The following is a 1,153,433-nucleotide window of genomic DNA, read 5'->3' as shown; positions in this document are numbered from 1 at the left end:
AGCTAAAAAAAGAATCACTCTAGATTGTATGTATTGCTCCATATGTAGAGGCGACGTCCATTCTGCTGAGTTGAGGTGGTGAATGAGATCAAGGTCATTGTTAGGCCTCCTGAGTCTAAAATCAAACTTGAAGACTTTTTTCGCAGTTTAATTTTCTTAGAGGCGTTGCCGTCAATAACACCATCATTATAAAAATGAATCATCTAAGTCAGCAAAAAAATAAAACCTATGCAGATCAAGTTTATCGGCCAATGTATCTTTTATATACCGCAGAAATCACCAGAACAACAAGATTGCAACCTCAAGTCGTCATCAATGCGCACATTTGAACCCCCACAGTAGACTTCTGAATTATTCTTAGGTAACAAATGTTTACATTACATTGGCCTCTTGCCAACTGAATCTGCACCTCATCTCCAGAAATGGAACCTGGAGATACCAGGACCGGCTGATGGGGCTGTAAACCACTGACATTAGTAGGCTGAGATAATGTATCTGCAGAGGCCTTTGCAATCAAGACACCAATATCTGAGGCAACCTGCTTCAATGATGAAGGTATGGGCTTTTGTATAGAGTTAGGGGAATTCATTAGAACATCAGCAGGAATTGTAATAAAGAGAAACAGAAGTTTAAACTAAAGGGATACAAAGCAACTGCAATTCTGGACATGGTGGAGATGCCGGACACGGTGCAGCAAGCGGAATAAACTGTTTAGTGTCCCGCTGAGGCTTGTGGAGGTAGTGCCGGCATATCAGCATGTAACTTGCAAGAACGTATCAAAAGGTCGCAGCATGCGCAGATGGCAAAAAGCGACTTATCTGTAAATATGAAGCAGCAAGAAAAGAGGCAGGGTGTTTGTGGTAGCCCCAATTTATGACATAGGAAGAGACTTTCAATTCCCTGCCCAGTGGGCCTGTGTGGTGGGAACTGTACTTCATTACTTCGAAATGCTATTGCATAAACAGCAGGAAAAGGCTGCATAGTACAGCCTCCGGTCTTCTAATACAATTTTAATTTTCTTTCCTCCCTCCCCCAATTACGTGTTGCCACCATTGCTGTGCTTGTTTTCAAACAAACAAATTTACAAAGGTAGGATTAGTATAAAACCAAGTAAACCTGTTTTTTTTTTTTTTTACAATTGATTAACCCCACCTTCTCCTTGGGTCAGCATTATATTTCAATGACAATTTCATTTTTTTTAATTGTATTTTTCAAATCAAATATTAAAATGTATTTTGTATTGTGTGTTGTTTCTGCAGTGAGTGCATAACCCGTTGTGCGCTGCCTTTGGCCATGCACAGCAGGTGTTGGCGTTAAGGCCTTGGCTTTGGTTAGGGGCAGCATCCGACTCATGTGAATGCCTTTCAGTTATGCCTAGCAGGTATGGAATAATAAAGCTGGCCTATTTAGCCAGGCCCTGAACCCAGCCTCTTGGGGGTCATAACTCATTAAGCATGACATTCTACCGTATGCAGCACAGTTCATGCGCATGGCCTGACTGCACCCAGCTACCAATGGGAATATAACCCACTAGTGAATGATCTTCGCCGAGGCACAGCAGGAATTAAGCAGAAGCATAGAGTGGAAGCTAGTCGGATTGTTACTCTTACTGCTGTTTTTGAGCTGAAACTGAGTTCTGTGCCAAAACCAGCTGTGTTCAGGTGCTTTGTGATAATGCTGGGACATCAGCAGCAGTGCCTGCACAGATTCAACCTGCAGGGGTGGGAAAACAGCTCTTATTTTCCTTTGCTTGCAAATGTTTCACTTAATCCACAATGTTTCACTTAAAGGACAATAAGTAACTTGTTATGTCCAAGGTGTCTCCAGGCTGGGAGCAGTTGGAAGGCAAGTGGAGCAAAGCTGCAACCTCACATCTGCCTGCCAGACTTGGAGAGCCGCCCTTCAGATGAAGCAAAGATACCCTCATTCATTAGGTCACTTCATAAATTTGCAGAGAGAGAAACTGACATTTGAAAGTGTTTTTACTTTCTTAAGTTCTGTATGCATATAAGATGTGTAGGTATGTGTGTTCTCATTAGTGCTGGTGGGAAAATGGTGCAGAGACCCGCAGAGCCCTTTAAGCGGATAATGTCCTGATATTCATGCCGAAACCAGAGGCCTTGATCCCCTATTAATACAATTTCTGCGGGTATATGGGAACGCATCGGGACTCAGGGTGAACTGGAGCAAACCAAGACTAAATCCCCCTGACTGCACCTCCCACCAGAGAACCATACACTCCCCGACATTAGACAGTAACAGGGCCCATTCACCTATGTGGGGGTACGGATATCGAATTATCCTGAGACCTGCTGGGAATTCAACATAGTGCCCTTGAAAGCAAGGTCAGGAACCACATGTCACAATGGATGTCTCTTCCCCTCAATCTCCTGGGACGCATCACGCTATTCAAAATGTCGTGCTCCCCAACTGCTATAGCGCCAAAAAAGGTAGCACCTAGTTAGTTTTAGCAAATTGCAATTTGAGATCAATGGCTATGTCTGAGGCTACTCCCCTCGAAGAGTAGCATATGCTAAGAGTGTTCAGTCACCACTAGGTGGGGGCCTGAGGGCAGTAGATATATCTGTTCCCATAAATGACAGGATATTTGGTGACAGAAGAGACCCGGCCATCAGATTAGAGGTGGCAGGATTCCAGGACTCTGCCCCATGGTCCTGGCTTTACGGCACAATACCTCCTTCACAGGTACCATCGATCATGGCTAACCCCATCGAGGGCTCTGAAACAGATGGGTTGGAGTGAGAAACTCCCTAGAGAGACGCTACTATGGCAGGTAAACTAGTTCGCTCGGACACCGCACCTGCAAGAGTTCCACAATGAGAGAAGATCGGCATCTGTAAACTTGGGGATGTGTGGGCACATAGACACATTATTTCTTTTGAATAACTGACTTCGGAATATGACCTACACCAATCACAACTCTTTCAAACCTTACATCTGAGACGCCCTGGAACAAGTAGGGAATGTGTCCAATCCACTCCTTGAATTAAATCCCCTGGAACTCAGATTTACGATGGGGGAAATTGGTGGCAAAGGTTTATCCTGACTGTACAGGACACTTGTGATTAACAAGCCCAATACCATGACTGCCCTGAGAAACAAATGGGCCCCCAACATTGGAGAGTTGGATGAGGAAGACTAGGTAGAAGTCAAAGTGGCAATCAAGCAGTTGGTGATCCCAGTGCACCACCGACTAATCCAATTTTATATTCCTCCATAGGGTCTACTTTACACCCACAAGCTATGGCAGATGGGTAGAGTCCGGACCCCCGAGTGCCTCAGATGTTGAGCCCCCAGTGAGGACAGGATACACAGTGTCTGGAAATGCCCGATCATGCATAAATACTGAGATAGAAGTTTCTCCATACTGGAGGAGGTGATAGGTTTCCAAATAGGGCGAGACCCTAAAATAGGGTTATTGGGAGTATTACCAGGATGGGATGGCCTCTGGGGACAGCAGATTTAAGTAGGTAGCTGGTGTGTACTCGCCAAAAGGGATATAGCTAATTACTGGAGATTCACATCACCCCCACAAGTTCAGGAGTGGTTTTATGGGCATGGACTACTGCAGACGCAGTGTATAAATCACGGGGCTACCCACATAAACACTCTAAGACAGTAGTCTTAAAACTTTTTATTACCGCGGCCCATCCGGTGTAAAAAAACGAATTGGGGGGCCCCCTAAATTAAAACGTATTTTTCCCAATTATTCTATAATCTTGCCAGCCAGGTCTTACTAAACTGTAAAAGTATCATTCAGTGGCCCTCCCCACTTGTCTCTGTGGGAGGGATGGGCGGAAATAGAAGCTTGGAGGCTTTAATGGTTAATCAATTGTGAAGTTTATTTAAGAAAAATCAGGAGGGATATGATGCTTTCTTCTGATGAGTTTGTTTGGGTCCTTGGAATGGTGTACGCAGAGCCTTCTTCTTTTTCAGGTAGCTTTCTTGGTCCTATGTCTGCCGCCCCAGGATGCTCGCAGGAAGTACTAAGGTCCTTTGGATTTAAGTAGGAAAACCTTCACCACACCCGGTGCTTTAACATAGGTACTCCGGAAGGTTCACTGAATCTGGGAACTACTTTGTCTAAGGGTGCCACGATAGACGTCGTTATGAGGCTCTAGTGACCCAGGTTGTTCCAAGTCAAGTGAGGATAGGTAAGGGCATTGGGGAGGGAGTGCTCAGGGACCTGTGTAGACTGGCTGTGAGGAACACTATGTACAGTGCCTGGTTTACCCTTCCTCCCACCTCCCACGAAGTCCCTCCCGCTTCCCCGTATTTCCCCCGCTGTGCCCCGTGTGCGGAATCACTCACCGTCCAAGCCGTAACTCTCCTGCGTTACGGCAGTGGTTGCGCCCTCCTGGGGGGGAGACGGGATCCACCAGTCTTCCGACCACTCCTCAGCGTCTCTGGTCTCTTCAGGGGGCTCCTCCATTGCGGCGTCTCGGCTCTTCCCTGGTTCGGCATTCTCCAGCCTGCGCTGCTCCTCTCGGCATCTTCTTCCGGACTCTGTGACGTCTCCGCACTCTACATCGGGATTCTCCTTTTCTCCTTGCCCAGTATACAAGGATTGGTTCCGTCTGTCGGTCCTGCCTCCTATGTCCTGAAACAGAGAGGACGCGGACCACGAATTATCCTGGTTGTTGTCGGGTGGGTCCCTGGCCCATGTGATTCCCGGCGCATGCCTAGGTAAGGGCTCTGTCGACATCGAGTCCCCTCCGTCTCCCTTCTGACAGTAGCCTACTCCCAGCCATCATATGAACGACAAAATATGTTAATAAGGGCCATTACGAAGTGGCCTTCTGCCTGTCTGTTTTCTATCAGTAAAAACAAAGCACTGTTATCAGCAAGATTATTCTCTTGGACAGTGCCTGGCAGCCCCCCTTGGATCAATTAGGGCACCCCAAGTGAGCCCGCCCCCAGTTTGAAGACCGCTGTACTAAGATATGGGGCTCCAGGATAGGCTGTCTCCAGAATCCGGGCAGAGGGTGGACGTCTGGGATTCTGGGATTGAGTCCTTAGAGGACAGGCGTCCTGGATGAGTAGCCTGCCACTCTGGGAGGGAGAAACAGAATTAAACGGACCAAATTAATGATCCAGCAAAGTGTATTGCAAATGTGTACCCTACCAGTCACCTGATTTTGTTATCATAAATCAATTTTAAAAATGTTGGGTTTTTTTGTTGTGGTGATGGGCCCTTCTCAACCACAAGCTTAAATTAAGCATAGTATACCTTTATATAGCCCAGGTGAGGAGATATATATATATATGGGATGGAGGTGAGGCATTGTTGATTGAATATGTTTCAATTCTAAACACTAAACCCTGTTGACTGTAAAATGTAGCGCATGTAAAATTTATTTTGGGGATGTCAAATTACAAGTGGTAGGTGATTCCATCCAAATCAATGTTTTTCGATAAAAGGCTGCCTGTAATTCAATTCTGCATAGCTCCGGTGGCCATCTGTGCTTCTTGAAATGGAGTATACCTTACAGTCAGGTGTAGAGGGCACGGAGGATTTGCTCTTCTGATGCTTCATTTGAAACAGAAGCCAGTTGATGATTGCACGGTTTTCTGAGGATATCCAGCTAGTGTGTTCAGAGAAGCCAAGCAGAGGGTTCTGAAGAAAAACAGGGAGCAGTTGTTATTCATGAATTCTGAGGGCAAATACACAACCACACCCGACGTCACGAGTGACCAGGATCAAGTGATGCGTTTGTTCATGGTCTATTACATGGAATATGGGTCTATAAGTTCAGTGATCAAGCTAATTGGCACATCTTGAAACATGACAAACATTTGAAAGATGCTATAGGTCTGTACCCCAAGAATAAGTATCGTAAGGCACCATCCTTGGGAGACATGTTAACTAGAGCTATGTTTTATCAGGAACCAGACTGACTGACCAATAGAACGAATGGTTTAAAAAATGTGACTTTTGCAAAGCTTGCAAATTTGGAATGTACTGCCCAGAGTATAAGACATTTGAAGGCAGGTCATGCAAGATCAAAGAAAAGATCATATGTGACATGGTGTTTGTGGTCTATGCATTGGAATGTGGTTGTAGAATGCGGCATGTTGGCAGTACCATTAATAGGCTGAGATTAAGAATTTTGCAGCACATAAGGGCCATCAAGAACCAGGTCCGAGCATACCCCATGGCTAAACATTTCTGGGAAGTGCACCAAGGCAATTTAACATCCTTGCAATATTATGGCATCAGGAACATTAAGGTTTGGCGTTCCAGATTCTTCTAAATGAAAATTACAAAATAAATATTGACTGAGCACCTGAATTCCTAGTGGCACCTCTGTTGGAGTCGTAATGACGGGGGAAGTGCGGCCGAATTTACACGGCAAGATCAGTAAACATTTCCTAACACATGTACTGGCAAGTAACGCGCCTCTATGTGTAGGATGCCTTGCAAAGGAACATATAGAATGTAAATATTATGTATAAACATGTATAATATGTATATAGGCATCTTCCAAGATGGCGCTCATGCTTGCCTTACATTTGTAGTCCGTCGTCAATGTTTAGTGACAGGATGCAATGCATGTAAAATAGAGTCAGCACAAGCAGTGCTATCAACACTGACGAAGGCTTTAGGCTGAAACGCGTCTGTTGTCTCTGACAAAATAAACCTGGTGGTGTGAGTACCTTACTGGATTTACGAGTGCAGTTCTTTGAAAACGGATCATTTTCGAAGCCGAGCGTGGTATTATTGCTGGGGCCCCCAACCGCAAGCTGCACCCGCCCGCGAGTGCCCGGGATTTACAGAGGGACTTGGAGCGCATATATATATATATATATATATATATATATATATATATATATATATATATATCTGGGTGAGTTCTTCTTCGATATTCTATTGGATAGGAAACCTGTTCATTCCAATAATAAACAGTTACTTGTTCTTGTGATATGAGTGGAATTGCCTAATTTCTTAACTACTGTTTCAGAAAAAAACAAGGCATTTGAAATTATTGTAATACCTCTTGTAACATCCTGTAGGGACCTAGCAGCTGTTCCAACATCCGCAGGAGATTCTTCTGACCAGAGACAGGACAGGCCTATTGAGCAGTCTGGCTGCCAGAAGGGCTGGCTGACAGGTCAGTCTGTGAACCAGTTTATTGGCTGTTCATAACGGCTTACTGTTGATTTCCCTGGTATTACCCCAAATGCATGCAGTTTCCCATAGCTTCCAAAACACCTATACATTATCTTTCCAAGTTCGAAACAGCCCTGATTTGCAGATCTGGGCCACTTTTTTAGCGATCTGATTCTCTAATGGGTGCCAAATAAAATGTTGTGCAAGAGGTTATTTTCTGTCCCAATCTTACTTGGGTGCTGTCCCTTTTGTACCTTATGGGAATGTTGTTCCTGCACCAGAATCTGAAGTTCAGAAGGTAGCGCCTGACTCCAGCATGCCCCATGTGAATGATGAAGAAGAAGAAGTTTGGTAAGGGGGAGGTCAGGGAGAAGAGATGAATCCATTTTGAGATGTGGCTGGCTTTCCCATGAGCGTGTCCCAGCCCGAGGCTACAGGGCACCAGTGAAGGCCTCTTGTCTTCTCCCTTCTCAGGGCCACAGCTTCAGCATCCACTCACCGGGTCAAATCCCTTCACCACTGATCACTGTGCAGGGATGTGGTTATTGTGCGTTTCCCTGTGAGTAGGTCTAAGTCAATGAAATGGGAGATGGTTCTGTGCTTTTTTAACTGTTTGTAGAGGCCCAGTGCACTCCCTTGCCAGGTGTTCTAAACCAGTCAAGTGTGTAACGGCTAAGAGTATCCATGCCAAATCGTCCCAGTAAATTCTCAGCCTGGGGCATTCCCAAAGGATGTGTTTAAAATCCGCTGCTGGGGCATTGCAGGTGACACAGGTCTCCAAAGCATCGGGGAAGATTCTGTGTATCTTGGCCAGGCAGAGATAGGCTGTATGGAGTACTTAGAACTGGATACATTTAAAGTGGTCCTTCCAAGACCCTGTCCGGGGATAGTACAGGACCCTGGATCATTCTATGTACTGTAGGGCTCTGTTTATCTCTGCCTCCCACATGATTGTAAGGAGTTGCAGGGAAATCAGGTAATGTGCCACCAGAACCCTATAAGCCAAGTGATGAAGCTCCACCCTGTCCCAATTGTGGGCAAGGCATTAGTGACTGGGTTAGTTGCTGGTTCTGAATCTCCCTGCATTCCAAGGGTGCCAAGGGCCTGACGGACTCTGTCATATGTAATGAATTGCCCCTCCTGGAGAGCGGCGTGCTCGACTAGTTCTGCAAAGGTTAACAGTTACTGTCACAGAAAAGCCACCCCAACATGGAGGTTCCTGCCTTGTCCCAGTAGTACAGTTCTTGCTTCAAGGCCTAGCAAAGGTAGTGCCAGGTCATATTGAGGGGAGCACTGAGTGATCCAAAAACCTCTAGCAGTGCTCTTCAGGGCCAGCGACAACAGGCAAGGGGGGTTGACCGGATGATGAGCCATGGGGCCAACACCATTGAAGCCCTTTCCCATGACAGCAGGGCGTTCTGGGTACCAGTATCCTACAAGTAGGCCTTGGATATCCAGCTAGATTGTGCTAGATGAGCTCGCCAAATAGGCTGTTAAGTTCTCTGAAAAAGTGCCTGGGGGGTAGGGGGTGGTCTCAGTAGAAGGTTGACAAAATAATACTAAAGTCGAGGGAGCATTACCATCTTGGAGACTGCGATACGGCCCAATGGAGACAGAAGGAGGGTTTGCCAAAATGTCACCTAAGAACAGAGAGATGTCACTGCCGCCATGTTACCATCCAGGAGATCCTGATATTCATGGAAAATCCATATCCCTAGATATCGGAAGGTCAAAGCCTACCAGCGTATCGTTCCCCCTCCCATGCGCTAGTCCACCCGCGCTGCCATCTGGGCGAGGGAGAACAACCATGACTTCTCCCAACTGACCCAACAGTGTTTAAAAAACGACAGGAGATCAGAGATACCAGAGGCATCCTAGGCGAGGTACCTGATATCAAATAAAATGTTTTTGTGTACAGGGATATTGCATGGGTTCTGACAGGGTTACCCCCCAAATGTCACCCTCCCTGGATACATGGGCAGTCAGGGGCTCCGTAGCGCCTGCCGCTATGTATGCCCCTGCCCACTGGTAGCAGCTCCGATGTGAGATCTCCCAGGCTGGCGCAGACAGAGGGATCTGAGTACAACAGCTGGACTGTACGAACTCTACGGAACTTTAAGCCAAACTTGGCCAGGACCTCAAACAGATAGGTCCAGCTCAGGGAATCAAACGCTGGAATCAAACTTCTTCTCCAAACCTTTGATTAAGGCCACCCCTTGGGGCGGTGAAGTATTCCGGTCGGGCACGAAGCCGTTTGATCGGCATAGATCAGGCAGGGAAGCACTCTCTGTATGCGGTCAGCTAGAAATTTACTTGAAATTTTTATAGTCTGAGTTCACTATGAGACAGTTAGAAGCTGGGTTTGTGGGGTCCTTCCTGGGTTTCCGCAAGGAGACTAGTGTGGCTTTGCGAGGGAAGTTGGAAGGTGCCCTGAGTCAAATGCCAATTTATACAAGGTTGCCAGTTTTCGGGGCCAAGGAGGTGTCAAAGGCCTTCCACCAGTAGGCTATCATTCCGGAAGTCTTGTTTCTGGCCAATTCCGTGATCTATTCACATTTCTCCTGAGAAAAGTGGGACTGAGTATTCTCCCCCACGAAAGCCCAGATGGCTTCCAGGGAAGCCTCCGGGTGATTTTTTTCCCATCCACCTGTGCAAACTGCAAGTTCGGCCACCTTGAAGCTCACCGTCTGTGGCCCGCGCATATGAATCCTGCATGCGGCGTTGATAGTCACCTCAAGGCCCGGTTCCAGGAATCTTTATCTGGGTGGGCCAAGGGTGCGTTTGGGTGGGCCAATGCGGGTCTAATTTATAACAATTCTAAAGGAAGACTACAAGCCCTAGAGTTACACATGGACATCGATTCACCAAAATGCCACGGGTAGCGGAAATAGCTTCACACATCCTTCAATCAGGGGCTTTTAAAGCACGCTGAGGTTCTCAAGGCGCTTGGAGAGGGGAGTGCAGGCCCGGGTCAGCCAAAAAGCCAGGTCTTGAGGCTCTTCCTGAAGGTGTGCAGGGTAGGGGAGCGTCTGATATTGACTGGGATGTAGGAGTAGGCTCTTCTGCCTGCTCTGGTTCTGCGGATGCGCAGGGTCTCTGCTAGGGTGAGGTCCGCGGAGCGGAGGTTTCTTTTGGGCACGAGGAAATAGATTCTTTTGTTGAGGTATTTTGGTTCGATGTTGTGAAGGGATTTGTAGGTGTGGGTGAGTAGCTTGAAGGTTACCCTCTTCTTGACGGGGAGCCAGTGAAGTTCTCGGAGGTGTTGGGTCATGTGCTCGTGTCGCGGGGTGCCGAGGACGAGTCTGGCTGCGGTGTTCTGGATGGTCTGGAGTTTGTGTAGCAGGGATTTGTTGATTCCAGCGTAGAGGGCATTTCCGTAGTCCAGTCTGCTAGTTATGAGTGCGAGGGTGACCGTCTTTCTGGCTTTAGGGGGGATCCACTTGAAGGTCTTTTGGAGGATACAGAGGGTGTTGAAGCAGGTGGAGGTGAAAGTGTTGATCTGGTGAGTAATGGTGAGGGAGGAGTTGTTGTAATATACATATGCTTGTTTCCTTTCCTCATGTTATGACATGGTCGTGTTCTTTTCCACCTCATTTGGTTCCACTGCTTGTCATTCCAAGAGCATTGGAGCTTTGGAGTCTGGAGCAGTTGGATGTACCTTGAAGAGCTGTTGGTGATGTTTTCACTAATAAACCAGACCTATAATCAAACTAGTGTCTGATCATCTTTTCAACACTGGCGACGTTTGGCTGCTTGGAAGGGACAAGCCACATCACCACTTAACCCTGAACCCACTTCTTGGAATTTTTTGGATTTCTCTTTCTGGATTTACCCTCTTATGGACTACATGGATTGTTTCTACATGATTTCTATATGGAATACTTCCTTGGATTTTAAGACTGTCTGACTTTCAAGACTTGTTGACTTTTTATTCAACTGGAATCTATTTTTATGACTTTTTAACTCATTGACCATCAGTTTGAACTGGATTTATCCACTTCTCGACCACCAGTTTGTTTCCTTCGTTTTAAACTATTCTCCGCTTCAAACTCCCTCTTCAGGTAACCTTTTGGATTATTTTCCCCTGGATTTTGACTCTCCCCCTTGTCAACTTTGCCCTGTTTACTTTCGCTCCTCAACGGTCTCTCTTACCGTTAGGCGCGCCTCAGCTACTTCCTCGAGCCTGTCGTTCGGCTCCTTGACAAGCGCTGCAGCCGCGCTGACATTCCTTTGCAGAGCGCAGCATTCGAGCTGGAGCCTCGAACATCGCCATTGCCATTATGTTCTTTTCATGAGAACATCGCTCCCAGAGCTCCCGGCTGCCTTTGCGTGACGTTGACATTATCGCGTCACACGCATACGTGCCGCCATCTTGCCGGTTACCTAGCAACGCTCTCTGACAACGCTGTTCATCGGATTTATCGAGTGAATAGATTTCTCAGCGTTTCACCGCTCAAAAATAATCCAGCAACGTTTTCGCTTCTACAAAAAGGATTTTTCACAGCGTTTTCTCTACATTAATCTAATCTGCATTTTGACTTTGGATTTCCAGCCTTGACCAGTTTTCTTCAGGTTTTCTTCAGGTTTGACTTTTATCTGTGTATCTTCTGTGATACACACACACATTGACAATTACTGTTTTATTTTATTTTGTTTTCTTTCACACAGTATGGCTTCTTCTTCCTCTATGACCCAACCCCCTGCTTTCCTATGTGAAAAGGGTGAACCTATTCTTCCTTGGAAAAGATGGAAGAATCTTTTTGATTCCTATTTGTTGGCCATAGGTGGTGACAAATTTTCTGCTGTGAGAAAACAAGCAATATTACTGCATAATCTTGGTGTAGAAGGTCGTAATATTTATGACAGCATTGATGAGATACCCATCAATGATGGTTCTGGTGATTCTCCCACAGATGTCTTTCATATGTCCTTAAAAATGTTAGAGGACTACTTTGGTCCCAGAATTAATGTGGTTTTAGAACGTCATAAGTTCTTTGCGAGGGTACAAGAACCTAAAGAAAAGGTTGGATTGTATGTTGCTTCCTTAAAGACATTAGCACGTACTTGTGATTTTGGTGAACTCACAGACTCTTTGATTCGTGACCAGTTGGTCAGATGTACAAATAACCCCAGAGTACAAGAGAAACTTCTCTCTAAAAATCCCTCCCTCAGAGAAGCCTTAGCTATTGTTGAAGGTATTGAGAATACTTCTGGTTGGGCTAAAGAGATGAAAGAACATAAAATTTCACCTGATTGTTCTTCTGCCTCCAGTAGCATTCATCAAGTTGCTCAACCACTCAATTCCTCTCAGCCTACTAATTCTGAAGATTCCATTTGTAAAGTTATGCAAAACACCAAACCCAAAATTACTTTCGATCGGTCTAAAATCAAATGTTACAGATGTGGAAGCCCTAATCATTCTTCTTCCTTTCCTAATTGCTATGCCAAATCCTCCACTTGCATTAAATGTGGTATTAAGGGGCATTATGCCAGAGTATGCAAGTCATCCACCAAAATACACTCTATTGAATGTTCCTTGCCTTCCTCAGACTCTCCCCGACTTGTTGTTTCCAGTGTTACAAGTGATGGAAGCATTGATGCTGATCCCATTGTCATGCCTGAGTGTAATGTAATTATTGGTGGCCAGGATTTTATTCTTTTAGCCGACTCTGGTTCTCCCTTTACCCTAATAGGAAATGATAATTGGAACAAAGTTTTTCCTAAAATTGACTTGCATAAACCTGATATTAATGCTGTAAGTTATAATGGTTCTCATATTCAAGTCTCTGGTTACACTGTCATGAGGATACATTTCAAAGGTCGAGAAACTGTGGGGAAAATCTATGTTGCCTATAGAGGTGACAATCTTTTAGGGTGGAGACATCAGAGAGATTTGGGAATCATCCTCAATCCCAATGCCCTTAAACCCACTGACCAAGTCATGTTAATTGACCAAATCTCTATCTCCAACATCTTCTTTGATGATTTCCCACATGTTTTCTCTGACAAGTTGGGTTTATTGAAGGGTTTTCAACACCGTATTATTTTGAAGAAAAATGCTATTCCATGTGTGTTCAAAGTTAGGAAAGTTCCTAACATGATGCTTGCTCCTCTTAAATTAGAACTTACTAGACTCATGGATTTGAATGTTATTGAGGAAATTGAATCTTCAGAGTGGTTGGCCCCAGTAGTTTTGGCCCCCAAGGATGGTGGGAAGAACATTCGCATGTGTGTGGACCTCAGAGGTTTGAACAAATGCATTTGGGTAGACCGACAACCCCTGCCCAATATCCCTGAGTCCATAACTATGCTTGCTGGGGCTAAAATATTTTCTGTTCTTGATTTATCCGCAGCGTACCACCAGGTTCCACTTCATGAAGATTCCAAGCATCTCACTTCTTTTGTTACCCCCCTAGGTGCCTATCGTTTTGTTAGGATGCCTTTTGGTTTGGCATCCGCTGTTGCCTGCTTTCAGAGAATTATGAAAATGGTTGTGGGGGATGTCTCTAATGTCATATTTTTCCAAGATGACATCTTAGTTTTTGGCAAGGATAATAAGCAACATGAAGAAGTTCTGAGAGCAGTTCTAGTCAGGTTGGCCGACAAAGGTTTAACAGTTAACAAGGCCAAATGCAAGATTGGAGTAACCTCTGTTACATACCTTGGTCATGTAATCTCTGGCGAAGGTATACAACCCAAACTCGAATTGGCCAAAAGTATTGCTGAAGCCCCCACCCCCTCTGATAAAGACCATGTTAGGTCATTTCTTGGTCTAGCGGAATTTTATTCCAAGTTTATCAAGAATTTTGCATGTATTGTTGAACCTATCAGGAACCTTCTAAAAAAAGGTGTCCATTTTGACTGGAGTGTTGATTGCAATAATGCCTTCATGATTGTGAAGAATACCATCAGTCAGTTACCTAGTTTAGGTCACTTTGATACCAGGAAAAAGACTATTCTTTCCACTGATGCTTGTCTTTCTGGATTGGGAGCTGTTCTTTCTCAATTGGACAATGGCGATGAAAGAGTTGTGGCATTTGCATCCAGGGCTCTAAAAAAGGCTGAACAGCATTACTCTTGTATTGAAAGAGAAGCTCTTGCTGTGGTTTGGGCTATCAAACATTTTAAGTTTTATTTGTGGGGCATTCCTTTTATTGTGAAATCCGACCACAAACCCTTAATTCAAGTTTTCTCTTGTATGGAGAGTGAGAGACTAACTCCCAGGCTCAAACGTTGGAGCGAGGGGTTAGAAGAGTTCAATTTCATTGTACAATATATTCCTGGATCATTGAACAAGACTGCTGACTGTCTCTCACGTTTACCCCTGCAGAATTTAGATGATGAATTGGATCTAGATGCGGTCAAAGTAGCTTGGGTTTCCGAGAGTGCTATTTCCCTGGATGATTGGGTCGTTGCTCAATCCATTGACTCAGTTTTACCTCTGGTCAAGGACCTGGTAGTTAAAGGTTGGCCCAGTAACAGCAGAGACATCTGTAGTGACCTTTTACCTTTTTGGTCGGTTAAACATGAACTTACCATTGTTGATGACATTGTTATGCGTGGAGAAAGCTTGATCCCTCCTGTAGTGATGCGTCCAAAACTCATCAATCTTGCCCATGATGGACACATGGGCAGAAGTTTCACTAAATCTCGCCTGAGAGAAAGATATTGGTGGCCTAATATGGACAGGGATGTCGAACTTGTTGTCAAAGATTGTTATCAGTGTGCCACTAATGACAAGTCCAAGTTGGTTAGTAAAGCTCCCCTTTCTCCTCTGTCGGTCCCTGACCAACCTTGGTCCAAATTGGGTTTGGATATCATGGGACCTTTTGATCTACTTACTCCCTCTGAAAGATTTGTCATTTTGCTTGTTGACTACATGTCAAAATGGGTCTCCACCAAGTGTGTACCCTCTGTCACTTCTAGAGTGGTTATTGATTTCCTACGTGATGAGTTTGCCTCTGAAGGTGTTCCCAAGTGCATCATTACGGATAATGGTGTCCAGTTCATTTCAACTGATATGGAGTTTTTTTTAAAAGACCATGGCATTTCCCATCTAAAAACCGCACTCTATTCGCCTCAGGCTAATGGTCTTGCTGAACGAATGAATCGTGTGGTCAAAGGTTGTGTGCAAAGAGCCATTGAAATGAAATGTTCCCTAAAAGATGTTTTGCGTGATACTTGGTGGGCTCATCGCACCACCATCAATTACATTTCTAAGTCTTCTCCTTTCCTTCTGTTACGTGGTAGACAAGCCTCTTCCAAGTTGAATCCCAATTGGCTTCCCGTTCAATCTTCTCCTCCCTTAGAAAGGGGAAGTGTGGGAAATAAGATTCTCTCTTACCAACAGAGGTATAAAGAGCGCTATGATTTAAAGAATTCTACCAAACCTATGTTATGGAATGTGGGAGATTGGGTCCTTGTGAAAAAACCCAGATTTTCTAAAAAAGGTTCTTCCGAATTTATGGGTCCTTTTAGAATCACCAAGATTCACAACAATGTAGTTACCCTGCAAAATGGTTGCAAATGGAGCATGTCTAGGCTTGTTAAGTTTTCACCTGATGTTTCTCCCTCATCTTCCCTGGTGGATCCTTCCTGTTCCTCTTCCACTCCTTATGTCCATGATACTACTTCTTTTAAGAGGTTTCCACAGAGAACTCATCATGCTCCTGCTCGTTTCAACGACTATGTTTAATTTGACTTGCTCTAGTGTTTCCTTTTCAGGTGTCTTCTTCATGCTACTTCAAGTTGTTTCATTTTTCACTTTTGTTTTTTTTGTTTCTTTTTATAGTAATAGGGATGTGTTGTAATATACATATGCTTGTTTCCTTTCCTCATGTTATGACATGGTCGTGTTCTTTTCCACCTCATTTGGTTCCACTGCTTGTCATTCCAAGAGCATTGGAGCTTTGGAGTCTGGAGCAGTTGGATGTACCTTGAAGAGCTGTTGGTGATGTTTTCACTAATAAACCAGACCTATAATCAAACTAGTGTCTGATCATCTTTTCAACAGGAGTCCAGAATGATGCAGACGTTTCGAGCGTGGTACGTCGGGGTGGGTGGGTTTCCTAGGGTGGGGGGCCACCAGGTGTTGTCTTAGGCGGTGGGGGAGAATCCAAGGACGAGGAGCTCTGTCTTCTCCGAGTTGAGCTTTAGGCAACCGTTGCTCATCCAGGCTGCGACTTCTTTCATTCCTTCCTGGAAGCTGAGTCTGGTGTCTTCTGGGTACTTCATGAGGGAGAGGATGAGCTGGGTGTCATCTGCATAGGATACTATGCTGAGCCCATGCTGTCTGACAATGGCGGCAACGGGTGCCATGTAGATGTTGAAGAGCGTGGGGCTGAGAGAAGATCCTTGGGGTACTCCACAGTTGATCTCTGTGGGCTCGGAGAAGAAGGGTGGGAGTCTGATCCTTCGGGTTCTGCTGGCGAGAAAGGAGCAGATCCAGTTGAGGGCAGTCCCCGTATGCCTGCGTCGTGGAGTCTGGCTGCAAGGGTGTGGTGGGAGATGGTGTCGAAGGCTGCAGAAAGGTCTAGCAGGATGAGGACCGCGGTGTGGCCATGGTCAAGTAGCACGCGGATGTCGTCAGTGGCAGCGAGGAGGGCAGTCTTAATGTTGTGGTTGCTGCAGAACCTGGACTGGGAGGAGTTGAGGGTGGCGTTCTCTTCGATGAAGTGGTCAGCTGGACGTTGACGAATTTCTCAGTGCTTTGGCTGTGAAGGGATGGAGAGAGATGGACCAGTAGTTTTTCAGGTCCGTCAGGTCAACTGAGGGTTTCTTGAGGAGGGGCTTGACCTCTGCCTGCTTCCAATTGTGAGGAAGATGCTGGATTCGAAAGTGGCGTTCATGGTGCGGCATAGTTCGGGAGCAATGGCGGCAGCGGCTCTGTGGAAGATGTGAGACGGGCAGGGGTCTGTGGGGGCTTCTGAGTGGGTACGTTTTTATGGTCGTGGTGGGGTCGTCAATGGTGACCGGTGTCCAGGTGGTGATGGTGGGCTGGCTGTCATTGCTGGAGTGGAGGGTGTTTTCTGGAGTCTGTTCGCTGAAGTTGTCGTAGGGGGCCTTGATTTTCAGGTGGAAGTAGGAGCCGAGCAAGCTTGTTGCAGAGGTCCTGGGACGGTGTGATGTCCGTGGCTATGCGGGGGGTTTGGTGAACTGCTGGATGATGATGAAGAGTTCCTTTGAGTTGCTGGTATTGGTGAGGATTTTGTTCCCGATTAAGGTGCTCTTGGTGGTTCTTATGAGTTGGTGATTGTTGGACTTGGGCCTTAGGACAGGTTCACCCCTAGACTTTTTGCCTTTAAATGGTGACCTGGTGATGGTGATTTTTGGGTTCTGCGCACTTTCACTGTGTCCCAGTGGAAAGTGCGTGCGCACTGTGAGTGCATGTGATGAGCTAGGCCTGCCCTCCCATAGGAATGCATGGGGAATGTATGTGTCCCTGGTAGTTCCTGATGCGTGGGGAGTGCAGGCTCGAGTTTGGTATGTGTGAACTCGTGGGAGGGAATGCTGCGCAACGGTATGTGCGGCTTGTATGTGTCTAGTGGGGAAGGGCCACTTCTAGACATGGCTGTGTGTGTGCAGTGAGGGTGCTGGAGCGTGATTGGCTGGAGCTGGCTGGCATGCCAGGCTCCAGGAAGTCTGGATGGGTCTGCCCGGTGGTGAGTGGGAGATTAGCATGCTGATGGCTGGGGAGGAGTGTACCTGTGTCCTGAATGAGGCTGGGTTTTCCCCTGACAATGCTGGCTCCGTCCCCCTGTGGTGCGTCTAACGACCCTAGCCCTGCCAGTGAATAGAGAGGGTGGTTGAGCCCATCAACAGTGCTCACAGACCAGCTGCGACTGGTTCTGCCCCCACCCTGCACCTACAGACAAAGGAAATGATGTATAAAAACGGGGCTGTGTCCCCACAGAGTTTGTTCTCTTCCAGGATCCTGAGGGGGCTGCTGCTGCTGTCGCTGGGCCAGAGGACCGCCACTTGGAGTGTCTCCCTGCCTGGAGACCCAGTGAGCTGGCTCTGGGCCCAGCCTTGCCCCCCTGCCTGCCTACAAGGACTTTTGCTGGACTTTGTTGTCCTATAGCGCCTGGGGGCGCTGCATTTGATTGATAGCGCTGGGAGCGCTTTTCTTTCCCCTTCTAGCGCTTAAGAGCGCTGTATTTTGCATTTAGCGCAGGGAGCGCTTTAAATTGCCTTTTAGCGCTGAGGAGCACTTTGCTTGCCTAGCGAGTGCCCACCTCGCTTATTTTTGATTAATTTTCCCCCTGGCAGGTGCCCACCCTGCCAGGGACCTTGCCGCTATATTTTGAGTTTACCTCGAGGGAGCCCACTGAAAAGTTACCAATAATCACACAGGAAGAATTTGTCCTTAGATCAGGTTTATTGGTAAACACCTTAACCATCAGCTATCAGGAGGCAACTGCCAGAAATAGAATCAGCTCACAAGAACATTCCATGGCCATGGAATGTACAAGCAATGAACATAAAGATAATACTACACATCCTCTTTCTTATAAATAAGACAGAATTCACATTGAACAATATTAATAAACAACAAAATTAAAGTAATGCATAAAAATGTAGTACAGCATAAAACACAATGACTCTCACACAAATCAAGTACATGGAGTCCCTAATTTGTATAATCTTTAAGATAAACAGGAGCCCACTTAACTCGTGAGCTACACCTTTGATGAGTTAACTTTGCTTCATCACAATTAACCGGATCCTGCACATTGGATTTTTCAGAGACTGTGTGGTCTTTTACTAAAGCCACTCTATTCAGATTCCATATTTTACCATTTTCCAATTTAACAGAATTTTTGAAACATTTTATAACATGCAAAGGAGCAGAGTATTTTGACCAAGCCAAAGCTCCTACTGGAGCCCTGACTCCAACTAAATCACCAACTTTAAAAGTACCTTCTTTCACTCTTTTCCTTTCATCAAAACACTCTTTGTCCCTCAACTGAACCTTCTCTTCTCTTTCTCTCCAATCACCAATCCCATTGTTAGTTATACCTTTCCCCCAACACATCCAAGCAGGGCTCAAAGACGTATTAGGAATCCTCCCTTTAAATAACTCAAAAGGAGTTCTCTTTGTTGTCATTTGTGGAGAAAATCTGTGTGCTAAGATACATTTTTGTAATTCCTCCCTCCAATCCAACAAATTAACTCTTGAAAGTTGAACATTCTCCTTAATCACTCGGTTGAACCTTTCCACAGTTCCATTAGTTTCTGGATGATAAACCACTCTTTTATGTTTCACACCACAAGAGATTAAAAATTCAGACATCAAACTTGAACAAAACTGAGGACCATTATCCGATAAAAGAGACTTCGGAAGACCTTCCCTTCTAAAAAATTCTTTTAGAAAAGATACAACGCAAGAAGAAGTCACCTCCGAAACAGAAGACACTTCCACCCACCTGGAATAAAGATCAATCAAGACTATCAGATATGGTGTACGATGCTCTCCAGAAAGAGGACCCACAATATCTATGGCAATATCTTCCCACGGTCCAGACGGAAGACTACGACATACCATGGGAGACGTGCGTGATGTCAAGATTTTATCACTCACCCTGCATTGTAAACACTCCCTAACCTCTCTTTCAATTTCTTGATCCATTCCCGGCCACCAAAATGAACATCTAATTCTTTCCTTAGTCTTGACAATACCTAGGTGACCCTGCTGCGCTTCTGTAACAGCGGGACTAGGAAAGGGCAGGAGTCGAGTCTTAGTAACACCGGTATTTATTTGGTCAAACAGGGAATCAGTACAAGTTTTGCGGACTGCTCCTCGTCGGGGAGATCTGCTCCTCTCTCTGCGGGTCTTTCGGAGTACTCCCTCCTCTTTCCTCCGGACGGGGCTCCTCCTTCTGTGGGGCTCTGGAGGCTCCGTGCTGTCCACCCTCGCCGACACCGTAAAGGGGAAAACAGAAGAGAGGCAGGTATCAGTATTACCGAACCGGTACGTCAATGTTGGCTCAAGGAAGGGGGCTGTGAGGGAAACACCCAGTGATGTGATACTAGTCGGGGACTTGACTTTAATGCACTAGGGAGGGGTGGTGTTTGTGACGGCAAACCGGGACCCGACACTCAGTCTCCTCCCCCTTTAAGTTAAACGTCTGGCTCTTTTTCTAAACCACCCCAGGAAGCGGTTACGCACCTCTGCAAGCCGTACCCCTCCTGGCGTACGGCTGGGCGGATCGTGGGGTTGGCCTCCAGGCGTTTCCTGTTCGTCCTCGGCTCTCCCGTCGGGTCCTCCCGTCTGTGGGGTGGTATCAGTGCTGCTCCCAGTGATCGGCTCCCTGCTCCGGTCTGGGGTCGGGCTTTCCTCTTCTTCCGCTATGCTGGTTTCGCTGAGCCACCTGATGCTGGTGCTCCACTCTCTCTTCCCGTCGCCTCGTCCTCCGCTTCTCCGCTCGTCCTCGCTGCTTCCCGCCACTCCGCTCTTCTCCTCACTGACCGCTCCTCCGGTGTAGAAACACACCTGGTGCTGGGCGTATTCTCCTTTTATCGAACTGCTTGGCTCCTCCTCCTCCGTTTCACCTTCGTTCCGGTTAAAGGGCCAGACGTCTTCTTCGTCGCAGCTGTAGGTATCAGGGCTGGTCCAAACGGAGGACTGCGTGGGCTGTGGAGAGAAGAGGGGGGGTCACATAAGGTGAGGTCGCGCCCTACTGCGGGGCGTGCATGGGGGACCCGGTTACACACCTCCCCCCCAGGACACTTCCGATCGGGAAGTGGGTGACGGGACAGGTAATCGGCCCCCGTGTTATCCACCCCCCTTTTGTGGCACACCCTCAAGGAAAAAGGCTGTAAAGCTAAAAACCAGCGCATGACCCTGGCGTTGGCGGACTTGTTACGGGCCATCCACTTAAGAGGCGCATGGTCCGTGTAGAGCAAGAAGGACCTGCCCTCTAGGTAATAGGCCAGCTTCTCAACGGCCCATCGGATAGCCAAGCACTCCTTTTCTACCGTGGCATATGTGAGTTCTCGAGGAAACAGTTTCCTGCTGATGAACAGGATTGGATGGTCCATCCCGTCACAGCCTTCCTGTGATAGTACAGCGCCGATTCCGAAATCAGACGCATCAGTGTGCAATGCAAACGGACGCGTGAAGTCCGGCGAGTTGAGAATCGGCGTTGATGTGATCCTTTTCTTTAGCTCTGAAAAAGCGTCCAACATGACCGGAGAGGGGGTTGACAATGCGGCCTGTTTGAAGTTTGTCTGTAGGGCATCCGTGAGGGGGGCTGCTACCTGTGCAAACCCTGGTATAAAACGCCTGTAGTATCCAATTAGTCCCAAAAACGCACGCAGTTCTTTCTCTGTGGTGGGAAATGGAGTCTCTGATATGGCCCTCACTTTTTCGGTTTGGGGCTCGATAAGACCATGACCCAGCACGTACCCCAGGTACTTTACTTTGTGAAAGGCCATTCTAGATTTCTTGGCATTTATCCGCAATCCCGCTTGGTCGAGGGTCTCCAACACTTGTTTTAGATGCACCAGGTGAGTCTTCCAGTCAGGGCTGAACACCACGATGTCGTCCAGATATGCGGACGTAAAGGCTGTTAGATCTTGTAACACATTGTTCATTAGCCTCTGAAATGTGGCGGGTGCTCCGTGGAGGCCAAACGGAAGAACCGTAAACTCGTAATGTCCCTCAGCGGTGGAAAACGCGGTTTTATGGCGGTCCTCCTCCCGCAGAGGGACCTGCCAGTACCCTTTTGTAAGGTCTATAGTGCTGATGAATTTAGCTTCGCCTAGTTTCTCAATCAGTTCATCAATCCTCGGGATGGGATAAGCGTCGAACTTTGATATGTCGTTCAGGGCGCGGAAGTCCATACAAAATCTTCTTGTACCGTCGGGTTTAGGTATCAGAACAATCGGACTAGACCAGTTACTGTGGGAGGGGCGAATCACGCCGAGCTTCAACATGTCGGCCACCTCACGTCGTATGTCCTGTCGCCTGGCCTCCGGGATCCGGTAGGGGCGGAGTTTTATGGTCTTTCCTGGAACGGTGTCTATTCGATGTTCTGCCATGGTGGTTTTTCCCGGAAGGTCGGAAAATACTTGTTCCTGTTTCATAAGGACTTCCATCAACTCCTGTTTTTCTTCTACTCTCAGATCTTCGTTGATGACTAGGTGTGGGATTGTGGTGAGGCTCTGGTTCTCATCCCCTGCAACTAGGTGTATTTCAGTAGGGGGTTTCCCTATCCATTTTTTCAACATGTTTATGTGGTACACCTGCCTTTTCCTAGAGTTCATCTGTAGTCTGTAACTGGTGTTACCAATCGTTTCCACCACTTGGTATGGCCCGCTCCACGCGGCTTTGAACTTTTGAGTGGATGATGGCAACAACACCAGTGCACAATCACCTTTCTCCAATTTTCTCCATTTCTTTCCCTTGTCATAAACGTTTTTTTGTTTGTACTGGTTTTTCTCTAAATTGGCGAACGCCAGGTCTCGTAGCTTTCCCAGTTTGGAGCGCAGGTTACGGGCATATTCCAGGGTGTTAGCTGTCTCTTCAGGGGTTTCTTTCTCCCAGGCCTCCTTGGTCATGTCTAATAGCGATCGTGGCTGTCGACCATATAGCATTTCAAAGGCTGAGACCCCCTAAACTGATTTGTTTCTGTCCTCTGATTACATACAAGGCAAGGGGGAGTACCTGATCCCACTCAGTACTGTTGACCTCAAGCATTTTTCTCAATGTAGTTTTCAGGGTGCGGTTGTACCTTTCAACGAGTCCATCCGTTTGGGGGTGGTACACTGCGGTACGAATCTGATGGATGTGTAGCACCTTACAGATCTCTCCCATGAGGCGGGATACGAAGGGGGTCCCCTGGTCTGTCAGTATTTCCTTTGGGAAACCCACTCGAGAGAATAGTTCCAGCATTTTGTCTGCTACGTTCTTAGAGGTGGTAGAGGAAAGGGGGAAAGCCTCCGGGAATCTGGTGGCGTAGTCAACAATCACAAGGACATATAGGTATCCTTTTTTTGTTTTCGGGAGAGGCCCGATGATATCCATCCCTATTCTCTCGAATGGAACCCCTATGATGGGGAGGGGTTGCAAGGGTACCGCCGGGGGTCGGGTCATGTTTCGTGTTTGGCATATATTACATTCTTGGCAATAGGTCATAGCATCTTTATAGATCCCGGGCCAATAGAAACATTTCAGGAGATTCTGGGTTGTTTTTTCTGCCCCAGTATGTCCTGCTACCAAGTGGGAATGGGAAAAAAACAGTACTTGTTCCCTGAACGACACCGGAACCAACAACTGTTCAGGGTCATCCTTTCTTCCTTGTCGGTACAGTAGTCCATTTTTGATGAATAGGCGAGGATACCGAATGGGCTCCATTCCCTGGTTTTGGTGAGCGCTTTCCCAGGCGTTGAACAACGTTGCATCGTTGGTCTGGGCGAATTGAAAACTGCGGTCTAAGGTCCAGGGATCTGTGGACGTCAATGCTGCTACATCCGATGGTAGTCCGATTGTCTCTTTCCTCCCCTTCACCTTACTCATGCTACGTTCGAACATCGACAGAAAGGCCGGATTGTCGGTCCCGATGATCAGGTCTTCTGGAAGCGTGGATAACACCCGACTCGTACTCGGGAGGGGGGTCCTTCCGTTGGTCTTAAAGGTATTACGGCCACGGGGTAGGGTTTCACATCCCCGTGGACGCACCGTATATACACCTGTTCGTGGGGGAGGAGTTGCTGGGGACGCACATGGTGGGCCTGGACTACCGACTGTCGGCATCCAGAATCTAGGAGAGCTTGCACGGGGTTACCATTAATCCTCATACTTACGCGGTATGCGTGTCCCATTTCCGCCGAATATAGGACGGTGCGGGGTAAGTACCCCACTTCCATGGGTTCGTCTGCCGGTTTTCTCCTGGGGCATAGTCTAGCAATATGACCCCAGGTCCCACACTCAAAACACTGGGGCCCCGTGTGAGGGAGCGGATCGTTTCTCCAGGTGCGAGGTCTCGGGTTTTCAGGGACCCTCATGGGTCTTTTCTCCGGTTTAAAGGGCGGTTTCAGCTTTTTGGTTTCTATTGTCGGTAGAGGTCTCTGTTGTACCCGGGAGAAGGTGTTGGCCATCTCAACGGCCTGCGTGGTCGTTAGGTCATGGTGCTGTTTAAGCCATCTTTGCGTGGCAAAGGGTAATGCTTCTAGGAACTGTTCCAAGTATATGCGGTCCATTATTTCCTCTTTGGTACTGTCATTGGGGTTGAGCCACTTGTCTGCGGCCATCTTTAACCGAACAAAAAGGGTCTTCGGCGTCTCTCCGGATACTCCTCTTTCTCTCCGAAATCGGAGCCTATATGCTTCTCGGTCTAATCCTAGATGATCCAGTATTATCCTTTTGATTTCTGAGTAGGGGGTGTCTCCTCTCGGGTTTGCCACCTGATATGCGGCCTGGGCTTCTCCGACCAATAAGGGGGCCAAAAAGAACGGCCATTTCGCCCCGGGCCAGCCACAGGCTCTGGCCGCTCATTCGAAGTTTAATAAAAAAGCATCTGGGTCCTCCCCGGGCTGGTACTTCTGTAGGGAGACCCCTCCTATGGTGTGTGGTATGTTGCTCACGGTGACCGGGCCAGACGAGAGGGGGGGTCTAGTGCTCTAGCTGTCACGGCGGTTTTAATCAGCTCTCTATCAGCTTCTGCCGCCCGAAGTTGCTGCTCCGCCAACCTTTCCAGTCTCTCCTGCCCTTGCACCAAGGCTTGTACTACTCCTTCCATCTTCTGGTCACAGACGGTAACTATGCCCGCATTCTCCACCACTGTAACAGCGGGACTAGGAAAGGGCAGGAGTCGAGTCTTAGTAACACCGGTATTTATTTGGTCAAACAGGGAATCAGTACAAGTTTTGCGGACTGCTCCTCGTCGGGGAGATCTGCTCCTCTCTCTGCGGGTCTTTCGGAGTACTCCCTCCTCTTTCCTCCGGACGGGGCTCCTCCTTCTGTGGGGCTCTGGAGGCTCCGTGCTGTCCACCCTCGCCGACACCGTAAAGGGGAAAACAGAAGAGAGGCAGGTATCAGTATTACCGAACCGGTACGTCAATGTTGGCTCAAGGAAGGGGGCTGTGAGGGAAACACCCAGTGATGTGATACTAGTCGGGGACTTGACTTTAATGCACTAGGGAGGGGTGGTGTTTGTGACAGCAAACCGGGACCCGACACTCAGTCTCCTCCCCCTTTAAGTTAAACGTCTGGCTCTTTTTCTAAACCACCCCAGGAAGCGGTTACGCACCTCTGCAAGCCGTACCCCTCCTGGCGTACGGCTGGGCGGATCGTGGGGTTGGCCTCCAGGCGTTTCCTGTTCGTCCTCGGCTCTCCCGTCGGGTCCTCCCGTCTGTGGGGTGGTATCAGTGCTGCTCCCAGTGATCGGCTCCCTGCTCCGGTCTGGGGTCGGGCTTTCCTCTTCTTCCGCTATGCTGGTTTCGCTGAGCCACCTGATGCTGGTGCTCCACTCTCTCTTCCCGTCGCCTCGTCCTCCGCTTCTCCGCTCGTCCTCGCTGCTTCCCGCCACTCCGCTCTTCTCCTCACTGACCGCTCCTCCGGTGTAGAAACACACCTGGTGCTGGGCGTATTCTCCTTTTATCGAACTGCTTGGCTCCTCCTCCTCCGTTTCACCTTCGTTCCGGTTAAAGGGCCAGACGTCTTCTTCGTCGCAGCTGTAGGTATCAGGGCTGGTCCAAACGGAGGACTGCGTGGGCTGTGGAGAGAAGAGGGGGGGGTCACATAAGGTCAGGTCGCGCCCTACTGCGGGGCGCGCATGGGGGACCCGGTTACAGCTTCCTCAACCAATCTTTTCCTTAAAGAACTAGGAGGAATCAACTTAGATCCCCTCAAAAGAATACCATTCTCCACTGAAAGTTCATTCTCAACCAAACGCCATACTTTACCAAGTGAGTTGTCCCAGTTAACATTCCTTTCAACCTTGGCAATCACACCTACAATTTCAGAATCCTTACCAATTTCCTCCAACCACTCCTCTTCAAGTATGGCTCCCGAGGTAATCTCACACAAATTTACCTCGTTTTCAAAGATTTCATCATCACAATCTACACCCTGAACATCATCCACCAGACGTGACAAACAATTCGCAAAGACATTTTCAACCCCAGGTATATATACAACCCCAAAATTAAACTCCTGAAGACCAATCACCCATTTACGAATCCTGGAAGAAACACTATCCAACCCTTTCATCATAAATATCTCTTTCAAAGGCTTATGATCAGTGCAGACCATGAATTTCATTCCCCAAAGAAAATTCTTGAACTTTCTCAAAGCCCAATAAATGGCTAAAGCTTCTTTTTCTATGACAGAGTAATTTAACTCTGCACCTCTCAGACTTCTAGAAGCACAAGCAATGAGTTTCTCCTCTCCATTCCTCTTTTGTTTCAATACAGCACCCACTCCTTTAGAACTAGCATCTGTCACCACAAAAGTCTCTTCAAAGGGTATAAAGGATTGTAAATCTGGAGCATGCAACAAATCTTTCTTAATGTCACAAAATTCCCTTTCACATTCATCACACCATTTAAACTCCTTATTCTTTCCTAACAAGTTCCTCAAATTTCCACTTTTTCCTGCCAAATTGTTTATAAACTTCCCATAGTATTCAACCATACCAAGAAACGAAACTACCTCTTCCTTACTTTTCGGAGATGACAACTTCTCGATAGTGTCCACCAAATCTCTCTTAGGAGTAATGCCATCAGATGAGATGTGATGTCCTAAATAATTCACTTCATTTACTGAAAACCTACATTTTTCATATTTCAAGGTTAAACCAGCATCTTCCAACCTTTTCAGAACCATCCTTAGAGTCTTGTCATGTTCAAGTTGGTTCACACCATATATCAACAAATCATCCTGATAACATTTCACAGATTTTATCCCCTTTAGAATGAAATGCATTACTCGTTGAAAGACTGACGCAGCCGAAACAAGACCAAACGGCATACGTTTATATTTAAAAGCTCCCATTGGAGTTATAAAAGCGGTAAGATCTTGTGATTCTTGAGTTCGTTCAATTTGATGATAAGCCTGCGTTAAATCAAGAGTAGTGAACACTTTGGAATCCCCTAAAGATGCCAATAATTCATCAATATTGGGTAGAGGAAATTTATCCACTACTACTTCCTTGCTCAATGATCTTAAATCACAGCAGAGTCTTATATCACCATTGGATTTGTTGGCGACAACTACAGGCGCCAACCATTCAGTCGCCTCCACAGTAGTTATAATATCCTGTTCTTGTAATTTTTTAGGTTCCTGTTCCACTTTTTCTTGAACTGCAACAGGAATTCGCCTAACCTTAGCAATCACAGGTAAAGCCTCTTTTCTCAATTTAATAGAATGTTTGTAACCTTTTAAACATCCTAATTCTGAACGGAAAAGTTTAGGAAATTCTTCCATAAATGCATTTGCTCCTGATTCCACCTCTTGAACCTGCACCTGAGGATCAGAGTTTGGATTCAATACCACACCCAAAGCACGCTGATGAGGCCATCCTATCAAGGAATCTCCAACTTTAGAAACATAGATTTTTCCCACAGTTATTCTTTTCCCAAATTCAATGGAAGCATCAAAATATCCCATCATAGTAATGGGAGCACCCCCATAACCACCTGGACACACATCCATTCTCCTCAACTTATTCCTGTCTTAAAAACATTTCTCATAAATTTCCCTCGAAATAATAGTAATGCGTGCACAAGAGTCAAATTTCACCTCTATCTCTATGTCATCTATCTTGATCACACCCAGGGGATGATCACGCTCTTCTCTAACCTTAATCTGACAGATAACCTCCTTAATCTCCTTACTAACTACCCTCTTATCCTTTGTTTTACAAAATTTAACAAAATGTCCTTTTTTACCACAGCCATGACAAACAAAATTCATAGCTGGACAAAACTTAGAATTAGCCTTATGACCTGGCTTCCCACATCTATAACAGGTAAAACCAGTAGCATTAGTTTCCTCTTTACCCATCTCCTTCACCACAGGTTTCACCTCTTTAACTTGTGTTACGTCAACCTTCACCTCTTCAACCTTTTCCTCAACCTTTCCTTTATCGTTTTTTAACTCGTTCACACATTTCAACATGTGTTCCACCCTTTTTGCTATCCCAATAACCTCTTCTAAAGGTGGTTCATCCTTGAGCCATAACCCCTCCGTGATCTTATCTTCCCTACACTTCAAAACAAATTGATCCCTAATACGCTACTCATTCACGGCACCATACTTGCATGTAGAAGACAATTTTCTTAGAGCAGTAATGTACTCTTATACAGATTCATCTTTACCTTGCTCACGTTTCCCAAAATGATATCTCTCCATAATGGTACTCATGCGCGGTAGATAATGTTTATCTAATTGTAGTAAACACATCTCATATTCATCTAAACCCCTTTGTTCTTGATGTGTCAACTCTGGTAAATTTTCAAGCACTTCCTGCCCCTCCCCACCCAGACAATGCATGAGTAAGGAATGCTTCCTTTCCGCGCTTAAATTAGTACCACATACTTTTGCATAATGCGCAAATATCTTTTTTCATTTACTCCATTTCACCTTAGGTTCACCTGGATCACTCAAAAAAAATGGAGGTGTGGTCACATTCTGTATTGTTTTGACTTCTGTTATAACCACACAAAATGTAAAGCTCTTTACAGAATTGACTTTTCTAACAAAATTATACAATCTGTAAAAGAAAAATATAATACAGTATAACACCTTTGTAGAAAAGTACTTTCAGATCTTCCTCACAATATAAGTTTTCTTAAGTTTCAAATATAGACCCAAGAAAGAAAAAAAATAATAATATTTCAATTCAACTTGGTTAAAAGCCTACACAGATTCTACACCCTTCACACAAAAACACACCCCGTCCATTTTTCCTTAAACTACATTATATTCCCTTCAACCTCCATAAATGAACGTGTTAATTTCTTAAATAGTGTCAAAACACAGTCTTTTCTTTACGCGATGTCGTTTATGCAAGAAAAACCTCTCGCAGCAAACCTCGCTGTTGCGCAGATATACAACGTCCTATTCAACGTGAGAGCAGTCAGTCACATCAGACGCCCAAGACGTTGCTAGGGAAACCTTCACCGAATCCCTTTAGCAGATTCCACTACGTCACCATACAACGAAGGAGCTCGAAGTGAAAGGATCTCGCCGTCAACGAGAAACGGTAACTGCCAAAACTTTTCTTTGCCGTTTTCATGCGTCTCTCCTCTGCTTCACTCGGACATGAGACAGTAACTTCGACATTTCTTCTTCACACACAAAAGAATTCTCCTTAAAGCGAGCACGGTTTAAAAAAAATAAAAAAAACAACGTTTGGAGCAGCTTCCCTTGGTTTAACAAAATACCACAGCCACTGGGGAATACTTAAACTCCCTTTCCACACACGCTGCCGCTGGAGAAGTGCCAAACATAATACGGGAACAGTCTTTAAGTAGAAATAGTAATGCAACACGATCACAGAAGCATATCAGGAACTCCTTCCCTCAATAAACATATTCCACAGCCGCTGGGGAATACACAAACTCCCTTTCTAACACACTGCCGCTGGGGAAGTTTTAAACACTATATATGAATCCCTGGTTCCACGCAAGAATGGAGGTTCACTACTCCTCTTCCAACACAAAGTTAATAATACGAAAGGATGCTCATACAAATCCCACTGAGCACTCAGCTTGACATTAAGGTGCTTCCTTCAACTTCTTTTTTCATCCCGTCCTCGTCGCCAATGAAAAGTTACCAATAATCACACAGGAAGAATTTGTCCTTAGATCAGGTTTATTGGTAAACACCTTAACCATCAGCTATCAGGAGGCAACTGCCAGAAATAGAATCAGCTCACAAGAACATTCCATGGCCATGGAATGTACAAGCAATGAACATAAAGATAATACTACACACACTCCTCGGTAAACTCACCCCCCGCCTGGAAGTGCCGAAGACGGGCCGCCGCGCTGCCGGCGACGACCCGGAAGTGTTCCGGCCGGCCGGCCAATCACAGCGCGGCCCCGGGAGAAGCAACCGGAAGTCCCGCCTCGCCGCCGGGAGAGGAGAGCCCAGCAGCGAGGAGAGGCGGCGGAAAGGTGCAGGCGGGGCCCCGTTGCGGAGAGGAGAGCCCCGCCGCCCACAAGAGGGAGATCTGCAGGCGCCGGCAGGGCTCCGTGGCAGAGAGGAGCCCCGCCGCCCAGGAAGAGCCCTGGATCTTCGCCAGACTCCCGGTGAGTGAAGCAGTGTTGCCCAGGGAAGGGGGAGGCATCGGGGCACATTGCCGGTGCCCGCCCCCGCCCCTCGTGCTCTCTCCCCGAGTGAGGGGAATTGTTGGTGAGCCCAGAGAGGCTCGGGGGCAGCCTAGTCCGGTGGGGGCCATTTCGTGTGTCCGAGCCCCGAGGCGCCGGGGGCATTGGCAGTTCCTGAGTCCCCCGAGCGGGACTCCAACTTCATTGGGGGCATTCTTTGCATTTTGGGTCCCCAGAGGCTCTGGGGGCATTTTAGGCCACAGCGAGTCTCCCGAGCGGGACTCCTACCTAGCGTGGGCCATTGCCCTCGAGTCCCCCAGAGGGGGGACTACCACAAAAAGGTGCCACAGTTGTGTTTTGAGCCCAGAGAGGCTCTGGGGCCATTCGTTGTCATTTAGAGCCTGAGAAAAGGCTTGCAGCCCCCCCCCCCCGTTGATTTCTGAGCCTGCGAGGCTCCCAGTCCACATTGGTTGTAAGAGCCCAGGAGAGGCTCAAGGGGGCATTTGTTTACTCAGAGCCTGCGAGGCTCCCACGGGTGTTTTGCTCATCACTTCACAGCTGCCCAGCACTTCGTGGGCAGCTGCCACGTTTAGGCTCCCCTGACTTTGGACACTGGGCGTCCTATCCCCCATTAGGCCAGTTGGCCTAGGGACAGTCACAGGTGGTGACTTAAGTGAGTTTGGCGCAATTGTTCATTTTCTGCACCTCTGAATGTATTGTTGATGCATTATGTGTTTTCCTTCTTTACACCTCTGAATGAATGTTATGCATTGCATCATGTGTTATGTTCTTACACCCCTACAGGTATTGTGATAACTTAGGTGGTTGTTTTTTCTCCTAGTGCAGGTGGTGCTAGTGAGGTCCTGGTTACCAGTGATTACTGGTTGTGTGCTCTATTTTTATATTGTGTGCTACAGTGATTTTACATTCTAAAGTGCTATTTCTAAAAGTGCATACCCCTGACAGTGGTCCAGGTGGCTCTGTCCTGTACAATATCCCTTGTAAATTCCGCCCGTGCCTGTTGGCACAGTGTAACAATATGTGTGTTTTATCTAATGTATATTTATTATAATACAAAGGCTATTTTCATATAACCTGGTGTGGAGTTTCCTTTGTGGTGGGACTTGGGAGTTGTTGCTGGGGGTGCGCGCGCAAACACTTAACTTACATCGCCTCCAAGTTTAGCCTTGCTGCTCGCGCCACGTTACCTAGAGGGTGAGCAGGGGTTATCTTGTTGTGTGACTCCCTTGCCCTGACTTGGCAATGGGGATCTCTGACTGACTTTGGCGAAAGCCCTGGCCAGCTGGGGGTCCCGTTTCCAACATTGGTGGCAGCGGTGGGATAAGGATTTGTGTTTGCGTTGTACCACAGTAGCAGCTGGCCGCACTTCAAAGCTCTACATTTTTAGATAACCACATTTTGGGGATTATTGTTTTTGGTGAAGTTCCATTATTGCTGCTCCTGAAGAGTGTCATTTGATAATTGTGTTCAGTACATTTGTCCCCCGCCCTGCTTCCAGAGTTTGGTACCTGTGTCGCTTATGGTCAGGTTGAGAAGTCAGGGGTGGTAGAAACTGCCTTACCGATCCGAGGGGAGGGTGTGTGTGGATGAATGGTGTGTTTTCCTGGACGCATGAGTATGAGTTCTCTTTGATAAGGAGATTGTTGAAATTTTGTAATTGTGTACTTTTACTTCAGACTGCTAAGGTCCCTTGTGTTGCACGTGTCTGTGAGCATCCTGTTAAGATGAAATCTCCTTTTAACCTCTGTGGCCTGTTTAAGTACAGTGTGCATGAGTTGGTACGGTTTTGTGAGGAGAGAGACATCCCAGTGAGTGAGTCAGACACCCAGTCCAAGCTTAGGGATAACATGATCCTATGGCAGAAGGATGACTGGGAGCGTGAGCACAGTGAGAGAGAGAGGGCCCGGGCCGCACACCATGAGGGTGGTGGGTCTGAGGGGAGCCCTGAAGAGTCTGAAGTGGAGAGCGAGTTTGACAGTGACTGGGCGCCAGCAGAGAGCGAGTACCCCCTAGATAGGGAGTCCCTTGCTGGGTCCAGTGTCCGATGCAGCACCCCATCCCTTTTCCTGTCTCCAGAGGAGTGGGTGGATAGGAGAGAAGAGAGGGAGCACCAGCTGGCCATAGAGAAGCTCAGGTTAGGGTATGCCAGAGAGATGGCGCAGTTGGGTGTGAATGAGCGGATTGCAGAGGCTGAGAGGGCCTTGGCCAGGGAGAAGATAGCCCTAGAGGGTAGGTTATCCCCTGACCGCAGTCATGATTTTCTGGACTCCCCAGGGAGGGCTGAGTCCAGTGGTGGCAGCTATTTTAATTTCATTGTAGTGAGTTCCCCCTACAGTTCCCCCAGTCTGGTACCTGTTTCCCCAGGGGAAGGGTGAAGTTCAGGGACAGTAGGAAACTGTCTCACCAGTCTTGGGAGGAATTTGAGGATGAATGTTGTGATACACTGTGGGCTTGGGTGCAAGTTCACACGAAAGATGATTTTGACGTATTGTTTGGTCTGATTGTCAAAGAGCATCTGCTCAGTTGTTGTTCACCAGGGTTGCGCACACACCTGTTGGGGTGTGGATTGTCTAGCGCATGTGAGCTTGCAGATGAAGCAGACCGCTGGGAAAGGACCAGAGGTTCTTTAGAGTCACTAGTGAGTGATTCCAAAAGTAGTGGTTCAGGGATCTTCCAGCCAGCGTGGTGGAAGAGGCTCAGTGTAGCCCAGCTAGGTCCCAGGATAGCAAGGAGGGTGTAGGGGCTCACTGCCTGGCTCAGTGGAGCAGGAGTGAGGGGGAGACCGAGGTTCCCCAGACGCCCAAAGCCCTGCCTCAGGACTTGGATGGTTTCTGTAGGGAACACCAGGTTGGGGACCTAGGCTGTCCTGTTAGTCCACTTGAGGAGGATCTCCTAGTGAGTAGAGGACCTGGAGCGTCTGTAAACAGAGCTCCTGTGGTTCTAGAGTCTGGCAGTACCGCTCCGGTAGGGAGGGTACAGGAGTCCAGAGTGAGGAGTGATTGGGGGATGAGTTTCCCAGTGGATGCACCAGTGGACCAGGGACTAGCCAGTTGGGCTAGATCTTCTTGGGGGGACCCGGGTGGTGCCACTTCTGGTCTGGGGGATCGTCACGCACTGTCAGGTGGACAGGGGACGGGAGATCTGCGCCAGACAGACAGTCACACAACAGATGTGTCATTTGTTAGCCTCAGGGGGATTGTGTGTGAATCCCCAGAAGTCCTGGAGTGCCAGGCAATTGTTCCACCAAAGGTTTTAGACCGAAGGTTGGATGGCCAGGTTCAGGATCAGCCTGACCTGAAGGGTAGGACGACTGTAACCAGTGTCCTGACCGGTTCTTCTTCCAGAGGAACTTCTCCAGGTGGGAGAGGGCAGACCTCTAAAAGGGGGTGCAGAGGGTGGGAGAGCCCACCTCTGACCCCGGTGCAACCTGAGTGGATAAGCCCTGGGTAGGAATGGCGTTCTAGGTGTACCCCTCGTCGGATGTGGAGGAACCCTAGAAGAAGAGGTAGGGGGAGGAGAGCCTTCCCTGAGACTCCTGGTCCGCCTGAGGTTGTAGACCCTAGGCTGGAGAACCAGTGGCAGTCTAGTCCTGTCGTGCAGACAGGAAGAGTGGAGAATGGCTACTATGTGCCAGGGGTTACTACCCCCCGCTCTGCGAATAGGCAAGGACCGGTGGCACCTGGGTGGCCCAGGGCCTGGTCCTGGCCGCGGACAACTTGGGAGTACCAGTGGGGTAGCCCAGTTGGTCCAGACAGTGGTTTGAGAAGGAATCCCATGGGTTCACCGTGGCGTAGAACAGGAGGGTGTCCCTGCAGTTGCGGACCCGCGTCCGTGCTCTATCGCCCCAAGCAGGGAAGTCCATCACGGTGGTGATTGTTCTCCCCTGCGTTTTGGCTGGAAGGGGGTTGTGTTGGACTTGGGCCTTAGGGCAGGTTCACCCCTAGACTTTTTGCCTTTAAATGGTGACCTGGTGATGGTGATTTTTGGGTTCTGCGCACTTTCACTGTGTCCCAGTGGAAAGTGCGTGCGCACTGTGAGTGCATGTGATGAGCTAGGCCTGCCCTCCCATAGGAATGCATGGGGAATGTATGTGTCCCTGGTATTTCCTGATGCGTGGGGAGTGCAGGCTCGAGTTTGGTATGTGTGAACTCGTGGGAGTGAATGCTGCGCAACGGTATGTGCGGCTTGTATGTGTCTAGTGGGGAAGGGCCACTTCTAGACATGGCTGTGTGTGTGCAGTGAGGGGGCTGGAGCGTGATTGGCTGGAGCTGGCTGGCATGCCAGGCTCCAGGAAGTCTGGATGGGTCTGCCCGGTGGTGAGTGGGAGATTAGCATGCTGATGGCTGGGGAGGAGTGTACCTGTGTCCTGAATGAGGCTGGGTTTTCCCCTGACAATGCTGGCTCCGCCCCCCTGTGGTGCGTCTAACGACCCTAGCCCTGCCAGTGAATAGAGAGGGTGGTTGAGCCCATCAACAGTGCTCACAGACCAGCTGCGACTGATCTGCCCCCACCCTGCACCTACAGACAAAGGAAATGATGTATAAAAACGGGGCTGTGTCCCCACAGAGTTTGTTCTCTTCCAGGATCCTGAGGGGGCTGCTGCTGCTGTCGCTGGGCCAGAGGACCGCCACTTGGAGTGTCTCCCTGCCTGGAGACCCAGTGAGCTGGCTCTGGGCCCAGCCTTGCCCCCCTGCCTGCCTACAAGGACTTTTGCCGGACTTTGTTGTCCTATAGCGCCTGGGGGCGCTGCATTTGATTGATAGCGCTGGGAGCGCTTTTCTTTCCCCTTCTAGCGCTTAAGAGCGCTGTATTTTGCAGTTAGCGTAGGGAGCGCTTTAAATTGCCTTTTAGCGCTGAGGAGCGCTTTGCTTGCCTAGCGAGTGCCCACCTCGCTTATTTTTGATTAATTTGCCCCCTGGCAGGTGCCCACCCTGCCAGGGACCTTGCCGCTATATTTTGAGTTTACCTCGAGGGAGCCCTCTCCTCGGTAAACTCACCCCCCGCCTGGAAGTGCCGAAGACGGGCCGCCGCGCTGCCCGCGACGACCCGGAAGTGTTCCGGCCGGCCGGCCAATCACAGCGCGGCCCCGGGAGAAGCAACCGGAAGTCCCGTCTCGCCGCCGGGAGAGGAGAGCCCAGCAGCGAGGAGAGGCAGCGGAAAGGTGCAGGCGGGGCCCCGTTGCGGAGAGGAGAGCCCCGCCGCCCACAAGAGGGAGATCTGCAGGCGCCGGCAGGGCTCCGGTGGCAGAGAGGAGCCCCGCCGCCCAGGAAGAGCCCTGGATCTTCGCCAGACTCCCGGTGAGTGAAGCAGTGTTGCCCAGGGAAGGGGGAGGCGTCGGGGCACATTGCCGGTGCCCGCCCCCCCCCCCTCGTGCTCTCTCCCCAAGTGAGGGGAATTGTTGGTGAGCCCAGAGAGGCTCGGGGGCAGCCTAGTCCGGTGGGGGCCATTTCGTGTGTCCGAGCCCCGAGGCGCCGGGGGCATTGGCAGTTCCTGAGTCCCCCGAGCGGGACTCCAACTTCATTGGGGGCATTCTTTGGATTTAGTGTCCCCAGAGGCTCTGGGGGCATTTTAGGCCACAGCGAGTCTCCCGAGCGGGACTCCTACCTAGCGTGGGCCATTGTCCTCGAGTCCCCCAGAGGGGGGACTACCACAAAAAGGTGCCACAGTTGTGTTTTGAGCCCAGAGAGGCTCTGGGGCCATTCGTTGTCATTTAGAGCCTGAGAAAAGGCTCGCAGCCCCCCCCTGTTGATTTCGAGCCTGCGAGGCTCCCAGTCCACATTGGTTGCGAGAGCCCAGGAGAGGCTCAAGGGCGCATTTGTTTACTCAGAGCCTGCGAGGCTCCCACGGGTGTTTTGCTCATCACTTCACAGCTGCCCAGCACTTCGTGGGCAGCTGCCACGTTTAGGCTCCCCTGACTTTGGACACAGGGCGTCCTAGCCCCCACAAGGCAGTTGGCCTAGGGACAGTCACAGGTGGTGACTTAAGTGAGTTTGGCGCAATTGTTCATTTTCTGCACCTCTGAATGTATTGTTGATGCATCATGTGTTTTCCTTCTTTACACCTCTGAATGAATGTTATGCATTGCATCATGTGTTATGTTCTTACACCCCTACAGGTATTGTGATAACTTAGGTGGTTGTTTTTTCTCCTAGTGCAGGTGGTGCTAGTGAGGTCCTGGTTACCAGTGATTACTGGTTGTGTGCTCTATTTTTATATTGTGTGCTACAGTGATTTTACATTCTAAAGTGCTATTTCTAAAAGTGCATACCCCTGACAGTGGTCCAGGTGGCTCTGTCCTGTACAATATCCCTTGTAAATTCCGCCCGTGCCTGTTGGCACAGTGTAACAATATGTGTGTTTTATCTAATGTATATTTATTATAATACAAAGGCTATTTTCATATAACCTGGTGTGGAGTTTCCTTTGTGGTGGGACTTGGGAGTTGTTGCTGGGGGTGCGCGCGCAAACACTTAACTTACATCGCCTCCAAGTTTAGCCTTGCTGCTCGCGCCACGTTACCTAGAGGGTGAGCAGGGGTTATCTTGTTGTGTGACTCCCTTGCCCTGACTTGGCAATGGGGATCTCTGACTGACTTTGGCGAAAGCCCTGGCCAGCTGGGGGTCCCGTTTCCAACATTGGTGGCAGCGGTGGGATAAGGATTTGTGTTTGCATTGTACCACAGTAGCAGCTGGCCGCACTTCAAAGCTCTACATTTTTAGATAACCACATTTTGGGGATTATTGTTTTTGGTGAAGTTCCATTATTGCTGCTCCTGAAGAGTGTCATTTGATAATTGTGTTCAGTACATTTGTCCCCCGCCCTGCTTCCAGAGTTTGGTACCTGTGTCGCTTATGGTCAGGTTGAGAAGTCAGGGGTGGTAGAAACTGCCTTACCGATCCGAGGGGAGGGTGTGTGTGGATGAATGGTGTGTTTTCCTGGACGCATGAGTATGAGTTCTCTTTGATAAGGAGATTGTTGAAATTTTGTAATTGTGTACTTTTACTTCAGACTGCTAAGGTCCCTTGTGTTGCACGTGTCTGTGAGCATCCTGTTAAGATGAAATCTCCTTTTAACCTCTGTGGCCTGTTTAAGTACAGTGTGCATGAGTTGGTACGGTTTTGTGAGGAGAGAGACATCCCAGTGAGTGAGTCAGACACCCAGTCCAAGCTTAGGGATAACATGATCCTATGGGAGAAGGATGACTGGGAGCGTGAGCACAGTGAGAGAGAGAGGGCCCGGGCCGCACACCATGAGGGTGGTGGGTCTGAGGGGAGCCCTGAAGAGTCTGAAGTGGAGAGCGAGTTTGACAGTGACTGGGCGCCAGCAGAGAGCGAGTACCCCCTAGATAGGGAGTCCCTTGCTGGGTCCAGTGTCCGATGCAGCACCCCATCCCTTTTCCTGTCTCCAGAGGAGTGGGTGGATAGGAGAGAAGAGAGGGAGCACCAGCTGGCCATAGAGAAGCTCAGGTTAGGGTATGCCAGAGAGATGGCGCAGCTGGGTGTGAATGAGCGGATTGCAGAGGCTGAGAGGGCCTTGGCCAGGGAGAAGATAGCCCTAGAGGGTACCAGGTGGGAACAGTATTGACAATTTTCACAAACACGTATTAGAAGACCCTAACAAAATCAATATCAAAAAACTACATGAAACATTCATATTTAGAGATAATCTAACCAAAGGAGAGCGCATCGCATTGTCCACACTTATTCAGAATCCCTCCATCACTATCCGTGAGGCAGACAAAGGAGGAAACATTGTAGTAATGAACGCAGACGACTACAACAATGAGATATCGAATCAATTAGCAGACCCCTCTTGCTATGAACCCCTTGCATCCAACCCCATGGGTGTACTCACAAAGACTATAAATGACCATTTACTCATATGGAAAGAAGATGGTCTTCTAAATGACAATGAACATATGTATCTGAAAGTATCTAAACCAACCTACCCGTGGCTGTATACCCTTCCTAAGATCCACAAGGATCTTCCTTTTCCTCCAGGAAGACCTATAGTGTCAGGCATCGGAGGCCCGACGGAAAGGATAGCGGAATATGTGGACTTGTTTCTGGGCCCACTAGTCAGAAACTTACCATCATATATCCAGGATTCAAAACACATTCTCAGCTTGCTAGGTGATTTAGAATGGCAACCAGGGACCACGCTAGTCACTATGGATGTTGTTGCCCTCTACACCAGCATCAATCCAAAACTAGGCATTGAGGCAATTACTAAAGTACTATCCAAACGTCCGGCCTCCCTTTGGGCACACACAGAAATGTTAATTTCTATGATGAACATAATTTTAAACAACAATTTTTTCATCTTCAATAGACAATGGTACCAACAGAAACGAGGAGTGGCCATGGGTTCGAAATTTTCACCCTCTTTTGCCAACCTTTTCATGGGTGCATTCGAAGCTGACCACTTGTGGGGTACTGACAGCAGCCAATACACTGATTCCATCCTATTTTGGGGTCGCTATATAGACGATTGTATTTTACTATGGACTGGGACAGATGATCTGTTACAAAGTTTTTTCGAATACCTCAACAAGAATACATGGGAACTGAGCTTCACTATGAAGCATAGCAAAACCCATATAGAATTCTTGGATCTGGAATTCTATATACTGAACAACACCCTACAAAGCAAACTATACAGGAAACCGACATCCTGTAATGCAATTCTGAGAGCAGACAGTTTTCATCCGTTCCATCAGATTAAGTCGATACCATTCGGCGAATTTCTTCGTGCAAGGCGAAACTGTAGCGACGATAACGAATTTGACAACACGATAAGGAACATGAACATGAGATTTGAGAAACGAGGTTACCCACAAGCCATTCTGTCCCAAGCGAAAATCAAACTAAACAAAATTGAGAGACATGAAACCCTGAAAACGAAAGACAATCTGAAACCACGAGACAAAACAGTGAGAATGATCACGGAATATAATGCTCTACACAACTTAATCAGGACAAGCATGACCAAACATTGGAGTCTACTTAAAGAGGACGCAACACTAAAGGAAATGATCCCTATAACGCCTCAGATTACATTTCGCAAAGGGAGAACCCTGAGAAACAGGCTCAGCCCCACAGTACCTCGCTCTGACATTAACCCTAACTGGTTGACACAACGCAGCAACGGTTTCTTCAAGTGTGGTTTCTGCACGATGTGCAAATGGGCGAAACACAAAACGAAACATTTCAAGGGCCCCTCTGAAGAAACCTATGAAATTAGAGCTAATATCAACTGTACCACCAAATACGTAATCTACATAATCGAATGCCAGTGTGGCAAGAAATACGTGGGTAGTACAATTAGATCCTTGAAAGAAAGAATTGCAGAGCACATGAGAGCTATCTTGAAACAGGATCCTAAATACCCGGTGGCTTTGCACGTCGCGAAATGCCAGCCAAACACAGAGAACTTTCGAGTCTCATTTTTCGGAATTGAGACCGTGCCAATCCATGTGAGGGGTGGCAACCGAGAATTACTGCTGAGACGCAAAGAGGCAACGTGGATCATGCGTCTGCGTAGCATCGAGTGCGGTTTAAATTATGACCCAGAGTTACAGTTCTTTTTGGGCGATTAATAATGCACTTAACTCGAAATTGTTTATCTCAAAAAAAAATTCTTTCCTGTCGTTATCCTATAGTAAAATAACATGACTACTAACATGCACGAACAAGAATTATGTATCTTTCTCTATAGCACTTAAGTGTTGTTGTCGTCGGTTTTCATTTATGCCCACTATGAGATTTTCTACATAAACTTAGTCTGGGACAAGTAGCACTGTACATATATAAAGCGGGAATATAAACTCTTGCAGTATACCATATCCGGTATTCTTCTAAATACCATGTGTCCACACTGTTTACGCTAAGACTAAGTTAAGTACAGTTCTCTATCCGCTTTCATTGATACCTTTACAAACAAGACAATGTCACTTGCGTGTCTTAGACGCAATTTTATCTGGCTGGGTGTGTGTTTTAGACAACCACCTTCTTACTGTATTTTACAATGCTAAAACTATTTCCTTGCGTGTATTCTGACATCGCGATAATTGAATGGACATGAAATACACTACAAATTAGGCGTGTACGCATATAGACTGCCTGTTGCAACATTAAATATTTTTGTGAAATGAAAAGAGAGCACACTCTACAGAGAAGCCATTCTCTATGAGCGTATGTCCACCCAGTATTTCTTCCCCTTTTTTTGCTTACTCTTCGCACATGAAACTTGGGCAACGCTCTAGTTCTTTTCCGGCTTATCCACCGGTATTTAAGGGAATTCGTCATCCGGTCACGTGTCCGTACCAGAAACACGGCGCCGGGAAACTAAAGATGGGGAATTGCGTTACTAAGGTAAGCGGCCGACTCGGTTTGGAGCTAGGGACCTCCTATCGTCCTTAGAATTGTCCTACATACACGTTGTGTGGCTCCCCAATTGCTGGTTGCTAACCTTCTGCCGTTTCTATTTTTCTCACCCAAAGACGAAACACTCCGTGAATAGAGGCACACCCGCCCTATCACGAAGAATTATCTCCTCCCGGTTTTCACTCAACTTGTGAAAAATCGAGGTATGTATTTCGCTACAATCTAGTAGTTTTGTATAACCGAGGGTGTGTAGTCTTCATGTCTAGAATACTGGGGGTTCTGCATCCCCTAGCTACAATAATTAATATATTTCTTTACTCATGCAGATCTATGCTAAACTTTATAAATCGGCCGTCCATTGAGAGTGGAAAAATTGGAAATCCTTAGCTCACCCAGACCGGGCCATAGCTCTTTAAAATAACTAAGAATCACAACCTCTTTTTCCCGGTGAGTAGATATGTAAACACCGCTACACCCTCATTTGCGAACGCATTGATCACAGAAGGTGACATGCTGCCCCCAATACGAGTAGAATTTATTCTATCCCCCTTTTGTGCAAAAGACTTTTGCCGAATTGCGTTTACTCTGCACCGTCACTACCTCATCACCATAGTATGATTATCACTATGCTTACGTAGGAGCATACCTACACCCAGCCTTTGTCATTTATATATATCTCTCACGAATCATTAGTTTCCTTCTTGCTTTCTTTTGTGTTTTTTGCTTTTTGCTTTCTGGTACAATATATTTTTTTGACTACGTACCATCTACACTCCTCTCTGTAGACAAGAACCAGAGTCTACACACTGACCGGCTCTTTCGCGCCCTTACACTTTGGTGTTTCCGACTTAGAACACTTATCATATGAGCCATCTTTTCCAGGTAGGCCAGTGACTTTACGTATCGACCAATATGAGATTTCTATGTTTTAGTGTATACTCTTAAATAAGGCCCCATACATCGTACCATAACCCTGCAAACGGATAGCGTGACCTGCACCGAATTTATATCTAGAATGTACCAGACTCATCAGAATACTTAGAGCACTACTAATATTAGCCCAAACTTACAAATGTATAATTCAGACATTTCTTTTTACCCGATTGCGATATGTTATAGCTAGGAGTCACATGGGATACCGTCCTTCCTACCGGACACACTTATTTCACCTCACTCACCTTTCAAACCGGCCAGTGTATTATTTTATAATTTTTTCATGAAAACATATCTCTTTTTGTAGACCTGACATATGTCGTTTCTTAAGCACATATGTCACCTGATGTATGTTTCTTTCCCAACACAAACACTCCAAGTCAACCTATAGGCATGCTTCCTGTCACTTTGGTGCACACCATACAGTCATTTGCGTTAAGTTTGGCACAAACAGAATATTTTCTTACACAACCCTATTTGTATTTTTTGTTCAGCCCTGAAGATTCACAGTTGTTCCCTGCGATGAAACACGTGTTGGCTTATGTTTTGGGAACATTAAACAGAAAATGAACATATGAACGGACCATTGATCCTATCACAGCTTCTTTTTGTGCTCTTGATCACAGAACTTTGAATACTCACTATGTGTTTGGATTGCTGCAATTATATTAACCATTGTATTTAACTACGTTTTATTATCATACTATACAGTTTGTGTTTAGTGCAGGGGCACTGCAGTTCTAATCGATACAGACCAGATTTCTGATCTAATTGAGTGGTTGGGAGGTGTTACCACTCGCCCCATTGCCTACACTGTTCACTTTGCTAATATACACCAATCAGCGGTTACCCAGGTGTGCGCCATTTTACTCTGTAGCACTAAAAGACCTCTTAGTTGTTGCAATCCCTAGAGGGTAGGTTATCCCCTGACCGCAGTCATGATTTTCTGGACTCCCCAGGGAGGGCTGAGTCCAGTGGTGGCAGCTATTTTAATTTCTTTGTAGTGAGTTCCCCCTACAGTTCCCCCAGTCTGGTACCTGTTTCCCCAGGGGAAGGGTGAAGTTCAGGGACAGTAGGAAACTGTCTCACCAGTCTTGGGAGGAATTTGAGGATGAATGTTGTGATACACTGTGGGCTTGGGTGCAAGTTCACACGAAAGATGATTTTGACGTATTGTTTGGTCTGATTGTCAAAGAGCATCTGCTCAGTTGTTGTTCACCAGGGTTGCGCACACACCTGTTGGGGTGTGGATTGTCTAGCGCATGTGAGCTTGCAGATGAAGCAGACCGCTGGGAAAGGACCAGAGGTTCTTTAGAGTCACTAGTGAGTGATTCCAAAAGTAGTGGTTCAGGGATCTTCCAGCCCAGCGTGGTGGAAGAGGCTCAGTGTAGCCCAGCTAGGTCCCAGGATAGCGAGGAGGGTGTAGGGGCTCACTGCCTGGCTCAGTGGAGCAGGAGTGAGGGGGAGACCGAGGTTCCCCAGACGCCCAAAGCCCTGCCTCAGGACTTGGATGGTTTCTGTAGGGAACACCAGGTTGGGGACCTAGGCTGTCCTGTTAGTCCACTTGAGGAGGATCTCCTAGTGAGTAGAGGACCTGGAGCGTCTGTAAACAGAGCTCCTGTGGTTCTAGAGTCTGGCAGTACCGCTCCGGTAGGGAGGGTACAGGAGTCCAGAGTGAGGAGTGATTGGGGGATGAGTTTCCCAGTGGATGCACCAGTGGACCAGGGACTAGCCAGTTGGGCTAGATCTTCTTGGGGGGACCCGGGTGGTGCCACTTCTGGTCTGGGGGATCGTCACGCACTGTCAGGTGGACAGGGGACGGGAGATCTGCGCCAGACAGACAGTCACACAACAGATGTGTCATTTGTTAGCCTCAGGGGGATTGTGTGTGAATCCCCAGAAGTCCTGGAGTGCCAGGCAATTGTTCCACCAAAGGTTTTAGACCGAAGGTTGGATGGCCAGGTTCAGGATCAGCCTGACCTGAAGGGTAGGACGACTGTAACCAGTGTCCTGACCGGTTCTTCTTCCAGAGGAACTTCTCCAGGTGGGAGAGGGCAGACCTCTGAAAGGGGGTGCAGAGGGTGGGAGAGCCCACCTCTGACCCCGGTGCAACCTGAGTGGATAAGCCCTGGGTTGGAATGGCGTTCTAGGTGTACCCCTCGTCGGATGTGGAGGAACCCTAGAAGAAGAGGTAGGGGGAGGAGAGCCTTCCCTGAGACTCCTGGTCCGCCTGAGGTTGTAGACCCTAGGCTGGAGAACCAGTGGCAGTCTAGTCCTGTCGTGCAGACAGGAAGAGTGGAGAATGGCTACTATGTGCCAGGGGTTACTACCCCCCGCTCTGCGAATAGGCAAGGACCGGTGGCACCTGGGTGGCCCAGGGCCTGGTCCTGGCCGCGGACAACTTGGGAGTACCAGTGGGGTAGCCCAGTTGGTCCAGACAGTGGTTTGAGAAGGAATCCCATGGGTTCACCGTGGCGTAGAACAGGAGGGTGTCCCTGCAGTTGCGGACCCGCGTCCGTGTTCTATCGCCCCAAGCAGGGAAGTCCATCACGGTGGTGATTGTTCTCCCCTGCGTTTTGGCTGGAAGGGGGTTGTGTTGGACTTGGGCCTTAGGGCAGGTTCACCCCTAGACTTTTTGCCTTTAAATGGTGACCTGGTGATGGTGATTTTTGGGTTCTGCGCACTTTCACTGTGTCCCAGTGGAAAGTGCGTGCGCACTGTGAGTGCATGTGATGAGCTAGGCCTGCCCTCCCATAGGAATGCATGGGGAATGTATGTGTCCCTGGTATTTCCTGATGCGTGGGGAGTGCAGGCTCGAGTTTGGTATGTGTGAACTCGTGGGAGTGAATGCTGCGCAACGGTATGTGCGGCTTGTATGTGTCTAGTGGGGAAGGGCCACTTCTAGACATGGCTGTGTGTGTGCAGTGAGGGGGCTGGAGCGTGATTGGCTGGAGCTGGCTGGCATGCCAGGCTCCAGGAAGTCTGGATGGGTCTGTCCGGTGGGGAGTGGGAGATTAGCATGCTGATGGCTGGGGAGGAGTGTACCTGTGTCCTGAATGAGGCTGGGTTTTCCCCTGACAATGCTGGCTCCGCCCCCCTGTGGTGCGTCTAACGACCCTAGCCCTGCCAGTGAATAGAGAGGGTGGTTGAGCCCATCAACAGTGCTCACAGACCAGCTGCGACTGATCTGCCCCCACCCTGCACCTACAGACAAAGGAAATGATGTATAAAAACGGGGCTGTGTCCCCACAGAGTTTGTTCTCTTCCAGGATCCTGAGGGGGCTGCTGCTGCTGTCGCTGGGCCAGAGGACCGCCACTTGGAGTGTCTCCCTGCCTGGAGACCCAGTGAGCTGGCTCTGGGCCCAGCCTTGCCCCCCTGCCTGCCTACAAGGACTTTTGCCGGACTTTGTTGTCCTATAGCGCCTGGGGGCGCTGCATTTGATTGATAGCGCTGGGAGCGCTTTTTTTTCCCCTTCTAGCGCTTAAGAGCGCTGTATTTTGCATTTAGCGCAGGGAGCGCTTTAAATTGCCTTTTAGCGCTGAGGAGCGCTTTGCTTGCCTAGCGAGTGCCCACCTAGCTTATTTTTGATTAATTTGCCCCCTGGCAGGTGCCCACCCTGCCAGGGACCTTGCCGCTATATTTGAGTTTACCTCGAGGGAGCCCACTCCTCGGTAAACTCACCCCCCGCCTGGAAGTGCCGAAGACGGGCCGCCGCGCTGCCCGCGACGACCCGGAAGTGTTCCGGCCGGCCGGCCAATCACAGCGCGGCCCCGGGAGAAGCAACCGGAAGTCCCGCCTCGCCGCCGGGAGAGGAGAGCCCAGCAGCGAGGAGAGGCGGCGGAAAGGTGCAGGCGGGGCCCCGTTGCGGAGAGGAGAGCCCCGCCGCCCACAAGAGGGAGATCTGCAGGCGCCGGCAGGGCTCCGGTGGCAGAGAGGAGCCCCGCCGCCCAGGAAGAGCCCTGGATCTTCGCCAGACTCCCGGTGAGTGAAGCAGTGTTGCCCAGGGAAGGGGGAGGCGTCGGGGCACATTGCCGGTGCCCGCCCCCCCCCCTCGTGCTCTCTCCCCAAGTGAGGGGAATTGTTGGTGAGCCCAGAGAGGCTCGGGGGCAGCCTAGTCCGGTGGGGGCCATTTCGTGTGTCCGAGCCCCGAGGCGCCGGGGGCATTGGCAGTTCCTGAGTCCCCCGAGCGGGACTCCAACTTCATTGGGGGCATTCTTTGGATTTAGTGTCCCCAGAGGCTCTGGGGGCATTTTAGGCCACAGCGAGTCTCCCGAGCGGGACTCCTACCTAGCGTGGGCCATTGTCCTCGAGTCCCCCAGAGGGGGGACTACCACAAAAAGGTGCCACAGTTGTGTTTTGAGCCCAGAGAGGCTCTGGGGCCATTCGTTGTCATTTAGAGCCTGAGAAAAGGCTCGCAGCCCCCCCCTGTTGATTTCGAGCCTGCGAGGCTCCCAGTCCACATTGGTTGCGAGAGCCCAGGAGAGGCTCAAGGGGGCATTTGTTTACTCAGAGCCTGCGAGGCTCCCACGGGTGTTTTGCTCATCACTTCACAGCTGCCCAGCACTTCGTGGGCAGCTGCCACGTTTAGGCTCCCCTGACTTTGGACACAGGGCGTCCTAGCCCCCACAAGGCAGTTGGCCTAGGGACAGTCACAGGTGGTGACTTAAGTGAGTTTGGCGCAATTGTTCATTTTCTGCACCTCTGAATGTATTGTTGATGCATTATGTGTTTTCCTTCTTTACACCTCTGAATGAATGTTATGCATTGCATCATGTGTTATGTTCTTACACCCCTACAGGTATTGTGATAACTTAGGTGGTTGTTTTTTCTCCTAGTGCAGGTGGTGCTAGTGAGGTCCTGGTTACCAGTGATTACTGGTTGTGTGCTCTATTTTTATATTGTGTGCTACAGTGATTTTACATTCTAAAGTGCTATTTCTAAAAGTGCATACCCCTGACAGTGGTCCAGGTGGCTCTGTCCTGTACAATATCCCTTGTAAATTCCGCCCGTGCCTGTTGGCACAGTGTAACAATATGTGTGTTTTATCTAATGTATATTTATTATAATACAAAGGCTATTTTCATATAACCTGGTGTGGAGTTTCCTTTGTGGTGGGACTTGGGAGTTGTTGCTGGGGGTGCGCGCGCAAACACTTAACTTACATCGCCTCCAAGTTTAGCCTTGCTGCTCGCGCCACGTTACCTAGAGGGTGAGCAGGGGTTATCTTGTTGTGTGACTCCCTTGCCCTGACTTGGCAATGGGGATCTCTGACTGACTTTGGCGAAAGCCCTGGCCAGCTGGGGGTCCCGTTTCCAACATTGGTGGCAGCGGTGGGATAAGGATTTGTGTTTGCTTTGTACCACAGTAGCAGCTGGCCGCACTTCAAAGCTCTACATTTTTAGATAACCACATTTTGGGGATTATTGTTTTTGGTGAAGTTCCATTATTGCTGCTCCTGAAGAGTGTCATTTGATAATTGTGTTCAGTACATTTGTCCCCGCCCTGCTTCCAGAGTTTGGTACCTGTGTCGCTTATGGTCAGGTTGAGAAGTCAGGGGTGGTAGAAACTGCCTTACCGATCCGAGGGGAGGGTGTGTGTGGATGAATGGTGTGTTTTCCTGGACGCATGAGTATGAGTTCTCTTTGATAAGGAGATTGTTGAAATTTTGTAATTGTGTACTTTTACTTCAGACTGCTAAGGTCCCTTGTGTTGCACGTGTCTGTGAGCATCCTGTTAAGATGAAATCTCCTTTTAACCTCTGTGGCCTGTTTAAGTACAGTGTGCATGAGTTGGTACGGTTTTGTGAGGAGAGAGACATCCCAGTGAGTGAGTCAGACACCCAGTCCAAGCTTAGGGATAACATGATCCTATGGCAGAAGGATGACTGGGAGCGTGAGCACAGTGAGAGAGAGAGGGCCCGGGCCGCACACCATGAGGGTGGTGGGTCTGAGGGGAGCCCTGAAGAGTCTGAAGTGGAGAGCGAGTTTGACAGTGACTGGGCGCCAGCAGAGAGCGAGTACCCCCTAGATAGGGAGTCCCTTGCTGGGTCCAGTGTCCGATGCAGCACCCCATCCCTTTTCCTGTCTCCAGAGGAGTGGGTGGATAGGAGAGAAGAGAGGGAGCACCAGCTGGCCATAGAGAAGCTCAGGTTAGGGTATGCCAGAGAGATGGCGCAGCTGGGTGTGAATGAGCGGATTGCAGAGGCTGAGAGGGCCTTGGCCAGGGAGAAGATAGCCCTAGAGGGTAGGTTATCCCCTGACCGCAGTCATGATTTTCTGGACTCCCCAGGGAGGGCTGAGTCCAGTGGTGGCAGCTATTTTAATTTCATTGTAGTGAGTTCCCCCTACAGTTCCCCCAGTCTGGTACCTGTTTCCCCAGGGGAAGGGTGAAGTTCAGGGACAGTAGGAAACTGTCTCACCAGTCTTGGGAGGAATTTGAGGATGAATGTTGTGATACACTGTGGGCTTGGGTGCAAGTTCACACGAAAGATGATTTTGACGTATTGTTTGGTCTGATTGTCAAAGAGCATCTGCTCAGTTGTTGTTCACCAGGGTTGCGCACACACCTGTTGGGGTGTGGATTGTCTAGCGCATGTGAGCTTGCAGATGAAGCAGACCGCTGGGAAAGGACCAGAGGTTCTTTAGAGTCACTAGTGAGTGATTCCAAAAGTAGTGGTTCAGGGATCTTCCAGCCCAGCGTGGTGGAAGAGGCTCAGTGTAGCCCAGCTAGGTCCCAGGATAGCGAGGAGGGTGTAGGGGCTCACTGCCTGGCTCAGTGGAGCAGGAGTGAGGGGGAGACCGAGGTTCCCCAGACGCCCAAAGCCCTGCCTCAGGACTTGGATGGTTTCTGTAGGGAACACCAGGTTGGGGACCTAGGCTGTCCTGTTAGTCCACTTGAGGAGGATCTCCTAGTGAGTAGAGGACCTGGAGCGTCTGTAAACAGAGCTCCTGTGGTTCTAGAGTCTGGCAGTACCGCTCCGGTAGGGAGGGTACAGGAGTCCAGAGTGAGGAGTGATTGGGGGATGAGTTTCCCAGTGGATGCACCAGTGGACCAGGGACTAGCCAGTTGGGCTAGATCTTCTTGGGGGGGACCCGGGTGGTGCCACTTCTGGTCTGGGGGATCGTCACGCACTGTCAGGTGGACAGGGGACGGGAGATCTGCGCCAGACAGACAGTCACACAACAGATGTGTCATTTGTTAGCCTCAGGGGGATTGTGTGTGAATCCCCAGAAGTCCTGGAGTGCCAGGCAATTGTTCCACCAAAGGTTTTAGACCGAAGGTTGGATGGCCAGGTTCAGGATCAGCCTGACCTGAAGGGTAGGACGACTGTAACCAGTGTCCTGACCGGTTCTTCTTCCAGAGGAACTTCTCCAGGTGGGAGAGGGCAGACCTCTGAAAGGGGGTGCAGAGGGTGGGAGAGCCCACCTCTGACCCCGGTGCAACCTGAGTGGATAAGCCCTGGGTTGGAATGGCGTTCTAGGTGTACCCCTCGTCGGATGTGGAGGAACCCTAGAAGAAGAGGTAGGGGGAGGAGAGCCTTCCCTGAGACTCCTGGTCCGCCTGAGGTTGTAGACCCTAGGCTGGAGAACCAGTGGCAGTCTAGTCCTGTCGTGCAGACAGGAAGAGTGGAGAATGGCTACTATGTGCCAGGGGTTACTACCCCCCGCTCTGCGAATAGGCAAGGACCGGTGGCACCTGGGTGGCCCAGGGCCTGGTCCTGGCCGCGGACAACTTGGGAGTACCAGTGGGGTAGCCCAGTTGGTCCAGACAGTGGTTTGAGAAGGAATCCCATGGGTTCACCGTGGCGTAGAACAGGAGGGTGTCCCTGCAGTTGCGGACCCGCGTCCGTGTTCTATCGCCCCAAGCAGGGAAGTCCATCACGGTGGTGATTGTTCTCCCCTGCGTTTTGGCTGGAAGGGGGTTGTGTTGGACTTGGGCCTTAGGGCAGGTTCACCCCTAGACTTTTTGCCTTTAAATGGTGACCTGGTGATGGTGATTTTTGGGTTCTGCGCACTTTCACTGTGTCCCAGTGGAAAGTGCGTGCGCACTGTGAGTGCATGTGATGAGCTAGGCCTGCCCTCCCATAGGAATGCATGGGGAATGTATGTGTCCCTGGTATTTCCTGATGCGTGGGGAGTGCAGGCTCGAGTTTGGTATGTGTGAACTCGTGGGAGTGAATGCTGCGCAACGGTATGTGCGGCTTGTATGTGTCTAGTGGGGAAGGGCCACTTCTAGACATGGCTGTGTGTGTGCAGTGAGGGGGCTGGAGCGTGATTGGCTGGAGCTGGCTGGCATGCCAGGCTCCAGGAAGTCTGGATGGGTCTGTCCGGTGGGGAGTGGGAGATTAGCATGCTGATGGCTGGGGAGGAGTGTACCTGTGTCCTGAATGAGGCTGGGTTTTCCCCTGACAATGCTGGCTCCGCCCCCCTGTGGTGCGTCTAACGACCCTAGCCCTGCCAGTGAATAGAGAGGGTGGTTGAGCCCATCAACAGTGCTCACAGACCAGCTGCGACTGATCTGCCCCCACCCTGCACCTACAGACAAAGGAAATGATGTATAAAAACGGGGCTGTGTCCCCACAGAGTTTGTTCTCTTCCAGGATCCTGAGGGGGCTGCTGCTGCTGTCGCTGGGCCAGAGGACCGCCACTTGGAGTGTCTCCCTGCCTGGAGACCCAGTGAGCTGGCTCTGGGCCCAGCCTTGCCCCCCTGCCTGCCTACAAGGACTTTTGCCGGACTTTGTTGTCCTATAGCGCCTGGGGGCGCTGCATTTGATTGATAGCGCTGGGAGCGCTTTTTTTTCCCCTTCTAGCGCTTAAGAGCGCTGTATTTTGCATTTAGCGCAGGGAGCGCTTTAAATTGCCTTTTAGCGCTGAGGAGCGCTTTGCTTGCCTAGCGAGTGCCCACCTCGCTTATTTTTGATTAATTTGCCCCCTGGCAGGTGCCCACCCTGCCAGGGACCTTGCCGCTATATTTGAGTTTACCTCGAGGGAGCCCACTCCTCGGTAAACTCACCCCCCGCCTGGAAGTGCCGAAGACGGGCCGCCGCGCTGCCCGCGACGACCCGGAAGTGTTCCGGCCGGCCGGCCAATCACAGCGCGGCCCCGGGAGAAGCAACCGGAAGTCCCGCCTCGCCGCCGGGAGAGGAGAGCCCAGCAGCGAGGAGAGGCGGCGGAAAGGTGCAGGCGGGGCCCCGTTGCGGAGAGGAGAGCCCCGCCGCCCACAAGAGGGAGATCTGCAGGCGCCGGCAGGGCTCCGGTGGCAGAGAGGAGCCCCGCCGCCCAGGAAGAGCCCTGGATCTTCGCCAGACTCCCGGTGAGTGAAGCAGTGTTGCCCAGGGAAGGGGGAGGCGTCGGGGCACATTGCCGGTGCCCGCCCCCCCCCCTCGTGCTCTCTCCCCAAGTGAGGGGAATTGTTGGTGAGCCCAGAGAGGCTCGGGGGCAGCCTAGTCCGGTGGGGGCCATTTCGTGTGTCCGAGCCCCGAGGCGCCGGGGGCATTGGCAGTTCCTGAGTCCCCCGAGCGGGACTCCAACTTCATTGGGGGCATTCTTTGGATTTAGTGTCCCCAGAGGCTCTGGGGGCATTTTAGGCCACAGCGAGTCTCCCGAGCGGGACTCCTACCTAGCGTGGGCCATTGTCCTCGAGTCCCCCAGAGGGGGGACTACCACAAAAAGGTGCCACAGTTGTGTTTTGAGCCCAGAGAGGCTCTGGGGCCATTCGTTGTCATTTAGAGCCTGAGAAAAGGCTCGCAGCCCCCCCCTGTTGATTTCGAGCCTGCGAGGCTCCCAGTCCACATTGGTTGCGAGAGCCCAGGAGAGGCTCAAGGGGGCATTTGTTTACTCAGAGCCTGCGAGGCTCCCACGGGTGTTTTGCTCATCACTTCACAGCTGCCCAGCACTTCGTGGGCAGCTGCCACGTTTAGGCTCCCCTGACTTTGGACACAGGGCGTCCTAGCCCCCACAAGGCAGTTGGCCTAGGGACAGTCACAGGTGGTGACTTAAGTGAGTTTGGCGCAATTGTTCATTTTCTGCACCTCTGAATGTATTGTTGATGCATTATGTGTTTTCCTTCTTTACACCTCTGAATGAATGTTATGCATTGCATCATGTGTTATGTTCTTACACCCCTACAGGTATTGTGATAACTTAGGTGGTTGTTTTTTCTCCTAGTGCAGGTGGTGCTAGTGAGGTCCTGGTTACCAGTGATTACTGGTTGTGTGCTCTATTTTTATATTGTGTGCTACAGTGATTTTACATTCTAAAGTGCTATTTCTAAAAGTGCATACCCCTGACAGTGGTCCAGGTGGCTCTGTCCTGTACAATATCCCTTGTAAATTCCGCCCGTGCCTGTTGGCACAGTGTAACAATATGTGTGTTTTATCTAATGTATATTTATTATAATACAAAGGCTATTTTCATATAACCTGGTGTGGAGTTTCCTTTGTGGTGGGACTTGGGAGTTGTTGCTGGGGGTGCGCGCGCAAACACTTAACTTACATCGCCTCCAAGTTTAGCCTTGCTGCTCGCGCCACGTTACCTAGAGGGTGAGCAGGGGTTATCTTGTTGTGTGACTCCCTTGCCCTGACTTGGCAATGGGGATCTCTGACTGACTTTGGCGAAAGCCCTGGCCAGCTGGGGGTCCCGTTTCCAACATTGGTGGCAGCGGTGGGATAAGGATTTGTGTTTGCTTTGTACCACAGTAGCAGCTGGCCGCACTTCAAAGCTCTACATTTTTAGATAACCACATTTTGGGGATTATTGTTTTTGGTGAAGTTCCATTATTGCTGCTCCTGAAGAGTGTCATTTGATAATTGTGTTCAGTACATTTGTCCCCGCCCTGCTTCCAGAGTTTGGTACCTGTGTCGCTTATGGTCAGGTTGAGAAGTCAGGGGTGGTAGAAACTGCCTTACCGATCCGAGGGGAGGGTGTGTGTGGATGAATGGTGTGTTTTCCTGGACGCATGAGTATGAGTTCTCTTTGATAAGGAGATTGTTGAAATTTTGTAATTGTGTACTTTTACTTCAGACTGCTAAGGTCCCTTGTGTTGCACGTGTCTGTGAGCATCCTGTTAAGATGAAATCTCCTTTTAACCTCTGTGGCCTGTTTAAGTACAGTGTGCATGAGTTGGTACGGTTTTGTGAGGAGAGAGACATCCCAGTGAGTGAGTCAGACACCCAGTCCAAGCTTAGGGATAACATGATCCTATGGCAGAAGGATGACTGGGAGCGTGAGCACAGTGAGAGAGAGAGGGCCCGGGCCGCACACCATGAGGGTGGTGGGTCTGAGGGGAGCCCTGAAGAGTCTGAAGTGGAGAGCGAGTTTGACAGTGACTGGGCGCCAGCAGAGAGCGAGTACCCCCTAGATAGGGAGTCCCTTGCTGGGTCCAGTGTCCGATGCAGCACCCCATCCCTTTTCCTGTCTCCAGAGGAGTGGGTGGATAGGAGAGAAGAGAGGGAGCACCAGCTGGCCATAGAGAAGCTCAGGTTAGGGTATGCCAGAGAGATGGCGCAGCTGGGTGTGAATGAGCGGATTGCAGAGGCTGAGAGGGCCTTGGCCAGGGAGAAGATAGCCCTAGAGGGTAGGTTATCCCCTGACCGCAGTCATGATTTTCTGGACTCCCCAGGGAGGGCTGAGTCCAGTGGTGGCAGCTATTTTAATTTCATTGTAGTGAGTTCCCCCTACAGTTCCCCCAGTCTGGTACCTGTTTCCCCAGGGGAAGGGTGAAGTTCAGGGACAGTAGGAAACTGTCTCACCAGTCTTGGGAGGAATTTGAGGATGAATGTTGTGATACACTGTGGGCTTGGGTGCAAGTTCACACGAAAGATGATTTTGACGTATTGTTTGGTCTGATTGTCAAAGAGCATCTGCTCAGTTGTTGTTCACCAGGGTTGCGCACACACCTGTTGGGGTGTGGATTGTCTAGCGCATGTGAGCTTGCAGATGAAGCAGACCGCTGGGAAAGGACCAGAGGTTCTTTAGAGTCACTAGTGAGTGATTCCAAAAGTAGTGGTTCAGGGATCTTCCAGCCCAGCGTGGTGGAAGAGGCTCAGTGTAGCCCAGCTAGGTCCCAGGATAGCGAGGAGGGTGTAGGGGCTCACTGCCTGGCTCAGTGGAGCAGGAGTGAGGGGGAGACCGAGGTTCCCCAGACGCCCAAAGCCCTGCCTCAGGACTTGGATGGTTTCTGTAGGGAACACCAGGTTGGGGACCTAGGCTGTCCTGTTAGTCCACTTGAGGAGGATCTCCTAGTGAGTAGAGGACCTGGAGCGTCTGTAAACAGAGCTCCTGTGGTTCTAGAGTCTGGCAGTACCGCTCCGGTAGGGAGGGTACAGGAGTCCAGAGTGAGGAGTGATTGGGGGATGAGTTTCCCAGTGGATGCACCAGTGGACCAGGGACTAGCCAGTTGGGCTAGATCTTCTTGGGGGGGACCCGGGTGGTGCCACTTCTGGTCTGGGGGATCGTCACGCACTGTCAGGTGGACAGGGGACGGGAGATCTGCGCCAGACAGACAGTCACACAACAGATGTGTCATTTGTTAGCCTCAGGGGGATTGTGTGTGAATCCCCAGAAGTCCTGGAGTGCCAGGCAATTGTTCCACCAAAGGTTTTAGACCGAAGGTTGGATGGCCAGGTTCAGGATCAGCCTGACCTGAAGGGTAGGACGACTGTAACCAGTGTCCTGACCGGTTCTTCTTCCAGAGGAACTTCTCCAGGTGGGAGAGGGCAGACCTCTGAAAGGGGGTGCAGAGGGTGGGAGAGCCCACCTCTGACCCCGGTGCAACCTGAGTGGATAAGCCCTGGGTTGGAATGGCGTTCTAGGTGTACCCCTCGTCGGATGTGGAGGAACCCTAGAAGAAGAGGTAGGGGGAGGAGAGCCTTCCCTGAGACTCCTGGTCCGCCTGAGGTTGTAGACCCTAGGCTGGAGAACCAGTGGCAGTCTAGTCCTGTCGTGCAGACAGGAAGAGTGGAGAATGGCTACTATGTGCCAGGGGTTACTACCCCCCGCTCTGCGAATAGGCAAGGACCGGTGGCACCTGGGTGGCCCAGGGCCTGGTCCTGGCCGCGGACAACTTGGGAGTACCAGTGGGGTAGCCCAGTTGGTCCAGACAGTGGTTTGAGAAGGAATCCCATGGGTTCACCGTGGCGTAGAACAGGAGGGTGTCCCTGCAGTTGCGGACCCGCGTCCGTGTTCTATCGCCCCAAGCAGGGAAGTCCATCACGGTGGTGATTGTTCTCCCCTGCGTTTTGGCTGGAAGGGGGTTGTGTTGGACTTGGGCCTTAGGGCAGGTTCACCCCTAGACTTTTTGCCTTTAAATGGTGACCTGGTGATGGTGATTTTTGGGTTCTGCGCACTTTCACTGTGTCCCAGTGGAAAGTGCGTGCGCACTGTGAGTGCATGTGATGAGCTAGGCCTGCCCTCCCATAGGAATGCATGGGGAATGTATGTGTCCCTGGTATTTCCTGATGCGTGGGGAGTGCAGGCTCGAGTTTGGTATGTGTGAACTCGTGGGAGTGAATGCTGCGCAACGGTATGTGCGGCTTGTATGTGTCTAGTGGGGAAGGGCCACTTCTAGACATGGCTGTGTGTGTGCAGTGAGGGGGCTGGAGCGTGATTGGCTGGAGCTGGCTGGCATGCCAGGCTCCAGGAAGTCTGGATGGGTCTGCCCGGTGGTGAGTGGGAGATTAGCATGCTGATGGCTGGGGAGGAGTGTACCTGTGTCCTGAATGAGGCTGGGTTTTCCCCTGACAATGCTGGCTCCGCCCCCCTGTGGTGCGTCTAACGACCCTAGCCCTGCCAGTGAATAGAGAGGGTGGTTGAGCCCATCAACAGTGCTCACAGACCAGCTGCGACTGATCTGCCCCCACCCTGCACCTACAGACAAAGGAAATGATGTATAAAAACGGGGCTGTGTCCCCACAGAGTTTGTTCTCTTCCAGGATCCTGAGGGGGCTGCTGCTGCTGTCGCTGGGCCAGAGGACCGCCACTTGGAGTGTCTCCCTGCCTGGAGACCCAGTGAGCTGGCTCTGGGCCCAGCCTTGCCCCCCTGCCTGCCTACAAGGACTTTTGCCGGACTTTGTTGTCCTATAGCGCCTGGGGGCGCTGCATTTGATTGATAGCGCTGGGAGCGCTTTTCTTTCCCCTTCTAGCGCTTAAGAGCGCTGTATTTTGCATTTAGCGCAGGGAGCGCTTTAAATTGCCTTTTAGCGCTGAGGAGCGCTTTGCTTGCCTAGCGAGTGCCCACCTCGCTTATTTTTTATTAATTTGCCCCCTGGCAGGTGCCCACCCTGCCAGGGACCTTGCCGCTATATTTTGAGTTTACCTCGAGGGAGCCCACTCCTCGGTAAACTCACCCCCCGCCTGGAAGTGCCGAAGACGGGCCGCCGCGCTGCCCGCGGCGACCCGGAAGTGTTCCGGCCGGCCGGCCAATCACAGCGCGGCCCCGGGAGAAGCAACCGGAAGTCCCGCCTCGCCGCCGGGAGAGGAGAGCCCAGCAGCGAGGAGAGGCGGCGGAAAGGTGCAGGCGGGGCCCCGTTGCGGAGAGGAGAGCCCCGCCGCCCACAAGAGGGAGATCTGCAGGCGCCGGCAGGGCTCCGGTGGCAGAGAGGAGCCCCGCCGCCCAGGAAGAGCCCTGGATCTTCGCCAGACTCCCGGTGAGTGAAGCAGTGTTGCCCAGGGAAGGGGGAGGCGTCGGGGCACATTGCCGGTGCCCGCCCCCCCCCCTCGTGCTCTCTCCCCAAGTGAGGGGAATTGTTGGTGAGCCCAGAGAGGCTCGGGGGCAGCCTAGTCCGGTGGGGGCCATTTCGTGTGTCCGAGCCCCGAGGCGCCGGGGGCATTGGCAGTTCCTGAGTCCCCCGAGCGGGACTCCAACTTCATTGGGGGCATTCTTTGGATTTAGTGTCCCCAGAGGCTCTGGGGGCATTTTAGGCCACAGCGAGTCTCCCGAGCGGGACTCCTACCTAGCGTGGGCCATTGTCCTCGAGTCCCCCAGAGGGGGGACTACCACAAAAAGGTGCCACAGTTGTGTTTTGAGCCCTGAGAGGCTCTGGGGCCATTCGTTGTCATTTAGAGCCTGAGAAAAGGCTCGCAGCCCCCCCCTGTTGATTTCGAGCCTGCGAGGCTCCCAGTCCACATTGGTTGCGAGAGCCCAGGAGAGGCTCAAGGGGGCATTTGTTTACTCAGAGCCTGCGAGGCTCCCACGGGTGTTTTGCTCATCACTTCACAGCTGCCCAGCACTTCGTGGGCAGCTGCCACGTTTAGGCTCCCCTGACTTTGGACACAGGGCGTCCTAGCCCCCACAAGGCAGTTGGCCTAGGGACAGTCACAGGTGGTGACTTAAGTGAGTTTGGCGCAATTGTTCATTTTCTGCACCTCTGAATGTATTGTTGATGCATCATGTGTTTTCCTTCTTTACACCTCTGAATGAATGTTATGCATTGCATCATGTGTTATGTTCTTACACCCCTACAGGTATTGTGATACTTAGGTGGTTGTTTTTTCTCCTAGTGCAGGTGGTGCTAGTGAGGTCCTGGTTACCAGTGATTACTGGTTGTGTGCTCTATTTTTATATTGTGTGCTACAGTGATTTTACATTCTAAAGTGCTATTTCTAAAAGTGCATACCCCTGACAGTGGTCCAGGTGGCCCTGTCCTGTACAATATCCCTTGTAAATTCCGCCCGTGCCTGTTGGCACAGTGTAACAATATGTGTGTTTTATCTAATGTATATTTATTATAATACAAAGGCTATTTTCATATAACCTGGTGTGGAGTTTCCTTTGTGGTGGGCCTTGGGAGTTGTTGCTGGGGGTGCGCGCGCAAACACTTAACTTACATCGCCTCCAAGTTTAGCCTTGCTGCTCGCGCCACGTTACCTAGAGGGTGAGCAGGGGTTATCTTGTTGTGTGACTCCCTTGCCCTGACTTGGGAATGGGGATCTCTGACTGACTTTGGCGAAAGCCCTGGCCAGCCGGGGGTCCCGTTTCCAACAGTGGTATTCTGTCATGGCATGCTTGTAGGTGGTCTGGTCTTCGGTGGTTTTACTGTTTCTCAATCGTTTCTCGAGGCGCCTGCAGAAGTGTCCGGCTTTGGTGGTGAACCAGACGTCCTTCAGTAGGCTTTGTCTGTCGGGTGGCAGAGGGGTGTGAGCTTGTCTGCGCAGCTGGTGATCCAGCGGTGTAGTTCCGTGGCTGCAGAGTTGGCGTTGGCCGTGGCAAAGGCCTTAATGACATTACAAGAAGGGACATCATATCACCTTTGACCCTCAATCTTCCTATGATGTGTTGTCACATGACCTTATCCCTTATAACATTACAATAATTGACATAGCTGAAGTTATAATAAAAGCCATAATAAAACATGACTAATACAATGACACAACTTTGAAAAATGGCTGTTTTAGATACTACTTATAGTAAGGTGCTGATGTCATATGAAAGGAGATCATTAATCGTTTTTCTTATTTGTACATGAAAAATTATGTGTTGTTCTGAAGAGGATAATTCCACATTTAATTTTAGAGAATGTTCGGACATTTATGACTCCCTTGTGGCTGCAATGAGGCATGCACTGCCACTATGGGAATATTATAATGTATGCTACATTACTGTGTGCATCATACACAGACTAAAATACATAAACACCTTCAGAATCCACACACTGAAACAGCCGGGTCTGATGGACTAATGCGTCCACAGTAGGGGCCTGTGTTCGACCTCATGGTCACAGGTTCAGATCCTGGTGGGTCCACTCAGCCTTTCATCCTTCTGAAGTCGATAAAATGAGTACCATTGAGTTGGGTAACAATAAACATCAGTTATTCAGTGCCAAGATACCCTTGGGTGAACATCAATTGTACAAATACACATTATTCTAGAGCTGCAAAGATTCCTATTAAATATAGTAAAAACAGACGGAAAAGTCATATACAAATGTACACATACAGTTTTATTCACAGGTCTATGTAGTACAGGCGCGCAACACCCATTGGGCTCACGGGGCTTCGCACTTGTGGTGTCGCACTCTAGTTGTGCGATCACCACGTGACGGCCACATTGCCCTGTGGGATTGGTGGGCAGAATGATGCAACGGGGCGCAGGCAGGAGTGGCGGTACTCGTTCTCCCTCTCCGAAAATAAAGGCAGTATCTTTCATCTACTCAGTGTCCCAGCATATCTTTATGGGGGAAGATTCATACAGTACATACGTTTACCTGAATATTTCTTGTTATCGCAGTTCCAAAATGGCATCTAGTGCCAGACACAGACCCAAAGTTCCGACCATAGTATCTCACTTCGAAGATCAGAAATTGTGTTTTCTCCCAAGTGCCGCGTCTGTCTCCGGAGCATTCTGTGTTGAAATAACATGGAAATGAGCTCATATTTTCTATGTAATGTAGAAATCCTACTTCACAGTTCTCGGTCGTCCGACAAAGCATTTGTTCTAGAGCAGGCGCGAAACACCCATTGGACTCAAAGGGCCCCCCCCTGTCGTGTGTGGCACCCCGGGATGAGACAGCTTCCCGGGCACACACACAGCTGCACCCGAGCACTTCACAGGTCTTTAAAAGACCATTTGCATGTTAATGAGGCTTTGTTGTTGTTTCGCCCCTTTCAAGAGCCCCTGCAGCTCCACTCTGCCTATTGCTTAAAGTTTCATCTCCCCCCCGACATTTTTTCTTAGGCCCCCCCCACTCCCCGAAATGTGGCTTTAGTTGCGCCTCTGTCCTAGAGTCCTTTCCAAGATCTAGAGTCTCACAGACTTGAACTGTTTCACACACAGAACTTTTTGTTGTTATCTTTTCTCAGGTGGGCAGTCATCAATGATTCTGGCAAGCAACGGTTTTGGTCGGTAGGAATCAAAATGTCCACCAAGTGGCGCTGTAACATATATAATGCAGTATTTTCAGTTGACACAAAAGTATACACTCCTTACCTATGTGATAAAGAGTATACTTTTGTGTCAACTAAAAGTTGATTGTATCTTGCAACAATCATTGGCATAGCCAATCGGTCTCAACTTTGGGACCTTATAAGTGGTTAGTTAGTGGCGATTAAGTGCTTTGAGATGGGTGAAGTGTGCAGGTGAAAGGGGGAGAATAGTGTGCAAATTGAGAGTTTAACAGGAAATCGGTGGGGATGAGATATGGCTTTAGGGCTATAGCTGCCGCTTTTGGAACCGGATTGTCTATTTGTCTAACAAAGTTACAACTGGGCACAATGAAAACAATTTCATGTTTTTCTAACTCACGTGAAATGTTCTAATCTACACCCGTCGCAAGGTTGGGTAATTGTTTCCAGACACTTCTCAGTTCATAAAGGCTGCTTAGAGCAACCACATGTGGGCGACATCAAAGGTGGCCGAGTGGACTTAGCAGCGTCAGCTAAAAAGGCTTTCACATGTTGGAGCCAAAGGTCGCAGAATATCTCTAAAACTCAGCTGTGAGCGATCGACATCAGCAAAACAAGCAAAAGCGAAAGCCCGTGACCCAGGAGGAATGCAGCTGCCAGCCTTGTCACTCCAGAGAGTAAAAGGCCATGGGAGTGAACATTTTAAGAAGAGGTGGGACATGCTCCCGCCTTTGGCCAATTGCGTGTTTCATTTTTGAAAGCCACACGCAAAGGCCAATAGAATGTTTGTAAAATAAAAAGACACAAGCACGAGTTTACTGAAAGTCTGCCGAAAGTCTGGAGGGATTCCAAAAGGTTCTCCTAGAGCAGCGCTTGTGCGCTGCGCTAAGCTCGACCTAAAAATGTGGGGTGATGTGTATGAGACCTTGTGAAGTATTGGTTTTATACACACCAACATGGCGCCATTTGTCAATCCCCCAGGATCTATACATATGTGTGTATTACACAAATCACATCAAAGATGCGGCTAGCTGATAATTTTACACAGGTTTAGAAGGGTCTCATACATAACAGCAGTTTTACTTAGAAATTCATGTATTTGATTTATTTCTATTTTTGTATAGCGGTATTCAAACAATGCACACGAATGACACACTGGATTCAGCTGAGCACACACCATTTAAAAACAAACATTTGCAATGCAATAGGTCTCGCATTTGCGATAGTTTGGGTTTTGGCATGTAACTAACAATGACTTTTATTTATGTTTTGGTTTTCAAAACAGATAAATAAAAGGCATTGTCATTTACAATGCCAATAGCTTAAACTCTCGCAAATGGAAGGCCTATTGCATTGCAAATACTTGTTTATTGTTTGTGTGCTTCCTGTATTAGGCTTGAGGTGAGTGGTATGAAGTCGCGCGGCCGCTATTATTGAAGGTCAAACACAAGTAAAAAAAGAAAAAGAAAGTGGCGCAGCCACCATGAATATTAAGCTTGCTGCGTTGCATAAAAAAAGTAATTTAAAAAAAAAGGCTTTTGGCGAGCTGCGCTATAAGAAAGTTGCACAGCCACCATGATTGAAGCTGAGGGAGGAGTCAGCTGCAGCCGAAGAGAGTGTGGGAACTGGGAGACGGCCGCTACTGTGAGCTGCGCCGTTTAAAAGAAAGACACTTCTCGCTGAAGTCTATTTTTTTTTCAATATTATACGTTTTTGGTAAGCAGCTCAGCACACCGCCTGTGGCATGCTGCTTACTAAAAGCTTACAATATTGAAAAAATAGACTTTGGTGAGCTGTGCCTCTCTTTTCTTCGTCACGGCTCGCCAAAGTCTATTTTTTCAATATTGTAAGATTTTGCTGAGTAGCGCAGCATGCCGCCTGTGGCGGCCTGCTTACTAAAAGCTTACAATATTAAAAAAATAAACTTGACGAGCCACGTCTTTCTTTTATTCGTCGCAGCTCACCGAAGTCTAATTTTTCAATATTTTAAGATTTTGCTGAGCAGCGCAGCACTCTAACTGTGACAAGCATAGGGGGCGGGCGACTTTGCAGGAAAGCATGTCGTGCCGGCAGTAGGAGAAAATAGTGCTCGTAGACTGTAAATAAAACATACGTGTAACAACACAAGTAAAAAGGCCAGTCCTCATGGGAGGTTACAAATGTAGAAAAGATGGTACTAACAAGGGACTAACGAGGCTATTAACGAATCAGAAGCCAACATTTGCAAAAGTCAATGACGCAAGCCAATGAAAAATATGGCTAGAGCGTCAAAAATATACCTGAATACAGCATCTTTTGAAGAGACAGTGCAATCGTTGCCTGTGTGAGATCTAAAAATTATTGCAGAGTAAAAGTGGTAGATAAAGTATTTGGTCTGTAGAAGATCAAGAGGGAAACAAGGAATACAAGTAATTGACACAACTAGAAGGAAATAGTGACAAAGGTTGAAGAGAGTGATAGCATTTAGGTAACAAGCTCCAGCAAAGGCAATAGGTCTTACCTGTGGAACCTATTGGCTTTGCCAATGACTCATGGCCAACGTGAAACCAATAGGTCTCGCCAATAGGTCTCGCTTATATAAGAGCTATTGACTTTGCCAAAGTATTTCAGCCATGTTGTACACCAGCATGGCTGCTTTTCAGCATGGCTAAAAGTTAGTGGTGTAGAGGAGAGTGTCATAGAGTGGAGTGATATGGAGTGGTGTAGAGTGTTGTGAAGTGGTATAGAGTAGAGTGAAGTGGAGTGGAGTACAGTAGAGTGGAGTGGGTTCGAGTGGAGTGTTTTGCAGTGGCATAGAGTGTTGTGAAGAGGTGTAAAGTCGAGTGGCTTAGAATGAAAGGGCCTAGAGTGGAGAGGCATAGAGTGGAATAGTGTGTCATACAGTGGAGTGGAGTAGTGACATAGAGCGAAGTACAGTGCAGTGGCATAAAGTGTCATGGAGTAGAGATGTGTGGAGTAGCATACAGTAGAGTAAAGTGGTGTGTAGTTGCATACAGTGGAGTTTTTGTTATAGTGGGTTACTTGCTTTCACCTCTTGTAAATACCATGGAGTGCAAGGTTCTTCTCTGATGGTTTAATTTTGACTTATTCAGTACGCAAGGGAGTTCTTAGGCCTAATAGCCAACTCAGTGGAAACATTCAGTAGCATTGCTTTAATTTCCAAAACATACATTTTAACACCTTTTGCTATTACACCTTTTGGAGAATTAAACATGCTCCATTTCTTTGATGTATATGTTAGACAATACGCGTTTTACCAAAAAGAATTCCTATGATTTCACATTTATCATTTTATGGTTATCTGGTTTATATTTGATAGGATAAAGAAGCCGAAAAACCCAGCGTAAAACTGAAATTGGACTCCCAGTAGTGTCAAATAAACCTTTCATCATTCTCAGGTTGACAATTGCTAAAAATGAAAACTATCACTCATAAAACAAATAAAATGAAATGGCAACCAGAAGCAACAAAAAGCAAACAAGCAAATGCAATTAAGCTGACTTTTTATTACTGATTGACCTTTGTAATTTAAAACATGAACCTTAGTTTTATTGTCTATAAATAATGGTGACGCAAAGTGTCAAGTTTAGAATATCAGAAGGAAGCGGTACCTGTAATAAACTGAACTGAGCATGTAAGATTGATGCATAGAAATAGTGGTAAGCCAGAGGATTAGCTAGTGTTTGTGCAGCAGGTACAGTGGTACCATGAACTATTGTGCTCAACGTAATCCTGTGGAAGCTTGAACTAAATTGCTGGATTTTCCCCCATGTTGCTGAGTGGCACTCAGATTTTCTTGGTAGCTTGTGCATTCTACTTTGGCCACTAGCCGCAAAGCATTACTTACAATAACACATTATCTGCTGTTGACAATTTAGATTTCCAGCAGGAATACCTCTTCTCTACGGAGAGGGAGAAAGGGGCAATAATATAGGTAAATTATGTTTCTCTTGAATACAGAAAGGTAAGGGCCCATCTGATGTGTGTTGGGAGACTTTTCCAGAGCTTGAACACTATGCCCAAAAGGAGCCTTTACTAGGAGCCTTTTTTTCTGCTGCACATTTTATGTTTCTGAGACAGATACTGTGGAGCGCATCTTGTGTGGGTTTAGTCACATATAAGTTTACTATATTAACAATCAATACTTTGTCAGGGACATCCACTGGTTCGCTATGAGGGTTTGAAATTACTGTTATTTGGCGGTGGGCAGCAGTTTAGCTGCCGAGCTACGGATGGATTTTGTATGTGACCAATAGCTGCTTTTTGCAGGTGTACATAGCAACGTCGAGGTGTATTCCAGCAATTTAGTAAACCGTCTTTGTGAGAATTTCTGCTCTCAGTCTAAGCAGCACTTACTGTGAGCAACAATGTCACTCTGAATCTGAAGGACTTTGGAGCACACGAGGGACAGAGTTGAAAAATATGTATACTTTTTTGGAGTGCTTAATCAAAAAGAAAAAAAAAGAAAAGTGAGCAGTGGGAGTATACAACTTAGCCAATCAAAGAGATTCTAAAGAGTCTATGCTCAAGCCACCCAATAAGAAGCAAGCAAGTGAAAGTGACACTAAAGCCAGCCAATGCAATGGTAAGCAGTCTGGAGCTGTAAACCCCTGTAAATTCTTGGTAAGTTCTCAATAGGTCTGTGTCGTCTGATAGGCGAGACTCAATAAAAGATGAAATAAGTTCAGCCTATTTAGGTTCTGCAGGAGGGGGGTGATCGGGCTCTTTTCCAACTTATGCAAATGCAAGGAATAAGTAGATTGTATTAAACAATTTAGCAATTCAGTGAAGCCAACTTGCAATAATTGTTAGCTGAAGGGTTTCCTGTTTCAGCAGCAGTAAGCAAGTTTGAATTTTTGCATGCGACTCTATGATTGGCTGGAAGCATACTTTAGCTGAACAGTACAATCTTGGTACTGGGGAGCAGCAATGACTGACAGCCTCGGACAAGAAGAGAGCCCTTTGTCTGGCTGGATTCTCTTGCTTACCAACAGCTCTGGACTATTTGTAACATTAGTGAATCAGAAAAAACACTCAAAATGTATTCTTTACCCTCTGTGCTCTGGTCACATTTTCAGGTGCCGTGTGTCGGTCCAGCGTCGTATAGCATAAATCTGTGAAAGAGTGGACACACCTAACCAAAAAAGCTTCTCATTATGAGATGTGGCTTCACAAGCAGCCCCACAGAAACCTCTTGTCTTTAGGCTGCAGGTGCAAGACACAATTTATGTGGTGTTTGCTGTAACCTGCCCATTGCTATTATGTCCATGCGCTCCTGCAGACGTTTGGGTTGTTCGGAGGCCGTTTGAGGTCATCATCGCACCAATGAAATTAGAAACAAGCATTTACAATGCAACGGTTTCGCCTTTGCAAAAGTTAAAGCTATTGGCATTGTAAATGACAACATTTTTATTTATGTGTTGGTTTTGAAAACAGATAAATAAATGGCATTGTCATTTACAATGTCAATAGCTTAATCTCTCGCAAATGCCACACACACACCTACAGAGAGCCCCCCACACAGAGCCCCCCCACACACACACAGAGCCCCCCACACACACACCCACACAGAGCCCCCCACACACACACCCACACAGAGCCCACCCACACACCCACAGAGCCCCCCACACACCCACACAGAGCCCCCCACACACCCACACAAAGCCCCCCCACACACCCACACAGAGCCCCCCACACACACTGCGAGCCCCCCCACACACCCACACAGAGCCCCCCCACACACTGCGAGCCCCCCACACACTGCGAGCCCCCTCCATCACACTGCGAGCCCCCCCACACACTGCGAGTACCCTACCTTTTTTAGTCTCCTGTCTATTTTTTTAACCGTTCTATTGAGTAACACGTTTCTCATGTAAAGTAACTGGTCCTGTAGTAAGGCGCTCTGACACCTTTGGGTAATGTCCGCGCTATATAAAAATGCACTAAATAAAAAAACTCGGTGCTTAGTTTCTTCCGGAGTATTGAGTTTTAACGTGGTGGGCCCTGAAAACTCGTGGACCTGGGTCACTAAGTAAGTACAGCAAAGAGTGGTCCGAGTTTTTCACAATTATTCCACAAATGTTCTGTATTTACTCCATATAGTCATTCACCACAAATAAGCTTCAGTAATTATAACTAAACAAAATTTAAAATAAAGTTTAAATGTTCAACATCTAATTGCATTTATTTTTGCAATCATGTATTATAGTAAGTTCATCATCACAGAAATTGTTTTAAATCATCAAAATTTGTTAATGTAATTATGAAGTCATTACATCAGTAGTGCTCTCAGTGAGGAAGGGAAGGGTTGTGAGGAGGTTTGTGAGGGACTGAGTAAAGGTGGCGTGACATTAATAACATCACATTAAAATCTATACGCCTTTACAGTCAAGGTAATATAAATGTTCCCAGATCACATCACACATAGGTTAGGTAAGTCCAATTAATTCAGTCCTATGGTGGGCTAGGTTGGCGTAGTCTACGTTTCGACCCCCATGTACGCTGAAGGGTTGTTATTGCCTCATGTTGGGGTCTTCGTCAGGACAAAAAGAGAGAGCCTAAAATATAATACAAAGGCTCATGGGTATCTATGTGGCTTGTAGCAAAGTAAGAGCACGCGCGCTGTTAGTGCTGCAAGCCCATACTGATGCAGAAAGTAAGGCACAAAGAATGTTATTGGTAACACAACGTGTGACGTTTCCAGAGACTCCATTCAGCCTGACGGTTTGAAAATACATGCATCCCAAATTAATAATTACAGGAGACGTGAGATTAAGAAAGAGACATCAAGAGGATTCGCCATCTTATAAAACTCAATTTCTACTTTTTTTTAATGTATCATACATCAATGGATTGCTGCTGTTGTGCAGTGTCACACAGCCTTCAATTAATTTCTCTATGAGATTCAATTCAACAGTACTTATATACTTATATAGCGCCATGTACTCCCCAAGTTAGAAACACAACCAATAACAGGTAAATTAATACCCACCTTAATAAATCTGTCAAAATACTTGTTTTGATTATTATCTTTGAGCTTTCAATAAAACGAGGCTGTAGGTAGCAGATAATGAAGAATTACATAGAGAATCGGATCCAAAATTAATATTTCCGTCCTAATTCCAAATATTTTAATAGACCTTGAAAATTGGCCAGAGGGGAAGGTAATTGAAAAAATGTTGATGCTGTGTGTTTTTGTGCGCACACGTCTGTTTGTGTGAGTTCATACACGCATGTATTAGTGTGTGCATGCGTGGCTTTGAGTGCATGCAGGCGAAGCGGGACCACTGTCGGTCTTAGGGAAATGTTGGCCCAGGCACAAAGGTGGCATTTGTTGGCAACAAGTACTGAGCCTCGCAGGACGGTTGTAATTATCGCCAACCTATGGCCTTCCATGGGAGGAGGCCCATTGCTCATCCCTGGTAACATTCTGGTATGACGGAAGGGTGGTAGCTCCTATTTCTGACTAACACCTGCCGTTACAGAACGGTGATTATTTGTGACGTGTCGTGTACATCCCATGCGCCCACCCAGGGCATAATGGTGATTGTGGCAGTATGGAGATAATTACTGGCATCTATTACACCATGGCGTCATACTGTAGCATATGACTCGCCCTGTCATAAATGTGGCCATTCATAGATATTGTGGGCAGCCTTTGCACCACTGTGTTACTTCTTGACGTATTAGGGACATCCTTGTCTCCTACATAATCACCCACGGTGGTTGTGCATAATGCAGGTGCCGGCCTAAAGGTGGTAATTCCTGGCCTATTGTAGGCAGCGTTGTATGCTGGCATTGAAGGTATGTGACGTCACGTGCATGCAAATGCACGTGCGCAGCCACCTTTCTCTAAAATCTAGTACAGATAACATGTTTTCAATACCCAGGAGTTAGTCAGCGTGTTGGGAAAGGCAAAACATAACTCATTTATAAACGCCTTACTATTTGATATTGTACTTAACATTTTGCTCTAGCAGAGCCATCCAGAAAAACGGTGTCACCTTTTACCTCAAAGTTAATGCATTTTAGACACGTATCAATCAAATACACCAGTCAAAGTAAACTAGGTTGTGATCCTGAATAGGAGATGGGCCAACATTTATCAATATTTTGCTCTTTAGCATCATTTGCCATAAAACTGAAGCTTTACCCACCCGTCCTCCACGATTCTCATAAAAAAACGCAGTAAACACGAGGCGGCGGGCGAGCGTACAGTCTGTGGGGAAACAACAAAAGGCCATCTCCCGGTCATGGGGCAGCGCCATCTCGTGGCCGTTTGGCAGAGGGAGACTGGATACATTTGCTTTGGACATAACACATAATATCTAGAAAGAATCTTGTTTTTTGGGTGTGTATTTCTGTTTTATAGCGCCGACATGGCACCACGGAGACAATGGCACAATGCGTTACGTAAAACAGTGGTATTCAACTTACTCTCAAAGTCGAAGAAGAGAGAGTTAGCAATGCGATGTTTGTTTATCGAGGATATAGGCATGGTGGAGAGCTGGTGTGTTCTTTAATTTTAGTTACCTTTTCTTCGAGGTCTGATTTGCGAGACTGCGTCACAGCTTGAGGCTCCAATCGGCACCCAGAATTTATACTTCTCCCCTATACAAGCTGCCTGTGGGCCATTGATCATGTTTACATTCCGCCTACATCTGTTTTGTGCGGGTAGGCCATTATAAACAGGACAGGGAGGATAGGCATGGAGCTCCGGGGGCTGAATGGGGCGGTTACAACGGCAGGCACAAGGTCGGGAAGGGTGGCAACCAAAACAAAAATAACAAGTCAGGTCCCGGGCCAGCAGCCAATCACAGCGCGGCCCGGGGAATGACGTCACGGAGGTGTCCCGGGCCGGCAGCCAATCACAGCGCGGCCCGGGGAATGACGTCACGGGGGTGTCCCGGGCCGGCAGCCAATCACAGCGCGGCCCGGGACACACGGCAACAAGGGGCGGGACTTAAAAAAAGAGTCAGAAACGCCCACGATTTGCGTTCTGACCGGGAACAAGTGATTGACAACGATGTCTTCCAATGGCTAGCCTCCATTTATGGAGCTAGCCAATGGAAGAAGGGGCGGGTTCAAGTCCCCCATACTGTTCTAACATTAGATTTCGCCTGCGCGAACGCTGCTGCGCAGCGGATCGCCAGGCAAAACCTAAAAAACCTCTTACCTTTGGGCTCGACCATTGAGTGTAATTGTCCAACCTGCAGTCCATCCTTTGGTGCTGGCTCTTGTATTTGATGCCCGTCTCTCGCTTTGTTTGTGCGCCTTTGTGTGAATCTCACCCTGCTGCCACCCTGCCATGCTTGTTCTGTCTACAAAGGCAGATTGCACTTCTATTTCACATACTGCACGTCTCCTTTCTTGCATTGCTGCAGCCTTTGTTGTGCTTGGCCTATGAATGGGTTAATGAAGCTTGAGAAAATCTTTTCAATATAAAGAAGACACAAGGGGAATATTTACAATAAACTGGCGGAGAGTGGTGTAGCTTTAAAATTGCTAACGCCACTCTCTGACAGTTTAAAAACGCAGGGATGCGTCGTATTCACAAGAATGCACCACACCCCTGCATTTCCTCCTGGACTGGTGCTAAATCTAGCTGCAAATGCAGGCACCCTTGTACACTAGTGCAAGGGTGCCTGCATGCAGGGAATGATTGTTCATGTGCAGGAAGGTATCTTTTCCTACACATAAACAATCCATAATGTGATTTGTAACTTCTATGTGTGATGCTTTGTGCAGCACACATAGAAGTTGCAACTTATTTAATGATTGTTGATGTGCAGGAAGGGACACCTTCCTGCACATGAACAATCACTAGTGGTGATTTGCTCTTTCTGTGTGTGCTGCATAATGAAGCACACACGGAAACAGCAAAAACGAGGAGAAATTATTAATTTCTCCCCGTTTCGCCAGGTTAAGACCAGGTTTTCCCTGGTCTTATTTTTGGCACTGCCCCATATTTACGCCACCCTTGTAAATAGGGGTCAGCATCAACAGCAAAGGGTGTTGCGGTGGAATGCCCACTGCAACACCCATTGCCTGCCCCTTTCATGCTAAGTGCTGCGTCAAAAGGGGCCTTATTACGCCACCTTGTAAATAAGGCGAAGTGCTTAACACCACCAGAACGCCATAAAAAGTGGTGTTCTGGTGGCGATAAGCCCATGTAAATATGCCCCAATAATTGGTACTGCCAGAGCTTGTCTTTACCAGTAAGGAAATGTCTGAAAATCTGTCCCCTCGTTAAATTTAAAATGTGGTATTAGCAGAGGAAGTTACAACTGGAGATCAAATGAAAGGAGGCGGGGCAAGCTGTGTGAGGAGGAGCTAGGAAAGAAACCAAAGGGTTCCACATGAGAAGCTGAAGGAGCAAGTGCTGATGAGGAAATGGAAGTAATATTGGGAAATGGAGGGTGGATCAGAAGCTAGGATGTTCTAGGAGACTGGAGAGCAACTACAACAAACATATAATACTAACAAAATAGTATGAGAAATCTAAGATAGCTACAAGGTTCTGGGAAAGCAGTAGGGAAGCTAGAGGCCAAGGAAGAAAGTGCACAGAGCAGACATACAGGCAATTGGCCAAACTCTGCAGCAGTGTGCTGCAAGGGGCTGCCCTTGCGACAGACCAGCAACAGTTTCATGTACTTTGGCCTCGCCCTGCCTGATCGCCTCACCTGACTGCCTTTTCTACGGCCTGGCTCAGGCCTTTCAGACACCACATCACTCTGCTGCTTCGACCAGAGGACCCCAGCTACCAGCTTCCAGCATGCTTCTTATGTTGCCTCCTTTTCTCCTTTTCACCTCTGTTTCTTTGCCTCTCTCCACCTTTAGCCTCTTTACCTTTTGCCTTTCAGTGCTTGCCTCTTTGCGCTTCTTCTCACTCTGCTCTTTACTCAATTGCTCATTCCATTTTTGTTTCCACCTTTGCCTCTTTTTCTGCTCCTTTGCGCTTGCCTCTTTGTGCTTTTACTCATTATTTCTGAACCTCACTCACTTTCTCACGCAATTGTTTTTCTTTTTGCTGCATTTGAAACTCTTTTCTCGCCTTCTACCTCTGTTTTCACTTTCTTACTCTGTCCCTTTTCCATGTTTTCTTTTTTGCTCTTTCTCACCTCCATAGCTTTTTACATGTCTGTGGGCCCCAAGCAAACTGCTCTAACCTACACCTTCCGCCACTGCCTCCTGCTTTCTCCTACTGCACGCTCAAGCCCTGCCCACTATCCCCAGGATCTCCTCCCCTTCCTAGAATGTCCTAATGGTGGCCGCGAATGTGTTGGTTGGTTGGTTAATGTTGGTCATGAGTGCGGCTGTGGGGTTATGGTCAAGGTATTGGTAGCACGTAGTATCTTGTAACTGACTGAGAATTTCCTCGTCATAGTCCTTCTTGTTCTTCAGTGGGCTCAAATCTAAATCAAAATGGATTCCGACACTACCTGGAGGCAATTCCATAGACAACTTCCATAAAAGAGTTTTGGAGGACATTGACAGACTGGAACTTAAAGACACCAAACGCACCTTCAAATACAAGGACAACTTAACAACAGGAGAACGAGCAGCCATGAACAGCCTCATTAAAGACCATGAGATCATCATAAGAGAAGCGGACAAGGGAGGGAATGTAGTTATCATGAACAAGAAGGACTATGACGAGGAAATTCTCAGTCAGTTACAAGATACTACGTGCTACCAATACCTTGACCATAACCCCACAGCCGCACTCATGACCAACATTAACCGATCTCTTATCACCTGGAAAGACAGTGGCTTAATCAATGAAGATGAATATCTGTACATGAAAGTGATTAAACCCACATATCCTTGGTTGTACACCCTTCCCAAGGTACACAAAAATCACCCCTTTCCTCCCGGGCGTCCCATCATTTCCGGGATTGGGGGTCCTACTGAAAGAATAGCGGAATACGTTGACCTGTTCTTAGGGCCCCTGGTACGCAACCTTCCATCCTTCATCCAGGACACTAAACACATACTGAGTATTCTTTCTGATCTTCAATGGCAACCAGGCAACTATCTGGTCACTATGGATGTGGTAGCCCTGTACACCAGCATCAAACCTGACCTTGGACTTGAAGTTGTCACTAAACTCCTACAGAAACGCCCTGCCACCATGTGGCAACATACTAACATGCTTATCTCCATGATGGAACTCATCTTAAATAATAATTCATTCATGTTCAACAACTCATGGTACAGACAAACTAAAGGAGTCGCCATGGGCTCGAAATTCTCCCCCTCGTTCGCCAATCTATTCATGGGCGCACTTGAAAACGACCTGATTTGGGGCACAAAAGGAGCTAATTTTATAGACTCAATAGTATTCTGGGGGAGATACATAGACGACTGCTTCCTAATCTGGTCTGGCACACATGAACACCTAATGGAATTCTATAGACATCTTAACCACAACACGTGGGACATGAGGTTTACCATGGTGGCAAGCCTGGACAAGATTGAGTTCCTTGACTTGGAGATATACATCCTGGATGACAAATTGAACAGCAAACTTTTCAGGAAGAACACTGCCTGTAATGCGATTCTGCACGCTAACAGTTCGCACCCATCCCACCAGATTAGCAGTATACCTTTTGGAGAATTCCTTAGAGCTCGCAGAAACTGCAGTAACGATCAAGATTTTGAAACAACATTGAGAAGTATGCAGGAACGCTTCAGGAGAAGAGGCTACTCAGATGACCTACTTAAAACAGCAACTTCTAGGATCATGAAAATTAAAAGGAAAGATACCCTGAAGGACAAGCTCAATAAAAAGAAAGAGAGTGTTGGGACCATCCGCATGATTACTGACTTCAGCAACCACCACCAAGCACTACGCAGAACCTTCAGCAAACACTGGAATATCCTCAAGAAGGATAAGAACATCTCGAACTATGTAGGAGAATATCCTCAGATCACCTACAGAAGGGGCAGAACTTTGAGAAACAGACTGAGCCCTACTATTCCTCGAAGCAATACGGATGACAACTGGTTAACCAAACGTAACATTGGTTTCTACAAATGTGGGTTCTGTTCCATGTGCCGGTGGGCCAAACACAAAACTACTGAGTTTCACGACACCAAGGGGGAATCCTACACCATCAGGACAAACATCAACTGTACTACACGCTATGTAGTATACATCATCGAATGCAAATGCAGAAAAATTTACGTGGGGAGCACCATCCGTCCCCTCAAAGAAAGGATAGCAGAACACATAAGAGCCATACACAAACAAGATCCTAGGTACCCGGTTGCTTTACACGCGGCTGCGTGTGGTGATCAATCTCTGGACAAACAAGTCTCGTTCTATGGGATCGACACTGTCCCTATTGGTGTATGAGGCGGCAATAGAGAACTTAAATTACGTCGCTTGGAGGCAACATGGATCCTCCGCCTTCGTACCGTGTCCCAGGGGCTCAATTATGACCAAGAGATGCAATTTTTTCTAGGAGACTGAACCCCTGTTTCTATTTCCTGCAGACTCAGCTATGATACATGCTAAAATCTTGTTTTTTTCTGTAGTGAAAAATGTACCAGACCTCATCATCATGTCCTCTGATACCACCCTTGCGGACGGTATCTCCCAATGAGGTCTACATGGGGTTACTATTGGTTGTGACATATCTGTTCCTCTACACACTTTCACAACATATGAATTAAGCTTTCACGGAACAAATGGTACCGCAATCACTACGTTATGTTGTTTCATGTCATACCAGAAGTGTCTTATCACTACTTGACTGTCACAACTACCTGCCAGGACACTATGTTTATTACCTATTACAATGCTTTAACTGTGTATTTCGTAATCCGGGCAGTAGTGACGCTATGAAAGATGTTAATAATCTGTTCCCTTGCTCGACTGTATTTGTCTGATTTATCTGACAGGATCAATGGGACGAAATATGTTTTGACTGTCTATTCAAATGCATCACGAATACTTATGCATGTTTGGATTGGATGTATGCCCACTCTCTGCATGCTTTTGATATCCTTTTGCATGTCTCATTACTCCTTTTTGTTTTCGACTAATTTTCACAACAAATTTTTGATACCCTTAAATTATTTCCATCAACCGGGCAACGTTTTTGATTATTTTTACACTCCGCCCGCATTCTATGGGCGCCCCGCTATGCGACCTACGTCCCCCGTAGACACATCCACTGACCGGGGTGAGTTCTCGCTCTAGTGTTTCGCATACGGGCTTCTGGCTTTTTAGTATATAACCACTTCCGGGTCGGAACCACGTGTCCGCACCCGGAACCGCTGTGTGGGAGTACTCGTCCCGCCGTCTTTCGCCCTGACTTCGGGTAAGCACTTGATCTCTTTTATCTTTTTTTCCTTTACTCGAACCCAGCAACTATGATCCTATCCAAACAGCATTTCTCTCTAAGACCGCACATTCCGATTACAGGAACGAGCCTACTCACGCTCGCTTTTCCTTCTCTCCTCTTTTAGAAATCTCGCAGACTCTGGCGATGACATGAATCAATTTTCAAAACACTGAACCGACCCTTGATAGAAATTTGAACCACGTTGTGGATGATCGTCACCATTGGTGACAGTAATGTACTCTAGTCGCTTGGAGCACTGTTCACTTGAAGATAAGGTGAGACACTTCACATTTTATGAATACAGTGAACCCCCCCCCCTTCTCCAGCCCCTTTTCCTCCCCATAGAATCCGCTCTCGCCCCCTTGTTTCACCCTCCCCGAACTTGTGTGGCATTTTTTCATTTTTATAACGACATATGTTTGGGGCATTACAAATGCGGCTTTCTTATTATTTTTGCGCCCCTTTAGCACTTCTCTGCATGAACCCACTGGGTCCGGAGCAACACTTAATACCCGCGAACAACCCATAACCTGGTCTCGAGCAGGGGCCGGGTCGGAAGTATCACCGGCTAAGCGGTGAGTCCTAATCCTTTGTGTCCGCCGTGTTTATTTGCTAGTGTCATCACTCACGCATGCCAATTATGATGGATGTACAGTGCTCTACGTCATGTCAACATGGGTCATGATACGTTTCTTTGCCCTTCTTCCCTTCTCCTTGTTCCCGCTATAGACCTGTGGTCCATTACCTTCGCGCTACAGGTAGGAAGCGCTAGACAAACCCGCCCCACCTCCTTAGTAGACTATTTATATTTTCACTATATTCAGTCTCTGACTCACCATGATCAACATTTGACTTTTATTCACCACAAATAGAGATCCTTTTAAAGTGCAAACTGTGTTTTTTATACCACCATGCTTGCAACACCACCCACAATCCAGTCACGGGTTATTTCACCATCATAACCCTGATATATCGACCATCACACATACGTGGTGAACGGTTTCCACATCAACTGCACTCCTTCACGCACCACCTCCTGCGACCGATATACGGGTTTTTGACCGTCTCCACGTGTGGCACTGTGTGCTTCCACCTTGAAGTTCGCAATGAACTATTTTTCACGACCTCCACCTGCACCCACATGTGCACTATAATTATAGTCACCATAGCAATTATATATAAAAAATGTGTATGCAAAATGTCGTGTGGACATTATTTTCCATCATGTACTTTGTATCCTCCCCAGCCCTGAGGAGTCGTGCAAGCACTGTTACTGCTTGACGACGAAACACGTGTCGGCTGAACATCCATGCAATTAAAGAGGAATCGTACCACCATCGTTTTCCCTTTACTTCAATCACTGTTTTTTGTTCTTACTATTGTCCATTGAGACATCTCTCTATACTGTAAATTGGTGTGCATAAGGTTCCTGTTCTTGTTTGTATGTTGTGTGCCTTGCGCACTCTTAGAGGGGTTTAGGGCCTTTGTCCCCTCACCTACTTGCACCCAGTCCCATCTATTTCTAACACTCACGTGCGCTGTGCGCCTAGTATCTCCCTATACTCGAAAAAACCCCAGTTCTTTATAGGCAATATTGTATTGATTAGGGAGGCAGCCGCCACGTATTTTTACAATTAAAGGATAGCACTTTCTATTCTTTACCATGAACAGAGACAAAGCTGCTGAAGAGCTTTTTGACAATCTTGCCAAAGGCATGTCCACACATAGAGCTACCTCTAGCAACGCCCCTAGCAGCACCAAGGAAGAAGGTCTGAGGGACAAATTTGTGAGACTTGAAAAACTGAAAGAATTAGAAAATTCAAAGTGGTGGGATGGCATCACTTTGAAACAATATGCTAGACTAAAACGCATACCGAGAGGTTTGAGAGCACAGATCTTCCCCACCTACGATAACCTAGACACCGACCTCTTGAGTAAATGGGAAGATGCTTTGACTAACAACTCCAATATCCTCATGGATATTCTCATTGAGAGCTCTGACCGCAAGGTCGCCAAATTTCAGGCCGAGATTGCCATTTTGGAGCAGGAGATCAAAGACCTGAATCGTCCTGAATCCACTGTAAAAAATTACACAATACTTGATGAGATTCTTCTCAAGCACCAGAATGAGATAAAAAGTCGCAAAGCTAGACAACTAAAGAGAGATGAGGCTGACTATACTGACGGCAGAATCTTTACATATGATAGGAAATATGATTACATGATTAATAAACCATCATCTAAAAGTAGAGACAGAGCGAATCTGACTGACGCCAGCTCTATCTCTTCTAGCAGCACTTCACTTAGCACTATCAGTGTCAGTGAAGATGAGTCCAACAGAACTGATAGCGAGACAACTCCTTTTTTATGCGAAATCCAGCGGATAAGAAGGGGCATCCGCACATTAGAACCAAAACCCGTAGGGGCAGGAAGGGGAGGTGTAGAAGATTACCGGAAGAAACTCAGATCCGGGAACCTCCAACAGTAACCGACACACAAGAGGGGGAGGTACAGGTTATTAACCTATCATCCAAAACCCTAACTCCGAACATGATCTCCCTTCTTAGCAAGGGCCTTAACTTTAACCCTTTCTCCAACACTGATGTATGTAGACTTAAGATTGATTTGTTCAAGTTCACACGCAAATTGAAACTGAAAAAACATTTTTCTAACAAAATCATGCCTAATAAAAGTTCTACAAACATCCCCACTGAGTTTGAACCTAATGTTTTAACTATTAATGACATTCAAGCTACCCATCTCCTACTCTCTCTTACGGACTTGGAACAAACTCCTCAAGACATGGACACCCTACTAGAGGAACTTAATATTGAATCAGACTTCAGCATTGTCAGTGGGCTCAAATCTAAATCAAAATGGATTCCGACACTACCTGGAGGCAATTCCATAGACAACTTCCATAAAAGAGTTTTGGAGGACATTGACAGACTGGAACTTAAAGACACCAAACGCACCTTCAAATACAAGGACAACTTAACAACAGGAGAACGAGCAGCCATGAACAGCCTCATTAAAGACCATGAGATCATCATAAGAGAAGCGGACAAGGGAGGGAATGTAGTTATCATAAACAAGAAGGACTATGACGAGGAAATTCTCAGTCAGTTACAAGATACTACGTGCTACCAATACCTTGACCATAACCCCACAGCCGCACTCATGACCAACATTAACCGATCTCTTATCACCTGGAAAGACAGTGGCTTAATCAATGAAGATGAATATCTGTACATGAAAGTGATTAAACCCACATATCCTTGGTTGTACACCCTTCCCAAGGTACACAAAAATCACCCCTTTCCTCCCGGGCGTCCCATCATTTCCGGGATTGGGGGTCCTACTGAAAGAATAGCGGAATACGTTGACCTGTTCTTAGGGCCCCTGGTACGCAACCTTCCATCCTTCATCCAGGACACTAAACACATACTGAGTATTCTTTCTGATCTTCAATGGCAACCAGGCAACTATCTGGTCACTATGGATGTGGTAGCCCTGTACACCAGCATCAAACCTGACCTTGGACTTGAAGTTGTCACTAAACTCCTACAGAAACGCCCTGCCACCATGTGGCAACATACTAACATGCTTATCTCCATGATGGAACTCATCTTAAATAATAATTCATTCATGTTCAACAACTCATGGTACAGATAAACTAAAGGAGTCGCCATGGGCTCGAAATTCTCCCCCTCGTTCGCCAATCTATTCATGGGCGCACTTGAAAACGACCTGATTTGGGGCACAAAAGGAGCTAATTTTATAGACTCAATAGTATTCTGGGGGAGATACATAGACGACTGCTTCCTAATCTGGTCTGGCACACATGAACACCTAATGGAATTCTATAGACATCTTAACCACAACACGTGGGACATGAGGTTTACCATGGTGGCAAGCCTGGACAAGATTGAGTTCCTTGACTTGGAGATATACATCCTGGACGACAAATTGAACAGCAAACTTTTCAGGAAGAACACTGCCTGTAATGCGATTCTGCACGCTAACAGTTCGCACCCATCCCACCAGATTAGCAGTATACCTTTTGGAGAATTCCTTAGAGCTCGCAGAAACTGCAGTAACGATCAAGATTTTGAAACAACATTGAGAAGTATGCAGGAACGCTTCAGGAGAAGAGGCTACTCAGATGACCTACTTAAAACAGCAACTTCTAGGATCATGAAAATCAAAAGGAAAGATACCCTGAAGGACAAGCTCAATAAAAAGAAAGAGAGTGTTGGGACCATCCGCATGATTACTGACTTCAGCAACCACCACCAAGCACTACGCAGAACCTTCAGCAAACACTGGAATATCCTCAAGAAGGATAAGAACATCTCGAACTATGTAGGAGAATATCCTCAGATCACCTACAGAAGGGGCAGAACTTTGAGAAACAGACTGAGCCCTACTATTCCTCGAAGCAATACGGATGACAACTGGTTAACCAAACGTAACATTGGTTTCTACAAATGTGGGTTCTGTTCCATGTGCCGGTGGGCCAAACACAAAACTACTGAGTTTCACGACACCAAGGGGGAATCCTACACCATCAGGACAAACATCAACTGTACTACATGCTATGTAGTATACATCATCGAATGCAAATGCAGAAAAATTTACGTGGGGAGCACCATCCATCCCCTCAAAGAAAGGATAGCAGAACACATAAGAGCCATACACAAACAAGATCCTAGGTACCCGGGTGCTTTACACGCGGCTGCGTGTGGTGATCAATCTCTGGACAAACAAGTCTCGTTCTATGGGATCGACACTGTCCCTATTGGTGTACGAGGCGGCAATAGAGAACTTAAATTACGTCGCTTGGAGGCAACATGGATCCTCCGCCTTCGTACCGTGTCCCAGGGGCTCAATTATGACCAAGAGATGCAATTTTTTCTAGGAGACTGAACCCCTGTTTCTATTTCCTGCAGACTCAGCTATGATACATGCTAAAACCTTGTTTTTTTCTGTAGTGAAAAATGTACCAGACCTCATCATCATGTCCTCTGATACCACCCTTGCGGACGGTATCTCCCAATGAGGTCTACATGGGGTTACTATTGGTTGTGACATATCTGTTCCTCTACACACTTTCACAACATATGAATTAAGCTTTCACGGAACAAATGGTACCGCAATCACTACGTTATGTTGTTTCATGTCATACCAGAAGTGTCTTATCACTACTTGACTGTCACAACTACCTGCCAGGACACTATGTTTATTACCTATTACAATGCTTTAACTGTGTATTTCGTAATCCGGGCAGTAGTGACGCTATGAAATATGTTAATGATCTGTTCCCTTGCTCGACTGTATTTGTCTGATTTATCTGACAGGATCAATGGGACGAAATATGTTTTGACTGTCTATTCAAATGCATCACGAATACTTATGCATGTTTGGATTGGATGTATGCCCACTCTCTGCATGCTTTTGATATCCGTTTGCATGTCTCATTACTCCTTTTTCTTTTCGACTAATTTTCACAACAAATTTTTGATACCCTTAAATTATTTCCATCAACCGGGCAATGTTTTTGATTATTTTTACACTCCGCCCGCATTCTACGGGCGCCCCGCTATGCGACCTACGTCCCCCGTAGACACATCCACTGACCGGGGTGAGTTCTCGCTCTAGTGTTTCGTATACGGGCTTCTGGCTTTTTAGTATATAACCACTTCCGGGTCGGAACCACGTGTCCGCACCCGGAACCGCTGTGTGGGAGTACTCGTCCCGCCGTCTTTCGCCCTGACTTCGGGTAAGCACTTGATCTCTTTTATCTTTTTTTCCTTTACTCGAACCCAGCAACTATGATCCTATCCAAACAGCATTTCTCTCTAAGACCGCACATTCCGATTACAGGAACGAGCCTACTCACGCTCGCTTTTCCTTCTCTCCTCTTTTAGAAATCTCGCAGACTCTGGCGATGACATGAATCGGTTTTCAAAACACTGAACCGACCCTTGATAGAAATTTGAACCACGTTGTGGATGATCGTCACCATTGGTGACAGTAATGTACTCTAGTCGCTTGGAGCACTGTTCACTTGAAGATAAGGTGAGACACTTCACATTTTATGAATACAGTGAACCCCCCCCCCCTTCTCCAGCCCCTTTTCCTCCCCATAGAATCCGCTCTCGCCCCCTTGTTTCACCCTCCCCGAACTTGTGTGGCATTTTTTCATTTTTATAACGACATATGTTTGGGGCATTACAAATGCGGCTTTCTTATTATTTTTGCGCCCCTTTAGCACTTCTCTGCATGAACCCACTGGGTCCGGAGCAACACTTAATACCCGCGAACCAACCCATAACCTGGTCTCGAGCAGGGGCCGGGTCGGAAGTATCACCGGCTAAGCGGTGAGTCCTAATCCTTTGTGTCCGCCGTGTTTATTTGCTAGTATCATCACTCACGCATGCCAATTATGATGGATGTACAGTGCTCTACGTCATGTCAACATGGGTCATGATACGTTTCTTTGCCCTTCTTCCCTTCTCCTTGTTCCCGCTATAGACCTGTGGTCCATTACCTTCGCGCTACAGGTAGGAAGCGCTAGACAAACCCGCCCCACCTCCTTAGTAGACTATTTATATTTTCACTATATTCAGTCTCTGACTCACCATGATCAACATTTGACTTTTATTCACCACAAATAGAGATCCTTTTAAAGTGCAAACTGTGTTTTTTATACCACCATGCTTGCAACACCACCCACAATCCAGTCACGGGTTATTTCACCATCATAACCCTGATATATCGACCATCACACATACGTGGTGAACGGTTTCCACATCAACTGCACTCCTTCACGCACCACCTCCTGCGACCGATATACGGGTTTTGACCGTCTCCACGTGTGGCACTGTGTGCTTCCACCTTGAAGTTCGCAATGAACTATTTTTCACGACCTCCACCTGCACCCACATGTGCACTATAATTATAGTCACCATAGCAATTATATATAAAAAATGTGTATGCAAAATGTCGTGTGGACATTATTTTCCATCATGTAGTTTGTATCCTCCCCAGCCCTGAGGAGTCGTGCAAGCACTGTTACTGCTTGACGACGAAACACGTGTCGGCTGAACATCCATGCAATTAAAGAGGAATCGTACCACCATCGTTTTCCCTTTACTTCAATCACTGTTTTTTGTTCTTACTATTGTCCATTGAGACATCTCTCTATACTGTAAATTGGTGTGCATAAGGTTCCTGTTCAGGGTGGCAAGCGTGATCCTACCCTTCCATCCCAGACTTTTCATGGCTGTTCTCCACACCTGAACCGCATGCATCATGGGTCCAGACACCCTTAACTTAGCTGGGCGGGTGTATAGTGCCCCTGCAAAACCTCCCACCAGGAGCAGCCATCTAGCCATCAGAAAGCCGGGATCCTCCTGCGGTCTATATATACCCTGATTTTTTGCAGCAAGTTGTGTCGCCCAGTAATATTTTTTAGGTCTCGCCTATCCCATTCCGGAAGGAATGGATAGGACGAGACTATTGGGGCTAAACTAAGAGCTAAACTAAATGCGGATTTCCAGAAGTGCATGTGGTCTCGTGAACGCCCTTCTATCCGCCTGCCTCGCATCACCACATCAAAGCCACACACACTTCAAAGGCTCCGCTCCCCGCCTGCACTTCGCACTCTCCGACTTCCCCTCCAACCTCCCATGGCCGCTCTTCCCATTCACGCGCTCGTTACCATTTGCTCCCGAGCCGCATTTCTCCTCCCCCACTAATCACAGCAATGCAAAGAGCTTGTTGTGTAAGGCTTCTGAAAGTGAAATTGAGCTTCTTGCTCTGGTGAGGGAATCTGCGGCCCGAACAGGAGTCTGTGGAATAATTTCATAGTTCTCACTTCAGGCATTGTTGGAAACAAGGTACTTATTGGGGTCCAGCCGGTTCAATAGTCCCCATCCTACTCTGAACCATACCACCTGCATGTAAGTCTTGAGCAATGCAAAACACATGTAATGTGTTACGAGGCAGTAACCAAGGCTGTGCGCTATTCCAATATCAGTTTAACGCCAGCGTGGGGTGAAAACAATGGGTAATGAATGCACTGCCGCTCGGACACTGGCAGCGAGGCCAGATGTACACAAATACAGACAGCACCCCATAACAAACAAAGGGCCAAATGACCGCACTGGGCCTTTCACAACGGTTACTCCACACAGCGTCAAGAAGCCACATGCATGCCAAACTGCTGAACCCTTGTGGAGAGGCTCGGGCAACATTTTGAGAATCCAGTTACTTGTTTGAGCCCAAAGGCTCCGCTCTCCGCCCCCGCCTGCACTTCGCACTCTCCGACTTCCCCTCCCACCTCCCACGGCCGCTCTTCCCATTCACGCGCTCGTTACCATTTGCTCCAGAGCCGCATTTCTCCTCCCCCCCTAATCACAGCAATGCCAAGAGCTTATTGTGTAAAGCTTCTGAAAGTGAAATTGAGCTTCTTGCTCTGGTGAGGGAATCTGCGGCCCGAACAGGAGTCTGTGGAATAATTTCATAGTTCTGCACTTCAGGCATTGTTGGAAACAAGGTACTTATTGGGGTCCAGCCGGTTCAATAGTCCCTATCCTACTCTGAACCATACCACCTGCATGTAACAACAACGGGTAATGAATGCACTGCCGCTGGGACACTGGCAGCGAGGCCAGATGTACACAAATACAGACAGCACCCCATAACAAACGCAGGGCCAAATGACCGCACTGGGCCTTTCACAATGGTTACTCGGGTCACACTAAAGCCACACAGCGCCAAGAAGGCACATGCATGCCAAACTGCTGAACCGTTGTGGAGAGGCTCGGGCAACATTTTGAGAATCCAGTTACTTGTTTGAGCTGCAGTTAACAGTATACTGTCCCCCTCTGTGGTATGCGTTTGGAAGACTTGAAATATTTTCCACATGCGATGCTACACGTACAGGAGAAATTACATTGAAAGCATGGTACTTGCTGCTCTGAACCTCACCAGGTTTATTGTTAAATAGAACACCCAATTGTGCAGTCAGTGTTAAAAAAAATACGCCTGTCTGATGTACACCACCCCGTGAATCTGGGCAAATCACTTAATTTCCCCGTGTCTAACAAAATGAATGTGCCAGTCTGTAATGTAACTGGTGTTCATGTGAACAGCTGGAGGATCAGGTGGTCTAATACGAAACTTTTAATTTAGAAGTTGTCCAAATTAAAAACAAATGATAGCATTAATTTTAGATCACGTCTTTTTGTTAGGGTGAATACACAGAGTTAGGGTTAGTTTTAGAGTTAGCATTTCACTTGAGATCATTATTCCGGTCAGAGGCACGGTTAGCATGAAGCTTGGACTCTGGGCTAGTGTGAAGTTTAAGGTTAGCATTTGGTTAACATTCAGGGATTGGATTATTTTTCATCTTAAATTTGACATTAGTTCATTACTTTTTTCGACTTTGTGCTAGTGGCACATTCATTGCTGCACCACACTAGGGACTCTTTCCAAAAATATGTCTTAAAGAGTCCCCAGAAGTAGAGTTGGGAAGGTGTACAAAAGAATGAATAAACAGTCAAAGCCAGTAAGAGTGTGATCCAGGTGGGCTGAGGCAGTTCAGGAATGTGAGGGACTGGTGCAGGGGTCCAGAGTAAGTGGTTTGTTTATCCCTCCCTATGAAATTATAAAACTCTTAATCTCCAACACCTCGCACAATGTACTTTCCAGTCTACTTCTGGATACGCCCAAGATAACATTTTGGAAGAAACCAGGTGGAAAGGAAAAGCAGTTGCAGTTTTGCTACCCTCACACCCCCTCACCCTCACACACCCTCACACACCCTCACTCACCCTCACAACCCCTCACCCTCACACCCCCTCACCAGCATAGCATACCAAAACATAGCATAACAAAACACAGCATAGCATAGCATAACAAAAAAAGCACAGTATAGCAAAACATAGCATAGAATAACAAAACAAATTATAGGATAGCAAAACAAAACAGCATAACAAAACAAAACATAGCATAGCAAAACACAACAAAGCATAGTATAGCAATACAAAACACAACAAAACAGCATAGCATAACAAAACATAGCAGTGCATAAAAAACATAGCATAACAAAACAAAGTGTAGCATAACATAACAAAGCCTAGCATAACATAACAAAGAATAGCAAAACAAAAAATAGCATAGTATAACAAAACATAGCATAGCATAACAAAACACAACAAAACATAGCAGAACAAAACATAGCATAAGATAAAACATAGCATAACATAACAAAACAAAGCATAGCATAACAAAACATAGCATAACAAACATAGCAAAACACAACAAAACATAGCATAGCATAACAAAACACAACATAGCATACATAACAAAACATAGCATAGCAAAGCATAGCATAACAAAACATAACATAGTATAGCATAACAAAACAAATCTTAGCATAGCATAAAAAACACAACATAGTATAGCATAACAAAACAAATCTTAGCATAGCATAACAAAAAAAGCATAGCATAACAAAACATAGCATAGCAAAACAAAGCATAGCATAATAAAACACAACAAAACATAGCATAGCATAACAAAAAACATCAAAACATAGCATAGCATAACAAAACATAACATAGTATAGCATAACAAAACAAATCTTAGCATAGCATAAAAAACACAACATAGTATAGCATAACAAAACAAATCTTAGCATAGCATAACAAAAAAAGCATAGCATAACAAAACATAGCATAGCGAAACAAAGCATAGCATAATAAAACACAACAAAACATAGCATAGCATAACAAAACACAACAAAACATAGCATAGCATAACAAAACAAAGTATAGGATAGCATAACTAAACATAGCAGGTCATAACAAAACAAAGCATAGGATAGCAAAACAAAACAGCATAGCATAACAAAACATAGCATAGCATAACAAAACATAGCATAACAAAACACAACAACACATAGCATAACAAAACATAGCAAAACACAACAAAACATAGTATAACTTAACAAAACACAACAAAACATAGCATAGCATACCAAACACAACAAAATATAGCATAGCATAGCATAAAAAAATAGCATAGCAAAACAAAGCATAGCATAATAAAACACAACAAAACATAGCATATCATAACACAACAAATCATATCATAACAAAACATAGCATAGCATAACAAAGCATAGCATAGCAAAACTTAGCATTGCATAAGAAAACATAGCATAGCATAACAAAACATACAATAGCATAACAAAACACAGCATAGCATAACAAATCACAGCATAGGATAGCAAAACATAGCATAGCATTACAAAACAAAACATAGGATAGCAAAACAAAACATAGCGTAGCATACAGCATCACTCAGCACCACCACAGCATCACTCAGGGGCACCACAACATCACTATGCGCTACCACAGCAACACTGAACGCTACAGCATCACTCGTTCGCCATCACAACATCACTCAGCACCACCACAGCATCAATCTGTGCAACCATTCAACAACTGGTTCAAATATGTTCTCTCAATGTTTCAAGCTTTATTACAAATGTAACGAAAAGATGCTAATATTTCACTTCTGTTCTTGGATTTTCGTCACAATATAATACACTGAACATAATCTGCTCAAAAGTTATTTACAAAAGTTTAAGCTATTGCCATTATAAATTACAATAACCTTTATTTAAGTATTCATTATTAAAAAAAATAAAAGCCATTGTTATTTGTAATATCAATACATGTAAGTCACGTAAATACAACACATATTGCATTACAAATGCTATAGGTGTCACATTTGCGAAAGTTATAACTATTGGCATTGTAAATAACAAAGCTATTAATTTCGCTATTTTCAAAAACAAAACATAAATAAAAAATTTGTCATTTACAATACCAATAGCTCAAACTTTCCTAATGCGAGACCTATTGCATTGCAAATGCTTGTTTATATTAGGCATGGCTATCCCTCCATCATACCACCCCAACGTTAACTTTTGGGTGGCGATCCTGGGCGGTTCATGAGAGTTCCCTTAGAGCACTGGCAATGGCTTTGAAATAGTCTGATCCCACTGGGTGTGGCATGTTCTGTAAAACATACAGAAACCGAGGATGGCACATCATCTTAAAAAGGGCTACCTGCCCCAATAGGGACAGAGGGAGCGATTTCCAATGTAAAACATCACTCTTAAACTTTTGCAAGGGGGCAGCAGTTTGTGGTCATAAAAAAGAGCTGGGTCTTTGGAGACTCGGATTCCTAAATATTTGAAATCTGTCGCCGCCTCTGTGATAGCAAATCCCTTTGGTAAGGTCGGCCTCCTTCCACTAAGTACCTAAAAGACTGGTTTAGACCAATTAATCCCATACCCAGTGAATCTACTGAACATTATGAAGATGTGCAATATCCTATTCCTCTATTCAGGGAAGTCGCCGGTGTAGCCAAGTATAAAATGATATCATCGGCATACAATGAAATGCGGTCCACCCAGCCTTCCGTTCATCTTAGCCCTCTGATGACAGGGTCCTTCTGTATCCACTTTGCCAATGGCTCAAGTGTTAAGGCAAAAAGCAATGGGGAGAGGGAGCAGCCCTGCCTGGTGCCTCTGCTAAGCATGAAGGTTTGAGATTTTCTGTTATTGACTACTATTTGGGCTAGAGGTTCCGTATATAGAAGGCGACCTCACCCTACGAACTCCGGGCTCAATCGAAGCTTATAGGGCCATTCGATTGTGTCGAACGCCATGGTTGTGTCCAGGAACACTACTACTGCGTCTTCTTCAATTGTATTGGCTTGGGCTATCACTCCGTGGAGCCTACGCAAATTAAGAGATGTATTTCTTGCTGGCATGAAGCCCAATTGGTCAGGGTGTACTAATTTTGTTATCACGCGCAATAAGCGAGTGGCAAGTATTTTAGTTAATACCTTAGCTTCCGCATTAAGCAACGATATTGGTCTATACGATGAGCACATGGTCTTGGGTTTCCCCACATTGTGAATGACCACAATCGTTGCCGGCCTTTGGTCAGCGGAAAGCAGGCTTCCTCCTTGCCTGCATGGAACATTTTAACCAAGTGTGATGCAATTTTGCTCGGCGCAAGTTTATACAGCTCAATGGACAATCCATAGGGACCCATTGCTTTGCCTACATTCAAGTCGTGTATTGCCTTTTCTACCTCAGTCCCTGTTAAGTCTACTTCCAGATCCAATCGTTCCTCTTCAGTAAGTATTGGCAGTGAAATGTCTCTCAAAAAGGAGTCCGCCTCTTCCTCTAAGGGCGGGGTCTGGGACGCATAAATGTTTTGGTAGTAATGCCCAAAAGCATCCACAATAGCCTGTGGGTCGGTGAGTATTTCCCCCGAGTCCCCACCAGCTCCGCTACAACTCTGCTCGCTTGCTCCCTGCGATCTAGCCAAGCGAGTAGCTCCCCGGCTTTATCTCCCACTCCATAAATATGACTAAGTGTTGCCCTATGTCGTGCCTTTGCTGCATCTGTGCCCAGGGCTATGTGTTCCCTCGTCTTGATTTGCAAGGCATGTTTTGCCTCATCTGAATTGTCTTCCCGGATGCTTCCCTCCAGATGTAATATGTCTGTTTCTAGGCGTGTAAGTGTTGCCTGTTTCTCTTTTTTAAGCCCGGAGATCTGAGCTATAGCTGACCCCCGGATGACCACTTTATAGGCCTCCCATAGAGTTGAGGCCGCGTTCACTGAACCATCGTTCTCCTGAAAATAGAGTTCTGTGTCTTGTATAACTTTCTCTTTTATCTGAGGGTTCTTGAGATACCATGGGTTGACTGGGATCGTCCTTCCTGTTTTTGATTCCCCCACCTCCAATTGACACCAAACCAGCAATGATCCGATATACCCCGGGCAAGATGTTTTACCTCTTTAACATTGATCATCTGATCCACCGGTGTTACTATATAGTCAATTCTAGACATGCTTCAGTGGGCACCCGAGTAGAATATATATTGCTCCTCCACTGGGTTGTGGCGTCCTCCATGTATCCACCAAGCCCATTGCCTCCAGAAAGTTATGAATTTGCATTTGGGCTGGTGGGAGAACCCTAGGGGGACACCGATCCAGGGAATTGGAGACAATGGAATTAAAATTGCCCCCGATTAGTAGCCTGCCCTCCGAAAAGTCATGGAGGAGTGTACAGCGGTCCCTAAATGTTGGGGCCTGAAGTCCCGGCGGTACATAGGTGGAAACAAGGTTTATCGTACTACCCTCCCACATCCCGGAGGTTGCTACAAATCTGCACATGTTGTCCGTCCATGTGTGGTTAACAGTCATCAACAGGGTTTTCCGAGTCATAATACCCATGCCCCGTAAACCAGACCCAGATGTAGAGTGAGCCACTAGCTTAAACCCCCATCTTGACAATGCGTGGCATGTATTACCTAACAAGTTCCTTTCTTGCAGCAAAATCACATCTGGGGCATTTCACTTTATAAATTGTAGCACGACTCCCCTTTTTATCTTGTCCCCTAGCCCATTAACATTCCACGACAGAAGCTTGAGACTGTGTACAAATGCAGTCGCCATCTTTAAGCAAAATAGCGATTCTCTCCCGCAAGAGGAAGTCCATGCATGTCTCTGTGTTTTCCGCAACCGTCAGCGGCCCACCAATCCTGCATTTGGCGACTGTGACCCTGTCTACTTCCCTCTGTGTGGCCTCTCCATTTTGTCATCTGGTGTCTATTGTGTCCAACTGTTATAAAAAAAACAATAAAATCCCCCCCCCCTTCCTATCACTCGGGATGTCCCTGTGTTGCGAAATGAGGTATCCTAGAATGTTACGGAGAGTCTGAGTGACTGGAGTCCCCCCACTTACTATACCAAATTGTGCCCCTCTCCCTACCTCCCTGCATGTCAGTCCCAGAACCTCCCGCCACCCCCAACTTGCAGAGTGCCTATCGCCCACCACTCTAACTTGTGGTGTGTGTGCCAACCCCCCCGTTCGACAGTTATGTTACATAATTGAAGAGTCACAATTGCAATGCTACCAGAATCGTTTGCTTAAATAACATAAGTCAGTCTTGTGCCTGAATTATTGTGCCATATCACCCCCCACCCCTTATCTAGAAGGTCAAGGCTGAACCACGTCCAGGGAAAGAAAGTCTATTGGACCCATGCAGTTAAATGATGCATACAGACCAGTTCTCATTCGCTGCCGTCAGTCAGCGTGGTGTCCCCCCGCCGGGGTTCCTGCATTCTGCTCTACTCGAAATCTTCCTTGCCTGTCTTGTCGAGCTTGGTGATTCCCCTTCCCGGCCACTCGTCAGCCATCCAGCAAGTCCCACACTTCAATCAATCAATCAATCATTTGTAAAGCACACTACATACCCGCAAGGGTCTCAAGGCGCTGGGGGGGGTGCTATTGATCGAACAGCCAGGTCTTGAGTATCCTCCTGAAGGTCAGCAGGTCTTGGGTCTGCCGTAGGAGGATGGGGAGGGTGTTCCATGTCTTGGCGGCGAGGTGGGAGAAGGATCTCCCACCGGTGGTTGTTCTTTGGATGCACGGGACGGTGGCGAGTGAGACATCGGCGGAGCATAGCTGGCTGTTGGGAATGTAGAAGGAGAGCCATCTGTTGAGGTAAGCTGGGCCGGTCTTGTGGAGTGCCTTGTGTGCGTGGGTGAGGAGCTTGAAGGATATCCTCTTATTGACGGGGAGCCCGTGCAGGTTTCTCAGGTGGGGGGTTGATGTGGCCATGGCGTGGTACGTCGAGGATCAGTCGTGCTGAGGCATTTTGGATGCATTGTAGTCGTTTGATGAGCTTGGTCGGGGCTCCCGTGTAGAGGGCCTTTCTGTAGTCAAGTCTGCTGCTGACGAGGGCCTGGGTGACTGTCTTTTTTGTATCTGTCGGGATCCATCTGTAGATCTTGCGGAGCATGCGGAGGGTGTAGAAGCAGGAGGCGGAGATGGCGTTGACTTGCTTGGTCATTGAGAGAGTTGAGTCGGGGATGATTCCCAGGTTGCGTGCGTGGTCGGTGGGTATCGGGGCTGCCCCCAGGGCCGTCAGCCACCAATAGTCGTCCCAGGCTGAAGGGTTGGAGCCGAGGATGAGGACCTCCGTCTTGTCCGAGTTCAGCTTCAGATGGCTGGTCTTCATCCAGTCAGCGACGGCCTTCATTCCTTCGTGGAGGTTGGCTTTGGCGGTGATGGGGTCCTTGATGAGGGAGAGGATTAGCTGAGTGTCGTCGGCGTAGGAGATTATGTTGAGGTCGTGCTGTTGGGCTACGTGTGCGAGCGGGGCCATATAAATGTTGAACAGCGTCGGGCTGAGGGAGGATCCCTGGGATACGCCGCAGATGATCTCGGAGGCTTTGGACCGGAATGGGGGGAGGCGGACGCTCTGGGTTCTGCCAGAGAGGAAGGAGGTGGTCCAATCCAGAGCCTTGTCTCGGATCCCTGTGGCGTGGAGGCGTGCGGGTAGTGTGCGGTGGCAGACGGTGTCGAAGGCGGCAGAGAGGTCTAGGAGGATGAGTGCTGCGGTCTCGCCGTTGTCCAGCAGGGTCCTGATGTAATCGGTGGTGGCGATGAGGGCAGTCTCGCTGCTATGGTTGCTGCCGAACCCTGACTGGGAAGGGTCCAGAATTCTGTTTTCTTTGAGGTATCGGGTTAGCTGTCTGTTGATGGTTTTCTCAATGACCTTGGCCGCGAAGGGGAGCAGAGAGATGGGCCGTAAGTTCTTGAGGTCTCTTGGGCCTGCCGTAGGTTTTGTGAGTAGGGCGTTGATCTCGGCGTGTTTCCAGATCTCTGGGAAGGTCGCGGTCTCGAAGGAGAGATTGATGACATTGTGCAGGTGGGGTGCGATGGAGCTGCTTGCTCTGTTGAAGACATGGTGCGGGAATGGGTCTGACGGAGAGCCTTAGTGGATTGTGCGCATGGTCTTGATCGTGTCATCGATGCTCACGCTGGCCTAGGCTAGCAGGGGGTCGGGGTTGATGGTCTGCAGAGGGTCTGTTGTGTTGCTGTCTGTCGGGGCTGTCTGGGTGTTGAAGCTGTCGTGGATGTCTGCTATCTAGCGGTGGAAGAAGGTGGCGGGGGTGTTGCACAGGGCTTGCGACGGCGGGATGTCGTTGGTGTTGGAGCTGGGGTTGGAGAGTTCCTTCATGATGTTGAAGAGCTCCTTGCTATTGTGTGCATTTTTGTCGGGGTGGTCTTTGAAGGAGGTCCTCTTGGCCACCCTGATGAGGTGGTGGTGGTTGCGGAAGGCTTCCTTGTGTGCTGCGTGGCTGTCCGGAGTTTGTTCACTTGCCATTTCTTCTCTAGTTTCCGGCAGGCTTGCTTGGAGGGTAGGAGTTCTGGGGTGAACCAGCTGGCCCTCTTGCTGGTGTCTCTGTGGGGGGTTTTCTTCAGCGGGGCAAGGGTGTTGGCGCAGTCCTCGATCCAGCATCTGAGGCTGTGGACAGCGTCGTCGGTGTTGGAGGGTTCGGTGGGTGGGCTGAGAGCGAGGTTTGCGTATAGTTGGGTGATTTTGCTCCAGCAGCGGCGGGGGATCTGTTGGGTGCGGTGGTGTGTGGTGGGCTTCTGGAAGGCGTAGTGAATGCAGCGGTAGTCAGTCCGGAGGAGTTCGGTGGCGTGGCTGCCGGAGACATGCAGGCTTGAGGAGAAGAAGGGGTCGAGCGTGTGGCCGGCAGAATGGGTGGGCGTTGTGAAGAGTTGCTTCAGTCCGAGGTTGGCGAGGTTATCGATCAGGGTTGTGGAGTTGTTGTCGTTGTTGTTCTCAAGGTGAAAGTTCAGGTCTCCGAGGAAGATGTAGTCGGTGGAGGTCAGGGCGTGCGTGCTGATCAAGTCGGCGATGGAGTCGCTGAACTGGGGGCGGGGTCTGGGGGGGTCGGTAGATGGGGGTGCCTCTGAGGGTGGAGTTAGGGTCTGTGTGGATCTGGAAATGCATGTGTTCGGCGGTGCGGAGCGTGTCGTCGGTGCTAGTCGAGTCCCTGATGCTGTTCTTGGGGAAGATGACGATTCCTCCTCTGACTCCGTTGGTGCGGTCTCTGCGGGTGATCTTGTAGCTGTCTGGGATGGCTATGGCGATGTCGGGTGCGGAGGAGTCATTAAACCAGGTCTCTGCCAGGAAGGCGACGTCCGGGGATGTTAAGTCAAGCAGGTCTCAGAGCTCGACGACATGCTTGCGTGCGGAGCGGGTGTTCAGTAGTATGCATTGGAGGTGGTTGGGGTCTTTCTTGGCGGGTGGTTCGTCGGCTCTGAGTCTGGTGTAGCTGCAGTTCCGGCAGGTGAAGAGGCGCTGTGTCCGTTTTGGGGCGTCCTTGAAGCAGGTGTAGCTCAGTCCGGAGTTGAGAGCGTGCAGAGTGCTGGCGTCATAGTGGCGGCTGTCGTTGTGGCGGGTGCGGGGCAGGGGTTCTGGCACTGGGCGCGGTCCAGGCGCGGACGGGCGTAGACGGGCTTGCCTTAGGCACGCCTTCGGCGTGCAGCGGCCGGCATATATGGGGAGGTGGGAGGGAGGAGCAGCTGGGAGGCGGGGGCAGCGAATGGGCAGTAGACTGTTAGGGGGCAGGGCCGCAGGGGACGCAGCGTTGAGGGACAATGAAGCTAACAGAAGGAAAATGGGGCACAAAATCGAGGGAAAAAAAGAGTGGCACAGAAGGCAAAAGGGCACAAAAAACTAGTGGAACAGAAGGCAAAAGGGGCACAGAAACAAGGGACAAACTAGTGGCACAGAGGGCAGAAGGGCACAAAAAACGAGTGGAACAGAAGCAAAAGGCGCACAAAAACAAGGAAAACGGAGTGGCACAGAAGGCAAAAGGGGCACAAAAAACGAGTGGAACAGAAGGCAAAAGGGGCACAAAAACGAGGGAAAAAGGAGTGGCACAGAGGGCAGAAGGGCACAAAAAACGAGTGGAATAGAAGGCAAAAGGGGCACAAAAACGAGGGAAAATGCGAGGCACAGAAGGGGACGGCACAAAAAACGAGTGGAACAGAAGGCAAAAGGGGCACAAAAACGAGGGAAAACAAGTGGCACAGAAGGCAAAAGGGCACAGAAATACCGGAAAAACGAGTGGCACAGAGGCAAAAAACAGAACACAGAAATACAGGGGCAGATAAGAACAGAAGGCAGAATGGGCAGAGAGGCTAGGGGGCAGCGAGGGGAACAGAAGGGAAAATCGGACAGAGACAAGGGGCAGCAAGGGGAACAGAAGGAAAAACTGGGCAGAGACACGGGGACAGCAAGGGGTACAGAATGAAAGAACAGGCAGAGAGAGCACGGGGACAGCGAGGGGAACAGAGGGAAGAAAAAGGGGCACGGACCACATACAGGCAGCGGGGGAAGACAGACAACAGCAGTCACAGACACAACAATGAAACTACAGGCAATACAATAAAAACAATAAAGCGGAGGATGAACAAACCTACCTACAGCCTACCACTGGCCACCAGGGATGGGGCGCAGGTGGTAGCCTGCGGGTGGTGGAGGGCCTCGAACTTCCTCAGCAGCGGCAGCTGGGGCAGGGAGACACAGGTGGTGCTGTGCGGAGGGGGAGCGACCTACCTGGTGGGGTCAAGGATCGCCACTTCTTTTGGCGTATTAAAGAAGCAAGTCTTCCCTTCCGCTTCCACTTGTAGCTTGGCTGGAAAAAGCATGGCGTATTTAATGTAACCCCGGGCGGGCGGCTACGCTCCGTGCACGGAGTGTGCGTAGTGCCGGCTTCTACGCATTTTGCGTAGCAGGCGTAGAATCCGGCACTATGCACGCTCCGCAGACGGAGCGTAGCTGGCCGCCACCCGCCTCCCTCCCGCCCTCCCTAAATACTTTAAATTAATAGTGTAAAAGAATTAAAAGGCACTTACCTTGCCCGCCGCTGCCTGCCGCGTCCCCGGGGCTCGCTATCTTCATTGCTTCCGTCTTGTGTATCTAATGCGCATGCGCGAGCGGCCGCGCATGCGCATTTCTCACGAGAAATGCGCATGCGCGGTCGCCCGCGCATGCGCATTAGTACACAAGACGGCAGCCATGAAGATAGCGAGCCCCGGGGACGCGGCGGGCAGCGGCGGGCATGGTAAGTGCCTTTTAATTCTTTTCCACTTTTAATTTAAAGTATTTAGGGAGGGCGGGAGGGAGGCCTGCGGTGCGTAGTGGGGCTACGCGGAGTGCGGAGGTGGGCGTAGTTTCTCGCCCACTTCACGTAGCTCCGCGAAGCCCCACTACGCCCACTACGCCCAGGGTTAATTTAATGTCTTTTTCCCGCAGTGCACGTTTAATTTCGAGGAAACTACATTGCTGACATTGCACACAGAGTGTAAAGTCTGGAAAGAAGGTCACCTTACAATTGTCCACTTCAATCAGAGGTGATAAATGGGATGCTTGAAGTATAACATCCCTGTCCCTGTAATTGAATATTCTCGCCACTATAGGTCTCGGGGGCCCCAGAACTAGGTCTGCCCCCAGGTACTATGTGTGCCCTCTCGACCGTGAAGAACTTAGACAGCCTGGTATGCTTCAGATGGGTGGTAACCAGCTACTCCACAAACAAGTCCCTTGCCTGTCGTTCTGCTAGTTCTGAGACCCCCCGTATAGGGTCATTGTTGCGCCTTGAGCGCCCTTCATATTTGTCCAGTTGGGCCTCCATCTTCTCGCCACGGGCCTGAAGCTCATCCACTCTCTGCTGAAGGGCAGTTGTATCTGTGACTAGGGACCCTGCGGTCGATTTTACATCTTTGAGTCTCGTGTTCATGGAGCGCATTTCCGCTCTCATTAGGGAGATATCTGAACTTTGGTAGCAAACTAGACAACAGGAATGTACTCTATTTCAGAATCTCCACCCAACTCACTAAGATGCTCCAGATCAATCAGCTGAAAGACTCAAGCTCTACCTCCCACCATCCACCCACATATACACTCACCTCAAGGACTTCTACTCACTCCAAATCCAAAAGGATTCCTTGCCTACCTACATCAGTTACAGTATCTGCCCGGTTCCCTTTTATTTTGATATATTTTGTGTGTTTTAAAGAGCACTACATGACACCTTGTGGTCAATTCCGACTGCTAGCCACCAGGTAGGTGCTGAAGAGATGGTAAATTGTGTTAAACTATGGAGTGTTCTCAAGGCATCCCTTCCCAAGTCTTGCTAGGCTGGCGCTTTGACCATGCAAAGAAAGGGTAGGGTACATTTCCTGGCCATCGAAGCCGATAGACACCCAAGTTCTGTATTGATGTTTGTAAGCTGGAATTGTGAGAACTCCTAAATACATGCAGTATCCACATAACTGCTGCTGCATACAAAGCCTTCTTAACCTCTACTCTACCATACTCCCCGTGACTGTTACTATTTTTAGGGACTTTCCCAGAGGCACAAAGATTATTCTGATCGGAGACACTCAATCTTTTACAATTGCTGTACTTAATACAATGTTTCCATAATGGGTTTGCTGCTTTTGGCATTTGGCTACAATTTAGCATATGTGACCGCAGTCTTGGAATGATTTTTCCGATAGCGTTAAAAAATTCCAATACGGTTGCCACGCACATGTCTGCGCACAGGGGCCATCTTGGAACATGATTTTTCATTGGCTTCATGAAAAATCATGGAAAGATGGCCACCATACCTCTGTGTACATTACAGAGGCCACCTGGTTACAAAATAAAAACATAGTCAAAGCTAATAGGTGTTAGGGGCATGACCTACAGGCTTTGCCAAGGCCTGTTTATATTTGCAAATGCAAAATTGCAATTCACAAACCCTTTTTCAGGAGTACATCTTGAAATCTGTGGCTGTTGCAGATTGGCAGGCATGCTTCTGGATACTTATGTGAGTATCTGAAAATTGTAAATCTTCACAAATGCGAGGATGTAGTACTGTGGGTGCAGATGTACAACTTTCTTTGAGGCTCAAGCCCTCTGTCTTTTCTAGTGTCATTCAGAAACATACAATACTACCCTCTCATTATTGATTTATGATGTATGTCGCCCAAGACCGGCATAGCGTAGCTTTTCTGCTCATCCGGCAATCACATACTTACACAAAGCCCTGCACTGCACTAACCACAAGCCAGGCCCCAAAGCCCAGTTCCCCTTGCCATACAATAGCACTCATCTGGTGTCAGGTAATTTCCTCCACAGGAGTGTCTAGAGAGGGGCTAGCTGCGGCCCATGCCCTAGCCAACAGCTGTTGAATGTGCCCAGATGATCCAAATCAATAAATATACACTGCACCTTGGCACTCCCCTGAATTTGTTGAACTATTTTTCACTGCAAAGTAGCAATCGCTGGAGCCAATATATGTGCCTGCGTTTGCTTAAAACATTTAAATCTGATTTTGTAAGTGTGTGTGTATATAGAGCTATATCCAAACATACATACAGAATCAGATTTAAAGATGTTAATCAAACATACACACAATTATGAACTTACCCGGTGCAGAGTTAGGCTGGGATTAGCCCCTCAGCCAAACGGGAAACTTGCCCGAGAACCGAATAAAGGGTAGATCTCATAGCACTGGTGAAGCTGGGATGTACTTTCAGCAAGGGAAGTTCACAGGACAAAAGTCGGTGAGGTAGTTGCAAAGAAGCAACCAAGGGGAAACCGATGAGGGAACAAAACAACAAAAGTGTGGGAACAAAGTCAGGGGCAAACTAGCACAAAAGCAAAAGAGCCGTGACAACAGCTGTTGCCAGACAACTGCTTTTGTGACAGAGGAACCTTTGTAGTGCTCGTCATATATTGACCTGGAAGGAGGCTTTACCAATACGAACCTGTTGCAGCCGGTATAGCATGTTGCTGATACGGCCCTGGAAGTGTTTGTCCTGCATGACTGTAGTTTCCATTGTCCAAAGAGGCTATTTTGGGGTCTTTTTCTAATGTGGTAGTTTAGGAGATCGGTTAGGATCCTCTTTCCCCTCAGGGTTTCCCTTCCTGTTGAGTTTTGATTTACTAGGACATGTCTTGTTAAATGCTGTTACTAATATTGGTGCTTGGGCAAAGGATGGTGGCTCCCAAGTTACAAGACACATCATACCTTTAAGGTTAACATGTGCTCACCCTCTGGTATCTCAGCACAGAGCAGTCCGGCTGAACTTAAGAAGCAATATGTAAAGTAGTTGTGAAACACAATGAAAAAAACACAAAAAGACTCTACACCAGTTCAGAAAAGTAAATTATGATTTAATAAATAGCACAAGACCAAAAGGACAAAAAATTAAAAGAGTAGAAATCGAGATATGAATTTTTAAAGAATAAAAACAGTTCTAGCACTTAGTAGCAATAACGCAAAGAACAGCCTGATTTGGTGGGGTCGTTGACCTAGTACTTATACCCAGTTGTACCTTTCAAGTGGGGGTGACTTCAAAGAAGGGTCTTTGAAGTGCACTGAAGCCCTTTCTTCCCAGCCCTGGCTCCAGACTACCTGTGGCCGGTATTCAGGTTTAGGTGTCAGCCTCTTCCTCTCTTCCTGCCCAGGAAAAACAATCTGAATGCAGATGGGCACTCAACTATACTTAACCTACCTATGTTTGTGGCATAGAGGGAATGCATGAAGTGAAGCTGTTATCCAACCCAGATGTATATTGGAGACGGGCTGCAGGCGCACAGAGCAAAGAAATGTCCACTTTCTGAAAGGGGCATTTCAAAAATAGTAATGTCAAATCCAACTTTACCAATATACAGGATTTATCATTACCATTCAAAAGATATAAAACATGACACAGCCACTCCTTTCTGATCAGAAACTACAGCTTAAACCAGTATAAAGAAATTCCCAATGTTAACCTATGAGAGGAGTAGGCCTCACAGTAGTGAAAAACAGTTTAGGTGTTTTTCACTACCTGGACATGCAAAACGTAAATGTACATGTTATACCTTTTACTGAAACAGCACCGTGCTCCGTGGGCTACCTAGGGCCTACCTTAGGGATGACATGTGTAGTAAAAGGGACGTTTATGGCTTGGCAAAGGGTTTTAAATTCCAAATTGAGTTGGCAGTAAAACTGTTCACACAGGCTCTGCTGTGGCAGGCCTGAGACATGGTTAAAGGGTTACATATGGGGATGGCACAATCGGTGCCGCAGGTCCACGAGTAGCATTTAATTTACAGGCACGGGGTATATGGTATACCACTTAACAAGGTACTTTCAAATAAATTAAAGATGCCAATTGTTTATACACCAATCTTACCATGTTTAGAGGAGAAGCACATGCACTTTAGCACTGGACAGCAGTGCTAAAGTGCTCTGAGTCCTAAGGTCAACAAAAATAACCAGCAAAAAGAGGAGGTACGCAGGCGAAATGTTTCGGGGAAGATCACCCTAAGCCTGATAGGTCTAACCCTCTGGCCTGTTCGGATCTTAGCGCTGGGATACTTATGGGTGACTACGCGCTTTACAAAAACCTAATAATAATAATAATAATAACAGGGAACAAGGATTGTAATCGGGAATGAGGGAGGAGAAAAGACAGAGAACCAAATGTGTGGGTGGAAGCTGGGTGAACAGTAAAAAGGGGAATATCTTTATGAGTTGTGAAAAGTATTATTATGTGATCATTTTGAAATAGGAGTCCATCAAACTCACTGATCAGAATAGCGCATTAAGAAACAATCTAGATATTTTTAGGTGGCCAGTTAAGTTTTTCTGTTTGGTCGTCTGTTTTAGGGTGATAATTTGTGGATACGAAATGTAAGATTTAAAGTTTCAGCAATGCCTTTCTACATCTGGCTATAAACTGGAAACTTTGTCATAAGGACTGATGCTATAGTTTGCGGAGACCGAACACTTTTTGACATTGATGCCCGATTGTAAGATTAAGAATTCTGATTGCATTTGGCCAGGACGAATATTGGCCCTTCCATTTAATATTACGCCCTGATGAAGCCCCAGGCCAAATGGCCTTGTAAGGGGGCGAAACACGTGTTGGCTGTCTCTTTCGAATAATCCCCCTACAAAGGAGCTCTTTCACTTGTATATAAAACACTGCAAATAACAAGCTGAGTATGGGAATTTTTTCCACGATCAAAAATACGATTATTTATATTTGTCTTGACCTACCTTGGAATTTTCTCTTTCACCAGTGGGATGGGGATCACCCACTATCAAGGACAAATACTTGCTGTACATTCTGCTCAATAAAACAGCCAGTAAGGGATTAGGACCACTCTACACCCCCTCTTAACCTTAGAAACCTACATCTGGCTTTAAAACTGGAAACTTTGTCATAAGGACATTTGGTAATCCATGTATCCTGACATGGCAGCTAAGACAGGGACTGCTGGAACTTTTTCTAGGGGAACAAAATGCACTGTCTTAGTGAGATTGTCTAAGACCACTGACAGACATTCCTTCTGATGGTCATTATTCAGTTATAGAACCATGGGGTTGCTGGGGCATAGAGAATGACTGCAATAATTTATTATTTATTTATTTATTTATTTTAAGGTTTTATAGAGCGCGTAGTAACCCTAGAGCATCCCAGCGCTAGAACCTGAACTCAGGGGGGGTTAGCAGCGGAGGGGGTTAGGGTTCAAGGGAAAAGAAGGGTCTTCAGTGCCTTCCTGAACTGGAGGAGATTGGGTTCGGTTCTCAGTCTCCGGGGGAGGTTGTTCCAGTGTTTGGCCATGTGGACTGAGAAGCGGCGTCCTCCGGACCGGGCTTTTTTGACTCTGGGGACAGTGATGAAGTTCTCTCCGCTTGAACGGAGGGCCCTACTCGCTTTGTAAGGGATGATGAATTCCTTGAGGAGGGGCGGGCCTTTGTTATGGAGAGTCTTATGGGCCAGACAAAGGGCCTTGAAAGCAACCCTTTCTCTGACTGGGAGCCAATGGAGGAGCTTCAAGGCTGGTTTTGCCGAAGATCTGGCGGGGGTGTCGGTGAGTAGGCGGGCCGCAGCGTTTTGAATTTTCTGCAGGGTATTGAGTGTAGTTTCAGGGGCACCCAGGTAAATTGCATTACTGTAGTCAAGCCTCGCCAGCATAAGGCCCTGAATCAGTAGTTTTTTGGAGGTGGCGGGAAGCAGGGGGAAGACCTTTCTGCAGGCCCTGGAAGTCCAAAGCAGATGCCTGCCGTCTTTTTTGCCTGAGTTTTAAAGCTCAGGTCCTTATCGAGCCATATGCCCAGGCTCTTGACCTCCTCCTTGGGTGCAGGGGGGTCACCTAGGCAGTCGGGCCAGATGTGGGGCGGCAGGGAGGGCCCTTTGTGTCCGAGCAGCAGAATCTCGGTCTTGGCCCCATTTAATTTCAGTGCTGAGGAGTTCATCCAGCTGTGGATTTCAGTGAGACAGCTGTGAAGGTCAGAGGGAGATTGGTGCGGATGTGAGAGGGTTACCACCAGCTGGGTGTCGTCGGCGTAACTGATGATCGAGACGCCGAACGGGCTGACCAGTTTCTCCAGCGGGGACATATACACGTTGAACAACGTGGGGCTAAGGGAAGAGCCCTGCGGTACTCCACAGCGGAGGGGGATTGCGGGGGAATGGCTGTCGTTCTCCCAAACTTGAAAGGAGCGATCCTCTAGGAAAGAGTTTAGCCACTTCAAGGCCGTGCCCCTTACTCCGATATCTCCCAGTCGTTGGATTAGGGTGTGGTGGCTCACAGTGTCGAAGGCCGCACTGAGGTCCAGGAGGATCACTGCCACTGATCCTCCTGTGTCCAGAATGCTTCTGGCCTTCTCCACTGCTGCCAGGAGGGCGGTGTCGGTGCCCTGGCCTGGCCGGAACCCTGTCTGGGAGGTCCCGAGTAAGTTGTTGCTCTCGAGAAATAGTGATAGTTTTTTATTCACTAGCTTCTCCGTGATCTTACTGTTTCCTGGGAGGAGGGAGATGGGTCTGTAGTTGGCTAGGTCCTGGGGGTCTAGAGAGGGTTTCTTTAGGAGGCCTTTGACCACTGCCGCTTTCCAGCTGGGAGGTACTAGGCCCTTTCTGGTTCCTTCTGAGTATCTGAGCCTGATCAGAGATCGCACACAATTCTACATACTTTTGAATTTCGCCCCTCGATTGTTTCCCCAAACCTCATGAGCTACTAGTTCTCTAGTCTTTAGAATTCCTTGATTTCTGGCAATTGGAGTAATGCTCCCATTTCATAATCTGTTGTTATAACTCTTGGTCATAGATTCACAACTGATGCATGTGCTAAACGTGATCTTTTTCTTGTTTCTTTGAGTAGTTTCTTGAACTCCCCAATCTGAAGGATTTATTGATTGATAACGTTCCATTAATTTTTCTAAGTAGGAATTCCTCTCTAGGTCATGAACTTCTTCCTTTCAGGACTAAAATGGGTGGCAGATTGATCACAGGTTTCAACTCCTGTCCTTGTCGGGACAAAATATCTTCTTTTCAACAAAAAATATCTGCCTATTCCTTTCTGCTGCTTGGCCTACAGGTGATCACATAGTTGAACCCAGAAAGGAAAAGCAAACATTAGGCAAGTCAATGATTCATACATTTCATTGATTTTAAAAATCCCCGGTTCTTCTGATCAGTCCTGATGGTGATGTTGAGCTCCTTCCAAATAATATCTCCAATGACCTAACTCCTCCTTCATGACAATGAGCTACTGATCCTCGTTGGTGTAATTGATCTCTGAAGATGTTGGAGTTTGGGAAAAGTATGGTACAGGATGCACAACTACAGCATCCAGGTCTCTTTGTGAAAAGATGGCTCAGGTGGTATATGAACAGGCTTCTATCTCCACAATGAATGCCACACTATTCAGGTATTTCAAGATTGGAGCTGTGGTGAAGGCATCTTTGAGTTTCTGGAGAATGGGGCTAGATTTATCAATCTTTCACGCAATGCAACTCAGCAAGTGAACTTCCTGCACTGTGTGAAAGGGAGAGGGTAGTAATTTGCCATATTTATTTATTTATTAGCAGTTTTTATAGAGCACAACACTCATCCCAGAGGGACATCACAGCGCTAGTAACACTCCCTGATGTTTTTGAAGAGATTCATTAATGAGGCCCCCAAAAACATTATGTCCTAAACAGCTATGTTTTTAGCTTCTTCCTAAACTCCAACTGATCTTTAGTGAGGTGTAGGTCTAATGGTAATTTGTCCCATTGTATGGCTGCCTGAAATGAGAAAAAGCAACTTACCACTCTGCCATTCATTATTCGCCTAGTTTTTGCTAATGCAAGATTACGGGATCTCCGCTCTCGTGAAGGCAAATTAAATTTTACTCTGTCTTGCAAAATTATAGGGCCAATCTTAGGTAGTGCTCTATGCGCATGGCACAGTAACTTAAACTTTGCTCTTTGGCACATTGACAGCCAGTGTAACATCTCCAGGCCTGCTGATGCCTAACTAAACTTGTCCTTATTGCAGAATAACTTGACGGCTGCACATTGAGTGACCTGCAGACATGAAAACAAGTAGTCTGGCATCCCTACATTTACTTTTTATTAGAGGCTAGAGTTTTTCTACAATTGTCCGGGATCCACTTAAAAATATATGGTACATTCCTGCCCTCTACCTGTGTTGGCACACAATCTGCTGCCTAGCACCAACGCAGGCACCCTTGTGCCATTCTACAAGGAAGCCTGGATTGCAGGCAGGGTTGTTTTGTGCAGGAAGGTGTCCCTTCCTCATAGTCTTTTTGTTCTCTCTAAGTGAGCTGCAGAATGCGGCACACTTAGAAAGTGGAAACAAAGAGGCGATAAAGATATTTCTCCTTGTTGTGCCTCTCCTGGGAAGGAGCTGCATTTTGGCGCATTCCCAGGTTTACCAGTCTTGGTAATTCTGAAACTCTCCAAAATCCATGGGTGTAGGCGTGTGAACACCTATGCTACACACATTGAACACCTTCCCAGGGCAGAGTAACGCAAGGCAGCGGCTTGTGCTGCCTTACGTTACGGCAGATTTACCATTCAACGCAGGGCCACGCAAGGTAAATCGAAATTAAGCATTGGGTTGCCCTTGCGACACCATGTGTCACGCGAAGGCAATGCAATGCAATGCAATGATAAATCTGGCCCATGGTCCCTTGTTTTAGACTCCATTTAAATTGAAGTCCTTTTAATGTTAATATGGATAAGGTCTGAACAATTTCTAAAAAAATAAAACGATGGAAAGAATTGACTAAACCAATGAACAGATGATTCTCCTTCAAAGACTTAAGATATAACCATTTTTGGGCTCCCTTGGCCTTATGCATCCACATGAACACCTGGTCTGATATCTTAAAGCCTTAAAGACTACTTGTATGACTATAAAAATGCATTTTTCAAATTCTACAAAGATTGCTGTTGTAATCTTTTCAGTGTTTCTGCTGTAAGCCTTCTGTGTTCTTCCAATGTCTCAGAGAAGATCAGACTAATCAGAGGTGACCACATACACATCCAAAATGTCTTCAGTCTAAGCATGTCAATTATAGCATTTTGAAAATCTACTGGAACATTACAAAACAAAAGGCATTATTAAATATTCAAAATGTATATATGTTGTTTAAATACATTCTTCCATTTATCACCTTTACGAATCCTGTCCAAATTATAAGCACCCGTCAAATCCTAATTTTGGAAATATCTTGACATCTTTGTGTGGTCTAATTATTCAGAAAATAGTTGACAAAGTGTATATTTTGTGAATTCAGTTCTCTGTAGTAGGTGCATGGAAAGTACCGTCCTCTGGGAAACAACCTTTACAACGCACAACTTTTACAATGCACTACCATTACAACGAAACTTTTACAATGCAACATCCATTACATCGCATGCCATTACAACGCGACCATTACAACGCATTACACTACAACGCATACCACTAAAACGCATGTCATTACAACGCATACCATTACAACACATAACATTACAACGCATAGTACCCTTACACTATCCAACATTTACCCTACTGTTGCAACCCCTGGAGTTAGAATAGTAATTTTTACCCCTACGCTATCCAACACTTACCCTACTGTTGCACCCCCCTGGAGTTAGAATAGTAATTTTTAGCCCTACACTATACAACACTTACCCTACTGTTGCACCCCCCTGGAGTTAGAATAGTAATTTGTACCCCTACACTATCCAATACTTACCATACATGTAATGTAATGTTATGCATTGTAATGGTATGCGTTGTAAAGGTAGTATGCGTTGTAATGGAATGCGTTGGAAGGTAGTTTAAAAAAATTCGTTGTAATGGCATGCGTTGTAATGGAATGCGTTGTAATGGATGTTGCGTTGTAAAAAATGCATTGTAAAGGTATGCGTTGTAAAAGTATGCGTTGTAATGTCATACATCCCCGTCCTCCAGGTTTTGAAATGAAATATAGGAGCACCTTCTGGTGACGTGCAGTGACATGTGACACTATTCTACACATTTTCTTGTTGGTAGTTCCGAAGAACGTCATCTTATTATATAGTGTGTGGGTACAACCGACCATGTGGAATCTTTGCCCCAGGGATGAGATCAATAGGACAATGAACGATTTAGTGGCAACTGGCCAGTCCCTTTCTTGCTAAAGACATCTTAGAACTCCTTGTATTGTTCTGATATCTGAACAGGAGTTGATCCCACCTAAACAGGGCAGCATGTTAAGGGAATGGCTTGATTTAATCCTTCTCTTGGCCTGCAGATGAATTTATCACCTTTACGAATCCTGTCCAAATTATAAGCACCCGTCAAATCCTAATTTTGGAAATATCTTGACAGTCTTCGTGTGGTCTAATTATACAGAAAATAGTTGACAAAGTGTATATTTTGTGAATTCAGTTCTCTGTAGTAGATGCATGGAAAGTACCGTCCTCCGGGAAACAACCTTTACAACGCAACTTTTACAATGCACTACCATTACAACTAAACTTTTACAACGCAACATCCATTACATCGCATGCCATTACAACGCGACCATTACAACGCATGACACTACAACGCATACCACTACAACGCATGTCATTACAACGCATACCATTACAACACATAACATTACAACGCATAGTACCCTTACACTATCCAACATTTACCCTACTGTTGCACCCCCTGGAGTTAGAATAGTAATTTTTACCCCTACGCTATCCAACACTTACCCTACTGTTGCACCCCCCTGGAGTTAGAATAGTAATTTTTAGCCCTACACTATACAACACTTACCCTACTGTTGCACCCCCCTGGAGTTAGAATAGTAATTTGTACCCCTACACTATCCAATACTTACCATACATGTAATGTAATGTTATGCGTTGTAATGGTATGCGTTGTAAAGGTAGTATGCGTTGTAATGGAATGCGTTGGGAAGGTAGTTTAAAAATCTTGGCCTGCAGATGAATCCTTCACAATGGAGTGGGTGGGGGTAATGATGGTGTGTACTCTCCAATTGATCTATAAGTAATGCTTGTGCAGCCATGGGGTCCCCAAGACAACAGCCACGGCGGGCTATAAAACTATATTATGTTATGTTTAGGCCTGGGCTGAGTTCTGCTATGTGGAAATCCGCAAAGTGACCCAAAAACTCTGCCGCAATATGCAGAGTTCCACACGTGGCTAAATGCATTAGATCGCACCGTTCGCATTGATTTTTAGTGCCGGGTGTTTGTCCCATGCTGGAAAATCAGTGCAAACTGCACCATGCGCAGTGCAGGAGGACACTGCTTCTTTCTGCCATTCAAGTAGATTTTCCACTCCAGTGGCAGCTTCCTCAACGTGAATAGCTACTTTCTCAACACTAGTGGTCGCGACCATCCGCAACCACCTGTGTTGAGAAATCTCACTGGGAGGTGGTCTAGCATGGTATTTTCCTCGCTCGGCAACTTAACGTTGGCGAGCGCCAGCGAGGAAAAAACTCCGCTCTGCTCCATGGAGCAGGGTTTTTAGCAACTCCGCGTGTCCTGCAGAGCTTGGAGTGCCGAAAACTATGCAAACTCTGTGAATGGAGCGGAGTTCACCTCCCGTCTAGTTATGTAATTTGTCTTTTTCAAGCACGTACATCACCAAACCTGAAGTTATCCTGGTGCTAAGAGGCTTACCAGAATGTCGGGATTAGCATATCGTTATGAAAAAGGTACTGGTGGAACATAGTATAAATTAGTTAGTTCTAGGCGTTCACAGCCAGGGACGAGAATGAATTTCCACCAGTTCTTGATCAAAAGATGCACAGTGTGTACGCTATATAGTGTGTGGATGATCAAAGACGTCTGGCCAGTTTATGAAGAGTGATTCTTTTGTTGAGATAGTGAGGGCCAGACTTATGGGGAGCTCTAAACATGTGATACAAGAGCTTGAAAAGAGCATACTTGTGCACTGGGAGCCAGTGAGGAGCTTAAAGGTGGTTGTAGACCGAAATGCACTTGGGAAGGTTCAAGACCAGCACACAGGTCGTGTTTTGCCTGACTTGAAATCTATTAAGTGTGCAGCAATGTCTACTTAAAGGGCAGTAATACTATTGATCACTATGCTGCTGTCAATGAATAACCAGGTGAAGACTTTTTTAAAGCATTTTAGAACACTGAAGCGAGATGTCAAAACCACTGCTACCTGATCGGCATTTTAAAGAGGTCTATCTCATATGACCCCAGATTTCTGGCAGAGTTTACAGGCTGTGGTGCGGGGTCCAGCTTGTTTTGCCACAAAGCAATTGACATGTGCAATGTATTTTTAACAAACAAAACCACCTCCTTCTTATCACCATTGAGTGTGAGGCAATGTGTACTCATCCAGATGCTAACCGTGTGGTGGTGAAGTACCAGCCATATTTTTAGCGAGTATTTTGAAAATTCCCCCATCCAATCTTGACTTCTTTTTTGTAGTATCCTCATATTTTCAGCTCTTCCTCTCTTGGTTTACTGCAAACTTTTCCATAAGCCCTTCACCTGGAGCAACTCTGGCCCTTTGCCCTCCTTATTAAGGCCAGAACTAGCTTTCCATCCCACTGGGGATAGAGCCAGAACACCTAGGGTGGTTGTGGAAATGAACAGTAACATTCATGACAACTTCATTTGGCATCACAAGTCAAAGCAAAAACTGCAAAAGCTACCCTTTGTACTTTCAAATGTTCCTGTCTCTCTCCCTGAAGGATAATCCCTGCTAAGTGACCACTTTTTTAATGAACATTTTTATTGAATTTTCAAAAGTAAATACACCTCATTTACATACATAAACCACTATCCCCTCAATTACTTCCATAATGATTGTGACATGGACAACAGCAATCTGCCCACGACGGTGGCCCAGGAGTCTCTGTAGTGGCAACGATGTCTGCTATATTTGTTGCCTCTGTGGCTTCGTGCCCCTCTTGGTCTTGTATAGTTAGTATTATACTTGAGGCCCATTGTCTGGTTGTTAATCAATAAATCAGTCTACCCATCTTGTCCCCAACTTGTAAAGTCTACCTTGGGACATCCACATGTGCAGGGCTGAGCCCAATGCCACATAACGAAGTTGGGATAAAACAAGCTCCAATTCTCTAAGAAGAGAGGACTATTGTGTATGGCCCACTACATGTTCCAGTTGTGTCATATGTGTCTCAAGGTCTGCCATGTCTGCCTCCATCCCTGCACTTAAGCCATTGTCCTCCCCATTACTTCCACCCCAAATCCCCCCAAGGATGGACACCACTTGTTCCATGTGGTTATTATGGCCAAAGAGTTATTTCATGTCCTTCCGTAGATCATCTGTTAGCTCACAGTCCACAAGAAACTAAGTGTTGAGCCTCTACATCCCCAAGGAGCAGTCCATGGCTCTATAAAACCACAGTAAAACTGGGGACTGGACCGAGATTTATCTAGCTATAATATCATCCCCACCACCTGTTGTGCATCCATTGGTAGTAGATAGAAATGATCAACCAGTGACTGTGAGTTGTATGCACTGGAGAAGTATGTGAATGCCCTATCTCCTCCATGCCAGGTATGTCACATGTCATACAGTCACAGCACAGCCACCCATTCCGAAAGCTTCTGTGACCTATGTGTAGGTGTTCTTCATGGGTGCTACATATCCTGTGCCACAAACCGCATTAAAATCTTCCTTGCTCAGAAGCCCATCTCGGGCTGCGCATGTTCCTAACAGTATTTTGTCTTATTATATAACCTTCAATCTGTCTGGGAACAGAAGCATGTACTTAACTCCAATTGCCCATAGTTTTTACTTAACCCTGAGGAATGATCGCCATTGCTGTTGAACCTTTAGCGTATAGTCTGGAAACACCATGACTTTCACTGGGTTTCCAGTTTTCAGGGTGCTGCAACATTGTGTCTATCTACAAAGTTAAATACATGGGAAATCAGAGGTTGTGAATGAGCCCCATTGAGGGGGTGCAGCAGTAAGGATCTATGTGGCCTTTCAACAATGAAGCAAGAGGAGAGCTCAGCAGCTGGCATGCATGACTTCAGGCAGGTAGTGACAAACTGTGTCATGTGGGACCTTCTGCACCCTCAGTGATCCCCAGAATCCTGATATTGTTCTGTCTTGTTCTCCCCTCTGCATCCTTTGCCTAATCTTCCAGCTGCTTAACTACCATCTGCAGATCCATGCCTCTAAACTGGAGTGTTTGGATGGAGTCCTAAACATCTGTGATGCTGTTCTTGGTGCCAAACACCCTGTTGACAGGATTACAGAGATCTTGTCTCAGGCCAGACAGGTCCAAGCTTGAGTCTCCAATCTTTCCTTATATTGAGAAGTGGTCTCCTGAATTTCCTGTAGGATAATGGTATTGGCAACCAAGGGGAGAAACACTTTGTTTATTTTCCCTTGGGTGGATGGTGTTGTCTGTTAATCTTTACACATTCTGACACTTCGTTAATCTTTACTATGAGGATTCCACAAAGACCATAGAAGGTCTCACTCTGCAGGGCCCACTCATTGATGGTAGGGCAAATTATGACCACTGCTACCCGGCAGGGGGGGCCACCTACAAAAGGGGGGTGGTAGGAGAGAAAGACCCAGTGGGGCACACACAAGAGTAGTAGATCCCTCAGAATCATACAGTGTTCAAGGACTACTACCCCTGGTATACCCGCACAGAGTAGACAGAGTGGTGTAAGAAGCACAGGACGACCAACTGAGTGTTAGCGATTTTGCCAATTTCCTCAGGAACGAAGAAGAATCCCACTACCTCCAGGACACAGGAGCAAGAATGTGAGAGGAAACGCACTCCTGTCTACTGTCCCCTAAAAGTATGAGGGAAAAACCATAGGAGTGTCCACCACTCTCCTCATACGAGGGGGTCAGGAAGAAGTACGTCAAGTGGAGGTCCAGGCTAGGAAAAAGAACAGGAAGCACTACATATATCATATACTCTTGGCATACAAGTAATACTCAAAAACATTGCCATGCATGATTGTTACCAGGATTTCTTACCCCAAGTGAAGGTCGTAATGCAGCAAAGATGAGTTCCGTAGCTTAAGGGGATATCCTGTGGGTTAATAATCAGGCCAGGAAGGACAGAACTCACCAAGGACTCACACACTCAAACATACCAAAGAAACAGGAAGGAATGAGGTGTACCGGCCGGCTGAGCAGGGGCAAGAACAGCGGAGCAGTCACACACTCAGGAGGTGAGACACCCAGCCCCGAAGGAGAACCAGGGCGGAGCGCTCACTCTCAGAAGGGGTACACAAAAGGAAAGAAAAAGGGTCGCTTCAGTTTGCCACTGAAATAGGGAATAAAGGCACGAGCTCGCAAGACGCCCACAAAATGCGTGGGATAAGGTAGGGGGAGCGGCCAGTTCCTGCCCGGGAGCTTCGTAAGACAAAATGTCGTCACCCGGCAAGTACCTCGCCAAGAGGAACACGATGAGGGCTGGGAAGCGAGGCTACCGGCCACAGAATGCAGGCAGAGAACGTGGAACACCAAGAGGGAGCTGAGAGACGCTGCTGCTAGCGCGTTCGGGAAAGCAGGAAGTAGGACGGGGCGTGGTACTGGAACAGTAAGCCAAGCAACGGCTATGTTCCGACGCGCCTCCTTACGCGTGCTAGGGAGCGTCTGAAATTTACTATCATCACTAGAGGTTAGGGATAGGGACAAAATAACGGGACGGGGATTCCGGCACAAAACACACATGTCAAGATCTTTCTTCAGCCTCACCTATTCCTAACACTGAACAGGCGTCCTAATGCCTCACCATCAAGCCCAGTGCCAGCCGCAGGGCCCCTATTAGTTCAAGGCCTTTTGTTAGTCTACATCTTACATGTGAGATGGCAGAACAATCCCCTGTGCATGGCCGCCGCTGCACTTATCCGGTAGCCCATCAAGCAGTCCTCATGTAAGTTCCTTTCAGCAGGTGCGACCACCCTCCTGTCTATGTCCTCTCTTAGATAGCCACCACCGTCTTTGCATCAGTTATGATGCCTCATGGCTGGGCGATCTGTTACCCAGTCAAGCTCCACACGACAGGCGGCACAGCCTTGTTGAAATCGCCTTGCAGTCCCCAGATCGTTATCGACTTTTCATATTCACCTCACACCTCTAGATAGAGAACTGAGGGGGGAGCTACACTCCGCTTACCCCATACATTCTGTCCTAATTCCGGGCCTCGGGCAGCAAGGATGAGTACAGATCAGTGGGGTGTGCTGCAAGGCTCATGGAGGAGCATCCACCATCTTCAGCCACTTGGCCATGCTCATTAAGTGTTCTCTTGTTGCCAACACTCCTGCCTGCCTTGCCCACAATGCCAAGCCATTCTCCTCAGGGGACATTAGCAGCCAGCCAAGAATGTGTATTGGGCTGCTGGAGGGGGGCAGAGAGCCTAATTACCTCTAAGCTGATTTACTCTCATTTGGTATGAAGTGCACTTTCTTAAAGCTACTTTTCCACTAAAGATATCTACAATCTAATTTCACCATTAAATTATATTTTTGAAAATATGTGAAAAACAACTATCAACCATTGTTCTAGTATATCCCACACCTAGATATGAATACATTATTTTAATCCTATCTAGGCCTTTTCCTGAAAAACTGAATTTTACCCACACAGCGAAAACCAATTTGTAATAACTGTTCAATGTATGGCAATAATATTTCCTACGCGTAATTAGACATATTATATTTGTATAGCACCTAGTCGTGTGATCTTATATAGTACACTTTAGGGGTAACTTACCTAATATATAAAAAAAGGAATTCTACATGACAGCAACACATTTTTTTGCTGTGTGTTACTTACGTGCTTTTAATCTGAACCACAGCCAGAACACAATGTGCATATATGTGCATGGTGGAAGTACACATTGCAGTCCACTTATGACCTGTAACTTCCACACCACTGGTTAATTTCTAGCACCATCTGCTATGGCCTCACAAGAAAGTTAAATAAGCCAATTAAGTGAAACAAATGCTCAGTATAGGTTTTAGGCAGAAAAAAACATGCACACAATACCACTATTTAGTAGTGATACAGTGCACAGAGTCCTAACTCAGGAAAAAGTGAGGGGACTAAGATAAAATAACCATTCTTTCTTACACAGGCCCTTCCAGGTGAAGATAGGGAGAACCTATGAGTTCTCATCCCAAAGATGGAAAAATTAGAAAGACCATCAGCACTGGCATGGTCAGCCTCAGGTCTGTGTTTGACCATTGAATATAGCGAATACAAGGCAGTGAGGCCAATCCCACCTACTCCCCTTGAAAAGTTGCTCACTTTCAGTATAGTCTCCAAGAAAGGGTAGGAACATAAACTCTAGAGGAAACAAGGGTAACGTAGACAGAGAGCGAGGAACCACATGCGCCAGCAAGTTGGTTGGTGAAAGACCTAAACTGGACTTGCTAGACTGTAGAAAGGCACAGTGCTACAGACCACACAAGGGAAGCATTACTTATCTGTCAATAGAGGAAGAGGAGACAGTAAGTAGAGACCAAAAGCAGTGAATTACTCTGAACATAATCATTCATTACAAATATGACCTTACCGGTGTTCTGATGAGTTACACTGTGATTAGCCCCCATGCAAACCAGGAAACCTGTCCACGAACCAAATGGAGAGTAGACCTCAGTGTCACTGGTAAATCTGCGATATATTTGTAGAAAGGGAAGTCAAATGGGGAGAGGAGTTGGCCTAATGGCTAGGGCGTCCGACCTCGAGTCTGGGGAACTGGGTTCGAGTCTCGGCAATGACGCTGAACATCCTGTGATTCTGGGTATAATCACTTAATCTCCCTGTGCTTAACAAAAATGAATGTGTCCTCATGTAATGCAACTGGTGCTTTGTAAAGTTCTCTGATACCCGATTTGGGTCAAGTTTGCGCTATATAAAACTCTGTAAAAAAAAAATATGAATGTCGTGGAAGTAGTTGCACAGGAGTGACATGTAGAAACCGAGGAAGGAACAAAACAACAACAGTGTGGGAACAAAGTTGGGAGTTAACTAGTAGAAAAGAGTCTTAACAAGATTGAACTGGAAAGACCCTTGAACAATATTTGCCATGTAGTGGCTGGTGCAGCATATCATTGATATAGCCTTGGAAGTGCTTGTCCTGCATGACTGTAGTTTCCATTGTCCCATTCTACATATCCTGAAAATTGACTGATATGAGTATTTTTTATGTACTAGTCTTGGATATCAGAGAATGTTCCAAAGTAAAGTCTATTTCCTGGAGGAAGGTGGACCACCACCGCCATTTAGAGCTTTCCCCTAACATCTACATTAGCTACCTGAGTGGTCTCTTTGACAGCATGAATGAGTCCCAAACAGGTATAATCTCTGTTTCTTCAGGAACCATGCCACCATAAAGTTCTCCCTCTAAATGGCTCTCCATAAATGTTTCCTGTGCAGAAGTAATCTGCTAATGAGAGCTATTGGTTGGTCCTATTCTTCACCGTTCAGCAGGGAAAGTACTGCTCTGGTCTGAAGTATCTGTCTACGCTACAGACTGTTTGCTGAAGTCGGGTGCCTCTGAGGGTGTCAAAGGCCTTCTGACATTATACTAGCCAGCTCACTTGCTTGTGTTGGATCTTTAAAGGAGCACTGTGAGAGATACAGCAATTCTCCTATACCATTTACAAACCCCGTGGTAGTAACCCAGGAGACCCAAAAAGCCTTTAACATGAGCCTGGATCTTGGGAGGTTCCCGGGACATAAATGTATGGCTCTCATGATGGAGGGGCTGTGGATGTTCACCACTGACTTGGCGGCTAAGGTATACAACAGAACCCTGTCCTATTTGTTCCTTACTGGTCTTGGTAGCCAGGCCTGTCTGTTGCAGAGCCCTGCACACTTCCTTCATGTTGGTCAGGTGGTCTTTCAGGATGCAATGTTTCTATATAGATTGTGCTGAACCTTTCCAGCTCAATAAGGACCTAGTTGCTCAACGTCTGAATGATGGAAAGGAATTCATCAGTCCAAAAGCCATCACTTTATATGAAAGTGTCCCCCTGGGGTAGAGACTGCAGACCCCTCCCTTATAGCCTATGTCAGGATACTGTGCTAGTTCAAAGGTACTGAGAAACTTGGCATATCCTAAACCGCGAATTAGCTCTGTTCTAGGTATGGAGGGGGTCTCACTCTTTGTGCGTTGACCCTATTGTAGTTCACACAGAACTTGAGTTCTAAAGTTCTTCCTGACAACCATTTTCGTGAAGCCTTTTGCACCACAACCGTCGTACTGGACGAACCGCATCTTGGAAATATTTCCTTTGATACTGGTCTCAATTTGTCTAAAAACTTGTACATCTTTTTTTTTTTTTTTTTTAACAGGAATGCTATCACTTGCATCTATATCATGGGTGCCGGAAAGGGTGAGGCAGGGTGTCAGAGAGAGCATCTAGCAGTTGGCAGCTGACTGTCAGCTGTTCAGTAGTCAGAGTGGGTGGCTTATAAGTCAGTGCTTGGTGGATCTTGGGCTGTTGCACTCCAAACCACTCATGCTGAGATTATTCCAAGGATGGAAAAGCTGGTGTTTGTCATTGAATGACAGTGCAGCCTGACAAAAGCCGTCATGCATGTGGAGAATATACTATGCAATAGCGACAAGAAAAAAACTACAACTCCTAGGATTCCTTGAACTCTCCCATTACTTGGCAATGACAGCGGCCATCTTGGATCACTGGATAAAACCGCCCTTGTATTCCACAACTTCCTTGCTAGGCAATCTTGTTTCCAAGTTGTTGTGGCCAGGACCTTGAAATTGAGTTTGTGTTTTTTTCATTTGGAGATCTATTGTCATGGGAGACAGCCGGTTGACAGTTTTATATTTCAAAGAAGTGTTCAAAGTTCAAGCCATGTTGAGAGAATGATCAGGCAATGTTAGTTAGCAGGCATGAAAGCAGCGGTTGTAACTTCTGCTCCGCCATGGAAACTAGTGTAACCTCTGGACATCCTACTTTCCAGAATAGACCAACTGCCACACTAAGCCCTACAATCGCAATCCCTGTAGACTGCCCTCAGGTGGGGCTTTTTGGAGCTGGCTGAGTCCTCACTCTTATGCTCTGTCTGGAACACTGAACTTTCACAGATATGTCCAAGGCTTTTCCCCTTATACCTGCCCCCTTCTAACTAGAAGTGGATTGTGACTCCACTCCCTTGTTAGTCTTTTGGACCCCTTAAGAGAAATCCTTTTTTATTATTATTGCTCCCTTCGCCATCTGCTGTTGGGGAGCAGAACCACATTGCCTGTGGTCCTCCTATGTACCTTCTTTGATACTCTGGTGCTCAACCAAAGGTGAGCCCAAGTCCCAATCTTCCTGGGATCAGTTAGCTCAGACTCTATCAAGTGCTGGAGCATGCCTACAAACCTCATAATGTGGCTATAAAAGGTCTTAGCATCACACCATAACAGGCGCTGCTTCTTTGAGTCTGTCTTCAGTAGTCACTTTCACATTCTCAGGCCACTTTATTATCGGGGTACAGTGCCCACGTGCAAGCATATATTTATTGAGTGGGTTGCCTTACAATACGGCACACAACAGGAGAACCAGGGTCACAAGGCCTCACCATATGACATTGTGGTGCAGATCCTTCCCTAGGCTACATCTGGCCAATGCTCAGTTCTTCATGCACAGCTCACTTTGGCCCTCCTTTGCTAGGCAGACTTTTCTTTGTGCACCCTTTCTCAGACGTCTGTGGGCTCATTTCCCCAAGGTTATTTCAAGGCTATTCTTCCTAACAAGATACAAACCTTTCAGGTTTCTGTTCCTGAACCCAATCTTGGAGCTCCTATTTTTTTTAAGTCTGCCCTAGTGTGGAATCTCAGAGCGGGGAATTCTGGTTACATTATTCATTTTGCAGACAGAGATTGTGGATTCCACAAGTCCAGCTCTAGGACTGGTTTCAGGTGGTTTCTGACTCTGCACACTAATCCCAATCTGGTCAAACCACAGTCGTTGTCCTCTGGTGTCTGCAGGAAGAAGAGTGCGGATGGGAGCTGTCTCAGAAACTCAAACAAAGACAAGCCAGAGAGTGAGGCATCCTCACTCCGTTATCTCACAACTGGCTGGGGTAACATCTGTATGGACGAATGGAGCAGAAAGGAGGCAAGGATTGTCCCTACCTTCAAAGAGGCCCTCTGTTTCCTGTCCTCCACAGCCCTAGAGGCTGGTCCATTTCAAAGGACCTCAGTAATGCTTTGGAGGGGCCTTGTTAATCACACAGCAGAGTTTCAGGCTCCCTCCAAACATTATCATCTGTACCATTCTTGTGAAGGGGATCCAAAGTGGAATCCTCAGATGCATCAGTCAAGCCGGTAGTAGGGACCTTGCAGGCAGTTTTAAACAGGAGTGACCATTAGACAACTCTCCCTGTGCAGGCAAGAGATAACAAGCATTTACAATGCAACGGTTTCGCCTTTGCAAAAGTTAGAGCTATTGGCATTGTAAATGACAACATTTGTATTTATGTGTTGGTTTTGAAAACAGATAAATAAATGGCATTGTCATTTACAATGCCAATAGCTTAATCTCTCGCAAATGCAACACACACACACCCACAGAGAGGCCCCCCACACAGAGCCCCCCCACACACACCCACAGAGCCCCCCCCACACACCCACACAGAGCCCCCCCACACAGAGCCCCACCACACACCCACACAGAGCCCCCCCACACACCCACACAGAGCCCCCCCACACACCCACACAGAGCCCCCCCACACACTGCGAGCCCCCCCACACACTGCGAGATATGTGACTAGAGGTCTCGAGGCAGACAGGTTTTCTCATGCTCCGATTTAAAACACCCCGTCCTATCTTGCAGATGGACGGGGGAGGGGTTAATTTTCTAATTTCTACTCCATTTCAATAATCCTACAGTTTGGTAGCTGCAGAAGAGGCTATAACTATTTCACTCCCATTAGTGATATTGCAGGTCTCTAACTCTTTATTTTAGACATCACTATTTTTTTTTTCACAGAAGCAAAGTTTATTGCAATCCTTGTGGGAGAGCTAGTATTTCTTTAAACTTTTGCTACAAGCACTCTCTGTACTGCACTTGTCCTATGTTCAGAAAGGTGCTGTGTCATGTTTGACTCTTATGTTCTCTTTTGGTTCATTGTTACATAGAATAAAGTCTTCCTGCATCCGTCTGGGTCTCTTTGGGTCCAGTGGACTCCCTTTCCTTCTTGTAAAAGCCATAGTACCTCCCGGTTTCCGCCAGGATTCTTCAACTGGCAGTTCTCCTAGTTGCACGAGTTTGTGCGGCACAAGTTGTATAGCTGCATGTCATCTGATGCCATTTTGCAGGCCTGTACTTAACGGTGCTCAAATCTTTCAGCGCATCTACGTAGGTGTGTGGTGCATGCGCCTGATTAAATGTGAACCTTATTTGAGGTGCAGGCACCGGCAGAACCTCAAAATGTACATATCTACTACTTCACCCCGTTAAAGGGACAGTGACTTTGTCTGACATCCCGAGACCACTAGCCACCAGGAGCCTGCATAAAATATCAAGAAAACTCCTCGCACAGGTTAACGTGTAGCTGGGCCATTAGCGAGATTAAAGACTGCTTGTGGCATGTGCATGCACAATCGGCAGCCAATCTCTTTCTTATCTGAGCATTAACACTAAAGGAATGTCTCTTTATAAAACGTAGTTTCCGCAGCACGTCATTAAACAGCACACAGAACAAACCGTGCCACCGGTGGGCTTTCAGATATCACTCGGAGACATTTTTAAGTTCAGGCGCATGGGATTCACAACAATTAGAACAAATCACATTATTGGTTTCTCCTTTCTTTGTGTGATGATATATTTTATAGATTGGGTGTGACTGTTTGACACCCACGAAATCATCTCAGTGTTTTAGTTAAGGACATGAATACAGTCCCCGACATGGACCTGTCTCAAAGTGCATTTTTAAATACTTTCAGGTCCGAGACCAGGAGGGACCCGGCCCACTTAAAGCATTGGCATGTTCTTGCCCCTGTTTGTAGAAACGCCGAACCGCCATTAATACTCTCAACCATTTTCAAAATAGGTTTTTATTGTTTAGGCCGAGGAGTAGGGGGACCGTGAGAGGAAGTTAGACCAAGGAACAGCGCAAAAAATGTTTCTGACATCACCCAGGACAGGAAACATTGATGTAGACATTTCCAGAACAGGCACGTGACAGATATGAGAAATGTAAAGAAAAAAATGCAAAACAGCAATAATCGTGACGTTCCTTTTACTGCACCGAGTCCAGTTTACTCCTGCAGCTGTTGCTCTGCCTTCTACGTCACCCCTGCAAGAAAATGTTCAAATCGGCCTAAAGAGGACACGAGCCAAGAAGCTGTCCCCGGCCCGCTCTCTGGAGGGGTCCGCGCCCTGCTCCGGACATGAGGCAGAGATTAAGGGCGATCGTTGGCCGGAGCCAAAGGTGGGCCTGAGCGATGCCGCACCGGAAGTCAGGACGCAGGGGGCCTCCCACTAACCCCACACCAGGAATGACACGCCCGGAATGAAGGGCACACCCCAGTCATGTAACACCTCCTTTCCCCGCCTCTAGGCGCATCCCTGGCCCCACTGCTCCTCGGTCCTCCCAGTCCCGCTGGCTGACCCCTTCCTCCAGAACGAGGCCCGGTTTAGCGTCTTCATCTTGAATACCCAAACGTATAGAAGCCGCTGCCTCCTGATATGTATGTAGCCTACGAAGGAAATGTGGCTTAGATGATAGTTGCTAAGTTAGGCCGGGTCATTGAAACTTTGCACTGATGTAAACACCTTTAAAAATGCACCTTTTTGTTGCTTCTGTAATTTGGAACAGAGCAGAAACATTTCGCCTGGCCACATTGCAAAAAAAGATTTCCACACCAACGGAAAACAAGAAGCACGGGCACACGAACGGGGGGAGGGGGCGGGAACGGGCACATGGACAGCGGGAGGGGGGCGGGAATGGGCACACTAACAGCGGGAGAGGGGGGCGAAAAATGGATAAAAAAAAATATTAAAAAATGCCGCTTACCTGCAAGGAAAGAAATCGCGCAGCCCACCGCATCCTGGCAACTTCAGTCTCGCAGCCCACTCCTGCAAAGGACACTTTGAAACTGACCAAAACAGGACGAGAAAAAAAAACAAAAAGATCAGCCCACCGCCGCATGACGTGAGCAGAAAGCCTAAAATTCTCGGGAACGCCCCCGAATCTGCTCCGCAATTGACAGACAGATCTATGTTCCAATGGCTAGCCTCCATTTATGGAGCTAGCCAATGGAACAGAGGGCGGATTCCCAAGCCACATACTGTAGACATAAGATTTCGCCTGCGCCGAAAAGCTGCGCGGTGCGCAGCTTTCGACAGGCGAAACCTAAAAAGGGCTGGTCTCAGGTATAATAATTCATGCCACCAGTGTCAGCCTAGTAAGCAGAGATGCTTACAAAATGTGGGTGCATATGATGTGCCCTTCCAGACCAGAGAGCCCTGCTCCGGGATGCAATCATGCATGATTGTATGGCACTTACTTTTCTTTAAAATACTTGGATCAACAGCAAGAGAAGGGAAAACACAAAAGGGGAAAGAAGACAAATTTTGAAAAACAGTGAAAAGGAAAGAAAGCAGGGATGAAAAAGTACCTGAAGAGAGAGTTAAGAGGCAGAGTGTGTCTGGTGTTGGATTAAAGAGGAATCCGGTGGAATCAAGGCTGCACAGCCTTGGTATTCGACACTCCAACTTTTGATAGTGACAGCTGTAGCCTTGCAAGAAACATTTTTGGCCCGAGCACATATTGTTTCACAAAGTAAGCACTGGTCATGTGCACAGAGGGTAAACCTCAACAATACCTGTAGACCGCTACATGGGGATCTCAAGTCAGGAATGCATGTTCTCCAGAGCCTTCATAGGGACATTTTTGCCTCAAGAAGAAGTGTGCCTAACAGGTGATATGTATTTGGTATGGGGTGGTAACTCAAAACTCTGGAAGGCACACAATAGCACTTGATACTTCAGTGTTTAGCCAGAGCCTTTACTTTTAAAAAGAAAAGTACCAATACATCCCTTTAGCAACTGACCATCAGGGGAGTGAGGCAAGGCAATCCTAGGCTTACTCAGGGAGGGTAGTATGGGTTAGAAAGTCAGAATTTAGCATACAAGCTAATAAAATTTAATAAATCCATGCCAAGTCAGTGCTTTTACTTTTAAAAAGCGCTTTCATTTACGCACAAGTAAATATTAAATATAACAAAAAGCTAGAGATCTGTTTAAGAAGCTCTCTCTGTATTATGTAATGTAAAACCCTATCCTACAGTGTTTGTCACAGAATTTGCAGTATAAAACCCCTTCCTGATAAGTGTTTGGCATAGAGTTCACAATGTAACAACCATTTCTGTTGCATGTGTCAGATAGTTCACAATGAAAAAAAACTTCCTATTTTATTCGTCAGAGTTCACAAAGTAAAATCCATACAAAAGGGCTGATTTAGAATTTGATGGGTGACCGTAAGTCCATTGGTATGGCGGAGTATTTTACTCTCACCATACAGCGGGTCCTCCGCCCACTAAATTTAGACTTGTCCGCCAGCCCTGGAAACAACTATAAGCATTGGCAGGAACTGCTGTCACAGTGGTTCTGTCAATGCATTCAAAGTTTGACGGACAGTACAGTCAAAATTACGGCACCGTCTGTCAACCTTTTAACACGTTTTTGTTTTTTCAACAAAAACAGTGTCACCAAGTGGGATTTTTTTTTAAACAGTAGCTAATGACCCCCTCACAATGGGAATTTTTTCTAATGGTGTGAGGGTCATTCAAACGTTTTTACTGTCCTTACCGGCAAATTTTTCACAGCTGTAAGAGAGAGTGAAAACTGGCCATTCGACCACCCACTTTAAATCAGGCAGGCGGTCGAATAGACAAACCTCTGACAGGCCTTACTCCATTGCCCATTAGAGGAGTATGTCAGAGATGGAGCTGGAGTAGTCTCAATTGCTGACATATTCAAGGTCCATCCAGCTGTAAATAAGGCGGGCAGACCTTCAGTTTGGTGGACAGGGTGCTCTGTTGCTGTTGTGATGGAGTACACTTTGAATCAGCCCCATGGTCACTCCATAATGCATTTGACACAGAGTCTGCACCAACAATGTCTTCATCAGCTTTCAGCAATGGAACTACTTCATATATTGGCTGCCCAACTGCTGCCGTATCCAATACTCTCAAAGAATGCCAACAAAGGGGCAGAGCCAAAACCCCTCTCTCTACACTGCTTTTTAATGATTGTTTTTGGTGCTTGCTTTTCTTTCAGCATACAGCGAATCCTGTCCCTAGCCAGATTAAAAAAATGTCATGATAGTAAAGTGCTCTCCTGCTTCTTGAAGCCAGGTCCCAGCTCTATCAAGTACTTCAAATACCAAGCAGTGACAAAGCCAATAGGTATTGCCTGTGAAACTACTTTGTTGCCAATGCCTTTTGCGTCCAACGTAGCTGCAGCGAATGTGCACGCTTTCGCAGCAACCCTCTTGGAAAGGGATTTGTTGAAATATTACAAAATGCATTAAAAGATGGCCATCATGAATGTACACTTCCCCTGAGGCTAGCTGGGATAAATCAAAAACATGGATAAAACCAATAGGTTTCAATGCATGTTACCTTCTCCCCTCCTTGCTCTCCAGCGTTATCTCAATTTTGTGTCTGACGTGGTCTTTAAAACAAGCTTTGCTGATGGGTGTTTTAATAATGAGGGAGAATATTGGGTAAGGAAGAGGGGACGCTTTCCAAATTGAAAAAAAGCTTTCTCACCCATAGTCATACTAGAGAATTGGCTGGGACCAACTAGAAAACTCAAGTGAATTAAACCGGTATAGCTGCAGATAATATGCAGCGCACTAGAGGGCGCATCTCTTACCACCATCTGACCCCCTGCTCACAAACAGCTTTCAAGAGAAAACCTCAAAAAGTACCACAATAGGAATGGAGGGGCCTGCTGCGGACTGGTTAGTTGAACACTTGATACTCAACCACCTAAAACCCAAACGCCTGTTCAACTTCTTTTCAGTTGAGCACGCCCATCGTGTGCTTGGAGGAAGGCCTAGGCCTGGGCCCCCCCCAGCGCACCATCATTGCTCGCATTCTAAACTTTCGCGACCGCGACGCCATCCTGCAGGCCGCACGGTCAATGGGTGACCTCTGTCTTGAGAACGCCACGATCCGGTTCTTCCCAGATTTCACCCTGCATGTCCAGCTTCAACATCGCTCCTTTGAATGGGTGAAGAGAGCCCTCAGGGAGCAAGGGGTGAAATATATGATGCTCTTCCCGGTGCGTCTCAAAATCATGGATGGATACAAGGCTTACTTCTTTGAATCGCCAGAGGTAGCCAACGATTGGCTGGAGGGCTGGCGGACAGTTGCCAGGAAAGGTAACCCTCAGAGATCGGACCAACGCACCAATGGGCAGGACACTGAGAACGCTGAAAGATCTCTACACGGCAGCCAGGGCCATGAGAGAAGGGCCATCAAGTGATTGGCAGTTGCGGACCCTCTGAGACTGAATACTGCAATGTGGTTGTGGGAGGGGGGGTGACTTCGGCGTACGGAGCCTCCCACTGTGGAGACTCTTGGACTCCTTTGTTAAGGCTCCAGGGCTCTGGGGGCACTTGAGGGTGTTCGTCTCTCGCTGGGGGTGGGCCTCACTGGGAGCTTGTCATCGAGACACTACATTGGACTGCCCCATAACAGCACTCATGGGGGTCAGACATGCGTTAGTTTAGTATACTTCTCGCTGACTGCAAGGTCATGTTTCCTCATACATGTTGTGTGGGATTGTTTTGGGGCGGCAGGCACTCTGCATGTTTCCAAGGTGGGAGGTTGGGGTCCCATCTAGCAGGGAGGCAGGGTGGGGTTGTTGGCGGGGGGAGGGGGAATATGTTTCTGGGGTTCGTACATTATGCTCTAGTCCACTATAGTCCTTCAGCACGTGGTATCCTGCATGACGACACAGTGGGTTCATTCACATGTCCGGTACTGTTAGCTCTCGAGATCTGTGATGGATACCCAAACTAAGTGTACAATATGGACGTGGAACGTTAATGGATTGGGGAATAAAATTAAGAGGACACTAGTATTACAACACCTTAACCTTTTCAGCGCTACCGCGTTTCCCCCTCCGGTGCTGGGCCCTAATGAAAACGGGCGTGGTCATGACGGAACGGTTCCGTCATGAGCACAGCTCAACCGTAGCTCATGACGGAACCGTTCCGTCATGAGCATCGAAGGGGTTAAGCGACACTCCCCAGATGTGGTCTTCGTTCAGGAGACGCACCTGTGTGGAAACAGGTGCAAGGCCCTCGATAGTTTTGGGTATAAACTAGTTGCACATTCAGGGTACACGTCAGGATCCAGGGGGGTGGGCATCCTTTTCCGCAATGCCCCGCCGGCGGTCCTACTGGGCACGTGGTCTGATGATGCAGGCTGCTTTGCCGCAGCCACGGTGAAGTGGAGGGCCGCACAGTAGTCTTTTGCCCTTGCTACATCCCACCGGGACTGCAATCAACTGTGCTTCCCTGACTGGGCCCATTTCTGCTTGATCTTCCCCAGGAGCTCCCGGGGAAGGGTCCGGTTACAGGGGGGAACGAGGCCTAGAGGGCTTTGTCACGGCACTGGGCCTCAGTGACCTCTAGCGCACACACCACCCCTCGAGTAGACAATACACTTTCTATTCAGCTCGACATGGGACTTCTTCCAGACTCGACTACTTTTTTACTCGCTCTGACCAGCTGGGTGCCTTTACTGACCCTGGTATCTTGGCCCGTGGGATCTCGGATCATGCGCCGGTCGGGGTTACGCTGCAGGGCCCGGTCATTAGGAAGGCCTCATTCCCGAGGATTGACCCATGGCATCTCAGGGATCAAACTATTGGGGATAAACTCCGCGAGGGTTCATGACTTTTGAGGAAAATCAGGGCTCAGTGGCCACCCATGTGACGTTATGGGAGGCATATAAAACGGTGCTAAGGGGTCAGGCACAGACATTGATCGTGCTCAACGGAAAGAGGAGCGCCTGCGGGTTAGTGAACTTGAACAGGATGTACTGCGGATGGAGCGGGATGCCGCTACAGCCTCTTCGGCTGATCTTCGCCACAGATTCTCACTCAAACAGCAGGAACTACGTTTGCTAGCTGAGGAGGAGGCAAGGGCCTACGCGCTGGCCACACAGCGCCGGCTGTATGACTGGGGGACAAATAACTCAAGTTGCTTGCCTGGTTGAAGCGGCGAGGTAGGGAACGCTCCTGGGTGGCGGATGTGATCAACGAGTCGGGGTCCTTAGTATCCAACAGCATGGCTATAGCAGAGGCGTTCGCGCCGCATTTTGATAGAGTGTACACGCCGGTGTGCACTAGGACCGAGGGCGAGTGTACTGAATTCTTACAGGATTTTGCGCTGCCACGGTTGTCTCAAGAGCAGAGCGACCGCCTCAATGAGGACCTCACGGGAGAGGAAATCGGTAAGGCCCTTAATTCGCTTCAGTCCGGGAAAGCGCCTTGTCCCAATGGGCTCCCGATAGAAATATATAAGAGTCAGGCAAATGTCGTTATCAAACCCCTTCTCCAGATGCTCTCAGAAGCCCGAGAGGTGGGTGTGCCCCCCGATCACCGATAGTGGTAATTTATAAGGCCGGGAAACCGCAGGAACAATGTTCCTCATGCCGGCCCATCAAAACTCATTAGTGTGGAGGCCAAAGTCCTGGCAAAGGCCATGGCGGACAGACTGACCTCGGTTCTTCCAGACTTGGTACATGTGGACCAGTCCGGGTTAATGCCCAGCAGGAGTACCCGCCACAACTTGCGACGTCTTTTCGGAGGGATGTATGACGTTACAACGCAGGCTATTACAACGCCTGCCTTTACAACGCGGTTTTTACATCGCAATCCATTACAACGCATAGTGCTTTTGGGTGTTGGATAGTGAATAGTTTAATTTACTATTCCAACTCCAGTCCCCGTGGACACTAGGGAAGGTGTTGGATAGTAAATTAAACGTATTCCCTATCCTAGAGCGCCCCCTAGCGCAATGCGTTGTAATGGTTTGCGTTGTAATGACCGCGTTGTAATGGTATTGCGTTGTAAAAGTTTCGTTGTAAAGGTTGTTTACCCTTTTCGGAGTGCTGTACATTACTGAGGATGTGGGAGAGGCGCAGACGGCATTGATGTCATTGGATGCAGCAAAGGCATTCGACATCATCGAATGGCCCTTCCTATTTATGGTGCTTCAGAGATTTGGCTTTGGCCTGACCTTTTGCGGGTGTGTGCGTCTTCTGTATGAACAACCGATGGCTCGGGTTAGAGTGAAGGGGACTGTGTCCAGGGTGTTTCCCCTCAGGAGAGGCACCAGACAGGGCTGTTCCCTGTCTCCTCTCCTGTTTGCCCTGGCCTTAGAGCCACTGGCTCATTGGATCAGGAGGGATAGGTCTTTTTGAGGGTTGGCTCTGATGGACGACTGGGAGGAGCGTATATCCCTATACGCCGACGATATTTTATTATATATGGTGTGGCCTTATTACTCGACAGCGCAGGCACTACATCTTTTTGAATTGTTTGGTAGCTATTCTGGGTACACCATAAATTGGGGGAAGTCGATCAGTTTCCCTTTGTCAGGCCCCCCTCCGCGGGGCCCCACTAGATGCCCAGCTGCCGCCGTTATGGATGGCTTTAAATATTTGGGGGTCCACATAACTCGGAACGTTGGGGAGTTCCTCAACAAGAACCTCAAACCCCAATTGGCTTGACTTGGGGCCGATGTCAGTCATTGGCGATCACTACCGCTTTCCCTCATGGGACGCGCTGCATTATTTAAGATGGCGCCCTGCCAAGGTTGCTATATATCTTATAAAACACACCATACCCTGTTCCTCAGGGATTGTTAACGCATATCTCACAGGCAGTGCGTACCCTGCTCTGGAATGGCGGGACTCCTAGAATAGCACTTAGCAAACTCACCAGAGGGGTGTACGACGGAGGCCAAGCGCTCGCCGATGTGCGTCTATACTACTGGGCCTCTCAGCTCCAGGTAGTTAATGACTTGGTGTATGTGGATGTCTCCAAACCGGCCTACAGAGTGGACAGACTAGTAATGCCTGGGGGAAACAGTGAACATCTGCTTTATGCCCAAAGGCTGGGAAAAGAGTGGCCTGAGCATACGAGGGTGGTGGTCCAGTGTTGGAGGGAGGCAAATAAGTTTCTGGGGTGGGCAGGCAGATTGACCGGTAGAACCCCCTGTGGTTTGGAGACCAGCTGCGCGAGGTGTCACGGCTGACTGGCTTTGGTGGCTGGAGATTGATTGGCATAGACTATCTGGAGGACATCTGGAAGGGATCTGCCCCCGCTCCTTTGCATACCTTAAGAAGGAGTACGACCTTCACGATTCCCAACACTTTCACTACATGCGCCTTACACATGCCATCTGCTCCCACCTGGATAGAGATTCCTCCATCCCGGAGTATTCCCCTCTAGAGGGTAGGCTATTATTAGACCCTATATTTGAGAAGCCCACGTCCACCAGTTACCGTAAACTCATAAACAATATGCCGGGCCCCTTGGTGAAGCTCAGAGCGACGTGGTCCTGAGACATAGGTACCCTCGTAGATGATGACTGGCAGGATGACATACAGAGACCACGTGAGATAGCAATTCGTCCTAGGTTCCGATTGGTTCAATTGAAAATACTCCACTGTATATACTAACCCGCACACACTTATATGAATGGGGCAGGAGTCCATCGGCCCTCTGTTTGAGGGGTTGCCAGGGGGAGGGTACCTTCTACCACATACTGTGGGAGTGCCAGGCATTCGTTCCTTTTTGGACCAAAGTTACAGACACGATGTCAAGAGTTGTGGGCGACACAGTCCCACTGGAACCAAGGTGGCTTTTGTTGATGATTAAGGGAGACACAGATTGGTCAAGACACGTTGAACTGTGGTTGGCCTTGGCGGCGGAGGAGGCTAAAAGAAACTTAGCCAGGGGCTGGGGCTCACGGACTCACCCGTCCTGGGAGCAGTGGAGGAGGTACCTAGATTGGTGCCAAAGAGCAGAGGAAACCATCTATTAGAGCAGGGGATGCAGGAAGAAATGGAAAAAGATTTGGGGACCATGGCGGAAATATAGGGAGGCGGGAGGGGGCACTGAGGAGTAATCATGTACGTGTTTAACCCAATTGTGTACTGTTGTGCTATCTTTCCTTTTTACCACAATGCAGTTTTCCAACTTGACTTTTGATTAATGACCACTATGACTTGGTACTAAGAGCAAAGTTTAATAAAAAGAATTATAAAAAAATAAAAAATAAAAAAGTGACACAGTAAAATAAAGATATAAGAACACTCTTTCTCTTTTTGCTGTGTTCAGAGAGTACACTTTTCATTGTACCCTGTATTGCCTTAAAGTAAGACGAGACGCATAACCTCAAGTGTTATACTTTTCTTTTAGGTGTACTTTGAAATGAGAAAACAGAAATGTGCTTAATTCACCATGTAATTTATTTCCTGTATCATCTCTTGTGCCTTATTATGTAGGCATCTCTAACCACTGATGGGAAACAATTAGTTGATTGTGAATTTCGTTCATTTTTGTATAGGCAAGAAGAGATTATTAAATAATTTGCCCAGAAACATAGGGGCATATTAGCAAGAACCTCGTTAACATTATCGCCGTTTTAGCAGCAGGAAACTGCCGCTAAAACGGCGATAATGGGATTGCTAATATGCATTATAGAATTCCAATAGAAGCCCAGGCTAGATGTGCAGGACATCTAACTTGGGCTTCTATTGGAATTCTATAACGCATATTAGCAAGCCCATTATCACCGTTTTAGCTGCAGTTTCCTGCCGCTAAAACGCCAATAATTCTAACGAGGTTCTTGCTAATATACCCCCTGGTACCCTAGTTCCAAAAGCGGGAGCTCTGCCCCAAGCCACATGATCCTGGCCTGTGAAAAGCACATTAGTTTCTCAGGGCAACCCATTCGCCACACAGTCGGTCCGCCACAGACAGAGCCGCGCCGCCCATCTGAATCCTAAACTTTAAGTGGCAGTCGAGAAATTGAAATCAATGTTCATCCGCTCTTCGTCCGCCTCCTTCTCCTGCCACGAGTGTCTGGATGAAAGACGGCATATGATGAAACCTGGCCAAAGTATTATGCAGCTATACCAGAAAAGGCCACACGGTGGTAGTATTTGTTAAAGAATAAAGCGCCTGGTAATGCAGTGTTCTTCGAAATCTGCATGATCTGTACGTTTCCAAATGCATGTAACTTACTCAGGTCCTGTTAAACAGTCTGAGAACCCTATGGATCTTGCGCGGTATTTTTAATCGGTAACCCCACCAGGGCCGGATTGAGGAGCAAAAAACATAAGCAGTCCTGGCAAAATGCTCAAGCCAGCACTACCCCCTTCGTCTCCTAGCACGATCTCTCTCTCTTTTTCCCTCCATCCATTCTTTTCCCATCCTTCTCCCCCTCACTCTTCTCCCTCTCTATTTTCTATCCACTGCCTTCCTTCCTTCCTCTCGTTTTCAATCTTTCTCTTGAAGGCTCAACATGTCAGCTGCACATAACCTAGGGGAGTAGGCTGCAGGCAAGGCACAAGTCCTATAAAAAGAAGTGGGGGGGGACTGACCAAGTAAGACAATATGCAAATGACCAAATGACATCACGATGTAGCGCTATAAAAGAAAAATAATTGTACTATTTAAATTATTTGTGTAAATACTGGGATAGTCTAACCCATCTGACAGTCTTACAGTGTCTGCATTTATATACAGGGGTAGAACAAAGGCAAAAGCATGCCTCTCTTAAGTACCTGTGAAGAGAAGGCAAGCTGTGTGATTTGGTTTCCCACAGTGGCATTTACATTTAAATGTAAGGTTTCAGTCAGCATATACAAACAAAAGGAGGCTGGATTGCCCCTTAACTTCGACCCAGCTGGAGGTGAAAAAAGGCCCCCTCGCTGCCTGCACGTTGCGGTGGGAATGGAAAGCAGGCCACGTGCAGGTGCTGCTGAAATTGTCCCGGTGTCTGAAAATGACACCAGGACAAGATCAGCATATTTCTGTGGGGGCCCAACTTCTTGGCAGGTGGGACGGCGTACACCCTGTGAAAAGAGTGGGGGGACGCCGTGTACCTGCATGAACCCCCGACTCGAGCCCTGGGAGTAGGGGAAACTAGTGACAGACAACTGGAGCGGCGCTGGACTTTCAAAGCCGGCCACCACGGGCTCCAGTCCACTGGGTATTACCAGGTGGAATAAAAGTCCTGTCTGGCTGCAAACCCCACCCAAATGTCCACTAGAACACCTAACAAACTGCTAAAGGGATTTATGAACGTCATGAAATGGCATCCTTACTTCTCCATTGGCAGTCAGTATTCCCGTTTTCTTAACCCCGAACATACCTATTCAGTGTTAATATTGAGTTTTTAGCCTTATCGAATGTACTAAAAAGAGGGATCCTTCACATTTTCACTGCTTATGTTACAACTATAAGCCATTGAGACATTTCTTGGAACCACTGGGTAGTAGTCGGGGAAGGCGGTGGGGGGGGGGGTTTGCTAGGGGGGCATGATGGGGGAGTGAAAGAGGGGGAGGAGGGAGAGCAGGTAGAAATAGAGGGAGATAACACAGTCCCTCCATGTACTACAAATCAAACCCTGAAATCAGCAGATATATCATCTAATCAAATTAGTGTAAGATCAAAATGCTTCTGGGCGAGACAAACAAGAATGGAGGGCAAAGTCACTGAATCAAGAGGAGAGAAGTGAAAAAAAGAATAAATCCATCCAACCATGTGAAAGGGGCAGACCCAAAGCCAACTGTGTGCATATGTGATGTATCTGAAAGAAGTCTGTAGACGAGACATAACAAACGGCAGTTTAATAGGTCTATTATTAACATAGGACCTAGAATGAATATGAAATGAAATGAAAGTTTTACAAAGCGCATATATGCCAATGCGTCTTAGCGCTAGCTGTCATTGAAACTAGACCAGGGGGAGATGGTAGGGACAAAGGCTTAGATGCAAAAAGCCATGTTTTTAGCGATTTTCTGATCAATTGTCTGTTGGTTTGATTTCTCAGACTAATGGGCAGAGTGTTCCACAGTTAAGGGGACAGATGGAAAAAACTTCTGCCACCCCATTTTACGGTGTTCACCCTGGGGACAACCAGTAGCGAGGCTGTCGATGACCTGAGGTTGCGTTGTGGGACGTGCTATCTGATATGCTTACTGAGATAGGCAGGTCCAGGCCTGTGAAGTGTCTTGTGCACAATGCATATTGACTTAAATTGGATCCTTGCCTGGACCGGGAGCCAGTGCAGTGCTTGAATAGTTTGGGAAACAGGACTGAATTTGGGAATTTTAAGCAGTAATCGTGCAGCTGTATTTTGTAATGATTGCAGCTTGCGTATAGTCCTCTTGTTTGCACCTAAGACGTTACAATAATTGATTTTTGATAGCACCAGAGCAACAATACCTTTTTTCCTAAGATCCATAGGAATGAAAGGTGCGATTTTTTGTAGGGTCTTCAACGTAAAAAAGCATGATGATGTAATGCAGTTATGCAATTGAAAGAAACGTTCTTAGGCAATATACAATCTATCACAATGAACAAATAAAATACAAGAAAAGAGCTCAGTGTAACTAACAAATATAGTAAATTATTTTAATTACAACAAACAAATATAAAATTCATCTTGAAACAATTATTGTTAAAAGGACATCAAATTGATGGCATTACATTAACAATGTTTTATTTTCTCCTTACACAATTGACATTAAAAATACATTAGAATTTAAAATCAAGAGTGGCAGAAATTAAATCTTCGACGCGCGTTTCAGCGCCAGTAGCGCCTTCATCAGGAAATGCCACAGGTAAACTTTTTGGTTTTTGCAATGTCTGATATTGTTCTGTGCGGTAGTGGAACCGATATACAGGAGAATTTTCTCTTTTTAAAAGTCGCTGATAATTGCGGATATTCTGACTGTTATTGCTACATGGGATATATTTGTAAAATAAGTCGCATTAAAGAAAGATAAATTCTAAGATGGAGCAAAAAGTTGCGTGGATCGCGAACCTTCGTAATGTATTTAAAACATATACGTTCCGATACGTCTGTGTAATACGATGCGTAAAGAGAAAGAATTGGATGGCAACCCTTCTTCTGTTTGAAAACACAATCCTTCTAGAACATAGTTAGCCGCAGACATAACATAATCCCTTTTTGGCTTGGATAAATCACAAGCGGTATCGACGCTCGACTCAACAAGGGATTATCTTATGTTCGCGGCTAACTATGTTCTAAAAGGATTGCGTTTTTAAACATAAGAAGAGTTGCCATCCAAGCAATTCTCTTCACGCATCGTTTTACACAGACGTATCTGAACGTATGTGTTTTTAATACATTCCGAAGGTTTGCGATCCACGCAACTTTTCGCTCCGCCTTAGAATTTATCTTTCTTTAATGTGACTTATTTTACAAAGATATCCCATGTAGCAATAACAGTCAGAATATCGGCAATTATCAGCGACTTTTAAAAAGGGCAAATTCTCCTGAATATCTGTCCCACTAACGCGCAGAACAGTATCAGACATTGCAAAAAGTTTACCTGTGGCATTTCCTGACGAAGGCGCTGCTGGCGACGAAGCGCGCATCGAAGATTTAATTCCTGCCACTCTTGATTTTAAATTCTACTGTATTTTTAAGGTCAATTGTGTAAGGAGAAAATAAAAAATTGTTAATTTAATGCCATCAATGTGATGTCTTTTTAACAAATAATTGTTTCAAGATGAATTTTATATTTGTTTGTTGTAATTAAAATAATTTACCATATTTGTTAGTTACACTGAGCTCTTTTCTTGTATTTTATTTGAATAAAACTTTTGTGGTTACTCAAAACCATTAAATAGGACATCAAACTATAATAAAACATTATTGTCAAGCAAAGGGAAAGGGGGAAACTTAAAATGGATAAAAACGTAAACATAATTAAAAACTGCGTTCGTTAGTCTGTTTCTACTTGGACTGGTAAGTCTCGATGGTTTGAGAATCATTGTTCCAGGCAAATGGCCTAGCTGTTGGGGGCCGTCAGTTTCTGGCGTGACTGTTGGATGAATTTGCTAAACACAGCCATATCTTTCACTGTTTCCGTTGTGAATAGATGGTAGACGGCCTCCTTTATAGAACTAATACCATGTCTAAGTAGGATTGGCTTTAGGTAAAGATTGCTCTCAGAGGACTGCCCCAGACAACAAAATAGAATGTGTGCAAAACTTTCTTGTTTGTATTTGCATAGCCGACACTCCGAGTGCCTTATCTCAGGTGACCTCGTAGGGTAGAGGTCTTTAAGGGGGAGAGGGTGTAGTCTGAATGCTAATATCCTGTTTACTGCTTGTTTACCCACAGCTTGGGTAAGGTGGAGTTTCGAAGTCTGTACTATCTGCGGAAGTTTTAGGGACTCATGGAAGCCTCTTGCTTCCAATGCTTCCAGGTCAGTTGTGCGCGAGCAGAGTCGAACCTGTCTTTTTGTTGAGCTTTTAATGGCAGCATAGTTGATTAACTCGGGATCCCAGTTATCCACTGCAAGATTCAAAGCTTCTTTGGCGGAGGAGAGGCTGTTTGACCACGGGTTTCCTGCTTCCAGAAAAATGTTCTTTATACTAGATTTCAGAGAGTTCTCTGGTGCCGCGGTGGTGAGGTAAAAATATTTGCTCATTGAGGCCAGTTCTTCTAATTTTTGTTGTGTCAGGACGAATTCGAGCCGCACTAAGGTGTTTCTGGTGCAGGTGGGTACATTGAATAGCTTTTTATAAGCCGAGCAGTGGATTTTTTCCAGGGCGCTAGATAGTTTTCCTGGGAAAGCCTGTTCTGCATAGTTCAATGATGGAATTAACTTCGCCCTTAGTACTCTTTGTATTGCTGTTGTTGTGGGGCTGTGTAAGGTTGCGTGCAGCTTCCCGAGGGCGTATGAGATGCGTTTCCCTTTTGCCCGTATTTTGTCCAGGTGTACTCCTGGGCGCCCTGTCTCGCTAAGCCAAACTCCCAGATAATTGTATTGTTGTATACAGTCCAAAGTCAGCTTTCCTATCCTCCATTTAGTCAGGTTTTTTTTCGGAAAAGGCCCAAATATTATTATTTTTGATTTGGCTGCATTCACGATCAGTTTGTTCTTTGCGTTGTAATTGCCCAGAGACGTTAGAGCTTTTTGAAGCCCGATTTTGGAATGATCTAATAGTACCAGATCATCGGCGTACTGCAGTAATTGAATCTTAGTATGACCGTGCCGCGGTGTTGCTAGTGATGCTCCGATCACAGCTTTGCCCATATCTGCAGTGTATAAGTTGAATAGCATTGGAGCTAAAACGCATCCTTGCTTCAGTCCGCGATTGGTGTCAATTTTCTCTGTGGCTACTGAGTTTGAGAGTTTGATTCTAACCCACGTTCTTGAGTATAATGATATGATGGCTTTTAATAAAAGAGGGTCGATGTTCCAGCTTTTCAATTTCTGCCCAAGAATAGAGCGGTCAACGCCATCAAAGGCCGCCGTATAGTCAATAAAACAGGCAAAGATGGGGAGAGATTTTCGTGCCACAGCCTTGTATGTTAGAGAAGAGAGCGCTATGATGTTGTCCACTGTTGAGGCTCCTGGTCTGAACCCTGTTTGGTAAAAGGGCAGAAGGCCCTCCTTGCTAACCCAGTTTGAAAGGTCTGCTAGTAAAGTACTTGTGTAGGCCTTTCCCTCAATGCCAAGCAGGGTGATCATGCGGTAGTTTTGAGTGTTGGATTTCGGCCCTTTCTTATGAATAGGGTGCAGTAACGATCCTCGCCAGGAGTCCGGGACGTTCCCCGTCATTCGACATTCAGCGTATAGCGCAGTCAGGTTTTCAGTCCAAAAGTCTGTATCTTGCCTGACTAAGGAACCTGGCAGGCCATTAAGTCCTGGCGCCCCGTTGGGTCTGATTTTTTTTAGAATAGTGTTAACTACGTTTTTTTCTGTAAGGGTCGGCTGCTTCATGATTTTTGTTAGGTTGGTGGAGTTGGTCAGTTGAGTTGCGTTATCCAGATCTATGTTTGATATAGTTGAGCTGCCTTCCTCTTTGTACAAGGTTCTCACGTGGGCTGTCCAAGAATCAGAATCAATTGAATTCTCCCTCTGTGTGCTTCCTTGATTTAAGGTGTTGAGGTATTGCCAGAACTCTTGCGATTTGCTTGGGCTCAGTAATCCAAAAATCTTTAGCCATTTTGCCTCAATTTGATCCCGTTTTGCGGGCCAAACTTGTTTTGAGTGTAATTTTGCTGTTTCTTGAAGGAGTTTTTTGTCCTGAGTTCAGCCAGTTTTCAGGTGTACCCTTCGTTTGGTTCGTACTTGTTTCGCACTTTCTCTGATAGCAGCGATGTAGCCAAGATTGTGCTTAGGATATGGTTTAGTTTTATTTGTTTTTCCTCCTTGTAGGTGTAGTACTAAGTTATGAGCGAGCAGATCCCTTTCTTCAATTGTTCCCCTATTTGTTTCATTTAGTGTCCCATCCGCCCATGCTTTTTTCCATTCCTCGAACTTGTGAGTGGGAGCCATGCCCCATTTAATCCTACTCACCAAAGTGTACAGTTCGACGCTATTTGTTGATCCGATTTGTTTTAACATGTAGTCGTTGCTTGCTGTGGAGTTTAAAGTGGTTATTAAAGCCGCATGGTCACTTTCCTTGCATTGTGCCACTTTGTACCCTGTCATTAGCTTCTGTAGCCGACTGCTTAATAGGATGTAATCAATTGTAGTGTGATTATTATACGTTGGCGGGCAGAGGGCTCCTGGAGTATCCTTTAGGAGTAAGGAGTGGGCTGATGATAGCTGATAGGCAAGCAAGAGGGCATTAAATGCTTCCGTGGCTGAAGAATTGTTGCTTTCGGCTGACTTTACCCCAATGTTATGAGTATTGAAGTCCCCGAGAATTATTAATTCCATATGGGCAAATTGTAGGAGGAGATTTTCAATATCGGCTATTAACTGGGAAAGCTTGTCCTTGGCTCCCAATCCGTGAGGGTTGTAGTAAACGTTGATTAACAGTATGGTCAAAGAGCCCTCACTTGATGAGAGGCCTTTCAGGAATGCCGACCATGTACGAGTTTGATGATGTTTTTATTTCACTAAATTGTATCTTCCGGGAGAGCCTGGTGTATATTGAAATTCCTCCTGACGGTCTACCAAAGATGTTCTCCTTAACAGCTGGTTTGTGATAGTCTGCGAATCCCCTTATTGATACTGGGTTAATAGCCCACGTTTCTTGAATGCAGATTATGTCCATTCCTTCGTAGAACGGGTGTATAGCCGGATGTTGTAATAATTTTGCTATCCCTGCTACATTCCAGGACATAATAGTCGAGCTCTGTCTACCAATTATCTTCATTTTTTTTGTACCTGGTAACTCTGCCTGCTGGTAGAGTGATCTATTCTTGATTGCGAGGGTGTACGGGTTAGGAGCTGTGGTTTAAGGCCCTGGGCACCCAAGACCAGTCTTCAATGGAATTGTTTTGTATTGAGCAGCACCGGGTGCCTTTGCCCGGGATTGTGGTGACCTTGATTAACCCATCACTTGTTAATTTTGTGTTTGTTCCACTATAGCTCCCGTGAAGTATGGAGAGTGTTTTTAGGTGTGGATTTGTTTTCTCCACTAACGGTGTCTTCCTTAGTGTATCAGGGATCCGAGAGGCGTTTGGTTGCTTCAAGTGGCAATGTTTCAGCGGCATAGGGTATTTTGTCGCCGGCCGATTCGAGATCTTTATGCCCCAGTCTTCCAATACTTTCTTATTTCTTTTTAGTGTGTGAGCCATATCTGGGTTGGAGAAGAGCAGTTCTGTGGGTACATTGGTGTCGCCTGGTCCTTGAGTGAGGAAGGAAACACTTTCAATGTCTGATGACTTTATACTTTCCAGGCCTGGGATGTTGGCGAAAAGTTTTAGTATGTTACTACGATTAAGTATGTCCCATTTGCCCTGCGAGGTGTATTCCGGGTGGAGGCATAGTTTCTGATCGTCCTGTGTGTAGGGGGTCTGGTTCTTATGTGTTCCATTTGCAGATGAGTCTTGGCGATTTAGGTCATGTGAGAGTTTCTGTGCCAAAACATTAGCGTCATCCTCTGCATGATTTGTGGTGGCTATCGACCAGTGGTCTGTGTTGTCCGTTTTTAATGTCGTGGGTAATGCTTCCCTTACTCCGTATGCTGCAGTCTTAATGGAGTCTTGAGAGTCCCTTCTGCCTACGCCCTGGTTGACTTCCTTTGCTGAGATTTTGGTTTTACTCTGCAAGGCTTTGTCCACCGCTTTAGTCAGCGGGAGGCTCTCTGGATATGGTACCTGGGATCCTGGCGAGGCGTGGCTGCCATCCCGAGTTATCTGTTCGTCGTGTTGGTTAGAGCTCTCGCTGATCTTTGCATCGCTTCTATCCCAAGCTTTGGGCCATTGGCCTATGCCCTCTTTTATGTGGTCACCAATGGTTGATTCAAGATTGGTTTTGCCTGGGTTAGTTGGCATAATGACTTTTCTGTCTGGAGTTGGTGGCTTTTGGGGGGTGTTGGACTCGAAGGTGTTCTTACTGTAAGTAGGAGTCTCTTTGGTTTCCGGCAATAATCATAGCCTAATTGAGCCATTTTGATTAGAGTTGCTTTTTCTTTGTTTGTTCAGCTTTTTTAGTTTTTTCTTGTTTTTCCGAGATAAATGGCAGGTGTCTAGGCTTGTCACGTGCTGGGTGTTTAAGTTTGCTTGTTCTTTGGCAATGGTGCTGCACGTGTCTGTAGTTGTTTCTAGCGCCCTGATTGGTTGCTCTACCTCCGTCCTTAGGGTATCCTGCTGGAATCCATTGCCGTTGGGATGGAAAGTCGGCTGTATTCCAGGCGAAGTGTGGTCCCTGTTAATCAGCTTCTGTGGGTCATTGCTCCTATGGCTGCTGGTTTCTATCTTTAGGTCTTCAATAAGAGTATTCATTATCCCTGGAAGTTTTTCCAAGCTGAGCAGCACAGGGCTGCATCCGCAGTCCTACGGTTTAGGTGTAGCTGTGGTGTTTGCCTGGGCACGGTGAATCAGGGAATTTAGGTCTTCTAATTTGGAATCTATGCCTGCTATCAGTCCAGCGACTGTGTGAAGGAGGCTTATCTGGACATCCAATTTGTCGGCGTGTATTATAGCAGCATTTACCATTGAAGACAAGACATCATTAATTAGTACAAGGTGATGATCCAATGTGGCCGACTGCCGCTCCGTTGTATGGTCCACCCCCTGACCTTGTTGGCTGTGTCTCATGCCTTTATGATCAGGTCCGGGGCTACCTAAGTTTGGGTAGTAAGTTGCTGAAGTTTGGAATGGTTCTGCTTGTGCACTAAGAGCAGAAACGCTGATTGCGCTTACCCCCTTGGTGTTGGTCGGCCCTATTGCCCGAGAATCTTCCTTCTCTCCGTTGGCCAGAGTGTCCCTTGGCGTGTCCCGGGGCTGTTGGATTGTTAAAGAGGGTGTGCTGTCTTGCCGGACGTTATTGCTAAGCAGAGTCGGTATTGTTATTGTTTGGGCTATTGGTGCTATGATTATTTTTGGTGATAACGGGATTGCCGGGCTCCTAGGAAAGTTGGTTCCTAAAGGATTAAAAGAGGCAGCTGTGGCCGAAGTAGTTGTGGCATTCTCTTGGTCTGCATCCTGGTACGCACAGTTAGGCGTTGTGAAGAAAAAAAAGTCTCTTATGTCTATTACTGACAATATTGATAGATGTTTTTCTGTTGCTACTGGAAAGTGAGCCCTTGTCTGGCGTTAGCACGTGTGAAGGTGCGGTCTGTCCTTGTGGGAGCTTGTTTGCCCGGAGTGGTACTGGTGGCAGATCTCCCTTGTGATCCACCTCTACCTCTACCTCTACCTCCGCCTCCACTTCCACTTGTGCTTCTTTATAGCTGGTCCCCATATTTGAGGCCCCTTCGCCGGAGGGGTAGAGCATTTTTTCCTTAAGGCGTTTTGCTGACTTGTGAGGGCGAGGTTTCTCTTGGTGTTGCAGAAGAGTCGAGTTTCTTGTTCTCATCTTTATATTTTCAGCCGGGAGGGGGGCCCGGGTTGAGACCTGGGCTAGGTCCTAATTACACCAGGTCGCTCCTATTCCAGGCAGACCTGCGCTGCTCCAAGGTCCGAGCCCCAACTTGTACCTGCGAGTTTTCACAGTCGCTGAACCCCCCGCCTGCAGGGCTTGTTGGGCTCTCTCTGGTCTGGTTCGATCCTCCCCTCCTGTTCTACCCCACAGGTCACAGCTCCTGTTGCATTGCAGGGGCTTAACGTGTGTGCAGGTCGCTGCTACTCCTATGGCACGCTGTTTTCACTGTGTTCGCTGTGCCGCTCTAACGGCTCCTTCGAGGCGACTTGCGGGAATTCCCTCCGGAGATTGAAAGCCTGGAGGGCGGTTGGCGGGCTAGGGTCAGGCAAGGATCGAGGAAGCGCTCTGCCACAGTGGTTTCTAACAAACAAGCTGGGCGGGGTGCGACGACCCGGCCTGTAAGCAGTCGCAGCTCCACAGCTCCAACCCCCAGCCCAGTCGCCGTGCTCCACCCGCTCACGGCTTAGTGCCGTCGAAGGTCCACCGCGGCGCGGCTTCCCCTCACCCTCCCTCACTCGTGGTTGGGGGGCCGTGTACCGTGTGCTGTTGCCGTTTGACTTATGCCGTATACGGGGCGGCTGTCCAAAGGCAAGGTACAGGGTGCTTTCAGAGCAGTTCGGTGCACCTCACAGCGCCTCGTCTTGCCGCGCCTCTCCTCACCTCGCCGAGTTGCCTTGCCTCGCCACTGCAGTCCCGGCTCAGTCTCGGTCTCGGCTCCGGTTTCAGGGGTACTCTGCCAGTGTCACACGGCACGCTGCTTCTGCTTCTGCAGCTTACAGGCTCCTGAGTTCGGCGATGGTGAGGCGCTTAGGCGTTTCGGCGTTTCAGCGTCCGTGCTCGCTTCAGCTTGCTTCGGCTGCGACTGCTGATGCTCCTCTCTGTATTTTATTTGTTTCATTGTGATAGATTGTATATTGCCTAAGAACCTTACTTTCAATTGCATATTTGCCCTGTCCTAGGAATTGTACTTCAATTTTACAGGGGTTCCTTGATACTCACATTGGAAGTAATGCAGTTAACCTGATCAGATAATGATAAATGGTCATCAATAGAGACGCAGAGGTTTTTTACCTTTTTGCTGGCGATGGGAAAGCCCCAGCTGCTTCCGGCCAACAGGAAGTATTCCAAAAGGAAGTATCCTTGCCAAACAATACCACTTCGGTTTTGTCAGTATTCAACTTTAAGCAGTTGTCATGCATCCACCTGAACCATACAATCGTTAAATTTAGTTGCCACGTCCTCAGGCTTTGAGGATAAAGACACCACTATTTGAGTGTCACTTGCATAACAAATGGCATTAAAGCCATGAGATCGAACGAGTTTGGCCAATGGAGTAACGTAGACATTGAACAAGGTTGGAGATTGCGAAGATCTCTGAGACACCCCACACGGCAGGGCATAGGGGTGAGATTTATGTTCTCCCATCACTATGGTTTGTTCTCTGTCTGTTAAATAGGATCTAAGAATGTTAGAGGCGGGGGCGTGGTCTGCCGTGCAGCGGAATGCCCTCTCTTTGAGTGAGCTCAGCCAGCCGGGAAATTAATCCTTTTATTCTCCGAACATATGGCAAAGTGTTGAGACTGTGACCAGAGCCTACAGGCTGCGGAACACCTGTGGATCCCAATACTGCAACTTCTGGGACCCACAGGCACCTTGAGGCTCCGTGGCGCGGGGGTTCATTAGGCGGCAGGAGGCCTGCGGTGACCTGTGTGAGCTGAGAGTGAGCGGCCTGGAAATTGAGCCTGCAGCTGCTGGTGGACTGAGGGCCGCGAATCGGAGGTGAAGGCAGAACTCCCCTGGCTGTGGCGCTTCTGTGCCTCGAGGTGTGTGGGCTGCCTGGGGAGTCGGGGAACGGTGGAGAGCTGCGCTACAGCCGCCCCTACCGATTGATGCCAGAGACTGTGTGAGCGGTAGGGAGTGGCGACGTCCTGAGAGCCCCGCTGTGCTACTTTGCCCGTTACAGAACTGCCTGAGTGTGCAGATCGATGTAGATCTGCTGCCACTACCAAGCATGCACTGTGAGGAGTTGCACATTACATGTGAGTGTCAGTATTAGAAAATAGCGCTTGAGTTGGTGCTACGTGTTGGACTGGGCCAGATCGAATAGAAGAACACCACACGAGAGGAGACACCGTTAATCTGCGGAGGCATGTGGGAGGGCTTTGCCATGCCCTACATGTGAGGCCAGTGGATGTGTGACCCTGAGCAGTTCGTATGGTGTTACGGGCTGCGGAGATCCTTGGGCTTGCTGTAAGTCATTGCGCTGCTGCCCTCCTCGGGAGCCGCAGTTGCTGGCTTAGGGCCTCCTGACTGCGCTCCTGTAGACCCTTGGGGATGTGAGTTTCTACATCGCACGTCTAGCGGAGCATGGAGTCTTGGCCTTGGGGCTTTGTGAGCTGGTAAGGAAATCCTTGAGACAATCAACAACCAGAGGCGTTGCCCTGCTGCAGACTCCCGGGGAGGCACGAGTGACCCGCGTGGGTACTGGTGGACCGAGAGAGGCTGATGTGTGACGCGTGGCTCTCAGTGCACTGAGTGGCGATTGAGGGAGAGTGAGACATGGACACAGCTGAAGACGCTCATGCTGGTGCTGAGTGGCAACTGGACGTGCTGGGTGTGGGCTGAATTTTCTAGGACTCTTCATCTCCTAATTGCCTCTGCACCATGGGTAAACAGGATGCTAAACAACCAAAGCTTACTTTTGATAACAAACGTGCCAGGCGCCATACTGAATCAAGCCCTGATGCACAGATGGACGGACAATAGGACATGCTCATGGAAGACCAGGGTGAAGATCCATGCACCCTCATGTTGGAGATGCACTCCAACTTAAGAAGCATAGACTCGAAGCTGGACACCCTGACTACGCAACTGGATTCGGTCAAGACACAGGTTGCCATGCACGAGACCTGTCTTGATGCCCTGGAAAACCGCCACACTGAATTTCACGAATTTAAGGTGGAAACTAAGGAACAGTTATTACATATGGACAAGTTATTAGGCATTATCTGTGCTAAGTATGATGATTTGGAGGTGAGGTGGCGTAGAAACAACCTACGCATTACTGGTATCCTGGAAACAACGGCCATATCCAAAATGGAGACCTACTTCACCAACTTTTCGATCCCCACCTATCCCCAGTCTTTGTAGTAGAGAGAGCACATAGATCCTTAAGACCGAGACCCCCGGTTGGGGCAACACCTCGGCCAATCCTGGCAAAGCTCTTGAACTATCAACACATTGATACCATCCAACGGCTGGCTAGGGAAAAGGGCCAAGTATCACACAAAGGAAATACTATTTCGTTCTACCCGGACTTTACCCCTGCTGTAAAGGCGGCACAACGAGAATTTCTCCCAGCCAAGCGAATCCTTCTTCAGGCACAGATCCCCTACTCCCTGTTATATCCTGGCAAACTGAAAAGTTTTGTATGATGGCACAGCCCATTTTTTCACAGATGCAATGTCCACTTTGAAGTTTGCCAAACATATTGGTGGGAAGCGCAACAAAGAAAGCAGAGGAGCAGAGTCGTCCGCAACTGGCCATCTTAGTGACAATGACTGACATGGGTATTGTATATCTCATCAGCCTGAGTGACTGCACTGCTATGATGTTGGTCTGGAGAGGGGCTGTACACTTTGCTGATGTGGGTTCCGCATTACATAATGTATCATTGTACCGTGTGCTTTAACATTCTTAGTGTACCTGTAACACTCTCCGCAGTACTCCCGGCCACCCTGTACGAACAGGGAAGATTGCCGGTATCGGTGCGCCCCCATGGGAAGGTTCACTATACCACTATGTGGCTATTCGAGTTCTAGTTTGTTCTGGGGGGGTATTCTACAATCTGATAGGGGGTTGGAGTGGGAGGTGGGTGGTGGGTAGGGAATGTTTCTTTGTTTTTTTGTCAACATGTTTGTATTTTGTTGGTCAGTATACACAGTCTGCAATTGGGAGCTGACATACCTCCGATGCTCGCACTACTTCAGTCAGGGTACTGTGTACGCAACCACGTTACAACACTAAATTTTCTCACGTGGAACATTAGAGGACTGAATGATAACAGGAAATCTAGACTCGTCCATGCTTATTTATCCAGACATAATATAGATGTTTGTTTATTGCAGGAGACGCACCTAAATGTAACACCATCGCAGAGGTTGAGGCATAATAGGTGGGGCAATGTATAGTCTTCTATTTACTCTAACTATGCCCGCGGAGTGGCTGTGCTGGTCAGAAAAGGAATGGACTGGCGGGAGGGTGAAGTACATAGAGATCCCGAGGGGAGGTATGTCCTCCTACATGGAGTGCTGGGAGGTGTTGCCCTGGTTGTTGTCGCAGTTTATGGCCCGAATGTAGACTCCCCCAATTTCTTGCAGGATATTTGTATTAAAATTTGGTTGCAGTACAATATTATGGGGTGGGGATTTTAATGCTATCCTGGATAATGACATGGACAGGAAAGGTGCGGCTCGTCCACTACACCCAGCTGCCAGTGCCGCCTTAAATGCCATAGTCTCAGAGGGGGATTTACTGGACATATGGCATAGTAGACACCCCTTAGTGAAAGAAGGCACATGTATTTCCGACCATCACAGTGCTTGGTCCCGTCTTGACTTCTGGTTAGTCTCCCATGATATTGCTGCTTGGACCACTGACATTTTGCATTTGCTGCACTCTTTATCGGATCAGGCCCCCTGTTTATTAAACTGTCGCTCCCGGGTTCGCTTCCCCGCGCTTTTTCTTGGCGCCTCCTGCCGCATGCCCTACTTGACGAAGCCTTTAAGGAGGAAATACGGATGGACATTACAGTTTACTTTTCCCTGAATACGGACTCAGTAGCTACTGAAGCTTCACTTTGGGATGCATTCAAGTTAGTTATTCGGGGTCAATGTATTGCCAGGCAGGCGGGAGTGTTAAAGGCTATCAGGGGCACGATTGCATCTCTGGAAACCCAGATAAGGGAGCTTGAGGAGCAATTTTACTCCAAATATTAGCCCCGAACCGTGGCTCTCCTGAAATCCAAACTGTCAGACTTCACAGAAGAGGCTCAACGTGAAGTTATATTTTTGGGAAAACATGCTGAGGTTCGGAGGTATGGGAAAGGCAATAGACTGGGCCGCACATTGGCTGGTATGATCCGACCCTCTCGGTTGACTGCATTCATTCGCGAAATACTGAATCCACAGGGTGCCACTATCAGGGGCCAAGAGGGCATTTTAGATGAGTTCTCTAACTTTTATTCTCACTTATACACCACCACTCAGGAGACGTGCCCAGAAGGGATGCAAGATTTTCTTAATTCATTAGCATTGGTCTGGTTCAACAACACTCATAGAGAGTATATGGACCTCCAGTTCACAGTGGAAGATGTAGCCCAAGTCATAAAAAGTTTACCGTTAGATAAGGCCCCTCGGCCCGATGGCCTGCCTACATCATTTTATAAAACATATGTGGAGGAATTGGCACCTCAGCTGTTAGCTGTAGATGAAGAAGCGTTGGAGATTGGAGTGTTACCTCAGTCCATGAGGGAAGCGATAATCATTACGCTCCTAAAAGCGGGGAGGCCGGAAGCGGAGCTGGATTCTTATCGGCACTATTAATGATAAATGTGGATGTTTAGATCCTAGCCAAGCTGAATGCTAATAGGCTGCAGCACCTGCTTCCCATCATTGTACTTCCTGACCAGTTGGTGTTCATTCCCGGGAGGTCGACCTCTCATAATTTGAGAACAATTTTCTCGGTACTGCATTATTTACATCCAGACGGATGTATGACGTTACAACGCATACTTTTACTCCGCATACCATTACAACGCGGTATTTACAACGAATACCGTTACAACGCATAGCGCTTTGGGGTGCTGGATAGTGGTAAGTATAATTTACTATTCTAACTCCAGTCCCCGTGGACCCTAGGGAAGGTGTTGGATAGTAAATTAAACTTACCTCTTATCCTAGAGCGCCCCCCAGCGCAATGCGTTGTAATGTCATGCGTTGTAATGCCCGCGTTGTAATGGTAGTGCGGAGTAAAAGTTGCGTCGTAACGGGTGTATACCCATCCAGACGTGCGAGCTGTGGTTGTGTTCTTGGACACCACCAAGGCATTTGATTCGCTTGAATGGCCATGTTTGTTTACAATTTTAGGTTGCATGGGGTTTAGTCCGCTTTTCAGGCTGTTGTATATTCTACCCAGCGCACGGGTTAAGGTGAATGGATTCATTTCTGTACCCTTTCTTATTTTGCGAGGTACGAGGCAGGGATGCCCCCTCTCTCCTTTGCTCTTCGCGATTGCGATGGAGCCCTTGGCGGCCTGCATCAGACAACATCACACAGCCCGCAGGTATAGGGTTCAGCTCCCGGAGCCTACTTATTTTCCTGTATGCAGATGACGTGACTTTATATAATATCAATCCAGAGGAGAACCTAGATACCATCTTGAGGGAGTTTGTCCGATTCGGAGGTCTGATTGGTATCTTCATCAACTGGGCCAAGTCGGTGATATTTCCACTGACTGATGGTACACCCCCGGTGTTGTCTGAGTTCCTCCTGAGATGGGAGACTGAGGCAGTTAAATATTTGGGGGCTTGGATCAGTCGGGATACACAGGAGGTATGGAACTTAAATTACGGATGGGCCATCGCGTGGTTGGAGGAGAAGGTTAAGATATGGACTGGGCTACCATTGTCCCTTGCCGGTAAGATAGCACTGGCTAAAATGGTTATTTTACCGAAGTTGTGGTACTTATTTGTTAAAATACCAATCCCTCTTACCCTGTACTTTTTTAGCACCCTGAAGTCGCAGCTGGTCTCCTTGGCGTGGGCAGGTGGACAGGCCAGAACCTCCTGGGACCTGCTGACGGTCCTGCTGAAACAGGGCGGCTTTGGTGCCCCAGACATGCACCTATATGCATTATGTGTCCAAGCTCAATTCTTACACTATTGGGACCACCTGACGCCCTTCCAGCCCCATGTAGCAGTAGAAACTGACGCAATGGCCCCCATCCCGCTCACGGTGGCACTTTACCAAAAGGCATGCCGCCACGCGGATATGTGGACTCATCTGGGACACTATGGGGTCGATTCCGATCCGGTAAAATGCGCTCCGAATCGTCGTACGGCGCGTTTTTTCCCCGTACGAATCGTACCCGTAGACGTCCCGTACGTACGATGAAGTACGATCCGTACTAGGTGCCGAACTCCGTACGAGTCGTACATGACTCCGTACGACTCAAATCTCCGTACGAATCGCACTCGGAACCCGCTGTACGCGACATCACTACGGTTCGCGGCTGGTTTTTACGACCCAGCAAGTACGATTCGTATCGGGTACGCACCGTACGACCCTTTTCCTACGGGAGCTGAAAACAGTCGTAAACGCACAGTTCGCGCCGAAACAGGTACGGAACGCCCCCCCCGAGTACGGCACGTACCCCCCATGATCGCAGGGGTACGCGCCGTACCCCTGTGATCATGCGGGGTACGTGCCGTACACCCAGCGTACATGGGGTACGCACCGTACCCCATGTACGGTGGGTGTACGGCACGTACCCCATGTACGCTGGGTGTACGGCACGTACCCCGCATGATCACAGGGGTACGGCGTGTACCCCTGCGATCATGGGGGGTACGCGCCGTACGGTGTGTAGGTGATCGTGCGCTTCTCCATACGAATCGACGTGTACCGTACGAATCGCGTCCAGGTCGGCCGATCGGGATCGGAATCGTCCGGTCGTACGGCGTCCGTACGAGTCGTACGGAAACGGCTCCGGATACGAATCGTACGGACGGGGATTTTACCGGATCGGAATCGACCCCTATGTTGGGCATGGGACGAGTTGCGTAAGAGAGCGGGTCTCCTGGTGTTATATGCCCCCTTCATCCCTCTACCGCAGAATCCAATGTTGCCTTGCATTCAGAAGGGGTCAGTAGGACACTTGCGCGAAAGATGAAGCTTCAGACTTTTGCTGATTTAAACCCGGGAGACACGTTCAATCCCCCCCGGCGGCGGATGTGGGACAAGCGGTTCAATTTGCTGAGCTCTTTTTATATCACAAGCTGCGCATGGTATGTCGCGCCCTTTGGGAAGGGACCCCGCTGGCTCTGCCGCCCCTGCCCGCATTGGAGAACTTGTTGAAATCCCTGTCTCCTCATAAACTCATCACACGATTGTTTACACAAAGGCAAAACACCACCCCGTTGGTAACACCCAAATCCCTGCATCACTCGAACAGCGAACTCTCAATCCCATTGACTGAAGCTCAGTGGGATTTCTGTTGTGGGCAGCTAACTGAACTCTCGTCTAACTATAAGCTGCAATTGATTCACGTTAAATATCTACATAGATTCTATAGAACACCTGTGAGTCTCTATCGTATGGGTCTTAGTGCAGATGATGGCTGATGGCGCTGTAACTACACCCCTGCCACATTTTTACATGTGGCGTGGGATTGCCCCAAGATTGCCGAATTCTGGTCCCCAATCTTCACCTTAGTGATTCAAATCCTTAATATGTCCGTTGTCTCATCCCCTACCCTTGGTTTATTAGGTTATGTTAAGGACACACCGCCCAAGCTGCGCATGCTACATGCACTACTTTTGTTGTTTGCTAAACGGCAGGTTGCAATCCACTGGGGCAGAGGTAAGGTGCCCTCCATTAAAGGATGGATTAATGATGTCACCTATGGTCACACACAGCTGAGCACATTTTGGGAACTTATGCCACCTACTTCTAGACCTCGGAACATATGGGAACCATTTCTGACCTGGGCTCAGAGTCAGCAAGAATCTATCGGAAAGCCAAACGTGGGCGAAACTAGACTGTGACATTGATATGATGGGGTTTTACTTTTCACTTATTTTAAGATTTTGTTCCCCTTCCTCACCTTCTGGATAATATGGGTTTCATAGATTTAGACAGTGACATCTTAGGCCCTCTATATTATTTCATGCAATGCAATTTTATTCTATTGTTGTTCTTTGTTGATCCTTATGCCTATCTAGACATATGATGAATATGAATATGTACTCCTGTATTGGTGGTGAGCTACCGGAGCATGTATTATTACAAAGCTACTGTGTATTGTATAGACTATGACCATTAAAACTTCTGCACAGATTTGATAAAATGCTGACCTGTTGTTTTGTAAAGCAATTTGGTTGTTGGAAAAATGTCAATTAAAAAAAAAAAAAGTATGTTAGAGGCTTCGCTTGTGATCCCTATTTTGGACAGGAGAGCAAAATCAGTATAGCCTTCCCTCCGCCGTCTAATTGGACACAAATCTCCTCGGTGGCAGCAATCAGTGCAGACTCTGTGCTGTGTAGGGGCCGAAATCCATGTTGTACAGGGTCCAGTTTATCATTAGACTCTAGAAAAAGAAGCAGTTCTTCGTTAAGAGCTTTTTCAAAATTTTTAGATGGAAATGGCAGACAGGAGATAGGCCGGAAATTGGTAACCTCCATAGGATCATGGGAAGGTTTTTTCAAAATGGGCCGAACTACGGATTTTTTCCAGGTGTTAGGGGAGCTGTTGTTAAGGAGGGGTAGTAAGTGGTCAGCAATAATGTTGGGGACCGTATGAAGGACCATAGCTGGACAGGGGTCCAGTGAGGATGCCGATTTTGTTGACAATGTGATCCTCTCAACTTGTTCTGGCGTTAAGTGATTAAACTTTTGTATGCGAGCCTGCATAGTAGCTTCACCTTTGTTAAACACATCCATGTTGTCCCCTGCTTGGCAGCTACAGAAATCATCATATACCTTTTTTACTTTGTTATGGAAAAACTCTGCTAACTTGTCACAGAAATCCATATTTGGGCTAAATTGTTTGCTTTTGCAAAATTTAGATAAGGCAGAGATTGATTTGAAAAGTTCTCTGGCTGAGTTTTTAGCAGAACTAATTTTCTCAGTAAAAAAAGTGTGATTTCGCTGAGATTATTGCCTCTTTATACTTTTCAATCGCCTTCTTGTAGTGTTTTTTTTCCTGTTGCAGTGTAATCTTTCCTCCATGCTCGTTCCTGAGCCCCGCACTTTTTCTTTAGATCTTTAAGCTCAGGTGTGTACCATGTGGCTGATGGTTGCTTCCTGCTGTTATGTATATGCCTCTCTGGTGCCAGCTTAGTGGCCGCAGAGTCAATTCAGCCATCAAAGTTAAGGCCTGCGGAGTCAGGTTCTGTATCGAAACAAGGGCTGTGGGAGCGTAAGACGGATTAAAGATCTGGAGTATTTATTTTTCGCCAGGAACATGTTATAACCATTCTCTTATTGTTTGATTCTTTGAGGGGCTGTACAGGAAGTGATAACTCAAAGAAAACAACCCTGTGATCTGTTCAGGTCCTAGGTAGGGTTCTGTTAAATTTGATCCGAGTACAGGTGGTAAAAATGCCATCAAGAGTATGTTTACCTATGTGAGTTGGCTCGGTGACAATTTGATTTAAGTCAAAGCTCTTTAGTCCATCGATTAAATTGATGATGTCTCGACATTCAGTGCATTCTAAGTGAAAATTAAAATCTCCCAGTAGGGAAAAATTGGGATACTCCATAAATGACTCCATGACGGTCTGTATGGAGGAAATAAATGGATTCCTGAGGCCAGGTGGCCGGTAGATTAGTATCCCATCAAAAGCTATCGAGTTGTTGCATTTGGGTATGAATAGAATAGCTTCTTCCTCCAATTGAGGGATAGCTGCAAATGAGCATTAATGTTAGAGCGAAGGACAATAGCAATCCTCACGCAAAGTTGTCCTTCCCTATCAATTCTGAACAAATTGTAAAATAATGTGGTGCATCAGAGACAACACTTCCAGTCCAACCTTAGAGTTTCATTTAACAAGCAACTGCTTTCTGGCAGATGCAATTTTGGTTTACAGAGGTTTCAGCAATCAAATTAAAGTTTGAATGCCACAAAAAAACGGTTTAGAAAATAAAAAGTGAGTGCATACCTCTCAACTCACCCCCTCATCAGGAGGGTTTCAACCTCCTTGGATTCCTCTTCAACCTCCACACAAGTACACTGCCGCCTATAGACTTCCATTGATCATTCTACCTGAAGATGTTACCCTCTAAAAACGTGTTCATCTCCATTGATTTCAAAACCACTCAATCTCACTCTTCATTATTGTATATAAGATGCAACGGGGCTCGCATGCATCAAGACCAACACAGGTTACAGACACCAATACACATGGTGAGTAACCAGGTGCTGCACCAACCTTCCTTTTGCGTAGCACCTTTATTTATAACAGCACTTAAGTCATAGGGGCCATACCAATTATTACTGGCCTTGAGAGGAGGTGCCCACTGACCAGAAACCCCATTCCCAGATGTATAGTTTCCCTGGACACAACATTCCTCTCAAAATATGGAGACCAAACTAAAACAACAGGACCATGACAAACAGGAGTCATCTTGCTTCTAGACGATCCATCTCTGGTCAGGCAACAAAGTCTTGATATCTCTGTCCATTTTGACTGCTCTGGGTTTCAGTGACAGATGAGGACCCAACTTCTGACCCTTGGAATTGATCCAACAGCTCTGGTTCTGACATTTGACTGAGTCTGTTGTCACTCTCTATACGCTCTTCATCTGAGAGATCTCTTTGCAAACCCTCTTCCTGGCTGGTCGGAAATGTCTCTAACCCGCCTATAGACATTTTTGTACTTCTTTAGCCTGGAGGCGTTGCAAGTCAACTCTAAATTCATTCCCTGCACTGAAACTATTATGCCTTTTATTTCAGTCACTACCCAGGGCTTCAGGAAAAAGAATGGTTTGAAATTACTGCTGGCAGTGGGATCACGCTTTAGCACATAGTCTCCATCCTGCAGGCCTTTGGTCACGGCCCTCTGAAGTTTCCTCACTTTGGCACTTGCTTATCTTCTCCGGTCATGGATGGTGCTGCTGCTGAGAGTTTCAGGGATCCATGATGAGAGACAAGGAATGTCCTCACTTGGACAGCGACCCAATAGCACTACTGCTTGAGGACTTTTCATGAGAGCATGTGCGGTCTTTCTGAAACTTGTAAATAGCCTAATCAAGGCTGTTATTTTGTAGTTCAGATACTCAAGTAGAAGGTGACTTGTGAGTCATTTTCAGGAAGCCACACCTTCTGCGCCCGATCCTAAAATTCATTTTCAAAATGCCCTGATGCCCATGGTGTCCTAGGTGGAACATTTGCTCTGTGAAAGCTTTGGGAATGACAAGTTGCCTCCTTTGGAGGAGTCCAATGTCAGTGACTGAGAATTCATCTTTCACATTGTAGAGTAGTTGCACCAATATCTGTGCCTCTGCAGGGTTCCCTGGTCTCGGCTGATACACTATCTCAAAGGAATAGTCTTGGAGCTGGAGTACCCACTTTTCTGTGTGGGTCAGTGACTTTGATGTAGCCCCATTAAAAGCGGGATTAGTGGCTTGTGGTGCCTGCTAACTCAGAAATGACTGCCAAGGATACAGGTGAAAATGCTGCTCACCCTACCCTCAATAACATGACAATGACTTCCTTTTCTTCGTGGGAGTAGCAGTGTCTGGTTTCTGCTAGCGCCTGGCAGCCACATGCTACTGATGCCCACTGGTCAGTTTTTTTGCTGCTGAAGCAGGACCTCTCCTATCGCTGTTGGGCTGGCATAAACAAGAGTCAATGTCAGCCTAAGTGAAGTGGGCTTAAGCCAATAGCACACATATGGTCTTCTAGAACACTGCTGTTCGTCACGACCATGGAACTCTGATGTGTGGAGGTCGAGGACAACCCCCCACCCAGTAGTCCATCTATGTTTCTGGTAAGGTGAGAAAGCGTGTCCAGGATAAGGGTAAATTGAGGTTAGGAGGGAGAGGGACAGACATGCTCCTGCAGGTGGATTGTGAGAATAGCCAGAATGGGTGACACACAGCACATGGCCTCTCATCATAAGCTAAAGTGGGCTAGGTACCCATCCAGAGCAAGTAGGAGAAAAGTTGTAATTAGTCCCCAGGCATAAAAAGAGTCCTGCTAAAGAACTAAACAAGGATGGAACATCACTGCAGCACTGGGAAGGTGGGACTCTGGTAGAGAGAAAATAACTGACATACAAAGCTAATACTAAAGGATAGAGGTCAATCATTGATCAAGTAGATGCATGAAGACTGAGGAAACCGAATAGGGAGAAAACAAAAAAGGTGTGGGAGCTGACTACCATGGTGAGAACTGTAGCGAGGTGTTGAGAGAGTCAAAACAGCAGATGTTGTCACACAGCTTGCCCCTGTACTTTTAAGATCTTATATACTGACTGCCTCTAATAACCCAGAAGTGTAGTTATGGAAACGTCGTACTTATGGCTGGTGCTGTGTGACTCTGTAATCTATGACTCTGCTGTAATTCCCTATTTTCCATTATCTTGTCTTCCATCTTCTCAATATTCCCTGTCTCCTTGGCCTTCTTATGCCATAATCTCTTTGCTGACCTGACAGTAACCTCCACTTCACCCCACACATTATCCTCGTCCCTCTGAGATTTGGGCTGGGATGGGAATTTCTTGTGAAACTGAGAGACCAATCATAGGGTGTGAACAAAAGAAGCTGGTTCCCAAGAGTTGCACACTACCTTATATTTAGGCTTCCTGTTTTCAGTTTCTATTTTTGGTAAATTCTGGTGGGGTTTTTTCAGTGTTTTCAATATCTTAAAAAACAGCTGTTATCAGTGGTTACACAGTTTCGCGAATATAAAACCAAAAGAAAAGTGTTTTTCCGGTGTTTATGGAACCTTTTGCTTTTATTATTGCTTGCTTTCTGCACTGAAAGAACATGGTATATAGACAGTGTACTTATAGTGTATATGAGGTCCAAATAGATTTTTGCAAATTAATCTTATTGTAGTACACCACACAATACTTCTTCAGTGAGTCTTTGGGTCATGTGCGCTCGCTCATTCCTTCCCATGTAAACTTCTGTGAAAAGGCCCTCTCAGCATTCGGGCTGAGAACCATCAGCTAAGGGACACAGTTGGGATGACTCTTTCTTTGATGCCACATAAAGCACGAAATGATAAATATTTGCGTTTTAGTTCCTGTGCATTAGAAACCAGTGCACCAGAATGGACTAAAAAGTCAATAGCATCCCTCATTAACTCTTAAGATTGTAAAGATGCTTTCAGCATACCATCTAACAAGTGGCAAGGATCTACTACAGGGAATCACTTCAGCTCTGGTATCAAATTTTTTTTTTTATTTTTTTTTTTATTGCAAAGTTATATAGCATTATCATCACAGTACAGAGAAATACCTACAACCCTGAGGCCGGCTTACAGCATGGGATAAAGATAAGCAGAACATAGACCTTGTAGCCTCGTCTGGTTGCAGAGACGGCTTCTATCAACAGGATGTTCGATCGCGTGGAACGAATGTAATTCACAAGGAAAATACAATTTGCTTTTTATATTTTTTGTGTCTGTTTCCCATTTAAACTTAAACCAAAAAATAGAACAGAACAAAACTGCACACATGAATCAGTACGGTAATGGGTTACTCTTAGCATGTTATCTAGCATCGAAGGTGTCCTGTAAGGGACCAATTGTGCGAACCTCTCAAAGTCACATTCCGCCCACGCCTCCCTCCCCCACCAAGTCCCACCGCTATATGGTCAGCCCCTCCCCGTGCATGTAGAGTGTCCACCACTGGTCTCGACCCCTAATCAGTATCCCCCTCGTCATCAGAACCTTCAAGGTCCTCATCTGCCAGTGGCTCACAGATATCTCCTCTGTATGTGTTCCACGGTTGCCAGACCCCATTCCATTTACGCGGGTTATTTCTCAGTTTATAGACTGCCCTTTCTGTCGACATAAGCATGTCCATGTTCTTAATCCACTGTGCCAGCGTGGGGAGATCCGCCGTCCCCCATTTCTGTGCGATATCCCGTTTGGCCGTGATAAGTCCTATTGTGGTCCACGCCCTCTCATAGAAAGTAAGATCTGTAGGCCCCCATATATTCAGTAAACACAACCTTGGGTCCAGTGTAAGTGAGGTGTGGAGTGTTTGTGCGATAGTGCGTAGTATCCGCTGCCAAAAACAAACAATGCGTGGGCAGTCCCAAAGCGTGTGTAGGAACGTGCCCTCGTCCCCGCAGCCCCTAAGACAGTACGGATGATCCGCTCTCTGTAGTTTGTGTAGTGTTGTGCGGGTGTAATAAATACTATGTAAAATTTTAAGTTGTACCAAGCGGAATTTAGATGATATACCCCCCTCACGTGGAGACGCCATGGCTGCATTCCAGTCGGACTCGTCTAGGTCTCCGACGTCGGTCTTCCATTTGTCTTTTAGCTTTTGCAGCGGGTCAGGTACATTGTTGAGTATTTTACGATATGTTAATGAGGTTGCGCCTTCCTGCATGAAATCTGTGAGCAGACGGTCCTCCAGTGGGGAGGATTCAGGTGGAGATGTATCTGGTGGGATTGCCGCCTGTAGGGCGTGCCTAATCTGTATGTATCTATATAGCTCGCTATCCCTCAGTTCGTACTGTTCTTGAAGGGTCGCGAACGAGATCACTCCCTCCCCAGTCCACATATCTCCCACGGTCCCCAATGTTGTCCCACTGAGTGAATCCCCTAGTGCGCCGTAGATGACCCAGCGCTTTGGTGTCCCACAGAGGCGTGAGCTTTGTGATGGTCCCTCCCCATTGTAACTTCGCTTGTGCCTTGTACCACAGTTGAACGGTGTGTTTAGTGGGCCCTATGAGTTTCGCCGCAATGCCCCGGTGATACAGAGGTGCCAGTAAGCTATTTGTACCCAGTTGTACCCTGTCTGCTTTGAATGCCGGGTCCTCCTGCGGGGCGTGCAGCCACTGGTTTAGGATCTTAAGTTGGGCCGCTCAATAATAGAATTGCATATTGGGCAGTGCAATGCCTCCATCATACCAGCCCCTATTCAGCTTTGCGTGCGAAATCCGAGTTAGTCGGTTCCCCCAGAGCAGACTCGACATCTGCGCTGTCACTTTCTGTAGGAAACCGGCAGGTATCAAATGTGGGGTATTTTCAAGGACGTATAGGAAACGCGGCAGGGCCATCATTTTAAATAACGCTGCCCTGCCCAGCAATGTCAGTGGGAGTTCTTTCCAGTGTTGCACATCGCTACGGAGCCGGGACAAGGGAGGCAACAAGTTGAGTCGAGCGAACTCTGTTTCATCTCGAGTGATGTGGATTCCCAGATATTTGAAGGAAGAGGGAGCCACCTCCAGTGGACAGGAGTCCGGCAGCGGCGGGAGTGGCCCCCTGAGCTCAAAAAGTATCGACTTCGCCCAGTTGATGGTATAGCCTGATACTCGCCCATGTGAGTTGCAAATCTCTAGGAGGTTGGGCAGACTATTTTCTAGGTCTGTGAGGTATATTAACATATCGTCCGCGTAAAGGGACACTCTGTCTTCCCATTGTGATACCATCGTATCCCCCTCAGGAGTTGCGTAGTACGGATAGTGACTGCCAGCGGTTCTAGGACCAGAGCAAAAAGGAGGGGTGATAGAAGGCATCCCTGTCGTGTACCACGTACTAGACATATGGTCCGAGAAATGTGGCCATTCGCTACTATCCTGGCCATAGGATCCTTATAAAGCATCCTTATCCAGGAAATAAAGACGGGGCCAAAACCCATCCGTGCCAGCACCGCGAAGAGGTAGCTCCACTCCACCAAATCGAACGCCATTTTGGCGTCCAGCGATAGTATCGCTGCCGGTTCTTGCAACATTGAGAGTCGTGCCACAACTCCGTGTACCCTGCGAAGGTTAAGGGCCGTGCTTCTATGCGGCATGAAGCCGGATTGATCTGGGTGGATCAGTTGACTTAAGCATGGCATAAGTCTGTTCGCCAGCACTTTCGCTATTATTTTGGCCTCCGGGTTCAAGAGGGAGATGGGCCTGTACGATTTACAGTCGTTGGGCGGCTTACCCGGTTTCGGGATAGCGACGATAGTCGCCATCCGTTGGTCTGCGGGCAAAATTCCCTTCAACCTACTCTCTTCATACATGTGAAGAAGGGGCGTACCCAGGGATTCAGACATGGTTTTAAACCATTCAATGGGCACCCCACTGGGACCCAGAGCCTTACCCGAGTGGAGGGAGTCGATGGCCGATTTAATTTCGTCAATTGTTAAGGGGGCATCGATATCCTTCGCCGTCTCAGTCGTCAATGACGGGAGAGGCACATGTTCGAGGACGTCCCGGGCCTCGTCTTCTGTCACCACTATCGTTGGAGTGTATACTTCATAGAAGTGGTCAGCCAGGGCTTCTACGATATCTTCCGGTCGGGTGTGTACGGTGCCAGAAGAGCCGTAATTTGTAGTATGTTTCTACCCCCCCCCCTGTGTCCTGTCCAGCCATGCCAGGAGTTTACCCGCTTTATCCCCTATGTCATAGACCCTGTGCTTGGTAGCGGCAATGTCCGCCATCGTCACTCGCCTCAAGTGATCGTTGAGGCGGCGCTGGTGTATCTGTAGGTCATGAAGTGTGTCTTCCGATGGGTCTGCCATATGGGCAGTGTTGGCCCTCTCGAGGCCCAACTCCAATTCCAATGCCTCCTTCCTGTGTGCTTTTTTGTGATTCGTTATCGCTGCAATAGCCTGACCCCTGAACACCGTTTTGTAGGCTTCCCACAATATTGAGGGGGAGTCCACCGAGGACTGGTTCTCTTCAAAGTAAAGCCGGGTTGCTTTCTTCAGGTCTTTACAGACCTGTGGAGCTTTGAGATATCCCGGAAAGATCGGAAACACTCTCTTGCGTTTGGCGCCTGTACAAGTTACGGTCAGAGTGACTGGCGAGTGATCCGAGATGCCTCTCGGCTGTATCGTCGCCTCGCTAATGCTGAGGAGACCGTTACTCAATGTGAAAAAGTAGTCTATCCTTGAAAGACTATTGTGGGTCGCTGAGTAATAAGAGTATTGTTGCTGATCTGGGTGTAGTGCACGCCATACATCCACCAAACCCTGTGCTTCTAGAAAGTTCTGTAGCTTGCTAGGGCCAGCTGCCTGCGGACGCGCGGGGAATCGATCGAGGGTGTCTGTGATTGTCATGTTAAAGTCTCCGCCCACAAGCAAGTCCCCTTCAGGGAGTTCCAGCAGGAATTTGCCGAGGTCCGGCAGGGCCACTGAATGTAACGCCGGCGGAATATAAACTGAGACCACATTTAGCAGTCTACCCTCCCATTGACCATGTACTGCCGCGAAGCGGCCCTGATCATCTATTTTTGTGGATTTCACTATGTATTGGGAGGATTTCCTCAGCAATATGCCTGTGCCCCGAGACCCTGAGGTAAAATCAGCGTGTGCTATCATACAGTACCCCCTCCTATCCAATGCCCGTGTGGCCGCCCCCAGCAAGTGTGTCTCCTGTAAGAGAATCAGGGCGGGTCCCCGCCTCTTAATGCCTTGCAGTACCAGGCCCCTCTTGATCTTGTCGCCCAGTCCCCTAACGTTCCATGACATGATTTGCAGCGGGGTTGGTGTGGTAATGTTATCAATCCTGGCCATAGGAAGAGTCGGTGGGTGGGCCCGGGGGAGCCCGTTGGATACACTTCCCTACCATTGTAACGGAGGGAGCACAATAGACCGCGGGGCCTTCGCACCATGAGTGAGGTGGTGTGTGGAAACGAGTGCGAGGCAGACGTGACTTCTCCCGCCCTCCCGCCATTTGACTGTCCCAGTGACATGCGAGGCCTCCCATGTGTTGAATCATACCAATGAACATGTGTGTGTACAGAACTAAAACACGCAGGACCAAGTGGTCCCAAACTTTAACCATTCTTGTACCTCCACCCACCCCCCTCCCTGCCCCCCTGCTACACGGACTCCAAACTGCCCGCCCCCCAACTGAGCAGAGTGCATATCCCAACCCCAGAACAGTGTACTTGCGCGTTGGGGTGAGGGACTCACCGCTGCCAGCGGTCTCTCAGTCACACCCTCGGAGGTCCATCACCCAGTGTCCAATGGCGGGGAGAGCGTATGCAGCATCACAAGTCAAATAAAATATAGAAGCCAGGAGATTATTGGTCCTCATTTTCTTCTAGTCCGCCTTCTGCTCCCAGGGACGCGCCGCTTTCTGTGTCCCCTCCCGCCAACTGGGAGTCCGGATGCCTTCCCGCATTGCGGCCCTTTGGTGATCGGTTGGTCCGTCGAGGGTGGCGTCCCGGTCTCCACCCCTCCAGCCATTCCTGCACCGCCTCTGGGTTGTCAAAGAACCAAGTTTTGTTTTCTGCTACTACCCTAAGCCTCGCAGGGAAGAGCATGGAGTACGGTAGTTCTCGTGACCTTAGTTCCTTTTTGACCTCAAAGAAGGTTCGTCGCCTGCGTGCGACGTCTGCCGTATAGTCGGGGAAGAAGGCTATGGTAGAGTTCTGAAGTTTAATAGGAGGGGATGTCCTAGCTGCCTGTAAGACGGCGTCCCGGTCGCGGAAATTGAACAGGCGGGCTACAATGGGCCGTGGGGCTGCCCCCGGCTTCGGCTGACCTCCCGGCACGCGGTGGGCCCTTTCCACGGAGAAAAAGGCGGACAAACCTTTTGGTTGAAGTTCGCCCATGATTAAGCTCTCCACAAACAGGTCCATTGCTCTTGTGCCCTCCGATTCCGGCACGCCAATAATACGGATGTTGTTCCGCCTAGAACGCCCTTCCTGCTCATCAAGCTTCCCACGCAGCAGCTTGTTGTCCTGCGCCAGCTTCCCCATTGCCTGTTGAAGTTCGGAGACATCTTCCACTAGGGATTTTGTGACCACCTCCATGTCCTTGACCTTCTCCGACATTTTGTGGAGGTCGGCTCTAAGCAAAGTGACATCCGCAGAGATTGACCCCACTGTCGTCTGTAGTAGGGCCAGTGCATGCATCACGTCTTCCAACATCGCCCTCTTACCTCCCGGTACATCCGCCGGTTTGCCCCCCGTTTCTTTCCCCGTCACTGGGGAGGTGGAAGGTTTGTCGGACGTGTACCGTTCCATGCGGGTCTGTGTGGCACCGCCCTTAGATCCTCTCCCTGCCATGCCTGTAGGTTTCGTGTTTTTCGGGCCTCTCAGCTCCAGGTTGTTCGGAGTGTTTCACCCACGTCGGCCACAGAATGTTGGTAGACTCTTCCACGCGGGAGCCCGGCCAGGGCGTCTTCCAAGCGTCCGCCGATATGAACCGGTGGTCTCTCCCCGTGCACTCAGGGGATCGTGTTGGGGCCCTGAACCGGGTGAAGACTTTTGCTGGGCGCAAGCCCTTGAATCAGGCTCCTGTAGGGTGTTCCGCAGGGTGGGGTATGCCGATGGTCAATAAATGCGCGGCGACGTCCCTGGCCCAGAAGATGGCGGCTGCCCCTCACCCTCCTAGGCTCTCCCTCAGCCGTGGCCGCCGGTCGGCGTTCGTGCCGGAAGCACCGATCACAGTGCAATCGGCCAGTCACCTCTCTTCGGACCGTAGGCGGCGCTCAGTCCGGCTGTGCCACTTTCGGGTTGTCGGCCGGCCTACGCGGCTTGCGGGCACTTCCGGTCCTGGTCCCCCGGATCAGCTGCACTTCCTGCCGGGCCACTCATCCAAGGAAGGTCCCGGTTCAAGCGATTGAGGCAGGCCAAGCCGTAGCTGCGGCGTAACTCGGTCCCCGGGCTTCGGATTTGAATGCCGCTTCACGCTACTTGTTCCGCCCGGTCCTGGGTTCCGATACCCTCCTGTAGGGCTTGAAAAGTGTGGCGGATTATGGGCCGGATAGTCGAAGAGGCCGCTTCAGCTGCGGAGCTCGTCCCTTATGCTGCCGCCATGTTCGGCTGCTAGCCACGCCCCCTCTGGTATCAATTTTGACAGGTCATCACACAACTTTTTTTATATATACGTAGCTGAATCACTGCAAATACAAACAATATCACTCCAATCTTTGTTGAACTTGGAAACAACCTTTTTTGCAGAGCATTACAAGTGACACTGCGTTCCATGTTTTCCAAAAGTCTGGTGTCATGTTTTCACCACTATCCCAGATTCTTGGTGATATATATACTTGTCACTATACCTTGCATGGAATGTTTAAAGCCTGAGGTGTTGGCAATTCACCTACTATCAATACTGACCCACTAGATACTATGGTCTGATGTATTAAGGGTCTTTATCCATTCTCTGTGGGTAAATGTGATGACACATATTAGGAAAGATTTTTATGAAACCAGCCATTTTACCTATCGGTGAAAGAATCAAATGCAGCCAAAATATCAAATATGAGTTTGATATTTCCTGATTCTCTATAGTTTATAAAATAATTAAACTAGACCTAAAACATGAAACTAAACCTTGCATCTTCAGACCAAAGGTCACAAAACTGAAAAAGTAAAAGGAAGAAGAAACAATATTTTAGTGGCATCCCTAAAGAACAAAACTCAAGCAGAATAATGTCAGCCAGCCTTTCTTACTGCTACTTGTATAACAAAGTTACATTGTATTGACCCTTTCAGGAAGAAAACAATGACTTTCACTCTCTTTTTCCGTTCTTTGAATGGCATTTAGTTTGTGGTTGTCCAGGTGTTTTTTCAGTGTTTATATGTTTTCACCGGTGAGGGCTATTTTTCTTTCAGTGGGGTTTTATCAGTTATTATAGGTTTAAACCTAAAACCTCACAGCCTACTTATACTTAAGAGTTCCATCCACTAAGGTGGGAGGGCTGGATGAAGTTAAAGAATGAGCCTTCATAACTTCTGAAATATGGAACACATGAGGTACCCTCCAATGACTAGGAAGCCCCAACCTGAGAGCTTTTGGTCCAATGATCTTAATAATGAGAAACAGACCAAAACATTTGGAAGCAAATTTTGGATGCACACCAGGAAGGGCATGACAGTCAGTAGACGACCAAACTCTTTCCCCTACACTAAACGTTGGATAGGGATGTGGTATCTAACAATGAAAACCTTGACTCTTGCTTTTAAAAGTCTTAAATAATTTGGACTGACCTTTGGGTCTCTTATGTGTCTTACAGGATGGCCTGAACTGAATGGACTGTAGAGGATCAAGATCTAGTAGGCCAGATGTGGGGTGATAACCGAGGAACAGAAAAAAGGGGTGTAGCCTAAAGTATGGAGAGTGTTCTAATAGAATTGTGCTATTCACTGTGTACCATTATCTGAGAGCTTCATAAAAAAGCATCTCAAATATTGTTCCAATGCATGATTTAACGTTTGTGGATGAAAAGTAGTTGACGTACAATGCATGACCCCCAACTGGTGTATTAAATCTCTCCTAAACTGGAGATAAACTGGGACCCCTATTCGTGATGATGACTGCTGGTAACCACTGTAACCTCACTACTTCTTTAAAGAAGGTGGCATTTTGTGCACTCTTTGTAATGTAATTCACTAGAAACAACAGTACTGTTTTGCCTTCAGAGGGAGGTAAGTCTGTAATAAAGTCCATTGAAACGTGTGACCATGGTTGCTGAGGTCAAAGCAAATACAAATTCTTTATTGTTTTGGTTAATTAAAATCATAACAATGTTACTTTTAAAACTTACTGATAATATTTTGAGTAAAATACATAAATAGTGGGTATCATCCCACTGTCATGCCGAATCACTTGATATAAAACAACACAATGTATTTGATTATGTCCATTTGAGCTGTTCGAATGAATAAAATAATACAGAAAAGAGCCTATTACATAAAACCTAGATTACATTGGAACCTCTTGATCAACAAGTTGAGTAATTAGTAGATCAATAATGATCGACTTAATAAAGTGCAATAGTTCAAATTAATTAATAGGCAATAAAGTCCACTACATAAAGCACAATACGTGCAGTAGTGCTTACGACATACCACCATCTTGTTAGTGCAAATAATCATAAGGGGGATCTAACTCATTTTGAACCCAGTGTTTTACCAGATAGGCTCTTAATAGGAGCCATTGACCCCAGCAATTAACAGGATAGCCAAGGTCACACTTTTATATTCTTGGCTAGCAGCCTGTGTTTGCAGATTAATGTCCATTTCAACACGCGATTGTTGGCGGTTGTCCACTCTTATGATGGTGCTTTATGGTTCATTCAGATTTAGACTGTACTGAATTTTCATATAATGACAGAAACTTTATCAGCTTGAAATTCAATTGGGGGTAAGCTATTATGGCTGTTCTACATGTATGAATGCCCCTAGCATTAAAAGCTCCTTTGAATAGAGTAACATGTGCCTTGTATAGAGAGGGGCATATACAGATAAAATCTATAAAGTCCTCTTTCTTTGATCCACAAAGCCTACATGATGTTGGGTGTGGGAGTGCGGGCGGATATACAGACGTGGAGGCTGAATATATTGTCTGACAGTAGAGGTTTTATTGTCAGTAGACACAGTTTTAGGTTTTACAACAGGGTCGGAAAGTTCTTCCTCGAGGCTGGTCTTCTCCCACTCAGGTAGGTAACATTCAGACGCTTGTTCCGCTCCTTCTTCTTCAGGGTCGCTGTGCAGGGTTTTGGGTGTTGGCTCATCCGTTGTGTTAGCTTCACCCGGAGGCTCGCCAGGAGGAAAGAAATGGAGGCCGTTAGTGCTACTGTGACAACGTAAATAACCCGTCACCTACACCCGATAGTGTATAAGGAAGATAGTCCGTGCCTATGTTTCAATCACAAACAAGGGGGGGGTTTAGAAGCCACAACTAAGGGTCGATAGTGACATTCAGGGCTGGGTGAGGGGATTTGAAGGAGCAGTGCACTCAACGACGGTCAGAGTTCGTTCGGCGTCTTCCTGAAAAGAGTCAGCTGTGCCCGTGCTTACTTTAACCTTATTCCCCCCTCCTCCCTCATCGATACCAACCCAGCATCCCCGGGACTCGTGTCACTCACAGGCTCGCCGCAGCTCTCCTGAGTTGCGGCCGCTCTTCAGCTTCCTCCGGTGGACGCCACCACTCGTCCGTCCAGTGGTCATCAGTTTCCTTCTCTTCTTCTCCTCTCTGGTTGCTGTCCTCTCACCCAGCATTCTGCTCCGCGTCCTGCTGCACCTGCGGACTCGACTCCTTGCAGTGCCCCTTCCCTCCGCAGGTCAACAAGGACGCTTCCTCTTCTATTTGCCTCTCTTTCATTGGTGAGCACGTAGGGTTTCCGGGGTCAACTCCTCCCCTCCCTCGCCTCCGGGCCTTGCTGTAGGGAGACAGGAAAGGTGGGTGTGTCTTTTCCCCGGTTTGGGTGCTGCCAGTATCTGCCCTTACAGTACCGTCTTCTAGACGCGAGGGATTCTGGTAGCTGTAGTTCTGGGTATATGTGAATCCCGGAGTTCACCCTATCACATTGGGCCATTATGTTTCCAAGACTGTTTGCCCGCCAGCGATGGTAATGGGCCACCTCTGACCCTGCTCGCAGGTAGGTCTCTCCCCACGCTGCTGCACGGCTCTGCCTGCATTGTTTTTGCCTAATCTTGTATTTTTCCCCTGTGCCTAACTTGCTTTCTTGCCCAGACTTGTTTTTTTCCCCTGTGCCTGTACTTGCTTTCTTGCCCAGACTTGTTTTTTCCCCTGAGCCTAACTTGCTTTCTTGCCCAGACTTGTTTTTATTCCCCAGTGCCTGTACTTGCTTTCTTGCCCAGACTTGTTTTTATTCCCCTGGGCCTGTACTTGCTTTCTTGCCCAGACTTGTTTTTATTCCACTGTGCCTGTACTTGCTTTCTTGCCCAGACTTGTTTTTATTCCCCTGTGCCTGTACTTGCTTTCTTGCCCAGACTTGTTTTTATTCCCCTGTGCCTGTACTTGCTTTCTTGCCCAGACTTGTTTTTATTCCTCTGTGCCTGTACTTGTTTTCTTGCCTAAACTTGTTTTTCCTTCTTGTGCCCAGTTCTCCCGCGGCCACGCCCGTTTTTTGCCGCTGCTGCGTCCCTGCGGCCCCCCTCCTGCAATCCCATTCGCCGCCCGCTCCCTCCTCCCAGCTGCTCCTCCCTCCCACATCCCCTCCTATGGAGGCCGGGCAGCAGACGCGCGCAGTGGGCGCGCCACTGGCTTGCCCAAGGCAAGCCCGTCTGCGCCCATCCGCACCTGGCCCGCGCCCAGCGCCTGGAATCCTGGACCCCGCGCACGCCACGACTCCCGACACCGCTACGATACCAGAACCCTCCAACCACTTAACACCGGACGATCACACACCTGCATCCTGGCCGCCCCGAAGTGCACCCACGGAGCTTTCACCTGCTGTGAGAAAGTGCCATCTTTCTTGTATTTGTATGCCCCCACTTTTTTCTGACTGCTGATGTGCTTTGACTTAGTGTGCCCTGGGCTCCTGCCAACCAGGTACACATGGCCTGTGTTCCTTCCCTAAAACTGTGTTGAACTAAAACCCAATTGGCATCTCTGGCCACCTGTCAGCCCCTAGTAAAGGGTACCCTAGGTACCCAGGGCATGGTGACCAGAGAAGACCAGTAAGGGCTGCAGCACTTATTGTGCCACCCTTAGGGGCCCTGAACCCTGGCACCCACACCCTGCCTTTGCAGGCTGAGTGCCTAAGTACAGAATTAAACAAAGAGTCAACATGACACACATCCCTGTGTGCCATGCCCACAAACCAACTGCCCTGGCATACATCAGTCACCCCTCTAGCTGGGTGCCCGATGCCAGTGGTGTGGGCACAGGTGCATGCCCCTGTGCCCCTACAGTACCCAGGGCCATTCCTGGGCACTGTAAGTGCAGTGATGCCATTTAGAGTATATGGTGCTGGGAGGTCGACATTACGAACCCCACAACACCATAATGGCTACACTGAAGACTGACAAGTTTGGTATCAAACTTCTCAGAACATTAAATCCACACTGATGCCAGTGTGGGATTTAATGAAAAATGCACCATAGAGGGCATCTTAGAGATGCCCCCTGAAACCTAACCACAATCCACGTCTGGACTGAGAGGCAGCCTAGGCTGCCACACTGCAGACATGTTGCTGGCCCCTGGGTGGAGAGCCCCCCGCTCTCCTGGGCCGGCAACAATGCACATCCTGGATGAGGTGCTAGGTCTCCTCCCCCAGGATGGGCAGGGGGAAGCTTCAAAGGCTTTCTGCCTCTGTGAGCTTCTCCAGACCATTTGCTGTACCGAGCAACTGGCCCCCACCAGTCCTGACCCCCACTCTGGCGGGAAGACTGGCGGGAAAAGTACGTCAGGAAGGGGGGTGTGCCAGCATGTGCCAACCCCACCCCTCAGGTGGGGTAGACGAGGTGAAGCACGACCCCGGGCTCTGGCCATCTTGAAGGTGGGGAGCCCTGCCCAATCACAGCTAGGCTCCTGCCCCCCTCTCACAGGAGAGGAGCAGGCTAGGGGGTGTACCCACCCCAGGACAGGAACCTATTGGTCCCTGCCCTTGCCCTACCTGTAACGCCCCTAAATTCAGGATATAGGGGTCCCTGAACCTTCCTTCGTCAGATCCCGATACGAAAAGAAGAAAAAAGATCAAGAGGAGGAAGACCCGCCGTGCAGCTGCTAACAGCAGGACAACCACAACTGACTTGGCCCCAGCCCTACCGGCCTGTCGATCCTGGAACCTGCTCCTGCCCTTGGGACACCCAGAGGACCTGCCTGTCTTGACCCTCTTAAAGACTGGGACTCCCATCAGCAGAGGCTCTGCTGCAACAACACCCCTGGTGCCAGCCAGGAAGCTCCGGACCAGCCCACTCTGCATCCACCGAGCCCGACCCGTGTCCAAGTGATCCAAGACCACGATGACGTCCCCCCCGGTGACTGGGACCCAAAGTCCAGTGCTCAAGGACCCTCCTCGACGAACCAGACGACGCCTGCAGACTTAGAACCAGGGCCCCTCCAACCGCGACCAGCCGAGGGTATGCTTTCCCGACACCTAAAGACACCCCTGCACCCGGCGCCTGTGCCTTCCTTTGGGGTACCTACCTGTGCTCCAAGATCCCAACTTACCTCTCGAAGTGGTGGTCGCCCCTGAAGAGTCTCCGTCCCCGAGCCTGCAGCCTTTGTTCGTTTGTGACCTTTCCCATTGAATAACATTGAGCACCCGACGGCTCAAAAGCACCCTGCACCCAGCCGCCCGAGTGCCACCTTTGCCCCATCCTACTTCCCCATTTTCCCTGAGCAAGTGACCAGGAGCTTCGCTCCCACAGCTGCGTGGCCTGCAAGCCAGCAGCCACCAACCGGAGGCCCCCTGCCCCTCATTGGACAACATTGGGCCTAACTACCTCTGACACCCGGCCGCCCCTGTGCCCTTGAGGGGGAACCAACTGTACCTACCTGCCCCTGAGGGACCCCTGAGTCTATGCCCCGAACCATAACTTCACCAGTCGAGTACTCACCTGGAAACCGGTAACTCACTTACCTACCATTGGATAACATTGACTGGTTTGACTCGAAAAATCTTCTAAGTGTGAAGTTTTGGAAACTTAAAATATTCGTATAAAATCAAACGAATACCAAACTCTGAAGTACTCACACGCTTGACCCCCATCTTCTCCTCAAGCCCCCACGTCTCCTTCAACCACACCACCAAAATCCACTGGACCGACCATCGCTGCATCCACTTCACCTTCAAGAAACCCACCACGCACCACAGCACCCAACAGATGCCTCGCCGCTGCTGGAGCAAAGTCACCGAAGACCAGCTAACCACCACCCTCGCTCAGAGCCCACCCGCCGACCCCACCGACCCCGACACCACCGCCCGCAACCTCAGACAGTGTATCAACGACTGTGCCAACAGACTCGCCCCCATAAAGTAATCCTCCAACAGTCACACCAACAAGAAAGCCGACTGGTGCACTGAAGACCTCCGGGCCTCCAAGCAAACCTGCAGAAAGCTGTAGAAGATCTGGCTCCGTGAACAAACACCGGACAGCCATGCAGCCCACTAGAACGCCACCCACAGACACCATCCTCTCATCAGATCTGCCAAAAGGGCCTCCTTCAAAAACTGCCTAGACAACAACGCGCACAACAGCAAAGAGCTCTTCAACATCGTGAAGGAACTCTCCAACTCCAGCTCCAACACCAAAAACGTCCCACCGGGGAGGAGCCTAGCTCGAGAGCGTAATGGCCGCCTTTTAGCTCGGCTCCGTCGGCCCTCCGGCCAACCTCGAATATCCTGCAATATATCCTGTACTGCGACGATACTTCACTACAGATTTTGGAATTTAACGACCCACTCTTACTCACCGTCTGGTCCGGAGGCTCCTGCGTGCTGTGGGTCCGCAGCTGTGCCATCGGTGGGATTGGGGCCTCCGGGCGCTCGAGACCGGGGCCTCGCCTGTGGGACCCGACCGGCGGTGCTGAGATTGCCGGCCCCGGACGCGAGAGTGAGCCACTGGTGGGAGCCGTTGTGTGTATGCCCCGGCGATCCTGAACCGGCCCCGATTTGTGGACCGTGCGGCTGGAGGGGGACGAGATGTGTCGGGGGCTGACTGTGTGAAGGGGTCCCTTCGCCTTTGTTCTGTCCGGCAGCCCTGGACCCCGCGCCTGGCTCTCGCTTGTGGGGCCCGCCACTGTTCGGAGGGGGCCCCCCCCCCATTGAGCGCCTGCCCGTTCTGTGCCGGTGAGGCCATTGTTGGGAACCTCCGGAAGTCTGTAAAGTCCTACATTTGGGAACTGTTTGGGGGCCCACGGTGGAGTGCGGGGCGGCGAAACTCACAAAATGGCTACCAACAACGTGGGGGGTGATCCGCTCTGCACCGACGAACCTTGCTGGCCGGATGCGCGGAGGCCTGGGCGTGTGCTCGAGCGCCCACGCTCGGAGATGTCCTGGACGCCTTGATGTCCTTGTACGCTGTTTTGGCCCCCGGTGCTTCTCCCGACCCCATGCGGCCCGCCGCCATTTTGGGTCGTCGCTCTTTCATGCACCCCTGTCGTCCTGATGCCTCCATTGCTTTGCCCCCTTCGGCTGCGCCAGGAGTTGCTGTCGCTGTTCTTCGGCCGCTTGATGGGCCGGTGGCTTTTGAACCTCCGCTTTCTCACCGCCCGGACTTCGAGGACTTGCACACGACGCGGAGATCTGCTCCTTCCCGGACAATTGGGAACTACGGTGGACCGCTGTTTGCTCCCGCTTCGATGGATTCGAGCTTTTGTCCTGGTGGGGTACCTTTGCATTGTCGAACTGCGAAACTGGACTCCGGCTTGCTTTTGCTTGCCCTGTCGTTGCTGCTACAATTGACTTGCTTCATTGACTTTTTGTATTCCATTAGTATGGTGGCTCTCCCTACTCTACATCACTGCCGTAACCCTGGTCAACATTACGATTATTCTGTGCTGGGTGGTCCGCTTCATGTTATCCTTTATTGGGTTGGTTTTGTGATTAGGAAGGGCTGGGGGTAAGTTGCAAGACACTGATAGACTGCTGGTTTACCTGTCTGTTGCACTGATGCTTGTACTCTCGACATTGTGAAACGTTAAAATTTCCCCCCCTCCCCCCCTGCGGGTTTTTGCTGTATGTGAAGGTGTAGCACTGATTTGATAATTATTCATTTGCTGGTCGGGGGAGGGTCGTAGCCGAGTGTGTTTGTTCATATCCTCTGGCTCCTCCCTCACATCTTATTTTTGTTTCATATTCCCTTTCCTCCCTTTTTTTTGTCTCCTTATTCTACTTTCTTTCTTTACTATATTTCGGGTTTCGGATTAGGGCGACAGGCACGCTGTTTGGAGGGTAGGCCGTAGCCTTCTGCAGGGGTGCGGGGTGGGACGGGTGGGCGGGGTCTTTCAGATGTTTTTTTTCGGTTCTATGGCCCTTTTCTATCCCTTTATAACGGTGCCGCTTCTATCCTCGCTTCTCTGGCATGAGTGGGTTGGGGTCTGTCGCTATGCCACTTTTATCTGTTTCGATGCTCCGTCGCGACTGCCATACCCTTCTTCTCGCCAGCTCTCTACTTTCTTCTGTATTATTAGCCGCGGGATGCCTGGCCCGGGGTGGCGCCCATCTTGCACGATTGTGTTTCTCCTTTTATATTTCTTTTTTCTGTTCCTCCTTCTTCCCCTTTCCCTGTTCTTGCCCTTATTGGTTTCCTCCCCTCTGTTTCCCCCCTATTTTTCCCCTTTCCCTCCCCCCTCCCCTTCCCTCCCCCCCCCCTTTTTCCCCAGGCTCGTATGGCGAGTAGGTTTCGATCGTGCAGTTTATCTGCTCCCCTTGCCTTCGTTAGCGTGTTATTGGGTGGGGGGCGTGAGATGCTGGTAGTACTTATATGCTTATCTACTATATTTTGCGTTTGTTTTGTGCTACGACCGACTCGTGTCTTCACGTCCCCCCTCCCTTCCCCCTCCTCTTCCCATTTTGGCGAGGGTGTATTTTTGTTTATTGTTTTTTCCGTATTTTATGAATCTGCCATGAGCCTTGTCCCCTATTATAAAATGGACCTCATTGATCCTGATATTGGGCCGTTAATGTCGCTTGTCCTTTCCTTAGCATTGTTTTAAATATGTTTGCCTGCCTGCCAGCTGGCCTTGTGTTGCTTATTTTGACTTTTGATAATTTTAATTGTGGCCGGCCGGATTGGTTGTGGGCCCACGCATGTCTATCCTGTTGATGCAAATAAAGGTTTTCAAAAAAAAAAAAAAAAACATCCCACCCTCGCAAGACCTGTGCGACTCGCTGGCCACCTTCTTCCACCGCAAGATCGCAGATATCCACGACAGCTTCAACGCCACGACCGCCCCGACAACCACTGAGACCTCCGCACCCACGACCACCATCCGCACCAACCGCCTGCTCTCCTGGACCAACATCAATGATGACGACACCATCAAGATCATGTACACCATCCACTCCGGATCTCCACAGACCCATGCCCACACCACATCTTCAACAAAGCCAGCACATCCATCGCACTCCATCTCCGGAAAATCATCAACACCTCCTTCGAGACAGCAACCTTCCCGGAGAGCTGGAAGCACGCCGAGATCAACGCCTTACTCAAGAAACCCAAGGCGGACCTCAAGAACTTCCGGCCCATCTCACTGCTCCCAGTACCGGCAAAGGTCATTGAGAAGACCGTCAACGAACAACTGACCCGCTACCTCGAGGAGAACAACATCCTGAACCCTTCCCAGTCCGGCTTCCGCAGCAACCACAGCACCAAGACTGCCCTCATTGCTGCCACCGATGACATCAAGTCCCTGCTGGACAACGGAGAAACGGTGGCCCTCATCCTCCTGGACCTGCCAACCGCCTTCGACACAGTCTGCCACCACACACTACAAACATGTCTCCACAATGCCAGGATCCAAGAGAAGGCACTGGACTGGACCACCTCCTTCCTCTCCGGCAGAACACAGAGCGTCCGCCTTCCCCCTTTCTGCTCCGAAGCCACCGAGATCATCTGCGGCGTACCCCAGGGCTCATTCATCAGCCCAACTCTGTTTACCATCTACATGGCACCGCTCGCCCACGTCGCCCGTCGGCACGACCTCAACATCATCTCCTACGCTGATAACACCCAGCTGATCCTCTCCCTCACCAAGGACCCCCGCGCCGCCAAAACCAACCTTCACAAAGGAATGAAGGCCGTCGCTGAATGGATGAGGAACAGCCGACTGAAGCTGAACTCGGACAAGACGGAGGTCCTCATCCTCGGATCCACCCCTTCAGCCTGGGAGGACTCCTGGTGGCCGACCGCACTGGGAACCCCTCCAACACTCACTGAACACGCACGCAACCTAGGGGTCATCCTCGACTCCACCCTCTCCATGACTAAACAGGTCAACGCCGTCTCCTCCTTCTGCTTCAACACCCTCCGCATGGTCCGCAGGATCGACAAGTGGATCCCCACTGAAACGAAAAGAACAGTCACCCAGGCCCTTGTCAGCAGCAGGTTGGACTACGGAAATGCCCTCTACGCAGGAGCCTCAGCCAAACTCCTGAGGCGGCTCCAACACATCCAGAACGCCTCTGCACGCTTGATCCTCGACATCCCTCGCCGCAGCCACATCACACCCCACCTGAGAGAACTGCACTGGCTCCCGGTCAACAAGAGGATAACCTTCAAGCTCCACACCCATCCACACAAGGCACTCCACAACACCAGACCAACGTACCTCAACAGACGACTCAGCTTCTACACCCCCACCCGCCAGCTCCGCTCCGCCGCCCTCGCCCTCGCCACAGTCCCCCGCTTCCAAAGAGCGACCTCCGGCAGCAGATCTTTCTCCCACCTTGCCGCCAAGACCTGGAACACCCTCCCCATCCACCTACGGCAGACCCAAGGCATGCTGACCTTCAGAAAACTCTTCAAGGCCTGGCTTTTCGAGCAGTAGCAGCAATCCCCACCCCAGCGCCTTGAGACCCTCACGGGGGAGTAGTGCGCTTTACAAATTATATGATTGATTGATTGATTGAAATCAAATCACCAGCAACCTTCTCTTTATGTGCGCTGGGAATGCAAGACTCAGGATGGGGCCGGTTTCAATCTGTCATAGAATTTAAGCTCCATCCAGGCGTGTGAGCCACAGCTAAGTCTATTTTTTTGTCATCCAGGTACGAGTGCATTTTTGCAGCTTTATTTACTACTTGCCTAAAGGACAAAAAAGGCAGATTCTTGTCCCAAAGCTCAGCTAAATTTGTTGATTTTAATGAAGTATTAAGATATTTATGATAGCTAGATTTTGGATCTTTTTCCATGGCTAACCATAATGAGTTGTTAATAACTTTCTTGATTTAACCTAATTTTATACCAGCACTTTATGGTGGAATACAATCTCCCAAGTACCTGATGCTTAAGCCCAAATTCCAATTGGACTTGCACTGGCAAAGCATTTTGAGGTAGGCCAAACGCCTGCTTAAAAGCAGTAACCTACAGCCTGTCCAGAAGGGGGTTTGTCTTTCCCATGCATGGCCACACTTGCGTATGCTCTAGTCTGTAGCAATTTGGCCGCTATTACTGACAATTGCTTAAAAGAAGGGCCATCCAATTTCTTGGCAAGAGTGCAAAAGGCCAAGATCAGGACATTCCATTCCTTTGTCATGTACTGTTTCTACTGAAGGAAATTAGCTCTATTGTTTATATATACTCCTATGTATTTATAGCAGTTAACCGCCTTTAGCATCGTCTCATTTAATCAAATTTTAACCGGGGGCCAGGTTGGTTGCTAATGGACATTGTTCTTATGTTGATTTCAAGTTTATTAGCATTAACATTGTTTTTCAGTTCAGTAACTGATCTTTGCAAACCAACTTTTGTTAAACTGAGCAATACAACATCATCTGCATAGGATAGGTGTGTGTGACAGGGAGAGCCACCATGAGGGTAGGTGGGAGGATGTGTTGCCGTCTATCACCACGCATAGCGCCTCCTCATCTTTCTCACAACAGCAGCCGATTCAGCCACCTGTGCCTCACAAGGAGACCGTAACAGAGCCCTGTTACTTTAATTGGGCGGAATTCGCCGGAGTCCCCGCCTCGTTTGCAGACATCGCGTATGACGTAGACACACCTCCCGGAACTGAAATGGAGGGGAAGACGCCAGGGAAAAGCGCGCCGGAATTCAGAGAGGAGAGAAGAGCGTCCCGAGGAAGTGGAGTACGACTAGAGAGGTTGCAGGAGAGGAGTATCGAGAGACCCGAGGAGACACCAAACCGGGAACAGGACGAGCCAGGAGGCCAACGACCCCGGGCTCCGCCCAGCCATTCTTCAGGAGAAGTGTGGCTATCACAGGTGCGTGCCCGGTTGGCGGTGTGGGCTGGAAGAAACCTGTAAATAACTCACTTGCAGCACCGGATCACCCGTGCACTCCCCTCCCCTACGCACCCTCGACACTCACCCTTAGCGTGTCAGAGCACAGTGTGACCTCGCACCCCCTTTTCCCAATCGTCATTTAGAAGAAGCATTCCACTAAGCCAGGTTCTTTTGTTTTGTTCTTTCTTTCCGTTTCCATTTCTACTGGGACCCGAGCCTGAACCACCCTGGACAGACGGCGCCGAGGAACAAAAGGGAGTGAATCTCCTGAGAGCGAGAAAGAGGCCACACTTCCCTATTATCGTGCTAGTCCTAGAAGAAAAAAATTGTTGAAACAAATAAAGCCTTACATACCTAAAGCACCTGTGTCGTCTGATACCTGTATCCCGCTCACAGTGGTGGAGAATGCGGGCATAGGGGAATCCATCTGTACACAGAAGATGGAGGAGTTATTGCAACATCTTGTGAAAGGTCAGGAGCAGCTGGGGTGGGCCATGGAGCAACACCTCACCTCCGCACAGGCTGACCGAGAAACTTTCAAAACGTCCATCTCAGCCCAATTTGAGGAACTGCAGAAGATCATAATTGACCCCGCAAGACCAGCCGTCCGAGAGACAGGGAACCTCCATCATGGCCCAAGTCCCTCTGGGATATCTCTCCAGAAATATATACCAGGGGAGGACTCGGACGCCTTTTTGTTAAATTTCGAGAGGGTAGCACATGCCTGTGGATGGCCTATAGAAAAGTGGCCGTTCTTCTTGGCCCCCCTCATTTCGGCAGAAGCCCAAGCGGCATACCAAGTAGCCAATCCCACGTGGACAGTACCATATGCGACTATTAAGCAAATTATCCTGGACCATTTAGGCCTCGACTCGGAGGCCTATAGGATACGGTTCCGAAGGGAGAGAGGGGTACCCGGGGAAAACCCAAAACGCTATATTTCCGCCTAAAGATGACCGCCGACAAGTGGCTTACCCCGGCGACCTCGTTCAAAGAGGACATAATGGATAAAATATATCTGGAGCAGTATCTGGAAGCCCTTGCATTCAATACCCAGAAGTGGCTCAGACAGCACTCAAATATCACCACCCTCCAAGCCATGGAGATGGCAACCACCTTCGCGAGGGCTCAACCGAAATCCCCCTGGGAGCCTGAGAAACCTCACAAGACAACCCTGATGAAACCCGACAAGAAGGCCAAAACAGGGGCAGAGTACGTCCCACGTCGATTTAAAAAACCAGAACTCCCAAGCTTTCGCAGGCCACAATGTTTCGAGTGTGGTTCATGGGGACACATCGCCAGGTTATGCCCACAGAAGAGGAATACGGAGGAGCCCATGGAAGTGGGATATCTACCAAAACCTGTCCTCTATACCGCAGAACTCGGAGGGGCCTATCATGTAAGTGTGGGGGTAAACGGCAACGCAATACAAGCCCTCCTTGATTCAGGATGTAAACAATCCGTGATTAAGGGAGTCCATGTAGAGCCCCAAAACATAGTCCCTTCTCCATGGGTGGCCATCAAATGTGTGCATGTGGATGTCAAACCGTACACTGTAGCGAATGTGACACTAGAGTTAGAAGGGGGGACTACTTGCATGGTGAGAGTAGGAGTACTAGAGACGCTCCCCGAAGACATCATTCTAGGTACAGCTCTTTTCTACTTTGCTGAATCATTCTCCCTCCAGAAAAAAAGTCAAAACCCAGAAGACAGGCCAGCCTTCTTATCCCCCGACCCATGGGTCGCTGACAGGAGTTTTAAATTCGCACAGAGCAATGACAGAACCCTTTTCAATGCTTGGGAGCAGGCCAATAGTGATGCAGGTACCACTAACCCTAGATACCCCAGATTCCTAATACAAGACGATCTTCTCTACAGGCAGGGCACGCCTACGACCACCCTACAACTACTTGTACCTACCTGTTTCAGAGAACAGATAATGTTCTACGCACATACACACCTTTTGGCCATACACGTAGGGAGCGAAAAAACCACCCAGAACATACTCCGATACTTCTATTGGCCAGGGATATATCAAGAAATAAAGAGACACTGCCAAACATGCGAAATCTACCTGAAAAATTATACACACCGACCCCCCAGCGGTACCACTACAACCCCTCCCTATCATAGGAACCCCGTTTGAGTGAAGAGGGATGGACTTAATAGGGCCCCTACCAAGAACCAAGAAAGGCAACCAATATGCCTTGGTCATAGTGGATTATGCCACACGGTTTCCCGAAGCATTTCCCCTGAAATCCGTCAACTCCAGAACCATCGCGGATAAACTAATCGAGCTGTTTTCCAGGGTAGGGTTTCCAAATGAAATCCTAACCGATCAGGGGACCCCCTTCATCTCTAGGCTGGTGAAGGAGGTGTGCGGTCTCCTAGACCTACACCATATCAAGACCTCGGTATATCACCCCCAAACAGACGGGCTGGTGGAGCGATATAATGGCACCCTTAAGGCCACTTTAAGGAAAATGTTGTCAGCGAACGGGACTGAATGGGACGGGCTTCTACCCTTAGCTCTGTATGTCATTCGGAGACAGGAGCAAAGCAGCCTAGGGTGCTCTTCCTTCGAGCTCCTTTACGGTCGTCAACCAAGAACACTACTGAAGATGACTCGGGAGACGTGGGAGACCGAGGACGGAGGGGAGGTAAAAACGCTCCTGGAATACAGTCAACACCTTAAGAACCAAATAGGAAAGATTAGAGAACTAGCATATATAAATTTGGAGAAAAGCCAGACAAAGCAAAAAAAGTCCTACGATAAGGGAAAGAGATGGCAGTCCCTCAAAATAGATGAGTGGGCATTAGTCCTTCTCCCATCCAGCACTAGGAAATTCCAGGCTGAGTGGATGGGACCATACAAAGTAGTCGGAATCATAGGGAACACTACGTATCGTATTCAGATAGCCTCACAGAGAGTCCAAACGTTCCACGTTAACTCCTTAAAAAAATGGTGGGGACCGGTACCTAAAGATGTCTCTCTTACCGTACCGAGCAGCGACAAGGCCTATACCACCATAGAAAGTCTAGTAATCAATGAGGAATTGAGGAATCAAGAACAGGAAGACCTTCAAAACACTCTCAAACCCTTTTCAGACCTCTTTTTGGACCTTCCCAGGAAGACGTCGGTAATCGAACATCGCATAGAGATGAAACCCGGGGAGGTGGTAAACCAAAAGGCATACTGCATACCTGCTTCCAAAAGGAAGGATGTAAAGAGGGAGGTAGGAGAGATGATACGTTTGGGGGTGATCAGGCCCTCCAGAAGCGAGTGGTCATCTCCGATTGTTAGGGTACCAAAACCAGACGGAAGCACTTGCTTCTGTATGGACTTCAGGGCCCTGAATCGGATATCATCGTTCAACACCTACCCTATCCCTCGAATCAATGAACTTATAGAAAAACTAGGGGAGGCCAAATATATAAGTACCCTGGACTTGACGAAGGGGTACTGGCAGGTCCCCCTCCGAGAGGAAGACCGCAAGAAAACAGCTTTTGCAACATACGAGGGCCTCTATGAATTCAATGTGCTTCCCTTTGGATTGCACGGTGCCCCAGCCACATTCCAGCGGCTTATGAATGAAATCCTCAGAGACCACCAAGCTTATAGTTCAGCCTACCTAAATGACATTATCGTATTCAGTCCCTCATGGGAAATGCACATGAGAAAGGCAGTTCAGACAGCCCTGAGGACAGCTGCCCTTCATATCAACTCAAAAAAATCCCGGGTTGGTTACCACAAGGTTAAATATTTGGGTTATCTGCTAGGGCATGGCATGATCGAACCTCAATTAGAAAAAATACGTGCCATCTCTGAGGTCCCGTTGCCCCAAACAAAAAAAGAGATGAGGGCGTTTCTCGGACTCATAGGTTACTATAGACGTTTCATTCCATCCTTCTCAGAAATAGCTACCCCTTTGACTAACACTCTACAAAAAGGAGTCAAACCGACTGTCTTACACTGTCCGACAGCCCCTATGCGGGAGGCCTTCTCTAAGCTAAAACGTATCATCACCTCTAGCCCTGTGTTGTCCAGTCCGGACTTTACCCGTCCTTTTATCTTACACACGGACGCTTCAGACTATGGAGTGGGGGCCGTCCTATCCCAAGAATCCTCAGACGGGGTTGAACACCCCTTATTATACTTCAGCAGGAAGCTATTTCAGAGAGAGCTAAAATACCCCACGGTGGAAAAGGAATGCCTCGCCATCAAGTGGGCCGTTGACAAATTGAGGTATTACCTAGAGGGCCACCAGTTCACCCTTTATACAGACCACGCTCCACTCACCTGGATGAGTCAGAACATGTCCAACAACCCGAGGATGTTAAGATGGTTTTTGACATTACAGCCCTTCACCTTTACAGTGTGTCATAGAAAAGGAGTGAACAATGACAATGCTGACTTCCTTTCCAGGCATCCTCTCCCCGAGCGGGAGAATCCAAGGGGGTTGGTTTGTGACAGGGAGAGCCACCATGAGGGTAGGTGGGGGGATGTGTTGCCGTCTATCACCACGCATAGGGCCTCCTCATCTTTCTCCCAACAGCAGCCGATTCAGCCGCCTGTGCCTCACAAGGTGACCGTAACAGAGCCCTAGTACTTTAATTGGGCGGAATTTGCCGGAGTCCCCGCCCCGTTTGCAGACGTCACGTATGACGTAGACACACCTCCCGGAACTGAAATGGAGGAGAAGACGCCAGGGAAAAGCGCGCCAGAATTCGGAGAGGAGAGAAGAGCGTCCCGAGGAAGTGGAGTACGACTAGAGAGGTTGCAGGAGAGGAGTATCGAGAGACCCGAGGAGACACCAAACCGGGAACAGGATGAGCCAGGAGGCCAACGACCCCGCGCTCCGCCCAGCCATACTTCAGGAAAAGTGTGGCTATCACAGGTGCGTGCCCGGTTGGCGTGGTGGGCTGGAAGAAACCTGTAAATAACTCACTTGCAGCACCGGATCACCCGTGCACTCCCCTCCCCTACGCACCCTTGACACTCACCCTTAGCGTGTCAGAGCACAGTGTGACCTCGCACCCCCTTTTCCAATCGTCATTTGGAAGAAGCATTCCACTAAGCCAGGTTCTTTTGTTTTGTTCTTTCTTTCCGTTTCCATTTCTACTGGGACCCGAGCCTGAAACACCCTGGAGAGACGGCGCAGAGGAACAAAAGGGAGTGAATCTCCTGAGAGCGAGAAAGAGACCACACTTCCCTATTATCGTGCTAGTCCTAGAAGAAAAAAATTGTTGAAACAAATAAAGCCTTACATACCTAAAGCACCTGTGTCGTCTGATACCTCCATCCCGCTCACAGTGTGATAGTCTTAGAGGGCCCAGGCACGGTGGATGCGAATTTACCTGATCTAACTTCGATGACATGTCTGCCATTAACAGGCTGAAAAGATTTGGCACCAACATGCACCCCTTTTTCCGTAGCAATCTTCCTCAAGAGCCTTGTGCCACATCCCAACATGACTTGAATCCAGGTTTGCGAGTACAGTTGTTCAATAGCTCATAGCATCTTAGCTGGGATGTTCCGCTCATTTAATTTTCTTCACAAGATCCCACGATCTACATGGTCGAATATTGCTTTAAAGTCTATAAAGCAAAGTTACAAATTATTTTGCATTCACTTGCATTTATTTGCTATTAAGGTAACTGCTAAGATGTTTGCAGTTGTACCAAACCCTCTTCTAAATGCTGTCTGATTGACTGGAACCCTGTTGTTATTAGACCTCTCAATGAGGTCTGCCAAGATTAGAGAGGCATAGTACTTAGCTTCTGAATCTATTAGTGCTATTAGCTTGTAATTACTAATGGGGGCTGGCTCTAATCAGTAAGGCTGAGCCTGGAAATCAACTAACAGAACTGGGATGCCAATACTGATATGGGAACATTCATAATCGATCAATGTACATCCTAAGCAGGAAAGAAAATTCAAGAAAGGGTATTGGCTACTTAATAGCTTTTTATTAGAAGCACTTTATGATAGATTTCAAAAATTCAATACATAGTACAAAAAATCTACTTTTTCCAATATACAAATGAAACATGAATATATTCAACAAGCATACAATCATTCATTCAGAGAAACAGGCATATCACAAGTATCCGGATTGGATTCATACACTCACATAAAGAGAGGAATTTAATAAATATATCCAATGGTACACTAAACAAAGGAAAGCCACAGTCTACATACAATTTCCAAAAAATAATAAGGGGAATTATTCCATAAAGTACATTCCTATGTCTCTAGCAAATTTGTTCAAGTTCATTATGCGTTCATACTAGAAGGTAATGTACAAAACTGGGAGCTGCAGGTTAAACTGATTAGGAACCCGGATGCTCTCGTAGACCAATTGTGGCAGGGCCTACGCGTTTCGAATCCCGCTGGAATTGTTGGGGATTCTCCTCAGGGCCTAGTATGGAAATCTGTTTGTTACTGGAAAGTGGCGTTTTCTCATGGCGGGAAAAATCTGAACACCGGAATTAAATGGCTTTAAGGTTGATGTGCAAGAGGTTACCCCTACGAAAAATGTTTTTTTTTTTTTCTTTTTCAATTCTGTACCAGGGCAGGAAGATAAAATTCACACCAGCGGTGGGCAGAATTCTGAACAGTGGAGATGAAACAACCAACGTAGCCCACTTGGGTAGTGCGGTTATTATTGCCTTTGTTGGAGCCGATCGGATGAATCACAATCGTCTCTAGACCCGTCTTTCACTCGAACCGTTTTGAAACATTTTTCGTCCAGAGCGTACGCGGGGTTCGAAGGCGTCTGACTCAGCACTGATTTCTCGCGCATGCGCATGCTCGAGAAATCAGTGCTGAGTCAGACTCCGTCGAACCCCGCATACGCTCTGGACGAAAAATGTTTCAAAACGGTTGCTAGGCGTGTTTATACAGCGCCGAAGTTCGAGTGAAAGACGGGTCTAGAGACGATTGTGATTCATCCGATCGGCTCCAACAAAGGGAATAATAACCGCACTACCCAAGTGGGCTAAGTTGGTTGTTTCATCTCCACTGTTCAGAATTCTGCCCACCGCTGGTGTGAATTTTATCTTCCTGCCCTGGTACAGAATTGAAAGGAAAAAATAAATAAATAAATTTCGCAGGGGTAACCTCTTGCACATCAACCTTAAAGCCATTTAATTCCGGTGTTCAGATTTTTCCCGCCATGAGAAAATGCCACTTTTGAGTAACAAACAGATTTCCATACTAGGCCCTGAGGAGAATCCCCAACCATTCCAGCGGGATTCGAAACGCGTAGGCCCTGCCACAATTGGTCTACGAGAGCATCCGGGTTCCTAATCAGTTTAACCTGCAGCTCCCAGTTTTGTACATTACCTTCTAGTATGAACGCATAAAGAACTTGAACAAATTTGCTAGAGACATAGGAATGTACTTTATGGAATAATTCCCCATATTATTTTTTGGAAATTGTATGTAGACTGTGGCTTTCCTTTGTTTAGTGTACCATTGGATATATTTATTAAATTCCTCTCTTTATGTGAGTGTATGAATCCAATCCGGATACTTGTGATATGCCTGTTTCTCTGAATGAATGATTGTATGCTTGTTGAATATATTCATGTTTCATTTGTATATTGGAAAAAGTAGATTTTTTGTACTATGTATTGAATTTTTGAAATCTATCATAAAGTGCTTCTAATAAAAAGCTATTAAGTAGCCAATACCCTTTCTTGAATTTTCTTTCTTGCTTAGGATGTACATTGATCGATTATGAATGTTCCCATATCAGTATTGGCATCCCAGTTCTGTTAGTTGATTAGCTTGTAATTGGCTGGATTGGATCTATCGCCACCTTTAAAAACAGGATTATAGAACCTCACCAGTTTTTTGAGATAGAGCCTATTCATTTTTACCTCTTTTATAAAGCAGATAAAGCATTTGCCCAGTAGTAGGGGTCCAGTTTGAAGATCGCCTGTTGTATGCCATTTGGCCCAGGCGCTCCATCTCGCCGACCTGCAGATACAAGTATTTTAACCTCATTTGATGAATATGACTGCTGTTTGTGATCAGGCATACATATTTGCATATCCGAAGATATGTTGAACTGGCTATTTCCAATGCGTTTTGTATTACTTGTATCATTTGTTATGGTGTGTCAGATATTTTGGTTATACCGATCATACATCAGAGCGTTGGAAGTTCTTGTGATCATCAAATCCGTGTGTTACAATGATATAATCCATTTCATTGCTCGAAAGCCTTGTGCATTCTTCAGTCCTCAGTACCTCAGAATGGGGAGACCAATCAAACATCTCCGCCAGGTACTCAACCCATGCTTCCTCAGGCACATTTGAGTTATTTATTACATTAATAGGTCTGTCAAACCCATTGATAATCTCCCAGATTGACCTGAGGCTGGATTATTTTGCACTATAAATTAGCTTTGCCAAGAACACCCCTCTCTTTGATTCCTGTCTTCCCAGAGCTGTTTTATATTGTTATCTCAAGATATTTTAATTTTTCCCATGAGTTAGATTGGAAGTTTATTTTCTTCAAGTTTCTGATTGACTTTCTTATTCCTTTTTTAAGATTTGGCACTTGAGCGAGAGGCTTAAAGACAGCCTTCCTGGTTGCCACATAATGTTTTTAACTGGAGCCTACATGCGCTATCAAGCTAGCTGTAAATTTTCTCCATGCGTCCATTTTATTGGTTGTGGCCATAATGCTAGCCTCCAGTAATTCTTTTGCTAAGCAGGACAGGCCAGTTAATGAGTCATTAGTCCACCTCAAATGCCTCAGGTTAGTTGTTTTTAATAGACCAACTTCCACTGGGGCACAGGTAAGCATTGGTGGACTTATACCCAATGTAATCAGCTGATAAGAAAGGTCACTTAATATGGTATATGTAATTGGATATTGCCTTAAGTAGAAAATTAATGAGAGGGATAAGATAGTACAATCAAAGGTTGACTGTGACTTTACGCCATGATACTTACAATAGATGGAGTGTTGTCATATGATCTTCCGTCTAAAACTCTCAAGCCACAACTTTTTAATGAGGAGCATTTCAGAGTAAATCCTCTGCTGTTAATTTCTCATCTTCATCTGGAGTGTAGATTAAGTTGCCGTTGAAGTCTCCTGTCAAGATTATCTTCCATGATGGATTTGTAAACCTAAATTCTGTTATCCTGGAGATTAGCATTGTATTGATTTTTCTTCGGATTGGGATGTACATAAACATTAAGGGGCCGATTATGATGGCGGACGGACCTGAGTCCGTCCGCCACCATAGAGTAGGGGGGAACGTCCGCATGGGCAGCGGCGTTCCCCCCGTGAAGATTAGGATGTGACCGCCAGGGTGGCGGTCACATCCTCAATCCTTAACATTGCGGCGGGTGCAGCTTCAAGCTGCACCCGCTGCAATGTTAAAAATGCATACTTTGCATTTGTATGCAGAAAGCGGCAGGCACAGCGCGGTGCCTGCCGATCTCTGCATACATATGCAGGGGGGTACCATAGGTACCCCCCATGTGCACACCCCACCCCCCCTTCACCTAGGGGGCCCGCAACGGGCCCCCGCAGTGAAGTTCCACATGCTTTTCCACGGCGGAAAATCCGCCGCGGAAAAGCATGTTTTTAAGCATTTCCTAATATGGTGGACGGTGTCTGAGAGACACCGCCACCATATTAGAGCTTTTCTGCCGCGGGCCCGCGGCGGAAAAGCTGCGTACGGACTTCCCGACCCCCCTGCCATCCTAATCTGGCGGGGGGTCTTGTGAATTACCGCAGCGGTGAATCCGCATCCTCGGGGCCGGCGGTGGCTTCCGCCGGCCCCGAGGATGCGGATTCACCGCAATCATAATAGGCCCCTTAATGTCAGAACTGGATTTGATAGCGTTCTTAATCCACTTGCTAAACTTAAGTGTTTGTAGGTCCAGACCTGGAAAAGGGAGCAGTTCAGCGATTAAATTTAAAGTTTATGATACATAAACTGCAAGCCCTCCTTTCGGTCTCCCATAGCGCAGAGTTTTTGTGGCCATAAAATAATATGTAGCCTTCTAATGGAAGTGATTCAGTTGACCAGGTCTCTTGCATTGCAATGATTTCATATTTCTGCCAGTTCTGTGGAGGAAATCCATCTTGAAGTAGAGGTTTTGCCCCTGCGATGTTCCATGAGAGGAGATGGAATACATCTCCCATGGGCTTCCTTGGTTGTTGGTTAGGGAGTCACTCTTTTCTTAGGGCGAATAAAGCAGATGATAACCAGTTCCACCGATACAGGCTCGAATTGCTAGCCTGTTTATTTGTTAACACCTCTCTAGTACAGGTGTGCTTTCCCGAGAAATCTGCAGAACTGAGTACACAGTGGCTGCTTCCAGGGCAAATTTTACCCCAGACATCCCCAACAGAGGAAAGGGTATAGCGAGGCTTTGTATTTTTCATTATTGTTATGCCCCATGTTTTCAAATAGTTGTTGGGAATTCAAAACTGAGAGTGCTATGTCTTTAGTTCTCCAAGCAGTAAGGGTTTGCTCTGGTTGTTTGTAATCTTCATTGGAAATGAATTTGACTGATAGTAGGTCTGATGATTTCGGATGCTACAATCCAGGAATTTCTGCGAGTCGTCTCATTATGTTTCTTCTGTTTAAGGATGTCCTGTTGGTCTTGTGAATCATACTCTGGTTTCAGAAGTAGCTGCTCATTTTTTTTTCTCCTTACGTAGAGAACAGTTCTTATTTAGGGGGTGCTTTTTGAGATTTTCTAGGGGTACTCTTAGCGGGTTACATTTTTGGTCCACTATTCCTAAGTGGGGGCTTGTACACTGTGTATATTAATGTTGACCACGAGTCTTTCAACCTTCATACTACCATTTTAGTGGCCAGCCGCTCACTCCACATTGATTACTTGTAACTGTTGTAACATCCCGGCCAGAGGCTACACTTGATGATGGTATGGAATAGGGCACTCTGATTTTTGGTGCCAATAAATTCATTTGCCCATGTGTAAACCCCCTAACATTATTAGCCATTTGTGTGGAGAGGCAGTACACAGGATTAGCTTCACCTTCTCAGGTGTGATCTTTTTCCACCTGTCGGCAAGGGCTTATCCCTACCTGATCCAGTTGTGCAGTTCTTTGTCAGATACACTCCACTATTTTGTTTGGTGACTGTGTTCCACAGCTAAACCCAGAGCTGTTGACTGGGTGTGAGTGTTTGATTGGTTCAGATGCTCCGACCACCCCCTTTTGTACCACTTTGTTCGCCATAAGTTGGCAGGGTATGCTCAGACGTGAGTCCGTAGCTCACTTTGCCACTGGATTCAAGCAAGCCGGGCTGAAGACGGCTGAAATGCCAGAAACCGGTCCTCGGAAGCTTGTTTCCGGTCCAGGGAGGGCATGGCTTGGCAGTTCGGGCTGGACTGTTCCCATGAGGGACAGGGTCGGACTGATTTGCATATGGCTATGTCTGAACTGGGGTGGCAGAGTGGGCTAAAGAACGGTGATGGATTAAACCCAGATCTGTTGACTGGGTGTGAGTGTTTGATTGGTTCAGATGCTCCGTCCATCACCACCCCCTTTTGTACCCCTTTGTTCGCCATAAGTTGGCAGGGTATGCTCAGACGTGAGTCCCTTGCTCACTTTGCCACTGGATTCAAGCAAGCTGGGCTGAAGACGGCTGAAATGCCAGAAACCGGTCCTCGGAAGCTTGTTTCCGGTCCAGGGAGGGCATGGCTTGGCAATTCGGGCTGGACTGTTCCCATGAGGGATAGGGTCGGACTGATTTGCATATGGCTATGTCTGAACTGGGGTGTCAGAGTGGGCTAAAGAATGGTGATGGATTAAACCCAGATCTGTTGACTGGGTGTGAGTGTTTGATTGGTTCAGATGCTTCGTCCATCACCACCCTCTTTTGTACCACTTGTTCGCCATAAGTTGGCTGGGTATGCTCAGACGTGAGCCCCTTGCTCACTTTGCCACTGGATTCAATCAAGCAGGGCTGAAGACGGCTGAAATGCCAGAAACCGGTCCTCGGAAGCTTGTTTCCGGTCCAGGGAGGGCATGGCTTGGCAGTTCGGGCTGGACTGTTCCCATGAGGCACAGGGTCAGACTGATTTGCAAATGGCTATGTCTGAACTGGGGTGGCAGAGTGGGCTAAAGAACGGTGATGGATTAAACCCAGATCTGTTGAATGGGTGTGAGTGTTTGATTGGTTCAGATGCTCCGTCCATCACCACCCCCTTTTGTACCACTTTGTTCGCCATAAGTTGGCAGGGTATGTTCAGACGTGAGTCCCTTGCTCACTTTGCCACTGGATTCAAGCAAGCCGGGCTGAAGACAGCTGAAATGCCAGAAACCGGTCCTTGGAAGCTTGTTTCCGGTCCAGGGAGGGCATGGCTTGGCAGTTCGGGCTGGACTGTGCCCATGAGGCACAGGGTCAGACTGATTTGCATATGGCTATGTCTGAACTGGGGTGGCAGAGTGGGCTAAAGAACGGTGATGGATTAAACCCAGATCTGTTGACTGGGTGTGAGTGTTTGATTGGTTCAGATGCTCCGTCCATCACCACCCCCTTTTGTACCACTTTGTTCGCCATAAGTTGGCAGGGTATGCTCAGATGTGAGTCCCTTGCTCACTTTGCCACTGGATTCAAGCAAGCCGGGCTGAAGACAGCTGAAATGCCAGAAACCGGTCCTCGGAAGCTTGTTTCCGGTCCAGGGAGGGCATGGCTTGGCAGTTCAGGCTGGACTGTTCCCATGAGGCACAGGGTCAGACTGATTTGCATATGGCTATGTCTGAACTGGGGTGGCAGAGTGGGCTAAAGAATGGTGATGGATTAAACCCAGATCTGTTGACTGGGTGTGAGTGTTTGATTGGTTTAGATGCTCCGTCCATCACCACCCCCTTCTGTACCACTATGTTCGCCATAAGTTGGCAGGGTATGCTCAGACGTGAGTCCCTTGCTCACTTTACCATTGGATTCAAGCAAGCCGGGCTGAAGACGGCTGAAATGCCAGAAACCGGTCCTCGGAAGCTTGTTTCCGGTCCAGGGAGGGCATGGCTTGGCAGTTCGGGCTGGACTGTTCCCATGAGGCACAGGGTCAAACTGATTTGCATATGGCTATGTCTGAACTGGGGTGGCAGAGTGAGCTAAAGAACGGTTATGGATTAAACCCAGATCTGTTGACTGGGTGTGAGTGTTTGATTGGTTCAGATGCTCCGTCCATCACCACCCCCTTTTGTACCAGTTGATGGGGAAGCAGGAAACAGTGCACACCTGTTTGGGGAAACGAGCACACCCACTGCGCTGCAACTGCGCAGCAACTGGCAACCGTCTCAAGCCTATACTTGCTGCTTGTCTCACAGCGGCTCTCTCCACCCGCGCACTACCCGGTGCACAGCACCTGACTCTCGCTGGCTCCCTCTACCGCTTGAGCCCTTTCTCCTTCTTCCAAAAACCTTCTCACCTCCTCCAAATGCCTCTCACTGCAAGTCCAACCCTTAGTGCCCCTTTGTGGTCAAATTGGACTATAATTGAACGTGTTGCTGAGGTGTGGTAATGGCTATAATATCCTCGAGGTTCCTTCCTGGGATCTTTTACAGGGCTGCATACTGCACACTGTTGCATACTACTGGGTGTTTCTTCTCACATAGGGCCATCAAACTTAATGTGTTATTAATCTTTTGTACTTTTAATTCCTGGATGTCCTGCATAGGAGACTTGGGCCAGCAGTTTATACTCTGATTTCTGAGTTCTTTTCTAGGAATTTATACTTTTTGATCATGCTATAATAATTCTTGACTGTCTTTTCTACTTTGGGGATATCTTGTTACCCAGTGATTTTGGTCAATACTTTGAAAGCTTTGTAATAGTTTCTGTAGAAACTATTGATAAGACTCTGATAGCTCCATTAGCAGGGCTAGAATAGATGGAGGAATGATAACCCGTGAACCTTTTTCCTTAATGGGACAAAGCATATGATTTTCCATGCCTACTTCCAGGTCGTTAACTCACTTGATAGTAAAACAATGAAAAGGCCAGTACCAATGTGCATGCCTGAGATCTATTATTTCATTGACTTGTGATACCCTTCTATTATTTCATTGACTTGGGATACCCTTTGTTTTTATAGTGATACAACGTTGTCCCCCACCCCCCAAATAAAGCCTCTAATAAGCAGCGACTTCTTGTAAGGGCAGTAACTCTCTATCGTAAAGGGCATAATTCACGTTTTCTAAATATAAAGAGTTCTTAAAAGGTAAGGAACATGATAAATGGCTTCTATTCTGGGATGAATAGCCCTAACTGCAAAAGCAGAATGTCTGTTTGTCAATACATTTAAGTGAAAAATCCAATGTCTAAGTACAGGAGCTATGGTGAAAGCATCTTTTAATTGCTGGAAGGCCATTTGTGTTTCAAATTCAAACAGAAGAGTACTCCTTTTTGGGTCAGTAGGGAAATGGAGTGCACAATTTTAGAAATATCTTGCATGAAATGTCTATAAAAATGGAGAATACCAACAATCTTTATTTGAGATCTAGAAGCCCAAAAAGGGTTCATTCAGGACTTAAAAATAGCAATTTCTAAGCTGGCAAAGAGGGATTGTTCTTGCAACCTCCTCAAAACTTCCATGATGTACCGATGATGTTCTTGAAAGTTTATTTTCGAAAACCCAAAACATCATTGAGCCAGAAGATGAGTTAAGTATCCAGTTTAGATCTGAAAAAATATTTTACAAAGCGCTGAAAGGTAGCTGGGGCATTGCACAATCTGTGCAGCATTATGAGATATTTAAAATGACTATCTTTGGGGTTGAAAGCTGCCTTCCACTCATTACCCTGTCATATCTGTACAAGGCTATTAGTCCTAATTATGTCAAGTTTGGAAAAGATCTTTGCTCATTTTATTTGATCTACCAGTACAGAGATTGATGGCCGTGGAGATCCATTCCTGATAGTGGTGGCATTGAGTTCTCTGTAATCTCTCCTCCAGGTTTTGGTATGAGGAAATCAGGAACTCATGTAGGCAAAGTTTATTGGTGGATATAGTCCTTTTATAGTGTTTTTTTTAGATATTCCTGAATTACCAATCCTTTTTATCGTTAAGGGGTAAATTCTCCCATGTGAGATCGTTACCTCGGGAACCAAGGTGTAGAGACAATGCAGCGGCAGCTGATTTGCTCCTTTCTTGCTAAACACGTATTTATAGGTCTTCGACAACCTTAATGAATCATTCTCCTTAAGGCACAGAAAACTAAAGGAAGAATTTTATTCAACAACTCCATAGGAAAACTGTTCTGACTACACATATGAGTAAAAAACATGATGATGTACTTATCCCCATCTATGCATAGGTTATATTTTCTAAAATATCTAGTTCCTAAAAGAACCCTAAAAGTGGGATACTTAAAAAGGTCCAACTTAAAGAGTTTCAAAATGTCTGGATAACAGGGATTTTCCATCTATTCCCACAATATCTTCAGGTGTCTCCTTGGATTGTCCTGGAACGGGGTACGACTGATAAAACTTTATTATCCATAAAACATTCAAAAGCACCACAACCAATGAGAGCAGGAATAGTTAGGGCACTTGTCCGGCAAGTAGGTGTACTGGCAACTGAAAAAGCTCAAGTTGTTCATATAAGGTGCAAACCTTGGGTTGAAACATGGACTCAACATGAGCTTGCAATTTACAGTGGCGTCCTGAAAATTCCCACCATACAAATGCAGCCTCTGATGAGATAATCAGGCTTGCTACAATACTTGCACAAGCCCTCTTTTCTTTGTTGATTCTTTTCTTCCAGACTCAAGGTTCGGCAAATGTTTCTTAACTGCATTGACTCTTTCAAAGAAATTGCTTCCTCTTTAGAATGTTCTATTTAGAGAGATACCATTGGCTTCTGTTGAACTCACCTTTGTTCTTGTCACTACTCACTGTGCTGGGCATCTATTTCTAAGGTGAGGACAATTAGTACTGTGGAAGTGGTGCGTACATTAATGACCAGTGATAGCACTTCCTTGAGCCCTTACTGAAAACAGTGATAAAATACTGCTTCAGCAGACTGATCCATCCACAAATTTTTAGAAACTAATTGCTAGAAGGAACTGATGTATGAGACCAACTTGCAGGGTATGCAGGGCACTATGAGCAGCAGATCACGTCTGTTTTTTCTCAAGTATTGTCATGAATTGTTGTACAAAGATCACATAATTAGAAATCCAAGGACTCTGATTTAATATTAAGGGAGTAGCCGCATATGAAATGTTGTGGGTTTGTCTAAAAATTGTGCATTGCACAAGTTTCAAGGTTATTTTTATTTATGCTATGGAACTCCGAAGAGGTCCACATAAAATCTCAAAACTTCATTTATGCTAATAAGATAAAACCACAGATGTATACATATAATAGAAATGTGACCTACCCCTCCAATATATCCAACAATCTTAAGAAGTATCCTTGGTTCTAAAACATTCATTTAAAACAATTTCTCCTTAAGCAGCAGAATATTGTACCCGAAATATACAGAGCTTCTTTTTACATAATGAAGTATGCACCATCCCATCAATAGAGCAAACAATCATTAAAAATATCCAAGGTTACCCACAGACTGGTCCAGGTATAACGAGATTTGGTTGGCCATGGCAGCCAGGGAGGCGAAACGTAATATTGCCAGTTGCTGGGGGGTGCAGGCACCCCCTGCAATGGGACCAATGGCTACGAGATCTGGACTGGTGTCAGAGGGCAGAGGAAACGATCTACAAGTCCAGGGGCTGTGCAAAGAAATGGAAAAAGATATGGGGGCCTTGGCAAGTGGTATGAGCGTAATCAAACCATTGTACTGCCAAGTTTGTCTATGATTGTACCATGTAATGTTGTTATCCGACATGCCAATTGAACACAGCTGTATATTGTATGAGAACATGAGCAAAGTTAATAAAAAGATTTATTAAAAATATATATATATCCAAAGTTCTTAGGCTTTAAATTGAAACAAATTCCCATGAGCAGCAGAATATTGTACCAGTACATACGTGTCTTTCGTGCTATCAATGCAGAACGTGGACAACTTAGACAATTTTTTTCATATACAACAAAGTAGCAACAACAAAGTTCGAATGTCTCAGTACAAAAGAAAATATAATGCCCACTTAAAAAACATTTGCAACCTTTATAGCATACCAACTAATACACCATTAATATAGATTTGGAAAACACTTAAAAAAGTTAAAAATAATATTACAGAATATTTCATTCGGAGGTAAATAAAGTGACTGTAATACAGCTGAGGTTAAAAGAATTGACAATTGCAAACATATCAGCTTCAACAAATTCCGCTGACATAGTAGAAGAGCAGGGCAAACAAATAAGACGTTGCTGATGTCTTAGCAAATAGTTGTACCTCAGCACTCTAATATTTATCAAAAACTATTTACGGTGAGGTCATTGGAATTAGGTAAATGGCCTGTTCTAGAATTCCTACAACAATGATTTCTTAATCGATATATTATTTCAAAGATATGAGAACATTGTCCTTCATTACCTTCGAGCAGGCAGAGGAGGCTTTTGGCATTGGTCAAGGGCAGTATCTGCACTTTGGGGGTCTCCAGGTGGTGGCTAAGGTCACCTGGCGCCAGTACCCAGATGCACCGCCACTGACCCACACCCTGGACATTCTTCTTTCCTGCGGCAAGGGGCGTAGGTTAATTTAACTTCTCTATAAGACCATGAACAGGATTCAACCCCCCCGGTGTCACCGTGCCGGGCGGCCTGGGAAGCGGATCTCGGCGCTCCACTGGACCAGGGACAGAGGACGCGCATAGGTTCCCTTACGCGCAAGGTCTCATGCAACGCAAGGTTTAAACTGATGCACTTCAACTTTTTACACCGCACCTACCTAACTCCAGTGTCTCTGAAGCGTATCTCAGAGGATAGGGGAGACGGATGCCCCAGATGTAACGCTGAGAAAGCGGGCTTCCTACACTTAGCCTGGGACTGCCCTTTGGTTATCGATTCTGGGTGGGGGTGGTGGAGCGAATAGTCACAGCCACAGGCCTTAAGATGGCACTCGAGTCCCTGCATTGTCTGCTTGCCCTGGTCCGGAAGCCCAAGAAAAAGAAACTTTCCTATGAACTTCGGCAATTAATGTTGGTGCTAGCAAGGCGCAGGGTGGTGATAACTTCGACGGGGCAGAGGGCCCTGGAGGTCTCCACCTGGCTTAGAGACGTGCGGGAGTGGCCCCTGGCTGAGGAAACTCAAATGCAGCTCACTCGGAGGGATGAGAAGCTGCAGGACGACTTAATGGCCTGGCGCGTTATGTGTGCTTCAGGGCTGGCAGAAGGTGAGATCTCCTCACATGACACCACTGGCAGTGGGAGTGGTGGGCTTGACACGCCCATAGGGTTTGGATCTGATGGGGAGCAGGGGGGTGGACCCCAGTGATATCTATCGTCTGTATCAGCGATGTGCCTGGTTCTTCTCACGGCACTATTAATATATGCTTTTGTATCCCTTCCCCATGTGTCCGTTCCCTCCCTGTTGCCGCCTGTCGTCCTAAGTACCGTTAATGAAGTCATCGATCTGCGTACATACACTGAATAGATGCTAGTTGTGTGTTACTGGTTTTAAGATGTATAAACTGAAAATAAAGTTTTAAAAAAAAAAGATAGGGGAACATTAAAATCCATCAATCATAAAGAGAGGAGAACATCGAAAATTAGTATTTTTCTTGTGCAATTTAATGTTATTCAGTACAATATTTTATCATAGCCTTTGGGGATAATTCCAAACACAGTACCAAAAAGCTGTCATCCCAGCAAAGTCTTAGCTGGAGGCACCGATGGACAGAGCGGGCCTCTTTGACTGGAGTTGGTGCAGAGAGAGGTGAGGTCTAGCCCTCGACATGCTCTGATGTCGTAAACATCATGCATGTACAGAGGATCTGAATACTGGTATAGTAAAGTCTAAACAGTATGTATGAAACTTGATAAATCGCAGTGACAAAGATGTGTGTGTTGAGGTCCTGAAGAAAGCCAGGGAGAGTTATCCTATTGGCTGAAACATGTCGACCGTTTAAGCAGTGATTAGTTATAACTGCTTCTTTCCATTTTTCACTGTTTTTAAGCAGGAATACAATTCAGAGATTGAATATAAGAGGAATATTATTACTCTCTGTCTCTGTTGTCTATCCTATTTTAAATTACACTATTTTTCCTTTTTTTCTTGCACTGCACTTATCAAAACTCTATAAAAAAAAGAAAGAGTTCCCTCTATATCCCTTTCCTCCTGTGAGAAACCCACAAGAGGATACAACTCATTCCTTCTGTTCTCCTCCTGGATCAAGGAAGGACAAGAGAGAGTTGTTTGGAACCCCAGATGATGACACTGGGCACTCTCAGTGAAATGATGGGATACCAATAATCCTGAAGCGGTTCCCGTTAGTCCTCTTCATTCTTTATATGAATCATCTTTTCTGCATCTCGATTCTCTTTTTCCTATCCTTTGCTAGTAACAAAGATGTCAGCACTATAGGCTATTAGTGTCTTCAGAATTGCATCTAAAAGCACAGTTCTTTCCCCTTTTTTTGATTAGTATAGACAACGGATTAAAACAGCTGATTTTGACAGATTGGTTGGTCGGAGCGGTCTTGTTTGCTTTGGACATAAAAAAAAAAGAAAAAGAATAAAAGGAAAAGGAAAGGTTTTGAATTACAGGGAGGTTTGGATTATTAGAGGATGGTGTTAGGTAGAATTGGTTTTAGATATTTTCAGAATGGAAAGAAGTATGAGCGAAGAGGGAGAATCTTATGCAGGAGACTCATTTTTTAGGAGAATGGTGCAGAAAGAGGTGAGAACCTCTGTAAAGGAGGCATTTGAAAGTGTTTTGAGAAGAAAGAGGAAGGCTGTGGATTTGTCAGAAGAGGAATTTTGGTCAGTAGATGAGGAAGATAATTTAGAGAAAGGAACAGGGAAAAGGAGAAGGAAGGTAAAAAATATGGAGGTTGGTGTCAGATACCAACATCATGGACAAGGTAGTTTCAGAGTAATCCAGTCTGCTACGGGATTTTATCCCCAAAGGGGAAGATAATGCAGGGGACACCAGATAAGAGGTCAGTCACAGTTTTTGCAAGGAGTTCAAGGTAAGTACGAAGACTCCTTTTGATTCTTCCCCAAAAAAGGGTAGGGGGAAGATTGAAATGGTTTGTGGGAAATTAGAAGACATTAACAAAGGATCTTTGGGTGATCCAAGCAGTCCAAGGGTATTCTTTAGAATTCAAGAGAAGTCAAAGACAAATGAGGGAGCTGAGGCAGCTTATATTTCAAGAGGAACAACATAAGTTAGTACAAGAGGAAGTTCAGGAAATGTTGCAAAAAGGAGCCATAGAAAGGGAATCTGAGGAAAGACAGGGTTTTGTGAGTACAATTCTTTTGGTCAGAAAGAAAGACAAGGGTTGGAGGCCTGTGATGAATCTAGGGGCCAGATGTAGGTAATTCCTATTTACCGACTCCTAAATACCGACTCATACCGAATCGGTATTTAAGAGTCGGTAAATAGGAAGGAGGCAGATGTAGGTAAAAAATTACCGAATCTGTAAGAGTCGGTATTTACCGAATCTGTAAATACCGATTCGGCATTTCACGTTGATTCCTATGGGCCTTGAAGCCCATAGGAATCAATGTGAAATATCGATTCGGTATTTACAGATTCGGTAAATACCGAATCCTGCAAGGGTGCAGGGGGTGTCACTTTGACACCCTCTAGCACCCCAAGTACAGACATGTGTGCCATGTGGCACACATACATGCCCTAAAGGCATGTCTGTGTGTCACATGGCACAGGTGTGCATGCACAGATGTGCATGCACACCTGAATTCGGTATTTTACCACCCAATAGGAATCTAGGGGCCAGATGTAGGTAATTCCTATTTACCGACTCCTAAATACCGACTCATACCGAATCGGTATTTAAGAGTCGGTAAATAGGAAGGAGGCAGATGTAGGTAAAAAATTACCGAATCTGTAAGAGTCGGTATTTACCGAATCTGAAAATACCGATTCGGTATTTCACATTGATTCCTATGGGCCTTGAAGCCCATAGGAATCAATGTGAAATACCGATTCGGTATTTACAGATTCGGTAAATACCGAATCCTGCAAGGGTGCAGGGGGTGTCACTTTGACACCCTCTAGCACCCCAAGTACAGACATGTGTGCCATGTGGCACACATACATGCCCTAAGGGCATGTCTGTGTGTCACATGGCACAGGTGTGCATGCACAGATGTGCATGCACACCTGAATTCGGTATTTTACCACCCAATAGGATTGGGTGGTAAAATACCGACTCTGAAGGGCCTGTGGCACTCTTAGGAGTGTCACCTACATATGGATTTACACAATCGGTATATTTACCGATTCGGTAAAATACCGAAGTGGTAAATTTACCGATTCGGTAAATATACCGATTCTGTAAATTCAGACCCACCTACATCAAAAAAGCCAAATACCGGTCGGTAACGGCCGAAATCGGCCGTTACCGACTGGTATTTGACGACCTACATCTCAATGTCCCATTTACCGGTCAGTAACGGCCGAATTCGGCCATTACCGACCGGTAATGGCCACCTACATCGGGCCCTAAGAGTCTTAAATCAGTTTCTCGTTTACAGACATTTCAAGATGGAGGGAATCTATCTGTTAAGGGATATTTTGCAGGAGAACGATTTGTTAGTCATATTGGACCTGAAGGATGCGTATTTTACAATTCCAATAGCAGAGGCGAGTCGCAGTTTTCTACAATTTACATGGTTAGGAGTGCTGTATCAGTTTGTAGGCCTTCCATTTGGGTTGTCATTTGTGTCATGGTGTTTTACAAAGGTTTTACGACCTGCTGCGAAATTTCTAGGGGAAAGAGGTATAAGGAAGATCATGTTCTTTTTTTTAAATTATTTTTAATTTTATTAATCAAAAAAGAAAAAACACAAAACAAAAACATCTGCTTCAGAAATCAGTACAATATACATAGTATGGAGGCTGGCATTCACAAAGGCAGAGAAATTAGAGCACTCCAGACCTCCTAGTGTCCCAACCCCCCAACTAGGTAAACAGGGAGTACAACTATACAACGTGTTCCTTAAAATGACAAGAGTAGCTTATGATATTGGGGACTGATCAGTTCTGTAGGTCATCCAGGCCCCCCATATCTTCTCCCATTTACGGGGCATCCCTGCTCTGGTATACTGTTTGTTCAGCTTGTGACACCAGTCTAAATCGTTTTCCCAGGACTGCAATGTTGGGGCTACGCTGGCACCCCATGCTCGGGCGATGTTTCGGTTTGCCACCGCTCCCGCTAGGGCAAGCCATGTTGTGGCCCATTTAGGCCAGACTATCTCTCCTGTCACACCCATGATATGCCATCTTGCCTCGACTGGGACCTGCTCACCCACTACCGCTATCATTACAGGAGACACCTTCCTCCAGAAAGTCTGAATCTTGGGACACTCCCACAATATATGAAAGAATGTCCCAGTCTCCCCACAGCCCCGTACACGCTGTTCTGACATACCATGGCCCATGCGGTACTGTAATGATCGTGAGGCATAGGATCTATGTAGAATACTTAGCTGGATCAGCCTAAATCCTGCTCTAACCGCTATCTCTCTGGGGCTCTGTAGGGCCTCCCCCCAATCCTCATCCTCCAGAAGTCCCACATCCGATTCCCAGGGCACCCGTAGGAGTCCCAGACAGTCAGGAGTATTATTTATGAGTTTTTTGTACATAAGGGATATTGCTTTGTCAATCATTGGGTCAAGGAGGAGTCTGTCTTCAAGTGGAGTGTACTCCGGCAGCATGACTCCATCTTTCAGGTGAAAATGAAGTGCATGCCTCAACTGTAAGTACCGAAAGGGCTCAGTCGTTTTCATTTGGAAATCTACTTGGAGACTGTCAAACGAAACCATTTTCCCTTTTTTCCAAATATCTCCCAGGTGGTCAATGCCAATGGTGCTACATCCATGGAACCCTTTCAGGCACCTTACCTCACTCAGAAGATCTCCCTCCCAGAAGAGGGTTTGCTCTGTTAACAGGGCCTCCTATCCAATCATTTTAGTCGCCTTTCGCCAGCCCATGACCACTGTCTGTGTGTGGGTTGGAAGGGACAAAATCACCCCTCTCCCCTGTATAGGACCGAAAGAAAGATACCCCTGTCCATAGCATGACGGTCAACGTGGTAGGCTGGTTCCTCAAGTGGTGAGAAAACCCACCCATTAACGTTAACCAGCTGGGCTGCTCAGTAGTACTTTCTTATGTCCGGTACCGCTAGTCCTCCTTCATAGACCCCTTTCTGGAATTTTTTCAAAGTGATCCTAGGGCAGCCTCCCCATATTGGTGTACGCACCTCGGACTCAACCCCACAAAAGAAAACTTCTGGAATCCTGAATGGAGTGTTTTGTATGGCATATAGTAGACACTGTAGGGCCATCATCTTGAATAAGACAGCTTTTCCCATAAGGGAGACCGGCAGACGCCGCCAATGAACAACTTCCCCTTTCAACCATTCTAGCTGTGAGTGTATGTTCAGCTGCATAAATTCCTCTTTAGTTTTGGTAATTCAGATGCCCAAGTATTTAAATAGATCTTTACGGACCAGCTCCTTGCACGCCGACGTCAGAGCCGGAGGCTCCCCCGCCAAGGTGAATACCAGGGACTTATCCCAGTTTATACGATATCCAGAGTATTGCCCAAACTATTGAATAATATGGATAAGCCTATAGAAGGTCTGTCTGGGTCTATGGGCATACAACAGGCTATCGTCCGCATACAGGGAGATGCGCTCCCCCCCTCCAATCGAAGCCTCTCACTATCGGATATGCTCGCACCCATGAGGCCAGCGGTTCAAGAGCCAACACAAAGAGAACCGGCGAGAGCGAGCAACACTATTGTGTGCTCCTATAAAGCCAAAAAAGTCTGGAAACTGTCCTGTTAACCCGGACACATGCCAGCGGGGCAGCATATAGGGGCTCAATCCAGCTTCGGAAACCCGGGCCAAATCCAAAGTTAGTAAGAACAGCAAATTGGTATGGCCTTTCGATACTGTTGAATGCCATATGGGCATCGAGTGACAGGAGAGCTGCTGGGTCGTCAGGTCGCTGCTTTGTCACGTGCATAACCCCATACAGTCTACGGAGATTCAATCTGGTGCTTCTATAGGGCATGAATCTGGATTGGTCCGGGTGAATCGGAGACTGTATCACTGGAGTCAGTCTGTTAGCAATCACTTTTGCGAGTACCTTGGCCTCAAAGTTCAAGAGCGAAATTGGGTGACACGAACTAGAGAGATCCTGTAGTTTGCCCTTCTTAGGTATAACAACTATGGTAGCTGTCCTCAAATCCGGGGGTAATTGGCCCTTCACCCTCGCCTCTCGGAACATATTGAGCATGTGAGGCACCAGTTGGCCTGCCACGCATTTATACATTTCCACAGGGAACCCGTTGGGACCGACAGCTTTCCCGGACTGGAGGTCACGCATGGCACCCTCGATTTCTTCTACAACGAAGTCTGAGTCAGCTGCCTCCCGGTCCCCACAGGTAGGCGTCGTAATACTGTATCTTTCAAGAACTCTGCACAATCCTCTTCACCCCTGTCCGTCTGGACCGATTCGGTATTTAAGGACAGGCAAATGGGATGTAGGTAATTTTTCTTAAAAAATTACCGAATCGGTAAGTTTCGGTAATACCGTATCGGTATTTACCGATTCGGTAATTGCCAGTCATTCCTATGGGCCTGGAGGCCCATGGGAATGAATGTCAATTACCGAATCGGTAAATACCGATTCGGTAATTGGGGGAAACATTGAAGCGTGGCAGGGTGTCACTTTGACACCCTGTTGCACCCCTCAATTGTGTATGGGTGCGCATGTTGCAGACACGTATGTCTGCAACATGGCACTGTTGGAAAAGCAAAAAAAAATGCTTTTTCAAAGGTTTTCATTATTTACCACCAACTTGTAGTTGGTGGTAAATAACGAATCCTAAAATGGGAAAATCACTCATTTGAGTGCTCCCTACATATCAGGATTCGGTAATTTACCGAATCGGTATTTAAGAATTCGGTAATTTACCGATTCCTTAAATTACCGATTCGGTAAATTACAGAATCCTTCTTTTTTAGCCTCCTACATCTGGAAAGCCTATTACCGGTCGGTAACGGACGATTTCGGCCGTTACCGACCGGTAATAGCCTACCTACATCTGGCCCCTAGTGTTAATCTAGTAGTAAATAAATGGGAAGTGCATATCTATTGATTTTACTATGTGGAGCAGTAGGCAGGACCTAGATGTCGGCATACTACACTGGTCAGGTGTCGTGGCAGTCTGGGTACGTGGATACCATATTGTGGCTTACTGATTGCTTGAAATTAATATTCACTTTACTGCTGTCATGTTTCATGGTCTCACGTTGCAAAGTTATTGTATTCACAAATATTAAACTCTATTATTTTAATTATTTGAACAATCAACATTTGTTATATTTACTCAATGAACCTGTAGTGCTTTTCAGCCACTAGTGTGAGTTGTTACCTTCTATTATGCATATTTGATGCTACTTATTCATAACTGCCAAGAAACCCCATGTTACATATGCTTCTTTTAGCAAGAGCAGGCTTTTTGCCATTAGCATTTTTTTATGGTGTTTTCTTAAACCCATACCTATTCAGTATATAGGAACGTACTAGCTTCAGCTTGCAAAGTGCTTTTGAGTAACAATCCAGGGCTGGCTGAAGGTGTCATAGATAACTTAGTTCCGCTTGGCAGCTATGGAAAAATGAAAAAAATATATAATTCCAGTAATGTCATGGAGCAAAAAGCAGCAATCTATCTGTCCTTGATATCAGACGTGACCTAATTTGAGCGTGAGCTTTATTTGACTCATCCCAAACCTCATTTTTAGGTCTCGCCTCTCAATGCGCATGCGCATTGAGCGAGACTATAGGGCCTTAAACAAGGTTTACCTACACTGGCGATTTGATGCTGTGCCCGTGCGCTTTTAGGTCAATGCGCAAGCGCATTGACCTAAAATGCGCGTGCACATCATCAAATCGCCATCTGTTCCCCAGCAGCACTCCTCCCACTCCTTTGAAGTGAAGCTTAGCTTCACTTCAAAGGCCCTTGCTGCTTCACACTCTCCCCGCTCCGCCCCGTGTCGCATTTCTCCTCCCCCCTCCCCACAGCAATGCCCTCCGTCTTGTTTTTCTCTGTGCCCTCACCTCTCCAGCCTCTCCCTGCTCGCCGTGCTCCTTGCTTCCAGCCCAGGCCAAACTCATGCCTTCAAAACGTGACAGCATTGTACAGCCCGGGCCGCCTTTTGGTCTCCTGGTTAACCTTCTCACTCCCTCTTTGTCCCACGCCACCTCCCTCTCTGTGTCTGCCTCCCACTCTCCGCTGCCGTTGTTTCACATTCTGAATCTCTCCCTTTCATCTTCGTTTCGCCCCTCGTTTATTTACATTTAAACATCAGCTGTTGTGTGTTTGAACTTGCTGGTGTGGCCCCCACCACCGCATCCACCACCACCGCATCCACCACCACATCCACCACCACATCCACATCCACCATGACATCCACCGCCACATCCACCACCATATCCACCACATCCACCACCACCACATCCACCACCACCGCATCCACCACCACATCCACCACCACCACATCCACCACATCCACCACCACATCCACCACCACAACATCCACCGCATCCACCACCACCACCACATCCACCATCACCTCCACATCCACCTCCACATCCACCACCACATCCACCACCACATCCACCGCCACATCCACCGCCACATCCACCATTACATCCACCATCACATCCACCCCCACATCCACCACCACATCCACCGCCACATCCACCACATCCACCACCACATCCACCACACCCAGCACCACTACATCCACCACCACCCAATTCACCACCACCCCATCCACCACCACCACCACATCCACCACCTCCACCGCATCCACCACCACCACCGCACCCACCATTACCACATCCACCACCACATCCACCACCACATCCACCACCACATCCACCCCATCCACCACCACCACCGCATCCACCACCACCACTGCATCCACCACATCCACCGCATCCACCACCACATCCACTGCATCCACCATCACCACATCCACCGCATCCACCACCACATCCACCACCACATCCACATCCACTGCCACATCCACCACCACATCCACCACACCCACCACCACACCCACCACCACCACATCCACCACCACATCCACCACCACCACATCCACCACCACATCCAACACATCCACCACAACTTCCACCACCACCGTATCCACCACCACCACTGCATCCACCACATCCACCGCATCCACCACCACATCCACCACATCCACCATCACCTCCACATCCACCATGACATCCACCGCCACATCCTCCACCACATCCACCACATCCACCACCACCACATCCGCCACATCCTCCACCACATCCACCACCACCACATCCGCCACATCCTCCACCACATCCACCACCACCACATGCACCACCACCGCATCCACCACCGCATCCACCACCGCATCCACCACCACATCCACCACCCCATCCACCACCACCACCGCATCCACCACCGCATCCACCATCACCACATCCACCGCATCCACCACAACCGCATCCACCACGCATCCACCACCACATCCACCATCACCACCACATCCACCACCACATCCACCACCACACCCACCACCACCACATCCACCGCATCCACCACCACATCCACCAAATCCACCACCACATCCACCACCACCCACATCCACCATCACCTCCACATCCACCACCACATCCACCACCACATCCACCACCCCCACCACCACTACATCCACCACCACCCCATCCACCACCAACCCATCCACCACCACCACCGCATCCACAACCGCATCCACCATTACCACATCCACCGCATCCACCACCACATCCACCACCACATCCACCCCATCCACCACCACCACATCCACCGCATCCACCACCACATCCACCATCACATCCACCATCACCACCATCCACCACCACATCCACCACCACATCCATCATGACATCCACCATGACATCCACCGCCACATCCACCACCACATCCACCACCACATCCACCACACCCACCACCACCACATCCACCGCATCCACCACGACATCCACCACCACATCCACCATCACCACCATCCACCACCACATCCACCTCCACATCCATCATGACATCCACCATGACATCCACCGCCACATCCACCGCCACATCCACCACCACATCCAAAACCACATCCACCACCACATCCACCACACCCACCACCACCACATCCACCACCACATCCACATCAACCACATCCACCACCACATCCAACACATCCACCACCACTTCCACCACCACCGCATCCACCACCGCATCCACCGCATCCACCACCACATCCACCATCACCTCCACATCCACCATGACATCCACCGCCACATCCACCACCACCACATCCACCACATGCACCAACACCGCATCCACCACCACATCAACCACACCCACGACCACAACATCCACCACCACCACATCCACCACCACATCCACCGCATCCACCACATTTTCTCTGTGCCCTCACCTCTCCAGCCTCTCCCTGCTCGCCGTGCTCCTTGCTTCCAGCCCAGGCCAAACTCATGCCTTCAAAACGTGACAGCATTGTACAGCCCGGGCCGCCTTTTGGTCTCCTGGTTAACCTTCTCACTCCCTCTTTGTCCCACGCCACCTCCCTCTCTGTGTCTGCCTCCCACTCTCCGCTGCCGTTGTTTCACATTCTGAATCTCTCCCTTTCATCTTCGTTTCGCCCCTCGTTTATTTACATTTAAACATCAGCTGTTGTGTTTTTGAACTTGCTGGTGTGGCCCCCACCACCGCATCCACCACCACCGCATCCACCACCACCGCATCCACCACCACCGCATCCACCACCGCATCCACCACCACATCCACCACCACATCCACATCCACCATGACATCCACCGCCACATCCACCACCATATCCATCACATCCACCGCCACCATATCCACCACCACTGCATCCACCACCACATCCACCGCCACCACATCCACCACCACCACATCCACCACCACCACATCCACCACCACATCCACCACCACAACATCCACCGCATCCACCACCACCACCACATCCACCATCACCTCCACATCCACCTCCACATCCACCACCACATCCACCGCCACATCCACCCCAACATCCACCGCCACATCCACCGCCACATCCACCATTACATCCACCATCACATCCACCGCCACATCCACCGCCACATCCACCACCACATCCACCACCACATCCACCACACCCACCACCACTACATCCACCACCACCCAATTCACCACCACCCCATCCACCACCACCACCACATCCACCACCTCCACCGCATCCACCACCACCACCGCATCCACCATTACCACATCCACCGCATCCACCACCACATCCACCACCACATCCACCACCACATCCACCCCATCCACCACCACCGCATCCACCACCACCACTGCTTCCACCATATCAACCGCATCCACCACCACATCCACTGCATCCACCATCACCACATCCACCGCATCCACCACCACATCCACCACCACATCCACCACCAAAACATCCACATCCACCGCCACATCACCACCACATCCACCACACCCACCACCACACCCACCACCACCACATCCACCACCACATCCACCACCATATCCACCACATCCAACACATCCACCACATCCACCACATCCACCGCATCCACCACCACATCCACCACATCCACCATCACCTCCACATCCACCATGACATCCACCGCCACATCCTCCACCACATCCACCACATCCACCACCACCACATCCGCCACATCCTCCACCACATCCACCACATCCACCACCACCACATCCGCCACATCCTCCACCACATCCACCACCACCACATCCACCACATGCACCACCACCGCATCCACCACCGCATCCACCACCACATCCACCACCACATCCACCATCACCACATCCACCGCATCCACCACAACCGCATCCACCACCGCATCCACCACCACATCCACCATCACCACCACATCCACCACCACATCCACCACCACACCCACCACCACCACATCCACCGCATCCACCACCACATCCACCAAATCCACCACCACATCCACCACCACCCACATCCACCATCACCTCCACATCCACCACCACATCCACCACCACATCCACCACCACATCCACCACCACATCCACCGCCACATCCACTGCCACATCCTCCGCCACATCCACCATCACATCCACCGCCACATCCACCGCCACATCCACCGCCACACCCAACACCACATCCACCACCACAATTACCACCACACCCACCACCACTACATCCACCACCACCCCATCCACCACCACCCCATCCACCACCACCACCGCATCCACCACCGCATCCACCATTACCACATCCACCGCATCCACCACTACATCCACCACCGCATCCACCACCACATCCACCACATCCACCACATCCACCGCATCCACCACCACATCCACCACATCCACCATCACCTCCACATCCACCATGACATCCACCGCCACATCCTCCACCACATCCACCACATCCACCACCACCACATCCGCCACATCCTCCACCACATCCACCACATCCACCACCACCACATCCGCCACATCCTCCACCACATCCACCACCACCACATCCACCACATGCACCACCACCGCATCCACCACCGCATCCACCACCACATCCACCACCACATCCACCATCACCACATCCACCACATCCACCACAACCGCATCCACCACCGCATCCACCACCACATCCACCATCACCACCACATCCACCACCACATCCACCACCACACCCACCACCACCACATCCACCGCATTCACCACCACATCCACCCCATCCACCACAACCACATCCACCGCATCCACCACCACATCCACCACCGCATCCACCACCACATCCACCACCACATCCACCACACCCACCACCACTACATCCACCACCACCCCATCCACCACCACCCCATCCACCACCACCACCGCATCCACCATTACCACATCCACCGCATCCACCACCACTTCCACCACCACATCCACCACCACATCCACCACCACATCCACCCCATCCACCACCACCACATCCACCGCATCCACCACCGCATCCACCACCGCATCCACCACCACATCCACCACCACATCCACCATCACCACCATCCACCACCACATCCACCTCCACATCCACCTCCACATCCATCATGACATCCACCATGACATCCACCGCCACATCCACCGCCACATCCACCGCCACATCCACCGCCACATCCACCACCACATCCACCACCACACCCACCACCACCACATCCACCACCACATCCACCGCATCCACCACCACCACATCCACCACCACATCAAACACATCCACCACCACATCCAACACATCCACCACCACTTCCACCACCACCGCATCCACCACCGCATCCACTGCATCCACCACCACATCCACCACATCCACCATCACCTCCACATCCACCGCCACGTCCACCACCACATCCACCACCACCACATCCACCACCACATCAACCACACCCACCACCACAACATCCACCACCACCACATCCACCGCATCCACCATCACCTCCACATCCACCATGACATTCACCGCCACATCCACCACCACCACATCCACCACCACATCCACCGTCACCTCCACATCCACCATGACATCCACCGCCACATCCTCCACCACATCCACCGCATCCACCACACCCACCACCACATCGACCGCATCCACCACCACCACATCCACCACATCCACCACATCCACCACCACATCCACCACCACATCCAACACATCCACCACCACTTCCACCACTGCATCCACCGCATCCACCACCACATCCACCACCACATCCACCACCACATCCACCACCACATCCACCACCACATTCACATACACCGCAACATCCACCACCACATCCACCACACCCACCACCACCACATCCACCACCACATCCACCTCCACCACATCCACCACCACAACATCTACCACATCCACCATCACCACCACATCCACCATCACCTCCACATCCACCTCCACATCCACCACCACATCCACTACCACCACATCAACCACATCCACCACCACATCCAACACATCCACCACCACTTCCACCACCACCGCATCCACCACCACATCCACCACATCCACCATCACCTCCACCCCATCCACCACCACCACCACATCCACCGCATCCACCACCACATCCACCATCACCACCATCCACCACCACATCCACCACTACATCCACCGTCACCACCACATCCACCACCACATCCACCACACCCACCACCACTACATCCACCACCACCCCATCCACCACCACCACCGCATCCACCATTACCACATCCACCGCATTCACCACCACTTCCACCACCACATCCACCACCACATCCACCCCATCCACCACCACCACATCCACCGCATCCACCACCACATCCACCACCGCATCCACCACCACATCCACCACCACATCCACCATCACCACCATCCACCACCACATCCACCTCCACATCCACCTCCACATCCACCATGACATCCACCATGACATCCACCGCCACATCCACCGCCACATCCACCGCCTCATCCACCACCACATCCACCACCACACCCACCACCACCACATCCACCACCACATCCACCGCATCCACCACCACCACATCCACCACCACATCAAACACATCCACCACCACATCCAACACATCCACCACCACTTCCACCACCACCGCATCCACCACCGCATCCACCGCATCCACCACCACATCCACCACATCCACCATCACCTCCACATCCACCGCCACGTCCACCACCACATCCACCACCACATCAACCACACCCACCACCACAACATCCACCACCACCACATCCACCGCATCCACCATCACCTCCACATCCACCATGACATTCACCGCCACATCCACCACCACATCCACCGTCACCTCCACATCCACCATGACATCCACCGCCACATCCTCCACCACATCCACCGCATCCACCACACCCACCACCACTTTGACCGCATCCACCACCACCACATCCACCACATCCACCACATCCACCACCACATCCATCACCACATCCAACACATCCACCACCACTTCCACCACTGCATCCACCGCATCCACCACCACATCCACCACCACATCCACCACCACATCCACCACCACATTCACATACACCGCAACATCCACCACTACATCCACCACACCCACCACCACCACATCCACCACCACATCCACCTCCACCACATCCACCACCACAACATCCACCACATCCACCATCACCACCACATCCACCATCACCTCCACATCCACCTCCACATCCACCACCACATCCACTACCACCACATCAACCACATCCACCACCACATCCAACACATCCACCACCACTTCCACCACCACCGCATCCACCACCGCATCCACCGCATCCACCACCACATCCACCACATCCACCATCACCTCCACCCCATCCACCACCACCACCACATCCACCGCATCCACCACCACATCCACCATCACCACCATCCACCACCACATCCACCACTACATCCACCGTCACCTCCACATCCACCATGACATCCACAGCCACACCCACCGCCACATACACCACCACATCCACCATCACCTCCACATCCACCATGACATCCACCATGACATCCACCACCACATCCACCACCACCACATCCACCAAATCCACCAAATCCACCACCACATCCACCACCACCCACATCCACCATCACCTTCACATCCACCTCCACATCCACCACCACATCCACCACCACATCCACCACCACATCCACCACCACATCCACCGCCACATCCACCGCCAGATCCACCACCACATCCACAGCCACATCCACCATCACATCCACCGCCACATCCACTGCCACATCCACCACCACACCCACCACCACATCCACCACCACATCCACCACACCCACCACCACTACATCCACCACCACCCCATCCACCACCACCACCGCATCCACCACCACCACCGCATCCACCATTACCACATCCACCGCATCCACCACCACATCCACCACCACATCCACCCCATCCACCACCACATCCACCGCATCCACCACAACCACCATCCACCACCACATCCACCATCACCTCCACATCCACCATGACATCCACCATGACATCCACCGCCACATCCACTGCCACATCCACCATTACATCCACCATCACATCCACCGCCACATCCACCACCACATCCACCGCCACATCCACCACCACATCCACCACCACATCCACCACACCCACCACCACTACATCCACCACCACCCAATTCACCACCACCCCATCCACCACCACCACCACATCCACCACCTCCACCGCATCCACCACCACCACCGCACCCACCATTACCACATCCACCACCACATCCACCACCACATCCACCCCATCCACCACCACCACCGCATCTACCACCACCACTGCATCCACCACATCCACCGCATCCACCACCACATCCACTGCATCCACCATCACCACATCCACTGCATCCACCACCACATCCACCACCACATCCACATCCACTGCCACATCCACCACCACATCCACCACACCCACCACCACACCCACCACCACCACATCCACCACCACATCCACCACCACCACATCCACCACCACATCCAACACATCCACCACAACTTCCACCACCACCGTATCCACCACCACCACTGCATCCACCACATCCACCGCATCCACCACCACATCCACCACATCCACCATCACCTCCACATCCACCATGACATCCACCGCCACATCCTCCACCACATCCACCACATCCACCACCACCACATCCGCCACATCCTCCACCACATCCACCACCACCACATCCGCCACATCCTCCACCACATCCACCACCACCACATGCACCACCACCGCATCCACCACCGCATCCACCACCGCATCCACCACCACATCCACCACCCCATCCACCACCACCACCGCATCCACCACCGCATCCACCATCACCACATCCACCGCATCCACCACAACCGCATCCACCACGCATCCACCACCACATCCACCATCACCACCACATCCACCACCACATCCACCACCACACCCACCACCACCACATCCACCGCATCCACCACCACATCCACCAAATCCACCACCACATCCACCACCACCCACATCCACCATCACCTCCACATCCACCACCACATCCACCACCACATCCACCACCCCCACCACCACTACATCCACCACCACCCCATCCACCACCAACCCATCCACCACCACCACCGCATCCACAACCGCATCCACCATTACCACATCCACCGCATCCACCACCACATCCACCACCACATCCACCCCATCCACCACCACCACATCCACCGCATCCACCACCACATCCACCATCACATCCACCATCACCACCATTCACCACCACATCCACCACCACATCCATCATGACATCCACCATGACATCCACCGCCACATCCACCGCCACATCCACCACCACATCCACCACACCCACCACCACCACATCCACCGCATCCACCACGACATCCACCACCACATCCACCATCACCACCATCCACCACCACATCCACCTCCACATCCATCATGACATCCACCATGACATCCACCGCCACATCCACCGCCACATCCACCACCACATCCAAAACCACATCCACCACCACATCCACCACACCCACCACCACCACATCCACCACCACATCCACATCAACCACATCCACCACCACATCCAACACATCCACCACCACTTCCACCACCACCGCATCCACCACCGCATCCACCGCATCCACCACCACATCCACCACATCCACCATCACCTCCACATCCACCATGACATCCACCGCCACATCCACCACCACCACATCCACCACATGCACCAACACCGCATCCACCACCACATCAACCACACCCACGACCACAACATCCACCACCACCACATCCACCACCACATCCACCGCATCCACCACATTTTCTCTGTGCCCTCACCTCTCCAGCCTCTCCCTGCTAGCCGTGCTCCTTGCTTCCAGCCCAGGCCAAACTCATGCCTTCAAAACGTGACAGCATTGTACAGCCCGGGCCGCCTTTTGGTCTCCTGGTTAACCTTCTCACTCCCTCTTTGTCCCACGCCACCTCCCTCTCTGTGTCTGCCTCCCACTCTCCGCTGCCGTTGTTTCACATTCTGAATCTCTCCCTTTCATCTTCGTTTCGCCCCTCGTTTATTTACATTTAAACATCAGCTGTTGTGTTTTTGAACTTGCTGGTGTGGCCCCCACCACCGCATCCACCACCACCGCATCCACCACCACCGCATCCACCACCGCATCCACCACCACATCCACCACCACATCCACATCCACCATGACATCCACCGCCACATCCACCACCATATCCATCACATCCACCGCCACCATATCCACCACCACTGCATCCACCACCACATCCACCACCACCACATCCACCACCACCACATCCACCACCACCACATCCACCACCACATCCACCACCACAACATCCACCGCATCCACCACCACCACCACATCCACCATCACCTCCACATCCACCTCCACATCCACCACCACATCCACCGCCACATCCACCGCCACATCCACCGCCACATCCACCGCCACATCCACCATTACATCCACCATCACATCCACCGCCACATCCACCGCCACATCCACCACCACATCCACCACCACATCCACCACACCCACCACCACATCCACCACCACCCAATTCACCACCACCCCATCCACCACCACCACCACATCCACCACCTCCACCGCATCCACCACCACCACCGCATCCACCATTACCACATCCACCGCATCCACCACCACATCCACCACCACATCCACCCCATCCACCACCACCGCATAAACCACCACCACTGCTTCCACCATATCAACCGCATCCACCACCACATCCACTGCATCCACCATCACCACATCCACCGCATCCACCACCACATCCACCACCACATCCACCACCAAAACATCCACATCCACCGCCACATCACCACCACATCCACCACACCCACCACCACACCCACCACCACCACATCCACCACCACATCCACCACCATATCCACCACATCCAACACATCCACCACATCCACCACATCCACCGCATCCACCACCACATCCACCATCACCTCCACATCCACCATGACATCCACCGCCACATCCTCCACCACATCCACCACATCCACCACCACCACATCCGCCACATCCTCCACCACATCCACCACATCCACCACCACCACATCCGCCACATCCTCCACCACCACATCCACCACCACATCCACCATCACCACATCCACCGCATCCACCACAACCGCATCCACCACCGCATCCACCACCACATCCACCATCACCACCACATCCACCACCACATCCACCACCACACCCACCACCACCACATCCACCGCATCCACCACCACATCCACCAAATCCACCACCACATCCACCACCACCCACATCCACCATCACCTCCACATCCACCACCACATCCACCACCACATCCACCACCACATCCACCACCACATCCACCACCACATCCACCGCCACATCCACTGCCACATCCTCCGCCACATCCACCATCACATCCACCGCCACATCCACCGCCACATCCACCACCACACCCACCACCACTACATCCACCACCACCCCATCCACCACCACCCCATCCACCACCACCACCGCATCCACCACCGCATCCACCATTACCACATCCACCGCATCCACCACTACATCCACCACCGCATCCACCACCACATCCACCGCATCCACCACATCCACCGCATCCACCACCACATCCACCACATCCACCATCACCTCCACATCCACCATGACATCCACCGCCACATCCTCCACCACATCCACCACATCCACCACCACCACATCCGCCACATCCTCCACCACATCCACCACATCCACCACCACCACATCCGCCACATCCTCCACCACATCCACCACCACCACATCCACCACATGCACCACCACCGCATCCACCACCGCATCCACCACCACATCCACCACCACATCCACCATCACCACATCCACCGCATCCACCACAACCGCATCCACCACCGCATCCACCACCACATCCACCATCACCACCACATCCACCACCACATCCACCACCACACCCACCACCACCACATCCACCGCATCCACCACCACATCCACCCCATCCACCACAACCACATCCACCGCATCCACCACCACATCCACCACCGCATCCACCACCACATCCACCACACCCACCACCACTACATCCACCACCACCCCATCCACCACCACCCCATCCACCACCACCACCGCATCCACCATTACCACATCCACCGCATCCACCACCACTTCCACCACCACATCCACCACCACATCCACCACCACATCCACCCCATCCACCACCACCACATCCACCGCATCCACCACCGCATCCACCACCGCATCCACCACCACATCCACCACCACATCCACCATCACCACCATCCACCACCACATCCACCTCCACATCCACCTCCACATCCATCATGACATCCACCATGACATCCACCGCCACATCCACCGCCACATCCACCGCCACATCCACCGCCACATCCACCACCACATCCACCACCACCACATCCACCACCACATCCACCGCATCCACCACCACCACATCCACCACCACATCAAACACATCCACCACCACATCCAACACATCCACCACCACTTCCACCACCACCGCATCCACCGCATCCACCACCACATCCACCACATCCACCATCACCTCCACATCCACCGCCACGTCCACCACCACATCCACCACCACCACATCCACCACCACATCAACCACACCCACCACCACAACATCCACCACCACCACATCCACCGCATCCACCATCACCTCCACATCCACCATGACATTCACCGCCACATCCACCACCACCACATCCACCACCACATCCACCGTCACCTCCACATCCACCATGACATCCACCGCCACATCCTCCACCACATCCACCGCATCCACCACACCCACCACCACATCGACCGCATCCACCACCACCACATCCACCACATCCACCACATCCACCACCACATCCACCACCACATCCAACACATCCACCACCACTTCCACCACTGCATCCACCGCATCCACCACCACATCCACCACCACATCCACCACCACATCCACCACCACATTCACATACACCGCAACATCCACCACCACATCCACCACACCCACCACCACCACATCCACCACCACATCCACCTCCACCACATCCACCACCACAACATCCACCACATCCACCATCACCACCACATCCACCATCACCTCCACATCCACCTCCACATCCACCACCACATCCACTACCACCACATCAACCACATCCACCACCACATCCAACACATCCACCACCACTTCCACCACCACCGCATCCACCACCGCATCCACCGCATCCACCACCACATCCACCACATCCACCATCACCTCCACCCCATCCACCACCACCACCACATCCACCGCATCCACCACCACATCCACCATCACCACCATCCACCACCACAACATCCACCGTCACCACCACATCCACCACCACATCCACCACACCCACCACCACTACATCCACCACCACCCCATCCACCACCACCCCATCCACCACCACCACCGCATCCACCATTACCACATCCACCGCATTCACCACCACTTCCACCACCACATCCACCACTACATCCACCACCACATCCACCCCATCCACCACCACCACATCCACCGCATCCACCACCACATCCACCACCGCATCCACCACCACATCCACCACCACATCCACCATCACCACCATCCACCACCACATCCACCTCCACATCCACCTCCACATCCATCATGACATCCACCATGACATCCACCGCCACATCCACCGCCACATCCACCGCCACATCCACCGCCTCATCCACCACCACATCCACTACCACACCCACCACCACCACATCCACCACCACATCCACCGCATCCACCACCACCACATCCACCACCACATCAAACACATCCACCACCACATCCAACACATCCACCACCACTTCCACCACCACCGCATCCACCACCACATCCACCACATCCACCATCACCTCCACATCCACCGCCACGTCCACCACCACATCCACCACCACATCAACCACACCCACCACCACAACATCCACCACCACCACATCCACCGCATCCACCATCACCTCCACATCCACCATGACATTCACCGCCACATCCACCACCACATCCACCGTCACCTCCACATCCACCATGACATCCACCGCCACATCCTCCACCACATCCACCGCATCCACCACACCCACCACCACATCGACCGCATCCACCACCACCACATCCACCACATCCACCACATCCACCACCACATCCATCACCACATCCAACACATCCACCACCACTTCCACCACTGCATCCACCGCATCCACCACCACATCCACCACCACATCCACCACCACATCCACCACCACATTCACATACACCGCAACATCCACCACCACATCCACCACACCCACCACCACCACATCCACCACCACATCCACCTCCACCACATCCACCACCACAACATCCACCACATCCACCATCACCACCACATCCACCATCACCTCCACATCCACCTCCACATCCACCACCACATCCACTACCACCACATCAACCACATCCACCACCACATCCAACACATCCACCACCACTTCCACCACCACCGCATCCACCACCGCATCCACCGCATCCACCACCACATCCACCACATCCACCATCACCTCCACCCCATCCACCACCACCACCACATCCACCGCATCCACCACCACATCCACCATCACCACCATCCACCACCACATCCACCACTACATCCACCGTCACCTCCACATCCACCATGACATCCACAGCCACACCCACCGCCACATACACCACCACATCCACCATCACCTCCACATCCACCATGACATCCACCATGACATCCACCACCACATCCACCACCACCACATCCACCAAATCCACCAAATCCACCACCACATCCACCACCACCCACATCCACCATCACCTTCACATCCACCTCCACATCCACCACCACATCCACCACCACATCCACCACCACATCCACCGCCAGATCCACCACCACATCCACTGCCACATCCACCATCACATCCACCGCCACATCCACCGCCACATCCACCACCACACCCACCACCACATCCACCACCACATCCACCACACCCACCACCACTACATCCACCACCACCCCATCCACCACCACCACCGCATCCACCACCACCACCGCATCCACCATTACCACATCCACCGCATCCACCACCACATCCACCACCACATCCACCCCATCCACCACCACATCCACCGCATATACCACAACCACCATCCACCACCACATCCACCATCACCTCCACATCCACCATGACATCCACCATGACATCCACCGCCACATCCACTGCCACATCCACCGCCACATCCACCATTACATCCACCATCACATCCACCGCCACATCCACCACCACATCCACCGCCACATCCACCACCACATCCACCACACCCACCACCACTACATCCACCACCACCCAATTCACCACCACCCCATCCACCACCACCACCACATCCACCACCTCCACCGCATCCACCACCACCACCGCACCCACCATTACCACATCCACCACCACATCCACCACCACATCCACCCCATCCACCACCACCACCGCATCCACCACCACCACTGCATCCACCACATCCACTGCATCCACCACCACATCCACTGCATCCACCATCACCACATCCACCGCATCCACCACCACATCCACCACCACATCCACATCCACTGCCACATCCACCACCACATCCACCACACCCACCACCACACCCACCACCACCACATCCACCACCACATCCACCACCACCACATCCACCACCACATCCAACACATCCACCACAACTTCCACCACCACCGTATCCACCACCACCATTGCATCCACCACATCCACCGCATCCACCACCACATCCACCACATCCACCATCACCTCCACATCCACCATGACATCCACCGCCACATCCTCCACCACATCCACCACCACCACATCCGCCACATCCTCCACCACATCCACCACCACCACATCCGCCACATCCTCCACCACATCCACCACCACCACATGCACCACCACCGCATCCACCACCGCATCCACCACCGCATCCACCACCACATCCACCACCCCATCCACCACCACCACCGCATCCACCACCGCATCCACCATCACCACATCCACCGCATCCACCACAACCGCATCCACCACGCATCCACCACCACATCCACCACCACATCCACCACCACACCCACCACCACCACATCCACCACATCCACCACCACATCCACCAAATCCACCACCACATCCACCACCACCCACATCCACCATCACCTCCACATCCACCACCACATCCACCACCACATCCACCACCCCCACCACCACTACATCCACCACCACCCCATCCACCACCAACCCATCCACCACCACCACCGCATCCACAACCGCATCCACCATTACCACATCCACCGCATCCACCACCACATCCACCACCACATCCACCCCATCCACCACCACCACATCCACCGCATCCACCACCACATCCACCACCACATCCACCATCACCACCATCCACCACCACATCCACCACCACATCCATCATGACATCCACCATGACATCCACCGCCACATCCACCGCCACATCCACCACCACATCCACCACCACATCCACCACACCCACCACCACCACATCCACCGCATCCACCACGACATCCACCACCACATCCACCATCACCACCATCCACCACCACATCCACCTCCACATCCATCATGACATCCACCATGACATCCACCGCCACATCCACCGCCACATCCACCACCACATCCACCACCACATCCACCACCACATCCACCACACCCACCACCACCACATCCACCACCACATCCACATCAACCACATCCACCACCACATCCAACACATCCACCACCACTTCCACCACCACCGCATCCACCACCGCATCCACCGCATCCACCACCACATCCACCACATCCACCATCACCTCCACATCCACCATGACATCCACCGCCACATCCACCACCACCACATCCACCACATGCACCAACACCACATCCACCACCACATCAACCACACCCACGACCACAACATCCACCACCACCACATCCACCACCACATCCACCGCATCCACCACATTTTCTCTGTGCCCTCACCTCTCCAGCCTCTTCCTGCTCGCCGTGCTCCTTGCTTCCAGCCCAGGCCAAACTCATGCCTTCAAAACGTGACAGCATTGTACAGCCCGGGCCGCCTTTTGGTCTCCTGGTTAACCTTCTCACTCCCTCTTTGTCCCACGCCACCTCCCTCTCTGTGTCTGCCTCCCACTCTCCGCTGCCGTTGTTTCACATTCTGAATCTCTCCCTTTCATCTTCGTTTCGCCCCTCGTTTATTTACATTTAAACATCAGCTGTTGTGTTTTTGAACTTGCTGGTGTGGCCCCCACCACCGCATCCACCACCACCGCATCCACCACCACCGCATCCACCACCGCATCCACCACCACATCCACCACCACATCCACATCCACCATGACATCCACCGCCACATCCACCACCATATCCATCACATCCACCGCCACCACATCCACCACCACTGCATCCACCACCACATCCACCACCACCACATCCACCACCACCACATCCACCACCACCACATCCACCACCACATCCACCACCACAACATCCACCGCATCCACCACCACCACCACATCCACCATCACCTCCACATCCACCTCCACATCCACCACCACATCCACCGCCACATCCACCATTACATCCACCATCACATCCACCGCCACATCCACCGCCACATCCACCACCACACCCACCACCACATCCACCACACCCACCACCACTACATCCACCACCACCCAATTCACCACCACCCCATCCACCACCACCACCACATCCACCACCTCCACCGCATCCACCACCACCACCGCATCCACCATTACCACATCCACCGCATCCACCACCACATCCACCACCACATCCACCCCATCCACCACCACCGCATCCACCACCACCACTGCATCCACCACATCCACTGCATCCACCATCACCACATCCACTGCATCCACCATCACCACATCCACCGCATCCACCACCACATCCACCACCACATCCACCACCAAAACATCCACATCCACCGCCACATCACCACCACATCCACCACACCCACCACCACACCCACCACCACCACATCCACCACCACATCCACCACCATATCCACCACATCCAACACATCCACCACATCCACCACATCCACCGCATCCACCACCATATCCACCACATCCACCATCACCTCCACATCCACCATGACATCCACCGCCACATCCTCCACCACATCCACCACATCCACCACCACCACATCCGCCACATCCTCCACCACATCCACCACATCCACCACCACCACATCCGCCACATCCTCCACCACATCCACCACCACCACATCCACCACATGCACCACCACCGCATCCACCACCGCATCCACCACCACATCCACCACCACATACACCATCACCACATCCACCGCATCCACCACAACCGCATCCACCACCGCATCCACCACCACATCCACCATCACCACCACATCCACCACCACATCCACCACCACACCCACCACCACCACATCCACCGCATCCACCACCACATCCACCAAATCCACCACCACATCCACCACCACCCACATCCACCATCACCTCCACATCCACCACCACATCCACCACCACATCCACCACCACATCCACCACCACATCCACCGCCACATCCACTGCCACATCCTCCGCCACATCCACCATCACATCCACCGCCACATCCACTGCCACATCCACCGCCACACCCAACACCACATCCACCACCACAATTACCACCACACCCACCACCACTACATCCACCACCACCCCATCCACCACCCCATCCACCACCACCACCGCATCCACCACCGCATCCACCATTACCACATCCACCGCATCCACCACCACATCCACCACCGCATCCACCACCACCCCATCCACCACAACCACATCCACCGCATCCACCACCACATCCACCACCGCATCCACCACCACATCCACCACCACATCCACCACACCCACCACCACTACATCCACCACCACCCCATCCACCACCACCCCATCCACCACCACCACCGCATCCACCATTACCACATCCACCGCATCCACCACCACTTCCACCACCACATCCACCACCACATCCACCCCATCCACCACCACCACATCCACCGCATCCACCACCACATCCACCACCGCATCCACCACCACATCCACCATCACCACCATCCACCACCACATCCACCTCCACATCCACCTCCACATCCATCATGACATCCACCATGACATCCACCGCCACATCCACCGCCACATCCACCGCCACATCCACCGCCACATCCACCACCACATCCACCACCACACCCACCACCACCACATCCACCACTACATCCACCGCATCCACCACCACCACATCCACCACCACATCAAACACATCCACCACCACATCCAACACATCCACCACCACTTCCACCACCACCGCATCCACCACCGCATCCACCGCATCCACCACCACATCCACCACATCCACCATCACCTCCACATCCACCGCCACGTCCACCACCACATCCACCACCACCACATCCACCACCACATCAACCACACCCACCACCACAACATCCACCACCACCACATCCACCGCATCCACCATCACCTCCACATCCACCATGACATTCACCGCCACATCCACCACCACCACATCCACCACCACATCCACCGTCACCTCCACATCCACCGCCACATCCTCCACCACATCCATCGCATCCACCACACCCACCACCACATCGACCGCATCCACCACCACCACATCCACCACATCCACCACATCCACCACCACATCCACCACCACATCCACCAAATCCACCACCACATCCACCACCACCCACATCCACCATCACCTCCACATCCACCACCACATCCACCACCACATCCACCACCACATCCACCACCACATCCACCGCCACATCCACTGCCACATCCTCCGCCACATCCACCATCACATCCACCGCCACATCCACTGCCACATCCACCGCCACACCCAACACCACATCCACCACCACAATTACCACCACACCCACCACCACTACATCCACCACCACCCCATCCACCACCCCATCCACCACCACCACCGCATCCACCACCGCATCCACCATTACCACATCCACCGCATCCACCACCACATCCACCACCGCATCCACCACCACCCCATCCACCACAACCACATCCACCGCATCCACCACCACATCCACCACCGCATCCACCACCACATCCACCACCACATCCACCACACCCACCACCACTACATCCACCACCACCCCATCCACCACCACCCCATCCACCACCACCACCGCATCCACCATTACCACATCCACCGCATCCACCACCACTTCCACCACCACATCCACCACCACATCCACCCCATCCACCACCACCACATCCACCGCATCCACCACCACATCCACCACCGCATCCACCACCACATCCACCATCACCACCATCCACCACCACATCCACCTCCACATCCACCTCCACATCCATCATGACATCCACCATGACATCCACCGCCACATCCACCGCCACATCCACCGCCACATCCACCGCCACATCCACCACCACATCCACCACCACACCCACCACCACCACATCCACCACCACATCCACCGCATCCACCACCACCACATCCACCACCACATCAAACACATCCACCACCACATCCAACACATCCACCACCACTTCCACCACCACCGCATCCACCACCGCATCCACCGCATCCACCACCACATCCACCACATCCACCATCACCTCCACATCCACCGCCACGTCCACCACCACATCCACCACCACCACATCCACCACCACATCAACCACACCCACCACCACAACATCCACCACCACCACATCCACCGCATCCACCATCAACTCCACATCCACCATGACATTCACCGCCACATCCACCACCACCACATCCACCACCACATCCACCGTCACCTCCACATCCACCGCCACATCCTCCACCACATCCATCGCATCCACCACACCCACCACCACATCGACCGCATCCACCACCACCACATCCACCACATCCACCACATCCACCACCACATCCACCACCACATCCAACACATCCACCACCCCTTCCACCACTGCATCCACCGCATCCACCACCACATCCACCACAACATCCACCACCACATCCACCACCACATCCACCACCACATTCACATACACCGCAACATCCACCACCACATCCACCACACCCACCACCACCACATCCACCACCACATCCACCTCCACCACATCCACCACCACAACATCCACCACATCCACCATCACCACCACATCCACCATCACCTCCACATCCACCTCCACATCCACCACCACATCCACTACCACCACATCAACCACATCCACCACCACATCCAACACATCCACCACCACTTCCACCACCACCGCATCCACCGCATCCACCACCACATCCACCATCACCTCCACCCCATCCACCACCACCACCACATCCACCGCAACCACCACCACATCCACCATCACCACCATCCACCACCACATCCACCACTACATCCACCGTCACCTCCACATCCACCATGACATCCACAGCCACACCCACCGCCACATCCACCACCACATCCACCATCACCTCCACATCCACCATGACATCCACCATGACATCCACCACCACATCCACCACCACCACATCCACCAAATCCACCAAATCCACCACCACATCCACCACCACCCACATCCACCATCACCTCCACATCCACCTCCACATCCACCACCACATCCACCACCACATCCACCACCACATCCACCACCACATCCACCGCCACATCCACCGCCAGATCCACCACCACATCCACTGCCACATCCACCATCACATCCACCGCCACATCCACCGCCACATCCACCACCACACCCACCACCACATCCACCACCACATCCACCACACCCACCACCACTACATCCACCACCACCCCATCCACCACCACCACCGCATCCACCACCACCACCGCATCCACCATTACCACATCCACCGCATCCACCACCACATCCACCACCACATCCACCCCATCCACCACCACCACATCCACCGCATCCACCACAACCACCATCCACCACCACATCCACCATCACCTCCACATCCACCATGACATCCACCATGACATCCACCGCCACATCCACTGCCACATCCACCGCCACATCCACCACCACATCCACCACCACATCCACCACCACATCCACTACCACATCCACCACATCATCCACCGCATCCACAACCGCCACATCCACCACCACATCCACCACCACTTCCACCACCACCGCATCCACCACCGAATCCACCGCATCCACATCCACCACATCCACCATCACCTCCACATCCACCATGACATCCACCGCCACATTCACCACCACCACATCCACTACTGCATCCACCACCACATCCACCACCACATCCACCAAACCCACCACCACATCCACAACCACCCACATCCACCATCACCGCCACATCCACCTCCACATCCACCACCACATCCACCACCACATCCACCGCCAGATCCACCGCCACATCCACCGCAACATCCACCATCACCTCCACATCCACCATGACATCCACCACCACATCCTCCACCACATCCACCATATCCACCACCACCACATCCACCACATGCACCACCACGCATCCACCACCACATCCACCACCACATCCACCACCACATCCACCAACACATCCACCACCCCATCCACCACCGCATCCACCACCACCACCGCATCCACCATCACCACATCCACCGCATCCACCACAACCGCATCCACCACCGCATCCACCACCACCTCCACATCCACCATGACATCCACCGCCACATCCTCCACCACACCCACCATATCCACCACCACCACATCCACCACATGCACCACCACTGCATCCACCACCGCATCCACCACCACATCCACCACCACATCCACCACCACATCCACCACCCCATCCACCACCACCACCGCATCCACCACCACCACCACATCCACCATCACCACATCCACCGCATCCATCAAAACCGCATCCACCACCGCATCCACCACCACATCCACCATCACCACCACATCCACCACACCCACCACCACCACATCCACCGCATCCACCACCACCACATCCACATCCACCACCACATCCACCAAATCCACCACCACATCCACCACCACCCACATCCACCATCACCTCCACATCCACCACCACATCCACCACCACATCCACCACCATATCCACCACCAGATCCACCGCCACATCCACCATCACATCCACCGTCACATCCACCGCCACATCCACCGCCACATCCACCACCACACCCACCACCACATCCACCACCACATCCACCACACCCACTACATCCACCACCACCCCATCAACCACCACCCCATCCACCATGACATCCACCGCCACATCCACCACCACATCCACCACATGCACCACCACCGCATCCACCACCACATCCACCACAGCATCCACCACCACCACATCCACCACCACATCCACCACATCCACCATCACCTCCACATCCGCCACCACATCCACCATCACATCCACCATCACCTCCACATCCACCATGACATCCACCGCCACATCCTCCACCACATCCACCGCATCCACCACACCCACCACCACCACATCCACCACCACATCCACCGCATCCACCACCACCACATCCACCACCACATCCAACACATCCACCACCACTTCCACCACCACATCCACCACCACATCCTCCACACCCACCACCACCACATCCACCACCACATCCACCACCACATCCACCACATCCACCACCGCATCCACCGCATCCACCACCATATCCACCATCACCACCACATCCACCACCACATCCACCACCACATCCACATCCACCACCACATCTACCACCACATCCACCACACCCACCACCACCACATCCACCACCACATCCACCTCCACCACATCCACCACATCCACCACCACATCCAACACATCCACCACAACTTCCACCACCACTGCATCCACCACATCCACCGCATCCACCACCACATCCACTGCATCCACCATCACCTCCACATCCACCATGACATCCACCACCACATCCTCCACCACATCCACCATATCCACCACCACCACATCCACCACATGCACCACCACATGCACCACCACCACATCCACCACCGCTTCCACCACCACATCCACCACCACATCCACCACCCCTTCCACCCCCACCGCATCCATCACTGCATCCACCACCACATCCACCACCACATCCACCAAATCCACCACCACATCCACCACCACCCACATCCACCATCACCGCCACATCCACCTCCACATCCACCACCACATCCACCACCACATCCACCGCCAGATCCACCACCACATCCACCGCCACATCCACCATCACCTCCACATCCACCATGACATCCACCGCCACATCCACCACACCCACCACCACCACATCCACCACCACATCCACCATCACCTCCACATCCACCATGACATCCACCGCCACATCCTCCACCACATCCACCATATCCACCACCACCACATCCACCACATGCACCACCACATGCACCACCACCGCATCCACCACCGCATCCACCACCACATCCACCACCACATCCACCACCCCATCCACCACCACTGCATCCACCACCGCATCCACCACCACATCCACCACCCCATCCACCAAATCCACCAAATCCACCACCACATCCACCACCACCCACATCCACCATCACCTCCACATCCACCTCCACATCCACCACCACATCCACCACCACATCCACCACCACATCCACCGCCACATCCACCGCCAGATCCACCGCCACATCCACTGCCACATCCACCATCACATCCACCGCCACATCCACCGCCACATCCACCGCCACACCCACCACCACATCCACCACACCCACCACCACTACATCCACCACCACCCCATCCACCACCACCACCGCATCCACCACCACCACCGCATCCACTATTACCACATTCACCGCATCCACCACCACATCCACCACCACATCCACCGCATCCACCACCACCACATCCACCGCATCCACCACAACCACCATCACCACCATCCACCACCATATCCACCACCACATCCACCATCACCTCCACATCCACCATGACATCCACCATGACATCCACCGCCACATCCACCGCCACATCCACCGCCACATCCACCGCCACATCCACCACCACATCCACCACCACATCCACTACCACATCCACCACACCCACCACCACCACATCCACCACCACATCCACCGCATCCACAACCGCCACATCCACCACATCAACCACATCCACCACCACATCCAACACATCCACCACCACTTCCACCACCACCGCATCCACCACCGCATCCACCGCATCCACCACCACATCCAACACATCCACCACCACCGCATCCACCACCACCACTGCATCCACCGCATCCACCGCATCCACCACCACATCCACTGCATCCACCATCACCTCCACATCCACCACCACATCCTCCACCACATCCACCACATCCACCACCACCACATCCACCACATGCACCACCACATGCACCACCACCACATCCACCATCACTACATCCACCACACCCACCACCACCACATCCACCGCATTCACCACCACCACATCCACCACATCCACCACCACATCCACCAAATCCACCACCACATCCACCACCACATCCACCACCACATCCACCCCCACCGCATCCATCACTGCATCCACCACCACATCCACCAAATCCACCACCACATCCACCACCACCCACATCCACCATCACCGCCACATCCACCTCCACATCCACCACCACATCCACCACCACATCCACCGCCAGATCCACCGCCACATCCACCGCCACATCCACCATCACCTCCACATCCACCATGACATCCACCGCCACATCCACCACACCCACCACCACCACATCCACCACCACATCCACCATCACCTCCACATCCACCATGACATCCACCGCCACATCCTCCACCACATCCACCATATCCACCACCACCACATCCACCACATGCACCACCACATGCACCACCACCGCATCCACCACCGCATCCACCACCACATCCACCACCACATCCACCACCCCATCCACCACCACCGCATCCACCACCGCATCCACCACCACATCCACCAAATCCACCACCACATCCACCACCACCCACATCCACCATCACCTCCACATCCACCTCCACATCCACCACCACATCCACCACCACATCCACCACCACATCCACCGCCACATCCACTGCCAGATCCACCGCCACATCCACTGCCACATCCACCATCACATCCACCGCCACATCCACCGCCACATCCACCGCCACACCCACCACCACATCCACCACCACATCCACCACACCCACCACCACTACATCCACCACCACCCCATCCACCACCACCACCGCATCCACCACCACCACCGCATCCACCACCACCACCGCATCCACATCCACCGCATCCACCACAACATCCACCCCATCCACCACCACCACATCCACCGCATCCACCACAACCACCATCACCACCATCCACCACCATATCCACCATCACATCCACCATCACCTCCACATCCACCATGACATCCACCATGACATCCACCGCCACATCCACCGCCACATCCACCGCCACATCCACCACCACATCCACCACCACATCCACTACCACATCCACCACACCCACCACCACCACATCCACCACCACATCCACCGCATCCACAACCGCCACATCCACCACCACATCCAACACATCCACCACCACTTCCACCACCACCGCATCCACCACCGCATCCACCGCATCCACCACCACATCCACCACATCCACCATCACCTCCACATCCACCATGACATCCACCGCCACATCCACCACCACCACATCCACCACATGCACCACCACCGCATCCACCACCACATCCACCACACCCACGACCACCACATCCACCACCACCACATCCACCACCACATCCACCACATCCACCATCACCTCCACATCCACCATGACATCCACCGCCACATCCACCACACCCTTCACCACCACATCCACCATCACCTCCACATCCACCATGACATCCTCCACCACATCCACCGCATCCACCACACCCACCACCACCACATCCACCACTACATCCACCGCATCCACCACCACCACATCCACCACCACATCCAACACATCCACCACCACTTCCACCACTGCATCCACCACCACATCCACCACCACATCCACATCCACCACCACATCCACCACCACATCCACCACACCCACCACCACCACATCCACCTCCACCACATCCACCACATCCACCACCACATCCAACACATCCACCACAACTTCCACCACCACCGCATCCACCACCACCACTGCATCCACCACATCCACCGCATCCACCACCAGATCCACCACATCCACCATCACCTCCACATCCACCATGACATCCACTGCCACATCCTCCACCACATCCATCACATCCACCACCACCACATCCGCCACATCCTCCACCACATCCACCACATCCACCACCACCACATCCGCCACATCCTCCACCACATCCACCACATGCACCACCACCGCATCCACCACCGCATCCACCACCGCATCCACCACCACATCCACCACCCCATCCACCACCACCGCATCCACCACCACCACCACCACCGCATCCACCATCACCACATCCACCGCATCCACCACCACCGCATCCACCACCGCATCTACCACCACATCCACCACCACATCCACCATCACTACATCCACCACACCCACCACCACCACATCCACCGCATCCACCACCACCACATCCACCACATCCACCACCACATCCACCAAATCCACCACCACATCCACCACCACATTAACCACATCCAACACATCCACCACCACTTCCACCACCACCTCATCCACCACCACATCCACCACATCCACCACCACATCCACTGCATCCACATGCACCGCATCCACCACCACATCCACCATCACCACCACATCCACCACCACATCCACCACCACCACATCCACCGCATCCACCACCACATCCATCACCACCATCCACCACCACATCCACCACCACATCCACCATGACATCCACCGCCACATCCACCACCACAGCCACCATCACATCCACCACACCCACCACCACCACATCCACCACCACATCCACCACATCCACCACCACCACCACCACATCAACCACATCCACCACCACATCCACCACCACTTCCACCACCACCACATCCACCACCGCATCCACCACCACATCCACCATCACCTCCACATCCACCATGACATCCACCGCCACATCCACCACCACATCCACCACCACCACCACCACCGCATCCACCACCACATCCACCACCACATCCACCACACCCACCACCGCATCCACCACATCCACCATCACCTCCAAATCCACCATGACATCCACCGCCACATCCACCACACCCACCACCACATCCACCACCACATCCACCATCACCTCCACATCCACCATGACATCCACCGCCACATCCTCCACCACATCCACCGCATCCACCACACCCACCACCACCACATCCACCACCACATCCACCGCATCCACCACCACCACATCCACCACATCCACCACCACATCCAACACATCCACCATCACTTTCACCACTGCATCCACCACCACATCCACCATCACCACCACATCCACCACCACATCCACCACCACATCCACCGCCACATCCACCACACCCACCACCACCACATCCACCACCACTTCCACCTCCATCACATCCACCACCGCATCCACTGCATCCACCACCACATCCACCATCACCACCACATCCACCACCACATCCACATCCACCGCCACATCCAGCACCACATCCACCACACCCTCCACCACCACCACCACCTCCACCTCCACCACATCCACCACCACATCCAACACATCCACCACAACTTCCACCACCACCGCATCCACCACCACCACTGCATCCACCGCATCCACCACCACATCCACTGCATCCACCATCACCTCCACATCCACCGCCACATCCTCCACCACATCCACCATATCCACCACCACCACATCCACCACATGCACCACCACATGCACCACCACCGCATCCACCACCACATCCACCACCACATCCACCACCCCATCCACCCCCACCGCATCCACCACCGCATCCACCACCACCACCGCATCCACCATCACCACATCCACCGCATCCACCACCACCGCATCCACCACCACATCCACCACCACATCCACCATCACCACCACATCCACCACACCCACCACCACCACATCCACCGCATCCACCACCACCACATCCACCAAATCCACCACTACATCCACCACCACATCAACCACATCCACCACCACATCCAACACATCCACCACCACTTCCACCACCACCGCATCCACCACCACATCCACCACATCCACCGCATCCACCACCACATCCACCACCACATCCACCATCACCACCACATCCACCACCACATCCACCATCACCTCCACATCCACCTCCACATCCACCTCCACATCCACATCCACCACCACATCCACCGCCACATCCACCACCACATCCACCACCACATCCACCACACCCACCACCACCACATCCACCACCACATCCACCGCATCCACCACCACCAAATCCACCACCACCGCATCCACCACCACCACCGCATCCACCACATCCACCGCATCCACCACCACATCCACCATCACCTCCACATCCACCATGACATCCACTGCCACATCCACCACCACATCCACCACCACCACATCCACCACATGCACCACCACTGCATCCACCACCACATCCACCACACCCACCACCACCACCACATCCACCACCACAACCGCATCCACCACCACCACATCCACCACCACCACCACATCCACCACCTCATCCACCACCGCATCCACCACCACCACATCCACCACACCCACCACCATCACTTCCACCACCACATCCACCACCACATCCACCACATCCACCACCACGTTCACCACATCCACCACCACATCCACCACCACCACATCCACCACCTCCACCACATCATCCACCACCTTCCCCACCACCACATCCACCACCACCACATCCACCACCACATCCACCCCCACATCCACCCCCACATCCACCATCACATCCACCACCACAACCACCCCCACATCCACCCCCACATCCACCCCCACATCCACCATCACATCCACCACCATCACCATCACATCCACCACCATCACCACCACATCCACCATCACCACCACTACATCCACCATCACCACCACCACATCCACCACCACCATAACCCCCAAGTTCCACCACCACCACATCTATATGTGTGTGTGTGTGGCTGTGTGTGTGTGTAGGTGCAATGTTCTTGGATTTTCGTCACAATACAATACACTGAACATAATCTTCACAAAAGTTATTTACAAAGTTTAAGCTATTGCCATTATAAATTACAATACATTTTATTTAAGTATTAATTATTTACAAAATTAAAAGCCATTGTTATTTGCAATATCAATACATCTAAGTCACGTAAATACAACACACATTGCATTACAAATGCTATAGGTGTCACATTTGCGAAAGTTAAAACTAATGACATTGTAACTGACAAAGCTATTACTTTTGCTATTTTCAAAACCAACACATAAATAAAAAAAAGTGTCATTTACAATACCAATTGCTCAAACTTTCCTAATGCGAGACCTATTGCATTTCCAATGCTTGTTACTACTAGGATTTCCTGAATCCCTTTCTATAGACTTTTCCCTCCTCCATCTCTCCTTTTACTCATCCTAAGTCTCATCTTACTACTATGATCTCCCATAACACTTTATAGACTCTTCCCTTTTTTGTCCCTCCATTATCCTATTCAATTCACTAACAGGCTTTCATGCCCACCTCTCAAATTAAGACATATTGCCCTATACTTATCCACCACTAATCCTTTTTGGGTTCCTAAGTAGCGTGCTACACCCCAAAGAGCGCTTCGACATCTCGTCAAGAGTAGTAATCGATCTATAAATACAATTCCATGATTGGAGCATCCAGCCATATCAGCCATTTTTCCCAGGCCCATGCGTATATGCTGCTCAAGTTCAATTGTTTCTCTTTCAATTGGGGGAATTTGTAGTCCTGTTTCATAATGCATGAATGAGACTACAAATCCCAGAATTCAAAGAAAAAAAAACGAACTAAAGCAGCGTATTACACATGGACTCAGTATACTTGGCAGCGCTGTGCAGTTTATATTGCACAATTGATCAGCAACTCCTGAAAAGCTTCATCTATGGTAGGATGTGTCTGCTTTAGTCTCACATTACTATATCTTGCAATAAATATTGATATGTCAAAATGTCTTATTGGGAATTCGTGCATATTTATTTAACACCAAGCGTAAATAACAAGAACTTAGGTGCTGGAAACATGAACGGTCTACATAAAGAAAGGGAGCACATTTGATAAATTCACAACAAAGCCATGATAAAGTTAAACAGCAAACTGATAATGCTCGTTATAATTACGCACAGCTCTAGGTTTAAAAAAAATGCTTGTTTACATGACCATGCTCCAGTAACTAGCTAGACGAAGTACTGGCAATAGAAGCACCACGGCGGCTCAAACGCGTATTCCCGCCATCTTGAAACAGAAGCCCCGTTATAAAAAATCAAAGTTTCACCCCAAAAAAAAGAAAAGCAACTATTTATATATAAATGAAATTTACATTCATTATACACACGGTTATTTAAAAAAATAACTAGATTTTGAACGCGTTTCCTATAACACACCTTAGTAGAGTCGCGTATTTTTATGAAGTTTTAGAGCAACTCATAGTTTTTACATCTCATTTTTGGGTGAAACTATAATTTATAAACAGACACGTGTCGAACAATAAATATGGACAAACATTACCCATTCTATTATTTCTAGTCTGTTTTCCTTTTAGCGTCTTTTCAACTTTATTAATCCAGCCTCCCTTTCTTTATTGGTGGCTCGCTTTACCTCTGTGACCAATGGGAGTTGAATGGATGGGCGGTGCGTGTTTACAGCTTTGCTCCTCCTAACATGGTGTTGAGCGGCAGGTCTAAGATGGCGTCAGGAGCCTGGAGTTGGAGGTTGCTGGTGCTTGCTCTGCTCCCGGCGGGCCCCGCGGCGCAGGCCCCGCCCCCCCAGCTGCTGGGCTTGCAGCTCGAAGATCCCAAAAGTGCATCCTTTAGTGGGGGTGTTATTCGTGTGCCCCCTGGATGCTCCTTCAGCCTTCGCCTTAATGGAGAGGGGCTACTTAATGCTTCTTGGGCCTGGCTGGGTTTCTCTGGAGGTGGTGTTGGAGTAGCTTGCCGGGGACTGGGGCCCCAGAATGAGGGGCCATTGCAGCTGGAACCACAGGTGTGGGGAGGAGATTGGGGACTGGTGACCGTGGTCGTCGCGGAGGGGGCTCCTGCAGGGCTGTACCACATTTGCACTAGGACAGCTTTGAACCAGACCTGGGATGCCTTCGCTGGTGCTGTGGTGGTAGTTGATGGCAAGTTAGCTCCAAGTTCTCCACCCTGGCTCCTAGGTGTCCTGGCAGCTCTGGCAGTGGTGCTGTCGGGTCTTGCACGCGGCTTGCAGCTTAGCTCCTTAAGCTTGGACCTAGTAGAGCTGCATGTGCTGCGCGAATGTGGTTCCCAGAAGGAGCGACGCAATGCAAAGCGCCTGGAGCGGCTGAGGCGATGTGGCTCTGTGGCCCTCGTTGCCACAGCGATCCCGGCAGTGGTGGCCAATGCAGCGGCTGCTGTCCTACTGTACCTGGCGCTGGGTTTACCAGCGCCTGCCATCTTTTTGGCAGCGGGCTGTCTCTTGTTGGCAGGCGAGCTGGCGCCAGCGGCCGTCGCTTCACGCTGGGGTCTGGTGCTGGGCGTTCGCACCCTCTGGCTAACACATTTGTGTATGGTCGTTACTTTCCCTCTTTCTTTCCCACTTGGCAAGCTGCTGAATCTGGCCTTTCGTCACGATATCAGTACATGCCTGCTGCGAGAGAAAGTGGTGGACATGATGCGCAATGGTGATCCATACAACGAGTTTGTGAAGGAGGAGTTCAGCAAAGGTGCTCTGAGGAATAAGACTGTGGAGGACATCCTGACGCCGGTGCGAGACTGCTTCATGCTGAGTGCTGGTGCAGTGCTTGACTTCAGCACCATGTCACAGATCATGCAGAGCGGCTACACTCGCATCCCTGTCTATGAGGAGGACCGCTCAAACATTGTGGACATCCTCTATGTCAAGGACCTAGGAATGGTGGACCCCGATGACTGCACTCCCCTCAGCACCATCACCAAGTTCTACAACCACCCACTACACTTCGTATTTAATGACACCAAGCTCGATGCCGTGCTGGAGGAGTTCAAGAGAGGTGAGACCAAAGTCTAGATCATGTAGACCAGCTCATTGATTACTATGACGTGCTTAAATAGCACGGTTTGGTGTTTGACGGCACCGGTTGCTATTTAGGTCTTACTGTACCATTTCTATGGCGTTCCAATTCGTTTCCGAGTGTTTTGGAAGCCTAAGTTTCTGTGCCTACCTAATATGCTGCCACCCACTTTTTAGGTCCTAATCCAACCAGACAGCTCAGCTGCCTGGTTTGCTAAAGACATCTTGGGGGCATTCAGAAAGCTTCCCAGGGAATGCATTTTGTCCATTGTTTACCAATGGCTTTGTTGTATGCAGCTCACACATTCTTGGTAGCTATTTGCTGACTTAATTTGTTTTCGGCAGTCCTGTTTGAGTTTGTCTCTCCAGTGATCCTATCCTTCCACTAGTGTTCGATTTCTGTAAACAGCCCTTTAAATCTTGTTCTTACACACTTGCTATACATTCAAAGGCAGAGGTCGCATATTGGGCTCTGTCTTCAGAGGGAGCTCGGACATGGAAGTGAGAGTATTTATGTGACAGTCATTCAAACTACTGAGGGTGTAGGATGTTGTTTTTTTTGTAGCACACTACAACATTTAAATATTTATAAACTAACTGTAGTTATTTAAGAATATATTAGATTTAGAAAAGCACAAACAAAGCACATGTTTTGGGTAATTCCAAAGTGTGTTGGAAACACAAGCAAAACAAATCACTTTACTAGGTGATGCCATTTGCACACATTATCGTTTTTGCGCAGTTAAACGGTATGTGCAAATATAATAGTAATTTCAGTTGAAGATGTGTTGTGGGTAATGGCAGTGTGCTGCCACAGCATGCATATGCCACTCTACCGCACTCCACTCCAACCTACTGCACTCCACTCTACGCCAATGCACTCTACACCACTCCATTTTAGACCTCTCCACTTTACTCTCCACCCCTCCAGGCTACGTCGCTCCACTCTGCAACACTGTACTCTATGCCACTGCACTCTGATCTGTACGGCTCCATTCTACACCAGTGCCCTCTATGCCACTCTAATCTGCACCCTACGCCACTGCACTCTAGCCTGCACCACTCCACGCTACTTCACTCTGAAACAATCTACGACCTGCACTCTTTGCCACTCTACACCACTTTAATCTTGCTGCACCACTCTACACTATGCCACTGCACATGACGTCACGTTACTCAAAACCAATGCTCTCTATGCCACTGCTCTCTATGTCAATGTATTCTGTAGCACTGCACTCTACGCCACTCTGTTCTGTAATACTGTACTCTACTCTACGACACTCTATTCTGCAACACTGCACTCTCTGCCATTGAACTCTACACCACTGCACTCGATGGCGCTGTTCTTACTCTGCACCACTCTACTCTATGCCACAATATTCTGCATCGCTCTACTGTGGGCCACTCTAATCTATTCTGTGCACCTAGAGTCTACGCCCCTTTACTGTACATCACTGCACTCTACACCACCCTACTCTACCTCACTGCACTCTACCCTGCCCTAGTATGAACACATTCTTAAAGTCATGGGATCCAATTTACAACCAACTATTGCATATGGCTCACCTATCACTAGGGGGAAATATGCTAATATTGGATTCATTATTAATCCAGGATTGCCAGTCGTTCTTTGGAATTCCTAAGTCAATTGACCAAGCCGAAATCCATTTGGAGTTTGGTCTCTGAAGACCGTCCCTGGTGGTGCAAGGGTCATTTTTGAAACGCATGCATTCTGTTTTTATCTGATCTTGCCTTCCTAGCAAATAACTGCTGGTACAAAATAACTCACTGTGAATATGCTCGCACTTGGAGATCTTACATTTTAACATGTTTCCAGAGTTTTGAGTTGCAGTCTGGGTTTCCAGAAATGAATGTCTAGTTTTCAACGATTCTTAAATAGAAAAATAACAAGCATTTGCAATGCAATAGGTCTCGCATTAGAAAAGTTTGAGCTATTGGTATTGTAAATGACACATTTTTTATGTATGTGTTGGTTTTGAAAATAGCGAAATTAATAGCTTTGTCATTTACAATGCCAATACTTTTAACTTTCGCAAATGTGACACCTATAGCATTTGTAATGCAATATGTGTTGTATTTACGTGACTTAGATGTATTGATATTACAAATAACAATTGCTGTGAATTTTTTGTAATAATTAATACTTAAATTAAAGTTATTGTAATTTATAATGGAAATAGCTTAAACTTTTGTAAATAGCCTTTGTGAAGATTATGTTCAGTGTATTTTATTGTGATGAAAATCCAAGAACAGAAGTGAAACATTAACCTCTTTTTGTGACATTTGTAATAAAGCTTGAAACATTGAGAGAACATATTTGAACCAGTTGTTGGCGAATGGTTGCACAGATGATGCTGTGGTGGTGCTGAGTCATGTTGTGGTTGCGACGAGTGATGCTGTGGCGTTCAGTGATGCTGTGGTAGCGCATAGTGATGCTGTGGTGCCCCTGAGTGATGCTGTGGTGGTGCTGAGTGATGCTGTGGTGATGCGATAGATAATTATGTGGCGTGGCACTGAGTGGTATTTGGAGTGTATGTTGCGTTGAGCGCAGTGTAAATATGTAGCATAGAATAATGTGGAACTGAGTGGTATTGTCTGGAGTGTATGTTGTATTCAGTAGAGTAATTATGTGGTATGTAATTATGTGGCACTGAGTGGTATTGTTTGGAGTGTATGTTGCATTGAGTGCAGTGTAATTATGTGGCGTGTAATTATGGGGCACTGAGTGGTATTTTGAGTGTATGTTAGATTGAGGGCAGTGTAATTATGTGGCGGGTAATTATGTGGCACTGAGTGGTACTGTGTGGAGTATGTGTTGCATTCAGTAGAGTGCAATTATGTGGCACTGAGTGGTATTTGGGGTGTATGTTGCATTGAGTGTAATTATGTGGCGTCTAGCCTATGTAGTGTAGGATATATCGCAGTATATATACTGCAGTTTAACATACGTAGCATTATAGTGATACAATACAATAACCATACTTCTACATACATAGCTCAAATTTCACATATATCTTTCTCATATTTATGTAGCTCAAACTGAAATGTGTCTTGTAACTTCGAATATTAAATGATATTAAGGAACAGAATGATGCTCATTTTATCAACACCAGAAGGACACATTTTTAATCAGTCCAGAAAAAAGTTTTTGTTATCCGAAGGTTACACACACATCTCAAAGGCAGGCACTCTAGCCACCCAGTTATCTTATCTGCTTGTATTATGCCCTGAAACAAATGAAGGATGTTTTCTTCTTTTTCGTATGCTAGTGTTTTTTTAAATGTTGATTTCGTACAGCAGAAAGTCAAAGCTACAACCATGGGACATGTTATGTCCTATGCAAAACTCTCCAAATTAAAATGGATAATCCATAAGTATTCCCTGAAATGGCATGAGGGGAGTCACTCGTGCAAATTTCTTTAAATGCATCACTTATGTTCATTCGTGAAGGCGACATACCGATAACATTGTCTTAAATGTAGAAAAAGCTTTGTATAATAAAATATAGAAGATCACAGATTTCGGAATCGTGGATTTATGACCTTGCTGGGTACCACACAAATGCTTTTTATTATTATCTGCTTCAGTTTCATGGCCTCTGATAGTTGGGGGGGTCACCACACTCTACTCTATAAAGTGTCTTAAAAGTCATAGCTGCTTAAAAAATAGGGCATATAGTTGAACTTTACATCATCTATCACTTTTAAAACGACACAGCGTTTCTTCGCTTCTGCATTTTTCTTACCTCTGTTTTTCCAACCAGTTCTTACAAGTCGATTCTCAGCACTATATTGTGAATGAGAATCTACTTGTCAGGAACTTCTGTTTGAGCTGTAAAGCAGTTAGCAGAGCTCTTTAGTACTCAGGGGTTTGGAGCAAGGCTCGGCGAGGACCAACAAGCATGCTTCATAGATGGCCATTGTGGCGAGGTCATCCCTGCCTGAAAGCAAAGAGAGCATAGCACAGGAGAGGGTGCGGTCTTACGGCCAGAGCTGCCGACCTTTTGAACTGGGGAACCAGGTTCGAGCCTTGGCGTCGGCTTAGCATCCTGTGATTCAGGGCAAGCCACTTAAGCTCCCCCTGCCTACCAACAATGAATGCAACTGGTGCTCATATAATGCGCTCCAACACCTTCGGGTCGAGTTCACGCTATATAAATCTGAAGCAAAAAAAACACACCTCGGGAGGTATCCTCGACCCTGATCGGATATATACATCTGCTTATTTCGGTTCCTGCTCCGAGTCTTGCTGAATCTGCAGCCCCGGCGCCTCCCGGCTGCTCCTGCATGCAAAGACAGACAGTCATCGCCTAAATGCTCATGCTTACCGTGTGAGTCAGATTTTCTTTTGGCTTATCCCCTTTAGTCCTCAGAAACAACAGACATGCTCATCAGCTGGTCCGACTTCCAGTGAGGTGCTGACTTCAGAGCATCTTCGACTCTTGCTGAACTTGCCCTGGGGGGTACGTGACTCCTACGGCGCGGAACTCCAAGCGGTGCCAAAGTTTGCAGAAAGGTGCCCGTTCATAGTCTGCCCCCTTCTGCGGGGCTTACGACGCATCTGGAGAGGAGAGGGGCAGCACACTGACTGGCAGACCAGCACCTTACTCAAGGAATATAAGGGGGCTGGAGACGTGAGGACCCGACCCTCCAACCTCCCTGACAGAACTGTAAGCCCCGCTCAGGAGCGCCTCGGGGTAAGGGACACCTTCCAAGACGTTCCCCAAGCCCGCCCTCTGATGAAAGTCATGTCCTCCTCCAGCTGAGAAACGTGCGCTCGGTGGCTGTAAACTTGAACTGCCTGAGGCATCTGCTCTGCTGGCTACTCGTAAAACAAGGGACCAGTTGCTGCAGGGGTCTCTGTTCAAACGGAGACAAAAAAAAACTGATCAGACAGAAAAGTGACCTGCCCTCCAGAGAAAAGAGAAGAGACCGCTGGCTGTGTGTGTGTGCAGGGGGGGCTGTGTGTGTGCAGGGGGGGGCTATGTGTGTGTACGCACGCCATTACTACGTGAGCCAAGCAAAAGCAGGGGCTGTGTGTGCGTGTAAATGCAAGCGCGTCTGCGCAAGCGCGTCTAGAAGCGCGTCCACAGACACCAATCGGTGCGTGCCCCGGCCTATACCACTTGGCAGGCAAGACCATAACAATAGATCTCGCTGGTGACAGCGCTTTCGTGCTGCAACATCAGCGAGACCTAAAAACAAACTCCTTTATTGCGGGTAAAGAGGCCTTACCAGGTCGTGATAACTCCTCCTGCACTACCAGACCCCAATGTGAGTATTCCTTACTCACATTAGTCATTTGTGACGGTTTAAACCCACACCTCTCTGAAACCTCTCTCCCTTCCTTTCCAGGCACCCCCCCCTGTCTTGATAAAGACCCGCCACGACCACCGACTGGGGCGCACTAGGGTCGAAACGTCGACGCTCAATATTGGTCAAGATACCTCCAGGAACTTGCACAGTAACCACCTGTTTCCTTGGAGCACTAACTCAAAACTCTGGCCTTCCAACAAAAGAACCCCCCCCCCCCTTGTATAAATTTGTATATACATGTCACTAAATTTAATGCACTAGTCACTTTGTTCACCAACAGTCACTCATCACATGTTTTAGTAGAAATTGAAACCTATAACGGAATGAAGTAATTCCTGTGTATTGTGTCTTTTATTATTATTCATCAAACTCTTTGAATTCAGACCTATTTGACTACCTTTTTTCCGGCACATTTTAGGCATACATTTTTTAAATTAAGACTTATCAGGTACCCCACTAAGGATGGCACACCGAATTTGCTCCAACACTGGTCAACTAGTGAATGTAGAATGTGTGTGTGGCCACATGAAACTTTATTGCATATTTTGTGTGCCTACCCAAATCTGCTTAATGCACGTCGTATACTTTTAAAACCCTCTTTTCTTAAAGCAGGGGTGAGATCTGTTCGACTGGCCCTCATTCTAGGTTTATCTGGTTCTCCAATTTCATTAATCTGTCAGATGATGATAAAGTTCCTGACAATTGCCGAAAAAATGCTTGCATCTGTAGTTTAGCTTTGTTTGCTTATGTCTTCTCTGAAGGTGTTTTTATAGGATCAAAAATAGTTCGTTATTTGTTTTTGAGCACTCATCACTTTGAAGTCTCATACTTTCTTTGGCTAGTTGTTCAATTTTAAATCACTGACTGTTTTTCTTACTTAGAGATTTGTAACGGCGGGACTAGGAAAAGGCAGGAGTCGTGTCTTTGTTATGCCAGTATTTATTTGCTCATACAAGGAATCTGTACATGTCTTTCGGGCCGCTCCTCTGCGGGGAGATCTGCTCCGCTCTCTTCGGGTCTTCCGGAGTACTCCCTCCTCCTTTCTGCGGACGGGGCTCCTCCTTCTGCGGGGCTCCGGAGGCTCCGTGCTGTCCACCCTCGCCGGCACCGAAAGGGGGAAACAGAAGAGAGGCGGGTATCAGATTGACAGGAGAGGCTTTCAATATTTCACAAGGTAGGGGCCGTGGGGAAACACCCAGTGCTATTACACCAGTCGGGGACACAACCTTAAGGCAACATGGAGGGGATGTGATTGTGTAGGGTAACCCGGGTTCGTACTAGGGGACTTATCACTAACTAAGTTATGCGTCGTGCTCTCTTTTTAAATCAACCCAGGAAGCGGTTACGCACCTCTGATAGCCGTACCCCTCCTGGCGTACGGCTGGGCGGATCGTGGTGTTGGCCTCCGGGCGTGTCCTTTTCGTCCTCTGCTCTCCCGTCTTGTCCTCCCGTCTGCTCTTGGATGTCCGTGGGATACCCAGCGTTCGGATATACTCTCCGGTCCGGGGTTTCCTCCTCCTCCGCTAGGCAGACTTCGCTAATCCACCGTACGCTGTCGCTCCACTCCTTCTTCCCGTCTCCTCGTCCTCTGCTGCTCCACTCCTCCTCGCTGCTCTCCCGTCCTCCACTTCTCCACTCGTCCTCGCTGCTTCCCGCCACTCCGCTCTGCTCCTCACTGACCACTCCTCCGGTGTAGTAACACACCTGGTGCTTATCGGACTCGCCTTTTATCCGAAGACCCGGCTCCTCCTCCTCCATCACACCTTCGGTCCAGTTAAAGGGCCCGTCTTCTTCTTCGTCACAACTGTATCTTTCTTGTCCAGTCCATATTGAGGAATGCGGGGGCTGTGGAGAGAAGAGGGGGGGGTCACACAAGGTCAGTTCGCGCCCTAGTGCGGGGCGCGCATGGGGGTCCCGGTTACACACCTCCCCCCCTGGACACTTCCGATCGGGAAGTGGGTTTCTGGACAGGAAATCAGCCCCGTGTTATCCACCCCCCTTTTGTGGCACACCCTGAAGGAATAAGGCTGTAACGCTAGAAACCAGCGCATGACCCTGGCATTGGAGGACTTGTTACGAGCCATCCATAATAGAGGCGCATGGTCCGTGAAGAGCGTGAAGGACCTGCCCTCCAGGTAATAGGCCAGCTTCTCCACTGCCCACCGGATAGCCAGGCACTCCTTTTCCACTGTGGCATATTTGAGTTCTCGCGGAAACAGTTTCCTGCTTATGTATAGAATCGGATGGTCCATCCCGTCGCATCCTTCCTGCGACAGTACCGCACCGATTCCAAAATCAGACGCATCAGTGTGCAGTGAAAAGGGACGTGTGAAGCCCGGCGAATTGAAAATCGGAGTCGAAGTAATCCTCCTCTTTAGCTCGGAAAAAGCGTCCAACATGACCGGGGTGGGGGTTGTCAAAGCAGTTTGTTTGAACTTCGTCTGTAGGGCATCCGTGAGGGGGGCTGCCAGCTGTGCAAACTGTGGTATAAAACGCCTATAGTAGCCAATGAGGCCCAAAAACGCACGCAGTTCTTTTTTTGTTGTGGGAAACGAAGTCTCTGATATAGCCCTCACCTTTTCCGTTTGGGGCTCGATAAGGCCGTGACCCAGGACGTATCCCAGATATTTTACTTTGTGAAAGGCTATTCTTGATTTCTTAGCGTTTATCCGTAATCCCGCGTGGTCGAGGGTCTCCAACACCTGTTGTAAATGCACCAGATGAGTCTTCCAGTCGGGGCTAAACACCACTATGTCGTCCAGATAGGCGGACGTAAACGCTGTGAGGTCTTGTAATACATTGTTCATTAGCCTCTGAAAAGTGGCGGGTGCTCCGTGTAGTCCAAACGGTAGCACTGTAAACTCATAGTGTCCCTCAGCAGTGGAAAACGCGGTTTTATGGCGGTCCTCTTCCCGCAGTGGGACCTGCCAGTACCCTTTAGTAAGGTCTATTGTGCTGATGAATGTGGCTTCTCCTAGTTTCTCAATCAGTTCGTCAATCCTCGGGATGGGGTAGGCATCGAACTTGGATATTTCATTCAGGGCGCGAAAGTCCATACAAAAGCGCCTTGTTCCGTCGGGTTTAGGTATTAGAACAATCGGACTTGACCAGTTACTGTGGGAAGGGCGAATCACGCCGAGTTTCATCATGTCGGCCACCTCGCGGCGTATGTCCTGTCGTCGGGTCTCCGGGATCCGATAGGGGCGGATTTTAACGGTCTTTCCCGGACTAGTGTCAATGCGATGTTCAGCCATGGTAGTTTTCCCAGGAAGGTCGGAAAACACCTGATCCTGTTTCATAAGGACTTCCATCAACTCCTGTTTTTCTTCTTGTCTCAGGTCTTCGTTGATCACGAGTTGTGGTATGGTGGTGGAACCCGGGATCCTATCCCCTTCTACCAGGTGTATCTCAGTAGGGGGTTTACCCAGCCATTTTTTCAACATGTTGATATGGTACACCTGTTTTTTTTTCCGAGCGTTTATCTGTAACCTATAACTGGTGTTACCAATCGTTTCCACCACTTGGTATGGCCCGCTCCACTCGGCTTTGAACTTTTGAGTGGACGAGGGCAACAACACTAGGGCCCAGTCCCCTTTCTCCATCTTTCTCCATTTTTTTCCTTTGTCGTATACATTTTTTTGTTTTTCCTGGCTTTTCTCCAGATTGGCGAACGCCAGGTCTCGTAACTTGCCCAGTTTGGAGCGGAGGTTGCGTGCATATTCCAATGTGTTTGCCGTCTCTTCAGGGGATTCCTTCTCCCAAGCTTCTTTGGTCATGTCTAACAGCGATCGTGGCTGTCGACCATATAGCAATTCAAAGGCAGAGAACCCTAAACTGCTTTGTTTCTGTCCTCTAATGACATACAGGGCAAGTGGGAGGACCTGATCCCACTCTGTACTGTTGACCTCTAGCATTTTTCTCAAGGTAGTTTTCAGCGTGCGATTGTACCTCTCAACGAGTCCATCAGTTTGAGGGTGGTACACTGCGGTGCGTATTTGATGGATGTGTAGCACCTTACAGACCTCACCCATGAGACGGGATACGAAGGGGGTTCCTTGGTCTGTCAGTATCTCCTTTGGGAATCCCACACGAGAAAACAGTTCCAACATTTTGTCCGCGACATTCTTAGTGGTTGTAGAGGTGAGGGGGAAAGCCTCAGGGAATCTAGTGGCGTAGTCAACAATCACAAGGACGTATAGGTGTCCTTTTCTTGTTTTCGGGAGAGGCCCGATAATGTCCATCCCTATTCTTTCAAATGGAACCCCTATGATGGGGAGGGGTTGCAAGGGTACTGCTGGGGGTCGGGTCATATTTCTTTTTTGGCAAATGTCACATTCTTGGCTATAAGTCATCGCGTCTTTATATATCCCGGGCCAATAGAAGCATTTTAAGAGATTCTGAGTCGTTTTTTCTGCCCCAGTATGTCCTGCTACCAGGTGGGAATGGGAAAAAAACAGTACTTGTTCCCTGAACGACACCGGGACCAGCAATTGTTCCGGGTCGTCTTCTTTCCCCTGTCGGTATAGTAGTCCATTCATGATGAACAGGCGAGGATATCTTATGGGTACCATTCCCTGGTTTTGGTGTGCGTTCTCCCAGGCATTGAACAATGTTGCATCATTGGCCTGAGCGAATAGGAAACTGCGGTCTAAGGTCCACGAGTCTGGTGAGGTCAATGCTGTTGCATCGACTTGGTTCCGGATGTCTCCCTCATCCCTTTCACATTACCCATGCTACGTTTAAACATCGTCAGAAAGGCCGGATTGTCTGTCCCGATGATCAGGTCTTCCGGAAGTGTAGGTAATACCCCGACTCTTACTCGTGATGGGGGGCCTTCCTGTGGTCTCAAAGGTATCACGGCCACGGGGTAGGGTTTCACGTCCCCTTGGACGCACCGTATGTACACCTGTTCCTTGGGGATGATTTGCTGGGGACGCACATGGTGGGCTGTACTACTGACTGGCGGCAGCCAGAATCTAGAAGGGCTTGCACGGGGTTACCGTTAATCCTCATACTTACGCGGTATGCGTTTCCCATTTCCGCCGAATAGAGGATAGTGCGTGGTAAGTACCCCACCTCCATGGGTTCCTCGGCCGGTTTTCTCCTAGGACATAGTCTGGCAATATGACCCCAGGTCCCGCACTCAAAACACTGAGGCCCACTGTGAGGGAGTGGGTCGTTTCTCCAGGTTCGAGGTCTCGGGGTTTCGGGGATCCTCGCTGGTCTTTTCTCCATTTTGAAGGTGGTTTTCTGTTTTTCGGTTTCGGCTGTCAATAGCGGTCTCTGTTGTACTCGGGAGAATGTGTTGGCCATCTCGACGGCCTGTGTAGTTGTCAGGTCATGGTGCTGTTTTAGCCATCTTTGAGTGGCAAAAGGTAACGCTTCTAGGAACTGTTCGAGGTAGATGCGGTCCATGATTTCCTCTTTAGTGCTTTCATTGGGGCTAAGCCATTTGTCCGCGGCCATCTTCAACCTAACAAAGAGGGTTTTCGGCGTCTCTCCGGATACTCCCCTTTCTCTCCTAAACCGGAGCCTATATGCTTCTTTGTCTAGACCCAGATGATCCAAGATAATCCTTTTGATGTCCGAGTACGGGGTGTCTCCTCTCGGGTTCGCCACCTGATAGGCAGCCTGGGCTTCCCCGACCAACAACGGGGCCAAAAAGAACGGCCACTTCGCCCCGGGCCAGCCACAGGCTCTGGCCGCCCGCTCGAAGTTCAGCAGGAAGGCGTCCGGATCTTCGCCTGGTTGATACTTCTGTAAGGAGACGCCTCCTATGGAGTGTGGAATATTGCTCACGGTGACCAGGCCAGAAGCGAGGGGGGGGTCCAGCGCTCGGGCTGCCACTGCTGTTTTGATCAGCTCTCTGTCTGCTTCCGCAGCCCGTAGCTGCTGCTCCGCCAGCCTTTCCAGTCTCTCTTGCCCTTGCACCAGGGCTTGTACGACTCCTTCCATCTTCTTGGTACAGACGGTGACTATGCCCGCATTCTCCACCACTGTAACGGCGGGACTAGGAAAAGGCAGGAGTCGTGTCTTTGTTATGCCAGTATTTATTTGCTCATACAAGGAATCTGTACATGTCTTTCGGGCCGCTCCTCTGCGGGGAGATCTGCTCCGCTCTCTTCGGGTCTTCCGGAGTACTCCCTCCTCCTTTCTGCGGACGGGGCTCCTCCTTCTGCGGGGCTCCGGAGGCTCCGTGCTGTCCACCCTCGCCGGCACCGAAAGGGGGAAACAGAAGAGAGGCGGGTATCAGATTGACAGGAGAGGCTTTCAATATTTCACAAGGTAGGGGCCGTGGGGAAACACCCAGTGCTATTACACCAGTCGGGGACACAACCTTAAGGCAACATGGAGGGGATGTGATTGTGTAGGTAACCCGGGTTCGTACTAGGGGACTTATCACTAACTAAGTTATGCGTCGTGCTCTCTTTTTAAATCAACCCAGGAAGCGGTTACGCACCTCTGATAGCCGTACCCCTCCTGGCGTACGGCTGGGCGGATCGTGGTGTTGGCCTCCGGGCGTGTCCTTTTCGTCCTCTGCTCTCCCGTCTTGTCCTCCCGTCTGCTCTTGGATGTCCGTGGGATACCCAGCGTTCGGATATACTCTCCGGTCCGGGGTCGGGGTTTCCTCCTCCTCCGCTAGGCAGACTTCGCTAATCCACCGTACGCTGTCGCTCCACTCCTTCTTCCCGTCTCCTCGTCCTCTGCTGCTCCACTCCTCCTCGCTGCTCTCCCGTCCTCCACTTCTCCACTCGTCCTCGCTGCTTCCCGCCACTCCGCTCTGCTCCTCACTGACCACTCCTCCGGTGTAGTAACACACCTGGTGCTTATCGGACTCGCCTTTTATCCGAAGACCCGGCTCCTCCTCCTCCATCACACCTTCGGTCCAGTTAAAGGGCCCGTCTTCTTCTTCGTCACAACTGTATCTTTCTTGTCCAGTCCATATTGAGGAATGCGGGGGCTGTGGAGAGAAGAGGGGGGGGTCACACAAGGTCAGTTCGCGCCCTAGTGCGGGGCGCGCATGGGGGTCCCGGTTACAAGATTTTAACCTAATATTTGTAGGAGAGGGCAGAGGCAAGATGGGCGCGACAGCGTTGTAGAGGATAGTCGCACTTACTCCCTCTTCTGACCAGGAAAATGCAGAAGGCACTCTGAGGCAGTTATGTGGCTGTTTTACGGGCTGACAAAGATTCAACAAAGGTCAAGTACTAATACAGAGCTCCGGATTCAGCGGGGAGCACTGACCATATTAAGGATTTTGAAGAAGTGCTGGAGGGATTTATACGGCGGCATTAGGGCATCCAGAGGAATGTCGCAACGTGGGAGACAAGAAAAGGACAAGGAAAAACCCCCATCGGCAGTAGCTAGCGCGATCAAAGCGCAAAGTCAGCGGGACGGGCTGAGCACCGAGACTATTCCAAAGATGCCCCCAACAACTAAGCGATTGACCATCGCAGTAAACACGGCTTTAAAGGCACAACAGCGGAAGGCGGAGAAAGAAAAGAAGCTGGACCCAAAGTTGATGCAAGCCGCGGGGAACCGCAGTGAAACGGTGAATGAGACACACGGACTAAGCAAAGATATCACCGCCTCGACTAGAAACAATAATCTAGCAAAAAAAGACGCTAAAGACTTGATCCTCCGGCAGCCTACCTTAACGGAGTCATTCAGCGTGAAATTGCCGACAGGAATGGCAGACAGGCCTCTGGCGACTCATCCGCCCTTGCAAAATGCTGGAACAGAGAATGCCGTCCTCTAGGACGCAGGCGGCTTGGTTGCTGGGCAACAGGAGGGAGCAGACGTGGAGTGCACGCTTCCCGCGGAAACGGCCGAAAATGCTCAGAGGACGCTGGACATAGGCATTGAGCAACCGGTGAGCAGGGGCGCTACTGGGGGGCAGAAAGCCTGAATAATGATCAAATGATGGACGCGCTGCTACAAGTAGAGGCAGAGCTGACCCAGGATACTATGCGGAGTCAGGGCGCAAAGTGGGGGAGCCTGGCAAGCCTGGACTCACAGAAGGAGCGCAGGGAGCGTAAAGGGGCCAGAGGGGGGTCGCCAGAAGGTGATAGGTTATTTTCGGTCAATGAGGGTTCAGACTCCACACCCTCAAGTGATGTGGAAGACAAAGACACTACGGACATTAGCTCAGATCCAGAGGGAAGTAGTGGCTCTAACCAGAAAATGAGGAAATCGGCGGCAAGATGAGGAGGGGAGGCTCTCCAGCCAGCACAAACAGGAAACTTTTATGGGACTATTCCGCAACTTCTAGTGTGTATCGCGATGGCACTCGAGGGGAAGGAGCATCAGGGAGAGCTGACAAAAGAGTCTCCACAGCATGCCACACTGGATATGATATTTAATACCCTAAAACAGATGCAGGGGGAAGCCAGGGCTGAAAGCTGGAGAGCTAGGCATGACACTAAAAAAATACAAGCAGCCATTAGGAAAGTGAATAAAAAATATGAAGAGGTTGAGGAGCGGGTGGTGCTTGTTGAGGAAAGAACGGGTAGGGTCGAGAATGAGGTAACGAATTGGCAGAAGTCCAAGATGGAGCAAGCAAAAGCGGTGGACGACCTGCAATGGAAAATCGAGGACTTCGAAAATCGCCAGAGGCGTAATAACGTGCGACTTCTTGGTCTGGAAGAAGGGGTGGAGGGGCAGGATGCAAGAGGATATGTCATCAAGCTACTAAAAGGGGCCTTCCCGGAAGCTCAGTGGCAATGGGAGCTAGAGGTCCAGAGGGCACACAGGTTCCCACTTTCAATGAAAAAAAGACGAGATGGGGAAACAGGACACTCTGCCAAGAGCCATGTTAATTTTTTGGGGGAATTTTCTGGCAAGGCAGGAAATTATGGAGAAAGCAAGACCAGACTCTAAAACAAGCATTGGCATTGCCAATAGGTCTCGCTTGTGGGACCTTATAAGTATTTAGTTTTGCAGCACAATATCCTTGTTGCATAATCGGATATTGTGCTGCAAAACTAAATACTTATAAGGTCCCACAAGCGAGACCTATTGGCAATGCCAATGCTTGTTTTTTATTGTATTTTAACACTCAACCCAAGGGGGGGTTCCTAAAAGCTGTCTCCTCCCACCCAGCTTTAGTATGAACTGCTCCTGTGTGTTTATTTTATTTTTTCTGTGTGTTCTTTCTTTAGCGATGGCCAGATTTCACTATACCCAACAAATGTAAAAGTAGCAATGCTAGTTTAACAACATCGGTCCTTGTGTTGGCAAAAAAAAAATGCAATACGTGCATGAAGTGGCATAATGCATTTCAATTCAAACTGTTTTATAGTCTGGAAGGTTCCTCTAGTGTCTGAAAAAGGAATTTCCCACACAATATTCCATCAGTAACACTGAGTTCTGCCTGTTATTCCCCATTCCATACAGGCTGCTTGTAGTCTTGCAATAATACTGGATCCTTGAATTGCATACAGCAAGATGTCTGTAAAATGTAGTTCTTTATTACCACACAATGATCACTGCTGAGTTCATTATGGATGCGGAGTAGTGACGGCAGGGACCATCTATGTTCTTGTGTACCATGAGTGTTTTGTTGCAGTAAGCATGCATGTGTTTATAGTCTGTTAAGTCATGGAATGTGCAGTCAGCGAGGGTGGGCACCGAGTGTCTGAGCAGCTTCCACGTGTGTGTGCGTGTGTTTGCGCCCACCTGAGTGTGTCAGTGACCGTTTGATCAATACATTGATTGTGCAATGATTTTGTGTGCTCTAAGTGCGAGAGAGATGTGTCAGTGTATTGGTGCAGTGAATGTTGGCGTGCAGTATGCGCAGTGAGTGAAAATACATACAGCAAGTATACTTTCTGAGTGTTTGCGACATGCATGTTCTCTATACATGACTATATCAATGAATGTCATGTCTACAGTTATTGTGGTTTATTGTATATGTTTTGTGTGTGCTAGAGAAAGAAAGAGCCGCTAGTATATGCTTGCAGTGTGTGCGCCTTCAGTGTAATTCTGTGCAGTTAATGTATATGCTATCACTGAAGGTGCGAACTGAGTACCTGTGAATTGTGCTGTACCTGAGTACGGCAATGCAGAAAGTGTCAGCGCAGTGATTGTGCGATGGCTTCCAGTGATGCGTGAGAGAGGTTAGTGTGTTAATACAGTTTGTATTTGTGGATTGTGTGACTGCCTGTGCAGTGAGTGAATATGAGGGGGTGCGAGGGATGAGGGAACACGGCCTGGGGGAAGCTGGCTGGGGAGGGGGAGGAGAAATGCAAGGAAGAATAATTAGGGGAGGAGAAGCCGAGAAGCCGCAGAGCGCACGCTGGGCGAAACCCTTTGATGTGCTCTGCGGCAAGATGCAATTAGGGGGGAGGGAGGCTGATGCGCGTTCATGTTGATCACGTGGTTCACGTGAACTTCGTGAAAACGCCAGGCAAAAAGCTGGTGGTTTCACAAGCAGTTTGCCTACTTGAATTCTCGCTCCGCTCGATGCGCTTGCGCGCATCGATAGGTGCGAGACCTAAAAACATATGAGGGGGTTACGTTTTGGGTTACGTTTTTCGCAAGACCGGATTTTTGCCGCGTGACAGTGGAGAGGCGGTGGCGGCTCGGGCAACTAATCGCTCCTCTCCAGCGGCAGGTTGCAGAGGCATATCTAATGTTCCCAGCAAAATTAAAGGTTATTGTAGGAGGGCATACTAGGATGTTTTTCTCGGAAATAAAGCGGGGGAATTTCTAGCGGAACTTACTGAGCAGCACAGAGGGGGGAAAAATATTAAATGAAAAGCCTAATATACCGCCCTAAGGGCAGGTTTACAGCAAACACTCAGAGTAGAGACTAGGCTTAGATAAGGGAAGGAGAGGGAGGCGACACTACAACACATAGCAGTCGCACATAGGTCATGTGTGACCTATTTGCCTGTGGAAGGGGGGGTGGGATGTCAGCGGGAGGGGGAGAAGAGGGGGGGAGGGTGTTGGTGAGGGGGGTTTGGAAAATACAGCACAAAATGACAAAATACACAGAGACACACCACTAGAGGGGAGTACTAAGGTGGCGACTAGAAAGGAAAAAAGCAGCAAGTACAGATGGCGTTAAGGATTGCTTCTGTGAATATTTGTGGCCTTCATAACGGAGAGAAGAGGCAGAAGGTGGCTGCCATGTTAAGAATGCTGAGACTGGATGTAATATGCCTCCAAGAGACACATATTGTGGGAAAGGACACATTTATGTTGGAGCAGATGGGGTTTGATGTGCTCGCTCACACAAAGCAAGAAACTAGGACAAGGGGGGTCGCTATATTAGCCAAGAAAGGGACTGTTAAATTGAAAAGAAAAAAGGAGGATCAGGGGGGGGAGATGGGTAATGGTGGAAGGGGAAACAGCCGCTGGGTATTGTACAATTGTTTCTGTTTATGGTTCTACGGATGATGAGCCTGAGGTCTTTGAATATCTGGACTTGGAACTTCCACTGTGGCCAGAGCCTGTAATATGCGGTGGGGATTTTAATATCAATGGACTGGATGGATTGGGATTAACGGGCGGGGGAGCCTATGGAGGTCGGAAGAGGAAGACATGCAATGCTATATATAATCTAGCACAACATAATGCTTTGGTGGACCATAGGGAGGTAGTCTGGCGAGATTACTTTTTTATTTCAAGCTCCATGATGTGTGGTTCCCAGTTAGAACGGCTGCCAAGGATAGTATCGGACCATAACCCGCTTGTGCTAAGTCTTCCACTGGTTAATAGAGGGGGGGAAACCAACACATGAACTTTTGAGAGAGGGTTGCTGAGGGAGGAAGAGTATGTTAGACAAATGCAGAAATGGATTACACAATTCTGGGGGATTAATAGGGAATCAGCTTCGGCTGATATGGTTTGGGATGCGTTTAAGGCCGGAGTTAGGGGGGGGAAACACTGAGTTACACGCTGCAGAGAGGTAAGAAGGAGAAAATTAGGATGGATAAAAGGCTTCGAGACCTGGAGAGGCTACAAGAGAGTTTAATCATGGCCATAACCAATCATGAACCAATAGAGGGGATATTGTTGGAAATAGAGCTAAATAAAGCAGAGGCAGGGGAAACCTTGGCACGGAAGGCGGCGGGAAATTTTCTGGCGAAAAAAGAAAAATGTTATGAATATAATGAAAGGGTAGGCCACCTACTGGCAATTCGGACTAGACCAAGTTTAGCAGCAGGCGAAATAAGGGAAATAAAAATGGCACAGGTAAGATAGTAAACAAGGTGGAAGAGGTGCAGGAGGTCTTTAGGAAATTTTATGAAAATCTTTATGAACAGAACCAAAACAGCACTGATTTGGAGATCACGGAATACCTGGCAGAGATACCACATGCAATGTTAAGTATTGAGAGGAAAGAGAAGCTAGACCTCCCTTTAACTTTACAGGAAGTACGCGAGGCTGCGTTTAATCTTCCATCGGGGAAGGCTACAGGGCCGGATCAAATCCCAGCAGAATTTTATAAGACCTTTTGGGATACAGTGGGGGAGGACATGCTGGCGACCTTTAGGCAGGCACAGTTAGGTAGGTCAGTACCACACTCCTGGGCAGGGGCAGACATCATAGTGATTTTAAAGAAGGATAAACCTCCGCTAGAACCAGGGCCTTATAGGCCAATCACCCTCTTAAATGCGGATGCAAAACATTTTTCTAAAACGCTTGCTCAAAGATTGAGCCGGGTCATTGAGGGTATAGTCAGCACCTCGCAACATGGGTTCATCCCAGGGAAAGGGACCACCCAGCATACAAGGCAAATGATCACCATCTTGGATGCTGCAGAGGTTGCAGGAGACCCTGTCGCGGCTATACTTCTCGATGCGGAGAAGGCCTTCGACAGGGTCTCCTGGGACTATCTGTGGAAGGTTATGAAGTGGTTCGGGATAGGGGGGATATATTAAAGCGATTCAGGCCCTATATGAAGGGCCGACTGCAAGGATAATAAAAGTTACACAAAGGCAGTACAGATAAGACGCGAGACTAGGCAGGGCTGCCCAGCCTCGCCCCTCGCTTTATATCTGGATCCTATGCTAAGGAGACTTGCTAGTAATAACAACGTTCCCCCGGTCAGTCTGCATGAAAAGGAGTACAAACTATTCGCCTATGCGGATGATGTGGCTATTATAACACCGAATCCAGGGAGGGCGATAGCTGAAATAGAACAGGAGGCAGTGAATTTCGGGGCAGTATCAGGATACCTGATTAACAAAGGGAAGACCCAGATAGTGCAAAATAGTTATACAATACATCAGGACGCTAGAGTGGTGCCCGAAGCAACATATCTAGGGATAAGAGTGACCGCCGATTTAGATAGATTAGTGGGGTTAAATATGGAACAATTACTAGAAAAAGTAAAGAGAAATACTGAAAGGATTCATAACTTACACTTGACTCTAATGGTCCGCATAAACGTGATCAAGATGATAACATTCCTGAAATTCTTGTACATATTCAGGGCTATACCACTTTTCTTTGACCATGCATGGTTTAGTAAACTAGAAGTAATACTCAATAGGCTTATCTGGGCACAAGGGAAGACCAGGAGAGCTTATCGGTTTGACACTGCCCAGGGAAAAGGGGGGCCCCAGATTTCAGACTCTATTACTGGGCCGCGGCCCTGCAGTATTTTCAAGGGTTGATAGGTGGAGGGGCAAGTAAGTAAAGGGGTGACAGACCTGGCTTCACGATTGTATATAGGGCACTGGTGGGGGGAGAGGCTGAGAATGGTTTATTAAACACGATTGATTATAGCTATTTCAAACACACCAGGTTTAAGACCGGCATATAATATCTGGAAGGCGGCCGCAAAAAAGCTCGGAATAGGTAGATACAATAGATATATACGATTACGCACGAGTCATTCACTCCCAGGGAATATTTTTAGGGATTCAGTTATGAAGGAGTGGGATAATCAGGGGATCAAGAAGGCAGGGGATTTGTTGGCTAGGGAGGGGAGGATTTTACAATTCCAGGAACTACAGGCAAAATTTGAGATTTCTGGTAACAGCTTTTTTAAGTATCTACAGGTTAGAAGCTACTTTGCAAATAAACAGGGAGGCTTAATAGGGTTTGGCCACTGCAGAATAATGGATTACATAGAAAGGAGCAACCACTGTACAATTCGGCAGCTGTATGCAGAGCTTTATGTATTAAACAAGCATTGGAAATGCAATAGGTCTCGCAATAGAAAAGTTTGAGTTTTTGGTGTGGTAAATTGAAATATTATTTACATTTTTTTAATGTTGTGCAAATTATAAAAGTTTCTTTTGTTATTATAAATGCCAATAGTTATAAAAGTATCAAATGTGACATCCATAGCATTAGTAAAGGTACATGTTTAGTTTTCCCCTGTCTTACATGTATTGTTCTGACAAATCACAATGTTTCAAAAATTAATAGCTTTGTTATTTACAATGCCAATAGTTTTATCTTTCGCAAATGTGACACCTATTGCAACACAATATGCGTTGTAGCACTGAGTGGTATTTGGAGTGTATGTTGCATTGAGCGTAGTGTAATTATGTGTCGTGTAATTATGTGGCACTGAGTGGTATATTGTGGAGTGTGTTGCATTCAGTCAAGTGTAATTATGTGGCACGGAGTGGTATTTGGTGTTTATGTTGCATTGAGTAGAGTGTAATTATGTTGCGTGTAATTATGTGGCACTGAGTGGTATTGTTTGGAGTGTATGTTGCATTGTAATTATGTAGCATATAAGTATGTGGCACTGAGTAGTATGGTGTGGAGTGTGTGTTGCATTCAGTAGAGTGTAATTATGTGGTGTGTAATTATGTGGCACTCAGTGGTATTTGGAGTGTATGTTGCGTTGAGCGCAGTGTAATTATGTACAATATAATTATGTGGCACTGAGTGGTATTGTGTGGAGTGTATGTTGTGTTCAGTAGAGTGTAATTGTGTGTTGTGGGTTCATTGACATTAAGTAAGGCAATGTCTGAAGAAGGCAGAAACACTGCCCCTCTCGATATATATTGTGGGGTGATTAGAATGTGAGTGACACTTCAAACAAGAGAGAGAGGGGGAGAGGGAGAGAGAGGGGAGTGCAAGAGAGAGAGGGAAGGGAGAGATAGGGGAGTGCAAGAGAGAGCAGAGTTCAAGAGAGAGAAGGAAGGGGAGAGAGGGGGATGCAAGAGAGAAAGGGAAGGGGGAGAGAGGGGGGTGCAAGAGAGAGGGGAGTGCAAGAGAGGGGAGTGCAAGGGGGAGAGGGGGGTGCAAGAGAGGGAGAGAGAGGGGAGTGCAAGGGGAGAGAGAGAGAGAGAGAGAGAGAGAGGAGTGCAAGAGAGGGGAGAGAGGGGAGTACAAGAGAGGGAAGAGTGAGAGAGAAGGGAGTGGAAGAGAAAGAGGGAAGGGGAGAGAGGGAAGGGGGAGAGGGAAGGGGAGAGAGGGGAGTGGAAGAGAAAGAGGGAAGGGGGAGAGAGAGGGAAGGGGAGAGAGGGGAGTGCAAGAGAGAAGGAAGGGAGAGAGAGGGGGAGTGCAAGCGAGAGAGGGAAGGGGGAGAGAGAGGGAAGGGGGAGAGAGAGGGAAGGGGGAGAGAGGGGAGTGCAAGAGAGAGAAGGAAGGGAGAGGGAGGGGGAGTGCAAGCGAGAGAGGGAAGGGGAGAGAGGGGGGGTGCAAGAGAGAGAGAGAGAGGGAAGGGAGAGAGAGAGAGGGAAGGGGGAGGGAAGGGGGAGTGCAAGAGGGGGAAGGAGAGAGAGAGGAGTGCAAGAGAGAGGGAAGGGGGAGAGAGAGGGGAGTGCAAGAGAGGGGGAGAGAGGAGTGCAAGAGGGAGAGGGTAGTGGGAGAGAAAGAAGATGATGAGGAGGGCGCTGGGAGAGAAAGAGGGAGTGTGAAGAGGGGAGAGAGAAGAGGAGGGAGAGGGTGGGAAGAGAGCAGGGAGGGAAGGAGAGAGAGGGGTGGTAGAAAGAGTGGGAGATAGAGGGAAGAGAGGGAAGTGGGAGGGAGAAGAGGGAGGGTGGAACAGAGAGAAAGAGGGAAGGAGAAGAGAGCGTGGGCGAGAGACAGAGGGAAGATAGAGAAAGGGAGGGAGGGGGATGGAGGGAGAGACGAGGGAGTTATTGAGTGAGTGTGTGTGTGTTTTTAGTTAAGTTATGCTGAGTGTTTTCCCGGAACTTTCTGCACTCTGTAGTAAGATTAACTCGAAGCCTTCAGGAGGAACAGGAGAAATGAAACAGAGGCTCAGAGACAAGGGAAAAGAACAGATATGGGACTGAGGAAGAAAGTGCAACCTTTAGGGATGGAGTGGTTTGTCTCCAAAAAAGGTATGATCTTGTCTGAAGCCTGGGTGTTGCTGAGAGTTTTGTACTGTGCATGTGTTTGCCTAGTGTTTTATGTCTGTTAATTAGTCCTTCTCATTAATACACTTAAAACGTTTTAGTGAAAAATAAATTATCATTTTATGAATCAGTTGTTTCCTAATAAGCAGATACCCCATTAACATATGTGAAATAAAATACATACAATATTGCACGTGAGGTGATTGCATATGGAGGAAGAAACTACACGTACCCACAGATGTCAGTGAGAAAAGTTCACTTGTGTGTGCATTAAATGTGGGCAGATCTATATTACAAGGATAGAAATCTGACCACTGTGCTATGGTTTTACTCCGAAATATTTTTCGAGGGGGCGGTGTGGCGAGCAGTGAATTGCAGGGGGCAAGCGTGATTAAGGACAGCTGGCAGCCGTGCCACAATGTAGGGTTTCCTCTGGTTTAATGTTGTACCTGATAAAGTGAGACAGAGAACCCAGCCGCAAAGCCAAGCTAAGCCCACCCCCTCCTCACCCGGGCTGTGCCCACTGGGCGGATATATTTGGATCACGACATCGGTGTTTGTAACAGAGACCGGTCATACACTCGTCACACACCGGCTGCCATTAAAATGCCATTAACCCACCTTGACCAGCACTGATCAGCACGGCACATGCTTCATTTTCCTAACACAAAATATAGCGCTTCCGCGTCTAGTCAAGGGTGCCTAGCGCTACATAACTGTAATTTCAATGCAGTTCAATACAGCGCCTAGGCGGATGCCATCTTATTTCAGGAAGATTTGGAAATAGATGGTATTTCCAGGAAACCTGTTGTAAGCATATCAATGTCAACTATATCATGAGGCAAAGAGATGGTCACGAGACGTCCTCGGGTTCCGGGAGGCGCGTGCTGACTCCTGCCTGGCGATGTACCCGTGGGAGAAGATACTGCATCGACGCACGATTTAAAATCCTGGAAGAGAGAGGCTTAGATGGAGAGCAACGGAGGCCTGGTTGGGTTAAACAGAGAAGGGCAGAGAGAGAAACAAAGAGAGGTAGAAAGGGGAGGTAACGAGAGAGAGAGAAAACGGGCAAGACACGCAAAAAGAATTGGAGAAAAAGAACAAGGGAAGTAAGACACATATAGAGCTCGATTTTAAAAGGCAAGAGTGTTAGATTGAGAGCGAAGAAAGGGTAAAATGGAGAAAGTGAAATATGAGCAAAGAGAAACAAGTACAGGAAATGCAAGCGGCGCGGGGGGCGGATCCCTTTAAAGTAGCTCATGGCCTCGCGGCCGTGAAAGTGAAAGCTAAGCAATTAGGGGGGAGATGGGAGGGAGGCTGATGGCTTTGATGTGTGAGCGCACGCTGATAAGCTTGTGGGAGGGAGACTGGGCTGCCTTTGATTTGGTAATGCGAGGCAGGCAGGCGGCTGGTGGCATTGTAGGGCTCAGAATGAAAAGCAGGAGGAACAAGCAATAGCGACTCTGTAGACATAACATCATTTTACTAAATATACCTACATTTCTGTTCCACTAAAGAAAAAGTGTATACTTTTCAGATCACGTTAAATTTTGTGGCTATATTTATTTTATATATTCGCCCAGTCTACGGTATGAAATCAGGTGACGTGTGTGCTTCATGTCCATTACAGCACTCTAATTTCATGTGTTCCCTAAATACCATGCGGGGCAAAAAATTAAGTGATCTAAAATAAAAGACAAGAAGGAGATGCATTCTGTTTCTACTTTGTTCGGATAAGCGCGTCAGCAAAACCTATCGCGTTGTTTCATATAATTACATTATGTGATATTGACACGCCAGGGCGCAGATAAGGAAAGTGAGGCGGTCGGAGAGACAGGGTTAGAAAGATAGAAGGAAGTAACGGAGAGAGGCATCGAGAGACAGAGTTTGAGGAGCGAGAGACCGAAATAGAAAGACAGAAGGAAGTAACAGAGAGGCATCGAGACTCGAGAGACAGGGTTGGAGGAGCGAGAGACAGGGATAGCAAGACAGAAGGAAGTAACAGAGAGAGGCACAGAGAGACAGAGTTTTAGGAGTGAGAGACAGAAATAGAAAGACAGAAGGAAGTAACCGAGAACAAGACTGAGGGCATTGCTGTGGGGAGGGGGGAGGAGAAATGCGACACGGGCGGAGCAGGGAGAGCGGCAAGTGTGAAGCAGCAGGGGCCTTTGAAGTGAAGCTAAGCTTCACTTCAAAGGAGTGGGAGGAGTGCTGCTGGGGAACAGATGGCGATTTGATGATGTGCACGCGCATTTTAGGTCAATGCGCTTGCGCATTGACCTAAAAGCGCACGGGCACAGCATCAAATCGCCAGTCTAGGTAAACCTTGTTTAAGCCCCTATAGTCTCGCTCAATGTGCATGCGCATTGAGAGGCGAGACCTAAAAATGACGATGGGGAAAAACACGCTAGTAAGTGGGTGGAGAAAGTGGGGACTCGTCCTGAGGGATTACAGATATCTTTAGACTTGGGGCGTACAGTTTTACGCTCAGCGACCCTACTAGCACAGCATTACAAAACACTGTACTCTCTTTACCACACTCCTGCTAGAATTGCACAGTGGGGGGGGGGTCACAGGAATAACTTGCCTGAGATGCGATTCAAGTAATGCGGATATTGTCCACATGTTTGCGCAGTGTCCACAACTGCATTCATTAAAGGTGGCAATTGAGAAATTTTTGGAAGGCTCATTAGGGATTAAGACCAAAATGACAGATGAACTTATAATGCTGGGCGTGATGGCAGGGGTAGAGGGCCTCCCCACAGAATTTCTGTTTATGGCAGCTGCAGTATATCGGATTGGTATTGCGAGGGCATGGCTTGACAGGGCACCATCGACATTCCAAACATGGGTAGCAAGGCTACTCTCTACGTACAATCTGGAGAAGGCAATATATGATAGGAAGGGCAGAAGGGCGAGAACATTGGGGAGGAAGAAATGGCAACCCATAGATCAGTGGAAAAAAGGGGGAGATAGTGGAGGGATCTCCACTGTTGGGTCTGGGGATGAAGCTATAGCTAATGCAAGAAATTGAAATGAAATTATTTGTGTTATTGTGTATTCTGATTATTTGTGCTGTAATATGTATTGGAATACTCGGAAAAAAGTAAAGAAAAAACTTTAATAAAAAGAATTAAAAAAAAAATTTACCTAATATTTGTATGTTTTTGTTATAAGTATTGCACTTTTATAGAATCGCTGATTCGTTCTGAGTCAGGTTATATACATTTCTATGTTCTAATCGGGTATATTTTTAGGTACTTGTGTAAATAACATGTTCTCTGGTGTATGTGTGTGCTTTAAAGTGTTTTGTGATATTTATTAATCAGACCATACGTTTACTACTACACCCTACCCTGCACCACTCCATTCGATGCCAATACACTCTGTGCCACTCTAATCTACTCTGCACCACTGACTGACACTGCACTCTGCCACTCTACTGTGTGCCACTGAACTCCCCACTCTACTCTAATGCACTTTACCATGCCCCACTAAACTCTACTCTTAAACAATCTACTCTATGCCACTGCACTCCACATTACTCTGCACCATTCCACTCTACGCCTCTGCAATGCACTCTACACTTTACTCAAAACGATGCACTCTGCTCCACTGCACTCTACGCCACTGTACTCTAATCTGCAAGACTCTACGCCACGGTGCTATAGACCATTGCACTCTAAGTCACTACATTCTACTCTGCACCACTGTACTCTGTGCCACTGCTCTGTACGCCTCTCTAGTCTGCAGTGCACTGTACACCAATCTGCTCTACCATGCACTGCTCCACTTCACTCTACTCTGAAACAGCCAACTCCAGGCCACTGCACTCTATGCACCTCCACGCAATGCCACTGCAATCTATGCTGCACCACTCCACTGTATACCACTCTACGCCATTGCTCTCTACGCCACCCTAATCTAAACCACTGCAATCTACACCAGTTTATTACAAACCAGTGTGGTCTACATCACTGCACTCTACAACACTATAAGCTTCTGCACTCAACACCATTGCACTCTACGTTGCTGCACCCTAGGCCCCTCTATTCTTCTCTCCACCACTGTACTCCTTGCCATTGCTCCATGCCATTCTGCTGTGCTCTGAAACAGTTTATACCAATGCACTCTGACACTGTACTCTGCAACACTGCACTCTTCACCACTACTTAGCACCACTGCAGTCCATGCCACTGCACTCTACTTTGCACCACTTTACTCTGCATCACTGTTCTCTATGCCACTCCACGATACCATGCCATTCCATTGTACGACACTCCACACCACTCGTCTTCACGCCACTAACTTTTAGCCTTGCTGAGCAGCAGCCACGCTAGTGTACAACATGGCTAATGTATGTTGGCAAAGCCAATAGCTCTTGCATAGGTGAGACCTGACTTTGCGAATGCTTATTTTCTCTGTCCTGAGGCACAGAACAATGGCAATAATGCAGACACTTTTTTGATAATTTCAAGGGAAGATTGCGGTAGCTTCTTTTAACTGTACATTTTGTTTGGGAGTCGGGGTGCTTTTAATTATTCAGAACCATCTGGGCATTGACAAGTAATTCTAGCAGAGGCATTTTTAGATGTTCCTTTGTCTTCACACATAATGTGAAGTTAACTGGTGTGTATTCTGCTGTTAGCACTGTATGTTTTGGGAGGCAAAGGAGGCGTTTATAGTCCTACTTGTCCACATTGTTTGTATAGTGAAGTCGTATTGCTACGGTTTTAACTTTCTTACAGAAAAAGGCTTGGTTGCTAATTGGTAAATTGTTTATGGTATTAGCAGCATACCTAATTATATACAAGCATGCTTCTGTGTGTGACTCTTGTAAAGTGTTTTTGTTCGTAGAGAACTTTGTTCATTGCCACACATATTTAAGGCTAATTTTGTAGCTCAGTGAAGGTGGGTCGGGCAGTACTATTATTTAAACTAGTACCTTGTTAGTGTTTGAGCCATGCTAAGAAGATCAAGCAAGGTAAGAACACGCAGTACAGTAACCTAAATTGTCTTCTGTTATTTTCTTATAAAATCCATACTGTCATTTATTTTCGTTTTTTATTGAATGTGGTCCTGGCCAAAATAAATAGGTGGCGGAGCACTCAATGGAAAATGAGAGGATGATAGTCAGTCTAAGGAGGGGTTGGTACAAGCAAAATATATATCTGCACATGAGAGCATGAGGACGACATTAGTAATAAAATCGAATGATAATGTAGGGGGCGCAAGACAGTTAAATGTAGGGGGTGCAAGACAGTTAAATAAAACATCTTGGTAGGGCCTTCAAAGACTAGATGCCAGAGAAAGGAAAAACACAAAGGTAGCAAATGCATGTAATAATTTGCTGTGTTCAAAAACACAAAAAGAGCAGAGGGCTTGTAGAGCAATGTTGCTTAATCCCAGCAAGAGAGATACATTTGACAGAGAGGTCACAGGAGCTGTTTCAATCTCTTGTAAAGTTCAGGAGTGAGGCATTAACTTGAAGTTTGTTAGGGGGTGAGTTTGGCTTTAGGAGCAGCACCTAAAAAAAGTAGTGTCAACTTAGATTGTCTCCGAAAAGGGGAGTCTAAAGACATAGATTAATGATTCTGAACTAAACATTTTGGCCACTTGTTTGCCAGGTACATAGTGCCAAGAGTCATGTGGACCAAGCAAGCAGAGTTAAAAATGCTCCTGCTAGCCAAGGGAGCCAATTCAACATTGGCACAATGCGGTAAAACATCTGGTCCAAGTTGCATGGTGGTCTGCAGCTCTAAGAAGAGTGAGGCGAATCTTGGTTGGCCCTTTCAGGAGGGTACTACCACAATACAATCTGGAGAGAACGAGAGCTCGGATAGTCACCTGAAAGTTTGCAGCAGAGATGGAGTGCTGACTTTTTTTTACATGCTGCAGTAGAAGTATCTTGTCTCCTGAGTTGAACGCAGAGGACTTCACATAGTTGGAGAGAGATGGGGTGTTTTTTTTGTTGTTTTTTTTGGTTAAAAACTTTTATTGAGTAATCAAATAAGGGTCACAAGGATGGGCCTACAACCACACGGGCCGGCCGCTAAAATCAAGGCACAATGTAAAAAACATACGATCACTCCCGTGGTCAGGCATAAATCAGAAACCAAATGTTACTCGAAAGATAGAACAGGACACAACCATTTTCTGTTATATACATACAAAAACCAACGAACTACAAAAAGGCGAATGCATACTAATCCAAGTCAGCCCAGAAGGCGGAGGGGAAACTCACTAATCAGAGAAACGAAATCCCAATCGATGGGACTCGGCAAGGTGGGGAGGGGGGACAGCGGGGAGGATAGGCAAATCATAGAACAGCATGAGAAATTTCGGAAACACCAGACTAGGGAGACAGGGCAACATCGGGTGGGTCAACCAGGGGAGGAGTACAAATATTCCCACGATATTTGTTCCACTGACCCCAAATCTTCGTCCACGCCTTGGGTCTGCCCCTAGCTACATAGACTGTCTTCTCGCGGAACATGGACCAGTCCATGTTGTCCTCCTATGCAGAGACATCAGGAGGTCTAGATGCGCCCCAGAGTTGCGCAATGTCCCGCTTTGCAACCATGTATCCCAAGGTCGCCCATCTGGTCTGGGCCACAGAATAGTCGGTGGGTTCCCACACATTCAACAGGCATCGTCGGACCTCAGGCAGTAGGGCAATCCCAGTCACAACAGTCATCACCGCAAGCACATCAGTCCAGTAGGCCGCCACCCCCGGGCACTCCCAAATAATATGCAGAAATGTAGCACTCATCCCACATCCGCGTTTGCATAGACCGTCCGGGGAAAAACCCATCGTAACCAGACGCGGACCCGTAACATACACCCGGTGGATGATCTTAAGGTGAACCAAACGGAGACGGGCAGGGATGGCGACCTCTTTCGGAGAAGAGAGTGCCGACTGCCAATCCTCGTCATCTAATTCCAGCCCGTCGCCGACCCAAACCTCCCTAAGTCGGACAAGTAAGTCGGCGTGATTATTAATCAGCTTCTTGTAAATCAGGGAGATAGTGCTATCAGGAAGGTGGCCATCCAGAATGCGATCTTCGAGAGGGGAGGACTCGGGGAGGGCCACACCAGGAGTCAGAACAGAGGCCAGGGCATGGCGAACCTGCAGATACCGAAAAAATTCCCTATCACTCAAGTCATATTCAGTACGAAGGGCCTCGAAGGACTTCACTCTACCGTTCACACAGACATCTCCCACTCTACATATTCCAATCATATCCCAGCGGTCAAAGCCCTTAGTAGACCAGAGACATCCCAAACGCTCAGAAGCATAAAGCGGAGTCGTCAGTGTCAGCCGATTCTCCCATCCCAGACTCACATTCGCGGCGCGCCACACACTGACTGCAATCCTGGACGGGCCCGTAAGATGGCGCCCAGCCGACTTGGAATAAAGCGCTCTATTAAAATCCCCTCCCGGTAGCTGGAGTCTATCCATTTCAAAGGCCGGATCCCGACCCGGGGAATACATTGCGTGGTTAATGGCAGACAGTTGGGTAGCCCAATAATATCTTTTGATATCAGGGAGCGCCATACCCCCGTCATACCAAGGGATGGTAAGTTTCGCAAGGGCGATACGTGGACGCCCGTCCCAAATCAATTGCCTTTGGAGACTCTCAATCTCTCGGAAATAGGTAGCGGGAACGTCATCATAGGAATTCTGAAGTGCGTATAGGAATCGTGGCAAAGACATCATTTTGAAAAGGGCAGCCCTGCCCAAAGGAGACAGGGGTAACTTACGCCAGCGGGCCACATCCAGTCGCAGTCTAAGAAGCGGGGGGAGGAGATTACATTCAAACCGGAGTGAGGAGTCCAGCGTAATAAAGATCCCCAAATATTTGAAGCCGGACTGGACAACCTGGATAGGAAATCTATCCGGCAACGGGGGCAGAACACCCGAAAGAACATACACACAGGACTTAGCCCAATTAATAACCAGACCAGAGTTGGCGCCAAACGAAGTGAGAACGTCAAATAGGACATTTAAAGATTTGCGCGGGGAAGTAAGGTAAAGAAGAATGTCATCCGCGTAAAGCGAGACGCGATCCTCAAAATCTGGTGACCAACGGATCCCTTTGAGTGAAGGTTCCCATCGAAGCCACGCAGCTAACGGCTCCACAGCAAGAGCAAAAAGTAGAGGAGACAAGGGGCACCCCTGTCTGGTCCCCCTACCAAGGCCAAAGGGAACAGAAACTCGACCGTTAACCACAACCTGCGCCAAGGGTTCGGCGTATAACAACTTCACCCAACCAATAAACCCAGGACCGAAACCAAACTTCTCAAGAGCCGCCCAAAGATAGGGCCACTCTATCGTATCAAAGGCCATCGAGGCATCCAGCGATGCCAAAATGGCCGGCTCCGTCAGAAGCCCCGCCCTCGCAATGGCTCCGTGGAGACGACGCAGATTAAGAGCCGTGTTACGATGCGGGATAAATCCGGATTGGTCTGGATGAATCAAATTGCTAATAACCGTCAGGAGGCGGGTAGCCAGGAGCTTAGCCAGAACCTTGGGCTCAACATTCAACAGGGAAATGGGCCTATAAGACGAACAAAGGTCCCGGGGTTTACCTTCTTTAGGAATAACAACGATCGTAGCCAGACGCTGATCATATGGGAGAATACCCCGCTCCCGGGACTCCAAAAACATAGTACGAAGAAAGGGCGCTATCCTGTCAGGACTTAGCTTGTACAACTCAATCGGCAATCCATTCGGGCCCAAAGCCTTGTCCGAACGGAGTGAGCGAATGGCAGTCGCTATCTCGTCCGTGGAAAAAGGGGAGTCCAAAGAGACTCGGTCTAAATCAGAGACACAGGGCAGAGCTATATCACGCAACAAGAGGCGAGAGTCATCCACATCCCGGTCAGACACAGGGGAATAAACCACACGTAAATAGTCCGCAAAACAGTCCACTATTCCCACCGGGTCAGTCACTCTCACACCATTCAGGGTCTGAATCACCGGCACCACACGATTCGCCCTCTCCTTCTTGTCCAACCACGCCAGCAATTTACCCGCTTTGTCCCCCACGTCATACAAACAACCCTGTTGCTCCCGAAACATCATTTTAGCCGCATCCGTAACCAGAGACCTATACGCAAATTGTTTCAGACCCAAGGCGTGGAGTTTATCAGGAGTTACAGCCGATTCCAAGTCAGCCTCTATCCCAACAATTTCCCTCTCGAGTTCCACCACCTCCCGATTTCTCGCCTTTTTGGATTCAGCAATAAGGGAAAGGGCCTGCCCGCGGATCACCGTCTTAAAGGCCTCCCATAGGGACACCGCAGAGGAGACGGATCCCTCGTTGTCTAAAAAATAATTGTCCAACGACTTGATCAAGAGACCACGGGTCTCGGGGGAGGTCAGATACCATGGGTTGATGGGAGCCACCCGGCCCGCCGCCTCCACCCCCACCTCAAAACAAAGCCAAAGCGGAGAATGGTCGGGGATGCCCCGGGGGAGGTGTCTAATCTCCCGAACAGCAGACGACTGCGCCGCAGGCATCAGGAAATAATCCAGTCTAGATAGACTCCCATGGGCCCCGGAATGGAAAGTGTATTGAAGCTGAGTAGGGTGCATAAGTCTCCAACAATCCACTAAACCAAAAGTATCCAGGAACCCACCCAGCCATTGTTGGGCCGAAGGAGTGTCCCTAGGGGGGTGGCGATCATGTAGACCGGAGAACACAGAGTGAAAGTCACCTGCAATGAAAAGAGTACTATCTGGGAGGCTCAATAACACTCGGCCCAAATCGGAAAAGGTAGAGGTCTGTAGACCGGGGGGCACATAAACGGTAAACAGTGAAAGGGTCCGACCCTCATAGCGTCCCACGAGGACGGCGTAACGCCCCCGATCATCCAGAATCACATCATCAATTGCCAGGGGGAGGGAAGCCCGGACAAGGATACCCACCCCCCTGGAACCCGTGGTAAACCCCGAATGTGCGACGAGGCGATAGCCCCACCTGTTCATTGCACGACAAGTATTGCCCACTAGATGAGTCTCCTGCAGAAAGACAATATCAGGAGACAAACGTCGTAGACATCGCAACACCACACCCCGTTTTATACGATCCCCCAGACCATTGACATTCCACGAAATAAACCTCAACCCGCTACCCCCCATCCCACACAGTGATGCCGGAACCCCCCCCCCAATGAGCATGACATCGAAAACACCATTAGGAAGATAGAATCGCCTTGAAAAAACAAAACACAAACATCAAACTTCCCATCAACCCACCCCCCAACTACCAAGAAAACACCCTCCACCCTGCACCCCTGCAAGAAGCTAAAAAGCCACCCCAACATGCAGTGTGCCTGTCGCCCAAGAACCCCCATTCTACAAAAAGACCCCGGAGGAGGAAAGGCCCTGTCCCACCCGCCACCCCAATCAAGATAAAGAAGGAGGAGAAGACACAGAAAATAGAGGCACTTAGGCATAAAATCCCTGAAGAAGTTACGTAGCACGGGGACCGGGGCATAGACAATAGGTTCAGCTCTCTATACCACCCTCGGCACCACCCAGGTGTTCGGCGGGCTCAGTCTCAGGAGGTCCGTCCGGCAGAGAGTCCAGCCAGTCATTCACGGAATCAGGCCGATCAAAGAAAAGGGTCCGTTCATTGTATTCAACTCGCAGCCTGGTTGGAAAAAGCATAGCGTAGCGCAGTCCCAAGTCCAGGAGACGCTTCTTGACTACACGGAAGCCCATACGCTGTTTCTGCACCAATTGAGAAAAGTCCGGGTAGAAGTTCACCGTGGCATTCTCAAAAGCCACCGGGCCCTTCACTCGCGATGCCTGCAGGATAGCGTCCCGGTCTCTATAGTGAAAGAGTTTCGCAACAATAGGCCTCGGCGGGGCGCCCGGCTTGCCCTGGCCTCCCGGAACACGATGGGCACGTTCCACTGCGAAGAATTTACTCAACCCAGACGGAGAGAGGTAGTTCTGTATCAGGTCCTCGACCAGGAGATCGACAGAATGCGGGTCCGGATTTTCCAGAACGCCAACCACACGCACGTTACAACGACGTGCTCTGTTTTCAAAGTCCTCCAAGCGCCGGGTCATGAAATCGTTCACCCTTCGGAGATTGCCAATCTCCGTCTGTATCTCCGAGACGTCGGTCGTGAGGCTGGATGACTTGAGATCCAATGACTTCACCTTCTCATTGGTTTTAGATAGGTCGGCCCGAATCAAGTTCACATCAATGGCCACGGTGTCGATTTTGTGGGCCAAAGCTTCATATTGTTGGCCTATTGTTTCCTTCATGCCAGAAATGTGCGCCCATGATGTCCTGCAAGGACGGCTCCGTCAACGCTTCCACAGTGTGGTCAACTGCACTCGGGCCAGGCAAGGCGGTTCCAGGGGACCCCTTCGAATGGGTGTACCGGTCCATGACGTTAGACTGGACCGGGCCCCCGCGAAGGGGCATTTTGGTCTTCCGAGTCTCTCGGTCCCCTCTGCCCGCCATGTTGGAGACCGCGTCCCAGGGGACTCACTCGAGCAGGTGAAAATGGCCACAGGAGAGGAAGGCGTTGTAGCCAAAAAGCAGCGGCGAGGGTACCTCTAGGCGTGAGCCAGCCCGGAAGGACAATAAGCAAGCCAAAGGCACAACAGCAGTCTCGTGCCGCTGGACCCAGCACGGGCCAGACTCCTCTGCCAGACGTTGCAGTCCGAGGCAGAATCGAAACCGAAACTTAAGAGGGGGACCCACAAGTCGAATCCCCCAGCCGCTGTGGTTCAACTCAGACACGGCCACAGTGCCTCACCCAGACCCGGGCGCACCTCCAGGGCGGACCCCGAAAGTTCGAGTCGTCGTATCTTCGGTGCCCCCGGTCCGAATCAAAATCCAAAAACCATAGGAAGATCAGCCCAGTGTCCTCTACACAAATCCTCGTGAAGAATCAGGATATGTTCAGGATATTATGCCGGGAGTGGCGGGGGTCCGGAGAGCGCTGTGCTCACGCGGCCATCACGGATGCCTGCCAAGCTCCTCCAGATGGGGTGTTCTTATTGGTGAAAGAAAACCCGCGAAGGAAGTGGGAGGTCTGTGGTGATGAGGCAAAGAGACGAAATTCAGCTTTTTGAGGGTACAGTCTGAGGTTCTACTGAAGCAACTATGGTTGGAGGGAGTTAGATTTGGAAGAGAATAGGCATATCTTTAGCAAAATCCATAAATAAAGTTGCATATCATTGGCCTGTTGATGGTAAGACACTCTGCAGAAACTATAATCCTAGGTGAATCCACACAGCTGTGGCTTCTGTGTATCCCGCCATTTTGTTTCCCAAAATACTCTGCAAGCTTCAGACTATGACTAGACAATACAGTTTCCTCAACTTCATATCACAAAACTCTGGTATTTGCAGCCAGTGGTAAAATTCCTCACACCCTGCCTTCCCATATGTCTCTGGTACCCACAGGGATGTGGAATTCCTATAGTCCGACACCCAGGACATATTGTTTGGGGTCCAGGGCAACAAGTTTGCATGTGTATTTTGTCCTTGGGACAAGTAGGCGCAACCCCTACAGCACAAACCCTTTGGCTGCCAGTTTACAGAAACACCTTATGGACCAGGAAAGGGCACTGTCTGCAGTTAAGGTATCCCTGTGTTAATGCTGTTCAGACTTGTATTTATGGTTCTTTAATGCAAAGCCTTTATTATTAGAGTGGGCACTCTAGGTAAATGTTGTTAGCTCCGACTGCACTACTGAATGTTCCCAGTATAAAAATGTGCCACACAATTTAACGGTTAAGCAATATGAGACTATGTATAATGCTCCCAGAATGCTCTCTGATCAGATGCAAATATTTAAAGAAGCTTGAAAGCAAGATAGATGATTCTTTGCTTCAAAATAAAATGTTCACAGAAAAATCCAAGTAGGAAAAAATCATTAACCTGAAGTACTGTAAAAGTTTAGGTACCATTTCTTTACAGCATCATTTAGCGAAATGTGGTGCTGTATGCTAGTATTAACAAAAATAATTATAATGGAAAATAAGTGTAACCAGTTACAATAAGATCATAAGTAACCTAAAAATAAATAGCATTGGCAAATCAATAGGTCTCAAATTGGTGGTCAGCTTTTTGGTTTTGTCAGTGCGTGACTTATTTTGGCATGGGTTTTGTAAAGCCTTATTGGTGTGTGAACTGCTGGGCCCGCCCCATTATAACAAACATTGGCAAAAGCAAAAATTGTTTTCGGTTTCAAAAAGAACACATTGCCACAGTAGTTTCTAGCACTGAACAAAACGACTTTGTGTGCCGATATGCTCCTTGTGAAAGAGCAGAATGCTGTTACTCACAGTGAAGCCAGCCGATAGACCGAGAGAGAGACAGAATTTTAAAAAACACAAAAGGTTACGGTTAACCCCAGACCTAATTAGGGTCCCCATTATTAAGGTCTCAAAAGTGCACCCATAGTATATGTCCTTGCGTTAACTGCAGATATACGGCTTTCACGAATTCATAAGAATTTATAGAAGTAGGCCAAGAAATTGTAGTTATAGAAAATATTTGTGGACTGCATTTTAGCATGAGGAAATATACATGTGCAGATTTGCTCATGCAAAAGTTCAAGTGGCAAGTTCACTTTTCTCCAACCACTTTTTTCCCAACCCTGGAAGACGTTTTAGGTCTGCCATTGTCCAGAGTAAATTTCCAACCTTTCTCAGTTTTTTGAAAAGATAAGAGTAGAGTTGGTGAAAACCCTTACAACATGCAAGTTTGTAGGTTTGCAGACTCAAAGAGGCATTCCAACCTTCGAACTATTGCTTACCACTACCTTCAGTCACAGTATGTAGATCTGCAGAAACGCTGCAACATAAGGGAATTGCTAGTATTCAAACCCAGAATCATATGAGCCCTGGAATAATTAATGAGTCTATATCGGAGCTCTTATATAATGAGAATGCTGCCATAATTTGTCACCGCATTGCATGGTACCAAAGGGACAAGTGGATTTTGTTTCAGGACAAGTAGATTTATGAAGCAACTTGCCACATGGACAAGTAAATATTTTATTAAATTCCATACCCCTGTACCCCTTATTTGTCGATGGACAAAATCAATGGGATAGAGTGCAGACAAAATCTCAACCTTATTAAGTGACTTTCTGAGGAGTTAAAATCTGAGCAATTTGCCAAGGGATGTTGCTACATCATTTGGGTCTGTGGTCAGTTAGGATGTAGTGAACCTGCCAACTCCAGATGTTTTTTAAAAACTAGATACCCGGGGAGTCCGTGGAGGTGTTGTGTTTGTCTATCCTGCCAATTCTTGATACTTGGAATGTTTTGAAAATGACAATTGATAGCTATATATAACAGTTTTCTCAAATATATGCTCTAAAAACCCTGGGATTTGCTGTCCATGGAAGAAATCCTGCGTTGCACCTTTTTTTTCTGATTTTAAAAACATTATCCTTAATGTATTGATGGGCATATCACACAGGAGCAAATACAAATTATGACCATATATAGTCCATGCAGTCTTGACATTGTTTTGGTTATTGCCTATTTATTGTCCACTGTAGGATATACTCTCCAACACATGAGTTACCATTTTTATTGGCGGTCTAAGAATGTAGATAATTAGGGAATTTTGCCATCATAAGAACATTCTCACATTTTTTTGCTAGTAAAAAATGTGAGAAATTGTGTTTTTATAGAACCAATTTTGATGACATCAAGAAATTCTAGCTGGAAAATGAGCACAATCTACAAAAGTAATGCTTCCCTGGGTTACACTGGTTTTCTTGTGAAACATGTTTGGGGTTTGTAAGGATGATGGAGTGGCTGTTGAGATCGAGGCAAAATACTGGCCTGGTCCCGTCATGTTTCATACCCCGATGTGGGGTATTGTTGCAAATTCAGGAGTCTAGAACATTTTGGAGTTAACAGTAAGTTCCTGTGTATACAGATGGATAAATGTGGGGAAATAGTACTTTCGCCTAGTAATTTGCATTTGCAGGACATTATTTTTGAGGAGAATTTGGACAATGTGTGCAAGTCTCATCACCTTTGATTCTCTTGTGCCATTACCTTTCAAAAAATATGCAGGGTTGGGAGGTTTTCAGTGGTTATCTAAAGAAAGCTATGGACAAAAAAATGACACCCCTAGACAAATTTATGCAAAAAACAAAACAAATTGCAAACCTATTGGATCATATAGAAACACAGGTAGGCACAAGGCATACAAACTATATGTGCCTTGTCTCTGTGCAGCATGCTTCTTTTTTTTCCTTTTCCTTTTTGTTGCCCAGAATTGTGGTGCTGCATGAGCTAGCACTGGGTCCTCATGTTTAGGAAATGAGCAGAAACAGCAGCGTTAGCGTGTGGAATAAAAGCTGCTTCTAAACATAGGAGGCAAAACAGAGGCAGGTTGCACAGACACATGGCACTTTTAGGCTGTGCAGAGCTGTGCATGGTGATGTTGGCATGGGTTAGTATATTAAAGTCCAATGTACAGACTTAGCTAATGCTTGCAACCATTGTGTCTGCTCTAAAGAACAGGCAAGATCATGTTCATGCTAGGTTCTCAGTCAAGAAGTTTTACACGCATCAGTCCCCCAGAAGGTGGTAAAAATGGAACACTTGTTATTTTATTTCGATTTAAATCCTGAGAATCTAGCTAGAAAGAAACATTGCTGGAGGCTAAGAAGTTGTTTCACGCCAGATGCCTTATTTACTTGCTCTGTCTCCTGCTGAGATTCCCGTGTTTCATGGGGGAGAGAATAACAATGTTTTTCGCTTATGGAAACTGCTGCTATTTTCATGGACTGGACCATGGCGTGGGTTGAAAGTGGATATTGTGTTTGTTTAGAACTCCATCTATGGTTTAAGTACCTGATGTTTACATGATCCATTCCAAGTTGAGGGGTAGAAGAGAGATTTAAGACATAGCCCTGCTGACTCTGGATGTCCCTTCCCTTGGGGAGGGGTGGCAGCAGTTGGGAGGGCTGGGTCGTACTGTCTTTGTTGTGGCACAGTTTGATTTCATTTTAGCGTTCCAATGCATGCTTACTCTTCCTCCTTGGCCCTGGTGAACCTATTTTGGTTTGGTGTAGATGGTTCTATACTCACTGTGTTTTGTATTTAAAATAAAAAAAATCGTTGGAGTAACTGTAGAGTAGGTTTTTTGTTTTTTTACTAATCTTGTGAGTTTGTGCTTAATGTAGCCTTGCTTCAACAGTAACAATGTTTTAAGTAAGCATATAAATACAAAAAAAAGTGCCCTGAAAAGGCAAAATGATCTTAGCAATTTCTTGGGTAAGGTGTAACCACATATGTATTTATAGTTCTTAAGTACAAGGTGCTACTATGCAAGTAACCTGGAAATCTATGGCCAGATTTATCCTAGGAGCACCAGTGGAGTTATGGTTTGGGTGTAAGTTGAGGCATTTTTACTTCATGTACCTTATTTGTCTGTTCTCATATCTCGGTGCAAATGTTAACACATTGAGTTTGAGACTATGTAGTAGAGTTTCCAGTACACACCGTCCTAAAATTATTTTAGACAAAAAAGATCTCCCGAAAGAATTGGATGTCGCGCCCAATTTAGGAGATGGAGTTTGAGGGTGCCATGCCGTGAACAGCAATTCCTTTCGCCAATGAACAGTTGCTACATATCATGTGTAGTCTGTCCAGCAATGAGACCAGATAAGGATGCATCAGTCTTCTCGCCGATTTTCCTGGGAACATTAGTAATAGTGGGTCAGCAGAAATTATGGAGTATGGCAGGAGTTCTTTTTAGATCACTGTTACGCTCTTTCGGTTCAAGAATCAAGACTTGGAGTTGTCAAAATGACATTGTTCGCCATTAAGTGAAACTGCATCAACATAGAGGTCACATACTAAATGAGTGAGACCCAGATGTAAGACTCTTATTCAGTGAGTGACACTGCCCGGAGATGTAAGACACACACTTAGCCAGTGGCAATGTGCTCCAAGAATTGAAACCAGTACGCAGTGAATGGGACTATGCTCAAAGAGTCAGATATAAACCTAATAAGAGAAACTATGCAGCAAGGGGTTTAACTTTTACACAATGAACCTGTGCACGAATTGTGGGAGAGACTATATGCATCAGATGAGTGAGTATATGTTCCTAGATGTGGACTTAGCATCATGTGAGTAAGGATGCTCCCAAAAGTGAAACATACAGTGAGTGAGATTATGCAATAAAACTCACCTATAATGAGTCGTATGCTCCCTAGAAACAAACCAGCATTTGCAGTGCAATCGGTCTCGTCTTTGGAACCTTATAAGTATTTCGCCATGCAGCACATTATCCTGGGTGCTGCAACATTGTATTTTTTTTTTAAATATATTTTTATTGCAGAATCAGAAATAAACTATGCAATAAGCCAACCTATACACTGGCGGCCCCCAACAATCAATAATATGACAACCCAATACACAGCCAATTAGCCCACATCCCGGAGGCTGGGCGGCGTTTCAAGTAACCAGTACGCTGGAGGTACCTCAGTGCTTGCCCTGATCGTGCCATAAGTCAGGTATAACATTGTCTCCGCTTTTTGGGTGCTGCAACATCTACTGTTCTTTAACATGGAAGCCTTGATAATAGGCACATTATTGCTCCTTTGTTGGGCTGATACATTACTCTCAGCCATCAAACACCAACATCTGGTCGCTGGCCTGCAGCGCGCGCTATGCCTGTTACCAGTACCATGCCAAAGGCATAACACTTTTGCAGATGCCGTTCGAGGGGGCAGAGGGCCCGTCACAGTATAAGTTATGTCGAATTCAGGGGCATAGGTATCAGCAGTGCAGCATGTGCAGTGGCACTGGGGCCCAGGGATAAGCTGCGCCCATAGCACACTAAATATGACAAACTTTTACTAGCCAACCAGGGTACCCAAGGCATGTCTTCCTGTTTGCACTGGAGCCCAAGAACCTTTACAACAGGCACATGTCCAGGGGTGCAGTAATACAGAACCAAGTCACAGGAGGAATACAGCATAGAACGGGGAAGATCTCCAACTCCAAGCATCGCAATGGGTGAATCGAGGGCGATGGGCCACTAGCAAAGATATAACAATTTTAGCCTAAAGGAGTATATACAGAAGCTATGAGTGGTGCGATAGCAGTGTTCTCATTATGCAGCACATGCATGTGTGCATCCATGCAAGGTAGTACTCAAGTGAGCAGTGCTGTAGACTGATTACGTCACCGTTCTAGAGTGCAAAGCACAACTAAGGCTGAGATGCACAGCAGCGCTGTAGGGGGATGCACCGAAATAGTAGGGGGTACACAGCATGGCCCGGATGCTTATCAGTGCAACCTCTGCAGTTCTTGGCTGCACAGGACTGGTGAGGATGACGCTGCTATAGTGTAGTGCAAGACAGTGGTACAGGGTAGTACACTTCAGTGCTGCATCAGCGGTGGACACATTGCTGCACTCGAGATGTTCAGTGGTGCTAGAGCAGGATTGTGTGTAGTACTACGGAGGGGGTGCATTCCAGTACTACTGTATACTCCAGTGGTACAGTGGTGAGAGAGGGCATTCCTACAGAGGGAATGCAGGGTAGCTCGGTCATGCAGGGGCTAGACGGTAGCGGTACGTCGGCCCTGAAAAACAAAGACAGAAATTTAAAGCATGAAAATCAGGGCACTTACCTCAAATTTGGGCGACAGCACTTCAGTAAATCTACCAAAAGTAGCAACGAGCCGACATGGGGGGTGGGTGGGGTCGAAGGGAAGATGCATGGTGAGCACAGCAACAATCGGACTTAAAAAACCTCTGCCGCCATTTTGTAAAAGGTTGTAGAGAAGCATTGAGCGTTCACCCATTTATGTAATGGTAGAGTGGGAGCTGCCATGTTAAAGTTATGAATGCATGATTTATTCAGCATTCCATCCATCATTTGTTTGCGTAGCACTTTTCACCCTAAGTGGGATAGGTATGCCCAGACGTGGGTCCCTTGCTCACTGTGCCACTGTAATCAAGCTAGCCTGGCTGTTGAAGGGTAATACCCAGAAATCGTTCCGAGGATGCTTGTTTCCGGTCCTTGGAGGACCTCGCTTGGCAGTTCGGTCTGGACTGTTCCCATGAGGCACAGGGTCAAGACTGATTTGCATATGGCTGGGTCTAAACTGGGGTGGCATGGTGAGCAAAAGAACAATGGATTTAAACCAGATCTCTTGACTGGGGGTGAAAGTATGACTTATTCTGCATTCCGTCCATCATTTCTTTGCGTAGCAAAATCACGTAGTGCACCAGAAGTAGTGGTGGCAGTACACGCTGGAAAAAGCTCCTGTATAGTGAGGATGTGTTGTTGCAACAACAGGGGAAGGTGGGGCGGAAGGGAAGATGCAATAAAATATGGGCAAGAAAGAAATGGATGATGTGTGCACTGTCTAAAACTAGGAGCTGTGAACAAATAAAGAACGTATAACAAACGAGAATAAAACACGTTAGCCATGTGGCGTAACTAACAGAGCTGCTGACTTTGTGTCTGGGGAACTGGGTTTGCGTCTTGGCGTAAAACGGAATCCAATCACATGGTACTGCTCTGAGCCAGGAAAACATGTACACTCTGCCACAAAAATAAGAGTGCGTAAACACAGCGGGAAAAACCTTTTGTGAAAGAAGACCCGTAATAGGTGAGTACTCCAGGTGACGCGATAAGGTGGGACATAGAAAACAAGAACACAATTGAGAAACAAGCTTTTGCGAGTGACGCTCTCCTTAACCAATCAACAGCGAGGGGCTAAAATGAGATGCCGAATACAGCATATCTTCAGACAATGCATGTGATGTCTAGGCTTGACCTAAACAGTGAGGTGACAAATTATTGAATTATTCTCATAATATCAGGACTTTGAGGAAGGTTCTCGGTTTATGCAAGGGCATATATCAGGTCAGAGTTTGGATCCTAGCAAGACTCCGATAATGTGACCTTCCTAATTATACTGGACTCCAAATAATATTCGGAGATTCTACTTATGGGTTTAGCCAGCTTTCTGATCCTGGGAGCGTTCAGAATAGGTCGGTATTTTCAGTATGCCGGAGTTCAGACGACAGTAGTATTCGGGCTATATCATTGTTCTAATTGTGCAACTGCTTTGATTCTTATTTAACTATCCAAGGAAGCGAGGATTTCATTTTCAGAGGAAGTGTCTTGTGAATTACTGTAAGCATTTGCTCGCATTATTGTAAACGCCGCCACCGACAAAACTGCGACCTGGGCAAATTACTTCCTAAAACTGTGCTTCAGTTCCCTTGTTTGCCAAGCCTCTTGTGTATGGCAGGATGCATACATTTTCCCAACTAGATGAACTTTGGAAGGTCTTGTTAGAGTCTGAGTGTTATGGACCCAATAATTATGCTGTTTTGTGTTGGTTAGGCTTACATGAACAAAACTTGGTTTGTACTCGGTAGAATGAACTCACATTAAGATCTTCTTCGTGTGAACAAAACAACTTAAATGTTTAACAGTATTAACTGCTCTTCAACCTCTCCCCACTTTGTGAAAGGTTGAAAATGTGCTGATAAAAGCAGGAGTACGCTTTTTGTAGACACAGGAGTTTCTCACTAGCTGGTGTTGTGGAAGGCTTTCTCCCTGGAGAAAAAACAGAATCAAAGTTTTAACAAGAGAAATTGCACTTGTTCAGCACAGTTTACATTGAGCAAATATATGGTTGTATGTTCACTGGAATTTACAACTGTTTGCGAGAAGTATGTGAAAAGAATCACCTCAACACAGTGGGTGAGTACTTTATGTATTTATGACCAGTCTTGACAGCTCCCAGGCAGCAACTGCCAGACTCCCCACGTTCTGTGTTCCACGCAGGGAACATGACCAAGAGGAGATTCCATGTAGGAATGTACAGGAGATTTCAACAGTATGCCTTTAAAACTGCAACTGTTGGAGGTGTTCAGACATACGTTTGTCAATCCCTGAAAGTCATATATATTTATAGATAATGTTGCAAGTAAGCACTCACGCTCGTAGAAATGATCCACAACTCGAAGGTGAGCACAAGTATACTCTTTTCACATGTATCAGAGGTGCGATTAAGTCTGTCATACAATAGAATGCCACAACTGTAAACATCCTCCCATATATGTTTCCTCCACCATTCGAAACCTATCGACCCACTAGCCCGCCCAGTTAGGCCCCCAACTACAAATCATAACACAAAGACACGAGTGCGCATACATGTCGAGCGCATTTCTCGTGCTAACAATATGCCTTATTATTTAAAAGACGTGAGCACGAGTGAGTGACACTAAGGCAACACAAGTAGCGCTCGAGCACTCCACTTTTTGCACAAGTTACATGTAACACACCTTTCCTCTTTTAGAAAAGCAAACAAAAAATCCAACTCTTTGCACGAATTCCCTACCTATACGAACACATACATCTTGAAACCTCGCGGGAGGATTGCATGTCCTCACACTCCTAGCTACACCCAGAGTGCCCATTTCTCCACTGGATTGCATTCCTCTGGACATAGAAGAAACCCACACAAAATCAGCTGTTTCTCCCGCGTCCAAAAACATTATCCCGGCAGTCCACTGGGTCGCAATCCTTCCCTTTGAAAACACGCACAGCACTGTTAAACACCTCAGTGACACATGTGGGTTTTGTCCAACATGCTAATCCCTTACTGCTTATCCTCCCCTTCTTGAGATGCACCATATCACCAACATTCATTTTCTGCTTATTCTTCTGTTTCTTTGGATTACCCTGTCCTATTCTCCAGCCTTATCAATTTCCTCTTTCCACCCTGTTCCTGAATCACAGGATACTCCATACAAGTTAACATTCTACAACGTGAAAACCACTTCACTCCTCTTCCCCCCCATACCCAGTTGCCCCTTACAAAGTAGTGGGAGCCTGGACATGCAATTGTCGTGCACATTGCACTCCCCCCGGAACGTACTCCATGCTATATTGGAAGTTCTGTAACCTGGACGCTAATCTGGCCAAGCTTGCCAACATAGCGGTGCCCTCTACCTGGTGCCAAGATATGCACCAATTGCATGTGGTCAGTTTTTAAAATGAAATTGGTTCCCCTCAAAAAAGCCCTAAAATGCTCTGCACTCCATACACAAGCCAATAACTCTCTCTCTATAACTGAATAATTTTTCTCAGTGTCACGCAATGCATGCAGCGCGTAAGCTGCAATCCATTCTTTGCCCTGTTCGTGCTGCATTAACACCCCACCAAGTCCACAGCTGCTTGCATCAACCATTACAATACACTCTTTTCCGTCTTATTGGAGAACATGGCGGCCGCGAGCTAGAGCGGCTCGCACGCAGGTGATGGTCTCTACCCCTGCAACCTGATTGAGACGCAGCAATACTTGCATTTCGGTGTCTTCCCGTCGGTAGAGCAATCGGCAACGCTGCATACCCTTTTTGCTCGCATTGTGGGCCGAGAAGTTTTCACTTTTACGTTTATTTTCACTCGAAAGCGGCAAGGGATGACAGGACGCGGATGTGTGTGATCGAGCTTCCAGCCCCAGCCCCGGCGTCATTCGCCCCTCCCACCGCCTTGCAGCAGTGGTTCCGTGCAGCCGTGGAGCTGCGGCGAGGACGCCGGGTGGCAGCCCGAGGTTTCCTCAGATTTGGAGGGGGCACAGAAGACCGTGAAAAAGCACTTCTGACGACGGCGGTGACGGCCACAGTAACCACACGTTCAAGGTTACGAAAGGGGGATCTCGAAGCCGTGGAGACGGCTGCTAGGAGGCTGAAACTGAAAGTGGCTGCACTACATGAGGAATCTCCCCTCGGGGTTAAAATAGCAGGCAAGGATAAAGACGACTCCTACAGTGAAAGTAAGGAGGAGGGTTGGACTGCCAACTCAGAGGGGGGTGCTGGATTAAAAGCAGCCCCGATTTTTGTCAGCAAACAGGGTCCGAAATCAACAAAAATTACTAAGAACAGCAATAAGAAAGAAACCTGGAAGAAAAAGGGGGGTAAAGGAAAGAGGAAGGGAGCTAGTCCAGGGTGTAAAGAGCACTGTGTGGGGGGTCCCTCTGAGCTGAACGACCTGAGTGACAAAAGTGGTGGTCCCAGAGAAGGGGCAGTCCCTACTTCTAACACACAGGCAAGGGGGAAAGATAAGAAGCCATCAGTCTCAAAAATAACTCCCTCGCTCCGCACCTTTTTCAAGGTGTTGCCTCAGGTTTTAAAGGTCACCCATTGCCCAGACAGCCTTGTTAGACAAGCCCCTGAAAGATCCACACGGAGGATGGCAGAGCAGAGGGGTCCAGAAGATCCAGAGGGAACCACGCATGAAGTGCCTGTACTAGTACATACGCCCGAGGTAACAACGTCATCAACAGAGGCCTCTGGTGAGGTGGAGGAGGGGGATATCAGTGGTGGAGAAGAGGGTAGTACAAGGTATGTGGAAAAAGAGAAGGGGAAGGGGAAGGGGAAGGAGAAGGAGAATGAGATGGGGGAGGAGCAAGGAGAGCAAGGAGGGGCTACCCTAGAGGACTTGTTAAATGTCATGAGAAGAGAGATAAAGTTGGGTTTTGCAGAATCCAAACAAAATCAGAACGAGATAAGGTCAGCCTGTGACACCCTGGAGCGAAAAGTAGACGGGCTCTCAGAGAGAACAGAGACACTAGAGGAAGGGAGCTAGTCCAGGGTGTAAAGAGCACTGTGTGGGGGGTCCCTCTGAGCTGAACGACCTGAGTGACAAAAGTGGTGGTCCCAGAGAAGGGGCAGTCCCTACTTCTAACACACAGGCAAGGGGGAAAGATAAGAAGCCATCAGTCTCAAAAATAACTCCCTCGCTCCGCACCTTTTTCAAGGTGTTGCCTCAGGTTTTAAAGGTCACCCATTGCCCAGACAGCCTTGTTAGACAAGCCCCTGAAAGATCCACACGGAGGATGGCAGAGCAGAGGGGTCCAGAAGATCCAGAGGGAACCACGCATGAAGTGCCTGTACTAGTACATACGCCCGAGGTAACAACGTCATCAACAGAGGCCTCTGGTGAGGTGGAGGAGGGGGATATCAGTGGTGGAGAAGAGGGTAGTACAAGGTATGTGGAAAAAGAGAAGGGGAAGGGGAAGGGGAAGGAGAAGGAGAATGAGATGGGGGAGGAGCAAGGAGGGGCTACCCTAGAGGACTTGTTAAATGTCATGAGAAGAGAGATAAAGTTGGGTTTTGCAGAATCCAAACAAAATCAGAACGAGATAAGGTCAGCCTGTGACACCCTGGAGCGAAAAGTAGACGGGCTCTCAGAGAGAACAGAGACACTAGAGGGATCGGTAGGAGAGCTAAAAGCTAACTTGGAGACAGCACAAGTCAGGATTCAGTCCCTAAGGAAAGAGGGGGATGAGTTGAGGGAGAGGGTCGAATCTTTAGAGAACTTCTCTAGAAGAAACAACCTACGAATCTTAAAGGTTCCTGAGGCAAAGGAAGGGGGGGACCTCAAGACCTACGTAGTATCTCTACTAAAAGGCGCCCTCAACCTAGAAGAAACTGAGGAAGAGTTGGCCAAAGATATTCAGAGAATTCACAGGGACCCTTTTCGCCTCAACTCTGGGAGAGTGAAGCCAAGGAAAATTCTTATGAATTTTCTGACATACTCCCTGAAAGAGAAGATTCTCAATCTTGCCCTGAAGGCCAAACCACTAAAAGCTCTGGACTTTTCATTTGAGGTGCGGTCAGATCTATCAAAAGTCACCTTAGAACGACAGTGGGAGTTAGGACAAAGAATGGACAAGTTCAGGGCAGTGGGGGCAACAGTACAAATGAGGTTTCCTGCATATCTAAAAATAATGTACAACAATAAGATGTACAATATCCGCTCCCCTAGGGAAGCAGATGAGTTAATTCTCTCCATCTCCGAACACGCGGGGAGAACGAACCTCTAGGAACAGGAAACACACCTTATAGCCATACGGCGGGGGAGAAGTACTAGTCTCTAAAGGAAATAGTGGAAATAAGGAGTAAAAATCCTAAAAAACATAAAACATAGCACAAATGTAGCACAAATGTAAGGGGATAAAATAAAAATAAAAAATAAAAAGGGGGATCAAAACTGTAGGTATAATAAATAAAGGAAAAAACATAAACCATAACCTAAAAACATATTAAGCATAAAGAAAAAAGGGGATATAAAATTAATTAAAAAAAAAAAAAAACCCTTCCTGTTCTCATATTTATTCTCATATTGACTCTTATTCAAAGGGGGACATGGAAGACATCACTCCTAAAATTAAATATAAATAACATGGAAAAAGAAGCTGACGGGGTATGAGACCAATACACCTACGTAAACCTGGCAAACCAACAAGCCAGGAAAAATGAGGGGGGGGTTTCTAAGGGTGGGGGGTGGGCAGGGGGGGTAATGAAAAAACTTCAGATGCCTGTATTCAGTTTCTTCTTCACAATCACAACCTTAAGTCTGCTCACAATCAAGATCAATTGACGTCAACTATTATCATAATGCCACCTCGAGAGAGAGATTAAAAACTCTACTAAAGGAAGAGGGATATAAAGAGTCACGTGGGCTCAGGAGAGGAGAAAAAACATGACAGAAATACACTTTCTGTCTTGGAACATTAATGGGCTTCGAGTGAAGGGCAGGAGACATAGAATTTTACAATACTTCAGGGATTCCCCGGCCCAGATAATAGTGTTACAGGAGACACACCTGCTTAAACAGGAAGTAGAAACAATACTGAAGACACAGAAGTGGGTTGATTTATTTATCTGTACAAATCAGTCCGCCAACATCCGTGGGATTCTCATCTTGTTTAAAAAATCAGCGAAAGCACAAATTCTGGCATATGAGGAAGATCTTAGTGGTAGGTGGTTGGTATGTAAAATAACGTTAGATGGTCAACACTATACACTTGTAGGGTATTATGGTCCGAACCAGGACGACCCATCCTACCTCCAAAAAATCCAAGGGGCACTAGTTACATCAAACCACCCTATTATATGGGCGGGGGACTTCAATATCGTCCTAAACCCCAACGCCTGATAAGTCTCCAAACTCCAGAGCGCTGGTACCATCTAAATCAAGACAGGTTATGCTGTCCATAATGTCGTCCCTAGGACTGGCAGATGTATGGAGAGACAGGGCTGGGAAAGCTCTTGGGGTTTCGTATAGGAACCTTAAGTATAAACACGGTTCAAGGATTGATTATGCTCTCTTTAGCTACAGTATCCAAGAGATGGTGAAGGGGCTACGGTATTTACCCCCACACCTCTCAGACCACTCAGCAATAATGTTCTCTTTGACACTCACGCGACAAAAGCTTTTTTCGTCATGGTCTTTTGATCGGACGATACTTTTAGATCAGGTGGAGACCGACCTGTTGGCAGAAGAAGTGTCAAACTTCCTGGAAATAAACCTAGACTCTGCGGAAATAAGTATAGTTTGGGAATCCCTCAAAGCTTTTCTAAGAGGGCATATTACAAATCGTGCATCATTCAGAGGCAAAGTCTATAGGGAAAAGATCAGGAACCTAGAAAAGGATCTGGTTAGTCTAGATAGGATTTGCGGGTCTTCTGGGGGTACCTCCGCAGAGCAGGAAGAACGAAATAAACTGAAGCAGGAGCTGAACAAAATTCTACAGGAAAGAGTAGAGAAGAGGTGGGAGGCAAGCAAGATTTCGAACTTTGAATACGGAGAGGCGGCGGGTAAGGTTTTAGCCTTGAAAGTCAAAATAGATAAAACAAAAAAGTTTATAAAGGGCATCCGTAAGGGGGGAGACACTGCTGTTAGGAACACGAATAAGGAGATCGGCAGGGCTTTTCAGGAGTTCTTCCAAAACATATACACTGAAGATATTGAAGACGACCCCCAGGCAAGAAATCTATGGTTAGATAGGATTCAACTACCTACCCTATCTGGAAATCAGATCGGTCGCCTAGAAAGGGAGATATCAGAAGAGGAAGTGAGTAAGGCGATAGGTCAATTAAAGCATGGGAAGGCGGCAGGGCCAGATGGCCTCCCAGGGGAATTGTACCGGGTTTTGTGTTTAAAGTTAGTTAAAACATTGACTCTCTTATTTAATAACATCTTTACAAAAGGGGTAATGCCTCCTGCATCATGGAGTGAAGCAACTATAGTCCTTATACTAAAACCAGGTAAAGATCCAACAGACTGCGGGTCCTATAGTCCGATCTCGCTGCTGAATATAGATTACAAGATCTTCGCTGCAGTTCTATCAGCACGTTTGGCAAGCGAGATCGGCTCTATAATCCATGAAGATCAAAAGGGCTTTATCAAGGGACGCCAGATGGCGGATCTAACCAGGGACTTGATCGCCGCGATAGACATCGCAACAACTTTTTCTTTACCCTTGGCCACCCTAACATTAGATGCCACAAAGGCCTTTGATAGGGTCAACTGGCTCTACTTGACAGATGTGTTAAGGAAATTCCAACTAGGCGAGAAATTTTGCCGCACCATCCAGCTTCTATATAGAGCTCCTACCGCTAAGATACTAGTGAATGATACACTCACTGAGCCACTTAAGATTTCACGAGGAACTAGGCAGGGCTGTCCCCTTTCCCCGCTTCTGTTCGATCTCTATATAGAGCCCTTCGCACAGATAATAAGAGATGAACAGAGTATTATCCCCTTTGAGTTCAGCGGGTGGGTGAAACGTCTGGGCATGTATGCAGATGATATCCTGATATATACGTCAGACCCCATTCAGGCATTTCCAACAGTTGTCAGGAGAGCAGAAGAATTCGGGGAAATCTCGGGATACAAGATAAACGCGGGAAAAACCGAAATAATGGAGTGGAATATTAATAATTCACAATTGGTCACAACCCCCTCAATGCGCTATCTGGGAATCACGATCACCCAGGAACTTAAGAACTTAGCTCAAGTAAACCTGAATCGGATATCCCGAGAATGTCGGGCGTTCCTTAAAGCATGGGCATTCCTCCCATTGACGATCTATGGGAGGGTAAGTCTTATAAAAATGTCAATCATACCGAAACTTACTTTTATATTCAACAGCATTCCATTAGCTTTTGATTCAAAACAAATTAAGAAGTGCCAACAGGACATCAACTCGTTTGTGTGGAACTACAAAGCAACTCGGATAGCATGGAAGAAACTGAGAAGGAGGAGGGAAAAGGGTGGGCTCTCCCTTCCAGACATACAATACTACGCCTGGGCCTTTCAGCTATCATACTCAAGAATGCTACTGAAGACACCATCGGACTCAACAGTAGGGAGAATGTTTAAGGCCATGTTAACTGGAACGGGTCTGCCAATGGACGGGTTTCTATTCAAATTTGGAGAGCAGAAATTTTTCAAGAAGGTGAGGTTGAAGGTGCTGCAATCGTTGGCCAGAGCCTGGACACTGATTAAGAGGTCAACTAAGCTTGCCTACTATTCAAACTGGGCTCCAATGTGGGGTTCCCCGGGGCTCCCACCGTGTTTGAGTGACAACCTTTCGATGCCATTAAGAGAAGGGGGAATCACGAGATGGGGGGATTTGTTAGCTGGTGGGGCATTAATATCATGGGATAATTTGCTTGAAAAGGTAGGCCCAGGACTATCAAGGTTTAAATACATGCAACTAGTAAGCTGGTCTAGAGAGCTCCTCAAAAAGAACGCCTCGGTGGGGAGATATAGCACTTTAGAACAACAACTGGTGGAGAAACCACAGGGGAGCAAAGAAGTGGCTCACTGGTACTGGGCAATTTCGGAGGAGGTGGATGGAGACTTTGACCTTCCCGCCGAAAAATGGGCGGAGGAGTTGCTCCCTCAAGGAGAAGACTGGTGGATAAGATCTTTTACACTTTTATATAAAACTGTCAAACCAGCATGGTTAAGGCGAAACCACCTCTTCACACTACACCGAGCCTATTGGTCACCACTAAAGTTGGCAAAATTTCAAGCTGGTAAAGGTTGCAATAAGTGCGGTCTTCAGGGTGCATCGGACGTCCACATGTTTATGGACTGCCCGCCAACTAAGATCTTCTGGGCGGAAGTCCTGGATACATTGGGCTCGATACTTAAAGTTTCCTTAACCTGTTCACTAACACTGATAATTTCTGGAATGGCGGACAACGTGACTGGTACAGCAAGGCCGTTACTGTTTTATGCAATTTTACTTGCCAGACGTCAGATATGTAAGCTCTGGGTGGACTCAAAGGCGCCAACACATGCCAGCTGGTTATCATCTCTAATTGAAACATCAAAAGTAGACCTGGCTAGATCGTGCAGTAGACAAAACCTCTCTTTTTGGAATTTGTTATCTTCTTGGTGTTAGAGTACCGGGTTTTTTTTTTTTTTTCCCCCCGGTCCTATGATTATGCCTCCAAACTTCAGAGTCCACGGTGGCGGTTCCGTTAGACAAGAAATGGACCTCGTGGTAGTCCCTACCCTGATGGAGTATGTGTCGGGTATGGCTGGTCGCCATCCCTCACGAAATACCTCAGTTAACCCAGATCTGGTCTCCCGCCAGAATATTCTCCAAAGAGGTGGAGATTGTGAGTGCGCGTTATCCCGAGTCGCACGAATAGGTGGTTGGCTATAAAGTCTGTGGGTAAGAGGTACAGGCAAATGAGGACAAAAAAAAAAAAGGGAAAGAAAAGGGGAAAAAAAAAATACACTCTTTTCCAGTGACTAACGGTTTGAGACATTGGGCTTCAACAGTCATCAATTTAAGTGCATTGAAAGCAACTGTCATTTTGCCTGTCCTCTCAAACGCTGTTTTTCTTTTTACAATAGCCCTGAAACGGTCCACCCTGGATGCATGATTGGGAATAAACTTTGCATAAAAATCTGAGCCCAAGAAAAGCCACTAACTGTTCCTTACAGTTGGGAATGGGTGCATTAGTTATATTCTCCACATGTGTGCGCTTAGATTTAATGCCAGAGCCACTAATGCGATGCCCCAGATACGTCACTTCCCGCTTCTTGAATCTACACTTCTCTCTACGCAATGTAAGGCTCTTGGATGACAATGCTGCCAATACATTTGTTAAGTTACTTTCATGATCCTCCTCATTCTTGCCAAAAGCTGAAATCTCGTCCTGAAACGCTATTGTCCCTTTAATCCACTCCAAAGTTTCTTTCATCAACCTCTGAAACACTCTGGTTGCACTGGCCAGGGCAAATGGCATCCTGCAGAATCTAAAGAACCCTTCTGGTTTAATGAATGCAGTCCGATTTTTGGAGTCCTCACCAAGTCTGACCTAATGATACGAACTTGCCAAATCTAAACATGAAAACACCTGTACCCCAGCTAAAGTGGTAACCATTTCATGGAGGTTAGGAAGAGGATGGGCATACACCCAAATTGCACTGCTCAGACTGTGCAAGTCCACATAGTCTTAATTCGCCTTAACTGAAACAACCACCGGAGAAACCTACTGTGAAAACTCCCTCGGCTCAATAATGTCTTTCTTGCATAAGTCTTTGTCACGGTACATGAGTGGTACATTTCTCAATTTATGTTGTGTAGACTGTCAAACTTGTGGGCAGCGTCTTCCTTGAGGCTGGCTCTGTATGGAGATTATACGTACTTGGGAAAGGAAGACGGCAATGCTGAGGGAACTGCTGTGGTGGTGTGAGGCAAGAGTCCGTATCACTCATAGCAGGGCTAGTTGGCTGGAAGGACCCAGGGCAGCACCACACAAAACAGTGAATGGGTAGAAATGCACCTAGATGTGTTATTGTTATAAGTAAGAAGAGTGGGCTTTGTTTTGGAGTGGAGGGGACGACTGGACACCTGGAACTTATTGACTGTTTATATGTGCAATTTGGCAATTATTGTTTGTTGGTCATAATTTGGGTCTAGATGTTCGGCAGTCATTTTATCTTGAGTGTAACATATTTTGAGAACGACTGTTATTTGATTAACCTCATAGGGTGTTAGTGATGGCAGAGTGCCAGGTATGTGGCCCTTGTTCTGGGAGTGGTGTGGTTCGGTGCTACGTATTGTGGTCTTTTTTTAGGGTTGTGGGAGGATGTTAACTATGAAGTCTCTTCACAGGGGGTTTGCTTGACAGGACATAGGTACAGGCATTTTCTTTTGATGGTGTTCAAGTCGTTTGGTATGAGCAATTTTTGAGGGTTGGGTGTAAAGGATGCGTTTTTTATATATATATATATATATATATATATATATATATATATATATATATATATATATATATATATATATATATATATATATTTTTTTTTTATATAGGAAGCCCTATAGGAGGGTTGGATGAAGGATCTGGATGTCTGGTATTGTTTTTGGGCTTATGTCGTGCAGGACATCCAGCAGGCGTGTGTGTTTGAGAACTGAACTGTAGATTGGATGACCGTATTGTACATACCATGAGGAATGATGTGTTTGGGTTTCCTCAGAGGGTTAGGGGAAAGGCAAGATATAGCAATGTTTGTATGTCAATATCTGTTACGGGCACATCACTACAGAAATGGGTTGCGCTAACGCAAGATTATCAGTAGGACACTGCTTTCTACCCGGGGTTCTGTTTAAGAATTGTGGCATTTCGAGTGTCTTGGCTATGTTCAATTGAATGCAGTTACTAACATACCGGATAACACAGGCATGAAACAGTATACTTTCTACTTATAAATGGAGCCAAGTGCAAAATCTGTGGAACTGCGCTGTTGGGTAGGTGGTGTGTGATGGTGCATAATGCAAGGAAGGAAACAGACTCCTTGACTTCTGTTTAAAATATAAAATGAAGCAATAGCTTAGGTTTAATGGGCCGCTGAGGCATAAGTGTCCTGGTGCCACTGCGTCTGCTGTATGAATTTAAAGTACCTCTACTGGAATTGCAGGTGCCTATGCTAAGGGACAGGAGAGGCATGTTGAGCCTAAAAAGAGCAGTGATGTGAGGGATTGATGTTACAGAATGGCACATGCATAATGTGTGGTTCAGAACACAAGCAGGTACAAAATAGGTGGGAAAGTGCGCATTAGAGTAGTCATTGTGTCATGGGTTGTGGTGAAAGTAAGGAAGTGGGCTCCAGCTTGGATTGTGAAATAAAGCAGTGATCTGGGTTGAGGTTTTGTTTTTTTGTGTCCCCGTGCTACTGCACCTGCACAAATAATGAAGCTGTGGCTAGTACGTGTAGTTGCATAGGCTACAGAGGGGAAAGGAAGACGTAGAGCTATGTTTGGTGTAGGGGGACTTGAAAACAACATATATTCCGTTTTTTTATGAAAGAAAAGGACACCGTGCAAAAAATGGAGCAGGGTGAAGTAGAAAAACAGAAGTCCTAAATAGTGTGTATGGTCAGAAAGCGGGAATGCAAAGTTGATGTTTTTAACAGTAAAGTATGTGCTGGCAGAAGGAAAAAAACGCAGAGAAAAAGGGAAACATATGTACTCCAATAAAGTGATTTTACAGAAATAAAAAAGTTTCCAAAAACAAAAATGTATGGAAGGACAAAAAGAGACAGTTCGAGAAACGGTAAACAGACTATGTTCCACAGGAGGGACAAAAGGGAGATGGACGGGCTAAAACCACTAGAAAGCAGGAATCCAAAAGTGACAAAACAGAATGCCAATGGAAAGCAGTGGATGGAGTTGCTTTCCAGGTCAGCTAGCAACATGCCCCCAATAAGCAAAGATAAAAACCTCTACATGATATATCTCTAGAGAATAGAGGAATGCTGTTGCCAGCCCCTGTGGTACTAGAGGAGTAATCGACTGGTAGTGCCTGGCTGGAAAAGGAAGTAGTCGAATACAGGAAGACCATGTGAGTTGGACTGGAATGTACAGTCCTCCGTTCGTTAAAAATTATTGGGCTGAAATATTTAGGGCCACATCACAGAATCTCCTTGAATTCTTACTTTCAGAATCAGTTTGTTCATTCATGGTATCATGCCTTTGATATGTATGACTAAGGCTCCCGTTTTTGTTTTTTTCCTTTTCATTGTGTATTTACTTTTTTCCAACAAGGTAGACCAGCTTTTGCAATGCAATAGGTCTCGCATTTACGCGAGTTTAATCTATTGGAATTGTAAATGACAATACTTTTTCTTATGTTTCAAAAACCAAAACATAAATAAAAGGCATTTTCTTTTACAATGCCAATAGCTCAAACTCACGTAAATGCGAGACCTGTTGCATTGCAAATGCTTGTACCCCATCCTCCAGGGACAGAATGGCCCAACCGTAGATTCTTTTGCCACTTGATTAAATACCAGATGCAATCAGTTCAGCTGATTTAATGGAACGATCTTGGCCTAGATATGCATGTTCCTATATGCCCTCCCTCTGACTCTATTCTAGAAAGACCTGTAAAAACTCAGACACAGTCGTTGATGTTTAAGTTTTGTCATCTTCCAGGGACCTACTTGGCCTTTTCAACTTGCATTCTCAAACCTGCTCCATCCTTAAGAAGAACAGCATCTGGCAGCCGCAGAGGAGAGAGACTCCATGTCCATGGAGAAGGGAGAGTACTGCATCACCACCTCAAACTTTGCTCAATTTGAGAACATCATTTGAGGTGCTCGCTTTTGCACACCCAGGCCTCTGTACATAGTTTATATTTTGACAACTGCTCGGAAGTCAACCATCAGAGTTTAGTGCAGAAGCAAATAGCTGAAGTTCTTCAAATTTAGCGCACTCAGAAGAAATCAACCTGTTCAATAGGTTGTTGAATATTTTTTTTATTGGTTCTGGCTGTACTAGAGGTACAGATGGGTGCGTTCAAAACTTACCTTGCTATCACTGGGGTGTATCACAGTAGGCCTGGTGATAACTTCAGTAGATGTAAAGAAGTAGTCAAAAGATGGCTGACGACTCTGATGCATCAGTTGCCTCAGGGGAGTCATCCGCCACTAGTCCTGGGCATGCTAATGCATAGACTTTCAAAAGTTGACCTCGTGTTTTCTCACCTTCATCTCCACAGAGGCTTCTTTCTTGCTGACCATAACATTGGCTGAGTGAACAGCAAGATAAGAGCTGTGCACTGCAGAACAGTTTATTACATTTTCCTGAAACGTGGTGGACCCGAGGACTCTCATCCCACCTTTGTTTTAAAGGTGATGTCAGAACTCCATTTCAGTGAAGATATTATTGTTCTGATATTTTTCCATATGTGCCTGTCGGTCTTCTCGTTGTAGGAGACACTTCACAATCTTGGCTTCTGGTGTGCTTTGCCCTTTTACTTTCATTGAACCGGGACCCACATATAGTCAACCAACTATTTAAGTAGCATTCTCCAGTCACAATCCTATCCGTAGTGGCTACATGAGCCTCCCTTCAAACATTTTGTTGATACTGGGCTCCTGAGATTTCCTGTCAGTGCACTCCTGTTTGGTCAAGACGTTTTGTGCAACGTTTCTAGGTTTGCTTAGCTTTTTGGTGCTGCCTTGTAATCCTACTTTTCTCATTTGCTCTAAATCTACAAAAAATGTGGAGAGTGGAAAAGAGCCAGGATATAAGAACAAGATACATTAAACTTTGAGACCTAATAGTAGCAGACACCATAAAATAAACTTTATCCTATTGGGTGTTTTGAGTTTATAACTACTGTATGAGAGTTAGTATACATGGTCTCCGAATGCCTCCATAGATCCTTGTCCCTTATTTAGTTTATCACCTTACTAGAAATGTACATTCTTCTGTATTCGTAAGCACCATTGTCCCGGGCCTTTGATTACTTACATTCAACATTTCCCATGTTGTGCAACACTCTGATGCTCCATCTGCATAAATAAATTAAAGCTACAATCTATCAGAAAATGCACATATTTCCTTGCTGTCTGATGGTTTGAAGCTTCTAAAAGAGTGGTGGTTCGAGCCTTATTTCAGGACTGTACTTTTGAATGATTGGGATTGTGTTGGCACATTCATGTGGTTTCTGGAGCATTTGGTCACGTCAGGTTCTGCCTAACATGAGCTTCATTGCCTGCTGACTTGTGACAGCTCCCCGACCTTCCGTCTTCTGGAATAAGGTGGCCATATCTTGACAGACTAGCCAGGCAATATATGTCTATGAAGCTAAAGTATATGCACTAGTGAGCAGTGGTAAATGTAATTCATTTATATAGCGCTGTATCACCTAGCGGTTTCTAAGCGCTTGCTTAGGGAACCCTTCCTGGTATTCCCCTGTGTGATAACCCCTTTACTGGGCATCCCCAAGGTGAAAGCCAGGCATCCCGCTGCGAGGGGCCGTCGTGGAGATTAAGCAAGCTATTGCCCAGAGTTGCAGAGTGGGACTCCATGATTGGAATAGGCACCGAGGCGAGAATTGGCAGGTCCGGGGAAATTTGAGCCCAAGACCCGCCGAGGCGGGGAATTGAACCCTGGTCCTGGCCAGACCTCTGCATCAGGGTCTGCCGCTCCAACCACTTGAGCGACACTTCTCCATAACTGGTGACTAGTGAGGGGCACTGTGTATATTTGCAGTATTCTCTACATTGCTGAGAACAAAGACATGGATGACTACAATGTCCTACCCCTGGGTGTACTAAACCCTGCTCACCAGCTGGTATGTAAAAGTTGGCTTTGGAGGGGCACCCTTGACGAGCCCATTCCATGCTCATGTGCACAAGAGCCATTTGGGAGAACTCCATTAAACTATCTTTATTTCAGTGTGAAGTGTTTAGTTAGCACGAGATGGATAGAAAAGAACGTTTAACCAGATGGGATCGGCCTGCTTGTCAAGAAGGGGCTCGGTCTGAATTATAAAGTTATGTGCCATTTGAATGATGGGGCACGTGATAAAGTAGTCTATGGAACCTGGAGTAGCTGTCACCGCAAATGGAGCACTAGTCCTTACAAAGAGGAAAATCAACTACACCTTTGATTTCTGGCTTGCAGGAGAAATAAGCTTATTGGCATATAAAACGATGTAGATAAGAGGCTGCTCCCCTGGTTACAGCACATGGCTTGTGTCGCAAACAGCCGATGCAAGTTTCATTTGTTTACTAATTTGTATTATAAAGCGCACATTTCACCCTACCGTCCCAACCTTGTTTAAGAGAACTATACTGTATAACCGCAAAGTTATTTTCCTGTGAACCTAAAGTGTTAATTCTGGTGCTGTCCTCTGCTTCCATTGAAGAACCAGCTTCAGGGTTGAGGTTTTTTGCCTCACGCGTTCTAAGCGCCCAGCTGAACTCTTTAAAGTGGCGGCAGTTCCAGTGCTCCCTTAGACACAGGAGCTCCGACTTGTGGTCACTCAGGACACAAGGCCTCTAGCTGGAGCGGCACCAGGCTGGCCTGCTCTTGCAATGTCTCTATGTTAATGGCACCTCAGTCTGCTCGGTGGAAACTTGAGGCTTCCAGAAATCGCGTTCTCCCCCCCTGTTGTGCCTTTGTAGGTTTTGTAATCCGCCGCCGCCTGAGCTCTTCACTCTCTGCTTAGTGCGTCATTCCAGAACTGGTGCTCGGCATTTGGCCTTTTCGTCTAATCGCATCTTAAAGGTTCACACAATTTATGTTGTGCGTGTTTCAGGGCGAGTGCTACTTCTTGACCTCAGCAGATTAATTCGTACGAGATGAAATCTCCTGTGGAATTCAAGCCATAGAATCCACTTGTTATTGGAGCCTGGCAGCAGTGGCACTTGAAGCATAACGACCTGAAGAGACATTTTAAGGATTTTGGCGGGCCCGGGCCAAACGTATTTTGTGGCCCCTTTTCGGAACAGCTAAGAATTTATGATGCAGTTTCAGCTTTCATGCTCTCTTTGGCCAGGTCACTGACAATGGACAGGAACACACAACACAATTCTAAATGTGTTCACATCAAATATTTAGGGATAGTGCTTGTGTTTTGAGTGTTGTAACACAGCAGAAGCTCCCTGATATTACTACAAATAATCTCTGTAGCACCCTCCCATTTCTCAGGGAAAGACTGCAGAATGAAAGGCTGGGGCCCTGGGCCGGAGCCCACTTTGCCAATGCCTTAAAACGTCTTTGCCTGTGGACCCCTGTCACTTCAGAATACAGCTGTTGGGGCATCTTTACCCCAAGTCAGTTCATTGCGCAGTAATTGGGACCGTTGCAGTCAAGTAGTAATACCTTTTTGCCTCGGCAAAAAGGTGTAAAGCTGTGGGGAACCTTGCGACCCAGGTCACACGAGTGTCCAGCTCCCAGATACTACTTTATTTTGACCTTCCAAGGACTTCAGTGCTGCAGATCGTTACAGAAGAAAAGGATTCCTTACCAAAAATCGCTTCAATGTAGTGCCCGTGTACTATGTACATCCTAATTACTTTATCATGGTGCTTTGAAGCCCATTGCACCACGTAGCAGTACTGTTTCACTGATGGACACCTACCATTATCTCTTTCGTGTAGGGTGTGGACCCGCACTAGCGCGGGTCACGTCATTGTGGAGCTACAGGGACCAATGTTACTCAGACCTATCACTCACAAAGAAATTTACTATGATATGCTCCCACTTGTGTATGTTGTGTGGATCGTTGCACCCAAAGTATATTCTGTTTGGAGTTTCATGGATGTTTGTACCCCAGTGCATGGAAACTCTTAACCCTAGGCCTGTCCACTGTGGAGCTCTGGGATGCATTGTAATCCAGATCACTTCAGTGCAATGCTCCATTCAACTCTGTGCCTCGGATTACTACAGTGTGGAACTGTGGCGACCTTTGTAGCCCAAATCTTTCAGTAATGAAACCAAAGACCCTTGTACCAGAAATCACTACATTTTCGCCCTTCGTAGATCTTTTCTCACATCTCCGGTAGCCTTGTAACCCACTCAAGTACGTGTGTTTCCTGTGTGTGTGTGTTTATCTCATGGCGGGTCTCGGTTGTCCTTTGTTTCTAAGGTGGGTATAATATAATGGACCGTGGAACCTTAAACTCCACAATGAAGTGAGGTATGTATAAGGGACCCGTGTGCCAAATATCTCTTTAGTATTGTGTTCCATTGGCAAGTTGACACGGTCAAGTAAGTTGATGTATTTTTTTTTTTTTTTTTCGGGAACCCCGTTACATTATGGAACTCTAAAGGCCCCTGCACTCCTGTCATTTTACTGTAAAGCACTGTTTTTGTTTCTGGAAACTTTAGCGCATAGCTGCACGCACAGCAGTACCCCATGTCACTTGGGTTTGAAACTCAGTGGACTTGTGTACCCCCAGGTCACTTCACTCTGGTTCTTGTGAAACACTTGGACTCTGTCAGGTTAATGTACAGTTCAGAGTACCATTGTAATCACTGTCCTATTGGTGTGGCAATACAAAGACCATTGTACCTAAGGTACCTACATTTGGGTGCTCTGGGAACCATTTTATTATAGCCTGCTTCGAATTTGTCTTTTTATCCACAGCATTTCAGATTTAAATGCTCTGTTCACCAAATAAAATTACTATCTCTAAATAATTCTCTACGGCTAGGAGGGAAACCTTGCCTTTTGCCAGGATCATTAATTTCGGTCTTCTGATTGGAGTGGTGTCTACGCATTAGGCTCGAGCCTGGGTACCATAGCTTACAGTGTGCCTGGAGAATTTGATTATGGTTGGCATCAGTAGTTTTCCTAAACTTGGTAGCGAAAAGGAGAAATCCTTTTGCCGTGCCCTGTGCTTTGGTTAATCTATTTTCCATGTGGTATTTTCATCTGAGGCTATCTGAAATGGTTCTACCCAGATATTTAAAGCTTTCGTTTTCTCCACCAGCTAGCCCTCACGAAGAGTTGGTTTGTTAGCTGTCTTTTTGTTTTGGGTCCCAGACCATGATTCTTGACTTTGAGTTTGATTTCAGTGTATTCTTCTTGCAACACTTTTCATGGCGGTCATTTGTGCTTGCTCGACATTTTAATCCAAGCATCGAAAAGTAGTGTTATTTTTACCCTTTAACTTACTTCTTGCACACCGCATAGTTTTTGTGTAGATTGAACACTGGGACTCAGTAGGCATCCGAGGTCCATCCTTTGGTAAATGGTGAATTTGCTATTTCTTTTGCTTGCCTTTCCATATCTGATGTGTGCCACGGCTGCTTCAGTTTGGATCTGTAGTTTCAATTAACCCTTTTAAGACTGGTAGCTTCTGGAGACTTTTGTACCCGAACCACTTAAACAAACAAAAAAGTTGAACGTTTTAACAGCATGTGCAGAATACAATCAGTGGAAAGGTTGCAGAACACTTTTACAGCGCATTCGTGGTACAGATGCAACAGCATAACCTTGCCTTACAGAGGAAAATCTTGCACAGGTAGCAACATTGCATACAGTGGCACACATAGATGGTACAATTGGATTACACATGCCCAGCCTAGTATGAGGGGGATAAAAAATGTGTTAGCATTCGCACCAAGAATTTTCAGTTCTTTTAAGGACACACTGGTGAGGATTATTGCTTCTCCTTCTTTCACTGCAAATTTTCAGCAGCCAATGAAAAACGTTTAAACATTAAATGAACTATATTTCCCATGATACTTATGCACTTCAACCATCAATCAGTCTTTTCTTTGGTACAAGACCACTCCTTAACATATTACACGCCTCTTTCTATGCCTCGAGAGTCGAGACAATCGTCGACACCCACACGATAACTCCTCAGTGTCTACAGCCTTTCAGTGGCCCTCCTTGACGCCAATAACAGCTGAAACTTGAACCAGAACTCGAATTGCCAAACTTGACCAGCAACAGTATTATTCTTCCTTTTTTGTTCCGAACCTGAAAAGAAAAATGAACCGGTAATATCCTTTGAAATGCCCCCAAATCCCCAATATATATAACTGGGTGGGTAACACAACAGTCATAATAATGACATAATGGGCGCGATAATGCTGAGCCTGTGTCCTTAATAGATTTCAAAATTCTTGGTGCAAATGCGAGCAAATATTTTTTTCTATTACAGTCCAGGAGGCTCCGATTATTGCTAGTTAAACACTTGGCAAAAACCACAGAACTAATATTGCACACAGGTTTATAATAAAACTGCTTAAAAATAGATTCAGGGGACCAATCAGCTGTTTTCATGATATCCTGACTATTGGAACCCAACCTATATGACTTAGACGCCATTGCGCCTCTAACAGATTGAGCCCCAAACACTTGCATATCAATGCCAGATTCTGCCATGGCACATCTCAGTCATCTAGCAATTGTGGCTGATGTGACAGATTTAAAACGCCTTTGCAAAGTAATCAATACTCTTGAATAACCCTCCGCTCTCACCAAACGGGTGCATTCTTCATACACCTTTAGACATTGACCAACTCATAATTCTTTATTAAAAGGAAACTCATAATAGTCATTACAACGTGAAAAAGTCTTAGTTCTTGAAGAAATAGTAAACAACTTTCTGGGAGTAAATACTCTACCAGTCAAGGACTCGCATCAGAGGTGTGACGACCAGCAGATCAACACAAAAGCATAGCTAACTTGGCTGATAACTGTTTTTTAGACAACTGGGAATTATTTAGCCAATGTTCGAACAAGGTTAGTACCTTAGCTATATCCCACAAAAAGGAATACTTAGCCTTATAAGTGTTCGCCACTCGAGAACCTCTTGAGCAGTTTGCAAACCAATGGGCGCATACCTACTGGTCTACCATCAATTTGGGCATGTCTAGCCGTAATTGCCGATTTAAAGTTATTTACCGACCTGTAAGTGAGACCATCCGAGGCTGTGTGCGAAAGAAAATTGATCACTTGAGAGAACTCCGCCCCCACAGGATCCATGTGCCGCTCCAGGCACCAACCCATCCAGCATCGCCATGCTGACGAGTATTGCTTCCCGGTAGATGGTGCCCAGGCTTGCTGAATGAAACCTGAAGCCACCTCTGAAATTCCTGGCAACGTTTACTGTTGCGGGAAAGCCTCCATGCCATCCGGTATAGCTGCCTCGATATTACCAGCAGATGCAAACCCCCCCCCCCCCCCCCCCCCCCGAGTGCCCTGGAGCATTGTCTGGGACCAAGTAAGAAGGAGAGGGCAATCTCACACCAGTTCCTAGAGTGTCAGAAACCACTGCTGCGTTTTCCACAGTGGGGTCACCAAGTATCTCTCCGCCACCTGGCGAGAGATTGAGTCGCCACCCTGGGAATAAGTACAAACGGGGTAAACGTGTAATTCAGGGTCGCAAACCAATCGTGTGAAAAAGCATCCAAGGCCCTCGCTAGGGGATCCGGCCTCCAGCTGAAGAAAGTCTCCAACTGGCGATTCAATCTGGAGGTGAAAGGTCTTATCACACATGGACCCCAGATCAAGTGAATCATCTGGAACAGTGACAGCTGGAGCTGCCAATCGCTGTAATCTTTCAGGTGACGGGAGTTAAAGTCCGCTACAGTGTTGGACTGACCCAGAATGTACTCCGCTATCACTGAAATCTGGTGAGTGAGACAATGGTGCCAGAAATCCTTGGCAATCTCCACCAACATCGGGGACTTTGTGCCCCCCAACTTGTTGATGTATCATGCTGCCGATATGTTGTCCATCTGAAGAAGGATGCAACAAGATACCGACTTGGGAGAAATGGTCTGAATCCCAAATGACCCCGCTAAGAGCTCCAGGTAATTGATGTGAAGGAACAATTCCTGGAGAGACCACCTGCCTCCTGTGGATACTTCCCCACAATGAGCCCCCCAGTCCCAACGACTGACATCGGACTCTATCGCCATTTCCAGACCATAACTGAAGGTAGCTCTGCCGTTCCAGGCATCCGTGTGGTCCAGCCACCAGCAGAGTTCCTCTCTGACCTCCTCTGTCAAGGGAACCTGGTCAGAGTATGACAAACGTTTCTGAAGGTGGCATATTTTCAAACTTTGTAAGGGCTGGTAATGAAGGAGGCCGAGAAAATGGCCCATATTGAGGATGCCACGAGACCGACCAGTCGAATATTAGTGCGCAAGGATACCACCTGTTTGGATAGTGTCAACTTCTTCAGCTCCTTCAAGTCCCCCAATTTAGATTTGGGAAGTTTCAACTGCGCCGGCTGAGAGTCCATCACAAATCCCATTAACTCTATTGACTGAGAGGAGATGAGAACTGCTTTGGCTTGTTTGATGATGAACTCCAATCCAGCAGAAGAGACATTGTCATCTGTAGCTGGAGGGAGGCAAAAGATTGACATGGGGCCATGATAAGCATGTCGTCTAGATAAATTATCAAGTTTATTCCCTGTTCCCTGAGATGTGCCAATTCCGGCTTCATCAGCTTGTTGAAGCACCAAGGAGCTGAAGAAAGCACGAAATGAATGACCAAATATTCCTGCCACCTTCTCTTCCGCCGAAATTGTCGGGAGCCTGGTGAGGAGGGAAAATTGGAATAGTTAAATATGCATCCTTGAGGTCCAACCAGACCACCCAGTCTCCTTCCCGCAGTAAGTCCGACAACAGATGGATACCCTCCATCTTGAAGTAATTGTATGTGACATAATGGTTGAAGTCCCCTCAAATTCAAGACCAATCTGTGTCCACCTCCTCTCTTCTGTACCAGGAAGACATTGCTGCTGATGCTCCAGGAGCTGTTGTAGCAATATGCCAATGTGTTCTTCTGCAGCAAGTCTCCTATTTCCACGTCTATAAAAACGCTGCCTTGTAGGGAAAAATGCATCTGATGGGGAAGGAATTCCTGATGTGTAGTTTGATAGAAATCTGTGCGGAAACCTTGGACTGTTTGTAGGACCTACACATCCTGTGTAATGGACATCCATTTGTGTAGAAAATAATGACCCCCTCCCCCGAGGTATCCAGAATCCTTACCTGAGGTAATTTGTGGCTAGAAGCTCGCTCTCACTGCCTCGATTGAAGCAGCGGTGAGAGAACCGCTACCTGGTGGGGTAGAAGGTACCATGTCTGGTGGTGTCCTGCCAGTCACATCTGCCATGACCATAGCCGCCTCTTGGCGAACTCTGATAGTGTTGGCTTGGCGAGCGGCACCTGCCTTGCCCCGGCTTTGCCGAAAAAGGCAGCATGAAAGACTCTTTTTATGTTGGTTTGTACCTAATCAAGGGATGTAAAGGTGCCAAAATATTTAGACACGTCCTTAACGAACCTGTCCCTGAAGAGGAGGCCCTCAGCTATTGGGCCTGCTTCAGCGGCGGAAGTCCTGTGAGGTTGGAGTCTATTCTCATCAGCAACTTCTTAGCAATGAGTGCCATCTCCAGAATCTTAGCCAAAGGCCGAGCCAGATCCAAAAGTTTATCCTGGCACCTGCGCCATGCGCGGTCGATACCCTTCTTTGGGTCTTAGGCAAATTTCTTTAGAAAAGCCAGCATATTATGGTCAATGTCTGGGGTTTCAGCAACCTTGTCTAGAATGTCAGGTCGGGGGCATTCAGCCTGCAAACGGCTGCAAACCTCCTTATCAAAACTTTTACGCAGTCTCATGAAGATAGTCTGCAACCTCAGAGGCCGGACCCCAATCCGAGGATCGAGGGTGGACGATATCCTGGGGGTTGAAATAAAATGGGGAAGATATTTGGAAAATATTTCTAGAGGATCTGGCAGGGGGAGACTTTTTGGACTTATGTAAACCATTTTAGGGGGAAAATCATGGTTTGAGGAGTCTAGTATCCGTGTCGGTGTCTTTGGGCACTTTGCGCTTTGATGGTGCACTAGAAGAGGCTGAAGGGACAGAATATTCGTGGTTCCTAGCAGGAGCTTGGGGTAGGTTAGCAAGGGCCTGTAAGTGAGGCCATGTAGACTACTTGGCCTTTGTTTTAGCCGACCCCTCTGAGGAGCCTAGTAAAGACCCTGGAGCTTCTGGAGATGGGAAACCATGGCGCCTGGCGGAGCTCTCCAGCTGTGCAGTAATTAGTTTGAGAGCGGCCGCCCATGCTTGGTTCACGGTGTTTGGGACAGCTGTCTCAATTGCCCTATTAACAGATTGTTGGACCGAGGCATCGAGGGAATTCACTAACTTGTCCTCTAAAAACGTTCCTGTTGCTCTTCGTGGTAGTCCTACTCCTCCTCCTCAAAAGTGGCACATTCCTCCATCTTGAAGGAATTTATTATAGTAATATATAAGCCAAGTCTATTCCAAAGGAATCAGTCTGGGGGTGGCCAACCTACAGTGTGCAAAGATCAGGTAAAGGATCGCTCTTCAGCAAAGCTGTAGATGTAATATTACAGCCCAAGTATAGGGTGTCAATAACAAATAATATTTGGATCAACTCTAATTCTTTCAGCCAGAGTACAGCGTAACACCACTCTGTGGTCTAAATGCAGACTGGAGTTTGGCGTTGGAGTGACAAACGGTAGGTAGAAATTGAAATAGGACGTTGCGTAGCCCAAAAGGAGCCTAAATATATGGCTGGGTAGGTATACTGGTGCTTACCTTAGGTTTCTAAACAAAGGCCATGTCTCCTATTGCGGTCCTGGGTGTGTGCACTTGCTCCTATGGCTGTTGTAAACTGGTGTCCAGCCTGCCATTGCAGGCTGCTGTGCACATTTGTACCTGGTATTTCCAAACATAGGCCAGGTCTGACATTGCCGGACTGTGTGTACGCACGCTCACCTCTGGTGTTTGTAAACCGGTGTCCAGACTGCCATTGCAGGCTGGTGTGTGCATTAGCACCTATGGTGTTTCTAAACATGTGTCCAGCCTGCAATTGCAAGTCTGTGTGCGCGCAATTGCACTTCGACTCAGGCTGGTCTGTCTGAAACACTAGCCATCCTGAGAGAATTTTTCACTATCCCCTGAGCACCACAAGAGTGCACAATAAGGGATGAAGCGAGTGGTTGATGAAAGCCAGGGCAGGTACACGTGTGTTTCCTGCCCCAGCTGTGGAGAATACCCATTCGTGTTTTCACTATCTGCGAGGTTTGCTGTTCACATAGGCTAGCATGGGGAAAGGGTTGAAAGACCTTCAGGCTGCAATAGTGGATTGCAGTGAAGCAGCCTCAATGTTTCCTATCATTGGATATGCAGTGACACTTCCTTTCCAGTGGAAAAGGCGGTTCTGTCATGACATAGCACTGCCACTGGTAGAAAGGGGGCCTTTCTATGCTCCAAAATCTTTGTGTGCTTGGCTCCAGTCCACACTGGAGGTTGGGGGAGCACATAACATGTGCATTTGTAAAGCGCACGTCCACCCATAGGTCTCTTGGTGCTGAATAACAGATGTTTATTGTTACTCAACTCGATGGTACTCATTTTATCGACCTCGGATGGATGAAAGGCTGAGTGGACCCGCCGGGATTCAAACCTGTAACCATGAGATCAAACACAGACCCCTGCAGTGGATGCTGGGGACATTTGGGCAGTCCCCAGCAACAGCTATAAATCATTGGGCCTGCAACTGAAACTACAGACCTCTGCCATTTGTGGGCCTTGCTGGATAGGTTGGAGGAAGAGGTTTTGACATTTGGCCTCTGGAGCCAGAGCCCACTAAAGATTAAGATCTGCATTCCACGGCCTCATGGCATACCGGACTGACATTTAGGAGAGACCTCTGTGGTTCAAAGGGAGACCCTTTGAACCACCCCCAACTTCACAGGCACACTACAGTATAACTACTGGTGCCATACTTCAGCAAGGCATATACACTTGTGGGGATGTGGGACCAGAGAACCTGGAACTGCGTACTGCACACTAACTCATTTGTTGTGCACAAGGAGGTTTACTGCCGCGAATAAGGGCTGTGTGCCCTTCTTGAATAGTGGCTACCCTGGGCTGCCTCTCTGCTGCTATGTGGCACCCTGAAGTGTGCTCTCCAACGGCTTGTTGGCGTGCGCTCAGTTTTTTGGGAGGTCTCGGGGACATCAAAGATCTCCTACAAGGGACCCACACCATCTACTTGTGACACCTGGAGTGGGGTGCCCTCTTAAGTGGCTGCATCTTCTGATGTATCCCAACTGGTAGTACTGCATGAGTGTGAAACTTAAGAATTGTCCCTGAAGACTAGATTGCCTTGTGGGGAGCCCCAGAAGTCTTACCCGCATCTAAGACTTGTGGTCCGCGCATCATGGGGACCTCGGCGCACACAATCGTCTTGTTGGTGGTGAGCGGATTACCGGTTGCAGGATCCCATGTAGCTTGCTTCGTTGATCGTGCCACATCTCTCTCATCCGGCACGCCAACTGCATGCTTATTACATGCAGTGTTTGAGTCACTGATTGCGACCCTCGGAGGTCGGTCATAACGGTGGTAGTGCCTCATTTACCTCGTGAGACATTGCTGAACCTGCACCTGTGTGTAGGACCAGACTTTGTCTAGTGAAACCAATAGCAACGTTTATCAGATGTGGAGCCTCATTTCCAGGGAGGCTCGGAATGTGCAACACTTTTGTGTGTGACTGGAATTGTCTGGTGCGACCCCTGTCTACGCGCACTGGGCATTGTGCCTCGTTTCCAGGGAGGTGCGTTGCTACTCTTTGTTGTGTGTTTCTGGTGCGATCCATATCACTGTGCACCAGACGTTGTGCCTGGGTTGCCTGGTTGTGACTCTGATTGTCGTGTACCGGATGAGGTGCCTCCTTATTCTGAGAGGGACCCCTCATTCATTCTCCGTTTATCGAATGTCCCCTTTTTGGGCCCTCAGAGCGGCGAACCAACTGTTCTCCTCACGACATCGTGTTGCCAGTTATTGTCGGCTGGGACTTGGGTGACTGACTGCACTGGAGGAACTCTTCTGAGAAAAATTGGAAGCAGATCAGGAGACTGTGTGACCCCCCCCCCCCCCCTGTACTGCGCAGAACTTGGCTGGTGCAGGTAGGTCCTAGTGGAACCCTTTTGAGTGACCGACTATTGTCCTTAGCCCGCTTCTGCTCCAAATACTGTGGGTGAAGTTCCTGAGTTGTGGGCAACCCCATTTTGACGGCTGTCTCCTAACTAGTCCTGCTACCTACCCCCACCTGTTTCCCCTGGACCCTGACTAAATGTGACTTCGGCCGTGTGCGGCCTAGTATCTTGGGGGAAGGGTTGGTATCTGCCATCTGTGGGTGTAGAGTAGTCTGGGTGAGCTGGAGGGAGACTTGGGACCACGGGTCTGACTTGTTGGGATTCAGTGCATCGTATTCGGGTGATGAGTGTACATGTGTGAGAGTGCCTTCCATACAGACCTGCCTGATGCCCGTTGCACCGCGTATCGGGGTGGGGCGTGTGAGTGTGTGTGTGTCATTCAGTCTGCGGATCGCCTGTGATTCACAACACTGGCCGGCGGTGCTGCTTTGCACGTTGATTTCTTACCAGAAGAACGCTACATTTGACATCGGAATTACCCACGCAGCCTCAACCTGCGGTGCTGCTAAAAAGTGTTGTAATTCTTTATATGTACATTTTTCTGAGATCGTTGTGACCCGGGTTGCACCCGCTGACTCTGGTATTGAATTATAAGAACTGCTGCGGTAGTATAGGAGGATCTCTTGAAGATTCCTGTTGTTGTACTCCTCTTGTAGATAGATGCAAGGGCCAGGTCATAATAATCTTACTCGGGCATGGATAAGAAATCGGTTGTAAACGCCAAGACCACTGAAGCATCTTTATTCAAGCGTCTCGGGTGCTTAAGCATATACTTCTGCCCACCTATGCCATTCCACTACACCCATGAAACTCAAAACCTGTCACAAGATCAGCAAAACCCTGTCTCGTGGAATGTCTAATGTCCCACTCCTGAATTCAGCACACACCATGACATGGTGTTTCATTCACCTATTATCATTCAGCTGCAGAGGCTACAGGCAGCGGCCCTGAGACTCAGATGTTGCCTTCCAGTTCTGCTGCCCTTATGTGAGGTTACATTCTTTTATAAAGCATCGCTGTAATCCATTCTTGCCTCTTGTCGCTTAAGGCAGGCTTATGTCTGCCATAGAGTACTTTTTCCAGCCGAGTGTTTTCATGTCTCTTCATCCTGCTTCTGAGACCTGCTGACACCGGTGTAGGCATCTTCAGTCCGGCTGCATCAGGTCTCTCATACAGCAATAATCACTCTTCAAAACAGCGGGTCACCTAGCCACAGTAAAACTCGTTGGTCAGGTTCTGGCAGTTAATGTGAGAAGAGTCGACCACAGATAGCAATCTCTATTCTCTACGCTGGCTTTCTGTGTCTGTGAGAATTCTGTACCAGACCTTGGGCACAGTACAGTATGAAACCTCGGAAGAGAGGCCAAATAACGAGCAGAGCCAATGCCCTGTCACTCGGAGATGGACCGCGACCACCTGTGGCGGACTCCAGTCTAACGTGCGCGGGCTGCGGTGTTCCCGTAGAATATATGATTATACCACGATTTCAATTACCACGCATGGCTTTACCACGCGAATTTTACATCGCAAGTGGCTTTACCACGCTGGTATTTACAACGTAGGATTTTACTACGCCTAGAAACGTCTTACCTGCACGTCTTTCTCTACGAGCCCTTACTTCCATCCTCCATTGAAACAAGCGTCAAAACACGTATACCAAAATAAAAAAAGGACTGTTTTTTTGACGTACACGGCACGTCTTTGGGGGAGGCTCTTTCCTTTTTCTTTTAAAATTATGTTCGTTTTTTTTTTTAAAGTAAACTGCTTGTTATTTTTTGGGGGGGAGACCCCCCCCCAGCCCCCCTCTGCCCACCGCTTGTTATTTTTGGGGGGGGAGACCCCCCCCAGCCCCCCTCTGCCCCCCAAGCCCACGCAGAACGACTCGAAGGAATACCACATCTCCCCCCCAGCCCGTGGTAAAGACGTCGTGGAAGGCACCCTGCGTGGAAGGCACCCTGCGTGGTAAGTGTCACGTGGTAAATGTTAGTAGTGGTAATGCCTTCGTGGTAAATGATGTTTCCCGTTCCGGTACAGTGCGTCACTCTGTGAAAGCCTTGCTTTCTAACCTCTTCCTCGCTCGTGCCTCCGAGCCTTCATGCTGTCGACGGCAAGCACCAGCATGCCTGTTTAACATGTCAGTCGCGTGCCTAGCCTTTCAATCACCTCGAGTGCTCACCTAGTCTCCTCATGTCCATAGATAACCTGTTTTTAGTTCGATGTGGTCTTTTGCCGTCTTGCGAGACTCTGGTTGTCAAGTTGCCTGGGTTTTTATGTCTATTCACTTACTACAGCATTGCCTGTTATCAGGGCTTTAAGTGGGCCGGGTCCTGCCGGTGCCTGAGCACCGGCAGTTCTTAAAAGCAGGTGGCAAGACGGGTCCCTATCGGGCTCTCAATCTTCGCCCTCACTCTCAGAATGGGGAAAAAAAATCTAAACTCTGCAGGAGTTCATTGTTTTTGCTGTAACTTTTATTTTTGTGCAGTTCTATATTGCAAAACACGAAGTGTTTTTACAAGAGCACCGACAAGGACATATTTATTTTTTGGTAGGCATGGGCGATTAGGTGATTTGCCCAAAAAACACAGTATGTTGAGTCGATGCGGAGACTCGAAACTGCTTCCTCAGCTCCAATGTTGGCAGCTCTAGCCATTACGCCACAACCTCTTCGATGCTATAAACAACAAAACCATAGTTGTATGTATGCATGTAGTATATTTATCTTATGCAGCTAACAACTTTTGACAAAGTCAATAGTCCTGGCTTGTTGTAGGTGTAATGTTCATGTTGTATTTATGTATGTGGAGGCAATAACAGAAGCAGCAAAATGCCAGTGAGGGGGCACATTATGCTGAGCACAAATTTTTAGCATAAGTGTTTTAAGCCACGCCCTTAATGATATTGACCTCGCCTCTTTGAGAGCCCCCCCCTCTTTTTTTCATCCCACTTAAAGCGCTGCCGGTTATAGTGCAGAAGATAAACGCGCTTATTTCAGGTCAAAGCTGTGTACCCCCTCAATATTACTGGGCCTCGTTCCAGTGATAGTTGTGCACTATGCATACACCAATGACATAATATAATATCAATCATATAAATATTGCAAAATCATTAATTGCAGGAAAAGTGAGATCATCTGAAAGTGGGGAACATAGCATAATATTAATGCTCACAGCCTGCCTTTTGGCTAAAGCTGCATGCTACAAATTATTTCCATCGTGCCAAAGCCCCTATCCCCCCCCCCCCTCAAAAGAGCTGGGGCCCCTTTTGGTTGATAGGGCTATAACTGTCCATCTTGAACACGTGGGAAGACCTGCTACAAGGGAAGAGATGCCTTGACTGAATCCCAGCCCATCCTATCTCGTGGTACTCCTTGTGCCACAGGCGATAGTACGGTGCTCATGATATTAGGTTTGCTTTTCATTGTGTTAGGATGCCGTTTCCTTTGCACGCTCACCAAGATCCTACCACACAGTAGCTTAAAGCCTTCCATTGCAGAACTTCGAGGAGCCACCATCTTTCTTCCTTCCTACCTGAGGTTGCCTGAAGAGGATAACGTGTCCCCTTTTGAAATAATGTGTGCCTGTATGTCACACCACCATTGTTGGATCAGTAAACTGAGTGCCATTAAGCTGGCTTTTAGCAACTCTTGTTATTTATTTACAGAGCTTCGAAATTGCATAAATATGGTATGATGCGCTACATAGTTATTTTTATCAAGCTCTGCCTATTTGTTTGCCATCACCAAAGCTAAATTACTCTTTTGTGATGCATTTTCAAATGAAAGAAATGACAAGCCCCCAGACAGGAGGGTCAATCTTGCTACTAAATAAAATCGTTTGTCCTGTCGCAATCGGTTTACAACAGAATGAAAAATTTCCTAGCTATTGTAACGGAAAGTTTCAATTCTATTAAGAACACTGAGGCGAGGATTATGCTCTTCTTTCTTCATTCATTAGCATAGCAGCCAGGTTAGAACATTATAACAAACTTCATTTTCCATAAACCCAGCGAAAATGAAGATAAAAGAAGGTAAAGTCTAACATCCAATAAAACACCAGGGAGTGTCATCATCCATTCTTGTCTTTTTTCCCTGTTCCTCTTTCTTCCTGTGACAGATTCTGATCGTGGAAGATCCAATTCCTGTTTGGAAGACTCCGCTCCTGCAGTAATCAATTTTAATCTATGAGGACCTCTTGAGGTAAAATCCATATTAATGGACCAGACCCCAACAAATGGACTACTGACCCTTAACTGACGAGCATAATCACATTCAAAAACAATCTAACCACAGTCAACCTTAAAATAATGTACTTGCACCTGTTCGAAATGGGGTCTGTTGTTGGCAGTGTTTTTCACCCTGTCTAGGTAGGGACCCTCACTCTAGTCAGGCTAAGTAACTTGCACCCTCAGATTAACCTGTGCTCATCCTTTCAGTAGCTTGGCAAGAGTAGTCCGGCATATCCCCAGAGGAAATGTGTAAAGTATTTTTACACTAACAGTGGAAACACCACAAAAGTACTCCACACCAGTTTAGAAAAATAGCCAATATTTATCTGATTTAAACAAGACCAAAACCACAAAAATCCAACACACACAAGTCAAGATATGATTTTTTAAGGTTAAATAGTTATAGCTCTTAGAAATCAATGGTTGCTTTTGACCTTGAAAAAGTACCTTGGATGCGTCAAAAATCAAAGATTATGTGTGGAGCAGAGGAGGTGAAGCCCCTTTAAAGCAGGGGTTGCCTCTGTTTCTTACTGCTATGCAGGTCGCTGGCATTCGGTTACCGTGCATTGCACAACGGATGTGATGCGTCGCTTGCAGAAAGTGATGCATTGGTTCCTGGAGGCGGTGCAGGGTCGTTGAGCAATTAAAGTTTGGTGATGATGTGGGGAGCAGGGGAGGTGATGCGTCTGTTGCAGTTTGATAACTCTGTTTCTGAAGGCCACGCAGTGTCGATGATGCAGCCATGTCGCAGTGCGATGCGTAGATTATGCAGCGTCTATGCCAAACCACATGTGCTGCTTCAGAGTGTGAGCAGTGCGTTATGGACGTCAGTGATGCGGTGCTCGAGTCGCTCTCATCGGCATTGGTTCTGGTTGTACTAGATGTACAGATGGGCGCCTTCAAAACTTACCTTGCGATCTCTGGGATGTAGCACAATAGGCCTGGTGATAACTTCAGAAGCTGTAAAGAAGTAGTCAAAAGATAGCTGCTGGCTCTGATACATCGCTTGCCTCCGGGAAGTCCTCCACCACCAGTCCTGGGCATGCCAATGCATAAACTCTTTCAAACATAGACCTCATGTTTTCCCACGCTTATCTCCATAGAGACTTCTTTCTTGCTGACCATAACATTGGTTGAGTGAACTGCAAGAGAAAATCTGTGCACTGCAGAACAGTTTATTATATTTTCCTGAAACTGGTTTCTCCAGAACATGTGGTTTTTAATTGCGAGTCCAGAGACCCCAAACTCCAATTTTTCTATCTGCTCTCAATTGAAAGATACACTTGTAAATTGTTACAAGGCAGCTCCAGTGCTAACCTATGAGAGAAATAAGCCTTACTGTAGTGAAAAACAAATTTAGCTGTTGTTCACTACCAGGACATGTAAACCCCAACTGTACATGTCTTACCCTTTTAATTACACTGCACCCTGCCCATGCGGCTACCTAAGGCCTACCTTAGAGGTGCCTTTCATGTGATAAAAGGGAAGGTTTGAACCTGGCAAGTGGGTCTGAGACAGGTTTGCAGGGCTACTCGTGTGAGTGACACAATCAGTGCTGCAGGCCCACTAGTAGTATTTGACTTACAGGCCCTGGGCATACCTGCTGCACTGTACTAGGGACTTACTAGTAAATCAAATAGGCCAATCATGGAGAAACCAAATACCATTACATTTTAGACATGGAGCACTCACAGTTTAGCACTGGTCAGCAGCGTTAAAGTCCCCAGAGTCCTAACGCCAGCAAAAACTAAATGCAGCAGAGAGTAAAAAACAGGAGGCCAGAAGCAAAAAGGCAGGGAACACCACACCAAAAGATGCCAGGTTTAACGACACCCATAATAGGACCCATTGGAATTAGGCGGGCACACATTTGGTCGGCTAATCCTTGCCTCCATCTCCTTAATATAATTGCAATTTCCGTTACGTTAGCTAGGATATTTTTCATTCTATGGCAGTACCCGTAGGTGAGGATTATGCTAGGTTAAAGCTTATCCACCACCAGAGTCTCAATGGAGAAGACTGGTTTTAATTAGAACACCCTAAAGGTTGAATCTGAAGAGCAGTCCGCTGTGTTAAAAATATCCTCACAGCGAGCTCCGAAGACAAAGGCTTTTGTTGCAAACACAATAAGATGGACGGAGCGCTGAAACTTTTCTTACACTCACCCCGTCACTATTAGATATGGGTTACATCCATCATTGTTATTTAGTTCACTTGGCCACCCCAGTTCAGACCCACCCATATGCAAATCAGTCTTGACCCTGTTCCTCATGGGAACAGTCCAGCATGAACTGCCAAGCCAGATCATCCCTGGACCGGAACACAATCATCCTGATACTGGTTTTGGGGTAACACCCCTCATCAGCCAGGCTAGCTTGAATCCAGTGGCAAAGTGAGCAAGGGACACACATCTAGGCATACCCTGCCAACTTGGGGCAAACAAAGCAAACACAATAAGAGGATGGACAGAGCACTGAAACTTTTCAGACCCTCCCCCAGTCACTGTTAGAGCTGGGTTGAATCCATCCTCGTTCTTTTGCTCACTTTGCCACCACAGTTCAGACCCAGCCATATGCAAATCTGTCTTGACCCTGTTCCTCATGTTGCATAAATCCACTTCCTATTGGTGGCTCCCAGCTGTTTGGAGGGGACTCATCAAGACAATGTGGCAAGACTAGTTGTATATTGCCCGTTACCATAGGTTGTTCGTTTGCCACTTGTGTATCGACTAGAGTCTATCCTGTAGTTGATGGACAATTGCATCATTCTAGGTAAACGCCCTTTACCCCGGACACTGTTGTATACTCCATATTTAGTCTGCTTTAAACTGCACAATGCAGGCTGCTCCGAAGTTAGTAGATAGCATATATAGCCACAAGTGCATATGCATCTATTTTAAAACTTTTACAATCTTTCCATGCATAAGTACAACTACTTAGTTGCTGGCCTCTCTCTGTCTCTCTCTCTGTCTCTCTCTCTGTCTCTCTCTCTGTCTCTCTCTCTGTCTCTCTCTCTGTCTCTCTCTCTGTCTCTCTCTCTGTCTCTCTCTCTGTCTCTCTCTCTGTCTCTCTCTCTGTCTCTCTCTCTGTCTCTCTCTCTGTCTCTGTCTCTCTCTCTGTCTCTGTCTCTCTCTGTCTCTGTCTCTGTCTCTCTCTCTGTCTCTGTCTCTGTCTCTCTGTCTGTCTCTCTCTCTTCTTATGCTTGACACTGAAGCACTGCTGGTATAGACGCATAATCTTCCTTCCGCAGCACTCCTATTGAGTAATGCGCTACCCATCCACAATGTGCACCGGCACATAGCCAGGGGTAAGAAGCACTATACAAAAGTAATTACAGTGTTCATAGTTCACTAATGATTCTGTTGGTTGTGGTAAATGTGAAAAGTGATTGTACCGGGGAGGGAATATTTTAGACCAGATAGAGCTGCACAAGACTCACTAAAAGTACGTTTCTCCCCATTGTTTAAATGATATGGTGTGCCTCCTGTGTTAAGGTATGTTGCTGTTCGTGTGCAGAAGAGACAGTGTGTACATTACTTTCTGTGTAAAGCTCTGTTGTAAACATGCATGCCTTTTTTAGGTGTGGCTTGATAGTGCAGCTGTTGCTTTACATTATGGGATCGGCAGAAAAATAGCTGTAAGAGGCAATACTGGGAAGAGTGCCTTTGCCCCCATCAAAATATCGATATTCTTGAGTACAGATTTTGATAGTACTGAATTTGTGTGCCTCTGCCGAAATGGTTTGTTTGCACTTCTTTCTCTGTGGGAAACCTTATACTCAACACAACAGGATTGAGTTGATTATGGTGCCAAGCCCATCATCGACGCTATAGGCAAGGCTTTAAGTGGGCCCGGTCTCACCGGTGCTGAGCACTGGCAGTTTTTTAAAGGGGGCCTAGAGACGGGTCTCTATCGGGTTCTGTTTTGTGCCCTGGCACTTTTTTCCGGACTGCAGTGACAGCAGACTCTTGTCACTGCAGTCGGGGAAAAAAACGGACCGCCTGTGCCAGGACACAAAACAGAGCCCGATCGAGACCAGTTTCGAGACCGCAGGCACATCATGTGCTACTGCTCACACTGCTCACTTTTAACTAGTGGAGAAGTTACGGCATGAAGTCATGCCAGGTGAGCGTTGTAGGTGAAGGGAAATCCTTTAGAGGGACTCATTTTCTCTCTGGATTTCCCTTCTCTTTTTGAAACTCAGGAGCAGCAACATTGTCATGGTGCCACTAGTGGTTTAAGTGGAAGCTTTTTCAATATTATATACAAGCCATAGTTGCTGCTTATTTATCTTATGCAACTAAGAACCATTGACATAGCCAATAGTCCTGACTTCTTGTCGGTATGATATTACTTGTTGTATCATATTTCTGGATGCAATGACCGAAACAGAAAAATATTAGTCGGTGTGGCACACTATGCTAGCCACAGATTTTTAGCTTACGTGTTTTAAGCCATGCCCTTTATTACATTGGGATAGTAAAAGGGGGAACCCAATATACCCTTGTAGGTTTGGGCAATACAATGATTCAGTAAAGAGGACCTGCAAGGGATTTTATTACAATGATGACTTCTGATCAATTATATGATTAAATCTGAAAGTTACACTCCAGCAGGAGATGGCTTTAAAGTGTCAATGGACAACAAAGAAAAAATTAGAAGAAAGAAAACACGGGGAACCTTGGATATTTTGAAAATGTCAATCTTATTTAGACAAAAAGAATTTGAGTGGGGTAAAATATTTACAGCAACAAAATTATGCAAAGAAGCCAAATAAACATTGTGCTAACAATACATAAAAATAACTATTCCAAATGTAAGAATGAGAGTCACAATTTAAACAAAAAAATGTGTAACTTTCAAAGGAAATATTTTCCACTTGGAAATAGATATAGTGGTCGACGTTTCGGTCTGTTCTGCTTCCGTCTTTCAGACCATCTTCAGGACAGTAAATTTGGTGCTGTCTGATGAACCACTCTGATGTGAGTAGGATGCTCTCTGAATGATGTACTTGGTGGTTAAAAATTGTGACTTGCAGCAACAGCTGTCTAAACGATGGTTATGGAAATGCAGCCACTTAATGAGGAGCAAAAGATTTCCTTTAGTCTGCAGGGGTAGCGCTCTGCGTTCTGAAGCTATGTCGCTGGCGTCTCACTTTCCAAATAACCGGTGGGAGAGAACCTGATATTACATTGGTCATGCCCCTTTGAGAGACCCCCCCCAGTTTTTTCATCCTACTTAAAGCCCTGGCTATAGGCCTGATATATTTAGTATGAAAAGTTATGTTAGAGGCAGTATGCCGAACATAATTTTTGTGAAAAGCATATTTTAAAGCCAATTGGCCTTTAGAGATGGATTGTCATTACACTGTCGTAAAGCTTCTAGGCCAGCGTTCTCAAACTATGGGTTCGGACCCACTGGTGAGTTGTGAGCCGATTTTGGTGGGTCAGAAAGTCAGTGTAATAAATCACGATGCCTTTAAATTACACGTTTATATTGTGACATTTGTTGGTGCTTCAAAGACCTTCGTTAAATGTCAGTCTAAGTCTTCTGAATTATTGTTGCTTGTAGTTTTAACATGGCGATTGGTCTTTATTTTTCTTTCTCTGACTGCTAAGTGAGAGGAGGTTTTAAAGTTAATTATGTTACAATCATGCTGGACATCAGTAAGTGTGAAAGGAAAGGCTATTTGAAAAAGGTCATTTTTGCAACACACAACAACATGTGAAAACTTGTAAATTAACTGCGTGCATTCAGCAGTTCGGAAAGCAAAACTTAAGCACATTGTTTGTAACTAAGAAATGTGCCGGAAACAAATTTCAATAGGATCAAAACAATCGACACACTTTACTTGGTGATGCACAAATAATAATAAAAATTCAGAGAAACCAGATTTCCACACATCATTTTTATGCTATATTAATGTATTAGTTAAACTATGTCTATGCAATTTTAGTGCTATTGCAATGGAAAATGCGCTGCCTGTAAATGACAATGGTTTAGTGACATTAAAAAATTGTCGCTCCTCCTGTCCTTTCAAGATGGGTGAGTCGCAAAAGTTTGCTTTTCTAAAAAGTGTGCTGTGGGTCTGCAAAGTTTGGGAACCACTGTTCTAGACAGATATTTTGTTACAGGGAATATTGCAGATTACAATAGTAGGCAAATGTTTGCGATGGTTACCTCTTGTGAGAAACCCTCAGGATGCTAGATCTGTACTTTGAAAATTCTTGTGATACAGTTTTAGGATGGGTTGTATATTTTGTCAGCTGTGATTTTGTACTTATTGACAGTATACAAATAGCTGCCTTGTAGTAAAGCGTATGTCGAATACAGCAGGCCTGAGATCGATATGGTGACAAGCTACAGAATAAGGCTGTATATAAAGCTTGATTGTTTCATAGGGAAAAGTTATGTCATAGGGCTAATATTTATATTATGACAATTTATGGCCTATGCAGTTTCGCAGAGATTCTGCTGGTAAAGCAGAACTGTACCTTGGGATGACAAGACGTCAGAATGCAGGAACGGAGTCTTTCTACCACGTCTGTACTTTTCCGCCAAAATTCTGGCTAGCTCACTGTGCTTCACCTGTACTCCTAATCTTCAGAGAGTAACAGGTGATTTTGGCAACCTAAAACATTTTCTCCTTGCCCCCAAGGGAACCGTGGAAACAGATCATCACCTTTCATCTCTCACACTTGCATGTCCATGGTAAACAAAAGAAAGACACGAGTAAAGTTTACAATATATTTATTGAAACTATCTCAGTCTATTATGAATCAGATGTGCTGCAATTAGTAGACAAATAAAACTAAGCAACATAATCAGCATTACTAGCAGGCTGTATACAATAAACAACCCAACCATGCAAGTAATATCTGTCTAAGCCTACCCTCAACTATGAGAGCACAGGGGTATATCTGTAAACTCTGGGATTAGCAACAGGCCCTATACCTGGTGTATGTGGTTAGGTGGTCCGCATTATAGGTGTAAACTCGGTTTACGCAAAGTTGCTAGACAGGCTGTGCGGCTGTTCATTCGAGGACCGGTCTCGCTGCCGAAATTCTCCTTTCTGCTCCCAAGGGGCCAAGACACAGTTAATATGGTAAGAACTACTGTGTTTGAAAGCTAAAGCAGTGCTAAAGTGTTATGTCTTAAACGTTGGGAGCTGTTGTTGAACAAGCAGAAAACAGCACAACATGGTGTTATGTATTGTAGACGACCTTGTATGAAATGTACAGACTGAATCCCAAGAAGAGTCACTAAATAACAAAACATGTACAGCATATTTTTTAAATTGTGTCTCAAAGCCCAATGTATTGTGTGCGTCTGTGCAAACAGAGGCAACTAAATATCTAATACGCAAAACTAAGGGAGAACCACAGTGGGCCGATAAGGGGAATAACGACAGCACTATGCCTGAATTATTTATTTTGAAAGTTATATGTTAAAGCCAATAGCTGTTATGGGTGGATTATTATCAAACTGTGTTAATGCCTGTAGACCTGCATTTCTTTACTCCTATTCTTGAAAATTACTGTGGTAGGTAAAAGCGTTGGGATTGGCACCTCCACTTGACAAATCCTTCAGGTAGATTTGCATTTTGAGTAATCTTATTTGGCTCTATTTGTCTATATTGCACATTTTATGCCTGTTTACTCGATGGCTATACTCCAGGAAATTATAATCTTAAAATAGTAAGCCTGAGTTGATTATGGTGATGATCCAACGATAAATGGTGTTAGGCCAGAATGGTTCATTATGCAAATGTTATGTCATATGCCATAGGTCAGATCTATTTATTATGAGAGATTACAAAAAAGGAAGTAGACCTCACCTATTTATTATGAAAATTAAATGTTAACATTGTGAGAAAGTGCCATCTTTCTTGCATTGGTATGCCCCCACTTTTTGCTGAACTGCTGATGTGCTTTGACTGAGTGTTCCCTGGGCTCCTGCCAACCAGGTGCACAGGGCCTGTGTTCCTTCCCTAAAACTGTGTCGAAACCAAAACCAAATTGGCATCTCTGGCCACCTGTCAGTCCCTAGTAAATGGTACCCAGGGCATGGTGACCAGAGAAGACCCCTAAGGGCTGCAGCACATATTGTGCCACCCTTAGGGGCCTTGTACCCTGATACCCACACACTGCCTCTGCAGGCTGAGTGTCTAAGTGCAGAACTAAACAGAGAGTCGACATGGCACACATCCCAGTGATGCCATCAAGAGTATATGGTACTGGGAGGTCATCCTTTCGAACTCATAGCACCATAATGGCTACACTGAAGACTGACCAGTTTGGTATCAAACTTCTCAGCACATTAAACCCGCACTGAGGCCAGTGTGGGATTTCATGTAAAATGCACCAGAGGGCATCTTAGAGATGCCCCCTGAAAACCTAACCTACAACCCACGTCTGGACTGAGAGGCTGCCTAGGCTGCCACCCAGCCGACATGTTGCTGGACCCCGGGTGAGGAGCCCCCTGCTCTCCTGGGCCTGCAACAATGCACATCCTGGGCGAGGTGCTAGGTCTCCTCCCCCAGGATGGGCAGGGGGAAGCTTCAAAGGCCTTGTCACCCTTGTGAGCTTCCCCAGGCCACTTGCTGTACTCGGCAACTGGCCCCCACCAGTTCTGACCCCCACTCTGGCGGGAAGACTGGTGGGAAACCCTACGTCAGGAAGGGGGGGTGTGCCAGCCTGTGCCAACACCACCCCTCAGATGGAAGAGGTGAGGTGAAGCACGACCCCGGGCTCTGGCCATCTTGAAGATGGGGAGCCCTGCCCAATCACAGCTAGGCTCCTGCCCCCTCCCATAGGAGAGGAGCAGGCTAGGGGGTGTACCCACCCCAGAACAGGGACCTATTGGTCCCTGCCCTTACCCTACCTGTAACGCCCCTAAATTCAGTATTTAGGGGCACCCTGAACCTTCCTTCCTCAGATCCCGATAAGAAAAGAAGAATGAAGATCAAGAAGAAGAAAACCCGCCATGCTGCTGCTAACAGGATCCTGGAACCTGCTCCTGCTTAATCCCGGCGACTCCTGCGAACCGTAACTTTGGACAACCGGGAGGACCTGCCTGGCCTGACCCTCTAACAGACTGGGACTCCCCTGAGCAGAGGCTCTGCTCCAACAGCAATACCCCTGGTGCCAGCCAGGAACCGCAAACCCAGCCCACTCTGTACCCGCCAAGCCCGGCCCGTGCCAGAGTGATCCAAGACCACGAGGACGTACCCCCAGCGACTGGGACCCGATGTCCAGTGCCCAAAGACCCTCCTCGATGACCCAGACGACTCCTGCAGCCTCAGGACCAGGCCCCCCCCCAACCGCGACCAGCTGAGGGTAAGCTTTCCCGACGCCAAAAGACACCCCTGCAACCGGCGCCCCACGGTCCCTTGTGCCTTCCTTTGGGCAGGGCTCGACAAATCCACTCGCCCGCTCGCATTTGCGAGGGAGAATGGATGAGGACGAGCTATTTTTAGGTCCTACTCGCCCTTTCTGGCGAGTAGGAAGTCAAACTAACTTTTGTCCTCTGTCTCTGAAAACAGAGCAAAAGTGACAAGATAACACGATTTAAAGGCATTTTTATTGCTCACAAACGGAATGAGCAATAAAGATGCCTTTAAATCTTATTATCTTGTCACTTTTGCTCTGTTTTCAGAGACAGAGGTCAAGTGGGTCGCAGTCAGGTCGAGGGGATTTTCCATGGTACTAGACCTGCAGGACTAGTACCATTTTTCGGATTTGTCGAGCTCTGTTTGGGGTATACCAACCTCTTCTCCAAGATCCCAACTTACCTCTTGAAGTGGTGGTCGCACCTGAAGAATCACCATCCCCGAGCCTGCAGCCTTTGTTTACTTTTTAACTTTCCCATTGACTAACATTGAGCGCCCGATGGCTCAAAAGCACCCTGCACCCAGCCGCCCGAGTGCCGCTGAAAGTGCAACTACTACCCTACTCTACTTCCCCACTTGCCCTGAGTAAGTGACCAGGAGCTCTGCTCCCACAGCAGCGTGGCCTGCTTGCTTGCAGCCACCAACCGAAGGCCCCCTACCCTCCATTGGATTGTATTGGGCCTACTCTTCTGCACCTGGCTGCCTCTGTGCCCCTGAGGGTGGAACTACTGTACCTTCCCGACCCTGAGTCTATGCCCAGAACCTTAACTTCACCAGTTGAGTACTCACCTGGAAACCGATAACTCACTTTCCTGTCATTGGATACCATTGACTGGTTTGACTTGAAAAATCTTCTAAGTGTGAAGTTTTGAAACTCTAAAATATTCCTATAAAATCAGCTGAGTAACAAATTTCGAATTACTCACCTGGAGTCTGGAGAGGAGCCAGTACTGTACCTCTCGCCCAGTACTGAACCGCAAAAGTAATTAGAACTTTACTTAACCATAACCTGAATTTTCTCCCATAGGAAACCATTGACTGTTTTTCTCTGAAATTTCTTCTGTCTACTTTGGAAAATTACAAATATTCCTTAAAAATCGTACCAACTACTAAAACGTAAATACTTACTTGTCTTAGGTAGAGACCCCAGTACTGAATCCAGGAGTCCAGTCCTGGATTACAAAAGTAATGAGAACCTACTTTACCTGTGACTTGAATTTCCTTCCATAGGATAACATTGCTAGTTTTTCAACTTAAAAAAAATCCTTTATATTCTTTAAAAATCATTGCAATAACCAAAACGTTTTTACTAAACTGTTTTCAGCTTAGACCCCAGGAGTGAAACTAGGATCCAGTCCTGGAGTTACAAAAGTAATCTATAAAGTAATCAAGTATGTAGAAAAACCCATTGAGCTCAATGTTGAATTGTGTTTAGAATTGTGTTGTCTACTGCAACCCCTGTACCTATTGTGTCTACAAAATGTGTTACCTTTCGGCAAAGTATTTATCCGAGAATACCTGTTGGTTGTAAAAAAAAAAAAAACCAACTATATCTTTTGATATAAAAACAATTGGCCTGGAGTTCAGTCCTTGAGTGTGTGGAACCGTTTGCTTACTGAGTGTGCACAACAAATGCTTTACACTGCCCTCTAGTACTGCCTTACTGCTCGACCAAGCTACCACTTTTGAGAGTAGGGTCAGCCCTGACTTTAACCTCTGTTATACCTCTGGGGGCTGTGGTCTCTATACACACTGTACCTTACTTTGGTCCAGTATATGTAGAGCCACTTTCTCACAACCATCAATAGGGCTTTGGAAGTGGTTGATATTACAATATCTTAATGCCTGTAGAATGGCATTTTGTTACATGGACACTCTTGCATTACTGTAGCAAGCACTGATTTTGGTGCTAGTTACTTCCTTTGACATACCCTGCAGGTAGAAGACTTGCACTGTGATACTACTTGCTACACCCTCTTAGAAGAGCCTGGCAGGTGTAGATTGTGTGCTAGGCACTTATATATAAAAAATACACACATTTAAAAGTACTCTACATGCATATACAGGTGTAGAAGGCCTTTGGGCCAGGCCTCACAGGTAAGTTTGAGTGTCATTCACATTCAGCTTTTCTTCATGATAGTACACGGCGGGAGCAATGGGTTAGCCCATTTCTGCATTTGTGCTGTTATTAATGGCATTTTTGCCTGAAGTGTGCATCCACCAAAAAATTAGTATGATTTCAGTTTGGACTGATAGCCAGTCCTTTCGTTTTCCATCTATTCCTTTTGATTTTATTATCTTTCCTTTTCCTTCCCTATAAGGATGTATATTGAATGGTTTTAAATCTCATTAAAGCTTAACTTACCTTGTATTCCTTTTATAGACCCCTGTTCATTAATTGTCTTCTTTTTTTCTTGATTTATGTTTTTTAAGAGCACCCTGCTGCTCACCAGCCATTTGTAATGGTCTGCTCTCTTACTGCTCATTTCATCTGCAGTCTAGTGCATCCTATGTGGCCACTATTTCTAAACTTGGTAGTCATCTTGGAATGGTATTGTGAAAAATATATTATTGGTATGCCATTCCAAGATTGCCACCATGTTTGTAAGCATCATGTTGGCCACCTTGGTGCAGTACACAGTGTGATGCATTGTCTATTTTAGCATTCAAAGATGACCGCCCAATATGATGTTTACTGAGTGGCCATCATAGAATGATATTGCACAATGTGTATCACTGTTTTTACTGCTCCATATTCCCAACACATTGCTTTACAATGTGGCAGTTATGTTGGAAATGTAAGTTGCTATACAGTATGTACAATCCTATAGCAAAACTTCCACCGCTGCTGTTTATTTTTGTATTGGAAGCATATACCCATCAAGTTTAGGAGGTGGCATATTGTCTTTACTGTACTGTGCTTCTTTTCATTTGCCTTCTATATGCCTGTTCAGTTTGTTTGTCTGTTTTATTACAGATGGGAAATTGGGCGAATGCAAGAATGAGTCTTTGGATGGATGAATGGATTTATTAGTGCAAAGATGAGAGATCGAGTGCCTTGACTTATCAGTAACTGAAGAGACACTTTCACTTATAAGTCAGACTCATAGGCCTTGCCAGTGCTTGTTTAGAGAAATACTCACAAGCTCATGAGATACTTTATTGTTGTGTGTATTGAGTTACTCTGCGAACAAACTTTATGCTGTAAGTGTGTAATCAATTTTCTTATGAGGCTCACTACGCCTCAGTTACTGTAAATCATGTAGTGTATTTTGTTTATTTGGGTGTTTCATACAACACCAGTTAGCATCTTGTGAATATTTGTCACGCTATGTACTTTCCAAGACACAGCATGCTCGTCATTATTTTCAAAAAGATTATTAGTAATGTTCAGTCAATCCCTTTGGATACAACTCTAGCTGTAAACATGGAAGTTGTGAGTATAGAGCTTCCTACGTAAACCTCCACTGTCGCAATCATATGCTCTGTGTGTATAGTATTCACTATCATGGCTCTTTTTCTATGAGTGTGCAGTCAGTCTGTGTACAGTGTTCTCTAAGTAAAGCCTGCTTGCAGGAAGTGTACTCTTGTTCCAATTATGCTACCATGGTGCATATTGAATCAGCTCCATACGCTGCTGTTCATGCTGAAGACGGTGATGTTAGCTTGTAGACCTCTAGATGTGAACCATAACCTTCCTTGTGCATCATGTCTCTATTGCAGGTAAATCCCATATGGCCATTGTTCAGAAGGTGAACAACGAGGGTGAGGGTGATCCCTTCTACGAAGTCATGGGGTTGGTGACGCTGGAAGATGTCATTGAGATCATCATCAAGTCTGAGATCATGGACGAGTCTGACGATTACAGTGAGACATTTGTTATCTAAACCCCTTCTCCGTCTGCCCCTTATGCATTTCCTGTTGTGAAGTACCCCCCCCCCCCTGCCCCCTCCAGTTTCTACCTTTCCTTCAAGTCCTTGCTATCTTACATTATTCTGATCACCTGTACCTGCTTTCGATCAGTTCAGTGGACTTCTTCCTAAACTTTGTGTCCCTGTCTTTTACCCTCCCGTTTTATTCTATTTTCTCTTGCTTATCTTCCCATGTCTCCTTCCCTTTGTAATGGTTAGGTGTTAACCCGTCCTAGTCACCTTGGTACACCATACCTTTCCTTGTTTCTATTTTAATTGTTCCTCTCCCTTTGTAATATTTTTGCTGTTGACAAATATAACAAAACGCTACGCTGACAGGTAAAAATTGGCATTAATACAAATGTATGTAAATATATGGCTGTATTTTAGGGATTCTCAACCTGTTTTTAAATCCTAATGACATCTATCTGCTTAGCAGTTGGTATGGAATTCATGAAGGTCAACAAGGAGAGCCACTCACAAGAAGCACAATTTTGTATACTTTTCCATTTTTAAAAATAGTCAGGAAATTGACTGCTCTCTGTCTGTATTTACATGAAAAAATCAGTAAAAACGGAATACTGGAAGCTTTAAATATAATACCTAAAATCACACCACTTCTTCAAGCGAGGAAGCTGTGATTTCTTGTTTTACACTGATTTGTTACTAGATGGGTATATGGTTTTTTTCTTGTTGGTTTTACATTAAAAGTTTGTCATGAAAGCTTTGTCCTTATTGGCACATAAGGTGACGCATTAGTGGCAGGCAGCAGCCACAGGAAAGCTCGGGTCGTTTTGAACTCCATGGGTCAAGAGGACCTCAAATTGAGCCATTGCCAGGCATCTGGCTCGAGCTTTCAGTGGCTCGCCCATCTTTAGTTCACTGTATTTCCCTTGCTCATCAAGGAGTGTGATGAACCTATTCCTTCCTTCTGTTTCTTTACCCTTTCTTTTATACTCGCTTCTAACTTTCCTTTACATCTTTCACAGAGGAGCACAAGGTGAAGAAGAAACAGCCTGCCCCCTTGAACACAGTGCTGGAGAGACGGAAGGAGGATTTCTCACTCTTTAAAGTCCCAGAAATAGAACATAAAGCGAAGATCTCCCCTCAGCTGCTTTTGGCCACACAGCGTTTTCTCTCGCGAGGTCAGTGTCTATAGGAATTGAAGCAAGAGAGCAGTGACCGGTTTTTCAAGTGTGGTACAGCGGAGTGTCCTCCCCCTGCGATGTAAGGGGACACACACACACACACACTCACTCCCTCTCACTCCCCCCCCCCAACTTGTATGCTTGTTGCGTGCACTGCATGGGCTATATGTTTCAGCGTTACTCTGTGGAATATGATGATGTGCATGATCTGAAAATGAATCCAGGAACGATAATTACACAATTAACTGCAACTGGCCCCCCCAGTGGATTTAATGGGGTAGTGAATGATCTTGTACAAGATCAATCAATCAGGGAATTTTGAGTGCGCTACTGGTCTTGGGGAGTCTTCCTGAAGGTGTTTAGGGAGGGGGCGTGTCTGATGTCTATCGGGAGCTCGCTCCAGGTCTCGGCCGTGATGTAGGAGAAGGATCTTTCTCCTGCTTTGGCTCTGTGGATGCAGGGGGTTTCTGCGAGGACTAGGTTGGCTGATGGGAGGTTTCTTTTGGGTACGTGGAGGGTGACTCTGTCGTTGAAGTATTTGGGTCTGGTGTTTTGTAGGCATGGGTGAGGATTTTGAAGGTGAATTTCTTCTCAACGGGGAGCAAGTGGAGCTTCCGTAGGTGTTGGCTGATGTGCTCCTGTCGAGGTATGCCGAGGACGATTCTGGCGGTGTTGTTCTGTTTTGTCTGGAGTTTGCGGAGTAGGGACTTGTTTATGCCGGCGTAGAGTGCGTTTCCATAGTCCAGCCTTCTGGTGATGAGTGCGTGGGGGACTATCTTCCTTGACTCGGGGGTTCCATTTGAATGTCTTACAGAGGATGCGGAGGGTGTTGAAGCAGCTGGAGGTGACGGCGTTGACCTGTCTGCTCATGGAGAGGGACGAGTCGAGTACAATGCCGAGGTTTCTGGCATGGTCCATGGGGGTTGGTGGGCTGCTGGGGGCGGTGGGCCACCAGGTGCTGTCTCATGTTGAGGGGGTGGTTCCGAGGTCTTCGGTCTTCTTGGAGTTGAGCTTTAGGCAGCTGTTGGTCATCGTGGCTGCAACGTCCTGCATTCCTTTCTAGAAGTTGAGTTTGGCGGTGGTGGGGTTTTTGGTGAGGGAGAGGATGAGCTGGGTGTCTTTGGCGTGGATACAATATGAGGCTGTGTTGTCGGACGATGGTGGCAATTGTGTTTTTCAGTTGTAATTGAAGTAACTCTGCTTGGTAGGTGGCTTGCATGCAAACTTTGCAAAAGTTTGCCTTGGGTTGCAAACCCATTTGTATGATGTACAAGCCATAGCTGGTTTTTTTCTTTCTTGTTTCCTGAATTTTACGGAAAGTTTTCTAACTTAACCATCATGCGCACTTGTGCCAGTTTTGGCTGAATTGAAATTGTTTTAGGTTATCCCTCCTGGTTCCATTTTCACATCCAGGCATTTTTTAAATAAGACATGTCAGTGCTATTTGGCATTTATAGTGAATTAGTGTATAATGCCCTCATCTCTTTGGAACTACTGTCAGCAAACGGCCAATATATGGGCACGCAAGGGTCTTAGAAACTTAATTTCTCCAGAAATTCGTAATCTTGCAGAGATATGGCTGGGCATTGAGTGGTACTCCTTTTCTGTTGTGTCATTTGTGACTAGACCATCACTAAAACTCTGACTAGAGGAGTACCATGATTAACAAATGCCTTTCGTGAGCACCTTTTCACGTATCTCTTTAGGAGCAGCCATATATGTATATAGCGGGTGAAAGCGGCAGCAGCGGAGGCCCCGATTCCTCCTTTGCTGAAGCATTTCTGGGGTCGGGCTCCATCCGCCAGAGTGCAGCCTGGTGTGGGTGGGTCAGCCCAGGACGACTCACTAAAAGCGCACGCCGAGTCCCGCAGTGAGTGAGCGTGGGTGAAAGCCGAAGCAGTGGGGGCCCTGATTCTTCCCTTGCCAAAGCATCTCTGGGGGTGGGACTTCGTCCCCCAGAGTGCAACCTGGTGTGGGCGGGTCAACCCAGTACGTCGTGCTAAAAGCTCACGCTGAGTCCCACAGTGGCTGAGCGTGGGTGTAAGCAGCAGCAGCGGGGTCCCCGAATCCTGCCATGCCGAAGCATCTCTGGTGTGGGACTCCATACCCCAGAGTGCAGCCTGGTGTGTTCTTGTCAGCATGCCGAGTCCCGCAGTGGGTGAGAGCGGGAGGAAGCAGCGGCAGTGGGGCCCGGATTCCTCCCTTGCCGAAGCATCTCAGGGCTGGGATTCTATGCCCAGAGTGCAGCCTGGTGTGGGTGAGTCAGCCCAGGACAACGTGCTAAAAGTACAGGCCAAGTCCGACACTGTGGGTCGCGCCTGGGCTTGGCCTGTGCTAAGAGCATGCCCTTCTGGCTCATCCACAGCCGAAGGGGGCTGGGCCATGCCATATACATTTTTTGTTGAACCTTAGGCAAACAAGACTATTTTTGATGAGTGGATCTACGTTTGGTTTCCACTATTAACTGTATCTTTGGGACTGTTAGGACTTTGGGGGTGGAGGGGGGAGACCAAGACGGGACCCCATTGCCATTTTCTTGATCTCTGGCCTACTCTCCGCGAACTTGGTGGGGCATTAAGTTAAGACCTCCAAGATCAACCATGGGGAAGCAAACCTGGGACCTGGGAAGCGCTGGTAGGGATCGTCCCATGAGTGAGGCTGAGGGCTATTGGGCCGAGACTTCCAGTGATGACGCTATAAAACCCCTAACCATCAATGTTCCCCTTGCCTCATGTCCTTTTGTTGTGTTTCTGTGGAGTTAAAAATGAGTCAGAGGGAAACCCAGGAGGACTTAACTACTAAATGCCGACATTGGCATGCGAAATTTAGACACTATCCCTATGATAGGGCTGGTGACATTCTTATGACCTGCAGGGCGAGTTGGATAGGTAAGGTCCCAAGGACAGGCATGGAGATTGTGTCACTAACTTTAGGATCCCTAAGCTGGCCTATAATCTTGTGGCAGGTGAGCTTTCTGTGCAGGAACAGGGCTCAGTGATAATGCTTTCACCACTTTTCACCGGCTATTTCTATAGACTGGCTCAAGGTGACCAAAGCCAACGTGCCCTAGCTCCCCAGAATTCATCTTCTAAGTCAGGTAGCTATACTTATCAGATGCCTGGTTCCCTGCTCTATTCAATACCTTTAGCAAACAGATTTGATGTATTGGAGAGGATCGACTGACTTTTTTGGGCATGTTGAGGCCAAGGTTCCTAAGACACATGAGGAGAAATACCTAAGGGGGAGGGAACAGGAATATGGAAACATTAGTAATCCGTCCAGTTCTCTCAATCTGAACCCACCCAGCTCTTGTAGGTCCATCAAGGGTGAGAGGTGGTTGGCAGGATGAAGTATACAAGGTGGTATACACAAGCCTCGGTTCTATGTAGAGAAGGGAACAAGAATAGACTATGGGTCCACACAAGGTCTTGCCACTTGAAGCAGGATCCCTCTCCTGTGGGGACCTTTTTGGAGACTAGAGTCATGAACAACAGGATTGTGATCATGGGGTAGATGATCCTGGCTGTGGTATACCCCTCTCTGGGCCGGGGGGCAGCCAGTTGCCACCTCAAAGGGAGGAGTCCTAAATGTCCACTTTAAGAGCTCTGGAAGGTTTAAAATCTCTTAAGGTGGTGTTCTTGGAATCTTGCTGGCTTAAAGAACAAACTGGACTGTAGCAACTGGGGGTCTTTCATAGATCAGTACGATGTTAGTCTGTTTCAGGAAATGTGGTCCACAGAGGAAGTCTGGAGTTTGGGATTTGCGGCCTTTATGATGGCCGCCACCACCAGATCGAGGGGCAGACCATCTGGGGGGCTAACTATATGGGTGGTCACACACCTGGGTTGCAAGGCCAAGATGATTGAGTTTGCCTCAAATTATGTATTGTGCGTTTCACTCACCTTTGCCCCCAAAGTTCTTGTTTTGGTTAATGTCTATTTGAGACCTATGAGCCATGGTCATGAATCCCCTGTTGTGGAGCGATTATCCACTCTTTTTTGTCCTCCACCTCGGAGAATGCTTATTAGGTCATAGGGGGTGACTTTAATTGTCAATTTTAGCCTCTAAATGTAAGTAATGGGGGTACTTTATGCGAGTAAGACAGACTGTGGGCCATCCCAGTGTTGAATATAGCTCCTATCTAAAAGTGGTCTCCTTTGGCTCTTCAAATCAGTCCTCTTACCTTGAACCATTCTTTGCGGGCCAGCAATGGGCGGACTAAATCAGACAATCAGGGGATGCTTTCATTTAACCGGGTAGGGTCCTCGTTCTTAATTGATTACATCCTTGTGGACATAAAGATATGGCCATTTGTCTTAAATTTCATAGTTCTGCCCAGGTATGATAGTGATCACAACGCTTTGACTCTTGATCTTGTCCTACCTGCAAAAAGTGCTCGGACAACATGTAGTGATCAGCTGGACGATAGACTAAGATTGACATCATTCAGGCCTAGGATACGCCGGACCGCAATACAGCATTCCCCTGATTTAATTGATGCCATGTTTGAGACGGTTGGCAATCCCCTAATGGATCTGAGCAAAGTTACAGCATCAGGTGGCAAAATCTCCTCGCTTGCAGTGGTGGCTGAGATCCACACAACATTTACTGATAAAATAAAGGATTATTGTATATAGAAGTGCGGAATAGAGGCCATAGGCAGAATAGCCTCTCTTGGTTCAACCAGCACTGATGCCAAATTAGCTCTGTTAGAAGCTATAAAGAACAAGGACAGATCCCGGATTAAATTTAGGAGGGTTATCTATAGAGATACCATTAAGTTGGTGAAAAAAAACTGGGACCAGTCTAAGTGGGATTCTCTTTTTGGGGCCTTAAAGAGTAAAGATCCAAAGGCTTTTTGGAACATAGTAACATTTGAGAATAGGGAGGGCAGAGACCGTTTTGAGTCTAATATTGCTGTCTAAACTTGTAATGAGCAATATAGAGCCTTGTATGATGCACAGGTGGGCCATGAAGCTCAGAGGGGTGCTGGTGAATGCCATCTAAGCATGGAATTGCCTTTGTGTGGCCTACAGGATTATCCTGTGATAACCCTGTCAGAAGTGCTCAGTGCCATCCGTAAAATAGCCCCCCATTAGGCACCTGGTATTGATAAATGGGGATCTCTTCCTTTCAGAACTGGTGGTTTGGGGCCCATATTTGTGGGTGATCTTTAATGCTATAATGGAGGGTATGCCTATCTCCAAATCATGGGCTGGAGCAGAAATTATACCAGTCTATAAGAAGGGTTCCCCTCTGTTACCATGCATCTACAGAACCATTAGTCTGATTGATGTAATGCAGAAAGTTTTTGACTGGGTTTTATTGGTAAGACTGCAGGAGTGGATAGTGGCCCTTAATGTCAGTAGTCCATTCAAAGCAGGTTTTAGCAACGCACCTTTGCTGTAGATCAAGTCTTTAGGCTAAAACTCCTATATTTGAAAACTTATTCTGGAGGGTGGTAGTCTCTATTTAATATTTGTGGATCTTAACACCGCTTTTGATTTAGTACCAAGGGATAAGCTCTGGTCAGTACTAACTGTTATGGGCGTTGTTCTTTATCTATGTCACATGTTTAGGAGATTGCACGAGGAACACCTTCCACTGGTCCAATATGGGAAACAGGGGGAGCCCTCAGAACCCTTTAGAGTCAGTAGGGGAGTTCGGCAGGGCGGCGTCCTCGCCCAACACTATTTTGCTTGTACATCAATAGTTTGATGGATTCTGTAAATAAGGTTAACGACGATGTCCCTAAGTTTGCTTTTGATAAAGTATCAGCGTTAATGTTTTCCGACAACACCCTTTTTCTTTCAAAGTCCCCTATTGGCATTCAGAGGATATTAGACAATCGTAATGCCTTTTTCAAGTTAAGAGGATTGGCAATTAATGCTACCAAGACTTAGTTTTTGGTCTTCAACCCATCTTGTTCCACACGTTCCAGTCCTTGTTTGAATTTAACTCCTTTCGAGAGGGTTATTTAGGCTAACTCTTGGCGAGCACCATGGACTGGTCGATCCATATTGCCAAATTGAGGTTTAAATGAGCACAAATATCGGACAGTCTGGCCAGGGTGCATAGGAGGCCCTCCATGAACCTATAAGCCCTGCCTTTGAGAGTTATAAAATGCAAGCCCTCGGTGCTATTATTTTTGGGGCTGAGCTTTGGGGACTAAAAATTGTGACAGATGATGACAACAATTGGGAATAACATCATTAGGCAGCTAGTGAGTCTCCCTCCCAGTACCCCACTAATTCTGCTACGATTAGATGTAGGAATCAGACCCATTTCAGAGGAAACCAGACTTAGACCGCTTACTTTCTGGAGAAGAATTTGGGTCACTCGCAAGCTGATTTCTTATAGACTATCGCTGGAGGAAATGTTGAGGCTAACTGCTACAAGCAGGCTGCCTTGGCTCAACTATATCAGGGATATGCTAAATAACATTGGTAAAACGAATTTATGGAGCAATCCTGTTGGGGCCCGCTCGTCCATATCTAGAAAGGACCTTGTGAATTGCTACAAGGGGTACAATTGCTTTTCTCTTTTGATGCATTCGTTTTTGGACACTTTGACAGCAAGATTTATTGGGGTGAAAGGTGCCTAGAGTCCTTTTTAAATAAAGTACAGCCTGATTTAGCAAAGAAACTCTACATTCAGTTTAGACATGGGCCACTTCCTCTGCGTTCATTTACTAATAAGTGGTGAGGGGATCCAATACAGAAATGTCCAGCCTGTGGCATAGCAGAGGAAACTGATGCACATGTTCATTTTCTTTTCTTTTTTTTTTTTTGCCAGCCTATAAAAAGTGCAGGTCCAAATGGCTGATCCATTTGTGTAGGAACATAGGAACAACCCATTGTCAACAGTCATTGAGCATTTTGAAATATGTTACTCACCAATATATTGTATTTGATTTTTCCAGATATTTGTTTACAATTTGGTGTGTACAGAAGAAGTTTTTATGATTCTATTTATGCACGTATGGACCAGGCCAAGATTTTGCATCTGGAATCTGTCTTTTAGCTTCAGATAATAAATAGCAATAGCTTAGGTTGCTCTGTATATAAAGGTTCTCTTTAGGCCTGTTCATGGAAACGTTGGTGATTTTAGAATTAAGGATGAGTGCAACATGTGTAGTACTTAAAGTCAAGGTGTATGAACTTCTATTTGAGGTACATGCACTATGACCACTGGCTTTATGTCCCTTGTGCTTTTATACTCACTAGATAAAGCCAGAGCAGCTTCTAAATAAAGGCCGTTTTAGGTTAGCTTACTTTGAAAGGTAAACCTCTATGGAATGCATTGGCAAGGTCTCTAGTAAAGGCCCTTATCTTTTAGGAACTTGCTTTAGTATTTTGGTATCTTTTTGGGTCTTATTTATGTCGTGCCATAATGTGAACTTTGGAGTTTTTTTTATATATCGGGTTGTATATGCCTGGGTCCTTATCACCTTATCATTGATAAACAAATGCTCTTTATGAATTCTGCTGCTACAGTATGAATACCTTGTTTTTAATTCACAACTGTTTAAATTTAGTTTATTTTGTATGATTTTATTGCATTTGTATGTATTTATTATTCTGTTCTTTTATGTCAAGTTGCCGAAATAAAGATGACAAAACGAAATGTATAAAATGCACTCATTTTGGTGTTTTTCAAAATACAGAAAAATTAATGCATTCAAATATCTTTCCTGTGTGTGTGTGATATAATTGGAAGCGAACTCTTCTTGCCGTTAAAGAGTACCTACTCACATCCTTAAATTATATGGATTGGGTCTATTGAGAAACGTTCGGGGTACTTTTATTCACTAAAACCTTATCCAGAGAGTGGATCTTTCCGAATGACCACTGTTACGTATCATAATTAACAAATGGGCATTATAAGGTACTGTTCGAGATCTTTATATTTAACCAATATAAAGATTACAGTGAATACAGATTAATTCTGTAATTCAATTTTATAGAAATTGTAACTCGACCTAGCTAGCCTTTCTGTGTCAAGTGTACAAAGGTAGTAATTTGGTGTAGCTCTGCCAGGGTACCTGAGATCGGGACACTGGTGAGAAAGAACATTACTCAAGACGGATACTGCCAGTAACCACTGAATGCCCCAAGACCAAAATGAAGACTCCAGTATCTCAACATATCGGGCCAAGCTAGCTGAAATTTGATTTTGAGTGAATTTAGTATCAAGAGAATCCGTTTGTTGTATCACTTATCCGATTTTAATTGATATGAATACTGGCATACAGGTTGGGTTATCCAGAGTTTTTTTTCTGAACTATTTGCAGCTTCACATTTTGTGAGACGTTCATGTGAGGCACATAGTTCATGGGCTGCAGATTAAGGCACTGAAAAAAGGAGTTAGAGTTTGGGGGTTATAGTGGGTAGACATCCTTTAGAATTGACCAAAAATAAGGAATGTGCAAGGAAAAGATCTGAAATGTATAATCTTTTTATGATGTGACCATCACGGTCCTCTTCCCTTTGATGTTGCACTTCCAATTTAGTTAACTAAATATGACAGAGCAGGGGGTGGTACTTTGTTTCTGCCGTACTGATTGTACCTAAAACTATGACTAGGTGATGGCCATGATGAACAAATGGGCATTATAAGGTACTATATCAATCTTTATATTTGTTAAATAAAAATATTACTACATGTACATTAATAAATAATCCATTTGCCACTTGCTTTACAAAGAATACTGTATTTTTATTTGATAGAAATTACTGAATTAATGTTGTCCTTGTTTACGTTGTGCTTTTTAGTGTACTCTTTTTCAGTAATACTCTTTTGAACACAACGGTAACCACTGCCTTACTGACTTTTAAAGCGGAGGCAGAGGATTGGACAGTATTCATAATTTTATTTACAAATTCAGCCTTACCTATGACTTTGTCCTGTTTTTAATTTCCTGCTGCAATTCTAAAATCCTTGTCGATGCAACGCTGCTCTTGAGTAAATATTTTATTTCCTACTCTTTTTCCTGTAGTTAGCTTAGTAGCTGAACACTTTTCTTGCATTCTGAATGTGATCTACAAGTCTTATTAGTAACTGGACTAATGGAAGGTAGCAAAGTTTACAGGTCTCTGCCCTGTCACATTAGTACTCCTTATGTTTTGGAAGAAAGATCCTTACTCTAACAACTTAATGTGAATGCCATGGAGCTGGCCACTCTGCAGTGACAATCCTCATCTCCATGTTTTAAAAAAAACTATAAAAGCATTGTCTACCTGGCTAGGTTTTTATCTGACCACTCCCTAATGTTGCAGGAGTGGAGCAGAGCCCGGATCCAAAATGAAAGGCGATATTGCCGACTGCAAACAGACTGTTTGCACCGTTCCTGCAGGCCCTTGGCAAAAAGATTACAGATTTAGAGGGTAACTGGGGTACAACGACATGCAGGGAACACCAAATGGGAAGCAGTAAAAGCTGTTGTATGTGGGGAATGCTTGAGCAAGGTATGTGGTATACGCAGACAATTACAGGCTGACCATGGTGAACTTGAGAGGACATTAGCAGAGGCTCAACGGGTGGATGTTGGGAGACCGGATATGACCACCTCTTTGGTTGCTATTAAAAAACTTCCTGTGAGACACTTGGGATAAGCTGGATACATTCATCTATTGGGAATACAGACATTGGTTACACTGAGAGGGGGATAGACCCAGTAGGGTATTGGCCTGGCTTTTAAAAAGGGGATTCGGAGCGGTCCCCATAGTGATGCTTTGCTGCCAAGACGGGACCATGGCTGTTACATAACGATTCATTAATGACACTTTGGGAGAACATTTACGATATTTTTATTGGGGTGGCGTAGCAGCGGGTGACATTACTATGACTGACTACCTGATGGGCGTGAACCTTCTGTAATTGCCCCCTACATTGCGAGAGGAACTAGAAGCTGAAATGTTCGTAGAGTAAGTAAGGCAAGCGATTGCTAATATGTTTAGAGGAAAATTGTCTGAGTTACGGCTTCCCAGTAGAGTTTTATCAAGCATATTCCTCACGGTTAGCAGGCCCGCTACTGGAGGTATTCCATGAGGCCCGCACACCCTCAGAGAGGGGGTATTATGTATGGTGCCCAAGCCTAGGGGGGGGTGGTGAGGGGGGGACACATCGGACCCGTCGTCATATAGGCCTCTGAAGTAATGAGTATCTGGAGATTTTGAAGGTAAGGAAGCCCTTCTTTATTCAGTAGTCTACAGCACCCACAACCAGACGCTCCCGCCGTGTACCAGGATCTCTGACAACTGATTAACGTTGTCAGAACCCTGGCACACACCGTACAGCGTCTAATTGTGGAATCGTGTTCAAAAGAATACATTACAAGAGCGAGGCATCCTCGAGCTGGGATGCTGGCACGAGGATGCCCGCAATAGCTACAGACTATAACTTCTACCTCTCCACAAGGAACAAAGTGGAAAGGCAATCAACAGAAAACAAGAAACCCTAAGGAAGGGTGATGCAATGGCTATTTAAAATAATGGAGCAAACAAAACTATCTTAAAATACAAGATCATGACCAAACATAGTCATTTAACTTGGAAGGTAATTTTCTACAATGAACACCCAATTCCGGTGGTAAGGAATAGGTGTCAGCAGTGGTCACAACAGGGCCAGGGGCAGATGCACATGCCGAGCTGGAATGCACAATGGGCCACAGAGAGGGGGAGGGACTTTCCACATCGGATGCAGGATTTTGTAACCGATAAGACCAATCAGAATTTTCCAATTCCTGTTTGGATAATTTGAGTAAGGAACCAGCCTGTGAGTCAGAAAGGTGTACCAGCAATCTCTTGTTCCACCATCCCTTATTTCCAAGTAAAGCTGAGCCTCTGCTGACACCGGTGAATTGCACCGGCGGGGAAAATTTTGTTAAACCCTTTGATACTTTTTGGGGATTTTTAATGAGGACCCAATTACCAACTCTCAACTCTAGAGTGTTGACATTTTTTGCAGAATCATGCACAGGCTTCATGAGATTTTGTTTTTGTGAAATTCTAGATGCCAAGTCTTGATTGCCATGAATGCTCTTATTTTTCTTATTAAGTAACCAGTTTGGACACAAACTAGTGTGAGCAGTCTTACCCCTTTAGAGGGAAAATGGGGAAATACCTGTGGTGCAATGAGGAGAAATATTATAAGACCACAGCTTGGCTTCGAGGAAATCTTGTATATCTTGATGAGAGGAGAGAGTTGTTTGAATGGCGTCCTTGACTGATCTGTTTGCCCTTTCAACCAAACCATTGGAGGTTGGTGAGTGTAGAGCAACTTTGTAATGTTTGACATCCCACTCAGTTAAGAATGAACTGAACTTTTGGGAAATAAAATGGGTCCCATTGCCTGTGACTATAACAGAGGGCGAACCTTCCACAGAAAATATCTTCTTCAAAAATGTAATGGCATTGGTAAATTAGCTGGTCACAGAACATATGGTAAACCCATTTGGAGTGATAATCAATCAACAAAATAAGATATTTAAGGTCATGTGGCAGGAGATCGTACGGTCCAGAGAAGTCTAAACCAACTTTGTCCCAAGGTTTAATGGGAAAGGGCATGGGGTGTAAAGGTGTGTTCATAACTTTCCATTTTTTTATTGGATAAAAGACATTCAGGGCATGAATCAATATAAAACTTGCCCTGAGATTCTAGGGATGGCCACCAATAGTACAACTTAATGAGTTGTGAAATTCCTAGATGACCTTGGTGCGCAAATTTGATAATGTCATTTCTGAGACTGGACGAGGGAACAAAAGAATCATGTCTCATGACCATGCCATTACCCAGGGATAATTCAGATGCTACCATGGCGAAGGCTTTCAACTCATTGGGAAGTTTCCTATTTTCTGGCCAACCCGTAACAATATAATCAGTGACAAGTTTGAGGTTTTCATCCTTGTTGTGAGCTTCCAGCCAGGTTTGTTCAGTAATGCTGGGACATAATTTTAACAGCATCTAGAGCAGCAGCCACACATTCTGTATCTTCTAAATCTTCAACTTCTGAAGGATCGTGAAAAGCCATGCGTGAAAGGCAATCAGCCCTGAAGTTTCTCCCTCATGAAATATGTTTAATGGAGAAGTGAAATTCCTGTAATTTTGAAAGCCGTCTAACGAGGCTGGCTGAGGCTTTACCAAGCCCATTACCATTGAATAACTGCGTAAGGGGCTTGTGATCTCTGAGCAGTTCAAATTCACGCCCCCAAATGTAATTTTTTAATTTTTCGATAACCCAAACACACGCAAGAGCCTCGCATTCAATGGTGCTGTAATGTGTCTCAGATGGTTTAAGCATTCTTGAACAAAAGGCTAAGGTGTGCTCTTTTCCTGAGACCCATTGGCCAAGTACCGCCCCACAACCCCTTGAGACTGGCGTCCACCATTATAAAACACTTTGAAGAGTCATGGAAGGGATGTAGGGCAGGTATTTTGAGAATGAGTTTAACTCGATCAAAGGAAGAAGACTTCCTCAGACCAATCAAACTTAGAGCCTTTCCGTAGAAGGGCACGCAATGGCTCAATAGTTTGTGCATATCCTTTGACAAAGGGGGCGTTGCATTCTGCTAGGCCAAAAAATTATCGAAGTGGGTCTTTGTCTTTGGGAGGAGTAGCGTGGCTGATGGCTTTGAGTGACACCTTAGGCTTAATTCCTTCTAGAGACAAAGTATGACCCACGTAATCCAATTGCTGTGTGGCAAATTTACATTTGTCATCCCTGATTGTCATGCCTGCCTCCTCTAACTTGGTCAAAACAGAAAACAAATTGCCCAAGTGTGTTTACCAGTCGTCAGAAAGAAACAAAATATCGTTTTGGTAGGCCTGGACCCCCGGCATGTTTCGAAAAAGATTATCCATAATCTTCTGAAAAACACTGGCCGCGGAGGCCAGGCCAAAGGAAAGTCTGAGGTACTTGTATACCCCGAATGGTGTGACAAAAGTGGTGAACTCCTGGGAATCTGCTGTTAAAGGTTTCTGGTGGTAAACTGACCGCAGGTCAATGATTGAAAAAAAGTTTGCCCCCCCAAGTTGGCCTGGAGTTCGTGAATTTTGGGAAGGGGGTGGCAGTCAATCAAGATGTTTTTATTCGAGGTGCGCAAGTCCGCACATAATCTGACCTCTCCAGATTTTTTATGGACAATAACGATGGCGGAGACCCATTCGGAGGAGTTGCAAGGAGCAATGACGCCTTCATCGCAAAAAGACTAGAGGACTGACAGGAGTTCATTCTTCGCACTAAGGGGCAAAGGACGCACCTTATGGACAAAGGGTTGAGCTTGTGGCTCATCTAAATTGGTGTTGGAAACCTGTGACACTCCCCAATTTGTCGGAAAAGAGTCTGGGAAATGTATCCAGAACCTTTTTGAGATCAAAGGTGTGATCAGTGACACATAGGCAATCAGTTTTGGGGTGTGGGTCACTCCTAGACCCAGCAGGACTGTAGGCTTGGGGAGGATCACCAAGAGTGATTGGGTTATCAGAGCCTGGAACAAGATGTAAACCCATTTTGGCAAGGTCTTGCCAACCAATGATGTTGCGTCCCCTAACTGCAACATATACCTTTTGTACATATGGACCTTCCTAAACATTATAATCTTGAGTTGAAGTAGCCCAACATGTCTATTTCAAACTCAACAAATGCTTGGGGTTGATGTCAGTTTGAAATAATGAAATAGATCCTTGCCATTTCTCAAGAAACATGACATCTGATAAAATAATTATTGACGAACCAGAATCTGCCATGATGGGAATCTCTATATTTCCAAAAAATGCGGTTCCTGTAGGGCCTTTGACACAATGAGGACTAAAAACAGAGTTACACTCAATTGATACAATCCTATCTTGAAAATGCTCTGTACAATCATCAATGGTTTCAGAATATTCAATGCTGTTGTCTCTGGTAGGTCTTTTGGAAGATCTACGAGAGCCTTGAAAATGACCTATTTTCTTGCATAGGACACATCTTTTTCCAAGAGCGGGACACATCGGGTAGTTGCCCAGGTGATTTGATCCACATCTGTAACAGAAAGTGTTCCCTTTATTTTTTTTACAACTTGTCTAAAAGGTTTGTTCGTAGTCACAGCATTTGACGGAATGAACAATGTCTTGCGCAGGAGTTTTGAAAGAGTTGAGAGATTGATCATTTTGAAGAACTTTGGAAGTGAAGATGGATCTCTCAATGCTCTTAGCAATATCAATTGTTTCGTGGAGTGTGGGTTTTCTGCAGCTGAGGAGGCGTTCTTGAATTTTCCTTGAATAACCAGAGAAGACAAATTGGTAGCAATATAAATGTCAGGATCCGCCTCAAATTCACAAGTTGAAGCTAAGAGTCGCAACTGTGCAATGTATTTCTCAACTGTTTCATCTTGAGGTTGTTTTCTCCTAAAGAAGTTGTCTTTCAAGCATGATATTTGACTCCTAGTCATTATGTCTTGGTAGGCGAGATAATGCTTCCTTGTAGGAATTACAATGTTCAGCATCACCAGCTTCTCCAATGGGTGTAGGGAATTTGGGTGAATTCTCGAAGACCTACAAAATTGCAACGTTACGTTCCGGAGAGAACTTGACAGCATCAATGGCAACAATATGGTTCTCAAAAGCTTTTACCCATTGACGCCATGGAACACTGGGTTTGCCAGGCTGCTGTAAAAAGGGAGGAGGTTGTGTACATTGTTGAGAAGTAGCCATTAAACAAGTTTGAATGAGCCAGGAAAATGTGAAGAATGTAAAATAACTGTAAATAAAGTTATGGTTAAAGCAACATTGTCAGCATAGTTGAACATAAAGAAATATTATGATTAAAAATGGCAATAAATAGTTTAAATAGTTGGATAAATAGTTTTAAAAGAGGTGAGCCTGTCACCGAAATTTAGTTCCAGGCAAAATTTTGTATTAAACTTGAAATAGTTTGGAAAGATGAGGCGATCACCAAATTTGAAGGCTCAGACAAGGAAAAAGAACTGTCAATTGTAAAGTGAAGCCAAAAAGGTGTGCCTGTCACGGCGAAAGCATGCAGGCTGCATCCTACCTGGGATTGTTGCGAGATCGTAAAGAAGAAACAGCTCGGCTGTGTCTTAGCAGCATTGGGTTACCACGGTAACCAGATGAAGAGAAAAAGATAGCCACAGATGTGGGGGTGCTTACGTGAAGCGTGATGATAAAGCGACGTCGGGAAGTGTCTTCAAACCTTAGAAGAGTGCTCCTGTTGCTAGGCGATGGAGCGATGCGAGGACAATGCTGAGGAAACTGACGTCATCAAGCAGGAAATTGGCCCAAACCTGTTGAAAAATGCGTTTTGTCTTGATCGGGAAATGAAGCCCAGGGAGCCGGAACCGCATGGAGACCTTCCGCTTGAAACAGGAAAGTAGAGAGAGATGAGAGGTGGCTCAATGAAGAACCCTCAAAATGTGAAAATGTGGCTGGTGGGTGCTGGACGCGCAGCTTCGTCTGCTAGTTGCCAAATGAAGTAATGAGGATCCGGAGATTTTGAAGGTAAGAAAGCTCTTCTTTATTCAGTAGTCTACAGCACCCACAACAAGGCGCTCCTGCCGTGTACCAGGATCTCTGACAACTGATTAACGTTGTCAGAACCTTGGCACACACCATACAGCTTCCGATTGTGGAATCATGTTCGAAAGAATACATTACAAGAGCGAGGCATCCTCGAGCCGGGATGCTGGCACGAGGATGCCCGCAATAGCTACACACTACAGCCTCTCACAATGTTTATTGTGGACTCCAAAGTATTATATAAAGTATTAGTGGATAAGCTGACTGGCGTGATGGGAGCATTGGTCCATGATCACCAATGCGGATTTATATCAGAGCGAAGTACAGCTCTTAATCTGTGCAGACTTGCACATGTCTTACATGCTGTCCGAGGTTATGATGGAGATATGACATTGGGGTCCGTGGATATCATCTAAGCATTTGTTATAGTGGAGCGGGTTTATCTTCAGTCTGTACTTGGGAAGATGGGGTTTGGTCCCTGTTTTTGGCAGGTGGGGGGGGGGGGTCTGCTGTTGGATGGATGTGGTGTGTGGAGGGGCACGCAACAAAGCTTCCCACTCTCGCCACTTCTCTTCGCCCTAGCAATGGAACTGTTGGTGGCCCGGTTCAGGGTTGACATGAATGACGTAGGTATCGGGGTGGAAGAAATTATTCATGTTGATCAATTATCTCACTATCGCACTCATCCAAAGGAGGAAGTCTTGACAAACAGTCAGCAGTGAATTTTTTTTCCCCAGGAATATGTTGTATTTCAAAATTATATTCTTGCAACCTGGCAATCAACCTCACTAGTCTCGAAGATACCTTTCCACTTCTGACCCCATCCATCATAATAACAAGAGGTTTGTGATCAGTAACAAGGACAAAAGGTCTCCCCCACAAAAAACTTTTAAACTTTTCTACTGCCCAAACACAGGTTAAGGCCTCTTTTTCGAGTACTATAGTGCTTCTCAGCCTCACGAATAGCTCTAGAAATAAATGAAATCCCTCTTTCTTGGCTGTCAACAATCTGAGTAAATACCGCACCAAGTCCAATGGTACTCTCATCCACCGTAACAAGGAACGCAATGAATCCTTATCTTTTGGTGTACTAACATTCTCTAACGTATTAACCAGATCCTCTTTAGGAAAAATGCCATCAGCTGTAATCCTGTGACCCAAATAATTGATCTCCTCCACCAAAAATGTACACTTCTCTTTGCTTACAGTCATGCCTTTAGAACCAAGAATACCAAGAACCCTATTGAGAATAATGTTGTGTTGTTCACAATTATCTGCAAAGATCAAAATATCATCTTGAAATGATGAACACCCCTAATGCCTTGAAACAGATTCTCAATCAACTTTTGGAAAACACTGGCCGCTGATGCCATTCCAAACGGCATCCTCAAAAATCTGTATAAACCAAATGGTATAGTGAAAGTGGTAAGACCTTTAGAAGACTCGTCTAGCAGTACCTGATGGTATGCTGATTTAAGATCTATTACTGAGAAAAAATTAGCAGCATTAATAGCTGACAAAAAATCTTAAATACGAGGTAAAGGATATGTGTCAACTATAATGTTTTTATTAAGAGACCTGAGATCAACACACAATCTCAGATCCTGATTTTTTTTTAAGTGCTATAACAATAGCGGAAACCCACACCGAACTATCTGTAGGCTCAATGATACCCTCTGAGCATAAAGTATCAAGATGATTCTTTAGTTTTTGTCGAATCCCATGTGGAACCATACGTACTTTATGTTGAATTGGAACAGCATTCTTTTTGAGTTTAATCTTGTGCATATAATCTTTGACTTGTCCAACCTCATTTTTAAAAACATTACTGCATTTTTTAAGAATCCTTTCCAAGCTAAATTTTTCCATTTAAATATTGTTGACATCAAACTCCCGTAATTGTAAAGGACGATCTGAACCTGGACATAGTTTGACACCCAATCTTCCCAAATCAAACCATCCCACAATATTCTTGCCATCAATGGCAACATAAATTTTGGTAAATATCTTTCTACCCTCATATTCTAAGGATTCTTCAAAATAACCAAGCATGGAAATATCAAAATTCCCAAAAGCCTTGGGATTTACATCAGTTTTCTTAAGTTTAACATTATTCCACTTTTCCTTAAAAGACACATCAGACAATATGGTAATTGGCAAACCCGAATCCGCCATTGCTTCAAAAGACACTTCGCCAACTAACACAGTGCTAACGGTGCCTTGAAAGGAACATTGATGTTATTAACAGAATAATCAAAAAAATAATCATAAATGGTCAATAGCATATTTTGTAAATCATGCTCAACAACATTTATATTATTTACATTCGAATTTGAAGAGTTTGAAAACCTTTTAGACACATGGCACACCGAAATGACCAACTTTGCCACAATTGATACATTTCTTCTTTACAGCAGGACAATCAGGACTGTTAGCTAAATGTGTTTTAGCACCACATCTGTAGCAAGACCATTTATTACCCTGTTTGATGCTTTGTTTATTGGTCCCTTTATTAAAGGATTGTACCGCACAAACAGGGGTAACAGAAGAAGTGTTTTTCGCTTCTTCAGCAGAAATTACTTTTGAAGACATTATGGATCTTTCAATCCCTTTAGCCAAGTCTAAAACTTCACTTAAAGTAGGATAGCGACACACGAGGAGTCTCTCTTGAACTTTCTTAGACTCGCAGTTGAAGATAAATTGGTCTCTTATAAAAGAATCCACTGTTGCTCCATGCTCACAATTGGCAGCTAAAACTCTCAAAGCTGCCACGTACTCTTCAACTGTTTCATCAGGTAATTGCTTCCTTTTGTGAAAGGCATGCCTTTCAATTAGCACATTTGGTTCATCTTGAAATTGCTTTTCCAACCTCGCTATAGCTTCTTTATACACAATCCAACCTTCACCTCCTCCACTAGGTGGTGCAATGGGAACTACATTTTTTTTTAAATTTCAATTGACGCATTACCCAAAAAACTAAATAAAATAGCTTTCAATCTTTCAGGAGGAAATTTAGTACCATCTATAGCAATCGTGTAATTTTCAAAGGATTCAAACCATTTTTTCCAAACTAACTTGGGCTTACATGGAATTTGTTAAAATGTAGGTTGATTGCATATTTGTGAATTAGCCATGTTCAATACCTAAAAGTAAATAATTAAAATACTTCTAATTATGCAAAGTACTAAAATAACTCTTAACTAAATACAAAATACCTTAACATCAAAGTTATAGGTGAATAATTTGAATATGTTGAGTTCGAGTTCCAATTAAAATTGCACAATAGTGCACATCAAAGAGATGTGCGCTAAAACATTGAATCCATCAAGTGTGCGCATCACTGTAACCTCATTCAAGTGTGCGCATCACTGTAATGAAGCGCTGGAAAACCATGAACCAATTAAGTGTGCGTATCACTGAACACACGCTGTAAGAACAATAGTTGAATAAAGTGTGCGCCTCACTGAAAATGCGCTTTCATAAATAAAGAAATAATGAACAAAAATCAGTTGATAAATGTTTAAACTACTGGTCTCACCCGCTTCGTAAATGTGGCGAAATCACCTGTTAAAGTTTCATGACGACAGCGGTGAAAACGCTGCTCCGCTAAAACTTAAAATGGCCACCAAACGTTGAAGCGTGATGACGTAGGTAGGTAATGTTTATTTGGTAGCTCGGATACCAAATAAACAAAATTTCCGAAGATGCGTGTTAATGCCAAACACAGCGTGACAGCTAGGTGAAACGCAGCTTGATGGAAAGGCGTTGACGTAGGTATACTCGTCACTCTGCGCGCTCCAAGAATACGCGCTGACATAAGGAAGCTGTTATTCACATACTGGAATCTTGGCACACGCAACAATGTCATCACGCTCTGAAATCCTGTCAACGATCCTCGCCAAAAGTTAATTTAAATCACAGTACCTTAATGTGACGGTTGTAAAATCATTTTCTCTCAAAAACAACGACGAAAAGTTTGAAATAAGTCAGAAACTAGAACAAAATTAAATCTGCTGAAATCCTCAACTTGCTCTCGAATTTTCAAAAAAAAAATTTTGAAATGGTCCAGTGGGTCAGCACTTAAGAACACCTCGTCGCCAATGTAAAGAGGAACTGCAGGCATATGTAAAAATGTAAGAGGCTCCTTTATATAAAATTGTGGTTTATTTAAAGTTGTATGGAAGAAACACAGCACATCCGTTAGGCTGAAGATGCAGGAGATAAAATACAGTTGGAGTAGAATTTGGAACCAAGGATGTAGGATGCAAGCACGCATCACACATTCCAGGCTCCAGCACAATGGGGTAAATTAGAGAATAAACAAGCACAGGAAAAGCAAGAATGCAACACATCTTATCCCTATAAAAGAAAATTTAACACAGATACCTACTAGGTGTATTCTTAGGTCTAACATCAGATTTGACCCTAGAAGCAACAGACAAATCTTTATGGGGAAAACTTTGGGAAGATCCATTAACTTTCACATGAGGAGATACATTAACCTGCGCACAAGATGGTGATGGAAAAGAGTTAGAGGAATTGGGACATCTTGCCACCCTACGAACATTCCAAACTCTACCATCTTGTGTGGCAACACTGTTTTTGAACACTTTGACCACCTTAATGGGAGGGAAAAATTTAGAAGATCCTTTAACCAGAAATCCAGGTTTTTTCACCCTCACCCACTCACCTACAACAAAATCATGAAGTTTGACATTCATTTTTGAATCAAATACAACTTTCATACATTGTTGCTTATTTTCAACACGTTTAGCAACACTCTCAACATCGACTTTAGAATCATTCTTATTAAGCTTTTTAACCCACCAGGGGCAAATGACAGAAGTTGGTTCTCTACCCTTCAGGAGTTTGAAAGGACTCACACCTGTGACGGAGTGAGGAGTGATGCGATAGACCCAGAGTCTATTTCTGACCACATTCAACCAAGAATCGTCAGAAGAACCAATCCCAGTAATGCAATCCTTGAGGACACGATTAAAACGTTCTACCTGACCATTCTCCCTAGGTTCATATAAAGAAACAGTATGATGTTTAATGCCGCAGCTGTCAAGAAATTGTTCTACTTCAGAAGAAATCAGCTGCGTACCATTATCAGTGACAAAGGTCTCAGGAAAACCTTCCCTAGCAAAAGTCTCTTTCAAGAAAAGCAAAACAGCCTGAGAAGAAACATTACTTACAAATTTAACTTCCGGCCCTTTCGAATGGTAATCTACCAAAACTAGGGCAAAACGGGCATTCAAAGGCAACTGTTTGAAAGGGCCGGAGATGTCAAAAGCCACTTTTTGCCAAGGGAATTTAGGCCAAGCTACAGGTTTAAGAGGAGCAGAAGACAAATGAAGCATTTTATCGCTGCTAATACACTGAGAACATTCCCTTACCATCCTATCAATCATTTTGTCAATGCCCGGCCACCAGAAGTTTTCTCTAACCAGACGTTTCATAGATGACATTCCAATATGACCTTGGTGAGCTAACAACAAAATCTTTTCTTGTAAAGAGGCAGGAGGAATTAGCTTACCAGTCTTGAAAAGAAGACCACCAAACTCTTCAATCTCCGAAGCAACCTGGGAAAAAGAAGCCAAGTCAGAAGGAATGGACTTACTATTAGGCCATCCACCTTTTACAAAGTCCAAAATTTGTTGACAAATAGAATCCTTTCCCATTTCTTTAAACCATTCTTCCTCAGTTAAAGTTAAGAACTCCTGAGATATACAATCTTCGATGGAAGCAACTACATCCACATCCAGGTCAATGGTAGAAACTTTATCAACACTACATGGTAACCTGGAAAGAAAATCTGCCGTGACATTGCTTTTTCCAGGAACATATATGACCTCAAAGTCGTATTCTTGAAGACGTGAAGACAAACGAGCAATCCTTGCAGTCGAGTTCCCACCACCCCCAGGGGACAAAATTCCTACTAACGGTTTGTGGTCCGTTCTCAAAACAAATCTGTTCCCCCACACATAATTTCTAAAATGTTCCACAGCCCAAATGCAGGCTAGTAATTCTTTTTCGATAACAGATTATCTTCTTTCAGTGGAAGATAAGGTTCTAGAAGCAAAAGCTACGCACCATTCATCCTTCCCAGCTCTCTGACTTAACACAGCACCAATGCCATACAAACTAGCGTCCACAGTGATGATACATCTCTTATTAATACAAAATGATTTAAGTGTAGGAGCATTAACAATCTCACTCTTAATTTGTTTGAAAGCAACATCTTGCCTGTCCGTCCACACAAATTTGGCAGAATTCCTAGTCAGTTCTCTTAAGGGTTCCATCTTGTTAGCGAAATTTTGAATGAATTTACTATAATATTCGCATAACCCCTCAAAAGAGAGCAATTTTTCTTTAGTATCAGGGGCTGGTGCTTTCATAATGGCATCTACCAGATTTTTTTTTGGTACTACACCTTCTCCAGAGAGGCTATGTCCTAAATATTCTACCGATTTACAGAAGAATTTACATTTGCTGGCCTTAATAGTTAAACCAAACAGTTCTAACTTTGCACAGACATCCTTAAGATGAGCATGATGTTCACAGTTATTTTTGGAAAATACAAGAATATCATCTTGAAAGCATTTGACAAATGTTAGGTCTTTAAAAATGTGATACATTGCCCTTTGAAACACTGAAGCAGCTGACGCCAGACCGAATGGCATTCTCTTAAATTGAAATAATCCATGAGGTGTGATGAATGCAGTGAATTGTTTAGAGTCTTCAGTGAGTTCGCTCTGGTGATAAGCAGATCTAAGGTCTAATGTTGAGAACACACTAGCCCCATCTAACATACAAAGCATTTCATTTATGTTAGGAAGTGGGTGACAATCTGTAACCAAGCTCTTATTAAGTGCCCTTAAATCCACACATAGCCTAATACTTTTATCGGGTTTAATGGCCAAAACAATGGGGGAAACCCATTCGGACGATTCTACTTCCTCAATTATATCATCTTTCACCATGGAATCAAGCATGTTTCTAAGTTCGTCCCTAATACTAATCGGCACTCCCCTTAATTTCTGTTTAACAGGTACAGAATTGGTTTTGACTTTGATCTTGTGACTAAACCCATTCAATTTGCCTAATTTGTCTGAAAATACTTTTGGAAATCTACTAGAGATCTCTGTGAACTCAGGTGATTCAGTAGAGTCTTCATCAGATATAGCTAGAACTAACACAGGATCCTTAAGCCTAGGGTTTAAGGAAACACCAAGTTTTGCTTGATCCCTCCACCCCAATACATTCACTCCCTTCCATGCAACATAAAGTTTTATACAAGCAGAATGACTTTTGATCGTAAGCACAACTTCCTTAAAGCCAATAAAATTGATCCTGGACCCATCAAAATTGAAACCACCTATATCAGGTTTCGATAAAGAATCAATATCAATTAGATCCCCAAAGGACTTAATACAATACTCATGTGTGATAATGGTCCAAGGAGAACAGGAGTCCACCATAAGCTCTAATATTTTGCCCAAAATAGTAACAGGACTCTTAGGAGAAGATAGTGTGTCTGTTTGAGATAAGTCTATAAATTCCTGTACAGAAACGACAATACCAAATTCCTTAATATCTGAATCATTACAAGCTTCGTCATTGACATATGATACATTTCCAGAAGGACGTTTATATGTAGGAACGGAAGACCTTTTAGTGTCTTGGAATGGTCTTGCGGGAGTCTTACACATTTTGGAAAAATGTCCAGAGCGTCCACATTTATTACATTGTCTAGTAATGGCTGGGCAATGTGGAAAAGAAGTAACGTGGTCAGGATTACCACATCTAAAGCAAAAGATTTGTCTAGCTCTCCCATCATTCCTGTTTGCATGCACAACATTTCTCTGTTCCTGGGGTTTAACTACACTAACTTCGCTAGATGAGGTAGAATTACTCGAAGAGGTGGAAGCAGTAGATGCTTTATCTAGTGTTTTTATCCATTTATCAGACTGTTCAAGAGCTTTAGCAGTACTAATCGCTATTTCCAAACTAGGATCACCTAAGATCCACAACTGCTCTTGAACCTTCTTACTCTTTACGTGTACAATGATCTGATCTCTGATCATTTCGTCTGTCATAAGGCCAAAGTTACAATGTAAAGATAACGCACGTAAAGCTGTAAGAAAATCATCAAAACATTCTTTTTCATCTTGAACCCTGGTATAAAACTTAAATCTATTTAGTGCGACACTAGTAATAGGCTTAAATCTTCCTTCAATCCTAGAAACTGCTTCGTCATAAACATTGCTATCACCCCCAGATCTTACATGAGGTAAGGTTCTAAAAACTAATTGCCCTTCTGAGCCGAGACAGTGTAGAAATATGTTCTTTTTCCTCTCCGCAGACATGCGTTCTCCATCCATGGCTTTGAGATATGTAAAAAATTCCTCTTTCCATCTTGTCCATGGAATAGGTGGATCACCCTTAGACTGTAAAAATTTTGATGGCGGATCAAATTGCATGTTGGAAGTAGGAAGAAATGAATGTCAAAATAACTGTCTGAAGATAACACTAACAGAAATGAAACAACAAAATACTAAAAATATCCATTAGATGGCAGTATAATAAAAGGAGTATAAACTTCCACTGAGGATTCCACAAAAATTTCAGAATAAAATTTGGAATATAGAAGCAGTTTGGAGCCAAGTAGTAATAATTTAAGTCACTGGCATAATATTCCCAAAAGTATTGATGAGGAAAGTATCAAGTTTATGTTTATAAAATTTATTTCAAAAATAAATAATTATAGGAACACACGCAATGAGAGAGTGTGTGTAAAACAGTACCTTTATCCTTTCGGTTCGAGCAAAATGATTAAAATGTGCTTGCCCGGTGAAATTGAAGTAATCCTTCGTGTGCCACACTCTCGGTGATGGCAACAAACACGGCAGGTCTGCGTGCTGCGTAAAGGTTTGAGATACAATGCGCGATGACTTTTGATGACTCACAGAGGCTGGTTACCAACAGCCAATCAGGAGTAGCAAACACTGCGAGATGCTGATTGGTCTAAGCATCGGTGTTTGCTGACGTAGCGCAGCTGCCGGTTTCACGAAGAAAACAGGGGAAAACTCGAAGAAATCAATATTAAGTTGAATACTTAGCGCAGCTTCACCAGAGTAACAGGAAAATAAGCAGGAAATGTTCCGTTTCTTTCCTGAAGTAGACAGATCAACATCTGATGATAATAACGTGGATTCTTTATGTTTCTGCTCCTGTGCTTCGAAGAGATGTGGCAGAAAATAGATGAGGATCCCATCCTCGTCGCCAGTGTAAAAATGTAAGAGGCTCCTTTATATAAAATTGTGGTTTATTTAAAGTTGTATGGAAGAAGCACAGCACATCCGTTAGGCTGAAGATGCAGGAGATAAAATACAGTTGGAGTAGAATTTGGAACCAAGGATGTAGGATGCAAGCACGCATCACACATTCCAGGCTCCAGCACAATGGGGTAAATTACAGAGAATAAACAAGCACAGGAAAAGCAAGAATGCAACAGCATATAATATAAAAATATATCATTTTATTAAGTGCAGAATATACGACCCACTGGAGCCAAGAAGAAAGCTTCCAGCCGAATCAAAATCAAACCGTTTTTCCACCAACCAACTATAACACATTCCATTCTACAAATACATCCGTAAGTTCTAAACATTGCATACACAAATTCTAAATGACATTAGGGCAATCTTAATTCTATACTAGAGATGAAGAAAGGACACCATTACCGCAGCGCGGGTTCCTCATTAGCAGGACTGCATGGTAGATCAGCGCCAAATCTGTAAAGAAGACTGCTCTACAGTATCTCAAGTAGATCTGTATTCCAACAATCCTGGCACAAGCACCGCAGTACATCCACTTCCTCTCAGCTCCTCGTAACGTCTCCTCTTCCCATAGCAACTACCCTACATTACAACCTATGACATAGGTATGTTCCAACTCCAACCCCATAGGTACATTCCAACTCCAACCCCACAGTAACATCACAACAAAATGCTACTTCTGGGATAAGGACTCGTCATGCTTCAGTATTGCAAACTTCCTATTTGTTTCAAAGATAGATGGATATATAGGGATTTGTTCACAAGTTAAACCAGAATAACATTGACTAAAGACCTACACCTGCAACACAGTCCATGCTCACTTCAATTTCATGGGATAATAGGTGTCCGTATACCTATTTGAAGTGTTTTCTTGATAACATTAGCTTTCCTGTCCTTGGTCATTGTTACTAAATCTTCCGTGTGGCACTAGAAACATAGTAGAAGAATGTGGAGCGCATTATAGAAAAGACGAAGAAGAAAAGAGTTTTCTGCAGAATATCACTCTTTGTAATAAAATGAGGGTTCACATTGATAGAAAGGTTTTTACCTGCGCCTGCAGTTATTCTTGATCAGTTAGCATTGTTTGTTAAACTATAGCATGCTGGACTAAAATCTCACCGTCTGAAGAGGACTGGCCCATCTATTGGTTAATTTAATGAGAAAGTAGTTCTGCAAATCAGTTCAATGTGTTGTTGGTTACATTATGTAAGTTATTAAAAGAAAAACGTTTCGAGTATTTTGTAAGCAAACAAACATTAGTTTCACCCGTGAGTTTGTGTGCTTGTGTAAACTGCCAAATTAGTGCTTGACCAAATGTTTGTGGGCGTTAGCTATTTATAAAAAAATGTATTTAAGAGGTAAAATAGGAGTTCCCTTATTTTATACCTATATTGGCACATTTAAGTAAGCTTCTGACCTTTTAGTAATGCATCAGCTACAGTGTATGGCAGATGGGTTCGCCTCAAGCTACAGAATGTAGCAGATCTGGATGTTCCAACAAAATGCTTTGGTATGGAAAAGGGTGTGTTAAACACGAACATATTCACTTTAAGAAATGTGTAAGGGCACCAAGGTTTCTGACCCTTCACCTATTCAAAAGTATGCAGTGTCGTGTTATCAAGATCTTTCCATCCTCGAGGACACTATGGGGCGGACGCAAAGTTCAGTCTGAACAAACAATCTCTTGAGAACTGGGCAGCCATTGTCAGTACTACTGCAGAGCCTGTGGTTCACCTCCCAATAAAATGAAAGCGATTCAGAGGGACATTTTCACAATTGGGAAGAACTCTTGGTCAGATTTCCTAATCGAGCTCGCTCCAACTTAAATTTGGTGATCGAAAACAGGGAAACCGTACTCAAAAACAAGTGTGGCTCTTATCTAAACAGGAAGACCTTAAATCTATCGAAGAGTAATAGTAACATCCAGGTTATACTAAAGTCGCAGAAAGAAAAGCTCCACCAGCCATACTTGAACTGTGCGCTAAGTAAGACAATGCTTAAGCAGATTCTCTTTGCAAGACTTAAGGCTCTTCCAATCAAAGATCTAAATTCCTGCTGGAAGTCACTTAAACATTGAATCTTACAGACTATCACCTAAAGAAGGGATGATTGGACCAGCTCATCTGTATATGCCCAGTTATTCTAAAAGCTCGCCGCACTTTATTAAAGTTACTTTACTTAAAATATGGAGTCCGTTTGTGCAGGGAACCTAAAGAGCTGCTTTTCAATTTGGAAACTCCTGTGGAGTTGTCAAGATTTGCCAGATTTATAGAACTAACCCGAAAACTGCTAACCGCACAGATCTGTACAAGCACTGATGCATCAGCCAACATTCTTAAATGTCACTATATTCCAGAATACTGATAAATCCGAAGTATAAATGGGTCAATTTTTTCACATGTGGTACTGAACACTTCAAGATCTGGACTGGTTGCAACACACGTTCCTATGATCTGGCTGGTGCTTTTGGCTCGATAAATTTGGCATGGCCTGCACAGAAATGCACTCCCCTCCAGGTTGCACCCTTAGATGTGGATTGCACAGTTAAGTGGTCCACTCCATGTTGCTCCTATTACAATATGTTGTAGGCAAACAAAAGTTAGTTTCACCTGTGAGTTTGTGTAAACCACCAAGCTAGTGCTTGACCACATGTTTGTGGGCGTTAACTATTTTTAATTCTTTTTTATTTCAGAGGTAAAACCTTATTTTATACCTGTATTGGCACAACCAAGTAAGCTTCTGGCTTTTTTTTTTAGGTCGAGCCTGTCCCATTCCGCAGGAATGGATAGGGTTGAATTTTAGTGTTGCATCAGGAAAGCTAAACCAGCAGGCGGATTTCCACAAGTGCATGTGATCGTGAACGCGCATCTGCCTGCTGGTTTAGCTTTCCTGATGCAACTCCGTCACTTCAAAGGGATCCGGTCTGCCCCCTGCTGCACGCGCTTTCCATCCAGCGCGGCATTACGCCCGTTTATCAAAGCCGGCATTCTTCCCTGCAGCGACCATCTGGCTCGCCTATCTACTCCTCCCTCCTGGCTCCTGCGCATCTTCATTTATTACCTCTCAGTAAACAAGCTTCAAAGGAGCTGCTATCATCATTCACACCTCCCGTGCTTAGCAGGCAGAACGGTGCCCATTTGCCTTGCATACCATGCTAAATTCATAAAAGAAACGCTTTATAATGAGCTGTTTACTTTCGTTTCATGGTGGAACAAAGCCAGGTGAGCCGTATCATACCTCACTGATAACTATCGTCTATTGTAGCAAACACCAGATTCAACTTGTGACTTCAGGCGCTACACGCATCTTTGCAGGGTGTGTGCACAACCTAACGCCATTTTTTGTAGCTACCTTTACGAGTATCATTGGGTATTACGACCCTGTCTACGTGCCTTGAAGTAGCATCCTGATGGCTTAAGGCGATTGCTCACAAGTCCGCACTCGATGCACTCTCTTATCTTCTCCTTCCTGCTGCCCAGGCTCCGCATTTCACCCATTGAAATAACTTTAGAGCAGCATAAAAGGGTATACAAACAAAGTAATGTAACTAAATAGAACATATATTCTTAACTAAATGTGGCATATACATGGATAATATATGGAACGTATGTAAGCATAACATACCATATGTAGAGTGCAGATTCAGAGTGCAGAGTGCAGATTCAGAGTGCAGAGTGCACTCAGCACCACCACAGCATCACTCAGTACCACCACAGCATCAATCAGCACCACCACAGCATCAATCTGTGCAACCATTCAACAACTACTGGTTCAATTATGTTCTCTCAATGTTTCAAGCTTTATTACAAATGTCACAAAAAGATGTTATTTCACTTCTGTTTTTGGATTTTCATCACAATAAAATACACTGAACATAATCTTCACAAAAGTTATTTACAAAAGTTTAAGCTATTGCCATTATAAATTACAATCACTTTTATTTAAGTATTAATTATTTTAAAAAATTAAAAGCCGTTGTTATTTAGAATATCAATACATCTAAGTCACGTAAATACAAAATATGTTGCATTACAAATGCTATAGGTGTCACGTTTGTGAAAGTTATAACTATTGGCATTGAAAATGACAAAACTATTAATTTAGCTATTTTCAAAACCAACACATAAATAAAAAAATTGTCATTTACAAGACCAATAGCTCAAACTTTCATAATGCGAGACCTATTTCATTGCAAATGCTTGTTTTAGAAAGACAGCAGCTTCAGTGAATGGGAGGTGGGTGCGCCTCGGGGTGCAGAATGCAGCAGGTCTGGATGTTCCAACACAATGCTTTGGTATGGAAAAAGGGTGTGTTAAACTCGAACATTTCCACTTAAAGAAATGTGGAATGCACCGAGGTTTCTGGCCCTTCACCTATTCTAAAGTATGCCGTATCGAGATCTCTCCAGCCTCGAGACAGTGGAAGAAACTGAAATGGGCATTGTCTGTCTGATTAGCCTTGTTTACACCCAGTGGGACAAGAGAAGCCGAATTCACAAATGAATCTAGATGAACTGCTGTTTAAAGTGGGAAGTCTGGCTAGTGGGAGTAGCATGACCTGTCAGTGGCGGTTTTAAACACATACCAAATTGTGTTACGATTTCTTTTTAAACGATTATCATAGTTCTGCAAAAAAAACGTGGTCACACATTTTCCTAAAAAGGAGGACTTGTATCATCAAAACCTGAAAGTCTGTGAGGTTTTAACCAGCCATGTTAGAGTGCTTTTGGGGTCTATTGGGAACGAAGAACATTCGTATTGCATATCTAAATTGTCTTTTGGGATAATTTGTGTTTGTAATGAAAGAGTTTGTGAGTTGAGAAGCATTTTTCTTTGAATTTGTATACTGTTTTACTTAGACCAAGTAAAACTTTAGCCTGAGTTAATGATTACTTTCTGTTTGAAACGCTGCATTCGTTCAGGTTTGGGAATATACTTGTTTCATATTGTTTTACTTTATTTTCTTTTGTTACATTACTCGGAATTGTCAAAATCAATGCTGTGGTAAACTGTGCTTTTCCAATAGACGGGTACCACCAGGGTCCTCTCTCTCTGATGTGCTCTATACTCAGACTGTTGGACTTTTTTTGTTTAAAAACACAACATGGAAACATTTAATGTGACTTTCTATACTGTCTGTGCCAGATGTAATGTCAGCCATGTACTTTACTGGGGGGGGGGGGGGTTTGTAGGAGACTCAAGTTTCATTATGCCACTGAGCCATATCCAGTGTTGGCTGATACATATAAACAGTGGTAGGGAGAGGCCGGGGGAAAAGGGTGTTTTATAATAAAGAAAGAAAACTTACCTGATCCTGCTTCTGTATCGCACCTCGGTGCTCTTCTGCTTCTTGGTCCCAGCAGCCTCTGGGACAGCAGCAGAGGCTCCCTGTGCATCCTCATCATCCGGCTTTCCACACGCGGACCTCAGTCCGAGTCTGTCCGTGTTGGCACTGTCACCTATTGTCAGTGCAAAGGATTTTTGTGTTTTTAGGTCTCGGCTAGAAGCGCGTTCTCGCCAGAGAACTATAGCTGTCCGCTCAGCCGACAACATGGGGAGACAAGAGCTGGCCACGCGCGTAGCATTGTCTATGGCCGCGTCGGATTCCGACGCGCGCGTGAGCTTGTAACGTAGACAGCTCATGCGCGCGACCCAATTCCAAGGCGCGCGTCGGAATCCGACGCTGCCATGCTTTTGAATGCTGCGCGCCTTGTAGGTTTTGGTTTTAGGTTTTGGTTTCTCATTTTCACTAATGCGTGTGCGGTGAGCCGCCCCCACCCCCCTTCATAGCATGCATGCAATATGTTCCTGAGCCTGCCCTGCCCTGCCTCCGACACACTCTTCACCCCACTGTCCTCCTAAGCAACGCACTGCGCCCCCCATCTCTCAGAGTTATCAGCCTCACTCGGCCAGTAGTAGATGTCAGCAAAATTGTCCATGGAATTGGGTAAGTCTTTTGTTTTTTTTATACCAGTAGCACTGGATCTGTGTGGTTATTCCACAATGAGACTCGTGTATGTCATAACCTCATCGGGAGCTACCAGGCCAGTCGCAATAATTCATTCCAGCGCCGGCACTTAGTTTATGGTGAACTTGTGGTCAGAGACTTTGAGGGTTAGTGCTCATATGCCTGAGGTATTTCCACATGTTAATTGAGTCCCAGGGAACGATTGTTTCAGGGTCCGCCGTGTTTTTTTTGGATAGCTGGGATTTTAAGTACTAAGGAGTCAGTGCTCCAAAGTTGCCGGGAGCTACCACAAGGTTTCGGTTTCTTGGCAAGATAGTGCGATTGACCGGAGTGAGTGCTCGAGAAGGGCAGGAAACGCGCATTCCCGAATGCCAGAATGACTAATGTCCCCTCACTACCCTCCACAGCCCCTCGTGCCCCTTCCCACCCCGCTATGAAGAGGAGTCCCCGGGAGGCGGGTTTAATTGCTCTCTGGGGACTGCGCGCGCCTCTCACCTTGCCTGGAAAGATAGATGAGATAGAAAGAGGACAGGCGGCTGGCAAGAACAACACTGAGGCAAAAGAGCAGTGGCTTAGAGGGGTTGCCTTCGCCTCAGACCTAGCTAATGATGAAGGACCCCGCCCCGTCAGGCATTTCCGTGCCAAAATATCTCCCACACTGACTCTGGGATAGAATGTGCTTAGCAGAGCCACGGATACTTAACAAATGAGCAGAGTACACCATGGAGATGTGGATATGTGCCATTGAACATGCCGAAGGCGCCAGCCCACACGTTCCCAAATACAATGTGCGTTTTGTACATGAAGTTAGTTGCTTCTTGTAATGTGTGCGTGGACGCTGCAGTAAAAACAGGATGTGGCATAACGGCCGGAGCTGCCGACCTTGGAGCTGGATTACCGGGTTCGAGCCTCGTCTTAGACTCCACATCCTGTGGTTCTGAGCAAGTCACTTAATCTCCCGGTGCCTAGCAACACCTTCAGGTCGAGTTTGTGCTATATAAAACTGCAAAAAGCAAAACAAAGTGTGAGTTTAACTTCATAGGGCTTTTCCCCGGCATGCCAAAGCTGCTTTCCTGTGACTTTAATCATAGGTACCTGTTAGCACCGCTGATTGGATGCACAGTGATTCTCAAAAGAGTCCATGCCGAATTCTAGGCCTGTGTGCTGTATTTCGTGCTAGTGTGGTGCCGGGCCACAGCTGATGACAGGCATCCACTCACGTGGCACATTGTTTGCTCTCGGGTTACTTGGCACCATGGCCTGTGGCATCACTGATTAATTTCTGTGGGGCCCTCTGTAAGGTAGGCCTCGGCTGCACATCAGGTGTGCATGGGCCCTGGGCGCTATGCATTCAATCAGCATTGCAGCGTTCCGATTTCAGTGCATATTCGATTATATGAGCCGTGTAGTGCTCTAGGTCTGTGAGGGTGTCTGTTAGCAACAGCTAACCACTCACAAACAATGTTTATATACCAATTGCAATTTTTTTTTTTTTAATGCAAAGCATTGTCATTTACAATGCCAGTAACTCAAACTTTAATCCTGCGAGACCTATTGCATTGCAAATGCTTGTTTATAGGTGGAGCTATGCACTCAAGAAAACTTGGTTAAAGAAGTCTAGATCTCTCCTCACTAAATTGTTTATTTAGGGACGCCCTGGCTGGATTAAAAAGTGCCTGTGACTTAATGAATGGGTATGAGGTATAATATCCCAGATGCCCTAGATTTTTGGCATGTATCAATACTAACCATTATCTATTGCTAGTTTCCTTGTGAGCTCTGTATGGGTGCGACTGGTGGTGTCCCGCTATTTACATGGGTTCGAAAAGCTCAATTATTGTCAAATTGACACACTTGATGAGATCATAGTGAGCTCTATAAATCAGCTTCCGTATGGATTCCTCCTTGGTTCACATATTTTTGAGATACTGTTTAAAGTTGCAGACTGCTGGTCGCTCACTACAATTGTATCCATCCTGCTAGAATAATAAAATATCATCTATTTATATTATCCGTATGCCCTCCTCATATGCTGTGCTAGAATATAAGATCCATCATTGCTCTTAACATACCTCTGGGTTGTAGGTTAAAAGGCACTGAAATATTGCTCACGACGCAGTACTCCCATTTTGTATGCATTTGCTTAATCTTGGTGCTTTTTATAAAACCCATTTTGCATCTAAATGGCAGTGTCTACCGAAACTCTAAGGACCTATAAGCAAATGACTCTGCGTTCTAGAGCAAAGACCTATTCGCTTTGCCAATGCCTGTTGTTCTTTTAATTAAGCATATCGGTTGCGGAAGTAGCATTTCTACAAAGAGTAACTCATTCTATTACTGTCCATTCTGTATCATATGCTTAATAGTCTTTTATCTTTTTAGTGTTATTCGTTCCACGGCCATATGTGTATTCTGAATGTTACACATGTTGTAGTATGTGTCATTTAGCCTTCCTTGTCATGCCCACAAATTTGAATACCAGGTCTGCAGGTCAGAGCAATTAAACCTGATGCCTAGTTAGTGACCGAAGCAAGTTCCTGTTGCTTTGCCTTTAAATAGTAGTTGTTAAATTGGAGTAAGATGTCTTTTCTATTTAATTTTCACGTCACCTGCTCTGCCTGCAGACTGTATATGAGATAAATGTAGTAAAATATTTGCATACTTTTATGAGAAATTATGTCTTTGGCGCAGAAGAACTGGCAAGGCATGTTTGCTACCTTAAAGCACATTTTGACTCCTAAGGTAGAGGGTTAATGTGCGTGTTTCTGGTCCAAGGAGGACCTGGCCTGGCCTGGCAGTTCGGGCTGGACTGTTCCCACAGGGAACAGGGTCAAGACTGATTTGCATATGGCTGGGTTTAAACTGGACTGGCATGGGGGAGCAAAACAATGATGGCGTTGGGCCCTGATCTCAATACTGGGGTGAATGTTTGACATTTTTCAACATTCTGTCCATCAATTGTTCTTTCAGCTTGTTCTCTGTGCATAGCCTGCCATCCCCATCAATTTCAAAAGGATACCACATGTTTGCAGATACTCCAAGATGATGCTCTTTTGTTGGCACCAGGCAGTACAGCAGCCAAAGGAACTCTTGCACCAGTACAGAAGGCATGGTGGGTCAGGAGCTTTCAACTCTGTATCCATATACTTTTTCTTCTGCCCCATGCACAAAACTGCTTTAGCTCATTCCTAAAGGAGCACAAGTGGACTGTGGTAACGAGAGCGTCCTACCACCTGTCAAATTGACAAGATATCTCAGTGGACCACTGGGTCCTTCAAATAGTGCGTTCTCTTTCCAGGAGTTTGCCTCTCACCAGTTCTTCCGTCTCCTATGCCACTTCGGTCAACCTTGCCCTCATTCTGCAGCTTTGAGGTCTCAATTCTCTTGAACAAACAAGCTGTAGAATTCGGCCTGCAGTACACAAAAGTTACTCTTTTCTTTCTTTTCCCCAAGAAAGATGGAGGGGGTTTCATCCCATTCTCGTCCTTGGTTTTGAACAACTTTCTCCACAAGTAGAAATGCAAGATACTGTCTTTGCATAGGTTGTGTTGGCTCTGAAACTGAGAGACTGGATTTTGTCCCTCAACCTGTAAGAAGTGCATTTTCACCTACAGGTTCAGCAGACATGGACTTGGTACCTGTGTTTGTGGTAGGCTCCACCCACTCCCAATTCACTGGCCTTCCATTTAGGTTAACATCCCCACTTTGAATCTTGACCAAGGCGATGTTGGTGGTTGCTGCAGGGGGATGTGTGTATTCTTGAACCTTGACCACTGAAGGCAGATTCACCACAGCTAACGTTGAACCACCTCCACGACCTCTGTGCTGTTCAACTTTGGGGGTTTCTATCAGTGTGTTCAAGTGTATCTGGAGCCTCCTCTTCATTAGGGCAGTATTGGGACATCTGTCAAGGCTTTTCTGTCTCCCCACGGGATTCAGAACCCATCTGCTCCCCAATGGCATCTGCCACAGGGATGACCAATGCCTCCACACTAGGGTGGGGTTCAAGTCTATATGACAAAGGTGTTGTATCAACCTACTCGAGCTTTGCTCAATCTGCCTGGCACTGAAGACATGTGTAGCGCCTTTGCGGAAAGCTTTAGGGGACACTTATAGCTGAATTTGGATTTTCCATTCCATTAGGCGTTTCCTCGGTTTCTAAAACAACGGAGTCGGGGCCGTACACAAATGATCCTAACAGCACCAGACTGACCATGGAAGGTATTATTTGCAGCTCTGCTTTGCTTGTCCCTGTATCCTCCTCTTCTTTTCAGAGCAAACCTTTGTCTGCAGTTGAGGGGTTTTGTCTTACATCCCAACATCCAGGCTCTGTCTGCCTTTGTTTGCTCACCGACAGTCTGTAGTAATGATACCCACATGAAACTCTGGGTATAGGTAAGCTTTATTCAGACAAGCTCATCACAACAGTAACGGTGCGTCGGCCACCATCGGTAGCCTGACTCCAACTGTCGCATGCCAACTGTCGCTCATGGAACCGAACAGTGTGTATATTTCAAAAGGATAGAACAAGGGCCCAGACGCAACCAAGCTCAAGAAAAGAACTATGCCCGTTACAACACAGTCCCTGATTGTTATGAGGCATCTAAAGGGGTCAACCTCCATGTTCCCTTCTTCATTGTTGTAATTGCTCCGTGGGACCTTAACTAGATGCTCAGTTTCTTCATGTGGTCTCCGTTCAAGCCAATGCATAGCAGCCCATTGCTCTTGTTGACTTTTAAAACCGTGTGTCTGATTGCTATTGGCTTGGTGTTTTAGCAAGCTGAAGGCTATGCCTGTTTGCCGTCTTTACTTCACTCTTCCAGGTAAGCTGGTTCTCTGGACTAAAGCTTCTGATGCCCTCATCCCACTAAGAGGAAGAGAGGATTAACCACTTGGATCATTATAGGCCTCTACGTTTTAATGTGGACAGGACCTGTGGTTACTAGATTGATGATATGCCAGTACCAAAAAGGGCAGAGACATTCAGATGAGTCTGCTTTCCAGATAGTGTGTTGTGTATTAAGATCTGCTATGCTTTTACCAAATGCCAAAATGGAGCCTCCTGAGGGCATCATGCCCGTTGTGCCACAGTGAAAGCTACTTTGGTGTTCTATAGGGGTGTCTAGCCCCGGACATCTGTCGGGGCATCTTTGACCAGATATTATTGCCTTGACTTGGAAGCCTACAGGGATGGCCATTTTCCCAGATTTGTTCTGCAGGACTTTTTGGTTTGACGTTCACCTCAGATCCACCACCGGAGAGGTCTGCTTGGGTATTTATTCGAGAGTTGAGGATTCTGCAGGTGGAAGTATACATCTGAAGAACACATTACTTACCTTTAGTAACAATCCTTCTGAGTGAAGCGCCATCTATCTGCACATTGCTCAATAATTTACTCACCTCCCTGTTTAGAGGGGTGGGATCCCTTAATAAGGTTCCAGTTTAGTCTTGGTACACTGCATACAATTGTCAGCCTTATTGGCCTCACCTCGGCCTCTAAGGCCATGTAAAAAACACACTGGGAACTGATGACCTTGCACCTGGATGACACTTGTATGGCTTTGTTGACGCCATGTTCAGGGTGGTACCTGGCATTGATGAACAGTTGAGCATCCCCTACTAGCACAGGAGAGCAGTTTTGACTTTTCCAGATCTAGTGTTGTGCCTGGAGCAGATTCAAGAGATTAAGAATCGGCATTTAGGGTAGCCTTTAGAAAGAATGTTGCCAAAGCTACATAACTTGTTGTTCCTCTCTTTTTCAAATAAATTATCTTTATCTAGGTTAGCTAGTGTTGGTATCACTAACCCGTATCTTCTCATTGAGTTTCAGATTTTTAGCTCGAACTTTATCCCATGGATGTCTAAATTGCTCCATTTAAGTAAATATAATTGGTTCAAAACATATTAGAAAATCTTATTGTTAAGTTTACGTTGCAATTCTAATAATGTTGCAGGAGTGGTTTGTGAATTAAGTTTGTATAAAGCAGAAGAGAACCCTTTGATATCTTTGGACTAGAGTGAGAGGAACGCATGGTACCTACTGTGCACTTTTTGGAATTTCAATACAGTAAAACGATTGCTTTTTAATTCTATTGGCAAAAAAAGTGTGTTTTGAAGATGATTTTCATGGTAGGATAGTAGAACGTGTCTACGTCTGACTGTTTATCCATCATGGAGATATTCGTTCATGCCCCCTTTCTCCAATAGACCACAGGTCCCACAGTTGCATGTACTGTATGGTTATCATTGCAACAAACCCATTTGTACATATTATTAATTGCAGGATATGTTGTGCTTGTGCATACTGCACAGCACTTGAAACGCTCTTCCATTGGTTTCTCATTCTCAGAAGGAAGCCAGATCTGGATTTATGTCAGTCTGACTGATAGTTTCTATTCATTCAGAAGAGTTTGTTTTGGTGTACAGCACACCTTAAGAGGAGTTTATTTTAATTTGCCTGACAATTACTTTGAGCAGGAAATAATCTTGTGTTTTTTAAACATCAATAAATAAACAAGTTGGTGCTGCACTTGTGAATGTATTTAGTATTTTTCAATTGGGATTGATGATTTTGTGATTTGGAACATAATTTAAATATTTTGTTTTTTAATGGTTCATGCGGAGATGTACAGTGTCCTGGGGGCGGGGGAAGGAGTTTGTCATTCACACACAGAATGCTTTTTTCATTGTTTTTATTTTACATTGTGGAATATTAATAGTTAGTATAGAGTTCTAAGTCTAGCCTCTGTCTCCTCTGCAATGTCTTTAATAGCCTCTTGATTCCTGTAGTATGCAGTTTATTCACTTTAGTACATTTTCCTTTGGTTTCTGGGCCAGGGTCTTATAGTATTGCATTCTCTCTTTGGTAGAGGTTGACCTGTTTAGCCCCTCTCGAATCTCAGAGAAGGTCCTTCTACACTTGCTGAAGCACCCCAGTGTCAACCATGAGGTGAAGTTTGATGAAACCAACCGCCAAGCCCATGAACATTATCTGTATGAGCGAAACCAGCCAGTGGACTACTTCATCCTCATCTTACAGGTATCTGTTATGGTTGTATGACCTAATCACTACTGCTTGAACCACGATTGCCTGAACCACGACCTCCTAAACCACGAAAGTTTATACATCGATCTTTTCATTACAACTACTTTTTTTAGTACGACTTCTGTACAACGAAAATCCTTTATTTATTCATTATTTGTGGGGGGTAAACACCCCACACCCCCCAAAGCTCCCTTATTTTCGTTTTGCTTGAAGTCAAATTGTTTATACGTTAATTTAAATACTAATGTTAATCAATTCATTTTTTTTAAATAATACTCCAAATAATATATATATTTTTTAAATTACATTCTTTTTAAGATATGACCTACCTTTGTCATGTTCTATGCTCGTACAACCGATTACGCCAACCAGGGTGCATTCTAAACGATGCCAATTTCATTTTTTTTTTCTAAACCTATTGCATTAAACAAATGTTTCTGATTGGGCAGAGATGAGTGACGTTTTACTCCAATAGCCCAATCGTAGTTAGCTTAAAGGGATGGTAGGCGGAAGACATAGTTGACAAGTGACGTGGGCGTCAAGTCGTGGTTCCGGCCGTCGTGGTTCCGTCCGTCGATGTTGTGCAGTCTCCGTTGTTCTTTCCTCGTTGTTCGGGTGAGTCGTTGCTCGAACATCGTGGTTTAGGATGTTTCCCATCTGTTATATGCTTTGAGCTGCAAGCGCTGTGTGTTGGTGACCGTGGTTCCCCAGTAACCCTTCCTTTAATCATAATCCTACTCAAGAGGGAGAACATGGTATTACCCACAGGGATGTATGTAAGCTATGCATGTGAGACAAACCATTACCCTTCTTGCACCCCAATCATCTTCTGCTGAGGTATATAGAACTGCCAGTAGGAAGGCATGTGGTACATTCATAGATTCCATTTGTCATTCCTTTTTACTATATATTTCTTTTACAGGCGTTCTTCCTACTGCTGATACCAAAGGCACTCTCTCAACCGTTGCAATTATCAACCGAACCAGTTCACCCACAGCTTAGGAGGATAAGATGGCTGCCTTTGCACAGGCACCTGTGCTGTTTTCATTATGCACTGTGGTTTTAATAGATTGCCCTCAACATGTACCAGATCAACAAGTCACCCTTAGTAGATTAAAATCAAGCTACATGTTTGTTGTCCCAGTGTCATGTATGTTGGATGAAGTCAATCTGCTTTGTTTCGAATTTCACACCTATATTCTTCCTTTTATTTGTTTTTCTTTCTCTTCAGGGAAGAGTGGAAGTGGAGATTGGAAAAGAGGGCCTGAAATTTGAGAATGGAGCCTTCACATACTACGGTGCTTCTGCACTGACCTCTGCATCCTCAGGTGAGAGCCAATACTTAGAATTGATTTCATAAATTACTGCTCAATCGGGTGAGGGTGTTCTTTGGAGAGTGAGAACCCTGAACTGACAGTGGTGTCCTCTGGCGAGAGTTCTCACTAGAGACAGAAGGGCCAGTGGGAATCTCTGGGTTACTGCTGTAATCAGATGAGACATTTTTCAGGCATGGATCTTATCACTGACAACTCAATCCCTAGATGATGGCTGTCTAGAGGTAAACCTCTCCATAATCGTCTTATTATTGGCACGTGGGCGAGATTTCCAGAAGTTTCCACTTTGGCAGTTGATCTTAATGAGAAGGCCATGTTCGTCCTCAGGACAGGAACTGAGAGCTCCTCAGTCACAAAAAGTGTCTTTAAGTGAGACATCCCCCTGCTTATCCTAAAGCAGATATCAGATGACTGAACATTTGGACTACTGGTGGCGGGTGGTTTGTGTCTGATCCAATGATAGAGGGTGTTTTCCAGCACTCGATCTTTCATAGTTTCACAATCTGCTTGTGATAAAGCCCCCCTCCCCACTTTTCCTCGTATTTGCAGGTTATTGAGAGGCGCTTGATTTTGTAAGATGCGATACATGCAAATGTAACTTCCCTTTCGACATTACCATTTATGCTAAATTGGCCTAATTCGATGCTACTCCCATATTAAACCGTAGGATTTATTTGTTTTCTAATATTGCACTTAAATGCCAGAGCGATACCTTGAATGGAACAGAGTGGTTAGTGCCAAAGATGATTCATGTGAGAATGGTAGCTCCATTAGGACCAGGATACCATCCTGGGTGATAGTACGCTTTACAAACCTGCATAACATTGATAAATATTGGGTCAATAAATGTTCCTTCTGTGGCAAACGGGTATGTACCCTGCCCTGAGTGACCGGACTGGAGGTGAAATGGGTATCCTGACATTTGTTGGCCCTTCTTACATGCCAATATCATCTGTGTACTGACAACTAGGCCTGTCCTTAGTAAAGTCTCAGTCCAAACCCTATTATTTGCCCTGGATGGCTACATCAGGCATGGTCTTTCATGGGCATGGGACTGCTGTCCATGTCCTGAGTTGACGACATACAGTGGTAGTGGTAGTGGCAGTGTAGAGATTTTTGTGAATAGTTTGGAACATACTTTTTTCCCTGTAATGGCCTATCATCCCTACTCATGTAAAGTTCACTTACGTATAGCACCAGGGCCCTTGCATTCCCATTCCATGTGCATGTCAAATGCATGAATGCATTGTGCATCTGTGGCACATATGTGGTAGCAAGACTGCCTGTGTGGGGAAATTATGATTACTGGGACCACTCATATCAATTTGGATTGCCCCTTGTTTATCGTGACACAAGATGGAGGGTGGCTCCAGCTTACCAGATGGTTGAAGTGTATTACCTGCATTTCTAATCTGGAACACACTGAAGTACAGGAGGATAAAGACAGGGCTTTCTAAGAAATTCTATTAGGACCCTTTTAGCTGGGGATTGTCAATTACATTTTTCTGAACATTGACATTTGGTGGATGGTAGGGGAGAGGGGAGATTTTGTTGATAAAGGTGAGGACGTTTTGAGATTGGGCCCGCTCCTTTGACCGTTCCTGATTGCTACTTCAGAAAGGTTGTTGACAGTCAGGTGCATAGTCTTCACACATTGTACCCAAGTATTGGTTACACCTGCTTAGAGCTAGTATCATTACTGCCTGCTGTGAGAGCCATAACCTTTTACAAAGGCTGTATTTGCATCCAGAAAATGACATTTGAAAGGAAACCACCTCAAAGCAGTTCCAGGACCTTCGACTGTGAAGCAACCCACTAAGTCTGGAACATGTGTATACAAGTGGGATGCAAACGACCCCACTTTGTTCCAGTTACAAATTCTTCTTGACCAACTAAGCGAGTGCTCCACAGAGCACCATAAGAGCTGCTGTGAGACCTTCCTGCATGACAACTCTCCCAAAGATGGAGGAAGGTCACCTGAAGTCTTCACAACTTGCTGGGAATGCTGTGGGCCCGCCTCGTATCTAATAGGTGTTCTACCTGCCCAGAGGGAAGGAGACTTCATGCACCTGAAGGAGAAAAAACAGTCCAGGAAGAGGAGCCTAGCCGTGTCCCTGATGTGTGGAACACCCAACGGTAAGCCCAGTGACCTTGGAAGTGAAATTGGAAGCGGCTCACATCGTGAGGTCTTTCGGTCTCCTTTTGGGATTCCTGTGGCAAACTATGTGAAGAAACTACAAATGTAGAACAAGTGTGTGCTGTTCATGCTCCTACAGTAAGCCTGAGGGTCATGTGCTGCCACTGCCCGTGGAACGTGTCCTTGAGTATCATTGCTGCTGGAGTCAAGGAGCTGCCTCCGGCCCAGAGAACACAATTGCCAAAGATGGGCATCCGTCGGGCATCCTCCATCTCTGTTCATCCCAGGGCCCCAGCGAGGAGCAGGACCGCCATCTGCAGTCCTTTACTGTCAATGAAGACCCTGTGAGTGCGTTACCAACACGTGTCCCAAGCCCCGCAGCATCAAACGCTGTCTCTGCTGTGGAGGTAACATAGGGATTGAGGTTGAAAGAGTCAGGGAATATAACTTGTATGCAGAAAGAGAAACTTGTTGTTTCTGATAAGTTACTGTAGATATTGGAAAGCACTCTCTAATTCGAAAAGTGTACTATAGGTGAGATGGTGATTAACTAATACACATAGGTGGGAGCAAAAGATCTTTGTATCCGAACCCACCATAAAACTGTGTAGTAATGCGACTTGCTACAACATTTAGGTACTTTCTTTTTACTATGTTAGACTCTGGCCTATATAGTGAATTATTGTGCCGCTGGTTTGACTTTGAGACTCTACTCCCACACTACCTCCCCTAGAAGTCTTTGACTGTTCATCCTCATTACCCCGACTGTCAAGTGCAAAACTAGTGCACTTGGCCCAGTTTACAGAGATGTAATAGTATGGACCCCGGGGACAAACTACCCTAATAACTACAGTTGTGTCCCAGTAGTCTCCTTCTGCCCTGTGGCCCCAGAATGGGGTCTGACAACAGCATAGCTAGAAAGACTAACTATTTGGCACTCTACTAGATCCCTTATAATTAAACTATGCCACATAGATGCAGTACTTGGTTAAGCTTAAAATATTCATTACTTTTCAGACCTGTATATATGTGCCTGGATGTCCATACTTTGATCTCAGATCTTTCCGGGCAGCTGTGCTGACCATCTATATATTGAATATGTCTCTTCTAGTATTGAGTCGAAATTAGCTTAAATAGGCTTAAGGTGTTTGTGACATTTGGTCTCCTTCCCTACTCTCATGTTTAATTTTTCCAATGTTTACAGTTCATCATTCTCCAGTGTCCACCATCCAGCTGCACAATCGAGATCAGTTTGAAACATCCGAAAGTGTGAACTACTCCATGTATTGTCCTGACTACACTGTCCGGGCTCTCTCAGACCTGCAGCTCATTAAGGTAAGTAATTGAATCTGTTTATTAACTGAGAAGTGGCCGTACTCTGTTTTCCAGGTACATTATCTTCATGTGTGGGAAGCCTTCTTCACTGATCTTTGAATCATTTCAAACTCCGAATCTTAGACTAGCTCCCTCCTGATCTGTGATTTAACCATCGTGGAATGTGCACTTCTCTGCAGTCACCAAATCTCTCTGCCTATTTGCTGGATTCTGGAATACTTTACAATGGAAAAAATAGTAATTTAAATGTATTCTAAAGGCAGCATTTCTTTCTTTGTGTTAAGTAAGAAAATGAGAATGTCAAAATCTTTTTTGAAAGGTTTTGATGCTCAAAGCTATATTAAAAGCCTCTTAAAAAAGGAAATTAGCTGTTCTTAAAGGTGTAGGTCTCGAGTACATTGTCCACTCTGAAGCAGGATCCCTTCTAACTCAAAAGCCTTTAGAAAATGAGTTTTTAAGATGCAGTTCAATCTTTTGTGCACATTATCATTTGCAGCAGTTCTTGTTTAGGGATGTATGCAGTTAGCATATGCTGCTTTAGATCACATGTTGTGCACATATTGTGCGCACTACAACGATCTAGCTTTGTCTCAAATGTATTTCTTTAAAGAGGTACTTTTTATTTTGAGACCTTAGGACTGGCGATCCCAGAGACCCATCAACCATGGAACCCAGAGGCTCCAACTTCAGAAACCATAGATTTCCCGCATCCACAATGAAACTTGCACCCAGGACTAAGAGCCATATCTTGGATCTCGAGCATCAACACCAAGGACTTCTTGAAACAACCTTGGCCATGAAAGGATATTTTGTGCAAGCATTGTGAGGACCATCCTCCTAGTGATTGGTCTACAAGACAGTCTTGCCTCCTAACCAGAGAACAGTATCAAAAAGAATGCCAGGCATTGATCAAGAAAACACCTTGTAAAAAGTCTTGACCCTTCAATTGATGCTGCTTTTTGAAGCCCGATACCACTCTGCATTAAATCGCTCTTCGACTTTGGAGATGTTTGAGCGTGGAGATGATCTGCTTCCACCCTGTGCAACAAAACACGTCATGAAGCCCCTAAGGTCTTCGACTCAAAGTACTGATACATAATCGAGAAATGTTGAAGAAGGAAGTGATTTTCCTCACACACCAGAGTCAGATGTGTGGTAGCAAACCATTTGCACTAATTCTGATGAAGGCCATATAATGTATATTGTTGCCCGCCCTCCACAACGCTCAAAGAGGCTTCACAAAAAATTCAGGCATACCTTTGAAGGGGCCATATGGAGGGAGATCAGGGTATTCCTATCCCATAAAACAAAAAAAGGTAACTAGTGAGCGCCACCATCTGAATTCCATTACTCACTTTCCGAATCAGACTAAAATACTTCTGCAGTTCTATTTCCTCCACATCAAGATCCAGGGACAGAAGAGTAAGAAAATAACATATGGTAGGACTACAGCATAGACATCCATGATGACAAACTACTTTAGCTACCCAATGAAGGTTGTTCTGCTGGATGACACTGTGTCAGATCAATCATTAATAGTGAGGACTTCAATGCAGAGCAATATATTCTACTTCAAATAGAGGCAGGGAATTACTTCCTAATGGAGACCCTGTCAAGAATAGAGCGGTTGAATATTTATTTGCCAGTGCTGAAGATCATGTTAAATTGTTTGGCCGTTAACAATAAAAACCCTGCAAAAACAATGATGATTACAACACCGGTCAAGGATAAATTGAAACCTGCATCACAGGGTTTTTTGTTCATCAATTGACAAGTGCCTCTAGACTTGCTTGTTGTCCACACAGCAAGAAAGAGACCTTCTATGCAGGGTTCATGAGGTACCCCAGACCCTGATTGAGAGTAAGCAGATAGTCACTGCAGGCTAGTGTGTGGCAGTCTAGGCTGTAACTCGGTTGCACATTACTAACTGAACGGCACTACAGTCCTGAAATGGTATGCACCAGTCAAAAACCAGTCAAAACCCTACCTGTAAGGAACTTTGTCGTGGAGGAGAACCTGCCCTTGGAGCCCTTGGAGCTACGGACCTCGCCGCACCGGCTCCGCGGGTGCCGCATCGCCTGGAGGCGTGGGAGGGGCTGCTTATCTTGCCGTGAGGGGCCTGCGGTCTGTTGGAGGGGAGCGGCGGTAGTGAACGGGGCTGCGAGTGCTGCAGGGACTCCATTTCCCAGGAGTCTTTGCTTGACCGATTACCAGCTTTCGGTCCGCTCTCCCTGTTGCTCCGCCCGCTGCCCACCTGTTGCCATTTAAACCCCCAGTGCCCTTCTTCTTGTGGGACCACTTGTCAAAACCCTACCTGTGAGGAACTTTGTCGTGGAGGAGAACCTGCCCTTGGAGCTACGGACCTCGCAGCACCCGCTCCGCGGGTGCCGCATCGCCTGGAGGCGTGGGAGGGGCTGCTTGTCTTGCCGTGAGGGGCCTGCGGTCTGTTGGAGGTGAGCGGCGGTAGTGAACGGGGCTGCGAGCGCTGCAGGGACTCCATTTCCCAGGAGTCCCTGCTTGACCGATTACCAGCTTCCGGTCCGCTCTCCCTGTTGCTCCGCCCGCTGCCCACCTGTTGCCATTTAAACCCCCAGTGCCCTTCTTCTGGGACCACTTGTCAAAACCCTACCTGTGAGGAACTTTGTCGTGGAGGAGAACCTGCCCTTGGAGCTACGGACCTCGCAGCACCCGTTCCGCGGGTGCCGCATCGCCTGGAGGCGTGGGAGGGGCTGCTTGTCTTGCCGTGAGGGGCCTGCGGTCTGTTGAAGGTGAGCGGCGGTAGTGAACGGGGCTGCGAGCGCTGCAGGGACTCCATTTCCCAGGAGTCCCTGCTTGACCGATTACCAGCTTCCGGTCCGCTCTCCCTGTTGCTCCGCCCACAGCCCGTAACCCCCATTATAAATCAGTCCTAGTCTCCCGCAGCGCGGGACGCAGCTCGGGGCGAAGAGCGGGCAAAGAGCGGGCAAAGAGCGGGCAAAGAGCGGGCAAAGAGCGGGCCGTTTGAGGCCGTTCGAGGACGGAGAGGACTGGACTGGGCCACCCCTCTTGTTGCTTCTATATATTGTATAATCTATTTCTGCTTACGGGATAACATGTGCACACGGAGTAGTCGTAGTAAAACTGCTAAGGGAGGGCATAAGCTCAATGGGACCCTTGATGATTTCATTATTAAGACTAATACGGCTATTGACTTAGAAATTAGTAAAATGCAACATAGAGTATCCATTGAGTTAAAAGCGGCAAGAAGATTATCCCAGGACTTAGCCCTTTCTAAAAAATCATCTTTAGGAAACATCGCCTCCGCAAAAACGCCGGAGCGCCTGTCTGGTCCTCGGCCATTAATAATCAATGCGGATATTCATTGTCCCCCGCCAATTCCACCTTTAGTGCAGCCTATTATTCCAGCAATGGCCTCTCCAAAGCCCACCCAGACTTTGTTGTGAAATACATCTGGAGTGGTCGCAGGTATCCCTAAAAAATTTGAAATGTCTAAACCATCTGTAAGTATCAATAAAAGAGATGCTATACACAAAAGGAAACGCCTTGCGCGACTAGCTTATGCCCGCAAAAAGGCCAAAATTGCTAGGGCACATTTCTTTAACAACCGTCGACACCCAGCGTTAAATAGGGTGGGCAATGAGGTTCCCCAAGCAAACATCTCATTGAAGGGCTAGGACACTGGGAACAGTACAGACAGTGAAGAATTTGATCCAACCGTGGGGGACACCATCCCAGAATTAGTTGAGGGGGCTTTAGAGGGTCCGGTAGGTGAGCCTGGCGAGCAACAGGGGGGTGATGAAAGTTTCCTTAAAATTGTATGGGAGACATTGAAAAAGCTTTTATCCCCCTTGGAACTCAGACTCTCTAGAATTGAAAACAATCTATTAGAAATGGACAAGACTATTGTTACCTTAGCTAGTCTTAGTCTAAAACAAATGGAATCTAACATTTCACAGGGCGTTGAGAGCACCCCACAGGCCCTAGTTGCAGTTACACCAGCTCAGCCCCCCCCCCCCATTTATAAACCCATACCCAAACCTCGGACAAAGGTCTGTAACCCTATAGTCTCCACCCCACAAATCAATGCCTCAATCCATCGCCCTGCACAAAGTACAAATCCTGCAAAATTTGGGTCTCGGGTCGTGGGCCAACAACCTAATAAGATAGGGACCAAGAAATGGAAATATACATAATTTTCGGGGGGTTTTATAGATCTACCACCTGATGCTAGGCCATATGTTGTTGTTAGCTGGTGTTCCCGTTTTGGAGCCACTATCTCAAGAGAACCATTGGTCATTAAAAAACAAGGTCGCCCATTGGTTTAACGCTAATAGACAGATACCGAGCCACTTACGAAGCAACATTCTAATGGTACGTAGGGATCCTTGGGTTGGTCCTACTCCCAAATCTATCCAAGGTGATTGCATTGTCGTCTCCTTTGGAAATGCATGTACAGCACAACATCTTTGCTCATGGGACGTACGAGGCGACAACTCTACTATTGTTGTTAGGCCACTTACCTTTTTCTACCCCCCACGGCAGAATGCAAATACAGAGGGGAACTGGTCAATAGTCCAAAACACTACACGAGGTGGGCGAAGGGTAGATTGGCAAGGTCACAACGGTTGGTGGGAAGGGGCTCCAACCTCCAATATGTTTGGTTGTCTAGATGAGGTCGATTGACTTTGGGGGGTAAATGCTTCAAATCATGATCCCAAACCTACTCCTATTTCTATTGGCTCTGTTTCGAGCCCGCTAGAAGTAGGCTTAGTCAGAGCTACTCCTATGGAAAGATCATGTATGGACCCAGCCCCTGTAATTAGGCTTGATGAGTCCAGGGTGGAAGATGTAGGCTCACTAGGGGATACTCCTATCAGCAGGCAAGTGGGATTACTCAAAGTTATCTCATGGAATATAGCAGGGCTAAGGGGCCGCCTGGATATTGATGATTGGGCAGATTTCATCGACACCCATGACATTGTTGTATTCCAGGAAAGCTGGGCAACCGTCCCCTTATTCAGAGCGGGGTACTTGAACCACTATAAGCCTGCTATTCAGGGCCCTAAGGGAAGAGCCTCCGGAGGTTTGGTAGTATGGATCAGAGATTCCTTGGGGTATCAATCCTCGGAAATCATGGTAGATAACACCGATCTCCTATGTATTAACCTAAGGAAGGGTACTAACAAGAACATAGTATTAATTAATACCTACGCCCGAGGTAGTCAAGGTGGCCGCAAGCAATCGGTTTTGAATGATCTAGACCTCCTATTGAGGAAATTAAGTCGAGACTGTTTCCTCCTAGTGGCAGGGGACTTGAATTGCTCATTCAAACCCATCCTTAGTTTAGCTGAGAATGTGGGAGCAGAGGAGGACACCGTTTGGAATATTCCTCCATTAACCATAGGTAGGGGCGTTAGGGGAACCGAGGCGGCCCTCCACTGGTTAGGATTTTGCATGGAGTGGGGGTTGCGGGCAGTTAATGGCCGCACACCCTCAGATAAGTATGGCCAACCAACCTTCGACAACTGAATCAGCAGTAGTCGAATCGACTACATCTTAGTTAAAGTGGATTTCTGGTCATTCGTGATAGATATGGAGGTAGTGGTACGGCCAGAGAGTGATCATAACCCCCTCTCTTTGGGCATCAGGGTACCAGGTCTGGGTGAAGGACCCTCTGCCACAACCTGCCCGACGTCTGAAATTATTTTGTGTAATGACAGAAGACGGGTAAAATGGCCTAGGGTCTTATCAGAGCCTCTACTTATCAAAGAAATAGAGGAAGTGGTCTTGAGCACAACGGTTATAATGGCGGACCTACCTCCCTTTAGTGGGGTTGACTCCTCAATTATTGATCTACATGAGAAGTGCTTCATGGAACTAAAAAATCTGCTCACAAAACCATCGAGGCCCAAGAAAGATAATGTTCGTAAAAGGTGGTACAACAAGAGTTGCAGAGAAGCACATAGTAAATTAATAGCTGCAGTTAAATCGAGGACCACTTATGATATTAAGAATGCCAGGCTAATCTATAAACAGGTCTTATGGTCAGCTAAGAGGGAATGGGACTACCTTTATTGGTCCAAACTACTCCTGGCGTGCAGTTCATCTAATCAAATGAAGTTTTGGGAGACAGTTAAGTGGGGGAGGGACCAGGATTCCCAAACACCTGTTAACTATGTCTCTGCATCTGATTGGGTGGGTTTTTTCACCGCTCAATATGAAGACTTGAGTGTAGTATCTGATATACGAAATAAGCCTGCACTGGACACAATTCCCAATAACGTTGGGGCTGTATCCACTTTCTCCTTCCTTGATACAGAGCATGCCCTTGGTTCTGTTCAGCCAGGGAAAGCACCAGGACTGGATGCTATCCCTGCAGACCTCTTCAAATCAAATCTCGAAGTATGGGTCCTATATATAACCATGTTGGCAAATGCAGTTGCAGCAGGGGCCAGGATCCCAGAATCATGGAAAGGGGCAGAGATTCTGCCTATCTTTAAAAAAAGGTGACCGTTCATCGCCAATTAATTATCGCCCCAGAAGTCTGATAGACTCACTCCAAAAAATAATCTCCAGAATGGTTCTTACAAGAATACAGGGTTGGATAGATCAGGAAAATATACTATCCCCCATGCAAGCTGGGTTTAGACTGGGCACAAGCCCTATAGACCAGGTGTTCAGACTCACTATGCTCTATTGGAAGGTGGTTTTTTTAGGTGGAGGGGTTATTTATGCCGCCTTTGTCGACCTTAAGTCGGCTTTTGATTTGGTCCCCAGAGCAAAACTATGGGATTCCCTGCGACTTATGGGCTTACCAGTCGACCTCTTGGAATTAGTCATGAGATTACATGAGGACAACTTTGCTCGAGTGAGGTGGGGTAAGCAGGGTCAGGTGACCGGCAGCTTCCCGGTAAAACGTGGGGTGCGCCAGGGATGCGTGCTGGCCCCCACCCTGTTCCTCCTCTTCATCAACCAGGTTGTCAAATTCTTCACTAATTCCCAGACCGATGCACCATCTCTGGGTGGGTCTAAGTACCCGATGTTAATCTTTGCTGACGATACCCTGCTTCTCTCCAAAACCCGTAGCGGGCTGCAATCTGCCCTGAATAGGTTTGCAGAGTTTTGTAGGGCAAACGATCTACAGATTAATGTAGACAAAACCAAATTTATGGTTTTCAGCAAAAAAAACCCGATCTCAAGTTCCGTTAGCTTGAATGGTGCTCCTATCGAACAGGTGAAGGCAATACCTTATCTGGGTGTTACCCTGGATTACCAACTAAGCTGGAAACCCCAGATAGAGGCATTAAACCTTAAATTTGTTCGTCTTACGGGCTGTCTATTGCAGGAACAGAAGAAATCCCTGACCAAACGTATTGCCCCAGTTTTAAAGATATACGAGGCTAAGATCAATACAGCTACCTTGTATGGTGCAGACATTTGGGGTTACAAAGATCTGTCTACCTTGGTTATAGCCCAGAATAAGTTTCTGCGAAATCTGGTAGGGCTCCCTCAGTCTACACCCACCAAACCATTGCTGCTAGACTTAGGTTGTAAACCTTTAAATGAGATGGCCCGGTTTCGCCTTGTGGCATTATGGAGACGGCTCTGGACGACACCTGAGCTTAGCCTTTTTGCCAAAGAATTGGAGGAGGTAAAATCGTTGTGGGGCGCTAATAGAATCCCTTGGCTCAGTGAAGTTAAACACATCTTGTTTACTATGGGTCTCCCCGAGTTGTGGTCTAATCCGGGGGGTTCCACATTCCCATCTAAACAAGACTTTAAAGATCAATACTGGGCTTCTGTTAAACCAAATCTAGTTACCCAATCATCAGATGCCAATAGAACAGGGCTTTTTTTAACCCACAAATTGACACCTTTTTTAGAGCCCTATTGGGATTTGATATGCAAAACCCTCGACCGGAAATTGTATCACCAATTCCGAGTCGGGACTCTTCCCATTAATTCCTTTACTGTAAAGTGGGCGGGGAATGTAAACAACAAATGTCCCTGTTGCCCGGATCACGTGGAAAGTATTGGCCATGTGTTTTTCGGATGTCCAGCCTATCGAGCACCGCGTCTAAAATGGCTGAAACCCTTATGCAGTAGATTGGATTGTAGGGAGAGCCACCTTGAAGCCCTACGGAAGTTTCGAAATATTAGATCTGAGTCCGTTGTGGTTTGTGTGGCCAAGTTTTTGGGAGGAGCTTGGTTGATACGTATTAGGAACTTGAATACTTTTTAAAAATGATAATGTATGAATGTCTTCTTTTTGTCAAAGCCTTTTTGTAATGTCATTTCGAATGTTTAATAACTTTTTAATAATACTTTATATATAAAAGGGGGGGTTATGAATTATGAATTTTGTTTTCTTAGTATTTGATGTATTGTATGCTGTCTTTTATGAATTTTATTTCGAAATAAAGACATAATGACCTGACCTGACCTGACCTGGTATACACCAGTGGGAGGAGATGCAAGACACAGAAAAGTTATATTGAATGCCAGTATTTGCACTGGAGGCAGGAGCCATGTCCTACAAACCAATAAATATCAATGTTCTACATGTACATGCTTGTCAAGGATTGTTGGGGTTACTCTTTGAAAGTGCCACCGTCTCTCACCACCGTACCATTTAAAAGAGTACATCAGTTTGGATCCCAAGTAGATGAAATGCTGGAAAAAAATTAAAGATTCAGATATTCTGAAGGTAACAAGTACCCTTCAGCACTAACAACACATTTTGTTTTGTGGCCTCAAACGCACCGCAGCAAAAGGCTGTGCAAAACAACTATATTGATCCTAGTAGTCCTTTGTCAGAACGTCAGCTGAAGGTCCACAGCATGCAAGCAGGATCAGTATGCTTTGGAGTTCTTCCATGGTAATGGCCAAGCCAAATACACAGTTGCTTAAGGAAGACGTGTCTCTGCCACAAAACAGTGACCTCCCATAGATTGCCCCAACTGTGTAACCACATTCAGTGGGGTAAGGTGGGTGACTAAATTAGGTTTTACCTCCCACGGGAAGAGGAGCATATCATCATATTAATGGATTCTATCCATCCTCACCCAGTTATTGTTTAAAAGTTAACGTTAGTGTTCCCAATCACAGCACATGACACAGCACAGGAACATTTGGCTCTCTTGGCAGAAGCGAATATACAGCTTCTCATGGATACAATATAAAAAGTTCCAGCGCACCAGCAGGGACAAGGGGTGTATTCTTGAACGTTTGTGCTGTATGATCGACATACGGGCACTCAACGGTTATATTATGTCCAACCCCATCAAAAAGACAACCCTGCCAGACTACATTCCTTGCTATGTTATGTTATATTAATTTATATTTGTAAAGCGCCAAATCACCAACGATCTCCAAGCCCTGCAGACCATGAACCCAGGGATCCCCTATTACTTGCTGGTCGGACACAATTGGGGTAAAACTTATCCAAACACCTCAGTGAACAGGATGTTCTTAAGTTTCCTCCTAAATGTGAGTAGATTGTCTTCTGCGCGTAAACTCTCCTATAGCTTGTTCCAAAGCTGGGGAATCACAACTGTGACCCGGCACATAAAGCTTCAGACAGTCTTTGATGTAGCTAGGCGCTGCTCCGTACTTTGTGTGCAATGCACAGGCCCTTAAACCTGACCCTCTGCTTGATAGGGAGCTAGTGTAACTGTTGTAGCAGGGGTGTGGTGTGTGTTCTTTTCGGCAGTTTAAGGATCAGTCTTGCCGCATAGTTTAAAACCACCTGAAGTTACCCCAGGAGTTTATCGGGGAGCCCTATGTACACTGCGTTGCCGTAATCCAGGCATGACCGGATTAAAGCCGACACCACGGTACGCGTGGTAGCAAATGACAACAAGGGTACAAGTTTCCGTAGTTGCCTCATCTGTCCCACACAGCTCCCCACTACAGCAGCTACCTGATTGTCTATAGTTAACTTGGAATCTACCTAATACCCAAGCTCTTCACAGCTGGCACTGGTATCAGAGTTTTACCAAGCTCTTGTGGCCAGAAGAGACTGGACCAAGGGTTAGCCCCCATAGCGATAGCAAGAACCTCTGTCTTGTTGGGTTTACTTTAAGTGAATTCAGGGTCATCCAGTTCAGAATGAACCGAAGGATGTTCTGTACCTTGAGCTATGCCCGAGCGGAATTGTCAATACGAACAATTAGTTGAGTGTCATTGACATAATTAAACACCTTACGTTCCAGTTTGGCCAGTGCGTGCTTCTACCAGAGGCTGAAGATAAATATTAAAAAACAAAGGGGGCAGCACAGAGCCCTGCGGAATCCCACATGGCAAAGCGGCATTCCTGGGTTTACATTCTCCTAATTTGTACCTTTTTAGGACTGATCCTCCAAAAAGGAAACAATCCATTGGAGGACCGTCCTAGTAACTCCCAGCCGACGGACACGGGCAACCAACTGTGCATGGTTGACCGTGTCAAGCGCGGCTGACCGGTCCAATAAGATCAGCACTGAGGGGAACTTCTTATCAGCTGTTAGCCTTAGCTCATCCAGTACTGAGAGCATCACCAACTCTGTACTATTGTGAGCTCTAAAATCCCGCTTGCAGAACTGATGGTCTTACAGAAAGGATGAGAACACTCTAAGCACATGTTGCTCAAGCACTTTAGCCAGATATGGAAGTGTGAAGATAAGTCGAAAATTCTTCAGGTTCTTAATGTCCGCCCTTGCTTTCTTTAACAGTGGAATTACCATGGCTTCCTTAAATTTGTGTGGGACCTTCCCTGTTGCCAGGGACAGGTTAACCACATCCATGCTTATGACGAGCCCAGCTCGTCATGAGGCACAGTGGAGCTGTGCTCCCCGGCACTCCCCCACGCGGCGAATACCACGCCCGTGCGGGCATTATATTGGAGTGGTGTGAGAAAGTGGTTCTTTATATACTGGACCAAAGTAAGGTACAGTGTGTGTATAGACTCCACAATCCCCAGAGGTAGAACAGAGGTTAAAGTCAGGGCTGACCTTACTCTCAAAAGTGGTAGCTTGGTCGAGCAGTAAGGCAGTACCAGAGGACAGTGTAAAGCATTTATTGTACTTCACTCAGTCAGCAAAAGGCTTCACACGCTCAAGGACTGAACTCCAGGCCAATTGTTTTTATATCAAAAGATATAGTTGTTTTATTTTTAGAACCAACAGGTATCAAAATATAATTTTCTCAATAGGAGTACTCTCAGGTCATTACTTTGCAAAGAGGCAATAAACTTTGTAAATACAATAGGTACAAGGGTTGCAGTAGGCAACATAGCTCTAAACACAATTTAACATTGAGCTCATAAATAAAGCTGATTACTTTATAGATTACTTTTGTAACTTCAGGACTGGATCCTAGATTCAGTCCTGGGGTCTAAGCTGAAAACTGTTTAGCACGTTTTAGTTATTGCAATGATTTTTAAAAAATATAAAAGTATTTTAAAAGTTGACACAAAAACTTTTCTGTGAAAAACTAGCAATGTTATCCATTGGAAGGAAATTCAAAGCACAGGTAAGGTAGGTTCTCGTTACTTTTGTAATCCAGTACTGGACTCCTAGGTTCAGCACCTAAGTCAGGTAAGTAATTACGTTTTAGTAGTTGGTACGATTTTTAAGGAATATTTGTAATTTTCAAAAGTAGACAATTGGAAGGAATTTCACAGAAAAACAGTCAATGGTTTCCTGTGGAAGAAATTTAGATTACTAGCAACCACGGTTGTGATTACTTTTGCGGTTCAGTACTGGGCTGCAAGGTACAGTACTGGCTTCTCTCCTGATCACAGGGGAGTAATTCGAAATTCGTTATTTGGCTGATTTTAGATGAATATTTTAAAGATTCAAAACTTCACACTTAGAAGATTTTTCGAGTCAAACCAGTCAATGTTATCCTATGGCAGGAAAGTGAGTCATCGGTTTTCAGGTGAGTACTCGACTGGTGAAGTTAAGGTTCTGGGCATAGACTCAGGGGTCCCCCAGGGGAAGGTAGGTACACCCTCAGCGGCACAGGGGCAGCCGGGTGCAGAGATAGTTAGGCCCAATGTTATCCAATGAGAGGCAGGGGGCCTTCGGTTGGTGGCTGCTGGCTAGCAGGACAGGCGGCTGTGGGAGCTGGGTTCCTGGTCACTTGCTCAGGGCAAATGGGGAAGTAGGTTAGGGTACAGGTTGCACATCCTGGGGCACTCGGGCGGCTGGGTGCAGGGTGCTTTTGAGCCGTCGGGCGCTCAATGTTATTCAACAGAGATCTTGAAAAGGGAACAAAGGCTGGAGGCTCGGGGACGGAGTAGCTTCTGGAGCGACCAACACTTCGAGGGGTAAGTTGGGATCTTGGAGGATAGGTTGGCACCCAGGAGTTGGGGACAGGGGGCCGTGGGGTGCCGGGTGCAGGGATGTATTTTGAGGTTGGGAAATCTTACCCTCTGCTGGTTGCGATCGGAGGGGTCCTTTGTCCTGAGGCTGCAGGCGTCGTCTGGGTCGTCGAGGAGGGTCCTTGGGTACTGGATTCCAGGTCAGAATCGCCGGGGGGACGTCCTCAGGGTCTCGATTCACTCCGGCACAGGCCAGGCTCGGCGGGTGCAGAGTGTGCAGGGTTTGCGGCTCCGGGCTGATGCCAGGGCTTGTTACTTGCTTTGAGCAGTACCACTGCTTGTGGGAGACCCAGGTAGCCAGTCACAAGGCAGCCAGGCCCTCCGGGGTTTTTGAGGTTGCTGACCACTGGAGATGCCGGGGTTTAAAAGGAGCAGGTTCGAGGGTCGACAGGCCGGTAGGGCTGGGGCCAAATCAGTTGGTGTCTTCCTCTTTTTAGCAGCTGCACAGCATTTCTTCGTGTTCCTTGATCTTCTTTCTTGTTTCGTCATCTGGATCTGTGGAAATAGGTTCAGGGTGCCCCTAAATACTAAATTTAGGGGCGTTTCAGGTAGGGCAAGGGCAGGGACCAATGGGTCCCGGTCCTGGGGTGGGTACACCCCCTAGCCTGCTCCTCTCCTGTAGGAGGGGGGCAGGAACCTATCTGTGATTGGGCGGGGCTCCCCATCTTCAAGATGGGGAGGTCCAGGTCGTGCATCACCTCGCCTCTTCCACCTGAGGGGTGGAGTTGGCACAGGCTGACACACCCCCCTGTCTGACGTAGGGTTTCCCACCAGTCTTCCCGCCAGAGTGGGGGTCAGAACTGGTGGGGGCCAGTTGCTGAGTACAGCAAGTGGTCTGAAGAAGCTCACAAAGGCGGAATGCCCTTGAAGCTTCCCCTGCCCATCCTGGGGGAGGAGGCTTGGCACCGCATTGTTGCAGGCCCAGGAGAGCGGGAGTTCTCCACCCAGGGATCCAGCAACATGTTTGCTGTGTGGCAGCCTAGGCAGCCTCTCAGACAAGACGTGGATTGTAGGTTCGGTTTCAGGGGGCATCTCTAAGATGCCCTCTATAGTGCTTTTTACATTAAATCCCACACTGGCATCAGTGTGGGTTTAATGTGCTGATAAGTTTGATATCAAACTTGCCATCCTTCAGTGTAGCCATTATGGTGGTGTGGAGTTCGTAATGACAACCTCCCAGCACCATATACTCTTAATGGCATCACTGCACTTACAGTGCCCAGGAATGGCCCTGGGTACAGTAGGGGCACAGGGTTCATGCACCTGTGCCCACACCACTGGCATATGACACCCAGCTAGAGGGGTGTCTGATGTATGCCAGGGTAGTGGGTTTGTGGGCATGGCACACAGGGATGTGTGCCATGTCGACTCTTTTGTTTAGTTCTGCACCAGCACACTCAGCCTGCAAAGGCAGTGTGTGTGAGTGTCAGGGTACAGGGCCCCTAAGGGTGGCACAATAAGTGCTAAGGAAATCAAAAAGGGGGAGTGAAGAGGTGATGCCGATGGGCACCGAGGTGGGCACGTCCTCCTCTTATCAGGGATTTAGGTTAATCAAAAAGGGCCACCTCACATTGGGTGGGTGTATATCCGGATGTCATTGGAATACACCTTCTTTGTTAAAATACCCCTCACACACCAAAAGGGCCCTTGGTGTCATGCTTCATCATCGGGGTCTTCCCGTCCCGCTGCGGGGCGGGGCAGTGCTGCGACAAGCGGATACGCTGGAGCACCTTTAGGTGGAGGTGCTATGTGTTGGGAGTGAGTGTCAGTGGGGTCAGGAGTGATATAAGTGTGAGTCGTTAAAAAATACCTGGCCTAGTGGAAAAAAGAAATTTTATTAAACACTGGCTGGTATTATTAAAAGAAAAGTGAAGCGGAGAGATGGAGCAGATTAATGGGCTCTCTCTCCTATGTGGGTCAACATGTTTCGAGGCGCGGGGCCTCTTCGTCAGGACCTAGGGGAAGATCCCCCTGTCACTCACTAGTGTTTCTCCACAGAGGTAGAAAAAGTGTATATACAAAAAAAGTGAAAAACGATTGACTATGTGTGTAACTACAATTAATAATTACGACACATTTTTTGCTTCCACACTAATAATGTAGTATGCCTGCAAGATAAGAAAAACGTATTATAATTGCGCCGATCCCAAAGTGCGCTTAACTCTAAGTCACCTGTAAGGGAGAAAGAGACACACAAACATATATACCAGTTTGGAATGTTGGGATCATGCGTAAGCAGTGAAGGATATTGAAGCACATCCTGAGAAAACACACAGTCACACACAGAAATGTTACACATAGGGGATGTTAATAGCCTGGGGTGGAGGTATTCAAATGCATACTTATCATTGGAGGAGTCAATGCCTCATGAGCCAGCTTAAGACAGAAGGGTAAGGTGGGGTCCCAACTGCAAAGGGGAAAGAGAGGGAATGCATTGAAATTCTATCCCATCAGATGTTTTCAAGTATCACAAGGCAAGGGTCTGGCTGGGATACAAGGTGCATCCTATTGAAACGGCTATGCCGTACTTACTGAGCCCCTCGCACGCTCGTGCTTCCTCCTTCGTCTGCGGCTTCCGTGGGTGTGAGGGAGGCTGAGGGCGGCGAGTTTTTATAGAGTAGAGTAATTGATTAATTGTTCAATTAAGTGAGGAAAGCCCGCAGAAGTAACAGAGGCCCAAAAGGTTAGTAATGCGGGCGGCCATATTAGAGTGGTAGGTAGACCCACCTCCCGCTCCTTTTGATGCAGTTTCGGTCGTGGGTTATTAGATCGGGTGCCCGGATCCTAACAGGCTTAGACTTATCTCTTAAGTCCGTTGTAGCTCCTAGCTCGGCAGACTAAGGTTCGAATTAAATCAGCCCGCAACCGCGCTGTGAGGCACAGTGCATTCTACTCATGCACGGCGCATGCGCCGGATTGCTGGTTCTGCGCGCATGTGCGTAGAACTGACGCTGTAGCCGGCGCGCATGCGCACATCTTCCCCGGTTGTAGTGTTGAAGGAAGACACGCGTCTGTAGGGCTAGGGAACCAGCAATACTACAAAATAAAGTCATGTTATGGCAAGAAAGATATTAGGATGGTAAATGCAGATTGCTGAGCCACATCTATACTGTTGTTTGTACATAAATATACATTTTCAGTTATTGGAGGCCTGGGAGAGGTAGAACCTTGGAAGAAATTATACTGAAAAGCAGGAGCCAATTGCTTGCTGTTGTTTGTACATAAATATACATTCCAGTTCATGGAGGACTGGGAGAGGTAGAACCTTGGAAGAATTATACTGAAAAACAGGAGCCAATTGCTTGCTGTTGTTTTTACATAAATATACATTCCAGTTCATGGAGGACTGGGAGAGGTAGAACCTTGGAAGAATTATACTGAAAAACATTATACTGAAAAACAGGAGTCAGTTGCTTATGGTGTATATCACCCAGCAGCCCCTAGGTATTCAGTTGGGCCCACGGAATGTCGTCATTCAGGCCTGTGCGGTGTGTTCCCAGACGGTACACCCAGCGTTGTTCTTTAGATAGAAGGTCTCTATCGTTGGCAAAAGCCTCGATGACTGTCCATTTCAGGTCATGGACATTGTGTCCTACGGTGGCAAAGTGTGCTGACATTTTTGTTGTTGTCCTATTGCAGCGTACATTGCTGCGGTGTTCACCCATTCGAATCTTCACGGGTCTGCTGGTCATGCCCACATACTCCTTGTTGCAGGGACATGTGATTAGGTACACCACATTGCGGCTATTGCAATTAGTGAAGGCTCGCTGTTCCCATGTAGACTGGTTGGAAAATGTGATACTTCTGCTCTTCTGCGTGTATTGGCAAGATACACATGCACCACATGGGTGGTGTCCACCGACCCCTATAACTCTAGAGGGTTCAATTATACCAGTTGCTTTTGGTCTGGTATGGACCAGAAGATCCTTCAGGTTCATTCCTCTTCTATGTGAAAACATAGGTTTAGGGAAATTCAGTTTGCCACAGGATAACAATCTCCAATGTTTGTTCACGATCTTAGTGATCTGGTTGGAGTTTGTATTGTAAGTTGTTACACAGATGGGGCGTGGATCAGGTTCCTTCGCCTCGGTGTCCTCCAAAAGCGCTTCCCTGTTGTTGTTACGGGCACGTTTGAGGCCTTTACGAACAATGTTCGTAGGGTAATGCCTGTTCAGAAGTTTGCACTCCAAATCCGCCGCTTGTGTCTTAAAGTCATCAATGTTGCTACAATTACGCCGTAGGCGGAGAAACTGTCCATACGGAAGGTTCTCACGTAGATGGCGTGGGTGGAAGCTACTGTACAGGAGCAGACTGTTCTTGGCTGTAGGTTTAAAGTGAGTGCATGTTGCAAGTTTACCTTCCTTGGGGTAGATGTTTAGATCTAGGAAAACCAGATTTTCATTGGAAGCCGTGTGAGTGAATTTTAGGAACTGATCCTGTTGGTTCAGCCAGTTCATGAACCGGGTAACGGAGTCTCGGTCACCCCTCCAGATGACAAATATGTCATCTATGTACCTTTTCCATGTAAGTACATGATGCCTGTAGGGATTGCTGTGATTCAAAATTTTTGTGGATTCCAGGTGGTGCACGTATAGACCTGCCAGGCTGGGGGCACAAGTGCTCCCCATGCTGGTTCCGTGTCTTTGGAGGTAGTAAGTGTCCTCATATTGAAAAAAGTTTTTTGTGAGAGACAGAGAGATGCATTCAAGGACCACTTGTCTGGGGGTGTGGTAATCCCACGGTGTGGAGAATAGTACTTCCTCTATTATTTCCAAGGTTTCTCTATGTGGAAGACTTGTATAAAGGCTCTCCACGTCAAGACCCACAAGGAGATCATGTTCCGGGTCAAAGGAAACCTCTTTGATCACTTGGAGGACTGCCTTGGTGTCCCTGAGATAGGTATCCGTGGTTTGAACAATTGGTCGGAGGAATGCGTCAACAAATTTAGATAGTGGTTCCAAGATTGAGTTTATGCCAGACACTACAGGACGCCCAGGTGGGTAAGGGGCGTCCTTGTGAATCTTGGGTATAGTGTAGAAGTACGGTACTTTCGGTTTGTCTTGGATTAGAAATTCACTCTCTTTTCTAGTCAGCCAATCATGAGCTCTGGCTTCCTCGATCATTATCAGGATCGAGATCCTCACTTCCTCAGTGGGATCTTCTCTTAGCACCTGATAGTTACGTCCATCATTCAACAGTTTCCTGCATTCCCTGTCATAGTTACTGTAGGCCTGTACAACTGTGGCCCCACCCTTGTCGGCTGGTTTGATCACGATAGTCTGGTTATTTGCAAGTTCCTGCAGTGCAGCCTGTTCCTGCCTGGAAGTATTCCGAAAGGAGATCTTGTCACCGATGGGTAACTTGTCAAGATCTTCCATCACTGCTTTCTCGAAAGTCAACAGTTCTACAGGAATGGTGGAGTCTAACGGGGTGAAAATTGACTTTTTCTTTAACCCTGTATCTGACTGCTCGGTGCCCTCCTTGGTGGAGTCCTGAAAGAACGCTCGGAGTTTGAGTTTCCGCATGAACTCTTTCATCTCCTGACAGATTTTAAATTTGTCCATTTTGTTCGTAGGAACAAAGCCTAGACCTTTAGACAGAACGTTCTCTTGGGCCTCCGTTAACTCTTGATCCGACAGGTTCACTAATAGGTTCCCCGACTGGTGGAGGCTGTTTGGCTCCGGGTTGATACACCTGGTGCGGTCTCCGGTGGTTGGTTCCAATGAACCTGGGTGCCTTTTCGATTTCTTCCCCTTCTGGGGCCTCGGCGCTGGCCTAAAAAAGGCGGCTGCCCAAAGTAGTTAAATTGGGGAACCTGTGGGTCCCAAGGCTGGAAATGGTGACCCATAAAGGGTGGTGCTGGTTGGTATTGCATGTACCCTGGGGGTGCCTGGTATGGTGTCCACCCTCTTCCACTCCTTGGGAATTGCCCTCTAAAGGAGGGTTTCCCTCTGTTTGCACCTTGATTGCTATTTCTGCTCGAGTTAGAGCTATTCGAGCTGGTATCAGAAAAGTTAGTGTCTTGATCGCTATTTTGACTTTTTGACACATAGTCTTTCTTGATATACGGGTAAATCCGCTCATGTGTGAACTCCTCTGTATCTTTTTTATGTTTTTTAGATTTACTTTTTTTCAGAGTGAGTTCGAACTCGGTCATTTCTTGGTTCAATTCCTCGAGTCGTTTTTTCAGGGCAGTAGGGGATAGGTAACTCTTGATTTTTACTTCCAATTTTGATATTTCGATTTTGAGTTCCTGTGTTAACTTTGTCGCTGTCTTTACAATGAGAACCAACCAATCCCTGGTGCATCGCCAGCTAATCAGGGACCAGTCTCTTTTAAATTCGAGGTCGTGGGTAAAGATGAAAGGTTCATTTTTAACTATTAACCCAGATGGGGCTGTCTTGGATTTCAGATATTCCGACATGAATAGACCGTGTAGGGCCGTCTTGATCTGTGTTCTCCTTAGCACAGCCAATTCATCCCAGTCACTATCATTCATGCATGGTTCGGTGTTACTTAGTCCTTCAAAAGGGCGAAGCGTGGCTAGGATTCTATCGACTTCCTCATCATCAAAGGTGAGGCCTCCTGCATCCTCCATGATTGATGGCTACTAAGAACGAGTGTGTGGTGACTATGTGTGAGTGTTAGCTGTGATGTGCGTGAAAAATAAATAAACACAAGGCAGCCTAATGGGGTGCTATGTGTAGGTCCAGAACTACTGGTGTCTCGATATAATCGAGAGGAAAAGACTCCCACAGCTGCACGCTGTCTAAAGACTAAGGAAATCAACAAGCATTGGAAATGCAATAGGTCTCGCAGCATTAGAGTTAGTGCATTTAGAATTGTTTATGGGTTTTTTGTTGTAAATCTTTTGCATTTTTATTTTTTGTAGCCAATGCTAAAGAATTACAAATCAAAAAAGCAATAAACATTTGTAAAAGCTTTAACTAAAAATCCTGTGAGACCTATTGCACTGTGTGAGGGTGAGGTGTTGAGGGTGAGTGAGGGTGGGGGTGAGTGAGGAGTTGAGTGTGAGTGAGGTGTTGAGGGTGAGTGAGGTGTTGAGGGTGAGTGAGAGTGAGTGAGAGTGAGGGTGAGGGAGGGTTATTGTGAGTTAGGGTGAGGGGTTGAGGGTGGGTGAGGGTGAGGGTGAGGTGTTGAGGGTGAGTGAGGATGAGTGAGGGTGAGTGAGGGTGAGTGAGGGGTTGAGGGTGAGTGAGGGTGAGTGAGGGTGAGTGAGGGTGACTGAGTGTGAGTGAGAGTGACTGAGTGTGAGTGAGTGTGAGTGAGGGTGAGTGAGTTATGAGACGCCTCACGCCTGTATCATAGTGAGGTGCAAAAGGAGACGCACGGTGCGAGAACCTTACAAATATGAAAAGCTTGCAGCATGCCAGATGCTAGGATGCGCGGGCGTGTGTGAGATACAGGTACACGCGCGAGAAGCCCTGATGTGGAGCGGGAAATGCACAATGATGAGCATAGTTCGATATACAGAACGAGGTGGCTGTGTGTGGGTGGTACTCAGAAGTGTGGTGTTTGCGATGAACACAGCACGAGAGCCCGAGGGAGATACTTGAAAACTGTGAGAAACATTTCCAAGCGAGTACACCGCACGAGGTCACAAAAGAGCAGTGCATGAGATGCTCACAACACAAGCACAACAAACTCAAGTATGTGGGAGACAAACACATGAAGCATTTTGTATGTAATGCGTGGGGCTCCTCACACACGGGAAGGTGGAGAAGGAATAGAAACAGAAGTGTGAGGTGGGAAAAGATCGTTTAACATGGGAAACTGGTGTGAGGTGCCAACAAACGAGCCCTGTGTGTGATTTTACCACACAGGGTAACCCTGGTGTGAGAATACGAGCGTGTACAGTGCGTGTGAACCGCTCAGAGCGCGAGAGGCTCACACACACGGGTGTGAGATAGACGCCGAGTATGGGCGAGTCTGACGCTCTCGAGACGCCTGGTGTGTGCCTGTGATGCCCCTGTAAAGCGCTCTGACACCTTGGATAATATTCGCGCTATATAAAATCGCATTAAATAAAATAAATGAAAAAAATAACATGGAAGATGCTCACAGACACAGGAATAGTGTGAGATACTCGGAAACATAAGCGTGTTGTGTGTGACTCTCAAAAACAAAGTGTGTGAGGTGAACACCGGTACCATGCCTGTACGAGATTCAGGGTGCGTGAGATATACTCAAACACGTGGCGCCCGGTGCGTGAAATGTGTAGAGCTGCGACAAGCATTGTGTAGAGCTGCGACAAGCATAGTGCGTGCGACGCTCACAGGCAGGAGAACCGAGCTGCCCAGCCCACCCCCTCCCCCAGGTAGAGACTGAGGCCGGAGTCGTACACAGAAGCCGAATGCACGTGCGACACAACTGCAAAGACCACGAACAGTACTAGGGTCTTATGGAGAAATAACCCCCTGGGGACTGTAACTGGTAGTCAGACCGTGGGAGTTGCACCGATTTTATGGTATACGCCAAAATAATGCAGTTTAATAGGGCATTCTCGAAATCATGTACTCCTCCTGCCTAGACGTGTAGCCATATGCGATAGTTCTTGTATTGAAGGTGCAAAATGCGTTGTACGAGGCAAATAGAAAAGAATAAAAACAATAAGGTTCGGAGGTGGTAATACACGTTTAATCTCATTTCCATACAACACAAGGGCTTCTGTATAAATATGCTCAGATTCAAGCCATATGCGATAGTTCTTGTATTGAAGGTGCAAAATGCGTTGTACGAGGCAAATAGAAAAGAATAAAAACAATAAGGTTCGGAGGTGGTAATACACGTTTAATCTCATTTCCATACAACACAAGGGCTTCTGTATAAATATGCTCAGATTCAAGCCATATGCGATAGTTCTTGTATTGAAGGTGCAAAATGCGTTGTACGAGGCAAATAGAAAAGAATAAAAACAATAAGGTTCGGAGGTGGTAATACACGTTTAATCTCATTTCCATACAACACAAGGGCTTCTGTATAAATATGCTCAGATTCAAAAAAACATTTGTGTACGCGAAATGAGTGTCATTTCTCCCACCGAAGCCTAACAAATACTGCAGGAATAAAATATATCAAGCGTGTACAAACAGAGGAATCCGGGGTGAGGCGTTCAGGCTGGCTACTTGCATATCTCGTTCGAAGCAACAAAAGACTTGCGCTTCGTGTTGCCGCCACCCGTGGTGACTGGAAAGCCATTTTAAGTGAGCGAGAAGGAAGGCGAAAGATAATGGCCGATGCACAGGCTTCAAAGCGTGAGGCGGCTTTCTCTGCAGTGCTGACTCAGGGGAGGGGGCGGAGCGGGGCAGAGCGGCATGTGGGTGTGAAGAAGCCGGGCCTTTGAAGTGAAGCTAAGCTTCACTTCAAAGGTGTCGGAGGAATGCGGGCGGCTGTGCACGCGCTTTTAAGCTCAATGCACATGCGCATTGAGCTTAAAAGTCACGGGCACTGCAAGGAATCGCCACGATTCCTTGCAAGTTAGATAAAGAGTCGATGAGCCCCTATAGTCTCGCTTGCTCGATGCGCATGCGCATCGACAGGCGAGACCTAAAAAGGGGAGTGAAGAGGTGATGCCGATGGGCACCGAGGTGGGCACGTCCTCCTCTTATCAGGGATTTAGGTTAATCCAAAAGGGCCACCTCACATTGGGTGGGTGTATATCCGGATGTCATTGGAATACACCTTCTTTGTTAAAATACCCCTCACACACCAAAAGGGCCCTTGGTGTCATGCTTCATCATCGGGGTCTTCCCGTCCCGCTGCATATACACCCACTCAATGTGAGACACCAGTAGTTCTGGACCTACACATAGCACCCCATTAGGCTGCCTTGTGTTTATTTATTTTTCACGCACATCACAGCTAACACTCACACATAGTCACCACACACTCGTTCTTAGTAGCCATCAATCATGGAGGATGCAGGAGGCCTCACCTTTGATGATGAGGAAGTCGATAGAATCCTAGCCACGCTTCGCCCTTTTGAAGGACTAAGTAACACCGAACCATGCATGAATGATAGTGACTGGGATGAATTGGCTGTGCTAAGGAGAACACAGATCAATACGGCCCTACACGGTCTATTCATGTCGGAATATCTGAAATCCAAGACAGCCCCGTCTGGGTTAATAGTTAAAAATTAACCTTTCATCTTTACCCACGACCTCGAATTTAAAAGAGACTGGTCCCTGATTAGCTGGCGATGCACCAGGGATTGGTTGGTTCTCATTGTAAAGACAGCGACAAAGTTAACACAGGAACTCAAAATCGAAATATCAAAATTGGAAGTAAAAATCAAGAGTTACCTATCCCCTACTGCCCTGAAAAAACGACTCGAGGAATTGAACCAAGAAATGACCGAGTTCGAACTCACTCTGAAAAAAAGTAAATCTAGAAAAGATAAAAAAGATACAGAGGAGTTCACACATGAGCGGATTTACCCGTATATCAAGAAAGACTATGTGTCAAAAAGTCAAAATAGCGATCAAGACACTAACTTTTCTGATACCAGCTCGAATAGCTCTAACTCGAGCAGAAATAGCAATCAAGGTGCAAACAGAGGGAAACCCTCCTTTAGAGGGCAATTCCCAAGGAGTGGAAGAGGGTGGACACCATACCAGGCACCCCCAGGGTACATGCAATACCAACCAGCACCACCCTTTATGGGTCACCATTTCCAGCCTTGGGACCCACAGGTTCCCCAATTTAACTACTTTGGGCAGCCGCCTTTTTTAGGCCAGCGCCGAGGCCCCAGAAGGGGAAGAAATCGAAAAGGCACCCAGGTTCATTGGAACCAACCACCGGAGACCGCACCAGGTGTATCAACCCGGAGCCAAACAGCCTCCACCAGTCGGGGAACCTATTAGTGAACCTGTCGGATCAAGATTTAACGGAGGCCCAAGAGAACGTTCTGTCTAAAGGTCTAGGCTTTGTTCCTACGAACAAAATGGACAAATTTAAAATCTGTCGGGAGATGAAAGAGTTCATGCGGAAACTCAAACTCCGAGCGTTCTTTCAGGACTCCACCAAGGAGGGCACCGAGCAGTCAGATACAGGGTTAAAGAACAAGTCAACTTTCACCCCGTTAGACTCCACCATTCCTGTAGAACTGTTGACTTTCGAGAAAGTAGTGATGGAAGATCTTGACAAGTTACCCATCGGTGACAAGATCTCCTTTCGGAATACTTCCAGGCAGGAACAGGCTGCACTGCAGGAACTTGCAAATAACCAGACTATCGTGATCAAACCAGCCGACAAGGGTGGGGCCACAGTTGTACAGGCCTACAGTAACTATGACAGGGAATGCAGGAAACTGTTGAATGATGGACGTAACTATCAGGTGCTAAGAGAAGATCCCACTGAGGAAGTGAGGATCTCGATCCTGATAATGATCGAGGAAGCCAGAGCTCATGATTGGCTGACTAGAAAAGAGAGTGAATTTCTAATCCAAGACAAACCGAAAGTACCGTACTTCTACACTATACCCAAGATTCACAAGGACGCCCCTTACCCACCTGGGCGTCCTGTAGTGTCTGGCATAAACTCAATCTTGGAACCACTATCTAAATTTGCTGACGCATTCCTCCGACCAATTGTTTAAACCACGGATACCTATCTCAGGGACACCAAGGCAGTCCTCCAAGTGATCAAAGAGGTTTCCTTTGACCCGGAACATGATCTCCTTGTGGGTCTTGACGTGGAGAGCCTTTATACAAGTCTTCCACATAGAGAAACCTTGGAAATAATAGAGGAAGTACTATTCTCCACACCGTGGGATTACCACACCCCCAGACAAGTGGTCCTTGAATGCATCTCTCTGTCTCTCACAAAAAACTTTTTTCAATATGAGGACACTTACTACCTCCAAAGACACGGAACCAGCATGGGGAGCACTTGTGCCCCCAGCCTGGCAGGTCTATACGTGCACCACCTGGAATCCACAAAAATTTTGAATCACAGCAATCCCTACAGGCATCATGTACTTACATGGAAAAGGTACATAGATGACATATTTGTCATCTGGAGGGGTGACCGAGACTCCGTTACCCGGTTCATGAACTGGCTGAACCAACAGGATCAGTTCCTAAAATTCACTCACACGACTTCCAATGAAAATCTGGTTTTCCTAGATCTAAACATCTACCCCAAGGAAGGTAAACTTGCAACATGCACTCACTTTAAACCTACAGCCAAGAACAGTCTGCTCCTGTACAGTAGCTTCCACCCACGCCATCTACGTGAGAACCTTCCGTATGGACAGTTTCTCCGCCTACGGCGTAATTGTAGCAACATTGATGACTTTAAGACACAAGCGGCGGATTTGGAGTGCAAACTTCTGAACAGGCATTATCCTACGAACATTGTTCGTAAAGGCCTCAAACGTGCCCGTAACAACAACAGGGAAGCGCTTTTGGAGGACACCGAGGCGAAGGAACCTGATCCACGCCCCATCTGTGTAACAACTTACAATACAAACTCCAACCAGATCACTAAGATCGTGAACAAACATTGGAGATTGTTATCCTGTGGCAAACTGAATTTCCCTAAACCTATGTTTTCACATAGAAGAGGAATGAACCTGAAGGATCTTCTGGTCCATACCAGACCAAAAGCAACTGGTATAATTGAACCCTCTAGAGTTATAGGGGTCGGTGGACACCACCCATGTGGTGCATGTGTATCTTGCCAATACACGCAGAAGAGCAGAAGTAACACATTTTCCAAACAGTCTACATGGGAACAGCGAGCCTTCACTAATTGCAATAGCCGCAATGTGGTGTACCTAATCACATGTCCCTGCAACAAGGAGTATGTGGGCATGACCAGCAGACCCGTGAAGATTCGAATGGGTGAACACCGCAGCAATGTACGCTGCAATAGGACAACAACAAAAATGTCAGCACACTTTGCCACCGTAGGACACAATGTCCATGACCTGAAATGGACAGTCATCGAGGCTTTTGCCAACGATAGAGACCTTCTATCTAAAGAACAACGCTGGGTGTACCGTCTGGGAACACACCGCACAGGCCTGAATGACGACATTCCGTGGGCCCAACTGAATACCTAGGGGCTGCTGGGTGATATACACCATAAGCAACTGACTCCTGTTTTTCAGTATAATGTTTTTCAGTATAATTCTTCCAAGGTTCTACCTCTCCCAGTCCTCCATGAACTGGAATGTATATTTATGTACAAACAACAGCAAGCAATTGGCTCCTGTTTTTCAGGATAATTCTTCCAAGGTTCTACCTCTCCCAGTCCTCCATGAACTGGAATGTATATTTATGTACAAACAACAGCAAGCAATTGGCTCCTGCTTTTCAGTATAATTTCTTCCAAGGTTCTACCTCTCCCAGGCCTCCAATAACTGAAAATGTATATTTATGTACAAACAACAGTATAGATGTGGCTCAGCAATCTGCATTTACCATCCTAATATCTTTCTTGCCATAACATGACTTTATTTTGTAGTATTGCTGGTTCCCTAGCCCTACAGACGCGTGTCTTCCTTCAACACTACAACCGGGGAAGATGTGCGCATGCGCGCCGGCTACAGCGTCAGTTCTACGCACATGCGCGCAGAACCAGCAATCCGGCGCATGCGCCGTGCATGAGTAGAATGCACTGTGCCTCACAGCGCGGTTGCGGGCTGATTTAATTCGAACCTTAGTCTGCCGAGCTAGGAGCTACAACGGACTTAAGAGATAAGTCTAAGCCTGTTAGGATCCGGGCACCCGATCTAATAACCCACGACCGAAACTGCATCAAAAGGAGCGGGAGGTCGGTCTACCTACCACTCTAATATGGCCGCCCGCATTACTAACCTTTTGGGCCTCTGTTACTTCGGCGGGCTTTCCTCACTTAATTGAACAATTAATCAATTACTCTACTCTATAAAAACTCGCCGCCCTCAGCCTCCCTCACATCCACGGAAGCCGCAGACGAAGTAGGAAGCACGAGCGTGCGAGGGGCTCAGTAAGTACGGCATAGCCGTTTCAATAGGATGAACCTTGTATCCCAGCCAGACCCTTGCCTTGAGATACTTGAAAACATCTGATGGGATAGAATTTCAATGCATTCCCTCTCTTTCCCCTTTGCAGTTGGGACCCCACCTTACCCTTCTGTCTTAAGCTGGCTCATGAGGCATTGACTCCTCCAATGATAAGTATGCATTTGAATACCTCCACCCCAGGCTATTAACATCCCCTATGTGTAACATTTCTGTGTGTGACTGTGTGTTTTCTCAGGATGTGCTTCAATATCCTTCACTGCTTACGCATGATCCCAACATTCCAAACTGGTATATATGTTTGTGTGTCTCTTTCTCCCTTACAGGTGACTTAGAGTTAAGCGCACTTTGGGATCGGCGCAATTATAATACGTTTTTCTTATCTTGCAGGCATACTACATTATTAGTGTGGAAGCAAAAAATGTGTCGTAATTATTAATTGTAGTTACACACATAGTCAATCGTTTTTCACTTTTTTTGTATATACACTTTTTCTACCTCTGTGGAGAAACACTAGTGAGTGACAGGGGGATCTTCCCCTAGGTCCTGACGAAGAGGCCCCGCGCCTCGAAACATGTTGACCCACATAGGAGAGAGAGCCCATTAATCTGCTCCATCTCTCCGCTTCACTTTTCTTTTAATAATACCAGCCAGTGTTTAATAAAATTTCTTTTTTCCACTAGGCCGGGTATTTTTTAACGACTCACACTTATATCACTCCTGACCCCACTGACACTCACTCCCAACACATAGCACCTCCACCTAAAGGTGCTCCAGCGTATCCGCTTGTCGCAGCACTGCCCCGCCCCGCAGCGGGACGGGAAGACCCCGATGATGAAGCATGACACCAAGGGCCCTTTTGGTGTGTGAGGGGTATTTTAACAAAGAAGGTGTATTCCAATGACATCCGGATATACACCCACCCAATGTGAGGTGGCCCTTTTTGATTAAGGCACAATAAGTGCTACAGCCCTTAGGGGTCTTCTCTGGTCACAATGCCCTGGGTACCTAGGGTACCATTTACTAGGGGCTGACCTGTGGCCAGAGATGCCAATTGGGTTTAGGCTTTAGTACAGTTGTTGAGGAAGGAACATAGGCCCTGGGTACCTGATTGGCAGGGGCCCAGGGCACACAAAGGAAAAAGTGCATCAGGTATCAGGGAAAAAGTGGGAGGGTACTGCAACAGAAACTCACTTTCTTACAAGTGGGCGGAGTCATGACGAGTTAAGCTCGTCATGAGCCCAGCTCCACTGGGCAGCATGATGAGCTGGACTCGTCATGAGTTCCGCGGCCCCGCGCGCCGCCCCTCCCCCCCTATTCCCTCCCACCCCCCGCACTGCGGGGGATTTACCCCCGCTGCGAAGGGGTTAAATAGCGACGGTATCTCTGGCCCTAACACCGGAAGACCCATTTTATGGTTTAAATCTTTTATTGAATTTTCACAAAAGGAAAAACATATAGACCACATTTCCCCATCAAATGAAACAATGCCGAGCTCTTCCTGTGCGACCCAAACGAAGGTGTGCGGCAGTGAGAATAGTGACAACGCCAGACTTGTGTCTCTGCAAAGGGGAAATATCATCCAACCCCCCCACCCCTCTCCTTGTCCACAAAACAAAAGAAAAGGGAAAGTATCATATCACGCCCCTTAGGGAAGGCAGTAAGCCAAACATCAGCCCTATGTCTTACGCCTGCGCATCTGGGCCTTCCCCTCCTCGATCGGAGTGTCTGCTAGGCGCAGTCACTCAGGGCAGCTCAATTCCCTAAACTCCCCTGTGAGCAGAGTTAAAAATGGTCGCCAAAGTTCTGCAAACTCCTCTCCCCTTCCCGCCTTCGCCAGGGACAGCTTCTCCATCCCCAGAACCATCCAAAGTCTATGGAGCCAACCAGGGTGTGGGGGTGGTAGTGTGGTCCTCCAGTGTGCCAGGATGTTCTGCACGGCGGCCTCCAGTGCAATCGCTATAAGCCTCCCCATCCTAGACTTCAAGGGGCACATCAGTGCATTAGGGAGTCCCAACAGAATGTACGCGGAGAATCTAGGGAGCCGAGTATCCAGATGTGAGTCTGTCATCTAAAATCAAGCTCCAGTCGGGTTGCAAACGGTCAGAGCTCCAAAGTAAGTGCTCCAAGGTGCCTAGCCCCCCACACCCCCTCCAGCAGCGGTCACTAATGCGGGTATCCCATTGATGTAGGCGCTCGGGTGTATGGTACCAATAGGTGGCCACTTTGGTTAGGGTTTCCGTGAGGCCCATATGGTAAGCAGAGTGTCTGGCCCTATGGTATATGCCGCCCTATTCTTTGTGTGTGAGTGATCTCCCCAAGTCCCGCTCCCACCTGATCCTCCCTGCATTATGTGTGTAGATGTTTGTGAGGAGGAGCTGTTGGTACAGGTCGGAGATCAGCTTCTTATCTGAGGTGTAGGTGACCAGCCACTTTTCATAAGGGGTGAGGGAACGTTGCGCGCCTGGCCTAAATTCCGGCTGCAAAGCCCAATGTCGGACCTGCAGGTAGGGTAGGCGATCTGACTCCAGTATACCATAGTCCTCCTTCACCCGCTGAAAGGAAAGGATACCGTTTAAGTCAAACATATGTCCCAGGGCTCTACAGGGCGAACGTCTCCAGGCCACAAATGCCTTGGGGTCCAGGCCCGGGGAAAAGTTGGGATTATCGAAAAGCGGGGTCATCTGGGAGGGAAACGAGGTGAGTTCATGTCGGACCGCCACCCGGTCCCATACCTCCAGGACGGTGCTTGTAATCAGTGATGCGTATAGATTGGGAGGGCGGTGGCATCTGGGAAGAAACGGAACCCCCTGTAAGGGCCTGCCAGCAACGGCTTGATCCTGAAAAAGCCAGTTCTTGCCCGATTCCAGCTGGTGCCACTCCACCAAGGTGCGGAGCTGTGTCGCTTGATAGTACAGAAGGAGGTCAGGCACACCAACCCCACCGTGGGCAGGCGGGAGTATTGCAATCTCATGCTTGAAGCGTGGACGGCGACCGTTCCAGATAAAGCGTGCCAGGTCAGACTGTGTCTGCCGGAGCCAGCCCGTTGGGGGGCGCAGAGGGAGAGTCTGGAACACGTAAAGGATTTGTGGTAGCAGGGTCATCTTAGTGGCTGCTATCCGCCCCAGCCAGGAGAGCGAGTGATGCTTCCATCTCCGGAGTTCGTCGCTAAGGCGCGAGCGGAGCCTGGCGTAATTGGGCTTCTGCAGTGGCTCGGACGGTTGGGGCCAACAGAGCTCCTAGATAGGGGATTGTGGTATTAGACCATTGCATATCAAATTCGGCTTGGACCTCAATGAGCGTCTCAGGCGACAGGGAGATATTCAGGGCGTCTGACTTCGATAAAGAGCGCTCGGAGCAATTGCATCGGCTCCGTAAGGGAGAGAAGGATATCGTCCGCGTATAAACTGATCTTATGCACGTCGCCGCCAAAGGGGATTCCCTTGATGAGGGAATGCTGCCTGATCCGTTGCGCCAATGGCTTCATGTACAGGGCAAAAAGGATAGGGGAGAGATGGCACCCCTGCCTGGTGCCCCTACCGATCGGGAAGCGCGGGTAGGCGTGTCCATTAACATGGACCGTGGCGTTGGGCCGGCGATAGCAATTCAGTATGCGGTTGCCTCTCCCACACCGAAGTGTTGTAGCACTAGTTCCAGATAGGGCCAGTGTACCCTATTGAAGGCCTTTTCGGCATTGATGGTAAGTAGCATACAGTCCGGCCTCTTCCGAGACCCGGCCTTAATAAGTTGGAGGGCCCGTTTGGTATTATCGCTGGTCTGCCGTTGAGGAATGAAACCTGCTTGGTCTGGTTCCACCAGCTGCTGCATGTACGGTGCCAACCTGCTCGCGAGGATGCCCGTGTAGAGCTTGAGGTCCAGGTTTAAGAGGGGATATCGGCCTATAGGAACTGCAGCGTGTGGAGTCTCGGCCAGGTTTGGGTATGACCGTTATCGCCGCCTCCAGAAGGTCCTCCGGAATGGTGCCGGGTTGGTCGAAGGTATTAAAAAGGTCCCGCTGTAGGGGGGGCAACCTGGTGGCAAAACGTTTTATAAAAGGCCGCCGAATAGCCGTCTGGGCCAGGCGATTTCCCCAACTTAAGGCAGGATATCGCCGAAATCACTTCCTCCAGGCCGATGGGTCGATCGAGGAACTCCGCTTGCGCCTCGTTCAGGGACGGGAGAGCCGCGCCTCCCAGATATGCCTGACCTGCTTGGAGGTCGAGCGTGTCGCCTGCATATAGAGTTTCATAAAAGTCCCCAAAAGCCGCGGCTATGTCGACACCGTCGACGGCGAGGTCTCCCTGACTGGTCTGTATGGCTCTTATACCCTGTTGTTGGCGCTGCTCTCTCAATTTACTCGCCAATAGCTTCCCGCAGCGATCACCCCCACTGTAATACGCTTGTCGGAGGCGAAGGGCAGCATATTCCGCCACGTCTTGGTCTAGGGCTGCCAGCATCTTCCTCTCTGAACAGAGTTGGCGCCACGCACGTGCTGCCCCCGTAGGTTGGTGCATTTGCTCCAACTCCGCTACCCGTTGGGTCATTTCGGCCCTCTTCTGGGCGCGCTCTCTGTTGTTGGCTGTGGCGATAGAGATGAACTCTCCCCGCAGGACGGCTTTGAGCGCAGCCCATTGTGTGGCCTTAGTGGTATCAGCGTTGTCGTTGTGAATTAGAAACTGGGTGATGGCGGCTTTAATCCGCTCCACTAAGGTAGGGCACTGTAGCAAGGCCTCCCGAAGGCGCCAATGTCGAGGTGGAGCAGGCACGTGAGGGAAGAGGAATGTGGTCAATACCGGGGAGTGATCCAACAGGGAGGCCGGGAGGATATCAACATCTTTCACCCGAGGCACCAGCTGCGAGGAGATGAGGAAATAATCAAGCCGGGCGTAGGATTTATGGGCTGCCGAGTAATAGGTGTATGCCGTGGAGTGTGGGTGGAAGTGTCTCCACAGGTCTACTAGGCCAAGGTCTGAGAGATGTGCGTGGCCCGCTTTGGAGAGTGATCCCACCTGCCCCGAGCGTTGGCAAGAACGATCCACCGTGTTGTGTAGCACTAGATTGAGGTCGCCCCCCAGTAGCAAGTGTGGTTGGGTGTTCGCTGTGGCTGTCTCTAAGGCTGTGTGCAGGAATTTTTCCTGACCTTCATTAGACGCGTATATGGCTCCTACTAACAGTGTCTGCCCAGCAATCAGAAAGCGGTGTATCAGCAACCTGCCCTTGATCTCTGCCTCCCTCTGCAAAACTTGACCCCTAAAGGATTTAGACACCAGGATCTCCACCCCTGCCACCTTCTTAGATGCGGACGAGAAAAACTGCAGGGGGAATGTGAGAAGTTGGCCTGATATGCAGTGCTCACTATTCTAGTGATCACTATGTATCAGTCCAAACAACCCTTATTGATGATTGGTTGTAAGTCAACCTGATAGACCAGCTATCCTAGTAGCATGGAAAAGAGCAGTCTTTAGGCTAAACTCTAGAGGGCGTGTTAAGCCAGCTGTTTTACCATCACATTTACCCTTTGAACACCAAGTGAAAGGACACCACACAAGTTGTTATGAAAATAAAAGTATATTTATTTATAACAGTACTACCCTGAACTCTTTATGAGTCAGGGAGCTAAGCACAATACAAAACTCTTGAAGAAATACTTAAAGTCGCACAATTTACACAAATGCCCGAGGGGCACGAAAAACCATATACTACAAAAGTGGAATGCGAATTACTAGCAGGTAAGTAACTATTCTCAGAGGCTTTGGGATCGCTAGGACTAGACTACTGAACCTTTAGATTACGAGCAGGAGGCCTAGGGATCGGGTGCAGAGTGTGCACTCTCACGCGGGATGCGGAACAAAGTCTATGGAGGCTAGTAAATGCAAAGTTAGTGTTATCGGACGAATCCGACTAGGTAGAGCTGAAACGAAAAAGGATCTGGACACTTAGATAGTTAAGCTATGCTGGAGCACCGAAATGCTTAGGTTACCTAGCCCAGGGGCTGCGGCTGCATAGGTCTGAAAAGACGTCGGGAATCCTCGTTGCAGTCTATGGAGCCTGAAAGAAGTTGTTGCTGGCAGGCGACCAGTGAAGATGTTCGATGTGATCCAAGCCTGGATCGATGAAGATGGAGACCTGTAAGCAGAGGGGACCAAGTCCTGAATCACTAGCCAGTGATTAGGTGGGCACCAGGATGGCACCGGGCGAAGTCACCTCGACCAGGTGAGTGGGCGACACTGGGCTCTGCAGTCTCTCGGACCAGGAGGCGTTGTAGGCGACCAGGATGGAGGTGCGAGCTGTCCCACGGTGGTATCTGCTGTCGACGTCGCTGGACCCAGGATTGGGGCAACAACTCTTGGCAAATGCAAGCCCACGCGGTGGACTCAAAATGGCGTCTGGAGTGGACCAGGAGGGTCCGGGGTGCTCCTCTGTTGGAGGGGAGCAAGGGCCAGTCTGGAGCAACCAGACCAGCGGTGTTGTCGTCGTAGTTCGTCGTCAGAAGGGCCACTAGCCAACGGGCAAGTGTCCTGGACAACGCGGTGAGCAGCAAAGAGCAGAAGGGCCCCACGCAGATCTCGTGGATGCTGGAGGGCTGGACTTCGGTGCTGGAGCTGCTCAGGGTCGGGGCTTCTCAAACCCCAAAGCACTCACTGAAGGATCCCTCGGTGGTCGTGCTGGGCAAGCGTCGTGCAGTCTTGAAGATGGCCGGTCCCTCGAAGTCTCGTCACACCCACGAATCTCAGCTGGGCTGATGATGCAGGTAGAGGTCAGAGGTGCCAGGGAAGCCGGTTCTCGTCGAGCTGGGCAGTCTTGATCCGGAGGAGAGACTTACAGCAAACCGCGATGCTTGGTTGGTGCCTGCGGGTGCAGGGTGACTACTCCTTAGTCACAAGGGAGAAATCTTAGGAAGAAGTCTTGAGTTCCTTTCGTAGAAAGTAGTTTCAGGATTCAAAGATGATCTGATTTGGAAGGGGGCCTGCTCCTACCTTTATCCTGAGAAAAGGGGCTGGCACGCGACTAAGTCCTGCCCTATGGGTGGGACTAGGAGGGGGGTGGTTACACCCCTCTCCTTTGTCCGGTCTCTCCCCAGCTCAGGGGCTGGTGTGCCCCAGGAACTGGTTTGAGCCGGCATATGCACAGTGAGCACCGGGGTGCCACTTGCAGTCACCTTCCTCTATAACCCTGCCTACCTGGGATACACAAAACCCTGTCTGGGATGGTGCTGGCACCGCCCCTGACAGGAAACCCTTTGTCCAAGCACTCCTCGCTGGAAGGACTCCCAGCAGCAGGAGGTCAGACTTGTGTCTCGGTGGCAGCATCCATTTTGTGGAGCTGAGGCTATGTTCAACTTTAACCGGGGTTACAGGCTACCAACATGTCTTCTCCCTCTAGAGGGGTGGAATGCTACCCCCGTCGCCAGAACTGGCGAGGGGGTAGTATTCCAAAGCGTATGACACCTTACACGACATGTTTAGATATTGTCAGACCAAAGTTACCATAACCGCGAGGATTATAAGGCACTTAAGAGTATATGGTCTGACGCTATCATGGAAACGGCTAAGGAATAGATCCCGAAAGCCGCAGACAGGCTCAGCTCATGCCAGAGCACTATCTCACACGATTCCAAGCACTCTGCCTCCAGGATTGTTAAGGCCTGCCATAGGAGTGACTGATAGGAGATCTGTGTGCCCATTTTAGGTTTAGATATAGGTATACTATATCTAAAGCAAAGGGTGATTACACCACCTTGCCCCAGCTGTCAAGCAGCTAGTTGTGTCAGTTTAGTTAGTCAGCCCAGGGGTGGCATCATACATGCTGCAGCCCCTGGGAGACTTCTGGGTGCACCTCTGCCCTGGGTACAGGGACTTGGAGAGGGCCCAGTGCCAATTCAGTACCTGGGTACAATTTGGAATAGAGAGAACAGCTAGGCTGTGGGTCTGATTAGCAGGCCCAGAGCCAGGGAAAGTCGTAAACCAGTGAAGCAAAAAGCAAAAATCTGGGTGATCATAGGATTGCAGACCCTACTCTCCTACATGACCCCCCCCCAAACTTTGGGACAATAAGCTAACCTTGACCAGGTGAGTCTTCTTGCTCTAAGTGGAAATACCTGGAGAGCCCATCAGCATTGCCATGATCAGTACCAGGTCTATGCTCCACTGTAAAATCCATCCCCTGTAGGGAAATGGACCACCTAAGTAGTTTGGGGTTTTCACCCTTCATCTGATTTAGCCATAAGAGGGGCTTATGGTCGTTCTGAATCTTAAAGTGAGTGCCAAACAAGTATGACCTCAACTTTTTCAGGGCCCACACCACAGCAAAGGCCTCCCTCTCAATGGCTGACCAATTTTTCTCTCTGGGGGTCAGCCTTCTGCTAATAAAAGCAATGGGCTGGTCGTTACCATCAATATTCAGCTGAGATAGAACAGCTCCCACACCCAACTCAGAAGCATCTGTTTGGACTATGAATGTTTTGGAGTAGTCTGGACTCTTTAGGACAGGTGCTGTGCACATGGCCTGCTTTAGGTCATCAAATGCTTTCTGACAGCTTGCTGTCCACTGAACTTTCTTTGGCATCTTTTTACTTGTCAGGTCATTAAGTGGAGTCACAATGAACCCATAATTCTTGACAAATTTTCTATAGTAACCAGTCAGGCCCAAGAAAGCTCGAACCTGAGTCTGGGTGGTTGGAGGAGCCCAGTCCTTGATTGCCTGTATCTTGCTCTCCAATGGCTGAACCTGGCCTCCACCTACAAGGTGGCCCAGGTATACAACCTGTGTCTGCCCTATCTGGCACTTAGTGGCCTTGATAGTGAGACCTGCCTTTTGCAGTGCCTCTAACACTTTCCTCAGGTGGACCAGGTGATCCTCCCAGGTGGAGCTAAAGACAGCTATATCATCAAGATATGCTGCACAGAAGTCATCCAACCCAGTGAGAAGTTGATTCACCAGCCTTTGGAAGGTGGCAGGTGCATTTTTCAAACCAAAGGGCATTACCACAAACTGATAATGCCCACCAGTGGTAGAAAATGCTGTCTTGGGTTTGGCCTCATCAGCTAACCTGATTTGCCAATACCCAGCTGTCAGGTCAAATGTACTTAAGTAGTTGGCAGAAGCCAATCTATCTATAAGTTCATCTGCTCTTGGTATTGGGTGGGCATCAGTCTTAGTGACTGCATTGAGGCCTCTGTAGTCTACGCAAAACCTCATCTCTTTCTTACCACCCTGGGTGTGAGGCTTTGGCACTAGAACTACTGGACTAGCCCAAGGGCTATCTGAGGGCTCAATGACTCCCAGCTCCAACATTTTCTGCACTTCTGTCTTGATGCAGTCTCTGACATGATCAGGCTGTCTGTAGATTTTACTCTTGACAGGCAGACTGTCTCCAGTGTCAACCTCATGGGTACACCAATTAGTTTGACTGGGTGTCAGAGAGAACATATGCCTAAAGGATTGCAGAACCTGTCTACAATCCTGTTGCTGATGTTCAGAGAGGCTGCCACAAAAGACAACACCATCTACTGATCCAGCAACAGGATTCTGAGTGAGCAGGTCTGGGAGAGGGTCACTCTCTTCCTCCTGTCCCTCATCTGTGGCCATGAGCAAGCCCATGTCCTTCCTGTCGACATATGCCTTGAGCCTGTTTACATGGAGCACCCTGAGGGGGCTCCTGGAAGTTCCAAGGTCCACCAGGTAGGTGACCTCTCCCTTTTGCTCAATGATTGTGTGGGGCCCAGACCATTTGTCTTTGAGTGCTGCTGGGGCCACTGGCTCCAGCACCCACACTTTCTGTCCAGGCTTGTACAGAGTCATGACAGCCTTTTGGTCATGCCAAGCTTTTTGGAGTTCTTGGCTTGCCTCAAGGTTTTTAGATGCCTTTTCCATGTACTCAGCCATCCTGGAGCGGAGACCAAGTACATAGTCCACAATGTTTGTTCCAGGCTTTTTGAGAGGTCTCTCCCATCCTTCCTTTACCAAACAAAGGGGTCCTCTTACAGGATGCCCAAACAGAAGTTCAAAAGGGCTGTAGCCAACCCCCTTCTGTGGGACCTCTCTGTAAGCAAACAAGAGGCAGGGTATCAGGACATCCCATCTCCTCCTGAGAGGTTCAGGTAGTCCATGAATCATCTCTTTCAGGGTCCTGTTGAATCTCTCAACAAGCCCATTGCACTGTGGGTGATAGGGTGTGGTGAACTTGTAGTTGACACCACATTCCTTCCACATTGCAGTCAGATATCCTGACATGAAGTTTGCACCTCTGTCAGAGACGACCTCCTTAGGGAACCCCACTCTGGAGAACACTCCAATTAGGGCTCTTGCCACAACAGGTGCTGTAGTGGTCCTAAGGGGTATAGCTTCAGGATACCTGGTGGCATGATCCACTACCACCAGTATAAACTTGTGCCCTGATGCTGTCTGGGGTTCCATTGGACCAACAATGTCAATCCCCACTCTCTCAAAGGGTACCCCCACCACAGGTAGTGGTATGAGGGGGGCCTTTGTGATGCCACCTGACTTACCACTGGCTTGGCAAGTGACACAGGAGCGACAAAACTTCTTGGTATCTTCATTCATGTGGGGCCAGTGAAAGTGTGTGACAAGCATGTCCCACGTCTTGTTCTGGCCTAAGTGACCTGCAAGGGGAATTTCATGGGCCAAGGTAAGAAGGAAACCTCTCTGAGACAAGGGGATGACCAGCCTCCTGGTTGCACCAGGCTTGGGGTCTCTTGACTCAGAGTACAGGAGTCCATCATCCCAGTATACCTTGTGGGTACCTGTGGCATTCCCTGCAGCCTCAGCAGCAGCCTGCTGTCTGAGGGGTTCAAGTGAGGGGCAGTCCAACTGTGCCTTTCCCAGGTCGTCCCTGGAGGGTCCCCCTGAGCCCAGAAACTCAACCTGATCAGGTTCAAGCTCTTTAGGCTCAGTTTCCCTCAGTTCTTTGAGATCAGCCTCCTCAGAGACTTGATCCACAACCTGGGGCAAGGGGGAAGGCAATGCCTTATCCCTACTGCTCCTCGTCTTGGAAGGTGTCTGGTCCATTGTTCCAGGATCCAGCACCTGTTCAGTGGGGCATCTTTTGGCCTGTGACCTAGTCACAGCAAGGACATGTGCTGGCAAGCCTAACATTTCCATGTGAGTCCTCTGCTCCACTTCTGACCATAGGGATGTTTCCAAATCATTGCCCAACAGACATTCTACTGGGAGGTCTGAACTAACCACAACCTTCTTTGGGCCACTTACCCCTCCCCAGGAGAAATCAACAACTGCGCCATACTATGATTGGTAGTGACGTTGCTGGCATTGGTCACCAGGTAGTCTGCACCTGGCATGATCTGTCCAGGGAACACAAAGTTAGGTGTCACCATTGTGACACTGGCACAAGTGTCCCTGTAGGCCTGAGCCATTTTTCCATTAATTAAAGGTGTCTGCCTGTATTTGCCCAAAGTATTGGGACTTGCATCAGGGGATATATCCACATCCCCTGTACAGACAAGGACAGCCTGAGTGAGTGTGCCAACTAAGTTGTCAGACCCCTCAGTTCCCAAGGTTAACCCAACTATTCCCTTGGGAGGTGCACTACCACTACTGACTGTACTAGGGGGTGCAGTTGCCTTAGGGGCTGTAGTGGTAGGAGTTTGCCCTCCTCTCTTGGTGCACTCACTAAACCAGTGAGACTTACTTTTACAGTATTGGCACCACCTTTTTGACTGGCCTTCTTGAGTCTTCTTTTTCTGCTGTGAAGCCTGACCCCCACCCTCTTTGGTTTGTTGGGGACCTGTTGAAGACTTCTGGTCATTTTGTTCATTCTTGTTACTACCCTTTTGGTCTGCTTTCTTCTGACCACCCTGGTTCTGAGTCTGGTTCTGCTTGACCCTTGTTCTGACCCATCTGTCTGCCTTCTTTCCCAATTCTTGGGGAGAGGTCAGATCTGAGTCAACAAGGTGCTGATGCAACAACTGGTTCTGACAGTTATTTAAAATCTGCTCTCTCATGATCAGATTGTACAACCCTGTATAATCAGTAACCTTACTGCCCAGCAACCAGCCTTCCAAAGCCTTAGTGGCACAATCCACAAAGTCAGACCAATCCTGAGACTGAATTTTCTGGGTATCCCTGAACAGCAACCTGTACTGCTCAGTGGTTAGGCCAAACCCATCAACCAGTGTATTCTTCAGGACTTGGTAATTGTTAGCATCCTCAACTCTAGTAGTGAGGAGCTTATCTCTACCTTTGCCTTCAAAGGAGAGCCACAGTATAGCTGCCCACTGACTTTGGGGGATGCACTGGACAGTGCAGGCCCTCTCCAAAGCAGCCATCCATTTGTGGATGTCATCCCCTTGTTCAAAGGGGGGCACTATCTTACTCAGGTGTTTAGTGTCTAAACTCCTTTCTTTATCTCTAGGGATATTGCTGCCACCAGTGGGGACTACCCCACTCATCTGCTGCTCTCTAGCAAAGGCAAGCTTCTCTTTGGCCAGGGCAAGTTCTTCCCTTTCAATCCTTAGATTAGCCTGTTTCATCCTTGCTTCATGCTCTCTTCTCTGAGGGGAAGTCAATCTCCTCTGGGGAGAAATCCTTCTCCTCTGAGAAGAGGCATTAGAGTGCAGAGATCTATTGGAGTCCCTAGAAGGAGATCTATCTCTTCTAACTCCAAGGTTAGGCCTCATTAGGGTCAGTACTGGGGGCCCCCCAGATCCTTCCCTAAGTAGGTCTAAGTTGGCCCTAGTAAGTCTGCTGACTAGCTCAGGCCTGTTGTCTGCCTCATCCCCAGAGAGTTCCTCTTCTTCCTCCTCCTCAACTGCATTTTCAGTGTCAAGGAGGTCTGGATCACCAAGGGTACCCTCTAAGGCTGGCATACTCCCATCTGTATGAGAAGCTTTCCTAGCATCATATGTCTCTAAGAGACCTAACAGAAAGGGAGTGGTGGGGTTAGACCCCTGTTTCAATTTCATTTCCTGGAGGTACACAATTGTCTCAACTCCTGGAAACTGAGAGCTGCATATCTTGAGATGACCTGTGGAGGGTCACTAGCCACATGGGGAGTCTCTGAAGACTCTCCATGGGTAGACATGCTTCTAGTGTGGTGTAAGTGATGCACCTACCTACACTATGGGTTTACCTACTGATCCCTTGCTAGAGTTGACGTTTAGGGTGTGCTAAGCCCTATGACACTACAACAGCTGGTTCAGTAGAACTCAGAGTATTCTAAGCTAAGTTATATGTACCTATGTGATCTTTCAAATGATATTCTTAGGATACGTGTGTGGTAAAACAGCAAGCTCAAATCCCAACCGCTGCTCACCAATGTGAGAAGTTGGCCTGATATGCAGTGCTCACTATTCTAGTGATCACTATGTATCAGTCCAAACAACCCTTATTGATGATTGGTTGTAAGTCAACCTGATAGACCAGCTATCCTAGTAGCATGGACAAGAGCAGTCTTTAGGCTAAACTCTAGAGGGCGTGTTAAGCCAGCTGTTTTACCATCACATTTACCCTTTGAACACCAAGTGAAAGGACACCACACAAGTTGTTATGAAAATAAAAGTATATTTATTTATAACAGTACTACCCTGAACTCTTTATGAGTCAGGGAGCTAAGCACAATACAAAACTCTTGAAGAAATACTTAAAGTCGCACAATTTACACAAATGCCCGAGGGGCACGAAAAACCATATACTACAAAAGTGGAATGCGAATTACTAGCAGGTAAGTAACTATTCTCAGAGGCTTTGGGATCGCTAGGACTAGACTACTGAACCTTTAGATTACGAGCAGGAGGCCTAGGGATCGGGTGCAGAGTGTGCACTCTCACGCGGGATGCGGAACAAAGTCTATGGAGGCTAGTAAATGCAAAGTTGGTGTTATCGGACGAATCCGACTAGGTAGAGCTGAAACGAAAAAGGATCTGGACACTTAGATAGTTAAGCTATGCTGGAGCACCGAAATGCTTAGGTTACCTAGCCCAGGGGCTGCGGCTGCATAGGTCTGAAAAGACGTCGGGAATCCTCGTTGCAGTCTATGGAGCCTGAAAGAAGAAGTTGCTGGCAGGCGACCAGTGAAGATGTTCGATGTGATCCAAGCCTGGATCGATGAAGATGGAGACCTGTAAGCAGAGGGGACCAAGTCCTGAATCACTAGCCAATGATTAGGTGGGCACCAGGATGGCACCGGGCGAAGTCACCTCTACCAGGTGAGTGGGCGACGCTGGGCTCTGCAGTCTCTCGGACCAGGAGGCGTTGTCGGCGACCAGGATGGAGGTGCGAGCTGTCCCACGGTGGTATCTGCTGTCTACGTCGCTGGACCCAGGATTGGGGCAACAACTCTTGGCAAATGCAAGCCCACGCGGTGGACTCAAAATGGCGTCTGGAGTGGACCAGGAGGGTCCGGGGTGCTCCTCTGTTGGAGGGGAGCAAGGGCCAGTCTGGAGCAACCAGACCAGTGGTGTTGTCGTCGTAGTTCGTCGTCAGAAGGGCCACTAGCCAACGGGCAAGTGTCCTGGACAACGCGGTGAGCAGAAGGGCCCCACGCAGATCTCGTGGATGCTGGAGGGCTAGACTTCGGTGCTGGAGCTGCTCAGGGTCGGGGCTTCTCAAACCCCAAAGCACTCACTCAAGGATCCCTCGGTGGTCGTGCTGGGCAAGCGTCGTGCAGTCTTGAAGATGGCCGGTCCCTCGAGGTCTCGTCACACCCACGAATCTCAGCTGGGCTGATGATGCAGGTAGAGGTCAGAGGTGCCAGGGAAGCCGGTTCTCGTCGAGCTGGGCAGTCTTGATCCGGAGGAGAGACTTACAGCAAACCGCGATGCTTGGTTGAGGCCTGCGGGTGCAGGGTGACTACTCCTTAGTCACAAGGGAGAAATCTTAGGAAGAAGTCTTGAGTTCCTTTCGTAGAAAGTAGTTTCAGGATTCAAAGATGATCTGATTTGGAAGGGGGCCTGCTCCTACCTTTATCCTGAGAAAAGGGGCTGGCACGCGACTAAGTCCTGCCCTATGGGTGGGACTAGGAGGGGGGTGGTTACACCCCTCTCCTTTGTCCGGTCTCTCCCCAGCTTAGGGGCTGGTGTGCCCCAGGAACTGTTTTGAGCCGGCATATGCACAGTGAGCACCGGGGTGCCACTTGCAGTCACCTTCCTCTATAGCCCTGCCTACCTGGGATACACAAAACCCTGTCTGGGATGGTGCTGCTGGTGCTGGCACCGCCCCTGACAGGAAACCCTTTGTCCAAGCACTCCTCGCTGGAAAGACTCCCAGCAGCAGGAGGTCAGACTTGTGTCTCGGTGGCAGCATCCATTTTGTGGAGCTGAGGCTATGTTCAACTTTAACCGGGGTTACAGGCTACCAACATGTCTTCTCCCTCTAGAGGGGTGGAATGCTACCCCCGTCGCCAGAACTGGCGAGGGGGTAGTATTCCAAAGCGTATGACACCTTACACGACATGTTTAGATATTGTCAGACCAAAGTTACCATAACCGCGAGGATTATAAGGCACTTAAGAGAATATGGTCTGTCGCTATCATGGAAACGGCTAAGGGATAGATCCCGAAAGCCGCAGACAGGCTCAGCTCATGCCAGAGCACTATCTCACACGATTCCAAGCACTCTGCCTCCAGGATTGTTAAGGCCTGCCATAGGAGTGACTGATAGGAGATCTGTGTGCCCATTTTAGGTTTAGATATAGGTATACTATATCTAAAGCAAAGGGTGATTACACCACCTTGCCCCAGCTGTCAAGCAGCTAGTTGTGTCAGTTTAGTTAGTCAGCCCAGGGGTGGCATAATACATGCTGCAGCACCTGGGAGACTTCTGGGTGCACCTCTGCCCTGGGTACAGGGACTTGGAGAGGGCCCAGTGCCAATTCAGTACCTGGGTACAATTTGGAATAGAGAGAACAGCTAGGCTGTGGGTCTGATTAGCAGGCCCACAGCCAGGGAAAGTCGTAAACCAGTGAAGCAAAAAGCAAAAATCTGGGTGATCATAGGATTGCAGACCCTACTCTCCTACAGGGAAGGCCCAGGATTTAAGTCGATGGTGATCCTTTGGCAGCAAATGCGTCTCCTGTAGGAGGCAGATGTCTGCTGTGGAGTGCTCTAGTCGGGAAATTATCGCCCTGCGTTTGTAGGGTTGTTCAGTCCCCTCACATTAAGAGAGAGGATTTTCAATCGGAGAGACGCCATAGGTGAGTAGTAGGTTCTGCGCTGCACTGATCAAAGCGCGAGGGAGCAAAGGGAAACTCAAAAGTAAGTGGACAAGGAGGACCCCCCTTCCCCCAACCCCCCAGAACCAATCCCCCAGTCCCCCCTTCCCCCAGCCCCCCCCTCCCCTGGCCCGAACCCCAACTAGAATACCCCCCCCGACCCCAACACCCAATCCCAACCGAGAAACCCCAATTGTTCAAAATAGTCCCGGACCAGTCACTACCTCGTTTCGGCCCGTGGTGTAAGTCAATAAATGGAGACTTGGCACTGGCGACCTAGTTGGCCCCTATCAGACCCGCATGTCAGTAAAGCGTGATAAGTGAAGCCCCCCCTGCTCCCAAGGGGACGTGGATCAATCAGCTGTGGCAGTGTCCTTGGAAACCTTGTGGATGGCCGCTGCCTGCGCCATCGTGGCCGGGTCTGGTCTGTGTACCATCTTAGGGGACCGTCTGCGCCACACTCGTTGCCATCCAACCCCCGTGGAGCACGTGGATCCCCCTGTGAGGAACCACCTGCCTCTTCGCTACCTGCCGATTTCTCAGGCATGTCGATTCTTAACAAGGCACATGTGTCTCTCAACGTAGTTGCTGTCGAGCGCCATTCCATTTGAAAACCAGGCGGAAGGGGTGACCCCAAGAGTATGGGATCCCCTTGTCTCGTAGGAACGTGGTGGCAACCCCGAAGGCCTTCCTTTTCTGCAGGGTAATGGCTGAGAGGTCCTGAAAGAGTGCCACTGGATGCCCCTGGTAACGGAGAGGCTGTTTCTGACGCGCCTCCTTCATTATACGTTCCTTCAATGGAAAGTCAGGTAGGAACGCCAGGATATCCAGTGGGGGAGCGGGCGCTCTGCATGTTAATCCCACTCTGTGCGCTCTGTCAATGCGGATTGTGAAGCCCTCGCCGAGGATCTCCCTAAACAGGCCCTGTAAATAGGAGGTGACGCTGTCCCCTTCTGCTTTAGATGGCACACCTTGGACCCTTATGTTGTTCCTACGGGAACGGTTTTCAAGGTCCTCCGCGTGAGCCTGTAAATCCAATTGCTGCTCCTGTAGGCGTATCACTTCCTGTTGCAGGTGTTCCACCTCCTCGCTACGCGCCTGATCAGCCTCTTCAACTGCGGCCACACGTTCCCCCAGGCCATCAACATCCCGGCGTAGCTCACGGTACTCGCCCGTCAGATCCTGCTTCAGGGTTTGGAAATCGTCCCGTAGGGAGTTGAACAGGGATTCCAAAAATGCCTTGGTGATGGGGCCTTCTTCATCCTCCGGCCCCGTGGTGGCTTTGGCCACCGCAACGCTCGGCGGGCTCTTATCCCCTTTAGTGGCCCCTTTTGTCAGCATGTCCGTTATCGTGCGGCCAGCCCAGCGTGACCCGGTCGACATGGCGGGCAAAGCACTGTGTCTTCTGGGGCCTCGCTGCGGGACAGCGTCTGGGAGCCTATGACCCCCCTGGCCCTCAGTTGCACTGGGCACTCCGCCGCTGCGTGGGCCAACCGTCACTGCAACAGGCACACAGTACCGCACCTCTCCAGTCGGGAAAAGAATACAGTCCCGGTCCAACAGACCCTGGTCGTCGCAGGCCCGCTGGGAAAGCGCTCACCTTCAGGCCTTTCCCTCCTCTCACTGCTTGGCAATCGAGGGGGGTGGACACTGGCACTCTTCTGTTGTCTGCTCCGGGACCGGGGCCCCCCAGGTGATGTGTGCACCGGCGGCTCGCAGCAATGCCCCGTCGTCGCTCCTGATTGCAGCACCTTGACTGTCCCCTTGCAGAGCGTTGCCGTCAAGCAGGCCCCGGAGCCCCGCCTCTAGCTGTAGATGGGCCCCTCAGCCCGGCCAGGCCCCCTCGATAGTCGGTTTTGGTCGTTTCGGCTATCTCTCAGCAGCTACTGCCACATGACCGCGCCGGGCGACCACGGGCTTGGCGGGTGGGGGCCCCCCTCTAAGCTGTGTTGGACCTCGAAGCAGGAGGTCCACGGATGTCCACTATGTCCTGGATGTAGACCCAAGAGGCCTGGGCTGCAATTCCCTCCGGTGCTCCCTCCGCAGTGGCAGCGCGTGACCAGCTCCCCAAATGCAGGCCGCAAAAGCCGGGGCCTCGATTTTCGCGGGGCTCTGCGTTCCCAGACGGGCTCTCTCCCCTGACGCCTCCTCTTCCTTGCCTCTGTGCCGCCCTTGCAGGCCCTGACTGATGTAGGGGGAGCTCCGGTCACCCTCCGCTCTCACCCCCAGGGCGGCCGCTGTGTTCACTGTCGACCCCCCCCACTGGGGGTAGGCCTTGAAGCCTGAGCCTCGATTTTTGCGCTCCCGCTTACTGTGCCGGGTCTAGTCGGAAGAGCTCCCAGCCTCTCACCTCCTTCCCTGGGTCCGATGTCTTCGGTCACGCAGCCGGCCCGATGATCTGGGCCTGCACCGCCTTCACTGTCTCCACTCTTGATAGACGGCCGCGGCATACGCAGCCTCCCCCGGGCCCGTCTCACCCCAGATGCGTGGCGGGCAGTGACCGCGCCGTCGGGAGTCAAGGATCACTCTGGGCTGCCGCCGCGGTCTCCCCTCTCTAGCGGATGAGGCTCCGGGGCCGCGTCGGCAGGGGCTCTAAATTGCGTTGTCCGGGGGGGGGGGGGGGGGGGTCAAATAGCTTATTATGGGTCAGAAAACTGGGGCCGGGAGCCTCACGGATCTGCGTCCATCACGGTCGCCATCTTGGCCACGCCCCCGGAAGACCCATTTTAAACACCCTAGGAGGGCAGGGAGCTTCCGGTGAACCAGACTTTACTTTGGCCATGAAATGAGCTAGACCGTTCCCTGAAAGTCTGGTGGGTCAAACACTAGGAAGGGACATGGACTTATGCGAGTAGTGCCTATTACTCTAATGATATCTTTAACCTTAACTAAAAAGAAGTCCTGTATCTTATCACAGTCCTCCTGGATGACGACTGTCCTCTGTTCTATGAATAGTTTATTGCATGTTAACACTTCAAGAATGGTTAATTTCACTTTAAAGTACATCTGGTCAATCACCAGTACTATTAGTGGTGAATGGAATCCATTATGTATTCAAAGCCATACTTTACAGAATCAAGAAACCCTCAGAAGTATTTACAAAATGTCTATCTGTGCTAATGGTGCCCTTGTTTCGTAGTCCAATTCTATGAACTTATTTCCAAACAACTGGATAGGGAATGTTATGTTGATGCTAATGAAGTTTTATAAAGTGTTCATTCACTTGCAGGTCTCTTGGTGCTGAAAAGGGAATGGCACAGGATGGAAGTTACTTGGGGGGGGGGGGGGGGGGCGGGGGAGGGGTGATGTTTTGCAGCATGAATTCTTTTCTGGATTCACATTTTGTCAATCTATTCAGCCATCTAGTGGTTGGGCCCAGAATTGTGTTTTGTCCTGTCTTTTTTCTTTCGGTTGACGACGTCGACCTCCATCCCTTGTGTGATGTCAGATGGCTCCCCGGAAATATGTGCATCGCTGCCTCTTCAGATTCTTTTTTTCTACATTTGGGTCTGGAAGCACATCGGAGGAACTCGGAAGAATCTTCAAGCACCTGCAGAGAAGAGAAGGAAAACGGCCCCAAAAATCACTGGCGGACACAAGGAACATTGAAGCCCGGGAGGAGAGCTCCCCTCGGGAGGGGGACTCTGTTGCTGGATGACACGTGGCTGGAAAAGGCAAAGGAGAGGGACAGATCGGGAATAAGTAAGATAATTACCCAACCACTAGATGGCGGAATAGATTCACAGCATATGAATTCAGAAAAGGATTCATGCTGCAAAACATGACTTTTCCCAAGTAACTCCCATCCAATTCCTTTCCTTTTTCAGCACCAAGAGACCTGCAGGTGAATGAGCACTTTATAAAACTTCATTAACATCAACATAAAATTCCCTAACAATTCGTCTGGAGAACCCCTCCCTCTTTACATTCTGTCCTAACTGCCACCACAAGTTTGTGCAGAGGGAACCACCCAAGTTCTGTAACCTGTGTCTTCCGATTAATCACAACACAGAAGACTGCGAGGCATGTGCCGAATTCTTATAGAAGACTCTCAAAACCTGATTGAAGCAGTGACTTGCGCATCACGCCATGGCTGACAACCAAAAATCCCATGGATCTGGGTCTGCCCAGTGACGACAAAGAAAATGTTGAAGAAGCTGAGATGGCACTGGGAGGAGAATCAGACGCCCAAGGGACCGTTGTTGAAAAAGCAGAAACTGCGAGGAAAGTGGCGGGAGACACCGAAAAAAGAAAGGTAATAAATGCCACAAAACCCCCAAAGGCCACTTCGATGTCGAAACACTCGACAATCGAAGGTCAGCACAGATACAAAGAACTGCACGGGTTCCAAGCAAAGGACATCGATGGGGGCAAGCCTTAGAAACATCCCTGGACACCGACGGACGCAAAGAAGGGGCTGAAGGAAACAGCCAGGGAGTCCAAGCACACGGAGCTGATTGCTTTAGGAAGAGGAAGTCCTTCTTTACGACCGACGCTGTATGCTCGCTCAAGGTCGAAAGGAAAAGATGCCAACTCAAGGCTGAAATGGCAAAGCTTGTGCAGCAGAAGGAGTTCAATGGCTCCTTCAAGATCTTTCATATTCCAACGAAACCCTCAGTGCTGGTGGATTTGGTGGAAGACTTGCCAGACAAAAAGGCACCATCAACACCAGAACCACATGAGGAAGAGCAAGAGGCCCTCTTCGATTACAAGGAGGAATAGTCCAGCGTGATAGAGAAACAAGGGTGGCTCAACTAAAAAGTGGTAGGACCTCTGCTCCGAATCCTCTGGGGAAGGTGTTGACAGTTAACCCTCAAGGCCCTCACACGAAGACGACCTGGGGGAGCAGACACATATGGTGGCCCGCTAGAGGAAGCAAGGGAGGAACCATGATTCCTCCTTGAAACCCTCATGCCATCTCAAAAGGCAAACCTAGACCTGCCAATGCTCGCAAGAACTATAGACCAGGGCAAGGAAGCCTTGAAGGAACCTGGAGTGGAGAACAATTATAAGCATTCCACCAAAGACCCTCAGTACATCAAGGGGAACATGCCGGTAGACTCTATCATAGTGGCTATGGCCAGAAAAAAGGAACAACGCCTTCACTTTGACCGGACCGCCTCCAGAGAAGGGAAGCAAGAGGATAGACCTGGTGGTTAGGAAGATGGAAAGGGATACTGCGGCATAATAGAGAATTGCAGATTCCAGCACTCTCCTCAACAGATACGGCCACCTACAATGGGAGGAAATGGAAGGACTGATGCTACACCTCTCAGAGGAGTTCCAAAAAAGAGAGAAGGCAGTCCTCCGGGAGGGCAATAACTTTGCCAACTTTTTCCTTAAATATGTGCTGGACGCAGCAGACACAAGCCAGCAGACAGATGTGCACGGGCACCACACAGAGGAATCATGCATGACTCAGGATTTCTGGCTTCAAGGCCGAGGTACAGGCGACCGTCATGAACATGCCTAGAATTCCAGAAGACCCTCAAGTCCTGGCTGTTTAACCGATTCTACCTGAAACAGCACAACCTTCAGCTTCTGGATAGACTTCTGTGGTGATTAGCCGTGCTTTAATAAATTCACTGATTGAATTGGTTGATAGATTGAGAGGCACAAGAAATACCTCTGATTTTTCGTGGATGAAGTACACTACCAATTCAGATTGCTATCCTTGGTGATAAAGTCCACACCAAGGGTGTTCACAAAATTCTTGCAGCAGTGGCAGCACACCTGAGAAGACAGGGTCTGCACGTCTTCCCATACCTTTATTACTGGTTCATAAAGGCAAACTGGAAACAACAATGCCATTGGGACATGAAAAGAGTCATGAGCACAATTAAAAATCACCACCACTCTCAGGTTGAAGGTGTCTCTTGGGGACAATATTGGACTCCAGGAAAGCGAGCATACCCAGTCCCCACCAGATTGTTGGCAGTTGCGGAACAAACCCTCCTCTACCAGAACGAACCGTCTGTCGGTGAGGACTTTCATGAAGCTGATGGGCATGGTGGCTTCATGCCTTCCCCTCATAACACATTCAAGACTGCATATGCAACCTATGCAGGAATGGTTCGGCAACAATGGTCACAAGCCACGGGGAGATGGGGGGATCTAGCGGTTGTCCCATCAAGGATATAGAATGGTGGAACTCTACAAACTTGAGTGTGGTAAGAACTTTCAACCTACCAACTACCATAGTGACCATAACGGAGGCATCCCATACGGACTAGGGAACTCACATGGGGAATCCGATGATCAAAAGACTTTGGAGACCTATGGAAGCTGTGGAACACATAAACTATTTGATACTAAAGATGGTCTTCCTAGCACTAAAAGTTTTCCTGGCACATGTGAAGGGATGAACAGTGCTTATACAGATGACAACACAATGACTACGTTTAGTCAGCAAGCGGGGAGGAACAAAGTCATTCCCACTGTTAGACCTGACATCCTTGTCGTGGTTTCCTTTGTCTTTTTGCCTCTACACCCTGTATTTTTTATGTTATGCTGGACTTTTTTTTGCTGGTTTATGTACTCTGGGCACTTTACCACTGCTGGAAGAAGGACAGTTTTTTTGCCAAGTCTTGTTTTTGTTGCTATCGTATAATTCAGTAGAATATTTGAAAAGGCCATTTGTGATTTCTCAATTTCAGTTTAGTGAGCTCGCAAAGACTTTGAAAGTAGAAGTACTGAACCAGCAGAGAGACTAAAATTATTGTAAATGACAAAGGAGTCTTAAAATTAAAATGGCGTATGCCCTTCATATTGAGGATTGTATTTGCTCTGTTCCAGCATACGACAACAGCACATTTTCCTTACAAGTTTATCCTATTGTTGTGTTAAGCTATGTGGATGCAAGAAATAGAGTTCTCTCCCCCCTTTGACCAAGTGGATATGATAAGTTATGGCACTTGGATATTCAGTGATTATTTTCAATACATTTATTCTCAGGTCACTAAGTTACAGTACGTGAATGCTCTCATGGCCTCCAGGGTAAATACATCGCCACAGTCTCCAGAAAGCCTTGAAATGAGAATTTTACCAAACAGTCAAACGAAACTGCTGAACCAGAAAAATACTGCGTCTTCAGGTATGACTAAATGTTTGTGGTTATGTTTGTTCTACCTTGCTTAATTCTGTTGAAGCTACTGCTGAGAGAGAGAGACATGCGTTAGAAGATTTGTTGTGGAGGGCAGAAATGATGCTGTCTAGTTCATTTTGTCCTTACTATGTGGCAAAGGAAGTTACAAAATTGCTTAACTTTTCACAAATCTCCACCTTCTATATCAGAGGAGTAGACTTTTATTGTCCTCTGCTCTGTCCTCATTTCAACTAATTGGGAACTCCTGCCACTTAAGACACTGCCTGAAAATGTCTCTCCAAAAGAAGCTGTTACTCAACATGCAAGCCTCTGACCATTACCAGCCAGTTCAAGTTGTTGTTTGCTTATGGGCAGGATTTGGAACTGAACTGCAGGCTTCTGCGTCTTTTGGTTGTTGTTACTTCTACTCGAATCCCTTTTTTCCCAATTGGTGTTTCTGCATTATATTTACCCTTTTTTTTTAATTGCTGCTACATGCTATATGCTACTACTCTCAAGCAGTGTGTTACCTTATGTGAACAATTCTGTGTGGCTGAACCACACCAAGCCACCGCTAGTTGCTAGAAAACCTCCATTCGACATCCAGAATAGAGAAAGGTATTCCAATTAGGAATACCTTTCTGTAGGAATACGACTTCCTTCTCCTCTGCTAGAGCGGCCTCTGCCAGGAACTTCTTCTGGCTCCACAGCTAAATAGTCCATAACTAAGGACCTCCCAGTCCCCTCCCCATAAGCAAACTGTTAAAAAAAACTATTGGGAGTGGGTTCAGGCGGAGGAAGCAAAAAAAACAAAGTGGGGGGTACTAACTAGCAAATTTATGGAACACAAACCCACCAAGAAGTTCGAACCCTTCCTAGATTTCGTCCAAATTCCAAGAGATAGGTCCCTCTTCCTGAAAATGAGATAAGGGATACTCCCTCTTAATAACATTACTGAGGGATGGAAAGGAATGAGGGTTACCCCAGTATTGGAACTTTCATAGATTCCCATGCTTTGTATCATTCCCCGTCGTCGGAATGGGAGTCTCGGTAACAAAAATACCATAGCTGTAGGTACAAAAGACCAAGGAAAAAGGCCTAGGCCTCATTCCCTTTTGTAGCATATCACCCTCTTTGTGTAAAAGAGACCAAACTCAGGCCTCAGCCAATCAGAAGTGCCTCACCCCTTAGAACCTTCCTGAAGGAACCTCAGAGCCTCAGATTTTCTACCGCACGTTGTGCTTAGGGAGTCTCTTTTGAGCTCTGCTCAACTTCTACTTTTACAAAGGATTTCTTCAGGATTACTACTTCAAACTCTTTAACTTCACTTCAGGATTTTTGACTGCCTTCCAGGATGTCAGATATGGAGAAGAAAAAAGCCCTTTTCAAGCCTTGTTCCACCTGTGGTAAGAAAAGGCTTTTTGTGGAGGATAAACTCAAAGACTGCATTTACTGCCTCTATCCGGACCACCAGGCTGATCTGTCGCACATTTTCGGCCAAGACCCTCCGCGACCGTGAGGGAAGACTCTTGACATGGCTCCATAAACTGAAAACCAGGAAAGATACTGTCTCCAGTGACAGTGAGGATGCAGCATCAATGGCTTCTTCTAGAAGGTCAGTGAAAAGGGGTAGGGGTTCCCCTTCACCTTCTCTGGAAAGATCTTCCAAGGCCTCAAAAAAGACCCCCAGTGAGTCTGAGAGCCCAGGTCCCAGCAAATCTCCTCACCGAGGTGTAAAGGAGAGGGTAGGACCAGATTTGCCTTCTAAAGGTGAGAAGACTGTCACAGCCTTCAAAAAGCCTTCCTCCCAATCTTCTGAGAGGAGTTACAAGTCCTCGAAGAAGGTTCCGTCGACGAAAAAATCAAAGTCTGCATTGATGTCATCGACGATCCCGTCGACAGGGGGGGAGTCGACGACGGTTCCGTCGACAGCGGTTTCTTCACCGTCGAAGGCGGCGACGCCGACGAGAGCGTCGCCGACGACGACGGTGCCGACGACGGTGCCAACGACTAAGCCGTCGACGAAGGTGCCGACGACGGCAGTTCCAATCTCACCGTCGACTATGGCGGCGACTACGATGGTCTCGTTGACGAGGGCGTCGACGACGACAACTTTAACGATGACAATGGCTGGCCTGTCGACAGTTTCCTCGTCGACTACTTCGATGACCCCGATCTCGTCGACGCGTATCCAACCGTCGACGACGGATCCGTCGACTATCTTATCCTCTGAAAAGAGAATTACCATTTCCGTGACACGAATCACGCCAGAGGTTACTTCTCCGAAGGCTATGTCTCCTCTACTGTCAAGTATGCTTCTGCAGGAAGGAGATTCGGAGGAGGAGGAGGACCAGGACTCATACAGCTACGTTGATAGTCCCTCCCAACTTCCAGTCAAATGCCAGGACACTGACTCTGAGGGCGACTACGGACGCGAGGATGTGAGCCATCATCAGTCGGCCCAGTCGCAACATCACGCTGAGCAGGAAATGGTTTTGGTGCCATCTCTCTTTCTCCAGGATCTGCATAAGATGCTGCAGGACTATAAATCTAAGGCGAGTGTGCCTATTCCGATGCCGTCAACACCAGTAACTCCTGCAGAGATGTCAGCTTCATTAGGGACGCCTTCCGTTCCAGCTCAAGTTTCTCCTCGGCCTCAAATGTCCATCCATCATGAATCCTCCGGGTTACAAGACGTCCATGATGATTCCTCGGATGAGGGTCAGCAATCGGATCGTGGCTCTATTCCCGATACTGAATATGACGAGTATATCATTCCGGATCCAGCTTCGCCAGTCCCAGATCCGGCGGATTCCCCGCCTGCAGACATTGGGGGCTTCCATCAGCTGATGGAGAGAGCCGCTGCGAGATTCAAGTTAGCCATGCCTAAAGTTGCGACGGATTGCTTTTTGTATGATTTCAAGGAGCCTGTTATGAAATCAACTAGGTCCATTCCTATTGTGGATCATGTGTGGAAGGAGGGCCTGAAAGCCATGAAAAACCCGCCGACGGTGGTCCCGGTGCTACCGCGTCTGGAGAAAAAATATAAGGCACCAGCTGATGGCCCGGCAGCCTTAACGGGTCATCCCAGACCAGACTCTGTGATCTCGCAAGCTGCGCAGAGGAAATCCCATAACCCCTCTGCTCCCTTAACAACTCCTCCGGACAAGGAAGGGCGGAGGTTGGATAATGTGGGGAAGAGATTCTCGTCGATGGCAAGTTTGCTGGTGCGAGTGGCAAATGCCCTAGCAATCATGGGTAGATACGACCGCCAGCTTTGGTGTGATGTCACTCCATACCTTGACCAGCTGCCTCCGGAATCTACGACTGAGGCAAAGAAGATCTTACAGGAGGGAGAAGCAACGTCGATGGAAATCATTGACTGCGCAATGGATATTGCAACGACGGCATTCCGTTCATTGGCTGGGGCGGCAGTCCGCCGCCGCCAAGGGTGGCTCAAAGCTACTTGGTTTAGGCCTGAAATTCAAAACAAGGTCCTGGATCTTCCCTTTGATGGGGAAGCTTTATTTGGCAAGCTTGTTGACGACACGCTTCAGGACATAAAAAAGGACACAGAGACTGCCAGGTCCTTGGGGACCCTTCAATACACGAAGTCTCCTTTTAGAGGATCCCGAGGTAGAGGTGGTAACTACAGAGGATCCTATCACCAGCATCAACGCTGTTCCACCACGGGCTCCGGTTCCCAGCAATACCATCAGCCTTATCAACAGCGGCAAGGCCAGTCTACCAACTACTCCAGACCTTACAATAAGGGGAAACAGGCTGGACGAGGACGGGATTCGTCCAAACGCCAATAGCGGCCTCCTGGCTCTGCCTACTGGACCCTCCTTCAAGAGATCATCAGTTGGAGGCAGGGTCACCAAATACCTTCACAACTGGTCCAGGATAACATCTGACCATTGGGTGCTCCACATCATTCGGAAAGGGCATACCCTGGAATTCACGCACGTCCCTCCACCCAAGCCCCCGGCAGCCATTCCATCGCAACACCAGCGTCTCCTGCGGCTCGAGGTCCAACAGATGCTCCGAAAAGGAGCGATAGAGCCGGTCCCTGCAAACCAAAGGGGACAAGGATTTTATTCCAGGTTCTTCCTGGTGAAGAAGACGCAAGAAAAGTGGCGCCCCATTTTAGACCTCAGGGAGCTAAACACCTATCTCATCTCCCTGTCCTTCCGGATGGTCTCTCTCCAGGACATCTTGAAGCTCATCAGCCCGGGGGATTTCATGGCCACGCTCGATCTCGAAGATGCGTATTTCCACGTTCCGATTCACCCAGCACACAGAAGAGCCATTTTCAGTTCAGGGTCTTACCCTTTGGACTCCGTTCAGCCCCAAGAATTTTCACAAAGGTGCTGGCGCCAGTAGCAGCTTTCCTACGAAAGAATCATTTCCAGGTCTTCCCCTACCTGGACGACTGGTTACTAAAGGCTCCGTCCAGGGAGGCAGCGCTGCAGGCTGTTCAAGCTTGTACCAATTTGTTTCAGAATCTGGGACTCACTCTGAACAACGAGAAATCTTCCCTGCTCCCGTCCAGGAAGGCTCGCTTCCTGGGAGCCATCTTGGATTCCAAGCTCTCAAGAGCCTTCCCTACTCAGGAAAGGAGAGACAAATAACGAACCCTGGCTCAGGACTTGCGCACAAAAAAGTGTCTTTCAGTTCGCCGCTACAAGTCTCTGCTGGGGGTGATTTCATCGTGTATCCCACTAATTCCCCATTGCGGACTAAGAATGCGTCCTCTGCAGGAGCAACTAGACAACCAGTGGCAGCAGGTCCACGGTTCGTTCGAGGACAGAGTGATGATCACTCCAAGCATGAAGGAAGCAGCTTTATGGTGGATGAATCAAGACAACTTGTCCCAAGGTCTATCCTTCGCAAGCGACCCGTCCCCGCAAGTGATAACAACGGACGCTTCATTGGAGGGTTGGGGGGCAGTGATGCAAGACCTGCATGTCAGTGGTCATTGGTCGCCCCAGGAGAAACACCTCCACATCAACCTGTTAGAGCTACGGGCGATACGACTGGCTCTACAAGCTTTTCTCACTCGCCTGAAAGGTTCACATGTGCTTATCAGGACGGACAACACCACGGCCATGCACTATGTGAACAAGGAAGGGGGAACCAGATCTCGTCCATTGTCGCAAGAAGCTCAGCAGATCTGGGAATGGGCGATCTTTCAAAGGGTTTCGCTGAGAGCAGAACACTTGCCAGGCGTCCTCAACAAAAACGCAGACAGACTGAGCAGGTCATCCTCAGTCAGCCACGAATGGGAATTGAATCAGAGAGTCTTGGAGGAGGTCTTCAGCCAGTGGGGCAGACCAGAGATCGATCTTTTTGCCACTCCGACCAACAAGAAATGCCGGTCTTATGCAGGCAGGCTTCCCCATCGAGATTCTCTGGGGAGTGCGCTTTCGATAGCATGGTCGAGGACATTTGTCTACGCTTTACCTCCCATACCTCTGATCCCACGACTCATCAGGAAGATCAAGGTGGAACCGTGCAGGATGATCCTTATAGCCCCTGCTTGGCCGAGACAGTTCTGGTTCACGGAACTCCATCTGCTCTCGATAGCCCCTCCTCTTCCTTTGGAGGTTCTTCCAGATCTCCTCACGATGTCCGAGGGACAAGTTTGGCACCCGGATCCGCAGTCCCTACACCTGACTGCATGGCTCCTGAGCAGCGAGAATTTATGAACCTACCCATTTCTAGTGAGATTAAGGAGGTCCTTTCTCAGGCAAGAGCTCCTTCTACGAACAGGACTTACCGTCTTAAGTGGAAGAGATTCTGTTGCTGGTGCAAAAAAGAAGGCATTGATCCTTTCGCTTCCAAGCCTCATCAGATCCTTCCTTGTCTGCTGTCCTTGGCCAAATCGGGTCTAGCCCATTCATCAATTAAGGTCCACTTGCCGGCAATGTCGAGATTCAGGAGGACTGGCTCTGGACCCTCCTTGTGGTCATCTAGAATTGTCAAACAATTTCTAAAGGGCTTGTTCAGAGTTTATCCACCAGTGAGACCACCGCCTCCAACATAGCATCTGAATCTAGTCCTTTCTCAACTCATGAAAGGCCCGTTTGAACCAATCCATCGTTCTGACATGAAATACCTTTCATGGAAATTGGCTCTCCTCCTCGCTCTCACGTCGGCTAGGCGTGTTGGTGAATTACAGGCCTTGACTATCCAAGAACCTTTCCTTCAATTCAAGAGAAACACTGTCATCATGAGAACTAACCCAAAGTTCATGCCTAAAGTCCCCTCGGACTTCCATTTGAATGAGCCGGTCATTCTGAAGACGTCCTTTCCTCAACCGGCTACACCAGCAGAGAGGGCATTACATTCGCTCGATGTGCAACGGTGTTTGAAATTCTACTTGGAGCGTACTAAGAGTTTTCGGAAAACCTCTCAGTTATTTGTTGCCTTCGGAGGTCCAAGCAAGGGCCTTCCTCTTTCCAAGCAGGGCATTTCCAGATGGATCACGAGTGCCATTCTGCATTGTCACACGGCTGCAGGAAAACCTCTGACTGGAAAGGTTTGAGCGCATTCCACGAGATCTGTGGTTTCTTCTGCAGCTCTCTTCGCAGGAGTACAGATCAAAGACATTTGCAGAGCTGCTACCTGGAGCAGCGTTCACACATTTACCAGGCATTACTGCTTGGAGTCCCTACAACAAGGTGATGTGGCAGTAGGACAGGCTGTCCTGAGGAACCTCTTCCAATGAGTGGTGAGCTTTCCTTTCTTTCCCACCTTCCGTCTTTCACATTTTGTATCTTTGTCATGTTGCCTATTTCTATATAATGATGATGCAAAATGTGGTTTTATTGCTAACTGCTTGCTACTCTGATACAAAGCATGGGAATCTATGAAAGTTCCAATACTGGGGTGAGAAAACAAGTTACTTACCTGTAACTTTGGTTCCCCAGTATTGGTAACTTTCATAGATTCCCATGCGCCCGCCCACCTCCCCGAGGAAAGTTCAGCCTACAACAGATCTGGTGTCTAGTACACAACGGCTACGAAAATCTGAGGCTCTGAGGTTCCTTCAGGAAGGTTCGAAGGGGTGAGGCACTTCTGATTGGCTGAGGCCTGAGTTTGGTCTATTTTACACAAAGGGAATGAGGCTAGGCCTTTTTCCTTGGTCTTTTGTACCTACAGCTATGTTATTTTTGTTACCGAGACTCCCATTCCGACGACGGGGAATGATACAAAGCATGGGAATCTATGAAAGTTACCAATACTGGGGAACCAAAGTTACAGGTAAGTAACTTGTTTTCATCATCTGCATACTTGCCCGGGGTGTCCTTGTACGAGTGAATCGCTTCCACACTTCTTGTTCGCTTGCATTGTATACAAAAGACCTAGAACAAGATGGTTAAAACCTGTGTGTAGGGAGCTGGGAGTGAGAGATTTTAGGATAGCCATGCGCATTCTCTCAGCAGATACTACATCTCTGTTCATCGTATGTGGGGTTGCTAAGTATTTAGCAAGCGCATGGCTCATATGCACAAGGCTGTTAAACACTATTAAAAGCTAGGCAATGGCAGCTAAGTTGGTATATAATCCCCTCACTGTATATGCACTTTATGACCCGTTTTTTAATATAACTCCTTGTTTTAAATGTAAATATTTCTCTTTTAATCCTTTTATTTTATGAACTGTAACAAATATATTTAAATGTGTTTTTATGTGTGTATTGTTTGTACTTTTATGATATGTATATATCGAATAAAGTATTACAACCATAACTAAGGACACTACTGGCACAATATTTGGTTCCTGCTATCTGAATAATTTTTTATTGTTTATGCTGAGGTGTGGAGTTGTTTACATCCTCTGCAAGGGGGGGAAAGGGGGAGGTCACTCTCTTCAGAAGAATCTTGGCTCAGCTATCTTCTCCTTCCCATCTGGACGTCTAGTCTAACTTAACTTACCAAAGTGGATACAAGTCGCCTCTTGGTGAAGAAGGTCACCCTCTTTATTTTGTGGAACTTAAACCCTGGGCGTGACTAAAATGATGGAGGCCTTAAACTTGCCTCCATTCAGCCCCAGTCGGCAAAGGTTTTGAGAGACTTCTCTTTTTTAACTGATTGCCTCTCTACTTTTTAAGTGTCTTTTGAGTATGCAAACCTTAGTTGTGCTCCAGTGTTTGTTCACAATCTGTGAATATCCCTCTGACCCCTTAACATCCATTGGGTGGGTGGGTGGGTGGGTGGGTGGGGGTGTGTGTGTGTGTGTGTGTGTGTGTGTGTGTGTGTGGGTGTGTGTGTGTGGGTGGGTGGGTGGGTGGGTGGGTGGGTGTGTGTGTGTGTGTGTGTGTGTGTGTGTGTGTGTGTGTGTGTGTGTGTGTGTTAGTGTGTGTTAGTGTGTGTTAGTGTGTGTTAGTGTGTGTTAGTGTGTGTTAGTGTGTGTTAGTGTGTGTTAGTGTGTGTTAGAGTGTTAGAGTGTTAGTGACTATCCTTGTGGGGACTTGGGTGTGATAACACACTAACGCTGTGGGGACCTGAACCCAGGTCCCCACAAGGTAATGTCCTTTAAATGATAAAAAATGGCTTCAGGAACATCTGTGTCAATTTTTACAACTTTTAAAAAAATTGTCTTGTGGGGACCTGTGTTTCAGAAAGTGTGTTTATATTTTTGCTCCCTCTGCCCCCATAGACAGGAGGCGGTACTGCAGTCTTAAACACACTTTGCATTTAAACACACTTTGTTCACCAGGAACACAAGTTAGCAGCAGAAAGCACAGATATTTCAAGGGAAAAGCTTCAAAACCTGGGGTTAAAACATATTTTTCATGCAAACTAACATTTTCCCCATTTAATAAAGTAAAACTTTATTTACATGAAAATTTTGAATTCTGACTATTTGAGTTTAAAAATTGTTAAACATTGTTACAAGCAATTTGGATACGATTTGAATCCCAGATTACATCACTATTGTGGTATGATCCTTATCTGCATTAAATAATGATGGTGCATTAAAACATGATACAATATAAACTGATCTGATAGTTTTTTTACAAATTTTATTACATAATAATATGCACTTTGGAATACGTTCTTAAGATGATGGCTAGATGAGTGAGTGCCTTGTGTGAACAGCTATGCTCTCTCAGATGCTGAACCGAAGTAAAGTCATGCCTACAGCAATGGGAAGTTTAATTTTAACAGAAAAGCATGTTCTTAGAACATTAGTGACATTCTTAAAAAATATATTCAAATATTGCCATAAGTTGAAATTACATTTAATTGAATTGCTTAATTTTAAAACTGTTCCTAATGCTTTACAAATTCAATCCGCTTCATTCCCATAGATGGGTGAAGAAAAGTCATCTAACAAGCATTGGCAAAGCCAACAGGTGTCACCTATGAGACTCTGATATATATAAACCGTAGTGAAGTAGGTACAGAGGCACAGACTCCTGGTTCACCCTAATTAGTGGGTATGTTTTAAAATTCAAAAAAGGGGAGGTGGATAGGAGACCAAATCCCTAGCTTGCATTTGGGCTCACAGTCCCCTTACTACTGCATTGGCACCCACACGTTTTACTGTTTGGAATTAGTGCTTCAGCTAAGGTGCAAAGTTCTGCTGTAAAATGGGCACCCTCATGTTGATGTCCACTTCAATTTGCCCTTCCTTTGTATTTAAATATAGTTTGCCTTCCAAGATCATACTAGTTTAACTACAACATACTGCAGTAGCATTGGCTGCGCTCAACCACCTGCCTTATAAGTGAGAAGGTCTTCAAGTCGGAAGGGTGGAGAGGATGTGGCGTTATGCTAGAGCTGCAAACTTCAAACTTAATTCTTGACGTTAGCTTGGCATCCTGTGATTCTGGTCAAATCACTTAATTTCCCTGTGCCTAAAGAAATTGTACATGACTTAACTGGTGCTCATGTAAAGTGCTCCAAAGTGGAGTGACACAAGCTCAGCACTGGTGGGAATGAGGCATTTACAGAAGTATGTGAGAAGTGGCTTCTGTTGCTTCACCATGAGAACTTGTGTGGGGGTTAAGTCTATTAATGCAACCACAGCCATGGGTGAGGATGATACAGACTACTGCTCAGGTCTCGAGATCTGTCATGAGGTAGCTGCAGCCTGTTACACATCAGTACTAGACCTACTGAGAAGATGACCTGCATGTGTGTTTATATTCCTTCCTCTTTCCTTCAATTGGGAATGTTACTATCATCTGCCTGGAGAAGAAACTCAGGCAGGGCTTCATGGCAATGACCCTCGCACATAACAAATTTCCCATCAACAAGTGAATAGGCCGGTGCACCTGAACCTTCTGAAGTTGATTCCACTCCCATAGTGGGAGATGGGCCCTGCTGGTAACAGCACACCTCTGGAGAGAGAAGTAGTATGTGTTGTGTCTGACCTAATACCTTGAAAGCAACTAGTCGGGGAATGATGCCTCCAAAACAGAGAGCCTCACTGATCAAAAACATTTGCTCACGGCATAACATACTTCAATATCAAAATGTCTGGACAACATAATTGCTGTAGACAACTGAACTATTTTAACTACTCAAAGCCCTTACTATGACTATACACTTGTTCTGTATAAAAATGACTCAATCTTGGAGAGCCTCATACTCCACCCAAGAGAGGAAAGGCTTTCACTGCAGACATAGGATGCATAACGTATGGACAAGTATATCACATTAAGGGGGTGAAAAGTGTCTTGTTTAGAAGTAAAAAATGTCTTTGCCATACTATGTTTTCTATGATCATATTGGTCAGCAGTTGGAAGAAGAGATTGTGGGGTTTGCTTAACTGCAGACTATAAAGAGTGTTAATAGGTTTTGGAGGCCTATCTTTAGCAAGGAATCTACCATACGTATATTGGAATTGAAGCATGAATGTTGCTGTAAATAGACTGTCACTTAAGGAGGGCAGTACTTTTTAAAACCAGGGACTACACTTAATATTTTGGGTAAGCCTAGAAAGTTATTGGTATACATCTAAGAAGAAAGAGCCATAGGTATGGATATGGGTGTGGGCAGAAAACAGTAGATGTTTGTCTGTTTTGGAATGTAATTGTGCTACATTACCTACAGTTCATACCCTAGCATGGAAATAATCTAAGTTAGTGGCTAAGTTGTAGACAGTATATTATAAATATTACATCTATTATAAATACAGCCATGATTTGCTCGCATTTTGATCATGTACTTCTGTGACATTGAGGGGGATTCAATCAACTTTGCCACATAAAATGATTTATGTGGCAAACATTAATGTGAGTGCAGCACCAAATTCTCTGCTTTGTGGTCACAAACCCACTATCAGGGTGGGAACAGTTCAAAGGCAACTGGAATCCACACAAAGCCAGATCTACATAACTAATGTGTCCTGCATTTGCATGAAGTAATACCACCAAATGAAACCAGGAGCAAACAATGGGTATACGAAAAAGCCTAGGATATTTCCTGACACACATATAATTTCTGCAAAAAATATCCACTTGACACAGTTTACCCCTAGACTCTTGACATTATATTGAAGTTTGTACTGAAGGGCTTCGTCGTATATAAATTTCACAAAATACACTACTGTCGTGCAATGCTTAGAATCACACAAAACAGACATCATTGGCATGCGACTCTTTGAAAATATGGTGCTTTACTATTTTTCCTGTTTGTCCAAGGGAGTGCAACGGAATATTACAAATGTTCATATAGCTCTGCCCCATGTTTAGTTTATCTAGATCACTGGGTGGTACCACAGCTCTATGTTTCTAAACAAGAGTAGCCAGAAAATGAACATACTCCCCGATTTTGAACTAAATCTTTGATGGCCCTAAGTAAGTGAGTCAACCCCGCCCTAGCTGAGCTCCCTTGGCTCTTCCATCCAAGCATCCTTTCACTCTACCACCTTTTGATATCCACTATTTTACCTTTACTTTGTATCAGTCATTCATTCATTCTTACCCTTTACATCCATCCATCCATCCAGCCACTTTGTTATCCCTCTCTCCATTCTGGCATCCATCCATCATCCACTCTGCCATCCATCCATTATCCTCTCCACTATCCATCCATCCACTCTTCCACTGATCCTATCTGCCATCCACCCATCCATTCTACCATCTATCTACTCACTCAGCCATCCATCCTGTCATCCATCATCATCCATCCACTGTGCTGTTCATCTACCCACTCAGCCATCCATCTAGCCATCTACTATCTATCCATCCATCCATCCATCTACTCTGCCATCCATCCACTCTGCCATCGATTCAGCCATCTATCTACTCTATCATCCATTAACTCATTTCATCCACTCATCCATCGATCCATCCATCTGTCCATCCATCCATCACTTTAGTCTGTCATCCTTTCACCTGCCCATCCACCTATCCATTCATTCATCCATCCAGCAATACCTTTACACTGTCATCATTTCACCTGTCCATATACCTATCTAAGAAAAAACAAAGGTGGTGATGGACGGAGCGTTGACAATACAAACACTCACCCCCAGTCAACTGATCTGGGTTTAATCCATCACCGTTCTTTAGCTCACTCCGCCACCCCAGTTCAGACATGGCCATATGCAAATCAGTCTGACCCTGTGCCTCATGGGAACAGTCCAGTCCGAACTGCCAAGCCATGTCTTCCCTGAACCGGAATCAAGCTTCCCAGGACCGGTTTCTGGCATTACAGCCGTCTTCAGCCGGGCTTGCTTGACTCCAGTGGCAAAGTGAGCAAGGGACTCACGTCTGAGCATACCCTGCCAACTTAGGGCGAACAAAGAAAAACCAAAGGTGGTGATGGACGGAGCGTTGACAATACAAACACTCACCCCCAGTCAACTGATCTGGGTTTAATCCATCACCGTTCTTTAGCTCACTCCGCCACCCCAGTTCAGACATGGCCATATGCAAATCAGTCTGACCCTGTGCCTCATGGGAACAGTCCAGTCCGAACTGCCAAGCCATGTCTTCCCTGAACCGGAATCAAGCTTCCCAGGACCGGTTTCTGGCATTACAGCCGTCTTCAGCCGGGCTTGCTTGACTCCAGTGGCAAAGTGAGCAAGGGACTCACGTCTGAGCATACCCTGCCAACTTAGGGCGAACAGAGAAAAACCAAAGGTGGTGATGGATGGAGCGTTGACAATACAAACACTCCACCCAGTCAACTGATCTGGGTTTAATCCATCACCGTTCTTTAGGTCACTCCGCCACCCCAGTTCAGACATGGCCATATGCAAATCAGTCTGACCCTGTGCCTCATGGGAACAGTCCAGCCCGAACTGCCAAGCCATGTCTTCCCTGGACCGGAATCAAGCTTCCCAGGACCGGTTTCTGGCATTACAGCCGTCTTCAGCCGGGCTTGCTTGACTCCAGTGGCAAAGTGAGCAAGGGACTCACGTCTGAGCATACCCTGCCAACTTAGGGCGAACAAAGAAAAAACAAAGGTGGTGATGGACGGAGCGTTGACAATACAAACACTCATCCCCAGTCAACTGATCTGGGTTTAATCCATCACCGTTCTTTAGCTCACTCCGCCACCCCAGTACAGACATGGCCATATGCAAATCAGTCTGACCCTGTGCCTCATGGGAACAAGTCCAGCCCGAACTGCCAAGCCATGTCTTCCTTGGACCGGAATCAAGCTTCCCAGGACCGGTTTCTGGCATTACAGCCGTCTTCAGCCGGGCTTGCTTGACTCCAGTGGCAAAGTGAGTAAGGGGCTCACGTCTGAGCATACCCTGCCAACTTAGGGCGAACAAAGAAAAACCAAAGGTGGTGATGGACGGAGCGTTGACAATACAAATACTCACCCCCAGTCAACTGATCTGGGTTTAATCCATCACCGTTCTTTAGCTCACTCCGCCACCCCAGTTCAGACATAAGGACCAGACCTTGGACCAGCAAGGCGGCAATACAACCCGACGGCAGAAAATAAACCCGAATCACGAGGTCGAGTAACAGCCAGACATTACTAAAGGCCATAAATACCCTTTCCTGACTCCTATTGAAGGTGACAGTTCTGGATAACTGCCCAACAGGAAGTTTGAAGATCACCCAGACTGTTTGTAAGAGAAACAGAAGTCTCAACGGACTACCATAGGAGCGATTCCCTCACTTTTGAATATAAGATGATTGCGAGAATTCGACGCAATTTTTGAGGTAGATCAAGTTCATTTTTTCTGCCAAAGCCATCAATGACAAGGGAAGGTCCCAAAGACAAACCCAAGAGGGAAGGAAATTGTAACTGTACATGAAGACAGAACGAATAAGATTGTCTTGATAAAGATGGTATAATCAAGAAGGAACCATCGACGCACTCAATAGTACAATCCATAAACAAATTTTTTGTTTTGAAATATTAATTTTGTCTGTATAAAAAACAGGATCTCAGAGCAAACTTTGGATGTACAAACTGCAATTGATGAATTTTATGTCATAGAGCTTTCTGTCTGTCATAATTTTGCGGGTCATAGTGATGTTTCGTTAACTGTTATTAACTTTGTAGGGAATTTTTCCCTTGTGTATTCTCTTTTTAAATAATTGATGTTTTTGTTAGTTAAAGACTCTCTATATATTTTTATTAATGTGTAAATAACATTGTGCAATATTTGCGGTTTTAACTCAGAAATGATTCTTAATAAATAATATGCTTACACAATAGTCAGATTATCTGTGCTTAACTTGTGAGCCCTGGGAATATTCCATTTTCACTGCGTGGTGCCTGCCATGTTGTGCATGGAAATGCACATCATGGCATTTTGAAATTGTGAACAGTGCTGCAGCCAGCAGCACCGTCTGCAATGTTAAATGACCAGGAAGCGTCCCCCCATTGTAGTGGACGCATCCTAATTGGGCTGGGTGCGTGCGGCGGTCCCATCACCGTTATGATGGCGGGCAGACTGATGTCCACCCACCATCATAATAAGCCCCTTAGTCTCTGCACCCAGATTTGAACATGCCTATAATCAGATAGTAATCCCGTTTAAATGTGAACATCATTACCTTCACACACTATCAGTGAGAATACTTGAAGTTTGTATTTAAACACTACCACTATTGGGACGTAGGTCCTGATTTAGATTTCAGCAGACGCGTTACTCCATCACAACAGTGATGGATATCCAGTCCACCGAAATGTAAATCCCATAATATTCTATGGGATTTATATTTCGGTGATGCAATATCTGTCTGGTGTGACAGAGTAGACCTACCGCCGAAATCTAGATCAGGCCCTTGAACACTATTAACTTTGCACACTATCTTTGTGGGGACTTGAACATCCTAATAAACATACACTATCTTTGTGGTAGCTTGAACATCCCAGTAACTCCACACTATCACTACTGGGACATGAGCAGCACCCCTGTAACCACACACTATCTTTGTGGGGACTTGAACTTGTTAATAATCACACAATTTTTGGGGGGAGATTTGAACAATATATTCTCACACTACTATCTTGCCTTTAGATGCTATCTGTGTAAGGACATGAAGATTATTTAAACACTATAACTGTTGGTACTTGAACAGTACTATAGTTGCACACTATCTCTGTGGGTACTTGAACACCATAATCATAATAAACACACTATCTTTGTGGCAGCTTGAACATCCCAATAACCACATGCTGTCTCTGTGGGGAGTTCAGCATCCCTGTAACCACACACTATCTTTGTGGGGACTTGAAAATCCAAATAAACCCCCCACTATCTATATGGCAGCTTAAACATCCCAGTAACCACATACTATCACTGTGGGGACTTGAGCATTCCTGTAACCACACACTATCTTTGTGGGGACTTGAACATGTTTATAATCGCATAGTTCTTATGGGGATATTTGAACATCATATTCACACACTATCTTTGTGGGGACTTGAACATGTTTAAATTCTCACCATTTTTATGGGGAGATTTGTACATCATATGCACACATTGTCTTTGTGGGGACTTGAGAAAGGTTAATTTCACACACAATCTATGTCAGTTCTTGAACAGTCCTATAATCATGTACTATCTGTGTGGGGACCTGAACATCAATTACTTTACACACAATCTTTTTGAAACTTGAACATCACTATAATAACACTATATATGTGCAGGGTTAAATATGCCTGTAATCCCTGTTTGAATGTGAACAATCTTACCTTTACATGCTATCTGTGTAAGGACATGAAGATTATTTAAACACTATCACTTTTGAGACTTGAACACTACTATAGTTGCACACTATCTCCGGGGGTACCTGAACATCATAATAAACACACACTATCTTTGTGGCTGCTTGAACATCCCAATAACCACATGCTGTCTCTGTAGGGACTCAAACATATCACTAACCATATACTATCTGTGGGGAGATTCGACTATTATATCCACACACTATCTTTACGGGGACTTGAATATGATTAACTTCACACAATCTGTGGAAGATCTTGAACATTCCCATAATCACACAGGGCCTGATTCACAAAGGTAAACTTAAACATTTGTGAAAAGTTTGACATTTGTAATCCACAAAGCAATTTGAGCAGTATTTTTAAGACTCTCTACCTTTTTATGTGGGGAGTCTCAGCCCCGAGACTCCCCAGTCATAAAGATACTACTAGTAAAATTCTATGGGAATTTCGAAAAATCGTAAACTTACTCAAAGGTGTAAGTATACCTTTGTGAATCAGCACCACAGTATCTCTCTGATACTAAAACAGCATTACAGTCACACACTCTTTATGGAGACTTGAACATTATTTTCAACTACTATCTTTTTGGTGACTTGAACATGATTACCTTCACACAGAATCACTGAGAGGTCTTGAACATTCCTGTAATAGTTTCGATCTCTATGGGGATTAGAACATCATTATCTGCATATCTGTGTGGAGACCTGAATATCGTCTTCATACACTGTCTTTGTGGGAACTTGATCATTACCTTCTCACATCATCTATATAAGGTCTTGATCATACCTATAATCTCACGCTCTCTCTGTGGGGACTTGTGAGAAAGTGCCATCTTTCTTGCATGGTATGCCCCCACTTTTTGCTGAATTGCTGATGTGCTTTGACTGAGTGTGCCCTGGGATCCTGCCAATCAGGTGCCCATGGTCTGTGTTCCTTTCCTAAAACTGTATTGAGCTAAAACCCAATTAGCACTCTGGCCATATGTCAGTCCCTGGTAAATGGTACCCTAGGTACCCAGGGCATTGTTATGTTATGTTATAGCATTTTTAAAGCGCAAACTGCTACCCGAAAGTGTCCTGGCGCTGTCTATACGCAACCCAAAGAGATATTGATGAAGAGCCTGGCGTTAAGCGCCAAAAAGCCAAGTTTTTAAGGCTTTCCTGAATGCCAGTAAATCCGGAATCTTTCTAAGATGAAGTGGTAGGGTATTCCAAGCCTTGGCTGGACCTGCAAAGAAGCTCCTACCTCCCCAGCTAGCTTTTTTAGAGGTGGGGGCCGACACCAATTTTGCTCCCAGAGAGCGAAGTGGTCTATTGGGGACATACCACTGAAACTGTTGCTTCAGATGTTCTGGCCCAAAACCATGAAGAGCTTCGTAAACTGTACAGAGTGATTTGAACTACACCCGTTTCTTAACGGGCAGCCAGTGAAGTCTTCTGATATCTCCGGAGACCGAAGCATATTTAGCTGTCCCTGTGAGCAGTCTGGCCGCCGAATTTTGTAAAAGTTGGAGTCTATGCAGTAAACGTTCCTGAATGTTTAGGTAAAGGCTGTTGCAGTAGTCCAACCGCGACATAGTTAATGTCGTCACTACTGTTCGTTGGTTTTCCTTAGGTAGAAACTGCAAGATTTTCTTGCATGTTCTAAGAGCAAATGTAGTCGCTGAGACAACTGCATTGACCTGGTCTTCAAAGATGAGTTTGTCATCAATCAGGACACCCAAGTTCTTTACTTTCCTCATAGGAGTCGGAAGTACCCCCAGCGAATCTGGCCAACAACTTGGGGTCCAGAGCGTGGGGTCATTGCCAAACAGAAAAACTTCTGTCTTACCCGAATTGAGTTTTAAACAATTTTGGGTCATCCATTTACCCACTGCTTCCATACAGTCATGAAATCATGTTGCAGTCACCGTCTCTTGCCCAGGCAGCAGGGACACCACAATCTGAGTGTCGTCTGCATACGATGTCAGAGCAAATCTAAAGGATTTGATCAGGGCAGCCAGCAGGGACACGTAGACATTAAAAAGCATGGGGGTAAGTGAGGACCCCTGCGGAACTCCGCAGGGCAGAGAGAAGGGTTTGGAATAGGGGTGGGTGGAATTTGCGTAATCGCGTTATGCAAATCTCTGCGAAACGGTAAAAAATCTCCGCGAACACGTGGAATTGCTTGTTCAGGATGCTTTTTACTGTTCACAATCGCTGTTTGCATGCTTGGGGGAAATATCTTGCAGACACGCATTTGAGAAAGGGGACAAGCAAAAAAATTTCCGAAGTCGCAGAACGCAGAATTTTGGTCAATTTCGCGTTCTCAAAACGCAAAATTACCAAAATTCCGCACATTCCGTGAGCGGAACAGAATTTACCACCCAGGCCTAGTTTGGAACAGAATGCGCTTTACCTTGGATTCCACAATCCCACAAACGGTCCAGCAACAAGTCATGGTGGACCGTGTCAAAAGTCACACAGTCCAACATAATCATTGCAGCTTTGCCTCCCTGATTGAATGCGGCCCTAATTTCCTCTGTAGATTTTAAAAGAGCGGACTCACTACTGTGTCCCTCTCTGAACCCGTATTGCATTGGATCCAATATTTGTGCCTCTCGTAAGAATGTACTTAGTTGTGCATTCATGCCTTTCTCTATCAATTTAGCTGGAAGGGGGATGTGCGAGATCGGCCGAAAGTTATTGGGATCCTTTGGGTCCAGATTCGACTTCTTGAGTAGTGTAAGTATTCAAGCAGTTTTCCAGGCTTTAGGAAAATATCCTTCCTTAAACATCGAGTTCATCATGGCAGTGAGCGTTATAACAATGGGTTCAGGGGCTAGTTTTAACACCGCCACCGGGCATAGGTCATAGGGGGAACCCGATTTGGCTGACATCAGTGATTTACGAATGACCTTGATGGACAGAGGTGTGAACTCTTCAAAACTCGGCTAGAAACCCGACCGAGCTTTATATTTCTCCCCGACACCAAGTGTTCCATCTGTCCTTGGCCCTTTAAATGTGGTAAAAATAGCCTCTACTTTACTACAGAAAAAACTGGCTATTTTCTCACAAAGCCCTTGACTTGGAGAGACACTAGAGTTCTTTAGCTGACTTTAGGCTACCATTAGTGCCTCATCCTCAATTAGTTGGGTGCACTCCAGACTGTGCTTTACCAAGGATCTAGCATTCAACAAAATGCACTTCAGCCCACGCAATTGTAAGGTGTCTGTCTTATTCCTTCTAGTATTATTACAGGAGTTAGCAGGTCTGTAAAGTAGGGCAGGTAGCACCACATTACACTTAGGGCACATAGTAGAGCAGGAGGGAACCTCCTTATCAAGACTTATATGTGGGCACCCCACCTCTCCAGCCCTGCAATTAACACTGCTTAAGTAAACACTAGAGTATTGTTGTATAATTGGCTTACCAGCTCCGTAACCTACAGGGATGCTGGTGCTGAGCACTGGTCGAGCGCGGACGGGCGCAGACGGGCTTGCCCTTGGCACGCCAGCGGCGCGCCCGCTGCGTGCACGAGCCATCCTTTCCAATTATACCATCAGGGACGAAAAAGACTAGCCAGCTGACCGTACTTCCCCCAAAATGGCGGCCCGCTTTGCCCAGGACAGCACCCGGTCTCAGCCGCAATCGAACTCCAGGATCCTAGAGTGCCTTCCGAAATTTAATAGTAAGTACTGTTTTTAAGTATTAAAACAGGCTCTAGCAGCATGAGTGCAAGGTAGCAAATTTTAGCAGCAGTCAGAACAGACATAAAAACATCACATAAAGGCTAAAAAACTCGTGGACACAAGGTAATTTATAAAACAATGGTAAAAGTAACAATGGTAAAAGTACACTTTCTAAAAATATAGCAGCAGCGTTTTTCTCCCGGCTCAAGCCTCAGGAGCATATAGAGTGACGCACCCGCGCCAACCCTTCCAATTATACCGTCCAATTTTGACCAGAGACGACCCCTAAGGGCTGCAGCACTTATTGTGCCACCCTTAGGGGCCCTGTACCTTGACACTCATACACTGCCTTTGCAGACTGAGTGTCCAGGTGCAGAACTAAACAAAGAGTCGACATGGCGCACATCTCTGTGTGCCATGCCCACAAACCCACTGCCCTGGCATACATCAGTCACCCCTCTAGCTGGGTGCTCTATGCCAGTGGTGTGGTCACAGGTGCATGAGCCCTGTGCCCCTACAGTACCCAGGGCCATTCCTGGGCACTGTAAGTGCAGTGATGCCATTAAGAGTATATGGTGCTGGGACGTTGTCATTATGAACTCCACAGCACCATAATGGCTACACTGAAGATTGACAAGTTTGATATCAAACTTCACAGCAAATTAAACCCACGCTGATGCCAGTATGGGATTTAATGTAAAATGCACTACAGAGGGCATCTTAGAGATGCCCCCTGAAACCTAACCTACAAGCCACACAGCAGACATGTTGCTGGACTCCTGGGTGGAGAGCCCCCCCGCACTCCTGGGCCTGCAACAATGCACATCCTGGGCGAGGGGCTAGGTCTCCTCCCCCAGGATGGACAGGGGGAAGCTTCAAAGGCATGCCGCCTTTGTGAGCTTCTCCAGCCAGGAACCGCAAATCCAACTCACTCTGCACCCACCGAGCCCGGCCTGTGCCCAAGTGGACAAAGACCCTGAGGACGTCGCCCCGGCGATCCTGACCTGAAATCCAGTGCCCAAAGACCCTCCTCGATGACCCAGACAATTCCTAAAGACTCAGTACCAGGGACCCCTCCAACCGCGACCAGCAGAGGGTAAGATTTCCTGACGTCCAAAGACACCCCTGCACCCAGAGCTCCCCGGCCTCCTGTGCCCAACTCCAGGGTGCCTACCTATCCTCCAAGATCCCAACTTACCCCTCAAAGTGTTGCTCGCTCCAGAAGATCCTCCATTCCTGAGCCTGCAGCCTTTGGTCCCTTTTCAAGAACTCCATTGAATAACATTGAGCGCCCGACGGCTCAAAAGCACCCTGCACACAGCCGCCCGAGTGCCCCTGGCAGTGCAACCTTTGTACTATCCTACTTCCCCCTTTGCCCTGAGCAAGTGACCAGTACCCCAGCTCCCACAGCCGGGTGGCCTGCTAGCCAGCAGCCACCAACCGAAGGCCCCCTGCCTTTTTTGGATAACATTTGGCCTAACTACCTCTGCACCCGGCTGCCCCTGTGCCACTGAGGGTTTCCAACTGTACCTACCTGACCCTGGGAGACCCCTGAGTCTATGCTCAGAACCTTACCTCTGCCAGTCAAGTACTTACCTAAAAGCTGATAACTCACTTGTCTTCCATAGGCTAACATTGGCTGGTTAAACTTGGATATTCTTTAAAGAGTGGAGTTTTGGAACTTTAAAATATTCATTTAAAATCAGCCGAACTACGAATTCCGATTTACTCACCAGTTATCAGGAGAGACCTTAGTGTCCTCCTTCTAACTAATCAATGCCCGTATTAATTTCCCTTCTTAACTTGCCTAAGCCATCTAGCTATGTTAACCCCCTTTCTACCCCTCCTTTCTCCTACCCATACTTCTAATGTTACCTTCCACAGATGCTCCTACTTCCTCCCTCTTCCTATACTCATGCCTTTCCCCTGACACATTGCCTCTCAGGATTGCTTCCTGCACAAAAGCAATCCTGCTCTCAGCGCAGGCGCCCTTGCACCATGATGCAAGGGTGACTGCGTTTGCGATAGGCAGCACATTGTGCGCCTGTGCAAGGAAAAGACAGGAATGTGCCGTATAATGTTAAATACAGCACATTCCTGCGTATCCCTATCACACAGAGCAGCAAGGTGGCTATCTGCGCTACGTCATTTCTTGATAAATGTGCCCCCAAGACTTAGTGTGTCTAACGCCTTCTTGTTTAGCTATTTAGTATCGGGAACAGATTGAAAGCAAAGTAGATCTAGATTTAATAAACTTTAATGAGAGAGCACATGCAAATCAAACTATAGCCCTAATAAAGTTCCTCTTTAAAAAGGAATTTTTATGCGAAAGTTGATGCAAGCACAGTGACAAATGCAAAGCTTTGTATAGCAGGGCAATATCCCTGTGCAAAAAGAGATGAGGGGTTTAACAGTGAAAACACCCCTCAGATTCCTTGCAAAGCAAGATCAGCCAAAGTCTTGACACATAACGTAATGAAAACAGGATCCACCAATGGGCAAACGAATATTGTGTGATATTGCAACACATGTATAATTTTCATCACAATTGCAGATACTACACGATTTGACCCCTATGCTTTTGTCGGTGTGAAGAGATTTGTAAGGGAGCGTGTGCTTCGAGTACAAAGTTCACACAGTGCACTTTCCTGCTTACACTTGCTTCACGGTGAAACTCTAATTCACGTTTAGCATCATGAAACTACTGTCCTTTTAGCATCAGCATACATAATGTTTGGTACAATGCAATGCTGCAGATTTTTGTGTGCATATAAATCAAAAAAGTTGGGGCACAATATAGATGTGAGCCATTGTTAACCTGTGTGCATATGTATTCATTGCGCTGAGGGTACGAAAACAGGAAAGAATGATATGCGGACAACAACAACAGGTGCTCCTTAGCTGCTCCATTTTATGAACATTAGGTCATGAATTTTAGTGTTCCTGTTTCACTCACAATACTTTATGAATTGGGTACGCCAGGATGAAAACTGATTTGAATGTAATGCAGACTGTTTAGCTTCTCGCTGGAGTATCGCGCCATTATTTGTATTGTCTTCTACTTGTTTAAAATAAAGACCCATTACAAAAACATGTAGGAATTTGAATAGTTTACAGGAAACAAGTCCCGACCAATGCAACTGTTCCTCTTGACAGTGAGAACCCCAAGCAGCGCTTAAGTTAGACCAGCCAGCCCAGCCCAGCCAGCGACGTGCAAATGCACGATCGCGCATAACAAAAGACTGATTAGCATGACCAGAGGCCAAGGCTCTGAAAGTCCCTGAACTTGCTGAACACCGGCTGGGGGAAGGGTCCGGCTGCCACAGAGCACACCTTTACTTTACAAAGCGGGCAGACAGGGCAGCAGCATGGTGTCTGATTGTCTAGGGAATCTGACAATAGTAATGATGGGGCCTAGTCAATGAAAAATAGGCTCTCCCAAATCGCGCTGGGACCTTAATTGTTATTTTCAATGCTACTGGTAAATAAGCAAAGCTTTCCTCGTACGCAAGCAGCAGCTGTTTTTGGGGTAAGGCTCAGTGACAGGAAAACGTCTTGGTAATAGTTTATTGGAGATATTTGATGGTTTGTTTTGAAACGGGTGCCTTTTTGATGATGTTCGAATAACTATATGGTAGCTGTAGTGGTTGCTTTTCTATATTGGCTTTACTAAATCCCCCTGGAGAGAGTGCCTAGCCTTTCCCACCTGCTCCTTTTCTCTTCAAGGGGCCAAGAGCGCTGGTGAAGATTTCCTTGGCATTTTTCACATTTAAACAAAAGTATAGATGGAGTGAAATGGGTTACAGAGAAAGGAATGTAGGGAAGGAGGAGAAACAGGAGAAGTCGAGGTGGAAAACAGAATATGAAAATTAAGATCCATTTAGAGGGGTAAGAGAAAGAAGGAGGAATTGTAAAGAACTGGAAAACTTAGCTCCGAAGAAGAGACTTGATAGTTATGCATGGACAAAGTGTATATTACACTTACATAATTGACATCATTTTGGGAATTTTGCATTACACTTTTTATGTAAAATTCCCCAAATTAATCTGTTATGCCACTTTGCATATTTACCCACCATTTGTGGGAAAAAGTTACCATAAACGCACAGGAAAAACAAGACGTGGGTAGCTGCTCTTCAAGGTGCTATAATTTTGATGCACTATTTTTTGCACGAAATGCACTTCACATCAAAAATTGATGTAAGGACACATTTTGAGCTAAAATATAGCATCAGATGACAGATTTGCACTTCAAGTACTTTTGTGTAATTTCACATACTTTTTCAGAAATTTCACATAGGTACATGACAGCAAGTTTCACACACCCCTAGTGATGGCACAGATAGTGAAAACCAGAACCTGGCGAGTAAAGCGGGAGGTGCACATTAAAGGTAAGGGAAGGAGCTACTTCAGGGAAAAATAAGGGCAGACAGGAAACAATAAATGTGTGCGAACCAACAAACTAACAGGGAGATCCGAGCCAAGGGTAAGCTCTGGGACTAAGAGCCCAGGCATGAGTTAAGCCACGAAATTGTTTGGCATGCGCATCATGTAACAACAATAAAAAATAATAAAGTATCTTCAAAATGTGCTTTTTAACATACTGAAGTGTTTAATTTTACATTAGATGATTTCACTAAACAGAGAGACATTTATCAAAAATGATAATTTGTTAACTTGAAATTATAAACATTCTTGACCTCCAACCTGACGACAATGGGGTTAGTGAACTATGAGGCAAGACAGTTGTCATGTGCACCACCTATATATGACTTAAAATTATATATGAATAAACATTATAGTCTATTACACCAAGGACAAGAGAAGTTTTTGTACAGTGCGCATTCTGAACTCCTGTATTTCAAGGTGCTCTCATATGTTATGTTAATTGAGTTTTGATATAGCGCACAGCTCATCCCCAAATGGACATCTCGGTGCATTAGCAGGCAGGAGATGAGCGCATCATGAGAGCTGCTTCTTTGAACAGTCATGTTTTAAAATGTTTTTTAAAACTGGAAAAGCTAGAACATGCATGAATAAAATGACAGAGTTTATTCCAATGAAGCGGGGCAAAATAAGAAAATGCCTGGAATCCATATTTTGAAATGTGAATGCATCGAGGGTGCAGCAGATGCTGATTTTTTTTATCTTAGATTCCTGTAAGGGAGGTATGGGGCAAGTCTGTCCTGAATATAATTTGAGCCTAGTCCGAACCTAGATTTGTAAGTGAGGCAAAGGAGTCTGAACAATTCTGTCTTTTTACAAGGAGCCAGTGGAGTGGGGCGGGTAGCAGAGTGCGTGGAGGCAGATTGTAAACCATTTGGACAGCGGTGTTTTGAACAACCTGCATTTTAGCTACCAGAGATTTATTCATGGCAAGGAATAGAGAGCATTGCCATAATCCTGGAGGATGATGATTAATGCTTTGATTAGTGTCATCCAGGAACTCAGAGGAAGACATTTGAAGACCTTTCTAAGAAGGCGCAGTGTCCCAAAGCAAGTACTGCAGACGGAAATTATCTGGTCTTTCATGGACAAAGTGTCGTCCAGAAGTATACCCAAGTTCCTTGCTGTTCTGCTGGTCACAGGGGCTAGACCGAGTATGGCTGGCCACCAGTCATTCAACCAATAGAGTTGGGCTTTACCAAACAAAGGAATCTCTGTTTTGCCTCCATTCAGTTGTAGACAGTTATGGGACCTCTAAATGCCCATTTTCCTCATACGAGCGACAAATCGCTGTTTGACGTTCTCAAATTCATGCACGAATGAGATAACCAGTTGGGTGTCATCAGCATAGGAGAGTATTTCAAACCCACTGGACTTCACCAATTGGGCTAGGAAGCCACATATATGTTAAAGAATGTGGGGCTCAATGAGGAGCCCTAAGGACCCCCCCTTGTCCAAGTGGATGGTTTTAGAGTGATAGCAACCTATAGAGACATTCTGGACCCTGTCTGTAAAAGTCCTTGAGCCAGTTGAGGGCAGCGCCCTGGAACCCAATCTGTTTATGCCGTTGTATTAGAGTAGAATGAGACATTGTATCGAATGTCACGACACATCAAGCAAAACCAACATGGCAGGATTTCCAGTATCAAGGGATAGCCTGATAGTATCTGCGACTGCAAAAAGGACATTCTCTATACTGTGGGAAGGTCTGAAGCCTGATTGAGACGCATCCAACAAACGTTAAGTCTCCAAATAAAAGAAGTTATTTGTTGACATGGGTTGCCTGACCTTTTCCCAATATAGGGAGATGGGATATGGGGCGAAAGATAGCTCGGATCTGCATTTATTTTTTTCAGGATTGGTGTAACCTGGACTGCTTTCCAAAGTCGCGGAATAGAGGCTAGAGTCAGGGACTGGTTGCATAGAGCTGTGATAACTGGTGCGAGAAAAGAGGAGGAGTGGCAGTGATATACGGGGTAGAGACAGAGATCAGAAGGAAAATCAGATTTTGCATAAATCAGCAGGCCGTGCGTCTGGGATTTAGAGATAGGCTCAAATCCTTTTAATATTACTGATGCAGTTATTTGAGGTGGGCCATTGGTTTGGAAAATATCTGGTGTATTAGTCACTGAATGAAAGCTATTGTAGCTATTGTTGATTTTGGTTTGAAAGTGGCTAGCTAAAGTGTTACAGAGTAGTTGTGAAGCAAGTAAGGCAGTTAAACAACTTTTCCAAACCTCAAGCCTTTTCAAGATTTTAACCCCTTTGCTGTGGGGATAATTCCCCCACGGTGCGGGGGAGGCGGGGAGAGCACGGCACCGCGGTGCACTTGACGAGCCCAGCTCGTCATGAGTCTCAGTGGAAATGTGCTCATGACAAGCTGGGCTCGTCACAACCCTGCCCACTGATTAATTCTACTGCACAGGCGGGGAATCAATAGCGCGTGGGAGGGGCGCATCCAGTTATGACGAGCCCAGCTCATCATGAGCACAGCTCCACTGTGACTCATGACGAGCTGGGCTTGTCAGGAGCATCGAAGAGGTTATATAATTCCTTAGAGGAATTGCTTGCTTGCTCTATCTGGTTGACAAGGAAATGCCTTCGGGTTGAACTTATTTTACAGTGGCAGGCAGGAAGGGATGATTTATATGTTTGTTTGTCTGTATTTGTTTTAGTAGCTCTCCATTTACGTTCTAGTCTCTTGTAACTTTTTTTGTCGGGTTTCAAATCAGCTGTGTGCCATAAAGCTTTAGGCCTAGACATTTTGGCAGGAAATGGCTTATGAGGGCAAACGATATCAAGTGCATGTGAAAAGGTGTCTTGGAATTGAGCTAACACTGAGTTTATATTCTATGAATTGTCTAGGATGGGAGCAGAAAAAACAGATTGGAAAGTTTACACAGTAATCTGTTACCATGTTCTCGAACTAATAACCTGAGCTGTAGGTTTGGCATACATGATCATGGTAGGAATCTGAAAACTTATTAGGAAACGGTCAATCCCGTTTAAGATTAGGGGAAGTGGAGCATCAGCTTGTAGAGACCTGAGAATAGACAAAATTAGATCCAATGTGTGTCCTGCTGAATGGGTAGGACCACTCTTGGTCAGGTGAAGGTCTAGCAATTCAAGGTCAGATACCAATGTGAGTAGGTCAGGGTTGGTGGCTATGTCGGTGTGATAGTTAAAGTCCCCGATTAGGAGGAAATTATGTGTAGGTAGAACGTAAGGTGCTAATCGTTCCACTAGTTTTTGACTGAACTCTTTCTTTTAGCAAAGAGGGCAACAAACTAAGGCAATAAACTAGGGTGCAGAATGCTACATGTGCAATAATTAAGAAAGAGGAGGCTTGTTTAAATGAAATATTGGTCTATTCTCACACAATTTGCTCAAAGAAGACAGCTGGGATTGATCCCAAGTTTTCGGGATAAACTTTTTGCACTGCAGCCACCAGGTGGGTATCTCTTTTTCTCTCCTGTTTTTACATCAACGTTTAATGTTTGTCTGTAATGCCTGGCACATGACATTAGAGTTTGGGTGGTAGGCAGAAGCCACATGGTGGCTCAGCTCGTTTTGGGTTTGAGGGTACATGAGGACCTAGAGTTGAGGCAGAGCTGGTCATATGGCTAGAGCCTTTATAGACTTGCCCACCTCTATGAAACCTGCAGGGCTTTGAAGCACTGACAAGGTGATAAATGGATATGCAAGAAGAGCAAAAACTACAGAAACAGACAGGATGGCAGGAACAGTCAAGAAGATTTGAACAGGTCCAGAAAATAAATGTAGAGAGAGTGTAAATAAATGGGGAAAGACCTGCAGAGAAAGAAAATACAGGGAGAACAGAAGTAAACAAGGAGAAATGAACAGATAAGGAGAAAACATAGAGAGCACAACGACACAGTCAAATTGTTCTGTACCAGATATTAGTACCTAATCATGTGCTGATTTGTTTTCTTTGCATTTTGGTACTTGCTGCTAGGCATTTTTAATGGAAAAAACATAGTGAACAATAAAATGATGTAAAGAAAAATAACAGGGCTGGATAAGCTTTATCTGCCTAATATCTAACAGCTTGAGGGTACCGATAACTGCAGAGGAAATATAAGATTTAAGGCAAACACAGGATGAAGAAACTATAGAGGAATGTTGGACAGATAAGGGAACTCAAGAGCCCCAAATGGTGATGGAAGTGGTAAAGGCATGACTTGTTATACCAACTGAACTTACCCAGCATCTTGGACAAGCTCAATTCTGCACCCAGCTCACAAAAAAGTGGCAAAAGGAAACCCTGACTATGATAGACAAACTGATCTTCTTGACGTGGATGCAAAATACAGTGTATCTCTACTTCAAACTCCTCTACATCATGATCTACATCCTGAGTGGAACTGTCGCCTACTACCAAGCGCCAACTTCAATAGCATTATAGCAAATATTGTCAGCTCCATGATCCTCAACTCAACTACCTTTTATCGTCCTCAGTGAAATCAAATACCACTGGAAGACCTTGTCAATCTCAAAATGGCCAACATCTTCGAGGACCTGTCCAACCTCGGACTCTCTCCGTGCATGGAACCCCACACATGCCCACCAGACAACTACTGGCCCCATCTTCAGCGAACTCACAGTAGAGATGCCCACACCGATCAACTTCAGTATAGTCATGCCATGCCACTGTAGAAACACCATCACAAGATCTGCATTTCACCTGTCGGTTCTCCAGGACTTCTTCATGCAATTTAGTACGCAGACCCACCTTTGAGGAGAGATTGCTTTGGTATATGTTGCAAGGTAAGGAATCTGCGGCTAGAAGTCTCTATCAGCTGAACATGTTACTTTCCTTCTTTAACGCCAATCTGGTATAGACTTTATCTAGCTGTAGATTCCTTACTGACTCTCCCATCCTCCTTCATGACCTCTCCCTAGCACACTGGTCATTCCTCCTCAGTTTGGCTCTGTGCTTCTGGTGTGTTAGAACAGTCAAGCACTTGTGGTCAGTGCACTGATTTGGCGACTATATAGACACTGCGCTTGTCATTTCTGGCGCAGACTACACTGACGATGCCATGCACCTACGTACGCCTTGCTCAAATATTCTAAGGTAAGGATTCTGCGGGTAAATAGTGTCTCTACCACATATGGGGTTATGCTTATATGGGGGAATATTCTAAGATAAAGTGTTAAGTTAAGGTAATTGTTCTTCTCACATTCATCATAATCACACATTATCACTGCAGGAACTTGAGAATGTCTACCATCACACACTATCTCTGTGGGGACCAGAGCATCACTCTAATCACACACAATCTAGAGTGAATTCAACATGATTATTATCACACACTATCTTTGTGGGGTATGGATATGACTATAATCACAAACTATCTCTATGGGTACCTGGGCATCACTATCATCACTTACTGTCTCTGTGAGTACCTGGGCATCACTGTCATCAGACACTATCTCTGTGGGACACGGACATGACTCGCACACAATTTCTGAGAGCTTTGAAAATGACTATTATCACACACTATCTTTGTGAGGACCTAGGCATCACTACCATCTCAGACTATCTCTATTGACTTGAACATTATTATTATCACACACTATCTCTGTGGGGACATTGCAACTATCACACTCTATTTCACTGGGGCATGGACATCACTTCCATCACACACAATCTCTACAGAGTCTTGAGCATGACTATAATCACACACTATCTCTACAGAAACATGATTATATTCACACACCATGGTTTTGCTCAGGAAGGGGCCCCATTCTGCACAAAAACAGTCATGCAAGCAATGCAGGAACCCTTGCACCATGGTGCAAGAGTGCCTGTGTTGAAGCTATTAAAGACAAAGGTCCTTAGCTTTTAAAGATAAAAAAGTCAATGAAATATAGGCCATAATAGGAAACTATATTTTTTCACTGCCCAGCCGGACAGGATATTTATTTCAATTCAATATGAACGCTTTAGACAAATGGTTGTAAGGCACACTCCTGTACCATACTTGGGGGGAAAAACAAACAACAATTAAGTGAGGATTTTACAGGCAAAAAACGAGCATTATTGGCCACTTTTAAATCAGTGTCAAATTAGAGGAGTGCCAAAGAAGTGCTAGACATAACAAAATTAAACACAATAGTTAGGTTATGAAAGCACTTTAAGAAGTCGACGTTTCGATCCCTTATGCTCTAAATACATGGGACCATCATCAGGACTGACAATAAAAACATGCCTGGTATAGTAAAGTATAACCGCCTGTATAGGGTGGAAGAAATGAGAAAAGGAGAGAAAAGAAACAGCCAGTAGCTGAATTAAAAACCTGATATTCCTGTGCACTAGTTTAGTTCAAAACCTTTGTATACCAAACATTATATTAGGAATCGACTTACGCGTGTTCTAATCACTGTGCCTTAATCGTGAAAGTACTGTTCATTCATAGTTCGGTGCCTGTGTGACTGGTGATATCCCAATTTTGGGTCAATCATTTCAAATATTTGAACCGTCTTTGTAGTTACACGGTGGGTCGAAACCAGCGAGCACGACGAGAAAACATTGAGCAAAACAGCAGACACCTTCATTTGTGTACACATGCATGTTCATTCATCACGTGTGTTATTAGGGGCTGAGTGCCCTTGTGGTTTAAGATCACTTACCCGAAAATCGGGCTAGATTCCCGGTGTGAGGGGTTGCTAGGTTGCTTTCACTTGTCTGTGGGTAGGGAAAATTACATGCAAGATTGAATACCGGTTCCTTCAAGGGATCGGGACAACTCATATTATGCTAGTAATGCATTACTAGCATAATATGAGTGGCACTCCCCTACTCAGCCCCTAATAACACACATGATGAATGAACACGCATGTGTACACAAATGAAGGTGTCTGCTGTTTTGCTCAATGTTTTCTCGTCGTGCTCGCTGGTTTCGACCCACCGTGTAACTACACAGACGGTTCAAATATTTGAAATGATTGACCCAAAATTGTGATATCACCAGTCACACAGGCACCGAACTATGAATGAACAGTACTTTCACGATTACGGCACAGTGATTAGAACACGCGTAAGTCGATTCCAAATATAATGTTTGGTATACAAAGGTTTTGTACTAAACCAGTGCACAGTAATATCAGGTTTTTAATTCGGCTACTGGCTGTTTCTTTTCTCTCCTTTTCTCATTTCTTCCACCCTATACAGGCGGTTGTACTTTACTATACCAGGCATGTTTTTATTGTCAGTCCTGATGATGGTCCCATGTATTTAGAGCATAAGGGATCGAAACGTCGACTTCTTACAGTGCTTTCATAACCTAACTATTGTGTTTAATTTTGTTATGTCTAGCACTTCTTTGGCACTCCTCTAATTTGACACTGATTTAAAAGTGGCCAATAATGCTTGTTTTTTGCCTGTAAAATCCTCACTTAATTGTTTTGTTTTTTCCCCCAAGTATGGTACAGGAGTGTGCCTTACAACCATTTGTCTAAAGCGTTCATATTGAATTGAAATAAATATCCTGTCCGGCAGGGCAGTGTAAAAATATAGTTTCCTATTATGGCCTATATTTCATTGACTTTTTTACCTTTAAAAGCTAAGGACCTTTGTCTTTAATAGCACTTGATACCCACGGTCCTCAGCAAACTGTTTGGGTCCCCTTGTTGTATACCAAAAGAAAATGTGTTGAAGCTAGGCAGCACATTGTGCACCAGCACAGGGAAAAGCAGAAGTGTGCCGCACAATGTTGAATACAGCGCATTCCTGCCCTTCACAATCACACAGCGCAGAAAAGTCCCTTGTTGTCCTGCATGATATGATAAATATGTCCCAGGCTTAGGTGCTGGGCCTTTTAATTATATTTGTCTGGATAGGTGCTTTAGTTTCAGACAGCACAGCTCAGAAACAGATATAGGCAACCTTTGATTACTGTTACGGAGCTATAATATCTAAAAATAATGCAGTAACTGAGAGAAATCTGGCGTAAAGGAGGTTTCTTTACTCAGTATAGGCCCACAGAAACAGGTGCTTGACTCAGTGCATCAGAAAAGCTTGTGTAAGTCCTATGTGAAACTCAACAGAAAATAAAAACAGTATATCCACACTTGAGCTAACAAAACGTACGCCTGTTTATTCTGCGCATCCCAATTGTGCCTACATTATTGTGTATATTGGAGTAGCTCTTTCCATTAGGAAGCAGGCCTGACAAACCAAATAGTGCAATATTTATTATTAATGTTTCTGATCAGGCAACACTATGGCTTTTTTTTCCCAGTTTAAATAGGTGAACCCGACCCAAATGGTTTTGGTGCGCTTTACATAAGCACCAGTTACATTAAACAAGTTTTAGGCACGTGGAGATTAACTGCTTAAACTCGTCAGACCTTACAAGAGAGATGTGTGTGGCTAGCCTCACTCTAAACTCTGAGAGACCTTTTGAAAAAAGTATCGAATGTTCTGCTGTTTCTGTAAATCTTTCCTGCATGGAGAGGAAACTCGAGGCAGGACTTCAGGATGCTTGGACAGAGATGCAAATGCACCTCTACGCACAACAAAGGGGCGACATTAGCATAGCTAAAGACCCGTCCGCTCTTAACCCAGACTGAGGGGATGGGTCCTGCTTCTAATGACGCACCTTTCTACAGAGACGCGGGATGAGATGTGCATACCCAGGCTGTCTCTGCACAGCCACAATATGCAACCAGTTAAACAATTGCAACCCTTAAGCGATGCAGGATTTTAAAGGCGCAGAAAATGTTTGTGTACAGTGCATGTTACATTTAATTATTTAAAAAAACGAAGGATACTGTTTTAGTTAAAGTGATTAAATAAGAGCACTATGTACAAAAACACTTTTAGAATCAAATGCTGCTTTTTCCCAACATGAAAGAGTGGTATTTTATTTCCTGCTCTCATATGTTAACCCCAGTAAAGAACAAACGCACATTCTCCCACTATTTAACTAAATAAAATGTGCACCTGTTTGAAAGTGGACTGCAATCGAGAGGAAGAGTAATCGCCCCTGTGTAGGAACAGATAGTTTATGGCTCTGAGTTGTGCAGATCCCCGGCCCTTCCCATACACTCAGTGTAGAAGCCTTGGGGGGCTAAAACGCACCCCCTGAGGCTGTGTTCAAGGCGTGGCAGCCGTAGCACTGAATGGAAGACATTAACAGCTCCATGGGTGAGGGTTTGAAGATGCAGCTCTAGGTTCTGGGCACTTATCTCTCTTTCCTGTGACATGTTTTAATAAATTAAAAAAAAAACAGCATCTTAATAAAGGGCTGGTTACGCATAAATCAATTCTGCATTTGAAAGTGGCTAGCTAAAAAAATACCTTACCACCCAAAAATCCATACCCACTTTAAGCACTGAGAAATCCCATATAACCTACAAACCATACCCACCCTAAAACATATAAAATCCCCTACCACACAAAACCCATACCCACCCTAGATCCTAAAAATTCCCATGCCACCCAAAAACCCAGACCCACCTTTAGCCCTAAAAAAGCCCTTATCGCCCAAAAAAACTATACTCACCCTAAACCCTAAAAAATACCTTACCACCAAAAATCCATACCCACCCTAACCCCTAGAAGTTCAATTGCCACCCAAAAAAACATTACCACCCTAAGACAAACCTCACAACCCAAAAACCCATAACCACCTTAAACCCTAAACACTCCTGATCATTGAAAAACCCATACTCAACCTAAACCATAAAATTTCCCTTGCCTCCCAAAAACTCACACCCACCCCAAACCTGAAAAATTATCTTGCCACCCAAAAACCCATACCCAGCCTAAACGCAAAAAATTCCCTTGCCACCCAAAAACCCATACCCACCATAAACCTTAGAAAGTCCCTTGCCACCCAAAAAACCATATGCACCCTAAAATCAAAAAATGCCCATCTCACCTGAAAACCCATACCCTACCTGAAACCTAAAAAATCCCTTACCACCCAAAAACCCATCCCCACCCTAAACCCTACAAATTCCTGTGCCGCCCGAAAAGCCATACCCACCCTAAACCCTAAAAAAGCCCTTATCACCTAAAAACCTATACTCACCCTAAACGCTAAAATATTCCTTACCACCAAAAACCTATACCTACCCTAAACTCCAGAAATTCCATTGACACCCAAAAACACATACCCATCCTAAACCTCACAACCAAAAACCAATAACCACCCTAAACCATAAAATTTCCCTTGCCCCCCAAAAACCCACACCCACCCTAAACCTTAAAAATGATCTTGCCACCCAATATCGTATACACACTGTAAACCCTACACAATTCCTTCCCACCAAAAATTCCACACCCATGCCAAACGATAAAAATACCCTTGCCACCCAAAAAAAACCCACCCACCCTCAAAATCTCTTTCCACCATAATATCCATAACCACCCTAAATCCTAAACAATACCTTACCTCCCAAAAATCCATACCCACCCTGAACCCTAAAAATTCTTATGCCGCCCAAAAACCCATACCCAACCTAAACCCACCCCAATTCCTTTGCCACCCAAAAAACCACACCCACCGTAAACCCTAAGAAATCCCATATAACCTAAAAACCCACACCTACCCTAAAACATATAAAAAACCCTACCACAAAAAAACCCATACCCACCCTAAATCCTAACAATTCTTATGCCGCCCAAAAACCCATACCCACCTTTAACCCTAAAAAAGCCCTTATCACCTAAAAAATGATACTCACCTTATGCCCTAAAAAATATCTTACCATCAAAAACCCATACCCACCCTAAACCCTAGAAGTTCCATTGCCACCTAAAAACCCATAACCACCCTAAACCCTAAGACCAACCTCACAACCCAAAAACCTATAACCACCCTAAACCCTAAAAATTCCTTATCATTGAAAAACCCATACTCAACCTAAACCATAAAATGTCCCTTGCCCCCCAAAACCCATACCCACTCTAAACCTGAAAAATTCTCTTGCCACCCGAAAACCCATACCCGCCCTAAACGCTAAAAATTCCCTCGCCACCCAAAAACCCATACCCACTATGAACACTAGAAAGCCCCTTGCCACCCAGAAACCCATATGCAACCTAAAATCTAAAAAAAAGCCCATATCACCTTAAAAACCATACCCAACCTAAAACCTAAAAAATCCCTTACCACCCAAAAAACGATCCCCACCCTAAACCTTACAAATTTCTGTGCCGCCCGAAATTCCATGCTTGCAGGGCTTTGGGCGTTAACAAAGGGGCCGTGTTTTGCATGTTATTTGAGAGTCTGGTGATGAGTATATGAGGTGTGTCAACCTTAAGAACATTTTCAAGCACTAGCAGTGTGGGGGTGGACTTGGGAATGTGTTGGGTAATTCTCTGCACATGGTCATAAGTTTGTGATAGAAGAATTGTTCTGAAAATCGGACCGGACGTCTCTCCTCTGGCTCATGAGGAGCTCTGAATGTCTCCCCTGGGTTTAGGTCTGTGAAAGTGCGCAGTCCCAATCAGAGAGCTAGTGCCCTACTTGTACCATCTCCCATGGTTGGTAACATCAGGTTGTGTGCTAGGAGGATAGATGGGCCATACAGGAGTTTAAGGTGCGCTCTGACCCGTAGTTTGTCCCATGCCCACCTCAATGTCTCCACTGTGTCTATTTCCCCACGAAGGCGCCTACCTGACTGATATAATGCTACCAAAAGTTGGATCGGCGCCACTACGTCCAGCTCCACAGCAGCATGTGGCTGGAAGGGGGTTGGGTGCACCCAGAAGTGTAGGAGTTGCGCCTGAGCACAGAAGGCATACAATTGGATATCCGGGGTGCCCATCCCTCCCTGAGACTGGGGCAGTGTCAGTAGTTCCCATGAGATACGCGCCTCTCTGCCAGCCCATATTATAGAGATCAGTAAGGAGCAAACTGAAATAAAAAAATGTTGCGTGAGCTGAATCAGGATATTGACAAACAGGTAGAGCAGTTTTGGTAGGATCACCATTTTGGCAATTGCTATTCTCCCCTCTAGGGAGAGCGGAAGATTGTCCCAGGCATCATTTTACACACTTGACAGGATATCTGCCTTGCAGACGTTGCCAAAAGGATTACTAGGCCTTCTTTGGTTATCCCTATAGTGTATTTGCACACATAACCCTGCTGCCCATCTGACTAGGTGAGTGCTGCCTATTTATTTTAGTTCTAACTATATTATAATTTGTGTGCCGATCTCTCACGGATCCTGCTCCATTCAAATGCACTATGCCCCAAGACAAGAAAAGGGCACCTCTCTGGTCACTCATCCATGAAATCAAAACACTTCCCATATTGAACGATAATAAATACATCCTCTGCCAGCCCCACACTCCCTTATGGGATAGCATTCTACCTGTCCAAAAATTTGCTTCAGCACCCCACATGAATCACTGTTCAATACGATACAGTAGCAGCGCCCTACTGCTATTGTCAAGATCAGGCTTTTGTTGGCTCTTCACCCTTCCCAATACCACTGTACCTGCTGCACTAATCATAGCTGCTTCCTTATGCTCCATTCTTGGACTTGGACTAGACTGCAGGGAGATTTTCACCACCTTCACCTCTGGTGCCACTGTGGCATAGAGTAGATTGGAGGAGGGTGTTATACAGTGGACTGTCATACAATGGAGTGTCCTAGAGTGGGGCGTTGTAGAGTGGCGTGGCATGCAGTGGAGTAGAGTGTTACAGAGTAGAGTGGCATAGAGTGGAGTGGCATACAGTGGTGTGGCATAGAGTGGAATGGGGTTGAGTGGAGTGGCATACAGTGGAATAGCGTACAGTGGAGTTGTGAACAGTGGAGTGGCGTAGAGTGGCGTGTAACGTAAAGGTTTAGAGTGGAGTGGAGTGGTGTAGAGTGTCATGCCGTAGAGAAGAGTGGAGTGGCATGTCATACATTAGAGTGGAGTGTTGCGCCATAGAGTTGCATGTTGTACAGTGTAGTGGCGTAGAGTAGACCAGAGGAGAGTGTCATACAGTGGACTGTTGTAGAGTGCTGTAGAATGAAGTGTCGTACAGTGTGGTAGTGTGGACTAGAGTGGAGTGGGGTAGAGTAGAATAGTGTACAGTGAGGTGGCATAGAGTGGAGATTGAGTGAAGGGGTGTGTTGTAGAGTAGAGAGAAGTGGAGTACAGTGCATTGGTGTGTCAGAGTAGAGGGGAGCTGCGTAGAGTAGAGTGGTATGCCATATAGTAGATTAGAGTGACGTGTTATAGAGTGGCATGGCATACGGTGTAGGGGCATAAAGTGAAGTGGCATAGAGTGGGGTAGTGTAGAGTAGTTATGTTTAGAGTGCAGGAGAGTGTCATACAGTGGACTGTCATAGAGTGTAGTGACAAAGTGTGGTGCTGTAGAGTGGAGTGTTGTATAGTGTTGTAGTGTGGAGTAGAGTGGAATGGCATACAATGGAGGAGAGTGCTGTGGAGTGGAGTGGCTACAGTGGAGTAGAGTGTTTTACATTGTGGTAGAATAAAGTGGCATAGAGTGTCATCAAGTGGAGTGGCATATAGTGGTGTAGAGTAAAGTAGTGAAGTACAAGGAAGTAGAGTGAAGTAGTGTTTCATTGAGTAAAGTAAAGTGGTGTGGAGTGGCCTAGCTGGAGTTGTAGAGAGTGTTGCAGAATGGAGTATAGTTTTGTATCGTGGCATAGAGTGGAGTAGAGTGTCGAAGAGTGGCATACAGTGGAATAGAGTGTAGCAGTGGAGTAGAGTGTTGTGGACAAGTGTAAAATGTCATAGTGTAGAGAAGAGTGTTGTATTGTGGAGTGATGTGTTGCAGAGTATAATAGGGTGGTGTAGCGTTTGTGAACCTAAAACCTGCGTTTGAGCTAGTCCCACTAACAAAACTCTGGTCAGTTTTGGAGAGGATGGGGTCCCTAGTAACATATCAACATTAATCTGCTTGCTCAATGACAGTTATGTCCAGGTGTGGAGGGCTAGTCAGGGTTAACTGGCAAAATGCATCACCATGAATAAAGGGGTGCGGCAGGGATACATGCTTACTCCATTATTTTCCTTTTATTTATATGATCTAGTTGCATAGTTTGTGCTAATGCATCTCCAATACATGCAGATAGCAAAGACTGTCTGTTATTGTTTGTGAAAGATATACTGCTTGCCTCAAAAACCAGCAGAGGGTTACAACTTTTAATTAAATACTTTTTGCTGATCTGCATAGAGAGTAGATTGGAGACAAACTCCTCCAAAACAGATTATATAACCATCAGTCTTCAAAAATCATACCAGGAGAATATCCATGAGTGAAGTAAATCTTAAAAGGGTAAAAATGGACTTTGAGTAACTGGGACAAAGATAATGGCACATTTGTCTTCGACAAAGCATTAATCTGAATCTGCCTCTGTCTTAACTTCCTTGGCCCAACATTACACAATTCTTCCACCTAATTTCCAATGATTCAGCATGAATGTGTATTTCTCAAAATGTCTATGATCACATACATTCTCTTTGTCAACCATGGTAATACTATAGTCACACACCATCTCTGTGGGGACCTGGACATCTCTATAATCACACACTATCTCTGTGGGGACCTGGGCATGTCTATAATCACACACTATCTCTGTGGGGACATCGACATCTCTATAATCACACACTATCTCTGTGAGGACCTGGGCATGTCTATAATCACACACTACCTCTTGTCGTGTATTTCTATAGGTTCTGAATTGATCCCCCTATTCCTGACCCTATTCTGGTTAAACTAACTATCTAGTTAACTAACAGTCAGCCCATGAGGCAAGAAATCCCCCATGATGCAGATACCGTTATCTGACGCAGTCACACTACGGCACAGGAACGTGTTATCTGATTAGGTCATAACGCTTGAGATCTAATTAGACAAGCGACATTCCTCCAGCCCCTGATAAGGCATACGACGTTCTCATAACAAATCAAACCTATGACAACCTGGATAATCCGTGCGGCCATTGTTTTGATTTCACAGAGAACTTTAGTAAAGAATGTGCTAACGAGCAAGTCGCATGACATCTTTATTGACGTACCTATGTCCATCCTTACGTCAATCCCGGCACCTTTAAGGTATAAATATTGCCGACCTTGCCCTATGCAAACACACGCGTGGTGACAAGACGGAGCAGCCATACTTGCCGAAGCCGAGAGCAGAAGCAGACCCCGCTGGCAGCAGCCCCGCCTTCCTGACGCGCTGAGAGACGCGCTGCTATCTCAAGCCGAGAGACCCAGCACCGGCGCTTCCGGGTAGCCCTCGCAGGCAGCCTGGAATATCGAGAGCAGAGAAAGAGATACCATTCCTCATCCATCCTAAATTCCAGGTACAGAACTGAATAACCCCTCACAGAGAATTCTTTAGTTATTCACTTGGCAAAAACAAACTTAACTTAAACTGTAACTTTCTATTCCCGCCCACGCATTAGACTTAGGTCAGGTACACGGGGTAGGCGTATTTAGAAACACCAGTTGAGTACGTTTAGTCAAATGTATATGTGTATGTAAATATATTTTAATCATTTTAAAACATCATATGGCTCAGAAACCATATCAATGTTTTTACGGTATTATTTTATACTATTACTTTTAATGTATGCACTTTACTTAACTATAAGTATTGCAATAATATCGATCCATTTCTCTTGTACGAGAAAAGAGACTGATCAATAAATAACACCTTTTATTGAACACGCCCGTCTCTTCCTTTTCTCTACATTCTGATGAGACTAAGAATGCACGTACTGACTGAGTAAAATAATTGCCTTGTGCTCACACGACTCTTGAGATTGACTCTTGATTAGGGGAGAGCAAAGTTGTCATGTTCTATGGTTGTCAGAAACTAAATCCCTTCTTGTCTAATCAGGGGAGTTAATCCTTCCTTGAACATTCGAGAAAGTTTCTAGCGAACTCTGAGCTTAGCTGGCAAACCCAAAAATTAAGTCTAGTATCGACAGTAGTAGACCTAGTTAACGTCTGGTCTAGGCCTTTACTGCTGTAGGTACTATTCCAATGCGCAGAGCCTATTGGGAAAATAGGAGCTACACTACATGGCGCCCAACGCGTTTGGAAAGGGCGATAAAACTAACATAAGACATTTAGAGTAACTCAGTCGTGCTTTCTCACTCAGACCCCTTTTCCCAAATACTCCAAAGACGTCTGGAGTGGGTGAAAGGTTATATCCTCCAAAACCTCGCAGGAGGGAACTCCTATGTATGGTTCTTGGTCTAGTCAACGTTGAAGGATAAAACAGTTCCAGAATATTGTGCATCTAATCTCAGTTTCCATAAAGAAACCTGATCTGCAAACAAACATAATACCATCCTGTCTGTAAAATGGCAGAGAGTGATGATGAAAGAGAGGCAATTAGATTAGCTACTGAAATAGCAGATGCTGATGCTACCATGCAAACAGCAGACCCGGATATAATACTCATCCAGGTCGCAAAAAGGAGATCTATAACCTTAAAACTTATAGAAAATGGACTGACACCTAGAGGTGGCACAGTCATATTCGTAATTGAGGCACACGAATATCGGCAGACAGAGGTATACTATACATGGATACATTTTCCAGCAGCTAATGCTGTAACAAAGTACTTCCACTATTACAAAGTAGAGGAACCTCCTGAAACATACACTCCTTTCGAGGAGGTGGAAGTACCACTCAAATTCCAAGAGCATTTGCTCTTATTTGATGGCGCCCTAAAACACAATAATCACATTACAAGGCTCGGTCCTTTAGGAAGACCAGGAGCAACGTGGCCGGTCCTAGCCGGATACACACCACATCCAGACATCGACGAGATGCCTGCCCCACAGCTGTTAATACAGCTAAAACAATTACTAAAAATTCATAGACAATTAGTTCAGTATGTAATGCGGACTTCAACAATTCAGCCAGCGATTAAACTACCACAGCTGAGCCCACACCAGGGGAACACAAATAAAATTACACCACAGAACATCCAATCCTGCCTAGGTAAGGTTCCAGCTAAACGGGAACAAATACCATTCTGGTTGGCACAGAAAATTACCCAAATAGAGGCGGTGTTTCCTGACACCACCCCGCTGGAAAAACACAGGATTCTGACTATATGTCTCCCAATGGGAATCGCACCACACATTGAGGACTGTGACACTTGGGGTACAGTCTTTGCTTCCATCTATACAAAAACGCACGGTGTTCCATCCATTTCGGTAATACCAGATGTGCTAAAACAAATTCAAGATGAATACGGTCCAGAACCTGCTTTAACTCTTGGTATGAAATTACTGAAAGACTTCAAGCAGGTCTCGGCTATATTACTAGCCAACATAAAAGGTGAAGCAGCAAACGTGGCGATCCGCCAGAGGTTAAAAGAGACAGATATAGCAGACCAACCAGCTGAAATTGCCAGAATCATAGAAAAATCCTATGAAGAACTAGGCAGAGATAGTCTAGGTGGAATACCAGTAAAACCGCAACGGACTACAAGTCCAGAAAAAATATTTTTTAATAATAATAATTCACCAAAAAAGAACTGGGATGGAAACAAACAATCCAATCCCAAAGAAAAGAAATTCCAGTCCAGAGGAAGGTCTCCGAGGCGAAGAGAGAAATCTCCAAACCTAAGACAGAGGTCACCGCAGAGTGACCCCTCTGGGAATTGATATAACCTTAGAAATAGGGATAATATTAAAAAACCTGATAGATGTCAAGACATTGATACACGTCCCTCTCAATCTTTTCAGAATTCCTCGCAGAAATCGGAAAGAAGAGGACGATCAGAAGAGCACGCCAAGTCCAAAGACAAGGAACCTGCTCAACTGAAAAAGAAATTACAATTTCCTAAAAAGAAGGTAGCCAGTATCAAGGTAGTTAACAATGCCGAGAATACTGAGGACACAACTGAAAAACGGAGAGTGGGCTCAGACAATGCTAGACAGCGCAGCAGAGGTGAGCATAGCTCGCAAAGTCCTTATGAATCATCTGGAGACAGTGGACACGAATGAATACCTTCAAGTGGAAACTGCAGATACCAGAGTTAGCAAGCCCCACAAGATATACGAGATAACATTACGTATAGAGGGAGATAAGACTAGGAAAATAAGGGGACTATTTTGGGATAACCTATCCAAGGGCTATGACATCCTTCTAGCTGAAAAAGACTGGCCACCAGAGTTTGTCAGGGAGTGCCCTCATGGCGAAGAGGTAATTATGCCTGCCTTCTCGAATCAAATACCGATTCATAAAAAATACACACTTGCTAGAAAGTGGGCAGTGGCCTTAGCACCTGCTTTATATAAAAATCATGTAGGATGGGATGAGGATTCTCCTCCTCACAAAATCCAGTTAAAATCACAACCAGCTGCACAAAGGCAGTACCCAATTAAGCAAGAAGCTAAAAAACAAGTAAATGAAATACTAGATCAGCTAGAATACCAGGGGGTGATTGAAACTTGCACCTCACAAATGAACAATCCTTTGTTTCCGGTCGCCAAACCAGACAATTCGTACCGTCTAGTTTTGGATTACCGACACCTTAACACATGTTGCAAAACCTTTGCAGTGCAAAACTCACACAGTGCTGCACTAATGAATAACATAGTGCGCAAAAAATACAAAACAACCTTAGACATCTCTAATGGATTCTTTTGTCAAAACATAGCACCAGAGAGCAGATATTTAACTGCATTCTCAGTAAATGGCACTCAAAAACAATTCTGTTGGTTAGCCCAGGGGTACAAGAACAGCCCGGGGGTATTCTCAGCGAGAGTAACAGAATTACTACAACTATATGATGATGAAGCATTATCTTATGTTGATGACATTTACTTAACAGATGATGACTTGGAGACTCACTTGAAAAGAGTGAACACCATAATACTTGGGTTCGCTGCAGAGGGTTACAAATTCAACTTCAAAAAGTCCAGAATTGCCCATCTGACGGTCCTATTCTTAGGATATGAGCTATCAAGTGAAGGTAAAAGCCTGGCAGACAATTTCCTAGAGAAATGTGCCGTAATCCAAGCTCCTAAAACACTAAAAAACCTACAGTCAATCTTAGGCTTCCTAAATTTCGGAAGAACATACATTGCAAATTACGCAGAAAGGGTGAAACCCCTTTACGATCTAATTAAACCAGACTTTAAAAGATCCAGTTGGACTCAAACACACACAGAAATTTTGAGATCCTTACAAACAGACATGCTAATTAAGACAAAATTAGAAACCCGTGATAATACACGCAACCTTGTGATCCGAGTCATCCCAGGGAGATGCGGATTCACATACCTGACCTCTAATGAGGGAGAAAAGGTACCAATTGCATTCAAATCACACTTGTACACAGAAGCTGAACAGAAATTCAGTAATACAGGAAAAATCATTCGTGCAGTTCAAACCGCAATAGCTAGAGAAAAAGACATAGCTGACGGTAGACATATCACAGTCAGAACAGCAGAATCAGCCTTTGAGGCACTAACAACACCGTGTAATTTACCAACAACAACATTGAATCCGGAATGGATACAATGGGTGAATTCAACCACAACGGACAAAGTATACTACTACTTTGATCCAGAACTAGAAGAATTAAAAAATCTAAAATATGAAAAGACGTATCCTCTGCCAATCGACATTCTGCCTCTACGACATTACGCCTGTGTAATCTACACAGACGGACATGCTCAACCGTCCGTTTGGGGAGAACAAGCATACAACCCCACATGTGAGATTACAAAAGAAGTGTGGCGCGGAGGTAAATTAAAACCTCTATTAACAAAATCACACTCAGTAGAAACTAATTCAGAAAAACAAACTGAAATAATAGCTTTGAAAATGGCGCTAGATAATGCGGATCGCGAATTCCCGACACTTATAGTGTCAGATTCATATTACTGCGTCAAAGCATATAACAAGGATTTGCAGACATGGATTCAGAACGGTTACAAAGATGACACAGATGCACCAATAAAGCAGAGACTGCTCTGGGAACAAATAGCTCTTTTACAAAAAGAACTACCAAAGACTCACGTGATACATACACTGAGTCATCAACGTGATGGCGTTCACGTTGCAGGGAATTCATTGGCTGAAACAGCCACAGCGGCAGCCACTAAATCGGCTCCCGTAGATCGAAAAAAGCGTACATTAAAATACATTGACGGTGAAACATTGCTGGCAGTGAAAACGTCATCAAAAGGCGACTGCTCAGCGTTACCGATCAACTATCCACTCAATTATACATACATAATCGATGCAAACTCCGTCCCTTTTGCTCGAATCCCTGGAGTGGGGGATAGAGTGATTCCAAACATGGACAGGAGAAACTTGTTAATCGCAGACGCACACATGGGCGAGGGTCTCAGACACCTTAAATTAAAAGATTCTCTGGAAGAATTACAATCACGGTACTGGTGGCCAGGCATGAGCCTGCACTACACCATGTTTGTAAAAAACTGCCCAAACTGCAACAGAGATCGCAGAGGGGAGAGAAGCAGTTTAATACCTCGTCGAATCAAGGCAGATAATATTACCAGCAAAAAGAATGGCTTGCGATTAACATATACAGGCTAGTTTCCACTTATAATGTAGATCCACGGCACTCGGCTGACGTCCGGACTGTTATACAAGATTTGCGAGTCTAAATGGCATATACGCTAAGAGCATGCTACGTTCGACCATTTCTTTCACTCAGGCAAACCAGCCTGGGGGGGAAACATGGCCAAATGAGCACAGCCCAGCGGGAATCTTCTCACTTCCTTCCTGAGGGTATGGGATGGTGTAAAGAAAAAACCAAGGCAGAAAGCAATCTATAATAGAAAGGATATTAGGTTCGGGAGCTGGGTGGGTCAAACATCTAATAAGTGTCCAACGTAGTTTAAATAACTTGCCAAGAAATTCTCTGAAGGGATTCAGTCCGTACGAATTATTATTCGGAACTAGGATGTTGATCTCTTACCTTGATAGTCAGACTTCAGTGGTAATAGAAAAAACCTTTGATGTCAAAGACCGTTTGGCTATTTTGCAGGACTTAAACAAAACAAGAAAAGACCTGAGCAACATACAGTTGAAACAACAGCCAACAACCACTGAAGAATCACCACCTGTCCCAGCAAGACCTGTCTGGATTCCAAAAGTCGGGGATCTAGTCAGGGAGAAGATCGCGGTAAAGAAGGAATTTGGGCCTTCTTACAGAAAAGCAGTTCCTGTCTTGTCTGTCAACGGGACAAGATCAGTTGTACTACCGCCACTTGCTGGAAAAAAGGAGAACCGAGTTGTATCCATCGACCTGGTAAAACCACAACATGTGGCCGATAACAAACGGTAGGCCAAGTGGACTCCCAATAAGTAGCAGAACACCAAGGTTTGCTACCAGTACAGAGGTTCTATCAAAGAGGCTCATCACATTCGAAACGCCTACAGAAGAACAACAAGGACTATGCAACAATGCAATAGAACTAAGACCTCTGAAAACCCAAATAAAAACATTTAGCAGAGACACACCAATCTACAATGAAGTTCCAAGTGAAAATGCAAGAAACAAAAATCCTGAACCAATTGGAACAATTGACAGAACTGCATCTGGTTACTTCATCAACTTCGATGATTCCTCTGAAGGTTTCAGCGAACAAAAGACACAGCCATCATCAAAATCCTTTAAAGACAAAGCTAAGGAACTTTTGAAACAACTGAAAGAAACATATCTGGTTTCCCCATGGATTGAATTTTGGGTGGGTTTTGGTGCATTTATCCTCATACTTTGGCTCATCATGGTATTTACTTTGGGACGCTTCATTGAGGGAAAATATGCTAAAATGGACACAGCAAGTCAGAACATCAACTTGGTCCTCAAACCACACACATCTTCACATGTCGAGAAAAGATAACTTTCTTCAGAACTTTCTTCAGCCAACTTCACAGCAATTCCAATACCTGGTGGGGTAGCCTGGGACAACACTGACTATGAAATTTATGGTCCGGTCGAGATCCTGAAATATCCACACCAAATCAAGATCTCCTTGAATGACTTTGCAAAACCAAACTCATTTGCTGATGATTGGGACTTTGAAAGTATAAACAATATGATGTCTGACTTAGTAATGTCTGCTAAATTTACAAAACATGATTATTTGCAGGGTTCTACAAATTATGATAGTATGTATTGCTATAACCATTATGGTAACAGTTTTTTGCATAAATCTGCACAACCAAGAAATGTTTTAAATTATAATCAATGGGAACATTGTGCTACACCTCCAGAAGGGAGCTCTAGAACCGTTTATGACAAATATTCATACTTTCAAGGTTTTAACACTAGTAATGCTGAAACATTTTATTATAAATTGTCAAACAAGACAGGGATGAAAACCATGATAACCAACACAAAATTGATATATTCAGACATATTCTTTGAAAAGATGAATACTTTTGGATTTGATTATTGGGACAAAAATGTTGATTTGAAAAGTGTTTGGGGTACAAAAGAATGGCAAGTACAGGGTTTAGAAGCTTTGTTTAGAGCCTGCATGATCCCAGAACAAATGATATTTTTAAATGACACTGTTCAACAAACCACCTGTCTTGGCTTAGCCAAAATCAAAGATTTAAATAACCCGTCTATTCCAAAGCCAACAATGTTTAGCAATAGCTCTGAAACAGATGAAGAAATAGACATAAACCATATACTTAACCAAAACAGAACACATCCTGATTGGAAACAATGGTTGATCTGGCCCACAGATACAAATCACTGTCAAGATAGATTCCTGAATAAAACACAGGGTTTCATAATGACAAGGCCAGACCCTAGATATCCCCAAAGACATCACCCAGGGATAATAACAACCTACAGTGTGGGCAAATTATGCCTTCAATGGCTACAAACTTCCACACTGCCTGAAATTAAGCAACACCTAACTTTACTTACTGATGGTGCTGACTTGCGTGATTTCATACTGGGACCACGCAAACAGCGTCATAAGCGTTTCATAGCAGCCTCTGTATATGCAGCATACAATGAGGCCTGGAAGGTTACTCAAATTGAAACAGCAGAAAGAATACGGGAAATTGACCGTATTAATTTGGAAAAATCACTTTCTGTAGTGGACAATGGGTTAATGACTCTGTCCTCCAGAATATTTTCATTGGACAGCATTGTGTCTTCAGCAATCGATATATTATCGCAAGACTTACTGTTATTACAACATGGTCAGTCACAATTGCGTTCTATTGTACAGCTTGGCTGGACGTTACAAAATCTGCGTTCAGGCTATGTGCCTTGGCGTTTAATCAACACAACGTCACTATTCCAAATCTTTAACCTTACTGATAGACAAATCGGTATGGCACAGAAGGGTGCTGATTATACAATCTTGAGCATTGAAAAACTAGAAAGATTACCGTTGACAATGTCAGAACGACCTGTCAGTGAATGGATAATCCACGGAATCATAAATATTCCAATCTCAACCTTCAGGTTTCAATACTGCCAAAAATATATACAGGCTGGCATGTACGAGAAATTGGGAAAGGGGTACCTTAAAACAACTTGGAACCTGCCCTATTCACATGCATGTGTCAGTAATAAAGGACAGAAAGTGTTTCTTAGTGGCAACAATTGTGCTATGTCACTAAGCGGCACACTTCTGTGTAACGGTATTAGTTTGCACGGAGCCTGTGAAGGGAATTCATACAACCTTTCATGTCACCAGCAAGGCGCACCTGCAACTGAAATAGAACCATTCTTTCAAAGACTCTATAATGGGAGTTACATTCTTATTGTAGACCGCAGATGTTGTAGTCTTATGCCCGGGACTCCTTATCTCGTCACTACGACGGCGAAGGTCAAGTGCTGTGGACGTGCTTTGTTCCCCAGCTCCTTTCCAGACAGGGAGGCGAGGGCATGGCCCAGTTTGAAAATTACTTCTATTCGAATAGACAGTTTAAGCAGAATGAAAACAGTGCTTCTTCAGACGCCTACAAGGCTCACGTCATCAAAAGAAACGTATGATCTACAAGTCGCAAGGACGACTGCAGAGATACATACATTATTATCAACCAATTCCCCCGTACATTTCGCGGAAATCCTGAGCGAAATCTTAAATATTTCTGATACCACTGGGGTCTCAAAGGTATTTAAGACAGTATTTTCGATGGCATTAACACCATTCAAAGCCATACTGGGTATTTTTCCAGATTTCGTCCATTCGATTTTTGGCGGACTTCCCCTGATCCTGGGACTAATTGCAGGAATCCTATTCCTAGTCCTTATTTTTCGTTATGGCAACCCATGTCACAGATCAAACTCTCGCGACAATGGAAGATACAATCCTAGCCATTGGATACCGGGACCGGATATCAAAAATCCTGGGACTCTCCCGGCTTAGAGACCTAAACATGACTTGGTTTCTATCATTTCGACCAATGTGGCAAAGGTGTGTTTTACCTGTACTAAGGTGTCTGCTATGCGGAGAAGAATGCGTGTTAGACACCTGTCTGACGCTACAATCGGATGCGCCGGTGGATGCAGATACACTGTTGGTTCCTACCAAGGTTCACTCTTTGTGCTGCCCTCAAAGGCTGCCAATCCTGATGACGGCATTCCTGGAATCTTCACCACTGCGATTGAAGAGTAGTGAAGTTCAAGATGAAAGCAGCATCGAACAGGTACGACCTTCTGTCAGCAATGCAAATCAGAATGTCAATGCAGACAATCATGCGCATGAATGCATGGTTACACCTATTTCCGACTTAGTGGAACTTTCCCATGAAGCTGTTGACAGTTTTTTCGAAAGCCTGAATGATATGATGTTCTCTCCGGAACAGAAATAGAGACTTTTGAGTAAACTCGCACACGGCGTTCCCTGAATTCGGCCTTCAACTTTAAAAAAAATAAAGTCACATGAACAATTACAATCCAGTTCACGGACAGCAACTTTTTTCAGCAAGCCCCTTACAATATTTTTCTATATATTTTTTTCCGGGACACTGATCTTCTGCTTAAAGTAAGAAACTATTCCTAGAGAACTAAGATTTCTATTTTTAGATACTTTATATAGACTTTAGCTGCCCGCTGGTATGTTCACAAATATTTTATTATGTGATGAAATGGTCTCGACTTTCCTTTCTGTATAGCTATATTAAGAGCCATTTCATGTGTACTACTCATATACCAAAGAGCAATAATACATAAAAATGCGTGTTTACTTTTGCATTTAATTCATAGCTTAAGTGCATACAATATATATGACTGCAATTTTTCAGTATATTTGAAAATTTCAAAATGCATTTATGTATTTTGGGGTGGTAAGGTATACACTATACTCTATAGTATGTTGTACTATGTTATACTATGCATAGATTAGTAGATATGACCATAGTTAGCGTGGAGTGGGTGTCGTGTATTTCTATAGGTTCTGAATCGATCCCCCTATTCCTGACCCTATTCTGGTTAAACTAACTATCTAGTTAACTAACAGTCAGCCCATGAGGCAAGAAATCCCCCATGATGCAGATACCGTTATCTGACGCAGTCACACTACGGCACAGGAACGTGTTATCTGATTAGGTCATAACGCTTGAGATCTAATTAGACAAGCGACATTCCTCCAGCCCCTGATAAGGCATACGACGTTCTCATAACAAATCAAACCTATGACAACCTGGATAATCCGTGCGGCCATTGTTTTGATTTCACAGAGAACTTTAGTAAAGAATGTGCTAACGAGCAAGTCGCATGACATCTTTATTGACGTACCTATGTCCATCCTTACGTCAATCCCGGCACCTTTAAGGTATAAATATTGCCGACCTTGCCCTATGCAAACACACGCGTGGTGACAAGACGGAGCAGCCATACTTGCCGAAGCCGAGAGCAGAAGCAGACCCCGCTGGCAGCAGCCCCGCCTTCCTGACGCGCTGAGAGACGCGCTGCTATCTCAAGCCGAGAGACCCAGCACCGGCGCTTCCGGGTAGCCCTCGCAGGCAGCCTGGAATATCGAGAGCAGAGAAAGAGATACCATTCCTCATCCATCCTAAATTCCAGGTACAGAACTGAATAACCCCTCACAGAGAATTCTTTAGTTATTCACTTGGCAAAAACAAACTTAACTTAAACTGTAACTTTCTATTCCCGCCCACGCATTAGACTTAGGTCAGGTACACGGGGTAGGCGTATTTAGAAACACCAGTTGAGTACGTTTAGTCAAATGTATATGTGTATGTAAATATATTTTAATCATTTTAAAACATCATATGGCTCAGAAACCATATCAATGTTTTTACAGTATTATTTTATACTATTACTTTTAATGTATGCACTTTACTTAACTATAAGTATTGCAATAATATCGATCCATTTCTCTTGTACGAGAAAAGAGACTGATCAATAAATAACACCTTTTATTGAACACGCCCGTCTCTTCCTTTTCTCTACATTCTGATGAGACTAAGAATGCACGTACTGACTGAGTAAAATAATTGCCTTGTGCTCACACGACTCTTGAGATTGACTCTTGATTAGGGGAGAGCAAAGTTGTCATGTTCTATGGTTGTCAGAAACTAAATCCCTTCTTGTCTAATCAGGGGAGTTAATCCTTCCTTGAACATTCGAGAAAGTTTCTAGCGAACTCTGAGCTTAGCTGGCAAACCCAAAAATTAAGTCTAGTATCGACAGTAGTAGACCTAGTTAACGTCTGGTCTAGGCCTTTACTGCTGTAGGTACTATTCCAATGCGCAGAGCCTATTGGGAAAATAGGAGCTACACTACACTCTGTGGGGACCTCGACATCTCTATAATCACACACTATCTCTGTGGGGACCTGGGCATGTGTATAATCACACACCATCTTTGTGGGGACCTGGACATCTCTATAATCCCACACTATCTCTGTGGGGACCGGGGTATGTGTATAATCACACACTATCTCTGTGGGGACCCCGACATCTCTATAATCACACACTATCTCTGTGGGGACCTCGACATCTCTATAATCACACACTATCTCTGTGGGGACCTCGACATCTCTATAATCACACACTATCTGTGTGAGGACTTGGGTGTGTCTATAATCACACACCATCTTTGTGGGGACCTGGACATCTCTATAATCCCACACTATCTCTGTGGGGACCGGGGCATGTGTATAATCACCCACTATCTCTGTGGGGACCTGGATATTTCTATAATCATACACTATCTCTGTGGGGACCTGGGCATGTCTATATAACACACTATCTGTGTGGGGACCTATGCATGTCTATAATCACACACATTCTCTTTGGCGACCGTGGTAATATTATAGTCACACAGCATCTCTGTGTGGACTTGAGCAATCCTGTAATTAAAAGTAATAAAGTTAGACTTTTGGTTTAAGTTTACATTTGTGAAACTGAAAAGTAGAAAAGTTAGACTTTGTGTCTAACTATACCATTGTGAATCAGGCCCTATTTTAATAAGGACTTAAACACAATCATCTTCATACACTATCTCTGTTGGGACTTAAACATCGCTATAATAAAACACTATCTTTGTGGGGGCTTGAAAAAACTATAATAAAACACTATCTTTGTTGGGACTTGAACATCACTATAAAAATATATCATCTTTGTGGGGACTCTAGCATTCCTGTAAGTAAATGAAAGCTCTGTTTCGACAGGAAGCACCAGGGGGTGCCACAAGGCACAGGGTCAAGGCTGATTTGCATTTAGCTGGGTCTGAACTGGGGTGACGAAGTAAGCTACAGAACAATGATGGTTTCAACCCAGACCTGTGACTGGGGGTAAGTGACTGAAAAGTTTCAGCACTCCGTCCATCATCTCCTTGTGTTTGCTTCGACTTGAACATAATCAGCTTCACATTCTCTGTATGGGGCATTGTGAATATTGAAATGTAATAAACTTGGACTTTTGGTCTAAATTTACCTCTGTGAACACTGAAAAGTAGTAAAGTCAGGCTTTTGGTCTAAATTTACCTTTGTGAACACTGAAAAGTAGTAAAGTCAGGCTTTTGGTCTAAATTTACCTTTGTGAACACTGAAAAGTAGTAAAGTTAGACTTTTTGTCTAAGTTTACATTTGTGAATTGGGCCCTATTTTAATGAGGACTTAAACACAATCACCTGCATGCACCATCTCTGTGGGGACTTAAACATCGTATAATAGCAAACTATATTTGTGGGTACTTAAACAACACTGCAATAACGTACTATCTTTGTGGGGACTTGAACAACACTATAATAACACACCATCTCTGTGGGGACTTGAAAATCTCTATGATAACACACTATCTCTGTGGGGACTTCAACATTGCTATAATAACACACCATCTCTGTGGGGACCTGAGCATTCCTATAATTACACCCAACCTCTGTGTGGACTTGAACATCATTAGATTCACACTCTTTATAATGGGATTCAAGCTTTGAATGTACACCCTCTTACTATGGAGACTTAAACACAATGATCTTCACCCACTATCTCTGTGGGGAATTGAACATCTATTTCGGCAAAAATGTTAGCAGCTAATCAAGCTCTCGGTTCCACTTGACCATATTCCTTGGCTCCATATGTTAATTTCTTTATGTGTTAGTTCCCTTATCTCCTAAGATTTTAAGCACTGATAAATAGGTTAAATACAGCTTTAAGGGTCTTTCTTTAAGAGTGATATCATATTTTCTGGCATATTAACAGAATATGTCTTTAATGTATACCCTTAATATATATGCAGCAATTCATATATGAATACATTATAATGTTGTTTGTGTATATTGTTGATAAAATAAACATTTAGCCATGTACCTTTGACTGTATTCAGTCACAAATAGTGTTACGGACTAGGTCCCCACAAGGATGGTAGCACGTGTTCAAGTCCCCACAAGGATGGTACTGTGCGCACGCTTAAATAACTATATTTGTAAATTTGAAGCAGGATCCTGTATAATGAATTTTTTCTTAACATTTTTCTGTTATTAGTGTATTTTAAAAACATTGGGAAAGGTTAGTCCCCACAAGGCTGGTATTCACACATAGTCCCCACAAGGATATGGGGGGGGGGGGGGGGGGGGTTGTGTGTGTGTGTGTGTGTGTGTGTGTGTGTGTGTGTGTGTGTGTGTGGGTTTGTGTTACTATCCTTGTGGGGACTTGGGCATGATAACACACTCACGCTGTGGGGACTTCATTGCACTGTGGGGACCTGAACCCAGGTCCCCACAAGGTAATGTCTTCTAAATGATTAAAAATGACTTCAGGAACATCTGTGTCAATTTTTACAACTTTTGAAAAAATTGCCTTGTGGGGACCTGTGTTTCATAAAGTGTGTTTATATTTTTGCTCGCTCTGTCCCCGTAGGCAGGAGGTGGTACTGCAGTCCTAAACACACTTTGCATTTAAACACACATTGCTCACCAGAAACAAATACTAGCAGCAGAAAGGATGCACATTTCAAAGGGAAAGCTCCATAGTTCTTTATACATCCACATATTCTAAATGTAAATTAACCTTTTCTCTACAAAAAAAACTTATTTACATGATGCTGCTATTGAATTTAGTCGTTTTGTGTCTGAAAAGTGTGGTTTTATGAGCAGTTTTCAAATCTATTTGAGTTGGAACACTTCACTATTGCCATGTGATCTTTATCTTCAATTAAAGAATGATGGGGCACTGCACTGTGATATAAAGTAAATGATTCTGATCATATTTTGCAAAAAACTTAGAGGACTATTCAGGCCCAGTGTTCAGAGCCCTTGCCTTTTTTCGCTATGACAAAGTCAATTCACTCCAAGACTGTGACCATCCTTTGGCGGACTAGCTAGCCAGAGTCGACTTCAGGGCTAATGGTGCCTGGTGCAACAGTCTTTTTTTGGTGCGCCCCCATGACCTCCTTCTGCATGGATGACCTCACTACAACCCTTCAAATGTGCCCCTCATCTCTTCATAGCCCCTCTCTCACATGCATTTGTTTTATTGCACCACTGATACTAGTGTAGGTTGTCAGAGCATTATACATCACACACATTATACAGAGACAATGAATCATACAACTCTAAATTAATATGTAGGTAATGCTACAAAAGACACTAAGGATTACGAGGTGTAGGAATCGCATGTCATCCATTGAGTATTTTTTCTGGAGACGCACAAACTCAGGATTTAAAACATACCACAGTGATTGGGATACGATTTTCTAATCCAAATGTACTACTATCCAAACAAACAGTTTTTAGCGATTATAGGATAATGAAAGTCTGGGGGAATACATAACATTCTAACCTATACCATACAGTTGCATGCAGCTCTGATGAAAGTTAATTGGTCACTGTGCTATTTAAGATAGTAATTTATGAACTGCAAGTAAGAAAAAGATCTCTGCAACAAGAGCAGTTATCCACTGAGCAACTCACATAAAATACAGTCCTTTTGTCTGCATGGTGCACTTTCTTTGCAGTAGGCATATTAACTAGGCCTGGGCATAATTTTTATCACGCTAATCAGAGTAATTTTTTTAATTCCTTTTTGGTAGGTACTCTTTGACGTAGAAATACCGATGATAATGCAATTACACCTGCTCCCGTAACTAAGAGTAATTTGGGGAAAAACAATCCTACCAGGAGAACACCCCTAGTGAATGCAAGTGGCTGATTGAGCTTGCTATTCGTGTTCTGCTGCATTTAGTGTTATTTCTCAATGCAAAATGCATCCTTGCGTCCAAAATGGAATTTAGCACTAGAAGCTGGGAGTAAGTTGGAGGGAAAATTCATCGGCAACAGCACATTTAGCGCTACTGCTTAGCACTAAATGCCTGTTCACGCCCGTTACGGCTGTTTGGGGGGCATTTGGCAATAAGAAAATAGTGCCAAATACGGGGGAGGTAAATGTTTTGAAAAACCCACCCCAGGAGCACATTTCGTAAGCATGATTGGCTCCTTTCCTTTGCTATTCGTGTTCTGTTGCATTTAGCACTATTTCTTAACATAAAAAGATTTCTTATACTCATTTTTGGACACAAGGGTGTATTTTTGCATTATGAAATAGAACTTAACATAGAATTACTCTTTTTTGCGTAATTATGCATAATCTCACCGAATTTTTAGATAATTCCGCTTGATTCCGCTACACTAATTACGCGATTTATGCCCACCTCCAATATTAACCCTCTGCTCTACTTTCAGATGAATCAAAACTACCACTAGAAAAAACTCTGAACTCTCTCCAGCAGGAAGATTAATCACCAGAGTTTTCTTGACATTTTTATTGTTGCCTGACAACTGATATACACACAAAGCACTCTGCAGCAGGTGCTTTTAAGCTCATACCTTATTTCTAAACACAGCCCATCCCTGAGCTCAGCGCCAGGTGTGGCTTCACCAGCTGCACCGCTCTAAAGCCGTCCTGTAGATAGCATCCCACCCTCAGGCTTTTCATCCCAGCGTGGGGCTTCTTTAATTTTCAAGTGGTATTATCCATTCTCCGCAATAGTCTAGGTTTCACTAGACTGTATGTACATGGCTAACTGTGCTGTGTCTCTTTCACATCCTCTGACTTACATCACTTCAGACCATTCTTTTTTCTGCATTTCAAGCATCTCTTGAAATTTCAGGAGCACTCAAGGCACACCGCTCTGCATTTTCTAGCCCGGTGTCTAACTGCATCCATTAGTGTTGAAGGCATCAACAATGGAAAATCACTTAAGAGTACTGTTCCTATTGCCTGCTTTGACTGAAAAACACAGTAATCACTGGGTATTTAAGGGTGTTGTTACTGGTGGCCTTCTGTGGAGCACACACTCCTGACATCTCTTCAGAGAACACCTCTTCTACATAGGGTGACCAACCGTCCGTAAATTTCACGGACAGTCCGTAATTTCGGCCGTCTGTCCGTTGTCCGTGAAGGATTCTTTAACGGACGCCATTTGTCCTTCATTTTAACAGGGCACCGGTTGCCTCACCCTAAAGCCGGCACAGCTTGCACCCACCTCCCTTCTTCACTCCGATGCTGCACCAAAGCTCCTCAGATACTCAGCAGCATTGGAGAGGCACAGCGGGATGGCCACCCTCACACCTCAAGCCTTTGATGACCTGTTAAGAGGTGCTTGAAGGTGACTGAGAGGGAGGGGCTGCAGGTTCAGGAGCAGCGACATCTATTCACATGCAAACAGCCCTGAATGCATCATGTCTCTGCTATTTAGAGTCGGGCTCACACATTCCATTTCTACCCAGGGCCCCAAACATCCTAGACTTAGCCAGATTACACCCCTGATTACACCGGGGCAGCAGGTGCTTCTCTCCACCGAGCTTAATTACTGTCACTAAATTGTAAGCAAGCCTCGGTTCTTCAAACATGCAGTCTATAATGTAAGAAAATAAAGAAATGGCACAATCGCACCTACACTGATTAACAAAGTATGGAGGACAATCAGTTCAATCAGTTCTCTTAGAGTATCTCCTGTAAGTACTGTACATCACAGTGGGGGATGGCATTTTGGACAGAGAGCCTGTCTTCTCGTTGTCTTGTGCAGGAGGGGGCGGGGTGCCCAAGATGATTCTAGAATACTGCATGCCCACCCCTGTGCCCACTTTGGTGGATCATGTTCCCTCTCCTGTGATGGCTCCTGTCCCCCCCATGTGGTGGCTCCTGTCCCCCCCATGTGGTGGCTCCTGTCCCCCCCCATGTGGTGGCTCCAGTCCACCCCCCGCCTGTGATGGCTCCTGTCTCCCGATGTTGTGGCTCCAGTCCACCCCCGCCTGTGATGGCTCTTGTCCCCCCCTGTGGTGGATCCTGTTACCCCTCCTGTGATGGCACCTGTTTCCCCTCCCCCCACCTGTGATGGCTTCTGTCCCCCCTGTGATGGCTCCTGTCCCCCCCCCCTGTGATGGCTCTTGTCCCCCCCCCCCCTGTGGTGGAACCTGTCTCCGCCCTGGGTGGCTTCTGTCCCAGTCTTGGAACGGCCCCTGCAGCGAGGGTGAAGTTCTTGATGGGCCTCTTCTCAAAAGGGCTCAGCTCAAAATTAATATGGAAAGGTGGGCGAGTAAGTAAGTGAAGGGATGGGTGAATGGCTGGATGAATTAGTGAAAGGGTGAATGGATGAATGAAAGATTGAATAAATGGATAATGAGAGAGGATGGATGGATTGATGAGTGAGGGGAAGGATGGAGAGAAAATGTAAATAGCTGGATGTATGGGTGGAAGGGTAGCTGGATGATGGATGAGGGGAAGGATGGATGATGGATGAAAGGAAGGATGGATGAGGGGAAGGATGGATGGATGAGGGGATGGATGGATGGATGAGGGGATGGATGGAGGGGAAGGATGGATGATGAGGGGAAGGATGGATGGATGAGGGGAAGGATGGATGGATGGATGGATGGATGGATGAGGGGAAGGATGGATGGAAGAGGGGAAGGATGGATGGATGAGGGGAAGGAAGGATGGATGGATGAGGGGATGGATGGCTGGATGGATGAGGGGATGGATGGATGGATGAGGGGATGGATGGAGGGGATGGATGGAGGGAAAGGATGGATGGATGGATGGATGGGTGGGTGAAAGGATGGATGGATTGATGATGAGGGGAAGGATGGATGAGGTGAAGGATGGATGGATGGATGATGAGGGGGGTGGGTGAAAGGATGGATGATGAGGGGAAGGGTGGATGGATGTATGATGAGGGGAAGGGTGGATGGATGGATGATGAGGGGGTGGGTGGATGGATGGATGATGAGGGGGTGGGTGAAAGGATGGATGGATGGATTGATGATGAGGGAATGGATGGATGATGAGGGGGTGGGTGAAAGGATGGATGGATGATGAGGGGAAGGATGGATGGATGGATGGATGGATGGATGGATGGATGGATGGATGGATGGATGATGGGTGGGTAGAAGGATTGATGGATGGATGATGAGGGAAAAGGATGGATGGATGGATGATGAGGGAAAAGGATGGACGGATGATGAGGGGATGGATGGATGATGAGGGGAAGGATGGATGGATGATGGGTGGGTGAAAGGATGGATGATGGGTGGGTGAAAGGATGGATGGATGGATGAGTGAGTGGGTGGATGGTGGGTGGGTGAAAGGATGGATCAGTGGATTGGATGGTGGGTGGGTGAAAGGATGGATGAGTGGGTGGGTGGATGGTGGGTGGGTGGATGGTTGGGGGGATGATGGGTGGGTGGGTGGGTGAAATGATGGATGGATTGATACGTGCAAGGGTGAATGAATGAACGTATGAGTGAAAGGGTGGATGTAAGGATGGATGTGAGCACATTACTCATCACTGCATAAAAAAAGTTATAAATAAACCACGCGAGGGATACTGTAATTACTGATGAGTAATGTGCTCACTGTTCTCAGTTTTGCACTTAGAACTGAGGGATGAGGTAATGTGCAAAATGCATGTTTCCCCCATTCTTTCCTGATGAAAATTCTGCCAGTAAAAATTCTTGGGATGAGATATGTGTGCCCTGTTTCCGTTTAAATCAGAATAGATTTTACATTGGTATGAAGGAAGTGTGTTTGCAAGAAAAGGACAGAACTTGTTATTTATCATTTGCACATACAATTAATGGATTCTTTTAACTTCCATTTTTATCTTGAATGGAGTAATACTTTCCTAAAAATGCCCTTTTTAACTTTCACCTTGAAACAGTTCGTGTGGGGCACAGAAAACAATTGTCTATGTACACACCAGTAATAAATGGTGTTTCGTTTTTATTAAGCGCATAGCTACCCTCCACAACTTGTACTAGTGCAGAGTTTAAATTGCAGTGGTATTAGGGGTTTTGATGCATCCCCGAGTCCTACGAGGGAGAAATCAGGAGCAGTAATGTACGATTTGTTGGATATTTGCCTTGCATAATGTTTTCGACTTTACTGAATATGCCGCGCTTACTTGAAACATGTGATTTTTAAAGCAGAGTCCGTGAAATGAATGGTTTTAAAAACATGCCTGTGAACTTTATGCGCAAGGATTTAAGCAAAACAACTTTGCAAGTCTGCTCAAAGAGAAATCACTTCACCCGATTTGAATAGCCTTTCCTCTGCCCCTTGGAATGGTAATACGGGCTGCCTGAAGAAAGAAAAAAACTGTAAGGTTTCAGGATGGCCAGGCGCAGGTATGCAAATGCACCTTCGCGCATAACAAAGGGGACATTAGCGGTCAAGAGGCGAGCGCGCTGGAGTCACCTGAAACAGGAAACTCTCCCAGCCTGGGGGATGGGCCCTGCTGAAAAGACGGCACCTTGGCAGGGAAAGGCAACATGAGCTGTGACTGTGACTGACTGGGACACTGAGAGCAGAACGAGGTTTAGGCATCCAGAGACTGAACCCAGCCTACCTCTGATAGCGATTTTACAAACATTAATAAAACAGTTTGTGTAATTTAGAGATGCAGGCATTAATCCATACAGAGGTTTATTTCTCATTAAAATTTATTGGGAGAGTATGTGACATGTCGCCTCAACATCCTGTTATTCTGGGCAATTCACATACTCTCCAAGTGCCTACAAAACAAGCATTGTCATAGCCAATAGATCTTGCCTTTGGCACCTAATGAGTGTTTAGTGATGCAGCACGTTATCCTGGGTGTTCCAACATCTACTGTGATTTCATGTGCCAATGAGGATGTAAGGAGGCTATGTACAACAAGAATGTGTGTATACTGAATTCTAGATGCTAGGAACGATGGGGAACAATTAACACCAATCTGACTTTTATTAAATAAAGCTGCCTAGAATGTTGTGAGGCCAGTGTTGTTCACTGTAGATCGAGATTACATAGAAAGCAGGTTTTCTTTTTAGAAGTCTGTCCCATAGTTAACTGTCACCTCAGGGCCACTTCTACACATTTTACTGGAAAGAATGCATATTGGTGTAGCTACCTCTTTTGACCATACATGGAGTCAAGGGGGAGGATCAGTATGCATATGGTCAGTTTAGTCAGTCCAGCTTCCATTTTGTTTGAGGATTACATCGCTTTTCTGTAGACAGGAGTACATAGTGCTAGGACCTGGGCAAATGAGTAGTGGCAATTAAACCCCAGCACTGTGGTGTTACAAATCTCTGCACAAAATGCGATTTTTGATAAAACTTCAAAAGTCAATAGGTGGGGTGCGAGAATGCCATCTTAAAAACTTTGGGGATTTATTAAGTCATCAGAACCGATCTATGTTGCCCTTCATGATAGAAGTTCAACAACAACAACTATTGCATCACATCCAATTCCGAAACCGTGCACACAATTAAAGTTACCTATAATAAGCAGTAAAAGCAGCCAATCACAAAGGCATTTGTGGTGTAAACACAATTTACTTTTCTTCTACTTGTCTTATTAAGTAATTTAGTGAACACGTCTTTACTTTGGTACGTTTACTGCGGCACTAAAAATTATGTTGCTCATCGTGCGCGGTTTAAAGGTCTATCACGCAAAACCTGTGGCTCAGGGGAATAGAGTATTGAGAGTGGAGCATAAATAACAAGGGGAGTATGATGAATATAGAGCTCAAGGTAAAAGGAGAGAGAGTGTCAGCCAGAGAGGAAAGAAACTGTGAAATAGAGGAAGTGAAATACAACAGAATGAGCGAGAGTAAAATGAAAGGAGGAGGAGAAATGAAACATCAAAAAAGAAAAGGACACCAAACACGAGTGAAGAAAGAAATATAGGGATCAAAATAGAAAATGTGAGACAGGAAGAGGGGAGAAAGGAGAAATAGAGGTAGTGGAATATGAAGGGAAGAGGGTGGAGTAATATCCAAAAAGAGAAAGGAGGAGGAGAAAGATGCAAAGACAAAGAAGGAGAATGAAATGGGAGGTCTCGAGAGAGGATAGGAGCGAGCGAGGAAGAAAATGAGACCAAGATTTAAAGTTAAAGAGACTGACAGAAGGAGCGGACAAGAAAGAGAGCAAGAGAATGAGAGGAAAGGGAGTGTGCCTTACAATTGGAACAGTTGTAGAAGTCTGACTATAGGGCTAACTAGTAATGAGTGACAAGGTCAGCCTGGCTTTTACCCAGCAGCAAATTGTGTTGTGTGACTTGCAGTTTCACTTTTAACATATGCAGTTCGCTAAAATGTTAATTGTGTGACTGAAAGTGCCATATACAGCTTTTCGGCTATCAGCACACCAAACGCGTTCCTGAATTAAAGGGCGCACTCCTTTAATTCTAAACGCATCTTTAGCGCCTGGATACCCTCGAGGTTGATTAGCCACTGTACAAGTTCCAATTGATTAATTGTAAATAGATTCTCTTTAATCTCTCCTCCTGAAGCTATGGTTATGACTTGATGGGTAGAGTAAACAATAACTGTTCACTAAGTATAAATGGTCAGCTGGTCCGTTCTGGAGTCCTTATTGTCTGCTTTTTATTTATATAGCACTTAGGAATCCCTGATGAGGGGATACATATGGAAACTAAATGCTGTAGCCCATAGATGTGAATTATATCTCCATATTTCCACAACATATGACTTAGGCAGCGTAAACCTCACAGCATGGCTTAGAACTGCATTAAAAATGCTAATGCTCACAAACTAGAAAGATAGCTCAGTGGGCGAATGTGTCAGTGGCGTAGAGCTGAATGCCACCTTCAGCCACGTTTAAAACCAGATGAGGCATTCAGCAGATCAAGTACTAATGGACCAGCATGGTTGCCGAGGCTATCCAAGCTTACAGACTGGACCAATTCCTTCCCCGCGCTTTCCTACGCTCTCACGGGACCAACCAGATCCCTACAATACAGAAGCCTTAAAAACAAGCATTTGTAATCCTGCTCCAATTTTGTTTTCTGTAACTCAAGGGAATACAAGCCACTTTCTCCAAAAGCAATAGTTGCTATCCTTCGTCTTCTTCACAAATCCATATAAGTATCGCAAGGCCATATCGTACCAAGGGGTATAATAAAATTTTATACTTTTGAGAAGTGGTCTAACCTCCAAGTTGAACAGCACAAAAAGTGATACATGGGATGCTTGAGTGAATCTCATTCACTCGTAATTACAATGGTCACATTCCAATGCACCCTTTTTTAACTTACCTCTTCATTTACAGTCAGGGAATAATCATATAAGTAGTTTTTCACATTGAGAAAACATCCCAACATACATCCCTATATGGCAGTAGGCAGTGCTTTAAATGGGAAAAATAAGTGCAGGTACTCATTAAAATGAGCTAGAGGTGTAGTGAGGGGGCGGGGCTAAAGGTAAGACCTGATGATACTTCATGGCTTCTATTATTAGTTGCAGGACACATCAAAACACATGAGAAATGTGTTTATATAAACAAAGCAAGTTAACTCATTACACAAAAATGAAAGAGAAATGCTATAATATGTTAACATTTCCTTTTTTTGCAATAGATGCACCTTCTCAATGCCATACTGTTAATTGCTGTTGTTTGGCACAAAACCATATATTTTTCAGCACATGAGTAGAAAGAAACTGAAAATACCCCCACGTCACACCAAAGCTCTTATGGCACCAAGCAAATGAAGCAAATCATCATGACCCTCCTCAGAAGATATCTCTTGTCTCTTCCACAGATCTATCCATTCATCCTTTCATCCTACCATTTACCTGCTGATGTCCACCATTTAACATTTACATTCTGCCGTCCTTTCTGTCTTTCATCCATCATTCAGTTTTTCACCATTCTGTCTGTCCACCCTTCATATAAACACCTATCCATCCATCCAACTCAAAACCTATCCATTCTTCCTTTCACTCATCCATCTTTTTATCCACTCTTTCGCTCATTTATTAATCCTTTCGCTCATCTATCCATCAACCCCTTCACTCCTTTATTCCATCCAACCTTTCATTCCATCCACCCTTTCACTTAACCCCTCCTTTCACTCATCCATCATCCACCCTTTCATCCATCCATCCTCACTCCCTTTCATTCATTATTCAAATGAGCCCTGCTGAATAGCTCAGCTGGGGCTCAGATCGGGGCTGCAGAAGCGGCGCCTTGGCTGCCAGATGCACAGTCCACTCCGGCTCACCAGCACAGCCAATGAGCCTTACTTTTTTCTTGAGTACTGGTACTCTCAACGGCAGTAGAGAAGGGCTGGTACTCAGTGATAAATCTGAGAAGTGCCGATACTCAGTATCGGTGAGTACCGGCCCATTTAAAGCACTGGCAGTAGGAATAATTTGCTTTCCGCTTGTAGGGGCTCCGACCTTTCGTTATTCCAAAATGTAGTCTAGCAAGGCAGCATCAAAAAGGGTGCTCCATGAATGCCTTGCTGACATCAGGCTTTTCATCGATAGATTGATGAATGAGAGGCAGTTGGAGTATCAGGGAGGGTGACATATGGCACGCCGTTCGCCCCTGTTGAGTGACGGTGCAGGTTAGAGTGAGCCCCACAGGCCTGAAGATGGCCCATTGCTCTAGACTGCTGGTGATTTGCTGAAAAGGCCCCTGTCCTACTTCAATCCATCACATTTTACCTGCGACTGCTGAGGTGGTCACAACAGGGCTGCTGACAACCGTTCTTATCTCGGGATCATTGAGGCGGTATCCCCCTTACCTGGGAATCGTGGTTCTCATTATGTAACCCAGCAAACACCGACAGCATCTAATGGGACCCTGCCTCCATCAGCCCATGCATTTAGCAGCCACTGGAGGGCAGAGGTGAAGAAAAGCCCAGAGCGCAAGTGTTTATTTACACTTGTCAGAGTCCCAGGCTCACAAAGCACATCTGCGAAAAAGCTCAAAGTGTGGGTGGGTAATGTTGTCAGACTTTAAATGCTTAAAGGTTATGCTGTAAAACACTATCATAATTGAGGGGAGTGAGTCTTTTACATGCTCGGGCCCCGGTATCACTACACATGCTGAAGTACCACTTGGAGACACTTATGTCAGAAAAAAGCCCAGGCATATTTCTATTGTAAGGTCACACGACACACTCACCATAGAATCTGAACACTTTGGGCCCGATTCACTAAAGTAATCTGAGACAAAATCCTAAGGTTACGACTTTTTGTATTCACAAAAGGCATTTAGTAGTAGTACTACAACTAAACGCCTTTTGTGAATACCAAAAGTCAAAATGTTAGGATTTTTCTCAGTTTTGTAGTAGTAAAGTTAGGAATCCTAACTTTACTACTCCTAAATGCCTTCTGTCAATACCGAAAGTCATAAAGTTAGGATTTTGCCTCAGATTAATTTTGTGAATCGGGCCCTATGTCTTCCTGGGAGACCTCAACTTCCACCTGGACTCCACTGACCTACTGGAAAGATTGGACAACTTTGGACTCAAGCAACTGGTTACATACCCCAAACACAAAGCAGGATAAACGCTAGTCCCCATCTTCACGTCCATCAACAGAATATGATACAGCCACACCACAGAAGTCACCTGGTCAGACCACTCCATCGTACACTTCACCCTCGATGGACCCCCCCCATACCACCCCCAACTGCCCCAGTGCCCCACTGCACAGCTGGAGCAGTGTCACTCAGAACCAGTGGATCGACGCTCTCAGCATCACACAGCCTAACACTGCTGTTGTGATTTTTGTCATGGGCAGAGCTTTACATACAGACCAGTTAATTTTGTAAAAAAGTTATCAGGACATTAATGTTGGTTAGGAAACCTTAATCGTTACAAGTGCAACCACAATACCATCTGCATAAAACAGAAGTGTCATTATGCTCCATATGTCTCTGCTTTGTGTGATTGCCATCTCAAATAAAAACAGAGTTAGTAAAACAAGAGTGGGGACAGAGGACAGACCATTCTAGTGCCCCTCAAGATGAGGAACGGTTGTGAGATAAAGCTCCAAATGTTTATCTGAGTCAGTCACTTTATATAGCTTCTGCACTTTTTCAATGAAATCCCTGCACAGACTCAATTTACCTATTACCATGAATAGATACCTGCACTGTACGTAGTCAAAGGCCTTTTCTGCAACCAGCAATATTGCTAGTTTGTCATTTGCTTCATTCTTTACGTGCCACTGTAGATGTATAATGGTTCTAAGGTGATTGCCAGCTCATATGCCTAGAAACAACACCACTGCATCCTTGTACACCTGTATAATAGTGGTACCAACTTTGCTTTATTCAATTTATAATATTGAACTGGAAAGCAATCATCATACTTATCGTTCCCCTTACTCATACTGTCCAGGGCATTGCTAGTTCATCTTCCTTGATGTCCCCACACAGGAAAGGCCTCCATCTCTCTGTCTGTCATGGTCTCGGAAGTGGCTTGGCAATTACTATCATGATGCATAAACTCTGACGGGACAATCCTTAGACTATCATTAGACTCTATCTCAGTGGGGGCCGTAGCATTACTATAATCACGTATTACCTCTTCATAGACATGAACTTGATTAGCACACTATATATGTGTGATCTTAAACTTGTCTATCATCACATACTATCTGTGTGAAGGTTTGAACATGACTTTTATCATGTACTGAGACAATCTGGTCATCACACTATCTGTGTGGGGACTTGCACAGCTATCAGCACACTCTATCTCAGCACGTCTTGAATAAGAACACTATAACATACTATCTCCCTGGGGACCTGGCCATTACTCTCATCACACACTATTTCTGCATGTCTTGGATGTGAATATCATAACTACTACCTCTGTGGGGAGTTGAACATGATGGCCACCACATACTAACAGATGTATGGTTCACAATCTTGCAATAGAGTTTTTATTAAAGAAACCTCATTTTAAGAAGGCCGGCAATATGCCACATGCACAAGCGTTCGCCGTGATGTGTGTCCTAATGCATGTGTGAATGAGCTTCATGACACAAGAATGTGTCATGACACAAGCCTCTGCTTTAAATGTACTAATCTAACATGGCGGCCAACCATGTTAGATTAGTAAATTCAAATGTAAATAAAGTGAAAGTAAAAGAGTGCAATATACAGAAGGAAGCAAATGGAGCAGAAGCATTTTGCAGATGCCAACCCATTGTAAACCAATAAATATAGACAGGAAGGAAATACCTGCACTTCCATGGAATGTTAAATCTAAAATAAAAAACAGCTCCACAAGTATGCAGAAGAAGGATAAAAAACATTCACTCACAACACTGTGAGATCAAAATGCCCCAGGGTGGAACAAACACAGGGACAGGGAGAAAAGCCATTGAATCAAGACATCTGATATAAACAATAATGGCTGTCCAATCACGAGCAAGTGGCTGTCCCAAAGTCCACTCTAAGTACATGTAATGTTTTGGACACAACAGGTCTTGCCAACTTGATGGTCAGGGGTGTGCATGGCTTCATGTGGGTGGGATGGCGGGTACTGAATTGATGCATAGTGGGATCCATTGCTTGTACTGCAAAGCATGATTGGTCTGCTTGTGTTAAGCTGGAGTTGTCTATCTCTGATGTCTCAGCATGGTTGTAATCCATGGCTGTTCCTACCTTCCTAAAATCTGTGCACCTGATGCCTGAGGGAGGTTGCTAGCCCCCTTCTCACGTCAGTTGCTGGGTGAAATTCACCCATTCCCAGTTGTGTGGCCAAGGATCTCATTTCCGAAAATGCATTCAGATGTATGGTGGATACAATTTTGATAAATCAAATAGATAGACTGATCGACAGATTTACAAATAGATAGAGGGATGGGCAGACAGATGTACAGATGTACATACAAATAAAGGGATATATAGATGGACAGACGCACTACTAAGGATAGATTGAAGGAGAAACAAATATAGACAAAGACCGATCTATGTAGCTAAAGATGTCTCTGTTACAGGTAGAGGGATCAAGAGAGAGTGAGATAGAGGTTAATGGACAGACAAATAGCTTTAGATAGAACTGCATTTAGATTCAGTTCAGTGTGTATTTCCTTCCTTTCTTCCTTCTGTCCTCCTTCCTGTCTTCTAGTATGTTTCATAAACCCACCCCTCTCCTTGTCTTACTCTTTCCCTGTCTTTTACTGTCTCTCCCACTTCCTCCCTCCATTTCGATTTCACATCTCTCCCTGTCTTTCTTTTTTTCTCTCTTCCTACTTTTCCATCTCTGTTTCTGTCTTTCGCCCACTGTTTTTGTCTCTACCTATCTCTCCCTCCTTATGACACTATCTGGCTTTATTTCTCTCTCACCAATTCTAACCCTGTTTCTCCTTGACTGTCACATATGTCTCATATTTGGCTGTCTTTCCTTATTTCTTCTCTCTCCCTTCTTGTCTTTCTCTGTTTCTGTCTTTCTTTCTTGTTCCCTGTCTATCTCTGTATCTCTATCTTTCGATGCCTCTCACTAGCTTTAATTTATCTGCCTCTCCTGTCATTCCTGTGCCCTCCCCTGTCTCCCCATATCTCTGACTTTCTCTCTCCCTGTCTATTTCTCTCACTGGTTATGTTTGACTTTCCTTATCTCTAAATCTCTCTCTCCTGTTTACCCCTATTTCCTTGTTTGTCTCCAAGACTTTTACCACGTCGTTCTCTCCCTAAATCTTGATTCAACTTGTATCTCTCCCCATCTCTCTCTGTTTTCTCTGACTTTGTCCATTTCTCCCTATGCTCCTCTTACTATTTTCCCCATTCCCTCCCCATTTTCCTCCCCTGGGCCGTTCTTACTGTCATGGGTGAAATGTACATTAGAGGCTGAATGCTTTATTTTCCTATGCTTAGCTATTTATGCTAAATGAAAGGAAGAGGATGTCGACTCCATAAATGGGGATCCAGGTTCGATTCTCGGCTCTCAGTGTCAGCTCAACACCCTGTGATTCTGGGCGTCACTTATTCTCCCTGTGGCTAGGAACGTTAATGTGTCCTTGTGTAACGTACCAGGTGCTGTGTAAAGCGCTCCAATGCCTTCGGGTCGAGTTTCTGCTACATAAACCTGCAAAGGTTTCAGTCCTGGAAGGTTAGACCTGCAATGTTTACATTGAAGGATGAATAACTAGACTTGAATTATTTGCCAGCATGTAGTGCACCAAAGTCCTCCCTCTCGTTTGCTTCACTAACAAAAAATAAAATGTATCAAAAACTATTAACTTTAGTTTTTGTGTTTTCACCCTGGAATTTCTAGTGCATAATCATGTGGTTATTGGATGACTGCAAAGAAATGCCAGCTTCATGTATCAGCCTTTGTCAAATACCTATTAATGGTACAAATTGTCACACGCAAAACAAACTATGGGGCTTCCGCGGTTGCCTTGTTAAATTCAGTGTCCGTATTATGTTTTGAAGAGTGGCTCTCGTTGTTGCAACCAACCTGAGTTTGGAGGTTGGGGGAGGGGAGGTGTTCCTTTCATTCCTAACTTGAGGCTCACCTCTGTGATCAGCCGAAACACAAAGGCTGTGATCTGCATACATTAACACTTTGACGGCTGCCCAGGAAGTGCTCTGCCCAGAAGGAACTGCTAACGCCCTGCTCTTGCACCTGTCGCCTGAGAAAGGGGAGATATTTTCTTTACAGCTGTTTTGTAGGGCCCAAATTATGATGAGCATGTTCTCTTGCTGTTAAAAAAAATATATAACGTGGTTTTGCATGGTGTAGCATGAGGCAATTTTGCAGTTTTCTTTTTCATGAGTTTATGCACATTTGAAACCTATTTAAGGCACTTTGGCACCTCATTTAAGGCCTGAATAAGATAATCAAAGAGAATGGTGAGCACAGCCCTATTCAAACAATTCGAGGATTCCCCCCACTTAGGCTGTTCTCAGACAGAGTGGACGCAGACATGCAAGGTAAAAAGCAAAGCGCTATGTGGAAGCCAAATTGTAAACGATTCCTAGCCGTGGAGGGCAATGCACATCCCTGATCAGTTCAAAAAAGGTAACAGCTTATGTAGCAGGTGTAGAGTAACACAGGCACTCTTGTGTTAACCTGTGAAGCACTACCTGCAAAATCAGATTTCAAACTTCTATTACTTCCTTCACTGAAATTGTATTTAAAACGTCACAGAGCAAAATTGTAGGCGTTGACTGCTAAATTTCCTTTGTGGATTTGAGCAAGTTGAGTTTGTAATTTATTTATTTATTTAATTGCATTTATATAGCGTTTACTACCCCTGACGAGGCGTCAAAGTGCTTTTGTGACCTTCTGTAAAGTCACTGGCTTCTAAATCATGTTTGTTTTTTCTTGAGACATTGCAATACTTTGCAAAAAGTTGTATTTGTTAAATTAGAGGAGGGCCATCATATATGTAGGGCGCTCTGCATTCCAAGCCATTCATTTAGTGCTACAAAGAGCAAAGCACATGCATTTCGTTCCATGTTGCTCACTGATTTGATTTCCACTACCTATTGAAATAGTATTTGTATTTTGTCTTCCTGGACATGTTATGACTGAGGCCTCTTATGTCTCCTATTATTTTTGTTTTTTGTTGTTTAAATGCAGTGCACTGATTCAGCAATCGAGAGACAAGCGATCCACTGGTGTAATGCCCATTTCTATAGGTTGCGCCCGGAATACCTGGGTGATCTCTTCAGGCATATGCTATAGCGAGGGGCACAAGAATTATGCAGCAGGGGAGGACCAAAATATGCAGCAGGTTTGAGCAGATTATGCAGCAAGAAAAGGGAAATTATGCACTAAAAGATGGCAGATTTAAAAAAAAATAATAATTTTTGATAACTTTATTTCGGCCGAAGGCCATAAAAGCACAAATAAAATATGTACATACAAGATAAAAGACATAAATAGTTAGGTACCTTGGTAAAAAAAATTATTAAACAATAAGTTATAAAATGAAAGATAACAATCATTACAATTGATCACAATTTAACACGATTAATCAAAGTAGACCTTCTACCCACATACCATATAAAAAGCGGGAGACCGAGAACACAATAGGAGGTGAAGTATCATATCTTAAAATTCTACAAGCTTGAGCACATTGTTTTAAGCCCAAATTTCAGCACAACGGAGCCAGCCAGGATCTCCGTATTACACTATAGGCAGGGCAGAAGAACAAGACATGGACCATATCTTCTTTACTGTTGTTACAAGCTGGGCAGATTCCCTCTTCTCGTCCCGCCCATTTGATTTTTTAATAGTATTACTTGATTCTTTTCTCATTTTTAAACTTGGTAACACTGTCAGTGCATTGGCTGTGCCTCTTTGGAACCAGTTTACCACCCTAATATAGTAATTGCAACAGAAAGGTGACTAGTTAACCTTTGCAAAGATCCTTCCATTGCGTGGCAATAGATGTTGCTTCTTTTTTAGTAACTTTTGAACCGTTCAAACAAGAAACAATTTTTTTGTTAAAATCTGCAGATTATGCGGTAGAGAGTAGATTCTGTGACCAATGCAGCAGATCTATACTCATGTTAAAATCGCTGCTGCCACACAATTGCATAATTCCAGTGACCCCGACTATAGCTGACCATACAATGATTGTTCCTCTGCTGGTACACAGTGGATTCATTAGAGTTTATATTGTTTCTGGTTAGAAAATAGCCATTCTGATGGGTAGCTCTTTTAATGGTCCTGTGTGAAGGCAAGAGTATTTACTATAGTTAATCCATGATTGACCCCCACCACAGCTCCCTCGCATCTTAGCTTCTTTCACATCTGGACACCTCCAATGCCAATATTCAGTGTTCTTTAAACTGTTTGATAGTCTAATCCAAATGGTAGATGTCCACTAGGCCTGAGAAAAATGTAAATTACCCTTGCGTAGTTTGAGTAATTTGGGGAATTTCGTGTTGCACTTGTTATGTAAAATCCCTGAAAGTATGCCATTAAGTCACATCACCTAATTATGTGGCATTTGCTACAAACATTTATGTTGAACACTCAGGAGGAATGCGGACAAACAGAACGTGAGCAGGTATTGCTCATGCCAATTGTCTTGTTTGAGCTATAATATGCTGCAGAATGTGTGCCTGTGTCAAAAAATGACTTATTGGTTATTTTGTGCTAAAATATAGCACTAAAAGCCAGATTCACATTGTGCATTTCGTATAATTTTCATAAAATTTTGTGTAAGTGCGTAAAAGCAAATCACATGAATTTCTCACACTCCTACTGTCCACATGCATGAACAGCAACATCTTTTCTAACACTTTTCCCACCTACCCAGGCATATACACAGCTATACTGCTGCTGTGACAAATTTTGCAAAGCTGCTGTCATATACACACAAGAGAGGGAGTTGGCCTAATGGCTAGGGCGCTCGACCTCGGACCTAGATGAACTTGGTTTGAGTCTCGGTAACGACGCCAAACGTCCCGTGATTCTGGGCAAATCACTTAATCTCCCCGTGCCTAACAAAAATGAATGTGTGTCCTCATGTAACGTAAATGGTGCTATGTAAAGCGCTATGATACCTGATTCAGTTCGGGTCTAGTTCGTGCTATATAAAACTCTGCAAAAAAAAATCAAAAAAAACAAACAAACCAGAAACACCTCCCAAATGGGCCAGATTGCACCGACTCACTTTCCCCCCATCCATAGACTTAACACTAAGGTTTAAGCACATTATCTCACACTAATTTTTGCTTTATCTTCACACATTCTTCAATCCTTAGCACTGCCACAGAGTTTCACAATACCCATTTATAAATGCATTTCGGCCCTTCACCAGCTACATATGCCATACTATAGATGCATTTTTTTCATATAAATTGAAAGTACAGGAGGAAATAATTTGATTACTGAATTCAATGTTTTGTGACAGAAGTCTAGGCTCTGGTCTTAACTTACTCGCTACATCAAATTGTGTGTGCGCGGGAAAGACATTTCAATCCAATATTCCTAATTTTCTTCAGGTTGTGTTATGTATGTAATCTCATGTATTTATTGTTTTCTAGAGTATAATTATGTGCCATATACAATAATGGTATGTGTATTTGTAGAATGTACTCTCATCCATGATGGAATTCTAGTGATGACCAGGTGTCTGTGCATCGAAACCAGTCGAGACAGATCTTCAGGTTCTTTTGGAATTCAAGAAGATAGAAGACTCTGTCTGATGTGAAATGGAAGATCATTTAATGCTTTAGGTGTTATGTAAGACAATGCTGTGGTTTTGTGCATGCATAGAATGTGTGTGAATCGTACTGCAGAGTGTAGGTGACTAGGTGGTGGGTGAAAGGAGAGGTGGGTGGCCTGGTAAGTGGAGCCTAAGTTCTGTAGTGGCTTGAACATGTGTGTGGGAAGTTTGAAATGCACACATTTGTGCATTGGGAGTCAGTAGAGCTCCCTGGGATGTGATGTGATGTTATGTGAGTTATACGTGGTGGGTTGAGGATGAGTCTGGCTGCCACATTTTGGATGGTTTGTTGTCTTCTTGTGAGATGCTTGGTGATACAACCGGAATGAATGCTTGATGGTACGACCAGAGAGAATGTTTCAGTAGTCTAGTTTGCTGGTGGTGAGGGTGACATTCTTTTCTGGTGTTACTTAGGAGCCATAGAATATTCCTCAACATCTTTAGGGTGTGGAAGCAGGATGACTGTGCTTACTTGTGCTGTCAATGCCAGTTTGGTGTCAGTGATGATTCCGAGGTTCTGGTGCTAGGTGTGGTTGTGGGTATGAGTGCAGCCATCCAACAGGTGGAGTCCCATGGTATGGTGAAGATCACTACATTTGTCTTGTTGGTGTTGAGTTTGAGAAAGTCAGCTTTCATCCAGTTAGCGATTTCGTCATGCAAGTGATGAACTTGTTTCTTGTGTTGGGGTTCATGTCTGAGAGGGAGAGTATGAATTGTGTGACGTTGGTGTAGGAAAGCATGCTGAGGTATGTGCTGATGATTGTGGTTAGAGGGGTCATGTACCTCGAGGCACCCTAGAGAAGACTTTGTAAGCTTCTGAGTAGTGGGGTGCCAAGCTTATAGCGTTTGATCTATATAAAATCATAATTTTGAACATTGGTACTGCCAACTCCAAAAGTGTAATAGCTACTTGTCCCATACCTATCAAAGTAGGGCTATAAATAATGATTTTTTTTAATTTAATTAGAAAGTATGAATTGCAGGGAATATAATTAATTGACCTGCCAATAGGTCTGACTTTTAATTTGTTTATTCAGATCTGCTTCTTCCTAGTTACACCGGCCATTAGTAATCCTTAGTAAGTATTGGAATTTTCACTATCTCTCTATAATCATCAGCTCATGCTGAGATGCCCATCATGACTCAATAATCAACAGTGCCTGTTTGGGTTTGCATATATGATAATTAATTCTTAGTATATTGTCAGATTTGCACCACTACCTAGAAATCTTCACTACATGCCCAGCTTTGAATCATTACTCACTAAACCATGTCTATGTGCATGCTTAGATATACACCACTATTTATTAATTCTAAATGTGTGTTCACGTTTGCCCCACCATAACTATCACTATCATTATATATGGACAATTTAATGTCACTGACTTTGGGGCTATAAACACATATGTGTTTATGTTGTGTTTAGCCTCCATGGACACTGCATTTGAAATAAAACTGGTTATTCATTGATCTTATTTCAGAGCAAAGAATAACCATACTATGCTACTCAATTCTTTTGTTAAATACAAAATCACAAAAATCCATACTGTGTTATGTACCAAATTGAGACTGCAAATTTGTGCCAGTCTTAGGCTACAGATCTGTGCCCAGTGATCACCATGGGGACCCCATCCTTGGGGGGCAATATTTAAGTGTCCACAATAGCCTACCCCAGAACAATGTGGTTCCCTGCTCGCAGTCTCCCAGACTGGGAACTCCACTCGTCAGAGCTGGAGCAATCTAGACACACTTGATTCCTCACAATAGAGCCTCAAGGTGCACTTCTATATATTGTAAATGCGCTTCACTCTGAGCCACATTATCAGAGAAGCCGTCAACCTTTTTCTTAAAAAAATGAAATGCGATATTTTAGGTATTATTTTAAATACGAAGTGCCCTCGTTTTGTATTATAATTCCTTATTATAATCTGAAAGTCCTCTTGAAAACAATTTCATAAATGTCTATGAAGATTTTCGGCATTAAATATAGCACATGGAATAAACATGAATGCAAATCAACATGAAACAAAACAATGTCATGACTCATAAAGAGTAATTTTTCACACTGAATTTGATGAACGAAAGTATTTAAGACAGATTTTGATGCACCCTGTAGACAAAATCTTTCCTGCAGTCCCGCAGCTTGGATGTTACTATCACCTGCTTCAAGATGAAATATAAGGCAGGACTTAGGACTAAGTAGTTGTTTACAAATAAATACACCTTTGTGCAAAACAAAGGAACCAAAGGAACCATTAGCACCTCAACAGGCTGTGTGTTGGAACCTCCTGAAGTCAGTTGATTTCCATACTAGGGAATAGCCCTGCTGTGAAGACAGCACACCTTTGAGAAAGAAGGAACATCGGGGGCTCCTGAACTCCTGAGACTCAGGTGCCCAACTGGGCTGACTCGGATTACAGCTTGGCGCTATCTTGCGTTAAAACAATAAAGCCAAGTGTGTGATTTTAAAGTGTATAGTAAAAATAAATGCATCAGTGTGTTTATAGTAAATGTTCTAATTCACAAAAAACCTCCTGTCTGTGTCTGCAGCTGTCTCAGGAACTTGTACTATGTAATAGTGACAACCAACTCCCAGATCCCTTCGCAAGATAAACGCTGAGCATTATTTTGGAGCACTTTCTTAAGTCCTCAGATTGAAGGCAATGCACACTACAAATAGAGAGATTCGGGGAATTGAAAAATGACAATCCTGGAGACTAAGGCATATATGGGCAAAAGGGGAAAAATTTAATTTTAAATTACCCAATTTTGCACTTATCAAGTTAAAGAGCGCACTGAGGGTGATTGGTAACCCCAGAAGTGCAGAACCACTCTATCATTTGAGCAAATTTTGAATTTTTGTACTTTTATACAAGCTCTTTGTATCACATGCCCATCAACCTTGAGTTGAAAAGGGATTGGCACACAGACACTTCAAGAAAATACCTCTTAAGTGAGCCTCATTCTTTCTATGGGTTTAGCCAGCAGTTCAAACGTATTCCCTCATTAAGGACTTATTTTATATTCCTCCATTCTAAAAACGTACAACACTGACTCTGTGTTAGCTCTAATTTCTATTTATTTTGCTACTCCGAATGATTAAAAACATTCATCATCCAGCTGCCTGAGTAGTGCTCTGTAGTGTGTAACTGCACCATCTATCAGAGCATTGTAACCAGAAACATGGCTCTGCTGTCTGTCTGTAGACCACGTCTGGTTATTTTATCTGGTGTTAAGCCCTGCTGTATTAAGCCATGGCTTTAAGATATATCCTACAGGAGAGGACATTATTGCAATTTCAGAATGCAAGAACTGTATCTCAAAGGATACTTACTTACTCGGTACAGGCCATGAACCAGGAATCTCGAGCAATCTCTGTTGTGGGCTTTTTTTCGGACTCCCGGTGTAACCCATCTCTTTGCAGTAAGCCTCAAGGCATCGATGGTAGGTGTTTCTTGGCCTTTCTTTTTAGGTCGAGCCTTCGCAGCGCATGCGCTGCAAAGGAAAACGACCTTTTCCTAGCGCTTAGGCTTTTCAGCCAAGCACGTGCACGCGTTGCCATTGCCTTCAATGGCAATGCGTGCACGTCAGGAGATCCACTCGCGGGAGCGCGCGGCCCATGTGGTCGCAATTATCGCTCCCGCGAGTGAATCTCTCCTCCCTGCTACAGCACAAGCACTTTTTTTCTTGTTTCACTAGGAGCTTGAGTGAAACAACAATGTGAACTAAAATAAAGTCTGTGTAATGTTTTCTGCTGACGTCGGGCGAGTTCTTTAAATAACAGGATAAACGGGCGTGAGTCATTGGTGAAAACTCAAAATATTGTGATGAGCCTGGTGTTACAGTAAGCTGACAGTCATCTCGCTCCAAGCCCGACAGATAGGAGTTGAACTGTTTACCGAAAACACGCATGTTCCGACACAATTTTTCGAAGTCTTGAAAACAAATCCTGCCGATGCAAACTGGCCGTGGCCACGGTTTGAACTAAATTCACACGACCACGGAGGGCAGTAATTTTTACAAAAAATAGCCCTGACGTTCGTTTTTAAAGTGGAATATGCACGGCATAGAGGCGCTATTTCTTGATACATTTATGAGTGACGTTTAGTGTTGAAGATTCTGTCATTCGAGTCCCGGCAACCAACTTTTAGCCAAAAACGTTGTGTGATTTGTGGCAAATCACCCTCCCCCGTACCCGAAAACGAAACCATTATCACGTGCAATTGTGACTGGAGTATGTAGGATACAAAATTCGAACGGCGGAGTGTTTTTTCTAGTACTGTCTACATTACAGCCCCCCCCACACACACACACACACATACTCTCACCTGTAACCATCACTACTGCAATCTGTCATCTGGACCCCTCCCTTCACAGGCAGCACTTTCACAACTTTTACAACGCTTTGTGTAACTCGCCACCTTGATCTCTGCATCCAGGTCTGCACTATATCGTGGACCTCTAGTATATTCTATTTCAGCACCTGCCTCTCTGTTTACAGTTTCTATTTCTTGCAACCACTTTACCTCTTGTATTTGCACCCGGAGAACACTCACACTATGTGTTGAGCTAACTTGTTCGTGTTTAAAAACAAAATGCACATATCTCTGTTCCGACAGCCATGTGGGCATTACTATTTGTACGTTTTGTCTCTTGAATCTCGGGAACTGTACTGTGCATATTTATCGTCTATATGTGTTGGTGTTTTCCCCATTTTATATTGTAATCATTTTGCGACTTCCGACTCGACTCTCGGCATGGTCCCGCTCGCCCTGCAGCTTTGATAACGCGATGGCGGGAGTGGGGGCAGTTGTATGGTGGCAGAACCGGACATCAGCTACAATACCTTTGCGCTCAGTAGATGCAGTTCAAACAGTGGGTTGTCGAGTCTTGGTCCCCTCCTGTGAATGCAGTCTCCACACTCCTGGGCAGCACAGATCAGGACATCAATGACGCCCTGTAAAAGCGCCTTGAGATCTTTCTGTCTCACATATAATATGCCCTAGGATTGGTCCTTAATATCGCCCGTGACACCAGGATTCCCCAGCACGTGTGCATGCGCAGCCGAGATTTGGTGTGAACTAGGGCACAGGTGTTGAAGCTCACTTCTCTCCTTCTCTGCACTGTATGCAGTATACACTTTTGATTCATTGGGATCTCTAGTCCCTCAGGACATGTGGGAACCATTCCGCGTACCTAGGACACAGGGTTCACTCTCCAAACAAATGAGATGGACCAGAGAAATAAGTAAATATGGAACCATGATCCCTCAGTGTGCACTGACTCCCACGTCTCCAAGCACTCCTTTTACTACTCCTCAGTGGCCCACTTACCTCACTTAGGGCCAGATGTAGGAAATCCCATATTACCGATTCTTAAATACCGAATCATACCGTGTCGGTATTTAAGAACTGGCAATCGGGATGTAGGTAATTTTACAGATTTAATTACCGAATCGGTATGAATCGGTAATTACCGAATCGGTATTTACCGATTCGGTAATTTACATTCATTCCTATGGGCCTGGAGGCCCATAGGAATGAATGTCAATTACCGAATCGGTAAATACCGATTCGGTAATTGGGGGAGACATTGAAGGGTGGCAGGGTGGCACTTTGACACCCTGTTGCACCCCTCAATTGTGCATGGGTGCACATGTTGCAGACATACATGCCTTTAGGGCATGTATGTCTGCAACATGGCACTGTTTAAAAAGCAAAAAAAATGCTTTTCAAAGGGTTTTAATTATTTACCACCAACTTCTAGTTGGTGGTAAATAACGAATTCTTAAACCGCTACCTACATGCCAAAATACAGATTTGGTAATTTTACCGAATCGGTAAAATTACCGAATCTGTATTTTAACATGCCCCTACATCCCAAACTCCAAATACCGGTCGGTAACGGACGAAATTGGCCGTTACCGACCGGTATTTGCCTTCCTACATCTGGCCCTCAGTACGGTGGTTTAAAATGAGCCCAAGACAGGGGATCTAATGTGTTTCTGCTTCCTCCCGAGAAAAGCTTCTATGTCATAGAGGTAACAAGTGTTGCTTTGCCAAGAGAGTCTGTGCAGAGAGAGGAAGCACTGGTAAAATTATAAATACATAAAAGTAACCAGTTTGTATGCTGTAACATAAAAAGGAAAATCAATTAAAGTGTTGACAGCTACATACCCTGAAGTCTTTTCGCGCTATCACATTACAAATAGCAATTCCATTGCTAGAAATTTACAGTAATTCTTGGTGTCAGAGCAGAGTAAGTATATTCACCTGGCCGTTGCCTCTACAGAGAAAACACACTAGTTAACAAGCATTGGCATAGCCAATACGTCTCGCCTTTGGGACCTTATAAGTGTCTAGCCATGCAACAGTTGATGTTGTTGCACCAAGGATATTGCGCTGCATAACTAAATACTTATAAGGTCCCAAAGGCGAGACCTATTGGCTATGTCCTTTTCTGCACATAAACAATCCTTAAATGCCATTTTGTCACTTTTATGTGTGCTGCTTCATGTAACACACATAAAAGTCACACAATGACAATTTTTTACAGATTGTTCATGTACAGGAAGGGGGACCGTCCTGTACATAACAATCCATGGCTGTTTGCTTTTTCCATGTGTGCTGCACAAGGCAGCACACATGGAAAATGCAAAAACGAGGGAACATAATGCATTTCTCCTCATTTTGCCAAGTGAAGACCAGGTTTTCCCTAGTATTAATTTTGGCGCTGCCTGCTAAGTACGCTGTCCTTGTACATAGGGGGCAGTGTCAAAATCAATGGGTGTTGCGGTGAGACGCTCCCCAACATCCACTGCCCAATCCTTTCACACTAAAAATAGCATGAAAGGGGGCCTTATTTACCAGGCCGCGTTAAGCCACGGTAAGTGGCTTAATGCTGCCTGGTAAATAAGGCTAAGCCCCTAACACCACCACAACGTCAGAAAAAGTGATATTGTGGTGGCGATAGGGGCTTGTACATATGCCCCTCTGTCTGTTATCATTCTGAAAATCCACTAATAGTCAGTAATACTGTCCAAGCGTGAGAGGTATTTTATGACTGGTATTTGTTGCAGTACACTTGCAATGGTGATCCTACTGGGTTCTCAATGATCTAGCTCAGTTTGGGATAACATGGTATGAGCCGATAATTACTGGGGGCTTTTGGATCTAAGTTGGGTTTTATTATCAAGGATGGGAGTGTTTATCGCAAAATAAAAGCCTATAAACTACCTAACCTACAGAAACAGTTGGCGCAGTATCTAGAATCAAACCAGCTTCTACACGACTCCCAGTCCGGCTTCAGAACCGGCTACAGCACTGAAACGGCGCTGGTAGAAGTCTCTGAGATCATCAGGGAATCAGTGGATAGGGGCGAGGAGGCCATGTTGGTCCTCCTCGACCTATCCGCTGCATTCGATACTGTATCCCATAATATACTTGCCACCCGTTTACAACAGTTAGGGGTAGGAGGGACAGTGCTGGCCTGGACTAAATCTTTTCTGTCCAGTCGATCTCAGAGAGTTACGTTGCACCCTTTTGAATCCGAGGATAAGCCCCTCCTGTGCGGAGTGCCCCAGGGTTCTGCCTTGAGCCCTTTATTGTTTAATGCCTATGTGGCCCCTCTTGCCAAGGTAGTTGAGTCTTGGGGTGTCAGGGTGGTCTCTTATGCTGACGATACTCAGCTTGTTTTCTCCTTTAGAGACCGCTCTGACTCCCTCTTTTCCAACTTTACAAACTGCCTTGGCAATATTTGCACTTGGATGGCAGCCAATCACCTTGCCCTCAACACCGACAAAACGGAGGTTCTCTTTTTCAGCAAGAAATCCCCCCCCCTGCAAGTCTTTGGTGGCCTACCGTTTTGAATCCTCCCCCCTCTCCTGTACAAGCGGCTCGCAACCTTGGCTTCACCTTTGACAACGCTTTGTCTGGAAGTGTCCAAGTCAATAAAGTGGTAGGTGCTTGTTTTTCCAAATTGCGGATGATCAGGAAAATTTTCCCCTACCTCCCTCAATCATCTCGCAAAACAGTTATCCAGGCACTCATTACCACCCATCTAGACTATGCGAATAGTCTATATGCAGGTGCCCCCCTATACTTAATTGACCGCCTGCAAATTGTCCAGAACGCGGCAGCTCGGCTCATTGGTAATATCCCTGCTCGTACCTCGGTCAGAGCCTACCGGGATGAGCTTCACTGGCTTCCTATAGCCCGACGCATTGATTTTAAAATACTGACCCTGACATTCCGAGCAATCCATGGAATCGGCCCTCTCTATCTGAGAAAACGTCTTAAGATCTCTTCTTCAGTTAGACATCTGAGATCTAACAGTTTGTGTCTACTGACGGTGCCAAGATTCAGGCTCTCTCGTAGTGGCGGCAGATCTTTCACCGTCACTGCTGCCAGGCTTTGGAATAGCCTTCCTCTTGATCTCAGGTTCTCTGATTCCGAGCCAGCCTTTCGACGCAAACTCAAGACCTGGTTGTTCACTAATCATTAGGTCTGCAACATTTTCAGGTTCAGTATTTCCTTTCCCTTAATGGGATGTACTCTTGGTTACTCTCTATGGGGACTCTCATGTAATCTTAGCGCCGGGACACTTCCGCCGGAGGTAGCCGTGCGCTTTACAAGCTTCTAAATAAATAAATAAATAAATAATTTGCAGAGTTAATGGAATAGGGTCATGAGGAAGTTCTGTAGGTCTTTTTTTAAACAGGTGATCATGTTCTGTTTGTGGCTAGATTTCAAATCAAAAGGTGGTAAGGGGGTGTAACACTTGTTATTTCTTATTATGATAGGCAATGTAAAATCCTGTGCTTTAGAAGTGTGTGGTCAATGCTAACATTACTTGCCTTTGAAGTGAAATACAAAGACAGGATGAACTTCCAACGACTATCTAAAGAACACTATTCTCTTTGGCAACCGTGGTAATACTATAGTCACACACTATCTCTGTGGGGACCTGGGCATGTCTATAATCACACACTATCTCTGTGGGGACCTGGGCATGAGTATAATCACACACTATCTCTGTGGGGACCTAAACATCTCTAATCACACACTATCTCTGTGGGGACCTGGGCATGTCTATAATCACACACTATCTCTGTGGGGACCTGGGCATGTCTATAATCACACACTATCTCTATGGGGACTTGTGATCTTTATAATCACACACTATCTTTGCGGGGACCTGGGCATGTCTATAATCACACACTATCTCTGTGGGGACCTGGGCATGTCTATAATCACACACTATCTCTATGGGGACTTGTGATCTTTATAATCACACACTATCTTTGCGGGGACCTGGGCATGTCTATAATCACACACTATCTCTATGGGGACCTGGGCATCCCTATAATCACACACTATCTCTGTGGGGACCTGGGCATGTCTATAATCACACACTATCTCTGTGGGGACCTGGGCATCCCTATAATCACACACTATCTCTGTGGGGACCTGGGCATGTCTATAATCACAGACTATCTCTTTGGGGACCTGGGCATGTCTATAATCAAACACTATCTCTGTGGGGACCTGGACATGTCTATAATCACACACTATATCTGTGGGGACCTGGGCATGTCTATCATCACACACATTCTATTTGGTGACCGTGGTAATACTATAGTCACACACCATCTCTGTGGGGACTTGAACATTCATTTAATTACACACAAGCTCTGTTTTGGCTTGAGCATCACCAGCTTTGCATTCTCTGTATGGGGCTTTTTGAATACTGAAAAGTAGTAAAGTTAGACTTTTGGTCTAAGTTTACATTGTTGAAACTGAAATGTACAAAAGTTAGAATTTTTGTCTAAGTTTACCATTGTGAATTGGGCCCTATTTTAATGAGGACTTAAACACAATCACCTTCATGCACTATCTCTGTGGGGACTTAAACATCGCTATAATAACACACTATCTTTGTGGGGACTTGAACAACACTGTAATACAACACTATCTTTGTGGGGACTTGAAAATCACTATAATAACACACCATCTCTGTGGGGACTTGAGCATCTCTATGATAACACACTATCTCTGTGGGGACTTGAGCATTTATATAATTACAGACAACCTCTGTGTGGACTTGAACATCATTAGATTCACACCCTTTATAATAGGATTTAAGCTTTGAATGTACACACTATTTCAGTATCTCTGTGGGAACTTAAACATCTATTTTGCTAAAAATGTCAGCAGCTCCTCAAGCTCTGGATTCCACTTGACCATATTCCTTTGTTCCATATGTTAATTTCTTTATGGTTAGTTCCCTTATCTCCTAAGACTTTAAGCACTAATAAATAGGTTAAATGCAGCTTTAAGTGTCTTTCGTTAAGCATGATATGGTATTTTCTGGCACATTAAGATAATCTGCCTTTAATGTATACACCTATTATATATGCAGCAATTCATGTATGAATATATTATAATGTTGTTTGTGTATATTGTTGCTAAAATAAACATTTAGCCATGTGCCTTCGACTGTATTCAATCACAAATAGTGTTATGGACTAGGTCCCCACAAGGATGGTAGCACGTGTTCAAGTCCCCACAAGGATGGTGCTGTGCGCACGATTAAATAACAATATATTTGCAAATTTGAAGCAGGATCCTGTATCATGAATTTTTTCTTAACATTTTTCTGTTAGTTGTGTGTTTTAAAAACATTGGGAAAGGTAAGTCCCCACAAGGCAGGTATTCACACATAGTCCCCACAAGGATGGTAACACGTGTATGTGTGTGTGTGTGTGTGTGTGTGTGTGTGTGTGTGTGTGTGTGTGTGTGTGTGTGTGTGTGTGTGTGTGTGTGTGTGTGTGTGTGTGTGTGTGTGTGTGTGTGTGAGAGTGTGTGTGAGAGTGTGTGTGTGTGTGTGTGTGTGTGTGTGTGTGTGTGTGAGAGTGTGAGATAAAAAAAAAAACTGGTGAGTGATGCTGCCCAGGGATTGTAGTAGTAATGTCCCCAGCTTTACTAGCTGTCTTAGTGCTGAAATATTATTGCGCAAATCTCATTCTAGAATATTGAGGTGGGTCTTTTTACTTGGTCATTTGTGAATTGAGGAACCAGTCCTTCTAAAGTGAAGCCTTCTGTACCTCTGTAAGCATTGATCTCAAAATACCATGAGTTTTATCCTTTCGTTGACAGTGAACATCTTACAAATTGGAGTGCTTCATTAACCACCATTGTTAAACTGTTTACATTGTATTGCCTTCATCATGTAGCAGGAAATGAGTTAAGAATATTGGTCTACCTTATCTGCTATCCCTAGTTGCGGATACTGTGTGGAATATTTTTGAAAAATTGTAAGGGATTTAGAGTACAGAGTGTCATCTTGACTAATCAGCACAGGGATCTTAGGATAGCCTTTAGAAAGGCCCCCACAAAGAGATGGTGAACCTGCCGTCCGTCTGGCTGGTCATATTGTGCATCTCAATTTTTGTGCATTTCAGTTCTACTCTTATTGTGCATGTCAATTTACTGCACCTCAACTCTTGCTAGTTCATTTTTCTCATATGCCTTCTCTGAAGTGCATCTGTGGCCCAGCATGTCTTCAATAATGTTGGAATTATGAGCAAAAGTGGGCAAAGGATTAAAGCATGCATGTGCTCCAAGTCCTCTCTTATTGTATTGCTCCATTTCTATAGCGCTTACTACCACTTTGTCGGGCGTTAAAGTGCTTGCCAACATGGGTACCACGCTACACCGTGTAGGATGTGTTACTAGAAGGGTGTTGTCTTTGTTTTGATCCTATATGGGAAGTATTTCCTTGTTGTGCATGAGGACACAAAGGTGCGGTTATCATGTTATGGGACTCAGTGCTGAGCAGTGTGATGGATGAAGAAGTGTGAGAGATATGCATACAGTTAATGGTTTTTAGTAAACTAGCAGCTCTGCAGATCTTTTTTTGGTATTTCTTTTGTTAATAGTCCACCTAGCTGATTACTGCACTGGATTGTCCATTCTAAGTTCTTTTGTTTAAAATGTTTATGTTCCTGGGCAGGCACAGGTTAGAGAGACAAGTGGTTGCGAGATCTGCTGGGTTGGACTTTAATATCATCCCACATCTGACTGTCATTGTCTGATGCAAAGAAGTGGCCGTAGTATGTGACTAGTCTGGACCTGCATTAGTAGACTAAATTTGTGTCTTCTGTTAGCCAGCAGTCGGTGGCAGATCTCTTCAGTTATTCCACATCTGTTCAGATAGTAATGGAGGGTTTATTGTTGTAGACCGGTACGCTCTAGGATGATGGATAAGACTTGCAGCAGTTTTGTATTACTTGAAAAGTAAAGGGAACTATTAGGCAGCCTGTATGAACTACAACCAATATTATATTATAATGTTCGAGGCATGTGGGCTGCTGAATTTATATCTGTGCATAGATCGCCGCCTAGTGTTGGGTCCGGATGATTGCACATTGTTGTCCAGGAAGAGTCTTCGAAGTATCACGAGATAGGTGGCTCCTCCCCTGGACTACAGTGCGCATGGGCATCCTCTCCATCCTCAGATTGTTTTTTTCCGCCATTGGGTTCGGATGTACTTTCTTAACTCGCGTTCGGAATAACTATAAAAACTTTTTCACAAGGCCTTCGGGGCGTCGGTATTGTCGTTCGTTCGGTGCCTCGTACTTGTTCCAGCTCTTCGAGCTGGACGTCGACGGCCGCTTGCCTTTTCGACACCAGAGGCCCCATCCAAGATCGACGATGGAATGGAGTCCGTTCAAATGATGTCCCGTTTGCAACTCCAAATACCCTCACATCGATGTGCACCCGGTGTGCAATAAATGTCTCTCACCGGACCATGACGAGGCCAGCTGCATGGCCTGTTCTCGATTCAGGTCGAAGAAGACTCTTAGGCTTCGACGTGCTGCAAGACAGTCGGCACGGGAGTCGGCGCCCGACCCGGAGAACATCTTCGAGGCTGACGACGAAGAGGGTTTAGAAGAAGAGGATCCTGATCGACAGTCCGATCCCGCGTCGGAACAGAACTCGAACTATGATGAGGACGAAGAGGAAATCTACGTCCAGAATGAAGACATCGTCGAGGTAGGAGACGACGCACAAGCCATCGGAGCCGTCGACGACTACTCGAGCGATGAGCCAGGCCCAACCGCAGTAGCGGGGCCTAATAAAGACTCTATACCTTCCACGGCTCAGGTCGAGGCATCGCCGGAAGGCCTTAGCCGAGATCTTCATCCACGTTCTCTAGCCCCGCTTCCAGGCCCGGCTAAGAACATTTCAAAAGAGCCATCGGTCGATCGCCCACAACCAGTGGAGAAATCGAAACCGAAACTGATCAAAACAGTCATCGGCTCGACGTCTTCGGCACCAATCAAGTCAAAAGGTGTCATCGACCCGACTGGGTCGCACGGGGGTGTCGACCCAAAGATCGGAGCTAGTGAGCCAGTCTCTAAAGTCAAGCGCGTCACGGTCACGTCGTCGACGTCCGGGGCCAAAGATGGCGACCCTACCGAAGGACTCAAAACTCAAAAGACCCTCGAACCGAAGCTTCGGAAGCCAGTAATTGTCGAGGCATTCGAGTCGAAAACAACACTCGACCCGAAAGAACATATCCAATCGAAGCAAAACGGCGTACCTGCTGCGCACCAACAGCTCGAGTCTACGCATGGCCATATACAACATGCTGAACAGTCGAAGTCGGTCGGATCGAAAACCACGCCTCCCTCGAGGCAGGTCAGTCTGGCTTCAATGCCTACGGCGCCGATAAAGTACGGACTGCCCCCGACCGCACGACCTAAGGCGGCCCAGCTCCAAAAGGACACCGACACATCCAAGTCTTTATCGGTAGCTTCAACCACTCGACCCATAGAGCAGGACGTTCTGTTCCAGGCGCCCAACTATGATAATCAGTCGAAACTATTAATCGACTCCGATTCAGGAAGACTCACGATTTTATAAAAGGAAAATCAGGCCGGAAACTCCTATGGAGTCGTACAAAATACCACTCAAAAAGAAGAGGGACTCTGCCACATAACCTACTCTTTTTGAACCTATACAGTCCTATGGACAGGACTGTACCTATTCTCCCACACATGCCACTGAGGATGTACATGAAGGGTACAATGAAGACCAGTTTAATTATCCTGTTGACACGGATCAAGAGGAGTCCCAACCATTGACTGACCCTGTTGACCCTGATGAGCCAGACACCATGCCTCACACTCAGTCCTATGCAGTCAAAACATCACCTAATGAGGATACTGCTGTGTTTAACGCCTTGATTGAGAGGGCAGCCCTTAACCATGATGTGGATATGCACGCTCACCCAGTAGAGGAAGACTTTCTGTTTGATACCTTCTCAACTTCAGAAAGATCAGTGAAGACGTTGCCTATGCTGAAAGGTGTGCTCAAACACGCTAGTGACATTTTCAAAGAACCAACAAAGGCACGGGTTGTGAATCCCAGGATTGAAAAGAAGAACCGGCCTGCGCCTGTAGACCCTACGTATATCAAAGGCCAGCTCCCGTTGGACTCCTTGGTAGTGGCTAATGCTCGTAAGAGAGCAAACTCTCAGACAAGTGGTGATGCTCCTCCTCCGGACAAAGAATCAAAGATCTTGGAAGCTTCTGGCAAACGTGTAGCAGCTCAAGCGGCTAATATTTGGAGAATCTCAAATACACAAGCATTATTGGCCAGATATGATAGGGCTCATTACGACACGTTAGAGCAGCTACTACCACACCTGCCTGATGCTTATAAGGAAGGAGCTGAAATGCTAATACAAGAGGGGAAGCTGATCTCAAACGCATCCATTAAATGTGCGTTAGATGCAGCTGACACGGCAGCTAGGGCCATCAACACTAGTGTGATGCTAGGAAGACATGCCTGGCTCCGCATATCTAGTTTCAAGTCGGAGATCCAAACTACTCTGCTTAATCAGCCAGTTAACCCTGACTTTCTGTTTGGTCCTGATGTAGACACAACCCTAGAAAAAATAAAAAATGACACGGAAACTGCCAAGTCCATGGGAGCTCTACAGTCACAACAGTTCAGGGGCGGTTCCTTTCGTCGCTCCGGTAACAGGGGAGCTTCTAGGGGACAAGCATCACAGCAAGCCCAATACAATAAAGGAGGCACACAAACCACCTATAACAAAAGCAATAGGGGTGGATACCGTGGGAACGGCACCAAAGGCAGAGGACGGGGAAATAATAATGCCAGATCCTCCGCCACCAATAAACAGTGACGTCTTGTCACTGCCCCCGGACCATATGACACCGGTCGGGGCAAGACTTCAGCAGTTCCTGCCAGTCTGGGAAAGCATTACCACAGACAGGTGGGTGAGACAGCTTATACAATACGGATATTGTCTAGAACTAATGTCCACTCCACCCAACATACCCCCAGGGCACCGTCCTATGTCCGCAGAGCACATGCACTTATTGCAGCAAGAAGTCATCTCCATGCTGCAAAAAGGGGCCATAGAACTCGTGCCTTTAGAACTACTGGGTACAGGGGTGTACTCTCTGTACTTCTTAATCCTAAAAAAGGACGGGTCTCTCTGGCCCATTCTGGACCTCAGACCCTTGAATCAATACATCTTGTCAGAACATTTTCACATGATCACTTTGCAGCAAGTTCTACCATTGCTCAGTCAAGGGGACTTCCTGGCAACCCTAGACCTGAAGGATGCATATTTCCACATTCCCATTCACCCCAGTCACAGGAAATATCTCAGGTTCACCATCAACAAGCAGCATTACCAGTTCAAGGTCCTGCCTTTCGGTGTCACCACAGCCCCCAGAGTGTTTACCAAGTGCTTAGCAACAGTAGCTGCACACCTTCGGAGACAACACATCCATGTCTTTCCGTATCTGGACGACTGGCTTATCCAAGCAAAGTCGGCCCAGCAAAGTGCCAGCCACATGTCCCGCACAATTCACCTCCTACACAGTCTAGGATTTTCACTAAACTACCAAAAATCTCATCTTCAACCCGCACATGTACAACAGCGCCCAAATAAACACGCTGACAGCAACAGCACAGCCAAACTCAGCGGGAGTCAACAGCATGCAGGTGCTGATTAAAAAATTCAGGCCCCAACACTCACTCCCAGCGCAAGTGTTTATGCAGTTAATAGGCATGATGGCCTCCTGCATCTTTATAGTCCCACACGTGAGGCTGCACATGCGTCCGCTTCAGGAGTGCTTAGCGCAACAGTGGAACCAGGCTCGGGGACAACTGAAAGACCTAGTGTGGGTGACCGGTCGTGCATACAACTCTCTGCATTGGTGGAACACACAAAACCTTTGCAGGGGACGACCGTTCCATGAGCCTGTGCCACAGACAGATAGTGCTGACAGCGGACGCATCTCTCCAGGGCTGGGGAGCGCATGTCCTCTATTACACAGTGCAGGGCCTATGGACGACGCAGAAGCAAAAGATGCACAACAACCTACTAGAACTGATGGCAATCTTCATGGCAATGAAGGCATTCAAATTGCATTTGTGCAACAAAGTCGTGCTGATCCGGACGGACAACATGACTGCAATGTATTACATCCAGAAGCAGGGAGGGACACACTCTCCACAATTGTCACACCTAGCACAGAGCATGTGGAAGTGGGCCGTTCAAAGGAACATGTTCCTCATGGCGGAACACCTCCCAGGCAAGGACAACCAGATGGCGGACCTGCTCAGCAGGCACAGCCATCAAATGCACGAGTGGGAGATCCATCCCTCAGTGCTACAACCGTATTTCCAGCAGTGGGGTCATCCAGAAATAGACCTATTCGCCACACAAGAAAACGCAAAATGCCAAACCTTCGCCGCCAGGTTCCCACACCCGCAGTCTCAGGGCAATACGATATGGATGAACTGGTCAAACAGATTTGCGCACGCTTTTCCTCCAGCACCGCTCATACCGCTGGTAGCGCGCAAACTGCAGCAGCACTCCATGACTCTCATCCTAGTCGCTCCAACGTGGACGAGGCAAGCATGGTACACCACGTTCCTAGAACTTTCAGTGGTGCCCCACCAGCGACTGTGACTCACACACAGTCTCCGCACTCAGAGCCATGGAGACATTCAGCACCCAGATCCGCAACAGTTGAGCCTTGCAATATGGCTCCTGAGGTCATAGTTTGGCTACCTGAACCTGCCCCCTGACTGTATGGACATCATCAAGGAGGCTAGGCGTCCTACAACCAGGGCGTGCTATGCGGCAAAATGGAAGCGTTTTGTCATTTATTGTTCCAACAATAACATAAATCCGCTGGATGCATCAACGCAAAACATCATATGTTATTTATTGCACCTATACAGATGCAATCTAGCCTATAGTTCCATCAGGATACATTTGGCTGCAATGGCAGCTTACCTTCAGAACAGACAGCACCTTTCGCTTTTCAAAGTGCCTGCCATTAAAGCTTTTATGGAGGGACTCAAAAGGGTAATTCCTCCACGGCACCCACCTTCGCCTGTCTGGAATCTAAACATAGTTCTCACCAGACTAATAAGTCCACCCTTTGAACCTCTTCACTCTTGTGAAATACAATTTCGGACATGGAAAGTGGCTTTTCTAGTAGCGATCACATCGCTGCGAAGGGTTAGTGAGCTGCAAGCCCTCACTATTCAGGAGCCTTTCATTCAAATTCATGCTAATAGGGTAGTGCTGCGTACCAACCCTAAATTTATGCCTAAAGTGGTGTCACAGTTCCACATTAACCAAACAATTGAACTGCCGGTATTCTTCCCCAATCCTGATTCAGTGGCAGACAGAGCACTGCACACACTGGATGTTAAAAGAGCTCTCCTGTATTACATAGACAGGACTAAAGATTTCAGGGAAACTAAGCAACTATTTGTTGCCTTCTCTCCACAGCACAAAGGCAACCCAATTTCAAAATCAGGTATAGCCCGATGGATTGTTAAGTGCATACAAATCTGTTATCAAAAGGCTAAACGCACATTAACGATTCCCCCAAGAGCGCATTCCACACTCAAGTTAGGGGCATCCATGGCTTTCCTAGGTAACATTCCTCTAGAGGATATATGTAGAGCAGCCACATGGACCACCATACACACATTCACCAAACACTACTGCGTGGATGTACACTCTAAACAGCAAGCTGCTGTAGGTCAGACTGTTCTCAGAACTCTTTTTCAGACTGCTGCAGCTGGCACGGGCAACCGCCGCCAAGGAGGATACTGCTATTTATTCTATGCACAGATATAAATTCAGCAGCCCACATGCCTCGAACGGAATATGCTACTTACCAGTATGCATCTGTTCTTGGCATGTAGGGCTGCTGACATTTATATCGGCCGCCCTCTTCCCCGGTGCCTGTAGCAGCTGTAGCACTCAGAATTATTCTCCTGCATGGTCATCACTTACTGTATCATACTCCATCTCTGCCACAATGGCGAAAAACAATCTGAGGATGGAGAGGATGCCCATGCGCACTGTAGTCCAGGGGAGGAGCCACCTATCTCGTGATACTTCGAAGACTCTTCCAGGACAACAATATGCAATCATCCGAACCCAACACTAGGCGGCGATCTATGCACAGATATAAATGTCAGCAGCCCTACATGCCAAGAACAGATGCATACTGGTGAGTAGCATATTCCATTAGCCGGTGGAGTGTTATAATAGTTTCAGTGTAGGTTATGTATTATATTGTAATTGTGTTATATTGCACTTACTAACCCTGACAGGGCATTGTTGTGCTTTACCGTCTGAGCAGGCTATCTCCACAGGAAAGGGAGTAGATTTAATGAAAGTCTGACTAAAACCTTCCTTTTTCCCCATCTGAGCTCATGAGGCCAAGTTTTGGCACTTTACATTTCTAAAAGAAACATTAGCAATTTGGAATGTAATTTTCACTTTTTGACAAACTTATTGAATACTCACTCAAGAGTTGTTTTTCTAAGTAGGAGTGGCTTAAGGGATCATTCGGGAGTCCCGACAAAAAGCTGTGGGGTAAGGCTTGACACATGTAGATCCATGAAGTACATGCACATAACCCTATGTCTTTCATTTTTCCCCATTTTTAACCATACCAGCAAGAGGTAAAAATAATTTATTTTCCCTACTTAGCCAGGTATTTTTTATCATTTTTTTTCCCCGATAAGACCCTCCTATTCTTATACCTCCCCATTCTTCGTAGTATATCATCAAAGTGCTCCCATGTATTCGTAAGTTATAACACGCACCCTTCTGCAGCGGGACAGGAAGAACCCTATGATGAAGCATGCCACCAATGGGAAACCCTGGTGGGTGAGGGTTATTTTAAGAAACTTGCTGTTTTCTACCTAATCTAATGAGTGGATAGATAGTCCAATCTTTGGTTATTACAGTAGATATAGGAGGCTGAGTCCTCTGTTTTTCTGACCTCCAAAACACGCCCCCCCTCCCCTTCCCCCTTTGACAAACTTTACGCTGGGTGGCACGTTGCTCCACATCCCAGGGTTAGGGTTTTTGTTGGTAATTGGAATTAGTCTTGTGCTCTACAGTAACCGTTCCATGCTTTTACGTAAGTTTCTATGTGATATATTACATTACTAGGAAATAAGATGTGATATTTAGTGGGGAGGGGGAGCAGAATATAACAGAAATAAGGGGATTAACATTAAATGGGAAAAAGTTGACAAAGTGTTTTCTAATAGACCTTATGAAAAACAAAAAAATCTAACATTGCAATATTGCTCTCTGACTCTGCTTCCCCCAAAAATGTTATTGAGGCTTTCACAAATTTAAATGTTATTATGTCAGATGAATTAACTAAGCCCAGCAAAAAAAGCCCCTGACTACCCAAGATGGTTTAATATGAGCTGCTCTGAAACCCACAGGATCCTATAGTCTGCCTTAAGAAAGACCCAGAGGAACCAAGAGGAAATAGCAAAAGCCAGGAAAGATTATAAGAGGTTATCTGGGAAAGGAAACAGTTTTTGAAGGACAAGGCCTGGGAAGACTTAAAAACTGCCTCAAAGGCTCACATGCATTCTGGGGGGTGGTAAATGCATCCCCCATGACTGGTGACGAAATGACTAAACTAGAATTTGTGCTCCCATCTAAAGCCTGGGTTAATCATTTTTCGGTTATTTTTTCACCAAAGCTAGGATTATTAAAGGATCCTTCTGCACCTGAAATCGTTTATGATAGGAGATCTGCTAAAGATTTAAGTGATTCAATGGAGGTGGGGATGTTAAGTTGGCAATTAAGAATAGTCGCCCAGCGAAAGCCCCGGGTCCGGATAGGATCCTCGTTGATTTATACAAGTATTTACCATACTTCTGGGCCCCGGTGATAATAAATGTCCTTAAGGCAGCAATAGTAGGCCCACTAGTTAAGACCTGGCAGGAAGCTATCATAGTTCCAATTTTTAAAAAGGGGAATAAATCCCAGCCTCACTGTTACCGCCCAATTTCTTTGCTAGATAGTTCTGTCAAGATCTTTGGCAGGGTGAACTTGGCCAAATTGGCACTATGGGCACTCGAGCACCAAGCACTTTCGATATACCAGTTTCTGCCCTGGCTGAGTACAGTGGAACAAACACTAAATTTGGCACGAATTGTCCAAAAGTACAGAAAAGCCCAAAGGGGTAGTATTCGTTTAGCCTTTATGGACTTAACCTGTGCATTTGACACCATAAACCGCTGCACATTATTGTACATAATGTCAAGAATGGGGATTGATGGTGCATTTATTACTTTAAGCAGGCTCCACGAACGCGTCTCGGCCTCAGTACGCTATAGTACCGGAGGAGATCTTACAGAAAAATTCCCATCTGAGATAGGGGTAAGGCAGGCGTGTGTCTTGGCTCCTTTCCTCTTTTCATTATATATAAATGGACTGGAAGAACAACTTTGTGCAGTGGGGAAGGATATTCCAAGACTAAATATGTGTCAAATTCTTGTATTATTATACCCTGTCCTGATAGCCAGGACAACAAATGGCCTACAAACACTGCTTGATTCTTTTTAGGCTTTTATGAATGGTTTGGGCTTAAAAGTCAATCATACAAAATCTTTTATAATGGAATGCGGACCAAAAAATTCTAAAAAGAGGACATTTTTACTTAGGGGTGAAGAAATTTAAAAAGATTATGCATTTTACATATCTGGGGGTACCATTTGATGCTGATTTTAATTTAGAACACGTTTTAAACATTAGAATGATGCAATTCCAGAAATCCAATGATGCTATTTTTAGATTTGCTAAAACACTCTACCACAAACCAACCAAGGAGATTTTATGGATCTATAAGAGCAAGAGCCTCTCAGTGGTAAACTTTGTGGCGGGGGTCTGGGGACATATGAATTGCAAATCATTACAAATAATGGAAAATACATTTTTAAGGAGACTTCTGTCAGTGCCCCAGAGTTCCCCTGATGCTTTTACCCATGATGAAGTAGGAATGAGTTCCCTGAAAGATAATATTGCATTACAACCTTTATTGCTTTGATTAAAAATTTGGAAAAATCCTGAGGCTACCTTGTGTAGGACAATATTGACTGATCGTATGGGACTGGATAAGAGTCTAGATAGTCCTGGGTTAAGATAACTCAAAATGAAGCTTACCAAAATGAGTGTCTCCGAATATTACAGAAATCCTGACACTCTGTTTCACCTGTCTCTATTAAATTTCTTTTCTACCAAAGCCTTCAGCGGATAGATACTACTTATAACATGTCTAAACAACCGGAACCCTTCCCCCAGCGACAGAGAACCCACACTGTATCTACAAATTGATCTAAATGAAAGCCGGAAATTCCTGCCGACAAGGCTGTGGTTAAAAACAATTCATTACCTAGTCGCTTTTCCCTCTCGAGGAACATGGTTTGCATCACTTCCATTATGCCCCTGTGATAGTCGATCATGTCAAAGCACTATGCACTTTATTTTATACTGTAGTCTGGATATTCCCCAGAGGAAGCGTTTTATCGGCCCTCTCTTACTTGCTGTTGGGATTAGAAACTATGAACTGGCAATGGAATACGTACTCTCATTAGAAACAATTGAAATTATATACTGTCTTTTAAACTATCTTTATACTGCTTTTAAGGTCTGTAGTCAATACCAATTACTATCTATAAATGTATAAAACTCTGTGTATAAGGACCTGTTGGCTTTTAAAGTTTTAAATTGTAAACATGTATGTGCAATCTTTTATGGCTCCTTCAAGAGTCGAATAAAGTATTTTCTGATCTGAACATCTCCACAATTGTAACTGTAAGTCCCTAGTAAGTGGTACCCTGGGTAACCTAGGATCTGGAAGCTGAAGAGGTTCCCCTGCTTCCTCCCCCTCCCACACCACCCTCACTAGGTAGGACCTTGCCGATGCCTTTGCAGCTTGCTTGCCTGCCCTTGTTAGCTGAAAAACAACAGTCAACATGGCACTCTTCCTGGCTGCCATGCCAGCCAGCACTGCCTGCAGGCATAGATATGTCACCCCTCTAGGAGGCCTTACAGACCCTAAGGCAGTGTGCACTATATCACAGGTGAGGTCATATCTGCATGAGTAGATATGCCCCTACAATACTAAAACAAATTCTTAAATATTGTGAGTGTAGGGAAGCTATAAGAAGCACATGGGCTGGAAACTCGACATCTTGAGTTCCCTAGCACTGTGATGGCTTCTCTGAAACCAGGAGTGTTTGGTATCAAAGGGCACCTCAGAGGTGCCCCCTGAAAACCTAGTGACCCTGGTGTGGGCACTGCCTGGCTTCTGGCAGCCTGCCACAAACATACATGTTTTTGGACCCCGATTGGAGAGCCTCTGCTCTCTGGGACCAGAACCAATGCGCATCCTGGGCAGAGGTGTCACACCTCCTCCCCCAGAATGGGCCAGTTCTCGAAGGGGAAGTCCTGCCATCTTTGTAATGCGCCCTCCAAACCTCTGCTGCTAGCAGCAGATAGCAGTCCCCGGTTTACACCCCCATTTTGGTCAGGAAAACCAGCTGTAAAATTCAGAGAGACTAGGAGGTGTGCCCACCTTTGCCAACTCCACCCTTCAGGTGGAGGAGGCAAAGTTAAGCACACTTTTCAGTCCCCTCCATCTTGAAGATGAGGGGACTCCTCCAATCAGGACTAGGTCTATGCCCCCTCCCACAGGAGGGTGGCATAATGTGGGTGTAGTAACCCCAGGTAAGGTGCCCATTAGCTGTACCTGCTACTCCCGTAAAGCACCCCTAAATTTAGTATTAGGTAGCTCCACAGACCTGGAAACTAGATCTGCGATGACCTAAGAAAAAAGACAACATCTCTGAAGCTGACCCTGCAGAGAAGCCTGAAGACAAAGGCTACCTTTGCCCCTACCCTCCTGGCCTGTCTCCAGCTTCGAAGAGCCTGCTACCAAAAGGTGACTTGTCTTGCAGCCAGTGACCTCTGAAAACCCCATGGATGACTGCTGCCTTCGAAAAAGACTACAATCTCCCGTAGACAGCGGATCAGTCCAGAAGAAATCTACTCCAAGGACTTTGGATCCACGATTCCTGCCCACTCTGCACCCGACGCCCACAGCCCAAGTCTGAGTGGCTCACCTGGCCACTGAAGTCTCCCCAGCGAGCTTGACCTCGAGTCCAGCGTAAGCTGACCTCCACGACGGCTCCTGCAGTGTGAATTCCTAGGCTCCCCTTACTGCGACTGGCTCCAGTAAGAAGATTTTGATGTCGAAAGGCACCCCTGTCCCTTGTTCAAAGGATGAAAAAGACCGCCACAAACTGGATTACGATACTAAAGAGAATGGCTGTACTTGAATCCTTTGAGGTGCAGTGGTTTTGAGTGGTTAGCTGCTGACCAACAAAGCACTTTTGCTTGAAGTCGTACTACTTTTCTTACTTGCTAAAAAGGGTATTTTAGGTCTCATTCCTGAGTATAAAAGATTTCTCACAACAAAAGCATTATTTGTGACAGTCACAGATGTGAGGGATCAAACAATGACCATGTCGATTATTAATATACTGAAGATAAAAGAATCTGTGATCGGTTGAAGATGCTCAAATGATACAGTGACCATCTGAAGACACTTAAATGGAGCCACTGCCTTTTCGAAGCATGAATCAGTTGCAAATTCATATTCTTTTTAACACTCCCATCAGTTGTGGATTTAAAGTCGTTTAGACATTTTAGAATGGATGCTCTGACCTTTCACTTAAAGGAATCTCCAATTAGACCTGTAACAAGAACATTGTTTTGTGAGTACAAAACTAATGGTTGTGGCAGGTTACCATTCCTTTCTGTCCAATTTCTGCTGTTTTTTTCTTATAGTAAAGCTGGAAGACCACTGCCACCTCTGCTTACTTGTCTTTGTAGATATTTGAAAATGGTACACTTGGAGGTATCTGTTTAATTAAGCAGCTCTACGTCTGTAGTAGCTAGAGCAGGCTTCTCAAACCAGTAGCTCGTGAGCTACTGGTCGTCTCCTGCTACATGCAAGTAGCTCTCCTGTGTGCAGCCCAGCCTACTAAATTAGAAGCTTTTGCCTGGTTGAATTAACATACGTATACCAAAATTGAAAGAGCAGTCTAGTTGACCAATATTTCTTATCCATATGATGTATTTTAAGCGAAGGAGTGTTTGTTTTAACCTTGGATGATGTTGTCTTTGATGATGAACAATCGCAATAAAGACTTATTGAATTGAAAGTGTATATTCAAAAACCTATGCTCATTTTCTGCACTTATAAGCTGATATTTGAAGAAAAGTATATTTTTTAAATGTATTGAAAGCTGGTATTTGAGGAATAAAAATCAAATGGTGTTGACGAGACTACTTACAATTATTATTAACTTGGTGCTAGGGACATTATAGCCATGGTTGTTATGTATTATCCTTGTAGACGCATTTCACATTGACTAAGCATATTTTTCATTACTGCAAGCAACCCTGTGATGCAGTGAGGTTATCGCTTATGACAATCTTGCATATGGTGGCCACTAATGTGATCTTACCTGATATGACTACTAAATCTCTTATTAGATTAGGAGGATTTTGTTCAACATAAGTAGGTCTAATAACATGAAAGTTGAAGATCCCTTAGCTAGACATTTCAGCCCCTCGTGCAGAAAGACTGCTGCTTCAGATTTTATGAAGTAGCTGAAGTAGAGATGAGCTTTCCTGGTTAACATGCCAGCAGGATCCCCAGTACTTTGTGATTGGTTTGCACAAAAATGGAACTGGGGGAGTAGATTTTGGAGCTGGAAAATCACTCCACAACTGAGTGTAGTTTTGGATTCCTATTATAAAATTGAGGGATGGAAAGTGTCACTTGCTGTCAGAGCTGTTTCAAAAACATTTTCCCTCAGTTGTCAGCTAGGACTCCATACCAAAACTGCCAAGTTGACGGCTGTGAGGCATTTTATAGACTGAACCTTTTGAAAATTATGGGATCTTGTCATTTATCGGGATGTTTTCATTAGTTGGCCAAGGTGATCTTTTGCTCCATGGTTGTCTGTCCTTTCCTCTGTGCTCCAGACTCCTTGATGGCCTCCTCTACTGACAACCTGTCTTTCTTTCTCTTTTCTCGTCTCCAGCTTTCCCTTTCAGCCTGTCCATCTTTCGCAGCATTGAGCATTGCAGTTAATCTTCAACTGATATAAAATGTGGGAGGTAACCTTTATGATTCCTTTTCCTTCTACACTTCGGACTTAGCGCTGACCTCCTGAATAATCTGTTTCTGTGATGCTTGTTGCCTGTATACTAACCCTCATTTACAATTCTGTGCTGTGTGCATGCATCCCAACTCGTACATTTCATCCTTGGCTTCATTTAAGGTGAGGACAACAGCTTTGTTTCTCCTTCTAAATTGTTTCTTGTATACTTCCCCAATTCTTTTGCTTTTTCTTTTTTCTAAACCGCCTTTAGCCTAAACGCAACCTATTGAAAATTGTGGTTTCTTTTGTTATGGGGTCTTTCCATATCTCCTTCAAATGTAACCTCCCCAAAGGTCTTTGAGGGGGGCGGGGGGATTGATCTGGGAATGTCGATATACCTTAAGCCAAGATTACCTATTGGCATGTTTCTGTTTTAGTCTGTTCCAGTGAATGCTTTCTGTATGTGAGACAGAAAAACTCACCTTCATGGTTGGGGTGCATGTCCTGGCTTATTAAAGATGGCTTGACCCTGTTTATTGATGCATTAGTGCTCCTCCTAAAATTAAAAAAATGTAATGGGACAATGCCCTATATATTTTTTTTATTCATTTTCAAAAGGCAACATAACATGTATCACAATGTGAATGAAACATCAAATGTACAATCTCCCTCCTCCCCGTACTTGCCATATCCAGAAATGAAGTAGAAGGCATGGATATACCTCCCCAACAAGCATGTGGCATTTGTTGACCTTAATGCCATACTTGCAGTGGCGAAAACCTTGCCAGACTGCTCCAATTTCTTAAGAGTCCCTGTCCCCCGAAGTTGTGGGAAACGACCCTGCCGATTGCTTAGAACAAGATGTTTGTACCACCAAGCTTTCCGGCGAAGGATGGGCAGTAAGAAAGTAGCAGGCTTATACCTTCTTGCCACAGTCCTTGAAACAGCAGGGCCAAATAAGGGTTTGTGCCACACCACCAGAATCGGCCCTGTTAAAGCCTCATTAAAAGGCAATAGAGGTTCCACAACAGAAGATGGTGAATGCAACACCTCCAGTAAGAATATTTGGCTTGACCTCAGCTGTGGGCAGTTGAAGGTCCAAAAGTTTAGCAGTATTCTTGATGACCGCATGTTATGGTGCAACATCCTGCGAAGGTAAGGCCTTTGGCGATGAAAGGTCCCACTCCGGGGAAGTGTCTAAACCACTGGCCTCCCGAAGCCCCTCAAATTCATCAACAGAGTTGTGGATTTCTCCCTCCTCTGCCTCATCCTGCTGGTATTCCTCTTCCCCCAGCAGCCTTTGGGCTTCTCTCCTTGAATGCATCTTCGGGATTGGCTTCGGCGGCGCCGGAGACGACAGTGCTGGCGTCGAAGGAGGACCCTCAGAAGCGGGCAATGGCGCTGCTCGAAGTTGAAAAGATGATAGCCCCACACCAGATGGTGCTGGAAACTGGTGTTTGCGTCGAAAACCTTGGAGCTGGAAACTGCTGTCTGCATAAAGGGCACAAAGGGTGCCCAGGCAATATTGCTGGGGAATGCCCAAATTGAATGCAAGCGGACACACTGGGCCAGACGGCACACCGGTAGGGTAGGATTTCTTGGCAAACATTCCAAACATCGCATTGAGAAAATGAAACGCATCCGACCCTGGACCTGGAAAAGGAACAGAGTCTGGTTCCAATCGAGGCTGCGTGGAAGGCTGAGGCTGTGGCGCTGGGGACGTCTGATCCGGTACAGACAAAGCCACAAGAACAGGAGAAGATTCCCTGGGCTCCTAAGAATCCGTGGGCGCCGGATAAACCCTGGGCACCGGAGAACCCCTTGGCGTCGGAGAGGGGGTCAGAGTCGCTTGAGGAGAAGGAGAAGGCACCGGCGAGAGAACATCCTTAGTATGACGTTGCAGAGTTGGAGAAGCCGACCTCGAAGCCCTACCCTTTGACGATCAACATCGAGATCCATGCCTTTGCCGTTTATTGTGTTTCTTCAACTTCGAGGTATGCGAGGCCGACGGCTTCGATTTTGATCTCTTACGACTCCTCTTCTCCTTCACCCTTGCCCTGAAAAGCTTGGCCTTGCGCTCTTTCAGTGCCTTTGGATTCATCTTCCGACAACTGGAACAATCGTTGACCTCGTGTTTGAGAAGTCAGCCTTGCATATGAAGTCCACTAGTTCTAGTGGGCACCTCGTAACAGTCTAATCGACCCTTATTGATGGTGGTTGTAAAGTCAACCTTATAGAAAGCTATCCTAGTGGTAGCATGAATCAGCAGTCTTCAGGCTAAGACTTCAGAGAACATGTGAAGCAAGCTGTTTTACCAATTATAATCCCTTGAATACCAAATGAAAGGACACCACACAAGGTATGTATCAATTATATATGTATTTAATCTAAACACAACCCCTCTGCACTCTTTATGAGGTCCGAGGTAAAAATACAATACAAGTCACACAGTTAATATACAATAAGTTGCACAGTATACGTTATGCACTAGGGGCCTCACTAACCATATACTAAGAAAGTGGTATAACTACCACGTGAGAGTTAGAAAGCAGACCTAAGGCCTGTAGAATTGCTGGGGCTACACTAAGCAACCAAAGGTTTGGAAGTAGGAGACCCACGGGAGCCGCGTGCAGTGTCTAAACACAGGTGCGGGTTCCCATTGGCTTTCTATGGAGTTCGTAAAAGTTACAAAGTTATAGATTAAGAACACTCCCGGATGGACTAGGATGGAACCCTTTTAAACTAGGACACTTGGAGAGTCAAGGCCCACGGGAGCACCGGAGTACTTGTGTTACCTCACCCAGGGAAGCCGGGTGCATAGGTGCCTTTTCGTGTTGGGTTTCGTCGTCGTTTTCTATGGAGAGCTGCAAAGAAGTGCTGCAGGCGACCAGAGGGAAAGTATCCGGGTGGATCCAAGGGTGGATTGGAGATGTGAAGAACCTGAAAGCAGAGGGGACAGAGTCTGGGTCACTAGCCAGTGATCAGGAAGGAACCAGGCGATGTCGGGTGCTTGAAGGTGAAGAATGTGAGTTTGTCTCTTCAGCCACGAGGTCCAGGAGGCATCGACTATGATCAGGAGCTGGATTCGAGCTGTCCCACGATGGATCTAGATGACTGCAGCGTCTGTATCCGGATTGGACCCAACAAGCCTTGGCAACCGCAACCCACGCAGGATGTCGAGATTGGCTTTGTTGCAGACCAGCAAGGTCTGTGGCGCTTTTCCTTTTTAGGGAAGCTGGGGCAAGCCTGGAGCAACCAGTATCGCAAGTTAGATTCAAGATGGCGTCTTCAGGGGGCTCACTAGCCAACGGGCAAGGAGCCGGGAAGACTCGTCGAGCACAAATGTAAAGTCGGGGCCCACAGGACACTCGCAGAGTGTGGGGGCCTGAGCTTCGGTTCAAATGATGCTCGGGGCTGGGGCTTCTCATACCCCAATGCACAACTTACTGAGGCTTCAGGAAAGGAGTGCAGGTAGCAAAATGCAGGATGTCCAAGATGTCCGGTCCCATGTCTCTCGTGTCCGCCAGGGGTCTTAGCTTTGGTGTGGATGTGGGTCGTGGTCAGAGAAGTCTGGAAGTCCAGTTCTTGAGTCGCAGAGTCTTCGGGTTCCGGCGGGAGCCTTGTAACTGCAGATCGGCAAAGTTACTGTTGGTGCCTGTTTGCACGGGATGGTCACTCCTTGACCACAAGGGAGATGTCTTCCGTCTTCCAGTCAGAATGGAATGTCGAAGGTCCAAGATATGTCTTACAAAGATTCGTCCAGGATAATCTAATGTCCCAGGGACACAGCTCCTATACTTATACTAAGAAAGGGGGCTGGATTACCTGACTAGGTCCCTCCTAAGGGTGGACCCGAGAAGGGGGTGGTTACACCCCTTTCCCTTGTCCAGTTTCGCGCCAGAGCTGGGGCTGGAGTGCCCCAGCAACTGGATTGAACCGGGCTATGCATGGAGCACCTTGTGTACCTCAGGCAGTGTCTAGATGCATTCACTGAATGCAGCCCTATAAACAAAACCCCTGTCTGGGGAGAAAACCTATTGTCCTGGCCGCACTTGCTGGAGTTTTCCCTAGAATCAGGAGGTCAGACTCGTGTCTGTGGCAGCAGCATCCATTTTGTGATGCTGAGGCTCTGTTTAACTTTAACCGGGTAAAGCAGTAACTTACATGTCTTTTCCCTCTAGAAGGGTGGAATGCTACCCCCGCCGCCAGAATTGGGGGAGGGGGGTAGTATTCCAAAGTGTTTGACACCTTACACGACATGTTTTGATAAAGCCAAACCAAAGTTAGCATTAACCGCGAGGATTATAATGCACTTAAGAGTATATGGTATGGCTATATCATAGAACAGCTAGAAGGAGATGGTTCCGAAAGCTGCAGAGGGGCTCAGCTCATGCTAGGGCACCCTCTCACATAAACCCAAGCACTCTGCCTCCAGGATTGTCGAGGCCTACCATAGGAGTGGCGTATAGGTGTATATGTGTCTATATGTAAAGGTAGATATAGGTATACTATAATCTAAGTAAGGGGTGATTACACCACCTTACCCAGGCTGTGTGAACAGACCAGTTTGGAAGGCAAACCAGGGGTGGCACAATACATGCTGCAGCCCCTGGTAGGCCTAGGGTACACTTATGCCCTGGGTACCTATGGTACACTATACAGAGGCTCACAAGAGTGACCCTGTAACCAATCTGGTATGCACTTAAAGTGCATGGTATCAATTTAGAGAGAGAACAGCTGGGCTGTGGGTCAGATTAGCAGGCCCACAGCCACACTAAAGTCGAAAAACCAGAGAATCACAGGAAAAAGTGAGGGTGACCATAGGAAGCAGACCCTACTCTCCTACATCATGGTCCGACGAAAGGCACCAGAGATAGTCGTGGTGGGGATCCGTGATGTACATATGTCCCTCACACTCCCTGGAAAGGCTTGAATCCAGACTTCTTCAAAGTAGCCATCACACTGCTACACCAAGAAACAATAAAACCAAAACTAATTTGAGAGCCCCAGAAAACCATTATGCGTCGACGGTGCGGAAAAAAGGGAACTGACGTCAGCACGCCGACGAGGTGGCTCCAGTGAGGTCATGCGGAGTCGCGAGCGGAGCTGTGCCGTTGTGACATCCTCGTTGACGTGGGAGAGCTAAGAAAACTTTTCTGCGGAATGCTGGCAGAGGGGAAATTCAAAAGTTGAGGAATCCACAGGTAGATTTATCCATCATAATGGTTTGTTTTATAGGCATGCTCTATATTTGTACATTGTTCACTTCTACTTGTCAGCCAATTTAAGCTGGCATCCAGTTTAAGAGCACGTCTTGTAACTTGCACAAATACCTTTATAATTGCTTTTAGTATTATCATTATATCCAAAATGGCGCTATTTCAGTCTACATTATGCTGTGTTGCTGCTTATGTTTACTATTTCACTATACGTAATGTTGAGACATTTGGTTCTATTTTTTCAAACATGCTAAATACCAGCAATACAAATCTAAATGTATACTTCATACTAAGATAGTAATTTTAATGAATTAGTAAGTTTTGACCCTTAATAGTGTTGCACTGGTACTAGTGGAAGACTCCAGAGAAGGGGAAAGAGGGAGTATAATCCTGTTCCAACCATGTGTTGTAGTGCTCTGTCTTGGGGATGGAAACTTGCCTATGAGTATCTTTAGAAAGCTATGTCACCGTTCATTGTATATAACTGAGAGAAGGCCTTCCATGGACTGCATGTGTGGAACATATTTCCCAACTTTAAATGGAAAATCAGGCTTATTTTTTTATTAGGACACTTACCTACACAAATGTGTAGCGTGCTTTGAGACCTCGCCTGGTACCTCGCCTGATACATGTAGCATTAGCGAGTGGGCTCGACCTCACTTTTGTGGGGAGCACTTTGGTGTAACTACTAAGGATTCCTGTGGGATATGAAGAATAATTAAATAACCTACAGGTGAACGCCTTTTAAATATATTCTTAGGACACCTTTTGCAATTTGAAAATGGAGTGGGATGTGTACATAGAAGCTATTGAACACTATATCCATTGGTCGTCATCTTTCAGCTGTTTAAGCTCAGCCCCATAAGTTAGTTGGCTTCTATCCGGACCACACTGATCACGTATGTGCTTGTCAATATGTTCAATATGTATGAGATTTTCAAAATCAATCATTTGTGAACAGCCTTGCACTCACTACAAGTATATTCACACACTAGATCACCATCGAGTTCAGTGTGTTACATCTCGGGAAAGTTAGACAATACCAAGCAACTGAATTTTTCATGTGGGCCAAATGATTCCCATAGGATGTTCCAGTCAGGTTAGACCCTCACGTCATACAAACTCCAAAGTACACCCGATGGTTGCGCCTAATTATAGTCCTGTAACTTCTGCATGAATACCGTAATTAAGAAATGGTTCCTTTTTGATCACAGTGGGACTCATATTTGGTTGATAATTTTTAGGAGCAAAAAACAATAGGGTTTAATTGCGGAACTATATTGATGTGTTAAAAATGTTCCTTCTATCCTTTGTGTCTTGATTAAAGTTCAGTTTTCAGATCTTGCTGTATACAGGCATACAAAAATTGGTTGATAGTTTGGTAGCCTCAGCACTGAATAATAGTGTGTTTGCTGTAAAACATTTGGCTAGTGAGTTTAACATACTGTTATTTTTGTTCTTTTAAGCAGACACTATCCCTTCGTTTACCTATCACTCGATCTTTATATTCTAAAGTAACAGTCACATTTTAAACCTTTTTTTATATTTGCTCTGAATTAAATGAATGATTTCTAAACACATTTCTTCATGCAACCAAACTTAATTCAAGTCTCAACAACATAATGTTACATGGATCACTTAGGCTTAGCATATAATAGGCGTGTAGGCAACAAGCCTTTGTGTGTTCCCTCCTTAAACAGAGATCTTATATGTACACTGTTTGGTATAATGAGAAAGATCGTCACCAGCTTTACTGGGGCACCTACTACATTTTTGTGTTTTCTAAATTGTACTTGAATAAATGCCAACATTGATTAGGCTGGATGTTGGATTGGATATCTACAGATCAAATATCTCTAATTTAAGAAAATGATGCACATTAATTTAGCTATTTAGTGAAACGAAATTAATTAATATCAAAAGCCCCACATATTGAAGGTTTGTTTTAGGAACCTTTTTTTAAATTTTCTAAAACATTTTTTTTCTTGAACTTGAATTTTGACTAAAATTTCAGGAGATGAATTTTCAGTGTGCCCACTAAAAGAAAGAAAATAGTAAAATGTCTTCTATTTAGTCACCTTTGATCCAGCTGAAGCTTCAACACTGATAGAAATGTCAATCTTTTGTTTTATAGGCAATGGTAAGAGTATACCGGATATAACTGAGGAGGAGACTGCAGCTGTGAATCCAGTGAAATGACATCAGCTGGAGGAGAGCGACAATAACACGGCTTGTCCTGCTTCTAAGTCTGATGCCGTCCAATATTTCGCTTCTCCTCATCGGTTACTACGTTCCAGCTAGTTTCTTAAGACACTGAATCCTTTCCATCCCTGCTTTACCTAACGAGAGCTGGTGGGGGAGAATGAAAACCAAATGTACTGATTGCAGTTCCTTCCCAACAATTCCCTTAAAGAGGCAAATAATGAAGCTCTGGTTGTTCCCATTAGGGATCTTTTGGTGCCTGGTAACCATTCATGTCCCCAAGTAAGATACTCTTGGTAAGAAGATTTGGAAAGGACTTTTATGATGTGAAATTTCCTCTCTCCTTTTCCCCACCACACTTAATGAGGTGCTGAACCTGAAACAGATACTTTTCGCCTCCTGATGTGTGAGCTCCCTCCTCTTCATGCCTTAGCCGAGTGGAAAGAAGAAGTGCTGGATTTTTTTTTAACCATGTGTAAAATGATTCTAAGATAGCTGGTTAATTGCTTTTATTAGGGTTACTTTTTTTAATTGCTATGCCCCCGGATGACTGTAGGACCTGGGATTCTCTCTTGCCACCACCAAATAATTCCTGGGTTTAGGGTTTCCTCTTGTGACCGCCTCTCTAACTTGCCACCTGTCCTCCATTTCACACCTCAGCCTTTATCTGCTTCTGAACAAGGTTTTGTTTGGATCCTCACTGAAGACCTTAATGGTGAGATCCATCTTTAATGATTATACTATGCACCTCCTTCATCCACTAACCACATCTGTGCCCTTCTTGTTACAAAGGCATTTGTCTAATTGCACAACCACTGCTTTTCCTTTGTCTCTAATGAACAATTCCCTTCCCAATACCGGTACCTGGATGCTGCCTCTCTGCCAATATCTTTAATCCACATAATTTAACAGACTTTCATTGCCCCTGAGCCATAGTCTTAAGGTCTATCATTTCATTCTAGTTTTCATGTGCCTAGTCTCCCCATTTCCCTGTCACGATTTGTGCTATATTGCAGGAGAGCTTTTTATATCAGTTTTTTCCTGTTGCATGTCCTCCTGCATGCCATATAAGGGATATTATCTTTCTTTGTCTCTGTGCCATGCTCGATTCCATGCCTTGTAAGGCATTTATCATTCCACCACCTGTGCCATATTTTGTAAGGGATTACCTACAAACTCTGTGGTGTTTTTACCCTGCTCTGTAAGGTCTATTCTCTGCTCCTGTCTCCGGTTGGGTTGTGTCCAGTATTTTCATGTCCTGTTCTTCATGTGCCATGCTCTGAACGGAGCCATCCTTCCCTCAAAACATGCATCAGCTGAATCCTGTAAATATTTCTCTGCAGCATCTCCTTGCCTCTGTATCAGTACTGTCTTTCCAGCTCACCCCTGTTGCATGCCGATTCCCCAGAATGGAGGCTCTCCTCAGTTTCATCCATTTGTATTCGGCAGTTGGCATTTCATCTCACACCTCCTCCTCTTGCACTTCAAGGGATTCCTGGCAAAGGTTGGATATGTGTTGGTGCCATCTTGGGACTCTCTGTCTTGTAATTCACACTTGATTGTTACGTCACACATCAAAAACCATGGTGACAGTTTGTGGAGGGCTCATTTGTTTTGGTGATCTCCTTTATATTGTGAACAAATGAAACCTGAATATTGTACATTGTGTGGGAAACTGTTCCTATGTTATGGTGCCCCTTGAATCAGATTTCAATGAACCACAGAGTGAGAGTGTTCTAGTGAGACAGCCATTCAGTCCATTAAGTTGAACAAGTGTTGGTGTCGCTTATGAAGGGCCTTAGAATCCTAGGTTAGATTTTATTTCTATTTCACGTTTGACATGCAGCCCTCAAACTCAAGAGTTTGCTACTTTTCTATAGGATCAGGTGTTGTGCTTTGAGGTTACGTCCGAAAGACCTAGCTCGTTTCTCATTAAAATATTCAGGGATCAAGTTTACAGATGGAGGTCCCTCTTGAGGCCAAGGGCACTTTTCTACGTACTGGGTGGTCAGGTGTCCAGTCTTCCGAACTGCAGTTTCTACACCTATGGTAAAATTCTTGGGGAAGTAGGTGCAGCTCTTGGAATGGGGCGCAGATCTCCAAACTCTAATTTGATATGTCAGAGGACCGCTCTGAATTCAGGTGCAGCTGTCTGGATCCTGCTTTCTACACCGTGGTCATTGGTAGATGACATCACATAGGGTAATGGAAGGGTAATCTTAGTTTTCAACATCTGCCATTCATGATAATTCTGTCTTCGCAGTTTAACAGTACTGTAGGATTGAAAAGTTACTATATATATATATATCTGCCACCAAGTGTTGGGCTCAGAAGTATGCAAGTTGTTTTTCTTCGAAGAAGTCTTTAGAGTCATACGGTTCAGTGACTCCTCTTCTTGCTTGCAATGCGCATGGTCCTCAACTCCATTGTTAGATTGTTTTTTCCTGCCATCTGGTTAGGACGTGTGCTCCTCTGCTTCAGTTCGACACCATCGTCGGTCGCGTCTATAATACCGTTGGTATTGGTTTTGAACGCGGTTCGATACTTACATCCCCATTTCTAACATCACCATCGAATTTCTCAAGGGACTCTATTTGGCCGTGGCCCATCTCAGGCCTTTACCCTTTGGGATGACGTTCCTCTTAGGGACTCTCAATAAAAATGGCCACTCGGTTATGGAACGGATGCCGTTCCATTTCTGCCCTAAATGTCATTGCAAAGTTTCAACCCACCAATCTACACCAGGTGTGTAACTTGTGCCTTTCCCCCAAACCATGAGAAGGTGACCTGCGAAGCCTGCAGGTATTTTCCATGTAAGAAAACCATCAGAGATCGAAGAACTCGAAGAATGGAGATGTCTCGACAAGCTGTGCACTATATGCTGGATCGCTTCGGCTCAGAAGACCCGGAAACGGAGTTGGAGGATCATCTATCGGTCACAGATGAGGGCAGCTTTTTTCTGGATCAGAGCTCCGGACTCGACATGGAACAGGCCATTCCTCCACAGAAGTCTGAGTACTGTACCCACTCCACCTCCGCACTGAACACAGCAGATGACGACAAAGGGTCGATTGCACCCACCCGAGAAGGCAAAGAATGTTGTTGGGCCACCACTGCCTTAGGGCCGTTATCGGCAGCAACTGGCTGTCTCCAGAAAAACAGCCCCAACAGCAAGATGGCGAGCCGAGGCCATCCACATCGGAGTCAAGCAGACCGTTGGTGCAGAAATCTCCGCAGCCAAAACACCACCAGGCATGGGCACCGAAAAAATTGGTTTCGTAGCCGAAGTATTCGGCCCTAAAAATTCAATTGCTGAAACCAACATCGGAGCACTGTAGAAACAGTAGAGCCAGTGCGAGAGAGATTGCACCAATTAGACTCACTCCAAAAACATTTGGTCGTTGACCCAGACACAGGACATAGGGCGCAACCTGCTAAGAGACAATTATCTTTTAAGGAAGCCATAAATCTGCCTGTGCCTCTTCCTCCAAACAAGAAGAAAAAACACTTCACCACTGCTGCCTTCCGTGCACAACCTTTCTCCACAACTCTTTCCAGTTCACACTTAAACGCACTCTCGAGAGGGTTATATGCAGTCATATACAGGGGATAGGGGAGATCGAAATCAATATTCACTCCCACCTCAAGATGATCTTTGGGATACTTATGATGCAGATGTACATAATAATACCAAACCAGATTTGTATCCATCTGGACCTTCCCCTCCTGATGACACAACAACCTATCATGATTTGATAGGTAGGACAGCCACATACCATAAAGTGCCTTTACACACACGGCTATTAGAAGATGATTTCTTACATGAAACTCTCTCATCCTTCCCAACCCGCCCTGCTGGCTCCGCCCACCCTCGTCATCAGCCTATTTAGGCTCCGCCCCTTTTTTGCCGAGTGTACTCGAGCAGCCCTGTGGCAGAGGGCTTGCTCGTGGGGGGCACTTGACATTTATTTTCAAACTTACCTGCTTCCTCTGCTGACTGCAAGCAGCCCTGCTCCTTCTCAGTCCCGCTGACTACGAGCGGTGGACGCCTATCTCTTTTTAAAAAACCCTTCCCAACCCGCCCTGCTGGCTCCGCCCACCCTCGTCATCAGCCTATTTAGGCTCCGCCCCTTTTTTTGCCGAGTGTACTCGAGCAGCCCTGTGGCAGAGGGCTTGCTCGTGGGGGGCACTTGACATTTATTTTAAAACTTACCTGCTTCCTCTGCTGACTGCAAGCAGCCCTGCTCCTTCTCAGTCCCGCTGACTACGAGCGGTGGACGCCTATCTCTTTTTAAAAAACCCTTCCCAACCCGCCGGCTCCGCCCACCCTCGTCATCAGCCTATTTAGGCTCCGCCCCTTTTTTTGCCGAGTGTACTCGAGCAGCCCTGTGGCAGAGGGCTTGCTCGTGGGGGGCACTTGACATTTATTTTAAAACTTACCTGCTTCCTCTGCTGACTGCAAGCAGCCCTGCTCCTTCTCAGTCCCGCTGACTACGAGCGGTGGACACCTATCTCTTTTTAAAAAACCCTTCCCAACCCGCCCTGCTGGCTCTGCCCACCCTCGTCATCAGCCTATTTAAACGTCCCCCATGCGTCAGCGCAGCGGACGAGCGCAGCGGGCGCGACGGAGGCGCGCCGGAGTTGCGCCAGAGTTAAGCCCGTCTGCGCCCGTCCGCGGCCGGACGGGCCCAGGGGCCAGGGACGCTGCCTCTGCCATCTCTTATTCCCGCTCCACTGTAATGAGTCTACAAACCATTGCTTGCCCTCTACCTCCCGAGACCTGGACCAGGATCTCCTTATTGGGGATCCCAGGTCACTCTTCCCCTTTGCTGGGGCCGTCGTCATCTTCCACCCTTCCTGTCCCTGCCGAGTCGCAGCTCCGGGTATTATACCTCAACACTCGCTCCATGGTCAGGCATCAAGCCGATATTTTCCATCTTCTTATGACAGAGAAGCCAGATGTCCTTTTACTATCTGAGACCTGGCTCACTGACGACTCCCTCCCCGACATCCTTGCTGCACTACCTCCTGACTACTTTCTGCTGAATACCAACTGACCTGGAGGCCGCTCCGGTGGAGGGGTGGCAGCGGTAATACGGAAGAATCTTAAGATCATTGCCTCTGCCAATATGACCCTCCCCGATGTGGATAACCTGGTCCTCCGTCTTGGGACCGAGGTAGGCGCTGTCACCCTTATGGTACTTTACCGTCCCCCACACCCCATGCCTTCCTTCCCCTCCTCCTTTATTGAACAGTTAACCAATCTTGCCACCTCTTCCCCCCGTACTATCATTGTCGGGGATTTCAATTACTGGTTCCAGAATGAGGATGCCGGCCCCCATGCCACCGAACTGTTCGAGGCCCTCTCGAGCTTGGATTTTACACAACTAGTCAGGTCTGCCACTCATAGCGGTGGCCATATCCTTGACCACATCTGGGCTCACGGGGTCAAGTCCTCCTGCCCATTCATAACACCTTGTGTGTGGTCCGATCACTTCTTAATTGACACCACCTTTTCGGCCGTTGGCCAGATTAGGACCCCACTGCAGGAGGGCGGTACCGCACGCAAGTGGAGAGCCGCCGACTCCTCCAAACTCTTATCTCATCTCTCTCTCACCCGTCCCTTGTTCCCCACAGACTCAAGCACTGACGAGCTTCAGGGGCAAGTTTCTGACTGGCTCACTATAGCCAGCGATACTTTCGCACCTTTAACCAAGTTTCCCCGATCCCGACACTGTCATTCCCATAAATGGTTTACCCCTCACCTTAAGACTTTGCAGTTAGAACTCCGCCGACTCGAGCACAGGTGGAGGAGAGACTACTGCTTACCTAGCAGAAGTGCATATGTGGCTGCGCGGAACGAGTATAAAACAGCCATTTCCGCCGCCAAAAAAGCTTATGCCTCAGACAAAATTTTATCTGCCCCCTGCAAGTCTAAGGAGATTTTTAAAATCCTCAACGAATTTACCTCCGATCCTAGGACACTTCCGACTCAGGCCCCCACACAAGAATCATGTAACGCGCTGAGCACTTTCTTTGTCCAAAAAATTGCCTCGATCAAAGATACCATTCCGACTACCCCCCCTGGCGCCGGCCCCGCTTCTCCCCCCCCATAATGCTCTTTCTTTTACACTTTTCCCTCCCTTAGACCCTACCGCTTTGGCCACACTGGCCACCCGCGTTAAATCTGGATCCCCAGACGACTGTTGTCCTCCCACCATATTACGAAATATCTGCCACTCTTTACCTGATTGTATCCTTCCCCTGCTGAATTCTTCTCTGTCGTCCGGTACGGTACCCCGCTCCTTCAAGGAGGCCGTGTTGGTGCCTCTACTGAAGAAGCCTGGGGCTGATCCCGCCGTCCCGGCGAATTACCGCCCCATCTCTCTCCAGCCTTTTTTCTCCAAAATTTTGGAAGCCCATGTCACCACCTGCCTCTCACAGTTTATTGAGAACTCCACCTTTCTTGAGACTAACCAGGCCGGCTTCAGACCCGGCCACTCTACGGAGACTGTCATCTTGGCTGTGCTGGATGCCCTGAGAGACGGTGCTGACAAGGGTACCCCCCAGGCCCTGGTTTTATTAGATCTGTCGGCTGCCTTCGACACGGTGGACCACAACATCCTTCTCCACCGTGTCGAGCAAGCTGGCATCCAGGGCCTGGCGTTGGCATGGGTCAAATCCTTCCTGACCGGGAGGTCTCAGACCCTTAGCCTGGGCACTTTTAGAGCTCCTCGGGAGCACTTGCCCTGCAGGGTCCCTCAGGGCTCCTCTCTGTCCCCCCCTTCTTTTCAATCTTTATCTTCGACCCCTTCTCTTTTCCTTGAGGCAGTGGGACGTCACCGTTTTCAATTACGCGGACGACCTGCAACTCATCTTCCCTCTTGATTCCCCCTCTGCTATTCCCAACTTTCAGGCAGTTATGTCCCACATCCTATCGTGGATGTGCCAAAATCAGCTTAAGCTGAATCCCGGAAAGACTGAGCTTCTTCTCCCTGGCAAGAGCTCTACCCACTGGGGTCCGCATTTTTGGCCGGCAGAACTTGGCCTTCCCCCCACCCCTGTGGCCTCGGTAAAAAGCCTAGGGATCACTATTGACTCCGGTCTCTCCCTCGGGCCCCAGGTGGGGACAGTTGTCTCCTCCTGCATGTTCCAGCTGCGCAGGATCAGGAAGGTGGCTTATCTCCTCACTCCTGAAGCTCTCCTGCAAGTAATCATGGCCCTTGTCCTCCCCCGCTTAGATTTTTCGAATGCTATCTATCATGGTCTGCCCAAAACATCTCTCTGCAGACTACAATTCGTTCAGAATCAAGCGGCGAGATTGGCCTTTGGGATTCCGAAATGGCAATCCGCCAAACCCCTCCTTCTAAAACTGCACTGGCTCCCCGTCATCTCGAGGGCAGCCTTTAAGATCGGCTGCCTCACCTTTAAATCCTTATCTGGTTCCTGTCCTGTTTTTTTGAAATCTCTCATCAGGACCTACAGCCCCTCTCGGAACCTGAGATCCTCTCATCTGCACCTCTTACTCACTCCCCCTGTCAAACTCTGCAGATCCGGAGGCCGGAGATTTGCATTTCTGGCCCCCAAACTCTGGAATTCCTTCCCCCTCTCTTAAAACCTCCAATTCCCTTACCCTCTTCCGTAAATCCCTAAAAACTTGGCTCTTCCCTCAATCTGGCTAAACCCTCCCAGTCCCCCAGTTGTCTGCCAGCGCCAGGAAACCCATGGTGTCAGCGCGCTTTATAAATTCCCCTTACAATACAATACAATACAATACAATACAACGTTCAGCGCAGGATTTACCAACGTTAAAAGGTATACTTGGGCACAAGCAAGACATATATTTAATGACCCAATCAGGGCTAAAGTAATTCGAAACCCTCGCCTATCGGCCCAGTGTATATCAAGGGTCAACTTACACCAGAATAACTGGTAGTGGCCACAGCTCTTAAAATAGCAAATTCTCAAATGACTGGTGACACTCCGCCTCCAGACAAAGAAAGTAAAAAGATATATGCGACGGTTAAGAAGGTTGCTGCACAATCTGCCAACCATTGGAGAATTGTAAACTCCATTGATCTCTTATTCCATTATGGCAGGGCACATCATCCCCTAAGTCCTCCATTGCATATCATAAGGCACATAGCCAAACATCCTTTACCAGAGGATATTTCAAAGGCTCCTACAGGGGGAACAACACACGAGGCAGAGGCGGTTTTACCAAGACTACCACAAGTGCATCTAAACCTTGACTTACCTGCAATGTCCTCCCCTCCGACTACACCTGTCTGGGGACGACTTCAACAATTCTTTCCTGCATGGTGGACAATTACCTCCGACCAGTGGGTGTTGGATATTATCCAACATGGTTATTGCCTCCAAACATTCCACCTCACAAACACAAACAGCCCACAGACTCATTAGCTGCTTCTCAGATAGGAAATCCAAGCTGTTCTACAAAAAGGAGCAATGGAACATGTGCCATTACAACAACAAGGCACAGGGGTCTATTCACACTAACTTCCGAATACCCAAAAAGAACCAGTCTCTAAGGCCAATCTTAGTAATCCTAAGACCCATAAACAGGTACAGGTATCAGGGCATTTTCACACCTGCTGGATGTCACCCCTCTACTTCAACAAGGCCACTTCATGGCATTATTGGACCGGAATGACGCCTCATCTCCACATTAATCACCTGGAGCTGCTAGCTGTTCATCTAGCGCTGAAAACATTTCTTCCTCACCTCAAAGGCAAAGCGATTTTCATCAAAACAGACATGACTAACATATACTATGTTCTAAAAACAGGGGGGCACATGGTCATCTCAGCTAGCCAAGATCATATGGAGGTATGCTCTCCGGCACAACATTCCCCTCTTAGCGTAGTATGTACCAGTGGTGGACAACGATATTGCAGGAGTCAGCAACAAGTGCACGAGTGGGAGCTCAACCCGCTAGTCCTTCACCCATTCTTCCTATAGTGTGGACACCAAGACCTAGATCTCTTCGCCACAGTAGAAAACTCCAAATGACCAAACTTTGCCTCCAGGTTCCAACACCCACAGTCCAAGGGCAATGCACTGTGGAGTTAGTCAGGGATATTTGCTTATGCTTTTCCACCTTTCCCACTACTTCCTTATGTGGTTCGCAAAGTACAGCATAAGTCTCTAACCCTCATCCTAGTGGCTTTCATATGGTCCAGACCACCATTGGTCACCACACTATTTGAACTCTTAAGTGGTTCCACATCAGATACTTCCCAACTAGCAGGCCCTTCAAAACCAGGGAACAGTAAGGCATCCAAATTTCAGATCTCTCAATCTTGCTATCCGGCTCTTGAGGTTCTAGAATTCGAATATTTGAGTTTACTTCAGAAGTGTGAGGAAATTCTAAAAGAATCAAGAAGGCCCACCACTAGAGCCTCTTTTACGGCCAAGTGGAAACGCTTCCTTCACTATTGCTATTATAAGGATATTAACACATTAACAGCACAGGCTCAGGACATTGTCAGTTACCTGCTGTATTTACAAAATTCAGGGTTAGCTTTAACTTCCTTAAAATACCCGTAACTGCAGTTGCGCCGTATCTACAGAACAGAGAACACACGTCTATCTTCAGAATCCCTGTAATTAAAGCTTTTTACAGAGTCTCAAAATAGTTATTCCACCCAAAGTCTCTTCCACTCCTGCTTGAAATCTCAACATTGTTAACAAGATTGAGTCCCCCATTTGAACCTCTCCACAAATACCCTCTCCAATTCCTTTCATGGAAAGTTGCATTTCTCATTGCAATCACTTCATTCAGGCGTGTCATTAAGCTTCAGGCATTAACTCTAGAAGAACCATTCTTCCAGCTTCATAAATACAAGGTGATTCTACATACCAACCCTAAATTCCTTTCAAAATTAGTATCTCCATTACACTTGAACCAATCTATTGAGTTGCCTGTTTATTTTCTTAACCCGATTCAGTTGATGAAAGAGCTATACACACACTAGATGAGAAAAGGGCACCTGTGTACAATATTGATGGCATTCAACAATTCAGAAAGACTCAACAACTCTTTCTTGCATTTAACAACCTATACAAAGGAAGAGCAATTCTAAAACTAGCATATCATGTTGCATTTTAAAATGTATTTAAACCTGCTTGGCAAAAGCTAAACAAGCTCTACCTAGTCCTCCAAAAGCTCACTCTACTCGTAAAAAAGCTGCTGTGGCTTTCTTAGGAAAAATACCCATGGCTGACATATGTAAGGCAGCTTTATGGACCACACCACACACATTTTCCAAACATTGTGTAGATGTCATGGCCCATCAATAAGCCAATGTAGGCCAAGAGGTTTCCTGCACATTATTTCATGCAAATGCACCCCTCACAGGTTAGCCTCCGCTTTGAAAGAAAAACTGCTTTACAGTCTATGCTAACCATGTGTATCTACAGCCACATCAGACGCTGAATGTTACTTACCCTGTAAGCATCTGTTTGTGGCATGTAGTGCTATAGAGTCACATGCTCCCACCCTCTTCCCTGGAAAACTGTGGGGTTTGCAATTATCGTAATTACATTAAATTTCTATGGCCATCTCACTAGAATACATCATCCTTTACACTCGATCCCCACCCGCCAAGCAGAAAACGATCTAACAGTGGAGTCGAGGACCAAGCAAATTGCAAACAAGAGGAGGAGTAACGGCACCTCGTGACTCAAAAGACTACTTCAAAGAAAAACAACTTGCACACTTCCAAGTTCAACACTATATGGCGGACCTATACTAAGCATGTGAATGTACAGCACTACATGCCACAAGCAGATGCTTATAGGGTAGGTAACATTCAATATGTGTATGTGTGTGTGTGTATATATGTGTGTGTGTGTATGTGTGTGTATATATATATATATATATATATATATATATATATATATGTGTGTATATATATATATATATGTGTATGTGTATATATATATGTGTATGTATATGTATATGTATATATATATATATATATATATATTCAACAAGCACTTGCTCGAAGCCCAATTACATCCATCACCTGGGGCTGGTGTTCGGCAGTGGGAGTAAGACCCGCTTAAAGTGCAAGGAAAACCTCAGACACCATAGATCAAAGATAGATGGCTCTCTAGAATGTCAGTTACCGCAGTAATTTAATCTGTGGGATTAAATTACTGCAGTAACTGACATTCTAGAGTGCTGGCTCATACTTTGATCTACTGCGTCAGAGGTTTTCTTTTTGTGTTATATAATGAGAATCTCAGTTGGGGACAGTTTTAGGGCACTTCAAATAATGTGTTTGAGCAAGAGTGTTACTGATTATTATTTAACCCTATAGACGTTCTATTGCCTAGAGGGGCTTCCAGCCCAAAGTGATAACTAACTGCAGGACAACACTTGAGCTTTAATGAAAGGATTGTATGGTGTCTTAAGATGAGTAATTGGAACTCTTGGGTCAGTTCTCTACAGTGTTCCCTCCCTGGCTTTCGGTCAGTAGGATGAAGCATACCCTGCCGCCATGCCATGCCATGCCACACAGTGATCACGGACAAGTCACAATATCCCTGTACATCAATCATTTAGTTTACTGTGGGGTGAAGTGTGTATGATGTACTCCTGCACATCTCTTCCCCAGAGCAATCGTAGGCTTTCATTGCTTCCACCACACAACCCGTTGCTGCTATCCAGTGTGGACGTGGGAAGAGTTAGATTAGGTGATGTCACAGAGAAGCATACTGCACATTGCACCAAAACAATCAGTATTTTTATTACAACTGGATTGGGGCAAGTGGGAGAGTCATGTGCAAACGGACAAACATTTCAGGTGAATATTTAATTGCTCACAAATCTACAGTTTGCGTTCCTGTACAATTCCTATTTTAGTATTGCTAGATGCATATAAATAGGTGTATATAAACATTTATATATATATATATATATATATATATATATATATAGAGAGAGAGAGAGAAAGAGAAATGTCTATTTAACACGTACTCTATATTATGTGCTGGTTTTTGGCACCTTGCCCAAGATTTTATGTAGCCATTTCTTACCATGTATCTGAAGTAGCTGAATGTTTTCTAGATGAAACATTTCGCTACCAGGGAGATTAAAAGATTCTTTTTTATATTTAAATGTTTGAGTCTTGTTTTCTTTATTTTTTTCTTGGATGAAATGTGCAGAGACACCTAGGATGGAGAGGAAAGGTGGTAGCGGGTTCGTGAGGTGACTTTGTTTTCTTAGGCATATCCTCTGTGTATTGGTTTCCACCCAAGCTAATTGACTGTTGATGGTCTGAGAGGTGATTTAGAACTGCAAAAGTCACTCAGTCCCTAAAGAGCTTTTTTCTTCGGGTTTCAGTTATTTCAAATGTCCCGGTCTTTGAAATGCCGTTTTCAGGTACAAATCAAACACACAGGTTTTTCTCTGTCTGAAATGCTTTAACAGGTGTGCTTCCAAGACACTCTTCTTGGTCCCAGTATGAACCTCTAAATTCCTTTGCAACATATTACTCTCATCCTGGAGAATGTCCGGAATATCCACTGGGGTATTCATGAATTAGGCCTGTTTATCTTAGTCTGTGGGCAGGAGACGGGCGATTATGTCTCTAACTGCTTGAATCTGCTATTGCTTCACATGGCTTGCCATTATCCTACAATAAAATGGTTTGATTCAAAATTGCCCATACAATCTGTTTACAAAATCAAAACTTATAGCTTACTGAACTGAATAATCCACTGTACTGCATCAACTACAACCCAACTGCTCTGTTCTATCCATCTCCACTGTTGGATAATTTTGTCCTTGTTGCAACTGTAGGTAGAGCAGTTCTTAAGGCCATTTCTGAGGGAAGTCCAAGGTGGTAATCAGCAGCAGTTTAGCATTCTTCTACATAAACTATAACACAACTGCGCTGTTGTGTCCAGCTCCACTGTTGGATAATTTTGTCCTTGGTGCAACTGTAGGTAGAGCAGTTCTTAGGGCGAGTTCTGAGGGTAGGGTTTGGGTAGTAATCAGCAGCAGTTTATGGGCTTCAGTGAGAGGCTCTTGGGCTTGTTATACGAGAGTTGGATCTAAATGGGGTTCTACTGTGAATTTTAGACGATTTATCAAACATGTCTCCTCTTTTACGTGTTGATTGAATCCAATTACATAGGTTGTTAATATGACAGTCATGCCCATCTGTTATGAAAAGCGAAGGCATCCAAAAGAGTTTCAAGAAGAGATCTGAGTCGCAAATGTGATGGTTCCATTCGTAAGTCCAAAGAAATTGTGCTCAATAATCATTGCTTTGTGAAAGCAAAACGCTTGTTGCCATAGATATCATGTGCAATGATGCTAGTACCAACAACGTTTAGTCCATGGAATGCACAGTCTTGAATGAAGTGTAGTGAGCAGTGTTGTTCACTAGGTACTCATGGATGCTATTTAGAAGATATTTGGCTTCCTGGCCAAGGCGCCTGAAATTGATTCTGACCTCAACTTTCAACTAATTAAGGTCGGATCCAACCTCTGATGAATTGTCTCACTGGCAAAGGCCTGATATTAGGCCTGCTACAGCGTTCTTTGAAAAGGTAAAGTCTGACAAGAATCTTCTTTGCTAACACTAGATACTTGATATTACTGGTGTCCAGCACACAAAAGATGATGGGATGTATACATACAAATAGTGTAATCATTGACAATCGGTCTGGGAAAGGTTATGCACAGACATGGGTTTCTTGCTCGCTGTGCCACAGGATCGAAACTATGCCTCGGTGAAGAGGCTTAACAAGGCTGTAACTGGTCTGGAGTTGCTTGTGAAGGGATCCTTGCCTTCCATTTTAGAATTGATGATTCCTATGATAAGTTGAAGTTAAAACATTATAAAGCTCACGTATACCGAACGGTTTCTTGGTGCTGAGGACGGACATACCGAAAGGGGCGGACATACCGGAAGGGGCGAAAGGGGAGCCACGCAGTGTGAAAAAACTTGTGTAAAGAGCTGGGTCTTAAGAGCCCTGCGAAAGATCGGGTAGGAAGTAGCTGACCTAATACTGAAAGGAAGAGCATTCCAAAAGACAGGGGCCACGGTAGAGAACCTCAAGCCGCCATGTTTTTTTCTCCTGAATCGGGGGACGCACAAGAGGAGCTTGGAGGAGGACCGCAGATCCCTGTTTGGAGCATCGGCTGTGATTTTGGATGCAAGAAATGCTGGCACGCTGCCTGCTAAGGCCTGGAAAATCAGGCATCCCATTTTAAACAAAGAGCGTTCAGAGAGGGGTGGCCAATGTAAAGATTTTAACAAAGGAGTGGTATGATGATGCTTGGGCAGTTTAAAGATTAGACGGGCGGCTTGATTCTGTCTCCGTTGGAGACGGCGCAGCTCATATGCTGGAGCCCCAGCATATAACGCATTGCCGTAGTCCAGACGCGAAACGATCATAGCTAGTAGGATGACTTTCAAAGCTGCCGTGGAGAAGAAACGAGAAATCTTACGTATGACGCGGAGTTTGAGGAAACCGGATGATACCACGGCGCTAATTTGAGAATGCATAGAAAGATCAGAGCGACTCTTATCCCAAGAGTTTTAACGGAGGTAGAGGGGGGGGGAGAAGGGCCCAAGGAGGGGGGCCAGAACGCAGAGGACCAGGGGCTAGGGGTGCCACCCGTGAGTACTAGCTCGGTCTTGTCTGGGTTCAGTTTGTGATGATAACAGTTCATCCAGTCCCTAATAAAGAGCATGGTGGATTGAACATTAAGAGCGGAAGCAGAGGAAGAGGAGAGATTGAAGATGAGTTGGAGGTCATCGGGGTAGTTAAACACCGTGACGTCCAGGGTCTGGAGTGCAGAAATGAGAGGAAGGATGTAGAGATTAAAGAGCAAAGGAGAAAGAGACGATCCCTGGGGAACACCACAGGAGACAGAGCGAGGGGGGGGCAGAGCAACCAGCTAACTGAACCGCCTGGTAGCGGTTTTCGAGACATGAGGTAACCCATGCCAAGGCAGTTCCTCGAATGCCTGCGCCCCTGACACGATCGAGCAGGATGGTATGGGCGACCGTGTCAAAGGCAGCGGACAAATCCAGGAGGACCAGGGCCTGAGGGGAATTGATGTCGGCACCACCTCTGAGCTCATCCAGTACAGAGAGAACAGACTCTGTAGAATGAGCTGGACGAAAGCCCGCCTGGTGAGGATCTAAGAAATGGGTTTCCTCAATAAAGGAGCTAAGACAGGTGGTGACGTGGCTCTCCAAGATCTTTCCCAAAAAAGGGAGATGGGGCGGAAGTTAGAGAGAGAGGTGGGGTCTGCTCCAACCTTCTTCAGGATGGGAATCATTTTTTTGAAGAAGTTGGGGACCGTACCATGTGTAAGAGAGTCATTAAGAAGGGTAAGGGGGGTTCAGGACAAACTGAGAAGATTTCTCTAAGTATGTGGGCAGGGCAACTGTCAGAAGGAGAGCCAGTTTTGACCTTGGTGAGTAAAGAGAAAAAAGTATCACGAGCAATCAAAGAAAATTGCTCCAAGAAATGAAGGTTAGATGGGGGCTCTGGTTGTGAGAAGCTGGGAGGGGAGGGAGGAATATTGGATTTAATTGCCGCAATTTTGTCAGTGATGTAATCATTAAGGGAGATGCAGAGGATTTGAGATGGGGCCGGCTTGAGGGTGACTCTGTCAGAGGTAGACAGGTCATGGACAATAGAAAAGATGTCCTTAGGTTTATTGGCGGCGAGGAGGACCTTGGTGGTAAAGTAATCTGATTTGGCTTGTAGGATAGCCTTTTTGTAGTCAAGCAGCAGAGAGAGATAGGAAAGTTTTAAGATTGAGCAGTACTTCAGCCTCCACCGTCGCTCAGCCTGTCTGAGGGCAAGTTTTTTAGTTTTGAGGTCGGTGGTGAACCATCTGTTGGAATCATAAAGGCGGAGCGTCCGAAGGCGTTTGAGGGGAGCCAACTGATCGAAAGCTGAGGACAGCCAATCATTGATTGCTGAGACTTGAGAGTTGGGGGACCGATTGGTCGGGTCCGGAGGGGAGGCAGAGAGTGAAGTGCAGAGCGATGGAATGGCCACTCGTCCCCAGTTACGGGCCCAGGCGTTAGAGGGAAGCAATGGTTTGTGATTTAGTCCTAGGTCAAGGGAGAATGAAATAAAGAAGTGGTCCGACCAGGGACATGGACTAATAACTGGGGTAGGAATGTGTAAGTTAGTAGACCAAACCTGGTCCAAAGTGTGTCCACGGATGTGTGTCGGAAGATGTATATGCTGCGAGAAGTTTAAGTTGCCAAGCAGATCCGTGAATTCTTTCGAGGGGGGATCTTCACGGGGGTCATAGTGTGTGGCCCCTGGCCCGGGCCGGCCGCGGACTGGGGCATATGGGCTTGCCTTCGGAGCGTCGCCGGCACGCCCGCTGGGCGGGCGCATGAGCCCCCAAATAAATAGGTCTGAGCGCCAAGTAACTAGAGTGCCGACCTATTTTTGCCCGGAAGTAAGTATGACTGCCCCGGAACTCTGAGCAATCGGCACACAGCCATGTCGGACCGGGGCTAGGGGCAAGACAGGAAAAGCAGTAGCAGGTAAGAAAGGCAATGTATTTTAAAATAGAGAGCAACACCGTGAAAATAAAAATATACCAAAGTTTAAAAGAGCGCTACAGTACGCACACGAAGCTAGCGACAGTCCTCTGCCACCAGGTGCCAGTCGCGTCCGCTGCGCGTGCGCATGAGCCCCCAAATAAATAGGTCTGAGCGCAAAATAACTAGAGCGCCGACCTGTTTTTGCCCGAAGTAAGTATGACTGCCCCGGAAGCCCAGCGAACAATCGGCACACAGCCGTGTCGGACCGGGGGTAGGGGCAAGACAGGAAAAGCAGTAGCAGGTAAGAAAGGCAATGTATTTTAAAAAAGAGAGCAACACCATGAAAATAAAAAATACCATCGTTTAAAAGAGCGCTACAGTACACACACGAAGCTAGCGACAGCCCTCTGCCACCGGGTGCCAGTCGCGTCCGATAAGCAGTGTCATGCTGATTTGCATAAGGCAGACCTCTGCCTACAGTGGTACAGTGGGCGAACACAATGGGTGGCATAACTACCCAGAGTAACTTTGGTAGTTTTGGCTCTTTGCAAGCATTCCTCCATCACCTTCTGTGTGTTTGGTGCCCTAAGTACCCAAGTGTTTGCTTAGACATGGGTACCTTGCTCGCTGTGCCACAGGATCTAATCTACACCTTACTGAGTAGGCCTTTCAAGGATGAAACCAATCTGGGGTTGCACATCAAAGAAGCCAATAAAGCGGCCATCACCACCCACATTGACTCGGCAGCCAACCATGCAAAGGAACTCTTCAAAATAGTCAAAGAATTCTCCAATCCGACAGCCATAGAGAACACCATCCATCCCTCCCAAGAACTCTGAAACACCCTCTCAGACTACTTCCACAGCAAGATCTCCAACATCTACAACAGTTTCAACATCCGAGCTCAACTAACCACCAAACACCAGCCAAACCATCACTACCTGGTCACCGATCACTGTCCTCGCCACCTCAACCATCATGTCTTCCATCCACTCCGGTGCTCCCACCAATGCCTGCCCCCAAAATCTTTACAACCTCGCAACAAACTCAATCAGTACGCAGCTCACCAGCATTCTCAACACCTCCATCTCTACAGCAACGTTCCGGGACTGATGGAAACACGCACATGTCAGACTGCTCCTAAAGAGAGCCTCCGCTGACCCCAACAATCTTAACAAAAAATAGTCTGATCTCCCTACTCCCCTACCCGGCCAAAGTTCTTGAGAAAACCATCAACTCACAGAATTCCTGGAACAAAACCACCTACTAGATGCTTCTCAATCAGGATTCCATGCCATACCCAGCACTGAGACCGCACTGATTGCTGCCACAGACGGCGGTAGAACATTCATCGACAGTGGCGAAACTGTGGCCCTGATTCTCCTGGACCTCTGTTTCGTTCGACACGGTCTCCCAAAACAACCTCCTCAATAGTCTCTACAATATAGTGTAAAATGTAGGTGATCCACAAGGTAGTGGTTTTATTAGTTTTATTGACAAGCAGCACAGTACGTCCACACAGATAAAAGGTTAACAGATAACTGCTGTTCAGTATTTCCAGAACACTGAATGGCAGGACTAAAAAGTAAGCTCTAGAAATAGTGTGACATAAGGAAGCCACAGAAGAGAATGAGATGAATGCAACACATCTTAACCCATTAACATTAAAAGAAAACAATAATGCACAACACCAAAGATGCCCCAGCTAAGATCTGTGTGTTGCTGGCACACACCTGGTTCTATTGTTTACCTTAACCCTAGAAGCAACAGTAAAATCGTCACAAGAGTCCTCACAGTTGCCCAAGTTTTGGATACACTGAACTTGGTATCTTCACTTCACCTGCATTTGACCACTCTTCTCATATTCCACACTTTGTCATCCTGAGTAACCACACTATTCCTGCAAACCTTCACCACTTTAATGGGATGACCAAATGTGGAACTACCTTTCACCAAGAAACCAGGTTTCTTGATTCTAACCAAATCTCCAACAACAAATTCAGGAATCCTCACCTTCCAATTTCCATCAAACACCTCCTTCATTTTATGCTGCTTCTCTCTCACCCTACCAGCAATGATGTGCAATTCAATAGTATCAACCTTCTTGCTGTATTTCCTTAACCACCACTGTCAAATGTCAGACACAGGATCTCTTTCTTTCAGAAGCCTAAAAGGGCTCACACCTGTAACTGAGTGGGGAGTAATATGGTACATCCACAATCTCTTCCTCCAAATATCTCTCCAAGGTTCACTGGACGTTTTGCCCAACTCAATACCCGCCCAACTCTATACCCTCCTTAAGTATCCGATTAAATCTTTCAACTTGACCATTTTCTCTAGGTTCATAAAGAGAAGTAGTGACCTGTCTAATACCACATCTAGAGAAAAATTCCTCCATCTCTTGAGAAATAAGTGTCAGTAACTAACAATTCTGGGCTCCCCTCCCTAGCAAAAACATCTTTGAATATTGAAATGACAACTAAGGAAGTAGCATTGGCAACAAACTTAACTTCTGGACATTTAGAGTGATAGTCCACCAAAACAAGGACAACACAGGCATCAGAAGACAAGCATTTGTAGGGACCAGAAATATCATAAGCTATTTTCTGCCAAGGGGACTCAGGCCAAATCACCGGCTTGAGAGGAGCAGAAAAAACCCTAAGCATCTTGTCACTGATAATACACTCAGAGCACTCTCTAACAGTTCTATCCACCATTTTATCTGGACCACGCCACCAAACATTTGCCCTAATAAGATGCTTCATTGAAGTCATACCCAAATGTCTCACATGAGCAAGCTGTAAAATCTTATTTTCCAGGACCAAAGATGGAATAATCTTACCACCCTTAAACAGTCAATTTCCTCAGCAACTTGACAAAAAGGACTCAACTCAGAAGAAGTGCCTTTAGCCGTGGGCCAACCCACTCTCAAATAATGCTAAATCAATTGGCAAACAGCATCATTACCCATTTCTTTCCTCCATTCAACTTCCGACGCGCCTGACAATTCAGAGGAGACAAAATCCTTGACAGACTCAATCATGTCTAAATCCTGCTCATTGTGAGCATCACTGCTACCAGAGCAAGGCAACCTTGACAAGCAATCAGCTGTAACATTGCACTTACCAGGAACAAATTCAACCTCCATCGTATTCCTGTAGTCTGGAAGTCCGTCTGGCAATGTGTGTAGTAGAGTTCCACCCTCCCCAGGGGATAAAATCCCAACAAGAGGTTTGTGATCAGTTCTAAGCAAGGACCTGCTACCCCAGACATAGTTCCGGACGTGTTCAATGGCCCACATGCATGCCTAAAGTTCTCTTTCAATAACCGCATATCTTCTCTCCTTTTCTGAGAGAGTTCTGGAAGCAAACACTACACACCATTAATCTTTGCCACACTTTTGACTTAAACCACCACCCAAGCCGTATACATTCGCATCCAGAGTAATCACACACATTTCGTTCAAACAAAAAGATTTGAGAGTAGGGGCCTCCACAATGTCCCTCTTAGTCTGCTGAAAAGCAGATTCTTGTCTCTCAGACCAAAGAAATTCCTCATCATTTCTCTGAGAGGCTCCATTTTGTTAGCAAAATTGTGTATAAACTTGCTCACATAAAACTGCGAAAGAGAAGCTTTTCCTTATTGTCAGATGACGATGCTTTGAAAATAGCATCAACCAGGGATTTTTTGGGCACGACACCATAACCCGACAGAGTATGACCAAGATACTCGCCAGATTCGCAAAAGTATTTGCACTTCCCCGCCTTGAGTTTCAAACCAAATCTTTCCAGTCTTTCACGCACAATTTTGACATGACTTAGATGCTCTTCATTGTCCTTTGAAAAAATAAGTCTGTCATCTTGAAAACATTTAACAAATACACTCCATCTTTAAAGATATGGTACATTGCCCTCTGAAACACTGATGCAGCTGAGGCTAAACCAAAGGGCATCTGTTTAAACTGGAACCAACCATGTGGTGTTATGAAGGCAGTGAATTTCCTGGAATGTTCAGTAAATTCAATCTGATGATATGCCGAACGGAGATCCAACGTGGAGAAAATGTGAGCCCCTTCTAACATGCATACCATCTCATTGATGTTGGGAAGGGGATGACAATCCATGACTAAGTTCGCTGTAAGTGCCTTTAAGTCCACACATAGTCTCAGACTTTTATCAGGTTTGCGGGCTAAAACAATGGGGGGGACCCACTCTGGTGACTCACCCATTTCAATAATGCCCACCTGAATCATCTTCTCTAACCTATTTTTCAATTCCTCTTTTACGATGATGGGCACCCCTCTAAGTTTTTGCTTGACCGAAATAGAACCTTCCTTGACCTTAATTTTATGGCCGAAACCAACCAACTTTCCAAGTTTTTCTGAAAAGACATTTGGATAAAGCTTGGGAAAATCAACATAGAGCGAACAGTCGGCAACAATATACACAGGTTCTTTGCTCCTGGGATTCAAAATGATACCAAGTTTGGCTTGATCCCGCCACTCCAACACATTCACACCTTTAACAGCCACATACAACTTAATGTGGGCCGTTCTCTCTATGAACTCCATATCAAGCTCTTTAAAACCAATGTCCATTTTGGACCCATCAAAACTCTCCGCCATAATATCGGACTCCATAAGGGAATCCAAATCAACTAAATCACTAAAACATTGGATGCAATATTCCTTAGTGATGATGGTCCAAGGCGAACCAGAATCCGCCGTAAGTTCCAATTCTTTACCCAAAATGTGCAATAGGCATTTGGGGGGAACAATATTGGATGTAAACGAGTCATTGGGAACATTACAAATAGAAACAACTATTCCAGTTTTCGGATACCATTGTGTATCATCCTCCACTTGAGACTCACAAGACATGCACAATACCTTCTCTTTGGAATAATTTCCAGAAAAGCCTTCTTTTATATCCTTACACATCTTGGAGAAGTGTCCCCGACGTCCACACTTACTACATTCTTTCCCAATGGCGGTATGACGTGGAAACAAAGCAATATGACCTGGATTACAACACCTAAAACAATGAAAACCCTTGGTGTTCTCATTATTATTACCAAAGACATTTCTAGAAGTTCCAGGGGTGACACTATCCTTGTTGATATCCTTGTTGAGAGACTTCCCCCCCCCCCCCACTTTTCTGACTGCTCTAATGCTTTCGCAGTACTAATACCAGCCTCCAAACTAGGATCACCCATTATCCAAAATTGCTCTTGTACCTTTTTACTTTTAACATGTACTATAATCTGGTCTCTTATCATTTCGTCTGTAATCATTACAAAATTGCAATTTATGGACAATGTACGCAAGGCTGTAAGGAACTCATCAAAACTTTCTCCTTCTTGAGCTCTAGTATAAAATTTAAATCTATTAAGAGCGACACTAGTGGTTGGTTTAAAACTATTCTCGATACGTAACAAAGCTTCATCATAAGCATTGTAATCCTCCCCTCCCCCAGATCTAACAGGATGCAAAGTCCTATATACAACGTGTCCTTCTGAACCTACACAATGCAGAATTTTATTTGTTTCCTCTCCGCGGACATCCTTTCTCCATCAATAGCTTTAAGGCAAGTAACAAAGTCTTCTTTCCTCCTAGTCCGCGAAATAGGTGGCTCAACCTTGTTCTTCAAACATTTGCTGGGAGGGTCAAACTGCATAATGTTAGATGACTGAAACCCAATATGCCAATATAAGTTGTAAAAGTCAAATAACTAAAACAATGACACCACATTAAAAACACAAAATGGAGAAGAAAAAATTATGCAGAGTAAAGTGCCTGAGGTGTGCGATCACCGTCGTAATATACTTCAATGTAGAAACAAGCTATTAGTGCTGAAGGTGTGCGTGTCAAAGTTATGACACGCTAGGATGCCAAAATAATAGCAGCGCTTTAGTAAGAAGCACGAAGGCAGTGTGCAGCTACCAAGAAATAGAATCGCCAATCAAGAAGCAATTTGAAGATGTGCGTGTCACCGTTATTACACGCTCTGAAGTCAACACAATATTAGCGCTGAGCAAGGAGCCTAATGATAGTGCGCAGCTACTAGGAAATAGAAGCGACAGGCGAGAAGCACAGTGTCACGGTGTGCGGTTGCTCTGGAAACCAAACACAAAGCTAATAAACATGGCCGCTGCATGCAGCTTACGCACATATCTCTAAAGGAGAGATGTGCACGAAGCGAGCCACACGAACAGGATACATCACCGATGACGTATAGCTTCATACGTCACCATAACAGAAGAAACGTTCGACAGGTGCAGCTCAGCGGGCAGCCAAGAGTCGAGCACAGTCGCCGGCCATTGAAGATCTGCAGGAACTGGAAAAAACACCAACACGTCGGAAACACCTAGAAGAGCGTGATCTTCAGGAATCCTTCATGAACAGTACCACCAAGGAACACGGACTACAAGAGGTCCTTCTTATGCCGAACATCATGTCACGCAGGGTCCAGAAGACAGCACCACACCTGTCCTGCAAAATTACATGTAGCAGGGTGTCTTCTTCATTTGTCGTTGCCATTTGTAAAGATGAGGTGATCCAGAAGGTAGATGGTTGTATTAGTTTTATTGACAAGAAGCACAGTATGTCCACACAGGCAAAAGGCTAACAGATAACTGATGTTCAGTGATTCCAGAAAACTGAACAGCAGGACTAACAAGCACGCTCTAGAAATTCTAAGAGTGTGACATAAGGAAGCAACAGAAGAGAATGATAAGAATGCAACACATAGGCATACAGCAAGACTCCCTTAAGTGGATCCCCTCCTTTCTTACAGGACTCATACAGAGCATACGACAGCCTCCCTTCACCTCTGCACCCAAAGACATCATATGTGGTGTGCCACAAGGATCAGTCCTCCGCTCCACCCTGTTCAACATCTACATGACCCCAAACGCAGATGTCATCAGATTCCACGGCATCAACATAATCTCCTACCCAGTGTCAAAACCAACTTCTGCAACGCATGATCAACAAAGCCAAATGGATGAGCGACAACTGCCTCCAACTCCACTCCGACAAAACTGACGTACAGCTCTTCGGGAAGAACACCTCCGCATGGGACCACAGCTGGAGGCTTGCAGAACTCTGATCCATGCCCACATTTACTGACCATGCATGCAACCTCTGCATCATACTCTGCAGCCAACTGACCATGAAACAACAAGCCCACGCAGTCGCCTCCTCCTGCTTGCACACACTTCACATGCCCTGCAGAATCTCAGATTGATCCCAACCAAGACATGAAACACCGTCACTCAGGCCCTCGTCCCCAGCCCTCTTGACTTCGGCAAAGCACTCTACACCCGCATCTCCACCCAGCTCCTCACGAGACTACAGACCATACAGAACGCTGCTGCCAGACTCATCCTGTACCTTCCTAAGTGAACTTGCATTTCCCCCCCCACCTGAGACTGCCACTGGTTCCCCATTCAAAAAGATGGCAGTTTAATATCCTTACACAAGCCTACAAAGTCCTCAACAACCTAGGACCTGCCTACCTCAACCATTGACTGAACTTCCACCAACCTGCTAGACACCTGCGCTGCTCTTCCCTCACCCTTGGACACGCCCACACATCCATCCCAGCGGTGGCCACTCCTCCAACATCGCTGCCAAGACCTCCCCCAGCTCTGCACAGCCACCTCGCTGGCACACTTCAGAAAGAGACTCAAGACCTCGCTCTTTGACGGAGGCACAGCGCCCAGATACCCCTGAGGGTGATGGTGTTGCGCTTTACTAATTCTGTTTGTTTGTTATAGTCTCTTCTGGATGGTGCGGCCTGCAAATGTAAGATGGAATGTTCCCATGAGAAGTAGGGAGGGTCCTCATCTCTTGGAGGTCCTGTGTCTAGATGGCACAGTGATGAAAATTGAGTGGTGAAAACTGATGGAATGGAATGCTACCCAGGGCCATTACTGGTGGTTTAAACTACCTGTAAGCATTCCTTTTATCACGGTTTGTGAGCTTTATCACAGAAGTCCAGCTAGAGGTAATGACTGAGTCACCAAGTTTCATAAATATTTCGAATAATCTGTGTGATATTTAACATAATTAACTTTTTGTTTTTTTACTTTATTTATCATTTTGGCCCATAATAACAATGCAATCAATGTTGTTTATGGTCACTGTCATACAGTTGAAAAAGAGTAGCTGGTCCACAAAGTATTACAAGAAGTTAACAGCATCTCCATTTCTATACAAGAATAACCTCAGCGAATCCACAAGTCACCAACTCAATAGTCAAATACGCTATCGACATAATGAACTTAGTCTGGTTTTCATGCGAACCAGTCTTTTTTGTGTGGGCAGGCAACCTAGGAAGGACAGCAGGACCAATACTAGTTGGATTTTTGGTCTAACAGAATTACATCTGCTTTGGTGGCATTTAGTAGAAGCTACTTGTCTTGAAACTGGTGATTGATGGCTGGAAGAAAAAACTATGTGCATCATCACGTTAGAAATGATCCTGCTATAATTAAACTCTGGTCTGTCTCTGGATTAATTTAACTTTGAATTCAGGAGAATTCTTTGATTCCCTCCCTTAAGGACATTTTGGTGGGGACATGGGACTGCGTAAAACAGTGACAAAATGGTGCCTGTACTACATTTCCCACTGTATTTAGCTAAAAGTCGCTTAAAGAACCGTGGTTATTAAAGACTTAAAAAAAATTATTAGTTGCAATTTCACATGACCTAACATTTTTCCAAATGTGTATTACATCTTTAATCCTTCTGCTTCCTTTTGCTTTTTACTCCTTACCCTTTTAAAAGAATTCTAAGATAGGTTTGTTATCATCACCATTTTGATGGGGATAGCCATACTTATGTGAGAAAGTGACACGTTAGTGATAGATTCCTTACCTTAGAATATCCCCAGGCGTCAGACAGGATCCGGAAAGTTTTTCGTCAGCAGTACCCCTGCGCGTCAGTAGGTGGCGTTGTGCGGCTCTGCGTCCGTCGCTGGCGTCGCAAGTGCTGATATGACGTCACGGAAACTACGTAGGTGCCATCGATGTGCGCTGACGTCAGTTCTTTCTTTTTCCGCGCCAGCAAGCGCAGATCCGGTTAGAGCACGTACCCTAGTCACTTTTTGACTAACTTTTTTGAGACTTTTGTCACTACTTCTTTTAAGTCTTTGACTCCTGGTGCCACGTAGGGATGCCTGGTTTTAAATCCTGCGGGGTCTGTTGCTGTGTCGATGTCGGTGGCCGACTCCCATGGCATCTGTCTCTACTGTCTGGAGCACGACCATGACTCCCAGTCATGTTCCGACTGTCTGGCCATGGCTCCGGATGCTTTGCCAGAGCGGTCCCAAAAGCTGATGGAGGCTAGGCAGTTGTCTCCGTGCCGTTCGAGGTCCAGAGGTCGCTCGAGGGACCAACCACAGAGCCATCATCATCACTCTCCGAGGTCAAAGTCTTCACCCTCGGAATCGGGTAAGAGACGTCACAAAAAAAAGTCGAAGAAGCGTGTACGCTCTCCGATGTCACCCCGTCGGTCTCCGGACGCGGACGAAGGTGCCAGGGGTCCTTCGTCTGCGGCACCATTGGAGCCTAGGAGTCCCGCGCCTACCAGCGCTATCCGGGTCCGTCAGCAGCTCCTGCCCAGGAGCAAGAGTTTCTTGCCGCCATGGACTGCCTTTTAAGGCCTAGCGCTCCCGCTGGTGCGCCTTCGGGCCCCGCGGTCTCTATTGAGGGCCCTTGCTTGCTACCGGCTCCCCTGGCGGCGGCTCCGGCCCCGACACTGCAAGGTCCTCCACCAGCGGCTCTGGCCCCGGCACCACAGGGTCCTCCGCTGGTGGCTCCGGCCCTGGCGCCCCCTGCAGCTCCGCTCCAGGCACCGCAATGGGTTCCGTTCGTCCCACCTCTGCCCATACTAGAGTTTCCGGGCAATTTTGCTCCGGCTTGGGACCCAAAGTGGGACAGGGAGCCGAGCCGGCGCCGTTCCCGGCGCCGTTGGAGCATTTTTTTTTTCCTGGGCCTCCCCTGCCGCTGCCGCCTGTGCCCAGGGCCATGGAGGAGGGGGATGACTGGGAGGGGACGGAGGACCCTCTTGCACGGCAGTGCGAGTCCGAACATGAGTCGGCGGAGGACACTGAGGGTTCAGGGGGCCTTGACCTCTCCTCTGAGCCTAGGTTTGTGTCTCCCCTCCCGCTGTCATGGAGGAAGGCGCCACATACACTGAGGTGCTCCGTAGAGCAGCTGAGGCTCTTGACCTCCTTACTGAAGTGCTTCAGCCGGTGGCAAGTTCTATGGAACCTCTGCTTCCATTCAATGAGGCCTTGACAGATGTTTTGATGGGCACCTGGTCTAGACCAGCCACAGGGATTCCTGTGGATAAAAACGTGGCAAGGTGTCCTCGCCCGGCACTGGGTGACCCTGCCTTTTTAGCAAATCATCCGACCCCAGAGAGCCAGGTCATTCAGGCCTCCACTTCCCAAAGTGCATTTTCTACCGCTCCGCCAGATAAGGAATCGAAAAAGCTGGAGCAGTTTGGCAAGAAGTTGTTTTCCTCTGCCAGCCTGGGCTGCGGTCAGTCAACACCGCATGCCTCTTGGGCTGCTACTCTCAAGCTGTGTGGGACACGGTGGCGCAAGCTCTGCCCCAGTGCCTGGAGGAGGTTCGGGCTGTACTTTTCCAAGCTGTTGCGGAGGGGAAGGATGCCGCAAAGTTCGCAATTCAGTGTGGGCTGGACACCGCGGACTCTTTGGGGAGATCCATCTCCACGACGGTGGCCTTGCGTCGCCATGCCTGGCTGCGGTCCACAGGGTTTTTAGGGGATGTCCAGAGTTCCCTCATGGACATGCCTTTTGATGGTACTCACCTGTTTGGCGATAAGGCAGACCGTGCGCTGGAGCTTTTCAAGCACTCGTGGGCTACGGCCAAGTCCTTGGGTCTCTCCACCACACGCCCGGCCACGTCTACCTTTCGTGGCCACTGAAGGGGTGCCCCTACATGTTCGCTCAGCCAGAAGCCTGCGTAGAACCGACCTCTGCGTGACCACGGGTGTAGTGGACACCGTGGCGGCTCAGGGGGGGGTCAGCGTGCGGGTCAGTCCACCTCCGCTTCCGCAGCATCTGCCTCAAATCCTTCCTAGTCCAAGCTTTGGGGTGCACCCCACGCCTGTGGGCGGCAGGATTCAACATCACCTCCCCCACTGGCGCTCTGTCACTTCAGACAGGTGGGTGCTGCAAATCGTCTGCAGGGGCTCCCTGCCTTTCGAGTCTACCCCCCCAGCCATGCCACCTCGGTTCCACTGCATGTCGGGGGATCTCTTTGCGCTTCTCCAGCAGAAAGTCACGGCCCTCTTGGGCAAGGGGGGCATCGGCTTGTTCCTGGGCCAGAAGTAGGATGTGGTTGTTATTCTCACTACTTTCTGGTCCCCATAAAGGAAAAAGGGGGCCTGCACCCCATCGTGGACTTCAGGAACGTCAATCGCTTCCTCCGGAAGGAGATGTTCAAGATGTTGACTCTGGCTCAGGTCTTGGCTGCCCTGGAGGCCGGCGTTGGACTTGCTGGAAGCATATTTTCACATCCCCGTCATGCCGGCCCACAGGCGTTACCTGCGGTTCACGGTAGGCCAGGAGCATTTTCAGTTTGCCGTGCTCCCCTTCAGCCTTACTAGCGCCCCTCGGGTGTTCACGAAAGTGATGGTGGTGGTCGCAGCTTATCTGCCCAGGTCAGGGGTGTCAGTCTTCCTCTACCTTGACGACTGGTTGTTAAAGGTAGGCTCTCCCCAGGCAGTCGTCACCCACCTTCAGACTACGGCCGACCTCCTGCATTTGCTGGGGTTCTCCATCAATGTGCCGAATTCTCACCCCATTCCCTCTCAGAAGCTCCCCTTCATCGGAGCTGTTCTGGATTCAACGCAGTTTCGGGTTTATCCTCCCGAGCAGCGAGTCTGGGATATTCCGGCTATGATTCCGATCTTTCAGCCTCTATCCCCAACCCGTCCGATCATGTCCAGATCTCAGAGGATTGGGCACCAAGATACTGGTATCCCGAGCTACTCAGCATGGCGATCGATCCCCTGATCCGACTGCCTCTTCGGGAGGATCTTCTGTTGCAGCAGCAGGGTATGCTCCTCCACCCGAACCTGTCCAGCCTCCACCTCCATGTGTGGAGATTGAGCGGCGACAGTTGACAGCTTTTGATCTTCCTCCTGAAGTCTGTGATGTCATTCTGGCAGTCAGGCGTCCCTCCACTAAGACGGTGTACGCCTGGAGGTAGAACAAATCTGTGGCATTGTGCACAGCAAAGGCTGTGGATCCCCCTTTCTGCCCCTCTTTCTGAGGTCCTTCTGTTCCTACTATCCTTGGCCCAGCAGGGCTCTGCTCTGGGCACTATCAAAGGTTATCTTTCGGCCATCTCCGCCCTTCTACGGCTTCCAGATCAGCCTTCGCCCTTTAAGTCCCTAGTTGTTAACAGTTTCCTGACAGGCATTACACACACGTTTCCTCCCGTACCTTTCATAATGCCTCAATGAGACTTCAATCTTGTCTTGACCTATGTGATGTGCACTCCGTTTGAGCCCCTTCATAACTGTCCTTTACATCTTCTCACTCTAAAGACGGCTTTCCTGGTAGCTATCACCTCTGCCAGAAGAGTGAGTGAGGCTCTTTCTTCTAAACCTCCTTTCCTTTCTGTTCATCCGGACAGGGTGGTTTTAAGGACCCATCCTTCTTTCTTGCCAAAGGTTGTCAGGTCCTTCCACATTGGACAGCCAATCACTTTGCCCGCCTTCTTTCAGCATCCTTCAAAGGAGGAAGAGACGCTCCACCGTCTGGACCCAAAACGTGCGCTCTCACTCTTTCTGAAGCGCACACAACAGTTCCGGGTGGATGACCAGCTCTTTGTTGGCTACGTGGGCACCAAAAAAGGTTGGGCTGTGCTCAACCGGACCATCTCTCGGTGGGTCATTCTGTGCATCAAAGCATGTTACTCGTTGGCTAAGAAGGATCCTCCGTGCCCATTCTACCAGAGCAACGGCAGCCACTACTGCCTTGGGACGCGGCGTTCCCTTGCAGGAAATTTGTCAGGCAGCAATGTGGGCCTCGCTGCACAGGTTTACCAAGCATTATTGCCTTGACAGTCAAGTACGGAGAGACGGCTTCTTTGGCCGTTCTGTTCTCCGTGACTTTCTAGTGTAATCTTGTTCGCAGACCCACCATCGGGGTTGGTATTACTGGGGTATCTATTCTAAGGTAAGAAATCTATCACTAACGTGTCTTTCAGATGCACAAGTTACTACTTGTGTAACAATATATCTTTAAGAGACATTAGTTAGTGATAGATTCCTTACCGCCCCACCAATGCTCCCCGTTATGCAAACTGATTTCTAGGGTTAAGGTCATCCCTTTCAGAGCCCTAGTTTCATGGCACCAGTGGTCAGTTTCTTGCATGGCTCTGCGTTCCTGGCGCGGAAAGTCTTGTACAGAACTGACGTCAGCGCACATGGGTGGTGCCTAAGTAATCTCCGTGACGTCATCTCGGCGCTTACGACCCCAGCAACGGACGTGGAGTCACACAACGCCACCTACCAACGCGCAGGGGTCCTGCTGACGAAAAACTTTCCGGATCCAGTCTGACGGCTGGGGATATTCTAAGGTAAGGAATCTATCACTAACTAATGTCTCGTACAGATATATCGTTACACAAGTAGTAACTTGTGCATTAAGTTGAGGTTGGACAGTACTGTGTAAGGGTCACCATTATAGTCCAAGGTGTGTGGGGGCAGCTTATGACAGGGAGCCCAAACTTACAAAGGGCTCTTCACCAACCTCCCTACAAGCTTTGCTGGTATTAGGAGGTGGTGAGATTGGTACATTTCAGTGGTATCCCATTAGGCAGCTCTTCTGTGTTTTGTAGAACGTTTTGAGACTGCACAACAGGCGCGCCTAAGACAAGGTCGTCTGTGCCCGTCCGCACCTGGACCGCAACCAGCGCCAGAACCCCTGAACCCCGTAGACACCATGACACCAGACTGCACTACGACGCACTCAACCCCGTACGAGAACACACCTGCTACCGGGCCACCCCGAAGCGCAACCAAGGGCCCTTCACCTGCTGGAACTGCAGCTTCATCAGTATCCGACCCATGAAACCACCAACCAACGAACCCAACCACCTGAGTTGCAGCCTCCTCAACAATCGCTCCACCTGCAAACATGCCGTCGAAATCTGGGACCTCCTCGACTCAACCGCCCCAGACGTCGCCTTCCTGACTGAGACCTGGCTGAACCCCGCCTCAGCAACCGACATTGCCATAGCCATCCCAGAAGGCTACAAGATCGCCCACAGAGACCGCACCAACGGATCAGGAGGTGGAATTACCATCGTCCACAAGAACACCCTCAGCATCTTTACCAGCACCGACCACACCCTCTGCACCGCCGAACACCTGGACTTCCAGATTCACACCGACCCCCAACACGACCCTCAGAGGAACCCTAATCTACAGACCCCCTGGACCCAGACCCCAGTTCAGCGACTCCATTGTCGACCTCATCAGCATCCACACCTTCGCCTCCACAGACTACATCCTCCTCTGGGACCTGAACTTCCACCTCGAGAACAACAACGTCAACTCCACCACCCTGATCTAGCAACCTCGCCAACCTTGGACTCAGACAGCTTGTGACAACACCCAACCACGCCGCCGGTCACACGCTAGACCCCATCTTCTCCGCAAGCCCCCACGTCTCCTTCAACCACACCACCGAACCCCACTGGACTGACCACTGCTGCGTCCATTTCACCTTCAGGAAGCCCACCACACACCGCCGCACCCAACAGATGCCTCGTCGCTGCTGGGGCAAAGTCATCGAAGAGCAGCTAGCTACCGCCCTTGCCCAGAGCCCACCAGCCGACCCCACCGAACCCGACACTGCCGCCCTCAACCTCCGACAGTGGATCGATGACTGCGCCAACACTCACCCCGCTCAAGACACCCTCCAACAGCTACACCAGCAAGAAAGCCACCTGGTTCACTGAAGACCTCCAGGCCTCCAAGCATACATGCCGGAAACTGGAGAAGATCTGGCTCCGCGAACGATCAGCAGACAACTACACGGCCCTCAAGAACGCCACCCGCAGACACCATCAACTCATCAGAACCGCCAAGAGGACCGCATTCAAGGACCGCCTGGATAACAACGCTCACAACAGCAAAGAGCTCTTCAGCATCGTGAAGGAACTCTCCAACCCCTGTGACATCACCCCTTCGCAGGACCTCTGCGACTCACTTGCCACCTACTTCCACCGCAAGATTGCAGACATACACGACTGCTTCAACGCCACAACCGCCCCGCCAACCACCTAGACCCCCCACCAGCCGCATGGTCCAACGTCAACGACAATGACACCATCAAAATCATGAACTCCGTCCACTCTGGATCCCCGTCTGACCCATGCCCACACCACTTCTTCAACAAAGCCAGCACAATCATCGTCCCCCATCTCCGGAAAGCTATCAACATCTCCTTCGAGACAGCAACATTCTCGGAGAGCTTGAAGCACGCCGAGGTCAACGTCTTACTCGAGAAGCCCAAGGCGGACCCCAAGGACCTCAAGAACTTCCGTCCCATCTCCCTGCTCCCGGCGAAGGTCACTGAGAAAATCGTCAACAAGCAACTGACCCGCTACCTCGAGGACAACATCCTGGACCCATCCCAGTCCGGTTTCCGTAGCAACCACAGAACCGAAACCGCCCTCATCGCCGCCACCGATGACATCAGGACCCTGCTCGACAACGGAGAAACAGCAGCCCACATACTCATGGAACTGTCAGCCGCCTTCGACACGGTCGGCCAGGCACACTACGAACACACCTACACGACACAGGGATCCAAGAGAAGGCCCTGGACTGGACCACATCCTTCCTCTCCGGCAGAATTCAGAGCGTCTGCCTCCCACCCTTCCGCTCCACCACCACCGAGATCATCTGCGGCGTACCCCAGGGCTCTTCTCTCAGCCTAAAGCTGTTCAACAGCTACATGGCACCCCTCGCCTACGTCTCCTGACAGCACGACCTCAACATCATTTCCTACGCCAACGACACTCAGCTGATCATCTCCCACACCAAAAACCCTCACACTGCCAAAACCAACCTCCAAGAAGGAATGAAGGCCGTCGCCGAATGGATGAGGAACAGCCGACTGAGGCTGAACTCGGACAAGATGGAGGTCCTCATCCTCAGCTCCACCCCTTCAGCCTGGGACGACTCCTGGTGGCCGACATCACTGGGAACAGCCCCGACACCCACTGACCACGCACACAACCTGGGGGTCATCCTCAACTCCACCCTCTCCATGACTAAACAGGTCAACGGGGTCTCCTCATCCTGCTTCAACACCCTACAAATGCTCCGCAGGATCTTCAAGTGGATCCCCATCGAAACGAGAAGAACAGTCACCCAGGCCCTCGGCTCCAGTAGGCTGGACTACAGAAACACCCTCTACGCAGGAACATCAAACAAGCTCCTGAGACTGCTGCAACACATCCAGAACGCCTCGGCACGACTGATCCTCGATATCCCCCGCTGCAGCCACATCACACCCCACCTGAGAGACCTACACCCTGCTCCCCGTCAACAAGAGGATAACCTTCAAGCTCCTCATCCACCCCAACAAGGCCCTCCACAACGCCGGCCCAGCGTACCTCAACAGACGACTCAGCTTCTACGCCCCTACCCGCAAGCTCCGCTCCGCCGACCTCACCTTCGCCACAGTCCCGCGCATCCGAAGAACAGCTACCGGCGGCAGATCCTTCTCCCACCTCGCCGCCAAGACCTGGAAACCCCTCCCTGCCAACTTACGGCAGACCCAAGACCACCTGGCCTTCAGAAGACTTCTCAAGACCTGGCTCTTTGATCAGTAGCAGCACCCCCCCTCCCCCCATCCATCTCCCAACCCCCATGAAACCCTCACGAGTATGTAGCGCACTTAACAAATGTCCTGATTGATTGATTGGAGTGTGGGGAAAATGCTTAGAGCATGCCATATGAACAAGGTACTTGCCTTCGGTAACACTTTTTCTGGTGGATACAGTATCTGCCCGTGGATTCCTCACCTTTTCAATTCCTCACCTTTTCAATTCCTCACCTTTTGAATTATCCCAGTGTGCAGCCTTCGACAAACCTTTTTCTCCTCCACTCTTCCACGTCGATGGGGGTGTCCCAATGGAACGGCTCCGCACGCAACTCTGCGTGACATCATCGGAGCCATAAGAAGACCTAGTCGGTGTGCTGACGTCAGTTCCACCCATTTTTTCTATGCCTTCGCGTCGAAACGGGTGAACTAAAAAAAATCCCACAAGTATACATAATATACAAAACACAACCAAACATGGAAATACTACAGCATAGATATTTGCTAAATTCCAGTAACCTCAGGATTTTAGCAAAAATCACATAAAACATTCATTAATTTTCGGTATAAGCAGACGGGCAACGGGAAGGTGCGTGGGTCAGTGAGGAATTTACAGGCAGATACTATATCCACCAGAAAAAGCGTTACCAAAGGTAGGTAACTTGTTTTTCTGATGGATACATCTTCCTGTATACTCCTCACCTTTTGAATTGAATCTACAAGCAGGCCTGCTCTCATAGGTGGGTGTCTTTCTGCATATATCAAAAAATCCTGCAACACAGAACAAGCAAAATGGCCGTCCCTCCTCACTTCCGAATCCACGCAATAGTGCTTTGCAAGAATGTGGAGGGAGGCCCAAGTTGCCCATTTGCAGATGTCAACCATAGGGTCACCTCTAGCCAAAGCCGAAGAAGAAGACTTGGTTCTGGTAGAATGGGCACAAATACCTTGAGGAGGCCCCTTGGACAAGATGTAACCGATCTTGATGCGCACGATTATCCACCTGGACAGCGGTCTTTTGTGGACAGCCTTGTCCTTCGTCTTGCCCACATATCCTATGAAGAGTTGATCATCCAGCCTGAAGTCATTGATTCTGTCCAAGAAGAGGCTCACTGCCCTCATGGGGTCCATACGATTATGTCTCTCCTCCTTAGAAGGATGAGGGGGAGGGTAGAACGTAGGTAAGGTGATGGACTTCCCCAAGTGGAAAGAAGTGACCACCTTGGGCAGGAAAGCAGCTCTGGTCCCAAGAACCATCTTATCATTGGGTAGTGTGAATTCATTTGGTGTACATACAAGGCAGAAACACACACTCAATGACTGACTCCAGCCCAACGTTTGTAAAAATATTACTTGTTACTTTTATTTCTAGGAATCAAGTTGAACTCAGTTACATGTAAGTAGACTTTTATGCAATTCTTTCAGATTACTGGCAAATGGTTTGTATAGCATAAAACAATACTTTACATGTGCATGAATTGTTTTCAGTACAGAAAAATATACTTTGTATTCAGGATCACACTTGGTACAATACAGTGAGAGACCAATGAAATCCTATCGGAAAAAGTCAGGCGAGTAACTTTCAGGTAAGTAAATAGTTTTCAGATACAGTCTCCTGGAGTTTTGGTCAACAGTGGGCTAGGGTCAGACACCAGCTGCACTGGGTGGCCGGGTGCAGTGGTCACTGGGCCCTGTGGCTGGGGGCACCTTGAAGAGACACCGATTACAGGTAACTACCTGCGGTGCAGAAACGCAGGCCCTGGGGGTTGAGGTCAGCAGTGGAGGGGCCACCAAATAGCACTGAGACTGCACCACTAGCTGAGTAGGCGTGGCCACATGCAGAGTGCAAAGGAGGCGTTGGGGTGGGGGGGCCCTGTTGAAACTTGGATGGAGATAGCGGCTGCAGGCTTGGTTCGGAAGGCTGGTTGAAGTAGGGGCACAACAGTAGATGTAAGTTGGATAGTAGGGGCTAAGCCAGGACACCGTTGGTTGAGCACTTCTAGGCCTGGGGCTGCGAGTGCAGGGGTGTATTCAGGCATCTGGTTTCTCTCACCAGCTCCGGTCAGGTTAAGGCTGCAGGCATCGAGGAGGTGGTCAGGAGTGGTCATCCAAAGGTGGATCCCAAGTCAGGATCGCCAGAGAGACCTCACTGGGTCAGTGGGCCACCTGGACTCGGGCTGTGGGCGTTTGGTGCAGAGTGGTGCAAGTGGTGCGGATCCGGAGTCCTGGTGTTGGTTTCTTTGCTGGACAAATCCGGTGTCCACAGGAGACAAGAGTCTTTGTTGAAGACCGCACAGGTCCCTGGGATTCTTGGAGATTGCTGGCTGCGGGCTATGCTGGTTTCTTGGAGCAGGGTCGCTGGACGAGGAGACAGGCCGGTAGGGCTGGCCCAAGTCAGTCATCGTTCTGCAGCATGCCTCTTTGGTCCTCCTTTGTGGGTCGTCGAATCTGAGGAACACGTTTCAGGGGAGCCCTTAAATACTACATTTAAGGGCCTTACTGAGGTGGGGGTGGGGGTGGGGGCAGTGGCCAATGGCTACTGTTCCTAAGGGTGACTATACCCTTTGGGTGCCCCCTCCCTCTGGAGAGAGGGGCACATCCCTGTTCCTATGGGTGTAATTCTCCAAAGAAAGATGGAGAATTTTCAGGAGAGGGGGATTACCTCCGCTCCTGGCAACCCTAGGGGTATGCCAGGGTGAGGTGGACACTCTTACTCTGCTTACTAATGTTTCCACCTGTCCTGCCACCAAATGTGGGGTAAAGACAGGGAGAAGGGCATCTCCACTAGTTGGAGCTGCCCACATCAGCATAATACAAGGTGAGAGCTTTTGATGCTCACCGACAAGTGTTGCTGTTCCTGCTAGGTGAGTGAGAAGCATCTCCACCCAGAGCAGGCTTGGTTTCTGACCTTTGAGAGCACAAAGGCTCTCATCCCATGAGGTCAGACCCTGTCTGGTGGTGGGTGGCTGGCAGGGACCAGTCAGCCAATACACTAGAAGTTGCTCATTTTACAGAAGCTCTAAGATGCCCTTGGAGTACATTTTATATTAAATCCATCACTGACATCAGTGTGGGTTTATTATGCTGAGAAATTTGATACCAAATTTCTCAGGCTTCAGCAAAGCCATCATGGAGCTGTGGAGTTCCTGTTGACAAAATCCCAGCCCATGTGCTCAAAATGGCTTTGCTGCACGTACAATGTCTGTGAATGGTACAGACATTGTAGGGGCATATTGTTCATCCAGCTATGCCGTCGCCTGCGGTATGGTGCACCCTGCCTTCGGGCTGTGAGGCCTGCTGGAGGGGTGACTTACCCATGCCACAGGCAGTGTTGGTGGGCATGGCACACACGGATGTGTGCCGTGCCGATTCTTCAGTTTGGCCTGCATCAAAACACACAGCCTGCAATGGCAGTGTGTAGGTGTTATAGTGAGGGGGTCTCTGAGGGTGGCATAATACATGCTGCAGCGCTCAGAGGCCCTCTCTTGGTCACAAGGCTCTCTGGTCACAAGGCCCTTGGCACCAAGGGTACCTTCTACATGTAACTCAGAGGTGTGCAGATTGTGGAAACAAAGTTAGTTTGGTAAAAAACACACAAGTGCTAGGACCTGATTAGCAGGGTCCCAGCACACCCAGTCAAGTTGGTATCTGGCACAAAGTTAGGGGTAATTGTGCAGAAGGGGCACTTTCTTATCTCCCCTCCCCCCCCCACCCCATCCCACTCCCCCAAATAAAAGAGGATGAAACTAACCTTTCCCAAGAGAGTCTTGATTGTCCAAGTGGAAGAACCTGGAATGTTCATCTGTTTTGGCATGGGCAGTCTCAGGTCTGTGTTCCACTTTGAAGTCCGTTCCCTACAGGGAGATGGACCACCTCAACAGTTTGGGATTTTCACCTTCCATTAACATTAGCCATCTGAGAGGTCTGTGGTCAGTTTGGATTAGGAAGTGAGTCGCAAACAGGTAGGGTCTCTGCTTCCTCATGAACCAAACCACAGCAAAGGCCTCCCTCTCAATGGCACCGCAACTCTGTTCTCTGGGGAGCAGCCTCCTGCTTCTAAAAGCAACCGATTTGTCTTGGCTATCATCATTGATCTGGGATAGGACCGCCCCTATACTTAGCTCTGAGGCATCCATTTGCACAATGAACTTGGAGTAGTCTAGAGCTTTGAGAATAGGTGCTGAGCACATTTCCTCGTTCAGGGTGTCACAAGCCTTTTGACAGCTAACAGTCCAGTTCACTTTCTTTTACATCTTCTAGGAGGTGAGTTCTGTGAGGGGTATTACAATGGATCCATAACCCTTAACAAACCTCCTGTAGTACCTAGTCAAGACAAGGAATGCTCTTACTTGGGGCTGGGTTGTTGGAGCTTCCCAGTCCAGAATGGTCTGGATCTTGGGTTGTAAAGGTTGCACTTGGCCTCCACCCCTAAGGTGGCCCGAGTATACAACAGTAACCTGCCCTATATGAAACTCTAATGCCTTGATGTGAGACCTGTAAAACCTTCCCCAGGTGATCCTGCCAGGAGGAGCTAAAGACCGCAATATTATCAAGATATGGTGCACTAAAGGTCTCCAACCCAGCAAGGACTTGATTCACCAACCTTTGGAAGGTGGCAGGGGCATTCTTTATGGTTACATTTTCTATTGTTGCTCCAAGAAGCACACAGATCGAATTATACATTATGCCATAGCAGTGCCAGAATACGTAAACGTCAAACCTCTTGGCAACCTTTCATTAAACTCCCCCACCCCCTTCCAGACCCCCCCCCCACACTCTCACCCCTGGGTGCTCACCCAATCTCTAATTTCTACAAAGGTCATAGCGTAGCATCCTCCCCCAGAGTTGGGATTACTCGGGTGGCACAGTCTGGTGCAACTGTCTCAGGTACCTAGGTCAGGTGAGTTCTATAAATTTCTGGGAGATGAGTGTGAGAAACAGTTGCCACATCTCCCGGTATGAGTCCCCTTGTTGTGTGAGTGTTGAAGAGAGCCTTTCCATACCCAGATGATACCAGATCCGGTGCAACCAGTTCTGCCAAGACGGCACCCTGTCCGTCCGCCAGAGAACCAGCAAAGATTGATGTGCTGCCCCCAGTGCCAAGGCTATGTCTTGTCGCCTTCTGGATTTAAGTTTAAATGAGAGTGGGTTGGAAAGATCCAGCACGACATACGAAGGAAATCTGGGTAGCTGGGTGTTAAAGTGTGCGTCAATGTCTGATGAAAATCTCGTCCCAGAACTGCGTCAGTTTAGGAAAATCCCATAGTATATGTACCAGCGTCCCAGGGAAGTCACAGTGCCTCCAGCCCCTGTCACTGCACTCTGGGTTCCCCTCATACAGACAGAACGGAGTTAAATACCAATATGTGGCGATTTTCGTCACTGTTTTTTTGTAAAATTTTTATTTTGATTTAAACAGTGGAAAAAACAAGGCAAGGGCCCCCGAGGTGCCACACATTCCCTCGCACAGGAGGACAGTTTAACATAACATCGCTGGCTTAGAGACCGTGTAGTAACAGAAGTACATAATCAAGTTCAAAGTTCGTAGATCAGCAGTCCATTAAACTCTGCAATGAGGACGTGAAGGTTAAGACCACTGATTGGCTTGTAGGTAGAATATCCTGTGCAGCAATGCATAGGGTAGTGTGCCCTGCAATATGCATCCCAAGGGCCCAAGATCAAGGAACACAAACAAGCCCCCCCCTCCCAATCCACCCCCTCCCTCCCCATGGCGGTGACTCCATTCGCCCCAACTGACATCCCATCATTCACTCTAGATTTGAAAGAGGTGTAGTGATCTTAAGGATGCGGGACACACAGCTGATGGCAACCCTTTAGAGAGAAAGGTAACCAGCGGGCCCCACTGAAATTGAAAGTTCTTGAAGTTACCCAGGAAGATGTCCGCCATTCTTTCCATACTTAAAAGTTTCCAGAGCCTTGCGTGCCACAGGGAAATTGCTGGTGCCCCCTTCTGTTTCCAAGCGGAAGCTAACGTGAGCTTGGCAGCTCCTAGGCAGAGCCACAAGATCTTCTTGTCCGCCCGAGTCTGGTATTCCAGGCCAGGATCCTGCAGGCCCAGCAGGACAGAGGCGATGGAGTTCTCGACAGGATAGCGAAGAATGTCCTTGATATGGGAGAGAATTTCCTCCCAATAAGGCCGAATCACTGGGCAGTCCCACCATATATGGCGGAAGTCACCAAGGAGCCCACAACCCCTCCAGCATTTGTCGGACATGGCCGGATATATGCGATGGAGCCGAGTCGGGCTGAGATACCAAAGCATAAGTGTCTTAAGATGCGCTTCCCTTAGATGTAGTGAGTGATTAAACGCAGTCAGATCCCGCCACAGTGCAGACCATTCGGTATCAGAGATATCTCTCCCCACCATTTCCTCCCACTGTTCCATGTAACGAGGCCTGGGCGCCACAGCAGATCGAAGCAAGAGCTGGTACAGGAAGGAGATAGTTCCTTTCATGGTAGATGTCCGCAGTAAGAAGGCCTCAAATAATGATAGTGGTCTTGTAGCTGCCTCCCGTATTCCAGGCGACGTAGCCCAGTGGAGCAATTGCACGTGGTGATATCGTTCATTCTGGGGGATCCCATAGTCCCGTGTACAATTAGCAAAGGAGAGAGGGTCCTGCCCATGAAACAGATGGGTTAGTGCTCTACAGCCCCCCTCCCTCCAAGCATCAAAGGGACCCTCTTGGAGCGCTGGCGGGAAGGCTGGGTTGAAATGTATGGGTGTGAAGGGTGAGGGAAATGTAGTCCACCTCTCGTCTGAGGCTAGCGAGTCCCAGACTTTCAACGTCGTCCCTGTCGGGGTGCTAATGTAAGCGTTAAGAGGGCGGTCTTTCTTTGGTTTCCACGCCAGGTCCCAGACTGATCTACCCGACACGCTCCGGTCCATGTGAAGCCAGTGCTTCTCCGACGTTTGCTGCGACCACTCCACTAACACCCTCAGTTGTGCCGCTTTATAATAGAGCTGCAGGTCCGGGAGTCCGACTCCTCCCTCAGACTTTGGTCGACGCAAGACCGTAAAGGGAAGACGAGCCCGCCCCCCCTGCCATATAAATCGCAATATCTGAGTCCTGAGACGTCGAAAGAAATCGCTATCCAGTGGGATGGGCAGCGCCTGGAATAAATATAGATATTTGGGAAGGAGAACCATCTTTACAGAGTGGATCCTGCCCAACCAGGACAGAAATTTAGGTTTCCACCTGTCCATTTCAGCTCGTGTTGTCGCTAATAGAGGGGGGAAGTTGGCCGAGAACAATCCGCCCACCGTCGAAGTCAAATGGACCCCCAAGTAAACTATCGAACTGGTGGCCCATGCTAAGGGCGTCAAGGGACGCACCCGCTCCACCTCCGCCTGCGACAGGGTGAGATTCAGGATATACGACTTACTATAGTTGACCTTGAAACCGGCCACCGCTTCAAATTGCAATAAGGCCTCCCTGATGCAGGGCAACAAGTGTTCCGGGTCCGCCACCGAGAGCAGAACGTCGTCCGCGAAGAGCGTGATTTTATGTTGTTCTCCCGTGAAAGGGATGCCCCGGATCCCCTCGCTCTCACGTACCGCCAATGCTAAGGGTTCAATGCTCAACGCGAACAGGAGAGGCGAAAGAGGGCAACCCTGCCTGGTACCCCTGGAGTGTGGAAAGAACGCCGAGAAGTGTCCATTCACTGTCACCCGGGACCTGGGATTGCAAAAATTGGCCCTCACCATAGTAATAAATTTATCCGAAAAGCCATAAGCCGACATTGTGTTAAATAGGAAGCCCCAGTCCACACGATCGAAGGCCTTTTCGGCATCCAACCCAACTAGGACCGCTGGGATGCGGAACCTATCTGCCTTTTCAATGAGGTGTACCACCCTACGCGTATTATCGTGAGTCTGGCGCCCCTTGATAAACCCGGACTGGTCAGGATGAATAATTGCCGGCATCAGATCTTGTAACCTGCGTGCCAGGATTGCTGAATACAGCTTAGCGTCTATGTTAAGTAGCGCTATTGGGCGGAAGGAAGCGCACTGGGTAGGATCCTTCCCCGGCTTCGGCAGGATTGTAATGACCGCCTCCGCCAAAGTTCCGGCCGCGGCACCAGAGGTGGCCATATCATTAAAGAGGGACACTAGGAAGTCGCAAAGTTCAGTGGCGTATGTCTTGTAGAAGACGGCCGTATAGCCATCTGGCCCAGGTGCTTTGTGCAGTTTCAGATTTTTGATGACCTCAAGCACCTCTTCCCTGGTGACCGGGGCCTCCAGCAGATCATTCCACTCCTTTGATATCTGGGGGAGCGGTAGGCGCCGCAAATACTCCCTTTGTGCTTCTGCATCGAGGCCGTCCCCTGCGTAGAGGTTCGCATAAAAGCGGCCAAACATGCTCGCCTTCAATTCGTCCCTATGCTGTAGCACGCCCGCGTCATCCTTAATCCCGCCGACATATTCGCGCTCCCTCCTGTCACGCAGTTGACGCGCTAGGTGTCTACCCACCTTATTCCCAGAGGAATAAGATTGTCGCCCCAGCCTCAACATCGTGAGTTCAGCCCTGTTATTGTAGTGAGCTCTCAGCTTCCCTCGGACCGCCGTAAGCGGGCGTAGGGTCACCCTCGACGGACGGAGCTTGTGCTCTTGTTCGAGGTTGGCCAACTCGGCCTCCAGGTCCTCCCGGTCTTTCCGCCTCAACCTGTTAAGAGTGGCGTTAAGGCCTATACACGTACCCCTGACTGGCGCCTTAAAGGCGTCCCAAGTATTAGCTACCGATGTATCCGTTGTGGGGTTGAGATCAAAAAACTCCCTAATGGCCTCCCGTAGTGCCTTATTCGATGCGTCATCCCTGACCACCGTGGCTGGGAAGTACCATTTCCGCTGTCCGTTACCGGACAGTGTCCAGCGAAGGGTGAGAACCAGCAAACTGTGGTCGGAGACTGAAAGCGGGAGAATGGTGGAATCTAGGACATCTCCCCTAAGGGCCTGACTGAGGAAAATATAATCTAATCGGGAGTAGGAGTGGTGTACATGGGAAAAGAATGTGTAATCTCGGGAAGTAGGGTGATAAAATCGCCATCCATCAATCAGCCCCAATTCACCCACCATGTGGAGAAGCGTGGCTCAGTGGTTAGAGGCGGCAGACCCGGAAGCTGAGATCGACCGTGGACCAGGGTTCGATTCCCCGCCTCAGCGGGTCTCGGGCTCATAAATTCCACAGTCTCGACAATTCTCGCTCCGGTGCCTACTTGACTCACGGGGTCACACTCTGCGACTCTGGGCAATAGCTTGCTTAATCTCCACTACGGCCCCTCGCGGCGGGATGCCTGGCTTTCACCCTGTGGACACCCTGCCGGGGTTTCTCACAGGGGAATACCAGGACGGGTTCCCTAAGCAAGCGCCAGGATGCCCTTTGGGTGACAGGTCTGCGCTATATAAGTACACCTACATTTACATTTACATCTGCTGTGTTGCACCCGAAAACACTCCTGTATCAGCCCTGTGAGACCTAGAGCTATCCACAACCTCATCCTCGTCACTGTTTTAATACTGGAGCTTTAGAGGCTGTGGGGCGTGCCCGTTTGTAGACGTCCTGCCATTCACCTGGAGGCAGTTGTCTGCACAACTCCAATTACCACAGGAGCTGCGCAGGGGAATTTGACTCACTCACCAACCTGCTGCGTCCTTGCTAAGAAGTCACCTCAAATGTTGTCAGGTGCCGTTGTGCCGCTCCCGCACTGACTTCTGCATCAGCCGGTGCCTTATCAGAGTGTACCGGTATCGTTCTCTCTGTGGGATCGCAAATTCGGCACGCAAGGCCTCAAACTGCATGGGACCCTCCTCATCAAAGAGGGGACCTACAGACCGTGATCCTGTCTTCTGCCGAACACCGAACGAGGCGCCATCCTGGTCCGGAGTTAAGTCCCACCGGAGTGAGGGGGGAGGGAAACGATGTGAGGCTCCTTCAAGTCGCGACTGTGTCCCAGACCTTCAAAGTGGGTGCGGTGATCAAAGACATGTAGAGATTAGTTGGACAATATATGAGGGCCATAAACGGAATCTTCCATAAAGCAGTTCCCAGTAATGCTCTGTCCATAAATAGCCACACATTTTAGGGTGAGATGATTCAACCAAGTGTCAAAGCTGCGAAGCCTGAAATTAACGCAGTAGGCATGGAACTCCTAGGCCGCCCTTCAATGGTGTGCACCAGCTGTGCTCATGCCTCAGCTGGGATCACCTACCTGCCCACACTAAGTTCTGTAAAGCGCCCTGTAAGGTCTGAAGCTTCCCCGTTTGGGTCAGTAAAGGGAGTGTCTAGAAAATGTACAGAATCTTAGGAAGGATCGTCATCTTAAAAGCGGCAATCTGCTCTATCCAGTAAAGGGGGTACAGCTGCCAGCATGCCGGATCCGCCTTCACCCTCCCAATCAGGTCGCATAGTTAAGAGTGGCCGCTTCGGAAATAGTCTGGGCTAGCTGAATGCCCAAATAAGAGATGGATTTCATAACCCATTAAATCGAGAATGTCCTGGTCAAATAATCCCTGGTGGCGGGTGAGACTGTAAGTTCCAATGCCTTTCATTTGGCAAGATTAATATGAAATCCTGAAGCCGCTCCTCCTCCAAGAAGCTCAGGAGTGCTTCCCTCAGGCCATCTAGGGAAATAACGTTGTCTGTGTAAAGTGTGATGAGATGCTCCTCTCTCCCAAAGCGCACCCCTGTAACCTTCGGGCTATCCCTTACCCTCTGAGTGACCAGGTCTATGTAGAGCACAAATAACTAGGGAGACAGGGGGCACCACTGCCGCGTTTCCTGTCAGATAGGGAAGCGATCCAAGCTTCTACCATTAACTCTAAATAAGCCATCGGCATCCCGTAACCACTAAGGCCAGTGAACGCGGTTGAATGCTTTCTCTGCATACGTTGAGAACAGAATGACCTAGTGTTGGGAGCAGGTGATATGTTATGTTATTTGTATTTGTAGTGCGCACAGATACTCCGAGGAGTAGCCTGGGCGAACCTTGAGGAGTGAGCGAGAGCTAATTAGATCAAGAGGAACATTTTCAGATTTTTTCAAAAAAAGAATGGGGTCCTCAATGCTACAGAGAGCAAGAGGCAACAAGTTCCATGACAGCGCAGCCTTCAAAGCAAGGAAACTGCCACCCATCCTTTGCAATCAGAAGCGGGGGATGTGAGCCAGGAGTTGAGAAGCAGAGCGCAGTTTTCTCGAAGGAGTGTAGAAAGTAAAGCGCTTTCGCAAGTATATTGGACCTGAGGCATGCAGGTCACGGTGTGCTATGACTAAAGATTTAAACTTAACTCGTTCTGCTACGGGCAGCCAGTGGGGTCCACGCAGATGTTGTCTCACGCTGCTTCTGTTGGGGATGTTAAAAAGAAGCCTAGCCGCTGCATTCTGGACTACTTGTAATTTATTAAGCAGGTAGTCCGGGAGGCCAACGTACAGGGCATTGGCATAATCAATTTGTGATAAAATAAGGACTCGTCTGACCGTTTCTTTAGCGGCCCTAGGAAGAAGTGGAAGAAATTTCCTGAGGGTTTGGAGTAACCCGAAACAGTACCTGGCTAGCTTCCTGATCTGGGTCTTGAACAAGAGATTCTCCTCAAACCAGATCCCCAGATTCTTTGCGGGTTGCCCCGTTGAGGCTAGCATAGAGAAATCAGGAGGCCAGAGTGTTTCTCTAAACTGAGGGGGGAAGCTTCCATAGAGCAGGATTTCAGAGTTCTCCTAATTGCATTTAAGCTAGGCAGAGCCCAGCCAATGAAAAACTGCGGTCAGACAATGGACAACAGTGGCCTTGTCTATAAAGTGTAGAATCTGTTTGGTGTTGTCCACGCAGTGTCTGTTGGCGATAAACCCCACCTGCTTGGGATCCACCAGCCCAGACATTAAGGGTGTGAGGCGGGCTGCAAGAACTCCTGTGAACAGCTTTGCATCCACATTTAAGAGGGAGATGGGTTGATAGGACCCACACTGTCTCTTGTCTTTACCATGTTTCACAATAACTGCTACGGAGGCCTCCGTCATCAAGGGAGGGAAGTGCGGCAGAGCTTGTGATGAAGCTGAAGAAGCTCGTGAGGAGAGGGGCCACAGACGTGCAAAAGGTTTTGTGAAAAGTCACCGGGAAGCTGTCCGGTCAAGGCAATTTATGGGGCTTTAGCCTTGAGATCCTGATCAGACTATCCAAGATCCCTGCTTGATAAGCTGTTAAGCGGGTCACCTTGGTTCCTCACAGATAAGCTGGGATGCCAGAGGGGGCATAATCCTGCGCTGAGTAAAGGTCACTATATAAGGATCCTAATCTCGCCCCACCTGTTCCTCTCCCGAACCCACGACCCCTTCTTCCATCAACGAGGCATCTACCTCAGTGGCCTGTTGCTGCCCCTTGAGTTTATTTGCTAGAATTCTACCACATTTATTCCCCCCCCACATAAGAAAAAATGTTTGAGACGTAAGATCGGATACTCCGCGCTATCCAGATCTAACCCAGTGAGCGGTTTTCTAGCAGACTCCAGCTGCCTCCACACTCTAGGCGCCCCATTCGGTGATGTATACGATCAAGCTCCCATACCGGCTGTTGTAGTTGTGTGCACTTATCCCGCCTCATTTTATTATTATCATTTTATTATCCGCAGTGGAAATGGCGATTAATTCCCCCTTAGTACCACTGTCATAGCGTCCTAAACCATTGAGATTGGCATATCCAGGGTATCATAGACCCCCAGTTAGTTCTCTTTTGCCTTCTCCATCTGTCTAACAACTTCCAGCATGCGGAGAATAGTTTTGCACATCCGGTATGTGCGGGCCGTGGTATTTCCACGCGGAAGGGAGAGATCCACTGGAGTGATCGGACAGCGAGCGAGGTTCTAGCTCTACTGAGGTAGTTGCCACCTGTACCTTCGCGGGAGCCTAAGAAATGGTTGAGTTAGCGTATGATATATGTGTGTGGGAGTAAAAGGTGTAGTCTCGTATTGCTGGGTGTTTGTCATGCCAGAGATCCCACAGCCCCATCGCCTGAAACCAGAAGGCCCCCCTATGGTGATGGCTCCCGTCGCCCACTGCCTCTTTGTTGGGTGATCCAACTTGTTGTGAAATACCAGATTGAGATTTTCCCCCACAAAGGACCACCCATCGATCTTGTGTTGATATAATGTCCGCAACCACTCTGTGTAAAAACTGTTCCTGACCCTCATTGGGAGCATACACAGAGCCTAGGATTAGAGAGTGAGGTCCAAAAAGAATGCAATACCCCAGCAAGCGACCTTTAATTTCAGCAATTTTTATCCCCACCTCAGAAAGATCTTTAGAAAAGCAGCGCTACACAGTAAAGAAGAGAAAAAGTGCTGAGGAAAAACTCTAGATTGAAGTCTGTGCCAGTCACTGGCCCAAAGATGTGTCTCCTGCAATAAGCAAATGTCTGCTTGAGTGTTCCAGGTAAGAGAGCATCACCCGCCTCTTAACCGTATTATTAAGCCTTTTAACATTGAGGGTCACAACCCTCAAACCCTTCCCTATCGATGCCATAGGAGATGGTGCTCACCCAAATAACAAGCTTCCATTTCCGCCGATCCTCCCCCACCCACCCGACCACAGTGATAACCCTTTTGACCCATGCATACAAAGCTACCTAACGTGACTTTGTGATGAGCACCCCAAAACAAACCCCATAATAAATACAGTGAACAACCAGTGTCAATTGCAGGGTATGACCCGGAACGTAATAGGCAGCGATGCTTGGGCCACCCGAAGGGTACTTTTTTTCAAAGAGAAGTTGTTTTCACAAGTCAACATGTCCACAGGCTGCGATGCTCCAGTACTCCAGCGACCCACTCTGTGGGTCTTGTCCAGGCGGATCTCGGATGCCGGCGTGTCTCCTAATATCTGGGCAATCCGGGCTGTCACGTAGGCTCCAATATCATTCTCCGCCTCCCATGGGGGCCCCCGTATGTGGATATAATTCTGCCTGGAGCAGTTTTCTAGGTCTTCCGCATGGGCCAGCAGATCCAGTTGCTGATCTGTGTGACGAATGGTCTCTTGCTGCAGTTGCTAGATTTCCTTGTCCGGGAGGTCTCATGGCCCTTCAGGACATCCACTCTATCGTCAATGTCCATCACCTCCTTCCGCAGCGCCTGCAATTCACTCATTAAGTCTCTCTTGACTGCCAGCAGGTCATCTCTTAAGGAGGAGAACAAAATCTCCATTCAGAAGTGTGTGACCCGGGCCTTAACTACTCCCCGGATGGCGCTCTGCCAGCCGCCCCCTGCGGGCTTTGCAAACTTATCTTTAAGGGTACCTCCTTTCTTTGCCCGTGAAGACGTCATCTAGCTGACCACACCAGGCCCGCCGCAAGAAGGCGAAGGTGCTCACAGAGCTATCCCAATCACTGCTCCAAATTCAGTCAAGCGCGTACCACCTCTCTGGGAGATGGCTACCCTGCCCCCGATTCGCCACTGTGCTCCTTGCAGGTCCAGCCCTCCAGACACTAATGTACACCGCAGGACCCTCTGTACTTCGCAGTCCAGGCCCTCCGCAAGCTCTCACACTGCAGGCTCCACGGCCTTCCTGCGCTGAGAGGACAAATTCTGCCAGCCCAGGGGGAAGCGGGGGGGGTATGGGGGCTCTCCTTGCCTCCATGCCCACCAGTGCTCACCTCCTTCTGCTAGGCCTCTGCAGTTTGAAGCCACTCACAGACAAACCGCCTGGCCTGGCTGACTATGCAGGATACAATTTACTCTCGCACGATCTCCCCCACCTGGGGCCTTAGCCAGTTCCAGGTTTCCACCCTTGCGTGCCTGGCAGGATGTCATCAGGTGGACCCCCAACGCAGCCCTCCTAGGCCACCACGCTCTGCAGCTTCTCAATAAATGGTCTAGGATCAGAACAGCCAGGTCCCTGATGACCGCACTGTTCCTCTGGTCCACTCTGGCAGTCGCTCTGCCTCACACCAGCCCCAGCTCCACACTGCAGGTGCCCTCCTCCAGGCACAAGTCACTGTGTTTGTCGAGCTGCCCAAGCCTCAGTGCTGCTCCAGGCCTCCTCTCGCAGGGGGTCAGTCACAGCCTCTGAGCTGCGCCTCCTCAGCCTATTCTGCCTCACCCACGGATGCATCTGGATCCCCCTCCAACAACCAGTTACCAGGATGCCAGCAAATACTCCAGCCGGCCTGCTCCAGCAGGAAGCTCTGCAAAGTAAAGGCAGCCTGGTCAGCCTCTGGGTACTGCTCCCAGGAGCTCCTCTCAGCCAGGCCTCCCAGCCTTGGGCCCAGGCCTTGACTTCCTCACTCGAGCCTCAGGCTGCGCTTCAGGGTTGCCAAGCTTGGGGTGGGTGAACCCCTATTGCCACCGCAGCTTCGCCATCCCCGTTCTTCTTCTCTGCTATGCCTGATTGAGGGGGGAAGGCCGAGCCACGTCTGAGTGACCATGACACATGTCTCACTCGGTCGCCATCTTGGCCACACCCCAGGTGCATTCTTTAAAACAAAGGGCATAACAGAAAACTGATAATGCCCATCAGGTGTGGAGAATGCGGTTTTCTCTATGCCTCCAGGGGCCATGCCAGTCTGCCAATACTCTGCAGTAAAGCCAAAAGTGCAGAGAAATTTGGCTGCCCCTATATTGTTTTATCAGCTCATCAGCCCTGGGTATGGGGTGAGCATCTGCCTTAGTGACAGCATTGAGACCTCTATAGTCCACACAGATCTGCATCTCTCTTTTTCCACCCTGGGTGTGAGGTTTGGAACTAAGACGACTGGCCCAGCCCAGCGACTTTCAGAGGGCTCAATTACCCCTAACTCCAGCATCTTGCATACTTCAGCTTTGATGCTCTTATTAACTTGGTCAGACTGCCAATATATCTTTGTTTGGACAAGCAAGATGTCTCTATTGTCAACATCATGGGTACTCCTAGAGAAGGAAACCCCCAAGGCGGACCCCAAGGACCTCAAGAACTTCCGGCCCATCTCCCTGCTCCCGTTCCCGGCAAAGGTCATCGAGAAGACCGTCAACGAACAACTGACCCGCTACCTCGAGGAGAACAACATCCTGGACCCTTCCCAGTCCGGGTTCCGCAGCAACCACAGCACCAAGACTGCCCTCATCGCCGCCACCGATTACATCAAGTCCCTGCTGGACAACGGAGAAACGGCGGCCCTCATCCTCCTGGACCTGTCAGCCACCTTCGACACGGTCTGTCACCACACACTACCCACATGCCTCCACAATGCTGGGATCCAAGAGAAGTCCCTGGACTGGACCACCTCCTTCCTCTCCGGCAGAACACAGAGTGTCCGCCTTCCCCCTTCCACTCCGAAGCCACGAGATCATCTGCGGCATACCCCAGGGTTCATCCCTCAGCCCAACCCTGTTTAACATCTACATGGCACCGCTCGCCCACGTCGCCCGTCGGCACGACCTCAACATCCTCTCCTACACCGATGACACTCAGCTGATACTCTCCCTCACCAAGGACCCCCACACCGCCAAAACCAACCTTCACGAAGGAATGAAGGCCGTTGCTGAATGGATGAGGGACAGCCGACTGAAGATGAACTCGGACAAGACGGAGGTCCTCATCCTCGGATCCAACCCTTCGGCCTGGGACGACTGGGACGACTCCTGGTGGCCGACCGCACTGGGAACCGCTCCAACACCCACCGACCATGCACGCAACCTGGGGTCATCCTCGACTCCACCCTCTCCATGACTAAACAGGTCAACGCCGTCTCCTCCTCCTGCTTCAACACCCTCCGCATGCTCCGTAGGATCTACAAGTGGATCCCCACTGAAACGAGAAGAACAGTCACCCAGGCCCTTGTCAGCAGCAGGTTGGACTATGGAAACGCCCTCTACGCCGGAGCCTCGGCCAAACTCCTGAGATGACTCCAGCGCATCCAGAACGCCTCTGCACGCCGTATCCTTGACATCCCTCGCCGCAGCCACATCACACCACACCTGAGAGACCTGTACTGGCTCCCGGTCAGAAAGAGGATAACCTTCAAGCTCCTCGCCCACGCACACAAGGCACTCCACAACACCGGACCAACGTACCTCAACAGATGACTCCGCTTCTACAGCCCCACCCGCCAGGTCCACTCCGCCGACCTCTTCCTCTCTACAGTCCCCCACTTCTGAAGAGCAACCTCAGGCAGCAGATCGTTCTCCCACCTCGCCGCCAAGACCTGGAACATCCTCCCCATCCACCTACTGCAGACACAAGACCTGCTGACCTTCAGAAAACTCCTCAAGACCTGACTTTTCAAGCAGTAGCAGCATTCCCCACCCCAGCGCCTTAAGACCCTCACGGGTAAGTAGTGCGCTTTACAAATGATATGATTGATTGATTGATTGATAATTATTCAATTTTAGGTCTGGGAGAAAAGGGTGACAACCAACACTATCAAAGTCCTCCCACTTGACCTATATTTCTTTCTTTTATGGCAAAATCAGCTGTAATGGGTTATTAACATTCAATCTGAGACATGATGCATGCAACAATTGCTACTTTATCAAAACATTTTTATTTATTTTTTAGCATGATTTATTTTGTTTGTATCAAAAAAGGTAAAAACCGTACATTATATTCATAATTGTTTCCATTTTCCTTTTTTGTTTTTTACATATGTGTGTTGTACACTTCATAGATATGCAATAAACATTTTTGCAAACAAAATATTTTCTCAATTAAACCTCTATAGATCCACCACACAATCGTACTGACCTCTCGCATCCACACTCCTACTCGCTCGTACCATCCACACTATCAACCCACCCAAGAACACATACACGTAGTGGTCATACAAGGGACAAAGATGTTTAACTGACCTCTGTGACCGTGTTGTGGGATGGGTGCACACAAAGAAAGGTCGACTAACATTTCTGTGGTATTAACCAAGTTGTAACCACCTTCTTCAGGACCATAAAGGTTTACATATTTTAGGCGAGTGGTTGGGGTATAAAAACTACTTCAGAGAGGATATCATAAAGGAACCACTGTTTGGCAGATCACTAGGACTGAGGTGTCACCAGTATTGTGTTTGACCTCTCTTCTAGGCAAAATTAATAAATCTCTATTTTGAACTGATGTCGGTGAAGAATCACTGCACTATCTCAATCCAAATGAGTATAGTTCACAGGGTTGTTTTATATATCACTCCCCACTTTATAATTGGGTTATCATCAAAACCTGTTTATATATTTCCTACTGTGCCACGAGATATTAGGTCATACCCACTTGGGAATGTTCTTGATGTGAGTTGATGCGATCACAGGGTTTATCTGAATCTTAAGTCCGCACTTAACATATTGTCACTCCACTGTAGTGTACAGGTGCTCTGGGTCCGGTCCTTTCGCCATGCACACCAAATCATGGGTACAACAGTGTGCCTGTCCAGGGGTTAAGCAGAAGAGCTTAGCATGCTGTTGCAGGACATGCCTACAGTCAACCTGCTGTTGGGCAGTGAGGGTTTCAGAGTAGATAACTGCATCAATTGACCCATCTTTTGGACTGTAAGAGAGGAGGTCAGGGAGATGTTCACTCTGTCTCCTGATCCTCATCAGTGACCAACAGCATGGTCACATAAGCCCTGCCACTGAAAAGTTTCAGGTGGTTTACATGGATCACCCTTTTGCGGTGCCTGCTGGAGCCCAGGTCTACTAAGTAGGTGACCTCACTTTTCTTCTCAAGGATTGGGTAAGAGCCACTCCATCTTTGCTGGGGGACCCATGGTGCCACAGGCTCCAAAACCTACACCTTTTGCCCTGGTTGGAACTCCACTTTTACAGACTTTTGGTCATACCACAGCTTTTAGAGTTGCTGGTTGGCCTCAAGGTTTTTGGATGCCTTGTCTATGTACTCTGCCACGCTGGAACGTAGGCCTAGTGCATAGTCCACCACATCTTGTTTAGGCTTATGGAGAGGTCTCTGCCAGCCTTCTTTTACATAAGTAAGCAAGTGGTACCCTCACAGGAGGGCCAAACAGAAGTTCAAAGGGGGGAAATCCTACATCCTTCTGAGGCATTTCCCTGTAAGCGAAAAGCAGGCACAGCAAGAGGACATCCCATCTTCTTTTGAGTTTTTCAGAGAGTCCCATGATCCTGCCTTTCTGTGTCTTGTTGAATTTTTCAAAAAGGTCATTGGTTTGTGGGTGGCAAGGTGTAAAACATGTGTAGTTCCCTCCACACTCATTCCACATGTGTTTCAGGTATGCAGACATGCAGTTGGAACCTCTGTCTGACACCACCTCCATAGGAACCCTACCCTGGTAAAGACATCAATGTAGGCGTCAGCTACTGCAGGGGCTGTAGTAGCCCTAAGAGGAATTGCTTCAGGATACCTGGTAGCATGATCTACTACTACACACATGTATTTGTTTCCTGCGGCTGTGGGTGGCTCAAGTGGACACACTATGTCCACACCAACCCTTTCAAAGAGAACCCCCAACCACTGGTAGCGGAATTAAGGGTGCCTTATGTGTCCACCAGGTTTGCCATTGGCTTGACAGGTGACACAGGAGCTGACAAACTTCTTTACTTTCTGGGGCATCTGGGACCAGTAAAAATGGATGACAAGCCATTCCCAGGTAATGGTCTGGCCATGATGCCCAGCTAGGGGGATGTCATGGGCCAATGTGAGTAGGAACTTTCTGTACAGCTGAGTCATTACCACTCTCCAAAAGTCACCAGGTTTGGAGTCTCTGGCCTCGGTATACAGGAGTACCTCCTCCCAATAGGTCCTGTGGGAGCCACTGACATCTCCCTTTTCCTCTGTAGTAACTTTCTGTCGCAGGCTTTCAAAAGTGGGACTGTCCAAGCCACTGCTGTTCACTAGAGGGTCCCTCTGGGCCCAGGAGCTCAACTTGGTAAGGTCCAAGTTCCATAGGCTCAATTCCCTCTTGGGTTGACAAGTCCTCTCCCTGAGGAGAGGGGCCTTGGGCTTTTTGCTGTTCAGAAGCTTGTCCACCAGTCTTCTTACCTTTCCTCTTTGAAAGTTCAGCCATCTTTTCAGGCTCCAACCCTTCTTTTTCAACCTGTGCTTGACTTTGTGCTCCGCTCTTTACACACACTACCTCAGGTATGTGCAGCTTGGCTGCATGGGGTTTCAGATCTACCTCGGCGCATTCTGAGGTCTCCAGGTAATTTCCAAGCAGACAGGTAGCTGGAAGCTTTAGAGAGACCACTACGTGTTTCAGGCCAGTAACCCCCAACTCGCCCCCAGTCTAAGGTCACCATAGCCATTGAATGGTCTGTAGTGACACTGTTAGCGTCAGGATAGGTTCTTCCAGTCGGGTATTGTCCTGGGGAAACCAGTGTATCTCTCACCATAGTGACATTGGCACCTGTATCCCTCAGGGCTTCTACTCTGGTCCCATTAACCAAGGGGTACTGTAGGTATCTCTTTAAGTTAGGGGGCCAGACAGCTAAAGTGGCCAACTCTCCCTCCTATTCAGAGCTTAGAGCAGCTTCAGTGTAAACCCTTGCACTGGGCACACTGTTGATCCCATTTGGAGATTTGCTACACCAGTGCTAACTGGAGGTGGACTAGGGGCATTCTTGTTAGGACAGCCAGAATCTCCATTTTGGTGTCCTACCTTCTTACAGGTGCAGCACTAGGCCTTCAGGGATTCAAACCTTTTACCCTTGTACCCAACAATGGGCTGGGAAGACTTCTGGGGCCCATCCTCCTGTGCAGGTATTTGGGGGTCTTAGAAAGACTATTATTTTTAGGGTGGGGGGGTCAACCCCTTCCCCTGGGGAGGTTTTGTAACACCTTTCTTTTGGTAACTCCCAGTGGTAGCTTTGGTCACTCTAGTCTTACCCAGTGGTCTGCCTTCTTTCCAAGTTCTTGGGGAGAAATTAGACCTAGGTCCACCAGATACGTATGCAACTTTTAATTTGTGCAGTTACTTAACATGTGTTCCTTTATCAAAAGATTATAAAGCCCAACATTGTCATACACTTCACTCCCAGTTAACCAACCCTCTAGTATTTTTACCGAGTAGTCTATGAAGTCAACCCAGGACTGGCTTGGGGCTTGTGAACCCCCTGATTCTAGTTCTATACTCTTCAGATGTGAGTCCAAAGACCTCAATCACGGTGCCCTTCATGGGGTCATAGGACTCAGCATCTGCCACAGTAAGGGTCAGAAGTCTGTCCCTGCAGTTCCCAAAGTAATGCTCCCCAGTGTGACTTATTCACTTTTCTCATGCCACAGGACCCCCTCAAAGGCTGTGAACCATAAGGTGATGTCCTCACCTTCCTCATATTTGGGGACAATCCATTGGGGGATTTTAGGGTCTTACAATTGGTCTATCTCCCTATTTGGTTTGCTTCCACAATTGGAAAGGGGGGACATCTCTGCTCTCTTTTTCAAGAGCCAGGAGTCTGAGGAGTCTGGCCGTAGGTCTGTTCTTTTGGTCAACCTTGCTTGAAGGATGTCCTCTTCATTGAAGCTGTCCTCAATTATCTCATCAAGACCTGGCCCACCTGTGTGGGATATAGGTGCTGTGAGTACTAACCTTGGAGTCAGGGGCACAAGAGCCCTGTTTTCCCTATCTAGTGAGGAAGGTTGGGTGTTGAGCTTGCCTTCACTACTTTCATCTCCTAAGTTGAGATCTCCCTCATCAGAAGGGTGGCCTGTTGCATATTCTGCCAAGAGCTCCTGGAACTTGGTCTTGGAAGGATGGCCCCCTGTGGAAATCTGTTTGAGTTTACATAGAGACCTTAACTCTCTCCTCTCTAGATTGGGGTAGGGGATGAGGTCGAGCTCCTCAGCCACATTTTCTGTCAGTCATTATTTCACTAATAGTGGGGATCTTTTTAAAAGAGATCTAAAACACTTCTACAATACTTTTACCCCAGACTACAGTAATTTGTTGTTTTAAACATGCTAAAGGGACCTAACCAAGGTACTAATATGACTTTTAAAACTGTAGGAAAAAAAATCAATTAAAAAAAATCTGACTCTAAGACAATTTAGGAATTGTTGTGTGATCAGGTTTTGGCTTAGTAGTCCAATACATGCAAATTTGTTGATCCCACCGCTGATCCACCAATGTAAGAAGCTGACTCTGTATGTACTTTACAAAAAGATGTATAGTGTTCAGTGTCCAGTGAGTCCCCAGAGGTTAAAAAAGATAATATCTTACTCTTAATTTTGTGGTAGCTGGGCTGAGTAGAGGGTAGTGCATTTGGTGTACATACTCATACAAGGCAGGAACACACACTAAATGACTGACTCCAGGCCAATGTTTGTAAAAACATTATTTTAGTTGCTTTTATTTCTAGGAACCAAGTTTAACTCCGTTACAGGTAAGTGGACTTGTATGCCATACTTTCCGATTACTGGCAAGAGGTTTGTATAGCATTAAACAATACTTAACATATGCATGAACTGTTTTCAGTACAAAAAAATATACTTTGTAGTCAGGATGACACCTGGTACAATACAGTGAGACCAATGCAATCTTATGGGAATAGACAGGTGAGTAGCTTACAGGTAAGTAAACGGTTTTGAGGTTCCGTCTCCGGGGGTTTTGGTCAACAATGGGCAAGGGTCAGACCAAGGTAGGTACTGCACCACCAACAGCAGCACTGGGGCGGCCGGGTGCAGAGGTCACTGGGCCCAATGTTATTCTATGGAGGCTGGGGGCACCTCAAAGAGGCACCGGTTACAAGCAAGCACCTGAGGGTCAGGGACATAGCCCTGGGGGTTGAGGTCAGCACAGGAGGAGCCACCAAATAGTACGGAGATGGCATCACCAGCTGCACTGGGGTGGCCGGGTGCAGAGTGCAAAGGAGGCGTCGGGGGCCCTGTTGAACCCAATGGAGATTCTCGGTTGGAGAAAATAGCCGCAGGCTCGGTTCGGAAGAGAGGCAGGTTGAGTAGAGGGGGAACCCGGCACACCGTCGGTTGGTCACTCCTAGGACCATTCGGCTGCCATTGGGGAATCCTGCAGGCTGAGGCTGCAGGTGTCGAGAGGAAGGTTACGAGAGGTCGTTCAATGCTGGGTCCCAGGTCAGGATCGCCGGAGAGACTTCACTGGGTCGGTCTGCCACCTGGACTCAGACTGTGGGGTCAGGTTCAAGTGTTGCCGATCCGCCTGGATCCGGAGTCTGCTTCTGGCCAGACAAATTCAGTGTCCAAGGGAGAAGAGTCTTTGTTGAAGACAGCACAGGTCCCCGGGGTTCTTGGAGATTGCTGGCTGCGGGCCATGCCGGTTTCTTGGAGTAGGGTCGCTAGAGGAGAAGACTGGCAAATAGGGCTGGGACCAAGTCAGTCATTGTCTTCTCCACTGCTGCACAGCTCTTCGGCCCCTCTTCTTCGTAGGTCGTCTAATCGGAGCAGCAAAGTTCAGGGGAGCCCTTAACACCTTCGCTGCGCCCGCGATTTAGCGGAAGTGCTACACTTCTGCAAAACGGGTGGTGCCGCGTCGGCCATTGGCAGACGGCAGCATGGAAGGGGTTAAATACTAAATGTAAGGGCATTATTGAGGTCTGGGGCAGTAGCCATTGGCTACTGTCCCCTAGGGTAACTACACCCTTTGGGTGCCCCTCCCCCCTTTGGGCAGAGGGGCACATCCCTGTTTCTATTGGCTTAATTCACCAAAGCCAGATGGAGAATTTTCAGGGGAGGGGTTAACCTTAGCTCCTGCCGAACCTAGAGGTGTTTCAGGGTAAGGTGGACACTCCTACCGTGCTTACTAATTTTTCAATGTGTCTTGCTGCCAAATGTGAGTTTGGGACAGGGGGACGGGCATCTCCACTAGTTGGACCTGCCCTTATCAGGTGAGAGCCTTTGAGGCTCACCTCCAAGTGTTGAGGTACCTGCTAGGGGGAAATGAACAGCACCTCCACCCAGAGCAGGCTTTGTTTATGACCCCCAAATGCTAGACATTGGTCATCACTACCCTCATTCCCCACGGACCAGTTTAAAATAAAAGATTTGTTTGGAATGATACGATATCTAAACTGCAGATATAGTTTGCTTGTAAAAGAGGGTTTGATTTAATCACTTGATGTCTCAAAACTCATAAATGGTTTAAAATCAATAAAGGATAAAGCGAGACTACCTGTGCTATTAGTCACTATTGCCATAGCTGCTGCTTCCGAATACAAATTGTTGATCTTTTCTCTAGATAACTGGCACGTTTGCTCCAGGAAAAAACAATAATCATGTAAACTCAACCTCTGAAGAGAGTTTTGATAACCTGAAACTAGGGGATTTTGACTACACCGAGGTGGGTCATAAAATATAGGACACCTTCGCTATAGGGTTTAAGATCAGCTTTGGTCCATAAACGATACCAAAACAATAACATTCAATTTTGTGCAATAGCTTCTGGGCGAGATCGAAATATAGGGGGACAAGTGGCATACTCATTAGAAGAGAAAAGATAGACCTCATAAACCTATGCTCAGCCATAGCAAGGTTTGATGAGCCCCATACATCAGCACCATACAATACAGACCCAATAAGTTAAACATTATGAATCGCCAAAACAGGAGCCCACTGCCTGGAAGAAGTTCTGCGGTTTCACCAGATTTATAGACTATTTGGTAAGCATTGATTGGGCATTTTCAATCTGCGTGGCCAGGCTCAGGTTAGGTGTCAACCGCACATCTAAATAATCAAAGGAGTACACACGATAGATGGGCATGTTTTCCACCAAGATATGTCTACTACATTAAAAATGTCTGGCCCTAGGTTTTGGTACTGTTTAGCTCAAAAGCCCTCAGTACAGAATGAAAAAAATGGTTCAAGAGCAATTATATGCCATGCGTGTCTTAGAAATTTATAAGGGCTCATCAGCGAAAAAGAGGGCTGGAACCCTCCTTCCCGCAAGACTTAGTGCATCACACCCCTCCTTACTAAGGTGGTCAATTACCTCAATATACAAAGAAAAAGAGTAGGGGCTAAAACACAGCCCACTCTGACTCCTTGGCCCACCCTAAATGTATCGGTAAAGCTGTCTATCTGTGCCCCATTGAACCGGAGACTTATTTCTCTCATGTAGGCTCACTAAAATATTCAGTAGGGAGGGGAAAATACCCAGGTTTTCCACTACTTTCCCAGACTTTACCAGTGGAACAAGGTAGAATGCTGTACGGAGGTCTCCAAAAGAGACATACTGCTTTCTCCCATGGAGTAACACCCAGCACCAGTATAGACACCGGAACCTAAGGACCTGATCCATGGTACTGATACTTGTGTGAAACCCTGCCTGGAAGTCCGATAGAATACCCTCCTCATCAATCCAAATCCTGCATGTGAAACAGTACTTGTTTGCAGATTTATTTTGTTGTAATAAGTCAATCAAACGAATGGACCAAGTTCGCCGGGCTTGCCCGATCCCCCTTCTTGTAGATGAGCAGGATCTCTGCAAGCTTCCACGAAGATGGAATCACAAGACCCGACAATATAGCATTCAAGAGAATATTTATATACTGATCCCATACTTCGTGTTGGCTTTAAATAAATCATTTAGAATCATGTTCGGACCCGGCGCATTGATAGGAATACATGCATTAATGTCATTTAGAGTCTGTGATAAAGTAAAGACAATAATGTTATTAAATTCCTGACCATAGACACACTCACTGAGTTTATCATCCATAGCTATTGCTCCACTGCTAGATTATAACTTGCTGAAATGATCAACCCAATCATTGGGTTGTACACAAAGGTCCAACACAGTTTGGATGCCAGTAATAGAAGTAGAGACCAGGCACCAAAATGTACAGCTATCCTTAAAAATCATGGCCTCATGAAGAGTTCACCGCATTTTGTCCTCCCACTCCTTCCTTGCCCTTGACAAAGGCTTTCACCCCATGAGGTCAGAATCCTGTCTGGTGGTGGGTGGCTGGCAGGGACCAGTTAGCCAATACGGTAGAAGTCGGCCGTTTTTCAGGGGTCACCTCTTAGGTGCCTTCTGAGTACATTTTATAATAAATCCATCCCTGGCATCGGTCTGTGTTTATTATGCTGAGAAGTTTGATATCAAACTTCTCAGTCTTCAGTAAAGCCATCATGGAGATGTGGAGTTCTTGTTGACAAACTTTCAGCCCATGAACTCAAAATGGCTTCACTGCACTTACAATGTCTGAAATGGCACAGACACTTAAGGGGCATATTGCTCATGCAGCTATGACCTTGCCTGTGGTATGGCGCACCCAGCCTTAAGGCTGAGAGGCCTGCTAGAGGGGTGGTTTACCCATGCCACAGGCAGTGTTAGTGGGGTGGCACACAGGGAGGTGTAGGTGAATAATGGGTAGCATAATATGAAGCATGTTTTGCACATATGGACTATTTTGGAATGTTTTTAGCGTCGACGCAAGTATTTTTATGGTGTGTTTACAATGTGGGGAAACATGATTTCATAACGCTGATCGTAATGGTATGTTTTCCTTGAATGTTTTACAGTTACACCTGAAGAAGAGATAGTTCTCGTAATGCATTAGGTTAAGTTGTTAAAATCAAGACATATTATGTCATGAATCAAGGAATATTCCATTGTGGATTGTAATATTGAGAAAACATTTGAACATGAATAAAACATGGATGATTTGAATATTTACGCCTCAACTTCTCTAAATCTGGAATTTAAAAAAAATTGATTAAAATAAGTGGATTATAAAATGTACAAGATTGGTTATAAAAATGAGGACTGTTGAAACTCAAATATGGAATTACAAGGGCTGATGGGCCCGACCGTTAGGCTGTGCACCCTGTATCTATTAAACTACCCAGTTTACTAGCTTTTAACAAATGGATGTGTGCCATGTCGACTCTTCAGGTTGGTCTGCACCAAAACACGTAGCCTGCAATGGCAGTGTTTGGGTGTTAAGGTGAGGGGTCAATGAAGGTTGGCTTCATACATGTTGCATCCCTCAGAGGCCCTCTCTGTTTACAAGGCCCTTGGTACCAGGGGTACCTTCTACAAGGAACTTACATGTGGCTCATAGGTGTGCCAATTGTGGAAACAAATTTACAGTTTGGGAAAGACCAAAGGTGCTAGGGCCTGGTTAGCAGGGTCCCAGCACACACTTAGTCAAGTTAGCATCCGATATCTGGTCAAAAGTTAGGGGGTAACCATGCAGAAAAGGGGCACTTCCCTACACCGCCTCCATAGCTGTTCCCAGGTCCGCTGTACATAGATTGAACAGGAAAAGGCAGAGAACACATCCTTATTTTGGGCCCTCATAAGTCAGAATTTCAGAGGCGACAGTGTTAGGACCGGTGTTTACTCTAACCAAGTTCCCTGTGTATAGTGAGACTATTGCTCTTAGAAACTTTGAGGGCACAGCCCACGCTTCCAGTTTTCTCGTCAACTTTGTTGAATGATGCACTATAATCTATAAAGCAGCAGAAAAGTGATAGCTGATTTTTCTGTCCTATTTGGCGGCTCAAATATGCAAGTGCTGTGATGCTATCGACTGTAGACGCAGCAGCCCGGAAACCTGAAAAACAGGGAGAAGCTCATATTCCATAGCCCAAGACTCCAGATGTTTCAGTAGGGCTCGAGCAAACGTTTTTGCCTCTAGATCCAGGAATGCTATGAGGCAGTAGTTTGATGGATTTGTCCAGTTCCCTTTTTTGAATATGGGGCACAGAGTACATCCCCGCCATGCGTCTGGGACTTGGCCTGCTATTTATGCGTAGTTAAAGCGTGGGGTTAGCAGCTTTGACCATACATCCGAGGCGCATTTAAATATGCTGGCCGTTGGGGCCAGGCACACCATCTTTTTTCTTAGCTCTATTCTATGGACTCAGGCTGCGGAAATTGCTTTGGGGGAGGACCTCTGGTTTGATTCAATAGCCTCTCATATAACTACTTGGCCAAGGGATGAGGGCTGATCTGTGTATAGCTCCTCCACATAGCTTGTCCAGGCTCCTTCTGAGACACAGTTGTCCCTTAAGCATTTAGCGGGCCTTGTTTTTTTTTTCTTTAGCCGTTGGAATATTGTTACTAACTCTTTTTGACCTAAAGCGTACTTTTGCTCCCAAGCAGTTAATTTTTGTAAGTTGCGTAATTATTTTTACTGCTGCAGTTGTCCTAGCTGTAAGGATACGTTTGTGCTCACACAGGGTAAGAAAATAAGTTACTTACCTGCAACTACTGTTTTCCAATATAGGTAGCTTTCATAAATTGCTTGACCAAGCTTGAGGAACAAAGAGAGGGGACACTGGAAGCTCTTCTATAATGAGAGATCAAGGCTACATACACTTTGACTTAGGCGAAAGCTAAACCAGATTTTACTAGGAGAGGAGATATGGCAAAATCTGTTGCTAGGATGCTTGAAATGGATGCAGGCTATTTTGTTGGCACCAAAACCAGAACCTTTTCTATTTCAGCCTCTACATTTTGTTGGTACTTTCTGATCTAGATTTCGAGAAGATGTCTCTACATTCCTGCGAAATGTTCATGTCCCTAAATTCCAGGAACTCAGGAGCCAGGCATGCAAGTGTAGAGAACTGAAATCGGATGGTGCACCTGTCCGTTGTCCCTGGTCAGAAGAGAGGGGAACAGCTGCAGACGTATGGGCCGGGTTTCTGAAAGATGGAGTTCCCTGAACCAGTGTTGCCTGGGCCACCTGGGCGCAATGAGTATTAGGTGGCAACGCTTCATTTTGGTCAACACACAGGACCAATGGGATGGGGAAAGTCAAAGGCATATATCCCTGACCATCGCATCGAAAGGGCATTGCCCTCAGACCTCTGAAGGGGGAACCTGCTGGCATGGGACTGGCATATGGCGCTGATGTCTGTAGGGAACAGGTCCTGTGCTGGTTTCCCCGCATAGTGCAGATACTCCGTCCAGTTGGGATTGGCAGAGTTCCCATTTGTGGCAATTGTCTGTGGCTCTGCTGAGAGCATCCGGTAGCGTGTTATGCAAGCCTGGAACGTGCTTGAGATCCCATGTTCTTTTGTCCAGTTCCATAGTTTTTGTGCTTCCTGCGAAAGCGTGAGATATTTGGTTCCTCCTTGTTTGTTTATGTAGAACGTACTGGTCATATTGTCAGTATGGACCACTATGGAGGCACCTGCTATTCTTGGTAGGAAGGCTGGTAAAGAAAAGAATATAGCCTTTAACTCCGGGCTGTTGATATGCCTTTGCTTTTGAGAATTTAACCATTTGCCTTGGATTTGGAGGTCCTGCAAGTGACCTCTCCAGCCTTCCATGGAGGCATCCGTTGTCCGTATGGAGTCTGGAATCTCTTGCATTGCTGTTTTCATGGCCGGGTTATTTGAATATCTTTGAAGGATTTCAACATTTGCAGATTTGCAGTTTCTGAAGCTCTTCCTGAAGAGTTCTCATCTTGAGCCTGGCTAAGGGTACTAGGCCTATTGGTGATGAGCACATTCCTAGGAGCGACTTGTACCTTCTCAATGAAACTGACTTTGTTCTTAAGATGGCCATAGCCAGCCGTAGACGTGCCTAACGTTCGTCCGATAGGAAGGCTTTGCATTGGATTGTATCCAACCCAGCTCCCAGAAATGGTGTTATCTGACTGGGAAGAATTTAAGACTTTTTGATGTTCACTGTCCGCTCTAGCTTGTTGAATAGCCAGAGATGAGCATTTGTTGTTCTGGCTGCTTGTCTTGCTGTTGGTGCCTTCAGAAGCCAGTCGTCTAAGTAGGGGAATACTTGGTGACCTTGAGAGCGTAAGGCAGGGGACACTGGTGCAAGGCACTTAGTACATTTTCTGGGTGCTGACCTGAGGCCGAAAGGGAGAATGTCAAATTGGTAATGGGCACTAGCTACTGTAATCCTGAGGAATTTTCAATGTTTCCGATGGACGGAGATGTGAAAATATGCATCTTCCAGATCGAGTGAGGTCATAAAGTCTCCTTTGTTGAGGCGATGCACGATCTCAGCTAAAGTTACCATCCTGTAAGTTTGCTTTTTCAGGTACTTGTAGAGCTTTCGGAGATCCAGTATGGTCCCCACTCCCCTGACTTCTTCATTATTAAGAAAAAACGGGAGTAGAAACCCTGACCCCTTTGTAGAGTTGGAACTTCCTCGATCGCACCTTTTGAGAGCATGATATTTACTTCCTTATGCAATACGGTTAATGATGAACACGTAGTATTTATATGGTAGCATATGCAGTCGAGCCTGGGACTTACAGGTAATACTGACGGAGGGAAGCCGAGCACAGGTCCTACAGGCCCCTCCACCCAGACAGACCATGGGGCATATCACTGCTACCATATAAATACTATCTGTTCAGCATTAACCGTCTGTATGTAACCAAGTGCACTAAATAGGTGCACGTCATAGCTTTCATTTTTACCTTAATTTAGGTTTTGCACGGAGTGGTACACATGGGGCTGGCCCCCATGCTGTCCTTAAGAAGAGTTAGGGGAAACCTCGAACCATGTCGACGGAATAATAGGGAATATGACCACATAACAGTTATATTTTTCCTTTTATTTTACCCCTTTTTATCCTTACCAGCTAGGAGTAGGAATAAAATGTTAGCTCACTAGTTAGGTATTTTTAAACTAGCACAAACACCTCTCCCCCAACACTGCACTACACATAGATTCACACAAATAGTGCTCCTACGTAATTTTCGGATGGCCCCAATGATGAAGCATGCCACCTAGGGACAACCCTGGGTGAGTGTGGCGACTCGAGAAAAGTATTTTTCATTTTCTGACTGCTGAGGCTCACTGTGACTGTAGTACTTGTCATCGTGGACAATCTAGGAGTTGTCATTGACAATGATTTTCTGTCCTTGTGCCTCACAGAATCCGTGGAAGAGGCTCTATGATGTTCCTTCTCCTTGCTCACATGTGTGGGAACTGATGACGCAGACTCTGAGGAGACTTTATGGCCCGTCTCCTTTTTAGAGCTCTTACTCTCCTGGGAGGGTTTGAGGTGTTTCTTGCCCTCCCCAGGCGTATTATCCTGGGATCTGGATCTCTTGCAAGGTCTGGATGAGCCGTCACTGTCCTCATCAGAAGACTTTTGTTGCTTAGTGGATTGGAGCCACAAAAGTGGCCTCCCCTCTTTATCCCTCAGAGCTTTAGATAAAAAGTATGTCTTACCTCATGGGTTGGGTGGAGGCAATAAATTCAGTCCTTGTGAGGATCATCCACACAAACTCCTTTCCTGCCCCAGGTCTTACATTGCCAGAAAAGGCCTTTTTTATCTGACATGTTGGTGAAAATCAATTTTCAGGAAAAAATTCCAGAAGCTTTAATGAAGAAAACTGAGTAGAACTGGCTGCATTCCACTTTTGGTCCTTTTTAAAAAAAAGGATATAGATAGGATATAAGGGCCCTGACCCATGTTTCAAATAGTCTATGGCATCATTTAGATACTGCTTGATTATGTTATCGTGGGACTCCCTTCTCTATGAGGGGGGAATGATTTAAGCATGTGAATCTATGAAAGATACCCCAATACTGGATAATCACCACTTCTTGGTCATCAACAAAGGGGATAATATTCAGTTTGGTCAGGGAATCCTCCAAAATATTTTTGGAATGGCTTATAACTAGATCTTGTGTTTGGATTCTCCTGAACTCTATTTCATGCTCAGGAGTCTTTAATAGTAGATCTGGTGGTCTAATAGTCATGTGCAAGCTGAAGTTACAATAGTAACTCCTGTTCACTTAGTCCTTTACCCCTTCAGTCCTATGACCGCCCTCTTTAACTTTATTGAACATCAGATCCAAAGTCGCTTTCTGGAAGAAACATTTAGATTTTTTTTTTTTTTTTTAAAGAGACCTGGTGGCAGTCCATCTTTGTTTTGGCAATCTGTTCCTTGAAGGCGAGGTTGGTGTCCTGGGTGAATGCAAGTAACTGGTATTCAGTGAAAGTTGGGGTTCGAAGCTGTCCAGGTTCATTTCATTGAGCCAGGCTTGTATTCTATCTTTTTATTTTTCTTGGCAAATTATAGGAATTCTGTCTTGGTTGAGTTGAACTTCAGGTAGATGCTGGAGATTCAGGTCTGGAGGATGTGCAAGCATTCTTTGAGGTGTTACATGTCTGAAGCAGGCCAGACACATCCAAGTCGATTTGTGTATCATCTGCCTATTGGTGATTCTTGATGCTGTTATCTATGAGTAGCACACCAGACGGCTCTATTTAAAGGATGAAGATGACAGAAAACAGTATGGAGCCTAGAGAGGACCCAAAGGTGATAAGGATCATTTGTATCTTGGCGGTGCACATGTGCGCAAATTGGTGTCAGTTGGAAAGGTAGGAGGAGAACCAGGAAAAAACTTTGTCAGTGAATCCCAGTCATGCCTCCAAGTTGCTAAAGAAAGTGGGAGAGTTGACTATGTCAAAGGCAGCTGAGAGTTCCAGCAAGGCTCATCTTCATCTGTGGTCAAGGGGGCATCTTCAATGATGTATAAGGTTGCAGTCTCCATGCTGCAGCAAGATCTGATGCCAGACCGATAGTCATTCAGGAGATGGTTAGTCTTTATGTGTTTGACCTGGCCTTTTTTGCAGAGTCATCCCCAAACGTTTTGCCTCCTTCTTCCTATTTTTTCTGACCTGTTTTGTTGGCTTAAGAACTTTGGGCACTTTACCACTTCTAACCAGAGCTAAAGTGCATATGCTGTCTGTCTTTGTGATTGGTTTATCAACGATTGGCATATTTGGTTTACTCGTATGTCCCTAGTACGGGACCCAGTGCCTATAAATCAAATGCTACTAGTGGGCCTGCAGCACTGTTTATGCCACCCACACGCGTAGCTCTCCCAACATGTCTCAGACCTGCCACTGCCAGGTCCAAACCTTCCCTTTTATTACATGTAAGGCACCCCTGAGGTAGGCCCAAAACAGGGTACAGTGTATTTAAAAGGTAGGACATGTACTGGTGTGGTTTACATGTCCTAATAGTGACTGTCTCTCTCATAGGGTAATATGGGGATTGCCTTGAAATATCTTCTAAGTGTAATTTCCCATTGGGAGCAGATAGAGATTTGGAGTTTGGGGGTCTCAGAACTCACAATTTGAAAAAACACAGCTTTTGGTGAAGTTGTTTTTTAAATTACGTGTTTTTAAAATGACACTTTTAGAACGTGGAAGGAACAAATGATAGACGGAATGCTGAACAATGCAAACATACACCCCCAGTCACAAAGGTCTGGGAGTTAGAAAGTGGGAATTTTCTTGCTTAACCATTCTGTTCCTCTGCCTGTCTGTGGAATATACATCTGGGTTGGCTGACAGTTGGGCTCTTGTGCATTCACTCCAGACAGTCATACAAAGGGAGCTGAGGTGTGCCTTGCATATCCTGATGGGCCTTCCTGAGCTAGAGTGCTGGGAGGCGTTTTCACGGACACCTGAAAAGGTTGTGCCCATCCTCACTCAAAGCTGTCTCCTCCCCCTTGTAGTGTGTCTAGAACCAGGTCAGGGAAAGGCAAGGTCTTGTGCACTACAAAGGCTTTCCTTTGAAGTTCGCTTACTTCAAAGGCAGAAAAGAGCATAAGTATTAGACCTCTGACACTCAAAAATCAGAACACTTCTGGACTGAGGACATTCTGCCATGAAGAAGAGCTGGATGCTGTAGGAGGGACTGCCATCTTCCTGTTGCTTTGTTGTCCTGACCTGCTTCTTCTGTACTGGGTGTGAAAGGACTGGACTTAGCTTTCTACACCCTGCTTCCAAGGTTCTCCAAGGGCTTGTGCGTTCCTGCCTCCTGTTAAGAAGTCTCAGCGCCATCAAAGACTTTACCTACTAGTTCCTAGGCTCTTGTGCTGAGAGTCCTGACTCGCCAAGTGGTACCAAATCCAGTTCCTGGGTGCTTGGAAGCATAGCCTGGTGATCTGAAGAGAAAATCCACACATCAACTTCCAGTGCCTGTTTTCTAAATGCATCGCCACTGCCTGCACTGAAGTTTGGTTCTCGATCGGTGCATAGACCACGGCTTTCACCGTAGGCCCCAGATGACCGTCACAGCGTGTCAGAAAAAGTGTCGCATGTTGAGCACTGTGTCACTGCATCTGCATTTTCGACGCATCGTCCCTCAATGTTGATACTTCATCGATGCGGCACAGCAGTAAGCAACTGAGGCTGCGAGACCGGGGATCGACGCATCACCTCCCCTTCCAGTAAGGAACAGACGCATCACCTCCCCTGCCTAGCAGTAAGGAACTGACGCATCTCCTCCCCTTACAGTAAGGAACCAACGCGTCACCTCCCCTGTAGAGTAAGGAACCAATGCATCATTTTGCTTTTTCAGCAACTCACCTGTGCCTGATTAGTCTTTGAATATTGAGGCATCCAAGGTACTTGACTTGTGCATGTTGGAATTTTTTTGTTTGGTCTTGTTTTATTAAGGTAAATATTACCTATTTTCTAAACTGGTGTGGACTCAATTTGTAGTGTTTTCACTGTATTACTGTGTGTGTGAGTACAAATGCTTTACACATTGCCTCTGAGTTAAGCCTGACTGCTCGTGCCAAGCTACCAAGGGGGTGAGAAGGGGTTATCTTAGCTGTGTGACTGTCTTACCCTGACTAGAGTGAAAGTCCTTACTTGGACAGGGTGCAAACCACTGCCAACTAGAGATCCCATTCCTAACATTATGACATTGGAGTTGAACATAAACTGCTTGTTTAATGATTTCTGCAGATGAATGGTCTGGTGAACGATGGGCCAGTATTTGGCACATTCATCAGGATATAGTGTAGATTTCTCTAGGATTATGGGGATCGGCCTGCTTTAAGAACTTATAGCGAGATACCTTGAGTGAGGGAGGCATTTACAATGGTAAGAAAGGGTAGGAGCCTCTGCAGAGAGAGCTTTGAAGAAGGATGATGGTAAAACATCCTCTTCATAAACAATGTTTTTTAGGCAGTTGGGTATGTCAGCGAGATCTGAGAGGGATAGGGCTTTGAAGGCTAATTACTGCAGGACTCTATGGAAAGGAGTGGGTGTAAGAATTGAAGAATGCTTGGTTTCCTCAGTGTGCTGGTGGATCTTCTGTATATTGTCACTGAAGAAGAGGCTTTTGGTACTTTTCTGTGTAATGAGGAATGGTTGGGTCTGGCAGTGGGTTGATAGCATCTTGCTTGACTTGAACAGTGTTCTGCTTCTGTTGGTGGCTTCATTGATGGTGTCGATGTAGTCCTTTACTTTGGCTGCTGTGATGAACTGTCTGTATATTGAGCAGAGGGTCTTCACTATCAAGAGGTCCTTACAAGTTCAGAATTTCTTCAATTTTCTTTCCTTTGAGAGTGGATAATTTAATGTCTGCAAGGTCTTTAGAATTACAGGGTGCTGAAGGCTTTGGCTTGCACTTGTGTGTTGTAATTGAGGCATGGATGCTCACATAAGTTTCCAAACAATTGTTGAAGTTGTTTAGAAAGGTGTTGGTATCGGATGTCGAGTTGAGAAGGGGGGGAGGCAAGTTTAAACAGAGTGCCTTCTTTGGATTGATGATGGGAAATCCACAGTGATGATGGGAAATAATTGTGGATTATTCCTTCACAACTGGTTGCATAACCAGTCTCTTGAGTGGTGGCAAACTTTTATTTAATTGGAAATATGCTGCAAATAAACCCATGGTTAGGTTGCAGTGTGATGAAATGTGTACTGTATGATTATTTTCTTGTGTGTGTAGGCAGGCCGTCAATCTAAGGGTTTCCAATAGTGAGGAGCCTTCATTTAACTTTTGTAGCAAATTGTTGGGAGTGAAATAGAGAACAAAGGGGGTCATTAGGATGGCGGGCGATCCACCCGCCATCACAAATAGATTTACCCCAGCCATATTATTATGGCGTAGGTATCACGGCGGATGCAAAGTGCGTCCGCCGTTTTTCCGCCGGTCGGCAATCGTTACGATTGCCAGCCGGGGGGAGCTGGGGCATAATATGGTGGCAGTGCCTAGAAGGCACCGCCATCCATATTATGATAGCGGGTTTCACAGGCCTTTCCATGGCGGAATCGCTGCAATGGAAAGGCTGGCTGGAATTGCTTTGGGGGCCCGTTGTGGGCCCCCAGAGGGACTTGGGGGCTGCATTGCCATGCACAAGGTAGCATCCTAATTGGCATTGTGGGAACGCTGGCGGCCGGTCCCAGCACCGCTACGCCATCCTAATGGGCCCCAAAGTTACAGTGAGAGGGGAAATGCGGGAAGAGAAGAGAGATGATAAAAAGACACTGACAGTGAGAGTGTTTACACGTAAGCTTAGCATTAATTAACCTTGCAATAATTTAAATCTGTTGTCTAACTTGACCTTGGTAAAATAAATCAAAATAAAGTGAAATCTGAATGCTGAAAATCGGTGATTCAACGTCCATTTGATAATTGCTACAGAAGGGTGAAGAACATACATGCAATGCAGGGCTTGTGCTTCTAATGATGAGGTATGAAATCCTTGGCGACACTGGGTGTTCGTAGGTATTCATACAAAATATTGAGTTGAAAATATCCATGTACAAGAATATATGGTCTAAAATATTGTTACATGAAAATATCGATGTCAAGAATATCTATGTCAAGAATATCGATTAGAAGGTAAATAATATCCATTTTTAAAATAGTCATTAGTATGATTTGCAAAAATATAGTTTAAAATATAGTTTTTTTATATGTATTTTAGTTTATATTTTAAATGTATACGATGTAATTTTGTTGTGTAATTGTTTGTTCTTTTAATATATTTAAGTTTTTAGTAGTTATTATATTTAATTGTATTTAATTTTCTGTTTAGTTCCATAGCTGGTTGTGAGTTGTATAGGGGTTTAGGGTGGGAAGTAATTTAATTATACCAAATTTATGATTATTTTTTTATTTAAAATTATTTATTTTATTGATATTTAATTGTTAATTTTTATTTTTTTTAAAGTACATTTTATGTGCGGGTAGTTGGGTTCGTAGAGGTGAAGGGTGGGAAGTAATTTATTTTTAATTATTAATTAAATGTTGATTAATAATTAATTAATTGTAGCTTAAATATGTTAATTGTGGTATTTTGTTTTGGGTGCGGGTTGTGGAGTTATAGGGGCAAAGGTAGGGGAGAAAATTACTTTTAATTAATAACTTGTTGTTAAATACTATAAATTAAATAATTGTCAATTAATTGTTTTAATTATGTAAAAAACAAAAATTTTTGATTGATTTTAGGTGTAGGTTCATGGGGTTAATAGGGGCAAAGGTTGGGGATTTATTTAATTTCCATACATTTATATTCAGTTTATAATAAATGATTGTTTAATGGATACTTTATTATGTTAATTGTGTTAAATTATTTCTTTTACATGGTATATGTGGGTTGTGGGTTTTGTAGAGGTATGGTGTGGGAAGTAAATTAATTTAAAAGTAATTAGTATTTTTCTATTATTAATTAATGATTTGATAATTGTTAATTATGTAAATTATTTTTGATACATTTTATGCGGGTTGTGTTTTGTGGGGTATATTGTGGGTAGTACATTAATTATAATGAATGATAGTTGATTTGTTAAATATTTGTATTAGTGTAAATATATACTTTTTTAAGTAAATCTTTTGGTTCAGGTTGAGAGTTTTGTGAGGTAAGTAAATTAAATGGATGTACTTTTTTTTGTTAAAAAATAATTTTTAACTTTTTGAAGGAACATTATTTTTTAAGAATTTGTCATGAATTTAACATTGTAATATGTTTTTACTAGAGAATTGTGCTTATTTTTTCAATATATTTATATTTTTTTATGTAATTTTTTTAAATAATTTTATTTTGTTTAAGATATTTTGTTGCTTTTTGTTGTTTCACTTATTGGAGTGGAAATAGTAACTATTACCTCTCTGCAATCCAACACTTTCTCTACATTTGCACTTATTAGAGTAGGAATAGTAAATTGTACCCCTCCGCATACCAACACTTTCCCTACTGTTTTATTCATTGGAGGGGGAATAGTAAATGTTACCCCTACGCTATCCAACACTTTCTCTACTGTTGTATTGACTGGAGAGGAAATAGTACAATTTATCCCTCTGCTATCCAACACTTTCCCTACTGTTGGATAGCGGAGGGGTAACATTTACTACTCACACTACAGCAAGTACAACACTTTCCCTACTGTTGTACTGACTGGAGTGGTAATAGTAAATATTACTCCTCCGCTATCCAACCCTTTCCCTTTTGTTGTACTTAGTGGAGTGGGAATAGTAAATATTACTGTTCCACAATCCAACACTTTTCCCACTGTTGTTTTGGTTGGAGTGGGAGTAGTACATTTTACCTTTCAGTACTGCAACAGTCTCCCTTCTGTTGTAGTGGCTCAAATGGTTATAGTAAATAAAACCAATCTATAATTCATATTTTTACTACTATTGTATTTATTGGAGGGAGGTTTTTAAAGGTTACCACATTTTTTTTATTTTTGCAAGGTGGGAATTGTGCCTTTTTTAAAAATATATTTATTATAATACTTTAGGTAGCTTTAAACAAGTTGTAGTGGGAATAGTATATGTGTTATATATATATCAAATGTATGTGTGTATATATATATATATATATATATATATATCAAATGTATGTGTGTGTATATATATATTGTTTTTATATTATAATTTATATTCTTGTCTTTTTGTTTATTTAAAATACTTTTTTTTGTTTTTTTTTTTTTAAAAGACGTTTATTAATGTTCAAAGGTACAGTACACATAGCGAAGCCTACAACCCTGCGGGCCGGCTGCAAATGAACGGTGAATCTTGAGGGTGTGGGCCATCATAAAAAGGGGGCATGTCGTTACGTCCCTTGTGTCCCCGGTGTGCTAGGACATACAGAAGATAGTCACATTTTCTGAAGTCAAGAAAGTAAAAGTCCATAAATGACGCCTTATTTTCCATTTTTTTCCTAGAACTGAGCCATAAAAACGGCAAACTAAACAAAACAGTTCGTATCGGTATGTCCCAATGTTCCTATCGCGGTTTCCCCACTCGAGGTCCGTCCCACTGGCACGGCGTTAGTAGGTGCCACCCCTGAACGGTGTGTCGTTTGCCGATGCTGCTGCAGTGCAGCCAGAGGTCAGAGGTGTGCGTGCGCAAGTGTGCCTGAACCCGGAGTGGGGCGGCCCCTGCGGGCCATGGTGTGTCATTGGTCGCCGGCCTTGTTATTGGAGCATGTGGCATTCAGGTGGAGGAGCCTCGCCGCCGGTGTGGCCATCAGCGTCTACGCCAGCAGTCACCGTCTGTAGTGCCGTCAGTGGCTTCTGCCCACGTCAACACTAGGGGTCAAAGAGGCCACCGTCCGTGAGCAGGGGTCCGATACTGTAAACAGGTAAACATATATGTGTTGATGGGTGGGGGGGGGGGGGGGGGGTTGGAGTGTGCTTGCGGGGGCGATGTCAGCGACTTTGTGTTTGGGGCGCGCTGCTGGGCAATGGCCACTGATGGGCGCCTGCGTGAGCGTCGGGTCGCGTCTGAGGTTTACGCGTTGGCTGTGTCTTGTCTGTGTCAGGCGGGGGGGGGTGGGGGGGGGGCGCCGCTTGCGGTGATTCCTGCGATACAGCATTAGCCTCTGTGACCCACCTCTGGCTTCACCCAGTCTACGTGAGCCCCCTGACAGTGCCCTCCCCCCTCAGGGACCCCAGGATACCATCCCAGTGCTGAGCTATCGGGAACTGTCGCAGGCCCGCCGTTTCTCCCCGGTGGAGCGCCGTGCTTTCCGCCCCTGCCCAGTTTGTAAAGGATGCGAACCAGTGTTTTGGGGTAGGCGGTTCCCGCCGTTTCCAGTGGCGCGTAATCAGCCGTTTGGCCGTAACGAGGCCCAGATCCCAGAACCGCGCCTGCGTTTTGTTCAGCTTAGTTCTTTTATAGAGGCCGAGAATGCACGCCTCCCACGTGTCCGGCAGTCCCGGGCCCGTGCTGTGGTTCAGGAGTGAGGTCACCTCCCCCCAGTACGTGGTCAGGGTCGGGCAGTGCCAAAGCATGTGTAGGATATCCGCGCCTAGCAGGTCGCACCTGGGACAGACGGCAGTGTCGATCGCGAAGTATCTGTTTATTCTATCTGGCGTTAGGTATGCCTGGTGCAATATGTACAGTTGGATGACACGGAAGCGGGAATTGCGGGGGATGTTCACGGGGCTAGCCAGTACTAGGTTCCACTCCTTGTCTGTCCAGTCCCTCCCACGATGCGCCGCCCATTTAGCCCTAATCTGCTGCGTGGGTTTTTGCGTGTGAATGAGAAGCGCCTGCGCTAACCAATGCGTGATGTGCGAGCCTCTGCCCATTACATGTAGATATTGGACCAGGTGGTGCATCGGCGGTTCATCCTGGATGTCGCCCCAGGAGTCAGTGTATGCCCGTATTACCGTCGCATGGAGTAGGAACTGCCCGGCCGGGAGCCCCGTGGTGTCAGATAACTCCGCAAATGAGAGCAGGGCCCCGTCAACATACAGGTCACCCATGGTCTCTACTCCAGCCGTGACCCAGTGGTCCAGATTGCGCTGCGTAACCGTCCCGCTCCTCCTGGGGGTGCCCAGCAGGGGGAGGGCAGGGGCATATGGTCTGGTGCTTTGCGTCAGCTTCAGGCTGCGGAGAAAACATTTGCGGGCCACGGCTACGTGCATGGGCAGGGGGCGGGGTCCCTTGGTCAATGGGTGAAACAGGGCGCAGGTCTGAGGATGCGTCCACTGGTAGGCCGCTGTGGCCGTATCGTCCAGATGTGCATCGCTGAGCCAGTACGTCACCCATTGGAGCTGTGCGGCCAGGTAATACAGCTCCATGTTGGGGACAGCCAATCCCCCCTCCGCGGTCGGGGAGTACAGTTTAGCCAGCGCCACTCGAGGTCGCCCCGTGTTCCAGATCAAGCCACGAAGCATTGATTCCAGATCGCGGAATATCCGCGTGGGGACATACGTGGGGATATTCGCGAAGTAGTATAGCAGCCTAGGGAGCGCTATCATTTTAATAAGAGCTATGCGGCTGGGCACATTCAGCGGAAGGGTTTTCCAGAAGGACATCTGAGCTCGCAGAGAAGAAATGGCGCGCACCAGGTTGCCCTCCAGTAAGTCCTGTGGGTCTCTATAGATGCGCAGTCCGAGGTATTTAAACGTGGTCGGGTACCAAGCGAGTCTGGCCCCTCCAAGATGCACATCACATTCTTCCTGATCACGGCTAAACGAGTATGCCCCGGACTTGGCCCAGTTGACCCTGAGGCCCGAGACCTCTGCGAAGGTCCGGAAGATGTCCGACAGCTCGGCTGGCACCGCGGTGAGGTCCCGCACATAAAGCAGCAGGTCGTCTGCGTAGAGTGAGACTATGTGCGTTCCGTCAGCCAATGGGATCCCCCATTCCGCTCCTCTGTCCCGCAGCAGAGCTGCTAGTGGCTCAATGGCTAAGGAGAAGAGGAGGGGGGACAGGGGGCAGCCCTGCCTGGTGCCTCTGCGCACCCCGATCTTCTCCGACAGCAGCCTTCCCGTCCTCACACGGACACTGGGGCTCTGATAGATCAGACCGACCATGTCAGCAAATGCATCTCCCACCTCAAATCTGTCCAGCACGGCTCCCAGGTATGGCCACTCTACCGAATCAAAGGCCTTCTCCAGGTCCAGGACCAGGCACCCCGATCTAGGCCAATGCGTCAGAGCCGCTTCCTGAATCCGGAAGAGGCGGCGTAGATTACGAGACGTGCTCCGCGCCGGCATGAAGCCATTCTGATCGGCGTGTACCAGAGCTGGTGCCTCCAGGGCTAGGCGGCGGGCCAGTAGCGAGGTGAAAATTTTATAATCTGTATTTAGCATGGCCAACGGCCTATAGGACCCCATGAGTGCGCCATCCCTGCCCGGCTTCAGCAGCGAGACCAAGTTTGCCTCGTTAAGCGAGTCTGGGAGTGCTGATTCTTCCATTGCTGTATTGTACAACTTGAGCAATTCCGGAACCAGTGTGTCTGAGCACGCCTTAAAAAATTCGGCGGGCAGTCCATCCGGGCCAGGTGATTTGCCGTTGGACAGTGCGAAAATGGCCTCGCGTATTTCGTCCGCAGAGAGTGGCGCCCCCAGGGCGTCCTGCTGTGTGCCTACGAGGGAGGGCAGCGGGATATCCGACAGGTATTCCGCTATGTAGGCCGCAGTTACTCTCAGTTGCGACTTGTATAGGGCCCGGTAGTGTCCCACAAACGCCTGGTGTATCCTATTTTGGGTGTACACTAGTTCTCCCTCAGCCGTGCGGATGGCGGAGACCGGCTCCGTGCGATCCTCTTGCCTGACTAACCAGGCCAATAGCCTACCGGGCTTGTCACCGTGCTGGTGCACTCGCGCCGAATGGGCCGCGAAGTTAACGTGCCGCAGCCGTTCCAGCAGCGTTTCGTGCTCCGCCCGGGCCGCCTGCAGCCGGTCACCTGCACCCCCCACCGCCTCCTGCTCCCCGCCTAGTAGGTCCGCCTCCACCCTGCGCAAGTCCTCCTCCAACTTCCACCGTATGCCCCCCTGAGTGCTCAAGCAATGTCCCCGTACCACCACCTTGAATGCGTCCCACTCTACTCTCGGGGAGGATGCTGTATCTGAATTGTCTTCGAAGTATTGCGCTACGCTGGCCTGCAGGGAATCTCTGAAGGGGGCATCTAGCAGTAATGCAGGTTGCAGTCGCCACGTGGGGATAGGCGGGCGCGGGCGCTCCCAGGCCATGTGCAGTGTATGGGGGTTGTGGTCGGAGTGTGTCCTACCCAGGTATTGTGAGCCAGTGATATGGGGCAACATGTCCGCCGACACCATGTATCTGTCGAGGCGAACATGTAATGCATGTGCTCCCGAGAAGTATGAGTACACCCTAGTGTTCGGATTGTGCGCACGCCATGCGTCTTTCAGACCCCACTGCGCCGCCCACTGTGTGAGTGTCTTCGTGGCCCCCTGGGATGCCGCCTCTGGCCTCGGCGGGACCGAACGGTCCAGCACTGGGTCTAGTACCGCGTTATAATCGCCCCCCAGGATCCATGGGACGCCGTGCCAGGGCGCTAATTTCCCTGAGATACGCGCCAGGAAGGTGCCCTGATCCGTGTTTGGAGCGTAAATGGACGCCAGGACCACTGGTTGCCCGTCTATGCGCCCCTTCACCAGGACATACCTCCCCTCCGCATCTATGTGTACTTCCGACATTACGAAGGGGGTTCCCGGTTTTACCCATAGCAGTGCCCCGCGGGCGTACGAGGAGTATTCAGTGGCGTACAGTTGTCCCCTCCATCTCCGCCTCAGCGCTGTCACCTCCGCCCCACTCAGGTGTGTTTCCTGCAATAGCGCGACCTGCACGTTCTGCCTCTTCAGGTAGGAGTAGATTTGGTACCTGCGCGCGGGTGTGTGCATACCTCTAATGTTCCACGTGCATATTTTTATGGCAGACATTTCAGCAGTACACATTCCCCCCTGACCCTCCCAATAGCAGCAGCATCACTAAAGGCCCCAGCAGTGGCTCCCCCAGCTCTTCCGTTCCCGCCCCCCACATTACACTCAACAAAGCTTGGGAAAACATAAGGACAGGGAAAAAAAACTGTAAAAAACAACAACCAACAGCGGGCTAACCCCACGAAAATACCAAAAGGGCAGTGGCGGAACGGGCCACCGTCCATACTCTCAAGAGAGAGGAACATTCCTACTTCGTTTAAGGGGCAATGTGCGCTAAGCACAAGTTCGGCAGGATGGATATGTAGTCAGTTTAGGGGTAGCAAGCCGCTTCCCTGAGCCATACAATACAGGACAATAGTGGCCGCCCTCTGCGGTCCAGTGCTCCAAGTTGTCCAGCCTGTGTGCGATCAGGCGCAGATGCGTGCTAAAAGGCCACCCCTGCAGTGCCCTCCCAGCTTACCACTAGCGCCATAAGGGCATTACTCACTGTTCCAGGTGTCCACAGTTCGATCAGCTGGCAGGGGGGGTGGGACGCGGCCCCAGCAGTGGCGAGCGCCGATCGCACACCATCGTCCAGGCGGCCACTGCCAACCCTCCCCTCGTCATGGCTAGGCCAGTGCAGACATCCCCCATAGGATCAGTGGATCAGGTCTGAGGTTTGCGGCGTGACGATGGGCAGTTCCATCGAGATCTGTGAGTTCGGGATCCCGTATATGGCCTCGTCGTCGTCGCTAGGTACCGGCTGTTGGCCGTCTTCTTGGGCCGCCTCACGGGGGGATGAGTCGCTTATTTGGGAGACCTTCCGTAGCGCGTCGCGCTGTTCACGGAGCATCTGGTCCAGCGTGGGGGAGAGTCCCGCCCCCTCCTCCGCGGGCCGAGACTGTTGGGTCCTGTGCCTTCGGCGTCGTCGCGGTGCTCGCGGCCTGGTCCTCGTCTCGCCTCCGCGAGAGTTCTTCGGTGCCGTGTCCGTGCCTCCGTCCAGCCACTCGTCGGCCTCCTCGGGTGTGTTGAAGAAGTAAGTGTTGTCTCCCGCCACCACTCTCAGCCTGGCAGGGAATAGTAGGGAGTACTTGAGGCCCGCGGTGCGTAGTCTCCCCTTCACTGCCATAAAGTCGTGTCTCTGGCGCTGCACCTGGATGGTGTAGTCGGGGAAGAACATGATTGACGCGTTGTCTATGCGCACCTCGCCCAATCGCCGTGCCTCTCGCAGCACCGTGTCTCTGTCCCTATAGTTCAGTATCCTGAAGAGCAACGGCCTTGGGTTGGTGCCGGTGGTGTAGGGCCTCGTTGGCACCCGGTGTGCGCGCTCCACGACGAAGTGTGGTGACAACGAGCCTTCGGGCAAAAGCGTCCGCAGCCAGTCTTCCACGTGTTCGGCCGGGCGGGCCCCTTCCCATTTCTCCGGAACCCCCACAAGGCGAATGTTGTTGCGTCTCGCCCTCCCTTCCGCGTCCTCGGCCCTGTCCTCCAGGAACTCCACTCTGTTCAGGAGGTCCTGCACGCGTCTGTCCGCCTGGGTGACCTTGGGCTCGATCTCCTTCACTGCGCCTTCCAGGGTCTTGGTTCGGTCGGACAATTTTCTATGGTCATCGCGCAAGAGGGTCAGGTCTACTGCGACCCCGTCGATTTTGGACTCCAGGGAGGTTCTAGTTTGCTGGAGGGACTGCTCCATCCGCTCCACCGCTGCCAGCACGCTGTCAAGCCTCGCAGCCAGTTGCTCGGCGGCCATTTTGTGCACCTGTCTGTCCGTCTTCCCCTTCGGCTGGGCCCCTCCAGTCCCAGTGCGGGTCCGCACTCCCCCGGACATGTGCGGGTGGCGCCTGTCCCGTAGGGTCGGCCCCTGGCGTTACTCCAGTGACGGTGCCCCCTAAGGTGCTGTGCTCCTGGGTTGTGGCCCCGCTAGTGCCGGTTGGTCCCTCAGGTTAGGCCGTCGTTGTTGTCTCCCAGTGAGGGAGGCCCTCCTGCGGGTGGCCTTGTGTGGGGGCCTCGGCGCAGGCGGGGGGGTCCTGTCCTCTCCCTCGCCCGCGCTCGTCCCTGGCGGTCCGCGGCCGCGCCGGCTGCCCTCCGGAGCGCTGGTATGTGCGGCCCTGTCACTCCGCCCCCAGTTGAAGTGGGGGCCGGGGGGGCCAGCACTGTGCGTGAGTTCGAGGGGTCCAGGCGCCGCAGACGGGGCCGGTCACCAGTTCCGGCCCGGGTCACAGCCTCTCATGTGCCTCGCCGACCCTCAGGCAGTGATGATCCTCGTGGGGGGGCCCCGCAGGCGGGCCCGGCGTGTAGCACACCGTCGCGTGTCTCCGTCCCAGGGGGGGGCGGCCAGCCCGTCTCTGGCAGTGGTGTGGCAACCAGGCGAGGGGAGGGGCGGGCTGTCTCACTGCGGGCCCTGGGGCCGCAATGTCCGGGCTGTCGCTCCGTGTGGGCTCCTCTATGTTGGTGGGCGCAGAAGGGACTCACCGGGTGGCACCGATGGTTGCACAGTATCTCGGAGAGGGGCCCCCGCTGGTCGGGGCCGCCACTACACCGGCGCCTCTCCGGTGCCCCAGGCGTGTCTTCAGGTAATCCAGGGAGCCCGCCAGCTCGCTTGGCAGCAGTCGCGTGGCGGCCGCGGTGTGGGGGCTGGGGTCCCGTTTTCCGCTTGGCCCGGGCCCTCCGCTGGAGTCCTGCTGCAAATCAAGGCGACCACCGGGCCACCGGAGGTTGCCCACAGCGCGGCAGCAGCCGGCCAGGGGGCCGTGGACAGTGCGGTGCGGCCTACCAGTTGGGGCCTGTGAGCTGGGCCCAAGCCTCGGTCCCTCGTAGTTGCCCCGCCGGCCAGGCGTCAGTGGGTCCCGCAGGAGGTCCGCAGGATAGGTCGGGGTCAGCCTCGTCGGAGCCCCGAAACAAAAGTCGGCCAGATTGCCGAGGAGAGCACCGGGAGGGTCCGCCAGCAGTTTCGGGCGGCTAGGGTTAAATGTGGCGGAGAAACGGCTCAGGGAAGGGGAGCTTAGCACGGAGCTCTACCCTAGTGCGTCCTCCGCCATTGCGTGCTTAGCCACGCCCCCCTTAAAATACTATTTATAATTGATATTTTTTATATGTGAAAATATTTTTACTACATTTTAAGAATTTTAGGTTTTTAGCTTTTTAATTTAATTAGAATAGTTAAAAAAATTAATATGTATTTTATAATACATTATTTAACAATTTGAAATTATAATATAAATAAACATGTTCCTTTGAAAATTGTTTTAAAGCGAATATATGTAAATATATTATATGTAACTTTTAAATTGAGTTAATTTGTTTTATTTATTCAAATATATAGTACATTTTTTTATTTTTTTTATAATGTTATTTAATTTATTTAAAAATCATGAATTTATTTTATGTATATTTAAAATACGATTTTTAGTACAACGATATTAATTACATTGATTTTTATGTTTTTTTTCTGATATTTCTGTACTTACCATTATAAAAATATGATAATGACCTTTTTGTCATCAATATTTTGGTCACAATATTTTTGTATTGCAATATTTAGGGGGGGTCGATATTCTGTCAGGGAACTTTGTAATCCCAAGCAATTCAGCACTTGATCTATTTTATGTTTAGTCAGTCGTGTAATAGGAGGAACATAACCTGAGGGATAGCTCCCGGGTTTGAGGCCTCATGTTATCAGATCTGTGTAAAACAGAATTTACATGCTGAAACCTGAGGCCTCCGCATGTAAATTCTGTATCAAATGGGCAATGCCGTGGTACCTGCGGTCTGAATGGGCAAGTGTTGTGCCAACTGAGGAATACATCTTCTAGCAGAGCTATGAAAGGGAGTTTCAAGTCTAAACCTGTATATTATGTATAGAATAGGAGCTAGGTCAGATGAGGCCTCATCATTTACATCCTGTTTAAATTGAAGCATGACCTTGTTGTTTAAAGCAAAGGTTTGTAAGGTATCTATGTAACATAAAAAGGTAGTACTGCTAAGTAAAGCCAAATCATATACATTCTTTGTAATTTGAGGGGGTGTATGCTGTGTGATATTAGCCTATATTATGTTTGTCCTCTGGTAAACCGCTCTACTGCCTAACCTAGGCCCATGGGCTCTGATTCACAAAGTATATTTTGTAGTATGTGAAGTAGTACTACTCAGCGTACTACACAATGCTATTTGTTAACTTACAGGCAGAGACCTGCCTTTCTTATCTTTTCTGTGTGGCTCCCTCTGCCATTGTGCACATGCCTACTGAATGACAGTTGTTTAAGTGCTCATGTGTATGGCACATTATTGTGTCTTGCAAAATGCATTGATTGACAAAGTCAGTAGGTCACAAAAGTGAGACCTATTTGCTTTGCTAAAGTTTTTTATTCATGCCAAAATTTATTTTTCATCACAGTAAGTGAAGACCGAGGCATATGTGCATGTTTTAACTTTAGAAGTCAGGCATTACTCGTCTGACACCACCCCTCTCCTCCCTAAGTACTGGTTTCCAAAGTAATTCAACCACCTGGGAGGTGTAGTCTTGGAGTGGTTCTGAAAGCTTGAGTGCACCATCTGCAAGATAGGGGATTATATGCTGCTATTGTAAGGATTCTTTTGAGGCAATTTGGTAGACACTGATGGGCAGATTTATTTGCTATGAAATCACACAAGGCAAGTTGCCACACCGCACTGGATGGAGAGAGCTGAAGAGCCCCACATTTACAAATATATGGTGATCTTCAGCGCTCTCCCAGCCTTGGCACATTTGTGGCTGCCTAATGCCCATGCAGGCACACTTGCGAAGCTGCAAGAGTGGCTGCATTACAGGAATTATTGTTTTTATGCAGGGGTACCTTAGGAAGTAACAAGGAGAAATGAACTAATTTTTCCTCATTATGTCTCTTTAAATTGGAATTGTGTGAAATGTATGGCGGATGCACTGGAACACCCATCCTCCACGCATGGAATGCCTACCACTAAGAAATGCAAATGGCTGTGTTGCCTTACATTTAATTACAAAGCCACACAAATCAACCCTTGCATGGTTTTGTAAATTGCAAATAAGCCTTCCTGTACCCCTGTGTCACCTTGCTTGACTCAAGAGCTTAGTAAATATGGAACTAAATTCTGTTTCTCTACCCTGCAGGTCTATGGTGGGAAATAACATATCACCTAGGGAGGGAAGGCCGAGTACTGTGTTTTTTTTTTAACACTGACAACTATAGGGCTAGGGTGCTCCTGTGGGAACAATTCCAAGAAGTGTGCCCCTAAGCCCCAGACAATAGGTGTATGAAGCATGGGCAACATGCAATTGTATCTGGTTATAGTAGCCACACAAGAAGACTCTCAACACACAAGAGGTCCATATTTGTTCTTTTTTTGTCAATATTTGTTAAAAATAGAACTAAGTTATAAAAATGCAAACTTTTCACTCATAACTGATGAATGTCTTTAATTTACAAGAATGAAACAGAAATTCGACGTCATGCAGGTAATGTTTGTACCAGCCAAACAAAGTGGCACCTTAGACAAACGCTCAACTTTACCTAACTGCTAAAATATTCACAATATACAGAGAAGTGTATGAAGCATGGTCAACATGCATTTATTGGGAAACAACCATTACATCGCAACTTTTACAACGCACTACCATTACAACGAAACTTTTACAACGCAAAAACCATTACAACGCAGGTATTTACAACGCAGGTATTTACAACGCAGGTGCTATTACAACGCATACCATTACAACGTAAGTACTGGTAAGTATATAATTATATTTAAAATGTTATATGTTTGTTTTTTAAATGGGGTATTTTTTGGGTTAAGGGTCAGTTTTGGGTTTTAGGGTAAAGGGGCATTTTTAGGGTTCAGGGTGAGATTTGGGTTTTTGGGCAAAGGGGTATTTTTAGGGTTCAGGGTCTGTTTTTAGTTATTGGGTAAAAGGGTATTTTTAGGGTTCAGGGTCAGTTTTCAGTTTTTGGGTAAAGGGGTATTTTTAGGGTTCAGGGTCAGTTTTCAGTTTTTGGGTAAAGGGGTATTTTTAGGGTTCAGGGTCAGTTTTCAGTTTTTGGGTAAAGGGGTATTTTTAGGGTTCAGGGTCAGTTTTCAGTTTTTGGGTAAAGGGGTATTTTTAGGGTTCAGGGTCAGTTTTCAGTTTTTGGGTAAAGGGGTATTTTTAGGGTTCAGGGTCAGTTTTCAGTTTTTGGGTAAAGGGGCATTTTTAGGGTTCAGGGTCAGTTTTGGGTTTTTGGGTAAAGGGGTATTTTTAGGGTTCAGGGTCAGTTTTCAGTTTTTGGGTAAAGGGGCATTTTTAGGGTTCAGGGTCAGTTTTGGGTTTTTGGGTAAAGGGGCATTTTTAGGGTTCAGGGTCAGTTTTGGGTTTTTGGGTAAAGGGGTATTTTTAGGGTTCAGGGTCAGTTTTGGGTTTTTGGATAAAGGGGTATTTTAAGGGTTTAGGGTCAGTTTTCAGTTTTTGGGTAAAGGGGCATTTTTAGGGTTCAGGGTCAGTTTTGGGTTTTTGGGTAAAGGGGTATTTTTAGGGTTCAGGGTCAGTTTTCAGTTTTTGGGTAAAGGGGCATTTTTAGGGTTCAGGGTCAGTTTTCAGTTTTTGGGTAAAGGGGCATTTTTAGGGTTCAGGGTCAGTTTTGGGTTTTTGGGTAAAGGGGTATTTTTAGGGTTCAGGGTCAGTTTTGGGTTTTTGGGTAAAGGGGTATTTTAAGGGTTTAGGGTCAGTTATGGGTTTTTGGGTAAAGGGGTATTTTTAGGGTTCAGGGTCAGTTTTGGGTTTTTGGGTAAAGGGGTATTTTTAGGGTTCAGAGTCAGTTTGGGGTTTTTGAGTAAAAGGGTACAGGGTAAAAATAAAGTTAAATTAAAATTAAATTAAATTAAATTAAATTAATTAAATTAGAATTATTTAGATTTGTAATTTAAATTATATACTTACCTATACTTACGTTGTAATGGCATGCGTTGTAATAGCCCCTGCGTTGTAAATACCTGCGTTGTAATGCCATGCGTTGTAATGGCACCTGCGATGTAAAAATTGCATTGTGATGGCATGCGTTGTAAATGCATGCGTTATAACGTCATACATCCGCATTTATTGCCTTATGGTAGACATACAGCAAGATTCAATGAGAGCTGTCCATATGTATTCTTTTTTTGCAAGCCACCAGTTAAGAATAGAACCATAGTAGAAAAAAATGCAAACTTTTCACTCATAACTGATGGATGTCTTTAATTTACAAACTTTAAAAGAACATCATGCAAGTAATGTTTGTACCAGCCAAACAAAGTGGCATCTTACGCAAGAGCTCAGCTCTACCCAACTGCCTAAATAGTCACAATATACAGAGAATGACTGCGGTATCAACGCAGCTCAGAGGGTTTGCACATGTTTTCAGAGTTTATTATCCTATTGAGCAATGGAGGGTAACTTGGGGTGGGGGGGCCAATCTGTGTTTTTTTTTTTTTTTTACAATAACCACTCTGCGTTGTGCCAGTCAGCTTCAGTTGCTCACGATGACCAGCATATTGTATTACTTTGGCACTGTCTTAGTATACTTAGTCTCCTTCTCCACAACTTCAGGTGAAGCAGGTTATCTTCAGAATCTAGGTTTGTCCATTATACTCCCTTTTCAGCAAGTGGCACACCCTGTGCCTCCCTTGCTGAATCCGGTGGTAAAGTACAAGTTCTGCGCCCTGTCACTGTCACGCCTCCTCCTCAGAAAAAAAGATTAGAGCTAATAGTGTCTCTTTGAGTCAAGCATTCAAACTTGTGCCTCCATCTGAATCCACTGGTAGAGTGCATGCCTCTCTTTAGATTAGGGTCCATTTGTCCTGTTAGAGTAGGAGGGTGTTTTGCAAGGCATTTCACCCACCTTCCTCTTTTATGCCAGTCTGTAACAGGCTAAGAGAAAATGGTGAAAATACCCCCAATTACGCATCCATTTAAGGGCAGATTTAAATAAGTACATTTCACCGGCCCTCAACTGAGAATCTTAAAGAAAGAAACCCAGCGCTTCCAGCAAATCCAGAACCTAGCTACCAGTATATTCCTGAATCGCATGATACTAGATTAATTTACCCCATGTCTCAAAAACCCTACACCGTTGCCCAGATCATGCATTTTCAAATCACTTTAAACCGTTTTCAAATCTTTTTGGGGAAAATGTCCCAAAATATCTTCAGGTGTTTATACCTCACAACACTTTCTTTTGCACTCGGGCATAAGGCTAACAGTTTGAAAATCAGAATATTCAGCCTACAACCAGTGGTTCATTTTTTGCAGGTGGGTTGGAGGGCAGAAGGCAGTGATTTTTGGGTGCCTGTGCTTATTTTTTCCACATGAGACTTGGACCCAAAGCACGAGAAAGAAAAACACAAGGGGTGTGGGGGGCATTGGAGGAGGAAGAGAAAGACATTAAAAAAACTGTGAGAAAGGGAGAACGTAGGGGGGAAAAAGAACCCGTAAGAGTTAGATAAAAGGACAGGGAGAGTCTTGTGGGGAATGTAAGAGGCATGACGTGGAATAAAAACTAGGCAGCTTTAGCATATGGCCCTGCCGACATTCTGTAACACCAGCCATAGGCTTCAGAGGAAAACTTTGGGCACGAGCACAGATCCTTTTAGAAAATATGCACTACCTGCAACTCACTCTAGACTGTCTTGAACCCACTGATAAGAAACCAGCCCATGTTTGCACACAGCCATTCAAAGGAAACTTTTCCATCGAATCAAACCAAAACTGCAGCGATCTCTTCTTTCGAGTAAATGTCGGGCCTCATCTATATGCACAACAAGCCCCTTCTTATGACTTTGAGCCTGCTCACTCAACACTCTGGGGTTACCATCTGTCAAGACTGAATCAAGAGGGGTCACACAACTGAGGAGTCTCTTAGTGAAGTGGAAATCCAGCAGCAAGCTGAATTCTTTTCAAAATAATCACATAAATGAATAATGTTTCGCAGTTTGCCAGCGGAATAGGGAAATGTTAGCTTGCTGCATCATCTCGAAGGATTTGGTAAGTATCAAGTTTAAACTGGTTTTCATAGACTCCGAATGGTCTCGGCAAGAAGGCAAGGCGAGGATGGGTTTTAAAATATGACCTAAAACAGAAGCTAGCACGTCTGTCAAGGGATTCATTCGTGAGTGTCACAGGTCAGACGTGACCCATATTCAGATTGGTGACCATCTGGTCATCTGTTCAAGTACGTCTGGGAAGGATCAGAATGCTAGAGGTGGCTGTTCGCACGGATCATTCTCCAAAGCTTCTCATTTAATGCTACCTCAGTGTTCCCATCAAAGTCATGACCAGTGCCAAGCCAGTGAAGTGAGAAGAAGTACAAGTGGCTGTATCTCTTTCATCTCCATATCTATGTCATCTTCATTCTGTGTCCTATTGGTCTTTTTTTCAACTTCCTCTTTCCAGCTCCTAATGTTTGGTAATTACTTCAATGGGCCTCCCTCAAAACAAGTTGTGCACTTACAACAGCTTTTCTGTAACTAAAGCCTGTTTTAGAGGGCTTAAGTTTAGAATCCAACAAAGTAATTTAAATGTTTGCCAATTAACCTCTCTGCCATCATCTGAGCATAACAATTTACTGATCTTTGAACTGCACAAGTTCTCCTGTACTAGTTTGTCATCAAGCAGTTTATCTTTTAATGTTGAACTTTCTGCAATATATATATCTTCCCCACTTTCTCGTTTTCCCTCGATTTTTGTGCTCCTCCTTCTATTCCCCTCTCCCCAAATACCCAAAGTCTCTCCACGACTTGTTAATGGCTCTTCTGTTATTCCCATCTCTTATCATATGTTTCTCCATTATTCCTATTCATTCTTCCCCTTTCATTCACTTCCTCCTAGCCACACACTTCCCTCTTTGTCTCTACCCACTTCTTGTAACCCATCACTCTCTCGAGTCATCGGCCTATCATCCTCCCTCTCTCCCAGGTCTCTCTTGCTTTCACCTCCACATTTTATCATGTTATCTTACCTCTGTTTCACTTTATTCTTCTCTGTTCCTTCGTCCTCGCCAGCCTTTTCAGATTCTTAGTTTGTTTTTTTCATTTTTGTTTTCCCTTTACGTCCTATGTCTCGTCTTCCATCTGCCTACTTGTATTCCTTCCCCATAACCTTTCTTTTCTCTATAATTCATCCAGCTTCTCATTACGTTTCTCCTTGACCTGTGATTTGTATAATCCTTTAAAATAGTTTTACGAAAAGTCTAAGATAATTTAGAGAAAAGACTACATCTCTCCCTCATGTAGCAAATCTTGTCAAATGTGATCCTGAAGCACAAATGGTGGAGCGCAAATAATTCAGAAGTCAGACCCCTCTCACTTTCGCTACAGGTTCAGGGAAGCAGTGGAGCAAGCCCCCTTACAAATGTAACCCCCAGTACAGTGAATTAAAAAAAAGATAACTGTGGCCCCCTTTGCCTTTCATAAACGGCCGACCTCTTGTGGCCCCTGGTCTTGTCCATCAAAATGAGAGCAGCTTGGTGGGAAGCACAAGGTTGTTGCTCAGTCTCCTTATCACGATCACTCATTTTCACTTCCAGACAGGTCCTAGGATGAGATAATCAATTCAAAAATAGCGTCACCAGTGACGGTCTGATGGAATCTGTACAAATGTCCGAGACCTGCTCAGAAAAAGTGGCTTAGGCCAAAAAATAAATAAAAAAAGTATATCCAAATTATAGTCTTCTTTGATATTTTGGCACAGCCAAGAGGAACGTTCATTTTGTTGAGTCGAAAGAGGCTGGGATGCAATGAGAATGGTGGGTCTTGCCAAACCTTTCCTTTTAGTTCCTCGGACACGGCTGCCATCTGTCGGCCACTGACTTCAGGCTGTCCCTGATTCCCGTCTGCCAGTCCTTCACCAGATCCACTGGGGTCAGGCCCTCCTAATGAAGAGAAACAGGAGAGGAGCAAACATTATATCTAGGATGGCCACCGACTGATGACAGTTACGAAATATGAGGGTGAGCAATGGTACATGGGCGACATTTGTCAAAGTACTTTTATATTGATAAAATGCAGTACCCCTGCTTTCAACACTATCCTAGGTAATTTGTTCTGCCAATGCCCCTCATGCCTGACTGGCATCACTTCCTGCTATGCCTGCCTTGTATGTAGCTCTGGCAAATACATCAATTAAAGATAAGTGATGCTGACTGCAGATAAAGAAATACCAAAGGAACTTCAACAGAATGCCTCAGGTCCTAACCCTTCAATCATCTTGAACTACTTCTAGGAATACCTAGAATCTGAAAGAAACACGTTAGTGTTAGATTCCTTACCTTAGAATATCCCCAGGAGTCAGGCTGGATCCGGAAAGTTTTCTCTAGCAGTACCTCTGCATGTCTGTAGGTGGCGTAGCTTCCCTGAACCTGTAGCAAAAGTGACCTCTGTCTCTACTGCCTGGAGAGCGACCACGACTCTCGGTCCTGTATGGACTGTCTGGCCATGGCCACGAAGGCCTTGAGGGAGCGCTGCCAGTTGCTGCTTGAGGTCCGGCACTCGTCACAGCGCCATTCACAGTCCAAGGGCCGCTCCAGAGAATGCTCGCGGGGCCCCCATCATCGCTCCTCGGGCTCCAAGTCTTCACCCTCGGATTCGGGTAAGAGACGACACAAAAAGAAGTCGGAAAAGCATTGTCGCTCTCCGATGTCCCCCTGTTGGTCCCCGGATGTGGACGAGGGGGACAGGGGTTTTGCCCCTGCGGCTCCTTCGGAGCCAGGGAGTCCCGCAGCCTACCAACCTTATCCAGGTCCGTCGGTGACTCCCACACAGGTGCAAGAATTTCTTGCTACCATGGACCGCCTGATTAGGCCTCATGCTTCCGCCGGTGCGCCCTTGGGCCCCGCGGTCCTATGTTAAGATCCTGTCGAGCCGTCGGTGCCGCAGGATCCTGCGCCACTGGCTCCGCCCACGGCACCACAAGGTCCCACGCTGCCGACCCCAGCGCCACCAGCGGCGCCTCATTGGATGCCATTTGTTCCGCCCCTGCCCAGGTTCCCGGACAATTTTGTCCCTACCTGGGATCCGCGCTGGGACACGGTGCCGGTTTGGGCTCATCCGGCACCGGGAACGGCGCCGTTTGTTCCTTCCCCGGTACCTGCCCTGCCGCCGTGGTCTGTACCACATACGGGGGAGGACGACTGGGAGGGGTCCGAGTACCCTCTTGCTCGTCAGTGTGACTCTGAGCAGGACTGGGTAGACGAGTTAGAGGAGGCCGGTGGCCTTGATGTTTCCTCTGACCAGGGGTTTGCCTCTCCCCCGCCTACCATGGAGGAGGGCACTTCTTACACGGTGGTACTCTGTCAGGCAGCTGAGGTCCTCAACCTTGATCTCCCTACGGTGGCTCCTCACTGAGGTGCTCCTGACGGTGTCCACTTCGTCAGAGCCCCTGCTGCCATTTAAATGACGCTCTCACTGAAGTCTTACTGGGCACATGGTCGCAGCCAGCCACAGAGGCCCCTGTGGATAAGAACTTCGCCAGGTGTCATCGCCCGGCGATGGGTGACCCTGCCTTTCTGACCACTCATCCTACGCCAGAGAGCCTGGTCATCCAAGCTTCGACATCCCAGAGTGCTTTTCCCACGGCTCCGCTGGATAAGGACTCCTAGAAGCTGGAGCATTCCGGCAAGTGGTTGTTCTCTTCGGCCAGTTTAGGGCTGCGGTCGGTGAACACTGCATGCCTATTGGGACGCAATTCCCACGCGGTGTGGGATACAGTTGCACAGGTCTTGCCTCAGTGTCCTGAAGAGATCCAAGCTGTGCTGTCCCAAGCTGTTGCCGAGGGTAAAGATGCGGCTAAGTTCGTCACTCGGTGTGGTTTGGACACCGCGGATCCACTAGGTAGGGCAATTTCTACGACTGTGGTGCTTCATAGCCACGCCTGGTTGAGATGTACCGGGTTCTCGCCAGATGTCCAAAGCTCACTCATGGACATACCCGTTGATGGCACTCGCCTATTTGGTGATAAAGCTGAGCGTTTTAAGGACTCGCTGGCCACGGCCAAGTCCTTAGGTCTTTCCACGAAAAGCCTAGCCACTCCTGGTTTTCGTTCCTTTCGTGGCCATGGAAGGGGCGCCCAGGCACGTTCCTTCAGCAAGCCTGTGCAGAACCAGCCTCAGCGGGGCAGCGGCCGCGGTTTCCACAGGGGCAAGTCTGGGAATCAGCGTGTGAGTCAGTCCTCCTCCGTCCCACTGCTTCTACCTCCAAACCTTCCTAATCTGAGCTTTGGGGGGCACTCAACGCCGGTGGGGGGCAGGATACGCCATCACCTCCCCCACTGGCACGCTATCACATCAGACAAGTGCGTGTTGCAGATCATCCGCAAGGGTTACTCCCTTCCCTTTCAGTCCACCCCTCCAGCCATGCTACCTAAGTACCGCCGCATGTTGCGGGAACACTTGGCACTTCTCCAGCAGGTATTCACGTCCCTCTTGGCCAAGGGGGCCATCGAGTGCGTTTCTGGGCCAGAAGTAGGGAGTGGTTGTTATTCCCACTACTTTCTGGTCCCCAAGAAGGACAAAGGGGGTCTGCATCCCATCTTGGACCTCCAGAATGTCAACCGCTTCCTCCGGCAGGAGAAGTTCAAGATGTTGACTTTGGCTCAGGTCTTGTCTGCTCTCGATCCAGGAGACTGGATGGTAGCGTTAGACTTGCAGGACGCCTATTTTCATGTTCCCGTCCTGCCGGCCCACCGGCGTTACCTGCGGTTCATGGTAGGCCACAAGCACTTTCAGTTTACCATGCCCCCCTTTGGCCTTACCAGCGCCCCTCGGGTGTTCATGAAAGTGATGGCGGTGGTCGCAGATTGGGGGTCTGTCTTCCCCCTATCTAGACCACTGTTTGTTGAAGGCGGGTTCCCCCCAAACGCTAGTCTCCCACCTCCAGACTATGGCCGACCTCCTGCATTTGCTGGGGTTTTCCATCAATGTGCCGAAGTCGCACCTGAGTCTCTCTCAGAAGCCCCACTTCATCGGAGAGGTTCTGGATTTGGCGCAGTTTCGGGTCTATCCTCCCGAACAGTGGATGCAGGATATTCAGGCTAGGATTCAGATCTTTCAGCCTCTATCCTGGTTTTCAGTCAGGATGACCCTCCTGCTCCTGTGCCTGATGGCCTCCTGCATCCTGCTGATACATCATGCCAGGTGGCATATGCAGGCTCAACAGTGGGACTTAAAGTTGCAGCGGGCATAGCATCAGGGCATCCTGTCCGACCACGTCCAGATCTCGGAGGGCACTGCACAACAATTGCAGTGGTGGCTCACGAATTGCAATTGGGTCAATGGCCGATCCCTCTCCCTTCCCCAACCAGGAGCTCACAGTGGTGACAGATGCGTCCCTCCTGGGATGGGTGGCCACATGGGACAGGCGGAGATCAGGGGCCTCTGGTTTCCGGCGGAGTCCCGGCTCCATGTCAACCTTCTGAAGCTGCGGGCGATCCGACTTGCTCTGAAAGCCTTCCTTCCCACTGTCCGGGGACAGGTAGTGCAGGTGTTCACAGACAACACCAGCGCCATGTGGTATTGCAACAAACAGGGCGGGTGGGGTTGTGGACCCTATGTCAGGAGGTTCTGCGCCTCTGGATATGGCTGGAACATCGGGGCATGTCTCTGGTGGTTCAACACCTGGCAGGCTCCCTGAACAGCAGGGTGGACGAACTCAGCCACAGATGCATGTTGGATCACGAATGGCGTCTGACTTCGGACAATATGCAAGGTCTCTTTCTACAGTGGGGAGAGCGTTGGTTAGATCTATTCGCCACCGAATAGAACGCGCAATGTCATCAATTCTGTTCGTTTGAATTTCCAAGGCGACACTCGTTCGGAGACGCTTTTTGTCGCGAGTGGAGTTGCTGTCTGTTGTACGCCTTTCTGCCTATACCACTTCTGCCCAGAGTGCTGAAGAAGATCAGGCGCGATCGGGACCAAGCCATTCTTGTGGCACCGGATTGGGCAAAAAGAGTATGGTATCCCGAGCTACTTAGTCTGGCAATCTGTCCTCCGATCCGACTGCCTCTTCGGGAGGATCTTCTGTTGCAGCAGCAGGGTACTGTCCTTCTCCCAAACCTGTCCAGCCTCCACCTCCATGCGTGGAGATTGAGCGGCAACAGTTGACAGCTTTTGACCTTCCTGCTGAAGTCTGTGATGTTACCCTGGCAGCCAGGCTTCCCTCTACTAAGATGGTATACGCCTTCAGGTGGGATACATTTATGGCATGGTGCACAGCGAAGGCTGTGGATCCCCTTTCTGCCCCTCTTTCAGAAGTTCTTCTGTTCCTCCTTTCTCTGGCCCAGCAGGGCTCTGCTCTGACACTATCAAGGGCTATCTCTCGCCATATGTGCCTTTTTAAGGCTTCCAGATCAGCCTTCTCTTTTCAAGTCCCCTGTTGTTAGTCGTTTCTTGAAAGGCATTACACACACGTTCCCTCCGGTCCCCTTTATAATGCCTCAGTGGGACTTGAATCTTGTGTTGACTTATTTGATGTGCGCTCTCTTTGAGCCGCTTCACAGCTGTCCTTTACGTCTTCTCACCTTAAAGACTGCTTTCCTGCTCGCTATCACCTCTGCCAGAAGAGTGAGGGAGCTCCATACTTTAACTTCTAAACCTCCTTTCCTTTCTGTTCATCCGGACAAGGTGGTGTTAAGGACCCGTCCTTCTTTTCTGCCCAAGGTTGTCACGCCCTTCCATATCGGGTAGACCATCACTTTGCCCACCTTCTTTCCGCCTCCGCATCCTTTGAAAGAGGAAGAGATGCTCCACCATCTGGAGCCAAAACGTGCGCTATCGTTCTATCTGAAGCGCGCACAACAGTTCTGGGTGGATGATCAACTCTTTGTGGGCTGCGTGGGCGCCAAGAAAGGTTGGGCTGTGCACAAACGAACCATCCCTCGGTGGGATGTTCTGTGTATTAAAGCCTGTTACTCCCTGGCTAAAAATGAGCCTCCTGTGGGGCTGCGTGCCCATTCTACTCGGGCGACTGCAGCCACTACTGCTCTAGGACGGGGAGTCCCTTTGCAGGATATCTGTCGGGCAGCTACGTGGTCCTCGCTGCATACCTCTACCAAGCATTATTGCCTTGACAGCCAAGTTCAGAGGGACTGCTTCTTTGGGCGTTTTGTTCTCTGGGATTTTCTGGTGTGATCCTAGTTTGCAGACCCACCACCGGGGTTGGTATTGCTGGGGTATCTATTCTAAGGTAAGGAATCTAACACTAACGTGTTTCTTTCAGATGAACAAGTTACTTACTTGGTAACGATATATCTGTAAGAAACATTAGTTAGTGTTAGATTCCTTACTGCCCCACCCATCCTCCCCATTCTGCGAACTGATTTCTAGCATTAAGGTCATCCCTTTTAGGGTCCTAGTTTTATGCACCAGTGGTCAGTTTCTTGCATGGCTCTGCGTTCCTGGTGTGGAAAGTAGTGTACAGAACTGATGTCAGCACGCATGTGTGGTGCCGAAGTAGTTTCCGTGATGTCATCTCAGCGCATACAACGCCAGCGACAGACGCGTAGCCGCACAATGCCACCTACTGACGCGCAGAGGTACTGCTAGCGAAAACTTTCAGAATCCAGCCTGACGCCTGGGGATATTCTAAGGTAAGGAATCTAACACTAACTAATGTTTCCTACAGATATATCGTTACCGAAGTTAAGTAACTTGTTCTTCATGCACTCTCAAACATTTAGCCCTATTATTAGGTCTCGAAAAAGCATGGGAATGTTACCAGGCCTGCAGGCTTTGCGACACGAATAATCTACTTGACCTAACTGTAATGCGCTTGGCCCATAAACTGGTCTCAAACTGTCACTCTAGGCAAATATTTTATTTCAGTCACCTTTTTCTTCATCTGCATTTCTGCTGTGCTGTGTTTGATTTATTAGATTAAACTTTTGTTCCATGTATAATAAGAATCTAGCACAGATTTAGAGTACACACGAACCCTGACTTGCCGGGGGACGCTGGGGTACCTTCCTGGATGCTCTCTCCTACTCTTGTTGGACTTTTGGACCAGAGGGTTCTCTATTCATCTCAAATCTCTTTCTACCACTCTTTCCAATGCACTAACCTATTTATCACCCTGTACCTTTATCAATATATCCATTACCTCAACTCTCTCATTCATCCCAGACCCCATAACACTACTAGGATCCCCAAAATAGCCCTTTCTATACTCTTCCCTACTCAACCCCTCCTTGCATAATCTCTTACCTCTTTACTACTCAATCTCCCAAACAAGCCTTTCTAAACCCTTCCCTTTGACTCTTGCCCCTCAACCTCCCTTTTACTCATCCCAAGTCTCCATTCTGCTACTATGAGCCCTAACACATCCCTCCACTATCCTTCTCAATCCAAATAACTGACTACTATTCACCACTCAAATTACTTTCATATTTCACTATACTAATTCAACACTAATCCTTTATGGGTTCTGGATTAGTGTGCTACTCGCCAAAAAAGTGCTTCAACACCCCATCAGGGGTAACAAGCGCTATATAAATGCAAACCTTTTTCCCTCTTCTATCCCTCCGCTATCCTTCTCAATCCAAATAACTGACTAAGCTATCCACCACTCAAATTCATATTTCACTATACTAATTCAACAGTAATCCTTTATGGATTCCGGAGTAGCGTGCTACTCGCCGAAAAGCTCTTAGACGCAATGTCTGGGGTAGTAAGCGCTATATAAATGCAATTACAAAACAATACAATAGTCCTCGCCACAAGGCAGGAATGCTTTGCAGTTCATATATTCAAACTTTAAATAAATATTATACTAAAGCACCCAACTCCCACTGGTGGACAACCCGTGGGTGCCCATCACGTCAGAGTCACTGGTGAGGCGCACGCTGCTGTGATACGGGCTGCGCACACTTGGGGACTTATTCCCCAGGGGACACTTCTTCTCATGAATGGAGGATGCCTGCTTCACTCATGGACCACTTCGTATTTGCCACGCTTATAAACGTGCTGCTGGGAGAGGATGGGACCGGGCAGATGGATCGTTGCCAAGTTCCCAATTGATACCACAGGGAAACCAAATTGACACTGCAATGTTGGGTCGACTGTTTAGCAGAGCTTATGAATGTAATATCAATTGTAACGTTATCGCACACACAGAGTCCTACATATGTGATAAAATGACAAAGTGTTTTAAAAAAATATTATACTAAAGCATGATGTGGTAGTGCACTGTATACTAAACAGCACATTTTCCATTGAAATGGCCACAAACTTCCAATGACATGCAGTTTTACTGATAAAACTATATAATTCATTTTGATTTTATTGTTGTAAGTTAATACAAACCGTCACAATAATACAAGATAAAAACCATTAAAAAATATATATACTTCATAGTTACTTTTCTGGTTTGTCAATTTCTAAAAAGCTCACTTTGTTCTTTCAACAATATAAAATACACTAAAAACCCATTTAACAACTCAGGTGTTCTTTTTCTTCAATAGTCATGGTCTCTCAGCTAAGTTATTGCAACGTGTCATTGTGCATGAAATTGGCAAGTTGGATTTTTGTTTCTGTTTATACAGAGTACCAGAGTTCTAGATTTTTAGGGAATCCTATAGCTATCTACTGTCTTCAGACATCTGGTTGTTTTATTGCTATACAAACCCACTATCTCATACTGGCGCTGTGCTCTTGATGCCCTGTTTGAGTAATTTGTCAAGTAATTGCAAAAATTTAAAGATTTCACAATTTAACTGAGGGTTCATAGGGTAAAGGCTCCTCATTATTGCTGTTCAGCAGGAACAAATCCCCCTCTCACTGAAGATGCGTTTAAGCAGTGAGAGGCGTTCTTTCCTTAATGCGGAACATATGCAGACCAAATGCAAAAAATCCTCCTTAAAGGCGCCACATAAAACTATATAGTATACAAACAATGTGTGGAAATCATGGTCTCAGCAAATGTTTATTATTTGCACATCACCAGTTAAAGTGCCCTAGTTTGTTTTAGTCCTATTGAAATCGTTGTCTCCATCACATTTCAGAATTACAAAAAAAGTCAGACAGTTCACTTTGCAAAATCCTCTAACTTTGCAATTGGAGAAAGAAAAGTAAACGCCAATCTGCAGGATAAAATAAGCAGCAATTTGTAAGAAAACAAAAGCTGACATTTGACATCTGTCTTTGAATGTACAGCAAATGCGACAAGATGAAATCAAGAAGATTTAAAGGTGTCTTTATGCTCATTCAGTTTCTGAAAGAACAGAATGCCTGTTCTTTGCCAGCTCAAGCCAGAACAGCCCAGTAGGTCCTAAAAATAGCTTGCTCTGATAAAATCTGACTCACCATAATAATAATAATAAAATAATAAATGAAATTTATAAAGTATGCGGCTACCTCCAACGGAGGTGTCCTGGTGCTGGGTTGCAGATACACAGCAAGAAGAGGACCTACGAGAGGTTAAAGAGCCAGATTTTTAAAGCTCTCAAGAAGGCCGGTTCTGGCTGCTTTATGCAGAGGTGGAGAGGCACAGCCATGCTCTACTGCCTATTCTGGCCTTAAGGAAACAAGGAATCCTGAGCAATTTCAGGTGATTTGATCTCAGGACCCGGTCTAGCTGATAGTTTTGCAATCTATGTCTCAGATAGCCTGGGCCCGTTCCCTGGTGGCTCTGTAGGCCAGAGTGAGCGCCTTGAACTCAATCCTCCTACTGACGGGTAGCTGGTGGAGAATCCGCAAATGCGGGGAGATGCGATGGCGGAACGGCACATTTTCTAATTAATCTGGCCACAGCGTTTTGAATTATTTGCAGCCTGTGGACCAGATAGGCTTTTAGTCCTAGATAGGGACTATAAGAATAGTCCAGCCGGGATGTGACTAATCAGGGGGTCGCTGTCTTCCTGCAATCCATCGGAAGAACATGAAGGAATTTCCTCAAACCTTGCAGCTTCCAGAAGCATGAGGAGGAGACCTGGCGAATCTGGGTCTTGCAGAAGAGGTTCTGCTCTGAAGGCCACCAAAGCTTAGAAGGTGGCGGAGTTGGTTGGTTGAAAAATAGAACCTCTGATTTTCTCAGTGTCAGTTTTAAGCAATTCTCAGTCATCCAGGCCGAGATGTTATTCAGGCATTGCTTAAAGTTGGCAAAGGCCGCCTCTGAGTGTTCTTTGAATGAGAACACCAGCTGAGTGTCATCAGCGTAGGAGATCACTTTGCATCCACAAGTCTCAACAAAGGTTGCAAGGGGAGTGAGATATACATTAAATAGTAAAGGGCCCAGTGCGGACCCCTGAGGTACACCGCATACAAGAGGCTTCTGGGAGGAAACATAAGGACGAAGAAACACTCATTGTGAGCGGTTCTCCATGAACAACTGGAGCCAGGACAAAGTAGTACCCCACACTCCCAGGTGTTTGAGTCTCTCAAAGAGAATCTAAAGCGCTACAGTGTCGAATGCTGAGGACAGGTCAAGGAGCACCAGCATTGCTGAGCTGTCCTGGTCCACAAGCTCACACATGGTTTCAGCAACTTCCAGAAGTGCTGTCTCCGTGCTATATCCCGTTCAAAACTAGGGTGGAACATGTTTATCCATGCGGCACGCCAGCAGTACAAATTTACAGATTAAATCAGCATTGAAAAAGAAAAAAATCGACGAGTTTGGTGTGCAGTGTACCACTTTTGGAATTTAGTCATATGTCTGCCCTAACTACAGCAGCACCCAGTGGATTATCATTAAAATCAGAGTACATGGAGACGGCACACGAGGGATAGCACATTCCGGTCACAGATTTCAAAGAACTGTGTTGGATTTGTTTTGAGGCCATAAGGATTTCGAAGAACATAACGTGTTTATTTTTTGTTAATTCTCTTTGTAACATGTTGTTATTTATGCGCAGAAAACTGTAATATTTTATGAGAGTATTTCAGCATCAGCGTGATTTTCAACATCAAAAGGGAGGGCGGAGTATTCAGATGAAGCTGTTTGGGGTGAGTCCTCACATTCAGTTAGGTGATTATTAATCAATGGGAATTATGCAAAAGCAGGCCTGTGTGTAGATGAAGACTCTAGTAGTGTATTATGGGTAATGTAGGCTCGAAGGTTAGACGTTGGAAGAGATTGGCCTTAAGCATTGGTTAACCAAGAGGGGTGGAGTCTTGTTACACTAATTAAAAGAAGGGGAAAGTCAGTTACACGCAAATCACTTTTTTTCGCCGAGACAAACAAGAAGGGAGCAGTTATGACGGTACGAAAGCTAGCTTAAACTGGTTGTTAATAGAGCATCGTACATTTAGAGTAAAGCGGAAATTTGTGTATGATGGGGAATATCTCGTTCGTTGCATTGGTTAATGGGAAAGTTGATGTAGGAGGGGAGATTGAACGTGGGAGAGGCTCTTTCAGGCTCCATTGTTTGTAGCGTATTAATACGTCTGTAGAGGGAAAACGCTGGGCAGGGTCAACTGTATGATGGTTTGTAGCATATTTTTATACATTGTTTACAAAGACATGGAAATCTTGAAATGCACAAAACGTAATGGCACTGTTCTTTTAATTTGTAGTAAACCCCTGACGAAGGGCCATTAATGGCTCGAAATGCATTGGGTATAACATCACTTATGTCTGAGGATGTTTGGTGGATTCGAGCGTGCCCAGAAAAAGGTCCGGATGGGCATATCTGGCGCATGAGAAACTTTATTGAAAACATCAGCACGCCGCATGTGTCATGATAAGAACAATAAATTATTGAACAAAAGATGTTGGAGTAGTTGGAATCATCATTTTTGAAATTGAATAATGGAATATATAGTTATGCGAGAAGAACGCAACATGCTGGGCGCCTGGAAAGGAGTGAAATTTCCCTTCCTTCATTGTTGGATATCCCGTTCTAAAGCCAGATTGAGAATCATGGAATCGATTGTTTGATTCAAGGAATTCAGAAAGTTGTTTTTGAACTTCCTTCTCAAGAATTGTGTTCTGCTGAGTCAGCATCCGGTTTCTTAAGAATCGGCAATAGGTAGGCATGTTTCCATACAGCTTGGTAGATACCAGATGTCAGGGAGGAATTACAGATCTGGTTCAGGGGAGGATTGAGGCAGGGGGCAAGCAGTTTAAAAAACTGAGAGGATCCAGATACACAACAGGGATCCAGATACACATTTGTACAATTCCCTGAGAAACGCATCAAGTGGCAGAGGGCGAAATTCAGACCAGGTGCCATGTAGATCAGAGGGTGTATTTCGCACATGGGAGGACGTGGTAGGGGGAAAGGTGGAGTAAATCATTTACATTTTCTCCTGAAAAAAGTATGACAAGTCAGCACAGAGGGTAGGAAAGGGGGTAACTGTACTGTCTAGAGCTGTGGGTTTAGTAAAACATTGGACACTTTTAAATAGTTCTTTGACCGAGTTGTCTGACAGTTTAATTTGGTTAGAGAAGTAGTCCCTCATAGTGCAGTGCTTATGCCTGTGAAATTTTTTCAAAGCCTCAGTAGGAGCTTTTAGTAACGGGGTCATATGATTTCCTCCAGGAGTGTTCATGTTTCTTGCATAGACTTTTCTCCGCTCTTAATTGCATGGAGAACTAAGATGCTGAGAGGATGTCACTGATCTAAGAGGGGCAACTCTATCTAAGGCAGAGGTGACCCAGCAATTAAAGCTGGATAGATCACCGCTTGGGTCACCCGTCAGCTGCAGGGGTGCATTTTGAAACTCAGGTCCCATAGTATCAGCAGTGATCTTCGTCCAGTTTCTCCTTTTATCGGGGATTGACTTGTAACTACAGCATATGGGTTTGAGTTTGAAGCTAAACTGTACTAATAAGTGGTCTGTCCAGGTCAATGGTAGCGGGCCTCTATTATAAGATTTGGATCATTGGAAAAAATAAGGTCCAGCATATGGGCCGCTACATAAGTAGGGGCGGTGACCCTTTGCATCAGGTTTAGACCTTCAAGGGTTTCTGCCAGCTGAGAAGCCTTAGGGCATTTCCCATTATCCATATGGACGTTGAAGTCAACTAGGACAGTGAAGTTGGCGTGCTTCAGCGAAAGATCAGCTATAATGTCGCATAACTCTAACAGGTGGCAGGCTGGGGTGTCAGGAGGTCTATATGTCAGAATCCCAGCCACCGACGAGGAGGGTGAGATTCTGACGCAGAAGGACAGAGCCTCAATGATCCCAATGTGCTGTACTCTTCTACAGGAGTTCTCCCATCCGACCCTTATGATATTGGCCACACCACCTCCTTTCTTGTTGCCTTCCCGATTGGCACAAGTCATCCGAAAACCTGCAGGTACCACCACTGTCCAGTCTGGATTAGATCTCTCCTTTAGCCTTGTTTCTGTTAAAAACATGAGATCCCATGAGTTAGACTCCAGGGCGAACTAGATGTCCTCTGAGTGTTTGGAGAGGGATCTACAATTAATCAAGCAAGCCTTAATATGGGTGCACGCAGTCCTGGGGTGTTTCGTAGGGGGCTTTAGTATGGTTGGACTGCCATTCGACCTCCCCCCGCCAACCATCAACGTAAAGGGACATGAGTTACAATAGTACTCATGATTGACCGTCCCCAGATCTATCTTGGTCCTACCTGCACAGGCCTCTTTATTCATATTTAATAGTTGATCTCTGGACCAGGCAATATTGGTCAAAGACGAAAAATGGGTAGCATGGCTGGCACTGGCAGGGGTCTGGATGCGGACGGGCTTGCCTTTGGCACGCTTTCGGCATGTCCGCGTCGCAGCTCCCATTAAATAGGGGTTTAAGCCGGTCGGTCAACAACTAGACCGCCAACCAAAGATGGCGCAGAGAAATGTCTCAACTTGGAGGACTGAAAATGGCCACATCCGAAGTGTCAGCCAGGCGAGCCCAGAGCCCCTCTTCATCAGCGTTACCCAGGTGAGAGGGCTAGTGCAAATGGGAAGTAAATCTAGGTTTAAAATAAGAAGCGTCAACTCTCCCGCACCCTGCAACACGCAGCAGTGCAGGAGTCCCACTTGCACCCCAGTCAAGTTTCCCTCTGTAGTAAAACACAACACAGATAGATGAATGAGAAGTCAAATTCAACACAACAGTGATTAAAATACTAGTGACAGGATTTTTTAAAACGGGTAGTAGGCCCACAATTACCCCCACTCGAGCCCCGATTGTTACCTTATAATAAAGGACCATACGAATATTTATAGCCTCATTAGCAAGCAGCATAGATTATATACTGCCAAATTGAACACTGACTCTGTGTTTTACTAATCTGAATCTTGGAACACCTACACACTAAAGTGAGATTATGCATCTAACAAAGTACCTAATAAGTTTTAAGACACCCGGATATTTGGAATGGTTCAAGTCATCTTAATCGCTAGACTTCTCTCTAACCTATTACCCCTCTTGTTGGGTGACGCCTACCAGACAGCTGCGAAAGACCTACTGTGAACTTAATGTGGGCTTACTGCCCACCCATTGCTTACCATTGGTTGGCTTTATTGGCACTCTCTTGCTTGCTTCCTATATAATTGTTTGCCTTTCTCTTCTTGTGTTTGTCCCTCCCCTGGAGCAAGGCCTCTTTTCGATCTTTTTATTTGGCTGACGTGCATCTTACCACTCATCACATTTGGGGAACTATTTTTTTTCTTTTTCTTTCAGCATTCCATGAGGGTGCATGTGTTTTCTAGCTCTTGACCTTGTGAGCTGCACCCACTTTAAACACCCCCTCCTCGCACTGTGTTGCACCCCACCCCTCCCAGTTTGTCTGTTAAAGGGCAACAACAGATATATTTCTGCTGGGGTATGGATGAAGAGTAGACTTTAATTTTTGTCTTTGCTTTATCTCCTGCATTCCATATATTGCATGAAAGCACAAGCCTTGGCACACAAGGCTTACATGGCATGGGGGGAAGGGGTATCTGCTGCACTCACTCAGCTGACATGTGAAGCAGAAGGTGTGCTTAAAATGACACTTCTCAAGGCCCATAAATCTGCTCCCTGGGCTAGTACAGAGGACTGAATACTGTAGAAAGTAAATTAGACCTTGGCAAGCATTTCCCTTTACATTCTGACACTTTCCTACTCTTTTTAGATTCTGTTCTGGGTTTCCAGAGTGAAAAGTGAGAAAAATGCATCAAACTAAGACCGTACGTAGGTCTTCAAAAACAACTTAAGCGCACACCATGTAGCGATTAAGAAATGCAACACTACATATACAATTGGCATGTGCATGTTCTACTTCAAGATCCTAAATACGTCTTCACAGTGCTTGAATCCTAAGTTTCTGTACAATTGGATCAGTCAACGCTGCCTGTCTGTTTTATAGCCCAGACTGAAAAAAAAGACATGAAGTTCTGTCTCCACCTCACAGTTACAAGTGGGAAACCCTAAAAAGGTGGTGACCATTTATTGGAAAATGCACGCAAGGGAAGAGACCCATGTCTAAATTGAATAAATAATTTCCTGGCTAGTGCCAGTTGGATGTCGTCCATGAAAGACTCTAATATATACTGGTCTTTTGTTCAGATAATGAACCAATGGCTGTGCTCTCCTGTAATTGAGCAAGTTTGCCCAACCTCTAGCACCCTACCAGTTAATTTCTTGATATTACAGGACACGCTTCCTCTGGATTACTCCATAAACTTGTTCTACCTATTCTCTGGAGTGCATCCCTGATATATACAAACCATGCTAGTTTCCCTGCACCCAGAAGACCCAGTACCTCCTTTAGCTCTGACCTGTAAGCAGCCAGTTCCGGGGTCACCCACATGCGACGCCAAAAGGTTAGAGGCCTAAGACCAATCTCATCTGCGATTGGTCTGACCCCTAGATCCAAATGCAATGGAGTAAGTGGAGTACTGCGGGGGAGACCAAATAGCTGCCTAATGAAGTTGTTCTCAGACTTATTTATTTCTTAAAGAGCAATGCCCCAAAGTTCTGCCCCATACATTGCAGCACCACTTGTTTGCACTTCATATATCTCTACTATTGGCCCAGTGGGTTTATGGAAGGAATTCCTGAATAGCTTGGCCAGCCCCCCTGTTGTCTGTGCTAACTGAACACTTATTTTAGCTATTTGTGGCCCCCATTCTATTTTTTCCGATTTGTCTGATGCCCGATGGAGCTACCTGGTTTAGCTATAGGGGAGATGGGCCGTGGATTCTCTGAATGGTCGTCACATACCCAGTCGGTCTTTAGACAGACTTCTTTTCGTCTCTACGGTTGTCTCTTCCCTTATCCTCACTTTCTCTCCTCCCCTACCCCCCACTACTTTCTCTCTCCTTACTCTCCTCCCCTAATGTATTGCTGATTGTTTGATATAATGTTTACTTGTTGATCTTTTACTGGTATATTGTTGAACCACATTGTAAATAAATAAATAAAAGGGTAACGGCTAGATATTCAAATACCAATACCCTCTCAAACGGGATGCCATTTAGACAGGGATTGGGTTGTGTCGTACTAGCTGGATTGAAGACGATATATTTAGTCTTCTGAGAATTGATCTCCAGCCCCCCTGATTTTACGAAAGGCATCTAAACTATTGAGGATCCTGTGGATGCCCATTGGTGTCTTAGAGAGCAAAAGAGTGTTGTCGGCAAAATTAATTGCCAGCACTTTTCTCTGCACTAGCTTCGGGGCGTCATTGTCCTTCACTTCATTTAGTTGATTAACCAATGCATTGATATATAAACAAAACAGGGTAGGTGCGAGCATGCAGCCCTGTCTTACTCCTCTATTAACTGCAAGTGGGAGAGGTAAGTTCACCATGTTTCCCAAACCTGATTTGCGCATAATTGCCTTCATGCAGTCTCCTAAGCATGAGCCAAAGATAGGTAGGAACCCTAAGATCACTGACTATGCTACGTGGATGATGGTGTTAGGGAACTGTTTTTCCCTCGGGTGAACACTAGAGTACTTCCCCACAGGCCTTATTTGGATGCCTCCATACAATGTGATATTGACTATGGGTTCGGGGCTTGGGGCTACTGGTGTTCCTAATACACTGGTCTGAGCCTGGGTTGCCGGGGAGCGTATAAACAAGCACATTGTGTTGTCAATTTCAGGCACATACATAACCATAGGCTCCTCCAATGCACCTTCCTTGTCCTTAACTTTCTGTTTTGCTTCAGGGTGCTTCTTTGCTACTTCAACCCCTAATCCATGGGTGGTTCTTGGGCTACGCTGGCCGCTAATGTATACTTCTGCCACCCTTGTAACCCCAGGGCAATTAGTCGCCTGGACTAGATTTTGTGTTTTTATTTGTCAATATACTCCTTCCAGAACCCCAAATCTGTTAACTACAGGTATGTTGAATAGCAAAGGTCTGGGAGCTTGGTGCCATTGACACCGGTGCTGTTGATTTCGAATCCACATATCCAGCACAACACTTTTATGTGCCCTTGGTGTTGTTTGGCCTGGTGTGTAAAAACAGCCCAACGGAAAAGGCCTAAACACCGTGCCTGTGTCTTGGCTAAAATAATTCTTACATAAAAGGCTGTGGACAGTCACAGGGTTTTTAAAATTGATAACTACACAATCCCTCTGCTTGCCTATTGTTCTATTACTCACCCAGCTGACTCTGCAGGTCATGAGGATTTCCCATGCATTTTCATAGGCAAACTGTCTATTCCTCGCCAACCAAAACAAACATTTGTTCTTCAATTCTAGTTGGGTTTCCCGCTGGCCTCTTTTGTTTTCAGGTACACCTGCTAGTATAATTACATACCAAGAGGATGCAGGAGGTAGCTTTATGATAGGAAGGCTGCCCCTTTCATCCCTGCCCTCTGTGCCAATCTCATTTCCCACCCATTCTTTGCTCAACTTGGGCCCATGTGTGTACATACTATGTTTTTGTCGCCCTATTAGGCTGTACTGGATAATCACTCTTAACCTCACTTTTGGCACTCCTAGTAACCGTAGTGGAGGTAAAGTCTTGGACATGTGGTGGAACTGGCCTTTCTATGGGTATTGAAATAACATTATCAGTCTGACAGCTGTTAACGGTTCCCCTCTCTATGGCCAGGGTGTGCCTTTCACTGTTGTTTCTAACCCTGGTTTCACACAGTGCCACAATGTTATCTATACATTCAACCGGGAGAACAAGCTCTTCTCTCACAATAAATCTAAAATGTCTCTGTAGGGCCACCATCAGATTTGGAACCCAAGCTGGATATTCCAGATCCGTTCGTATACTAGCAGTGCAACCCGTATCTAGCTCCAGTTTGTCTGAGTGCTCTATACTTTTGGAAGACCCATCATTGAATTTCTTTCTTTTTGTCCCCGCCCTGGTTATTTGTTTGTGTTTTCCACTCTTGGCTATGGCAGTGGTCGCGCCCCCCCCTTACGCGTATGTGCTTTAGGTACAGCTCTTTCCTCAATGCATGCAACTTGCGGAAATGATGGGGGAGTGATTTCCATGACAGGTGGGCGGGGCGGCTAGGGGCGGGCGGGGGAAGCAAGCCAGTCGGGGAGTAACGAAGGTCTGGGGTTAGTGTCAGACGTCTTTCTATAAGTTCAATTTCAGTGGCTAGCACGCCTATTGCCCTCTGCAACATCCTATCAATTGAGGTTGGTGGTATAGAGGAGGATAGTGTCTGGGGCAGAACTTGTTGTTTTTTAAGGCAGATCCGTTTTCCACATTGTTGTTAATTAATTTGCAGTACACAATGGGGACCCCCTCCCATTGCTGACCAACAAAGACTCAGTCTGGATGAAAGGGAGTAAGTAAAAAAAACAACAACAAAAAACAGGAGACAGACAACAGGAAGCTGTGATACCCTGCTGAGCTTTATGGCGCTCTGGGGCCTTTGGAACACGTCACAGCCCCTCCTCTGGGCCATAAAAGCAGCAGAACCTGGTAGGGCAGAACGGTGGAGCTCCAGTGCTACGGGACGCCCTGCTGAGCTTTGTGGTTCTCAAGCGCCTTTGGACCATGTTTCAGCCCCACCTCCGGGCTGTGAAAGCAGCGGAACTTGGTGCGGCAAAATGGTGGGGCTCCCCCCACTGCTTTTGAATAGACTGGTCACGAAGGAAACCAAAGGTGTGCATAAGCATTGTCAGTACTGATATTTGTGTGGTGTTTGACTTTCTAAAAGTGGTATTTTCAGATTATGTAATAAAAAAGGAGTTTTAGACTTTGCATGGGAGTTATTTTGCCACGTTGAATGGGCAGTTTAAAACTTCTGCAGGCTGTAATGGCAGTCCTGAGACATGTTTTAAAGGATTGCTTAAGTGGATGGCACAATAAGTACATCAGGCCCACTAGTAGCATTTAATTTACAAGCCATAGGTATATGGTATACCACTTTACTAGGGACGTATAGGTAAATTAACTATGCCAAAGAGGTGTTAGCCGGTTTTACCATGGTCTAGGGAGTGAGCGCAAGCACTTTGTGCCCTTTACCAATGCTAACCAGTGCTAGAGTCCTAAGGCCAACAAAAACTAATTCAGCAAAAATAGAAGGGGTGAAGGCAAAAACGTTTGGGGGAAGACCACCCTAAGGCTGACTGGTATAACAAAAAAGTCAAAAATGATGAACCAAGTATTCTCCTCCCAAGTAACAGGAACCTGGAGACTTACCTTGGCAACCCAGGCTAAATGAAGGCCTACTATCTCTAAGGAAATACATACAACACACATATTCAGAACCTATGAATACGATTACCATGCCACCCTATGCTACTCTGTTTACTGAACAAATTGTAAATCAAGTTTGTACTATCTTTTCATATAGTTGAAAAGTAAATAAAATACTTTTTCCAAAGGCACCTCGTTTGTGGTGAATAGCACCCCCTGCTGGAGCAGGCCCCTAACCTCCAGCTTAATCTGCTGATGGACCTTATATGATGTGGTTTCCTGTATATTTAAAGATTGCGAGTTCAGACGGTCACGTCTTGGTTATGACGTGCAGCAACATCTATTATTTCTCTGTTGCTCTACCATTGCACTTCTATCCTTAAGTGGCACCAACCACTTTTACTAGTGCTGTCCACTGTACAAGAACTACCGAAGTGGGTATTGTTTTCACTGTTTCAAGTCTCTCAACCAGGTGTTCCCTCCATGTTCTTACATTATCTCTTTCAAAGAAAGCTATGTGTCCTTAGATTTGGAAAAATGCTTTGCCAGATAATTCATTCAAATGCAGTCTGGTTCAGCAGAACGGTGCTTCCGCCTAAGAATAAACCAAAGAGTCTCAGGGCATCCTTAGGTCAAGCAGTCTTCAGCTTAACACTTGCAGAAAAGTAGCTATAACTCTGGACAGGTGAATACTCTTGTGGCTCAATTCTACTCACACTAGGGTGCCTGTACACAGTAAATCAGTACCACCGTATCCTGAGTTGGTCTTGGCTGTGGCAGTACACCCCAGCTCAAAGGTGCCCGGCGGCAGGTGAAACTGGAACCAGGGACCAAAGAATGTGGAGAAGGAGACGAGAGGAGCAGGCCTCATGAGGCCTCCCGGTAGGTGGGTGAGGTGCTGGATCTGCTACCCACTTGATGGAGTGCCAACTATGCAACACCACATGGCGTCAACGGGGGCTTGACATGACCCCGAGCCAGATCTGAAAGAGATAACCAAAGAGAGAGCTCTGCCACAAAACACAGGTGTTCAGCCCTGGAGACAAAGCTCTGCTGGTGACCCTCTTGTCAGAGGTCCCTGGAGAGACAACAGATCACCGATTACTCCCAGAGCAAAAGGGGACAGTGCGCTGTTGGCACATATTGTCCTACCTAGACACCGGCTCCGTAAAACAGCTGAGTTATATAGAGAGGCCTTTCCCTGTTTGAGCACAGTGAGGTTGCTATGTATCCCACCCCTAAGGAGCAGAGTCCACTTGTGTAGAAAAGTGGGTTTCTGTTGCAGTACCCACCCACACTTTTTGCCTACCACTTGATGCACTTTGACTTGATGTGCCCTAGGTCCCTCCCAATCAGGTGCCCAAGGCATGTGTTATTTCCTAAAACTGTACCTTTCTACCCACAATTGGCACTTCTCCAGCCACATGTAAGTCCCTTGTATAAGGTACCATGGGTACCAAGGGCACTGTGACCAGGGAAGGCCTTTAAGGGCTGCAGCACCTATTGTGCCACCATTAGGGACCCTGCACCCTAACCCCCACATACTGCCATTGCAGGCTGCTTGTTTTAGTGCAGAGAAAAGTGAAGACTCGACTTGGCACACATCTGTGTGCCATACCTGCAACCCACTGCCTTGGGCCTAGTAAAGATACCCCTCTAGCAGGGAGCACTAGGCCCCAGTTGAGGGTGCAAGTGCATGAGCACTGCAACCCTACAGTGTCGACGTCCATTCTTAGACATTGTAAGTACAGTGAAGCCATAAAGAGTATATGGTCTGAAAGTTGGTCATTACGAACTCCACAGCTCCATAATGACTTTACTGAAAACTGGGATGTTTGAAAGCAAACTTCTCAGCACAGTAAACCCACGAATCACCTTTGTGAAAAGGTTTTGACATTATTGGAACAAATAATGATAACAACGCATGATTTACAATTACTCAGAGCCTGCTTATATTGCAAAATGCTGAAATATTTTGATATTTCTCATACGTTATGCTGGTATATGATTTTCTACAGAGTTGATGTCCATACTAATCATTATGATATACCTACCTCACAACTAACTATGATAACGTATTGAGGTACCCATACCCTTATGCCTGTTTTGACTAGTTATGACTACCTCACCATTGGTTTTATCATTATGCACATCCAGCATATGGCTCAAATTGATCAGTCAACTCAGTGACTGAATCTGGCCACCTTTTAAAGGCCAGGAACATTAACATGGTCCACATATAAGGGACAATCTGATATATTCAGGATTTATACTCCAGAAACAAGACTAATTATGTTTCTATGTACTGTCTGTACCCTCCTCCCCTTTCCCTCTTGTCGTTTTAGATTGAACCACCACCAGGGTCCAACTGGTTGCACCACTTCAATGTGAGGAGGCCATCGCCAATTCACCACTACTCTGTCTAACTTTTTCACTTTTTACTTTGGTCCAGAAATTGTGCTAGGGATCTCCTGAGACCACAAAGAGCGCAAACATGTCGGCCTCACCTATACACAATTTCGTTCACACATTTAGGCTACTTAGGGTCATCATAACCCTTCAGCAGCCATAACCTGTTTGGTTTTTTAGGTCTCGCCTGGAATTAGCATCCGAAGGATGCGTCCAGGCTGGAGACTTAATGTTGCCGGTCTCGGGGGAATGAGGGACAAGAGGGTGCCACGCGCTTCTCTGGAGCTGGATTTGACTGCGTGCACGCGCACCCACACTCACGCATGCGCACATCACAGCCACACGCATACACAGCCACACGCATACACAGGCACACACGCACCCCCCCCCGTAGCCGCCGCACCTACACACACACTAGCGCACCTACACGCACACACAGAGACCCCCCACACACACACCAGCACACCTACACACACGCACGCACACATACAAAGACCCCCCTCCCCCCGCCGCCGCCGCACACATACATACACACACACACACCAGCACCGGACCCCACCCACCGGCTACGCAGGATTTCTCTTCTCTGGGGCGGCGGTAGCGGGGCTCTCCCGATCCCTGGGAGCCCCGCCCGACAGCGCCTCTGTTCACTTGGGGCGGCGGTAGCGGGGCTCTCCCGATCCCTGGGAGCCCCGCCCGACAGCGCCTCTGTTCACCCGGTCCCCCATCTCGGGACCGGGACTCAAGGTGGGGCGGCCCCGGGGCTCTCCCTAGCTCACGGGAGCCCCGGGACGCGGGAGGACTCAGCCTCTTTGCTCCATCCCGGCGGGCAGCCAATCATAGCCCAGCAACAGGCGGGACTTCCTTCTCTCTTCTGGCCCGGCCCACGTCTTCTCTCCGGTTGCCTGGCTTCCTGCCTGAGGGGTCCGCCAATGGCAGCGCGGCCCCGAGCAGGGAGGCGGGCACAGCGTTTCCTCGGGAATCCCGGGCCCGACGGCGGTGATAACTGGGGGCACTCTCGATAATATAAAGCGAGGTGGGCACTCGCTCGCTTAGATTAATAAAAAGGGGCAAATAACGCCGGGTGGGCACCGGCTGGGATCAATAGCGCTCCCAAGCGCTAGCAGGACATCAAGCGCTCCCAAGCGCTTAGAAGGGCAGAAATAAGGTGCTACGAAGCGCTAGGAACCACAGAAAAGCAATCTCAAGCGCTAGGGGCAAGATAAAGCGCTCCCAAGCGCTAGGGCGACCACCACCGGGTCCACGCTCCTGCAGCCATTCAGCAACGCCGTGCAGCTGCCCATAGACCAGGTAAAGACCCCCTCATTGTGGGGCTACAAGGCTCAGCCTAAGTCGATTGTTCTGCAGGTCTCTGGGATAGGGGGCGGGCTAGGGGCAGACAGCGAAGGGCGACGGACCTAAGCGAAGGAGGGAGTTGGCTCTGTGGAATGTCATCAGGGAATGTGACTGGGACATGAGTGTACATACATCAGGCGGTATGCATACCTCGAAGTTTCTCTTCCCGAACATTATTAGTATGCAGGGGCATATGTGGGCCGAGCCATTCAAATCTCTGCAGATCTGTTGTCAGTCACTAATAATCTATACTCTGATTCGTGCTGTGGGATGAGTGTGTTACAAATCACATGCGAACATAACAATAACGGGTGCATTCGAAAACAAACAAGGACATCAGCACACACCCTTTTGCATTATTCAGCTGCATGCGCTTTGTAGTCTGAGTGTGTTACTGCTGCCTATAAGGGCATCCGAGTTGCTTCTAAGCTTATGCATTGGTCGGCCATTGCATAGTCTCTTTTACCAGTCAAGTAAATAGTTTGACTACCTGTAGCATTTGTGTTCACAGTGCAAGGATTGAATAACTTTCCGAACTAATGCTTCTTGTAAAAGGAGTTTCCTTGAGTTGAAATACTGAATTCGAGTCACTATCTATTTCGATAGTCGAGTCACTGTTTTTTCAGTATAGGTCACTTATTTTTAGGTTCGAGTCAGCGAGACCATGTGTCTCTCTTGCGAGGCACTGTTGTATACAGTAAATGGCTTGTTTCTTTTTGTAACCATGTTTTCTGGTGTTCTAATAAAGACATTTAACCATCTTAAGAAGGTGGGAGCAAATCCACCATTGCTTGTATGCGAAGGGGCTTTGAGTGGTGTTATTGTAAACAAACAGGAGTTACCACGGAAACGCATATATATCCCACAACCCAGAAAATGGCTTTCACATTCTCTTGTCATTTTTCTGGCATTCTGTGTGGCAGTTGCGACTTCCTCACTAATCCCTTTGTTCGTTTCCCAGTAGTAAGTGAAAGGGCGAGTTGTGTGGGCCCGCAGCGTGGCCTCGAAACCTTCAAATCGACCAGTCAATCCATCCCTTACAGCCACGTGCTGATTTGGCCATTATTCATTTTTAATTTTAAGTGACAGTGCCTGGAGAGAGCGCGAACATGCCCCCCCTGGGAGCCCTATTGGAGCACTGCAAACCCGAGACATACGGGTTTGTGTCACCAAAACACAAACAAAGACATTTCACATTCTTGGCGATGCTTTTCCTGTCACAATACTGTGGAATAGAAAGCAAGAAACTGCACAGGGATTTGATCTAATTCTGGCTTTAAGGGTTAGAGGGGCAAGTTACTTCCTATATTTTTGTAATTTAGGAGCTTTAAGTATGCCCAGGAATATGTCCTGCGCTATCAGTACTAATAAAATGGAGGTGCACTTCACTGACATTGTGAGAGGATAGGTGATGGGGCTACGTGATATGAGGCAGTTTGACAGGTACAGTTAAGTTTAAGAAGCTATCATAGCACAGCCATCTTGCAGTCGGCTCGTTTCAAGAAGCCTGGTATACTTTTGATTAACAGTACTAACATTTCTTAACAAGAACGCAGTACTTTTAATGGTACAGTGCCATTTCACATCATTTGGCAGATTTAGGCCATTATATTTTAAAGTGATTCCCTAGCAAATAAGTAACCATGACGATTAGTCATCAATTGAAATGATTTTAAAGATTGAGTGGTATCAAGTCCCTCCTCGTGTAAAACCAATAACGTGTCAGAGGGACAATGACACCAAAGGATGAAAGGCAGAGGCTGCCCAGCAGAGATGTGAACCTATAATCTGCAGAGAAAAACACACACACACACACACACAAATACATAAATAAATACACACACATACAAACACACCCACACACAAACACACACGCACACATACATACATACAAACACACACAAACAAACCCAAACACATAAACACGCACACATACATACACACGCATGCACACAAAGTCACTGAAAAAAGAGGACCACTTAACACTAGGTATCCATTACATTAAACAATGTTCCATGTGTAGCGCTTAACATAAAAGCCCTTTATAACTGACACCTATTACATTGTTTAGGAGCAGAAAACAATGTTCTTTATCCTCTAAAAGGCAACGAATGAATAGCCCCTGACAACTATCCAACACTGCCTGAACATTCTAGCCATCCTAGCTGCAGAATCGGCTCTTCCCTGTATACCCGACCATATTGTATAATGCTATTAAAACAGACACTTTTAAGGTCGTTCCTGAGCAGCGCATGTGCTGCTCTTCGAAGCACGATGTATTCAGGTATGGACTTGTTAAGATAAGCTTGCAGTTTTGTCCTATAGCTGAAGGTTGGTAGGTTGGGGAAGTAGTGTCTGGGGCGTCCTTTAAACAAGCATTTGCAATACAATAGGTCTCATTTTTGCGAGAGTTTAACCTTTTCCATGCTCATGACGAGCTGAGCTCGTAATGAGGCACGGTGCTCCGGTGCTCATGACGAGCTCAGCTCGTCATGGGCCATGGAACGGTCAGGTGCGGGGAGAATTCCCCTGCTGTGCTCAGCGTTCCACGGGAACCAATGCACCTGTGACGAGCTGAACTCGTCATGAGCACAGGAGCACTGTAGCTCATGACGAGCTCAGCTCATCATGAGCATCGGAGCGCTGTGCGCACCCCCCTCTCCCCCAGCACAGCGGGGGAATTACCTCCGCAGCGAAGGGGCTAAGCTATTAGCATTGTAAATGTTTAAAAACAAAAACATAAATAAAAGGCATTGCCATTTACAATGCCAATAGCTCTAACTTTAATAATGCGAGACCTATTGCATTGCAAATGCTTGTTATTTATGTCAGAGGAATCTTTTCATTATATTTGACTAGCGTAGATATCCTCTAGCCATTTTTAAACTCACTCACCACTTCACGAGCACTACCTGGCGCTCATCATAGGACATACAAACAAAAGATCTTCGTCAAAGTGACCCTTCGGGGGACCCGTAGGGCATTGCAGCACCGGACCGACGAGGAGCACCGCCCTATGATGAAGCATGACATCCCTTGGGATGTGTGAGGGCACCAAGTAGAAGTCACTTTGACATTCCTTGTTATTTTTCTAAAACAACACTGTTAGAACCGGGGTCTCTAGTTGGCAGGGGTATGCACCCTAGTCCAAGTAGGGACCACCGCTTCCGACCTGGTAGCTTGGCGCAGAGCAGCAAAGGCGTAACTTCAGAGGCAATGTGTAAAGTATTTGTGCAACACACAACGGCGATGACACAGTAAAAACACTCACAAAAGGAACACCACACCAGTTTTGTATAAGAATAAGAATTTCTTTATCTAAAAATTATGCGAGAACCAAAAGCAGGTAAATCCAGCTCCAGGCAAGATCAATAATGAAAAGGATTCCAGTTTCCAAGCAAGATCAATAATCAATAAGAATGAATCCAGTTCCCAGGCCTGATCAATAATAAAAAGGATTCCAGTTTCCAAGCAAGATCAATAATCAATAAGAATGAATCCAGTTCCCAGGCCTGATCAAATCACCAAAAGCTCATGTGTGCCAAGGACTCCTGCTGGTAATGTCTTTCTCACAGTGTCCTTGGATGGCAAAAGTTCACTTGAGGTAGGTTCTTATGGTCAAAATTCACTGTGGGAAGGTTCTTAGACCAAAGTTCCCTTGTAGCGTAATAAGTGTGCCTCTCATAGAAATGATGCTCCCAGCGTAGGAAGTGCGGCTGCCCAGGCGCTGCTGGTAATGCTAAAAAATGCCCCAGTGTCAATTACCAAGTAATTATGCCCCCGTAGGCCGGTCAGTGAAGGGCGGTTCCCAGCCAAGCACAAAGCTCACACTCCAGGTACCCGGCCAACCCGCACCCCACCCCCTCGCAGCAGCCTGATTGCACTGAGGCGTTACCTGGGGTGGTGGTTGCGGGTGCGAGGCTCCTCTCCACCTGGGGCCTCGCGCTCAGCAGGCACTGCACGGGTGGGGGTCACGGCCACACAGCGCTCCTTTAGCACAGCGCTTAACAGTGCCTCCAAATCCGGGGCAACAACGGAGCCTCCTGCCACACAGCGCTTCGCTTCTCAGCGCTACAGAGCGCGCTCCGGTCCCAGTGGCGGTGACCTCAGGGCCAGTTTCAGTCGGCTTGCGCCAGAAGCAGAGGCAATCACAGAGCCCTCGGGAGGATCACGGGGCAAGCAGTGCTGAGGGCAGGCATAGCGTTGCAGGGCAAATCTTGAAAGTGTTGTTGCTGTTCCAAAGGGCAGTCTTTAAAACGCTGTGGTCCAAGGACAGGAAGTTTCCTTTAGCTTAAAAAGGGTGCAGTCCCAAAAAGGCAATCTTTAAAAGGTTGAAGACTCTTTAAAATGTTGTTCAAAGAAAAGTAGTTCCTTTGGGATGTTGTGGAGACACTCTGGTGGTGATTTTGCAGTCTCCCATGCAGGGCAGGATCAGCAGGCAGTAGGGCAGCTCAGCAGGTTGTGGGGCAGCAGTTCCTTGGAGCAGTCAGCCTCCTTCCCAGTGGCAATCCTCTTGCGCAGCAGTCCTCACTCCAGCAGGGATTCTTCCAGGTCCAGCAGTGTAACAAAGAAGTGAGGCCAGGACCCTCCCTTATATATCTTTCAGACTAAGGGCTAGAAAGTGGTAGAAGTCTCTGGAAGGGTCTGGGGGCAGGGGCTTCTGGAAGAGTCCAGGGAGTTCTGGTATGTTCCCGGCCTTCCCTGACCTAGCTGTCACAGTGACGAGAGACAGGCCGTTGAGGCTACAGTGGGCAGCCCATCACAGCTCATCCCAGGGAAGAAGGTGTGAATCACCACTCCCACCTCCCAACCCAGGCAGGCTATCAGTATACAGAGGGGAGGGGGGAGTCTGCAGAGCCTAATCTAAGTGTAGGCAGGAAAAGGTCCCCTTTATAAAAGTGGGATCCCTAGCGTAGTAATGCCCAAACCCTATATATCATTGGAAAGGGTTCCCCGCCCCGAGTCCAACAAGACCAAACATGATAGATTTATTAGGTCCCTGTCAGAAGTTATTCCATAAGGGGAGGTTCCCAATGTTAGCCTATGGAGGATTAAGCCTTACTGTGGTACCAGTGGCTTGTGGCAGATATGCCAGCCTCACAAGGTTTTAAGGGAGAGCACCTGCACCTCAGCACTGTTTAGCAGTGGTGAGGCGCCCAGAGTCCTAAGTCCAACAAAAGGTAAGGTAAAAATGGGAGGCAAAAGGGCAAAAAGGTAGGGGAAGACCACCCTAAGGCTGACAGGTCCAACAAACACCGCTTGTCTTCTCTTAGGAACAGTGACCCATTGTTTTGGTTTACACCTTAAAGATATAACACACTCTTCAATCAGCAGTGCGCACATCATTTGCACGCTTAGATCATTTCCTACTGGGTTATAGGCTGATTAGTGTTATGGAGGATCTAGAGAGTAGACCAGATAGTCCTCTCAGATCATGCCCCATTGCTTGTGATGCTTGACTTGCTTGCATCTTCCCCCAGACACTCGTTCTGGAGACTCAATGAGTACCTGCTGAGTAACCCTGTAAACAGAGCTGAACTATCGGAGAAGCTGGCTGGGGTGGATATGTGAAGGAGAATGACACCCTAGGGATAGCGTCCACTACCCAGGGGGGTCCCTTACAGCACACTGTAGGGGTATATTCAGTACGCTGGTGGACCAATACAAGAGGAGGTCCTTCGACAAGAGGGAAGATATAGAAGTCGTTATGAAACATGCAGTAGATCTACACATGAAAGCTCCACCCAAAAGGAATGGAGGAGTGGTCTTTGCCACCAGGATTCTCCTTAATGCTCTGGACTGGGACAAAGCAGAGTATGCTCTACTCCCCAAAAAAACCAATGCTACTAAGTAGTGGCTGCGCAACTATAGGATAGGATCAGTCGAAAGAGGATTTGCACAGTAGTCAATCGTGAGGGGGCCACAGTCCAAGATAACTAAGCTATAGCAGATGAGTTTCACAACTTCTAGCAAAACCTATTTTCTGAAGAGCAGGGAGGCACACAGCAATTTCTCAGTGCCCAGGAAGCCATTCCCTTGGCCCTTCCTCTGGGTTGACAACAAACATTTAACTAACCAATCTCAGACGAGGAGATTGTGACAGCATTTGCTAAACTCAAAGTTGGAAAATTCCCAGGCCCACGGATGGGTACAAAGCTAATTTGAATAAACTATTCTGTGCCAGTCCTAACTTGGCTTTTTAACAACATTGCTGAGTTGGGCCAGCTGTTCACCATGATGTGTGAGACAGCGTTGGTAGTCATACATAAACTAAGTAAATACTCAACCGTATGTACATCATACTGATCTATCTCCCTCCTGTACTGACTTGAAGTTCCTCACTGACATCCTGGCACAGAGGCTAGGCCATCACCTCCCTGATATAAAAGACATGGATGAAGCAGGCTAGACAACGTGTCATCAGTGTGGGGACAACAGGAAAAAGCTGCTTCATAAAATTGGGAACACACAAAAGAAACACAAAAATGTTCTGCTAATGTCCCTCAATGCCGAAAAGGCATTTGATAGGCATGATTGGGTATATGGACGTACATGACAGAAGTCCTGCACAAACTGGGCCTCGGTCCCCACTTTTTGAACTGGGACATGATGAGTTGTCCCCGTCCCGCAGCTAGAATAAGGGTGAATGGCACTACATGATCCTCGATCTCCAAAGAGTGAGGCATGAGGTAGGTTTGTCCGCTCTCACCCCTCATCTTTGGCTTCACCCTCAAACCATTTGCTATTGCAATCTGAAATAATGGGGCATCGATTCTCAAGGATACTTACAATCTTACAGTGCTTGCAGACTACATCATGCCTTCCTTGGCGCCCCAGGTAGTTGAGGAGCTCTGCAGATGTCACAAGTTTTACAATTTCAAAATCAATCTTACTAAATCGGAGACAATTCTGTTAAACCTTATACTACATCTGGAGTCAGTTTTAAACACCATCATACCTACCCCATTGTCCAGAGACTCGCTGGCCTACTTGGGGATTATACTGACTGACACCACTTCTCAGGAAGGTAACTCTCCATAACTCTAAATTATTAAATTACCTCCAGCAAGATATCCAGTGATGGATTAATAAACATTTCTCCTGGTTGGGGTGCTTGGCAGCTATCAAAATAAGGATTTTACCCCAGATTATTTATTTCAGACTAACGCATTGCCGCTCCCACTATGATTAAGCAGTTACAAAGTCTGTTGAATCATACATTTATCAAAACAAACCGCCCTACATTTTCAGCAAGACCTTTTACCGACAGGTCAAGCAAGTTTGGGTAGCACTCCCACATATACTGTCACACTTCCAGGCTGCCCAGCGCAGATACACTGTTGAATGGGTCTATTTGTTTATAAACTACTTGAGCCATGTTCTCCTGAGCAAATCGTGGGCCGGATGGCTGTCGACGAAGGTCTGTGTATTTTCCCAAATAAAGACAGTTAACACTAAACCAGTCCCTATATCCTGTTCCTCAACTACAATCTAGGGGGCAGATTTATGAAGGCCTTGCGCCGCCGGTGCGTCACTTTTTCCCATGTTAAAAATGACGCACCGGCGGCGCAAGGCCTTCATAAATCTGCCCCTAGATGTTTTGTTCTTCAATTTGTGCAAGAGAAGGGTCTTTTCTAGGAGTTATGGGAGGCTATAATGTAAAACCGAAGTAATCATGCAGTCCATATTGTCAAATGTCTTTCTTGATGACTTTTTTCAAGTAGTTTACGAACGGAATTCAGTCTCCTCAAGAGCCCCCAGCTTCTCGAGAAGCCTTTTCACTGACACTGCAGAACTGTAATATGTTGTTTTAGAGTTGGAACCTACAATTCCTCCACCATGTTTGTCAAACAGTGCAAAGGTAGGAATTGACATCAATGCTGCCGAATGATATGGAAGGAAATGAGCCACAACAATTTGTGAACCCAGCCTACATGAGCCACTACAGATACTTTCTCAAAGTTATCACCTTTTTAACTATCAAAACCCTTTTTGTGTAAAGAAGTGTCTGTGATAAACCAGCCACTTGTTACCTGCAACAGATTGCATACTTGACATTTAGCTCACAAGCAGCAAGAGAGAAAAAAACAAGACATATAAAAGATAAGTCCTGTGTGTTTAGGGAAAACCTACATTCTTAATCTGGCCTCATCACTGCTACCCATGGGAAGGGAAGACTCCTGCTCTTAATATGTTGTCCTTCATAAAGAGAAGAAAGTCTGGGTAGGCCAAGGTACATATTCTCATTAAAGCTCAGCATTACCCCCGGTTAAGGAATATTATAGTCAATAAAATGGAACTACTACCCAAATTTACAAACTCGTGATGCTTTCAAGGAGTCTTCTACCTAGTTTTCTGAAGTTTACAACAGCGTCAACAGATTCAACACGCAGTACAATGAATACTGCTGCTCACAGATTCAACACGCAGTACAATGAATACTGCTGCTCTCACGCAGTCATATGCTTAGTGCTGCAGCCGTTATCTCCAATCTGATATTTAAGGAAAAGTGGCTGATCTACACTTTAGTGGGTGGACCAGCATCCCACCCGGTCCGAAGAGTATTCGCACCCCACTTCCCCATTTCCCTGTGCATAAAAGACCTTTTTAGTACTTTTTACTGCTGAGGATCAGCAAGCAATGCATGGCGGTTCTGAACAGGAAAAGTCAGTGGTGCTTGTCCTGCCCCAAGTATGGTGGTGTTCACATGGCTATGATTTGATTTATTTGACACTTTGGCAGTAAGGAGGGGTGAAGGAAATCTTTATCTTCTCTTATCACCACCATCCTTCACGTTTTTTTAGATCTAGCCAGGGGGGCAGGAATAAAATTTCGAGAAGGGACACATCCAAGCTTTTTTAACCTTGACCGCACTTTCCTTCGGTGATCCCAACTTTTATGTTTGTATTGCTTTCCCCTCCCCTTTGCTTCACCCCAGGCGATGGTCTGCACAGGGGTGTATTGAAGCTAGCCCAATGATGAAGCATGTCACAATTCTGTGAGTGAGGGTAGTATTTTTTCACGAAGCACGTGCCACCGCTGTATTGCATTTCCCTACTCCTCTGTGATTGTGATTTAGCGGCCCTGGAGCAGAATGGCCGCCCCGTCAACTGTACCATTCAGCAGAGCCAGCTGAGGCTCCACCAGTAGAAATCCAGTCACCTCCCAACCGTTAAATTGGATGGTTTAAATGCAAGTTCGGGCAGGAAGAAGGAACACAAATGTATGCAAAACCTCCTTCTTCACCAAAGTCGAAACCACCCCCAATATTTTACGTTTATGCTTCAATAATAATTTCTTCGCCATCTCATAAATTAGATTCTGCCAACGTGCAATAAAGATGTTGTTCCCTCCAATGCCCTTAAGCTATTAAAACTTACAGGGTGGTATATATTTCCAAACCAAAGCTACAGAACTACTTTAGCAAGAAGCAGACATTCACTGGTTTCCCTTATAGCAACTGCCCATGAATCTGCAAATAAATCTTCTTGATTCATGACCTGTGCAATCCCTCGTTGCAACAAGAGCACGTGTTTTTCCACACTGTAGTATAATGAACTCGGGACCCTTTACTTCTCAAGCTACTTCGAAAACTTTATGATGTATCTTACCCACTCCTTCAACTTCTCCGTGGCTCTAGAAATCCTAACAGTTTTTAAAGGAGATTTGAAAACATTTCCTCCTAAATACCACGGAATTGGGTCCAGAGTATCAGAAATGCCACGGCATTTAATTAGAGAATTAAATTATTTCCAAAGAGGACAGGGACATCGACACAATCTGGACCATTAGGGCCTAAATCAGTTACCTCTAGGTTCTTTTCAAAAGGTACGGATCACTTTTTACAGTTATACAGTTGGAGGGACTTAGAAGTGCTCAGTCTCCTCCAAGATGCTTACTTGACATTCCAATTAAAAAGGAACATAATAAATGGATAAGGGCTATAGAAGAGGTCTCCATTACCTGTACAAATGTGTCTACATTTGTTTAATTTGCACGCTACAGCAGTGTTCCCCAAACTGTGGGTTGCCACACATTGGTTGGTCGTGAAAGAGCAATAAACAAAAATTTCTTTACACTGATCTAGTCACATTTGTCACGCTTCAAAGTAAAGCAATGGCTGTAGGAGACTCATCCAAAGTCCCTTAAGACACGTTTAGTATACTTTGTTTGCTATGAATGGTGCACGTACCACATATGTCAAACGTAATTACACCGAATACCATATCAAAGGTTCCAAAGTATGGAAGCGGGCAAGGCATCTCATTAGAACTAGTGCTTCCTCCTCAGAGAGAGGCTTTGTCTTCAGCAAAATGATACACAATTGTTTATCTTGCACCTCAAAACCAGTTTAGTAGTCCTATTAGGGATTGCTGGACCACCTAGAATTGTGGATTCACTGGATATTCCTAGCCAAACTGTGAAAGAGATCTATGCAGCTTCTCAATTATTATCATTTTTGCTCGTGAGAAAAAGACAAATTCTCTTTTGGTTTCATAAAATTATGCCACTTTCTTTTTCTTGTATTTTGGCTCGCAAAGGGACAGTGGTAGATTCCTCTAACCCGGAGGTACTCATAGTCCGGCCCCGCAGGCCTTTCTTGGTGGCCCGCGGAACATGCAGGTAATGTACACATAGCGGGTGAACGAGAGACAGAGAGAGAGCGCGAGAGAGAGAATGACTGTGATGAAATTGGGAAACAACCTTTACAACGCAGTCCTTACATCACAATACACTTACAACACAGCATCCTTTACAACGCATGTCCCTCCAATGCAAACCATTACAACGCAGGACACCACATTGCATGTCACTACAACGCATACCATAACAACGCATACCACTACAACTCATAGTACCTCTACACTATCCATCATTTACCCCACTGTTGCACCCCCTGGAGTTAGAATAGTAATTTTGGAATTGGGGTCAAAGTGTGTATGAAGCTATGCAATGCCTCTTAAGATTGCTATTGTCTGCTTATAAAAATGTATTATCAATATGGGCTCTTTGTAGTTACATCTACTTTTGAAATACAGCATTTTCGCATTGTCTGTTTCGAAACGCATTTGATATTTTTTTACTTTAGCCCCGCCCCCCACTGACCCCACCCCTCCACTGACCCCGCCCTTACCGGTGCGGCCCTCAGCCACAAACCACACTGTAATTTTGGCCCCCAACTGAAATTTTGCGAGTACCCATGCTCTAACCTATCTGCCTGCAATCGGTGCGACAACATATTTTATCTAGACAATTAGATTGTTGAGTGGACTTTCAAATAACCAAATCAATAAATATCCTTGTTTTACCAGGACTGTGATCCAACACACAATAATTCTACTGGTGTTTTGTGATCTCAATCTGTGGCACCCAGAGATATTGTCACTGTGTTAAGATCTGGCACATACAATTCCGCTAAAATGCCATTTTGTGAAAATTTCTACTCCACGACCAAGAACCAATAATTTTAAAATAATTACCTGGTTTTAGGGCCTGTCATTGAGGAAGAAAACATGCGGACATGTCCACCATGGCATGTCGGATCTGCTGTCACTGTATTTTGTTCACCAAAGCAGTTCCTGTCATGTACGCAAAGCAGCTTTGGGTGGGTGGGTGGGGCGGGGGGCACATGTTGACAAGTCAGGAATCTGTAAATACAGTAGGCTGACCACAGCTGGGCCAGCAGAGGCAGTGTCATTGCTGCTCCAACATTACGGCAGCCAGATCACCATTGGTTAAATAAGCCCCATAAGTTTGAAGCTTTAGACCCCCCTGCCCAAGCTCTTCCAACACAGTCCTACGTATACGAATCTATACGAAACGACTCGTCACCTCAAGACTACAACCAAAACATAATTTGTCAAATTATCGGTCAAATATTACTAGAAGATGCCCCATCTATTCGAGGAGTAGAAGCCCAAACTTGCAACAACTTCAGATCTCAGAACCAAGTCTCTTACAGTAGGTTTATTGGATTTTGAAACATTACAGACACCTATCATACGAGTGCTAAGCACTCATAGATGATACAACTGCCGACACAGTCTCCTGCGAGACAAAGCGGACACATATTGTACAGCGGCTCCAGCCACCAGGCAGTGATCGTCGTTGTTGTGCCAAACACTGTACTCAGCATCCCTAGCCACCCCCAGAAACAGGATCTTAAGAATCCTGGCAAATCCATGATTATGACCAAAAGCATTACTCAGCCAATGCACATCTTGACCTTTACATTTCACATTGTTTCAAGATGGTGACCACACGGCGCAACCTTGCCAATGATACTCAATCGTGGGTGAATGTGTTGCAACTGTTCTTTTACTTACATCTTACAAGGTGCTTGCCAGCACTGTCGGTTGCTTAGCAAGGTGGCGGAGGTCCAAACGCAAGTAAGGACGAGAACCACTCCCCAAACACTTTTGGTTAGTGAACGGCAGCCATTATTGGGGTCTCTTGGGCACCTAATCCCCAGGACACAGTGCCTCCACACTTGCTGCACTAATGAGATCTTCATACAGGCCTGTTGTACTACTGAATCAATGCACCTTCATCCAGTCCCTTCTGTCTCTTTAAAACCCGCTCTAGTCCTGCACCTCATCTGTAACCAAAGAGCGTGTTGCTATCTAAGAACTGTGAGCTCAGACACAGACTACGTCAAAACAGACCGACAGCAGCGCTGGCATTTCAAACATGGGATCAGCACACAGTCCGTGCACATTATCCTGATCCGCAACATCCCAGAGATGTGAAGACCTCATGCAGCTCTGTGACTCGAGCTCAGCCATGACCTTCACAGTCCCTTCCGCTCCAAGCCTGTGGCCCTCACACACGCCCATTCCTGGGCATGAACCTGCAGAACCTCCTGCTGTCCAAGGACACCATACCCATGCGGTTTGCATCCAATGCAGGTTTTACTATTGAGAAGCCACTATGGTGTCCACATCAGTGCTCTTAGAATATTCCGTTCACAGGGGAGGCCTGTGACCTCGACCACTCATTTGTTAATGCCCTAAATGCGAATCTGTAAAGGGGCTTAATGTGCCAATGTAAACACCAATTACTAAGGACCTGCGTGCTACTCATTCATGCACACATCCTATTCCTGCTGTTAGGCAATAAAGAGGATTGTACATCGCCTTCTGACCGCGATTCTCCAATCCCATGAGAAAAAGATGGATGTCTGCAAATGTGTCTCCATCCCAAACCCTATAATGCCCTGCTGGTCCGGGATTGTGACCCAATCCATGTTATCAATATACCTCAATCGTGACCGGTGGTGTCATTACGATGGTTCTATAAAATGGCCCAGAAAACATTTAAATGTAACAGGCTCCTAACCTAACTCTGCTATTTCAGACTGAGAGTCAGAGCTTAATTTCTGAAAAAGGAATTGTTGAAGGGCCCGCATTTTCTTTACTTTGGAAGCCTACCGCCAACAACCCGGATGTCATGGTTATTGAATACTAGGGTTGCCTAGTCTTGGTGCCACCTCATTTATCTTTGTTCCTTCGCCCTACACTTCTTGTCTTATTATCTCTCTCTTGGCAGGTTATTCCGCCCCAATCTGCTTACTCCCTTTGTCCTTGTTTTCTTATCTTTATCTTGCTCTTCCATTCTTCCTATGCTGACTTTCTCTCTTGCTCTGGGTCAAACTCTGTCCTGCTCCCCATAAATGTGTGCTGGTGTCCACTTCCTGAAACAGCCGGCTCAAATAAAGCACTGGCTCACACAGGTTAGCCAGTGGCAAACAACAGAATTAGCCACTCTTGGTAGCCTAACCCTAAACACAATTGGGCTCAAGCACTACAATCCAGCCTGCAGAGGCCTCTATTCTGAACCTCATTCCAAACCTGCCAATGCCGCCCAGGTGAGGACACAAGCCCTAAGAAGGGAAGCTTGACATGTCAGGGCACCGCCTATTTCCCTTTCCTCTCCGACAAAAGTGCATTTCCAGCTAGAACACTGTGACAAGGTCCTTGTGGTGTGACTCTGACACATGTTGTAAGAAGACTTGCTCCTTGTCACATTAGCTTATGAGACTCATGGTCAGGGACGGCTACCCCGTAATGGCTCAGGAGCGTCGCACCCACTGGATAAAGTCAGTCATGGAAAAATAAAATGATAATAAAACAATATAATTTAATTTTTCTGTGACTGAGCTGATGCCAGTGTAGGTGGGGTAGGGGTGGGCCATGGCTGGGGGAGGAGTGATGGGCACTGTAAAGTGCGCATGTCAGTTTGGCTGGCCAGCTTAGGCTGGCCAAACTGACAAGTGCACTTTTATTTCTCTAACCCAGCTGCGTTGGACACCTGGGTTGGAGAAACTGCACAGACTCCCATACACTGTCTGAGGGGCAGACCAGGTCACTCAGACCAATCCTGGTGCTGTTCTCATGCTAAGTATAGCATGAGAGCAGCGTCTTGATTGGGTGGGGAGCCTGTGCTTTCGCAGTGACCGCCAGGAGCAGAGAACCACAGAGGCGTCCGTAGGCGCGGGCGACTGGTAAATGTTTTTTATTATTATTCCCCACCCCCCCAACCCCCACTTTACTTTTGCAGCGGCCGCCACCGTCCTGCATCTGCTTGAGAGCAAGTGACATCTCAGCTGGCTGTAACTGAAGGTAGGTGGTACTAGGATAATCACCTAGGGCCAAATTTATCAAAGTGTTGCATCGCCCTTGGGGCACAAGGGCAACACAACACTAAAGTCTGATTTATCAAGCCATGTAAGGCCACCTTGCATGGCCCTGAGGGGCTTGATAAATCTAGAGTAACACAGCGCAAATTGCTGCGTTGCGTTACTCTGCCCCAGGAAGGCTTTCCATGGGTGGAGCATGAATGTTCCAACACATCCACCCATGGATTGTGGCACATTCCCAGATTTACTGTTACTGGTATACCTAGAAATGCATCAAAATGCTACACCACTCCAGGTGAGGTGAAAAGAGGAAAAATATCTTTATTTCCCCCCATTTTTTCCTTTTTCTGTGTGCTCTATTCTACAGCACACATAGAAAGAGGAAAATGCCTCAGAAGGTTGTTTTTGTGCAGGAAGGTGCTTTTTCCTGCACAAAAACAATCCTGCTTACAATCCAGGCACCCTTGCTCCATGGTGCAAGGGTGCCTGGCTGCGTTGGTACAAGGCAGCACATTGTGCGCTTGCGCAAGGAAAGGACAGGAATGAGCCGTATAATGTTAAATACAGGGCATTCCTGCCCTTTCATGCAGCGCAGCAAGGTGGCTTGCTGCGCGAAAGTTTGATAAATCTGCCCTAGTTTGTACTGCTAGGGAGAGGGGGTTACATGTATGGCCACACAGATTAAGGCTGAAGAGACAAAGGCCAGTCCTGTCCAGTAAAGATACGGTGAAGGCTAGCAGATGCCAGTTGAATAGGAGTACAAGAATGTCATTTAGGGCTTAGAGTCATGCCCCTGTCCCAATCATCAGCAATATAGATGACCTGAGGTATAAGGGGGATTCTGAGAGTGACCTTCTTCTCAGCCTATCTTCCTCCTTATCTCTTTCTCTAATAAGCACTGGATGAGGCCTGCTTTATCCAAGCCACATGTACAACTACGACCAGGGATGCACTATATTCTTGTGACAATTACTAATATGTCAATATTGGACTCAACAGACAGCTGTCAGTGCATGTCCAGCCCGAGCTGTCGAAGCTTTGCTCTTCGGGTCGGAAGATATTAGACATAACTTTGCCAAAACGCCTCAATCCCGCGTTGTGCTACCCTATTATGTTCTAGAAGGAAGAGGTGTGGCGCCGCGGCCAGGGCGACTGACGCTGGAATCTGGGGACCACGGTTCCATCCCCGGCTCCGGCGGCAGGTTAGCCCAGCACCATGTGACTCTGGGCAATAGCTCGCTTAATCTTCCCGACGGCCCCCAGCGCCTAGAGACCCTTACGGGTGATTGTGCGCTTTACAAATGTGGACTTTACTTTAGTACTCCCACGGCCAGCATCCTAGGGCTCATGCACCCCTGTTTGGGGCCTTCAGATCTTTCTTGAGTACAAAGATTGATTTGCAATGTTGATCTGACATCCTCCCTGCTCTTCCAGCACTGGCACATCTTCTGTTCTGACACTACTGCAAACACATGATCAACACAGCCACTTCCATACAGTCCGGTTCCCTTCAAGACACTCTTTTAATGCACATTCATTCTGGTTGGGCCATCGCAAACGCACAGTTCTGAGAGAACCCTCCAGAACTAGAAGCCATGTCTGTGCTTTTAAGACCTGTTACCCTGACAATGCTTGGACCTGCAGAACTCTGGCTTTTCCATGAATGTGACCTAAACCAAAACTCTCTTAATGCTATTCTGTAGTAACCAGAATATAATGTTGTTGTTGACTATGACTCTAAACACAACTTATTGGTGCATCAAATCTGCCTTACTACAGCGACCCCTCATAATATTGTCCTTCCATACAAGACTGGTCCCTGAACAGCCCAGACAACATAACGCTGCCGTCTTTACTCACATACATCCAAATTTAATACGTTTTGTGGGGTCAGAGATAATCTGTGCCATGTTTATATTGTTTGCCTGCAGGTTCAGCAGTGGTTACGGTTTCATGCATATATTGTTACTAATGATATATCTCATGTCCAAAATGTATACCGCGGGCGCAGCCCTTTATGTACCTTGAATACTCAATAAAATATTTTTTTTTAATCTGCCTTGCTGTCCTGTTCCAATAACTGATGCCGCATACAGCTGTGATTCCAGAGAATGAACTTTCCTGCACACATCTAAAGCTGATCATACAATATATCATATACCTATCTTCGACGATGACATAATCACAGCTCTGTTAACGCCCCTCAGTACTGATGTGCAACACCCCCTACTATTTCAGTACTAGTTTCCGTCTGAAACTCTAAAATACACCAGGATTTCATTATTGAAGATTTTACATAGCGCAGACCTTGTCATGTCGATGTCAGAGCGCTTTACAGTGTTGGAAAGTACAATATCTACAATTCGAAGGTGTAAAATCAGCGAGCAAAGTCACATTCACTTACAAAAACCCAGCTTCGACACAATCTCTAAACCTCCAACATGAGAGGGAAAAAGTGTCATTTCGAAACTCATACCCTCATGGATAACATTCTGGGTAATAAAGGAGGAAAGAGTTTATGACATCTGTTGACTTTGTTGTTCAGCAAGAAAATCTGACTAGGCTTGACTCAGGAGTTAAATATACCCAAACCATTAATAGGAATAATGTATTCCTTTTTCGAAGCAGTGCATGCTTGTTGTTCTGGGAGCTGGGGGAATGTGGTTTTGGATTCTTGAACCTGCACCAGAAAAGGATTAGCAAAGAGGTTTTTGTTTATTGAGTTTTAGAATTTTTAGACGAAGCATTTATTTAGTCCTTCCCTTATTTTTCCCAACTATGTCTAATTTCCGGTTAAGGTATGAGGGATGGTTGTGGTCCAGGACTTGAAAGTGATACATGCTCTCCTAAGATGCTTTCTCTATCAGCAGCCAGTTGACATCAGTCTGAATGTAGCTCATTCCGTGAGTCTCATTCCAGGCTTGCACAACCCTCCGCTATTTCAGTACCACTCTGTCATTTGATAGAATTTCTAACCAGTAACATCATTGCTATTTCTCTACTATGTCAACATATCACACATGCCAAAACAAAACTGCCCATTTGAAACATCAAAACGTAAACAATGTCCAATGCACAATTAGCTTTGGGAGCATTGCAGCCCGCTCCCGTCCAAACCACCTCAACGGTACCTTGTCCTACCTACTATGGTTTCAACAGTGGTGGAGCTCGGAGGGTGCCCGGGGCTACGGTGACCGCTCATTGGCTCTCATGGCTATGGTGAGCCCCTGAGTCTGCCTGGTGAACTGTGTGCTGGGGTTTGACAAAAGCTACGCTCCCAACGGGTTAAATTAATATTTAAAATGATATCATGAGCATTTCTTGATAGTTACCGGCTGTATTCTAAAGTAGCTTCATATTATAATATTTCAAGGAACATGTAGTATTGTTTTCAGAAGGATAGTTACCTCTGATTGGGGAGATAACTCTCGCAAACTCTAAGCCAACAGGTCTTGCCTATGCAAGAGCTATTGGTCTTGCCAACGTGTTTTAGACGTGTTTTACGCAAGTGTGGCTGCTGTTCAGCATGACTAAAAGTTAGTGGTATGGAGTGTCATAGAGTAGAATGGTGACGAGTGGAGTAGTGTTGTAAAGTGGAGGGGCAGAGTGTTGTGAATTTGAGTGGCATAGTGTGTAATCAAGTAGAGAGGTGTGCAGTGGAGGGCGTAGAGTGTTGTAAAGTACAGTGGCATAGAGTGCAGTGGCATTGAATTTACTGGCATACAATGCAGCATCATAAAAATGCTGTGGCGTAGGTTAGAGTAGTGCATAGTAGAGTGGAGTGGCACAGAGTGCAGTGGTGCAGAGTGGAATGGGGAAGAGTTAGGTGATACGGAGTGCAGTGGTGCAGAGTGGAATGGGGAAGAGTTAGGTGATACAGAGGGCAGTGGCGCTGAGAAGAGTAGAGTGGCATACAGGACAGTGGTGTAGAGTAGTGCAAAAAAGAGTATAGTGTCCTAGAGTGTAATGGCGTAGAGTGAAGTAGCGCAGAGTGGAGTAATGCAGAGTAGAGTGTAGTAGAGTTCAGTGGCGGAGAGTGCAGTGTTGCAAAGTAGAGTGTCAGAGTTCAGTGGTGCGGAGCAGAGTGGCTTGGAGAGCAGTGATGTAACGTTCAGTGATGTGTAGTGCAGTGGCGTAGAGTGCAGTGGCACAGGTCCAGAGGTTAAGAGTACAGTGGTTAAGAGTACAGTGGCGTAGAGAAGAGTAGCACAGAGTAGAGTGTGGTAGAGTGCAGTGGTGTTGAGTAGATTTTTTAAGAGTACAGTGAAGTTTTTCTTAGAGTGGAGTGGTGCTGGGTAGAGTGCTGTTGCATAAAGTGACAGTATAATGGTGCAGAATAAAGTACTGTAGAGTGTAACGGTGCAGAGTAGATTAGAGGGGTGTACAGTGGATCAGCGTAGGGGCATAGAGTTGAGTGTTACAGAGTAAAGTGCATTTACGTAGAGAGTATTGGCATAGAGTGCAGTGTTGCAGGGTGGCATAAAGTATAGGGACGTGGAGTGGAGGTGTGCCTAGACTGGGGTGCTGTAAAGTGGAGTGGCAAAGAGTGCAGTAGAGTAGAGTGGCGTAGAGTGCATTGGCACAGAGTGGAGTGGTACAGGGTAGAGCAGAGAGGAGTAGCATGAAGTGACAGAGTGCAGTGGCGTTGGTGTGGTGTAAAGTGGAGTGGTGCAGAGAAGAGTGCAGTGGTGTGGAGTGCAGTGGCATAGAGTGCAGTAACACAGAACAGAGTGGGGTGGTGTAAAGTGGAGTGGTGCAAAGTGGAGTAGTGCGGAGCAGAGTAATGTAGAGTGGCGTAGAGTGGGGCATGCAAGGTGTGGTAGCACACTGCCATTACAGACAACACAGTTTTAACTGAAATGACCATTACATATGCACAGACATACACTTTTACAAATAAACCTATACAGTGCACAGATGAAAATGTGTGGAAATGGCATCACCTCAGTGTAATGATTTGTTTTGATCATATAAAAGTATGTTTCTAACATACTTCAGAAATAACAAAAATGTGCTAATTCTGATATATTCTGAAATACTTACACAGTTCATTTAAATGTTGTTGGGTGCTAGAAAAAAACTTGTTCTTACCTGCCCCCAGTATCCAGTCAAATTGTCACATAAATTCTCTCACTTTGAAGTCAGAGAAAGAAAGTAAGTTAAACAAGTGTCCTCGGAAGACAGCGCCTGACATTTGACCTCATCTGACGTCGGTCTTTGAATGCAAAGCAAATGGAACAAGATGAGAACAAGATTTAAAGGCCTGTTTCCAGAAAACGAGTTCATGGAAGAGTACTGTAAGTACGATTTAGGCAATCAATCAATCAATCAATCAATCAGAGTACTTGTAGAGCGCGCTACTTACCCGTGAAGGTCTCAAGGTGCTGAGGGGAGGGGAGGGGTGCTGCTACTGCTCAAAGAGCCAGGTCTTGAGGAGTCTTCTGAAGGCGAGTAGGTCTTGGGTCAGCCGTATGTGCGTAGGGAGGGTGTTCCAGGTTTTGGCGGCGAGGTAGGAGAAGGATCTGCCGCCGGAGGTCGTTCGTTGGATGCGGGGGACAGCGGCAAGGGCGAGGCTGGCGGAGCGGAGCAGGCGGGTGGGGCTGTACAAGCTGAGTCTGCTGTTAAGGTAGGCTGGTCCGGCGTTGTGGAGTGCTTTGTGTGCGTGTGTGAGGGGCTTGAAGGTGATCCTCTTGTCGACGGGGAGCCAGTGTAGGTCTCTCAGGTGGGGGGTGATGTGGCTCCGGCGGGGGACGTTGACGATCAGTCGGGCGGAGGTGTTTTGGATGCGTTGTAGTCGTCGTAGGTGTTTGGTTGGGATTCCTGCGTAGAGTGCGTTGCCGTAGTCCAGTCTGCTGCTGACGAGGGCCTGTGTCACAGTTCCTCTTGTTTCGGTCGAGATCCACTTGTAGATCCTGCGGAGCATGCGGAGGGTGTTGTAGCAGGAGGAGGAGATGGCGTTGACCTGCTTAGCCATGGAGAGGGAGGAGTCGAGGATGAATCCTAGGTTGAGTGCATGGTCGGTGGGTGTTGGTACTGTTCCCAGTGTGGTCGGCCACCAGGAGTCGTCCCAGGCTGAGGGGGTGGGTCCGAGGAAGAGTACCTCCGTCTTGTCCGAGTTCAGCTTCAGACGGTTGCTCCTCATCCAGTCGGCAACGGCCTTCATTCCCTCGTGGAGGTTGCTTTTGGCAGTGTGTGGGTCCTTGGTGAGGGAGAGGATGAGCTGGGTGTCGTCGGCGTAGGAGATGATGTTGAGGTCGTGCTGGCGGGGCACTTGTGCGTGGGGGCCATGTAGATTTTGAACAGCGTCGGGCTGAGGGAAGAGCCCTGGGGGATGCCTCAGATGAATGTCGGTGGCTTTGGATCGGAAGGGTGGGAGGCGGACGCTCTGGGTTCTGCCGGAGAGGAAGAACGTGGTCCAGTCAAGGGCCTTTTCTTGGATTCCAGCTTCTAGGAGGCGTGTCGTTAGAGTGCGATGGCAGACCGGGTCAAAGGCGGCCGACAGGTCCAGGAGGATGAGGGCTGATGTTTCGCTGTTGTCTAGTTGTCGCCTAATGTCGTCAGTGGCGGCGATGAGGGCTGTCTCGGTGCTGTGGTTTCGTCTGAATCCGGACTGGGACGGGTCCAGGATGTTGTTGTCTTCCAGGTGGTGGGCCAATTGCCTGTTGACGATTTTCTCGATGACCTTTGCCGGGAACGAGAGCAGGGAGATGGGCTGGAAGTTCTTGAGGTCCTTGGGCTTCTTGAGGTGGGCATTGAGTTCAGCATGCTTCCAGCTTTCCGGGATAGTCGCTGTTTCGAAGGAGAAGTTGATGACCTTCCGTAGTTGGGGTGCGATGGCTGCGTCTGCTTTGTTGAATATGTGGTGTGGGCACGGGTCTGTGTGGATGGAGTTCATGACCTTGCATATCTCGTTGACGTTGGACCAGGAGGTCAGGCGGATGGCGCTGGTGGTGTTCACAGGGGAGGTGGAGTCTGGCGTAGTCGGGGCCGGTTGTGGTGTTGAAGCTGTCGTGGATGTCAGCGATCTTGAGGTGGAAGAAGATGGCTAGTGAGTCGCACAGTTCTTGTTAGGGCGGGATGTCGTTGGCGCTGGGGTCGGAGAGTTCCTTTACGATGCTGAAGAGCTCTTTGCTATTGTGTGCGTTGTTGTCGAAGCGGTCTTTGAAGGAGCATCTCTTGGCTAATCTGATGAGGTGGTGATGTCTGCAGTTGGCGTCCTTGTGGGCTGCGTGGTTGTACTGTGTGCGTTCGTGGAGCCATATTTTCCCCAGTTTCCGGCATGCGCGTTTGGAGGTCTGGAGCTCGTCGGTGAACCAGGTGGCTCTCTTGCTGGCGTGGCTGTCGGAAGGTTTCTTGAGCAGGGCGAGGGTGTTGGCGCAGTCGTCGATCCATTTTATGAGGTTGCGGTCTGCAGCGGCTGGGTTGGTGGGGTCGGTGGGTGGGTTCTGGGCGAGAGTGGTGATCAGCCGGTCTTCGGTGACTGTGCTCCAGCAGCGGTGAGGCAGCTGTTGGGTGCGGTGGTGCATGGCTGGTATCTTGAAGGTGAAATGAATGCAGCGGTGGTCGGTCCAGTGGAGTTTGGTGGTGTGGTCGAAGGCGACGTGGGTGCCTGTGGAGAAGACGAGGTCCAGCGTGTGGCCGGCGGGGTGGGTGGATGCGGTGACGAGTTGTTTGAGGCCGAGGTTGGCGAGGTTGTCGATCAGGGTGGCGGAGTTGGCGTCGTTGTTGTTCTCGAGGTGGAAGTTCAGGTCCCCGAGGAGGATGTAGTTCGTGGAGGCGAGTGCGTGGGTGCTGGCGAGGTCGGCGATGGAGTCGCTGAACTGAGCCCGGCGTCCGAGGGACTGTAGATGAGTGTTCCTCTGAGGGTGGTGTTGGGGTCGGTGTGGATCCGAAAGTGCAGGTGTTTGGCGGTGTTGAGCGTGTCATCTGCGTGGGTGGCTACCTTGAGGGTCGCAGGTGAAGCTGCAGGTGCGGCAGGAGAAGGGTCTGTGGGTCAGTTTCGCGGTGGCCTGGAAGCAGGTGTGGTTGTGGCCGGCGTGGAGGCTGCTGGCGTCGTAGTGGAGTCTGGTGTCGTGGCGTTCGCAGGGTCCAGGGGTTCTGGCGCTGGGTGCGGTCCAGGCGCGGATGGGCGCAGACGGGCTTGCCTTAGGCGCGCCTGCTGTGCAGCCGCACAGCTGCCGCCATTTAAAGGGGTAGCTGGGAGGGAGGAGAGCATCTAATTGAATCTGGAAAGCCTAAAGTAAATAAAGCCAGCAAATGGAAAGCAAGAAAGCGTGAGCAACAAAACACAAAGCTAATAGCAAGCAACTGATGGAATGCATTGCTAGGTCAACTTTCTGAAAATCCCCAAGATGTCTACAGAATACGCAGACTGCTACGCTGTCTAGTCGGTTGCAACCTACAAATGATGTAGCTGTTGAAGGGTTAAAGGCTATTCGATAGAAAGCGCAAAGCTGCTGCAAGTGTCTTAAGACAGATGCTCAGAATAAACTGAACTGAAGAGATTTACATCTCTAAGGGAACAGGAAGTTTGGACGCTCACCCTGCTGGACAGACAGGCATGCTTTTCCAAATTAGAGTTAAATCTGACCAGCAAGAAAAATAAATCTAGTTTACAGCCTAGAAAAAAAACATTCTTTGCAGTGGAGCACACTTGGGGTGGCTGAATGTTTTCATGGTCGGAAAATGGATTTCATGTTGCTTGTGCATTGTGCTTATGCTACTAGTGTGGCATTTTGAACTGTGTCTCATCAGATATGGGTGGATTGACTCCTGGCCGAGGTCTCAGTGGCAGTGAGATATGAAACGATTTCCTCCCAAAAGTGTCTTCACACAGCTCTCATTCACAACACGTTTGAGAGATTATTACTGGTAGTGTAGTTGCTGTCAGCCTAGTGTTTTGTTTTGGGGTCGATAACTCTAGGATACCAATCATTATAACGTTATTAAAATGTATCTGGAGAATGTGTTCAGTTTGTATTGCTTTGTTAATTTAGTAGTTATGGAAATTGTCAGCACCTTGAGGCGCACCTGGAATGGTCTTGAGGTGCTGAAATCTTCAATCATAGAAAATAGAAATGTAGTACTTTACGCTTCAGTAAAGTGACACAATAACCTATAAAAAACTTCTTTAACAGGAGTGTTGCATTGATTCTAGAGGTTAAACAACTGACACGTCTTTGAAAGACTTTGGTGTCTGGTGTGGCTTTCGCAGCTCGCCCAGTTTTTTCGAGACAAAAGTCCATTGGATAAACAGGCTTAATTCAAGGAGGGTCTGCTCTACCATACTAACGTTTTTGGTGTATTTCCATTGTGCCATTGTATTGACTGATGACACCAGAGGAGCCTGGCACCAAAACCTGTCCTCTACACTAACACTGAACAAAAAATTAAAGATGGTTATGTCAAATGTTTACTGAACAGTGTTATTTTATACGAAAAGCTTCATTTCCCAATCAAAAAGTAATTTCATATGTCTTTCAAACAAAGTTTTGTAAGCATATTATTTACGTAGTCTGTCTTCCATTTTGTGAACTGCCTTTAGTCTAGCAGCAAGAAGTTAAATTAGGTGCTTGCAGGAAGCTCCGTCTTTAAATTGATTTCTAAAGGTACAAAGTAAAATCTTGGAATTTTATTTCCTTTCCATAAAAAAGTTACAATTTTACTTTACACCTTTAATTCTGTCCGTTATCCATAAACAAAACTCTGAGTGTTCCTATTTAAAAAATAAATGCCACGTAGCTCACGACATATGCCACATTTAGAGCCAGTCTTTGACCAATAGCTTACAGCACTTTCCATGCTGGGATTCTTGGTCCCATGTGTTAATTACTACAAGTTAAACTACAAATTCAAGAATGTGGTTAGTTATTCCATTTTAAAAAAATCAGGAGTTACTGAATGTGCCACACAATATGGAGCCACTTATCTGCCGCTTATGGTTATTTATAAAGTGTTATATATTACGAACATGACCCATGAGGGTACCAGAACGCGTTACAGATGAAATAAGAAGCAAGAGAACACCCACAATATGATTAGGAGAGGGAAAAGCTGTGTAAATTCTCTAATTGAGGAAGTAACCTCCATAGGACAAGTCAAAAGGACAATAGACATAATCCAACAAACCAGTAATAGTCATGTGTGAAGATCCAGAGACAAAATGTGTTCATAAGTAGTATTTCAACTTCTTTTTTGAAAGAGGCAGTAAAGGGGATCAGTCTGATTTCAGGTGTTTCTGTGATGAGTCTAGCAGTAACGTTAAGAGAGGACCTTAGAGGTGCCAACTAGGATCAAAGAAGGCCACAAAGTGTTGCAATTCAATAGTCCAGCTTGGGAATGACTAGGGCTTGGACCGCTGATTTGAAGTTGTCATGGGGGTTGAAGGGTTTTAATTTCTTTAAAATATTCATTTGATAATTCACTCGTTTGGTGATTTTACTGATGTGTTCCTGTATGTGCAGGTTCTTGTCAAGTGTTATTCCCACAGACCTTATAGAATCTATAATGTGTGGTGAGCAGTTGAGGGCAGTTAGATGCTTCATCCATAAATCAATTACGAACTTGTGATTGGGTGGCACAATGAGGAGGAATCCTGTTTTAAGAGCATTTATTTTAAGATAATTACGAGTTAGCCAGTTTTGAGTATTTTGTAGTGTTGTGTAGAGGGACCCAAAGTCTTCTGGGAAGAGATTTTCAAGTACAATTGGGTGTCCTCAGCCTATGATAATGAACGTTAGTGGATTTCAACATTTCTGCTAGAGGCTCCATGAATAGTTTGAAAAGAGTAGGTCAGAGAGAGGACCCCTGTTGGGCCCCTAAGGTGACCGATGTGGCATTGGACAGGGACTGGTAAACCTTGACTCTTTGGGTTCTGTTTTGGAAAAATTAGGTAAACCACGTTAGGATTGACTCTGAAAACACCATCCTCCATTCAAGTAATTCTAGTAGACTGTCATGTTTAACTGTATTGAACGCAGATGATAAGTCTAGGAGGAGAAGTCATGATTTATTCGGATCCAGCATTTTTAGCACGTCGTCCACTATGTGAGTGAGCACTGATTCAGCGTTGTGGCTTTGGCGGAAGCCGTATTGGAATTGGCCTAGAAGTTTTAATTGTTCTATGTGGTTGCAAAGTTAAACCTGGACACATTTTTCAAGAAGGTTTGCCAAAGTGGGAATGCTGAAGATTGGGTAGAAGCTGTTAAGGTCCGAGCGATCTGCATTTGTTTTTTTCAGAATGGAATGGAGATTATCTGCCCTAATTTTAGGCAGTCAGGGATAGTGCCTTGGCAAAGCGAGGCATTATCTATCTTGGCCGAAAGTGGGAGTATATAAGATTTGATCTCCCTTAACATATTCAGAGGTAACGGGTCGATGAAGTGGTTAGATAGTTTCAATGCTGTAAGAATGTTGTGAATGTCGCTTTCATTGAGGGTTGTGAATGTATGCAAAGAAGCAGTGTTTTAGGGGTGTGCCCTGGGAGATTAGGAGAATCAGCTATCCGTGAAAGAGGAAGGTTAATATGTGGAATAACCGGAAGAAGCTCCCTGCTAACCGCAGATCATTTTTTAAATTTTGTCCTTCTTGCCCTGGAAGAAGGAGGCAAAATCCTTGCAGTTTGGAAGCATTTTGGACCCACTGAAAGAAGGATTAGGTTGATTATTCGATTGTTGTTTGGCAAGTTCAAAAAACGTTTTAGGGCAGTTTCTAGCTAGAATTACTTGGGTTCTAAAGAAATTTGCTTTTGAATTTCAGATTTGTTTGTTATAGGTGTTCCTCGCCGCTCTTAAGCATTTTAGGTGTTCAATGGATGGAGAGAATCTCCATGCTTGTTCCACCAGTCTCAGATTGCATCTTTCTGCATTAAGGCTGTCATTGAACCAAGGTTTAGAGTCTTTGGTGGACATTAATTTTAGTTGTAAGGGCGCAATCAAGTCTGGATGTTCAAAATGGAAGAATTGTAGTGATCTGTGAGGACATGGACATCTACCGTGTCCACCTGGGGAGGCAGGATGTTGTTACTGAGGGCAGTCAGATCATTAAGGTTTATGTTCCGCAAAATTCTTTTTCATTGTTTAGGTTTGTTTACTTGAGCCTTTTTAGACCTCACAGTATCTGTGATGAGGTAGGTGATACAGTGGTGATTTGTCCAGTCGCAAGAGATGATAGATTCAAGTTGGAAGTTGGAAGTTGCCCATTTCCGTGATGATTTGATCCAAGGTCTCACCCTTGTGTGAAGTACTGTTACAAATTTGGGTCAGCTCGAGGTCTCCTATAAAGGTTTTAAAGCTGTTCACAGCATGGTTGAAGTCCTAAACGAAGATCTGGGTATCTGGATGACCAACATTAGTTGTGTTGACTTCCATGGTTTGTTCATTGAATGGTAGGTTGTCTCCCAGTAGATGGTAGATTGTGTGAAGTTTGCAAATGAGTAGTTTGTTACTTGCAATATCAATGCATAGGTATTAGCAAGTGGGAAGAACAACAGTTTGTGACTGTTTCACAGAGAGAGTGTTATGGTAGATGCAGGCGACCCCACTGCCAGGTCTGTTAGCTCTATCTAGTCTAATTATGTTGTAACTAGGGGGGATTAGTAAGTCTAGTATAGGAGCTGAGACATCATTAAACCATGTTTCTGTAAGGCTCATTTGTGATGATGAGGTCAGAAATATCTTGCACATATCTAACAACTGATCTGCAGTTGAGAAGCATGCATTTCAGGTGAGTAGTGGTGTCAACTGAGGGACACTGTGTGATGTTAATACACTTAAGATTGGCTTTGTTAACAGCCCTGGTGTTGTCTAGGTTCTCTGTGTGGATAAGCAGGAATAGTTTGGATTTGGTCCAGAGTGTCCGTGTCGGTATCGTTCGTAGTGTTTAAAGTGAGGAGGAGGGCGTGAATGTCACTGTCAGCTAGTCACTTGTTCAATCTTCTGTGGCAGGAGGGGCGTAAGGGGAGGATATAGTTTTTCAACTCTGGAGAGTAGAGGAAGAGAGGTGGGAAGAAAGCCTGGAGCAGAAGTTAGCGGCTTGGTCTTGGGTATGAGTAAAGTTCATCAGAGATCTGTTGGGCCTATGATTGATCACCAGCTATTTGGTGATGTTATAGAGACTACGTAGTTCTGCCTTGAGTTGAAGAAGGTAGATCTTGTCAGGGTTGAAACAAGTTCACAAAATGGAAAACAGATTATGGAACAAATAACTGACAAAAAAGATGGAAGTATATGACTGAAAAATTAAGTAGACAATGATATTTTAGTTAGGAAGACACATTTTTATTTGGTAAAAACTGTATGTACCCTTTAAATCCTGCCCTGCAGCTTCATCTCTTTTAGTACTGCATTCCACATAAACACTGCTCTTAAAGCATACCATTACATTTTGGGGGGATTCAATGGCCCACAATTAAACATCCCAAGATCAATCAGTACCTTTTTATTTTTCATTTGTCATTTGTTTCCAACTTTAACAAAAAAGAAAGGTAACAATTGCAAGCCATCGTCTTCCATCCCTCCTTTCTTTTCTCCGACCCATCTGATGTGGGGGGAAGACACAGGTTACTCTGTTACTTTTTGTGAGTGCAGCGGCATGAGTGCTAACTTTCAGCCGTCATACTGAAAAATGTGACAGACATTATTTTGAAAAAGTAAGTGACTGGATGCATATGCTAATTTTTTTTATGTGCCATTCAATCTCAAAATATTTGTTGGGTGGAAACTGCCCATTTAATTTGAAGCACTGTAATGTTGAAATTCTTATGAAACAATCACGGTCACTGTGCCCGAAGCACTTCTGTTTGCACTTGCAAAGAAGTGCTTTTGAGCAAAAAGGCCACAGTCAGCTGTTAACACTGTAAACAGGAATATGTGTTGGTTTCTTACCTCACGTTCTGGCAACTCACCTCATTCCTTATGGAGAGGTCTGCACCATAAAGCAGCAGGGTTTGCATGGCCTTGAAACGGCCAAGCCGAATGGCATCATGCATTGGTGTGTCTCCTTCCTGTGAAGGGCAGAATGGTAAGGGCTGTGTTAATGTTGCATGACATAGGTTGTGGCCTTTTAATTTAGGCCAATGCACACAAGCATGTAAGCATCTATATCCCTGCACCAAGTGAGCAAGCCAACAAAGAGAGGTTCCTGTGATCAGATGGACACTCTGGACATGGGGCCAGTTGTACGAATATCTGGTCGCAAATTTCAACCAGTATTGTTGTGACCAGGATGGATTTTTAAGAACCCACAATTGTATTAATAAGCTGCTTGGTAAAAAATCTGTATCGTAGTGGGTCTCAACTCAACCTAGCTCATGAATATTGATGAAGTAGGAGGCAAATTACAACACACAACGATCGAAGGCCATCACACGGACGGTGGCATGCTAGGGTCAGCAAACCACCATGTTTGTAACTGCTTTGAAATAAAGCAAACTACTTTATTTTTTAAAGATGTAGTCAATTTTTTGGGGGGAAAATATTTTTATTTCGAAAGTATAAAAAGGCACAAGGTACATGGTCATCCAGACCCCTTATATGTAAAACTTAATAACATGCAGGTATCAGGTTAATACACAGCCATATTTGGCCCACATCCCAGAGGCTGGGCGGCGTAGCATCAGAGCATGTAGAAAGGAAAAATTCAGTTGCGCCTAAAGGACATGGAATTATCATTGTATTCGCCAATTTTCCAGTTTTGGGCAATTATACTCTTGTAACGTGTAACAACAACTAACTTCCCCAAGCGTGGCATCATGAGTACTGATTTTAACAAGTCAGATCAGTTATGTGGGGCCCAGCTAAGGCACATTCATTGTGATACAGTCAGGACCTGTGGGAATCGCAACTAGTCTCAATGATGCGTGTAAAGGAATAGTTACGTGGCTACCTTAGGGCTTTCACACCGGATCCAAACGCGCAAGCTCAGCTCCCGCCCCCGTACACTCAGACTCTGATTCAGCCGGGGAAAATAATCCAGCGCTGGTGGCATCTGAATCATCTTCCGCTAATCCCTCCATGCACAACATCCTCCAGGCAAGCAGATCATCCTGTAGCTTCCCATCCTTGCGAGTGCGCTGCATTTGCGTCTCCTCAGCCAGGGACCATTCTCTAGCATCCCTCAGCCATAGGGAGAGTTCGGGCACCCTTTGACCCATCCAGGTGATAGCTACGCGCCTCCTTGCCAAAACCAGCAAGAGTTGCAAGAATTTATAAGGCAGCTTCCTCTTTCTAGGCTTGGGCACCTGCGCCAGGAGACAGTGGAGCGGATCAATGAGAATTCTAATTTTCGTGGCCCGAGCAATGTGGGCCACCACCCCCCTCCAGAAGACATGGACCAGAGGGCAGTCCCACGCCAGATGGAAAAACCCCGCTTTCTGTGCTCCACACCTAGGACAGGTGTGTCGTCTCCCGCCGATATGCGGTTCAGAGAGACCGGGGTCGATTAGGCATGATGGACAAAGTTGAAATGTATAAGTTTAAAACGTGCGTTACAGGAGACCTTACGGGTCAGAAGTCCGATTCTGTTCCGTTGGGCAGAGGCCAGTTCCACCCCCAAATCTGCCTCCCAGGCCGCCCAAGCCAGTGCAATCGGAGGGGTCGAGTCTCGACGCATGGCCGAGTAGAGCAAGGAAATCAGCCAGTTCCCTCTCCCACAGGACAAAATAATGTCAAGAGTATAGGTGAGCGGAGGCGCTTCCGGGTACTGGGGCCACGTTGTTCTGACTATGTCCAGGAGGCTCCTGTAGTGGAGGTACTGTCCCCCACCAAGGTCAAAAGACTCCATGGCACGTTCAAAGAACAGGAAGGAATCGTCTGGGTAAAGGTCTGCTAACGTCTCGCATCCGCCATGGCGCCAATCTCGGTAGGACATATTTTCCTCCAACCGGAGCACTGGGGCTAAGATCCACACCGGGAGCTCCCTATGAAACGGGGCCCTTCTCAGTACCTTTTCAACAAACCGCTGCCAAACTCCCGCTGTGTGGCGCACCACATACGGTAGAGTGTCATCGGCGCCTCGACCCTGCATCAAGGCCTCCCTCAGAGTCTGTTTGTTCGCCATACCTGCCAGCAATGACGTTTCCCAGTTGTCTTCCTCAGCGATCCACTTAGCGGCTGGGAGGAGCTGCGCTGCATAATAATACAAATCTAATCTCGGTGCCTCCAGGCCTCCCTCTTCCCAACAGCGTGTCACCGTGACCAAAGCTACTCTACTACGCCCGCCCGCCCAAATCAGGGATGTAAGGAGTGAGTCAAGCGTACGAAACACTCGGGGGGCAATGGACATAGGGTATTCTGCAATACATACAAAGTCCTGGGGAGCATCACCATTTTGGCGATCGCCAATCTCCCCATAAGAGAGAGAGGAAGCGTGTTCCAAAAGGCAACAGATTTGTGTAGAGCCTGGAGGACTCTATCGACGTTGTAAGTCAGGAGGGCCTCATCAGATGCGGCCACCTGAATGCCAAGGTATCGAAACGCTTCCTGCTCACAACGCAGACCCAAATGTGGCATATCCACGCCCGGGTCCGGAGTACAACCCATCAACGGGAAGACCAGGGATTTGTTCAGATTAATACGCAACCCAGAGGCCGCACTAAAGCGGTTGAGGGTCCGCATCAGGGCAGGGAGGGCCTCAGAGGGTGAGGTCAGGTAGAATAGTGCGTCATCCGCGTAGAGGGAGACCACATTATTAGTGTCACCTACTGCTATCCCCCATCGCCGTAGCTCAGCACGGGCGGAGACGGCGAGGGGTTCAATCGCGAGAGCGAATAGGAGAGGGGAGAGAGGGCAACCCTGTCAGGTGCCTCTCTCCAACGGCCACTCCTCCGAGCGGGCCGATCCCAGCCTGACCCTGGCGCGCGGCGCCCCGTAGAGTACTCGAACCCAGTTACGAAATCTAGGTCCGAATCCCGTTTTCCGGAGCACTTGCATTAAATACCCCCAATGTACGGTATCAAATGCTTTAGCCAAATCAATTGACACCAATACATGCGGACCTTCTCGACCTCGCACTTCATGTAGGACATGATTTAGTCGGCGCAGATTCATCGCCGTATTACGACCCGGGATAAATCCGCACTGATCCGAGTGGATCAGGCGAGTCATGTGTGGTGCGAGTCGATTGGCCAACAGCTTAGAGAGGATTTTTGCATCCGTATTAATCAAGGTGATAGGGCGGAACGCCGCGGGATCAGTACCATCACCGCCCGGTTTCAAGATCATGCAGACTTCCCCTTGATTCAGGGTGGGTGGGAGGGTGCCCTTCTGCAGGGCTTCATCATAAACTTGCAACAGGAGCGGGGCCAGGACGTCCCCAAATGCGTGATACAATTCTGCCGGGAACCCATCCCCGCCCGGGGTCTTGGCACGAGGGAGGGCGGCAATCGCCGCGGTGATCTCACCCAGTGTGAGCTTAGCATCGAGTTCCTTCATCACTGCCTCTGGCAGGGTTTGGAGGCCCAAATCTTCCAGGTATGAGTGATAAGGGTCCTCCGTAACCAGTGGGTCAGCCTCATACACGGCCTGTAGGTGGGACCGGAGGACCTCAAGGATATCGGACTCTGAGTGGACCATAACCCCACTCGAGTTCCGTAGAGCAACTATTCTTTCAGGTGCAAACTCACGGCGAAGGATCCAGGCCAACAATCGGCCAGACTTATCACCCTCACGATGGAGACGTTGCCTATATTGGCCCAAGGTAAATTTGTCAAGGCGGGTGAGGACGACATGTATCGACACCTGAGCCGCCTTCTCTGCCTGTTGGTCTAAGGCGTCCGGAGCTGAGTGGGACTGGGCCCGCTGTAGCACAACCTCTGCCTTGTGTAGGTAAGACAGCAACTGTTTCCGGACCCCATAGGTGAGGCCCATACACGCTCCACGCACCACCGCCTTCAAGGCCTCCCACTTAGTAGAATAGGACAGATCATCGCCCCCCCAGTTTAGTTGCAGGTAGTCCGACAGTGACGTCGCCACATGGTCCTTGCCCACCTGATCCTGGAGAATGTCAGTAGGCATTCGCCAAGTACGGGGACGGGCAGCTCGATCCGCCCACTGCGCCACGCACGTCACTGGGGCGTGGCCTGATAAGTACCGAGCCTGGTGGGTAACCGTCAAGGTGAGAGACGGGGTTAGATTAGCCGCAAGAATGCGGTCCAATCTACTATGGGTACCATGTGTCGGAGTGTAGCCCGTGTAGAGCTTTTGGACCGGATGACAAGTACACCACACATCCAGTGCCCCCAGGTTGTGCATCACCTCCCGAAGACGCGCCGTCATACGTGGCTTAGTGCCCGACCTGGGCGGGTGGCGGTCCAACTCAGGATGCAACACGCAGTTAAAATCTCCAAACCAAAGGAAGGGTACCTCCAAATCCGGAGCTACAAGATCCTGAATTTGGGAAAAGAAGGTCGGATCATCGGTATTAGGTGCATAGGTGTTAAGGAGTAGGAATTCCTTATCATCCAATCGAAGCCGCACTAATAGATACCTCCCATCAACGTCAGCTTCAATATATTGGACAGCGCAAGGAGTCCCTGGGGCCACCCAAATGAGTACCCCCCTAGCATAGGTAGAAAAGGAGGAATGGAAGACCTGACCTCTCCACTTCTTGGACAGCCGCTGCGCGCCGTCTTCGTCTAGATGGGTCTCCTGTAAACAGGCTACCGAGACTCCATGTCGTTTAACGAAAGAGAGGACTCTGATGCCAGTAAAAGTTCCTTCATGAACTTCAGCCCACCCCCCAAACAGAACTTTCGCAAAAAACGGTTCCCCCCCCACCTACGAGCAAAAGGATGGCAACACCGAAAACCGCCACCCCGCCCTTCCCCTGCCAGTGCCAGGACGTACACAGCCACCCCATACAACACACTCAACACACAACCACACACAGCAAACCAGACCCCCCCAGCTCCTTGGAGGACCCAATGGTCTTAAGACAGTTCCCGGGCATGTCTTCCCATACTGATAAGCAGAGTGGGCAACACGGTACTCAGGAGGAAAGTCGACCCCCCCTCCCGTTTCTCCCCATAGGCCACAGGGGCACAAGTTCTCCATTGTGGCCAGTTATCCAGCACCCTCAATGTCAATGAAAAGTAGTGGTGTATCACCAAAGTGTCGACTTAAGGTCTCCCAGCTCAGAGGACCACAGCATGTACATTAACACACAATAGAAGCCAGTAAGTTATTCCAACCTTGGGTCAGAGAGGGCAGTCTCCGGGATCACCGGGGCCGTAGAGTCGACAGCAGGTGGCGTCTCCTGCAAGGTGTCAGGGACTAAAATCTCACCAGGGACAGGGTCCCCAGACGACCCCGGTCTCGCCCTCACCGGTGATGTTTCCACGTGCATAGCTCCATCCGCTCCCACCGTAACTCGAGTTCCAGAGGGACCACAGGATCCAGACCGGCGTCAACCCCTACCTCGGCGCCTCTTCTGTGGTCTGGTACCCCAGGTTTAACGAGGGCCACCACGCTCACCCGGGGGCAGATCGTCTCCTCTAATCTCAAGCCACTCCCATACCTCCGCAGGCGTCTCAAAGAAGTGGGCCCGGCCCTGGGAGAGCACCTTAAGTTTGGCCGGGTATAAAAGCATGTACTGGAGTTTCATTTCATGGAGTTTCTGTTTAACTCTAAGGTAGGATTTTCTCTGTTCTTGCACCTGTTGGGTGTAGTCAGGGTAGATCGACACACGGCTGTTCTCAATCGTTAGGGACTCCGTTTCCCTTGCAGCTCGCAAAATGCAATCACAGTCCTTATAGTTTAGAATCTTTGCAATGAGTGCCCTAGGAGGCTCGCCCGGGCGTGGCGGGGGCACAAGGGCTCTATGCAACCGCTCCACGATGAAGACATTGGACAAACCAGTCGGGCACAGGTGAGTGCGGATCCAAGACTCCAGGAAGCGTTTAGAGTTTCCCGCCTCCAACCGCTCCGGCACTCCCAGGACCCTTATGTTGCTCCGACGGGCCCTCCCTTCCGCGTCCTCGGCACGTCTCTCCAATGCGCGGGTAGTTGAGGTAAGCTGGGCGACTGATTTTTGCAAAGATGCGACCTCTCCCTGCAATTGAGTGATATTGCCCTCAGTGTCCGAAACCTTATCCGCCACCTTGCGGAGGTCGGTCCGTAGTAGGTTAACATCGATAGAGACCGTCTCTATCTGTCGCTCCAGGGCAGAGTGGGATCCCTGAATAGCCTTCAGGATTTCAGCTCTAGACGGTTCTGCAGGACCTTCACTCCCGTCGTCGGGCCCCGTCTGACGTGTGATCCTCTGTGACTGCATGCGAGGAGTAGTATATTGCACAATGGTATTAGGTTGGGAGGCCTTCGAGGTCCGATCCTTACGAGTCGCCATGGCGGCAGGTACCTCGCCGTTCCAGCGCGCTCCAAAGTGTTCACTCTAGACCCCACCGGTCAGAGAGGAACCATCCGAGCGGGCCAGGGCCAGGGACAATAGGTACAAGAGGCCACACCAGGGCCCACGGCTAACGCAGTGTAGGCAGTGCTCGAGACAGGCTAGGCGATCCAGCCACCAGGATAAAATGGGGGCAGCGTGCACACGTCTCCCCCTCACGGCCGGGAGTGCAGTGGGGGTCAGAGTTCGGCACTCGTTGAGGCAGCAAGGAGCGGAACAGTCGGGACAGTGGGCACGGCCACCAACTGACTCCAAGGCTCTCTCCACTCCCAGTCGGCAGCAGTCCAGCTCTCGGGACTCTAGGGGCGCCCCCCCCCTGAAGAGTACCCAGCCGCAGTCCAAGAAGTGACAGAGATGTACTCCGCCACGCACACTCACAGCCCCACCAAGGAGTCGCCTGAAGAAATTAGTCAAAATGGCGGGCGAGTGGGGGAGGGGTGCAAGCGTAGTCGCATCTTCATAGGCGCCGCTCCCCGTAACCCCCCCCAGGGTATCGAGGCACCAACAACCCCTAATAGGGGAACGTGCTGTAGTCTGCAGTCCGGGGGGGGGAGCAAGTCCACAGCTTCCGCGGGGCACAGCGAGGGGAGCAAGCTAGGCCGACAGCCCAATAATTCAGGAGCCTCTGCACTGACTGTGCGCCTCGATCAGGGGTCAGGGCAACAGTACTCACGCTTTCTACCGTTACTTGTAGGGTCCCCGAGGCCCCGGAGACCAGGCAGGCAATCCCCGGCAGTAGCAGCGCTTGGGTCGGAGCCCCGCCGCAGGAGCACAGCTCAAAGTGGACGGCGCCTCAATCTCGCCACCACGCTCGCCGCAGATCACAGGGGTCTTCCAGCCGTTTCCCCCACCTCTGTAACCGCACTGCAGTAGTCGCGGGTAGAACGCCGGGGTCCGCCAAGGACTCGCCCGGCCTGGAGCACACAGTTCACTTAGTCCCGGGCGGGCCGCCCGCAGCTCGGCTCCGCGACCCAGGCCCAGACCACGGTGTTGCGGGAATCAGCGCGCCACCTCAACCTCCGACAGTGCCTCCGTCTCCGCCCACGGAGGGATCCGGGACCGCTCCTTCCACGCGGGGGGTCCCAGCCGGGGCAGAGTGAGATCCGTTACGGTTTCCAAGCAATTGGACAGCCCGGGCAGGAATTAATTACAGGATTTGCGGGTCTTCGGGACGGAGCTGGTGGAGCTCACGTCCTGTCGGCCATGTTGCTTGGCCACGCCCCTCAAAGATGTAGTCAATTTAAAAGATTTTTCTAAGTTTAAGAGTTGCCAGTGGTCCTGTTCACCGCTGGATACTCTGCAATAAACTATTTTTTCATAAAGATGTACGATTCCCAAGGGGACCCATTCTATTTTTACAAATGTTTTGCGTCTCGATTTTGGTAACAAAACAAAGACAGAAAATATGCTGATTCAGTAGTTGAAAGGAATGCCTACAACATGCCCTTTCCAGATACCGAATAAGTATCCATTCAGAATCCCATTTTAGGAGTAGGACAATATTTCCCAGCTCATAAAATCGGATTAGTGCATAGAGAAAAGCATTTTAACAGTCAAAAATGCCGAATTCGAGAGTTTGTATTGGGCCCCTTATATCCAGACTTGTGGCATAATTAACAAACTCACTTGCAAATGTATATTCCCTGTGTATGTTCAAACAGTCTTTTCAGCATGCAAAGATAGGTTTCGGAGTCACAGAATGTGTATTTATACTCATAAAAACATTTACTCCTACTTCGTAACTTTAAAAGAAATCCATGTATTAGGATCTACATATTTAAAAACCTGTTTAGTGGAAAAACAAATAAATTGACCTACAATTTGATTACATTAGAAACAAGGTTAGGGAACATTTAGTATTAAATCTGGAAAAAGAAGTAAGGAGACAAAGAAAAGGTGAGGCGGAAAAGGGTTAAAAGAAGGCATGAGGCTATGAAAGGGAAGCTCACAAAAAATGGAAATAAAAATATCACATGTGGGAAAGTATAAATAGATCATTTAAAAATGGTTTACAAAGAGAGTTTGGAAGGCTATATTCCCACAATAAAAGGGGGTGAGTGTAGCAATGTCAAAAGAATATGGAGGGGGTGCAGAGAAAGAGGGAATATGTCCTGTAAGTAATCACCAGGTGAACAATTTACTTTAAAAAGTGAACTACCAATAGGACACAGGAAGATAATGGAGTTGAAGGGGAAAGCAGGCTATGCAAACATTATAGGAAAGCCAAAAGAAGGAACTCGTTTTGGTATTTACACCTTTTATTAAAAAAACATGTAAAGGGCAATTTTGAAATATAGACATTCTACCATTCGTTTTAGTGTATGATAAGTTGCATTCACCTTCAAAATGTCGGGTAAACGGTTAAGAAGAAATGACTTCTCATGATTGATATGTTATGGATTTGCTTTTCTAAGAAATCACAAATTCAAATAAACGTTATATGAATTTACATATGAGGAAATGCCTTTAACCTCTGCAGCTTCGAAGGAATATTGATGGGAACCTTTGTGAATTCTTAAAAAAAATGAAAATATACTCCAACCACAAGAAGACACTAAGGGGCAGATTTACAACAAAGTAACGCAGCACGGTGCAGCAAGTCATTTTGCTGCGCCGCGCTGAGTTAGTTTTGAAGCACAGAGATGCGACATATTTACAAGAATATGTCGCATCTCTGTGCTTCCCCTGCACTGGCGCACAAACTGCAGCCATGCGCCTGCGCAGGCACCCTTGCACCATGGTGGAAGGATGACTGCGTCGTGGGAAGATTGTTTTTGTACAGGAAGGGACATCTTCCTGCACAAAAACAATCACAAGAGGCTTTTTCCTCTTTCAATGTGTGCTTAGAATGCAGCACACATTGAAAGAGGAAAAAACAAGGAGAAATAAAAACATTTCTTCTCATAGCGCCTCGCTAAGCCACCTCTAGGGTGGCGTAGCATTCACACGCATCTCCAGATGTACGATTTCTTGTAAATCTGGAGATGTGCCTTGTTCCCTGGGTGTTCTGTGGGAACAACCACAGCAACAGCCATGGAACGCCCCTTCCACGCACAGTGCAGCGTGCAAAGGGGCCATTACAAGGAGAGGAAAAGTCACGCAGGGTGGCTTTTCCTCTCCTTGTAAATATGGAGGAGCCCCCGGCGCCACCAGTATGTCATGAAAAGTGACGTAGTGGTGGCGCAGGGGGCTTGTAAATCTTCCCCTAAGTGTGTGTGAACTTGCATATTTTTTGTGCAGTATTGTGGAATTGCGCAAACGTTAGGCAAAACTATGTGACTTCCATGACATGTGGTATACCAGCATCTTGCATGACATTTTCATGCGAGGGATACCTCCCATAGAATAAAATAATGCGACAAAATGATATAAAATAATGAGACATAGGAGCAGGCTATTAGTTTGCGCAGAAAAGATCTTGTGGCATGACATTTTCTGCTTGAACCAGTCTCCTGCGAACAAAAGCAACATGGAATTTCATAATATAACATGTCATGTATTTTGCAAATTTCACGGAAGGCAAAATTTGCTAATTTTATGAGGATAATTAATATTTCACTCAAGCCTAGGTGAAACTAACAAAGAGTCAACATCTGATTGTTTATGTATTTAGTCATAAGTTAAGTTGTATTCTCAGCTGTGGGGTTCGCTGCAGTCTAGTAGATTGTGCCTCAATGACAGAGTATGCAAAGAAAGAGACCAGGAAATAAAGTGTGATGATGCTTGGAATTATGGAGTAGGTGCTGGTGCCACAACAAATACCTTATCCTGAGCATTGATGCTGGCTCCACAGCCAATGAGGTGCTCCACGCAGTTGCAGTGACCGGTGCGCACAGCGACGTGTAAGGGGGAGCTCCACAGCTGAAAGAAAATAGGGAAAGAGAACTAAACTGCATAGAAATTAGGACGGTGGTTCAAGTGTAAGGGCATAAGGGTGACAGCACCACAAATGTAAGGAAACAAGAGACTCCTCGTCCTCACATTTTTCTCCCATCTCCCTCACTCCCTTCTTCAGGTATTCTTCCCCTCCCAACTCCCTCTCTCAGCAATCTCAGCCTCACCTTGTCCCTTCTGGTGATTTTGGCACCTCTGCTGAGCAGCTTCTTGAGGATATCGAGGTGTCCTCCTCGACAGGCCCAGAACACAGGTGTGGCTCCAAGCTGTGGTACCCAAGAAACATAATTAAGAATCAACCAGAGGCTCCGTCAACGAGCGATAAAGCGAGCTGTGGGCATCAGCCAACAGGCTGAAAGTGTAACATGTGACTAAGGGATCCTGCGCAACACATCAACACAAACTCCATATTTTTCGGGCACTACTTGTTCGTAGAGGTGGTAGTACAGTGACACAAACGGGGTAATTCTGTTTTTTAATTGACTCCAAGACAACATTGCTGATGAGCTTGTTTCAAGGTTTGGATCCCTGAAATGCTAAACTAAATTTGCGGTAGAACTCCTGATTTACATGGTTGGCCTACCATCTGAATGAGATCTTGTTGTGCGGATATGTGGCCAGTGGCGTAGCAAGGTCAGGTGGGACCCGGTGCGAAAAATTTCTTGTCGCCCCCCCCCCCCCCCCCCACATTGAAATTATTAAAAGAAGGAAAAATAAGACACTTTAAGTTTTACCTTTCTGTTTTTTTCTTTGTTGCGTACCACTCGTTATAAATAATAAATATATTTTTGTTTTAAAGTGTCGTGAGCCCAATTTTTTTTTTTAAAACACATATTTTTGCCATTGTGTCAGCCCCCGCAGTGATGACACCCGGGCGGCCCGCACCCCTCTTCCTACGCCGCTGTATGTGGCTGGAAAGGTCATCTACAATGGGAAGGCAGTGAACACAGATACTAAAATCAGTTGATTATGGATGCATGAGAGACACAGTAACCTTCGAAATACCGTAGAAAGCCACGTATTTCGAATTAAGAAACAAAAAAAACAAAACTGATAATGTGCTTTTTTAAGAATACATTTTTACACTAAATAATTTGTCTTTTTCAAGTTTTTCAAAGATAGTACTCCAACACTTACAATGATTTAACAAAATGCTATTGCGGCTTACCCAAACCATTACTTATTAAACATCAAAAACTATTTAAAAGTATACTCTTTTAATAAATGGGCAGTGAAAAGAACTTAGGGTCACGCTTTTTGCATCAAGTTAAGCTGTATTTGTTTTAAAAAGATGGAAGAACGGGGTCCTTGAATCCCCATCACCCGTGCATTAAAAAGAATGGTTTTATTTGGGGTGGAGAATGAGTGAGAGGCGTTAGGCAGTTTCAGTGTAGGTCTCGTGTCAAAGGTTGGTATCAAATAAAATAATAAATACAAGAATAAATGTTGCGTGCTAATGCTCGTCTGCATTACAAACAATGGGTTATTTTGATGGGTGCTTATTGAAAGGTGAGTGGAAGGTACAGTATGTGTTTTCTGTCAAAGATTTGTGGCAAAATAATAACTAAATTAAAGTTAGGCTCTCAAGGTTGGGGCATTGGAAATGGTGTTTCCTTTTACAACTGCTTTCTTTTATAAGTGACATATTGAACCAAGTTTACTATTATGTAGCATGGCCACTCGTGCAAACTAAAAGAGGTGCAAAGTGGTGCAAATGACAGAAGTGATCAGCTTTCAGCTCCAAAACATAATTTGCACTGAAAAACTGACACGAACGCAGCACACAATGGATTAATTTCGCAGCGCACAAACTTGTTCATTAGCTATGCAAATGGATGTAAATGAATGGGAACAGCACACACACCCTAGAGTTTCTATGTAAAGGGGTGCAACCGAGTAGGAGCATCATAAACACCAAAAGGTGTTCCCAGCACAGACACATCTTCTAAATCTAGAGTGACCTGGCTTTGTGTGAAAACAGTAACACCAAATTAAACCAGGTGCGCACAGAATAATCTGTGATTAACCTGTTCGTAAGATTTTATACAACTTGCATTGCATTGAGGTTTGTCTTTGAGGGTGAATTCAAGTTCAAATCTCACGCATCGCAGCACTGGATTGTCTGTTCCACAGCAAATTCATACGGGGCATATTTACTAAACTTTCATGCAAAGCAGGGCAGCAAGCAAAGTTATTGTGCTGCACGAAAGCAGAGAGCAGAACAGCTCCATCTTTACAAAGATATTGAGCACTCCTGCTCTCTCCTTGTGCTGGCAGACTATGTGCAGCCCAGCTAGCACCACCACAGGCACCCTTGAGTGCATTAAAGGCAGGATTGGTTTTGTGCAGAAAGGGACGTCTTCTTGCACAAAAACAATCCTTATAGACATGTTCCTCTCTTCATGTGTGCTGCAGAATGCAGCAAATATGGAAAGAGGAAGTAGCGAGGAGAAATAAAGATATTTTTCCTTGCTACGCCTCACTGGAAAAGGCATAACATTTTGTTGCATTCCTAGGTTTACTCCCTTTACGTAATCAGGAAATGTAGCAAAATCCGTGGGTGGATCCATGGAAACACCCAAGCTCCACCCATGGAATGCCTCCCAGCTTGCAATGTAACACAACGCAGCGCAAGCATCTGCGTGTCGTTATATTACTTTACAAAGCCACGCAAGGCGGCGCAAATCATTCCTTGCGTGGCTTTGCTTTGTAAATATTACTGACACCTTTGCATTGTCCTTGCGTTGCGCAATTAAAGGCTTGATAAATCTGGGCCGTAGCTCTTTTAACATCAGTACGGTCACTTACATCATCGTGTGACCATTAGTATACATGCCACTGTGAAATCTACACAGTACTGCACGAAGCATAGTAAAACAAGCCAATTGTTTTTTTTTGTTATAATCATTTGGCCTTTGAAATGATTACTTTGAAAATAGTCTTTTCAATTTTTTGTTTGAAAAAATATGCTTTCCTGAGCATATTTTTGTAAATAATTCGTTAACATTTTCTTTTATGCAATATTATTTACCTGGTCTTTCATTTAATATGTTTTCCCGACATAGATCGGGTTGCATGGCAAGGACATAGAAACCTACTACCTCTATGGAGCGGGCACATATTGTGTTGAGGGCCAGGAGCATGAAAGTCAGCAATAGAGCTCATTTGCTGGGTTTTCCTTTTAATGATGATGCTGATTCGCTGGGTTTTGATTTTGAGGTTGCTGCTAGTGGGTGGGTTTTAGTATTAAGGTTCATGGTAAAGTTTTAGTTTCATTTTTAGGTTGGAGTGTGGTTTTGGTGATCTGGGTGTGGCACTGTTAGGATGCTGAAGATTTGGACCGTGCCCGCCCCGTGGTGATGTGCTCGGTTGGATTGTGGTTTTGGTAAACATGTTTTGGCATGTAGCATCGATTTGATTACTGGTTTTGGAGATACTGCAAGTGAGTGCTGCAAAAAAGCCAGCTATGGCCAGATATGTTGGCAAACAAGACAACCGCCAACTCATTGGTTCCTAACGAAATGGGCTGGAGATAATGAGCAATAAGAGGTATTCACATTGTTACCCCACATAAGCCCAGAGTAAGTTGTGTTTGTGCCCTGTTTACAGTATTGTGGTGAGGTCCACTCTGAAACTTCCTCTGGAGCTGCAGTGCAGCTGACGCTGATCCAATGGGACGTGGAGAATTGAAGCCCTGAGGTGGAAAAGAGGAGTTAGACTGTGGAGGTTTATTCGGGGACCTATACTTGTAAGTGAGGGGATTGTAAACTGCTAATGACCATGCAGGTTCAGAACTCGCTGTCCCTAATGTGTAGTATGTTCCACTGTGAGGAACATTTTATGTATTTATCTCAAATCATGTAAAGTAAGAAGCCCTGTCATGCTCTAAATAATGAGACCTACAACCTTTAATGCCAACATCAGTCAAGAGGTCCTGGCAGATTTTAAATCGGGTTTTAGGTGGGACGGCTCTATAAAGAGTAGTCTTTCAAATCCGCTAGAGGAGGTGCTGTGTCATCAATGTTATGTTTAAGAAGAAAAAACAGACAAGCACTCAGTAGGTGAGATCAGGTGCCCTTTACATTATATGTTTTATTAATCGGAATGACAGTCAGCACCATGTACTGGAACAAATCCAGCCAACGTCCTCATCTGAACAAAAGCTCTCTATTGCTCAATAAGGGTGCTCAGTGAAGTTTGATCTCAATTATTCGAAAGGCATTGGTATTTATCAATCGGTTCAAGCTTCCTTTGACCAAGGAAACACATTTGAATGTAATTTTTCCTCTTCAAAGCACATTACTTGTGTATTCCCATGTTTAGACATAGGTGGTCATGTTGAGTAGAAACACAGTTGAATGCATTATTCTTTGGATTCCTGTCAATGTCCTGTTGCAGAGTATACAGCTCTTAGTTGATTCTAACGGATATAATGCAATACCATATACACATTGTTCATTGCTATTGACTGGGGAACCTTTGGGTACAATTCAGGTTACCCTATGATTGCATAAATTAGACCTCAGAGGTGCATGTAGATTGATGGCAATTAAAGAAAAAGGTGAATATAATACCGTGCCAGTTTGACTTTGTAGTGCACAGGCAGCATTGCAACATATCTTGGACAATGCATTCCAAAATGTCCTTAATATATCTATGGTGATTTTATTTTTGCAATTTTTTGGCCTACTCAAACTTCAGAGAAGCTACAGATGTGTGCATATATATTTTACTTTTTTTTTTTGTATCTTATATATATATATATTGTGCATATATATTTTACAATGGCTACAAGTAGATCCCCTGTGTGCTAAACTAAAGAAATGCGAATTTCACATCTTAACAGTTTAATGTCTCAGTTAAGTTCTCTCTCCAGTATCATATATGTACATAGGACAAGTCAAAGTTGCCATCTAACATTGTCAAAGTTTTATTGTTTCTTGGGCTTTGCCAACTTTCGTATAAAATATGTTACCAATTAGCTCTTTCAGAGTCACAACTGACCCGGTTTCCTAAGATGAACTTACCATTTATATGGTGCAGAAGGAAAAATTATTGTTTTAGAAAGTTAGGGAGTTGTCCTGTTCTTCACTTGTGTAACAGAGACCAGGCAGTTCAAAGAAGTTTCACTTGGGTACTGCTATCTCTTTTAAGTATGAGAGTAACACTGTTTAAAGTACGAGAAGACAAAATGTATTATACTACTCTAGCTCAATGTTATCAAGTCATGGTAAATGGACAAGCATAACTGGATCTGTACCCCGGTGAAAGACTTTAAAAAACAGAGGGTGCATGGAGGAAGCACAGTGTAAAGGAGGGAGAATGAACACTGGGGGGAAGAAAAGATATAGTAGGATTATTAGTGGGAACAATCAAAAGTGGAGAAAATCATATCCATGAACAATTTCAGAATTATTTGCAGGATTAAAATTCAAAATTCAGTTGTTACACTTTTATGAAACTGCAGGAGATTGAGGATTTTCATTTCCACAGAATGACAACAAAGGGTTATTAGGTACGCAGTTCAGAAGGGAGTGACTTTCAGATTGAATGAACCACTCCTGTGAAGGATATTTGCAAAAGCTATTTGGTTAAAAAAGTTAGAGCTGGGAATGGAAGTCGGCACAGGAGCAGGGGGCATAGCAAGCAAGGTAACGAAGCTGAGATATTCCTGTGTGCTCCGCTCCTTGTCTGCTATAATCGCAAGTCGTCAGTGCCTTCCAATGTGGTCTTGGGCGGAAAACAGCACATACCTGAACCCAAGAGTCCAAGGAGAGCTCCTGTAATTATTCTTGCCTCGGAGATAATGGTAAGCCCGCACAAGCTACATGGCCACGGACCATAGGACAGCGAGTGGCTGCAAATGTTAAAGAGCCTCCCGGGTGCTGGTCTGCAGCAGGTGTGGAGGTGGAGTAGGGGAATCAATTCCTTGCAGTGCCAGGAGCTGAGAAGTATGGTGCTGCCAAAGGTACTCCAAATGCACCAAACCAGAAATTCTGGAGCCAGAGGATCGAGGAGCAGGTAAAGACTGGGATGAGATTGGAGGCGCAAATACAATGGAGGTTTTGGGAGGGTGGGCAGAATGTCTCCAGCTCCTCCTGGGATTTTTGATTGAGAAGGGTTTGTTGACTATCACCATAGCGGGTAAATTAGCTGGGGTAGCTTTTGCAGGTGCCGGCGAAGTTTTTAGGCATGTGGATGGGGCCAAGTTTACAGCGTCACAAGTATTGAGGGTGTTGAAAAAGGCATTGAGTGCACTGGGATACCTGGCTCAGGAGTTTGCTATGCATTCATTCAGGATTGGGATGGCGACAGGAGTAGAGCACAGGGGGTAGACGGCAGCAGAGATCAGGCATGTGGGGAGATGGAAGTCAGACTGCTACCAGCTAATTGAGAATGGGATGGGTTTTTCAGGATCTCCATGAGTGCTGCTGTTTTTAACACTAGGTTGCATTGCGGGTCCGGAAAGAGGAAATAATAGAGGTGTGGATATGTGGGCATTCCTTCGTTAAATGGGCGGCCCGGCATCCGGAAACCAGGGGAGGTGGAACACAGCTTGGATTTCTAGAAACAGGTTCAGCTGAAGTGGTTTGGTAAGGGGGGCATGTGTTGGCTTGAGTTATTGCCTAAGTTAAAGTTGTTGACAAGGGGAGGCCTCTGCCCAGCCGAGTTGTTCCTGCATTTGGGCAAGAATGGCTTGGTGCAGATGATAGGACTAGTACTCTTTACGAGTATCAAGGCTGATTTGCAGATCAAGAGTTTATGGGCTGGTACCATCATGGTGTGGACTGAGTTCTTGCCGAGGAGAGCAAGGAGAGTGGTGATAAAATCAAGTGCCATTGAGAGGGTGTAGGAAGCTGGCTCAGTATATGGTAGGCCACTAGGTGGCTATACCGTGCACAGAGTTCAGGGGTTCCCCAAAGTATACAGGGCTCAATATAAAACCCAAGGTGCTCTATTAGTGGCAGAGTGGGCGAGCAGCCTTAGGCTTCAAACAGAGGAGTGTTAAGACATTTGTTGCACAACATTGACCAATAATGGGCACGCTACTCAAAAAGGAGATCCACACCAATTTTAGAAAAATAAGCTTTGCTTGTTCTATATTTTAAGAACAAGATCTTCTCAGTAAGGTAAGTACGTTTTTAAATATAATTACTTTTCACTTTCAAAAGTCCACACTTAGAAACATTTCTGAGCTGGTCAATATTATCCTAAGGAGGAAAACAATAGTGCAGTTATATGGGTAAGTATCACACTTCCAGTGGTTCCGAAGACTGTAACTGTAACTGTGATACTTACCTGTATAACAGCATTATTGTTTTCAGGCCAGCAAGGGTCAGGTGAGTACCAAAACTGCACCACCAGCGGCACAGAGGCGGCCGGGTGTAGAGGTCAAAATCAGAGTTCGGCCAATGCGTTTCAATGAAGACTGAGGGTGCTCAAAGCCACATTGCTTGCAGGTCAGTAAATTGGTTGCAGGGACCAAGCTTTGGAGGTTAGATTCTAGCACGGGGAGGGCCACAAAGCAGCACCAAACATACACCACCAGCGGCATAGGTTCGGTCTGGTGCACGGAGCAAATTCAGCATCGTGTGCCCAATGCTTCTCAATGAGGATTCTGCTTTTGGCAAACAGGCTGCAGGAGTCGCACCAGATGTTGCAGAAGGGTGACCAATGACAGGAGAAGTAAGTAGAGATGTATGTGGTTGTAGGGGCACCATCGATTCAGCTCACCAAGGCGCAATGTCTTCAGGTGCAGGGGAGCGTTTCGACGTCGGAGTCTTCTTAATGGGACCGGTGTTGTCAGGGGAGTCACTGAATTCAGGCTGCAGGTGTCGTCAAGGGGTCCAGGAGGGATCAGCCAATGCTGGACTCAAGGTTACTGAACAGGTGAGCCACTCAGACTCAGGTTGTGGGTGTTGGGTGCAGAGTGGGCATGAGTCGCAGTTCCAGATGGATCCGGAGTCCTTGTAGTTTGATTCTTCTGAACTGGGCTGTGAAGGCAAATATCCCCGATAAAACGGGTAGGATTTTGGGGGTGATAATCCAAATGGCTACAAGAGAGTATACCATAGTTAACCTGTATGTGCTCAATGATCACCAAGAAACATTCCTAAAGGCGGCCATCTCTACAGCCTAGGTGTATGCCCAGGGTGACCAGGAAGGGAATCTGAACATCGTGATGTACCCAATAAATGACAGATCGCTTCAGCAATTTGATAGCTGTAGCTCAGCTTCCGTTCACCTTAGGGCCTGGCTCGTGACGGTGAGAATAATGAATGTATGGGAAAAAAAGTGGATGTAAATTTTATAGATTTCTCTTCAATTTCTCGGCCCATAGGATCTGTGTTTGCGTTAACCACTTCCTGACCAGCACTAGGGTTAGAGAGGAGATAATAGGTGTCAAAATAGGCTGCATCGCACTATCAGACTGTGCCCCAATTATGCTCAAAATGGGCACAGCATCAAACACCAGAAGTTCGCACTTTGGCACATACATGATTTCTGAGGTTCAGGAGGAAAGATGCTTCACTGAGAATGACACACAGGATATCTCTTCCTCCATTCTCTGGTATTCATTGAGAGTGTATGTTAGAGGTATCGTTATTACAGTAGCAGCGCGATCCATGAAGGCATTGCTGGAGCTCGCACGTAAATGCCATCATCATAAGTGAAGTTTGAAAGTGAGCACTAAAGTATTACTTTCACCAAAGTATGAAGTCTGCTCTTGGATTCGCATCTGAGTTTAAGGTCCTAGGCTAGGACAAGGCAGAATATGCCCTTCTTACGCCCAAAAACAAATTTCATAGCACTGGTAACAAGGCATGGAGATTGTTGGCTACTCACCTGAAAGTAAAACACAAAAACTGCAGATAAAGTCCAAAAGATAAATCAACAATACAAGGGAAAAGAGCCCTTATTGAATAGGCGATAGGGGAGGTTTTTAGGGCTTTTTAACAACAGCTCTCTACCAGGGAGGAGGTCACATTAGAAGAAGTCTCAAGATAACTGCATAATAATTTGCAATGTATGTTACCACGGGATTGAGGCAGGCTTTGGATGAGCCCATTACAATAGAGGAGGTAATCACAGGAATAATTCAATTTAAAAGTGGGATATCTCTAAGTCCTGTTGGCTTTATGGCTACTTTCTACAAACTATATATAAACTGTTACAGATCCTCACCAGATGATTTAATGTGATAGAGAACCTAGGAATAGTAACCTCCACAATGAGCGTAGTGACAGTTATTCCCAAACTGATCTAAGATCCATTACTGTGTATATCTATAGGCCAATGTCTCTTTTAATAATGATATATAACGACTTATTAGCATCCGAGTCTCAAGGTTGGGACCCCTTACTACCGAATATCACTGATGCGGACCAATCTGGATTTGTAACTACACAGCACTATGGTGATAACACCAAAAAACTTCTCCACACATTGGAGAACTACCAAAGAAAGGACCAAATTGTCCGTCTGCTCTCATTAGAAGCTGAAAGGGCATGCTACAGAGTAGACTGGACATATCTGAGGAAGGTACTAACATGGATCCCTGGTTTCTCACATTATTAGGCCCACAAATTGATGTAAATTGTTATCTACGAGACCTATTTATTTTAAGTGCTTTACTGACATCAAAGATTCACGCTGTGATGTCATATTTTCTTGTCAAACAGCTTTGATTGCAAATTCTCTGGCACATCATGTGAAAACCACCCTTTGCATTTAAGTGTAAAATATATTCTTATTTAAATTTAAAACTTAGTAGTAGATAAATCAAAATGTTATTCCATTTCGTACAGTTGCACGCTGGAAAAATACCAACATTTTTGTACTAAATAACTGTTTAAATTGTGTTGAAGATTGGCTAATTTACTGTGCCATTGGAAACAGAATGTATTGTGCATATTCTATAAAAACGTCTACAGGGAAATCTCACTTCTGCAGTCTGTGTTCAGAAGGTCTGTATGCGGGTCAGTGATTTTCTGGATCTCTGTGACTGTAGCCTGGGGTGGATCGGCGCCTGTCATTTATACACCTCAGTTTCTGACTTACGCTGTCTAAACGGTCACTCATCATGCCTAGCCTATCACTCACACTGTCTCTCGGCTCTTACCATATCTTAACATCACTGACCAAACCTTGGTTCTCAGTACTGAGGACTACACCCTCACTCACCATGTCTCTTGGTTCCAGGGTAGCTCCAGCCTCTAACAACCGTTCCACCAAATCCAGATGTCCTCTGACGCAGGCCCGGTGCAGGGCAGTGCATCGGAACTATAAAAGGAGAGAAGAGATATTTGTGTTACTCCTGCCCAGATCTACCCTCCACTTTCAACAAACCTACTCCCACTGCAGACACCTGTAACACTGAACAACAACCCACTTCAGAGAGTGTGAGAACTGCATGACACCTCAACTCACTGCAGAGCATCGGAAAAGAAATCACAGCCACGTTTACCTGGCTGAGACCCCCCACACCTCACTCCTTCACAGACTGTGAGAAGAGATCTCATCTGTATTCACTCCTATAGGGTTGGAGTTTATTCTGTTCACATAGTGTCGATAAGACACCAGATTTGACCTTTCGCTCCTCGCTAGGACAACTTTAAAGGGTCCCGTGCATGCTGCTTTTTACGACTTTACCCCACTGTTGCATACATATCCAAACACTTCATTCCTCTACTTTCGAAAAGGACTGGTCAACCAGAGCGAGGTGGTAACTCTATGTGCAGTAAAGATATTACTCCCTTCCAGGTGATCTATTGCACCCTTCGAAATATTCAGTGCCTGCACCTCTCACCACAGTAGCCACCTCAAGTATCCTTACCCACCTGGTCGGAAACGTTGGGATCCCCACCGTCATCCAGGTACTTGTCCACCACGAGCCGCTGGTTTTCTAGAGCAGCCTGCAGGAACTGTGCAGTGTCCACTGGGCCTGTCTGAAGACATTCAGAGCATAAAAATAGAGTGAGTCTTTAGGACAAGCAACACTATGAGTAAAAATCGCATGACACAATGTGGATGCAAGCCTTGATCACAACCGGTCAAAGCAATCTCAATTTAACTATGTAGTAACAACCTCACAACATAAATTGAAGGTGAGTATTGAGAACACAGCGCACTGTGAGTAAAATTCTAACAAGTTCAGAACAAGCACTGGAGGTTAGTCTCCAGGACATTTTCAGAGCACAGCCTTGTGGTGAATCAACTGTCACAGCACCTACATGCAAGCACCATAAAGCAGTTAGGTCAAACAAGATGGAAATGAGTTGCAACACAGATACTGTCATAACACTGGCTTGAGAACATTAACAAATAATTTCACAGGATTGACCTATACGGCTGCACATGACGCAAGCTTAAAGCAAATGTCCAACCATGAGCCAAATATAATTATGATGAAAGTCACCAATCATGGTCCAGATTTGAGGCCACTGTCCAAACATGACGTAGACTTTAGACCAGTGATCAGTAATGAGAAAGACTCCAAGCCAATGACCAATCATAATACTACCTAGCGACAAATTATAACAAAGGTTGAAAGTTAGTGACCAATTATTGTTCAGGCTGAGACCAGTGACTAGTTATGACACAGATTCAACATTAATAACCAATGATGACACAGACTCGAGATGACTGACCACTTAAAACACAGTGATAGTCCATTCATGTAAAGGTTTGAGATCAGTGTCCAGTCCCGATGCAGGGTTGAAATTAGTGTCCAAATATGACAGATGACTGAGGCTAGTGACCAATCAATACACAGTTGTGAAGCCAGTGTGCAATTATGACAGAGCTAACATCAGTGGCCAGTCACGACAAAAAATCTTACTATCTCTTGGGGCGGGGCGCTTCTTGGCTGGGGGATGTGTTTAGCTCTTTTCTTTCGCTTCTTAAGGTTCACAATGTTCTGCAGATCTTCTAAGCTGTCCAGACGAATCCGGGTGTCATTCAACTTGCTGAGCTGTGGGTATGAGAAGGGATATTGGATTCAGCTGGTCACACTCAAGCACCAGCTCACCAAATAAGTTTCAAGTCACTCTCAGGGATCACAACCACTTATTGGAACATGACTACCCAACTGTAGGGTACTCTGCACTTCAGCAGCTTTCCATCCAACAGCATACGTCATAGGGAAATCTGCTGCCAGGCACCTCTTCACCTTCCCACTGACCCAGGAGCCAGAGGAAACTCTGCACCTTCACACTGATCCATCACTCGCAAGCCAACTCACGCCAAAGAACTGCACTGATGTTAGTGCTGGTTTAAAGTTTTTACCACTACAAAACCTTGTGGTGGAAGCCTGTACTTTACAAGTAACCAAATGAAATAAATACATAAAATAGCAGTGAGTGCTCTAAGGTGTGAGTGAAGACCATTGGATGAGCTGTGAGTTGGGCTTACAACTGGAAGGGAAGCAGGTACTGCAGGTCAAGACCCACACAGACTAGCAGGCACACTAGCTGCATCTGGAAGTCAATAGATGCGATAGTAGGAGCTGCTGCCGGTTAAGATGATGCAAACACAAGGAGATGATGGACGGAGCGCTGAAACTTTTCAGACATTCACCCCCAGCCACAGGTCTGTGTTGAATCCATCATCATTCTTTAGCTCACTACGCCACCTCAGTTCAGGCCCCGCTATATGCAAATCAGTCTTGACTCTGTGCCTCATGGGAACAGTCCAGCTGGAACTGCCAAGCCAGGTCTTCCCTGAACCGGAAACAAGCATCCTGGGACCGGTTTCTGGGTAACACCCTTCAACAGCCAGGCTAGATTATAGAAAAACTCAGGGTGTGGGTCTTGATACTGAAATATTAACAATCGTGCTGTGCAACACTGAGATGCATTAACAGCAGCACTTTGTGGAGGTCTTTCTACTCTAAAAGCAGGAGGTGATGCAGGTTAGGATTGGTAGAGTTGACTGTGGATCCCGGGTAATTTTGCAATAACACCTGGCAACTGAGGTCATCACTGAAGCTTACGTTTGCCACTAAATAAATATTCCATCACACAACACAATATGATGCACAGAAGGAAAATGGCAACATGTATCCACAACTAGACACAATTCCTGGTACAGAATCACCTTCTTCCTCTTCTCCTCCTGCTTGTCCTCCTGGATGGCCCATTGAATGCATGTTGATTGTGGCTTTGGTCGCTCATGATCCCGGGACACATCTGCTGCCCGCTGCCGAAGTACTTGACCCTTCCCCTGGAAGTGATCACCGCTGACCTGAGGGATAAGAACAATATGAGGTGTGCACCATAGAAATCATCAGAAGGGCTAGTATCCTTTGATTTTTTTTTTTTGTAAAACAATTTTTATTGCAGATAATAATGCAAACATTACAGGTATTTCTCATGTAAGAGCATGCGGGATCTCAAAATAATCAAGTCTCTGCAATATAATTTTCCACATCATCGCAATTCGTGGTCTGGGGCTGGGTGGTAGTTGTCACACCAATTGCTTCCCCTTCATCACTACTCAATGGCGTATCTGATGATCAACCGCTGTCTGCTTTTAACTTTACTTTCCCCCCTCCACCAACCCCCCCTTCCAGCATCCGGTCCGTTCAAACTGTTAGGTCGGTGGCAATGGAATGTTGCAACCCCCCTCCCCACCTTCCGTACCCTCCCCCCACCCACGGTGGTCAATGGTGTCTCGTGTCTGGGTTGTCGCATGTTGAAGTGTGTTGGTGACCTGCGGAGTCTGGAGATGTCTAAGGAGTGTGTGTGTCCATGGTGGGAGCTATGGCGGGTATCACCTCCCCGGGTTCCCCAGGGTCCTCAGCTTCATCTTCTCCCTCGCTCTCCACTGTGTTATCCCTAAGTGCCTGGACTAGAGTTTCCCAAGCTAGTGCCGCTTCCTGGGCCTTCTCGTCAGGCCCCCGTCGAGCCAGTTGATATCTGATCGTGCTCTCCGCCGCCGCCCATTTCTGGAACTCAGTCAGCCATTTCCTATGTGTCGGCGCTGCCTTCGCTTTCCATCCCCTAGTGAGTTCCCTCTTCGCAAGGAGTAGGCCCATGTCTATAAATTTGCTTGTCAGTTTATTCTTACGTGTGTGCGGAAACCAGTGTAGGAGTGTAGTTGCACTATCGTAGTGTAGCTCCCTCTCTGTGACCGCGTTCATGGTATCGCCCACATCCCTCCAGAAGTCCTGTAAGTGTGGGCAGTCCCTCAGCATGTGCAGTAAGTCTGCGTCCAACCGTGCGCATCTAGGACACGCTGCATCCTCTGCTCCAAAGTATTGCGCTATTTTGTGCGGAGTGAGATAAGCCCTATGAAGGATGTAGAGCTGTATTAACTGGAACCGAGCGTTCCTGGTGCTCTTCTTGGGCCTCTGAACCAACTGGGCCCACGTCGTATCCGGGATCTCCCTCTGCAGGTCAGTCTCCCATTGGGTTTTTAAGCGCGTAAGGGGTCGTAAGGTGCTCTCGAGTATTCTGGAGTGTAGGCACGTGACTGCCTTGACCGTGCCTGCGGCCATCATCACATACTGACACGGTGGCGACGTCGTGGGTTCACACAGTCCCTCGCCCCAGTGCGCTTGGATCCCTCGTACCACCGCCGCGTGTAGCAAATAGTCACCTCTCGGAAGGTCGAATTGTTCCTGTAAGGATTGATACGGCGCGAGTACCCCGTCAGTGAAGAGGTCTCCCACCATCTGTAAGCCAGCCTCCTCCCAACTCCGAAGGCTCGACCAGTCGCCTCCATGCGGCAGTGCCGTGAGCATACCCAGTGGAATTTCGGGTGCGTACGGGTGACCGGTGCCCGCGCGCTTATGCACGCGGCTCCAGCAGAGCCTCAATGTCCGCTCCTCCTGAGATAAGTCTCTGAGTGCTAGCTTCCGCTGCAGGGTGATGTATGCTAGCACATGGCGAGGGGTGCCAGTGTCCCTTTCCTGCTCCAGGCCCCGGTATACCCTTGCCACTTCCTGTGTGAGGAATTGCAGCTGGGCGGCCAAATAATAATACTCGAAATCAGGGACCGCGAGTCCGCCCTCGTTCTTCGGGCGGGTCAGGGTCGCCAAGGCTATCCTCCGCCTGCCAGCCCCCCACAGAAAGGACACTACCTGGGATCTTAGCCGTCGAAATACGGCACTTGGAATCCACACTGGCAAGGTTCGAAAGAAGTACAGTAACCGCGGCAGGGCGATCATTTTTAGCAACGAGACCCGGCCTGTCATTGACAGCGGGAGGGTGGCCCAGAAAAGCATGTTACCCTGCAGTGCTCGGATGCAACGGTTTATATTGCCTTCTAGCAAATCTGCGGGTTCGTGGTAAATGTACACCCCTAGGTAGGGCAAACAGGCCGGCTCCCAGCGGGGCTCGGGACGGGTCATGGGGCACCTCTCCGCTTTCCGGAGGGGAAAGAGGCAAGTCTTCGCCCAGTTCACCTTCAGGCCCGATACATCTCCGAAACGCGCCAACAGGTCTTCCGCCCCCACCACTGCCTCTTCGGCATTCTCCAGGAACAGTAGGAGGTCGTCCGCATATAATGATATGTAATGACGGGTCCCGTCCACCTCCAGTCCTTGGTAGGAGTCACCTTTCCTAGCTAGTGCTGCCAGCGGCTCTATCGCTAGGGCGAACAGCAAGGGAGAGAGTGCACACCCTTGTCTAGTGCCCCTAAGCACTGCATATTTATCTGATATCAACGCTCCTATTCGCACCCTAGCGCCCGCTGACGCATACAGCACCTCCGTCCACCGCACGTATTCATCCCCAATGCCGAAGCTTCGCAGCACTTTGTACAAGTAGCCCCATTCCAGGCTGTCGAAGGCTTTTTCTATGTCGATCGCCATCACCACCGGGGCCTTGGCGGTCGGAGGAGGATCCGCTACGAGCCTCAGCAACCTACGGATGTTGTGAGACGTATTCCTAGTGGGGATAAAGCCCGACTGATCCTTGTGAACCAAGTCTTGCATGTGGGCCATCAGCCTGGTGGCCAGGACAGTGCTCAAGATTTTATAGTCCGTCGTGAGCATCGACAGTGGTCTGTACGATGCCGGGTCAGAGCTGGTCCTATGCGGCTTGAGCAAGGGGATCATGAGCGCCTCGCGCATCGAACAGGGCAATTCCCCCCTCTCTTTCGCCTCGTTATATATGATTTGGAGCCGTGGGGCTAGGATATCAATGTATTTACCATAGAACTCGACGGGCAGGCCGTCCACTCCCGGCGTTTTCCCGCGCGCCATTTTCTTTATGGCCCCCCTAATTTCCGCTAGGTCAATCGGGCCCCCAAGGGCTTCCGCTTGGTCCGGTTCTAGGCACGGCAAGTGTATCTCAGACAACAAGTTCTCTAATATCTCGGTTCGGTCCGCTGGGCTTCCCCTATACAGTCGCTCGTAGTACGCTTTAAAGCATTGTAAAATGTCTGGCTGGGTGTAACACTTGGTGCCGTTCGCATCAATCAGGGACAATATTGGAGCAGCACCCCTATTGGGGTTTGCCAACCAGGCTAGGAGCGTCCCCGTCTTATCTCCCTCAGCGAGCGCTTTGGTTAAGTATGTTTTGTGATCAAAACAGCGAAGGCGCTCCACCTCTACCGCCAGCGCTTCCCGCGCCGAGCATACGCTATCCTGCATGTCGGGGTGGTTGGGCCGTCGTTTCTCCACCTCCCGCAAGGCTTGCTCGGCCTTGTCCACATCTTCTACCAGTGTTCGCCGCACCCCCGCGAACTTCCCTATACAATGCCCCCTTACTACCACCTTGAGCGCGTCCCATTCCACCGCCCTGGAAGAGGCCGTCCCCTCATTTTCGGCAAAGTAGTGGGTGATTCTATCTTCCAACGCTCCGCTGAACGGCGGATCGTCCAAAGTGTCCGGATGAAGCCGCCACGTCGGAATTGGTGAAACCACATTCATCCAGGCAAAGGTAAGAAGTAGGGGGTTGTGGTCCGAGATCGTGCGTGCTAGATATTCAGTACGGGCAACCATTGGTAACACCGACTGGGAGCAGAGGAACGTGTCAATGCGCACGTGGAGGTCGTGTATACCCGAATAAAAGGAGTAATCCCTTGCAGTGGGGTGTTGGGCGCGCCATGCATCCGTCAGGTCCCACAGCCCCTGCCAGTTTGATCTGTGTTTTGCCAGTCTGTGAACTGGGGATGCGTGTAGTGGTGGGTGCGACCTATCGAGGGTGGCATCTGCCACGGAGTTGAGATCCCCCCCCAGTAGCACTGAACCTGTTAAATAGGAGGCTAGCTGTTTGGTCAGTCTATTGAAGTACGATGCTTGCTCTACATTTGGCGCATAGGCGCTGCAAAGTGTCAACTGACGCCCCCGAAGCAAACCCTCAACCGCCACATACCTCCCTTCCGGGTCTACTGTGTGCCTAGTAACTTGAAAGGGAACCCCCGCCCGGATCCAAAGAAGTGTTCCCCTGGCAAACGCCGAGTACGTGGTGTGGAATAAGTGCCCCCTCCATCTCCTCTGCAGTGCGGTGCCCTCCTTCTTAGTTAAGTGGGTCTCTTGGAGGAAGGCAATGTGTATCCCCCTGCGAACCAGGTAGGCGTGTACCTTGTGTCTCTTAGTCATGGAATTTAGTCCCCGCACATTCCAGGACACACACTTCAACGAACCCATGTCAGCCATCACCCCAGTCAGCGCAGGTTAGATCAATAAATATCCGCTTCCGGACACCAGACATCTTCCCACCACTTCCCATCCCCACCCCCCCGCCCAACTTCCCAACCCCAAGTGCACCTCGAGTCACCCCAACTACTCCAGGTCCCCCCTCCCCCAGAACAGGACCCAACTGCGAAGCTGAGGCACCCATCCAAACTAGTGAGCAAACGTGCTCACGTAAACTTGTAGTCCGCAGTAATCACCACGGAGGCCTTATGGGCCCTGTGGTGCGTGAGCTGGCTACTGAACCTCTCAAGCCTCGGTCCCAGGTCCCTCTGCCCCACAATACTCAATGCGACTTATAAAAGGAAAGTCTCACAGTAGTCTGTTCCAATATCCATGGGGGCGCCGCCTCCAGGTTCTCTTCACTCAGAGGCCGCGGACAGCTGTCAGGGTTCAACGATTTCCCCCGACGTCTGGGGGGTGATCTTCGGGCCCCTAGCCCCCTCCAGTCCCGAGAAGTCAGTGTCCGATCCCGTGGCCAGGGCCTCAGAGGCCGATTCTCTTGCCGAGTGGACCGACGCCGTTCCCGACACCTCTTTAACCGCCTGTAGCGCAGCTCTCCGTTCTTCTTCAGTTTGCGACGTAGAAGGCTTCTTGGATCCCCGGTTGCGCCCCCGGAGTCTTCTCGACCGCTTGATCGCATGATTCTGGTGCTCCTCCTCGGCCCGAAAGCGAGCCCCATCCGTGCCCGCCTTGTAGGTGTCCCACCAGGCCCAGGCATCCGCCGGAGATTCAAAGAACAACGCCTTGTCGTCTACTATCACACGTAGCTTGGCCGGGAACAGCAGGGAGTATTGCAGACCCTCGGTACGTAGCTCCTTTTTGATGGTTAGGAAGGAGGCTCGCTGTTTTTGGGTTTCAAATGTATAGTCTGGGAACAGCGTGACGTTACTATTGTCCACTTGAAATGGGCCCGCTTCCCTGGCCCGCTGAAGGAGCCAGTCTCTGTCTTTATAATGGAGCAATTTGATAACCACCGGTCGCGGCGGGAGACCCTGGCGTGGGGGTCGGGAAGGCACGCGGTGCGCCCTCTCAAGTGTGAAGAAGGGAGATAAGCCCTCCGGGGCAACCACGGTTTTGAACCAGTCAGTCAGGTAGCCCACCATGTCCGTGCCTTCTTTTTTTTCCGGCAGGCCAACCAGGCGTACGTTATTCCGCCGACTGCGGTTTTCAGCGTCCTCCGCTCTCTTCTCCAGGGCCTGTATCCGCTCCATCGCTTCCGTGAGTCGTCCCTCCATCGATTTGTGGGCCGGCACGACATCTTGTAGGGCAACTTCCGTGGCCTTGACCCTGTCTTGTAGCTTCGCATGATCTGCGCGCAGGTGCCCCAGCCCCGTCGCTACTTGACCAATATCGTGTTGTAGGGCCTCCTTCGTGGCAGCAATGGCGTCTAGAATCCGGTCCTGCATCAGCTGGAGCTCCGTGGGGGGTTGCGGGGAGTCGTCTGGCGCCTCCGTGGCTGGGCTCCCATCCCCTTTGGGTCCTCTAGGCTTACCCATCCTGCACCTCCCAGCAATTCAGGGCCCTCCGGGTGGTCCGGCGTCAACGACGTCTCCCGCAGTAGGCCGCTGCTAGCCCCAATGCAGTCTCGCAACCAGCCGTCGTCGGGCGGAGAGCCGGGTCTTTGGGGGTCGTGCGGCAGAGATCAGAATTGGCGCCAGTGAACCGTTATGGCACATCCGCTTCTCCCGGTAGCCAGGCGCCAGGGGTCTGCACTGGGGTCCACCAGCCGGCCCCGCCTGCCGGTCAGCAGTCCGTGGAGCTCCCCTCAGCGGTACAGCAGCGCCACTGACCCGGAGCCACCCTCCACGCAGGGATCACCACCGGGTGCCAGAGGTGGGGTGGAAAGCGTAGGTCCACAGGGCCCCAGCGGGCGTATTTCTCCCTCCGGTCCCGATTCCCCTCTTCCCTCGGGTCTAGGGCCGATTCAATGCCCCTCCGTCGCGGAGACAGTTGCACCCTGCACGGTCGGTCCGGGTTGGGCCACCGCCCAAGCAAGTCGCAGGCCCCGTCGTCGGGCTATAATGTGTCCCCCTGAGCAGGGTCGTGCTTCCTCCGGGCAGCCTCCACTCACAGTGTCCATGGATGGCCCTCCCAAAGCAGGCCTGTAGTGTCACGGCCGCTTCCGGGGGTATTGCGCCGGTGTAGGGCTCAGAGGCGCCCACAGGGATCACAGGCCTCAAAGCCGGGGCCTCGAGTAAGCCCCCTCGCTGTTGTGGGCGGAGCTCCGCCAGAACCCCACTCCCGGGCGGACCTCGCACCGATCACAGGATCTGCCGCCGCTCCAGGGGGCCGCCGCCTCCGCTCTCCACCAGACCCGCACTCCACTGTGCCCCACGCTGTGGCCTCAGGACCTCCGGAGCGGGCACGTCTCTACTCCGCAGTGGCAGCGATGCAGGGAGCCGCCATCTTGTCCCCAGCCGTCTCGGGAACCTCTCACCCCTCAGCGTCCGGTATATTCGGCGTAGCGGCGCTCCGACCCCACCGGAACAGACCTGTGGGTTGGCTCCGGGATCGACCCGATTTCCACGGGGATCCCGGGTCTAAATCAGGATGAAAGGCGGATTACAGGGCTGAGGGTCGGGAGCCTCGCTAGGCTGCGACCGCGTCCATCGGCTGCTAGCCACCTAGTATCCTTTGATAAAGGCAGATATGAAGACCATGTCTTATAGAGGTGTGTGGAACAGGCAAAGACAGTACAAGCAATGCAATTTTAAGAAGAAGATCAATGCGGGTAAATTGGGAGATTCCATGATGCCCCATGACCTCTCAAACACTGGTAGGGGCAGAAATGGTTAAGGAGAAGCTAGCCAGGGTGTTGACCAGTTTATTATCAAGCTGAGTGAATTCAATATGTTTAGAAGTGGATTGCTTGTCTTTTGCCTAGAGAAAGTAGCCGTCTTGTCGGCCAGTTGCTTATTTAAAGCATTAGGAAGTTGGATAAGGACTATCACCTTCAGGCCAGCCAGCTCTTTTTTGGGTTGCACTTCTTGTGAGGTTGTTACTCATCTGTAATAATGCAAGAAGCGTTAAATTATTAAAAAGTCCTTCTTTGTTAAAATCCTCAACCAACTTAACCATGATTAGAGGAATTGATCTACTAAGACAGTCATAAGCAAATATATGCCCACTAAGCTCTTTTCTGAAAACATTTATCACTAGATTGCCCACCCAAAAACTTCAAATACATCCATGGCAGGACAAGCAACGAAAGCAGACCTGGCATATTTGGACACTTAAGTTAATTAACTGTGCGGAGTGAGTGAACCCTTGTATCACAAGTGAGGTTTGGGATGGGTTGGTATGCTCAAATTGTTGTCTGACAGAATATCAATGTCACAAATATTGTAGACAGAACATTGTGTCAAAAATGTTGAGGACTAAAATATTGAGAAAATAAGTGCAAATAGGTCAGCATAGATTTACTATACTTAACTCCACATACCTTGAAGATATATAGATTGCCCAGGAACATCTATGTGGAGTTAAGTATAGTAATTTAAGTACTCATAGAAACTTACCTTCACAATATTTTTGCCCTCAATATTTGTTATACAATGTTTTGTTCATGTAGGAAAGTGCCCCTTTCTGACATTGTTACCCCCACTTTTTGCCTTTGACTGAAAGTGTGCTGGGTTCCTGCTAACCAGGTCCCCAGCACAGTATTCTTTCCCTACACTGTACCTTTGTTCCACAATTGGCACCACTTTAGGACCCATATAAGTCCATAGTAAATGGTACACCGGGTACCTAGGGCATTGGCCCTAAAGAGGGTCCCTAAGGCTGCCCCATGAATTGTGCCACCCTAACGGACATCTCACTAAGCTCATGCACACTGCCATTGCAGCCTGCTTGTCTTGGTGCAGAGAAACACAAAGTCGATATGGCACATATTCCTGTGGGCCATGCCTGCAAAACATTACACATGGTATTGGTAAGTCACCCCTACAACAGGCCTTATAGCCCTAAGGCATCGTGCACTATACCCATGCGTGGGAATATCTGCATGAGTGGATGTTTCCCTGTGATAGCGAAGTTCACCCTTAGATACCACAAGTGTACAGGGAAGTAATACCGAGAAAATGGGCTGGTCACTCGTACTTATGAGTTCCCCAGCTACATGATGGCTTCACTGTACCCCCCCCCCCGATGTTTGGTCCTACATCTCGTTTTAATAAACCTTCACTGAAGCCAGTGTCTGGTTTATTAATAAATTCACCCAGAGGGCACCTTACAGGTGCTTCCTGAAAACCTACAGATTCTAGTGTGTTCACTGACTGATCTCCACCAGCTTCCACCCTAGACAAGTTTCTGACTCCCTGAGGTGGGAGCCTTCGCTCTCAGAGATTTCGAGCAAAGCCTTCTCTGGACAGATGTGTTTAGACCTCCTCCAAGCAGGAACTCTCAACCCAGGCCTCTCAAGATAATAGAAATGCACACCCTACTGTCCAGACCCCACTTTTTGGTGGTAAGACAGGTGGGAAAATTAGTTCAATAGGAGGTGTGTCCACATCAGCCAGCACCACCCCTAAGTTAGCCTAGCTGATGTAGACACCACCATTTCAGATTCCTCCATCTAGGTTTGGACAAATGTAGCCTTCTAGGGTCAGGGTTATGCCTATTTCCCCCAGGAAGTGGTCATACAGAGAGTGTTAACACCCTAATGGTAGTCAGCCCACTGGCTACTGCCGTTCACTCCCCATAACTCCTCTAAATTGAATATTAAAGTTACACTCCTGAACCCAAGAACTCAGATTAAACCGATCAAGAGAAGACGGACGAAGAAGAGTCACTGCCTGGCGAGAACAGCAGAAGAGCTGTGGACTTTATGGCGCAAAACCTTGCCTGCTTGCAACACTTTCGACAATTGTGACAGAGTGACTAGTCCTGCAAGCTGAAGTCCAACCACAGCGTTGGGTAGCCTACCAGCACTTCAAAAATTGCCTACAGTCTCACCTGGAGTAGAGGAGTTACTTCCCTGTTCCCTGCGTCCACAGACATCAAACAGCAGAGTCTGGTCCACCACCTTGCAGGTCCCCGACGCAACAGACGCTGCAGATGACCAGATGAAGGTAGGCATGCTCAGAAACGCCATATCTGTCCCCCACCGAGTGTGAAGACACCAGGACCAACCAGAGTCGTGCAACACCAACCCCCGGGGTACAGGACGCCCAGCACCAAACAGCAACACTGTGAGTCCAATCCGAATTCCCACTGCACCATGACCGAGCAGCCGTTGAGGGACGTCAGCATTACTGAGACCCACTTTGTGAGTGGCTCAGCTGTTCTGATTTTGCCCCTGTCAGTTGTTTGCCCCCAACTGCAAGGATCATCTATGTGAATTCATCCCAGCTGACCTAATCACTCTGCACACGAGCCGCCCAGCCGGGTACCAAAGACCTGGCTGTATCCCCTTGCTCCAAGACCCTTTCCGACCCAAGCCCCGGTGTGGGAGCTCACAGACTTTTCCAAAAAAAGTCCAGCTGTTTAGCCTGTTTTCAGGTAGCACTCCAGCTCAGTAGCACGCACAGCTACCAACCTCACCAGCACTGTGCTCCCGACTAAACCTGGGTCGTTCCCGAAGAACTTCTGATAGTACCTTGGTCCTTGGCCCACTACAAACCGACACCCCGAAGGTGAACCCTTGGAACCAACTGGATTTACCTCTATGCATACATGCTTTTTCTTCCCATAGAATTGTATTGTGCATAAAGGCACAGGACTTTGAACAGTGTATTTAATTATGACTATTACTAAACAAAAATAGTACTTACATTTGAACAAAGTTCTTGGTTTTACAACAAATATAAACAGAAGAGTAATTATTCTAATTTGGTCTTGGATGTATTCGTTGAGTGTATGTCTCATTTATTGCCTCTGTGAGTACAACAAATGCTTTACACTACCTTCTGATAAGCTTGACTGCTCGCCCACACTATCACAAAAGAGAGCGTTGGTATTATCTACTTTAGCCTCTGTAAGCCAATTGGGGATCCACTGGACCTTCTAGACAGAGTACTTCTTTTTAGTGCACCATATGGAGAGCCAGCTTCCTACTGTCCCCATGATATTTTTCCCAAGATATTTTGTCCAAACACCACGCCCATCCGCCTCGAAATTCTTTTTTAAAAAATAGGTAAATGGTTCAATTTACAACGCATTTTTTCATCATATACTAAAATGCCATAACCTTTACAGCAAATAATATGATGATCTTACAGAGCACCACAATATCCAGTATGGTGGGAACCACAAGGATTCCCTAGACATTCCTACAAGTAATGCTAAGAAATATGTCAAACACAAAAAAACAAGTGTTAGAACACTATGGCCCTGGTTTAATATATGGACCAGAAATTTCCGATCCCCGAGCAAACCTGCATCGGACAGAAATCCAAGCTGTGATAAAGTCCTCACATTTAAGGTATTTACTGTGAAATACGGATTTTTGGTGCAGTAAACACAAAAATCCACATGTTATTCCCCCAAAACGTGGAATAGGTGCAATTTATCGCACATGACCAACTCCGAGCCTTGGAAAATCAGATTTTTTTGAGTGTGATAAATTGCATATTCCCTCTAACCCACGTACAGTCAGGATCTTTATTATTAATAAAAAGTAGGGTGAACAGTGATGTAAAATCATATGGATTCAACAATACCAGCATTACAAACACCACCAATACCACCACAAAAATATCAATACTACCACAACTAGCATCAATGTCACCATCACCACCCATGCCTATACTCCCATACCAGCAGTAAAAAAGTACTGACACAGCCAAGAGTCCTGTCGCAATATTGTTCTATTGCCCATTTTAGGAACCAGAAGTACGTTGTGATTGGGCAGAAATTGTGTGTTTCTACAAAAAAAGTACTTGCTCTTCACGCAGCTGTGATCATTTTGTTTATTTATCCAGCTGGCTGAGATTGAACTTTGAGGAGCGCACACATGACAAGGAATGATGTATAAGTCTTAGAAACTAAATTATTTATGGTGTTTGTCTTACTCTGGCAACAGCACAGATGGGAGGAGCCATTAACCTATATGGATTATTAGAGCTGGCTTGACAGTGTAACTGTCACCTAACCTTGTAACCTATGTTAATATAGTGTACAGATCTTTGCTTCGACACAAATGCATATTAATTCCCATACTATTTAGTTGTAATGCTTCACATTACCACCCAACAGTTCTTTAAAGCCAGACCTTTTGGCTTTGCCAATGCTGGTTTAAAAAGTGGATCTCACAGCAGCCCTACTGTGAGCAAAAATATACTCTTCATCTGACTTGCAGAAGGCAGGGAGATATAGTGTTTGAGGCTGGATATTTTTATTTAAAAAGTGGTGCTTCCAACAGCCCAGCTTGAACAAAACAGACTCTACCTGTGACTTGCAGAAGATAGGATTTTGTAGGAGTTGGGAAGGGCCCTAGGCCCGCATGGTAGATAGCAGCAATGATGTGGACACAGACACCAGTTCGGGGTAGTGGGAATGGCCACGAGCACGTGCGCTCGGCCCCTTTCATTAGCAGCGTCATGTGACACCATGACGTCTGTGGTGGGTGGGTGTAAAGTGGGTTACATCACTCCTGAACACTAGACCGTGTTCATGCTAGGACTCTACATCCCTCCCATTTTTTAATCGCAAAAACCCACATACAGAGATCAACCTGTGGGAAAAACAAACTGTATCAGGATGCAGTAAAGTGTTCAACTTCCGCTGAGTCCTTTTATCCGCCGCTGCTTGGAATCACAGATGATGTTCAATCTGCTGCGGGGAACGTCAGTTCACAGTGGCACCGGTTTGGGGTGCTCGATGGAACCAGTCTATTGACGACTCTGCGACAAGATTGTCCTCACAGTCCTTCTTTTGCTCACTTCCATGGCGACGGGTGCAGTTAGAGTTCTTCTCGTTCGCCGGGGAATAATGCACGATTTCCGGTCTCGGCCTTAGCTTCACTTGTAGTCTGTGTCCTACTTGGCAAAAGGCAGATCCGTTGCAAGGCATCCCTCTCACTAGGATGACCCCTCTCGTCGGTGTTCCCCTGCCACGGGATATCCTTGAGGTCCTCTTTCTCGGATTTGCGCTGGGCTGGATGTGGCACATCAGGTTGCTCCTGCGCCGCCGTCAGTGGGGGTATGTAGCAGACCATGTGTCTCACCTCAGATTCCGCAGCCTCGTCCCAAGGTAGCTGTTGGTTTCTGTCTTTGCTTACGATGTCTTCGCCGTCCCCGGACCTTTCGGATGGGCGTCGGAGGACCGTCTCTCGTCGCGGGGACATGCATCCCGGAGGCCTCTGCCCCTGAGTCACCACGGCTGGCATGTGTCCAGTGCCCGTGTGACCCCAAAGGTGGATGTCACAAACGGTCTCGCTTGCTCCTCTCCGCAGATCCTGGGTGTGCGGAAACATCATCTGTCAGCTGGTCTTCTTTGCCACTGGTGTTCTTCCGGCCTCGTGTTCCTCGCACCGTTGTCCTGGCACTTGTCGCCTTCCTTCTCTTCGGGAGTGTGAGTGGTCTTCCTGCACTCCTCTCTCTTTCCTTAGTTGGTTCACCGTGGGGACGTTGCTTCGCACTGACTTCTCCTTCTACTCTTAACTGTGGCAACAGGCCACATGGATATGCTTCCTTCCTTTTCACGGTGGCAGACGTGCCACTCAGATCTCTCCTTTTCTTCCTTCCTTTTCACAGTGGCAGACGTGCCACTCAGATCTCTTCTTTTCTTCCTTCCTTTTCACGGTGGCAAGACGTGCCACTCGGATCTCTCCCTTTCTTCCTTCCTTTTCGCAGTGGCAGGCGTGCCACTCAGATCTCTCCTTTTTTTCCTTCCTTTTCGCGGTGGCAGACGTGCCACTCGGATCTCTCCTTTTCTTCCTCCTGCATCGCGACATCACTTGGACCGATCTTGTGTCTTCTCTCCTGACCTGGGTCCTCCATGCAGTGCGCGCACTCTGCATGTGTACCCCTGGTCTTGTCCCCGTCGGGGACACTTTCTCCTTCTTCCTCAGCAGCCAGAGTTGGTGTCGCGAACCTTCTTTTCTTGATGCTTTCTTTTCTTGATGCTTGTTGGTGACGTTCGGGGGTCCACGTCCGTAGACCTTTTCATGGTTGAACGTCCTGGACCGGTTGGTGGTCCACTTCTGCCGATGCCTGGCAGGTTGCTTTCGGTCGTCCTGTCGGACTTTGCGCTACAACAGTTCCTGGGGGACCCGTTGTGGGTCAGCACTTGATGGGCGATCATTCTGCGGATCGGCTCCTGGGAGGCGCCACGTCGTGTGGTCGTGCGTGATAATTGTTCTGCGCGATGGCGCTGCCTGCGCTCTTCTTTCGCTTGCGGTGGCTGTGCGTCGCCACGTGGCGCGTTGTTTGCGCACTTACTGTTCAGGGTTCTGGGACGCCTGTTGCATGACGTTGGGTACTTGCTGCTTTGGCTGTCGTCAGGTACTTGATGCTTTGGACCGTTGGCGGGAGTAGTTGATGCTGCGGTGAGCGCCTGTGGCCACAAGGCGTCGCTGCTCTCTCCGTCCTTTGATCGCGGCAGTCTTTTCCCTGGACGTTCTTCCAGTGCTTGGCAGTCTTTTCCTCCAGACGTCAGTGCTTGGATGTTAAGTGAGACGTTCGCGCCTCTTCCCACGTCGCGTTGGAAGTGGCAGCCGCCAACTCCTTGCTGGTGTGTGTGGGTGTCTTCTGCGCTGTTGCGCTCTTACTTGCTGCTTGAGATTGGATGTTTTCGTTGGGGCGTAACTCAGTCTGTTGCCCCTTGCTGCTGCTGATTTCTCTTGGGTTGTGCAGTGCTTGTTGTTGTTTTCTTGAAATGCAGGCGCGCTTTTTCTTTTGCCCACTGGGTGGCAGTGTTGCTGGATGCTTCCCTCTAGCAGCAGCCTGCTTCGCCCCGGGACATTCTTTCCTGGTTGCCTGCCCCCTTCACTGTCACTCTCGGGCTACACTGGGGACTGAAGTCACTGCTGACCCCAGACGGCGGGAGTGAGATCTCACCTCTTTCCTCGGTGAGTGTTTGTTCTTTTTTTTTCTTTCTTGTGCACCTGGTCCTTTGTGCTGAAGGCTCGCGCACACAGTTCTGGGGTGGCAGATGTTCTTGATATTTACCGGGTGCACCGGCACTTTCATTTGATGTCACTGTGGGGGGGGGGCCCATTTGCACTCGGCGGCTCCTGGCCGCATACCGGCTCTGCTGACTTCTCCGCCCTCCCCGCTCGCGGCAGCTTTCAGCAGTTCTCGCGTGGGCGGGGGGGGGTGTGTGTGCCGATGCTTCTCTGCTCTGGCGGGGGGGGAGCGCGTCGCTCCAGTCACTCTTCCCTAGGCGGGGGGGTGCTTGAGGCAGGCCGCGGGTAGGCTCCGCCGGCTCTGCCTTTTTAAATGCTGATGAGGCTCCGGTCTCCCGCCGCAGCAGCTTCACATTGCACACGCTGCACGGCGGAGACCTGCCACGGACGTCGCAGGCCGCGGGTAGGCTCCGTTGGCTCTGCAGTTTCTTTCCTCTCGGGGGTGCCGTCGGCAGGCCGCGGGTGGGCTCCGCTGGCACGGCTTGTACTGTCTTTGTTGGGGAGCCACCGGCGGGCCGCGGGTGGGCTCCGCTGGCCTTTCTTGGCTGGGGGGGCTACCGGCGGGCCGCGGGTGGGCTCCGCTGGCCCGGATCACGTTGCGAGGGGGGTCGGGAGGCGGTTAGCTACTCCGCTCCCTCCCCCTCGTGGTTTTCGGTGATTGCGGGTCCGGCCGCACTTTTGTTCATGCCGTCTTCAGTCTCTGTGCCCCGCCGCTTCTAAGCACACACGCGGCGGGGGCAGGGGACGACTCGGGCAGGCCGCGGGTAGGCTCCGCTGGTCCTGCTTATGCATTGGCACAGTTAATGGCGGGCGCTTCGCCCCTGGGGCTCACCTTCGGCCGGCGGGCCAGATGCTTTGTCGCGGTCGTGGCGGGTGGGCTCCGCCCGCGCTGCCTATGAAGGGGCATGATTTCTTAGAGTCGCTTCGCCCCTGGGGCTCACCTTCGGCCGGCTGGCCTAATTCTCTGTCGCGGTCATGGCGGGTGGGCTCCGCCCGGCCCGTGCACCTCTCCGGTGGGGATATCAGCCACGCGGCCGTCGCAGGTGGGCACTGGGCGGTCCGCTCGTTCTTGGTGGCACTCGTTGGTGGCGGTCGACGCGGGTGGGCTCCGGTCGGCTTGCTGTGGGGCTCCGACGTGCCCACCGGCTTCTCGGCGCGTTGCGCCCCGCTGCAGGGGATGCCCTCTAGGCGGGCAGCTCTCTTCCCCTTTTTCTTGTTTTTGAGCTGTGGGTAGTGGCACGCATGGGCTACACTACCGGCCTCGTCGCCATTGTAGGAGTTGGGAAGGGCCCTAGGCCTGCATGGTAGATAGCAGCAATGATGTGGACACAGACACCAGTTAGGGGTAGTGGGAATGGCCACGAGCACATGCGCTCGGCCCCTTTTATTAGCAGCGTCATGTGACACCATGACGTCTGTGGTGGGTGGGTGTAAAGTGGGTTACATCACTCCTGAACACTAGACCGTGTTCATGCTAGGACTCTACAGATTTGAAACTGGCGGCAACGGATTTAATGAGGCACACCGTTCATTGTGAGGAGTGTGTGGAAGCATATTCCCTTCTGCCGATTACAGCACAGTATATCATATAGGCGAATGAATTTACAATGAAACAGGAAATAATGCATTGTGGCAAAACAGGGCTCAGCTTGAACTGCCACAGGAGTTTCATTTTTAAATTGCTTTATTTTACTTTTAAATTGGTGATACACAAAAACACTTTTATCCATGTGTACACATATGTGGACAGGTTTTCTAATATATATGTCAACATAGTACAGCAATGAAAGTTTACTCCTTACGTGCTCACGACAGCCGGGAGCCGCCAGAACGTTGCTGCTCCGCCCATACGGTGTTAATTTCCCGCCTGTGCGAGAGAATTAATCAGTGGGCGGAGTTCTGACGGCTGCCGGACATCATGAGCACACGCCCACTGTGATTTCTGGGGCCAGGAACCGTCATGAGCACCGAGGCACCACGCAGACACCCACCCCCGCACCGCTGCGGAATTCGCGGCGCGGCGAAGGGGTTAAAGCCATATTTGCTAAATACGGCCTGCTGTTCCTCACTTCCCCAGCGCTGGTGCACAAACAGCTGCCTAGAGCCATGCACACACTACTACATAGTGACCATTGCATGGTGCAAAGGTGTTTGTGTAATGTCTAACATAGGATGTGTACTAGAAGACTAGGCAACTGTTTAGAGAAACAAATATATTTCTCCAACTTTGCACCTGCCTCAAGTGGGTGTCATTTTTTCTTGCAAGGACCGGGCTAAACATTTTATTAGATAGGGCTTTGCTTTAAAAAAAAAAAAAAAAAATTAATAAGTGCTTGTGCTGGAATGCCCACTTACCACCCATATTACACTCCTTTCACATAAAATGGTGCAAAACAACAATAGTGCTATTTGCGTGGAAAAGGGCACTTTTACAGCACAAAAATGTTTTCACTACAAAGTCAAAATTCTGTGAAGACTGCACGCTGTGCATGATTTTGCGGCAGCACAAGCCCTCGATAAATCTGCCCCAGCTGGATGCAGCAGCTATGTATATCTTATGTTTCAGTCTCTATGCACCCCACTTACAGAAACAACAAATATGGCTTGTCGACACCGAGTGAAAACTCTGGCAGCAGCACACTGCTGCTCTGTGGCTGGTGCTCTTGCTGGTAAAACCAGGTCTTCTTTATCTTCTCTCCTGAAGGATACCGATTACTCAGATTCCCAGTGAATTTTCTTGGACCACAACCTGCTTTTTCAGCGAAGTCGAAGTCACACAGACAACACAGCTGTCTGAATTGATAACGACATCTTGGGGAAATTCGGAAAACTTTACTGGGAATTCATTTCGCCCATTGCTTACCTTTGTGGTTTGTAACTAAAACTTGCTTGGTTTCTATTTGCTGGCTTTATTTGTTTTACAGTGAGAAAGGAAAAATCCCTTTGGGTAAGTTTCATTATAAACTAGCCATTATTATCAGAAATCACACACCCATGTATTACACTCTTTCAACTTGCTCTTTTGCCACACTTGAAGATTGGACCATATGTAACAGGGAAAACCACTTAAATAGTTTTTTTTTTAATTCACATATATTTATTCACATAACATAATTTTTCATTAAAAACAAAGGGGTTACCCATCAGTTAATATACTCAATGTCACAAGAATTGATAAAACACAATAAATTCAAAAATTAATAAATTAAAAAATTAATCACATCTAGCATGAAAACATATAGAGAGTAAAGAAGAGAGTGGACTAGACAGATATAATATGTCTTAGCAATTTACACATCCGTCATGAAACAGTATCAATAGCATGGAAATATGCAATTTGTAGTTAGCTTTCTTTGACCAACGCCAGCTAGGCGGATTGTGTGCTAGAATATGGCAACAACGTGTTTCGATGGGTCAAATTTTATAAGTCCATCTTTCTCAAGACCAGTATATAAACTCTCTGTATTTTGCTAGATAATTTCATGCAGTTACCTACAATACGATACAATCATTGTTATTTCTATATTAAAAAATACATTTAAAACATCTCAACAATAAACTGTAACCCCGTAATGCATTTAAAACTTCCTTCGTTACATTAGACAAGGGGCTTTCAAAGGTGCATAACAGGCTTCTCCTCCCCCTTATTATGTTCCACCCGATAGCTCTGTTAGATTTATTGTAAAGATGTAGGAAGCAAAACATCACACAATTAAAATTTCCTCATTAAGCCTAAACAAACTGTAATCTACCTTTGGGTCTCATATTAATAATAAAAGGCCCCTTTAAATATGGCACAATCTTCACGCACTACGTCATACAAAGTTCCAGTAGCGCCAAGCTCATCACTCCTCCTTGTACACTACATACTCTCCACTCATCGCTCATTGTTCATATCTTGGACAGATAGAAGTCCATGTGTATCCACACATCTAGGTATTATATCACACCTCACCTGCTTCAAAATAAAAGACTCCCTTGATTATACTCTTTAATCATCTGTGCACTGGGACTGTAGACAATGTCCCAGGCTTGATTGAGATGTATTTAAACTGTGGGCAAAAAAGGCCAAGAAGAGCTTACTCCTTGACTATTGATTGTCGTAGCTATTGTTAATGCTCGCCTTAATATATCCGTATTGAAATAAGGACCATATAGTCGGATACAGCTCAAAATCGCTAGAGCACTTGTGGACTGTGTTTACAGCCACATGAGACTAAGGGAAAATTGCTAAATGGTTTGCATTTGATACGATCAAGGAAACATTAATAATAGCTACGAAAATCTCTTCCTAACAGGAAACTTGACCCTAATTATTAAAGGGACGGTGAGCAAGATTTCTGCTCTAAGGAAGAAGCGACTGGATTTGTTATTAGCGGGATAACCGGTTTTTCTATTGCGTTCATCCTCTGCCAAAGGTAATAATCGCACCCATCTGGCATCATAAGACCCAACAAATGATAGGGCGTTTACAATATTTTTTAATTTCTGTTTACACAGGAGAGAATATATCAAAGCTTCTACGCAATATAAATAATATCGTCTTTGGAATCTTGCGCATATTGTTTTAACCAGGATCCCCGATATACATAGCCCTAAGGTGAGGCCTTTTTAAATCAGTTTTAGTCCACCTTTAGGTAGTGTTATAATAATACAGTAGTCAAGGAGTAAGCTTTTCTTGGCCTTTTTTGCCCACAGTTTAAATACATCTCAATCAATCCTGGGACATTATCTACACTCCAAGTGCACGGATGATTAAAGAGTATACCAAGGGAGCCTTTTATTTTGAAGCAGGTGAGGTGTGATATAATACCTAGATGTGTGGATACACATGGACTTCTATCTGTCCAAGATATGAACGATGAGCGATGAGTGGAAAGTATGTAGTGTACAAGGAGGAGTGATGAGCTTGGCGCTACTGGAACTTTGTATGACGTAGTGCGTGAAGATTGTGCCATATTTAAAGGGGGTGTTTATTATTAGTATGAGACCCAACGGTAGATTACAGTTTGTTTAGGCTTAATGAGGAAATTTTAATTGTGTGATGTTTGCTTCCTACCTCTTTACAATAAATCTAACGGGTGAAATATAATAAGGGGGAGGAGAAGCCTGTTATGCACCTTTGAAAGCCCCTTGTCTAATGTAACGAAGGAAGTTTTAAATGCATTACGGGGTTACGGTTTATTGTTGAGATGTTTTAAATGTATTTTTTGATATAGAAATAACAATGATTGTATCTTCTTGTAGGTGACTGCATGAAATTATCTAGCACACAGGTACTCATAGTACGGCGCACAGGCCACTGGCGGCCCAGCAAGCCTTCCCTGGTGGCCCGCGGACCTTGCAGACATCGTACCCAAGGTTTTTTTTTGTTTTTTTTTAAAGAGAATCTGCAACCAGAGCTCGACTCAGAGACTCTGCTGCTCCCTCCCTCCGCGCATCCGAAAAACCACTATGGGTGGCAGATCATTCTCCTTCCTGGCTGCCAAGACCTGGAACTCACTCCCCACCCACCTCCGCCTTACTCAGAATCACACCTCCTTCAGAAAAGAACTGAAAACATGGCTATTCGATAAACAATAATCCCCTCCCTCCAGCGCCTTGAGACCCTCTGGGTGAGTAGTGCGCTTTACAAATGCATGAACTTGAACTTGAACTTGAACTCTGTGGGGGCCAGGCGATTCCCGCCATAGTCAGAGTGGGGCTGCAGGGGCGCTAAGAGGTGAACAAAGCCTCATTAACATGCCAATGGTCTTTTAAAGACCTGTGAAGTGCTCGGGTGCAGCTGTGTGTGTGTGCCCCCAGAAGCTGTCTCAGCCCTGGCACACACAGGCAGGGTGAGGTGACAGAGGGAGGTAGAGGGAGGGAGACAGAGGGAGGAAGGGAAAGGGAGAGCGAGGCAGGGAGGGAAAGCGAGGGAGGGAGGGAGACAGAGGGAGGGAAAGGGAGGGAGACGGAAGAAGAGGGAGGGAGAGCGAGAAGGAGGGAGGGAAAGGGAGGGAAAGGGAGAGCGAGGGAGGGAGGGAAAGGGAGGTAGAGGGAGAGCAAGGGAGGGAGGGAAAGGGAGGTAGAGGGAGAGCGAGGGAGGGAGGAAAAGGGAGAGAGAGAGAGAGAGGGAGGGCTGGAGGCATAGGGAGGGAGGGAGGAAGAGCGCGAGGGAGGGAGGGAGGGAGGGAGGGAAAGGCAGGGAGAGCGAGGGAGAGAGGGAAAGGGAGGGTGAGGGAGGGAGAGCAAGGGGGGGAGGGAAAGGGAGGCACACAGAGGGAGGGAAAGGGAGAGCAAGACAGAGGGAGAAGGAGGAGGGAGTGAAAGGGAGGGGGACAGAGGGAGAGGGGGGGAGTGAGAAGGAGGGAGAGCAAGGGAGGGAGGGAAAGGAAGGGAGAGGGAGAGCAAGGGAGGGAGAGGGAGGGAGAGTGAGAAGGAGGGAGGGAACAAGTGGGAGAGGGAGGGAGAGCAAGGGAGGGAGGGAGAGGGAGACCGAGGGAGGGAAAGGGAGGAAGAGGGAGACAGAGTGAGGGGGAGGGAGGGAGGGAGGGAGGGAGGGAGGGAGGGAGAAGGAGGGAAAGGGAGGGAGAGGGAGGGAGGGAGAGAGAGGGAGTCAGTGTGAGGGAAACAGAGGGAGACCTCAGATTGAGGGAGACAGAGGGAGACCTCAGAGTGAGGGAGACCTCAAAGTGAGGGAGAGGGAAGGACAGAGGGAAGGAGGGAGAGGGAAGGAGAGAGAGGGAGACAGAAGGAAGGGAGAGGAAAGGAGAGAGAGGGAGACAGAGGGAAGGAGGGAGAGGGAAATAGAGTGAGGGAGAGGGAAATAGAGTGAGGGAGAGGGAAATAGAGTGAGGGAGAGGGAAACAGAGTGAGGGAGAAGGAAACAGAGAGAGAGAGAGTGAGACAGTCAGAGTGAGTGAGAGATGAAGTGAGACAGTCAGAGGGAGTGAGAGAGTCAGAGTGAGTGAGACAGAGGGAGACAGAGAGACAGAGGGAGAGAGGGAGAGAGAGGGAGGGAGAGGGAGAAAGAGAGGGATGGAGACAGAGAGAGAGAGAGATGTGTGTATGCCGGGTCTGGTGGCTCAGTGGATGAAGACGTTCGCTGCAGGGTCCTGTGATCAACCTCATGGTCACAGTTTTTTTTGGTTGCTCTAACCCCGCCCCCTGCCCCCGCCCCCACCGGTGCGGCCCTCGGACACAAACCACACTGTAAATTTGGCACCCGAGAGAAAGTTTGGGAGTACCCATGATCTAGCAAAATACAGAGAGTTTATATACTTGTCTTGCGTAAGATAGACTTATAAAATTTGACACACCGAAACGCGTCTACGCCATATTCTAGTACACAATCCGCCTATCTGGCAATGGTCAAAGAAAGCTAACTACAAATTGTATATTTCCATGCTATTGATACTGTTTCATGACGGATGTGTAAATTGCTAAGACATATTATATCTGTCTAGTCTACTCTCTTCTTTATTCTCTATATGTTTTCACGCTAGATGTGATTAATTTTTGAATGTATTAATTTTTGAACGTATAGTCTTTTATCAATTCTTGTGACATTGAGTATATTAACTGATGGGTAACCCCCTTGTTTTTAATGAAAAATGTTGTTATGTGAACAATAAATATATGTGCATTTTTTTTTACAACTTTTTAAGTGGTTTCCCCTGTTACATATGGTCCAATCTTCAAGTGTGGCAAAAGAGCAAGTTGAAAGAGTGTAATACATGGGTGTGTGCTTTCTGATAATAATGTCTAGTTTATAATGAAACTTACCCAAAGGGATTTTTCCTTTCTCACTGTGTAAGTGCCCTATTCCTTTTGGGTATTAAGGGGCCCTCTTTTCCTAAGCGTTTATTTGTTTTAGGCTGTCCAGCCTGAGTTCGTCCCTTCCGTAGCCCATACCATATTTACTGTATTCTTCCACCAGTACTTGCTTACCGTAGCAGGCCTTCAAATCTTGTTCTCATCTTGTCACATTTGCAGTGCATTCAAAGACAGCAGGCAAATGTCAGGCTTTGTCTTCCGAGGGAGCCTGGTGTTTACTTTTCCTAAACTGACTTAAAATTGAGAGGGTTTATGTGACAATCATGCTGGCTACTAGGGGTGTGCTGGAGGAAGGCTGTACAATGCTATTTCTTTTTTCTAGCACACAACAAAATGTAAATGTCTGTTAAGGACCTATGCAGATATTTCAAAATATATCAGAATTAGGAAACCACAAATGAAGCACATTTTGTGGTAATTCTGAAGTTTGGTGGAATTAAATATTTTAATAAAATCAAAACAAATCAATACACTACACCATTGCACTCCACGTCACTGAACCCTATGCCCCTCTATTCTACTCTGCACCACTGTACTCTACGCCACTGGTCTTTACACCACTTTATTCTGCACTACTCTATTCTATGCCACTGCACTCTACACCACTGTACTCTACCACACTCTTCTCTGCAACACTGCACTCTCCACCTCTGAACTTTATGCCATTCTACTCTGTGCCACTCCACTGTTCGCCACACAACTACGCCACACCACTCTGCTCCACTGGAATCCATGCTGCACCACTCCATGCTGTTTCGACACCACTGCACTCTACTCTAACCAATGTACTCTACACTACTTTACTCAAAACAAATGCACTCTACGCCACTGCACTTTATGCCAATTTACTCTGAATCACTGCACTCTACGCCACTATATTGTACTAAGCAAAATTCTATGCCACTGAACTCTACTCCACTGCACTCTACACCATAGTAGTCTACGTCACTGCACTATACTCTGCATCACTATAATCTACGCCACCACACTCTATGCAAATGCACTCTACTGTACACCACTGCACTCTACGATAGTCTACTCTACAACACTGCACTCTCTGCCACTGAACTCTACGACACTCTGCTCTATGCCACTGCACTCTCCTCTGCACCACTCTACTCTATGCCAATGCACTCTATGCTACTCTACTCTGCATCACTCCACTCTACGCCACTGCACTCTACTGTGCACCATTCCACTTTGCTCTGCGCCACTCCACTTTATGCCACTTTACTCTACGCCTCTCTAGTCTACAACACTACACTCTCCACCATTCTACTCTGCACCACTGCAATCTACTCTGCACCACTCTACGCCAATGCACTGTACACCACTACACCCTATGACACTCTACTCTGCATCTCTCCACTCTACATCACTGTACTCTATGCCAATAAATACACTGTAAGCCACTATAATCTACTTTGTACAACTCCACTCTATGACACTGCCCTCTACTCTATGCCACTACACTCTACTCTGAAACAATGTACTCTACACCACTCCATTACACACTGCGCCATTCCACACTATGCCACTGCAATCTACCCTGCGCCACTCTATTCTACGCCGCTGCACACAATGCCACTGCAGTCTACGACAATGCACTCTACACCACTTAACTCAAAACCAATACACTCTATGCCACTGCACTCTATGCAAAACTACTTTGCACCATTGCACTGTACGCCATTATACTATACTGTCACTCTATTAATCTCTGCACCATTGCACTCTATACCACTGCAATCTACACTGCGCCATTCCACTACACTCTGCATCGCACCACTGCACTCTACGTTACTCTTGTCTACGACACTCCACTCTGTGCCGCTGCACTCTATACCAATGCACTCTACATTACTTTACTCAAAACCAATACCCTCAGTGCTAATCTACTCTGCACCACTGCACTGTATGCCACTAAACTATACTCGACGCCGCTGCAATTTATGCCACTCTTTACCATTGTACTCTATGTCGCTGAACTGTACGCCACTCTATTCTGCTCTACACCACTACTTTGTACACCACTCTACATCACTGCACTCTACATCACTCTACTCTACATCACTTCACTCTACTCTGCAACATTGCACTCTACATCACTTTATTCTACTCCACTCTATGCCTCCCCACTCTAAGCCAACTCACTCTATGCCACTCTAATCTACTGTGCACCACTGCACCCCACTGCACTCCACGCTATGCCATTGCACTCTACTCTATACCACTACACTCTATGCCGCTGCACTCTACCCTGCACCACTCCACTCTACATCACTTCACTCCACTCTGAAACAATGTTCACTACGCCAATGCACTATACACCACTACACTCTATGGTACTCTACTCTACATCTTGCCACTCTAAGCCACTGCACTCTATTACAATCCACTCTAAGCCACTGAAATCTTCTCTGAACGACTCTACTCTATGATGCTGCACTCTAATCTATGCCACTACACTCTACTCTGAAACAATGTACTCTACACCACTCCATTACACTCCGCGCCATTGCACTCTATGCCACTGCAATCTACACTGCGCCACTTGATTTTTTGCTGCTGCACACAACGCCACTACAGTCTACACCATGGGTACTCACAAACTTTCTCTCGGGGCCAAATTTACAGTGTGGTTTGTGGCTGAGGGCCGCACCGGTGGAGGTGGGGTTAGAGGGGGAGGGGGCGGGGCTAAAGCAAACAAAAATTGTGACCATGAGGTTAAACACAGGTCCCTGCAGCAGACACCTTCGTCCACTGAGCCACCAGACCCAGCATACACACATGTTTCTCTCTCTCCCTCTCTCTCTCTCTCCCTCCCTCCCTCTGTGTCTCCCTCCCTCCCTCTGTGACTCCTTCCCTCCCTCTGTGTCTCCCTCCCTCCCGGTGTGTCTCCCTCCCTGTCTCCAACTCTCCCTCTGTGTCTCCCTCCCTGTCTCCCACTCTCCCTCTGTGTCTCCCTCCCTGTCTCCCACTCTCGCTCTGTCTCCCTCCCTGTCTCCCACTCTCTCTCTGTGTCTCCCTCCCCGTCTCCCACTCTCCCTCTGTGTCTCCCTCTCCCTCTGTGTCTCCCTCTCAGTCTCCCACTCTCCCTCTGTGTCTCCCTCCCTGTCTCCCACTCTCCCTCTGTGTCTCCCTCCCTGTCTCCCACTCTCCCTCTGTGTCTGCCTCTGTGTCTCCCACTCTCCCTCTGTGTCTCCCTCCCTGTCTCCCACTCTCTGTTTCCCTCCCTGTCTCCCACTCTCCCTCTGTGTCTCCCTCCCTGTCTCCCACTCTCCCTCTGTGTCTCCCTCCCTGTCTCCCACTCTCTCTCTGTGTCTCCCTCCCCGTCTCCCACTCTCCCTCTGTGTCTCCCTCTCAGTCTCCCACTCTCCCTCTGTGTCTCCCTCCCTGTCTCCCACTCTCCCTCTGTGTCTCCCTCCCTGTCTCCCACTCTCCCTCTGTGTCTGCCTCTGTGTCTCCCACTCTCCCTCTGTGTCTCCCTCCCTGTCTCCCACTCTCTGTTTCCCTCCCTCCGTTCTGTGTCTCCCTCCCTCTCTCTGTGTCTCCCTCCCTCCGTGTCTCCCTCCCTCTGTGTCTCCCTCCCTGTCTCCCACTCTCTGTTTCCCTCCCTCCCTCTGTGTCTCCCTCCCAGTCTCCCACTCTCCCTCTGTGTCTCCCTCCCAGTCTCCCACTCTCCCTCTGTGTCTCCCTCTCCCTCTGTGTCTCCCTTCCAGTCTCCCACTCCCCCTCTGTGTCTCCCTCCCTGTCTCCCACTCTCCCTCCGTGTCTCGTTCCCTCTGTGTCTCCCTCCCTGTCTCCCACTCTCTGTCTCCCTCCCTCCCTCTGTGTCTCCCTCCCTCCCTGTCTCCCACTCTCTGTTTCCCTCCCTCACTCTGTGTCTCCCTCTCTCCCTCTGTGTCTCCCTCCCAGTCTCCCACTCTCCCTCTGTGTCTCCCTCTCCCTCTGTGTCTCCCTTCCAGTCTCCCACTCCCCCTCTGTGTTTCCCTCTCCCTCTGTGTCTCCCTTCCAGTCTCCCACTCCCCCTCTTTGTCTCCCTCCCAGTCTCCGACTCTGTGTCTCCCTCCCTGTCTCCCACTCTCCCTCTGTGTCTCCCTCCCAGTCTCCCACTCTCCCTCTGTGTCTCCCTCCCAGTCTCCCACTCTCCCTCTGTGTCTCCCTCCCCCTCTGTGTCTCCCTCCCAGTCTCCGACTCTGTGTCTCCCTCCCTGTCTCCCACTCTCCCTCTGTGTCTCCCTCCCAGTCTCCCACTCTCCCTTTGTGTCTCCCTCCCTGTCTCCCACTCTCTGTTTCCCTCCCTCTGTGTCTCCCTCCCTCCCTCCCTCTGTGTCTCGCTCCTTGTCTCCCTCCCTCCCTCTATGTCTCCCTCCCTGTCTCCCACTCTCTGTTTCCCTCCCTCCCTCTGTGTCTCCCTCCCTCTGTGTCTCCCTCCCTCCCTCCCTCCCTCTGTGTCTCCCTCCCTCCCACTGTGTCTCCCTCCCTGTCTCCCACTCTCTGTTTCCCTCCCTCCCTCTGTGTCTCCCTCCTCCCTCCCTGTCTCCCTCCCTCTCTCTGTGTCTCCCTCCCTCTCTCTGTGTCTCCCTCCCTCTGTGTTTCCCTCCCTCCCTCTGTGTCTCCCTCTATCCCTCTGTGTCTCCCTCCCTGTCTCCCACTCTCTGTTTCCCTCCCTCCCTCTGTGTCTCCCTCCCTCCCTCTGTGTCTCCCACCCTCCGTGTCTCCCTCCCTCTGTGTCTCCCTCTCTGTCTCCCACACTCTGTTTCCCTCCCTCCCTCTGTGTCTCCCTCCCTGTCTCCCACTCTCTGTTTCCCTCCCTCCCTCTGTGTCTCCCTCCTCCCTCCCTCTGTGTCTCCTTCCCTCCCTCTGTGTCTCCCTCCCTCCCTCTCTGTCTGCCACACAGCCGCACCAAGTACTTCATGGGTCTTTAAAAGACCATTTACATGTTAATTAGGCTTTGTTGAATTTCACCTCTTAGGCCCCTGCAGCTCCCCAAAGACAATCACTGGAATCCCCCGGGTCCCCACAGAGCAGAGTCCCCACAGAGCAGAGTCTGAGTCTGCACTGCTGCGGCTGTATTTGCGAACACTATTTAATGTATTTAATTTTAAACACAGGTGTCTGCAATGTCCGCGGGCCGCCCCGGAAGGCTTGCCGGGCCACCACCGGCCCGCGGGCCGTACTATGAGTACCCCTGGTCTACACCAATGCACTCTACACCACTTAACTAAAAACCAATACACTGTATACCACTGCACTCTGTGCACAAACTACTTTGCACCACTGCACTGTATACCACTATACTATACTTTGCAACACTCTACTCTACACCACTGCAGTCTACGCCCCTTTAATCTACTCTACACCACTGCACTCTATGCCACTGCTCACTACATCACTTTACTCTGCACCACTCTGCTCCACTCTAAAAATCCACTCTAAGCCACTGCACTCTGTTACTCTATTCCAATCTACGCCATTCCACTCTACACCACTGCAATCTACACGGCGCCATTCCACTGCACTCTGCACCACACCACTGCACTCAATGGCACTCATGTCTACGACGCTGCAATCTATGCCGCGGCACTCTATGCCAACACGCTCTACATTACTTTATTCAAAGCCAATACATTCAATGCCAATCTACTCTGCACCACTGCACCCCATGCTACTTCACTCTACATCTCTCTACCTCTCTACTCTTTGCCAGTGCACTCTACCCCTCTCTACTACACACCACTGCACTGTTTGCCACTGCACACTACACCACTCCAGTCTATGCCACTCTACTAAGCAACACTCCACGCTATACCATTGCACTCTATGCCAATGCACTCTACTATATACCACTCCACTCTATGCCACTGCGCTCTACCCTGCACCACTCCACTCTGCATCACTTCACTGTACTCTGAAACAATCTACTCCACGCCACTACACCCTACACCACTCCACTCTACGTTACTGCAATCTATGCTGCGCCACTCTACACCACTCTACTCTAAACCACTGCACTCTATGCCAATGCACTCTACATCACATTACTCAAAATCAATGCACCCTATGCCACTGCACTCTACACCACTATACCCTACTCTGCAATACTCTACACCAAAGGTTTCTACGTCACTGCACTCAATGTCACTCTACTCTGCCCCACTCTACTTCATGCCTCTGCACTCTACGCCAATGTACTCTACACCAATGCACTTTATTCTGCAAGACTACACTCTCTGCTATTGAACTCTAAGCCACTCTACTCTGCACTCTATGCCACTGCAGTCTACTCTGCAACACTGAGCTCAAGCCACTCGACTAAACTCCACACCAATGCACTCTACTCTACATCACTCCACTTTATGCCACTGCACTCTGCGCCACTTTAATCTACTCCACACCTCTGCATTCTACCCTGAACCACTCAACTCTACCCTGCACCACTTAACTATGGGCAACCACAGTGACCCCAATACCACCGTTCTCCTAGAGAACCTAACCAACATAGAACTGAAGCAACTTGTCTCCGCCCCCACCCACTCAGCTGGACACACGCTCGAACATATCTTCGTTGGAGGAAACAACATTCTCTTCAGCCACACCATGGAACTGCTCTGGACCGACCACCACTGCATCCATTTCTCCTTTACGAAACCCACCATCACACAAGCATACACGCCGCCTCCCACGCAGAACCTGGAACAAAGTCTCCGAAAAACACCTCACCTGCATTCCAGCCCCAACTACGACAGATCCCAACACAGCGGCAAGCAACCTCCACCAATGGATCGCCAACTGCGCCAACACTCTCGCTCCCCTCCAGAACACCAGTAGGCGACACAGCAAGAAAGCCAACTTGTTCACCACGACTCTCCAAGAATCCAAGCGCTCCTGCAGGCGACTGGAAACAGCCATCGCAGCACACCACCAATTCATCAAATCCACAAAGAAGAACTTCCTCCAAGACAGAATCCTCTCCAATGCCCACAAGTCCAATGAGTTCTTCGTCATCATACAGGACCACCCTACCACTGTACTTTACGCCACTGCAGTCAAGGCCACACTACGGCACTACACTGCACAATAGTCCACTCTGACACTCTATTCCATTTAACACAACTCCACTCTATGCCACTCCACAACACTCTACTCCACGCCACTCTACGACACTACTCCAGTCTACAATGCTCTATGCAAATCCCTCTACACCACTTCATGCCACCTTACTACACTTTATTCTACGATAAAACTACTCTACTCCGCTCCACTCTATGCTATTCCACTCAACTCCTCTATACCACTCCACTGTATGACAATCTACTCGGGTCTATGCCACTCTACAACACTCTACTTCACTCTATGCAACACCCTCTACGCCAAAACACTATGCTCTATGACACTCCACAACACAAAATACCTCTCTACTCAACTCTGATACTCAACTCCATTCAACTCTACGACACTCTATTCCCTCCACGCCACTCTATGCCACCCAACACTCCTCTCTACTCCACAACACTTCACTTTACCAAACTCCACTCCACACCCCTCTCCTATATGCCACAAACTTTTAGCAGCCACGTTGGTGCACAACATATACATATTGGCAAAGGCAATAGCTTTTGTGTAGGCGAGACCTATTGGCTTTGTCAATGCTTGTTTATATTACGGTCTGTAAGATACACACAGATTTCTGCATCAGAAACATTAACCCACTTGGTTATCCTACTAATGTTGGAACCTGTGGCATCAGATCTCTACAGCATGCACCTTAAACCACTTTTCCTTTCTTTGCATCACCAACCCTTTGTTTTGCATTATCCGGTGTCCACACAGTACTCTGCATTTCTCCTGAACAACAATCTGTTGTTTTGCTTCTAGTCATGCTATACAGTTCGAAATAAATGCATATGGTACTGGGTTTGGCACCAGTGGTGCACTAGTGCAAGCAGATCTCTGCAGCAGGCACACTGGCCTAGTGCGAATCTTGTCTGGAGCTGAAACCTGTGGCGTTCAGGTTACAGGCAGATATCTGTTCACACGATGGCTCATCCTACGAGGCCTGGAACCTTTGACCTTCTGCTTACACGCAGATTTACGCAGTCTTACCCTTGTTCTGAATACAGGGGTTGGAGTAGGCAAGATGCACTTTAAATCAAGGTCTCTGCGGCAGACCTTCACCGCCCGAGCTCTTTCCTTGTTTCCCGCCCCACTGGGGCCGCAGGGTGCTCGGAGGATACAGTAGTGTGTGCCTGCGTGCCCGGCATGCCTCCGTGTGGCTGACACCTGTCGGTGGCGCCAGTCGCCTCCCAGATATAAAATACGCCCTATTTATAAGCTGGATTTTCCTCTGTGGAAATCCGTCAGGCGCCCGGAATGGAATGAGCAGCGCCTACAGCCGAGGCTCGCTGGGCCCAGCAAAAACACAACACGGTAAACACGCTATAGGGGGGAGGCGGGGTATCTGGCCATACAGTGTGTATGAACCCAGTGCGCTTCTGTGTACAAGGTGTGGGTCTGTGTATGCAGGGCTTTAAGTGGGATGAAAAAACTGGGGGGGGTCTCTCAAAGAGACGTGGCCAATGTCATTAAGGGTGTAGCTTAAAACCTAGAAGCTAAACATCTGTGCTTAGCATAGTGTGCCACCCGACTTGTATATTGCTGTTTCTGTAATTGCATTCAGATATATGATACAACAAGAAACATCGTACCTACAAGAAGTCAGGACTATTGGCTATGTCAATGGTTCTTAGTTGCATAAGATAAATAAGCAGCAACTATGGCTTGTATATAATATTGAAAAAGCTTTCACTTAAAGCCCTGGTGACACCACGACAATGTTGCTGCTCCTGAGTTTCAAAAAGAGAAGTGGCAATTTGCGCTATTCAATAGGGCCCCCTAGCTCGCAACAGCGCTTGGAGTCTTGTGTTTTAAAAAGCAGGCACATGGGAGATGTAGGAAGCAAGGACTTCCCTTCCCCTACAACGCTCCCCTGGCATGACGTCATGGCGTAACTTCTCCACTAGAAGTAAGAAGTGAGCAGCGCACATCGATGTGGCTGCTGTCACTGCAGTCCGGAAAAAAACGGACCGTCTGTGCCAGGGCACAAAACAGAGCCCGAGAGAGACCCGTTTCGAGGCCCCCTTTAAAAAAACACTGTCGGTGCTCAGACCCGGCCCACTTAAAGCCCTGTGTGTATGAAAGAGAGTGTCTCACTGTGCCAGGGTGTGCGTCTGCGCACTGACTATGCTGTGTGTATAGGAGACGTGTGTGTGTGTGTGTGTGTGTGTGTATGTGTGTGTGTGTGTATGTGTGTGTGTGTGTGTGTGTGTGGGTGTGTGTGTGTGTGTTTTAGAGAGAGCCTCAGAGTATAGAACTGCCTCGTTGTTAGGTTGAGCGCTGTGTACAATAGCTGTGTATACAGGTGGATGTATGTATATCAGAGAATGTCGCTGTGTATACAGGTGGATGTATGTATATTAGAGAATGTCGCTGTGTATACAGGTGGATGTATGTATATTAAAGAATGTCGCTGTGTATACAGGTGAGTGTATGTATATTATAGAATGTCGCTGTGTATACAGGTGAGTGTATGTATATTATAGAATGTCGCTGTGTATACAGGTGACTGTGTATATTAGAGAATGTCGCTGTGTATACAGGTGAGTGGGTGTATATTAGAGAATGTCGCTGTGTATACAGGTGACTGTGTATATTAGAGAATGTTGCTGTGTATACAGGTGAGTGGGTGTATATTATAGAATGTCGCTGTGTATACAGGTGGATGTATGTATATTAGAGAATGTCGCTGTGTATACAGGTGAGTGTATGTATATTAGAGAATGTCGTTGTGTATACAGGTGAGTATGTATATTAGAGAATGTCGCTGTGTATACAGGTGAGTGGGTGTATATTAGAGAATGTCGCTGTGTATACAGGTGACTGTGTATATTAGAGAATGTCGCTGTGTATACAGGTGGATGTATGTATATTAGAGAATGTCGCTGTGTATACAGGTGAGTATGTATATTAGAGAATGTCGCTGTGTATACAGGTGAGTGGGTGTATATTAGAGAATGTCGCTGTGTATACAGGTGACTGTGTATATTAGAGAATGTCGCTGTGTATACAGGTGAGTGTATGTATATTAGAGAATGTCGCTGTGTATACAGGTGACTGTGTATATTAGAGAATGTTGCTGTGTATACAGGTGAGTGGGTGTATATTATAGAATGTCGCTGTGTATACAGGTGGATGTATGTATATTAGAGAATGTCGCTGTGTATACAGGTGAGTGTATGTATATTAGAGAATGTCGTTGTGTATACAGGTGAGTATGTATATTAGAGAATGTCGCTGTGTATACAGGTGAGTGGGTGTATATTAGAGAATGTCGCTGTGTATACAGGTGACTGTGTATATTAGAGAATGTCGCTGTGTATACAGGTGGATGTATGTATATTAGAGAATGTCGCTGTGTATACAGGTGAGTATGTATATTAGAGAATGTCGCTGTGTATACAGGTGAGTGGGTGTATATTAGAGAATGTCGCTGTGTATACAGGTGACTGTGTATATTAGAGAATGTCGCTGTGTATACAGGTGGATGTATGTATATTAGAGAATGTCGCTGTGTATACAGGTGAGTATGTATATTAGTGAATGTCGCTGTGTATACAGGTGAGTGGGTGTATATTAGAGAATGTCGCTGTGTATACAGGTGACTGTGTATATTAGAGAATGTCGCTGTGTATACAGGTGAGTGTGTGTATATTAGAGAATGTCGCTGTGTATACAGGTGAGTGGGTGTATATTAGAGAATGTCGCTGTGTATACAGGTGACTGTGTATATTAGAGAATGTCGCTGTGTATACAGGTGAGTGGGTGTATATTAGAGAATGTCACTGTGTATACAGGTGAGTGTGTGTATATTAGAGAATGTCGCTGTGTATACAGGTGAGTGTGTGTATATTAGAGAATGTCGCTGTGTATACAGGTGAGTGGGTGTATATTAGAGAATGTCGCTGTGTATACAGGTGAGTGTGTGTATATTAGAGAATGTTGCTGTGTATTGGTCAATCCAGCTGAAAGTTGGAGTGTTTTCTGCGTGTGCTCATGTATAAAAGTGTCTGACCCAGATAAATACAGTTTAGGGCTGACGCAGAGTAGCACATAATTGCTATACAGTGCAAAAACGTTTTTATACCGACAAATGTCCTTTACTAAATTCAGAAAACGCTTTACACTGCTTTGTGTCGCTTTGCGTTGCACAACACAGATCGAATGCGTGGGGTCCTTCTGAGTTTGTCTAGGCTTAGGAATGTGTACTAAAGTGCACGCCCCCAAGGCACAGTACAAATCCCATGCCAGGCACAGCATGTGCACCTCTGCGCCATGGTGTGAGGCTGTGAGTGGTGCATGGCAGCCTTACTGGTGCGGCAGCACAGGGATGACGTCAGCAGCGGGGCAGTCTTGGCAGATCTGTCTGTGCTCTCTCTTGTCACCTTGCGCAACGATTCCCCTTCAGAGTGTGGCATCCTCTATTCTTCCCACCACTCCAGTCCAGACGGATTCTAGGTTCATGCATCCCTCCGCGAGGGAGTATGTGGGGTTCGAACCAGGTATTGTTTTTGTCACAGGTCTCCCAGGGGCGACTCTAGGCTCATGGCGGCCCTGGGCAGGGAGCGTATGTAGGGGGCCCCGGAAGAGGGGGATACAATGCTCCAGAGGAAGCTTCAGAGCTGGACAAACCCCTCAGGATGAGGCCTCCGGGACTACACACAAAACAAACGGTGCTCCCGACAAGGCCTCAAGTTGTTTACGATCCAAAGGAAGCCTCCAGGATTATATCTGAGAGGGGTTGGGGGGGGGGGGGAATCACGCTGCAACCACCATGAGCTAATGGAAAGTTGGCTCAAGGGGTTGCTTCAGCGACAGTGTTTTTAGAGGTTATGGGATTCCAGAGAGGCTTTTGGTCCTTATCCTAGAGCAGGCTAGGGAGCTCCTTGTTTACTGCTGATGTCTTAATACAACAGAGTTACTTACCCGTTTCCTGCCACGGGTCTTCAGTCACAAAGCCCCAAAAGAGGCCTCTAGACAAGCGCACAAAACTCAAAATGAAGCTTCCAAAATTGGTGACAATAATCTACATTCTGTATCCAGAACTGGGCGCAATAATCTAAATTAGTCCTCCAGAATTGGGCAGAACACTGCCTACAACCCTTCCCCAACATGAGACAATGCTCTAGGTGCTGGTCCCAGAAATGCAAACAATACTCCAAATGTACCTCTTGGAGCTGGACATGCCAATCAAGAAGAGGTCTTCGAAACCGGACACAGCGCTTAAGATGAGACCTCAGGAACTTAACCCAAGACTCCAGGTGATGCCCCCAGAACTAGAAGCAACGTGCCGAATAATGCCTCCGGAACTGGACCCAAGACTTCAGGTGAGGCCCCCAGAACTAGAAGAAACGTGCCTAATGAGGCCTCCGGAACTGGACCCAAGACTCCAGGTGAGACCCCCAGAACTGGGAGCAACGTGACAAATGAGGCCTCCAGAACTGGACCCAAGAGTCCAGGTGAGGTAACCAGAACTAGATCCAATAGTCCAGGTGAGCCCCCCCCCCCCCCCAGAACTGGGAGCAACGTGCCAAACGAGGCCTCTAGAACTGGACCAAAGACTCTAGGTGAGGCCCCCAGAACTAGAAGCAACGTGCCAAATGAGGCCTTCGGAACTGGACCCAAGACTTCAGGTGAGACCCCCAGAACTAGAAGAAACGTGCCTAATGAGGCCTCCGGAACTGGACCCAAGACTCCAGGTGAGACCCCCAGAACTGGGAGCAATGTGTCAAATTAGGCCTCCAGAACTGGACCTAAGAGTCCAGGTGAGACCCCCAGAACCAGAGGCAACGTGCCGGATGATGCATCCAGAACTGGACCCAAGACTCGAGGTGAGGCCTCCAAAACTGGAACGAAGATTCCAGGTGAGGCCCCCAGAACTGGGAGCCACATACCAAATGAGGCCTTTAGAACTGTATCCATGAGTCGAGGTGAGGCTCCCAGAACTGGGAGCAAAGTGCCAAATGAGGCCTCTAGAACTGGACCCAAGAGTCCAGGTGAGGCCTCCAGAACTGGACCCAAGGCTCCAGGTGTCCCCAGAACTGGGAGCAACGTGCCAAATGAGGCCTCCAGGACTGGACCCAAGACTCCAGGTGTCCCCAGAACGGGGAGCAACGTGCCAAATGAGGCCTCCAGAACTGGACCCAAGACTCCAGGTGAGGCCTCCAGAACTGACAGTAACATGCCAAATGAGGCCTCCAGAACTAGGCACAATACTCCAGGTGAGGTCTCCAGAACTGGATGCAAAATGCCAAATGAGGCCTCCTGAACTGGGCACAAAAACCCTGGTGAGGCATTCAGAACAGGGGGAAACTTTCCAAAAGAGGCCTTTAGAACTGGGCACAATACCCCAGGTGAGGCATTCAGAACTGTGTGCAACGTGTCAAACGAGGCCTCCAGAACTACGCACAATAGACTAGGTTAGGCATTCAGAAGCGGGTGCAATATGCCAAACAAGGCCTCCAGAACGGTGCACCATACCCCAGTAGAGGCATTCAGAACCGGGTGCGACGTGCCAATTGAGGCCTCAAGAACTGTGCGCAATACCCCCGGTGAGGCCTCCAGAACTGAGAGCAACATACCAAACGAGGCCTCCAGAACTGGGCACAAAACCCAGGTGAGGATTCAGAACCAGGTGCAACATACCAAACGAGGCCTGCAGACCTGGGCACAATACCCAGATGGGGCATCCAGAACCGAGTGTAACATGCCAAAGAGGCATCCAGAACTGGGCACAATACCCCACGGGAGGCATTTAGAACCGGGTGCAACATGCCAAACGAGGCCTCCAGACCTGGGCACAATCCCAGGTGGGGCATCCAGAACCAGGTGCAGCTTGACAAACAAAGCCTCCAGAACTGGGCACCATACACCAGATGAGGCATCCAGAACTGGGTGTAACATGCCAAACGAGGCATCAAAAACAGGGCACAATACCCCAGGGGAGGGGTCCAGAACTGGGTGCAACATACTAAACGAGGCATCAAAAACAGGGCACAATACCCCAGGGGAGGGGTCCAGAACTGGGTGCAACATGTCAAACGAGGCATCCAGAACTGGGCACAATACCCCAGGTGAGGCATTCAGAACCGGGTGCAACATGCCAAATGAGGCATCCAGAACTGGGCACAATACCCCAGGTGAGGCATTCAGAACCGGGTGCAACATGCCAAATGAGGCATCCAGAACTGGGCACAATATCCCAGGTGAGCCATTCAGAACCAGGTGCAACATGCCAAAGAGGCATCCAGAACTGGGCACAATACCCCAGTGGAGACTTTCAGAACCAGGTGCAACATGTCAAACGAGGCCTCCAGAACTGAGCACAATATCCCAGGTGAGGCATCCAGAACCGGGTGCAACATGCCACACGAGGCCTCCATAACTGAGCGCAATACTCAGGAATCTTTCTCCAACACTGACCGCACCACTCAAAATGCAGCCTCCAGAACTGAACACAAAACTATAGACGAGGCCTCCAAAGGAGACACACCTCCCAAACGTGGCCTCCAAAACTGATCACCATTCTTCAGATGAAGGTTTTACAGCTGGACACAGCACTCAAGGTAGGTCCATCAGAGCTGGAAAACATGCCCGATCAGTACGCAATTCGGTAAATGTAACCTTCTGGATTGCCCATATATTCCAAATGTGGGCTCTATAAAGGACACGTGTATTAATATAGCCTCCAGAACTGTCCAGCTGAGCTTTCAAGAGTAAGCAATACACTTTATGCGGCATCCAGCACAGTGCCCCGAATGTGACCTTAGAAATGCACACAGCACTCTGGATGTGATGTCCAGAGCTGAACACTGCGCTCCAGATAAGGTTTCAGAACTGGTGCCCGCCTTCCAAACGAAGGCCCGCATTTAATAAACGGTTGTGCTTCGTGATGCGGACAGCAGTGTGAATCTACTTTTGTACTGAAATGCTCTATTGCACCAACACTTGACACCAGTGAGGCATCAAAATCGCTTTGCAAGCGCCAACAGGATAATATATGCCAGAGCAGACACAGTACTGAATAGGTGGCCTCCATATGTATGCACCTTACTGCAGATGCGACCATCAGAGAACACATCACCCACTTAGAAGACATCACCCATATCTGTACCCTATAATTTAGATGTGATCTTCTGACAAGTAATTAAAAAGTGGGCTGCTTAAATATGCCCAATCATCGCCCTGATGTCACCCCCGGAAATGAAAACATACTCCAAATGCAGGTTCAAATATCAGGAAACCATTCCAGCCATTGTCTTGGGAGCAATGATTTAGATGCGTCCATAAAACTGGGCACACAACTCCAGAAGCAGCCCAAAAAGAGGACACACCTCCTCATTTCTGGCCTCCCGAACTGATCACTTCTCCCGAGGCCTCCGCCAGGACTGGAGACGATGACTCCGTGGCTGGCACTGCCTCCGCATACAGAAGATAAACTTAGAATGTACTGAAACCAGACGCACAGAGTTTCACAATCACATCTCCCTCATTAACAAACATGGCGAGGCGCCTTGGGAGGGGCAGCAGAGTCTCAATAAACTCACCTGCGACAGGGGACCCTGAACTGAAGCTGAGGTGGATGGGAACTAGAAAGTGAGCAGCGGGTCGGGTTGGAACAAAGCTGCCGTGTAGGGGGGTTTGTTCTTTAAAAAGCACATCATGTGGCTGTCAGCCAACCTTACAGGAGCATTTGTAAAATAGTAGTTTCCAAGAGAAATGTAATATAAAGGGAGCTAGCTAGGCTTTAATCGAAAAAGAACAGGAACTGTGAAAAGGGCTACTATAAAAGGTGGTGTAATGAATATACCACTGAATATTAAAATAGTGGACTTCGGTTCCCATTACCTCCTCCTCACTGCGATTCTTATGAAATCCAAACAAGAAAGATATTGAGAGAGAATGAGAGATCAAGAGTGGGCGAGAAATTGTGTGGTTGAGAAAAAGAGGGGTCAAACTAAAGTATAAGCGACAGAGCAGACAGAAGGTGAAAGGCGGAGCCAGGGAGAGGTGCATGAGCCGGGAAATAGAAACAGGAAATTTAGAAACAAGCAGCAGAAGATGCAAAGAGAAAGGAAGACGGGGTTTTAGAGTGAACTCACCAGCTGCTGGATGCTGAGGATCTCCATTGCCCCCGAGACCCTCACAACCCCCGGCTCCCTCAGGTACGAAGGGTGGACACTGACTGCAGGCGAGCCTCGCCGCCTTCTATTTTATTACTTGGGCCCTGGCTGGCGTCCAAGAACGCCCGCCGCCCCCCAGCGGGCACAGCCGCCCTCAGGCACACAGTGAGACACACCGTCACGTGACACCAGGCCTGTGGACGACTCCCAGGGCTCGTGCGGGGATCAGCGCCCGGTCTCGGGGTGTCGGGGCCCCACTCCAAAAATTCAAGCATGCGTGGACTCGGATCACCGCCTCAGCCATATGTGAACATGTCATACTCTGTAATTAACTGGACTTGTGAGGTGAATCTGCGTGTAACAAACGTGAAAAATACTTGGCAGTTCAGGTGAATTAGATTGTCTATATATAGGGGTCTCCCCAAACACCAACTACATTATGTTGTTTTAAATGCAGTATTTAATTCATCTAGACATTGAATTCGAACCAGCATCTCTACAATCGATGTCAGTGTAAAGCTAACCTTGTCATGATAGATCTAACAAAGCATTACTTCAAAAGTTCATTTGGGGGATAGAACTGGAATGTGATTTTTGAAGAGGAAGTAAATGTGGGGTCCTGCTGGACACGCTCTAGTGTCTCAGCGGGCACGCGCTCGAGGCCAGTTAACCAAGTATATCCCCTGCCCTGTTGTCTATTATTTTTGCAGTACGCGGGCCTTGGGCCCACAACACTACAGTAGATTGGTTAGTCCCCCACATCCTTCCCACTGTGCGCTTTCCAGATACTGACACAAAACAGATATATTCTAAAAACAGACCTGCTCATGGAACCTAAAACTATGGTCTAATCATGAATAAAGCGCCTACTCAGGCAATCCAAGAGCTGGACTGAAGGCCGCCCTTCCCTCTCCTTCTTTCTAAAAGGAAGCAGATCCCAGGATAGAGGTGTGACCTTCTCACACATTTTTCCACATGGGCGTTAATTCTAGGGGAAAACTCATTAATATTCCGCGCGCTTGTAATCATGGTATGTATGAGGCTGAAACTAATGTTTTCCCTGTTATTATAATTATTAAAGAATTAGGCTTCGTTCAAAGAAATATAATGAACTTTCTTTCCAGTTGGTACCTGGGACAAAATGAATAATCTTCTTTTTCAATGAGAGATTACTCTGAGGATAATAAGAGGTCAAACGAGATTCAGACCAAAGTCTTTGGTTACAATCATTTACTGGGTTGTGTGTCTTTAACCTAGATATTCCCCAAACAATTGAATGGGAAGATCTACAGCTCATCAAGATGGCATCAATCTAGAAAGATAGGTCCAGAAGTCACAACTGAGCCATCCACTGAATAGAAGATCTCCACTATCTTCTTTTTGCAAGGTGGGAGTCTCTGATTACCGTACAAGCGTAGCATCAATGAAGTTACCTGTAGCCAGGGCAACTGACATTTTGCAGCAGTGGAGCACCATAGTATGTAGCAGGTTTGACTCATTTATACAGCATAATGCGGCCCATTCTGCGGTAGCAGTATTTCAATATTTTAGCATCAATACTTATGGGGCAAGGGCAGTAAATCCTTAAAATGTTGCAATGTAGTCCCATTTCTACAACCATGTATAAAATCTAACATTTGTTCAGCAACGGGAAAGCCAAGCATCCTTCGGTATTTCCGATACTCCAATAGCATCGTGGTCACACAGTCAAGTCTTATTGTAAGAGGTGGTGTAGGGGGAGGCCAGATACACTCTGAGTTTTGACTAAAAGAGGCTATCCCATTGGTTGCCCATTGTGTGTAGAGTACTCAGTAGGGGAGTCTCCTTGCCACTTGTAACCGGTGCTGGACTTTGAGGGCGGGATGATGTGGTCCCATCTTGTCTGGCGGCTGCATTCTGGATTCATCGATTGCCTATTCATTTTCAAGATGGCTCTATGTACAGGGCATTAACATAGTAAGGGCATGAGGACTAGGGCGATTAATGCCTGAATTCTATGCAACAGGCTTAATTAATTAAGGGAAGATTGATCACAGGGTTCTGATTGTAACAAAAGTGTATTTAGTCCCTCTCAAGTGAGAGGTTAAAGCCAATGATCACTCTGTTTTTCACCTCATTTAATGAGGGTGATGGCTATCCTAATTCAGTAGGTCACACTGCGAGATGGCCATAGTGCTGCCAAGGTCCAGAGGTGGGATTTCAAATTTTTGCTGAGTTAAGTTTAAGGGATTTGTTAAGCATCCTTTAATCTGCCGCCAACAGGCAGTCACAGAGGCTGGACGTCTTGCAGCCCAATAGCTGTAGTTTTTACGGTGATTGGATATCATCAGCTTGGATATAGCAGAAGAGCTTGAAGTTGTGAGTGAGTGATGACAGGTACACATTAAAGAGGAGCAGAGCCTTTGTTGAGCCCTCTGGGTCACTTTTCCCCGCGCTAAATCGTGTAAAGTAAAATTAAGGTGAGGTAGGATTTTATCTAATTGAGGACCGTGTCTTGACTTCTTGTGCCTTCTAAGTTCTGCATGAGAGATTGGTGGTCCACAATGACATTCTAACAGCAGACCCTGAAGGAGTAGTGCTGCAACTCCATTCATACCTATGGTGTTCGTGAAATCGTGCCAATCGAGATTTATGCGGATTCCTTATTCCTCACTGGTGTTAATCATGTTTGTTAATCCGAGGGAGGTTTGTTTTGCTCACAGAAACTGTAGAACTGAGAGAAAGCAACCTTTTCATCAAGCTTACCGATGAATGGTCTTGCGGATACTGGTCTTTGCTTAACGGGGTTCGCGTAATCGAGTCCCCACTCCTTTAATAAGGCTTTAATAGAAGACGTTTTCAGGTCGCTTTGCAACTTTCCAGTTGATAGCAACATGTTAATGATAGCTCTGATGGGTTTGGCAGCAGAAGTTTCTTGAAGAATACTTCTAAGCATTTTTTTGTTTTAGAGACGAGGGAAGGGTCAGTGGGAGATCTTGCTACAGTTGAATAAAACCCAGATTTCTTTTATCATTAACCGGCTGAAGGAGCACAGTGTAATTTGGGTTATGGAGGTAGCATGAATGAACAAAGTATGACGGTGGGGTTTTTACTGTCTGTCACTTGTAGAAAAAGAGATTCCAGATCCTTAGCTTTTTTCCCCTGAAACTTTATTTAAACATTTTGATTAGTACATACACATACAAAAGAGGAAGGCCCTGCACACAACTCCGTGCTACGCACGGCCTTCGGCCGGCAGGCACTTCCTGCGCCCTACCCCACATGAGTCCCCGACCCCACATTTTCCCCATATCTTTATTTTTTTTAATTTTTTTGTGGTACAGCTAAACCGCAATAAAGCATTACATCCTTGGTACCGCAAGACCATGCAAGCCTAACTCCCGGGGGTACTGCTCCCACAACAGTACTGCAGAACCTCATGAGAGGGCCAGGCTGGGTCCCAAGGGAGGACCACGATACAAATTCGTTTTCATGTTTTGGCCCCTGGAGTGGTCCCTCTGTTCGCCCCCCACCCCTGGAGGGGTCAGGGTGTCCCTACTCTGCCGATTTTCTTTTTTTTTTTACTTGCTCAGGAAATGGGAACCGAGTACCTGAGTTCTGTAATAGTGGCCCCAATATTGTTGTTCAAGTTTCAGCCAGTCAATCAAATCTTTTGGTCCCACAGGACCAAAAAGGCTGATGGGAGAAAAATTCTTGGCCAATCAGTAACTCGAATCTTTTAGATTTACAGTAGTGCAGGAGTTCCCAAGAACTCCTGCGGAACGAATTGTCCACATATACATTTTATTTAACACTTTCAAGCCCACCTCAAGAACCTCTTTAAATGTGAATTTCTTGAAAATGGTTGACAGATTTACACCAAATTACGAAAAGCACAATTTCTGAGTAAAGTTCTAGCCTTCTGCCTAATTTGGTGTAATTCTGTTCAGCCGTTTTTTTCTCTCTGAGTTCCCAAAATTTCCTATGGCAATTACCAAGGGAAAAACATTTTAGCACTGCCCTTTTTTCTCGGCCCCTGCTTGACAGATCACCCCAAAACTTTCCAGAAAGGAGGTATGGTCAATGAAAGTTTGCTTTGGGAAGTTTATTAGAAGATTTGTCGGGTTTGGTGGCTCAGTGGACTCGTGTTTATTGCAGGGGCCTGTGTTCGACCTCATGGTCACAGGTTCAAATCCCGGCGGGTCCACTCAGCCTTTCATCCATATGAGGTCGATAAAATGAGTACCATTGAGTTGGGTAACAATGAACATCTGTTATTCAGCGCCAAGAGACCTCTGGGTGAACGTTCGCTTTACAAATACACATGTTATGTTAAAAGACACCAAATTTACTATCAAAACAAAAAATGCAACACTCTGTGATCTCAGAGGGGCACGGGGCGCGCAAAAGGGTTGTTGCTCGAAGTGGAACCACAGGTGGAAATATTTTCAGCTACTGAGCATTTGCGGCCCAATGTAGGTCGTTAGGGACTCTGTGAGAATTCGGATCCCATCGGGGTAAAATGTTGGCTTTGGTGCACACTACAAATCCCAGCAGGCATTGGGATATCTCACCTGAGCGCCTATTGGACGGCAACAATTTAAATCAAGCACCAATATCAAATTATCTGAGTACAGCCTATGAGGAAGGGAAGAAGTTCTCGAAACGCGGCAGGCATACGGAGGAAATTACGAAATGTTCTGGGGGCTGTTTGATGAAAATAAAGACTGTGCCTGAAGTCTACTGTGGCTCGTGTGCGCCTTCAATTACTGAGCAACGTTTGGAACATACTTACACGGCGGCTTCGGCTGTGGAAGGCTGCAACACCCTGTGATCTCAGAGGGGCACGGGGCGCGCAAAAGGGTCGTTGCCCGAAGTGGAACCACAGGTGGAAAGATTTTCAGCTACTGAAAAAGACTGTGCCTTGGTGATCTATATAAATCACATGGGTGAGAATGCATTCACGAATGGTGGAATGCAGAAAAGGATTAATTCACACCGACATCAACAAAACCCAACACATTTTAGCTAGCGACAGCCTTCGTCACTGGGGCATGGCAGTGAGGGCAGTGTGCCATTCTATAAGGCGGTAACTTGTTAAATGTAAGGGGACATGTAAGCTCTGTGGGCTTAGAAATATTGTATTTGTTGAAACCTGGCACTGCCTGAGACTTCCTTAGATTAGTCAGTGAACTCATCCCAGTCTTTGTCAATAAGAGGGTGATCTAAGTTCTTCTCCTTGTGACATTTCAGCTTGGTTAAGGGGTGGAGGGAGGTGAATAAAGTCATTCATGATCTGTATAACCATCTGATAAGCTTGCGGCCCGTGCTCATGTTGAAAGGAGTTTATATGTTGCTGTGCAGATGAGGTTCTCTATCAGTGATGTGCCAGGGTATGCCTCAGTGCCAAGACCATACTGTGGGTCAGGAAAGCACCAGGTGAAAAATAAGATCCGGCAAGTAATGCTTCAAAGGAGATCAAAATACCATTCCTGAAAATGTCTCCCATCGTGGTAAGTCCAGCTTGCTCCCATCGATTCCCAGCTATACTTTCCTTCATTGCAACCGAGCAAACAGCAGAACAAGTGGTGTACTAGGGGCATAGGACTGAGAATCTGCAGTGCATTGCAGGATCTTCCACTGGCAATATTGCCCTATTCTCAAGAGGCAGGCTGAGATATTCTGCGGTCCAGAATGTCAAGACCCATCGAGCCAGCTGTGTGCAATTATACTGACTATAAATAATTACCAAGCTCACTCACATTTAGTTGAGCTAACCAATGCAAGAGCCTTTGAGTTTGTGACGCTAAGTAGTATAGTTCAAAATCGAGTATTTATTGGCCTCCATGTTCCATCTGTGGTTTTAAAGTGTTAAGAGCCACGCTAGGGTGGCTTCCATTCCATAGCAGATCTAAAAACAAACCACACAATTCTTTAAAATGTTTCATATGCAGAACGCATGGTAAATTTAAGTAATATTAAAGCATGTGGGGTATCTCCCTTCTATTACATCAACTTCGGTGTGATAACTCTATATCCTTACGTATTTAAAAGTGGACAATTTCAACTTGGGAAGAATAGGTACAGAGTTATCAATGTTAAAATGGCTCTGTGTCTCAACGGGTATAGGCATGTCTTGCCCCAGTTCATCTTCAGACCTGATACAGTGCCAAAAGCTTCAAGTTCCCTAACAATCTCACCACGTTGGTATCCGCTTCTCACAAATATAATACAATGGGTCATTGGCATAAAGTGAAACCGGTTCATATGCTGTGCCATTTGGAATACCCCATGCTCTACCAATCTAGCAAAGTTGCATCACAGGGCTCGAAAACTACAGCAAATAAGAGGGGAGAGATGGGATATCCCTGGCTGGTTCTCTTGATACTTGATATTGCTCCGAGATCCCTTGGCCAGAGCATACGTGCACTTTTCGGAGGTTATAAAGGACTTTAAGCCATCTGTGAAAGGCTCCACCCAGACCAAAACAGCCAATACTTTCTGAAGGGAGGAAGTCACAAGCCCTCACCAGGTTGACTTCTAATTAAGTCGCATCCAGCCACGTCATGGTGGTTTGACGCGGCTGTCTTGAACAGTTGCCATATGCTTTGCGATGTTTTGTTCAGCGTGACCCAGGGGCGACATGTGCGGCTGTAGTCCATTAACTTGTATTTTCCAGGGTATCTTAAAGTCTATGTTCAATATTCAAAGGGGGTGATACACTGACATTTTTGGGGGAGATTTTGCTGGTTTCAGGAGAACCGCCACAAGTTCCTCCCGTATCATATGGGGAAAGACTTCACATTCAAACATTACATTATAGAGCGTGATCAACTTGGGAGCAAATTGATCCACGCCACAAAAACCTTCCACTGAGCCAGCAGAGATACATTATCTTCTCTACCTGTAAGGAAATTGGGAGCCCCAGTTCTGTTCTGGTGTGCAAATTTAGGCAAAGAAATATCTCCAAGATAGTCAGCTATATTAATCATAAACCACATGGTCGAAGGCAGAGTGGTATGTAAACCAGAACCAAGAGAAGGCAATATTGGACCATATTACATATGGTACCATACTCGTTATGTATTTTTTTAATGTTGCATGCTTTTTTTGGGGTAGTTAGTTTTAAAAAGCCATTTTCTTCAAAGTGCAGCAAAGAATGGGCACTGATTGGAATTGGAATGTTTAGGCTTTGTTTACCTTTCTTGAGTACATTGCTAATAAAACAGAGGGCAGGGGTGGGGTCAATCCATCTACTCCTTAACTCTGAACCCCCCCATTCCCACGCCCAACCGCAGTGTTGGGGCCTTTGTGGCTATTTAAGGTAGTTTGCACTTAGGGCTCCATATAATTTCACCATGCAAGGTATCCATGCCGAATCTGCATCCTTTTCTTCAAATATTCAAACATTCTGGGGATTCTAAAGGTACCCCAGGTTTGTGGATTCCTCTGGAGGGGACCGAGAAAATAGGCAAAATATAGCTACATTTTGAGTTTTTGGAGAAATACAGGAAAAATGTATTCTGGTTAAAAGTGTCTGCTTTTCCCTTAAAAATTGCATCAACAAACGCTATATTTGCACAGCCTGATGTGCTAAAGTCCCCAGCTTACAGGAACATGCTTAATTGAATAAAATATTAAAATATTATTTACAGCAGTTTTGGCATTTTTCAAATCGGTAGCCAGTTTTTCCTATATTTTGTGCTCTCAACCTGCTTCCAGTTTGTTATGGAAACCAGTGTGAAACCCATGGGTGATCCAGAAAAGCTGCAGATTTCTGAAAAGTAGACACAATTCCGAATTCAACAAAGGGTCATATGTTTAGATCCCTCAAGGTGTTCCCAAAGAAACTAACTGTTGAAATCAAAGAAACATAAGAAAGAAACAGCCATTTGTGATAACGTTTTCATCTGTAACTTTGTCTTTGCCAGAATACAGCTAAAAATTGCAGTTATGACACACGCGGCCGTGCACCACAATGCACCCAACTACCTCGCTCAAAAGTTGTCTATATCAGGAGGTTCGAGATCCAATAGAAGTACAAAAAATCTACTCCTGAAACCTCGTAGATTCCGGAAAGAGAAAACATACAAGCGCTCCTTCTCAGGAATGGCACCCAGGATCTGGAATGCGCTCCCTCCTGAAACCAGGCTTATCTCCTCCACTGCACTCTTCAAGAAAGAGGTGAAAACCATCCTTCTGGCCAAGATCTCCTGAACTTTATAGGTGCTGGATCAGAGACTCTACATCGCTTTGTATCACTGATCACCTTGTCCTTTGGCACTATACTCCTACTTGATGGTGACACTACTACGCTACTCTCTTACTACCGACCAATATATGATACACTTTGGTTTATTGAATCACCCTCCCGATGCCCCCACCCAGTGTTCTCTCTATCCTAAGAAATTGGTATAAGCCATCCAGACATCCAAGGTTTACCTGAACCCTTCTGTAGTGGGATCAATGACTTGTGCCGTCTTATATTACTTGTTTACCTGATTGTATATTGATATGTTTTCTGTACGTTATTATTATCCTACTATGTTAGTGACTATTATACTGCTCCCATTATCTCTGTTCATTCCTGCTGCCCCTACCCCTGTCTCTGTGAAGCGCTCTGATATCTGTAAGGATCTTGTTCGCGCTATATAAAACTTTGAATAAAATAAATAAAATGGGTGACTTACGAAAGCAATATATCATTACGTCCGCTACACTCTTCTGATTGTGGGGCTATCTGGGTTTGCAGGTTCTCCAAGAACCCAAGGTGCCCAGAGTCAACAACTGAACTGCACTGCACAATAGTTTTTCATTGTGCACAGAGTATAGACGAATTTATATGGTGAAATATGTAGAGTGAAAAATTGGTATCAAGGAAACCTATGCATTTCTGAAATGGGCACAGGATGTGGAGTTAAGGAGCACTGGTTATTTGTACATCCCTGAATTTGTGGCTATCCGTACTAGGATACGATATAGAGGGTATTTTTTTAAATGTCTTCTTTCTTACACGCTGTCTTACATTTTGAAGGCACAAATGTAGAGAAATCTAATATTCTACTACTCTATGCTCCCACATGTCTTCCGATAAAAATGGTACCTCACTTGCATTGGTAGGCCTAGTGCCGGCAACAGGAAACCATCCACAACACAACATGGATACAACACATTTTTTCGATTCAAAACTGACCTTGTTTTTGCAAAGTAGGTAGCTGTAGATTTTGGGCCCTAGCTCAAAGGGCACCTAGGGAAACCAAGCAAACTTGTACATTTTTTAAAACTAGAAAACTGTGGGAATCCAGGGTGGGGTGACTTTTTTACCAAGAATCCCTTGCCAACCTCAAATTTTGACAAAAAACACATTTTCCACACATTTCTGTGATGCAAAGTTCTGAAATCTGCAAGAAGCCTCAAACTTTCTTCCACCAAGCCTTTCCCAAGTCTACTGATAAATAAGTGGTACCCCACTTCCGTATTGAGGCCTAGTGCCTGCAACAGTAAACGCCCAAAATGCAAAATGGATACATCACATTTTTCCACTCAAAACAGATCCTTTTTTTTTGCAAAGTGGGTAGCTGTGGATTTTGGGCCCTAGCAAACATGCACATTTTTTAAAACTAAACACGTGTTGGAATCCTGGGTGGAAGGACTTGCATGGCGCTGATCAGATTTTTTACCCAGAATACCTTACAAACCTGAAACATTGATTAAAAAAAGACATATTCCTCATTTCTGTGATGGAAAGTTCAGGAATTTGCGAGAAGCGACAAACTTTATACCACCCAACATTACCCCCAAGTCTCCAGATAAAAATGGTTACTCACTTGCGTGGGTAGCCTAGTTCCTGCGATAGGAAACAGCCCAAAACACAACATGGATACCACATTTTCCCATTTGAAACTGACCCTTTTTGTGCACACTGGGTAGGTGTGGCTTTTTGGGGCTTAGCTCAGCCGACACCTATGAAAACCTAGCAAACTTGCAAATTTTTTAAAACTAGACACTTGGGGAAATCCAGGGTGTGTTGACTTGTGTGGCTCTCCCCAGGTTTTTTTTTTACCCAGAATCCCTTGAAGACCCCAAACTTTGACTAAAAAAATGCATATTTCTCACATTTCTGTGCCGGAAAGTTCTAGAATCTGCAGAAAGCCACAAACGTCCTTCCACCCAACCTTCTCCCAAGTCTCCAAATTAAAATGGTACCTCACTTGCATGGGTAGGCCCGCGACAGGAAACGGACCAAAATGCAACATGGATGCATCACTTTTTCCACTCAATAGTGACCCTTTTTTCACAAAGTGGGTAGCTGTGGATTTTGAGCCCTATCTCAAAACTAGGCACCAAGGGAATCCAGGGTGAGATGACTTGGGTGGCTCTCACAGTTTTTTTCTTTTACCCAGAATCGCTTGCAAACTTCAAACTTTGACTAAAAACACATTTTCCTCACTTTTCTGTGATGGAAAGTTCTGGAATCTGCAGGGAGACACATAATTCCTACCACCCTGAGCTCCCACTTGTATGCCGATAAGAACGATACCCCACTTGCGTGGGTGCTTCATAAGACCACAACACAAAAAGGCCCTAAAGCACTACATTGAGAGATAAGCAATTGGGTAGCTGCAGTATTTGGGGTCCTGTTGTGATGCCACCCATGCAAACCTACAAACCGCAGACATTTTTTTAAACTAGACAACTAGGGGATTCCAGGGTGCTGTATTTGCATGGATCCCATGAGGTTTTCTTACCCACAATGCCCTGCAAACCTCAAACATAGCCTGAAATCATGCATTTTCCTTACGTTTCTGTGATAGACACTTCCAGAATCCACAGGAATCCACAAAATTCCTACCAAGCAGCATTACCCAACTTATGTAGATAAAAACGCTGCACCACTTGTGTGGCTGCTACTACTGCCCGCAACAGGAAGGAATCAAACTAAGATAAATGGGAGCCGTTACGAGGGGACTCCCATTGACCTTAGTTTGATCCAACCCTATTTTTTGTTTTAAGGCCTGGTGTCTAGTGGGCTTTCTGACCCTCAGGGGGGCAGATCGGGGCTAATTACCCCCATCAGTTCCCAGGGGAGCAGAAAGACTGTAGTCATCAAATGTGCTGGGGGGGGGGGCACAAGCCCTTGCCTGAGGGGTTGCTCCCCTCAACCCTGGTGTCTAGTGGGTGGATCCCTGCTTGGGCTCGCTCTTCTGTGGTGATCCCCAAGCAGGGATCCAATGGGCAGATGTATCCTTGAAAAGGGAGATTCTCCCATCTCCAAATATACCTCTACCTCCCCAATCAGTGCTTGACGGGCTCAGATATGCTCCCAAGCACTGATGCAGTGAAAATAACCAAGTCCATTAACTTGTTTTATTTTCCCTTTAGTGTAATGACATCAGCACGCCCTGCACGTTTATCATCATTACATTTAAAAAATAAAAAATAAAAAGACTCAGGCTGCTTGGGAAGCTCTTCCGGAGTAGCCCGATTAAAAAAAATAATAAGGGAATCTCTCTGGAGCTCTGCACCAGAGGGACCTGTATATGCCTCTCCAATGTCAGCCACTGGCCGACAGAAGCACAGGGCAGGTAGTTGGGGTGTCGGACATTGGCTGACACCTACATTCAAAGGGTTAATGTAATTCTGTGGCTGCTGTGTTTACATCTTAATACAAACAGGGAATATGTGACAAATTTGAAAAATAAAATTGCCGCATAATTTGGTACTCCATGCCGCATAATCCTAGTAGCCAGACAAAGTTAAAGGTCTGCAGATGGTTTGGGTTCTGTCTTTATTATGATGAAATCTGTATGTTTGAGGCACAAGTGAAATATGGGTTTTTATACCACTGCATTTTGTGCAATTAAAGTTTTGTGTGTGTGCGCACCAATGTGCACACACAAGGCCGTTTCATGTAGTGGATTTGTCTCAGAGAGTCACCCTAGAAACCTGCAGTAGGATGCCTTAAGGAATGTGAAGAAAAAGGCAACAGTCTAGTTACATGATTCACTCAGATGGCCATTTTAACAAACTGCAGTGCTCTTGCCAGAAACATTTTTTTCACAAAGACCTTTAGCTAAATAACAGTGGGTATCTTATAAGCAGCACAATATTCAACCTTTCCACAAAATACGATTTTCAACCTTTACTCAACACAATCTTCAACATTTACTCAAAAAACAATCTATTGCTTCTTTTCCTGCAAAGGTTGTCCTTTGTGTTTCCTAATAGTACAGCATAAGTTAACTTATTTTCTTTTTGAATGGTTATCCGTGATTAAATAATGTGATATTTCTCTTGTTTTAAAGGGCATTATTATTGTTGAAACGCTACATTAATAAGGAAATCTTTCAACCTATCGAACACAAACCAGAAGATTGGTGACATTTAAGTGGCCTGGTTTCAACCTAAGTGTGATCTATATGTATCAGATGTGACCTGAGGACAAGGCTCAGAAATACTCTAAATTGTGTGGCAGGACTCATGTGCGCTGCGAGCACAGTGATATAATTACAATCAGTGTTTGTGAGTGAGCAATGCACGCATGCTAGAGAGAAGTGGCACTACGCAGCTGGGCTGTGTGTGCATGCATGTGTAGGTGAACAATATGTATGTGTGTTTGTAAGAGGAACTGTAAATGTGCTGTAGGTTAGCAGCACGTTTATCTGAAGGTGGGCTGCGTTGAATCTCTTATTCAGTACCAAAATGTTTTATCAGTTACCAGTGCTTGTGTGTGAGTACAATGTATGCATCTCTTTGGGTGAACAGTGTGTGTTTAGATGAGCTGTACGTGTGGGTAAATGGTGCATACAAGAGCTGTGTGTGTGTGAGTGGGTGATGAGTGCGTGCGTAAGACGGCAGTGTGTGCGTGCTTAGAGGGGGAAGCTTCCTGGCGGGCGCGGACTAGATTCTGTAACTCAAGCAGAGCTGGCAGGATGCTTTCGTAACACTAATAGCACGCGATGTCTGCAATATGAGCCCCATGGCACCCTCCTGCTGCATAACACGAATGCATAACTCTGTAGTGTTGAGCTGTAGCTCTATTACCATTACCACCCCTCCCATACCCCTCCACCTCTGCAAGAATCCATTCTCGCACTGCCGGCCATTTCAGCTCGCGCCCCTCAAATCACACCAGAAATAAGATTCAGTGCCAGCTAGGAGCTAAGAAGGGGCAGAATAAAGAGACAGCCAAGCTAGAAAAGGGGACTGGGAGAAAAAAAAACAAGGTATGAGGTGAAGGAGTCCCGTTTTACGGCATCTTCTTTGGGTCGCGACTGGAAGAGCTGTTTAAGTAACACAGTGTTTTCTTTTGTTGGGAAGAGTCAAGTACCTCTCTTTTTTTTTTATTTCACAAGATTTTTATTGAGATTTGTATACAAAATACAGACACCATAAGAGCAGTGCGGGTTTTTCCCAGTGGTTCTCTGTTACTCAATGGCTTTTTGTTCTTGCTCGTTGATGGAACATTTTCTCTTTTAATCGTTAGGTTACCCTGCATTGTCTTACAGAAAGGCAAGTAAGAAAGAGGTAGAAGGAAGCAAGAAGGAAATGAAATGGGAGATTGACATGGGGTGGCGGTCTGGGTGAGTAAGAAGTCACTGTTCCTGTGCTCCGGTGGGGAGATCACTGTTCAGGGGTTTGTGGTTGATTGTGTGTTTGGTTATCTACTGTGGCTTGTAAGCTCCCAGAAAGACATCTAGTGAGTGCCATATCTCTCTTTTGGGGTGCCTCCCTGGATAGTTCCCTAGGGTTGTGCTGTCTGCGCCCCTCAGGTAGGTTATCCAATGAAGCCAGCTCTTGAAGTTGACCTTCTTAGTGTCTTTCCAGTTTGAGAGGATTAATTTCACAGCACGGTTAGGAGGAGATCTGTAAGGTCTTTGTCTCCTTGTGTTTGGAGTTCAGGTGCCATAAAGACTGATATTATACTGAATAGGTCTGGGGGTGGTGATAATGCTACTATGTTGCGTATGCAGTCCTTGACCTGTTCGCAAAAGCTTGTGACCCTGGGGCAGTGTAGGGTCATGTGTGGTAGATCGCCTTTTTGCCTGTGGCAGTTCCAGCATGTGTCAACGTTTGAGAGTACGACTGTTGCCAGACGTGCTGGGGTCCAGTAGGCCTTGTGTAGTAGCCAAAATTTGGTTTGAGCTAGGGTTGGGGATATCCTGTTATTGGTGGCTGAGGTCCATAGTAGTTGTTTTTCAGTCTCGCTAAGGGTCTACCTAGTGTTTCCCAGTATTTGATCACTTTGTCATTTGCTTTCCCTGTATTGGGCCGGAGAAACTTCTTAAGTGAGATATCTGGTGCCCAATCTTAGCCAGATTGGCCATGTATTGAGGAATTGAGGGAGCCTGTTTGCTGAGTCCAGCGTTAGTCAGTGCCGACCTGATTTTGAGGTAGTTGTACAGTTCTATGTCGGGGAATTTATGTCTCACTTTCAGGTTAGTGAAAGTGTATTGGACATTGTCTTCTTCTAGCTGGTTGGGTATAGATATCCCCGCCTCCACCCATGAGGTAAGGTTGAGTGTCTTCCCTCTGTACTTAATTCTGGTATTGGCCCATAATGATTCCCATTTGGTGTTTTTTATGCTGATCTCCATTTTCCGGTCAACTTTAAGCAGGGCGATCTTGGTGTTTTTTAATATTGTGTTATTCGTCCCAGAACATCACCCGTAGATGGAGATTTAATAGTGATGTACTGAACGATAAATCAAATGTAGCCAGGATTGAAGGGTCCATAAAAGAATATCTCATAAATAACGGCATACCTGACACCGACCCCGGGCTTCTACGGGATACCATGAAGGCGACGATTAGAGGCACAATTATTGACATAAAGGCAAGAATGAACAAGCAAACCACCCAACACCTACTCCAGATAGAAAACTAGATCAAGAACCTAGAATTCTCCCACAGCTCTAATCTAACAGACAGGCAGGCACTAACAGAATTAACAAAAAAAAATAAGAGTTTAATAAGATCCTAAGCGAAAGGGTCGGTCTCTGGATAAACAAATACAAAGCCATCAACCTTTGCGAAGCAAATAGGGCGGGGAGGCATCTAGCCTCCTACCTGAGCCTTGTAAAAAACAAGGGCTATTTTCTCTATGGGTTAATCTGTTTGGAATTATCCTGCCACTTAGTGCTTAGATACAGAGTTGTCACTGTCAATTTTCAAATGTAAACAATAGGTGTCAGCTCTTTAAGTCACAGGATGAGAAACCTGCGGGGGGAAAAACATAGCCCCCCCTATTAAATGGAAGGCCAAGCACTGCAGTTACACTGACACCTGCTGGCCAAAGACGGCAGTGCTGCTGAAATACCATGGTGCTGTATGAGGGCGAGTGCGAAAATCAGCTACTTCTTTAGCTTTGACTCCTGGAGACAGAGAGTGTTTCTGGGAGAGAGGGGCCTTTTCTTGGGGGACAGTCCAGTACTCAGTGGCACACTTTTGACAAAACCAGAGTGGCACTGCAAGTGACCTCGTAGGACCTTCTTTAATCCCTTTTTGAGATTATAGACCCTGGAATCCAATGCCACACAGTAGCATTTCAATTGCATAATTTATACAACAATGAATAATACAACATATAGGAACATCCAACTATTTAAATGAGCTAAGACCTACATGCATATTTACTGTTAAAAGTTCCACAGTCCGAGCCCCCCGAGATTTTAAACTGCACCAAGGGGTAGCAATCACTACCTGTAGCTACCCCCTAAATGATGTAGATTTAAGGACAGCTCTTACAGAAGCATCCACCGGCCAGGGGTGAGATTGTTACAAAAAATATCACAACCTACTGAGAGCCGGTTAGAAAGGAGTTAATTACTTGTAAAAACAAGAGCTATTTTTTCTATGGGTTAATCTGTTTGGAATTATCCTGCCACTTAGTGCTTAGATACAGAGTTGTCACTGTCAATTTTCAAATGTAAACAATAGGTGTCAGCTCAAGGCATGTCTGTAAACGGACCCCCACCTGCACCACTGACTAAAAACTCTAAATGCCCCACAACTCAAAGTTGTATACAGACTATTTTACACGCCGAGCTATTTCCCTGACAGTATGCATTAACAATAGGTTCTGCCGAGAAGTATACCTTTGTTGAGAAGCCTACGTTTTCCTATTCAACAAGAAGAGGCAATAAATGGTGTACAAAATCAACAATGATACCCACAAAGACAGTAAGAATGAGAGTGACACTGAATAGTTCAACTTTGCACAAGGAATTTCAAACCAGCCTGTGTAGTAAAATATGTTGTATGTCAATGTGGAGCCAGGCCATATATGTGCTCAAAGAATGGGTGGAGACATATATGACTCTCACCTGTTATAGATTATATTAATAACAGAGGTTCAAGCACAAAACTACACACAAAGAAACAACATGTGTTAAGTATAAGAACGAAAAACCATAAGAATAAGGCAAAAGTCATACAAAATCAAAAAAGAAGAGTTATGAAAGGTTACGAAAGGATACTCATAATCAATAAAACAATATATATTGCAAAAACATCTTTTACTAAAAAACGATATAAAATGACAATAGGACAATAGACAAAAGGTGCTCATACAGTCACACAACAGACATTATAAAAGACACAATTAACAGTATAAACAATAAAGCAATGGTAGAGGCAGGTAAATTAACATAAACAACTTGTCTGACAAATCACAAGAACGAAAGTGGCAATGAATGCTGCCTCTTCAATGTATGCCAAAGACAAGCATCAACGGCGTTTCGACCAGCCTAAGTTGCTATGGCCATCATCAGGACAAACAAAACAAATATCTGAGTATCCAGTAGAAGAAATCTGAAAAGAATATATAAGGGTATTATAACCAGGGGAGTCTGATTCAATGATATCAGCATAGCACAAGACAAGAAACCCAGTGTCATGCATTCCAAACTGATAAATGGCGTGATAATCAAAGAAAAACCCAATTAATCAAGAAGAATGCAAAGTAGTAGAATCAAACCAATGCACTCACAGTGCCGTGCATACTAAAAAAGTTTGCGTGGAAAACAGAATGAACTCCACCAAATGTAATGCATCTTAAAAGAACTGTAAGAGGGAAACAGGATGAAAAACACCAGCTCCCGTAAACACATCTATTATACACAAAGTCAGGCTCCACAAATCACTGAACTCATGTAAAAACCTACTTTCACATTCGGAAGCAAGAACGTATTCAACTATGTTCAGGAAGCAAAATAGTAGCACCCCCAAATACTTGAGGTGTGTCCCCATGGCCACAAGTCAATTCCTGGAAAAAAGGATTCCCAATAGTTTCTTCTTTCAAACAATGAATGTAGTTCAATAGTGGTTTAACTTGTTTTATTCATCACAAGACGTGAAGTGTTTTAAGTATTTGGGGGTGCTACTATTTTGTTTATCTACGATCTGGCCTGGAGAGCAGAGCCCAGGGAGCACATTACACATTTGTTGAAAATTATATTTTAATTGAACTTTTACAGTTAGCTGTGCAAGGACTTCAACCTTTTTTTGATATTCAAGTTAAGGAAGCCACATCAATAGTTTTGAGGAAGAATCCGGAATCCTGATTGCCAGAAAAAAATAAAAATAAAAAAACAATAAGAGCAATAAGAGCCTGAACCAAGCAATGCCCAACTCAATCAAAAAGCTGGCCGAGCAGTTACAAAACTCACATTAAAAGGGACCATGCGGACAAATCAAGGCTCCCTCATGAAACCAATTTAGTTATCTTAAAAAACTTAAAAGACTAAAAATACTAAAAGATTAATTCAGGAATGATTCAAATGAATAATCATCAAGGCTTACCTGCCCGATAAATCAAGCATGCATACGCTTCAATCGCCATCCGTGCAATAAAAGCGTGACCGGAGCAGCGTCTGATTAGGCACTGCTTACCTGAATGAAAATCGAAAAATACTTAGCATAATGAAAGAGTTAATTCTAAATATATATCCCGAAGTCTACATACAGAATACTTAATTTGAAAACATAATTATGCCACTTTCAAAGTTAAAATGACCGTCAGTCACAGTCTGTGCAATGAAGGAGCAGCATCAGATAAAGCACCACTCACCTCAATGGAAATTGGAAGAATACTTAGCATAATCAGAGACTTCATTCTCTATGTCTATCTAGAAGTCTACTCATAAAATACTTAATTTGCAAACATAATTGAGCCACTTTCAGGATTAAAATAACAAAAAGCGGCAAAACAGAAAAAAGCATCAAATAATATTTGGGAGAATACTGCACGACTACGCGTGCCTGCATAAACATTATAATACTACTCCTGGGTCCAACAAAAGTGAGGTGGTCAAAACAAAAAAGATCATGTCAGTTGGTGAGGCATGACCGAATTAATTTCCAAAATCTCAGACTTACGACAGGCCAGAAAAAAAAACCTCAAATGAAATCAGATAGAGAAGTAAAACTAAGTGCACAAAAGAAATATTTGAACACCATTAAGTATTTTTTTTTTTTGTAAGACCTTTATTGCACATTTGTTTTTGAACACAGCATCGCGCCTGCAACCTTAGAGGCCGGCTGCAGCGATCACAGGTTTCTCACAGTACTGTTCGGAGTTACACAGCCCTTTAGCCGACAACCATAGGTCCGGCGGCGCGACAGAGGTATCATACGTAGATTATACTTTTTGTTATAGAATAGTTGTCGTCTTACAGTTTTTGTAAACAACTTTTGATTTGCTCAATATAGTGAAACAAAAAAAGTAAATAAATAAATAACATCAACCACTGCACCCCAGCATTCTCCCTCCCATCACTTGTACAATGATATCATTAAGCTTCCAACATCATGTCATACATGTTGCCTGTACTTCACTTACTTTGATCCGGCAACTGCGCATTAAGATAATCAAGTAAATAAACCCAATAGTCTTTGGGACGCGACCTGGCCAGAAGTTCGATTCATAAAGGGGGTGGTGATGGACAGAGTATCTGAATTAAGCAGAACACTCCTACCCAGTCAAAAGATCAGGGCTTGATCCATCACCGTTTTTTGAATCGTTTTGGCCACAATAGGAGTGGAAGGGTATGCTCAGACATGAGTCCCTTGCTCACTGCACCATCAGGATTCAAGCAAGCACGGGCCGAAGACGGCTGCAATGCCAGAAACCGGTCCCCGGAAGCTTGTTTCCTTTCCAGTAAAGAATTGGCTTGGTAGTTTGGTCTGCCCTGTTCCCATGATGCACTGGGCCAGGGACAGACTATTTTGCATGTAGCCAGGTTCTGAACTGGGATGGTGCAGTGAGCTAAAAAACGGTGATGGATCAAGCCCTGATCTTTTGACTGGGTAGGAGTGTTCTGCTTAATTCAGATGCTCTGTCCATCACCACCCCCTTTTCTGAATCGTTCTGGCCAGAAGTTCTTCATATGTTGCTAGTGTATCTCGACAATAGACTAGGTCCTCTAACCAGTGCCGTAACGTTGGACATCTTCTGCCATTCCAGTGGAGTGATACTCTGCGCTTAGCCATCAACAGGGCAACAACACAAAACTTTAGTTTCTTTGCTCTGACCTGAGGAACGAGGCCTAGTAAACACACACGCATCGTACAGTCAATTGGTGTCTCCAGCATAATGCTGAGTGCTCTCGTCACCTGAACCCAGTAGTCTGCAACTTTCGGGCAATGCCATGCCAGGTGAATAAAGTCAGCATCTTCTTGCCTGCATCGCTTACACCTAGAATCCGCACTTAGCCCATACCTATAGAGCCTATGTGGCGTATAATACATTTGACGCAAATATTTGTAATGAATGATTCTTAGATTCCCATTTGGAGTCAGCATGTTAGTCAACATACACGTTGCGGACCATTCCTCTGTGGATAAAGGATCAGGCATAGCAGCGCTCCACTTGTTTCTCATACTCTCAGTATTGCCTGCAATATCCTCCTGTAGCCTAGCATATAGTCTCGATACTATGTGTGCTGCAGTTGGCGCCGTCAGTATAAACTGTAATGATGTCATTTGTTGGGGCTCCTCAGGATACGTTTTATAGTGTTCTTTTACTGCTCTTTGCAAACGAAAATATGTGAAGTTGAATAATAATGTGGGATTACTGATATAACTGCGTTCCGCTAGCGGTTTGAATACACCTTCATGATACAGATAACTCATTTTATCTATGCCCGCTTGTCGAAGTAGGTCCATCCCCACTAGCTCCTGAGTGACCAAGAGTGCCGGGTGGTGTGGCAGCGGTAATGCTGGAGCATATAAAGGTAGTTTACCCGCTTTCTTGCCCATCAGTCGCCAAGCTTCATTAGTGGTGTCTATTGTGTTTATGTCATGATCGTGTAATTTCGGCCGCTTATGAGGCAGTATGGCCGATAGGGGGATCGGGAACGCTTCCCCTGTCTCGACAGCCACATGGGACATGAATGGTATTTCATGATACCAGTAGTGAGCAAATTGTGCCTGCGCACATAGATAGTACAGCAAGAAGTCAGGCACCTTGAATCCCCCCTGTGCATACGGCAATGTCAACGTCTGCAGGTCCAATCTAGCTTGTTTGTCAGCCCAGATGAGACTAAGGACTAGTTTGTTTATATTGCGAAACACTTCTGCTGGTGGTTTATTGGGTATGTTATTAAATAGATAGAGGAACTTAGGCAAAAGCACCATTTTGACTATGGCAGTCCTATCTGCCAGCGACAGTGGCAGTTTGTTCCATCGATTTACTTTTTCCTCCAATGTGGAAATGACTCTTCCATAGTTCGTGCGGATGACTAATTCAGGGTCTCTATGGAACCAGACTCCTAGATAGCGCGTGGGTTCCGCTTGCCATTCTAACGGGTAGTCTAGCGCAAAGGGGACCGTGCTATCTGTCAGCGCAATAATGAGGGACTTGGTCCAGTTTATTTGCAGGCCCGAGTGCTGGCCGAATTTAAAATATTCATGCAATAGGAGGTTGAGATGGTGAGCCGGATCCCTGACGTATAGCACCATGTCATCCGCGTAAAGAGAGATATGGAGGCGGCGCGTCGGGAATTGGAGGGCCGAGTAATTATGATGTTGTCTGATTTTACACGCAAGGGGTTCTAACACCAGGGCGAATAGCATTGGGGATAAAGGGCAACCTTGTCTGGTACCCCGGCTAATGTGAATAGGATCTGAGACATAATTGTTTATTTTTATGCGAGCTGATAGGTTAGTGTATAGCATCGATATCCACTGTGTGAACATAAGGGGGAAGCCCATGCGTATCAGCACAGCATGGAGGAATGGCCATTCAATCGTGTCGAAGGCCTTGGCAGCATCCAATAATACCGCCACAGCCTTGGTTTCAGGTGTCAGGCAGTGAGATAGTGCGAATAGTGTGCATGTGTTGTGTGTCGTGGATCTTTCTAGAATAAAGCCAGACTGATCCGGCCTCACCAATAAAGGCATTAAAGGCTTAAGTCGCGCTGCGATCACACTCGCGATAATTTTGGTGTCCACGTTTATAAGGGACAACTGGTTTCAGCAGGGCTATCAACATTGCTTCCCGTAGTGACGGAGGAAGCGCCTGATCGTCATGTGCCGCTCCGTACAGTCTCACGAGGTGCGGGGCCAGCAGGTCTACAAATGCTTTATAAAATTCGCCCATGAAACCGTCGGGCCCTAGTGCTTTGCCATTTGGGAGACTTTTTATTATATCAGTGACTTCTTCCACTGTGACAGGTCGGGATAAGTACAGTCTATGTGTGTCAGATAGCCAGGCGATTTCAACGTCTGCCATATAATGCAGCATGTCAGTTGTCGACATAGTCGGGCGTGATTCATACAAACATCCATATGTGGCTATAAATTCGTCCAATATTCAATTCAATTCAATTCAATTAATTTAATTTATATAGCGCGCTACATACCCATAGGGTCTCAAGGCGCTTGGAGAAGGGTGGGGAATTACTTGTCGAATATCCAGGTTTTAAGTTGCTTTCTGAATGTTAGGTGGTTCTGAGTGAGGCGAAGGTGAATGGGAAGTGAGTTCCAGGTTTTTGCCGCCAGGTAGGAGAAGGATCTTCCTCCCATGGTGGTTTTGTTGATGCGAGGTACAGCAGCAAGGGCTTGGTGGGAGGAGCGTAGCAGGCGGAAGGGGGTGTAGAAGGAAAGTCGTGTGTTGAGGCATTCGGGTCCAAGTTCGTAAAGTGCTTTGTGTGCGTGGGTTAGAAGGCGGAATGTTATCCTCTTATTGACGGGGAGCCAGTGGAGGTTTTTCAGGTGACCAGAAATGTGGTCTTTACGCGGGATGTCTAGTATGAGTCTGGCTGATGCGTTCTGGATACCCCTAGTATCATGTTTAAGGGTGCCTGTGGGGTCCTTAATCGCGTCAATGTGTTGTGGTGTATGTCCAGTGCATATTTTCTGTGCCAGAGCCCGCCCGGGCCTTCCTCCCTCTCCATATGCTCTCGCCACCCTTCGTTTCGAGATATAGTTAAGCTCCTCCGTGGCATACTGCCGATGTTCTGTCAGGACTGATTGAATTTCCCCCAGTATAGTGGGGTTACTTGTGTGTTCATACCTCTGTTCTAGCTCGCGCAGTGAACTTTCTCGATTGTGTAGTTGTTGCCTGATACCTTTGAGGATTCCCGCTGTTGTGCTAATGCATGTCCCTCTGACCGTCACTTTGAATGCCTCCCATAAGATTACCGGATCGTCAGTTGTGGGATAGTTGTGATCAAAATATTCCACTATGGCCTTATGGATGGTGTCCGTGTACACTGTCTAAAAGAGCCTTGGCATTGAACCTCCAAGCAAAAGGGGGGGGGACATAATACGGCATTTTCAAGGTTAGTAACACGGGGCTGTGGTCAGACAGTGTACGTGGCAGATGTTTCACAGAGGTAGTCCATGAGGATATTTCGCCCGTTCCTAGCCAGTAGTCTATCCTGGACCAACTGTTATGCGCTGCAGTGATGTGTGTGGCTTCAGTATGAGCAGGGTGATATACCCTCCAAATGTCGCTGAGATGCAAATCCACCATAGAATCTTGCAGAGCTGCTCGTGTCCGTTTGTGCGGTTCTGTAGTATTAGTCCCTCCCTCAGAGCAATGTTAAAGTCCCCTCCCCACACTAGGTTCGCAACCTGCAATTCAGAGATGGTGTGCCACAGTGTAGTGTAAAACCCGGGGTTGTCTACGTTTGGGCCATATGTGTTTATTAACGCTATGTGTTGATTTTGCACAATACCCATAACTATGATACTTCTACCATCCGTGTCTTTCTGGACATTTGTGACCTTAAAGTGGACTCCTTTACGTATAAGGATGCTGACACCCCGCGAGTAAGAGGAGTAGTTCGAGCTGTGCACCGTCTCGGCCCATCTAGCACCTAGTGTGGTTGTGGCATTAGCTGCGACGTGTGTTTCTTGGAGAAACGCTACATCTACCTGCAACCTGTCAAAATAGGCAAATATTTGGCGGATTTTCTTTGGGTTGTTCAGGCCCCGTACATTCCAGGTAATAAAGTTTAGCTGAGCAGACCTTACCACATCAGTAAGCATTAGAATAGCAACATAGTAATCCGATTAACCACTTCCGCCTCGTCCTGTGAGGTCGTGTACAGACATGTTTACAGCACTCATTACATATTAACATCTCTAGTGATCTGGAGTTTTCAATGCTTCTCAGGTACAGTGATCTAAAGGTAACAATCCCCAAGTCCCCCCCACCCACCCACCTGCCACTTCAGCATCCCAACTTTGCCAAAGCCATGTCCCTGATTTAACTAAACAGTAGAAAAAACAGTTGCAGGGGAACACCCACATGGGGGGTCCACCAGGTACACACATCTCCATCCACAGTGTGGATGTGGACGGGTGCCCAGCGACGATCATAAAACATTAAATTAGTGCTATAAGCTGTATAACAACATGTACGGTGGATAGTTTGCAGATAGGCGTTTATGACATAGTTTGATCCGCAGAGGTACACACTCTACAGTAGCACCCAGAAGGGAGTCCAAACACAAGGCCCATCACTTGCTAATTACAGCCAGTCGCCATAGTCTGTGTTGATTAGAAATAGAACTAGTGTGCGCTGTGGGAACGTATCTCAGTGGAGTGTAGCAGAAGGTAGTTGTACGCAAGGAAACACACACTGGGCCACCCCACTGTATAATAAGTTGACCTCCAAGAGTCCCGATGAGAGGTGGCGTGTAACCAAGCGTGTATTCCCACGAGTCTCTGCATCAGTGCCCCCCATCCAATAGGTGACAGCGTCTGCTAAATACAACGTCAGTGGTCTCTAAAAGGCTACACACATATCCAATATACACATAGATGTGTGTGCGTACAACAGGCTGCACCACATGTCTAGCTTAGTCTGCTACAATACTGTAGATGCCGCGTAAAGCGTATACTCGCAGCCCATTCTGCCCAGACAGTGAATAATTTTACCTTAGGAGGTCCGCTCAGTCAGTATCGTTATGTACATCAGTTTCTTGATATAGTCCTGTGCAGCTTGCGGCGTTGGTAGTACCGTAGATCTGCCTGCATGGGTGATTTTGAGCTTCGCCGGGTAGAGCATGGCATACTCAATACCTATATCTCGCAGTTTTTTCTTCACTTGGCTATACTCCTTCCTGGCCATTTGGACTGCCATGGTGTGATCCGGGTAGAACTCGAGCTTGTTGCCCTGATGGTTGATATCTCCCTTCTCTCTTGCCAGCCTGAGGCCCGTGTCCCTGTCCCTATAATTTAGCATGCAGGCAATTATGATGCGCGGGGGAGCACCCGGTTTTGGGCGAGGTGCAAGGGAGCAATGTGCGCGTTCGACGAGGAATACCGACGACAGATCTTCTCCTCCAAACAGGTCTTTGATCAAGGTTTCCACATTTTGTTCCATTCTACCAGTGTTGGTCGATTCTGGCAGGCCTGCTATACGGACGTTGTTGCGTCGGGACCTGGCTTCCTGGTCCTCGACTTTGGCACGCAAGATTTCCATTTTTTTTCTCCATATTTGCACAGGTCTCAGTCGTGGATTTGGATTGATCCTCTACTGCTGATAGTCTCGTCCCCGCCTCCACCAGCCGCTCGCCATGCTTGTCTAGCTTGGCAGCCACGTTGTCCACTCTCAGCGCCAAATTGTCCAATTTGCCATTAATTTCCTGCAGACTGTGCTGTATTGCCCGAAGGACGTCTTCCATTCCGCTCCCCCCCTCTGTTTCATTGTCACCCTCAGTTTCTGATAGTGCAGTGGCATTTTTGGGCTGTTTTTTCGTTTCAAACTGGAGCTTCGTCTGTTGCTTCTCCGGCTTCCCCATCTCGCTGTTGTTAGTAGAAAGGCCAAGCACAACACCTCACCACCGTGAGCTCTGTCCCGTTGAGCGCAATGGGCGCCTTATCAATCTACAGGCTGTTAATAAAGCAAGCAAAGGGGTTCTGTTGTCGCTGCACAGTAGCCCTCTATGTAAGGGTGTTGCGGCCATGAGCTATGGGCACCGGTTCCGTTGAGGAAAGGGAGCTGGTGTGTGCCCCTGGGGATCTGGTCTGAATTCAGAAGCCAATCCCTAATCGTGAATAGTCCGTGCCCACTGCATCTCTCTAGCGCCCCCGAACACCATTAAGTATTTATCAAATTTAGTATTGAGCTATGCTTATCAATATAAATAAGGGGGAGTAAATAAAACATGCGTGGATGTTTTAAGAACAAATGGGCATATCGAATACAATACATCATCACATTCCATCATAATCAGTTTGATTGAAATGGAAAACTAATCATAGGATAACATACAATTACAGACCATCAGAAAGAATAGAGAAAGAATTACAAATAAAGAACAATTTATGTCATGCAGAAGGTATCCTTTCATAACCTTTCATAACACTTCTTTTTTTGATTTTGCATGACTTTTGTCTTTATCTTATTGTTTTTGTTCTTATTCATAACAAATGTTGATTCTTTTTGCGTAATTTTGTTCTTAACCCACTTTATTTGCCCAAGTTCGGGTAATAGGGCTGCCCCAGTATGATCTCACCTGTTATAGACATAATAGATCTCACTTAGTATAGAGGAGTAGTGATCAGATGTATCCAAATAAATATCTCACAGGGGGTCTTCACTGTGGACCAGTGTCAATAAAAAATGTGGGCTTGGTATCAGAGATAGATTTTATGTAAGGTTAAACATGGTAAGAGTGCAAGTATGATCAGAATCACAGTACTCTTACCTTGATAGATACTGTCTCATACAAGTCAAGAGAAAAGCGTGCAGAAGAGTCAATCCTTTGTGTATGTAGAAGTACACGATGAAAGGCAATTATTGCTCACCTGGCTCCAAAAAACGATTAATTTCTAAAATTAATACACAAAAAGGAGCAGGTGATTAGCCGTAAGTACCGAGCCAAATTTCAGTTAGTGGAGAGGAAAAAATCTGCCCAGCCCCACGCTGTGAAAAGCTATTTCCATGGGCACATGGACTTGCCAGACTATAAAAACCTTTTCCCTTCATCTCACAACTTGGAGACGCTGGGCAGTCTGCATAAAAACCTACAACAGAGATCAAGTTGAAAAATATTATTACAATAAGTAGCTCATTTCTTGTGCAGTGTAAATTTACTATATTTCCATGTACTTTGCATATCAAGTAGCATCCCTTTCACAAAGGGAGAAGGGTAGAGTTTAAAGCATTTCTAAATATTAATAATAACCACTCATCTGGCCAGCCCATCCTGCATTAAATCAAAATCCAAAATGTAACGTCATATAAATGTGTTAAACTCCATGATGCTGCTCTTTTGTCTTGCAGAATGCTCCCTTGTCGTGTTCTAAATTGGACCATCATTGCAAAATCATCCACATACTTAGGCAAGAGCACTGCAACATCCTAGGCCACCATCTTCACCCAGAGAGCCTTGGTCAAGTTCGTCCTGTTTCACAATTGCATTTCTTTCCTAAAGTGATTCAAAGATATGTTGCAGTGCAACATATACAAAAATCGCTGATAACCTTTTTGATGAGTGTCTGCTGAGTTTCAGACAGGGTGACAGTACTGACACTGACTTGTTTCACGTAGTTGATGATGCACTTGGAATTCTTCATTCGAGCAACTCTTGTCTTCATATCTTTTTTTTTAGACAAAATGCTGCATTCAATAAAGTGAACCAATTTATGCTTTTTAGGATTCCTCAGGAATCCATGGGCATTGAAAGCATAGCCCGCAGAAGGTTTGTCTCCCGACTAACCGGTCACAGCAGATCATTGTTAATTTTTCCTTTGCCAGTTTAATTCCTTTGATGCAGTGGGTTCCATACTGGCCCCAACACTATCTCTAGAGTTGAGGGATCCTATAGCTTCAATATATAGACGAAACACAGGTATCTCCTAAGATTGTTCTCTCCCAGTTATGTCTTGCTTCTTCCACAAACCTTGCAAAAGGCTCAAGACCAGATGAATTCACAACCCTTGAAACTTAGTCTCCTAAAAATGGAATGTCTTCTCATCCCGTCTTCACATCCAACGCTACTAGTCCAACCCTTGATTGACTCTTGTGGGTTTCTTGATGCTAAAACACTCAGCAACAGTATTTCATCTCTAGGTTTAATTCTTAATCATCAGCTAAACCTTCAAACAGTGATGGCTTTATAAATTGGGACTTCTGCGGGTGATTGCTCTGTTAATTCCAAAACAAGATCTCTATGTGTAATTCAATCTCGGTTGCTATCAAGGTTTATCTAGAGGAAGTCACTTTTGACTAGATCTCATGAGGCCCTCTTTAAGACAGTAATACATGGAGCAGTATACTGTTGCTGGATCCAAATAAAGTGGTATAAAAGGGGGTGGTGATGGACGGAGCATCTGAGCCAATCAAACACTCACACCCAGTCAAAAGATCTGGGTTTAATCCATCACCGTTCTTTAGCCCACTCTGCCACCCCAGTTCAGACATGGCCATATGCAGTCTGACCCTGTGCCTCATGGGAACAGTCCAGCCCGAACTGCCAAGCCTGTTAAGGAAACAGATGTCATTAAGAGTCAGTGTCCATTTTGATTCAGGGAGAATTCTAACCATGCACAAAGCATAGAGAGTGGTGGGCAAATCAACTCCATCCCTGTCCTGGTGACCGTTGCTGCTAGCCTCTAAAAACTGGCAAGCGGCGACCTCTATGACTCGGTGTTGAAGATGGACATGGAGTATTCTACTTTCTGCCAATCCTGGAATCCAATGCGGGTAGTGGTCTCTGGAGGACACACCAGCAGTGAATGCAAACTCCAGTTGTTATGTGTCTGTTGAACTCTCATGTTGTTTGGAAATGGCAGTGGCAATTATGAACTTGCCATATATACGTTTCCTCGTGATCTCTAGTCTTAGTCTTTGCTAGGCAATCAAGATCATTTTGTTCTACAGTCAAGGGCTTGATTCCAGAACCTTGAACACTGTGAAGATTACCTGTTTCCTTGAAAGCATGTTTGAAAGCAGAGGCTGAACACAGAAAACTAATCTAAGCATGTAAGTCATGTTTGGGAACAAACTTTGATGACTTCAGATCTGAGTCTGAATTAATTTTATTGAATTTTTCAGCAAGCAAAAAAACAGGTTGTAAACATTATGCATATACTGAAAAACGCACATTGCTGTTTTAGTGCAGTGATAATGTCAGTGCAGTTATATCAGTGCTCTCACCGTTCAGCAACATCCCTTTGATGCTCAATATCTGAAGACATATCGGAATTCAATAGTAGGTGAGCTGGAAGTAGACCCCAAATTTCCTTTGGATGCAACGGTAGTGGTAGCTCCTCAGCAAAGAGTTCCCGTTCCTAGATCATGTCTAGCAGCCATTCTTAGTGCTTATGTGCAGAGCGCATGCCCACTTACCGTTGTGCCAGCAATAGGGTCGCTGCCACAAGTTTGCGATGGGGGGGGGGTTGCAGTTGTTTGACCAGCATCAGTAAGCACACTGGGAAGGGGGTTGGGGTGCAATCCACCGGTTCTACTATCATAAGCATTAGTTTGTTTACCATATGTACCCAGTACTACTGTATAGGGCCGCATGTTCAAGCTAGGTGCATGAAGTCTGCGTCCGGTGCTCCACGTCTCATGCAGTGTGTATGACCACATAGCCCATATCTAAACAGTTTAGAAGGAGTGTAATATTTAAAGTGAATTATTCGCAAATTGCAATTGGGTGTAAGGATCCCTGTCAGTGTAGAGCAAAATCCCCAATCTTCTAGTGGCAGTGGTTCAGAAAGGACAGTCTTCCACCGCTCCAATGCCGAGTTTGAGGCAAGCATTCTGTCCTATTGAGCTGCTGTGTGCAGCCTAGTGACTCATTTCCTATGTGTGGGTCTGGTGAGCAATGTTTGGAGTGAGCTAAATGAAGGGGGGTACGCTGGAAACAAGGGGCATAGTTCCCTTATAGCTGCCCGAAGGCAGAAGTATGTGAATGTCAAGAGGGATGTCTCGGGTTGCGTGTTTGTCAGGTCTGATAGAGTGAGAAACTGCCAGTCAGGGTATATATCGCCCATCGTCTTCAGGCCTGCATTCTCGAAGAATGCGATTATGCCTGTGTCAGGGGTAACCGATATAGCCAGGTGGAACCTAAAGGGGAGTCCGTGGGCGTACATGGGTAGTTTTATGGGTTCGTGTGCACAGTGACCTCCTAGCTGTCGCAGTGCAGTGTATGGTATGAATTTCCATCTGGTGCACTACTGTGCATCTGTGTGGCAGAATTGAATTGAGTGGAATAGGGTGTTATCTTGTGTGCACAGATAGTTTAGAAGAAATGTCCTATAGCAGCATTGGGATATTAGTAAAAAGGTAGAGAAAACGAGTGAGCACTTTCATCTTTACGAGAGCCACCCTTTCAGCCAGTGACAAGGGCATTCTGGACCACGTTGTCACCTGTTCCTCCAGTTTTGTCACTGCTCTACTGTAGTTCTCTCGCACCCCCGGTCAGGATCTCTATGGATCCATATTCTCAGATATTTAATAGGATCCATCCTCCATTCTAACAGTATTCTAGTGTATGTCGTTGTCAGAGGTAGTACAACGGATTTTGTCCAGTTTATACCAAGGCCAGTGTGTCTTTCAAAGACGATGTATTCCAGAAGGATCGGTGCTAAATGTAGCTTAGGGTTGCGGACATATAGAACCATGTTGTCCGCACACAGGGGAAACTGCTATTGGTCGTAGTCTGTAACACAATGTGGAGGTGGCATGTCGGTGCCAGAACATGCATGTCAGAGGTTCCAGTGCGAGTGTGAAGAGGATTGGGGATAGGGGGCAACCCTGTCACATGCCGCGGTAGATATGCAGCAACTCCGACGTGTTCCCGTCAATGCGTATCCTGGTCACTCGGGCGGTATATAGCTGACATATCCATTTCAGAAAGGACTGCAACATTCCCATTCTGCCCCAAATAGTGAACATATATGTCTACTCGATGCAATCAAATGATTTAGCAGCATCCACTAGCACCGCCACCATATTGGGGTCTAGTTGATGCAGCAAGGTGAATAACGTAAGTAGACTATGTGTAGGAAAGCGAGTGGGGATGAAGCCCGATTGGTCCGATAGGACCAGGTTCGTCAGCAATGGTTGGAGTCTGGGAGCTATTATTTTTGCTAATATTTTAGCCTCTGCATTTATTAATGAAAGCAGGCGATACAATTCACAGCAGTCAGGCTGCTTGTCAGGTTTTAACAGGGCGATAATTAGGGCTTCACGGAGAGTGGGCGGAAGGATCCGTTTAGTGTACACCTCTTCGTAGAGTGGATGTAGATGCAGCGCAATCAAATCTACAAATGCTTTATTAAACTCGCCGGTGAGGCCATCCTGCCCTGGCGCCTTACCACTGAGGAGTGTGCATATAGTTTCTCGCACTTCCTCCTCTGTTATTGTCTACATGAAATATTCCTGATGTCCCAGGGAGAGCCATGCTATAGCCAATCATCCAGATATTCAGTAATCTCTGCCTCGGTGGCCGACCTACGAGTAGCATACAAGCGCTTATAAAAGTCAGAAAAGCAGACAGAACCTCTGTGGTGCCATATTTATCTGTTCAGTCCATTTTAACCACGCGGTTCTGTGCCCAGGTGGTTTTCAATCTATTGGTTAGGTTACAGCTAGGGCAACCTCCCTCTCCATAAGCTATTGTCACATGTCAGCAGGACAAGTATCGCAGCTCACTGTCTGCCATATTATTAAAATTTGTAATCGCCTCTTGGTAAGCGTGACAGGGCAGGGCTCGGATTTGTAGTTTCGTTCCAGTGTCAGCAAAGTTTGCTCGACATTGTGTAGTTGTGTGCGTATATCTCTTAAGATCCCAGCCTACGTGCTTATACATGCCCCCCTGATTGTGACTTTGAATTCTTCCCAAAGCGTGTCTGCCCCGCATACTGAGCCCACATTTTTTTCGAAGTACTCTATATTAGCTGACCTCAGGGTTTCCTTGTATACCTGGTCGTGGGGATCGATATGTCCAATTTGACTGTTTTGTGGTCTGAGAGTTCTGGCAACCTGTTTTACATCTATAGCCCCGGCATACACCTCCCAAATCATCAGCCAGAAATCGAGGCAGGACCATGAGTTATGTACCAATGAGGTGAAGGATCCCTCTCTACCCTCTAGATTTTGAGGGATCCAGTGATCCACAAAGCCAAATTCTTCCATGTTCTCTCGTAGGACTCTAGTTGATTGCCCACTATGTCATGCCGCTCTTGCCGACCGATCCTAGAGTGAATCGAGGTAAATATTCAGATCCCCACCCCAGATAATTGCGGACGGCAGCATTGATTGCAATTTATTCCACAGCTGTGTAAAATTTGGGGTCATCAACCTTTGGTCCGTATGGGTTTATGATGTTGACCAGTGTGCCATATAAGGTACCTTGCATGATGGCGTATCTGCCATGGTCGTCCGTCTTCATGTGAGTGATAGTGAAGGGCATTCCCTTGTTAATTAGTATCAGCACACCTCTAGAGTAGTGGTCTTCAACCTTTTTAATGCTGCGCCCCCAAGTGGGAAATAAATCACAGCCCCCTCAATTTTACACAATTATTCTATTAAACTGGCAATATTTAAATATGTATAGACTTATTTAAACACTGCAGTTAAGTTCTGTTCCCGTTTTACAAATCAATCAAATACATGATTGACAAACATACCATTCTGGTCAGGTAGGCCTTTCTAACATGTAAAACTATCCTCAGTATAATTATTAGAAATGGGGTGGGGGTTTTGAAGAATATTTGGAGTCCTTTCCCTTTTGACACCTTCTCCCAGCCAGAATTTAAATGACACATTTTTTTAGTGATGGCCCATTTCAGAGCAGCTTACTGCCACTCATATTTTTCTGCTTGAAACAAAACACTTATCAGCAAAATGCTTCTTTTGTCCAGAGCCTGGCTCCCCCCCTGGGATCACTTGAAGTCCCCTCAGGGGACTTCCCCCCCCCCCCCTCCCACCCCCCCGGTTTGAAAACCCCTGCTCTAGAGTATGAGGAGGCCCGTCTTACTTCCGCCCAGCGAGCCCCAGCAGTGCTTTCTGTCACTTGTGTTAGGTGCACCTCTTGGAGAAGTGCAATTTGTATTTTATGTCAGTCAAGGTACGGAAGTATCTGGCATGTCTTGAAGGGGTTACTTAGCCCCCAGACGTTCCAGGTTATGAGGGATATACGTTCAGCTGGGCCATAGTAGTATAGTGTAGGCATGGAATAGTCTGCACAACATGGGGAGTGGTGTGTGTATGTAACATCAGTGTCTTGGTGACAGCAACATCCCCTCCCTCTGTCCACTTCAGTATCCCAATCATGCCAAAGATCCCATCATATCTGAGCATCAGAAATTGTATAATGAAGAACAAAAAACAACAAGTACCAGCAATTGCCGGTGTAATACATTGAGTGTTCATGTGGGGCACGCCCTTGTGGGGGCAGCCAGATTACCAGGGACCCACCCGGTGAACGGAGGTGGCCGAGAGGTACGCTAAAGGGTCCGCGAATGAGTGTGTGGTGCAGGTGAGACAGTTATTCAGCTAGCAGTAGGAGGCAGGTTCAAGGTTTCACTCTTAGACAAACTCAACTACAATCAATCTGAAGGCATTTCATATTAGTCTCCTCTGCCTAATGAGCGGCACAATTACCATACTCTGCAAGTGCTTGCTCATTCTGGTTCTTTGAATCAGCCATTCTGGGCCATAGTGTGGCTACTCCATAGTATCTTGCGACCCAGGGTGGGAGTAGTGATCATGGGCACACTGCTTGTCTCCCTCTGAGCCAGAGCGCTCACAACTGCCCAGGGAGAGGGATTTAAGGAATTCCGATGCGGCTTAGGGTATTGTAAATATTTTCATAGATCCTTTGTACTCTAAATGCAGGTGGGCCAGGTACAACATCGCAGAGGGACCTCTGCTTTCTGTTCCTTTTGTTTAATGGGGAGAAATTATTTCCAGGCTGCCTCTTCTGTTGCAGTGAAATCTGGGAAAATGCTATAGTGTTCCCTTGCTAGTTAATGTCCTTTTTTCCCCGCGCTAGTCGCAGCACTGCGTCTCGGTCCCGGTAGTTTAGCTATGATTGGTCTTGGGGACCCCAGAGGTGGTATCGATGCCAAGGATATGTGCGCTCTTTCGATCACCAGTAGATGTGACAGATTGTCGGAGCCAAATATATCTTTTAGCATGGTTTCTATTTTGCCAGTATTGGTCGATTCTGGTAAGCCGGCGATGCACAAATTGTTGCTGCGTGAGTGTGTCACTAACTCTTCATTTTTCGCTTGTATGACTGTTAGCACTTTCTCCATATGAAGGCACGTTGTCTTCATGGATTGTACATCGTCCTCCGTTGCAGAAATGCCCTGCTTTGGCACTGTCAGCCAAGCGATTTGCTTATCCATCTTAGTGGTCAAGTGATCCATAAGGAGGCTTAGGGTATCAATCTTCCCATCATGGACTGCAGGCTCTGTTACATGGCAAGTAGTGTGCTCTTCAGCGCCGTAGCACCCTGACTTGGAGTTTCGATGTCTTGATCTATGGTTGCCTCCTGCAAAGTTCTAGTGGTTCTGCGCGCCTCAAATGTCAAGCGCGGATGCGCCTTATCTGGTTTCCCCATTGTGGTATCCAAACATGGTGTGGGCCAAGCTCAGAGGGGTGCCCGGCGCACCCAGTGCCACGAGGTCTCTCCAGTGAAGAGGTATTGCCGCCCAAAACACGTGGGTCACTTCAGGTGTTTTGCCTGCAGCTGATGGCGCAGTGTGAGCTCACCACAATGCCTAGGGTTGTTCCACTCTATGAACACCCATACATTCACTGCCTATATCGGGACGATGAGCAGAGGTCCTGCAGACGAATTGCCAATCGGGAGATGCTTTGCTTGTGTCTTTGCAGTCTCTTCATGGATCAGGGCGCTGTTAGCAGTGCATTAAGGAGGGATTTTCTATGCCATTAACAGCGGGCCAGTCACATAGATCTCTAGCCCGCTGCCGCTTCTGCAGACCTCACAGTTCCTGCAGAGGGTTCACCAGGGCTCTCGGGCCCACCTCCAGAGATTGCAGAAGGAGGTTTTTTTTTTTTGCACAAAGCTCTTTATACAATTATTGGTGGATGGGATTTTCATCAAAAACCATAGGTGATTGCGTGGGAACGTAAATGTACCACACATGGGATGCCCCCGCAATGCAAAGGAGCATAACTTGGCACAAAGTTATTTGCATTCCTTTACAAGCTACTTTCCAGTGCAAATAAAGTTTTGCACTGGAAAATAAATACTGTATCAACACTTTGCTTAACTTTCAGTCACATCAAAATGTTGATAAATCAGCCGCTTCCTGTCTGGTTGAAACTTTTTTTTCCCTCATAGGTCTCCCGCCTCTTATTTTTTCACAAGTTTTTTTCCCCATTCTTCTTTGGCCCTTAGTCGCATGCGTCCCATTCTTTGCACTCATGCATTGTGCGGAATTCTCCCATAACGCCTCCCACATTACCGTTTTTTGTATCAATGCTGCTTTAACCTCTTCAAGTTCCCTCAGCTATCTTTCCTCGTCAGGTTCCTTCACCGATTCCACTTCTCCTTGTCAAGTGACGGATGCCCTATATTTGTTTTCTGGATTTTGAAAATTCCTTTAACTATTTAACGTACTGCCTTGTAATTGCTTTTGACTACGTTTGTTTTCTGAATTTTGTATGTATCACATATGATTTCCTTTTACTATTTAACTTATCACACTGTTTCTGCTTTTGACTTTTTCGCGGTTTCCTTACCTTAAATTGTAACCTACCTTTATCCTGTAACCTTTTCTTTAAAGGACTGAAATACCTCCTGTCCATGTTTGCACTATATAAAACTGTACATATAAATACATTGAAAGGAGCCTACAGAGGTGGCCTAGATCTGAAGGTCAAACTGGCCAAGAAACAAAAAACTGTTGTGTGACGATATATATTTGGTAACGCGGAGAACCATTTTGGTATGCACTTAGTACATAGCAAACTAATCACTAAAAAGTTCTTCAGAGCCCAAAACCCACCCATCCATTGAAAGATGTTGTTTAGGTTCCAAGTTAGGTCTTGTAAACGCTTCAGAACATCCTTTGTATCCTGGAAATATGATGGTAATAAATGGGCAGAAATGGAAGTAGCGGCAAGAAATTGTATTTACTGCTAAAGAACGAGTGCCTATATGGCCCAGTGGGTTTGGGTTGTCATGGATTTGTATATGCTGGTATGTTGTCGCTGAATAGCACAAATATAGACGAAAGGCAGGTGAGCGCGGTACAAGGCAAAGGGCAGAGATGTCATCAGATGTATTAACCTTCAGCAGAAAATAGAATGTAGGCATGCCAAGGAACTGATTCTTTTTTAAACGCTCATCTAGGTTGATGAGACCATTAACATACAAACATAGCATGAATAAATTGGCACAACATTTTCAGGAGATAAAAACCTTTGGAGAAATATATCAGGAAGGAAATAAAAATCTTCAAAAAACACCAGGAACAGCACAACTATGGATTAGAGGGTAAAGGCTACGGCAACATCAATAAGTGGGTCTCGACAAAAAAAATTACATATTTTGTGGTTCACATATATAAACAAGCATTGGCAAAATGATGCTAACCAGCTCTGTAAAAAGCACTGTAAAAAAAAAAGCAAAGTAAATGCGAGTCAAACAAAGCAGGGAAAAGTCTAGCAGCTTACCTTAAATTCAAAATACAGAAAAACACGATAAACTCTATCGTTGATCAGCTTGGTGTAGCTCAATCCGACCACACAAAAATTGCAGAGCTATTTAAAGACTTCTACGAACGGCTCTATGCCAGGAACATAGAGGTAGAAGTCGATAAGATCGAAAACTATTTGGGAGAATGCAGGCTACCGTCTCTCTCCTTGGAAGACCAGGCAGGCATAAATAGTCCAATTACGTACCTGGAAGTTCAGAATGCCATAAAATCGCTAAAATGCGGAAAGGCCCCCGGACCCGATGGGTTCTCCGCAAGATTTTATAAAGGCTTCTCCCCGGTAGTTACACAACCACTCCTTCACATGTTCGAGGAGACCAGTGAGATGGGAGAAATGAAAGGCACACTATCAGAAGCCATCATCGCGGTCCTTCCGAAAGAAGGAAAAGACCCTACATTACCCAAGAACTATAGGCCTATTTCACTTATTAATCTGGACTGTAAGCTTTTTGCCTCTATTCTAGCGGAACGCCTCCAGAAAATCCTACCAAAACTCAAACACCCATCACAAGCGGGGTTTTTGAAAAACAGGCTGTCCAGCGACAACACCAGGACTCTGGCACATTTGCTAGAAAAAGCGAAGCTCCTACCCACTCCTTCAGCAGCAATCACACTAGATGCCGAAAAGGCATTCGACAAAGTGGATTGGGCATACCTGGAAGCTGTATTACATAAATTTAACTTGGGATCGTCACTTATAAGGATGATCATGTCTCTTTATTTCTGCCCTGTAGCGAGAGTTAGAGCAGGGGGGTCATTCTCGTCACCGTTCCGTCTACATCAAGGAACGAGGCAGGGATGCCCCCTTTCCCCGTCAGTGTTTTTATTGGCTATCCTTTCAATGAATGTATTATAAAAATAACGGCATATGCGAATGACGTCTTGGTTGTCTCAGAGAAGGCAGATGAGGTTATACCGGCCTGCCTCACTACTATCGAGGAGTTCTCGAAGGTATCCGGTTACAAATTAAACAAAGACAAGACAGAAGTCAAACTACTCAACAACATAGGGAGTAAGGACATCATAGGAGATTCTGGCTTAACGTGGCAGCCAGGCAGATTCAAATACTTGGGCTTAGATTTTGAGAGCGACCTAATATCCACAGTACGGATTAATGAGAATATATTCCCGAATAAAATAAACAAACTACTTGATGGCTGGTCTCCGAAATACTTATCATGGTGGGGTAGGGCTGAGACCCTGAAGATGATGGTAACACATCTGGTAAATTACCTGGCAAGTATGCTACCAATGACCCTCTCTGACGACTTCATACATAAAATAGAGAAACTGTTCGGTGCTTTTCTGTGGCAGGGGAAGAAAGCCAGGAAATCAATGAAAAAGCTACAGCTAGCTAAAGAAAAAAGCGGCCTGGGTCTCCCAAACTTCAGACACTACCAAACAGCGTTCCTATGCAAACAGGGCGCCCACTGGCTAAGCAAGGAATCAGAATACACCCCACTATGGGTGGATATTGAAAAAGCCATCATGGGCACTATTCCTCTCTCAGCCCTACTCACCATGGACCTCACGTATCTACCCCATTCAAAGTATATCTTGCTAAATACAAGACGGGCGCTCCTGAGACTCGACCATTCGAGCCACAAAGGTCTAAAGCTCAAAAAGGCCACTTCCATAGCCTTATGGCATAACCCATCACTAAAAATCAACGGGGTACCTCTTCAGTGGAAACACTGGTCCGCTATAGGTATCAATATGGCAAGTGATCTTTTCGAAGGAAGTGATCCTCTACCGTTCTCTCCAGTCCAAGCCACACACGACCCTGCACCAATAGACTTTTATGACTTCCTGAAACTAAAAGCACTCCTGTCTGCTCGCTCTTTGGCACCCTCTGTACCATGGCTTTGGAACACTATCCCACGTATCAGTAAGGCGGGTCACTTTGTCTCGAAGGTCTACAAAATGCTCCTCCCCTTCCCCAGAAAACACACAGACGAAATGAGATAAGATGGGAAGCAGAGCCCAACACAACGGGTATGTCTTTCGGATGGGATATAATACATACAACTGCCTTTAGGAACAAGGTCTCTCCTATATTATCTCAAACTAAATTCATGTTAATCAACAGAATATATTGGACACCAGAGAAGCTCTTTAGACTTCACCTAAGGGATAACCCCAAGTGCTGGAATTGTGATGCAGGAGTAGGTGACTTGGCCCACATGATATTTAATTGCCCCTCCTTGAAGAAATATTGGGATAGAATTTGTGATTGCATAGAACATATTTTCTGTATCAAACCTGTAAGGGAGTTTGTCTATGTCCTACTGGGAGTACTAGACCCGAACTTGACTAATGCTGTTGATCGTCAGCTCCTTGATCTACTACTCACTTTGGCATGCAAAGTTGTGTTATGCAAGTGGAAAAACGCCTCTGAAGTGTCGTTCAAAATGTGGCAAGATTGGCTGTCCTTTTTGAGAGGGGCCGACAATCCAGCCTTACACTCGTCTCCAGGGCGTGTTTCTCATAAAAAATTGTGGAAATCGCTTGATGCTTCCTCCTTTTCGTTTGACCCTCCGTAGGCTATGCAGGTTAATGCAAACCACGAATGCTGCAAGCCCTTGTCCCCGACGAATGCCCTATATCGTGAGTCATTCATAGATGCTACCGAGACGGGAACCTAGGCAGAGATATACAATGAATAGGCAACTGTATATGTATTGATCATCACATGCTTTATTTGCTTTTCTGTTTTGCTTTTGCTATTGCTTTGATTTATTATAACCAGTGTCTTGTATTGAGTGAATTGTATTTATTGTACTTTATTGTATTTTATTGCACCTTATTGTATTGTCTTGTCTTTCTTCTATTTTTCAAATAAAAATGATTTGAATACAAAAAAAAGCAAAGTAAAAGCTGACAAGTGTCCGCAAGCAGGATGAGGAGAGGAAGAGTAAGAACAAAGCTTAAGGGAGCCTACCAATACCACTAGAAGATTCTGGGTCCTTGAGAAGAAAAAAAGAAAAGGAGCGTGGTGTATCAAGGAAAGACATGCACGCACATGGAGTGCTCATAAATTAAACGAGGAGTTCCCTCATGCAGCAGGGAAAAGTTACCACCTATCCAATCAAACACTCTCAGACCAAAATGTTCTTTGGTGGGACAAATACAAGAATAGAGAGCAAAGTCACTGATTCTGGACTAGACACCGTAGATGGACAACTATCTGTCCACATCATGACTCAAAGCCCACTCTCAGAATAGGATATCTAATGGAAGCAACAGGTTTCCCAACAGAAAGTTAAAGATGTCTGTAGCCAAGATTATAAATGGAAATGGCTCAACTTAACTTAAAAGGGACAAATTGTATAAGTAATAAAAAGGTAAGATAAATAAAGCGACGGGCACCTGTACAGTAATTAAAATATGTATAAGTTTATCATATCCTTAAAACAAACCTATATCTACGTAGTTGTAGCAACACTCGTCTATAGTAGTGTGTTGTATGCAGGTCTCAACCTAGTCAAAACATGCTGCATTTAGAGTAATAGACCCGACAAATATAATATGTTCAAATGATAAGATAGCTATATGCCACTGGCTTTGTGTCTCCACCTTCTCTGAATTGAGAAAAGCCATGTACGGCAGGATCTCATTAGGCCTACATATATGATATTGGTCACCCTCAGAGGTCCATGAGGCTTTCCTGCTCGGACAGATTCTTTTACAGCCTTCCAGCTTCCCTCAGATAGATTTTGTGCAGTCCTAAAGATTTTCCTTATTTGCCTGTCACAAAACGAGATCTACAAATTCTCACTTCATATGTTAAATGTACTTTGTTTAATGGCTCTAGTTTTAGTCTCATATAGGGGACAGGATGAATACATCATCTCATCATACCCAATGTAAGAAACCTATCTGGCAGATTAAGTGAAAAGAGTTGCCAACAACTATTGCAAGTGCTTAGCGACAGTGCTAAAGGATACCAACAATTCAAATCAAAGAACTCCTTAACCCTCCTTCTCATTGACCTTTTGACAAACACATACATCGTGAAAAGTGTTCTCAGTAGGCCCTTATGATACATAAAATATCTACATCTTCACCCGGAGGTACAAATATCAAGTGAAGTGCTCCTGCCATGCCTACACAATGCAAACATTGAAAACACATGCCTGCATTACAGACACCCTACAGTGAAGGAGTCAGTGTATTCTTAGGAGTGTTATAATCTTCACACATTTTTTGTTTTTAGATATCCCCTTTATGTTAATTTATTTAGGTGTATGTTTTGAATGCCTGTGCTCAAATGCCCGTGCCTGCAAAGTATTTGTTTCATTGTAATGTGATTATTCAGCTTCATTGAATATACTTATGTTCTATTTTAGAGGGACATTAATTGTATTTTTAAATTATTGTTTTTAAATAATGAACAAGGTGTCATAGAAACTGATATCTTGATTTCTCAAACATCTTGATTTCACTAAATTCAAATCATGTTTCACAGAATATAAGTAGATGAAAGACTAGAGAGGCTTAATTATTTGTTTTAATATTCATTTGTATTTTTGTGATTTTCCTTCATGACCGTTTCAACAGCACATTCCCATGTTGTTCACATGTATACTCATTTTAAAACAATACCCAACTATCATACTTTCGCATTAAGAAATTGGCAAGGCGACATAAATATTGTCCTAATCACCCCAGCTGCCCAGACGTGCTTCATTAAAAATTGTCTGTTCTGAAGATGTTCAACAATGTGCAGAAAGAGTCTATGAACTTGAGCGAAGCATTATTAGATAGAGAGGTGCTTACTTTGATCCAGGGATTCGAGACTGAGGGTCACGACGCAGCTGTAAACAGCTTTGATTGCTAAAGGTGACAAAGAAGGCTTATTAAGTCTTCCTATCAGCATGAACACACCTTTGCAGCACTACAATTACATAAGTATTAAACCAATGTGCACCCCCGCAATAGGGACATGAGTGTGGCAGCCATGCAGTGAAAATGTTCTTCATGAAGAAGCAAGTAGTTAGGAGCTTGGGTAATAAACTGTGAATGTAAAAAAATTATATTTTTGTTGTTAGGAAAGAAACCTTACAACGTAAAGTTTGCTTAGCTTGTCAACATTTTACCAATTAACCAATGAATAATTTTAATTGTTTAAATATTTTAAACTACATTTTTGACCTTGTATTGAGCACTTGCCCAAGTGGTACGTAAAAATTTAGAACAAAGGCGAGCCTAGTCCTCAAAGAGGTTACAAAAAGAGGTTTCAAAATTAATCCAACTCTCGGGTGGTACTAGGCTAAGGCTCGCGCAGCTTCCTGACTCTCAAAAGAACCGACGTTACTCAGGGCTTTAAGTGGAGGGGGGGGTCTGTGGGGGTCTGAGCACCCCCAGTTTTTGGGGGGGGGCCTCGAAAGGGGTCTCTCGGGGGCTCCATTTTCGGGCCTCAAAGGTCAAAGGTAGGGTGACCAGACAAACAAGTTACTTACCTTTGGTAACGCTTTTTCTGCTAGATACAATATCTGCCTGTGGATTCCTCACCTCGTGAATATCCCCTTGCGTCAGCAACATTCAGAAATTCTTTTTGTAGCTTCGCGCCGACGTGGACTTGGACGTCATAGAGACACGGCACCGCACGCGACTCCGCTGACGTCACCGACGCCTACAATAGGCCCACGCCGGCGTGATGACATCAGTTCCACCCTTTTTTCCGTGCCTTCGAGGCACACAGACGGACCAATGACAGTAGACATATACACAGTATACGCAGTACAAATATCAAGGTAACACACACAGTGTGAAGCAAATGCAATAAAACATTTGAAATAAACAACTCCTTGACAATAAAATAAATACATTACAGAAACTCTGGAATAGAAGAGTGGACAACGGGGAGGCGGGTGGGTCAGTGAGGAATCCACAGGCAGATATTGTATCTACCAGAAAAAGCGTTACCGAAGGTAAGTAACTTGTTCTTCTGATAGATACATCTGCCGTGTGGATTCCTCACCTTGTGAATAGAGTCCCTCAGCAGTCCCCACTCCCGGAGGAGGGTGTCCACTCTTCTAGACCAGGAAATCCTGGAGAACAGAGCGTGCAAAGTGACCGTCCCTCCTCACTTCGGAATCCAAGCAGTAATGCTTCGCGAAAGTGTGGAGGGAAGACCAAGTTGCCGCTCTACAAATATCCTCTACAGGAACACCTCTAGCCAATGCTGAGGTTGAAGACTTAGCTCTAGTAGAATGAGCCCTTATACCCTCTGGGGGTTCCTTACCGGCCAAAGAGTAGCAGATATTTATACAGAGGACGATCCATCTTGACAAAGTTCTTTTATGGACCGCAAACCCAATGAAGAGCTGGTCATCCAAACGAAAGTCTTTAGATCTGTCCAAGTAAAAGGACACCGCCCTTTTGGGGTCCAGACGGTGCAGTCTCTCTTCCTCCTTAGAAGGGTGAGGGGGAGGATAGAAGGTAGGAAGGGTAATGGACTGTCTTAGATGGAAGGGAGTTACCACCTTAGGCAGAAAAGCAGCCCTGGTCCTAAGGACCGTACGATCAGCATGAATGGTCAAGAAAGGGGGCTTGTAACTAAGAGCTTGAAGCTCACTTACCCTCCTTGCCGAGGTTATTGCAACGAGGAAGACTGTCTTAAGAGTCAAAAGCCTCATAGGACATTTGTGAAGAGGCTCAAAGGGAGCACCCATCAGAAAGGTCAAAACAAGATTTAAGTCCTACTTAGGCACAATAAAAGGAGTAGGAGGGAACTTATTCGTGAGGCCCTTTAAAAACCTTAAAACTACAGGAGATTTAAAAAGAGATGGCTGGTCAGGCAAACAAAGAAATGCAGACAGCGCTGAAAGATAGCCCTTCACTGTGGCAACCGCAAGCCCCTGTTGCGCCAGAGAAAGGGCAAATTGGAGAACATCAGACAAATGGGCACTCAAAGGGTCAATAGATTTCTGCCCACACCACGTGACAAATTTTGACCATCTATAAGAATAGATGAACTTAGTGGAGTCACGCCTGGCTGACAAGATGACATCCACCACGTCAGGCGGGAGAGAAAAGGAATTCAGGTTGCCCCGTTCAATCTCCAGGCATGAAGGTGTAATGTCTGGAGGTGGGGGTGTAGAACCTGCCCCTCCATCTGAGAGAGGAGGTCTGCCCTGAGAGGGAGACGGAGCGGCGGGTGAGAGGAGAGGTGGAGAAGATCTGTATACCACACCCTTCTTGGCCAGTCCGGGGTGACCAATATGACTTGGGCCCGGTCCTGGCGAATCTTCCTCAGAACCCGAGGAATCAAAGGTATGGGAGGAAATGCGTAAAAGAGTTGATTTCCCCAACTCAACTGAAACGCGGCCCCCAAGGCTCCTTGCATCGGATACTGGAGACTGCAGAATGACAGGCAGTGAGCATTCTCGCGAGTGGCGAACAGGTCCACCCGAGGAGTCCCCCACATCTGAAAGATGTCTTGAACCACCTCCGGGTGAAGCCTCCACTCGTGGTCGGCAGAGAACTGCCGACTGATACTGTCTGCACGAACGTTCAGAACTCCGGCCAGATGATTTGCCATCAGACAAATCTGATGGTCCAGAACCCAGGACCAGAGACGCAGAGCCTCTCTGCAGACACTGAGACCCCACTCCTCCCTGTTTGTTGATGTACCACATCGCGGTCGTGTTGTCCGTCAGGACCTGGACCGAACGACCGCGAAGGGAAGGAAGGAAGGCCTTGAGCGCCAAACGTATTGCCCGCAATTCTAGAAGGTTGATGTGAAGCAACCTTTCCTCTGGAGACCAAAGACCCTTGACCTCCAGATCCCCCAGATGAGCACCCCACCCTAGAGTGGATGCATCCGTTAGCACTGTGGCCACCGGAGGAGGCAACTGAAAAGGCTTCCCCTGAGAGAGGTTGCCTTCCACGCCCCACCAAGACAGATCCGCCGCAGCTTCTCCGGAGATCCTTACTGACTCCCTGAGATCTCCGTTGTGCTGATACCACTGCCTGCGGAGGCACCACTGGAGCGCCCTCATGTGCCAGCGTGCATGGTTGACCAACAGAATGCATGAAGCCATCAGACCGAGCAGGCGAAGGACCTTCAGGACTGGAACGACCGCTCCATTGTAAAATAAAGGAATCATTTACTGTATGTCGCAAATCCTTTGAGGAGGAGGGAATGCACGACATACAGTTGTGTCCAGTACAGCACCTATGAACAGGTTGCTCTGGGAGGGCACCAGGTGAGACTTGGGTACATTTATCGAAAAACCCAACCTGTACAACAACTGGGTTGTCTCTCACAGATGATGGAGCACTCTCTCTGACGACTCTGCTTTGATCAGCCAGTCATCCAAATAAGGGAATACAGGAATCCCTGACCTTCTGAGATGCGCTGCCATCACCTTGGTGAAGACTCGAGGAGCAGTAGTAAGCCCAAACGGAAGGACCGCAAACTGATAGTGCTGCGATCCCACCGTAAAACGGAGATACTTCCTGTGCGACTTCAGGATGGGGATGTGAAAATACGCATCCTGCAAGTCGAGCGACACCATCCAGTCTTCTTCCAGCAGTGCCTGAAGAACCTGAGCAAGGGTGAGCATCTTGAATTTCTCTTGTTTCAGATAGAGATTCAAGATCCTGAGATCCAGGATTGGACGAAGCCTGCCATCCTTCTTGGGAATCAGGAAATACCGGGAGTAGCATCCCTGACCCCTTTCCTGCTCTGGGACCACCTCTATCGCACCTTTTCTTAACAAAGTTTGAACTTCCTCCTGTAGGAGCAACAGATGTTCCTCTGAGCAATATCCCTGGCAAGGAGGGTAATTGGGAGGCAATTCCCAAAAGGGAAGGGCATACCCATTTTCTACGAGATTGAGAACCCAAAGATCTGATGTAACCGATTCCCAATCCCGTAGAAAGTGGGTAAGCCGACCCCCCACCGGACCCACATGATCCTGAATGGCGGATCTAGGGCTGCTTTTCTGTGGCTGGGGGGTTGGAGGAGGTAGAGGAGGAAGAGGCTTGACGCCCTCGAGGACGTGCCCTTTGCTTTCCCCTGTATGACCTATACAAGGTATTTTGCTGCTGCTGGTGCTGCTGTTGTTGCTGCTGCTGACCTTGTCTATAGGTACGAAAAGAAGAGCGTCCAAAACCTCTGAACTTTCTGGTCGTTGAACCTCTTACTTGAAGACCAAGAGATCTAGCAGTTGCCCTGCTATCCTTAAATCTCTCTTAGGCTGTATCTGCCTTTTTGCCAAAGAGACCAACTCCATCAAAAGGTGAATCTAAAAGTGCAGACTGCACATCCGTAGAAAAATCCGAGGATTTCAGCCAAGCTGACCTTCTAGTGGCAACCGCAGTGCCCATGATCCGTGCCACAGAATCTGCAGTATCTAGACCGCTCTGGATAACCTGACGAGCTGCTGCTTGAGTATCAGATAATACCTCCTCAAAGTCACCCCTGCAGTCCTCTGGAACCTTAGGAATCAACAAACGCATTGAGTCCATAAGTGCGTGCACATACCTTCCCATAAGACACGTGGCATTCGTTGACTTTAATGCCATACTTGCGGAGGAGAAAGTTTTCTTGGCCACTTGATCTTGTTTCTTGGCCTCCTTGTCACCAGGCACTTGGGGAAAAGCACCAACTGACTTTTTAGAGCACGCAGCCTGAATCACTAGACTTTCAGGAGAAGGGTGAGATGATAAAAAGGCAGGGTCCTCGGGAGCCACCCTATATCTCCTCGCCACACTTTTTGAGACAGCCGGAGCAGAAAGAGGCTTTTTCCACACCTCCATAATAGGTTCAGTTAATGCCTCATTAAATGGGAGTAATGGTTCTACAGCTGAGCTTGGAGAATGGAGAACCTCTGTAACTAGATTTGACTTAAACTCAACAGTTGGTAATGTCAAGCCTAAAAGTCCTGCTGCCTTTCTCATTACCACATGATATGGCTGGACATCCTTTGAAGGTTTATCCGGACCTGATGGTAACACCCACTCTGGGGAAAAATCAAGGCCACTAGCATCAGCCAGCTCTTCGAAATAATTCTCATCCAGTTCACCTTCCTCCAAGTCTGAATGAGACTCATAATACCTCCGTTCTTCCAGGAGACATTGAGCTTCCCTCCTAGATCTCTCTTTAACACGGATCGCAGCCGGATCCACCACCGACTCCGACGGCGCCGACGTCGGTACAGAATCCGAAGGCTTAGAAGGATGCTCCAAAGATTTGCTTGGAGCGGGCGATGTCGGAGCCGGAGTCGTCGACTTCGGTCAAGCCGGCGACGACCTCGGTGGAGCCGGGTACTGCCACAGCGGAGTCGGGGCCGGCATATACGGCATGAAAGGTGCCGGGGCATAAGAGTGAGGCACACCCAAATTAAATGCCATTGGACACATGGGACCCGAAGGTGCACCAGAGGGGTACCATGATCTTGAGAATAATCCATACATAACGTTCAGGAACGCTGATGGATCCTGACCTGGAGCAGGAAAAGGTGGATGATCACCCTCAGGCCGATCTCGAGGCAGATTCGAATCCGGCTCTTCAACAGGCACCGATTCTTCTTCCTCATTAGGAACTTCCTCGACATCTTCTTGAGCCGGAGACGGCATTGGAGTCGGATTGGAAACCGGAGTCGGAGATTGAACTTGCGACTCCGAAGGCGAGGCTTCATCTTCCCGATCCGAAACCTCTTGTGGTTGAATTACCTTCGATTTAATCTTCTTGGGCGATCTCGACCTCGAGCCTGACTTCTCACCAGAATGACGTCGAGACTCATGTCTCCTTTTCTTGTGCTTCTTATGCGACCTCGAAGCATGATCCGACGAAGACTTCGAAGCCGACGCCTCTCGAGATCTTGATCTTGACCTCGACTTCCTCGAGCAGGATTTTGAAGACTTCTTTCTTTCTTTATCGGCTTTAAGTTTTGCCACAAGAAGTTTGGTCTCCCTCTCTCGCAGGGCCTTTGGGTTCATCTTTTGACACGACGAACATCCATCTACGTCGTAGTCGGAGCTTAAACACCAAATACAGTCCTGGTGTGGGTCCGTAACGGACATCATTTTCCCACACTCCCTGCAGGGCTTAAATCCAGTCTTCTTTGTCGACATTATAAAGAGACAAAGAGGCAAGGGAACAAAGAAACTAAGAAAAACAGTAACAGAGTTACCAAAAGCTACTGAGTATCCCGAAACCGTTAGCGTCGACGACGCGGAAAAAAGGGAACTGATGTCATCACGCCGGCGTGGGCCTATTGTAGGCGTCGGTGACGTCAGCGGAGTCGCGTGCGGTGCCGTGTCTCTATGACGTCCAAGTCCACGTCGGCGCGAAGCTACAAAAAGAATTTCCGAATTTTGCTGACACAAGGGGATATTCACAAGGTGAGGAATCCACACGGCAGATGTATCTATCAGAAATCCCGGTTTTTGTTGGTGTTTCGGGTGAGCATGCGCGCGCACTGCTTAAGGCAGTGCTTTCCAAACTCTGTGTCCCGGCACAGTACTGTGTCGCCTGCTAATGGTGGGTGTGTCGCGGGATGACGCCAGATATATGTGAAGAAAGGAGGAGACAGTGAGGTGAGCGTGTGCGCCCGGCACATACGCAGTTTCAGAACGAAGAGGAAACGGCGGGCTCGGAGAACAATGTGTTTGTCACAGCGTAAGAAGGCCTTAACATTCTTGACCTTCTCACAAGTAGGATGATCAAATAAGGTCGTGAATGGGAACTCCTGCCAAGATGCAGATAGTTGGAGCTGGTAAATTCTAGGGTAGCTGCAGGACTGATGTGTTTCAGTTCGAGCACTAACCACCTGACCTTGGAACCTCCGAGAATTCCTCTTTCTGTTTTGCATAATTTATGCACCACTCTAGGTTTCTGAATAGCCGGGTTTCAACAGGTGAAAATCAATTAAGAGCGTCTTAGCATATGTTTAGACCCGTTTGATATTTTAGTTTGTCTCTAGCAGCGGTGTAAAGGCAGGGTCTGTGAGGGTGACATTTCGGGTCTGTCCTCAGTATGAGGTGCCGGGTTTTTAGGAACCCGGTGGTGCCAGGGGACAACACCCGAAGACCTCTGAGTTCTCCCTTGTTCCGGACCACAGAAACAATGAGTCTTCTAGTCGCAGTCAGAGATCAAGTTTTTATTGGTAGCTACCAAGTAACACGTGTCCTAGAAGCACGACAAACATGGGTCATGTATTCTCAGGAGACTGTACGTGTTCGTTTTTACAGAACCAGTCTTCTCCTTTTATACAGAAATAATGGCTTCAAGCAAGAATTCTTGAGTTTATGATATGGCTGTAAACATATTTCTGCAATAATACAAAGTGCGGCGTCACGTAAGCAAACCCACATTTTAGATGTCCAGTTCGTGACAGATTACCCAGCAAGATCCGGGACTCCCATCAGATATCGATGAAACACCAATAAAGGCAGGTACCACCCAGTCATAAAACTGGCTATAAAGAAGAAGTATGGACAGGTGCATGTTTGTAGAAAGCATGTTCTGTATGGGGTGAATGGTTTGTGGAATGTTATGTGTCGATAGTATCGTATTCGGCCACTGGGCGGGGAGCCGCCCAAACAGGTTTGGCTTAAGGCAATGGAGTCAGTTTGGACAGGTCAGGGGGAAGTCAGGGAAGGTGGACGTGTCCTTTTGGATCAAGCTCGACCTTTAATTGACTTAACATGAGGGCAAGACGTAAGATGGATGCCGTTCACAAAATGGAGTCTAAGGGATTGGGACGGAAACTACGATTTAGGGGTGTTGGCAACCCTCGATTGTCACGCAAATACATAGGAATGATGTCCTAATCATTATCGGTTCACGGACACTAAATTCGTCATGGTACGTTGATATTTTGTGACACGGGTATTGGACCTCGATATTGGGATAACAATAGGGTCCAGATTTTCAGAACCACAGACCCTCCTTTTGCCCTTATGTAAGGCAATAACTCATGTTAATCCGAGTCCAAATCTGTATTAAGGAATTCGTGGAGATGCTGCTGTAACATCATCCTGTTGCTTAGTTCGTCCCTTGACGCAGGCTTCCGTACACATGAAGTAGCACAGAGGCCACAGAGTGCAGGAGCGCACTGGACACATAGGCAGAACATAAACAGAAGTGTTAAGACCATCCCAATGAAGATTAGCGTTTTCCATCCCCAGGCAGCGATCAGTCCCCAGAACCACCCTAGCAAGGACCAATCCCCTTTCTCAACGTGAAGGGAACCAGATATTTCATGTAGTTTAGAGATGGCCTGGTATACTGTCGGTGCATTATCAGGGATGAATATGCAACAACTGGATTGGATGACTCTACACACACCACCACGATCGGCGAGTATGATATCAAGGGCAATTCGGTTCTGAAGGGTCATAAGTCGATCCGACTGAAGCTCGGTTGTCAAATTGCCAAGTGCTCCGGCCATTGTAGTCACGGCGGATTCAACTATCCTTGCTAACTGGCGAATATTCCTGCTGTTCACCATAGGCCCCCAAAATGGCAGAAAACCTTTTGCGAAGTCAGCGAATTCCTGACCCGCGGTGTCGTCTTTACTCACGACACCTCTAGCTGTCCTTGTCCGATGGTAATCTGCTCGGGCCGTGTAGGTAGGAGGCAGCAGAAATGAGATGAAGCACGTGCCTGAGAAGTCAGGGGGTAACCATGTATAGGCTTGGTCGTGGCAGACGAAATACGTGCCTTTGGCTGCTAAGAGTATAGGGGAAGTTCGGGAGGCGAGCACATATGTTTCTGTGCAAATGCTCTTTCCTAACTGTGCAGTGGGATCTCTACCAATACCTTGTAAACATAGGTCACCTCGGTGGGGCACTATCCAAACTGGGCGGGATTTCTTTGCTGCCTGGTTCTTGATCAGGTAAACGCCATGTTTGGTTACGTTCCAACGAGTGTATGGAGTCAGTTCATCTTTGGGGATAGTCAGATATGTGTCGAACTCTCTACTCATATTTCTTATCCCTGCTATTAGTGCCTTGTTACTGGAATCGCTTTCAGTGGAACGGGTCGGGTATGGTTCTAGGGCGAATAGGAACATGGTCTGAAAAGCCCACAGAGAACCATATTAACTAAATGGCAGGATGAAGTATGGGATACCCTTATCCGTCGTGTGCGGCATGAGTCCGCATATCCAACAGTTTGATGTGTTCATTATAGACTGGTGTTGGTGTAGGAGTTGGATGAAAGAGTTATTTACAAATTCGAGCCTTCTGGCAGACTCGTGTTCAGGTAGAGGGTGAAAAGAATGTGGGGAGAGAGTGGGAGAAGGCGTCGGCAGAGTGTCATTTGAGAATAGGGAAACTTGAAATACGAATAGAGCATAACCAATCAAAAGCATCACAGTGCTACACAGCATTAGAACACATATTATTAAAAATCTTTTCTTGGACAGTATAGTACACAATTGTTTTTCAAAGTTCGTAAGCTTGACAGGTCTCTCTACCCTTGGAAACTCCATCCTCTACTTGCTGCCCGCGGTGGTAGGTTGATTCTGCCAGGGAGCGCGCTCCGTTCGGTCCGGGGTGACTCCCTCGGACCAACCAGAACCGTGGACCTAAAACTTCCTTGGTTGCACTCCCTACACTTCAACCGCGACCCTAGCAGCGGAACCGGATGGCGGTTCGAAAATCAAAAATGAGCTAGTTCCCTGGGACGAGAGAGCTGGAAGATAAAAAATAGTTCTTGGGGGAAAAGGGAAATCACATTAGATCAAGGTTTTATTAGTCCCTGGGGCTGGATCTCAGGTTGTATCGTCGCTTCTCAGGTACGGTGTGGTCTTTAAACAATGTCTCAGGTTCGGTAGTGTCCAATTGCATAGATGGTGACACACGACCTTGCAAAATACGATCACTCTCCTTTTCGGTACCAGTCTCTTTTAAACGTGCATCGCTGAAAGGGATGAAACGAGGTACGGATTCAGTCTTAGAGTCGGCAAGTCCTTTATCGACCCACCGGTCGTATGGAAGGGGCAGAGGGACCCGTTTGCAATGGGTCCCATGTACCCAGTTCTTTTTGCCGTCCACCCGAACCGCTGATCTCGTGGAAAGAAGTACCAGGTAAGGTCCGGTCCACCTCGGCTGTCCGTTGTTGGTGCGCTGGAAGTTCCGCACCAAGATCCACGTACCGGGTTTGATTGTATGACCTGGATCGTCAGAGGCTGGCGGAGAGGAACTGTGAACCTGTTGGTGTAAAACACGCAATTTAGCTGTCAATTCGCACAAATAATCAAGCAGTACGGGGTGTTCTATTTCACGGAGTTTCTTTGGTCTTGGCACGCCCCAGACGTTGGCTGGGCGGCCAAACACGATCTCGTGGGGGCTAAGACCTAATCTGGAATGGACGGTCATCCTAGTTGACAAGAGTGCTAGGGGCAAGGCGTCAGGCCATTTAAGACCTGTACTGGCTTGGATCTTGGCTAGCTTGAGTTTCAAAGTGCCATTGTAGCACTCTACTAATCCAGCTGATTGGGGGTGATTTGCAGCGTGGAATTTCTGGTGTATGCCTAGACACTCACACACTCTCTTCATCACTCGTCCTATGAATTCACTTCCATTATCACTCCAGACAATTCTAGACATACCGAATCTCGGGAAGAACTCTTTGACAAGGGCTTTGGCAGTTGTCATAGCAGTATTGTCTTTAAGGGGGTACTCTTCCACCCACCTTGAAAAAGCGCAAACAACAACGAGCACATACTTTAGATTGTTGCACCTTTCCATGTGAATGAAATCGAGCTGCAAAACCTCGAACGGATACGTAGGAGGCGCAAAATGACCAGCTGGAGTTGGAGTTCCTTTACCGGGATTGTGTTTTAGGCGTATCATACAGTTTCTGATCACATTTTCTGCATATTTTGGGATATTGCTATTCTGCCATACTGGGGCCAATAGCTTACATATTCCTTTCGAACTGATGTGTGCCATGCCGTGAGCCATTGTTACTACTGCAAGTACGTATGCATTAGGTAGTAGCCATCGCTGGTGTTCCGATAATTCGACCCAACAACCATTCGCATCCAATCTACCCTTACTTTCTCTCCATTCATTCAACTCATTCTCAGTTGCCTCAGCTTGTATGCATTTTACGCTTTCAATGGTGTCCTCACACATTCCCACATCAGCAGTACATCTAGCGGGACCCGCAACATACATTCGACTAATCGTGTCCCTTGCGGTCTCTTTCGCAACCTCGTCTGCAAATGCATTCCCGCGGGCAATATCGTCTTGAATTTTCTTGTGTGCACTGCATTTCATAATGGCAACTTGTAGTGGCATGGTCAGTGACTCAAGGAGCTCATTAACTAGCTGACCATGTTGTATCTTTGCACCATGTGAGGTAAGGAAACCACGTTCACGCCATAATCTCCCAAAACTGTGAGCCACGCCAAAGGCGTATTGGCTGTCCGTGTACACATTCACTCGCTTTCCTTTTGCTAACACGCATGCTCTGGTAAGTGCAATAATTTCCGCAGCTTGTGCAGAGTTGTGGGAAATACGTGCGGTCTCTATAATGGTGTGTAATGTTGTTACAGCATATGCGGCAGTCGTATCACCATTCGGTAACTTGAAACATGAACCGTCAACCCATAAAGTATCATTGCATTCAGGAAGGGGAGTGTCCTGTAAGTCTACTCTCCCTTTTGTCTCTTCTTCTGTCCTAAAGCAGCAGTCATGTTTATCACTCTTGTCTGTTCCTGTCGGAATGGGTAATAACGTTGCGGGATTCAGTGTATCACACCTCTTTATGTGGATGTGGCTTGCTAGCAACGTCAGTTCGTAACTGGATAGTCGAGCGCTAGTAAGGTGTTGTGTCTTCGTCCTGTTTAGTAAAATGTCTACTGCATGCGGAACCATAACGATCAGAGTATTATTCATGACTAATCCAGCGGATTGTCGAATGCAGACAGCTGCTGCGGCGGTAGCCCTCAGATAACTTGGTAGTGCCTTAGCCACAGGATCCAGAGTTGCCGAAAAATACGCGCATGGGCGCTGTCTGTTCCCAAAATGTTGTGTTAAGACTGATAATGCACAGCCTTCCTTCTCATGGACATATAATGTGAAAGGCTTACTGTAGTTGGGGTTTCCCAACACAGGGGCTGAACACAATGCATCACGCAACTTGTGAAAACTCGTCTGACAATCTTCAGACCAGGGCATAGGATTGGGTGTATCTTTACGGAGTAGTGCCAGCAAGGGTTTAGCTAGCAGTGAGAAATTCGGTATCCATTGTCTACAGTACGATGTAATGCCCAAAAAAGCTCGAACTTCTCTCTGTGTCCTTGGGGCACTTAGTTCTGCAATTGCCTGTATTCTTTCTGGTGTCAGTCTCCTTCCCTCCTTCGACAAGACGTGACCTAAGTAGGTTACTTCTTGTCGGCAAAATTGTAGTTTGGAAAGGGAGACTTTGTGCTTCATGTCACATAAGTGATGCAATAATGATAACGTAGCTTTCTTGCAAATTTCTTCAGTGTCCGCAGCGATCAGCAGATCGTCTACGTACTGAATCAGAGTTGAACCACTTTGTAGAACAATCGTGTCTAGTTGTGTTTTCAGGGCCTGACTGAATATGGATGGGCTTTCGCAGTAGCCTTGAGGAGCGCACTTGAAGCGGAAGCTTCGTCCTCCTAAATTAAATCCGAAAATATCTCTACTCTCCTCGGCAATCGGGATACTGAAGAAAGCGTTCTTCAGGTCAATCACCGAGAACCAATTTGCTGAAGCTGGAACCATTGTCAATAAAGCAGTAATGTCGGGGACGACTGGAAACTGTGGGATAACTATCTTGTTTACTTCTCTGAGGTCGATCACGAACCTATACACAGGGGGTTGTGAAGGATCAGTACGTTTTAAGACGGGCAAAACCGGACTGTTACAGACATTTCCTGTCGTTTCTTCGATGACGTCTGTATCAATCAAATCATGAACAATTTTCAACAACGCTTTTTCGCATTCGCTAGATATTTTGTATTGGGGAATACGTGGCAACCTAACGTCGGCTTTCAACGTTATGACATATGGTGTTATCTCCAAACGACCTACATCATTAGAACCATTAGCCCAGAGTATATCAGGAAGTGACAATAATTCAGTTGGAATATTTTCCTTTGATAAATACATCGAAGAAATGACCTTTTTGCCTAAAGTAAGTTGTACTCCCGAGGGAGAACAGTACAAGGTCGCATATAACCTTTTTAGTAAGTCCAAACCTAGCAAATTTTCACCACAACCTGTTGTCAAAATGAGGGGTGCTTCTAATTCGCATGGGCCAACAGAAAGAGACATAGGACTAGAGATCGGGTTTCTAACAGGGGCGCCAAAGAAACCTACTGAGACATTCATTTCGCCAGACAAAGGTGCGCCAGGAAGTTTCGAGTGCATGATAGAACTTTTTGTGGCACCAGTATCCAGCAGAAATGGCTCTGACACTCCTGAGGCTATTACCTCGACATAAGGTCCATTCTGATCTACCGGAACTGAGACAACTCCCTCTCTTTGTCCATGGCTGTCCTAGCAATCGTAACCCTCATTTTCGTGTTCAGCGTAATAGTCGTCAGCATAGTACTGAGCTGATTTAGACGATGAATTATTCTGTTGGTCAAAGCTATTCATGGACTTCTGAGGCGGAAAAGAAGTTGTATTCTGAGTGAAATTTCCACAGCCTCTACCTCTAGGGGCATGTTGAACACCTCTCCCCCTTACACCTTGACCACCGTTTAAATGTCGCGCAAGGGCCGGACAATTATCCTTAAAATGACCCTCTTCCTTGCAATACGCACATTGATTCGGGCCATATGTAGGACGCTGGTGGGAAAACTCGTTACCTTGCGCGTTCCTCGAATACTGCTGTCGTGGTTGATAGTCGGGCTGACTAGCCGTGCGAGGCGGATAGGCCTGCTGGAGGGGAACCTTAGTTTTCAAATCTTTCGTCTTTTTATCTGCCTTGTCTAGCTCGTCTTTACGCCTATTCTCATAGTACTGGGCTGTAGCTAAAATCTGTGCTGACGTAGAGACAGCCCAAGCACTCTGAGAGTCTTTTAGTTTATTACATAGTTCAGGGAGCAAATTATGTACGAACTTGTCCACAAACAATCTTTGGCCACCCTCGGTAGCCATATCTTGGCCACTGTGGTCGGTGAATGTTTCCTCAAATCTCGTGAAAAAGTCAGACACATTCTCATCTTTCTTTTGTTTACATGCTGATAGCTTGTCCCAATTTACGCGTACTTCAGGCATTATTGTCTTCATGTACGCTATAATTCTACCGGGAAGTTCAGCTATTAACGGCTCAGGTTTAAAACCACCGACTTGTCTAGCATCTGTAGTCGCAATGTTCGCCCATGAGTTACCTAGTTCCTGATCGTGATCCGTATGACGTATCTTGCTCCATAAAGGATGTGGAACAACGTTCCCAAATAACATGTCTACATCTGCTAAATTCATTATACATGAGCTTGCAGTTTGCGATAACTCCTTATAATACCCAGTTGGGTTCTTACGAGGGTCAGGTAGTGACTGTTTGAGTGCTAATACTTCCGATCTTTTCCATGGGACATGTACCCATACACGCTGGAAATGAGGCAGAATTGGTGGATTAGCATTCGCATCGCCTTCCCTCCAAACAGGAGGAACCTCTCTCATGGGGTACTGTCTCGCTCTTTTCCTACTAGACGTACCACATTCAGACGATGACCCAGAGTTACCACCTGTGCTTCGATATGATAATAATACCTCAACTGCTTTGTCGACATCGGGACCTACAATCATGCCTTCCCCGAATTTAAATCGTATAATACACAAGTCTCGAGAGTTGCTCTCTTGACCATTATCTCCCAAATCCTCACACAGAAAAACACACATCTGTTCAAAAACATATCTTTGCGTCGGTTCATCCCATTGACGGAAAACGTTCATGACGGACTCTACATCATATCTGGCTGTATCCAGAGCCCAATTCCGTGCTAACTTATTCAGGCATTCCCTCTCTCGATAATCAGGCATTTGGCTTCGTAACTGTCTTAGTCCCGTATTAGGGGTCGTTTTAGGCGACCGAAAAAGTGGTGAAGGAATGTTAGTAATAATGCTGGCCGTTTTATGCCAGACGGAAGGTGAAAGTGGAGGAATAACTGGTGTCAGAACAGAGTCACGCAAAGCAGAAACAGAAGCGTTCGCAGAACTAGTATCAGAAGAACTAGAAGGTGCGCTAGGCGAAGTTGTAGAAGGAACAGTAGGAGAAGTAGATGTGACTGGTGAGCCTTGAGGAGGCTGCACTAGAGAAATAGAAGCCAGCTGAAGAGTAGCTGGTGAGTGCTGTAGAGGAGCTGGTATAACAGCTACCAGAGGTGCAACTAAAGGTTGCGGAGGTGCTGTGGCATTTCGCGCATAGGGTGGTGGCGAACTCAGCAAATGCGCCATTAATGGATCTTTCTCACGCTCTTTTACTGTCTCTTGCTGAAGAGATGGTAAAACAGGATAGCATTTATCTATTGCCATTTTACGTTGCCTGTGCAACTGCTCACTTATTCGATCCTCTTCGTTGTCTTTAAATTTTATCGCGGCTTGTATTACTGAAATACCCCTTTCCCTCTTATTCTTCTTTTCTAGTTTAATTGCCTTTTGTTTGGCCTCTTTACGCCATAAGCGGAAAGAGTCAAACATCGCCGGTCGGGTTTTCTTTTTGAACAGTTTGACCTCTAGGTTATCTAGAATTTCTGAGTCGAAACTACCATATTAGGGCCATTTTAAAACACCATCTTTACGGGTGTATTTTATCCACACTTCATTATATGTGATAGGACCTACGCCATGTTTTACATAGAGCTCATACGTTGGAGTTCCAATTGGAGGAACCGGACACGAATCCTCTAATCGGGAGTCCCTATTATAACCAAGACAAAACAAGTTTCCAAGTCTGCTAAAACCAGGCATCTTCGCTCACTAGTCTAGCTTCGAACTTCAAAGGTTTATCTATTATGATATTTCTCGTGAAAACACGAGTCCTTCGGCTTTGGGGCTTGCAAGTGCCAAATCAAGTCGTATCTCCAGGATACCAAAAACTAAGGACAAACTAAGGACTGGGAGACGCTCCACTTATACTTAACTGAAGTATTTGAAGATCGGTGACATCGCTAGAAGACTTGTGTATCGTTTCGCTCTACCAAGGATCACTGGGTCCAAAACAAGGCGATAGTCAGGGCAGCAGTCCTTCGTAGCCGTCGGGACGCGGGGAACCTCGCAGCAAAGACCTTCGGAACCACGTCGACATACAGGGGTCGCTGAAGTGGCTGGCCGTCCTCCGGAATTTTCACACGAAGCTCCTCACGAACATCTGGCTTGGACCGTCGCCGCTTGATATCTCCAACTGAGGTGCCGGGTTTTTAGGAACCCGGTGGTGCCAGGGGACAACACCCGAAGACCTCTGAGTTCTCCCTTGTTCCGGACCACAGAAACAATGAGTCTTCTAGTCGCAGTCAGAGATCAAGTTTTTATTGGTAGCTACCAAGTAACACGTGTCCTAGAAGCACGACAAACACGGGTCATGTATTCTCAGGAGACTGTACGTGTTCGTTTTTACAGAACCAGTCTTCTCCTTTTATACAGAAATAATGGCTTCAAGCAAGAATTCTTGAGTTTATGATATGGCTGTAAACATATTTCTGCAATAATACAAAGTGCGGCGTCACGTAAGCAAACCCACATTTTAGATGTCCAGTTCGTGACAGATTACCCAGCAAGATCCGGGACTCCCATCAGATATCGATGAAACACCAATAAAGGCAGGTACCACCCAGTCATAAAACTGGCCATAAAGAAGAAGTATGGACAGGTGCATGTTTGTAGAAAGCATGTTCTGTATGGGGTGAATGGTTTGTGGAATGTTATGTGTCGATAGTATCGTATTCGGCCACTGGGCCGGGAGCCGCCCAAACAGGTTTGGCTTAAGGCAATGGAGTCAGTTTGGACAGGTCAGGGGGAAGTCAGGGAAGGTGGACGTGTCCTTTTGGATCAAGCTCGACCTTTAATTGACTTAACATGAGGGCAAGACGTAAGATGGATGCCGTTCACAAAATGGAGTCTAAGGGATTGGGACGGAAACTACGATTTAGGGGTGTTGGCAACCCTCGATTGTCACGCAAATACGTAGGAATGATGTCCTAATCATTATCGGTTCACGGACACTAAATTCGTCATGGTACGTTGATATTTTGTGACACGGGTATTGGACCTCGATATTGGGATAACAATAGGGTCCAGATTTTCAGAACCACAAGTGGCCCTGTTGGGCTCTGAGCAGCAAGGGTGAAACGAGAAGCAGTTGGGTACCCGGGCTTTTAGCAAATCTCTGGCGCCCAGAACATCATCCAGATGGTGATAGAAAAACGTCAATTATTTTTCGATTAAGTCAAAAAATAATGTGATTTTTGTAACACCAGTTTTGGAAGTTTCGGACACTTAGTTCAGAAGTTGAAAGTCGACACAATGTAGATGACAGCAAAAGTCGCGCTTGTGAAGTCTTCCGTTCACAATGTGTAGAAATCCCCGTCGCGTGGGCCACACCAAATGAATCATTTCTAGTGAAAATGCACTGCAATAAAAAGACTTTCCCAATGTCGCACCTCCCCCTTCTGATTCAGGAGGTTCATCCCACAATAAAGAAGCCACAAGCCACAACTGTTTGTCTTTTTTGGATGCCAACATGTTCGGCTTCTTCCAGATGTAGTTTCTATTTCTCACGGTTCTTCCAACCACATCAGTCATGTTCTCATTTTGCAATGGCCTTCCTATGCAGACCCGAGTACAACCTGGAAGGAGCTGCAAATACTGCTGTTTGCCCTGCAAGGCCAGTGTTTTCTTCTTATACAAATGGCGGCAAGGACCCTCTTTATTACCAAGTTGCACCCGCTCCAGCAGCAGGCATGGGGCAGAGCCAGCCTTTGCCAGGATAGCGCCCTGTAAGTGGATTGTAGTTGATAAAGACATATGGCTGTTTACTTGTTTTATTTGTTTGTGTTCTTAAAGAGGTGACATAACATATCATACATTAAACTGCTTAAAATAAGTTTCTCGTTGTGCAAATGGTTGTAATTTGGGATATTTTATACGTTTCCCTTTTCTTCATTCCTTCATTTTGCTGGTCACTTATACTCTATCAAATGCCACTCATAATCGCACTAAAATTAGGAAAATGTCACACCTGCCAATCTGAAACGTTGGCAGCTATGTGTGTGTGGGGGTGTGTGTGTGTGTGGGGGTGTGTGTGTGTGGGGTATGTGTATGTGGGGTGTGTGTGTGGGGGTGAGTGCGTGGGGGGTGGGTGTGTGGGTGGAGGTGTGGGGGGGGTGTGTGTGTGTGTGTGGGGGGGGTGTGGAGTGTGTGTGTGGTAGGGTGTGTGTGTGGGGGGTGTGTGTGTGGGGTGGGTGTGCGTGGGGGGTGGGTGTGTGGGGGGAGGTGTGGGGGGTGTGTGTGGGTGTGTGTGGGGTGTGTGTGGGTGTGTGTGTGTGGGGGGGGTGTGGGGTGTGTGGTGGGGTGTGTGTGGGTGTGTGTGTGTGGGGTGGGGGGTGTGGGGGGTGTGTGTGGGGGTGAGTGTGTGGGGGGTGTGGGTGTGTGTGTGTGGGGGGGGTTTGTCCGGGGTGTGTGTGTGGGGGGTGTGTGTGGGGGTGTGTGTGTGGGGGGGTGTGTGGGGTGTGTGTGTGTGTGTGGGGGGTGTGTGTGTAGGGGGTGTGGGGGGGGTTTGTGTGTGTTTGTGTGGGTGTGTGTGGGGGGTGTGTGTGTGGGGGGGTGTGTGTGGGGGTGTGTGTGTGTGGGTGTGTGTGTGTGGGGGGTGTGTGTGTGTGGGGTGTGTGTGTGTGTGTGGGGGGTGTGTGTGTGTGTGGGGGGTGTGTGTGTGTGGGGTGTGTGTGTGTGTGTGGGGTGTGTGTGTGTGTGGGGTGTGTGTGTGTGTGTGGGGTGTGTGTGTGTGGGGGGTGGGGTGTGTGTATGGGTGGGGGGTGTGTATGTGTGTGGTGTGTGTGTGTGTGTGTGTGTGTGCGTGTGTGTGTGTGTGTGGGGCCCGAACCGGCGTTCGGGCTCGCTCGTGTTACCGTGTCCCTGAATTTCTTTTCACAAAAAGGTGTGTCACCAACATGAAAAGTTTGGAAAGTTGTGGCTTAAGGCATGACATCATTGTAGCAGGAAGGGAAATCCTTTGAAGAGAGACACTTTCTCTCGGGATTTCCCTTCTCTTTGAACACGCAGCGCCACCTACATCATCGTGCCATCGTGCCAGCCATCGGCACAACAACAGCTGGAAATCCTGCAATAGATTTCTAAGTAATGTAAATAATTTTGACATGTTTTTTAAAGTGTTTGATATTTTATGGCTTATACTTAATAAATATAATTAATAAATATACCTTTTTGCCTATTTTATTATCCTTTGCTGGATGTGACTTCATGATTTTCTTAAGCACACAATGCTAGTTATCTAGATTTCGACTCTCTACTCGGATAGGCAACACCCCTTTATGAAATTTACCACGTCCCTTTCAGAGCACCCCTAGTTTTTTTTCCCCACTTAAAGCCCTGACGTTACAGTGGCTTGGACGGCAATGTGGACGGTCGTTTGAGTCCGTCGGCTCCGCAACCCTGAGGACAAACAACCCCGCCAAACGAGCCAAACCCAGCCTCAAAGCACAGGAACAGGTGGGGGAGGACCCGGGCAACAAGGAAACAGAACGAGCAAGAGAGGGGAGCAGCCATAACACAGAGATATCAGCCCCGCCGTCCACCACTGGGCAGCAGCAACAGGGAGATAAGATGGCGCCCTGAGACATTGGAAACCCGCAGGAACGACGCTGAACAGAGAGCGAACTAAGGGACATCATTTATTTATTTATTTTAAAACTTTTATAGCGCGCTCTATTACCACAGGGTATCCTGGCGCGGTGAGTAGTGAGACCTCATGAGTGAACAAATCTGAATCAAGTCTGTTATAGCGGGGCATTAAAAAGATGGGTCTTGAGATCTTTCTTGAAGACAGTGATGGTTGGAGAAGCTCTAAGGTGGAGAGGAAGGGCATTCCAAGCATGAGCTGCCTTAACTGAGATAGATTGGCCTCCCAGGCGAGCATATCTGTATCTGGGAACAATCAGTTGGCATTGGTTGGCCGATCGCAGAGCACGATTGGGGATATAAAATGAGAATCGTCTCTGCAAATACATCGGACCTTGACCATGAGCTGCTCTAAAGGCCAGCACAAGAATTTTAAACAAAATGCGGTGAGGTACCGGGAGCCAATGCAGGCTGCGCAAGTGGCTCCGCACGCTCGTCCTCCTAGGGAGCGAGAAAAGCAGACGTACTGCAGCATTTTGTATCACCTGAAGGCGATGAATCATATATCCAGGCAGGCCGCTAAATAGAGCGTTGGCATAATCGAGCCGAGACAGAATCAGGGCTCGAAGAACAGTTTCCTTAGCAGCCCTGGGAAGGAAAGGGAAAAATCTTCTCAGGGTTTTCAAGGTGCCAAAGCAGATGTCGGTTAATTTTTTTACATGGTCCGAAAACTTCAGGTCCTGGCTGAACCAGACCCCCAAGTTCTTAGCCGGGCCTCCCATTGCACTAGGGCAGGGTAGGTCGGGGGGCCAGATCTGATCCTTGAAGTTAGCAGGGAAAGTGCCAAAGAACAAAACCTCCGACTTGTCTTCATTGCACTTAAGCTGGACTTGTGCAAGCCACCGAAAGACTTCTGACAGACAAAGCTGGATAGCTGATGGATCCAACACACCCTTAGGCTCCGCAGCCTGGTGTTTGAAGGCAGTGACCGGAACCAAAAAGCGCACCAAGCGACAAGTCATCCATATACCCAGGAAAAGGAGGTGTTGAAGCGGACTACCCTGGCGAGCGGCACAGTTTTCACAGCGAGCAGAGCAAGTGGCAGGTAGCGACAGAGAGGCCCGCTCAACTGCAAGCCTACCGAGAGGAAGACCCGCCAACCGAGTAAGGGCGGACCGGAAGTCGCTGCAGGGAAGAACGCCATTACCAGAAGTCTTCACCGACCCAGGCAGGAAGAGACGGACCGGACGGGCCGGAAGCGGAAGGACGGCGCAACCGGAAGCACCACCAGCCGAGAAGTAAGCGCTGAAGCCAGCTGCGCGTTTCTGAGCCCCCCAAATCCAGACGAGATACAGGAGGTAAACTGCTGGGAAGAGGCGGGGAGGAGCTCAGGCCCCGAGAGGCCGTGCACAGACACCGCAGGCAACAGCGCGACGGGGGGAGGCCAACCCGACCGCGTAAGGCGTAAGGCGTTGTGTAACCACAGCCAGCCAACCACCGAGACAAACACCGAGAGACGCTGCGAGCCTGTACTAGACCCGGTTCACGGAGGTCAAAGCCACACAAGAAGGTGCCTGACAGCGCTGGCCCGGCAGCCTCCGAGCAGGAGAGAGGCGCGCCTAAGTGGTGGGAGATACAATTAGGGAAGCAAAGAGGCCATTCGACCATCTCTGTCCGCAAGGTGCCCAGCGCACGCTAAACAAACCTGCGCAGCCCACGAAACTCCCCCCTCCGCCGCCACAGAGAGCCGTAGTTCCACCAGCAAGAAGAGCGGAGAGCGAATCAACCCCAAAGAGCCGCGGAAATACACTAAGCGCCGCAAAAGCAAAGGGGGAGAAGCGGAACCAAGGGGCAAAAGCACCAGCAGAAGGCACAGACCACAAGTAAGCGGCGCAGGGGCGAGGGGAGCGACAGGGGTGTGGCACGCCAGCAGACAAGGCAAGCAAAAGCCTCTAAGCAAGAGACTATACAGAGGCACGCCGACAGGCAGCCTAACATGCCAATGAATGCTCACCAGCAATAGCCAGTCGAAAGTAAGACGCAAGACACAGAACGCCGCAGAGCAAAGAGCAAAGAGCAGGCGGCCGAACAGCCGCGAACGAGACAAAGCACACACTGGCAGGGCCAAAGGCAAAGACCAGAACAAGGCACATCAGAGAGCCCAGCAGATATAGAATTCAACTCACACACCGGCGGCAAAAGCTACAAACCTACCAAAGGTGGTCCAAGCAGAGGGGCGGCTAGACAACATTCTATCCAGAAGGGGCATCAGGCCAATGGCAGGCAACGAAGGGAAGACGGTGGGCGACCAGAAAAAGCCCAAAATAGACAACCAAGCATCCCCACTAAAAAACAGAGGCGAAACAGTCACCTTTGAGACCATCCTAAGGAAAATAAACGAAGGCAATGAGGTGGCGAAGGAGACGAAACTCAAAGTGGAGAACATGCAGCTCGAGCTGGCGGCCATAAGAGCAGACCTCCACAACACAAACACAAGAATGGAGGCAGCAGAGAGCCGAATAGGCTCAGTGGAGGGCGACACAAGTGAAAACACCGAGGCCATAGCGGAGCTGCAGAAGGCCACTAAAAACATACAAAAACAGCTAGCGGAGAAGGACGATAGGGCAAGAAGAGGCAACGTAAGGATCCTGGGCGTACCAGAAGGGGCAGAAGATAAGGCGGGCTCGTGTGCGGCCATGCTAGAGGAGATGATCCCCCTGCTCACAGGCATCACTTTTGAGAGAGGTTTCGAAGTGCAAAAAGCCTACAGAGTACCAGCAGGAAAACCAACGACAGGCAAAGGGCCAAGGGCAATAATATGCAACCCGCTCAGATTATGCCAAACAGACGCCATCTTCACCTTTACCAGGAAAAATCAAAACCTTACGTGGGAAGGGAGCAAGATCGTGCTGACCCAGGACTACTCAAAGCCAACTGTAGAGCTAAGAAAAGGATTTCTGGCCCTCAGAGAAGCCCTGCGTAAAAGAGGCGCCACCTTCAGCTTCGTTGCACCCGCCCGGTTTAAAGTAACAGACAAATGGAAAACAATGTTTTTCGAGTGTCCAGGAGACCTAAGGAACTACTTGCAAGGACCGCCAGTAGAAGAGATGGAGCAAACAAAGAACCCCGGAGCAGCGAAAAGAAGCGCCTCACCTGACGTGAACGGTCATCTGGAGTAAGATACATCATGGACCAAAATTACAAGACAACATATAGACCTCACCAGGCTCAGGGCAGACAAAACTGAACTAGACCCAAGCAGACACAACAGGGCACACCAGGTCTGTCCACCACCACACGAACAAGCCGCTTGGCGATGCCACAGAGACAGATGCGGACTGTGTTTTGTTGTGTCTTCTTCTTTTTTTTTATTCTCAACTGCCTCAAAGGCTATACCAATGGAAGAACAAACTCTACCTCAGGGATGATGCGGGGCAGAGGAACTTTGTCGTCGCACACCCAATCAGCAAGTATGGGAGGGCGGGGGGAGGGAAGGGAGGGTGGGGAGGGGGCTGGGGGGACGGGGGGTGCAGGGAGCATGTGCATACTATCACTTTCTCTTTTTCCACTACTTTTCTCTCTATCTACTCACACCTTGGAGCAACAAATGCGTACGCAGGCGTAGAGACACAGATCCACGCACACCACGAGAAGCGCACAGAGAAGGGACACATAAGCCGCGAAATACAGAGACGCACAAATGACACACAACAACCAGAGTAGCAACCAGAGCAGCATCACGGCTGACATTAAGATAGTGTCCCTAAACGTCAAGGGTCTTAACAGCCCAGTGAAAAGGAGGAAGGTACTCGAACACCTTAGGAAACAAAAAAGTGACATATATGTGCTCCAAGAAACGAGACTGGAAGCAGCAGACATTAGGCGCATAAGCGCAAACTGGATAGGGGAGGTAGTGGGATCACCTGCGCAGAACAAGAAGAACAGGGTGGTAACAATCATCAGCAGAAACTCCAACATAGCAGTGGTAGACTCACAGGCAGACACCCAAGGAAGAACACTTGTGACCACACTTAGAAGAGCGGGGGAGACATTCCACGTAGCAAACATATACGGCCCCAACTGCGAGGACAAACCATTCTGGGAAGGGGTAGGAGCACAACTACACACCCTACCGCTTGACGACCTACTGATCGTTGCAGGAGATATGAACCAAGTTCTTGATCCATCGATCGACAAACACCCACACAGACCCAGCCAGTCAACAAACAATCCCAACATCCTAAAGAATCTATGCTCCAAATTAAGACTGAAAGACCCATGGCGCCTAAGCAACCCGGATGCCAGAGAATACACATTTTATTCCAACCCACACAACTCATACAGCCGGATAGACTATATCCTAAAGTCAGAAACACCCACCCACCTCATAGACCACACGGAGATAGGCCCCAGATCAGTATTAGACCACTCGCACATAAGCCTAACCCTATCAGGCAAGCACAACGAAAAGCCAGCCCGCAGATGGCGATTAGATGACAGTCTACTCCAACACGCCTCAGCGAAGGCTGAGATAGAAGAGGCAATAAAGGAATACCTGCTAATAAATGACACATCAGAGACAAACAGGGAAGTACTATGGGACGCCCTAAAAGCCACCATCAGGGGTACTGTAATGACCATTAAGGGCAGGATGAACAGAGGAAGGAACAAGAGAATTGAAGATCTAGAGAAAGAGATTAAAGAGCTGGAGAACAGCCACATAGCCAGAATGGAAGATAGCAACACACTCACGAACCTCACCAGACGGAAGTACGAACTTAACAGAATACTGAGTGAGAGAGCAGGGACCTGGATTAATAAATACAAGTCTATCAACCTCTGTACTGCAAACAAAGCGGGCAAAAACCTAGCGTCCTACCTAAAGGGGAAACAGAAACAGCACACGATAGACGCAATCAAAGATAGACACAGCAAGTCCCAGACTGCTAACAAGGACATCCTGGAGGTCTTCAGAGCCTTCTATGAGGAACTGTACACCAGAGACGACACACTCAAGGAGGATGGGGGAAAGGAGCTGCTAGGAAGCATAACCACACCCACACTATCAGACCGAGAACCCGACATCTTAGAGCAGCCCATAACGGAGGATGAGATAGAGAAAGCCACGGCAAACCTCAAAGACAATAAGGCACCGGGGCCGGATGGCTTCACAGCTGCCTTCTACAAGCAGTACATGCTCACTCTAAAACAGACACTGAAACAGGTATTCACGGAATGTGTCCAGACTGGACGCATGACACCCTCAATGGCTGAAGCAAACATAATTGTCATACCTAAAGAAGGGAAGGACACAAATGAGGCGAAGAACTTCAGACCGATCTCCCTAATAAACGTAGACGGCAAGATCTATGCAAAGATACTAGCCAATAGACTCAATGCGTACCTACACAAACTGATACACAACTCTCAGGTGGGCTACATCAAAAACCGTATGTCCCATGACAACACGAGACTACTATGCCACATAATCAACCACTCCTCCCGAAGCAGCAACACAGCTGTCATGATAGCCCTGGACGCCGAGAAAGCGTTCGACAGGGTTTCATGGCCCTTTTTAGACCAATGCATGGGGAAATTCGGTTTAGGGCCAAACTACAGAGGGATGGTGATGGCTCTATACAACAACCCCAAAGCGCGGGTGGTGGTCAACGGAGGCACATCAGACATACTACACCTAGGCAGGGGAACAAGACAAGGCTGCCCACTCTCACCGGCCCTCTTCCTATTAGCCATAGAACCGCTCCTCACAATGATAAGAACAAACGAAGACATAGCGGGGATACCAATAGGAGGAGAAACTTTCAAGCTAGCGGCATACGCCGATGACGTACTAATAGTCAGAGAAGATCCAGAAAGATCAATCAAGGCACTGACTGACACTATCGGAAAATACGCGCAGGTATCAGGGTACAAACTCAATACAGACAAATCAGAGTGCAAACCTTTAAACATCCACACAACAAGAACAGTACTAGGAACGTCTGGACTAACCTGGCAACAGAAGCCCATAAAATACTTAGGCATCCTCTTTGAGAGAGACCTAAGAACGACACTAGAACATAATGAACAAGCAACAATTCAGAAAATCAAGGATAAAGTAAAAGGGTGGTCTCCCAGATTCACAACATGGTGGGGAAGGGTAGAAGCGATAAAAATGATGCTCACACCGATGGTCAACTACATGCTAACCATGCTCCCACTTACCAACACAGAAGACTTCCACAAGAGACTGGACAAAATACTGAACAACTTCTTGTGGAGAGGGAAAAAACCCAGAATAAGCCTGCACAAGCTTATACTCTCAAAAGACCAGGGTGGGCTAAACATAACTAATTTCAAACGATTCCAGGCAGCCTGCATAGCCAGACAGGGGCTACACTGGCTGGATCTAAGACAGGAATACACCCCAGCATGGCTCACACTCGAGCGAGGACTACTAAAAGGCATGAACCCCATCGCCCTCCTCACCGCCACCCGACACCCAGCAGCCAAGGACAACCCAGTCCTAAAGAACACGAAATTAGCTCTCCTAAGTGTTGACAAACTCCTGACAACAAGCATCAAGGGAGGCCAATTAGAATCCATCTGGTATAACCCTAAGTTAAGATACAGGGATAGGGTTCTAGACATGCACGAATGGTACAAACATGGCATCTCCACTGCCCATGACCTTCAAAAGCAAGGCGAGTACACAACATTTGACACCCTCAAGGAAGCCCACAATCTACAGAGCATAGAGCTCTACAACTTCCTGAAAATCAAAGTAGCAATCAGGAAGGCGAACCTTAACTAACAACCGGACACCATCACTCATACAACTGGCAGCCAGTCTCAACACACTAGGACACCAAGTAGCACACCTCTACAAAACACTCCGCCCCAAAAAGACCAAACTCAATGATAAGCTTTCAGATTTCTGGGGGGGGCGCAGCAGGAAAGGAACTTAGCGAGGCCGAGAAAGCGGACCTATGGAGATCAACTTCTAGGAAAAAAATAACTGCAACGCTAAACCAGACCAAATACTGGCTAGTACACAAGGCGTACTGGACACCAGCCCGCCTGGCCTCCTTAGGGATCCGAGAGAGCGATGCATGCTGGAACTGTGACAGAGAGAAGGGGGACCTAGAACACCTGCTTCTCAGCTGCCCTAAGATCAGGGGATTCTGGGACAGAATCGGGACACTTATCAAAGAGATTACAGGAGTAGCCATACACATAGATTTCCCAAGTCTAGTCCTAGGTTTTACATCCCCGGCCATCACAACAAAAGAGGAACGCGACCTCATTGACCTACTGCTGACGGCTGCAGTCAAAATAGTCCTAAGTAACTGGAAGGACACCTCAAAGGCTGCGCCCCAGGCATGGCTAAACTGGGTCACGTTCCTAAGGGGGGCAGACAACATCACAGCAAAACACACGCCGAAAACTCATAGGCAGTCGAACATGTGGGAACCCCTTGACCTCTACCTATCCTCGCAGAAACCCCCATAGGCAAGATTCTCGACCACCGCAGAGGGTCGCACCCTGCGTTTCCACGCGCCAACAAAAGGAAACTATTACGCAAGGCTCCTCCACTCTTTCATTCTCGACTTCTATGCTCCACTATCCTCTCCTTCGTCCGGGGCGTGGGTCAAGGACACCAACCGAGCTTCGCGGAGGGGGCGGCAGAAGATGATGACAAGCTGGACTTGGAAACTGGACTTTGAAACTGACATTCGAACTAAGCCACGGAACGACGGTGGCCAACCCCCCCCCCCCCCCTTCCTACCTCCCCCCCCCCCCCCCCCCCCGGCGTCTTTCTCGTTTTCTTTCTTTTGCCTTTTTCTCCTCCCTTTTTCCTCCACTCATGTATACCTCCATGTAAATATATATTTTTTTTATACAATAAAAAATTACAGAAATTAAAAGCCCTGACGTTACTGCAACAATTGGCTAGTAGAGTTCGAGACCTAAAGCGGCACAATGTCATTTACGTGGTGAGTCTAAGAAATCCTTGCAGCTGAATTGGTTCATCCACTGAAATGTGACTAGTAACGTTGCAAAAACTTGGCGAGTTTGCAGCAAGTCCATAACAATGCCTCTTGTGCGTGCGCGCCTGCCATAACGTATGTGAAACTTCGTGGATAATCGTCCATTTGATGATACATTTAAGCATTTGATTTTCAAGCCTCTGCTAATATAACTTGTATCCAGCAGGTGGCGCAAGAAGACTGTTCTATATGGCATGTCAATGCGACGAGGCAGCATGAGGAAGTAACAAAGTTCTGGCAACTCAATTAATATTTGTATATTTTGAACAGCATGCATTCAATGGTAAACAAAAAAAAAAGTTAACCAGTTAGTTAGCTTGTTAAGGGGCCTTGCTGGGGCTTGTAACTGGGAAGAAACCGCGCTCAGATGGACCCCCGCGCGCTTCAGTTCTACAATGCATGGGCAGATCAGCTTGTAATTGTATTTATACAGCGCTTAATACTCATGACAAGGCGTTGAAGTGCTTTTTGGCGAGTACGCTACACTGGAAACCAAAAGTGCAATAGTAGAGGAAAATATACATTGTTATTGGGAGTGGCAGCCATGGGAGCCTGCTAGTTGGATAAATAGGATATAGGATAGATGGAGGAGGGAAGAGTTTGTAGAGGGTTATTTGGGAGTACATAGTAGTTAAAGTGGTTTGGGATGAGTGAGAGAGTGGAGGTAGGGGATATTTGTAATCGGAATAGAATGAAATATAGAGAGGTGGTCGGTGAGGTCTGGGGAAATAAATGTGTTCCCCTTTAGTGGGAGGAAAATATATAAATATGTAGATGCATAACAACACATAAAAGGTAGACATAAATAGAGATATACATAAGGAAATAATTAGGAGGGACACAATTGTACTAGACAAAGTCCCATATGTACATGCATGGTTAAATATTTACAAACTCGCAGGCTTTCCATTGTTGATGTAAATTGAGCTATATATATATATATATATATATATATATATATATATATATATATATATATAATTTTTATTGTCTTATTTTTATAATGTATATTTGTTCCCTAATATTGCAGTAGTGAAGCACTTATTGAGACAATTGATATAATCATATTTACATGTTGTGACAGTGTTATCATAGGAAAATATACCCATAAGAATACACTCATCCCCTTATGTGTTATTGATGTATTGATCTACTTATATATAGATATGATATATACATGTTCACCCCCCCCCCACCACCTCGTCTTGAAAGTAGCCTGTCTCCATGTGGCTGAGCTTCAAGCTAGTTAGCACACCCTATGGCTGGCGAAACTGACAACAAGAGAAGAAAAATAAATACCTCAATCCGACTGCAAGCAGCGGAAGGACCCAAAAAAGACTTAGGGGCACATTACGATGGAGGATTTTCCGCATCCTCCGGGCCGGCGGAAGCCACCGCCGGCCCGGAGGATGCGGAAAATCCTCTGCGGACGCACCAAAGACCCACCGCCACATTAGGATGGCTGGTGGGTCCTGGTTTCTGTCCGCCGCTTTTCCGCCGCGGTTGGTTTACAACCGCGGTGGAAAAGGCCTAATATATTAGGATGGCTGTGCAAACATGCTTTTCCGCGGCGGATTCTCCGCCGAGGAAAAGCATGTGGATCTTCAACTCGGGGGCCCGTAGCGGGCCCCCTGGGTGAAGGGGGGTGAGGGGTGCACATGGGGGGTACTTATGGTACCCCCCTGCCTTTGCGTGCACGAAGCGGCAGGCACCACGCGGTGCCTGGCGCTTTGTGCATGCAAATGCACTGCTTTCATTTTTTACAGTGCGGCGGGTGCTGCTTCAAGCAGCACCCGCCGCAATGTAAAAAATACAGGATGTGACCGCCAGGGTGGCGGTCACATCCTAATTGCTGTGGAGGGACCGCCGCTGCCCATGCAGACGGTCCCTCTTACGCAGGGGTGGCGGACGGACGCAAGTCCGTCCGCCATCATAATAGGGCCCATAGTACTGGGTCAAGGCTCCATCAAAGTGATGAACACACACAAAGAGAACTGACGCCTACGTGCCCTGACCGAGGATCAAGAAAATGAGAGTGATGAAGAAAAGTCAACCAATGCTAAGTAATAGGTGGGCTAAAAGCCACTTTGCAGCTTTTTTTTTTTTTAAAGGATAATAGACTGTTGCAAGCAATAGCATGCATGCGCTGCCTGCAGGCTCGACCTAAAAAGCATTCTTGATGATTTGCAGTGCTGTCAGGTCCACATGCCCCCATAAACTGGGAACGTAAGTGACAACAGACAAGCATTTACAATTATGCACTGCAATCATCTCCTTAAGTAGCTTTACACCCAATTTAGAGTCAAACCGAAGGACAGCTTCAATAATTCGTTCAAACTGAAATTGTCTAGTAGCATGGGCCTGTTGCCAAATAAACCCATGATCCTTAGGTATTCCCAGATACGAAAAAAGTAGTGACATTTTGCCCATGAGGACCGCTAATAAATGTGCGAGGGTTACTGACCAAGTGCCATCCAGAGGCCTCCTCAGCCTCCTGGGTTTGCACCGGCAGCCCTGCTCACTTGCTGCTCCGGTATTAATTTTATTGTGCCCACGTGACCTCTGTAGCGTTTTTGGAGTCACTTGTTTAACTGCTTCTGTATCTGTTTCTTGTGTTGTGTTATTATTTTATCCTTAGCCTTAGTTTCTGCCATTGTTACCGCCGCTGCTGCCACTGCGCCCCTGCCACCTACTCAGCCCTCGCTCCCGCCTCCCTACCTACAGTCCTGCTCCCCTTTCCTACTTAATGGCAGTCGCGCAGTGGACACACGCAGCGGTCACGCCGCTGGTATGCGTAAGGCTAGCCCGTCTGCGCCCGTCCAGAACGCAGCCAGCGCCAGGATCCCTGGTTCTCCTAGGTCCCACCGCTACAACTCCACCACCCTCCAAACACTCAATCCCGGAAGACACTCCGACTGCGGAAGTTCCTCACTGAACACCACCCACAGACAGTTCTCATGCAGATTCTGCCGTAGATTCTTCACCATCAATAAATACCCCACGACCACCGAAGGCCCGCCTGACACACGCTCCACCGAAACCCTGACATGCAACGTGCGCTCCCTGCACCCTCACGCCGTAGAGATCTGGGACCCGATAGGCACCCTCAGCCCGACTTCGCCTTTTTCCCGGAAACCTGGACAAACGCCACTTCCGGCCCTGACATCTTCACCGCCATCCCCGACGGCTAAAAGATCCAGAGGAAGGATCGCCCCCACCACCCAGGAGAATGACTCGCCATCGCACACAAAAAGCCTCTCCGACTCTCCTTCTCCAGCTCGTGTGACCCCCACTCCAACACTGAACACCTCCAGATCCAGACGGGCCCCAGGACCACGATCCGCGGCACTCCATCTACAGACCGCCGGGGCCTCGCTCCCAGTCCGCTACCACCATCGCCGAGTTGGCCGCACCCCACGCCATCACCTCCACGGACTACATTCAACTAAGAACCTGAACTTCCACCTCGACAACGACCCCGACTCCACCTCTCTCCTAGACAACCTCGCCAACCTCGGATTAAAGCAGCTGGTTAACACGCCCACTCACAAAGCTGAACACACCCTCGACCCTATCTTCGCAGGAAGGACACACATCCGTTTCTGCCACACTTCTCAGCCCCCTGGACGGACCACCACTGTGTACACATCACCTTCAACACCACCACCGCACCCAAGTCCGCCCCACGCCCACCACGAAGGAACTGGAGCAAGGTCACAGAGAAACACCTCAACAGCACCTTCCTCCAAGACCCCCCCCAGCACCACAACCGACGCTGACTCTGCAGCCAAAGAACTTCACCGCTGAATCTCCTGCTGTGCTGACAAGCTCACATCCATCCGCCACCCCGCCAAACCATGCCCCCTGAAGACCGCCTGGTTCACCATAGAACTACAAGAAGCCAGGCGCTCCTGCAGACGCCTAGAGAAATCTTGGCGAAGCCAGAAAACCACGGAAGCACAGAACAACCACAGGAGCGCCCTGAAGGAATACCACCAGCGCATAAGGGACACCAAACGGACCTTCATAAGAGACAAAGTCCAGACCAACGCGACCAACGCCAAGGAGCTGTTCAACGTCATACAGCATTTTGCCAAACCCCCCAGCGGAGCGACGGACGTCACACCCTCCCAAGAACTCTGCAACAAGCGCAGCTCATACTTCAATCTGAAGATCAAGGTCCTATACAACAACTTCACCGATAAGCCAATCGTCATGACCTGGAACCCCGCCACCGTTGAGCTCATCATCGCGACCATGAAGAAAACCCACTCAGAAGCCCCTACGGACCCCTGCCCCCCCGCACATATTCCACAGGGCCGCCGCCACCGCACTCGAACTAGTACAGACCATCAATGCCTCCTTCGGATCGGGCGTCTTCCAGACAATTGGAAGCGGGCGGAGGTTAAACCCCTCCTCAAGAAACCAATGGCCGACCCAATAGAATTGAAAAACTACTGGCCCATCTCTCTCCTCTCCTTCGCTATCGAAGCCACCTTCATCGAAGAAAACTCCATCCTAGATGCCTCCCAGTCTGGATTCCGCAGCAACCACAGCACCGAGACCGCCCTCCTCGCCGCCACTGACGACATCCCCATGCTACTCGATCAGGGTCACACTGCGGCCCTCATCCTTTTAGACCTCTTTGCAGCCTTTAACACCGTCTCACACCGCACGCTTGCAGCCAGACTTCATGACGCAGGGATAAAAGGAGCCGCCCTCGACTGGATCCAATCCTTTCTCTCCGGCAGAACCCAGAGGATCAGACTCCCTCCCTTCCTCTTCGAACCCACCGATATCAACTGCGGAGTACCCCAAGGATCATCTCTCAGCCCCACGCTCCTCATTATCTACATGGCCCCCCTCGCTGCCATCGTCAGACAGCAAGGGCTCAGCATCGTATCCTACGCTGATGACGCCCAGCTCATCCTCTCACTCACGAAGAATCCCGTGCAAATCAAACTCTGCTTCCATGAAGGAATGAAAGATGTCACAGCGTGGATGAAAGATAGCTGCCTGAAGCTCAACTCAGAGAAAACCGAGATCCTCATCCTCGGACGCTCCGCCTCTGCCTGGGACAACACCTGGTGACCCTTCGCCTTCTGGAATCCACCCACCCCTACAGACCATGCACGAAAGCTCAGCGTTATTCTGGACTCCTCCCTCTCCATGAACCCCCAGATCAACGCCGTCGCCTCCACCAGTTTCAACTGCCTGCGCATCCTCCGCAAGACCTTCATATGGATCCCCTCAGATTGCAGAAGGACCGTCACCCCCACACTCATAACCAGCAGACTGGATTACGGCAATGCCCTTCACGCCGGAATCAACAGAACTCTTCTACACAAACTCCAAACCATCCAGAACGCCAGACTCGTCCTCGGTACAACGCGTCACAAACACATGACCCATCACCTACGAGACCTTCACTGGCTCCCCGTCAAGAAGAGGATCACCTTCAAACTCCTACCCACTCCTACAAATCCCTCTACAACATCAGACCCAAATACATCAATGAGAGACTCTCCATCAACGTACCCAAGAGGAACCTCTGCTCCGCCGGCCTCGCGCTGGCAGAAGTCCCCCGCATCCACAGAAACAGAGCAGGCGGAAGAGCTTTCTCCTACATCGCAGCCAAGACCTGGAACGAGCTCCCGGTGAACATCAGATGCTCCCCGACCCTGCACACGTTCAGGAAGGACCTCAAGACCTGGCTCTTTGACTGATCCGGAGCTGCTCCCCCCCTTCCCCTAGCACCTTGAGATCCTCATGGGTGAGTAATGCGCTCTATAAAACCCCTGATTGTTTGATTGATTGACTGACCATAATATAGGATTTTGTCAGGTTTGCACAAAGATCCAGCCCTTTCATAAAAACTGAAAATGAGTCTAAACGTTTTTATAATGCAATTCGTGTTCTAGCCATTAACAGAGCACTGTCTGCATAGGAGAGCACAGGGATTGATCGTTTGACCACTTGAGGCATGTCCTGGCCATAATTTATCGAACACCTTTCCAAATCATCTATATTAAGGCTAAATAAGAAAGGGGTCTATATACACCCATGTTGCACTCCACTCTCAATTTTGAATAAGTCAGTATATGACCCTCAGGGACCAAAACGCACGCTGTTGGAGGTATCCATATGCAGTTGGCTAAGAAAGAATACAATTGATTTATCAATCCCCATGGATAACATAATAAACCAGAGCTTTAACCGATTTATGGAGTCAAAAGTGCTACTGAGGTCCATGAAGGCAAAATTCAGTAGGCACTGTTTAACCAAACTGCATTTGGTCGTTATCAATTACAAGTTCAGGCACTGTTCCATAGAGTCTAACCCTTGACTTTGAAGAAGGCAGAGTTCTCAAATGCCCAATCTTCCAGTCTAACCAAAAGCACACAACTTTCATAATAAAGTCCAAGAGTGAAATGGACCGATAACATTTTTAAAAATTGATCAAGTGGTTTATTCTGAGCTGCAGCCCTTAGATCATTTGTCAAAGTGGCGCCTCTGGATATTGTTTTTATACATCTATAGGAGCCGCTTGCCTTCAGCGGCTGAGTTGATTTTACCTTGTGTTATGTGTGTCCAATATGACACACTTGAGAAGGAGAACGTTTTAACATCTCCCACATATCTATCTGAAGATCTCCATGCAAGCAGATGGGTGTTAAAATCAAGGTAAATAGAGCGTGTAAATATTGGACTTTGCAATTTATCCATTGCCCAGCCTGATTATTTTGCTCTTGAGCAGTTGATGAATCAAATGTATAACTCTGACGCAATGATATGCACCTGTGTGTGGTATGTTTACGCTACCATGTTCCGAATGGTTCTGTGATGAATTCTGGTGATGGCTGACTTTATGGCATGTCAGAACTGTCACTTATGTGAGACTGTCTGTCTAATATGCTCAATTGTGGATTTGTAACAAATTCCTGGAGTCTTGAGTTTTTAGGAGCACTGCAATAGCCGGCTCTCAGTCATATCTGTGCTGTTTTGCACGCATTGTGATATACTCTGTCTAAAGAGTTTTGATGGATGTTGAACTGCTCCTTTGGGTCCAGTACATACAGTGCAAACAATACAAGCCTCGTGTCACCTAGAGATATAGAGTAGCCAGAAATTATGTAGCTGTAATAAACAATTGAATACAATAATAAGGTGCTCTCTCTTTCGTTCTACAAAAGGCAGACAATATAATGCTTTGGCGCTGGCTCTTGTAACTGATCACAGTGACGTCCCTCAGGCACATCTCTGCTGGACCTCTCAGGTCGCGAGGGGAAGCAGCTGCATTCGACCAGCTGTCCCCCAACAATTCCCTCCCCCTCACATAGAGGGAAGGCAGGTACAACACTGAGGGGTTGAAGGGTATTAGCGTCTCCGAAAGGGGGCAGTGAAGGATACTTATAAGAGGGAACGCCACAGCACATACATAGAATATAGATAGGTGATTCAAGGATCTACAACACCTCTGCCCCTCCAGACTCAAACCAGAGGCCCCCACGAGCTGCCAGTCTTATTCCCACCTGGGCAATCCTGCAAATATCTACAGCCCTCACACAATGGAAAAGAAAACCAAATGTCCCCTCAGTTAAGAAAGAACATATATAACCAATTCTCACTAGTTTACGAAAGTAGCATTGTTGCAGAGCTTTGCTGAACTCCCCTTATGCCACAGTATAAAAAAAAAGAAACCATTGTATTCACAGGGACTCAGTGAAATGAGGCTGTTTAATTTAATTTATAATTTATAAACCACACCAGTTCTCTTGAGAAACACCCTACACAATCCCCCCCCACCACCTCCTATCGGAAGACGCATGCCTCTCCACTTCCCCTAACCCTCCTAACCCTCGACCCAGCTGTCCCAACCTACACCCTCAACCTAAACCGCAACCTAACCCCTCCCCTCCCCCTTACCCTAACAACCCTCAAAGCTCTTGACGCAACCAACAGCCTCAGTCGAATATGCCTCCCAAACCCACTCCTCCCCCTATCCGTAACCTGGAGGTAATAACTGAGTGCCTCACACGCATAGAAAAACAACTCAACTCCCTCTTACCTATGACCCCGACTCACCTCATAACCATAACTGAAAACCTGTCCCTACGACACAGCCAATTCAACACTATCACCCAGGCCATCAACAAAATCCTTCTCAACACCACTGCGCCCTCCGTCCCCAACAAACACTTAATACTCCCCTCCCTCTTAAACACCAGTGAGCCACTTCAACAGTCTAATCTCCAGACGTCCAGCTGGCGCTCCTCCCTTCGCAACACCCAATCTCTCAGACCAAAAAGAACGATCCCTAATATGTCTCTGAGAGAGGCAATGACACCCGCTAAAACCTATGACCCCAGAGAAACCTAAACCCCCCCTTCCAACATCCAAGTAATCACCGGAATAGGTAGAGACAACAACCAACCTAGGCCCAAAAAACATCCCTCCCAACGCACAACCATCACCCAAGTTACTCCCTCCTCCCAAATCCATTCTAACAGGCGACATGGTAAACTGCATGCTTATGAACTGCAGATCCGCAGCTAGGCACGCAATAGAGCTGGCTGATGCCGTACTGAGTAACAACACTGACATTGTGTTCCTCACAGAAACCTGGCTCAATGAATCATCATACCCGCTCCTTGACCTCCTAGTCCCCCCTGGCTTCTCCATCATTAAAAAAGACAGAATAGACCAACGCAGTGGTGGCATTGCCATCATCCATAAGAGCAACATCAATATAGTTGAAATCAAAACACACTCCTTCTCAACCTTCGAATACCTCAACACCAACATAACACGCCTAAACAACAAAGTAACAAAGTGCCATCTCATCTACCACCCCCCAGGAAATTCTCCTGCTTTCAGTGATCAAATCTCGGACCTACTAACTCAGTGCTCCCTAGCAAACTCCGACAACATCATCCTGGGTGACTTCAACCTCCCTTGAAACAATTTAAAGGACACTGGTATACTGTCCCTAAATGAACTCCTTCTCACAAATGAGCTCACCCAACACTGCAAGGGTCAAACCCTTAACAAGGGCTCTACCTTAGATGCAATCATAGCCAAAAGCGAAACTATAACCATAAATAACATTCTCCCCATCGACTGGTCAGACTACCACATCATTATATTCAGCATCAATCAAACAGTAGCTCCACCAATCAAAACACAAATCACCCACCAATGGACCAGAAACTTGAAAGACATCCCCCTCCCTGCCCTTCAAGAAACCATAACATCACTGCTCCCAACCTGTACAGACAACCTCAACACGGCTGAGCTCACTACACTGTACCACCGGACAATGACAACTTCCCTTGACCAACTAGCCCCCCAAAAATCTAAAAGAGTCAGAGACATCCCCTCCCAAGCTTGGTTTAATAACGACCTCAACTCCGAACAAAGAAAAGTAAGAGCTGCTGAGAGACTCTGGAGAGGGAACCCATCCACAATCAACCTCTACCAACTCAGGAAAGAATGCAGTAACTACAAAAAACATATAATCAAGGAGAAAGCCTTCTTCTTCCGGAACGCACTAGACAAAGCCAAAAACCGTCCCAAAGAACATTTGAACATCATCCAGAAACAGACCTCCAAACCCACAAAAGCTAACCCCCTGACTCCAAACTTCAGTGTAACAACCTGGCCAAATTCTTCAATAACAAAATCTCCAATATCAAGCTCTCCCTAGACCACCACCCCCAATCCCAACACGGCAAATCCTCACCACTAATGAAACCTCACCCATCCCCAGCTCACAACATGCTCCTGGAAGCCAAAACCGCTCCTCTGTCGACCCCCAAAGTCAACCCTCACCCTAGTCCCCCATCCTCCCCCAAGCAGTGGACAGACTTCTATACTTTCTCCGAAGAGGACAATTCAAATGTGATTACCAACTCCAAACCCTCCAACCACTATGCAGACCCTCTATGCGCCTCCTTAGCTAAGAACCTCAACCTTACCCTAACCCCACTGTGGACAAAGATTATCAACAGCTCACTAATCAACGGACCGATGCCCGACTGCCTCAAACAAGGCCAAGTCACCCCCTTCTAAAAAAACGGTGCTGACACAAATGACCTCAAAAACTTTAGGCCCATCACCAACCTTCCTTTCCTAGCCAAAATCCTGGAGGGATGTGTTCTCTCCCACCCGAACCAACACCTGGAATCTAACAACCTACTTGACTCACACCAATCCGGGTTCAGGAAGGGATACAGCACAGAAACCGCTATACTGAGCATTACGGACGACATTCACAACTCCCTTGACTCCAACAGATGCTGCCTACTTGTCCTCCCCGACCTATCAGCTGCTTTTGACACAGTTGATCATAACCTACTCTTAGACGCCCTACAAAAACGTGTCGGAGCAGATGGCAATGTCCTAAAATGGTTCTCCTTATTTCTACATAACCGCTCCCAACTCATAAAAATCAAAAACTCAATGTCCGACACCTCCCCCTCAACTCGAGGTGTCCCTCAAGGCTCAATCCTCTCCCCCACACTCTTCAACATTTACATGGAACCGCTCACTACCATTCTAAAACAAAAAAGCATCGCCTACCACCTCCATGCTGACGATACCCAGCTGTACCTCGAGATCTCCTCCTTCAATGACATCCTCCGCCTCAACTCCACTCTTTCAAAAGTGGAAAATTGGCTAACCCTCAACCACCTCAAACTCAACAAAGAAAAAAACGAAATCCTTGTCTTCTCCAATCACGAACAACCCTCTCAGATCCAAGAATGGATAAACAACCTTGACTCCCTAAACTGCAAACTCACTCCAGCAAACTCAGTCAAATTACTAGGGATCTCTGTAGACCCAAGCCTCAACATGAGCTCCCACATCAAATCACAGCAAAAGGCGCCCTCTACAACCCGAAACTCCTCAACAAAATCAAACCTTTCACACCCCCAATGACCTAAAAATTGCAACCCAATCTCTAGTTCTGTCCAGACTTGATTATGGTAATGCCACACTAACCGGGACAGCTAAAACACACACAGCCCCCATGAGAGCCACCCTAAACGCAGCAGCAAGAATGGCCTCAGGTACCAAGAAATACGACCACATCACCCCTGCATTACAGGCCCTAAAATGGATACCGATCGAAGCACGCTGTACCTTCAAAACTGCCTGTCTCACCCATAAAGCCTTGCACACAGGCAAACTGGCATACCTCGCTGCCAAACTCACAAAAGCTGGGCAATCAAGAAACCTAAGACGCTCCAACTCGCTCCTCTTAATCCCTCCAAAAAGACATAAACAAAAAGCCCTCTCCCGCTCTTTCTCTGGGAATGCCCCAAAAATCTGGAACTCTCTCCCTACCCTCATCAGGACTAATCCCTCCTTCACGGTCTTCAAGAGACAACTCAATCCCTGGTACTGTCAAGACTGGACTATGGGAACGCAATCCTGACAGGTATTCCTAAATCGCACCTGGCACCGATCAAAAGAACATTACATGCGGCAGCCAGAATGATCACCGGCATCAAAAAATCTGATCACATCTCCCCGGCACTCAAAGAACTCATATGGCTACCAGTAGAAATGCGAAGTAACTTCAGGACGGCCTGCCTAACCCACAAAGCCCTCAATACTGGCAAACCCGAATACCTGGCAAAAAAACTCAAAAAAGCTGGCCAAGCCAGGAATCTGAGAAGCTCTAACTCCCTCCTGCTCATCCTACCTAAAACCAGAAAGAAAAGAACAGCGGACTGCTCTTTCACGGGAAACACCCCTAAAATTTGGAACTCCATCCCCACGCACATCAGAACCATACCGTCCTTAGTGGAATTCAAAAGCCAACTCAAATCCTTGTTCCTCATCCGTTCCCTTGGCTGTGGATAACATGGAACAGACTGCAACACCAGAACTTTGTGCCCGCATTGAACCCTGAAACCAAAGAAGCTCTGCAGTACATTTATGCAGCTCTTACTCTTACTTGTGGATTGTCAATACCTTGCATATGTTATGCCTTTGTTGATTATATGCTATTCTCTTACTGTAAAGCGCATTGAACCCTGAAACCAAAGAAGCTCTGCAGTACACATATGCAGCTCTCATTGTGACACTCGTTGATTGTCAAAACCTCTTCATATGTCATGCTTTTGTTGATTATATGCTATTCTCTTACTGTAAAGCGCTCTGTTACCTCTGGGTCTTGACAGCGCTATAGAAAACTTCAAAAATAACAAAAATAAAAAAATAAAATAAAATAATTTCTCCTCAACCGTCATCTCTATGCAGCTGGCCAATGACCTCGTTCTTTTTGGCCCCCAATATCCTAGATGAGACTCACTGTACTATATTGCTTATGTTTTCTATTCATGTATGTCATAAAGCGCTCTTGTAAGCGCTATATAAAACTCCAAAGATAAATCAAAATAAAAAAATAAGGGGGCGCTAGAGGGCGCACTGCAATATGGCCGCACATAAGTGAGGCTCTTGCTGCCTGGATTTCTAATCCTTCTTTTATCCTACCTTAACCACCGGCTGGAGTGCTGGCGTCCATGTGTTCCGAAACGGGACGATCTGCTGTGCTGCTGGCTGCAGTTTGACTGTGCTCTGCCGCCCCTGCCCGGAGATACACGCGGCTGGAGTTCCGACCGTCCATGGGCCTGGAGTGCCCGGATTCGCTGGCCGGCTTGCTGTGGTGCTGGGGGCCGCGGCGCACCACGAGGCGTCTAGGCCCTTCCTGACCGCGCTGCTGCGGAGCTGCCGGGTGAGCCCCCTCTACCCTCGGGGTTCCAGCTGCTGGTGGCGAACTGCTGCGGCCTCCGGACTGTAGTGCGGGCTGTTCGGGATCCTCGCCGGACATTGAGGAGCCACACCGACCTGCCCAGCTGCCGAATTGCCCTGCGACGCCCTCTTACCGCCGGCGGCCCTACCGGCGATATCAGCTGCAGAGTGCCACAGGTGAGGCGGGGTTGTCCCTCTACCTGCTCGTGCCCCTGGTCACTGTCATGGACCGTGGTTCCTCTTATCCTGCCCAGTATCATTCTGTGGGACCGGCCGACCTGGGGCCCTGAGAGCGGACGCTGCCTGCTGCACTGCGGGGCTGCCGGTAAGCCGTATTGAGCTGCAGAGTCCGATGGTGAGTGGCGGCTGCGGTGGCTGAAGGTGCTGGGGCCTTGTGGGGATCATTCCTGACTCTGGATGGCTCACTGCAGACGTCTCTTACTTGGCGTCTGGTGAAGTGGCGGCTGGAATTGTGGTGGGGCTACAGACTGTGCTTTTGGGAGCTGTGCCCCTCACTTACAACTTTGCTGCCTGCTGTGGCCCCCCCTTGCTGTGGAGACCTGCCTGCTGCCTCCTGAGTGCTTGCTCGCTGACGAAGGGGGGCTACACTACCTGCGCTTCGCTGCACTTCGCTGCACTTCGGAACTACTGGCGCTCTACCACTTGGTGCTGGGGACGGGTCCCTGCACTGTGCGACTGGCCTGCTTCAACCGTGCCTTTGTCTTCTGCTACCTATCTTGTTCATAGCGACCCGGGGGTCATACCTCAGCGGTGCGGAGACGTCTTTACTTCTGCCGACTCTCCGGCTAGCCTTCCTGCCGGGGGTGTCTGCTGCGTGGCTGCGGAGGCAATCCTACAACTGCCTGGACCTTGCGGGGCGATTTTGAGTTGCAATACTGTGCCGGAGACTGGGTGCGATTGAGCCATGGGTAAGCCGGATAACAAACAACCAAAGCTATCTTTTGACTCCTCTGCGTCCAGGAGGAACTCCCGGGTTGTACAGGATGCGGGGGCGTCCCGATCCCCCCCTGTGGTGCATGATTCTGCTATTCAGCCTGCTGCCCCTGACTTCCAGCAAATGCTGCAGGAAATGCGACAGGGTTTCGCGACCATAGTGGATAAGGTGGATAAGCTATCGTCACGTATGGACGCAGTGGTACAAAAATTGGACGTTCATGAGGAACGACTCACGGCGGTGGAACAACGCGTTTCTGATCATGACGATACGGCTGCTACCCATACTACTCAACTGGCACGGATGGATAATGTCCTCCGAGTAATCGCAGCGAAGAATGAGGAGTTGGAGGCCAGAAGTAGGCGTAATAACATACGCGTGATTGGCGTGCCAGAGACGACCAACGTGAGTAGAATGGAAACCTATGTGGAGAAGATACTCATCGGAGCGATTGGTGAGGAAGCCTTCTCTAAGCAGTTCATCGTGGAGAGAGCGCACCGATCTCTTGGTCCGCGACCGGCCACTGGGACACCGCCGCGACCGATAATCGCTCGTCTCCTCAACTATCGGGACCGGGATACGGCCCTGCGAGCGGCACGCACGGCTCGCACGCTTTCTTATGACGGAGTCAATTTCACCATCTTCCCGGACTTCACGCCTGTAGTGCAGAAGCAGAGGCGTAAATTTCTGGATGTGAAGAAGAAGCTCAGGGATCTTCAGGTGGACTACGCCCTACTGTACCCTGCCAAATTGCGAGTGACGCATCAGGCGAAACAACTTTTCTTTACTAACCCACAGCAGGCAGAGGACTTCGTGAAACGGCTTAGGAGAGAACGGGCTGCTGACCGACGCGGTGGAGATGATGGCCAGGAGGGGATCCAATCCGCCAATGAAGATGAGTGATATAGCAAGGTCCTTGGTTGTGATGTCTGCTGGGTGCGCATGGGGGACTGATGTGAACTGGTCCCATATCCTATAGACTTCTGCTTAGCCGCTCCCCCCGGCAGAGAACTGCGAGGTGGGATTTTTTTTTTTTTCTCCTGTCTAACTGTCACATGACGCATGCGGACGCTGGACGTGCTCCGGACCTTGGTGGTTAATTAATCCAGGCGCCCTCCCCCCGCTGCCTGGGCCGCGCCTCCTTGATCTATGCGGGCCGATGGTGAGGCATGGGGGGTAGTTCTGTGCGCCCCTAGACTGCACCCTGAAGGGTATTCCCCATGCACTTTGCTCTTATTGGTGCTACTGTTTTGGTTGGGGATGTATATTGTGGGAGGGGGGTGGGTGAGGGGTCCTGGCAGGTTGGGATTGCTCAGGTGGGTGGTGGGAGGGGGTACAAGTACTCGTGAGCGGCTGGCTCCTTTGCTTGTTGTCTTATTGTTTGCTATTGGTATTGTTGCTGTGCTTTTGTTTGGGGTCCTGCTTCACAGGATTATACTCTACAGCGCGCTAACGGGCCTCTACTACTGTAGGTCCCTGTTGCATGGTTCTGCATTTTTGGCGCTACTCCGGTTAGTTTGCCAGGGTTGTTGTTGGATGCTTGCTGTGAGTGGGGGTACAGGTTTCTGCAAGGGGGAATGTACGACGTTTGCACGGATGCTTAGCGGCTGCTACGCGCGTAGTTACTGCGATTATGGGATGTGTTGCCGCCCCTGTTTGCTGACGGGATTGGGGTGGGATGCGGGGGAAGGAGAAAAAGGCGAGTTGGGGTGGCCTGTATGGGGAGTTGGGGGGGGGGGCTGGGGGGATGTTTGGGGGTTGCATGTACTAGTTGAGTGCGATATGCAAGAGCGGAAAGACGAGATGGCATGTTGGAGTGCCGGCAGCGGAAGACATGATTATGCTTCATTGAAGATCTCGGTGGCGCACTTTTGCGTCCTACAGCTGGTTCGACTGGCCTTGTATAGGCGCAGGGGACGTTAACAAGTGTAATTTCATGTCGTGGAATGTACGAGGGCTTAAAGATGCGCGTAAATGTAGACAGCTCATGGCCTACTGGGACAGGCATGACGTTCAGGTGGTCATGCTACAGGAGACCCACAACCCACCGTCGACTGCCCCTCTGTTCGGGGGGCGGTGGGCGGGAATACGGGTCTTTTCAAATTATTCCTCTTATGCTAGAGGGACGGCCATCCTTGTACATCGGGCTCTCCCGTTTACACTACAGGGTCAACGCATAGATAGAGAGGGGAGGTATGTGATTCTGTGGGGGAGGATGGGTGGGGTGTCAGTTACCCTGGCCAATTGTTACGCACCTAATGTTGATGACCCTGATTTCTTCTCTGCACTATGGGGAGCTGTGATGGATGTGGGCTCTAGTTATCTAATCTGGGGTGGAGATTTTAATGTTGCTTTGAACCCGAGGTTGGATAGGGCTGATGGATGTTCAACATATCACCCCAGGGCAAGAGATACCCTTCGTGGGATAGTGGAAGAGGGAGGCCTAGTCGATGGCTGGAGACACCTGCACCCTGAACACTGTGACGGCACACATTTTACATCTTATACGGGTACTTGGGCGAGAATTGATTACATATTTGTGTCTAAGAACTTAGCACCGTCTGTCCTGAATGCCCAGCACCTGCCCAGGACGCACTCAGACCACTGCCCGGTTTTGTTAACCTTAGATATGCCCGGGTTTGCTAAACCACGTCCACCTTGGCGACTTCACCCTAACATTCTGGTGGACATGGTCTTCCGCGAGGAACTCAGGGGCGATATTGAGGAGTTCTTTCCCCGTAACAAGGATACCGTGGATAGTGTGGAAACAGTGTGGGAGGCCTTCAAGGTTACGGTGAGGGGTTGGTGCATTGCTAAAAGTTCCGGGGTCCTCAGAGACATACAGCGTACACTCCATAGGTTAGAGGGGGACCTTAGGGCCCTTGAGGGGAGCATGGTGCAGGGGGATGGGGGGGAGGCACAGCGGGAATTCAGAGCTAAACTGTCAGAATATGAAGCTGAGGCGCAGAGGGAGATGCACTTCAAGGGAAAGCATTGGAAGGCCCGCGTCTACAATGAAGGGGGGAGGCCTGGAAAGGCACTGTCAACGATAGTCCGGGAGGCACGCGGTTCGAACACTATTTTAGAACTCACGACACCTGAAGGAGAGGTACGAAGAGACTCAGCTGGTGTACTGAGCACTCTTCGAACACACTATGAACAACTATACACTTCTCGGGCGGGCGGTGACGTGGATTTGGATGGCTTCCTGGGGGATGTTGCGCTTTGCTGGATAAGCGATACCCACAGGCAGTTCCTAGGGGCGCCACTCGAGCTGGACGAGGTACGGGATGCCATCATGTCCCTGAGCAACGGGAAGGCGCCGGGCCATGATGGGCTTCCCGCCAAATTTTACAAGTGCTATGTGGATATTATGGCTCCGGTTTTGCGGGAGGTATTTGAGGATGCCTTAGAGATGGGAGTGCTGCCACGCTCCATGAGAGAGGTGGTAATCACATCTTTACTTAAGCCTGGTAAACCCGCCAAGCACTGTGATTCTTATCGCCCGCTGTCGCTCCTGAATTGCGATGCCAAGATACTGGCCAAAGTGCTCGCCACGAGGCTCTCCTTACTCATGACCACACTTATTCTCCCCGATCAGTCGGGATTTGTCCCTACGCGTTCTACCTCACACAATCTCCGTACGGTGTTCTCCCTGATACAGACGGTAAGCCCCGGAATACCTCTTGCCGCGATTTTTTTGGACGCATCAAAGGCCTTTGATTCTGTGGAGTGGGAGTTCTTATTCACGGTATTGCAGAGGATGGGCTTTCCCCCGATTTTTGTGAGCTGGGTGCGGTTATTATATACTGCTCCGACGGCGAGGGTGCTAGCGAATGGCTGTCTGTCTGATGCGTTTACTATCACGAGGGGTACCCGCCAGGGGTGTCCCCTCTCCCCATTACTCTTCGCCATCGCGATAGAACCGCTGGCTTGCCGCATCCGCCAGCTACACAAAGACAGCGCCTTTAATTGCTTTCGGCGACAACTATCTATTTCCCTCTATGCGGATGATGTCACACTGTACGTTAAAGAACCCCAGACCACCTTGAATGCCTTACTGAGGGAATTTGTCGCCTTTGGGGGCCTGTCTGGCGTCACTATAAACTGGGGAAAATCCCAACTTTTCCCCCTAACACCTGCTGTGTCTGAGTTCCCACTTGACTATCCTCTGGAATGGTGTTCCTCGGAAGTGCGCTACTTGGGGATACAGATATCACGAGATCGGGAAGAAACGCTACGAATGAACTACGGCGTAGCTGTGTCGAAACTGTCTGATTCGGTGACACGATGGATCGCGCTGCCCCTCTCCATGGCGGCTAGAGTCTCCCTCATAAAGATGGTGGTCTTGCCGCGCTTCCTGTATCTCTTCCTCAATATTCCCTATCATCCGGGTGCCTTCTTTTTCAAAACCTTACGCTCTGAACTTATACGACTAGTATGGGGGGGCAAACAGGCGCGACTCCGCTGGGCTGTTATGGCGCAACCTTACAACGTGGGGGGGTTCGATGTCCCCGATTTCGAGGTGTACTATTTGAGTGCCCAGGCTCATTACTTGTACCATTGGGTAAAACCCGCTCCTTTTATGCCACAGGTTGCAGCGGAGGACTGGATAGCACGTCCACTGCCATTAACTGGAGTGATTCATGCCCCCGTATCGGCATTGGAAATGCACGCTAATACAGTGACGTGTACAATGGATGCTTGGCATAGAATTGGGAAGCGGTTGAGTGCCTCATTATTGTACACGGCCAGATTGCCACTGTCGTATCACCCACGGATGGCGCTTTTCCAGGAGGCGGGATTCCGCCGCATGTGTCTTCGGCTGAAGATACTAACTTGGGGCGACTTATTCCAAGACGGCGTGTTTCGGTCTCGTGACAATTTCTTTGGGGAATTTACGCCCAACCCCCTGGAATTGTTCTATTACATACGGCTGCGAGAGGGCTTGAAAGCCTTGCTACCTGAATACCCTCTGGAACCGCCCACTATAGCCCCGCTTGCGGTTGTGTTGAATAGCACGGATGGTGCACATCTAGTGTCCAACATCTATAAATGTCTTCGGAGGGAACTGCCTGTAGTGGAGAGTGCGGCTAGAGCACACTGGTCCTTGGATCTGGGTAGTGAGATCACGGAGGACCAATGGGGGTACTGTTGTGACCTATCCGGAACTGTGATGTCTAGCTGTCGCTTCAAAATGATACACTACAAATTCCTCCATAGGCTTTATTACACGCCGGTCAAGAAGGTCAAATTTGGCCTGGCGGACTCGGATAGATGCGACAGGTGTGGACAGGAGGGGGCGGATTTCTTCCACTTGTCGTGGGGTTGTCCGCAAGTTCATGAATATTGGTTACAGGTCTGCAGGGGTCTCTCCCTCATGATAGGGGTTACTCTAGATTTGGATCCACTGCTGTTCCTACTGGGTTATACCGCACAACTGGCACGGACGATACGGAAATTCACGAATGTTGCGCTCTTATTAGCAAGGAGACATCTGGCTTGCAGGTGGGGTCGAGGCCGGGCCCCGAAATTCAAAGATTGGGTGCAAGACATGTTATATTGTCAGGAACAGTATGGAATATTCGTAGAACTGCTGCCTCCCGGCTCTAGGCCTGCTGATATCTGGGGCCCTCTGCAGATATACCTTCTCACACCTACAGTTCAGGGGGAGGGGGAGACCGACGCTGCTGGCCTATCCATGGCTTCGGACTCGGAATAGATACATGTGCTTTGGGTGGAGCGATGGCGGAGGAGGGGCAGTGTAGAGAGATTACACTGACATTGCCCTAGGGGTGGTGAGGACTCCCCTCCCCTGACCGATGTCTCTACGTGCTGGTGTGGACATGCAGGTGTGATCAACTTTCAGGGTTCTGCTGGTTAGCTGTTGAGCACTGTGTTACTGATACGTCCGGAGGCCTACCTGGCAGCTGTGCATCAGCCCTGCGCTGTCGCTCCTCCTTGGGGAAACTGTGGTGAGTTGGGCCTGAGGACTGCGGTGCTGACTACCCTCTGTATTGTAATGACCTTGCTGATGTTTGTGCTGTTCCGCATGCTGTGTCCCCGCTACCCATCGCCCAGTTACAGATGGGCAGGCTGTAAGAACTGTCGTATCTTTGCCCAAATACAATATTATTATGCTAATGGATGTTCCCGATGACTGCCCCTATGCTAATCTTTGAAGACTTTCCTGTTGCGTTATTGATTGTGTATCGCTGCCGGCCTAAATATGGTTGTAGGCACACTGCTGTGTATATTCGCACGAATGACAATAAAAAACTTTAAAAAAAATAAAATAAAAAATAAAGCGCCTGAATTATCCCCCAAGGGGTATCTCCGCGCTAAGAATCTGTTTTCGGCGGCCAGAGAAAGGAACAAATAAGAACAATGCAGTCTTAAGGAGCCTACGGAACTGCAGGTGCTCGGAGCACTCCCGCAAGATGAATAGGCAGTTGGTTCCAATAGGTAGGGGCTAAATTAAAGAAAGCTTTATCACCCAGCCGTGATGTTTTACAACGTGGAACCACAATTAGAGATTTGGTCCCAGAGCGTAACGCCCTGGGAGGATAGTATTTTGTAAATTTTTCTGCCAGATAGCTGGGGCCTTTGCCGTTTAGGGATTTGTGTACAATGCAACAGATCTTAAAACAGATCAGCTTATGCTCTGGGAGCCAATGCAATCTCTGCAAGAGGGGCAGGGTAGAGGTACGGGGAGGAGCATTTGAGACCAGCCGTGTTGCGGTATTTTGAACTACTTGTAATCTGTTCATTGACGCTGCATTAGCTGAGATCAACAGAGCATTGAAATAATCCAGGCGACTTAATACTAGTGTCTGGATAAGGGTTTTCCGAGTTTTAATGACTTGTTTTCGCATAGTGATTTATACCTCAAATTTGTCATTTCTGAGCACTGTGAATAATAGATTTCAATATTGTTAAGCCCCATGATAGTCAACCTACCAAACACAGAAGTGTGACAGACCAGGAAGGGCTCGCTGGGACTCAAATTCACGATCCACAGAAACAGATGCCTGCAGCAAGCATCAAGCTCATTGAGCCATTCTGTCCATATAAACGTAAGCATCTACATTCCTCAGAATGAGATACCCAAATCCTATAACCTTACAGAATATGTACATCCACAGCTCACAATTTGGTTGATTAGGGAATAAGAAATTTGATGCTTATCTTTAGGTAGAACATAAGTAGCTTAAAAAAAGGCCTAACAATAATTGCAGTATAAAACAAAGAAGCATGGGGAGCAGATCTCAACAGAAGATGTGTTTCATTAACCCACCAAAGAAAGACAACATGATTTGAAGGAAAGCTCTACAAATGAAGTAGCAGTAGACGTGATATTTCTGAAAACGCTGGACTTCATATGTATACATTTAAGAGCCTAACTGTCAATGAATACAGAAAAAGAGGCAAAAGAGTGCTTCACATATCTTCCAACCTTACGTCTGACTGGAAGCATTGATTGCGAGTATGCTTGGCTGGTGGCAGCAGCCTGGCCCTCTTGAACCCTGCTAATCATCGCATTGCAGTGCGGTTACTTGGAAGAAGCGGTTGCTTGCTCTAGCGCGATTTAGGCGCTAGCGCGAAGGAATATTTTATTCTACTTTTAAATCACTAAAATCATTTAAGCACTTTGCTGTCATTTACTTACCTGCACTACTGTATTTTTTGTGTCGTCCGCCCCGTTCCATCGCGGCTGGTGCCGTTTGTGTGGAGGGTGAGACGTGCCGCCATCTTTGGTGTAGCCGGACCAGACTGAGCGGTCTAGCTTTCCTCGGAGGCCGGCCATAAAACTCTCTTTCACTCAGGGCCACTCGAGTATGCTTGGCTGGTGGCAGCAGCCTGGCCCTCTTGAACCCTGCTAATCATCGCATTGCAGTGCGGTTACTTGGAAGAAGCGGTTGCTTGCTCTAGCGCGATTTAGGCGCTAGCGCGAAGGAATATTTTATTCTACTTTTAAATCACTAAAATCATTTAAGCACTTTGCTGTCATTTACTTACCTGCACTACTGTATCTTTTGTGTCGTCCGCCCCGTTCCATCGCGGCTGGTGCCGTTTGTGTGGAGGGTGAGACGTGCCGCCATCTTTGGTGTAGCCGGACCAGACTGAGCGGTCTAGCTTTCCTCGGAGGCAGGCCATAAAACTATGTGCATCCAGGAGCGCAGCGGACGAGCGCAGCGGGCGCGACGAAGGCGCGCCGAAGTCGCGCTCAAGTCAAGCCCGTCTGCGCCCGTCCGCGGCAGTACGGGGCTCGGGGCCAGAACCCCTGGTCAAAAATACAAATACTCCGCTGCTTTGCTGCTGTCATTAAGACCCTCTGACAGCGCCAGCTTCCCCCCACCCGCTCACATTTTAAAGCGTGCCGCCACGTATGGTATTTTAAAGCCTGAGTTTGGCCTTGCAAAAGACCACAAGCCCGCACTCTGGTCTGCCCCCTCATCCCCACATATGCCTCTGACTACTCTTAAATGTCTGTACCTAAACACCAGGTCCATGGTAAAACATTACCTGGACATCTTTCTTTTGCTTCAGGCCGAACAACCAGATTTTTTATGTCTATCCGAGACTTGGCTAAATGAGGCATCTTTACCTGACATCTTGGCGGCAGTCCCCGCTGAGTACTACATACTGCATGTTGACAGGCCACTTGGTAAAAGGGGCGGAGGGGTCGCTGCGATCATTCGCAAAAACCTCAAAGCCTCCCTCTTACCTTCCTGTGATCTGACTGGATCAGACAACTTAATTTTTAAAATGGATTTGGATACGGGATCACTTCTTGTAATCCTCATATATCGGCCTCCTCAAAACATGCCCACTTTTGTTGCATCCCTAGCGGGACAACTTGCCCCCCTGATTATCACCTATGACAAAATTGTACTGTTGGGGGATTTTAATCTTTGGCTGGACTCTGTGGAATCTGACTCTCAGGCAGCCACACTGAAAGAATCTTTTTTGGACCTCAATCTCATTCAACACATTCACCTCCCTACCCATGAGAAAGGACATAGCCTTGACCAAATTTGGTCTCAAAACATCTCTCTGGCAGTGAACTCCATCTTGCCGTGCATTTGGTCGGATCATTTCCTGATCAACTTCAGCATTTCCATCGCAAAAAACAACAAACCTAAGTCACAACAAGGTGGGAAGGCAAGAATATGGAAGAATGTAGCTATTCCGGCATTCCTTGATTCATTAACCTCCACCTGTCCATCACTCGATCAGGACATCGATGAATCAGAAGTAGCTTTTTCTGAGTAGCTGCTCTATGCAGCTGATGCTCATGCACCCTGTATCGACTTCTCCCGCTCTCGCCCCAATGACGCTCACAGATGGTATACACCTCATCTGAAAAGCCTTAAACTTAAGGCTCGTCAAATGGAGCGTAAGTGGCGCGTAGCCTATTTAGAAGACGACAGGGTCAATTTTCGCAGAGCTCGTAGGGACTATCACAATCTCATTCTCAAATGCAAAACTGACTATTTTTCGGATAAAATTTCTAAAGCCCAAAATAAGTCAAAAGAGCTGTTCAATATTGTGGAGAATCTCAGCTCTAATGATAGAACCTCTCTTCCGATAGTCCCCACCCAAGAACTCTGTAACACACTGAACTCTTTTTTCCTAGATAAAATCTGTTCTATCAAGCAAAGTATCCCCATCACTCAATGTCCTTTTGTGTTTGATGACACTCTGTACAACCCTACCACCTTAGACTCTATTCCCCTCATAGATCAGACTAAACTACTTAAACTTTTTACTAAAGTCAAAACAGGTTCCCCCGATGACATTTGTCCCCCTTACATCTTGAAAGAAGTGGGCACCAATCTTCCTGGGTGTCTACTTTCTTTAATGAATGGGTCTCTTTCACAGGGCAAAGTTCCATGTGGTCTGAAAAAAGCTCTTCTTGTTCCCCTCATAAAAAAGGCAGGAGCTAACCCATTAGATCCTATTAACTACAGACCTATATCGCTGCTGCCATACTGTGCTAAACTTTTGGAGTCACATGTTTGTGAAAGCATCTCCAGCTTTTTGGAAAAAACCGAGTACTTGGCACCTAATCAAGCAGGATTCCGACCTTGCCATTCCACCGAGGCGGTCATCCTCTCGGTGCTAAACACTCTAAGGCGGAATGCAGATGCAGGAATCCATCAGGCGCTTGTGCTTCTGGACCTCTCTGCTGCATTCGACACGGTCGACCACACCATCTTGGTCGACCGTGTCGAACAGGCAGGTCTCAGGGGTCCTGCGCTTAGCTGGATCCGCTCTTTCCTCACGGGCCGCACTCAATCGGTCAGATTGGGCTCGTTCTCTGCTCCCACCTTATCTACCACCTGCGGGGTACCACAAGGTTCCTCATTGTCCCCCCTGCTCTTTAATGTTTACCTACGCCCTCTTTTGCACTCGCTCCGGAATGCAAACGTAACCATCTTCAACTATGCGGATGACTTGCAGCTCATCTTTCCTCTTAACACCCAGGACTCAGTGGCTGAATTCCAAAGAACTATGTCCCACATACTGAGTTGGATGAGCTGCAGTCATCTGAAGCTCAATCCGGGCAAGACCGAGCTGGTCTTGCCCGGACAGAGCTCGCTTAGTTGGAACTCCAGCTTCTGGCCCATTAGCATGGGAGTTCCCCCATCTAAATCAACTGTGGTCAAGAGCCTAGGTATCCTTATTAGCGAGGATCTCTCGCTAAAAAGACAGGTTGGAGCGGTGGTATCCTCCAGTATCTTCCAACTGAAGAAAATAAAAAAAATCGCTCGTTTTTTTTCCTCAGCAGCCCTCGCACAGATTGTCATCTCCTTGGTTCTGTCCAGGCTTGACTTTTCTAACAGCCTCTATCTTGGCCTACAAATTGGAGAGCTCAAACGTCTCCAGCTTGTTCAGAACCAAGCCGCCAGGCTTCTTTTGAATATACCTAGGAGGCAATCTATTAGACCTGGCCTTAAACAGCTTCACTGGTTGCCAGTTGAGCAGCGTGTGGCCTTCAAGGCCGGGTGCATACTGTTCAGGTCTCTGAATGACTCTGGCCCTTTATTCATCAGAGATCTATTCAAAAAATACTGCCCTTCCCGGCATCTCCGTTCGACCTATAAATCACTTCTGATCGTACCCCCATTTAAAAGGAAACGCCTTGGAGGCAGTTGTTTCGACCACCTTGCTGCAGGTCTTTGGAACTCTCTCCCCCTCCATATAAAACTCAACAACAACATCCTCAGTTTCAGACACTCTCTGAAAACCTGGCTCTTCACTCAAGCTCACTATTGATAGCACAGTTCCTTCTATTGTCTGCCTGCTTGGTTCATTTTCTATAGCGCCATGAAGCCTCCGGGCGTACGAGCGCTCAATAAATTTCCAATTAACATTAACATTGCTTCAGGCAGCATGCAACTCAGCCTGCCTTAAAAAGGCTAGGTCTGTTCTGGACCTAACAGGCTTCTACAAAACATAATCTATGTAGACCTTGGGAAAAAGGTGCCTAAAGATCAAAAAGGTTTGCAAATGAGCGGATGAGGTGTGTGAAAATAACATAATACAGAGTCGATTTGACTATTGCAGGGAAGCGCAGCTGACTCCTAACATTCCATTTCACGTAACTCCGTTTTCTTTTTCTCCAGAAAGGGAACAGATTGCTTTTGCACTTATACATTCATTGGGTGTGAACCCAATAATCTGGGGGAACAAAAAAGCCCAAAGAGGACTGCCATGTCATGCTCCCCCAAATACTCGTGCAGCAACACGTGATGAATGAATGAATGAGAGGATCTGACGTAAGGGGTGTCGTGGCGCTGAAGCAAGGCAAAATACCCAGCAATCAAAACCAAACTAAGGTACGTTAAAAAGACCGCTAGTCTGAATAGGAGTGCTTCTGGAATACCTCATGCCCTTTGGAGGGAGGAAAAAAGTAGTGCTCTCACAATGGCACCTGTGGGCGTAGCTGGAAACCCAGGTGAAGTAACACAAACGTGAATGCAAAAGAGAGAGGCCCCGCTAATCCAAGAGACAGGGTTTCATTTAAGACTTATGTTGTAAGTAAATAAGTGACCGCTGCTACGATCTTGTGGAAACAGGTAATTAGATTTATTCGTAGAACAAGGACATAACGCACATTTCGCCAGCCAACAAGACTCCAACTGGCACGTCTGGAATCCAAGCTAGCTGATGTCAGACACTGGAACTGTTAATAGATTCTAGAATAATGGTCTCGGAACAACATGAAGAAAAGACTAAATAAAGTTATACTAACTATAGATTACATTTACAACACATCTCCTTCCATTGGAATAATAAACAGAAAGAAAAAGATTAAGAAAACAATATAACGATTAGCAGATATAATCATTCAAATAAGCAGGTGGTCGACGAAATCTTGAACTCCTGATATTATCAGCGGTCGAAGCATCTTCTGTAATCATGTTATTAGTAGGAGAAACATTACAATGGCGAATAGGATCCTGTAAAATAAAATGATGTGAAGCATCACCATCACCTTGCTCCCTCCTACACACTGTTGGCATAGATAAACTGAAATCTCCTTGAGTTGAAAACATGTAGCACCTATTGCACAATGAATTGTCTGAGCTCTCACCATTTTTTTTAATATATGATTTTTTTTTATATAGTGCAACTCTGCGGTAATTCCACTTTTCTCCATTATCCAATACAACATAATGTGGATAAACATGTTTAACCAAAAACGGGCCTCTATATTTAGCGAGTCCTTTAGTCACTCTTCCAGGTTTGACTTTTACCAAATCTCCAACAGAGATAGAACAAGATAAGTTACTCTGACTATTCTGTATAGAATTGTCAAACTTGCTATTTTTTAACCAAGAAGGTGTAAGTTTTGTACCCTGACTTCTTCCTTGCATGAGTTCAAAGGGAGACTTAACATCTTGTTTGTGAGAGATGGTACGGTAAGGTCAAACCATCTCCTGAACAGTTTCATTTGAAAAACAACCAGAAGAGCAAGTCATTTGTATTATACCCTTTACCAATCTATTGGCCCTCTCACAAAGACCATTTCCTTGAGGGTTGTAAAGACTCGAACGATGGTGTGTTATGCCACAACTTGCTAAGTACATTTGCATTTTGTTGGATGTTAACTGTGTACCATTGTCAGTTATAAGTATAGAAGGAAATCCTTTGTCATGAAACACTCCCTTTAGAATGTTTAAGGTACAATCAGTAGTAATTTCCTTTACAAAGTTAACTGTAAGGCACTTCGAAAATATGTCGACAACAACAATTGCAAAATGCTGACTAACAGGTAGTTCATCCATTGGTCCAATAAAATCTAAATATACACTATGCCAAGGCTGACTTGCAAACATTTTTTTACCTATAGTTTGTCCAGAAGCAATTTTAAGCCTTTTTTAACCTTCCTTACAACACAAACAATTTTCCACCCAAGATGCTGCCTGTGCATCAATTGAAGGCCACCAAAAATTAGTCTTGATTCTAAGCTGAGTGAGAGTCTGACCTAGATGTCCCTCATGAGCAAGTTTTAACAACTTGGGCCTTAACGAAAGTGGTGGAACAAATCTGTCACTTCTCATCAAAATTCTATCATTAAAAACAGACAATTCATCCAAATTTTTTATAAATGGTCGTACAGGCGGTATTACGCTACTCTCCCGTCTGGTACCTAGTTTTATGAGATCTATAACTTTTGAAAGAACCAAATTCTTTTTCATGCCAGAACACCACTCCTCCTTAGAGAAAGTTCCCTCGCCAAGAGATATAACATCTTGAAGGAAAGCTACCGCACTCTCTTCTTGATTTTCAATGATGTCATAACCTGAAACCAAATTCTTTACAGAAAGTCTAGACAGACAGTCCGCCTGCACATTGTGCCAACCTTGAACATAGGTTATCTCAAATTGATACTCCTGTACTCTAGACGCAAATCTCGCCAATCTGGGTGACCCTTTACCTGCACCACCAGGAGCTAAAACACTAACTAGGGGCTTATGATCAAATCTTATTTGAAACCTAGTACCCCACAAGTATGTTCTGAAATAGTGTGCACCCCAAGCAGCAGCTAGGGCCTCTTTCTCGATAACAGAATAATTACGCTCTGAGGTGTTCAATGGTCGAGAAGCAAAAGCTATTGTTTTCTCTCCCATCTGAATGTTTTTGTAGTAACACTGCGCCTAACCCGATGTTGCTGGCATCTACCATCAAGATGGAGGACCTTTTGATGTCAAAAGGAGTTAATACTTTAGCATCACACAATTCTTTTTTATTAACATTAAAACAGGTTGTGTGTTCCTCACTCAATATAAATCTCACACCCTTCTTTAATAAACCTCTTAGAACAGATGTCTTATCTGAATATTTTTTTTACAAATTTTGCATAGAGCTCTAGTAGACCCATAAAAGATCTGATATGATCCTTGTCAACAGGGCAGGGAGCTGATTCAATGGCCTGTAATAAATTTCTCTTTGGCTTGACACCATCGGCTGTTATTCCATATCCTAAGTATTCTATCTCTTGAACCAAGAATGAACATTTCTCTTTACGCAGAGTCAATCCTGCTTCGGCAATTCTGGAGAAGACAGCTTTCAATACCTCATTATGTTCACATATGGTGTCACCAAAGATAAGTATGTCGTCCTGAAAAAATACTGCTTTTCTAATTCCTTTGAAAATCTCTGTAACCATCCGTTTAAAAACGCTGGCTGCAGATATAAGACCAAAAGGCAACCTCGTGAATTGAAAAGTACCTTCACTAGTAATGAATGCTGTCAGGTGTTTAGACTCATCATGAAGGCGTATCTGGTGGTATGCGCTCTTCAGATCTAGTTTAGTGAAGAATTTTGCACCCTGCAAGGTGGAGACTAGTTCACCAATATTTGGAAGTGGAAAAACATCTGCCACTACAGTTTTGTTTGAGGATCTAAGATCCACACAGAATCTTATTTTTGGATCCGCTTTTTGGGTGATCACGACCGGAGACACCCCTGTGGATGTTTCCACCGGCTCAATTATACCTCCTTGAAGCATTTCATCAATACCATTTTTTACCTCATCTCTTACTGCAAGTGGTCCTCTTCTCGCTTTATGTTGTATAGGTATCACGTTTTTCTTCAACATGATTTCGTGCACATACCCTTTCAACTCACCTAGTTACTCTCTGAAATTTTTTTTGCATCAAGTAGGATGTCATTGATGGTATAGTCATCCACCACCATGACTTGTACATGTGCTCTCGGGTTGACAATAATATGCAAGTCATATTGGTGAATCCATCCTAAGATAGGTGGTCCGTCGACTGAAACATACACCTTACCAAATGTTGACCTATTCATAAAACATATTTCACTTTCAAAATAACCTAGGAGTTCTATAGTTTCCCCTTGATATCCTGTTGGACATATGTCACTATCCAAAGGTGACCTGTTACCCCATACCTCTTTAAACATCGATTCAGGAATTATGGTCCACCTCGAACCAGTATCAACCATAAGGGTTACAGTGTGGCCCTCTATTTTAAATTCTGCTTTGGGTCTCTTTTCTCTCTTTTCATCACAAGTAAGGATATCTGGGTCATCAATTAATAAAATGTTGTTCACTTCTCTCTTGATTTCAATGTTATCATCATCAACAATAGCTATTTTCCCTCTAACTTTACTCCTACACATCTTTGAAAAATGACCTAATTTGCCACATTTTAAACATTCTTTTTTGTTGGCAAAACAAAATTTAGCATCCGATGTATGTGTATTACTCCCACATTTTGTACAGATTTTACTTTGACCTTTGGTAACATAAGTTTTCTTTTGGAAATTATTTCCTTTATATTTAACCAGAGCTATTGCACCATCGTCATTATTCTCACTCTCGTATGAATTGTGTTCAGAAGCTTCTGCAATCTGTTGCTGTGAACTGCCATTTTGTAACTCCCTCATGCATTTTTCTGACTCCTCCACCACTTTAGCTAAATCTATAGCCAGTTTCAAATGAGGGTTTTTAGCTGCCCACAATCTCGCTTGTATTTTCTTATTGTTGCATTGCACTATTAGCTGGTCACGCATTAGTTCATCCGTCATTTGACCAAAATTACATTTTACAGACAATTCACGTAATCGTGCCACAAAATCATCTATTGACTCTTCACTACGTTGTTTGTTCTTGTAGAATTTATACCTGTTCATAACTAAGTTTTCTTCCTTCGCAAACCTAACTTCCAGTCTTGAAACAGCTTCTTTATATTCATCAAGAGAAGATTGGCTGCTCGATTGTAACACTTGAGGAAGGTATTTAAACACACGCTGTCCTTCTTTTCCTAAAGCTGTTAGTAGCAAAGCTTTTTTCCTTTTAGGTGAAAAGTCTTCTCCATCTAAAGCTTCTATATAATTATCAAACATTACAATCCAATCTTCCCAAGATAATGATGGTGTACCTGGTTCGCTGAGGAATTGTGGTGGTAAGGCTACATTAACCTGTTGCGCCATGCCAGAATTGTGGGACAAGCTCTCTTTACACAGTAAAAGGTATTATTCTACAAAATTATGACAAACAGATCTTAATTATTATTCATATTAATATTCCATACACACTCAATTGTTGAGATGAGTGTATTAAGATTAAAAAATGCACTCGAGTTCTCAAAACTACACAGTATTAACACTAAATATGTGTCTAATGATTATATGAATCTGTGTGACACAATGGAATACAGCACTGTTGAGGTGAGCGTGCTCAAGGTCCACTCGCAGTGAAGATGCGACATCGCACTAATACTTTGAATTCGTTTTTCTAAATAAAAGACAGTACATGGATGTCGAACACTGTAATGTTGTGGTGAGCGTATCACCGTGACAATTTACGCTCAAAGTTATTAAAATATTATGGCGTGACTCTTTTGAATGCCTTCTTGACTCAATATATGAAGATTTTTTATTTCCAAACTGTAGCGGTAATATTCAAATAAAGGTGAGCGTATCACCGTACGTGGTAACGCTTGTTGCTAAGGTTGAAGATTTGACTCTAAGATGGCCGCCTGCGTCCATACGTCATTACGTAGGACGTGATGAACGTCTAAAGAGCAATGTAACGCTCGTGATGTAGAGACGCTGCTATTCTCCACGACGCGTCACTTTCCTTCGCGCTCTCCGTGGGAAGGCACTCCTACTTAGCAACGGTAGTTGCTAAGCAACATGGGCCACATCACACGCAGTGGCTCACCGTTATGCTGATGACGTCAAGCTTCCAATAATCTCCTCCTTCACCCTTCAGATGGAAACGATACCTTTGTCTGTTTCCGATCTCACCGCACAGCATGGGTTTGTCTCTTTGGGAGATGTGGTTCGTCCTCTTGCTTCGACTCGTTTCTCGACAGCTACCGGATTCTTTAAGTTGTCCCACAGTCTGGTCGGCGCTGGAACCTCTCGCCAAAATGTTTTAAGTAAATAAGTGACCGCTACTACGATCTTGTGGGACAGGTAATTAGATTTATTCGTAGAACAAGGAAATAACGCACATCTCGCCAGCCGACCAGACTCCAACTGGCAAGTCTGGAATCCGAGCTAGCTGATGTCAGACACTGGAACTGTTAATAGATTCTAGAATAATGGTCTCGGAACAACGAGAAGAAAAGACTAAATAAAGTTATACTAACTATAGATTACATTTACAACAACTTACCAATCACAAGTAAATTCCCATGGAGACCTAAAATCATACACTTCAATTATTAAGAAGCTTCTTAAATTTCCACACACTCGTACACCCAGTCTCTAAGGGAATTTAATTGTGATTGTGAAGTAACGCAAACACAAGCGTTTTTTACACAGGATGATGATGTTCAAATCACATTGATGCTCCTCCCACAAAGCTTAAGATCCATGCGAAAAAAGAATCTTTGCAAGATATATGCTCAAACACTTTTCTTCTCCAGCTTTCTGATCACTTACATTATTTTTCTAACTCCAGTATCATGCCTGAGAAATATTACCCCAGGAGCATGGTCACACCATAAACAAAATATAGTGAGATGGTCTAACTCACAATACGCGCTTGTCCTCCTCTCCCAATACAGAGATATCTGGCTTCTATCAAACAATACTCTTCTGCTTTTAGATATTACACTGGCTCAGAAGTCTCTTAGACCCACAGCATACTTTACTTGCCTTTAGTGTATTGTTCCCCCAGCGGAAAGTCATTCATCCCAAAACGTGTTTTCCACAAAGTTTGGCAGTCTCCCTATTGGGAGACCTTTGCTTTATACAAACCACGGTATGAGTCTTGAAAGTGCCTTGCTTGGTGAGCATTATCCCACCAAACGTCCGTCTGTTGATCTTTATTTCAGTGGATCTGTATCACAATCTTTCACAGAGTTGCATCTAATGCATGCACACTCTGAGACATGCAAGTTCCAATCCACATACGACGATTCACAATTTCTGCGCTCTTCTAGTTTGGTGAAAATTTAACACTGCTCTCTGGAAAGCTTCCAACCATACAGTTGTCTCTGCACCACGGGTGCTTTCGAAGTATATACCACATTATTTACCACTGATATGCCAACCACAGCAGCGTCTCTCAGGTGGATCCTCTGAGCAGTGATCACCGCTCCTCAGACTTCTAAAAACATCTTCAGATGGCTGTTAGTGGGTACAAGATCCGAGGCCCTTCTCAACTTCCTGTCCAGGATGGTCTTCAGCACCGGGTTGTGCTGCACCAGGAGCTCACAGAGGTCAGCATGCCCTTTCTCTGCAGCCTGTGTTAAAAAATAGAATTAGGTCTGAATGCCCTGATAGCCTCTCCCATCACCCTTCCCTTACGCAGAATCATCCTATAGCCCTCACTTCATGTGCTGCCATCCCAACATTCTCACACTACGGTTATCCCATTAACCATCACCTTAGTTGCAGTTATGGCTTTCATCTCACCTCAAGTGTGTGGAGGGTACTTTTACCATTGTTTAAGTAATCTCTCCAGCATCACACTGTTGTTTCACCCAATCATGCTTAACTGATATTCAGTTATCCCATCAGCTTACCTCATGTACAGTCATTGCCATCAACAACACTTAGGCCTAGATGTATCAAGCCTTTTGCGATTCGTATTTCGGCTTTAACGAATCTCAAACGGACATTTTGCATCTTTTTAGATCTATGAGAAATTAGCAAAATAAGGAATCGCAAAACAATTGCGATTCCTTATTTTGCTTAAGCATTTAAGGAATCGCAATTTTGCGATTCCTTAAATGCCATGTATGAAGCTTTTTCAAATTGCGAATTCTGGTTAAGAAATCGCAAATTAACACGAACTTGAGGTTGGTGTTAATTTGCAAATACCTTTCAAAATTCACAATTTAGCAATTTTGCAGGTGGCATGTGACACACATACATGCCCATAGGGCATGTATGTGCGCCATATGCACACACATGTAAGTTTCAGGGGTGCAGCAGGGTGTCCATGAGACACCCCTGCACCCTTGAAATAATTCTCAAATTGCGATTAGCAAATTGCGAATTCGCAATTTGAGAATTATTTCGCAATCATTCCTATGGGCCTCCTGGCCCATAGGAATGAATGGGAAATTATTCCTTATTTGCGAATTCGCAACTTGCGAATTCGCAAATAAAGAATAATAAGAAATCGCAAAAAAATAGCGATTTTAAACATACATCTCATTTTGCGATTTCTAAATAGTGATTCGGTAAAAATCGCAATTAAAAAATCGCAAATAGGAACGATGATACATCTAGGCCCTTGTGTGCAGTCATCAGTCTACTTCCTTTATTCAGCAAGTGTATGCTCATTTCCTGTGTGATCATTCCATGTCCATCCCTTGATATATAGTTATTTTAGCACAGTTGAGCGCCTGGTCTACTCCTTGTGTTTGCCCATGTCCTTACCAAGTACAGCTATCCAATCACTCACCTCTGCATAGTCATCAGTTACTCTTAGCTTACGCATGAGTATTTCATTGCCATAATCTGACCCACTCACACCAGGCTCTACACAACCAAGGACCTGCCTACATTAACCACCGCCTGAACTTCCAGCAACCATCAAGAGGGCTACGTTCCGCCTCCCTTTCACTTGCCCATACTCCCTGCATCTACCGAAGCAGAAGTGAAAGACGCTCCTTCTTTCACATCGCAGTAAAGAATTGGAACAGCCTCCCCCACACACCTCAGGACCATCACCTCACTTTCAGAATTCCGAATGACCCTCAAGACCTGGCTGTTCAAATAAGCCTCTAGTATCTATAAGCACCTGGATACCATATCGGCTGATTAGCTGCGCTTTATAAATCCTAACTGATTGATTGATAATCTTGGTAATGATCACTACAATGCCTTAACTGTGTGTAGTGACAATCCACTGCCATCACACTGTTGACAGCAATAACATCCCTTTCATTCTGTAGGAAGTCATCCCATCCCCTCTCACTCTGTGTAGTGTCAGTACAACCGCTTCACAATGCAGAGTCATCTCCACCCTTGCCTTGACTATAATCATCCCATACCCCTCGCCTTGCACACAGCCATCCCATCACTATCACCATCGACCCCCATCCCATGGCCAGCAGCTTGTGTATCATCATTCAAATGCCTTATTCACCTCAGTTATGGCCATCCCTCCACCTTCACATTCTGTAGTTGCGTGCCATCACCTCCTGTTGTAGAAGGCCATGTCATCATCCTCACCTTATGTAGACATGTCATTCCATCATCATCCACTGTTTCCGGCTTAGCTTCATAGGACAGCAGGAGCCTGGCCACCTCACTGTGCCCACAGTAGCTGGCACGATGAAGGGGCGTGGCGCCCCCATGAGTCTGTGCGTTGCAGTGTGCGCCACTGGTCAACAGAAGCTCACAGATGGAAAGATGCCCCTGCCGGCTGGCGTAATGCTGCAAAAGAAGAAGTGTAGGCAACAGATTCATGGTCTCGTTCAAACACCTCTTTGTTTATTTATTCTGCACAAACATGTGCATCTTTCAAAATGTATTCCACACCCCACCAAGTATGCATCCTAGTGTTCAACACAAATGGGTAAACACAGGAAACAGTCAATAAATTAAGGTAGGCTGCTCTGTTGAAAAGAGACACTAATAAGCCACCTTGATCAGATTCTCAGCTAGCTTTCAAATGGCTGTTTATTTTAAGATTTATCTATAAAAATCTGGTTTCTCAAAAGTAGTGTTCTGCTAGTTTTTGACTGTAAATGACAACGATGTGAGGGAGTTTTATGATGGCAGACACTCCGCCAACTATGGGCTTGGGCAGTAAGATGCCAAGCAAAAAGCACAATACAAACTGCAAAGTTTAATTGAATGTCTACTCTATTTGAAAGTCTTCTCTGCTTCAGAAATCGAATGCCTCAAAGACTGTACGCAAATCATCCAGATCTGGATGTCCAGTACTTACATGGAGCTCCACCCAACCAAGACAGATTTCCAGTTAGTTACTATGAACATCAAACAAGAAACAGTACAAATCTTGCTCAATAACATGAATCTTCACTAACCTCACACTGAAGGAACACACAGCGGAAAAAAAGACATGTCCAGGTACAGACTCTCCTCTAAAGAAAGTGAAACTATTTCGTTCAGAAAACGACGTCAGAATTGCTATTCAATCCCTCGTACTCTCACATCTGGATGGTAGTAACAGCCTGTTCCATGGAGTTGAAGAGTCCACAAGACCACTCCTCAAAAGCAAGCTACACGCTGCAGCATGTCTCTTCCTCAGCCAGAAGAAATATGATTACTCCCATTCTGATAGAACTCCATTGGCTTCACTTGCAGGCCTGCTCCATTTTAAAAACCAGCTGCACCACTTACAAAGCCATCACGCCCAGCACCCTAGTACATCCTGTAGACAAGCAGTCCACTCCTGATGGTTCACAGTACACCCGCAGATAGAAAATCATAAGACTATAGACTAAAAAGTGTAAAAAAAAGTATTCCAACATCCCTGTATCCACATGGACTGCCCCAATGCTGCTCCAATTTAGGAAAGAGTTGAAGGCTTACTTCTTTAAAGAACACAACAGCACAATACATTAGCAGTCCATAACCCAGCTACTTCTATCACTTGTTGAGTGTATGCTTGTCTTTGACCCTGTTCATCACTCCGCAGCCTGTTGGCAAGGTTCACGCTACAGAAATACCATATACATACATACATGGAAAGCTTGAAATAATCTCATATACGGACGATTATTTGGGGCCACATTCAAGATCACAGTTTTTCACTCATCAGTAGAGGGGTCCTTGCTGCAGTTCCATCTGCAGTGTTCCTACTGGAGTAGGACCCAGGCTGATTTGCATATTGCTAGTCTTTTTCTAGAATAGCACAATGAGCGAAAAGTGATGGACTGGATTGCAGCCCGAACAACAAACTGGCAAGCATTCCTTCCATCACTCTGTTGCTTGTTATAAGCAAGTACCATGGGCAAAGGCCCAAGCCACTCAGTCCCGTCAAAGGGATTACGAAGGACTCGTGTTATATTTTACTAGCTGCCACAGTCCTGCCTACAGGAATCCGTCTTTGCTTTATTTCTGAAAAGTCAGATCTGATGGCTATGAGGACTAATGCTTCCAGTACAGAGATCAGCATTGAACCTGATGGTCACAGGTTTGAGTCTCGTGGGTCCATTCCGCTTTTCATCCTTTTTAGGCTGATGAAATGAGTACTGAAAAGTTACAAAAGCATCTGTTTTTAGTGACAAGTTACTGAAAGGGGTGGATCTGTGCTTTACAAATATACATTTTGTTATGCAAGAGGTCATAGCTGAAATCAGATCCAAGTTCTTTTAAAGTGTGGTCCCAGCATATAAAGGGGCTTTCCACTCCATTTCTTGCTTTGTAATCCCTTTGAACTGATCTGGAAGACTCAGGAGGGGTCTAAAGTTTAGGGCAGAGGCATCACATGGAGCCGTATTGAAGATTTTTTGATCCATTTCCCAAAAAGGGTTTATTTATTTATTTATATGCCGCTCTACTACCCGGGGCGTGTAGGCGCTTATGAAGGAAGTCCACAGATCATCTGCGTGCATAGGAGCCAGTGCAAACCCAGTTTACTGAGTGTAAAGCCACGTTTTCAGTCCTTTTCTAAAGGACAAGAGATCAGTGGAGTTTCTTAAATGAAGAGGTAGCTTGTTCCACCATCTAGAGGTGATATTGAAGAAGCTTTTACCACCCCATCTTTGGAGGCGGGAGGATGGTATCCTCACCAGCTTCAGGGAGGCCGAACGGAGTGTGCGGACTGGTGTATACCATTGGAAGCGTTTAATTAGGTACGTGGGACCTGAGTTCTGTAAGGCCTTAAATGCAATACACAATGCCTTGAACCTAATTTGCTTCTCAATCGGTAGCCAGTGCAATATATTGAGGGCCTGTTTAGCAGATGAATATATGGACAGACCGAAGAGCAATCCAGCAGTGGAATTCTGAAGAACCTGTAGTTTTGTTATTACTGATTTGTTTGCTCCAACTAGTATTCCATTACAATAATCGAGTTTAGACAGCACTAAGGCTGCCACCACTGTTTTCTGCAGTCCTGTTGGTATAAAGGGCAAATGTTTAGGATATAATAGATGGAAGCAGTGAGTTTGTTTACGGGGTGACAGAAGGAGAGGGTGGTGTCTATAATGACTCCGACATTTTTTGCCTTAATAACTGGTGTTGGGAGGGTCCCCAGATCTGCTGCCCACCATTCTGAGGACCAGAAGGAGGTGGCTTTCCCAAAGAGAAGTACCTCAGTTGGTGAGATGGGTTGGTGATATGGACAGAGGCATGTATCATTAAAAACGAATTTCGAAATGTCTGTCTTCACTCACTGCATGTGTAAACATTTGTCTCTGTTAAACTCTAGTTGGGAAGTACCATCCAGCCCTTACAGGTTTGTAAAATATAAGCGGGTAGGAACCATAATGCAGCACTTTTTAGGAAGAACACAAGTGCAAACTTCTATCAAGCTACACATGTATGGACTTCACAGAACACAAGGACTGGCAAAGCCTACAGGTATTGGCTCTAAAAGGTTGAGCTATTGGCTGTACCAATACTTTTTACCACTGGCATATGAACGCATGCATCAAGACAGTAGTACGCAATCAGGCAATCACACTATTAAGACCAATTCTCTGAATCCCACTAAATATAGCCAGTTGCCCTGTTGCTATACATTTTACTCACACAAGTCTCTTAAGGCTATTTGGGGCACTTAATCAAATGTATAAATCCGTTGAGTAAAGAAAGGAAGTAAAATAGAAGTCTGTTCTTAATCGTTCATTTCCTGCGCAAAATGTTCAGTTTCAGTTCTAATGTTCAAGCTTCATTCGTAGTGACACTACTTAGGTCAACACGTTTCACTATCATTATAGTGCTTCTTCATTACCATAAATAAATATTTCCATCAATTTTTTAAAATTTCAGAAAAATTAAACAAACTAAAGACATTACTTGGTTCTATTTGCCCCTTAAATTAACAAAATGTAATTAGAGTAAGAGAAAAGGATGTCAAACTAGCTTATAATACATTTCTTAAAAGAAACTGGAAAATGATGAAAAAGGAAAGAGTATGACTATCACTTAACTGCATTGTTTGATAATAAAATGGTGGCTATTAAATGGAATTGGAGCCTTTAAATATATTATGCACCTTATGACTACAGAGACTAGTCAGGCCTGGTGGCTCAGTGGATTAATGCGTCTAATTGCCAGGTCTGGTGGCTCAGTGGACTAATGCGTCCAATGCAGGGACCTGTGTTCGACCTTATGCTGGTTCAAATCCCAGCAGGTCCACTCAACCTTTCATCCATCTGAGGTCGATAAAATGAGTACCATTGAGTTGGGTAACAATAGACATCTGTTATTCAGCGCCAAGATGCCTCCGGGTGAATGTGCGCTTTACAAATACACATGCTATGTTATGTCAGCGTCCCACCTCAATCCATTTTATGGCCAAAGGAACCTGTATCTAAACTGGCATCAAACAGTATTATTTATAAAAATTAAAAAAAATAACTGATAAAAATAAGTAGAAGATATTTAATAAATATTTATTATTAGTGACAATTCCTAATATAGTGAATTTTGTACTGATACCTACTTTTATTACTGGTGATTTTTTAAAATTATATTATTGCATTTTCGAGGAAATTACTTTTTTATTTCATTAGCAAGATGATGGGACCATAGAAAAAAGTACCTGAATCACGAAACGAGCAGTGGAGAGACATTAATTAAGAATAATCCATTTTTTCCTGGTCCATGTGCCAGAGAAGAAACAGTAAAATACGCCTGACCTGTGCTGTCCAATTAGGAGGCAGCAAAGGAGAGTGACACCAAAGCCAACGAATGGTACGCAGTGGCAAACTCGAAGCCCCTTTTAGTAAACTATAGTGCCTCGCATGGCACTAGCACATGGCTCAGGCAGGTTCAACTCTAAAAAGACCCCTTAAGTATATTGTGGAAGGATAGAACGCATTCATTCAGAAAGCAGACCGAAATGCTCCTAGGCGGAACAAACACAAGAACAGGTAAGTAAGCCATTAAATCAAGAGCAGACAACTGAAAGAGACAGCAAAGCTACCAACCATGAGCAAAGAGCTGACCCTAAGCCTTCTCCAAGTATAGATTACGTTCTGGAAAGAATAGGTCTTTGCCAACAATTATCTAAAGTTGTCTGGAAGAAACATGCATTCTCTACAACAACAAACAAGCATTTACAATGCAATGGTCTCGGCATTATTAAAGGTACAGCTATTGGCATTGGTTATGACTTTTTTTTTAATCATTAATAAATAGCATTGTCATTTACATTGCCAATAGCTTAATCGTTAAATAAATGGCATTGTCATTTACAATGCCAATAGCTTAATCGCTCGCATATGCATCACCTATTGCATTTACACCCACACAGAGCCACACACACACATACAGAGCCACCCACACAGAGTCATTCACATAGAGCCACCCACACACACAGAGCCATCCTCACACAGACAGAGCCACCCACACATAAAGCCACCTACAAAAAAAGTTATCCACACAGAGCCACACACACATATATAGCAAAGTGTCTGTCTACACCGCAACCTGTAACACAGTGTGATAACATTTTGCTTTTATAGGCCTCTTGGCTTTAACGCATAAACCAGGCTTTCTGAAATTGCTGTAATTTTTATTATACACTGATAGACGTAACCAGAAAGCATACAGTGATAAAATTACAAATGTATAGAAAACGAAATCTCTCCGATGACGGCTTGAAAATGATTACCACACTGCAAATCTATCTCTGGGGTTTGTAAGATAAGGTTACCAACACCAAAACCCTTGCCCACTATTGTAAGGATTACCATAATGCAAATCTTCTGTCCCCATGGTTTGAGTATGCCTACCAGGGCAATATGTGAGATTCCGTGTAACAAAATAATTCTCTGCAGGCTTTGATAGAGAGTAATCTATCTGCAAATGCTTGTTGACTTTAATATGTGCTTTTCACAATAAATATGTCAGGCCTACAATCTTCATCGAAACTTATCATATTAAACTGATCAGGCCTATGCCTTTATCATTGGCTTTCCACACTAATCAACTCAGTCCTGCTGCACTACCAATAATCTTTCTCCCGAGACGAAAAGTGCAATAGAAGCACTTTTTCAGTGGAAGCATACACCGTCTGGCCAATCAAATTATGTACTCAATAACATCAATATGTGAACAGAGCCAAATCCCGCTCTTTGTAGTATTTCTGAAAGTTATTTTCTTTTGATCACATAAGGTATGAGGTAACTGCGCTGTCAAGCCAGACCTAAAAAGGACAGCTATTCAACTGACTTTACTGATGGAAGGCATTCAGTTCTTGCAATATGGAGAAAAAATGGCAGATATTGCAGCCTTCAGTTGACAAAGCAAATTTTTTAGCTTAAATATAGTGAAAATGTTTTCACAATAACATACAGCAGAATAATAACATAGAGAGTGGCAAGGAAAGTGAGGAAAAAAATCCACTCCACGGAGTGCGGAATACTCTGCAAACTCAGCGAACGGAGCAGAGTTCACAGCCAAGGCCAACTACCAGTGGATGGTGCTCTGATGAAAGAAGGGAAAGATGTGGAAGAGGAAGTGCTAGATTGTGCTGACCACAATTCTGATCTAGGACTTAAGAGTCATATTTCAGCTGAGGTGGCTACTAGGCTTTTTACCATGGTGACTGACTGACTGACTAAAGATCAGTGGAGGAGCCTGGTCAGCAAGGAGCTTCCAGTGTCATATTCATTGCTGAAGAGCAGTAGTTCTGTTTTTGAAAGATTCTGCGATTGTATGAACAGGGCACCTGATCCTCCTCCAATTTCTCCTTTCTGAAGCAGAATATATGACTCCCGACTAAGGTTCATGGTATTATACCTGTGTACTAGAATTATCTTTTGAGGCAACGTTGCAGAGCCAAAATATACCTATCCTGCACCACCCAGACCTGCATTCCAGTACTCATCTTTGCAACTGATTGTCTAATACTTTTGGCACTAGAACTTAGCCGATGGGAATAGACTTCTGAATGACCCTCAGGAAAATACACCAGTGCAATTTAGCGGAAACACCTCAAGGGTCACTTGTTGCCATAAAATATAAACAGAACCAGGCAGGGCCACTTAGATAGCCTGCTGTTGCTATACATGGTTTTAGCCACATATAAAGACGAACACATAACATATGAAAGGCAGCCTCCCAGGAACCCATTCACATACATCTATCTAAAGATCCCTCTTGTGTCACCTCTGTGGCTGACAGGGCCCCATAGAGAAAGTCCATGCAATGCTCAACTTCCCTTTAGCTGAACCTTTTTGCTTGGCATGTTAGTGCAGCTGTCTGCCGACCTAATTTGACCTATTCTTCAAAATATAAACAATGTGAGTTGTGGCTCTAACCACAGAACTATTCTCTGTCGCCTCATATTGACTGTTTGGTGTATAATTCGCCTTCCTGTTTAGTGTTTGCATTGCAATGCATCAGGGTCGATTTGACACTTAGGAACTACGCTGTATTCTTTACCCCATAAATGCACTGTATGTGGAAAACGATGGTTTTTGCTTCATTTTTCCACTGCAGCAGACTTTAATATATTTTAGTCAGGACTGAAAACACAATCCAGACCTATTGGCTTTGCCAATAATTGTTTCCCTGGTCGCTTCTTCAAGACTGACAACGTTCTTTAGATAGTGCCCATCGCTGCCAAGCCATCAGGGGTAACACAGAGGAGGCCAGCATCACTCAGGTGATGCAGGCTGCCGGTGCAAGGCATCCGTGGTCCTCAGTCCTGAGTCTCAGCCTCACCCAAGCAGTCTTTAAAGAAGGCAGGATGTGGTTGTGCTGGGGAACCGCTGCTTCAGTGTCCCAGCTGGCCAGCATCTGTGGGGCATCCCACCCACGTTCCGGAAAGGACCAGGCGGTGGCGGTATCCAGCGCTGCGGGCTTTAAGTAGGGCGGGTCCTCCGAGGTCTCACACCTGGCAGTGATTAAAAACTGATTGGGAAACGGTGCCCTGTCGAGCTAAGTACTCGGTAATTTACGTCCTTAACGTCACAGGCAAAAAAAAAACCACACAGTTCGATTTGCCAAAAATGACTGTACAAATCCTTACGACAATGCATCTCAGGGATTGAGTTGCTGTTTAAATGTCACGTTTTACTTCTTCCAGTCCTTAACGGTGTTTACTTTTTTACAGACGATGTACTTCTTAGTAGAGGCGTGCACAATTTTAATTTCTGTTTGGGTAATTACGTAAAGTGATCAGAAGATTATGAAAAATTGTGTGAAACGTAAATCTGGCATTAGTCCACTTTTTTTCCTATTGTGAAGTGCACCTTAGGTCTAAAATTGATGCAAGGGCGCACTTCCTGTCAAAAAAGAGCAACAAAGACACACGTGCTGCCAACATGTGTCACGCCTGTTCTGCCTCCTTGCATGTTATGGTGCTGCTGCGATAGGATTTTGCTTTTACCTGGGTGCCACCAATTACAGCATGTGGTGTAATGTAATGGCATAAATGTGTCAGTGGGTCATAATCATAAATGCTCATCCAATCATTGGCCTCTCTGCAAAGTGCGCAGATTGATGGTCACTTGTGTGTCAATTGCAAGTGCCATTGTATGTGAAAGTGTGAGGCAGGTATGCACAGTTGTTGAAATGTTGATAACACAAATGCTGTGTTTACAGTAGAGGGCGCATGTGTGAGAGGGAGGGGAGGTGACGCAAGCAAGCAGAAGGACAAAGAGGAGACACAGTGATGAAGTGGAAGGAGATGATGTGAGAGATGCCCATAGAAAATTTCATAAAGATGTGTGTGTGTGTGGGGGGGTGCAAGTGTATGAGAGAGGGAGACACCGTGGAGAACAGTCTTGTAAAAGGACAGCATCAGAGTGGTTGTGTGTTTCACATTGACCCCAACATAAGATGGCACGCCTTGTGAAGAATAAAACTCGCACACGGCGGCACACTTTGTGACGCACTCACAACACGTGTACACACACTATACTGTCCTTACAGCACCCCACTGGGGACTGGTGACCCTGGGAAGGGCAGACTGAGGAGCGTCGGGCTGAAAGCTGCCAGCAGATCATGGTTCACTACAAAAACACTGCAACAAGATTCAACATCCACTTTAACCAAAAACCCTAACGCTTTCGGAAAGTAGCTGTTTTCTTCTGTCTTTGTATACACTTTCGGGATGGCGCTGCAGTCACCCCTCGGGTTTCCCGCCGCGGTCTGGAGGTGGTGATGACCTGACCACTCCGGCCACCGGAGGTTTCAGCGCCTCTCAGATGCGGTCTAATGTTAGGAGGAGGCGCTCCTGCTCGGCAGGTTCATGCGGCTGCTGCCCACACGTCTGCGGATGAAGGACAATCTGGGACGACCCTACCTTACTCAATGAGTAGCATTGAAGTAATATCTGTTAGAAGTACGCCAAGGGTTCGGATCGCAAGCACTTACGGAATATCAGTATTAAGCGCGAAAATTATAGCATAATCACTGTTCACCCGCTTGGTCGCAGACCGTATATTACCGAGACCTAAAAACACATGCAAGCATTTATAGAGGTATGGTGCCTACTTCACACCGCCTAACAATGTACCATAGTATATAGCATAAGACAAGGGGTGTTTAATAAAAAGCAGAGTCCCTGACAACGGAACAGCATATCCCAGGCTGCGCATTCAATTTGATGTCTTAATGAGAGCCGGGGAGACGGTGAAAGAGGCTGTGCGTGAAGCGTGTTGCCCTTTGGGAGAGATAGTAATTATGTGTGTGGGGGGGGGGGGTCCCGTGTTAGCTGATTTGGTTGCGCAGGTGGCTGCCGGTGGATGACACATGGGTCATACCGGATGTGTCCAAGGACCCTGGGGGCGGTGTTTGCGTCAGTGACGCACTCTGCTCTGCCCTGCCTGGGGTGCTCACAGGTACAGAGTGGTTTCGTCTGCACTTCATGAAGGGCCAACATGCGAGTTTGTGAACATCCGGTAAAAACGAAAAGAAGGTTGTAAAACTGGGGGGGGGGCGCTGTGGTAATCCCAGATTTTAACATCCTGTGACAGGACGAAAAGGGATTGTGGGGCGCGGTGGTAACCACAGCCTAGCAGAGAGTTCAAGAACCCTGTACTGATGAATATTTATCCCTGCCTTATGTGTGTTTTTGAAGACCCCTGTTGGCGGTTAGCGCTAGGCGTTAATTCCCTACACTGGCTGTTAATAGCCTGGTTAGCAACAAACACGTATCCAGTGCTTTAAATGGGCAGGTACTGGCGGTACTGAGTACCTGCACTTCTTTAATTTGAAAGAGAAAGAACCTGCTCTTCTCGGCATTCCTGCAATGCATTTAATGGAAGAGTAATCGCACTTCTCAGAGGCAAACTGATACTCTAAACACTGAGGACTCGCACTTCCCTGAATTTAAGCCCCTAAACGCTTCCACACTGAACAGGAAGGCAGAGTGGTGCTCTGTGAAGCGCCAAAACGTCCGTATCCTGTTTTTAAGAGCTCCAGCTTTACACAGATGAGGAAATGAAGTGCAAGCGAGGCACGTGCCAAATATGCACTCCACTTCTCGTGGTGACCCTCCCTCGGCACTAGCAGCGCCGGCTGGAACAGGACGGGCACTGGGTGCTTTTCACAGACTGGTTTGCCTCAGAGGGTCACATTTTGAATCCGAAAGTGGGCAGTTGTGACGCTCAGACTGCCCTGTGCTTGGTGTCTTGAAAGACGCGTTATGGCGGGGACCTCCTGGGGGGGCCTTCCTGTAGCTGGGGAGCTGCAGGGGTCTGCAGACCCCCTTTCCCCCCCAACACCCTGCCTAGCAGGGTGTCCTCTGCTGCCAGTTCTTCGGGAATCACAGAAACGCTCACAACAAGAAACAACGGCAAAAAACGGCACAAACAGGGGGGCAGAGGCTTACCTCATGTCCTGGTAGACGCTGCTCGACCAGCAAAATGGCGGCTGTAAGCTTCCGATTTTTTCGGAATTGGGGGCGTGGTTTTGTTGTTCTGAGTGACAGACTACGTCACTGTCTAAAGAACAGCAAAACTTACGCCCCCAAATCCGAAAAAGACGGAGCCTATTCGGAGGGACGGCTCTCTCCTCTAATGGCTGGCCTCCATTTAGGAAGCCAGCCAATGGGAGAGAGCCAAAGGCAGAGGCGGGACTAATAGTCCCTCTAAGAAACATAAAATCTCGGACTTCCGGTTCTGCCTTCGGCAGACCGGATATTACAGAGACCTAAAAAACTAGGGCAAATTGATTTCCAAGTTTTTGGTAGCTATCCATTGATGAACAAAAAGGGGATCAAATAATCATCTGTCCAGCAGATGGCGCTACAGACTTTGAAGTCGGCATACTGCCCCAAAGATTTCGTTTTATGTAAGAAAGCAACGGAGTTGCCATTGCCAGCTTTCGTACGGCATCAATCTTAGGGTTAACACCAGAGACGTTTTAAAGCATGGGGAAAGTGGCCTCTGGCCAGGGTCTTCTGATAGAGTCAGCTCTGTTCTGCAGGAAGTCTTGCCCTGATGACCTTGAATAATTCTTAAACAGATTGTTTAAATAGCGTTTTACTTTCATTTATTTTTCATGTGGGTAATGTGAGAGAGAATCTATTTACAGACATTTTTTCAGGAAAAAATGTGTTTATGTTTCATGCAACACCCATAAAAAAGTTTTTGGATCAAAACAGGACCTCGCATATGAGAAATGGGAAGGTGCCACAGAGATTATTTGTAGTTATAGTAGTGAGCTGCTGGTGTGACACATTATTGAAAAAACACTTCACGATCACTGAATATTAGATGTAAACACATTAAGAATATGGACAAGGGTGCCTGTGCACTGTCAGTGATCTGGCCGAAGAGGGCATAAAAGAACTGAAACTGGATCATAAATTCAAAGCTGGTCTGAACGGGGCCCCCAAAATCTTTAAGATGTCCCTGTTAACCACTTCAAAGTCTACAAATATGTTTAGAAAGTAACTAAGGATAGTTGGCAACAAAATGTAACTTATAGTGATTTTTGACAATTGAATTTTCCGCATATTATTTCAGAAGGCTTTCTCTCCATATTCTACACTGAAGTAACAAGTAACTGATGCTAATCAGAACACAGGGGTTTCAAACAACCACAAGAGGTTTTTGACACTAGAATATCCTGAAAGGGTATACAGGTCGAACGGTTGCCTGTTTTTTGGGATTCATTTTTGTTAATCACGTAACATGTCCTTCCATGTTCCTTATGAGGAGTGCATAGGTTTAATTAAAGGTAACTTAGTACATGGGATCTTAAATGACATTATTAGATCAAACGCTACCAATAAAGGCGTGAACACTTGTCAGATAAAAATGCATTTCTATGGATTAGAGAATGTAAAACAGCTCTCGTTTGGACTTTAGGCTTTCTGCTTCGGCCTTCTTGCTTTACCAAACATCGTGGTGGCACAACATTCCAGCCCATGTTCTTCACATCAGGGTTTAGACTCGTCTGATAAAGCCAGGAAGGCCTGTAACAGAGAGAATCCATGCATACATCTTTGGGCAGACAGATCTGTTTGATCGACTGAGGATCTTGTAATCTGGTTGAAGGAGAAACAAACACGCCATCAAGAATGTCTCTGAAGTCTAAGCGCATGTCCTTGGCCTACTGCAAATTTTTGCCCAGACCACCACAAAGGTCTGTCATAGACCGACCCTACTTAGAAGAGCTTTCGAATTCCGATGTGGCCGGAACCAGCAGTTCCTGACCCCATCGGAATTATAAGATTTGCGGAAACATCGCAGCTCTCAACTTTCACTCAGACATTGTGGCTGCTAAAAGCAGCTGAAAACTCTGGGTGCAAGTCCGGCCCACAATGATAAGTTATTGGGGGACACGGACCCAGATTTACAGATTCCCTCAGTAATCACGTATTTGTTAGTGGACTCTCAGGGTCAACTTGTAATGGGCCTGATTCCCCATCCCTGGAGTTACTGGTACCCCTGGTATCGAGTAGTCCTGGGGTGGGGAAAATCCAGCGACTCACAATGAGGGCATCAGAAGGTCTGACTGGCTGTCTTCATTGATCCCACAGGGGTACCACCTATCATCCGGACTAAAGAATCAAACCTTGTCAAGAGGTATAGTGGATGGAAGGAAACTGAGTCTGCCTTTGCGGAATTGCAAAATAAATAGTACGAAAATGGCACTATCAATTTCTCCAGAGTTAATAAAGGGGCAGATTTGAAACATCTTGGGTCAATAAAATACCCTCCACTGGAGATCGCTTAGAGAGGGTGCAATATTTCCACTTGTAAGAGCCCTGCCTCTTTAAACCCAGCTGTCACTATACATTTTAGCAGTGCTTCATTTGTAAATGAATGAATGACGGTGCCCAAAGCTCTGCTCAGAAGCCCACGGCCAGTGCAATTGAATGTCGGTGCACTACCAGACTCCCTGTCTCTATCTTACTCTTGCCGGTTCTTGCTTTCTTCCTTTGTGGAGTTTTTTTCTGCCTTTCTTTCAACATCTTTCCACTTTGTATTTTTTCCCCACTCTTGCAAATGTCAGATGTAAAAAAATAAGTGCTGGTGGCCATCACTGGCACCCCACGGCTGAAATTAAGCACAAAATTGGAGGTGTTGCCCACAAATAGAAAAGTCTTAGTGTCCTCACACACTGAAAAACTGCATACCAGCTTATATTCCTATGTAGGAAAAGAAACTAAATCCCTGTGAGTGATCACCGAAGAAGCTTGTGCAGGAAAAAGGCTGCCTTATTTATACACTGTTGGTATGGGAATATCTCCTGTATGGAAAACAGGTGTGTACCACTGCCTAAGTGCTCAACTGCAAGTCAAACTGGTATAATGACTTATCTTGGTCCTGATGTCATGCCATGTGTACAAAGGCCTAACCAGTCTCGGACAATGCAAGGCCCCAGGGTCTTTCGTGTGACCTCTAGTAGTGCACCAGGTGTTGGTCTTGCCCTGGGAACATCACACAAAGTAGTGGAGGCAGTGCGCTGTTTGTCTGATCCTGTAGTGTGATCAGACCTCTTATACTGTGTCAGAGTGAGGTCTACTGATCCACTCAGTTCTTGTGTGATGTGAAAACCAGACCTTGCACTGGCATCTTAGATTCATGTCCAGTGTGTGTATATGTAGTATATGTCACATGTATAGTATGTGTATTTTATGAGTCTGAGTACTTGGACCAGTGGGATCCGTTTGGATGCCCTTGACTTAGCAGGGCACAAGATGAGGATGAGGACAGCTTCCCCCAGACAATGGATGTGTACTGCCTGCATTCTTGTAGCTGGAAGGTGGAGACCCAGACATAAATTAGGAGGCCTGAGACAGAGCTACCACTAGAAATTCTGTGAGGGCGTGTTAGCAAAAGATTGCTCATTAGGTATTCCCATGCACTGCCATTTGGTAGTTGGTAGTAGTGGGGTATGGGGCTCAGCTTCTGTTATTCAAGGTGAGGAAGATTCTAAGTAGAGCTGTTGAAAGGTAGGGCCGAATTCGACCAAGAACCCTTCAGTATTTGCCCGGCGTTAGCCGCCTCTCATACCATTCGAGATTACCAAACAAAGAGGCAGGCGCTGGAGACAGAAGGCAGGAAACAGGAGTTTATTCCGACGGAGCAGAACACGTCAAATCAGACAACAGGGTATCTTCTCGAGGTGCTCTAAACGCATCCTTGAGGCCTGGCCTCTTATACACAGGTTTATTGCTTTATTACATAAAACACATTCTTGTTAATACTTTGATGTACGGAAAGGCATCCTCGGAATCTCCGCTCCAAACCCGTTCCCACACATATTTACAGTAAAAGTCCCACCCTGATCTCAGTAGGTGATGACTATCGCGCAGCTGGATATCCCGCCGGCTCCCGGAATGTGCGCGGCTGATCGGATCTCATGGGGTGGGGGCCTTTATCATTCATAGATTCTTTGGAGAAGGACAGCTTCCTACTGTAAGGGGCAATAAACTGTATCCGCGGGGCTAGGTGATGGCCTGGGATCGGGCGGGGCAATCGGGAACAGAGGAAGGGGGTTCATCAAAGGATGCGTGATCATTAAAGGGACGGAGGGAGGTGTTAGTCGGGTACGGAATGTGGCTCCGAGGCAGGGCCGCGCTGAAGGGGTGGTTTATGGCCCAAGCATGTGAGAACGTGGGCTGTCAGCGCGCGGGGGATGCTGGCGGGGTCAGAGAGAGAGAGAGAGAAACGCGCGGGCTATCGGCAGTGGGCAGAGAGGCCATGGTGTTCAAAATGGCTGCTGCTTACGCTCACATTTGAGCTAAAAAGGGGACAAGATGGCGCTGATAATGTTTACGTCGCAATCTAAATTTCAACAGTCCTCCCTTTTCAACATATCTAGCCAGCTTGTCAATTTATGTCTATCCCCATCATATTACGGATTTCTACATCATACAAAGCTTTCATGCGTTCAGCTTCAAAGTTCGGTGTCTTAGGGCACACACAGTTAGCAAATAGTGAACACAGAGGTGGCAAGCATTGAATACCCAGGCAGAGTCCGCATATTACAACGATTGGTATCAGTGCAATCATGAGCAACCTCCATCCCCAGTCTTTTACAGTATTCCAGAACCAACTCCCGAGCGACCATCCTTCTTGTTCCTGATGAACTTCTGAGGAGAGTCTGTGGAGGTGTTCGATGGCCTTGTAAACGGAGGGTGAATTGTCTGGTATGTAGGTACAACAGCTGGACCCGATGATACGACATGCTCCTCCACGGTCCGCCAGAACCACATCCAGAACAAGACGGTTTTGAAGAGCCACCAGACGGACCGCCTGAAGCTCGGCTGTATTGTTTGTGAGGATACCAGCTGTAATGTTCATCGTTGTCTCGACTGCCTGGGATAAATGTCGAATGGCACGACTGTTCGCCATCGGACCCCAAAGTGGAACGAGTCCTTTCATTGCATCCAAGAATTGTGCTCCAGTGGAGTCGGCCTGCTCGATGTCCTTTGCTCGTCTCTGTCGGTGATGGTTTGCTGGAGCCACATAGGTTGGAGGAAGGATGAAGGCTATGTAGCAGGTACCTCCCCAGCCCTTTGGGAGCCAGGTGTAGGCTTTTGTACCACAGACGAAGTACATGTTTGGAGAGGTGACAAAAGAGGGTGGGTCGGTTGAGTACAAAGTTCTGGTGATGCGGCAAGTGCTGTGGCCCACCATTTGTGTCCCACGGCCGGTGATGCATACGAGGCCCGAGACATTGACGACAGATAGGGCCACAGTCAGGGTGGCAGCTGTTCGTTTCCGGAGGTAGGAGAAGGTGGGTCTGGCTGGATTGTTGAATATTTGCATCTCCACCCTTTCTTTGGCGGGATGTCCATGTGAACAGAGGCATTGGAGGATAGAGGGCAAAAAGGAGCAGCAACTCTCCCGGTTTTGTTCAGCCACACTCCATGATAAAAGTGTGACATAGTTTCGCTGGAAGTGGCGTTGTCTCTGTAGCTCTCTTGCAAGAGGATCAGCCAGGCAAGGCAGGAGCCGTGAACAGAGAAAGGTGAAGGGATGAAGGGAATGGAATGTCCGGTGGCATGTGGTATCGACCCACAGATCCAGCAATTCGTGGCATTTGCAGCAAGGTTGTGTTGGTGCAGCAACTGTACGAAGGAGTTGTTCCAGAACTCCTTACGCCTTTCTTGGATTTGAGGTGAAAGAGAGACCAGGTAGTGTTCTTTCATAGTGGTTGGCTGCGCAGTCGTTAGAAATGTCTTATGAGCCGGTGCGTTCTCTTCCACGATCCAGAAGGTAGTCATGAGGAGGAGGCAAAAGAGAAGAGTGATAAGAAGAGCAATAGTCTTTGAGCTGTGCAAACTGTCAGTTTTCGGGTTCCTGTAGCGGGTCTTCGGATGTCCGGTTGCTTCCATCATCTTCGTATCGGGCGCTTCCATCAACTTCAAGGTGCTCGGTAGTGGGCAGAACCACAGACTTCGTTTGGTTTCTCTCCTGGCAGCCTTTGTTGTGTTAGGCCGCCGCTCTGAGAATGATAACTTAGTCAGTGGTCTACTTAGCCGAAGCTCCCTCCTTTCGTCGCAGGTTATACCCTTCTCTGGATGGCACAGTGGGATCAGGGAATTTCGCCAATTCGAGTGTCTCTGTCTCAGGGTAGCAGCTCAGGGATGGTCGGTCTTTGTTCAGGAGCTCTTCTTGGGTGGTCACGTCTTCGGTCGATGTCAGGGTCGGAGAGATTTTCTTGCAATGATGTGCATGCAGCCAATTTCGCTTCCCCTCCACTCGAAGAGCTGTTCGGGTGGTGATCAAGACTTGCCAGGGGCCCGTCCAGCGAGGTTCCAGACTCTTCTCCCGCTGGAAGTTCCGAATCAGGATGAAATCTCCAGGCCGGATGGCATGTCCGGGGCCCCTGGAAGCATCGGGGATGGCCTGCAGCACCTGATGATGAATAACAGACAGTGTTTTAGTTAGGTTATACAGGTAGTCAGACATTAGGACGTCCGGGACGTCGTGAATAGATGTTGGTTTGGGTGCGGACCAGATACTCATGGGCCGGCCGAAGACGACCTCGTAAGGGGTCAAGTGGTGTTTGGTGGGGGTGGAACGCATTGACAGCAATGCTAGGGGGAGAGAGTCTGGCCATTTTAGTCCTGTGGTAGCCACTATTTTCGCCAGTTTTAGTTTCAATGTGGCATTGTGCCGCTCGACCAGTCCAGCAGATTGGGGGTGGAAAACTGCGTGGAATTTCTGTCGTACCCCCAGTCCTTTCAGGATGAGCTGGATAACCTCGGCTACAAAATGGGGGCCATTGTCACTCCATAAAATACGGCAAAGGCCGTAGCGAGGGAAGAACTCTTTCAGTAGTACTTTTGCAGTGGCAATAGCAGTGTTGTCACGCGTTGGGTAGGCTTCCACCCATTTGCTAAAAGCGCACACAACAACAAGTACATACTTCAGTCCTTGATATCTCTCTAACTGGATATAGTCCATCTGTAGGACTTCAAATGGATGGTTGGGGACCCCAAACCCTCCCCGGGGTACGACAGTTCCTTTCCCAGGGTTGTGTTGCAGGCAGACTAGACATTGTTGGACTAATCGTTTGGCCGAGTCTGTAATTCTATCGTTATGCCAAACTCGGGAGACAAGTTCGGCCATAGGGGCAGATCCTATGTGTGCAGGGGAATGGGCCATCGTCAGTATGGGGATCAGGTACGAGTTGGGTAGCAACCATTTGTTCGTGTCTTTTGTCCGCCAGCAGCCTTCATCATCCTTTAATCCCACCCGTGCCCATTCAGTCAATTCTTGTGGTGAGCTGGCCATTTGGATGTCCCTAATAGTTTCCCTAGCGTCCGTCCATTTTTCTGCTTGTGACCTAGTCACGTACATGCGAGTCGTCGTCCTGTTCTCAGCTGTGGTTCGGGCAGTGATGTCGGCCAGTGCATTTCCCTGTCCAATGATGTCTGTCACCTTTTTGTGTGCTTGGCATTTGATTACGGCAAGTTGTTTGGGGAGGAGAACCGCTTCAGTCAGAGCGGAGACTAGATCTCCGTGCAGGATGGGTGTACCATGAGATGTCAGAAATCCCCTCTCCTTCCACAAGAGCCCAAAATGATGAACCACCCCGAAGGCATACTGGCTGTCCGTGTAAATGTTTGCTGTCGTCCCCTGTGCTAGGATACATGCTCGTGTGAGGGCTATCAGTTCTGCCGCCTGGGCGGATCGTTGCGTGATGCGGGCGGTTTCAACTACAGTTCGGGATGTGGTAACTGCATAGGCAGCTGAGGTGGTGCCGTCGGGGAGTTTAATGCAAGAGCCGTCTACCCATAGCTCTCCGTCAGGGTTTGGGAAGGCAGTGTCTCGGAGATCAACTCTACTCCTAGTCTGTTCGTCCGTGAGGGTCACACAGTCATGTATTGGGGGCACATCGGGATCGTTTTCAGGCAGAGGCAGCAAGGTGGCTGGGTTCAGCGTGATGTGAGGTGCGAGCAGTGTCAGTTCGTACCCAGTCAGTCGCGCGCTGGTCAGGTGTTGTGTCTTTGTCTGGTTTAGGAGGGTGTCAACAGCGTGAGGCACTAGTACCGTGAGGGAATTCGAGAGTACGATTCCCTCACTTTGTCGGATAGAGACAGCAGCAGCGGCTACTGCTCGAAGGCAGGCAGGCAAAGCTCTTGCTACAGGCTCAAGAGTGGCAGAGAAATAGGCACATGGTCGTTGTTTGGGGCCAATGGACTGAGTCAGGACAGACAAAGCACATCCCTCCCTTTCGTGAGTGTAGAGAGAGAAGGGCTTTGTATAATCAGGGGTTCCTAGGACGGGCGCTGAACAAAGGGCGTCTCGCAGTTCCTTGAAGGAGGATTGACATTCAGGGGTCCACGGGAGCAGAAAGGGGACATCTTTAGCCAGTAGGGAAAGTAGTGGTTTCACAATGAGGCTGAAATTTGGCAACCATTGTCGGCAGAAGGAGGTGAGGCCCACCAAAGAGCGGACTTGCTTCGGGGTTTTAGGGATAGGGGTCTCTAGAATAGCCTGTATTCGATCGGGTGTGAGCTTTCTCCCGTCTTTGGACAAGAGGTGGCCTAGGTAAGTGACTTGAGGTTGGCAGAATTGCAACTTCTTCTTGGAGACCTTGTGGCCATTTTCCGCGAGGAAGTGCAGGAGTTGGAGGGTGGCTGTGACTGCAAGTGGAGTGGTGTCGGCCGCCAAAAGGATATCATCGACGTACTGTATCAACACCACTCCATCCGGCAATTGGACTGTGTCCAGCTGTCTCTTGAGGGCCTGGCTGTAGATGCTGGGACTTTCAGTGTAGCCCTGGGGTGTTCTGCAAAATCTGTATGAGCGGGATTTTAAAGTGAAGCCGAAAAGGTAGCGGCTGTCCGCGTGAATGGGGATGGAGAAGAATGCGTTCTTGAGGTCGATTACCGTGAAGGTGGTGGCAGTGGAAGGAATCAGGGTCAGAATGGTGGTGATGTCTGAGACTACAGGGTACTGGGGTACAACCACTTTGTTGACTTCTCGCAGGTCGATGATGAAGCGGTACGCTTTTTCATCTCCCTCACCCTGCTTCTTCACAATGGGTAGGATAGGGCTGTTGCAAACATTGCTAACTACTTCTTCTACCACTCCTGCATCTACCAGGGACTGGATGATTTTTACCAATGCCTTCTCGCCTTCGGGCGATATCCGATACTGCGGGAGTTTGGGGAGTACTGCGTCCTGTCGAACAGTTATGTGTACAGGGTCTATCATCATTCGTCCTACGTCCGAGTCAGTCTTTGCCCATAGGTACAGAGGTAGGGTGTCGAGCAAGGACAAGTCAGTGTCAGTGATAGAAAACATGCGTTGTGTGCGGCAAGATCTGAGCAGTGTTGGGTTGTCGTACAGAATGACTCGAACTCAGTCTTGTGAACACCTAATAGTAGCTCGAAAATGTTTCAATAAGTCAAGTCCCATAATGGCGTCGGGGGTGTTGGAGGAGAGCAAAAACGTCGTGTCAGTGGTGTTATTGTCCAAGTTAAAAGAGATCGGTGTGGACAAGGGATTAGTGGAGGGCGTTCCATCAAAACCTATTGATGTCACATGTGAGCCAGACAAGGGTGCCCTGGGAATCAATCGTTTAGACAACGCACTACGTGTTGCACCAGTATCTACCAGAAATGGAGACTTCGTACCTAGGACCTTAGCGGTGACATAAGGGCCTTGCTGGTCAACATAGAGCTCGACTGGATCCCTTCCTTGCCCTTGGCAGTCCTATGCAAAGTCGTGGGCATTGTCGCAGTCAGACTGTTGGCACTGATTCTGTCGGGGACGGTCAAATGTGTTCGGTCTACCAGGCCTGTCATTGTTGGTGTCGTTTGGGTGCCCTCGTCCCTGTCCTCTATTTCTCGGCCCACCCGCTACGTCTCTCGTGTCTTTATTTCTGAGTGCTTCTAGCAGAACTGGACATTGAGATTTCCAATGGCCAAATCCTTTGCAAAACACACACTGATTCTCATCGAGGTCTGTTCGTGGAGTGCCGGGTGCGGGTGTGCGGTCTCTAGGGGTGGATTTCTAGGAGCATTCGACTGGTAGCTCCCTCTATACTGTTCCCTTCCTATAGTCACCCCTTGCAACTGAGCAATCATTACCCTCTCTTTCAAGTCCTTTTTCTTTTTCTCAGTCGCTTGATCGTTCTCGTTCTTTTGTCGCTCATAGTATTGAGCCATCTGAAGGATAGCTGCGGGCTTGGAGGCCGCCCAACTACTCTCGCTAGTCTGTAGTTTCTGCGAGACTTCTGGTGTCAGGCCTTTCACATAGTTCTGGACAAACAAGTGATGTCCGGTTGCAGTGGTCATGTCCTGGCCGCTGTAATCGGAGAACACCGTTTCAAACCGGGGGAAGTATTCTGATATGTCTTCCTGGGGTTTCTGGCGACAGGCCGTTACTACTGACCAGTCCACCTTCCTTTCTGGGACTAAGGTTTTTAATTTCTGCACGATTTTATCTGGTAGGTCTAGAATGGCTTTCATAGGTTTCTGTCCCGGCTCTCGCGGTTTGTCTACATCACCGAGTTGTACCCAGGTATGTCCGAACAGCTCAAGGTGGTCGACTTTCCGGATTTGCTTCCACACATCAGCTGGCAGACATAACCCAAAAACAAATCGATATCCGCTAGGGTCATAATCGGTGAACCCAGAGCGGTGGCTAATTCTGTATAGAAGGCTGTGGGGTTCTTTCGCAGATCAGGCAAGGACTTTCGGAAAGTCAGGATGTCTTGCCGATCCCATGGTTGGTAAACCCAGTTGTAAACTACCCTCCCTCTCGCATCTTGGTGATTAATATCGTCGTGTGTTCCCAGTCCTCGTGGGGGAACCCAATAGGGAGCGGCCTCCTTTATGGGCATCATAGTGTCAATTTTTTCTACTCTGGCTTCAGTCACTGCAGGAGTCGTGGTGTTGGTTTCTGGTTTCAGTTCCGTGAGGTGGCGGAAAACTTCAAGCGTACGCGTGAAGAGGTTCGTCACATCACACTCGTCCCCATCTCCGATATCAATTTTCCTATACAGAGTCGTTAGGTTTTCAGGGCCTTTTCCTTGGTAGCGGTCTTCGTAGGCATTAAGGGTATGGTAACAAAGGCGTACGACAAAGTGTCGCCTGTGGCTATTGGCATATGTATGGTACATATCCGTTATATAATCCTCACTTTCCTTTCGCACCACCAGTGTCTTTACGATCTTATCGATCCCAGCTCGTTCGTCCTTGCTTAATCTATTCGATCTCGCGGGGTCTTTCCTCCCCGCTTCGGGATCACCTGAAGTTGCTGCTTGTGCTGCGCTGAGTGCAAGGGATTCGGTCGGCGCAGAGGCCATGAGGACCGAGGCTCCGGCACTACTCTCGTCTGTCGTTGGGGGTTGCAGGTGCTGTGCTAAGGGTTGGGAAGGGGCGTATGGAGGGGGCATGTAGATGATCGGGGGACCTAGTAGTAAATCGTCGTTCGTTCGCTGTTTCGAAGGTAGCTCGGGGTAAAGTGTAGAGGGTGTCCTGACGGGACACTGACCTGATGATTCGGAATCTTGTTTTAGCTTGGTTTCCTCTCTTTCTTTTATTTCTTCCTTTAATTTGTTAGCGGCCAGGTGAGCTGCCTTGCGTAATTCCTTTTCTAACCTGACCTCATTTCTTTTCTTTCGCTGTTCTGTTTCTTTGCGCCACATGCCGAAGCTATCGAGCATAGTGGGTGTTGTCTTATTGTTATAAAGGGCTGTTTCCAGCGCGTTTATTTTGTCGTTATCGAAGGACCCTATCAGTGGCCACTGACTTCCCCGATCCTTTCTCGTGTATTTATGCCACAGCTTACTATAAGCCACGGTGACTAGTCCATATTTAGTAAACATGTCCTTATTAGGGGTGCCCTCCAGTGGAGCCGGATGGTTCACCTCTAATAAGCGGTCCGGGCTGAACCAACTACCAACAAACGGGGCGAAGACAGGCATGACGGGTTACAAAGGGGACAAAAGTCTGCACTACCTATCCTTCACTATCCGCAAAGACTAAACAGAGTATTGCGACCCTGTGCTTATTTGTGAATAGAGAATAACCCAAAGAGAACCAATTCCGAATGATCAATGTTCGGATAAACAATCAATCAAATGAGGGATAAAAATAGGCACGACGGATTACAACGGGGGCAAAAGCCTGCGTTACCTATCCTTCACTATTCACAAGGACTAAACAGAGTATTGCGACTCTGTGCTTTTTTGTAAATAGAGAATGATCCAAAGAGAATCGATTCCAAAACAGTAAATGCTTGGATAACAATCAATCAAATGGAGAGGGAAGCAGGCACGATGGATTACAATGGGGGCAAAAGCCTGCGTTACCTACCCTTCACTATCTGCAAAGACTAAACAGAGTATTGCGACTCTGTGCTTGTTTGCAGATAGAGAATCTCTCAGAAACAATCAAATGAGTAATACTAGTATTTTCAAACAATCAAACAATCAATTCGCAATTCGTCGTGTTACATGACCTTACCCGGACCGCATGGACAGTTTCTCGTCTTCCGCTTCCAGCGCCTGATCGTCCTCCGTTCTCCGTAATTGCTGTGGCACTCCTGATGGTTCCCAGTCAGGACCGTAGATCACTCGAGAGAGGTCTGCTCGGAACCGGTGAAGTTCGGATGATCGGCTGCCAGACGAGGGTCTATCGGCAGGAGCTCTTCCCGATCGTTGCAGTCGTTCACTCTGTCGTTGGGACCTCTCCCACTGGATCCACGCGTCGCTGATGGGCCCCACGTTGGGCGCCAATTGTCGAAAGGTAGGGCCGAATTCGACCAAGAACCCTTCAGTATTTGCCCGGCGTTAGCCGCCTCTCATACCATTCGAGATTACCAAACAAAGAGGCAGGCGCTGGAGACAGTAGGCAGGAAACAGGAGTTTATTCCGACGGAGCAGAACACGTCAAATCAGACAACAGGGTATCTTCTCGAGGTGCTCTAAACGCATCCTTGAGGCCTGGCCTCTTATACACAGGTTTATTGCTTTATTACATAAAACACATTCTTGTTAATACTTTGATGTACGGAAAGGCATCCTCAGAATCTCCGCTCCAAACCCGTTCCCACACATATTTACAGTAAAAGTCCCACCCTGATCTCAGTAGGTGATGACTATCGCGCAGCTGGATATCCCGCCGGCTCCCGGCATGTGCGCGGCTGATCGGATCTCATGGGGTGGGGGCCTTTATCATTCATAGATTCTTTGGAGAAGGACAGCTTCCTACTGTAAGGGGCAATAAACTGTATCCGCGGGGCTAGGTGATGGCCTGGGATCGGGCGGGGCAATCGGGCACAGAGGAAGGGGGTTCATCAAAGGATGCGTGATCATTAAAGGGACGGAGGGAGGTGTTAGTCGGGTACGGAATGTGGCTCCGAGGCAGGGCCGCGCTGAAGGGGTGGTTTATGGCCCAAGCATGTGAGAACGTGGGCTGTCAGCGCGCGGGGGATGCTGGCGGGGTCAGAGAGAGAGAAACGCGCGGGCTATCGGCAGTGGGCAGAGAGGCCATGGTGTTCAAAATGGCTGCTGCTTACACGCACATTTGAGCTAAAAAGGGGACAAGATGGCGCCGATAATGTTTACGTCGCAATCTAAATTTCAACAGTGCCTCCCCTTCTGTCTGCCTCTGATTACTATTTTAGGAAGGCTGAGGACATCCAAATGCAGCAAACTCATACTTCATTGACAAATTAGCCTCAAGCCAAAGGAGGGCGCTCACGACTCATTGAGAATATGTTCATGGAACATTAATGGCTTGGCGCCTAAAATAACTGACCCAGAGTTTATGACCTATATTAGAAACTTCGATGTCGTGGTATTTCAAGAAACATGGCTTGCAGATCGCCCGCACCTTCATGGCTACTTACGCTTTTACTCCGCTGCAAAAAGGACAGCTAAATATGGGCACCCTCAAGGTGGCCTAGCAACTTATATATCGGCCACAAGTACCTTGACGGCTAAAGAAGTTGGACCAACTTCTACAGCCTCGCTGGCTGTTAATATTTACCTGTCACAACTTAAAACAGGTACCGTTGACACCGACTTTACTTTAATCAACGTCTATATCCATCCTAGAAGGAAAAGAAAAGCAGCCAACGACCTTTGCAGCTTTATGGAGACTTGCATAAGGGAAAGACCCACAACAAATGTTGTTCTTACTGGGGACTTCAACCTTAAACTCATGGGTACCACGCAAGAAGACGAGCCACTAATCCAAAATGCAATCTGGGACATTCCATCACAAGTGACTCCACAAATCTCCAAGAAAACAAAGCTAGGTAATAAGATTTTAAAAGATCTGGAATACTTCAACATCAGGGCCCTAAATGGAAGGACCTCTGGAGACAACCTCTCAGCCGCAACTTTTCATTCTACAAGAACAAGCAGCATCCTAGACTATACCTTTATCTCATTACCACTATTCCAGTTCTTAAAATCATACCAGATAGGCCGCAGCGGAGACAGCGATCACTGCCCCCAAGAAACCATCTTTAAGATCGAAAAGCCCAACTTTGAGCTATCTAAAGAACCAAAATTCTCAATCCACACCGTCAACTTCAAAAAAATTAAATATTCAGCAGCAATAGACGAAACTCTAGTGGAAAGGGCAAAACGGCATCTTGGGAGTTGCTCTGGATACAGCGAAACCACAAAATGGGAACAATTTACAAATATTATGTCTGCATATGCTACAAGACCTAAGCCACAGTCACAAACAGGCAATGAAAGATCGGGCAAATTCTCTCAAGAACATAAAGGAAAAAAATTAGAGGCATTAAAACCTCAATCTATCGCACAATGAGAGAGCTTCAACAGAAACCCACGGACACAGCAAAGCATGACCAATTACGGAAATTAAAATCAACACTGAAAAAATTAAAATGGGAAGCAAACAAATCCGCTGAGGATAATTTATGGGCGAGACTTCACTCTGACATTAAACGGAACGATGGGGCAAGGTTCTGGAAATCAATAAACTCATTTATAAGACCAACGCACCATGGGGTCTCCTCTAACATCTCAGAGATCACATGGGCAAACTATCTTGGTACCCATTTTAACCAGGCTGAGGGAAACAATCAGGACCAGGAGTTTGCTACTTACAAAAAACTTCCAGCGAGCAATGACATAAGCTCCACATAATGGCACATTCCGAGCGAAATAGGGAATTTGCCGAACTTACAAAACATCATTAAGCGCCAAATCAAGAAGGGAAGAAGAGAGGGAGCACCAGGGCCGAATGGAATCCCGCCAATTTTCTACAAACAAGATGTGGCAGGGTGGGCAGCAGCCCTGGAACCCCTTTTTTTTGTTGAGATAAGACATTTCAATATCCTGCCAAGCTCCTGGAAGGGCTCAATTATCTCCCCAATTTATAAGGCAGGAGATAAGGCTTCCCCTCAAAACTATCGATTGGTGGCTTTAATAGACAACGAGGCAAAATAATTTGCAGGCATCCTTCTAGAAGAGCTGATGGCCTGGGCAACAGAGAGATCCTTAATCCCGGCCAACCAGACAGGCTTTGTCAAATCAGTAGGCACAATGACTAATATTTTGAGCATGGGCATGCTCATAGACAAGGCAGAATTTAACAAAATGCTAATTCATTTCTGCTTCATTGACTATAAGGCCGCTTTTGACCACATAAACCAGAACCTCTTATGGTCTAAATTATACTGGGGGATATCGAGACCCCTTTTGGACCTGCTAATTAACCTCCACACAGAGACAGGTGGGGGGATTGATCTGTTTTGTCCAGGCGCATACAGACCAACAAGGGCCTGAAACAAGGCTGCGTCCTGGCCCCCACCCTATTTAACTTGTTCCTAAGCGACCTTGTCCCCATTTTAAACGGTTGTAACTCCCACGCTCCGAAGCTAGGAGGACTGCAACTACCTTGTCTACTATATGCTGATGATATCGTCCTTATAAGTTATACCAAGGTAGGACTTCAACACCTCCTGACTGCAACACAATGCTACTCAGATAAAAATGAGCTTACAATAAATCTTGAGAAAACCCAGACAATGACCATCAGCAGGAAAAAAAGGAAACTAACATCATGGTACTGGAACAAGACAAGAATTGGAGACACCCCAATATCTAAAAACTTAGGAGTGAAGATCGACAACGGTGGGCAGTTCTCCGCCCAGAGAAAGAGTATACGAGGGAAAGGGCTATCTTTGGCAATTTCGCTGAAGTCTCTAAACCGCAAACTTTCTGGCCCCTCTCTTCTGCCCTTGACGCAAGTAATCCGCGCTAAACTACTCCCAACAATTACCTATGGGAGTGAGGCACTTAGAGGAAGGGATGCCAAGATCCTTGATAATACAATAACAGCTGCTTACAGAATCATCTTCAGCCTGCCCAAACAAACCTCACCAGCTCAAATCAGGCTAGAATTTGGCATCGATCAACAGCTCCTAGCAAGGCAGGGAGCCTACATGATAGCCTGGGACAAAGTGAGGAAATCAAAACAGGGAACATTAAGTGAATATCTGTGGAGAGAGTTAGTACAACATCTGTCCTCAGCAGCAGCCAAGTTCCTACTGGACAGCCGGACGAACACGGGACTAGAGCAGCTCTGGGATACCCCAGTAAATCATATAACATTAAAAAAATTGGTCAAGAAATCGATCAAACAGCTATCATGGGTCCAAGAAAAGGCAGCCCTCTCCAAAAGAACGCATGGTTGGATGACCCTAAACTCGTATACTACTAAGGCACCACAGAGCTACTTTGGCGAGGGATACTCCAAATCCGTCAAAATGTGCTTCTTAAAGCACAGGCTGGGCCTGCTACCCTGCACTCAAAATCTCCCATGCTGGATTAAAATAAAAGCTGATCCCCTTTGTCGGCTATGTGGCTTGGGGCAAGAGGACATGCTGCACTTGATATGCTCTTGCGAGAAATTACGCGAGAACGGAAACACTTGTTGAAACACCACTTCAATCAGCAAGGAATCCGTACACGAAGGAAGGCAGTTCTGGCTTGCTTTTCTCCCCATGACTCTCGCTTGAGCTGTAGCTTCGTAAAATTTATGAAGGCAGTGGAAAAAAAGATGCCTGAAATTAATCTATAACGGTCCCTGTACTATTGACCTAATATCGCTTTGTCGAATGACATTACTGACTCCATGAGCTCATGAGGACATCGGGAAAGTAGAAATATTTTACAATTATAAAGTTGAACTTTTAAAAATCTTTATTGCTCACGAAGTTGCTGCGTGCACATTCGAACTAAGGAAATGTGAATGTTTTATTCTCTTTTATTAGAATTGTACTTTTATTATTCTCTGTTCTTAACCTATTTTTGTATTGCAATGGTTTTAAGTAACTATGCGAAATAAAATTATTACTATTACATACTTCATTGTGCACACTGTGGATACTCATGCTTGGAGCCAGCCACATTGCCACCTGCTGGGAGAAACATCCCTCTGCACAAATGCGGTGTCTGGAGAATAGCCTGAAAATGACATTTCAAAGAGAACTAACCCAAACAAGTTCTGAAGCCATAGACCGTGGATACATGCCCCCTATCTGGAAAATGTCTATCAAAGTTGGATCCAAGCCACCCCACTTTCTTTCAGTGCCAAGTTCTTATTGGTCAAGTAATGGGGCACTCCACAGTGTACTCAAAGTACAGCTGTGACACCAGGGCTGGTAGAAGTGAGGGGACATCACCTGAAGTGAACTCTGTACTCTACTGGAGGGTCTGATAGTCTGCCTGAAGAGTCTTGAAGCCTGCCTGCCTGCTGTGAGAAACCTGCAGGGAGAGAGGTTGTCCCGAAAAGCCGATTGTATTGCAGGAGAAAAACATACAAAATAAAATAGGCGCCCATCTGTAACTCGAAACAAAGAGCAAATCCCTGTGAGAAGCTGCAACAAGGTACCCAGTAAAAGCCCTGAAGAAAAACCCGATAAATAAGAAAACGGGTTTGGAAACGAGTCGGCTGTTTCACGAACTCTTTATCCACAAAGGGTCATGGACATAACGGTGCACACTCTAACGGTGTATGCACTTAATAAAGTTGTGCCCATAAAAAATATGCCCTTGTGAGACCAGTCCTTGAGCATAGATAAATGAACCAATGTAGGACTGCTATGAATTAATTACTAGGGAACTAGTACAATTTTCAAAATCTGTCTTGTAGATATTGTTTTGTAATTTTTTAAATGTGTAATTATGTTGTGTAAAAAGAGTGTATATATTTGTATGTAAAAAATCAACTTTTCTATGTATGGCAATGTATAAACCTCGGACAAAATGTTTAAATGCGCATAAAGTGATGTAATTCAGCATGATAAAATAATTTATCAATACCAAAGAATTAAAATTTAGGGTATAGAATGTGCTTTGAATAAAGAGCAGCATAACTCAATCGTGACCGGGTGTTTTTGTTTATAAATACTAGTATATTGTCCTACCCGGTTTCGTCCAGGGCAAAACCCCAGATTTTTCTAATATTGTATTGCCAGCATGAGGACCCCAGAATAGTTGATGACCCAAGAGAGTGATCCAGGAGTGACCCTTCCTGTAAAGGGGCACACCAGCCTCTACACGCAGTTCCTGAGTGAGCTGGGTCAAGATTTACGAATGCGTGTATTCTTATGAAGGCCACCACTCCTCTGCAACATTGAAAGGCTGCTGCTTCCACCGCTGATGAGGTGAGGAAAACTCTGTCGCTCCCAAAGCAGAGAACCCTTAGGGGTTTGAAGGCAACAACTACCAACACATCTCTGTGAAGAACTCAGCCTGGAGGCTGCAACTACCACTGCTGAGCACCTGACCATAACCAAGAGGGCCGCTGCTGGTGGAGTTGGGTACTGCAGCATACCTGCCTCCTAGGAAACTGTTCCATAAACACTGTCCTGGCGCGAACACCGCTATGGTTCGCCCTACGACAGAATAAGTAAGCTGTAAGTTTGAAAGTGCAACCCACATCCATCAAACAGCCAAGACTGCCGCAAACAATCAGGTATTTAGCCTGCGACATCGGACAAAAGACTGATGTGTGCAGGTGAGACTAACAAGCATCTTGAGACTATTGGCACATGGAACGCTATAAACACTGAACTTAGTTGAAATCAAACCAGTGAGAAGTTCGGAGTCATTTGCGCCCAAGTCCAATAGTGACTAAGCCCAAAAATGGTTTTGAATGGTAATAGTGGTGTCTCGACACTAAGAGGAGGGAGAACAATTACCAAGAAGGTGGAGGGATGTAGTGCCTCACTGTTACAATGCAGCGTAGCACAAACCTCTATGTCATACTAATTTGAGTGTGTCATATTTAGTACTGTTAGGATATTAAATGACTTTCTTTTCCCATTAAAGGATAAGCACTGGGTGGGTTTTGCTCTGGTGTCTGTTGGTTAACTGGAGTTCTGAACTCTTGACCGCTCACACTACCTTCCTAAGAAGCCTGTGACTGCTTGCCCTTGCTACTTTGAGTCAAGTTTATAAAGGGTTGCACAGCCATAATAGGACATGCACTTGGGCACCAATGACAGAAAGCCTCAAGCACCACAGTTGGATCTAGTAGCCCAATTCTGTCCCGTGCCCCCCAAATAGGGTCTGACAACTGGTAGCAGCAGTGGGATCTGCAAGTTCCAGTCCCTTTACCTGCACAATACAATGGCAGATACAAGATTGAGGAGAGTAGACATTGACACCCTATTCATAGATCAGTTGAGGGATCTGCATTTGGAAAGAGGGCAGAGGGCTCCCAGGTACAAGGATGTGGAGAATGTTGTTGCCTTTGTTAAGGACCATTTAAAGAAGCAATATTGTAAGAAAGAAGCTGTGATGAACTATGGGGCGGGGAGATCCAAGATAGGTACCCAGGGATTGAGTACAGTTGTGTCAGGTTCTCATAGCTCTTTAGCACGTTTTCCCAAGACACTCCCCGAGTGCCTGCCAGTATTTACTTTCCACAGTTTCCCCCAAACACCCCTCTCTCCCAGTTTTCAGAGTATCACTGCCACCAACTCTGGAAGTTACTCCTTTGGGTAAGATAAGTCCGATTAGGCCACTGAACTTGCAGTTGGAGCTTCAGAAAGATGCTGAGGAAGAGAAAAAGGTAGAGCATTTGAGAGACAGAAGTTGAGATTAGTTCACCAGGAACAAGAGAAAAGGAGGTGGGAGAGGCAGGATGAACGAGCATGAGAGGACAGAAGAAGGGAAGGGGAAGAACGTGGAAAGAAAGAGAATTGAGGAAACAGAGAGAAGATAGTCTTACAGAAGGAGAATGCTATGAGGACAATAGACACAGCTACTTCTGGGAAACACGATCTACCTCCAACTCTGCAGGAGTACCTGCAAAGGTTCCAAAAGAGCTTGTGCACGTGTATGTGAAAGGTTAGGATAATTTGGAATGGTTTCTGAGTTTTGAGACAACTTGTAGAGGCTTGAAGAGGACAGGTGTGAAAAGATTCACTTCCCTATTGAAGTAATAACAATCACTGAGAAAATGCTCGTAGTTGATCAAATGAACAATGAGTGAATGAAAGAAGCACTAATCAGAAGGTTTGGGATGAAGCTATCTCAGTACCTTCAGCAATTCAAGGAAACAAAGGAAGTGGATGATGTTATGTGAAACTTAGATTCATGATGTTGCATGACTGGAATGAGTGGGTGAGAGGAATGAAAGACAAGGAGTTTCATGGCATAAGTCAGTTGATGATGACAGAGAGGCCCAAGGAGGAGGGCTATGCACCATTTTCACAATACCTGTCAGATGGCACACAGAAGAGTCCAGAGAAATGTGCAGCGTTGGCTGACAAGTGGTTAGCTAACAGGGTTAACCAAGATCTGAAGCATCATATCTCTATCCCAAAAGAAGAGAAGCACATTCAACAGATTGGAAAGGCGAATAAGGGCCAGGGCAATTTCCAAGTATTCCTAAGGATCAAGGATACATGCAGAAACGAAATTGAGGTCCAAGTCATGCACACAAGGGCGGGCAGGGTGGTACTTTAAAGCCCAAGTTGATTATTTAATTATGGGTCTCACCAAAAGAAAGAGAAAAGTGAAAGACACTGCACCAGATACACTCAGACTAACACGTGTGTTGACAATGAATGCAGGTGCCCAAGAGGGCCGGTTGAGCTCACCCTAGGAGCTAGACGTTTGGGAGAGGGACCTAGATGCTCTTAAGCACATCTGTCCAAATACCATGGGGTTTGAGATAGAAGACAGCATCAATGGCACAAGCTTGGTGTCAGGAACTCAAAGGCATCCTTGGTTCTAGTCACATCTGCTGAAAAGACGATGTGTGTGGTATCCCAGTTAACCACTCTCATACCAGCTCTTGTGGCGCCAACTCTACTTGCATGTGTGAGCTGGTCCCACATACAAGCCACAAACCTTTAGAGGAGTGCAGGAGCTGCCAGCATCAGTCTTTGTCTGACATGGCTCCAAAGAAAAGTGCAATTAAACACGGATTCTGGAGGCTACTAGTTCCTGTACCTGCCTTTTGACTGCTTTTATACTCATGGCTCCCATATGTCGTGCCCTTTTCACCCTTCCAATGTGTTTCACCACATATGCACCAGGGATTGATTGACCCATGCTGTCTCTGCAATTAAGCAGGGAAAAGAACACGTTTCAGAGTTTAAAGATGTGCAAAATGCAAAATCATTTAAACAGATTACTCAGGCAGCATGGCTTCAGGGGCTTTCTCGCTTTCAAATTTGCTAAGGATTTTGTAAGCTATGCAGAAACTTAAGCCCTACCTTGCAGAAAACCAAAGCTTGCGAAATCAGGGGGTAAGGCTAGCCCATCAAGTGCATTGTCTATTCAGAGAAAGCAACAGTTTCTTGTTTAGGGCTTAGTTTGGTGTCCGGAAACGGTCCTAGACAATGGTCTATTCCCAAAAAAGAATCCAGTAGTGGTATAAACCTCCCAAATGATGGTCAATCAGTTAGCTATTCCATTGGTAACCCCAGATAGACTTTCTGGGGATCCTCAAAGTTGAACATACCCCTAACTCAGTACTGGTTGCTCATCCTGTGTCGCTCAGATGCGTTTCCCACTACTGAATCAAGGATCCCATTTGTTTTGTCCTACCTGTCACGTGATGTGGCATCCTGGTTAAATCCTTTGTGTCTGAACACAATCCAATTTTGTATAATTATGATGTTTTTAAGGAAGAATTGTGGCAATTTTTTTATTGACATACATTTATGCAGACAGTGGGTAATTAACTATTAGAGTTGCAGCAACAGAACATAGATTTGTTGAATTACTTGGCTAACTTCAATCGGTTGATGGCGGAAGTGTCCTAGCCTATAATTTTTTATAGAAGGCTGAAGGGTGAGCTTACGGACATATTGGCTCCAGTGGTTGTTCAACACACGTACTGTGATGCTTTAATAGGCCTTCCTTTACAGTTGGGCCACTGTGTTTCTGAATGTAAGGAAGAAAAGAAAATACATTGAAAATTCGAATCAACTGTGCTTTTTAAATTTGAACATCCTTGGTAACCAATAGATTTCAGAGTTGAGCTGATGCAAATAGATAAGATACGGGTACCTCTGATTGGAGAGGAAAAAGAAAGCAATAACAAGCCAATTTGTGTTTATATTGTGAACTGGATGGGCATTATGTGAAAAACTGTGACAAGAAATCCAAACAAGAATTGGAAGCCAGTATCATCCCACAAGATAACCAACGTAGGAATCACTGCTCAGGCTGTCACTAAGAATCTCACCATGCGGGGCTTGGCCAAGCGGGCTCCGAGATGGCCGTGTAGTCGCGGAGCTCCGAGTTCGGTGAGCCCATCATCAATCCTGTCTCTTTATCCTGTGGTCCGGAGTGCAGCCCCCGGGACCAGAGGTGTGGCGAGACCTCGGCTGCCAATCCAGCACGATCGGCGACCCCTGCAGCGGTGTTGGTGCGGCCATCTCCATCCTGCCTGGTGTGGGTCCACAAGCCGGGACCTGCAGTGGTGGCTCCGTCCCGGCGACAGTGACTTCCGGTTTGGCTGGAAGCTGGGGCCGCGGTCCAAGGTCCGAGCGTCCATCAGCGACTCGTTGGATGGAAGCAGCTACAGTTGGAGTGACCGTAGAGAGGAGCACAGTGGCGGTAGCGGCTCGGTGAACGCCGCGTGTGAGCGAAAGTGCCGGTCCTGGGGTGGAAAGTGGATCCCCCCCCCACCCCCGCTCCCGATCCACACACGTTTCGGGGTAGTGTCTCTCCCTGCCCCCCCCCCCATAAGTTTCAATATTTGCGGCTGAGAAGCGGAAAAGGTGGGTGCGGCCCTCCTCGCCCTCCCTCTCCTTTCTCCTTCTCGGCAGCTTTGAGTCATGGAAGCTGTTGCTGTGGAGGTGAGGGAGCTGTGGGGCTAGACTGCTCATCGTGGTTGCCGCTTGATTTACTGGTGACCTGTTGGAGGTGGGGCCCCACCCCCATACCCCCCCTTCCCCCAGGTGGATAGCTGGTCGCGCCTGCTGAATGGAAAGCGCAGACTGAGCTGTGCTATGGAGGACATTGCTATTGAGCGCTGTGGGTTGAAGGTAATACAGCTGACCCCGGAGAAAATTGCTGCTGTGAGGCTGGATGTTCCCCCCTCCCCGCTCCCTCCGTGTTGGGCCTTTTGAACGCTATGCTGATGTGAGGGCCCCCCTGGCATTATGTGGGGATTGGTGCAGGTGGAGGATACGGCAGAGCGGCGGCCCTACTGCTGAGGGTGAGGCCTCCATCTTCTGGAATTGTGGTAGCCTTTGGGGGGGGGGGGGGGTGGATGACTTGTGCAACACTACTCCCTCGGGTACTCATCAACTTGGTGGAGGGATTCCTCCCCCCCCCCCCCTCGTCTGCTTATCCGTTCCCCTTCTGTGGTTTGCTTCCCGGTGGAGCATCTTGGAGCTCATATTGTTCTTGGACTGGGCTGTTTCTCACTGCTGCTGTGGACTCTGAGGGGCCTTTGTTTGGAATTGTACCTACCCCTGATAGCTTTTTACTCATCTTGGCATGGAGAGGGTGAAGGGTACTGGCACCAGGGGGTCGAAACCTATTCAATCAAATAAGCTCGACAGGTACACGGTCACTAAAGACATGTTAAAAGGGCGGCTGTCGGAAGACTTGGGGAAGAGCGCGCTGGCTGGAGAAGAATCTGAGCTCTCCTATAAAGATGTAATGGACGCTATATCGGGGGTAAAGACCTCGCTAGAACATAAGATGGATTCAATGGCCATAGATATCAACCTAATCCGTGCGGATATGGGGAAGCTAAACGAAAAGGTAAAGCAGGTTGAATTTACCACTTCCAGTCTTGTGGAAGATGTCTCCCAGTTGCAAAAGGAAGTCGGAGAGCTGCGGATTCACGTGTTGCCTTTGACCTCAAGTTGGATTACTATGAAGGCCGTCTTCGTCATAACGATCTTCGCATCCTGGGTGCGCCTGAAAAGTCAGAGGGACAGGCCCCAGACCTGTGTGTCGAGGATCTTATACTTAAGCACCTGCAGCCGAAGGGCCTCAGCAAGTTTTTTGTTGTTGAACGGGCGCACAGGGTCTCGGGCGGCCGCCCCAGACCAGGCGCTCCCTCGCAACCCATGTTGGCCCGAGTCCTGAATTACCGAGACAGAGATGCTATTCTTCAGTGCTCACGAGCCAGTGCTCCCCTCCCTTAGATTTGAAAATGCTACTATTGTCTTCTTTCCTGACTTCACACAAAGAGTGCAGCAGCAACGAAAATCCTTCTTGTCAGTGAAGCGTGATCTGAGGGAGAGAGGCATGAAGTACTCTATGTTGTTCCCGGCCCGTCTTAGAGTGGAGGCGGATGGCAGGGCATGGTTCTTTGATCAGCCGGAGACAGTGTCAGAGTGGCTTGAGTGTCGCGGCCCTCCGGATCGAGCGGACCGGGCAGGGGATGGCGACTCCGAGACTCAACCTTCCTGAACGGACGTCCAGCCGTGTGACTTAGTGGTGTTGGGGGGTGGTGGGGGAGGTGGGTGTGGGTGCGGCGGGTGGGGTGGGGTGGATGAGACGTGCTATATCCTTTGATTCAATGGGGGGGTGAGAGATATAATGTTTTGCATGACTGTACTCCTACGGATTTTTCATTATGTATCTATGGGTGCTGAACGGAGCTCTTATGACTTATCCCCCTAAATATTTTTTTGTTCTTTCTTTTGAATGTTATGGGCGACAGGCACTCTGCATTTTTCAATGGGCAGTTCTAAGCCTAGTGGGCAGGGCCCCGGGGTGGGGGGGTAGTTGGGGAGGAAAGTTTGTTTTGTTAGCTGGGTGGATTGTTGCTGGCATCAGCATATTATATTGGAGTAACATGCAACAGGCAGAGGATTGTCGCTTTCTTTTCATTCATGATGATGGGGGGTAGATAACTAAAGGTTTTGAGTTGGAATGTGAATGGGTTGGGGGACAAAATTAAACGCAGTGTTGTTCTTCAGTATCATAAATGCCAGGCACCGGATGTGGTTTTACTTCAGGAAACACATTTAGTCGGTAATTCATGTATGGCTATGCATAGAATGGGGTACAGGTTTGTAGCCCATGCAGGATTTACTTCTGGTTCCAGAGGAGTGGGTATCCTGACGCGGAAGGCGTTCTCTTTGGTGATAGATTCCACGTGGGAAGATGATAGGGGCAGATATGTCGGCATTACAGGTCGATGGGAGGGGCAGGTTCTTACTCTCCTGACTGTTTATGTCCCCCCTGGTATGCAGTCCACTTCATTTGCTAATTTGGGAAAGCTTCTGCTCGAGTTGCCGGTTGGGCTGTTGTTCGTAGGGGGTGACTTCAACGCAGTAATGTCTGGTGCGATGGATAGATATCCTGTACATGATATGGGACGCGCCTCGCGATGGCTACCGGACTTTACTGATGCAATGGGTTTAGTGGACGGACGGAGATTGCTCCATCCTGATCAGAAGCAATAAACATTTCACTCTGGTGCCCACGGCAGCCTCTCCCGCCTGGATTACTGTTTGGTTCCGGCGGCTCAGGCATCTTCTCTCATTGAAGCTGTTCATCTCGCCAGGGGTATCTCTGATCATTCCCCGCTCTGGTTTCGGTTTCGTACTGCATCGGAAATGGCAGGTAGGGTAGCCCCCATTAACCCCTGGTATCTTCGTAACCCTAAGCTTCACAAAGACCTTATTAAAGCTTTGGATGATTACTTTGCGGATAATGAAGGGTCGGTGTCATCTTCCATATCTCTTTGAGAAGCCTTCAAAACGGTTATCAGGGGTCAGGCTCTGTCATTGGTAGCTGGGACTAAAAAGGAAAAGAATAGAGAGGTTCTTGAAGTAGAGACTGAGATTGGTTGTTTGGAAGGTGAACTGGAACAGGAGGTAACACAGGCTAAATTGCATCTTTTGAGCCTTAAACACTATGATTATAAATCACTGGTCACTGATAGTGCCAGGGCTCTGGGCAGGGAGCAACAGGGCAGGCTTAATGACCTTGGGGATAAGGCAAGGAAACTAATTGTTTGGTTGGACAAAAAGGATTTGGCTGACCGTGTTGTCCCGGAACTTGTTACAAAGGAGGGAGCTACGCTTATGGATCCCCAAAGTATTGTTGACGGCTTTGCGGCCTACTTTCAAACAGTCTATACATCGGTTTCAGATCGGCCAGAAGAGGATTCCCAATTGTTGCTTCGGGACCTACAGCTCCCTTGCCTGTCCTGTGAGGACCGCAATTTTATGGACGGTGCCTTCACAACTGATGAAATAGCCCAAGCTATTCGCTCCTTGAACTCAGGGAAGGCGCTGGGACCATAAGGGCTCCCAATTGAACTTTAAAAGCTCAGACCGACAAGTTGCCTCCCTATCTCAAAGGTATGTTTGTTGAGGCCCAGGAGAGAGGAATATTGCCCAGGGATCGGAGAGTTGCGTCAGTGGTAGTTATCCATAAGGAGGGTAAGCCCAAAACTGCTTGTGCCTCTTATAGGCCTATTTCCTTATTAAATGCAGAGCCCAAAATTCTAGCCAAGCTTCTCTCCAACAGGCTGGTGAAAGTGGTCAGCAGACTTATCCACCCAGACCAATCAGGCTTTATTCCCCATAGGAACACTGCTCTGAATTTACGTAGATTGCATGGCATGATAGCCAGGGCCCACACCCTGCAGGAACCGGCCGTTATCACTTCCCTTGATGCAACAGTCGAATGGTCCTATCTGTGTGCGATCCTGACTAAATTTGGATTTGGCCCTGAATTTATAGGATGGGTGCACCTGTTGTTCACTGAACCACTTGCTCAAATAGTCGTTAATAATCGGGTCTCGGTGTCCTTTCGCCTTGGTCGTGGCACTCGGCATGGCTGCCCTCTCTCCCCTTCTTTTCTCGCTGGCCCTGGAACCTTTGGCTGCCTGGCTGCGCTGGGAGCCATCTATCCGGGGCATTTGGTGGTCCCCTGATTGGGAGGACCGAGTTTCCTTGTACGCGGATGATATCCTGCTTTATTTAACCTCTCCCCGTAAATCTCTAATTGTCGTGTGCGACGTCCTGGCCTCGTTTGGTAAGAATTCCGGGCTCTCCATTAATTGGGGGAAGTCTCTGCTGTTTGTCCTTAAGGGAGAGCCTCCGACCCCCCTCCGCGAAATTGTCCCATTCTGATTAGTATGGACGGGAACAAGTATCTGGGGACTTTCATCTCTCTTGACCCAGCAGTCAGGTATGCCAAGAATCTCCTTCCACCTTTGCAGAGGCTTAGGAGTGACATCGCTAATTGGAGGAGACTTCTGCTCTCTTTGGAAGGGCGAGTGTCTCTTTTTAAAATGATGGCTCTGCCCAGTTTTCTTTATGCCCTTCAGAATTCCCTGGATGTGGTACCGGCTAGCTATTTCCGTAAGGTGGAGGGGTTGCAGCGTAGCCTCTTATGGGAGGGCAGGCCCCGTATCGCCCTAACAAAACTGATGCTCCCCTGGTATGATGGAGGCATTGCCGTCCCAGACATTAAACGGTACTATTGGGCTGCCCACCTGGCTGCGATCAATCATTGTACATATGGCCCTGTTGCTGATCCCTGCTATGCCATGGATAGATGGCTGGAGGCAAATATAGTAGGGTGTTGTACTCTAAGCCAACGAACTTAGATTCGACGGGACCGACTAAGCACGCGGTTCAGATCTGGCACAATGCCACGAGTTCTCTGGGATGGAGGGACAAATTGACACTAGCTACCCCACTTTTTGACTCGGAGCGGCTGGGTACGCTTTGGAAGACGAGAGGGTTTGATAAGTGGGACTTGATAGGAATCTCTACCATTAAAGACATCTGGAGCAAGGGGAGGATTAAATCATTTGAGGACATGCGGAGGGAATTTGAGCTGACGAGATCTGAATATTTTCGCTATGCGCAAATTCGGCATTCACTACAAGTGGCCCTGCCTGTTGACGCCGACCTTCCGGAGGCCTCTCCCCTAGAGGATAGAATTTTAGATGGTCACCTCCCCGAAAAAACGATCTCCCTGATCTATAAGAAATGAATTAATCACAGAGCGGACTTACTTATAGAATTGAGGTATAAGTGGGTATGAGACGGAATAGAACTTGATGACGAGGACTGGCAATCTGCTGTGTCTTCTCCTAAAGTGGTGGCCATTCCTGCACGGTTACGGCTTGTTCAAATAAAAATATTGCATAGGGTCTATGTTACGGGGCCCCGCCTCGTACGGATGGGTCTGTCTGATACCGGGCTGTGCAGACAGAAATGTGGGGACGTTCCTCCATGTTATCTGGGAGTGTCGATATATCGCTGAGTACTGGTGTGAGATCCATAACATTATTCATGAGGTTCTGGGGGTCTCCTTACTACCAGAGGCGAGGAGATGCCTCCTTAACATATGGGAACCTACCGACCTTAACTCCGCACAGTGGGTCACATTGAGTTTCATGATAGTGAAAAGGAACATTGCCCAGCAATGGGGTACAGAACAGCCCCCCACCCTTGAGACCTGGAAGAGTAACTTAGATTGGTGCATGTTCCGGGAAAAACTGTCTTTGTGGCAAGGGGTCGCCCTCGGAGGTGGGCGTCAATATGGGGACCCTGGAATAAATATAGAGGAGAGATCTGTGTGCCACCTAGTAATGCAGTTTTTGATGTTCCCCCATCACCGTAACGTCCCTAATGTGCATGTATTCTTATATCCTCTACCCCCGCGGGTGATGGGTTGAGTGTGACATTATTCTTCTGTACTGTGTATTTTTGACTGATGCTATGTTTCAATAAAAAGAATGGTTAAAAACTTTTTTTTTTTTTTTAAATAATCTCACCATGGCTGTATCCTTGTATTTCTAAGGTCCAATATTAGCATTTCTGACTGTAATGATGGATTCAGAAGCGACAGGGAATTTTTGCGACGGCCCATATGCCTTTGTGAAACATATTCCTCTGTTTGGAAATTAATCCCAATGCAGGTGCCACCTTTGACGTCTCTTTGTTATCATATGGGCCTAAAACAAGTCGGACCAAAAAGCCAAAATGTTAAGTTAAGGCAGTACTTCAAATGGATTTAATTGATGCTACCCTGTACGGGGTTATTAGGAGACTACCAAGGCTTAGCCAACACAATCCCTTGATCCATTGGAAAAAGGGGCCCATTCGATTTCACTGCACACTGTAGGATACACATTTTTGCTAGTGTTGAGAAATCACGTACACCGGTTTCTGTAGCCATAATAATCATCTGGTTTACCTGAACAGTAACTGGATTTTTCAGAGGTCTTCAGTGAGAAAATGACAGAAATCTTAACACCACATCAGGACTTTGACTGCCAGATAGATCTAGGGCCAGATGTAGGTAATTCCTATTTACCGACTCATAAATACCGAATCATACCGATTCGGTATTTAAGAGTAGGTAAATAGGAAGGAGGCATATGTAGGTAATTCTCATTTCTAATTTACCGATTCTGTAACAGTCGGTATTTACCGAATCTGTAAATACCGAATCGGTATTTCACATTGATTTCTATGGGCCTTGAAGCCCATAGGAATCAATGTGAAATACTGATTCGGTATTTACAGAATCGGTAAATACCGAATCCTGCAAGGGTGCAGGGGGTGTCACTTTGACACCCTCTAGCACCCCAAGTACAGGCTTGTGTGACATGTGGCACATATGCATGCCCTAAGGGCATGCCTGTGTGTCACATTGCACAGGTGTGCATGCACAGATGTGCATGCACACCTGAATTCGGTATTTTACCACCCAATAGGATTGGGTGGTAAAATACCGACTCTTAAGGGCCTGTGGCACTCTTAGGAGTGTCAGCTACATATGGATTTACAGAATCGGTATGTTTACTGATTCGGTAAAATACCGAAGTGGTAAATTTACCGATTCGGTAAATATACTGATTCTGTAAATAACTACCCACCTACATCTCAAAAGCCAAATACCGGTCGGTAACGGCTGAAATCGGCCGTTACCGACCGGTATTTGGCTACCTACATCTGGCCCCTAGAGCCTTACGCTCGGACTGAGAGCAAAACTGAGCACTTGTGAGGCTACTTATATAAATACCAAGCCAATGATTTAATCTGGCAATCAAAATCCATGGTTTTGTCCCAAAAGAAGAAGAAAAAAAGGCGAGCAAAAGGCTTGCAAAGACGATAAGGCATTGAATAACTTGATTACAAATAACTGTTACCCTTTTCCTCTATTTACTGTACTCTTGGATTTCATGACTGATTCTTTGTCCAAAAAGCTTAGGGGGAGAATACTTTTACATTGAATTTGCCACCTACCATGAGAAAACTCTTAACTTTCTATGTGTCTCTGAGTAATCCCACAGTACCAGCAACTAGAATAATCAAACCACCTTTCTCGCTTCAACAGGACTGAAAAGAAGAATACAAGGTGCGAATAATTTTAGAATCCTGATTGATTGGAAGGGCTATGGTCCTTAGGAGAGGTCATGGGAGGCATGTGGTATGTGGATACTGGCAGGAATTCAATGTTATCTGTAATTCTATTTACATCTGCTGATATGTGTAGTACCACCCATTCAGTGAATCTCATGGCATCTCTTGTGACGACCAAGCTGTGAGAACGTTTGTGAGACAAATGTATTTTTATAGAAACCTCACAACTTCTGTTCTATTTCTTTAATATTTAAATACAGACGTTGTTACCAACTCAGGAAATGGCATCAGGCCTTGAAAATTTCAGGGAAGATCAACACCCTTGTGCAAGGTTAACTGGCAAGTCCCAAGAGATGTATAGGTCTTTAAGGCTTCTGAAGTATCGATGGCCTTCTTGGAGTTGCAGTTATAAAAATTAGCCTCTTTGAATTTTCGGAGCAGTTGCAAGCAGCTAGTCGAGTTTAAATGCTTGCTTACTGAAAACTGGTGAATCCCAACCTGGATACTCAGCTAAGTACTAGTCCTGTAGGGGCTAGACAAAACCTTGTTGTCTGACAATGCATGAGTACAATCGACAAGTATGGAAAGGGTGCACAGAGAATTCGATTGAGTCTGAATTGAAAGTATACTTTGAAGACAGTTTAGAGCTTAAGAATAGTCTGCACAAGTAGAATATGTATATTTAACTATTGCATGAAATGTGATCTTAAAGGTTTAAGTATTGTGGTAGAACTCTTGAATTAAAATTAAGATTGTGTCAGAGATTCTACTTACAAAACGCTTCTTATCTAGGAATGCTTCAGTTTGTGAATTTTGAAACGAAGAATTGTTTTTAAAAATTTGATTAATAACATTTTCACATTTCCTGAAGTGTCTTTATTGAAAACGGTGCATGAAACCCAGAGTGACAACAAAATATACCATTAAAATAAAGGACGCTTGCAAAATTTAGTACACCATCGAAGTTAATCAGCACAGAGAGGCTTTTGATGGGATTGTATCCAACTTTTGGTAAGTGCTACACTGGAGAAAGAGTTAAAGGGGTTGGTTTGATGATTACAGGAATATGATATACATTTGAATTCCCTTCAGGAAATGCATGTTTCAGGCACGTTTTTGCATTGGAATAAAGAATAGGAATAAATAAACTGAAGTGAGGGCACTGGATAAGATCTAGTTAGGTACGTCCTTCAATGAGGAGATTATGACTTACTCTTGTACAGGTAAAGACATAGAAGTCAGATGCAGAGAGATGCTCAATTTGTCGTCTTTATTGTTTCGCCCTTTTTAGGTCTCGCCTACTAGAAAGCGCAACCTGTATGTTTGCAAAAAAAAACTAATTTCAGCTTACAGTGGGCTTGGAGACCACCCATTGTTTTTGGTTAGTTGGCTTTATTGTCACTCACATTTGATTGCCATTTATTCATTAGCTAGCGTGGGGTTTCCTTCCTCTTCTTCTGTTTGTTGTTCACCTAGAGCATGGCCTGTTTACTTGTGTCCTTCCACTGCTTACTTTTCAGCCACTACTTTTTTCTTTCCGGTTAAGCACACCATGAGAGTGCACATGTTTTCCAGCTGTCTCCCCGGTGTACATTTTCCCCTCGACTCAGTGCTCTGTATTGCTTTTTCTCGCTCGTGTGCATCTTCCACCCTCAGTGTGTAAGGCACTTGCTCTTATGTACTTTTCCCTCAGCGTTGCTTTCTTGCCCATGTGCTTTACAAACCTCAACTCCACATTTCTCTCTTGTCTGTTTGCTTCTCTTCCCCCACACATTTCAAACTGCTATCTCTCGTTTCAAAATTAAGCTAATATAGAGCCTATCAGCACCAACATGAGTTTGGTTTTTATTCTCGCTAAGCGCTGTGAAACAGACATTCACTGCAATACAGAAGGAGCATCTGTTATTTTTCCTCAAACCCCCGATTCACAAGCAAGCTATTTATGTCATTGTACCAGCTCCACACACTGTCATTGAATTCACCCTCATAGAAAGACAGAACTGTGAATGCCTGATGAGCAGCTGCTGCCGCTCATCAGGCCTTCACTGTCCCTCTATACTTTGCAGTGCTGTATAGTGCTTATTTTACTTTCTGCTCTTATGAATTCTTGCAGCATCATAATTATAAATAATGTACTACCATAAAAAAGCAGACTCAGTGTTGTAATGTGGGTGCCAGAGCCGCAGGGTTTTGTTTGCAGGTGGAGACCTACCCAGAAGGAAATGTAAAAAGACACAAGTTGAGTGCCCACGCTGTGGGAGTTTGGAAGGAAGCCAGAAAACAAGCCCGCAAAGGAATGGATGGAAGACATTATGTTGGTTGGGACGATGGACTGCATTACAGTGAGCCCGTTAATCCCGGGCCAAGAGCTAGGTAGAGGCTAGTGGTTCCTGTTGTCACTGGCCTCGAGGTGCACTCTGATTGGCACTTGGGCATGAAAAAGACCCAGGGTGTTTGGATCTTTTTCTACTGGCCATGCTCAGAGATATAGAGAAGTTATTTAGAACTAGTCTTACTTGTCAGCTGAGTAGCAAGCCAGGAAGTAAGCCCAAGGCACTGTTAGTGCCACTGCCAGTAGTAGGCATTTTGTTTGAGTTTGGGGCATTGAAATTGTTGGGTCGTCCTACACCCCCTTGGCATCAGGCAACAAGTATAACTTGGCTGTGGTCGATCATGCCATCAAGTATTTCCGTTTCAGTGATTTCCAACTGGAGAACAAACATTTTCTCTCACATGAAAGAGATGTAGGAGCAAGCTGGTGTGAACTTCTATCTGGGTACCCAGAGCATGTCCCACTGACTTTGGCCAGAGAAGGGTGGAAAGGAACTTCCGCGTCACTTCAGAAGGATGTAGTGGACTATACATTTGGCCACAGGAAGCTGACCTCAACAGCAGGCTTGAGAACCAGTAGCCCCTGTCTGCCTTGTGTATCTTCTCCCCCGAACAGTGGCTGACATCTACAAAGAACAAATTTGCAATAGATACTTGCACACTGGCCTCCCTCAAGGATGAAGGTACAGGATGCATGCCAGACACTGAACAGAATTTGAAGGTTGCTTACTGACAGTCTGTGCAGAAAACACTGTATGGGATTGTGATGCCAACTGGGAGTCTTAAGCTTTTCTCTGAAGGCCTGCATTATCCGGCTCAGTAGGAGCTCCTGTGAGATGCTACACCAATTACCCAAGCACGTGCTGGGCATAATAAATTATTCTTCTAAATGGTCTCTTGTTGATTGTGTGGCACGTGTTACAATTAGACTTTTATATGGAGGCAAATACCGGTTGAAGATACTGACAATACAATATGGGGCGTAACACAAGCCTGTATTCACATTCATCACGTTACATCTAATGTAGTGTAATGGTGTGCCAGAAATGATCAAGTGCATGATAAAGTTAGTATTTGTAATCAACTGCTATTAGATGGCCTTGACTGCAAGGCTCTAAAAAAGGAACACATCAATACAAAACAAATACAAAAAGAAAATCTCATTTTGGCAGCAGCAGGTGTGTTCTTCCAGAGTTTAGCTTACAAGACTTATTTCTCTGGTGAAAGCATTGTTTTTTTACAGTAAAAAGCTGATAGAGAGCTGGGATCTTCTGAAATGCAGTATGCAAGTCAAAGCAAGTAGCAGAAAATAAAAAGTATAGGGGTCTTGGTGTGAAAGAACTTCAGAGCACATCCTTCATCTTTATCTTAGTTTTGTTTTTTTCCAATGATCCGGAGGTGCTACTTATTCTATTGCTTTGCAATAATGCACGTTTATACTCCTGCTGCCTGTACAAGCCTGGTACCGGACAGACAGTTTGCACTAATTTTATTTCCTCCATGGATGAAGGACAAAATGTCTTTGCACACTAAACATTTGTTGAATATTTCATGAATGGCTGTCTTTTAAAATGAGTCAAATTAGAAAAGAAGAGAAACAATTCAGAAAATACGTTGTGCAATTGAGAAATAGATATTATAAATCATTCTAAAGAGTGCACAAGAGCAGCTGGAGAACGATGGGGAGAGCAAATGTGTAAGCTGGGAGCTGCACATATGTACTAAATGCTTTGTATGCAACTACGGTCATTATATGCAGTCTTAGCTCTTGTTTGTTCACCTAATACAACTCAAGGAGAACCCCTAGCTGGGATTTCTGTTCATGCTCACACTTCCTCCAATTAAAAGTAGTTCACGAGTAGACATGCCTCTTACCAATGCTGTGTACCCAGATTTGTCTGGAAGGCTGGGGTCCGCCCCTTTCTTAATAAACTTCTTGACGCGTTCCAAATCCCCATCCATAGCTGCCGACCAGATACCTGTGAATGCAAAAGAAGTGCACTCAGGAACCTCAAACCAACCTCTAGCAAACTATATAAGTAACTTGGAAAAAAATTCCGCCCCACCTTCAGGGTAAAAAAAAAAAGATATCAAAATACTGTTCCTGAGGTTCACACCTAAAATGGCTGCTCAAAGCTGCATTTTTAACAGCCACCTGTTATGTTATGTTATTTGGATATGTAGAGCTTGACTTATCATCCGAAGGGTATCCAGGTGCTGGAGCAGGTGTTTAGGTTATCTGCTGGGTGGCCCTGATCTTTAGCTAGAATGGCAGATCAATGTTCCTGTTAAATGGCAGATTTAATCTACACCTAAATGGTCTCCTATGGAATACCAAAATCTGCTGCTAGGTTGCACCTAAAAACCAGAGGCCTCCATGATGGTAGAGGAGAGACTCCCCACTGCTTTTCACAGTGAAAAAAAGGAAAAGGAAAATCATAATACCTTGACATTTTTATAATTTTATTTGTTCCTGCCCGCAGCTTCTTGGCGGGGCAGATCTACTCTGCTCTCAGAGTGGTGGGAGAAGAGAAGAGCAGAGAAGAAGCCAGGAAGAGGATGGAGGACACCCAGCAGTTGGCCAGTCGGCTGGCCGTTATTTTCTATTTTTTAACCCCCCCTTCGTCCTCCCCCTCTTTTCACCTCCCCGCCCCATTGCAGATTCCCAGGAGCAGCCGCCACTACCTAAAACTGTCACTAACTCAGCATCAAGTCTCAAGGGGCAAGAAAGGAGTTTTTTCCTGCAGACTCAAATAATTTGTAAGGTCATCCCAAACCCTTAGTAACCCTCAGGACAAGTATATACATGTATCAAGGAGGCTCGGAAAACATGCAAGAGTAAGGCACATGGCAGGCTAGTTCCAAAAAAAGGCTTGTTTGGGCTGAGGCAGTTAGTTACACAACAAGCTTGTGTCTTTGAAAGGCTGATAGCGCAAGGGAAGGGTCAGCCATATGCCAGGCTTCAGCTTAATATATGAAAGACTCGGGTGTGGTTACATAGCACCAATTTACATGTGAAATATGTTCCAGAATTGTCCACATCTTAATGTCAGAGTAAGAACTTCCTTTGTAGGTCCGGCCTGTCTGCACAATACACTCTTGTTACTACAGACTTTATAATTAAGCCAAAGACAGAAAACCCAGAATTACATGCAAAAGTGCAGCAAACATAGGGCAGTTAATATTCCCTTCAAAGTTAATTATAAGTCGGTAACTTTTTAGTGGGGCATTGTTTCCCAAAACATCTAAAACTTCTTTACATGGTGAGGTACTGGGTTTTTAAGAACCGGCACAGAACCGGCAACCCAGCGGTGTCAGGGTACACCCAGAGACCTCGAGTCCTTCCTGATTCAGACCACAGAAACTCAGAGTCTTCTAGGTGAAGTCAAGGATCGATTTTATTGGCTGCAACCAAGGTAACAAGTGTCCTAGAAGTACAACACGCGGGAAGTATATTCTCAGGAGACTGCTCAAATTCACAAAACCAAGCTTCTCTTTTTATACAATATATTCAGCTTCAGGCAAACATTCTGGAATTTACAATATCCTATTAACATTTTCTCGTTACAAGGGAAAAGCAGAGTCATGATGACATGTCCATATTTCACTTCGTCCATCTCAAAATAAATCACCCGGCAAGGTCCGGTAGTTCCATCAGATATCAGTGGACCCCCAATAAAACCAGGCACCTCCCCATCATAAAGCAAGTGAGAGGAAAGATGTGAGCAAGATTCGGCAGGGTGTGTGTGCGATAAGAAGGTTTTATGGCTTGTGGAGCCTTGATGTTATCTTGTTCGGCCACTGGGAGGGAACTGACCTAACAGGTTCGGCCTGGGGCCATGGTTCCAACTTGCACAGGTCATAGGAAAGTCGATCAAGGTGTACGTGTCCTTCTGGGATCGAATCTAGCTGGATTAAGGCCTATGTAAAGGGCAACTCACAAAATGGCTGCCATACACAAAATGGAAGCCGAGGGTTCAGAACGATAATGACGATTTCGAGGTGAAATCGTCACTTGAATATGCTGAAAATACTTGTACATAGTGTACTCGTCATTTTCGGTCTTTTGATACCAAATTCGTCATGTTTCGACGAAGTATAATTCTCGAGTCCAGAATCATTACACGAGTCCAGAATCTTCAGAACCACAAACCCTCCTTTTGCCCTTACATAGGCAATTAATCTATCCTCATGCTAATCTGAGTCCATATCTATAGTCCTAAAGTCATTGAGATGTTGCTGTAACATCATTCTAGTACTTAGCCCGTCTCTTGATACAGGCTTCATTACACATGATGTAACACAGAGGCCACATATTGCAGGAGCACACTGTACGCACAGACAGAACAGGAAAAGAATGGCTAAGACCATCCCAATGACCATCAGAATTTTCCATCCCCAGGCTGATATCAGTTCCCAGAACCATCCCATTAATGACCAATCTCCTTTATCCACATGAATAGATTTGGAAATCTTATGCAGTTTAGAGATGGCCTGGTACACTGTTGGAGCGTTATAAGGGATGAAAACACAGCAACTCGATTGGATCAATCTGCATACCCCACCTAGGTCTGCAAGTATGACATCTAAAGCGACCCTGTTCTGAAGGGTCATAAGTCGATCCGACTGGAGCTCAGCAGTCAAGTTACTAAGGGCACCAGCAGTTTCCATCACGGTGGACTCAACCACCCTTGTCAATTGCCTTATGTTCCTGCTGTTAGCCATTGGTCCCCAGAACGGCAGAAAACCCTTTACGAAGTCCCCAAATTCTTGTCCTGCAGTGTCTTCTTGACTCAAGGCACCTCTAACTATCCTCGCCTTGTGGTAATCTGCCGCTGCTGTGTAGGTGGGAGGCAACAGGAACGAAACAAAACATGAGCCCGAAAAGTCAGGGGGCAACCATGTATAGGCTCTATCATGGCAGATGAAATAGGTACCCTTAGCTGCTAAAAACGGAGGGGAAGTCTGGGCTGCAAAAACATACGTTTTAGTGCAGATACTCTTCCCTAACTGAGCTCTGGGATTCGTGCCATTACCTTGCAGACACAAATGACCCTGATGGGGTACAATCCAAATCGGGGAAGATCTCTTAGCTTGCTGTTTCTCACTCAGAGTAGCTCCATATCCAGTCATGTTCCATCCTATGTATACTAGTGTCTCATCTCTCGGGATAGTCTCATAAGAAATACCTTCCTTAATCATGTCTACTATACCCTTGACTAGAGCACTTTTCCTAGGATTGTCTGTTACAGAACGTAGGGGGTAGACTTCATGCGCATATATGAACATTGTTCTGTATGCTCACACAGAACCATTGTGGCTGAAAGGCAGGACCAGATAAGGGATATCTTTATCCGTTGTGTGAGGCATAAGGCCACACACCCAGCAGTAAGTTGTGTTCATTACAAGTTGGTGTTGGTGCAGGAGCTGAACAAAGGAGTTATTAATGAACTCTAATCTCCTAGCTGATTCGTGTTCAGGAAGAGGTTGAAAAGAATGTGTGGAAACAGTAGAAGGGGGAGGTATAGGCGATGAAGTGGGTGTAAATGTTACTTGAAAAGAGAACAAAAATATCATTACACTGAATAGCATGAAAATGCACAACATCAAAATACTTTTCTTTTTCATGATATTGCACATCCTTGTTTTAAAGTTCGTTTCCTTGGCAGGTCTCTCCATCTCGGAAAACTCCATCCTCTCTACAACGGGAGGTTGATTCTGCTAAGGAATGCTTCTGTCAGTCCAGGGCAACTCCCTTAGACCAACCAGAACTGCCGACCTAACGTCGTCAGCTGCACTCAAAAGACTTTAAGCAATCGCAGCCCTAGCAGCAGAACCCGGATGGCGGTTAAAAAAACAAAAATAAGCAAGTTTTCTTCAGATGGGAGAGCTGCACTTAAAAAAAGTACTTGGAGGGAAAAAGAAATATTTTTATTTGTCCATAGGTCTCGGTCTCAAATTGTAATGGTTTCTTCCAGGTACTGTTTGATCCTGGAACAAGAGTTCAGGCTCTGTAGTGTTCAATCGCTTTGATGGTGATACTGCTGGTTGCAAAAGTTCATCGCTTTCTTGTTCAGTTAGTGTTCCTTTTACACGTGCATCACTGAAGGGTAGGAAACGTGGCACGGTCTCCGTTTCTGAGTCAGCGACACCCTTCTGGACCCACTTGTCATATGGCAGAGGCAGGGGGATCCGTTTGCAGTGGATCCCGTGGATCCAGTTCGCCTTCCCCTCCACGCGAACGGCTGATCTTGTGGAAAGAAGGACGAGGTGCGGTCCGGTCCACCTGGGCTGGTCGTTCTTCGTTCTCTGGAAGTTCTTAACAAGAACCCAGGAACCAGGGTCAATGGCGTGACCCGGAGTCTCAGAGACCGGAGGCAGGGTGTCGTGAACCTGTTAATGCAAAACACACAATTTAGCTGTCAATTCACACAGATAATCAAGCAAAACAGGGTGTTCAAGTTCGCTGAATTTGGTGGGTCTAGGCACTCCCCATATGTTGGCTGGCCGGCCAAAAACGATTTCGTAAGGTCTAAGTTTCACTCGTGAATGCACAGTCATTCTGGTGGACAGGAGTGCTAGGGGTAGAGCATCAGGCCATTTAAGACCTGTGCTCGCTTGGATTTTGGCCAGTTTTAACTTAAGCGTGCCATTGTAACATTCTACTAATCCAGCTGATTGGGGGTGATTTGCAGCGTGGAACCTTTGTTGAATGCCTAGCCCTTCACACACTCTTTTCATCACTCAAATTCACTTCCATTGTCACTCCAGACCATTCTAGGCATTCCGAACCTGGGGAAGAACTCTTTCACAAGGGCTTTCGCTGTGGATAAGGCAGTGTTGTCTTTTAGGGGATAGGCTTCCACCCACCTTGAGAAGACACAAACAACAACGAGTACGTATTTTAAATTGTTGCACCTCTCCATGTGAATGAAATCTAGCTGCAAAACCTCGAACGGGTACGTAGGAGGTGCAAAATGACCAGCTGGAGTTGGGGTTCCCCTACCAGGATTGTGTTTCAGACACACCATGCAATTCTTGACGACATTCTCTGCACACTTGGGAATCCCTGAATTCTGCCATACTGGAGCCAACAACTTGCAAATCCCTTTCACGCTGATGTGAGCCATTCCATGAGCCATTGTAACCACTGCCAGCACATATGCATCGGGTAACAACCATCTCTGACGCTCTGACAATTCAACCCAACAACCATTTGCATCCATTTTACCCGTACTTTCTCTCCACGTGCTCAACTCTTTCTCTGTGGCCTCAGCTTGAATGGACTTCACACTCTCTATCGTGTCTTCACACATTCCAACATCACCAACCCATCTTGCAGGACCTGCAACATACATTCGGCTCATTACATTCCTTGCCGTTTCTTTCGCGATCTCATCAGCAAATGCATTCCCACGACCAACATCATCAGTCACCTTCTTGTGAGCACTACATTTCACAATCGCCATTTGCAGAGGCAAGGTCAGTGATTCAAGAAGCTCATTTACCAACTGACCATGCTGAATCTTAGCTCCATGCGAAGTCAGGAACCCACGTTCTCGCCACAATCGTCCAAAACTGTGAGCCACACCAAATGCATACTGACTATCAGTGTAGATAGTCACTTTCATTCCTTTAGACAACACACATGCTCTCGTGAGTGCAATTAATTCTGCTGCTTGAGCTGAATTATGTAGGACACGTGCAGCCTCAACAATTGTATGCAAAGTCGTGACAGCATATGCTGCAGTCGTGTCACCATTCGGGAGCTTGAAGCATGAACCATCCACCCACAATGTACCATCACATTCAGCAAGAGGAGTATCGGATAGATCTACTCTCCCTTTCGTCTCTTCCTCTGTTCTAAGAAAACAATCGTGCTGTTCTGAAACACCTGATTCCTCTACAATTGGCAACAATGTGGCTAGGTTTAAAGTATTGCACCTTTTTATGTGCACATGACTCGCTAACAATGTTAATTCGTAACCTGACAATCGAGCACTAGTTAAGTGCTGTGTCTTGGTTCTATTCAACAACGTGTCTACTGCATGTGGGACCATCACGACCAGTGTATTATTCATTACTAGACCAGCAGACTGTCGAATAGAAACAGCTGCTGCTGCTGTGGCTCTTAAACAACTTGGCAATGCTCTAGCTACCAGATCCAAAGTCGACGAAAAATATGCACATGGACGCTGCCTACCTCCAAACAACTGAGTCAACACTGACAATGCACAACCCTCTTTCTCGTGGACATATAATGTGAAAGGCTTACTGTAGTTGGGGGTACCTAACACAGGAGCCGAACATAATGCTGTGCGCAATTCAGAAAAACTTTTCTGACACTTTTCAGACCAAGGAATGGGATTGGGTGTATTTTTACACGTTAATGCCACCAAAGGTTTGGCTAATAACGAAAAATTCGGAATCCACTGTCTACAGTACGATGTAATGCCCAAGAAAGCACGCACTTCTCTCTGTGTTCTTGGCACACTCAATTTCGCTATTGCCTGAATTCTTTCTGGGGTCAGTTTCCTTCCCTCCTTCGATAAGAGGTGACCTAAGTAGGTCACTTCTTGTCGACAATATTGCAGTTTGGAAAGTGACACCTTGTGATGCAAATCACACAGATGACGCAACAATGACAATGTGGCTTCTTTACAGATTTCCTCAGTATCTGCAGCAATGAGCAAATCATCCACATACTGAATAAGGGCAGCACCTTCAGGTAAAACAATTGTATCAAGCTGTATTTTTAGAGCTTGACTATATATTGACGGACTTTCACAGTAGCCCTGAGGAGCGCGTTTAAAGCGGAAGCTGCGTCCTCCTAAACTGAAGGAAAAAATATCCCTGCTCTCCTTAGCTATCAGGATGCTGAAGAAAGCATTCTTCAGATCGATCACCGAAAACCAAGTGGCAGAAGCTGGAATCATAGTCAATAAAACTGTAATGTCGGGGACAACTGGAAATTGTGGCACAACTATTTTATTCACCTCTCTGAGATCAATCACAAATCGGTACACAGGTGGCTGAGAGGGATCAATTCGCTTTAAAACAGGCAGAACAGGACTATGGCAAACGTTGCCTCGTGTTTCTTCGATCACATCTTTCCCAATTAGATCGTAAACGATCGCTAACAAAGCCTTCTCGCCTTCACTCGAGATTTTGTATTGGGGAATGCGTGGCATTTTAACATTGGCTTTCAATGTTACAACATATGGTGGTATTTCCAAAAGACCCACATCATTAGGACCAGTGGCCCAAAGAATATCAGGGAGAGATGACAATTCTGTCGGAAGGTTGTCCCTTGACAAATACATTGGAGAAACCACTTTCTTACCCAGTGTAAGCTGTACTCCAGAAGGAGAACAGTACAAAGTGGCATACAACCTTTTTAACAGATCTAATCCCAGCAAGTTTTCACCACAACCTGTTGTCAGAATTAGGGGTGCTTTGAATTCACAAGGACCAACAGAAAGAGACAAAGGGTCAGAAATCGGGTTCCTAACCGGGGCGCCAGAAAAACCTACAGAAACATTCATTTCGCCAGACAAAGGTGCGCCAGGGAGTTTGGAGTGCATAATAGAACTCTTTGTAGCACCAGTATCCAACAGAAAAGGTTCTGACACACCTGATGTAATTACCTCAACGTATGGTCCGTTCTGATCTACTGGAACTGAAACAACTCCCTCTCTTTGTCTATGGCTGTCCTAGCAATCATTACCTTCCCAATGCTCATCTTCTGTATAGTAATCATCCGCATAGTACTGAGCTGTCCTACCAGATGCGTTATTCTGCTGATCGAACCTATTCATAGAATTTTGAGGTGGAAGGGGACATGCGTTTTGGGGGACGTTTCCACGTCCTCTACCTCTAGGCGCTTGCTGAACACCACGACCTCTTACACCAGAAGCACCATTTGCACGCTGTAGCAAAATAGGGCAACTATACTTGAAATGACCCTCTTCCTTGCAATACGAACACTGGTTGGGGCCTACAGGGACACGGGGTTGAGTATACTCGACTCTTTGCGAGTTCCTCTGATACTGTTGAGGCTGCTGAAAATTATTTTGGTAGTTATTCTGACCACCATTATTCTGACCACCACCACCACGTGGCGGATATGCTTGCTGTAACAAAACCTTCGTTTTCAGCTCCGTAGTTTTCTTTTCTGCTCTATCTTTTTCGTCTTTGTCTCTATTTTCGTAATATTGTGCAGTAGCCAATATCTGTGCTGAAGACGAAACTGCCCAAGAACTCTCCGAATCTTTTAACTTTTTACACAACTCTGGAAGCAGATTGTGCACGAATCATCGACAACCAAACGCTGACCACCTTCTGTGCTCATATCCTGACCACTGTGGTCGACAAATGTTTCTTCAAAATTAGTGAAGAAATCTGATATGGTTTCCTCTTTCTTCTGCTTACATGCAGACAACTTGTCCCAATTTACACGCATTGCAGGCATTATCGTTTTCATATAATCGATTATTTTACCAGGCAGTTCAGCTACTAGAGGCTCAGGTTTGGCACCACCAACTTGTCGGGCATCTGCAGCGGCAATATTGGCCCATGAGTCACCTAACTCCTGATCATGATCTGTATGACGAATTTTACCCCATAAAGGCTGTGGAACAACGTTCCCAAATAACATGTCGATATCGGCCAAATTCATGATACATGACCCAGCAGTCTGTGACAACTTATTATTATTATTATTAAAAAAACTTATATAGCGCGCAGCTACCCTAAGGCATCCCGGCGCTTTGAACAGTGCATCAACCGTGAAACCAGGAGATAATTTGTAATACCCTGCAGGATTTTTACGGGGATCAGGTAATGTCTGTTTAAGGGCTAAAACTTCAGCTCGCCTCCATGGGACATGTACCCACACACGCTGAAAGTGTGGCAGAATAGGTGGGTCAGTAGTTGTGTCACCCTCTCTCCATTGTGGAGGAACCTCTCTCATGGGGTACTGTCGCGCCTTTTTCCTACCTTGCTCAAATAACGACTGAGAAGGGCCCCCCTTACTCCGATATGACAACAATATCTCAACCGCTCTCTCGACATCGCGACCTACAATCATGCCCTCTGCGAAATTGAACCGCACACGACACAACTCTTGCGGGTTGTATTCCAGATCATTGTCTTCCAAATCCTCACAGAGAAAAACACACATTTGTTCAAAAACGTATCTCTGTGTTGGTGCTTCCCATTGACGGAAGACCTCCATGACAGACCCTACATCATACTTTACGGTGTCCATAACTCATTTATGCGCTAAACGATTCAGTGAATCTCTCTCTTGATAGTAAGGCAGTTGACTTCGCAACTGTCTTCGTCCCATGTTAGGGGTCGTTTTAGGCGACCCGAAAAGAGGTGACGAACTGAAGGAGAAACTGACGGAAGAACATGTGCAAAAACAGGGTGAGATAAGGCAGGAGCAGAGGAAATAGCAGAGGAAGCATCAGGAGAAATAGAAGGTGCACTAGGCAAAGTCGTAGAGGGAACATTAGGAGAAGTAGAAAGTACAGGTGAAGCAGATGTTGTCGGTGGGCCTGGAGAAGGCTGCACCGAAGGAGTAGGAGCCAGCTGAAGAACAGCTGGTGGGTGCTGTGGAGGAACAGGAGGCACAGCAATCACAGGTTGCGCAACTATAGGTTGCGGGGGTGCTGTAGCACTTTGCGCATAGGGAGGTGGTGAACTTAATAAATGCGACATTAAGGGATCTTTTTCAAGCCCTTTTGCTGCATCTTGCTGAGTAGGTGGCAAAACTGGATAGCATTTATCTATTACCATTTTACGTTGCCTGTGCAACTGCTCACTCATCTGTTCTTCTTCATTGTCTTTAAACTGCATAGCAGCTTGTATTACTGAAATTCCCCCTTCTCTCTTATTTTTCTTTGCTAATTTGATTTCCTTCTGTTTGGCCTCCTTACGCCATAGGCGGAAAGAGTCAAACATCGCCGGCCGGGCTTTCTTTTTAAAGAGTTTTACTTCGAGGTTATCTTGGATTTCGGTATCAAAGCTACCATATTGGGGCCATTTTAAAACACCATCTTTTCTTGTGTATTTGATCCACACTTCATTGTATGTGATGGGGCCTACCCCATGTTTCACATATAGCTCGTAAGTTGGAGTTCCAACCGGAGGAACCGGACATGAGTCCTCCAATCGGGAGTCCCTATTATTACAACCAAGACAAAACAAATTTCCAAGTCTAAGACCAGGCATCTTCGCTCTCTAGTCTAGCTCCAAACTTCAAAGGATTATCGATTACGATATTTCTCGTGAATACACGAGTCCTTCGACTTTGGCGCTTGCAAGCTCCAAAAATTATCCCAAAGGATACCCAAAACTAAGAACCAACTAAGGACTGGGAGACGCTCCACTTATACTTAACTGAGATATCGATGACGTCACCAGAAGACTCGTCTTAGTGTTTCGCTCTACCAAACTTCAAGGGTCCAAATCAGGGCGATAGCCAGGGCAGCAGACCTTCGTAGCCGTCGGGAAGCGGGGAACCTCGCAGCAAAGACCTTCGGACCACGTCGACATGCAGGGGTCAATGAGGTGGTTGGCCGTCCTCCGGAATTTTCACACAAAGCTCCTCACGAACCTCTGGCTGAGCTGGTACCACTGGAATCGCCCCACGTTGGGCGCCAGCTGAGGTACTGGGTTTTTAAGAACCGGCACAGAACCGGCAACCCAGCGGTGTCAGGGTACACCCAAAGACCTCGAGTCCTTCCTGATTCAGACCACAGAAACTCAGAGTCTTCTAGGTGAAGTCAAGGATCGATTTTATTGACTGCAACCAAGGTAACAAGTGTCCTAGAAGTACAACACACGGGAAGTATATTCTCAGGAGACTGCTCGAATTCACAAAACCAAGCTTCTCTTTTTATACAAAATATTCAGCTTCAGGCAAACATTCTGGAATTTACAATATCCTATTAACATTTTCTCGTTACAAGGAACGGCTGTACATTTTGTCAAACCAAGGATAATTTGTTTTAGTTACAATGGATGCAAATTATATAGTCACACTTTTACAGTTAGGGATACCACATTTGTATTCTTGCAGTACAATACATATACTCCCGTGGACGCGTTTATAATTCAAATAAAGCACTGAACTCTGTCAATGAGATGAGAACAATTCTGGAACAGGTTCTGTATATTTGTCCATGCTACAAAAACTACAGCCAATATCAATTGAATTTATGTTAATGGAAGTGGAGGCTGTCTAAAAAGCAGAGTCCTAAAGTTACTCGTACAATATTGAATGGCGCACGTTACAAAATTTCTGGATTTGCCTTTGTTATGGAAATTAATAGTTGCAAGATTCTAAAATAAGCATTTATCAGTGTGCATGCCCCAGCCTTCATTCATCATTTTAATGTTGTGTCTGGAGAAAAAGGGAACTTTAATTGAGTAACACGTGAAAAGACATATATATATATATATATATATTTTTTTTTTTAAAACCTTTATTTGTACAGAAAGGATATACAAAGCTGGGCCTACAACCGAGATGGCCGGCCACGACAGGTTAATGCAATCCAAAATTCCAAAATAATAGGCACAGAATCAGAATTAAATTGTACAATCAATAGAGTCGCTAAAAGAGAGAGGGAAGTATGAGGATGTATACGGCCAGCAGTCAGGAGCAATAGAGGTTATTTTTATAATATAATAATAGGGCGCATGGCAGGCTCAGCGAGAACAAAACAATATCCGGATGCCCCATACAAATCAGTAACAACCGAAGGATAAAGGGCAGCAATGTAGAGGTGGCAGTACTAGACAGAGCGGTAGATGGGCAGACGTTGTAAGCACAAGTCAATATGCAATCAGTGACAACTTTGCCTACCCACCACCCAACCGCACTTGAATACAGAACAGGGGGGCCGGAATAGCAATATCATAAAAACTAGCCCGCCATACTATCCTAAAGAGAAATAGAAAAGGGGGAAGGGGGGAAGAGGGAAGAGAAAAGAAAGAGAAAGAAAAACACAGAGTAAATGAGAGGAATGCCGCGTCGAAACAAGCGCCCCATAGCAAGGAAGACACTGGGAACAGGGTAATTGCAGCGATGAGGGCACAGGAGTCGCATCGGAAGCAGCATAATTGTAAGAAGAGGAACAGCGACGTCACATACTCCACCCAATCATACCACGGGAGGCAAAGGATAGACGCGGCACTCCCATAAAGATATACAAAAGGGCCATAGAACTGAGGAAAATAAAACAACAGAGAAAACCCAACCCACCCATCCCACCCAGCACCCCTGCCGAAGGCTACGGCCTACCCTCCAAACAGCGCGCCTGTCGCCCTAAACCAGAACCCGAAATATAGTGGAGATAAGAGAGAAAGGAAACAGAAGACAAAAAAAAGGGGGGGGGAGGGGAAACCAATTAGTAAGTAAGAGGGAGGAGCATGAGATAGAAAAATTACGGTCGGCTACAGCCCTCCACCCGACCATACATTACAATACATGTGCACCAGAACGATACAGACTCTAACACACCGAAACTTTCAGAGAGGTTTCTCATAGCACTTAGGCAACTCCGCCTTGGATTCGTATACCAGTAGACTCACAGGGGCCGTGCATCTCACCCCAATCCCTTCTTCACTGCATGTACCACCCACCAAACAACAACCTGAAGCGTGCAATACGATGCGAGGCTAGCACACAAATAAAAAAAATTACGATACGGGTGTCGGTCAGAAGAGTTAATAAAAAAGCAAATGAATGAAAATTCAAGTATGCAATCCAAATATATCAACAACGGCAACAGGGGCAATAAGAAACAGGAGTTCAGTCTCGTCGTTCGAAATAGCGGGGGTATACTGGCGAAATCGAAACAAGACCCCATCAAGGTAAAAACAAGCAGCAGTCCGCCATCTTGCTCAGGCACCCGGGGAAGATCGGGCCCTCGCGCAGTATCGAAGTCTCCAGTTTCCAAACAGCGAACAGGCGGGTCTGAAGCCACCGATGTACAAGTCTGTTGGTGAACCGCAGCATCATATTGCAGAGCCATCGAGGGGGGTGAGGCAATGGTATCACCAAGGCAAGCGGGGACCGTGAAGAAGCAGTCACCCAAGATGGCGGTGGAACGGGACAAGTCCTCAGAAGCACCGGAGGCCAGGGACGCGCGTAAAGATCCCAGGGCAGCAAGAACGTCGCCGATCGTAGGCTCACGTCCACATGGCCACACTTCAGCGCAATCCAGCACCCGGAGATCGCCACAAGGAGGAAATCCACAACTCCGGTCTTCGGCAGCCATTTTGTGAATTGAAGCCCTTCTCCACTCTCCGCCACCCCCGGAGCAGTCCACAAGTGTAGGCCTTTACAGATGTCTGTGGGGGGCCCCCAGCAACGGCCACCTCGGTGCAGAAAAGAGAGCACCACCAGGCGGAAGATCGCCTACGCTTGAGCCGGCGCTCCACAAAAGTGTAGCTCGAGCGCGAGGGTCCAGAGTCGATGGACGGAGCGGCGGCGGGGGGACCCCTCTACACGGCCAGTCGTCGGAGCAACGCGCCCCGCACCAGCCCCACGGCCGTCAAGGCAGGCCCGTTTAGGACCACCGGGGATCTCTCACAATGGCTCTCCCTCGTGGCGCAGACTCTCGATCGGGGCCAACAGTCACCACAAAGCCAGGCCGGATCCAACAGGCGAAGCCCCGGTCTCAGCCTCACAAAGGCCCCGGTTCCCGCAATCGAGCACAACTCCGGAACCACCGCACGTCGGAGCCTCCAAATCGGACGGTAAGTGGGAGTGAAGTGCTGTGTTTCTCTGTCTCCGAAAATGTATCGTCTCTGGGCAGGATATGTAGCAGGATATGTGAGTCAGGCCAGAGGGCTGACGGAGCCGAGCTACAAGGAGACCATTTCGCTTGCGAGCTTGGCTCCTCCCCCAAGACTTATATTTTTAAATTGCAGACTACTTGAGAATCTTACACACACAGATCAAGGACAATCGGCTGCAAAGAACGGTCTTGTTTTTGTGCTGAAATAGAGATCTTGGAGGCCTAATTTGGGAAGGCTCACCATGTATAGCAGAATGCTGTGCGATTAGCCGAGTCAGCCCTGGAGCTGGCTGGCACTTCCAAGTCCAGAGGTAGATTGTGTTATTCTGCACCCTCAGGTCAGGCCTTCAGCCCAGTCATTCCTTATCGCGAACAGCAATGCGTTCTTAATCACTAGTGCATGTCGGTCTCTTCTTGGCAGATTCTGCAAGTGAATACATCTCTGCTCGAGGACCTACAAAAAAAGTGTCATTATGTTTTGTGTCTTCACCAGGACAGACTTCCCATGATTATAGGTAGAAGTGCCATCCTAGCATACTTATACCATGGTACCACTTGGGCTCCAGTATATTGTGGTGCACGTTCTGATCTACTACCGATCAGAATAGGTTCTATGTGAGCTTCCCAGCCTTCCAGATAAATGTCTGTCATTACCATGACCTAGTGCCAGAGAAGGTGGTAGAGTAAGTCCACCACACTCCAGTTCAAACACTGTATTAATCAGAACAGTGTCATCATTATTCTGTCCATGACTCAATCTCCCTCTGCCAGTATCCACTGAAAGTGCAGTTCTTTGTGTAAGATACTGCATGATGATGCAAGATCAAGGGAGGACTAGTATGCACATACCTTTGCTGCTCTGTCAAGGCCAGGAGGATCAAAAACTGCCTTTGTGCTCTGCTCATTGGATCTTGCGGGATCATAAATCAAGTTGAACTCTCAGGAACAATTTTCTCTTTTTATACAAGTCGGTAATAGTTCATGGACTTATTTTAGGAAACGTATTCTCTCTTTAGACAATGGGCACTCACAAACATTTTACCAGGGGCCGCAAAGTATGGTCTGTGGTGTGCATGAGGGATGCATTTATGTCAGCTGGGTGGGAAAAGGGTTTTGCGTGGCAGTGGTGGTGGGTAAAGTAGATGTTGAGGATACGAAGCATGCCCAAGGTGTGGTCAGTGAGTCATGGGGTTATTTTAAAGGTTTCAATCCATATGGCCCTCTAAATTAATCCTCTAGTTGAGTCATAGATTTGACAATACTGTTCTATGCAGTATCAGAATCGCTTCCTCTTTACTGCACCTTGGGGTAAGCCTTCTCCACTTGCTATCACTACCTTGGAAGAGTCCAGTGTAAAAAAAAAAGCAACTTCATTATTAAATTGGAATAATATAGAATGGCACAATGTGAAATCAGAAAACCTACGATCAATCTCGGCTTCCCAACTTGACCAAACTGTGTGATTCTGAGCAATTGTTTTATTTCACTTTGCCTCCCTTTTCTTCATTTTCACATGTGAGATCAGCTTAAAAAATATGTGTTGTGGATTTGCACTGCACAAAAGATTCTCTTGTGTGTGTTTGATTTAATTAAACAATAATGATGCCTCAGCATAATTGTATTCCTGGCCACCTAGAGGGTTAATGTGACAATTAACTTGGCTCTTAGTTAAGTATTGGCCTTGTCATCAGGGTGGGAGGAGGCATAAATGTTTATATGATAATTTTTTAAAACAATCACTTTAAAACATATACTTCTCAGTTCACGGATATAATTTAATGATCTACGGTGAAACTGCATGTTAATGAAATAGATTTTTTTTAATTTTGAGTAGACTATCATTTTATACACGTTTGTAAAAAAAAAATGTGCTCCTAAAATTAAGTGATGCAGGATTCCTTATTCATTTTTTTTCTACTTCAGTTATCATGTAAATAAATGTTTGCCCGTTTATTTAACATCTTTCTGAAACGTTGTGCTGTCTTAAGTAAACGGTACAAAAGGGGGTGGTTGATGGACGGAGCATCTGAACCAATCAAACACTCACCCCCAGTCAACTGATCTGGGTTTAATCCATCACCGTTCTTTAGCTCACTCCGCCACCCCAGTTCAGACATGGCCATATGCAAATCAGTCTGACCCTGTGCCTCATGGGAACAGTCCAGCCCGAACTGCCAAGCCATATCTTGCCTGGACCGGAATCAAGCTTCCCAGGACCGATTTCTGGCATTACAGCCGTCTTCAGCCGGGCTTGCTTGACTCCAGTGGCAAAGTGAGCAAGGGACTCACGTCTGAGCATACCCTGCCAACTTATGGCGAACAAAGTGGTACAAAAGGGGGTGGTGATGGACCTTTGGTTTTTCTTTGTTCGCCCTAAGTTGGCAGGGTATGCTCAGACGTGAGTCCCTTGCTCACTTTGCCACTGGAGTCAAGCAAGCCCGGCTGAAGACGGCTGTAATGCCAGAAACCGGTCCTGGGAAGCTTGATTCCGGTCCAGGGAAGATATGGCTTGGCAGTTCGGGCTGGACTGTTCCCATGAGGCACAGGGTCAGACTGATTTGCATATGGCCATGTCTGAACTGGGGTGGCGGAGTGAGCTAAAGAACGGTGATGGATTAAACCCAGATCAGTTGACTGGGGGTGAGTGTTTGTATTATCAACGCTCCGTTCATCACCACCTTTGGTTTGTCTTAAGTAAACAGCAGCCCAGTGCGATGGAGCCTCATGTGACGGTCAGAAGGACCACAAGTGGCCATGGGCCATACTTTGAGTATCACTGCTCTAGACCATTGAAATACAGCTGACAGTGGTGCACATCTGTACTGGCAACACTGTAAAAGCATGCCTTTTTCAGGCAGTTATCTAAATAGGGTTAACATAGATCCAAGCCTATACAGATACTTCTGATATGGAAGATTCCGCTTCTGAAGATAGACTTCTAAATGGGCTGCCAGAGCTCCGGGTAGCCCAAATGCCACTTCAATGATACACACAATCTCCAGGCAACACAATGTCGCCCTTTCTTTGCATTTGAGGTTTTTTCCTTGTGCACAGAATTTTATTTTAGCTATTATTTACGTTGATATTGCCTAAACGTTAGTTAGGCAAATCAAACTGTACCAAATTATGTTGGAACTTGGGATTACCTTGCCCTATAACTCCTAGATTTTAGGTGCCACATTTACTGGCTTTATCCCTACCCTGAAGAAGGTCTTGTTGACTTCCCCCGCAGGATTGAAACATTAACTTGTCACAGATAGGTTGAAAGCTCCTACTCTAATCTATTTTCCACATGACCTCCCACACCGGGGACACTGTCGTTTACAATCAAATAGAAATGTTAAAAAAATATTTCTGAAAAGACAATATCAAAAAAGAACAGCTGATACGCGTTTGATCACCTATCACTTTCTCAATGCTAAAGCTAATCACTCATAGTTTTATATTCATTTTCATATTAAGAACATAGATGTTAATGTTTGTCTGATATTATTTTAAGCATAAGAACTCCTGCTTCCTGCTGGCAGCATTCAGGACAAGCTATACTGAAGGCTGACACCAAGTTGAGAAATTAGCTTGTGCATCTAGCTGAAATCCTCTGTACTCCAGTCAGGCGTGGAAGTGGAGGAACAAAGCGAGGCATAGGCCTCAGTGCACCAGACCTCTTCTTGAAATGTTCCTGAAGGGAAAGGAATAATCCCAATAATATCTCCCTGGGCACTAGATCATAAATTATCAATAGCATTGTTTCATTCAATGCAGGGATAGCAAGGGTTGCCTTAGTCACACTTTAGTTATTTATAAATTCTTACAAACCACACTTGACACACGGTTATCAACGTGCAGTACATCAAATAATGGTGATGGAGTGCAATACTAAATTGCATAGAAGCAGAAAATGTTTTACAGTCACTTCTACAACCAACAGGGAAAGCGAAACTGGATGAATGAGAATTGGAAGGTCCAAGCAGTCGGTGTACAACAAGGAAAATAGGAGGAAGAGATGGATCTTCGTTACATTGTACGTAAAAGCAAGATCTATAAGAAAAAGAAAGGTGAAGATTAAGACGTAAGGGAACTCTGGTTAGGCATATACTACACTCAACGGGAATGTAAAGAGGACAGCAGGCTGGAGTAGCCACGTACTATACAGAGGGGATTAGGTGAAAGAGCAAACGTTTGTAGACGAGTTACCAGAGATAGGTTACTTCTGAGGACAGCGAGGAGCATTAAATAATTAAGGGTGACAGGATGCATGGATCACAGAATGAGAATGAGTCAGTGGTAGTTGTTTAGCTGTTGGCCAAAACAAGAAATGTTTAGTCTTTAGCTTTCTCTAAAAGGTAACTGAGAGAGTCAGATTGTCTGATTTCGAATGGATGCAAGTTCTAAATTGTTGTTGCAGCACAGAAAAAAGCCTTGCGTGGCTGCTATTTTGATTTTCTTTCCCTCAACGGTGTTATAGATTCTTAAGCTTTAGTTCCCTCTGGACTATTTGATCATAGATAGCAGGAATTCATGTTTATTCAGGGACATCGGTTCATAGTGGTCCTTCCAATACTGTACTCCTCCTCTTTCCACCAAATTCACAGATATCAGCCAGGTGGCTACTTCTAATGTAGAGTCCAAATTAACAACACAACGTAAACATAGCCAAAGGTGAAACCAGGAGCATGTGTCATTTGCAGAGGCATGGGTGCGGATGCTGATAATTTGAAAATGGCTTTTCTTTCACAAGTGGTCTTGCAACACCAAGTGAGGAAAGCTTTGTCCAACGCCTACATCTTGAATTACAGGAAGCTACAAACCCCCACCTTTATGCTCAGGATGACTTCTTTACGATTCGCTTTCTATTACCACATCTTCTGAAATGGATGAACTAGAATGCAAGTGGTTTCGAGCTTCTAGAATCCAGGAGAGTGTATATACTTTCTGATTTTTAAAGTGGAACTGTCACAGAACAAAAAGCTCAGAGGCACTACATGTATGGTAAGAATCTAATCAAAGAGAGGTGGCGCCAAACCAAGATGGCCGCACCGTAGTGAGGCTCTCGCCAGATCGAGTCTTTGATCTATCCTCCTGACCATCCTGACCGGGAACAGCTACCCAGTCTCTTTGCCAGTGTGTCTGTGACGCTTCTCCGAACGTAGCGGTGCCAAGAACGTCTAAATCGCCCGACTGTAGGCGGAGATATTCATCGATTTGCCCGGAAGCGGAGCGGGACGTCTGCCCGAGACCTGCCGTTCCAGGGCCAGCCTGCTGGGAAACTCCGGGGCTTTGCGGCCGTATCGGAACTGCGGCAGTATCTACCGATGGCACATATCAACGCCACCATTAACCCTGCGCCAGTGTTTTGCTGAGGGAGGACCTCCCTGTAATGACGGTGAGCCCTCCATAATTGAGACGCGACTTAAGTGAAAGTAAGGAAAACCGATAACGACAAAAAGAGCGCGAAAGTTTGAAACCGTCGGCAAGCTGAACTGGCCAGGCAGCGGCAAGGCATAACGAACGGCGCTACACTACACACTAACTTATAGGCTGTGTCGTTGCCTTTGGAGCCTGGATCACAATTTTCACAGGGCGCTAAGGGACATTCTGCACTGCAGCGAACAGCGGCCGCGCATGGCCGCTCACCTACCACAACCTTCCCGCCGCCTGCACATTGCCGGGAGCTGCCTGCGGCCGCCCCCGAGGCCGGAGGGCTCGAACATAGTGCTTGTGAGACCAGGTGAACATTTCTGAATGAAATAGCGGAACCCGCCCGCTCTCCTGCAGCGACCTTCCCGCCGCCCATTGCCCGCTGGTCACTACCTGGGTATTGGAGCCGCTCTAGCCCAGCGTTGTCATCGGCTCCAGATCGCATTGACAGGGGGAGGCGGCGGACAACTAATGGATCACCCGCCTGCATTGTAGAGACCACCTACCTGATAAGACGTGCCCCATCGTATAACTGTGCAGCTGCATGGCCGAGAAACACCAGTAATACACACTCAAGCCGTCTGTAATCACATGGGACATATTAGCTGCAGGTAGAGCGACTGCCGGCGGCTCCATCTATCTGCTACATAACGCCACCCTCATATGAGTTGGCCCCCTCCATATGTGGCGCTACTCCCCTGTGCACTCACCTGTTGCTGTCCGGGTAGGGGGGAACCTCATTGGGGCATCGGCGGGAGAGTCTCATCAACAGCGACGCCACGCAGAGCAAGCGTTCCTGCAATTATCTCCTGCTCAAACTGAGGCTGGGGAAGCCGAACAATCAGTCCTGCTGTACTCATTTGTTTATCGTGGGCCGAAGAAATAAATCACGCCACAGGAGTCACCTCTGACCTGAACTGTACCCTTAGTGCCACTTCCAGGAGGTGTACTATCCGCATTCCCACTCTGCCCCGTCTGCTTCCGGGCGGCTGGACACTGAATCGAGTCACCTCACTCTGGCTGCTGCTGCCACATCGGCTTCGCGTACACCAAGACGCGACATGGGCCGAAATGATGCCAAACAAACTAAAATACCGTTTGAAACTAAGAAAAACCCCAGAAATACACAGGATCCCGAGGGTAGCCCTACCGCCCGAGGACCTCCTGATGAGGACTGGAAAGCCTTGCTGCTGAGCATGCAACAGAGTTTGACAAACATCGACTCCAAAATTGACACGATGAACACCCGCATGAACAGTGTGGTCACTAAGCTGGAACAACACGATACCAGACTTAAAGACGCGGAGGATAGGATTTCTGAACTGGAGGATGGTGCCACTTCTAATAGCAGACAAGTGACCCAAATGGACAGGCTCCTAAAAATCATTGCGGAGAAGAACGAGGATTTAGAAGCAAGGTCCAGGCGCAACAACATCCGCATCCTGGGCCTTGCGGAGTCCACCAACACGGGAAAAATGGAGGTGTTCATCGAAAATTTGGTCATCGAACTCTTTGGCAAAGAATCGTTCTCCTCGCACTTAATAGTAGAGCGTGCCCACAGATCCTTGGCCGCACGCCCACCACCGGGTGCCCAACCACGTCCCATCATTGCGAGGTTCCTCAATTATAGGGACCGAGACGCGGTGCTACGTCGCGCAAGAGAGATTGGCACCGTGGGATACTGCAACACTACACTCTCATTTTTCCCAGACTTCACCCCGGCGGTGCAGGAAGCCAGGAGGAAATTCTCAGGAGTGAAAAAGAAGCTCCAAGATCAGGAAATGACGTACGCCATGCTATATCCGGCAAAATTGAAAGTTTCCCATGGGGGCAAGCAACACTTCTTCCAAAATCCTCAACAGGTGGAGGACTTCCTCAAACAACACAGGAAAGACAAAACCAGAGAAGATGCTGAAAATCATCGCTCCAGATCCACATCGCCTATGAACCTGCAAGAATAGAACACAATCACTACGGCTGTTGCATTAACGATGGGTGGTGACGAGCTAGACACCAACAATCTGGTGAGGTACAATTTAACACCGCTGATTAACCTGGTATATATATTTGTTAGGCTCGATCGCCCACCTCCGTCCCACGTAAAGAGACCGGGTACATACCTGGCTCCAAGTGGGTGCGAGTAGGGAGGTGGATGGCAGGTTGAGTGCCCCTAGAACGAACCCCCGATGGGCGAGCCCCAAAACCTCCCTTCTGTTCATAGAATGGAGGGATATGTGACATTACTTTTGTTATTAAGTTGGGGGGAGGGTGGAATAGTTGGGATTGGGTGGGTTCCGAATGCCCGGCGAATTGGGGTTGCCGGAGTGGGAGGGAAAATGTTCCAACATGATGCGTGCATGACAGAACTGTTTATCGTTCACTCCAGATGTTGGGCATGCCAAGGGGGTGGATAGGGATCACGTCACATATTTGATGCCAACAGTTATACACACATGGAAGTTGTAGACCTTTGTTACATAGTTTTTCTGTCAGAGATATGGGAGACGTAGCTGAACCGCAATCAGCCTCGCAGAACAAGAGATCACAGAGTTCTTTGAACGGAATATTAACTCAGTTTCTAGTCTCACTACGGTTTGGGAGACCTTCAAAGTGACGATGAGGGGGAGTTGTATAGCCAAGGGAGGAGGAGTTCTCAAGGCATTGCGAGCAGACATACGCAAGCTAGAATTAGAGCTCCGCCAGCTAGAGCGAGAGATAGCTCGAGGAGACCGGGACCGCGCGGCTCATGCTCAGATTAGGGAAAAACTGAACGAATACTCTGAAGCGGCAGAAAGGGAATGCAAATTTCTGGGTAAATCCTTCAAGGCTCGGGTATATGGCGAGGGAGACAGACCTGGTAAGGCACTGGCTACCGCAGTCAGAACCCCTAGGTACCAGAATTATGTCCCTACTTTACTAGACAAACATGGCACACCACAACGAGATCTCACGAAACAGCTCCAAGTGTTAACTGAACACTACACCTCGCTTTACACCTCACATAGGACTGACACACTCAACTTGCAGGAATACTTAGATGACACTGCTATTGCCTGGCTGGGACCGTCCCAGCAAAAATTCCTTCATCATGAGCTCGAACTTGATGAGATCAAAGATGCCATCATGTCCATGAAGTCTGGGAAGGCGCCGGGATCGGATGGCCTACCGATCGACTTTTATAAATCCTTTATACATGTGCTAGCACCCATACTGAAGCAAGTCTTTTACGCCGCGTTAGAGGAAGGCTCACTCCCCCTCACAATGCGAGAAGCACTAATAACATCACTGCTAAAGCCGGGTAAACCACCAGAACATTGCGACTCATTCCGGCCTCTCTCATTGTTAAATACAGACAGCAAGATCTTAGCTAAAGTTCTCACTACTCGTCTCAATCTCCTTATGGAGCGGCTCGTTCTCCCAGATAAGGCAGGGTTCGTCCCGAACCGCGCCACATCTCATAATCTGCGTACTTTACAAGCAGTGCTGCAAGATATTAATCCCAAGTGTGAAGCGGCTGCTGTGTTCCTGGATGCCACAAAGGCGTTCGACTCCCTGGAATGGGATTATCTTCTTACACTGCTCGAAAGGATGGGAGTCCCCTTTAATTTTTTAGACTGGATTCGGCTGTTATATTGTAAACCCCAAGCTACGGTGCTGCTCAACGGAGCCCGCTCTGCTCCATTTGAGATTCAAAGGGGTACCCGGCAGGGCTGCCCACTGTCCCCGATACTATTCGCGATCGCCATCGAACCCCTAGCCGCTAAACTCCGACAACACCACAAGCATCGCGCCCTCATTTACCCAGAACGGCAACTACTGATCGCGTTATATGCAGATGACATGACCCTCTATGTAGACAAACCACAAGAAAATCTACATCCCTTGCTACGCGAGATTACCAAATTCGGGGCAATAGCGGGGATACAGATAAACTGGGCAAAATCGGCTATGTTCCCCTTGACGGATAAAACCACGGAGTTTCCTCTTGACTACCCCCTAGTATGGGAATCTGATGAAATAAAATATTTAGGAATCAGAATCACCAGAAATCGGGAGGCCCTTATTAGAGCAAATTATGGGACGGCACTAGACAAACTGACGGACAACGTAACCAGGTGGATACACCTTCCATTATCTATGGCAGGCCGCATTTCCCTTATAAAAATGGTGGTCCTCCCCAAACTATTATATCTTTTTACTAACATACCTTATAGCCCTGGTTCATGCTTCTTTCGCGCCCTCGACTCTCAGACGTCGCGACTTATCAGGGGAGGCAAACAGGCCAGACTCAGTTTGAAGACCCTGATGCTGCCTTACCACCACGGAGGGTTTGAAGTCCCAGACTTCCGAAAATACTATGATTGTGCCCAAGGGCATTTCGCCTCGTACTGGCTCCATCCCCCCTCCATTCATGGCCCACCTGGCAGTAGAGGATGGGTACATGAGACCAGAAAAACCTTCGGGGTATCTCTACACTACAGTCAGTATGACCGACAGAGACCCGACTACAGTGGACTGTACTGTCAGGGCCTGGAAGCGTATTGCAGAGCATATGGGAGTGCGATTCTTTTACTCACCTTTGATGGTGTTGGCAAACGATCCCAGAGTGAGTGTCGCCCGAGAAGAAATAGGACGTAAATTCCTTGACAAACTCGCTATTTACACCTGGGGAGATCTTTACCTCCACGGTACTTTCCGCACGGCAGTACAGTTTTTTGGAGACAGTTCCCCCACAATGATGGATACTTTCCTTTATGTTCGCCTCCGACAAAACATTACATCCGTCACACCTAATTTCCCGGATGAACCGGAACTTATGGCACCACTGCATTCTCTGCTACAGGCAGATGCCCCGAAACATGTGGTCTCTATGTTGTATAAACATGTTCAAGTAGCTCCATCTCCTCCCTCCCTCAGAGCCAGGCAAGATTGGGACGCTGATCTAAATGATCCCATGACAGACGAGCAATGGGAGATGAGCTGTTCTCACACGCACGCCGTAACAGGCAACGCTCGCCTCAGACTAATACACTATAAATTCCTGCACCGGCTCTACTTCACGCCTGCAAAATTACACCGTCTGGGTCTCAGGGACGACGATCGATGTCTCCGATGTGGCAACTCGGGAGCAGATTTCATGCATCTAGCATGGAAATGCCGAGCAGTCGCCTCATACTGGCTGGAGGTGTTTGCTGCTATATCGGTAATGATCGGAATACCCATAGACCCTTGTCCTACAATAGCCTTACTCGGACTCGCTAACCCGGCGATAAAAACACACTGCAAATTTTTTGCACTAAGCCTCCTCTTGGCTAAACGACTGGTGGCATGCAGATGTGGCAGGGGGCTGGCACCTAAATTTAAGGACTGGCTTAGTACTATGGCTACCTGGCAGGAACAACTACACAATTATGCTGACCTCTTACCACATAAGTCACGTCCCAAAGATCTGTGGGGCCCCCTCACTTCATACCTGCTTCAGACACAAAATGATGAGGAGTCCGATGAGGGAGATAACGGAGGGATAAATGGTAGTAACCGCACCACTTCCCCCGCACCTGGGCCTCACTCAACTTCATAACGAAACGATATAATTCCCGCGCGCACCCTCTAAATGTCCTCCCCCTTCTGGAAAATGCATACCCTAGGACCTGCAATAGCGGACACACATCACACCGACTGTTACGCCCCTAAGCACTAACCGCCAAGAGCATTGAGGGAATGAATTGCGAGGCGGCTGGCACCCCCCTTTTGGTTTTTGTATCAGTACGGCTAGTCTCACTCAGAGAAATATTCACTGCAACACACCCATGGCAAGGCACAATATCATACTCTCTACATGGCAAGAAAAAGATATACCTTCCCCGAAATTTAGTTATGTCTGAAGAATGTGTAACGGCACTGCCGGAACTGCCCGGCATTACGCACTGGTATAGGACGACAAACTCGCACTCCACACTACAAGTTCCATCACGCCACTTACCCAGCATGGTGGCTTCAATTGGGTAAGGAAAAGTACATAATATGTTGTAAAGTTGTTTTAAATGTTAAAAGTAACCTCATTGCTTTGTTGCTCACAAAATGCACTGTGATCATGTAGGTATTATACAATCTCCTCTATGGCCCACGTCTAGGTACATCGCGGCCGGCCCGACTGGGTTGTAGGCGGCATGCTGTGTTAGCTATATACCCCCACTGGAAATACAAGTACATCTTTATAAGGAACATTATAGCTGCCGGCCTACGGACGTGGGTTGTAGGCATTGAGCTGTGTACCATGTGTTAATGACCAATAAAGGTTTAAAAAAAAAAAAGAATCTAATCAAAGATGGTGTTTGAGCACGAGCAGAGATGTGTAGGATTGCAAGGCTCTGTCAAAAGGCATGTCATGTTTTTAATATTTTTCTGAGGATTCCCAGCTTCTAATGGAGGGTATATTCAAGTAGCAGGTAAATCTTTAAAGGCCCAATGCTGAATGAATAAAATATACTAAACATAATCATTCCTCTGGGCTTAGGCCTACAGCACCCCCTAGACACAAGACACACCCTTCTGGAACTGCATTTCATCCATACTTAGAATGTTCACCCGCTGGGAAACAAAAGAGGAACGAGTTGGCAAGACTAACTTCTAAAGAAGGAGTGGGGCTTGGGAGTGGGGCTTGTGAGTGGGTAAAGCAAAGCACTCTCAAGCTCCTAGTCTTAGGTTCTGAGCTTTAAAAGGGATGATTTCATCTGTTCTTCACCGCTCCATGTCTTTGACATCCCATGCATAGGGCTGAAAAAATGAAGAGCAAAAGACTTATTACTTAAAGTAAATTAGCTCTACAGCAGGTGTGTTAATCTACAAAAGTGTCCCTGTGGGAGTCATACCTGTGACCTGCTGGGTACACTTGCATGCTGCAGCATGAAGCCAGGGAACTATTTCAATCACAAATATATGACTTGCAGATAACATTCACGCTGCAGCAGTAGACACATGATCCTGATAAGCTGTATTAATTTCACAGCAACATGTGGCTTGCGGGTTATGTGCATATCTCTTCCACAGGTGCATCGCCTTTAGAGATTTGTGAACAAGAATGGCAATTTTCTCATTACTCAAAGATCTCCGCAGCATTATCTTTTCCATTACAGAGTTCCTAGTGTTGCTTTGAACTTTTATTTTTGGTCACTATTCAAAGGCGGAGGCCACTGGTGGGCACATGGTCCTTGATCACCGGAAATAAAATAGGCATGGAAGCTATGTTCATGAAGCCTATCACCTTTGTTTACTCTTCTTATTTCACTTTTTGGGGAATGTGTAAGCTGTCCAGTCATATTAATAGCGATTTAGCGAGCACTCTAATGCCCACCGAAGGACTAAAGTAATTTTTAAATCTTTCCTGGAGTAATAATGAGCAGTGGTAGACCTCAGACTATATGGCAAAGGATTCCACACTGATAAGACCAACACTGAGAAGCCAGGTTCCCCAATATGGGCCTTCTGAAATCTAGAGTTGTGTATGAGTAACCGGTTTGAAGAAAGGGGTATTCCAATCGGTCTAAGTCTAAGCGAGCAGTTGAAAATATATTTAGCTGTTACTAAATAGTGGGAGTGATGGAGATGGACAATGAATAGTCCTTTGAAAAAGATACAAGGGATGCCCAATGCATAGCATCTTCAAATAAATACGCGCTTGCATGGGCAACGAATGTAAAGATTTTTAAACTGGAACAGGACCGAAAAAACCGACTGTCACAAGTGATAGTCCGAATAGCTTGATTTTGAATAGACTGAAGGAAGGCACCAGTACATTAATCTAACCTGCATCAAATCAATGCCGCACAGTAGCATGGAGGTTATATTCAGAAAGATAAGGAAGAACATGAAAGGTGCACGATGATAACAGAAGCAACTTGACAATCCATTTGAACAGAAGAAATCGAGTTTTAACCCTAGACTTTTCTCTAAATTAAAAATCATATGGCAAAGGTCCAAAATTAGGAGTCCGTAAAGGAGGATGTCAGAAGTTGGGGTTCTTATGAGTAATCAAAATCGGTTTTGTCGTTGTTGTTTCAACCAGTGATATCCCATGCACATTCTTAGTTCTGACACAGTGCTGAAGCATCCAATCTAATAGTTAGTGTAATCTGCACAGATGTATAGTTGAAATTAAGAAAGAATGAAAGGACAGCAAGTGGCCTAAGGTACAGATTAAAAAAGCAAAGAAAAGACCTTCTGGATATCACGCTATCCTACAAAGAGAAGAAAGAAAAGGCCCAAGTGGTGCTTTCTAGGAAAAAACAGAACCCTGTCAACAGTGCTTACAGTAGCATCGAGGTGAAATTAATTTAATAGAAACATATGCTTGACAGGGTCAGTGGCCACCAAGAGGTCTAGTAGAATAATGGCGCTGACACTTCCATGAAGTCATCTAGCACTGTAATGATAATGGTATCGGTTTCTCAGCTGGACCGAAACCTTGCTTGTGCTTCATCAAGCACATCATAATGTTCTAGAGATAAGAATAGTGGTCTGGATACATAAGATTGCAGAATCTTGGATATTGTAGAGAAAAATGTGATATGACAATAGTTATTAGAACTGGATAGATCTAAACCGGGTTTCTTCAAGAAGGGGGGAGTACAAGGTCAGTCTTTAAAGAACCCAGAACACAACCATGAATTTGAATATCAAACAGATGGCATATTATGATATTTGTCAGCAAAGAAGAAATCTCACAGGAATTAGATGCAGGGACGAGCTGGATTTGCATTGCAGTAATTGAAGTAATATTGAATGATGTATTATGTCTATAGAGTAGAAATCATTTCAGCACGAAAGATGAAGTGGATAAGAGATGCAAGTCCTCAGTAATATTTTGGTAGAATCAAGGCTGGAACTTAATTCATTAAAGATTTTAAACAGTTCTTTTTATTTGTTATTAGCTGAGGGAATTCTGCATGAGGAGTACTGTGGATGAGCTTCGCTAATAGCTAATTTTTGGTTATATATTAATTTTTATTGGGAGTCATTTTTACATCTCCAAATACATTTGGTGCAGTTAGTCTTTCATTTTAACTTGGTTAGAGGGTCATTAAACCAAGGAGAGAGAGAATTTAATTTTAGTGCTAATCAAACTTTAAGAAACAAGTGACAGTATGTCCAATATTGAATAGGAATGCAATATGCAGTGCATTTGGCTGAGGGACTGTCCTGTGTGAAACCGGCATTCACAGACAACTGAGGTAGAGGTCCTATAGCGGCCACTGTTACTGATCTCTGGAGTGTGTGTGAACCTGTAGATTTAAGTAGTTGGTTATGTAAACTCAACCAGGCAGTGGTCTGACCAGCCAGAAGGCGGGATGAGGGTACAAGAGATGAATCATAATTATGTGATAACTAGATCTAGAATATGACCAGTCTCATGAGTAGCTAAGCATGAAAATTGAGAGTGGGCACAAGAACTTAGCAAGCAATGAAAGGTTTGGACATAAGAGACAGAAGAACAAGTTACTTACCTTCGGTAACGCTTTTTCTGGTAGATACAAGCCCAATCTCTTGCTAGAGGTAATGGAGGTCCTCAATGGGCAGGGTTGTGGAGCTAAATTTAACCAGGTGACATTACCCCATTTCTCCACATTTATTTTCTAACTATTGGCATAAGAAGGATCGCCATGTGTATCCATGGAACTTTTGTCGAGGCTTATTTTACAACTACTGTTATGAGGAACATTTGTCTAATTGTGTCCAAGTGAGGTCAACAAAAAATCAGAATACAGAGGGGCGAAGATATTAAAGGGAGGCAAGAAGACATTGTGGAGCCAGTATTCCAGACCATAGAGGACAGGGCTTTGTGTGCAAGAGGTTAAAGAACGGCTAGAGTAACCCCTTTGAGACAAACGTTTGGGATAAAAGGTACATTTCACAATCACAATTAATGATATGAAAACATGATGAAAAAGAGTTGCTGCATTAACTTGTGCTCTTTGAGTTTATGTTACATTTCTCTCTTGCTGGATTAACACAGATTAGAGGCAACAACGACAGTACCTGTTAGAAAATATGGACTTCTCCCCTCCTATTATATCCAGTCCAAATACGAGACCCTGTGGTCTTCTTTCCTCACAACCAAATGTGGCTAATAAACTTTGAACACATTGGAAATGAGCCTGTCCCACATCTACTGAGTTGGAGAACGGGGAGGTACAGGTTCTTTCCTCAAGAAAACCTTTTAATAACAAATCTAAATTGTGACTTTAACAAATATTTAATTGCGTATATATATATATATATATATATATATATATATATTTATTTATCGATCAAATATATGATCATTTACATCATAGATATCAAAAACATATCATATAAATAAAAACAATTACAATTGCAATGCAATACATCATTTAAAAAAAATATTTGTTTTAAAAAATCCCATGGGTAGCAGCATTATAGTTTTTAAAAGATGATCAGTATTTTGTCAAATTAAGAAAAAAAATCATTGCACAATTACATAGGGTTCATTTGTTGTTCATTTTCATGGCTGGTTCACAGAGACATTCTTGGTTGTTTTTGACCTCTTCCACCAAGCAAACAGTAAGTATCTTGAGATTGCAAAAACCAACCATCTAGTAGTATCAGACATTAAGATTCTTAGTGCATCATTAGGGCGTGTAAAAGATAGTAAACGACATACAGGCATAATCCAATTTTTCCGATGATCAGCATTGGTCGGACAGAAGAAAAGAAAATGTACAAGGGTCTCAGGGGAAGTATGACAGGTTGGTTATATATGCCTCTTAAGAGAACTCCTTAATAATTCAAATAGTTCCATGTTTGACAGCCGTACCCAGGAGCATTATTTCTCCTCAGCTGCAAATCATCTATGGGTGCATCAGAAAAATGAGATCTGACTGAAACCGTGGACGCACAACTGAAAAATATTTGTTATAACTGATGCAATACGTCTTACTGTGCAAATACCTTTCCAGAAAAAATGCAACTCAGAAAACTAGAAGTGCCAACATATTAGAATAATGTGCCACGTGATACAATGCACATTATTGTTTGTGTCACATCAGCAGTGGCTTAAGCCAGTAATTACCTTTGCTCCAGACCTGTACCCTGCAACAATCGAAAGCCTGTGAAACTCCTCTTGGTCATGCCTCCATATTCAGGGCAAAAAGCCTCATAAGAGCCCAATGGGGGCACTGCATTTATAACGATATAATGGATAGCCCACACCAAGCACCACAAGACTAGCTCCCTTGAGCCATTATGGAAATGTCTGCCCTGCTCACCAGTTGAAATCCCACTTAACGATAGCAGGCCTGTCCTTCTTACAGACGACAGACTCTTTTTACCTCTTTCGAAGTCCATCTCATCCAGTGTTTGGTGAACACTCTGTGACGTCACCGAGGAACCATGAGAGCAGCAGGGGGCACCATCCACATGCTTGCAACTGTCGGATGCCATTAAAACCAGAAATGAGCTTCCTGTGAGGGGTGGGGAAAAGAGAGGGTAGAAAGAGAGTCAGAGGTGTAACACACATACACTATGCATCACTGTACTAGGCAAGTTAATGCGGGATCCCCTTCCCAACCAAGACACTTAATAGTATATGATGCTTAACACAGCAAGTCTCTTTCCTAAAACTTCCTGCCGTTATGCAGAATTAATGACCCTCCCTCTTTAGGTGTATTACCTTGCTGAAGATTTGACAAGAAACTCACATCCATTTTTCATATTGAGCGTGTTACATACATTTGCTTCAATTTTAAAAAAAATGTTTTAATCCGTAACAGCATAAGGGTGAATAACTTTTTGTTGAGTGTTGGAGACAGGGTTTTCTTTCAAATAAATACAATTTAATGAACCTACATAACACTCACTGTATCCATACAGATACACAAAAACCATGCTAATTTGAAATATTGACGGTCTAGTCAGTGTAACCTACGTCCATGATGAATGGAATATAAAAATTAACTTATTATATCAACTGAAAAGGCTGTTGGACCATTTGTGCCGACTGAGGTGGTACTACCCATCAATTTCGATTTTTTAATTTTACCCCAGCTCTTTAATCACCTATCATTCCCTAGTCAACCACACCTGGACTGCCGCCTTTGACACGGTACCTCACCAACTTCTCCTGGCGCGCCTTTCATCCATCGGCCTCTCCGGGTCAGTGTGGGCATGGCTGGAATCCTTTTTGAATTCCCGCTCCCAGCAAGTCTGGATGCCCCCTTACTCTTCGTCGGCAAGAGAGGTTCAGACGGGGGTCCCTCAGGGCTCGACGCTGAGCCCGCTTCTTTTTAACACATACATGCCCCCACTGATCTTTCTGGCCGAAGAACTGGGCGCAAAGATTATGGCCTACGCCGACGACACCCAGCTTCTATTCACCTGGGACGACCCTAACGTAGGTACAGAAACGGCACAAAGATGCCTAGCTGCCGTGTTCACTTGGCTAGCCCAGGCTAAATTAAAATGCAACGAGGGGAAATCAGAAATTATATTATACGGGCAATTTCCCTCCAGTTCATAGAAGCACTGTGGCCCCCTGACTTCCCCCGTCCCCTATCGGAGGGTGGCCCAGCCAAGAATCTAGGCATCTGGTTTGGAGAAGATTTGAGGTTTACAGAGCACATAAAAAGACTCACCGGCGTCTGCTTCGGGACCTTTAAGTCCTTAGGCAGATTCTTTCCTCTGCTCCCTCAACTGGCCAAGGAAATGGTGGTCCGGGCACTCATCTTGTCTCGCCTGAACTATGGCAATGCGCTCTTTTTTGGCATCCCAGCATACCTGGTCAACAAGCTACAACTTATTCAGAATGCTGCGGCGAGACTCCTCCTTGGCATCTCTAAGCGTACCAGCATAAAATTCCAAATGTCCTCACTCTACTGGTTGCCAGTTGTCCAGAGGGTACAGTATAAGGCCCTTGTTTTAGCACATAGAGCCTTACACGACTCTGGTCCCACCTACATTAAGAAGAGAGTGGCTTTTTACATCCCACGAGGATCTCTAAGGTCGGCTGCCCCAGCGACTGATGATAATTCCCAATTTCCGCCGAGCTAGCATGGGCGGTCAGTCCTTTTCGGTAAAAGCTGCCATTCTTTGGAATGAACTACCGAAAGCGCTGCGGCACACTCAGGATCTAAGATGTTTTAAAACACTTCTTAAAACTCACCTTTTTAAACAGGCCTACTAACTCATTCTTTCTCGCCATTTGTTTACTACTGCTTCGCGCCAGGATACTCAAGAGTAGTTGTGCGCGCTACAAATCCCAACATAACATAACATATAGCTCAATCCCTTTTAGCCAGATTGACCTTTTCAGCCTTTATTGAAGCCCAAATAGATCCCCCTCCCTCACTACGCCATCTTTCTAGTGGCATCGACTGCAACCACTTAGGGCCATATGTATCAAGAAACTATATTGCGATTCCTAAATAGCGATTTTTAAGGAATCGCTATTTATGAATTGCAAAATGGTATGTATGAAAAAAATCGCTATTTTTTAGCGATTCCCTAATCTTCCTTATTTGCGAATTCGCATTTTGCGAATTCACAATTAAGGAATAATTTCCAATGCATTCCTATGGGCCAGGAGGCCCATAGGAATGATTGCGAAATATTTCTCAAATTTCGAATTAGCAATTTGCTAATCGCAATTTGAGAATTATTTTAAGGGTGCAGGGGTGTCTCAAAGACACCCTGCTGCACCCCTGAAATGTACATGTGTGTGCATATGGCGCACATACATGCCTTATGGGCATGTGTGTGCATCACATGCCACTTTCAAAAATGCCAAATTGTGCATTTTTGGAAGAATTCACAAGTTACCATCAACTACAAGTTGGTGGTAATTTGCAAATTCTTAACCAAAATTCGCTAGCCAAAAATGCTACATACATAGCATTTAAGGAATCGCAAAATTGCGATTCCCTAAATGCTATGGCAAAATAAGGAATCGCACAACTTTGCAATTCCTTATTTTGGGAATGTTTCATACATCCCAAAACATGCAAAAAGGCCGTTTGCGATTCGCAAAGGCCGAAATTCTGCGAATTTTGGCCTTTGCGAATCACAAAAGGTTTGATACATATGGCTCTTAGTCTCCTAACCCATCCTATGTCCTCTGATACATTTTCTTCTTCACTGGACTCTATGGACAGCCTTTTCTCCATTTGGATCATGTTGCAAGGTGACCCATTTTCGGGTGGTCACCCCTCTTTTTTTTTTTTTTTTGGAACTCACTTGCTGGTAATCGTAAACTCTAACACAAGAACATTGCTGCACATTGCATAGCATATGTGCTCTGACCCCTAAAAGATGCCAACATTTGCTTAAAGCAAAAAAGGACTCTATCCCTTTTTGAGAAGAAACATCCCAACCGAGCCCTCCACTGCTGAAATTGTAGATATATATACAGGAACAATGGTTCACCTGGAGCTCATTTTGAATTGTAGTACATTTTGAAAGTAAACTTGCAGCGAACAAACAATGTGAATACATAAAGTATTGTTAAGCCTAGAACTCTCAAAGAAAGAAACCATATTTAATACAATTGAAAAGAAAAAGGTTGTACATGTTATTAATAATGAGTAGGTAAAGGAGTGATCATGGCTAGGGTAGAAGGTAGGAAGAATTACCTTAAGATGATGGAGCGGCTAATGCTCACTTCCATTAGTATTAGTGCTGTTGGTGAGCCTCTTGAGTGTGGACTATATTTTTCAAATCAAGGGAACCCCACAATTCAAGAACCTGAGGTATGTGAAATATGTTTTACGAACAGTGTTTCGAATGGGCCTGTGGTCCCGTATATGTTCCCTTTTTCGAGAAAGGAAAAACAATGAAAATAGGCGCTATAATATACAATGATATGAAATATAACAATTCTAAAGTAAGACAACCTCCAAACAGTTTAGTGTATAATGCAATGAATTTATTCAGAGCAGTATATCAAGATAGTTTTGTTTTTTTAAATATCTTTATTCAGATTTTTCAGCAACAGCCTTTTACCCAAGCCCCCCACCCCCCTCCCTCCCGGACAGACAGATATGTGTGCCATTATAAAACAAGAGTTAACACCAAGAGAAAGAATATACATTATATACAAAACTTACATGAAGGGATACATGATAAGATATAACAAGCAATTTAGTAAAACAATGACAAAGAACCAGGACAACGAACCATACCTATCTTAGAATGTCCCTATCTAGTTATCCTTTAAGCAAAGATCTCACTCTATATAACCTAGAGTTTGGCGCCAAGCTATAAGGGGGAACCAGATTTGTAAACCTTTTTTCCGTCGTTTCCTGCCCTTGCGTTTATAGATGGCAATTTCGACGTTTGCAATAGCAAGGAATCTGGCTAGCCATTGTTGGAATGTGGGGGAATTAGTATCCCGCCATGCAGAGGCAATGCAAAGCCTGAAGACTGCCATTGCAATAAAGATGAGTTCATGGCCTATATTGGAGCTTCCGGGGTCTACGGCCCCCAATAAAATAACCCCATTGGATAGTACAATTGTATTGTTCAAAATTGTGGATAGAAATTTCTCTACTTGTTGTTTGACAGATTTAAGTCCCTCGCAAGTAGAGAAAATATGTATGCAATCAGCACTATTTAGTTTACACCCAGGGCAGCGTGTACTCAAACCGGACCCCCATTTTGCCATTCTATCAGGAGTGTAGTATAAAAAGAAGCATGTTTTAAAAAATTGTGCCTGGAGTTTGGTAGACATTAGGATTGTTTGTGACAATTCATAAGCATATTAAACTCATTATTCGATATTTCTGCTTTCTCTAGCCATTTCTGCGATATTTTTTCCATATCGTCAGGAAACATAGCAATAATGTACAAGTAAATGCCCCCAATCCTATTCCTTGTGCCAGATAATAATGTGTCTATTAAATTTACTTTACCAACCCCCCCAAGCCTGTCTTTCGTGTCAGAATATCTCTAATTTGGAGGTATTTAAAAAAACAGTCACGCCAGTCTAATCCAAATTTCTTTTTCAGTTCTTCAAAGGAGTGGATTCCTACAGAGGAGAAGAGACAGCCTACCTGGTTAATTCATGCCTCGTGCCATTTAAGCATATAGCTATCATTAAAAATTGCGGGAAGATCAGGGTTGTTTTTATGGTTGTGTAAAACGAGAGTCTTCCTATCCCAACCATTGCTCTCAGTAGATATAGAATTTTGGGGAAGAAGACCATTTTAATCGCATTTCCTCTGCCTATAACAGAGAGGTGTAGATTATCTAGGCGTTTAAGGTCTTTCTGCATTGCAGCGGTTATCGGTTTCAGATTAACATTGACCATATTTTCAAGATCAGATGTAATACAGATACCTAGATAAGTTGCTTGTTCCACCACCCGTTCATCCCTCATCACACATTTTTTATTGATAACAATCTGCGTTTTCCCCTGATTAGGTGCGTATCCAGACACTTCTCAAAATTACTTTGCCTCTTTCTCTATTGCGGACATGGCCAAATTTGGGTCGACTGTCACAATAGCGATATCATCCGCATAGGCTAGTGTTTCAGTAGGAAAGCATTTTGAAATTACTGGTCTAATTGCTCCATCCTCTTCTAGTCGCCTGATAAAGGAATCTATATAAATCGCGAAAAGCAATGGAGAGCACGGGCAGCCTTGCCGTGTCCCACGTGATATTACTAGTTCTTCTGTTAGACTGCCATTTACAATCACTACGGCCATAGGATTTACATACAGTTTTGTACTGCCTGAATATACCCTCCTTGGATCCCAATTCTGGACATTGCAGCCCAGAGGAAGTGCCAGGAGACCCTATCGATTGCTTTTTACGCATCAAGCAAAACCAGCGCCATAGGGTCCCTTGCCACTTCCATAACATTAAACAGAATGATTACTCGATGAATGTGATTGATGGTGGATCTACCAGGAATAAAGCCGTGCTGGCTTGGAGAAATTACTTTATGGATTAAAGGGGCAATTCTATTGGCCAGGACTTTCGCATAAATTTTACAATCTGAGTTGATGAGGGTAATCGGGCGATATGACCCAAGCTGTTCAGGGGGTTTATTTATTTTTTAAAGATGATTATCTTCGCCCGAGACCAAGAATTGGGCGGGCGGCCTCCTTTAAAGATATGCGTGATAAGATGAACCAGGTCATTTTTGGCCTGGCTTAAGAATATAGCATAGAATTCTGATGGGATGCAATCTAGCCCCGTAGCTTTCCCTCCAGGCACATTTTTAATTACACCTAAAATTTCTCTAAGCTATTTGCATCCTCTATATCAAACTTAATAAGCCTGGAATTATCCAGGTAGTCCTCAATGCTTGTCTGATCAACCTCCCCAGTTTCCGAGTAGAAGTCTTGATAGAACCGCCAGAAAGCGTCTCTTATGAGTTTGCGTCCTCTACCCGGGGCCCCTGGGGATCCTGAATTTCACGGATTAAATTTGAGGTGGCCTGTTGTCTCATACGAACTGCTAGCTGATGTCCAATTTGCTCATTGACTTCATAAACCCTCTCTTTTAGGGCTAGTGCTTTTTTAATTGCTTTTTCAGTAAAAACATTAAATATTTGAGCTTTTGCGATTGCCACTTGATTCTGCAGTTTTTCAGCTTCTTCCTTCCTAGTTAGTCTACTGTCTCTTGTACCGCTTATTAACTCTTCCTCTGCCTTCCTAAGATTATCTTGTTGCCCCTGCATAGCTACCCTGCCTTGTTTATTAGTTTTAAGAGAGTATTGCATAGTCTCCCCACGGATCCCTGCCTTTAGCGTGTCCCAGATAACTTCAATTGAGGCGCTTCCCTCATTATCAGACAGGAAATTTTGGGATCCACTCCCTCATATGACTACAGTAATTCTCATCTACAAGCAAAGATTTCTCGAAGGTCCATGAGTTAGGTGTGTTATTTTTAGTGTCTACTTCAAGAGAGCACATGAGAGGATTATGATCCAACAGGATCCGGGGTAGTTTCATTATCTGGCATTTAGATTTAATTGAATTGGAGGTTAAAAAGTAATCCAATCTCGCATGGGTAAGATGTGGGTTGGAAAAGTATGTAAACCCCGAATAACCCGGGTGTAAAGTCTGCCAGCCATCAACCAGGCCATGGCTCCAGCACAATTGTTTCAATGCCTTAAAAACCGTGGGTTTACGCCCTGTATAGTGCCACCCCTCATTTAGGGACCAATTGCTGGGCAGATTGATATTAAGATCACCTCAAACCATTAGCGGTAAAGGCCATTGCATTAGTTCGTTTGAAATCTCTTCAATAACCGAGGCCTCATCGTGATTGCTTCCATAGATGGCACATAAGATCAGCTTTTGCCCACTCCCATACTGACATTCTGTAATTACCCTGCGACCGATTTTGTCAGCTTTAGAATGATTAAAGATTAGCCCCTTACCCCTGGCTAAAATAACAACCCCCCCCCCTTACCCTGGCTCCTTGTGATGTGGCGCATATCAGCCGATATCCTAGAGAATTAAGAATATGCCTTTGTGACCCTTCAATATGTGTTTCTTGCAAACACACAATATTTGTCCCCCAGGCTTGAAGTGCTACCATCACCGTTTGTCTTTTCTTAACATCATTTAGGCCACAAATATTCATAGATAATATTCTTACTAGACCCATCTTATTATAATAACGTGTTCCATGCATATAATCGCCATCCACCTTCCCTTCTTTCTCCTCCTCATCCTTCCCTTTTTGGTTGCACCCTTTCCTGTCTGCCCCGTTCCCCCCGTCCTCCCCCCCACCCTCCACCACTTTTGGAGGTTATCTGGCCGAGCCAGGAGTGTGACATCCGACATACAGAGCCCCACGAGCCAGCTGGGCCTCCCCCTACACCCAATTTTTAACAGACTCTAAAGAATTACGTTAAAGAAAGCACATCTCTTCAGGTAGCGATTATCTCCAGAGAAGAAAAAAAACAACCCAACAAAACAAAAACCAAACCCAATACATCAAGCAAGCCCCCCCGCCGCCCTTAAAAAAGAAAGCTCCGGCAGAGCGACAAGAGCAATACACCAAATCCAAACCTCAGAGCCTGTCTAGCTACAGACAGGTTATTTAAGCTTTCAATAATGCTTGTGCTCATTAGACATATTATTTTTTTTGCCCAGAAAGTTCCTCAAGATATTTTTGTGCTTGTATTGCGGAGGCAAAGCTGCGGACGGCCCCCTTGAACACTATTTTCAGCCTGGCCGGATTCTGTAAATACACTTCGGCTCCTAGTTTCTGGTATGGATCAAAGAGCTGTCGGAGCCTCCACCTACGCTCCACTGTTGCATGGGCGAAATCAGGTCTGGTAAAAAAAGTTATTCCCTCAAATGTTAATTTCTTTGTTGGCCTGGCCAGGTCAAACAAGGTTTGGCGGAGGATAAAGTTCCCAAAGAATAAAAGCATGGCCTGAGGGTGTTGCAATGCGGATGCATGTTTCCAGGAAACAGGGGAAATCTATGGGCTCTTTGAACCTCCCTATCCAGGTCCCACGATTGCAACTCTGGGAACGCTCCTTTTAACAGGCCGATCATGAATTTCCTGGGATCATCTTTTTCTGCGCCTTCCAGGATTTCTAAGAAGCGGAGGTTGTTGCGTCTCTGCCGGTTTTCTTGTTCCTCCATATTTCACATCAAGTCTTTTACCAGCCCCTCATGCTGCGTCTGAAGTTCAGATACATCCTTTTCCAACTGTTCAGTCCTCCCCTCCACCATGGTCAGCTATGTCGGCACAGGTCTTCCCCACCTTTCTGACAGCCCCTTGCAATTTTTTGGCTGCCATGCGGGATCGTCGACTGTCTGCCTTGACTTCATCCTGAAAACTTTGTATAGACTTTAGAACATCTGACAGGGCGGTTTCACCATGCTCCTCCGCCTTACTACTGCCACTGCCAACAGCCGCTGGGTTGTTACTTATTGGAGTAGCCTCGAAGCCAAGGAGGGGGTTGGGATCAGTGTGAGAGGGGTGTTGTTATAGTCCCATTTCAGCTCGCTAGCACTCTCATCCCCGACAAGTCATTATCTCTTTGCATCTGGTCACTGTTTTGCTTTTTGAGTAGCCTTTTAGCGCCAGATCTGGATCTCTGGGTGCCGGTATTAGGGCTGCTATACCACTTCTTACCTTCTTACCCACTCGATAAGGACATACTGGTGTCTGTTATTTCAGGCTGCTCAGTCAGTTTGTCCTGGTTATCTGGCGTCATCTGACTCCAGTCTAAGAGTGAGTGAGCATTGTGCGGCGCTGGTGGGGGGGAGGGTAGTACTACCAGTAGCCCCTTTAGCCGAGGTTGTGGAATTTGTTTGCAAGGAAGGGCTACTGTGACTACTTGCCAAATTGCCATTGGAGCCATCAGTTTCCTCTACCGCTGAAGTGGTTGCTTCCACTGGACCATCTTCTGCGGGAGTATCTGAACCTGACCTCAGGTCACCGCAGACTTCCTGTTTACTGTTCCCAGGGCCTCCAGCAGCCGCAAAACTACTGGGGATTAAAGGTTGTGAGCTGTCAGTCACTTTGGGCGTTCGAGTGTTGTTTTTTTTTCCCCCGTGGAGTTAGTGGTTAAATCCTTCTCCTGCAGGATTTTGCTCAAGCCTTCCCCTTTCTCGCCCCCTCCTTTGCCTCTTGCACTCGCACTCGTACTGTCCAGTTTTTTGGCCAAGCGTGTGAGTGTTAGTGAAGTGTTTGGCTGTGCTGCGTCTGGCTGTAGGGGCATTGAAGCGGTCTTGCCCTTGCCTCCTCTCACCCCTTTGCCGGTCATCCTTACTTGTGTAGACTGCAGGAGGGCGCGCTGGATGCAACAGTGTCTCGCTGCCCTGATCCTGCTTTTCACTCCGACGCCTTCTCTACTCTTGAAGCGGGTGCTGTACAGGCTCTGTAATTGCCTCCTCTGCTCCGCACGGATATCAGTCAGCTCGTTCTGAAACCTTCCGTTGTGAAGACACACCTGGAGGGAGCCGCGCAGGTCAAGCCCCATCCAGGATCTCCGAGCGGACACCGCGTCCTCAAAGGCTGGGATAGATCGTGGCGAAGCCTTCTTTTTATCTTCAAGTTTCTCTGCTACCTAGAGATTAAATAGTTGCATCTCCGGTCTCAAGTTACAACTCAATCGGGGGAGACTCAACTGAGCTTCCTCACAGCGATGTCAGTCGGTTGCCATCTTGCCTCCCTCAAGATAGTTTTGTTTTTTGTTTTTTATGATCCAGTGCTTACAGGTAAGTGAAAAAAGATGCTCTAGTGAGTGAATTAAAAGTAAAAACATGCAACTCTTAAAAAGCATAACACTGAACTCCTATAAATGAATGTATATAGTAAAACCAGGAGTTAAATAGAGTTATGAGGTTGATTGCATTTCGATCTCAAACATTTGAGATCATCTCAGGACAGGTGTGTGAGCACCTGATATCACTGGAAAACAAAAGAAAGAGGAGGTTGTAAGGACAGAGCAATTAAGGGCCTAATATAGTTATATGACATGATTATAAGGTAGATGATAATTAACATGGATAGTGCAGATTTGCTATAGGTCAACAAGAGGGTATGAGGCCAAATAATAATGAACTGGTGGAGGTAAGGCCAAAATGAGTTGGTGCGAGTTGTATCGCCTAAATCGTAGTTTCAGTTGGATAGGAGAGACCAGATAGTGGTTTTCCTGTAGTTAATTTGAGCACCTAATTGTGGAAATAGTAAATGCAATGGAACTTACGAAAGGAACCATGCAGACTGCGAATCTATGCGCTGTGGTGTTTTGCGCTGAAATATAATGAATCTTGATGTCTCTGTGATGGATATAAGAGGGGGGTGGTCAGAGATGGTTAAATTTAATTGCGGCGTGTTCATAGAATAAAACAAGGGTGGGAAACTTACTTGTTAGGTATCAGTATGGGAGGGCTGCGGATATGATCCGAGCTGAAGGGGAGGTAGGGCACACGTGTTGTTTAGAGAGAATTAAATGAAGACCTGTTTTGCTAAGGCTCACGGAAGAAGTTCTGATGAAAATGGCTTCTGTATCGATTTGGTGACAATAGGGAGAAAGCAAACTTATTTATGTTAGAGAAATTGTGAAAAGGGGGAGGGTGGACTAGCCCAATGAGTGTACAAAATTAGAGACACTGTCACAGATCAGCTGCTTGACACTTAGGAACTTATTAAAACTTTTCTGACTTCTAGAATGTCACTGGGACCAATCCATTCATTATATCAAGTAGTCTTTTTAAAGGTCAGCCTCAAATCGCACCCAAGTCCCAGCCTACCACTTCCATAGATTTTCATTGGCACTTCGTCCTTTTTGGCACTATTTTCACTTAAGTCTTTAAAAAAATCATGTCGGTCTTGTTTTGCTCATAATATTTTTTACTAAATTTTGAAACTGTTTGTGAAATGTTATTGTATTTTGTATGATTTTTCTACTGCGTATGCACAGCTTAAATACCTTTCACATTGACTATGATTTATGGTTGACAGCTTTGTGTCACTTTTTCGTTTTAAATAACTTTATTGGTATTTAGGAATTACACAGACATCCCTCCTCCCCGACAGTGACAATGGAAAGTAAATGATATCATCACTAAGTCTCTGGCGATCCGCCAGGGGCAGAGAAGGGAAGGACGGCAACCCGTCAATCCCATATACAGAAGCATTCCATTTCTTGGATAAGGATATGAAAAGAGGAAGAAACAATGTTACATATGTTTTATTGCAATGGTGATACATAGGCAAACATACTCCATGTCTTCATTCTTTCCACGGGGACCCCTGCCAACTTTCAACATAGTAACTCCCCCCCTCCATATTAGGTCATCAAGTCAGGAAAGGCATTACAATATACATGTTTGACTCGGGCCGCACATTGAGATTTTAGCTATTGCCCCCCCTAAGGTTCTCAAATTAAAGGTGGCCGTCACTTCCTCGCGGGTGATACATTTCTTATCTACATACATACAGGCGAATGGACGCAACACCCACAGGGGCCTAACCGGGCATTAGGGGCATGGTGCACCACCCGCTGTACCACGTTTTCCCAAGTTATAGCCACATGTCGTACAATGTATGGAAGCGATGTGGAGACCCCAATACCAAGCATCAGGAGATTTGGCAAAGTGCGACTGCTGCACATGCCCGCCAAGAGTCGCCTCTCCCAGTTATCTTCACTGTCCAGCCAATGCACTATGTGTTGTAATTGGGATACCATATAGTAAAACTCTAAACAAGGAACCTCAAACCCCCAATTTACCCCATGTTCTCTGTTGCGTTGCTAGGCGTACTCTCCTGCGCTTGTTACCCCACAGGAGGTCTGCCAGTAAGCCATCTGGTGTCTAGAAGTAGTGCCTTGGAACCATGTAGAGCAAGTGTTGCATTGCGTACAGACATCGGGTAGGATAATCATTTTTACAATTGCAATCCGGCCCATTAGGGATAGCAGTAGGTCACGCCAAAATCGTATGGAGCCACGTAATCCTTCAATCACTCAATCTATCAGATCTAGATAGGAAGAGGCTGTGTTTGCCAGTCTGATCCACAAGTATCTCGCTCCCTCGGTCACCCACGGTAACCCCTGCTGTGGTAGCTCAGAATGCAGTGTCCCCGACAGTCTGAATTTAGGGATCAGTTTGGATTTCCCTGGATTGATACAGAGACCCAAAACATCTTCAACCCTTAGTAGCTTGTGCAAGGAGAAGAGGCACCGAACATGCTGGCCGCCGGAGGTAAACCAGCGTATCATCAGCATAAAGGGGAGACCACATGATTGATCTCCCCCAGCTTAATCCCCAGGGTCCCATCCGTTCTCACAGAGCAGCTGCCAAAGGTTCCATAGCCACCACGAACAAAAATCGTGAAAGCGGGCAGCCCTGACGGGTGCCCCGGCAAAGGGCAAACAATTTAGATACCAAGCTTCCAACTCTTATTCTGGCCATAGGGGCCGTGTTGAGCAGTTCGACCCATTTGAGAAACCCCCCTCCCTTTCCAACCCGCTGGAGAAATTGCCAAACATAGGGCCTGTCAACCAAATAGAAGGCCTGTTCGATGTCCAAAAGTGCTAGTGCATAATCATCCTCCATCAGGCATCACACATTATGAGTAATATTACGATTAAGTAATAAAACCCCACCGGATCTGTATGGATGAGGTGGGACACATTCGGGAGAAGTCGTGCCGCCAAACTCCCACCAAGTATTTTCACATCTAAATTTAGAAGTGAAATCGGCCTGTAGGAGTTGGCTAATAAAGGGTCTCTGTCAGGTTTTGGTATCATGGCCACCATGGCCTTTCGTATGGAAGGCGGTAAAGTGACAACCGTGAATGCTTTGTTGGAGACCTCCAGTAGACGGTCAACCAGCAGGGGGGCGAACCTCTGATAGAACTCGACCAGTAGCCCATCACTTTCAAGTCTTTTAGCAGATTTGAGATGTTGGATATCTATCATGATCTCATCTCTATTATAACCACTTGGATGCTGTGGATTGATTAACGATTTCATGTAATTTCCATTGAAATGAATGGGCACTCCATGACGAGTTACCCTTGTCATTAGCATCCAAGTGGTTTCGGGGCACTCAGAACCTCAGTCACCTTTGGAGCCAACTAGGGGAGCTCGACAGAAGCCAGGAAGGCTCAGACTGCCTCCTGCGAAGGGAGATGCTTAGCAGGAGCCTTGGTGATCGCACGCTGTGTGTGTGTACCATTTTCCTGCGGTTATCCTGGAGCTGCAAGATGGGGGTTGTGGGCGACTCCCGTCTAACCAATCGAGCCAACAAAGCTCCCATTTTGTCTCCTTCCTTATGCAGTAGTTGTCGGTATGCAGTATGTGTGTTAGCCTGTGCAAATCTGCTAATAAGGCTTCCTGGGTGACACACCACTCCATCATAGTGTGAGGGTCACAGGGAGCGCCGCTTTCAATTTACCCAACTTTGCCTCTTGTGTGGCTATGTCTTTTTCCAATTGACGTCGGACCCCATAAGACCTCTTACTACATACCCCCCTAAGGACGACTTTCATGGCCTCCCACTCGAGTGCTCGGCTCGAGGCAGACCTCCAATTCTCTTCTAAGTAACGCTCCAAAGTGTCAGAGTGTAGCTACAAATGGTGGATCTATCAAGGCCTCAGTACCAAGGCGCCAGAGGGATATCGCCGAGTCAACCTTGGCCCCTCTAAGGCTTAACAACACAGGCGAGTGATCAGAGAGGTATCTAGGTAGATAGGTTATCCCTTTCACCCTGGGCGTAAGCTCACCTGAGTGGAACCAATAGTCTAAACGACTAAAAGTTCCAGACGCTGGGGAGTGACAGGAAAACAATCTTTTTGCTGGGTAACGTTCCCACCATATTTCACACAAATGCATGCCGTCTAGAATATCTCGTAGTGTCTCAGTCAATCAGGGCTAGGTACGGGATCGGGTTGGGGGGGCTCACGGTCCAGTGAGCCATCAGGGACACAATTAACGTCTCCTGACGTTAGTATCGGTGCACCCAAGTATGGAGAAACCACTTCCATCAGGGTAGGAAAGAAAGAAAGAGGGACAATCTGCATTAGGGGCATACACGTTAAGAATACATATTTCTTATCCGTCCAATTTCTCATCTAGAATAACATACCTCCCCCTCTAGGTCCAAAACATGGTGTAAGTGTTGAAAAGGGAAATCCTGGAGCCACCCATATAAGGACCCCCCTTGCAAAGCCAGAATATGAGGTGGCATATAGCTGCCCCTGGCGACATTTCATTAGACATGTTAGGGAGGCTTCCAAAGGTGTATTTGCTGCAGGCATGCCACGGCTCCTCTGTACCGTTTCAGGTAGGCGAACACCCTTCTGAATTTCTCAAAGGCAGCAATGCTGCTGACATTCCAAGTAATCAACTTTGGTATGGGGGCTGTCATAGGACACATAATACATTCTCTTTGCCGCTTCTCGGCCACAATTCACCAAGCATCTCTTGCGGCCAATGAAACCCTCGCATCACTCCAGACTCTTCCACCAGACACGAAAGTGGGGAAAACAACTCCAACCACACCATAACATGTATATTATATTGCAGTCCTGTTCCCTCCCTCCCCTAGGGCAACATCGCCACCCCCTCCTGTCTTGAGATAGACAAGGCAAGGATGCGCAGATGCCACCACATCACCCAACAAAACCCAGAGCAAAGAATAACAAGGAAAATTAAACTCATGGTATCCATTTTAGTTTCCCAAGTTCCCATAGTTTCAGTATTGTTCATTTTCCAACTGTCAACAAACACTGTGCTATGCTAGTGGTTGGTAAGCTGGAGGGGTGCGAGGTCGAGCCTCCAGCTCCCTGGCCAGGTACCAGCCTCTGGGCGGTAGGCCCCCGTCGCCTTTGCTTAGCTGTGATCCAGAGGAAAAACATCCCCATACAGCGCACCCTGCAAGCAATCCCCCTACATGGGACTCTCTGCACTCCCATAATCCATCTCAAATAAACAGCATTTCACTTATCTTGGCCAGGTATGTATGTGCATTCCCCGTCAGTGTTCCATACATTAAATGGCAGTGTCTCCGTTTAGACCCCTGTCCTTCAGCTGAGCATGAGTGGAGACTCCAGAGTCAGGTAGAATTTCCAAAGTCCGTAGCATTCCATCAGGGCATACCCGGATTGTTCCAGGGCTCAGAGTATTATCACGGAATTGCCAGTGGTTCTGTTTATTCAAGTGCCAGCCGCCCTGACCGATCCAGTTGATCGGGACAAATCTGTCAAGGGCACCAAAAACGCCCCTGGGTGGCCCCGGGAATCTAACCAGTCACTTGCTTCGGTTGCTGAAAAGGAAAACAAGGCTTTGCCATTGCTTTCAACCCTGAATTTGGCCGGGAAGAGGAGGCTGTATGTAAGATTTAGTCCCGGGGACGACGTTTTACCCTTAGGAAAGTTTTTTGCTCATCTTGAACACGTTGTGTGTATTCTGGGTAGATTGAGATCAAAGGACCTCGTGTGCGGGTAGCTTGCAATATGGCGTCCCAGTTCTGAAAGTTGAAAAGCCGGGCTATATTAGTTCTCGGCGGCGCATCAGGCTTGGGTGGAGGAAAAAGCACTCTATGTGCTTGCTCATTTGTAAAAAAACACGAAAGATTCTTGGGGGCCAAAGCAGAAGTGATCCAGTCCTTGAGGAATAGTTTGGTGGATGGCCCTTCTGCTTTCTTGGGAAAACCTACGAAGCGTAGGTTGTTCCTACGCGATCTCCAGAATCCTCCATTCGGTCATCCAGCCGCACCATTCGCTTTTGGAGGTCAAGCACAGCGACTCGTAGAATATGGACCTATGCCTGCAAGGTGTCCACCGTTTGTTCAGTGGTGCTCACCCTGTCTGAGACTTTGCGTAGATAACAGCGCAACAAGTTGGCCTCAATTGTGTCGTGTGGATCGCCGCCAGCACATCCGCCATAGAGGGGACCAGTTCCGACACGTGCTGCATCTCTACAGGGTGTTCAGTCAGGGTCGTCTCTTTATGCTCTGGGGTCCGGGGAATGGGTTGCATATAGTTTAGGATTTTGTAGCTTAGGCCGCCTGGTTTCCTTTCTCTTTCATCATCTTTGCTCGCCCTCAAGCTATCAGGTATCTCATGGGCCCACCAGGTCTGATCTGGATGAATCTTTTGTGCACCAGAGGCTATCTGGGTGCCCAATGGCTCCATTTACTCAGTCCCACACAGTATCTGCATCCTCAAGTGTGTAATTGTAATGGGTAACACCACCAACTACCTTCTCATCTCATTTCCCCGCCAGGGTGTAGCCGCAAATATGTACTTAGTGGAGCCTCTGCCCAACTCCAAGGGCCTCTGCCGACTTCGAGCTGGGGTTATCTCACGTTTATGGGGCCTCCAGGCTTAGGGACAAGGCCAACGTCTACGGACCATGTCTTACAGCAGTGTTGGATTGTCAAGCAGCCCTCGCCAGATCGCACCACTCACCTCTGGTCTCGTGTTCGGGTCCCCTGCTCTCCTGCGTCACACCGCCGGTGGCTCCCTAGTGCGGGCCTCGGCCATCCAAGACTGTAGGAATCATTCAGTAACAGCCACTGGCTTCCGGACTCCAGGGCCGCCAGCCGCCACACCCCCGGCCCGCAAACTGCTGCGGTCCCAGCGAGTCGCGTGTCGTATCAGGCTGAGTTCACCCTGGAACTCGGGCCTTACAGTAACAATGCAGCGCCAGGCTCTCGTCAGCCTTCAACTCCGGTCACACTGCGCCTCCCCACCATCACTTGTCTCATCAAGTTGTTTCAGGCCCGGGCTGTTCCTCTCAACGTGGTTCTGCGCCGTCTGTCCATTTCAGACCAAGCCACTCGTCCTGATGTCGACCACGGTTCAGCCTTGCTTGCAGTTTAGCGTGGAGCAGGGAAGATGGCAGCGGGCAGTTGCATGGGAAGCCTCCTTATATGTGCTGCTCACCCCTCCTAGTTGTCAGGATACATTTTGCGGGCGGTTCTGGAGTGACAGTAGTCGTTTCTCAAGGCATCTGTGGGGAATCGCCACTCAGGCACTGCAGGATGTTGCCGGATTCTATCTGAGTAAAAGGGAGCACCGATAGAAGTGTCAACGTGGCCATCTTGTCAGGCCACACCCCTTACGTCACATTAACAGAGATTGAGCACAGGTTTTTTTGGTTTATTTCTTTTAAATTTGTTTTTATTGCATTCCGTACATTGATATCTTTATGAACAGTACAGTCAATCTCTCCATCAGTGTTTGTTTGTACACATCACATATTACGATAAATACCTCAATCTCATCATAGCTTAATAAAATAGAAGTACATCAATTGACGGTAATCCCTTACCCTCTCTCCCTCCCCTTGCTGAGATCTTGTACCCACCCCGTTTTTGATGACATCTTAACAGTGCTCACAAGCTGGTCTCAGGGGTCACATCAAACTGTGGAGGTTCACACACATTCCCCCTAAATTCATTCCACCTTCCCCATATTTTGGACCATTTTTTAGGACATTCTCTATGGATGTATACCGCCCTCTCAGCCACCATCGCGACATCCATATCCCTTTCCCATTGTTGGTGTGTGGGGAGCACTCCAGAACCCCAATTCCTGGCTATGTTCCGTTTGGCGATCGTCATCCCCAGCGTGGCCCAGTTCTGCAGCGCCAAGTTCAAATCTGTAGGCTCCCAAGCGTTCAGGAGGCATCTTTTGGGATCTAGCAGAACTTCAGCACCCCCCCCCCACCTCCGACATTGTATGAGCACAGGTTTTTTTTTATTTCATTTGTGTGACCTCTGGCAGGTGGTGGCCTTATCCTTTGAGGTACCACCCCACCCCAAATAATTGCCAATTTTTCTACAGATCACTACAGCAATTGAACTTCTATCAGTTAAATCGTAACATTCACGCTGATTAGCTCCATCTGCCCTTTGGTACACTGACACCTTGAAAAATTATAATCTAAATATAAGATATTGAAACACAGCTAGAGAAGGAACTATCTTGTGTCTGCTAAGACTCGGAGAAGCACTCGCTTTTTTTCAAAAAGGATCTTAGAAGCTAAAGCTGCCTACTTCTCAAATAGGGTCTATAAAGCCCAGAAAGAACTATTTAATGAGTTATGTTCCATCAAACCCCATGAATTTCTTGCCATTAAGCCTGAACCTTTCCAACCCCTTTTGACAATCTATCACATTTCTTTTCCGAAAAAAAAAAAAAAGATTTGTCACTTTTGAATGAGACGTCTTACAAACGTCTCTCCCTTCTTCTTCTGAAAAGTTGATCCATTTTGCTCCTTTTTTGTCAGAGAACTTTTATTCTTTCAGGATTTCTATTAAATCTGGCTTCCCCGTGGATCCATGCGCTCCTCGAATCTTCCACTGTGCTCCTGGCCTACTCACCACTGCTCTTCCTGATCTCTGCAATGCTTCATTAAATCAAGTTGAAGTGCCACTTGCCTGGAAATTAGCATTGGTCGTCCGTCTTTTGTTGTAGCACAAAATGCAGAATCAACCTGCATGAACAGTTTCTATGCCATTTCCCTTCTGCTTTTTCCAGTTAAGATACTGGAGAAAAAGAGACAAATCGTAAAATTTCACAAGTTTCTTGAGTCCAATAACCTTGCGGAATAAATCCAACCTGGCTTTCGTCCTTCCCACAGCACTGAAACCACCCACCTATATACTGGGCGATCCATGCCATTTGGATGACACAAGTACCTCATTGGTCCTAATACTGTTGGATCGGTCTTCGGCATTTGACATGGTGGACACCCTTTGTTGATTGGTCAACTACTGAAAGTCAGGTTGAAGATCATGCCGTTGCCTGGATAAAATCCAGGCATCAGCACAATATGCAACCCTGTATTCCAAAAAAACCCTGTTTTCCATAAAATCCTATCTTCAGGATCATAGCACACATTTATCATGTCCCCTTTTCAATAAAGATTTCACGCCTGTGGCTCAGGAAGAAACTCAGCAGTACAAAAGGGGGTGGTGATGGACGGAGCATCTGAACCAATCAAACACTCACACCCAGTCAAAAGATCTGGGTTTGATCCATCACCGTTCTTTAGCCCACTCTGCCACCCCAGTTCAGACATGGCTATATGCAAATCAGTCTGACCCTGTGCCTCATGGGAACAGTCCAGTCCGAACTGCCAAGCCATGCCTTCGCTGGACCGGAAACAAGCTTCCGAGGACCGGTTTCTGGCATTCCAGCCGTCTTCAGCCCGGCTTGCTTGAATCCAGTGGCAAAGTGAGCAAGGGACTCACATCTGAGCATACCCTGCCACACTTATGGCGGCCAAAAGCGGTACAAAAGGGGGTGGTGATGGACGGAGCATCTGAACCAATCAAACACTCACACCCAGGCAAAAGATCTGGGTTTAATCCATCACCGTTCTTTAGCCCACTCTGCCACCCCAGTTCAGACATGGCTATATGCAAATCAGTCTGACCCTGTGCCTCACGGGAACAGTCCAGCCCGAACTGCCAAGCCATGCCTTCCCTGGACCGGAAACAAGCTTCAGAGGACCGGTTTCTGGCATTCCAGACGTTTTCAGCCCGGCTTGCTTGAATCCAGTGGCAAAGTGAGCAAGGGACTCAGGAAGAACCACACTCTTTAACAAATTGGTGCGTCCACTAGCACATTGTATGTGCTCTTTTGGACTTTGTCCCCTGAGCTACGCTGACAATACCCAAAATCTTTTTTATGTTAACAAAAGTGTCACCTACATTCAGGGATTGTGTGACACACAACACTAGGTAGATGTCGCGATATTCTCTTAAAATCAATACAAAAAAATGGAAATCACGACTCACACGCAAAGATCTCAAATCTTGTCTATCAAATCTATGGTTCCCACACTAGACCCTCTGCCCACCCACGTCACTTCCGTGCACAAGCTACGATTCTTCATCCACCATGACTTTTCACTAGCCACTCACGTGAACAAATTGGTCCCGGTCTGTTTCTTATTTTCCAGAAATTTGAAAACAAATCTTCCCCTATCTCTCCAAGCCATCTTGTTCTGTGGGAGTCCAGTCAACCATACTTAAAAGACTTGACTACTGCAATTCATTTTTTTTTTTAGATGGCCCAGACTATGTTCTGCAACAACTCCAGAAAACTGCTGATATAATTGCTCTATTACTTCCCAAATGCTCTTCTGCTACCACAGCCCTAAACTCTCTCCATTGGCTTCCAATTAAAAAGCAAACTATGTTTAGAGCACTTTGCTTGGTCTTCAGTGCCACCCAAAATCAGGACACCATATATCTTCAGATAAAGTTCCCCTTCTACAACCCCAGGCTCTATGTTGGAGTGGGATCGGGTTCAGGGCCACTGGAATAATTATTATTTGGAGCAGATTCGGACATAACAACATTCATAATGCTACTAAGTTATGATATGCTTCAGTTTAGTTAGAAAAAAGAACTATGCAACTATATTATTTTAAAAAGTCCACACAGCAAAAACAAAGAAATTAATGCATGTAACCAACGCAGTATATATTATGGAAGTTAGTTTATCTCATTCTGTACCTCAACAATGTATAGAGGATCGCAGAATCTCTTGACTTACTTCTGACCAAACAAATATTAAGTAAAGATAATCTTTCTAATATGGACTTTTTTCACATTGCACAATGCAAATATTTACCTGCAAATTCAATTAAGTATTTTATTACTCAAGGATCCAAGCGAAATTATATCTAGCTTGGAATGGCAACAGAAGTTTGCAGAATGCAAAAGAAAACCAGCTGTCTGGCCATACATCAAGCATGCACCAAACTTAGCAGGCTGAGTTTTAACAAGCATTTGCAATGCAACAGGTCTCGCATTTGCGAGAATTTGAGCTATTGGCATTGTAAATGATAATGCCATTTATTTATATGTTGGTTTTCAAAACAGATAAAACAGGCATTATCATTAACAATGCCAATAGCTTAAACTTTCGCAAATGCGAGATCTATTGCATTTTCAATGCTTGTTCTAACAATATCTCTCGCAGAGGAGTGGCAGCTTCACTGCTCTGCCTACGCGAGACCTCAAAAGCGGTGTTAGGCAGCGGCGGTGCCATTTATCACCGGAAACTTATACTGCGGAGAGACGCAAAGGTGATGATACGGCTTCTAGGCACCTCGACTGTGCTTGGAAACACCTCACTCTGCACCTCATACTGTAAGAGATGCTAAGGTTGCTTTTACTGCGGAAAGGTGCTACATAGAAGTGTGAGGGCTTCTAGGCGCATGGGCTGTGCTTTAACACACCTTGCTCTGCACCTTATATTGAGCAGAGATGCTAAGGTGATGATGGGGCTTCTAGGCGCCCGGATTGTGCTTGAAAACACCTCGGCACCTTATACTGCGCAGTGATGCTAAGGAGGAGTGTGGGGGTTTCTAGGCACCCGGGCTGTGACCCGAAACACCTCACTCTGCTCCTTATACTACGGGACATGTTAAAGAGGAGTGTGGGGACTTCTAGGCGCTTGTATTGTGATCGGGAACACCTGCTGAGGTAATCTGCCCCTCTGCGGTCACTAAAAGGGAGAGTTCCAAACAGGACATGAAAAACACTTGGAGGAGTGAGCTCTCATTTTTCATTTAATTTTTATGTTTATTTTATTCTAAGTGTATTTCGCGCCCTTTTGTACCTAGCGCGACCCTAGCGATGGGGCACCATCGCCCCTCACCTCAAAGAGGACGCCTCGGGACAGACTGGGCGATGTCGCAACAAGAACATGGTAACCAGAGACAAACGGCTACTTGGTGGGTGGCGGCCAGGAGGGAACCCCAGGATTATTCATCAGTCAGCCTCTGTTTCACGCTAATAATCAATGCATCCGCTGCCGCTGTGCTGTCCGCAGTCTGCCCCCACCTGCTCAGGTCTCGGTCGCCATCGGGGCCACTACACCGGGCCGCAGCTCGCCTCATTGTTGCCTCGTTACATGCCCTAGTCTGGTGGTCACAGGGCTGCTGGGGCACTTCATTCTTGCTTCTGTAAAATAAATATTAGACAACGCCATCACTCTGGGTAATTAAAACGTGGAAATGAGCAGCAACGTGCACCCTTTACCCAGGTCTGTGTCACCTCACTCTGCACTTCAAAGAAAAGCCAACGAGGCGGCTTCTGCAGGGGCACGGCGTGCATGCTCAGGAGCACACGTGGCGCAGCAACTGGTAAACCGATGCACATACATGTTTGCACAATCTGTAAACAAATGGACTTTGCACATCTTTAAATGACTTTCTCCACTTTATGATATATCACCACCTTCATCACACATTGACCCTATTCCACGAACACATCACACGATAGATAAAGGATGCAATTCGCAGTCAGTAGTATAGAGAATGTGTAAAACCAGCACCGCCTCTCCCTACCTCCTCCACCGCCGAGGAACGCGCAGGAATGCCTGCAAAAATGCGAAAGAAAAGAAAAATGTGGCCGGAAACGCGATAATTAATCCCGCCCCTCCCGGACTGGTGACCTGCTCATGGTTGCCATGGCGCTATTTCAGAGAATACGCTTGCGACACCGTAAGTCACGTCACCGAGTCCTCAAAAGGCGGGATCACAGCCGGACAAATCATCCAAACAGGGGCATTGTCCAATGGCAGGCCTCCATTTCGCGAGGCCGGCCAATGGCAGAAGGGGCGTGGTTTCATGCCCCTTCTTGCTTACAAGAACTCTCGCCTGCAGCAGCGCATGCGCTGCAACGCAGGCTTCGACCTAAAAAACGGCTGTGATTATCTCACTAAAAGGCACTAGTTTTTACAAGAGGCTGTATTATTACATAGTCTGTGCTGCTATTAGTTAATTTTATGACAAGACTCAGGTTTCCCACTAATATATAAAATGTAAGGGAGTTTGGCTGGCACTGATAGTGCCACATTACAACGTTGGAATGCAAATAAGCACCCCCAAACTCATCTCTGCCCTTAAGTCTAAACAGCTGCAATAAGGTCATTATAATTAAGTGTGCAGAACATTAGCAGCCATGGAAGTTAGAGAAAAGAGCACACAAACTATTCCGGTCCTACAACACAGTTCAAACAGGTCTTCAGGGTCTACTGTGATCTGTATGTCACTAGACAAAACCTCAGCAAGGACAACTCACATTTCCGTACTTAAAATATACACACTTAAAATATATGCAGATGATATTCAGAACTTCCACAAACCAAAAGGAGCAAGCTGGCCGTCAGGTTTGAATTAAGTCTTATCTTGGATTCACTTTAATCTGAATGATCAGGTTTCTGAAATTGTGCTGGCAGGCCAAATTGACTCTACAGCCCTTCTTTTCTTCTTTGCCAGACTCTTTGGGTCAATCTCAAAGGCTAGCTCAGAAGGATAACAATCTGGCTGCACACTTTGACAGTGACCTTACTTCTACTTCTCAAGGGATCTCAATTAAAAAAGGTCACCGTCTATGCTTGCTCCTTACCATCTTCACTTTCCACCAATTCCATCAAAATACTGCTTCAGGGGGTTGTGGCTAAGATGGCGATGAAGTAAGTCTCTCTGTCTCTGGGAAGTAGAGATACCAGGAGGATGCAGGGCGGAGGTGCGGACCCCGAGAGGAATGAGTGTGACCCCGGCGGCTCACACAGGGCCGAAGAAATGAGAGGCCGGCCTAGGCCCGGGACAGGGAAACATAGAGCCCCACCAGGAGGCGCTTAGCACGGCCAAGAGTCTCAAGCAGAGGGCGAGGCCCGGCCTCCCTGGTGAATCGTGTTTGAAACCAGTAAGGAGGCCGCCGCTGAGTAGAGGAGGGGCGGCGGACTGGCCTCTTCGGTCGAGATCGATGACGGAGCTGGGCAGGCCTTGGTGGGCTGCGAAGCAGATGTAGAGGGCCGAGTGAAGGCAGTCCCCGAAGAGAGGAGGTCCCGATCGAGGAGGGGGCCCTGCAGGCTGAAACTCCAAGGGCCTGCATGAAGGAGTCTCCCTTCAACCCAAAGTCCAGAAGGTGCTGTGAGTGAATGAGATCGAGCAGTGGAACCTGGAGGCAGGGGCATAGAACCTCCACTGAGGTCGAGAGCAGTGATTCAAGCGGAGGGCAAGGCCCAGCCTCCCTGGTGAAGCGCCTTGACGAACTGCGTAGGAAACCGGGACCACCACCATTGATCAGAGGAGGAGCGGTGGATTAGTCCCTTGATCGGGACAGATGACGAAGCTGGGCAGGCAGGGGTGGGTCAGAGAGCTAAGGGCTAAGTGAAGGTGGTACCGGTAGTGAGGAGGCCCTGGGTGGGGAGGGGGCTCTGCAGGCTGAAGCTCCTGGGCCCCACATGGAAGAGAAGAGCCTCCCATCGACTCCAAGTCCAGAAGGTGCGGTGAGTGAGAGAGACCGCTGTGCCTCTGAGGGGGAGGACATAGCACAGTGGAACCTGCAGGCAGAGACATAGGACCTCCAGTGAAGGCAAGGGATGGGATACTGGCAGAAGATTCCCCCCAGTGGGTTAGCGGTAAACAGCAGACAACCTTGGGACCTGGTGAAGACCCAGAGTTATGGGGAAGCTGGATGGCCCTGTGAGCGGCTGAAGATGCAATATCAGCCAAAAGCACACTGTGGGGGAGGGACCACCGACCTGGCACAGAGAGATAGCAAAGAGGCCTGCCAGGAAGGAGTCCAGGGGCCCGAGGGAAGAGCCCTACCAAGGCCACCTCAAAAAGAGGAATGAGCCCTGGAATTGGGAGTATGCAGACTAGCACTGAATACAGCATCCTAAGCTGAAGTCGACAGGAGGACTGAAAGAGGCTACGGAGGGGCAGGGCCCAAAGCTGGTGAATGATCACTGCCAGATTCTAGGCGAGGCTAGCCACCGGATCTGGGGCCACAGGAGAGGCAATGGGAGAGCCAAATGAAAATGGTGCTAGAAGAGCCCTACCAAGGCCGCCTCGAAAAGAGGAATGAGCCCTGGAATTGGGAGTATGCAGACTAGCACTGAATACAGCATCCTAAGCTGAAGTCAGCGGGAGGACCGAAAGAGGATACGGAGGGGCAGGGCCCAAAGCTGATGAATGATCACTGCCAGATTCTAGGCGAGGCCAGCCACCGAATCTGGGGCCACAGGAGAGGCAAAGGGAGAGCCAAATGAAAAGGGTGCTAGGCCGCTCCTAGGTAGCTGTAGGGGAGACACTTCTGGCCCATTAGGCGCAGAGAGTAAGGAATACCAGGCCCGCCACCACGAAAGGCTGATCTTACCAACACTGGACAGCAGGGGCAGCCGCGCAGGTGGAAAGGACATACTACAATCATATGTTATGTTATGTTATGTTATAGGTATTTATCGTGCGCACAGCTGCTCCAGCAAAGGAGCGTCCTGGCGCATGACAAGGGAAAACACAACACCGCTAACAACAGAGGCAGAAAGACAGCTGTGGGTGAAGTTAAAATAAGAAAGTTTTGATAGCCCTACGAAACTGTAGAGGATCCTCCAGGAGACGGATCTCAACTGGGAGAGAGTTCCAGAGAGCCGCAGCTCTCACTCGAAAGGAACGGCCACCGGCACGACAGAGCTTAAACCGGGGAACTATGGCGAGAGCCTGGCCCAGAGATCGGAGAGAGCGAGACGGGACATATAAAGATAGAAGATTGGTCAAGATCTGGGGGGCAGTGCCCTTCAGAATTTTGAAGGCCAAACATAAAACCTTAAACTGGATTCTCATCCTCACCGGCAACCAATGCAGGGAGCGTAGGACATTAGAGACAGAACAGAATCTAGGCAAGCCAACTATGGCTCTAGCGGCAGCATTTTGGACGCGCTGCAGGCGAGTAAGTTCGGCCTGGTTAGCCCCCACCAGGAGAGAGCTGGCGTAATCAAGCCGGGAGATAACCGTCGCCTGAATCACCAGCTGCCTGGTTGGGGCGTCAAAGAATTTAAGAACAAGGTCCATCTATAGACTTGAGGGACCCAGAAGACTGTAGAGGTGGAACCATTACAGGAATACTCTAACCACCCCCGAGGGCCCAGCAATACAGAGCGGATGGTGTCCGCCAAGGCGAAGAAAGGGGGCTCCTTAAGGACAAGCTCATGAAGCCAATGGGCTCCCAAGTCAGAGAGCCTAAAGGGGGAACGAGTAGGGCAACCTCACCATCAGCGGAAGAACTAGAGGCCTCAGTCATGCGCCCTTCCCTTGAAGCCCTGCCTCTGGCCTGAGAGACGACATCCCAGCGGTTAAAAGGGATCTCGAGTGAACTTCAAGCGGTCTAGAAGGAGGTGACAGACATCGGTGACCAGGTTGATGCCCTCGAGGGGCGTGACGCCTCCCGAGACGAGGAAATCAAGCAACTGCAACAAGAAGTCATCCGCCTGACATATAAACAACTGGACCTTCAAGCGTATGCGGAGGACTTAGAGAATCGCTCCACACGAAATAACATTTGTAATAGAGGGGGTCCTCGAGAGGCAGAAGGAGATCCCATCGAGGCCCATGTTGCAGACCTGTTTGCCCAAATCCTCGGAGTCTCCCCGGCAGCAGCAATCCGTTTGGAGAGGACCCACAGGGTGGGCCTTTGGGGTCCTGGAGCCCACATTCGCTGGACATCCTGACTTGTGTTCATAATTTCTCCTTGAAGGAACAGATCCTGGAAAAGGCCGAAGAGACGCCGTTGGTGTCATTCCGGGGCCAGACTCTTCACCTGTTCCAAGATCTTGCGGCCTCCACACTCCAGAAAAGGCAGAGTTTCGCCCAGTTACGACCTTTCTTCGCGACAAGAAGGTGGCTTACTCTTGGGGACATTCCTACCTCGAGTATAATCACACCCGACCACTGTGCACTGTTGCGGGAATTGGTTTTCCAATTTTATTTTTCAACCAAAATTTGACTGCTCTTTAAATGTTTACAAAAACAATTCCTCAAAAGTAAATTCAGTTCAAAAAAGCTTTTTCAAGTACTTAATACAGTATCTTATTTCTAAACACTCATTTTTTCGTAAATAACATATTCATTTTCCAATCATGAGCTATTATCAGACAGCAGTTGTATTAACAAAACAAATTTCAAGCATGAACATTATGTCCAGTTTTCATGAATGCCCAATGCATTTCAAGCCCAAGATGACTCTTCCTCAGGGGCCTGAAATCTAAACAAGTAAGACACTCTTTTTAATTGTTTGTCAAACAAGCGTAGGGCCACATAATGTACCATTGAAGATCTTTTATTTAAGATGTTGTGCACCAAAAACTAAAAAAGGGGAATAGACCCTCCACCTTGTGCCCTGTGTACCCGAGTGCTGAACATGAAGTTAGCTGTAGATGGAACTTACCCTCCTGGTAGTTCAATCCAGACTATTTTTTGGTCTAAAAGAATGTATGAAAATATCTGAAACCGCCTTCTAAACAAATGTCCCACAAACGCTGGTATTTACACTCAATTAAAAAAACTCGCCCCCAGTAAAAGCGCTTCCCTCTGCTCGTTCAACTGCTTAAGCTCGTTTTTCGGCTGCAGGGTAAAAACAAAGTGTCCTTTATGTGGCCAATCCACGACCCAATCTGCCTAAAAAACCGTAACAAAACTATTAACCAGCACATACCTCAATTGAAACTGTCCGAGTCCTCCACCAACAATTTACGAAGTTTCGCTCGCTCCAAAACAACTCCTTTCTAGTCACAACGATGTCCACCATTTTTACGCAAGCTCCGTAAAACTAACAACCAATCCGGACCCCGCGTGTCCTTACCACGTCATAGAAAGACTGAAACGCTAACCCACTAGTTTCAAATGCCGCTGGTATGCACAAGTCACCCTTACCACGTGGTCGGCCGTTGGGAGCAGCCAATCACTACGCTGCTCAACGCGACCCAGACTGGAACACTATCCCGCAACTGAACGCTTGTACACTGAAATGCTAACACGTGAGTTAGGAAAGTGAAAAAGGCGACGCAATCAGCGGTCCTATGAAGGTTTCATCTGCATTCACAATAAAAGGCCGGTACAAAGAAAAAGTGATAAAAACATGCTGTGCCCAAAAATAAAGTATGTTTCTAAAATGGGTGCAACCAACATCTTGATGACATTAAACATTTCTTGATTATGAAACCAGAGCTTCACACATTTCTGCAGGGTGCAAAATCAGTTGATACATTCGCATCATAAAAACATGCAAAATCTATTTTTTCATTTAAACCCTTTGGTTCTTGCATTTCTAACCTTTTTATCCAATACGTTTCTCTCTGTAGGAGGGATCTGGTAAGATCCATCCCTTCATGCTGTTGAATTTTTTCTAGCACTGAGAACTGTAGTTGGGCTATGCTGTGTTTAGCCTCCATTCAGTGAACCGCTAGAGAACTTTTCATATTCTGGTTTCTTATGGTACTTTTAAAAAGAGTGTCTTATTTGTTTAGATTTCAGGCCCCTGAGGAAGAGTCATATTGGGCTCGAAATGCATTGGGCATTCATGAAAACTGGACACAATGTTCATGCTTGAATTTTTTTTTGCATTTTTTGTTAATACAACTGTTGTCTGATAATTGCTCATGATTGGAAAATGAATATGTTATTTACGAAAAAATTAGTGTTTAGAAATAAGATACTGTATTAAGTACTTGAAACAGATTTTTTGAACTAAATTTACTTTTGAGGAATTGTTTTTGTAAACATTTAAAGAGCAGTCAAATTTTGGTTGAAAAATAAATTGGAAAACCAATTCCCGCAACAGTGCACAGTGGTCGGGTGTGATTTCACTCGAGGTAGGAAGGTTCAGTAGTAGGCACGTGAGGACAAGCGTGCTACCACTGTAGCACATATTTGATTCAGCATTTAAACCATAGTTAAGATTGTAATTTACTGAAATTATAGTAGGAGTGCTTCTCTATTTCACTCTCATTACTCTTGGGGACATCCATTCAGGCTAATTTTCTGATGGCAAGACCAGCTCCATCAGCTCCGCTCCCCGTCTGTGGCATGTGAGCTGCTCCAGATAGACCTGACTGAATGCGCAACCCGGAAGGCATGGAAAAGAAGGCCGCTGGAGATGGCGGTAGGTCCCAGCCAGTCGGGGGGGGCGGCCTGGACCTGGAGACTATGGCGTCCAAAGAAGGGCCCTGCTGAAAAAACTAACAGAAGACACTGCATCCAATGATCCTGCCTAAGGTGACACTGTTTGAGCTGGGGAGTGGGCAGTGGGGGATGGGGAGGCAGAATGGGACGCTGAAGACTTGGTCCCACACAGAGACTTAACCACTGATAGACGGATGGGCTTTTCGTTTCCCTCCCCGATCAAGGGACTATGGTTGTTCATTGTTATTGTTTTGGGGTTCATTAACGGGTTCCCGTCTGGTAGTCAAGACTCATACCTTTTTCCGCACATGGATCAGAAAGAATCTCAGAAGCTCCAAAAGGAATGGAAAGAGAGGGGATCCCAAGAAAAAATTTGAAACAAACCTGGCAACCACTATGGTGTCATTAGCGAAAGGACTGAGGGTACTGACACTAAATGTTAAGTGCCTAAAGGAGGGCGATACTCTCATATCTGGAACATTCTCAGGTGGACGCCTGCCTTTTACAGGAAACGCATTTGCTATGTAAGGACTGGAATAGACTTAAATCCTGAGCCTTCCTAAAGCAGTTCTTCTACTCATTGACACACAAGACAGCCGGGGTTGCGCTACAGTTCTCATGCTCTTTTCGTGGAATAGTGGGGATGAAAGTAGCAGAGATTAAGGGCCGCCTCTTGGAATACCGTATACACTTTGGTTCCAATTCCATAATTCTAGGTTCTATCTACGCTCCTAACAAGGGAATGGTACAGTTTTACATGGGGCAGTAGCAGACATCATGACCACACAAGACCGATGTGTGGTGCTAGAAGGAGATCTAAACCTGGTATTCTATAATGATCTAGATCGGTCGACCCAGCGGCAGAGAACAGCAGGGGTGGTTAGTCCGGGGGAGGGGGGGCCTACAGTTGCAGGAATTGGGTCAGAAAGATTTGTGGCGGGGAAACCACCCAGACAAGAATTTAATCCTTCTACTCTCACTCACATAAATCCTACGCTAGGCTGGACTACTTCCTGGGTTCTAGAGGGGTCCAGGCTGCAACACGCTCAGTGGAGATTGAACCCTGCTCCCTATCCGATCATTCAGCGGTCCTGTTGGACCTCATTCTGCCACCTCAAGGCCAAGAGTCCAGCACATGGGGCCTACGGGGAACCCTGCTCCGCAGACCAGAGGTAGTTCAATAGATAGAAAGGGCGATTAGGGACTACTTGGAAGTAAACAATACCCCTGAGACCTCAATAGTGATGGGATGGAACACAATGAAAGCGGTAATCAAAGGGGAGTTGATCGCCATCTCTGCGGCGGACAACAAAGTCAGGCGAGACAAGCGCATGCAATTACAACGAGAACTCAAACGCATCCATCATCGCACTGGGGCGCCCGGGGGTTAGAAAAAATTGGAGGCATTTCGGAAGCAATTAGCCGGCCTGGATCTAGGCAGCACTGAGTACTCCATACTACGCCTCAAACATACATTTTATGCAGGGGGAACAAGTGTGGGAGAATGCTAGCAAATAAACTCAAAGGGCAGTGCCAAGCCAATATGGTGGAAGCATTGATAACAGAAGAAGGGACAGCGACCAAGGGGGATGAGGATGTACCAGCCTAATTCGGATCCTTTTATAAGGATTTTTACTTGGCACAAGATTCCTCCCCCCAGAAGATCTCCAAGTACCTGCAGGGAGCTATGGTGACAAGCTTAACAGCGGAGCAGGCAGCAGGCCTGGATAACCCAATCAGAATCAAGGATGTAATACCTGCAATCTCTAGGTTGAAGCCGCATAAATACCCCGGCCCGGACGACTTCCCTGCTAGTTTTTAGAAAGCTTTTGCAACTCTATGGCCCCTCTCCTCATTAGAGTGTTCAACGCGAATATGAACTCAGTGACACTACCTCCTTCAATGACGGAGGCCTCAGTGGTGGTCATAGCGAAATCAGGCAAAGATAAGAGATTATGTGGGTCCTACCGACCGATATCGCTCCCAAACGTCAATGCCAAATTGTTCACAGGAATCTTGGTGGCTCGCCGCGCCCCTCCCATGCCCGACTGGTCGACGCGGATCAGTCAGGTTTTATTCCAAGTGGATCCTTCATCTTACTGACAAGGCGTCCCACTCCCAGCTCGAGACAAAACTTTTTTCCATCGACGTGCAGAAGGCTTTCTACCGCGTTCATTGGCCTTATCTAGCAGCTGCATTGAAACGCTTTGGGCTAGGAGGTAGGTTCTGCTCATGGGTGCTGAGTGGGCATAAGAGGCAGAGGGCTTCGGTCAGGGTCAATGGCAGAGGCTCAGAGAGCTTCCCAATTAGACATGGCACACAGACGGGATGTCCCCTATCCCCTCTCCTATATGCGCTCTACATGAAGCCATTTGCACAGAGGGTACGGAATGACCCAAGGGTGACAGGGATGTGCTTTGGGAGAGTGGAGCACCTCATCACTCTATTTGCGGACAATGTCAATGTCTCCCTTGATAACCCTCGAGAGGCCCTATCGAGTTTTTTTAAAAGAGGTTGGGAGTTTTGGGGCAGTCTCAGGATTCCAGATTAATCTTGCCAAATCAAAGGAATTAAGCCTAACAGCTTAGCAGGACACACAAGAGAATCTCACCCAGGCAGTTTCAATCTGATTGGAGTGAGGCATCTCGTATCGACCATTCAAGAGGTCGTGACCTTTAACTACCGGGAATTGGTTAAGAGGGTGAAGTCTGATCTAGCTTGATGGCAACCATACTCGCTCGTGACTGGGACAAGTTGCTGCATTGAAGATGAGAGCCCTTCCCAGAATCATATATTCATTTAAGACATTGCCTCTCTGCCACACATCGGGAACACTCCAATCCCTGCAGAGAACCTTCCAAAACTTTGTTTGGGTGGGCCGGCACTCCCGAATGTGACGCGATCTTAGTTGGCAAGCTCAGACGGAAGGCAGCCTTACTATTTCATGCATTCACCACAACTTCCAAGCTTTGAAGCTTAGGTTTCTAGTAGAATGGAACCACCCGGAATCAGAAAAGGGATGGCTGTTTATAGACAGGGCGTTAGCAGGAACATCACTGTGGAAGATCCCCATTTTCAGCTGATCCCAACGCCCTGTTCACCTCTACCTGTCTGCGATTACTGTGCCCACGCTTAGGGTCTGGATGCAGTGGCTAAAAAGGGGGCCTCTCGTCGTTCCCCTCCCCACCTACGCCAGTGGCGGACAACCCAGACTTCGCCACTGGAATTAATTGCGTTGCCTTTAGCGTGTAGCAGAAGCCGGGATGTAGATTGATAGGCCACTTTTTTGACGAAGAAGGTCCCATGCAGTTCGACACCCTGAGGGCCAACTATGCAATCCTTGAGGAAGAGAGTTTCTGGTATACCCAGATTAGGCACTGGTTGATGCAGCCATAGATGGGGGAGGCTGTGCTGCGACACCTGACTAAATTTGAGAGGTGGCTTCTTAGCAAGGAATCGGACAGACACCTAATTTCCGACCTATATAAGATGCTGATGGGTCAGGAACTCGATACAAAATCCCCCGCACAATTTAGATGGGAATGAGGATTGGGGTGACAACTATCCCTAGGGGAATAACAAGACATTTATTATCAGGAGCGACATACCGCATCCAATGCATCCAGTATAGAGACTGCATAGAGACTGCAATGAAAATCGTTACATACTGGTATTTAACCCCAGTTCGCCTTCACAGAGGGAACCCCGTATGGGGAGACAGATGTTGGAGCTGCAGTGACTCCCCTTGGACACTAGTGCACAATCTCTGGGAGTGCCCCAGACTGGCTTAATTACGGGAGGAGATTTTGCTAGATATTGATACACATTTCAACACTCAGCTTCCCCGATTCCCTTCCTATGTCGTGCTGGGCCTCCCAAAACCCGTGGACTTACCCACTTAAATCCAAAATTGGCCAACATATTACACTGGTGTTGAGAGAGGCACACCAATCAATACTGGCCTTCTGGGGCACAGACAGGGTCCCGACTAGTCAGACTTGGCTCCACCGCATCTGGCACTTATTGGGGATGGAGAGACACTCATTGACACTCAAGTTACAAGGGGATACATTCCAGGGGATCTGGCAACCATTCACTACACTTTTCTCCCAGGAATTCACAGAGCTTACTTGCCCTAGCCATCTAAAATTGCTGCGCTTGACTGAGCCACCCCCATAATTCATCCGAGGAGGACCTCTGAAGGTATACAGGTTGCAAATCCATGGTGGTAACATTAGTTCAACGGGTACCCAGGGGTGGGGGGATTAGAGAGGGGGGCCCTGGGAAAGTTTCTTGTTATAAGTTGCACAAACATGTGACAGTAGCTGAATGTTGACTCTACGCCAGCAGATGGTTAGCTCTCTTTCTAAGCTTATTGTTGCAACAATAAAAACAAATGTAAACATAAAATACTGCTTTAATCCTCACATTGGAGTTTTCTTGCCTGGATTACTGTAACAGCCTTCTTACTTGTCTCTTTATAAATAAGCTTGTCAAACTGCAAAGAATTAAAAATCAAGCAGATATTCTCTTTTGTCACAGAAGGTGCACAGATCAAATCGATTTCACAATCATATCCCTATACTGATTACCTAACAAAGAGAAAGCACTTAAAAACACTTTGCATTATAGACAAGTCTGACGTGCTAGGCAGTTTGTTCAAACTCGGTTAGCCCTGCAGTTCATCCAGACACCTGATGTCATTATTGGCAGCTTAGTGCTCACTCAGGCTCCCACGACAGAAAAAAAACTGGAGGCATGTCTCTCTACGTACTTGGCTCCTCCATCTGGAATGGGAAAAATACATCCTAAAATTCATATGAGGCCTAAAGACACATCTCTTTCTTTCTTCACAAGGCCCAAACTCTGCAGACTTTAGACTGCCTCCTGCTTGTAATTACTGATATACCTTTCACTTAATGGTCAGTGAAATGTCTAAGGATGGCACATTAACTGTATAACCCTTCATCTTCAGTGCTTTTCTGCCACTGAGATACCTAAACATTCCATGTCAAATTTACTTCTTTACTTTTCAGTTATGCTCCCTTCCCTCAGGTACTACTTATAAAGTTAAGTTCAATCGCCTTCCACTTTGAACTCTGCACACTACTCTCTAGGTGCCACAAGAAAGTAACTTGTGGTTTGAGTGCGCAGTATATCCACCACAAACATAAAACGGTGGTAATTTGCGTACTAATAATTTAGTTCTTATTTACATTACTTAGAAATGGCACAGTAAGATGTGTTACATAAAGATATTTTATTTATTGTTATTATCAGTATCCACGTGGCCCAGCTCGAGGCTCGCCTAAAGTTTTTACCTGCAGCTGCAGTTCGAATGGAGTCCAGGCGTATGACAACGAAGGGAGCTGCAGTTTAGTGTCGCTGACAGTTGGTGTGAGTGTAGCACTGTGGTTCCCTAAGTAGTTGATAATGCTGTCGTCATTCTGTTGGACAGGTCTGCCCGCCAGGAAAACATCAATGACAGAATGAGTGCTTTACTGCCTGAGGAAAACAGTCTATATCTGAAGAGAAACGAGAGAATAGGACCAAATTATTTGAAGTTAGTTTGTCCAGTGCTCAGATCATACGTATTTTTTCTAACTCCAAGCATATAGCCGGAGTTAAGGATCAGCCGGTCAGCATTCATTTTTTCTTTTTATTAGCAACTGTGTACACCATGTTGGATTCCTCGTGATAAAAGTACTAAAAATGGGCAAATTCAGGAGGTGCAAATGAAAGACGTCATAAAACTCACCATCTGTCTAACTTAGACAAAGGAAGTTCTCTGGCCAGTGAAATATTTTTGTTTTGTTTTAATTCGGGGACAAGGTGTACATTTTTGGAGGAGTGGCTGATTATGTCACAATATATGATAGGAACATCTGTCTGCTGCATAATTATGCTTCAACTTAAGGACATCATGTGGTGCAGGCTTAGATCTGCCTATCTCGTAAGAGTTCAATGCACAATCAGGCTCAAAATGCCAGTGACGGCCATCTTTGGTGTAAAGACAGATTGGCTGTCTGGCCAAGGTGGTCTGGTTTCTAATATCGGATACATTACTTCAGTAAGAAGCAAAGAAAATGCGGGAAAATGGCCGCGGGCAGTCTGTAGCGTGAAGTCGCATAATTCCTTCTCCCTCCTCACTTAGAATTATGGTTTGACGGCGGTTTCTACGGCGATGAGGCAGGCCCCTACCGGTCGAGGATTTCGCACCGTCGCTGGCCCAAGGAATCTCTCGGCCCTGCACCCGGCGGAAAATTTGATAATTATAATTCTTTCAAGAGTGCAAAGGGGGCTCGCACGGTTCGCAGCGCTGATTCACAGAGGGGCACTCAGAATGCCTCATTGCGCCTTACCAAGCAGGTTAAGGACCAGAAGGAGGCGGTAGCCAAGGAGAAAGATGAAGGCAGGGCTGTGTCGGCCCCATGCACAGTGCAACGATCTACCAGCGCAACGAGAAGGACTCAACAAAAGAAGCCCAGAGAACAACGGGGAAATACAAGTGAGGCCCCAGCTCCGGCGAACACTCGGGATGTGTCCGCACAGAAAACCCTCATGGAAAAAGGCAAGACTAAGGACTCTGCGATGCGCCAACCCACCTTGTCAGAAGACTTTGCGGTGAGATTGCCGGAGCCAGCAGACGCCAGCGCGATGAGAGGGGAGGGCGAGAGCAGCGCCGTCCTCGAGGACCGCTGAAGCGCTGGTCGCTAGGCAACATCGGGAGAACGTGGCCCAAGCTCCGCCTGAGCGTGAGCAGACGGGAAGGACCCCAGAGGCTGGAAGGGTTGTCGCTGGATCATACGGAGGCAATCAGGAAGAACAGGCAGAGCTGGCTGGGGGATATACTAACCCCGAGAATGGAAATAAGGGTGAGTTAGGGGCACAGATGCTAGGGGGGAACCCACACGATGCAGGCAGTGCTGTAAGCACTTGGGCAAGTGACCCTCTACTGGCATACCAGAACAACATCAATGATTTCAACCAGACAGGGTCCCAGGGGCGAGGGGGTGCTGGCTCACCAGATGGGGATTGTTTCTTTTCCGTAAATGAGGACTCAGAATCACTTATATCGAGTGAAACTATTACGAAAGAGGATACTGACTCTGGAAGTAGTTCTATGGCAGAGAAAAGCACGCAGAAAATACGTAGGTCTAAAAGAAAAGCCAACCCATCTGGGAGCCCTACAGATCCCACTAAAAAACTAACATGGGATTATTCAGCTACATCAGTGGAAAAAACTACCTAGGCAGTAATTGTAAAATAAATACACAGTAATACAAGGACCAACACTAAGAGTGAACAGTTTCCAAATAGTTACACAAGTTTATTGTAAACACATAAACAATAGCTAAAAAATATACATTTCATGAAAATTGAGTATATATTAATCATCACATAAAAATGTTAAACATAAAAGAGTAAGTTGTGTGTCGACGCGTTTCGGCGACCAGCGCCTTTCTCAAGACAGATTACAACTTTCTGCAAAAAATAAAACAGTGTATAGTTTAATTTTTCCATTCTCAGTTATTGTAATGTTATCTCAACATAAATATGAATAACTTGGAAGATGACTAGTATCAACTATGTGTTCTATTTAAACAAGGAAACGCTGTTCAGACAACAAATGGTCCTAAAATAATCCAAAATTGGCAAGGCATAAATCACATAACATATTCCTTGTTTAAATAGAACACATAGTTGATACTAGTCATCTTCCAAGTTATTCATATTTATGTTGAGATAACATTACAATAACTGAGAATGGAAAAATTAAACTATACACTGTTTTATTTTTTGCAGAAAGTTGTAATCTGTCTTGAGAAAGGCGCTGGTCGCCGAAACGCGTCGACACACAACTTACTCTTTTATGTTTAACATTTTTATGTGATGATTAATATATACTCAATTTTCATGAAATGTATATTTTTTAGCTATTGTTTATGTGTTTACAATAAACTTGTGTAACTATTTGGAAACTGTTCACTCTTAGTGTTGGTCCTTGTATTACTGTGTATTTATTTTACAATTACTGCCTAGGTAGTTTTTTCCACTGATTTATTCCCTGACCTAGGGGTTGACTGTTATTTTGTTGCATACAGGGAACCCTTGTTGTTTACAAGTATTATTCAGCTACATCTCAGGTATACCTGGATGGTTGTAACCAAGCTATGCAAGTAGGGGAACACACCTCTCCCCAGCCCCAGCCTGCCTCATTGGACTTACTGCTCAGTACTTTGAAACAGATGCAGAGTGAAGCAAGGGTGGAGAGTCGCAGGGCCAGGCAGGCGACAAAAAAGATTCAAAACTCACTAAGAAAAATGAATAAACTTTATGAAGAGGTGGCGGAGAGAGTGACATGTCGAAGAAAGGACAGGGAAGCTGGAGGATGACTTTAGTAGCTTACAAACTTTTAAACAAGAACAACAAAATTTGGCCGAGGATGTCCAGTGGAAGCTTGAGGACTATGAAAATCGCCAGCGGCGGAACAACATAAGACTGCTGGGGGTGGCGGAGGGGCTTGAAGGGCAGGACGCAAGACTGTTTGTTGTGAATTTATTAAAGGGAGCCTTCCCCGAGTCACCTTCCTGGCAGTGGGAGAATAAAATACAAAGGGCGCATCGATTTCCGCTCACATTAAGGAAAGGGCAGGGTGCGAGGCAGGAGGACAGGCCCAGGGCAATCTTGATTTATGTGGGCAACTACTTGCTTAGTCAAGAAATCATCGACAAAGCAAAACCAGAGGCTAATTGCTCATTCAACAACGTTACATTCTTTGCCATTTTTTTGTCAAACTTACCTGCAGTGGTGGGCAGCCGTGAGGTGAACGGCCAACTGAACCCTGCACTCTTCCAGCCGTGAGGGGAACGGCCAACTGAACCCTGCACTCTTCCAGCCGTGAGGGGAACGGCAAAACGCGACGCTGATTCAGGATTGCTCCCGGCGAAACCGGGCTCTAGGAACCACATTTCCCAGCAGCCCCGGGACCTGGCGCGCTCGTGACGCTCCCGCTGCGCCTGGAGGCGCCTCAAGAACGCGGAACACCTCCCGCCACGAGGGACACACGCGGGTGTGCGCCGGGCTAAGCCCGGGCAAAGGGCGGGCCCTCTGAGGTCCTCAGAGGTCAACAGTGGTCGGGCGGGCCACCCATCTAACCTCCACTGAAAGGTGAGCGAAAGCCATTGTTTCTACTATGGGGAAACGTAATAATATCACCACCATTACAACCAACATAGATACACAGGCTATTGAAGTCCCTGCATCTCTACAACTCTCTTTTGAGAGTCTTCTGGATAATGCCTTCAATGAGATTGCAGAGACTGAAAGGAGGTTGTCCTTGGTTTCCCAAATTAATAGTCAACCGAGCATTACTATCAGCCCTAAACATACTACACCTCTATTGCCAGAGGTAATTGTAATGAAACCTACCCCTGCGGTGAGCTCACTCGAAGCTTTACAAGAAGGAAACATCATCGATGTAGCTACTGATGCCGCTTGTGATCTTGTGTCGCCATTAGCGCTTCCCTCCACAAAAATTAAGATCACAGGAGCAAAACGTAAAAGGGGCCCAGCAAAGACTGAAATAAATAAGAGGAAGCAGCCCCCTAGGAGTAACAACCAGCCAACTCCACAGAGTATGTTGACTAGGGGGAAAAAGCGCCAAACAGAGGTCTCAACAGCTTGTTCTGACGCTGGGGAACATTGTGATATTGTTATAATAAATGAGGGCACAAATTCAATCTGCACACAGACGGATTTCCCTAATGAAAATGTTTATCAATTCAAACCACAGGGAAATCTTATAGAGACCATTGCAGATACAATTTTTAAACAACTTGAATGTCAAATGATCAAACAATTTAATATTATTTTTAAGAGGTTTGATAGACTGGAAACACTCGTGAAAAACGATGAAGCTAAGAGGAAAGGTATGGTTTGCTTAGACCAAATTAGAGGTGATCGCCTGTTAAAAGACTTAGAGTCTATCACCAGCACCCTATCTAGCGGAGAGTCTAACAAAAGCTGTAATTCAGTTACAGCTAAAGGGGTCATAGGGGCATCAAATGCTAATACTGCCTCCTTGACACAATCATCGGTGGAAGCAAATACAAGACAAAATCAGTCTCTCCCACAATCTCGCCTCTCATTCCTTCACCATCTTCTGGTCTATCTAATACCATAAACACTACTAAAAAGAGTAACCCCCCCATTGGCACAGCTAAGCAGAAAGTACTTGCCAGGCCAGCATAGAGGACAACCGGAGGACAACAGACCGATAAAACATCAAGGTCCTGCCCTACACCTTCCTCCAGAGTCGTGCCCATATGTTTTGGTGTTGGCCGGTATACCACCGCTTAGGGAGGGTCAAGGGGAATCTTGGGTCCAGTTACACAACAAATGTATTGACTGGTTAACTAAACACAAGGGGGTCGGCTACGATATAACAAATTAAATTCTTTCTGCTCGCCGGGTGACCTGGGTTGGACCCCTGTTCAAAAACATAAACGGGGATTGCATCACAATCAACTTTAGGAACCCGGGCATAGTAAAATTTTTATTAAATAGGAAGAATATTCAGCATGGCCCTTCCACCGTGGTGACCCCCTTACCTCTGAGTTATTTTTACAGACCACCCAACAGATTGTTGCAATCACCTCCTATGTTTCCGTTACAAAATAGTTTTTCAGCATTATCAGACCAGGGCACTTTAGACTGACTGCAAGTAACTCAGGAAGACCCTGTTACTGTGGTGCCCAATGCTGAATCTTTACAGATCATAGAGTCTGAGGTGACTTTGACATTATCCGACCCTTCTTTGCCGTTAAAACTACAATGTGATCAACCGGTTCACCCAACAGCCATTGCCAGGGTGACCGTTCATGATGTTTGCCCATGTTTCAATGAGAACTTGTCCATTATAAGTTTGAACATTGCAGGGCTGAAGGCAAAACTGGATATTAAAGCCTGGAAGGATTGGGTAAATTGTTACAATGTTCTAATGTTTCAGGAAACTTGGAGTACAACCCAATTGTTATTTGAAGGGTACAGCTGCCATAATAGGATTGTATTGTCTCCATCTTTAGGTCGTCCTAGTGGGGGTCTATCAATCTGGGTAAAGATAACTGCAGAGGTAAAGACAGAAGTAATACAAACTAATAACCCAAGTTTTATGGCACTGGTATATGCAAGAGAGGTAAAATTATGTCTGATTAATTTTTATAATAATGATTTTTTATCTTATCCTAATCGTAATTTTTTAGATTTGTTTAATTTCTTTGATGATATAATGGAGGGACGTAAATATGGGAAGTTTGATGGCATTTGCTTAGGAGGGGATTTCAATGCACATATTCACTTAAGGAATCCCCCTTGCAGGAGAGGTGTAGAATTATCCGATCTCCTTGCAACTAGAGAACTAGTAAACTCTATGGAGTTTGCTGGTAATGACATAAGCACTGCCCCGGTTCCAACTTACATCGGTCACGGGTGTGCAACAACTATTGATTATATATTTGTTTCACCCCCCCCCTTGCCGATGTTTTATTAAAAGCAGAGGTAGTATGTAATGTATATAGTGATCACTACCCAATTGTGATTTACCTAAAATTGCTGGGGGGGAAAAACTCACATAGGGAAATTGGGGCAGCAAATTTGGATGCCTCGACGGATGGATTAAGGGTTGCTTGGAGGGGGGTGGATAACAGGGGTGTTCTGGCCACCGTGATTAATAAATATCCTGTATTGATCTCGAATTGTCTTGCAATTGATAGCCGCGGAGGGAACTTGATTAAGTCATTTGGTGAACTTTGCTCCGCAATAAAAAGGGAGATCTCCAAGCCATCTTCCAGGAAAGTGGAGGATGTCCCAAAATGGTTTGACGCCTCTTGCTCGAAGGCAAACTGGGATCTAAGGGTTGCTCTCACGGCCAAGCCTCGGGATATTTCACGGGTAAGGCTTTTGAGAGCAAGGTATAAATCCACTCTACGTATTAGATCCAATGAGTTAGTCAAAGATCATTGGGAATCTCTTGTACGTACAGCCGCCCTAAAAGATACACCAGGGTTTTGGAGGGAGGTAAAGAACCTAAGATCTCTTGGTTCAAATAGAACATCAATTAACTGTAACATCGTTGGACCTGTGTGGGTGGACCACTTTTCAAAGATCTATGCCGTATCTGGTCACCCTGCAGTAACCCTTCCTCCCCCAACTCCTCTGAACATCACATTGCTTGAGGTAGAGGATGCCATAGCAGAATCTGCCAGTAATAAAGCACCCGGCCCAGATGGTCTTTCCATCGACCAATTAAAATGTGAAACTAATTTTTGGGCACCGCTTCTATGCAATGTATTTAATAATCTAACGTATGAATCCATCCCTGATACATGGTCTAATAGTACTATCGTCCCCATTTTTAAAAAAGGCGACAGGCTGGATCCTGGGTGCTACCGCCCAATATCATTAATTGATAACACCCTGAAAGTCCTGGGTAGGGTAATCTTTAAAAGAATTAGAACTTGGGCGGAGGAAAGTTCCATCTTACACCCGAGCCAACTAGGTTTCCGTAGTAAAGTGGGCACGGTAGAACAATGTTTAAACCTAAATTTGATAATGGCCAAATATACCATCGCCAAAAAATCCCCCTTATATTTTGGTTTCATGGATTTGAGTTCTGCTTTTGATTTTGTCAATCGTTCCCGTTTATGGTCCGTCCTTCTTAGTTATGGTTTAGATGATTATTTGGTTCATTTTTTATCTTCACAGCGACTTAAGAGCTCGTGTGCGTATTAACTCTACTGGCGAAGTTTCCAGTGACATTTTTATTGGCAGGGGGGTCAGACAGGGTTGTGTTCTGGCCCCTCTGCTTTTTATTTTATATATTAATTAATTGAGTAGCTCATTAAGTACCTTAACAAAAGATGCACCGTATATAAACGGCACCCCTATACCCACCCTACTTTACGCTGATGATGCGGTCCTAATGGGCCGCACCCCAAAGGCATTGCGTATTTTAATCTCAGGCTTTGTTAGCTTTATGGCTGACTTAGGCTTAAGTACAAATTTTAAAAAATCCCTCATGACTTCTGGCCCAAAAAAGTATAACATTATCGAGATTAAGTCAGGGGAGAATGTTCTAAAAAGCACCTGCACTTTCCCATATCTGGGGCTGTTGTTCTCAAACAGCGGTTCTTGGCAACCGCATGTTTCCTACGCGAGGAATAAATTGGGTAAAGCTATTAACTCAATAATTTCTCTACGCCAACCTAATCATGCGGATGTGATCACGCCATTAATAAAGATTTACCAAACACAATGCATCCCTACTGGTACTTATGGCGCAGAGGTTTGGGGATATACAAATTGCCTCCATATCCAGACAGAAGAAAACAGATTCTGTCGGAAGGTGTTGGGTGGAGTTATCTGTGCATCAAATTATATATGTCACAGTGAATTAAATATTCCCTATAGCGAGGATTTCGTTAGATCAAGGCCTCCCCTTTTTTGGTTAAAGATATGGACGAACCCGGCAGCCATATTGACCCGAGATATAATCTCAGATTGCTTGAAATGTGACAGGGCACATCACATACCGTGGCTGAAAGCAGTAAAAGAATGTTTAATAAGTGTAGGGCAAGGTCATTTGTTTACATCTCCCAATCTTATAGATCGTTCACATAAAAAGTGTATTCAAAGGGCTTTGTATAATCTATATAGAGAAAAACGGGAAAGGATAAATCTTCCAAAGCGTACAGTTGTAAAGTATATGGGCCACTTAGAGCCCGCTTTTAGTTACTCTGCCCCGCCCCAGAAATATCTACGTTTAAATCTTGGTAGATGGAATAGAAGTTTACTGTTCCGTTTTCGGGACGGGTGCATCGTAAATTTGTTAAATTTCCCTTTGGGTTACAATAAACATTTAGAAACCGTAGGTTGCCCATGTAATCCGACCATGAAACAAAGCCTTATGCACTTTATGTTCTTTTGTGATTTTTATAAATTGTTCACTGTGCACTTTTTAATGCCATACTGTCGGAAACACGATCTGTTAGATTTTAAGATTGCTATGAGGAATTTATTAATGTTAGGTACAGATGAAATAATATTTAGAGTGAGCTGTTTTCTCAAAGCTGCTGTTCGCTCACGAGCAACTTTGCATATTGATTGATAGGAATCTGCATATTGCTCATTGCACTTTATATCTTTCATCATTTTGCACATTGTAATTTGCACATATACCTGTTCGGATTTCTTTTTTCCCTTGTCTTGCATTTTATAGCTGTCGCTGTTTTTAAGATGTTTTTAAGATTTTTAAAAATATTGTATATATTGTCTTTTTAACATGTTTCAGCTTTTTTTGTAGATTAGACAGACTACATTTATGGTTGTTCACTCTTGTATCGTATTGTATGCCATTACGTTAGTTGTGTACTTTTATGGATGTATTTTATTCCGAATAAAGATCTTTGACTGACTGACTGTCTTTGCCAGGCCTGACTTCTGTCATGTCACCGTCGAGAGAAGGTGGAGGCTGAGACAGCTAATAGCTCCTATTCAAGCCCTGGGCTCAGAGGCATACCTTCTTTATCCCGCCAACTTGAAAGTGGTTACTAGAGGGCAGGTTAAAATGTTTTTTTCAGAAGTAAAAGCAAAAGAATACATGGAGGAGTTACGGAGGCAGAAGGGGGGATGAGATAAACCTGATAAATTATGATAAAGTAGGCTTAGGGGCTCCTAGGTACGAAGAAGCAAGCTGGAGCTACAGGTGAAAGCTCTTTGAAGGTGGAGAAGAAGTAGAGGTTTCACGGTTTGGAGCTCTACACAACAAGGGGGAAACCTTGGTAAATATAGGGTAGGGAGGAGGATGCGACAGCTACACTCTAAGCGACCACACATAGGTTATGATTGACCTATTTGCCTGTAAGGGGGAGGGGGCTCTGGGGGGAGAGGGACAAAGGTAGAGGTGGGGGAGGGAAAGGGGGGCACACACAGTACACACAACACAGCCTAGCTTTTTTGTTTTTTCTTAACATATTGGCAGGTAAGGCAGGAGAGCTCTTTGATGTGTTTTAATGAGCCTCCGGATTGCCTCAATTAACGTTTGTGGGATTAATGACAGCACAAAAAGGCGGCGGGTGGCTGCACTTCTTAGGACAATGCGGATAGATCTTGTCTGCCTACAGGAGATACATATAGAGGGGGCAAAGGGATATCTCCTGGAACAGCCTGGTTTTTCGCTGTTGGCACACACAATGCAAGGCTCCAAGACTCGAGGAGTGGCCATTTTGGGTAAAGGAAGGGACATTATTGTTAACAGGAAGAAGGAGGATTAGTGGGGTAGATGGGTTCTGTTAGAAGTAACAACTAGGGACGAGAATTTTACATTGGTGTTTGTATATGGGTCTACATAGGCGATCCAGACACTTTTGAGTTTTTAGACATAGAACTAGCCCGCTGGTCTGAACCCATTATATGCTGCGGGGACTTTAATATTAACGGGCTCTCGGGCTCAGGGATTCAGGCGGGTCTGGTATATACTGGTCGGGAAAAAAAAGACGCGCCGAGCATTAGCCGCTATTGCGTATCACAACTCGTTAATAGACCTCTGGGCAAAATTGTATCCTGAGGATGCTGGCGGTACATTTTATTCAGCACCACATACAATTTCAGTGAGATTGGACTACTTCTTGATGTCAAATTCTCTAATTAGTAGATCCCAAATAGAAAAACACACTCGGATAGTATCTGACCATAATCCCCTGATATTTACTATAAGACTTGATAGGGCTGGTAGCAGGGAAAATAATTGACCTTTGAGAGGGCACTACTTAAGGACAAGGAATATGTTAAACATATGAATGTATGGGTAAGAGTATTTTGGGAGATCAATAGAGGAAGCACCTCCTCGGGAACAGCTTGGGACGCATTTAAGGCAGGAGTCTGAGGGGAGACGCTGAGTTATACGCTCCATAAACAAAAGCAAGAGAAGGTCAGAGTTGAGAAAATTGTTAAAAAACAAGCCAAGGCAGAGGACAATTTACATGCAGCAATCCAGCAGAAACTACCTTTGGAACCCTTCCTTCTTAAAATCATTTCGCATAAAGCCAAAGCAATAGAGGGCATTGCAAGCAAAGCAGCAGCTAGTTACCTGGTTAAGAAAGAAAGGTGCTACGAGCTGAGAGAAAGGGTGGGAAACATATTAGCAATCCGCACAAGACAGAAACTCTATGCAGGAGAAATAAAGGAGTTATTAGATGATGAAGGCAATGGTGTATCTGATTCTGGGGGTATAAGGGAGATTTTTAGACAATTTTATGCAGGATTATATGGGCAAGAACATGCAAGTGATGCTGCAGATATACAGAGATACCTAAAGGATATACCACCATCAATCCTCCCTGAGGAGAAGAGAGCCTTAGACTCCCCGATTAAACTCGAAGAGGTTGCCTTAGCATTGGAGAATCTTCCTTCGGGAAAGGCGGCTGGCCCAGATCAGATCCCTGTTGAGTTTTATAAGCTTTTCCAAAGGGCTCTCATCAATGATATGCAGGATACTATATTGCAGGCACAACAGGGAGACTCTATCCCAAACTCCTGGGGGGGGTGGGGGGGGGGGCGATATTGTAGTAATATTGAAAAAGGGCAAGCCACCAACGGAACCGGGATCCTATAGGCCTATCACCTTAATTAATGCTAATGCAAAGATTTTCTCCAAAATTCTTGCTATGAGGTTATCTAGAGTGATCAAGGGTATGGTTAGTCCTACGCAGTATGGCTTTATACCAGGGAAGGGCACAACACAACATGTAAGGCAAGTGTTTACCCTATTCGATGCCACGGGAGTCCTAGGGGACCCTATGGCCGTCCTACTACTCGACGCAGAAAAGGCATTTGATAGGGTCTCCTGGGACTACTTGTGGATAGTAATGAGATGGAGCGGTATAGGAGAGGGATATATCAAAGCCATTCAGGTTCTGTATAGAGAACCTACAGCCCGGATTAGAATCAACAAAGGGTACACCGCCACGGTGCAGATTATGAGAGGGACTAGGCAGGGCTGTCCATCCTCACCGCCTCTGTTTGCGCTATACATGGATCCTCTATTACGCAGATTAGACTCCAACTTGAGGGTCCCCTTTGTAAAGATAAACTGTCAGGAGTTTAAGACGCTGGCTTATGCAGACGACGTTGCAATTGTCACTCCAGATCCCGTCCTTGCTGTTAGTGAGGTCGAAGTTGAAGCCCAGTTATTTGGTCAGGTTTCAGGGTACAGACTCAACAGGGCTAAAACCCAGATTGTTAAAAATACTAGTACAGATTGTGACGATAGCCGCGTAGTCAGCTCTGCTGTTTACCTAGGGATCAACATCTCGGCAGATCTGGATGGTGCTGTGGAACGGAATATTGCACCTTTGATGACCAAAGTAAGATCTGATCTCGAGAGAATGCATAATCTCCAGATGTCATTAGTGGGCCGCACTAATGGTATTAAAATGATCATTCTGCCCAAATTTCTTTATTTTCTTAGGGCAATTCCGTAATTTTTTTAGGCTAAATGGTTTTCTGCACTAGAAGTAATATTGAATAGGTTCGTATGGGCACATGGCAAAACAAGAAGGGCATATAGATTTATCACTCTCCCTAGGGACAGAGGAGGATGGGGTGCCCCGGACTTTAGAATGTATTACTGGGCGGCGGCCCTGCAGTATATGCAAGGGCTAATAGGGGGAGGAGAGGGAGATCCCAAAATTACCTCCACTTCCACTAATGTGTATGCAATGGTGCTGGGGGCAGACACAGGGAACTGTTTTCTTAATTGCATAGACTCCACCACCTATAAAAGAACGAGGTTCAAGACAGTACACGCTGCTTATAAAATTTGGGCAGCCTTTTCGAAAAAATTTGGTCTGGGAAGATTTAACAGATATACTCGCATGTATAAAAATATATCCCTCCCAGGGGAGATCTTCGCAGATTCAGTTATGGCGGAATGGTTGGAAAAGGGGATTTTGAAAATAGGAGATGTTATTGGCCCTGGCGGGATGTTGCAGTTTACAGAACTACAGGCTACGTTCTGCATTGATAGGAAGAGTTTCTTCAAATATTTGCAGGCACAGAGCTTTATTTGTAACAAACATGGAGGGTCCGCAGGGTTTAGCAATAACAGAATCATGGATAATATTGAAAAAGGTGGGGATTGTACAATCCGTAGATTCTATGCAGAATTAGTAGCAACTAAACCTGATGATTTAGAGAAGCATGGAATTAAATGGTCCGAGAAATTAGGTATTGAGCAGAATTGGTTTCAGAATTCATTGGAATTGGGCAGCCAATCCTATGCTCGGCTGCACTCCAGGCCCAGCATTACAAGACGCTATATTCCCTTTACTTTACCCCCGCAAGAATAGCTCAGTGAGGGGGCACTTCTGGGATTACCTGCCCACACCGTGACTCCTCAGAGGCGGATATAATTCATATATTTGCTACTTGCCCGCAGCTCTACACACTTACTAAAGATATTGAATTATTTATTTATAGATCTTTAGGGATTAAAACTACTCTTTCTCCAGTTTTGATACTACTTGGGTTAGCCCAGAGCTGGATGGATCTCACGAGGAGTTTTTATTTGTAGCCATGGCGGTCTTCCGACTTTGTATAGCCAGGGCTTGGTTAGACAAAGTACCCCCTACATTACAGCAATGGCTCGCAAGGCTTTTGGCTATGTACAATTTGGAAAAGGGAATATACGCTAGAAAAGGAACAAGCATTGGAAATGCAATAGGTCTCGCAATAGAATAGTTAGACTTTTTTCTTTTTGCAAATGGATGAGTGGCGTTGCGTGGATGAGTGGCGTTGCGTGGATGAGTGGCATTGCATGGATGAGTGGCGTTGCGTGGATGAGTGGCGTTGCGTGGATGAGTGGCGTGTGTGAGTGGCGTTGCGTGTGTGAGTGGCGTTGCGTGTGTGAGTGGCGTAGCGTGTGTGAGTGGCGTAGCGTGTGTGAGTGGCGTAGCGTGTGTGAGTGGCGTTGCGTGTGTGAGTGGCGTTGCGTGTGTGAGTGGCGTTGCGTGTGTGAGTGGCGTTGCGTGTGTGAGTGGCGTTGCGTGTGTGTGTGGTGTTGCGTGGATGAGTGGGGTTGGAATGCAATAAGTATAGCATTAGAAAAGTTGTAGTTATTGGTGAGGGTGAGGGTGATTGAGGGTAAGGGGGTGAGGGTGATTGAGGGTAAGGGGGTGAGGGTGAGGGGTTTAGGGTGAGTGAGGGTGAGGTGTTGAGTGGGGGTGAGTGAGGGTGAGTGAGTGTGAGGGAGGGTGAGTGAGGGAGAGGGGTTGAGGGTGGGTGAGGGGTTGAGGGTGAGAGGGTGAGTGAGGGTAAGGGTGAGGAGTTGAGTGTGAGTGAGGGTGAGGGTGATTGAGTGTGAGGTGTTGAGGGAGGGTGAGGGTGAGTGAGGGTGAGGGTGAGGTGTTGAGGGTGAGTGAGGGTGAGGAGTTGAGGGTGAGGGTTAGTGAGTGTGAGGGGTTGAGTGTGAGTGAGGGTGAGGGGTTGAGGGTGAGTGAGGGTGAGGGTGAGGCTGAGAGGTTGAGGGTAAGTGAGGGTGAGTGATGGTGAGGCAGAGGGGGTGAGGGTAAGTGAGGGTGAGTGAGAGTGAGGGTGAGTGAGGGGTTCAGGGTGAACGGTTGAGGGTGAGTGAGGGTGAGGGTGAAGTGTTGAGGGTGAGTGAGGGTGAGGGGTTGAGAGTGAGTGAGGGTGAGGCGTGGAGGGTGAGTGAGGGTGAGGGTGAGTGATGGTGAGTGATGGTGAGTGAGGGTGAGTGAGGGTGAGTGAGGGTGAGTGAGGGTGAGGGGTTGAGGGTGAGTGAGGGTGAATGGTTGATAGTGATTGAGGATGAGGATTTGAGGGTGAGTGAGGGGTTGAGGCTGAGTGAGGGTGAGGGTGATTGAGGGTAAGGGTTTGAGGCTGAGTGAGGGTGAGGGTGAGGGGTTGAGTGTGAGTGAGGGTGAGGGTGATTGAGGGTGAGGTGTTGAGGGTGAGTGAGGGTGAGTGAGAGTGAGTGAGGGTGTGTGAGGGTGAGGGCTTGAGGGTGAGTGAGGGTGAGGGTGAGTGAGGGTGAGTGAGTGTGAATGAGGGTGAGTGAGGGTGAGTGAGGGTGAGTGAGGGTCATTGAGGGTGAGTGAGGGTGAGGGTGATTGAGGGTGAGTGAGGGTGAGGGTGAGTGAGGGTAAGTGAGGGTGAGGGTGAGTGAGGGTGATTGAGGGTGAGTGAGGGTGAGTGAGTGTGAGGGAGGGTGAGTGAGGGAGAGGGGTTGAGGGTGGGTGAGGGGTTGAGGGTGAGAGGGTGAGTGAGGGTGAGGGTGAGGAGTTGTGTGTGAGTGAGGGTGAGGGTGATTGAGTGTGAGGTGTTGAGGGAGGGTGAGGGTGAGTGAGGGTGAGGGTGAGGTGTTGAGGGTGAGTGAGGGTGAGGAGTTGAGGGTGAGGGTTAGTGAGTGTGAGGGGTTGAGTGTGAGTGTGGGTGAGGGTGAGTGAGGGTGAGGGGTTGAGGGTGAGTAAGGGTGAGGCTGAGAGGTTGAGGGTAAGTGAGGGTGAGTGATGGTGAGGCAGAGGGGGTGAGGGTAAGTGAGGGTGAGTGAGAGTGAGGGTGAGTGAGGGGTTGAGGGTGAAGTGTTGAGGGTGAGTGAGGGTGAGGGGTTGAGAGTGAGTGAGGGTGAGGCGTTGAGGGAGGGTGAGGGTGAGTGTGGGTGAGGGTGAGTGAGGGTGGGTGAGGGTGAGTGAGGGTGAGTGAGGGTGAGTGAGGGTGAGGGGTTGAGGGTGAGTGAGGGTGAAGTGTTGAGAGTGATTGAGGATGAGGATTTGAGGGTGAGTGGGGGGTTGAGGCTGAGTGAGGGTGAGGGTGATTGAGGGTAAGGGTTTGAGGCTGAGTGAGGGTGAGGGGTTGAGTGTGAGTGAGGGTGAGGGTGATTGAGGGTGAGGTGTTGAGGGTGAGTGAGGGTGAGTGAGAGTGAGTGAGGGTGAGTGAGGGTGAGGGCTTGAGGGTGAGTGAGGGTGAGTGAGTGTGAATGAGGGTGAGTGAGGGTGAGTGAGGGTGAGTGAGGGTGAGTGAGGGTGAGGGTGATTGAGGGTGAGTGAGGGTGAGTGAGGGTGAGGGTGAGTGAGGGTAAGTGAGGGTGAGGGTGAGTGAGGGTGATTGAGGGTGAGTGAGGGTGAGTGATGGTGATGTGTTGAGGGTGATAGAGAGTTATAGAGGGTGAGGGGTTGATGTTGAAAAAATGTTTTGTTAATAAAATGTCTGACGGAAATCGCCACCTTAACGCTACCTACATTTACCAGGTTAGCGTTCTAGTTTATTTTTTTCTTTTCCCTACCGTTACGTTTTATTTTTGATGGACATTTTTTTTAGCCAATCGGAGCGCGACGTTTTTGACGTCGCGTTCCGATTAGCATACGTAATCGGTGGAATTCTCCAGAACATGGAGAATAGCCGGATGCGGAAGGCGTGTTCCTGTACGTGTGCTGTTGGTGCGTCGTAGGATAGGTAAGAGATTCCCTCGACGTGTTTTTTTAATATAATGTAAAGTAGTATTGATAGTATGCATAAAATAGTTAATAATTACGAGTGTATTTATATAAATAGTGACATATTTTGTTAGCGATTGTAATTATTTTAGTTATTTATGTAATTTATATGCAATTAAGTGTTTTATTTACTACATATAGTATATTTAAGTTAACGAATGAATAGGAGTGTATTTTTAATACTGTTGACATTGTATTTTTTTGTTTGTAATATTTCGAAATGATTATTATGTCGTGTAATTAAAGTCTTGTTTTTATTATTCGATATGTAATGTATTTATTTTCTTAAAGTGTTATGTAATGTATTATTAGCAGTTGTTTGTAATTTGACGTACAAGAGCTGTTCATTGAGTTTCTAAGTACTCTTTTCGCCATGAATATTGTACACTTAAAATGTATTAATTGTATTACGATTTCTTTTGTGAAGCTAAGAGACATATGTAATGTTTATTGATTATTTTTTGCGCTGAATCCAAGTTGCGTAATATGTTTTTAATACTTGATGTAATTCCGTGTGATGAAGTGCTATTGTTATATGCCTACGGCTTTTTGTGTAACTCATGACAATTGTGTTTAATCCGTCCGATTTACGGGATGAATAGTGCTTGTTTATTACCCAAGTTAAAAATAGGCTGTTTTACTTTTGTGTTTGTACATCCTAGTCCTCGCATCCTGACTGATATTTCTTCGTTCTTTTGTTGGTGTTATTTTGTCCTAATAATTGTTGGTTTGGTGACCTGAAGCTTGATAAACATCATTGCGCGTATTTTTACTTTGGTTGTTATTTTCTAGGATGTCTTTCTGTTGCGTATCTTGAGTATGTATTTGTAGGGTGAATTAGGCTGTTAGTTTATTAGGGTGAATTAGGACTCAGGATTTCTATCTTGGAGTTAGAGTGTGGATTAGGATATTTTATTTCTATTATTCCTTTTGTTGTTGTATGTGTGTGTGTGTGAGGGTGAGTGAGGGTGTGTGAAGCTGAGGGTGTGTGACGGTGTGTGAGGGAAGCTTGCACTGCTGCTGTCGGTGCTGTACCTGTTCCATGTGTAAGGGAAGCTTGCACTGCTGTTGCCTGTGCTGTACCTGCTCCGTGTGTGAGGGAAGCTTGCACTGCTGCCGCCTGTGCTGTACCTGATCTATGTGTGAGGGAAGCTTGCACTGCTGCCGCCTGTGCTGTACCTGATCTATGTGTGAGGGAAGCTTGCACTGCTGCTGCCTGTGCTGTACCTGATCTATGTCTGAGGGAAGCTTGCACTGCTGCTGTCGGTGCTGTACCTGTTCCATGTGTAAGTGAAGCTTGCACTGCTGCCGCCTGTGCTGTACCTGATGTATGTGTGAGGGAAGCTTGCACTGCTGCCGCCTGTGCTGTACCTGATCTATGTTTGAGGGAAGCTTGCACTGCTGCCGCCTGTGCTGTACCTGATCTATGTCTGAGGGAAGCTTGCACTGCTGCTGTCGGTGCTGTACCTGTTCCATGTGTAAGGGAAGCTTGCACTGCTGCCGCCTGTGCTGTACCTGATGTATGTGTGAGGGAAGCTTGCACTGCTGCCGCCTGTGCTGTACCTGATCTATGTTTGAGGGAAGCTTGCACTGCTGCCGCCTGTGCTGTACCTGATCTATGTCTGAGGGAAGCTTGCACTGCTGCTGTCGGTGCTGTACCTGTTCCATGTGTAAGGGAAGCTTGCACTGCTGCCGCCTGTGCTGTACCTGATGTATGTGTGAGGGAAGCTTGCACTGCTGCCGCCTGTGCTGTACCTGATCTATGTGTGAGGGAAGCTTGCACTGCTGCCGCCTGTGCTGTACCTGATCTATGTGTGAGGGAAGCTTGCACTGCTGCTGTCGGTGCTGTACCTGTTCCATGTGTAAGGGAAGCTTGCACTGCTGCCGCCTGTGCTGTACCTGATGTATGTGTGAGGGAAGCTTGCACTGCTGCCGCCTGTGCTGTACCTGATCTATGTGTGAGGGAAGCTTGCACTGCTGCTGCCTGTGCTGTACCTGGTCTGTGTGTGAGGGAAGCTTGCACTGCTGCTGTCGGTGCTGTACCTGTTCCATGTGTAAGGGAAGCTTGCACTGCTGTTGCCTGTGCTGTACCTGCTCCGTGTTTGAGGGAAGCTTACATTGCTGTTGCCTGTGCTGTACCTGCTCCGTGTGTGATGGAAGCTTGCACTGTTGCTGCCTGTGCTGTACCTGCTCTGTGTCTGAGGGAAGCTTGCACTGTTGATGCCTGTGGTGTACCTGCTCTGTGTAAGTAAATGGAGAGGAGGGAGAGAGTTGGAAGAGAGAGTGAAAGAGGCAGAAACGTGGAGAGTAAAAGAAAGAGCGAAGGAATATGTAAGCTGAGAGATGTGGCATAACAGAAGGATTGGTAGTGCGGGCACTGCTGCTTAGGGTTTCTGCGCGATTTGTGTAAGTAAATGGAGAGGGGAAGAGAGTTGGAAGAGAGAGTGAAAGAGGCCGAAAGGTGGAGAGTAAAAGAAAGAGCGAAGGAATCTGTAAGCTGAGAGATGTGGCATAACAGAAGGATTGGTAGTGCGGGCACTGCTGCTTGGGGTATCTGCGACATTTGTGTAAGTAAATGGAGAGGGGGGAGAGAGTTGGAAGAGAGAGTGAAAGAGGCAGAAACGTTGATATGAAAAGAAAAGAAATAGCGAAGGAATCTAAGCTGCGAGATGTGGCATAACAGAAGGATTTGTAGTGCGGGCACAGCTGCTTGGGGTATCTGCGATATTTGTGTAAGTAAATGGAGAGGGGGGAGAGAGTTTGAAGAGAGAGTGAAATAGGCAGAAAAGTGGAGAGTAAAAGAAAGAGCGAAGGAATGTAAGCTGCGAGATGTGGCATAACAGAAGGATTGGTAGTGCGTGCAACGCTGCTTGGGGTATCTGCGAGATTTGTGTAAGTAAATGGAGAGGGGGGAGAGATTTGGAAGAGAGAGTGAAAGAGGCAAAAATGTGGAGAGTAAAAGAAAGAGCGAATGAATGTAAGCTGCGAGATGCTGCTTGATGTATCTGCGGGATCTATCACGTTGTTGGGCCATTCACATCACTACACGGAGTTTTTTTTTCTTTAGCACAATGTTTTGATCCCCTTTACTTTTACTGTTGGCAACTGCTGATGATGATACAGTGGGGAGTAAAGCGAGTACCAGTTTGACACATCCTCCATGTTGGTTGCTCCCGTGAGGCGTTGCCAATACCCCTCCCCCTTTTGTGCACTCGAAAAGTTTTGAGGGACGGTGAAGTACAGCACCAGGGATTAATGGGCACACACACATATGGCTTTAGGAATGTATAGTTCAAACTAAATGTGACAATAGACACTGAAACTAGTAGTAGGAGCTAACACATCCAGTACTAGGCTTATCGCAATTTATAGAAAGAAAGGGATAGTTCACCTTGCAATAAGGTCAGGCACATTGTTCATAGCTGCCTGTGCTGTACCTGCTCCGTGTGTGAGGGAAGCTTGCACTGCTGCTGTCGGTGCTGTACCTGTTCCATGTGTAAGGGAAGCTTGCACTGCTGTTGCCTGTGCTGTACCTGCTCCGTGTGTGATGGAAGCTTGCACTGTTGCTGCCTGTGCTGTACCTGCTCTGTGTGTGACTGAAGCTTGCACTGTTGCTGCCTGTGCTGTACCTGCTCTGTGTGTGAGGGAAGCTTGCACTGTAGCTGCCTGTGCTGTTCCTGCTCTGTGTGTGAGGGAAGCGTGCACTGCTGCTGCCTGTGCTGTACCTGCTCTGTGTGTGAGGGAAGCTTGCACTGCTGCTGTCGGTGCTGTACCTGTTCCATGTGTAAGGGAAGCTTGCACTGCTGTTGCCTGTGCTGTACCTGCTCCGTGTGTGAGGGAAGCGTGCACTGCTGCTGCCTGTGCTGTACCTGCTCCGTGTGAGGCAAAGAAAGAAGTGGGTGAAAGATGCAGAGTGGGAGCAAGATGCAGAGTGTGGGTGCAAGATGCAGAGTGTGGGTGCAAGATGCAGAGTGGGTGAAAGATGCAGAGTGGGTGAAAGATGCAGAGTGGGTGAAAGATGCACAGTGGGTGACTGAAGCAGACTGGGTGACTGAAGCAGAGTGGCTCACTGAAGCAGAGTGGGTGAATGAAGCAGAGTGGCTGAATGAAGCAGAGTGGGTGAATGAAGCAGAGTGGGTGAATGAAGCAGAGTGGGTGAATGAAGCAGAGTGGGTGAATGAAGAAGAGTGTGTGAATGAAGCAGAGTGGGTGAATGAAGCAGAGTGGGTGAATGAAGCAGAGTGGGTGAATGAAGCAGAGTGGCTGAATGATGCAGAGTGGCTGAATGATGCAGAGTGGCGGAAGGATGCAGAGTGGCTTAAAGCATCGAAGTTCGCGCAAGGTACAGAGTGTGTGTGTTATTGCATGATAGTTCTATGTGTGTGTGACTATGTTGTATTAGTTGAGTGTAGTTGTAGTTGTATGTATCCTTCCTTTCCCAAAACCAGACCAAAGAAGTTCAAAGTTTTTATTTCACACCTTTTAATTTTTATTAAAAACAATAATAATTACTTTGAATTTTTATACAAAAATGAGAGATAAGGGCAACATGAGATATTTACTCTGAACATATGTCTTCATCGTCTTTCTCTTTTACAATGTTTATGATTTTCCCATTACAAAACACCACTTCACAAGTTTGTGGCAAATAATGTACAAGTGCATTTCCAATGTTGTCCACCTCATCATCCAACATAAACCATTTAATTAGTATGTCATTTTGAATTGGCATCGATTGATAAACGTCTGTGTTTGTCACCCTAATAGTTATCATACTGGTTTCATCTTTGGTGCTTTCGACGCCATAAATTTGTATGTCAATATTTTCCTGTGGTGGGGCTGTTACCTGTTGAGACAAAAGAAATGCAACAATTAGTCCTTAGATTCTTATACTTTATTTGTTTGTAAGTCCAGTCTGAAAGAGAGATTTTTAGTTTGAGAGCAAGAGTGTGTGTGTGTGATAGAGTGCATGAAAGGTACAGAGTGGGCGAAAGGTACAGAGTGGGCGAAAGGTACAGAGTGGGCGAAAGCTACAGAGTGGGCGAAAGGTACAGAGTGGGCGAAAGGTACAGAGTGGGCGAAAGGTTCAGAGTGGGCGAAAGGTTCAGAGTGGGCGAAAGGTACAGAGTGGGCGAAAGGTACAGAGTGGGCGAAAGGTACAGAGTGGGCGAAAGGTTCAGAGTGTGCGAAAGGTTCAGAGTGGGCGAAAGGTACAGAGTGGGCGAAAGGTACAGAGTGGGCGAAAGGTACAGAGTGGGCGAAAGGTACAGAGTGGGCGAAAGGTACAGAGTGGACGAAAGGTACAGAGTGGGCGAAAGGTACAGAGTGGGCGAAAGGTACAGAGTGGGCGAAAGGTACAGAGTGGGCGAAAGGTACAGAGTGGGCGAAAGGTACAGAGTGGGCGAAAGGTACAGAGTGGGAAAAAGGTACAGAGTGGGCGAAAGGTACAGAGTGGGCGAAAGGTACAGAGTGGGCGAAAGGTACAGAGTGGGCGAAAGGAGCCAGAGTGTCTGAAAAGAGCCAGAGTGTCTGAAAAGAGCCAGAGTGTCTGAAAGAGCCAGTGTCTGAAAAGAGCCAGAGTGTCTGAAAAGAGCCAGAGTGTCTGAAAGAGCCAGAGTGTCTGAAAGAGCCAGAGTGTCTGAAAGAGCCAGAGTGTCTGAAAGAGCCAGAGTGTCTGAAAGAGCCAGAGTGTCTGAAAGAGCCAGAGTGTCTGAAAGAGCCAGAGTGTCTGAAAGAGCCAGTGTGTCTGAAAGAGCCAGTGTGTCTGAAAGAGCCAGAGTGTCTGAAAGAGCCAGAGTGTCTGAAAGAGCCAGAGTGTCTGAAAGAGCCAGAGTGTCTGAAAGAGCCAGAGTGTCTGAAAGAGCCAGAGTGTCTGAAAGAGCCAGAGTGTCTGAAAGAGCCAGAGTGTCTGAAAGAGCCAGAGTGTCTGAAAGAGCAAGGGCAGTTGAAAGCTCCATCGTGCTGGAAAGATAGAAAGTGCTTGAAAGGATGCAATTGGGTGATATGTCCATAGTGGGTGCGAGAGTGAGAAATTTGTATATAGTTAGTGAAATATTAGTTATTTTTTCCCAATAATTTCTATTGTCTGCTTACCTCTATTTTGCTGTGCCTCGTTGTATTCAAAATTTTCTGTGCATTAAATTCATGGACAGTTACATGAGTTAGCGTAACATAATCTCCAAGATGTATGTTAAATAGTGTAGCTTCTCTCCACAGTGTCACTTTGATGTCATCTGTTGCATCTTTTAAAGTAATCGATTTCAGTGGAGTATCTTCTCCATTGATAAAGACAGTCTTTACGTCCTCTTCCTACACCAAAGAAACATTTTATTAAATTCGGAAAGAAAAAAGACTTAGTAATAGTGCGTTGTATGAATGGCAATCTAAGGTGTCATATTTAAGGACCCAACAGAACCTCCTTTAGAAAAGATAGCATTGTTTATTTCCAAAAATGGATTTGTAGAGAGTGCTTGTATTTATAGTAGACAGAGAAACTCTGGCATATTATGGTTAAAAAACTTCGTGCTTTCTACATAGTGTGACAGACTGTATAATGCTATGTGTATTTAGCTTGTTAGTGAAGTTAGCAAAGGTGTAATGTGTGTGTAAGCTAACTAGGCATTTTTAGTTGTGACATGATGACATATTTGCGTTGATACTTACGCCACATATTGTCCCAGAAACGGTCATAAGACTTTTTAGAGTTGCACGTTTTATTTCCTTAATGGGAGAAGCAGATGGTGCAGGCGGATACAAAATGTTCTTCGCTTGTTGGATAAGGCCCTCCTCAATTTTCATTGCCGGAAATTTTGTAACTTTTGTTTGCTTAGTAATTAGAATTGTTTTGTTTTTGATGATGAAGTTGCGTATCAGTAGTCCACAGTTACTTTGAGTTTGCTCGTATAATTCTTCTTGATAACAAGTACATTTCATAGTACCAGTTTTATCTGCTAGAGCCAAATGAAATAGAATTTGTTGTTCTTGTTTTGCATTTTTGTAAGTAGTTTTTCCAGAGCAGTTGATTACATTAACTCGTATGGGTTTCTGATATGGTTTGTTGTCATTGGTATTAATGTTAATGATTTCTTCAATAGACATCATCTGAAATAGAAAAAGCGTTATAAGATGTTAAATACAAACCCATATTGCTTTATGATCACTGTAATAGCATTCTAATGTGCCATAGTTGTGCAGTTTTCCATTTGTATATATATGATCTAAAATGGATTGGTAGTTAGTTGTGTAACTGGAAATGAGTTGATTACATTGTAATTTAGCTTCAAAGAATTCAATTAATTGCTTAGTGTATGAATTTTGTTGAGATAGATCCACATTGAAATCCCCTATAATGATAAATTTGTGTGTGGGGTAAAAATCAGTAATATTTTTGATAAAATCCAAAAGAGAAGTTATACTTTTTTGTGGTGGTTTGTATACAATAATAATAAGGTAATCCGTGTTCTGAATATGTACAGTAAAATGTAAAATGTCTATCCCTTCATGTGTCTCATAAATAGGCAATATAAATAAAAAAAATTTGTAGTACATGATCATTCCATGGTTAGTGTTGTATGTATGAAATTTATCAAATATAATGTGATGGTATTGTTGTATCGTAAAATCACTATCTGTAGCCTTCCTTGTAGTGTTGATCTCAGTTAAGCATATAATGTCTGCTTGCAATATATTACTATCGGCTATCATAGAAGTAAAATGTTTCTGTAGTGATCTTATATTGTGTGCAATTATATTGAAATGTGCAGTGTATGTATGTAACTGTGGGATATGTATTTCAAGTGGCATTTCTGTCCTTAATCTGTGCATTTCATCATTAACTTGTGGATGTACTAAAATTTTACGTTCATCAAAATTCTGTACATATACATTTTGTATTGATTTTGCCCTGCTAATAGCAACATAATGCAAATGATGAATTTTGCTGTTATTAAAGTGTATATAAAGTGGTTCGATAGTTGCACCTTGTGTGCGATGTATAGTCCGTGCTGAGGCTTGGCGTAAAGGAAATTGCTTCCGTATAATGGTAATAAATTTCTTAGTATATTGAAAATGTCTAGATATAGCATGTATTGGTGTCCATGTGTTTTGAATTTGTGAATGATATAAGTGTTTATATTGTTGTCTGGTTGTTTGTCCTATACTCTGATTCTCAAATAACAACCAAACAATAATAGGTGTATTGTTAATCAATTCAACTAATTGTACAACACCAGTTGCGCCATTTGTTAAACCATCATTTACATCCACATTGCAACTTAAATCATAACGAAGTTGTAAGGCTATGTGTAATGTATGTGAAAGGCCCATTGTTTTCTGTGGATCTTTGGGCAGTTGCTTCAGAATTGTTTTTTTCACATTTTCTGACAAATCAGAACTTACGGTATCGCTTGCTACTGTTATGTAGACTGGATAATGTTTGCAATGTTTTTCCAAAACATTTTGGTTAATATCATTAACTTCTCTATTAGTTGACATGATATATGGTATTGTTTCTAATAGACTCTCATCAGGTTGTATTTCCCTTAGCTTAATTTGTGAAATATCTTCTTCAGTATGCTTGCCTTCTCTCAACCGGTTTAGTAGTTGAGCAAATTGAAGATCTTCTTTTTGGCGCATAATTTTTGTTAATTCAAAAATTTTATAATGTTCTTTCCATAAGTTTGCACTTAAAGGACCATACCACTGTGTAGAATCCTGAAAAATGTATCTGTCAAATACAGGTTTTAATTGGTAAAAGTCACCAATGGCTAAAATAGAAATGCCTCCAAATGGTTCATTAGATGATTTTATTTCTTGTAGCCTGTTATGTATAAAATTTAACATATTGTGCCCTACCATTGAAATTTCATCTATAATAACAACTCTAACATGCATCATTTCCATTTGTAGAGCAGTTCTATGTTCATGACTCAGTTGTTTATAAGTCAAACTTTGCGACACAGGTATTTTGAAAGTGCTATGCAGTGTTTTGCCATTAATATTATGGGCAGCCTTTCCAGTTGGAGCAGTAAGTAAGATATAAACATTGTCTGGGTTTTCACCTGCCTTTGTGTTATAGTAACGTAGTAAAGTTTGATATAGTGCAGATATTACAAAACTTTTCCCAACACCTGCCCCTCCGGTGCAAAAAGTATAGCATGGAGTGCTTGTAGTTTTAAACCAATGCAAGTGATGGTAAACAAATTGTAGTTGTTCTTCCGTTAAGTTTTGCATAAGTTGTTGGTATTTCTCATTGGGTAAGAAAAAGTTAGTTGAGCTTTGTTCATTGGTGGTAGTTCTAATTCCTAAATCTAGCGCCAAATCATATATATTATTTATTTCATTATTTTCGTCTTCTCTCTGTATATTTACTGTTGGTGATAGAGGAGCTGAAATTACATTTTCAAGACACTGTTCATGAAGAATGTTTGTAACTTCTCCATGCTGTTTGTTATAGATTTTTAGTTGTGCGTCAACAAATGTTTTAACTTCCAGATACCTGTCATAGTAAGTTGCCTTGTTTATTTGGATTTTATGTTCTTCCCTCCATGGATAGTGCAACATTAATATCTCTCTATAATACTCTTCTGGTTCATTATTTTTGTTAAATCTGCAAAAGCGTATAATTTTCCCTTGTGTGCGCTTATTTAAAGCATAATCATAATTCTGTTTCTGTTGTTCTTTATTCCCGTGACTACATGCTATTTCTAATTCTTCCTCATCTGAGCTGTAAAAGTTTTGTTCTGCAAGTAAATCTTGGCTATCATTGATTTCTCTGCCATGTGTTTTTTTCTTCACATAGTTAAAATTAGCTGCATAGTCTGCTAACGTGCACATCTCTAATGATTGTGGGCGTTTGCAGTACTTTATAATAATATTTTCACATTGAATGTCAGTTGAATTTTCAGGCAAGTTATTAATTGTTTCCATATCACGCATTAAATAAGTTCTTTTTTCTGGACGGCTAGTATTAATAAATACAAATGATCGTGAGCTTTTCCTTAATGGTATTTGAAGAATGAGATATGCTGCTTCTTGAGCACTAATTTCTGTGCAGTTGAGGAATTTGTTTCCTATGTGTTTAAGTTGATATTTGACATTACTATTGCTTGGTACCTCTTTAGCAGCTTGCGCTAGAAGTTTGCTAATTCCTCTTTGAGATTTACTGATATATGAGATAATGTAGACAGCACAAGCATAAGGGTCCAGTATAAACTGCAAGTCTATGTTTGCTCGCCAAGCTTCTAAAAGAATACTATTGTAGTTATTGATGAAGCATTCGGCTGGTGTTCGTTTCAAAAAAATCGTTGTTTTTTGTAAGCTAGTTTGTATTGAAGTAATATATTCGTTATCATCCATTTTAATGAAGTCTAAAAATTCGGCAAAAGAAAGTGTATTAAAAGTAGTACTATTCATAGCTTCATGTATTCTTTTAATATTATCTTGCCATTGCTTATTTGTCCCCTCAAGTGTTAATGGCTCTAATATAAGCGTTGTTGACATTGGGTATTTAGGATATTGATATTTGCATGTCCTTTGATGTTTACGCCTGCAATTTTTGGTATGACCATGCCTTTGTAAATTTATTAACGGTTGTAAAGTAGGGTTCTCAGACTTATGACAAGTGATATATTTGTCAATGAAGCTATTGACTTCTTCCACTGGTGAAACACCATACAGTGGTGCTTTGTTTACCCAGAGTAATGCATGTATATGTGGAGAACCTCTTTGTTGGAATTCGACTCTGTAAAAGTAGTCTACTATTTCCCCAATAGGATTAGTGCCATTCATCAAAACACAATTAAAGAATTTCCTAACTTGATAGTCAAACTGTCTTGCACATGTAATCGGATCTTCTTGTATTAATTTACTTTTAGTTTCCCAAGACATGTTTAAAAATTCTTCCTCTGTGCATTCCTTTAAGTTTCTAACTCTCAATAGTATATTTATTAAATGGTGCCATTTAGTTTCGGCAGCAGATAAAGTCAAAAAGAAAGTAGGTATGCCAAGTTGCCTTATCATTGCAAAAATATCTTTTTTGCAACTTTCCCAATATGGAGGTGAACTGCGTATAGTTTTTAATACTTTGTAACCCTCATTAAACTGTAAAACATTCTCTATATTATATTTTATGTCTTTAGCAGTTATTTTATTTCCATCTGTAAATTTTTTCCTGATGGAAATGTTGATTTTACCGTGGATCTGCTTAATATGTAATTTCTTCAGTTTAAAAAAGACATTACTAATAGATTTAGCGACTCTTCTATCATAACTTCTTAACTCTGTTTGGCAAATAGTACTATAATGTACCGGTATGTGCCTTTCCTTATTGTTTGGCCTTCGTTCACCACAAAAAATAGTAGGGAAAGCCAAAAACTCAGAATCTTTATCCTCATATAAACCTCTTGGCGTGTTATGTTCAGCTGGAGCTAAACTTAACACATTCACCGAATTTGTAGTAATAGTTTCATTTGTTAACATAGTATCCAAATTTCCAGCTTCTATGTTGTCTGAACTATCAGATGAATTGTTTGTCTCCGAAGTCTCATTGTGAGATTCTATTTCTGGAGGTATATACTCCCAGTCAGGGTTAATAGTAACACCATATTCATTAAACATTGTACTATTTTTAGCTAGCCATGTAGCTGCCTTTTTTACAGTATTTGGTCTAATATTTTCATAATGTGTATATGATTTATAGACTAATTTCCTTTTTAATTTCACTGGGATTGTCATGGCGTCATTAATTTGCCTTGGTAAAATGGTAACAGTTGTCATAACATCTGCAGGTACATTAACTACTGCACCTGATAACGATTTTTGAAAACCGCGTGGCAGAGTCCGAATTTGTAAGAATGGTATCCTAGGTGAAACTAATCGTTCTTCTAAATCATATAATTCTAATTCAGCTGGTACATTTGGGAAGCCCATGCCATTTAGAATTGAACATGGTGGTATTTTATCTTTGCGAATGTAATAATAGCAAGTCATACAAATTAAATTTGTTTTCTTCGTACTAATGTTACACTTTCTGAAAATTTCGGATTGGCTAACACTGCCTGTATTTTTCACCGTTGGTTTATGCCACAATTGATTGCAAAGAGTACAAATGTACTCTGGCCCATGCAATATTTCACGGTGGAATTTCCTAATAATTGTATGGATTTGTTTACCTCGTTTCTGCCTTTGACACTTCTTTAATTTTGGTCTTTTTTGAGCAATACCAATTTGTTGACAGTTGGAATTGTCTTCTTCAGCTGCATTAATTTGTTTCCTTTTTACCACTTTTTGTGGACATGTACTTGAATCCCTTTTTCTTTTCTGAGAGTGTTTCTTTGTTCCCTGTATAGATTTACTATTTCCTGGTAATTGTGATAAATTGCTATTCCCTGGCTTACTTTGATTCTGTACATTATATGAAGACATTGTAGTTGATGTTATAGTCTGATTAGGAGTACATTCAGTAGTATGTACCCAAATGTTTCTTTCTTGCGGTAGGTGCCTATTTTTATTGTGCACAGTAAGTGCTTTAGTAAAAGATTTCCTCTGAATGATTTTTATATCTATTGGTGTTAATTCAAATTGGACACATTGATCAGCCTGATGTGTAAACTGATATGCTAGTTTCACAACATATTGAATCAGCCCTTCAAAAGAATGAAATGCAATTGTAACACATGTTCCGTTAGAATGAGGCATGCCTTCATCGTCCCTGCTATGTGAATCAAATACAAAGTATGTTTGCATATGTTTGAAAATTGCTATAACATATACATCCATACAAAGTATAACACCACAATGCTTATTAAGAGTTACATTTAATGCTGTGCTAATATCTGGGTACGCTTTATCAAAACGTTTAAGGACATCACCGTAGTAAGCGTTTCGTAGCGTGAGTGAATATATCTCTTGATTGTGGTCTATATACCTTGGCAAGTCATCTGGATGCATAAGTGTTTCTTTGTTAATAGAATGCATTTGTAGATATAAAGCGTCCCCACGGTCCATGATATAATGCAGATCATTAGAGTTCCAAGTAGTTACTGGTTTGCATAAATTGTGCAAGACAGCAAAAACACTATTTGGTAAGCATTGCTTACCTTGTGATTTGCTATTAAATTTTCTATTCCCTTGATGGTAACTTGCTTTCAAGCATCTATGCATCTTAGATGTTATAATAAAAGTATGTTTGCACCAATTTTAAATTAAAAACCTTTTCCGAGTACCTAATTTATTGGGGGGACTGTAAGGTATAAACTTTTGACAATCTTTGCCCTAACTGGCAAAGTAGTATTTACCTTAACTTGTGTTTCTTTCGTTGTTGTTTGAATAATCTGAAAGGAGAAGAAAGAAATGTTGGTTATAATATATCTTTTGTAAGTCTTCACGTGAAGTACTTAACATTTTGTTAATGCAATTCTTTTAAAAGAAAGAGCAAAGGAATCTGTAAACTGAGAGATGTGGCATAACAGAACGCTTGGAAGTGCTGTCACTGCTGCTCGGGGTATCTGCGAGATTTGTGTAAGTAGATGGAGAGGGAGGGAGAGAGTTGGAAGAGATAGTGTAAGAGGCAGAAACGTGGAGAGGAAAAGAAAGAGCGAAGGGATCTGTAAACTGAGAGATGTGGCATAACAGAAGGATTGGTAGTGCGGGCACAGCTGCTTGGGGTATATGCGAGATTTGTGTAAGTAAATGGAGAGGGGGGAGAGAGTTGGAGGAGAGAGTGAAAGAGGCAGAAACGTTGATAGGAAAAGAAAAGAAAGAGCAAAGGAATCTACGCTGCGAGATGTGGCATAACAGAAGGATTGGTAGTGCGTGCACAGCTGCTTGGGGTATATGCGAGATTTGTCTAAGTAAATGGAGAGGGGGGAGAGAGTTGGAAGAGAGAGTGAAAGAGGTAAAAACGTGGAGAGTAAAAGAAAGAGCGAAGGAATCTGAGCTGCGAGATGTGGCATAACAGAAGGATTGGTAGTGCGTGCACAGCTGCTCGGGGTATCTGCGAGATTTGTGTAAGTAAATGGAGAGGGGGGAGAGAGTTGGAAAAGAGAGTGAAAGAGGCAAAAACGTGGAGAGTAAAAGAAAGAGCGAAGGAATCTAAGCTGCGAGATGTGGCCTAACCGAAGGATTGTTAGTGCGTGCACAGATGCTTGGGGTATCTGCGAGATTTGTCTAAGTAAATGGAGAGGGGGGAGAGAGTTGTAAGAGAGAGTGAAAGAGGCAAAAACGTGGAGAGTAAAAGAAAGAGCGAAGGAATCTAAGCTGCGAGATGTGGCATAACAGAAGGATTGGTAGTGCGTGCACAGCTGCTCGGGGTATCTGCGAGATTTGTCTAAGTAAATGGAGAGGGGGGAGAGAGTTGGAAGAGAGAGTGAAAGAGGCAAAAACGTGGAGAGTAAAAGAAAGAGCGAAGGAATCTAAGCTGCGAGATGTGGCATAACAGAAGGATTGGTAGTGCGGGCACAGCTGCTCGGGGTATCTGCGAGATTTGTGTAAGTAAATGGAGAGGGGGGAGAGAGTTGGAAGAGAGAGTGAAAGAGGCAGCAAAAAGGAGCCCTCTATTTTGTGCAGCATACACTCTATTTTGTGCAGCACTCACCAGTCCATTTACAATGTAGAAGGCAAAGGAGCTCAGCAGCAATGGTGACTGCACAACCCGCTTACAGGTGGTAAGTCATCAGTCTTTTTAAAGTGGTACACCTAAAAAACGTAGGGCCCTGGCTGAAATCACGCAGCCAAAGGTCTCAGTCACCACTTTGCCTTGGTTAAGAGGGCATTTGTAACTCTAACTCAAAATGACGTTCATTATGGGTGCCCTTTAACTTTACAGCCTAATTCTGATACGGACAGAAATACAATATAACGGGGGCATTTCCATTGGGGCATATGGTTTTTAAACTCGCAGGGGAAAAACGCACAGGGCTGTCCACAAACATACAACAACTGGGTGACACAACTACATATAGTCCTGTAATGTGACATTGGTGGTCTAAAGAAGACCCACATATAGACCTCCTTGGTCTCTCACGGTGGACCTTGAACCTGTGTTGTGTATTTATTAACAGCGGTGGAGATGTGGCATAACAGAAGGATTGTTAGTGCGTGCACCGCTGCTTGGGGTATCTGCGAGATTTGTGTAAGTAAATGGAGAGGGTGGAGAGAGTTGGAAGAGAGAGTGAAAGAGGCAAAAACGTGGAGAGTAAAAGAAAGAGCGAAGGAATGTAAGCTGCGAGATTTGGCATAACAGAAGGATTGGTAGTGCGTGCACAGCTGCTCGGGGTATCTGCGAGATTTGTGTAAGTAAATGGAGAGGGGGAGAGAGTTGGAAAGAGAGTGAAAGAGGCAAAAACGTGGAGAGTAAAAGAAAGAGCGAAGGAATGTAAGCTGCGAGATTTGGCCTAACAGAAGGATTGGTAGTGCGTGCACAGCTGCTTGGGGTATCTGCGAGATTTGTCTAAGTAAATGGAGAGGGGGAGAGAGTTGGAAAGAGAGTGAAAGAGGCAAAAACGTGGAGAGTAAAAGAAAGAGCGAAGGAATGTAAGCTGCGAGATTTGGCCTAACAGAAGGATTGGTAGTGCGTGCACAGCTGCTTGGGGTATCTGCGAGATTTGTCTAAGTAAATGGAGAGGGGGGAGAGAGTTGGAAGAGAGAGTGAAAGAGGCAAAAAAGTGGAGAGTAAAAGAGAGCAAAGGAATCTAAGCGGCGAGATGTGGCATAACAGAAGGATTGGTAGTGCGTGCACAGCTGCTCGGGGTATCTGCGAGATTTGTGTAAGTAAATGGAGAGGGGGGTGAGAGTTGGAAAGAGAGTGAAAGAGGCAAAAACGTGGAGAGTAAAAGAAAGAGCGAAGGAATGTAAGCTGCGAGATGTGGCATAACAGAAGGATTGGTAGTGCGTGCACAGCTGCTTGGGGTATCTGCGAGATTTGTCTAAGTAAATGGAGAGGGGGGAGAGAGTTGGAAGAGAGAGTGAAAGAGGCAAAAACGTGGAGAGTAAAAGAAAGAGCGAAGGAATCTAAGCTGCGAGATTTGGCATAACAGAAGGATTGGTAGTGCGTGCACAGCTGCTTGGGGTATCTGCGAGATTTGTCTAAGTAAATGGAGAGGGGGGAGAGAGTTGGAAGAGAGAGTGAAAGAGGCAAAAAAGTGGAGAGTAAAAGAAAGAGCGAAGGAATCTAAGCTGCGAGATGTGGCATAACAGAAGGATTGGTAGTGCGTGCACAGCTGCTCGGGGTATCTGCGAGATTTGTCTAAGTAAATGGAGAGGGGGAGAGAGTTGGAAGAGAGAGTGAAAGAGGCAAAAACGTGGAGAGTAAAAGAAAGAGCGAAGGAATCTAAGCTGCGAGATGTGGCATAACAGAAGGATTGGTAGTGCGGGCACAGCTGCTTGAGGTATCTGCGAGATTTGTGTAAGTAAATGGAGAGGGGGAGAGAGTTGGAAGAGAGAGTGAAAGAGGTAAAAACGTGGAGAGTAAAAGAAAGAGCGAAGGAATCTAAGCTGCGAGATGTGGCATAACAGAAGGATTGGTAGTGCGTGCACAGCTGCTCGGGGTATCTGCGAGATGTGTGTAAGTAAATGGAGAGGGGGGAGAGAGTTGGAAAAGAGAGTGAAAGAGGCAAAAACGTGGAGAGTAAAAGAAAGAGCGAAGGAATCTAAGCTGCGAGATGTGGCCTAACCGAAGGATTGTTAGTGCGTGCACAGATGCTTGGGGTATCTGCAAGATTTGTGTAAGTAAATGGAGAGGGGGGAGAGAGTTTGAAGAGAGAGTGAAACAGGCAGAAACGTGGAGAGTTAAAAGAAAGAGCGAAGGAATCTAAGCTGCGAGATGTGGCATAACAGAAGGATTGGTAGTGCGGGCGTAAAGCTGCTTGGGGTATCTGCGAGATTTGTGTAAGTAAATGGAGAGGGGGGAGAGAGTTGGAAGAGAGAGTGAAAGAGGCAGCAAAAAAGAGCCCTCTATTTTGTGCAGCATACACTGTATTTTGTGCAGCACTCACCAGTCCATTTACAATGTGGAAGGCAAAGGAGCTCAGCAGCAATGGTGACTGCACAACCCGCTTACAGGTGGGAAGTCATCAGTCTTTTTAAAGGGGTACACCTAAAAAACGTAGGGCCCTGGCTGAAATCACGCAGCCAAAGGTCTCAGTCACCACTTTGCCTTGGTTAAGAGGGCATTTGTAACTCTAACTCAAAATGACGTTCATTTTGGGTGCCCTTTAACTTTACAGCCTAATTCTGATACGGACAGAAATACAATATAACGGGGGCATTTCCATTGGGGCATATGGTTTTTAAACTCGCAGGGGAAAAATGCACAGGGCTGTCCACAAACATACAACAACTGGGTGACACAACTACATATAGTCCTGTAATGTGACATTGGTGGTCTAAAGAAGACCCACATATAGACCTCCTTGGTCTCTCACGGTGGACCTTGAACCTGTGTTGTGTATTTATTAACAGCGGTGGAGATGTGGCATAACAGAAGGATTGTTAGTGCGTGCACCGCTGCTTGGGGTATCTGCGAGATTTGTGTAAGTAAATGGAGAGGGGGGAGAGAGTTGGAAAGAGAGTGAAAGAGGAAAAAAAGTGGAGAGTAAAAGAAAGAGCGAAGGAATGTAAGCTGCGAGATGTGGCATAACAGAAGGATTGGTAGTGCGTGCACAGCTGCTCGGGGTATCTGCGAGATTTGTCTAAGTAAATGGAGAGCGGGGAGAGAGTTGGAAGAGAGAGTGAAAGAGGCAAAAACGTGGAGAGTAAAAGAAAGAGCGAAGGAATCTAAGCTGCGAGATGTGGCATAACAGAAGGATTGGTAGTGCGTGCACAGCTGCTCGGGGTATCTGCGAGATTTGTCTAAGTTAATGGAGAGGGGGGAGAGAGTTGGAAGAGAGAGTGAAAGAGGCAGAAACGTGGAGAGTAAAAGAAAGAGCGAAGGAATCTAAGCTGCGAGATGTGGCATAACAGAAGGATTGGTCGTGCGGGCACAGCTGCTTGGGGTATATGCGAGATTTGTGTAAGTAAATGGAGAGGGGGTGAGAGTTGGAAGAGAGAGTGAAACAGGCAGAAACGTGGAGAGTTAAAAGAAAGAGGGAATGAATCTAAGCAGCGAGATGTGGCATAACAGAAGGATTGGTAGTGCGTGCACCGCTGCTTGGGGTATATGCGAGATTTGTGTAAGTAAATGGAGAGGGGGGAGAGAGTTGGAAGAGAGAGTGAAAGAGGCAGAAACGTTGAGAGGAAAAGAAAGAGCGAAGGAATCTGTAAGCTGAGAGATGTGTGAAAGTCATGTTGTGCCTTTAATTAGTGGTAGAAATGTTCTGTGTGGTGAGTTGAAGTGTTATGAACGAAATCAAAAACGGTTAGCAGAGTTAACAGTTGGATGTACTTACATGATATATGTTTGGGCGCCGTTTCTTTTACCCTTTCAATGAAAAGTCGAATGTTTCTGAATAACCTACAAGATAGAACGATAAAAAAAAAACATATGTATCGGTATGTTCAAACAAAGCTATGACCTGCTTGATAAATGACGTATTCCTTTGATAAATATTATCAGCGAACATTTAGTGTTCCAAAATAACATGTTGCAGAATAATTTGACACAGGTGCAATGTGGAGATAGTAAACGCTATAATAAACTGAAGTTAATGTATCAATGCTGTCCCTTAGGGGTATTGAAATAAAAGTTCCATGCACTTACTTTGGAAGCTTGAATGGCGGATTTTTTCAGTGGCTGTTGGTCGTTATCAGGAAGTACAGCGTCCTTCTGTAAGTCCGAGTTCTGTTCTCGCAGGTAAAAATAGAGTCTGATTCAAAGTGATCCGTCCCCCAGCTTAAATAGGGGCTAACGTTGAAAAAACCTTTTTTTTGGTTTTTACTTTAAGAAAGGATCAAAGGTTTTAGTCCTTCCCTTGCCCCAAGGAAAAGTCACACTAGATGATGTGTGCGACTTGGAAGTGTGAATGTTTGAATGTGTATGCAGATGGAGTTTCGACATTGGCGCGACAGTAGACTTCCCTGGGCAACTCCCTTAATGGCTCATAAGAGTTCGCTCTCAACTGACAAAGCAAAAGCCTTTTTTTTTTCCCTTACTCTAATTCGACTTGAACTGTGTGGTGCAAGTTAACCGTACAAATGGCATATATAAAGCGTTCCAAAGTATACAAAGTTGGCCTTTGTAACCTAAAACTCTTGTAATATTCTGCCTCAAAGTTGTGACGTTAACTTTATTATGAAAATAGAGAACATTGCAGCGGATGCGGAACTTAATGTGTGTGTGGCTACTTTTAAATACTGGAATCGTTGTTGTTGATGTATGTGTACGTGTTGTAAGTATGCATTAACAGTTCTTTGCATGTGCGTTGTTGAGGCATGCAGTAAGAGCTGCAGTTGTGTGTGGCGTGTGTAAAAATGTTCATAAACTGGATGTGTTATATTTGTTTATTGGAAGATAGATGTCATGCTGCGGATTGTTAAGGAAGTGCATAGGTAATGCTGCTGTGTGTACGTGTTACTGAGGGAAGCTTGCACTGCTGCTGTCGGTGATGTACCTGTTCCATGTGTAAGGGAAGCTTGCACGCCTATTTGCCTGTGCTGTACCTGCTACGTGTGTGGTGGAAGCTTGCACTGTTGCTGCCTGTGCTGTACCTGCTCTGTGTGTGAGGGAATCTTGGACTGTTGCTGCATGTGCATCACCAAGATTTGTGTAAGTAAATGGAGATGGAGGTAGAGAGTTGTAAGAGAGAGTGAAAGAGGCAGAAACATGGAGAGTAAAAGAAAGAGCGAAGGAATCTGTAAGCTGAGAGATGTGGCAGAACAGAAGGCTTGTTAGTGGGGGCACTGCTGCTTGGGGTATCTGCGAGATTTGTGTAAGTAATTGGAGAGGGAGGGAGAGAGTTGGAAGAGAGAGTGAAAGAGGCAGAAATGTGTAGAGGAATAGAAAGAGAGAAGGGATCTGTAAGCTGAGAGATGTGGCATAACAGAACGCTCGCTAGTGCGGGCACTGGTGCTCGGGGTATCTGCGGGAGGGTAGCCCCTATCACGTAGTTGGGTCATTCACATCACGACACGGAGTTTTGTTTTCTTTAGCACAATGTTTTGATCCCCTTTACTTTTACGGTTGGCAACTGCTGATGATGATACAGTGGGGAGTAAAGCGAGTACCAGTTTGACACATCCTCCATGGTGGTTGCTCCCGTGAGGCGTTGCCAATCCCCCTCCCCCTTTTTTCACTAGAAAAGGGTTGAGGGACGGTGAAGTACAGCACCAGGGATTAATGGGAACACACACATATGGCTTTAGGAATGTATAGTTCAAATGAAATGTGACAATAGACACTGAAACTAGTACTAGGAGCTAACACATCCACTACTAGGCTTATCTCAATTTATAGAAAGAAAGGGATAGTTCACCTTGCAATAAGGTCAGGCACATTGTTCAGAGCTGCCTGTGCTGTACCTGCTCCGTGTGTGAGTGAAGCTTGCACTGCTGCTGTCGGTGCTGTACATGTTCCATGTGTAAGGGAAGCTTGCACTGCTGTTGCCTGTGCTGTACCTGCTCCGTGTGTGATGGAAGCTTGCACTGTTGCTGCCTGTGCTGTACCTGCTCCGTGTGTGAGGGAAGCTTGCAATGCTGCTGCCTGTGCTGTACCTGCTCCGTGTTTGAGGGAAGCTTGCATTGCTGTTGCCTGTGCTGTACCTGTTGCATGTGTAAGGGAAGCTTGCACTGCTGCCGCCTGTGCTGTACCTGATCTATGTGTGAGGGAAGCTTGCACTGCTTCTGTCGGTGCTGTACCTGTTACATGTGTAAGGGAAGCTTGCACTGCTGTTGCCTGTGCTGTACCTGCTCTGTGTGTAAGGAAAGCTTGCACTGTTGCTGCCTGTGCTGTACCTGTTCCGTGTGTGAGGGAAGCTTGCAATGCTGCTGCCTGTGCTGTACCTGCTCCGTGTTTGAGGGAAGCTTGCATTGCTGTTGCCTGTGCTGTACCTGTTGCATGTGTAAGGGAAGCTTGCACTGCTGCCGCCTGTGCTGTACCTGATCTATGTGTGAGAGAAGCTTGCACTGCTGCTGTCGGTGCTGTACCTGTTCCATGTGTAAGGGAAGCTTGCACTGCTGTTGCCTGTGCTGTACCTGCTCCGTGTGTGATGGAAGCTTGCACTGTTGCTGCCTGTGCTGTACCTGCTCTGTGTGTAAGGGAAGCTTGCACTGTTGCTGCCTGTGCTGTACCTGTTCTGTGTGTGAGGGAAGCTTGCAATGCTGCTGCCTGTGCTGTACCTGCTCCGTGTTTGAGGGAAGCTTGCATTGCTGTTGCCTGTGCTGTACCTGTTGCATGTGTAAGGGAAGCTTGCACTGCTGCCGCCTGTGCTGTACATGATGTATGTGTGAGGGAAGCTTGCACTGCTGCTGTCGGTGCTGTACCTGTTCCATGTGTAAGGGAAGCTTGCACTGCTGTTGCCTGTGCTGTACGTGCTGTGTGTGTAAGGGAAGCTTGCACTGTTGCTGCCTGTGCTGTACCTGTTCCGTGTGTGAGGGAAAGCTTGCAATGCTGCTGCCTGTGCTGTACCTGCTCCGTGTTTGAGGGAAGCTTGCATTGCTGTTGCCTGTGCTGTACCTGTTGCATGTGTAAAGGAAGCTTGCACTGCTGCCGCCTGTGCTGTACCTGATCTATGTGTGAGGGAAGATTGCACTGCTGCTGTCGGTGCTGTACCTGTTCCATGTGTAAGGGAAGCTTGCACTGCTGTTGCCTGTGCTGTACGTGCTGTGTGTGTAAGGGAAGCTTGCACTGTTGCTGCCTGTGCTGTACCTGTTCCGTGTGTGAGGGAAAGCTTGCAATGCTGCTGCCTGTGCTGTACCTGCTCCGTGTTTGAGGGAAGCTTGCATTGCTGTTGCCTGTGCTGTACCTGTTGCATGTGTAAAGGAAGCTTGCACTGCTGCCGCCTGTGCTGTACCTGATCTATGTGTGAGGGAAGCTTGCACTGCTTCTGTCGGTGCTATACCTGTTCCATGTGTAAGGGAAGCTTGCACTGCTTTTGCCTGTGCTGTACCTGGTCTGTGTGTAAGGGAAGCTTGCACTGTTGCTGCCTGTGCTGTACCTGTTCCGTGTGTGAGGGAAGCTTGCAATGCTGCTGCCTGTGCTGTACCTGCTCCGTGTTTGAGAGAAGCTTGCATTGCTGTTGCCTGTGCTGTACCTGTTGCATGTGTAAGGGAAGCTTGCACTGCTGCCGCCTGTGCTGTACCTGATCTATGTGTGAGGGAAGCTTGCACTGCTGCTGTCGGTGCTGTACCTGTTCCATGTGTAAGGGAAGCTTGCACTGCTGTTGCCTGTGCTGTACCTGCTCCATGTTTGAGAGAAGCTTGCATTGCTGTTGCCTGTGCTGTACATGTTCCGTGTGTGATGGAAGCTTGCACTGCTGCCGCCTGTGCTGTACCTGCTCTATGTGTGAGGGAAGGTTGCACTGCTGCTGTCGGTGCTGTTCCTGTTCCATGTGTAAGGGAAGCTTGCACTGCTGTTGCCTGTGCTGTACCTGCTCCGTGTTTGATGGAAGCTTGCACTGTTGTTGCCTGTGCTGTACCTGCTCTGTGTGTAATGGAAGCTTGCACTGTTGCTGCCTGTGCTGTACCTGTTCCGTGTGTAAGGGAAGCTTGCAATGCTGCTGCCTGTGCTGTACCTGCTCCATGTGTAAGGGAAGCTTGCACTGCTGTTGCCTGTGCTGTACCTGCTCCGTGTTTGAGAGAAGCTTGCATTGCTGTTGCCTGTGCTGTACATGTTCCGTGTGTGATGGAAGCTTGCACTGCTGCCGCCTGTGCTGTACCTGCTCTATGTGTGAGGGAAGGTTGCACTGCTGCTGTGGGTGCTGTACCTGTTCCATGTGTAAGGGAAGCTTGCACTGCTGTTGCCTGTGCTGTACCTGCTCCGTGTTTGAGGGAAGCTTGCATTGCTGTTGCCTGTGCTGTACCTGCTCCGTGTGTGATGGAAGCTTGCACTGTTGCTGCCTGTGCTGTACCTGCTCTGTGTGTGAGGGAAGGTTGCACTGTTGCTGCCTGTGCTGTACCTGTTCCGTGTGTGAGGGAAGCTTGCAATGCTGCTGCCTGTGCTGTACCTGCTCCATGTGTAAGGGAAGCTTGCACTGCTGTTGCCTGTGCTGTACCTGCTCCGTGTTTGAGAGAAGCTTGCATTGCTGTTGCCTGTGCTGTACATGTTCCGTGTGTGATGGAAGCTTGCACTGCTGCCGCCTGTGCTGTACCTGCTCTATGTGTGAGGGAAGGTTGCACTGCTGCTGTGGGTGCTGTACCTGTTCCATGTGTAAGGGAAGCTTGCACTGCTGTTGCCTGTGCTGTACCTGCTCCGTGTTTGAGGGAAGCTTGCATTGCTGTTGCCTGTGCTGTACCTGCTCCGTGTATTTGTAGGGTGAATTAGGCTGTTAGTTTATTAGGGTGAATTAGGACTCAGGATTTCTATCTTGGATTTAGAGTGTGGATTAGGATAGTTTATTTCTATTATTCCTTTTGTTGTTGTATGTGTGTGTGTGTGAGGGTGAGTGAGGGTGTGTGAAGCTGAGGGTGTGTGACGGTGTGTGAGGGAAGCTTGCACTGCTGCTGTCGGTGCTGTACCTGTTCCATGTGTAAGGGAAGCTTGCACTGCTGTTGCCTGTGCTGTACATGCTCCGTGTGTGAGGGAAGCTTGCACTGCTGCCGCCTGTGCTGTACCTGATCTATGTGTGAGGGAAGCTTGCACTGCTGCCGCCTGTGCTGTACCTGATCTATGTGTGAGGGAAGCTTGCACTGCTGCCGCCTGTGCTGTACCTGATCTATGTCTGAGGGAAGCTTGCACTGCTGCTGTCGGTGCTGTACCTGTTCCATGTGTAAGGGAAGCTTGCACTGCTGCCGCCTGTGCTGTACCTGATGTATGTGTGAGGGAAGCTTGCACTGCTGCCGCCTGTGCTGTACCTGATCTATGTGTGAGGGAAGGTTGCACTGTTGCTGCCTGTGCTGTACCTGCTCTGTGTGTGAGGGAAGCTTGCACTGTTGCTGCCTGTGCTGTACCTGCTCCGTGTTTGAGGGAAGCTTGCATTGCTGTTGCCTGTGCTGTACCTGCTCCGTGTGTGATGGAAGCTTGCACTGTTGCTGCCTGTGCTGTACCTGCTCTGTGTGTGAGGGAAGCTTGGACTGTTGCTGCCTGTGCCTCACCAAGATTTGTCTAAGTAAATGGAGAGGGGGGAGAGAGTTGGAAGAGAGAGTGAAAGAGGCAGAAACGTGTAGAGGAATAGAAAGAGAGAAGGGATCTGTAACCTGAGAGATGTGGCATAACAGAACGCTCGCTAGTGCGGGCACTGCTGCTCGGGGTATCGGCGCGATTTGTGTAAGTGGGTGACTGAAGCAGAGTGGGTGAATATATATGTCTGATGATAGTGGATGTCTGATGATTGCATGTCTGCTGGGGTGCAGGGTCAGTACAAGTCAAGCTGTAAGTTGGTGTGTGTCAGAACTGGTTGCCTCGGGGCCAACGAAGTCTGTTGCGAGGAGTGGGGGGCAGCCTTTGATGTGCGAGAGAGCTGCCGTGAAAGGCATGTAATTAGGGGGGAGGAGAAGTGGCGCTGGGGTGAATGGAGGGAAGGCAGAGAAGGGGAGGGGGGATGAATGTGACCCGGCGGGCAGGGGAGGGGGTGAGCGGGGAGAGCGGCATGAAGGTGTGAAAGCAGCAGGGGCCTGGAGTGGGGCTAAGATAACTGAGACGGCGGGCAGGGGAGGGGGTGAGCTGGGAGAGCGGCATGAGGGTGTGAAAGCAGCAGGGGCCTGGAATGGGGCTAAGATACCTGAAGCCACTCGACACGGCAGGCAGGGGAGGGGGCGTAGCGGGGGTGTGGGAGGAGTGCGTCTGAGGGATGTTAGCGCTGAATCCAACTTGCGTAATATGTTTTCTATATTTGATGTAAATCCGTGTGATGAACTGCTATTGTTATATGCCTACGGCTTTGTGTGTAACTCGTGACAATTGTGTTTAATCCGTCCCATTTACCGGATGAATAGTGCTTGTTTATTACCCAAGTTAAAAATAGGCTGTTTTACTTTTGGGTTTGTACATCCTCGTCCTCGCATCCTGACCGAGATTTCTTCGTTCTTTTGTTGGTGTTCTGTTGTCCTAATAATTGTTAGTTTGGTGACCTGAAGCTTGAAAAACATCATTGCGCGTATTTTTACTTAGGTTGTTATTTTCTAGGATGTCTTTCTGTTGCGTATCTTGAGGGTGTATTTGTAGGGTGAATTAGGCTGTTAGTTTATTAGGGTGAATTAGGACTCAGGATTTAAATCTAGGAGTTAGAGTGTGGATTAGGATAGTTTATTTCTATTCTTCTTTTTGTTGTTGTATGTGTGTGTGTGTGTGTGTGTGAGGGTGAGTGAGGGTGTGTGAAGCTGAGGGTGTGTGACGGTGTGTGAGGGAAGCTTGCACTGCTGCTGTCGGTGGTGTACCTGTTCCATGTGTAAGGGAAGCTTGCACTGCTGCTGTCGGTGCTGTACCTGTTCCATGTGTAAGGGAAGCTTGCACTGCTGTTGCCTGTGCTGTACCTGCTCCGTGTTTGAGTGAAGCTTGCATTGCCGTTGCCTGTGCTATACCTGCTCCGTGTGTGATGGAAGCTTGCACTGCTGCTGTCGGTGCTGTACCTGTTGCATGTGTAAGGGAAGCTTGCACTGCTGCCGCCTGTGCTGCACCTGATCTATGTGTGAGGGAAGCTTGCACTGCTGTTGCCTGTGCTGTACCTGCTCCGTGTGTGATGGAACCTTGCACTGCTGCCGCCTGTGCTGTACCTGATCTATGTGTGAGGGAAGCTTGCACTGCTGCTGTCGGTGCTGTACCTGTTCCATGTGTAAGGGAAGCTTGCACTGCTGTTGCCTGTGCTGTACCTGCTCCGTGTTTGAGTGAAGCTTGCATTGCCGTTGCCTGTGCTATACCTGCTCCGTGTGTGATGGAAGCTTGCACTGCTGCTGTCGGTGCTGTACCTGTTCCATGTGTAAGGGAAGCTTGCACTGCTGCCGCCTGTGCTGTACCTGATCTATGTGTGAGGGAAGCTTGCACTGCTGCTGCCTGTGCTGTACCTGCTCTGTGTGTGAGGGAAGCTTGCACTGCTGCCGCCTGTGCTGTACCTGATCTATGTGTGAGGGAAGCTTGCACTGCTGCCGCCTGTGCTGTACCTGATCTATGTGTGAGGGAAGCTTGCACTGCTGCTGTCGGTGCTGTACCTGTTCCATGTGTAAGGGAAGCTTGCACTGCTGTTGGCTGTGCTGTACCTGCTCCGTGTGTGATGGAACCTTGCACTGCTGCCGCCTGTGCTGTACCTGATCTATGTGTGAGGGAAGCTTGCACTGCTGCTGTCGGTGCTGTACCTGTTCCATGTGTAAGGGAAGCTTGCACTGCTGTTGCCTGTGCTGTACCTGCTCCGTGTTTGAGTGAAGCTTGCATTGCCGTTGCCTGTGCTATACCTGCTCCGTGTGTGATGGAAGCTTGCACTGCTGCTGTCGGTGCTGTACCTGTTCCATGTGTAAGGGAAGCTTGCACTGCTGCCGCCTGTGCTGTACCTGATCTATGTGTGAGGGAAGCTTGCACTGCTGCTGCCTGTGCTGTACCTGCTCTGTGTGTGAGGGAAGCTTGCACTGCTGCCTCCTGTGCTGTACCTGATCTATGTGTGAGGGAAGCTTGCACTGCTGCCGCCTGTGCTGTACCTGATCTATGTGTGAGGGAAGCTTGCACTGCTGCTGTCGGTGCTGTACCTGTTCCATGTGTAAGGGAAGCTTGCACTGCTGTTGGCTGTGCTGTACCTGCTCCGTGTGTGAGGGAAGCTTGCACTGCTGCCGCCTGTGCTGTACCTGATGTATGTGTGAGGGAAGCTTGCACTGCTGCTGTCGGTGCTGTACCTGTTCCATGTGTAAGGGAAGCTTGCACTGCTGTTGGCTGTGCTGTACCTGCTCCGTGTTTGAGTGAAGCTTGCATTGCCGTTGCCTGTGCTGTACCTGCTCCGTGTGTGATGGAAGCTTGCACTGCTGCCGCCTGTGCTGTACCTGATCTATGTGTGAGGGAAGCTTGCACTGCTGCTGTCGGTGCTGTACCTGTTCCATGTGTAAGGGAAGCTTGCACTGCTGTTGCCTGTGCTGTACCTGCTCCGTGTTTGAGTGAAGCTTGCATTGCCGTTGCCTGTGCTATACCTGCTCCGTGTGTGATGGAAGCTTGCACTGCTGCTGTCGGTGCTGTACCTGTTCCATGTGTAAGGGAAGCTTGCACTGCTGTTGGCTGTGCTGTACCTGCTCCGTGTGTGAGGGAAGCTTGCACTGCTGCCACCTGTGCTGTACCTGATCTATGTGTGAGGGAAGCTTGCACTGCTGCTGTCGGTGCTGTACCTGTTCCATGTGTAAGGGAAGATTGCACTGCTGTTGGCTGTGCTGTACCTGCTCCGTGTTTGAGTGAAGCTTGCATTGCCGTTGCCTGTGCTGTACCTGCTCCGTGTGTGATGGAAGCTTGCACTGCTGCCGCCTGTGCTGTACCTGATCTATGTGTGAGGGAAGCTTGCACTGCTGCTGTCGGTGCTGTACCTGTTCCATGTGTAAGGGAAGCTTGCACTGCTGTTGCCTGTGCTGTACCTGCTCCGTGTTTGAGTGAAGCTTGCATTGCCGTTGCCTGTGCTATACCTGCTCCGTGTGTGATGGAAGCTTGCACTGCTGCTGTCGGTGCTGTACCTGTTGCATGTGTAAGGGAAGCTTGCACTGCTGCCGCCTGTGCTGCACCTGATCTATGTGTGAGGGAAGCTTGCACTGCTGCTGCCTGTGCTGTACCTGCTCTGTGTGTGAGGGAAGCTTGCACTGCTGCCGCCTGTGCTGTACCTGATCTATGTGTGAGGGAAGATTGCACTGCTGCTGTCGGTGCTGTACCTGTTCCATGTGTAAGGGAAGCTTGCACTGCTGTTGCCTGTGCTGTACCTGCTCCGTGTTTGAGTGAAGCTTGCATTGCCGTTGCCTGTGCTGTACCAGCTCCGTGTGTGATGGAAGATTGCGAGATCTGGCATAACGGAAGGATTGGTAGTGCGTGCACCGCTGCTTGGGGTATCTGCGAGATTTGTGTAAGTAAATGGAGAGCGGGTGAGAGTTGGAAGAGAGAGTGAAACAGGCAGAAACGTGGAGAGTTAAAAGAAAGAGGGAATGAATCTAAGCTGCGAGATGTGGCATAACAGAAGGATTGGTAGTGCGTGCACCGCTGCTTGGGGTATCTGCGAGATTTGTGTAAGTAAATGGAGAGGGGGGTGAGAGTTGGAAGAGAGAGTGAAACAGGCAGAAACGTGGAGAGTTAAAAGAAAGAGGGAATGAATCTAAGCTGCGAGATGTGGCATAACAGAAGGATTTGTAGTGCGTGCACCGCTGCTTGGGGTACGACAAACAGGAGATGGTGACTAAAGTTTCAACCATGAGGTTGGAAGGCAGTGAAGTGAAATGTGAGGAGGCACCTCTTCAAATTGTAAAACAGACGGAGGGCATTGCTGTGGGGAGGGGGTGTAGGAGAAATGCACATGGCGGGCAGGGGAGGGGGCGGAGCGGGGAGAGCGGCATGTGGGTGTGAAGAAGCCGGGGCCTTTGAAGTGAAGCTAAGCTTCACTTCAAAAGGTGTCGGAGGAATGCGGCAGAGGGAACAGACGGCGATTGCGGCTGAGGGAACTGATGTGCACGAGCTTTTAAGCTCAATGCACATGCGCATTGAGCTTAAAAGTCACGGGCACTGCAAGGAATCGCCAGGATTCCTTGCTTCTTAGTTAAAGCTTGTTTAAGCCGCAATAGGCTCGCAAGCTCGATGCGCATGCGCATCGACAGGCGAGACCTAAAAAGGTTGCTTGGGAGAAGAATCTGGGAACCTATACAGCGGTGGATGGAGGGTTTGTGAAGGGGTTGAATGTATATATTGTGTAGGAACATCAACTTTGAATTGTTTAGGTTAGGCGAGGGGATTGCCCATAAGGGATGGATTTTTGCTGTTATGTTCCTTTTTTTCTTTTCTTTTTATGTTCTCTGTGCTGTGCTGTATCACAAAAAAACTTTTAAATAAAAATATTTTTTTTTAAAAGAAGCAAAGCAAATGAGCAGAGAAATAGATAGGGCTGGGTCTGTGGAGTGAGGGAAGCCTAACTATGGGCAGCTGTCGAGTTAATGGAAAATCAAAAAGAGATGAGTAGGGTAAAGAAATATCAATAACTGGTAATTACTCACGACGCATTGCACTTCATTGTATTTTTGCCCACTATGCTAGTCCACATGGAGACCAGTTATGTGCAAATTAGATGTGGCTGAGCACCGGGGGGGAACAATCCAACCTGAAAGGTCAGGCAAGGTCCCTTCTACATCAGGCCTGAACCTTTTGGGGCATCACCATTGAGGTAAAGCTTGATCCCAATGAGACAGTGTTGGAAGGTGGTTTAATAGCAGGTGCAGGTAGGTACCTTCAGCTAGTAACACGATATTCATAAATAAGGTCCAGTCTCAATAAATGAATGTATGTTGAACCCATGGTAGCTTCAGGCTTAACTTAGGTCACAGTTGTGTAAAGCATTTAAAAACACAAAATATAATGCTGAGAGATTGCAAAATTGGGACTTTATAATAATTGACGGTATTTATGGTGATGAAGTGATGTGCTACACTGCTTTTTTATGTACAAGATTGTTTTCCTGTTTTGTGACAATGGAAATTAATAAAAATCTTTTACACAAAATGCATTTAATAAGTAAGACACAACACAATAACAATTGAACACCACTTTATAATAATAGGAAATATTGTTATAATTAACATGACACCAAAATGACAAAAATCCAATTTAGGGAACCAAAAATATGAGTTTTTAAAGAATAAATACTTCCTAGTGTGTAAAAGCCAAAAGCGCTAACTTGCGACATCTAATCGAAGTTGACAGGGACCGACTCAAAGTTTCAGGCTGATCGTGATGAAGAGCAGATCAGATACACTGACCCAATCACTTTTTTGGAGCTTTTTCTCTCAATGTCGAGTGAGGCTCCTCGTCAGGCTGGATTGCGAGTCGACGACAGCAGCCTGCTTCAGCGCAAGTCCTCAGTGACATCCTGGAGATTTTTGAGCTCCGGCGCTTTCAGCTGGATGAACCTGAATTTCAGGCCGGGTCGCTGTTCTACGTCGGCGGCTTGAATATCGACAACGGGTCGGTCCACTTATGGGGCTTTTCCACAAAAATTCTCCAAATTATTCCAAACTTCTGGATCTTCTTCCAGGAGGTCTTTTTGGACTCTCAAATGGTCCACAACACCAAGCCAGGGTTCCAGAAACTCTGAGTTGCTCCTTGGGAAATTGGGACTACAAGACTTAAAATGCACCTTGCCAAATCCTTAAAAGTCCATTCAACACGGTCCAGTTGGGTTTTTCTTGGTGGAGATAATGCAGGTGGAGCTCTTTAAATCTGTTATTTTAAGGGAGTCCACTCCTTAAACTTTTAGAGTCAGGCAAAGTAATTCTTTTGCTCAAGCCCAAAGTGTGCCGGAGGTGAAGTCCTTCAAAGTGCAGTCCTCTTGGTGCAGGCCAGGGGTTCAGCAGGGAAATCCTGTTTTTTTCTTCCAGACAGGGGTCTGAGCTGCTGGGTAGCTCTCCCATATTTATCCAGGTGTCTGGGGTGGCAAGCAGGGCGGACCCCTGATCAAATGGGTGCAAAGGTGCTACCCTCAATGATGACCACTGCCCCTGAAGTGTGGCATATTCTTGTCCCAGAAAGCACTGTTCCTTAAAAACCAAAATGGAAAAGCCTCTCCTTGAGCTTCAGGTCTGACTAACACAACCTACAGGAATGGCTAACTTTCTCTAACACTTCCCTTCCAGCCCCTCTGCTAATTCAATTCCAGAGGATCTCATCTGGCTGGGGGCGCAGGATGTGTGGGTGGGCTTGGGTTATGCCCTAAGTGTATTTCCATCTTTGAAGACAGGTTTGGCTACCCAGCCCCCTTCCCACCATTTGCTCTGCAGCTTGCAGAACTCCTCCCACCAGATGTCTCTTTGTTTCCTTTCAGGCCACTTCACACCTCATCAGAGCAGTTTGGCTCAGCCTGTCAAGGGCAATCAGGAGGTGGTGCTCTAGAGGTTGACTCAAGCACATCAGAAAAGCAAGTTCTATAACTTCTTTTTTGTCATAGTTATAATAGATCTAACCCTAGCAAGTTGTTAGACTTATTCTAACTATTATTTAGACACTTTGAATTATTATTTTAGCTCACACCTGTCAATAGTTAGACTTTATTGAGGTTTAATAAAGCCTCCCCATGTTAGTCTAAGGGAACTAATGCACTACAATGAGGAAAAACGAAATTGGCAGTTTTACCTTCACCAGGGCGTATAAAATATATTTTCTTTTGTCCCTTTTTATTTTACCATAACACCATACCCTTGGGACACCTAGGGTAGACCTTAGGGGTGGTCTATATGTAAAAATAAGGTAATTCAAGACTTTGGACGTACTTTTAATTCCAAAGTCGAATTTGGACATAGTTTAATATATACTAGGGGCTTACAAGTAGGTTATCATAACAATCGTAAATACATCTAATTACCATTTACTTTTTAAACAGAGCACTGGCCCCGGGACTGGTTATTATGACCCAGGGTAAAATCAGAGTCAGTAACCACCAATATCAGTGAAAAATGGGGGGGGGGGGTTGATCAGGGCAGAAAGGATGACTTTCTCACATACAGTGAGAATTAAACCCACATTGGAGCACATCATCCATACTTAGGTGTCCCTATTAGCAAAAAGGGAGAGGTCGGATTGCTTGATTAATATCAGCTACTGCAATTACTCTGATAGCATTCCAGTCAATACTTTTTCAGGTTATGGAACACACACATTTCTCCCCCATCTACTGGGCTGGGTAAGCTTATTGATGTACTTTACCATGCCACCAACATATCGTAGTGGATAATTCTAATAGAGCCTCTAAAAATCCATTAAAATTCTATCAGGTTTGGCAGAATGTTACTGGCCCAACATGCTTTAAAATTCACCACTTGCACTTATTTTACTCAAGGCGTGCTGTCCTAAGATCTCTAAAACATTGTGTAGTTAAGTCTCCATCTGTAAATAAAAGCAACTTCTCTTTCTGGTGCCAGTGATTCTTTTTTTTTATCCCAGTCTGTCTCACGATGGGGAGGAATGGTACTGTGGACAACGCCAACGACAACCCAATGCAGGCAAGCAGCTTCTCACGAATCAGAGTGAAAGCGGGAAGACATGAAGAATCTCTCAGACAACTAATGGATCCCAGGTTAGAACAACATGTTTTAAAGTAATCTCTGCATCCCTACAGGGATGGAGATTTATTATGCACATTGGTTGCTCAAAGCGAGGGTGCATTTTTTGCTGTTTGTCGTTCATCTCGTGATGCTCAGGACTGTGCCCAGGCTCTTGACAGAACTTTATTACGAGAGGTGGGAGCACAATAAATAGCAGTATATGCACAGCTAGGCCCCCCCGAACATACTGTCAAAAGATCCTTCTGTATATTTTATTAGGAAGCAAGCACCTTAGTTATAGAGATAGCGGGCACGACTACAAATAACTGGATCAGTTAAATTGTCGACCTTACAGATATTACAGATATTATCTAAATGGATGCAGGTATTGGCATACTTTTTTTGCCACAGACTTTTTAACTCGATTACGTAAGAGTTTATTGACTTCACGCGCTATTGAAGAGAATTATGTGCATAACATAGGTTGTTTTAGGTGATATAATGACACAACACACCGTGTGCATAATATTAATGTGTTCTATATAATGTTATCTTCATTTAGATGCAGATATTGACATACTGCTCACCAATGTTCCCTCTAATTTTTTCCCTCTGTGTGCACCAGTGTAGGGTCTCTGTGCCCTGCAGCCATGGCTATGTGCGCCAGGAACCAGACCTCGCGTGTGGGTTCAGTGCCAAATATCACTCCAAACTTTTGCTTAAACATTGAAAAGACGGTGCATTTTCACAAATAAAGCACCACGTTAAGGGTCTTAAGGCAGGTTTGCAATTTGGATACACACGCCATGACATGAATTGGTGATACAGGCAAGTACACTTCGAGTTTAGAAAAGCACAAGACTCCAATGGTGGTACCATCATAAGATTTTACTGCTGTAGGTGTAATGTTACTTGTTGTATTATAAATCTGGATGCAGAGACAAAAAGATGCAGCAAAATACCAATTCCACTCTTGCCTGTCTCTGCTTTCTCCTTTTGTGCCTGTTTTCCTGTCTTTCTCTTCCTTCTTTCCAGTTGGTGTGTTTCTCTCTCTCTTGTTGATGAAGAAAAATAAATGCCAGTCCCTAAAAAACGAGTGAGGGTGAGACCACCGGCTCAAATTAACCACTGGGCACATGTAACCAAGAAAAATGTGTAAAATGTAATGGGTATTATCATCTTCCTTTAAAGACAGTGAAGGGTTGTAGTGACAGGATAGTAAATTACGGATCCCCAAGGAGGAGTAGTTTGCACGTCACCTAAATCCTGCGATGGCTTTGTAGCACCACAAGACAACATGGATAGAAATCTGTAGTTTCCATTGGTTGAAATGTTTAATTTCCAAAAATATAAGTGGGACGTTCAAATGGTTTGTTAATTCCCCCAGAAAACACGTGGTTATGTCAGGTGGCTAGCCTATTTTACTATGGCATGAAACGGATGTGGTATCAAACATATATCAAAAGCAGTAAGTTGCAAACTATTGGTAGTTAACAGGGGCAAAAAAAAAATGATGAATTTCTTTCTGTTAATCATTATGTGGAGATTGTGTGTTTTTTTCATTTTTAAATTGCTGTTTTAAATGCATATTTATCTAGCTGGAGGGGAGATTTGATGCCGGCTTCCTGCAGTGTTAAAAAAACAGACACCCAGCTGCAAAGAACGTTTTTTCTTTGTTTTCACTTTTTAGAGACAGACTAGGATGTTACTCATTGCAATGGCAACCTTCTCCTATTTTAACATTCTGCCTTCAGTGCCAAAATACATGAAAGTAGGGCTGCAGTCTTGGGGGGTGGTTGTGTGGTGGGTGACTCCACGGTGGGTAGATCAGATGAGTCGCATGTCTAGTAAAAAGGCAGGCCCAAAGTAAAACCAGATCAAAGAATAGTATTATGGAGCTGCAAGCAAGTAAGGGGGATGGGCAGAAAACAAAACTGGTTTTATTTAGTGTAGATCATGGGTATTCACAAACTTTCTCTCGGGGCCAAATTTACAGTGTGATTTGTGGCCGAGGGCCGCACCGGTGGGGGCAGGGTCAGTGGGGGAAGGGGGCAGGCTAGAGCAACAAAAAAAACTGTGACCATGAGGTTGAACACAGGTCCCTGCACCAGACGCCTTCATCTACTAGGCCACCAGACCTGGCATACACATCTCTCTCTCTCGCTCTATCTCCCTCCCTCCCTCCTTCTATCTCTCCCTCCCTGTCTCCCTCCCCCTCTCTCTCTGTCTCCCTCTCTCTATCTCGCTCTCTCCCTCCTTCTCCCTCCCTCTGTCTCCATCTGTCTGTCTCCGTCTATCTGTCTCCCTCTATTTGTCTCCCTGTCTGTCTCCGTCTATCTGTCTTCCTCCCTGTCTCCCTCTATCTGTCTCCCTCCCTTTATCTGTCTCCCTCCCTTTGTCTGTCTCCCTCCCTCTGTCTGTCTCCCTCCCTCTGTCTGTCTCCCTCTGTCTGTCTCCCTCCGTCTGTCTCCCTCCCTCCCTCTGTCTATCTCCCTCTGTCTGTTGCCCTCTGTCTCCGTTGGTCTGTCTCTGTCTCGCTCACTCCCTCTATCTCCCTCCCTCTATCTCCCTCTGTCTGACTCCCTCTCCCTCCCTTGACTCCCTCTGACTCCCTCTCTCTCTGTCTCCCTCTCTCTGTTTCCCTCCCTCTCCCTTTCTGTCTCCCTTCCTCTGTCTCCCTCTTTCTCCCTGTCTCCCTCCATCTCCTTCTCTCTGTCTCCCTGTCTCTCTGCCTCTCTATCTCGGTCTCTCTCTGCCTGTGTCTTTCCCTGTCTGACCCTGTCTGTGTCTGACCCTGTCTGTGTCTGTCCCTGTCTGTGTCTGTCCCTGTCTCGGTCTGTCCCTGTCTCGGTCTGTCCCTGTCTCGGTCTGTCCCTGTCTCGGTCTGTCCCTGTCTCGGTCTGTCCCTGTCTCGGTCTGTCCCTGTCTCGGTCTGTCCCTGTCTCGGTCTGTCCCTGTCTCGGTCTGTCCCTGTCTCGGTCTGTCCCTGTCTCGGTCTGTCCCTGTCTCGGTCTGTCCCTGTCTCTGTCTCCCTCACTCTGTCTCCCTCACTCTGTCTCCCTCACTCTGTCTCCCTCACTCTGTCTCCCTCACTCTGTCTCCCTCACTCTGTCTCTATCTCTGTCTATGTCTCTATCTCTGTCAGTCTCTGCCTCTGTCTGTCTCTGCCTCTATGTATCCCTGCATCTATCTCTGTTTCTAGCTCGGTCTCTCTGTCTCTGTCGCCCTCTAGCCCCATCTGTCTCTGCCTCCATCAGTCTGTCCCTGCCTCTATCTAGCTCTGTCTGCTCCTGCCTCTTTCTGTCTCTGCCTCTATCTGGTTTGGTCTCTATATGTCTCCATCTGTCTCTGTCTCCATCTGTCACTGCCTCTATCTGTCTTTGCCCCTGTCTGTCTATCAGTCTGTCCCTGTCTCTGTCTCTATCTGTCTGTTTCTGTCTCTATCTCTGTGCCGTGGGCAGTGCACAGTACTGTGTCTACACGTCCCAGTCACTGACAAAAACAAAAACAATAATCCAATGAATTTAAAGCCCAACATGCTCCTTTGTATATATCCTGGTTTTACAATAAACTCTCAAAATGTATCTATGTATGAAGTAGGTTAACTACTATGATCATCAATCCAATTCCACCGATGTGGGGGTGGGCGGGAGGAACCAACAGGGGATGAAAGACCGTCGTGCTACATACAAATCACAGGGATATACAATATGGAGGTGGGATGCACACCTTTTGTTTTAACTTTTTAACTTGTGCTATTAAAACTTGTCCACATTCTCCTTTAGATGCTTGCAGAATGGTGAGTGCCAACCCGTTATGACACCAAAAACTGAAACACAACATGATAACAGGGGTGTAAATACACCCCCAACCACTCGCACAGCTTAATTGCGCCATTTCTGCCTCTCCTTTCTTTTTTACTCATCAATGTATTCTTTATATACTTTCTTCTTTTCCTCTTCTTTCCACAGTCATTTAAGTAATCATCTGTGTCATTCCCTCACCCCTCTTTAAACCCATCCACCCGCCAAAATTCCTCCTATTTGGCCCTTAACTGCACCAATTTACCGATGTTGATCATTCAAAAAACAAATACTTCATTTCCCATAATGCAATTTAACAGTTTCCGAAGAGAACGAAAACTATAAAAATCAATATCATTGCAAAAACCAATAATTATCATATAAGAATTATCACAACTTTAAAGTCCGTTTCCAATAGTACATTAACACCGACTTTTTAGACGAACTTAAGATCTTTCACCAAACCGTGTGGATGCATGAGGCACATCTGTGTCTCGTTACTTATCCTTTTTAACGGCGGGTGCTATCCCGAACAGGTCAAAGTTCATGAAGATACAATATGGGCATGAGATGCACACCTTTTGTTTTTACTTTTTAACTTGCTATTCAAACTTGTCCACATTCTCCTTTAGATGCGTGCAGATACAAATCACAGGCCATAACAGGTAGCAGGCACCACCAAACAGAGACTGTCCAGCAGCCTCTGTGGGGGCACTCACTGAAGAACCAAACAGAGCAAGCCTGAGGGCTAATTGTGGGCCATTGTGAAAATATTCCTGTTAATTGCAGCGCAGTAGGGTGCTGCAATTAACAGGAATACATTCACAAGTGCCCACAATCAGCCCTCAGCCACGCTACATTAAGAGAAGAAATGCAGCAAGCCGAAAAGCATGACGTGCACTTTACACGTCTTGCTTTTGAACTTGTATTTTGCTGCAATTGCGGCGAATGTGCAAGAACTGGCTATAGGGTAAATTTTCAAGTTTTTAGAAGACAATTAAAGGATTTAGCAGTAAAGCTACAAGAGTGAGATTAACCTCTACACATTATCAACAAAGGCCAAAAGAGAGCCAGAAACCAAAATCGGGGAAACCTCCTAGAACCAAGAGTTTAAACCACAGAGAATGACATCCTCACATGTGTGACAACTTACAGCAAAGCTTTGAACTTGATGAAAAAGGCTATTAATAAACACTGGAGGATAATAACATCTGGGAAACTACAATGGCCTAAACCCAGATTTGCACACAAAAGGAGCAATAACATCCCCAACCTACTAGTCCATACATGACCTGTAACCAGACAAGCAAAGACAAAACACACAGTTCTAGCTACTTGGGGACCGGAACCAGTGCTAGGACATTTCCCATGGGGCACATGTGCGGTATGCCATTTAAAAAAAGCTACAAAAGTTTTAAACCTTGAAGAAAATCTCAAACGGACCTTAAGACGATATACAAATTGCCATACCACACATGCAATTTATATGATCACCTGTCCCTGTAGATTGAGACACACTGGCATTATCTGCAGAAAATTGAAGACTAGAATCGAACAACACCAGAGCAATATCAGGTATAAGAAAAATTACCACACGGATGAGTAATCACTTTCTCTCTCAGCAACACTAAGTCAATGACTTAGAATGGGTGATCCTTGAGACACTAGACAACACCAGCCAGGACGCAAAACAAAATTCTGTTCAAAAAGAAAAAAGATGGATTTACCGCCCCAAGGCTTTTGACAAAGGGCTTAATGATAATATCCCCTGGTTGGCATTTAACCAGAAAAGCGCACATTAAATACTATGCTCAGAATAAAACCTCTCCTAATATTAAATATGTCAATCATACGATATTCAAGTAGAGTTGTCTCCCCAATAGCATAAAAACCTTTGGAACTTGATTCACCACCCTTCAGATGTTCTCTCTGAACATTCTTGCTTCAACCAAATACAGGTTTTTTCAGACATGAGCCTTTGTACACTTAAGGAGACGAATCCTCTATCCGATGATTCACATGATAACACTACTAATGAACATAAGTAAAGGCTCCCTTAACATCTGAAGGCATATGCTCGTAAATAAATATTCTAATAAGCGCTCGTAACAGCATTATTGTCTAGCGATCATAAACACTGCCTCCTTTTCTTATTATGCCACACATTACGCTTCTTTGCTCAACACTTGACATGTATTGATACATAAAAATCTTTTTAGAATGCTAGCATCAACACAAGATATACCACAAAGAGCGGCAATTATAGACAGAAGTATTTCTACTATGCCTATCGTTTTTTGTGTGCCAGTAATAGTTAGCTGTGTTCCCCTTTTTAAGGCTAAATCAGTTTGGATCACCACACAATGAATAACCGACTATCCCACCTTTGGCCACAATCAAACGTGTACTTTTCAAAATCTCTTGACATCACTTTAAGGAATTTGTAAGGCTAAATTGCTTCAGCCGCAACAAGACGCATTATGAAAAACTTTCAGGATCCTCACATTAAGGATAATACTCAATTTCTTAGAACACTGACAATAGCATTACAGAGTGCTGCAAAAGTACATTAAGCCATATCCACAGGCTGTAGTATTTCTCCCATATGCTTTACTCTAGCGTGACAGTAATAAATACATGTATTACACTCTTTTCATGTAATCAAACATACATAGCAAATCAGTTTTGATAGCCAAATCAAATATCTGCTCAATCGACTTGGAATTAAAGTATATTGCCTGTAACCACTTTACATTATTTTAAGTATTTTAAGGGTTGATTCACGCTAGACGCGACTGTGCATGTAATACCCCTTTGCGTTATATTTATCACCAATCCTCCAACAAAATGCCTCACACAGGTGTTCCTAACTGAAACCATATGGAGCACATATGCCTCTCCCGAAATACCGATCCTTGTAATTCTGGATGAGAGAGAGACGTGTTTACATAGAGCAGATGGGTGAGTAGAAAGGCAGCTTTTTTCAACACTGCAACGGTCCCTTTTCTCTTATTAGGGATTTTAATGCTCTCCGTTATATTCACTTTAGAATTTCTAATCATGCTGTACCTTGCACTCTCCAACCCCAAGTGGTGAATTATACTCCTTTAAAAGGTATACCATTTTGCCTTCGATATTCGTAACTGCTATTTTCTGCACGTTATTTCTTGCCTGTATTGACCTGAAACAACTAGGATGTCTCATTTCTGTTCCCATCAACTTCCAAACAGCATAGGTTTTTACGTCATACTTAGTTTACACTAAACTATACCTTTATGAACATTTTTTTAAAGCATTATGTCACTAAGACGGTTATCCTATTTCATTTCAGTAACTATAAATGCTTCCACCATAAGCCATATAAGAATTACATTTTGTTTAGATATCATCATTCTGAGCAGCATGGAGCAATGCCAGTCAGAGTTTATAGTAACTCACACTATAAACAAAAGCCACTAGAAACTATCTTAGTGGACAGTCATAAACGCACACCGGGTGTATAGGAGATCATTTACACTATCAATCAATCAATCAGTGCATTTATAAAGCGCGCTACATACCCATGAGGGTCTCAAGGCGCTGGGGGGGCGCTACTGGTCGAAGAGCCAGGTCTTGAGGAGTCTTCTGAAGGTCAGCAGGTCCTGGGTCTGTTGTAGGCTGTTGGGGAGAGCGTTCCAGGTCTTGGCGGGAAGGATCTGCCGCAGACGGTGGCTTTCTGGATACGAGGAACTGTGGCGAGGGTGAGGTTGGCTGAGCGGAGGTTTCGGGTGGGGTTGTGGAAGCTTAGATGGTTGTTGAGGTATGTGGGTCCAGAGTTGTGTAGGGCTTTGTGTGCGTGGATGAGGAATTTGAAGGTGATCCTCTTGTTGACGGGGAGCCAGTGCAGGACTCTCAGGTGGGTTGTGATGTGGCTGCGACGGGGGACGTCGAGGATCAGTCGTGCCGAGGCGTTCTGGATTCGTTGAAGTCGTCTCAGGAGCTTGGTTGTTGTTCCTGAGTAGAGGGCGTTCCCGTAGTCGAGTCTGCTGGTGACGAGGGCCTGGGTGACGGTTTTGTCATGTCGGGAGGGACCCATTTGAAGATCCTGCGGAGCATGCGGAGGGTGTTGAAGCAGGACGCGGAGACGGCGTTGACTTGCCTGGTCATGGAGAGGGTGGAGTCGAGGATGACCCCCAGGTTGCGTGCGTGGTCTGTGGGTTCCGGGGCTGTGCCTAGCGATGTGGGCCACCAAGAGTCGTCCCAGGCCGATGGGGTGGGTCCGAGAATGAGGACCTCCATCTTGTCTGAATTCAGCTTCAGCCTGCTGTCCTTCATCCAATCGGCTACGGCCTTCATTCCTCTGTGGAGGTTGGCTTTGGCGGTGTAGGGGTCTTCGGTGAGGGATATGATCAGCTGAGTGTCATCGGCGTAGGAGATAATGTTGAGGTTATATTGTCGTGCGACGTGGGTGAGCGGTGCCATGTAGATATTGAACAGCGTCGGGCTCAGGGAGGATCCCTGTGGGACGCCGCAGATGATTTCGGTGGATTTTGAGCGGAAGGGTGGGAGGCGGACACTCTGGGTTCTGCCGGAGAGGAAGGATGTGGTCCAGGCCAGGCCTTCTCTTGAATTCCGGCGTCATGGAAGCGTGCTGATAGGGTGCGGTGGCAGACTGTCAAAAGATGCTAATAGGTCCAGGAGGATGAGGGCGGCTGTTTCTCCTTTGTCCAGCAGGATCCTGATGTCGTCGGTGGCGGCGATGAGGGCTGTCTCGGTGCTGTGGTTGCTGCGAAAACCGGATTGGGAGGGGTCCAGGATGTTGTTGTCTTCGAGGTAGCGGGTTAGCGGTTTGTTGACGATCTTCGCAGTCACTTTTGCCGGGAATGGGAGCAGGGAGATGGGCCGGAAGTTCTTGAGGTCCTTGGGGTCCGCCTTGGGCTTCTTCAGGAGGGCGTTGATCTCGGCGTGCTTCCAGCTTTCCGGGAAAGTTGCTGTCTCGAAGGAACTGTTGATTGTTTTTCGGAGGTGGGGGCCGATGGTTGTGCTGGCTTTGTTGAAGACGTGATGGGGGCAGGGGTCCGATGGGAATCCGGAGTGGATGGAGTTCATGAATTTGATGGTGTCTTCGTCGCTGATGTTGGACCAGGCGGTCAGGCGGCTGGTGCGGGTGGTGGTCGCAGGGGTGGTGGGCTCTATGGTGGGTGCGGGGGTGTCGGAGTTGAAGCTGTCGTGAATGTCGGTGGAAGAAGGTGGCCAGGGAGTCACACAGGTCCTGGGGTGGTGGGATGTCAGTGGTGTTGGAGCTGGGGTTGGACAGTTCTTTCACGATGCTGAAGAGCTCTTTGGTTTTGTGTGCGTTGTTGTCTAAACGGTCCTTGAAGGCGGTCTTCTTGGCGGTCCTGATGAGTTGGTGGTGTTTGCGGGCGGCGCTCTTGTGGGCTGTGTGGCTGTCTGGTGTTCGGTCGTGGGGCCATTTCTTCTCCAGCTTGCGACAGGTGTGCTTGGAGATCCGGAAGTCTTCGGTGAACCAGGCGGCTTTCTTGTTGGTGTGGTTGGTTGTGGAGGTCTTGAGGGGGGCGAGGGAGTTGGCACAGTCGTTGATCCACTGTTTGAGGTTGGTCGCGGCAGTGTCTGGCTCGGTGGGAGGTCTCAGGGCGAGGGCGGTGGTCAGTTGGCCCCCTGGTGAACTTGCCCCAGCAGCGTTGTGGCAGCTGTTGGGTGAGGTGGTGTGTCGTGGGTTTCCTGAAGGTGAAGTGGACGCATCTGTGGTCGGTCCAGTGAGGTTCGGTGGTGTGGTTGAAGGAGACGTGGGGGCTGGTGGAGAAGATGGGGTCCAGTGTGTGTCCGGCGGCGTGGGTGGGTGCCGTCACAAGCTGTTTGAATCCGAGGTTGACGAGGTTGTCGATCAGGGTGGTGGAGTTGGCGTTGTTGTTGTTCTCGAGGTGGAAGTTCAGGTCCCCGAGGAGAATGTAGTCCATGGAGGCGAGGGCGTGGGTGCTGACTAGGTCGGCGATGGTGTCGCTGAACTGTGGTCGAGGTCCGGGAGGTCTGTAGACGAGTGTTCCTCTGAGGGTGGTGTTGGGGTCGGTGTGGATCTGGAAGTGTATGTGCTCGGCAGAGAAGATATGTTGTATTACCACACTATGGATTTGGACCCTGGTTTACCAGCCTGGTGAGACTGCCCTACAATGTGCCGACAGCTAGGGTAAAGGTGGGTTCTTACATATCTGATCCCATCAGGGATGCCCACTGTCCCTTCTCCTCTTCTCCCTAGCCATCTTGCCCCTAGCAGCCGTCCTTTGTATGCGAGGTACTGACTGGGGTATACGCCTGGGAGATGATACCCATGTGGTATCCCTATACGCAGAAGAACTGCTACTTTGCCTCCGTGACCTCGGATCCGTCCCTGCTGACTTGACCAGCCTGTTGTCCGACTGCTACTATTTCCTGTCTTAGAGTGAATTGGGCTGTGTGTTTCTATTCGCACCCACCTCTCCTGAACTCGCCCTAACGCATTGTGGTGTTCCAGTTGCATTGCAACCTGATACCTTCCGTTACCTAGGAATCCAAATTTACCACAAGCCTGCTGATCTTCTAGACAGAAACCTTGGCAGGGCCACATCAGCTATTCGGTCTCAGATGTTATTTTGGAGCATACTATCTGTTATGGGTCGGATAACACTTTTAACAAGCATTTGCGATGCAATAGGTCTCACATTTGCAAAATTTTAAGCTATTGGCATTGTAAATGACAATTGGCCATATGTAGGTAATTTGTGTTTTGCGATTCTCAAATTGCGATGTTTTGGGAATTGCAATTAGAGAATCGCAAAACGCAATGTAGGTAGGATTAGCAACATTTTTAGCGAATGCCACTTATTCCTTATTTATGAATCGCAAATTGAGATTCGCAAATAAGGAATAACTTCTCATTCATTCCTATAGGCTAGAAGGCCCATAGGAATGAAAGCGACATTCTCAATTTGCGATTCTCAATTAGAGAATCGCAAATTGAGAATGCAATTTCAGGGTTGTAAGGGTGTCAATAGGACACCCTTTTGCACCCCTGAAATTAACATGTGTGCACATGTGGCCCACATACATGCCCTAAGGGCATGCATGTGACCCACATGGCAAAATGCCAAAAAGTGCATTTTTCAAAGAAATCGCAAAGTACCACCAACCTGAAGTTGGTGGTATTTTGCAATTCCTTAAGCCAAAATTTGCTCAACCTGGGTGCTTCCTACATTGCATTTAAGGAATCGCAATTTGCGATTCCTTAAATGCAATAGGAAAATAAGGAATAGCAAATTTTGCAATTCCTTATTTTTCCTGTGGGTTTTTGTGTGCTACATAGCACACTACCCTAATTGCGATCGCAAATGGTGAAATTCTGCGAATTTCAGCATTTGCGAGCGCAACTAGGCTTCCTACATATGGCCCAATGCCTTTTATTTATATGTTTTCAAAACCAACACATAGATAAAGGTTTGTCATTTACAATGCCAGTAGCTCAAAGTTTCGCAAATTAGAGACCTATTGCATTGCAGTAACGGAAGAGTGCAGTTCCCGGATAGGAGATAGCTGTCGGCAGAAGATCTCATATGACCAGTGACTTAACCAAAATGTCAGCAGCCGCGGCATAGCCTCAGCCCTAGGTGGAGCCCAGCACGTCTCCGAATAGCATCAGGTGGGGAGCTGCCGCAGATGTCGCAGTGTGCCTCGGGTGGAAGGACAACCGGCAGCGAGTGAGGGGGTGCTGCATGAGCTCACAGAAATGTGCATGGGTGAAGAAGCCCAAAAGTAATCGACTGGGGATCAACTGCACGGCAGCCGACGAGGCCTAGTCAGTCTGGGACTGCTCTGGCTAAATGTAATTAGAACGCCCTGGACGCGTGGACTGACCGGTTGCTGCGGCGACCCAAAAGCGCTGCAGGAGGGAGCAGATTGGCGAGTGGCGCCAGTGGCGCGCTGAAAGTTTTTTTTTTTTTAAGGAATGCAGCGTTCCACGAGTGGCGCGCTGAAAGTTTTTTTTTTTAAAGTAATGCAGCATCCCGCGAGTGGCGCACTGAAAGATTTTTTTTTTAAAGGAATGCAGCGTCCCGCGAGTGGTGGGCTGAAAGTTTAAAATAACAAGCCCGGGAGTTGTGTGCGCACGCGAAAAGGAAATTTAAAAAAAACATGCGAGTGGTGCGTGCGAAAGTAAAAGTGAACGCGTGCTGTGAGGGTGCCGCAAGCGGCGATTAATGGGCTATGACGGAAAGCCAGATGGCGCCTGTGCGCGTCACATTGCGCGTAACCGCAAGCTTTAGGCCTTGGTCGGATTTCTAAAGCCCACTTCCTAAATGTCTTGCCAGTCCAACGCATGCGCTGACTCAGGCGAGACCAAAAACTGGTGGTCCTCCCGCGGCTGTTATATTACTTCACTAATCTGCTGCACTATATCACCCCCCCCCCCCCTCCTTATATATGCAATCGAGCGTACTACGAGAGACTTTATCTGGAATGGATCACGCTATGGAGTAGCACTTTCTAAATTATAGCTACCCACGGATCAGGGAGGGTTAGCTACTCCCGACATGAAGAACTATTATCTTGCCTCTCAGCTACAATGAGTGGCTAGGTGGCTAGCAGGATTGCATCTCAATGACACAGCCACATGTGCCCCTCCCTGGACGCTCCAAGAATTACATACATTGTTCCATCCTTGCACCCGCAATCATCAGCCGGACGCCCTAATGCTTGGAATTGCAGCCCGTTCATATCATAGGAGCTTGTATCTCACTAGACTGACGACCTAGTACGCTCCAGCACTACCTCTGTTGCCCCGCCCCCGTGGGACAGTGGCCACGTTGTCCACAGAGGTAACTGAGTGGTGGGCAGCGGGGCTCCACACGATAGGTGACCTATACAGAGATGGCGTTTTGCTGCCCTTTGACACGTTGGCAGATGAAGATGGGCTACACCCTGGACAGTTTTTGTTATACCCAGCCATGATTAGTGCCCTATGAAACCGATGGGGAGACATGTCAAGCGAACACCAGACTCATCTCACATTCCAATGCCTTTGTGCGCTGGGAACTGATAGGCACCTCACCAGATGGTTCGCGGCCTTGTTTCGACAGCACGCGGTGACACCGTTTCTTTCTCCGAGGCAGCGACGAGAGACAGATCTGTACCGGCCATGTTCGGACAGGGAGTGGGGTGCAAACTGGAAAGCCTCATCGGGGTTCCCCGGAATGCACGATTCTGCCTAATCCAATATTACATCACGCAAAGAGCATATCTAACCTCAGACAAGATTAACCGATATTTCCAACATACTGATGCGGCCTGCCCCAGATGTCAGGCTGTAAACGCAGACCTGCTGCATATGTTATGGTCCTGCTCCAGCCTCGCATAATACTGCCAATCTGTGATGACTTCACTGGCCACCTGCACGGAACGAGTCATAGCATGCACCTGGGAGGAATGCATACTACACCTGTTCCCTAGAAGTAAGAGACAGAGGGTGACCATGCGTTTTCTAGATGTGGGGCTGCTTGTGGCCAAGTGCCTGGTCACGAGAATGTGGAGATCACCGGACCCTCTGCTAGCCTGGCGCTGATCACTGCTGGCATAGGCCAAGTCTGAAAGCATTTCACTATGCTGAGAGGGCACACTAAGGCTCCACAAATTCCCCATTGCAATCCACTGGGACACAATACTATATGATTTTCAAGAGGAATGCCCGGTCATAGATAGGCAGCTGCGGAATGCAGACTCCCCTTGGGGGAAGATGGAAACCCCGATAGGAGGCCTCCCTCCTTAGAAAGTTCTGCGCCTTTCACACACTACACTGGGCACCCAATACCTCATGTGCTTCAAAAAATAAATGCTATACATGAACACCTCTACGGGATAGTGGCCATGTCATTCGGCTAGGATGAGGCAGAGGCGGTAGCAGATGAGCTGAATTCACCTTGTTCCTTATGATTTACCCCACTTCCTTCTCCTTCCACCACACTGTGGTGCCACGATAAGAAAAGCCGGGACCTCAAGTTAGGCGATCGCAAAGGGACCTCTGGGTGGAAGGAGCGGCTGGGAGCAACTAACGGCCTGCACCCCCGATCTGACTGGCAAATTCTGGAGACACCCTGAGGGGAGGTCGGAAGTGATCAACATAGGGGCACTTCTGTATATGCCATGATTTAACTAGAGGTGCAAAGGGAGGACAGCGATCTGATACAGCGCTGCGGGCAGTGGCGCCACATTTTGTACCAGGCAGGCGCTGCGGAGCACACTTGACCCCTATTGTTCCACGACCCGGAGCCATAGTGTACGAAGTGGACTGTTGCTGGCAGAGGATTGTAATTTGACGACTGCTGTTGGGTTCGGAGAAACCACTACCGATAACCGCAAATGGCGACCATACCCCAGGACTTGGTACGGACACAAGTAATCTGTAATAATGAGCGGCAGGAACGCCAGGGGCTCTCACCAGATAAAACTGGATACATTTACATACACCAAGACACAGATGACAGCACCCGATAAGGAAGCCCCACCATCACAGGGCGAAAAACCCAGAGAGGGTCAGGAGGTGACGCTGCGCGACATCATGGCGACATTAAATAAGGTGGACTCCCGTATTGAGACTCTTGCAGTGGATTTATCACTAATCAAAGCCGACTTTAGTAAACTGTTGACGAGACTGTCTGAAGTCGAAACCTTCTCCGAAAATATTAACAGCTGATTCCGCCACTCTTAAAACACAGGTAAACTACCTCCTCACTGAAAACAAAATATTGGCTGCCAAGCTAGAAGACCATGAAGGGCGCTCGAGGCGAAACAACATCCGCCTTATTGGTGTGCCGGAACGGACCGGGGATTACAAACCATCTCCAGCCTAGAGGTTTGTCCAACTATTTCTCTGTTGAACGGGCACATCGGGTTCCTGGTGACAGACCGAGGCCTGGGGTGCCACCGCGGCCTATTCTGGCCCGTATATTCAACTTCCGAGATAGGGATGTGATATTACAGGCCGCGCGCGAGGCTCCCCCACTGAAGATCGAAAATGCAACTGTGACGATTTTTACCGACTACACTGCGGCTGTCACAAAGCAACGGCGGAGTTTTCTGGATGTCAAAAAGACGCTTCGTGACTAAGGCCTCAAATATTCCATGCTCTTTCCAGCCAAATTGAGGGCGGAGGCTGAAGGCAAAACTTGTTTTTTTGCCACCCCGGACGAAGCACAGGCGTGGCTGGAAGGTTGTCGGAAAGCTGGTCGGCCTGGTAGAAATGGTGACACTGGAAGTTGGCGCAGGGACCGCGCGCTGAGTGAAGAATGTGAGTGACTCGAGGCACGGACTGCTTCACTGTTTGTTGCCTCCTGCGGTACGGATACGAGGCTTTGAGTACCGGTACATAGACTTAGATATGATGTAGGGAGTTCGCCAATGGCATTGTTCTGGCACAAATGGAGTACAAGAGATGTTTTTAGGCTAAATGTTGTGTTCCTTTGCATTGGCGCCATAGACTACGTGACTCTTGAATAATTTTTGTTACTCGCTCTCTGTTTATTGTACCTCTTCACAAGATAGCTTTATGGCTCGGGTTGGGAGGCTGGGGGAAGTTCGCGACCTCGTTGATCTTTGCAGGGTTGGGAGGTAACGGATGCTATCTTTCACCCCTGTCCGCTGGAAACTGGGAAGGGATTTAAGCACTCTGCTTTGTTGGGGAGGCGGGTAGTTTTGAATCCGTCAGGCAGAGAGGCAGGGAGTGGGGCGGGGGGGAAGGTAAAGTTCTCAAGGTTTTGTTTATATTTTCTTTCACAGTTTCTAAGAGCACATATAATGAACCAAATGGCTGCCAACATACTGGGACTGACTCGTTCTAGTGGGACAGCGGCGCTGCGATTTCTCTCTGTACCATAGGTCTACCCAAGGTCAACACAACACTGATCAACAAACGGCTCAGCTCTCCCCAGGGACACCATTGACTCTACTCACCTGGAATGTGCGGGGGTTGGGGGACAAGGTGAAGAGGGGTTTAGTGTTGCAAAACCTCAAACGATGCGCATCTGCTGTGGCATTACTACAGGAGACGCACTTGATGGGTTCTACGTGTAAGGCCCTAGACAGGTGGGGTTATAAAATGGTTGCTCCCTCCGAATTCTCGTCTGGGTCCAGAGGGGTGGGTATATTAGTCAAGAAGCAGTTCCCACTAATAATACAACAGACGTGAGTATATGACCAGGGCCGCTATGCGGCAATCACGTGTCAATGGGAGGACAAATTGTTTAATCTAGTCTCCGCCTACATTCCACCTGCTCTACATGCGATAGCACACCCTGCATTTATGACATTCTTGCTTGCCCTCCCTGAGGCAGAGATTGTGATTGGGGGAGATTTTAATGACATAATGGACGGTACACTAGATAGATACCCCCCTAAACCAAATGCAACGGGCAGCCACCATATGAGCGGTCTCCTAGATGCCTTAGGACTTACAAACGCATGGCGATTTAGGCACCCCAATGCCAAACAATACACCTTTCATTCGGGGTACATGACAGCCTCACACGTATTGATTACTTTCTAGTCTCCGCGGGTGCCCTGGAGGGAGTGGTTGGGGTGGATATTCGCCCTAGGGGCATATCAGATCACTCATCGACACTGCTGACATATTCCCGCCACCGGACTGTGAGACGCCGCATTTTCCCCATATACCCCAGTTACTTGCTTATACCTGAAGTGCTAAAAGAGATTACTAGTGCTACTAGGGACTTTTTCCAAGACAATGAATCATCGGTGCAATCACCCTGCATTCTCTTGGAGACCTTTAAAACGGTTGCACGTGGGCATGCTATAGAGTCTATCACAGGATACAAACGGGGAAAACAGGCAGAACTGGATTGTTTAGAATCGGACCTAGATGCTGCAACAATACAACACGCAGAACACCCAACACACCAAACATCCCAAGGGATGCGTCTCAAACAACATGAATGTGTGGCATTTCAGAGAGAGATGGTCATGGCCAGACTTCAGGCCACGTGCAAGAGAATATACGAATTGGGGGATAAGGCAGGCAAGTTACTAGCCTGGCTTGATAAAAAGGAGAAAGCAGACAGAACGATCGCGCAGCTGCGTACACCTGCAGACTCCCTAGTGATCGCCCCAAGTGACATAGTAGATACGCTGGCCGACCATTTTGAGCACATATATGCCTTGCGCTCCGCGTTTACAATAGAAGAAGCCCACGAATATATTAAAGATATTGCTATGCCAAAACTCACACCAGAAGCGGCTCTGCTCTTAGACGCCGACCTTTCGGTTGAGGAGCTGCAAACGGCTATTGGCTCCCTTGAATCCGGTAAGGCGGTGGGGCCTAACGGGATCCCCATTGAACTTTATTAAAAAACTGCAGACTTGACGGCCCCTTATCTCTTAAACATGTTTCAGGACAGTCTTGAGGCTGGAGAACTGCCTCGAGATCAACGGTTGGCCACTAACGTTACGATCCCTAAACCGGGCAAACCCCCGGAGAATTGCAGTTCATACCGCCCAATATCCTTAATCAATGCTGAAGCCAAAATACTGGCCAAACTATTGGCATTGCGACAGCCCTTAATCTCAGGCGACTACAAGCGGTGATGGCCCGGAGGTCCTCTATTCAGGAACCCGCAGTAATTCTATCCTTAGACGCGAGCATAGCGTTTGATGTGGTAGAATTGCCATACTTATTTGCAGCCCTGCGACACTTGGGCTTAGGTCCAAAATTCTGTGCCTGGATTTGTCTGCTAAATACTAACCCATTGGCGTATGTTGTGGCCAACGGGCACATATCGAGGGATTTCCCATTGTCCTGAGGGACACGACAGGGGTGCCCACTGTCCCCATTACTATTTACACTGGCTCTAGAACCGCTAGCAGCGTGGATCAGATGGGAGCCTTCTATCCGTGGGCTTCGCTTGACAGACACTTGGGAAGATCGCATATCACTTTATGCAGATGAAGTGCTACTATACTTTACCTCCCCGGGAAAATCCTTCTTAGAGCTCCTGAATGTATGTGAAAAATTTGGTTGGGTGTCCAGATACACTATTAATTGGTCTAAGTCCGTACTCTATGTACTGAAAGACCCGCCACCATTACTACCCTCGGATTCCCCGCTACGGGTTACAGACGGAGCCTTCAAATACCTCGGCATCTACGCAACACCGGACCCTGATGAATTTTATGGGAAAAAATTTAAACCCCCACTAGAGCGATTTAAGCGTGATGCAACGGTCTGGCATAGCCTTCCCCTCACGCTGTTGGGCAAAGCAGCGCTTCACAAAATGATGACGCTCCCCCATTTTCTATATGTTCTCGAAAACACCCAATTTCCAGTCCCTCAGGCTTATTTTAAAGCAATAGCGGCTGAAGCCTCCAGTTTATTATGGGGAATAAACCGGCACGCATCGCCCAGGATAAGCTGGTGCGTAGCTGGTACGATGGTGGGATAGCCCTTCCGAACGTGCAGCTGTACTACTGGGCAGCACATCTTAAAATAATCGACTATTGGTTGCATGCCCCTCAGGACGAACCTGCGTACCAAGCGGACAGACAGGAACTAGAGGAGGATGGAATGATGTCAGCCTTATACAGCAAGAGCAGGAGATATCACACAAATGACGCCACTCTGGGACTCACAGAGACTTGGGCGACTTCGGAACAGTAGAGGTTTCGTACACTGGGACAGTATTGGTATATCCACAGTGGGCGATCTCTGGAAGAAGGGAGCAGTGGTCGAGTTTTCCCACTTAGAGACACAATATGGGATGGCGCAGACAGAGAAGTTTAGGTATCTACAAATCCGGCATGCGCTTCAGGCAGTCCTGACATCTGGCACGACCATACCAGAGGCCAATCCATTGGAGGATAGACTCCTTACAGAACACATGACTAAGAAGGCGACATCCTTTACATACCGTAAATTAGTCAACAACCTGCCAGATCTGACGACAAATCTGCAACAAAAATGGTCCCGAGATGTGGGTGACTTCGATAAATCGGAGTGGCAGGAGGCACTGTCGTCGCCACGTGAGACGGCCCTACCTGGTCAGACTGCTCCAACTTAAAGTACTGCACCGCACATATTACACTAGAACAACACTCTACGCAATAGGGAAAGCCCAACACCAATACTGTTTAAGGAACTGTGGGGACGAGGGTACATTTTTTCACATCTTTTGGGACTGTCCCCATATTGCAACGTACTGGGCCAAGGTGATGCGCACTATATCTCAGACTGTGGAAATTTCGGTATTACCAGAACCAAGACACTGTCTGTTAAATGTGTGGGAGCCCAATGACCTCACTCACCAAGCGCAGGATTGGGCGATGTTGGGTATGGCACTTGCTAAGCGCAACATTGCTATGTTATGGGGGTCAAGTGAAATACCTACGCTCCGGAAATGGTGTAAGGACATGGACGAGGCAATGGTGGCCGAGAAGGCGGTCTTTATCCATCGTGGTTGTCCCCGTAAATGGGAGAAAGTATGGGGAGCATGGAACAAGTATCGAGGATATATTTGTGATCCACCTGAACTTGTAACAGATGATGTTTCCACATAATATGGTCGTACTGTCCGGGAGTTGGGGTGCGGGCCAAGTGTACTGTTCATGATATATTGTTGATGTGGGAATGAGCAGCGTTGTTTGATTCACAGCTTTAATCGCAGCCAATCATGATTATCTTCTAAATGTAATGTTTGCCCTGATTTTCAATTCAATAAAAAGTGTTTTTTTTTTTTTTAAATAGCATACCTGGGGGGCGCCCCGTCCCCCTGAATCGGGATGCTCTGTATCAGACACTCAAAAGTACCTGCATGACTACCTGAATGTTATAACTGGAGATGGGAGGCGGTACCAAACGTTTTCTCTCCACTCATAGGGGGGCTTAAACTGACCTACGGGCACAAGGATGAAAAACCACAGTGATGCACACAGTTCTTTGGTATTCCAGTTGCTTAATGCTTGGTTAATATAACGCTTGAATCTGACCCCCACTGTCAATTAATGTCTATGTGCGATTCTTTCTCACACTGCTAGTTGTATCTGAGAGCTGCCGGGTGGAAGCTGGGTTTGGTCTGAAGCTAGATACATGTTCAATGGCAAAAAGGTTTATATGACGCCAAGCATTGGCATTCGCTGTCTTATAAGTTTGACCGTGGGTAGCTGTTCTGGTAGCCGATGTACAATACAGATATCGGCAGTCATTTATAGATTGTTACTGCTGTTATGTATCAAACTAGCTGTTGTGATATTTATCATGTGCATTGCCAAAGGGATATATATGTAAAAACATAAACTTTAATAAACAGATTCAAACAAAGAAATTAGATGTGTTGCATTACGTTATGTTTTCTTTTCCCTTTTGATTTCATGCTAGTTATGTGCCAACAGCAGTGCCTATAACCCCTTCTTGTCTTGAGGGAAGTGTGCTACGAGACGAAGAGAGTGAGTAAATATACGCATCCATATTACCAGTGACGTATCCTACAACTCTAGGTCTTCCACAATATGGTCCGGATGAACGCCACTAGACCCGCTAGGGCACAAACTGGCCGAAACATGTCGAGCTAATCCAAAGGTGTAATGGACCAGTAACTTTCCCACATATACACTGACCATTTTTTAACCTTATCCCTATCCAGTTTTCTTTATATTAAAACTTCCTTCACTGGATATGAGATAATTTTAAGTGACATACCACTGTCAATAGCCATACAGTCTCCCTCCTAGTGGAGGTTGGTGAATCACTTGGAGAACAGGACACTCAAGTGACAGACCTGATGATGATGCTATACACCAAACCTCAAGAGCGGCGATAATATACACCGTGACCTGAGAAAGTGTGGTTGAGTTTCTCCAGAACTATTATCCTTGAGACTCTGGTACACAGAATTATGTGGTTCTTTCCCCCCTTTATTGATTATTGACTACTGAAAGTCAGAAGCTGACTGAACCTCTGCTTCTTTCTCCCCTCACTTCTGATTGAAATGCTTCAAGTAGTCTTTCAGAGAGCTAGGCCTGAAGTTGAGAGGAGGAGACTGTGGTTGCTATGGATACTGCAGTCATCAGCTCAGGGCAGGCTTGTTTCCATAATTGGCTCACACATCCTCCTTCTGGCATCTGATCCCTCAGTGGTAAAAGCGCTGCAGGCAGTCCAGCTTGAGAGCCAGCTGACAGAGTCAGCCACATATATGGTCTACCTCTCACCACTAAACCTGGTGTGGCTGCAGCATGTTAAAGATGCTTGCTTTCATGTAAGTTTTTAATGCAATGGACTTGTCACCCAATTGGATGCAGCAGGTGGGAAGGGTGGGTTGGTTTCTGGGGACATTTGTGGAATTTATCTCTTTAAATTGATGTCCTTGCTTGGTTTTATCAGTGATAAAGTGTCACTCGATGTTACCACATACACTTAAATTACAAGGTGGAAATGTAAACACATAAGCAATCTGAAACGTATGAGCTATGTACATTAGTAATGTTGAATTCACGGTGCCATATTTTTAGAATTGCAAACACTTCCATTCTAATTATTCACAACAAAATCATTGCTGTTATGTATTTGATACTGTTAGCAAGCATTGGCTTGTTTTAGATGTATGTCTTTTGTTGTGTCATACGTCTGAATGAAACATTAGAAAACTCACAGAAAGGCACCCAAAGATTAGTCGGATGGCATGGTTCCTGTAGGGAAAAAAAATGTCATGCTTAAAGACGTGTCCTCATTTACATATGCCACGTCTCTCGTAAAATATTCCTAGTTATGATTCTTTTGACACGTCCGTTTTAGAAATATACCCCCAACATTTTTTCATGCCACTTAAAGCACTAAGCATTATTATTTACCGGGTGCGGAATAAATTACGTGCAACCCACAATGAAGGTCTTTGGGTATTGGAGAAGGGGAGTGTTATGTTCCTTTAAGTATGTTATTCTCGTGCAGTAGCACGAGGAATGTTGTGTTTAGAATAGTATAACTCGTGCAGTAGCACGAGAAATGTATTGCCCTGTGTGTTTGTATTTAATATGCATTCTAGCTCCTTCACTTGTTCTCCAGACAGTTCTGTCAGATGACTGCGCTGGTGCTGAGAGGAGGGCTGAAGGGAAGCTGCTCTATCGATCGATGTTCACATCCTAATAAATACTTTTAATTATACGGATTTTGGAGTTTACATCCTAATAAATACTTTTAATTATACGGATTTTGGAGTTTACTTAACAGGGAGCCTGGAGGAAAGAAACTAATAAATACGAGCAGGGCTACAGAATTCAGGAGGAAAGAATTGTGATGTAAGTAGGGCGGGGCACTATAATCCATTCAGAACCAAGTTGGGGGAGAGGGGGGGGGGGGAACACTATGGAAACGCCGGCAGCGAGGATGCGCTAAGGGGAGAGAAAGTGCTGCAATAGCTTAGGGATGACTGTTGGAGGAGCCTCGAGAGCGAGTATACAAAGTGCAGCAAAAACGAGTGGATTGCTGCAGACACCTAGTGGGAGGAAGTGCATCAAACACCAAATGGAAGAAGACTGTAGCAATCTGCAAAACTCGGCAGGAATCTGTGAAAAGTAGGGCGGGTGAAACCGCAGAAGCCCTGAAAGAAATTAGAAGGAAAGTGGGGGTCTAGCGGGGAGACGGCCTATACCGTGGTCGGTTACTACATGATAATTCTTCCTAGACCGTTTTACCGCAGCCATTCAAGCGACTTGACCTCAATGCTGGCATACGGAATTCACTGACGTCTACAAGGGGGTCAAATATACTGTAGAGGGCAACAATTGCGTTAAAAATGTCACAGTTAGGGTATTATACTCGAGGCAAGGAAACGACACAGAAGCCCACCGAAATCTTGGCAGACATGCACGTAGTGATTACATATCCTTCTCCATCCATTTGACCAAGAACTCCTGAGAATCAAAAAATAACCTGATCACTACTTACATACACTGTGCGGGATTTCGTCTTAATGTCCGTTACTAATAGTTTTAAAAAGGATGACATTTGTCCATTAGTAATTTTCGTACTTCCGGGAAGTACAATAGCCACTCACGTGGCTGAGCATATTCTGGCCGTCGATTGGACGTGACTCTTGACGTAGATTACGACTGAACTAGTTGGCTGCACCTCAGCCAATCATATGTGCTGCTGGGAATTCCGAAGTGCTTATTGGCTGTATAGCCCGCACGTGCTTCTCCGGTGTGTAAACAAGCCACAGTCCGAACAATTATTTGCTGCCTACTGATTCACCGTAGGTCCGCTGCCTACCGAGTTCATCTCGCCTGTTGTTAATTAAGCTGTTAAGAGCGCGCTGGACTGGGCAGTTCAGTTGGCAGAAGTCAAGTAACGCAACCAGGGACCGAAGCAGTATACCTGAGTCGGACGGTGATATTAGTTCGTGCTAGTTGATTGCGCAGGCCTTTCTGTTGGTTTTGAATGGACGTGTTGCGGGGAAGCAAGGGTTTGACTGGCCGATATAGGCAGTGCCACTGCAGTGCTTTAAATGAAAAAAAAATAAGTGCAGGTTGTAGGAGCAATGGTTGCTGCCAAGGAGAGGCGGAGGCCAGGTTGCAGGTAAGTAATTTATTTATAATTACATTCGTAGCGAGAGCGCCGGGAACCGCAGCCGCCGTGTTCGCGGGCTCCTCGCATTTCCAACCTCGCCGTCATGCTCTACGTCAGGCGTAACGACCAGAGCGCGACACTACATATCTCCCCCTTTAACAACTGAACAAAACTTGATTAACAATGTTCCCAAAGTATATCTGCTTCCCAGTACGTTAACCGCTCCCATTTCATAGTCTCTGTACTTTGCCAGTCTTACCACAGTTCCGTCAGCGCGGTTACATCTCACCAGGGTGCAGGAGTCCTTCCCTGTGTCTTCTTTGGGGGTTCTCGGCCATGGTCTCGTCTCCTCACGTGGGCCTGCCCTTCGGTGTCGCTTCACTGGTGCTTTCCTGACTTCCCTGTGTGCACTCCTGATCGTCCCTTTCTACCGACACCATCTCTCTCAGGGCTCCTTCCGATGTTGGTTTCTCTTCCTCCGAAGGGAGGACCTCAGGGTGGTTATCGTTGAAGTGTTCTGACTGTGACTCCTCATCTTTTGTCCACTGCAGTATCTTGTTGCACTTGGAAAACAGATCCTGAGACCAAACTTTCCCATCGCTTAGTAAGGCGCTCTGTTGTAAACCTCCTTCACTTGCATGGGTGCACTGAACTTGCTGTCGCCTTTCCTTCTCAGTTGGGCTAGTTTGACTCCGACCCATTCTCCTCTCTCCAACATCGTCTCCTTCACATTACGTCTTTTATTGTAGTGTTCTGTGTACACTCTTTGTGCTTTTTCCAGATTGTGGTGGACTACTGCTGGGGACTATTTGCTCCCTATGGTGCGTTCCTTCCAAGCTACATTGTCCTTGGTGAAGGGGTCCCGTCCCCTGAGGATTTTAAAGGGGCTGTATCCCGTGCTGGTGGGAGTGATCCTGTATGCCCACAGCGTGTTCCTCACTTCCGTTTCCCAGTTCCTTCCAGCACTGATTGACGATTGTACCGACCCCATGATGACTCTGTTAAACCTTTCGGCTAAGCCATTACCAGCTGGATGGTATACCGACGTGTGCTTGACCTTTATTCCATTCCTTCCCATGTAGGCGTTCCACTTTTCACACGTGAACTGGGGCCCGTTGTCACTTAGGATGGAACGCGGAATACCTTCCCTAAGGAATGTGGCTGTGAGAAACTTTAACACAGTCTCCGTGTCCATGTTCTCCTGTATGTCGATTTCAGGCCATTTGGAATATCTGCCCATGGGTACCACCAAGTGATTTCTGGACTCCTTGTGCGTCCATCACCGGACCGAGGATATCTATCGACAACTCCTCCCACGGGTTTACCGGGTTGTCGAATTTTCCTAAGGACGGCCGCATCAGGCTCTGGGATTTGTCAGCATTTTGGCATTGTGTGCACTCCCTGACGTGCCTTCTATCTGGCTGTCCATTGCCGGCCACCAGTACATTTGTTTCACCCGCAGTTTCGTCTTTACAGTGCCTAAGTGTCCCTCGTGCAGGATGGAGAGTAGGCGTGCCCCCAAGGAAATGGGAGGAACTACTTTATCTCCTCTGAGCAGGAAGGTGCCTTGGTCTCCGATGGATAATTCTTCCAGCACTTCATAGAACTTCCTGTGCTCTGCTCTCAGGCGTTTCTTTTCTGGACACCCTTGTAGGATGAACTGGCTAACCGCGGCGATGTCCCTGCCGTTTTCGTAGGCCTCTATCCATTCTTGCGCACTTATCACCTTTCATGATCTTCCATGAACGCCACCCTGACATCCTCTTCCTCCGTGCAGTGAGGAGCTTCCTCCATGGCTGACGCTCTGCTCAGATAGTCCGCTACCTTGTTTTTGGTCCCGGTATATATTCGACATCGTACCGATAGTCCAACAATTTTAGCGTCATTTTTGCAATCCGGGGGGTAGCGTTCGCATGCCCGCATGATGTGAGCACTTTGACCAGTGGCTTGTGGTCTGTCCGGAGCCGTAATCTCGAGCCCCATATAAACTGACGGAACTTCTCCATGGCCCAGACCGCCGCCAGCATCTCCTTTTCTACGACACTGAACTTCTGCTCCGTGGGCGACAAGGACCTGGACGCGAAGCTGATGGTGGATACTTCGCCTTCTTTTGTTTCCTGCATTAGGACGACTCCCAGTCCCTTTTCACTTGCATCCGTGGCGAGTATAGACGTCGCTCGTTGGTCGAAACCATGAAGGGGAATTTCCATATTTCCATGCTGATGTCCTCTTTAATGCTTTGGAATTCATCTTGCGCTTCCTCCGTCCACACAAAGGATGTTCTATCTCTGAGAAGATGGCGTAAGTTGTGTGTCTTTGTGGTGAAGTGCGGCACAAATTTACTATAACATTCGTCCATGCCAAAGAAAGAACGAACCTCCTCTTTGCTTGTCGGTGGAGGGGCATCCCTTATGGCTTTGGCATTGGATTGTTTGGGCATAATCCCCTGGTCGCTAATCTCGTGACCCAAGTACGTGACTGATGACATTCCGAATCGACACTTCTCCCATTCTGCAGTGAGTCCGTTCCTTGCCAGAATGTGTAATACTGTGGACAGTTTTGTATCATGGTCTGCCTGGTTCCTGCCCATTATCAAGATGTCATCTTGAAAATACTGTACCCCTTCTATGTCCTTGAACAGCTTATGCATAAGCTTTCGAAACACAGCCGCAGCCGATGCTAGCCCAAAAGGCATCCTGTGAAACTGGTAGCACTCAAATGGGGTTATGAAGGACGTCAGCTTGCGGCATGTGTGATGCAAGGCTATTTGATGGTACACTGAGGCAAGGTCGATGGTGGAAAACCATTTCAAGTCTTTAGTTTTGGCCAGCATTTCGTCTATTCTCGGCAGTGGGAACTTTTCTACTACAATGTTTTTGTTCAGCTCTCTCAAGTCCACACAAAGACGTACCTTGCCGTTGGGCTTCCTGGCCACCACTAACGGAGCCAACCATTCTGTGCTTTCTTATCGGCTCAATGATGCCGTTGTCCTCCAGCCGTTGAAGCTCCAACTGTACTGTCTCTCTTATTTCCAACGGGATGTTTCTTATTGTATGGCACACCGGCTTGGCGCTTTAAGGTCTATTTTATGCATAAACTTCGTCAGTTTTCCTATCGTGCCTGCGTGACACCTCCCGGGTTCAGTTGTATGCCCAGCTCGCCCCGGTCCACCCATCCTAGAACGGAGGGCCTTTTCTCTGCTACGTATAGCTTTCCGTCTGCCTTCTGGCCATTGAACTCAAATTGCAAGACTCGGTACCCCACCATGGGGATGGGCTCTCCAATAAATGTGACTGGTCGAATGTCCGGAGGTATCAGATGCGACCCTAGGTGTTGTCTGAAGTCTCCTCCCACACCTTGCGTTGTACTATGGTGTACAGGGACCCTGAGTCTGCCACTACCTTTATTTGCACTCCCCCTATTGATATCTCACATTGTGGTTTCTTCGAACAGGTGCAGTCTATGCCGAGTATGTGTTCTTCTATGCATAGCACATTATCCTCTTCTACGTCCTCCTCTCCTTCCTTGTCAGATTCTTGTGCGACGTACTTGCCTGCAGGCTTTCTCTGCTTTCCGCGACACATAGTGCCCCATGATTCCGCAGAACATACACTTGGCGCGGAACGCCCCTTCGTGGGTCTTTGTTACAGAAACGTGGGCTAAGGACTCCTCCGGTCCAGATCTTGTTGAAGCAGTCCCTGAAGGGTACTGCCTGGCTCAGCATGATAGAATGGGCCGGGTAGGAGGAGGGCTAGCGATTCTTTATAAGGACAGCTTCCATTGCCACACTAAACCTGTCTCTGACCCCAAGGATATTTTTCAAGCCTTATATTTTTCTCTAACAGGCTCCCACAAGACCTCATTTAATGGGATCCTGGTTTATCGTCCACCAGGCCCTAGAGCGGACTTTGGACAACAGCTGCTACATGTCCTTGAACCCTATTTTGGCCGTAATAATCTAACTGTTCTGGGAGATTTTAATTATCATCTGGAGTTGCTGGAGACCCATGATACTCTCTCCTTGCTGGATGTTATGTCACCATGTGGATTTACCCAATTGGTGAAAGGGGCCACCCATCGAGCGGGCTATACGCTCGACGGGATTTTTTCTAATGATGGAAGGCTGACGGTAAAATACCCCTTTTTCCTCTCATGGTCTGATCATCTGGCCGTTCCATTCGATGTGTCCTGTCCGATTTTTGATAGGACTGAAAAAACTTCGGGTAAAATGGAATTATGCAGGAATTTTAAAAATATCACTAAAAGTTCCTTTGCTCCCTGGACATTGAGTCTGTCCATATCTCAGGAGGACAACGCCCAGCTGGCGGTCTCCAAGTATGAAAAGACCGTTACCAAGGCACTGGAAGAACTGGCTCCCACTCGGCTGCGTTACTCAGCCAGGAAAAGGCCATCAGCCCCGTGGTTTTCGGAGCATTTAAGACTCCTTAGACAGGAAGTTAGGAGACGGGAGCGTCTTTAGCACACTAGCTGGGATATAAGGGATAAGGAAGCCCATAAGATCTTGATAAGGAAATATAAGTTGGAAGTAATAAGGGTTAAACAAGAATACTTTATGGCCCTCACCACCTCACTTTCATCTCCAAAAGAGCTTTTTAGGATAGTGGATTCCCTTATAACTCTCCAGACCCCGGATCCTGTCATTGCCTCACAGGAGCTCTGCAATAACATAGACTCCTTTTTCCAGACAAAAATCTCGGATATTTATAACGCCTTGGAGCTGCAGAGATCTCTTATCATTGAGCCCCCAGCCCCTGTTGACCGGGACCCTGTTCTAATGGAGACACTTTCGCCGGGATGTTTGGAATCCTTCCCTCCTCTCTCTTTACAGGATTTAGAGATTCTCCTTAATAAAATAAAATCCGGCTCCCCCTCTAGATGCCTGCCCGCTTAAGATCCTCAAGCAGTGTAGAGAATCCCTCTTGCCCCCCCTTGTTGACATCATGAACAGGGCCATGAGGGATGGTATTTTTCCTCCCCAATGGAAAAACGCAGTAGTAAAACCTCTGCTCAAGAAACCTTCTCTTGACCCTGGGGTATTAAAGAACTTCCGCCCCATCTCACTGCTTCCGGCTCCTGCGAAGATGTTAGAAACACACCTGAATAAACATCTCGCTGCTTTCGTAGAAAGCTCGGGCTGTCTGGACCATTCCCAGCATGGTTTCAGGAGGGAACACAGCACTGAGTCGGCCCTCACCATAGTGCTGGATAATATCCGCACAAGAGTTGATGGGGGACCGACCTCCCTCCTGATTCTTTTAGACCTCACGGCTGCCTTCGATACCCTTTCTCCCTCAGTCTTAACATCTCGCCTGAGGGAGATCGGGGTTCAGGGGGCGGCCCTGGGGCTACTCACCTCTTTCATCGATCATCGAGAGCAAAGAGTGAAGCTGGGTAAATTCCTATCTCCATCCCTGTCTGTGCAATGTGGGGTCCCCCAGGGATCGGCGCTAAGTCCGACCCTTTTTAACATATATGTGACCCCCCTTGCCAGACTGATTAGATCCTTTGGGATGGAGGTAGTTTCCTATGCGGATGACACGCAGATCCTCGTCTCTCTCTCCCAGTCAGTTACTTCGACTGCCTCCAATTTTAGATCTTGCATGGAGGCAGTCGATCAATGGATGATTTATAATTCATTAAAACTGAACGGGGAGAAGACGGAGGTGATGGTGTTTGGAGGAAAGGAGGAGGTATGGTCAGCCGATTGGTGGCCAGACTCATTGGGAGCCTGTCCTGTTCTGCTTCTTCTGCAAAAAACCTAGGGGTCGTGATTGACTCCACCCTCAGTATGTGCCAACAGGTCAATAGAACTGTATCTACCTGTTGGGGTATTATTCACATACTGAGGAAGATTAGGCATTATCTCTCACAGCAAGCAAGGAAACAACTTGCTGTTGCTCTCATCAGGTCACGGCTGGACTACTGCAATGCGCGGTATGCGGGACTGAATAAAAGTCCGCTGCAGCGCTTGCAGGTGGTCCAGAATGCAGCGGCCAGGTTCGTTCTGGATCTACCCCGGCGCACTTCGGCTACCTCTGCCAGGAAATTGCTTCACTGGCTTCCCTTAGAGGACCGTATACTTTTTAAGACCATGTGCGTGACCTACAGGGCTTTAGCAAAAAGCAGCCCCACTGGAATTGGATCCATTTTGTCCCGCTACAGCCCCTCTAGGAACTTACGTTCCTCTAACAGACTCCTTTTATCAGTCCCCCGTATTCAGAGAACCAAATGGGGTGGTAAAGCCTTTTCCATCTTGGCACCTAAGTGGTGGAACGCCCTCCCACTGGAATTAAGGTCTCTTCCCACCCTTCAGTTATTTAGAAATGCCCTGAAAACCCGTCTTTTTGTGCGGACATATATGTAGATGTGCTGTGCCTTTTTTTGATCTGTTTTGATAGGCGCCTTGATACCTTTGGGTTTTAGTTGCGCAATACAAATTGCTTTTCAATTCAATTCAACGCCGGGCAACGTTTATCGTGGCTTGCGTGGGCTTGACTCCCACACCTGTAGCACGTGACCTTGGCTCCACCTGTGGATTTCTTCATGGGTAGTGGTCTGGGACTATACCTGGTTTACGTCTTTGCGTTCCCTGCTTCCACTTTTTTCCTGTCTGGCGGGTCTGCCTCTGTTATTTTGTTGACCATTGACTTCGTGGGGTTCTCTCTTTTTGCTGCTTCAGCGCACCTTTTTGATAGTTCCGCCTTCTTCACCATGGCTATGACTTCTTTCAAGGACGCATCTCCATTGACCCATAGCTTGTCTTGGATTGAGGTATTCGTGGTGTGCATGACAATCTGGTCTTTAATAAACTCGTTTTGTAAAGCACAGAAATTGCATGTGACTGCCTGCCAGTTTCTTTAGTGCCGCCACATATTCATCTATAGACTCTCCTGTTTCCTGTTTTCTTTGTTGGAAACTGTACCTGTCTATGGACGTGCATACCACCGGTCTGTAGTGGTTGTCTAGATCTTCAATCGCGTGTTGGAACACGTCGTAATCATCATCCGGTCGTGTTTTAGGTACTAGATTTTGAAAAACCCTGATGCCTTCGGGGCCTAAGTTATGGAGTAGTATCCTCTTCTTTCTTTTGCTGGCAAACTCCCCACCGCTTTCGTCTTCCAGCGCTTCTAGATAGTTCATAAAGTATATCCTCCAATCTTCCCACTTCATAGAGGGTTCACCCGGCCTGGGTAGGAAGGGGACCGTCGTTGCAAGCAAGGCGGCTTGGGCGCACATCTCTGCTCGTCCCTGTTGGAGCTCTTCTATACCTCTGGGACTTCCTGTTGCACTCAGCGTGTGCTGGCACGATGGGCTCCTTTGGGGCGCAGGTTCGCCGCCTGCGCTGTGCTTGCTCTGCCAGGGCCACCGGGGGGGAAGGGCGGCTGTCGCAGGCGGGAGGTGCTTTCCCTTCGAGTGTGTGTCTCAGTTAGTGGGCTGGATAGGGACACATGGTCGCACTCCCTGTCTTCACCCCTCCCGGGCTGCCTTGCTCACAGTTGGTGCTCTTCCCAAGGCTCGGTTGTGTTTGCGGACGGCGCGTGCTCAGCAGGACTCCCTTAAGTAAGGTATGCCCCCTACCTCGTCCTCTAGAGGTCAGGCTGGTCAACCCTGCTGCCTCCGGCTGTGAACACCACCCTCAGGTCACGGGCAGTGTCTATGTGTGGCGGGCCGGGGTGGTGACTGCAGCCGCTATCCACTGCCGCGCTCTCACTATGCGGTGTACCCCCTGCTGTGCCTCCTGTTGCTGCCTCGTGGCCTTCTTTCGCCGTTGGTCATTCACCAGAACTGGTGGTCTCGAGCAGCCACGCTCTGCTGCCACCTTCGTCGCCAATTTGTAGGAGCAATGATTGCTGCCAAGAAGAGGCGGAGGCCAGGTTGCAGGTAAGTAATTTATTTATAATTACACTCGTAGCGAGAGCGCCGGGAACCGCAGCCACCGTGTTGCGGGCTCCTCGCATTTCCAACCTCGCCGTCACGCTCTATGTCGCTACGTCAGGCGTAACGACTAGGGCGTGACAATACACAAGTACTCACCAAATTAAGATATGGACTAGGGGGTGGGGCTACATGGGCGGGGCTACGTGCAGTGCTATGGGACCCGGCCAGGGGCACACATTCAATTTAACTGATATTTCATTGGTGTGCAGATGTGTATAATGATACTAAAGCATTTCCAGTATCTCATGAATATTCCTTTTCCCTTATAAGTACAAAAAGGTACATTTAATATTAAAGTGGGCTTCTCATGGTGCAACACCTAAATCACATATGACTTGCACAATATGTTTTCCTTAAAAAATGTTGGGAAACAGTTATCTATGGTTAACCCTCTTGTCTCATTGCCACCTACCAGACATAATCCTGCCCCCTCCTAGATGGCATAACTTTGCCTCAAAGCTCCTTACTTGTTCCAAAGTGTGATTCTCTCTTTCTGGGGTTGGACAAGATGCTGAAAAATCATGCTAGGATGCCTGGCTCTGGCTCAGTTCCAGGTCCTCTTGCACCCTCAAGCCGAAAATGAACTTAACGTTGATGTTGCATCTGCCTGTCAACCAAACTCTAATCTCATGTGCAAACAATAAAGACAAAATAGTGAACTTTATTGTAATACAGCAGAGAAAGAAAGATACAGCCTCCTAGAGGCTGAATTGCACAAAGTGAAAGCAGACATTCTGGTTACAATCCTGGCTTCCCCACTGACCAAACTGTGTGATCCCAGACAAATATATTATCTCACTAAGCCTCCATTTTCTTCGTTAACACATATGATAGATAGTATATTCAAATGCACAAGTTCCAGATGTGTGCTGTACAATAAAATCTTGTGTTAGATTTAATATATTATAAGGCTGCTTCATTCATGAAAAGAAAATAGGCCATACATAATGTGTACATCAAAATCACCTTGCTTCCTAGTTCACTAATGGTAGTGTTGTAACCCTGAAAGCAAAAACTCCACTCAATGCTGTGATTTAAGCTTATGCACCAATGTGAAATGCTTCCACAGGATTAAAAAAAACACTTTTATTTCAGTGGGAATGTTGTCAAGGCTCGACTTATGCACAGGCTTTTAAGGCCAAGCCAGAATTTGTGGTTTGGCTCTGACTGGGCTCTCCTTGCTTCTAAAAAACAAAATACAGTTGTGCTAAAACTGCAGAGAAAGCAGATCGGCACTGGAGAGAAAGTGGCCTAGCACTTGCAACATGCAGACCCTTTCACGTGCGCTTTATGGGCAGAGTGTGGCAATTCAAGGCTTGCAGCTATATGTCTGGTGCTGGACCCTGCAGACAACAGCACTCATGCAAGACACACCCGCATTGACATAGAAGCACTGGTGCGCACAGACAGGACATTCAATATGTGTTTTAGAAAATGCTCATGTTCACTGACATCCATGTTATTAACCATGATTCCCACTCTGCTTCTGAGTCAGTATCTCCACCTTCGTCCTCAGCCTGGCTGCAAACAAGTGCTGCCCTACTCTGCTATGCCAGCAGGAAGCCTTCTATGACACCGTGTCATGAGACATGGCTGTTAGAAAGCCCTACCGTGCTCACACACCTGCTGTGCTTTTGATTCCAAGGAGCCTAGGTGGACCCTGTGTCAATAATGGCAGCGTGACTCCGGCCCCTCCCAAACTCCATGCCAGCCCTGAATAAGTGCAAACAGGGGGCTGCTCAATTAGCGCCTTGAAAGGGTAGATTAGCACTCGATTATCGGCGTGCTTAAACAAAACGGCCAACTCGCCTTATCTGTCGCGCTTCTTTTTTTAAATGACATATGTCAGAGTTTGAATTGCTGCCCCATGAGTACCGGTCCTCTCTTTGGGCAAGGAGAAGTTCCGGTACTTAAATGTAGAAAATGTAAAAGTGCCGGTACTAAGTAACGGTGAGTACCGGCCCATTTAAAGCTCTGCACTGTAATTATGAGGCAAGGAAGTGTCAAATAATGCGGCAGGTTTGATTAAAGCATCCAGCAAGCAAAGGCAAATCATGCGACATAGTAGACAGTTTTTTATAGTGTTCATTGCATTTTAATTTTTACGCATGGTAATGGGTGGTCCTGGCAAATATGTCACCTCATTAGTACCAGTTTAACAACCAAATACAAAAATAAGCTAGTGAAAGATGACCATTTAAATTTTGCGAAGGGCCTGCTGTCACCTCTTCCTTAGCCCGGGAGCATGCAATAGAACACATCACACATGGAGCTCAGCAACAGACGTCTTTATTCGAAAGGGTAAAACACACATACTGCCGTCTCGTTACGTCATAACCGCTAATAACCATGTATTAACACCTTCCAGCTAATTTAATAATTCCCCTATTGAGTCCGTCCAGAACTGCGAGGTCCTGGCACACATATTCTCAAGACACTGCATCTCCTCCCTTGTTAAATTAAAATGGTGTAAACAAATACCACCATTAGATTTCTTCAATCAGTGCGAGCCCCTCAACGATTAGTCGACCACACAGAGTGTTAAGTGGTAGTTGAGATGCACTCTGATTGTGCACCGATGAGACCGAATCTGATCCTTGATATGGATTGTCTGATGGATCACCTCATCCATGATTTCAGGCACTGACAAACGTCTAAAGTGTGATGAGTCCCATGTGGTGGATTTTCCGGAACAATGCACCATTATCATATGTCCTTTGAGTGTCACAACTCTCAGAGGATTGACAGCAAATGGAGGGTCTGGTTTCCCCTTTCGTTTCTCCTTGACTAGTATCCAGTCACCTTCATTGAAGACTGTTTCCTGGGCTTGCCGACCCCTATCGCCTAGGTCTTCATTTTTGTGCTTTTGAGCAATGTCCTAGACACAAACATCATTTTATTTATTTATTTATTTAAACTTATAATGCGCGCAGCTACCCGCAGTGGGTTTCCCGGCGCCAAGGGACAGACTAAAGAAGAAGAACTAACAGACTGAAATTACTGGTAAGTAGCCTCTAATCACTGCTGAAAAAGCCAAGTGTTAAGTCCCTTACGAAAACGAAAGAGATTGGTTTCCGTCTTCAAGGTCACAGGTAGGGCATTCCAGAATTTAGGACCCAGGTGGGAAAAAGAGCGGCCTCCCATTTTTGCTAGCCTAAATCTGGGAACGGAAAAGTCATCATTCCCTGAAGATCGCAAATTGCGACTCGGCTTGTAGGCCTGAACTAGGCCCTGAAGATATTTGGGGGCTGAGCCTTGTTTGATCTTAAAAACGTGACAAAGGACTTTGAATTTATTTCGGCTCGGAATTTTGAGCCAGTGAAGGTCACGAAGTTCAAGAGAGGCGGATGTTCTCCTAGGGACATTGCGAAGGAGCCGGGCAGCCATATTCTGGACTACTTGAAGTTTCTTTATCGTTGTCAGATCGGCTCCAAGGTAGAGAACATTGCCATAATCTAGGCGTGAAACAACTAATGCCTGGACTACGGTTCTCTGTGTAGAAGGGGGCAACATCCACAAGATTTTTTGAAGCCATCTCAAAGTGGCCAAACAAATAGAGGCCACCTTCACGGCCTGCTGTCTCATTGTGAGTTTATCATCAATGAGAAACCCGAGATTGCGTACTACAGTAGCGGGCTGAGGGGTAGGTCCCATATCGTTGGGCCAATGGTGGGGGCCCCATAGATCCTTTCCCTTGCCCAGTATCACAACCCCGTCTTGTCACCGTTTAATTTCAGGAAATTGCTCTTCATCCACTTGGAGATTCGAGTTAGACCTACTTTCAAAGCTGAAATTTCATTGCACTCCTTGTTAGAAAGAGAAAAAATAATTTGAGTGTCATCAGCGTAGGAATATAAAGTGAGACCGGCTTCCTCCACAATAGTGGCCAGGGGTCTCATGTAAATATTGAATAGTAAAGGACTAAGTATAGACCCCTGGGGGACGCCGTGCGACGACGGACAAACTATAGAGGAGGCAGAGGCAGAGAAGACCTGAAAAGTACGGCCACTTAAAAATGAGGCTATCCAGGCTAGAGCAGAGCCCTCCACGCCCAGGGACCGGAGAGTAGCGAGGAGGATGGAATGAGACACAGTGTCGAACGTAGCGCTCAGATCAAGAAGAATGAGAGCAGATGTTTCTCCGTGATCGACACTGTGTCGCAGACTCTCGGTAAGTCCTAGAAGTGTGGTTTCGGTGGAATGATGTGCTCTAAAGCCTGACTGAGATGAGTGTAAAAATCCCGAACTCTCAACAAAGTGGGTTAATTGCGTATTAATATGTCTTTCCAGGATCTTTGAAAGAGCAGGAAGCAATGAAATAGGCCTGAAGTTAGATAAGTTGGCAACATCTGCTCCGGCCTTTTTCAAAAAGGGGATAATCATAGCATGCTTCCACTCCTGTGGGACATGTGATTCAGCTGGAGAGGAATTAAGAAGTTGCATTAACACACGACGTGAACCAAGGTCGAGTTGTTTTAAAATTATGACCGGTACCGGGTCGCGTGGGGGAGCCAGATTTAATGCTATTCAAGCGGGAGGAGAAGGAGACATCGTCAAAAGGTGACCAGTCTGTAAGTTTGGCCATCAGAGAAGGCAGATTATCTAGGGTCAGTACTGGCCCTGGCAATAAAGCATCATCAGGATTAGAGGGACTCAATGAGTCATAGATATGTTCCACTTTTGCTATAAAAAATTCTGCAACTGAATTGCATTTAGCCTCATCTAAGGCAGGAGGAGCGGGTGCCAAATCTGCTCCTGTTAGTTTTTTCACCACAGAAAAAAGAGTGCGGGGGCAGTTTTGGGCGTTCGTGACAGTGTTGGCAACATAAGCAGCTCTTGCCATTTTGCATTGATTATGATAATCTCTGAGGGCTTCCTTGTAAGCCACTTTACGGGAAGCGGAGTAAGAACGTCTCCATTTCCTTTAAAAGGTCTTACAGTTGGATTTCATATGCTTTAAATGATCAGAGAACCAGGGTGCAGGAGGACGATGAGATGAGGAGTTCTTAAGTGTCAAGGGGAGGAACTTGTCAACAGCAGTGCTCAACCATTTGGATACTGTGATGTTCAACAAAGATACAGACGTATCAACGTTCGGTAGTGTATCCGTCAGATGCAAGTTAGCATCAGCACTCCATGTTTGGTATGTCTGCTGTTCACTCTGGCAGTTTGGTTCTGATGGCTGTCCCAAATAGCAAGGTGGCATAACTCTCACCCTTTGTGGAGTGAGGAGTTGAGTGGTAAGCACAGAGGGCTTGACATAGGGCCTGGTTTAACTCAATGCTCTCTATCGATACTCCTTGAATTACTCTTTTGAGGGTACCAGGAATCTTTCCACACCACCATTTGCTAGGGGCTAAAGGCATGTAGTTTTCTGATGCTAGACATTGAGTCTGCCAAGATACTCCTTGAATTCTTTGCTATTGAACGATGGACCATTGTCAGATTTGGGAAGGACAGGGATACTCCTGTTGCAAAGATGTCGTCCTGCTGTTTGATGACTTTGTCATGGGTTGATGATAGTTCTTCTACTAAAGGAAAGTGATAATATTTTTCAGTGACTACCATGAGATGATGTCCATTAGCTAGGGGCCCAAAGAAATCAACTGCAATTCTTTCCCACGCATGTGCAGGGCGGTCAGACATGGCTAATAGATGTCACATCACTTTGGGGGAAAGGCAGTGGCACACATGGCACTCTTTCAGTTCAATTTCAACTCGCTCATCGAGAAGCAGGAACCACACTCCGTCTCCTAGGGCTCTTTTAGTGGCAACAGTGCCACATTGTCCTTCATGTGCTAGATCAATGACTTGCTATCTTAAGCTCTGAGGTATGATAATTCTTTTTTTTTCAAATCTTTTCATTGACATTTTCACTAAAAAGGTACAAAACAAAATAGAGGACTAATACTTACCCAGACGTACATGGACACTTTAAAGCCTCCTGTCTCCCCTCCCCTCCTCATGCACTTCTCAGCATTTCTCAATTGTTTTGCCTGGGCTGTTTACTCACTTAAAGCAATGGTGGCTGGAACTCTTTACCTCTTTATTCATTCTACTTCCCCTAAATGTTAACCCATTTTTGGGGGCAACCAGCCTTCATAGACCACCCTTTTGGCCAAAGGTATTATAATTCTAGAGCCTCTCATGACAATACCTTCCTAGAGAATGGATAGTGCATCCTGTACATTTTTGAATTCATCGTCAGCAAAAGGTCGAAAACTCTGCATCCACGATTGAGTTGTAATAATGTCTTTGAGGACGAACATGTCCTTATTGACATGAGTAGCAGCAATAATCTGTTCATCAGATAAGACTGCTGGTATGCTGGAGCTTACAATGAAGTTGATGTACTCTTCAGTTGCTGTAGATGTTGAGCTGTGACGATGTACTGGTGCTCGTAAAACATAATCTGCAGGGTTCTGATCTTTACTTGTGTTGTGTACATTTGTATAGAGGTAGTGTTGCAGTCGCAACCCCCACCTCTCAATGCGAGGGGGCATCTTGGCTTTCAGGTTTCCGAAAATGGTGAGCAGTGCTTGGTGGTCTTTAATGATAGTGAAAGGTTTTCCATATAGAAAATGCTCGCAGGCCCCCACTACAGCCAGACTCTCCTTCTCCGACTAAGAATAGGCATGTTCTGTGTCAAATATGCTTCAACTGGCGCAGAAATAATGATTGGATTGCGCACACCTTTATATTACTGATACTCCAGTTGATCCTGATGAGTTGATCAGCATGCTACACTCCTTTAATGCCTGCCTGGCTATATAGTAACAGATAGAGGGTGGCCAAGGCCCAAAGGCAACTTGGACGAGAGAGTGCACAGCTATGTTAGACGTAATATCTAAAATTTGAATAAAATTATGTTTGACCAGATTTATTGCGTTTTGTTCAAGTGTATTGATTTCAACTCTTGCATTTCTTTCATGTTTTTGTAAGTGTGTTTAGAACACCAATAACTTTACATCTCAAATGATGAAGCCCAATGCATTTCGGGACAGCGGGCCCTTTTCTTCAGGGGCATAACCTATGGAAAAGAAAACCATATGGGGAAACAATTATAAGTACAGAGGGCTAGAATGCAACAATGCATCAAAGTTTAACCAATGTCACCTCAAATGGTATCCACATGCAACCATGGTGCTAGCCCCCATATCTGGTTACAAGAGAACTACAAACTGTGAACTTCCTTGTGAAAGGTAGGTTGTGCGAAAGCCAGATCTAATACTTTTAATGTGACCATTGTACAATCAAACACTTTAACAGTTGCATAACTAGGTGAAATGCGTATTTGTTGTGTGTATGCAAAAAGAACCATTATTACCTTGATAACAACCACTTCCAAAACACCATAAGTGAGACGACCGACCACCTTCAGCTGTGAGCCAACTAAGATTCTGGCGCCCCTATTATTGCACACTTGCCATGATTTCACACACTTGGAAGATTTTCCGTTTCCAGGGATGCAGAGAGGTTTCGGTGGTCCTGATGTGATTTACTCTTACTGAGCAGAAAGGTAATGGGGTCCCCCAAACAAGCCTAAGAGACCTTCTTTAGTTTATAATACATAGTTCCTATATAGGGAGGGTGTTAAAACTAGGCGCTATAAGACCTGTTTTCACCATCATTGTAATATGATTTCTCCTTTTGTATGTTATGGAATTGTAACAATGCTGACCGTATTATTTTTATTCATATGTCTGCTTATGTTGGCTAAGATACTGCACATGAGATCACGTCGTTAAAATAAATATTTTAACCTTACAGTGTCTCTTATTTACTCCTGTTGTGGACTGGTATCAGAGTATAACGAAAGAGTGTTCTCACCTCCCACCATTCCTGAGTTTGGTCCTAAGTCGCATGTTCTAGGTTGTCTCATCATTGGTTACTTTACTATAGGACGAAGAGCTAATGTGACACTGATGCTAGCTGGTTGGGGGTTTTCTAGGTACTGAGGTGAGTTTCTGGTACACCACAATTCACTGATGTCCTAGGTCTCTGTGCACAGTTCTGTGTATGAGCAGGATCCTTGCAACAAGGCGCCACCAACGAGTGTAGTCTTATTTTTAGACTCTCGAGTAGTGCTTGTATCAGTCCACGACCCCCTCACTATTGTTTCCAGTTGACAGTAGTGGCGGATAAAACCTACCTATAGTTACATAGGTCTTTTAAAGCTTGATGATATAAAACAGTTTTCTATTGAATTACTACCCAGTTGTGCTTTTGTATTGCATTGTAATTATCTTACACTCTGTCGATATGGCTGAGGTTGATATACCAGTACACAGCCGTTTGGCTGTGAGTAATCATTTGCAGGACTTTCTAGTTTCTTTGGAAGGACAGGTAATGGTTTTTGTTGTATCTGCTGATGCAGCGTACCCGTTTGAGCTGTTTTACTCATGGGTCACGTTTCCTGCGGTTGATGCTGGTACTGGTGTGTTTCACTCTTACTCTCCGACTGCCGTGCCTGCCGAGTGCGCTCCAAATAGGGCACAGGAAGTAAACATTTCTGCTTGGCAGCATGCCGTTTGGTTTAATGGCACCCTCCCACACGTTATAACGGCGATCAGACAAGGACCGTTGACTATAGCAGGCGATTCTTGGCCTGTTTTAGCTGGATATACCCCGCACCCTAATGCGCCGCGGTTGACAGCTGTTGAATTAAGACCCCTTTATGCCTCTGCAGTGTTAGTGATAAGGGGTCTGGTTCATTACATTTCCCACAACCTCCCGGGGGGGCCCCGGGTGGTGCGGTGCATCCAGTTGGGACGAACGGGCTGAAGCTTAGTCCCGTTATGGTTAATGCGGTTATGGGCAAGCGTCCCCAGGATAAGGATGAAATGCCTTTTTGGCTTGCCGAGAAATTTGACCAACTGGAGGAAGTATTCCCGAATACCACTCCAGTGGAGAAACACAGGATCCTTACTATTAGTTTGCAGAAAGACATAGTGCCGGACGTTAAAGACTGTACAACTTTGGGTGTGATTTTTGCTGCAGTCTATACTAGGTGCTTTGGCACCCTGTCAACGGCTATCCTGCCCTCTGTCATTAAGCGTGTTCAGGATGAACACGGGCCGGTGGCAGCTGTTGAATTGGGAATGTGACTCGTGGGAGCGTTTGACATGGTTCGCGATCTCGTCTTTGCAAATGTTAAGGGGGATGCGGTAAGTTTCCTGGTGTCTAATGCTTTACGCGATATTCCCGAGGCCGAGAAACCCAGTCAGTTACCGAGAATTATTACGGAGGCTTATAAGACCATAGGCCGTAATAGTTTGGGTGTTAAGCCTTTTTGCTAAAAAACAAACACAGCAGCAAACTCAGCAGGCGTCATCTGATAAAGATGACCGCCAAAAAGTTCAGAAACAAAATTGGAGTAAGAACAAAAAACAGGGGAAACAGCAACAGAAACAGGGGTCCTGCTTCACCTACACCTGCCTCTACTGAGCGTACATATGAGTTGCGCAACCGCACTACAATTGAGTCACCTGATAGATTTCAGGTCCCTGAACAACGTTCTCCTCACTCTTTGCAGGAAACATCGGTATCACCCACCGGTGGAGGAGGCGGCAGCAGAGGTTAAGGTGCCCAACAGAGCCGTGAGCAGCCTCGCAAGGCTGACGGAAAAGCCAAGCAGGACGAGTCACCACGTCAAAGGTCTCAGTTTCAAAAGAAGAAAGTTGCTGCAGTAACAGCGAGATATGCCACAGATAGTGAGAACGCAGCTTCGGAATCTGACATGGGCGCTGACACTGTTGGACAGCGTGGCGGAGATTACCATAGTTCGAGAGGCTTTGCGAATTATGGCTGCCTCTGTGCCATGTTGACTGCATAATTTGCCGTTTTGTGGATTTTGGCTATAAATTAAACTTTGCGAAAAGTCACATTGCAGAGTATACAGTGTTGTTCTTGGGCTACGAGCTCAACAATGAAGGTCGAGGTTTAGCTCCTCACTTCCTGGAGAAATGCGCTCTTGTGCGAGCTCCCACATCACTGAAGAAACTACAATCTTTACTGGGCTTTTTGAATCCCAGGCGAACTTTCAATACCGAATATGCCCCGCGTATCAAGCCTCTTTACGCTTTGATACAACCAACTTTTTTCAAATCGTGCTGGCTGCCTGAACATTCAGCCATCATGCAATCTTTGCAGGCTGATCTTCTAGAATCTAAATTCTTGTCAACACGTGATAACCACACTAACCTGGTGATAAGAATCGTACCAGGGGCGGTGGGTTTCTCGTACCTCACTTTTATTGAGGGTGACACAGTCCCTATCGCTTACAAGTCACACTTGTACACTGCGGCTGAGTTGCGATTTTCCACTGTGGAAAGTTTTGACAGCAGTGCAAATGGCGATTCTTAAGGAACGTGCACTGGCGCAGGGAAAGCGCATTTTAGTTGTTACTCCGTATCCTGCCTTGGAGGCAGTGACGAAAGCCACTGTACCAAATTCCAAAGCTTTGCACCCAAGGTGGATACAATGGGCCACGTCCTTGACATCCCCGGATGTCATGTTAATTTTTGATTCCTCTCTGCAGACTCAAGAGTACTTGTAGTATGAATTTGTTCATCCTGCTCCTCTGACTATGCGCCCACTTGAGGATTTCCATTGTATCATTTACACTGATGGTAGCGCGCAATCGGCTATGGGTTCAAAGCACGCATATTCTTCAGCCTGCGCAATTGTGGTTGGTACTATGGTGGATGGTGAATTCAAGTCCGATGTCGTGCATACACAGACATTAGGGGACTGTACCGCCCAGTTGGCAGAGCTTCATGCTCTGATGCTTGCATTGGAGTACGCTGATCCCAGTGTGACTACTCTTATTGTAAGTGACTCTTACGACTGTGTGACAATCTACCCTTTTGGGCTCAAAACGATTATCGTGACTCCAAGGGTCGCACAATAAAACATAAAATGATCTGGGTTCGAGTGGCTGAGCTTAAAGAACGGCTGCCACTTGTCTTTGTAATTCATACTCTGGGTCACCAGCGTGTTGGAGTTCACGCTGTTGGCAACTGTCTCGCGAATGAAGCCGCCAAGACAGCAGTTGCAACACATGCAGTAGCAGCAGTTACACGTTCCAAAACTAAGATTGATGATGACATCTTGACAGCTAAAGCCGCAACAGAGAAGGGAGGTAATTACCCTAGAGGTTTCCCTTCTAAATTCTCTTATCATTTAGGTCCTAATAAAGTTCCTTATGTGAGAATTAACGACGTTGGTGACAGCGCGGAGCCCAGGGAGACTTTGATTACAGCAGCCCACTCTGGGATGACCTCATCACATACCGGCGTGTCAGCTACTGTATCTCTTCTCCAGCAACGGTATTGGTGGCGGGGTTTGTACAAACAAACACCTGTTATACCTCTGGTGTTGGTGGACTCTATACACACTGTACTTCATTCTAGTTCAGTATATATAGAGCCACTTTCTCACAGGGGCTATGATTTGTGGAAAGATACTGTTGATCTTAAATCTGTTTGGGGTTCTAAAAGTTGGCAAGTACAAGGCACAGAGGCTTTGCATCGTCCATGTCTCATCCCAAACCATATGTTGTTTCTGAATGCTACTATTTCACAAACCACCTGCTTTGGATTGACCACTTCTAAAAAATTAAATGCTCCTTCATTTCCTGATTTGGGTGAATATCCCCATTGGAATACTTACAACAGTACTTCCCTGAGTGACTTACAAGCCATGTTGAGAAATTCTTCTTTTAATATTTCCAGTATTAATCCCGAAGGCTGGTTGCTATGGCAAAAAAATGCAGATTCCTGCCAACACCGTTTTCTGGGTCTGACCCCTGGCTATACAGAAGTTAGAGTAGATCTCCGTTTTCAGAGTCAACATTCGGTCACCACCTATTCTGTAGGCAAACTGTGTCAGAGTTGGCTCAAACACTCCACCTTAGCGTCCGTTAAGTTGCATTTGTACAAATTAACTGACGCCGTTGATTTGAATGATTTTGTAAAAGGTCCTGCAGCAGGCAGATTGAAACGATGGATATATGCTATTTACAATGAAGTTTGGAAACTGTCCCGAATTGAAGCTGCTTCTAGGCTCAGAGCTATTGATCAGGCCAATTTAGAAAAAGTTCTTGCCGTTGCATATAATAACATTAACACCCTTCCTTTCCATATTTACACATTAGATAATATTGTTTCAGCTGTTGTTGATATTGTATAAGAATACGTTGCAGTTCTGTACCATGGACAAAATCAATTGCGTTCTATTATGCAGTTTGCTTGGACTCTTCAAACGTTAAAATCTGGGAAGGTGCCTTGGGATTACATCAACACGACATTTTTTCCTTTGTAAACTTTATTTCGATTTAAGAAAATCACAAAAATCTGCACATTATAAAATCGCAGGGTTTACAGGCATCATCAAACAATTTGTTACACTTATTCCAATTCCCGTAACTGTGGGACAATCCAATTATACAATATTAAAACTATAAATAAATAAAACCGAATTAAAACTAACATGTATAGCGAACCATAAACAGTCCATTGGTTAAAAAGATAAAAAGAGGAAAAATATACATCTAGAGTAATAAGACAAATCACAGATAAAACACATAGCAGCAGTGGAGGATATTTACCATCGCCTCCCTTCAGACCAGCGTATAACCCACACTCCCAGGAACTTGGCTAGAGCAATCACTAAGGGGCCGTCCACAGCTGTTTTAAAAAGACTGAATGCCTCACAGTGATCCCTAGTCCCCATCAGAATGAAAATGGGTTTAAGCCAGGATCTCCTTGGGTTAGCATAAGCAGGACAGGCAAATAAGATGTGACCCACCGATTCTTCCCTATTTAAGCAAAATGGACATTTGCTACTGCTTACGTGTGGACCAGACCACCTAGAGGTGAAGACCTTGGTCGGTAGGGTAGCTACTCTAAATTGATGGAATAATTTGTGGTCGCGTGTTGAGGTGATTAGGTCCCAGTACTGTTCATATTGGGGTTGGGATTTAGGGGTCGATTAGGATGGCGGACGGAAATGGCTACTGTCCGCCATGGTGGGGGAAATTTTACTCCCGGCCGCGCCGCGGAGATTCCGCGTTTGGGATTAGGATAATCATGTCACGAAACTCCGACCGCGGCGGACGGATCATAACCAACACCGTCCGCGGTGGACGGAACACATCCAACTCCGTCCGCGGCGGACGGAGTCCAATGAACAACCACTGCCGCGGACGGAAATGACCGCGGAAAATAACACATGTACCGCCATACCTGTGAATACTCCGTGGCCGCAATTAGGATTAATCCGCCCGGACCACGGAACTCACAGCCATCCACGTCCGCGGCGGAAAGAATGCTACGATAACCACAGCATCACTGCGGAAGGCCAACACGCACAACATCCCTAGCGGCAAACAAATGTCAGGAAGCCTACCGCTAGTCCAAAGCAAACATACCAACATTGACAACGCCCCCCCCCCAACATCAAGCACAAGCCGCCATGACACGTCCCAATTATCCAATAATGCACACTAGTCAACACGCCCACCTACCCCCTGACTGCCAACAACCATTGAGACACGACTATAAAATGACACACACACGCTACCACAATCCTTTGCATCACAGCATTGCTGCTAGCAAGAGGCCAAAATCGAGATACTGCAAACTCACATAGAAGACACACAACCACCACCCTACCACACCCACCACACAAACACCCACCACACAAATCCTACACATCACACACCACACACCTGCACCCCCCAACTCACTCAACTCACACACTGAGCACCACACACCATGGCACCCAAAAAAAAAACCAAATTCACGGAGACAGATTTGAGGGTAATGGTAGATGAAATACTCCATGTTGAGCCCCACATCTTCGGGGCCCAAGTCCAGCAGACGTCCGTGGCGCAAAAGAACCACATGTGGGACAGGATCGTCACTCGGGTGAATGCCTCGGGGACTGTGCCGAGGACGAAGCATGACATCCAGAGGCGGTGGCATGACCTGAAGACCAGGGTCAAGGGCATCCGAGGTAAAAACTTTGCCCGAGCCAATCATACTGGCGGTGGCACACCCCCGGAGCCCATACCCTACACCGATTGGGAGGAGAAGGTGCTGGTGATACTACACCCAGAGAGCCTAGACGGACTTGACGAAGGAGAAGAGACTGGTGAGTACAAACCAAGCACCACGATCAGCACGACATGGTCAGGCTCACACAACTGAGAAGAAACATCTCCTATGCCCCAACCCATGCACGTTGGACACCAACTCACTAACATGTCCATGGCTCCCAACAGGCCCCCATGCTCACGGGGAGGGTGCTGGTGGTGGTGGTGGTGGAGGGTGGGGTGTGTGAGAGGCCCAAACTACAACTCCCAACAGGCCCCCATGCTCACGGGGAGGGTGGTGGTGGTGGTGGAGGGTGGGGTGTGTGAGAGGCCCAAACTACAACTCCCAACAGGCCCCCATGCACACGGGGAGGGTGCTGGTGGTGGTGGTGGTGGAGGGTGGGGTGTGTGAGAGGCCCAAACTACAACTCCCAACAGGCCCCCATGCCCACGGGGAGGGTGCTGGTGGTGGTGGTGGTGAAGGGCGGGGTGTGTGAGAGGCCCAAACTACAACTCCCAACAGGCCCCCATGCACACGGGGAGGGTGCTGGTGGTGGTGGTGGTGGAGGGCGGGGTGTGTGAGAGGGCCAAACTACAACTCCCAACAGGCCCCCATGCTCACGGGGAGGGTGGTGGTGGTGGTGGTGGTGGAGGGTGGGGTGTGTGAGAGGCCCAAACTACAACTCCCAACAGGCCCCCATGCACACGGGCAGGGTGCTGGTGGTGGTGGTGGTGGAGGGTGGGGTATGTGAGAGGCCCAAACTACAACTCCCAACAGGCCCCCATGCACACGGGGAGGGTGGTGGTGGTGGAGGGTGGGGTGTGTGAGAGGCCCAAACTACAACTCCCAACAGGCCCCCATGCTCACGGGGAGGGTGGTGGTGGTGGTGGAGGGTGGGGTGTGTGAGAGGCCCAAACTACTACTCCCAACAGGCCCCCATGCACACGGGGAGGGTGCTGGTGGTGGTGGTGTCGGTGGAGGGTGGGGTGTGTGCGACAGGAAACAGAAATGTCTAAAAATCTACATAACCATGTAATGTCCACATCACTGACCAGCTCTATCTTGTCCCTCAGGTGATCGTCAACTGACTGGGGAAACCAGTACCCGGCCGCCAGCCTCGCCTCCCACACCTACAGGACTCTCTGGTGACGAGGACACAGGCAGCTCCGGTGCGGAGGATGGAGCGGGACCAAGCACGCAGCCAGGGCCATCTGGCTCACAGGGACTCCCGGGACCGACCAACGTCGCAAGTGTCACTCCAGCGACACCTGTCTCTGTGATCTGCACAGTCCCCACCACCACCAGTACCACCAGTACCACCAGCACCACCAGCACCACGACTCCTGCCGGTGCCACCCAGCATAACCCAGCGCACAACGCTGGTCCATCGGCCCCACACACAAGCAGGGTGAGTGGGCCACAGACACAGGCAACGGGACATCAGCCAATCAGGCGAGCCACACACCGCCGTGCAGAGGAAGGACAGCTACCCCAGCCAGTGGCACAGTCCCTACAAGCCCTTGCCAGGTGCCAGGCGTCATACGACCGGTCCCAGGCAAACGCAGATCGTGCACACCAGGACTCGGTGGACAACAACAACATCCAGCGCGAAATCTGTGGCATCCTTGGCCAGATGTTGCAGATCATGGGCCAGCAGGCAACGATGTGGAGGGAATGGGTTGCCCGGAACAACCCCCCCCCCTCCACCAAGTGTCGTAGCGCCACCGCCACCGTCACCTCCGCCTCCACCGCCACCTCCGCCTCCACCGCCACCGTCACCTCCGCCTCCACCGCCGCCACCACCACCTGTGCCCCTGGCGACGGATGTGGCCCTTCAACAACCTGCCCTCCCAGCTGACTCTGTACCACCTCAGAGACGGAGGGGCCGGCCAAGGCAGGAAGTGGCTGAGAGCAGTGTTGGAGCGCCATCCACACGCTCCAAGAGGGGACGACCATGACAATGTCACCGCCTGTGCCAGACATTCACCCAGCTAAGTATCCTGTCCCACAGACAATCATTCCCACTGGTCTGCTGGACTACCCTGACACCCCCCAATGTGGTGTCAGCACGGACATTTCATCTGCCATTACCTTCAACTCCAACTCCCTCCACCCCACTTACTTGTAAATATTCACCAGCACAGAAGCACAACCTGTAAATAAATAGCACTTACTCACACAATGATGTTTTGCCTCCATGTTTATTCACATGATTGCCTTCAGAAACAGACGTAAACAGGTTCAGGGATGACAGTCGTACATGATCATGGCGCTGCGGGAGTGACCTAGAGAAAATCAGAGACAGCAAACACACGTCAGGAAACAGATTCACACACATCACAACACAATGCACAGCAACATTACACAAACGACAACCATCACAAAAGCATGGGATGAGAGCACACACATCATGGAGACTTGTATGTCCAAAGAAATGAAGACACACATTAGCAACCATCACAAACAAGAACACCCAGCTGATTAACCCCACATCCACACAACACCAGCAAACATACATGAGGCATTGTCAACCGCCACTAGAGGTAGTAACTCACATTCAAGGGAAGTAGCGATCTATGAGCTGGCGCCTCTGGTCCACACCTTCCTCCTCACCACTATCCTCATCAGTCGACATGGGTGGGATGGGAGGCCGAGGAACTCCTTCGTCTTCAGGGTCCAACAGCAGTTCATTGTCATTGCGTACTGCCAGGTTGTGGAGCATGCAGCAGGCAATCACGATCCTGCATACTTTTCCTGGTGAGTAAGGCAGGGCCCCTCCGGTCTTATCGAGGCACCGAAACCGAGACTTTAGCAGTCCAAAGGTACGTTCGATGACTCTCCGTGTCCTTCCATGTGCATCATTGTACCGCATTTCACCCGCTGTTCTCGGATTACGAAGGGGACTGAGGAGACAGGGTCGGTTTGGGTAAGCCGAGTCGCCTATGTAGGGGGATGACAGAGACAAACATCACAACAAGATATGGTGGGTACCCCATGCAACACAGAGATCACAAGAGTCCCCACTGCACACTCACCAACAAGCCACGCTTGACCGGGTCGCAGATTAGCCATGAGTCGTGGGACATTGCTGCTCCGCATGATGTGGGCGTCATGTGCAGATCCAGGAAATCTTGCACACACATGTGAGCTGATGTTGTTTGCCAGGCACACCACCTGCACGTTCAGCGAATGGAAGTGTTTGCGATTCCTGAACACTTGTTCCCGTGCCCGTGGTGGAATGATTGCGATGTGTGTGCCATCAATTGAGCCCACAACGTGAGGTATGTGGCCCAGGGCATAGAAATCAGCTTTGACAGCTGGCAACTCTTCCGGACGTGGGAAATGTATGTAGTCATCCTTGTACAGCATCATAGCTGTTAAGACATCCCGAAGAACCGTGCTGAACATGGCCTGTGACATCCCCCCGGCATGTCCAACTGTGTACTGAAATGTGCCAGTAGCAAAGAAATGGAGTACCGCCATGACCTTTGCAGTGGGTGTAATCAACCCAGGATACGTCCTACGTGGCTGCAGATGAGGAGACAACTTAGCCACAAGCTCCAGCAACCGACGTCGATCCAGCCGGAATTTCCAAATCACCTCCTCGTCAACCATATCCTCCAGCACAGTGTATGGCCGATGCACATTTGTAGCCCTCCTGTGTGGGAGAGAGATGTAACTTAGGTCAACTTGCAAACGACGCATACGTGTACAACTCCATCACATGTGAACCTTACTGACAATACTTCAGTCTGCACCCTAATGTTTAGTAGCCACATCACAGACACACATGCAACTGCATGCACACAAACGATAATTATACACACGCCATGTCATCAAGCACACATGCCAAAACCAAGAATGATGTACATACGGTAATTACATGCATGGTGACACAACGTACAAAACTCATACACGGAATGCATGTGTACCACCACCACTGTAGTCACCTCGCCAGAACAAGACACAGACAACAGATGCATAATTTGGGCACACAGCCGTGATGTACTGTGTAGTTGTGAAGATGTAAGAACGTATGTAGGGTCACACCCGACGTCAACACGTACAAATGCACATCTGTTGCCCATTGTGTGCCGACCGATGGGCATTGCATGGACACACATGCTACATTGTATGACATATGACCTTTCCCTATCACGCTCACATCCCTCATGACGCAACTGCACACAACACATCACGGTGCAGCGTCTGACAAGATAACATAATTGGCGCCGCCATGGCGGTGCTCAACTTCCGCTACTTCCCAAAGGCCATACGCGGCCAGCGTCCCTCTTCCCATTGGCTGCATGTGCGGGGACCGTCACGGGCACACATCGGCAACCGCACGTGCAAGCCTCAGGCACGGATGCTTCAGTTGCAACAATGTTCCGTCACTGGCGCCACCATGGCGGTGCACGTACTCAGCGGGGGAGGTGCAGGCCTATACACCCTGTAGATGTACGCAATGGACATGCCAGGTCATGACCCCCCTTACAGTCACCTTGCATCATCCACCGTACACCCGCCGTAGCGGCCGGGCCTAGGACGGCCGTGGCCGGCCATGTACACAACCGCCGTGCCCGGCCATGAACACAACCGCCGTGCCTGTCAATGAAGACAACCGCCGGGCCCGGCCATGAACACAACCGCCGTGCCCGGCCATGAACACAACCGCCGTGCCCGGCCATGAACACAACCGCCGTGCCCGGCCATGAACACTACCGCCGTGCCCGGCCATGAACACAACCGCATGGCCGGGCACGGCGGTTGTGTTCATGGCCGGCCACGGCGGTTGTGTTCATGGCCGGCCACGGCCGTCCTAGGCCCGGCCGCTCCGGCCGGTGTACGGTGGACGATGCAAGGTGACTGTAAGGGGGGTCATGACCTGGCATGTCCATTGCGTACATCTACAGGATGTATAGGCCTGCACCTCCCCCGCTGAGTACGTGCACCGCCATGGTGGCGCCAGTGATGGAACACTGTTGCAACTGAAGCATCCGTGCCTGAGGCTTGCACGTGCGGTTGCCGATGTGTGCCCGTGACGGTCCCCGCACATGCAGCCAATGGGAAGAGGGACGCTGGCCGCATATGGCCAATCGCAAGTAGCGGAAGCTGGGCACCGCAACAACAGGGCCAGTAATTGGCCCATCTCACGATCACGCTTCCAGGGCTGACCATTTGCTGGCGACGTATGCCACTGACACGTGCTGAGGGCCCTATATATGTGTGTTGGCCAAAATGACACTTCCTACCCTGGGGACCAGTGCTGCCTGTTCACCTCGACCTGCTGCTGCTGCTGAGCTGACCACCGACTGCTGCCTGTGACCATCACCTCGACCTGCTGCTGCTGCTGAGCTGACCACCGACTGCTGCCTGTGACCATCACCTCGACCTGCTGCTGCTGCTGCTGAGCTGACCACCGACTGCTGCACTAGTGCCATACTCCGTGATCTTGCCATGTCGGGAGGCAAAGAGATCCGGTCTCGACCCTTCACCGCCGCGGAGCTTGATGTCCTCGTGGACGGTGTACTCCGCAACTATGGACGCCTCTACGGCGCACCAGGACGGGTGGTAAGTGCAGTGTGGGACATGTTGGTGTGCGTGAGGGGGCCAAATGATGTGGCCTATTCCTATCTTAGCTGTGTAGTGTGGGCTAGACATATGTTCCTGATTGTGCATGGCTGCTGACAGTTACGTCTTGCCCCTATGTGTGTGACAGGCCACCTGTCCACTGACTTAAACCCTTTTGTCTCCCATCATGGTAGGTCAAGCTGCACCTTCGCAAGGACCTGTGGAGGAGCATAGCACGGGAAGTACGGGCATTGGGGGTGTGCAACAGACGACATACACACTGCCACAAACGCTGGGACGACATTTCCAGGCTAAGCAAGAATGTAGCGGAAGTAACACTGGGCCTGATTCCAAGGACGCCCCGTCTGGCCCGACGCTCCATGACCCCTCTCATGCACCGTATCATTGCAGTGACGCATCCTGAACTGGCCGAACGTCTGAGTGCCGATCAACAGCAAACTAGCGGTGAGCAAACTGTCTGTGTAGGAAACCTGTGAGTGCTATGCATGTATTGGTGCACAGACACACTATTGAGTTCCGTGTTGCGTATGTATGTCTGTGATGCCATTTTGGTCCCATTGGGTGGTTCTCATTTGACATCCAGGTCCGCCATGTTGACACGCCACTTGCTTAGTAGTTGAGTGTTGAGGCACATCCCCTAGTGGTCCATGGCCCCATGGCAGGAAATGTGAGGATGACTGGTAGAGGTGGGCCATGTGCAGGATGAGGGCTACAAAATCTTTGTCAGCTATGTAATTTGGCAATCCTGTTCCTTCTGTACGTCAGTCTGCCCATGACTCACACATCTTTTATGTGCATTTCAGGTATGACAGAGGACACTCAGCCACAGACGGCGGAGAGTAGTCGAGGAAATGAGTCCGGCTCAGACTTCGCACACACGCAGACTGACACAGAGGAGGCCAGCGCCGGAGAGGGGGACAGGACCGTCCCTGAGGACTCGCATGTGGAGACACCATCGTCCTCCTCGTCGGACACTCTTGGTGAGCCTGCACTGTTGTCACAGACTGGGAGTGGGCACTCTTCACCTTCTGTCGGAAGACAGCACACAGGGCCCACACTTCCACAAACTGCACCATGTACTGTTCGTGGCCGGAGGAGTAGGGGGAGCGGCGTTCGGTGCAGGCACCGCTGCCCCTGCCACGGTGAGCCAAAATGCACTGTGTGCTGAGGTCGTTGATCTGCTGCGACAGCTGTGTGTGGGGCAGACCAATATGACAAATGCTTTCCAGGACCATGATAGGAAGTTGGGGCAGGTGGTGGCTTTCATGGAAGGGATGCATGGCGATCTTGCAGGTCTACACAGGACAGTGCAGTCATTGGCAAGCAGTGTGTCGTCTGCAATAGTACAGTCGCATGAACAGGGTGCTACTTCGGTTTCCCCATCTACACCACTGGATGTCTCAGGGGGTAGTGAATATTCTGAGCAGGACTCAAATACAGGTTATTGCACCAGAAGCAGCGTCAGACAGCACGTCAGGGCACGCAGGGCACAGACCCCATCCCCTAGATCAGCTAAATCTGTTCAATTAGACAACGTCAGATACACTGGAGTACACACACAGGATCCGCAAGTGTTGTTGGGGGACATGCCTTCAGGAGCTACACAGGCATTCAACACAAAAGGTACTCCCAAGGCAAGGGATACTCACATGTCCATGGACTGTACCTTGGACAAGGCCAGTCAGAAGACAAAGGCACCTACTAGGAGCAGGGAGACTCCCAGGGGCAGGCCCACAGCAGAGGAAAGGGACACTCCCAGGGACAGTGACAAGACAAAGGCACCTACTAAGAGCAGGGAGACTCCCAAGGGCAGGCCCACAGCAGAGGAAAGGGACACTCCCAGGGACAGTGACAAGACAAAGGCACCTACTAAGAGCAGGGAGACTCCCAAGGGCAGGCCCACAGCAAAGCAAGGTCCATCTCCCAAGGGCAGGGACACACACAGAGAGCAGGTGTCTACTGGAGACAGGTGCACCACAGACGACAAGTCTGCTGGCAGGAACAGGGCGGCGACCAGGGCACAGGCTACATCCAGAGACAACACTCCACCTAAGGATAAGGCACATCCTACGGACAAGGCATCTAGCATGGACCATGGCGCAATCAAGGACAGGCATACTTCACCCCTGGCTGCACTGAGGCTGATGTTTTCTACTAAACGCCAAACTGATGTCTCCGCCGCGGAGTCCCCCCATACCTCCACTCCCATCCAGGCCAGTCAGAAGCCGAGGAGGGTGTCCCCTGTTGTTGCATCCCCCATTACACATGATTCCGAGTCCAGGCGGCAGGCACAGAGCAAACGACAAGCAGGCTCCAGCACGTCCCCAGAAACCAGATCCCCGGCAGCAGATGCTCCACCTATGGTGGGTGGTGATTGTTTGGCGTCCCCACCACTTGGCAGTCCTGTCCTGTCCAGGGTGCACACACACATCCCTAAGAAACGCAGACACACACCATTGACACCTGCCAACCCCGATTTGGCTCTAGGTCAGCTATCCCCAGCTCCCAGGCCCACCCTGCCTCCAGGCCCATATAGCCCTGTGGCTCATCATTTCAGTTGTCACAGTGGCGCTGGTGCAGTTGACTCTCATGTATCAGATGGTGGCACAGTGTCAGTTGTGCCCTCTCCTGTTGCAGGTCCTGGCAGTGTATCTGGGTCTATGGCTCACGTGTCAGTTAGAAGATCTGTGGCTGTGTTGCACACTCCTGTTTCTGGTGCTGGCAGTCTGTCTGGGTCAGTGGCTCACGTGTGTGTCACTCGGGCTGTGGCTGTGTCTCACACTCCTGTTGCTGGTGCTGCCAGTGTGTCTGGGTCCGTGGCCCATGTGTGTGTCACTCGGGCTGTGTCTGTGTCTCACACTCCTGTTGCTGGTGCTGCCAGTGTGTCTGGGTCCGTGGCCCATGTGTGTGTCACTCGGGCTGTGGCTGTGTCTCACACTCCTGTTGCTGGTGCTGCCAGTGTGTCTGGGTCCGTGGCCCATGTGTGTGTCACTCGGGCTGTGGCTGTGTCTCACACTCCTGTTGCTGGTGCTGCCAGTGTGTCCGAGGCAGGTAGTTCACGCAGTCCCCCTGAGTCTATGGCTCACGTGTCAGTTAGAAGATCTGTGGCTGTGTTGCACACTCCTGTTTCTGGTGCTGGCAGTCTGTCTGGGTCAGTGGCTCACGTGTCAGTGACTACATCTGTGGCTGTGTCTCACACTCCTGTTGCTGGTGCTGCCAGTGTGTCTGGGTCCGTGGCCCATGTGTGTGTCACTCGGGCTGTGGCTGTGTCTCACACTCCTGTTGCTGGTGCTGCCAGTGTGTCTGGGTCCGTGGCCCATGTGTGTGTCACTCGGGCTGTGTCTGTGTCTCACACTCCTGTTGCTGGTGCTGCCAGTGTGTCTGGGTCCGTGGCCCATGTGTGTGTCACTCGGGCTGTGGCTGTGTCTCACACTCCTGTTGCTGGTGCTGCCAGTGTGTCTGGGTCCGTGGCCCATGTGTGTGTCACTCGGGCTGTGGCTGTGTCTCACACTCCTGTTGCTGGTGCTGCCAGTGTGTCCGAGGCAGGTAGTTCACGCAGTCCCCCTGTTTCTGTGATGTGAGGTGCTGAACACTTCACTCAAATGTTATTTCACAGGTGTGTCCATTGAGAACTGCGTGGCACTCTTGTGGTTCCTGTGACGGGTTGGTAGGGACACGTACTTGTGCAGCCTATGATGTACCTGCTCTGTACTCTACAATGCCCTGTTGATGCTCTGATACTGCATACTGCCCTCTCGTTACCTGCCTATGATGTACCTGCTCTGTACTGCGCATTGCCCTGTTGATGCTCTGATACTGCATTCTGCACTCTCACGTGCTGCCTCTGATGGAGCTGTTCTGTGCAATGGACTGTTGATGCACTTGGCCCCTCTCACGTGCTGCCTCTGATGGAGCTGTTCTGTGCAATGGACTGTTGATGCACTTTGCCCCTCTCATATGTTGCCTCTGATGTACCTGCTCTGTTGGCCACACTGCCCTGTTGCTGTTCTGATACTGCATTCTGCCCTCTCATGTGCTGCCAGTGATGTGACTGTTCTGTGCAATGGACTGTTGATGCACTTGGCCCCTCTCACGTGCTGCCTCTGATGGAGCTGTTCTGTGCAATGGACTGTTGATGCACTTGGCCCCTCTCACGTGCTGCCTCTGATGGAGCTGTTCTGTGCAACGGACTGTTGATGCACTTGGCCCCTCTCACGTGCTGCCTCTGATGGAGCTGTTCTGTGCAATGGACTGTTGATGCACTTGGCCCCTCTCACGTGCTGCCTCTGATGGAGCTGTTCTGTGCAATGGACTGTTGATGCACTTGGCCCCTCTCACGTGCTGCCTCTGATGGAGCTGTTCTGTGCAATGGACTGTTGATGCACTTGGCCCCTCTCACGTGCTGCCTCTGATGGAGCTGTTCTGTGCAATGGACTGTTGATGCACTTGGCCCCTCTCACGTGCTGCCTCTGATGGAGCTGTTCTGTGCAATGGACTGTTGATGCACTTGGCCCCTCTCACGTGCTGCCTCTGATGGAGCTGTTCTGTGCAATGGACTGTTGATGCACTTAGCCCCTCTCACGTGCTGCCTCTGATGTACCTGCTCTGTACTCTACAATGCCCTGTTGATGCTCTGATACTGCATTCTGCCCTCTCGTTACCTGCCTATGATGTGCCTGCTCTGTACTGCGCATTGCCCTGTTAATGCTCTGATACTGCATTCTGCCCTCTCGTTACCTGCCTATGATGTACCTGCTCTGTACTCTACAATGCCCTGTTGATGCTCTGATACTGCATACTGCCCTCTCGTTACCTGCCTATGATGTACCTGCTCTGTACTCTACAATGCCCTGTTGATGCTCTGATACTGCATACTGCCCTCTCGTTACCTGCCTATGATGTACCTGCTCTGTACTCTACAATGCCCTGTTGGTGCTCTGATACTGCATTCTGCCCTCTCGTTACCTGCCTATGATGTACCTGCTCTGTACTGCGCATTGCCCTGTTGATGCTCTGATACTGCATTCTGCCCTCTCGTTACCTGCCTATGATGTACCTGCTCTGTACTGCGCATTGCCCTGTTGATGCTCTGATACTGCATACTGCCCTCTCGTTACCTGCCTATGATGTACCTGCTCTGTACTCTACAATGCCCTGTTGATGCTCTGATACTGCATACTGCCCTCTCGTTACCTGCCTATGATGTACCTGCTCTGTACTCTACAATGCCCTGTTGATGCTCTGATACTGCATACTGCCCTCTCGTTACCTGCCTATGATGTACCTGCTCTGTACTCTACAATGCCCTGTTGGTGCTCTGATACTGCATTCTGCCCTCTCGTTACCTGCCTATGATGTACCTGCTCTGTACTGCGCATTGCCCTGTTGATGCTCTGATACTGCATACTGCCCTCTCGTTACCTGCCTATGATGTACCTGCTCTGTACTCTACAATGCCCTGTTGGTGCTCTGATACTGCATTCTGCCCTCTCGTTACCTGCCTATGATGTACCTGCTCTGTACTCTACAATGCCCTGTTGGTGCTCTGATACTGCATTCTGCCCTCTCGTTACCTGCCTATGATGTACCTGCTCTGTACTCTACAATGCCCTGTTGGTGCTCTGATACTGCATTCTGCCCTCTCGTTACCTGCCTATGATGTACCTGCTCTGTACTGCGCATTGCCCTGTTGATGCTCTGATACTGCATACTGCCCTCTCGTTACCTGCCTATGATGTACCTGCTCTGTACTCTACAATGCCCTGTTGGTGCTCTGATACTGCATTCTACCCTCTCGTTACCTGCCTATGATGTCGCTGCTCTGGTGCCCACTTTGCCCATGCTCACGCATACACTGTGATTATTCCCCTATTTTGTACAATAAAGGTAGTCTATCAAGTCTCGTGGTCTGTCGTTGTCATTCCTGCTTGCGTACTACAAATGTGTATTCGTATATGCTTCTCATCAGTGGTTTCGGTAACATGACACTCCCCCTCCCTACGTCACGTCCCTTGCTGGTATTCCCCTCCAGACAGCCAATGGTTTGTGCCTTACCTGCGTCGTCGTCCATAGTGGGCCATGACTAGGACGTGGTGGATCGCGAAGAGCATCGGGAAAGCGTGTAGCGCTGGGTCCATGGTGGTGGTCAGCTTGCGGTGGGTATCTCTGCTATGTCACCTATGTTCGCTGTGTGGATTCCGCCGTGTTCAGTCAGGTTGTTTTTCCGCTGCGGTTTTATGTGGAGTTTCCGCCATCTTGATTTGGGGGACGGTCTTAGACGTCAGTACGTACGGCGGGGCCTCCGGGAGTGTTCCGTCCGCCACGTGGTCGTGTGTAGTTCGGCGGCGGTGCGTCCTTTTCCGTCGCGGACGGAAACTTGACACGTTTTCCTATCCTGATATGGCGGACGGAGTATCCGCGGCTGGCGGACACGGAAAGGGCTTTTTCCGCCTACTCCAGGGCCACGGTGGCTCTTCCGTCCGCCATCCTAATGAGCCCCTTAGTATGGAGATAAGTACTAGACAATGTGGGCCTGATTGGTGATGCATGATGGCGTGTGTATATCCAATCCCAGTATGCTGTTTTTAACTCTTTTTTTGTGGGAAAGACACTACCCTCTGGAGAGGACCACAACCGAGACAGTCCCATCTCGGTAAGAATGAGTTTGGCACCCCTAAACCACCCTATTGTTTTGTTCAAATCCAGATCCCGGATTTCCCGGGCCGCCAACACATAGTTGGTTAGTTCGGGGGTGACCCAAAGTCTTCTCCAATATAGGACTAATCTTAGTCCGGCAACATCTCTGAGGGAGTGACACCCCAAATCCATGTAAAGAGGAATAAGGGGGGTTGATTGTGGCAAACGCGTTACTGATCTTAGAAATTTATTTTGCATTACCACCAATGCTTCCAGATTCGCATGCGCCCACAACTCAGATCCATACAAAATGGCAGCACTAACTTTGGAATTATATATCGTTAGTACTGGGGCCACGGGTTTGGTATAGGAGCGACTGAATTCCCTGAGCAGCGCACCTGCGAGTTGGGCGTGTTTAACCAGGAGGCAGTCAATTTGGGGCTTCCAGCTCATCTTTTTGTCGATGGGGACCCCTAAGTAAGAAAAAGTCTCCGTTTGATCCAACACATCTTCCCGCATCCTAACTTCGCCGATATTCTTCGCTGAGTTTTGGAGGACCATAAACTTGGTCTTGTCAACATTGACAACAAGGTCAAAGTCCTCACAGAACTCCCCGAATCTTATCAGAGTGCGTTGTAAACCCTGCCTTGTTTTTGAGATGACGAGGGTGTCATCGGCAAACATTAGGAGTGGGATCTTTTGTCCACCTAAACTCGGAGCATCAGTCGGGCAATCTTCAAAATCTTTCAAAACCTCATTGATATATATGGAGAATAGGGTTGGTGCGAGGACGCACCCCTGCCTTACCCCCTTCTCAACCGGAAATTTATCGGTGGTATGACCAGCCGAATCCCACCTAACCTGGGCATAGTTGTCTGTATGCAATTTAATTACAAAGGACAAAATCTCCCAAGGCATGCCCAACTATTGCAGGGTGTGCCACAGTTTTGTGTGGGGAACCAGATCGAAGGCAGACCTCAGACCCACAAATGCTGCCTAAATAGCCCCTTTCCCCAAAGTAACAGTGCGCCAGTAGATAAGTATGAATCTTAGCACCTGGTCCACTGTACTAACACATTGTCTAAAACCAGCTTGAAGGTCAGATAAAATATGACAGTCAACCAACCATACCTGGATTCTCCCAAGTATCACTCGTGCCACAACCTTCTGAATGCAGTCGATAAGACTGATAGGTCGGCTCGCTGGGAGGGATGGGTGGGTCCCCTGGAGGAGGCAGACTGGAGGGATGCCCTTATGGCGCCTAGAACTCTCACCACGTCTGCCAAACTACGTCTGGTCCAAATTTACTATCTGCTTGCGGCCTACCTCTCCCCTGAACGCCTCTTCCGAGCCCGCCTGCGACCCTCCCCGGACTGCTCGAGGTGCGGCTTGGCACCCGTGGATTTCTATCACATGGTGTGGCTCTGCCCCGGGTTGACAAGGTTCTGGAGGGGAGTGGAGCGTGAGCTCACGCAAGCCCTGGGCTGGGAGGTTCCCCATGAGCCATTGCGGCTGCTGCTGGGGGTCTTTGACGGTCTGGATGGTTCCAGGTCGGACAAACGCCTGCTGGGGACGGCGATATCGGTGGCTAAAAGGGATATAGCTAGATACTGGTCCTGAGCCGCGCTGCCTACCGTGGGGGGATGGAGGAGGGGGGTTGACTGGTGCGGGACCCAGGAGGAGGCCCTCTTTGAAGCCTGGGGGGCGACGGAACTGTTCCATAGGATTTGGGGGAAATGGTTCAGTCTACTTCCACCGTGATTGGGGATGTACTGTGCGAATCCTGCTTTTATATCTGGTGAGACAAGATCTCTAGATGGACCAGAGAAGGATGACCCGACCTACATTATTACATGATTATGTTCTACTGTATGTGTTGAATGAGCTGCACTCAATGAGTTTCCTTTGTTGTTTCAAATGCCTAATAAAGTTGATTATAAAAAAAAAAGACTGATAGGTCTATAGTTTCCAAGGAGTCACCGGTCCCCTTTTTTGAAAATAGGGAAAATAACAGCACCAGCCCAGGAACTGGGAACAGCTCCCCCCAATCGATAGCATTCATTAAAAGTTGGATGTATTTGGCCCAGGAGGCCAGGTCTTGAACAAAAAGGTCAGCAGGAATGCAGTCAAGACCCGGCGCCCTACCTTTTGGGGCTTTGATAAGTGCTGATTCTACTTCCTTAAAAGTGATACTTAGGGGGGGGGTTAGAGGCACTACAAAAATGTCCTGTGAGCCTAGATGGTTTGCGAATTGGCCTTTAAAATGAGAAACCCACAGGTCCGGCTCCACATGGTTAGAGGGGACTGTATTAGTGTCCCCACTTCCCCATTTCTTAAAGTGCCAGAAGCAAAGCATGTCCCTTCTAGAGAAGGCTTGGAGGAGTTCTACCCAGTGTGCCTAATCCCACTCCCATTTGGCCTTACTTTTAGACAACTTGTAACCCTGCCGCTTTTCTCTAATGGAGTCCTGATTTTTACTCCTAATTGCGGCTGCCAATAGTTTGTAAGCAGCATCTTTATTTTTGCCCTTTCATTTGACTGTTAAACAACAATTTATGTCAATGGAAGATGCCACGTTTTCACTGTTGCATATTGAAAAACTGGAGCCGTTACCATTTTCAGTGGCCGAGTCTAATTCAGCTGTTTGGCTAATCCATGGGTTAATAACTTTGCCTTTTCCCTTGTTTAAATTTGAGTCCTGCATAAAACACTATGCCATAGGCAGATTTGAACCCTTAGGTAGCGCTTTTCTACATGAAGTGGGGAATCTCCCATTTACATATAAATGCTTGAGGGAAGGAAAGGAAGTTTATTTAAAAGGTGAAGACTGCACATCCACACCAGATCACTCTTTAGTCTGTAGAAATCTACAATTGCACGGTTCTTGTGATATTACAGCACCGAATCTTGCATGTGTTTTGAAAGGCACTCCCACCCCGGCTATTACACCAACTTTTACGTTGCTTGCAAATGGTAGTTATTTGTTATTGAATAATGAAGATTGTTGTGGTATGCTTGCTGATATTCCGTATATTGTTACGGTTTCCCAACGTGTAGTTTGCTGTAAGAATGTCCTGTTTCCTCCTCCACATGGGAGGCTCAATGTTTCCATCGAACCTTCTATCCCGACCTTGAAAGCGGAGTTCAACAAGATGAGTCGAATAAGAGCTCTTTTGTCCCAGAAGAAAGTCGCCCTTACATCTGCGCGTGAAACATTCGCCCTTCACGTTGCAAACACCCGTACTGAGGTACATGCCTTATTAAATACTGACCTGCCCCTGCATTTTGGTGCTTTGATTCACACAATCTTTAATGCCTCGTCAACCACGGGCCTGGCACACTTTTTTAAAGTAGTAAGTCCTGGCCTTGTTACCTCATTCCAAGCTATATTTGGTGTGATCACAGCATTTTTTCATTCGATTGTTTTGAGTGTCTTCGGCGGTTTCCCCTTAATTTTCGCTTTGGGAGCGGGTGTGCTCCTGTTAATTTGTCTACTCCAAAGTGGGGCACAGAATGTACATCCATGACGATCTGCCCCGGCTGCTCCAGCTTCATAACCGGATGCTAGAATACTGTGGTTCGCTACCTCTGGCAACTCTGAGTGTGGCGTATGGTTTATCTTTCCGTTTCTCATACTTTACTTGCTTGCAGCCTGTTTTCCATTGCCTGGATTGTGGATTTGAATGGGCCCTGGATTTGTGTCCCTGCAACACGGTGTCTCCTGATCTGGATTTTAATCTACCAATGAGTCCCTTAGTTGCTCATGAAATGGATTGTTCTGGTTTCGGGATTATGGCCTGTGCAGCGGCTCATGGGGTCCTGGGCAATTGGAACATATGGACTGCTGCCAATGACTTTCTGGCATGCAGTTATCTCGAAGAAAGCCCGAGTTGTCCTCTGATTGTGCTAGAGGCTCCGGCCATTGAAGAACATGTATGTTCATTTCCTTTACTTAATTGGATGGCTGAAATGTTCATGGATGATAACAACTTCCTGTTGGAGGCAGTTGCAACATACGGTGCCTATATGCTGTTGGATTGAGGTGTGACATTTTTCTGCTTCATAGATACGTACTGCACTCGTGAATTTTTTTTCTCTAATACCTTGATGTTTTTCTTAAATTTTGGAGGTCTTATGCACACCATGGCCACCTGTGCATGTTTTCACTGACTTGGTTGCTTTTTAATTCGGGTTTTTACTCCCAATTATCAAGTTTGGCAAAATTCCTGAACTTTGTTCTGTCTCATTCGAACTTGAACTCTGCATTATATGAATCTTGCCCCTTTATTGTGCGTTCTTCGATCAAGGGAGGGTGTAGTATGGCCTTGGGCCTGCTTGGCGCGCATGTTATGTTAGCATGGCTTATTAGAAGTTTAAACGCCATTTTACCTTTTGCTGCTTTTGCACACGACACTGCATAGCTGTTTTTGTAAGTTAACCTTGTGAAGGTCTACACATGGTAAAGGGTTTTGTTTTCGACATCTCTAGACTTAACATCGTGCTCTTAGTCTGCACAGTGAGTACTGAAGCCGTCAAGGTTATCAAAACATGTTAGCTGTTTTTCAACATGATCGAGTAACGCTTTATAGGCACAACAATTTGGCAGCTGTGAGCCAACTAAGATTCTGGCGCCCTTATTATTGCACACTTGCCATGATTTCACACACTTGGAAGATTTTCCGTTTCCAATGATGCAGGGAGTTTTCGCTGGTCCTGATGTGATTTACTCTTACTGAGCGGGAAGGTAATGGGGTCCCCCAAACAAGTCTAAGAGACCTATAGTTTATAATACATAGTTCCTATATAGGGAGGGTGTTAAAACTAGGCGCTATAAGACCTGTTTTCACCCTCATTGTAATATGATTTCTCCTTTTGTATTTTATGGAATTGTAACAATGCTGACCATATTATTTTTAATCATATCTCTGCTTATGTTAGCTATGATACTGCACATAAGATCACGTTGTTAAAATAAATATTTTAACCTTACTGTGTCTCTTATTTACTCCTGTTGTGGACTGGTATGAGTGTATAACACGGGTACTCATAGTACGGCCCGCGGGCCGTGAGCGGCCCGGCAAGCCTTCCTGTGCGGCCCGCGGACCTTGCAGACATGTACCTGTGTTATATTTATTTTTTGTAAAGTGTCTGCAAACACCACCGGTTGTTGATTTATGGGGGCCGGGTGATTTCAGGCATAGAGTGGAGATGCAGGGGCGCTAAGAAGAGGTCAAATACAACAAGGCCTCATTAACAATTAAATGGTCTTTTAAAGACCTGTGAAGTACTCCGGTGACTGGCGCCAAGGGGGCTTTGATCTGACTGCTTGGGGTGCCGCGACAGCTGTGACCCCCAGGCCAAGTGGTGGGACACAAACCCTACAAAGCAGCAAATTCTAAAAGAAAACGAGCTGGCTTTTACATTAGGGGCTGGTGAAGGGGACGTGTAGACACAGTATGAGTGCACTGCCCGAGAGACAAACAGGGGCAGAGACAGACGGGGCAGAGACAGCGGCAGACAGGGGCAGGGGCAGACAGGGGCAGACAGGGGCAGGGGCAGGCAGGGGCAGACAGGGGCAGAGACAGATAGAGGCAGGGGTAGATAGGGTCAGAGTGGCAGAGACAGATAGAGGCAGGGGCAGAGTGGCAGAGACAGATAGAGGCAGGGGCAGAGTGGCAGAGACAGATAGAGGCAGGGGCAGATAGAGGCAGGGGCAGATAGGGGCAGAGTGGCAGAGACAGATAGAGGCAGGGGCAGATAGAGGCAGGGGCAGATAGAGGCAGGGGCAGAGTGGCAGAGACAGATAGGGGCAGAGACAGACAGGGGCAGTGACAGACAGGGGCAGACAAACAGAGGCTGGGGCAGACAGGGGCAGGGGTAGACAGGGGGAGAGACAGATAGGGGCAGAGACAGATAGGGGCAGAGACAGAGAGGGGCAGAGACAGGGACAGACTGACAGAGGCAGAGACAGATAGGGGCAGAGACAGATAGGGGCAGAATCAGAGACAGATATATGCAGGGGCAGATAGAGGCAGAGATAGGGACAGACTGACAGAGGCAGAGACAGATAGGGGCAGAGACAGATAGGGGAAAGACCGATAGGGGCAGAGGCAGATAGGGGCAGGGGCAGATAGAGGCAGGGGCAGATAGAGGCAGGGGCAGATAGAGGCAGAGACAGGGACAGACTGACAGAGGCAGAGACCGATAGGAGCAGAGACAGATAGGGGCAGAGACAGATAGGCAGAGCCAGATAGGGGCCGAGACAGATAGATGCAGGGGCAGATAGAGGCAGAGACAGGGACAGACTGACAGAGGCAGAGACAAATAGGGGCAGAGACAGATAAGGGAAGAGACCGATAGGGGCAGAGGCAGATAGGGGCAGAGCCAGATAGGGGCAGAGACAGATAGATGCAGGGGCAGATAGAGGCAGAGACAGGGACAACAGATAGGGGCAGAGACAGATAGGGGCAGAGACAGATAGGGGCAGAGACAGATAGGGGCAGAGACAGATAGATGCAGGGGCAGATAGAGGCAGAGACAGGGACAACAGATAGGGGCAGAGACAGATAGGGGCAGAGACAGATTGGGGCAGAGACAGATAGGGGCAGAGGCAGATAGGGGCAGAGACCGATAGGGGCAGAAACAGACAGACAGACATAGACAGATAGAGGCAGAGACAGACAGAGATAGAGACAGGGACAGAGAGGCAGAGAGGGAGACAGAGGGAGGGGGACAGGGTCAGACAGAGACAGGGACAGAGAGGAGGAGACAGAGAGGAGGAGACAGAGAGAAGGAGACAGAGACTGAGGGAGACAGAAACGGAGGGAGACAGAGATGGAGGGAGACAGAGAGGGAGGGAGACAGAAAGAGAGGGAGACAGAGAGGGAGAGAGACAGAGGGAGGGAGGGAGACAGAGGGACAGAAAGGGAGGGAGACAGACAGAGTGAGACAGAGGGAGAGAGAGGGAGGGAGAGAGAGGGAGGGAGACAGACAGACTGAGTGAGACAGAGGGAGAGAGAGGTGTCATGTAGCTCCTGGATATCCTTATATCGTGTTAAGTTAGCATAGGCGCATTAGAAGTTTAAACGCCATTTTTCCATTTTGTAACTTCTGCACACGACACTTAATTGTTGACTTAGCTTTCAACCTAGTAGTTTGCTGTGGTTTATTTGAGAATAATATGTTATTGCTCTGATATCAGCTTTGCTTAATAAACTATGTCTGCACAGAGAGTGCTGAAGTTTCAGGAACAACACGATACAGGATTGTTATGAGGTCTGATCTCCACGCCTTCATAGTCATAACATAAGTGCAGCTTCTGCCAACTCTGGGCTTGAGGCGGGATTTATATTGCTTTGCTTGGGGCACAAAAAACACACTTGATGCGGTGCACAAGAAGAGAGAGCTGGTGTATGCTGATGTGATTCCTTCATGCTAGGAAACTAAGGTATGGGCCCGCCCTAAAACAACCCAAAGAGACCTTCTTAGCAAATAATATAATATGTGTGTTAGGGAGGGTGAGATATAAGTGTTGTTAACTCTTATTCATTTCCAGCATGTTAACATGCTGTCACCATTCGCTTTTTATGGATTATTAACTATGCTAGTAATTTTGCTACTGATAATATGTATACTTGTATTATCTAAGATACTGCGCCTGAGAAGACGGCATTAGTAAATAAACATTTCAAATGCTCATGTGTTCTTCTTGACTCCATGTTCTGGTTTGTCTTGGTAGTATAACGAAAGAGTGTTCATGAGTTCCACGTATCCTGAGGTACTGTAAGTTCATGTTCTGGTTTGTCTAAACATTGGGAGTTTGATAAGACCAATGAGACACTGTAGCTAGCTCGGTAAGGGGTAAGTTGGGTACTAAGGTGAGTTTTGGGTCACCCTAATTCGCCGAGGTTCCAATCCTCTGTGCACAGTTCTGTGTGAGAACAGAAACCCTGCGACATGGCGCCCAACGTTTTCGGTGGTCTTATATCATGACACTCGAGTAGTATATCGTTCAAACCTTAACCCCTTCACTTCCGTTTCCGGAAAACGGGGTGTCGGTGAAACCTACCTATTTTAAGGAAATAGGTCTTTTTCAAGCTTGATTCTTACTAAAACGGTTTCTTTGAATTACTACCCAGTTGTGCTACAAAGTTTTCTTTGTTTTTCAGTATTTCCGGTGATATCATGGCAGTGGCTATTGCGCAACATAGCCGAATTGCGGTGCGCAACCACTTGCAGACTTATCTTGTCCCATTGGAGGGCATGGCTGTGGTTTTTGTGGTGTGTGCGGACCCGGCGTACCCATTTGAACTGTTTTACTCTTGGGTTACGTTTCCGGAGGTGGATGCGAATTCTCAAGTGTTCCTCCACTACACACCCTCCGCTGTACCGGCTGAATATACTCCGTACAGGGCACTGGAAATACCTATTAATCATTGGCAGCATCGCGTTTGGTTTGATGGCGCCCTCCCCCACTCTTTGTCAGCTGCGCGGTTAGACCCACTCTCCATTCCAGGTACTGTTTGGCCTGCTTTGGGGGGCTTTACCCCGCACCCGAATCACGGCGCTTGTCCTCTGGCGGATGTTCGTAGACTGCATGTGGTCGCGATTGCTGTGATTCGAGCGTTAGTACAATACATAGGTCGTCATCTCCCGGGAGGTCCACCCGGGGGTGCGGCCGTTCAGATGGAACGTGGCGGTTTAAAATTGAATCCAGTTATGGTCAATTCGGTTTTTGGTAAGCGTCCTGATGATAAGGATGACTTTCCCTTTTGGCTTGCCGAGAAGTTTGACCAGCTGGAAGCTGTGTTCCCAAATTCTGCTCCTGCTGATAAACATAGGATGTTAACGATTACTTTACCTAAGGATTTAGCTCCCGAACTAGTCGACTGTGAAAGTTGGGGAAAAACTTTTGCGGCAGTTTTTACGAGGTGCTTCGGCACCCCGTCAATGACGCAGCTGCCCGAGATTGTCAAACGTGTTCAGGATGATCACGGGCCGGAGGCAGCTGTTGAATTGGGTATGCGCCTGTGTGGTTCGTTTGAGATCGTTAGCGATCTCATCCTCTCCAATGTTAAAGGAGACGCAGTGAACTTTCAGGTGTCTAATGCTTTGGCACTGATACCCGATGCCAAGAAACCCCGCCAGTTGGCGAAAATTGTAGTGGCCGCTTATAAAACAATCGGTCGCACAAGTAAAGGTTTGAAGTATTTCGCAGTCAAGGAGAAGAAACAATCGCAAGTACAGTCTGCTGCGACAGACGTACAACAAAAGTCCAAGAAACAAAATTGGCCTCAAAAACAGAAACAGGGGAAGCAACAGCAGCAGTCTCAGACTTCATATCCTGCACCACAAGTTCCTGCGCCGACTGAAAAAGTTTATGATTTGCGCGATCGCGCAATGATTAAATCACCTGATCGTTTTCAGGGTTCTGATCAACGCTCTCCTCGTTCCTTTCAGGACTCATCGGCCCCGAAGACCGGTGGTGGAGGTGGCGGACGGGGACGTGGTGGCCAACTAGGACGTGGCCAGCCCCGCCAGACAGACGGCGCTGCGAAGCAGGAGGATTCTGCGCAAAAGCGACCGCAGTTTGCGAAAAAGAAAGTCGCAGCCTTAACAGCGCATCGATATGCCACAGATAGTGAGAATGCGGCTTCGGAATCTGACGTGGGCTCTGACCTTGCTGGACAGCGCGGCGGAGATTACCATAGTGAGAGAGGCGCTGCGTCCACTACTGAGGGTGACAGCGACTGATGTCTACGTAGTCATTGAAACAGCAGACACGAGACTTGCTCCCCCTGAGAGACTTTATGAAATTGTCCTGTTAATTGAAGGTGACATACAGCGTACCGTCAAAGGGGTGTTTTGGGAGAATCTTTCCTCTACATATGATATTTTGCTTTCGGAGGCTGACTGGCCCCCACCTTTTGTGCTGGCGGCGCCGCGAGGGGAGGAGGTAATCCTCCCCAGTTTCGCGAACACTGTCTCGACAGCGCATGCGCAGCATTTTGCAGAAGAGTGGGCTCGGGCTCTCGCACCGGCTCTGTACCGTAACCAATGTGGTTGGGATAAATTGTCGCCTTGCCACGAAATCCCGTTGCGGTCTGAGCCGCAGCCTCAACCTCAATATCCCATACGGCGTGAAGCAAAAGCTTCCGTCGCTGAAATCCTTGTGCAATTGGAATATCAGGGAGTTATTGAAACGTGTGTGTCACCGATGAATAATCCCCTTTTTACTGTGACCAAACCTGACGGATCGTATCGTTTGGTATTGGATTACCGGCATTTGAACTCGCATTGCCGTAACTGTGCAGTACAGAATACTCACGGCTCTGCTCTAGTGGATAGTCTAGTGCGTAAGCGTTTCAAAACAACTCTTGACATATCCAACGGTTTCTATGCCCATAGATTGGATAGCCTTAGCTCCCAATGGACAAGTTTTACAAGCGCTGGTGTGCAAAAACGCTTCCGGCGACTCCCAATGGGCTACAAGAATAGTCCTGGTGTTTTCACCTCCAGAATTGTTACTCTATTGGAGAATATCGACCCGGATGCGTGTTCGTATGTGGATGACATTTATCTCACGGACGACGAAATTTGGATGCATCTGTGTCGAGTGAATTCGGTTATTTGTAACTTTGCTGATATGGGTTACAAGTTTAATTTTGCAAAATCGCAAATTGCAGAACACACAGTGTTGTTCCTCGGCTATGAGCTGAACAACGAAGGTAGAGGTTTGGCTCCTCACTTCTTGGAGAAATGCGCTCAATTGCGCGCTCCTACAACACTGAAAAAATTACAGTCTTTACTGGGCTTTTTGAATTTCGGGAGGACATACATTCCGGAATATGCCCAGCGTATCAAGCCGTTGTATGCATTAATACAACCTACTTTCTCAAAATCATGCTGGCTGCCTGAGCATTCAGCCATTTTGCAATCCTTGCAGGCTGATCTGCTCGCTTCTAAATATTTACTGACTCGTGATAACCACACCAACCTGGTAATAAGAATAATTCCTGGGACAGTGGGTTTCACGTACCTCACTTTTAATGAAGGAGACACGGTACCTATTGCTTACAAGTCACACTTGTACACTTCGGCTGAATTGCGGTTTCCCACTGTGGAGAAAGTTTTAACTGCTGTACAGATGGCGATTCTTAAAGAACGAGCTCTGTCACAGGGGAAACGCATGTTAGTGGTAACACCCTGTCCTCATTTGGAGGCAGTCACGAAAGCCAGTGTACCAAATTCAAAAGCTTTGCACCCTCGGTGGATTCAATGGGCTGCGTCCTTGACGTCTACAGATGTCACGTTTATTTTTGACACCTCATTACGGTCGCAAGAGTACTTGCAGTATGAGTTCGTTCATCCTGCCCCTCTATCTATGCGGCCTTTGGAGGACTTCCATTGCATCATTTACACTGATGGTTCGGCGCAGGTTGCGCATGGCTCTAAACATGCCTACGTTTCCGCATGCGCCATTGTGGTCGGTGCTATGTTGAACGATGAGTTCATTTCCAGTGAAGTGCACACCTTGCCCCTGGGCGACTGCACCGCACAATTGGCAGAGCTTCGTGCTCTTTTACTAGCGTTGGAGTACGCTGATCCAAGTGTTACTACTCTCGTTGTAAGTGATTCTTACTACTGTGTCCAATCTTACAATGAAAACTTGTTCTTTTGGATTCAGAATGAATTCCGTGATTCCAAGGGTAGCACAATAAAACATAAGATGATCTGGGTTCGAGTGGCGGAACTTAAGGATAAGTTACCACTCGTTTATGTAATTCATACTCTTGGCCATCAGCGCGTGGGAGTCCACGCTGTCGGTAATTCGCTTGCAGATGAAGCCGCGAAATCAGCAGTATCTACATACTTAGTTGCGGCAGTTACTAGATCCAAAACCAAGATTGATAGCGACATCTTGGCGGCGGTTGCTGCCTCTGAGAAGGGAGGTAAGCATCCTTCGGGATTCCCTTCGAAGTACAAATACCACTTAAGTCCCGAAAAGGTTCCTTTTGTGACAATTCCTGATGTTGGGGAACGGCTGATTCCCAACTCGGATCGCAGGGCGGACTTGAGTACAGCGGCGCATGAAGGTGTGGCGTCTGCGCATGCGGGCGTCTCAGCCACTGTATCTCTCTTACAACAACGTTTCTGGTGGCGGGGACTGTGCAAACAGATGCGTGATTATGTCCTTCTTTGTGACATTTGTCAGCAGATTAAACCTTCAACTGCTGCGCGTCCGCCACAGACACAGTTGTACATTTCTAATAAACCACTAGGATGCGTTTATTTAGATCACTGCGGTCCTTTTTCCTCTGATACTGCGTATAAGTACATCTTAGTAGCAGTTGACTCATGCACACGCTTTGTGTGGGTATGGCCCCATCGCAGCACTGATTCACGGACTGTCATTAGAGATTTGCGTGTCTTTATAGGGATTTTTGCCTGTGGTACCTTCCATTCGGATCAGGGTCCGGCTTTCGCCTCTAAGGCGTATAAGGATGCCATGCATTCGTTGGGGGTCCAAGTCAAGTTTTCGTCTCCCTACAGACCTGAGGGTAACAGTGTAGTTGAGCGAATGAACCGTGATTTAAAGCAATCTTTGACAGCCCGAGTTATAGGCACTGGCAGAAACTGGCTGGCTCACCTCAATGGCGTGCAGCGTGCTCTTAATAATCTCCCTAGAAGGTCTCTGGGTGGGCGGACCCCATACGAAATGCTCTTTGGCATCAAGATGTACGTCCCTGACCTTGACGGTCTAGACTGTGTGGTTCGCGCCACTTCCTTTGACGCAGATGAACATTGCAATGTTTTACAGAATCTACAAAAGACCAGAGACAGTCTTGCAAAGGAACATTTGCCCTCCACGTCGGATGATGCGTTGCAGATCCCGGTAGTTGGCTGGCTACCCCAAGTTGGAGAACTAGTTCGAGAGAAGATCGATAACAAGAAAGTATTTGGTCCTTCCTATCGAGCTCCGGTTCCAGCCCTTGGAGTGAAGGGCACAAGAACAGTCATTTTACCACCACTTCCTGGTCGTAAGGAAAAAAGGTTTATTTCAATTGACAATGTCAAGATACACAGAGTGGCCGATTCTTCTTAGCATGACACAGGCTGTTTCCTGTCCTTCCATTGTGAGAAATTCAGTTATGCCCACTGCTTCTACTGTTGAACCTGAAGTGGCCATCGAATTACCTGCTATTTCCAGTCCTTTGTTAAATAATTTACCCGGAACTCACATTGATGATATAGACTATGCCTACCCCACTGATTTGTCCATGCCTGACCTGCAAGCACGTTTAGCCACGGAATCCAGATTTTCATTTGACTCTGCTTCCCTTGCCTCGAAGAAACCCTCTTGTATTGCAGTTTATGCTAGCCTGTTTAAAAAACATTTTTTGATTCCCCCTTGGACATACATTTGGCTGGTCCTTTTTTCAGTTTACCTTTTCATGTCAATTGGTTTTGTGTTTTATTTTTTTCGAATCATCAATGGACATTATGTCGAGGAAAGAACTTGCATTACACATCTCAATGGAACTTTGGCCCTGCTTTCCTCGTCCCATTCTGCGCTCAGATTAAAAAGAGACTTGACTTTGGTTAACATCACAGCATGGCCTGTCCTTGATGGAATTGTGTGGGATACTGTTCGGTTTCAAATTCATGGCCCAACGGAAGTCGTTAATATTCCTAATGTACTTAGAGTAAATATGGGGGATGTGGTAAAACAAAACATTCGTTCTGATGACTGGGATGTTAATGCAGTGGAAAGTTTATTTTCTGATTTGCAATACTATGCTGCCTTTGATGCTGAGGATTTGTATTTAGATTCTGTTAATTATGGTGATTTATTCTGCTACCAACATTATGGCAATCACTTCTTACACAAAACATCATCCAGAAGAGATACTGTTAATTTTACACAGTGGGAACATTGCCCAGCGCCAACACTTGGCAGTTCAGAAACATTTCTGAATAAGTATACTTATTTCACTGACTTTAACCAGACCAATCCCGAGTCCTTTTATTTTAAACTTCAAAAAAAGCCTATGTCCAAGGTTAGACTTACCGATACTAAGTTATTGTATTCGAAGGACTTCCTTGATCAATTAGTTACTGGGGGCTACGAGTTATGGAAAGAAACAATAGACTTTAAATCAGTTTGGGGTTCACGAGCCTGGCAGGTACGAGGCACTGAGGCTTTGCACCGTGCATGTCTCATCCCGAATCATATGTTGTTTTTAAATGAAACAATTTCCCAGACCACATGCTTTGGATTGGCTACTTCTAAAAAGTTAAACACCCCTACTTTCCCGGAGTTGGAGGAATATGATGGTTGGAGTAATTTCACTCAGTTGTCCATTAGAGAATTACAGGCTCTACTCCTTAATTCCTCCTTTAACATTTCCAGCATGAATCCAAAGGGTTGGCTGCTTTGGCACCGTAGTGCTGATTCTTGCCAAAATAGATTTTTGGGTTTAACTGACGGTTTTAAAACTGTTGGATCTGATCCCCGGTTTGACTTGGTTCACACTGTCACCACTTATTCTGTAGGCAAATTGTGTCAAAATTGGCTGAAACATTCAACTTTACCTGCAGTGCAGAGTCACCTATCTAAACTGAATGCAGACGTGGATTTGAATGATTTCATTAAAGGCCCGGCTAGTGGCAGGTCGAAAAGGTGGATATATGGAGTTTACAATGAAATTTGGAAACTTTCACAGATTGAGGCTGCTACACGCCTTAGGGCTATTGATCAGGCGAATCTTGAGAAAGTGCTTGCGGTTGTTGACAATAGTATTAACGTGCTTTCCTCTAGGATTTACACATTGGATAATATTGTGTCGTCAGTTGTCGATATTGTGCATGATGAAGTGTCAGTATTATACCATGGTCAGAATCAATTACGTTCAATCATGCAATTTGCATGGACCCTTCAGACTCTGAAGAATGGTAAAGTTCCCTGGGGGTACATGAACGTTTCTTCTTTGTTTGCACTGTTTAATTTAACTGACAAGCAACGCTTGCTTTCAATGTGTGATGCTTCCTTTTCTATGTTACATATTGAAAGGTTAGAATCTTTACCTTTTTCCGTGGCAGAGGCCACTGCTGCAACGTGGCTTATCCACGGTTTTATAACGCTGCCTTTTGCTTTATATAAGTTTTCAAATTGTATGAAATATGTACCCGTTGGTCGTTTTGAACCTTTGGGTAGCGGTTTCCTTCATGAAGTCTGGTCGCTTCCATACACATACAGATGTTTCAAGGATGACCAAGAAGTTTATCTGAATGGGGAGGAGTGTACTGAGACGCCTGATCATTCTTTAATGTGTAGACACATACAGTTACACGGTTCATGCAACAAAGACCGACCAAATATGGCTTGCGTTTTGCAAGGCACGCCAGTTCCTGCTATCATCCCCACGTTTAAATTATTAGAAAATGGTAGTTATTTAATGCTCAATAATGAAGACTGTTGTGGGTTAATTAAAGGTATAGCGTTTATCGTAACAGTAAGTGAGCGGGTTATTTGCTGCAGAAATGTGCTGTATCCTCCCACACATGAACATAGGGAGTCTTCCATCTGGCCACAGATACCAACCTTGGGAGCAGAATTCAGCGGCATGGCAAGAATAAGGGCTCTTTTGTCCCAGAGAGAGGTGGCCTTGAGCTCGGCCCGTGAGACTTTCGTGCTTCACATTGCGAACACCCGTACGGAGGTTCAGGCTCTTTTAAATACTGATTTGCCTTTGCATTTCGGAGAGATGGTTCGTACTATCTTTAACGCATCCTCCACGAAAGGCCTAGCACATTTTTTTTAAATTGTTAGCAGTGGTCTCGTGACTTCCTTTGAAAAGATTTTTGGAGTCATCCCTGCTTTCTTCCATTCTATTTTTTCAACTTTGTTTGGAGGATTCCCAGTTTTACTTGCATTAGCGGCGGGCGCTCTAGTGGTTTTCTGTCTTTTTAAATATGGATGTCCTTCCTGTGCAAAACCCCGCCCAGCAGCTGCTGATGCTGTTCCGCAATCGCTTGCTTGAATTTTATGGCACACTGCCGTTAGCGATATTGAGCACGGCATATGGATTATCTTTTCGATTCTCCTACTTCACCTGTGTCCAGCCTGTATTTCACTGCCTGACCTGTGATTTCCATTGGGCCATTGATTTGTGTCTCTGCGGACCGGTTTCTCCTGACGTCGATTTTAATCAGCTGATGAGTCCTATCATTGCTCACGAGTTGGTTTGTTCTGGCGAGAGGATTATGGCCTTAGCAGTGGCGCATGGACTAATTGGTCCCTGGGATATATTGTCGGCAGCGCAGGATTTCTTGGAACTGAGCTTTCTTGAAAACCCACCGTGCTGTCCTCTGATGGTTATAGAGGATCCGGTGCTGGGAGAACACGTATGTTCTTTTCCACTTTTAAATTGGATGGCTGAACTGTTTTCGGATGAAGACGGTGATTTCCTATTGGAGGCGGTTGCTGCTTACTTTGCATATACAGTTATGTCATAGACAATGCCTCGGATTGACATGCTGAACACTAGCATTTCATTGATTTTATTGACTTATTTGTCAATTTTTTATTATTTCCTTGCCTATTGGCTTGAGCCTCTATATAGTTTTGGACTATTTTTTTGACGTTAAATTTTTAAAAAAGATTTTGAATGTTTTCGTTTAAGAACCATGCTCATTTACTGTTGCGTTCTGCTCTCATGTATTGGCACTTCTGTTATCCTATTTAGTCCGTTCTCGGATCATGGGGGGAAGTCATGTAGCTCCTGGATATCCTTATATCGTGTTAAGTTAGCATAGGCGCATTAGAAGTTTAAACGCCATTTTTCCATTTTGTAACTTCTGCACACGACACTTAATTGTTGACTTAGCTTTCAACCTAGTAGTTTGCTGTGGTTTATTTGAGAATAATATGTTATTGCTCTGATATCAGCTTTGCTTAATAAACTATGTCTGCACAGAGAGTGCTGAAGTTTCAGGAACAACACGATACAGGATTGTTATGAGGTCTGATCTCCACGCCTTCATAGTCATAACATAAGTGCAGCTTCTGCCAACTCTGGGCTTGAGGCGGGATTTATATTGCTTTGCTTGGGGCACAAAAAACACACTTGATGCGGTGCACAAGAAGAGAGAGCTGGTGTATGCTGATGTGATTCCTTCATGCTAGGAAACTAAGGTATGGGCCCGCCCTAAAACAACCCAAAGAGACCTTCTTAGCAAATAATATAATATGTGTGTTAGGGAGGGTGAGATATAAGTGTTGTTAACTCTTATTCATTTACAGCATGTTAACATGCTGTCACCATTCGCTTTTTATGGATTATTAACTATGCTAGTAATTTTGCTACTGATAATATGTATACTTGTATTATCTAAGATACTGCGCCTGAGAAGACGGCATTAGTAAATAAACATTTCAAATGCTCATGTGTTCTTCTTGACTCCATGTTCTGGTTTGTCTTGGTAGTATAACGAAAGAGTGTTCATGAGTTCCACGTATCCTGAGGTACTGTAAGTTCATGTTCTGGTTTGTCTAAACATTGGGAGTTTGATAAGACCAATGAGACACTGTAGCTAGCTCGGTAAGGGGTAAGTTGGGTACTAAGGTGAGTTTTGGGTCACCCTAATTCGCCGAGGTTCCAATCTTCTGTGCACAGTTCTGTGTGAGAACAGAAACCCTGCGACAGAGGGGGGACAGGCAGACAGAGTGAGACAGAGGGAGAGAGAGGGGGGACAGACAGACAGAGTGAGACAAAGGGAGAGAGAGGGAGGGAGGCAGACAGACAGAATGAGACAGAGGGAGAGAGAGGGAGGGAGGCAGACAGACAGAATGAGACAGAGGCAGAGAGAGGGAGGGAGGCAGACAGACAGAATGAGACAGAGGGAGAGAGAGGAAGGGAGACAGACAGACAGAGGGAGACAGAGGGAGACAGAGGGAGGGAGACAGACAGAGGGAGACAGACAGAGGGAGACAGAGGGAGGGAGACAGACAGACAGAGGGAGAAAGAGGGAGGGAGACAGACAGAGTGAGTGTGTGAGTGTGTGTGTGAGTGTGAGTGTGTGAGTGTGTGTGAGTGTGCGAGTGTGTGAGTGTGTGTGAGTGTGAGTGTGTGTGTGTGAGTGTGCGAGTGTGTGAGTGTGAGTGTGCGAGTGTGTGAGTGTGTGTGTATGAGTGTGTGAGTGTGCGTGTGTGAGTGTGAGTGTGTGAGTGTGTGTGTGTATGCCAGGTCTGGTGGCCCAGTAGACGAAGGCGTCTGTTGCAGGGGCCTGTGTTCAACATCATGGTCGGTTCTTTTTGCTGCTCTGGCCCGCCCCCTCCCACACTGACCCCACCCCCACTAGTGCGGCCCTCTGCCACAGGCCACACTCTAAATTTGGCCCTGGAGAGAAAGTTTGTGAGTACCCATGGTGTATAACAAAAGAGTGTTCTCACTTCCCACCATTCCTGAGTTTGGTCCTAAGTCGCATGTTCTAGGTTGTCTAATCTTTGGTTACTTTGCTATAGGACGAAGAGCTAATGTGACACTGATGCTAGCTGGTTGGGGGTTTTCTAGGTCCTGAGGTGAGTTTCTGGTACACCACAATTCACTGATGTCCTAGGTCTCTGTGCACATTTCTGTGTATGAGCAGGATCCTTGCAACAAGCCAAGAAAAGTAAATGTAATTTAAGTCGAGCTGAACTTAGCATTTTGCAAAGTTTGGCTAACAGGTCGGAAATTACATTAAAAAAAGCAGGTGAAGGGCTAGTCATGATAGACCGTGAGTTCTATGTAACTAAAATCAATTAAGATGTCAATGACAACACCATTTACACATGATTGGACAATGATCCTACCAGAGAAATGTGCAATCATCTTGGACAGATTCTCACCAAAGCTGTCAACTTAAATTGGATAGATGAAAATACTAAACAATATCTCACCACCCACTTTCCTCGCTGTCCCAAACGTCATATGTTGCCTAAAGTACACAAAAACATCACAGATCCTCTTTTCAGACCTATTGTGTTGGGATGCGGTTCAGTGTTGAAGCACCAGGACAGTTTATTGACATTCCTCTCCAATCCATGGTGAAAAGCTGGGAAACATACATTGAAGACACAATCGATTTTTTAAGAAGTATTGCATCCTTACCAGAAAGAAGAGCTGAAGATTGGTATCTCTGCACTATTGATGTTGCGGCTCTCTATAGCTCGATACCACATGCCTGTGGTTTAGAAGCAGTAGAGTGGGCATTACTGAGGGGTTGTCAAGATAATGATCAGACTATTTTTGTGCAACCTAGATGGGGGTGTTAATTATCACAGGATATATAAAAGGCGCTTTCCAAATAGCGTAAAGTTTACACAGAAGAAAAACAGTTAAATGCAGTGCCACAGGTGAGGAAGAAGTGCCCCTAAACCCTCAGTTTTGGATCGTAGGGTCTTATTATATACACAGCAGGGCCTATGCACACACATGTTAGTAAAAAGACAGTACAACATAGATTCAGTTGATTAATGATGAAGACACTGGTATCCTTTCTTTGTAATGTTCACTTTTAATGGTGTGTTGCTTAACGATCCAGTCAACACGTGTTTCGTCAGTGGGGTGTAAACCCTTGACTTCTTCAGGGCTGTAACAAGGTAAATTGATTCTTAGACCTTAAAACCAGTAATTATGCCAACCCAGTTGGTCATAGGTATTCCACACTGATGAAGTATAGTTCCTTGTTTTTTGCAATTAAGTCTCTGGGTCAAGGTATCAAAGCATTGTTATTGTTTCGGTCCTGTGGTCAGTAACTTTAGTGAAGTTTTACTAAACCTTGGTGTGGCAAGCCGTGTTGACACAGAACAATTGGCCGTGGGTGAGTCTCTGGCGAGTATGCCCAGTCTATCTCATGTCCCCGGGATCTAGTTTCAACCGGATACCAGATTTACCTGGTTACAGCCCTGTTTTAGTCAAGGGTTTACACCCTACTGATGAAACACATGTTGGCTGGATCGTTAAGCAACACATCATTAAAAGTGAACATTACAAAGAAAGGATACCAGTTTCTTCATTATTAATCAACTGAAAGTGTGTTGTACTGTCTTTTTACTCACATGTGTGTGCATAGGACCTGTTGTAGCATACTTTCGTCATTGAACTGCTAGAATTGTGTCTCCATCACAGCTATTTTGAATGGAATGATCATTTCTATTTGCAACTGAATTGAACTTCAATGGGTTTTCCAGGCGCTCCATTTTATGCTAATACCTTTATGGCGAAATTTGAAAGCCATATTTTACATAATACGGCATGGAAGACCGGACTAGTATTTTTTCGACGCTACATTGATGACATCTTCCTAATTTGGAATAAAACAGAAGAATCACTAGTGCAGAACGTCAGAATCTTGAATAGCAAAGATTGTAAAATGCAATTAACCCATAATATCAACAAAAAAGGCATAGCACTTCTTCATGTTTGGCTGGAACTGGATGCACAAAAAATCAAAACTAGAATGTACAAGAAACCCACGGATAAGAACAATGCACTCATGTATGTGAGCTTCTACCCTCCGTCACTTGTCAAAAACTTACCATACTCACAATTCCTTCGAACCCGCAGAATAACGTCGGAAGCTAACATATGTGAACAGACCATAGAACAACAAAAAATTAAATACATTGAAAGAGGATATCTCAGAAGCTTGTCGAATATACATGCGGAATGCGCGAGTTCTCAGGAAAGAGTAGAATTACTACAAAAAATGAAATAAATACCCACAAACAGAATGGTTTTTGTCTCTCGATGCTCCACATTATTGAACATACTCATGTTAACGCGTACTTTCCCTGTCACCTAACACTGTTCAAGATTTGAGGCTGCCTGATACACTAGTTGAACTCTTAGTGTAACACAATGCAGCCTGCAAACACTTCAAATGTTACAAAAAGATGTGCACAGCCTGATGCTGTGTTCATCTCAACTGACTGATAAAGTTTTAATTGAACACTGTGAGAGCGATACCACAGCTGGTCTCATTGTTTGCATTCTGTTATAGAAACCAGAAAACACATTAGAGACTTTGGAAGATTGGTTACTTCTGAACATTGTGGTAAGGTCATAGACTCACTACTGGCTTACGGAGGTTTACAAAAACAGTTTGGTCACTATATGGAGAAATCTGTAGACGCTGATGCAAGACACACTCTAAGATGGCGGCTTTGAACATCATGCACTCTTGCATTTGTGACTTTGTATACTCTTGAGTTGTGATGTTCGAAAGGAGGACGTGGCTCTACCAAGCCACCGCTGATTTGGAGTTTTCCTTATGCAACGGAGATTGGAGTTCTTGGTAAGGAATCGACACGCAAATTCTGCTCGCAGTTGTGAGATAGTGGCTTTACACGAGTCTTAGTAACGCGTCGATTTTTTTTACCAGGTAGCGATTGCAGCGTGATTTGGGACGGAAGGTTTAATACACGTTACTTAGGATTTACGTTCAGGTAACTTATAGTCCAACGGTTATGATCTTTCCCTTATGATGTTTGTGGAATATTCGGCTCACGCTGCATTTTCAACTTGCGTAGACCACAATGTGTCTTCGAGCATTTGGATGACAATTATGTTGAGCAACAATTGCACCCAGTTCCACCAGACTTGCATCTACTGTGATTTCAGTGTGTAACTTAGGGTCAGACTAGGCCATCTTGTTTACATTTTCAATCGCATGTTTTATCCTTTTGAAAATTTGATCACATTCAAGAGACCACTTAAAAGGGACATTTTGTTTTTTCATGTTTCTCAATGGGGCACTCACAGTAGCAAAATCATGAATGTACTTTTAGCAATAACTGGCCATGCCTAAGAAAGATTGCAACATGGTAACATCTTGTGGGAGTGTTAGAAATGGGGGGGTCTAGTTGGCAGTGGCTTGTACCCTGTCCAAATAGGGACCCTTATTCTAGTCAGGGTAAGGGGATTACACAGCTAAAATAAACCCTGCTCATCCCCTTGGTAGCTTGGCATGAGCAGTCAGGCTTATCTCAGAGGCAATGAGTAAAGCATTTGTACCAAAATACATAGTAACACTGAAAACACTACAAAGGACACCACACCAGTTTAGAAAAATAACCAATATTTATCTGAATAAAACATGACCAAAAGAACAAAAATCCAACATACACAAAGGTATCACTTTTAAAAAGTTCAAAATAGTTCATTCTATATGAAAATATTGATGCGTCACGTTTATCACAAAGAACCTGGGGTGCATCAAAATCAAATACAAAAATAGGTGCAGACGAGGCCCCGGAAAACCAAAGCGATGCGTTGGTTCCTTACTCCCAGGGGAGGTGATGCTTCGGTTCCTTACTGCAGCACAGGGGAGGTGATGCGTCGGTCCTTTACTGCAGCACAGGGGAGGTGATGCGTCGGCTCCTTACTGTCAGGGGCAATGCCGAGGAAGAACCTGGTGCTTAGGTGCAATGCTTCGAAAATCCAGACGTAATGGCTTGATGCGGCGGCACCGAAACAAGTGCTGCATTGATTTTCCAGCCGCAAGCAGGTGATGCGTTGATCTTTTCAGCCGCACAGAAGGGCCTGCGTCGGAGTCAGAGCAGATGTCTCGAACGTTGGAGAGTCGGAGCTCGAGATGCGGGTTGCGGCGATCTTTCAGTCACACGGCAGGCGCTGCATCGATTCTTCAGCCGCACCACAGCGATTCGTTGGGTTTTTCAGCCGCATTGTGGTGCTGTGTCATGAAAAACAGGCATAGAAGGTCAATGCATGGATTTTCGACTTTTCTTTGCAGCAAAGCCACCTCCAAGGGCCCAGAACTGGAATTGGCACTTCTTGGCAGGTCAGAACTCCCAGCAGGGGAGTTCAGGGGCTGCAGGTGGAGTTTTTGAAGACAGGCACACACAAGCCATTGGAGAACCTTGGCAAGCAGGATACAAGAAGGCAAAGTCCAGTCCTTTAAGTCTCTGAGTCAGAAGCAGCAAGCAACACAGCAATAAGCAGAGTGGTAGTTCCCCTTTTACAGCTTCACCAGCTCTTCTTGACAGACTCTACTCTTAGTCCAGGAGTGTTCTGAAGTTATGGTGTCATAGCTCCACTACTTATACCAGTTTCTTCCTTTGAAGTAGGCAAATTTCAAAGGAAAGTTTTTGTAGTGTACAAATCCCTGCCTTGCCCTGACCTAGCTCCAGACACACAACAGAGGGTTTGAGACAGCTTTGTGTGAGAATAGGCACAGCCCTGTTCAGGTGTTAATGATAGCTCCTCCCACCGCTCAGGAAGACCCATCCGCCTGGTGATGGGCCATCAGGATATGCAGGGCCCACCTCAGCTCCCTCTGTGTGACTGTCTAGTCTGAATGCACAAACAGCTCAAATGTCAATCTAAACCAGATGTGGATTCCACAGGCAGGCAGAGGCACAGAATGTTAAAGCAGAAAATGCCCACTAAATTTAAAAACAAACTTTACTAAAAGATGTATTTTTGAATTGTGAGTTCAGAGACCCCAAACTACAAATCTCTATCTCTTCCCAATTGAAAGTTACACTTGTAAGAAGTTACAAGGTAGCTCCAAAGATAACCTATGGGAGAGACAGTCCCTGCAATATTGAAAAACAAAATTGGCAGTATTTCACTATTGGGGCATGTAAAACACACCTGTACATGTCCTACCTTTCACATACACTGCACCCTGCCCATTGGGGCTACCTTGAGCCTATTTCAGAGGTGCTTTACATAGAGTAGAAGGGGAGGTTAGAGCCTCACAAGTGGGTGCACTTGCCAGGTCGACATGGCAGTTTAAAACTGTAGTCACAGACACTGCAATGGCAGGTCTGAGGCATGGTTGTAGGGCTACATAAGTAGGTAGCATAATCAGTGCTGCAGATCCACTATTAGCATTTGAATTACAAGCCCTGGGAACACGCAGTGCACTTTACTGGGGTCTTACCAGAAAATCAAATATGCCAATCATGGATAACTAATCTTGATCACAATTTACACAGGGAGCACTTGCACTTTAGCACTGATCAGTAGTGGTAAAGTGCCTAGAGTTAAAAACCCAGCAAAAACGAAATGCAGTACACAGTCAAAACCAGGAGGTCAGAAGCAAAAAAAAGAAAAGGGGAAAAACACGCCGAAGATACCAGGTCTAAATGTGTCCCCACCAGCTGAAAGTGGGGAGAGCTACCCAACCTCATTCTCATCACTAAGGTGGAGGAACCTGGACAGACCATCAGCATTGGCGTGTTCTGTGCCAGGGTGATGGACCACCTCAATAGTTTTGGGTTCTCACTCCTCAACTGTTTTAACTATCAGAGGGGCCTGTAGTCTGTCTGAACCCGGAAGTGATTCTCAAATAAGGAGGGTGTAGTGTTGTCGATGACATGAAGAGTAGGCAGGAAGAGGTAAGGTAAACAAGAGTTTTATTGTAAACTCTAAGCTAGAGACCTCATCCTCCAAAGTCCAGCAAACAACTGACTTCAGCTTGAGGCCTAACATTCTAAGCTAAACACATTCCACATTAGAACCCCATGCACATGCAAGTGGCACAGCACAAGACACATGAAAGGGAATGAAGAATACCACAACACCTCCCTCTTATCAACCACAAAATGTATAGGACACAAAATAAAGTAAACTAAGATGAAACAAAATCACTTAAGCGATAGGGAACAGATCTCTCCCTTGCAGATCTTCTCACCTGACCAGTAGGTGAAGAAGTGGAGGGAGAAGAAGAATCATCCTCAACATTATTGGAGCGACATACAGCAATTCTATTAAGATTCCAAACCTTATGGTCCTGTGTCCTAACAGCATTACCTAAAAGTTTGATAACTTTTATGGGTTGACTAAACTTGGAAATCCCAAACTTCCTCTCAGGCAATTTAATCCTCACCAAATCTCTCACACACACAACATTTCTTTTCACAGCCTTCCTCATATCATACTCACACTTTCTTTTATCCATTTTTTTTAACTCTTTCTCTTTCCAACAGGTAGTGTTGTGAGCGTTGTCGCTGGGGCATGCGGCATCACAGAGCTTCATAGAAACCCAAGAGGGTTTGAGTGGAGTGCAAGCTGACCTTCCCTTGAACAAAGGGTGAGGCACCAGTAGAGGAATGTGCAGTGAACCTATATTCACAAACCTTCTTCTTGATGGCCTCCTCCCAATCACATCTAGAAACAAGAGCTAACTGCATGGTTTCCTTAACCCCTTCGATGCTGATGACGGAGCGGTTCCGTCATCAGCATCGGTTGGACTGTGCTGATGACGGAACCGCTCTGTCATCGGCACAGCCCTCGGGGGGAGCGCTGGAGCTCCCCCCCTGGGGCATCGATCGTCTTCTTTTGTGCAGGGATGGCAGCGGAAGAATTTTGCTGCCACCCTCGGGCCCCCCCCCACTCTTCCTGGTGACGTCAGCTCGCTCAGCGCGCGCCGACGTCATCAGGAAGTGCTGGACGCGCTGGAAGCCATTTCTTTCCAGCGCGTCCAGATAGAAGCAGCAGGTTTGTGCTCTCCGGTGGGGCGGCGGGGGGGCGTTTCTCGGTGCCTTGAGGCATCGGGGGGAGGAAACACTGTGTCCTCTTCCCCGATGTCCCAATGCAGGGGATTCCTGGTTCAGGATCGCGCACAGCGTCGCGATCTTGCACCAGGAATGCCCCCACTAGACACCAGGGATGTTTGTTTTTGAAACAGGAAGCGACCCCTTGGGCAAGGGTTGCTTCCAGGGCCTGATTTTAATGTTCAGACTTTTCTGCCCCCCCTGGGGGCAGATCGCGTGTTTTTTCGCCGAATCTTGCCCCAGGGGGGGCAGAAAAGCCCACTAGACACCAGGGATTATTTTTTTTGTAAGCAGGAAGCGACCCCTTGGGCAAGGGTCGTTTCCAGGAGGCCAAAATATTTTTGGGGGACATTTTATTTTCTGGCTGAATCTGGACCCAGGGGAGGGTAGAAAAGCCCACTAGACACCAGGGATTGTCTTTTCTGTTGCAAAGGAAGCGACCCCTTGAGCAAGGGTCGCTTCCTGGGGGCTAAACAATTTTTTTAGACTTTTCTGCCCCCCCCTGGGGGCAGATTGGGCGTTTTGTTTACAGAATCTGGACCCAGGGGGGCATAAAAGCCCACTAGACACCAGGGATTATTGTTTTTCTGAGAAGGAAGCGACCCCTTGGGCAAGGGTAGTTTCCAGGGGGCAAAAATATTTTTGTTAGACTTTTCTGCCCCCCCTGGGGGCAGATCGCCCGTTCTTGTGGCTGAATCTGGACACGGGGGGGTAGGAAAGCCCACTAGACACCAGGGATTGTCTTTTCTTTAGCAAAGGAAGCAACCCCTTGGGCAAGGGTCGCTTCCTGGGGGCAAAATAATTGTTTTAGACTTTTGTGCCCCCCCTGGGGGCAGATTGGGCGTTTTTTTTTTTACTGTATTTGGACCCAGGGGGGACATAAAATCCCACTAGACACCTGGGATTTTTTTTTATTGAAAAGGAAGCGACCCCTTGGGCAAGGGTTGCTTTCTGGGTGCAAAATAATTAATTAATTTTTTTTCTCCCCCCCCCCCCCCGGGGGCAGATTGGCCCCTTTTTTTGCCGAATCTGGACCCAGCGGGGTTAGAAAAGCCCACTAGACACTAGGGATTGGTTTATTTTTGCAAAGTAAGCAACCCCTTGGGCAAGGGTCTCTTCATTTGGCCCATAGTTTTTTTTTAATATAATTTTTCCTTTCTGCCCTCAGGAGGGAGCCCAAAACCCTACTAGACACCATGGAATTTTTTTTGTTTTACAATGGAAGCGACCCCTTGGGCAAGGGTTGCTTCCAGGGGGTTCAAATTTTAAAAAGTTTTATATTCTGTCCCCCATTGGGACAGACACCCCATTTGTGACATAACCTGTGACATAGCCTGTTGTAATGTGTATATTTTGTTTTCTAAAGTGTAATGTTTTCTTTTCTCTTTAGACTGTTGCAGTGTGCAGTTTCATTACTGGTGGTTCTGTTGTTTGTGTAGTTGCTTGTGTTTGGTAAGAGACCTTTTTTGTACAATTTTAATGTAAATGTTTTTTTTGAAAAGTGTGTAGTAATACAAGTATGTTTGGTTTCTGTTTTTTGTGATTGTGAAACATGTTTTGCATTTGGGCTTGATGTGTATTTTGCTTTTTGTAGATTTAAGTTTTTTTTTCTTCTTTCTAGTGGGATATCGTTGACTATTTGCTGTGTCTTTGCAGAGTAGGTGCTGGTGAGTGTGGCTGTATTTTGTAAGAGAATTGTATAGTTATTCAGTTTATAGATCTTTGTGATAAAGCCTTACATTTTTTTACTACTTTGCACAGTGTTGGTTGTTGAGTTGTTTGTGTAGTCTCCTTTCTTAGTGAGCATAATGGCTAGCCGCCGGATTACCGCTCAGCAAGTTGTTGGAATGCTTTTTGATTCTTCCTCTGACCATGGTGCTGAGAGTGACTCTGATTCTGAGGCAGAGGTGGGAGGTGAAGATTCTGGTAGTGAGTTTTCTCTGCACATGGCATCGTCTGATGATGAAGATACCCCGAGTGCTGATGAAGCTATTTGTGGTGTGGATGAAGTGCCTGTGTTAGAGGAGGACATTGCTGTGCCGATAGTGCGGCAAGAGGCATTTGTGGTGCAGCCTGGGGCTGCTAGACTTCACGTTGGTATAGTGCGGCGAGAGGCAGCTGGGCGGCAGCCTGTGCCTGCTAGACTTCCAGTTGGTGTAGCGAGACAAGAGGCAGCTGGGTGGCAGCCTGAGGATGCAAGACTTGTCGATGAAAGTTCTGACCTCTGGGTTGCCCCAGGCATGGTGCAGCCAGCATTGCCTGAATTTACTGGTGTTCCAGGGTGTAGGGTGAACACTGAACACTTTTTGCCAATTGATTTTTTCAAGTTGTTTATGGATGATGTGTTTTTGGCAGAGATTGTAGAGCAGACTAATTTGTATGCAGAACAGTTTTTGGGGGAGAACAGTGCCAGCCTTAAGCCCCATGCTAGAGCTACCCGGTGGACTCCCACAAATTTGGAGGAGATGAAAAGATTTTTGGGTTTAACTTTTTTGATGGGCTTGCTTAGGAAACCATCAATGTCTTCATGTTGGTCTACTAGTCCCTTGATGGCAACAGCTATATTTCCGGCAGTCATGAGTCGTGATAGGTATTTGCTTCTGCTTCGGATGATGCATTTTGTTGACAATGGTTTAGCTTTGCATCGAGATCACCCTGATTGTGACCGTCTTTTCAAGATTCGGCCTGTCATTGATCATTTTGTTGATCGATTTCCTGAGATCTTTGCTCCTGGGAAAGAAATTGCAGTGGATGAGTCTTTGGTGTTGTTCAAGGGCCGCTTGGTATTTAGGCAATACATTCCTAGTAAGAGGGCACGCTATGGAATTAAGCTTTATATGCTGTGTGACAGTCGGACTGGATATGTCTCTAATTTCAGGGTGTACACCGGTAAGGAATCCCAGATTAACCCCCCTGGTTGTCCGTCGACTTTTGGAGTGACTGAGAAAATTGTGTGGGAACTTGGTAGAGGATTTTTTAACAAAGGCCATCATTTATATGTAGATAACTTCTACACTGGTGTGCGGTTGTTCAGGGAATTGGCCAAAGTGGACACTGTTGCTTGTGGCACAATCCGCTCTAACCGTAAAGGTTTTCCAAAAGAACTTGTTTGTTAAAAGCTTGCTCGGGGACAGTGCAGTGCATTGCGTTGTGAGGAGCTTTTAGCTGTGAAGTTTTCAGACAGGAGAGATGTCTACATGTTGACTTTCATACATGATGAAAGCACTGAAGCGGTGACTGTTTGGGGTCAGGTTGCAGAAGCGCGCAGACCTGTGTGCATTATGGACTATAATAGGCACATGGGTGATGTTGACAGAGTAGATCAGAGGTTGGAACCGTATGCTGCTCTTCGTAAGGGTAATTCAGATTTGTAAATCAACTGTTATTACCTATTGAGTTTTCATGCATTTCTCCCTTCCCAATGAAAAACATTGTGTAAAAAAAAATCTTTTTGAAAAATGACCAATAATTCTCATGCTAGTATGAGTATTCCCAATTTTGAAAATGTACAAATATATACTGTTTCTAAACTCTATAATTTGTACTCAATTCAGAAATACATAGGTGTCTTTCATACCGATTTTTCCATGTATACATTTTCCAAGAATAAGTGCTCTATAACCAGTAAATAATAAAATACCATTGAAAGTTGCTGCTCAGTTTTTGGCTCTGGGTTCGTCGGGTTCTTGGTGAAACTACAAGTCCTATATATCCCCACAACCAGGAAGGTCAAACGGATGTAATGGTATATTGCTTTCAAGGAGCTGTCAAAATTACAAGAAGGTATAGGTGAAAACGTTGAGACAAAAGGCTGTTTTTTTCAACTAATTTTCAATTATTCCAATATTTAACTGTTAGTTTCTATAAAGAAACCTTCATGGATTTAGACAAATGATGCCTTTCTGAATTCAGAATTTTGTCTACTTTTCGAAAATGTATAACTTTCCAGGATCCATTATTGCTTTCAAACTCATTTCTACCATTAACTGGAAGGAGTTTGTAAGCTCTAAAAATAGCAAAAATAGGCTATGTCCCAGAAAAATGCCAAAACTGTGTGAAATATGTTGGTTCTCTGACAAAAGACTGTCATTCCCTAAAATCTGAGAAAATGGAGATTTTAGCCCCACAAGCCCTTTTTTGATAACATTTGCAGGGAAAACCCCAGAGGCTTTCATTTGCAGCCTGTTTTTCCCATTTTTCTGAAAAAAACTAACATTTCACTGTATTTTGCTTAATTTCTGGGACCCCTCCAAGGGAATCCACAAACCCTGGGCACCTTTAGAATCCACATGATGTTGGAAGAAAAGGACGCAAATTTGGCGTGGATACCTTATGTGGTCAAATAGTTACAGGGGCCTAAGCGCGCACTACCCCAAATCGCCAAAAAAAGGCTTAGCACAGGAGGGGAAAAGGCCTAGCAGCGAAGGGGTTAAGCACCTTGATAAATCTCTCAACAACTCTATTGCTTTCTGGATGATACACAGAAGCACGCTTGTGAACAATGCTTCTTTCACTCAGAAAACTCTCCACAAGACCAGAAGTGAATTGCACCCCATTGTCAGTAAGAACTGAGCTTGCCAGACCTTAATATGCAAATAACTCATCCAGAAAAGCTATCACTGACGCAGAATCCACGCGATTCACAATCTTGATGAAAGGCCATCTGGAAAACATGTCCACACATACAATAACATATTTGTCCTGACTTCTCACTTTGACAGGACCCAGAATATCCAAAGAAATAACCACCCATGGACCAGTAGACTGTTACCTGATCACCATGGGTTGTGTCCTACATTTTAATATCTTGTCGCTCACTGAGCACTGTGCACAATCACGGACCAATCTTTCAATTTCAGTGTCCATGGCAGGCCACCAATAGACCTCCCTAACTCTCGCTTTGGTCTTGGCAATACCCATATGACTGGAATGGGCGTAGTCAACAATCTTGGACCTCAGATTAACAGGAGGAACAATTCTACTGCCCCTCACTAACAGACCATTGAGTAAAGACAATCGATCTTTCACACCCCAGAAACCTTTAATCTCCTCATTACAGTCCTTCTTTTGACACCATCCATCACGTACAAACCTAATAACTTGCTGGAGGAACATCATCGGAACTTAACACAGTAGTCCATTCACCCTCTGTGATGACACCCTCCGTAACCGCGCACACTTTTAAATTCTCAGAAAAGTCCTCATTACAAAAGGAGGAATCATCATGTTGCTCAGAGACACAATCTCCAGTAAGCCTGGACAAACAGTCAGCCAGAATATTGTTGGAACCAGGTAAATAGGAAACACTAAATTCAAAGTCAAAGTCCTGTGACAACCCATTTCCTTATCCTATGCGAAATACAATCAATCCCTTTCTTTTCAAATACCTCTTTAAGGGGTTTATGGTCCGAATGATTGAAAATCTTTTACCCCACACACATATTTTTAGCTTGTGAACAGCCCAGTAAACCGCTAGCGCTAGCGCTTCCTTTTCCACAACAGAGTAATTGCATTCGGCACCTCTTAGTGGCCTTGAAATGTGTTATCTACTTTCTCCCCTTTCTGCAAAAGAACAGCCCCAATACCTTTGCAGATGGCATCTGTCATAATATAAGAGTCTTTAGTGTCGATCAAAACTGGCTGGATCTTGAACATGACTTTTTTTACCGCAAGTATTGGACATATTCCCTGAGAAGTCGATCGAGCACAGTATTACCGCCAATATAAGGATGGCTGAGTCCTCTCCTCCCCCTCAAAGTTTACCCCAGACTACAGCTACTATTGTTCCGGATGCTTTGGGCGAAGAGGCCATAAATTGTCAGACTAAAGTAGACGACCCTGGTTTAATTAAAGACATCCAGGCTTCTGAGGTTGGGGACACCTCTGGTCCTGCGGATTGCGTTGGTGCGACAAGTGGGGCATATGTGGAGAAAGTAAAGGGGGCTGGGAACTCAGTCGAGGCCCTCTTAACATCTATGAGGGAGGAAATAAGGAGCGGCTTCGTGGTCTCCAAATTAAACCAGAATGAGATCAGGGCTGCTTGTGAAACTCTCGAGAAGAAAGTAAACGGTCTCTACGAAAGAACAGAGTCCTTGGAAGGCTCCGTGGGGTCATTGAAAGCCAATTTAGAGGCATCTGAGACCAAAATCCAAACTCTAAGGAGAGAGGGGGACGTCATGCGAGAAAGGGTTGAGTCACAGGACAATTATTAACGGTGCAACAATCTTCGGCTCCTGAAGGTCCCAGAGGGGAAAGAAGGGAGTGACATTAAAGCTTTCGTGGTGTCATTGTTAAAAGAGTCACTAAATTTAGACGAGGCAGCTGACTCTCTAGAGAGAGACATCCAGCGAATACACCGAGATCCCTTCCGTTTAAACCCCAGCAGAGTTAAACCCAGAAAGATACTATTTATTTATTTTCGAGATTTTTTTATTGCGCAAACAAATACCCGAAGGTGTCTCGGCGCATGTGGCGGATAGAAAGACCGAGCAGCAGGCTTACTGGTTGAACAACCATGTCTTTAAGAGCCTCCGAAAGCTCATCAAATTGGGGGCAGTTTTTATGGTGAGTGGCAGAAGGTTCCAAAGTTTGGGAGTGGCAACCAAGAAGCGCCTGTCTCCCCAAGTTGCCGTTCTCGTGCGAGGTACCGGAAGCAGGCAGGTGTTGGCGGATCTCAACTGTCTCTTGGGGCTATACAACTGGAACGCTTCAATCAGAAACTTTGGACCGACGCCGTACTAGTGAACTTCCTCACATATACCCTGAAGGAGAAAATCCTAAACCTCGCATTGAAGGCTAAATCGTTAAAGGTCCCAGATTTTTCCTTTGAAGTTCGGTCAGATCTTTCTAAATCTACGTTAGACCGACACTGGGTCAAAGAATGGAGAGGTTTAGAGCATTGGTGCAACAGTGCAGATGAGGTTCCCCGCGCTTTTGCGGGTGATGTACAACAACAAAATGTATAACATCCGATCCCCTCTCGAGGCCGACGAATTGCTAGAATCCATTGGGGATCGTTCGCAGGGGGGGGGGGGTAGTTAAAATAAAGGGCACTTTTTCGCTATACAATGACATTAGGGTAGGGTGTTATTCAATAAGACCACTAATCCCAACAGTCGACGGCTTGGTTGGTGTTATTTTGAGGAAAAATATGGTCTTCTCCCTTTTCTGTGAAGCTAGATTAAAAAAATAAAAAAATATAAAGGGAATAGAAGGAATCAATTAATTTAAAAAAAATATGTATATAGGATAAGGGGAGGAAAAAATAAATATATACATATATATATATAACATAAGACACACACATAATAAAGGGGGGGGGAAATGGAGTATACAACCAAGCGAGAGGGAGATAAACTGGGATAAAAGGGAGATAAAGTAAGGAGGAAAATAAAAAAAAACCTAACAATAATATAGATATAACAATAATAACAAAGGTTTTCTCTCCACTTTCAGCCACCTTTTTAACATCTGGCCTTTTAAGTAGGCACTCCTATTAACCTAAGCAATGTAGTGAGTGGGGGGTTGTCTGAGAACGCAAACCTGGCTATACACCTGGCCAGTATAAGAGAGGGTGTGTTTTCCAGGGGGGGGGGAGCAGGGGTGGGGGAGCACTGGGTGGTAGGGGATTTTTCTTTTTAAATCCTCATAAGTCGGACCTCTGTAAGTGTTCTAAATGTCTTAATAGTGGTTATTTCCAAGCCATGTGTTGTCTGAAAACGCGCCTAAGTGGTCTAGGCATTAGGGAGTGCGGGTGGGATGGAGTAAATGAAGGAAAGCATTGATATGACTTCCCTTCAATACTTATCCTGGAATGTCAATGGCCTGCACGTAAGGAGCAGAAGACATCGTATTCTTCAATATCTGAGAGACTCCCCCGCGCAGGTCATTGTCGTACTGGAGACACATCTTCTCAAGGCACAGGTTACCAAAATGTTAAAAAAGCAGAAATGGGTTGACAAATTTATATGCACAGACCAAAATGCAAACATAAGAGGGATCCTCTTTATATTTAAAAAAACAGACAAAAGTCCAGGTTTTGGACTACAAAGAGGACCACAGTGGGAAATGGCTCTTATTAAGAGTATCGGTAGTTGGTCTGATTCGCATATTAGTGGGCTATTATGGACCAAATCAAGACGACCCATCTTACTTGGACACGATTCGGAATTACCTGATTACCTCCCAGGATCCGGTTATTTGGGTTGGTGATTTTAACATAGTGCTAAACCCTAAACTTGATAAGTCACCTAACTCCAGAGCAGGAGTGCTCTCTAAATCAAGGCAAACCCTAGTATCAATAATGACACAGTTGGGCCTTGCGGATTTATGGAGGGAAAGGGCAGGTAACAAACTGGGGGTCTCCTTTCAAAATCTGAAATACAAGCATAAGTCGAGAATCGACTATGCGTTGTTTAGTTATTGTCTGAAAGAGTCACTGATGGAGATAGTATACCTCCCTTCCCATCTGTCCGACCACTCAGCTATCCTTTTTACTTTAAAATCTGGCTAGCAGACTAGACATGCTTCATGGTCTTTTGACCGGACAATCTTATTAGAAGACAGGAAATCAGTTTTCTGGAAGCAGAGTCTAAATTCTTCTTAGAGATTAATCTTGGATCTGCTGTTATATCCACGGTGTGGGAGGCCTTGAAAGCCTTTTTGAGAGGGTGTATAACTAACAGAGCCTCCCATAGACGGAAGATGTACAGGGAGAAGATTAATAAACTGGAGATGGAAATGAGTCTTATCGATCAAAAGCTCAGCACCTCCATTGGTTCAATTGAAGAACAAGAGAAGCTGGCTGAATTGAAAAAACAGCTCGAAATCATATTACAAGAAAGGGTGGCTAAGAGATGGGAGGCAAGTAAGATCTCTCAGTTCGAATTTGGGGAGGCTGCAGGCAAGGTTTTGATTTGGAACATAAAATCTGACCAAGCACAAAACTACATTAGAGAGATAAAAATGGAAGGCGAAGCAGCATCTAGGACATCTAACTCTGATCTTGGGAGCGCTTTCCAGGAATTCTTTCAGGTGATATACAAGGAGGATATCACTGACGACCATGTGACAAGGGATTCCTGGCTAGATAAAATTTCTCTGCCGACTATTTCAATATTACAGAGAGCCCACTTGGAAATGGAAATATCAGAGGCAGAAGTGGGTAAAGCCATTGGACAATTAAAGCGAGGGAAGGCGGCTGGCCCAGATGGCCTGCCAGGAGAGCTCTACCGTGTGTTACGTGTAGCCATCATTCCAACACTGACGGCCCTTTTTAACAATATTCTTCTGAAGGGGGAGGTACCCCCAGAGTCGTGGAGCGAAGCAACGATTGTCCTGATTCCTAAACCAGGTAAGGACCCGACTGAGTGCGGATCCTATCGGCCAATTTCGCTCCTGAACAACGACTATAAAATATTTGCTACTATCATGTCAACTAGATTGGGGAGTGTAATTGGATCAATAATCCACCAAGATCAAAAAGGGTTTATAAAACGGCGTCAGTTAGCTGATCTTACCCATGATTTGGTGGGGGCTATAGACATCGCCTCCACCTCCTCTCTTCCTCTGGCAACCCTTCCCTAGATGCAACCAAGGCCTTCGATAGGGTCAATTGGCCCTATCTGGACGCGGTCATGAGAAAATTTAATTTTGGAAATGGCTTTTGTCGAGTTATCGCTCTCTTGTACAAGGCCCCACGGGCTAGATTGCTAGTCAATGGCGCCTTGACAGAACCCTTTAAAGTTACGCGGGGTAACAGGCAGGGCTGCCCGCTTTCTCCCCTTCTCTTCAACTTATACATCGAGCCGTTTGTGCAAGTTCTGAGAAAAGAGGTTAACATCCCTTCCTTTGTATTTGAGGGATGGGAGAAGCGGGTAGCCCTATACGCAGACGATATCCTAATTTTTACGTCTGACCCTGATCGATCATTCCCCACGGTTATTAAGAGGGCAGAGGAGTTTGGGCTGATTTCGGGGTACGAAATCAACTCAAGTAAAACGGAAATAATGGCCTGGAACATCGCCAACACACAACTGGAACTGACTTCCTCTATGCGCTATCTTGGGGTTCGGATCACCCACGAGGTTGGAAACATCGTGCAAAACAACCTAGAACGGGTCTTTAATGAATGCCGGAAGCTATTAAAATCTTGGGCTTGTCTTCCACTCACCATACTTGGGAGGATAAGTTTAATAAAGATGTCTATCCTTCCCAAATATACATTTATTTTTAACACCATCCCCCTGGCCTTTGAGGCAAAACAGCTAGACAAATGTCATAGAGAGATTAACTCCTTTATTTGGAATTACAAAGCGACCAGGTTGGCATGGAAGAAGTTGAGAAGGAGGAGGGAAAGGGTGGGCTGGCACTTCCCGATTTACAGTACTATGCATGGGCTTTTCAGTTATCCCATTCGAGAATGCTTTTGAAAATTCCATCTAGCTCGTAAATTGGGATAATGTTTAAGGCCATGCTAGCAGGGGAAGACATACCAAATTATGGTTTTCTATTTACATTTGGGGACCAGAAATTAAAAAAAAAAAGTAAAGCTAAAGATTCTTCAGTCTTTGGCAAGAGCTTGGGTGCAAATTAAAAAGAGAATAGGGCTTTCTTACTTCTCAAACTTTGCCCCTTTGTGGGACTCCCCAGGACTACCACCGTGTTTAAAGGATAGCCTGGCAACCCCCTTGATGGATGCTGGTATTGTAAGTTGGGGTGACCTGCTGGCAGGGGGGTCAATGGCTGCATGGGAAGAGTTACGGGACAGGGTAGGACCGGCACTATCCAGATTCAAACACATGCAGCTTGATAGTTGGGCTTGGGCCTTGGCTAGGAAAGGTGTCCAGGTGGGAAAAATTAGTAACCTGGAACAACAGTTGGTAGAGAGGCAAGGGGGAGACAAAGAGGTGGCTCTTTGGTACTGGAGTATTTTGGAGGAGGTGGATGGGGAATTTACCCTTCCCGAGGAGTTGTGGGGGGGTGAAATTGGTTTTCAATGCGAGGAAGTATGGATAAAATCTTTCACTCTCCTGTACAAAACGGTTAAGCCAGCTTGGTTTAGGCGCAACCATTTGTTCACAGTACACCGCGCCTACCTCTCCCCTCTAAGGCTTTCAAAATTCCAGCCAGGAAAGAGCTGTAATAAATGTAATCACCTCGAAGCTTCTGATGTCCATATGTTTAAGGACTGCCCTCTCATTTGTTTTTTTAGGAAGAAGTAAAAGCATCATTAGACTCTATTCTCAACACATCATTATCCATCACTCTGCCATTAATAATTTTTGCGTTAGATGAAAGCGTCACCGGCAAGGCAAGGTATTTCCTTTTTTATGCCATTCTGCTAGCAAGAAGGCAAATCTGTAAGTATTGGGTTGATACCACGGCACCAACACACGCTAGCTGGCTGTTGTCCTTGTATGAAACATCTAAGGTGGACTTAGCCAGACCATGCAGTAAACGAAATTTGACTTTTTGGGATTTGTTGGTTCAGTGGAGATAGGATTTCCGTTTTTTTTTTTTCCCCCGGGTCCTATGATTATGCCTATAACACTCCATGGACCATGGGCTGTCAGTTCCATCGGATACTGTAATTGGTCCAACAGGTTGGAAAATACCTTGATGGAGTAATTGCTAGCTCACACCCCGCTCCTCCTCTTGTCTTCTGGACTCTTCTCCCGCCATTATGTCAATCGTGTCTGGGATTGGGAGACAACTAAAATCGCTTTGTCTCTCAAGGTAGGACCCGCAAGGTGGTTGGCGTTTCTTGAAAAGAGGTTAAGGCAAATGAGCCATAAAAAAAAAAAAGAGTCTTTAGTGGGATCAAAACTGGCTAGATCTTGAGCATGACTAAGACACCTCTTGATATGATCGTACTCATCACAACAACCTGTGTCCCAGATAAATTCTTGACCTTTCTTCAACAAACTTCTCATCCTCTCAGTTTTTTGGGCAAACCCCGGAACAAATTTATTATAAAACTCAGACATTCCCAGGAATTTGACTAATTCATCCTTACTGCTTGGATACTTAAGATTGGAGATGGTCTCCACCAGTGATGGTTTAGGTCTGATACCTGACCCAGAAACAAGATGCCCAAGATATTCTATAGTTTCAACGCCAAGTTTACATTTATCTAGTCTAAAAGTGAGTCCTGCCCCTTGCAATCTATCTAAAACTTCACACACTCTGTCATCATGTTCTTTGCGAGTTACACCGTGCACCAAAATGTCATCTTGATAGACTTTAACCCCAAGGACACCAACTAAAATGCCCTCCATAGGCCTCTGGAAGACTGAAGCAGCAGATATCAGGCTGAAAGGCATCCTGAGGAATCTATAAGTGCCGAAGGGAGTGATGAAGGTCGTGAAATCCTGACAAGATGGGTGTAACCTGACCTGGTGGTACGCAAAGGAGAGATCTAACGTGGAGAAGTGTGTGGCACCACCCGAAGAAGACATCATTTCAGTAATATCGGGCAGCCGATAATGGTCCACAACTACTGCTTTATTTAACTCTCTCATATCAACACACAATCTTGCCTCGCCATTGGCCTTACGGACCATCACCACCGGAGAAACCCATTCTGTGCCCTCAACCTCTTTTATGACTCCATTGCTCATCAGTTTGTCTATCTCAGACTTCATTTTATCACGAACCAAGAAAGGAACATTTCTGAATTTGGCCACTTTAGGGACGGCGTCCTTCTTTAACTTTATCAGGTTAAGACACCCAAGCTCTTTAGTAAAGACACTTGGATATTTATTGGCCCAATCACAGTGATCTGACACCACTGCCACACCAGGAGGAGGATCCCTCAAACACACTGATGGAACCTGGTTGGGGTCAAGATAAACACCCAGATCTCTTTGATGTGCCCAACTGATGAGATAATCACCCTTCATAGACACGTAGATTTTCCCCGCAGTAACTCTCCCCTTGAAGTCAATAGTGCCACAAAACACCCCAACAGGCTAATGATTTGGCCACCATAACCTCTGGGGATTATGTCTGGTTTGAGCAGTTTAACTCTGTTTTGTAGACACTTCTCAAAGAAGAATCTGGGTATCAAAGTGATCTTAGCACCTGAATCAAATAACATGTCTACCGGGCATTCATCAATCAACACCCTTTCCATGGGACCATCCATCCCAACAGCATTCACTTGACACACCACAGATTCTTCTTGGGGCTGATCATAGATGTCCACTTCTCTCACCTTTCTTTGAGCCTTATTAGACTTGCAACATTTTGAGAAATGACCTTTTCTTTTACATATAGAACATGTTGTTTTCCATCCAGGACAATCCTTAGCATTGGCCAATGACCTAAATTGCCACAGCGATAACACTTGACATTAGCCAATCTGGCATTCGAGCTTGAACCCTTATTATCATTGGAGTTCCCTGCCTCAGGAAGAGCTGTCTTTTGAGACGCGGAAGCTGAGGTGGTTTTTATCTCCTTCACCTCCGTAGACCCTTTTTTCTCTTCATAGCTATTTTTACGAATATCCTCAGAACATGTGGTGGAATGCTCATGTAATTTGAGCGCAGTGATTACTTCCTGAAGCGATGGATTATCCTTTTGCCACAGGTTGTCCTTCGCCTTTTCATGGGAAGAGCCAAGCATAAGCTGATCTCTAAGTCGCTTGTCTAAGGTACCAGCAAAAGAGCACGTGGAAGCAAGTTTACGAAGAGCAGTAACATATTGTTCCACAGTTTCGTCCTGGCTCTGCATCCTCTTTCCAAAGTGAAAACGTTCTAATACCATACTTAGTTTGGGAAGATAATGCAGATCCATTTTTTTTTATACATATCTCATATTCATTAAGTGAGTTTCCATCGGCATCAGATAAATCAGGGAGATTTTCAAAAACATCCTGCCCTTCTGAGCCTAGACAGTGCATAAACAAGGAAGACTTTCTCTCTGCACTCAGGGAGGTACCACACACTCTGGCAAAGTGAGCAAAGACTTTCTTCCATGTGAGCCAAGGAATGGGAGGATCACTGGGCTCAGAAAGGAAAAAGGGTGGAGCTGTGACATTCTGCATGGTGAATAAGTGATAAGTAAGGCAAAATTAGTCTCAACCAGTAACCCACAAGTTCACTATAAGGAACCTAGACCAAGTGGAATAAATTAAATTATACTGTAACACTGTAAGAAAAGCAAGCCTAAAGCGCAACACTTGTCTCTTTTTAAAAAAAAAATTTAGGATGAGAGAACACAACCCGGAACAACTTAAACATTTGGATCAGCGTGAGTTGTGTCAAAATATGAAAGAAATAGGAGCAATTGTCACCAAGCCCCAAAGCAGTTAATTAAGTTGAAGCTGGAAAATCGGCGTGAGTTGTGCCAATCAGCGAGAAGAGTAGGACTCGTGTAACATCCCAGTGACAGCTTACCGCATAGACGTGGATCGGGATTGAAATGCAGGAGCTGTGCCGATCAGTGATGGTAGGACCGGCTTGAAGCAGCGCCGATCAGCGTAGGTAAATAGATTGAAAAGCAGGAGCTGTGCCGATCAGTGAAGGCAGGACCGGCTTGAATTGCGCCGACCAGCGTAGGTAAATAAAGAAAATGGCGGATGACGTGTCGACGTCACCGCGCACTGTGTTGACGAAGTGGGAGCGCCTCGTAGCGTCAATAAGGAGATGGTTGCCAGGTGAACCAAAGACGCTGGGTACAAACAGAAGACGGCTTCTTCCTCCGGCAACCCCAGAATGACAGAGATGGTTGCCAGGAGAACGAGAAACGCTGGATACAATCAGATGACGATGCAAGAGGGAATGGCAGGGTCCGTGGGTTGCTAGGCTGTAGTTTAAAGCACAACACAGTGCAAACGAGCTGCTGGCTCAACGGTAGGTAAAAGTCACTTTTGGAATACAAAGTCTTTTATATTTTGTCGAAAAACCACACACTGAATTACATCCAACAAGCCTCAGAAAAGGTATGGTCGAACAAAACAAACCCGCTGAAAGTGATCCTGGGAACAATCAGCAATTGAAAGACAAGCAGAGACGGTAGAGGCACACTAAATAGCACAAAGTTTCAAAGGAGTAGATAAACGCGTGTCTCTACCTTCGGTGGGTGCTTGATCTTGGGCCAAAATTAAGTCCAGGGTTCAGAGTTGTCAAGGAACAAAATAAGAAGAAGCAAAAATCCAAATTAGATGTGTTGAGTTGAGGTCTCTCGGCGTAGGTGAAGTCCAATCGTCGCCAAAATGTAGTGTTTTCGATTAAATGAAGAGTAGGCAGGCAGAGGTAGGTAAACAAGAGTTTTATTGTAAACTCTAAGCTAGAGACCTCATCCTCCAAAGTCCAGCAAACAACTGACTTCAGCTTGAGACCTAACATTTTAAGCTAAACACATTCCACATTAGAACCCCATGCACATGCAAGTGGCACAGCAGAAGACACATGAAAGGGAATGAAGAATACCACAGAGGGTCTTAGCTTCTTCGGTGCCCAGACCGCAGCAAAGGCTTCCCTTTCAATTGCACTCCACTTCTGTTCTTGGAGAAGTAGCTTCCTACTAATGAAAGCTTTGGGTTGATCTAGGCCCTTGTCGTTCAGCTGTGTAAGCACGGCTCCCATACCATGCTCTGAAGCATCTGTCTGCACCACAAACTCCTTGGAGAATTCAGGAGCCTTGAGCACTGGCGCTGTGCAGATGGCCTTCTTTAGGGCATCAAAAGCAGTCTGACATGCCTTAGTCCAGAACACCCGACATGGCTGCTTCCTCGAAGTCAGCTCAGTCAAGGGGGCAATAATGGTGACATCACCCTTGACACACTTGTAGTAGTGCCCAGTGAGACCTAAGAAGGCTCTCACCTCTGTCTGGGTCTTTGGAGAGTGCCCAAGCCAGAATGGTGTCAATCTTGGATTGTAGGGGCACCATCTGGCCGCATCCTACCTGGTGCCCCAAGTACACCACAGACCTCTGTTCTTTCTGGCACTTACTGGCCTTGATAGTAAGTACTGCCTTCTGCAGGGCCATCAACACTTCCCTGAGATGGTGCAAGTCATTGTCCCAACTGGAGCTGAACACTGCAATGTTGTTTGTCGACACTGTGTGTGGACCCCTAATTTGTCATTTAAAGGCACATATTTTACCAATACCCACAGTACCAATCTATCATTAGCACAGTTCTGTGCCAAACTATTGGATGTGCACTCACTATAAAAACATGAATTGCAGGTTTTTGATTTTTTTAATGATGAAAAACAGAAAATATATTTTCTCACTGAAACATGGCTTATGGAATAGGCCATTCCAACTTTAGCTACTGCTATCCCGTCTGGCTATAAAATTATCTGGAAAAATCAGGAAACGGGTAGAGGTGGTGGGGTAGCAATAATACCTAAACTGATTATGAATGTGTGCCCATCCCTCTTGAGGGTCTCATAGATGCTGAAGCATTGGGCTTCCGTTTAACCTTATCCCCTCAGCAGGCCTTGATGGGTGTGCTCATTTACAGACTTCCTGGTCATGCTCGGCCATTTCTAAAATCATTAGGAAGTACGCTAGCCTCCTGGGCTCTTAAGTACGCTCATTTCTTAGTCTTGGGGGAGTTCAACCTCCATATGAATAAACCCTCAGACTCTGAAGTCTCCCTACTTTTAGATACTATGTCATCCCTTGAGCTTGAGCAACAGGTACATAGCCCAACTCACCAAGCTGGCCACACACTAGACCAGGTCTTTTCCAACTTAAGTCTGGTTGTGCCCGATCCTGTTCCTCTTGTGTAATCACCATTTAATTCAGTTTAACTGGCCAAAACATTGAAAGTTCATTCCACAATGGAGAAAATCTGTGGTCACTCCCACCCTCTGCATAAAATTCATCCAACTGATCTGAGTTACGCGCTAGAAGCAAATAATCTGCTCCTATCTGGCACATTTGAATCGGATGAGGTGCGCTGTGTCTGGATGATTGGATTCAAGGTACTATTAAATAGCTAGCCCAATTTCTGCTTGCCATTTACACAGGACTAAACTAACACCTCCTTGGTTTAATGAGGACCTTAGATTGGGTAAAAAAACAATGTAAACATCTTGAAAGGAAATGAAGGCAAGACTACAGTTTAGATGCCAACATTTCTTATAAACTGAAACTGAAGAACCATTACTCAGATGTGCATCAAGCCAAAAAGGTTTTCTTTGAGAACAAGTTTCCGAAGCTGGTAATAAATCCAAAGAGATCTTTAAAATTGTGAAAACCTTTTGAGTACCAAGGTAATCTCTAGACACTTCCCTTGTGGCTCTAGTGGTGCGTTTGCCCAGACGTGTCACTCTACCCATATTGGCATAGGCACTAACAGACCCTGAGAGCAGAGACAACATACTAATAGTAACTCAGAATGACTGATTTACTTGATCACGTGCCTATGTGGCTTGAGCTACGTCGGAATGACGTTGTGGAAGATTAAGACTCGTATCATGGAACACAAAAGTACAATTCGCTGTAGGAAACAAGCAACCTAACTGACTACACACTTTCTAGGGAAGGATCACGATGCAGAAGAACTGATCTGGGCATTGTTGGACAAACCCACCATCCCCCAAACCATCATTAAGACAACCTAATTCCTCTTTAGAACAGAAAACAGATGGGTCTTCAGACTGTGTAGCGACAGCCAAGGTCTTGGTGACAACATGCCATGGTTCACTTTATCACAGATCTGATTCCCATGATTTACTTTAACCTCTTCGCTGTGGCGGACATTTCGCCACGGTGCTGAAAAAAATTAACCTTGCGCGGTTTGAATGGCCCCCAGCTGTCCTCCGCACACGCCCACTGTGACGCCGTCCAACGCATCGAATAGGTTATCTTACAGAATCAAAATGAGGGGGCTTCTGTTCCTGAGAAAGGAGAAAAGGTGTTACTAACAGGTGTGTCTGGACCTATGGCATGAGAACAGTCAACAAGACTGACTCATGTTGCCCTCACACATCCCCAAGGGGATATCGTGCTTCATCATAGGGCGGTGCTCCTCATAGGGCTGGCGCTGCAATGCCCTACAGGTCCCCAGAAGGGTCACTTTGGCAGAGATCTTTTTCAGAAAAGCTGTATGATGCGGGCAAGTGAGGTGAATGGTGTGGTGGACTAATGGAACGTGGTTGTGGGGTAAAACTGATAGGGGAGGTCAAGAGCTATCCTTTAATAAATAGACCACCCTATCAGAAATAAAAAACCTATAACAGGCAAATGGTACCTTAGAGGTTTGAAAGGAACTCTGGTAGTCAGTGTATAACGACTATGCGGGGAAAGTACTGTATAGATGTGAGGTGGAGGCCTCGTTCTGGTCTCTCACTCAGTGATTTGTCGACATGTTTCTCACCTAAAAATTGGTTTTAAGGATCTTTGGCGTTTCGTCAGGACATCAACATATATAATGAAAAACTCCCCCACACAATGGTGGTGCCCCTAAAGTGCAACCTACTGTCTGTGTGGTTCACGGTCCAACCTAGAGCCAAATGGCTTTTTACCACATTAGGTGGCGAGGAGGTGCCCCGTTCGACCATGCTCCGAGTTTAGGGTGCGGCCCATGCATCTGCACCTACCCTTCTGTATCCGCGACCCCCAATCCCAGGAGGGATCAGTATTAAAAAGAAATTCCGGATAAACTTTTTTCATATGAATTTGTATGTATTGATTTTACCTACAATCTTTGTTTTTCACTTGATCTCTACCATGAGCACTCTTTTCCAATCACTTTCCTACTCACTCTAGAGCAACTTATTATAATGTCTTAAAAAGAGAATGTATTTATGCTCAAACAAATGATAAAATTCAACAGTTTTGCACCTTTTTGAGTGTCCATTCTCCATATATTCTGGGTACTATTGATGCTAAAATAATCCCATTGGGACCAATTGTTTTTGTACTATTACATACCCAGGTCCGGTGGGTTTTTTCTGGGTTTCCCCATTGTTTAGTAAAGGCAATTAGGAATTTAGGCATTATATTTGAAAGTGCCCTCTCCTTCCACCCACAGATCCAGGCTCTGGCAGGTTCCTGCTTCGTGCTGCTACAGATGCTGTAAAAATGGCTGCCCCTGTTGTTATGTTATGTTATATATGTTTATATAGCGCGCGGCTGCCACAGCCAAGGGGCGTCCCGGCGCTAGCTGTCTATGTCCAAAGGAGGCTGCTGAAGAAGTAGACTGCAGGTGACACAACATAACTAACGGAAAAGGTGAGTTTTTATAGCTTTTCTGAAGGATAAAAGATCCTTCATCCCACGAATCTGGGCTGGAAGATCATTCCAGAGCTTTGCTGCCAGGTATCTGAATGAGCGGCCGCCCATCCGACTTAATTTAATGCAAGGTACAGTGGCCAGGTTCTGTCCTTCCGACCGTAGAGTGCATCGAGGGATATAAGGTGAGAGGAGTGGACATAACATGGGGGGGAGGCAAGTTTCAGAATTTTAAAAGCAAGGCATATGGTTTTAAAATAAATCCTCTTTTCTACAGGGAGCCAGTGTAGACTCTTAAGGGTAGTAGTAACAGATTTATGGTGAGGGAAGCCCGTCAAAACTCTTGCAGCGGCATTTTGGACTCGCTGCAATCTGGCTTTCTCCGCTACGTTAGTTCCTAGCAGTAAGGAGCTAGCGTAGTCCAGCCGTGAGAGAATAGCTGATTGTACCACCAGTTGGTGGGTGTGGTGATCAAAATATTTTAAAATGGGCCGTAGGTTTCGTAAAATACCAAAGCAGGTGGCCGCGACTTTTTTTGTATGATGGACAAAGTTCAAGGTAGAGTCCACCCATACTCCTAGGTTTTTTACAACATTTTTGGGCACAGGTGGTTGACCCAGAGTCTCAGGCCACCAGTTGTTACCCCAAGCCGTAGTGTCTTTACCTAACAGCAAGACCTCCGTCTTGCCGGCGTTGAGTTGGAGGTAATTTGAAGTCATCCAGCTGGTGATATCTGCGTGAGTCTGTTTAAAATTCTGCGCACTCAGGCGGCTCTCGTCTTTTAATGCTACCACCAGCTGGGTATCATCGGCATAGGACACGAGTGAAAGCCCGCGCTTCCTGGCCACCTCAGCCAAAGGATGGACATAAACATTGAACAGGGTGGGGCTGAGAGCAGACCCCTGGGGTACTCCCTGTTCAACCGGACATATCTTGGAAAGATACGATGGGATGGAGACCCTGAAAGATGTATCTGACAAAAAAGCCTTAAACCAGCTAAGAGCCTGATCAGATACCCCCACTTCCTCTAATCTGGACATCAGCACCTTGTGTGAAACCGTATCGAAGGCAGCACTGAGAACCAAAAGATTCAGTGCTGCCGTTCCTCCTGAGTCAAGTATGGTCCAAAGATGTTCAATAACACTCAGGAGGGCGGTTTCGGTGCTGTGTCCGGCCCGGAAGCCATGTTGAGACCTGTCTAGAATGGAGTTAGACACCAAAAAGTTGGTCAGGGTGGAATTAACACCGGCTTCCGCCACTTTGGCTAGCCAAGGAAGTAGAGAAATGGGCCTGAAGTTTTCAGGTAGGTTAGGATCAAGCGTGGGTTTCTTTATGATAGGAGAGACCCACGCTTGCTTCCAGCTGGCGGGAATACTGGCCGTAAGAAAGGACAGGTTGATAATGTCTCTAAGAGGGCCTAGTATTATCTCTCCAGCTTCTCTGAATTGTTCAGGTTTCAGGGGATCCGCAGGAGCCAGATTTAATTTTGTTACATAGTGTCAGAAGGTTTTCTTGACTGAGTGCCGGAATGCTAGAAAGTTTGGGTCTATCAGGGTCTGCCATGGGGGTAGAATGAGAAGCAGTCGGGAAAGAGTTGTAAATTTTCTTGATTTTGTCCATAAAGAAGGTGGCTAGACTATCGCATAATGCGGGTGAGGTGTTAGGTTTATTTACTGTTTTTTTAGCACTGAGCTCTTTCAAGATTCTAAAAATAGTTTTGGAGGCGTTCTGGCTGTTGTTAATCTCAGTAGCGTAGTATGCTGCTCTTATCCTACATATATTTCCATGGTAGCTTTTTTGTAGCTGGACGTACAAGGTCTTAAACGTAGGATCGTAGTCCCTTCTCCATCTTCGTTCTGCTATTTTAGCTCCTTTCTTTGTAAAATAAGCTTGTCATTAAACCATGGGCTGGATTCATGAGATCGTGACTTGATCAACTTTGCTGGGATCAACATATCTAAGGCTCTGATGATCCAGTCACAGAGAGTGTCATACCCTGAATTAGGGTCCTCACTAAGAATAGGGGGGTCCGTAGTGAGGAGAGTGTGGAATTCCTCAAGACGTAGCTTTTCCCATGGTCTTTTCCTAACCTGCTGAGCGGAGTTAATGTGCGAGTCGCCCCCAATGGACAGTACCATGATCACTAGATAGTGGTCTGACCAAGTCATGGGAATAGGCGAGTCTACATTCATATTGGTAAGGTTGGAGAAGATCGGGTCTGTTGTCAGAGTGTAACAGGAGAATGGTAATCCTAGGTTTAAATACTTCTAAATTGGATTATTAGAATGCTCTCTACCTATGTCTCCCAGAGTACTTCCAAGGCAGACTTCAGGTGGTACAGAACTCAGCAGCCCAGATGCTTCTCAGTCTTCCCCAGAGAACATATATGTCCTCTCATCTGAAGGCCCTCCATTGGCTATCCATAAAAAAAGTATCCCGTTTAAATCCATGGTCTTGGTACACAAGGCTTTGCATTGCTCAGGTGCTGAATATCTGAGGGAGAGGATTCTTGACTATGTCCCTCCCAGAACTTTACGTTCCTCTTCTGAACATCTGGCTAGATTTGAGATGTTATAAGTTGTAGCTTTTGTTTTTATAAGGAAGGGGAATGTTATGTTATGTGACCTCGTGGCTGCTAGTGAGCTCGTGGGTTTCTATGGCTCGTGTTCCGCTCAGGCTTTATTTTTATTTTTGTAATTCTTTTTATTGAAGAATCGCAGGTCAACATCATAGGTTACAATAAAGGAAAGCAGAAATGTTAGAGCAGTTGCAATCATGTTTACAACTTATACACATAGTTGGTGTTAAATCACAATGGCTACAATATAGTCGGGTCTTCTGGCTCGGAGAAAATTGGAGGAACATAAATATTGCCTCTATATTCATTCCATTTATTCCATATACCGGACCACTTTCTGGGGCATCCCCGTGAGACATCCACAATCTTTCCGCTCAGGCTTTAGAATGCTACCAGGTCACTACCGACTTGAAGATGGGAGCTGGGAGGAGGTGGATGTACGTCTTCTCTCTGGCGCTGTGTTCCGGGTTCAAGTCAAGAATAAAGCGAGTTTCCAGCACTACTGTGTGTGTGTATTCATCTTTTGTAACACAAAACAGGTGGCACAGTAGTGCCCTGCATTGCTGGTCTGTGCCCTCGTACCCTAAGCCTGGCCTCTTCAATCAGCCCACTGGCAGACCAGCCGCTCCACCCAACTGTGCACATGGACATCCCTACACTAGAAGCCCACCCAGGCCTATGAGCGAACCCGCGTCATTCAGGTAGGCCTAAATCTGTGATGGGGCAGAAATACACGTCCCTTCCTGCCTCACTCTGCTCAATAGCCTCCCAAATACCCACCTCGGTAAATGCCGTTGACAACAAATATTTCTCCCCCGCAGGGAATCACAACGCGGTCGTTACAACGACCGCGTTGTGATTCCGCATACCATTACTCCGCAAGTCGGAACGACGACTTGCGGAGGATTGGAAGGTGTTGGATTTAAAATCCAACACCTCCGTATTGTCCGCGCAGACTGGAGTTGGAATAGTAAATTATACTATTCCAACATCCAGCGATCCCCCCCTGCAAGTCGTTGTACTGACTTGCGGAGTAATGGTATGCGGAATCACAACACGGTCGTTGATTCCCTGCAGTGTGAAAGACTGTGGGATGTTATTATATATTCACCCACCTCTCCTCCCACCACAAAAACACTAAATGCCCAACTAGACACCCACCGCCAGCACAACCTAACCCTTAATCAGTTATCTCTTTCTCAGCTCCACAAGCCAAAAACACTGTAGTAAGGGGTTAAAATGTTGGTGGAACAGTAGTGCTTTAGTCAAGGTCTCTTCTGAACAAGCTAATATAATATTACAGAAAGTTAACTCCACTAAAACATGTCATAGACAGGATTGGTTTGATCTTGATAATTTAACAGAATCAAACCATACAGAGCGTCAAGAACATCGTCTTGAGAGAAATGTTGAACATGTTTTTGATAGGGGTGATTCATCTATTATTAATGAGACAGAAGTTTCCAGATCTGTGCCTGTATGTTCCGGTGAAATTAATTGTGGAAGTGGAGATAATGTTACAAGATCTAGGGCCAGATGTAGGACGGCAAATACCGGTCGGTAAAGGCCGATTTCGTCCGTTACCGACCGGTATTAGAATTTTCAGTTGTGGGGGGCTTAAAGATTACCGATTCGGTAAATTTACAGAATCGGTATTTACCGATTCTGTAAATTTACCGAATCGGTAATTTGAAATGTAGGTGGCACTGAAAACAGTGCCACAGGGCCTTGAAAATTCGTTATTTACCATCAAATACTATTTGATGGTAAATAACGAATTCCTGTGTACATGCACATCTGTGCATGTACACCTGTACCATGTTGCACCTGTGTCACATGGCACACAAGCCTGAATCAGGGGTGCAACAGGGTGTCAAAGTGACACCTTGTCCCCCTTGTAAATTCGGTATTTTTACCGAATCGGTATTTACCGATTCGGTAATTGACATTGGTTCCTATGGGCCTCAAGGCCCATAGGAATCATTGGCAATTACCGAATTGGTAAATACCGATTCGGTAATTACCGAATGTTACAGATTCGGTAATGAAATCGGAAAAAATACCTACATAGCATTTACCGATTTGTAAATACCGAATCGGTAAAATTCGGTATTTACGAATCGGTAAATGCCTTTTACCTACATCGGACCCCTAGTGCACCCTTAAGATCTGCTCCTATTCATTCCAGGGATTATGTGTACTATTAATTGTGTGTATTATCAATTGTTTTTTTTTCTTCTTCTTTCTTTCTTTTTCATTTTTGTACATATGCTGTAATTAATGTGTTCTTAAAAAAAAAAAAAAGAGGGAGGTGTGTAATATGTACTATGGTAAGGTGTTCTTGTACTTTAAGGAATGTTGATGTTTAGATATTCCATCCATGTTCTGAATTTAGAGTGTTCTGACAGGGATATGTTTTATTCAAAGGAGAAGACTTCATCTGTGAAGTACTGGTCGTGGGTCCTTATTTGAATAAATGCTTAACTTGAACATTGAAGACTCCACTTGGATTACTTTAAGGTTAACCCCTTAGTACAAGAACACCTTACCATAGTACATATTACAACCACTAACCCAGCAAACTTGACACCCAACAGTGATGGCAACTATTTCGCTAACCACACCTATCCCCTAAACCCATCCATAAAAACTCTCTACCATGACAACTTACACTTTAAAGGAGTTCGCAAAGAGCCTTATCTCCTCCTCCACCCCACATCACCGTCCTTGCCCTAACCTGCCCACCTCTACTCCTCACAAAGCATGTGCCCAGTATACTGTGGCTAATGCCACACGCCCGAAGATGCCCTTAAAGGACCTCTGGTCTTGCTTCACCCTGATGCCCCCATTGACTCGTGTTCTCTGCCCTTATTTATCTACCCCATTCATTCCTTTCTTGAGAGAGACTGTTGTCCCCTGCCCTGACAGCTGTTTTGAGTCATCCACTCACTCCCGAGAGACGTCCTACGCACGCCACGCTGCTGCCCGTTCACACATGCGCTTGCGTGAGCAGTGCGCGTCGGGTATGCCTCCCGGCCTTCCAGGGCCACCTCTGTCGCACGGCCTGTACGCCCCGGCGCGACCTCTGACCCCTCCCAGGCCCCATCATGGAAACGGCCCGCTTGTGGAAACGAGGGATAACGACCCACTGGGCTTCAGCCAGCTGTCGAGGCCGCGGGGACGCGCGGTTTCCCACGGGAAGCGAAGAGTATAGGCTTGTAAACAGCAGGCCCATGTCCACTGCGGTGAGAAACATGAGCGAATAGAGCGCCGCCATGGCTAAGTCTACCCCGACATGATTCCAAGCATCGCCCTCTCATAATTCCATCGGAGACAGTATCGAAAACACACGGGTGTAAAACGCGTTAATATAACGAGAAGGAAGGCACGTGTTTTGCTTTGTCTGTTAATGCGACAGTGACAGCTCGAGCTGTGCGAGTCTGATAGATAATAGTGACATGATGTTATAACCAGGGACAATGGAATTATGCTGCAGAGGAGGACCATATTATGCGGCAGGGTTGAATTAATTATGTGGCAATAAAAGCCAAATAATGGGGCACATTTTGTAATAGTAGTACTTCATTATTTTGTCATTCTTACACCTGGTAACAGTGTCTAGAGAGAAGAGTTCACCTTAATTAGTGCCAATTTAACATCCATATACAGCAAAAAGCAACTGAAAGATGGCCATTCAACAACCTTTGCGAAAAGCCTTCTGGTGAGCAGAAATCTAAGTCGTCATATGATTTGTAACTTTTGATCCGTTTGAGCTAGAAACTTTTTTTTTGTTAAAAACTACAATTATGCGGCAGATGATGGAGTATGTGGCCAATCCGACAAATCCATAGTTATGCATTGATGGCACAGAGACTGGAACCTGGTTTCCTAGTTAAAAAAGTCAGCAGCTATGGCCGTAACACGACATCCTCTCCCAAAAGATTGAGAGACATTGGTAAACAGATGTTCCTGAATCCTGTGTGTGACTGGTTTGGTGACCTTTGTCCCTTGTGTTTTGTCCGTCAAAGAGGCAATATCACAGAGGTCTGTGAGAATCAGAAATAAGACTGCAAGAAACTTAGACAGAAGCATGTGAACCTTTTTGTGCGAAAGTGGGAAAGTTAAACACTAGGCCCTGGCAGATGTGTGTGATAGTGATAGATTGAGGCCCGTGAGCCCCATATCTGTGATATTCTTTGGGTTAGTGGCCGCTGCCCCGTGTGTGCAGGACATGGACTGACGTCCTTGTGTGTATGTGGCAATAGCAGGCCTATGAGGCTTGGTGTGACAGAGTTATACAGAACCTGTTAAAGTGTGATAGGGTTAGGCCGAGACAGGGGAATTTTGTTTGTGACAGGGACACAGCGGTCCTTGCTCTTTGCTTGGGACTGTGACGGAGTTAGAGGTTTGTGCGGGACAATAAAAAAGTTAGAGGGAATCTAGTCGAGCTGTGGGCTGAGGAGAAGAAGTCCTCTCCCCCTCCTTCCGCCTCTGCTTCTACCAGTAACACTTGTTGACATCAGTTTTGGGAATCTTTTCTGGTACTTGAGCTGACTGTGGGAAAACGGTCTTTTTTTTGACAGTTCAAGAGAATGTTTTCCATGACGCCTGAGCCTGCATATCTCCGTGTGGACAGCTATAATCCACCTCGACCGCTGAAGGAATCTATCCCTGGCTGCATATACAACAAGCATTGGTACATGCATTATGTTTTGCCTATGGGATTAATAATACGATGTGTGAGAGCAGTGCATGAGTGCAGGGAGAATGGTGTGAGTGCTCTCCTTGCAGGGTGAGTGTGCATGCATTGAAAGTTGATACGCGTCTGAGTGCAGGGTGAAAGTGCCTCAATGCATGGGGATTGATGTGTGTTCAGTGCATAATGAGAATTGTGTGTGTCCAGGGTGAGAGATGTTACTCTGTACAAGGTAAGAGGTGTGTGAGTATAGGGTGAGCGGTATGTCAATAGTATAGGTGCAGGATGAGCTGTTTGAGTTCAGGGTGAGAGGTGTGGGTGGAGAATGAAAGGAATGGAGTGCTGGGTGTGTCAATGTCAATGGAGGTGTGAGTGCAGAGTATGCACTGTGTGAGTGGTGAGTGAGCAGTGTCTGACTGCCAGCGCAATGTCAGGGTGACTGTGCAGAATAAATGGTGGGTGAGTGTGCAGGGTGAGCTGTGTCTGAAACTAGGTGAAAGGTATGTAAGTGTTGTGCAGCCGAATACATTTTTATACTATGGAAAGATTACCTCTTTCATGAAAAAATATTGAAACAATGCACAATTGTTTCCTCCAATTCACACTATCCAAATTTACAATTTTATACAACTGTAAAATATTAGTACTCTATTAAAAGCAAAAAACAGGGAGAAGTCTTTGCTTCTGTTTGGTTAAATATTCAACCAGCTGCAAGACTTTCTCCCTTATTGGTGTAGACCATGATTACTCTGAGCCAGTCCTTAGAGACTAGTAGAACTATACCCTACTGTTGCCTAACTATTCTTAGCTGGCAGCACGGCACATGGAGTTAAGGACTTGTTGCTCAGACATCACCAACTTACAAAGGTACACACTGTAACCAAAAGACAGAACATGCACCCAACTCATTCTGAATATGAAACTACTTTGCTGTTAAGCCATCCAACAACACTTTCTACCATCAGCTGCTTATCAGACTTATACATTTGCCAGACAGGAACCTCCTAAAACAACTGATGAAACAAGCAAGTTATTACATCCTTAGTTCCCACCCACAAATAAACCACACAAATCACCAACATTGCCATACTTAACCCTCACCACAAACCTCCACAAAGTAAGTGGCAAGCATGGGAACCAATGAAAAGCGAGAGGGCCGGATGTAAGATTTCACAAGCACAGCGCAATTGCTGGGCAGGCAAAACATAAAAACAGCGAGAAAGCACAAAAATGCAAGAATGAGATAAGAGCGAAGGGAATGTCTGGTGGTGGATTAAAGAGTTTTGAGTTGAAATCAAGATTATGCAGCCTTTATATTCAGCATTCCAGCATTCAATATAGTCGGCTGTGGCTTCTGAGCAAAAGACGTTGGGCCCTGGCTCGTACCATTATAATTAAGCACTGTTTAAACAATTTTAAAAATACCAAGTTGTCCAGTGCCATGTGCCCCATGTACAGCCAGTCTCTCCTTTTTAGCCAACAGCACGTTGGTGTCTGGAACTTGCAGACACTTCTTAAGAATAAGGAAGGTAAGTAAAACCACATGTGCCAGCATGCAAAATGATGCTGACTAAGAATCACAAAAGGGATGAAAATGTAAGAGATATGACACAGGGCAGCTTGCCTGCTGTGCAGTTAACTCTGGCTTTGTAAGATTATTACACTACTTGACTAAAACAGCACTAACCCAAAACGTATTCTTCACATAACAACACTATCATTATTAAATAGCATAGGTAAAATGAAGTAAAATGGGCATTGAAGGCACCTCAAAATCTAAAAGTTTTATTCTGTCATTTTGTTTATAGAAAATCATATGCTACTAATTATTGTACAATAACATAGAGTCTTCTTTGTACAATGTTCATTATATTTCTTTGGAATATGAAATTTGATGTTTTCTACAATACAGGACCACATGGAGAGTGGAGCGGTGTGGTGCAGCAGCCAGGGCACCTGACTTCGGAGCACATGGTTTATGGTTCAATCCCCGGCTCCAGTGGCACCATGTGACTCTGGGCAATAGCTCACTTAATTTCCCACAACAGCCCCCAGCGCCTAGAGACCCGTAATATGGGTAAGTAGTTCGTGTTTCACAAATACGGATGTCATATTTTTTTTTTACATGAGTCTACAGATATTTGTGATGAAAAAGAGAGCCAACACATGGTTTGGCAAACAAAGGTTACTCTATGAAGGCCATTTGAGGTTCCAAAGAAAAGATACCTACATTTATTTTAAAAAATTCTGAAAACCACCTGTCAAAGGTAGACCCAAGATCACTTCATGTCTCTGTGTTCCTTAAAACAGAAGTCTAACCACCAGTCACGGATAAGGTAAACAAATATTTATACCAAGAAACGAGATGGTGATTGATATAAAAATGAGAAGGCTAATTCAAGAGAAGAGTTTTCATCATGTAGGCGCCCACGATAATGTCCCACAGAAGAAGTGAAATGAAGTCTGGCAGATTTCTCCTTGGCAATTCAGAAAAAGCTTGTGAATATGGGCACGCGGTACCGAATCAGCTGTGTTCATCTACCTATATCATGCGCACCATTATTGAAATTATTATAATTTTTTAAGCAGTTTTTATAGTGTGAACTTTGCTTGAAGGTATTGAAACGCTTTACATGAGCACCAGTTACATTAAACAACAACACATTCATTTTTGGTAGGCACAGGAAGGTTCAGGGCATGATTACAGGTCTGGCAGTCTGTGTATAGTTAATTTGTCTAAGGCCTACAGGGAGATTGTCAAGCTGACTCCCTCTCCCAAAATTAAATGGCCCTCAAGGGAATGTTCTCCTAAGAGATCATCCCATAAAAAACAAAAAGTGGCACAGGAAAGAGGAGAAAGTGTTCCAAAATCTATTTTAAGTCATGGTGCCGTTTGCCGATATCGGACTCCTCGCCATCGGGCGAACTCCTTGCGTTAAAGAAGGTGAGACTAGAACGTCTTGGTCCTTTAGCCAACACTGCACAGGTTCAAGCCTTTCATCTAGTAATGCTAAATCTTCTCAAGATGGCTTGCAACCCAGATGCCTTTCCCCCACCTGCCCAACTGAGCAGTGGCAACTGGACTGACCCTGCTGTTGGCCTGTGCCTGATACCCTGTTAGTCTCTAATTGCCGCCCCTGAGGTCCTGGGGGGCTTCAGAAATGTACTCCTGTGGTGGGTTGGGACTTAAAGGATTAAGTCAGAAGTTAAAATCATCTTTGGCCACTACAAACCTGTTTGGCGTATCCGACCCGTGCTACATTACAGTCAGCCTCAAATTGCGCTTGGGTTCTGGTCTACCGCAACCCTTGACTAACCATGACACTTTGTGCTTCTTGGTGCTAATTCTACTTATAACCTTAGAAATTCAGGGCTCCAGATTCCATTTTTTGATTTGTGTAATGTTGGTGTCATTTTGTTTATTACATTTCACTCTATATTCCTAATTCAATTGTTTTTTTTATTGTTTTACATTTTGACTTTATTACTTTTTTGGTACTGCATAAATACTTTACACATTGCCCTAAGTTAAGCCTGTCTACCAGTAGCATAACATAGAGCTCCACAGCCCCCACAGTGCGTGGGAAGGGGGCAAGCTCCAGGGGCCCCTTAGTAAAGTACCCTGACCTGAGAGCTCCTAATTAAGTCCGATGGGGGGCCCCTCCATATACCTTGAATGGGGCCCCCCTCGAGTTGCCTAACACCACTGCTGTCTGCTCTGTGTCATAGCTACTAGGGTGTTGGCTCGGTTAATTTAGCGACAATCACCTACAAAAGGGTTGTAATTATTCCTTGAGTTAGGTAGTCATCCACCACTAATAATCCAATTCCTTACATATTGGATTCAAAAGCCTTTTCTAGGTCTAGCAGTATTACCACATTTTGACCAGGTAAATCGTGTGCACGGACGAGAGCCATTTGTACACTTTTAATACAGTGCCTTGTACACCTGCCCAGCATAAAGCCATTTTGACACGGATAGGCCAATGAAAATATTACTTTAATTAACTAATTTGTGGAATTTCATTCCAATGTTGATCAGGGAGAACGGTTGCCATGATGCACATTGTTTGGGGGTTGTCCTAGTTTCAGTAGGGTTGCATGCTGGCTACGGCCTCCATGAGTTTTTCCCATCAGAGGGAACTCATATGAAGTGCGGTTTTTAGCACTCAAGGTCTGTATTGGAGGACCCTGATCAAAGAAACATTTTTTTTCTGTCTGAATGTGGGCAAGCCTTATACAAAGAGCGGTAATGTCGCGAATATGGTGGCGAAAACAGTAGCGATGGAAACCATATTCCTGGATGGGTCTTGAATTTTTGGTAATATCCTGGATATTCCTTCTTCATTGGCAATTCAGCACAGAAGTTTACATGACTTGTCCCAGGTCTCATACATGCGCAGTTGCAAGGCTTTCCTTTTCAATATAGTGGTGTTGAGGGATATTTTCTTAAGTCTCGCTCCATCCATCTCCAAGCTAGCAAAGTAGTGAGGTTTCATGTACACACACTGAGTAATCAGGTTTCTAGGGTGGGTATTGCTAACTCTTTTCTCTATTTCCTGCTGTAAATTTAGCCTTACACAGGAGGCGATCTGCAATCCTTCTAGGAGTCCAATTCCCATTAGAGCTTCTGGAAAAAAAGTAGTAGTCGAGCCTGGAAAAAGAACTGTGAGACTCTGAGTGCTCCATGCATCGCTCAGTACCAGTCAAGTCACCTAATCAGAGAGGACAGTGTGCGACCTGTGAATGTGAAGATTTTTGTCTATTGTTTTTTTAAGTCACTCCCTCCCCTCCTCCCCACCACCATCACCCAGGAATCCTGGCAAGCTGTGGATTAGGCCACTCAGGAAATCAGATCAGGGGAAGTAGGGTGTGTACAGTGATGAGCTACCAGGAGAAACCCTCCATTCTGCCAGTCAGTGACACATAGCATCCCTGGTTATCCATCCTTGTCTGGGTTCCCACGAGAAGAAATGGTTTCTAGAGCAGAATCGCCACCCTTAGAATCCCTTTGTATTCCTTAAGTGACACATCCCAATGTAACCCTATCACTACAGGAAGCTGCAACTAGTACCCAATAGATGAAATCATATAAGACCAGAGGAAGGCAAGTTGTAAGGTGGCCACATATTTGATTTTATTATTGATCCCATTTACGTTTTAGGGCTATACACGGTACCCCGTTTTATCATCTAGATGAACCATAGGTTATGTGTTCTCCTACATGTTATTAGTGAGGAAACTTGTGGAAACATAAACAATGAATTAGAATATACCATACCCCCACCTCAACATCCCTCAACCAAGAATGATCAATTGCCCAATTTAAAGCAGCATCTAAACTACAACCCACCATCCCTGCTTAGTCTTCAAAAACCTTTCAATTCTCTATCTGATGTGTTATGCCAGCACACAGCCAAGCCCTCTTCTCATGTGCCACCTGCTAGGTGTGTTAAAAGCACACAAGTCATGATTCAGAAAGGTAGGAGATAAACCTACAAATCTAATCACTGCATGTCAATGTGAGGCTTGGAGCCTGAGGGGTTCCAAGGATGGAGTTGGCACTTTCAACCGAACGTATGTCTTGTCAGAGAAAAGCACAGAGCCCTAGCTGACATTAGGCCCACAACCCTCAACCCCTACCCCCACCCTCACCCTTCTGTTCATTAACACAGTTCCATGTGGACTCTGGTGGTTTAAAGAAACGGGATCTGTCATGGAGGAGCACTTTCAGGTTTGAGTGGGTATAACAGTTTATATTCTAATTGAACTCCCCCGAGTTTCTGCTTACCCACCACAAAGGTCTTCAGCTGCTGGTTATTGTAGTTTTGGCACAGCGCCACGTTTGGTGATTCATAGAATACTTCATCTTTATTATAGGCTGCACAAAGGATGTCTCAGTCGCTTTAGTTAAGCTGTTTAGTTAGATAGGCCCTTATTGTTGCCCTAAGGAGAGGTCTTGGCAACAGAGCCCGATGTGCTTGTTCTTTCAAATGGCATAAAGACAACTCCTCTTTCAGGGTCCAGAAAATGAGAAAGGGGCGGAAGGATTGCTATAGGTGTGGCTGCTCACTCAGGGATACCCATCACCCTCAGGTTGTTGAAGTGGAGAAGCCCTGTTGCATCTTTGGCACTGTCTTCTAGACATGTGGTTGATTCCACAAGATGTGCCATTGTAGGTGTGAGGGCAAGAAATGTGTCCTCGATTTCTGATATCTATCCTTTTGCTGTAGTGATGCAATCCACTAAGTTACAAAGGCCTTGGTGAAGTAGGGAAACATTCAAGGCCACATCCCCAATTTTGTTTCTCACTGATGGCTGTGTAGCTGGGATGTCTTAAAGGATAACAACAGTTGATGTAGGTGCTGCCTCTGGCGTCTCTGAGTGAAACATCTGAATTGGCACCTGCAAGAAAAGCCCATGTACCGGTGTTGTGTAATCTTCTTTTTGGTATGCTAGCGGGGCTTGGCACCCTAGTCCTTCACCGTGGGTTCAGTGGTGCCTCCTTAATCTGTGAACTCACCATCGTAGTCCATTGTGTCCGCATTACCCTTTGCTATTCAACCCTGAAGACAAGAGCCTCCTCTCTGGCTCCACTGTGGGAAACAATCACACCTTCTAGTGCTTAAACCGGTATAGTATGTGCAGGCGTGATACAATCACTGACTGAATCCCAGCCAGCCCATCTCCTCTCCTCCCCTACTCATCCCTCCCCACTTCCCCAACAATGGGCATTTCTCAGGGTCTTTCCATGCCTCCCATCTTGTGCCCCTAGCACTAAGAGTTGATTACTGTTCAGCGCAGGAGCACGCAAAGCCCTTGTTTGAAGGGACCAGCAAGAATCCCAAAAGGGGAACCCTCTGTTTAGTCAATATTAGTATGGTACAGAGACCAGGTGCATCTGTGTTCATCTCTGTAAAAGGCAAGCTCACAATTAGGGCCATAAACCAAGCTGAAGGGCATCAAAGCCCCCCCACCATGTGGATCAAACCCACTGATTTCTAGTTTCACTTGGGGAAAAGGAGGGCACACAGGAGAGAAGAAGCTAGCAGCTACCTTTTTAATTGAGCTGCATGGTTGGCTACAATGCTCCCAGGATGAGTTAGGGAGGAGACCAACATCTCCTTCCATCAATCACCCCTGTATTACACCTGTATCAATGTGAAGGTTGTGGAAAGACATCATTAGGTAGCAGAGATACTATGGAGGACACACTCTGTGTCCGTTCATTGATACGGGAACCCCCTCTAATTTTTCAATTGTAGGTCTGGGATGAAAGGGGGATAACAAAAAAACAACAAGATTCTCAATACCTCCCACATGACCTATTTTTCCTTTTTTGCGGGGCTAGACCAGCTCCAATGGGCTACTTACATTAGAGACATGATGTACAAACCAGTTGCTGTTTTAACAAAAGTTTTTTTGTTTCTCCCAAAAATAATTTATTTCATTATCTGTATCAAAAAAGTTAAAAGACATAGATTATTTTCATTGTTTTTTTCATTTTTCTTTTTTTTACATGTGTTGTTCATTTCATTAATAAAATAAAGCAATCTTTATGAACATTTTCATCCAAGTGAAAGGTCTTTTATATATAACCCCTATAAGTCCACCACATACACATACTAGCCTCTCGCATCCACATACATACTCACTCATGCCACACAGATTATCTTACCCACCCAAGAACACATACACATAATGGTCATACAAAGGACAAGGATGTTTTAGTCTTTGTGACCATGTTGTGGGCTGGGTGTTACACAGACAGGTCAACACACGTTTCAGTGGTATTTGTGAAATTGTGACCACCTTATTCAGGACCGCCAATGTTACAAACTTTAGGCGAGTGGTTGGGGTATATCATCTGGGAAAAGAAGACTTTTGTTGTTAATCCACTACGGAATGAGTCACTCAATATGATGAGATAGCATCAGAGTTATTTGGGCCTCTCTCCCAGGAAGAATATGCAAGTCTTTATTCTGCACTGATATCAGTGATGTCACACTGCAGCCGTCTCGATCCAAGCTAGTTTGAAAAAGAGGACCCCCAACAAGTGATATGTTGTTTCACCAGGACCTGTTGATATACCTTCTACTATGTAGTACGATATTAGGTCATGTTTAATTTGACGGGTTCATATAATAGATTGAAGAGATATACGGGATTGTCTGAATCTCTAATCCGCCTCTGCGGTGCAGCGTGTCAACGGGCGAGGCCAGCTCTCATCACCGTGTGAACGCGGGGTCCGTGCCACCATCTTTTCTATCCCTTGAAGCCTGCTGCTACCACTTTGACTTGTTTTTCTGGCTACTGGGTCTATGTAGCAGCCAAGGGCTTCACCGGCAATGCAACACTGCTCCTTCTAACTCTGGCAATGTGGCCGGTGTGTCCACCACCTCCTTTGTCCACACTGGGATCCACTCCTTCTGTGAACACCTAGTCTGTCCCACGTCTGCCGCCACAATGTGCTTTCTCAGCCATGTGTGAAACGCGAACAGCCTTGGCAGCACCATAGTGTTGAGCAGGTCCAGGGAAGACTGTGAGACATAAATAAGGTAATTACACACCCTCACCTTGCCCCAGTTGCAGGATCATTGAGTACATGATGGGTTTGAGGTAAGAGGTCCTCAGCCCATGTCCGCCATGTTGGCTAAGTCGCCCATATATATTTGGAATTTTCAAAGGTTTGTGGGATGCTCATTGATGGTTTCCTTGAAGCATTGTTGGTTCATGTTGGAGTCATTTTTGGTTCCTTCATACTTGTCTTTTTCACATAGACCTTTCTACCAAAGAAAGTAATTGAAATGCCATTACTCTGATTGGGCAGATCCTCTTTTTGTACTCTTGTTTTAATCCTTATATGTGTTCAGATCTGGACTTCAACTTCCTTATGGCTTATAATCTTTTCCTTTTCTCTTTAAGAATCAGCCTGTCAATGAGATTGCAATGAGATTGCATCTTCAAAACCTTCTTTTATGCCAGACCATTGAAGACAGAAAAGGAAAAATGTTAAGACCACAGTAAATCCTATTTCGCACACTACTTTACACCTTGCGGAGATGGAAAGTGAACCTCTCTCATTGCTTCACAAACGGAGGTTTTGGCCAAAATTTTCATTAAACAAACTGAGAAGTTATAGTTCCAGATTATTCTTCCATGCCTTATCTCAGCACTGTCTTCAAGTCGTTTCCCGTTGTTAATATCCAAGGCTAGAAAAAAAAGCCTTGAGGTTCTAGGTCCCTCCCCAGCCTTTTAATAATTTGAAAGTCCGAACATAAGTGACAATTTGACATTTGAATCAAAGTATAATCGATGACTGTGTTGTTACCTGCAGAGTTAAATGTGAATTATGCAGGTTGATCTGTGCAAATTCGGAACACAAGTTCCATAATGCATTGTGGATGAGTTTCCCACCATATGAGGTATTAGCTTTTCTAAATACCTGCTGTGGAATATGATCATTATCACTTTGTTCTTCAAAGGCAGAGTGGTCACTATGTAAGAGCAGAACAGATGCCGTAACTGAAATGCTAGCGAATGAAATTCATATTTTATCAGTGTGCCACATGGATGAAAAATCACCACAATTTGTATGCCAAGAAAGGAATTACCATAAATATGGAGTGGGAGTGGAAACAGCAGGTGAATTGTTGGCTAGCATTACACATGGCAATTAAAACCAGGAATCATCACAAATTCTGGTCACTAATAGCATCGGGCCTTCAGTAAGGCAGTTGTGACCCTGAGTATCTGATACCCTGTTGAAAACGGGGATTTTTCATTAAATCTTTTTATGGGAATATCTCTGAAACATCGTTGACCTTTTTTAGAGATAAAGATGTTGAGCCTTTCACACTCTTAGTGCAAGATGTAGATTTACTTATAATGAACAGCCAGGACTTTTGGGCTGACGGCCCTAACAGCATACCAATCACAGTCCTAAAATTAGACCACAAAACTTGGAGTCTAGTCTTGTCCTGGTGCTGCTTTTTAACCAAACCATCTTAAATGTCCAGGTTCCGGTGACCTGGAAAAGCTCATGTATCCAACCCATAAATAAAATCGGTCCAAAAATCTGGGCTTTGCAGTTATTAAACTTCTGCTTTGCTGGACGCTGATGAAAAGTTATTTGCCAAACCTCCTCGTTCCTTTTTACTTGCTTGCGTTGACGGTGTTACCACCTCCCGGTCAATCAAACGCGGTTTAGACCACGGATCCACCACGGATAATTTATGTGTTTTAACTACTATTAGCCATCGTACACTAAAATTAAAAAGAAACAAATGTATTTATATGTTTGGTGGACTTTTCTACTGCTTTTGATAAGCTTTTAAGGAATAGACGGTGGCAAAAACTGTCTCAAACAGAAATCAACAGCGCTCTCTTACAATTGTTGATTGGCCTCCATACTGACACTTGGATCCAAGTGAAGCTAACCAGAGCCCAACGTCTAATGCCAAAGATTAAAATCTATAACGGTCTCAAACAAGGCTTTCTAGTGGCACATTTGTTATTTGAACATTACATCGCTGGCTTAACCCCAATACTTAATCATGGTGGCGGTGATCCTCCAAAATTTGATAAAAAGAAAATGTCATATTTAATTTATGCTAATGATCTCATTTAATCTTGACGACCCATATTGACCTCTAAAAACAGCAAAAACAGGTGGGAGAATATAGTGCAGAGAATTGTTTGCTAATTAATTAAAACAAAAATAGTATCAATTGATAACCCTTAATGAAGATTTACTGCACAGCTGGAGAAAGCAATTGAATTGGTCACGGAGTACTCGTATTTAGGTGTGACCTATGACCCTAAACCTGCATGGTCATTACATTTAGAATGGACCAGGTACAGACTTAAATCCACTGCTATAGCCATTGCACTCTTTGCATATATATATGGAGGGGCTGCCATGAGTCTGACGTTAATGATGCTAACAATGAAAATGGATCCAGCCATTCTATATGGGGCAATTGTATTTAGACATGGACATTTTTAATATTTGTTTTATTCAAATGTTAAGAAAACATTTTAACTGACTGACTTAGACCCCTCTCACAATGATTAGATTAGAATTCAGCCTTACTCAGCTTGCTATTTTAAATTATAAGAACATATTTAATTACTTATGTAACTGTCAAACTACAACCTTGCACAATTAAAAGGGTCTAATTAGAGAAGATCTCGATTCACACCCAAGAGACCAACTGATTGCAATGGATGCGGAGTTAAAACTTCTACCAGGAAATCACCAGCTTCCAACAATAAAAACCTTAGTAATTACCGGTACTATTTTTGAATACATTAATGAAAACAGATAGCTCAATAAATAAGAGGCAGGATCCGGGGTATCTGAGTTGAACAGGCTTTAATCAGGCATAAGGGAAGGGACAGGATCGGAACAGCCTGAAATAGAATGGCATGGAATGGCAGCTGCAATGTTTCATTAACAGTACATAGTATATATAGGAAAACATTACAATTGCATTGAATACAGTAGGCGTAACAAGTGACAAACGTAAGATAAGAACACATGGGCGTAAAAAGAAGGAGTGCACAGGGCGTGCACGAAGACATGTGATGAGAACGTCACAGAAGTGTCATAAAATGGGTGGATACATGGAGGGGGCTACCTGGGCAGCTGGAACCTTTAACCTAGTGGTGCGCGCAAACGGGCCATGACGTGTAACTGGGGAGAGCTGGGGGCTCTGACTTCTGTGCTAGAAGAGGAGACTAAAGTCTGCGATGTCAGGACGACATGTACCTATAGCATATCTGGTATCTTGTGTTTTGGAGTACATGTTGATAGAATCTAAAAGTTATCAGAGCAAAGGCTACTGGACACTAAGACTGGTGTAGGGCATATATTCTTCATGTATTGCGTGTGCTATGAATCTTCTATGGATATTAATACAGTAATTCTCTTGCCTGGAGACAGGAAGACTAGACTATAGCTGAAGATGTTTATGCGGTTCGTTAGCTTAGGAATGTGAAGACGGAGAGCTGAACTGATAACTAGAGGCATAACATATTCTTGGCAGACAGGCAGGGAGAGCCAGGCCGGGCACCGCGCTGCGCGGCAGGAAGTAAGTGAAGGGTCAGGGATGCGGGTGGGGCTGCATCGCTCCTCGGAATGGTTTCAGGAGACTGGAGCTTGAATCTGGTGTCCGGGCCCTTTTGAGGCCTAGTAACGGGGACAATTCGATAAATTAACGTGCACAATGTAAAACGTGGGCAACATAGGCCTAATACTCGTTGCTTTCACAGGAACTGGAAACTGGCATACTAACGTTGGACACAACTATAATTACGTCTTTAATCAATCAAGAGGGATATATGCATATTGATCATGCACATATCACATAGGATGGGGAACACGTAGGCACACATGACAAGGCAAAATTCAATTTTCCTCATTCCCTCCTTGTGCCCTACGTTTCCATCAGGAAACATCAATATTCATGATACCGTCTATCTGTTCATAGAGCATCATTTGCTCGTCTCGAATTGTCTGGGAACGGGACTTAGGACTAGGAATACAGGATGTAGCACACAAGCCGCAAATCGCAGGGCCACATTGTAAACAGAGACAGCAACTGAATATGATCATTACTGCTATACCCAGGAATGACAATACTTTCCATCCCCAGGCAGATATTATACTCCAGAGCCAACCGGACCATGTCCAGGTGCCTGGATTCTGGTGTAACTGATGGGCAATTTTATGAAGTCTGGTTATAGCTGAATAAACAGACGGTGCGTTATTAGGAATGAAAATGCAGCAACTAGATCCGATGACTCTACAAGCTCCGCCCCTATCGGCCAGTATGACGTCAAGGACGAGACGATTTTGAAGCACGACAAATCTCATAGCAGATTGTTCTTCTGTTAAGTTACCTAGAGCAGAAGTAGTCTCATTCACTACTGCTTCAAGGGTTCTGGTTAGCCTACGTATTAGCTTACTATTCTGGATAGGTCCTATGAAGAAAAAGAAACCTTTATTGAAATCTTGATACTGTTCTAAAGCAGTTTCAGTCTGATCGACAATTGGGGACTCGATCTCCCTTCTATGTCTGACGTGTACTAGATGTGTATTTCTGTGATAATCGGATGGGGCTAGAAAAACTGGTGGCAGTAGGAAGGCAATGTAACATGTTCCATCCCAATCGAGGGGCAGACGAACATATGCGGTCTGACCACATACAAAATACGAATGACGTGAGGCTTTGAAAATAGATTTCCCACTGTCACTGTACTCGACCACAGTAGTACAATCACTGTGTCCTAGATGTACTGAACCATTCTTTCTGACACATAATTCGCCTTTCACTGGTAGAACTGTAATAGCAGGCAAATCTGGAGTAGTCTCGGACTGAACATTCAAAACCATGAATTTTGAGGAATAATTACCTAGATCATATACTTCATTTTCTAGATCTAACCCTGTTCTATGGGAAAGACCTTCCTTGTCTGGGAAACATGTTCTATTCAAAAGGGACATATCATTTAAGGATGACGTTAACGTGGACCATGCTCCACACGAACCATTGTGTGAAAACGGATAGGGAAAGAGTGGCAGAACTCCCTTCGGTGTCTGGAAAGGGGGGAGTCGACCACACACCCAACAATTTGTGGCATTGCTAGTCTGGTGTGAATAGTGTAACATTCGGATAAAGGTATTATTGCGCATGGCAAGACGATAGGATAACTCGTGAGGAGGCAGTTCACTGAATGTGTGCTCTACTGTAACATTAGAGGACAAATGTACATGTGAATTTATAGGAAAACATAAATGTAAGGCATAACTTATGCAGGTAACCATAAGACTCAGAAATAACATGAATAATAGAGTAACAATGCATCGACTTCGAAGATTTTTACAATAACGTATTCTCTTAGAGTTTTGACTAACTCTCTCACTATGTTGGTCTATCTCATACATGTCAGGAACCTGTCTAACCGTTTCACCCGAGAGGGACTTAGACAATTAAACTGGCTGACTTACTAGACCTTAATTTTTCTTTATACTCCTGCTGCGGAGTTTTCTCTAACAGGGGAAGTTTAGAGTCAGTATCTGGGCAGTCCTTGAGAACGGGGCAGTCCTTGAAAAAAGTTTTTGTACGGAGTCCATGAAATCGCTTCACGTGACTGGAGTGCAACCACCCCTTGCGACCTTCGACCTTGATTGCCGTTCTTGTTGTCATCAGTACGAGTTTTGGTTCTTTCCATCGGGGCTCCAGCGGACTTGAACGATCAAAGTTCCTAATCAATACGAGGTCGCCTGGTATGACCTCGTGCGGTTTCACTTGAGTGTTGTCTGGAAAAGCAGCGGCGACCTGTGAACGACAAGAGAGTAGTGCAGACATCAAGGAAGCCAGGTAATCTGTCAGCATATTACTGTCAACATCAGTTATTGTACGTGGCCTAGGTGTACCCCACATGTTTGGGGGACGACCGAAAATTACCTCGTAAGGGGACAGACCTGAACGGGAGTGAGCGACCATTCTCATGTAAAAAAGGGCGACTGGCAGTGCTACCATCCAATCTACGCCTTTCTCTGCGCATACCTTGGCAATGCGGATTTTCAGGGTCTGATTATGTCTCTCTACGAGACCAGCTGCTTCAGGATGTCGTACACAGTGGAACTTCCACTGGTACCCTAACAGAAGGGATACTTGTTTCATAAGTTCGGATGAGAATGGCTGGCTGTTATCTGAATACACGACCCTGGGCAAACCATAGCGGGGGAAATACTCACGAACCAACTGCCTGGCAGTGGTCGCGGCAGTGTAATCAGGGACTGGATATGCTTCTGTCCATCTGGACAAAGCGCATACAACTACGAGGACATACTTGAAACCTCGACATCGATCCATCTGAATATAATCCATCTGGAGGACTTCAAAAGGGTGGTCAGGAGGATGGAATCCACCTTGTTCCACCGGGACACCTTTACCTGGATTGAACTGACAACAGATCATGCAGGTACGCACTTTCTGTTTGGCTGCGGCTCGTAAATGCTTGTTAAACCAGAGATTCTGAATACTGTCTAACATGGCTTTTTCTCCTAAGTGTGCTGGACTATGTGCGGTGTTAATAATGACTTGAACCATAGAGTCGGGGAGAAACCATGTGGCTTTTCCCTTCGTCAACCATCCTTGATCTGTCTGGACCCCTCCTTGTTCAGACCATTTCTTGATTTCGTCGGGAGTAGCATGTGACTGTATATCTAGTACGTCTTGTGTAGGGTCCTTAACTGTCATACAAGTCGTCTGATCTGGAACGTCTGTCTGTGTCGTGTTAACTGGAATGTCTGGAGTCTGGGCTGTAAGCTTGGCTGTTCGATCTGCCAGGTCGTTACCCTGGGAAATGATGTCAGTGACTTTCGTATGTGCCTTGCACTTCATGATAGCGATAGCTGTCGGTAAATGTATTGCATCTAACAGAGCTTGAATGAGGGGGCCATGCTGAATCTTGGTTCCATGAGAAGTCAGGAAACCTCTTTCTTGCCAGAGTACTCCAAAGTCGTGTACGACTCCGAATGCATAACGTGAATCTGTGTATATGTTTACTTTCAGGTTCTTGGCTCGTATGCAGGCTTGGGTCAGAGCGACGAGCTCTGCTGCTTGAGCAGACAGGGTGTCAATACGATGTGTTTCTATAACTTCAGTTTCAGTAGTCACTGCATACGCGGCTACTAGTTCTCCTGTACTTGTCCTCATACATGAACCATCCACATAAAGTGTCAGGTCGGGATCAGGTAATGCAATGTCTGTCAAGTCTTGTCTTGGCTTTGTCATGGTGTTAACAACTTCCACACAGTCATGTGTGGCAGGATTTGAAGTAACTGAGGGTAACAGTGTAGCTGGATTTAAAATGTTGCAGCGTCTGATTTCTATGTGTGGCTGAAACAATGTCAGTTCATATCCTGTTAAACGTGCAATTGTCAAGTGCTGAGTCTGTGTTCGGTTTAAAAGAACTTCCACGGAGTGTGGAACTTGTACTGTCAGGGAGTGTCCTAACACTATGGAATCACTCTGTCTGATAGCTAGAGCTGTGGCTGCAACTGACTTGAGGCACGCAGGCAGAGCCTGGGCCACCGGATCTAATGTGCTAGAAAAATAAGCACAGGGCTTGTATTGTCCTGCTTGATCTTGTGTGAGAACAGATAATGCAGTACCATCACGTTCAGTAACAAAAAGTGTAAAAGGCTTACTGTAGTTTGGTGTCGCTAACACAGGTGCATTACATAAAGCTTTCTTTAATTCATTGAAAACAAGTGTATGTTCTTGGGTCCAAGGGAGGACAGTCGATGCGGCTGCCTCCTGTGTCGTTAACTGTATCAGTGGTTTAGCTAGATATGCGTACTGAGGAATCCATTGTCTGCAATAAGAAGTGAGGCCGATAAAAGCTCGCACCTCCTTCTGAGTCTTGGGCTGTGGAAGATGTGCTATTAACTGGATACGGTCTGGTGTCAACTGCCTACCCCTCTTGGACAGTAAGTGTCCAAGGTAGACCACTTGCTGGACACAGAATTGCAGTTTCGAAGGGGACACCTTGTGCCCCATTTCGGCCAGGAAATACAAGACTGTAAGTGACGCACGTTCGCAGTCACGTTCAGAACGGGCTGTGATCAATAGATCATCGACATATTGGAGCAGGGCAGTGTCAGTTGGCATGTGAATATTGTCTAGTTGTCTTTTAAGTGCTTGACTGTAAATGCTAGGACTTTCTGTGAAACCTTGAGGAGCTCGTGTAAATTTATAGCTTCTTCCATTTAAACAAAATCCGAAAAGAAACTGGCTGTCTGGATGAATAGGGACACTAAAGAATGCATTCTTGAGATCAATAACAGTAAAGAACTCTGCTTCGGAATCAATAGCTGTCAATAGGGAAGAGATATCTGGAACCACTGGGTACTGGGGTATGATACATTTATTAAGTTCTCGAAGGTCAATCACTAATCAATAAACTGGAGGTGCATTGGGATCAGTACGTTTTAGAATCGGGATGATAGGAGAATTACATACATTGGAGTCAGTTTCTACAACCACTCCTTGAGCAATGAGTTCGTCAATAATTTTGGATAAGGCTGCTACAGCCTCAGGTGGCAATTTGTACTGTCGGATTCGTGGTAATACAACACCTTGCTTCAGAGTGACACGATAAGGTGTAATGTGCATACAACCTACATCAGTTGGACCTTGCGCCCATAAATGCTGAGGTACATTCAATAATCTTGGATCAAAATCACGTAATACATAATGACCTTTAAAATCTCGCAAAAACAATCGCACTCCTTCTGGGGAACAGCATATAACTGCTCCTAATTCTTTCAGGGTCTTAATACCTAGTACATTTTCTGGACATGATTTCGTAAGTAACAAGTCTGTAGTTCGGGACAATGGACCAACTTCTAGGGAAACTGGTTTCGATATTTCATTAACAATAGGCTTTCCTGAAAATCCAAGGGAAACATTTCTAGAGCCTGAGAGCGGAGCCCCTGGAACCTCGTCATGACTGATGGTAGTCCTACTTGCCCCTGTATCAATCAGAAACTTTCTGTCTTTCCCTAATACTTGACTGTGTACATAGGGACCCTCTTGATCTACAGGAATCTCGATGAGAGGCAAGCCAACCTCCCTCTCTAGGCTGTTTCATGAATACTGCTGATATTCTGGATATTCTGACTGTGCATACTGGTACATCTGCTGTGTAACGTGTTGTGTGGCAGCTATAGGCTGCTGTACTGTAACTGTCTGTTGTGCATTCTGCGGTGGCTGAGAATTCTGCGGAACTTGTTCTTGTCTAGGCGGACGTGGTCTCTCTTTCGTTTTACCTGTAGCTATGTTGTGTTTCAGAACTGCACATTCGTTTATATAATGACCTGGCTGTTTACAGTAATTGCATGTCCCTTTAACGGGAGCTGCAGGATGACTAGCTTGATTCGTACCCCTCTTCTGACTGTCTGGTGGAACAGACTGTGCCTTTCATACGTCTTCTTTCATGTTCCTGCTCTTCCCTGATTCTGTTTTGGTGATACTGGAGCATCTGGAGCATTTGTGACCGAGTATTAGCTTGCCAGGTACTTTCGACTTTCAGTACTCGATTTTTAACTTGTGGTAAAGAATTCTCAACTAGTTTGGTAACGAAAAGATGTGGATACGATTCACTACTTGTTTTCAGACCACTATTTATAATGAAACATTTCTCAAATCTAGAATAAAAATCACTAGTGTCTTCGTCTTGTTTCTGTTTGCAGGCTGAGATGGCATCCCAGTCTTCCTTTTTCGTGGCTAGTAATCTTGGCAAGACTTGTATTAACAATTCGGGCAATGCTTTAGCTTTTTCCCCAAGACCGGTACCTGGGACTCGTGTATTATCTTCAGTCTCTAATGCGGTCCAATCTATCTTTTTCTCTCCCACCTCCCATTCTTTTTCTTTGAGTTTTTCATATATGCCCGCAGGCAACAGGACCTTTAACATTTTGATGATATCAGGATACGTGTATTCTCCCATACGAAGCATGTGTTTTAATTCACGGTGGAACCCTGCTGGATCTTTATCGTGACAGGGTATTAACTTTTTCATTTCTAGAAGTTCTATTTTCGTGATAGGGGTGTAAACAAATACTCGTTCTAGATCACCCCCCTCTCCCTTAACTGGATGTACTTCTCGTAACGGATTCTGTCTGTCTATGTAGAATGATTTTCTTACTGGGAGTGGGACAGGAACAAAATGTGGATTCAGGAACGTTCTGTATTTGTGGCGCTGTTCTAATATGACACTAATTAAATCGGTACCTAGACCTTTCCATCTGTTTAGGAGTAACTCGTTCAGTACATCATGTAAAGGACCTGGATCAGAATGCTGATCCTCATACAGTGTAATGAGGTGCTGGATCATATACATACCCACCAGACGCTGCTCGGCTGGGGCCAGCTTCAGAAACGTTTGGGCCACTATTTCATCTGGAAACGTGGTAGAATCACTAGTCCATCGAACTGCTGATCGGGCTAGTTCTTGTTCATGCATGGTACTAAGCTCACTATAACCTATTCGTAGTTTCAGAATTTTATCGGTGGCCTGGAATACTTGTTCAAGGGAACACTGTTCTGGTACGGGAGGAGGAAAAACTTTCTTGTAATCTAGACGTGAATGTCTGTCGGAAAATCTAGTTCTACCTACATACGCTATTCTGGCGGGATTCTCGCTGTCTACCTCTTCACCTGAAGAGTCATTCTCTTTCTCGGTTGCTCTTTTTGCTTCCTCCTTCTGGTGTATACTTATAATTTCCTTACGAATTTTCCTGTACATATTTTCTATACTACCTTGTGTCTTGTGTTTTCCCTCGGCTATATTGTCACTCCACCTAGTCAGGCCTTTCATCTCGTCTTTGTCTTTATCAGGATAATCCTGTTCTCTTATTAAACAGTTAATCAAGAACTGTAAAATCATATTTTGAATCTCGGCTTTCCTGTGAGCCATAGCTTCGTGAATACTTCCTGGATTCTCTCCTGTTCGGATAAAATGATATATTCTGTCTAGATGTTCTTTCATGTCAGGCAGGGTGGCCAAAAAGTTGGCAACTCGTCATAAACGTACTGAATATAATATCATGTGATCTTCGCCTGGAACTGAATCATATATGCAATCAGTAAGATGTCGCTTGAGGTCTGCGTATGTAGTCATTTTTGGCGTACGCTGTAACGCTGCTTCTCTCAGCGTCATTCGTTTTACTTGAGGCGGGGTGATAGGAACACCTCCCCCGCTCCTCCTGAACTAGAATCGTCAGTTAATACTGTACGTGCTGGTAGAGTGACTGGCAAAACGGGCACACCTAATGTGGGCTGGTCCGGGGGTACTGGCACATTAACGTGGTCCCCGGGACCAGTGGCTGGAGGAACAGGAATTACATTATTAACAGGGTGCTGAAGGTGAACAGGCGGAATACGATTTGCATATTCTGGGACTGTATCGTCCAAATAGGACGAAAGAAAAATTTCAGCTGCAGTCGGTTTATGACGTAGCTTAATCGGGACCAATGGTGGCGGTAAATTACAGGATGCTTCCGGGGTTGCCTTCGGCAAGCCCTCGGCAAGAAGAGGATACATACCTTTAATAAGGGCATTTCTCTGTCTATCGGACTGTTCTGCTCTAACTCGTTCACCTTCTTCTAGAAGTTCCCTTTCTTGGGCTTTTTCTGAGGATTCCCTACTTAACTCTGCTTTTCTGAATTCTTTTTCGGTTCTTCTATGAAATTCCTTGCGCCATAACTCGATGGCATCTTTCTGAGACTGTCTAGCTTTCTTTTTCCATAATGCTTCTTCTACTCGCATGATGCACTTGGCATCCCATGTACCTGATACAGGCCATCTATATTTCTCTTCAAGATTCTTTGTATAATCCACCCATAAGTCTAGATATAATATGGCATCTAAGCCATGCTTGTGATACATAAAATGTCCAGGACTGTCCCTAGGAGGGACAGGAACTGATTCTTCGAGTAACCCTTTTCTGGTTTTTATCTGACGTAACTTCGAAAACAGAGGCATGTCTGAATTGTACTTGAACTAAACACAATACACAATAATCACAGTAATGAAATGGCAAACAAATCACTCATACCACGCCATAAAAATACATTAATAACAGTTCGAACAGAATACTACCTGATACACTGAAAACATAACACTTGAATTTCTCGAGAACGGACTTACTAGAATTACTTGATGCACTGCTAAAACAGTACAGAACATACCGGTCTCATGAAGAGACACGTCATACCGTATTCACCTAGGTGAATACTTCGGACTGGATCTGTGTACCCAAACCCATCGGACCAGGAACAAACTAATGAACCTGTCTAGATACTTCCCCCGCAACGGTACTCACCGGGAAGCAGAAACTGAAGGCCTCGGACTGGACTGGACTGCTACGACGTCTGGTTACTACGCATGCGCTTCGAACTTCGGTGCTTCGGTTACAGGTGGGCCTCCGGATACCTCGGACCTTGCTCTCTCGGCTTGGGCTCTGGTCGGGACGAACCGCATTCCTCACCGCCTCGTCTGGATGCCGGACCGCAGTCTCCGTCTCCTCCGTGGGCCTGAGGGAGACTTGATGAAGCAGAAATATCTGCACGTGCACGGTAGAGTTCCGTCACGGCTGTAGAAGGGTCAGGGGGCCTGCGTTACATCGCCGGCGCGTGGGGAAGAGGTAAGTCCCTATTCGGGCGCCATTATGTGGTAAATAAATAATTAATTACCGGTACTATTTTTGAATACATTAATGAAAACAGATAGCTCAATAAATAAGAGGCAGGATCCGGGGTATCTGAGTTGAACAGGCTTTAATCAGGCATAAGGGAAGGGACAGGATCGGAACAGCCTGGAATAGAATGGCATGGAATGGCAGCTGCAATGTTTCATTAACAGTACATAGTATATATAGGAAAACATTACAATTGCATTGAATACAGTAGGCGTAACAAGTGACAAACGTAAGATAAGAACACATGGGCGTAAAAAGAAGGCGTGCACAGGGCGTGCACGAAGACATGTGATGAGAACGTCACAGAAGTGTCATAAAATGGGTGGATACATGGAGGGGGCTACCTGGGCAGCTGGAACCTTTAACCTAGTGGTACGCGCAAACGGGCCATGACGTGTAACTGGGGAGAGCTGGGGGCTCTGACTTCTGTGCTAGAAGAGGAGACTAAAGTCTGCGATGTCAGGACGACATGTACCTATAGCATATCTGGTATCTTGTGTTTTGGAGTACATGTTGATAGAATCTAAAAGTTATCAGAGCAAAGGCTACTGGACACTAAGACTGGTGTAGGGCATATATTCTTCATGTATTGCGTGTGCTATGAATCTTCTATGGATATTAATACAGTAATTCTCTTGCCTGGAGACAGGAAGACTAGACTATAGCTGAAGATGTTTATGCGGTTCGTTAGCTTAGGAATGTGAAGACGGAGAGCTGAACTGATAACTAGAGGCATAACATATTCTTGGCAGACAGGCAGGCAGAGCCAGGCCGGGCACCGCGCTGCGCGGCAGGAAGTAAGTGAAGGGTCAGGGATGCGGGTGGGGCTGCATCGCTCCTCGGAATGGTTTCAGGAGACTGGAGCTTGAATCTGGTGTCCGGGCCCTTTTGAGGCCTAGTAACGGGGACAATTCGATAAATTAACGTGCACAATGTAAAACGTGGGCAACATAGGCCTAATACTCGTTGCTTTCACAGGAACTGGAAACTGGCATACTAACGTTGGACACAACTATAATTACGTCTTTAATCAATCAAGAGGGATATATGCATATTGATCATGCACATATCACATAGGATGGGGAACACGTAGGCACACATGACAAGGCAAAATTCAATTTTCCTCACCAAGATGACCCGTAATTGCTCATCAAAAAGAAGATGCAAGCAATATCATATGAAAGCGATCTACTCGCCATAATAAAGTTAAAGCATTTTCAGTACACATTTGCAACTTTCATTAATAAGAAGCAACTGTATTTAGACTCTAACTTAAGTACATGGGCTAAAAAGCCTTTTTACGTGTCAGGCTTCTACATATATTTATTTTTTTGGGCAGTTTTATATAGCGCAAACTCAACCTAAAGTATGGGAGCACTTTATATGAGCACCAGTTGCATTACACACAGAAAAATTCATTTTTTTTCAGACACGGGAAGATAAAGTGATTTGCCCAGAATCAAAGGATGCTTGAGCCTCCTGCCAAGACTCAAACCTGATTCCCCATCTTTAATGTACTTGACCAGTAAACTGGTCTTAAATTGTTTAGTTCTAAGCAAATATTTTATTTTACAGTCACCTTTTTCTTCATTATCGCATTTAAGAGAACGTTCAAATATATGAGTGTAGCATTTGTGCTGTATTTAAACGTTTGTTTGATTTATTAGACTAAACGTTTGTTCCATGTATAATAACAAATCTAGCTAATGTAATTACTAATATATTACAAACGCATTATGTAGTAGTTTATAGTTTACAGACAGCACATTTTCCATTGAAATGGCAACAAACGTTCCCACTAAGATGCAGTTCTACCTATAAAGCAATGTAGCATAGAAATAATATTCTGTGGAAACATTTATCATTTACACATCACCAAATAGTCTTCTGATTGTGTTCATCTTATTACACTCTTTATTTCCAATCATGCAGAATTACAAAATGGTGCTTTCCTAACAACTTAAATATTGTTTGAAATATTTGTACAGTTCATTTTCAAGCTATTTAGAAGTTTTGGTAGAAAAGTGACTGACATCCTACATCCTTTCATTGCACACTCTTTCTACAGCAGAATTGTCAGACAGCTCACCTTACAAAATCCTCAAACGTTGCAGTCAGAAATAAATATACACCTCCAAGATAAAATAAGCAGCAAATTGTAAAAAGGCATAAGATGACATTTGACCTCAGTCTTTGAATGCAGAGTAAATGCAACAAGATAAAAAAAATACTTGATTTAAAGGCATCTTTAGTGCTCCTTCACTCCGAGTGAACAGAGCTGTTCTTTGTCAGCTGGCAAGAAAGGGCTAGAAGGCCCTAAAAATAGCACACCCTGATTCAATCTGGCTCACCATGCAATGATCCTTATTATGACAGACATGAACAGTGGGACCCTTAAAGTGTTCCTTTTCACCAGAAGACCATGAAGTATCTTACAGCCCATACCATTATGAGTGTGCGAAGAAACATGCATCATGACGTTTGAGGAGACATGCTGCTTCAGACATCCCCTCACTGTGATGGAACCCGATGAAGAATATTCCCTGGCAGAAATTAATGTGGGCCCCTTGGAACTGGTTACCTATAACCCTGCCACTTTAAATAAATAGAAAAAATAAAGGAGAAGGTAGCCAGGCTAAAGTAGGTGCTCACAGGATGTACGCGACCAGTATCAATTATCAATAGTTTGGTGGTGCTCTAGAACGAATATCTGACAGAATATCGACGGACAGAAAATCGACCTACAAAAATATCAACACAGAAATATCGAAGTCCAATCTACATAAAGGTAAATACAAAAATATCGATGTTAAAAATATCGTGTTTTTAATGTTTTAATAATAATATAAAATTTAAATAAATAATACATATAATTAAAAGAAAATAGTTAAAAATATTAAAACATTTAAAAATAATAAGTAATACATATTGGGGCCTGATTCTGATGCGGGTTGGAAAGCTTTCCTACCTAGGGCCTTATTCTGATGCGGTTAGGAAGGCCTCCTAATGGCATTTGCTCCTTCCAAATCGGATCGGGAACGACCCAGGGCCCAATTATGATGCGGTTAGGAACATATGCTCCCATTGAAGTCAATGGGAGTCCAATCAAATCGTATCGGGAAGCATCCGGGTGCATTGTACTCCGTCGGTCAGACTGTCCCGATCCGAGTGGGTTGGAAACCATTTCCAACCCGATTCAGTCGGGAAGCATTTCCAACCTGCATCGGAAGCAGCCCCATAATGTTAAAATAAATTAAACATATACATATAAATGAATATATATACTTACTCCACATAGTGCAACATTAGGGAAAGCGCTGGATAGTATAGGGGTAAAAACTACTATTCCAACTCCAGTAAGTGCAACAGTAGGGAAAGCACTAGATAGTGTAGGGGTAAAAACTACTATTCCCACTCCAGTAAGTGCAACAGTAGGGAAAGCGCTGGCTAGCATAGGGGTATGAATGACTATTCCCACTCCAGAGATTACAACAGTAGAGAAAGCGCTGGATAGCGTTTGGGTAAAAATTACTATTCCCACTCCAGTGAGTGCAACAGTAGGGAAAGCGTTGGATAGTGTACGGGTAAAAATTACTATTCCCACTCCAGAGAGTGCAACAGTTGGGAAAGCGCTGGTTAGCGTAGGGGTAAAAATTACTAGTCCCACTCCAGTGAGTGCAACAGTAGGGAAAGCGTTGGACAATGTAGATGTTAAAAATAACATACTTAGAAATGAAATAAATATTGTAATTAAATAATGATGTATTAATAAATTTAGAAGAAAAAAACTACAAATATATAAAAAATAATAATTACTTTAATAATATTAAATACTTCCCACCCTATTCCCCAATAAACACACAACACACTCCACATAAAATTTCACACAATTAAATACATTTTCAATTAATCAGTTAATAAAAATAAATTTGCAATTAATAATTAAATAAAAATAAATGATTTATCAATAAATAATATGTATTAAAAAAGTATAACCAATTAATGATTAATTAACAAAAAAATATCAGTGCCAATAAATAATTGAAATACATAATTTTTAATAAAAATGTAGAGCCAACTACTAATTAATTAACAAAACAAATAATTATCAATACCAATAATTAATATTCAATAAAAATTAATAACCAATTAATAATGAAATAACAAAAAAATATATTAGCAATACACAAATTTTGTTCAGGAATTACTTACTTACAAATAATTTACTTCCCACCATATTCCCCTAGAAACCCACAACCCACTCCAATAATAAATTAATACAAATACAAGAATTATCAATTAATAATAATTAATTATTAATTAATACTTAACAATACATTAATTATTAATAACGATAATTAAAAATAATTAATTACTTAATTACAATTGCATTGCTTCCCACCCTGTTCCCCTATAAATCCACAACCCGATACAGAAATAAAACACAAAATGTAATTAAAATTCATTAATAATTCATAATAATTGTTATTTAATTTTCTATATTTAAATTACATCCCACCCTATTCCCCTATAAACCCACAACCCGCTATGGTCCTAAAACACAAAATTTACTTTTTTTTAAATTACTAATTTCTAAAAAATGTATACATATATTTAAAAAAAACTGTACAATACTTAACAAAAAATATAGAACACATACATATAAAATAGATACTAAAATACATAACTCTCATATAAATATCGATATTATTAACATCGATAATTTAATTATCGATATTACTAACATTGTTGTTTCTTACCTTAACTTCGATATTCTGGTTGTCAATATTCTTGATTTCGATATTCTGTCCCTACGATATTTAAAACTCGATATAAATGTGCTTCGATATTTAAAAATCAATATTTTGACTGTCCACCCTCTAGAACAAGGCTGGCTATCAAACAGCCTTAACACACAACCCCAGAATGGGTAAATGCACATATTAAATCAAGAACGTCCTGAGCACTCAAAAAAGTTCCACAAGTTCCAGAAGTATGAATGATTCTGGGATTCTTTATTCAACTTTCCTCCAGTATATTACCTCACCTGAGGAAGTCAGAGGCTAATTTGCCATACGACGAAACACGTGTTGGCTATTCTTGTGCTCCGGACTCTCATGATTTAAATAGATTGCAACCATCTCAGATTGCCTGTACCAAATACACTTAAATTCCCTTATCCTACTGTTTCTGGGCCCAACTCTTCACAAGTTACTTTCTTTGCAATTCACCCTAACCCATAGATAGCCAATCTGCAATCACAGGCACTGTTAGCCATCCTCAAAGAAGGGTGCTGCCCCGTTGTCCAACAGATTCCTAGCATATAAACACTTCCACATGGCTTCTACTTTGTATCGTGTGGTTACTTTGAAAGATGCTCCACCGACTAGTAAATCTGCACCTTTTGCCCACAAGATGCTGAACCCAGGTACCCAGCATTGCTAATGCTGCACATAAAGTAATTTACGCAATTCAGTTAACGATGTGTTGCCTGCGCCCATGCAAAGCCTTACGCATAAGATGGACACATCCGAAATACCCCTTCAAATTCTGTTGTTACCTAAATTCTGTTGCTTTACTTTATTGATTAAAGAAAAATAGTTCTGTCGGGTAGAGCTGACATTAATTAGGGGTACAGTAAATGTAATCAAAAATGATATGCTTTCTTAACACACAAATCTTCAAAGACAGTACTCAATGAATCAGTTCTGAGCTAGACGAGATTTGATCAAGTGTTTATAATGAATTACTTCATTCCATGATAAGCAACACAATTCTTACAATAAAAAGACTGTGAAATATAATTGTGTACAAAGAATTCTTATGGTGTCTATGGGTGACAGTTGTGCATGGTGATACAATAGTGAACAATATATACAGTGTCAACAAATTTCTATATACAATCGTTTCTTTGGAAAAGGCCAGAGCTTGATTCTAATCCAGGAGTTTCTTTCTTAGTACAGAAACCCGTTGAATCTGGACCTAAATAATGCGTTGACGTTTCGATGTTTTGACCCTTTGGTGCCCCAATTGGTGGTCATGGCGGGTCTTTCTCAAGATAAGGATATGGGGATTGTATGTACACAGTCCTGGCAGCTACATTCTACGGACAGCTTCACAAACGACTGGTGTTTTGTCTTCTTCAGGACTCTGCAAGCCCTGATGAAGTCATTTGGCACAGAATAGTGCATGACGAAACACGTGTTGGCTGCCCTTTTTTCAAAGAGGAAGAATTGGCTTTTCTTTTGGAAGTATTGACAATTGATTTGAAATAAATACATTCGAAGACTTCTGAGTTGGACCATTGTTACAAGTACAAGTTGGTCCGAGATTTCCGGTTCCGTTTGGGAGCGAGAGATCGAGAGAGAGCAGCGAGGAGCAAAGAGAGCAGAGAGCTGCGGCGTGCAACGTGTGGCGCGGCGCGGTAAGCGGCAAGTGAGCGAGGGTGGTCGGAGCGGACTTAGTAGAGTTACCTCTGTTTTTGAGCCCCCGAGCCACTGAGCCCCGAGCCACTGAGCCACTGAGCCGCGGGGGCAGTTTGAGCTGTGTGAGCTGCCAAACGAGCTTGGCGAGCAAAGTGGAGCAAAGCAGAGTTGCCGGCTTTTGAAAACACCACCTCCATCTCCATTGGTGTCACTGAAGCAGCTTGAGCCGCTAGAGCCGCTGCCCCTAACAAGAAGAGAGAAGCAGAGTGGAGTGGAGCGGCTAAAAAAAAAAAAAAAAAGCGAAAGGAGGGCGGTGAGCCAAGGTGAGCCGTGGGGAGCTGCGTTTGCAGCAAGCGTAGCGAACGGAGGAGGAGGAGGAGATCGCTTGGAGGAAGAGGAGAGCTTAGAGGTGTAGGGAGAGAGCAACTAGAGGAGCGACCAGAGGGAGGAGAAGAAGGTTTACTCCAGTGTAGGCGCTAGCGTGTGTGGTGTTGGATAGCTGGGGGCTACGGGGGTAGACGGTTTGCGGTTTGTGGATAAGTAGCAGGGGGTAAGAGGGGCAAGTTGTGTCGCACAGCTGTACCCCTTCCCTCTTCTCACTCCGCTTTGCCTAGTACCCATCCCCACCCCCACCTGCCCCCCACCAACCGCCCCCCATCCCTACCTAGTACTGCAAGAGCTCCTAGAGACGGCGAATAGAAACTGAACAGATCAGAACAGAACACCGAAGGAGCAGTTGCTGCCCTGTACTGCTGCTCATGATATTTTCTGATATTTACTGATGTAGTGGTCCGTGAACTGTCTCCAGCTGTGCAACTTGATATATTGATATCTTGCCAACGCTTGCCAACGCTTGCTCTTTCGAGTAGAAGAGTTTCGGGAGAGGAAGGTGGGCGGAGGCAGCAGTGACTGTGGAATCGTTAAGTTGCACGGCGAGTAGAGCAAAGGGAATAGATCAAAGGAAGGGGCAGCTTGGATAAACACGGTCGAGTATAGAGTGAATAAGGATGAGGTCTGGACGCCAGCGTGGAGCCCTACCAAAGCCTATACAAAGTCAGACGACCGAAGAGTCTATAGTTGCTCCACCTCAACTGGAGAGGCGCAAGGAAAACGGAGAAAATGAGGAAAATGTGGAAAATAGCAGTGGCAGTGCTGTTATAGAGGGGAATTTGTGTCAGCCAGCCGATGAGATGGCTTTATCTGCATCTTTAAATAAGGACCGCATGGACTGTATGAAGTCTCCATATGTGGCGCAGTCATCTATAAAGAGCTACTTTTATAAGTACCATCTAAAACAGTCTGACAAACATAAAAGAAATATCACCGAAAAGAAAGAACTTCGTGGGAATGTTAGTGACTGTACATTGTCCTCTCCATTACCGTCACCACTGTGTAAAAAAGGAGAGAAGAGTGGTTATTCTGGTGATTTGACGCATTTAAAGTTGTCTGAAAAATTGAATGTTGTAGCAAACAGCCAGGATAGGAGTGTAATTGATGAAGGTGCTGTAGTGGAGAAGGTGCTGTTATCCTCGTTCCAGCCATTATCTGTAGTTGGGCAGCAACGGGCTCAGGCGCAAATTCACGCTTGTGTCCCTACTGCCGAACAGGTAGAGTTACAGCTGGTTGATGATTTATAGATTACCAGTCAGGCGATGCATTATAAAACATCAGTTGGGTGTAGTAAAGGGTTGGATGTAGTGTGTGAGAGGTCTTCTTGTAGGACACTGAATGAAAATAAAGATGTTATTGTGTTAGATCCTGGAGTAGGAGCTGGAAATCCGGCTCACAAGGATGAATCTATTGAACCGATATTGGTTTTAGAGGACTCGCTTCCTATCCCAAATAGTGGTTTTGTTAAAAGTGGTAATGTCAGCTTATTTAACCTGGACTAGTCAAGTATAATTATGGAAAATAGCTTTATCATCCATAAATCACTGTTAGTTCCAGGTGTCGGCAGCACTGAGAAGATTATTAATATAAATGATCAATGCAGCTTAGATTTAAATGGGCAGTTTATCCCAGCCGATATATCTTTATTAACTAAACTTGAGGGGAATTCTCAGGTTAGCCTTGATGACTTAGAAAAAAATGTGGCTAGTTCTGAGCGGGGCTTATGGGATAGTCTTTTACATACCATGGACTCAATTACTAACGCGCTTAATTTTCATTCTGACAAATTGGATGTTCATGTAGATATCCTAAACACACTAGCATCTCATGTAGTGGGTATTGATACAAAACTCCACCAATTAACTAACCTGATTACGAAGGTTCAAGCAGATAAAGAGAGCCCATGTATAACATGTACCTGTGCACAATTGATCGATAACATTTCTGACCTACCATCAATAGTAAGTTCAATGGTGCATGAAGTAAAATTGTTGTCGGGCAGAAAAGTGCAAGGGAATGATGAAATTATTGATCTATCTGAAAAAAAGAACATCTCAGGCAGTGTGGCTAGACCAGGGTTATCAATGCAAGATAATTTGGCTTTACAACAAAAAGATGTGTATGGTAGAAACAGTAAAAGCAGTTCAGTTAATGATGGTGAGGCACAACTTGTAAATGACAAAAGCAAAATGCAAGCCTCAGAGGGCCCTCTACTAAACCCGGAATGTAATATAAATAAAGATTGCTTGGTAAGCGGAGTTGCAACTAGTGATTATTCAGTGTCAACTCAAAAGTCAAGCAGTATGAAAAAGTTATGCCCTAATCAATAAGTGTTCTTCTAAAATCAGCAACTCTTTCAAAAAGGGCGAAAAAAAGGTTAAGGAAGACACATAATAAGAAAATGCATGACTCTCAATCATCTAGTAAGAATGTTTGTGATGATCTTAAAATTTCTGTAGAAACTGAAACTGAAACCTCCGGGCAGCCATGCGCTCTATAAATCTCCAAAATAAATAAATAAATAAATAAATTTTCCGATTTTTTGTCTTAATAAAAATTTGGGACTAAATGTTAAGGAAACTCAAATAAAGGAGCGTGTCATCAATAAGTCTGGACAGGATAAATCCAAATTGAGTTCAGGACCCACTGTGGAATCTTCGAAAACACTGAGGGAAGATGAATTGGAACAACTTATAAATGATAGGGCGGACGTTCAAGGTGAGCAATTACGCTTTAATCAAAAATTGTTAGATTTTATTAATCACCTAGGTAGTAGTAGAAATGATCAGGGGTACAAATTATGTCTGAAACCCATTAATGATGTAGCGGTCTAACAAGGAGACCAGAACATCATTGATCAGAAACCTGTAAATCTCGCTCATCAGCAAGGTTGTAATAGGATCAATCAGGTGGCCCATTCGGGTACGCAAGATCGAATAATAAAGAAAGTTAAAGAAGTTAATCTCTCGACAGATTATGTTCTAGTGCCCGCTATTGAGAAAGGGTTTTCAACAGTCATTGTAGATAAAGAGGATATAGAGCCTTCAAACCTGTTGCTTGAGAGGAAAGTAGCCTTCTGCCCCCAATATATAACAAGAGGTCCACATATTTTAAATCGTGGTAACATCTTGAAACTGTTACATGCAATTACAGATCTTAACGATGTGGTAACGGAGGATCTGGAATCTGTAGAGTTTAGGAAAGAAGGAGATACGATTGATAGGGAGATAACAATTACAACCTGGCTAAACACAGAAATTGCTGATAAAATAATGGCAAATGGCATATTATTTGAGAAGTGGGGTATTAAAGTTTGGAGACCTCAAGGACTGCGCTATCCTATGTTGATGATTCCAATTAAGTCACCTGATACATTGACCCAAAAAAAAGGATGATAAAAAAATAGCTACGTCAGCACAGTTTAGAGTACTAAAAGGTGTGTCAGGCCCATCTACGGAATTAAATTTGTCCTATGGTATCAAGATTAGAAGCTGTCAGTCCGGTTTGCGAACATGTGAGGCGCTAAAGAAGGTTCCAGAATTCGCAGATGATTGGAGCTGGCTGCCAGGAATATTAACAAATGTAAATCCTGGAAAGAAGGATTGATGCCGATCTTATTCTGAAGAAGATTCAAATACTCTGAAACTTTGTTCCTGGAACACTAATGGTCTAAAATCATTAATTGAGGACCCAAATGTAATAGATTTCCTGAAGGCTTTTAGTATATTAATTTTTCAAGAAACTTGGAACACGTGTAGTGAACCCTTTATTGGTTATTTTGAATACTGTAATGTTGCAACACGTGAAGCTTATCCGGGTCGCCCATGTGTTGGTCTTTCTATATATGTTTTGTTGAACCTTAAGGTGGAACACTTTGAAATTGACCTCCAGGTAAAATGGCTGCAGTGCATCATATTAATAGCTGGTCATTCTATTATTCTTTAAAATGTTTATTTAAGTTGTAAAAAGAAGGTTAGATCCACACAAATCAGTTATGGGGAATGGTAAAAATGTTATACTTTGTTATACTTTGATCACTTAGTATTTATTATATCAGGTGATTTTAATATGCATTTTGTTGCTTCTAAAAAGCAGACAATTGATTTAAAGTAAGTAGCCCTTCTGTAATAGATTATACAATAATGTCTGAAAATTTATATAATTTAGTAAAAAGCTATCAGATAGTCCCGAGGATTGAAAGTGGTCACAATCCTCAAGTGGTTCTCTTTGATTTAGCCTATGACTACCTGCCTGAAACTAGAATTCTGAAAACAGCTCCTACAGCTTTTAACCTTAAAAGGTTAACATGGAATGAAAAAACAGAGGAAAGAATTTTGGGAATCCTTGCTTGTTTAATACAAGATGTGCAGTCTGCTTATGGTGAAGGGAAATCCATGGTTGAATTATGGTCACTTTTATGTGACGAATTGCTGGCTAAATTTGCTAGGGACAAGCCCTCTAGGGGTATAACATTGAACCCTAAGAAACCAGGGTGGTATTCTTTTTCACCTAATATATCTAAAAAGGAGGCTCAATAAAGCAATAAGATTACTGTACAGGAATAAAAACAAGCTATCGTGTTTTAACATATTTCTTAAAATTAAAGAATTAAAACAGGGATATAAGAAGGAAATATGGAGAGTGAAGCAAGTGCATTATGAATCAAAATGGGCTAAGATACACTATGCTTGTAAATCCAAAGATCTGCGGTTATTTTGGAGCATAATTAATAACCTTGATAATGGTAATAATAGAAGCAGCAGTGCTAATGTAGATGAAGCAAGTTGGGTGAACTTTTTTAATTTAAAAATTGATTCACAAGGCCCACTGTATGACAAAATAGTAATGGTCTTACCTGTAGGTATAAAACAAAAAATGGAGGGAAGCAGGATAGTATCCATCACCTTCAATGTAGTATGGATATTGAGCCTTGGTCGCTCGATAAAGTAAAAAAAGCGATAAATTGGATTAGATTCAATGGAGCGCCAGGTCCAAATGGTATTCCGAATACCATATTTAAAGCTAAATTAAGGAATTGGTCGGAGCTATTAATGCTCTTGTTTAATGATGTACTTAAATCAGGCCTTATCCCGTTATCATGGCATGGAAGTATCATTCAACCAATATACAAATGTGGCCCCCAGGATAATCCGGTTAATTATCGCTTAATCACACTTACAGATGTAGATGCAAACATTTTTGCTAGTTGCCTGCTGGATGATTTAGAGGCTTGGGCCACAAAAGAGGAGTTGATTCCTAACTTTCAAACCGGCTTTAAAAAAGGTGAATCAACTCACACTGACTTGATTTTATTAACTTTATTAGGTGAAAGAGCCAAAACTAGGAAGCAAAGATTGTATGTGTGTTTCATTGACTTAAAAGCCGCTTTTGATTCTGTGCCACAAAACATTCTTTGGTGAAAGTTAAGGAACTGGGGAATATCGGAAACATTATTAAAAATTATTATATTACTATATTCCGACACCTAGGTACAGATCAAAATTGGCGACGGTAAACATATGACTCGTCGTTTGGCTACTAATGTCGGATTGAAACAAGGCTGTGTTTTGGCTCCTTGCCTTTTTAATCTTTTTATGGCCGATCTCCCAGCCTATTTTAAAAATGTTAATTCGCATTCGCCTTCGATTTATGGTAAAGAGATTAAATATCTGCAATATGCAGACGATACAATTTTAATGAGCCAAACAGTTATAGGATTAAAAAGGCTAATTGATTCCTTTAAATCCTATGTTACATAAAATGAACTAACAATTAATATAAAAAAGACAAAAATAATGACTATGGGAAAAGGCAAACAGAGAATAAAATAAAAGAATGGAATATCAACGGCCTGGTAATTGAAAACGTTAAATCATATAAATACCTAGGCATTACTTTTGATGATGGATTGATATTTCGGCAGCATTTTAACAATCTTGAAGCCAGGGGTTCCTCTCTCGCCTTTGCCTTTAGAAAATTGAGAGGCAAATTATCATGCCCTAATTATGAACATTTATTGAGGGTGATGAGAGCAAAGTTAATTCCATCATTGGACTATTGCTCCATCATCTTTAGGGGCAAAGATGCGAAACTGCTCAACGACATTGTAATTAGGACATATAAAGCAGTTTTTAAGATTCCTAAATATATTAGTCAATCTGCATTTCTAAAGTCCATATTATCATTAGTCCGATCAGAGGACGGATCTTTAGCAAAGCTGTGCTGGCTCGAAATTTCAGAAGGTGAATATTCGAGGAATTGGCAGCTTTATTTAAATGAATGCCTATGTAATTTTGAATGTTCAAAATTAGAAGATGAAATGAGGAGTAAATAGTTTTTAAGAAAGAAATGAATCAAACGGCCGCATTACTAACTACTATAGCGGATAAGGAGGACTTAAGGAAAAAAAATCATTTCTGGTCAATAGCTAACTCTTTTGGTACGTTGTCACCCCAATCCTATCTGTCTTATCATTTAAGACCCTTGATCAAGAATACATTTATGCACTTAAGGTTGAGAAGATATCCTACAAAAGATGGGACTCCAAAATGGGAGAATAAATGGTCATCGAGTATCTGCAGGCTTTGTGGGCTAAGTGAGGAAACCTTAATGCATATTGTAACTCTATGCCCAGCCCTGGCAGATGCTCGGAGTTCTATCCTTAAACCGATCTTCAATTAACTGGGAGTTAGAACATGTAGGAATGCAATTATTGCCTGTTTAAGTGGGGACGATATTAAACTTATTGATCTTTTTGTTAAGTTCATCATTATTGCGGAAAAGAAATTCCAAAAAGTAGATGGTCCGGGCAAATGAATTCCGTGGTAAAATAAATTAGGAAAACAACTGGTTTGGCAATAAGGCTTTTACATTTTTTTTATTCTTTTCTTAAAAGGGAGATTGTTTTAGCTATAGTATAATATAGTACTTTTTATGGTACTCAATTTTAATTGTAAGGATTTTATTTCAGACTACATAATGCATTATTGTTCTAGATACAATGGTTAAGGGTTGTTTGAAGAAGAATGTTAGATGAGCCTAGGGTACCAGTAGCTCAATCTAATCTAAGGATTCGGTTGATAATTATTGAAGAAATTGCATTTTGTTTTGTTGGTGTGAATTGTTAATGGCTAACTATTGAAACTATGAAATATGTTGCTATTATAAGCCATTTCAGCTCATAGGTCGTATCACACGAATTGCTGTTAACAAAAGGCATTTTATTATGAAGTTTATTTACAATGTTTGAATTGGCGGCAAAATTGGGGTATTGCACTTTACTTTGGTTTGTGATCTGTTAATAGCTAATTTTTAAGCTATATTACCTGCGACAAGCAGAAGTTAGCTTAGCTCTGTGGTCGTATGTATAATAATTATAAATTAACCTTGGTGGTGATGCATATTGCACTTTATTACTGCTTATGAATGGACAATAGCAAAACATCTGCAATTATAATACCTGCTGCTAACACATGTCATTTTAGTAAGATGCTGCTACAATAGTATTTGCTGCTAGTATAATGCACCTTAGTAAGCATAATGCACTTTGTTATCGCGTATGAATTGATAATCGCTAAACCTTTGCAATTATAATATCTGCTGTTAACATATGTTATCTTAGTTATATGCTGCTTAAATAGTATTTTCTGCTAGTATAAGGCACCTTAGTAAGCATAATGCATTTTAATTATCTTCATGTAATGTTTTTAATATTCTGTCAAAAATGTCATTTATCAACTCGTAATCGGTGGATCTTTCCAAGGATGTTAATAGTTTTGTGTATATATGTTTGTTTTTTGTTTTACTTTTTTGTATTGATTTTAATTAATCAACAAATAAACTACTACTACTACAAGTACAAATTGGATGAATTATGCTAAGGATTACACAATAAACTGAATGCTGAATTACACTAATCGATCTGGTTTCCAGGGTGAACAATCCAGCTTGACACCGTAAACTATTAACCTTTTACCATACATACATCATACATCAAAGCTTTATTTCGATATACAGAATATCATAAAAGCACATAAAAATATAAAATCACAATTCATTAGCAATACATTTTAAAAAGATTATAGTAAAAATCTTTTATGTTACAATATATAATTAAAAAATATATTAAACTTTAGCAGCTTTGTGAAGATTTATACATGTAACAGATTCAGCTAAAACTTAAATCCTCTAATAGCCTTCAGCCTAATCATCCAGGCCCAACTAAGAAATTTGGCCACCCCACACACTAAGGTTGTGCTAGCATCAGCCTTAAATATTCTGAGTGCAGCAGAGTGGTCCCTGGTTCCAAGCAACAGGCACACAGGTTTGAGCCATTTCTGTCTGGGTTTAGCGTAGGCTGGGCATACAAAAAAGACATGAGGGATATTTTCAATGACACCTTCACAGATTGGGCAGTCAGGAGAGGTTTGGTGCGGGGGCTTCCACTTACAGCTATAATCACGAAGGGGGAGTGTTCCCAACCTAAACTGGATGAAAAGGGATCTATCTCTTGGTTTCTTAATAAAATCTAGGTAGGACTCCAGATGAGGCTTTAATTTATGCTGTCGAAACGCCTCAGTCAGCCTACCTAGGTTCGGGTCCCTCTGTTCTTGATCGTCAACCCATGACCAATAGGCTCGCTTGGTTTCAGCCTTGGATAATGATACCCCAGGCTCCCAATCAGTTGGCAGGCCCGTTACGAGCAGGAGCTTCTTTATGTTTCTAATCCAACTAATTTTGTGGGCTCCATGAAGGTTCATGATTTCTCTTAAGCCATCTACATACCTTGAGAGCTCCGGGGTCCGCCATAGCTGGGCCCAATATAAAAGAGGGCGTAGAGTGGCTAAATCCTTAATAGAGCGGCAACTCAGATCACTCAAGAGTGGTTTAGTGGGAGTACCCCTCGGGAGCGATACCAGCTCCTTAAAAAACATATTCTCTGCAGCGACTAGGGCATCAACACAGTCAAAGCCCCAAAGCTCTGGGCCGTAAAGGGCGCAGCCTACAGCTTTCGCTGCGTAGATATCCAAAGCAGGAGCAATGGGCTTGGAGGTGGATGCACGATGTTCCCTCCCTAATACGCCAACTACCCTTTTATGGCTTAATGCCATTTTATCAATGTGTGGCTGCCATTTCATTTTATCCGAAATTCTAATTCCCAAGTAGTCGAATTCTTTTACACATTCCAATGGCACCCCATCCAAGGAGAGGGTGGATCTGGACGACGTACTCGGGTTACAATAAAGGAGCTTGGTTTTTGAAGTGTTTATTACAAGGCCCCTGAGCTTACAAAACAGGCAAAAGCGGTCCAGCAACTTCTGCAACCTGCGGGAGTTTTTGATACCAACAGCGTATCGTCCGCAAAGAGAAGTGCGGGAACTTTATCACCCGCCAAAACCGGGGCATCAGCGCTGATTTCGAGCAAGAAAGAGACTATGCCATTCACGAATAACGTGAAGAGTGTCGGGGCTAGTACGCAGCCCTGGGGTACCCCTCGGTTCACAGGGATTTTATCAGTTTTTTGCTCCTGTGATCCCCATCTAATACGGGCATAGGTACCGTCATGCATGCGTGCCAGGAGATTCACAATGGGTAAGGGAATCCCCATCTCCTCCAGGATCAGCCATAGGCGGGCTCGGGGGACCAGGTCAAAGGCGGTCTTCAAGTCAATAAATGCCAAATAAAGACCGCCTTTGCCAATGGTAAACACCTTCCAGTGTAGGAGTACCAGCCTAAATACCTGGTCTATTGTGCCTGTGCAGGTCTTAAAGCCCGCCTGAAAGGGTGAGATGATGTTGTTCTCATCAGCCCAGGAAAGAATCCTCTCCAAGAGTACCCTGCCAACCAATTTCTGCCCGTATCTATGAGACTAATTGGACGATAGTTGGCAGGGTCCTCCCTGAGGCCCTTTTTGTAAATAGGGATCACTTCGGCTGCCTTCCATGAATTCGGGACAGGTGAACCTTCCAACAGAGCATTCGTAAGGCTTGCAAAATAAGTGGCCCAGCCTTCAGGATTGGCTTTAAAAAGGTCGCTCGGTACACCATCCTGCCCTGGGGCTTTAGCAGGTACAATCTTAGCTATTGCAGCCAGCACCTCTTTCTTATCAACTCTAATTAGGGGAACCCCTCCGGAACCAGTAGCCAGGGCACCGCTCAAATGCCCTGGAGCTCCGGACGGTTCAACGCCCCCATAGAGTTTACTGAAGTGCTCAAACCATTCGGTGTCTGTAATATGGTTGGGGATTTGGTCCGGGTCACAGCCGTTCGATCTTCTGAATAGGGCCCAAAATAGCTCACCATTCTTAGTTTTACTTGCAGCTCTGAGGCTTTCCCAGTGAGATTCTTCCCACTCCCTTTTAGCTGTTGTTTTGGCTTGTTTATAGTGCAGTCTGGCCGACCGAACAGCAACTGGATTGCTAGATTTAATAGCAAGAATCAAGTTATTTTCCTCATTCTGCAGTTACTATCAAACCATTTCTGCGCTGGCTTGACAGTTATCGAGCTCTTTTTACCTGGAACTACGAACAGTTTGCCAATCTGATCTATAGTATCAGTATAAATGGTTTCTGCCTCCGCAGGCCCAGCCGCGCCATTACATGCTGCAGAAAGCCTTAAGGACTGCTCACTAAGGATTCCATCCAGTGCACTTAATCTAGTTTTGTCTATGCTAAACTTGGGCCACTTGAGGAATCTATTGCAGTTAGATGGTACAACTCTCTTAGTTATTAACCTCGCACCATCTGACCGAGTATGCTCATTTCTCTGCCACACATCCACCAATGTGAGGGATAAGGGGTTATGGTCGCTCTCCTCTGATGGTATAATGACCATGTCCACCACTAACTTCCATGCTCTCCTGTCCACCATTATATAATCAATTCTACTTTCATGCGATACTCTGTTATATGTATTTGCCCCCTGAGCATCGGAGATGGTGCGGCCATTTACAGCTCTTAGTCCTGTTTCTATCATGAGGGCGTTCAATTGGATGACAACTGGGGACCATCTCCTCACAGGCGTGAGCAAGAGGGGCGGGATGCCCCATCGAGCATCATCTTCATGCACTCCAAGGATGTCATCTGCTGCCAAAGGCTCAAACGAACAATTGAGGTCCCCAGCAACCAGAACTAAGGAATCAGGAGAACACAATTTAAGCAAATCAGATAAAATAGCAATATTGGACGATTTGGCCCCCATTTGAGTGCCTCTAGCATATGCATTAAAGAATTCCCAAGTGGCAACACCATTCAAGCCCCTAATGGAGAGTCTCATAATATCCAGAGATGAGCAAATGTGATGAGTGATCTTAAGGTTAAGGTCAACCCTTACCCATGCCATAAACCCTCCAGAGGGACGTCCTCGCCCAACCGTGGTAGCAGGTACATAAAAACAAGAAAATCCCTGTTTATATAAGGGTTCAAGACACCATGTCTCCTGGAACATACATATGTCAAACCCATCGATAAAATTATTCCAATCCGGTAGTGAAAGCTTGTTTCGCAGACCTGCCACATTCCACGAGACAAGTTTAAGGTTGTTAATGTGAACATTACCGGGGATTGGGACACTTAAATTTTCACTTACATCTTGACTGGTAACAATATTAGTAATCCTCATAGGTTCCAGGGCTAAAGTTGAAGACTCAGGGCTCAAGAACTGTGGTGACACAGATGAGTGGGGAGAGCAACTACCCAGAGGGGAAGAGGGACTATTCAACACTCTTACTCCAGCATCGAGTCAATCAACTGCCTCCAAACAATCAAACCTGTTATGGTTGGAGATAGGGTCCAAGTAAAGGGAGGGCATAAGCCATCCCCTCTGTGGTGGTCCCCTCCTATTCCGCTGCACCAAAGACCAACCATCTATCTGTGAGGTAAAATGACCGGGGGGATAAAAATAAGTCAGTGGGAGAGAGTGAATGGTCGCACAGGCACTGGGGTATCTCCAATTACAGATATGATCAACAATTCTAGGGTTGTTAAAATTGATCAAAATACAGTCGCCCCTTATATTTTTGGCCAGATGTCCGACCCATGGAACCCTCCGAATCATAAGTATTTTGCCAACAAGGTGGTAGTGGTCTGTTCGAGTTTAACCAATGTACAACCCTATTCCGCAGTTTTGTGGGGGTTTCCACCTCGTGTTTGCCCAACTCTGGTACCCCAGCTAAGATTACCACAATTGGACAAACCTCCGGGGGTAAATTTAAGATGTTTTTCCCTATATTTGAATGGGCAAATGGGATCTCACCACCTATGCTATCTTGTGGTATATTATGCTTTTGTTGTCCATTTATATTAGTAGATGCTATGTCCTTAATGGGAGGTGCAACTGGAATTGCGGGCGAGACCTTGTGGGCTGTGTTTGATACCTTCTGGACGGCTGCAGCCGGAGCCTTCTTCCCACGGGTTTTGGCTAATAACTTAATAACTGTGGGAGTGTTATCCCTTAAAGGGGGTTCTACAATTCCCTTGAGGTCAGGCTCAATCCTTTTTAAATGGACCTCGATGTTAGTCAATCTGACCTCTAATGGAGCTAGAAGAATTCTAAGAGTCTCATAGATGGCATTTGGCTCAACCTCCGTCACCCCTTCCTGGTCGCCTTGATTCGGCAAACCACCTGTTACCTGGTGCACCCCACAAGGCAGTGAAGGATCAGCTAAACCTGGGGCGGAGTTTACAGAGGGCTGCTCCAGAGTAATTGGGATTTCTTTCATATTTTTTGGGGCTTTCTTTTTCCTCCCACCAATGTTATTTGCTAGCCCTTGCTTATTTTTTGGAATGGCCCCGGGTCTCTCCCACGCTGCTGTCTGGTATTGTGCACCTTAACTATATTAGGCACAATGGGCAACTTTTGGGGGGATAACAACAATGATTCTGAGGCCGTGGACAACCCATGACTTGTTTCGCCCTAGTCATGGGCTCATCAGCTGGGTACAACATGGTTCCAGGGACACAGTGAGCATGAGATCCACGTCTGGGCATACCCATGCCACTTAGGGCAGTACATGAAACACTCAAAAAGTGATGGGATTAAAGCTTGCCGTTTGTCTAACCACTGGCAATTACTCTGGGTAGAATCCCTATCCATCGTCCTTTTTTCACCATGCCACCTCAGCTTGGACCCAACCATATGCAAATCAGTCTTGACCATGCTCCTCATGGGAACAGTCCAACTCGGACTGCCAAGCTAGGTTCTTCCTGAACCAGATCACAAGCACCCCAGGACCGGTTTCACCCTAGATATGGGCTCATCAGCTGGGTACAGCTTGGTTCCAGTGACACAGTGAGCATGGGACCCACATCTGGGCACACCCATGCCACTTAGGGCGGTACATGAAAAACACATAAGGTGATGCGAGTAATGCTTGCAATTTGTCAAACCACCTGCAATCACTTGGGGTAACATCCCAAGCTATCGTTCTTTTGCTTACTGTCAGGCCTCCTACCTATAACTTGCATGGGAGAAGAACAAAACCTTTCCCCAATGCCCATCTCAGGAACTCCCCTTACTCCTAAGTATACTAGAAGTCAGTAGTGCTCCAAAGGGGGGAAAGGGGATCAGATTTAAGAAGAGACTGTCTGGTTTGTCTTCTCTCTCTCTCTTTCCTGTTCTGGCTATTCTCGTTTTACCACCAGCTCTTATATTACGGCATGTCACTCAAGTAGTCTTGAGAACAGCAAAACATAAAACAAAAACAACACATTACTCTGTACTTCTTTCCTAAATGTACCTTTACTATACTTTAACATATTCCGTTTATGTACTCTAACATACACTACTAGACCTAGGCATTAGCTTCTCTTCCAGTTATTATGGATTCACTCTTTCTTGTAGTCTTTACTAATAGGATTGTTGTCACAGATGAACATATACAGTCTTTGTAATTATCATATAATGACTGACAAATTAATGGTATTGTAGTTCATTCATTTTTGTCCTTCATATTCGTTGTATTCTCTGTTCTTGAATTTCTAGGTACTTGCGTGACCCATTGGATCTCCAACCAGGACTGCAGAGCTTCTGATTGAAGACCTTTTTCAGGTAAGTTGAAAAGTCTTGTAGATTCTTTCATAAAATGCTGCTCAACCTATTTCAGGTACTGCTTCCTCCCTTCATCATAGCGTAGTAGCCAGAGAGGCACTAATTTCTCTAACAACTGCCCAAACTGAGGACACACTCCTTTGATGACTTTGTCGGAGGTTACAATCAACAAGCATTGGCAAAGCCAATAGGTCTTGCCTTTGTGACCTTATAAGTGTTTAGCTATGCAACAGTTGATGTTGTTGCACCAAGAATATTGTGCTGGATAACTAAACACTTATATGGTCTCATAGATAAGACCTATTGGCTAGGCTCGACCTAAAAAGGCAACATCTTGCTGGGCATGAGGTCCTGGAAAAGCAAATATCCCATAATAAATGAAAATTGAATTTGCTTAAAAAATGGAAATGGGAAAACAACATGGGTGAAGAGAGTATCCACAACTAAAGGCAGCCATTACTTTGGAAAATAAAGAGTACAGAAACATTTTTAATTCAAAGGCAAATGCAATTTGATATACAGAAAAAGTTATCGAAAAACAGGTCAACCATTATTAAGGAGTTCCAGAGAACAGCAGATGGGGAAGTTGTCTGGAGCTAGTGGCGGAGCACCAAAACAGCTCAAGGACTCTGTCCAAATCCATGGGTGATAAGTGGAAAGGGAAGAGCTGCAGGGGCCACTGTAGCAATGCACACTACAAAACCTTAGTCTGCTGGCTACTGGCAACATAAAAATAGTTATGTCGTGAGAAGAAGCGAGCACGTTGAAGTAACTATCTGCTAGAGCTCCACTCAGGCCCTTCTGTGACAACAGGTGACAAGGGAGAGAAGCAACAAGTGTATAATACACAACAAGCTGAGCAGAAGGCAGTAAGGGGACATACAGATTTTGATTTTGCGAGTGAAACTTTTTGCCAGTATGTTTCCCCTTTTCAGATTCTTCAAACTTCCACAGTCTGGATTATCTATGGAAGTGGAGGCTAAGACTGGCTTCTGCTGAAGCACCTGGTGAGTATCAAAGAAGGTGGGTGAAAGAGCTGACTACAGCAGGAAGCTAAAGGAGGTGGGGAGAAAGCCCTCTGAGACTCTCTTGCCGAAACGTATGCAAACACAGAGCACCAGTTGCTCCACAACGGGATAAGGTACGGCTAGAGTGGATGAGCCTGAGAGTTCTGCCATCAGAGTGGAAACCCGCTGCTGCAAAGGTACCATTAATCCCACAGAAAGCACTGAAAAGACCGTACTGATAGATTCAGCGGAAGCGTCCACAAGCCTAATGTGGTTCCATCTATCCACATAAATTATAACACCCTATAACCATTTCCTCTCAGTAACTCATACAAAGCTCGCAGCAGCCGCGGCCGCTGCAGGTAAGAGCGGTGGGGCTAGGTGAGGGGGGATTTCGAGAGACAAGTAAGAGGGAAGATTAAATATTTAATTTTCCCTTGTAGTCGTCTCTTGAAATCACCCCTCACCTGGCCCCACCGCCCTACCGCTCTTACCTGCAGAGACCGTGGCAGGCTCTCAGTAATGGCAGAAAAATGTTTAAGAGAAGATTCATCAAATGATAAATGCAAATGTGCTAGGCTATCCCTGAGATAAGGTCATGACAGTAGAGGTATATGCAGATAAATAATCTTCCAGTGAATCCTCAGAAACGGAGTAAACCTTCTGATGCGAACGCTGGAAGACCACAATACAAAACATATAAGGCATCTGTCACAGTTTCAAACAAATAATAAAACCGTTAGCTAAGATGCAGAGAAAGTAGCGAGAAGACAGTCAAGAAAAACATACAGACAGAGATCAAAGATAGCAACCCAGAGGGATCTATGAAAAATAAGTTGGGGTGCCAGGAGGAGGGAGTGATTTAGGATGAGGAAGAGGTTGTGAGAGAGAGGGGGAGCAGGTGGTGAGCCTGCGTGTGGTGCACACGCGCTTGGTAGAGCAGTCTTAGCTTTTCAAGCACTGCACTCGTGCTTGTGGCGCGCCGCTGCTCGCTCCCGCAAGGTGGTTGCCGCCACGAGAGCGAGTGCTTGAAAAGTGAAGACTGACGGCTAAAGGCCCTCTTAGAGCAGGGCATGCGCACTGCCTAGGCGAGACCTACAAAGGACGTGTCTGAAAGGAAGACACTAATCTCACCTCAGAGCAGTGGACCACTACTCAGCCTGTTATTTCCAACTGGAACAGTTACACCCTGGTAAGAGTGCCAAGCCCGAGCACTAAAACAACACTGTTCTTAAAATGACTGACACCACTACCCTGTTCTACACTAACACAATGGAGATTACTGGAGTTTACGTGCACTGGGAAATTACTTCAGTGAAGTGTGCTGAGCTGAGGCAGAGTGCCTTTCACGGTCCGAACTGAAGAGAGTGTAACAACTAGTGTGAGAATTCAATAGTACTTTATTTGGGGGCCATCTTAGAGTTCCTTTGTTGCTGTGATTTTCTCCAGCTCATGGCAGTTTTCATGCCTTTTCGTCTAACACCCCTATTGCAATGAATTATGCCAAAAGAGTGGGCTCTGATTCTAATGTTGTTTCATTGGTTCCTGACAGTACCCCCTTGCAAGGAAATTCCTCCCGCTCTTAGTTTTGTGGGAAATTGTTTATGAAAGGCCTTAGTTAACCGAGGTGCATGCACTTCAGTACAGAGTTCCCAGGATCTGTCTTCTGGTCCGTAACCTTTCCAGTCAATCAGGAAGTACACCTACCCTTTTACCTTCTTTGAGTCCAGAATTCTTGTCACTTCAAACTCTAACCCTCCTTCTAAGAATAAAGGTTTAGGAGGTAGATTAATTCTCAAATTCGGTGATACTTTCTTTAACAGTGAAACATGGAAGACTAGATGTTTCTTAACATGTGGAGGTATCCTTAAACGAAAAATCACAGGATTGACCATCTTCTCCACTGGGTAGGGTCCGACAAAACAAGTTTGGAAGTTCCTGTTACCTTTTAGTCTAAGATTCTTTGTATTGAGCCATACCCAGTCTCCTACCAGAATACTTGGTGCCTCTCTCATTTCCTTGTCTGCATAATACTTATAACGTTCTTTAGCTTGTGTTAAATTGTCCACTGCTAATTTATATAATGAGGGTAGGTGTTGAACTACATTCTTAACTGCGAATATGGCGACATCTTAGAAATTCACTAGTGAAATTGACTGTCTACCGTGATTTAAGTAAAATGGTGAATAACCTGTAGACACATTTTGGTTTTATTGTGTGCGAACTATGCTGCCCATAAATACTCTGGGCAGTCTTTCTCCTGATCTAATAGGAATAACCTTAAATTCTGCTCTAGTTCTTGATTTGTTCTTTTGGTCTGCCCATCCATTTTGGGATTATAACTAGCGGAGAACTTAGTTTCCATGTTTAACCCTCTAGTGAAGGCCCTCCAAAAACGAGAAAGTGACTGGGAACCTCTATCTGAAATGAGGACCTTTGGTAGTCCATGTGCTCGTACTATATGTTTGCTGAACTGTAATTCAAGCAGCTTTGCTGTGGGTACTCCCTTTAATGGAATAAAATGTGTGATGGCTTAGACGAACAGTAGGATGTGTCAAACCCCTGGCTAGAAGGTAAATCAAGTATCAGATCTAAAGTTATTGTATGCCAATGAAGAGGGGGATTGGGCAGTGGTTGTAGAAACCCTTTGGGAGCTTGTATCTCCGATTTATCCAGAGCACAAGTTTCACATGTAACCGCATATTGCTTAATGTCTTTGGTCATTTATGGCCACAAGAATTTCCTTTTCACCAATTCTTCAGTCTTTGAGATTCCCTTGTGTTCGGCTACTGGACTATCGTCAGGGCCACTGGAATTATGCGATCTTGTGGCCGCAAGGATTTTAGCATGATTATAGATTTGCCACATAATCCTTCATGTGGGGCATAATCTGCAGATTTTAACAACAAAAAATAGTTTCTAGCTCAAACAGTTCAAAAGTTACTATAAATGCAACAAAGCATGTTGCTGTGCAGTTGAAGGCCCTGCAACTCAAACTATGTGCGGTGTTTAGCAGTAGTGCTCTGCACAATGTTGCACTGGTGCACGTGTTCCATGCTTTGCGATCCACAGTGGCGATATGTTATCCTGACAGGCATCCTACCAAGATGCCCATTGATATTAGTATTGGTGTATGGCCCCCAACATGGATGAACCCTGTTTTTTGCTGAGGTCTGATGCTTAGTGGCATCAGTGGGCCCGGGGGCTGTACTATGGGGTGGAGACTTCAATGTGGTGCTGGACGCCAGAGTGGATAGATAGATCTAGCAAGACATGCAGCCCGCACCTATAGGCTGCTGCACACTTAAATACCATTATTGCGGACAGCAGCCTTACAGATATCCTGCATGCCCACCACATACGCAGCTGAGGGAACATGCATAACATCCACTCACAAAGCTTGGTCTAGAATCAACCTCTTGCTGGCCACCAGAGATGTCTAGTGGATCACTGATATGCAGCATTTCCCACGAACACTGTCCTACCATGCCCCAGTTCTTTTAAAGCTGCATCTGCTTGACACTGCCATGCATGAATTCTCTTGGGGCCATATGTATCAAGCCAATTTTCGTTCGCAAGCGCTGCGAATCGCAAAAAACAGCGTTTGCGAATGAAAATTTGCTATTTCGAATGTATGAAGCAAAAGTGCCTCGCAAAATGAGAATTCGCAAAAAATGCAGTTCCTTGTTTTGCGAGCATCAAAAATCTGTGAATTTCCTAGCGATTTCTCATTTTGCGATTTCTTCGTGTGCGAAATTCGCAAACGTGAAATCGCAAATCAGGAAATCGCATTGGAATGTATGAAAAAAACGCAAATTGCGATTTCCGGAAATACGTAATTTACAGAATCGCAATTACCACCAAGTAGGAGCAGGTGATAACCAGGTGAAAACTATTTAAGGAGTCCCTGAATGTAACAGACTTTTTTCCACAATGGCTGGGCTGTACGTGATAGCCAGGAGGATGCGACTCAGAGCTGTTGCACAAAGGAGGAGACGCCAGGAGAGGATATTCCGTGCGCGCATTACAATCTTCCAGCGCACTGAGGAGGACATCTACACACACTACAGACTGGATGAAGACAGTATCCATGATTTAATTGAGGAACTCAAACCCTTCCTAGAACACCCCACACACAGGACACATTCCATCCCCACTCACATCCAGGTCCTGTGCTCACTACACCTCTTGGCATCAGGGGGTGATAGCCTCAGCAGGAGGAGTGTCACGAAGTGCACTATCGCGCTTTTTCCACGCGTTCCTTGAAGCCATGGTACAGAGGATGCAACACCACATGTACTTCCTAAGCACCCCACAGGCACTAGACCAGACCAAATAGGACTTTTATCAAATTGCCCAATTTCCCCACGTCATCGGATGTATAGATGGGACACACGTTGCAATATCCCCCCGCTCCCAGAATGAGTACGTGTTCAGGAACCGCAAACGCTACCATTCACTGAACATACAATAAAGGTGGTGTGTGATGCCAAACACATCATCACGGACATTGTTGCCAAATACCCTGGCAGCACGCATGACTCTTACATCTTCCACCACAGTGGTATACACCGTAGACTCACAAGTGAGGAGTTTGGCGAGGGATATCTACTAGGTAAATGCATTTGAACAGAGGCCACACTTGTTAAGGATAGCATGTGCAGGACAGTGTTTAACCATATCCATCCTACCCCACAGGTGACAGTGCATATGCTGTACTGGATTTCATACTGACGCCTTACCTGAATCCTGCCAACGCTGGGGAGCGGCAATACAACAGAGCACACATAGCAACCAGAGGCACCATTGAACGCACATTTGGGATACTGAAGAGCAGATTCAGATGCCTCCACAAGAGCGGAGGGGCACTACAATACAGCCCCCAGACCTGTTGCAAGATAGTGGTAGCATGTGCCATGCTGCACAACATCGCCACCAGGAAAGGCACACCAGTGGAGGTCAGTGAATCGGATTCCTCAGACGTGGAGGGGCCTGGCCTAGGACGTATGCCAGCTGGTGTAGCTGGTGCAGCAGCTGGAAGCCAGAGGCGAGATGAGATTACACGCAACTATTTCTAGGTAAGAAAGTATGACACAATGCCAGATCTCATGTGTGCGACTGTGTTTAATTACTTAACTGCAGGATCAACTTTGTCACACAGCCTGAATGCCAACCAATCACACTCCATATTTCCTGCACATGTTAGAGTCACAGTGCAAGTCTGTAAACAGGAGGTAGTGTACAAGTCAAGTGGCTAGCTGCCCCCTTCCAGTGGTCACAAACTTTGCACCTCACATGCTTAAATAGTATTTTCTGCTAGTATAAGGCACCTTAGTAAGCATAATGCATTTTAATTATCTTTATGTAATGTTTTTAATATTCTGTCAAAAATGTCATTTATCAACTCGTAATCGGTGGATCTTTCCAAGGATGTTAATAGTTATGTGTAGATATGTTTGTTTTTTGTTTTACTTTTTTGTATTGATTTTAATTAATCAACAAATAAACTACTACTACTACAAGTACAAATTGGATGAATTATGCTAAGGATTACACAATAAACTGAATGCTGAATTACACTAATCGATCTGGTTTCCAGGGTGAACAATCCAGCTTGACACCGTAAACTATTAACCTTTTACCATACATAAATCATACATTAAAGCTTTATTTCGATATACAGAATATCATAAAAGCACATAAAAATATAAAATCACAATTCATTAGCAATACATTTTAAAAAGATTATAGTAAAAATCTTTTATGTTACAATAAATAATTTAAAAATATATTAAACTTTAGCAGCTTTGTGAAGATTTATACATGTAAAAGATTCAGCTAAAACTTAAATCATCTAATAGCCTTCAGCCTAATCATCCAGGCCCAACTAAGAAATTTGGCCACCCCACACACTAAGGTTGTGCTAGCATCAGCCTTAAGTATTCTGAGTGCAGCGGAGTGGTCCCTGGTTCCAAGCAACAGGCACACAGGTTTGAGCCATTTCTGTCTGGGTTTAGCGTACGCTGGGCATACAAAAAAGACATGAGGGATATTTTCAATGACACCTTCACAGATTGGGCAGTCAGGAGAGGTTTGGTGCGGGGCTTCCACTTACAGGTATAATCACGAAAGGGGAGTGTTCCCAACCTAAACTGGATGAAAAGGGATCTATCTCTTGGTTTCTTAATAAAATCTAGGTAGGACTCCAGACGAGGCTTTAATTTATGCTGTCGAATCGCCTCAGTCAGCCTACCTAGGTTCGGGTCCCTCTGTTCTTGATTGTCAACCCATGACCAATAGGCTCGCTTGGTTTCAGCCTTGGATAATGATACCCCAGGCTCCCAATCAGTTGGCAGGCCCGTTACGAGCAGGAGCTTCTTTATGTTTCTAATCCAACTAATTTTGTGGGCTCCATGAAGGTTCATGACTTCTCTTAAGCCATCTACATACCTTGAGAGCTCCGGGGTCCGCCATAGCTGGGCCCAATATAAAAAAGGGCGTAGAGTGGCTAAATCCTTAATAGAGCGGCGACCCAGATCACTCAAGAGTGGTTTAGTAGGAGCACCCCTCGGGAGCGATACCAGCTCCTTAAAAAACGTATTCTCTGCAGCGACTAGGGCATCAACACAGTCAAAGCCCCAAAGCTCTGGGCCGTAAAGGGCGCAGCCTACAGCTTTCGCTGCGTAGATATCCAAAGCAGGAGCAATGGGCTTGGAGGTGGATGCACGATGTTCCCTCCCTAATACTCCAACTACCCTTTTATGGCTTAATGCCATTTTATCAATGTGTGGCTGCCATTTCATTTTATCCGAAATTCTAATTCCCAAGTAGTCGAATTCTTTTACACATTCCAATGGCACCCCATCCAGTGAGAGGGTGGATCTGGACGACCTACTCGGGTTAAAATAAAGGAGCTTGGTTTTTGAAGTGTTTATTACAAGGCCCCTGAGCTTACAAAACAGGCAAAAGCGGTCCAGCAACTTCTGCAACCTGCGGGAGTTTTTGATACCGACAGCGTATCGTCCGCAAAGAGAAGTGCGGAAACTTTATCACCCGCCAAAACCGGGGCATCAGCGCTGATTTCGAGCAAGAAAGAGACTACGCCATTCACGAATAATGTGAAGAGTGTCGGGGCTAGTACGCAGCCCTGGCGTACCCCTCGGTTCACAGGGATTTTGTCAGTTTTTTGCTCCTGTGATCCCCATCTAATACGGGCATAGGTACCGTCATGCATGCGTGCCAGGAGATTCACAATGGGTAAGGGAATCCCCATCTCCTCCAGGATCAGCCATAGGCGGGCTCGGGGGACCAGGTCAAAGGCGGTCTTCAAGTCAATAAATGCCAAATAAAGACCGCCTTTGCCAATGGTAACCACCTTCCAGTGCAGGAGTACCAGCCTAAATACCTGGTCTATTGTGCCTGTGCAGGCCTTAAAGCCCACCTGAAAGGGTGAGATGATGTTGTTCTCATCAGTCCAGGAAAGAATCCTCTCCAAGAGTACCCTGCCAACCAATTTCTGCCCTGCATCTATGAGACTAATTGGACGATAGTTGGCAGGGTACTCCCTGAGGCCCTTCTTGTAAATAGGGATCACTTTGGCCGCCTTCCATGAATTCGGGACAGGTGAACCTTCCAACAGAGCATTCGTAAGGCTTGCAAAATAAGTGGCCCAGCCTTCAGGATTGGCTTTAAAAAGGTCGCCCGGTACACCATCCTGCCCTGGGGTTTTAGCAGGTACAATCTTAGCTATTGCAGCCAGCACCTCTTTCTTATCAACTCTAATTAGGGGAACCCCTCCGGAACCAGTAGCCAGGGCACCGCTCAAATGCCCTGGAGCTCCGGGCGGTTCAACGCACCCATAGAGTTTACTGAAGTGCTCAAACCATTAGGTGTCTGTAATATGGTTGGAGATTTGGTCCGGGTCACAGCCGTTCGATCTTCTGACTAGGGCCCAAAATAGCTCACCATTCTTAGTTTTACTTGCAGCTCTAAGGCTTTCCCAGTGAGATTCTTCCCACTCCCTTTTAGCTGTTGTTATGGCTTGTTTATAGTGCAGTCTGGCCGACCGAACAGCAACTGGATTGATAGATTTAATAGCAAGAATCAAGTTATTTTCCTCATTCTGCAGTTACTATCAAACCATTTCTGCGCTGGCTTAACAGTTATCGAGCTCTTTTTACCTGGAACTACGAACAGTTTGCCAATCTGATCTATAGTATCAGTATAAATGGTTTCTGCCTCCGCAGGCCCAGCCGCGCCATTACATGCTGCAGAAAGCCTTAAGGACTGCTCACTAAGGATTCCATCCAGTGCACTTAATCTAGTTTCGTCTATGCTAAACTTGGGCCACTTGAGGAATCTATTGCAGTTAGATGGTACAACTCTCTTAGTTATTAACCACGCACCATGTGACCGAGTATGCTCATTTCTCTGCCACACATCCACCAATGTGAGGGATAAGGGGTTATGGTCGCTCTCCTCTGATGGTATAATGACCATGTCCACCACTAACTTCCATGCTCTCCTGTCCACCATTATATAATCAATTCTACTTTCATGCGATACTCTGTTATATGTATTTGCCCCCTGAGCATCGGAGATGGTGCGGCCATTTACAGCTCTTAGTCCTGTTTCTATCATGAGGGCGTTCAATTGGATGACAACTGGGGACCATCTCCTCACAGGCGTGAGCAAGAGGGGCGGGATGCCCCATCGGGCATCATCTTCATGCACTCCAAGGATGTCATCTGCTGCCAAAGGCTCAAACGAACAATTGAGGTCCCCAGCAACCAGAACTAAGGAATCAGGAGAACACAATTTAAGCAAATCAGATAAAATAGCAATATTGGACGATTTGGCCCCCATTTGAGTGCCTCTAGCATATACATTAAAGAATTCCCAAGTGGCAACACCATTCAAGCCCCTAATGGAGAGTCTCATAATATCCAGAGATGAGCAAATGTGATGAGTGATCTTAAGGTTAAGGTCCACCCTTACCCATGCCATAAACCCTCGAGAGGGACGTCCTCGCCCAACCGTGGTAGCAGGTACATAAAAACAAGAAAATCCCTGTTTATATAAGGGTTCAAGACACCATGTCTCCTGGAACATACATATGTCATACCCATCGATAAAATTATTCCAATCCGGTAGTGAAAGCTTGTTTCGCAGACCTGCCACATTCCACGAGACAAGTTTAAGGTTGTTAATGTGAACATTACCGGGGATTGGGACACTTAAATTTTCACTTAAATCTTGACTGGTAACAATATTAGTAATCCTCATAGGTTCCAGGGATAAAGTTGAAGACTCAGGGCTCAAGAACTGTTTTGATACAGATGAGTGGGGAGAGCAACTACCCAGAGGGGAAGAGGGACTATTCAACACTCTTACTCCAGCATCGAGTCAATCAACCGCCTCCAAACAATCAAACCTGTTATGGTTGGAGATAGGGTCCAAGTGAAGGGAGGGCATAAACCATTCCCCCCTGTGGTGGTCCCCTCCTATTCCGCTGCACCAAAGACCATCCATCTATCTGTGAGGTAAAATGACCCCGGGGATAAAAATAAGTCAGTGGGAGAGAGTGAATGGTCGCACAGGCACTGGGGTATCTCCAATTACAGATATGATCAACAATTCTAGGGTTGTTAAAATTGATCAAAATACAGTGGCCCCTTATATTTTTGGTCAGATGTCCGACCCATGGAACCCTCCGAATCATAAGTATTTTGCCAACAAGGCGGGGGGCAGTGGTCTGTTCGAGTTTAACCAATGTACAACCCTATTCCGCAGTTTTGTGGGGGTTTCCACCTCATGTTTGCCCAACTCTGGTACCCCAGCTAAGATTACCACAAGTGAACAAACCTCCGGGGGTAAATTTAAGATGTTTTTCCCTATATTTGAATGGGCAAATGGGATCTCACCACCTATGCTATCTTGTGGTATATTATGCTTTTGTTGTCCATTTATATTAGTAGATGCTATGTCCTTAATGGGAGGTGCAACTGGAATTGCGGGCGAGACCTTGTGGGCTGTGTTTGATACTACTACGTCCTTCTGGACGGCTGCAGCCGGAGCCTTCTTCCCACGGGTTTTGGCTAATAACTTAGTAACTGTGGGAGTGTTATCCCTTAAAGGGGGTTCTACAATTCCCTTGAGGTCACGCTCAATCCTTTTTAAATGGACCTCGATGTTAGTCAATCTGACCTCTAATGGAGCTAGAAGAATTCTAAGAGTCTCATAGATGGCATTTGGCTCAACCTCCGTCACCCCTTCCTGGTCGCCTTGATTCGGCAAACCACCTGTTACCTGGTGCACCCCACAAGGCAGTGAAGGATCAGCTAAACCTGGGGCGGAGTTTACAGAGGGCTGCTCCAGAGTAATTGGGATTTCTTTCATATTTTTTGGGGCTTTCTTTTTCCTCCCACCAATGTTATTTGCTAGCCCTTGCTTATTTTTTGGAATTGCCCCCAGGTCTCTCCCACGCTGCTGTCTGGTATTGTGCACCTTAACTATATTAGGCACAATGGGCAACTTTTGGGGGGATAACAACAATGATTCTGAGGCCGTGGACTGACTATCAAGTGAGGCCTGTGATAAGTCACAAGAGGGGAGCTGTGGAATGGGGAGTTCTAAAATTGGTGAAGCACCTATACCACCATTTACACCTAAGTTAACAGGAGTCCGCACATTCGCAATGTGTCCCATTGAAGACCTTCTTGCAATAGCCAATTCCTGGGAAACACGTCGCTCCATTATTGTGATCCCCTCGTCAACAACACAGTTCATCCTCGTTATGAATTGGTCCATGGCTCCTGTAAAATTGGCAGTGTCCACTCTCCCCATAGCCTCCTTAGGGGGCATTGCAGAAAACCCAATGAGCTACAATAATGAACATAAACAGAGTACTCACAGGGGTAGGCCGTGCGGTGGGTGTAAGGGGGGTGGCCGACCCAGCCTTATCCGGTCTTTAACGGGCTTAAACGGCCCGCCCTTGGCCCGGGCTTTGCCCGGGCGCTCCCGCGTGCGACTCGCGGGGCGAGAGGCATTCCTCTCTTTTGACGCGCCTCCGGGCGCTCTGCTGGCGTCACTCGCGCTCCACAACCGCCGGGGCACTTGGGAGTTGGGGTCCCTGCCCTCGCGGCGGCGATGGTGCTGGCGCGGCGCGGTGAGCCGTTCCCCTCACGGCGAAGTGGTGATAGCCCCAAAGAAGAAAGATGAGCCGTTCCCCTCACGGCAAACGGGCAAGTCCTCACTGTCTCTGTAAACGCTCCCCATTACCTTAAAAGACTGTGACCTTAAAAAGGGGGTTGAATCTTTGACCTATGGATTAAGAGACAGACTTTAACCAGAAGAAAACTGGTCCTGCTCACGCCTACCAAGGCTGTTGGTCTATACTCAGGAACAACAGAACACCAGATGCAGCAAATGATGGGAGTCAAGTTGACCTAATCAATAAATGCGTCGTCACACCTGCATCAGAGTCTTTTTCGAAATGTGGTTATTGACATGAACACGCATCTCTGAATCATTGATAATAGAAAGGACTGCACAGCTATATAGAACATAAAATGACGTCTGTCTTTGGAGATGTATTTGCCATAACAAATAACCTTTATTAAATAAATAAAATAATAAATAATAAACCTGTATTTGTAAAGCACACAGCTACCCGTAGGTTTCCCGGCGCTGGGGGCCGTCGGGAAGATTAGGCAAGCTATTGCCCAGAATCACATGGTGCTGGGCAGACACCTGCCACCGGTGCCGGGGATCGAACCGTGAGCCCCAGCGTCCGGTGTCAGTCACCCTGGCTGCTGCGCCACACCTGACCGAAGACTCCATTGCAAAACTACTTATTGTGTTTGATTACTTATTGTTTTCATGCCAGTCTCTTTTACATGTACACAGACCCCTGTGCATGCACACACGTATGTAGTTAGCTGTTTGGCTGAGACACATGGCAGTTAGAGGGATCTTGGAATAAGTCCGGGGACAACAATAAACAATGTTGTGTGTGTCATTTATTTCCAGAAACAGTAGAACATCCTTGGTCCATGCCCCTTAGACTGGACCTGAGGAAATAAATTATGAAACCACTTTCTCTCCAAGCAGGTAAAAGGACACTCAAAGACGGTACAAAATTCTGTTTTATAGTGAGTGCCAATAAATCTATTGGGCGTGCTACCAGATTTCTTTCATTGGTGGAGCTGCACCTCAAGGCCAGCTTAAATAAACTGTTCTAGATGCTTTGCACATAATATTATCACCGTATATTTTAATGATAGTTGATTTATGGGTGATAATGTCTTGTATATTTTCAATGATCAATTGAGCTGTTGTATTGTTCATGATATTGTAGTGATTTTTAATATAAATTATGGAAAAAATCTTACCTACCTACCTATTCTGTGTTTCTGTAAACCACTAACTCATGCATGTATGTGATTAGCATAGGCTTTGTTTCTTGCAGTTGGTACTATTCACATGTTCCTCATTGTATGTACATCAAAGAATTATTAGTTACAGTTGCCTCTGCCTTAGATACCTACAATCCATCCGGAGTATGTTTTGTTACTGCACAGATCTCTTTTCCAGGGTACATAGTCTTACATTCTATGCTCTGTTTTTTTATATTTTATCTTGTATCCCTTTACACTAAAGTTGTTTTCCACACAAGGTCACTTTAGTTGCTTTGTTGTTGTCTAGGTGGTCTGATTGCTTTATAGGGTATTGCTTAATAGAGTTCTTGTGTATTGCACCTAAAGTGATCCCAATGTGAAAGCACTTTTCCAGGTATGCTGTGAGTCAGAGAATGCAGACCTTCTCGACATGTTAGTTACTTCATTATTTCATTTATATGATGGTTCTTTTTTTCATCCACTATGGAAAATATCTGTATACTCTGATGAAATGTTCTTTGAATTGCTTGCGATTTCACATTGCTAATTATTTCTGTATTTGGATTGTCCTTCATACCTTACCTCCTATTTGGTGACATTTAAGTAATTGGGTTTTCTCAAGGTTTAATGTTCCAAGTCAATTTAAATAGGATGCTTATGGTTTGCTGATTTCTTACTGCTCTGTCAGTTAGCATGGCTGCATGGTCTTTTGTCAAAGACTGGTTGTGGTCTGCTGGAAAGGATCTCATTTAAATTAACTTTATAAAACCTTCAGGAGGCTCTTGGCAGAACTGCCACACGGGCTGAATCATGTATAACTTCATAAAATTGTCATTTGAAAACTCAAAGTCCCAATTGGTACTGGAGATCTCACATTTTGTATGCTTGTCAGTCATTGCAGGAAATGAGTTCCGTTTACCAGCGAATCGTCCAAGTATTTGTAGGCACAAACGCACTGTTCCCTCAAATGTGCAGTCACCACTGCTACACATTTTGGGAACTTTTTTTATGCCGACTTTATCCCAAATGATTAAACGTTGAATTTGTAATTGACTCTTCTTTCACACGTGATGCATCAAGATGTGGATGCAGGTGCCATCCCTTGAGGCCCATTATTGTTCTTTCCCTTCAAGCTATAGAGTGACATTTTGCAACATTGTCAATTGAAATGTTTCTGTCATTATTCACTTGTTTAAGAATTGCAATTCCAGAATGGATTGCTGATTGAGGGTTTGCTTTATTGTTGAAAAGTAAGCCGAGTACAGTCTGTTGTCTAGCTCATTGAATGGAACTTGTTCTGTTGTTTCTTTGAGCAGTAAATCTTTGACCTCTTGTTTTGATAGAGGTGTGTGCTTGATACAATAACATGCTTTATGATTTTCAGTACTCACTTGTCTGTAATGGGCTACCATTGGAGTGGGTTTTCACTTATTCCTCCCATTAGTGCACAGTGTTGTGGGTAACCGACTTAGCAACCGACTTAGCAAGTCATTTATTGCTAATGACAGATCCTCATGTGTGTTTTCTCTTTCCTTGTTCTCTTGCTGAAACCAACAGCCATGCAGAGCTCAGTGATGTAACTGTGAAGTTAAGTAAAAAGATGGTTTGGTGTGCATGGATCAGTATTACCCTTGTATTACCCTTGCTGCATGAACAATTTGTGACCATGACCCCTTCTGTATTTAGAAGATCCTTGCCTTAAACTGCTTCTAGTTTCAGTATTCCCTTAGCCTTAGCTGTGTCATTTGCTTTTTTCATTTGTTCCAGGGAATTATCTATAGTTGGCCCTAATGATGAATGGTGTATCAATGACATTAAACAAACAAAAGGTGATGGGAGGAATGCTTGCAATTTTACTAACCAGTGGCAATCACTCGGGGTAGCATCTCAACTCATTGTTCATTTGCTCACCATGCCACCTCAGTTTGGACCTAGCCATATGCAAATCAGTCTTGACCCTGCTCCTCATGGAAACAGACCAGCCCGAACTACCAAACCAGGTCCATCCTTATCCGGAACACAAGCAGCCCATGACTTGTTTTGCCCTAGTCATGGGCTCATCAGCTGGGTACAACATGGTTCCAGGGACACAGTGAGCATGAGATCCACGTCTGGGCATACCCATGCCACTTAGGGCAGTACATGAAACACTCAAAAAGTGATGGGATTAAAGCTTGCCGTTTGTCTAACCACTGGCAATTACTCTGGGTAGAATCCCTATCCATCGTCCTTTTTTCACCATGCCACCTCAGCTTGGACCCAACCATATGCAAATCAGTCTTGACCATGCTCCTCATGGGAACAGTCCAACTCGGACTGCCAAGCTAGGTTCTTCCTGAACCAGAGCACAAGCACCCCAGGACCGGTTTCACCCTAGATATGGGCTCATCAGCTGGGTACAGCTTGGTTCCAGTGACACAGTGAGCATGGGACCCACATCTGGGCACACCCATGCCACTTAGGGCGGTACATGAAAAACACATAAGGTGATGCGAGTAATGCTTGCAATTTGTCAAACCACCTGCAATCACTTGGGGTAACATCCGAAGCTATCGTTCTTTTGCTTACTGTCAGGCCTCTTACCTATAACTTGCATGGGAGAAGAACAAAACCTTTCCCCAATGCCCATCTCAGGAACTCCCCTTACTCCCAAGTATACTAGAAGTAAGTAGTGCTCCAAAGGGGGGAAAGGGGATCGGATTTAAGAAGAGACTGTCTGGTTTGTCTTCTCTCTCTCTCTTTCCTGTTCTGGCTATTCTCGTTTTACCACCAGCTCTTATATTACGGCATGTCACTCAAGTAGTCTTGAGAACAGCAAAACATAAAACAAAAACAACACATTACTCTGTACTTCTTTCCTAAATGTACCTTTACTATACTTTAACATATTCCGTTTATGTACTCTAACATACGCTACTAGACCTAGGCATTAGCTTCTCTTCCAATTATTATGGATTCACTCTTTCTTGTAGTCTTTACTAATAGGATTGTTGTCACAGATGAACATATACAGTCTTTGTAATTATCATATAATGACTGACAAATTAATGGTATTGTAGTTCATTCATTTTTGTCCTTCATATTCGTTGTATTCTCTGTTCTTGAATTTCTAGGTACTTGCGTGACCCATTGGATCTCCAACCAGGACTGCAGAGCTTCTGATTGAAGACCTTTTTCAGGTAAGTTGAAAAGTCTTGTAGATTCTTTCATAAAATGCTGCTCAACCTATTTCAGGTACTGCTTCCTCCCTTCATCATAGCGTAGTAGCCAGAGAGGCACTAATTTCTCTAACAACTGCCCAAACTGAGGACACACTCCTTTGATGACTTTGTCGGAGGTTACAATCAACAAGCATTGGCAAAGCCAATAGGTCTTGCCTTTGTGACCTTATAAGTGTTTAGCTATGCAACAGTTGATGTTGTTGCACCAAGAATATTGTGCTGGATAACTAAACACTTATAAGGTCTCATAGATAAGACCTATTGGCTAGGCTCGACCTAAAAAGGCAACATCTTGCTGGGCATGAGGTCCTGGAAAAGCAAATATCCCATAATAAATGAAAATTGAATTTGCTTAAAAAATGGAAATGGGAAAACAACATGGGTGAAGAGAGTATCCACAACTAAAGGCAGCCATTACTTTGGAAAATAAAGAGTACAGAAACATTTTTAATTCAAAGGCAAATGCAATTTGATATACAGAAAAAGTTATCGAAAAACAGGTCAACCATTATTAAGGAGTTCCAGAGAACAGCAGCAGGGGAAGTTGTCTGGAGCTAGTGGCGGAGCACCAAAACAGCTCAAGGCCTCTGTCCAAATCCATGGGTGATAAGTGGAAAGGGAAGAGCTGCAGGGGCCACTGTAGCAATGCACACTACAAAACCTTAGTCTGCTGGCTACCGGCAACATAAAAATAGTTATGTCGTGAGAAGAAGCGAGCACGTTGAGGTAACTATCTGCTAGAGCTCCACTCAGACCCTTCTGTGACAACAGGTGACAAGGGAGAGAAGCAACAAGTGTATAATACACAACAAGCTGAGCAGAAGGCAGTAAGGGGACATACAGATTTTGATTTTGCGAGTGAAACTTTTTGCCAGTATGTTTCCCCTTTTCAGATTCCTCAAACTTCCACAGTCTGGATTATCTATGGAAGTGGAGGCTAAGACTGGCTTCTGCTGAAGCACCTGGTGAGTATCAAAGAGGGTGGGTGAAAGAGCTGACTACAGCAGGAAGCTAAAGGAGGTGGGGAGAAAGCCCTCTGAGACTCTCTTGCCGAAACGTATGCAAACACAGAGCACCAGTTGCTCCACAACGGGATAAGGTACGTCTAGAGTGGATGAGCCTGAGAGTTCTGCCATCAGAGTGGAAAACCGCTGCTGCAAAGGTACCATTAATCCCACAGAAAGCACTGAAAAGACCGTACTGATAGATTCAGCGGAAGCGTCCACAAGCCTAATGTGGTTCCATCTATCCACATAAATTATAACACCCTATAACCATTTCCTCTCAGTAACTCCTACAAAGCTCTCAGCAGCCGCGGCCGCTGCAGGTAAGAGCGGTGGGGCTAGGTGAGGGGGGATTTTGAGAGACAAGTAAGAGGGAAGATTAAATATTTAATTTTCCCTTGTAGTCGTCTCTTGAAATCACCCCTCACCTGGCCCCACCGCCCTACCGCTCTTACCTGCAGAGACCGTGGCAGGCTCTCAGTAATGGCAGAAAAATGTTTAAGAGAAGATTCATCAAATGATAAATGCAAATGTGCTAGGCTATCCCTGAGATAAGGTCATGACAGTAGAGGTATATGCAGATAAATAATCTTCCAGTGAATCCTCAGAAACGTAGTAAACCTACTGATGCGAACGCTGGAAGACCACAATACACAACATATAAGGCATCTGTCACAGTTTCAAACAAATAATAAAACCGTTAGCTAAGATGCAGAGAAAGTAGCGAGAAGACAGTCAAGAAATACATACATACAGAGATCAAAGATAGCAACCCAGAGGGATCTATGAAAAATAAGTTGGGGTGCCAGGAGGAGGGAGTGATTTAGGATGAGGAAGAGGTTGTGAGTGAGAAGGGGAGCAGGTGGTGAGCCTGCGTGTGGTGCACACGCGCTTGGTAGAGCAGTCTTAGCTTTTCAAGCACTGCACTCGTGCTTGTGGCGCGCCGCTGCTCGCTCCCGCAAGGTGGTTGCCGCCACGAGAGCGAGTGCTTGAAAAGTGAAGACTGATGGCTAAAGGCCCTCTTAGAGCAGGGCATGCGCACTGCCTAGGCGAGACCTACAAAGGACGTGTCTGAAAGGAAGACACTAATCTCACCTCAGAGCAGTGGACCACTACTCAGCCTGTTATTTCCAACTGGAACAGTTACACCCTGGTAAGAGTGCCAAGCCCGAGCACTAAAACAACACTGTTCTTAAAATGACTGACACCACTACCCTGTTCTACACTAACACAATGGAGATTACTGGAGTTTGTGTGCACTGGGAAATTACTTCAGTGAAGTGTGCTGAGCTGAGGCAGAGTGCCTTTCACGGTCCGAACTGAAGAGAGTGTAACAACTAGTGTGAGAATTCAATAGTACTTTATTTGGGGGCCATCTTAGAGTTCCTTTGTTGCTGTGATTTTCTCCAGCTCATGGCAGTTTTCTTGCCTTTTCGTCTAACGCCCCTATTGCAATGAATTATGCCAAAAGAGTGGGCTCTGATTCTAATCTTGTTTAGCTGGTTCCTGACAGTACCCCCTTGCAAGGAAATTCCTCCCACTCTTAGTTTTGTGGGAAATTGTTTATGAAAGGCCTTAGTTAACCGAGGTGCATGCACTTCAGTACAGAGTTCCCAGGATCTGTCTTCTGGTCCGTAACCTTTCCAGTCAATCAGGAAGTACACCTACCCTTTTACCTTCTTTGAGTCCAGAATTCTTGTCACTTCAAACTCTAACCCTCCTTCTATGAATAAAGGTTTAGGAGGTAGATTAATTCTCAAATTCGGTGATACTTTCTTTAACAGTGAAACATGGAAGACTAGATGTTTCTTAACATGTGGAGGTATCCTTAAACGAAAAATCACAGGATTGACCATCTTCTCCACTGGGTAGGGTCCCACAAAACAAGTTTGGAAGTTCCTGTTACCTTTAAGTCTAAGATTCTTTGTATTGAGCCATACCCAGTCTCCTACCAGAATACTTGGTGCCTCTCTCATTTCCTTATCTGCATAATACTTATAACGTTCTTTAGCTTGTGTTAAATTGTCCACTGCTAATTTATATAATGAGGGTAGGTGTTGAACTACATTCTTAACTGCGAGTATGGCGACATCTTAGAAATTCACTAGTGAAATTGACTGTCTACCGTGTTTAAGTAAAATGGTGAATAACCTGTAGACACATTTTGGTTTTATTGTGTGCGAACTATGCTGCCCATAAATACTCTGGGCAGTCTTTCTCCTGATCTAATAGGAATAACCTTAAATTCTGCTCTAGTTCTTGATTTGTTCTTTTGGTCTGCCCATCCATTTTGGGATTATAACTAGCGGAGAACTTAGTTTCCATGTTTAACCCTCTAGTGAAGCCCCTCCAAAAACGAGAAAGTGACTGGGAACCTCTATCTGAAATGAGGACCTTTGGTAGTCCATGTGCTCGTACTATATGTTTGCTGAACTGTAATTCAAGCAGCTTTGCTGTGGGTACTCCCTTTAATGGAATAAAATGTGTGATGGCTTAGACGAACAGTAGGATGTGTCAAACCCCTGGCTAGAAGGTAAATCAAGTATCAGATCTAAAGTTATTGTATGCCAATGAAGAGGGGGATTGGGCAGTGGTTGTAGAAACCCTTTGGGAGCTTGTATCTCCGATTTATCCAGAGCACAAGTTTCACATGTAACCGCATATTGCTTAATGTCTTTGGTCATTTATGGCCACAAGAATTCCCTTTTCACCAATTCTTCAGTCTTTGAGATTCCCTTGTGTTCGGCTACTGGACTATCGTCAGGGCCACTGGAATTATGTGATCTTGTGGCCGCAAGGATTTTAGCATGATTATAGATTTGCCACATAATCCTTCATGTGGGGCATAATCTGCAGATTTTAACAACAAAAAATAGTTTCTAGCTCAAACAGTTCAAAAGTTACTATAAATGCAACAAAGCATGTTGCTGTGCAGTTGAAGGCCCTGCAACTCAAACTATGTGCGGTGTTTAGCAGTAGTGCTCTGCACAATGTTGCACTGGTGCGCGTGTTCCATGCTTTGCGATCCACAGTGGCGATATGTTATCCTGACAGGCATCCTACCAAGATGCCCATTGATATTAGTATTGGTGTATGGCCCCCAACATGGATGAACCCTGTTTTTTGCTGAGGTCTGATGCTTAGTGGCGTCAGTGGGCCCGGGGGCTGTACTATGGGGTGGAGACTTCAATGTGGTGCTGGACGCCAGAGTGGATAGATAGATCTAGCAAGACATGCAGCCCGCACCTATAGGCTGCTGCACACTTAAATACCATTATTGCGGACAGAAGCCTTACAGATATCCTGCATGCCCACCACATACGCAGCTGAGGGAACATGCATAACATCCACTCACAAAGCTTGGTCTAGAATCAACCTCTTGCTGGCCACCAGAGATGTCTAGTGGATCACTGATATGCAGCATTTCCCACGAACACTGTCCTACCATGCCCCAGTTCTTTTGGAGCTGCATCTGCTTGACACTGCCATGCATGAATTCTCTTGGGGCCATATGTATCAAGCCAATTTTCGTTCGCAAGCGCTGCGAATCGCAAAAAACAGCGTTTGCGAATGAAAATTTGCTATTTTGAATGTATGAAGCAAAAGTGCCTCGCAAAATGAGAATTCGCAAAAAATGCAGTTCCTTGTTTTGCGAGCATCAAAAATCTGTGAATTTCCTAGCGATTTCTCATTTTGCGATTTCTTCGTGTGCGAAATTCGCAAACGTGAAATCGCAAATCAGGAAATCGCATTGGAATGTATGAAAAAAACGCAAATTGCGATTTCCGGAAATACGTAATTTACAGAATCGCAATTACCACCAAGTAGGAGCAGGTGGTAACCAGGTGAAAACTATTTAAGGAGTCCCTGAATGTAACAGACTTTTTTCCACAATGGCTGGGCTGTACGTGATAGCCAGGAGGATGCGACTCAGAGCTGTTGCACAAAGGAGGAGACGCCAGGAGAGGATATTCCGTGCGCGCATTACAATCTTCCAGCGCACTGAGGAGGACATCTACACACACTACAGACTGGATGAAGACAGTATCCATGATTTAATTGAGGAACTCAAACCCTTCCTTAAACACCCCACACACAGGACACATTCCATCCCCACTCACATCCAGGTCCTGTGCTCACTACACCTCTTGGCATCAGGGGGTGATAGCCTCAGCAGGAGGAGTGTCACAAAGTGCACTATTGCGCTTTTTCCACGCGTTCCTTGAAGCCATGGTACAGAGGATGCAACACCACATGTACTTCCCAAGCACCCCACAGGCACTAGACCAGACCAAACAGGACTTTTATCAAATTGCCCAATTTCCCCACGTCATCGGATGTATAGATGGGACACACGTTGCAATATCCCCCCGCTCCCAGAATGAGTACGTGTTCAGGAACCGCAAACGCTACCATTCACTGAACATACAATACAGGTGGTGTGTGATGCCAAACACATCATCATGGACATTGTTGCCAAATACCCTGGCAGCACGCACGACTCTTACATCTTCCACCACAGTGGTATACACTGTAGACTCACAAGTGAGGAGTTTGGCGAGGGATATCTACTAGGTAAATGCATTTGAACAGAGGCCACACTTGTTAAGGATAGCATGTGCAGGACAGTGTTTAACCATATCCATCCTACCCCACAGGTGACAGTGCATATGCTGTACTGGATTTCATACTGACGCCTTACCTGAATCCTGCCAACGCTGGGGAGCGGCAATACAACAGAGCACACATAGCAACCAGAGGCACCATTGAACGCACATTTGGGATACTGAAGAGCAGATTCAGATGCCTCCACAAGAGCGGAGGGGCACTACAATACAGCCCCCAGACCTGTTGCAAGATAGTGGTAGCATGTGCCATGCTGCACAACATCGCCACCAGCAAAGGCACACCAGTGGAGGTCAGTGAATCGGATTCCTCAGACGTAGAGGGGCCTGGCCTAGGACGTATGCCAGCTGGTGTAGCTGGTGCAGCAGCTGGACGCCAGAGGCGAGATGAGATTACACGCAACTATTTCTAGGTAAGAAAGTATGACACAATGCCAGATCTCATGTGTGCGACTGTGTTTAATTACTTAACTGCAGGATCAATTTTGTCACACAGCCTGAATGCCAACCAATCACACTCCATGTTTCCTGCACATGTTAGATCACAGTGCAAGTCTGTAAACAGGAGGTAGTGTACAAGTCAAGTGGCTAGCTGCCCCCTTCCAGTGGTCACAAACTTTGCACCTCACATGCGGCACTGGCGAGATGAAGCCCTGTTGGTGGTTGCACAGTGTC

General features: G+C 46.6%; 2 protein-coding genes and 2 long non-coding RNA genes across 10 annotated transcripts; 2 read left to right on the top strand and 2 right to left on the bottom strand.

Moving 5' to 3' along the window:
• The first annotated feature begins 229,251 nt into the window (after nucleotides 1-229,251).
• On the top strand, nucleotides 229,252-519,187 carry CNNM3 (cyclin and CBS domain divalent metal cation transport mediator 3). 2 transcript variants are annotated; one of them, XM_078666962.1, is made up of 8 exons: nucleotides 229,252-230,631; nucleotides 316,212-316,355; nucleotides 317,389-317,544; nucleotides 355,241-355,410; nucleotides 356,648-356,744; nucleotides 360,092-360,222; nucleotides 409,759-409,897; nucleotides 507,569-507,645. In XM_078666962.1, exons 1-8 carry the CDS (start codon nucleotides 229,305-229,307, stop codon nucleotides 507,616-507,618), a joined length of 2,214 nt encoding a protein of 737 aa, XP_078523088.1. In that variant the 5' UTR covers nucleotides 229,252-229,304; the 3' UTR covers nucleotides 507,619-507,645. The 2 variants fall into 2 exon arrangements, with proteins under 2 accessions (XP_078523088.1, XP_078523087.1); XM_078666961.1 differs by lacking the exon at nucleotides 507,569-507,645 and adding an exon at nucleotides 514,982-519,187 and having other exon boundaries at nucleotides 229,254-230,631.
• Nucleotides 291,314-1,001,543, bottom strand: LOC144792096 (uncharacterized). Of its 6 annotated transcripts, none has more exons than XM_078666965.1 (13): nucleotides 1,001,421-1,001,466; nucleotides 930,141-930,344; nucleotides 917,696-917,815; nucleotides 895,734-895,865; nucleotides 865,028-865,131; nucleotides 677,079-677,225; nucleotides 675,823-675,954; nucleotides 674,822-674,929; nucleotides 674,166-674,264; nucleotides 664,148-664,246; nucleotides 663,849-663,947; nucleotides 653,590-653,688; nucleotides 291,314-291,862 (listed from the first exon to the last, which is right to left on the bottom strand). In XM_078666965.1, the coding sequence occupies exons 4-13, from the start codon at nucleotides 895,843-895,845 to the stop codon at nucleotides 291,743-291,745; spliced, it is 1,119 nt and encodes a 372-aa protein (XP_078523091.1). In that variant the 5' UTR covers nucleotides 895,846-895,865; nucleotides 917,696-917,815; nucleotides 930,141-930,344; nucleotides 1,001,421-1,001,466; the 3' UTR covers nucleotides 291,314-291,742. The 6 variants fall into 6 exon arrangements, with proteins under 6 accessions (XP_078523091.1, XP_078523090.1, XP_078523092.1 ...); XM_078666964.1 differs by lacking the exon at nucleotides 1,001,421-1,001,466 and adding an exon at nucleotides 931,425-931,548; XM_078666966.1 differs by lacking the exons at nucleotides 917,696-917,815; nucleotides 1,001,421-1,001,466 and adding an exon at nucleotides 931,425-931,548.
• On the top strand, nucleotides 931,586-1,147,087 carry LOC144792098 (uncharacterized). The gene is made up of 5 exons (XR_013602506.1): nucleotides 931,586-931,694; nucleotides 978,556-978,688; nucleotides 1,090,277-1,090,441; nucleotides 1,130,438-1,130,503; nucleotides 1,147,022-1,147,087. It is a non-coding gene; the product is annotated as an uncharacterized LOC144792098 (long non-coding RNA).
• On the bottom strand, nucleotides 953,181-964,875 carry LOC144791213 (uncharacterized). Its single transcript, XR_013602332.1, has 3 exons — nucleotides 964,772-964,875; nucleotides 959,684-959,719; nucleotides 953,181-953,489 (listed from the first exon to the last, which is right to left on the bottom strand). It is a non-coding gene; the product is annotated as an uncharacterized LOC144791213 (long non-coding RNA).
• Nucleotides 1,147,088-1,153,433: the final 6,346 nt, after the last annotated feature.

Source organism: Lissotriton helveticus, chromosome 11 (genome assembly GCF_964261635.1).
Source record: "Lissotriton helveticus chromosome 11, aLisHel1.1, whole genome shotgun sequence".
Classification (NCBI taxonomy): Eukaryota; Metazoa; Chordata; class Amphibia; order Caudata; family Salamandridae; genus Lissotriton; species Lissotriton helveticus.
Note: the sequence above shows the minus strand (reverse complement) of the source record. Positions and strands in the feature narration are given on the sequence as shown.

Coding starts and splice junctions, on each gene's coding strand:
- LOC144792096 (XM_078666963.1), bottom strand. CDS start 895,845: ATGGCATCCGACAGTTGCAAGCATGTGGATGGTGCCCCCTGCTGCTCT. Junction 663,948..664,147: donor AAATCACCAGAAGGGACAAG/GTGAGGCTGAGA, acceptor ATTTTCTTTCAG/CTGTGGAGCTCCCCCTTACA. Junction 291,863..653,589: donor ACCTCTCCATAAGGAATGAG/GTGAGTTGCCAG, acceptor TTTTCTTTTCAG/GTTCGGAACAAAAAAGGAAG.
- CNNM3 (XM_078666961.1), top strand. CDS start 229,305: ATGGTGTTGAGCGGCAGGTCTAAGATGGCGTCAGGAGCCTGGAGTTGG. Junction 230,632..316,211: donor GCTGGAGGAGTTCAAGAGAG/GTGAGACCAAAG, acceptor TCTCTATTGCAG/GTAAATCCCATATGGCCATT. Junction 317,545..355,240: donor ACAGCGTTTTCTCTCGCGAG/GTCAGTGTCTAT, acceptor TCTCTTTGGTAG/AGGTTGACCTGTTTAGCCCC.